The sequence below is a fragment of the Larus michahellis genome, chromosome 6 (assembly GCF_964199755.1).
Source record: "Larus michahellis chromosome 6, bLarMic1.1, whole genome shotgun sequence".
Taxonomy (NCBI): domain Eukaryota; kingdom Metazoa; phylum Chordata; class Aves; order Charadriiformes; family Laridae; genus Larus; species Larus michahellis.
In genome coordinates this window covers 49158467-50205425 of record NC_133901.1, presented here as the reverse complement: position 1 = coordinate 50205425, position 1046959 = coordinate 49158467, and the positions used below count along the sequence as shown (strand labels likewise).

General features: G+C 40.5%; 9 protein-coding genes across 52 annotated transcripts; 5 read left to right on the top strand and 4 right to left on the bottom strand.

Annotated features, from left to right (window-relative positions):
- The first annotated feature begins 6937 nt into the window (after positions 1-6937).
- On the top strand, positions 6938-80156 carry ZSWIM8 (zinc finger SWIM-type containing 8). Of its 2 annotated transcripts, XM_074592979.1 has the most exons (26): positions 6938-8097; positions 31922-32075; positions 33291-33385; positions 38340-38512; positions 40301-40408; positions 43283-43364; positions 44662-44782; positions 45143-45344; positions 46251-46426; positions 50738-51746; positions 52564-52695; positions 53631-53810; positions 55124-55307; positions 55882-55980; positions 56882-57006; positions 61136-61367; positions 62152-62304; positions 63255-63477; positions 63678-63967; positions 64730-64953; positions 65258-65740; positions 66352-66520; positions 68849-69022; positions 70442-70561; positions 71558-71736; positions 73008-80156. In XM_074592979.1, exons 1-26 carry the CDS (start codon positions 7920-7922, stop codon positions 73209-73211), a joined length of 5469 nt encoding a protein of 1822 aa, XP_074449080.1. In that variant the 5' UTR covers positions 6938-7919; the 3' UTR covers positions 73212-80156. The 2 variants fall into 2 exon arrangements, with proteins under 2 accessions (XP_074449080.1, XP_074449081.1); XM_074592980.1 differs by lacking the exons at positions 68849-69022; positions 70442-70561.
- A 1172-nt stretch (positions 80157-81328) lies between these two features.
- Positions 81329-220000, bottom strand: NDST2 (N-deacetylase and N-sulfotransferase 2). Of its 7 annotated transcripts, XM_074592983.1 has the most exons (17): positions 219721-220000; positions 194877-195024; positions 166528-166601; positions 135780-135840; positions 105993-107391; positions 98456-98543; positions 98110-98264; positions 96423-96608; positions 95914-96042; positions 90750-90932; positions 89846-89942; positions 88522-88645; positions 86842-87016; positions 86438-86608; positions 84973-85082; positions 83385-83487; positions 81329-83225 (listed from the first exon to the last, which is right to left on the bottom strand). In XM_074592983.1, the coding sequence occupies exons 5-17, from the start codon at positions 106983-106985 to the stop codon at positions 83100-83102; spliced, it is 2640 nt and encodes an 879-aa protein (XP_074449084.1). In that variant the 5' UTR covers positions 106986-107391; positions 135780-135840; positions 166528-166601; positions 194877-195024; positions 219721-220000; the 3' UTR covers positions 81329-83099. The 7 variants fall into 7 exon arrangements, with proteins under 7 accessions (XP_074449084.1, XP_074449082.1, XP_074449085.1 ...); XM_074592981.1 differs by lacking the exon at positions 194877-195024; XM_074592984.1 differs by lacking the exons at positions 194877-195024; positions 219721-220000 and adding an exon at positions 175779-176055.
- A 7453-nt stretch (positions 220001-227453) lies between these two features.
- Positions 227454-481541, bottom strand: CAMK2G (calcium/calmodulin dependent protein kinase II gamma). Of its 24 annotated transcripts, XM_074591309.1 has the most exons (26): positions 481501-481541; positions 480653-480749; positions 479726-479774; positions 423491-423580; positions 421132-421237; positions 364834-365000; positions 345343-345437; positions 293701-293760; positions 277559-277613; positions 276923-276988; positions 274043-274115; positions 270802-270904; positions 269823-269906; positions 268856-268950; positions 266118-266240; positions 263718-263801; positions 263004-263046; positions 253581-253621; positions 241540-241608; positions 239884-239928; positions 239173-239221; positions 237022-237135; positions 232665-232740; positions 232073-232167; positions 230729-230974; positions 227454-228183 (listed from the first exon to the last, which is right to left on the bottom strand). In XM_074591309.1, exons 15-25 carry the CDS (start codon positions 266181-266183, stop codon positions 230742-230744), a joined length of 915 nt encoding a protein of 304 aa, XP_074447410.1. In that variant the 5' UTR covers positions 266184-266240; positions 268856-268950; positions 269823-269906; positions 270802-270904; positions 274043-274115; positions 276923-276988; positions 277559-277613; positions 293701-293760; positions 345343-345437; positions 364834-365000; positions 421132-421237; positions 423491-423580; positions 479726-479774; positions 480653-480749; positions 481501-481541; the 3' UTR covers positions 227454-228183; positions 230729-230741. The 24 variants fall into 24 exon arrangements, with proteins under 24 accessions (XP_074447410.1, XP_074447408.1, XP_074447409.1 ...); XM_074591307.1 differs by lacking the exon at positions 268856-268950; XM_074591308.1 differs by lacking the exon at positions 268856-268950 and having other exon boundaries at positions 421136-421237.
- PLAU (plasminogen activator, urokinase) lies at positions 422748-431969 on the top strand. The gene is made up of 11 exons (XM_074591313.1): positions 422748-422798; positions 424337-424445; positions 425555-425609; positions 425791-425895; positions 426431-426596; positions 426942-427027; positions 427130-427319; positions 427959-428113; positions 429118-429258; positions 429832-429980; positions 430789-431969. Exons 2-11 carry the CDS (start codon positions 424389-424391, stop codon positions 430981-430983), a joined length of 1299 nt encoding a protein of 432 aa, XP_074447414.1. The 5' UTR covers positions 422748-422798; positions 424337-424388; the 3' UTR covers positions 430984-431969.
- A 675-nt stretch (positions 481542-482216) lies between the features above and the next one.
- VCL (vinculin) lies at positions 482217-542364 on the top strand. 5 transcript variants are annotated; one of them, XM_074590924.1, is made up of 22 exons: positions 482217-482681; positions 506022-506092; positions 509989-510139; positions 512099-512207; positions 513067-513189; positions 513466-513626; positions 519439-519532; positions 520829-520976; positions 522453-522606; positions 523595-523770; positions 524973-525163; positions 527702-527901; positions 528395-528523; positions 529501-529650; positions 530243-530351; positions 531358-531660; positions 532246-532370; positions 532676-532861; positions 535835-536044; positions 538283-538486; positions 539110-539214; positions 539829-542364. In XM_074590924.1, the coding sequence occupies exons 1-22, from the start codon at positions 482514-482516 to the stop codon at positions 539973-539975; spliced, it is 3414 nt and encodes a 1137-aa protein (XP_074447025.1). In that variant the 5' UTR covers positions 482217-482513; the 3' UTR covers positions 539976-542364. The 5 variants fall into 5 exon arrangements, with proteins under 5 accessions (XP_074447025.1, XP_074447022.1, XP_074447024.1 ...); XM_074590921.1 differs by having other exon boundaries at positions 482240-482681; positions 519442-519532; XM_074590923.1 differs by lacking the exon at positions 535835-536044 and having other exon boundaries at positions 482240-482681; positions 519442-519532.
- A 2260-nt stretch (positions 542365-544624) lies between these two features.
- Positions 544625-564518, bottom strand: AP3M1 (adaptor related protein complex 3 subunit mu 1). 3 transcript variants are annotated; one of them, XM_074590926.1, is made up of 10 exons: positions 564172-564239; positions 559624-559744; positions 555308-555583; positions 554420-554591; positions 551960-552097; positions 549914-549999; positions 549402-549535; positions 548527-548734; positions 546978-547122; positions 544625-545686 (listed from the first exon to the last, which is right to left on the bottom strand). In XM_074590926.1, exons 2-10 carry the CDS (start codon positions 559645-559647, stop codon positions 545586-545588), a joined length of 1284 nt encoding a protein of 427 aa, XP_074447027.1. In that variant the 5' UTR covers positions 559648-559744; positions 564172-564239; the 3' UTR covers positions 544625-545585. The 3 variants fall into 3 exon arrangements, with proteins under 3 accessions (XP_074447027.1, XP_074447029.1, XP_074447030.1); XM_074590929.1 differs by lacking the exon at positions 544625-545686 and adding an exon at positions 546516-546694 and having other exon boundaries at positions 564172-564222; XM_074590928.1 differs by lacking the exon at positions 559624-559744 and having other exon boundaries at positions 564172-564518.
- A 16-nt stretch (positions 564519-564534) lies between these two features.
- ADK (adenosine kinase) lies at positions 564535-863205 on the top strand. Of its 2 annotated transcripts, none has more exons than XM_074590930.1 (11): positions 564535-564693; positions 580577-580651; positions 604110-604163; positions 647366-647444; positions 703453-703625; positions 709148-709256; positions 777572-777742; positions 814610-814645; positions 821282-821396; positions 844540-844626; positions 862026-863205. In XM_074590930.1, exons 1-11 carry the CDS (start codon positions 564638-564640, stop codon positions 862148-862150), a joined length of 1080 nt encoding a protein of 359 aa, XP_074447031.1. In that variant the 5' UTR covers positions 564535-564637; the 3' UTR covers positions 862151-863205. The 2 variants fall into 2 exon arrangements, with proteins under 2 accessions (XP_074447031.1, XP_074447032.1); XM_074590931.1 differs by lacking the exon at positions 564535-564693 and adding an exon at positions 573283-573419.
- Positions 863206-890526: 27321 nt separating this feature from the next.
- Positions 890527-1008588, top strand: KAT6B (lysine acetyltransferase 6B). 7 transcript variants are annotated; one of them, XM_074592996.1, is made up of 17 exons: positions 890527-890837; positions 898261-899156; positions 951561-951669; positions 958590-958705; positions 958877-958958; positions 960008-960140; positions 963787-963842; positions 965636-965757; positions 967433-967548; positions 969692-969833; positions 972845-973006; positions 975132-975225; positions 997784-998015; positions 1000198-1000357; positions 1000978-1001244; positions 1002469-1002778; positions 1004676-1008588. In XM_074592996.1, the coding sequence occupies exons 2-17, from the start codon at positions 898536-898538 to the stop codon at positions 1007159-1007161; spliced, it is 5208 nt and encodes a 1735-aa protein (XP_074449097.1). In that variant the 5' UTR covers positions 890527-890837; positions 898261-898535; the 3' UTR covers positions 1007162-1008588. The 7 variants fall into 7 exon arrangements, with proteins under 7 accessions (XP_074449097.1, XP_074449092.1, XP_074449094.1 ...); XM_074592991.1 differs by having other exon boundaries at positions 963787-964718; XM_074592993.1 differs by having other exon boundaries at positions 890566-890677; positions 963787-964718.
- A 5628-nt stretch (positions 1008589-1014216) lies between these two features.
- Positions 1014217-1038839, bottom strand: DUSP29 (dual specificity phosphatase 29). The gene is made up of 4 exons (XM_074592997.1): positions 1038699-1038839; positions 1029987-1030200; positions 1019776-1019996; positions 1014217-1014705 (listed from the first exon to the last, which is right to left on the bottom strand). Exons 2-4 carry the CDS (start codon positions 1030169-1030171, stop codon positions 1014458-1014460), a joined length of 654 nt encoding a protein of 217 aa, XP_074449098.1. The 5' UTR covers positions 1030172-1030200; positions 1038699-1038839; the 3' UTR covers positions 1014217-1014457.
- Positions 1038840-1046959: the final 8120 nt, after the last annotated feature.

Here is a 1046959-nt window from a genome sequence, read left to right as displayed (position 1 = left end):
CTCATGAGCACAAAACTTGTCAAGGTGTGTTTTCTTAAATGGAGCACTGCTGTGTGGTTGTTGCAACCGTGCTTTTTGTAAGAGACAACCTAATGTTGAATTGACAGTTCAGTTGAAAATTGAACCTCCCATTGAATTCTGGTGGGAGATAGAATTAATTAAATTTTTTAAAATAAAAAACCTTGTATCCCTAATTCCAAGGTTAGATTATTTTTCTGAGAAAAGGCTCTGCAGAATACATAGGCTATTTTACTGCCCATATAACATTGTACAGGGTTGTTCTTGCACTTCAGAATCACCTTTTCTTAGCAATCTATTATTCCTACACTTAAGTACTAAGGTGCCTAATCTTTATATTTTGAAAGACTTAAGTGCTGGGAGGCAGCTATAGTGCAGGTTCATCCGAAGAAGCAGGTTTCATGGCATGTAGAAAGCTTCTGCTCCTGGAGATGTAAGAAAAATCTACATACAGCTGGGCAAAGGTACCTCTGAGTTTGCTGGATTACTTCATTTAGCCAAAATCTGCTTATGTATATTGCAGAATAATATATGTTGGTCTTGACGTGAATGAATGGACTGCCTCTGTCTCCCTAACAGTGAGCCTTTACTTAGCAACTGACTGTACCCCCAACAGCAAATAGAGAAACCTGACTTCTACAGCAAAGACATGTTGAGAGTCAGCCACCGCAGCACTTGCATCTTTTTTTCTGTGATTACCATTTTGGATTTCTAAACCTGTAGATTGATAGAGAAGAAATGTCACATCTAGAAACTTTCCTTGATTATTTTTTGGCAGACTGAAAATAAGCCAAGAAACTTATGTTTTGCTTAATACCTGCATCAAAAGGAGCTTCTCAGAGTATTTAGGAAGCTTTAAAGTATATAACATTGCTAGTTAGGCTAATACGCTCTCTAGACAAACTGATTTATCAATTGCTGAGTCTCTGTAAATGGGGTATCCGACCTGCTCTCTAGCCAAAGATTACTGATTACTGCTTTCACAGTCTTCTCACCTTAGCTGAGAAAATGTCCAAATATGCTATTGACTGAAAAAAATAGGACTTGCAGCATAACAGTTGTTTTCCTTCCCCTCTGAGAAATGGAGAACATCTCTTTCCAGTTCCTTTTAGCTTGATGCTATGCCTTTAATTTATCTGTGAACTTATAGTGCATATTAGAGCCTGCCAGAATGTCAGCTTTGGTAATGGCAGAAGAAAGAACAGCATGAAAAAGAAAACAAATGCTCCTCCAGGTTACTGTGAAAGGAAGAAGAAAATATACTTGTAATCTATGAAATACAAGATGCCAGACAAAATATACTCAGTAATCCTTGCAGGCATTAGTATCTATAAATGGCATCTTAAGTTTTCTGAAGAACATTAGTTGTGTTCATACATGTAGTCTTAGCCTTAACTGTTGTTTTCTGCTTTATAACAGTAATTTTAACAGCTGTTGCAAAGTGTTCCCTTACTGACTCCATTTACCATGTATGTATGTACCAGTCACTTACTTCACAAACAGTGAATTCACTTTTGAATAAGGCTTTAAGATCAGGCATATGTTTGTATTCTATAAGATCCCAAAGAGAGAACCTTGGACACCATCAGTTCAAAGTCTCCTGTGGAAAGGATTAGTCAAAGATTGGAAACTGCTCAATCCAAATTTGTTTTCCAGAGCTTGTGATTCCTCAGGGCAGCTTTGCTTTCAGCATCCCAGTATGCAGTGTCTGGGGGAGCTCTGTGCATCTTGCGCAGCCACTTGTCTAGTCAGAAGCAGAGCAAGGGGAACAAGCTGTGTGCTGCCCCTCCTTTTGTGCTAAAGCAGTATTTGCTCCATCTGTTCTACGGGCACAGTGTTGTTGAAATAAATAACAATGGTAGTTTGTTGTAATGTCTCTGGAGATGTGTCCTATCTATTATTAACAGCGATCAGTATATTGTGAAACACTGATCTTCTAGGAGGAACAGGAACTTAAGATACTAGAATTATCTGCAGTTTGCGATAGTGTCATACCACAAGAAACTGTTCTTCTGCACATCCAATGTATTACATAGACATAGGGCCATATGTGTGCTTTAAAAATTTGCCTTTGCTCGTCATTTCTGAGTGCGTTATCACACGTGAAAAGACAATGAAATCTTTGCTGAGTCAAAATGTAGCTGAACAGCTGGGTCCCGCTGCATCAGCAGTGATAAAGTCTCTAGAGTGCTTTATTTTGTTACGGAGTCTATGTTAGATTCAAGCCATAGCAAGGATGTGTTTTACTTTCCATGCGATCAGAAATAAAACCACGCTGGATATGACTTATAGACCACCACATGACTCACCAGTGAAAAGCAGACGCTTCTGGGGTGCAGTGCAGACTCTTTGATTTTTAGTCCCCAGTGAGAGCTTAAGACAGGAAACAAATGTAAATGTTGCAATTCTGCCTCAGGGTATGCGTGAGCCCTCATACGTGTCTCTCTCATGAAATGTTGCATTCTGAAAATCGTGTGTAACGGAGGAAGAGGAATTTTGAACAGCAATTTCCTTCCTCTGAAATAAGAGAGAAGGAAAAAAAAAAAAAGTACATCCCTGTAAGGGAGAAACCATCTTAGTGGCAACCTTGTAATCTCTGCAGGATTTCTTATTGAATTTCTTTCTTCCTAGCAGAGGACTGCTGAAATTGTCAGATACTATTTTTCATGGTCTCTTCAGCAGCGACTGTTGTTTTTGTCTGTTGGGAGATCCACAAAGGAAAATACATGCCTGTCTCATGCAATAAGTTGGCTGGAAAAAAAATGGATGAGTGTTTATGAACTCCTGTGCCTTTCCAACCCATAGCCCTGAGGACAAGGAGAAGCGAGGGATCACACCTGCACTCCCTCATGTTGGCCAGGGGAACAACAAACCCAAGTCTGGTCTGCGCAAGCCAGAAGACACATTTTTTTCAGTCTCCTGAAATGCATTTTAAGATAGAAGTGGAAATGTTCGCCCTGCTTTGCCTGCCTCGTTACTTTCATCACCTTTTCCATGCTTTCACCCTGTGGTGTTTGAGAAAGTGAAAGCAAGGTTTCTTCGGAAATTTCCACAACTTGTGATATCCCAAAGCTGGAAGAAGAAGGAATGGGAATGAGAATTGCTCCAATTTCATGCAGTTAAACATAATGTGCTGAGGCCCCCTTATAATTTGAAGCGTGTCACATTAGTAAATCTCTCTCCTATTCGTCTTTTCCTCTGCCCTTTCTTGATATAATGTATATTCTCTACTGGATTCTAGTAAAAGCTAACAGTGCTGTGTTGTGTGTAGTGCTGACAAAAGATATTGGTGAGTAGGCTTATGCCATCACTGTATCTCCCTGCCCATTTATGCCATTTCAAGTACCACAACATCTAGGTCAGGGTGCTGAATCTCACCTGTCGTTACCTCTTCATTCCTTGCATGCAATGTGTGTAGTTTCTTATGACTCCTACAATCTTCTAAGTAATTTTTTCCTTACCAGGGAGACACTTTTCCTGCAGGTGAAACCCTTCTTTCATGCAACACTCCACAAAGTACTGTGATACCTTCGTCTATCTCTGCTTTCTCATGTGGCAGAGATTCTCTGCAATGCCCTTGACCCAGAGTGCTACTGATGTAGCCCACCAGAATTCCCATTATCGGGCAGGTGTGTCTCTCTCTTGAGTTACTGCTGGTGCTGTGCACTAACAGGTCATTTGGCAGTACAAATTCGATCCAGTCAGCCATCAATGCAGGACAACATTTCTGTCGGATTAGCCAGAACACGAGAGACCTTGCCACGATGTGCTATGGCATGTTGCCTCATACCTGGCTCACACGGTGTCCTGCCTCTGCTCACCTGCCTAATGCACCTATGGGATGTTGTCCTTGCTGCATTGTGTGGACGTGTGTGGTAGATTGCTTGGAAGTACAACCCGTTACCAACCTTAGCCACCACCTGGGAAAAAGTCTTGGGAGAAGAGCACCAAGCCAGCGTCAGGATGTTATTTGCAGCCTGGCATTAACCAACAATTAACACAGTGAAAAACATGAACAGCCATTTTCACCTCTTTGTTTTCTTTCAATATTCAGCACTAAGGAATAGGCAGCAACCCCATGGACAAACAGGGCTCACTTTGTTATGTGAAATTTTGTGCACACTGTAGAAAATAATCTTCATTGTCTCTTCTGTGCATGACTCTGTGCGTTTGCTTCAAAGTTGTTGCCAGCTGCATCAGACACAAGGAGTTTGGGAGAAGGTGTAGGACTGGAGTAGGGTAGTGCTGCACCTCCCCAGACCAAGGCTGGGGAGACAGCGTGGCGGGCGTACCCTGCCAGGATGGACAGGCTGGGGAGCTGTGGCTCTGATACCCGCCTGGGAGCGTGGCATGCAGAAGTACGCACTCAGACAGAAATGGTGGGAGCAGAGAGCCTGAGAGCTGCTTCTTGGCAAAGAGCCTGGCACTTGGCAGGGCACCCAGAAACAAACCAAGACAAAACAGAACTATCCCAAGGTAATGAAGGGATGCACCAAGCAAGGCTTTCTTACCTGGAATAGTGTCCCCTCATCCCACTCTCACCAGCTTCTAGAGACTGGGCATCTTCTTGGAGCATTTGATTCAGATGCTTGACATTGGGAGCATCATCCTGCTCCCCCACGGTCTCTTTTCTCACCTTGTTCTTACCTTCTTTCTTTCCACTGGACGATGCAAACTGTCCTTGAACTTGGGTAGTCCCAAATGCTGCCCTGGAGGATCCCTATTGAATTTGGGAATTATTTCTGCATCTTAGTTTAAGAGGTAATAATCCTCCTCAAACCACAGAACAGAAGCCCTGCTGACAAGAAGCCTTCATGACAGACAGTCGTCTTGTGAGCTCAGGTCAGAACCTGTACTCTGCATTGGCTCAGGCACGGAGGTGTCCACGTGAGCACCTGAGCAGGTGCTCAGGTAACTGCATCATTCCTCAAATTCTCATACCAGCTCATGCATGGAAATTTTCTCCTCCCAAAACCAAACAGCTCCTGTACCTTTGCCTGGCAAGACTGCAGTGGGCTATGCCTGAGGAAAGATATCCTTTATCAAAAGGATGAAGACAATCATCAAATTTGCATGCTGCACTGTGACCGACTGTTGTTTTCATCTTGGCTATGACTTTGGGCCACGTTGGGTTGATCATGAGGTCAAAATTTTTGTTTCTTAGGTATTACATTGCATTTTGAGATAGTCTTAATCCAAGTGATTTGGTGGAAGGTTAACAAAACTCCAATTCTGGTAAATTTGTAGGTGAGAGGGTACTAGGACTAAGTCTACCTGAAAAAACAGCAGTGATATTCCCAAACCTTGGATCACTGACAACGGAAAAGGGAAAAGAAGAACCCATGGGCTAGACAGTGAAGTACCAGATGTGGAGAATGGCGTTGTACCAACTAGAATTACCCTGATGAAGGTCCTCCTTCAGACATCTGTGGAGAACTTTCTGTTGGGAGAGTCACTTTGCACCAGCTCAGCATTGACATGCTGCCGTGGTGGTTTTGAGGGTATCAGGTATCCCATCACTGTTACCGTTATGGAATCAAGGTCTAAACATTTTGACTTTGTAGAACTAAAGGCAAAGCATTCTACTGTACTTGACGCCCTAAACCCCCAGGCTCCGCGAAGTATCACTCTCTGCCTGCCCCTGCACACTGTAGAAAGGCACTGAGCACAGTAATTACCTAATTGCCCGAGTGTGTGTCATTATCTCACAGGGTAATTACAACAACTATTGTTAATTAATAGTATTCTTCACTAGCTGAAAACAGGTTCTAGGCAATTCTTGTATTTCTACCAAGGAAGAGTCTCTGAATTTCAGGGATCCTGAGTTGATTTAATAGGCTTTGATACACATATTTTTGTGTAACAGACTATTAAAGATAGTATCACCCATTAGATGTCAAACCTTGCCATATGTATGTGTGCTTGAGTGTATGCAAGCTCTTCCTATGAAATGAAAATGTAGGCAGCCTGATGGCAAAAATTGCTGAGAAAAAAAGCACAGCAAGCCTATTAACGTTGTGAGATTTTATTCAGCTAAAAATGATTTATCTACGTAAAAAGACACGAAGTGAATACTTTTGTCATGTATCTGTTACCTCAGATACCTCCTGAAGAGGATCCCTGAAAATAATTGCCTTTTTAGAACAGCAGCTTTGGCCAAGCAACATGATTAGTTAGATGGAAGTCTGTAAGAAAGATTTGAGGCGGCAGTGGCTGCGGACTCTCCCTTTTTCTTTACTGGTGGAAAGCCACCGCCTTTGCTCAGGGTTCTGGCCCTTCCCAGAAGCCGCGTTACCCGAGGAGGCATTGAAGGCTCTGACATTTGCGCATTCGTTAACTGTTACAGCTGATGGACATTTTAGTAACACATCCTTGTGTTCCAGATATGAGCATTACAGATCTGAGCACAACAAGCCATGGAGGAGGTTTCCCTTGAGGTCCAAGGGGCAGCTCTTAAGCCTCACTAAGGGCTTATCCATTAACCTAATTTTTTTGGTATCGATAGTGAATTAAGATGAGGGAGACAGCGCGCGTTCCCAGACGCAGCTCATTTTCTCTGAGCTTTAGGATTACCACGTCATTCTTTTTCCCTTAGCTCTCCCACCCCCGCCCCGCTTTTGGGGGCCCGTGCGGGCACAAACAACCTTTTGTTTCATTATAGTCCCTTCACGGCAAAACCCCCGCTGCTCCGGCCTCTGCTCGGCTTCGTCCCCTCCTCTTGGCCCGGAAGGGTCGGGTCGGGTCGAGCCGAGCCCTGGTACGGCCCGAACGGCCCGGCCCGGCCCGGCACTCAGCTCAGCCCTTCCGGGAAGTGCGGCCCTGTCCAGGCCTGTCTGCCAGGCCCCCACCCCAGGCGGCGGAAGTCGGAAGCGCCGCGGCGGAAGTAGGGCTCAGCTGAGGGGAGGGAGGAGGAGGGGGTGTCGCAGGTGAAGCTGGGAAGCGCGGAGCCATCTTGGGTGCCCGCGCCGGGCAGGAACCCGTCGCCGCCGTTACCGCCGCCGCCGCCGCGCCAGGACAGCAGAACCGCCACCGGGCCGGGCACGGGGGGGCGTCCGCGGGCGGGGCCTCGCTGGCCATGGGCACCTAGAGCCGCGGGGTCCAACCGCGACGGGAGCGGCGGCGACAGGCTGCCCCCCCCCCCCCCCCGCCACCCCCCCATTCCCCGCCGGTCACCAGAGCCGGGCTCTCCCCGCCTCCCCCATGAGGCCGGAGCCGCTGGCGCCGGTGACGAGCCACCGGGAGGTCGCGCCGCCCCGGTTTTAAGCCTCGGCGAGCGGGAGGGAAGTTGTCCCCGTCCGCACCCCCCCTCCCCCCTCATCCTCCTCTGCTGCCCCTTCCCGCCCTCGCCCTCCGGTTCCTGCTCCGAGAGTGAGACAAGCACAACCTCAGGGAGACCCGGCCCTGCGCACAGATACCCGCCGTCCCCCAGCGGGAGTCCCGGAGAAGGAGAACCGGCCCCTTCCCTCCACCGCCAGCCCCGGGGCCGGTGGCGTCGGAAGCCCTCAGACCCTCCGTGCGGCCGGCAGGCACCTGTCCCGCTGGGGGGAGGCAGCTCTCCTACGCTGACCAGACCCCCTCCGCCTCAAGTACATTTTGTGGACATAAGCATTTTTTTAAACTTTTTAAAGAACTTGCGGCTTTTGTTTTTGCCTTTTTTTTTTTTTGGGGGGGGGGTGTGTGGTGTGTGTGGGGGTATTTTTACGTGCTTCCCCTCAGTTGATTTCCTGCTTCTCCTGCCTCAGATAGCACTGGCTCTGGTTTTCCTGGGACTGTAGTATGGGGATCAGATTGGAACTGTGATTTTAAGTATTGCAGGAGCCCTCAAGTCCATCCACCTGTTAAAAGCAAGCAGCGCTGTTTCTGCCTTTCTTCTTTTTCCCCCACGTTGCCTGTCGGATGTGATGGAACTCATGTTTGCAGAGTGGGAGGACGGGGAGAGGTTTTCATTTGAAGACTCTGATCGCTTTGAAGAAGACTCTCTTTGTTCCTTCATCTCTGAGGCAGAGAGCCTTTGCCAGAACTGGAGAGGATGGAGGAAGCAATCAGCTGGACCCAATTCTCCCACTGTCAAAATGAAAGGTGAGGTCACCTGGTTTCATTGGGATGCTCTTTGCACTTGTGGAAGTTGAGGGGTGAGGAGATCTGCAGAAGGAATGTCAAAGGTGCAAAGCGAAGTCACATGTAGGATCATGGTCAGGATAATTTTTGACCAAAGATTGAAACTGAGAATTTACTGGGGATCCTAAGACAAAACTCTCTTTTGGGTGAGTTTTCACCTGCATGCGCTCTGTAGTATTGTAGTGCTGCTCTTCTGAGTAGATTTTGCGAGCTGCTTCTTGGAAATCTGAAAACAGAAAGTACAGACTTGGCTGGGAATAACTATACATAGGTTCCCACTTGCACTGATTGAATTACACTAAGGTTTCATGGAGAGTTCTGTTACTGCTATAAAACTACTCATGGTGGGGCATGTAAGCCATTGTTGTATAGACCAGTCTGGTTTTCTTGTCTGTTTCTTTACATTTCTCTTTTTTCTAGTAAATTGTCAGACTTTCTTTTGCAATAGTAGAGCAAGAGGGCCTTCAGACTGTCACAAAGAAGTCAGGAAACTACATTGTGTCTGCTTCAAGAGTTATTATATTTTCTTTTTTTTGATAGTAATTTCTTTTTAATAGCAGACAGGAAAAGAGATAACATTAGCAATTTAAAATTATTTAAAATTATCATATAGCTACTAACTCTTTGCTTGATTGTTTTATTTTTTTTAACAAATGAAACATAATTTCTCTTTTATCCTGATGCATCTTGACCCTAGAATTCAGGTGGTGTTTACACACAGCAGAGCCAGACATATAGTTAACAAATTATAATACAAGCCCTTTCTACTATTCCTTTTATCTCCTTCCTTCTCTTTCAATCCAGTGTCAGTACTTTTCCTGATACTGCTGACCTTCGTGACCATCAGCTGCCTCATTAATATCTCCCTATCTGGAACTGCAAAACTTCATTCTCTTCTGAATGTTGGCCTCACATGAACAGAGAATGCAATTTATATTGAACTGTGCTGAAATCTGGCTGTGTTATGCTATGGACAAATGCTCACTTGTTACTGGATTAGGACCAGGAAGTAGACCTTGCGTTAAGTGTAGGCTTTCCAGAGCAGCTCAAGTTTTGAATTTTTAATAAATTTGAGAACTGTCTCTAGTCCCAGATGTGTAACCTCCTGTGTCTCTTGAATAGTTAGGATTAGAGTTGAGGGAAGGATGGAAACTTTAAAAAAAAACCCAGCCCAAGGGGTTTTCAGAGGGAAATGCTGAATACCTATCCAGGTTGGATAGCTCTCTTGGAACCTGCAGCTGGGACACGTTGGTTTTAGTGTGGAACACTCTACTGGTGTAAAGAAAGGGAACAGTGCTGGTGTTGTGTGTTTTAAACCTATGAATTCCGAGATGTAGAAATAAGCATTGGGCACATGGCAAAGCGTATAAATGTTGTGTTTTGCTTTAAGTCTTGTTGCATATGTTAACTTGCTGGAAAGGAGCTAAAGTTTTGAAAACATACTGCTGCGGGAAGTAAGACGTCTCTAGTTTGGCTGAGGTGTATGAAACTGGTTTGTACAGATCTACAGGTCAGACTGATGTTTGAAAAGGTGATCTTTTTTGTTCAACTTTGAGATGCTTTTAGCTGACTGTTCTCCACTGGTTCAGTGTATCATTGTTTTTCTGGGCCTTGGCCTAGTTCCTTTAGCTCTCTTGACCGAATTAAAAGCCAAGCTGCAATTGGTCTCTCTACTGTCATCCACTTGTTGCATTTAAATGAAAAATCACTTCAGTAGATTGTGCTTATTTGTAATCCTCAGTCTCTTTCCTGATGTGAGAAATACAGTAGATAACATTATTGTTGTGATAATTGTAATTATTTACACCATATTGACATGTTGCTGTTCCGGGTTCTGCAGACCTGCATTGGCAAGTGTTGTATTGTTTGTACTTGCTTCATATTTTTTAGGTTTTATCTGTAGAGAGACTCAATTCCTTTGTACAAAAGTTTTACTTGTAACAAGAGAGGTATTCTGAAAGGATACTGTTGCCTGCTTTAAAAGCATGTGCTGGCAATTCCCAGGCCCTGCTCAGAGTTATTTTGAGAGGTATGTGAACATGGATTTGCTGCCTAAATAATTATTGATCTACTCTATGAAGTCATGTGTGATATTACCAACATGGAACACTCGCAGGTACTTTACTGTGCACAGTGCGTTGCCAGGGAGGCTGGTCTGATGAGGCATCTGTCATCATCTGGTATCTCCTGGGTTTCAGAGCTCCTGTACCAATTTAATTATTTTTAACATCTCTTTTTGACAGTGTTTTTGTAGTCAGAAAAAACAGTTTGTATTGAGAACTTGCTGGAACCTGAGGTTGTCAGTTGTAGTGAGTCTTCTAAAAAGTGCTCATTCTGAATTGAGCCATGTGTTTTTATTTCCACAGTTTACCTTTTTGCAATGGCCTGTGGTGCAGTTGCCTCTGCAAACAAAAAAGGAGGTTAGGCACCGAGTTCTTCGGTGTTAAATGCTAAAGGCAAACAAGAGGAACTATATTGTGTTGGCCTTTTCCTCCACTTTGGATCTCAGCCTGTGTTTTGATTTGGATTCAGCCAGATGAGTTATGTAATAGAAAGGATTTCTAGCTTTTTCAATTGTTTTGCATTTGTCCTTGTGAGCATCTGATTCTTCATTAATTAGTTCAAAGAGAATCCCCCTGAGACTAACGGTGGTGCTGTTGGCTGGGGAATCCTCTCCTTAAACAAGCAAACAAACAAATTACCTGCACGCACCCCAGTTATGGCTTTCTTACATTTTGCAACTTTTTATTTTGTTCTTGGGTATTTTTAATATTATGATTATGCTTACTGCAAATTTAACAATAAGGCTTGGGGTAGCTCGTTGCAAACATAGACAGTATTCACTGCAGAGGTCACCAAAAAGTTGAGTTATTCACTTGTTTGTCAGTCTCTCTCCATCAGCGTGCCACAAAGGTGATGAAAGGTGGACAAAAATGTCTGAGTTTCTCTAATATGGCCCTTGGAACAGAATTATTTATAAAATTGAGAATCTTCAGTAGTTATATCAGAAAAATAGCACTGTAACTGGTTGGTTTTCCCTCGTTTAATTTTTGCTGTGGTAAAGTCCTCTTATATTCCTTTCTCATTAAATGTACAGTTGCTAATGTGAAGGGGGAATGCATTGTGTCTACTTTATGGATGCCCTTATATTCTGAACTGCTCTCAACCTCCACCGATTCCTGTACTGAAATTCCAGGGATAACTACAGTAAAGCATGTAAATTTGGGGAATACTGAGATTCCTTTCATGATTTTGAATGCTGATTTTAGAAATGACTTGTTCTCACGTTAGGCTGCCTTGATTGCATGTTTTCACCCCTTGGTTTTTTATTTTGAATGAGGTAATGCTTGTAACTGATACTTGGGCATTGCCTGTGTACATCATTGATCGGAAGCTTTCAGCTGTCCTGGGCAGGCAGGGGATTCAGCACTGGAGTTAAGGTGAATGGATGTTTTGAAGAACAACATCCTTGCAGTGTATTTGGAACCATCTGGTTCCCTGAATTGGTTTGTGGCTCCAACTCGCTTTCTTCTGTATCAAATTACATTCCACCAATTTGTCACCTTTCTGCCAACAAATGCACCTACTTGCCTTTTCTCCACTTTTCTGGACAGTCTTTTCTTTCCCAGACACCCTACGAGAGCCATTACAATCCTCTCATTTCCCATCTCACTTTTTAAAATAGTTGTATTTTTCATTGGTAATTGAAATAAGTCTAGTGTTTCTGTAAATGTCTTGTTATCAAATGTCTTTAATAAGGATTTTTGTGACAGAAGTCTGAAGAGTAAATGTTCAAGTACACTCATTATCTCTCCAAACCCACTGTGGCTTTGTTTCTTCTTGAAAGCTTCTAAGCTCTCTCCCACCCATAGTCCTTTCTGTTTCACAGTTTCTGAAGCATAAATGTTTACCAAACACTTAAGAAGTTGCCATAAATACTGTAGGATTGCTAAATAGTGTGTTCGCAATATTTTTGCTCAGTTTGTATTTATTCGTTCACACTGGCTTCTGCTGGAAGCGTGGTGATGAGTTGTGTTGAAACTATTTTCAATAGGCAGCTAGTGAGAAAGCTCGATTATTTTTCTTTTCTTTCCTTTACTATAAGCTTGAAGCATTGCAAGCTGTATTGCAAAACCCCTTAGACTTAAGTAAGAATTGATGCAGGCGGCAGTCTCCTAGAAAACATTGTCATTATCCAGCCCCAGACAGTCTATGTTCTTCCAAACTGTTAGGAGTGCCCACAACGTTAAGTTCTGGGCACAGTGCCTCAAAAATACAAGCCACAGAGAGGGAATCATTGACAGAGAATAGACAGAGCCTGAGGTGAGGTTATGACCAGTTTAGAGAGACAGCCTGATCAAAGGTAAAATGACAGTGACTGATTTTCATTAATTTTTATGGACAAAGAACAAATGGCTGAGAGCGCAATACTTCTTTCTCAGGAGTTATTTATTAAATTGAAGTTAACCCTTGCTCAAGCAGTAACTGCAGAAAACAGCAGAAGAAACAAGTCATCTCTTTCAAATTCATAACTCTGCTTTTCAGACTCTTGCTCTTTTCAGAGAAGGATGTTGATGTCATCCAAATTGTGTCCGCTCCTTGAGCCTGGTGAAGCTGGAAATGAAGACCCTGTGGTTCCCTACTGTTTTGTTGCTGACTGTTACTGTCTATTGTAAAGTTAAGATTGATTTTATTTTTTTTTTCTACTTTATTTGTACTTCTGGTATTAAGAGAGAGGTTACGTAATCAGCTCACACTTCTGGGAGGTACAGGTGTAATACATCTTGTTTCTTGTTGTTTTTTAGTTTAGTACAACAGGACACATCTGTTTTAGCCCAAATTTATCTGTTACAATATATCCACGTTCACTAATAACATTAAAAACCCCAACCAGTAACTATTGAGCAAAAGCATTGTATAGCTCCCTAATGAGTTTCTTTATAGAAGCAGCCGAATTTTAAAAATATAAATGTTGATGAGAAGATATAAAAAATGCTTATTAAATAAGCAGAGATCAAGTGTCCATAGACGAAAGGTAACGTGAAAGTGAAGGCTTAGCTGTTAGCAGAAAATAGGTTTCTCTATATTTTCTTACCTTAATAAATGAATTTAATCTACTTTTGTACTCTATTCCAAAGTGGCTGGTGATGTTGACATTCCGTATAGCAGAAGCAAAAGTTCAAGCTGAGGAAGGGACTTACTGGGTTGTAATACAAGGTGCAAAGGGGACACTGATTCATTAGAGCTGAAGACACCACCGAGAAGCTCTAGAGACAGACGATTATCAAGGCTGATTTGCATAATTAAGTGCACCGCTTTAGAGTTGGGATATAGATTTCAGAAGCTGTCTAGAAGTTTCTACTAAACAAAAAGATGGTTTCACAATGCAGTGATACCTCTGTCTTTTGGAAGGATGACAAGCTGAGTGATTCTCACACATTTGTCTCTTCATTTGCATTTTCCTATGCCTTTCTGAGATAAGTGAAAGTGTGTACCCCTTTCTTCAGAAATGGGTAATGGAGAAACCCATAAGGAAGCTATCAGGAAAAGATGCTTTTTTTACTACTGAGATTTTCAATGACCAATCCAGTTTTAACTCTGTTGTGGTCTTCTGGCCTCTTCCTTTAGATGAGCTTCTCTTCCCCTCACAAGAAGTCTTTCCCTGTTGTAATGTCTCATCTTTCTACTGGGAAATGTCTCATTTTCCCCTGTCTTATCTTTCTACTCATCTTTCTTCCTGGCTTCCATGGATTTTTCTTTTTGTGTTTGTTTTCTCCTTCCTTTCACCTTGAGGAGATTCCCGTGTTGCTGAATGACCAGAGATCACAGATGCTCTATTTGCATTTCAGGCTGACTGAAGCTACAGGGGTTATTCTTCTCTGTGGCATGTTTACCTCTGGGGAAGCAGGGACAAGGGTTCAGGTTTGATCCTAGACTCTGGTTTGTGCTCTCCCTTTGTCTCCTGTCCCCTTCTTTATTTTCCTCTTTTTTCTTTTTTTTTTTCTTTGACCTGTTCTTCATTGCTAAAAAGTGGGGTTTATTTTTATCTATCTCTTTTTTTACCTGTAGGTAACCAGTTCTGTCCTGAGGTAAAAACAAGGTGAAGACAAAACATCTCAGGATTTCTCTCAAGCTACACTTCAGGTTTGAAGTGTGTGGTTATCTCAGCAAATGTAATTCTGCAACGAAATGCAAATGTCTGTTGTTTGTTGAGCATTTTACTCAGGATAACACTTGTTAAAACAGCTTTTTCTTTTCATGCTTAAAAGCTTTTTTTTTCATTCTTAGGAGTACTGCTTATGTCACTTTGAATGCTAGCACCAAAAGTTGTTTTCTTTGTTAAATTAATATATTTGAATATCTATGTGATCTGGTGCTGTAAGCAGGAAGAGCAGGTAGGAGACTAATTTTGTGTGTCTTACAGGAAGCACAGAGCGCCTTGTGTTTTGAGCTGTGCCCCCTCTGCGTACCTGGGGTCGCTCATCAGCGAAACAGTGGAGAGTGAAACTGAAAGAAAATAAATTTCTGCAGCTTCTGGAGTGTTGCTGATAAAGGCCAGGAGCAAAAAAGACCAGATTTATTTTTTTGTATAGATTATAAAACATGTAGGAGAAGATGTAATTCCTGCCCTGATGAAAACCCTGGAAGATTTAAAATTAGAGTTTAGTTACTCTCAAGATGCATCTTCTTTCCTAGGCAGATTGTGCAGTTTCAGTACCTGTGTTTTCTGGGTCTGCGTTTTGCTCATGTTCTACAACATGGGTGAATCTTTGTGACTCTTCACTTGAGCATTAGAGATATTTTTATGAGTTGATGACTTTAGAAAGTGATGGGAAGTTTCAAGAAGCCAGGCAGGCTTGTTCAATAGGTGGAGATGTGCTCATGTAGCTTCATGAATTGCATTGGGCTGTTGTCAGTTCTGTGCTCCTCTGGCTCTGGTTTGGTGTTACTTCTAGTCCTAATGTAGTGGTGTGATCTGTATGTTTGAAGAGCCATCAATTAAATGTGAATTAATATGCAAGTTTACAACTTCAGACTTCCAGTTCAATTTGAGGAAGAGCAACAACACCATAGCATAACCTATGCAGAAAAATAGCACCTTTTGTACAGTCTGTTTCTTGTGGTTCTAGTGAGAAAAGAAGGGAACTGACCAGACCTAGGAATGGCTGTCTTCAAATGTAATATACCCAAAGTAAAAATTACTCAGCGTATGTGTTGTGGAAGTAAAACTCACATGTGACTTGTGGCCAGGCCTTTTTTTCCCCCCTCTATACTCCAAATAGTGTTTTCTTCAACCAACGTCTCTTTTGCAGCATTAGGGTAATAATTATGGTTAAGTTCATTTTTAAGCAAATGAACTAAATTCAGTGATTTCAGTTACTATGAAAAGGTGATAGAGGATTAGAGATGGCTTAAGTAGTCAAATGGATTATTTTCTTTTGTAGGGTAACTAAGAAGGTTGCTTTTCGTATAGCCTACTTGCTGAACCTTTGCTTGGTTATGATGTCTAGGTTTTTTAAAATAGCTGAGTTACCCTATTAGCTACTGAATATTGCAAAGGTGTCCTTACATGTTTTTAAACTCACATAGAGTTGAAGGGAGATGTGTACACATTAATGTTAGTCTAGCGATTAGGAGAGAGTTTTCTTGTCCATGTCAAGTTCTTGATAGTCCCTGTTTGCTGAGTAATATAATTTTTACTAGTATGCTGAGGAAAGGATAACACAGTGGGTTAAATGTTAAGAATAAGGAATATAAAAACAGAAATAAGAAATTAAAAAAAAAAAAGGGGGGGGTAACGGCAAGGATCATTTAAACAAAATTTTTTTAAACAAGCAAAAACCCCCTTCTCCTGCCACTGTATACCTTTGAGGGAACAGAAATGGACATCAGTAATTTGAACAGCGTCTCTTATGCTGGTTATAAAACCAGGAGCAGAGACCATCTCCTCTTAATTGTCCAGTGTCCTAGTTATTATACAGTCCTTTGTTCCAGAGGAAGAAAGGAATGTACAGATTCACAAGATGTTTTACATACTTTAATGAACTTTTGGAGTAATGTATGGCTATTTAGAATATCTATAATTAATTTGGTTTGTTTGTTTTTATATTTTTAAATAACATTTACAAAGAGTCAAAACCAATTTATTCTTTATTTCTTGAAGTGCAAGAATGTGTTTTAAGATTTCGTTGCTCTTTTTAGACTGACAGCTTTTTTCTGTCACCTGTCTAATTGTAAGTCTGTAAAGCAGTTATAAGAGTAATTTAAAATAGTGTTATGGTTGTTTTTTCGACTTTATTTTAATGCACTTTATCTGTATTAGTCTCTTTCCTCTCTCCTCCTGTTTTGTGACACCCTTCAAAACCCTCCAAAATGTAAAATTCAAAGCACCTATGTATCAACTAGCTAAAATATTAGGCCTAGAATATTTTTTTTGACATATTAAAGAGCAGTGATGCATAATATACAATATATTTAAAATGTTATCTCTAAGTTCAAAATACCATATCACACATTTTTAAGTTGCTTCTTCCGAAGCTGTGTAGTCTCGAGCAGTAAGTATAGGGTTACCAACCAGAAGATTCTCATACTTCTTGTAATTTGTATGGGGTTTGATGCATCCTTTCTTCTTTGTTTGTTTGCCTGTAGAATGGCAGTAACATTCTGGCAAGGCTGCATTAGTTGTGTAGCATTTTTAACAGAAATATTGAAAGTGATGTCTTAAATGTTATGGGCAAGGCTTATGGAAACTCTGCTGTTTTGATTATGCTTAATTAATCTATATTTGATCCCATACAGCTGGAAACATACCATCTTTGAAAACAATGAAACAAAGGAGTTCTGTCAGGCTGTGATATACCTATTACTTAAAGTCTTCTGGAATTGCATATATTAGAAAAGTGATGCTGTGAAAAGTGTCCGGCTTTAATAAAATATCGTTGCTGTTATCATTATTAGCGTTTCTAGATCACTGCAACAAAAACCTAAGAAAGGATAAAATTGCAGTATTTAACAGTATCAGTTAGGAGAAGGTTGAACATGTTTAAGTTGTATACAACTGGAAAATCTGTGTGCTGATTTTTATGTATTTACCCAAATCTATATTGGTGTGTGGTTAGCACTGAAAAAAATTGGATATGAAGACATTCTCTTTCCACAGAAGAAGGAAACCTAAAAAGGTTGCAGGAGTAGCATCTTTAAACAAATTCTTAACATCCTTATTCAGCTGCTGCAAGTAGAGGACCTGAGTGTTATTTTTTGGTGTCTCAGTGACTTTTATGCCTTTGTCTGCTAGGTTTAGGTTGTGGCTGTGAGACATACAGTAGAGCTTTAAAGCTTCTTTTTCATATGGGATAAGGATTGGCATATAGAAGAAAGGGAAAGGATAAATGGATAAGATGGAGGGAGGAAGAAAAAATCTGCCTCAGAAGAAATCCTGTTCCTTTGTGTGAGGAAAGCTGGATGCTGGAGGAGAGAATAGACTTGAGAAAATGAAAAAGGGGGTCCAAAAACTATAGAAAAAGAATTCCACATTTTTTACAAAAATATAAATAGATAGTGCGATAAAAGAAATGTTACCCAGAACTTGTCTGCAAGCAATGAGAGTCTTTACAGGAAAGCATCCAGCTGTACTTTTTCCTCCCAAGCTAAGACACTTATGAGGCAACTCATTGAAATAGCGGGCAGGTGAACACCTAGACCACCAATTCCTTCTCTGTTTGGAGAGATGAAAAATTCAAGCAGTTGATGATCATATTTTGCCATCCAGAAATACTGGTAAACACAAGTAATTCATTGGTAGAGATCTTAAAATGAAAACACCAATGTTTTAAAATCCAGTTAGTATGGTTGGGATTTTTTTGTTGTGTGCTTGTTTTTGTGGGTTTTTTTCTCCCCTCAGATAAACTAGTGGAAAAAGTTAATTAGGCGTGAGATCTCAAAAGATGCTGCTTTGAGCATGTCTCCCCAGCCAGAACAAAAGAATGGAAAAAGTGAAAAAGTGAGGTGGCCTTAAAGTGAATGTAGCGAAGTTACCATCTGGACTCTTTTTTAGATAATATTCATTAAAACAATTCCTATGTGCAGCCAAGCCATTCTTACTGGCATCTTGTCAATGTATGTGACAGAACAAGATTCTTCCTTGAAGTACAAAAAAGTTTGCTGAATCTGTGAATATTGAGTATTGTATGACTTACACAATCTGTGTCTTGTTTCTGGTCTTTGTAGGATGTCAGGTTTACTGTTCTCAATGTACGCTCACATTTGCCTGACTTTGTGTATCACAAATCATGGGTTCTCAAGACTTACTCTTTGATCTTTTTCCTTTCTTTTTAATATCCCTCTACTGAAATTCTTACCTGGTGAATTTGCGTCTGTCTCATCCTGTGGAGAATCTACCAACACGAGCCCTTGTTAATCCATGTTAGATGCTGAGTAGCTTGATGACGACTTGAATGCCCAAGTTCCATGCTTTTAGGAAATGCTGACTACTGATGTAAAAAATTATTGGTAAATAGTTGACATTTAAGCTTCATGGTAGTCCTGCTGGTGGGTTAGTATGGAATTAATAGGTGTACAAATGTCATCATTTAGTCATCATTTAGTAATTCTCTTGAGCTCTTTACAGTTCCTGCTGCATATTGCATGTAATTCCATTTGCTACCTCATATTTAGGTCAGTAAATGCTGAGGAGTGAGAAAAAGGGAAATGCAGCTGTAAATTTAATTACCAGAGCTGGCAAGATGGGCAAGGTGAAAATATTTTTACCTTACATCTGCGTGTAACTCTCACACATGGCTTGAACTGACACAGAGAAGTTAGTTCTATTTGACCCAGAATGCCTTTGGAAGTTTTCACTGACTAATCGATTGCATTTAAAGCAGGAGTGCATGGGGTCAGCTAAGCTGCTTATCCTTCTCAAGGACAGGGAGTTGGTTTGCCCTGGCTAGTTACGAGCAGCAAGTGTTTCAAGACTTTTGCATACGTGTTCAGAAGATTGTTGACTTTGCTTCAGTCTTGTGATGTTGGAGAGATCTTGGGAGGTATTACACATTTGCCCAAGCAAATTCATGCAATGGACTGTAGTTAATCAGTGCCTCACAGTTTTCCAGTGCTGCTTTTGTTATTATTTTTGTGCACTGAAAATGAGATATGTGCTTGTTATTGGTTCCACCTCTGTAAACGTTCTGTAGCTGCCTGCTTGTTTCACATATTCCTTGGTACCCAGTTTTGTGTTTCCCTCCTTTTGTTCTCTCTATAGGTGATAAGAGAGAAATGGAAGAGTATTTATTTCTTGATAGGGAGGAAATTCCTCCAACTGTAGGATACTAAGAAATGATCAGGCGGCTGCCTTACTTTGAGCGAGAGGAAATGTGATTGCTCTGGGGTGGAGAGCTTGAGGAAGGCTGTGGACTGCCAGCTTTGGAACCCTGTGTCCTGCGGCGGTGGTTCAGGCTGATGAGGGGCTGCTGTGCTGCACCTTTGAACTGCAGTGGGAGAACCTAGAATTGAGGGACATCACTGAGTGGGCTCTGTAACCTCCCATAGGCCGGGGGTAAATTTGGGGAGATTTTTACAAAACAAAAGGAGATAAAAGTAGGAATCAGGTAAGATTTTTTTCAAAAGCATTTAGGTATCTAACTTCTTTTGACTCCTGTCTATGAAACAGATTTTTAAACCTCTAGTGGTTTCCTGTTGGTGATATTAAGAGGCGGTATCTTCTTTTAGTTCCTGACAGATGTTCAATTAATTATTTTTTTTTACCCTAGAGGTGAAAATGCCTCATCCTTGATCTATTCTTTTCAGACAATAACTTTCCCATCAGCCCCAACAAAATTGGCCTGATCTCATTCTGATATGTTCAGTAATGCAGCTCTTCAGTGTTTGCCAGTGCATTTGTTTGGAGGCCAAGTGATACTGCTTTGGGATTTAGACGCAGGAAAAAAAGCTGGTTAGAGATTAATTTTGCATGTAATACTTAAGGATGGATGCTAATGGTAGAGAGCAGTACATTAAATAGAGGTTGCATGGTGTCTTGGATGACTTCCTTTCAGCATCTGAAAACATATCAATACTTCTTGATAGAGGTTGATGCTCAGCTGTGGTGCAGTCTGACTTTTTGATTTGTGTTTATGTTCCATCGTCCACGTTCAGAAAACTACCCAGTCCCTTGGTCTTTGTAGCTTGTTTTTTTTGCTTGTTTGTTGATTTGTTTGTTTGTTTGTTTTTTTGTCATAGGCCACTGGAGATAGTTTTGAATTCTGAGCTTTTAAAATACCTTGCATGGGGCAGAAGTGAGAATAACTGGTAGCACTGAGCCTTGCTTTCAGGACACAGGAGCTGTTTGATGTCTGTGCTGTGAATGCACAATCCTGGTTATGCAGTATGCTTCCTGCACGGGGTGCGGGAGCGAGGAGTAACAGTGCAGGGGAAATTACTTGCCTGAAGCTGATCTGCTTCATCAGCTGTAGAGTTATTCTGAATGCAAGCTGCCCAATTTGTCATGAAACCTTGGCCAGCACTGGCATGAATACAGTGTTTTGTAGCACTGTCTGTCTTGCTTTACAAAAATCTGCTGTTCATTTTAGGATTTCTAACAGCTGTCGGTTGCTTGCCCATGCTGCTCTTTTTTTGAAATGAGTTTTTTTTTCAGGGAGGGAAATGGAAGGGTGTTTGGATTAAGAATTTTCTTGTCTGAATTTCCAGAGGAGGTTGTCAAGCTGTGAATGCTGCATTGCCTGCCTAATGCTGGTATTACAGTTTTGGGATCTCAATCATGTTAGAGTGGGTGAGGGTTGAGAAAAGGACTTACCGACATTTTGCTCTTGAGATGCAGAGCTTATGAGGAGACAAACAGATCTTGTCTGGCATAAGGCATAAACATAACATCGAATACTCCAGTTTCATCGGCACAGCCCTGTGCAGAAGATTTTCACAGTTATTGCATAGGAGAAGCAATAGACTTAAATGGAAAATACACTTTTCTGATCTGGATTTGACTTGTGTTTGGAGAGGTTCTGACATTTGCTCAGAGCAGATGTTTTCTGTAGGTATGTTGTACGTGTTTGCAACAAAATGTTATGTGAACTGTGAGGCAGAACTTAGGTGACTAGCATCTTAGGAATTCAAATTTAGTGATGGAGGAATGTGACAGTGTTTCTGTCTCGGAGTCATGAAACCAAATCATGGATTTTGGTTTCGTCTTTATTTCCTTCCCCTCCCACATCAAACATCTTTTTGGTTATCAGATATAACTTCTAGCTTTCCACCTTTGCCTTGTGCTGAAGTTCTGAAGACTTGATTCAAGTGCTTTTCTTCTAGAGGTCTGGTTCCTAATGTAGTAAAGAGTGTTGTAGCTACGGTGCTTTAAGGACATAAGGAAGACAAGTTTGTAAGGAAGAAGGGAAATGTGTTCTTCAGCCAGCTGACCTTTGGAATGCAGAAAGAGTTTTCAAATGTGCAGCTCTTTTTTGTCTACTACTTGCAAGAGGATTTTTAAGGGATAATTACACAGTGGGTTATCTGCTTGGCAATTAAAATTTACTTGGGCATATTGAAACTCTTTAGTTATGTTTATCAGTGGTGAAAGGAGGAATAACACAACAGGGGTGGTTATTTTTCTTATTAACATCTCGTGCTCCTCTGAAGAGAGGATTCCTTCAGATGTTTTGCCTCCCAAAGTGTTCTTGCTGACACAGGAAACTGCAGATGAAGTTGGGAGGGGTAGAAGGAAGCAGCTGCTCCAAGAAGGTGCGTTGAGAAGTTTGCCTTCATCTTCACGTACATTGTAGCCTCTTGCCATGAGGAGCTGTTTCTTGCATGATTTTCTTAAAAGTCTTGTGGCAGAAAGCATCGGCCTTTTTCTTCTGGCATAGGTCTGCTCAGCAGTACTAGGCACCCCAGATTTCCCCTGATAATGCCAGTACTATACATTACTTGGTTAAATTGTAATTTCTCTCCATTGATTAAGTTGTGACAAGAGTAGCAGTATCCCCGCTGGCTGTTGTTGCAGCAGTATTATACCAGACACTGGTATTTTGTGGGATGAAAGAATGTTTCTGAATCATTTTGTGGAAGTTTCCGAACAAAGTTGTATTTGGATTGTCTGACAAGGTGATCTGAGTAGCTGGTCTGGCAGTCAGAGGACGTTAAACTTGCTCCCCATGTGTCTCAGGTGCTCATCTGGTGTGGCACAGGGCTGGGAGGGCTGATTCTCAGGGGAGAAGTCTCATTTGAAGACAGTGCGGGAAGAAAAAGGAACCGTTTCTCTAGAATCTCTAGAAATTCAGGGACAGTAAATGCTGCATGTATTAGTGTGTGCTTTGCAGGCTAACATAAGAACCCCTACTATTCATCTGCGTCTGCTTGCTTGTTTCAACATTGTTTTATCTTTAAAAGGAGGGGCATTGGGAACTAGAGCATCTCAAAGAAAGACTTTCTGAAGTTAGATCATGACCACTTTATATAGCAGTAGAAGGTTTTGTTACCAGTAAAAGTTTTTACTAACAGGAAGAAATGATGAATTACTGTAGGGAAAGTTGGGACATGGCTGTGGGATTTTTGGCATACTCTTACTGATTTAAACTCTTTATGGGTTAGGACTCTTGGACCTTAACACACCCATCATGCATCTTCTAAGTTTTAGTTCTCTTATCAGTTATTGCTTAGCATTATAAAGCCTCACCAGCTTAATTTTGTAGGCCTTTCTTCTGCCGCACAAAATCTTGTGGAAGTGTCATTGAGAGTTGGCATAATACTCAAACACTTTCTGATTTAAAAGATGTAACTTTAAAAATAGTAACATAAAGATAAAATACTTCTTAACTCAGTCTAATACTGAAACAGCAGGAGTTGAGCTGAGTAAGTGCATTCCCTCCTCTGTTAGGTGTTCAGATTCTTTAACAAAAATTGTTTTGGGGTGCAGTCTGTATGTTTGATGTTAGCATGATGGTGATACCATTTCTCCACAGGTGAGCAAAGTTAAGTCATCTGCTTTTTGTTTGGTTTTGTTGTTTTTGATTTTTTTTTAGCTCTGTACACATGCTGAGAGTGAGTGTAGAAAACCATTGTGAAATGGGTTTGTCAGAAATGTGTGGGTTTTTTTTTTTAATAATTCAGATGACCAGAAGGTGAACTGCAAGCCTTAACAGGTTTAAAATTACTAAGACCTGAAAAAAACACCTCCACTCAGCCACTCCAAATCCACAATGCGATTTAATACTGTATTCTGCATATCTACAGGGCTTCTGTGTAAAATAAAAAATGAATATTATTTTTTTGATATTTTGATGTATTTTAAGGTCTGCCTTGTAAAATAAACTAATTCTTGCTTCCTAAAATGTCTTAATCTTGGAGACAGAAGTCATGGTGTCAGGATATGTTTATGTAGTCAGCCAAATAATAGCATTCTCTGCTTTTGAATGGAAATGTAAATACAGCAACAAAAAGATAGTTTGAGCCATTAAATATTTTGACTTACATGTATGAGCTGTTTGTGATGTAGTGTTAAGCAATTTTCAGAAATCAAATTGAACTGAGATTTGACTCTGCTATGGCTTTTGTTGTAGATGGTGGAGACTTTGGGGTGAATTGGACACCCTACTGTGATAAAATGAACCTTTTTGCATTGTTTTTTTTTTTTTTTAAAAAAAAAGGCTAGTCTTAAAATGTTATTGTGATGGTTGTAACGGAATTTGTATAGTAATAGTTCTTGCAGTTTGTCAGTTAAGCGTGAGTTTTCCAATTCTGGACCATAATCTGCCCATCTGGGATTTGTATTTTTAACAGGTTTTGGCTATGAATCTCATCAGTCCCATCCAGTAAACGCTAATGAAAAAGTTCTGTTGCTTATTCATCTTCTCAAATGTTTTGTACATAAAAATGTCATTCTGTGGCTTAGGGCTGATGTAGGCCTCCCCCCAGTTCTTCTTTTCGCATTCAACGTGGTATTAATATCTCTGCATTTGCTACCCTGTGACATTATTCTCCGTGTAATTTCACTGCTGCGAAATGGTTATGGGATCCAGATAGAGTTGTATAACTCTAGGTGGGGAAATAAGAGGTATAAGAAAGTCTTGTAAACACAGATTCCATTAGGGTTTTAATACTGTTAGTAAGCTTGCGGGGGTAGTAGCGGTGGAGGAGGAAGAAGAAAGCAGCAAACAAGAGAAGCAGATCTGTCCCTAAATATAAAAAAACATATTTAGTTGATAACTCTCCTTCCCGAGAGTTCTGCACTATCTACAGGCAGTAAGAAGGGTAATGTGCAAATTTCAGAGGTGAATTACAGGGACAGAAAAATATAACCAAGTAACCCTGATAGTTCTTTTTTGTGTGCTTTATCCTATGAGCAAATCAGTGTACCCAGTGATTCAAATTGAATTTTGATTTGTCCTCTGCAGCATTTTGCTAGTTTGTTGATCACTTAGTTCTCTCTAGGGATATGTTTTCAGTTATTAAAAAAAAAAAAAGAAGGTGTGTGTATGTATATTTTTAATTTTTTTTTTTTTTTTCATTCTTGCTTAGTGAGAATATCATCCTGCTGTACAACCCTAGCGGAGAAACTGGTATTCGTAGAGTTTTCCCTGTGGCTAACTTTGCCTGAAATACCTGATGATTGGGCAGTGCCTTGCTGTTTTTCTAGGTCGGTTTAGCTGTACTTGCTAGCCTTTTATGAGTGTGTGGATGTTTTAAAAATACAAAAACATTCAGAGAAAACAAAACCAAAGGAGCCCTCAGGTCAGAATGCTCCCTCCAGTCATCTTTTCTGAGCAAGCTTGGTTAACAATCAGTCAGCAGCAGCATTTGTAGCATCGTTTCTCCATCACTTGATCCCTATTCTTGTCTTCTCTAACTTTCTTGGTCTGTCAAAGCACGTGGAAAAATTCACACAGATTAATTCGACCAAAGGCTTTTTTCTGGAGTCTACAGTTCTCCATTTGTTGTTGCAGCTGGCTTTGTGAACGCTGAGGTGTTTTGTAGGGAATCGGTTTGGAGTGGGTAGTATCTGAGAAATAAATAGCTGCAACTTTATTCTGACTTGGTACAGCAGCTGTCCAGTGTAAAGAAGTTGCTTATTTTCTTAAGATTGACACTGCTTGAATAGTTGAGGAACCAGGAACATGTAACTTAACATCGGGTGTCCTTAATCTGAACAGGAAAACAAATTCCTACTTTTTAGCAATGCTGTGGTTTGCTTGTTTTTTACAAGGAATGTTGTGGGTTTTCTTTCCCCTCAGTATAAGATGGCATGGAATTATTAATCTGAAACAGAGGAATGCTAATTGAAGACAACTGGGAGTCAGTATTTGAATATTACACTGTGTCTTCAGCTTTTCAGATGCTTCATTCTGCATGTAGTCAAGCTCGACGAGGGCTGGGTGCGGCGGGCAGCTCCTTGTGTCCCTTCAACTGTCAGGGCCTAACATGGCAGGGTCTTGGTTCAGTCCTGGGCTGCTCACCCTGCAGCTTGGCAGTTTGGTTTCTTCTCTTCTATTTGAGGCAAGAAAGTTCATTCTTGGTGCCTGTTTAGTACTTGGCCTGTCTGTTGGGCTGCCATAAGAGCACCTGTTAGCTCCAGTTGTACTGGAGCAATCTGTGATGTATGTGTATGTATATGTCCACGTGAACACCACTGAGACCAGCAGCGTGATTCAAAAAGATCATTTACAACCCAGACTACAACCATTTTGGCATGGGTGTTTAAGGTGAATACTATTTCTGTTGTTTTAAGCACTTGTATGTTACTTCTCTCTTTTCTCTACATTTAAAATTGCTAGCTATTTCAATTGCCTTTTTTTATGTTCAGTATTTGGTTGCCTTCTGGAGCTTGGTGGTTTTGGTTCAGTACTTCGTATGTTCCAAGTCTTACAGGCACAGACAAGCGTGGCTGCAATATCTCTTCTACTCAGATGGAGAACTCTACCTCTTTGAAAACATAGCTATCCTGTTTGTGACTGCATCACAAAGCTTACATGTAATTGTACTTAGTGTGATTTACTCCTAAAATTGTAATCCCAAGACTATTCAAGGATGCCCTTAATACTCCACCATTTCTATGTATTCTGTACTAGTGCATTATAGATGTGCTGTATTTTTAATAATGTTGCCTGAATTTTGGGAAATTGTAGGGGATGGGTATTACCTACTCATCTCACAAGTCTGTGCTTGACAGCTACAAACCAGCAAGCGAAGTGTACCCTTACTGCTTACATAGGCTGCAAGTATATTAGTTCAACACTTCTGAAGATATTCCCTTTCTGATGACTTCGTAGGGCTGGGACCTACCTGAGCAAAATGTTAATGTGACAGAAAACTGAGTGGTGGTGGTGGTGTGTCTGTGACCCATTGAATCAGTTCTGCTCTTAACTGAATGCCTCTTTGAAAAGAGAACTAAAGTTAATGAGCTTTGTGAATGGAGCTTTCGATGAGAAATGCTTTTGAAAGAAGAGAAAATATCTTATTTTCAGACTTTTGTGAAATGCTTCTGTTACATACCATGTGTCTTATCCTCAGTTCAGAGGTGAATTTTTAAATTTTTTTAAAAGCATATGTTGCTTTTTATAGGATGTTGATTATGTGGTAAAATGGAAGCGGAACAAGTAAAGAAATATGAGTAATGGCTTAAATACCTTGGACATAATTTATTTGAAACAAAGAGTAAATTTTAATTAAAATGCTTATGTTTTATTTTGCAGTGTTCACCCTGGGAAACTGTATTTTTAAGTTCATTCAGAGCAGTCACCTTCGAGTATTACAAAGTTCAAGGCAAAGGTGAAGTTTTCTGATGTTTGTTGCAGAGTTTGAAACCTGAAGGAATATATTGCTCTGGCATGTACTTCTTAAAGACATCAACTCTGAGAATAAATTTCTAGAAAGGAAAAACGAATAAGAGAAAAAAGTAAAACCAACAGCAGAATTTTATAAAGAAATGTACAAAAAATAGAAAACAGTAAGAAACCAAATATTTCTGAAGAGTGTTGATTTAGGTGTGTTATGGTTAAATGTAATACTTGCTCTGCTTGCCCGTATTTGACAGTTCTCAGCGCTTTTTGGTTTTATGGGGTATCAGAGAGAATATATCACTGATTTAAGTCAAGGGGCTTTTTGCTGATAGGCACTTAATTAAAATAAAACAAGCAGAAATGCTTAAAATACATTCTACAGTAACAGATTTATCTTTCTATATGGCAAATCCTGTAAAAAGCAATGTAATATTTACCATTTTTTAAATGAGGTTTGTAAAACAGGTTTTACGACACTCCTACATACCTCCTTCACTGGCTAAGATTGCACTCTGCTATTTCCTGTTAGTTTTACTGTTCTTCTCACTTTAGCTTTTGATATCAGAAGCGCTTCACTTAATTTTCTTCATCTCCTTATTCTGTATATAGTTGTATTACTTTGTACTGCGCTGTTACGTTTTGGACTGAAGCCAGCGGGACAGGTGAGGGGAAATGTGAGATGGGGAGCAGGAATAGGTATAAAATCAAAGTTATAGACTCATCTCTAAAAAGATATTGCAGCCTAACATGACATTTTTCTTAAGGTTTATATGGCAAAAGCTATATATGTGTCCTGTCTTTGCGTTGTGTCTTATCTCTTGCGGTGAGATTTGTTCAGTTGCATTTGTATTTATTCTCTTGTACGTATAGTTTATTTTAGAGACGTGTCAAATGAAGGTAACCCAATGGAAATAAGGTAATTAGATAACAAATACATTCAGCGTTTGGCCCAGTTGTTTTTTCTTTCAGTTCCATTTAATAACTCTTTGGTATTCTCATGGCCTCTATTTTGCTGATTATTCAAGCAGTTTCTTCTCTATTTGTCTATTGTGGAAGCTCAATTACTGTACTGAAGGAGTAATAGCTCAGTTAGAACATGATCTGTTTTTATGAATAATTGTTGGCTGCAACTTGTTATAGCCTACCCTATGTTAGCAGAGGTTAAGCATTATAGCTACACTTGCATTCCTATGTCAGTAAGCCCTGATGGCACAGAAGTTGTTTCCAATGGTGAAAATGCATATTTATGTGCATAGCTTCTGTTGGCTCGTTTGGGGTTGGGGTTTGTTTGTTTTGTTGTTGTTTTTCTGGCAGGAATATTGATGTCTATGCTAAACTTTTAGCTGTTATAAAAGGTCTATAAAAATCAAACATGTAATTCACATAACACAGTAGCAAAAAGGGTAGGGCAGTCCTCATCAAAGCTGCGTGTTCCACGTGGCAGTAAATAGATGAGACATGATTTATTCAGAATGGTTTAGATATAGCTCGATCCTGCTTTTTAGGCAGGAGGTATAGATTAGATGGCCGCCCAAAATCCCTTCCTGACCTGGGTTTTGCTAGTCGTTTAACCTGTAAGTGAGAATTGTTTGAGGTTTCTTATGCTTTGCCTGTGACTTCATTCTTCCAAGACTTTAAATGTTTCCTTTGCCCAGCTTGGGTCATCATGTCTGCTCCCCAAGAGGAACCAGTGATTCTTGCTAGTTTTGCTCCACAATTTAAAATGGTCATCTCCCTTGGATAGATTTATCTTGCAGATTTGTCAGTTTTGTCATCTTTGATTTCACTACTGTATTGTTTTTTATATTAAGCCTGCAGTCTTCCTCGCTGTCCTTATCTTTGCTTTTTGAGCAGAAGCTGGGATGCTTTCTCCTTTTCTTTGTTAGCAGACTTCTTGTTGTGTTTTTTTTTCTTGCTCAAAATATATTTATTATAGAACCTGAGAGTACCTTTTGTCTGTTGTGTTGATAATATCTTTTGATACAAGTAAGTATGAATCCACCAACCTTGGATTTGTGTATCTAGAAATAAACTTTCTGAATGGATCTCTCTTTGTTTAAGACTCAAAGGAGAGTACTCAGAGTCTAGTATAGGCACCTAACTCAAAATGACTTTACAGGAGGCCTGATGGGAAAAGACCCTCTGATGGTCTGAGTCACATTCTAGCTAAGTGTCTCACCTTGGCTACATAGGGGACTACCCCCTTGAAACTTAGGGCAGTTTAACTTCTTTTAGTATTTACACTGTGTGCTAAGTTAGCTACTGTGAATTCACCTGCCCTTAAAGTATCATTGAAAAATTATTTTCTACTTTTTAGTTATTTTCTACTATTTCTTTTGCATGTCTCTTTTTCCTTATGGAAAATTCAGCATTTTAGAAAGATGCACGATGCATGGTCTTATAGATAAGATTATTGCTTTTTAGATAATTTTTTCACCACCAGGTTTTACTACTTTCACTTTATTCTGAAAATGTCTAAGCTGTGTGCTGTGAATGTCTGACTGTGGGTTATGACATGCCAGATAATTGGCCACCTGTCTTCTGCTGATTACTACTAACACAGTACAGCTGATGAGTCAGTTAATGAGTTTGGTGCAGAGTCAGCCTGTTACCTCACTGTGTAAAACTGTTAAAATCAAGCTGGAGCTGGCTGACTTGGACTGGACTTGCACTGGAGCAGATGAGGGCTCATGTTATCTTCCTGCTTGTAAGAAATGTCTTCTCAGGAGAGGTAATTTCAGTAAGCTTGTCAAAGTATTTTTCTTGAGCTGGTTTAGTTTAGCTTGAAAGGAACAGCCATACTTTGTAATGGAGAGCATGGAGAGTAATTGCAGTGATCCTACTGCTGCTCCTGGTACCAGTACTACTCTACTAGTACCAGTGAGACCTAGGAACTAATTGTATGTGTGTCCTAGTCAATTGGAAAAGTAAAGTATTTTTAGGGGTAAGGTGTACTGATAGAATAATAGTTAGGATGCCTTTGCTCCTTTCTTGTCAACTGAGTCTGTCTTTAGCATTCTAATCCAACCTTCACACCCAGCACCAAATCCTTGTAAAAAGGGATACAGTCCAGGCTGCAGGCTTGCAGCTCCTTGAAGAATGTGCAGGTGTTTCACCCACTACTGAAGTCTTTTTTGAGTCTTATACCTTGTAGATGTTGTTTAGGGGTTATCTGTTTTCTAGTATTGGGTAATGAAAGGCTTGGATGAAGTGCCTCTGTACATAAAGTGCTGTTAAAACCAGAAGAAATATCTCTCCTTTCATTGCTCAGAGTAATTTCAAGTATTAAAGTGCCTCAATTTGGACCTTCTGTGGTATCTACTACTACTGTAGTAGCTGCAATGATATTTCAGTTGACTATGTTGCACTAATTAAAAACTAATTAATTAAATATAGTAATTTTTTTTTAGTGACTTGATGAAAGCTTTACACCTGTTCTGATTGTCAAAAGTGGAAATGAGATGGCTTTTCTGCTAAAATCTTGTTTATCTGCTAGCTATAGAGAAAGGGACTCTCCACTTTTCCATCCTTGTTCATTTTACAGTCTGCTGCTCTCACATTTGTGGATGGGATTATAGCACTGTAAAACAGAGGCTCCGTCTATAAAATAGAGTAAAAGTCACTGGTGATGGAGAAATAATCCTGACAGTAAAAGACTGACTCTGTCTGTGAGAAGTAAATGCTCCCTAATGAATCTAATTTTGCTGCAGTCAAAAAATCACGAATGTGGATGTTTGAAAACTGTATTTTCGTTCCATATTTGTGTAATACTTCCATTTGACAGGTCTGCTTAGTACTGGGGGAAATGTTGTCTGCTTTGCGGTGTGCATGCACTTTCCAAGCCCTCTCCCTTCCTATCTGATCCCAGCTGTTTTGGACTGGAGGGCGGCTCTAGGCAGAGGGTGAGAAAGTGTTTACTGACATCAGAGCTTAAGTTTTCCTTTGATATGTTGCCTGGAGGCGGGTGGGGAGGGAAAGCTGAGGGCCAGGTTGGTTTACATTCTGGCTTCCAGTGGTGTTTTGGAAGCTGGTTAGGGAGGTGAAGAGACATAACATTGAATATCTGAAGCAGAATTAATTAGGCTCTTGGCAACAGGGTTTGGAAGATGGGGGAACCAAGGCTGCTGGAGTGATGGATCAGGAAGTGATCTCAGTGAAGCAGTGAGGTGCTTGCAGATAAGACAAGCCTGGCATTTTGTATAGAGTGTAATCTAGCTCAGAGCAAAGCAGAAACACGAGGCTCCCATAGCCTGATGATAAGAAATCTTCATCTGCACTTAAAAACATAGAAAGTGGAGTTAGTTGGTAGAAAGGTTGTGGCTAAATGTATTGGTATGAAGCTTTTGGTGCCTTCAGTTAAGCTCCTCATGGGCTCAGTGTAGTCAGCACTGTACAAACATATGAATTCTCAGTTGCTTCTGTAAAGAACTTGAAATATAAAGACATATCTCATATGAAAGGTGGTGGTAAATGGAATAAAACAACAAATACTAACTGAAATTAGAATCTTATAAATACCTGAATACTGAACATTACCAAAAGAGTAAATACTAAGGTTTCTGGATAGTCTTTCCATTGCTGTCTTGTGCATATACACTGTAATAGTTCTTCTCTGTGTAATCACCTGACATTCACAGGATATTCTATGCCATATTCTAACAGAAATACATGAAAAATACTCAGTTACCTTAAGTCCTGCTAAGTGGCTTCAGTTTTGTCAGCAGTTTGAGTCACTGATGTCTGCTAGGCTAATGTGGCTCTCCTGATGAAGGCCTTTCTTTAGGAATGTGTTCCCATGCCTTACGGGGCTGAAAACAAACATAAAATTGGCAGGCAATTCTTCAGAAAATTTCTGTGCTACCTTTTACTGTCTGTCAAAATTGGTCCTTGAACTTGGTGAGATAAGAAAGGAAGTGGAAGGGGCTCCCTGCTCCGATCTCTTTATCCTCTTATGAATTTTCTTCTCTGAATGGCTAATTGCATTTTGTTTCTTGTCTTGCTAGATGGGCTGGTGATCCCATTGGTGGAACTGTCTGCAAAACAGGTTGCATTTCACATTCCATTCGAGGTGGTGGAGAAAGTTTATCCTCCAGTGCCTGAGCAACTGCAACTTCGGATTGCCTTCTGGAGTTTCCCAGAAAATGAAGAAGATATCAGGTAATGAATAATATTTCTGTTTCATTGATGCTAAAAGAAAAGTTCTATTCCCTGGAGGAGAATCGTTGTCCATTTGATGTCCTGTATATTTGCTGCTTCTGCTGTTCTTGTGCATTTTGTAATACATGGATGGGTTACTGTGGGATATCCTACGATATAGGGTTTTATTTCGGGATGAGCTGCCCTGCATATGTCCCAGGAAAAGCATGTCCACATGCCGGTTCTGTGTGTAAATGATAGCAGAATAAGTGCACCCATTGATTTGTCTGACAGTAACTTGTTTGTAGAGTTTTGTCTTTACCTTAGTCTTACACAGTATTCTTTCCAGTTTGAATCTGTTCCTTGAGTTAGAGCTTCAACTGGGCTCAGAAATTGCTGGGGAGGGCTAGCTCAGTATGCTGTGCAAGCCTTTTGGTGGTGTAGGTAGGAGAATCAGAATTTGCCGAGTACATCAGTGATCAGAGCGGATACAGTTAGAGAGATGACTGTATTTCTTATGTTTCCACACAAATTGTGTGAGTACACAGTCAAAAACTCTGTGTTTTTAGATCTTTCAACAAAGTATTTTTGCTGAAGTTTTTACACTATAGAAGGCTTACCCATGTAACTATGTATTCAGAATTTTGTTGCCAAGTAGCGATATTACACTCTTAGAGAGAATCATCCTGAAAGTTCTTAGATGTGTCCATCTAATGTTCTGGTATTAGATGGGGGAGGTGATGTCAGAAGTGCTGATGTAATTAGTAAGATCACCTGTGGGCAAACAGGGCAAGCCAGCTGATTGTACATGTTCATTATTCTGATGAGTGCAGATATAAAAAAAACCTGATATGAGCATGCAGGTAACTCCTCTAGAAGTTTTTTTTAAAACTTCTAGGAGTTTTTACTGTGGCATGCTAACATTGGACCTTGAATTGATATTTTACTGTATAGAAAAGCTTAGTTTTAGGCTATGAATGAATTTCTATTTCAGAGCTTTAAGTCAAAATTCCTAGAAATGCCAGTGGCTGTACACAAACCTAGTTAGGAAGACGCTAGTGATTTTTATGGTTGAAACGTAATGGAGAAGTGGCAGCAAAAAACCTGGACTTCATCTTAAAGATGAAGATAGTAGGAATTTTTCAAAAGCTGCGTCAACAAAGAATGCAAGAGGCTAATAACATGAAGTTTCTCAGAAACAGACTGATCTTGACATGTTATGTGTATCTCTTACAGATTGTACTCGTGTTTGGCGAATGGCAGTGCAGATGAGTTCCAGCGAGGGGAGCAGCTCTTCCGGGTGAGGGCTGTCAAAGACCCTCTCCAGATAGGTAAGAACATTGCAGCTCCACATCTCTAGATATTTCAGATTCCTAAAACCATATCTGCGGTGGTATGACTGTTTCTGACATCCTAGACTAACCTTCCTGCCACGTATATTCTTTGTGTATTCTAAATACTGTGTTTGTTTCAGCCTCACTCAGGTCAGCTGTGAAACTGAGTGAAGTACCAGAAATGTTCTGAAAATTAGGTCTTTGATCTGTCTCGGTGTTTTGGAAAAAAAAAACTGTAGAATGCCTTTGTCTCCATTTTCTCATTGATAGAGAGAACTTGGTTTTCTAGAACATTCTGATCAAATGAATGCCTTGCCTAAAGTGCATGTATGGCACAGAGGAAGTTTGCAAGGTTTAATTATTCTTGTAGCAAAAGAATTGTATTAATAATACAGTCACTTGTGTAGTATATTGGTAGAAGGAAATCCCTGTTGCTGGACAGCTTTATCATTTCTCCTCACTTATCTTGTTCTTTTTGTGTTTTTTGGTTATAGAAACTTATCTTAAACAAAGAACTAGACTTGGGATTTTTCATTAAATCCCTTGAAGTAAAGAAGAATATTGAGTTGGCTTTTCCAGCTGTTAGACAGGAAGGCATTATGTCAAATAAAGACACTAGTATATCAAGGTGGGCCATGTCAATCCAATGCAGATGTGTTGTTTTTTCTGCAAGTGTAAGGTTCAGAAATAGTCTATTAATTGGTATGTGGGAACTGAACCTGGCTGTAATAAGAAATACGATAATATAAAGAGCTGTATTATGATAAGGAGGAAAGTTCCTGTATTTTCCTGTGGTGAAGGATAGAGTCTTCTGTGGGCCTGTTCAGTTGCTAGTACCAGTAATATTTAACTCTCAGTGATCAGCAGATGAATAAATTTAGGTAAAGTGCCCTCAGAAAGGGAATAAAAGGGACCCATTCTGTAGAAGTCTGGGGAGAATTAAAGAGGAGGAGATAGCAGTTAAGATACACAAATTGCAAGAGACTGATGAACGGTTATCTGAATATAGGGTAAAGCATTTGAGAAGAATTTACCTAGTCCGTTGTCTACTGTAATTAACAGTAGCAGGAATTCTTGGGAATAGAAGTGAAGTGAGGTATATTGAGTTGTTAGTGAGACCAGATAGTAGTTTTGTAACATCAACAAAATTGAGCTAAATGGGATTAAACTGACTTTTGAGTGCATTCATAAGGTCCTGTTGTCAGAACTAAAATGCCGAGAGAGGCCTCTAAGGCACCTGCCGAACTTCAGGAAGGCAAGTGTTTGAGAGACAAAATGAGTCAAAATGCAACTGGTTGAAATTCAGTAATTTCTGGGACTTTCACAATGTAAAAGAGCAGAGTATTTAATATACAGTGCTCAGACTGTGGTCAAAACTGGTTTCAGTAGTAAGTTAAAAAGGCAAGGAGGTGTAAAGCAATGTAAATGAACAAAGGCTAGGAATATTAGTGTGAAATCTGTGCTTGGGGGAGGAGGAGAGGAGTAGGGAAAAAGAGGAGTCGGTGAATGATACAGGGGAGGAACTTCTTAAGTACACATACAGCAAGTGGGCTTCTTGACAAAGGATTATGTGTGTGGAAGGGAAGGAAGTAACTTTGTTAAACTGTAATGTTGTTTCCTCCTTAGTAGAAGAACTTTATCTAATGGAAGGACTACTGTGTTTTTTGTTTTCCCATGGGTGGTAGCCCAGCAGCTGCTGCTGGTGGGTTGGATATAATTATGGTTGGCTACTCCAAATGATTTTAAGGTGTGTGGTTGCAGTTTTGAGTTTCATATACTGTCAAATGGGAAAAGAAACACAGGAAATGAAGCAGCCCTTGAGAGGGGATTTGGTTTGGAGGGGGGTTGGGCGGTGCATTGCAATATCGTGATCAATAGCACAAAGCTTGAAATGTGCTTTGTGCTCTTTTTGTCCCATTTCCCTTTGCAGTAGAAGGTTATTATTTTTTTAAATATAAGTGAGTAATCTTAGTCATCTTGTTCACATGCAAATCTATATCCATAATTTCTGAACAATAGTACCTCTTCACCACATTCCAAACCCACACTTTTTTACAGTGTTCTACTGTATATGCACAAAGAATTGACTTCTGTCAATTCCTCTCACATTTCCTTTGTAGCAGTCATATACTCCTGCCATCAAAGACTTTATTGCAGTTCTCAAATAGGTGTATTGTCATTGCTGGTCTCGGGGACTTTTTTTCTATCATAGTCTTAATTTCTTTTTAACAAATGAGGAAGGCAGCAGCAGGTTCAGTCTGGATTCTGGCTTTGACACTCCTTGAATAGTGTCTCTAAGTCTCCACTTTTTAGAGATTCTAGTACCTTGGTTTAAAACAAATAAATGTCCCAAATTGCCTTGCATTACTTCCCGTCTAAAAGCTTTTGTTCAGCTCTTGTTTTCCCATATCTGTTAGTCCTGGTAAAGCCAGAGAAAAGATTCTTGAATTCTATGCAAATTCTATGCAAGTTCTATGTTTGCTGTCATCGTTATAGGGGCATCAGAACTACCAAATATCAATTAAGAAAGCTTGAAAGCTGTATTGCAATAAATATTCTTAGTAGGGTGTTGTTAACTCATGGGTCACTTAAATCTTTTAATTCCAATTCCTTACTAAGTAGCTTGGGGTATTTCAAATTTGTGCATTTCCATCTGAAATCATGAGGACGAATAGGACCTCAGAAAAATGAATAAATAAACCTGAAATTTCACAATAAATTCACATTCTTGCAATCTCCATGAGGTGACCCGATCACTCAGGTATGCAATAGATGTGACCCTTGTCTTCACATTTAAGCAGGAAGGTAAGAGCTGTGGTCTGCAGGAGGATGTAATAGCTGCACTTTGGATGTAAACATGTACAATTTGATGACCACTTCTTTAAACAGTAGTGTTGGGCTAAGCACTCCAGAATGGTCCCCTGCATAGTCACCTTTTCAGTCCCTGCAGGAGCAGACTTTCGGAAGCTGCACAGTGAACTGAATTATGGTGGGGTTTTTTTCCTGGTAAAAGTAACCATTAATTTAATCCAGAATTTTTTCCTGGTACGGTTTCCTGTACAATGCCACAAATGGTTCTTCAGTATAGCAAGACTGGTGGTGCAAAAGAATTGGGCAGAGCTGCTTGAATTAGCAGTGTCAGTGGCAGATGTTCGTCAAACAACAGTTTGAGTTGAAGCTTGTGATATGTCATGCTGAAGCCCTTAAATTTTCTTTGTCTCTTTTTATAACTGTTCTTCCCTCTTTGCATTTAATCAGTTAACTGTCTTCATATACAAATAAAAATTTCATTGTAGGATCTTGATAAGAGTGTATAGCTGTCACCCATTCTTCTCTAACACCTTTCAAGTACTTCTTTTTCTCAGTGAAACAGGATTGCTGCAATTTCAATTTGTGGAATCCTTAATTTGCTTTTGTGAAAATTAGGACATTTTGGCATTAGTCTGAGATGCTTCTGGTATAACAGAAGGACTAGCTGAACTGTTTGGGTTGTATTATCCAAGTGTGGAACATAAATTAGAACTGTAGCTAGTAATAAGCAGTGCAGTAATTTTGTGGTGAATGCCTTCTATTGTTTTGATTCTGTTCCAATTGCTAAAATGGCTGAAGAATTTGGGTGGCATTATGTGTACTAATCAAAATAATCACCCACATCAGGAAGAGGATTTGAATTCTGGGGGACAGGGAAATAGAAAGGTTAAGCAAGGTAAGAGCAAGTTTGTATTGGGACAGGGATTATATTTTGAGGAAGAAATACTGTACATTGTTTTAAATGGTAATTAGTAGGTCACATGCACTTCTGAACACTATCATCATTATAATCTCACAATATCATAATAAAAACTAGTAGTGTGGATTTATAATGTACTTCCTTGTGCTGATGATGGAGAAACTATTTCAATCATCTGTCCCAAGCCATATTTTTTTCATTTAAGGTAGATTGTTGGACTGAAATTCGGTTATGGCTTTGAAACCCATGGTGCATTCTATGCTTCATTAAAACTGAATTTGAGAATAGCAAAAAGGCACTGAGGCTGATACTCATTGCTGTAGAGGGTGATTAACTGGTGATAGGGACCTTCAAGACAAGTAGAAGATTCATGCTCCTGATGGCCTTTTCCTGCTTGTAATATGAGTGCCTCTGGATAACCATTATCTGTAGAGGAAGCTGCATTATGACTACAACTGGTATGCATTGTACATGAGTTTACATGAAGCCAAGCCTCATTAAAGCTCTTTGTCATCCTGCTTGAGATGAGATTCATAATTTATTTGTTTCATTACAGATTTATTGGGCTGTATTCATTCAAGTGTTATTGCTGAAATTTCCCTTTTCCATTGATTTTAGTCTAAGCAAGAGGGATGTTTTGTTTTCTGAGTACGTGGTTTATAAAAATGGAATATTCACAAAATTGCAAGGAGGTACATAATTTATGAGAAACGGGTAGCTTCTGAAGCCACAAAGTGAAAGTAAGTGTTCAGGTGTAAGTGATGCCTTCTTTAGCTCACTGTAAAATTGTGAAAGGTGACTTAATTGGAAATAATTCTGAAGAAGTCACCTAGCTTGTACTGCACTGTGGTCGGAGTTAATTAAACATAGAAATCATGCCCAAAATATGTGTTGTCTAGCTTTGACCCTGTGATCAAAAACCCATACTTTTCAGTGATGGCTTTATCCATTTCTGCTTTTCTTTTTTAAATATTAATAAAAATAAATATATAAATAAACTAATGTGTTAAAAGCTAGTATTTTTGAACCTCTTATATTCTGCCATAGCTGATCGGGAAGAAATAAGTGCTGGAGACTCTAGATCCATGTCCATCCCTATATGTATGTTGTTGCTAGACACGTCGTTTCACTGTTTAAATGGCACATACCTAAATTTCCATTCTAACCGAATCTGTCTCCCAAGCACCAGAAGAGTAACTTTGGACTTTTGAATTTTAACAGGTTTCCATCTGAGTGCCACTGTGGTTCCCCCACAGATGGTGCCACCCAAAGGTGCGTACAACGTGGCGGTGATGTTTGATCGATGCAGGATCACGTCATGCAGCTGTACCTGCGGAGCTGGGGCCAAGTGGTGTGCTCACGTCGTGGCGCTCTGCCTCTTCCGGATACACAATGTAGGGCTTTAAATACAGTTCTGCTCTCCCCTAGGCATCTTCTCCAAGTCTCTCCTCATTACGGTTTTATACAACACGCACTCTCTTTAGGGAAATTGTTCTTGGCACTCCTCTTGGTTACAGATTGTGCAAATGTGCGTTCACAGTTGCAGTCTGCAGGCTGAATTGTCTGAGGCTCTAAACTGCAGAATGTCCTTTGGTAATGTGCAAATTGCTAAGGGTAGATACAGAGTCCTTTTTGGCCCCTTCCTGTTTCTCATTTAAATGCTAGAATTACTCATTCTTTCTTCAGTTCAGCAAGGAGTGAAAGGTCACCGATAGTTAGTCTTTTTTAGAAGTCTTTGTAAATATGGGATTTGAATGCTCTTTCTTTTGGTTGTTTGATCATTCAGAGTGCAGAAGGAAAGTAATTTTGATCAGTCTTGGCCTTTATGTTCACCAGTTTGTTTTAACACATACAAGTGTCATTTTGACTTGATTTCAAACAGTCAGTTAAGTTTATGGTTTTGTTTGGCTGCTTGTATTCTCTGTGGCCTTGTGTAGAGTGAAAAGTAGGCGTTTCTTATCCCAAGGAACTCCAGGTGAAAATGCGTAGAATCAACATGAAATACGCAAGTTGAGGGTTCAGTCTTGCATACAGATTAATTTCCTTGCTCTTTGGGAAGCTAAGAAATATATTTTAAGGAAGGATTAAGCTTGGATGATTAAAAGGAACAGAAGATTTTCTGCTGTCACAGAACATTTTATAGGTAACGTGCTCATGATCAACTCCAGATTCTTAAATAAGTGCTAATAACCCGCTGAAGCTTGTTAATATTTCACAATGGACAATTGTAATAGGCTTAAATTGATACTCTTGTGAAATCATTGGAAAATTGGTATACTTTCTGGACTTAGGACCAGAGAGTTGGCAAAAAAAAAAAGAGTTCTGCCTTGAATTATTAGTTCCAGTTTTAAAAGATGGGTATGGAGAGTGAGAATAAGAAACAAATTTTCATTTATATTATTTACACTCAGAAAATTTGGACCCTGTGTAAGATAAAAATAATCCTTTTCCCTCCAATCCTTTCTTCTACCTGAAAAATGGTAATGAAAGGATTTTCATGTTTGTATATACTGACTGCTGACACTAGCAAGTTACAAGCCAAGGTATAGTGCTCTATGTCAGCAAATCAATATCAGAAGCATCTTTATTCTCAAACTGCTCTTGCCTGTTCCCAGGTTAAATTTTAGGTAGGTGCCATTTGGGCATTTTTTTATTCCGTACAGTGAAAAAGGTTAAGAAACTAGTGGTGGTTTGTGTTGTGTGTTTGTTTTTTTTTAATCATCTAAGTTGTTATAAGATATGGAACGAGACTGATTTTAAGATTGAAGAAAAAAAACCGCTAATGAGATAAATGAGGTGGTTGTGATTCTGTGAAGCATACCCCCACAGAGCTGGTTGGTTTGCCAGAAGCTTAAAGAATAATGTCCTATTTTAGAGGTTTGTTTGTGAAATCCCTGCCAGTATTTGTGCAATTGCTAGCAACAACAGATCTTAAGCACAGCTGTTAAAGCAGTTTCCTTGAAAAGAAACTCTTAAAAACAGTTTTTATACAGCCTAGACAGCTTATTTGCATCCTATCTGCAACACACCACGTAATTACAGAAAAAAACAACTGTCCATCAAGACCAAGCATGGTATGCATGAGCATAGCTACTGTTCATGACACTTCATCTGTTCAGCGGACACAGCTTCATTAACTCTGACCTGTTAATGGCAGTTTATATTTCCTTTTCTTTCTTTAGGCATCTGCGGTATGCTTACGAGCACCTGTTTCTGAGTCCTTGTCTCGGCTACAAAGAGACCAATTGCAAAAATTTGCTCAGTACCTAATCAGTGAACTTCCACAACAGGTAAATGGGGACAATTGATAGGACTGATTTTTTTCTTAAATTCAGTTATTTTTATTCTGGGTCAATTTATATGATGTCTTTTGTTGCAGGATAACCAGTTATGCTGTTTGATTGTGAGTTGCTTGGAAGGCTTTCAGTTCTTGCCCTTTTCATGTTTGTCATTCTATTATTTGACAATTGTCTATTGCCAAGTAAAAGATTAGAAGTGTCTTAAAAGGAGAAAGAAGAGCGATGGCTATTCATATTAGCATGAATGTGCACTTAGCTTGTGGAAGATCAAACACAATAAAATAAATGCATGGTGGTGAAAAGCTTAGGTCAGAACAAATCAGGTTGCTTCTTTTTTGTGTGTTTGGTTACTTAAGTGGAGAAGACTACCTGGGGATGTGTTGTATATGCCTTAGGTGAGCACTTCCTAATGCACCCAATTGGTGACCTTTTGACTTTCCCCAGTGTAGCTTCTTGGTGATTCTTGAGAATCACTTGGGTTATGGAAAGTAAGAAACATGAAATTTTGTTAGTCAAAGGCAAAGTCTGCTTTCTTATTCCTTTAATATCTATGTTGTTCAAGGTGAGATCATTTATATAATGTGCTTAAAATGCTTGCACAAAATACACAAGAATACCTAAGTAATTGTGAAATGTTTGCTTTAAAAATATAAGAGCTTGGCAACTTTTTTATGCTGGTTCAACCAAAGGAGGTTGAGGAAAAACTGACCTGCATGGGTATCTGTCACATTTCAGTAGCGCGTGCATAATGTCTTAAGTAGGAGTTAGATTACTGTCAGCATGTGTCTAAAATTCATATTTTGGTGCTGTGCTTGGGACACTAAGATATTCTGTTGCTAAAAAGTCCTCTAAATTTCCTACAGAAATACATAATCTTCTTATGCGAGGAAACAGAGGAATCATAAAATATGAAAGTGATATAAAAGTACTGCTTTTTTGTTGCTGGGAGTTCAGCCCCAACAGTGTGTGCTTCTTGCTGCATTACATAACAGACAAAGCTTTTCTTCTCTCCTTAAGAACTCAGAGCTTTATGTCACATAGCCTGGTGCTTAATAAAGGAGGGTTTTGAAAGGCTAGCAGTGGTGGTAGTTGTTTCCTGAATGACATGTGAGTTGTTTGCTTTCAAATATTATGCGTCTGCTCCTTTTTCCAGGGTTTATTTCTCCTTCAGTCATGTGTACCAGCTGTGCACTCAGGAACATCTGGATTATTTAATTTAATTATTACCATCTTGACAGATAATCTGATGGATGCTGCCCAACAGAAAAGTTTGGGTTTTGTTGGCAGATGCATCTTAACCCGTGTGTGTAATTCCCGTGAAAAAGGCAAGGCGCACCCTAAACTCTTCCAACAGTCTTATTCCTGGTCTTCAAGATTTCTGGGTGAAGATGGATACTCTGATACCTTGGGACACTGCATTTTGACTGTATGATGTAGAATTAGAGTAGGCTGTACACGTGATTCTATTTTGTCCTTATTTCCAGCTTGTGAATTGCATTATGGTGCAGTCATGTAATGCTGAATTACTTTCAAGTGTAAAGGGAGGGTGATCTGTAGGAATGCAGCTAGATAAGGAGATGTTTTTCAAAATCTATGTAGAAAGTGTTTTCTGTATCTATGAAAATGTCAGTGATTCTGAGCAGCTTGGAACTTATTACCCAGTTCTTCTCCCAAGAGCTGTTTCCCTTTGTGAAGCCAGTACTCCTATTCCAATTAAATATGAATATTTTGGAAAAATTCCTGAAGGAGAGTCACTGCAGGTGGCTGATACTTCAACCTTTAGGTGTGTCATTGCCTAGACCTGTGACTTCTCTGCTTTGTGGTTACTTAAAATATGTAGTAGTGGAAAAAGTAAAAAATAGCTTAATGCTGAGTTTGTTTCTTCATGTGACTCAAATGCAAAATATCCTTCTGAATCATTGTTTTTTCTTCCATCTGTTCGAGATGGATCTGTATTAGATGCAAATGTAGGTGTACTCGGTGTGCCTTGTTTTACAGTGTGATCTTTAACCTCAGCTGTTGTGTGGAGAGAGATGGGGGGATATCAGATGTTCTCTTGCAAGTCATTTAAATCCTAACTATATGCCTAACCAGTTGTAAGCATGTGTGCTAATGGCTAAATGGGTTTATAGTTTCAGCCCAGGCTTAGTTTGGGGAAAAAACACTTTCTACTATGCATTTTTCTTTCAAAAAGAGCATGTCAAGGGTATATCTACTCAGGATTTTGCAGTCAGGTATGAGCCTTCTCTGCTTGTCTCTGAACTGTCCAGAAACTGATTGCGTTAGTTTACTGCTGAAGTTGCATTAGTTTACTATTGAGTCAGAGTTAATATATATATGGTCTTTTTGCTAACAGGATGGTAAATAAAATACAGTCTGCCTGATAGATTATGTATAGATGTAATTTATAGTTTGCTCCTCTCCTCTCATTAGCTTGAGTTTCAGAGAAATGATTTAGGAAAAAAAAAATAAAGAATGTTCAAAGTGCAGGTAAATGGTGACCTTGACTGCAGTCACTTCCATCTCTCTCAAAATTAGCTGCGGTATCACTCTTCATGCTCATACTCTTCAAGAAATGAGAAGGGAACCAGTTACCTATGATGCTTTTGTTTATTTCTTAGGATGTGAATGTAGGAAGTAGACCTTGGATATAGGTTTGCTTTGAGAAAGGAGAGGAGAAAGTGTAACAATTGGTTTGATATTGTATAATCTATAGCACCCTCTATTGTCCTTTCTGAAAACATGACTGTGTGTTATTTGATACTTCCGAAATGATGAGTGTTTAAATCATGAAAATCCAGGCAGATGTGGGTATATCAGGCTGAGAAATACTATGTATATTGAAAGTTTGCTTCATGTTTTCAGATTCTTCCAACTGCTCAGCGCTTGCTGGATGAGCTGTTATCTTCTCAGTCTACTGCCATCAACACAGTGTGTGGAGCCCCAGGTAACCTTGATATATCTTATTTCAGTAATCGGTGTCACAGATAGAAGTGTGTATATTTCCATTGCTTTGAGTTTCTGAACTGGTCTGTTACCATGTAGATGGGATTGCAGGTGGAGGTCAAGGAAAAGGGCTAAGTACAGGGACTTGCATGTATATGTGGCACAGCAGCAGGCACTTGCTGGTGTAATGGATGCCTCAGAGTATATGCAGAGGAAGGGAGAATCAGGCAGTGCACCTTTCTAATGAAAGATTTAACTTTTTAAGTTGGTATTAATGATAGACTCCTGGAAATGTTGATTGGAGGGGACCTCTTCAACCTCCTACTTGAAAGAGGACTGTTTGCAACACTAGATTGGGTTAGCTGTGGCTTGGGCTAGCTTACTCAAGTCTTGGTTACCAGACATGTTGCAGAGTATTCCTGTTTTAGTGCTGTGTTACCCTTTGAGTCAAGAATTTTTTCCTCGTGTCCAATATGAATACCCTTTTTTATCATCTTCTACTGCCAAGAAGAGTTTGCCTGCATTGTGTTTGTGATTCCAAGTAGTTGTAGGCTGTTAATGATCAACCCTCACCCTCTCCTTCTTAGATGAAATTCACCCATCTTCCTCAGTCTCACCTCATGGGTCATATGTTCCATGCCCACGACTATCTTGATACACCTCCACTATATCCTCTCTGGTTTCTCAATATTGTTCCTGGTCTGGGGAACACAAAACTGGGTACAATATCCTAGGTGTAACTTTACCAGTGCCCGGTAGAGGGGGATAAAATAAGTTCCTTAAATCTGCTAGCTCTGCTTTTCTTAACATAGCCCAGCTTGCAGGTTGTTTTTTTTTTTGTTTTGTGTTTTCCGTGGAAGTTTGGCATTGGTTTGTGTTCAGCTTGGCATCCACCATAATCACCAAACCCTATCAGCTATTCAGCTGTTTGGTTTTCGGTCTGTACTGATGCATGGGGTTTTCTGTCCCAGGTACAGAAGTTTATGTTTTTCCTCAATGAACTTCATGAGGTTTCTATTGGCACAGTCCTTGAATTTCTGCCGATCCCACTGGTTGTAGGGCTACCATTCAGCATGCCAGACATGTCTCCCAATTTAGTGTTGTCAGTGGTTAAGGTAATGTTATGATAGCATTTTCAGATAGTTCTGAATAGTGAGTTCCACAATGGGTGAAATAAACTGATTAAGACTGCCTGTGTGCTCCCTATAATCCCGGTGATTGGGCACACAGACAACAGTATCTTCAAAGCCTGTTCTTCAGTATCTTCAAAGACTCTGTATGTGTTGTTTTTTGTCAAGATCCCACTGCTGGACCCTCTGCATCAGATCAAAGCACCTGGTACTTAGATGAGTCTACTCTGAGTGACAACATAAAGAAAACCCTTCATAAATTCTGTGGACCCTCTCCTGTTGTTTTCAGGTAAACTGCTTCCCATAGAAAGGAAAGTGGGATATCGACGTAACCTGTAAGCTCATTCACTGTGTAGCCTGTACCCTTATGTGATGCCATGGATGGAAGGATGCTTAGTTTTGTGGTTGCTCTTCTGGACTGTATTTTTCATAGCTTGTCCAATGTTATTTCAGCAGAGCATACTATATTTGCACAATATCTTACTTGTCTGGTGTTCTTAGTCTCATTAGGCATCATTTCTTTTAGGTTGTACATGTCTGCCCCATTTAAGGTGCAAATGTATTTCTAAATGTAGAATATACTCTGGATTTTGTATGGCTGTGCTTTATTTAATTTTTTCTCACCCTTGCTCTTCTGTTTTATCTACAGTGATGTGAATTCAATGTATCTCTCTTCCACGGAGCCACCAGCTGCTGCTGAGTGGGCCTGTCTCCTGCGTCCCCTGCGAGGAAGAGAGCCTGAAGGAATCTGGAACCTGCTTTCCATTGTGCGGGAGATGTTTAAGAGACGGGATAGCAATGCAGCTCCTTTGCTGGAGATTTTGACTGATCAGTGTCTCAACTATGAGCAGGTATTAAAATCTTTTTGCTGTGGGGGTCGAAATTCTGGAGAACCAGGTTGAGCTAGTGGCTGCTGCCATGTGCCTGTACAATGCATGGCTGAATACATATTATTTTTTAACAGTCTGCATGCACGAGGGGCATGTGCTTCTCTACACTAAAATGGTGTTACAGTTTGCTCTTGTGCTGATTTAGTGATGTCCAAGTAACACTATATCCCAAAAATACCTCAGTCCTTTTAACATGAATATATGGTGTCTGAACTCTTTTGTTCAGCCTGTTTGATTTGATTTCTGCCCCATCAAGATATTTTATTTTGATGTTTTTTTTCCTAAACAAAGTACATCACATATGAGCTGTCATTTTGATAAAAACTAAAGATATATGTTGGGTGATAGAATCTCAAATTCTTTCATTGTTTTTACAGAAGATATCTCTTGATGGGTTTAAGTAACAATTTTTTGCATATTTTTAAAATAATCTTAGGGAAGAGGTTTCCTTTGACAGTTCAGGATGCTGATCTTACTCTGTAATATAAGTTGCAGTGTAAGTTTCCATATTGCTCTATCACATACCTCAACTTCGAGCAGGTGAAAGGAAATGCTTCATTTGTCACATTTGTTACAGAATTACAGAATGTGATTGTTCACTTTGTCCCTCCAAGTGTGAAGGCCTCTAGTAAGAGAACCTCCTGTGAGTGTTTTGTTCTGCGGGCATGTGCTTTGTAACTAGAGAAATTTTGAGATGCCTTTAGTTCTCAAAAACCAATGCTACTATAGTGCTTGTAGTTATTTTGGAGTCAAATAAAAACATGATACTAACTACAGATCATGTTTCCTTGTGGTTATGAGGTTAAGTGAGAGCAGGGGATGAGATGTTGTCGACAACACAGCTCCACTGAACATTTTCTTCTGCAGATAACCGGCTGGTGGTACAGTGTGCGAACATCTGCATCACACAGCAGTGCTAGCGGGCACACAGGACGCAGCAACGGCCAGTCAGAAGTAGCTGCGCATGCTTGTGCGAGTATGTGTGATGAGATGGTGGTTCTTTGGAGGCTGGCTGTCCTTGACCCAACTATTAGTCCACAGAGGTGAGCACCAGAATCAGATCCAGTCTCTCTTTATTTCTGTGATGTTTCAAGGACACTCAAGAGTTTCTTCTTGTAGATTCCTTGTGTTTGTATCGTTACCTCATTACCTTTTCAACTATTAGTCCTTCTGGACTATGTGCTATGTAAGGTTCAAGAGCACTATAATTATTTTAAAGTGTAATTACTATTGCTGCTCACTTTTAGCAACATCATGTAGTGTGAATAATTTGTTTTCTGAGAGGTCTCTTTTGCATATGAGTGTAATTCTGCATTTCAATGTCCCAGTGAAGAACATTTCTTTGAATGATAACACTGCCTACCAATAAATTTTAATGCTTTCTAAATTTAGCAACTTAATGGATTTCTGTTCAGCCCAACCATTCACTGTTGTCTATTTCAAGACGAACCATTTCTTGCTTTCTGTGCTCTTAGGGAGTTTATTCTCTGCAGTGTGTTGGTAAACAGTGTCACTGGTGTATGATTTTTCAGTCAATGTTTTCAATTGTCTGAGGAAAAATTTTGAGGCAGGCTTCTAAACCATATTGTGCCTTGGTAAATCACTGCCAATCTTTATTTAGCACTAGTTGAATAGCAGTGGAAGTGCTGAGGGCTCATGTAGAGATACTGTGGTTGACATTGTAATAATTCGTTTTGTACATCTAGTCTACAAAATGTGGTGTGTAAAATGTACTGAATTAGTTTAATGTGCTAGAAATGCTCAGAAAAAAATTCAGAACGAATGAAAACAGGATGGTATTTTCAATACAATTACACATTAACAGGATTTGCTTTTTGTGAATTTTGTTGTGTAACATTAATAAAAAGACCTATTTTTGTGGTTTAACCCAGCTGGCAGCCAAACACCATGCAGCTGCTTGCTCCCTCCTTCCCCTCCTCCAGTGGGATGGGGGAGATAATCAGGGAAAAAATGGTAAAATCCCAGCTGAAACCAGGACAGTATCCCCCCCTTATTCTATACCATCTGCATCATGCTTGGGTCATACACTTTCCAATACATTCCAATTAATCACCACCACTTTTCCTGTCTCTAGCTGGGCAGCAATATCTTGCCATGGTGGGGCAGCCCAAATGGGTTTGCCTCTGCACTGCCAGTTGTTCTGCATCCATTCCTGTAACTATCCCCACAGAGCATTTGCCACCATCCATGGATCAGTATGGAGATAAAGTACTGGCCATTTTTCTCGTTCAGTGATATCTAAAACCAACTGGATGGCTTTCACCTCTGCAAACTGACTCGATTCCCCTTGTTGTTCAGGAGACACCTATCTATGTAAGGTACATCAGGGACACTAAAATGGCTGCACTTTCTGTCTTGTACAGTTTACAATATGAAGTAGCTAAATACAGGGGAAAAAGACAAATCAAAAACTGTAGGAAACAGGGAATAAGGCTTAAAATAAACACAAACATCAATCAGATCACACAGAAAAACCATAAAAGATTTTGGCTTTTAATAAAGAATGAAGTTGTGCTATGTGTATTCACATTTGAGTTATTTGGCACAGTTCATATTTGCTCAGATCTCCTACTTGAGCTCATGCAAAATTGAAATACTTCTGCTTCATTAGCTGTTCTTTTGGCCTTTGAATAGTCACCAAGAAGAACCCTCTTCTACCTGTCTTTGCCGTTCTTTCCAGTGAATTGTAAGAAGACTTGCTACCTCATTTCTAATTCATTACTGGCTCTTATCCTTATGGTACCCTTTCCTGAGTAGTTCCCCATTCTTCTTTTTCCTTCTGAAAATCATAGAATCATAGAATCTTCATGGTTGGAAAGGACATTTGAGATCATAGAGTCCAACCATACACACACACACACACACACACACAAAAAACCCCAAAACCCCAAAAAAACAACAAAAAGAAAAAAAACCAAAAAAACCCCTAACCTCCACTCTCTGCCCTTCAGAGCATGCCCTGAAGTGCCAAATTTACACATTTCTTAAATACCTCTAGGGATGGTGATCCAACCACCTCCCTGGGCAGGCCGTTCCAGTGCCTGACCACTCTTTCAGTAAAGTAATTCCTCCTAATATCTAATCTAAACCTCCCCTGCCCCAACTTCAGACCATTTCCTCTGGTCCTGTCATTATTCACCTGGGAGAAGAGGCCAACACCCACCTCTCTCCAGCCTCCTTTCAGGTGGCTGTAGAGGGCAATGAGGTTTCCCCTCAGCCTCCTCTTCTCCAAGCTAAACATGCCCAGCTCCCTCAGCCTCTCCTCATATGACCTGGTCTCCAGACCCCTCACCAGCCTGGTAGCTCTCCTCTGGACACGCTCCAGCACCTCAATGTCCCTCTGGTACAGAGGGGCCCAGAACTGAACACAGTACTCGAGGTGAGGCCTCACCAGTGCCGAGTACAGAGGCACGATCACTTCCCTGCTCCTGCTGGCCACGCTATTCCTGATACAAGCCAGGATGCTGTTGGCCTTCTTGGCCACCTGGGCACACTGCTGTCTCATGTTAAGCTGGCCGTCCACCAGCACCCCCAGGTCCTTTTCTGCCGGGCAGCTTTCCAGCCACTCTTCCCCAGGCCTGTAGCGTTGCTTGGGGTTGTTGTGACCGAAATGCAGGACCCGGCACTTGGCCTTATCAAGCCTCATACAGTTGGCCTTGGCCCATCGATCCAGCCTGTCCAGGTCCCTCTGTAGAGCCTTCCTACCCTCAAGCAGATCAACGATCCCACCCAGCTTGGTGTCCTCTGCAAACTTACTGAGGGTGCACTCAATCCCCTCATCCGGATCATTGATAAAGATATTAAACAAAACTGGCCCCAGAACTGAGCCCTGAGGGACACCACTGGTGACCGGCCGCCAAGAGGATTTCACCCCCTTAATCACAACTCTCTGGGCACGGCCATCTGGCCAGTTTTTAACCCAGCGAAGAGTACACTTGTCTATGCCATGATTTGCCAGCTTCTCCAGGGGAATGCTGTGGGGGATGGTGTCAGAGGCCTTACCAAAGTCCAGATAGACAACGTCCACAGCCTTCCCCGCATCCGGAAGGCGGGTCACATGGTCATAGAAAGAGATCAGGTTGGTTAAGCAGGACCTCCCTTTCCTAAACCCATGCTGGCTGGCCCTGATCCCTTGGCTGCCCTGCACTTGCCATGAGAGCTCACTCAAGATGATCCTCTCCATGATCTTTCCTGGTATCAAGGATACCAGGAAAATCCTCTCTTTGAATAAGCCCTACCATTCTGCTCCCTTGTTAATTAATTTCTTTAGTGGTCAAATAGAAGCAGTTGATTTTGTTTAGCCCCTTTTGTCCTAATACCCTTTGCACCTAAATTGGGGCACCTCGTTTTGACTTGATTTTTTGGGTTTTTTGGCTTTTGATAGGAAATCTGAGAGGATTGAGGTGTTGGGCTTGTACCTCAGATCTCTGAAATCTGGCAGAAACAAGATGGCAGTTGATTGAGACACTTGCTGTAATTTCTAGAAATGTCTTTTCCTCTTCCTGAATTAGATCACCCAAATGTATATTCGATTTAGACTATCTTGCTAATGTGCCTAGGCCCTACGTGAGATTTGGAGCTGGGAAATGCAGAAATGCTTTGTTCTTCCCATGGTAATATGGGGCATGGGACTAACTGCTGTGTAATTAAGTCTATATAACCCTACCAGCTTGCTTCTTCCTCAGAGTTATTTGAACTTCAGTTATTTTTGTCTTGCTTGTTCTGTGGCTTGCAACAGTTTACTCTCTCGAGGACAGACTGCTAAAGCCTAAGTTAAATTGTTGGTCTCTAGATAGGCATATCAGGGTAAAGAGGTAAGTGCCTGGGAGGTAGATTAGGTGGTCCTGTCTGGCATTGTGCTTCTCTGGGCAGGCTGTTTAGATTGTACATGTGAATGTCTTGACTGGAGTTGTTCACAGGGCTGTTTCACAGCTGCTGCAAACTGTTCTGTGAATGTTTCCAAGAGCAGTTCCCCGTGGCACTCCCTGGTGTCAGGCTGCTGAAGCTTGCATCACTAATACCTTATTTGGTATTAGCAATTAGATAAGCAAACAGGGCAGACAGTATTTAATTTTAAACCTCACAGTTTGTGTTGTGCTTTCATGTTGGCACTGTTCTCATTTTGTTTCTGTATCATGCGCCTATTTAGGACTCGTTTGTTAAAATACCTGTTTCCTTTTTTCAGCCTGTCTGCTTACTAATGCTGCCTATACTTAATTCAGCAGAAGATGTTTCTGACCAAAAGGAGGAGGTGTTCTGTGGGTTAAGAGATAGTTTGTCACAGGTGCATATTGCGTTTGCTTTCTAACCTGTCCTCTTACTTCTTCTCTTAGGCGCAGGGACCTTTGCTCACAGCTCAGACAGTGGCAGCTGAAAGTCATAGATAATGTTAAGAGGGGTCAGCACAAGAAATCACTGGAGAAGCTCTTCCAGGGTTTCAAGCCAGCTGTGGAAGCCTGTTACTTCAACTGGGAGGAAGCTTATCCCATTCCGGGGATCACATATAGCAGCACTGACAAGAAGAACTCATTCTGTTGGGTAAAGGCCATCCAGCAGAGGAGCTGCCGGTTGCAGTGTGCAGAAACTGCCTGTGAGGCTGGTAGAACCCATGGACAGGAGCCCGGGGGATCATGTCTGCAGCCTGGGGACAGGCTGCGTCCCTCTCCTCAGGAGCCAGCAGTTCGTCCAAAGGAACTAACCGGAAAGCGGAAAGTTGTCTCTGAAACACCACAGAGGGTTCTGAGACGACTTTCCGCAGAGGGTGATAAAGCTGTGTATAAGACTGCAGTGGGCAAAGCAAAGTTGCCAGTGAATAAGGGCTTGACCAGTAAACACAGTGGGAAACGCCGCATGAGCAGTGAAGACAGCTCTTTGGAGCCAGACTTGGCAGAGATGAGCCTGGATGACAGCAGCTTGGCTCTGGGGGCAGAAGCCAGCAACACATTTAGTTTTACAGAAAGCCCATTGAGCAGAAGCTACAGGGACACCTTTGAAGAGGATGGTGGGGTGTACTTCTCTGAGGGACCTGAGCCCAGTGTCAGGAGCAGTTCCATGGCCAAGAAATCGCCCAAGGATCCTGTGGGGGAAATGGGTAGTGGTGATGATGACCTGCCTTCTGCAGATGAGAACAGCGGTGGTGTGAGCCTGAAACCAGAAGAAGTGGGAGATAATGGTGCAGCGGGGGGAGGGGATGATGGAGAAGAGGAAGACGATTACCAGGTATACTATCTGAATCCACAAGAGGTAGCCAAGGAAGATGATGACAAAGCTGAAGGGGGAAATGAAGAGGAGCAGGATATATTTGCTGGTATAAAGCCTCTGGAACAGGAGAACCGGATGGAGGTGAGCCGAATCCAGTTCTAAACACTGTTTTGCAGTTTTATGTATTGTATGCATCATGGTCTCACTATCCTCCTAGCGGCCACACTTAACCTGCATTAAACTGTGTTAAGTTGTTAAATCAAGTGCTTAATTATAATGTTGTCATAACCCGTTGTATCATAAGGTATCTGCAGTCTTAATGAAGTGGTATCACACATGTGTGTTTCCCACAAGCTTAGCTCCCTATTTCTGTGCTAACTGCAAGTGTCTCATAGTTGTAGCTGGTCCCATCTCATATTCCAGGATTTACAAATGTAGGCAAAACAGTGTGCGCTTTTTACCTAGTCTCACTCTTAGAAATGACAAAATTGAGCGGAAATTAAAAAGAAGACCAAGACATGCCCAGCAGGAAAAATTTAAATCCAAACACATAAGCAGAAATTCTCTGGAAAGCCAGAGCTAATCTAAATAGACTGTGTCACGTTTCTGTAATAACCTCAAAATATGTTTAGAGCTTTCACCTATATGAGCGAGCAGCTGAAATAGTTATAGTCAGTCATGGAAATAGTTATAGTCAGTCAGTTTCAGTTTTAGGGTTTTTTTGAGTTATTCTCTGATTTCTTGTAGCACTTGGAGGAAGGATGTGACTTAATCAAGGAAGAGGAGGCTTTTTAGGGGAGTGCTTAATGGGGTGGTGGTGAAGGTCCAGGCAAGGAGGACTCTGAGAACACCTGTGGCTGAAGTGAATTGTGAATTGTGTTTGCAGAATCTTTGCGACAGTGGTTTGAGCAGGCTGGTGGAGTGTGACTTGAATATGATCATCTGTTCTTTCTTGCAGATCCTGTTTGCCTGTGCAGAGGCCCTGTATGCCCATGGATACAGTAATGAAGCATGCCGCTTAACTGTAGAGCTCGCCAGAGACCTACTGGCCAACCCTCCAGATCTCAAAGTGGAACAGCCACCAACTAAGGTAGAGACAGTGCTTGTCTAGTTTTGGGAATAGAGAGTAAGTTAGAAGGAATATGTGGGATAGATACAACAGCATTCCCAGGCATTTCTCATTTGCTGTGATTCAAGGCCCTTCACTGATGCTTCCTCTGGGTTGAACTTCTCTGGATGTCATTAATGTGCCTGCTCACTGTGCGTGTGAATAAAAGGGAGAAAGAAAATAAGAGGCTATTCAGCAGGACTTGGAGTCATCAGAAACTTGAGTGTAGTTAAAAGCTTCTTCACTTTTCCTTGTGCTTCAGAGAGAAGCTTGGTTTGACTGTTAAAAGCTGCAGCTCCTTTAGGAATCTGTTTTAAATCAATTGAACAAAACACACTACTAATATCGGCTTCACAGGATGCTTTGTTTAAGAGATACTGCTACTGCGTGCTATGAGATTTTACAGCAGCCATTAGAAGTCTTGATTTTTGTGCAGCTCTGTGCAGGTGACCCTGTTTCTTGTGGTTCTCTCCAAAACCTTAGTCTCCTGTTACATAATGTGCACTATTGGAAATGTTAGAAGATTTGCTGTTTCAGGACAGAGGGTTGGAGAGGAAAGAAATAAGCATAAAATTCTGGAAAGTCACTTGTAGTGGCACTAAGCAGTGTTTGTTGTATGGAAGGGTTCCCTTGGAAGGGACAGGCATGCAACATCTGTCTGCACAGCATCAGTCCAATAGTGAACATATGTCTTATCAACAGGCCGGCTCTTCCGCTGTGTTGTGCTGGGGTGAGATAGGGGAAGTAATGATGTTCATCAGTAGCCACTGGGATTTGTGACTCATTAGCAAAGGGAATAAAATTTAAATGTGTTTTATTCTTTCTTCTGTCTACTGGTTATTGCAAAGTGTAGAACAAGCATAGAATCATTTGGGATGTTTAGGAAAGTATCCTGTGACAAATTCCTCCTGAAACAGGGCAAAAAGAACAAGGTATCAACCAGCAAGCAGACGTGGATGGCAACCAACACCTTGTCCAAAGCTGCTTTCTTGCTGACTGTGCTAAGTGAGCGGCTGGAGTACCACAACCTGGCCTTCCGAATAGGAATGTTTGCTCTGGAGCTGCAGAGACCACCTGCCTCTACAAAGGCTCTGGAGGTATGAAACATCTCAAAAAGGTAGTATCCATAAGCAACATTGTGCTCCTTGAATGCTTTTGCTCATGTGGTTTCCATTTTAACTACTGAAGTTTGGTTATGCTTTTATATGTTTCCTTAAAATTGATTGCAGTGGGACAAAATGTATTGTGTGCACATCCCATTAGCACACGTTGATCTGCCAGAAAAATGATTAGAAATATCATTTCATCTGTCATTGCCTTCATTGATGGGAATCTCAGACCTCATATGACAACAGGCCTTTTGATTTCACATGAAGCTACAGGCTTGAAAATATTTAAATGAGTACAAAAACTTTTGTGAATGTATCATTTCCATTAGAAAAGCTTACTTGCTACTTATCTTAAGTATGTTTCCAGTTTGCTTGGCTAATCTGGGGAAAATAAAGCTATTTGTAAATGGAAGTGTCCATATTTGCATTGGTGAAATGGTTTTAGACTTATTCCTTAGGGTGAATTGGTGCAATTGTAACATGTTTGAAAATCGTTGCGCTTGCGGATATCTTATTTGTTGGCAAGTGAACATATGCACTGTGCAGGCAAATTATTTTGGACACTGCTTGATTACTATAAGGCTTCCTGTGTAGAAAAAAAGAAGTGTCCAATTAAGACCTTGTCTGTGTGATTTGCAGCTGCCTTGCTTTTCACTGCAGGGTTGTGCAGTCCCTGGGGGTATGCATTGCTGCTAGGTATTTACCACTACACTTGTTACACTAATTATCTGTACTTCTTATGGTCTAATTAGAAGATTGTGAGATTGGCAATCACTTGCTACCTAGAAGACAGCAGTCACTTGCACATGTTAAGAATGGAGAGAATGCAGGAATGGCAAAGCATAGTGAAATGTAATGATCTTCATCCAGGTGGCATGCATTGCTGCCACCCCGTGCTCATTCTTCTGCTAGTCAGTCTCTGTTGTCTTGAATGGGTATATTATTTAACATAGCATCCTTTCTTCCTACAATTAAGAGTCATCACCTTTTCCACTGACTTATCCTGTCAAATGCTTCTCCTGATGTTCTTATGAAAACTGATGCGTTTTTTTCTGTATGCAGCTCAAGAGTGATAATTTGAGTAAAAAAAAAAATTGTGTATAAATATGAGGCAAGACTTGTATTAAATTTGAAAATCTGTATTCAGAGAATGATAAAGGTGGCTAGGGTGCTAAGATGTGCTATAATTTAATGATCCAATAAAGACTATTGCTGTACTTTATGTGTAGGTAAAAATGGTCTACTGCCCACAGGGCCTGTGCTGATGACAACTTCTTCTGTTTCCTTGTGGATGCTACCAGGTGAAGCTGGCGTATCAGGAGTCTGAGATTGCAGCCCTCTTGAAGAAGATTCCCTTGGGCACTAATGAGATGAACACTATTCGAGGAAGAGCTGAAGAACTGCGAGAAGGGACACTATGTGATTACCGTCCTGTCCTGCCTCTGATGTTGGCTAGCTTTATATTTGATGTCCTGTGCACTCCAGGTACTGTGTGCATTGGCTTGAGTGTGTGAAGGGCTGAGATGCCAGGTCTTGAGGGGTTTTCAAAGAGAAACTGTCTTCTGTATGAGAGCAACCTAATTTTGATTCTTCACACACTGTCACTTGCACATTGCTCCACGTTGCTTTAGAGGTATTTTGTGCCCCAATGGAACTGTCTGTATTTCTGCTTACATTTGAAAACAACTGGAAACTTACCACACTTCAGCACTCTGTGTGTGTTTGTAAAATAGTTATAAACGTCTGACTTTCTACTCTGATGCTGGTTATATTCAGACAACACTAATATAAATCTAGTATTTAAAAAAGAACATAACAACCTGGGACTAGAAGACTGACTTGGCAATATTACCTGCCTGGTTTGAAGCCTTCTGAGTCTAGAGAGAGAAAGGGGGAGGAAAAAAACCAACAAGACGACAGAATTGTGGTCTTGAAACTGGTACAAGGCTAGGAATATGACCACAGGAAGCTCTGCAAATTCAGAAAACTCTCGGAAAAGGCTTTTGCCTTGAGGTCCTAGTTTTGAAAGCTGACCACTAATTCTGTTGTCTTCCTTCAGTGGTTTCTCCTACAGGCTCTAGACCCCCAAGCCGTAATTGGAATAATGAAATGCCTGGAGACGAAGAGCTTGGTTTTGAGGCAGCTGTTGCTGCTCTTGGTAAGAATCTTTTACAAGAAAAGTCTTTCTTCATCCATATTCTGCATCTGCCTCTTGGATGGTGAGAGTTAGTAGTTCATGCCAGTTTGCAGAAATGAAAATGTTTGCATGGTTTGTCAGTACCAGATGCAGAAGGATTCTACATGCCAGGGTTGAGATGCCTTTGCAAAGCTGTGAAAAATGGAAGGGGGATACAGGACAGGAACTGAATGTTAAAGTAGTAACATGAATTTTAGCTTTCTTGCTCTTTTGTCACGGAAGATGTATTGGCTGTATTTGATGGACAGTTTCAGAGAACAAAAGGCAATCATTTCAGAAGAGGTTAGACAATGATAGTGAAAAACTAGCAGAAGTACTCTCAAGCATTACCATGTAATTCGGAATCTTAGCATAATGCTGGATTCTTGCCTTATTTATCAGCTTCAGCAACAAAGCAGTGATTATATATATTATGTTGACAATACTGTATGCCCATTTAAAGCAGCATGCAAAAAGGAATAGAATAGATTAAACAAGGCCTGTCCTCTGTTGCCTCATCTCCGAAAGGAGGAGAATGAGTTCTCTGTGGTGTGGGAATGCTGGCTTGTAGCGTCTGCAGAAACTGGAAAACTTTGTTTCAAGATGGAGTTGTGGGCTTGCCTGGACTCTTTTCCTGTGGCATGTTAGAATCTGGTTGTTCTGACAGTTGTAGTGAGCTTAGTATTCTGGGAACAGACAGCAGCAGCTCCTGTTTATTCATGACCTATTTCTGAAGTTACCAGAAAAACAGGGAAAAAAATTTATCTTCTTTTGCCTGTGACAGTGAGGTGAATAAAATAGTCTGAGGCATAGATAGTGCTCTGGATGTGGTGTAGTCCCATGGGCTCACTTGTCTCTTCATCCCCTCTTTTCTGACTTGCAGGCATGAAAACAACTGTCAGTGAAGCAGAACATCCTCTGTTGTGTGAGGGCACCCGAAGGGAGAAAGGGGATCTGGCACTAGCGCTGATGATTACTTACAAGGATGATCAGTCTAAGCTGAAGAAGGTGAGTTTCCCTTTAAAAGGGGAGAGGGAGATGCAGAGCAGACCATGTTTGGCTTTTGATGGGTTTGATAGCTTCGCCAGTGAGCATAAGTTGTTGTATCAAGTGCTGATGATTTACAAGCTATATTGTGGTATTTATATTCTTCCACTGATGCAAAATCTGATTGTGCAGTGTGCATTGCCCTGAACTGGCGGTCTTTCCATAGGTTTCTTAAGGTCCAGTCAGGAGATGCGTTCTCACTGCTTTTAATGCTTTTGCTTACCTGTTAAAACAAGTCCTTTGTCCCAAGGATTTTCAGTGTGTGCTCTGTGTGTGGTCTGGGAATTGATTAGAATCGCAGAATCTTCATGGTTGTAAAGGACCTTTGAGATCATCGAGTCCAACCAAACAACCTGCAATCTCTGCCACTAGAGCATGCCCTGAAGTGCCAAATTTACACATTTCTTAAATACCTCTAGGGATGGTGATCCAACCACCTCCCTGGGCAGGCCGTTCCAGTGCCTGACCACTCTTTCAGTAAAGTAATTCCTCCTAATATCTAATCTAAACCTCCCCTGCCCCAACTTCAGACCATTTCCTCTGGTCCTGTCATTATTCACCTGGGAGAAGAGGCCAACACCCACCTCTCTCCAGCCTCCTTTCAGGTAGTTGTAGAGGGCAATGAGGTCTCCCCTCAGCCTCCTCTTCTCCAAGCTAAACGTGCCCAGCTCCCTCAGCCTCTCCTCATATGACCTGGTCTCCAGACCCCTCACCAGCCTGGTAGCTCTCCTCTGGACACGCTCCAGCCCCTCAATGTCCCTCTGGTACAGAGGGGCCCAGAACTGAACACAGTACTCGAGGTGAGGCCTCACCAGTGCCGAGTACAGAGGCACGATCACTCCCCTGCTCCTGCTGGCCACGCTATTCCTGATACAAGCCAGGATGCTGTTGGCCTTCTTGGCCACCTGGGCACACTGCTGGCTCATGCTAAGCTGGCCGTCCACCAGCACCCCCAGGTCCTTTTCTGCCGGGCAGCTTTCCAGCCACTCTTCCCCAGGCCTGTAGCGTTGCTTGGGTTTGTTGTGACCGAAATGCAGGACCCGGCACTTGGCCTTATCAAGCCTCATACAGTTGGCCTTGGCCCATCGATCCAGCCTGTCCAGGTCCCTCTGTATCATAGAATCATAGAATCATTTAGGTTGGAAAAGACCCTTGGGATCACCGAGTCCAACCATCAACTCCACTCTACAAAGTTCTCCCTTAAACCATTTCCCTTAACACCACATCTAAACGAGTCTTAAACACATGCAGGGATGGTGACTCCACCGCCTTCCTGGGCAGCCTATTCCAGTGTCTAACCACTCTTTCTGTGAAGAATTTTTTCCTAATGTCCAGCCTAAACCTACCCTGCTGCAGCTTGAACCCATTCTCTCTGTTCTATTGTTAATTACCTGTGAGAAGAGACCAGCACCAACCTCTCTACGATGTCCTTTCAAGTAGTTGTAGAGAGTGATGAGGTCTCCCCTCAGCCTCCTCTTCCTCAAACTAAACAGTCCCAGCTCCTTCAATCGCTCCTCATAAGATTTATTCTCCAGGCCCTTCACCATCTTCGTTGCCCTCCTCTGCACTCGCTCCAGCACCTCGATATCTCTCTTATATTGAGGTGCCCAGAACTGGACACAATACTCAAGGTGTGGCCTCACCAGTGCTGAGCACAGGGGGACAATCACCTCCCTACTTCTGCTGGTCACACTATTTCTAATACAAGCCAGGATGGCATTGGCTTTCTTGGCCACCTGGGCACACTGCTGGCTCATGTTCAGCTGCTTGTCAGTTAGAACCCCCAGGTCCTTTTCTGCCAGGCAGCTCTCCAGCCACATTTCCCCAAGCCTGTAGCGATGCATGGGGTTGTTGTGGGCCAAGTGCAGGACCCGGCACTTGGCCTTGTTGAAGCACATTCCATTAGCATTGGCCCATCAGTCCAATCTATCCAAGTCTCTCTGTAGAGCCTCCCTATCCTCATGTAGATCAACACTCCCGCTTAGCTTCGTGACATCTGCAAACTTGCTGATGATACACTCTATGTCCTTATCAAGGTCATCAATAAAGATGTTAAACAGAAATGGTCCCAACACTGAGCCCTGAGGGACACCATTTGTGACCGGCCGCCAGCTGGATTTAACTCCATTGACCACCACTCTTTGGGACCGCCCATCCAGACAGTGCTTGATCCAGCAGATCGTATGCTCATCCAGGCCATGAGCCGCCAGTTTTTTCATGAGAATTCTATGGGGGACAGTGTCAAATACTTTTTGAAAGTCTAGGTAGACAATGTCCACAGCCTTTCCCTCATCCAATAATCGGGTCATCTTGTCGTAGAAGGAGATCAGGCTCATCAGGCAGGACCTGCCTTTCATAAACCCATGCTGACTAGGCCTGATCCCCTGCTTGTCCATTATATGACTTGTACGGCACTCAAGATGATCTGCTCCGTGACCTTCCCTGCTACTGAGGTCAGACTGACAGGCCTATAGTTTCCTGGATCCTCCTTTCTGCCTTTTTTGTAGATGGGTGCTACATTTGCTACCCTCCAGTCCATTGGGACCTGTAGAGACTTCCTACCCTCAAGCAGATCAACATTCCCACCTAGCTTGGTGTCATCTGCAAACTTACTGAGGGTGCACTCAATCCCCTCATCCGGATCATTGATAAAGATATTAAACAAAACTGGCCCCAGAACTGAGCCCTGAGGGACACCACTGGTGACCGGCCGCCGAGAGGATTTCACCCCCTTAATCACAACTCTCTGGGCACGGCCATCTGGCCAGTTTTTAACCCAGCGAAGAGTACACTTGTCTATGCCATGATTTGCCAGCTTCTCCAGGGGAATGCTGTGGGGGATGGTGTCAGAGGCCTTACCAAAGTCCAGATAGACAACGTCCACAGCCTTCCCCGCATCCAGAAGGCGGGTCACATGGTCATAGAAAGAGATCAGGTTGGTTAAGCAGGACCTCCCTTTCCTAAACCCATGCTGGCTGGCCCTGATCCCTTGGCTGCCCTGCACTTGCTGTGAGAGCTCACTCAAGATGATCCTCTCCATGATCTTTCCTGGTACCGAGGTCAGGCTGAGAGGCCTGTAATTCCCCGGATCCTCCTTCCGACCCTTAATCCTCCTTCCGACCCGATTCTGTTTTGCTGCAGGGATGTTGGCTTGCAGAACAGTATATCTAGCAAATCCTTTTTTTCTTAACATCTCACCTCTTTGATATATTAGTTCAGTCCACCTGTGCCTTAATGTCCCATGCAAGAGAGATAGCAAAACTCTGCCCCTCCACCCCAAAGGAGGAAAAAAATATCAAAAACTAATGAAACTCCAGGAAGGATTTTATTAATCTTTTATATTGAGAAACCCAGCAAGAAGATTATTAGTGTCTTTCTGCCTCCTGAAGGAGGAGCACTTTTGCTATACTATTCTCCAGGGAATAACAGGGACACTGTGATATTAGTCATCTGCAGATAAATGTTCTGTCACATTCGTGGTGTTCATTTTGTGTGGAGAATGAACAGTATAAATGGACAAACCCATAAAACGTAGTCATGCATTGTTCCCCAGTTATGTAATAAATAAGGACAAGAACGTGTTATTGTAGGCCGTTATAAGTGACTTTCAAGTGGCTTCTCTAGTGGCTTTACCATTTTTTGGTAAATGGTATGAAAGGATTTTTTGAATGGTGAGCACAGAATTTTGGTGACTTAAACAACAACATCTAATGACTGTCAGAACTAAATATAGAGTCCTCCATTGTGTCCTTGACATACCAGAATTATTTCTTTATTGTGAGTTTTGAGTGCTTCTCAAGTAAAGCCAGTGTCTGTTTGAAGTGAAAATGGGGATATTACTTGCATATGAATAAATCTTTGCTTCCTGAGTAATGCAGACCACATGGCTCTCAACTGCGCGTTGCTGATCTTCAGTGCAGCAAGACAGTGCCTACTTTCTAGAGAATAAGCGTTTTCTTTTTTTCTCCAACAAACGGAATTTATTGTCCACCAGGAAGCTGAATTTGGTACTTTGCTTCTATGTGTAGTGCCTGTTCTTCTACCCTTCTGCTAAGCTCTTCTCCCCCCACCTTTTTCCTTGCTGTTACAGATTTTAGACAAACTCCTGGACAGAGAGAGTCAAACTCACAAGCCACAGACTCTGAGTTCCTTCTACTCATCCAGCAAGCCTACAGTAGCAAATCAAAAATCTCCTTCCAAACATGCTGCCCAGTCCACTGCAGCTATCCAGCAGCTTCCAGGGACTTCTGTCACTCAGCAAGCTGCTGTAAGCACTGCAGTCCAGAGCAGTCCTGAGAACTTCGTGGAGAAGAGTGCACAGGGTAAGAAGTGCTTTGTAACGGCTATGCTGAAACCCTTCTGTTACCACTGCAAAACTGTAACTGTACCTTTTTCTCTGTTTTGGGAAGTAGTCAGAGTGATTATATTACCATCTGTCTGCTTGGTGGTTACTAGAATGTCAGTCCTCTATTATCTGTTTGGCTGGATCCATTTCTGTACACATTCTTGTTCCACAGAAAATGAAGCTAATTGTCAGGTTTTGTATCTTGAGCCAGCTGTATAACCAGTTAACATAAAACTGCTGTGATTCCATCTTTTAAGTTTGTATCACAGAGGTGCAGGATTTCAAAAAGTTACACACTGAGTTAGGTACCTTCATGCAAGATAAATAACTAAGATTGTTGAAGGGCATTAGAGACAAACGTGGTTTTCTTTAAGCTGTGCCTCTGCTTTGGTGGCAAACATGCCACATACAGCAGCATTTGGTGGAAAGCAGATACTCTCTTAACTCTTCCCAGAGATCAATATTAGCTGAGGATGACTGCAATAAGGTTAGGGTTGCTGGAGCATTTTTGTTCTAAATTTTTTCTGTAGTTGCAGCAAATTTTCCGGATCTTCATTTGTTAAGATTCAATGTTCTCGGCCTGCTGTTGAATGATATACTTAATGCTGAAAGAAAACCGAGATAATCCTGCTCATAAATACCGCTCACCTTCTAAAAATTCTGCATCTTTTGATGTTTATATCTTTTAAAAGGCTACATCTGGTTTTAGAGCTACAGAAACAAATCATAATGTTTACCACGTCACTGTCCTGTTTATGCAGAGAGCTCTCAGAGGTCCCCCTGTGAGCCAGCTGCGGAGGCCACTGTCCTGAAACAAGAGGGAAAGGTCCCCAGTCGCCTGGCCCTTGGAAACCGAGGTGGATACAATGGGAGATGCTGGGGTTCACCTGTCAGGCAGAAGAAGAAACACACAGGTAGGAACTGCCTAGTTCATACTAGTTCTAGTTCATCCATCTTCACCCACCCCTCCTCCAGCGGTGGGCACCAGGGACCACACCGCAACCTTCACCTCTGCGCCTTCGAGATTGGGCTGCATGCACTAGGGCTGCGCAACTGTGTGTCTCCCAACTGGCTGTCTCAAACTTACTCCTCCCATGTCTCTTGGATCACAGGTTATAGCAAAACCAGTTCGTTCTAGTGCTATGCTAGGCAGCCGGCTGGGGTGTCGGCAGTTCCCTTGCTCTTTCATTCCACTTGTCAGCCTTTCTTGTACTAGAGAAGCAGCTGATTCTCTGAGGTGTTTGGCATGGAGAAATAGGTTTTGCTCCACGGATTTCCTGTCCCCTTCCGTATGGCATATTACCATACCTTTCTCACACCAGATGTGTTCTGGGAGATGGATTAGATATCTGGAGATGAATGATTGCTGGACTCTTGGAGCAGAGCACTGTGCTCCTGGGTCCAGAAATATATTCAGAGGAGCTGCTGCCTCTCTACACCTCTCTTGTGAAGGGTGTAAGTTAGAGGCTAAGGGTGTGAAGAACCTTTGTGTAAATTGTGCAGCATATACCAGAAGGTCTTTCTTCATACTCATACAATGTGTGGAACTTGACTTTGTATTTATATTTGCTTCTTGTTATACAATGCCAGAAAGCTTGGCAGATGGAGTGGGGAACGGGGATGGTGTGAAGTGGGAAATAAAGATATATTGTTCTTGGACTCTTCTACTTTCTAATCTGAGAACTGTAAAATGACACTTATATCCGTGGCCAACTGACTAATTTAATCTCTCTTAATTTGCAAAGTGGAATGCCTGGCAGCTCTGAGGCTGTCTGACACAACTGATCTTAGTTGGGACTGTAGGTGATATGACATTACCTTTACCAACCCTGGTGACATTACTGTGTTGGTTCTGGTGTTGTAGGCATGGCTAGTATTGACAGCAGTGCTCCTGAAACCACCTCTGACAGTTCTCCTACGCTCAGTCGGCGTCCACTACGTGGGGGATGGGCAACAACATCCTGGGGCAGAGGACAGGACAGTGACAGCATCAGCAGTTCTTCAAGTGATTCGCTGGGATCTTCCTCATCCAGTGGCAGTAGGAGAGCCAGTGGGGGAGCCCGTGCAAAGACTGTGGAAGTTGGAAGGTAATGAGTAATACCAATGCACAGAGGCAACTTCTAGATCCGATGTCATGGAACTAGCACGTGTGCATCAGGAAATACTTCCCTGGGAGCGTTTGCTTTGTTTTGTTTCTTCTGGACCCTAAAAACAGGAACTCTACTCCAGCTAGTGAACTTGGGGTACTTGTTGCGATCTGAAAGCTTCCTCTCTCTTTTTCTTCTAGGTATAAAGGGAGGCGATTGGAGAGTCATGCTCCTCATGTCCCAAACCAGCCTTCAGAGGCAGCTGCTCACTTCTACTTTGAATTGGCCAAGACAGTCCTTATCAAAGCAGGTGGAAATAGCAGTACCTCCATCTTCACCCACCCCTCCTCCAGTGGTGGGCACCAGGGACCACACCGCAACCTTCACCTCTGCGCCTTCGAGATTGGGCTGTATGCACTAGGGCTGCACAACTTTGTGTCTCCCAACTGGCTGTCTCGAACTTACTCCTCCCATGTCTCTTGGATCACAGGTTATAGCAAAACATTATTGGGAAGCTTGCTTTTGGGCAGGAAGGAGGGGAGGGAGGTGAACTTATGCCAAAAATTTGTGATACTGATGTGCTGTGGTAGCCATGTAAGCTGCTGGCACAACTGGCAGTACAAGCTGAGCACCGCTGGTTTTACACAGTGGTGCTTGTTTGGGCCTGGAAAGCTCTTGTCACCTGTTTCTTCTTGTTTGAACTGCAACATGCTTCAGTCTTCAGAGTCATAGACCATTTCTTACAGAGACTGATCTTAACTTCTCCTTTGGGGGTCTGCTGAAGAGACAGACATTTGTCAAGTTTGAACATGCTCTTTGGCTTTGTTCAGTATTTCACTTTCCTCCTCTCTCTGTTTTCCCTACTAACTGCTTTCTATCCATGTGGCTTCTAGAGCCTGAAAAACACACCCTTGAAAATTCATGTTTTCCTTACATGGTGGAAATAGGCAACAGTCCAGGCTGTGGTTTGTGGGTACTAAAGTCGGCTATAGCAAGTTCCTCTCACTGCCTCAAGTGCATCTTGAGCTTAAATTTTATAATGGTACCCTCATTCACTGCTTGCTTATTGAGGGCTCTTGCTTGTCCTGTGTTTTGGGAATAAGAGCCTAAATTTGACTTGAAGCCTAAGGGGAGCAACTGGGCTCTGTTGCTGCTCCTGAAGGAAGTGAAGAGTGCACCTCCTGTTGAGGGAAGGCTGACTGGAACTGTGCTGGGCATACAGTGGTGTGAGAGTCTTCTCTTTTACTCTTAGGGCAGGCCATGGAGATTGGTAGCGCAGCCTTGAACATCTTGGTGGAGTGTTGGGACGGGCATCTGACTCCCCCAGAAGTGGCATCATTGGCAGACAGAGCTTCACGGGCCAGAGACTCCAACATGGTGCGGGCAGCTGCTGAACTGGCACTCAGCTGCCTGCCCCATGCCCATGCCCTGAACCCAAATGAGATCCAGAGGGCTCTGGTGCAGTGTAAGGAACAGGTGAGCATCACATGGGGGCTGGCTAGTGCAAGCTGATTTCCAGCATCAAGGTCACGCTGTTACTTGTGGGATTGGCTCCTCTGCTACTGGACAGCTTTAATCCCAGTTCTGTGGATTTATCTTTTGTTTGTTTGTTTGTTTGTTTTTACAAATAGCTTTGGTTATTCTGCCTAGTTGGGATCTACCTGGTCCCCATAACATCAGTAATTTTAGAGTGCCTTATACTTTTCTGATGTTGTAGTTTTGCCTTCTTTTGTTTCTGGTTTTGCATTCTTCACTTTTGCTTTTCTTTCACTGTCCCCAGGACAATCTGATGCTGGAAAAGGCCTGTATGGCAGTAGAAGAGGCAGCCAAAGGAGGTGGCGTGTACCCAGAAGTCCTCTTTGAAGTAGCTCACCAGTGGTACTGGCTTTATGAACAGACTGTTGGTGGGACCCCAGCCCAGAGAGAAGGTGCCACTGGCTGCAGTGCCAGTGGTGCCCGAGCTGCCTCTGAAGCATCACGTGGGTTGACAGACAACCGGGTGACCTCTGAGCCAACCACTGTAACAGTGGCAGCTGCGGTGACTGCGGCAGCGACAGTCATGCCGGTGATCTCTGTGGGGTCGACCATGTACCAGCAGCATACAATGGCAGGGCCGGCAATGGCACATACACACACGCAGGGCCTCCACCCTTACACCACCCTTCAGACTCACATCCCTTGTAATCCCCAATATATTGGACACACTATCCAGCACATGCCGCGCCCAGCTGTCTTCCCGGTGCCTGGCTCAGCGTACCCGCAGGTGAGCTTTGCCTGTGCCTTGTTTGTTTACGGAGGCTGTGTGGCTGCTTCCAGAGGGAGTACGTCTGACTGGGGAGGGCGTGGGGCTCAAACCTCCCATGGCCTGAAATCTAGCTTCTGCTTTCACTTACTTGCCAATTTGTGATACTTACTTTGGCTCCCTATCTCAGCTTTTGCATTGCAAGGAGCCTTCTGTGGGTGCATGTAAAATCTCAAGAGAATATAAAATAGAATACGTCAGTAGTTTTTAATCTTGCTGCTCTGTAGTTTCTCAGAAGGCACTGGACAGAAAGCTTGTAATCCTGAGAGCTTGCAGACTAGATAGAGACTACAGAGGGAAAACCAAATGAAGGTTATTTTAACCTGTGCCTATTTTTGAAAATTCTTGGAGTGGTTTTCTGCAAACTGGTTAGATTTTAAAAGGAGGAGGAGCAAGCAGATGTAATGATCATGTGGTGCAAGGTAGTTTCTGTGCTGCTTCTTCCTGTGCTTCTTCCTCCCTGTCAGATTGGACTTCCCATGCTCTGGGGTTTGTGTGGGGACATCATGTTTTGGACTACTTCTGAACGGTCAGATGAAGTGGACATGACAGTTATTTATTTTCTGTTTTAGGGTGTCCATCCAGCATTCATAGGAGCACAGTACCCTTATTCGGTAACCACACCATCATTGGCAGCTACAGCAGTGTCATTCCCTGGTGTGCCGGTCCCATCCATGACGCAGATCGCGGTGCATCCCTATCACAGTGAGACAGGACTATCACTGTCTTCCAATGTAGCGAGTAAGTGTTACAGCTCTGGGCTGTGTATAGCATAGGTTTATTTACTGTACCTCCTACCAGTAACACAGTGAAGTCCTGCTCCTTATGGACCACAAGTGGGACCAGCGTTCTTGGACTGAAAGGTCGTGGCCAAATCCACTCCATCCTGAAGATATGCATGCTCGGGGTACTGGGGTTCATAGTTGGGCCTGATTCAGCTAGTGGAGCTTTAATTTCTGTTTAGCTAATTTTCCAGTATGAGATTATTTTGGCCTCTCAGACTAAAGTGTGTTTGAAGCCCTGCTGGCCTTTCTGACCTTTAACTTATTAGGGCTTTATTCCCCCTCTCCTTTGGGTAAGGTGAGCATAGATGATGTTGAGCAGGCTCTTGTGGTTCCTTTGGGTCAGATGGATAGGGAGTGCGGGAAGCGGGCAGCAGGCAGCAGGCAGACTTCTGCTACATTGGCACTAATAGATGTCTTTCCTGCCTGAAGTGATTGGAAGCAGCTGGTACCCGAAATGTGGAACCTCTGTATGGAGGACATGTTATGGCAAGATCATGTCAATGGCAGCCTGAATGTTTGCTCACATGTTGTGTTGGGGCTAGAGTGGTGGTGAAGACCCATCAAGTAGTGCGCAGCGCTGGAATAACAGATGTTGACTGAATTGTGGACATGCTCTCATTGCCATGGGGTTTTTGCACCAGCGGTTCACGGTTGACCCAGGCTCTATTATCCCCTTACTAGAGAAGCTGTAATATTTGCCTATTTGTACATTCACTTATCAGTGCTTTGCAACTCACCAGGTGCTGGAAGACTGGTATGTGGGAAAACACTTAAGAGCTATGTTGGCCTCCATCATGTCCAGTTTATCAGGAGAATCTTTTCAGTTATTTTTATCTTGCATTTTGATGACAAAACCACCACAAAGGCAAGTAGAATAGTCCTGAAGGCCTCAGGATCTGAAGAGCATCCTTTGCTGATAGCCTTAGTCCTTGGCTGATACAGTTGTGAGAAACCATTTCTGTACTCCTCCAAAGAGTTATGGATCTTCCAGAATTGCTAACTCATCCTACAGCACTTAAAATAATGAAAGGAAAAAACAACCCCACCCTTTCCAGTTGCCATTGTTTATGGCTTGCATAACCTTCTGCTTACAGTTCTTAAAATACTGTTTCACTGTTCCTGGAGTATGTAGTCATGTGGTGATGCTTGAGCTCTGGCAACAATTCAGCTCATTCTTACGGGTTATTCTCCTTGGCCAGACTTCAAATGCAGCATAGATTTTGCCCCGCTTTTGGGTTGTTTGGCACAGCTTGTCTGCTTGGTTGAGGAGGTCAGACAGATCTTTCCTGGGAGGCACATTGTTCTCAGGTATTCAGCTATTCACTAGTAAAATTTTTTTTAAAATATTGGAGGTGGCAGGGGAAGAGGAGAAATCATAACTTGGAGCATTGCCCAAGCTGGTGTAGTAGCACCACAGAGAAGCTGTGAAATAAGGATAACAATGCACACACACCTGATGGCATCTCTGCTCTGGAATTCTTAAGCAAACCTTGCTTTTTCCTTGTTGTACCTTTCTCGAGAGGGAAAGTTAGATAAACTTGCATCCCTTGTCAGAGTACAGCTTACTGGCTCAGTGTTAGCTGCTGTCTGTAAAAGTTCAGGTGGTACAATGTAATGGATTTTCCTGTGATTTCCCTTGATTTTGCCCATGCTGGTTAAGTGTCTGAAGGTGACAGAGCTTCTCAAGTTTCCTTGCTGGTTTTACTATTGGTACACACCATCAGCGTATGCAATGGCCGTTCTTTCCAAGGATGGATTGGAGGCTAGCCTCCAGAAACACTCTTCCCGCATGGTAGCTGGATGTCATAGCTGTCTCACAGCAGAAGTGGAGGAACCTCACAATGCTGGACTTGATCTTTGAGTGACTTAATACTGTTCCTGCTCAATGATTTTCCTCAGCAGTTTCTCATCAGGTCTAGACATGTACGTGCTTGTTTCCTTGGACAAGAAATCAGGAGCACACATGTCATTTAATAATAGCAAAGACCTTTGAGTCAACACATGTATTTACATGTAAAACATGGATGATGTGCATGTTCATGCAAAAGAGATGGACAACCATGTAACTGACCCCCTTCAGGCCCTGCTTGCTAACAAAAGAGAGATATTCCTAGCCCACTGTATTTCAGTTATAAGTCTGTGGGTTTTGGCTGCTGTATTGTTCTGTTTAGGGGAACAGAACACTACATTGGCAGGGGGCGGTCAGGTGAGGGAGATGGTGGCCCAAGTAAACCTTCTTTTAGCCTGGTGGTGGGTCCTAATGCTGCTGTTTTGCTCTCTTCAGTAGGAAGTGTCCATGCAGGATCAACGTTCCCAGCGATTCAGGGGGCTTCCTTGACAACTCTGTCCTCACAGCCCAACTCCCTTGTTACAGGGGGTTTTCCTGCCGAGGATGAGCAGCACAGTCAGCCTGTGAGCCCCCAGGGTCTGCACTACCTCCACTCCGCATACCGAGTTGGTAAGGATGGCCAAGTGGGTTTCTATAGCCCCCTTGAGAGGGATTCAGGGCAGGGCTGCAGGTTTTCACTATCCTTTGGAAATTTGCTACTGCACCTATTGGGGGTGATGGCATATTAGTTACATGGGGAAAGCCAGTTCATGATCATATGTGGAGGCTAGAAATGGAGACAAAGCAATAGAAGATTGAACTGTTGCTGCTGAGAGCCATCAGAGTAGAAGAGAAAGGCAAGTGGGTTAGAGCTGGGAAGACTCTTGCCTTTCAGCAGATGCATGCAGAGGAGTCTGGATAGGGCTCTGAGGATGTGGTTGTGTAATTTGTGACTATGTGAAAAAATGGAGTTCAGCTCCTGCTGCTTGTGGAGCACACCTCTACTTTACTAATATACTAGCTGAGTCTTCAGAGGCACGGGTGGATGGATGTGTGCTCTGCCTCTCTAGCTAGGTTGTTGAAGATTGACATGGAGACAATTTACGTTTTGTGGAAAATGGGTATGTAATTAGAATTCTTTTCCCAGTCTGGTTACGAGGAAATAAGAGTCACTGCCTGAATTACTATCGGTACAAGGATATCAATCTTGGGGTTTGTCATTGAGCTTAGGTTGCAGTAAGCTACTTGCACATAGTCATGGTCCAACCCAGTGGATACCTGGGGAGGGAGAAGAGAGCCTCTAAGATAAGTAAAGCCAGCCCAGGGCAGCAAATGAAGAGAAACAGCAAGAAAATGGAAGGAAGGCTATCTGGCGGTTGCTTATGGGTTTTTTGTTGAAAGCTAGAGAAGAAAGTACTTGTTAACCAGAAAGGGGTGCAGATGTCATTGGAAACATAGCAGCAGTAAGCCAAGAAAGGAGTTAATAGCCTGAGTGACAGAGAAGGATGTGGGGGAAGCGGGTTTGGAAGATCAAGACATAGTGCCAGTTGGTATTTTAAAACTTTTTAAATGGGAGGATTTGCGTGAAGAACTGTAGTGGAATAAGTGAAATGTTTGCAGATTGGCAATACTGCAGCTCAGTGTTGGCCTGTTGTCCTGCAGCTGAGTAGGTTGATGTGGGTAACTTCTCTGCTGCAAAATTTGGAGCAAATGCATTGCTTCCAGGACACCTCTTGTAGAGTAGCCTGTGGGGCTATCTGCTTGACCCTACTGTAGGTGCCAGTGGAGTGTCTTTCTGCAGCTCTAGTCAGGTGTGATGGCTGTGCAGATTTCCCAGCCTGGAGCAGCAGATCCAGATGTTCTTGCAGATACTTCCTGTGGTGACAGGCTCCACGATGGGACTTTTGTGTCTCTCTGGACTCTTTGCAGCTAGGGAATTTTCTGCTGCTGAAGGACAGGCCAGTCAGGTTGTGTTGCAGTGAGAGAAGTGCTAGAGTAAGTCTTACTGGGCAGAAGTGCTGCTTGACTCTGGCTGCCCCTTTCTCACAGGGATGCTGGCTCTGGAGATGCTTGGCCGAAGAGCTCACAACGACCATCCCAACAACTTCTCCCGTAGCCCACCCTACACGGAGGATGTAAAATGGCTCCTTGGGTTAGCTGCGAAGTTAGGTAAGGCTCAGAGCAGTACTTCAGCAGAAATCCACTTGCTGGGATTTGGACCATGGTGGGAAAAAGCTCTTCAAAGAGTGAAACTTCAAAGATTGGGTGAGCCTGATATCTGGTCCCATTTCTGAGAATGTTTCAGAAGATCCCTGCTGCTCTTTCATCCAGGCAGTTGTCCCATTTCTGGGTTCTGTAGGCATGCTGTTGAATTTTGAAGCACTGGATGAAGTGCATGGGGTTGGACAGGGCTCAGAACTTGTATCTCTTCCATTCTATAACAACAACTTTTTTCTTTTCTGTTTCCACTATCTTGTAGGTATTCCTCTTTCTTATGTATATTTATACCTTCTGTGAAGACCTTTTATAGCAATAGGTGCTCAAACCACCAATTGTTTGAGTGTTTTTGATTTTGTTTTTACTTCCACTTTGCTCTTGGAACTTTTTTGTCAGTTCATTTTTTTAATTCTTTCATCAGCAGTAAGAACTTAAAAAAAAAAACACCAAAAAAACCCAACAAACCACCAACCAACCTCTATGAACAGCCTGTCTAGCGGCATGGCTTCTCCTGCTGCTGCTGGGGGAGCTCCACTGTAGGCAGCAGTAGGGAAGCTTGACTGTCTCTCCAGGCTCCCTGAGGCCTGAGTGCTGGAGCATCTAGGTGCTTCCTAGATGGGGAGGCAAGAAGCATTGGGAGGAGATGTGGTGTATCCTTGCATCTCTAGTTACCTTGCATATCAGTTTTCTTTCATATCCCCTTTAAAGACAGGTGAACTGGGAATATCAGTGACTGAGGTGGTACCTGGCCTCTACTCAGACCTGATGGATGTATCAGAATGATCTCTTGTCCCCATGAGTTTGCTAGAGTGTCTCCCCTAAGCCTGCTGGAGGATACATTACACTGAGGAGAAGGTGCTCCAAATCCAGGTTCTTGCTGGGAATTACCTGATTTCTTGTGTTTCTGTTACCTTAACACTGTTGTTCTGACTTCTCCTTCCTGTGCAGGTGTAAACTACGTGCATCAGTTTTGCGTTGGTGCAGCCAAGGGGGTGCTGAGCCCTTTTGTGCTCCAGGAGATCATCATGGAAGCTCTCCAGAGGCTCAACCCTGCCCACGTGCACAACCACCTGCGCACCCCAGCCTTCCACCAGCTGGTGCAGAGGTGCCAGCAGGCCTACATACAGGTAACATGGGGCCTGTCTTCCTGCCTGCCAAAGCTGCCTTGCAGGTACTGCCTCCTGTGCATGTGTGTGCAGAGGGGACAGGACCTCGGGTACTGGTAGCTGAACTCGTCCGTTGCCTGATGCATCCCTCTCCCTCAGCAGGGACTAGAACAGGCATCACTTGCCTGTATGGAGAGGCTGCATCATTGTACTGCTTCTTCCAAGGCCTCTCACCTGCTGTGCTCACCAGGAGGGAGCGGTTCTCCGTTCCCTGTCCACTTTCTTCGTCTCTCCAAATGCTGCCTGTGCCTTTTAACTTCTGTACTTTTTCTTTGCTATGTTTTCAGGCCCCCTGTCCACTTCTCTTCCTAGCCTGTCTTTTTTTTTTTTTTTTTCTTTCCTTGTTTGTAGCCCATCTTCCCCTCATCATGAAGCCCTGTCATGGCTGTTTAGTGTGCCAGTGCTAGCGCTAATAGTGGAAGTGGCTTGGCCAGCTACCAGTACGGATGAGATCTCTCAGGATTTATTGAGACCAGGACAAGTGTGTTTCAGTGAGGCAGCTGGAATAACAGAGCTGCCTCTTCCTTAAACAGTGTAAACAGAACACCTCACATGTACCTACTTCTCTTGAATAGAGAAGGGTGATTCTGTAGGCATACTGTCCAGGTTGGATTAGCTGTCCTACCACCTAGATGATATTTTGGAGAAATGACAGCTTCTTCACTTGAAGTCTTTTTCTGAATTACATTGGGGAAACAGATTTCTCAAAAGCTGGACCTGCAGTTTTGGGGCCTTAATTGAGAAGCTGCTAGAAGTGACAGTGTTAAGCCTAGAGACATTTTGTAGCTACTTAGTGTAAGCCTTACTCCTTCCATACCCCTTAGCAAAGGAAATGTCCAGTGAACATGTTGGGTCACCATGTATAGCCTGCAGAATGAATGACATGAGGGTTAGATGTTGGTGGGTGGTGGGGTTCCACGTTATCTGGCCCTTTTGCACTGTACTATGGCCCAATTTGGTGCTCATGAGGGAGAGGACACCTGCTGATGCTGTGTGGTGCATTTTGGTGCTCTGAGGGGACACTCACCTTGGCCATGTGAGGATGTAAGATACAACACTGCTGTCTTTTGAGCTAGCTCTCCTCTGTCAGAACCTCTGAGTCTTGGGACCTCTTGTGGGGTAACAGGATCATGTGGCTTATTGCTCTGGGAGCTCCTGAGTCCTCCTCTGAGTGTCACCAGCATGAGGGTGCTGAGCAAATACCTTATGGCTCTTTCCCTGTTCTCATCCAGTACATCCATCATCGGCTGATCCATCTCACTCCAGCTGACTATGATGACTTTGTGAATGCCATCCGCAGCGCCAGAAGCGCCTTCTGCCTGACTCCCATGGGCATGATGCAGTTTAATGATATTCTTCAGAACCTAAAGCGCAGCAAGCAGACAAAGGAGCTGTGGCAAAGGGTCTCTCTGGAAATGACCACCTTCTCGCCGTGACAGCAGGTGGAGCTCCATGGACACACAACCCTTTGCCCCTCATAGCTGTAGTACCATTTACACCATCCTTCCTTCTGGTGTCTTTTTTATTTTAGTTTTAACTCGTTGGAAACCACTGATCTGATGTATTTATAACATGACATTCCTCTCCAGCACTGTTGCGTGTTGGCGCTCTGCTTTGCTCGCTCTTCCTCCTCCTTCCCAGTGGGCTGCAGGCTTCAGAAGCATCAGGAAACGAGAAGGAAGTTGAGCTGGCTGCCCTGTGGTGTAGTCACCGCTTTTTTCCCTGAGCCCCTGGAGGCTGTCCTGCGAGCAATTTGCAGTGTAATTACGCACGTGTTAGAGGGGTGGGGGATTCTGTCTTAAATATTTATTTTGGCATTTATAAATATGTAAACTTTTTTTTTTTTTTTTGTATGGGCTTCTCTTACTGCACACACCATCTCCTGTCGGGAGAGGCTGGGACTGCTGTGCACAGCCAGCACTCCCTCCATGCCTTTCAGCACCTCCTGCTGAGAGAAGCTGAGACTGGAGTAGCAGAGCCAGGGCCACCTCTGTGGCTTTCTGCAGCAGCTGCTGAGGACAGAGGCTGTGGCTTGGGCAGTCAGAGTCCATGACTGTGCTGAGCTACTTGGAGACTGCCAGAAGTGCTCGGGCTCTTTCTCAGGAGCATCCCTCGCTGGGTACTGCTGGCTCATAGGATGTTTTGATCCTGGTCGTTCCAAGTTGTACAATCGTGTTTCTTTTGGTTGGGGTATTACTCTCCTGTAATCAGTTTCTTATCCCTTGTCTCTTCTCGTTTCCTGATTAAACACTCGTTTTCTTAGACTGACTCTCTCTTCTCTCTGCTATGATGTCGACAGTCCAATGGAGCTGGCCAGCTGTGTGTCACTGGGAGATCCTGGGAGCCCTGTTGGACAGCTGGCCTGCCTTGGGGAACGGCAGTCCAGCACAGGGCAGGTGGCTGAGCTTTTACGCAAGCTGTGAGCCAAAGGTTTCTCAGCCGGTACTGCTCTGAGAATGGTGTGCCTCTGCAGAGGCTGAGGTACGTGTGGACTAGGTCGTTGATGGGTGTCAGGGGAGTTGGTGGTGAGCCTGTCATGTTCTGCCTACACTTCTGCCAGCCACCAGGTTCCTTTTCTGGTCTTGACATCAGTGATATCGTGTGGTAATGCAGAGCTGTGTATTCCCAAGGTATTGTGCAAAACAGTAGCTGCTCACCCTTGATGTAATTGTTAAAGAAGGCTAGTGGTCTGCTCCCATGCGCTTAGAGAGATGTTCGCTGGACTATGCGAGATACTCAACAGGGACACCATTGCAGAAAATTAATTTTAGAAAGATTTTATTTTTACTCCAAGGAAATTTAAAAGGCTATTGCCATTTGTAAGTGTACAAGCACATAAATTTCAGTGCTTTTAAAACTGGAAGTCAGATGATTGATCGATGTTAAGAATCCAATTTCTCAGTAGTGTATTTTGCATCTTACTTGGGTTTAGCCAACGACAATGGGGAGCTTTTAATTTCTGCAAGCTAGAAATGTGTGCCTGATTGTTATTTTCAATGATACTCTTAAAAAAGAAACAACCTCATAGGCGTAGGGCAAAACAGATGAAGAGGCTCCTTTGGTTTGACGTTGTGTACTGTGCAGGCCAGAGAATGTGGTTGAGGTTCCTCTACTTCTGGTTGTGCAACTGTAACTATTTAAATATCTCCTTACAGGCCCTTGTGTTCCTCCATGAGGTGTCTAGTTACATGCTAGTTATAAATGCTGATGTTTGTAAGAATGTGTAAGATTATGAGCTGCCTGCTACTGGGCAAAACTGGATTTGACTGGAGAGCATGGTCTGATCTCTGGGAAGTCTGGGTTTCTGGTTCTTGCGTGTTCAGAACTGGGAAAGGAGTTTGGAGAAAATGAGTTTTCTAATAAAGTCTGATCTTTTCCTTTCTACTGCTTAGAGGGGAAAATTAGGGGAAGAGAAGGGAGCGTCTTTTAGAAGGAAAGATGCAGAAGGGAAATAGACAAAAGAGCTGAATGTGTTAAATATCAGGAGCAGAAGTGACTGTTACTGCATTGAGGCTTTGGACTGAATAGGGAAATGAAATGTCAGAGCCTTATCTGCAATATCTATTAGAAGACTACACTTAGACCCTGAGCAGGCAGGTTTTCAGACTATTATAATTAAAAAACACCAGGAGCATGAGAGCACTGTCACCAGTATCTTTGGTTTAAGGAAATACAGTGGAGCTGCTTACCGTGAGATTAGAACAGACTTTATCTGGACGTGTACTTGCTTGCATTCTGTGTAGTCCCCGTAAAGACCATAAAAGAAAAGAAATCACAATGCCCATTATATTTCACTGTGCTCAAAACATTCTCTGGTTATTTTACCCACTCTAGTCCTCATACAGATTGCGATTCCATGTGACAGACCCTGTCAGATTTGTCTTCCAGCAGCTGCGGAGCCCAAACAGCAGAAGAGCCGGGGAATCTCACCTCAGGCAGACATTGACTCAACAAGCAGCTCAGTGGCATGAGGCACAGATCAGTAGTTTCAGAAGTTTCCAGTCTTTCTCTGAAAAAAATTCCACAGAGTGAGCAGAGAGAGATGGGAGCTGTGGGGAGGTGCTGCATAGTCATTTGTCCAGGTCTGACAGAACACCCCTTCAGTCCTGGATCTCAGCATCTGCTCCTGAGCCATATCTCATGGAAATATATCTGACCAAGGACGGGAAGGCTTAGTGAGAACAGATTTGTGCCTGGATAGGGCCCGGCCTCCACTTGCATGAAGAGAGATGAAATTCTGTGATGTGAGACCTTGCAGTGGGTTATTGCCACGTTTGGTGACGTCTAACGCACTGTCCGTTCCTTAAAGGTAAGATGAATGAAGTTTTTAGACTATACTTCTTCCTGTGTCCTCTGTTCAGTGACTTGCTTCCACTTGCCAGATTTATTTGCCCTTGTGACCATAGGAATTAAGAGTTTCCCCTTTAGGTGTTGGTGTCTCTGGAAATAACAGCTCCATCAGGGAGTTGGAGAAGTCAGATTTGTGCAGGTGCAGATGAAACCAACTGAGAAGTGGCTGATGACGTTGCTGCAAGATACCTGTAGGCTGGTTTGCACTGTCCTGCTAGTGCTGAAGATTGAACTGTTTAATAGTCCTGGTGAGGGCAGTGTGCTAAGGGCAGCCTTGCACTCTGGATTAACCCACTGTCTGCATTTGAAGTATCGTGGGTACTTTAGCTGAACAGTCTGGCGTGGCAGATGTGCGTTTTGATGCTCTGTCTGAGGATCAGTACATGCAGATGATAGCAGATGGTGCTGCTGTGGATACTTGGAAGCATCTTCTTAAAGATGGACATTCCCTCTGTGTCTCATTTGAGAGAGAGCTATATACACACCCATAGTGGGGGCCATACATCCGAAAATGGAAAGGAGAGGGTGTGAGATGATAAAGGTGAAGTACTGGAATACTGTGGGTTAGCTGGGTAAGCGTAAGTGCCCCCTCGCTTCCCCGAGGACATTATTGAGTGGCCATGTAGTGTCTTTACCCTTCATCTCTGCACTCTTGCCCTCTATCTGTCTGAGACAGCAGCATTTCTAGAACTTAACCTATTGATCTCTGCATAGTTCTGAGACTGTAGGGGTAAAATCTTGGGTTTAGTGTATTTGGTAGAAGACAAGATGCCAAGCTTGCAGCTGGACTTTTGAGTATTTGGCTTGTTGGTAGCAATGGTGTAACTTTTGTTCTTGCGGAATGGATAAAATAAAGGTTTGAGTCATTGCAAGCTTCATTCCTTGGAACGCATCTTGTGCTGCAGGTGCCCTTTTTCTGTGTAGATCAGGTATGCTGGCCTCCAAGAGGGCCGGCTCTCCCTCCCTCTCTGCACGTTCACCTACAACCATCTTTCCTGCCTGTGAAAGTTTTCCTTTGGAAGCACTTTCCAGGAACATGAGTTAGCAGAACACTACTTGCATTTGGGCTTCAGTGTCTTTACAGCCCATGAACAAGCTGAGCTGGAGTTGTCATCTGATGGAGAACCTTGCCTGGCAACAGGTACGGCTGGAGTTAGCTGAAAAGTGTGTTTCTGTCTAGTTTTGTTTGCTGTCGTTAATATTTATTTGGGATATTTATTTTTCCTTCTCTGAGAACCCATTGAGAAATATCCTCTTGGGGAGCTGTTGAACCTAAATTGTTTTTAAATACTTTGTGTGGGTTTGTTTTTTTTTTTTATCAAGCCCAGCACTGTTGTATTTTGGTGCAGAATACAGTTTTTTTACTTTCCCAGTTTATTTAGAACTACCTTGGCTGCTGCTACACGGTGCTAGAGTGCACTGAGCAGCCTTGCAAAACCCAGTCAAGGGAAATGGAGTAAGCAAAGGCCATAACCATGAAGGTCACCATCACTCCTGCTATCAGTCAGTCAGCTGTAACATGACAAAAATTTGAATTTGGTTTCTGTAAGAGTTGGGAAAATTGTATTTTTTCTTACCTAGACATTAAGACAAAGGTGGGTTATTAATATGAATTATCCAGGATGGACCCAGGGAGTGAGCGTACCAAACCAGAGCAGTTTGCTTGGTCTGTTACTGATGGCATTTTTTTTTAAAACTAAATAAAAGTGAAAGGGCAGGTTGGGCCATGAGGCCCCTCAGCAGTTGTTGATGAGCACGACTGTTGTACGCCTTTGCTTTTAAGCCCTGCTGATGCGGGGGTTGGCTCTCAACTACAGTTTATTTAGAATATTGTGTGTTTTTTCTTTCTGTGCCTGAATTTAAGTGCCAGTTGACATGATTAGGGTAAGGAGGATCTTTAATTGTAGGTTGGCTTTTTCTTTTTAACTATGTCCCCTTTAACTATCCCTTCCCTCCCCCGTGCCCCAGCTGAATTCAAATGTGACTTTTGAACTTATTTCTGCTGCCCATTTCATATTGGAAGGGTACTTGCACTTGGGACAGGGGGGTGGAGGCACCTGTGCAAGAGTGGTATTAACCTGTGAAAGCTGGTGCTGCAGCGTGGGGCGGTGCTGTGCTAAGGGTTCCATTTCAGCCTACGACTAGTTAATGCTTTCTTTCGGGGTAAGGTCCAAATACAAGCCGTGTGTGCTGGCCGATGGTAACTTCACTGCTGTAGAGTGGTTCTTGTTGCTATAAAGACAGTGACTGCTCTGTAAGCAAGGGACTTTTTTTTTGTTTTTTTTCTTTTTTTTCTTTCTTGTTGGTGTTGCCTGTTCACAGTTCCAGCATTCACAACTCCTTGGTGCTGCACAGGCTGGACTGCACCAGTACTTCAGTGTCATAAAGGGGATGCAAGCTGTAAGGGTAAAATGCTGGAAATGCATTAAAAGGCTATTATCTAGTGTATGTACGTGGTCTGCACTATGAACAGGGGCTGGGGGCTGCACAGGTTCTTGCCATGTTGTGCTTTACTTTACTTTGCCTTATTGAAGTCAGCCGGGAGCACTTCTCAGTCAGGAAGTTTGGGGCTTCAAGGGCAGCTGTTGTGCAGGGCCTTGGTGTCAACACGTTGGTGTTCTAAGAAGTCCCAAAATGCACCTTTTCCAGCGATTTGACTTTGGAGGTCCGGAGGCCAGCCTGGTTTGGGATTCTCTGTTACCATAAGTGACGTAAAGGAGAGCTGGGTTTCAGAGTGCCGGGGCAGTGTCACCATTGTGGACAGGCTGGTTTACAAGCATTTTGGAGAGACCGGAGAGTCGGCAAGATGATATAGATAAGAATGGGGAGGAATCATGTCTTGGAAGAAAACCATTCTTTAAAGCCAAAAATACATTGATTAATAGATTATTTCTAGACAGTTCTCATGAGTAGTGGAGACAAGAGGGTCAGGAGTACTCTTGTTTGTAGCAAAAACAGCTTGCAAACTGTTACTCAGAGGTGAGTGTTAGTTCCCAATCTTAACAAGGCTTGGTGTACTCCTTTTTTTTTTTTTTTTTAACCCCCTCCCCAAGCCTTTAAGAAAAAGCAGAAAGAAACAAACTGTAGGTAAAGCCCTGATAACTGGAGAGGAGGTACCAGTGCTCAATCCGTGTCCTACTGTGTGATGGGAGATTTTATTCCTGTTTGAGGCAGCCTGCTAGAAACACTTGCGTGTATGTTTGTTAGATGCCAGTGTGGTGGTGTCTTGCTCAGCAAGGGGGATGAACAACTGCTTCAGGTTCACTTGGCATGGTCAGGCCAGTTTGTCATTGCTTTTCTTGCCATGTGCTATTGATACAGCAAAATGACCAGCAAGGAATCAAAGGATTCTCTTACCATGTGAGCATGAGGGCTGAAAAACAAGAGGATGAGTTTGCTCGAGTTGCTTGTTAGCTTCATATAGCCAGACTCTCATGTGTCAGTCTGACTTCCAGGAGCTGCAGGCTTATGCCAGGAATATGTGCCTTTGCAGTGCTGTCATCAAGTGAAAACTGCAGTTTTCAGTGATCAGATTTTTATGTAGAGTTGAGTTGATTGATACATGCCCCCAGCTACAGAGAACTTCTCCCAGTTCCATTAAAAGGTCTTTACCCTATAGTTGAGACTTGTACCAGCATTTCCTGTACCTCGCAGAAAGAGGTAGCAAGCCTGCCTTTAAGTATCTTCCTGATTGAATTCCAGAGGGGGTGTGTGAGTAGAAGTTCCAGCTTCGTATGCTGAGCTTTGTCTTCTGAGGTTGGGGTGTATGTGTGTGTATATTTTTTTTTTTATATACACGCTCTGATAGCTTTCTTAAAAAAAAAAAAAAAAAAAGGTTGTTTCTTACTGTTTGTTTTGCCAATTCTCACCTTTTGTGCACCCTTCCCGTTCTGGAGTGATGTGACCTGTCTACTGTTCCTGTTACAGTCACGTGCCTTTATGTTATGTGGGTCAAATTACACTTTTTTAAATGTATTGGTTTCCTATGCATCAGACTAAAAGAAGCACTCTTAATACATTACGAAACAAAATTTCATGTAGTGTTTTATGCTCACTGTTTTCCTTGTCTTAGAAGTTCTTACTTACCATGAAGTTCTGTTACTAAACAGTGAGGTGGGAAGTTGAGGTTTATTTCCACTATTAAAATGAAGTTTGAGGGTGTGTGTAATGGGTCAGTACATAGTAACCAGTGTAGCTCACCAGAAAAGATGTTTTTGTTGGCTTTTTGGTATCACAGAGCTTCTGCAGCACTGTGCTGTCAGAGGGAAGTACGAGATTTGAAAATGACTCTTCATCAGTAGATCGGGTAAGGACAGCCCACATTTGGATCTGACCACAACGGGTGACTTGTTTGCCATTAGCATAAGCAGTAAGAATTAGCATAGCATAGAACTGAAGCAATCGGGGAGAGGGAAAGAACATATAATGAGAACACACCGCTGCTGCCCTTTGCTGCCTTGAGTGAAAGAATACTGCTGGTCAACCAACCCCGACATTTAGTGAGCCCCTCCCACCATTTATTCCCGGTACCTTGGTTATTTTTTAATGTTTAAATCCATCTCCTCAAAGATGTACCATAGTCGGAGGTAAAGCATGAAGTAACTGTGTGACAACTTGTAAAGGCTTAAACACAGGAAACTGTGTCTAATGGAGCATCAGTAGGGTTGGTCCTGGGATCCTCCTCCCGTGGCAGCATGTAAAAATAGCTGCTCTGCCGCTGTTCTGTTAATTGGTGAAATGCTTGGTGACATGCGAGTTGTAAGGCCGTTTTATAATGCTGTCACAACTGTGACTATTTAAATGATACTTTGCTTCCAGTTCAATGAAAGGTTGCTCGTTCCTGTAGGTCGGTGCATGTGCTGCTGCCCCAGGCCCTGTGCTGGGGCACACCCGGACAGGAGGTGCACAGCAAAGCTCTGGTGCAGCGCGCAGCAGGGAGCCAGCGATGGCCAAAAGTCATCACTAGTGCAAACCAGTAAGAACGAGTCTCTAGGTTGTGTGCCATGCCAGCCTCTGCAAACCTGGAGCTGCACTTGCAGAAAAAGAAGCTTTAGGACACCATTTCTGTGTTGTTATAAATATAACTTAAAACGCCTCGGTTGCCCTCCCAAATATCAGCTGTAAGGCCTGGAGTAGGTTTTTCAGTTTTTCTTACACTTCTACCAGCTTAGGGTCTGTGACATCACTCCAAATCATCACAAAGAAGAAAAATAAGTAGTACATTTATTGAATCCACTTACTACTACTTCTAGCCTTTATTCAGACACTTGTGCTCAGCTTCGAGAGCCAAGAATTTATCATTCAATGTGAATGATGCTATACATGAATCCAGTGCAGGAAGTCGGGCTCTTCTCTCTAACAGGAGCGAGAGAGGGGTTTCTAGTCTTTCTGTCCTTTTTTTGGCTGCACAAAATAACCCTTTCCAAGGGCACATGAAATAAAATACTATATTGCATACTATATACATTTACATACAACGGTAAACGCACCATTCATTCAGAAATACACAATACCTAAGGCTCAATGGAAAAGCTTGGTTGAAGCAACTTCTCTCTGGATAGGAGAAAAGGAGCTCATGACAGTTGTGGAAGTTTCCATACTCTGTGTTCATATGGATCCTGCCCTGCTGTTCTCTGGAACTGCGGCAATCTCCAAGGACCATCTTTGCCTGGGAGGGAGCAATGATGGCCCACACAACTCCAGAAGCCCATGGCTCAGTGACAGAAAACACGTACAACCGTGATGGAGGATTTCTTCTGAGAGTAATTATCCAGCAACTGCAGGAGGAGGCAAAGCACCTGAGTACTTGCCTGTGTGCAGAAGTAAACCGAACCGCCCCTTTTTGACATAGGAAACCACTTCTAACTCTAAGCCTTCCCTTTGTATCTGAACAATACTTACTTTTAACTGTTGTTTTGCTTTTCTCCTTGGATTGTTGGACTGCAAGGGGATTAAAACAGGTGCCAGCTATCAGCATATGTGGTAGGGGCCCTAGAGCTGTTGGGAAGAGAAAACTTTTTTTTTTTTTTGTAAGCTGATCAGAGATGGGGAACTGAGTATCAGCCTGATATTACAATACCTGAGCTTTGCTTCCCCCAGCTGCTGCTGTGCTGCACTAACACATGCCTCCAAAGTGCTCTAAGGGGACATACTGCTCCTTGGTTATCTTTTGAAGTCTCTGAAGTCCCTGCAGAGAAATACTTGCCTTGTTGCCACGTATGGCAACCTTTTCCCTAAGATAACAAATCAATTCTGTGTGGCAGTAGTTGTAGCTTTGCCTCATCTCCCACTGCCCATTGGCCGAAGTCAGTGGACGTTGTCTCACACCAACAATGCTGCAGATAAGGAGAGACAATCATGTCTATTACATCTGTCTCCAAGGTGCAGTCCCCAACAGCCACACACAGTGGCACTGTAAGTAATGATTATGGCCAGTGTACTCTGCATGGGGAGGAACAAGGCTTTCTTGTACCTTGCTGGTGCCAAATACACTCCTGGATAAAAGCTGGGGTTCACTGGACTAGATTCCCCTTTTATTAAGCTGCTGCTCTACCCTCAGCAGTGGGCTCAATAGCTCACCGCTAGCTCACCGCCTGTCTATACTTCTGGACGCAGAGGAGTAACACAGTAACCCTCCAGCTAGGGCCTGTTACATATACTGAGAAGAGTAATTTAAACATAAAGTGTTAACTGTGCTCTCTCCCCTGCTCAAAGTAGGCCAGGCATTCCAAATCCTTCCCGTAAGTAAAAGTCGACGTGTAACACACCATTAATACTCAAGAATGTGACTTGCGCTCCAGGCCCCAGGGCAGTGTCAGAGGCAGCAGCCCTTCCTATCGGTGGGGAAAGGCTCCACATGCACATTCTCTGCTCCTGCTCATTTGTCCAGTTGTTTTGGCTTGACAAGAGATGGCATCACAGCACGCGTTGGAGCACCACACATCCCAATGGCACTGGGGGCAAGGGAGTCCCTCTCAGCTCCAGCTGGAGTTCTGCAGTTCCTCTCGGAGCCAGCTTGGAAGGGGCTGCCCAAGTCTGTTCATCAGCTTGGATAATTCAATGTTGTGCTCCCGGTAGAAGTCTCTTAGGAACAGCCGTGACTGTGCGGAAAATACAGATCACATGAGCATGAAAGAAAATGTTACCCTCAACACACGTTCCACAGGTCATCTAGGACATGGGTGGTAGGAAAATCCAGGTTGGTTTGCTGGGATGTTTCTACATCTCTTGCTGGCAACAGATTTGAGACAGTTACTCACCGAGGAATCCATATCAGGGTATTTTCTTCCTTTACTCTTTCCTAGGCATTTAGTCTTTCCTCCATCTAGCAGCTGGCACCAAAATCCTTTTGCTTCATCAAATCTGAAAAGGACACTTGTCTTTAAAAGATATGGCCATGTGCCCAATTAGTAGCAGCAGAAATAAAGTAACTCTATAGGTATTTCCCGTTTCAATGCTTTACGAATTGGGTTTGGGTTTTATTTATTCATTTGCAGTATGGGTACCTTTTTTTTTTTAAGCACTTGACTACTTTGACAAGAAATCCATTACAACCATGACTGTTTCAGCTTTATGCAAATTTCAGGGGTGTCACAATATCTGTCTGTTAAACTTGGGGCAGGGGGGAATAACAGACAATGTTTTAGTGCATTAAATTCTTTTAAATCTCCTCGTTTTATTTGAGGTGCACTAGAGAATCCCCTGACTGTTTAAAGAGTCTGCGTTTCTTTTCTTGCTAAAACACAGGTATAAGGCAAAGCTAGGAACCGTGTCTGGGCCTTGTCTGTCCTGTCCCCTCAACTGGCCAAGGGTGAGCTTGAGGTTTGAGCAAGTACCTCTACCAAACTCTGAGGCAAGCTGACCAATACCATTTCTTTTCTGACTCTGGCTGAAGGCTACCAGCCAGTACCGCTACTGTAAACAGCCCGTTTACCATCACCACAGGTGCTTCGGCAAGTAAGGCTTTCCAATAATTTGCCCTCCCCTGGCAAGCCATGTGCCACCACCTTGGAAAACAAATACAGGAGGAGACCTGAAGTGGTTCTCCTCTCCTTACTGTTCAAGGAAAGGGCAACTGCCGTATGCCTACACACACGCCCCACTCGCTACTCTCAGCTAGCACAGGCTGTGATAGCAGAGAAGATGTGAAAACACAGGTTTCAGCTGCAAAGAACAATACTTGGGCTCTCCAGTGGGCTTGCAGAGCTTCCACTGAAGACATAACGGCCACAGTTCACCTTCAGCTAGCGCTTAATGTATTCAGATTAATTGCACTTGCAGTGGGGGCAAGATCACAGTAATGGCTGAGTAACATCCTTCAACTTAGTATCAGTGAGGTAGTGGTGCCCTGGCTAACACCTCCTCAGACAGCTCTGGCCACCTGTCAAGCCCATGTTTTCGGTAATAACGGCTCTTTACCTCAGAACTGTGTGATGCATCCCTAATTCTCCATCTAGCTGGAGATAGGAGCAGCTTGTCACACATTTTTGATTGCACTTCCTCTACTTTCTGTCAGATATAGGTGTAACACAAAGCATAAGGAGCCTTTTCTGAAACCACAAAGACCAAATGGAAAACATCGTAATTCCTGCTGTGAGCAACTTCATGCTTCTCCACAACAGTGCCAAAAAACCCCACCCCTTCCCCTAGCATTCCTGGAAAGACTTAAGCTATGATTCTAGTCTCCACGGAGCATCTCATGCTATCTGAACCTAATTTTAGGGTTAGGCAATACCTCCGAAACCTCGGCGGGTTTTGTAGCCAGAGATGAGAAGTATTCTTCCAATCAAGTGTTTATTAGTATCACGCTTGGTTACAAAAGTGTCCTCCCCAAAACGATTTCCCTACCTGAGGGCCTGGGTGTAGTTGAAGAGCGGTGTAACTCCCAAGAACTTCTGGATGTTGTCCATTACAGAGGCAGGGTTGTGTCTCAGCTCCTGGCCATCCACGATGAGAAGCTGAAAAGACAGCAGCCACCTCAGTCTCCGCCAGCTGGTGCTGAGCGACACCCCTCAGCCTCCTGGCTCTCAAACTGCCCCTGGCCTTTGTGCGTGAGTGAAGGCTGCCAAAGCCTGTTTGTTCTAGAGCAACGTGGTGGTGGGATATGGCCCATTTGTCACCACAGACAGAGAAGTTATGATAGGGGCCATAAATACCATAAAACTGTAGATTATGACAGGCTTTGCTTAATAAACTTGCCTTTGGCCAAACCCCCTGTAACTGCGCATTAAGGCCCAGCAGTAGCACGATTTACAGATTGTCTCTGGAAACCTCGCGTTCTTTGCAGCTGTCGGCAGCCACTGTGCTAAGTATTCTTCTGTAACCTACGATTATTCTCCTGTTACGTGTATGATAAACAATAACGAACAACATCTGTGCTAATAAATTACCTATTCCAAAGAACAGAATAGAAAAACAGTCACGTGAACTGAGGTCTGGGGAAGGTAGGAGACCCTGACCCGCAGTAAGTACAAGGGTGGTGTGTCTGACTCCATCGTTCCTCGCAGCAGTAACCTCCAGGAATAGTAAGGCAATGAGATACAAGCCCAAGAATGTTTTCCCATGTCTCTTTTAGTCTTGGCAGATCTATCATGTACAGTTTAGACTGCTGCTTTGGCAGAGAATGAGAGATTAAATGGGCATTTTAAGGCTCTGCTGGATTACAGACCGTCTGAGGATAACCCCAGCAGCAGAAAGGAACTTGAAAAAACATTTCCTGACTCACAATGTATTAAGACAGTTTATAAATTTCTCGGGAATTTAGAGACAGTAATGGTCTATACTGTTGAGTTTTTGCAAATGTATACACAAAACACAGAATCCTGACATCCCTGCAGTGAAATTTCCCTTCAGCAGACAGCTAAAGGCTTCACAACACGGGACCTAACAAGTGGCGGAGAGTCTCTCTCTAAAGCAGTGAAATCGCAGCGAGCAGCTGAACTCCTGCTGGGCCCAAAGAGGGTCCCTGGGCTGCAGGCTGCCAAGATGAAAGGAAGGGAGTGCGAACACTGCTGTTCGTGCTGAACTTCTCAATAGTGCGGAGGCCTCTGGGAGACCACGGTATTCTCCTGTGCTCATTTACTTTTACAAATACAATAAAATGCAAAATTGGAGTATTCAAGCCTGATTTTCTTATCAGCATAACAGGAGGAAGCAAGTGGTGGCTCTTGTTCCAAAAGACAAGACAGAAGGTGAAATGAAAAGGGCGGGGGGGGAAGAGGAGGAGGAGGAGCAGGTGCACAGTTTGTTCTCCTCTCCTCTCCACTAAACCTACAAGGGACCCCATGAGAGCCTCTACTGCCAAACCTCCTACCTGCCCAGAGGGGTAGTACGTGAGCCAGCGCTCGAGGTGAGTTGAATACCAGCCAGGGAGCAGGCATCGGCTCTGCAGGTTGCGCAGTTCCTGAGGGGCCTGGGATTTTGCAGAGATCACTTGGTAGAAGGTGTAATTGAGTGCCACAGGGTCATTGTGAGCACGCTGGTGCTGAAAAACATAAGCTGAATTTAGGGGCAGGAACACAAAAGTCCACCTTACACATCTCTGCGGAGACTTCACTGAGCCTTTGTATATAACCCTGTCCACGCTGAGGCAGCCCGCATCATCTCCCCCGGCCTCCCTGCAGAAATGGATCTGTGGCGTTTTGCCCCAGGCTTCCCGCCTCATCCCACTGGAATATCGCTCTGGCCCTCGCCCACAGAGCAGCACAGGAGAGTTACCTGGTACCAGGAATAGGCTCGGTCAGCAGGGTTGATCAGAACTGTAATGATTTTGGCTCGAGGGAGCAGGGCTGCACCACGTTTTGGTACCACCTCTGTGTCAAAGTAATTAGCGCTCTTCTCAAACATGAAGTCTGTGCTGGCATTGGAGGGTATGGGAAAGAATTCCATGTACCTGCCGAGCAGACGGGATGCTGGTGAGCAGCATGGCTCCAACAAAGAAATGGCACACAACAAAATAATGGCCTTGCTCCCCTTCCACAGACACAGTTCACAGAACAACGGCACCTCCCCAGTAATGCAATGAATGGGCAAACGGGTGCGGAGCTGGCAGCCGCGCGACTTGGGAAGGGGTGGCGGAGCACAACATTGAGAGTTGGAGATGGTAAAAGGGTAAGAAAGGATTTTGCTGAGAGTGTCCCCCAAGTCCTTGGATGGTGGAAGGAAAAGGCTGAGGACAGGGTACTAGTTGCAAGCTCTAGCAGAAAAGAGGTTTTGTCTAAGAGCAAGGCCAGAATCATCCGCCTGCACTGCTCCTGACCACTTCTTTAAACCCGTCCAAATCATTTGTCTCTCTGTACCTCAGCCCATAGCTGAGATGCAGGGTCAAGAGCTCTGCTCTGCCTCACAGGAGCTTGTCAAGTTAGTAATGTGGGAACTGTAAGACATTTGAGTAATGGCAGGGTAGAGGGTAATGGGGGGACAGGGCGCTGTAAAGCACTGCAAGACTGGTCTCTGCTGGTATTTAAGCCGTACAACAAACTCCGATTCCATGCTAAACACGAAGATTCTCCTCTTGCATGTGATGCTACACTCAAACCAAGTTAGATGACTTTTCCAGGGGATGCAAATAAAAGCCTGCGCTTTCTAGGCCTATCTGTCTAGCGCTAGTGCAACTCCTCTATAGTGCCTGACTCATGAGCTTCGCTCAAGTACCAACCACCTCCCAGTATCTTTTCAATGGTACTCTAAATGATCAGAGAAGTCAGACAACATTTCCCACAACTCTCGGGCAATAAAATCCCATGGCAGAATGCCTTACTGCCACACAGTCACCCCTCAGAGCCACGCATGAGGGGGTGCAGTGCCTCGGTCGACCCAAAGTTCATGCTTCAAGCAAGAAACATCTTTAAATTTTCTCTGCCTGGAAGCGTAGCGGCATAATAGTGCCATAGTGACAGCAGAATTTCCCTGTCACGTGGAAACACTGTATCATAATTGCATACTTTTGCAGGTAAAAATCAGGATATTATGATGTGGACACTGGAACCAGTTTAAAGGGCCCAGAACAATAGTAGGGAGGTTGTCCCTCTGCACTATGCGTCTTAACTCGGAAACCATGAATTTTTCAATGAGCACACCTTGTCTGTTTCGCATGTCAAAGGAAAAGAAACCTCATGACAGCGGTGCATTCAACAAAGATTCTGAATTCTTAAAGTTAAATCATGCCTACGAGTCTCCTGGTGAACAGTCACCGAGGTCAGACAATACCTGTCCTGCTCCTGGGACGAAGCAGTTGGGTGAGCAGGAAAACAGAGAACACGCATTGAGCAATATCAGTGGAAACAGCTGTTCAGAACGGGAGAAGCTACTAGGGTGGCTGAGGTGGACATACAGAGCCTCAGGAGAAGACAACATGGGCATACCTTATCACAGAACAACACGCGTCAGGATTCTTACCAATCGATTCCTTTATGATAGTTGGGTCCATTAAAAAACTGGATCTCCTCGAAGGTGGATGGACTTGGGAAGTTACTGGTGACAGCTGGATGCATGGTCAAGAAGAAGTGCACAGCTGTTGTGCCTGCAACAGGAACCAGTTAAGGGGACCTGGGTCACACATAATGCTTGGCTGAATGAAAGGCTTTACTGCAAAAACCAGTCCCCAGATGGGCTCACTCCTCTCATGCACGGCTAACCCACTCCTTAACTCATGCAGGTTACAACAGCAGTGACACCAAGCGCTTTGGGATTGACCTTGACTCAGCAGTTCAATCCCACGTTTCTGCTCATGCAGCTGACTTAAGTCACCTCCCCAGCATGACAGCTATCACCCATGTCAGCTATCCCCATGCCATTTTTTCCCTGGTGGCAAAGCCACCCTGTCATGTGGCAGAACCCATATCTGCCAAACGGGAGGTGGGCTGGGCACTGCAGCACAGTATCTTGTGTCTGGGAAGATGTGCTAGGGACAACATTACTGTCCTTGGATGAGAATTCAGCTAGAGGCGCCTTGGCCTGCCTCTGCTGTAGATGTTTTCCCTTCACCCAGCCAAACCCCGATAATCCAACATGCCAACAGAGCTTCCCAGTGCCCAGGCAGAAGAGAGCAGCTTGGCTGGGACAAGGTTCCTCCCAAGGCCAGGATCGCTGTTTGTTGTGCGTGGTTGGCAGCTGCTGTTTCACTGCACTACAGGGAAAGCCAACGTTTGAAGACCTGGCTTTGGCTGAAGAGATTTTGCTCTCTCTAGAAGGGACTCTTCAGTACAGCGTATACAGCCATGTCACTGCCAACCACAATGCCGCAGCAGTTCGGAGGTGGTGACAGAGGTCAGACAAAAGAGAATCGCTACCTCCCACTGACAGTGACATGGAGCATGCAGCGGGTACACAGATTTGTCGCAATAAAAGCACTAGGGGGCATTCATCGTAACCTTTGCTAAGCGTGTGTGTTAGTCCTCTGACAGCTTATGTTTGTGACACACTAAGGAAGGTCACAGTTGCTCTGAGCTTACGTGGAAAAGCCAAAACACGACTCCGCAGTAGGGCTTTTCCCTGCAAATCAGGACTGAGCCAAGCAAAGTGCCAGGGCGCAAAGCACTGACAGACTTGCCAGATTTAGGTTAGAACAAATCAGAGATTCTCTGAAATGTCCTCTGCAGCCATTTGGCAGCCTGCACAAAGGGCAGCCGTACAGATCTACAACACAGACCTTTCCAGCTCTCCTCTCTGGAGGAATGAGAGGGAAGCTGCAACCTATCTTCAGATAAAGTATTCACGTTACCGGTTTTCTGAGGTCCCACGATGAGGAACTTGGGGAGTCGATCGCACGTTTTCTCTTTGGACCAGATATCCTTGTGCCTCTTATCATCACAGGGATTCTGCAGCACAAGTGATGGGATTAAGCATTACCACAGGAGCTAATGGAAAGGGGAGGAAAAGCTGGAAGGCCAGTCCTCTCGGGAAAATGCTATTAGCACATGAAGAACACTTCACAGCCACACTGCTGCTCTGCCAGGCATCGAGAAGAGTTAAGTAAAAGCACAGGGGAGTGTTTTCAGAAGCTCTTAAGTGACAGGGGAGCCAAAGTCCCTCTGAGAGTGTTAACCACAGGCCCTGCCCTACGTCGCTGGGCTGGGCTGGGCCACCATGATAGTACAGCTCAGCATCTGTGAACTTCTGGCAGACAGACAACTCCATCACCTTCAGTTAATTTCATCTGCTCATTACCATGCAGAGAGCTGCTGCACTGGGATAAAATGGAATAAGCCTGTTTTTATTTAATGAACATGAATTCTGCAGTGTGAAATTACTTTAAGATTAATCACATTAACATGCCTGTAAGCTCCTCCAGCACCAAACAGGGTTCTTCCTCGCACACTGAACATTTCACAGCAGCTTGCTCTCATATAAGCCCTTTAACAACCCAAATGCCTGCAAGCCTGCCCCCCAGCCACTTACGACAGCCATCCCTGTCGCTAAGCTCACACCATGACTGTGTCCTACTGCTTCTACTCCCCATCCCTTCCACCTTGCAATTTGCCACCTGCAGCCTCAAGCCACGAAGGCTAAACCTAAAAGCTTTACACATGACCACTCTGCGCTCTGGATCAGCAGTCTCACCACGCTTCAGATGTGGGACATACCTCTTGGAAAACCACTAGGAGCAGTTAAAGCTGCCTTCTCACCTGCCACAAGGGATTCTTCTCCTGGGGAAAGATTTCAAAGTACTTTTTTGCAAGTTGGACAGGGGGCAGCGTTTGCAGGCGAAGGTTGGTCCAGCACTGCACAAACTTGACCAGGCTCTCAAAAGTGTACAGTCCCAGACGGTCATTCCCATAGTTGGACAGGTGGGTCATGAAGATGCTGATCTGAAAATAGAAAAGGCATGGGATACTGGTAAATCAGGTAACAGTACTGTTTCCTCCTAGCTTGATTCTACTGTCAGCAAGAAGCTGTTCACATCCCAGACTACCCTGGCTGTCCGGGTGATTAAAATATATCTGTCAGTATACAGCACTGCCTTGATAAAAGAAATGTAGCGCTTGCAAGACAGGAGGAACTCAGGAGGGGAGGGACACAGACCCCTGGGGAATGGTGGGGAGGGTGCCCGTCAGGGAGGGGGGCAGCACGCTGCGGGCTCAGGCACAGCGGCACAATTGACAGTTTTCACAGGCATTGTTTCAAGGCCCACAGCCTGTCAGCTTTCATTCACTTTGGAGTTGATGTCTCCAGTGTAAAGGAACAACTGTCAATTCACACTTTAAAATACAAACAAGCGTTACCTGGGCATCTGAACACGGACTGCAAAGAGACACTGCACTAGTGCATTGTCCTAGGAACAGACATCAGCTGACAAGGTTTTAGCCTGCAAGAGCCTTCAGCACAGGCAGCCCCTGAAAAACGTCCTGCCAAGCCCGAGGGTGTAAACCCTTGGGCAAAGTGGCACTGAGCACCCATGGGAGCCCCCCCAGCACTGCAGTGCTCAGAAGCCCGTGTGCTGTCTCTGCCTTGCCAAGCCACCTCTTCTCTCAAGCAGATACATTTTCCTCCTGTCTATTTTTCAGTATTTTAACTTTTGGAAAAGAGTGCAAAAGACTGCTGTCAGCTTGACTCTGGTGTGTGGCTTTGACAGGTCCCACGGAATTGGGCATCCCAGTGCCTGTAACACAACAGCACTTTGCCAGACACAAACCACACCACGGCTAGAAGTTATCAAAACAAAAGTAGAACACTAAGGCTAATGGAAGAATGGCTGTGTGGATGATTTAGCACTCCCAAGTTAGTGTCTGTTAGTGCACGGAGGGGAAGAGATGTCAGTCATAGTAGGGGCACCCATTGCTGCATAGTTCAGAGCTTCCTCCTGACGATGCCAGGTAAGGTCAGCAGGCAACAACAGGCTTCCCTGGCAGGGGGCAGGAATGGCTTTCCCACTCACAGTAGGGGAGGAGCAAAAGGGGGAAGCAGGAGACAGATGGTCTTGGGATGAAGACATTTGCTGGCACTCAGGAGGTCTGAATTCAGTTTTCTGCCCGGTGTCACCATGGACTGGTCTCAGTGCAACAAGAGGTACTGATAGAGCTTGAGCCATCCCTGAGACACAGTGAAATGAAATTTAATCCTGTCCATACGGTGCTCACACTCCCTGGTCTTTGCACAGGCAACAGAAAACGGTGGCAGGACTCTGGGACACATGGAAAGTAAGCAGAGTTAAAGATTTATCACGTTCCTCTGCCTGTGAGTTTTTCACTTCTGGTTTCCTACTGAGCTGACAGAGGCCCTGCCAGACAGGCTCTGGCACCTACACTTCAAAGAGCAGCGTGTGCTCGGTGCTGTTGTGTAAAAAGGATGTGCTAAATACAACACAGAGCAAAGGACAGAAAGATCTTCTGTGTAACTGCAGGGCCACGCCATGGAGCACATAAGGTGGCAAAAGGATGTCTCGTGTATTTTGCCCGTTTCTGTGAGACACCAGGAAGGTGGCATGACAGGAAAGGGTGGCTCATCCCTTAGACTTGTTAGTGAACCATTTAGAGAAAAAAATTGCTGCATGAAGCACCTGGCTCACTGGCATAAACCAAGTACTGCAGCAGGGAGGACGCAGGTCACCACTTAGGGTTCCTTCAAGATTTCCAGAATAAAAAAAGCCTGTACATGACCCCGGGTAGCAACTGTGTCTCAAGACTGACATTTGGTAAAATGGCTCACACAGGTAATGCTGTCACCTGCAAACAGTCCCAACAACTGGATTTAGCAGAAGACAAGGCAAGCCCAACCAACAAGCCATTTCCCCGTACCTCTGAGTGTGCAGTCACGTCCTGTAACACACATGCGCTGTTTAACAAGGCCTGGCAGCTTCTCTGCCTCGTCACAGCTACTGCTGCCAAAACAGCTCCGAGCTCTACTTCTGACATAAGCTACGCTCAAGTCCCATCTCTCCCTCCCTCCCATCCACACCCAGTGACGCCGGGAACTGGCTTGGTAACAACATCTCCCTCCTCTCCCCCTCCCTTCCACTGTCAGCATGCCATGGTTTCCCTTCCTACACACTGAGAAAATATGAGAGGAAAGGTCACAGAGAGCCCAGAATACAGCAAACTGGAGAGTATGAGCATCCTTGCAATATGTAACAAGCAGCTGTGGGCACAGCAGTAAACCTCCTGTGTAGTGTGAGCAAAAGTGTTTGTGAGAAGTGATCATAAAGATGCCCTTTGCTTCTGGGAAATAGCGACTGGGCACATGGCAGCCTGTCTGCTGAACATCAACAGCTATTGTCCTTCTTGACATCAGACCTTGTTCACTAGTCAGAAGATCAAACATCTTCTGTTTGCACTGTGGAGTTAATCACACGCATACAGGCTTGGAGACTCCTGCATGTGTATACCCACTCAAAAGGAGCTGGAAGCACCAAAAAGGACTGAAAGAGCCTGGTCCAAGTCTGCTACGGATCACTGCTGGGGCTGCGGGGCTGGCCAGCTTTCTATCAGGTCCGTGAGATGGCTCTATCAGCGAGGGGAGGAATGCAAGGGCCTGAGTCACTGTGCAAACAGGAGCAATGAAGAGGAGCTTAGAGCACAGCACTCCACTGCTGACAGAGAGAGAAATGCTCTACTGTCAAAAGGAAAACAGAAGTGTAAACATCGGAAGCATCTGAAGGCACCTGAAAGATTTTTAAAAGTCACCACAAAGAACCAACAGTAAATCTGGCAAATAAGCTCATCCTGTACCAGAGCACAATCTTCCTAAACTTTTTGGATCACAGATCACTGACAGCTGCTTCGACTGTCACATGCTTATCAGCAAATTTTAATGGGTAGCTCTAGAAACTATGTTTCTACAAATTCCTTGGCACAGCCTCCTAGACCAGCAATGACGTCTGGATTAAAGGCCGGCAACTGCTTTTCCGAGCTCTTAAGTTTCACAGTGGCTATTTCTGCAGGCATTAAGATCTGACAATTATGAAGTGGGAACAAGGCAGAATTCACCCAAAATATGGGAAGAGCAGAAAAACAATGGTCAGAGAAGAAAACAGTTTCTTTCCATCTGACCGATCACTCTATAGGTAATACAAAGAATAGCCTTCTCCTTACTACGTCTTTTATTAAGCAGGTAGATTTGGTTGTTGTGTGTAAAGATAACAATTGTGTCTCAGGCGATAGGGACAGAAGGCTGGCATCCAGACCTCGTGGATGGAAGGTGGCTTCCAAACCTGGAAGTATGAACCCCTACAGCTTTTTAGCTAGGACTATTGTCGACCCATACCTCCTGCAGATGATACACCAAGCTAGAGCTGGTCACAGCCTAGCCACCTTCAGAAACGCAGGGCCTGTTTGTAAGCTATAGCCTGTTCTGTGTGATGGACTCAGTGCACACTGCGAGGATCTTGTTACGATCAGTTCTACTCCTAGGAGCAGAGAGGCACTAAACACTAGGAAAAGCAAGAGACAAGAAAAACTTAAGCTCATTGAGCAAAAAAACTTGATTTTCTGATTCACCGAGCCTCTACAGCCCCAACCAAAAGTGTCTAAAGCTGCATATTCGACCCTGCAATCAAGATGCAAAAGAAGGAAGGAATCAAAGAAAACATCACGGTGAGCAAAGCCACTGATTGTACACGACAAATCCCACAAACAAGTACTCAATGACTGGGACCAGTACTCCAAGGTTCCCACCTAGAAAGCTAGCGAGAAACAACCTACTTTCTCTCTGCTCTCTACAGATCTGCTTGCGTGGCTTCTTTCCCATACTCAGGCACTGTTGGAAAAGATGTATAAAGAAGTAAGAAAGTAGAAGTTTGGAAGTCATGAGAAAAGGAGAAATTAAATATCATTAAAACTCACGAGTGGCTGCAGAAGTAGACATTCTATCTAAAATAATAACTATCTAACTGTAATAACTATCTAAAACTGGCAGGGCAGTGCCCGTTCAGAGAAAGGGAGGACAAGAGGTGCCAAATCAGCTTTAGTGAGAAACAAATTCAGGTGGGGAATTGAGAAAGTTACTGTACAATCAAAATGAGCAGCATGTCTTCCTACTGCAGCCAACAAGCGGGAACGTGAGGGAGTGTGATCTGCGGTTGGAGAGGCCTACAAAGCTTCATCTCTTAATTCTATCCATTCAGGATTTTTCTAAAAATGACTTATTTTTTTGTGTGTCTCTTGCCACCTTGTACATCTTCCCAGCTTCAATAGGAAGCGAGAACCTCATGTGATTTGCCGTTCAAGGGAAGGGAGTGCAGGGTGTTGAAGTACTACATTAGCTTGGTGGCCTGAGGGAACTGTCAAGTATTGAAAGGGAAAGAGAAACACCTGTGTCAGACCCAGATCTCCCAAAAATGCCTTAGGGTGACAGCTACATCACAAAAAAAGCATGCAGAAATCGTTTCAAGCGTATACATATTGCAAGAAAGGGGAGAACACTCCATAACAAAAGCCCAGAGAAAGCAATTATTCTGAACAAAACTCATCAGTGAGCCAGGGGAGAAGCCAACAGGAAGCAGATGTGCTTGGAAGAGAAGGAGCCAATCTCACTTCTGATTCTGCAGCAGCCGAGGTAACACCCATTCCGTATTGGGCCGTGCTCAGCACGTCACCCTGGCTAGTTTCTATCTGTGAAGTGTTGCATTTGTCAACACTCAATACTGATGCTTCCTTGGCAGTATGTAAAGCGAGGCAGCATTAACTAGCAGGTACTTCCTTGGCCCTCTTTTTCACAGCTTCTTAGCATCACACTGGAGATACCCATACCATGATGGCTGGTTATACTGAATCTCCCATAGGATCTAGTCCATTCTCACATCAGGCACGTAAGCTAAGACACCCATACACTGATTCCCCTTTCAGATGAGCTTACTGGGTTCAGAAGCACCGTCAGGAAGAGTTCACCACCACGAATGCTCTTGTCCAACTCCTTTGAGCCACCAGGATATTCATTATAGAAGATAGTGTGAGTAAAAAGACCACAGGTCTGTCGAGGCAGAACCTGGCAATATCAGAGAAAAGCAAAGTTAGATAAGAGGCAAACGCAACAGCATCTACACGTGAACGTGTCAAAGCAGCACTCTGTGGATCAATACACAAAGAGTAAGGGACATAAGCGACACAGGTTCAGTGGACTCTTGATATTCCTCCCAAACATATTTACTCATCACAGCACAACCAAGTCAGCGGGATCTCAATTTAGCCTTGTTATGCTTGGTTTTGCTCTCTGTTCAGTGCTGACCTCTGAATTGTACTAAAAAAGACAAAAACTGGCTTTAGCCAAGTTTTTTCTCTTTGCTTGACCTAATGGTTTTGGAAACACTGGTGGTATTAAGATCAGTGTCTCTGATGCAGGTCCCTTGCTTGCCCAGCTGTGCTCACCATGATTCCATTATGGATAAACCCACGCCGGTACCGCGCAGGCCGCAGGTGTGGGTATTCCTCTGTGCTCGTTACTTGGATGCTCCAAACTGATTTCCATGCCTCATAGAGTTGTGTGTGAACAGGATAAACCCCAGAATGATGGGGGGCTACGGCATAGCCCAAGTCTGTGGGAATCCCATGCTCCTGGAAGCAGAATATGAAGATTGATAATTCAATATTTAACTAACATCCTTAATAAGGATCATATTTAGCAATAGACTCCAAGTTGGTGCAACGTGATGAGTAACATGAAAACTCTCCAGTCTGGGAAACCTGAAAGACTGCTTGTACTTCTTGTTTTATGCATCTATAGAACTATAAGGGTGGTTTGGTATCAACAAGGACATTCAGCATTGGTAACAGCTGCTGTAAGAATGGTTTTGTAGCTTGCAGGTGTGACAAATCAGATTAATTCACAAGCCTCAGGTCATGCTCCTTGGTTACTATAAACTAATCAATGCTGTTAAGTGACACATCTCACTCCCACAATGCCTAGATCTGAGTCACTAGAGGAGGAAAACAAAATTTCCTTAACTAATATAGAAGGAAAGGAAGATGACGACTGGGATCTGTCTTGTCTCTAGCAATTCAAAGAAAAGCAGACACGAAGCAAGAGACTGTTGAGGGTGAAGATATGGGGCCTGGAGCTATACTAAAATGACAGGAAATATCTGTATTTCATGGTTTTTAATTCCGCTGTGTGGTTCTGGTAACAATATGAATGATGACAGCTCTGCCCTGGTGGCATACAATAAACCCAGAGCCCCTAAATGAAGCAACAACCTTCTCCTTCCCACTGCTAGCCTGTTTTACGTTAAATATGTGTAATTGTGTTCTGTGCTTTGTCTCTCTTTGCAAAAGACTACACTGTTATTTAACCAGGAAAAGAAAGAGCCTAAATTGTTTCTATAATGCTGCAACTGTGCTCTGAATTCAATATCATTCCTAATCTGTGTGTGTCATGGGAACACAAAACAGCAGCCTGCTATTCCCAAGGGGATTACCATCAAAAGAACCAAACTAGAGGTGAAGAGGACATTTCTTTTCAGAGAAACATGTACGCTATATTCAGATCTGGGCTGTAAGCTTCAAGCAGACATTGTTCCAGCAATGCAGGATGTTCAAGGCTTCCCCCTCCCCTGCCAAAACCCAGGGAATTTCCCCTGGACTTCCTAGATAAGTAACTTCCTCCAGCATTGCCTGTACAGGCCAGAAGTTAGCACACAGAGCATTCTACACTACCAACCAGGTGACTTCCTTACAAAACCGCAGTGAATAAGGATAGAAAAGGAAATGCTTTCTCACTGCCAGAGTTTGTAAGTTAATTGGATTTGGATGGCAATGCTACAAGTTCACACCTCAGTAAACAAGAGCCTTGGGATTTGCACCCTGGAACGTAGGGAGCTGCCTGGGGCCACGCAGGTGCCAGGAAGCACTTCCCATTGCACAGGCAGGCATGGAACTGTGTTTCTTGCCTGAAGACAGCAGGAGCCACACACCAATTTAAACTTTCAGAATTGCCATTCTTAAATGCAGCTAAGTTACTAGACTAGTATTTGGGCTCAGCAGCGTCCGAACAGCTATTCCAGAAGAAGAGTGTTTAAGTATTAGTACTGTAAAGTAAATAAACTGTGACGCCCCTTACCACAGCAAACTGTTTGTTGAGCTTCATCTGCTCAGCCAGCACAGTGACATTGTGGAAAAGATGAGGCTGCATGTGACTCCACATGTGAGGGAACCACCAGAACTCCTTCCTGTGTTTGAGCAGCATGTCATCCCCTTCATCTTCCTCATCTGTACCTACAGAGAGCAGAAAAGGAAACGGAAAAACAAAAGGCAGAAGAAGGGCTCAATGTTTCAAAGCAGTGGCTAATCCCCTGCAACGCTGAGTCGTTCCAACAGAAAATCACGCTCTCCCTAACGTGTAACACACACACACGAACATGGGGGCCGTACGCTGGCACTGGGACAAAAGGGTGCCAAGGGCTTACCTGTGTGGTAGAATTTCCCTGAGAAGCCCAGGTTGAAGGTGAAATTTGGGACTAAAGTTCTCAGCTTATTCTGGGTGCTCAGTAAAGCCTGTTTGAATGAAAGGAAAAAGAAACGTTCGTATTCAGTTGCTCTGTAACATTTCTCTGTGCTCTACTGGTGCCCAGTTTGGTCTGAAGAGGGTATCAGAGGGAATGGGGTTTAAAGCATTGTTGCCTGTGGAGTGAAGCAGAGTAGCCAAGTGCTCCACATACAGAGTCTTTACCTGAAGTAGTCCTGCTGTACTAAATGATGCTGCTTTAAAATCACAGTCAGATGATGCTCTCCACTTCAATGTGAAGGGCACAGTGTGTCTGTGCTAACGCAAAGGGACCATAAATCTCACTTCCAAGCAAAAGATCCCTTAGTCTTTCCAGGTTCAACCTCAATGCTCCCTTCCCCTCCCATCCCACGTTGGCTGGGACTTTCCTATTGAACCTCTGCCCTTTCTCTGAGCCTACATGTTAATGAAATGGAGGATGGGGCAGCACATGGTGCACAGCTGAAGGAAGAGAAGTCAACAATATCATGAACAGTAACTAAGTGATCCAAAGGGAAAGGGCTTGTATTTAGAGAGGAAAGGTGGATTTGCAGAACTACCCATGCAAGGAGTCCTGCCATGGCAGGGATGTATCCTTTGTCCTTGTGTCCCTTGAAAGTGCCAAAACGCTTTTGTAGCAGGGAAGTTTCCTGTATTCTGTAAAGAAAACTTGGGGGAGCTGAGATTCACAGTCATGACATCTACAAGTTCTCTCTTTCTCACTTGTGTCTGCTTTAAATGTCCAAAGTAATTGCTATAGCCAAAGGGAAGGAGCCTTGTGCCACAAACCCCAAGGTCCCGCAGGATACGGAGTAAGACAGCAGACAACCTTGACAGAAAAAAAAATCCCAGAGGCTCAGTATGTCACTTACTTGTAAGACAAACTAATTCCAGCCAAATTTCTTCTGCTGGAAAACAATAAAAATAGAGAAGCCCCGAGATGCATGCTCGGCTGCTACCTGCGTGCTTCGGGGAAAGTGTCACTGGTGCAGCTCCCTATGGGAAAAGTTCTCAATCAAATAGGGACCTGGCAGGAGGGCTGCTGGCAGGTGACAGAGATGGTCCTTGCCCAGGCAGTTATTTAGATTTTAATAGCTTTTCTGAGAAAGCAATGGATCAGTGGCTGCACCAAGGTGAAGGTGATGACCTTTCCACAGCAGACTTGGGCTAGATGCAAATACACAAACAACTTGGCACATAAGACTGGGGAAAACATACAGACTTTTCAAACTGTGCAGGGGAGGCGGGCAGATCTTTCTGTATCAGCTGCCCCTCCCCAGAAGAGCACTACAACGCTGCCTTCACATGGCTCACGGTCTGTAGGCATCGTTTAGGCATGCTGCTCCCCAGGCGGTGAAAGTGCATTCACAAACGCAGACTCTCATTCAGCGGAGGGACCAGCCTTGACACCTACCTCTTAAGGATATCCTGACAAATCACTGCTGTCACTAACATTTCAAAACAGAGTTGACCAAACACTGATCATCACACTAATTTTAAAATGATGACTTATGTAATTTACTACAATTACCCTTCCACTGCAAACGTATCTTGGAGCGGAGCTGTTGAGCATTTTTATTCCCAAGGGAGGCAGCCCATGACTTCTCACACTCGGCAAGGTGGGAAAACCAGACAAATTATTTCTGCAGCGCTGCAGATGCTCTCCATGCTCTCTCTGAAGGAACCAAGCTTTCAGACTTTCCCTTAGAGACACACTTAATTGCCTGCTCCTCCTCCCCACAGCCACACAAGTGACATCAAATCAGCTTGGGACAAATTTCAAAGATCCCAGCTCCTCCATGGCCACATGCCTACCACATCCTTACCCCAGCCCCCACCACAGAGTAATATTTTGAGAAACGTATGGCACTCGACGTCTCCAGAACCCCATCACAAACACAGACAGTGCTTTTAAAAGGTGACATGCAAGCAGCACTGATGGCTCCTTTGCTGCGCAAGATCCAGAATAGGCAATGGGAGGTCAAGTTCCCCATAGAGAGACCCCATGAGACAGAGGGACTCATCCCATATATCACAGAGCACAGACTAAGAGCTGTGCATGTCTCTACAGAGAAGCACCTGTCTGCCCAGCTGGATGACAATACCATAGCAAATTTGGGACCAGCAGCTTGAATACATCACCCAGTAACTTAGAAAGGGAAGTGCCACTTTCTTTTCTTGTCTCCAGACCTGTCCCAAGCCTCACCACTTCTTCCCTGCTGCCCTGAAAGGCACATCCAGCTCCTCAAGCTTGGGTAGGAAGGTGGAGAGGAAAGACAGCAGCTAAGAGGCTTAGCATTCCTCTGCACAGAGGGAGATTTAAAGCCTGTCTGGGGTTACCATGACGACACATCTGTCTGATGATAAATCCCAAAAGGCCCTGCTCCAGCAGGCAGCAACCGTTTGTGTCCGGGGACGGACCAGAGAGGAACTGTGGGGGCCCCAGAAATTCTGAGACTATGGAGCCCTATGGAGTCCTGCTTTCTTGGCACGTTTATTGCTAATTGTGTGCCACCCCTCTGCTGATGCTGGGTCCTTTTCACAACCACATCCATAAGGTGGCACAGCATAGGTTTGAAGAAATGCCTTTCCCCTGCACAGGATAAAAGAGACTAAGGTGTCAAGTAAAATATTTGGAAGTTTGTTTCAACAAATTATGCACCCACTGTTCCCTAGCACACTGGTTCAAAGAGGTCTGTGAACTGTAGTAAGATGAAACAATGCAGAAGTGGGAACGGGCCGGGAAGATGGCACTTCTCTCCTCTCTGACACCACTGCTCTCTATTTCTCTTTTATAAAGTAGAATGAATATGACAGTACTAATAATATCTTACAGGTGACTCAAGTGGCATTTCATTTATATCCATAATGTGCTCTGAGATTCTTAAATGAAAGGCAATCAAGAAATGTGGAGTAGGCTATCCACTAAGATATAAAATAGCTAGCCAGATGCAAATAGATCTGCATGTGCATATTTAAGAAATTTAATTGTTCACATGGTACAGGACAGAAGACTAGCATTTTATCTATCCCCCATCTCTAAAAAGGAAAGTTTCTTCCTCTAGAAAACTGCTCCTCCAACTCCTCCAAGTATTTCTTTTTTATATTTTCTAACTATCTCCTATTCAAAAAATCCTTCAGAGATCTAGGCAAGCCCACGAGCTAGCCAGAAAGGCCCTTTCCCCAGCTAAGCTCCCTGCGAGAAGCTCAGCAAGGCTCACCTCATGAAGGAACGGATGGGGTCTCCAAGAGATTCCCAGCACCGGCCACCACAACTCATAAGCCACATCAAGGCCAGACCTGCTTCATGCTTGTCACAGTCTATCAGAGAGCATCCTCCGCAACTCACGACCTGTATTTTTGGAGGCCTTCAGTACTTAATTGGGGCAGCCACGCTACAGGCCCAAGTGACAGACATCTACATTCCAATGCACATTTCTGGACATAATGCAAAAAAGGTCTAAACTTCAGTCAGATCTTTGTTGCCCATCACTTTAAAAAAGGCTTTTTTATGATCTCAAGTAATGATAAATATTTACTTCTAGGCAAATGTTAGGGGAAAAATATTTAAAATTGTGCCTTTTGTTGCAACACATTAAAAAAATCTATATAATCTCACTGATGGATCTGTAAAGATTTACTCAACAGTCACTACAAGCTTCTGATGCCATCCAGTGAAAGACAAAAACTCTCTCTATGGGGGTTAAAATTCTAGGAGAGAGGAAGAAATAGGGGGAAGCCATAGCACCCTGACGGTAGCCTCTTTTAGGTTGCTTCTTTAGGACCTAATCCTAGCCCTAAAATGGCATGATGTCCTTGGCATCACAATAACACAGGGCTAAACCTTCATGCAATTCTGCTTTTTTAGCTATGAAATTTTTCATTTCCAAACATGTTTGCAGAGATTTTATCTGTTTCATACAAATCCTAAATATTACCTCTCCTATCTCAGGTCCCTCTAAAAAGAGGCAAACGAAAAAAGGGAAATAAGGTTGAGAGTCAGATGCTGGGAAGAGAGGGTACCATGGGTCTAGGAAAACACTACATGGACAAATGAAGAGAAACAGATGATAAAGAAGAAAGCAGAGAGTTTGACAGCCTCTTCTAAAATGCTCCTGGCAAAGGATACTAGGAACATGTTGCTGAAACACCTTCTTCATAGGAACTGCCCCTGTGGACATTGGGTAGCACATTCTCAAGAGGATTTTCTGCAGTTTTCTCACTGCCCAGCAGTTGCACTGGCATAGCTCAGAACAGCACTGTCCAACGAGAAAGCATTCCCGGTACTGGTATTTCTACCTCCCCTACAATGTTAGAATCAGGGAGTTGGAAACTGATGGATATTTTCATTCCAGGTAAGATCATCCTTTGCAATTTAGAAAGGCAAGAGCTGGCTGACAGCCATCCTCACTAGATTCTCTCCCTTCCACCCTCACCATTCGTAACCCAAAATGAAATGACTGCCCTTGATATTCACTTAGCTTGCTCTCAGACTTGCTAGCATTGATTGCTCACTATTTATGCCCTTGTAGAGATTACCAGCAAAAGAGGCAAGAACTCATCTACTTAATCTCTTTTCTCATACCTAAAGATGACCAGGAAGGGGCATAAAAGCCAGATCCTTTTGCATTAGAAACCGCTTGTCTTTGTTGGCCAGTTCCATGGAGGTTCGGTAAATTCAGAGGATTATGATTATAGAAGAGACTGAATGTGGAACAACTGAGAAGGGATTCTCCGAGATTTCGTTTTGTTAATTACATGCAGCTCAAATCTTTGGTAGACTTTACAAGGGAAAAACCTTTTCCCTGTGCAACTTCCAACTGCTTCACTTAACTGAGGACTGCAAGCTCCTGCTGCAGCCCTTCAGCAGAAACAGGAACTCAAGGGTTATCATCTTTAAAGCACGATTCCTTTTTTCTTTTTAAAGAAGAAAGCTATTCAGCCTTCCTTTAAGCATCACAAATAAAAACATTCCTCCTCTCACAAAGGACATCTACCATGGGCACGCGTTTCATCAAATTATATTCAGCACTTTCTTTTAATAGTAATTTTGTCTGGGAAGCTCTCTGAACGTGGACCTGCATATGGCAAACAGGCTCACTGGGACAGCAGAGTCAATTTTATACCTTCACACAACATCCAATCTTCAAACCACTACCCTGACCACTGTAATCTAAGCTTTAAGATAAGGAGCTGTGTGTTGAGATAACAGCCCCGAAACAGAGCTTTCATATCAAAGGCCAAAGAAAATGCCAGCTGTTCTGTCACTATTACATCCCCTTCTCTCCCCACGGCGAGAGGCTATCAACAAATCCATGCAGTTATTTCTCGCTTTTAAAAAATAAAAATTCATTAACCTCTCGTGGCTCTGCAATCAGACAGCTTCTTTTAAATGGATAAATCTGGGTTTTATCTGCTTTGGCTGAGCTTCTCTGCTTACTGATCTCAGATTATTCCTCCATTCCACCCTGTTAAAACCCAAACAAAGCATCTTTTGGAATTATCTTGTCTGGGTTTGTTTTTAACATCACTAGAGCAGCCTTTGTTTCCAAGAGCTTTGGCCACCTATCTCCTGTTTTCTCACACGGGTCTGTAACCTGCAAAAACACTACAGAGGTGAGAATCTCTGCCAGTTTGGACTAGAGGGTGCAGGGCCTGCTTTGGACCAAGAGAAGATTATGATCCTTCAAACAAAAGCTTTCAAAGCGTTTCAGCACCTCAAAACACAGAGACACTGAAGTGAAATGAGGAAAATTCTAGTATTTTCTAAATAAGTATTATATACAACTGTTCCATTTTTCTATATCTCTCTGCTTGGAATCACTTTTTCGATACCTGTTTGCTTACAGAGTTATGGTCAAAGATGGCTCTAAAGAATTATTAAAGAGAGCAGCAAGTAAAATGAATAATATGCCATGCAATGAGAGCTGCTTCAGGCACGCAGCTTCAGATGAATTGAGAAGATAAAGCTAGCTCCAAACAGAATGCAAGGACTTCCTTTTCCTCGAGCTAAACTTGGGATCAGAAGCAGAACTTAAAATCTCAAATACTTGAAAAAATGGAGATGAACTGAGGTATGTCTTGCACGGATGCATAAAACATGTAGAAAAGGTGGTAAGACTCCTAGTGAGGTGTAAGAGTGCTCTTGGGAACATGTAACAGATGTGGTTCTGTTCAGGTAAGGGGACACACATGTACAACAGTATTTTGTTTTATACCTTTGCCTCAAATGTTCTGTGCCCTTGGATGAAAGGTTAAAGGGTGCTTCACTTTGAAATTGTTTTGGAAACATGCTAAGGCAGCTGCTGTCATAGGCTTATCGTCACCATGGCTGGTACTCTGGGAACTCCATCCAGGACCTACCTAAGGGCAAGTGCTAAATGGGAATCCAGAGTGAAAGGCCTGGGGCCTCACACCTCTGGGAACAACCTCAGCACACCTGGAGAAACAGGCAATGCACCTACCTCAATGGCTACAAACCAGAACTGATGGGGAAGATACAAAGGCAAGCCCTTGTCTCCATGAGGCAGCATAGTATATCACAGTATATCACAGACTTAGCAGAACACTTTATCACGTACTTTCAAGGACACAGAGAATTAGAAGGGGCACTTAGTTTCTTACCTTTTTCCCACTTGTTTTCTCCTTTGCCTGTCTTGCGTCCCTCTCCTCCACAAAATCTCTCTCTCTGTGCTTTTCACATACCCTTTCCTAATAAGTCACTGTATTATTTAAGGAACTGCCAAGGAAAGCAAACCACAAAGATGGCATCTCTCTTTCCCAATCACGAAGCCACAGAGATGGTTCTCATGAAGGCTTAGTCTGAGCATGTTTCCCTGGTGAATTTTTGGATAGTCCCTGCCCAGGGATGGGGGTTGCTGGTGGAGGATATGAGGGGCGTGTCATGAAGAGTAAGGGAAAACCTTTCTTTTCCCAATTTGGTTATATCCTGAAAAGCTAGATGGCTAAAACATAAACTGTAGCAGTTTACACCGCGTGGACTGGCCAACAGTTTTGCAGTATAATATATACCATTTATATATATCATAATAAATAATAATATAAACCCCACAATTTTTCTATACTATTCTAACACAACTTGCCTTTTCCTTTTGAAAGGTGGAGTTTACAGCTACAAACAGGTTGACAGAGGAAATCTGCATATGCTTGTTCTCTATGTTAAAGAGGAGACAGGACAGACCATCACAGGCATCCTCCTCTTAAAATCAGAGAGGCCAGCTACAGGTCCCAAAATGAAAAATGCTCCATTTAAACCTGCAAAACTGTTGAGAGCAACAAATACGGTGCCTCAGCATCTTTGCAGGTTACTTCTCTGTTTAAAATGAAAACAATTGCAGCAATCAACTCTTGCACTCAAATTAAATGCAACCTTGACTTTCCTGGCATACCACACACACTAGAAATCTGTCTGGGGCCTGTAGTTATTCTGGAAATTTTACCTCTACATCAGACACTTTCATGCGAGTGCCCTCTTTTCCCACAAATATATCATCAATGTCGACGAGGATATAGCGATCAAGTGTGAGACAGAGGCGCTTGCCAGTCAAGTAGGCAATGGCATCCACGAAAATGAGTTTGTGCAGCCAAAAATTGAGGTTATTGCCAAAGAGAACCCGCTGGATCCCATCATGCAGACCCAGGTCCTGCACCACCGTGGCATGCAATGCTTTGTGGGTGGCCAGGTGAGGAATGGACTCCGAGGACTTCGTGCTGGCCAACAGCACCGGCTCGTAGGTGCTGTGGTTTGACTGGAACACAGTCCAGTCATCCCCAGGCAGGGGACCCTGCTCCACCTCATTAGCCCGGGTGACGTAGAGCAGGGGAGCACTAGGGTTGATGTGATAGTCCCGCAGCCCCAAGTTGGAATGTAGGAAAAGGGGGAAACCCTTGAGCTGTGCACTGAGTAGGCTGTTCTCGTTGGCTTTGAAAAAGCCAATAATCCCCACTCCATACTCTACACAGTATTTGTCCAGCAGCTCTCGGTTCCAAGCATCAAGGTTCACATATTTAAGGATGTTCTCATAGATAATAAGAGCGTAGCGTCCCCTGTCTTTGTCTGTCAGGGTGGGCATATCCCCTTTGCCAGGGGCAATCTCTGTCCTGTATTTAAACCGGCTAGATTCCAGGATGGCCACTATTTCCTGCCCCAGTTGGGAGTAAATGCTTTCCACAAAGACTAGCACCACAGGATCTGTGCGTGAGGTGTCCACAGATTTCGTGAGCCTCCAGCTGGCTTGCGGTGGGATCAAGATGCGGTGCTGGTTGCTGCAGTCACTGAAGGGCAGGGGTGGTGGCTCCTTGATTTTGGGACTGTTAGTTACGTAGTAAGCCAGGATGCACATGGAGATCAGGCTGAATGCAATGAGCAGCAGGATCAATCTGTGGAGCTCCAGCTGTCGCACGTGCCGCACTACTTTCCACAACTGAATCATGGTGAGGCGGGCTGCCCACCCCCTCCTCACTCTCTGCACCCACGTTGCTCTTGAAATCTCCTGTGCTGCCGTGGCAGTACCCAGCAGCAGCTCGCAAAAAAGAAAGAGCAGCTGCAGAGAGAGACAAAGCTAAAGCAAACAGCTACAATGCTAGACTCCCAGGGATCTGCCATTTATCTCAAGTAACCATGGCCCTCAATTCCCATTGCTCTTTTGTGTGCTTCCTCCTGTTCCTCTCCTTTCACTCAGGAAAGTCTTTTGGAGGAGGGGGGTTTCCTGAATCACGTCTCCAACAGCAAATCAGTCTGTCATCCTGTGCACAAGCAGTTTCAGCTCAGCCTTCACAGGTGTCCTGTTTCTCATTTAGCTGTTTCGCATTCACATGATGGCACCTTCTCTTTGCATCCTGCAATTTAAAAAGAAAAAGTCAATTCTCAGTATGGATTCATGGTATTTAACGGGTTTGAGATGAAATGGCAGGATCAGCAGGTGCTAGGTGGGCAGCATCACTCGCCTGTCAGCAGGCAGACCTGTTCCCTGGGAAGTGACGCACAGCATTTGTGCGGGAGCTTGGCAGAACAATTGCAATGGCCTTTGGAAGAAAGGTTCTGACAGTGCACAGGGAATCAGCATTCACCTTGGGTGAGATTCTCCCACACTGCAGCAAATAGAGCCAGTGCACCTGGCCTTCCCCCTCTAGCCTATATTTCAAAATTAACAAGAGGAGGAGATAGCCCTCACATTCTCCGTCTTGACTTGTTCTCACACTAACAATGATGTGTCCGAAGTCCTTGCCAGTGACTTCCTAGGCCCTCAGGATACGGCTGTCCCGAACCTAGCAAGACAGCTCGAATTCCCACCAGCTCTCCTGCCCTGCAGCTCCTGATTTTCCATGGTTTCCTCTCTTTACAAGGCTGTCCCTCTTGTCCTGGGAACTCGTGTTCTTCCAAGGCTCTCAAAACACAATTCTGGAGAGGCATCATCCCTCAGGTGTCACGGAGCCAGGGGGCACAGGCTGCCCACTCACTGCACACCTAACTGCTGCCAATTGATTCAGTGGCAGTTGGAGAGGAAACATGTCCTGAAATCTTCCTCACCTTCCCTCATACGCCACTGGGGAGCATGAAGCCAGTTTTAAATCACCAACAGCACGATGTAAATTTGGGTTGGTCTCAAATACGTGAAAGTTTCTTGCTACGAAGCTCTCTCACCTCCCGCTTTGTGTTTATGACAGCACACTATTTCACCATATGTTGTTATTTTTCCAGGATAAAATGCTCAACAAAGCCAACAAACACCAAGCCATCTAAAACATAAACACCATGGAAAGTAACTAAATTGTTCTTTGGTTTAAAAATAAAATAAAATCACTGTGTAGTTTTCCCTCCCTTACCAGAGTAACAACACCCAGGTGTGCATTACTTGGGATACAGGCACATTTTTGGGGAGCACCAGCTGCCCCTCCCAGCACAGTGCAAGAATGAATGCCAGATGTTGCTCACCAAGTCAGCGATGCTCAAAATGAGCTCCCTGTAAAAGTTTAAAAAACTTTTTTTCTCTCAAAACCTTTCGTCTTCACACACCCACACTCCTGCAGACGTGCTCCACCATGTACAATCCCTCTAACCACCTGCTCAACTGGCACAGCCTACAACACCAGGAGGCACAAGAGCAACAATAACAAAAGTACTACCAGAACAGTTCTTCATTCTTTCTCCATTCCTCACATTTTTGAGCATTTTTGTTACTATCATTCTGATAAAACAAAGATTATTAGAAAACTAGTTTCTCCACAAGTTTCAGACAGACATAAGGTTTTTATACAGTAAAGTCAGGGTTTTAACAACTAGCTCCACCAGAGAAGAAACTACTTTTAAGACAAATGCTTATTTTGCTCCACCAGAAAAGAAATTACTTGTGAGACAGATGCTTATTTTGTAATGTGTATTACTAAACAGAAAAAAATCCTTGTGAGTCAGGGAAAATATCAATTCACAGATGAGGCCAAAAGTCCCACTGTAAAGACTCCCACCAGGCTGTTTTCCAAACTCCTGGTGCAGCTTGAAGTAGACAAAAAAACTCAAGCAGATTTTATATGAAGAGATGTAATATTGCTAACTCTGTGACAGCAGATGGAAAAGAGTCAGAGCGCTCTATACACAAGCCTTATAATGAACGTTAAGTATTATCTCAAATAACTTCTATGCCATAAGCGCAGCAGAGCAGGGACTGGCCTGTGTAGCGCACGATGAAACCTTAGCCCCGATGAGGTCTTCAGAATAGCTGTAGACTGTAAATGCAAAGTATATTACAGAAATAATTTTCGACTGGAGAAACGGCGACATAGCAAATCTTACTGAAGGTCACAGTGCAAGGCAGCAGATGAATCAAGATTTAAAAAAATAATTTCTGTTCCCCAGACTCAAAATGGATCGAGTCTCCGTTCCCAAATGGCCCTCTATAGAGACAGAGCTGGCTTTGGCAATCCAGCTCAGACAGCGACAATAAGCTGTGTTTTCTACAACATAGACAGCCGATCGTCTTTCAGTTCTGTCTCTACATACTGTTAACTTCTTATTGGAAAAAGGACAAAGGAGAGAAGGGGAGAAATTACTATGGGAAGATGTAAAAAACAGAATTCAGCTAAATTTTTCCTTTTTTTTTTTTTTGTTTCTGAAGCAACAACTGATTTTGAATGCATGACTCTCTGGACTGACTGCAGGATATGGTTTGTAATTCCAGTTCAAGTCAAGTTCAGTCTCAGTGATACATGTCCCAGTGTGTCAGCATAGTACCCAAAAACATGTGCCACCTCTCAAAAGCAACCAAGAAAATAACCTTTCCACCTCCACAGTGAGTCTTTCCCATCCCACTGTCTCTGCAAGGACAGCCACGATATTACCACCCTTGTACTTGGCACTAGAGCTCCAAAGTCACGCTGAACTGCAGAGAGGCAGGAGCCAGCGGAGGAAGAATTCAGAAGGGCAGAGAGGGGTCAGATAGAAACATACAATGAATGCTGTATCTTTTTTATGAGGTGAATTCTCTGTAAGACATAATATATACACAGCTCCATGCACATCAGCTGCTATGAGAAGTGGTCTTCATTGTACTCATGTGAAACAAATTCATGCAAAAAATTCCACTCACATTCCTACATACTCAATTTTGACTGAGAAGACTAAGAATTGCAAGTCAGTGTCTTCCCAAATAGCTCACATCCTTTTGCTTTTTAATCCCACTGGATAAAATAGAATAATTAAGACTATTTTGGATTCAAAGATTCACTATCTTAACATGTATTAGACAAAAAGTTGTTTCTACAGGAGAAAATAACGTAAAGAGGGACTTAGAAGCTCAGGAGCCCATGTGTTGTCTGCAGAAATTTCCAAGCAAGTGTTTCAGGGGTAGAATTCATGATCTAAACACCACGGTAACAGTAACAAAACTGAGAGTATGCTAATCTACGCAAAAGCCTGGCAAAATACTTCTAAAACTTTTTACCCCCAAAACACCAACCTGGAAAACACTTCTCTTCCCTGGTTACACTCACTCATCTCTCCAACTTCATTTTTAGCGTTGGACTGAGTGTCTATTTTGCAAAGAGCTGTAGCTTCAGTTTCCTGGTTAGCAGTTTAAAGGTGAAAATCACAAGACAACTGGATTATTCTGTAGAATAAGGACGAAACCAGGGTTTAAACTAGGCTGCCACACCTGCAGTGCCCAGCTGAGGGGCAAGAGGGACAGGAACCCCCTTTGCTGGGCACTTCTGAATCACAGCAGTGTTTTCATAACAATGACTCCATTCAAGCCTCTAGCGAAGCTCCCAAACAAGCCCCCATTTGTTATGAGGGTGAGCTCGAAAAAACAAATTAAAAAAAAAGGCCTGTATCAGATTGCTGCTCAAGAATCTGTCAACTCCGATCTCTTTAACAAGGCTTCACAGCCAGAGGGCATGCCAGCTGGCACAGTACGCATTTAGCTCTTTGGGGACCACATCAGCTGGTTTAGGTTCAAATGAAAAGAAAAAAAAAGCAACAAAACAAATATACCAACGAAAATTTATATTAAAAGGAGAGAGAGCTGTCACGAACAACCTATACCCAAAACACAAAGCCCAGAAAGATCTATACTGGAGAAAGAAAAGGAAAATTAAAAAAAATCACATTGAAAATTGCTCACTTTTAAAGGAAAAGAAAATACCTGTGTCCTCTTCTGAGATCAAACTCCTTAGAATCTATCACCACACACACAAAAAAATTATAGATAAATTAAGGTCCATTCCAAACTCCTGCCAGGACTGCCTGAGTGCAAACTGCAGGAGGCAGCAGTCAGAATGCACAGCAAGGATGAAGTGTTTCACCGGTGCAAGGATGGAGGCTCAGCAGGCTCCCAAAAAGCATCGCTATACCAGAGACCATCAGCTGTAAGGTCAGCTACCTCACATATCACCAGCATCAAGACAAATGCTTTATAAAACTTAGATGTTCTGTTTCCTAGTGATATACAGTGTTAGTGTGAAACATAAACTGTTTTGTGAATTATCAGCTGCTAAGCCATGTGGCAACTGATGTGATATGAAAGCAAGATAACAATCAGAATTGTGTGGTTTTAACGTCTGATCTTGATATTTCCAACACTTGGAAATTGTCATGGGGGATCAGCACAAATGCTGAAGACAAGCACTTATCCAAAACCAGTGATCAGAGTATTTGTATTTGGGGCTGCTGGAACATTTATGCTAAGGCACATGGAAAATAATGGGTGTCATCTGACACCTTCATCAAGAGCTTCTGTCATACAAGCTCCCTCCTACCTGAGCTACAGAAGGTCTTCCCACCCTAAAAACCAGTGTCACGAGTACATTTCCCCATCCTTTTTTATTATTCATAATATAATCCCTCTTTCTGGAATGCACAGCAGCAGGATCTTGCCCTCATCTGCAACAGCTCTAATTCAGAGGTCTTTCTTCGGCACTTCCTGGGAGGCGGTTGTTGCCTTGGGCCCCAGAGGGACACCAGTAATCAAGTTACACAGTAATCAGAGAAGGAATCTGATTGATTTTCCAACCCATTCCACTTTAATGGTGTCATCGTGACACAAACTTCCTCATTAGTCTACTCGATTGCGAGACACCATGGCCCCTCCCCTGTCTGGGGTGGTATCTGTATGCCGGGCCTCCAGGTACATGCAGCCCCCCTTCTCTCATGACGGTGGGGACCTGGCAAGGAACACCAGCAGAGCACAGTGAGCCACACAGCAAAAGAATTAGTAGAACCCTCAGGAGGACGAATGCTGGTTGTATTCCACATATTGGATAAAAAAAATACTGTGAAAATTACAGCCACATTGTAATGTAATTGCCAACCCAGACTATTTTTGGGCTCTGGGCGTGTGTTTCAGCTAGCACCCACCGCCACTCAAATCCTGTGGTGAGAGACTACCAAAGGAATACAAAACTCAGATCAAAGAGGCAAGAAACACTAATGGTGCCCACGCTGCTCCGACAGCCAGGCTTGCAGCCTCCAGCCAGCGCTGCGCTCTGCTTCGGCAAGTCCCCATGCAGGGAGAGGCCTCTTTCGGTACAGACCTGTGGTAAGCCGGAAAGCTGCCAGCTGGCCAGCAGGCTTGAAACATGTCAGTCTGATATAAGAGGAAAAGACCTCTGCGATGAAGTAATAACTATTTTTCTTGTTTTATTATCATCCCCAGACAGGTATGCAACTTCACACCTTCTGCAAGAGCAACAAACTGTAGTCGATGCTCAACAGATCTGCACGAACTCCTTTCAGACCAGCCTGGTGGAAACCCAACCGCAGGCTTGAACTTACCCTTGTGCCAGCGCAATGCAGTTTGAAGGTGCCATGAAGGCATGGATCTTGGAGAGGCCATCTCACACTGCCAGACCAGCTCCACGGGGGGCTGCACAGGGATCCCAGGATTCCTGCAAGGTTCTTGCTGTTGGGATACATGATATATCCCTTCTGCTGACAACCTAGTTTGCAGCAGATCTTTGTTATCTTACTGCTTTACAGTACAAAAAAATTAAAAACAGGTTTAGTCCTTCATGTGCCAATGATAGAGGCACGGCCCAGGACTATCTGCTAGAGATATAAACCAATCCAGCTTCCAGGATATCTGGTTTTCAGCTCCCTGCCTTCTCTCCATCATACTACATTCACTGGTTAGGGTCATTACAACTGGTCTGACTAATTTTCAAAAGCAAGGCAATGTCAAAACTTTTACACTGAGGTATTCCCTCAAGTTGAATGTCAGCAGCACAACCCCTATATGTTTCACTGTCTCGGCACAGGACAAATTTGGGAAGGGAAAACAGTTGTTGTCTTGTTTATCAGCCTGCCTAAAGATCAGATGTGCAAATCAGAAACCTGAAGAATTGTTTAAAAAACAATCAAAATTTCAGCCTTCAATAGGCTAGTGTTACCTACTTAATAAAAATAATATGTAGCTTGGCAGCTGCACACCTTTGCTAGAATGAAAAGGAAAGACTACAAGTTATCGTGACAGTGGAAATGCTCACAGATGCCAGAGCTTTCCACCAGCTGAGGGGACGTAACTGCTCTGGGGCTGCACAGGTCTCTCTAATGCAACGGCTCATATGAGAAAAAGGAGGCATTTTCCTCAGAGGTAACCAAAGAGCCATCTCCACTTCTTTATTTCATGTGCTACTGAAGCTCCAACACCCAGGTGTGAGGCCACCACAAGAACTGCATAGTTTCATTCTGGACTTGCCCTTCCTTCTGTTTTGTGCCTTTCCTGACACATAGGTCTATGCATGCTCTGACCCTAACCCTTTTCCCAAACCAGGTGATAACGTGAGACACCGGCTCCTGTCTGCTGCCAGCCAGCTGGAGCTGTGGGATGGAGAACCAGAGTTAGCACAGGTTATAGCCTGCCACACAAGGGCACACCAAGTTGCTCTCCAATCCCACCCAGGTGGGAAGTGGATATCTCAGTCACCCCATGTGGGAGGAACACACCATCTTCAGCCTCCTCCTTACATTGGTAATCAACAAGTATATTCTATCATGGCAGAACATCTTCAACTCAACTGTGAGAACAGGAAATAAATGCAGTTCCTTCCGCATTAGATATGGACAAGGATCTAATTTCCACTCCCTCATGCACCCTGCTTATCACAATTCAGATAAACGATCCTCCTGCAGAAAGCAAAACGTCTTCTCTGCTGTCTTCTCTTAAGTAACTTAATCAAGTGGGGAAATACAGCCAAACTGTGGCACAACCAAGACAACTCAGTGTCAGTCAGAGCTGAAGTGCCTTAATATAGAAATGTACATTATGAGAGTTTATCTGCAATTGCTATGAAAGCAACCTAACCGTTCTTCCTTTGAGCTACACTTTAAAGATTTCACCTCAATTAGCAAGAGGCTGATCTTCTATATTCAATTGCTTCCTCCTGTCAGGTAACACATAGGAGCTTATCTTCTCTTCCAATCTATTTTATCTAGGAACATATGACAGTAGGGAACAGGTTAATACTATTACACTGAAAAGTTCGTCCAAACTGACATCAGAAGAAAGCTCCACCTCAGGAGAACCTCAGGAAAAGCTCTTGTGCTTATCTGTTCTTGTGTATTTGCACCAATATTCACAGGGTGAGAATTTGTTGGGCTTGTAAAAGAACATGTTCCCCAGCTGTCTACAGCAGCTCCCTCCTGCCTTCAGCTGAGGTCATCTATTCAAGACCTCTATCCAGCGTAAAGCTAATGGCATATCTCCCAGTCTTTGTAGTTTCTAATAATCAGTTCTGTATTACGTTGGCATGATTGAAATAAATAAGCCTCCTGGACTCAGAAAACAAAACACATCTTTGCTGGCTCGGCTACTGCAAGACAGCTTTTAACACAGTGCAAACTCACTACAGAAAAAGGAAGGGAAAATTATATAAGCAATGATATAAATCTGGTCTAGCAAAGGCAAAATGAGTGAAAACAAGCAAAGGAAAGAAGAGTGCAACGAGTGGAAAATGGATGACTTGAGGTCTATGGAAATTACACAGGCTGGCTGAGACAGTGGTTCGGAGGCCTGGGTTTTGCAAGGCAGGAACAAATGCAAAGTGCTCTACTGCCCTCACTAAGCCTTCATGGCCACCTGCGCAATGAAAATCATCATCTGGTTTTTCACAAGGGTTATGGTAGAAACAGGTCTCAAGAGGAGTCTCTACAGAAGACTGTCAGGGCCCTGCATACGCCAACGGCCTATGAATGCCTTGCCCAGCCTCCACCTATTGACCTGCAAGCTGTACCTGAGCTCAGGCCATGACCTGAACTACCCTGCAAGTATGTTCTGCCTTGCTGACCTGACTTTGGACCTGCCTGATAACTATGGACTCTTTTGGTGATCACTGGATTCCACGTTGAACCTGGTGGCTGTCACTGACGACCTCTATTTGCCTCTTTTGGGTACTGTTGCTGAGGATGCTGCCTGTGTCAGAGGAGGAGGAGGGTGGCTGCAGACCCCATGCATGGTGGGTCAGGACAACTCCAGCCTACTTGGGGTCATCATGGCCTTGATGGACTCTACAGCAGCTTCACACACTAGTTAGTTTTCAATGCATGAAGGATGTGTAAGTGACAGCAGGATGGAGTCTGCTAGAGAAACAGGGTGATAAAGAGTGAGTTGTGGCTATTGTTAGACTTCCCTGTCTTAATGTGGGTGGAATTAGTTAATTTTCTCTCAAACCATCTGTGTTTGTAATTGTTACAAAATCAGGGCAACACAGGCAATGCACACTTATTTCCACACCACAGTTGACACTATGCCATGTTCACTACATTTTAAACTAGAATTTCAACACTGTACCTTCTGTTCCCCTTTGTAGAAACCTTGTTTTTAGACAATCAACACAGAGAAATGAAACGTATTTCAAAAGACTTAAGTCTCAAATATATTAATTCATTTTAAACTGTACTGTAATTACACACCACTAGTTCTTCACCTTCCTCCCACTGAATAGACTAAATTGCTAAAGCAGGTGCTACATTCTTGCATTTTTAATTAGTCAACTGATTAGAAGTAGAATTTTTTTCTACTATGAAGCTACATCTTTAAAATACTCCTTTATGCAGAATAAGTCCAGGACCTCATTAACAGCCTAATTAACAGTACAGACAAACTCAGGAACAAAAGCTGACATATTTGGAATCAAATCTACACTCTGATAAAACAGAAGTTTTGTGAGGAAGGCTCGGGAATATTGAGCAAAACGTACACCTCTATTAGGGACCGCAGCTGAAGACAAGAAGATCTGGGTACTGAAAACTGTAAGGTGCCCAATTATGGGTTCTGGAGACTAAATCAGCTATCTTGGAGACTGTTTTCCCAAATTTACAGGTACTAAAATTCCCAATGAAGTGCATTCAACTACTGAAAATCTGATTAATCTTTCATTATTAACATGGAAATTATTTATGCTTTGAAGCAAGAAATTGGTTTTTCCATGAAGAAATTTAGTTTTGAAGTTCACTTTTAGTTTCAGATAATGGAAAAACGTATGCCTAACCTTCATGTCAAAATTAATGGGGTTAGTGCTGTGTGCCATTTTGCAATTTTGTTTAAATATCTACAGGATTAAACAATTATGAAACTATTTCTGTTTCACACGTAGCAATAAGATATGAGATCAGATATCACAAGTAAGACTTAAGAAAATAGAAGTATTCAGAACACTGTTTATTATGAAACTTAGTCTAAAGCAACATTAGTGTTTTCAGGCTTTCTTTTTCTTTCTTAATAAATCTTCCAACTTGGTTCAAATAACTGAATTGAAACCAGAAAATCCCTGTAACTTGTTTTTAAAAATCAATGATCAGATTGCCTTGTCTCAGTTGGAATGGAAAGAATAAAACTGCCAGAAAAGTGAAATTCTCTTCAGGTGGAAACGTGCATCAGCCTGTATGGTGAGGTGTTCAGTAGGAAAGAGAACTCACTTCTCTTGGTCTAGCCTGGTAGAAGGTATTTAGCCTATAAAACGCTGCAAAAAACCTGACGACTTGATCCACCACTTGCATACAACAACATAACCACTTACCAACACGTAGTTTTAGTAACGTGGTGTGTTTTCAGCTTTTCTGCAATGTTTTTGTGGTAAAACTTGTTCCACAAACAAGGACAGGGAAATGCTTTATAAAAAGTAAGCAGACACAAGCTCCTTCTGCGAGCTTGCCCATGCTAGGAAAATAACAGCCACGGCACCGCAATTACCACCCTAGTGAAGCTGTGCAATGACATTAATGTTATTGAGCACTACCAGATTTGCACAGAGCCCTGTGTTTTCTACCACTATTCCATGCACGTTGATAAACACAGCTGAACTTTGCCTATACAGACAGGCTAGCTGATGGCACTTGCTGTAATACAGCCACTAATTTTCCATAGCCTAGCAATTATCTTGAGATAAAACATGGCTGCTCTTTAATAGCATGCAGAAAATAGTGTACTAAGTGAAAATTTCTGCACTCAAAATGGGAAGGGGAATTTATTACTAGTCATTGTATAAAGAGCTACTGCAAACAATGCTCAAAAAATAGTGGCAAGTACACTCCTTTATCCTGCCATACATACTATCTCATATTAAGAAACATGATCCAGAACAACAGATATAGGAAAGAAAGCATACAGACAGACAATTAGTCAAGTAAACAACTTGGGAATGATTGCTGGAAGAAACAGGTTCGCAAGAGCAGAGAGAGGGAGGGAGGATTTGGCAGCAGAGACTGGGAGACTGTTCCAGGAATAGGAGGCAGCATGAAACAAAATGCAAAGCTGAAAGTAGGAGGAAGAGATAAAGGGAGGAGTGCACAGGGAGTCAGAGGGGAGCAGGAGAAAATGACAGCTCACATTGCTTAAGGAGGCAGAAACATAGCGCCTAAAGACAGAATTTGCCTGAGATATTAGGTATAGCTTGCCTGCTTTTAAAAAACATAGGTCCGTTAATAATCAAAAGAAGCAGGGTCTAAAAGGCTTAACAGCTCATCTTCAAAGATGAGTTCCAGCAGAAATACACCAGCATGCTTATAGCTTACGTATTTAATGCTGACCGAGAAGGGCTTATACGTCCGCAAGGCTAAAACTCACCATGTCTTGCAATATTCCGGACACACGACAGCATTATTTCATCCATATCCTGAGTAAAGTCACTGCTTGCTGGTTTGGTTGTGCAAATCTAATACTCTTGCAAGTACTGTCTTAACTGCATTCATCCCTTCCCTTTGTCCAGAGAGAAGCATTTGAGAGCAAAAGCAGGCATTAGGCAGGGAAGTTGCCTCAACTACATTCTTACAGCGCTTTCTGCCCTTTCAATTGTAAACCGCTTCCCAGACAGAGACAAAAGTGGTATTAGCTAGCTGACAGTGTAGATTACCTACATTAAAGAATGCACACAATAAAACATTATAAATACTGAAATTTCGTCATTAATGTTGAAATCTCAAGTACAAATGTGCTAATTGATCTCAGTGAGGTAACAGATACTTTATAGTTTTCAGATCACTTAACACTAAAACCTTGTGCACAGATGTGATAGGAGAGAAACAACCGCATTTAGAGCATTCAAGTAATTCAAACTCGACTTTGCAGAAACACTATAACTAAATAATTAATGCATTAACACTATACTTCCAGACAAGATTTTTTTCTTCTTTTTCTATTCAGCATTGCTGCAAAGGCAGTCTGGAGATCCAAATTCTGAATTTTCTTATCTTCTCCACTGTAGCCAAAACACAAGAATTAAATAATTTTTAGCTAGACAGTAACTTTGAAGAGCTATAATTATGTTACTAAAAAATACACTGTGATAAACATCTTTTAAAATTTTAGACATTAATTTTAAAGTTAAATACACAAATTAATTTGAACTCTAATTATTTGGTCTACTTAACTCTCACATAATTAATTTGGTAGCTGGAATATAAAGATTACAACTTTTTGGAAGACATGCTCCATTTTCTTACACAACAAAGAAATGAAGCCTCTACTTGAATTGTAAAATTCAGCCTTCATTATGAATCTGGGTTAGTGTTTCTGCAAAATAATTTGAAATGCTTTGACTTTGTCCTCACTCTCCTGTGAAGCGCTAAGTGGCTTGCAGAACATCTGTGACTGCAAGTGTTAATGGAAAACGCGTTCAAAGGACCTGCTGACATCTTGGTACCTGTAGCAAGAATCCTGCCCTGGCGCTTTTATGCTTATTTTTGCCTATATTCCCCTTTGCCTGCCTGTATTTTCCCAACCAATTTATTTGACACAACAAGGCAGCATCGTGAGGCAGCTGACTGCCTCTGGATGCAACCCAGCCTCCTCCGTGCTCGCCAGGAATTGGTTTCGCTGCCTGACTCCCCCCTCAGCTGAGAGGGGCACAGGAAATGGGCAAATTCACCAGTATCCCCCCACCCCAGCCAGGAGAACAGCCCTGCACATCCTCCTCCTCCTCAGCCACACAGGGCTGCCAGTTTGACAGCCGCATCGGTCATTCCAGCTGCTGGAACCCCACTGACGCGGCTCTCGGTTTCAACCCCTGGTGTCCCTCTGCTGAGTGGGGCAGCCCCTTGGCAGCAGTGGCAACAGATAACTCTACCCAAGCAGTGACAAGTGTGTGTAGGGGTTATCAAGCCATATGCTAACCCTCATTCAGCTTCTCCAGAGTTGAGACAGGCTGGCTGTTTTCTATCTCATTCCTGCACACGTAAACTGAGGACCCAATTTTGTCCTCTCATCCAGAGCATTCAGAGAGGAAGACTCCACAAGCTGAGCCACAAGTGAGGGCTTCATGTTCAGGAGACCAGCACTGGGAGCTGCCAGGGAAATTTCAGTGCCCTTTTTTGGCGTCCTTTTCTCCTCACACAGAAGGGGCAGAAGAAAGAGCAGCATTATCACAGGAGGTGAGACAGGGTGGGGTATTAAAATCTTCAACTTCCCCTTCATGCACTGGTCCACAAGCATCAGAAATAGGTTCAAAAACCATCTTTGAGACAGTGAGAGCTCTTCATTTGCCCTCTGGGAGGGAGCTAGACATCATCCTAAGAGCTAGGGAATTTGAGAGTAAGACTCAAGTTCAGTCCTTTATTCCACTTTTAACTTGATGTGGTTACACATTTCCCAAACCCCAGCTGTAGAATGAGAATCACGTTACACAAGGATGCTGACCACTGATGCCTCAACAGCACTTTGTGAACCTATTGGAATGAATTGGTATCCTCACGTTACCTGGGTAAAACACAAACTTCAAAACAGCAATAAGGGTGGGATTGCCACTGCTTGCTGCTCTACTGCAAACACTCCAGAGAATGAGATTTGAGACAGAAGGTGAAAAATCCTCTAGCAGTTCTCGATTAGCAGAAGGATTGTAACTCAGCTTGGTTTGCTACAGCACAGAGGTTGCTCCATAGAAGGGGTGAAAATTCCCTTCCCCTCCACTGCCTTTGCCAGGCTCTCATATATTTATTTTTCTTCACTGCTGCTATTTGCGTCAAACAGGGGAACCACACTCATTCAGCACGGGCCACCTCAGAGGTTAAACTACTGCCAAAGGCATTTGATTCATTGGGAAGGGGGAAGAGAGTGAATTTATTTTAGGTCAAATTGCTTTTATGAAGAATCACCTTGGACTCTGCAAATGCTAGGAATACAAATAAAAGGAGATATTTGAGTCCTCTACTTCTTTAAAGAGAGGTCCGCTTTCCTTCACGATCCTAAATAGACTAATGTCAACCAACCAGTTTAATGTCTGCAGGCTGAACCAATGCCACAAATCCTACCACCTCAGAAGAGACACCTTAACTTCCATCCCCCCGTCCTTATAGAAATCCAAAGCAGAACAACTGTACAAGTACCAGTGGGAGCTACTGGAGGTCTGCGTTATGTGCTCTCCCACATTCCCCACCCCTCTGCCCCAGGAAAAACATTTAGCCTTTATACAAATATATTCTGCACTTGAATTTTCAGTATTAAAATGATTACTTACTCTGAAATGAAGCATTCAATATGGAGTGGCCACTAAGCACCAGAGAAAGGCTGAAAAGCTACCACACACCAAAGCAGAAAGAGGTGAAATTCTCCATTGGGTCTTTTTCAGTTCCAAAAAGGAGGGTCTCTGCATAAACTCAGCTCATATATGGGAGTATGAAAAAACAAGATTATACTTCCTTTGTTGTACAATACCTAACTTTACAACCTTTTATTTGGAAGAAGGCATCACACTGGATTGAAAGCAGCTTTTGAAATGGTAAGCAACAAAAACAAATCCCTTTAAGGAATATTTTACATTAAAGATGGCTTCAAATTTGCAGTGAAAGATTCCGGCACCAGCCATATTCTGAGAACAATGTGTGCTCTCTCTCCGCCAGCCCCTGTGCCTGGCTTGCTGGCTCTATAGTGAGTTTGTTATTGCCCTAAGGGAGTATTAGATAATGAAGAGCTCCGAGTTTTCCTTTCGCTTCATGCCTGGGCTCATCCTAATATGTGTAAGCAGGCTTAGTTTGCAGACTTTCCTTCTCAACCTCTTTCCACTCCTATTTTCCAGCAACCCAGCAACATTTTTTATAAATGAGTACTACCAATTGCCTCTCTTGAAACAAGTTTATTGAATCCGTCACCTTCTTTAGAGTGCTTCAAAGACTAAAATGAGGTTCCCAGCTTTCAAGCACACCCAAGGGCTTTTAGTGCACTAGGTGACTCCATCATAAAGCATCAGAAAACAGGCACCCCACAGAGTGATAACAACTCAAGTACCTGCTCCAGTCCAGCTCTGCGCTGCAGGTGGCACTTCATTCTGCTAGAAGAAAACTTCAGCAGGGTCCAGGTGTGTGGAATGAGGTATGACAACGGAGACATGTCTATACACACTGAAGTGGTAACACCAGGCTGAACGTGAGCTCGTGCAACCGGACCTCAATTGTGGTTTCAGGCAAATGGCTGCATCCACTCACAAAATGCCTCTGACATGCTGTAACATTTTACTGAGCGCATAAAATGGTTGTTTCACGATGAAGGACAGCAGTGGGGTTAACAACTTTTCATCATATTTCATCTAAGGTGAACAAACTGGATACATCATTTCCAGATAGTTTAAAACAATAGAGAATGTTTTTACTGAAAGATCATTTGTATTTTTTTTAGTCATTTCTTTTAAATCATTGAAGCAGAAAAGCCACATAAGGAGGCTGTCTCCCAATTCCAGCAGTGAGTTAAAACCCAAGATTCCGGGAGTTAGCAGGCCACCTTTGACAGGTTACTTCAGCTCTGTGTTGGTTAAACGCTCCTGTAAACACATACCTTTTCATTATCTATTTGGGGTTCTTGAATTGAATGGCCTATATAGAAAGGCCAGATCCTAATACCATATGAAAAAAATCTCACTGCAATTTTAGCTAACCTGAAACATATGACATCACTCAAGCAGAAACCATCACCCTTCCTCCTCCTTTATGAGCTGAACCTGGGGAGTGAAGAAGGAGGGCAGAGAAGGGAACTGAAAATTGTTGTCTCCTCTTCCATACAGCCATATTGTAGAGGGAAGGTTTTAGACAGCAGGACTTAAATCTACACTGTTACTTACAAATCAGCCTAACCATCTGACTACACGTGTTACAGTAAGAGGAAAACACTAAGACCCTTAAGAGAAGAGGCCCTGCGAGAAGTTTCTGGTCTGTGCTCCAGGCCAAGCTCTCACATTGCAGAAGCATCCATACTATCAGCATGAACTGGACTGGTTAATTAAAGAACATTTTTAAAGGTGCAAATTCTGTTTAATGTGCCCTGACCAGGAGAATGGCAGCTACATCTCAGCTTGAGGATTAAGAAATTTCTTAAGGATGGGAAAAAATCCTCAGTGTTCCAAGTGAATCTTATTTCCCAAGGAACTAAAAAATGGAAACCAAACACATTGTTAACCAAAGGCTCTTCTAGCTTGTGATAAAAGGAAAAAGAATATCTATTAAAATTTCCATTTCTAAGCTTTCAAGTTGCTAAATATTAACTTAGCACAACTAGCTTTGCTCTTGAGATGCAAATGAGAATTTAGATTGCTGTGTGAAAAACCACTAGAAAATGTAGTTCCATTAGTCCTCAGGGAACATACAAGACATCATCTGATTTTTTAAATTTTCTATCTGTAATGGCTCTAATCTTTACAGTGATTTCATCAGTTACCAATGTTGCTGATATCTGTTCATATTCCAGTCAGGCACCCAAGACATACAGTAACTACGAAGGGTCAAGGGAGTATCTATTTATAGTGCAGCGTGAGCAGTAGCCTAGGCGAAGGCGTGCAGCTGCCTTGTACTATTCAAGCGCAGTCGTGAGCCACCAGCTCCTCACAGGGCAGATTGCATCCTCCTCCAGCACAATTCAGAACCTGAATTTAACCCAGCAGCAAGGTTAGATGCAGAGACATCCTATCAGGGAGGGAAAGGGAGAGCAGAGGGAAGAGAAGGAACTAACAAAGAGCTTAATGAGCAAGGAACGTAGCAGGCATATCAGTGCGAGATACAAGCCCTGCCAGCTCCACTTAGTGCACTGCCTAATACAGTCACCAAAGAGCAACTCCTCCATCCTCTCAAAGCACTGTCCTTGCAGATGATGACTGGTTAACAAGGAGTCAAATAACAAGACATGAAAGAAAACGATGTTTTCTTGTAACAGCCTAGGTAACAATTAGATAAGGAATAGCAAAGGTAAGCACACAGATTCAAATTCCTACCTTTCAATGTGAAATCCTCAAGTGAAGTTACTCTCTCAAAAGAGGTCTGACAGTCAGCAACCCAAGGAAAGACATGGAGGCAAAGGGAAAGCAAGAAAGCCTGAGAGCTGCTCTTCATATATAAAGTGAGCTGGCCTTTCTGGAGAAGGGCAGCTGGGCTGCACAGTTGGTAGATGGCAGAACCATTATTAGTAGCAGTGGCTGCCTTCCCTTCCCTCAATGTTGCCAAAATCTCTCACATAATTTTGTGAACCTAAGGATGCTGGAATTTTAAGTGCAGACAAATGGAAAAATGTAAATAAATCCATGCTAAAAAAGAGCACATCAATGCTGAGCACAAGCACCATTAAACGCTAGCTGGTATATCATACTGTGGCTACAGGTAGGTGGTAGGCAAAGCACAGTCCCACATAAACAGCCCAAAATCACAGCCGTCTTCTCCCCAGAAACTATCCTGCCTTGCAGCTCCTCTCTGAAAAGCTTCCATGTCACTCCCTGAAATCCCAGGAACAACGAGAGGAAAAAGTAAGGAAGACGGTGTGCAGAGGAAGGCAGAGAAGCATGGTCCGGTACTCAGATTACACGGCACACGGCAGATTTGAGATGCTCCTTCAGGGTGGGGGTACAGCTCCATTCCTTCCTCCTCTTACACACTGTGCATCTAATCACGGCAGGGCGTTGAACTCCATTTGCACGGCAGACAATGGGATCTGGCAGCAGTTCAAAGGCATTTCTAGCGAAGTGACTGAACCAGCTCACTGCCGGCGCAGGCAGCCGGGGATGCGGAGCGCCCCGCTTCCCTCCCCTTCGCCCCCCGGGCTGCAGGGGCAGGTGCTGCACCACGGGCAGCCGGTTCTCCTTTTGTTCCAGTGGCAAGAGGATCAAAGAGCAAACCAAAAAAGTACCGCCAGGGAGAACAGCAGCACCTAAACCCACGTCAGTAAGGTAGAGGGAGGCGGGGAGCAGGGGAGAAGAGGAGGGAGAAGGAGAAATAGAGAGGCAGGCGGGCGGGCAAGGGAGGAGAGGGGAGGAAGGCAGCCCACAGACAGCAGTGCCTGGCACCCTGACAGCTCGCTGCCGGAGTTCGTCTTCTGAAGCTGTCACAGGTTTATGGATGCCTCCAGACTGACGGGCTGACAAGATGAGGGAAACTACACTCAGTAAATGTATTCAGCAGCAGTAAATTGCATCTCTTGCCCTAATGTGGCTCGCAGTTTCACTCAGTGAACTGATCTCATTGTTGGGGGGGGGATAGAGCAAACCAACCCAACAGCACACCAGCTAAGTATACTCAGACACTATTACTGGAATCTGGAGACTGGAATAAATCTGCAGAGGGACACAGAAAAATCACCTTCTTGTGCACCACTAATAAAAAATTAACATGTTAAAAGAACAAGCACATAAATCTGAAATTATGTTCTGTCCCTATCTAAGTGTGTGTTTGGTCACAGTGGCGCTGGGGGAGCTACACTCTCTCTATATCCCTGAAAGACTGGCAGAAGAGGGGCTTTCTACTTTAAAACAGAATAGAAAACGGTGTCCTAGAGGAGCCGAGTGGCAGGCAGGAAAGGAGGCACTTCTGACCACAGCAGCATGCTCTGCTCTTTGAAGATGCAATGCCCTAGGGATGCTCAAAGTTGTGTCCTTTCCCAGTCAGGGTTTGGGAGAAGAGGGTTTTCAGACAGGATGACACACTAGCACACATCTCTAGAGGAGTTATTTTAATAGGAGCTGACAGCACATAGCAAACACTTCTGTAATAAGACAGTGAAAACTTAAATGTGATGGAACGTTACACGGTATTAGAGAGCTCTCTGAAAAAGGCCTCAACCTCAGTGATTCAGGTGCCATCTCTGTTATAAAGTGAACAAAGCACCTCCCTAAAATTTTATCCTGACAACAACAAGCTAAAAACTAAAATCAGTAACAAGGGTCAATTACCAGGCTCTTAGGGTTACCTACTACGACTTAACCTGCTTTTGCAGAATGTCTAGCTTCTCACAGTTAAATTGACCAGGTAGCTGCAGTAAGGTCTGCCTCAAAGGTATTTTCTACTGTCTCATTGCTCTGACAAGACAGAAACAGGTTCTAGAAGCTAAGGTAGAAAAAGTTGTAAATGATGTTGTTTATTATGAGTAGATGATTCTCCTTTTGAATTAACAATAAAACTAATTCAGAAGAATACTATTATATATTCTTTCTGTCCTATAATGGCACAATGATTTACTCAGTGTTGTTTAATCCTAGAATATACATTATAAAACCATAGCAAATTATTTACTCATTTATTTAATATGGAAACGGAAAAAAGCACTGAAGTCTTTCAGAAAGAAAAGCACACAGACATTAAGATATTTATTGCTAAGCAGCGAATAAAAGACAAGGTGCTGAGGGATAAGGATTACACACATGAAACTAGTGCTGCTGTCCTAATCAATCAACAAAACTTAAATGGATGCTGAGTACCTTTGAAAAATGTGGTTTCCACATCTAACAGAAGAGACAACGCTCTATTCTGCCTCATTTAAAAAAACCTTCTCACATACATGTCATGCTACAATGCAGCACTGCAAGTTTGCAAGCCTCTTTGTGAACTGCAGATGGATGACGCTGACAAAATTTTCATTTATACATAACCTAAAACCATTTAAATTTTTAGCTTCCAGCTCCTCTCTATGCCAGTAAACAAACCCTTTCCATTCAAGCTGCAGTATGCAAAAAGCAGATGTTGGAAATCTCTTGATACTCCACTAATCACAAAGACGACAGAAAACCCTGACTCCACACAACAAAGGACTGATTTTTAGAGTAACCAAAATTTTCGTGATGAATTTTCACCATACACTTAATACATTTTTCTCCAGTCTCCAGTGTTTTATAGAGATTCAGGTTTATTGGACACTTGCTGGTAGTCTTTTCAAATTTATTCACTTATAAAATGTTAGAGAGAAGAATTACTGCTGCTCCATGTATATGAAGACAATTAACTTTTGCTCACTGCCTAAAGTCACAACTTCAGTATCTCTCTCAGAGGCTAGATTTCCTCTCCTCCATTATTCCTACCCAAACCTCCCACCCTTCCCCACTCCCCCCCGGCACCCAGAACTATTCCACACTATGCCCCAGATCAATGTCAAGCAGGGAAAAATTTAGCTCAATTGCTGTTAAGCATCACTTGGAGGCAAGTACATCAACTATGTCCTCATTCTAGCAGGTAGTTAGAGTGGGATTTCAGTGACATTTTCCTGAGCAGTCAGGCCTAACTACCCTGGCATGACGCAAACTGTAGTTCTGCTCAATATCACTTTGTGGTGACGGTCTCCAGAGAGCCCTGGAAACAACGGGAGAAATGCTGGGTGTTGCTACCAGTTAAGAGAGACAGCCCCTACTGCTGCACATTGCAAGTACAGTCTCCCCTTCCCAGACAGCTTCCCCGGTCATGAAGATTGGGATAACCATGTAGGTCTCTCTACAACATTCCCTGTGCTGGCTATGATATACAATAAGGCTTTTCTGACACCATTACGTGATGTTTGTATTCACTACTCAATGTATTTTAATCATTGTCGTGAGAGCAGAAGCACAGCTGCAGAATTATACAACACCAGAGCAGAGGTTTCCCACCAGGATCAGCAGACTATATCTGAGGCGTCCACAGAATGGTTACCAAGAAAAACAAACCAATCAGCAGCAGCTTTAAATCACTGTAAAGGTGTCAGTATCTTTATTAGGCAATTTTTGTACATCCGTGAATTAAAACAGATTTTAAAAGGAACTTTTGTTAGGGTAATGCCCAGAAAGATGAAAGCAAACTCAAAATGTCTAGTCATGGTTCAGATAAAAGTCTCAGTCTTCTGTCACTGGCTGAAATCACACGCCTGCTGCAGCATTTCTGGACCAGCCTGTACCTTTCCTCTGCTTCTAAGACTCATAATCTGGAAAACCCACCAGAAAAACAGAACCAACTATTCGGAGAAAGAAAGAGGCCTTTTACGGTCTCTATATCTAAAGTAAGAATGGTGGTTGTTACAAAAATATTAACATTATTTGCAGTATTTCCTCCTTACTGTGAAATGGCATAATTTCCAGGATGTTGGTTGGACCCAAACCTCTTGCTGTGCTTTGTATCAGTAGCTTAAAAGGCTATACAGTATCAAAGTAAATATGTTTGAAATAAGTGGCCTTAGTTTGAAAACAACCCAATCTTGAAAAGTTAAATAAAAAGGAGCAAAATCCCACTGTCCAAGCAAATCTTCTAACATACCTATATTGAAATCCTGACTTCATTCCCCAAAGGACATACAATGATCCTCTCTGATGCCTCCCGTTCATTGGGCTATACTACAAGGTGTTTACTTGGACCTTTACGATGACTTTAAATGGCTAGGCAAAACACTTTTTTCATGCCTTGCCATGTCAGAAGGACATACGCTTTTGTTACACTTTTTTCAAAATATCTCAGGTTTAGGATTCTATTTACACCGAGTGCTCTTGAGAAATGGACAGGGCCTAAACAGTTCTGGAACTACCAAAACATAGAGAGATATCTGTTTGTTTAATACATTCTTTGAAAAATTTTCTTGATCAGACTTAGTTGTACGCCACCGAGGCACGGTAGTGTTGACAGTGCTATCCCCCAACAATTCTTAACCTCCAGACAGAAACACATAACAAATCTACTGTGGTTTACAGTAATGTATGTACCAAACAAGAATTTCTCACCCAGTTCTTCAGCCTTGCACACACCAGTCTCCTCTATGCACAGATCTTGTCCCCCAGGGCTGTGCCCACTGTTTCACTAATTTACTTTACTATATTTTACAGGTAGAGACAACACACAGGATACGCTGTGGCCAGTCCCATAAATCTTGAAATTCTTACTGGAGCCAGTGAAGACCAAACATGTTTGTGTGTAAATTTCACTGGAAAAATACTAGCAAAGATAGATCACTACTGAAATACTTTAATACTGCACTAAGAACCTGCAAAAAATTAGTTTCTTTTGAGTTCCTCCCTCCTTCCTCACCCAAATATTAAAGAAGAATCTAGAATACCTTAGCTCTTCTCATCAAGATACTTGGACACAAAGCAGATTTTCTGGGGATCATCACGGGAGGAGGGAAAACTTCTCATTCTCTTTAGCAGCCACAGAAGGGACAGGAGAAGATTTAAGGATGCATTTAACCCAGCCAATATCTGTTTGTTAACAGAGGAACGGCTTCCTGTTCTGAATTTCCCCTTTAACTAAGGTTAACAGAGATCCACTCCACAGCACAAGGAAGCCTGTAACTAAACCCAACAATAGCTTACTGGCCTAACGTGAACATTGCCAGAATTGAGGCAGGGATGGGGGCTGAGAAAGGAGATGGACCCTGCAGACTTGTGTAGCAGGGTAGCTCATTTAATTTCCACAAATTTTGGTAAATTTCTAGCTGGCTTGAACGTTTATGTTGCCACTGGTGAAATCTACCCTCCCTGAAATTCAATCAAAAATAGCTCTGTCATATTATCCTTTTTTTTTTTGGCTTGCCACTGAAATAGAAAACAAGAATAGTTCTTGAGAAGGTCTACTTGTAGTTGACTTTGGGATTAAGGGGAAAAAAACAACAAACAAAAAACAATAAAAGGTTTGTATTCCTAAAAACATACCTCTGTCTCTTTTACCAGGAGACAAGTGAGCCATCATCCAACCCATCCACCCTGTTTGGAATGAATTGCCTATCTGAAGGATGACAAGAATTTCTGGGGTCAGAATAAGCACATGAGGGAAAACCCTCTTCTTCCCCTTCTGTGAAACAAAGAGGCTCTGTTACAGGTACCAGTTATATCATTAAAACTTGTGAGAGATGATGGCATACAGAGCAAGCAACCTTTCATCTGTCCCACTAAGGAGCTGGAGGTGTCAGGACCCTGAGGGCACCATCAGCCCTTAATGGTTCAGACCAGTCTCATGTGGGACCTCCACTCACCCCCTCTGCCTATGTCCCAGCATCCCCATTTAAGCTCAGGCCTGGGCCTTTGCTCTTTGCCTGAACTTTGCTGCAGGTGTACCTGTCTGCAGCCCTGCCTCTGGGCCCTGTCTCCTGGACTGTCTTACGCTGTAGGTAGCTTGTCTCCTGGAAAGACCCTTCATATATACGCTGTAGCTTGTATCCAGCCCTGTCTTTGGACCTGTGTCCTCAGTGTACTTTGGACCCATGCTGTAGGTTTGTCTCCAGCCCTGACTTTTAAACTCCTGGATGGAGCCTCACCGCTCCATCGTGCCTGGGACTGTCAACAGACCCTGTTACCAGCACCCAGCTCTGCCTGTGGGACTGTGCTCCATCGGTGAGGGCACTGCCTGCGCTGGGGTCACCCTTTCCTCCTGGCTTGTCTCAGCTGCTGGCCCTTGCTGTGCCCTGACAAAAGGCTGGTGCATAGTGATTGCAGAAACAGATTTAAAAATCAATGGAAACAATATTAATCTCTTGTAACTGGTGACTGGACAGGCCCTTTCTGGGAAGCCCTCCAAGTTGCCCGTAACCACAACCTAAGTTGATTTCCAAGCCCTGAAGCGTGGCCTTAGGACAGATCTTGGCAGTTTGGTGAGGGCCTTAGCTTTAAAAACAGCTTTAATGACAGGTACAGAAAATATAATCTGAGAGACTATTAGAGTTTTGTAATATATAAGCACATGAATCATTTTGTGGAAGAAGGTGAAAGAAAGGAAGAACATGTGTTTGCATTTATAGGAGAAAACTTAATGGTAATGTGTTACTTTTCGTCTTCCACATTAAAGTAGAAAAAAAGCTCTTGATGTACTGAACACAGCATTCCCCAACCGTAAGATTATATTCATTTAAAATGCATGGCAAGAAGGGTGTGAAAAGGGCCAGAGTTAAACCATTCAATTGACAAATAGATGATACATTCAGAAGAGAGGAACATGCCCCTGCCAGAGCACCCTAAGTCGTGCCCTTCTGCTTTGTAATTAATTTTTTGTCTGTGTTCAGCTGTGCTCACATTTCTGATCTTACAGAAGATCTCTAAAGCCCACTTGGGGATAAAGTAAGCTTATATGGAGGAAAGGATAATGAGGTTAGTAGGTGTTGCCATGCAGGTTGCTAGCCTTACACAGTCTTTACACTGAGTAGTGCCTACAATTTGAGACAGTTATTTCATTTTTTAATTCATCTTTAATACTCAACAGGTTCATCTTCAGGAACAGCCAATCTTTAAAAATGATGTAAACGCTAACTGGCAAACATCCACCACTAACTTGCCAGTTCTCTTGAACGTCAGTCCAATAAACTAATTAAAATGTTTAAGACCAAATCCTGTCCAAGCACTAGAATTCATCTCTGTTGCATAAATGTGGCATGATGTCATGAAGACACACCATCTAAGTAAACCAGCATACCCCTGGAGATGTTTCAATGACAGGACCTCATTTATACAATAGATCAATTCCACAAGTTTCAGATGGATTGGTTACTATAACCTGACTCGGGCAAGGAGATGCAGAACTGGTGACTGCAAAGAAAACCAAGTAGAACCAACTGACAGAACAAAACAGACACAGGAACCAGAAAAAAAAAGTAATGGAAGAAAAAAGGCGTTACTTGTCCCTCTGCTTCTGCTACAACTGAACAGAGTTGAGGTATCTCACAGGAAAATAAAGACTTCTAGTAAAACAAAGTTTTATTGAAAAGTAACCTGCAAAAATAACAGTGTCTCACTTTTTATGTAATTTAACCGTGGGATATTATAGAATCATAGAATTATAGAATCATAGAATCTTCATGGTTGGAAAGGACCTTTGAGATCATCGAGTCCAACCATACACACACAAAAAAACCCCATACCATCTCTGTCACTACAGCATGCCCTGAAGTGCCAAATTTACACGTTTCTTAAATACCTCTAGGGATGGTGACTCAACCACCTCCCTGGACAGGCCGTTCCAGTGGCTGACCACTCTTTCAGTAAAGTAATTCCTCCTAATATCTAATCTAAACCTCCCCTGCCCCAACTTCAGACCATTTCCTCTGGTCCTGTCATTATTCACCTGGGAGAAGAGGCCAACACCCACCTCTCTCCAGCCTCCTTTCAGGTGGCTGTAGAGGGCAATGAGGTCTCCCCTCAGCCTCCTCTTCTCCAAGCTAAACAAGCCCAGCTCCCTCAGCCTCTCCTCATATGACCTGGTCTCCAGACCCCTCACCAGCCTGGTAGCTCTCCTCTGGACACGCTCCAGCGCCTCAATGTCCCTCTTGTACAGAGGGGCCCAGAACTGAACACAGTACTCGAGGTGAGGCCTCACCAGTGCCGAGTACAGAGGCACCATCACTTCCCTGCTCCTGCTGGCCACGCTATTCCTGATACAAGCCAGAATGCTGTTGGCCTTCTTGGCCACCTGGGCACACTGCTGGCTCATGTTAAGCTGGCCGTCCACCAGCACCCCCAGGTCCTTTTCTGCCGGGCAGCTTTCCAGCCACTCTTCCCCAAGTCTGTAGCGTTGTTTGGGGTTGTTGTGACTGAAATGCAGGACCTGGCACTTGGCCTTATCAAGCCTCATACAGTTGGCCTTGGCCCATCATCCAGCCTGTCCAGGTCCCTCTGTAGAGCCTTCCTACCCTCAAGCAGATCAACGATCCCACCCAGCTTGGTGTCCTCTGCAAACTCACTGAGGGTGCACTCAATCCCCTCATCCGGATCATTGATAAAGATATTAAACAAAACTGGCCCCAGAACTGAGCCCTGAGGGACACCACTGGTGACCGGCCGCCAAGAGGATCTCACCCCATTAATCACAACTCTCTGGGCACGGCCATCTGGCCAGTTTTTAACCCAGCGAAGAGTACACTTGTCTATGCCATGATTCGCCAGCTTCTCCAGGGGAATGCTGTGGGGGATGGTGTCAGAGGCCTTACCAAAGTCCAGATAGACAACGTCCACAGCCTTCCCCGCATCCAGAAGGTGGGTCACATGGTCATAGAAAGAGATCAGGTTGGTTAAGCAGGACCTCCCTTTCCTAAACCCATGCTGGCTGGCCCTGATCCCTTGGCTGCCCTGCACTTGCTGTGAGAGCTCACTCAAGATGATCCTCTCCATGATCTTTCGGGGTACCGAGGTCAGGCTGAGAGGCCTGTAGTTCCCCAGATCCTCCTTCTGACCCTTCTTGTAGATGGGCATCACATTAGCCACCCTCCAGTCACCTAGTACCTCCCCTGGTGACCAAGACTGTTGATAAATGATGGAGAGAGGCTTGATGAGCTCTCCCGCCAGCTCCCTGAGTACTCTTGGGTGAATCCCATCCGACTCCATAGACTTATGTGCATCTAGCTGTAGAAGCAGATCATTGACTACTTCCTCCTGGATTACGGGTGGGTTGTTCTGCTCTCCATCCTTATCTTCCAGCTCTGGAGGCTGAACACCCTGGGGATAGCTGGTCTGACTATTGAAGACGGAGGCAAAGAAGGCATTAAGTATCTCAGCCTTCTCCTCATCCTTGGTTGCAACTTTCCCCCCCGCATCCAGTAAGGGATGGAGATTCTCCCTGGCTTTTTTTTTGTCGATGTATTTATAAAAACTTTTTTTGTTGTCTTTAATGTTAGTGGCCAAGTTGAGCTCCAGCTGGGCTTTTGCCTTCCTAATTTTCTCTCTGTATAACCTAACGAGATCTCTGTACTCCTCCTGAGTTGCCTGACCCTTCTTCCAAAGGTGGTAGGCACAGGCATCTCATTGCAGGAAACATTAAAACATTATTAACCAGTAAGAATTGCTAAGGATGGGTTAGCACAAAGAAAGCCCAAAGTCCACTTTTAAGGTAGTAACAATAACTTACGGTTTCCAATAACTCTTACTTTTGTGTACAGTGAAATGGGTTCTATGTAGCCTACCTGGCTATATATTCTACTACATGGTCCCCTCTCAACCTGCTATCGTTTCTACATTTTTTGCTGTCTTTCCCCATTTCCTAGCCTTTGTGCCAATGAAATCAAAGGTGCAGTAGCAATTTACTCTGGCTGTACCTGAAATCAAACATTCTTCTCCCTTTGCCGTTCTAGCCATAATGTCACATATACATCGACATTAGTAGAATATATGAAGCATTCCACTAATATTTTCACTCCCTCACTTATTATAAATATTTATCAATTTCTCATGTGAATATTACACCAAGTGTCTCTGGAATTACACATCTATTCAAGCTGGACAGAATGCTAATGTCGTCATTACACTCATTCTACTTCATCCCAAGTTTTTGTTTAATTGATTCTGTTTCTACTCTTGAGTAGAAGCCCTGGCTTCTATTACAACCCTAATCCTCTACTGCAAGTATAAAACCCTTTATCACGTGTTTCAAGTTATTTTTGCTCCTTTCTTAGTCTCTGCAAATCACACCTGCAAAATTGACAACAAAAAGTTTACAGGAGACAAGATTTACTATTTGAATCACACTGGAAATATGAGCTATGAAAACAAGGGCACAGCAGCTACGTAGGTCCTACCTCTTTTCCAGACCTTCAAAATCCTTTTATCTGACTAATGCCTGTGGACCCTTGCCTATGTGTCTCCAGAAAACTCAGGGTTAGGGTTGAGAGAAAGCATAGAGCTGCACTGTGAGTGGGCTTGGGGAGGAGCTGCCAAAAGAAAGTGTGAGCTGCATAGAGACCATCCTTGGGAGAAATCTTTCATTTGGACAACAGTATCAAACTTGTCTATGGCTTCCCAGGAAAATTAGGGTTAAAGTTCAGCCTCCGGTTGACAGACAGTGGAAGTTTAGAGCTGTACTGTGTGTAGGACTCAAAGAGTCTGAAGTCCTCGTTTTAGCATGTCCACCTTTCCTCACCACCCGAGTTTCTGTACGTTGGAACTCCACCTCCTGCAATTTCCTTTTTATAAACCCAGTCTACTTGCATAAGGAATGTGCCATTCCATCCTCATTTGTCATTTTTTGCCCTCATTTTATGCACAGCTGAAGCCCTAACAGTCTGCTTGTATCAAGCAATCTGAGGTATCTGTATGACAGAGAACACTCTTCAAGGCACGAAAAAGCATTTCAACCAGACTTCTCCAGCACACACACAAAACCAAATAATCTCTGTTCTTTCCAAGCAAAGACTCTAGGGACCTTTCAATGGAGGCAAGACTTTATCACATCATCCCTCTTCCACCACACTGACTGCAGGAACTTCCACTCTGAAGACGGGATTGGCCTTTTTGCAAGTACTGCAGCACCTGAAATCCATAAATGTCATAGGAGCCTCAATCTCTGCAAGTTTTGTGTCAGGCACCTCAACAGGACTGGTGCTTTTTTGCTACATTAGAGTGCAGTATTCAAACATATGTCCTAAATAAACTCCACAAGAATAACCTTCCCTCACTATTCATCCAGACAGAACTAAGGCGAAAAAAGTAGGAATCCTTTCCTTCAGCACAGAATTTAGACCAACCCAATATTTCTATTTTTAATTACATTTATGATATTTCCTGTGGGTATAAGTCATGAATGCAGTTCCAGTATGCTGGGAGCAATGTAAATATAGTCATTCCCAAAGGGATCTTACAGCTGTTATGCACAGGTCAGAGAGTCTGTGAAATGCAAAATTTGAAACTAAAAGCTTTTTAGCCCATATCCTTCCCATTCCTTTTCAAAGGCAGAGTTAATGGATACTGAACAACATTGCCCCAGATTTTGCCCACAAGGTATGGAAGTAGTAACTCCATTTAAAGAAAGTAGTATTTAGCAGTAAGCAACCACCCGGTCCTACCTCACTCAGGAACTGCATCAGAAATTCCTTTCTGATCCAAGCTAATTCATCTGCCACTTCATGCTGACAACTGTGCAACTGAAGACAAGACACATGGAATTGTTTCCTCTGAAATCATTCTAAGGGGCGGAAGGAGGAGTGCAACTTCACACCGCAGCATACAAGTCTAGTCTCCTCCTCCTACCTGACTCCTTGCCTCTTATTTTGACATGAGACCACTCAAAAGGACTTAAGCAAGCTCTTCCCCTCACCAAATCCAGAGATGTCAGCCCATAAAAATGCAAAAGATTCTGCACTTACCTTTGATCACAGCCTGGTGAAGGAAAAATACTCATCAGCTGCTTCTCTCAGGAACAACTTTCTGTTTTAAAATACATAAAAAAGAAATAAGACTTTAAACAGTGCTTCTCTCACTCTTCCCTAATGTTAGCCTCCATCAGTGTTCGTAAACATTTACTTAGCAGGAGCACCTTCGCTCTCCAGAACCAAAGGTAATGATTACATTACACTAACCATGGCATGAGGACAGAGCGAGGCCAGGACAACAGCCAACTAGACGATGATGTAGGGTTGCACTGCAGCAGGCTCAGTTGTGCAAGAGTGAGAAAGAGTAGGGCAAGATGAGAAATGACAAGTGCACGGAAAAGAAAAACCCAACCAACAAACCAAGAACCTGGATTTAGAGGTAAACCACAAAGAAAAAAAAAAGTTCACAGAACAAGCAAATGCAGTATTAGCTGAGAGAACTGGACATACCAGCATAGTCCTAATGGGATTTTTCACATCTGTTCATTAATATCATTGCCTTTGAAAGAGCCAACAAAGCAAACTATAAGACGCTACCCTCTTTAGTCTTGGCCACAGCTAAATCAGTTCAGTAAAACTTCAGTGGTGTGACAAAGTCTGAGTAGTCTATTGCCAAAGCCTTTAAAAGAGTCAGGACCATGAGGAATACTGTGAAACAAAAACAAACCACTGAAGGATGGAGTTACACCCTTCCTCCACCCCTCTACCTGGCTAGTGATCACACAGATGAAAGTACTTTGTGAAGCTGACTGAAGCTCAGGAAAACTTTGTCTGTACACACACGCACACACACACACACAGAGGCAAACACACACACAGAGAGCAGTCTGCCAGTGAGAGCGTCTCAGCAGAGTCACCAAAACCCCGAGGGAGGGCACAGGTTAGAACAGGGTCGGGGCTAAAAGGGTAATTTTACCGTACCTGTCAGACAGCCTCTAAAGGCTGCTCTTCCACATCAGCTGTGTCTGAGACACACAAGTACTCTCCTGTAGCTTTCCAGCTCACACACACCTTGATTCAGCAAGAACTCTGACCTTTGAGTTTCCAATAATCTTTAATACCTCTACAGCCAATTAGTAAACAAATAAGAATCACACTTGTGCTGCCTGTAAATATAACTAAACACGCCCAGCTCACTGCCTTCCTCGCAAATTAACAACTAGAGCAAAATTTTCTCTTTTCCTTTTTTCTGGTTAGATAAAGATTAGTTTAGATGAAAAGGACCTACCCTTCCTCAGCACACGACTTTCCATTTTTATTTTGATCCCAAATTCTTACGTTTCTTCACAGTTTGAGATGGCAGAATGAGAAGCCCTGCACGCCTGGCCTCCACAGATTCCAACACACCAGGGTAAACATCAAAACAGTCAGGTGCAACAGCAAAACAACTAAACTACAAAAGGGGTGAATGTTTGATGTCACTGTAAAAGAAACAGACAACTAAAGAAATGTTTTTCACAGAACTCTGGCAATCCAGTGAAACTCACTGAGAAAAACAATCAAATTAGGAGGTTAATTATTAATAGAAAGTATACAATGGCAGTGGATAAGACTCACATACCCCACAGCAGTCATTAAGACCCACACAAACAGATTCACCAACATCCAACTAATGGCATTTAAAATAAGTTTCCCATAGGGGCTGGCTGTCCCCCGATGTTTCACTGCAAAATATCTTGCACTTTCTGATGCAAACTATTACCAAAGCGGCGACTTGGACCAAGATGGAGTATCACTCTGGTCTAATTGGTTTTACTTTCCAGCGGACTTGAAGAAAAACCACAAATGGATCAACAGATTACAAATGCAGGGGAGACACTCAAAGAGGAACATGAGTTACAAATAACTTTCTCTTCAGCTTTTAAAAATGCAACTTGCTCACACTTACAGAAGCTCAGAAACAGTTACATCAATGAGGTAAAGAGACTGCTGCTCTTTGCAGTCCCACAGTTTTCCACTAAGGCACGTTACAATCAATAGACACAGAAACACAACAGCGCAGGATAAGAAGAGAGGAAGAATTTAACACTAGTTGCATGGGGTAACAGTGATGAAACACAAAGAACAGCCAATTTGGATTTCACTGCAAGATTTATTTTAAAGAACCTTAAAGTAAAGGTGTAGTTTAAAGCAACAGTAAAGTGATGACACTGCTGTCATTTCCACAGAAAGCTAAGTAAGGTGGTAAAAACCTTGCCTAACAATCTACCATTTCCCTTCTCGATACGTACTCAACTGCCTGTGTTGCCCGTGAGAAGCAAACAGATTTGCATGTTTGGAAAGCCCTCAGCTCAAAGCACGCGTTACCACCATTATCAACAGCTGCTAAACACCACCTCCCAAATGCTTAACGGAGAAGGCAGCACCACATTTCATCTCTAGGCATCAAAGCATTTACTAATGGAAATGAACCTCTGCCTAGCACACAATTAAGCTATTTTGGAAAGACGTCATTAACTCTAGGAGCATCGTATCTTTTCCCATGTTTGTATTTAGTTTCAAATTTACCAGCCGTAACAGCAGAGTGGGAAAGCTCAGGAGCCTGTGCACCGGCCATGCAGGCTCCTGCAGGAGCTCCCATTAGTCAGGGTGTGTGCCGTATGAAGACTCAATAAGCAATGACATTTATATTCCTGACAGTTTTATTTCTTTAAACACCAGCCACACTGGAAGTTTCACTTTACTTTTTACTCTGGAAAGAAGGCCAAACCTGAGTGTAACAGATGCTGTCTGGAACGCCCAGGACACATACTAGACCATGTGTGTGGTCCCCTTCACCATTACAAGATAAAACAGCTTTCAGGAAAATGAGAAGGGTCCTTAGTTTTTCTGAGCACAAAAACCTTAATATTTACACTAATCAAATACAACAGGGTCCACTTAGTCAGAATAACAGTGGTCACACGGGAGCTCAATGAAGTAGAACTATTTTCCCATGAAGATCTTATCCTCAGTCTGGGCAAACAATCCAAGTCACAACTAGATAGACAACAGTTCTATGCTGTAAGTCTCTGTAGTAATTACACCAGAGAAACATGGCAGTCCTGAGTTTAAAAATAATAACAATTTTAAAAGCTCATATCAGAAGCACAGTGAAAATATATAATGATAAAGCATACATTGGGAAAACATAGAAGGTAGCTTGATATAGGCAAAATATGAAAAGATTTACAGGGACACGAACAGAGAGTATAAAGTCCTGCTTCGTAAATGGTGGAGATTTTTAGTTAATTTCTGTGAAATAATAAAATAGAGAATAAAAACCGCAATCATCTGAGGTTCGCATTTCTTTCTGGATAACAAAGAATTTACAGCACCACTAAAAGAGCTGTGTAGCTTTACAGTTCAAAGCTGCACAACGACAACACAGCGCAAAGACAGAGGTGACTTTTAGCGGGTACAGGGAGGAAGGATGGATGGAATGCAGCAATCAAACAGGAAAAAAGGGAAAAATGTACATAGAGAAGGGGGAGAGACAAGGCATAGAGATATGTGGGAAAGAGTGAAACCAAGAACAATTATCAGAAAAAGTCACTGTCAGAAACTGCAAATGCTCAAGAAAGATGCACCATGGAGAAAACTGCATTCCCTGTCAGGATCTTCAAGGAAGTGAAAGAAAGGGAAACTAGGCAGCAAGGATATTACTTGAAACACTTAATCAAGGACATCTGCCATCAAAACAGATTACCTTAACACATATAGCTCCTTTATGGGTCACTCATGTGCATCCATCAAAACTGGTTTGAGAAGGGAAATGGTTTCTGAGACTCAGTGAAACTCCTAAGTAAATTCATATTTCTGAGAAAGCAGTCTCATTTTCAAAATTCTAGAAGCGATCTCTTAAATTCCTTGCCTCCCTCTTGTACAAACAGAAGAAAAAGGCAGAGCCACCTGAGGAAGGAGAAACATCAGTTCGATAATGTAAAGCAAATGGCTTAGAATGGGGTTCATCATTCAGCCAACGTCCTACTTCAGATCTTGCATGTCCGTATGTGGCGTCACCTTGTCTGCACACAACAAAGGAAAGGATTCCTCCCTATAAGCCTATTCATGGCATGGAAGGCATGTGGCCCAGACCCCGTCTGCCATCAGCATGACTGCGCTTGCTTGCAGCCGTGCCACTCTGAAATGCCCATGACCCTGACTGCTCCAGCAGTCCAATTTTCAGAAAGGCCATTGCAAGCAGTGAAGTGTTAAAACCGTAATGCTATCGGTCTTTGCCCCTGTCCGTTTCTCTCCTGCTATCAGCTAGCTGTATGTCTCCCACCAGGCAAAAAAGCAAACCCATTAACATCAAGGCCAATGGGGAAAAAGACATCAGTAACGACCTTCTTCCCAATGCTGCAGCCCAGCAGCTAAAATCATGCCAAGTTTGTGAGAAGAGAAAAAAATCTGTAAAAAATGGGGGAATGATTACAACTGAAATATTAGGAAAAGATCTCCCCTTGTTCTCTTTTGCTTTCTGCTCTCATCACACAAGTAGGAAGGAAACAGCTTTCTCAGCTGATGAGCTTCCATTGCTACAGTTCTCTCTTTTACCCCCCCTTTGTTTCTGACTGTTCCTCAATGAGTAAAGAATCGTCCTGAATAAGGAAAAAGTACGATTTATGTATTATACAGATAGATCGTAAAAGATTGTCAGTTTCCATCCTGCCACAGAGCCACCGCCTCCTGACAGCAATGCTGTAATTAAGTTGATAGCATTGAGCATTCCCTGACTTACTGGGTTAAAGACGCAGAGCACAGTATTTAAACCTTTCACCCCATTCAGATAATTTAAACAATTCTGCTCATGGCTTGTTTAGGCTACTCCTCCCTGAAGCATTGAAAATTAAGAGCACCGAAAAGAAGTAAACACACCTAATTTGGTACTTTCCTCGGTCCTAATAAACCATGGCTCACACAGACAAAGCAATGCCTTATCTCCCCTATACCAGTCATAAAGCCACCGTTATCTTGAGAAAAATAGCATTTAAAAAAAAAGCGCAAACAAATAACCAGACTAATGAAAGGCAATGATATGTTAGTTTTCCAGACAGACAGCCTGAAAACACCTAGGAGCCCAAATCCCACAGGAATGAACCTCATGTCAACAGAAAGCTATGTAAAGGCTTTCTGCCTAAATGGTGACCCCCAATTTACAGTGAAATGAGAGCTACCATGGAGAATTTCAAGAGGAAGAGGGTCATTCCTCTGTTAAATAAAGCAAATTAAGTCAGAAGCTTGCTGACTTTAAGTCCATGTAATTTCTTCTCTACATTTTTCATTTATCATTGTCAATATTTGATCTGGACAGTGTTGTCTCTTCAGGCTCCGTATGCTTACATTTGTCTCTGTCTTTTATCATAAAGTGCGGTGCACTCTCCACTGCAGAGGAGATTCCTCCAATACCAAAGATGATGCAGGGGAAAAAACAAAGTATAAACTCAACCTCACAAATGTGCCTACAATGTTATGAATCAGCAATTCCAACTTATGATTCACCCCCATCAAGGAACTAATTAAAACTAAAATTAACATTGCTCATTTTCTAAAAAGGGGAAAATGAATAAAGCCAATGATCTATACCCAAATAAAAGGTATAAAACACATGTTTGATATGACTGTAAAGACACGCTGCAATAAAGAAAATGGAGTTTTGTCCATAATTCATTTCTAATGTGCTGTTTAAACAGCTTTCCTTGTACGCGCTTTGAGGTTTATAGTAATAACTTCCAAGGTGCCCAGTGAGTGACCATAGCACAGCTGGCTGTACAGAAGAGATACATAATGAGAAGAGATACTCCATCCAATAAACCAAATAAAAATTACAGATATAGGGCTTCTTCCTGGATGTAAAAGCACAAAGCTGAATGAAATCAAAATCTGGAAGAATAAATATGATATCTTGAAGCCAAATTGTGAAAGGATAAGAGTTGTTAGCAGATCGGCTGTATCCACACCTGTTTTATTAGGTGCACTTTGCCTTTTTCAGTAGGTGAGAGGAAGGAAATTTGCATACATGGAAACAGAGAGAAGAGGTAAAAATAATTCACAATTTCAGGGGGATGAGGGGAAAGAAGAAATCAAAACTTCTTACCCCATTACCTTTTACATGCTTAGCCAATGTTCAGCCCCAAATTCAGCTTAGCCAATGCTCAGAAACAGACACGTATCTTCAGGATCTTTCCCTCGCTTTCAGGTATGATAGCTTGTTTTCTCTTTCCCCACAGTTTTCTCATGCCCTGCTCCTCACTGCTACTGCTTTCCAAAACGCCTCTGCGCCTCTATACCCAGCCACTGATGGCGAAGGCTGCAGGTGCAGTCAGCTGGTGAGGAACGCACAAATGTTGAACAGACTGTTCCCTCCTCCCTGGGGGCTCCCTATCACCACAGAGGTTGGCTATATAAACACTCAAATCATCACCAAACCTTCCCACTAATGGAAATAGATACATGATCTGTCCACAGAAGTCTCCACTATCATATGAACTTGTTTGGAAGAATATTTAAATGCACTATTTTCACTCTGCCTACCATCCCTCTTCCTTTATATTTTCTGGGATGCAGAGGTAAAACAACCTGCTACACAAATCCATTTTAAAAGAATATAGATGATGCAGCTGCTTGATCCTATTGTTCATTATGCCTGGAAAAAAATCTTTGCATGAACCAGTAATTTTTTTTCTCTTTATTTTCCATGAGACAACGCTACAGATTGTGGCTACTGAGAGAGTAGTGCCAGAACAATGCGAGGAGAGGAGTATCAGTTCTTTCAATGCTACAGGTGCAAGGACTTGGCCACATCCTTTCACTTGGTCTTTTGAAGTTAAAAATCTGACTGTGGTTGAATTGTCAGGAAGAATGGCATCCAAAAAAGGGTACACATGATCAACCAACCTGAGTTCAAGGAACACCGTAAGTGCTTTGAGATTAGTAGTCAAAAAAGCCTGCAGATTCTGTAGGACACTGGGTTATGATCAGGGAGAAGTGTCAGTACTTACAGATTGACTCATGGAAGCGCGACTAAAGCAGCTCTGTGCGGCATTGTTTGAGAGTCACTGACCCAGAAAGGCACTAAAGCAAAGCTGTACATAACACTCCCTATGCAGGCACTCAGCCCTGTGCTTTGCTGCTGGAAGGAAAACACTGTATGGAGCTCCACAACTTCATAGTTCACATCAATAGCTAAGCGAGGTCTTGTGATTGCAATGAGATGAAAATTTCTACCTCCCTTCTTAATTTCTTTTCATACCTCAAGTTAAAAGCTCTCTTCTGCCTGCCTTCATTCTCTTCCCCTGTCTTATTCTACTCCTTCACAGCGATTCTGAGTCAATCAGTGATTAAATTCCCTGTGTTTTCATGCAAATATCTAACTTTCCTGGCTTCACTGGAACATCAGTGAAGGCCCCCCTCCCACTCCTCTCTCATCCCAAGAGCCTGAAGCATACGCAGCTTCGCCTGAGCATCATTTCGGAATAAGGCCACACTTGTGTTTTTAAGAGAGGCATCCAGCCAGCTGGAGGCTTCTTTATGACTTTACTAAGTGCAAAGCCTTTTAGACTTGTAGACTGAGCCAAACCCCTGACCTACCATGCCCTTGTGGGACCAACAGTACTCTTCCACTACTTGAGAGAGAAAATACATGAACTGTCAGTTTAAAAAGTATGCGACATGGCAATTGAATATTATCGCTGTAGGATACTACCAAACAGTGTTTCAGTAGATGAAACACAGCAGGGTCTGGTGTGCAGGACAAATTTTTTTTAAGACTTTAAATCAACTGCTCCATTTTAAGGCAGGTAGAAAAAAATTACGCAAAAGTAGAAGCTTCATTTTGAGTTTTAGACCACATTTACATGTCAGTGTGAGAATCTGATCTATTGCTTGTCACAACCGTCAGAAGTATTTCCACTGAATTCAACAAGCACAGGCTCAGGATTTAAATTTATGTTGTGCCAGTATTTGTACATACATTTATGTATATAATCACCATACTGTACAGTATTATAATTATTTTTTTGGCATGGAACTGTCTAAGCATTACACATGAATCACAGCAAAGGGTTGGGTTTTTTAAATAATATTAAAAAACTTCTTTCTCCTTTGGGACCCAGCCATAACCCATTCTTATCTCTGTAATAACATAGATTTTCATCTCACTAATCTTCTCCCCTTCTCAATACAAAAAGAGAATTTGCAAAGCGGATGACTAACCAAACCCCTTTCAGTTTAAGGCTCACTCTGCTTAGGTGTTTTGACACTCCTAAGCTATATTTTTCTACTAATTTTTTGAAAATACATGTTCCTTTTGTTTCAACAGATTTGGAATAGACAAAGTCAGAGACAATGCCCCATCTGAGTTACCTCATAAATCAGCAAAAATGTCAAGGGAAACTGCCTTTTTTATCCTAGCAGTGCAAACAGAAATTGCCCTTGTCAAGCCTTATTTACCAGACCATCTTGCTGGTGAACTGCATAACACTCTTGCACAGTGTCCTGAACACATCCTCGTTCCTGTGGACCTAGGCAGTTGCAGATTATAGTGCTTTTCATGGGAAACATTTTTTTCTTATTCCTTCCCTTCAGCTTAACTACCAGTCCAACCTGAAAGGTATAAAACCAGACAAAAGGGAAATAATTTCCCAAATACCAACACTCCAAACACTTTGTACTTCTAACCACCATTTTCTCTGGGCAAAGGCTCTGCCATCTCACCCTCACCCCGACTCAAGTCTGACTCAACTGCCAAAGAAAAAACGGAGCTGTTTAAATGCAGTAGCATTTAAGTGTTGTGTCAACAGAATAATAGCAAAGTTCTCTAAAACAGGCTAAGTACAATTTTTCTGATTTACAGGACAGTAAAACTGAGGAACAGAGCGCAAGCTTGGACACTTACTATGTCAGCAGCAGAATCAGGAGTGTGAGGCCGCAGGAACAGAGTTCACAGGATCCTAACCACTGCCTTTTTTTTCTCTGGAGCACTACTTTGTGCCCGCCCAGAGCACCCCCTCTGACTTTTTACCTCACACGGAGCACAGGCCAGACCATGCACTCTGTGAAGTTGCTGGCATAGCCAGGGTTGCGACTTTGACACTTTCAAAGTTGTGTCTTCCAAGTGTCACCCTTTGTCACCACAAATATTAAATATCCAACATTCAATACAGGGCACCTTCAAGTGTTTACGAAAGGGAAAAGGCAGTCATTTGATGCAAAAACAACTTCACACTAAAAATCATTGTTCTTTCCTTTTCTCCTAGCACCTTCTTATCAATGCCAGCTCACCCTCAGTTATATATTTTCCCTACCAAAGGACGTGCTATATTGCATCACAAAATTAAGGAAAACAGTTTTTCAGCAACAAGACGACGGATGCCTTCTTACCAAGCAGAACAAGAATAGCACTTTTAACAAAATCAGATTTTACAGGTTATCAGAGCCATCTCTTCCCTGTTTCAATGACAGCTGGATGACAGTTTTCTGTCCCTTTTGCTGCCTGTCTGGTCTATCTCAGCTGGACTCAAGCTAATAAGCTTCTCATTATTGAAATGACTATGCCAAGGTACTGGCAGATGGTCCTATGTTCCAAGCACATCTTCCCATTCCCTCCCTCACAAAAGTCCTAATCTATACACAGTGTAATCGTCACAAAAACATATGCTCTCTGACAGAAAGCTTCCCCTCCATTATCTCTGTACTCTAGGGGATTGTCCCTGAAACCTCAGCGACACAAAGTAACTCCCTTTCTACTCAAGTCTGTTTCCTATATGCCTGAAAACACATTCACCAGGTCCTGGTAAAAGTACCTGTACAAGGCTTAAAATCCATGCCAATCTCTCCCTAGTACTGTCCGTATCCTAGTCCATTACCTAAAAAAATGCACATACACACATATCTGCATATTTAGAAAAGTATAAAGTAATATATACCTCATATTTCTTACATGTAATACTCTGCCACTGTTTTATTTACAGGTCCCTGTAACAGTATGTGAGCCTTTCTCTTAAGATAAAAAACCATATAGTATAATTTATTACGTTGGTTACCAGTAAATCTCTTGTGCAACACTTCCATTTCAATACTGAGTGAGTCAGTCGCTAATTGGATATCTCATATATCTTAAAATAATCTGTTTGTTTCATCTGCTGGCTCCCTCTCCCCCATCAATTTAATCAGATTATTGTGACTGATGAATTCATTAATCCGGTTGTCGTATCCTGAAAGCATCACAACTTCTACACAGAAAGTTTCAGGAAGGAAGAGCAAGTATCTCCCTTTTGCACACACAGATAGTTATGAGCAGAGGAACAAATGAACGCTGTCAGTCTCCCAGCTGTGGAAAGCCTGCAGAAAGGTTATTTCTAGACACTTCGGATCACTTTGTCTGGCTTTGCTGGAGCTCCTCAGAGAAGGCTAGGGGTATGACGGGCACAGACAGGCCACCGTAATATGAAGGGTTGTTTTAGCTCTCCAAATTGACTCTGAACCTTCTGAAATATCATTTCTTTCCAGAGGAAGAGAAAGTTTTATTGTCAGTTCTTCTCTGCGTTTAATCCCAACAGTACTGAACAGTTTTTCCCCACTGCAGATAGGGAAAAACATCAACAGAAAGTAGAAAAGCTTCCCTTTAATCTTTGCCGCCTCCTTTTCAACTTCAAGTTGAAAGTCTTCAAAGTAAAACCTTTTCTCATACTGCCCAACAACTTAAATTGTTCCTGATCGTCACAGGGAATAACTTAAGTTTAGTAACTCCAAAACTATCTACCTTACAAGAGGTGAAAGAGTTAAAAAGCATATTAATTTCTAGACTGAAACAAAAACCAATAGGTCAAATACAGCCAATGGTGGACAAGAACAGAGAGTGAGAAATACTATTTAGCCAGCACTAAAAATAACATAATTATGCTTCTGTAGCTTTTATCATCCAAAAATAAAGAAGCCAAAGCACTTTGACAGCACACCTTCCCATCCTCCCAAATAGTAAAGGAAAGGAAAACAGAAAGAACTTGGCACTTACCAGGAAAAACAGTAACTACAGAAAAGCGTTCAACAGCACTGCTCAAGTACCCAGGAGCTGTGACGGTCTGAGGAGGGTGATATAAATGACCTCCACCTGTGCTTAATTAGTTGGCTGAAACTGTATTCGCAAGTGAGACAACTCTACTTGAGCTGTAACTTTATATCTTTCTAAAAACATCATAAACCAGATGAAAAACATACTACTTAAAAATATGGTAAGACACCAAATTGCTGAGGAGAAAACCGAGTTTCTACCTCTTGCTGTCTGCCACAGCAGACATCCAAGATGACATTGAGCATTTGAGGATCAAAAAGGCTCTCGGTGAACGCCTGTCAAGTGGAGGATTTGGATGAGGTTTACTTTGGGAAGACGGCCAGCCTGGTAAACAGCAGCAAGCAAACAGGAAAGGCTACTTGTTGGAGGCAGTAATGCACAATAGGCTTCCAGAAACTAAACACACCATATGTAATTACAGCAATTTATTACAGTTATGTGGCTTTGCACATTTGCAACTGCATTTCCCCCTTTTTAGTCTCAGAGTAATGTGCTTATTCATGCAAACTGAAAGGAAATATGTAAACAGTTTTGAAAATGCAAGAAGAAAGTGTGAGAATGGAACATTTGATATGGCATTATCTTGCAAATGCCTCCAGATTCCTCTCTGGTCACTGTGTGGGCAGCACATTCCCAGGACAGAGTGCGGGGTGGGCGGGAGAAAGGGGACTGTACAGCTATTCATGAACTGCATTTTGTCTTTTCCCGCTGAGTTCATTAGCGACCTGGTGGAGCAGTGGGGAGGAGGCAGGGCTCGCCCCCCGCCGCTCCGGCGGAAGCACAGGCACAAGGAGCTCCCAATGCCCAACGGGCTGGAGGCAGCCATGCGGAGGGAGCGCGGCCCTCTCCCGACTCCCTGCCCACACAGGGCCTGTGCACTGCTCGGCTCCGGCTGCTGGCCTGCTTTGCCATCTCTCATGCAGATGTACCATTTGCAACCATTCAAGAGGAGAGTTACTCCATCACAATAAAGTTCTTACAAACTGGGCAGCCCTCTCCCCGGCCCCCACGTAAATAAAAACACAAGTTACATCATCTCGATCCTTCCCTGACCCCAGCGAAGCTCGGAGGGAGGCAACAGCTCCCTCAGACAGATGAACTGAAGAGGACAGTGGAGAACCCACGCTCACAGCCATGTTGACAAACAAGGCCTAGGGGCACCCAGCGCCGGCAAAATAAAGTCTCCACACACTGCATCACACACCTAGCTGCTGTAAACATAGGAACTGTCCTACACCTCCTTGCTACGCCAGTTCCCCATCACACAGCACATTATTTTTCACAACTGAAGACACTGCCAGAAGTGGAAATACAGCTTCCTAGGAAAGGACTCTGCCCAGGACTTTTCTCTCTATCATCCTCTGCCAGCAGATCCTCCTTCCCCCCATTCACCAGCATCCTCTGTAGCACAGGACAGCTCTATAACCAAGGCAACGCAAGAAAGCAAGGCCTGCCTGGAGCTCTGAAGACAGGGATAGATTTCGAAGCTGTGGTATGGCAATAACGTGCAATCGCTGACAAGCGGATGATAAGCCCAGAGTAGGTAACTGGTGTAGGCTGGCTATGGACAGAGCACCACTGAATAGTGCCCACAAGGTGGGGGGTAAAGGAAAAGGATGGGGGGAAACACAGCTGGAACATCTGTATTACTGGTTTATCTGCGCGGCCCATCGTTACTCCAGGTATCCCTCACAGCAGAGGGATGTGGAAATGACAGTGCTGTGATACAGCCCTGGCCCCTTTCAAAATGTTCTTCCCACGAGAGGCATCAAGATGCATTCATACGGTAGCCTGCAAAAGCGGTAACAGAGAGTGTTTGGGGTCTTCTGAGTTCAGGGTTAATTTCTGTCCCATTTTTAGACTGGTAACATCTGGGGCTCAAGAGACTGATGTAGGATGAAGAATGGTATAAAAGAGAGAGAAAATTACTCTGCCATATAAGAAGAGAACGACATAACAAGCAAAACTGAAACACAGTAGAATGACAGAAGTCACTAGGCTGTGATCACAGCAGGCTATAAAGCAGAGTACATCACATTAATGAGGTAGGAAAAGATTGGTCATATGCAGAGGATTACATAGAGTCTAATAAAAACATTCTCTATTAAGAGAAAAACATAATCCAATTCGTATGGAAACAACTTTCATATTATACAAATCATGGTACAAAATGCAGAACACGAATTCAGGGAAAAATGGCACGTAACACTGACGTAAAGCAAGCTGTCAATAAAATCTGATAAAATCATAACACTGGCAAACAGCAAATATATCTATTTGAACTAATCAAATGTAACAGTAGGAAAAGATTTTAAAGATTTGAAGTAGCAAACGCTGTACTCTAAAGAAGCAGAAATGGTGGTGCAGTGAGTTTTTGATTAATAAACCTAACTTCTGTAGCTTGCAAATGAGTTGAAATGAAGGATTTTTTTGTTGTGCTGCATTCATGAAGCATCCTAAACAGCTGGCACCTGATCTGTTGTGAGGACTCTATGGACTGTGGCAATGCAAACAAATTTTAATTCAAACAATAATTTCATACATACGTATTCCCCTCAGAAGAATCTAATTAAGAAGAAGAAACATGATGATATATTATGTTTAAGGTTAATAAAAGCAGTGTGCTAAACTGTGAAAGTTATAACCGCACATACTTTTTTTTAAACAGGGTCATAAATAAATTCCTAACTCAATAAAAGGGAAAAAAAATAGACACCTTCACGAAGGCACACTGTGTGCTCAATAAGTAGTGACAGGAAAAAATGCAGTAATAATGCAAATTAAGTTACATTAAAATGTATAAGGAATTAAAAGGTGAGTAGTACAAGAACTAACTTGTGCTTTCCACTGTGAAACACTGTTCATTTCTCACCACTTTATCCTAAAACAACAGAAAAACAATGAAGTAATGGGTTGAAACTGCTAATTGAAAAAATAACAAAGAAAATAATTTGTACATTTGTAGTCTGTTGGGTTTTTGGTTTTTTTTTTTGTTTTTTTTGTTTGTTTGTTTGTTTTTTTAAGTCTGACAGGAGATTTAAGAGACACCTGAAAAAATCCAAAACAGTCAAGAGGAGAGACTGGACAGATTAACTATTAATTTGGTTTCCTAACAAAAGAACAAGGGAACACACAGTGAGACTCAGAGGCAAAAATTTGGGTAATTTGAGACTATATAGTTTCACATCATACACAGTTATCCAGTAGTTCTTACTACGGCATTAACACCGATGTTATGAAAATTATGAAACATTAATATTTATAATAAGCATATTTGAATTAATAACAATAAACATCAATCACAAAGCACAGAAACACTCCTGTTTCAAGGCACAACACAATAAACATCTACGGAAAATGTAATATAATAATCTTCTGCAGAATTTTTTTCTTAAACAATGAGAGCTGCTGTCAATAAGGGAAGGACTTTGTATTTTGACGGACAGATGCTCTGATCCACTATGGGCAATGGGGAAGACATACCAGTAGCAGTTTCTTCTGCAGGAAAAACATGTTGTAAATTCTATCTCTGTAGCTAGTGATAAGAAGTCTTATGAAGTGTGCCACACAAATGCAGAACAAAGAGCTTATAGTTTACAGTTAAGAGACAACAAAAAGATCTATAGGCAAAGCTGCAACAGAAGATAAGACAACAGTTATCAACATACTGGTTTAACTTTTTTAAAATCAAGATTTTTTTGTAGGTATTTCGAACATTTATTGAGGTCTTCCTAAATATGAGGGTCAGAATGGGAGGATGGTACTTTGACAATTTATGAAGTACAGGATGGAAGCTGTTATCATTAACCTGAGATAAAATTAGCTACATACTGCCATAAAATGGAAGACATATTTTTTTTTTTGACAAGATCTTATGCTTGCTGCTATATAAGCAGATCTTTCACTTTAGGATCCCTTTCATTCCAAGAATCCATATCAGCGACAGAGATAGTGATCATGACTACGTCACCGCTGCCTCCCATTGTTGGTCCTGTGGCAAGTATGGGGAGACAGAAAAGAGAATTTTTGCTATGAGCCATGTGTTGTTTACCTGTACTGTGGGTGGCTGATGTCAGCCAGGAGCAGCTTTAAAAAACAAAAAAAAAAACCCCTAAAATACCACCAGCAAGAAAAGAAACACTCTAATCCTATGCTCTTAAGTTTTCACCTTTATAACTGTTTCAGCTTCAAAAGCAGACAGTGATCTTGCAGGTAGTTTGGTCCACCTCTTCTTGCTACTTTCTCACCCGAAATTACTCGGTACAATATCTTCTGGTCTCAGGGTGCATCAAGGGCTGGCTGCTCCAATAGGAGAGCAGGAGACCCCAGGGCACCTATGGGGCACAGTCCCACCATATCTGAACATGGTGGGCAGAGCTGTGTGCTGGTGGCAAGGTCCATTGACAGTCCCAAGCAAGGAGAGCAATGAAACAGGTCCAAGGACCACACAGGGGTCCAGTTAAGAGCGAAAGGAGACAAGGGACAAGACAAGACAGAAGACACACTATCCGCAACATAGGTTCACGGTCCATCCAGGAAGCAAGTACATCTACCACGCCACTCAGGACAGGACTGAAGGCCCAGGCCTGAGCTCGAGGGGAGTCCCTGGACACCTGGGGAAACAGTGCACAGGTACGGGTCCACAGTGAAGCTTCTCAGGGCATTGGTGCCCTCAGGGCTGATGCTCAGCCGGTTTCTGCAACCTCTGAGCGCAAGGAAGATCTGTGCACATACAAAGGAGCAGACAGATGACGTTTCAAAGATGTGGTATCAAGCATGGTTTATATTCACACATTCTACTGTTCCCACAGGAATTTACATAAAATTACAGATCTCCAAACGCATTTTTCTCTCATGGGAATATACACAAAAATTACAGATATTCGAGAGCAGTTTTCCTACTAATTATGTAAACATATTCCCGTCAAACAGTGGGGGGGGTTGGGGGATACTTTTTTCCCCACTTCAGCTGCACTGGAGTGCTCTCCTGTAATTGCTCTTTCATCCCATACTGGCCTCTTCATACCAGTGCAATTTCCACTCAACTATATCTTAAAAGGTCTGAAGCAGCGTTGTGCCTCCAGCAATCACCAACCCAAGTGTTCTAAAACATTCTTGACAATACAGGCAATAACAGGGCATGCCCTTCTTCAACGCTCTGCTATTGTCTCTCACAGCTTCTTCAAGCAAAGGCCAGGGAAGGGGAGTCTCACCTGCAGGAGAAGGCAGTCCTGGAAGTTAGAAGGAAGAAGAACAGTGAGGAGGTGTGACACAAGCAGGGAACAGCAAACCTAAACAGAAGATAAAATCTTCTGGACCAGTTCCTTCCACACAAGCGGTGCTGGGCTTGTCTACACCGATACTCTTCTTTAAAATTTCCTCTCTTCCACTGCTGCCAGTGCCCGCGGGGGCTGCAGCGTGAAGTGTTGCTCTGTACCAGTTTCCCAGGCGCAGCCATTACACCTCTACGCCGATTGGAACGGGAGATGCCCACTTCCCTCTTGCCTGGGATTTCCTTGCTTTAAAACACTTGACAAGCATGGTGCAAAATTTAAAACCATAAATACACGCTTCTCTGCACGTTGGAGGAAAAATCCGTGCCCAAGAGTTTCATTTCACACGTTCAATTAGGCCATGAAAAAAAGTATTATGGATGCGCAAAAATAACACCTTTCTGCGATTTGCTGGGTTTTGCCACATAAAACTGCCACAATTATTACATTTTTTATTAAAAATCATACTGCTAAATTTTCTTTTTTTGTCAAACAGCTTAAAAATGTAAAAGTACACAAAGTTGTTATCAATGTTCGCCAACGGTTACAAACACTGACCTCTACCTTAACTCAACATGGCTCTGACTTCAAAGCCTGCTTAAAAATATTTAAATACCAACATTATTAAGCATAGCAGGCATGCTGAATACTCAAATGGAGCCAGCATGCTTTAAGCGAAACCCAGTCTCTGCATTTCCTCCCCCTTATTTCCCAGGCTCAGCTTACCTGTCCTCCAGAGCAGGACTTTCCTGTCACGCTGCTTCTGACAAGAGAGGGGTGGCGTTTCCCTGCTCTCTCATCCTTGGGCTACTGCTTTTTATTTCCCAATCTCTTCCCTTCTTTAACTAACAGCAATGGAGGCTAAGCACACGGCGCCTTTGTTTCGAGTCACAGGCTTGCGCCCTCACCCCAGTCGTTCTGCAGGCACCTTCGCGACTGCTGATGGGGGGAACCGAAGGCTGGTCTGAAATGGAAGCGTGGCTCTCCTGCTGCACACCTGGGGGAGGTGAAGGGAGACCCCCGCTACCACTGACTGAGCTGGGGGAGCTCAGGGGGTTCACGCCTGACTGCACCTGCTCCTGCCATTTTAGAGATTTCTCAAGATAAGCAGCATACAAGGAATCTGCAAGCATTACCTACAGAAGGACAAAACAATACAGGGCTTTTTGCGATCGTTCACAAAATTAACCATGAACAGAGCTATTGTAAAAGGCTCTGTCTCATAAGATGACAGGCAAGTGGGGGAAAAGCCTGGACTGATAAAGCCCTTCAACGGAGAACTTCTGGGATCTTTTTCACTGTGTTCGTTAGTGATCATACATCTTGATTAACAGCGAAGCAAAAACACCACATCAAGCAAATTATCTGCCATCAGCAATGGTTATAAGGAAATGCTGAACCAATGTCAAAAAGAGTTTAACTGCTTAACTATCAAATGCTTAGCATAGAAAGTAAGGCAAAACTTTCAACATCGTTTCTCAATCATCACTCAAAGGCTGCCATTAGTAACATTTGGATCTCAAGAGCGTTCAGTAGTACGTATTGCTGGCATCTGCCGGCAAAAGAAATGTTTAGTAGCCTGAAAAATGTCCAAGGGGTAAAATTGCAACAGCTCATTTAAGGTGCAGCTATCAGGCTGCACAATCACGAACACAATCCCACAGGAACAATCTTCACAAGTCTTCACAGGAATGATTTTATTTTTATTTTTTATTTAAACTCCTGCCCTTTCTATTTCTTAGGGGTCCTGGGTGCAGTTATGATACACAGACTAGTACTGATCACTGTCTTTTATGTATCTTTTTCTTCCTGGTCCTTATTGCTGTGACCCAAACACTTTTCAGTCTCTCCTGAAAACCAGAGCATGGAGAGATAAGACTGCTCACTGAGACCCTTTATTACAGACTGCTGGACTCCCAGGCATAGTCTTTTAATCAAATTACTCTTAAGGCTTATGTCAAGTAGCAAATGCATCAAATTCTTGGCTCCAACAAAAACCAAACAACTCCCTCCAATCTAGAAGACATATACTTTACAGGGTAAAACTTTCACAATTGTCTTTTACCTAGAAGCCAGAGACCTTGCACTTCTAAGTAATAATTTGCTTTTCAAAGTAGTACCCTTGAACATGATTTTCTGTAAGTGGGGAAGAAAAAGGAGGAATCTGGATATAAAGAGTCTGTGAGCACATGGGGAAATCTGTCTTCTGTGCTTACAAGTTAACCAGCACTTGGCACTAGTATTGCATTTTTCCACCACAAGTTATCTTCCCTGCCTCCAAAGTAATATATTTTAGTCCTATCTGCAAAAGGTACATAAGGTAAATCGGAGTTTAGACTTCCTTAAGCTTATTCACCAGCAAAGGACTTCTATTTACAGTCACTTTCTCCTCTCCCCTCCCAAAGTAACTCTTAGCCTCTGAGTGAGGTCATTCTCCACTAGTTTGCAATTATCTGTGGTTACATTCTGGATGCTCACTGTGAAATCTCAGAGGAGCTGGGGGATAGACAGGGGGTAAAAGCTGCATGTAAGAGACCACTCCAGCACAAGTATCTCAGATCAATTACCAATATAGATCCATTGCATTAAAAGCCTCCTGTTTCTGAACCCTTCCTAAAAGCCCCCTTGAGCACACAGTCCTACTGTACGTAACGATGGGATAATAAATTAAAAATGGTAGGAGGGAAAAGAAGAAAGGAAGAATCCTAAACATAAGGAGTTTATCTAAGCAAAGGCAAACATGTTCGAAGAAACAATCACAAACACAGTAACAGCCACAGACTCAAGCTGGAATTCAGATACAGATTTCTGGTACCTGATCTACAAATCATTGAGAAGTGTTGGCTACTACAGTTAGTCTTAACATGCCAAAGCCTTCTACAGCAAAGCCTTCCATAGCATCACCGGAAAGCTTTGAGTACTAGCTCATCTTGCAGCTGGGAGACATATTTTCTTTTGAAACTTGGAAGACATATTTTGATGAGGAAGGATAAGGCAGGAAGGGACCCCAGGACTTGCATATAGGTTCAAGGGAGTTTTCTATCATTTCACTGCAGGGTACTCTTGAGAACTTTCTTAGATCAGCCCAGAGCTGAAATCGGTTTTCCCTTCTCTCTGACATGCTTCTATCCCCTCAACACGCTGTCAAAATTACTACTTTGGCAAGAAACTTTCAACGTATCACTATAGGGTTAATTTCCTTTTACCTTCTACTATCATACTTGAGTGCAGAGTGCTCTGCTTGGCTAAAAGCTCAAAGGGCATGAATAATGTAAGAGGACTCCACTGCAAGGACCATTAATGCCTCAGAAAGCCTTCACTGGATCTCTCACCAGTTCTCACTTGCTGCATCTTTCATTTCCTTTCAATGTTACACTACCAAAGCCAAATCAAACTCAAAGCTCTCGCATCTAGCACCTCCCCACCAGCAATGCAGCCAACACACTATAGGGACTTAGGAACCAAAGGGTGGCCAGGAGGAGAGCGGTCCCTGCAGCCTCCTGGCTATGCCAACTAGCTCCTCCACCTCCTCAGCTTCTATAATTTTTGCCTTCAGCACTGAAATATTACATCCTTGGTTTAAGTAAAATCACTCCAACTGCCTTTGAGTTTAATATAAAGACCTAATAAATGCAAGAAATAGTTTTCATATTTGGAAAAAGTAAAATATTTTGCTCATAAGACTCTCATCACAGAATCTTCATGGTTGGAAAGGACCCTTTTTGCTTTCAAGGATGGCTGAAATCCAACTGAACTATTCACCTTGCAACATAACATGGACATCCACCTTACTAGATGGCCCGTGTCATATTAAGCTTGGGGAAATTTGGCAATAAAACGAGTCGTGGTCACAAGAAAACCCAGTCAGGTGCATTCACAGAGGGAAATGGTGAGTCTGAATGTTTTCTGGTGAGCCACAAACTTGATACATCACACATCATTCCAAATCAAATCAGGAAAACACAACCAGAATTACAGGAAATACTGGGATCTTGGGCAAATTGCCTTCAGTGTCTGCTCTCAGTTATGCTACCTGTAAAATACTATTGATAAACGTAACCATTAAATAAATGCAAAACATGATTAGTCCGATTCTTAAACAGAAAAAATTAGGCAGGGACTTGTTTGGTGTCATGTGTCAGATATCTGCTTCACATTACATTGCAACTATAATACAACTGCCGAACGCTGGAGAGGCTGGAAAATAGGAGCTGGAAAAGCACATTACCGGCAAATAAATTTAATATAGAAAATCCTTAGATTTGCTTATGCACAATTATGATTTGTATCCGCTTTTCCTCCATACATAAACTGAAGGAACAAAATACATAAAAACAAATTGTGAGGACTTAAGGAGGAATGTCTTAACCCAGAGCTATGAACCAAGCACTGCATGCAGAAAAAAAGTCCTCTGCACCTCAGTTTTCAGTTAGTTTGGCCAAGCCCACGTGACAGGAGTGATGCTGCAAGTAGGCACCAAAGAATAATTGAAGGGAAAGATGTGAAATCACAAGTTTTTCCCGTGGTTATAAAACAGTATTAAAAGCAAATGAAATAGGAGAGGCTTGAAGAGCACTAAAGATTCTAAGACTGGCTGGAAAGAATTACTTAAAAGTAGTTTGAAGCTGTGGTTTGAAATATTTAATATCTATGGAGGCATCTGTTCCAAACTTCGGAGGGTTAACTCAAAACTTCTGCAAGCTATATAAACTGAGTTCTGTTTTAGAAACCAACAGACAACTGTTTTGTACTAAACACTAAAAACTGTAATACAAGACATCCGTTGGAGTTACAGAATGTCCTGTAGCTCTTTGAAATGTATAAATTTGCTTTGGTCATTATGGTCATACCTAGTATGTTTTCCCAATATCACATATGATTGTGTGAAGGGCTTTGAAATGAAAGATACCATGTAAGTGCAAAACATTTTTGCAATACACTAAACTTAATTTGGACATGCTATAGTAGGATGGCTCCTTTACTGAGACGTCTGCTAGGAAACTGATTTGGCCAAATCACAGTGAGTGATAATGAGTGCTGTTTAATCAAGACAGTATTAACATAAATTTTAACTTGTGTCAAGTAGCATAATGGTAAATTGCTGAATGTTAAATAGGCGTGGAATTTTACACTCTGGTCTTTCAATAAACAAGTTCTTGAGTAAACTAAAATGTACAGTTTCTTCAATGTGCAGTCAAAAAGAGCTAGATACAACCAGAAAGAGTTGAAGTCAAGCAACGCAATACTTGAAATCATAAACTTCTTTTTCAATTTTAAAAAGCTTCAGTACTTGAATGCTCTTCATCTTTGAGCTAAATACAAGATCTTTAACAAGAAAAGTCCATCCAGATATGCTTATAATTCAAAAGTAATATGAGGTATTTTAATTAATTTCTGGCTTTTGTACACATATGACATTTCTGACTTGGGTGCTTAATCCTGAACAGCTTTTTACATTTTGTATGGATAAGTGTCAGTGGATTTCTGGCCTTAGCCCTGTAAAAATGGCTATAAACAACATGTCTTTCCATGATAACTCCAAATTATGTGGTTTCATCCATCTGCCATTGATTTTGCCAGTCAACACACGCACTTACTATTTGTCACAGAGAAATGTACAACTTCTGGCACCCTGATTCAAAACTACTAGGAACTAAAATACTGATGGTGAAGAGCCACCACACTCTGACGTCAAGCAGAAGCCTTTACTGCAAAAGCGTAACACAGTGACAGATACTGCTTTAGATATTCGTTCTTAAAGGAAGGGAAATTCCCAAATCCAATATTAATAATATGATTGACCTGTCTGAATTTTAAATTAAATGGAATTTTAAATTATTCCATGACACACTCAGTTAGTGAGTGTGTTAAGAGCAGAACAGCACTTACTATAACATTCCCTAGAACGTGCAATTCCTAAGAAAGGGACTAGGAGTAAAGGAGACAAAAAAAAATCACAGGGAACAGCTCAGTACTACAAATTATATGCCCTGCAGGAAAACATGACAATTTAGCTCTTAGGACCAGGATACTGGGGAGGAGGCAAAATAAAGCAGTTGACAAAACAATGCAATTGCATTAGGCTTGCATTAGGCACCCACATAAGAAGAGACTGCTTTCTTAACTACAGATGAAAAAAGTCAACCCTAGCAAGATATCAATATCAAACCATATGCTTCTGTTCTCAACCACCTTTAAATGATAATAAGAAGGGACTGATTATGGAAATATTTCAAATATAGAAAGTTTCTTAGTCCTGCAGGCAGCAGATGTTGAGACTGGCATATGTACTTCAGTTTGAAGGGAACTGTCTTGCTACCTATAGGAGGTACCATGCACAAGAGGTGACTTAACATTTACTTCCTATTTCAGTGGAGTGGTTAAATGCAACACTTCCCCACAATGCTAGGATGAAGGCTGTGACAGAAGAATAGGTTTCTTAATGTGACATGCAAGCGAAAAGTCTTTATGAGCAGGTGGACAGAAGAACGTACACCTGGTTTCATTCTGTGCATGAACACACGCATGAAGTGGACACGGGTCCTGCATGATTACAAAAGAACATGCAAAGGGCTAAAATGATCGTTGCTACTGTTCCAGTCCCAGGCCTTTCATGTGCAGAGCTCAGAAAGAGCCATGACTTTCAACACAATCATTTTATTAACACTAAACCCCACAATTAAGCAGGACTCGTTCCTTCCACTGTCACTTCATAATCACACTGACTCTGACAAGAGTCACACTCTCCCCATCCTATTCCTTCCACTCTTGACCTGTGCAAGCTGAAATCTCAATAGGGGACAAGAAGGCCAAGCTTTTCCACAGGTCTAATTCTCAAAGCAACAGCCACCTTGAGAGCGGAAAAAAAAGAAAGTGTGCTGTTGCTGTGGAAACAGAGCACAAAAATACGCTATTAGATCAAGTAGCTCTCGGAGGACCAAGCACACTGCTGAACAGTTACTGGAACTTCACTGGCAAGCAGGAAGGGTTCGGACAGGGAACAGAGTCAGCCTAGATGTCTCCACCATCTCCCAGATTTCAGGGGACCCGGGACAGGTTTACAAAAGTGAGTCCCTCACTACACTTGGTGCAGAAAGGTATCTTTTACGTGAAAACAATTACTATTACATGAAGGCCTGGAATAGGGAAGAGGATAAATTGCACAGCTTGCTTAAATTCTTGATAGATGTATTAATACAGAATCCAGGACGTGGTATTTAACAGCAGACTGCAGAAATGCCTGGGCCTGCCCCAAGAGTTTACAGGCCAAATTCATAAGCAATGCTGGTGAATGGTAAAGAAGAAAACTAACCTACATCCTAGTAGAGTTCTTTTGTTCCTTGCTCCCTAAGAGGTGAAAAAAAATTAAATAGAATGTGATATTAACCTGATGATTAACACAAAAAATGTCCGAATTAAGACCACATGGGCAAACTCAGTATCAGACTACTCTAACTTCTGAGTGACTTGACTTTAAAATCATCCTTGTGCATAAATTTACAGTTTTGTTTCTCTCTCCATTCCCTTTGAGATCCTCTAACTGTGTAAGCTGTTTGTACCCTGAACTAGATAAACTGTATGAGACTAATACAAATCAGTCAGAGAGAACACTGGAGTCAAAAACAGCGTTAATGAGAACACCACGTACACAAAAGTCAGCTCCAGGTTTTCAGGAAGAAAGGAATTGCCAAGCGTCAACATTAGAACTCCTTGTAATACCAAAGATCAGGTGAAACCAGCAACCAGTAGCTATTTGATACTCTAAAACACTGATTTTGCTAGGACGTTTTAAACATCAGACAGAGATGGCAGGGGAATCCAACAGATTAGAAATTTGTTTAGTTTATCAGTGCTACAATGCTATCAGACATTAATTCCCCCAACTCTGAATCTTCTACCCTTCCTTCTCATCCCTGCAAAACATCTCATATTAAAAGAAACTAGACATGGGCAAGCTAGAAGAATGATTTATTTTACAAGGGTGTTGTGAAGCTTAATTCATGTTTGTAAAGCCCTTTGTATTGTGCCTTTCATCTACTGTGGGAACCTCACAGTATTATCAATAAGGTCTTTTCTACAGTAGAAAGGCTTTGCTAAAATGGCTATACTAGCAAATCTGCCTAGTCGAGATGTGGTTTACACAGGCAAAAACGTTATTTTGCCAGAACAGCTAACAGTAGTTCCCTGAAAAAACATGCTATACTGGCAGAAGCTCAATTTTGGTGGTATCTAACTGAATATAGCATAGAATATTGTACGTCAACTAAGAGTGATTTCTACAGAATCTTAACAAAACACACTTACACTGGCAAAACCTTGAAAGGTAGCTCTGACCAACTTATTTTAGAGACTGCAAATGAAGGATGTGTATCTACTACTTTCACACACCAAGCCTCTCCGTTCATTTATTCATGCGAATGAGCTAGAAGCAACAGAGCCCTCTGTAAAGAGATCCCTTTAGCAGCAAACGCATTTGACTTTAGTATTTTATACAAAATAATTGTTGGGTTATTTTTTTCCTTTAAGTAGCAAGAAGATAATAAAGACAGTTAAGATAAAGCCTTCGTCAGATATATTCTGCCAAATAGAAAAAAACAGAATACTAACAGCACTACATGGAATGCCTAGAAACTTATGCAACTGCAAAGAACACAGCCTGTGGTACAAGAAACTAGTTCATGTGACAGTCATTTTAAACTGTGCTGTTATTTTCTACTCAAGACCCCAGTTTTCCCACACAAGTTTAAAACAACATTAAATATCCAACTGTAATTTGTCTCCTAACAAAGGCGGAGAGGCGCCATCATGCCAGGTTCCCAAACGACTACTAGCCATTTTTTTCTAGTTGTGTTTAGCCTTATCCTGAGTTGCTTAGGGTGGCAGCCTGCAGCTACCAGCAGTAGTGCGTTTACATTTTGCCCTTCAACCTTTCCGCATCTTACTAGAAGCCTGTAGCAAATTTTATCACCTCAGGGCTTGCTTACACAGGGAAAGGAAACTCATCTGTCTCACATCTCCGGCAGGCTTTTCTCCAACAGATACCTGTATTTATTTTAGAAGAGTGTCTCTCCATAACCATCTGCAGGAGCACATGATTTTTTAATATCCACAGCACCAAAGCTGTGCAGTACAGAGTAACACTTTGGCAGAGCCATATTTCAAATCTGTGGTGGGTTATAAACTGGCTAAACATTTTCCCACAAACCGACTCAGATCAGGCATGCTTGAATCTGGAATGGAGCTCAAAATCAAAGGACAGGAATTGCCATAGTTAGGGGAAATAAGCTACTTAACAATATGGAAAATTTATTTTCCATATGAAAGATGGTTTCATTACCAAAATTTAAACAGGTGTATTCAATTGCTTTCGACTGAAAAATAAAGTTAAATCCACTTTAAAGGAAAACTAAACATGAAACTCAATCTTCTCTGCCATTGAGACAAATTAGAAAAAACCTAGCTACCGTAAATTAATCATTAACCTATAATTTACCGACATAGCACTATAGAACACACAGACTGCATACCAGGACTACTTGATGTACTGTTTTGTAGCACTTAAGAATTATTTATGCGACCTCTGAAATGATAAGCATAATAATAGGCAGTAATTTATAATTGCTACGTGTTCTCTCAGTCACTGATGTACCTGTCTATATAGCATGAAGAACAGCAGTAACCTAAAAACCAGACTTGACAGTTCTGGACTAGGTTTAAAAAGAACAAGGTTCAAATGAGAGCCAAAACACAAGAAATCTTTTTGCCTACTGGCTAAGCTATAGACCAAAGCTATAGCACCAAAAGGCCGGGCTTTCTTGCTTCCAGTTAAGAAGCACTTTCTTGACATGAGAGTGTTAAAAAATGCTGGATCATGTTTCCTTTTTCCACTAGCATGTATTTTGCATGTAAGCAGCTGTTCCTAATCAATAAGAGTTAGATATTAACACTTCATACAACATGAAAATTTATGTCATGGCCTTCTTTCAAAAACTATAAAGACATTTTTCCCACTAGCTCTGTGCCATAGGCCAGACAGCACTCAATTTGCTGAATCCACAGCATAGCAATCATGAACCCCTCCATCCTCCATTGGTATCACCAGAAGGTTTGCATGAAGATCAAGGACAGAATATGGTTGTTAGACAGTACCTACATTTCTAGCTGGAAAAGTTCATTCTTGCCTTTGGGATACTCAGCAGCAAAATTTAAGGTTAACCATCTTTAAAGGCAAGGCTATCTTGCCCCATTGTTTCTTCCCATTCCATTCACTTCTCTTTTTTAGCTCCTTGACGTCCCTTCTTAACTGTCATCTGTCTTTAGCCTCTGATCACACTGACTGATCCCTCGGTTTCTTCCCAGGAAGAGAGCTCACAGGCAATTTGCAGCGTTCGGTGCATAATCTTTTTGTGTGCCCTGGGTCCTGCCAACACAAAACTGCTCCCTTGCTGAGCACGTCCTGGCAGTGAAGTTTAGCTAAAGCATTTGGAGCAAACGTCTAGGAGAAAAATATGTGGAGGCTGAGGCCAGGCTTCCCAGTGGAAGGTCACTTACTCTGAAACATCCTTCCATCACTGACAAAGATATCCCACATTTATCATTCTAAAGTTCAAGTACATTTCAAGGCCAACTTTGTTTCTGTTAAGCAAAGATGGAAGAAAAGGCATACACTCAAGCTGAGGCTTTTTTCCTCTTAGTTTTCTGGAATTTATAACTGTTCCAAACTTTCTGCAGGGGTAGGAATAAAATGTTAAGCGTAGAAACAACCATTACTCAGCAGGATCAGCTGCTACACTGAAGCACAAAGGCGCAACCACAAAAAAAAAATGCACAGTTAAATGACGAGGAGCTCACTTCTACTCAGAGACAGCTGAAGCACCCTGAACAGTATGGGAAGAATAAGGCTACATGTTTTCAGCAAACTCACACAAATAAGCCCAAGCTGTTGCTTTTGACCTTTGATGCCCTTCATGATTTGTATCCTGAACCAATCAGATCAGGAAAAAGTCTAGGACAGGTTAAAGATTTAGCCAGAAAAGAGCATTTACATCTCAATGACGAACTTCCTAGTTCTAACAGAATGGAGGTTCACTGACTTTCAGAGCATGCTAGGGCTTATGTACTCAAAATTTCTGGGGATGATGGGAGGAAGGAGAAATACTGAGGAACAAAATATTTAGGTTTTTGATGTGTAGGTTTTGGAGCTCTCAAATCATCTGTACAGATAAAGTTTAGAATTAGACCTAACTACACCTAAAGACATGTATTGTAAAGGAGCAACACAATTTGAAGAACTGAAGCTGTAATAATTTTGCACAAAGGGCTGCAGTACAATCAAAATCCAGAATTTCTTGCATATTACGTATCATTTAAAAAGTGAACCCTAAGTACACAAAAATTTTTGCAGTAAAAAAGGCAAACAGAAAAAGCAGAACTCGGGGAAATCAATCATCCTGTCTATGAATCCATTTGTGCACACTATTTCTTTGAACGTAAAACACAGGCTTCAAATACAGCTGCACCTATTTCAAAATTCGCATCTTCATCACCTAACTATAAAAGCAGCATAACAGTCTCTGCTTACACACAAGGTATCTGTGACAAACCATCAGTCCTAATTGAGGAAAATACATTATAGACACAATGTTTGGATAATTAACTGCCTTTTGGCCTCCAAGAAACAGCACTGAAATTCCAAATTGTCCTCATTTTAACATATGTCTGTATTTTAACATAATGAACGTACTTGGATGCAGTTTTATCACTTCCTTCACAAAGGAAAAGAGCAGTCACTTTTCAGCTCAATATGGGTCTGAAAAATGTTACCTTAAGACTGAACACGCAAGACACTTTAAATGCAGGTGTTTCCTCCACCAAAATGTTAACACTTTTAACACTGCTTTTCTGCAAACATTTTATTTATAAACAATTCTTTTTCTTGACAGAGCTGTAAAGCAAACAGCTGAAGATCAAAATTGCACGATGCGTGTTGAATTTCTCCCCACTTTCCAGAGGATGTGTCAGAGCTGGTGTCTTGCACAGAAGTACAGAAGAGTACCTCTAAACCAGCAGACAGATCCACTATACGAAAATCTGTAATGTGATCTTATAATAGCTGATCCTAAATTTGAAAAGGTGAAGGAGAACAATCAATGCTGGATAAGTTTCATATAATCATCTGAATGGCTCTATTGTCTCTTTCGTCATGCTAAAGTTTGCTTTGTTGTTGTTTTCATCTTTCCTTTTAAAATAGCCTCCTGCAGCTCTAAGCTAAGGATCTTCCTGGAGCTTCTATGCGACAGCTGCAGTATCTTAGCCATCTGTTTAATTTATATTTGCTAATGCAGCTCCTGCTGTTTTCAACTGACAGCTTTTTTCTCTCTTATTACCCCCACACGGGAAATCATTGCACTTGCCAAAGTTTCTCTGTAGTCTCAGATGTCAAATCAAGTCTGGTGACAAAAGGTGATGAATGAGGCTCCTATGCACCTCCCTTTTGTTTTGTTAAAATTATGAAAATCTGTAAGGGGTTTTTATGTTATTTCTTTAAAGAACAATTATAAACAAAAAGAAAGGAAGGAGTACAGAAACAAAGAGGGAGATAATAAAGGGAAATCATACCCCGTCCCTCTCAACATGGCACTTCTGTGGGAAGGTTGAGGCTGGAGGATCTCCAAGATACTCTCAAAAAGCAGAATATCCATTCCATATCCCTTCACTAACGCCATGATTCAACCTCTTCAGTCATCTATGCCCACCTACCAAGCTCAGGGTTTGGCTGACTACTGGCTTTCCCTTGCAACCAACATGCCTCCTAACTTTTCTGGAGTGCTCTGGATCGCAGAAGTATTCACAATTCAATGGGAAGTGATGGAGCCGCAAGGTCCATGTGTCAAAATGCCAGTAGTTAGTGCCATCCTGTAAAGCCTCCTGCAAGAAGGTGCAGGCCCTGCAATCTGTGCTATTAAGAGACATGATAAAAACACAAACTGGTTCCTGAAACAGCAGTCAGCCTTATACAGCAAGCACAGATGTCACTGTCCCTGTAACTCCCCTTACAGCATGATAACAAGAAGATTTAAAGAGTCTATCCCTGCTGAAAGGCAACATCAGCTTTAACACAAAACTTCGAAACTTAACTTAAATACCCCTGTCCTTCTTAAAACCGTATCAACTGAATCACAGTGAGATCTGCAATATCTGTCCCAGGCGATGCAACACTCCTATGTTATAAGGACCACATTTCAGTGACTAGCCCCAGCCCAGAAACAGGTAGACACATCAAACACAAAGAGCTGCACACAAACCAAACCCAGAAGCATGATCACCCTTCCATTCTAAATACCCCCTTTCAAAACAACTTTATCAACTGGAGAGGCACACAGAAACATGAAATAGGCACTTCCCAAAGGGCTAGAAGATGCGTGCTTTCTGGTGCCAGAGAGAGCCCAGCACAGCAGCTGATAAGCAGCTAGCAGGGATGCACGTTTGAGGGAATACTTGGGAGACAAGTCATAATCTCTTATTACCACAGTTCCCAAAAGATGATGATGAGAAATTAACTCTATTGTTCTGACACTCTAGAGTTGGCTCCAGCTCCTAAACATCAAAGCAACCCATAGGATGGAACTTGTGACAACTCCCTATCTTGTGCACAATCATCCCACCAAGCTCTGGAGGATAAAGTCACTTGAAGCAAAACGAACATTTTTGCTTTTGAAAGTACAGCAAACTAGTGCCAAAAATAACTACTTGTGCACTCTGGAGAAGGTTACTGCGTCATCTTCATATCCCCGCTCCTTGAATAATTGAGGTACAAAAAGTTGATCTTTGAAGAGCATATTGGACAAAACAAAAAAGCTAAAAAGAATAACCTAGAATACCCTTAGATCTAATACACTAATAGCTACACCATACATGAGGACATTACATCCTGTCCTAGCCAGGAGATTTTGTCCAAGAGCCAGACAAGTCACCTCTTAATTTTCACTCTCCATCTCGGTCTTTCTGTCCACAAATATATGTTCATGTTGACGTACTTAACTATAGTACTATTATACGGTGCTATAGGCTAAAAACCCAACACAGATTCTAACACTTTTATAGCTCAGTGCTAATACCAAGGGGGCGGGGGAAATCACCTCAAGGAGTACACAGGCCTGAAAACCTCAAGAGTTACTACTCAGCTTCAGTTGATTACTTGTACTTTATGGCATTTCATAAGTAACACAATCAAGAAAGCATAAAGTATTAAAATATAATAATGTAGATATAGATTAATGTCCCAAGTCACCACAGATTTGTTTCTTATGACTTTCATCAACATATTGAAACAAAGGCCCACAAAACATGACTCCCAGTGTTTCTGTCTACCATGCTACCCAGGCCAAAATTATCCTTTATATCAATTCTTCCTTACCTCAAGAAGCGTTTGTGCAGCCTGAGAAAGAGCTGTGTTGTACCAGATGCAGACTGAGTGAAAACACCATGAACCTGGGGAGAGAAAAGTTTTGTATAAATACATGTACCTGACAGTGTAAGGCAGTAATGCTTTCCAAACTGCAAACGTTCTCCAGCCAGGGTGTCTGATTCACTTCAGTACCTGAACCACTGCAAGTTTTCAGCTCAGGAAATTAAAGTAGTGGTGATTTTAGTGATTCCTTCAGCCAGGAACGGGAATAACTGAACTGATTAGAAGTTACCCAAAGTTGCAAATAGAATAAAAAGATTAAAGAAGAACTGCCAAGTTAGGCATACTGGTCTTATCTTTTTCAGCCAGATTTTTTTGTTTTCCTCCATCCTCCTGGGTAAATAAGAATTATCGAGTGTTGCTTTGACTAGCCTCTGGTCAAAAGCTTCTGAAGGAAAGAGGAGGCTCAGCCATGTGCTGTTGCTCAGTCAGTTACGCATTATTGTACCTGTTCAGCAGAAAGGCTAAACCAAGGACCAGGAAGTCCACAGGATTCCAACTGAAAGGAGCAAACCAGTGCACAGCAAGGTGCTCTTTGAGGTGAGCAAAGATGCCTTGCACAACACGACAGGACATTACTGAAGACACGGCATAACTAATGTTGCAAAACCAGATGCAGGAAACAAACACTTCAGTGTAAGATGGCAACAGATTTTACAACTAACAAACCGGGTTAATTTCTTCTCTGTAGACTACCACAGCCCAAGGACAGAAGAACACTTTTCTACCCCTTAGGGGCAAATGCCAAGTAAGTGTCAGCATTCTTTCCTGTGTGAGGTTACATTATGGTAAGTAGTGTCTCCACACACACCTTCTTTTTGGACACCTTTTCACAATTTGACAACTTAATATGTAAGGGGGAAAAACTTGACACTTTTTACCATAAGAAAATTTGCTTGCTTTTTTTTTTTTTTAATAAAATACCTCTACTATACAACTTCTTAGCATGTGCAAACCACACAGGCCAACAGGCTTTCCTGGAACCGGAAAATAAAAAAGCACCTTTGCTGTTCATACTACAGAGATAAAAGATACCTCAATCTGAGTACGTTTGTTTTAGGAAGAAAGCCATTATTCAAGGGTAGATGGATTTAGCAGCAGAGTCAGGTACAGGATTATCTGCCCTCTCAATCTTTTCCATAAATGTTCTGAACATTGAGCATCCCAGGAGAAAACATCTGAACTAAACACTTTATTCTTAGCTTGATCAGACAGCACTTGATATAGCCTTCAACCAAGCATCAACAAATGAAGTCAGCTTTCCATTGCCCAGGATAAGGGGGGATGGGAATAGCCAGACAAGGGGAAAATGCCGAGCACAGAAACCCTGCTGCACAGAGGCAAAAGCCCAGCATGTCTGCATGGTGCTTTGCAGTGCTCCATGTTCTGGGAATACTCTTAGCTGGAGTACAGAGGCAGCCCCATAAGAAACTCCATCTGACAAATCTCTCAAAGCAGAAGGGATCACAGTAGGTGTAATACGTTACTCTTTCACCAGTTACCCCTCCTGAACTGCTGCTATCATCAGCCCCATGGCTCTAAGTCTTGCAGAGCTAGAGCTTCAGCCCAAATCTGCAAGTTGTGGATCCCAGCTGGTTCCTGAATGCTCCTCCAGCTCCTCCAAAGCTGGCTTCCCAGCGCCCCAACTTCCAGGAGTACAAAGCAGAGACATCAGCAATGGCTCTGAACAAAGCTGGCAAAGGCTCAGCAGGTGAATTAGCTTGGGGTCTGAACTATGCAAAAACCTATGTACTACTTTCAGGTCTGAGTCTTGGATTTCTGTATGGATAACTTGTTACCTGAATAATCTACTCATAGAAAAGAAAACATTAGCTGTAAAAATTAAACAGAAGAAAGGCCAATTTTAGTGCCTACACTGTAATTCAGAGGTCAAAAATTAACCTATCCTACTTACAAATGCTATTTGCAACATCCCCCACACAGGGTTTGAAATCCTGTCCTCTGAAGTTTTGCCTGTGTGTATTCCTCTTCACTTCACAGCATCCTCATGCATTCCCCAAGAGCCACTTCTGCAAAAAGTATAAAGACGATACTCTCCAGGAAATCAGACTTGACTCTCTAGGCTGTCCAACATACGCAAGTAATATACTTAGTTAGACAAGACTGTCCATACGAACACAGCACTTCAAAACCAAACCGTTACTGACCGCAATACTCACCACCCTCAAACTTAACTCTGAGCTCCAACAAATAGGCCATAGCCTGCCCCAAAAAGGCTAATGCTAGTTTACTTTAAGCACAGAGGCAACAGCTTTCAACAAATTTCAAAGAATTTAAAAGTTTTACCTTCCAGAAAACCAAGGTTTGTTGTTCATCTGCACTTTAGGTGCCTAGATTTAAAATGAAAAGGCAAGTACAGCTGCTCACAGCTGATAAGGCCTCCTGCTACTGGCATCTATTTATATCCATGATCCAGAGTAACAAACCCACGTACTTTAAACAACTGAAGCAACTGATAGATAAAATATGGAAATGGGAAGATGGAACTAGAAGGCATCTCCTATGCTATATAAATCCCTTCCACATAAATCAAGAAAAAGCACATTCGGGTGAAGGTAATAAAAGATCCATACTGTCTCTGATGATCAACTGCCAAAGCAGAGAATCTCAAAAACAATTTCCAAGTCAGTACATGATGGCGACTCCTGACAGCATCTTGTTGGCTCCCATCTGAACACTGGGGCCAGCAACCTCTGCCAAGCCAGTTATGTCTTTTGACTGGCGTCACCAACGCGCTGTGTTGTGTACAGGCAACTTCTGCCACTCAGGAGCGGAGGCATCGCAGAATGACGTATGGGAGCGTGGATTTAGTGTTTGGTTTAACCTCATGCAACGCCTGATTTGTGGGTTTACAAGGCATAGATGGAAAGACAAGCTGAAGTCTCAGGAAATAAAGAAGTAGTCGGTCCTATGGGTCCTAGGCCTAAGAGAGAGAGCAAATATGAAAGAAGACAACGGAGGAGGATGGAACACAAGTATGCTTCCACCTATGGCCATGATAGCTTGGCCCAGAGCTGGTATTACTCCTACAGACAATGCTAAGTCCAACTGAGTCTGAAAACCCCTGCATAAGAGGACATCACAACTCATACATACACACTTATTATGCTGCATTGAGATATTGCTTATAGGAGAAGAAACTGCAGTTTGTCCTGTACTCATCTGCAACATATTGCTCAGTGGGTTATCCAAAGACATATTACAGAGGAGGGTTAAGAGCTTCAGGGTACAGTTCCACAAGGAGCATAAACCAATATGTCAGCGGCTACCAGCAAAAAAACCGGACCCACATCCCTCGCTATTCACAGCACACTGATCCAAATAACTAATCCACCAAAAAATTATTATCAGTGGGTCAGATTTATGAGCTGATCGAATGCACCCTGCAGCTGCTTGATTGCAGGAACTGAAGCAAGACAGAAATGCCACGACTGTGGCAGATGAGATCAACACTGACCTTTCCGGGAGAAGCACGGTCTGAGATCACCTTTCACAGAACAGTTATCTGTATTGTACAGGCTAGAGGGGAAGGCAGGGGATATAGAGGCTGGCTCGAGAATGGCCTGGTCCATTAGACCACGTTTTTGTGTGTGTGTGTGTGAAGTTCTAAATCTCAATAATCACTATGCAACTGAGACACTGGTTATTTCCATCTAGGCTTTTAAACTGTAAAATGTTAACAAACTTTGCATATATTCTAGGATTCAAAACCCCACACAAGAGTGAAATGCAAGCAGCATTTTCAAAAGCTCTCCCTAGTGTGCCCTCCTGTTTATTCTACGGTGTCTCTCTGCTGCAAAAAATTTTAACTTTTATTTAAAACAGAAGCAAATGCCACTCTCAAATATCCCTTCCCCTGCTTCTCTTTTTCCTCTACTGATAGAATAAAAATCCAGTATCACAGCTGGGGAAGAGCAATACAGAGCCAACAAAAGATAATCAGACCGGGTTGGGAGGGATGTATTGGTATAGAGCGCTACAGCTCTGGAACAGGACAAAAGGAGAGGATTTCACAGGGACAAATCTGAAATAGCCAGCAGCTGGCCTTGAGGCATACACCACACAAATCCATCCAACTACAAGGGACATCCCTCATGTTGCACCCAACTTTGACTCCGTCCCACACTAGTTCATTATTCCTAGTCTTTATAGTAAAATTGACATCAAACACCTATTCAGAAATTGAAGGTTAGAGGGAACAGTATTTAAATTAGAGATTAATCCCACTTTTTCTCATGCCTCCTGCACTATATGTTATTTCACAATATTTCCATTTTGATTCCATGTTCCAAATTCGGGTTATGGCAAAACAACAGGAACTTCAGTTGCTATGCCTAATGTAAAATAAAATAAATAAAAAGTCTCAGCTCTGAGAATCCAACGCTCTACATCTATAGATAACGCAAGCACCTACTATGTGCATGATGTTTAGGCACAAAAAATCAGACAGACAATCAGTCTCACAGGCTGACCAAGGTAATTTTAAGTATACAGCATGCCAGACGCAACAGAGTGACTTGGACAGGGATTACAGGCAAAAGCTAACGCACGGTACCTGAAATTGTCACATTTTTTCCAGTCAAATCCTCACAAGTATTTGGCAATTATTCAAATCTCCCCATCCCCCATGAGCAGTAATACTGCACATCTGAGTCTTCTAACTAGCAGCCACGCGGTTTATGGAGCAGCCGCTCTGCCAGGTGAGGGAAAATGATTGCCTGTTGTGCTGACCTAGCACAGAAACATATTTTGTCTTAGCTGGAAATTGTTCTTACACAACCAGTGCTTTCAATACACTGGAAAATAGCTTAGATACCTGATATCATAGATTTTAATATACTGACTGTGGATATGGCCATCAAAATCCCCACTGCCTCTCATTCCTCACACACTTAATACGTTGATTTAATTATACGCCTGTAATTCAGTTTACATTTTACAGGAGGCAAAAGGTAAGAGAGATTCCAGTAAATGACACTTGAGATAAGAGAATGAGCAACTGGAGAGCATGATGCTCATTCTTTGCATATAGACCAGCCTATAATAAAGGGCTTAAAAATTCACTTGACCAGAGCAGGTAGGAAGCCTTGGCAAAAGCTAAACTAAAATTAATTTTCCAAAGTACAAATCAGTGAAGAGCTGTCTTCGTAAATCCATAGACAGACAGCCTCAGTCTGCTGCTGTGCTCGAGGCTTTTTCCCCAGCTGCAGTGAACAAACCTTTGCCGGTCCTCACTGACTGGGGCACCAGGCAGCAGGGACAGGAGCAGAGATGAAGCAAACCAGTTCCATCAGTTCCATCCTGCACCACCTGGGAAAGCTCTGAATGGAAACCCAGGCACTGATCGCAGAGGAAAAGGTGAAGTAAAACATCTAGCAAACAGAAGGAGGTTTAGAGATGGATCTTCCTCCAGCTGCCTGGAAGTAAAAAGCAGCCAGGAGGCTTTAGGGCCAGATAAGAAAATGACAAGCTCTGGCTACAGTTCAAATGTGAAAGGAGGAGGGTAAAATGATGGTAGCAGAAGAAAAGCAGAGCAGGGAAAGACTACAGGGAGGAACCAGCACATTTATGGAAGAGGTAAGCTGTAAAAAGAAAGGGCCAGACAGACAGAAGTCCCATGTAACACAGAAAATACGGAAAACAATTTAGATACCCTAATAGACACACTAAGGGACAACTTGAATGAAATAGGAATAAAAGACAAAACCGAGGGATTACAAATCATAATCAAATGAAGAAAAGTCAAATTATCCAGCATATTTTCTAGTCTTAGTGCAACAATTAATTAGATCAATATTCTTCTGCAGAATTAGTAACTTCTCTATGTGATCAAGCACTCTTTGTCAAAGACAGACAAGACAGACAACAAGAAAGTTAGAATAATACATTTGACAGATCTATTTTACTTCCCTTCAAACCAGCTGTAGCATTAATTAAGATGTCATTTAAATATATTAAACAAGAAAGTTAGCTAGCAATGTGTTCCATGGGCTTAATCAGCAATACAGAATTACTCCATTCCTGTATGCCACAGCAGGCACATTAGTTAAGGTGCTCTTCAGCCCCCCTAGTTGCTGGATACAGTATCATTATCTGCTGATGTTCCTCATGCTGTCAATTTTTGTCCAAAAATACCATTTACGCATAACATTACTTCCTAGGCTCAAAGATACCAGGCAGAGGGGCACAACAGACTGCCCGCATCCAAGGTCTCCTATGCTATTTGACAGACGCCTCAGGATCGGTGATGCTTTATCGCCACAGAGGCTGTGGAAGCCTGAACAAATTCACTGATGGGAAATCACTGAGTGTGATGGCAGGGGACAATGCTGCCACTCTGGAATTCCTTCATTTTGCTCCATTTTTAAACCCAACTTATTTTTGAGGCTTAGGGAAGATGTTTCAGAAAGACCACAGATTCAGAAAGCTTGTATTTGAATAAATAGTTGAAGTTGACATTAAATCACATAACATTTGGGTGTTTGCATTTTGCTTTTAGTGTTTGTACTTCGTACAAGATAAAGAACAGGTCTCAGGTGTGGCAGGCTACTGGAGAATTCAGAAAGAGTGAACTCAAGAAACAAAGAAAGAACGAATATGAGAACTAGACTCTACAATCAAAACCTAAGGGAAAGGGCAAAATCTTCAGGATTTCCATAGCTGGGGAATTCACGGCATTTTGCCTTTCTAGAAAAATAAAAACAGTAGTATACTAATAAACCATGTCAGCAGCAGTCAACCTTCAGAATAGCAGAAAAAACACTGTAAGAGAACAGTATGTACCAGGAAGGATCACTGGATTATAGAAGCCACCACCGAAGCACCAATTTCTGAAGCCAGGAGGTATTTCTAGGCATAATAAGGAAAAAAAAGTCAGCTTTCGTGGTTGATAGTACTGAACACAGTATATTCATTAAAATCTTGGAACTCATTAAACATCTGAGTGACACTTTATAGAGGAGCAGTTACAAAATTGGTATTTTGCAACTCTGAATCTAAAATGAGTGGGACATTAAAAAATTTTCCAAGAATAATTTAACCAAAGACCAGATGGAATGAAACAGAGAAGCTATCAGAGTTGTCCAAATAATAGAATTTATTGTTGTTGTTGTTAAGTTCAGTCCAGTTCTCATTAGGGAAAAACATAAAAACAAAAAAACCCCAACAACCCAAATCAAGTAAAGGTCAATCTTGGTGGGGGAAAGAGAAGGAGGAATCTCAGACAGCAAAGTGAATCTAAATATATCCATGTTGAAAACGAAGATCTTTTTTCAGAAGTTGAAACATGTCAGAAATACCCAGAAAACCTTTTGACAACCACTAAGTTATTAGCATAACAATCCTCACAAACAGAGTGGGAGAGAAAGATTGGAGATTTCATCTCATACAAACTCACAAGCAGGTAGGAGTATAGTTTTTTCATAGAGAAGGCAGTATCTAAATGAGAAAACCCCAGCAGGTTAACAGAATAAACGGAAATACACATGCAAGCCTTGATGCTGGTGCTGTTTCAGCTTACTCAAAATCACCATGTTAAAACAGATGCTTACCCTTTCCCCTATCCCTTACGAATGTAACATGAAGCTCAGTGCCTATGAAGAAGTTAATCCCAAACTACAGTATCATTCTGTGTCCCAATGGACTTCCCCCCTTTTTTCCTCCTCATATCACTTTCTCTCAACTCCATCTGACATGGGTGATGCATTTATGGTATAGAGAAGCTGCTTCAGTGGTGTGTTTTTGAAAATCTAAGTTTTTTGCAGTACTCCAGCCAACCAGATTCAAACCAGGAAATCAACGTCCTGCACATTATCTCGTATGATTAAAAGTCACAGGTAATCAGGTCGCTATGCATGCATCCCTCTAAGGAGAGAGGCAAAAATACTACTAAAATCTTTACAATAAACTAATTAAAGAATGGGATGGTATATTCATACATATTTCATATACATATATCTATTTTTATTTTGTATGTATTGACACGCACACATGCCTCTCTGACGCAGGAATTAAAAATTCCCTTTTAACATACCAGTGGCTGAAGAGCTAACATATTAGTATTTTGGAAGTGGCTTGCAGAACAGGAAAAGCAACAACACAGTAGGAAAATTCCATCAGGGAGACAACAATCCAACAACAAACAGGACATAAAGCATCAAACGGAAAGTGAACTCTTGAAGAGTAAGACAGATGCAAAAGCTGTTGGTGGTAGTGTGGAAAGATGTATTTGTTTAGCAAGCTTAGGAACATACAGGAGGTGTGGAAGTATTTATCAGTGCAATGCTCCGAAAAGACATACTGAAAGGAAGAGCTCCCAATCGGTTATCAAGCACAGCTCTTCAAAAGCATCCAGAACAAATTTCCAGATATGACCTTAAACAAATCGAAATGCCAGGTGCTAAAGTATACCACCAGCATTCATTTCTATACTGGTACAGTCCTGACACAGCAAGGTTTAGCAGAAAGCTCACAAAAATACTTCCCCTCTCCCAACAAGTATATGTTCATGGAATACTTCTAGTTGGAAAAAAATGTCTGAACTTAAATTCTAAAGCCATAAAATTTACTAACCATTACTTCCAGAAGCGAAATCCACACACCTACCAAACAATGCCAGGTACTCACTTCTCCCAAAATCTATTCAGCGGTCATCAGTCACAACACCTCCAGTAAAAAGGACAAGCTCAAGCCTTTCAGCATAAGCTGAAAATTCTTCTGATCCCCTCTAAAATCATAGTTATCTTGCATGAAAAGTAATAAATCACAACAAAGAAATATTTTCTGTGTAATTTTAGAGTGCTATTGTTTTGATTTTTCTGCTTTGTAGCTCCATTTCATGCACTTCAGCAGTATCCCCAACATCACGTTTCAACCCTAGGCCTATCGAGATCCACGATTCCACTTATTTGTTACTAAAAGGTACCTTATTCAGAAAGCTGTTCTGACACTGCACTAGTAATACCGTGCATAGGCAACCAGTGCATACGGGGACTGTTAGAATCCCACTAAACACAGACTCTCCTGCTAACTTCAGCATTGCAGCCAGGAAACCAGGCAAGCCAGACTGCAGCAAAGAAATTCCACTTCGAGTGACACGGCACTAAGATGAAGCCTAAAAGAAGTATATACAATAAAACCAGCTTCTGCTAGAGCATGCACTGTAATCATTCATTCCTTACCTTTCCCTTTGCATTGCAGAGGTTACATCACCCCTTGAAACACAGTGATAAGCAGGAGCAAGTCTCATACAGGAATCTTTCTTTCCCTGGGTGCTTTGGGGAAGCGGGAGCGTTCACTCAAGTGAGCATTCATGCCTCAGCCAGCTTGAGGACAAGGCTCTGCACCGAAGTCCTTAAGACCTTCTCACGGCTGCTGATTTCATCCACGGAACTGAAAGAGCATCTCAGCAGGACACTGCCAGCCTCCTTTTCAGCTCCCTCTCGCTGACTGCCAGTCTCTGGCAAGTGAAATGTCAAGAACCAGGCAGGGGCGGTGTTTGGAGAAGGAGGGATAAGAGATTCTCACCATCCATCAACCTCAAAACCTATTCAGCGGACAACTTGAATGGAACTGGCATTTCATTCTCCATGGTAACAAGAGATGGAAGGAGGTTGGAAAAAGAGAGGAGAGAGAGAGAGAGAGAACAGACCCGGGAATATCTGATGTTGAAGAAGCAGGGAAAGTTGTAAACTTTGCAACTTCTCTTTGCTGTGCAAGTTGCATGTAGAAAAGGGAAAAGCCCTTTCCTTGCCTGCACAGTCCCCAAGACAAGCTGTCCCACAGCCACGATGGGGTGCCCTTTCTGTGAGCAGCGTATTGATGCGAGGGGAGGAAATCCCTTATTCTGCACCAGTCCTCCCCAAGGGAAAGACAAATGCCTCTCGAACACTGGGAATTAGGGAAAGCTGCAGATTATTGCCCCACAGAAAACAGAACTGCCTGAAAGGGAAAAGAAAGACACTGTCGTTCCCTGTACAGCACTTCATGTCTACAGATCGAAGCCACTGATGCCGACTCGGTCTGTGTGCCAGCACTGACCACAAACTGGAGCGGAGAATTAGCATTAGCCCCTTCTCCTGCTTTGCACCTCGGGTGGAAGTAAATGTTTGTTACTTCTATTATGCTGAAACATACAGACAGGAGAGAATCACACAGAGAAACGCAGTATTTCTTTTTTTCCAAGGCACACCAAAATGAAGCACGGAAGCAGCCAGACTTAAAATTCGGGCAGCACCTTTGCTGAGCTCACAGGAGCTCTGGGTAAGTCAGTTCTTATTAACATTTCAGGCCTGGCCATCTTCTGAACTTTTTTTCTGCTATTTTACATTCATAACTTGAGCTGTCACAGCCAGAATGTGCACAACAGGGAAATTACATTTGGATTCATGCACGTTTGTGTTCCAAGCTGGCCCCATGCAGCTCCTGAAAGAGTCTCTGGCTAAAGCACTTATGCAAGATAACCAAACAAAAGACTGAAAAGCTCTGCAAATCCTGGCTGCTGCCGCTGCCATCTTATTTCTTTCTCAATTCTTTACACAGATTCTTTCCTGAAGGACACATTTAAATCTCCCTCCCCCACCCAAACCCACCACCTCTCAATTCTGAGTTTGTTCTCACTTTTGTATTGCATACAGGACATGCTGTTGCACGGTACTTTTTTTTATAGCCTTATATATACAGTGAGCTTTTAGTTAAAGGCGCAGAGCTGTTTTGAGTTCTCACAGTAGTCCTCATGTATCAGCAAATATATTTAAAAATCACAGTTTTTTTAACAACTATCTCTTTTTCTTCATTGTTACCATTGAATTTTGGACATTTGGCTTTCAGTTTCTTACCTAAGTCTTTATTTACCATTCATGACATTGCAACCCATAAGGCATGTTAATACCCGCCCCTGTCCACTGAACTTCAGCCTTTATCCACCACCAACCATTTCAAAGCTGTGTAGATACATTCTTGCTTTTGAAAAATACTTTCCTCCTCTGACAAAAATGTGTTTGATTTTCTCCCGTGTCTTCCAAGACCATAAATCTTCAAGAAACGAAAAGGGAAACTCAAAGGGAACAATACTGCAGTTACAGTCACTTCACTTCTGTGGCCACTTCCTATTGCTTTTCAACTCATCTTTCCAAGACAGCCTTTTCCTTAGTTAAAGGGGGGCATATTTACCTTTTGAAAGGTACTTAAGGTACATTTGGGTTAGAAGTACTTTCCTTATTTCCTGAAGAATTCAGTGAGAAAAAGATAAATGAGACTATTCCATTCTCTCCCTCCCAGCCAAAACCAACTAGGAGTGACACACATCAGCTGTAAGATGTCAGTCTCCTACAAGTCTAAATAAGCAACTAAATGCTGTTAAATGCGTCTGCACAATCAGATGAATTCGGTTCTTTTCACTTACTTGTGAAGATATTTCAGAATTCCAAGGAGATATTTCCATCCCTTTTAAAATTTATTCTACCCACATCTATTAAGATGAAGATATTTAACAGAAAAAGCTTTTTATGTTCCTTTCATAGAACAATCTTAGAGTACTTTGTTATTTTGCTTTGTTATGGGAGCATAAAAAGGAAAGAAGGTATTTTTGCCACTTGTCACAAAGCAGGATCATCTTCTCTGCACTTGCTGTTCACTGAGTTTCACCTTGATCCTCTTGAAGGTTTGAAAGCACTGCTGTTTATCTGTAGCTCAGGGAAGGGATTTTCTTTCTCTCTGAAGTTAGATTCTAACGTACTTCAAAGACTTGCCGTCTACTAACATCATCCACTTGTCTTCCTGTGATCCAGAAACTATACCCATAGAAATGGAGAGCTTTCCCAAATCTGTTCTAGCAGCATGCTTTGGGCAAGGGGGAAGACACTGACAATGTTACCAATATTCAGAAATGTGCCAAAAAGCACTGCAAGAGCAGAGAGCTGTACCAACCGTACTGTCCTACTGTGTGTTTTCCTACAGCCACCAGAAAGTCAACGTGGATGTGTCTCACCAAAGAGATACGCATTTTGGAAACAAATCTACTATGAATTGGCTAAAGCTAGCATCTCAAAAGGCACCCTACTGAGAGGTACTGAAGTGAGAAGCATGCCCACACAGAAACAAGGTCCTATCCAGCTTCCCAAAACAGAAGAATAAACAGTACAGCACAGCCAACATTCAAAGGCCTGCCCACCATGTGTGCCTGCCATGCAATAATAAAAGCTGGAATACAGCAATAGCTTCAGGCTGGCTGAAAAAGAAACTGACTTTGGTTCCGATCGAGCTTGGTGGTCTCCACGCAGCTCTCATGTTACAAAAGCTGCCATCTCAGCTGGCAGCACTTCTACAGAGAAGTGAACCAGTGGTGAACCCGAACCAGTGGTGAACCTCACCAGTGGGACGGCACTGGCAGTGGCACGTCACAGCATCCTATATTGCACCTGCTCGGGGAACAAACAGAACTTCTGCTACCACAGCTGTGAACCCAGAACTAAATTCACTTTTTTCAAGTAGATGCCTGCTCTGAAAACCTTGTCATGCCTACCAAGAAAATTAACACATGAAGTACGCTTTAACCGTGCTATGATTTAACAGTAGAACGCTTTACTACAGCTATTCCCTGATGTACCACATTAAAATAGGGAAATGAGCAATCCTGTTCTATGTTACGAGAAGAAAATAAATACATTAAAACTCAGCAAATACGCCATGTTTTGAGTTAGGTATCCATCCACCGACCAACACAGTTGAGACTGAGCCAGAATTTAGAGTGTCCAAGAGAAGATGTCTTGAAAGGTGTTTTAATACAAGAGAGAAAGATATCCCAGCCCTAGACTGACTCGCTTGACACATGAAAATGGCGGAGACCAAGTACTCTCCTGTTCTGGCTCACAAACTTGAGGGAAGCTCAGTCAATCAGATACTCCATATCCACAGAGACTGATACGATGCCTTAAATTAACACAACAGCAAAAAACCCTAGCTAAAAGCCAGAACAGCGGAGAGACTGGCAGGGCAGCCACACCTGACACTTACACGAGTCACTGTTCAACAAGATGCTTTTCTGGTCCTCAGCGCCCTCTTATTTCACATAAACCAGAACCCTTCAGCCCCAGAATAATGACACCAGAGAAGGAAAGAGGGCATTTATCAAGTTGACAGGGCAAAAGACTCAAGTCCAGCAATCTCCACCCAGGCCAACAGCTACTCCACTGAATACCATGGGCAAAAACAGGCAACGTCTCAGGCTTCTACACCTCTGAAGCTTCAATTCAGATTTATTTTTTTAAAAAAGGAATTTTTACATCTGGGATTAAACAGCACATTAATTTATCATCACCATCTGAGGAATAAACGCTCGTTTTGATTTCAGGGCAGAAATCACTCACCATCACAGAAATAATTTATGCAGCTGTTAGGTTAACAGCTCTGCAGATCCTGTCAATGTCAGAAGTTCATCTGCTGCAGGAAATGAACATTTATTTTTTGGTTTATGTTCCCAATTTCATCCCAGCTAAACAAAAGACAATTTCTAATAAACATGGCAAAAGAACCACAAATTTACTCCTATGAGCATCATGGAATAAAACTCGTATTTTACCTGGCTGAAAGGCCTAAGTGAGAAAGAACAAGCAAAAAAGGTAGATATTCAATCATAAAGATTCAGAGGACAAAACAGTAAAAATGCTACACATGAATCTTTCAAAGCACACATTAAAATGGTTTCTGGGAATAAAACAGACTAAAAACATGATTAGAAAGCACACAAAAATCTTCCAAGAAGTCCAGACCTCAAGAAATTCTGAGGACACCATTCTGGAAACCCAAAGCATCTTGATTTAAATTGACAACCATGGCTGAAACATCTCTGAGCTCTTCTCAATATAAGTCATTTCAAGGTGGCAATGAATATGGCCAGAGAGTACACAGACTGAGTTGACCTGATGACACAACACCTGTGTCATCAGTAAAAGAACATACCGTACCACTGAATTAACAGTCATTTCCCACTGCAAACATACCACCTCAAAAGGGGAGGGATAGGGATGGACTACATGCATATGATTTTAGCAAAACATATTCCTCTAATAGGCAAAATGATACTAACTCCATAGCTTCCTAACTTCAAGTATGCCACAAAATTAATCAAAGAGAAGAGTGTAATAAAAATTTCTTCAATAGAATCGGCGTTACTTATTCAGAGCTTCCCCATAAGGGTAAAGATCTTCTGAATCCCATGGGATTAAAATCTTAACATACTTTAGGTTAAATCCTTCTTTTCTTTTTTTTTTTTAATTAGTCAGAGTGTTTTAAAAGCTTTTCATAAAACAGGAACTTGTGTTCAACATCATCCGTTAAACAATCTTTCCACTAGAAGAATAAATGCAAAATCCCGTGCCTCATGAGAGTTTCATGTTTCATAAGAGACAGAGAGCAAGTGACTAGAAGAGTCCTAACAATTTGTTTGGCTAATGCCATCTAAAACAACACACACAAAGTCACCTCAATCTGTTATTTTAAAACTTGCAATAGCACTAAACGTTAATGATACATGGAGAGGTGAAAGCTATCCACCAGTGAAAGAAGAGCTTTTAGAAGAGCATTTTGTATCTGCAGTAAAGGTTTTCAGTGTTTGACATAAACATTTTCATGCAAATAAATACACGTTCCTCTAAACTGAAAGAGTTTACAAGGGCACAATTAGCTGTTTTCATTGAGTATAAATCAGACAGCTGTCTCTAACTGCAACCACTAGCAAAAGATGTATAAGAAATGCATTCTTCTTTGCAGATGTTTTTCCATGATTTAAGAGAAAGTTCTGCTTCAAGAAATGAATGTAATGTTATCCAAATCTACATGGTCTATGGCTTTAATGGGTAAATTTACACGTGAATAGTTGCTTTCTTTTTTTTTTCGTTCCCAATTTCCTCTTGGATTTTACCTATTTCATATAAGACTAAAACAGCTACAAAGATTCAGCAAGCCAAATTAAGCGCACCATGATGCCTCTGCAAATAAAACTATCTTTTAACAAGCAGCAGGGGGGGGTCAATGCAAATGAATCAGCACTAACTGCTGTCATTAACAGTACAAAAAAGAAAAATACCACCCCTTCATTCTAAGGGGGATCAGAAAAGTCAGAAAATTGTAAGAAAACAGTTTTACAGATGAAGAAATTAGATACAAGTTTCATATGACAGAGGCATGTCTAAATGTCTATTTCTGTCTACATTTCACAATGCAACTGAAATACAAGGGCTGTTCAACATATGCTTGGGACACAGGACACTACTTCAAGCATAGCACTAAGCTATGCCTTAAAGGTTCACCAGTGTAAATAACGCAAAATCAATGGGTTTAGGGATTTTTTTTTGTGGGGTAGGGGAGGAGTGGAGAGAACACATCCTAACCAGTCGTCTTGTTTTCCCACTATGTCAGCATCTCAATAGCTTAACTATCTATAAATGAACTGTCTCTTAAGAAGGAAGTGATTCCATTTAATTCTGTACCATTCTGTAAATAAGAGGACAGTATTTAGAACAGATGGTACAATATACCTCAGCCTTTCTGCTACAACTAACTGCTCCCACGACTTCTAAACCGCTTTCCAGTTTTACACACAATGATTCTAGCTGGTACAAAACAGAGAAACTTCCCCTTCAGTGGGGTGAAGGGAAAACCAGAATCCAAACACTTTTCAACATGCCAGCTGACAAAAACGTTGCAGATAAATATAAAAAAGAACCATAAATTACACATTTTCATGCACCCCCACTCCCAAGATACCAAATTAATGGAAGAACCAGCTGAGGTACCAATGCAGACGTGACCAAAGAGGCCTCAGGCCCTGACAAATAAGTAACTTCTGCAACTTTCAAGGCAACACGAGTTCCCAGCTGCCGGTTTCCCTTCCCCAGTGTAGTAAGATGTAACACGAATTTAGTTTACAGTATGATGCCATATTTTGGCTGGAAGGCATAAGAGATATGAATTTAACAATGTATTAAATTGGAGTGTAGCACCTGTGTCTTACTACCCGCCTGCTTGATTTCCCCAGGGACGAAGATGTGCCACCTGGAGACGGGCAGCGTGGGCTGACTTACCCTTCCTAGGCACAACCACCTGGGCATGAGGTCCCAAACCGGACCACAGATCTTAGGCACTGGGACAGCGGTGAGGAAGGAAAGCACACTCTGAATGCTACCAAATGCTTCAGAGGAAAGGATTCGTCCCTGAAGGAAAATATTTAACATAATTCACAAGCATCTCTTGCATTATCTCCTCCTACTTGCCTGTGCTGACATAAGAAAGGCAGGCATATGTTATAATTCTGGCAACTGCTTCAAGTGACTGCACTATGGACAGGAGCATCAACACCTACTACAAAAAGACATGTTAGGGAGGCTTGTCTGTCCTACAAAATGTTATAAAACAACCCTCTCTGCTGTAGTACGGACTCTATTCAAACACTTGTATCCTCTCAAGGTATCTTACTGACAAACACGGCTAATGTGATGTGTAATGAAAGGGGATAAAGCCTTGCTTCCTAGAAAATAAAATCAGGCAGCTGATTTTACCAGAGGAAACAAAGGAGGTTGAAGCTCTCACTAATGGCTTTGTAAGTGTCTGATTTCTAATGCTAAAAGCTTCCTGCACTTAGGTTATGAATTTAGAAGGGAGAAATTATGACACGCATGTATGTTACGCATTGTCTCACAGGCACGGTAACTTCTACCTCTTCTGTGAAGATAATTTGTATGTTGTAGTCTTCTCCATTTCAAAATTTCATCATCTTTTGAAGCAGCAAGAGACATTCTGAAAACGTCTCATATTTTCTAGGCTGCCCTTGTGTTCACTGCTTCCCCATACAAACGAATGCCAAAATACCAAACCAATCCTTCTGTCCTGCTGCCTTTTCTCTCTGACCTCCAAGTAAATACTCCTAAATATTCTGTGACTGCTTGGAAAAATCTACTGTATTCCCACCTCCTCAAGCCATTCCTCTGTAAAACAGTTAATCTTGAAAATACAATGCTGTCACCTTCCTTTCGCAGGTTTCTGCCATTGCTGTCACTATGGAAACAATCAGAACATCAAATATGTCAGTAAGCATGATTTATAAAATACGAAAGCGCCAAAGGTAAAGACTCTACATAAAAAACAATCAAGACAAAATTAGCTTGTTAGCATGGAAACATTGGCTTTAAAGGATTTTCAAGTTCATATGAATTCCTAGGGCAATGCTGCAGTGAGCTATGGCCAAGGGGAGAGCCACCAGCGCAGCATCATGCACGAAGTCACACAGCCAAAGGCTGCAGCTCTCCGCCAGGACAAAGTGTTCTAATGATCCCTTTTCCATCCATTTCAAACACAAGAATCAGATAGTAAAGAAAAGTCAGTATATCCCCAAAACATTTCACCAACATAGGAAATATTGTAAGACATACACACATTTCACAGAATCACAGAATCTTCAGAGTTGGAAGGGACCTCTAGAGATCATCTAGTCCAACTCCCCTGCTAAAGCAGGATTGCCTAGAGCACATTACTCAGGACTGCATCCAGGCGAGTCTTGAAAATCTCCAGAGAAGGGGACTCCACAACCTCCCTGGGCAGCCCGTGTTTGTTTCTTTGAGATTTAGAAATAAATTAAGGAAGGCCCTTGCAGCTTGCACTGCCTGTATCTCAATAGCGCATTCAGTCATCTTCCCCTCTGCTCATCATCTTCATTCACATCTGCATCAGAAGCAAAGTCAGCGCCAATTATTCTTAGCTTCCCAACCAAACAAAGATTTTTAAGCAATTCTTAGAGAAACACCAGCTGTAGAGCTTGATTGGACAGCTATTCTGCTGTGTTGTGGCTTCAGCAATGCAAAAGCAGAGTGCTTATTATCGCTGTAAGATGAGGTTCATCCAAGCCCTGTATGTGCAGAAGAAGCAGTTTTCCCCTGCTCCCAGAGCTCGCCACATACTTCACTTTGACATGTTGACTCAATTATAGCACACGGAAGCCTCCAGGGAACAAACACAGCTTTTTGAGACAACTCCCTCTCCACCCCACACACATTCTCTCTGTGCTTTTTTAGAAGCTCATTTCAAGGAACGTTTTGCCTTTCATCATCCCATTATTCTCTGTTTCTCTCCCCTCACTACATTATGATGATGTGCCTACCCACTTCATGTTGCTGCTTTTCCTCACCTGAACTGGCTTAGAAAGTAAGCCACTATTCCACCTCAAATTCAGCTACTGAAGTTACAATACAGACAGCAAAAGGAAGAGGGACCTCCTTCTTATGCCACGACAAAACATTTCAGCTTAAAAAAACAGAGCAAGAAAACAGCTCAAACACGAATGAGAGCCACAGAGCACTAGGAGAAGAGAGGAACAGACCCGCAGCTGTGAAGCACTTTTTAAAAGCATCATGAACCCAAAAGAATAAACGTACACTTTTCTTAATAAGTACATGGCAAACAGTAAGCTCCAGGTGCCATTTCAGGTAGGGAGACAGTTTGCCACCTAGTCAGTGCTGGAGAGGTGACCCTGAAGACTGCTCACTGCCTTTGGGACTTGGCTGAAGGACTTCTGCACATCCACTGCCTTCAATGCTACGTGCACATAGAGCAAATTCCCTTACATTCAGATTCTCCCAAGTGCCTCAATAGAAGAAACAGTCTATAGTAGTCTTGACTTAAAAGCAATTTTTTGACTGGGTATCTTAATGACAGTTGGAAATTTACCATATTATTCTCTTTTTGCCACAGGACCAGCCACTTCAGCAGTAGTTGAGGTACTCTAAGATGGAGATACTCCCTTCCTCACTTGAAACATAAGCTTTTGATTCCCGGTTTCCAAAATATGAGATCACATGCTTTGTCTGAGATTCCCTCTATTAGATTGCAAGAGTCAGCTGGGATGAATCCAGACAGGAGCTGCAAGGAGAGAACAACTGAAAGATTCGGAATCCTGCACTATAAACAGGGTAAGGAAGAACAAAAGAAGTTATAAATTACAGAACTGAGAGGAAAGGTAGAACAGAGGACAAGGTAAGCTTCTGGGGGAGCTCCCCTTCCACAAAAAGCATCTTCCAGAAACAAAGAGTGAATTTCAATCCATTGTTCCCCAGGTAGTTAATGATGACATTAAGTTCACAATATCAGGAATCTGTATGATAGTAAGATGACAACTAGAGCTGGAGTTTATCTTGCTCAAACATTGGACAATTTGAAATAAGCCATTTCACCCCTTTTGAAAAGTTTCAAGAAATCCTAAATTAAAATATTAATGGAAATAATCAGTCTTTAGAAATTGACTCACATATTGTATCGTGTGAGTTTATATTCTCTTCTGTCTCTTTTCTTCCTGTTTTCCATCAGTCATGCATGCCTGGTCCCACTGATTCCCATTTACACCTCAGAATTAATAACAAGCATAGCCATGAGTTCCATGGACAAAGTTGGGCACAATAAAAAGCACCTCCTGTTAGCAGTTTAGGTTTGCTTCTGCTCAACTCTTTGTTCTTGCGTAGATAAAGAAATATTAAAAAAAAAAGGAGGTTTTTAATTACCTGTGCTAAGTATTCACTACTTCCAAAAATATATTACTTTGCATTTGTCATGTCTTCAAAAAATCTACCTGGAGTCTGAAACACATACACATTTAATCTTCTCAGGCTGTTCTTGCTTAGTACATCCACAAAATAAAATTGTGTCCATTACCGCGTCCCTCTCACATGATTAGTGAACTACGTATCATCTTCTGACTCTGGGTTCTTGGAGTTTAAAGTGATTAATGACAGTGGAAAAGCCACAACGCTGGGTAGCAAACACTTGCTATTTTCTTTGCCTTTCATATATTTTCAAATAGCACTCTGAACTAGAAGACACTTTTCATACACATACCCAGGGTTCACAGGTACAAACCACAGACAGAAAGGAGGGAACAAGACAGTGGATGCAGTATAATTGAGCCACAAACGTGGGCTAGTCGGTACTGACTACCTGCAGCAGGCTGAACTTGCTCCAGATATTCTGATACTCTGAAACAGAGCACCAAGAAGGCAAATAAGCTTCAGAAGATTTATTTATTTTGGAAAATGACAGTGACTCTCAGTCACGTAACAGTCGTCTTCAAAGAAAAGAAATGAAATCCAAAGCATCCTACTGATTCTGCGCTGTTTGGGAGCCAGCACTTAACACAGCCTGTGTCCAAACACAGCTGGCTTTCCAGAGCCCAGCAGGCTTTCCAGAGGAATCACACACTACTAGAACAACAACAGTCAAAATCAACATGTAAACCCAGGTCCCCATTCTACATGGTATACCCCAGCTATTTCAAATATCCTTTCACATTAACATAGGGGGCAAAGGCAATCCGTTTGGTAAAAATTAACAAGTCGCAAAAATGTATAAAATCTATAAAAAGGATAAAATGTAACTCATTACTCGGTAAATACATTAATTCTATGAATTAATTACATTGATGACATCTGTGCCCCTTTTCTTTGGCATAAACAAAGTAGTTACCTTGCTGAGAGAACAGAACCTCTAAATCCAAATGAAGTTTGCCGTCCATGTAGACAAAGAATAAGATGATAATCATGTGACACACATTTATCACGTTTTTAATGCAGTTCTGGAAACTGGAGATGTTCAGCAATAAGAACAGTGTAAAAATTTAGACAGAACAAAATGAAACACGTGAAAGTATGACTGCTGGCAAAGAGCTATCCCCAGCAAGGACTGAGGAAGGATGGCACTTCTCAGCCATTTTTCAGACCCAACACACATTCAAAACTTCTACTTCGTGGAATCTCTGCTGCTCTTCCTAGTTCATGGGAAATTTCATCTCTGCCAGACAATTCAAGGGAAACTGAACTGCAAATTCCATTAACTTGAACTCTTAGACTGCAACTCGGCTACTGTGAGTCACTGACAGCTGGGAACAATCCTGCCAGCTTGGGAGAGACACCAAATTCGATGCACTATCCACCCCCCGTATACTCTAGTCCACAAAAGCCAGCACATCCGAAAGGAATCACAAGGATGCTACTGCTTACTGGAGATGGAGATATCAGTCTGCTAGAAAAAAAAATCCCTTGGCAGAAAGGGCCTGCTTCAGGCAGCTGCTGATAATACAGTCCCATGTGCCCAGAGCTCTGCAGCAGAAGAGCGCTTCGTGTCCATATCTGTTGTTCCTACCACAGAGGTCTGAAACTTTGCCCTGCAGCTTAATTTCCGGTTTGAGTGAGGATCTGAAAAGGGGGCTTAGAAGGTTTTCCTGCAGTAAACTTATGTACTTACAATGACCTCCAAACTATCAGTTCTCTGGGTATGGAAAATGAAGAGTAGCATGTAGTATGTTAATGTAAAGACTCCCAAGATCCCTCTATAGATTCCACATATCTCAAAGGTGTTCAAGCCTTCCTTCATCAGGAATCGGAGCACAAAGAAATGGATACCCCAGAACATCAGGGATGAGCAATCAGCTTCTTTCAATAACTAAAATTACATTGCTAAATCCAACAATATTCCACACAAAGAAATATTTTGTATCTCTGGTCTCATCAGGCTGTCTGATTAACAAATCTGACTTGTGCATTATATGCTGCTTTTGTTAGTTGCCTGAAGTTACTGCATGTCTACAGCTCAGCCAATTACACAGATACAACAGAAGGCATACAATAACTCATTTGAAAGGGTGAGAGAAATGACATGAGGAAAGAAGCAATTTGATTCACATACCTAAATTTCCATCTTTTATAAAAGTATCACATTTGGAAATAAAGTTAAGGGAGTTTGTTTGTTTGAGGTATTTGGTTTGGGGTTGGTTTTTTGTTTTGTTTTGTTTTGTTTTCCTTTTTAAGGAATCCATGCCTTCTAGAGGACAACCACAAAACCGCAAGTATCCTCAGTAACTACCCTAACACTTTTCAACATATAAGCTCTGCTTGCTTTTAGGGCCTTGTCTAGAACAGCAAGTTTTAGAGAAAAAAACCCAAAATGCTATTTCCAACTCAGTTGTACCACTGAGTCTCACATGATTTAGCTGCTAACGGTAAAAAGACGAAAGATGCATAGCCTCAAGAGTACCACGGTAATTGCTGAACTAAACCTTATTGGAAATGATTATTCTCTACAATCCCTCAGGTACACAGAATTATTCTTTATGATTATTTAATGAAATTACAGCCTCATAACTGTAACTTCTTCCAGGCCAGATCCTCACATCTACCTGCCACCTCTTGCTATTAAGCTCACTCTTTGCTTGCTTGCAAATCCTTCTGCATATATTGTATTCCTCGTGATTCCTCCTCACCGCTTCCTGACAGAAGAAACACGCCAAACACAACTGGAAACTCTAATTCATTTCATGCTGTTGTGCCAAGTATCAGTCAGGGACACACCTCTGACACACAGAACCAGTTTTTGAGCAGTGTGCAGTAGACTACTTACGTTAGTGTTCTTCTGTTAAGAGACTGTTAAGTGTCCTTAGTCAGAAAGGTTTTTCTCATGGATGTCATAGAGCAAGAGAATCACAGAGCAAGATCTTGCTCTACCAGGTAGATTTATATATATACAAAACCAGGAAAAGAATCTTGCCTTGCCTTTCACGATTTCAAAGATACACCCTGAAATTTAGCAGACATCTTTGAAATGACCAAAGCCCAGAAATAACCCAGAAACCAATCAAACAAAACCCAAAACAAATAAATAGGAAATAAAAAAGTGTAACACCTTTTGGACAGTAAACTCCATGAAATATTGCTATAAGGTTGGAAACGCAATTGCGATACAGTAGTGGCAGATTAACGTGGACTTCTGACATCAATAGCCACATCTTCTGAGACAAGATGAAGAGGCTCCAGATCAGACCAACAGCAAAGAGTATCATGAAAACACTCATTTTTAAAATAAGTGGATTCAAAAAAACTATCCAAATTGCAATTACAGAACGGGAGTTCTTCCAACCTCTTTCCTTTTAACAAATACCCATGTCTCTCCTCTAAGAAGTGTTAAACAGCCTCTTACAAGACAAGGCAACACTTAAGTAATGATTTTTAGGTAATTAATAAATATTATTATTAATATGATGCAGTGATATCCGTATTAAAAACTTTACCACAGGAAAACTTAAGCAAACAATAATAGCAACTGAGAAAATTTAAATCTATGTATCTCAGTATGTTCAAGTTTTATCAAGTATAAAAGTCCAGCTTTCTAATGGAATATACAATATTTGCTTTTAATCTTGAACATTCCCAGATATGTTTCTTCATAAAGTCAAGACATTTACTTTACATTATTTCTAGTGTATAAAAAGCCTTTTTAAGCTACTAGTTAGAAGCTTCTAGAATGTTTTACCCATGACACTCTTTGGTTCCTAAAATATTAAGCTAATGACTCTAATGCAGAGTGGTTTTACAGGTAGAGGGAGATAACACCAGTATTTTTAAAGACAGAACACATTTAAGGAAAATTGCCTGCAGAATACCAATACACACCTAACATCTGACAGCATTAAGCTTTACAGATGCTCCTGAAGAACAGTCTTCAAACCTTATGACATCCCCGTTTCTGACAGTTAATGCAGTCTCACTGGAAACAGACCAATACAGACTTTACAGCATCACGTATTTACTCTCATCTACCCTTCTTTAAAGTACTAAAACTCTCCTATAAACAAAGTTTTGTTTGCGTGCAGATAAAACACAAACATTATTTCTCAACCATAAAGCACTCAGATGTTTTTAAAAGTTCCCTTCTGTGCTAAATCTTTCTTGTTTTACTCCATTCCCTGCCAACTGGAAACACTTGTAAAACGACACCCCCCCTCCCTGCCCCTCTGCAGGCCTGGCACACTCACCGTTGCACTGACGGAAGGGAAAGATCTGGAGAAATTCCTGCTCAAGTACTCACTGCAGGGCAAAACGATTAAATTTATCCCCCATCTCATAAGTAGCCTTCTCGATTTGATAAAAGCCTTTTTTCTTTCAGTTAATACCCAGGTACCTCAGCTACTTTCAGCAGACAGCTGATGTGACAGACGTTAGATTTGATGAAGAATTCACACAACTAAGCAGGAAATGGGCAGTCAAGCACTCCTCTCAGCCACCCCTTCCCATAGGGGTCATTGGGTAAGAATCGTATTTTTATTACTGTTTATTTTCAGGGTCTTGGAGATTTCTCTAGCTCTAAATTTGGATCTGTTCAAGAGATGAAACCTGCCTGCCTTTCAGCTTCTCTGGTCTGCAGTGCTGCAGAACGCCACACAATTTACAGTAAACCAGAATTTAATAGTGCTTTGACGACTGGCGCTCATGATTTTATGAGCTGGTAGATTAGATTTTCTTCATTGCAAACCTTGATAGAGTTTAGGTGGCGGGTTTGGTGAGCCTAAATTTATCAGTTCCTCTGAACGTAAATCTACATCAAAGAGGATGGAAAGTTAAGTACTCACCTTCTCAGCGGCACCTTTGTTCAGAAGCCAGCACACAGAGCAACAGCCAACAACGCCTGGCTCACACGCACACCCTCCAGCTGGGACGGGGGGTGGGGGGGGTGGGAGAGTAAAATGGGCCTGGATTATAGATACACAGGGAAGTAACATCAAAGAGTACTTTAGTTTATACACGTATGAAAATCACTGCACACGGGTTGAGCAAACAACCACTTTGTTCTAAACACCAATTATTCAACAAGACAGTGCACATACTATTGTGTCTCCTTAAAAACAAGCGAAAGCAAAGACAATATTTCTTAATCACTGAAACTGATCCCCAATTATATAAAAGGAAAAGCAGGAAGAGGAAGAATATGCTAAGAAACTCCTGGCTTGCTTTAAGAACTCACAGCCCACCAGTCAGAGTTGCAACTTCCATGACCATAAGCATCACGGCACCAAGAACTCGGCTTTAAATTTCACACAAGGACCTTTCTTCATAATGAAAAAGTTAAAACAGACCCTCAGATGAAGTCCTCCATACTGGAGCTCAGACAGCAGCTTAAAGCCTTGTGCCAATTGTGTGCAGAGACCATGTATAGCAATACAGTGTAGCACCATAAATTTTCGTTTTCTTAGTGCTCTTTGAAAACTAAGGTTTAGGCTTTTTTGCTTTACAAAGGAAAACCCCAATATGGGTAGACTTTCCAAATTCTTTAAATTATCTCCTCAAATTAATCCTAGGGCTACTTTCCAACCAACAGGAGTCAGCCAGCAAATGCCAAGCATAGCCATGTCCTCCCTCCCACAAGCCAGTGACTCGGCCAGCGGCTCCGTGCAACTCCTCCTCGCCTTCCCTCGACACTCCAGAGCCCAGCACGCACCTGACATCCATCCAGACAAGAAGCCACCGAGAGTGGCGGTGAACCTGAACAGCTCTTGCTATTAACCCTACTGCACAAGCCAAACAGAGCAGTTTAGGGCTGCTCTCCATCCTCTCAGATGCAGTCAAACTGACTTTCTGTCTGCAATTTAAGATGCACTTTGGTTGATTAAGGAAAAAAATCTCTGCTTGCCTTCCTCTACGCTAAAAAGGTTTTGCTCCTGTTCTTACCATCCCATCAATTCCAGTTGGCCACGTGCAACACAAATAGTAGCTTACAGTCTGGGAGCTCCCTCACCATCATTCACCTAGATGTAAACAGGAACAAAACAGTGCAACTAGTACTCTGTATCTGGGATTAGTTTGCTCCCATTTATTTGCAGCTACAGCATTCAGGCAGAATGTAGCAAGACAATGTTCTTGGAAGTCATTCCCAAAGCTTATTCACCTCTCTTCTCCCCTTATATCTTTTTACATTGTTTGCCCAACTGTTCCTTTTTTAAATATTTTTCCAAAGAAACCATCTAAGATTGGTATGCAATAATGTAGATTTGAATCGGCAGGAAGCATTAGGGAGGCAAAATTAAAGAGTTAAGAGAGGCTGCCAACTTGCCTTTTTACCTCAAAAGCAAACATAAATTAAATGGGTAAAAGAGACTTACTAAATTATTCAATCTATTTTCATCAGAAAGCTGACTCTTTGATGTTAGATTATTTCCTGAATCTTTCTACCAGTCTTATATATTATATATTTGTTCTTATATATTTGTTCTTCCAACCTTTCCTTTGGGCAGACTATTCCATACTTTAATATATTTCATAATCTCATTCCCTTGTTTCCAGTTATGCCCCTTCTCACCTTAGTAAATTAATTCATTTCTATCTTTCAAGTATGTGCCTCTCAAATATTTGTAGACTCTTATCACATCTCTCAGCTACACTTCTAGTTATCACATAGCCAAGGTAGGCATGTTTGCCTGTCGGTCCCTTGGTCTGTACTCATTCGTCATGTGTCCCTCAACTCTCTTCAGTTGGTTTACATCTGTCTAGAAACAAGATGTTTGGGCCTGAACCCTTGGCAAGTTAACCCTCACAGTTGTTCAAGAAAGAACTTCTCTTTAACTTGTATAACCCAAAACCATATTAATTTGATTTTTGCTGCCATGACACGTCTGCAAACTGATTTATCTGCTGCACAGCTACCCACCCCAAAGGCTTCGGGTGCTTGGAAAAACAGCAGTGTTTTTCCAGTTTCACTCTTCCCCTGGCCCACACACACACACACTTCAAGTTAAACTTTTTTTGCCTGTATTCTCTCCAGCGCCTCCCCACAAATGGGAAAGCCCTAATTTTGATGTTCTTTTATTACTTCTAGTATCTCTAGTTCTTCTGCATTAGTGTCTTCACCTACATCTGATTCACCTTCAGCATCTTAAAAGTTCAAAAAAAAAATGGCCTGTAATAAAAGTGTTAAGAACATACATTTCTCTGTAAGACACCACGAGACAAGGTCTCCACGTGGCTAAACATATTTTTGTTCAGCACTACTATGTTTACATTCCTGTGTCTTTCTGTCCCGAATTTCCTACTCTCAGCCTAAATTACATAATGCAAAAGGAAAAGACTAAGACAGAAAATCTGACATATCTTAAGCCAGGTAAGATACACAGCTAACTCAACAGCACTGTCAGAAAGCGGCAAGTATCTCCCTCTCTTCCCTTCCCTTTCCCACACATTAACCAGCCGCACATTGCCTTTGATGTGCCGCCACTGCCCTGCGCTGGCATACGCTGTGACGAGCCAGGTATTTTTCAACTTTAGATTTAGTGCACTGTACACCTGCACAAATACTTGCAAAGGCACTATGCACCACATTATGCAGGGACAGGAGAAGAGTGGGACTGTGTGGGAACTTACACCACTGAAAAATGTCCAAGGGATACTGGTTCCTGTATTCCCATTTGTAAGAACCATCTGAGCATAGGAAAGTAAACCTGAAATCCTGGAAACTGGAAAGTCCACAAAAACCCAAAGACTTCTCAAGAGCAGAGGGAAGGAGAATCCTTTTGAGCATGTGAACACTGAAGATTTCTGCATAGTTGAGGGGACAGGATGAATTGAACACAAGGTAGATCTGTTAAGGAGCTGAATTCTTTCAAGGATTAGAAAAAACCCGATGGAGTAAAGGAATACAAGAACACATTGTTTATTGGAACTTTCTCAAAAGATTTGGTCAAGTCCTTCACAAAGGGCTACTTAAGTCACTGTGCAGGCAAAAAGAACAAAGTACTGTCACAAGCGGGAAACTGGCAAAAAGAAACAAAACAAGAATCGCTGATCAGTTTTGAGCATGGAAGAAGGCTATTTGTGGAGCTCTCAAAGATTAGCATCTATTTTCTTTCAGGTTGTTATTAAATAGTTGCAAAAGAAAGCAAAAACTGAAATAAAAGTTCAACTGAACACAACTTTCAGTAAGGTTGGTTGAAAACACAGAATAATGTGCATTAGTTTAGGAAATTCTAACAGAAGAATTAGTTACTATTCTAACTGTTGGGCAGTTTAGGGCCCCAGCAACAAAAAAAAAAGAGAAAGAAATAACAACTAGAAAGAGGAAGGAAGGTCTTTAATTATGAGCTATAAATTACTTGTAGTTACTCTGTAAGACTTTATGTTGTGTGTCAGTGAAAAGAGTCATTTGATCATCATGGTAAAAAAGTAAACAAGACATTTAGAAAACATAATATTGACATTATATATATTAACATTCTTTAACATACTCTTTCTTAACACATATCTTCACCTTTAGTGTGTTTAAGTCTACCCTGACCACTGAAAATTACCAGGGCAAAGAATATGCTTAAAACCGAAGGGAAACTATAAAAAACAATTTCAGTGTCCTTGAAATTACAGACAACAGGCTTGGAAGGAAATTCTTTCAGGTGGGATCAGGGATATCTAAAGCATTCCTGACACATTTACCTGTTATCTCTACCAACATCTTCCAGGACAGAGCATCCAGAAGGTCCCTAGACGATCCAGTACACCGCTTAACCACTTGCGCTGTTGGAAAGTTTTTCCTGAAGTCTACTCTAATCCTCCAATTTAAGCTCTTTACTTCTGGTCTTACCTGTGTGAACAAGGAGAAAAAAATTGTTCTTTTTCTCTTTGCAGCACACTTTAAAATTGTTAAGTAACTTGAACTTCTCCAGCCTGAACAATCCTGATTGTTTCACTCTTTCCTTGTAGGTCACATTTTCATTGCTATTGCTTTCTCCTGAGCTACTTCATCTTGGTCCTCATCTCTCCTCAAGTATGGTGTGTAAAAGCAGCCACAGCAGTCCATCGTTCCAGTACACAGTAGAGAGAAAGACTATGTGTCTCTTTCGTATACGTTATTTGCATTCTTGACTCATGTACAGGGTATGATCCACTAGAACACCTGCTTCTTACCACAAGCCTACTACTTAGCTAGCCTTCACCGCTCAATATTTGTGCAGCTGATAAATCTTGCCTGAACAAGATGCTTACCTTAAGCAACAACAAAACACACGGTAAAATTAAAAGTCAAGTTATTTAAAGTGGAAGGGAAGAATTAAGGGAGAAGAAGCTGTGCATACCCATGTAATCCATTATCAGAGCAATATTTTAGTAAACGCTAGCAATAAATATGAAAATAGAAACATCTTTAATGTCTACAAACACCAAAGAGATAGGGATTTTTACGGTTTGAGGTGTTTTTTTAGCCTCCTTGCCTTTCAGTGAGATGTGTGCGCTTAAATCTCTTAAGTGTTTCTGAAACTCTCGCTCATAATTACATAATTGTCCATTATGGAGATTTTATCACTTCCTCCAAAACAACTGACCATCAGGTACTACTAGAAACAGAACACCATGTTACACACATCATCTCTCTGACTGGATATGGCATTCTCATCTTCTTTTTTTTTTTATTTCTCCTGAGTGCATTTTATGACGCAAAACAAGCCAAAAAGGAGACTGGGTTTTATAATAAAATGAATTATGATATCAAGGAAATAAAGTCATGAAATGATGGATAGAAATTTATCTTTCATGTATTTGTGCATGGATGTATGAGTTCTGGAAGCTATCATACAGTATTTACGGCAAGACCTAAAAACGTCACCTACAGTTAAAGACAGGAAGCAGTATTTTGTGACCAAATTGTTGAGAAAGCATCATATCATTTGTTTCAACTATGTTCTCATTGCTATTTACACTACAGAACACACCGAAAGGCTTCAGCCGTGGTTAAGGTTGCTGTATATCATGCATCTACCCAAACGCATACACAAGCACACAACCCTATCTGTATATATAAACAGATTTCTGTATGCCTAACAAAAGACAGTCCCTGTCCCACATATTTTTCAAAAGAAACAGAGATAGCACACGAGCATTAGAACTGAAGTATTATCCTAATTTGACAAAAACATAAGCGAGGCAGCACTGAAGTAAACTACCAAAGTTCACATGAAAAGCAGAGCAAGGGACCTAGTTCAATTTTTTTAATCCCAATTACAGCATACTAACCACAAAACAATCCTCCTGCATTCCTTTCCCTAATCACCAAATAATGCAGATGTAAGATGCCAGCATCTAACACTCATTCACAGTAATACTGGTGGCTAAACAACACGTAACAATTCTCCAAGAGAAAGCAAGAAATACTTTCATTCTTTACTGTCTGAATTTAGGAAGCCAGTATCACTGTTTTCATTCCTCCTTCTCTGCCAGTTCATACCAAAGGCCTACCCAGACGGCGTTTAAGAGAACAATTTATTTCGCAACTGAAGGAAACTAAGAACTCAGTCACTGCAATCCAACTCCAGCAGTTGGTTGTTAAGTCATGAGAGCTAAAAAAATGCTTTAGTTACTTCACCCTTAAAACAAAACTATCAGGGAGTGCTACTAGAACCGCTGGGAAGAGAAAAATCACACAATCACACCTTAAGCTAAAGTACAGCGCGTCTGTACATGAACAGACTTTAAGAAATAGAGAATTAACTGAAGAAACGTTACCAAAACTGTCGCAGACATTTTCATCTACGCTTGAAAAAAGCATGCAAAAAGAGCTAAGAGTGGCATCAGAAGCCAGCGTGTACTTTCACGAAGAAAATCGGAAACACTGCAGGAAATGATGGAAAAGAGAACAGCTGAACCAGAAACTAGGTTAGAAAGGGACATCTCCCCAGAGCCCTAACAAATCCATTACAAGACCCTAGGGAGATGTTAAAAAACAAGGGCCTTTTGTAGCAATGTTTAACACTCCTTTATGCGCCACAGTGCATATATTTACCAAGAAGAGTAATGCGGCACACTGAAACTAAAAATACAATTGCGTACTGAAAGAAGTTAGGAAGACAAGGCGGCGTTTGATCAAAGACACACACAAGGTAACAGACTACGGAAGGGTAAAAATGATGTGAGAAAAACTGATATGGGCTTATTTCAAAGAGCAGGGAAGAAACCACAGAGAGCGAGCTGGCAGAAAGTATCAGGGAGGTTATACTTGCAGTTTAGGGAAAAGCCTCATGCAGCATTACAGGCAAAGCACAATCTGCAACAAGCAAGCAAAAAAGCCAAATACCCATGGGCACCGTGGGCACACAGGGAAAACCGTGTAACTGGGTGCTTTTATGACCTATTTTGTTCATTTTATATTAATGATAGCTTTCTAATCACTTTATGTTTGTATCCAGGCAACAGGACCAACCGTGCATGTAAGAGATCAGGATGCTATTAATATATTTTTAAACTGGGGCAGATGACAATTTTTTACGGAAGCAGTGAAGAATCCCAGGCCTTGTTCTCTCTTCCAACCAACTGGACAAAAAAACAAAACGTCCCCCTCACGCTCCAGATTAAACGCTCTGCTGCCATACAGCAGCAAATTGCTCCCATCACGCAAATTATCACGTGATAAGCGCCAATTCCACTCCTATCCTGTGATACAATTACTTCCAGTCAGAAGACACAAAAAGATCAGTAAAAGTTGGCAGGAAATGGGTAATTGGGACAATTCATAAACTCCACAACTTGCTTTCCAGCACGTCTGCAGAGTCCTGAGAAAACTGGGTGGACGATGGGACAAATTAACTTTTTTGCTGCCGTGGATCCAATCTGCTGTCCAACTTTCTCAGCCCTGAGTGAGATATTACAGTTCTTGCTCTCATCCTGTATCCCTCACACACAGCTTTCAATCTAGCAACATCAGAATGATTTACCGCAGAAAACAGAGAGTCCTCCCAGTAAAGATAAGGTAATGTATGCGAACAGCTAAATGGCAATGGGATTTTCTGGCTCATACCAGAAAGAGTAGCACACCAACCTCAGCTAAATACAGAATCCATCCCCTCTATCCAAAAGAAATGCCTGTACGCTATTAATATCACAAGATGAAGCTCAGCTGTATAAATAAAACCTCTCATTTCAGCTGAGTCTTCATCATCTCTCTGGCATCCATCACCTTCTCCTCTTCACAACAAAACTCTCAGGAGGGCCCTTCAGTGTAGGTTTTTCATAACAAGCCTGTTGCTCAAGTACACTGGACAGGAATGCAAGTCTGGTTTTATTATCTCCTCTTGGCAAGTTAACATTTATGAAAGATTAGGTTGGAATTAAGAAAAAAAAAAAATCAAACAATGAAGTTCTGAAGGAAATGTTCAAGAACGCATTTGCAAGTCAGCGTGGTTTAAAATGGAAATGTATTGTCTGGATGTCAAGGGGACCTGCATGCTCTTTCAAGAGACTCGCTGACGTGCTGAATGACCTCAGGCACATCACTTGATCTTTCCCACATTAAAAAAAATTTCCTTATATGACCTTCCTAGGTACCTCACTTTGAGAATTAAAAAATAAAGACACTGTAAATCCTCCTATTATTATTACTGCTGTTACTATGGGGGCTGGAACTGTCGTCAGCAAACAGGCAGGACATAATTTAATTTTCTTCAAATATTTATTATGCGACAACATATCCATCTGTTTAACACTCACTATATTTAGTTTCTATCTTAAAAAACACAGGGAAAGAAAATACCAGTTTCTGCCTCTCACTTCCACATATCCTTTCCAGCCACATATGCACTAATAAATGGCCGCTTATCCTTTCAGCTGCAGCACACAAGAAATTGCAAGAAAGCGGACAAAATTTCAGCTTGGATGAAAACAATACCAACCACAAATTTATTCTCCAATATGCCAAAACCAAAATCCCTAGTTTTAGCAGTGTTAAATAAATTTTAATTTCAGCATTGAGGGCAAAGGACAGGATATGAAGAAAAATGGTGGGAAGAGAGGAGATAGATGGCAATAAAGCACTGGGCACAATGACCACATGCTAAAAGAGGACAGATAAAAAAATATTACATATCTATACAGAAAAAGTAACTTTTCAGTAGCATTAATTCCTCTCCAGTACATTATAAAATAAACCATCATTCTTAAGTAACAGCTGTTAGACAAAGGTGCCTTTGGCATCTAAATGTATTCTATTCAGACACTTTTATGAAAAGGCTTCTCTTCGCTCATTTGCACTGTCTTCTTCCATCCACCTGTATGCAAAAATCTTTAACATGTCTCACATCATATCACTGGGACTTTGAGATAATATAAGTCAAGGAGGTAGCAAAAATTCTAAACTAATTAACAGACACTGACTGAATCTGCCAATGCGGAAAACAAAAAAACAGAAGACACCAGCTAAAATGCACTCACTTCCTTTTATTCTTCCCGATTCCCTTCTCAATTATTCCAATCCTGAGATCATGAACTGCTCCCAACTCACCTCAGCTCTTGGCAGCAGCATCCCTTACACCACGCCAGTCCTGGTCCACCAACGCAACTCCAACACACAGAGCTCAGCCCTAACTGGGAGTACGCCCTAATTTTCTAGAGCTATTTATAAACTGTGATACAACATCAGGTCAGTCATGACTCTCTCTGAGGCCAGTATCTGATACTGCAACAAAAAAGGGCATGGAGTTCAGGCCAAAGAAACTCCAGCGCATAGGTGAAAATTAATAAGGCAAAGGTATAAATGCAAAAAGATGCCCTAAGTTATGATGCTTGGATTGTTTTTAATGGTTCCTCTTCAGATCTATTGCTGACAAGTCTTCCTCCATTTTCACAGAATCCAAAGATAACATCTTATAACAGTGATACACTTACATCATTTATTAATTTACTGGTACTTGATGGTTTGAATGGATAGCGAACAGTAACTCCCTCACAGAGTGTCAGTATTTTGTCCATCAACTATGGATGTTTGCTGACTTGTCTTTTTGGTCATGAACTGTGGACACCAAATGCATGAAGAAAATGAATTTTCAAAAAACCGTAACAGAAGCAGTAAGGATCTAAATAGCACCTTTTTGCACACAAAACAAAAAGAAACTTAATAATTTAGGAGAGATACTGATTGTTTTGAATCACTTCTGTGTTTGCAACCATAACCCACCAGCTCTGTTTCTCTTTAGTGGCGTTGCTTACTTGTTCAGGAGCCACCTGAATGGACAAGGTACAGGTAGCCCTGCCGAGGCCCGGCTGGTGCCCCAATGCCGCAAGGGAGCATCAACGCTACAAACCAACAGAGTCAGGGCTGCTCTGCACCAGCGTGGCCCCACCGCTTCAGGCATGGCAGAGTAGGACTGGATGATATAGGGCCTTTTTATCTGGAAATGACAAAATAAGATCAACCGGCTGCCAGAGCACTTCTCAATCCACCAGTATACGACCCATATCAGCAGCACGGAAACACAGCTGCCCACTTACGAGTCACACTCCTCTAGAGCAAGGGTTGAGCACCGGCCTCTAACCTCTCTTCAGTTTCTCAACAAGGACAAAGGTTCAGACAAACAAACAGCAGATAAACTTCGGTCCAAAATGAGATAAAGCTGGACTTTGTTTAAATAGAACATGATTTGACAACAGGTTAAAGATGTGCCACTGTCTGCCTAATCCATCTGAATCTCAACTAAGTCTACTCTAATGTGTTACAGTTCTTGAAGATACCTCCAGAAAAAAAAAATCCACATTATTCCTCAACCCCATCAAAAGCTTGCATTTACTTTAAGTAGCCTGCCTGCATTGTGGAATACGTTTCTACCTAACATTTTATCACCTGTAAACTGGATATAACACCTTGTTTTTAGTGGGATATTCATAATTGTTTTGTGGTCTGGTAAGAATCATAGTTATTTAAAACACTTTAAAATTATAAGGGACATAAAAGTGTCATTCTGAATTTGGCCTAAAACTCATTCACATCAGCATCCTACCACCTGTACTGTACAGTTCCAGGTATTCCCAAGACTAGCAGAAGAAAGCTGTGAAGACAAATGTGCAAAATAGTCATCAAGAAAAGTAGTCCTTATTGTCATTTATGTTTAGGGATAACCTAAGCTCAAGGAAGCTGTCTGTTCCTTCCAAAGGGCCTTAAAAGTCTGTTTTCATGTGCAAGATTTGTCTATCTAATATTTACTACTCTTATAACACATAAATATCAGATTACTTTTGACCCCACAAAGTTTTGGCCTCAATGATGTACTGCAGCAAGAGCGCAGAGTTCCACAGACCAACCCGTGCATCGAATGAAATATTTTTCCTTTGGCCAGAACTGAATTTGTTACTTTCCAGCATCACTGACAGCCTTCCTTTCTGATGACAAGAAGCTGTCTATTCCTAAACCACTACTCAAAACAAGAAATTGTCAATACCTGTTTTAGAAAGAAACTATTTCATAAATAAAAAGTACTCTGTAATGACTGTAATTCATAGAGATGCTGGAATCAGTATGAAAGCTACCGACAATGCATACACTGCACCTTCTGCATCTGAGATGATGCTTCTTAGCAGCGGTATCACCCTTTCTGTGCCCCTGCACTAGGGCTTAAAGAGCAGAGCTTAGAGCACCTTCCTCACAGCTCAGCACCGAGGCCTAGGAACAACAGCACCAAAGTCCCATCATGAAATTACCAGCAATACCATCATCATGAAGAATGACGGTAAATACAGAGTTTTTAAAGGGCTGATGGGTTTTCTGAGCACGTCAGCACAAGTGTAGTATACTAGAAAGAGACACTTCTCTCTTGATGGTGGGAACAAGCACAACAGCTGTACGAATTAGCTATTCACTGGAGCCTTGTTCTTCTGAACTTGCCATCAGACATAATTCCTACCTGCAGGATGTGAAGTATACAGCAGTTGGTGCCTTCATGATGCTATTTTACAGAATTAAGAAAGTGGCATATATAAAAACCAGACAACTGACACCTAAAAATTACTGAAAAAGGTTACTTAGCTAACTGACAGAAAGGAAGAAATACATTGAACAACCCACTCAAGAGATTCTGATACAGTAATTTGTCCTCTTCATCCACCCCAAATTGTTAGAGCAGCCTGAATAAGGCATTTCCTTATACTTTTCGCTGCCATGAAGTGGATCTTCTGTCCTGATCAGGCCAGAACTACTGACAGAAGCTGGAGCCAAACCCCCATCAGTGTGCTGGCTAGCTTCCCCTCCATCATCTGAAAACTTCAATAGGAAGCGTGTGACCCTCTTCCCAATTAAGAACCCTCACACAACCAGTAATTCATCTCTTGCAATTACAGGTGGCCCTGAAATAGATTAAATATCTCGCTATCCATCTTCAGAGGTACTCTTATTTGATTTCAGTTTTTCTTGTATTGACATCTGGAAAACATGGCTGGATATATCTAAATACTGTTAAAGAGATCTGATATTATCTCCCTGATGTTAGCCATCAGGGCCTCACTTGGGTCAAATAATCTCTCCATTTATTAGAAGAACAATTCCAGACAATTCAAGAGTTTTTAAAATATTAAATTAAAAGATGTCTCTGATAGGCCTAACAATGAGACCACCGCTAATTCTGCAATGACAGAAGCTTATGCAATGGTTTTGAGTCATTTGACGCTGACAATGACCAAGTAGCAATGACATTGTGGTTTTAGGACATATGGAAAAAGGTCTTTTGGCACTTTAGAGAGGATTTATGACAAAGACTGCTCAATCTGGATGAGCAAGAGACATTCAAACCGGTCATACACCAAAACATCAGTGAAGCGGCATTTTTCGTGAGTTCTGTCATGTTCATCTAATGCTAAGAAGTTAAATGTGATGGAGGGGGTATTTGCTGAGTTCCCCCTTGTCTACGCAGGCTGTAGGTGAAGATGCTACTGACTAGCCGAACTACCTAGAGCTTCAAAACAGCTGAATTCAATGTTGGGCACAAAATGAAAAGATCGATTACAAATCAACATCTCCTTTAAGTTCCTTTTAAAAACATTTTAAAAAGGACTTCTCCGCATCAATTTTCCCTCTTCTGGCAAAGTTTCTCTTCCAAGCCTCAACAACTTGCACAATAAGTTTGTTCTTAATATGGAAAACATGTATCCAGCGACTTTTTCCTGTGGTGTTGCTGACAGAGATAGAGGAACGTGACTCACTTCCGGTTTGTTTTTTTAAAAATCTATCAGCAAAGTCCGTGGCTGTCTCCCACCATGACTTTCTGCTCCGGAAGACCGGATGCCCGCTCCCACCACCAGCCCTCCTTCCCCCAGTAAAGGGCAGGTGGCTCACAGCCAGCCCAGCACAGCCCTCAGAAGCCCTCAGCAAGACCCCACAAGCCATGGGTCAGCACATCTTGTTAAATCTGTACGCTGACTATTCCAAGTAGTAAGCTTCTGGATGCAAGGTCCGCCTCTTCCCTTCTGTAGTGGAAATTTCCTATGGCTAAATAAATAAAAATATTATTTAAATACCTATCACAACCCATGAGAACTAACGAATTTCCACAAAGTTACAAAAGTGCAAGACACCTCAAAATTTGCACACAGGTTGCCAGCAGCAGTCTTACAATAAGATGGCTTTGTAACAGAGCAGAGGCGAAGCATTTTTTTAAAACCCGTTAACCTCTTTGGTCTCTTCAATGTGAAGACATTGATTTGAACAGGTAATATGGAAAAATGGGTCTGCTTTAATTATAATGCCTAATGAACCACTGATTGCACAGAGATTTTTGTTCAGGACTGCTTAAGAATGAAGAACCCAGATCACAGGACTGCTCAGCCACATCACCAGGTGCAACGCGAACAGGACTAACGTAACAAAAGATACTCAAGCCTACAGAAAACACAGCAACTCCACTAAGAACCCCCAAATGTAAATCCCTACAGATATAAGTTACAAAAGGAGCAATCCTCCTGGAAAAATAAAATGGAATTCTTGATGTAGAAAACAATAATAAAAAGTGGTATTTTTTTTGTTCCCCTCGAAAGGAAACTTGAAGGAGTGTAACTACTGAAACAACTCCGTGGTAATACGCCACTGAGATGAAAAGGGAGCGATACCTCTCTGCACTATTGCTTCAGTCTTAAGTCTAAAAGGATTTCCTCACACTCACTCACAATAACTTGTTTTGTCTAAAGACTTTGCATGTTAGCTATTACGTTAGAATATATTCTGAAGCTGCACACTTCTTCACAGCCAACACAAACTCAAGGTAGTCAGTGATCCGGGTTGTTAGGACATGGAGTAGACGGATTAGGAGAGGGATCTGGTCATCATTTATCCTATCATCTGTGGGGTCTGCTGCTCCAGCAGTGGATTCCTGCCTGTTTCCTTGCTCTATCTCTATGTTCCATGGCCTGAAAAACACCTATGCCACTGTATGCTGGTTTTGCATTTTTTTCCCTGAAGAAACAGGGTAGAAAAAGAGGCTGACTTGATAAGGAAAAAGAAAATACCCCATCTGGACAAGATGACTGCAAAAGGAAAGGAAATTACTAACTCATAAGCTGTATATTAAGCTGTTTCACAGGACCTCCCACTCTCAACCTCTCCGCTTCCTTTTTCCCTAAAAGCGCTTAGATTTATGGGGTTTTCTCCCTGTATGCTAGCAAAACTTCATTATTGTTTAGGCCAAAACACTAATGCTATTATCACAGAAGAGAAGACCAAAGGACAAAATACAGGAAGTAATTCAAGGTATGAATTTTTTTTGCAACTCATTATTTCCCAAAGACAGGGAAAAAAGTCATAGAGAACACAGCAAGCTCAGCTCCCAAGATCTAGTATTTCAAGGCTGCAAATTGCACGTACCACTCTGTAAATACCAGAAAGGAGAATTAATAGCTAAACAACGCCTGCTTAACTCACACCGTTGGGTTCCAAAAGTTCAATTAATACCAGTAGATATTAAAAACCTAAAAACCCCTTAATCTGTAGCATGCTTTCTTCTTTAAAGTAACTACAAAGAAACATGTATAGATGACAGAATTAAAACAAGAAATTGGGGAAAATTAATTTTCTCCCTGTATTTTCATGAGGGGAACGCATTAAGGTTGTATAAGCAAAATGAATTCTGATATATTCTATCTTGTAAGTGTTTGTCCTCACAACCTTCAGAATATCCACATGTGATGGTGCACATCCATACATGTGCCTCTGTGTGTGTCTCTCCTCCTGTCTCCAATTTCCATGTTTAAACAAAAGCCTCAACGATGAATTCCATTACATAATCATGGGCAGAGCTATCACCTGATCTGCCACAGGGGCATCCTGAGCTAACCAGAAGTTATAACAACTATAGGTGGCTGTTCTCAGTGCAGAAGAACTACAAAAAGGAAGCAGCATTACCAGAAGGTTTTAGGTATTCTCTGACAGCCAGGTCTTCAGATTCAGAGACCTGGATTCCATTCAAGGCACAAGAAGGTGCTACAAACCTTTGTATCTACTTCTTAGTATCTGTATCTCAGCTATTTCACCTTCTTTTCTCCTCCAAAGCCTGTCTCTCCCACCTAACCTGTTATAATCTAACCTTCTCGCGTTCCTCATGCCATGCTTGCCTGCCCTTGAGGGTCACCTGTCAGTTCCCTGTCTAATGTTTCTCCTTTGGCAACACAAGCTGACAGATGCAGTACCCTCCTGATGGAATATTTTCCATTTCATTAGCACCCAAAAACCTACTAGCACCTCAGCACGTTCACCGTTTCCACGAACCCCATTTGTTTCCTAGAATCAGACGTCTTTTTTCAACAGCCATAGTCTCCGTTTCCCACACCTTGCAGCTTCACCTCGCATTTCCTCTAAGGATCGGTCTGGATGCCGGCCTGCTCCAGCTCCCAACCCCTGGATGCCTCAGTACAGGAGCTCCCTCCTGTCCGCTCCATACAGAGACTGCAGAGCCCGGACTATGGGACAGGTTCTCCGTTCTAGTGCAACTCCAGCACTGACCAGACCCAAGGGGCAGGGACCTGCAGTTCAGAGGAGGAACCAGCGTCAGCCCCAGCCTCACGCATGCTGGGGGTGGGATCTTCCAAATTTCTAACCAGCTCTACAAAGTCTTAAGCATGCTTAAGTTACATTTATTCCCCTGACACTGCATCTTTCATCTAATTCTTATGGGAACATAAAGGAGTATTCTAGCTGTAATGCAATATCAATAACGACACATTATATATATTTTGTATGCACAGTTCTGTTCTTTTGATAGTAAAAAACACAGTAACAGATATTCATGTTCATGATAGTTCATTTTCCCTATCCCACCTATCCACATTAGTGAACAAGACACCAGCCTCAATACACAGATTCTCTAGAGAGCAGACGCAAACCCGCTACCTTGCTTACTTCCCTTACCAATTCTCTTATCTGCCTACACAAAAAAAAAAAACCTAAAAAAAAAAGGTGAGACTACTTTTCCCCTGGAAGGGGAATTGAGGTGTGGTGGTAAAGACTAAAACTTCAGTAGAAAATGCTGCAATCATTGTTAAGTACTAGCCCAAAAAAAGACTCCATGCTTCCACCATCTTCTGATGAAAATTTACGTGGCAAAGTGCTGAAGCTGACTCAGCTCTATTTACAAATACTTCAAATACTTGTATCTCTTGCTGAAAAGTAAGCTCAAAGTTTTCCAAGGCAAAGGTAATGTGCATTGTATACTTTAAAAACATACAGTGTGGTTTAGTAAATGTTTATCATTACTTACCCACTGGACGGAAGAAAAAAAAAAAAAAAAACCGAAGCAAAGTACAAAAACCTTCTGAAGAGAATCGAATTTTCTCCTTTTCCAATTTGCACACCTGTGTTGGGAGGGTCTTTTGATAAAGCCGGTGGCCAACCAGCACATGCTATTTAATTGTGACGATCAGCATGATGTGGTGTGGTAAGAACAGCTCAGAAGGCTGGGAAATAGCACTTGCTGAAAATCAATAGAATCTGTTAGGGGTGGAAATCTACACAGTACCTCAGATGTATGGATATCACAGATCTCTCTATGCAACGAACTTTCCTGAGATAAAGCTGTTCTTTAGAACAAAGTAAGTCCAATTGTGCAAAGCACAGCCCGTGGGAAGTCAAACAACGAACAGATCTTCTAACCAGAAATAAACTACTTTAGAAAATGTAGCTTTTTATTGGAACTGACTTTTGGGTTTCCTCCTGACAGCTGACATCTTTCTACAAAGCAACGCAACAGAATGTCTGATATCTGTAAACTACTTTAGATCTCACAGTAACAGAAGAAAAACATTACATTCACTGTTTAAACAGCGCAATCAGGAAGCGCTCTTACAGAAATTGCCACGTCAGGTATCACAACTGGGTGGCAACTAGTATGTAATCTCCCATATGGGGCCTCCCAGACCCAGCACCATCTTTCAGAAAAATAGCAGCCGGAACACAAAGATCAGAAACATCGATATTGATTAAAGTTAAATTCCAATTTTAAAATTTTAAAGCCATATGAAATTTTCAGACTGCTGGGCTTTGGGGGGAAGAAGAGCAATGCTGGCTTTCAAAACAGGTTTCTGATCTCCTAGAAAATCCAGATTGGTAACGTAGTAAAAGACAACATCCCAGCAAGAATGAAGGTCCCCTGTTGTAGGTGCTCTCAACCTCACCACACGCATCCGCCCTTTCTCACAAACCACCTGTGTGCAAATGGTCAGAACGAACGGGGTTTACGTCAAATTGTTAAGAGGTTGACACACTTCACTGGAGTAGAAGCAGAAGAATATGGTAGGGGTAATCTTATGACTGCCTGGCTCTTGGAAGGGCCAGGGGGCTCTGATGAATGTAGTTACTGCTGTAATCTTGAGCCAAATGCCTAAGGGTGACTGCTATTTCAAATCCTCTAAAGCCTATGAAAACAGATAATCCATTGTTTAAAGACTTTTAACTAAAAAAGACCAAGGTTGCAAAGCCTCAGGCAGAAAGAACAATGAAACACCAGACAGCAGAGCACTTAGTATTAGTTTGCTGCCCACATATTGCTACGCTCTGCGCACTACACAAGAAATAGCAGCAATTGGACCTCTGTGTTGAGAAAGAGCTTTTACTGAAGAGGGAAGAGAAAGCAGATTCCTCTGCCCAGTCTCACAGCTACCTGCTCCCAGAGGCACTATACACCAAAGGTTTTAAGTCTTAGAAGTGATTAGTTATGCCCAATATGAGCTGCATTAAATAGGCACAGAATTTTTAAAGCACTTGGCACTTGCTTTGGTAATGAGGCCCCTTTAATAAAATGCCTCGAGCTGAATACTTAAATATTGCAGCATTCAAAAAAAAAAATCAGTAGTCATTTATAACCTCTGCAGCTAGTACATTTAAAGCATGATGATGCTGTGCTACCAGTGTAACGTCAATGCTGACTGTGCTGGTTTTGGCTGGGACCGAGTTAATTTTCTTCATAGTACCTAATACGGGGCTATGCTTTGGATTTGCGCTGGGAACAGCGTTGATAATACAGGGATGTTTTAGTTATTGCTGAGCAGCGCTTACACACTGCTCAAGTCAAGGCCTTTTCTGCTCCTCACACCACCCCACCAGCAAGGGCTGGGAGTGCACAAAAAGTTGGGAGACACAGCCAGACCGCTGACCCCAGCTGACCAAAGGGATATTCCAGACCGTATGACGTCGTGCTCAGCATATAAAGCTGGAGGAAGAAGGAGGAAGGGGGGCACATTCAGAGTGAATGTATTTGTCTTCCCAAGTAACCATTAGGCATGATGGAGCCCTGCTGTCCCAGAGATGGCTGAAGACCTGCCTGCCGATGGGAAGTTGTGAATTAATTACTTGTTTTGCTTTGCTTGCATGCACGGCTTTTGCTTTACCTATTAAACTGTCTTTATCTCAACCCACGAGTTTTCTCACTTTTACCCTTCTGATTCTCTCCCCCATCCCACCGGGGGGGAGTGAGAGAGTGGCCGTGTGGTGTTTAGTTGCCAGCTGGGGTTAAATCACGACGCTGACACAGTGCAGGAAGTTTGCCAAGCCAAAAAAACGCATTGTTATGACTTGCTCCCCAGGAGAGAGACCCATATCCGAGCAACCGCAACAGGGGAAGAACTACTCTACTCGCCGCTCTCATGTACTGCTTCCTAGGATTTGCTATTTCCAAACCCAATGAAAATTAACAAACATTTCTAAGAATTTTTGATGTGACATTTATTTCCCCATCCCTGTTTAAGATGCTCTTGGGTGACAGTGATAGGACAAAAAGTCTTTTGTACCAGTATTACCAACGCGAAGCTAGATTCAGATCAGTACTAGTCAAAAATCATTTCTACTTTCTTCTCGTATTCCCCACTGATCTCTATTTCTGCAGATTCAGTGAGGCCAGACATACAGGCAGAAGAAAGGGATGAGAAGTCTCCTCACATTCACACGATGGATTTCACTGCAGTAGCCAGTCTGTTCCTGTAACTTTACATGAAACAAAACATTTCTTTCTGCTTCTCCTTCCTTTTCCTTCGAGACACATAGAATCAAGCTAGATACCAAGATTTTCCTAAAAAATATTACCTAAGGATAATTCATTATAGGAAATATAAATTTAAGATTTGAGTGTTAGATAATATCATAATGTCTGTGCATACAAGGTCATTCCCATTTCACTTGGCTGAGAGTTCCCTCATCTTATTCTGGCCATCACGAAAGTCCTGGCATGTGTGCTCACAAGCCTTGCAACCACTTCCCCACCTTTGTCAGAAGTTTCATAGCTACACTGGAAGACAGCTGTGGTAAAAGGTCATGACTGCAAAGGACGATGAAACTCCATACAGCTCCAGTAAAAGTTACAGATATCCCAACAGAGGTTGTATAACACCAGTGCCAAAGGGTTATGAAGACAGGACAAAACCAGTAGAGCTCTCAACACTCGTTTTCAAGCTTGGTGCCATCAGTCCCATCCTGGTAGAGCAAGCATGAGGTTTTTAAATCACTAGCCCATGAAGACCAAACAATCTCTGCATCCCTACCTAATGCTTTCTCCAGATGGAGCCTAACGACAGGGGGGAAAAAAAAAAAAAAAAAAAAAAAAAGTCTTGCATTTGTGGTTTACACCCTACAGCTGTATGAAGAGGTGTTTGTCTGTGTTTATTTATTTTTAAAAGTTTGCTCATTTTTAAAACTACTCAATAGAGATGTTACAGACATATCCTTCAAGAACAGCCTTGCTTCTAGTGCAGACACTGTATCAGTTTCCACTGTTTAGTCTTTCAGCGTAGCCTCTTGTTGATCTTCACCCTTGCACAGGATGCATTTCAGGAAGATATAATTGCAGGAAGAGGAAGGGGCCCGAACACTCACAACAATTTCAATCCCTAAAGATCTGTCCAGAATAGTATCACGGGTCAGACTATCAGTGGCAGGTTGCTAGGAAAAGATGTTGAAGAAAACACAGAAACACCTCTTCCCACCCACCCCCCCTTTTTTTTTTACAAGGTATGTAAAAAACCAAAGTCAAGAACCATTCTATAGAAACATAACTAGTTTTCTGAGATAATATGTCATGTCTTTCTGGTAAATTGCACAGGAACATAAAGATAATGCAGCACTGCTCATCAGAGAAGCTGGCAGGTCCTGGAGTAGGACGCAAAAAACCAAAGTGCAGAACCTGTGACCTCAGGTCTGGTCCACACCTTGATCAAAACGACTGCTTTCCTCTTCCCCTGGACGCATCTCCTTCAGAAACAACCATTGCTATGATTTCTTCAACCTTTCCCCTCAGAAGAAATCACCGATATAAAAATTAACCCAGTGTCCAATTAAAAGTGGAAAAGGACAGGCTGCAGTAACTGTCTCTCAGCCTGCTGGGCACGCAGCTCAGCTCTTACCACGCTGCCTGTTTCCGATATCCTTTTGGACTTTGTCATGACCACTGCTAGTTAAATCTAACCTAGGTGAATTTGACATCTAAAAATTTTGCTGGACTGATGCAAAGAGAAGTAGCGTAACACTCTTCTTCAGCTAACACTATCTGAAACTGTCTTTTAAGGTGATCATCTGGCATATATTTAGGTGCTCACACCTCTCCTCTTCTCCAAAGAGAGCAGTCCTGGCATCTCATCAATTCATCCTGTCCCCAGGGCACTCTGTGGTGTGCCAATACAAAAGCATTTGGGCCTGACTGGGTTTCTTACTGATCAACTGAAAAGTAACTTTTTATCTCCTGGAGAAAGGTAACATAGCAAAAAAGAAGGGCTGTTTTGTTCTGTTTATTTTAATTTCCACCTCAGTTTCCTGATCCTGCTTGCAGAGCGGTTGTGCCAATATTGAGAAGGGTCAGTATAGGACTGGATTCCTTTTCTTAGTGGTAGCACCAGCTTAAATGCAAACCGCGAGGAGCACGTTCAAAGGGCATCTTCACCCTGCTTTCATTTAGCAATGGAAAAAGCTAGGACAGACCCGTAAGTAAGATAATTATACAATAGCTGGACAACATGCCAGAGAGTTAACTGTAACAACCTCAGAGAAACATTATACTCAACACCAACTGCAATTAGGACAACCCCTGAACACTAGCTTGTTCTTAACCTGCCCACATATGCGACGCAAGACCGAAAGAGACTTCCAAGCTCTGCCTGCTTCCACAGGCACTGTACCGTCACGTGTGGTTCATGAGGAATTTGTATTTAAAAGTAACACTGGGGAAGGCAAACATCAATATTTTGTTTGAGGCAAAGCAAGTTTTCCTGCAGAAAGCCCTGTGTTTATATGTTTACGTGGACTTGGGCCATGGAAACATACCCTGTTCCACGCAGGGTTACACGATACTAAACTACAGATGCTAACACATGATAACAGCACGTTCTCGTGGTAGCCTTGACTGAGGGAAGTAGGCTTATTCACATCACGCTTTGATACAAGTGGCCAGATCTGAAGCAGGAACATAAAGGAAGGATATGGATGAAAGCCTGCAGACAAAACTAAATCAGGAGACAGTGACAGATCTCTGCTTATGAGGAAGATGATTATGACTCAGCCAAAAGTAAAGCACACGCAGTTTCAGCTGAAGTATCACTGACTGAATCCAGAACATTTAATTAAAAATGAATAAAACCAATGAAATTACAAGTAACAAAACACATTATTTGCAACTGAAATGGGAGGGGCTGGGGGAAGCTTGATGTTTCAGAGGTGTTCTGGACAATGCATTAGACATGGAGACTAGCAATTTATGCCAGGCTTCAATGCTGAAATGAATCTGCCTCTTCAGGGCTGCCGGACTGGGCCAGGATCCCACTTTATCCCACTGAAAAGACAGATTCGACATTGTGATAGCTCACGTCATTCTCCTGAAAGGCAGTTCACACAGCTGATGAAACAGGGAGCTGCAGCAGTCCTCACGCACGGCCTCTCTGCGTTGATCGATGCAACATCTACACTAGTTTCTGCCTGCTCTTTTTAGTATCTCTGCAGCCCTTGGTAACTGGAAGGACAAGCAGTTCACCAACAGCAAGGTGCCAGTGATTTCAGTTTTGTAGCTCTGCAGTTGAGACAAACGATGCCACTTCAAAGATGCCTCTACATTTGAAACAGACCCACACGCAGGTCATCCCCAGAAGAGAAACACAAGCAAGACACAGGTGATGATAGATGGAAGAGGACAGCAATTTAAGGAGTCAGCAAAGACACCAACCTTTTCTCCACTGAAAATTTCTACCTTGAATTAGATTACACAGAGTTCCCACTCTTACTGTGCTCCTCGTTCACCTCAGGCCATCAAATATTAAGAGGTATTCAACTTGCTGTGAAATTACATTATTTATCTCAAGCAGGGATAGAAACATAATGTGGCACTGTGTTGGGCCACTCCAAGCCTGACCTCACCCTTCGTTCAAAACTTCCAGCAGTGTCAAAAACTGCTGGAAGTCAAACCTTCCAGCAGTGCAAAACGCAGACTGTGCAGGAGAGAAGCCTGTCTCTTTACAGAAAAAAAATCACGTAGGCCACTACCTGACATTTTGACATTCAGCTTGCTTCCAGAGCCAACTATAATCTCAGCAGTTAAGGTTCTGAATCTAACGAAGACCTTCTCATGACCTGCTCTGACTTCTCTGGGACAGGCATGGCTGGCCAGGACCACAGTAAGGTCCTGGTTATCAGATACAGGGGAACGCTGGCTGGTGAACAACTTAACCACAGAGGCAAGGGCAAAGAGACAATCAACAGTTGCAAAGCGCGCCATAACGTTGAGCATTTGCAAAAGCTTTCAGAATAAAGTGTCAGTGGCATAGAATCACCGCATCAGCATTAGCTAAAAAAAAATAATAATAAATATCTAGAGAAAAAGTGCTCTAAATGTGGGAAAGGCAGTTAAGATTAGAAGAGACACATTTATGTAAATCATTTATCAGTGAAAGTATTAAAAATGCTACAGTGAAAGCAATCCAGGATTAGGAGCAAGTTAACTTTACTCTGGGAAGTATTCAACTTACCTTCTGCTTAGGTACCTCTCCTGCTGACATTTTCTACATCTGGACTAACATCCTCAGTTTTCATTATACTCAGTGGAAAGACAAAAAAGAACTTCCAGAATGCGATTCACCTCACAAAATATGGACATCTGCTTTAGAGTGAAATAAATTGCGCCCTAACACACCCTTAATATAAAGGGAACTTGTAGCATGTAGCTCAGATGTGGACACTTCTGTTGTAGATCTTCATGCGCAGTCAGATGAGTTCAACTCTCATCATCCACGAGCTGACCGAACTGACTATTTTAAAAGTCCTTTCTGGCACGAAGTTTCCCACGCACTTTAAAGCACTGGGTAGGACTAGAGAGTAGAGAGCGAATGCAAAACCGTTCACTAAGAGGCTCTTAAGACAAAAATAGACATTTATAAAATGTTCCAGGGTTCTTCTAACCTTTCTCAAGCAAATCTCAAGTTTCACTTCTTTTCTAAATTGATCTCTACTACTTGAAATCTATCACAGCTAAAGCCTGTCATCCCACTGTTTCCTTTAAGGAATTTATACCAAAGCGATTGAAAATTTAAGAGTTAAGATCTGTTGAAGAGCTCTAAAAATCCACACACAAGCTCTGATTTTACTTCAGAAGTACTGCCAAGCAAATTAGCATTAATTAGAGACAAGCTGAAAGACCAATAAAATATCAGGCTAATGGAATCATCTGGAAACGTAAGACTAAACATGATCAAAGAAAAACAAGTTGTTCCATCGTATCATCTAATGGTCCTAACATGGAAGCCTCCCAACATGAACCACTCAGAGGAACACTGGATTCTTGGAGAGTTTCTGATGCAGAAATGAAGGATGTAGGAGATGAGAAACAAATGGAGAAGAAAGGGCAGGATACAGGGGTTGCGCGCTTTCAAAGAGACTGACCAGATGGCAGACCAGAACTGCAAAAAGAGATTAAGAAGGGATAAAATTGTCATTTTGCTGTCCCTCTTTCCTCCTTCCTTGTTGCATCAGCTATGCCAACCCAGCTTCCAAGGGAACTGCTGAATACAGAGGAAAAACACGCATCAATAAATAAAAGCCGCAGCGATCCCAAGCCTCAGAGAGGGCTATGACTTGTTGGCATGTCATTTAACACATGCAGTTTCATGTCCTACTCTCTCCCCCATTGTGGAAACCCTTCCTCCCTGAGGAGGTACCTGCGAGCCCTCGTCTCCTCGTGTGAGATACAGCACCAGGAGGAGAAGGTAGGAGAGGAGGGGACAGACTCTGCTGTCTCTTGCTTTACAAGGAATGCCCAAGACAATATATTCCACTAATGCAGACACTTCCAATGGGAAAAAAAAAATAGGAATTCAGAATTTTGCACTGCAGTGCAGGGAGAAAACAGATCAGACTAGTGCAGTACAGCTCTACTCAGATCCCACCAAAACCCTAGATCACACTCCCTCATTCCCATCCCACACTCAAAACATGCGCCAAAGCGCTGAAGATGGTAACTGCGGCGTGACACACACACACAGAGCACGGGGACCAGTGTTAGGACCTGCACAAGCCCCGTGCACTGAGCAGAGGACAAAATGTGCCTCTCCTTTTCACCCTCCTTTGTTCCTGGAAAAAGACAATGAACGTTGGTCTCTAATCGCTGTTAGTTTTAATGCTTAATTTGTATTTAATGATGAATATTAAATTCACTTCATGGAAAGAAAATGTGCTGTATTTTAGGCCGAGTTAAGGTGTTAACGCTTCAGCTGGAGAGCAGCTGCAAACACTGTTGATATTCAATGTCTGCAGCCCCAGCAGGAAGAACAGCTTTGGTTACGTACAGCTACAAACACATCTGGAAGAGACAGGTATTTTTGAACATCCTATTGGTGGTGTTAGTACATAAGGAAGTGCTGTGTGAAGCTGTCCTTACTTATTTTGCACTATTCATTTTACTCAACAAATTCAAAAGCAGGCTGAGTCTATATAGAGATAGACCGTGACCATCCCTCTCCCTGTTTGGAGAGTTTGAGCAGCTTTGAAAAACAAGCAAACACCAATTCCCACTTCTGTGAAAACAGATCTTGTGACATTGCCCAGTATATGCCACAAATATTTTGAGAAGGTCCAAACTGCATTTTACAATCTTATCAACCCCCTCACGTTCACTGCTAGATCAGTTAGTTACTAAAAACATTACAGCAGGCAAGAACGTAATGGAGGATACCTTCCTTGTGCAGAAGATTAATTCATCATTCACGTCTAGAGATTTCTACTCCATTTTTAATAAGGCACATATGGATTGAGTCTAGCGATCTATATCATTTCCTTTCAGGATATGGGTCTATATTGAAAAGCAGTCCCCAAACAGCAATTGCCAGAGGCCTGAGACCTTCAAATATTGCTATGCAGAAAGAACAGTTAGGGCTCTGATGTATGTACTCCAGTAAATCTTTCAGTGGCGATTTAAGACACAACTGTGCTCCACAGCTCTGCTGGAGATTCCTGCCTCTGGAGCAGGATCAGCAAAGCAGAAAGTCTGACTGTACCTTCACTGCTGCACCACACAGCCCGGCATCAAAACTCCCGCGGTGGAAGCAGAGGCGCTTATTCCCTTCTGATTTTGCCTCAGTGGGAAAACTGCCAGCATAAGGGCAGGAGCAGAGCAGGGACAAAAAAAAAACCACAAACCAACCCAAAAATCCCCCACATCCCCCAGCCTTTGAGACTTCCAGAGCTGATGTGAGAGCGCCCAGGACCAGGCGTGCTGTGCCTGCCGAATGTGCTGCTACAGGCCAGAGGTGAAGCGCCTCGGTGCAGGCATAAGGAAACGTGGAGCTTCACCTCTTCGCATTCCGTTCAATCAGCCAAAGCAACTGCGTTCAGGAAAGTCACAGTGAATTTCACAAAGACGGATAATGTTGCTCTGGGCCTTCTAAAAATACGCTCCCAGCATTAGCCTTCTACCAGTTCTGCACTGCTCAAAGCCTGTCATCAGACAACAGCAACTTAGTTGTATTTGCGTGCAATTGCGGAGCCTGGAAAGACAGCTAGAGAGGGAAAAAACTGAACTCAAAGACCCTTGCATCAGCGAGGGCTACGAAAAGGCTAGAGAAGCAGAGACAGCAAACAGGGGCATTCACCCCAATTATTTCCAGAATCCAGGACAGACCCGGCACTGGTGCCCGGCTCTGCCACCGCAGACTGCTCGTGTGCTACTGCTGCAGCATCGCTGCCTGACACCCACCAACTCCACTGCAGCTGCCTGTTGAGCTGGAAATCTGATACACTGCAAAGGTTGCTGACAGCCAGAGGCTGTTCCCTTGTCTATAAAATATCCTGTAATAAATTACATTACAGACTAGGGAAAAGGATTCGGAAGGGAGAGAATTAAAACACAACCTTATGAGAGCTAAATGAGACCAATTAAAAGAGATTTGCTACAAGTGCTGAGGGATTTTGACCTGAGCTGTAATCAGGGATGGATACGCATTCCTTTAAAAGAGGCAAACGAGCGAGAGATCATGTGTAAACAACTCTGCCAATTAAAATGAAACGGATTATCTTATCTATGCAGCTCTGCTCAGAGAATCACCGCATATTCCAGATACACCACAGAGAGATATGAGATAGGCATTCAAACCTCTGAAACACGGCTCAGTGATGAGGAGATATGCTGTGGTTCAGGACACACCGAGGCCTCATCTGCATTTGGGTATTCTCCCTCCCACCCCACCCCCCTTTTCTTTTTTTTAAAGAAATCATGGAATTATAAATGCTAATACAAAACTAGACTCGGGCTTTTTTTATCAGCTCACCTACATGAATTCTGATGCAGATCAGACTGAAGGTTAGGCATCGCAATGGTAAAACAAGCCTCACAGAAAAACCACACAGCAGATAGCACCATCACTGCAACTACTGGATACTGCTGAAAACCAGGCAGCTTGCCAGCGTGCATGCTCATGTCCCGATAAACACTCGCAGGTATTATTCCACGCCTTAAAATAGTGATTCTCAGTTTTTTCTATATCACAATCTCCGTTTTGCTGCCAGATACCCCAGACCGCCTCTCTCCTCACGGTCAGTGATACCGGAGGGCAGGACTGGCCCCTGATCTTCGCTCTGCCACCACAGCTGAGAACCCGTATGAAGAGCAAAAGTCCTTTCTGTGATTGGAGTGAAAAATTTGATGTGGACAGATGTACCACTGCTTCTGCTCCGTGTCCTTGCTCTGCAGCTCATTTTCACTGCTTTTTGACGTTTCTAATACATCCTAGTTCAAAATCATATTCACATACAAAAAAAGCAGTTTCACAAGGGCTGAAAAACGCATCAAAACAGAGGAAGAAAAGACACGTTAGGAAACCATGTTCGAGAAGCAGTAGCACAGAAAATAGTATCATGGACTTAAGGAAGAGCAAAAACTAAAAGGGAAGAAAGAACAAAAAGAGGAATTTGGGACGAGGAAGAAAATTTTTAAAAGAAAACAGTAAGCATAGAAGACAACAGCCTTAAGAGATATGTATATGTTCACAGTTGCTGACAGTGGAAAAGTTTTAGAACATTTTATGTTTGTTGCCAGATTTGAACACAGAGTTTTTCCACTGGCTCAGATCTGGTCTAGCGGAGTCGGGCCGCCTTTGGAACCAGCCTAGCTCTTAACACAGCACAATCACTTTTGTGCGGCATCAAGTACAAACTAAAAAAGCCTTTCTAAATCAAATCTGACAATCCCAGTGCCATGAAAACGGCTCCACTGAGAAGCCCAGTGGAGAAACACCACCCAAACCCACCGCAGATGGAGCACCTCAGGTGTCTCCGTGGAGCAGTTCTACCAGGCTTGGCTCTGGGACCGCTCACTGGTGCAGATGCAGAACGCGAGCACGTGCGGGCACCCAGCCCGATAAACTCTTGGGGCTGATGCTGCGCTTGTAATTATATCTGGCTCTCAGGGTGTTTTTTGTACACAAGATGTTCAACCGTACCGGTGCTACCTAGATTCTTCCATCATCCAAAACTTCACAGTCCAGTTATTGTAGATAATTGAGTTGACTGCATGTAACCTGAAAAATTCATCAGAAGTTTCTAGTTTATCTCTTTGCCACAAAGGGCAGGGTTACATTTCTTAATGAGAAATGCACGTACAATTAGCAACTCTGAATACTTCTTTGGCAAATTGGTCACAAAGAATCCCAGTGTGGAGTAGTGTAACTTGTGGTTAAATTCAGATATATGACATCTGCCCGCTTCTAATTCGGGCAACACAGAGTTTATTCACTCGTCCACAAGCAAACAGGGGCGTCTCGCGCTTTATTTATCACTGCAAATACGTTTTAGCAACCAAAAGGATGGGATATACTATAGGAAGGATGCCTTAGTTCCACCAGCTTTTCCTACGTAACACCGTTTTCGTTGTGCCGCCGCGTTACCACCACCGTGCCCGCCGCCGGCCTCCGCCGAACGGCAGCCCCGAGCGGAGCCTGCGCCGCGCACGGTCTGGCCGCGGCCGCACGGCGGGGTGCGGGCATCGTTCGCCCCGCTGCCTCCCGACTTCTTCAGCGGCGGCCGAGACCGTACCGAGCCACCCCGCCGTTCGCCACCCACAAACAAAGCCGGAGCGCGGCCCCGTGCTCCCGGCCGGCGAAGAGTGGGCTGCGAAGGGCGGCTGCCCTGGGGAAGGAGCTGCTGCTCCGCACCGCGTGTTGGCGGCTCGGCGCCCACCCCACGGCAGCCGGGCAGAGCTGAGAAACCTCCGGCCCCGGGCGCCGCCGTGGCGGGAGACGGGGCCGGGTTCCCCCCGGCCGCACAGGTGGCTGCGGGGCGGCTGGCGCCGCGCCTCAGGGCTGGGGGGCAGCGCCCTCCTCGCCGCCGGCCCCAGCTCGGCCCCCGCGGCGGCTCCTCACAGATCCCCCCTCTCCGCCCGGGGCCGCCGTCCCCCGGCCGGCACACAACTTCCCCCAGCCCCGCCAGCGCCGCTCGCCCTCCCCCACCGCCCCCCGAGCCGAGCCGAGCCGAGCCGGGCCGGGCCGGGCCGGGCCGCCGCCACCTCGCCGCCCTCCTCCTCCTTCTTCTCCTCCACCTCACCTGCCGCAGGGAGGCCCGGCCGGGCGGGCTGGCGTGGGCAGGGCACGGCTCCCGGAGAACGGGCGGGCGGACGGGCGTCCTCCAGCGCGGCGGGGAGCTCTCAGGCCGGCCGCGGCCCGCCGGCTCCCGGCCGCTGGGCGTCCCTCCGGCCGCTGGGGGAGCCGCCGCCGCGCCGCCCGGCCGCCATCTTCCGCGCGGGAGGGGCGGCAGGCCCCGCCCTCCGGCCACCGCCAGGCCGGGCCCCCGCGGTGCGGCGGGAGCGGGACCCCGCGGGGAGGACAGGGGTGGCGGCTCAGGGCCGGGAGCTCCTGTCCAGGACAGGACGTCGCTGCACGCCGTTACCGAAACACGTTGCGGCGGGTTTACACACGCACCACATCACACAACACCTCCCCCCCCCGTGAGGGCGGCCGCGGTTTCGCAGGAGGGAAGCCCGGCGGGACGGGTATCGGTGCGGGCGGAAGGTGTGAGATGCCCAGAACAGCGTTAGGTGGGGACAGACAGCGCTGGTGGTAGCAAACCCCCCCCCATTCCCCGATAAAAACACCCCCCCACCGTGCCATTTCCGACTTAGAAAGAGAAAATTGTAGTAGGAAGCCAGAAGGGGATGTAGAGCCACATCACAGGAGCATCCCTCCTCAGCAGAGGATGGAGAAGTGGACGGCAGCTTGGGAGTGCGGATACCACGGTCCTGCTTCGGAAGCACCCGCCACGCTGCAGAGGAGCGAAAAGTGATCATGGTTTGGCACACGTAGGACCTGGAGGGGTCAAAAGAGGCAGAACTGTCTGGGGGCAGAAGAGGAGCAAGCGAAGGGAAAGCTGGTGCTCGGGGAACGAGGCCTCAGGCTGCTTCCCATCCTGCTGTCTGAGAAGTGCCGCGGCCCTGCAGATCACTCCCAGAAAGCCCTCAAGAAAGCAACATAAGAGGTAAATTTGTTGTACAGGGACCTGTTCCTCTATTGACAAGTTGGAAAAGCTTGAAAGTCACTGCTTTCAGACACATTTATACAGGGCTTTTCAGCTTCTGCTAATCAACTTGTATCTGAAGCACTGACCATGCTTCTGTAAGCCAGAGTTAGCAGGTGAATGAACCAACCAAAGTAGAGCAGACAAAGCAATGAGCAATCATGTCTTAGCAGGGCTCAAAAGCCTGTTCTGCTTCTGGCCGACAGCACCCACACCCCAGCAGAGGCCGACGAGGCAGCTGCTCCCACCACCTGCACCGAGGCTGCCGTCCCATCATCTCATCACACCGGGACCTCGCACTGCCAAAATACCCAGCAGCATGTATTTGAACACGTGATTGCATTTCTGTTGAATTAACCCAAACACGTACCAAAGTGCTTACATCAGATGACATGCCGTCCCCCTGCCTGCAGCCATCCCGTCGCTAGCGTGGCAGCAGCAGGTGAGACCCCATCTACCACAGACGTTGCACTTTCCAAAACAGCTGAGCAGGTCTGAGCCAGCTGAGGGAATCCGCAGCAGTTCAGCACCGTGTCATGTGCTTGTAGCATTTATGATCCAGTACTACATTCTGTGAAACTGGATTTACTGTTTCAAACCACAGTTTGATATTCTGATACAAAGTGTTTTGCTAGTTCCCCTCTCTCCCCCAGTCCAACCAATCTCAGTTACACTGAAGGAGGGGAATCATTGACAGGAGCGTACTTTGTACGCTATAGTACACGTACAACAATACTAGCTTAAAATTCCATTTAAGTGTGCAGTGGAAGAAACCACCCCAAAATATATTCCATCTCTGCAACCTCCTCCTCCCTCTACCAGAGCAGAATTCACCTCCCTCTCATTTCACCACAACTCCCAACCCCTCTGCCATCTTTGTCTTTCCAGCTACCTCGTATGTAGCTTTCTCTATCCACTTACAAGACCCCTTTAATTCCACCTTGCATCTCCGCTCTCTTCCCCACACCAGCCTCCTCACACTCCAAACCTCTCCAAGTGCTTGGCTTCATTACTCCCTTACCACCTTCCAGGCTATCGCATTGCTCTGTGCCTATTGCACTTAGCACGTGCTGTCCCTGCTAACATTGCATTTCTCTGAAGCACCTTTTTCTCCTTCCTAAGCTTACATAAACAAACCAACAATCCTTCCCTGGATATTCAAGTAAAAAAATGAGTTACAATGAATATTTCTATTTGCCCACTCCTATTTATGTTTTAATGAGTCAGGAAGCCTGTTTTTTTCGAAAGGGAAGGTCAAAGTATAATGCTGTATAAGAGATTAAACATGTTACTGCTTATGTGGAAGCTCAATGAAGTATTTCCAATAGATATGGAAGATTTTTACTGATATAGTAACAGATTAGAAGGTCTTTAAACTTGCTCACATGATATTTAAAATAATTTCATCATTAATACTATTTTGGAATGAACAAAGCTGAAATCTGTTCACAATTCTTAAAACCATTTAAGACTATTTCAGAATTTGGGCCTTTTTTATACAAGAAAAATACTGTAAATCCAAAGCAATGAATTTCAAATGACACGAGCAGAACATATCCTTCTTGCACAAGTACTTTTTTTCAGTTTATTTTGAACTTCTAAACATGTAGTAAGAAACAACCAAATAAATAATAGCTTTCTGGAACAGGAACAACCATACAGCAGCAGCACTGCTATAGCTACAGATACAACCTATAGGATGTTCCAATGTAAAGGAGGCCTCTGAAGCACAGCATTGATGCCATTTTTGCAGTCTATCCTCCGTTGGCATGAACACTACACTTCTCCACAGAACCATGCAGGAGAAATAAGTCGTGATGAGAGAGTACGTCATCCCAACAAGAACGAGCCAAATTCCAACTCTGCCAATACATTGTGGTAGGATGGATTAACACAAAAGGTTTTCTGTGAATAAATGTCGTCCTGCCCATCATTCATAGGTAATTATGGGGAGCAAAATTATCTAAATTGTCACAGATGAGAGGCAACAAGCTTTCCCTCTCACCCCATCCACCTGTGCTTTAGAGGACCCCGCTGTGGTGTATGGAACTTTCAGACTGAGACTTTTTTGACCTAATTGGTTTTGCATCGTTCCACTGTGGCCAGGTTGTCTTAAAACCCACGAGCATATGCATTTTTGTTTTCTAAAACTTGCTAAGTATAAAGGAAATTGCTTGATTAAAATTCTTCATGATACTATTCAGCAGCAAATTCCTATTCCTTACCGGCAGGCAAGGCTTTCCTGCAGGTGAGGAGATCTCAGGCACTAAAGATCTCAAGGGAAAAATTCATAACCCTCCACTCAAGCCACTTTAAGAGCCCCCAAGGACCACCTTTCCCAACTCTGAAATAAATTTATACCAAACCCAAATAAACAAGCATTCCAGGTGCATTAGTCTCCAGTCCCAAACCTTTCAAATTCTCAGGGGGCGGGGAAAAACACCACCTGTGATGTGCAGCAGCAATACCACCCAGCTGCTCTGCGTCACCGTTCATCAGCCTCTTCCAGTGGTTTCTACAGAGGTCAGTCTCGTTATCTGCATGGACAGACGGGAAAGCTGAAGCAGAGAGTACACAAGTGGCTTGTCTGCAGTTGCTCCGCAGAGCCCTAGCAAAACTAGAAACAGACTGCAAATCTCACAACTGCTAGTCAGATGCTCTGTTCATTTGTCTGTGTTATCAGTTACACATAAGTAAAAGGTAATGGTTTTCATAACAAAACGGAAAGGATATCAACACTCAAGGTCCAGTTCTGCTCGTGCTTCTCCCCACCTGTCACACATACTACAGCATAAAAGCGCCCTCCCAGACTTTGTGCTGCTAGCCCAGCAAGTGAGAGCACACCAATCCTACTTTAAAGGGAAATCTGATTTGGGCACAAATAAAAGCCACCATCAATCACAGGTCTCCCATAGAGCAATCAACCTAGATGTACAAGCCTGCACAGGCACATATTGGGAGAGAGGGACGGAACTTAGAAAACCATACTCAGACATTTCTCTTAGGAAGGAAGATGGCAAAATACCATCCAACACGAAAAGCAGATTTTAATCAGATACAGCATACTACAAAGTAAATTTCTGAGAATATCCCTGGTTGATAGCTCAATACTGGAGCTATCACATTGCAGATAAGTAGCATTTCTGATCCCCGCTGTCAGCTAAAACATAAGACAGGCACCCCTCCTGGAGCACAGTCTATCCCATAGGTACATTTTTTCAGTGCCCCAGCCCAAGACTAATAGAGGACCTGCAAGTGGTAAAGGCACATACAGTACAGCTAAAATGGAACACCATTCACCTTTTTTAAATGTACTTAAATTACACACATACACGGGAACCCTCTGAAAGGCCCCATATATATGCTACATAAATATTCTTGACATAAGCATTAGTCCGACTATTGTGCTGATTAACAGAGCTACTAAGAAATGGGAAATCATCACTAGCTTTATGGGTAACTTCGTAGTGTATATTGGATCATACTGCAATGTTTCTTCAAAGATCATTAAGATATGATGAACTGCTTCAGGAGAGGCCTTACCTGATGAGTGATGCTGCCTTGGATGTCAGAAATGATAGCAGAACCTCTCTTTGCTACTGTAATAGCTGGAGTTATCTCTCCTGGCCAGGAACAGATTGTCTTCAGGCCCAGTGAAGTGGGCTGTAAAACTCTTACCTTCTCCCTTTAACCACTAAGGACAATTTTCCTCTTGTTTCATCAGGCAGCAAAAGCAATCATCTCTTTAAGCAGCAGTAACTGACACCTATTTGCTAGGTAATTGCTGCAGTTAGAGGGGATTAAGCACACTGAACTCTCTTTCGGTGATAAGGCAAAGCCACCCCTGCAGCGCCTCCCAGATGCACCCGAGAAGAGCTCAGGGGAGAGGGAGGCCAGCCGAGCTGGGGGCACACATGCCAGCTAGCCCCTCAGCCGTACCTGCAGCCAGTACGAAAACAAGATGGGTATCCCCAGTGCAATCCCAGCAGGAACTCTGCCAGACACCGCACATGCTCAGCTGCCGCAAGGCCAGCGGGAGCAGGACACGGAGAAGCACACAAGCACCTCTGTCCCACCCAGACCAGCTGGGAAGGGGGCTCAGCAGAAGGCAAGCGCAGCACCCTGCAGGCTCAGCCCAAACAGTACAAGGTGGGAAATAAAAGTAAAATGCCAAATCAGTGAAGGCCCAAATGGAACAAAGCCTACCCAATGCAGCTTAAATGAAATGCTAATAACAAGTGGCAGTATAGAGCCAAAACACGCTACATCCATCTAACTTCAACTTCTGTTCATAAATCATGCTAGACCAGGCAAATTTGTACAGGTGAGTGGTTTGATCTGTGCCTCCGCCGAGCATCCCGTCTAGGACACAAAATACGCTAGAGCTGCCACCCAACTTACGTTCAGCACATTTACACCAGGCAAACCTAATGGCAAGATGGCTTCTCCCACACAGAGCCTGAAATATTGCTGAGGAAAAGAAAGTCCAAGGAAGGAAGTAGCAGCATCGGCTTGCCAGGGGTTAGGCGATCAGGAACAGAAGCAACATTTCCCTGTTATCCTGTAGTCTGCCAGGGAAATGCCATAAAGTTCATTTTAACAGGTTCTGTTGCCCCTTTGTTTTTATTAATGCTAATATTTTTTCATTTTTCCTTTTTAAACATGACATTTTTAAATCACATGATTTACTGACATAAAAAAACCAAACCTTTGCAGATTGATCCTTATCGCACAAGTGCCAATTCCACATTGTCCCATGGTTTAAGAAAAAAATGTGACACTCAAAAACGTTGCACTGTTTAAATGTTATTTTATTAAATATCTTCAGTTCAAGGTTTCATTGTAACAAAGCTATGAAGGTTCTACCAACATTCAGACCAAACAAACAAACACTAGCTAACTTTAATTATTTCTATATCATGCAAAAATTCTGCATCAAATGCCTTCCATTTCCTGTTTAAAATGTGATATTTATAATATATATTATATAGATGCTTATATTAGCCCCATAAGAGAACATTAAGAATGCTAAAGGTGTACAGCTGTGTTTGATAATGGCCATACCAAGCTAAGGTTCTCATTAACTTAAAAGGAAACAAAACAAACTAAAAACCCAAAAGAGAGTTTGTCTCCAAGACTGTGCAAAAACTAAAACCCCAACAGTTCTTTTTAAATTTTCTCTGAAAGATGCAGATACTTAATACAGAGGGTTTTCTTTTTAATTATTAATAATCATCAGGTAAAGAGACAAGGAAGATCAGACCTAAAGAAGGCATGCATAATGTTTTGTATTTATCTTTTTAAAATGGCATAATTGTAATCTCCTGTTTGCTCTCTCTTTGTGGCTTTAAAAAAAAAAAAAGTCTGAATAAAATATCAAGGCTTTTCACTTTTCCACTTCACTCACTGTCTTAGTGCTGTCTTAAAAACGTTTCAAAATAATAAAATCTAGTGTTTGCTCCCCATGGGTTCAATCCCCACGCTCCTCCCTGGGGTGGTGGAGGGAGGAAGAAAAGCTCAGACAAACCGGGGAAGTGCGGATGGTCTTTTCCTTCATCACGGATTAAACTGATCTAATCCTGGTGTGGGATAGCACCTCTCTAACAACGGGAGCAGAGATCTGTCTGTTGCAAAGCGACAGCTCCAGTTTGTGCAACAGCTTTTATTTTCTGTTGAATAAGGATTAAAATTCCAAATTGGGTTTCTTCTCCTCTGTAGTCTGTAAAAAGGTTGCCTCGCACTTAGTATGCTGTCAATGCAATCACTTTAACTCCCTCACAAGATCCATAAAATTATTAGGGGTAGACAGAAATTCAGGTAAAAGCCCATCCCAACTTCTGCAAGTGATGCCTTCCCTTGGTCAAGACAAATCCTACCGGGTCCGCCAGAAAGGCTGTTTTCTTCTTGGGGTTAGGCTCCCTCCTTGGTAAGGTCAACAAAACACTGCCACCTTCCCCACCCAATGAATAAAGGAAAGAGACTCCTTCTGCAGCAAAGAAAAGAAAGGAAGATGACTTGGCCCAAAGGACAAACATCAGATCACATGTGCTAATTCCCTTTCCCCTCTGCTTCATGAGGTATCCTCTAACACCCAGAGGCAACACAGGGAGGTGGCCTGGAGTCCTTCGGGCTACCGCTTTTGAGGTTCTGATCTGATAGTTTTCTGTGTTACAACATCACTGTAAAAAATAGAAAAATTACCCAAATAAACACTAGGAAACATGACACTTACAAACATCAGATGGGTTATAGTGGTGGGGAGAAGCACCTGGCTGGGGCTGCTGGCTCCCACTGCTATTTCACTCGGAGACCAAACAAATCAAACAGGAGGCCAGGTAACCCCTTTAATTCTATGGGTGCATATATTTCAGTATAAAAAACACACGCTATTTATGCCTCATATAGGAGTGTATGTGCAAGTCTTCATGAAGAACATAACACTAAGTTTTTTGTCTGCTTCCTAAGGAACACGTGTTCTGCAGCACTGTGGATCCCAACTATGCTACTAGAAAGGAAAAAAAAAAAATAGAAAATCCCATACATGTACCCTCTTCCTCTAGAATCTCTGCTCTTAATGCAATGCTTTTTTTGTTAAATTAAATAAGCTGGCTTCAAACCTCCATGTTTGGCCAGGTAGTGGCTGTTTCTAAAACCAGTATCACTGAAGAGCAAGCTTCTATTTAAGTTATATTCACTTAAACCCATTTTTTAATCCCTACTTCCACCTTTAGTTTTAAATCAACATCCCATTTTGTTTTTTTTTCTTAAAAAAAAAAAAAAAGAAGAGTCTGTTTTGGGATCCAGCAGCCGAGCAACCAGCTTTCCATAGCGTTCTTGCTGTGCAGGAATTGAAGAAGAAACTCAGGCTGAAGTCAGTCTGCCGGGCAACAGGAAGAGAAGCGCCTCCTCTCTCTCGAACCCCAAGTCTTCACACAGGCTCCTCTGGGGTCTCCTCGCCACCTCTCACTGACTGAAGTCGCAGCACAGCCTGAATGTGATGTTAACTTCCACCGTGGCTTTGTGGAGCACAGTTCAGCCACCCGCTGCTCAAGCCGCCTCCTTTTTTGCTCTCCCTCTCTTTCTCTCTCCTTCACTTTTGCTTTCCCCCTCACTTCATTTCTGAAAGATGTTCCAGCTGCTGCCATTTTCTTAGCCCTGGGGGAGGGGGCATGTTGGATAATCTGTCATTTATTTAGCATTATTCCTGTTTTTTATTATTTTATACAAACAACATGTCTTTTTTTTTTTTTTTTTTTAGATTTAAAAACACCTTCGTACAGCAGAAACAGACACGATGGATCCATGGAAAACAACAGAAAGGCAGTGCCCGGAGCATCAGATGCATGCAGGGTTTCGTGCATTTGGCTGCTGCCTGTTTGTAATTTGTATTTATTTTTTTTTAACGTCAAAACAGACATGACCGTTGCTGTCACTCAGGCACTCCAGAGCTGCTTGCTAAGAAGATATTGCCCTCCAGCTGAGTATCTCCACAAGTTGCTGCAGTCAGGAAGAGGTAGGGTCCACCCAGAAAGGAGAGGTGAGAACGGGATGGAAGATGGAAGGAAATAAAGCCAAACATTAGCTGCACACGATTAATAAAACATGTTTTCTACAGGCTAATTATTTGGTGCAGGCAGAAACCCTTCCTAACACAACCCAGAGCGGGGCTCGTGAGAAGAGCCCTGAAGACAAGAGGCACACACTTTCTCTTCCAGGTGGCTGAGGGTGCCAATGAAAATGAACTACTCGCTGAAATGAATTACTTGGAGCAGACTTGGGCCCACTGTCCAACAGTGACATGTCCCGCAAGTGGAAGATGTTTCCCGAGGGGTGATCTTAACAAACAGTTTCCGCCTCACTTCCAATTGGCTTTTGCCTTGAACTGGAAGATCATTCTTTTTTTTTTTTATTTAGTCCTCAGTAATTTAGTCTCTGAATGTTCCTACTATTTAAACAAATGTATGAGCTTTTCTGCAGTTCTGCAAAGTTGTAGCCCTAATGACTGCTTTTAGCAGAGGCTCCTCCTGGCTAATCTTCTTGTGTCAAATTTCTGGATTTATTTTGATCAGTTTTAAGTTTGGGGTTTTTTCTTGTTTGATTAGCATTGTCCTGTCATGAACGCGTAGCCAAAATCTTCTTTCTACCATTTCTTAGTTTGCAAGTCTTTGTCGCAAACTCTCTTATTAGTCTTTTCCCTTCTGTGTTCCTACTCTCTCCTTACACAGAAGTCCTCTGATTAACCTCAAACTTCTTTTACAGCTGCAGTTTCCTTTCGAGATGACTTACCCAAAACTGAACTCTGCCTTCCAGGTGAAAAGGCAAGCCACCAATTTCTATTTAAGCATTCTTATGCATCTCATTCCTTCTTCAACCTTACCCTTCACTGCACATGGGCCAATGCTGCTCCAAAATGATTCAATGTGTTCAGATGGGGGCTGCCCACACTGACCCCACTCATAACTGCACGTGGTTACACCTCCTTCAGAACCCAGAAATGCACACAAATATTTCAACTTCAATTTAGTTCATAGGTTTTAAAAAATACTGTTTTAACCAACAGTTTGTGGTTTGGAAATGGCTTCTGCTCTGCACTTTTCAGAAACCCTCCAGCACATACTTTTGGAGGAGGTGCAACATTTCAGCAGCAAAGTCAAGGAAACACACCTCTTCTGTAGCAGCTAAGACTCTCCCCTCCTAAGCTTCCTGAGAACTCCTAGGCATAGCCACTGAGACATACCAATCTTTAATTTAATAATTTCTTCTGCATCGTTTTTGGACTATATCCAGGACAGAAGTCTCCCTCAGCATCTCTTTGATAAAAACTGATACAAGTAAATTATTTTTTGTTTCCCTGCAAAGGCTTTATCCTGCTTGCTGCCTTACTCCCTGGAAATTCAGCTGATTGTCCAGCTCTCGAAAGCTTCCCTGCTTCTGGTGCCCCCAACTGGCTTTTGCTTTTCAAATTCCATCTGTGACCTCTGCAGTTTGCTTGTGATAGTTCACATTCCTTCCTGTTGCCTTCAGTAGGGTTGAATCTCTCCCAACACATAAGAATAAAAACTGCTCTTGGCTTAGTCCCAAGTACTACACAAGAGTAGGACTCAAGTACTAACTATACTTGAGTGGTTAATCCTCAAATGACCACATTGAAAAAAGCTTGTCTCCCGGGTGCAGATGTTTTTTGTGATTGCTCTTAAATAGAAAATCTTTAATATAAAGGTCCTAAGATTAGGAAACTTCAATCTTTATAATGAAGGCGACACATGCTTCAGCATAAAACGAAAGGAGGCAGAAAGATTTTGTACATCTAAGTAAAAGAAACCAGTAAGGCAATAAACAGGAATGCCTAAATGCTGCAGAAGTAAGTGAATCTGCTGTTCTTCAGGAGCAAGCAACAATAGTTTCTTCATGTCAAATTTTATAACCAAACTTTCCTCCAATGCTGAATTGTGGCAAGCTAATTGGGAGATATTTTAAATCCTCCAAATCCTTAGTTGTTTAGATTTTTTTTTCCCCTCTGAGTTTTCTCAACATCGTACACTAAATAGCTTCTGTCGATCAGAAAATAGGTAGTAAAATTTATATGAATAAATCTTTACCGTTATGGCATAGAAATTGTTCTGTATAGATTTTACAATATCCTCTCTACAATACGACATCCTCATCAAAGAAGTTCTCTGAAATCACCAGCGTGTAAAAGGTAGACCCCTGACACCTGGGAAACAGTGAACCCGTGCACAGCATGAGATACTCTTCCTCTCTGCTCTGGATTAGCAGGGAGGAAGCACTGGTGCTACAAGGGTAGCTGAGCTCAGAAACAACCGCCTGGCACACGACTCCAGTTTGTCAAGAGTGGCAGATAATCCTACTGAGTCCAGAGGACAGGGCTTAGAGAAAGGAACACCAACTGATCAGCAGTAGTTTTTAGCCTACAACTAAAAATGCTCCTCTCACCACCAGCTAAACAGCCTGCAATACTGAATTCCCACATCCAGCAGCCTTAGCTGTGTGTATGATATACTCTTTCCCCAATAGTCCATACCCGTATTTGATCCTCACTGGAGAGGTGCTGCAGGAGCTCCAGAGCAGTGGTAGTGGACGTTCAGCCACTTGCCATCTCGGCGGTGCCAGACACGGGTCTCTTCAGACTGCGTGGTGCGGGGCCGGCCTTGGCCATCGATGTACTGTGTTAGGCGGATGTACGCGATGCAGGCAGCATCTTCACCGATGACATGGACGTGGGGGTTCAGGATGGTGGTGTGTATTGGCTTGCTGTTCTTCGACAGTACTGGCAGAACATGCAAAACCATCAGCTTCATTTTACTAGTAAGAAGAAACAGCCCCCCACATCCTCCAACCTCTTTTATATTCTACTCACCTTCCACTGGTTTCTGGGATACAGTAAAAACTGCTCCCGCAATTCTCCAGGCAAAATCCAAGCAATTCTTTCCCCTGTCACCTGTTCTCCTTAGAAACTGCGTACTTTTTATTGCCTAGAATCCCCTGACTCCTTTGCTCCCACTTCTTCTGCAAAGCATACTCTCCACTTTTTCAACATCAGTGCTGCTATTTCTTCAGTTATAGAAAAAGATCTTTTAATTACAGAATGTTGCTGCAAAGGAGTCAATAATCAGGAGATCATTAAGCTAGGCCTGCACCAAATATGAGCAAGCCTCAGAGAAGTGTAAAAATCACTCCAGAACAGGCTTGGTCTCTGCACACTTAGAGCACTTGGCATTGCCTATTAAGGATCTTGACCTAACTGCCAAAATAAAACAAATAGAACACTTCAGGATTTAAATTTCAATTATTTCATCCTGTGGAAACATCCAGGAAGGGAGGCAAATCCACTAGTATAAATGATTTCTCCCAACCCCTTCTCCTGCTCCAGGCTGACAAGGTGACCCTTGTATCCACATAACAGGTTCATTACATGTTAGAGATCTGAAACCATCCAGGGAAAACTCAAAGTGAAGGCGTGACTGATTTGTGCATGACTATCTTTATGTCTGACCATTCAGTACGTCTACCCCAAACATACATGTTGTTTCCATCAAAATATGCTCATTTCTTCCACTTCCATATCAGTAGGAAATCCAGTGCCTCAAACTTTTAAAGCTCCTGCAGTCCACGCTTAGAAAATATTTGCACCAGGCAAACTGTATGCCTAGAGTGAAGGGATCTGGGTGTTAGAATTGAAATTGTTGCTGGAAAAGGCTTTTCAGATAAAGCACGCTGGCTCTTTTGAATGCATCACAACTGATGCACAATCGAGTTCTTGCTGGTTCTGATAGCCAGTAAAAACAAGGGCAGTTTTCCCCCCAAAATGTGTCATAAAGGAAGATCAGAGAGAAAGCTGTTGGTGTTACCAAGTCTACCCACTCACAGTTCTCAAAGTAAAACTTATGGAAATCCATTCCTTCAACCAGGTTCCCCAGTGCTTCAGGTTCAAATGAGGTCAAGCCAGGATCACAGATTTTTCTGCAAAGGAAGGCACCACAGGCTTACAGTCTGCTTTTAAGCCCAAGGGCTATTTACACAATGAAGCGCTGGTACAGCATTTAACTCACACCCTGTGTCCACCTAACTGTTTCCCTACTCCAAGGAGTAAATTCCTGGAGAACTCAGTCCTACTGCAGCAACGTGGAGTTAGTGCTAGTTGGCATTTCACGTAAAACAAGCCTCTAGGTTTCTGGCTTTGCTTTTTTTTCCCTTTCTGTCCATACCACTGCCCTCCCCACTATGTTTCTTACGAAGTTAGAACATTTTCCTTCTGTCACTCCTGTTGCTGCTTGGGAACTGACTTCTACTTGATGTTCATTGAAAGAGCTCTACCTTCCTACCCTTAATGGACGGAGGCTAAAAAGCATAGAACTTTTTACCATTTCTGACTACATTAAAACTCTTCATACCCAGGAGCCAGAACATCGCTTGCACACAAACTGATAAACAACCTGTCAGAAGACATCTGTACTTACGTATAAGCATCAAAGTCTCCATTGTTGATGGCTTCTATCAGCTGCTCTGTTATCTTAATGATCTCCTGCTTACGCACTGCGAACAAGAAGAAAGAGCAATTTAACTGAGCATAAGACTTCAATGGGAATATGGGGCTAGTGGGTGCTTCCTAACAAGCAATTTGCGGAGCACCATTAGTGTAGATCTCATAGGATGCTGCTCCCTGCATTCCGGAGATATGCAGTAATGACAGCCATCCACATGAGATGGGGCAGTGGTATGAAAGGGGAATGGTGATCCCATAATGCAGGGAGAAAGGAAATAAAGATGTCATATTACATTTTTTTCTTCTAGAAAGGTCTGAGGCACCAGAGGTGTCTCCTGAAGGACAGCCTGAGGTGCTTCTGGGGAGTCTGACCAATGAATGTCAGTGAACCTGCCAACGTGAAGCCCTTGTCTGGCAGCTTAAGATGTGGAAACCCTTCACCACAGCAGACGTATAAGAAATGGCCACCACACAGATTAAGGCAATTGGAAAAAGTCTCCCAACAACTTGCCTATCACTATCACCAATACCTCAAGACATTATGAATGCTGCAAACAAGCAACTGGGACATGTAGGGATGACTTCCGCAAGCTAGAAAGACAACCACAGCAGGATGGATGTATTGGATGAACAAGTCCTAGCTATATACTAGTGTGCGCTCCGTTCCTCAGGCAGTTCACTTCTGCCAATCCCTACGGCACAATTCTTTTCAGCACTGTGACAGCACTGCCATTAGCCCCACCCAGTGCTCTGGACTTCAAGACGAATGAAGACAGGGGCTAGCTGTCTACTGTTATTTGGCCAGCACCTCTGCACCCTCTTCTCTTACGTCTCCCGCAGCCGATTGCCCAGGCGCTGTCCCCTCTGAGATGTTCCATCAGTCATGCTGATCTCAAGAGTCCTTAACACTCGCAAAGTTTGGGTCGGCTCTCTTAAATAACGCAATTCCAGTTCTACAACTGTATGTGCACCATATATATGCCTGAGCCTGTATACAAGCATTTAGGAGGTGCTATAGCACTATCTTCAATGTTACCAAATAATTTACAATTCCTACCACCAGAAGTGGAATTTATCTGTCCTTAGGCATCTAAAATGTAGGTGTCTAAAATGGAACCAATCACCTGACTGTTCCCCCTTTTAGGCCCTGAAAGAAATAGGAACTTCTGGAAGTCTCATCTGAGGCACCTCAGATGCCTACCATTAGGGGGGTGGTGTTTAAATGTTTAAATACAACCTACCATCTTTAGATGTCCAAGTCAGGGAAGCTGAATTCCACTCTAAATGCCAGAAGATGCTAGTCTGAACTGCCCTACCCTGCAAACTTTCATACACATGTGCATCTCATCCCACCATTGATAAACACAGCTGAAGACCAACAAGATGGTAATCTCACTGCCTATGAAAGATGTTTACACCCACTCTAGAAATCAGTTAAGAGAATTATACTACCAGCCAGCCACAGAAACATCTCAGATAGGGGACAACTGGCTCATAATAGTAAGGGAGCTGGTTTTGCCACTCAGGTTGTATACATTTCCAAATGTCGAAAGATGTATACAGGGATTAGATCAAAATGACACAGGGAGCTACGTCTTTTGTGAAAATTGTCTTTACAAGCAAGTCGTCTGGAATTGCTTCTGCATGAAGCTGGGCTACCTGTTGTACCTCCCCCCCATGCAGAGCACACACAAATGTGTGCAATGTCCGGGAGATGGACTCCACAGGAAAGGTTGCCCATTTGGGATGAGGGAGGAAATCTGCAGACCACAGCGACCATGTGCAGACTCGTCTCAAGGAGATTTGCACCCCCTTCCCAAGTGTCACTATGCAGCAGCATTGACCCTGTCCTTCAACAGAAGTCCATTCCATCAGACTGTGCTCGTCTTCTTGCTTTCACTACATGTCCCGAGCTACAACCAGCACGCAGGAGAACTGTTTTTTCCAAAGGATGGAGGGCCTCGGGATGTCACGGGGGAAGGCATTTGTGCCTGCCACTCCTGATGAATCCACGGGGCCTCCAAGCTTACGCTGCAGAGAGGCAAAAAGGGAGGCAAGCATGCAGCAGCACAGATATGAGTGTGACTCACGGCTATTCCACTGTCTTTTTCGAGTGCCCTAAGAGGCAGCGCCGCCACAGCCGCCCGCCAGCACCAGTACAGCCGGCAGGAGGCTGCAGACGGGGACACCGCGGGGGCGGCGGGGCCCCCGGCAGTGCTTTTCGCGGCGTCCGGTTTGAACCGCGGGCCGGAGCTCACCCCTGGGCTCTCCTCCTCCCCCCGGCGGGGGCCGGGAGCCGGCGGGCCGGGCTTGGGGCTCCCCCGCTCCCCCCGCGGGGCCGCGGCTCCCCCCGGCGGCCGCCGCCGCTCCCTGCAGCCGGGAGCGGCCCCGGGAGCCGCCGGCACCAACCCCTCAGAGGGGCTGCTCCGACCCTTCTCGGACGGACGAGGGGGGCGAAGGGCACGGAGGTGGAGCGAAGGAGGAGGGAGGGAGCTTTACATCTACGGTAACTAGTACTAGTTGCACTACTCCACTACTGCTACCCAGCTGCTAACTTACACGGTGCACGGTTAAGTACAAAGGGAACTACTGGAGTTAGCAAAGGCTCCGACCGAGCACGCTCTAACTCCAATGTCTGCCCTGGGCTGTCCCAGGCAAGAAGCTTCTCTTCACAAGACTTTGTAGCTGCAAAACAAATGTAAGCATTAAAATAATAAACAAACAAAAACCAGAAAGCAAAATAAAAACCAAGAAAGAAGTACAAACACACACAGCCCCAACCCCGGTCGGCACACAGGGACATCCACATCCCAGCAGCCTCTACCCGCTCTCCTGCCTCTGTCACACATCAGCTGGGCCAGATACTGCTCAGAGGGGACCGCCCTGGCACCGGTGCAGGAGACCCCTCAGAGCACAGTAGGAATCGCACTAATGCTGCTGGAGGTAGTTTGAGGGTGACCTAAAACACTGGTCGGAGTAGTGACAGAGCAGCATGAGGGCAAGTACGGGATGCAAGCGGAAGGGAAAAAAAGTAGGGCATCCAAATCACTGCAAACCTCAACTCGGAGGGGAGCGGGGTGGGAGAATGCTGCCCCACGTGGCAGAGAAGTTTTTTGGCACTCCTCAGCCTACCAAGCAGGGCCTTGCTATGAGCAAGAGGAAGGAGTTAATAAGAAAACAGTGATGGACAGTTCACAGCAAAAAGGACTTCAGAAGAGATCATTTCCCTTCCATTCTGGCTGGGCAAAACACCTTTCCCGTTGCACCTCACGAACCAGCAGTTTGACATCCTTAGGGCTACTTCAAAAGTAAGTAACAGAGAGGCTCCAAGTGCTGCATTGTGCGAGATGCAGGAAACCGGGGAAGGCAGACAGGAGGAGACAGAAGAGGGCATGCCTGCTCCTTCATTCAGACTGACCAGATGTTCCCAACTCACATTAAGGATCCTTCCATTATAGCTTAAAATAGTCAGGCAGCTAGTACGGTGTGTCTGTATAGGGGAAAGGCTGGGAATCCCACCTAGATTTTCTCTAACGTACTAGCTTTTTTCATATCCATTTTCAGAGGCAGCCACTTCAGGAGAGATCAGCCAGACAGTACTATAACTGGAGGACTAACCACTACCAGCTAACTGAGCTAGCAAGACAGACACCCCAGGTAAAGCTCACAACAGAGAAATGCTCCTCAGACCCCACATTATCCAGGGATTTTTCACTCAGAGCACCTGACAATGGATTCAGAAGTGCTGTGCGGTCTTCCAGCAGTCACGGCCTCCCTTCCAAAGCATCCTTCAAGCAGTCTGTAAACACTGGTTTTTGTCCCTTTTGTACTTCCCAAGCACCATCCGTGTCTGGGGTGCTCAGAAGTTCTTGACAAGCGAGACTGAATGCAGCCTCGCATCCTCTCCACAAGCAGACCTGCACCACTGACCCCATTTACCACAAAGAGATGCAGTGACTTGCCCAGGGAAACCCGAAAAGGCAGCGTCTCTGCAGACAATGCCACGTCTCGCCCAGATGAAAGCAAGGGAATGAAATTAGCTAGGATGAGGTTCCGGGTGGTTTTTTGTTGTTTGGGTTTGGTTGTTTTTTGGTTTTTTTTGTTTTTTTTTCAAAAAGGGAAGGAAAGGTTTGGAAATTTTCAGTGTGCGAAAGAGGGTATCTTGTGGGAAGGGAGATGATTTCTTTTTGTTCTGGAGTACTGGAAATGAAAAAAATCAACGTTCTGGAAGGAAGTTGAGGAAAAGAAAAACCTTGGGGAAGGAGAAATGGGAAAGGTGGAGGGAGGGGGTGGGAAAAAGATGCCGTGAAGCACTGCACCCCTGGACTTACTGGCTGAGAAACAGAGAGAAAGCTGGGATTGCATGGACTCAGTCTGTGTTTTGCTCTCACTGTGCCTCCGTCCTTCAAGCACTGAGCTGCCGTCCCCGGTGGAGAGAGGGGGAGCTAGCATGGCAGGGAATTAAAACACAAACACAAACAAAACACGCAAGTTCAGTAAATAAAAAAAGAGAAAGGAAACAGGAGAACATTAAAGAAACCACAATGCTGGGCACAAAACATGCAGGAGTATCCTCCAGGGCAAAGCCAAGTAGACAGCTCTACAACGTGGACCTGCTGTGCAATTTACAATGAGAGGGGAAGGGGGGACACTGCTTTTAGCCCCGCCACAGTGGAAACAGCATATCCCTGAGGCAACTGTCACTGATGGATTCTACACCACAGCAGAACAGATCTGCGTAACCTGTTTATTGAAAATAAGAAGTTGGCAGAGGAATTAATGGCACAAGCACTTCCCTTTTCCCAGAGTCATGGCTATGCAGAACGCCGAGAACTCCAACACCCCAAACCTTTTGCTCTATTTAGTTTTGCTCGAGTGCTTGCTTAGCTTAAACCATGGAGGGGCAGGAGGAACACTGGTGAACACTGCTACACTTAAAACGGGAAGCACTAAAATTACCAGAGCTGGCCATAGCACAAACCATTACTGTGCAAGCTCCTTCCCCCCAACCACCATTCAAATGCTCCCTTCTATTAAAATCATAACAAAATTTTCTAACCTCTGCCAAAAAAAAAAAATATATCAGTTTTGATCTGCAGCAACACAGCCCTACACAATTCTTCACAGATTTAGCCCTGGCCAGCTGCCCTCCTTCCCCCCAACCTTCTGTTCCAGTCCTAGCCTTCCTCTCCTCACAGCATTTGTATTCCTGACTTACAGGACCCATTGGCTCAACTGGCTCAAGTCTGGGACCTCTTCGGAACAAAAGCTGCCAAAGGAGACAAGATTCTGGACAAATATCTGTTCTGGACAGATATCCAGCAGAGATTAGATAAATCAGTTTCATTACCACACTACAAAAACCATCCAGTCCCTTTCCCTCAAAGCTAGGTTCTTAAACCACGGATTACTCTTTGGCAAAAAGGTGGGAACTGGAATACTGTCCTGTAATGAGGTCAGGTCTTATCTGAAACAATCTGTATTGCAGAGCTTGCTCACTCACTGGCATGCGTTTCTGCTCCCTGTGACTCCTCAGAAGAGGAGCCAGCAGCTTGTGATAAGCCACAGGAAAAGCATCAGGAGCTAGCCCAGCTGACAGAGGTGACATTGCTGCCACACCACAGGGTCAGCATTGATTTTTCCCTGCATGTGTAACTCAGATTGACTACAGGGAGAACTGGAATACCTCTGCCTCAAAATGCAAACTATTAACACGTTTGCCTCAGAATGCAAATTGCATTCACTTATCCTGAACCTGCTCATTCAGGAAAACGTCTGCTCCATCCTTTAGGGAGGTCAGGAAAAGGGCAGCTGCTCAAACAATGTGAGCAGGTATGGGACTCGCAGCTCCTTGGTCTAAAGAGTTTTACAAGGACAGAATATTTATGATACGGTCACTGAAAGGTGTGAAATCCCTTCTCAGCCTCTCATTCTACCGATATCTCAGTCAAGAACACAAAAAAATAGTTTCCATTCATAGACGATAGACTGAGAATGATCTTCATCTTAGAAACAAAAATAGACTCAAAGACAAAAAAATAAAGTGTGTGCATGTCAGTACAGAGATTCTCAGAAAGAGGTGAGAAGGGAGACTGAGCAGGAACAGAGAGGTTTCAACTCCCTGTAACCTACAGGGAAGCACAAAACCACAACCAGACTCCAAACCTCAAGGGACTGGTAGGGATTTTCCAAGCCTAGAAATGGACTGGAGATGAACAGATTATGATATTTGCAAGAAGAGAATTCCAACTCTGAGACAAAAACAAGTTAGCTCAGGGCAAACAGTGTTTATATACCACAGAGGCCAAGTCAGCTGGTTCCCCAACGCATGGCCCCACTGTGACAGGAATGACAGCGTCATGGTGCATTTATGAACTGAGTCAGACATGGAAGTCTGGGAAGCTAGTTCAAGGCAACGATCGAATCTCGAGGATCCCCTGCCTGCGCTTAACTGTATCAGAAATTACAGGCAAAACACCTACCTTTCAGATCCTCATCTTCGGTTGTGGTGTTACAGCTCTCTGTGGAACCCTGCACGGCAGAACAGAGCGTTACCAGGCATCAGCAGTCAGGAGCATTGAGTAAATAGTTTGATTTGTTTGTGAAAGAAGATGGGGAAAAGCGCAAAAGCATTGGCAGGGATGGCGGGAGAGGATGATACAAGGAAGATTTGGATGGAAGCAGGCCAAATTATTAAGCAAAACAACAGCATTTCTGCTCAGCTTTTGCATGTTTAAGCCGTTCAAGCTGTCCACCCAGAACTTTTACTAGGACAGAAGTTACCAAACTCTGTCAAATGAGATCAAATGGGAGTTGCTTCTGTTTGGAAGAATAGCCACAAGAAGCTAAAGAAGGGCTCCTAGGCTTTCTCAGAGGAACAGGTCTCCATTTCCAGAAGAAAGAAAAAAAAAAAGTGCGTAAGTGCCTGTATCTTCTCTTCCACCCCACATATGAAAGAGAGTGGTGATTACACACCACAACAGGAAAGAGATAATATTTGAACAGTTGTCCCTACTCAGCCTCTTCCAGAGATCCACCGCCATACAACACAACCCTTCCAGTCTACTGCCAGCAGTATTCTGGAGCAGGCTACAAACCAGACATCAGGAAGGTAGAAACCGAAGTAAGACACACGAAGAGGAGAACAACAAGAGAGAAGCAGAGGTTTCTCTGGCAACACTCCCATCCCTTACCTTTATGCCATCTGTAGCATTATGGACAACAGTTGTTTGAGGCTCCTAGGAAAGGATGGAAGAATCATTAAACTCCAGTTCCAAAGCATTCTCTCATTTCTTTTCACTCCCCAGCAAGTGGAGAAAAGGTGACTGACATAAAAAAACCCAAATCAAACCACAAACTCCAAACAGCACACGTGCTTGCGTGCGCGCACACACCTCCTGCACAGGTTTCCTGAAGAGAGAGGGGCTGCACTAAAAGCCACAATCACAAGGAGACAAAGCCCCCAGCTTCCTTGCAATTGCCCCTAATTCCCAATTTGCCTCCAGTGAACCGGGCTGGCACAAATGCCAGACAGCAACCGAGCAGCACCCTCTGCAGCTGCTCATGGAGTAGCCCCTCAGTGAGGACCCCTCACCAGCGTCCTCACTGCAAAATGCTTCAGAAGAGGGAGAAGGGGAGGAAAGGATAATACTGGGCTGGGGCCTTTGTCTCCCAGTTTTTTGGAAAGTTTGCCAGGTATTTTACCCTAAAAAAGGGACACTCATAATTTTCAAAATAAAAAGGGGATAAGCCAGACCACCTCAATGCCTCTCAAAGAGTTGGTAAGGGAACTGGGCTGTGAAAAAAGGCACATTTTTCTAAAAGTCTCTAAAATGAGATCCAATTTCAATAACAACAACAATAATTAATAATTTAGAAAGGCTTCCTCAGTATCAAAACCATAATGAACACAGCCAGTGAAGGGAAAGCAGAAAATTATGAAGTGTCCCAAGAACCCTTTGCTCTACAACAAACAACAAAACCACCACATTCCACCCTCCCACCCTGCAAAAAAATGCCAAATCCAACTCTCCAGAGACACACAACAAAGAGCAGCTACCAGGGCTACGGGTGCTGACTACCTCCTGCACTCATCCCTTCGCTACTGGGATAAGACTTCAGGATCCTGCGCCATCACCTCCCACTGCTGTCACTCTTGCAGGGTGGCTCAGCGAGGGCACTGGGGACTATGACGGTGCAGTGATGTACACTCACCCATCCGCCTCTGTCACCCATTGCGCTGCTGCCTGATCTTCCAAGCATACCGGGCAGACCCCACCGAGCTGTGCCGTTAAATGTACTAGGCACAGGTCACCCTGTGAAGCCCCCTGCACACAGCCCAAGCAGAAAATGCTAGCCCAGCAAGTCAGCGAGCTGCAGAGGATCAACTACACAACTGAGCAGCCCAAATGAGCCATCAAAGGATTCCTCTAAAAACCCTTTGCCTGCCCTTTCTTCTGTGGTGTCCTGAAGTCCATCCTCCGTTTCCTGGGTTTTGAAGAGTGCATTGAGCTTGCTACTCTCTTCTTCCAAACCAGCCTCCCCAAAGCCAGCAGGAACAGTTGAACAGGACGCACAGAACTATACAGGGATGGCACACGGGGAAGTCCAGGCAAGCTGCGATCCCCACATCCAACCACAGCTCTGCTCAGCACCCCCACCCCAAAGCCTGTGAGGCTGTGATCAGGCCCCACAGCAGCACAGGGACACAGACAGAACGAAGCCAAAACACAAGCTGAAACAGAGCAGCACAAGCAGCACTCGAGATGGGGGGGAAGGAGAGAAAGGGAGAGGACAGAATCAAAATTAAACCAAACACGAAAAAAAAAAAAAGTGGTTGGGGAAGATACCATGGACGTCTGCACTGGGGGTGTTTCTTTTGCAGTGCTTACTATACTGGTTTTGTTGTTGCTCTGTGGCTGAGACAGAAAAACATGGTTTTAGTTCCCCTGCTGGGCAGCAGAGGCAGCAAGAAAATGACAGTATTGCTTCAACCCCAACCATCTCCTCAGACCCTCCCCTCCCCACACGCTCCATCAACAAGAAAAGGGAGGAAGAAGGAGTGCTGCCTGAGTCGCTGGACATCAGACTTCCCTCAGAGGCAACGGATGTTGTAAGGGATGTACCAAAACCCAAATGTCTAGCACAGACTGCTAGATCTATAAGGAAGGAAAAGAGAAGGGAAAAACGCAGCAGCCCAAAGGGATAGGGAGAATCCTGCAATGAGCACCAACAAAAAAGTATTTGGTGAAGAAGAATGAGAGATGGCAGCTGTCCCAGGAGAAAGAGACTACAGAAGTGAGAGACACGCAATAATCATGGTGCAGTCTCAAATTACGAGGTCAAATGGGAGTTGTGTCTGAGGAGCTCCAAAGTGTGCGGGAGCAGCCCTAGACATGTGATGATGCTGAGAGTCCCAGGGAATGTACTGATGCAAGAAAAAGTGTGGTCAGCCCTAGAAAAGGTAGAGAAAAGATGAGGCATCATGTGTTGTGTCCCTGCTGTAACCCAAACAAAGAGACTTCAGGACCAAAATATGGAAAGGGATGGGGGTGAGACACAAGGAAAAGGTCATGTGTTCCCCAAGTAGCAAGTCCTCTGGATGGTGCCCGGTAGTTTTTCCACCTTTCCCCTCTTCGGTCTCTCTTGTAGCTGTGGTAGAAGAATAAAATCTCCATTTCCTGCATTCACACAGCAGGACAGTGAAGCAGTCACCAGCTTGCTGCAAAGAAATGTCCCACTGAGTCGTGTACAACAGTTACATCAGGAATGAGCAGTCTATGTTTGTAGGAAGACAAACCTGTGTCCACTAGTATATAGCTCCTAGCCCACAAATCCAGTCAGTTCTTGGAGAATTAGGTCCACAGTTACGCTGCCGTGTAACTCCCACACCAGGTATATAGCTCTCTTGCTGCCAGACACCAGCAACAACGTCAAAATCAGCACTGCAGGAGACTCGCTCAACTCCTTGGTTTCCAGATCAGGGGTACCGGATGGGAGCTCACATCAGTGTGACCTCATTGCAGCCACTCTCCATCCCACCGCTCTTGGAGAGTGCAAACTCATACTGCAGAACATCAGGCCCTCATCACCCAGTAACCACCACAAGGAATGCAGAAGTCAAATGCTGAGCTGGAAATCATCTGCCAAAGGTTTAATGTGTCAACCAGAGACAGATCCTGTAAGGTTGAGACTTCACACACACCTACTAATGCTTCATTTTTTCTTCAAAAGCAGCATGCCTTGGCTTAGCTATCCTTTTTGGAGAAGGAGAGAGGAGAAACATAAGATGATGGGGCAAGTGGAGAGGGGAGGAAGTAGGAGAGAGAGGCAGGAATGAGTTCTTTCAAAGTCCGTGAAAAAAAGAAAAAAAGAGAATATGACACTCTCATCCCCAAAGCTAAGAAAGGAGAAACGCTTCACAAATTACTGTTTACTGCCTCTTCCTATACATTCCTGTATTGTCCTAAGACTTTGGCCTTCCAAGAGCTTTGCTTCCTGGCATGTGTTTCCAGCCTGACGGTAGAAGAGATGACAGGCTTCTGTGAATGTTAAGAGAGGAGCAGATCAACCTGAAAACATGAATCCCAAGATGTTTTATGGCATAAACACAACCAAATTTCTGGCAGTGCCTAGGTCCAGCCCTCCACACAGCACTGAGGCTCCTGCACTTCTTCAGAAACTGTGATCCTAATGCAGAGACCTATCTTCCAAACCCCTTCCAGTGAGAAAAGCACAGCCCATTTTTAGAAGCTATATGAAAATACTTCTGATTTTTTGGAAGGCTTTATAACTGAGGCCAAATGGGGGGGGGGGAACCCAAAAACATCCAGGAAGCCACTGTTCTGAAAGAAAGTTGACGGCAGCTTGTTAGGTGTGGGACGTCACCTTACAAAGTGCAAACCCAGGCACACCCAAAGCACACGGCCTACCCTCCAGGCTGCACTGAACACCCAGGTCATCCATCATACTCTTCCCCAGCCAGCGGGCTGAAGAAGATCTAGTATCATGCTTGCTAGTCCAGAATCACATAGCATTTTACTCCAGGGCAGAGTCCCAAGGAAATAAGAGGCAGAAGACTTAGCCTAAGCATTTTTCACAGCTCTTTCTCAAACGGAGGTGTCTGACATACTGAGCTTCCCACACACGCTCGTGTCTGGTGGCCACTTAACCAACTGCCCTTCCCTGGACGACTGGCCTGCCCTTCCCAGAGTCCCAGGTACCACAGCCAACTCCTGCCCCTCCTTCCTCTCTTACTGCCAGCCAACATCATGGTCACTGGGCAGGCTAGGATCCTCAGTAATTCACAGCGGTACAGCTCAAGTTAAGAGAGGCCAATTCACCTAAAAGGGTGCCAGGCCCTTCTTAAGATCTATGTAACACGATTAGTTTTGGCACAGCAGTTGGCAGCGCTTCCTGAGCTAGACAAGAGACAGACAGACAGGCACAAACAACACAGAGGGTGCAAGAGAAGGAAAACAGACCAGTGATCATATCGCTAGGGACACACATTTCTAGCCAACTAAAAGAAAATAAGTACCAACACATGGGTCGCCTCTGGTTATTTAGCCACCTTCACTGCTTCCATGTTTTCCCGAGGCTGACACTTACAGTGTTTACATATCCCAGCTGCTTTAAAACAACATGCAGAGCGAATTTAAGTTTTGCTGGCAGTGGGCAGAAAAGAAGGGCAAGAAAGGCACAATGAACTCCTGTCCTGGAGTTTCACAAGGGCAGGGCTGGTGAAAAGTCAGTCTCTCACATCAGATTTTCCAAGCAGTACTTCAGGATTACTTTTTTGTGTTTACATAGTTTTAAATGGCCACTGAAGGAGGAAGAGGAGAAATATCTTCCAAATTGTAATGTAGAAGCAAATTATTCTTTCTCAGTACTATAACATTCCTGCTCCTACCTGCAATAGGGAAGAAATATTTTTTCTTCTTTTTCTGTATAAAGGAGAAAATGCAGTAACTGATTTTTGTACTTTAGTTACTATTTATATCTCAGTGTCAGAGACAAAGGCATCATCTAACGGGCTGTGTATGACTCCTTACAATATGGCACTGGCCAATTTTCTCTTTGCTCCCTTGAGAGTGGATTTGACTACTTTTCTGACAAATTCTATGGATGTCAAACATCTGGATGGATGAAAAGAGGAAATGAATAAGACAGGGGAGGCAGTTACTAGGTATTTGGTCATGCTGGGATACATAAACGAGATAGGACAAAAGGAAATTCTGGATTATAAAGGCTCTGACAAACCTTTTCAGTAAGTATGCAAAAAAAAGAAGTGACCGGCAGCTCTGAGCTGCCCGGCGGTGCTGTGCCCACACATTTCATCTGAACAGTGGAGCCCCATCAGTCTCTGCCGCATTTGGAGCGACTCCCAGTTTGCTCTACACTGCAGGGCTCCCACCAAGGATGACGGCACCAACACCAGGCAAAGCACCTGCTCCTCTTTTTGGCACTTCTGCAACAGAATGACAAAGCCCCATGTCCAGGCAAGGCACACACCTGCTCTGCTGAGCCCAAGAGAACCACTGCCTTGTTCCATTTCACACTCAGAGCAGGCAAGGTCAAACGGCATTGCCAGCAGAATGGGAACTGTATGACTGGCCGGGGGCCAGACGATCACAGGGCCCTTTTAGTGAGGACATGGACCTTTCAGTGCACAACGATCCCCCCACCACCGCCCCCCTGCACAGACATGCTATGTAGGGTGATGAGCACAAGCCGAGCGTGCATGGCATGAGAATGGCGGACGCACGAATCGCAGGCAGCTTACGGGAGGTGCTCACCATCAAATGCACACTGGAGCTCGACTTCCTTTTCTGGACACACCATTGAGAGAGGGAAAGAGAAGGGAAGAGAGGAGATGAGAAGAAAAGCACAGAAACTATTCACACGTTAGTGTGCCAGCAAGGGCCCCCCTGCCAATAATGCTCCCCTAGGGGCAGGTATAAGCAGCAGCAGAAATGCACAGACACACGAGAAGATGCAGAGAGAAGTCACCGTTAAAGAACATGAATACACACCAGGGGAAAGGGCAGAGTTGAAGATTCCCCATCCACTCAAACATCGAGGTCAGAACACAGGTGCCCCACACACTGATATAAGGAGAGGAGAAGAGGGAGGAATATATAGTCACAAGATGTGGGATGCAAGGGGGTGCCTCTATGTGCTCTTCTACCTCAGAAAACTCTGCAGTTTCCCCAGCCACACTTGAAGAGGTAGGCAGAAAACTCCCCTGTGTTCACATTTGGAGGAATCAGAGGTGTGTTTGTTTGCAACTAGAATCAGAGGGCAGGGAGGAGGGCACAACAGGAGGGACATCCCCAAGGGCTAAAGAAAGAAAAGGGAACTTCTCTGTGTAGCATGAGGAAGAGAAAGGCTCCCTCACATGGAAACTGAGGCTGACTGGAGAGGCAAGGTGCACCCGTGCTCAGACATAAAGGAAAGGCAAGGAAGGCAAAGAGGCACCCAACAGCCAGAACACCTTGCGCTCTCACGTACTGGGAGAAGAACAAGCAGGGAGCAATGCTCAAACACTACCCAACCTTCTTGGACTCTACTGTTGCTCAAAGACATCTTCAGTCATCTTCGAAGACACCTTCGCACCAAACTGCGCTCTCCAGTAAACCAGGCTCAGCATGCATTTCTCTGCTCTTTCACTATAATCTTACTGTCATCCCGTCCAAGCTGAGCCTGGCATTACAATGCTGCCCCTTCCCCCCGCTGTCTTCATGTACATTTTCCATCTGCCCTCCTCCTTTGGTCCTATCTAGGCTATTTCTCTGATGCTTACTATTCATGGGGAGGTACTACAGAGTCTATCTCATAGAGTACTGTAGGACAGCACATCCCCCTCAAAAATTATGATGGTGTGGGCTCAGCTACGTAGCTTTGGACTCCTGCACACTACCATGCCCGACCTCTGGAGCAGCCCTTGAACGCAGTACAGGCCATGGAGTTGTACCTCCCCATTTCTTACACTTACCGAGTTTTCACAGCTTTCATCTGAATATTGCCTTTATCTCTGCTATCCTCACATCAGAGCTCAAGCACACATACAGCCTGGCATGTCTTTGAGAGCAGAAGTGCCCACGTTCAACTTCCACCCAGAGCCACATTCCTAATCACACCACACAGCCCAGAATCACACAGCCACTGCATGAACGGACTCACGCTAGCAAAGCTTCTGCCTCATCTGATCTTTAACTCCAGTATGGACAGACTGATCTGTTCAGCATTTGGCTCACCAATCTTCCACTTCATGGAGGCACAACACAGGGCTTGCCATTACCTGGTTTACAAACTTGTGATTCCTCTCATCTTCTTTTAGGACAATTTAGCTTCTCCACAGGCTTTTTCTCAAGACAGAGCTAAAATAGGATGTACTACCAGTATATGAATACAATGCTTAGACCACCAACAACCCAGAGGAATCTCTGTACCCAGTCACAACCAGGAATTTTTAACTGGGAGAAGTAGAAATTTACACCAGCTGAGAAACTGATCCAAAACTTCAGTTTTTATTTTTAATGTATCCTATAAGTTGTAGCAGACACAGAGAGGCCATATGGATACTGCAAGGAAACTTCTCTCTAAGGAAGACCGTCTCATCTGAAGTTCAGATAGATTTCCAATGAGTTACAGAAATAAGAAAAGGGGCAGAAAATGCTTTGAGACAAGCAAAAAGTTCAGTATGAAAGGAGAGTCAACCAAGCCATACAGAAAACTATCACCGTCCTGTATTAGAGGTACAAGTAACTCTGACACAGGAGGAAACATAACCCTCTGCAGATCAGAATTTAATTAGGGTACAATCTAAATTTAAAACAGCGTTGGTCTATTAACATGACATGATGTATTGTAGAAATCCCAGAAAGCACATTACTGACTACTATAATAACAGGGGGAAGAAAAGCTTGCTAGGCAGGATGAAAAGGGTGGGGAGTGAGGTCTGTGTTAAGACCACAGCATGAAAGTACTATTACAACTCAAGACAGGTTGGATAATGCCAACATGAAGCACGGCAGTAAGTGCTAAAGCATCAAAACTTAAGTCAAAACATACACAAGGAAATTACTAAAACAAGATCAGTCTCCCAATCCCCTCTTGCATCAGTGCCATCTACATCACCCTCCCAAGGTGACCAGCTGAATGAGCAAAACTTTTTGGTTTTCTTGTAATGTGACTGCAACCTAGCAAAGTAAATAAGACAACAGAAGTTTAATTAGAGAGAGAAATCTCTTTCCGTTCTATAACACTGCCACATCTCTAAGTATTTCTAGGCAGTGCAGAGACATTCCAGGGAATGCAAAAAATTGTTTGTCTCCCAAAGCAGTACAGACAACATTTTCCCTCTCAAACCCTGGGATGAACGTTTGTTAAAGTTCTATTTCTGTATTTGTGTGAAATTCAGGTGTTCATCTCAAGAGGAGCAGGTTCTGTACAGTGAAACTTAAGGAAGACTCTTGCTTTAGGTAACAATAAATAGAAGTCAGCAGGTGACAGAAGACAACATGAAGAATCACGGTCCCTTCAGCACAGCAGCAATACTAGAAGTGGCAATAGTAAACCATTCTGAGCACTATAGAAAATACAAAACATACTAGAAGATGCTATAGGATGTAGAATGATTCCAGGCAAGGTCCCATTCACAGTTCTGGGCACTTAACATAGATATCTTTTTACAACAGCTTTTTGCATTTCTATCTTCTACATGTAGTTGTCCCCCAGTTTGGTACTGACAGCATATTTATGTTAAAATATCACGCTCGCTGCAACTCATATTCCTGTAGAGATTATTGTCATTTCAGCACTTGAGGCAGGGAAAAAAAATGTTGGACTCAAAGCAGATCAGTGAGAGGCAGCCTGAACTAGCAGATTTGAGGTCCTCTTTCTACTTCTGCCTTCGTCTTTTTGTGTGATGCTGAGCAAATCATTTTGTCTTTGTCAATCCATCTTCTCTCTTGCCCTTTGCCAGCTTGCCCATTTAAATTGTAAGCTAAGAGGCAGGGATTTTCTGCTTAGGCATCACTGCAGTGCTAAGCACACCAGACCCTTGATCTCAGTTGGGGTTTCGAGGCATTGCAACAGTGCAGTGAAAAAAGTAAATTCATCAAAGGTGGGCAGAATGTGTTGCTGGATGTCAGCACTTACACAGATCTGAAGTGCTCCCCAAGCATCTTGTACAAAACAGTTCAGCCTAAAAATGTGATGTTCAGTTGAACTTGGGTTCTTCTCATTTAGCTTCACCATAACAACCTTTAAACAGCATGGCTTTAAGATCGTAAAAAGTCCAGAAACAGAAACAGGAGCATTAACTCCTGTTGGTCACTGCATGGATGTTACTTGACCCGTGCAGATTTTCTAAGGATTCGCTGTTGGTTCACCTTGCTACTGTGCCTTCTCTGTCTAAGGCCCACTTTCACAAACTGCTTTCTCAGCAGCCACGTGAGCTCACGGAGCATCCTGCCTTCTCCACAGTCTCTTTACTGGGCAAAGGGCTGGGAAAGCTGCTACCCACCAGGCATAAAATGTACACTTACCACAATATTCCTTACAAACAGCAGAACAAGTGGTATTTGGTGCTTCTTTGCAGTTATGCAAGATGAAGGGCAGGTTTTACAACGTTGACCTTGTCACACCAAAAATCTGGATTTTTACTCTTTCAGCTGAGTTCTCCTTTCAGCTATGCTATTCTGCTTTTACTCGGAAAGAAAACCGCGTGCATGCGGCAGACAAGGTAGAAAACAAAAACAAAATTTTGCAGAGCATTGCAAGTGAATGCTGTTAAAGTCTCCTGCATCCCATAGCATTCTCCACAAGTTACTATGTACATAGAGTGTTACACTGGGCCTGAAAAACATTATTGACATCATTTTGTGTCCCCTAATCACAAAACAAAGTGCCCAGAAAAAAATAGAAAGAAAAGAAGAAACTGATGAAGAGCTTAGAGAAGAACTACTTTTAAAATATTCATAATTACATACTTAACTAAAAATAGCACTTTGTGCATTAACAAATTCTGATTATAAAGATGGGTCTGATGGGTCCTGCTAGAACTGGAAACACACTCATCCCCTCAACACCAGTAGGAAGGGAAATTCCCCTTTGGGAAAAAAGGGAACAGGGCTGTTTGAAGTGCTGCCCAGAGACAAAGAAAATCAACAGTAGGACTCTAACACTAACTACAGGGAGCCCAGACCCTGACAAGGTGAGAGAAAGGACATTGAGCATAAAGTGTCCTTAATCTTCACCCAGGTGTCTGCCCCGGCCCATTCCTTAACCCCTCCCTCACCTTGCAGTGGAGGCAAGCCCAGATTACAGGCAGAAAGGGGAACAAGAAAGCAAGTACATTTGACATGAAACTATCTACAGTAAATTTTAAAATGGCAGCTGCACAACGTAGGTCATAAATTTAGAATCTTAAAAAAAAAAATATATACCTGGGACCTACAGTGGTGGCCACAAGACACGTGGTATGTTACGTGCAATTCGTCACCCAGTATCTTCTAGCCTCACTTTCTGGATTTGAAAGCAGAAAAGCATGTTCCTTGGGGATAAAACCTGGCCCGCCCTTGTTGCTACTTCATCAGCTTGGATCCAAATTCTGCCTGAAGAAAGTGAGTGCAGCACTACCAAAGGTTTGGTGAGCAGGGACAATTTAAGATTCAAGGCAGTTTAAATCATTCATTATTTAAGATAATGGAAAAGTTCTCAAGTGCCAAGCTGATGAAATATCTACCAATTAGCAGAATTAGTACTTGAAATAGAAGCGGCAGTGCAAAATGAAAACCAGGAATGCTTCAAATAGATTTTGGAAAGGAGTTTGCTAGAGAAGAGGGTCATACACATGGAAATTTATCAAAATAACCCCAGTGTGGACACACCTATATTGGAATAAAAAATGTTTCCTTCTTGTCCTCCCCCTCCTGATTTAAGCTTTCCCTCCCCGCTTCCAAAATGGTCTGATGGAAGAAAAACGCATGCATCCCCATTGCTTTAGTAAAAGATTAAAGCCATTTCTATAGAAACAAAACCTGTGCTTTCTTTCTTACATCTCCACACAACTCACACTGGATGCTCATATCACCCCATATGACTAATGTATCATTCATCTCTCATTTATGCTAAATCAGCAACAACATGCTGCACCTTGCTTCAGATATTCACCAACACATATTTTCATGGAGTTCTTGGGAATAAACATGAGAATAGGCCTTGAGTATAGGCCTCACTCAAACTTGCCTAATACTATGTAATAGAAATTTCTGCTGTATTTGTCAAGTAATGCAGGATTCTAGCATAGAGAGATCTGAATACCAGCCAAAAGGATGTGAAAGTTACCTTGAACAGAAAGTAAATTAAAACAAACTGGCAATGGTTTTGGTTTGGGTTTTTTTTTTTTAATGGGCTTAAAGCCATTAATTTTTATATTAGTGTAATCATCATTTTTTTGAAGAAATACTCTTTCCATTCTCATCTACTGTGTGGATATTTGTGGCAACACTCTCATAGAGCACAGTCACCCTAGACCAGATAAAGCTAGAGAAGAAACTCAAACACATTTTCTCTCGAATCTTCATAAGGAATTAATTTCCAAGACAGTTTAAAAAAAAAAAAAAAAACAACAAACCCAAACAAACAAAAAAACCCCCCAAACTAAAAACCCAAACCAAACAAACAAAACACACAGACCCCAAAAACCCAAAAAGCCCAAAACCACCCAATCACCAAACAAACTAGGAGTCTCCATATCTGGAGGGAACATGGCAAACAGACTAACCACATGGCGTGTGCTCAGCAGCAGACTACAGTTAAAAATACAGCATGCAACGCTTGTTCTAAAGCTACATCTGATGTAGAATTATTTACACAGGAAGTGGGACTGAAAAGGATACCACAAAGTTGAAAATCTGTTTGGTGTTCAAGTCATGGTATCTGTGCTCTGCACTACTGCAACGGGCAGAAAATCATAGTTCGCTACAAGGAATGCAAGACCAGATTCTCTTAACTCAACCAGCCACTGGCACAAGTTGTTTGTCAGAACTACCTAGGATGAAAAAATCAGTGGAGCTAAAATGACAAGTTTCCTGCATAAGGAGCAACGCATGAAAAGTAGGCTGGTAACAATGGCGAGGCCATCAACCAGACAGTGACCAGCACAGAGACTGCTGCGCAGCAGTCAAGTGTGTCAAGTACTGCTCTGATAAGCAAGTGGAAGTGGTAAAAGGCTACACTGCCATGGGATGACTAACGGGAAGTACCACCGTACATGTAGACAGTAGGAGCAGGGAAGGAGATAAGCATGTAGCCACAGAAATCCTACAACAAAAGTGTTAAGGATGTACTACCAGACCACTACCTGCTCTGTATCTTGTCCAAACTTAGCACTGGGGGAGAATCGACCTATACTCCTAAAAGTCTGCATTATTGAGCAAAAGAGTTACTCAAAACAACAGCTTTAAGAAGAAATATATAATTTCTTCCTGAGTTTTAAAGCTTATAGAAATGTGGACTCAAAAGCCACACCTGAACATAGATGACATTTGGGGAAAATAGGAAGCTTAAAAAAAAATAATCTTCTGAGGGCCCTCCGCCCTGGTTGAAAGCAAGTGATGCCCCACGTGGACACCTTTCAGGCTCATGCTGCAGAGCAACACTGCTCTAATACTTCGGAGCAAGGAAGTTGCATGCAGACTCTTGACTGCAGGTCTCCAATGTCATGCAGAAGTAGAGAAGAAGTTCCCAGAGGGCAACCCCATTCACCATCCCCAAAGACTTGGGTGTCATTAGGGCAGAACACAGCAGAACTGCAAGAATGGATGTTTTACTAGAGCAGTCCTCAAAAAAACCACAACTCCTCTGAAAACACCTCTTTTTCCAGCAGCCTGCTTGTATTGTGAGCCCTCTGGAAATAAAGCCTGATGAAAATGGACAAGGGCTCAGAGAGCAGGAGAGAACAAGTGTGCTGGTCCTGCAATGTGCATGTCAAACCCCAGCATAGGGAGAATGAGGACTGTTCACAGCGCAAAACCAGGATATGAACTCTTCCTGTGGAGAAAGGTTTGGACATCAAATGGAAATGCAAGCAAATAAACCAAACTCTACTTTCCCGTGTGGCGGACAGTTATCCTTCGGAACAGTTAGGGGAAGACAGGGCTCTAGCCCGTAACTGTCTCTACTTCAGTACCAGATGGTAAAGGGCTACTGCCTGCAACAACATACAGCCTTGGGAACGGCCTATTTGACCTCCAGATGACCACGCACACAAAGAGTGAAAGTGAAGTAGGGGAAAAAAATAATTCCCCTCAGAAGGGAACAGGAGAGTGCCCGGCCCTCAGGAATGTGGACCGAACTCTAACACAAGACTCAGTTTCCATTCTGTCCAAACATGACCATCTGGGGACTCCTCCTTCCCCATCCCTTTTCCCAGCTCAACCTTCAGCATCTGTCCAAGAGGGGAGACAAAAAAATTGTCATGGGGTCTGCTGGGTATCATCAGCCACTGGCAATTGCTCTGTGCAATTTCGATACCCAGAAGCATTCTGCACTGAACCGAACAGAACAGTTAGAGGCATGTGTCACACTTGAGCAAGTCCTTGGTCTTTCTATTCCACAGCATTGACCAGTTCTCCATACTTCAGAGAAAGGGGAAAAAGAAATCTTGCTGGTACAATAGTGCACTTATCTAGTTGTGTGACGTATTAAGTGCACGTAAGGAACATTAAGATCCCACCCAGGGCTTCATAATGATATACTGAACATAACAATCCTAGCCACAAGACAGGTTTTACCCCGGAAGGGAATGGGCACCAGAGAAAGTGGCTGCCTTCTGTTCAGGTGGTGGGAGAGACAGTGAAATGGGAAAGCAAGAACTTACCTTCACTCCATCGGACTTCTTGTTCAGCAGGCTTTTGGCAGCTGTGGAGAGAAGCAGAAGTAGGTGAGATTTGGTTTCAAGACTATTCTCTCTCTCTCCCCGCACTTCCCTCAAAACTGCACAAGACTTCAGAAGAACAACCATCCTGCTAATTCCTCTCTAACAGCCAAGACACCTGGAAAACAAAGCCGAGTCACTCATCAAATCCATCCTGACAGCAGAGGGTCACCCATCCTATCTACTGTTCACCTAATTAGGCAAAAATGCTCCCACTTTCACCATCTCAGGAAGACCAAGTCTGAAATGAGACTTTAGAGCTCCTCTATTTCAATCCTCCACTCCCACACCGTGACCCCATCCAGCGCCAACGGTTACAGAGGGAAAAGCTAAAGAACTCTGCCAGATCTTTGCAACAGGATAAAGGCTTTACCCTCAAGTGCAGCCATTCACATAGTAGACTTTGCTTATAAAGGGGGGCACTGATAACACAGAGGCCTCCTAACTACTGGTATTCAGTTACTCTGGGGAAACATCTGGATAGCCGAAAGGAAGAGACTGGAGAAGTGCAAAAGGCAGCATCTGATCACCGTTAAAAAAAAAAAAGTGAGAAAAGAGACAGGAACTAGGCTGAATTTCTCCACTGAAAGATAAAGATTCTCTGCTGTGCTCAACTTGAACAACTGGCACTAGCAATGAAAGTGAGAGCATGATAAACACAGACAGGGAGCCCACAACAAACGCCTGGCAGAAGGCACACTTGGGACTGAGGATGGAGCTGCTCCATCTATTACAGAAAAGTGTACATTGACAACAACTGTCAACAGTAAGTCCCCATCTACAACCTCAACAGATACAAAGCAAAGCTTGCCTACTCATGAAGGATGTATTCAGTTGTTTCAACTTCTGTAAACAGCATGCTAGAGACCTACAGGACCAACACCCTCAAATGCCTCTCCTAAACAGCTACTGGGACGCACACAGGTCTGGGTACTTGACCGGGATTTTAGCTCCAGCAAAGACGAGGCCTAGAGAAAAGGCAAGTCCTAAGATAATGCTCATATGACTGTTGAAATACTTCACTCGCAAAGACACGCTGACCAACTCGTGCACAGAGTGCTTAGTCTCTCTCTCTCAGAGCAGCAACATTAGGAAATAATGTTTTTGCAATATCCAAGCAACTGTTCAAGATTTATGTCAAAAGCATTTCCCACCCTGCATTCCCTACCACATGACCCTACAGATATGGATTAACTAGTCAACATCATCTGAGATGATGCAAATGACTACAGTGTCTCCTCACAATAAAGAGGCGGCACTCTATACAAGTCTATTACAATTTCTGAATTGGCCTTCCTAATTTTACTGCCTAATGCAAATATAAAGCTAGATCAGGAATTTGTCTTCCTTCCTGCTCTCAGAAACCATCCAAGAACACTGGAAGACCTCATGCAGATGTCTTCTGGAAGTGGTGTCAAAACACAATGCTCCAATGTGCCCATGTAACAGTGGGCAGACAAATTGTCCCAAGCAACTCATCTGCCCTGCAACAGTTTCTTTGCTGAGTGTATACATACCAAAGTATTGCAAGACTGAACCTAACAGATAAGTTCTTGCCACCTTCAAGACACGATGAAGGAGACCAGCTTGATTCCACATGCAAGTGAGAAGAACAAAGGTGACCATGGGGTCAAAAAGGCTCCAGCATTTATACCACACGTACATCAAGGCATCTCACAACAACTGTTAAAAACAAGAAACTGTTATAGCCTTACAGCACTTCAGAAGGAGTAAAGGATTCTACACCTTAACAAATATCAAAAACGGGACATTGCTGAAGTGAAAAAAAAAAAACCATCAGAGAAGGGAAACAGCACCACCACATGTTCTGAGAATGACCCAGACACAAACTGGGAAGCAACGTTTTTCACACTTTCTGCAGTTTCCCCAGAAGCTCATGTTTGTCTTTGTGGACAAAAGACAGATAAAAACATGTTCTATGGCGTTAAAGCAAATTCAGCTGAGAGCCCTTCCATATGGCCCAGTGCCATGTAATGCTGACCCAGTGCTCCCCTCGCAGGCTGCCCGTGTAGCCCCATCCTCTGCTTGTACCTCCGCACAGCGCACACCGTTCTCCCACCGGCCTGCCAGCATCCCAGCACTGCAGAAGGAAACTCAGTCTGTGGCGTACTTAGTTCACGCATCATACTGAGGTTTGTAAGGGCAACTGGAGAGCCCATGAAATGCATTTGTCTGCAAAGATGACTGCAGACACCTCAAACAAAAGTGAGGCGTGCAGATTTACCCACAGGTCAACCTGTACACGTTATGAGAGAGAAGTTAAAAGGGGATGCAAGCAGAATTTCTGCAGCAAGCCAAAGACAACACTTTCTGTAACAAGAATAATTTTAGAAGACAGGCAGCAACATGCAGCTTAGCAAAGAGACAACAGAAGGGGGGAAAATCCAAGGAGACATGAAGGTAAATTCTTTACTGTTCAGGAAATGGTCTTGTACCCATGCTCTGCAGTTTTCCAGGCATGAGATCCTAATATTTATTTTCACCGTCCTTCCCACTTCCTCTAAACATCAAAGGGATTAAATTCCCTGTTCTCAGTGGAGTTAACAGTTCCTCTATAATAAAGCAATACAAAGGCACACACTGCTAACCCGGTAGCTTAAAAGCACAGTTCTGTTCCTGGTTTAACAGGACAGCCTCCAGTTAATCTCTAAAGAGAAACACAAAAGGCCTCCCCTGCACACACCCCATATACTCCTCCCTCTTCCCGCATTTCTCAGTTTTGGCCTCCATAGGAAATAGCCTGGGCTCTGGACCACACTCCTGGCAGAAACACAAATCCCTAACGCTGAACTCATCAGCAATAAACACTAGACACTGGATGTGCCAGAGACAAGGGGAGACAGTGGAGAAGGGAATTTCCAAGAGAGACTGAAATACCCACTCCAAACCCAGCCATGGATAGTGCCTCCCCCCCGCTAGCCCTGCTCCTCTTCTAGTGAGAGCAGCCCTTCACCCAGCCTGCCCTGGGTTTGCCCTGTCCCCATCTGTCAAATCTCAGTTACATTTCTCATCCTGGTTAAGCTTCCGGAGAGTATTTTTTGGGATGCAGGCATAACACTGAGGTTGCTTTTGTTAAGCCTGATGAACACATGATGCCAGACTAACAGGCAACCCAGCCTCTCTAAATACAAGCATTTACACCATGAAGAATTCTGGACTTTGCTGAGATTTGATTATTAAAATAAAAATTGTATCATACCAGCACAGAATTCTCAATGACAGAGTTGCAGCTTGTCATCCTCATATTCTCAGTTCAAAGAAAGTCAGATTAACTAATTCTCAACTTGGTATCACTTCTGGGGCTCACCACAAACCAACCAAGAGGCAGTATACTGCCATGAAGAGGCAAGTCTGGCTACCATTACAAACAATGCCCACAAACGCATTGTAACTTCAAGAACATCTATCTATCAAGGACAAGACAGAGCAAAGACTAATACTTAACTCTCTGCCACAATGGCTGTTTAGGCCATCAAGACAAGACAGTCTAGCAGCAGCCACTTAAACACAGCAGAGTGATTTCACAGAAGAGAGAGGAGTTGTTGTCTTGTGTTCTCTACCCTCACTTTGGTTTCTGTCTCAGCAGTCCCCTTTCTCTTAGATTCTCCCATGACTTGCTATGGGAACTTGTTACAATAGCAATTGCACAGGAATGCTGCGCACTAAGTGACAGACCAATACCAAGACAACCAAAGACAGACCAGTACAAAGGCAACTGCCTGGCAGTATGTACAGCATGGACTCTTCCTCTTTCTGAAAAGTTGATTTTTTTTTTTTTTATCCTGCTTTGCTATTAACTCCCTCTGCTCACTAAATGATGCCACTGTTCCAGAAACATACCCGAGCAAGAGATGAGCAGCAGCATTTAATATTCCCCCCTCTCAATGAAAAGCCTTCCATGAGGGCTTCTGTTCCTCAACAAGACTAGAGTCATTCTGTTCAAAGAACTGCTACAGGATAAACAAAGGGTCATGAAAAGCAGTCACACACTTCAAAACACTCTTTTTAAAACAAGCAGAGAGAGAAAGGCAGAACCAGGTAGAAAGGTGGGTGAAAACCCCAAACCATTAGGCGATGCAAGCCCTTATATGATCTAGACCCACAGGATCTCTAGACATAGCAGACACTTTCGTTCCTCTCCAATTCATCTCATCAGGCACAGCCAATACCCAGCACTGTGCATGTTCTTCCAATGATTTGTGAAAATCTTGAGGGTAGATAGCGTTTGAAGATGCATATCCATCTCCCAGACACACCCCAATGGTTTTCAGAGAAAGATTAAAAGAGGGAGCATTCATTAAAACTAAAGCCTGAAATACACAGCCCAGTGGTGCCCTCTTGGCATGAGCCACAGAGCTCCCAGTTCTCCCACTAGTGAATAATTGAGAAGTTGTGTGGGAGCCAGGTGATTTCTTTCTGCTTTTTTCACCTCTGCCGGCCTCAGGAATCCACAACATTCTCCAGAAAGACTATGTACAAAAAGCCAAAAAACAGGAGCCAGCCTGATAGTTTGTGACATTTCAATTAACATTTTCAAACGCCTTCCCGCCAACACAGAAATTTCACATCCTAAAAGACACCCTCTTTGCAGGTATGCATAGGTAAACACACAAACAGGACCGGAACCTTAAAGGCTCAAAACAGCGTGAACACCCATCCTAGACTTTCGAGCCTGAATGCCCCAGTCTGTCCCAAATTCAAGTTGATGAAAATATGAGAGCACTTCTCTTGCAGTATCACAGAATCCCCTCCATTTCCTGACAAACCAAGAAATGAAGAGGTGAAGGGCAAACACTGCAAGATAAGTCATTCACAGACTTCTCCTGAACTTTAGGGAGAGAAAGATAAAACAAAGGGAATAATAATAATAATTTAAATCTACTTTTGATAATAAGTGAGACTCTCAGGCCATAGCGATAAGCATTTAAATGCAGCAATGAAATCCATGTGATTGTGGGAAGCTGCAAAATGGAAGTTTACTTACTGATGTACACTGCTTCAGCAGGGCCACGCTGTAGTAGCTGAGCACCAATCTCTGAAACCCCTAACTATTTCTTAAGCAACTAAGTAGATACAGAGAAATCACTTAAAAACAACTTAGTTTTTCATTAAATGTGACCTCATCCTCTGCTTGGGAAATGTGCTTCCCAGTGATCACATAATCATTTATTCAAAGCTCTCTGGAAACATCTTGATAAATTTTCCCCTCCATATTTTCATCCTTTGAATTCACACCAGGAGGTTAGTGTGCACGTGGGTCAGGTGATAGAAATTTCTGGTCCTGAACAAATATCTACATAACCAACACAACATAGCAGAAACTTCAAATATATTACCCGCACAATTTTAACTTTACTTTGCTTAAAGGAAAGAACCCAAACTCCAATCTAAGTATAAACATATATATGTATACACACACAGAAAAGAGCAAAAATTCAGTTTCACAAGCACTTCTGGAAGGCAGTTATAACAGGACAGTGAAAAATTTCAGTATTAGTATTATTTCTTCCTTCTTGCTCTTCAGTCAGCTCAAAAACATCTCTGTACAGGTTACAGCAAACATGCAGAGGCATATTCAGCTCTTTACTTAGTTAGAAAGCGCTCTGCTCCCTGGATCTACCTCCAGCCTCTCTCAAAGCAGAACTGCACATCGGGGAGTTAATAAAGATCTGTAGAGACATGTAATGAATCCCAGCTATTGTCACAAGCTGCTATAATAGCTCCCTCACAAAATTGACTTGAGCAAGCAGTGACAATTCCCAAGAAAAAGGTTCAGCATCAGTTAAAGACAGCGGTTTCAGCCATAAGGCTTAATTACATGCAATGTCTGCCTTAGGATCTATTTTGAACACAGGGTAGCACGCAGGACTTAAGCTGAACCACTTGAGAGAAGTAAATTTTCATAGAGCGTGAAAGCTTGTTGAACAACTCCTCCCCGAACTAACAGCTGCAATCCAGTTAGGAAAACAGTGCTAAGAATTTCATGTAAGTCTTGCATAAAAATTAACTTATGGAGCTTCTCAGCACTTTGTGAAGATGGCTGTTTCTAAGATGAAAACCTATTTTGTCCATCCTTTCACTCAGTTTACAGCAGGCTTACTTTCACCCTTAAATACCGCAGCTATTAGGAACCCTTGAAAACCTTGCCAACTTTCTCGCAGTAATAAATTTGCGTTTACTTCTCAGAAGGTGACTTAGGAGTTTCTTGCATATGATCTAATGAATTGATTTACCTGACTGTACTTCTGTAAGTGAACACAGATCAGATCAGTGTTTGCTTGGATCATCTGAACACCAAAAGCCGTAAGTGAGCACCCACGTCATCCTGGTGTGACTCTAAAGATCCCACAGCGAAGTTTAGATTGCAATGTTCTCTCTCGCAGCTGAGTGAATACCTACCAGAGTATGGACAGCAGCTACAAACCCCTTATTATAACCAGGTCTCAATTTCCTGACTTACACCGAAAGGAGTGCAACTGTATCTGCTTTTAACAAATAGCCTACAGCTGACCCAAGACATAATCTTTTAAAAGAAACACAAACAGCCAATATTAAGTTGTTCAATATACCATAACCAGGGAAAGGTGCCAGATCACATCCTTTTACCTTTAGGAACTGACCTGGGACAAAAGGCACCTAGCAAGCAACAGATTACTCACAAAAGAACAGAAACTTTTTTTTTTTTGCTTTGTAAAGTAAGATTTTTTGATGGGAATAAAAGAGAAAAAGTACTGCTGCAAACTCTTCAAGCATACAATTTGTCACAACCTAAAACCACACTGCCAAATGAAGGAACTCCACGTTACAAAACGTGTGACAGCAGAGATAGTAATGACAACAGGATTAAAGAAGTCTTCTCATATTTCCTGCAGATAGTACTATCACACCTAATTAATTGATACCAGGGTCACATGACTCTTCGTTTTCCTCTTGGTTCAAAACATCTGTGAAGAAGCTTTTAGAAGATCTCATCCCCAGAAAGGAAGAAGCTGCTCTCCTCATAAATCTAGTTCCCCGTCTGCTGGGAATGGGGCTTTTAGAGGCCCACAAAACAGTGTCACCCAATTAGAGAAAATAAAAAACCCTTAAAGGTCTTTAGGGAAAGAAACAAGTACTATTTCAGAACTTTTCAAGCACAATTAGATGACCTGTCAGGATAGGAAAAGTCTGAGTCTACCCAAAGTTCCCACATGGACTCTACAACTGTTTTACTTTCAGTTAGCATGTACCTATTCTTCCATTCCAGCAGATTTGTGAATTTCAACTGCAGCAACTAAAAAACATAAATTAAATAACAATAATAATTTTTAAAAGTCAAGCTCATATTACACACAGTCCTGCAAAGAAAACATGAGTAGCTGATCTCCCCACTTTCAAAACACATGAAAATACTAGGAAAATAGCTACTATCCGCACAGGTTATAAATGCCTTACATCTAAATTCACAACATTTCTTTCGGGACAGTTTTTCAGAGCATCTCATTTCCTGGGATCACAGCTTGTATTCAAAGCAGAACTCTGTGATACTGAGAACCCTGCACTCACTACGGGCCACCTAGGATTTCCTTTTCTTCAGCTCTTAACTGAAGCAGATCCAGCAGCTTCAGCCCTTGAGACGGAGAAGAATGAGCAGAGCGAGCCCTTTCCTCCTCGATACTAGCTCAGGGAATAAGTGGATGTATAGGTCACACACCATTAAGAAGAACCCTTCTCTCAGGCATTTCGTGTTCTCAAAATCTGGGCCACAGGATATTTTCTTACCCAAGCACTTCTGCAGCTTCATTATAAGTGACAACATTTGCAGACTAAAAATGAATCTAAAACTGCTGTGCAAAAAAAAAAAATAAAAACCCTGACTATTTCAGAATCATCAATTAAGTGAAATAAAAACTAGCTGTGTGAATAGATCAAAAACCATTCATACCATCAGAAAGCCCAAGAAAACGTTAAGTTGCATACAGTCCTGCAGAAGCTCTCTCATTGTGCCATAGGTCAAACAGTTATTTCAGAATCATTCTCAAAAAACAATATATAATTTTTAAGTCCTGTAATATCCTGGGACAGGTGAATTGAGAAATTTGTTCTCTCCCTTTAAGGCCAAACTATCAGAAATGCAGTAAAGAGAAATCGCTGCAGCCACAAAGTAGCCCTGACATATTGGCACAGGTTCACTTCAAAGCAAGAACCAAGGAAAAAACATTCTGAAGTTGCTGAGGGTTGTCCATTAATTGTAGCTTGATTTCACATCCTCTATTTTTTAAAAAAAAAATAAATCACCATACAGGAGGTTAAAAATGCTGCCTTGATTTCACAAAAGAACGTATGCATGAATGCGCATTTTGAATGCTGGAATGATCATTTCACAGAGGTTTTCATTCAAATTACAAGTTTATTCTAACATAACTCAGAATGTAAGTATTGGTATCCATCATTAGTAAATGGCCAGATGAAATTAATACATTTTCATTTCATTCATCATCACTTATAATCCATACAGCAGGCTTTCAGTTGGAAGTAACTGCAGTCAGGTCCAATAAAAATCTGACTCATTCAACGACTGCCCTTTTTAAAAGAGAGGAAAAAATGGCAAAGAGGGCAAAGCAAGCAATCAATCCCATATACCAAAAGCACTTGCAAATAGAGGTTTTCCACCAAAGGGAAATGAATACAGATAAGACTGCATCACCTAGATGTGCTGAGACAAGACAACCATCTTCCAAAAAGCACTGATTTGCATGTTGAGATTTGCATTTTCAGTAAGTGCACTACGTAATGCAGTTGGGTGGGAGCCAGATGACCAGTTATTAAGCTTAAAAGGATGAAAACCAACTCTGAGACTCCAAGAAGGAAAACTCTAATAGCCAGATGCTTCAGACCCATTTTTGATGAGTCAAAGTAATACAATATCTAAATAGCTGCTGTCCCTGTTCTGACCAATATTCTGTTCACACTGTTCTTGCTTGCCCTGTGTCCCTGCCCCAGGTCTAAAGGCATCACTGCTATCTAGTAAGAGTTCTTGACTCCTAGCTTCAGATAGGAAAGCTAACAAATGCCAGATAGAATTTCCCAAAAATAATCTGATAACAAAATATCATGAGAGGATCATGTCAGCTCACTTGATTTCTGTTTTACACCAGACTACAGCACCAGGTGCTCCTCCCCCCAAAAAATCTCTTCCTATTTCACACTGGTCACCCGCCAAGGCGAAGAGACCACCACTACACCATGATGAATTGTGAGCATGTTTCCTCCCCTCCTAACTCAGCCTCAAAATGGTTAAAATGTCCCCTGAGTCGCTCGTACAAAACAAAACCAAAGAAAGGGATGGGAACAGAGAGAACTTACCTGAAAAATTCCGAGACACAAGCATCGTCGTGAGGATTGCACCCTGTGGGGAACAGAAAGCAGGGATAACAGACAGCGTCACTCACTTCAGAAAGGGTCTGGGCTGACCCACAGAGAACACAATGCCTCAGGTGCCAAAGAGGAGGTATCCCAATGCCACCCTGGAAAGCTCTAGTGTATCCAGGATTCCCACATGTGGCTGTTGGACCTGACACGGGACCACTTGGGAGTCCTGCCTTTCTAGAGCAGCAGCTAGAGGCCAGGCAGGATAGCCTAGCTGATCTAAAATGGTACGAAGAAGTACGCTCAGACACATAGTTGCTTCCTAGCTTTCAAATAGCAGGTAGCTGCCTCGCAGGGGCCAGAAACTGCCCTAGCTACAGGCAACAATACACTATTACTGGGAGGCAGAGAGTGGTCAGCACTAAAAGCCCCAGGATTTAAGAACTAGTTGCCCTATTTCAACTCTCTTGCAGAAAGTGGAAGGGGTAATTATGTAGCAGAAGACACGTAGGAAACTTAACAGCTTTGGAGAACAAAACTACCCAGCTTCTCCATACACTACTTTAGGAACCCTGTACCAGAGGACCACATAAGGTACTTCACTAACATTAGTGAGATGAACTTAAAAAAAAAAATATTCTTGCTAGGAAGGCATAAATCCGAAATTCTCAGGATTAAAAACAAATTTAAGGCAAAATAACATATATTTACCTTTAGCTTTCTCCTAGCATTGAACTTTCTCAAGCATTCCACAGTCTCCTGCCTGTGCATCATTGAAGCGACAGTGGATCGTTGCTGAAAAACAGGAAAAGCAAAAGATCAAGAACATACCGTAACCAAACCAGCCAGGGGAGTTCACTCCACTTGCACACGGCCATGACATGCAAGCTGACATGGCCAAGCCTCTCACCATGGCATGGCTGTGGAACACTGCAACCAGTTCACAAATTAAGAACTTCCCAATACAGCATGACATGTTAAGTCAAGGTTGGCTATTACAGAACTGTGCCCAAGAAACTCTATGACTGAGGTACGGGTGACAGTCAGTGCTCCCTGTCTCTCATGCATGCAAATGGATCAGGACAGTGAGAAGACAAAGTCCAATGAACAAGCATACCATGGGGGACTGAGTTACAGGCACTACAGAAAAGGTCTGAATTGCATTAGCTATGGCTCTAAGGGGAAATTCCAAGCAGTAAATGAACGCTAGCAAGCGATAGCCTTCCTGGACATGGCAACTCCCTGATTGTAAGTGCTTAACTAGCAGAGGCCTCAGCATCTTTGCATCGGTTTTGCAGAAATAGATTTTCAGAGTGTAAGAGGAAAGATCATACAGCTCTATTGTACCAATGCAAAAACCTCAGCATAACCTCCAGCCAGTGACGCACACCTGTCACCCACAGAAGATGGGGATCCCACCAGCTGCAAAAAGAGAACTTCCCAGAAGTGTTGCCAGTCACCGAGAGCACATGAGGAAACCAAAGACTGATGCTGCCAGGCATTTAGAGCACATGAGGAAACCGGAGACTGATGCCAAAGTAGCTGTTGCTCTTGCATAGAGCCACAAGCCTGAGCTCCCTTTACAAGGGCAGTGGGTGAATTACTAACTTGGCAGATCAGTGTGTACAAACCCTTCCTTACCCTTCTCCTGCTTGGAAAAAATTCTGCATTACCCAAAAGAACTGCAAACCATGCTCCTATTCAGCTAGTTTCATGGTAAGTGTCTCCACTTTGATCCTGTCATCAAAACTAGTCATCTGCTGCAGTACAAACAGCAGTTGGAGGGAGAATGTAGCTAAACTATCCTCAAACATCTTTGGTGGTCACTGTTCATCCAGCCTCTTTAGGAATGACAGTGATGTCCAGTTGTTCAATGTGGGTGTGCAAGAGTCAGGACACATACTTCAGAAGTTCAGTGATGCTGAGAAGCTCAGTGTCTCAGATAAACATTTAAGATTTCCTACCACGTTTACTTCAGAGGGGCAATGCATCCCCAGAAAGAAAACGTATGTTGCACACACACAGACTGCAGAGCAACAGACTCAACAGGAGGCAGTTTGGGTGAGAGGTTGAAATGGCTGTGAAGTGAAATCAAACTCCCCGTAACTCAGAGAAGGAAAGCCTCTCTTGAACTGTGCTCTGTTATGCTGCCATAGCGAGCAAGCTATCGTAATACATACAGTTTTGGTTACAGGCATTGGGACAAAAATTAAATAGACAGGAACTGCTATTGATTACAATGGTGCAAGGAGAAAAAAACAAAAACAAAGCAGAGATGCAAAGTCTCAGACAGCGTGAAGTTTTGACTTCCAAGGAACTTGCATCACTTTACAGCAGACGCTACACTCCTGTTACACAGATGTTCACATAACCAAGTTTAAATTGCTAATTTGTTGGTTTGTGGCAGAAGGAAAAAACCACTACAGTTTCTCAAAAACAAATGAACGAAGGAACATACTAGACACATCCTAGAAAGCAGAAGTATGCTATGGTATTACAAGAGCATCTGGTTAGACTTATGTGGAACTATTTCATCCTGCAGAGATAAAAGTGCACCATTTCTGCCTTCCCCTATGACCACTCCCAGCTGCATTCTGGGATTTCCTTGCCAACTTCGCAAAAGATGAAAAATACTTATGTGTGGGGTCTGGCAAGGCAGAAACTACGTACACAGAACAGAAAAAAATTTTTTGCTGAGTTCAAGTTTACAGCCAGCTAAGCTGCAGCACAGCAGAAACGTTCCAACACTACAAAGATGCAATGAGATAAACTGAAGTAGAGATGAAGAACAAAATAATCCTAAAATATTTTATGTGATGCCAAACTCCATCTAACATTTTAGGATGATACAGATTGGAACAGGAGGCGTGGGGAAAACCAGAAACTACGGACATTCACAGAACTTCTAAAAGAATAAGGGATTTTTTTTTCCTTACAGTGGTGATAAAAGCACCACAGCATGATACAATTGGCTTGTTGAAGGTCAGCCTCCGAAGCAAAATCACGATTTGAGATACTTAAAATATTCTGGGTTCCTCTGCAGCTAAGTCTTCCTGACATGTCAGTTCAGGCTAAACCACAAATCAATCTGTAATAGTGGAAAACACTTACGCAGACCCATGGATGTTTGAGAGCCTGGTCAGCTGTGATGCGCTTTGCTGGGTTTATCGTCAGCATCTGATTGATCAAATTCTTTGCTTCAGGAGTCACAGTGTCCCACTCAGGTGATGGGAACTGAAAGAGGAAGAAGGAACAGATGATGAACTGAAAGTATCTTCTACTAGCAGAAAAGATTCTCCCTCCTACACAGCTGAATTACAGCTTTTGCCCTTTTGATACCAGGGCTAACATATTTGCAAAAAACATCAATTTTTGTGAAAACCCACGCTGAATGAAAATAGTATAGAATCCAGCAAATGAATGGTACCAGACAGCAGGACACACCTGTACCATTCACCAGACACAGGCAGGAAGATTAACAGTTTAAAAGCCTTTAGGAATCACTCAGACCTTTGAATTTCTTTCACACTCAACAGTCAAAAAAGTCACAGATTTTTTTCAGCTGAGTTCTGACATAAGAAACACAAGCACTATCTTTTTTACCCCACCTTGCTCTTTCTCCAGCATGCTAAAAAGCTGTAACACCATATGCAAAATGACAAACACATAACTACATCAAAACCTTGTGAAAGCGAAAACTGCTACCAGAGAACATCCCATCAGCTATACTTTCCCCACCATAAAGCTCAACATCCTGGAACAATACCAATCACTTAGTAACACCAGGAAGTTGTTAGCAAGCACCTATCATACCAGAAACCATTACTTGAGGAGCAAGAGAGATGTAACAGTGGATGGAAATACAGAAGCATGGAAACAAAGAGAAGAATCTCAAGTATTTCAGTTGCTGATCATCCATGAGGGGTAACTGCTTTCTCCTACAATTCCAGTAATGATAAAGATGAGATATTTATGCCATCCTCCAGGTGCTTGCATATGGTATAGACGACAGCATGCTGAAATTAAATGCAGTACATCTCACTCCTGTACATGATTCTACTGTACAAATACAGGTGAACTTGAGAACACAAAGATAGATGTGCTGTTGGGATAAAAGTCCCCTGTCTTTAAGGGGGGGAAGATTGATCTTTCCTGAGAACATTTCCTTACATATTCCTACAATATTTAGAAAAAGTTTACCCCATCTTTTTTCTCTGGCATTTTGTGCTTTGCTCAGTTGGGTCATAAAAATACACCCACCATATTTGATTTACATATAATCTTATTTCTGCATTCACAGGCATAAGGCAAGGCATTATACAATTTGGTCTGCAAACATTGCAAGAGACTACTCAAAAATTATGATACTGTCTCGAGCTTTCAGCCAGGACACTTTCCCACCACCCAACTCTAAAACATGGCAATGCCTTGCAAAACCCCTACCCAACAGCCCGAACTCCAATTCACAGCTGCCACTTCCTCTATGGTCAAGAGATACCAACAGACCAGTCCGGTGCATTCTCGGTGCTGGGGTAAGAACACCAGGGACAGATAAGCCAGTAAAACTTGAGCTGTTTTCTACCAGGCAAAATGGGGGAGGAATGTATTGCAACTTGTCCATTGGAGGTAAGAATTCAAAAACAACAGGTAGGTAGGAGGCATCAAGCACTTCACTCCTCGTGACTTACAGAACGAGTTAGACATTTAACCCTTGAAGTAATTTGAAAATCCCCATTGATATAATTAGTGCAAAAACATTTCAAATGACAACAAGCAGCACAGAAACAAGAGGGGCAGGAAGGCAAGAGAAGAACACAAGTCCATTTAAGGCTATCAAGTACAAAGACATCACTTTCCTTTCACTCAGGAAGCCACTGAGCCAGGACACGGGGTTATGCAGATCTTTGTTCTCACCAGTAGAGCTGCTCTCATGGTCTCAGGCACAGAAGCTGGGAGGTAACTGGGGTCCAGCAGAACCCTTGCTAGTTTTTCTTTTTCTTTCTTTTTTTTTTTTAAATGCAAACCACAAGACAGTGTACAAAAATGAACTCCTCAACTTCCTCTTACGATATTCATGCCCACAGGTTTTGAGCTAGGATTTCCAGGAGTTCCTTCTTCCCTCCCAAGCCTCTCCTTACATGAAAGAATTTACGTCAAACGTTCAAGCTGTGGTACCCAAACCACGTTGGCTCCTTGCATAATCTCCTTGCTATTCCTCTCCTTCAGGCACCTTTTTACACCTCAGTTTTGCCACGCTCTGAGAACTATTCCATGAGCTGCCTGGCTTTTTACCAGAGTCTCCAACCCACCACACTGATGCCCACCACAAAGCCACCCCTCCAAAGGCCCCTGCCGTTCAGTCTTCTCACTGGGCTCCATGCTTTCCACGGCTGGAAGAAATTCCACTATGGCAGAGAGGAGACCAGAGACCATAATTTAAGCTATTATTCAACAAATTACTTCCCCATACTTTTAATTAGGCCTTGATAAAGACAGGCTCCTGCATTCTACCTTTCCTCTGCTCCCCTGAAAGTTAGCATTGGCTACATCTGCAGCACTTCGTGGTAAATGCACTAGAAGACACTGTTTCCCACCATCTGCATTTCCACATCTGCATTTCCCTAATGACCAGCAACATCTTGGTGCCCACTGCGATGCTTTCCACATATCCCTTCTGTAGCCCCAAACAGGACTGTATCCCAGGTAGTGAAGACAACGAGGTGTATGAACACGCCAAACATCACTTTACACAGTAGCTTGGGGCCTGCTGCTGGACACCAAGTAAGATAGTGCCATGTTTTGGATGGCTTCTACACCCATGCAGGTACTCAGCAAGAAAGTGCCCTTACGTCATAGGCTCCGGCTTTGATCTGCTGATAGAGTTTGTGCTGATCTTCATCCCAAAAGGGAGGGTACCCCACTAGCAATATGTACAGAATCACTCCTGGGAGGGAGAGACACAGATACACTATGGTTAGGCTAATACGCCAATTATTCCTTCAGCCCCTCTTCCTTCCCTCTTGACAGTCCCCAAGGCAACGATTGCTTTATATCTTCATTTGCCGTAATATCTAGCCTTCCAAGGTAGAAAAAGACAGTAAAAAACTCTCCTCTGCTAAACCTCACCCTGGCACTTCATGTTCAGCTCAACGTCAGCTGCCAGGAGCTAGAACAAGGTGCATGATGTCCTTCTACCCTCCTCTGGCTATCATGGCTGGTGAGACACAACTCCCAGAGGCTCTCAGAATAAAATAAAGACACATCCCTTGGGGCTGCTGGGCAGCAAGGGACTTTTTAGGAAAGGCTAGGCTTTTAGATGCTTACTGTGCACAATCTTGGGACAAAAATGCCACTGACAAAGCTAACACTCCTGGCCTGCAGAGAACCATTTAGCCTATGTCAGGCAACACTGATATCATGTATCTTTAAACTTATGGGTCCCAGATACATTTACACTTAATTTTTTCCTTTTAAAAAAATCAGCTCTCTTCAAGTATTTCATCTTCTACATAGTTAGTGTATATAGGAAATTGTTATCTAAACAACTGACTCTTCAAAGCATAGACAGGTCCTCTCTCTTGAGTCTCAAACATCTGATAGATGGCCTGAGGAAAGGATTAGGAGCCAGAATCAAATGAGTTCAGCTCCAGTATTAACTCCATCTACACAAGGTTCTTATCCTCAAGTGTGCCTTCTCCTCTCCACCCAATAAGAAGGAGCACTGTGCACCCTCCCAGCAACAGGTTATAAAGAATTGATTGCTCTTCTACATGAAACGGTGTTGTTTAAATGTAAAACGTTTTGACAGAATCTTACCACATGCCCATATATCCACTGGTTTTCCATAAGGATCTTTTCTTAAGACTTCAGGGGAGAGGTAGCCTGGAGTGCCAGCAAACCCTGCAAGGAAATGGATGACGTGAAGTACTTACAGTACCCACGCAGAAGAGATCTTGCCATATCACAAAATCCACCAGCAAATTCCAAGAGCCATTTCCCACCCTTCATCCCATATTTGCTAGAGCTACATCTTGGTAAACCAACAGAAAGAGAAAACAAAAAAAACAAACAAAAAAATAAAATCAGATGGGATCAAGTGTCTACGTATTGCAGGAAAAACAGAAAAAAAAAAAAAAAAAGAGAGACCATGTCAACCAGCTGAGCACAGACTCGTACGCCAGGCACATGTACAGCCATTGTTACATATAATGGCTTGGAGTTTGAAAACACAAGGCACAGATGGGACACATCCGATTGCCAAATAGTGTGGGCAGATCACGAGAAGACCAGGAGATTCTCTCCAGAATCTCTGCAGCACTGCAGAGTCTCAGAGCTGATGTTTAGCCTGAGAAGGTCTCATTTCTAATTATGTTTTAGCTAAACAAAGATAAGACCAGATCCAAATGTGCCTGAGGAAGGCCAGGTCAAATGCATTTCTGTAAAATGACCAAACAAAATTCCAGATGTCTACACTCCTGAGCAGTAGGAAAGTTCAGATCAGGGTCTAAACTTAGCAGCTGCATTCATCTCTGACACTGGCATATGCTGTAAACGGAGGAGAAAAATAGAGAAATACATAGCCATTTTCTCTGTCTTTATTTATTATATTCTTTCCTCTATTGCACCTAGGCTCGTGCCCAAGGACCCAGAGGCCGAGATGCTTGGAAAGGAAGCAGCAATGCCAAATACACACAAGAGTACTGGAAGAACTGAGAGAAAGCGCTCAGGGAGGGTGCAACTCAACCAGCCACCTGGAAAGGGAGGAGCAAAAGTGGGAAAGCTCAAACACTCTTACCGAACCAGGCCTGCTGCTCTCCCTGGACTTCTATAGCCAGTCCAAAGTCAGCCAGTTTGACAGCAGCACCCTTACATTTACTTGCCAGTAGTAAATTCTCAGGCTGGAGAGAAGAAAGAAAAAAAGGGGGTAAGAATCAAAGACTGACATCCTTGTTAAAGTCTCCTACCTCAGTATTCCCATCATTAAATTGAATCTGCTGACCAAATTTAGCAGGCATGTACTAAAGCTGTTCAGGTGAAGGCAAAGCAACAGCAACAAATGGCCTTGACTCAGAGTGGCAGGAAATCCCCAAGTCTAACACAAATCCTCTGTGGGAGCCAGAGCCTCTTCCCAGCCCAGCCCATACGCTACATGCTGACACCAGAGGGCACTGGCAGTACAGTTCCTGCAGCACAGAACCCAAAATTCGTTTCTGTCATCCCCGCAGAGAGTAACTGGGGGGGTGGGGGTGGGGAAGGGGGAGAAGATGCAGTAGATACAATCCGCAATGATGTTTCTCCCCATGAACACTGTGCAGTCCCCAAGGCACTGGAAAAGTAAATATGATGCTAATAAGGGCTGCCAAATACAGCGCCGCAATGTGGGAAGGCATCATCTGGATAGGCAGTAGCTTTCATCCCTTACAGAAAAAGCATCAGCCTCAAATTGGCATAAGCAGCACCGCAATGAGTATTCTTGTAAGCTGTTTTTTCATGCTACATATTTACAGCAGCATAAAATATGCTGTCTTGCTACTGCTGCTGTCACCTATATGACAAGCAGCCGTGTCACTTCCCCCATGTGCCAGGAAAGGGAGACAGACTTTTGCCCCGACATTTCCGCCTCACGTGAATCTCACTCGAATCACAGTTCTGTTGCGTCCCAGCAGAGGACTTCAGCAGAAGGCCTAACACAATTCCAAAAATTGCACTGAGAGTCAGCAGCTTTCTCTGAAGCACCAGAGCAGCCAGTTACATGGGACCCTCTGAAGCCCCAAAGCCTTTAAGGTGGTGGCTCTGACAGCTCTGCAGGAAACCCAACCTGTAGACAGGCAGGACAAACGTGACTTATCCTACTCTCTTCTTGTCATTTGTGCAATTCATATCAACTTGAGATTTTAACGGAGCAAGATGGAAGCCTGGAAATCCAGAAGTAGGAGCTTGGCTCAGTTTCACAAATCTGATGAAGGTCATTTTTGCAGCCTGCTCACTGGTTTCATCCCACAGCAACCCCCTATCCCTGTTCTGCCTGACAGGAACAAGAAGCTTTGCTCATTCACCTGTCTTAAAGTACTGGGCGTGTGTCTTGCTTCTGCTTTAAATGAAGGGAGAACAGCCTTGCCCACCACACTCCTTGCCATAAGCAGCATGGAAGGAAGGGGAACCGGGTCTCAATACATGTGGATGCTACTAGCTTTTCACTATATGGGAAGTGGAAAAGAATGCCTTAATCAAGCTACACTGACGAAAATTCACCAATGTAAAGAAGTCCCTAAAGCAGATGACCAATGAAGTTTTCCGAAAATTCCTCCCAACTTTAGATCACACCTGGGCTTGGCTTGACTAAGAAATACTGAAATTTAGGCCAGGCTTGTGCTAGCTAAGCATTTTTTGCTTCTAAAATACAGCTACAAACACCTTAAGGCTAATGGTGCTTACCCATGTGCATGTTTGCCAACATATGGGTTGTTTCAGGTTTCACATACTTTTAGGTAAGATGTGAACGCATTCCCTAATTTCTTACAGTCCCTATGGGCAGTCAACATTTGAAGTTCTTTAAGAGCATGAGAGCCAAAAGACAGGCTTATGAGAGGGAGGTGCAAAAGACAAAACTTCACTTGAAGCAAGCTCTGCAGTTATTACACACTGATCCTAAAGGCCAAGCTTTTGGCAAGGAGCTAAATATTAAATAAAGAGCACAGGATCTTTTATTGCTAAATGGAATGGCTACTCCTCAGGCCTGGACAGTTTCAGTGAATCAGAGCAAGCGACAGAAGAAACACATTAACTACAGTGGGGAGTGTCTAGCAGCTGATAAGTTCTAAACAAGTTCACAACTTTCACACAGACAAAATTTGTGAAGGAAACAGATTGTATCTGAACACAGGATGTGAAGGAAAACTTACACCATCCTGTACTGGAAAACACTACTGATTTTCATAAAGGCCCTAATTTTGGGCAGTAGTGCCTCTTGGAGGCTGCTTTCTCAAGAGCAGGTGTCAGCTCTAATCCAGAGCAGCCATTTCGCAGTACATTTTGCGAGTACTTTGCAAGTACTTGCACCTTTTCACAGCGCTTTGAATCAGAAGGCCAAAAGTGTTGCATGGGACTTTGCCAGAAACACCAAGGGTTAACAGCTGTCCAGTAGATCAAAACCCCGGGGGAACACTGCAGCCGAGCTTGCAACACGCTTTTACCTTGCTCTCTGCAAAATATTTTTATGCTTTTCTCTTTATGCTGCACAACAAATCAAAACCAACACTAGTAGCAGGTGTCATCCTGCATTAATTTAACTGGACCACTGGTGGCCATCACCATTCCCACTTTAGACAGAGAGGGCTGCAGGGCAGGCAGACCTTCCCGCACAAACTTCTTCATTCTGGAGCCTGCCCAGCTCCCAGTACAGCTGGCACTGCGTGGGAAGGGAGTTTAAGTAACTACCCTGTGGGGGTTCTGGGTCTATCGATGTGCTATAATGTGCAAATGGTTGATTCATCCAGTGTTTAACTGGATAGCAATTTTGGTTTGAGACTAAAAGCGCTTCTACTGATGAAAGAAGAAAGAAACAACATGAAAAATTCCTGTTGTGTGTTTCTGCCCTAGCCCAATGGCATGTGTTTGGCAACAGTGCAGAATAAAAATATACATGCTCTGTGCAGACAAACTCATCCTGGCAGATTGAACAGAGATTGCCCCAGGTCTCCAGAGATCTCTTCAATGGCAGACTAGAAAGTGTCCTTCATTATAATGAATCCTACCCAAGTTTCTCTGAAAGCCTACTGCACTCCAAGTGCTCTCTGTCCTGGAGCTGTCTCAGAGAGGCTGAGAGCTGGCAAGGTTCACGAAGACTGAAAACTTCCTCGGGAGTTCAGCACACCCTCTAGAAAACTCCAAAGGAGCAGATTTGTGCTTCAGGAACCCCTGAGCCCAGTTCAAGCAAAAAAAACCCTGCCAGCTGGCAACACAGTATTCCTGTCTTGCCTCTTCCAATGATCCCCTGGCTGCTCTCCTCAGCCTCTGTGGCACGGCGGAAATATTACCTTCAAGTCCCTGTGCACGATATCATGCTGGTGAATGTGATTCACACTCTCCAGTATCTGATGAATACAGTGGCTGCAAGACAAAGAGAGGGACAGTGAGTTATTCAAAAATGCACATACACTTGGCATCTCATCTCATCCCAGAACTATTTCCCTAACTTTTATATTTGTACCAGGGAGAGTTCAAGACCCCAGACTGAATCTCTTCATCATGCCCACTGGATGCCACAGCTCAGTACTGTCACAGCTGGACATCCCCAGCCCCACCAGCAACAGGATGTTTTTATAGCAGGATCACAAAGCCTCTCTCCTACCTCCCATCACCTCCTTGCTTTCCTCCCCATCACAATAAGCATCTCACGTGTCCCTTCAGCCAACAGTACCCACCCCACACACGAGAACAGAAGCACACCAGCGTCTGCAAACAGCAGCCAAGATTGGGCAAGCAAGACCAAATTGCTCCAGGAAACATTCAGCTGGGATAGTCCTGAGCAAAGAATAAACTTTTAAGAGAGCAGCAGCCTCCCCTGGCAAATTCAGGATGACGCCTCCTGGGTGCCTGCCAGTTTGCAAAGCTTTCAGAGCAGCATCTCAAGCACTTTACATACACAATGCGCGCACACACCCGCTTGCCTTTTAAGTACAGATCCCACTTAAGCGGTTAGTGATCTGAAAAGCAGACTCATTCCCTGTTAAGTGCAGTGTGCTGTCCTCCCCCAGCTCACAGAAAACCGTGTCGCTGCCACTCGCACTGCTGTAACCACAGGGGCAAACGCAAGATTTTATTTATACCTGCCACATAAGGACAGCACAACACACCCATGGTGTTTTCAGGCTGAAAGCATCTCCTCTGCTAGACATTTACTCAGCTACCAAGGGTGAATGTGGAATGGAGTAGGGATTTTGACCACTAGGGCTGGGCAGTAAGCACCCAGATGGGGGCAACTGAGATGGGTCTGTGTCCTCACTGCCGGATCGGTCAGCCCCTCACCGAATTCTACAAATCCCAGGGGAACAAATTTGAAATGAGTGAAATATTTGAGGGAAGGGAAATTGGCGACTGGAGAAGATGGGAAGAGGGTGAGGGGAGGAAGAGGAGAGGAGGTGAAGCACTGTGTATTTGTTACCCCCACCCCTCTGGAGCTGGCAGTACAATCCTCAGGGTCGGAGTCCATGAATATCTCCCCGCTCCCAAAACAAAAATGTATAATTAGAACAGAGTCGAGTCTGAGCGAGAGAGATTTTCTGGCCAAAAATGGCAAAAGTGTGAGGTGTCCCAGGCGAGCCAAGCGCGGCGGATTGGCACGGACCTCACTCCCTTGCTCTCCCAGCCTGCTCTGGAATTCAGCTCGGCATGGGGAGAGAAAGGGAGGAGTTTCACTCTGTCATCTTATGGGCACTGGAGACCTGACCGGCTGACAGTCAGAGGGCTGAGCACCCTGAAGAAGGCTCGCAGAGCAACAGACAGTTCACCTTTTCCCCTAATCCTGCCGCCGTAGTTTTCCTGAGCAGTGTCCGTCACTGCCAGCTCTTGACCATTTCAGGGAACCGGCACTGGCAAGAGGGTCAAGGGGAAGGAAGATGATTGACAACCTCAAAACTTCCCAACTTCAAGGCAGAACGGCTTGAGTGACTGTGTATCTGTCCGAAATGCTGTGCCTACAACATCTGTACACCCCACTGAAAACTCCTACAGGGCCCTCAGACCTCTCTGCCAGGAGCACCATCAGAAACGAGCCCACTGGTCTTCCCCATCAGCAGACGGCTCATGGCAGAGCACGCAGTGCAATGCCTCATATGAAAGCATCATGCAATGCCCAGAAGACATAGGTTGTAAGTGTACCACAGGGAAAACAAATAAGCACCCACAGGCTCCACAAAAGCACCTACACTAACACACTGGGTCACACTCTTCCCTTCCTTGCACTCAGTATGATCTTCCTCGCAGCACTGCCTACCAAGCTCACCCTGCAGCACCACCCACTACTCCCTTCTGACCACTCTCCTCTCGCGGCTCCCCTAATCCCTACTCCAGCAAGGGTTAGGATGGAATAAGAACATGGCTGCAGAATAAGCAGGGGTGAAATGTCACCATCAGGCCACTCCCAGGCCATGCTAAAGCAGAACAGGAGTTGCCTAATCCCAGCTTTGATTCCAAATGCTGCATGTCCAGCAGACGCACAGGTCAGAGAACACCCTCAGCTACTGCTGCATAAACCGCAAAGGGACAAGCGCAGGCCATTTCAGGAAGCTCACACAAGGGAGAGAGGGGACACACTCAGAAAAAGAAGGGTATAACTCTTAATGTTTTTAACATGAAAACATGAAGGTTGCTCTCACATACTGTGCCTTTTCTCTCTGTGCCAGCCAGCTCACAGTCAGAGGGCTTCCACAGAAACATTGCATTCAAAGCCCCCTCTCCTCCGTCAACCATCACCTAGATGCAGGCGAATTGAACGGGTCTGCCCAACAGCAACAGCACATCACTGGAACCCCTACCAGGAGAAGGCAGAGGCCAAGCAGGCAGTGCTCTCATAGCCACAGGACAGCTCTCCCCTGTGTTTGCTCGCTAAGGACACACTGCCACCACCCTCCAGAAAGGTCAGGCAGACAAAGCCGTTAGCTACGGGCCTCCCAGCAAAGAGCACAGCGTCTGCAAGTGGTGAAGAGCAGCGTCTGCAAGCAGCAAGGGCTAGAGCTGCGGTGAGTCAGGCTGACTGGTGACAATAGTTTATGCTAATAGCAGAAAGAGGAATTGTTTTTTCCAGATGGGGATCAAGAGTGTTAGAACAAAGCTGTGCGCAGAACAGCAGTCAGGAAACTCATTCCACTTGCCAACACACGTGGCACATACACAGAAGGGTCTGGAAACAGTCTTACCTGGCATCTGCTTCACTGTAGTACTCTCTGGCAACAATATCCTCAAAGAGCTCCCCACCAGTAACCCTGGAGTGCAAGAGAACAAGGGAGGTTACAAAGCCCGTGCTCGACTAACTCAAGGCTGTATGGGACGTACATGGCCGCCTGTCTGGGCCCTTTCCCGCAGCCTGTGTGGGGACCTGAGGCACAGGGGAGCCAAGGCAGAGCTCCAGCACCATGGCACCAGCACTGGTACATCCATGTGACTGTCCCCTCGGTTCTGCCATTTCACCAACTGCTGACACACTGGGCACAAATTGCCCCTGCACCTCTACAGAGCTTAGTCTATGCTGAGCTTGGGCAGAACTCCTCCTCTGACCCCCTCCCGGCTGCCTCAGAGACAAAAGTCAAACAACCTCCCTATACAGGATAGCTGCCCTTTGCCATCCTGCGCTTACACCTGCTGCCAGGAGCCTTCCTGGTCCATCCACTATCACACAGTCAATGGATTTTTGTCAAATAGGCCAGAGGTATCTACAGGTCTCAAAAGAGAAAGGGAGAATTATATTAATGCAGGTGTTTTTTATTCCACTCTTACTAAACCGTCCACGTGTCTGTATCACTGGTGAAGCATCAAAGCCAAAGAAAGACACTTACAGATCAAAGACGAGGTAATGGAAACCTTCTTCTGAAATACTGTCATGGAGCCGCACTGCAAAAACATAATCAAGAAATGGAGATTTACAGAGAATGTAACAAATATGACACTTCACAAATCAAACCCATGCACACAGCCAAGTTCTCCCTCAACCCAATCAGTCTATTAATTCCCCATGCCCTTCGCTTTGTGACCTATTTCCTTCCGTTATCTCAAAGGAACAGATGGGTGTCCTTCACATACACCCACCCCTCCCCAGCGTCAAAACAAACTCTAAATATCTTTGACCTCCTGTTCTTTCTCCTTCTCTAACGCTTCAGTACCCTCCTTTCACATCTGCCTACTCTTTCCTCCATGCTCACGTTTTGCCAGCTCTCCCCACCCATTCTTATTTCCCAAAACAAACCCTTTTCAGAATCTCCAAACAAGGCCCCAACCCCAAAATTTCCTTCTGACCCCACCTGCATGTCAGCACTATTGATCTCCCTTCTGCACTTACTATGTAAGGCTCTGTGAAGTTCCCTCTCTTTACTCTCTTTTCCTCACTTCAATCTGATTTACAACCCAAATCCTTACCCAAAATTCAGAACGAATTTCTTCTCTCGTTTTTTTTCTGACCTATTTTTTACCACAGACATATCTGATCACATTCCCCTTCTCAAAATTTCATTCTCCTTCAGCTTCCTTACCTATGCCCCCCTAGTTCTGCTCCTATTGCCTAAATTAACCCTATTTTTTCCCTTTCCTTGACCCCTTTAACCTGCAGGACGGGAGTTGCCCCCATGATGGGCCACCTATCCCCCGGTATTCTGGGGTCTCTGGGGCTCTATCCTCCCTTCCTCATGTTACACATGGGCAATAACTATTGTATCTATACAGCCAGCACAGTGCCATTTCCTCCCATCTGAATCAAAATCTCATTTTCTTTGATGTTTCTTGGATACCTAGGCACTAATTCTAACCCAAGAGGAGAAACTAAGCCCTTCATTTCATATTGCTACTTACCCCCTACTTTTCGCCCCTGCTGGAAAACTTCACTATTTTCCCTGCCAACCAGAGTCATAAGCTTGCAATCCTATTTGACTCAATTCCTAAACCCACACGCTCTGACTAGGACGAGTTGTCTTCCTCACATAACTGTCTATAGTCTTTCCCTATTGATTCACCCAACTAAAGCAACTAGCTGAGACTAGACTGGGTCTCAGTCACTGTAACACCTTGTGATCGAGTACTGACCAAAGCAACGTTACTGTTCTCATCCCTACAAGAGAAATCTCGTTACCCTGCTCTGTCACTTTAATGGTACCTTTGCCTCTCTTCTCTGCCTTCCATTCTCTTCCACATAAAACACAGGTGACCTGTCTTGACTTTTCCCAGCATCATGATTTTCTCTCTGCCAGTATCAAGAGGTCAGTTTGCACCTCTTATTGGCGCATGACGTCAGCTACCATCACTGTCTTGGGAATGTTTCAAACTAGCACTTGGCACATGCTCCTACCTCATATGGAACAGCTTTTGCAAATGTTCTCAATGCTCTCCTCTAATCCTCCTTGCAGCTCTCCTTTGCTAAGACACCCTTCCACATGCACGCAAACACACACAAACTCAAAACTGAGAGTGGCAAAGATGCGCAGAGACCACTGCCACTACCTTTCCTAAAAGGATCTCATTCTTTCCTCATTCTTTCTTCCTGTACTTTCCTGTATTTTTTCTGCCTTTATTTACAACTCTCTGGGCTGGTCCCTTGATCAATTTCCTTTCCTTAGCATTTCTACTGCATCCAACTGCAGGGTTTGGGAGGAGCACTCCCAGTGCTGTAAACAAGCAAGTACAGTCAGAGTACCAGTATTCAGGTGCAACATGCTGTTCCTACAGCACGAAAACAGACACACATCACTTTTAAGAACTATGTTGCCCAAATCATTTGTTGCAAAAAAATAAAATAAAATCTTCTGAGTAGGCAGTTTTAGTTGGCTTTGTAATAACTTCATTGCAATACAACCTTGTGTTTACAAGAAAACTTGCCTTGGCAGAAACCAGCAGAGGCACCATTACAAAAAAGCAAGCAAGAAGGGTATTTCCTAGGAGAAAAGATTTCCATTCAAGACTGGAGACAAGATGGGAAGCGGCTGAAACAGACACTTGGATTCCCAGTGCAGGGCAGTTTTCACCCCAGTGCACAAGACTATTTGAGGTGAATGCAGGAGACAGGCACAAGAACAAGAGCTGAGGCCCAGGACATGGGCAAAAGTCTCTGAACAGACCTTATGAAGAGGGAACAGATGGAGAAACTTCAAGGAAAGCTGAATATGCTAATAAGGTCATGTCTGGTGACGCTTGGTGTGCATGAAAAAGCATTCTCCTTCCTCTGGCACCTGGTCATTGAAGCGCTGCAAGAAACACCAAGCGGAGAGAAGAGCGGCACGAATGAAATCCTGCCAGAGGAGGAGCACAGCCACCAGCAGGCTGAGAGCAGTGGCCATGAAGAGGGAATAGCAAACACACCTGCAGGTAGAAGTGAGAAATAGTGAACAACAAACTTTGACGTAAAGATGCGGGCAGCAAATTACATCAGAAAATAAAACATAAATAGCTGATTGGTGCTATTTTGTTGTCCTGAGGAAAGCAATTTTGTCAGATACATTAGGAAAAGGGAAGGAAGTAGCAATTCAGCTGGCAGAGACTGGCAGAGGCAGCAGAAAGAGCCTTCAAGGACAGTAAAACACTATTTGCGTCCTTAGGTGAGGAACCATGACAGGAGGACAGAGACAGTTCATAAATACTGACGCTGTACATCACCCTAGGGCTGCACAGCAAAAGGCGGCCTTGGAGGCAGGACGCAGGTCATTAACTTAACAAGGGAGCTGTGTCCTCACGACGGCCCAGAGCGATGCTGGAACAAAATCTGCCCAGGATTTAATCTGCTGAGGTAACAGAGTTCAGGGAGTAACGGTAGAAGAGCAAAACCCAGAAAAGCTATAGAAAAGATGACAGTGGGCCCCACTACCCTGCACAGGAATAATTAGCAACAGCTCAAAGTATTAGGCTTAAGGTGTGAAGGGGGGCAGCAATAAGGGGAGTAAAAAAGGATTAAGAAAACTCTGCGTATAGCAAACCTTGTGACTTTCAATTCCAGCCCACACCTATTTCATACTGATGCTGATGAGAAGAAACAAAAGCAATACCCAGTAGCAGAAAAGCAAGAGCACCCAGTGCCCTTTCACCCTAACGCTTTGCTGACCTCTGACCAGCGAGGATACTGCAATTGGCAGCTCTGATGCCACAGTTAACTCTGCTGACATACAAGTTCAAACGCTCTGCTCTCCAATACAGTGCTAACTATCAGGGACTGTCATCTTAAAAAACGTGATCTGCTTTTTCCAAAACTATTCAGCCAGCCCATGAAATGACATATATTCAGAAGTACCTCCACCACCTTTAGCTCATATCAAGGATAAAAGCATTTTAAAAGTTTCTTGGCCTCCTCTCCACTTTGGTTCACAAATATGATCCACATTTTGTTAACGTTCATCATAAAGATACGCAAACATCTGATACCTCCACCTTCCAGACAGTATAGAGCCCTCTTTGCTTTAAAGATGTCCTATGTGAGTGCCCTCTAAAGGCAGGACGCAGGTTCCCAAATGGCCAGTTCCAAGAGCGGGTACCAGGAACCCAAGTACTGGGTTTGTCCTCTGCTCCAGACATTTTCCCATGAAAAGGAGATCCCATTTGTTCCACAGGCTGCTGATCCTGACGCACCATCTAACATCTCCATTACTACCACAAGTCCAGCTTCAACCAAGCAGTTGAGCAGAGCCCACACAGGCTGCTCATACCTGCGTAACTTGTTGATGAGAGGGTGAAACATATAATCCTACGTAGATACTGGAGGGTAAAGGATTGGATTCCCAAAAACTGACTACCCATGATAAATAAAATGGAGAATTAAAAATAACAGTATTCATCCAGTTAACCTTTCCTTAGAAATATTACAGAACACCCTTTTTTTTTTTTCTTCTCTCATCAGGGGAGACATCAGTGACGTCTATGTCTAGTGCAGCAGGCCAGCCAAACACACACATCACAAAGAGAGTCTCAAGTGGCAGCAACAGGGAAGTTGCACAACAGCAACACGGGGTCTTCCAAAAGACAACCAAACTACAAAAGAATCCAGTACTTGCCAAGGAACCTGATCTCATTCTATTCACCAGAAGATGAGGTAGATTATTTCTATTAACTGATTCTGTGGCCCAGAAGCACCGATTCAAACTATTTTTCCTTCCTAACCAAAAACTCTTAACACAGGGGTTCTTACAGATGTAGGAAATCAGTCCCTGCCAACACCACGGCACAGCCAGGGTCAACTGATGACTGTTCCCCTGTCAAAGTTCTCTGATGGATGAAAGGGCACTTGCTAAAATGGTTAGCAAGAACAGATGAGGAGAGAGGAGTAAGAAAGAAAACAGAAGCAAGTCAGACAACGAGGCACTAAATCAGTTACAGGATATGGCGAAAGACTTTACCCAAGGTTTTAGTCAGAGCACAGAAAAAAGTCCCATCCACACAAAGAACAGAGGGCTCATAAGAGTTCATAAGCACATCTAATTTTGTAAGACTGTCAAGTATTACAGATAACTTCGGAAATAATAAATAAAAAAGCACAGCACTAGTAAGCAGTGCCAGAATAAATGCTATCCGAAGGAGCAGAATCAGTTGCAGACTGTTAGGTAGAAACATCTTCTGCAACAATACCAGCTGGCTGCTCAGCAGAAAGTTTACATCACCACTTGGACAGCATCTCCAAGAAGCACATACATTCTGGGAGAAATAAGCAGTGGTTTCTGTACAGCATCTCGATGAAACAATCTTTTCAGCATGTCACAAAAAAAGAATCTGAATCTGGTACTGTAGTGGTACTCTGCCAAGGGTAATGAGAGACTGCTACCTAAAACTGTCCCTCCAATTTTGAATGCACCCCTGTAACTCTGCACAGCTGCAATGCGTCACTACACACAAGGCACAACCTAACTGGTTTAAGCATCTTTTTCTTCCCTCAGTCTCCTCTCCAGGTACAGGTAAACTGGTCTCACCCTGTACAGGAAGCATCTCCCACAAAGCTGGCCTTTTGGAAAAATAACTAACAACAGAAAAACAGCGAGACCAAATCACTCCTCTTCCCCAAAAACTCAGATATTCAACACCGCCTGATGCAAGTTACGCAAATTATTGTCTGTCTTGTGTGGGTGTGTGTGTCAGGTCCGAGGCCCTAACGCAATCCAGAACGTTTGCGAAGAGCCTGACACTACAGTGAGTGGCTCAAGGGGATGTGCTGCAGTTACTGAACGTAACAGCAGCTGGGTACCAGGAATTCAAGTGCTTTCTAAGAACATCTGCTGTGAATATTACTTTTCTCTGCCTGCTGTCTTCAGAGTCTCACTGGAAATCTTGCCTCAAGAACAAAACTTCAAGCTGATACTTCAAAAGTGTTTCAAAATCCTCATGCACATACAATCTCTATTTTAGAAAGAAATAACATTAATAAGCTGTGATATTAACTACAGAAAATTAAGCATTTCAGTGAGAAACAGCAATACAGTAACAGTCATGCCATGTGGTTTGTATTCCCTGTCTGAATAAAGTAAGCCTGTGCAGGTGGCCACAGCTCTCTGATGCCTGAGCATGATATGAAGAAACTGAGCATAAGAGGAAAGTCTCCCTCATAACACACTGTACCAGCCTCACAACCAATGCAAAGCGCTGCTGAGTCACGCAAAGCAAGACTGCAAAAGTTGAAGTGGATCCTGAAGAAATCAGAAAAGAGCTTTCAATTTTTATAAATCCACCTGAACTACAGGAACATAAAAAGTCATGAGAAAGCAACAGGCATGCCATTTTTAAAAGGTCACATGTAAAAGCCCAATTGATATTGGAGTCACAAACACAGATTATGCCCAGCCTAGATTTGACCCACATCTTCCCTTCACTCTGCCCAGTGTGCTGAATAATATTATCTTTTTACTCTTATGTCAAGCGTAACAGGCCAGGAGCATTAATGCCTGCTACATAAGCCCCAGGATGAACATTGCCCTGTATCCCACATCCACAGCAAAGGGCGGAGCAGGGCTGCCTAGGGGCTCAGCCTGTGGTTGGGGCAGGCAGGCTCTTGTAACACAGGGTGCTTTCTGGCAACCTGCTGCAAGTAAATCTCTGCAAGCAAAGTAGTTACCAAAGTCACAGCAAAAGGCAAGAACACAAGCAGAAGAAGAATTTCACAGGACAATTCCCAGTATCTTCACTTTGCAATTACTCATCTCTGCTTAGGAAAAGGTAACATGGGCTGAAATATGCTTGCTCCTACATACCAATGGTCTTTGCCTGTCCTTAGGGATGGTGTTCAAGCTACAGGATAGGGTAATCTTGTCTGCTAAATCCAGGTTCACTGGTGTTCCTAACTGTAAAGCATCTGGATATTACGGGAACACGAAGGACACTATTAGCCAACAAGACCCCACCTGGAATACTGAGCCCAGCTCTGGAGCTCCAATATAAGAAGGACATGGACTTGTTGGATTGAGTCCAGAGGAAGGCCACAAAGATGCTCTGAGGGCTGGAGCACCCCTCCTATGAAGCCAGGCTGAGAGAGTGGGGGTTGTTCAGCCTGGAGAAGAGAAGGCTCCAGGGAGACCTTATAGCAGCCTTCCAGTACCTAAAGGGGGCCTACAGAAGAGGCAGGGAGGGACTCTCTATCAGGGAGAGTAGTGATAGGATGAGGGGTAAATGGTTTTAAACTGAAAGATTTAGATTAGATATTAGGAAGAAATTCTTCACTGTGAGGGTGGTGAGACACTGGAACAGGTTGCCCAGAGAAGCTGTGGATGCCCCATCCCTGGAGGTGTTCAAGGCCAGGCTGCATGGGGCTTTGAGCAACCTGGTCTGCTGGGAGGTGTCCCTGCCCAGGGCAGGGGTTTGGAACTAGTTGATCTTTAAGGTCCCTTCCAACCCAAACCATTCTACGAACCACATCTGCACCAACATACATCACGTGCTGTGATTATATAGCATTTGGGCTCTCAAATTAAGTTGCCTGTGTTGCAGTACCTGCAGCAGAGCCAATACAAGTCAACAGAGATTTCTGGTTGTCTCCTGGGTCACGGTAATCGCAACGCAGTAACTCTTTCACACAGTCTTAGTAGTGCAAACTCAAAAGTGCTCCGGGATCTTCTGGACTGAACAGTGCTATTTAAAGGTCTGCCACTCATTAGAAACAGCCACAGCTTCACTTCTGAGCAGTTTCCAACCAGACATCAGACATTTGCCTGTATCGTGGAGAAAGGGAGGAGGCAGGAGATACCACAAGGGGAATATTTCAGGGGACGGTTCATGCCAGAAGCAGCAGAGTAAAGCTGGAGGCTAAAACCTGCCTGATGCCCTGTTCTAAAGATATTCTCCAACGTGCCAGGAGATGCTGAAACTATAGATACACACACACACGGCCCGACAGACTGCAAACTGAGCACTATCGTCCGTGGCAGCACAAGTGACAAGTGAACTGACGCAGATGGCTACCACCCACTCCCCGCTTCCCCAGCTGCTCACCAGCCCGGGCAGCCAAGATGGGGATTGTCCCACCACCTCCGAGCCCGGCTGTGCGCCAGGACGCTTCCTGCCCGGTGCGCATCACTCAGGACGCCTGTCCCACGAGGAGCCACCACCAACCTGTGACTGCCTGTGAGCTGGGTGCTCAGCTCCCACCCCAGCTGTTTCTCTAATTACATTAAACACGCAGAATTCAGCTGCAGCTGCTCAGGCTGCTTCCAAAAGGACTCTTCTTTTAATTAAAAATTTGCTATTAAAAAGCATTAAATTCTGTAATGCAAATAATCCTCTAGAAATCATCTGTTCCAGCAGCTAATGACCAGCTTTGTTAGAGCAGTAACTAACCGCAGCAGGACAGTTAGCTAACAGGACACAGCATGCTGATGTTAACCAGTCCCTTAGGAACGTGGACTCTTTCCCTCCTCCTCCTTCCAAATTTGACACAGAGAGGTTACAGTATGCTGGATATATACCAGCTTGCTGTGAACTCCCCGAGTCCACAGCATTTCAGACCAATTGCAATTTTAAAGCTTTGGAAAATGGAAGAGAAGAAGGGCTCGTTAACACTCTGCTCCGGTTCAGGCAGAACCAAGTTGGTGCAGGCTCTGCAAAGACAGACAGGGAACAGTCCTAAGGGAGTATGAAAAGGCACACACAGAGGTGTTGGGTTTCTTTTCCCCTCACCATTGTTCTCACCATAACCTTTTTAACACTCTGGCCCTAAAAACTGAGGTTAAAGCAGTGCACTTTCTGCCATACATGGTGCCGAGTCAGGGGAAATTCCCTTATGCATGGAAATTCACAGTCTAGAAAGAAAGTGCAGGGAGAACAGTACCTTTCCTGTTAAGAAACTGGTCCTTCTGCAGAGGTAAAAAGCAAAAGTAAAAAAAGAACACACAAAGTATTTTTTTAAAAACATTTCGGTGCCAACTAAATGTTATTTTTCCTTTGATTTTGCAATGTCTGTATTGAAAGGCTGAAGTTCAGCACATGATACATAACATTTAGTATGCCCTACTTAAACATTACATGAGCCAAAAGAGTGCATTAGCAGGAATATTTCCCACTCTCCTGATAACAGTGCAATCACAACCATCCAGAATTGTTATTAATAATTTCTGATTATCCACATACCAGATAAGCAAAGTACTTCCGATAACCACTAGTATTATATGAGAGCTTTTTCTAAAAACCCCCAAAATAATAACAAGCCAACTTTATTGGCATCTGAAAGAAAATACAAAGAGAAAACACACTTTATGAGAATTAATAAAATAAAGATAGAGGCCGTGAAAAATTTTAGATGTCTCACACAGGCTTTGTAACTTCGCTACACACATTTCTGCCACCAGGGAGGAATCAGCCCTTGGTACTGCAAAGCAGGGCTCCTGCCCGTGCAGGCAGGTGTCCTGCCTGACATCCCCTCAACCTTGCCGTATTAATCTGATTGTCACAACTCCTTTCCAGCATTGCCCAGGACAGTCATGAAACCTTGCCACAGAGGCGAGCTCTGTTCAAATGGCAGGTTGTCGCTCGCACGGTTTCACCAGAGAGCAGCCGTCCCCCTGTTCTGCTCAGTGCTCAGGCAGGGGAACCCCAACGGAGGCGCCTTCCATTTCCTCAATGCTATTCTAACTGGAGAGGGAGCAAAAAAGAAAAAAGGTAGGGGAATCCTTCTCCTCTGACTTTTGCAGTACTTTTGAATGCACTGAGTCTGGCCACCATCCCACTATTTTACCTTTTTTTTTTTTTTTTTTAAGGGATTGCTTGCATACAGATAAATCTTGCAGCTAAACAGATGAATAATGTAATCCGAACACCTCTCTAGTACAGACCACAAAGACATACAGAATAAATATATCCCCCGGCTAGGAAGAAAATGCAATTGTTACTCCATTCCCAAATTGAGGGGGGGTCACAGAGAAACATTTTTCTTAAAACTACAGGAAAAGCTACAGGAAGAAGAAGCAGAAAAAGGAGAAAACAAGAAGTAAACTAACAATAGCTAGTGAAAGAAGTAACTGGGTGAATCAGAATAAGAAATAAAAAGCTGGACTGCCTGGGGTTTTGGGGAGCCTCCTCTCAGCAAGACATCCACAGGCACTCACCTAAATCCCTAACAGTGCAGGGACTGGGAATGATAAAGGGTAACTTGCAGCTCAAAGGCTCAAATCTTCCATCAAGAATGCGCTCTAGCTGATATTCTGTTTGGTGGGGTTTTTTCTTGTGTGGTTTTTTTCTTTTTCTTTTTTTTTTTTCCCCGGGAGGGATGACAGGGGAGGAGAACAGGTTAAAGGCATAAGGCCAAGAACATCATTGTTTGACATCTTAGGAAGCACAACAACTTGCTGTCCTCTCAGACAGCCCCATGACACTTCCAAGGAAAAGCTGCTCAGTAACTGAGAAAGCCGTCAAGAATAACTCTTGCTACAAGGTCTGTTCTCCCCCATCCCTCCCTCCCCACACCATCCCCTCTCTGCACCAGTTTCACCCGAGAAAAGGGGCAGCCCCCCAGCAATAGAAATCGCAGGGCAGCAGCTTTAAACAGCAGGTCAGGCACAGGAGCATCCCACTTGGAAACCGCGGAGTTTCCACAGGGCAGCAAGCGTGGCCAAACCACGGGAGAATCCCCAGCATGTTAACTATTCTTTGCACATAACATCCCTTTTGTCCCAATTGCAAAGGCAGCCTGGATGTCTGCAGCCAAATGAAAACAAGGAAATCTGCTGTTTACAGCAAAACACAGCCTACGTTTTTTTCTTGTTCACCAAGGAAGCAATTGGAATATCTTGTTAAGGAAAAGGTGATAAGAAAACATTCCAAGAGGCAGTGGTGTAGGGGGGGAAGCGAGGGCCTGCTTATCAAGAGCAGTATCTCAAAATGAGGAATGAGCGAACCTGAAGTTATGGCTCATACCTCTGAGACAACAAATCCAGGATTAGGTCTGCAGACATGATCAACGCATCCCATTTCCCACCCAGGGTAGTTATGAGTGTTGCGGGATTCTCCAGCTGGGCTGCACACAGAAGCACAGCATCCTTCTTGGTCCGTGCAGCAATTCACACCTTGATCGTAACCATCATTTAAGGGCACACAAACTAGAAGCCGCCTTTTATACACATCCATCAAAATCACTCCCATGAGACAGAGGTACTCTGAGGACAGACCACTTGTCAAAGGAAATAAAACCGAACTGGGTCAAAACAAATTCTTGTAATTCACAGGAGAATTCTATACCATTTTATTTCCATTTTAAATAAGGATGTGCCTAAAATTGTGGTTTATGCTCAGAGAAGCCAACAGATAGAAGTTAAAATAAAAATAAGTGCAAGTATATTTTGGAGAAAAAGTCAGAAGTAGGAAAAACCTGAAAATGCAATAATTCTGACAGATGCTGAGGACAGCATTTCACTACTGCTATAAATTGCCTCAAAGAAATTAACTCTGAAGCAGTTCAGCAAAGGATATAAAGGCAGAAATCAGAAACAGAATTTGGCTCTGGCTCTTGGGCTACTACCAGCCTCTCTTAAAATACGTACTTTTATTATTCTAGACCTAAGTGCATGCAGTTCTTCACAGCAAAGGCTGCCGTGAGCTGGGACACAACAACTGCTCAGTTTGAACTATGAACTAAAGATATTCAAGAACTGCTTTTTTACAGTTGGATTAAAAATATCTAAGAAAGAGATCACCTGGTGACAGATCCAAAGAGGAGGCACATATTTAGACTGGCAGAACAAAAAATTTAGAAGGAGAAGGGCAACACCTAACAACACAGTGGACAAAAATCCATGCACAGAGCAGACTTCATGGTGCACTGAACAAACCACAATCCTACTCTTGTAGGAAAACACAGGAATGCTAGAGAAGAGTTTTCAAAACCATGCATAAGAATTTTTATCAAATTTTGCATTGATATTGCTTTGGGAGTCCTAGGACAGGAAAGGTCATTGTTCAGCACTGCGCTGAACTCCACATCTGCACTGAACAAGCCCGCAGGAAGATACCAGGGTTCCCAACTATGCCACTGCTCTAATATTCGATGGGTAGCAGGAAGCATGGGAAAAACTGAATTCTCCACAAGAGAATCCCTATATAGTGAATGAATTCCAGGACTCAAAAATCAAATACACAGACTGACTGAAATTAAGTTTACAACTACGCAGAAGACCAAAAGAGCTGTTCCAGCAGGCAAAAATAGATATTCAGCATACTGTAAGTTTAGCCTCACAACAAACAGAAGGCAATGGTGAAGTCTACCTTATCCATTGCACAAGCTTCAGTAGCACAATCAGGCAAGTGTCTGCTTTGAAGGGTCAGGGCTACCAGCATGCTTACAGAAACAGGCTTCTTCCCTGCAAAGCAGGGACCAAGGGAGAATAGAGCCATATCATTCTCTTCTCCGTGTTCCCAAATACACCCATGTCAAATGCCCATAAGATTTATAGATACGTGAATCACTGGAACAGCAAGTTATTCAAGAAGTGGAATTCCCCACAGAGTTGTGACTCTTGCCAACTTCCACAGGCATTTTATCTGCTTAGACAGTGGGGTTTTAATGATGTTGCCTTCTGCCTCTCTTTAACACTCCCATATCCTCAGTAATGGGTGCATCTTTTTTGCCTTTAAAACAGGATGGAGTGAACAGATCGCTAACTGATATCTGTCCAATTCTGCTGTATTTGCTGAGCATGGCTGGCAAATGGTTTCTCTGGACCAGAATGCAAAATACTCTAGAAAGCTGTCAGGAGGAAAAAACAAAACAAAACAAAAAAACCCAAAAAAACCCAAGCTGAAGGTTAGGTAAAGAAGTCCTTCCTCTAGTGAACTAAAGTCTGAGGTGATCAGCTATAATGGCACATTCGAATGCAGGGTGTGCAATGAGAACACGTTACATACCACGAGTCAGAAATCAGAAAATTGCCTCAAGTCAACTTTCTTCCATCCAGACAAAAAACCTTACTGCAACACTAAGCTCTTAGAAGGTTTACTCCCTGTGATTACCTTGGCCATAATGTGCATATAACGACAAGACAAAACACCCAATTACAGAGTGATAGCCTATAATTAGGACTGAGATTTGATGAAAGCATGTTAGGGTAACTCAGAAAGCAGTCATTTCACAGACAGCAACAGCAAATCGAAATATCACCATTATTTTGTACCTAGAGCAACCTTTATGTTATCTGAGTAGCAGTGTTATGGTCAGTACATTGCAGTCCAGAATCTCCATAGCGGAATCATCTGTCTTGCAGCAAATGGATAAGAAGCACAAATTCAACAACATGTTTCCTTTATATCTTGCATACAGGCAGGAGAGAAAAGCAGCCCACCTCACAGACTCCTAACTTTCAATCCTCTGCCCCAAACTCACTGAAGGCTCACATCACTGCAGAAGAGCAGGACATGCAGCAACGCAGTTTGCAACAAAAACAGTAACAACAAAATGGGGAAATTAAAGGAAGTGCAAAATCTGCAGAATTCTTCAGGATCGGTGCAGTGTTACTAGCACAGCTCACACTGAGGTAACGCACCAAGTATTCAACCAGAAGAGTTTACAGCAGAGAATGGCAGTAATGAGGTGATTACTAATTGCTAATACACGTTTCACGGGAAAAACCTGCTGCTGTGTCAGAACAACATGTTTCCCTTCTATGACAACCTAAGAAGTCCAAGGAATACGGACGCAGCAATGCGTGTAGCATCTGGACTTCAGCAAGCCTTCTGACAGCATCTTGCGTGCTATTTCCATATGCAATTTTAAAAAAAAGTGTATTCAGAACTAGCTTCCAATGGTGTATACAATTCATTGAAAAAACATACTCAAAATTGATCACTGTCAAACTGGAACAACGTATCAAGTATTCAAGAGTTTGTCCAGAGTCCAGCAGCATTCAACAGTGTTACCAATTATCTACATGATGCAATATATGGCATTGTTATTAAAGATCATGTTACTGCGGGGGGAGCTGCAACCCTATCACACTATCAGAAGATAAATGAAAATGGTCTTGACAAATCGGGGCGGGGGGGAACCCACAGAGTGAATTTCTTCCTATTTGTTTTAATAAAGTCAAATGTAATGCACGCTTTGATAGGAATCCTCATCTATACACGATGGAAAAATTATTTCCTTGCCAGAAGTTCTGCAGAAAGTAGTCTGGAGCAATAATGCGTCAGAAAACAAATGTGCATCATCAAGATATTTAAGTGACAAGTTTCAGAGGCTGACGTACAAAACAAGAGCACCTTTGGTAGGACAGGTGAAGCAATTCTTCCCCCTTCAGTCAAAACTGATGTGGCCTTGGAATCTTATGTACGGTTTTGGGCATCACGTTTCTAGAAAGATGTGAAGTAACTGGAGAGAGTCCAGAGAAGGAAAAGGCGGGAGGGGCAGAGGGAAAGGCTGGAGGTCTAGAAACCATGACGTAATGAAGTGTGAGAAAAGATTGAAAGAACTGGGTTTGTTTAGTCTGAAGAAAAAGAAGACTAAAAAAGAGACATGATAACAGTCTTCAAATATGTAAAAGACTGTTACAAGAAAGAAAAACTACTTTCCACATACACTACAGATAGAATTAGAAACAACAAGCTAAGATAGCAGCAAAATATGTTTTTTTCTGATGTCTAACTGACAGAAAAATTAAACTTTTGAAAGAACGCTTTAATGGAAGCATTAAATGTTTTTAAGAACAAACGTGCCTGGAACCAGCCAGGTATAAGAGGTTTTCAGAGGACTGCTGAATGGACCATATGACTTCCCGAGGTTTATTCAACACACTTTGATGCTCTGTTGTAGGCACAAAACTTAATTCCTTTATTGCTATTTGTGAGCGCCCGTTGAGTTTAAAATGACTAGTCTCTTTATCTTAGCAGGAAAACTGTTTTTTTTCTAGGAAGACAGAAATGCTCTGTAGAAAATGCAAGAACCACTGACATTCCCCCAAACTGTCTTTTCCAAACCGCAATACAACAGGAGACAAGCATTGCCACTCATTACAGATGAGTAAAAAGCTGTAGAACTGAACCAGGAATGTGATACGTTTCTGTTTTCTGTGTGGTTTACTTATAAAAGTGGTTTTCCTCTTGTGTGTAAGATTTACTCTGTGAGAGACCTGGTAAGAAAAGATGTAAGAAATTATAAAAAGGAGAAATGATGAAAGTGAAGTTAAGGCCAAAATAAAAAGTGGCATCACCTACTAAACTAAGTGCAACAGGTCTTATGGGGCAAGTGAAACTCGATAACTAGCCAATATGAGTTCTAGTCATTCTGAATATTGCCAAGCAATAAATTTACCAGCCAATATATTCATCAGTGCAAATTACTGTAGAAGGTGGCCACTGCTACTCTCCTCATGCCATACCTCCACAACTACACTCAGATGCAATAAAGCTCTTTCTTGCTGAAAAGCTACTACTAAGGTGCTTTGCATTTTGTGAGGTCCCGAGCTTGTGGTAATTGCTTCTTCATCACATACAGAATAGGCTACAGATGTTAGTCCACAGGCTATGCTGTAAGGCACCTTTCCTCTCCCAGGTCGGTCTTCAGACAATAGGAGCAAATGGTTATGAAGCTGAAAGTCAGGAGACCAGACAGATGCTCTTAAAATGTTATCTATACTGACAGATAGAGTTATGCAAAAGAAAGACAATGTAATGCACCACAGGTCTCCCAGACAGGGATATTTAAGAGTGGTTTGGTTGAAGGTGGCAGTTTGGTATTTCTTAATGTTTTCTCTAAATAAATTAACTTGAATTAGACCTTATCTAGGATCCTAGAGGCTTTATTTATTTAGAGATCCTGAAATGGGGATTATTAATGGTCCAAATCTTTTGCTCAAAGCAACTTTCAGCAATGTGAAATTTCTGTAAAAGAAAACTTAGGACAAACTTCCACAGTGCTTTGGAACTAGACGAAAATCCATGCCCCCTCTCTACAGTTCAGTAAATAATGTAGTTTTGGTTTGAAGTTGTGCCTTATTTTGCCTCTTCCTGTAATTCTAGACAAAATGATTCCCTTTACTCCATTTCTCTTTTTTTTTTTTTTTGACCACTGCCAAAATGAGCAATTTGGTTTTGGTCTCTTGTTTTTAGAATAAGCGGCCACTGTAATGAGAAGCGCTGACATATTAGCCCACCCTCCATTAACTTTGGGCATGTCACTGAATACAGCATTTAAACAGATAGGTCAAAAAGTGACAAGAAGAGGAAACAGAAAACAAGTGTGAAGAAAACAAACCCAATAGCTTACTCCCACTGCAGAATGTCAGATGAGCAGACAAGAGTCGTGCATCATGCAAGGAGCAGGGACACCTCTGCATGCTGTCACAGCACACTTTGGTGAACATCTGGGCAAGGATGCTAAGGAATGGGACAGGGTCACGTGCAGAATTTGTCAAAGAGAGAAACTAAGGTGATTTCAACAGGGAAGTTTGACAAGTTGTTGTGAACATTCAGAATACACTTGGCTCTCATACAGGACGCCAGATGAGACATATTACTCCTCTCTCACCCCCATCCCTCTGAGACCAAGGAGATTTACCAATATTTGGATGCTTTAGAAGTCGGCAGATTCGAGCTTCACGTTCCAGTTTCTGGTGATCTGAAAGAAAATAAGAAACAAGGCATTAAGCAACTAAGCTCTTGTTCATATTCAATGGAGAAAGGAACACAGTGACCCAGCAGACATCCAGAGAGCTGGGAATTTCTGCAACACGACTGTTTCCCAAAACCTCACAGACATTTCAGGCGAGCACTCTGCAGCTGAGACTGCAGGTGAACCTCCGCTCCTTCTACAGAGCTAGCACTAAACTGATATTCCCTCCTTGGATTCAGTGAGTAGTAGCACAGGCAAAGACACCACTCTTCCATCAGCCTCACAAATACGCAAAGCCACTTCCAGTGACACCCCTTCCAAGACTTACCCCCTTCTCCAAGGCTGGAGAGGAAGAGGAAAAGTCTCTGAAGAAATGGCCCACAAGAAATGGAAACAGGACCTGCTTCCACTCCAGAGAAAGACTGGGGAAGAAGGTCAAAGTAGGGGAGAAATACACAGCTCCTGCTAGTGTACAGTCGCCACATGAAGTAGGGAACTCTGCCAGCTCCAGTGAACCGTAAAGGTAACCATACTTCAGTTACCCATGGATGGGCTCGCTGGTGAAATGCTGATCAAGCACTTTGAGATCTCCAGGCAAGAAGTTCTGCCCAAATGCTAAGTATGCTTATTTCAGCCCAAAGGCAACATCAGTTCGAGCACAACTGTCATCTGGATTAAAGAAAAAAATATCAAGGAGAGTAAAAAATGGTTTCTCCTCCCTAGAAATGTAACAAGCATGAGTGCAAGGAAAGGAGAGGGAGCTAGAGCAACTCTGCCCATCGCAGCCAAGACGCAGGGGGCATTTTAGCTACTGAGGCTCAGACAGGAGATTTTTCACTACAGCAGTGATTGAGTCCCGAACTTTCACTACAAAGCCCCCACCCTCTCAAGTGAAACGCTCACATTGGACAAGCAGAGATTCACTGAAAGGATCTGTGGGAGGCAAATCTTTTAGGCAGCCCTGGGAGCTGCTAAACTCTAGACTTTTGGGGATACAGATGCCTAGAAAAAGGCAAGAAGCAAGGACTGCCCTTCCTCCCCAGTCCAGCCACCAAAAGAACACGAGGCAAGCAAGCAGCACTCTCTGCCTGCTCCTGACATTTCTTCTGGAGCAGATCTTCAGCACACAGGCTTGAAACCATACCTTCTCTGCATCCCCCGTGACACACGTCTTCTCCACCGGAGTAAGCAGTACCCTTGGCTGGTTGGGCTACTCAGCAGATCACTGGTAGGAATGCAGGATCCTCCAATTTATAGGAACCCCACTACAGAATCACTTAAAGTGACACTGCATTGCTCTGCCTGAGAACAGTCCATGGTCTCTGCATGGTCTTCCCTTCCCTTTGTAAAGGAAGGCTTTGGGAAACTGTTCTCTTCCCCATGAGCAGAAGACAGAGACTGAGCCAGATCTCAGCTCAGAACACTTTTCTCTCCCAGGCTGGGAATAGCAGCTCAGGGCACTGCAGGATTTCTGTCTTCTTTCCCACTGCTGAACTGTAGAAAATGTCCCAATTAATATTTTATAGGTCTGAGATGTGCTTACATCCTCATCTGCTCCTGTTCAGGGGTGGGGGAAGCTAAATTACTCCTTTCATCTCTCCTTCCTTCTCAATCCTGGAAATTATTGTTGTTGTTGCATATATTTTACAGTTCTATGCCAGAATGGCTCTCCAATAAAGTAGCAGGCAGCAGGAGAGCCTGGAGAGCTTCCACACTCCTGGGGCCTTGGTGCAGTGCAAGCGCTTTCTCACCTGCATTGCTGGGAAGGGGTGGGGGTGCCTTGCCTTCCCTTTTAGCAGCATCTCTCACAAATGAAGTTTTGCAAAACACAGTTGCAAGGTAACAGACTGCGCTGCATACTCTGCACTCGGGCCAGATTTCTCACAGCAGGACAACAGTTCAAGATAAACTATCCATAGCCAGCTCGCACGCCTGGGTCTTGCAAATTCCCCACCTACCCTCCCAGCTCTACTTGGAACTCCTACAGAAGGGGATCCTTCACCCACCCGGATCACGTTGCCCTCGTGCACAGTTACACTTGCTGAGAATCTGTTCCCAAGTACAAGGACACAGGGAAGCAGACAGCAAAAACAGCTGAGCAAAGGGGGAAGGAGAGGTAAGAGCTCACCACGTGCTACTCAGCCACCGAGTCCTGACAGCCAGGACAGACAGCTGACAGGAGCAAGGCTCAAACAAAATGACATAACCATCAAAATGCCATGGGAGATGTAAATCAAGAGCAATTGCTCCCCTGAAACCCTACACCATCGTGCAGAGGGAGGGGAGCAGGCAGGGCAGCTAGTGATCATGGGTAGCAGCCACACCAGAACTTGTGACAAGAGGTCATCACCCCACACCCCATCCCTCCAGCACCACACAGCCTGGCCGGAGACCAGAGGAGGAGTACAGCACTCCGGTCACAAGGTACAGGAAACTATTTCTGGTCAGGGGGAAAGCATACCACACTCTTCTGTCTCCAGGGCAACAAAACAGGCAAACTCAAGCACAACTCCCAGGGAGAAAGCACACTCCAGCCCCGGGAGCAGCCAGCCGCCACAACCGCGAGCAGAGAAAGGTCAGGCTGAGCGGGTTTCCTGCTGCAGGTCCTGAAGGATCACGGGTCCCGTTGCTGTGGGATCACCCATCCCCATGCAGGGGGCACCAGAACACAGCCCTACCTGTGACTTCAAAAGGGCCCCCCTACTCCATCCCCAAAGAGAGCCCCTTTTTAAAATCTTTCTTCATCGTCCAGCGGCCTTTGGCACAGTGCAGGCATTTGACTCTCATTCCAGGGATCAGTGGTAGAGTCGATTTGGTACTTGTTGGGAACAACCCAGTACCTAAATGCATAAGGAATAAACACAGACTGCAAATTTTCCCTGGTCTAACAATGGTTATTGCCAGAAGGAGAGCGAAAAAACAAAATTCCATCGGTCCAGCAGAGCAGTCAAAGGCTAGCCTTTAGCACGTCTCTTATAGGGGGTCTCACCAAACCTTAAAAATGCAAAGTATTCCTAACTGTATTAGAATAATGATGAAAAGACTGTATGGGTTCAGATCCCTGCCTTACCAAGAGCTTGCAAAGCAAACCATTTCTCCCCTCTCTGCCCAAATGATCAAACTTATTTCTGCAAGCCATTTGTGGCGTGAAGGTGTTTATTCTTAATGCACAGTGGAAGTACACCTCATAGCTAATAGAAACATGGCAACACATCTGACCTACCTTACAGGACCCCCGCCTTTCACACACTATGAAATTCAACCAGCAATTTCCATAACTTGCTTAAAACACAGTATATCCTCTAGAAAACATAAGGGTTCGCATTCAAGACTTGAAGTGATAAACAAACCCACAGAAGTCCCTCCAAATGTTAGTTATCCTTCCTGTTAAAATTTAGCACTGCTGTTCCAAGTCTGAATTCATCTACCTCCTGCTTCCAAATATTGGATTTCATTAAGCTCTTTTCCTGCTACGTTACAGAGCTGTCTAGCCCTGAACAATAGCTGATGCTCAAAACTTAAGTACAGGATATTACAAACACTCATCTAATATTCATTTACTGTTTTCCAGCCAAAAAAAAAAAAAAAAAAAAGAAAAGAGAAACTTGCTATTTGGACAATTCTTCTATATACACTGTGAAGCAATGAGTACCTACGCAGACAGAAATGTGTAGTCTACACAGCTCTTTTGTAGCAAAATTTAAAATCTAACTGCTTAAGGAGATGGTGCTTAAAAACAGCAGGAGAAAACTTTCCCGTGTTTGATACACAAACTAAGGTGTGAAGATCTATTTCTCTTTATTAGTCCTTTACATGCAATGACTTCTGCATCTTGGTTCAGCATGTGAGACTACATTTAACCCAAGTACCTTTAAAATTATTGTTCTGCAAATACTGTGCTAAGTGTCATTCTAGTAACATTAATACCAGGTTTCTTCGGAAGATACTTGATAAGAAACTGACTGTTCAGAGAACTGGGATTTCTTTGGGTTGGATTTGATTTGTCTAGGGGTTTACTTTAATTGAAAACAAGAATGACCGTGTTAGCATCATTAGTGAGAGTTAAGGACCTACAAAAATTAAACTGCTTCATTTTTGAATGCACAAACGTGCAGCCCATTCACTGGGACAGAACTGCTCGTGCACAGTGGATGGACAGAAGTGGCCATGCACCATAAATAAGAGCTGTAAGGATCTCTAACTGAGCAGATTAAAACAAAAACGACCCTGCCTGAACACAGAAGACAGCAGATCGAAACCATGATAGTTCGGCCTGCATGTCCTAAACACATCAAACTTCAGCAGATAAAGAGGATAACATGATGCAAAAGAAAGGTGGACCCAAAAGAAATAAAAAACAAAATCCACACAGCTTTGCTTCATGAAAACCTGGCAATCTCCAGCAGGGTGGGGAATATGACTAGTTTTATACTGATGCACATTTCTTTCTCTTTTGTAAGAAAATCCTTTCATTGTCTGACAACTTCAGTCTGGTAGCCCAAAGATGCAGCGTCAGAGGTGGATGAATAACGCAACTTCTGGGCTCCACTCTTCTCCAGGGAATCAGTGCTTGGTTTGCTAATCTAGCCACTACACGCACGGCTGCTTTGCAGGAGGTTTTTCCTCACCAGGTCTTACTCCAAGGGTACCTGAGGCCTGGAGGAGAACATTTTCAGACACACAGACAGGGCGCAAGACATCTACAAATCCCAGTAGTCTAGAGCTGTCAAGTGAGAACATTTACATAACAACAACAAAGGTCGGTCACTGTGCCTAATCAGCTTGTTTGGATGCTGTGCTGAGCAGAAGGGGATGCCAGGGAAGCACAGGGAGACCTGTCTGCGTGGTACGCTTGCAAAAGGCAGAGTCTGGAAAAAGACACCGGCAACAAACCCGAAAAGGAGATGAGTCCGAAACAAGCCGGGTGAGGGCTGAACTTGAGCCGGGGAGCAGGGGAAGATGGTTAGGTGTCAGGTGCCGACGCTGCCACCCTGCACAGGCAGCACAGCACGAAACCCTCCTGGCTTCGGACATAGCTATGATGCCCTGACTGACTCCCGCTCCCGAGAGATGTGGAGAGGGGTTTTGTTTCAGCTGCAGGCAGCTGCCATGCAAACACGTTTTCCAGCCAGAGTCTTGCCACAGGCTCCTCAAAGGACCAGCGACCGGGGAGGCTGACAGAGATGTGCCCTTTGCGCCCCATCCCCTCCGCCTGCCCGAGGAGCACTGACATTTATTTATTGCTCTAGGAACAACGTCAGCAAAACCACACCTATTCCAGATAGTTCCTTCTCCTGGCAAGCAGGTATAGAAGACAGCATTAAAAACTAACTGAAAGAGTGGACAAACAGTTATTGAAATAAATCAAACCAAGATTTATCAAAGTGATTAATTTCACACCTACCAGAAAACAAGGCGGAAAAAGTTAATTCTACCATACTTTCTTCAACAAGCATTAGAAACACAGCACTGTTTCGAAACCATTCCACATGCAAGAGAGCACACCCACCGCAGCATTTACTGGCTAAACTTTACCAAACTGCAGCTATACTGAGGTCCTGTGGCTAAAGCTCACTCTTTATTTAGTACACCTGCCTTAAGAAGAAAAAAAAAAGGGGGGGGGGGAGAAGGGGATGACCATGGGAAAGTACAACTTTTAGCAGCCTGAAAGTTTAGCCACTCCAATGGAAAGGCAGATTTTCTCCTACACCAGCAAACAGAAGCAGCAACAAAACTAACACTTCATTGTGAATCATCTCTGTTTGATGAGAAACTGTGTCATGAAGAAAAAAAAGCTTGCTCCTCCCTTTACCAATACATAATCTTCCTGCCCTCAACTGGAATATACAATCCGGCTGCTCAATACTACAGTCCACCTGCCTTCATCCTGCACTAGGACCACGCTCTGTCGTTACTGTTAAAGGAAGCTTGAAGCTATCATTCCTGTGGGAACACATTCTAGATTACATTTCTGAGAATGGGAAGAGTCCGGAAGAGGAATCAAACCCAAAGCAATAAATTCAGTTTGATTGCTGTCATCATGCCAATTCCGGGAGATAGTCAATTGGTGCCAGCTGCTAAGATACCATTTCAGTTGCTTCAAGACAGAAATCGAATTTGCATCAAATACATTTTGTAGTGTGAGACAAGTCTGAGCTTTCAGGTTCCTTCATACTTTTCTTTGCTTGTTTAAATTTAAACTTCTTCTCTGAGACATTCCCAGTAGAAGAGAGCTAGCAGCTCCATCATCCCGCACTTCAAGCCACCCACCTTCCCCCATATTCTCTTATTTTTCCAACAAGGCTGTGCTACAGAACAGCTGAGATATCTCAACATTTGCAATAGGGTGGCGCAGGACAGTATGCTATGCCACACCACCACTTTAAACATGAATACCAGCAAGTCTCAGATCACCACCATCTCCCCTTCTGCAGAAGTCCGTAGGAAAACAAAAAATCATCCTAGGCCTTAAGAATTACCAGAGGCCCCCACAGATTCAGTATATCCTTTCTGACAAGAGATAAGAGCAGATGCCTACAGAAAAAAATAAGAAAATAAGCATATAATGACACTTCCCAAACACTCTCCCTCCCTCTAGCTATTTGCAGCTCAGACTTTGATGTTTCCACTTCAGCATTCGTACATTGCCATTTCAAAGACCAGCCAAAATTAATAAAACTGTAACAGCATACTACCCCCATCGCAGGTGACATTTCTGAAAGCCAAAGCCTGCTTTCCAGCCTCCCAGTGCAGAACAACCCCAGCAGCCCAATGTCCCAAGCACCCTACCACCAGCAGCTCTGCTGCAGCAACTGCACGAGAGTCACAAAGTCACCAGGGGGAAGACGCAGCTGGAGCGAGCAAGTGAGGATGAAACAGTAAGCCTCCATTTTTCTCACCCAGTAAAAGCTTCAGAAACAAGACAGCGGTGAAATCCTCATCGCTTGCCTTCAGCTACTAACAGAGGAGGTTCAAGTGCCAATAGGACACAATAAACAAATACAAGACTTCTTTCAAGAAATGCCGGCAGACCTACTTTCTGACAAAGCCTTTCCTCTAGCAAAACCACTAATATTATTACCTCGTAACAGCCTTTTCCCACGCTTTCCCTACCTCCCAGAAACAAACAACTCCACATGTAAAAGTGTAATCCTACCCCTAAAAGTACATACACACATGGATCTTAAAGACAGCCAGAAAACTCACACAGTTGGTAACAAGCTGTGTTTCCACACAATAGTATCTGTGAACCTCTTGGTATTACTGGACTGGAAAAACAAAACAAACGAAATAAAAGGAACAAACTGCACAAACGTCGAACGGAGTTTCTTCTTTTTAGTTCAAGTAATGCAGAAATTAGATTATCAACACCACAGAGTAGAAGTCAAGATGGTTTATGTGACTGTCTCTCTGACGAGCACCCTGAAGAGTGGCCCAGGGCAATTTATTCTCTTTTCCGGTATTTCATTACCTCATACTTACTTTGCAAAGATAATCTAACTGAAGGCAGATAAGAATATGCGTACAACAGTGGCAAAAGGAAAGAAGGTATTAAAAATACCTAAAAGGGATCTTTTAAAAGAAGTAACAGTGTGCACCTTTGACATTGCAGTTTCTATACTCAGTGCCATTCAAAGCTGCCTTTTCTTTTCAGATGCATATTTTTCAGTTTATCAGCAAACACCTTGTCCAATATTTTTCTTTGGGATTTCCAGCAGGTGGACCTGGTAAGGGAAGGAGAATTCCTGTCCTCTTGCTTTCAGCAGCAATGCATACCCTGAGTATTACCTATGCTACACATTATAAAGCAAAAGAAAAGCAACCTGATGCGCCCATTAAGAGGAAGCCGGGAGCTTGGGCTCTCAGACACCAGCAACTTTCCAGGAACTTCAAGAGCCAAAGGAGGTCAAATTACTGAACCAGTGCAGGCTCACAGCTATAGGTGAGAGGGATCTCCACCACAGTCACAATTAACTATGTGAACACATGGGGGTTGAGTGTGCTCAAGCCTGACATGCCTTTCCTTGCCTACAACGGCACAGATAAAGCCAGATTGGGTGTTGTCTCTCTTTCGGAGAGAACTCTCACCATTCAGCTTAGGTTCTTGCCTACAGCAGATCCCATGGTTTGACCCAAGCCAGCACTGCAAAGCAACGTGAAATCTGAATGCATGTGCATGCACCAGTACATAGGAGGAAGGAGCAAGCACCCCAGCCATCCACTGTAGGTATAGTCCTTGGCTTCACACTTGAGATCAACTCAGAATCTGGGCAAGCATCTCCATCTGAGCTTGCTACAGCACTCAGAGCAGGCCTTATAAACGCCATGATTAGACAGACATCCCTCCAACAGCATCCACTGCCACCTCCCCACTGGACCCATCCTTCCCCGCAAGCCACAGGCCCCCAGAGCCTCTTCAGGCTGTTTCAAAAGCCGTTCCCAGTCTTATTTGGCCAAAAGCAATGGGCCAAGTAGAGCCCAGTGGATTCAGGCTGAAGCCTCAGTGTCAGTGCAGCCACTGAAAAACAAGCCAGCACCATGACTGCATAAGGAGGGTGGAGGATATCTGCCTGCAGAACAACTAACACAGGCCAAAACACCATTCAGGCCCCAGTCAAAGTCTTCAATAAGCTCTGACACAACACAAATGCCACCCCTTACGTACAAGCCCTGCCTCTGGTCCAAATCGCCTCTCAGGGTACACCAGTTCCTCTTGGTGGCAGGATAAACATCTCTGCATCTGCCCTGGTCATCCTTCCCATGTTGCCAGTGGCATATACAAGGCCTGTGCCAAATCTGCTTTACTCTGTGTTTGCTTTTCCCATCAACTAGTTACTTCAGTTACTAAAAATCAATGAAGAATTTCCCATTTCATTCCCCCTCTTTTTTCCTGCTAGCCATCAGCTTATTTTGTGCCACCGTGATGGAAGCAACTCATAGAAGGAACATCCCTTCCAGGTTTGGTGGTGAACAGGTGGGAACAAAATGTTTTACCACTGAGGTTCCCTTCCAAGCTGTGTGCCAAGTTAACACCTACAGCCACAGAAATCAACACCTACAGCCTGCTGCAATAATTAAGAATTCTACTAACTGACCATTAAAACTGCCCACCAATTTATCAACTCCATCTGCTCCATTAGCTACTTCAAAAAGAGTGCCATTTCTTGCTTCTATAAGACTTCTTCCCTGCTCGGGGTGCGATGAAACACAAGGAAAGCCGGCGCTGCAGTGGGAGGTACTGGGAACCATTCCTGCAGCAGCGCATTGTAGCTCCCCTCCAAAGCAATGCATCCTCCAGTTGACAACAACAAAAACACAGCCACCTTCCTCCTGACCTGAAGCAATGGAGATCACCAACTACAAACACTGACAGGCAGATATAAGCACAGCAAAGGGCAGGAATTCTTTTATCTTGTTTTGTCTGCTGTGGCCAGGAGGCGTTAACTGCACCCACCACACTCCTGACACAGGAAGAAATGTGGTGTAATTGTACTCCCCAAAAGAATGGTGCAACTGCCACACTGTCCAGCCTGGCGGGGCATTTGCTTGAAGGCCCCCACCAGGTTTGTGACGAGTGTAATGCCATATTTTAGCTCTCCTTGGGCATATTGGGTCAGTGTCCTTTCAAATGCTTAAGAGAGCCTACATCCCAGAGAAAGGAAGAACCGCAGGATACAAACACAACTAGCAAAAGGAATGAAGTTTTCAAACCAGAAGATGCTGAACTCCACAGCTTTAAATGGTCAAACAACTTCCCCTTTCTTGCACCAAAGCAGATCAAAAATTAATACAATGCTCTGTCACGGTCACTTCAGACCTCATATCCTATTAAGAAGGCCTTCAGTTCAGAGTACTTGTCTAGCGTAACCCTAAAAACACAGCCCCCCATCCCACCTGCAGCCCACCCTTGCACCAGAGCCCTCCCCTTCCTTCCCCCTGCCCCACATGCAGCACCCCCCACCTTCTTCCCCCGGCAGGGCTGCGGTTCAGCACGTTCCCCTCCATTTTGCCTCCCGCAGCTCGCACTTTCCTCTGCAGCCCCACATCCTGCAGCACACGTTCCCACAAGCCCGTGTCCCCCAGCGCTACGTCCCCCCAGCTTCCTGCAACGCAGCAGGGAAACGTGCCCCTTCCCTTCCCCGGCTGCACACAGGGCAACCCCAGTCCAGCCCTCCCATCCCTGGTTTCCCATCTGCAATGGCACCATTTTTTTTTTTAAGCTGCATTTTACAAGTAAATCACGTGCTCAGCTGCTACTTTGGGTGCAGAGCCAAGAAACACTCCAGTGCATGGGGGCAGGGAGCTGATGTATTTTTTGTTTCATGTGACCAGCTTACCAGCAACTTCACTGAGACCATAAGCAGAATCTCCCCCCACCCCCCTCCTTCACCACCAACCCCTTCTCCCAGCCGCTCTCACAGCAGAGACGCGGAGCAAATGCACGACAGTAGAGTCTGGCATCTCGTGTGACTGCAGACAACCTTCAAGTCAGAGAAGATGTGAGACACCAGCCTTGCATTCCAGATAATTGTCTGAAGGCTTGTGTGCAAGGAGCTGATCTTTCCTATAAAACAGTGATGGTTGTGGAAAACTGGTGGCTGGAAAAATTAAAAAATACAGTATTAAAGGTAGGGTAGAGGGGAGGAGGATGCTCTGCTGCTCCACAGGTGTTGGGGTGATTCCTCCTACCCTGCTGGAAGCATGAGAGCCCCAAGAAATGCTGCAGCACAAACAACAACTGACGTCCTGACACGGCAACTCTGGAGTCCATCTGCATCTCTGAGCACGAGGTGTGGGGCAGCGTAACAGACCGCATGCTACGGCCTCCCACACAGAGAAAGGCAGAAGTTGTGGGCTGGGGATTAAGAGGCAGGAGGCTGCAGTTACAATGCTAACTTCCACAGACATGAAACTATATTTTTTTGGTTACAAAATTAGAGGGGGGAGTGTTTCAGATCTAAGAGGCTGGCTGTAGAAGGTGTGTTTAAATAAACAGCATTCCAACATGCTTTTACAGAGATTAAGAAGGGGCAAGTGATTTTTGAAATAAACTTACAGTCTAAAATTTAGAAGGGTTCCACGCGCTTTCTGCAATGAGATGGGCAGGACAACACGCACAGTGGTGTCTCTTAGCTCCCACAGAGATGAGCAGTAATGCTTTTCTTAGTTGCCCTTTGCAGAGCAATTTTAATTGTCCCTAGACCTGCAGATCACAAGCAGAGATTTTGGGAAAACAGAAATTCTGGCAAATTTCTAGAAGACAGATACTTGAATGGGAGGAAAAAAATTTTTGAAAACAAACAAAAAATCGCCATAGAAGAACAACTAGTTCCACAGCATCTTTTGTCAGAGGACCTTTAGGTGTGTAACAAACATTTACTATGCAGCCTGCAAACCCCTGAAATGCAGGGTTTTTTTCCCTATCCTTAAAGAGATGGAGGAGGAAAGCAGAGGTACTGAAATCAAAGACCATGTCAGTGACAAACCTGTGCACGAACTCAGATTTTTGGAATTTGAGCCTCTCACTACCGTGTTTTTCATCCTACTGCAGAGAGAGAGATGAAGATAGAAACAATGCAGGTCAAATCTAATGGATTTTGAGTAGTCTCTCAAAGCAAAAACTGATAGGGATAACATTATCACTGCTGCAATACCTCATTGTAACTCATTCTGGGAAGCATGAAGTTCTACCTCAATCCCACACTAAGTCTTAATGGGTTCTTACTATAAGGTCCAGCGTTCAGAAGTGAAAAAAAAATAAATTAAAGAACATATTTAGCCTGCTTGGGTGGAACTGCTACCTGATGAAGCCTGCATTGCTCTTCGCAAAAGCACGGCCTGAAAACAGCTTCCTTCACGTGGAAGCTCCAGATCTGGCCTGTCTGTGAGCACAACAGCTTGAAAGTAGTCACCGTGCCCCATCACCATGTCTGCTTTCAGATTTCCAGGAACGAGGCACTTGACTTGCATCTTTTCCAAAGAAGCAGCTGTTATGATTTTGATTTTTTTGTTTTGATTTATTGTCTGACTAAGTTTATTTCTTGTTTTGATGAATGTTTAATGCTCCTGGCTAGATCTGTTTAGATCTTGTTTGCCTGGGGGCATTTAATACTGCTCCATTACCATAACACTAATTTTAAGGCCACCTACAGCTCTTTTCCCCCACCACAAGCCTTTTGCTATTGTTTGGATCTAAATTACGTGGTGCATTTTTGGCATTGAATTCCACAGCACCACACCAAGACAACAGACACTTAGCGAATCTCAAGAGATGGCCAGATTCACTGATTAACAGACAACATACCCAGAACAGCAATCCTCACTGATTAAATTCACCCCATATACCGATTGACAAAGATCGAGGATGAGAGGTTGAAACTGTACCTCTCATGTTATCTCAAAGCATACAGATCTGTAAATTGCTGCCTAACCCAAGCAAAAAATGAGAGGGGAAAGGGAGGTGTATCAGAAGGAGAAAGAAAATGCAGTGAAACAATTATTAAAGTACTAACACTGATTATCTACAAAGCAACTTTCTCTGTTGAGAGCAGGTTTTAATGGGGTGGCAGTTAAGTAGTTGAGCCAACATGCCTAAAGAATAAACCCTGCTTTTTCTACAGAACACACAAATGAGGAATAGTGGCAGACAAAGCTTCTCCCACGCTACCCACCAGACAGCCTCAGCTCTGACCTAAAAGGAGCACTTCCGCCCTACAAACATTACTTTGACCCACACAAGTTGAATTTCTAACTAAAAAAAGACAGCGGAGCATGGCCAGTGCCTGAGAAGCCTCCACAGTCCTATATGAGCTCTGTGGAGCATAAAGGTGGGATCCAGACTGCAGTACCCCCTGTTAAAAGAGGCTCCCCCACAGCCATTATTCCCAGCAAACAGCATGGAAAAAAAAAAAAAAAGAAAAAAAAGAAAGGTCTCCTTATACTTCCTTTTTTGCCTTCTCTACCTAGACAGCTGGTCCAGCCAGATGAGACTTGGGACTCCGTTCATCCTGTCACCAAAACTGCTATCTCTGTTTCAAGGTGAATGCTAGCAAGCGATCCCTGCCCCTTCCTCAGCCTCTCTCCTCTTCTTCAGTTCTGTCAGGCCGCATATCCAACTACTGCAGTCCTTCAGCACGGCAGGCAGAGGACAACTACAGATGTCTGAATACATTGGGAAGATATTGCTGCAGACCCAGCACAGAAATACACAGCTCACACAGCTCACCGGAAAGCTGAGGAACTTGGGTAAAGAGAAGTACAGCCCTTTGCCTAATAAATAAATAACTATTCATCTGTGCTGGAGGACTGGTCTCTGCAGCAAAAAGAGGTTCCCAGGTGCCGTGACCCAGCAGGGGAGGGGGGCAGTGGCAGGGCAGGCAGCACTGTCCAGGGCTTAGGGACAGCAAGTCTCCCAAGCTGCTTATATCCAATACAGCCAGGATCGGAAGCGACAGCAGCCAGTGGGCAGGAAGGCCTAGAAAGCCTGTCCTGCAGGCCCTAGTAAATGCAAGCATAAAATGTGCTTCTAAAAGAAAAACATTAACAGCACTTGTAGCCAGGAACTCAGAGAGGAGACAAAGATGACTAAAGAAGTGTCCAGAGGGAAGCCAAAGCTGCAAGAAAATGCACGGGAAAGACAGAGCACCCACCAAAAAGAGCAGCACAAGGAAAATGGGATGAAGTGAGAAGAGAAAGCCCAGCTCAGAGATGAGACTCATTGGCCTTGGTGAAAGGGAGCAAGGACAGCACAGTGGCTGCCCAAGGCAGGCTGTTCTCCTTCACAGACCACAACCCTCAGCAGCAGCCTGGGGCATTACAGACCATGTATGTCACCCACAGTTCAACAGAAATTAAGCCTGGTAACCTCTGATGAGTTTGCCAGCTGTTGTGATCACAAAGTAATCAGTTTTCCATTTTACAATTATTTAAAGAACTTCCTGTACTTCACACTGTCCCCACATTCGTTCTTCCACCATGCCATGAAACATGTTTCTCTATTCAGCTGGAGCAAAGCCACCAGACCCTCCAGTCACCACAGCCACGCTGGCGCCCGGAGAGGGCATTTAGCCTAACAACATTAGCTACCATCCAAAACAGCGACCATGCTGTTGGCTGATCAGCTTAGGAAGTTTCTGCCTCCGGCCCATCTGCTTGTTCTCACCTCCTCAGCCGAGTCCAGTGCCAGATCAGCTGTTTGGGTGGCAGCCCGATGAGCAGGGAAGGAGAAGAGAAGCAGAAAAGGCAATTTCAAGTCTTCTCTGAACTCGGTTGAGCTTTCCAAGGCAGTTGATAAAATTAACAACCTTAACAGAAACTGCCCACTGCAAAGAGCAACCAAATAAAGCTGTTAGTTCCCAAATGGCTGATGACCAAGCCACAGCTGCGACGGGGAGGGGGGGAGCACGCATGAATCCTTGAGTGAGTCACTCGCTCCCTGCATCCCTGCTGGCCTAGATAAGTGCTGCTGCCAGTTGATGATGGGTGCTGCAAACCAACTCTTAAGCCCACAGCATCCCTGCTGCTCATCTCCCGGTGGGCACAGAGCCCACACTGAACAACGCAATCTCTGTGCAAGCATGCAAGCAGGAGAGGTAGTCACAGTGGCTATTAGGTCTCCAAGGTTCCCACACGGCTCCAACGGACTTTTATGTCTCTTCTTGTCCTTGCTCCTGCTTTCAGAAGACTCCCTCAAGGGCTGGGATCTCAGGCAGGTGAGGATGCAATATATAAAGCTCCTCCTTTTAGACGAGGAAACCATGGAAAAAAATGTGAAAGCAAAGAGCTAATAAAATAAAATCAGTGATGAAAACACTGTGCAGGAAGTTGCTCCTTGTCCCTGTACTGGCATTAGCTTGTTTACAGTGCTGGCTGCACACTTGTATCATCCCTGCAACGAGTTCTGATGGATCACATCAGGACTGCCTTACCTCAATGCTGAAGTTTAGGAAGAAGGCAGCAGTAAGCCTGCTAACTACCCAAAGCACAAAACGTGTCCAAATTAAGAGCAAATCATATCAAGTCTAAATCACGTGTGTAACGTCTCCCCTATGGATGCACCAAGGACAGACTACTGGCTTAAAACAGACACTCCAGCTAGCTAGATCTCTACAACACAAAAGAAAGCCTCGAGTGATGTAATACTGAGGCACCACAGCGGCAAATCCTGCAGTAAAGTCATTCAGTGCTTTAAGAATTGAGGGTTTTAAGTAAGTCCCATAGTGTCTAATGCAGTCCCTATGGGAGAGCTATTAAAGTTTTAACTATCTTCACCCATTGAGTACATGACAGACTTCTCTCCCCCAGTTTCGTTAAGTGAACAAACACAACAGAAGGAACAGGGAGAGAAAAGGAAAAGAACCTTGAAAGAATAGAGAGAGTCTCCATTTTCTGCATTTGCAATGCTGGTGTACACGCTGGATGATGAGGATTTTAGCAACAGAAGCTGGCTAGCTGATATTCACACCAAAAAGAAAGGCCACAAACTCTTAAGTCTCAGGCTAATGATGCTAAATTTTGCAATTTGAAAATTCCATCTTCTTGGTCACACAACTCTGAAAACTTCCCCCATGACTCTTGGTTGTGAAATGACAAAACACACAGGACCCTGGGTAAAACATGATTGTTCTCACAGTTATGATTGCCTGAGATAGCACTGGCTTCTCCTCCAAACCGTTAACATAAGTAGTTCAGGGAGTGCAAAGGAATAAAAGAACAGCTTCTCCTTTGCCTAATCCATCTACTCTTCTGGCCTGGAGATGCATCTTACAGTGGTTTTCCCATTGCGTACCACAAAAAAACCCCATCATTTAAGGTGCACCTGAAAAGCTTCCTTGTCTATAACTTTTAAGACAGGAGATGGAAGAATTACAGCGTTGTCACAGTCGGTTAAAAGCAAGGAATATGCGCAAAAGAGAAAGCACCACAAAGCAGAAAGTAAGATGTTTCATAGGGCACCTGCCTCAACCAAGAGTATGGTAACAGCAAATCCTACCAAGTATATGGACATGCAATAGCTTCAGAAAGGGTCACTGATATAACTATCAAGGAAAGGTCAGCAGTTTAAACCACTCGTGCAATCTTTTCTACAGCTCCCTAGACAGGCTTGAATTTTGCTTGAATTGCTTTGATGACAGGTATCCCTAAGGAAACTGGAGCCCAAACAAGCATATCTGAACTCATTTACTGCAATACTAACAAGTGAAGAGGAAAGAGATGATCATTTCTGCAGCCTTCAGACCAACACAGCTCACAGTGAGAAACAGAGCAAGAGAATGAAGGAAACAGAGTGGTCAAGACATGAAGTGCTGCCTACCCTACCCTAAGACAGACAAGGCAAATTGATTATGCTAGTCACAAGAGTACTCTGCCCAGTCTCCAGCCCGGTACTCCTGAAGCACCTAATGCTGCTACCCCTTCCAAGCAACTATCTGGCTAGCAATGCCCATGTGACAAAAACCAGGCCAGCTCAAGACATCATGTATTCATAAGGCCTCTAAGGTCTCCTGAAAATGCAAAGATGTCCCACCTTAAGAAGGCCTGTCTCTCACACAGCTCTGGCAAAAGCATCTTGTAACACAGCAAATCCCTGCTGTAAAATGAAGTGGTCCAGGGACTAAACTAACTATGGAGAGTCAGAGGAAAGCAGCTTCCCATTCTACTGTGCTTCAAAATATCATGTAGAAACACAGCAGTGGACAAATCAACCAGTGGACTTGGAGACCTGGTAAGACTTCTTTATTTCCTTCTATCAGCCGACTTGGTCCATCCGATACCACTCTAGTGTAATCTCTGCTTAACTTCCCTAAGCATCTGGCTCCCGAGGACAGAACATACACCACGTATCTCAGTGTTTATACATCTGTGCTAGAGGCAGATTTGAATCAACTGGCTCCGGTCCTGCTTGTGCAATCGATCACCCTTTGTCATACTTGAAAATGGCATCTCTTTAGCCAAACTTTGGGACCCGGGGCAAGAGATTCCTCATTGACCTGTCAGGGAGCCCAAGAAATCAGAGATAAAAGGTCTTTGGGAGGAGGAAGTCACTAGGATTGTTGAGCCTATGTGGAACAGAGCAGGAGTCTATGTTCTTCGGAGATAGAAACATTTTCAGGAGGAACAGCTTGATGCTGTTCTGCTACCAGCAATTATGCTAGGTTCTAAACAGCAAGTATGTTTCCTTTTAGTGACCACAGTTTGATTTAATATCCGATTCCAGAGCAGATTTCTTGCTTTTGAAGTCCAAGTTTCCCTCTTACTCTCGTCCCATCTCACCATACTTGTGGACTTCTTTCTTACTTCACATTTTAACTAACAGATTTGTGCTCTTAAATAAAACAATTATTCATTTTGAAATGTAAACAACAAACTGAAAAGGTCTACAGAAGAAAATGCATACTTTGGCTCTTTATAGTAAAGTCAGCAAGTAACTTCATATAAATCTTAATTCAGAAGGTACCCAAAAGACAGCTGAGGGTCACTGCTGATGACCTGTGGAAGTCAGGCAGACACATGGCACTTGGCTATCTCCACTTCCACAAGCACCCAGGAGACCTGCAAGTGCATGCAAAAGCAAACAGCCACTCTGCCACAGGAGTAACTACTAAGGCCAGCTATAAGCTGGATAATAAAGAGGGGGTGGGGAAAGGCTGCAGTGAAGACCTGGTGTCATACCAGGACAGGCAGGGAGAGCGCCTAAAGAGAACAGGTCATGATCTGGCTGGGGGGAAGGGCGGGATGGGAGCTGCAGAGCAAGAGAGAGAAAACAAGACACCCTCCTCCCAGACAAAGGATTAAAAAAAAAATAATTAAAAAAGTATAAAAGTCCATTTATTGAAAATTCTCTTTTGTAACACATTGCAGTGACATGTAAACTACTGCTCTAGCAGCCATAGAAATGCCAGATGAATGCGACAGAGGCTGGCTTGCATAGAGAGGGAAGGAGGAAGATGGGCTTGGTGGCATTCTCCAGAGAGGACACATGGTCTCACCGAGTGCTGCTCTCCTTTGGTCCCTCCAGGACGTTGACAAGGCAGAGCTAGAAGGACAGTATTTGATGGCCAGTACTAACCCTTTCCTGTCCTTGCTGCCTTGAAAACAGCAATATAATTGAGGTGCAGAACAACCGAACTTACAAGCAGTTTTCTAGACTTCTTTTGAGAAAAAGTCAACATGACAAGCTCAGACAGGGTCTTATGGAATTTGGTTGCCAAATGCAAGACAGCTCTCAAGAGCATTCTTGTTCGAGTCCCTTAACAGATCTGTCTCCGATGATGAATAACCTTTGGGACCATGGAAGCAATTACAGAGCAGGGTTCAGAGAACTTCTGTGTTACAATTTTTCTATTTGATATAAAATTGCCATCTAAAACTAAGCCTTCTGTTGCATTACAAGTCCTACCTTTGAATAATGCACTTACCAAACATATCAGTAGCATCTCCATACACATCTTGCTGAATATTGTTTCTGGTTCTTTTGGGTAGCTTGTTAGCATACTGTGTGTTTCTGGGAGGGCCAGACAGCATGGCACTAGAACAATAAGCTTTCTCCCAAAGCTTTTAGCAAGCACACAAGCTTCCTAACCTGCAGGCTGGAAGCTGTCTGTTGGTAGAGTGCCAAGAGAAAAATGGGATGCCCCTTCGCACCGGCCAAACACAAAACCAGGAGCAAGCATCTCAGCACGGTCCAAATGTATGGAACTAGCAGAACGCTGTGAAAAGTTTTATCAAAAAAGTTAAAGCAAGGCTTGATTCTCTTGCATTGCGGACATGACACAGGTTCCAGTATGAGCAGCAAAGATCAGCATATGGAACAGAAGATTGCTTTAGGAGCACATCGTGACCCTGACAAAAACGAATATACAAATTACCATCTGGAATTAAGTTTCACATAAGGAAAAGGAGCAAAAAGCTGCCTTTTGTAAAAGCCCTGCACCCCCTGCTACACCACTGATAAGAGTGAAATAAAACAAGAGGAAAGAGATCCCATCAGCAGCCTTGCTCTGAGCAACTGCTTTTATTTTAGTGAGACGGGAGGGGAAGGGGAAAGGAAAAAAAAAAAAAAAAGAAAAAAAAAGAGCAGCCTTCATTAGTCACTGATAGGATAAGTTGTATTTACAAAGAGTGCATTAGTCATCTACTGGTTTTGTTCCAGAGGGAGCAGAGGAGGGCTCTGCCTTCCCAGCTTCCACAGGAGACAAGGCCTCCGTGCCCGAAAGCGCAGCCACCGCACGCTTCATTCCAGAAAGCGCTTATGACGGTGAGGTCCCCTCATCCCTCCACCCAGGCACTGCTTTCTGCTCTCTGACAGACACCGACGAGGAAGACACAGGTGGAAAACAGATCCTTCCGATTAGTACTGACCTACACTGCCTCTCAGGGCTCCGTCTATTAAACACACATCAAAACAGCACCGCCAGCCCTGGTGGGAGGAAGACGCAGGAAAATACTGAGGCTGCAGCTTCTCTAGTAGCTGTCACTGCTCACATGAAAGCTCATCCACAAAGGAAGATAAGAATGCAAGGCAAGCAATTCAGAGGGATTGCAAAGACAACTGCTCCTCTTTTCCTCCCTGAAGTCGCAGCATGCTGCAGAAAGCCTTAAATACACAGAGACCCTGCCCTCGCCGGGGCAGTTCGAAGTGTCTGGACTACAATGTCCTCCTGCACAGCTTCTGTGCATGCCCCAGCTCTCTAAGACCACCTCATCCCCAGCAGACTGACAGGAATTGCCTCTTCCTACACACCTCCTCCTCGTGTGCTGGCTACAGCCATCGGGAAAGGCTGCAGCAAGCAGCACCTGCCCCTAGGTATGGAAGGAGCACCGAGGAAAGGCAGTGGCTGCATTTCCACTGGCACCTGCAGAGAGGTTCACATGCTAGAGAGCCAGAGGGTCAGGCAGGCTGGGGAAGGCAAGACTTGTCACAGAACAAATATGCTGTTCCTTCAAATGCTGAGCTGTTATCAACTCTACAAGAGCTTCTGAGCTGCAGGGAATCTGCCTCCAGTTCTTCTGAGAAATTCTGGGAAGTTCTTGAACCCCTGAGAAGAGGGCTGCCAGCTTAGTGGGTGTTTTACTGGTACTATCCTACAAATCTATTCATTCCTGTTAAAAAAACAAAAACAAAACAAAAAACAATCAAACAAAATCAAACCCGTAGCCAGACTCACGTCTGCCCTGCTAACAGTGATTTTGCTGCCTCCTCCCCCCGCCCAGCCACTCATTCATCTTCACGCAAAATAGCAAAGGGATTATGCAGATGTTGCTTTGCTATCCTGACCTTCTTAACCTGGGCCCACGTGCCATCAGTGATGTTGTGCGTTCACCATCCCACCACCCATACGTCAGAGGCTAACTCCCTTCTGGCCACAGCCTCATTCATAAGCTGGCTGGTAATTCTCATCTCCTGCTACACAGCTTCACAGGAGCAGAGGCAGGAACTACCACCCTCCCTGCATGAGGGCGAAGCAAGGTCCAGAGCACAACACGCTACTTGTAAACCACAACTGAAATGAAGAAGGACAAGACAGGGCTGCATACCTAGAGTCGTATCCGACTAAGGGGCAGCAGGAACACTGGAAAATTGAATGCTCAGAGAGGAGGTCCACAGTGGGGACAGTGTAGAGCATCTGTAGATGTGTGCCTGGGGAAGAATAAGGGGGGGGAGGGAAATGCATCGTGAGGGACAGGATTTCACTCTAGCATCCAGCAGAAGCAGCAGCTCAAATGGAGCTGAGGCTACTGCAAAGGAACCACAGAAGGTGGCTGGGCCACCAGTTTGCATATATGCTGTTTTCTACTCCTAGGTGAAAGTCTCTGCCTAATCCAGAAAGAAAGGCTGCAAAAGTCCTGCAGAACAGGTCAGCAAGGGTTTTCACAGTCATCACTTGACCACACTATGGACATAGGAAAGTTGCATCCCATCCAGTGAGGATAAACTACCTTCACTGTCCAACAACTACCTTCAGAAAGCCTGAGAAGAGATGCTAAGGACAACCTAGAATAAATCCATAATGATGTCCCGAGTGAGGGAACAAACAACCTTATGATTCAGACAGCAGCTCAATAGATCTACAACTGGGAAGGTTCCAGGTGAACAGGAAAAGACTCTTAAATTTGCCCCGCAAACTGCAGGAAGCGTATAGCAGACACAGGACCAGGTGGCAGGGGAAGGTCTCTGGCAGGGAAGAGAGGATAACTTCTGCATGGCCGTCAGTGCAATGATCACAGTCAGCATTGTTGGTGAGCCTTGTGTCAAGATCCAAGCACCAGCAAAATGCAGCTGTCAACACCTGTCCATTATCACCCAAAACACACAGGGAAGTAGCAAGTATCTGTTATTTTGATTCCAAGAATCAGACCAAAGGTGGTCTTGGGCTCAGCCCTGCTGTCCTCACAGTTCTCCTCTATCTTCTGCAGCACTCCAGGCATCTGTCCTGCAGAGCTGACATCCCCAGGGCAGAGCAGAGTCACCTTCCCAAGAACAATTTTCTTTGGAGCTTTGGAAAAAAAAAAATAAATAAAATAATATAGTCAAGGCCTCTTCAAACCAAAAGCCCCCAGACAAACCACAACTCAGCTGCTGGGACTTACAAACCAACACTGTTAACAGCTCCCAGAGTTTTCCAGGGTGTGTAACTGTGGTTAGGAATACATCTGCCACAGCTACATTTCCCTTCCTTTGGCAGAAAAGGTGTATGGAGGGGCAAAGAAAAGCATGCTGCAGCACACGAGAGTTACTGGGCTTTTTGGTCACTTTCCTAGTTTTTAGATCCCTTTTTCACATTTTAGAAGCCATGAAAGTCTCTGTAATTCCCAATGCACACCACAGCCATAGTACTAACTTTCTTGACGTTCAGAGCATTAAAAACACCAGCATCCCTAACACACCACAGTTAACACAGACACAGGCTATCAATACCCCAGGCTTTCCACTGCTCTCTCTTTGCAGCTCTGCCCTGAACAGACAGATGGGTGGCTCTCACCAGCATCTTCCACCCACCTGCGTCTTCACCTCAACTAAGAGAGGGGACAGAAATCACCCTTCCCAAGGACCTGATGATGACGCATCCAGCACTGTAGACAAGCTGTTGCCTATAAGGACTCAAGTGGTCGCACAAGTTTTTCTCCATAGGGTTAGGGGCTGGAAAAGTTCCAGGAGGCTGGGCTTTAGTGAACAAGACCCTGTGCAAGGGGATACCATAAGCAGCTGTTCTCTGGGAAGCCAAGACCTTCACTTTAAAAGTGCAGCAGCAGAGCGAGAGCTGGAGTAAAACTGAAGTGATAAGCAAACTGCATAACAATTTCCTCTGGAGCTGGCACTCACAAGCAGAAGACAGACACCCAGCTTCTGATATTGCTCCTGCTGGGCACCTTCTGTCCTTGCAAAAGAGCCTCAAAGCTTTATGGAGATGTCTACTCTGCAATCAAAGGTTTAATCGCAGCATGAATAGACATATCCATGTTAGCACTACACTCGCTAGCAGGAGTAGTAATAGCGGGATTCATGGACTTTAACACAAATTGTACAGTCCTGCTGGGGACCTACATATGTGCCTAAGTTGCTAGCCCACGCTGAAATCCCCACCACTATGGCTTCAATGCTGTTATCTCTACACTACCGAGAATAAAGTCAGTGAAGTATGTCCTTCATGCTGCAATCACACCTTCTGCTACACTGCCAGCAGAAAGACCAAGTTCTCTCTTCATCTGCTTCAGATACTCAGTACTTGTACATAGACTAGGAGAAGTGGGATAAGAGGAATGAAGAGAAAGAGGGAAAAAACACAGACACAGCGTGAGAGATTTCTAATTACGCTTTGTTTATCCAGTTCTGTGCATTTTCCCCACTCAAACACTGGACACATCCAAAGGCAAGTTCTACAGTAATAATAATAATGAAATAATAATAGAAAGACATAACAAAAGGGAGAGACACACGAAGAGCAGCTCCAGGAACTCACAGCACATGTGGGTGAAGTGATTACACTTCATATCTCACAGCTCCACCACCCACAGCCAATTCCATTTCCACCGCAATGAGCAAGCAGCATCAAGTACCAATCTCCAGCTCAACGGGTGCAGAGATTTACAAATACACACGCAGCAGTTCCCATTACGGTGGTCTCTGAGCACACGCTACCAGCACACAGAGGTGCCCTGCTCTCCCACACTAGCTCTGCATTTCAAAACTAGCACTACAGGGAAGGAAACAAAAAGAAGCCAGCTTTGCGTGAGTTTTAGAGCCTCCAGAGAAGATCCAGGTTAAGTTCAGTGACACATAGGACTAACTCGTTCCCATAGGACTGGTCGCCCACCTGAGCATGCTGGCAGCACTACCTCCACATTCAAACCTGTGGTCACCCTCTTCAGCTGCCTTTTACCATCGCATCACCCAGCAGATGGAACAATGCTGGTAGTTACTTTGTTCAACTTATGCCTCAGCTCTCCACTTGAGCATTCTATCCCCAGGCTGAGTTAATGTTCTCCCAGATCTGACAGTCAGAAGTGCTTTCAATTGTACCAGAAAAGAGACTGCCAAGCAAACACCCAGGACTTCGTCCTTTCCCCTCCAAATGGCAGGTATCAGAAAGAAAACTGGTTTTCAAAAATCTGTTTCTGAATTTTTTAAAGATTGGGCCACCCTCAAAGACACACATGTGGGAACAAAAATGAGGGCACAGAACTGAAAGAGGCTTTGGACCAGGAAGGTCAGAAGAATGACAGCAACTGAGCCATAATCAACAGGACTGAACTCCATCCGAGTTAAGCATGTGGTTGTTGTATTCACCAGCACACTGTCAGGAGCTCAGGAGTCTGAGCCTTACTCAAATTACGAGCTACGACTGACTACCTGAGGCCACTGAGCCAAGGAAACTGAGAAGCAGATGAGCCATAATCACACACTGCTGCCAGCTTTGGTTGTGTGTTCTGGGACTCCTGGAACAACACGGTCCACAAGGGCTCAGGTATACTGCTGCTGGAAGAGCAAGTCCCTCTGATTCTCTTTCCTTCATTTCTCTTCCACAAGCAAAACTCTCAAAATACATAATTTAAAAAATAATCTACCCTGCTGACAAAAGTAAAGAACAGCTGCACACGCTCCTTTCTTCCCTTAAAATTCACATGGTATAAATCTGTGCAAAAGACTGCCCAAAGTCAGAGATGCACACAGTAACAGAAAAAGCACAGAAAACAGAGAGCTTGAACCCTGGAACCTGCAAACCAGTTCATTTTGCAGGACCAGAGGTAGCTGGGAAAGAGGGCGTGAGAAGGAAGGGGCAGAAGGAAACAACATACTCAGTCTGCACCACCACCAGCCCACTACCGGGCAAAAAAGCACTCACCAGTACTCCCACATCCACTACCACGCCACGTCAGGAAAGCAAGTTAAAAAGGAAGCCTAAGAATGACGGCACAAACTGTATTAGAGTCCTACAATATAACGGAGAGAGACCAGTGACCTCACCCAAGAATTCAACAGGGTATTTTAAAAGCTCCGCAAAGGGGACAGACTTTCTCAATTGCTACAGAAAGCTGACCTAAAATAATCCTGTTAGTTTGTTTCAGGACTCTTCCTGAGGGAACAGAGCGAAAGGCGGCATAGTGACAGGACCCCAGGAAAGAATGGATGTTCCCTGAAAAGCCCTGATGGCAAAGGTGTTGGGGTGGGAAGTACCAGCTTGCCCAGCTTGCCTTCATGTCCGACAAAGCACGCTGCCCCGCCTGCGCATGCAAAGCCACGTGCACGGAGGGCATCCCTCCCAGCTCCAGCGCTTAACAGTGAAAAGGTTTGAACGACATCCCACCAGGGTATGGAGGGGACGTCGTTCTGCCTGATGGTCCAGGAAAAGCTACATCTTGAGATGCACAAAGGCACAGAGGCAGCAGCTGAGGGGGAAGGCCTAGGGAGATTAATGTGTTTATCTCCTCGCTTAAGTCTCTTACCGGCCAATGGTTTCAGCCCGATGGCAGCAACAGGACTAAAAATAAGAACTCAGGCATTACCAGTGACTCACCGAGCGGGCAATGGCACTGTGAGGGATCACAGAGAAACCCGTTCCCACTCTTGCAGCCTAGCTCTTAAGTTGTAGGAAATTGACTTCCCAAAGAGACAAGGGAGACACAAGGTAGAGATCTCTTCATTCAAGCAATCTCTAAGGCTGTGTGTCATTCTCTTCAGGCATGCAGTGGCTTTAAATAGATAATCAGAGCAGTCATAGACCCAAATTTTAGGTTCAGTACCTGCGCCTCAGAGAGTGAAACTGCAGCTTGTATCAGAGGGGGCAAGCAACGCCATCAGATCAGTTCCACACTTTCAGAACATTAAAATTCCCTGCTAGAGGCAATGCTAGCCACTGCCGGTCTTAGTTTCTGCCTGAATCTTGTCTATCAGTAAACACACTTCACAGACACAGCAACTCCTGTGTGTCGCATTAGAAGAGTTCCTACAGCAAGGACAAGCTCACACCAGCAAAGCTAGCACCACAGCAAGACATCGTTTGGACTGAAAAGCCTTCTGTTCCCTCCAAAAACCTGTCTACCCTTCAGATGGTATTTTAGTAATTCAGCTGTACAGAGATGCAGTGGCATCTCCAATTCCTTAGCTAAGCTACTGGAACTGAAGATTCCAGTAGTACAGTTGTTCGAGCTAAAGGTCCCACCATAGGACCGATTCCCTTCATCTTCTTCCCCACAAGGCTACAGGTAAGACGAAGCCAGATTTTTTTTGGAGTATCTCTAGGAAGAAAGAGATCACTCTTCTGGCACTGCCTGTGGTGCAGATCTGTTCAACAGCAGGTACAGGAGGTCCCTTTATTCTGACACTGGCAGTCACTATGGTCCCATCCTTCCCCTGCCTGTTTCCTAATGGCCCTGCATCCGCTTTGCTTATGACGCTGGCGCAAGCATTTGTGCAACAGCGCGCTGAACTGGATAGCTGAACTGATCCATCATTAACCCGGTTCACCATGTAACTATATAAAGAATTTGTGCTGGTGCAAGGAGGGAACGAACGATCAGAATAAAGGCTGCCTCTTTCAGCAGCAGCACACAGCTCACACTGGCTCCAACTGCTCATGAAGCTACAGTGTACAATGCCACTCTCCTTTGCTATGACATTCCAAGAAATTAGTGCCCACAAATGGTTTATGTCAGACCTCATGATGTTCTAGTCTTCTGACTGAATTAGTCTACCCCTAATTTCTGATCCATCACGAGAAACAACCATTCACAAGAGCTCCCCCAACATTCTCCCTTTGTAACTCCTGGCACTCATGTAAGAGGTCGTAATTTTTATAAGTACAGAATGCAGATCATTCTTTACCATCCCCATATCACATATTGAGGAAAAATATCCATTTTCACAGATTAAAAATCATAGAGTGCGAATAAAGCAATTTATTTGAAAATCACAAGGAGTCAGCAGACAGCCAGGACTTGCAGAGCCCCAGATCCTGTACCTAAAAGAATTAAAACCCCGCTCGCGTAATACCAGGATCTCGCATGAGATCTGGATTATAGCAAGGCAAATATGACATTGCTATTGAGATAGCACTGCTTCAGAGACGGGCCGTTCAGCAGCTAGTGAAGCACCCTGATTTCCCAAGAAGCAATTATGCAGATGGCTGAGTACAGTCAGAACCAAGGACCTCACCAATGAGAACAACAGTGTCCAATACCCATCAGGTGGTCTACCGCCCTTTGACAGGGACAGCCAAAACCAGAGTGTACTAACTCCCAAATCTACATGTAGCTCCCATCCATTCAATATACTGGAGAACTTGCAACGAGCAGCATCTCCTCTTGCGTCTAGGAGAATACAGAGCAATTCTCTCTCTAGTTGGTCAGGAAACCGGCAGGCCAGAGCAATGAAGAATTTACACGATCTGAAGTTAAAGCTGGAGACTGTTAAAGCTCCCAGTTTGCCCTACAAGGACAGAATGGAGACCACACATCAAGAATTATTCAAGTATTAGAACCATAGGACACTTGACTCAATGACTAAAAGAAATGGAAGTTTTAAGGAGAAAATAACTTGGCAACGTATCTAGAAGAGCACATCACTGACAGTGTACGGGAGAAACTTTTATTTATTACAGCCTATACATAGCTCCGCACTCTAAGAGAAAAATCACAAAAATAGCACCAGAGGAACAAAGAATGTGAAGACGGGTCTGGGTAAAGCAGTTATGAAATTGCCATGGCAGATATGGGAGGAAGGAGTTTCAGAAGGAAGAGCCAGGCGACACCACCCGTAGCCAGGGCTGGCAGGAGGCACCGCGCCAGCCTCACGCTGACAGCTGCCTGTGGGCCAAGATAAACCCCTCTTGGCCTCGCTGATCAGCAGCACAGGGAAGACAAGATAAGCATTCAGTCTAGAGAGGGAAAACACCCGCATTACTGGGAAGAGAGGGGATTTTAAGGAGTCAGTTTTTGTTTTTCAAACAAGCAGGTTCCCCATGTTGGAGGACCTGGGACAGATCATTCTTGGAAGTCAGAGGAGGAAGACGGCAGCGCATCTCAGAAAACCAAACATCTGCAGGTCTAAGGTGCTTTTCCAGTCTTCTCTGCCTCCTGCCATGTTTAAACATATTTTGCCCTGTCCAATACAGCTATTTTGACAAGATGCTGTCCTTAGGGACTTCTGGTTGCCTTCATGATACCAAGATACATGCTTGAGTCTCAACCACTGGGCAAAATCAGTTTGTAGCTCTGTGGTCATCAGATGCTCCCAGGAATACAATTTGGACAAGAGAAACAATGAGTCATGTTTGGGCAGAAATACAGCATAGACCACATATATTTATTTTGCATCTTCCTGTGTTCATCAGTACAAGTTAAACCTGGCTGCTTCTCTTTGTTCCTTACACTTTTAAAGGAGCAATAATCACCTCTCCTCCAAAAGGCAGCTTTACTATTTCTTCTGATTTTATGCTGAAGAATCATATTCCCAAAATGTTAACGGTCGTCTTCATGTCTGAATTAGTCAATAGGATCATTCAGGTTCAGCTCCAATTTGAGACACAGTCTTGTTCTATGATTCCCCAACCTGACTGCAATTCCGTGGTCCCGTCAGCACAGTCATCTTGGGATGTACTTTCAGATCTTTCAGCATATTATCTTACTACAAAGATAAAATATTTGCTCCTGGTTTAGTTCATGAGTTTATGCTTAGTAAAGCTCTGAGGGCACCATTACACCATCTCTAATCATCTACCTCAGTACAGACCAGAGTGACCCAAAACATGACAGCTTATTAGCAAATATTTCACATGTACATTGCAAGAAAGATCCTTCTGCTCAGCACATAAATTGTTAAAGTCTCCATTTATCAGGTAGAAAATACATGTTAACATATAGACAGGTCATGACTAAGCATCAAGAAGAACAATTTGAAACGCCCTTCAAATAAAATACAGATCCAGATTGTTCGTACTGACTGCAAAAAGAACGCTCAGCATTTCCTATGACACCTTCTAGTACTGGATTTTCAGTGCTTTAAACAGCTATTAATATGGCCTAATAGCACCAGCAATAAAAGAAGAATACACCATTTTGCAGAAACGCAATCTGAGACTCAAATTAGTCTGCATTTTAAAAGGTTGAGGCCCAAAATGACTCTGCTTTTCCTTAGATGCTGTCTGCCCAACAAGCAGATTTGCTTTGATTAGCCTCCAGCTATTCCTATGGAGGAAAAAGTGGGGGACAAGAGGGGGTACTGGGTTTTCTGTCTGAATTTAATGACAAAACTGAACAAACAGCTGAACGCAATGCCTTGCTTATCATCACACAAGCTATGAGTAAGGCAAGATCAGACAAGAGGTAGCTCACCATCTTTTACCCTCTTTTTAAGGAAAAGGCCAATATTGCCTCACAGATGCCCATTTGCTACAGGCACTTCTAATACAGGGCACTTTTGTCCTATAAACGGCACCTCCTCTTCCACACCAGCCACTTACACACTAAGCTCTGATATCCAAACTTGAAATGCATCTTGAAGTGGCACCCAGACATTTATACTGACCCACTCTAGTCAAAAGATGTTCCCGACATCTTGAAAGAGACGGCAGGTTATGACGGACCGTGTCTTGTCTTCTCCATACTCTTCTGTACACTTTTCAAAAGCCATAGGAGGAGAGAAGAAGGAGATGAAGTGGCAGCTACTGCAAAAGACATTATCTCTTAATGAAGGATTCATAAATGTAAAAGCTTTCCTTCTCTATCAGTCAACAGTTAAGCCAATAGTGCAAGTAATAAAACTCTGGGCAGCGGCACTGAATGACCATGCCAATGAAGAGATAGAGGAAAAACCTTTATCTAGACCCAGTAGGCATAACACTTTGGAAAAAAAAAAAAAAAAAAAAGGTAATACTTAAGTTCTGTTCCAAAAAATTGTTTTACAAAATAACTGGAAGTTTAAAAAAATAGCAGAATTAATATCGTCTACGGAAATCGATAGTGACACCACATCATAGATGGGATTACAGAAGCCATGACTAAATGTCTGATTCCAAGGAATACCCAAAAATTTGATTTTCAGCAACGCTAGGTATGCCAAGATAAGGTAAATTATGCCCAGGAGAAGCAGGGGTGCCCAGTGCTTCCATCTCTGAAACAGACAAGCTAAGGAGAGCAAGTGGCAATTATAAGGTCCAAGTTTTGGCACAAGCTCACATCATGGTGTTCAGCTTTGCACTTGCTTTTTCCCCTCCCTTTGTTAACACCATATTAGAACATACTAAAGCCTAGAGGAACCTTCTCAGGTTTGATTGTTCAGTGAAGAAACCCCAATCTTTTCAAATACAACAGCCTAAGAAAACAGAGCACAGGCATATCTTTGTAATTCTGGGTCAAACTCACAAATCTTGGCCTTGTGGCAACATACAGCAGGAGAGCAAGACCTGGAAAAGAAGATCTGGCCAAACCGCAGGCATGCAAACCTGGCACCACTGAGTGTTTTTGGCCATCAGGCCACAAACCGTTTTGTACCGAGAGCTAATTCTCCCCTCGCCTACCCAGCAGCGCTCCGGACAGCCCCATTAGTGGTTTGCTCCCCATCGCGCTGCCAGCCACTTCCTCCTCCCCCACCGGCCCGCTTCCTCTTCAACAAGCTCGCAGCTCCACCGGGGATGCAGCAGCTCACCGCGCAGCATCCTTCTCGTCTCCATTTTAACTAAAGCTGCTAACCAAAGCTCCTGCATGCCCTAGGCATCCCATTTCCATGTGTAAACAGCTTCAGCCCAAGCCTGTTTTCTTTTCAAGCAGTTGAGTCTCTCCCACAGATCGCACAGCAGTCCCTATGGTAGGGTCTGAGTGCCCAGTGGCAAACACTCCAACCCTCCTCTTCCACAAAGGGCAGATGTGCAAGTACGTAACACATCCTGAAACATTATGTGAAGCTCCCAAAGCTCCTCCATCTCCACATAAAAGATGCAACTGCTAGAGACAAGAGCAAGGTGGTTTGAAATGCTTTCATTATAGCATAGAAATGGCTCCTTTGAGAGCAGATGCTGACACCTTTCTGCTTAGCCCCAGAAGAAGAGACAGAGGAATCGTCACTGAGCTAGCCACTAGCTATCCATCTAGGACCACTAAGCTTCAAGCACGTGATCCTGCCACAGACAGCAGTTGCCTTATTAGGAAGGTGCCTTATTAGAAGATGAAGTCCATTTAATACCCTAGAGGGTCTGCTACCATTAGCTCAAGTTGGCAGCCAGGGTATAGAACGAAGAAATCAAGCCTCTCTCCAGCAATCAATGCTGCCCCCAAAATGGGAGAAGAAACATCCCCTTTAGGTGAAAATCTCCCCTCTGCCCTAAAACCTACCCATTTTGTCCCACAGCATGGAAGTTCTCCCAATATACAGAACACCTATAACCACAGAAATTCATAATTCTAAAGAACTTAGCACAGACAGAGGAGTAAGAGAACAACCAGAGAAACCCTTTTCAATGAGGATGAAGGAACTGGTCCCACATTAGGGGAAGCCACTCCAAGCCTGCAGAGTAGCATAACAGGCTGTCCTATCTCAAAAGGAAATTATTAGAATGGACGTGTCGGTACAGTACTGAGTGGGAGGACACTAAGACAGAGATAAAGGGAGCTTCCACTTCTCTAAACTTTCCCTGTAATGCTTTATATTCAGATGAACAGACATCATCCGTGCAGTTTTCTCATGTCAGGTCCCAAGCAGGAATGTGGGGTTTTTGTTATATTTTAAATTCAATATAGTCGTTGCCAATCCTCCCCCTTCCTTAAGCGGAATTATTCACGTATTGAAAAGCAATGCATATCCTTCCCAAGTAAAACAGCACATGATGCGGAGGTGGCACCACACTAAAACACAAACATAGCCAGATTAATAATTATGTAAAAACACCACTTTTCCTACTCCATGCAACTGCTTTGTGTTGCTGACTCAGATGTGTTCATTCCAACAGACAAAAAGCTGGGTTTTACTACTGCTAGTCCCGCTAAGGCTTGGGAAAGCAAAGTCAAGCCCATGCCAGTCTCAGCTAGGCTCAATCTAGGAAGCTCTTTAGCACTAGAAGCCCCAGCCCTGCAAATCCCCAGCGGGAACTGCAGACCGTGGGCACATTTGTAGGAGAATAATTAGTTTCAGAGCCAAGACTGTGCTCCTCCCCCACCCCCTAAATTAAATAAGCCAAGAAAGAGTACGCAGCCATCCAGTCATTCTTGGAGAATCATTTTTCTGACTAGGTCTGCACTTTAAGGATGCCATTTTTCATTATTGTTAATAGGTCTCATTAACTAGAAGCTCTTAAGCACAAGACCATTACTAAATGCAGTTTACATTGCACAAAAGCAATGCCCTTATTGTGGCAAGGGCAGGGGGGAAAGGAAACAGTTTACCTTTCCATAAACACCGATAATTCAAAACCAAGTACTATTTGCCCTTCATTTGGGTTCACAGTTATTCCAAATGAATTGACAGTTAAGAGAAGAATGGCTTTAAAGATCTCCAGTTTGCAATTAAAGTATACCTCATGACTTAAAAATGAACAACAGTTCATTTTAAAACACAGCTATTGGAAAGAAACCAAAACACCTCCTCTTTTTCACTTAAGAAAAACTTCCAGAGCTTTTTGGGGTTGGTGATCACATCGTGGATTTATAAAGATACACAACCACATCCTTAAATTTCAGGCACATAAGCAACTTAAATGAACAAGTATTTCCCGCCCCCCCCACCCCCAAACAGCCAGACTCTGGATAGTGAACTCTCACTTCAGCTCAAAGTCTGAAACAATGTGTGTTCTTGGAAGCCTAAAAGAGAAGGCTGTACAAGAATTTCACTTTTATGAAGCCACAGAGCCACTGAGCACGGGGGGGGGGGGGGGGGGGGGGGGGGGCGGGGGCGTGGCTGGCATGCTTCATGCTAGAAGAGTCAGCCCAGGCAATATTTAAAACCTATTCTCAAGAGTCAGAGAAGTACCTACCCAATTTGTTGCAGTGTTTCAGTGCTCCACAAAACCTGCAGAATCATCAGGGCTTGCAGTTAGTAATACAGTTGATATCCCTACAACTTGTGCACTGAATCGGCTAATAACACAATATCATTTTCCATGGAGAAGTCTTGTCATCATACTCTTCATGCTTTCAATTCAAATATTGCTTAAATCAACCCAAATTTCTAGTCATGAACAGACACTCTTTCTGTTTGGAGGCAACCAGCATATCATCCGTACAGAGAAGCAGAACAAAGTTTATAGCTTCAGTGTAAAAAGTTATTTCCAACCACGTGCCACATCCACGCAGTTCACAGGACTGAGCCTGGGAGGACTGTGCTTCACATCCTCCTTCACAGTATTAACATTCCTTTTCATAGGAAGTAAAAAAGATGGGAAAAAAATACTTCATAAGTGTCTTTTACATAGACCTGCACCACACAGAGCTTCTAAAACCAGCATCACGGGATGCTACATTACTGGTTCTCGAGGCTTTCCCTTTGCCATCTATCTTCTCCCCTGCCCTCCACCAAAAAAAGCCCCAACAAACTAGCAGAAAAATTCTTTGCAACCTGAAGGCCAAAAAGTTATGTGCAACAGTGCTAGCATAGGTCCACACACCAGCATTAGTTCTCAACAGCATTACATCTAACACAAAGCTCAACTGCAAACAAAGACAAATGCAATTTCCAAAAGTGGAGAAATTCAAGCCATGATGGGCAGTACTATCAGCTCCTAAATTTAATATACACTCATTGCCAGACCACTAATTCATTTTGTCTCACATTCCGTAATCAATGGTGGCTGAAACCTGCTAATTCAGGTAGAATAACAACATTTCAACTTACAACATACGGGAACATTAGGACAGCCAGATGGCAGAAAAGACAGACTGAAAAAGGATAATGGTTGAATGTCCTTGGTTGTGTTGTTTTCTGGTTTTTGTTTGTTTGTTTTTAAATAAAAATATCAATCTATAGGATGGATCACTCCCAATGCTGGCATCGAACCTCCACCTCCCCACCCCTTCCCTCATCTTCCACTCTCCTGCGGTGGTGCTAGGAAAGGCTGTATCTCCAAAGGCAAGCTTGTATTCTTCTCTGAAGTTATGTAGAAAACAACCGTCAATAAAAAAAATAAAATAAAAAAAAAAAGATACAAGATCTGTGTTTCAGGATTGCCCCAGTCATCCTGTACAAAGGGGAGAAAGGATTAATCTCCCGGTGCCAAACACAAATAACCTGAAGAAATAAGTCTATAAGCCCTTTACTTTTAAAAAAAATTCCCCTCCAAATACACCCACTTTAATTACACACAAGTTTCTCATCCTTTTTTCCAATCTATGATATTTGTCTCAAGGCAGCAAGTTTGAAATGAATTATTGAAAAGATAAATTTTCAATTCGTTGCATAACCACATTTGTCTCTTATTACAGAAAGGGCACACAAGAACATCTAACTAATTTTTACAGCACACTTTAATTAACCTTAATCACATTCTCCTCTCCCTAGTATTTTCCCTTTCCCTCCACTCCCCCCCTCAGATGGATACTCCTTCCAACACCTCTGCAGCATGGTTCTGAACTGCCTTCTAAACAAAACCTGAATTGCACTATTTGAAATGAGAGCAGTATCCCCGGCATACAACCTATTAAGCGTAGAATAGCTTTCTGGTCATTCCCTTCCATTTTTTATTCCCTCCCCTGAACCAGCTTTCAGTTAATGACAGGTCTTCAGGTCTGTCCCATAACTTCTCATTATTCCTTCTGACGAGCCAACAGTAATCTTCTTAAATGCATCCAAGATTTTATTCCTCCCTGGGTGGCAGGGTATGTTCTACTCTTGAAGACTTCATATTAGTTTGACATTATCGTATGATCAAGAGAGCTTGCAGCAGTATACCTTGTGCATGTACAGCTGTTTCCTTTGGAAAGACTTCAAATGCCTCAACCATACATTAATGTGAATGTTTACAAATTCTCCAGGAGGTAGGAAACCTTTCCACAAACAGACTGATTAGTTAGCCAAAGAGACACAGCAAGTGGGGAGCAGGAGCAGTTTCCTGACAGCATCCCGTAATCTAAATTTTCACAACTGACTCAATTACTTACTCAGATCCTGAAATGCAGCCAATTTTAGAATTTACCTAAATTCTTCTCATAAGATTGCTCTTATTTTCACGCTTAGGTACAGTTGCTGATCCTAGAGATTTAAGTTTTCATTTTTGCCACCTTTTACCCACTTCAGAAAGCAACCCATTGCAGATGCTACAGTTCCCGTTCCTGTAGTTACAACTGATACAAGGAAACAATTTTATATCTAAGTGATCTCCTTTACTTTTTCTTATTAGCCTTCACAAATACACACACAAAAAAATCCACATGCTGTTTATTGTCATCTGTACAAGAGCCTTCTGTATCAACAGCAATTACCTCTAGTTTTCAAGCTGTCTCTTACCACCTGGAAATATAACAGAAAGGTAAAGAGTCCAACGGCAGATGCCAACGTGGCATGCCCGACATAATGTATTTCAGAGCTGTATTCCATAAACAATAAGCAAATCAGATGGAAAAGCAGTACAACGAACACACCAAAATCTTACTCCTGTGACCAGCAAACTAAACTACAACTCCTCTTAATACTACATGCTTTAGCCCACGTTATTTTCCTGCCAAATGCTCACAGTCTTTTTTCTACCTACACACTTCTTGTCACCATAATAGCAAAGAATATGACTTGGACTCTTTTCCTAACTCGTCATGGCTTATTGACGAGTGTTCTGGAAAGCACTTTAAAATTTGCATCTCTGAGTATTTCCAAGTGTAAAACGGGGTTAATACTTCCCTCACCAGTAGCAGTACTGGGAGGATAAAGGATGCTTAATGAAAGCTATTGATGCATTAGGTAGTTGATGAGGAAAAACAAAGGAAGACTCAGGATACATGGCTAAAAAAAAGCCGCACAAAGAGCTGCATGCTTTCCTGGTGGCACAGAGAAGCACAGTGCAGTGGAAGGACCTTCTTTCAGGTAGCGGAACAAATTTTGGGAGGACAAGGGGTAGGGGGAATCAAACTCCTGGAGAACAAGACTAATACACCCATCCCTTTCCATAAGAGAGAGCAAATCCCTAACAAAACCCTGGAAAAAACCTTACTTGGAAGAGGAAGTTCCTGGCATTGACTCCACCTTTACCAACATATGAACAGAAACTATAAGGCTGTCCTGTGCAGGAAGGACTACGCAGGCTCCTTCTCATACAACCCCGACACGCTTCAATTCAGCCGTCACTGTCAGGGCTGGCCAAGCCTGCAGACCTACTGCATCTAGCCCCCACTTTTCCAACAACACACCTGTATCATGTGGCCCTTGACTAAAATGCTATATGATAATGCAGCCACTGGCCATCAAACAGTTGGATTTCTTTTGAATGGAGCAAGGAAATCTATGTTTGAACCCAAATGACGGAGGCTTGGGAGGGAAACAAATCAGACTTTCTGCATGCTCCTAATACTGGTATTCAGCAGAACACCATTCTTCACTGCATGAGACATGTTGGAGGGCCTGCGTCCATGCAACAGCAAGCCTGCATTTGTCACTTATTTTTTAGCTATTCCAACCAGTTGAGAGAGGGAAGGATGATGGAAATGCTGCCTTGATTTGCTATTTGAGGGACATGAACCAGAGGAGTAAACTAAACAGAAAATCTTCTTAAGGGCACAGATGAATGGTTCCGCACCCAAGTGCTGAATGACTCCTCTCCAAAAGAGATAATACCTCTGCTGAAACACGCTCTTCTGACAAGAAGAAACTCCAAGTCTCAGAGGATTACAATAATTAAAAAAAAAAAAAAAAAAAAAAGGCCAAACCATCTATTTTAAGACTAAGTTTCCCTAGTGATACTAGGATAACTTTAAATCAAGGACAGCAAGCTGTAAATACAGAGCAGGCTACCAAGAAATTTCAGTGAGATAAGACTTAAAATGCACCTTTGTGCCACACCAGATATCACCTGTAGCAGACCCACCAAAACACTTCCATACAAAAGGGCAAGACACAGCATGTATCAGTAAGTCTGCACAGCAGTTAGGAACATGAGGCGATAGGGAAAGAGACAGTGCGGCTGCCTCCAGCTCCTGAAGAGTCCAAAAACTTGATCCTGTGTATGCAAAGTGCTCAGGTACTTCTAGGTATTACAGAGAAACCAAACAGTGAGAAGACATTTTAAGAGGAAATGTTACCACTCACTAAAGCAACTTTAAATGTAAGGACTACTTAAAAACATACACAAAACTGTTTCTAAGCACTGATAACTTTGAAGATGCTATCTAGTCAGGGAGAAGTGTCTCCCAACCTTTCTGTGACCAAGCTCCCCTTCAGGCAGCTGGCAAGGCTCCGCACTGCATGAGCACAGCAGCCACCCGCTCGAGGCTGCTGCCACCATCCCTGCACTGCAGCCACCCGCCTTCCCAGTCCCAACGGCATCAGGCACAAAAACTAGGTTAATATTCCCTGCTAATTTGATCCAAAGGTACTCAGGGGTCTCTGCTCCCCATGCCCTCCTCTAGAAGTACAATACAAGCATGCAAGAGCTATCTCCATACCACCAGTCTGGTGCACTAACACACCACTCCACACGCACTTTTCTCAGTCCCAGCTGCAGGCAATCGTAGTTCCCAAAGCTTCACCCAAGCAACCGCTTCCGTGGCTGCTCCGAGAAACCTATATGGAAACCAAATGACTTCCCATCCCCAGAGCTCCAATAGTTCCTTACTGAAGGCTTCTTCTGAGCTTAGTTTCCTGATCCAAGGGATGAGACTGGAAAGGAAGAAACCTGCTATGATACAGAGAAGGGAACAGACATCTCCAGAGAAAGAGGGAGGTGCTCCTTCAGCCAACAACGGCACCAGAGACTGAGTATTGTCAGCCCATGGCCTCATTCAGTTGGGCTCTGTAATTTGCCCATATTACACTCATGCTTTGCTAGCTATAGCTGCCATAAAGATCAACTTTTTCAGCTGTTGCAAGCTACACACCTGGGGTGGGAGAGGTGTTTGAAAAGAATAAGCACACACCTTCTCCTCTAGTCCAGACCAGGCATTTGGCAGCAACCCAGTGCAACCTAATACACCCAGCACAAGTAGCAAATTGCCTGTTAGGGACAGCCCTGTACACCGACACACAGCTCTGCAGCACTGACATCCCTATGTACAAAAAAGAGAAAGGGTAGAAACAAACTCCAGTACAACCAAATAAGAGCCTTTTTTTTTTTTTTTTTACTTTACTTTTTCTATTTTTTTTCCCCTGGGCCAATTTAGTTGCAATATAATCTATCACCCTGGAAGCTCACTGTGCTTTTCACAGGGAGCCATGCTGCACAGTCATTGTGGCTGTCTCCCTAATCACAGGTGATGTAGTGGTAAGGGACCATGTCCCCCATGAACACCCTTTAAACAGAAAGACCAGGCACACTAGCAATGAGTTGGGAGTCCTTTCTGCATCTCAGTGACATTTTCATCACCATAACTGGCTACGGGTAGAATATCCCAGGAAGCAAACCCTAAAAATAACTTCTTACAACAAGTCAGCCAGTCCCCCGGCAAAAGGGGAGGGAACATTGCTTATACATGGTTAGCACAATTCGGTTATTACAAGAGAGACAACGAATGCTCAGGCAAACAGGAGAGGCAGAGTGGAAACAGAGGAGGAAAAACAGGTGGCAAATCATACACCAATTTCTCCTGTGTCACCAATGACTGTCAATAGAAGATGCTTTTCCGGGTGGAAATAAAGAAAGCAGAAACCCAGAACCAAGTCTGCCCAGAATACTTTTAAATGCAGTGAAGGAGAGAGCCTTCCTTGCCTGCTAAGCACCAGAGTGAAAACAAGCATGCACTCTCTCCAGCTACAGCCACCTTTAAGGAAGGCCCCATGGGGCTCCCCTCCAGCTCTGGCCCATGGAACTCCAGGTATCCCTGTAGATCCCTGTGGGAAGGCATCACGCTTCCCAGCTACTTAACTGCAGAAACCACTGAGGACTTTCTTCATCAGAGTATCCTCAGAAACTTGTGGTTGGGGAGCCAGCGAGCAATCCTACAAGTGCTCCCAGGCAGGGCTGATACCCAGGCTACTGCTGCACACTGGAGAAGCAGCGGGGCAGGGGAAGAGCACAACAGCAAGCAGCCTGCTCCTCACCTGCGTGCTCAAAGCCACACACTCCCTGGCCAGCCTCCCTAAGATGCACTTGACCCTCGCAGAGCTCCCCCTCAAACAGCACACCTGCCACACTTGCAGCAGGGCTTCCACAGCACATGTCCCCTCTCCCCTTCATACCAAGTCACTCAGCAGCAGTCCCCAGCCTGCCAGGTATGACACCTGCACAGCCGTGGCACTCCAGCTGACTCCACCACCTGTGGGCTTCCTCCCTGGCATCACAGCATCCCCACAGGTCACCGGCATCATCCCCTTGCACCAGCCGGTGGTCGCTCTGACAGCCCGTGCGACGGAGGAAGAGGGCAAAGTAATAAACTTGCGACTCCTGAGGCCTCTGCGCACTTCTGAGTCATGTGCAGAAGCTCACAAGCTCCGAATTGTAACAGGACATCCTGTGTGAGAAGGGAGTGTGCAATGAAGACATCCTGACAGGATCGGCCCTAGGCAAACACCTGGTTAGACTCTGCGGCAGAGGAATGAGGAGGGGAAAAGCATGACAGGATTTTCCAGTTCCAGGACTGCTGCCCCTTGTGCTTTTCCACACGTTTGCCAGCTCCTGAGCAGCTGGTGCAGACACAGGCACAGAAAGGAGAGGCTCCTAGCATCAGCACAGTGCTGCCATCCCTCTCTCCTCCTCCTGCAAAAAGTCTTTCTGAACAAGTTTCCCTGTGCCTTGGGAAGGACCCAGCCACAACTGCAGACATCAGGCTCGCTTGCGCTCGCTCCCTCTTGATTTACAGAACTTCCCCGCTAACAGCTGCATTGCAGATGAACCCTCTTAAAGTGGACATGCAGGAAGCGAGACACCAGGGCACAGAGCTGCTCCGAAGGCGACACAGCCATACCGGTGACCTCCCTGCCGCACACACAGCGACTGTGACCCATCCAAGAACTCCAGCGACTCTGTCTTGATCCCGCTACTCACAGAGGGTCCTGAAGTGCACAGCTTAACAAAGAGAAATCCCACCAGCTGAGCTCATTTCTGGGCACGAGCTCCTTTCTTCTCCCCACCAGCTGACCACATCAGGTGCCAGTGGGTTTGGATGAACCAGCTAAATAAATATCATCCCACAGCTGGTTAGCAGACAAGGTAACAGTGTGGCAGGGAGGCAGGTCTCAGCAGTGCCAAGTCACTGCAGTGCAGGACCCAGGAATTCAGAGATGCAGAAAGAAGAATATAAATTCCTCTGGCTCAGTCAAGCTGCATGTTTCCTTGTTCCCAAGCCGGCTCCCACCACCCCTTCAGATAAGCTAACTGCACTGGTGAGACCCGAGTTTTGTTTCCAAGATGGATAAGGAGTTTTAGCTGTGTTTTTCAAGTAGGAAAAACCTTCAGCAGTTAACATGTCATATTTCATCAGGGATCTGAGCAGGCTGAAAAGCCTAGGAAAGCTAAGAAACTTCTTGACCATTTGTGAGGTGGTGGGAGGGAAAGCTTTTTAAGCTCAGCTTTGGGACTACTGAAGAAATTAAGTGTACATAGCCACGAAGAGTTAACGAGGCATAATGCGCTTCCTTAAAGCTGGGTAACCAGCTCTACAGCAACATAAACGGCTAGCAGCAGCCAGAGTCACCTGAACTTGTCAGCAATATTTGATAATGGTTATCAAAAAAGCAAACTACCTTGTTCCTCTTTTTTCACATCTCTGATGCTGAACTTGGCTGCCTGGAGAAGACAAACAAGCACATTATGAGAGCTCGACTCCCATTCTGCTGCTGTAGAAGTGTTTCCACACAAAGGACGAGACGACCAACACGTCACTCCTCTACATCATCCTTACTAAGTGCAAGAACAATTCAGACAGACTGAGAGAAGGCTGTGGATCATTGCTCTGCACTGATCAGGCAACACTGAAAATTTTAATCCAGGCAACTTCATAAAAAAACAGCAGATGCAACACAATATCCTAATCTGCAGAGCTGGCAGATTCTAGGCCGTATGACACACAAGTCAAACAAAAATGGGCAGAGCTGGAAGTCACTTCTCAATCCTACAGTCTAAAAATCAGAAATATTTAAAGTAACACAAGAGCTATGAATCACTACTTTAACTTGCACTGAAGAAGCACATCCATCACGATCAAGCTTTGTCTCTGCAGTAGCACCAGTTATAAAATAAAGCTGCACGACTCTTCTGATCTCTTCAACACAATCTCAACAGAGGACATTCAATACCCAACGCTTACATGAAGAGGCCCTGAGGTAGGCAAAATTGAACTTAATAGCACACCAACTCTTTGGGCAAAAAACAGAAAGAACTCCTGCTTGGCATCACCAGGCTATACTCTCTATTAGCCTCCAAGAACAACCCTCCAGCAGGTCTCTGTGGGTTACAGGGGCACTAAAGACAACTTCCTTCTTCCACACATATTTTTTCCTCCAGCCACCCTGGGTGATTTCTTGGCCTATCACCCATGAAATGTTATATGCTTTGACACAAGGAGGTGGGCGGGGGGGGGGGGGAAACAAAGAAAAAAAAACACGATACACATGGACATTTTCAGAATGGCAGCTGCTCCGCTATAGTAAAAATGCTAAGTATATTTGGCAGGCACTGGAGACCAATCCAAGAAGAGGTTTAACAAGCTGTTTTCCCTGCAAAAGCTTCCAGGGCACCCATGCTATTTGAAATGTGCCTCTAGTAAGCACATCCCAAAGAAAGCACTGGCCTATCCCCTCTGAAGTCACGTTTAAAGTCAGGTGTATGACATCAGGTCTCCAGCAGCAGGATCAACACACACATCTCACATCTCCAGAGCTGTGGGGAACTGTACACCCTGATTATATTCTGCTGCACAGACAAGGAGACCCCTCACTCAGATCCCTGCAGAACACATGGCAGATTTGGAACAAAGCAACAGGTTCAGGAAACAATCTCCTTCAAGAGAGAAGTCAGGGTGAAACTCACCTTCCTGAGCTACCTTATGCTCAGTCCACCTGTAAAAGAACAGGACTCAGAGGAGAGGAAAAAAAAAAGGTGTTTTTTTAAACTTAAATCAAGTTTAAAGATTTCTAGCTCTTCTCCCTCCTTTTTTTCACCTGAGACTTCAGGCTGTGTCAGGCCGCTTCTTCTTTTCTCACTGCTCCCCTGGGACTGAGAAAACCTCCTCCTTCAAAGGAGAGTTGTCTTCACCATCAAGATATGACATCTCTCTCTTTACAGCTATCACTTACCTCAGTCTACACCAACTGACTTACCGGAGATGACACAGTAACAGCAGAAGATAAAGCACATCCAAATACTGAGTTACTGCACTAGACAAGCTGCATCCTACACCAGCTAACTCAGGTGCCTAGAAAAGGAGTGGAAGTGAGAGGAGGAAAAGGAAAGCATTCTTTCCACAAGTTTTCAGGAACTGGCTTTGGAGCCTTAACATTGTTGTTCTTGCTCACGGCCTGTATTCACAAGGGCTTAAAAAGCCCGCTGGGATTTGGTCAAGTGGGAAAGACCTATACCATTAACTTCCATATACATTAATGTCTCATTTCATAAAGAAATGTTTTAAGTTGAAGAAGCCCTTCTAGAAAGAAACCAGTTTTAATTACCACAATTCTATCTTACGAAGTCTGCAGACAAACATTTTATGCTAGCATGTGTATTGCTGCTCAGAGGTTTGCTGGGCACAACCAGCTAAGTCTTTCCTGAAGCAGCCTGCAAAAAGGCACCATAACTCGTAGTAAGTACTGCAAACAACCAAGCGGTACCACCTTTTGAGCCATGGGGCACTGAGGACAGAGAGCCGCTCACCAGCTCCTCGCTCCCCAGCCACCTGCACATCACTAATTCTTCTAGGATCTGTCCTTAAAATGGTCAACCTCCACAAAGGAGGCTTCGGCACAGGGTAGTGACAGGACTTCCCTCAAACTCCAGCAGAGGGGAATCTGCCCAACCCTCACCTCTCTCACGCACTACCTGCCCACCACGCTATCAGCTCTGATATGCAGGGACACCCCTGCAGCTCCGGGAAGGGAAACCAGCAGGGACAAAAGCAGTATGCAGGGTCAAGACCAGTACTAGCCCTAATAGTGCTGACATGGTTTTGCTTCAGACATTTTCAATGACAACAGCCTTGCGTTATCGATAACACTAGTGCAGGCTGGTTAGCTTCGTGTTCGACAGTCTGAAACCTGCAGGCATCACTGAAACTTGATTATTTGCACCAACTCTGATGCAGAAAAGCTCTAAGCATGAGGTAGAGAACTAGAGTTACTTGTGGGTATAGAGAATTGGAAAAAAAAGGCCGAAAAAAAGAAAGAGACACCATCTTTTCCTACTTGTTACATTTCACCTGCCAAAACAATGCAAATCCTGACAATTTAACCAGTGAAAGCAGGGTGCATTCACCCCCTCTTCAAAGCTGGAATCTTTCAGAGCAGTGTTGCCCAGCATTTAGACTGAAGGAAGAATGCCAGTCCGCATTCCCCCCGCCATCCCAGTGGCTGTAGGAAAGCGAGCCTGGTATTTCTCACTAGGATGCTGTCCTTCGTTAATACATCATCACCCGCCCTCCTCCTCCCCTCCTATGAGAAAGTTTAATCCTTTGGCTCACACGCATCTGGTAAATTTTTCAGTCCCTGTTTGCCACTGTCATCATGGCAACAGCCCCCAGAGATAACCCAGCAGCTCTGCCACAGCAGGCCGGCTGCTGCTCCCTGCCTTCTCACCAGTTAGCCCTTGGCTCGGTGGGTCTACCAAGAGCTATGCCCACTCCCAGGCTCATCCTCGCGGGCACCTTCCTTCCTTAGAGATGTGTCTGCATGGGTTTTGTTTTTCTTTTAAATTAACTGTGTCTTCGTTCCCACAATGCCTACTCTTTTCTCCGAGACAGCTCTCAGCAAAATTTTTGGGACTCTGACAAAATCACACTAACAATAGCACTCCAAAGAGAAACGCTACCTTTGTTGCCCTGAAGAAAAAGTGTCTTGTTTTTAACAGCCAAATCACCTGTGCCTTCTAGCAAAGAGATAAGATTAGCTACCACCCTTCTCAGAAGCAGGACACTATCCTGGACGTGTCACTGCTAAGCAGACTCCAGCCACGGGAAAGACAAGACAGCCCAGGGCTGTGGGTGCTTGGACGGCGGATAACTCAAGATGGGAACTTTGGATTGAAGCAGCAGGACAGCGGGTCACCACTTCGGAGACATACATAACTCACGCTCTCAGGAACATAACGCGAAAGTGCTGAGAGTACAGTATCATGTCTATACGCACACACGCATTCTCCAAAAGGTCATCACATTTACTCAACCCACATCTCAGAGATGGGGAATTCTCCTTCTGACTCTGCCAGGAGCAGAGCAAGACGGATCCTGACACCAGGAGTAAAGCCACAGTTACCTCCTTTCCTGACCCCATCATAAAAAGGCAAGCTCTCCTTACATCTCTGTATTATTCTCAGACTCAGTAATTAGCCGCTTGCACCAACCACCATCTTCCCCAGTCTGCTCATCTAACAGGTAGGAGCAACTGGAATTCTGCAGTATTCTCCGGGAGGAAAGGAGGAGGGTAAAGCAGCATTAGTAAAGAGATATTTTGAATCAAAGCCTTACAGATTAATACAATTACTGGTTAAAGTAACTGATCCATGAGAGACAAATTCAAAATTAAAACAGAAGGAAAGGGAGCCAGAGAGTAACAGGTGGAAAAAGCGATGAGAAATCAAAACCTAACAACTATAGACTCAGTTTCCCCAGAAAGCTTAATCCACGCCCCACTGATCTTTGGCTACCCTCCATGTTCAAAAAGCTGATTTCTAAGATACTGCTGGCCCATTTCTTCAGAAGTATTCTGCTGCTGTTCTCCAAAAATGATGTAGGCGGGAATTCCAGAATGCTTGGGGAGCTGTGACGGAAGTATATAGTGATACTTAAATAGACAGTAAATTTAAAAAGGTACAAAAAGGAACCTGAGGTCAGCCTAACTCATAGGATCCCACATTTTGAAGCATTAAGCTTATTGTCATAAGGGCCAGCAGGAACTACAGTTGTTTAAGTTACAGCTTGACATTTCCTCCATACACTAAAAAAGAAAATTATCTAGTGAGCACCTCAAAATTTTAAGTATGCTTTTGCCCATTGTAAATGAATGCACCTCTGTTTCCCCCAAGATGACTACTCTGAGCACTGACATCACTTCTGTTTCAGGCAAACACACAATGAGGTGAAATACTCCACATTTCTTTTTACAACATTCAAAGCTTCTTTCCTGCGCTGCTGACCCTGGTGCCAGCTGATCTTGCTCTCTTCCCCTGGCCCAGACAACAGCAATAGCTCACTCTGTAGTCACACGCTGGCAAACTAACTTTTTTTTTTTTTTTGTAAAATCTATTATCTTGGTGCAAATCAGGAGGTTTCAAGAACAGAGGAAAGAAAAAGAAACACCTGAAACACCAAAGCAGGTGATAAGCCAGAATTAATGAAAAGGGGGGTAATGCCCTGGGTGTTAGGGTTGTGAAGTAGACAGATGGTACTCATAGGTGGCACAGTGGGGAGAGATTTTTATATTAGCATGCTTCCCTTTTAAAAATTGTCTTCACCCAATTTTCAGGGCCAGAAAAACTAAAATACTTCCAGGGCATGGAAGGGAACAAAAAGATTGTCATAGCCCTCTCTTAAAACAGTGGTGTTAACCCACCACTTGGCGGGGGCCAGGGAGGAGAGAAGAGGGAAGCACTCTTCAGAAATTTCTTTGTGATCCACGGATGAGGAGTCCTCTGGCAGTGATGGTTTTGGCACTGTCCAGAGAAGGATTAAATCTGGAGGCAGTGAAATTTCCAAGCTACACCCCAAAAACAACAAAAAAAACCCCATAGTTTTTGCACTGGATCCTTCTTATAAGAAATTCAAGTAACTCTCCCTGTCCCAAATATCTACAGCGTGCTCAGCATCCCACTCTTCATTGGAGGGACACCTGGAAATATTTCCATTGTGGCTCACTGGTCAGAGTAAACTCTATAGAGCCAAGGTCTTTGGGACACGTGCAGGAGTTAGTCTAATCACATCTCGGCCATACACAAATCTAGTTTATATTGGGAAAACGAGAAACCTGACTCTCTCACCAAGCCCCTTTCTCCAACCTCAGGCGGAGGCAGTAGGAACTCCTGCCCAATCTGTGTGCCCACTGCCCCCCCCCATTGTTAATGCTGGAAATTTAATACTCAATGTGACCACTGAGAAGACAGACACGAGCTGAAATCCTGTCTGCTCTGTTCCAGCTCCTTTATAAAATATACAGTGTAAACTGAGAGGCAACCTGGGGTAACCCCAACCATCACCGACATCCATCGCGGGAGGAAGCCAGCTTCTGGCCATGGCGAGCCACAGAGAAAGCAAGGCTTCCACCGCCCGCCACCCGGCCAGTCTCTGCCGGCTCTCACGCCGGGGCCCTCCCCTGCCCCCATCGGTGTGTGAGGGGCCGGCAAAAAGCCCGGCTGAGCCCCGGCAGCCCCCCCGCCCAAACTCCCAGCCCCAGCCGCTCCTCCAAGGTCAGGGTCACACGCGCGCGCGCTCCCCTCTTCTCCAAACGCCTCTGCCAGAGACGTTCCCCCTAGTGACGGACACTGCGCGAACCCCTCTTCCCCGAGCGGGCTGCAGGCGCGGGGGGGGGGGAGGAGGAGGAGGAGGAGGAGGGGGAGGCAGGCTGCTGGCGGAGGCAGAGGGCTGCAGTTTCTGACATCAGCGGCGCAGCCCCCACCACCACCCCCCGCCGCACGCATGTGTGCTGCGGTGCAAGGCGCGGGGCTCGGCCGCCGGCTCCCGCCCCACCGGCCCCTTCCCTCCCCCGCAGCCCCCCGCCCCGTACGGCCGGGGCCCCGCACACACCGCCCCGGGCTGCAGCGCTCCCCGCATCCCTCCACGTGCGCAAGGGATTCTGAAAATTCCCCCGCCACCGCCGCACCGATCACAGCATCGTTGAGGTTGGAAAAGACCTTCAAGATCATCGCGTCCAACCGTTAATCACAGCATCTCTTAGACTCCTCTCGGGCGGCGGAGGGGAGGAGGAGGAGGAGCCGGGGCGCAGCGAAGCACTTCACACCCAGCCCAAGGCCCAGCTCCCACACCAAATGACCAGACCTGATTCGGCTGCTCAGCAAGTACTGCTGAGCAGACACGGTTTGATCTGCCGTCCTCTGCACGAAAGGACATTTGTCCCCGACCTACAGACACAGGCATGCACAGAGGACACCTATTACAGGACATTTCTACGCGAATTCAGATGTGCGCTTCAGCCATCCGTGACCGCTGTGCTGGGCTTTCCTTGCTTTCCCCCAGAGCGGCTTTGCCGGGCTGCAGTGCACCACCGCTGCGTGCATCGCATTCGAGCGGGTGTGCTGTAGCCCACAGGGGACTTCAGACCTGGCAGCCACAAGAGCAGTCCAAGAGAGTCCTAACTCAAACGCTGGGTAAGAACATTTACAGAGCAGATCAAGACAGAGGTCAGGCACTGATGCTGCAGCATTCAAGCTCAACATTTCAGTGTCCAGGGAAACTACTACTGACACCTCCAACAAAACATACTGTAAAGCCCAAATCAGCAACCACTACGGAACTAAAGGCCAGGACAAGACAGGTGCATGGAAAAAAAAAACAAAACAAAAAAACAAAACTGAGCTGGAAGTGTAAAGAGAGCTTTTTTCCTGTCAAGGTTTGATACACAGAAGTAATTCCCTGCTCCTCCCACAATCCACATAATCTCCTACAGGAACAACAACAAAATAACTGGGTAGACTGCAAATTCTGATCTGGTTTACAAATTTGGAAAAATGGAGAGCAGGGACAGAATCCACCTCTGTATTCCACAGGCAAGAGCAAAGCCACAATAAGGAGAAAGCAGTGAAGCGGACTAACTTCCGAAACATTTTCATCATGTCACTTGCAAGAGTTGATAGATACAGATTTTCATCAGCAAATGAAATTTAACAACAGATGTAATGCACAGAGATTTCTCCCTCCTACCTAAAAAACAAGGGACAAAGATCGTACGCATGGTGGTAGGATTACTATATACTATTTGGTATAAACGACATCCTAAAAATTATCACAGGATGAAGCTCTACTTACCCCTTTCCAATGCAGCACTATCTCTTCAAGTATATACTGGCAAGTAAAACACTGGATATTTCCCTACTGCTTCTAAAGCTACTGCTTCTCTCTTGATCCTTTTGATCACTGCAAGCATTTTTACTTTATTTGAACTTCACTGCTGCCCAGGAACCGGAGCACTACTTGCTATGAATTTTCATGTTCAAAAAGTATTCTGGTGACACCCACAAAGACAACTTCCAAAAAATGACTTCCCTCTGCCCGTAGCTCTGGTAAAAGCCTGTGCGTTCAATCCCATAGGAATTTCAGATGACTGAAGCATTGTATTTCCCCCATGTGTAACAACCACTGCACTTATACGTCAGCTGAACGCTGACTAAGGTGAAGTCTGCTTCCCCTCCCTTTCCACAAGCGCTCGGCCCCTATTTAACATTAAAGTTCTTGGCATACTCTTCACTGGGCAGTCTTAACCATCAACACTATATGAATAATAGCAAATACTTCATTAAAGCCGAAATGTGATTTTTAATCTAGACCAACTCTTATTGACATGATTTATTAAAAAAAAAAAAGAGAGAACACACATCCAAAAATCATAGACAACAGAGAAACAGACTCTCCTCTTAACATCTGACTTCATATTTTACAAAGGGTGAAGATTACTAGACTGAAGTTATTAGGACTGCCCTTCACAAAGACCAGCACCACGTTCATTCTCCTTGCTTTCAGAGAGAAGCCCTGTAACAGTCCCATGCCTCTTCAACTCTTTACTGGTTTAAGAAAACAGTTTGATAAACATGTCAAGTAACACAGAACCCTTTAAATGCATACAATTCACCCCTAAGTGTTCCTCTTCCTCCTTTTCAGCTACGTACAGCAAGCTAATCAGCACTTCCCAGTCAGCTATCTAGTACTTCTTCATCATGAATCTTGAAAAATAAAGGCAACAAGAAGTACCGTGGAAGGAGAACAAGGCTTTGTTACCATTTCCCTGGACATAATCAAGGGAAGCACTACAGCAGGCAAAACTTCTGTGAAGCAGCAATGGGCTACACATATTTCTCAGCAGCAGCAAGACGCTGGCTCTTGAAGTAGCAGTTACTACACCAGGTATCTATGCAGGTCCAAATTCTGCTAAAAGGTAGAAAAATATAAATGTAGCTATACTTATGGTGAAGAAGGGCTGGGTGTCCTCACATGAGGGAATATTCTGGTGCTGTGACCAAGCCGAGAGGAAAACCAACAACGCGGGAGGGAGGCCAGGAGGGTGGGTGACCCTGTGCCACAGGCAGGCACACACTTGGGTGTGCAGGAGATCCCCGTGCCTATGTATTGCTGGCCAGAAACATGGCCTCCCCAGGGAGAAATGCCAGCTCCAGGAAAGGAAGCATCAGGCAACATATATCCAGGATACTGCAGAATTAATGCCGTAATTCTCCTCCTGTGGGAGACAGCTTTCTAAAATGCCTGTCCCCAAGACTTTCATTTTCAGGTTGCTGAATCGAATCTCCCTAATCACTGATTTACAGCTGCAATGTCTAAATAGCATGCATTTTCCTTCGGTGCTTTAAAGACCTATTCCAAGGTGAATTCACTAAGTCGCTATCAAAATATTCAGTCCCTTTTTGTACAAACCACTTGAGCTATCAGCAAACACAGCTGGAGTAACTGAGGAACCTATATATTCAGCTGAAGTCGCTATCCACTTTTCACTGTAAATGCAGATTCTTTAGTCCTCAGATAAGACTTCAACGAAACCTGATCAGTCCCTTGTTTCTGCTATTCTTCCATACTAGCAAAAACATCCATTTCCTTTCTTGGCTCTCCCCACACTTGCCCTCTACCTAGCCAATATCTTTGTAAGTAAATCATTGCCAGCTGCCTCGAGTTATGTAGCTGAGGACCAGGCTAGTATCCTCAATGTATTTTATTTACAGGAAGGTATGAAATCTAGAAAGTAAGTAGTAGATCAAAACACAGCCCGTATTCACCCATACTTACATTTCCTACTTGCTGGTTCATAAAACTGTCATCACCTTAATATGAAAAACAATTAGAATCTATATATTGCTCCCTCTGTAACTCATTAGGTGCCCAAACACTTTAAAACTGACTCAGTTCTTCTGCTTCTGAATTTTGTTTCAACTCTATTCATCCTGCAGTTTTCCCCATTTTTCTTATCTCTAGAGTTAACTTCAATACCACCTCCTTTGTAAGAAAACGGTTTCTCATTTGTGATCAGTTTATCAAGCTACCCTTTCCCTTCCCTAAGCAGGCTTGCGTCCACTAATGTCTCAGAAGATGGCTCTCCTGAGCTTTAGTCCTCACTACAGAATGGTCAGGGAACTCTGCGGAGTAACACGGCATTAATGGCTGTCAGCAAAGCAAAGCCACCCTTCAAACCTCTCCCATATTAAGTTGAACTAATTTTGAACTCAAGAGATTGGATATCCCACCTACATCAGCAGGCACTGTCACCTGACCATGGAGGGGACACCAATTCTCACAGGATCTGCAGCCACCTCCTAAACAATCTAGGGTTCCACTCGTTGGTCCCCAACACGATCTCACTCGGGCTAGATACAGAAACAGCACATTATCACATATGCTTACTTCCACAAGTCTGGGGAAATAAATAAACAAACAAATCAACCGTCATAGCACGGCACTCTCCACTTCTGACACTACTTCTCCATGTAAACTACAGTGAATGGAAATTTTTCGCCATTCTTCAAGCTGTCTTCTACTCTTACCACATTTTGTATTCTGGCAAAAAGGAGAATACGTATTCTATTTTTCTTCTTTATAGTGATTAGGCAAAATATTCTTCATTTCTAAATAATTTATCAAGATCGTTTGCCTCCTCCTCCTGCTTTTTTTTTTTTTTTTTTCATTTCTCAGTCAGCCCCCCTACTAAGCCATCTATTCAGCTAGCAAGACAGTTAAGGGCCTAATACATTAATTTTGTCAAATCTGAAAGGCCTGTAAGGACTTAGATCTTGTCTTGTTCACCTCTTCTAGAAACAGCTGCCTCTGGCACCTCAACTTGTTGCACTCTTGCTTTCAGCATCTTTTACTGTAGTTCAGTTTCTCTCATTCTCCTCCATCACCCCATCCACAAAGCAACTTTAATCCCTGTAAGGGATTCCCTGCACACTAGCAGACACACATTCCCTGCATACTACAGGGTACACTACCCTTTGTGCATACGTACGTCCCTGGAGAATAGAAGACCAACAGCTTGGGGGAACAGTTAAGATTTTTTCTCTTTTCATAAGACTACAGTCTGGTTAGGTTTTGGAAGTCTCCGGGACTAACAGAAGCAAAAAATACTTGTTCTAATTTGTTGAGAAGTCAAATTCCCACGATTTCTCCACCCTACTTCTGCCTTTGAAGGCAAACTTAGTTTCCAAACACACCATGTTTAACTACAGCATGAAAGGAGCAAGGCATATAGCATCTATCCTTCAAAAAAACCAATCACGTCTGTTCTGGTAAGACAGATCTCCTAGGTAGAAAAGACATTCAGCAAAATCAGTCTGCAACGCTTCTCTTTATTATGAGTGATCGGTACACACACACATAGATAAATCTTCTATAAACATACCTCTAGCTCAGCTTGCAGAAGAAAGATCTCAAAAAGAAAAAAGACAACATCACTTCACAGGGTATCCATTTCCAGATACAGGAATTTTTCTATCATCTTGCGCCGCCTCCTTTTAATTTCCTCTTTGCCACACAACTCAATTATTTTGTAACACTGAAATGACTCAGACAAGTAACTTCAGATCCCTTAAACTTACTACAGCTTCAACTCCAGTGAATTATTTTCTATTAATAAAAGAAAGAAGGGCATATCGAGCCACTAACCTCTGGCTGACAGTTTTTTGGTGTTGATGATTTTTGCAGCATATTCCTGTGATGAACTTTTCTTTACACATCTACGGACCACGGAGAAGGCTCCCCTAGAAGAAAAATAAAGAGAGTAGGAGCTATGAAACTGAAAATGAGAATACAGTAGCAGCAATTTCTATCCTCAGAGCGGACCGGATTAAGGACAGGGCAGAAGACACACAGAGGAGGAAAACAACACATGACAATCTGATACACAGTGTTGTGCTGTCTGATCAGCAAATAAAATCTAGTCTATACGGTACTCAAGCCTCCTGAAGACCCCTCAAGCCCCCTCACAGACAGCGCAGTAAGAACACCACACTGTGCAGGGAGACGTAGACCATATGGGCACAGAAGCAAGACATGAAGGGACTGATGAACGGGAGACAAGCAGCCCAGAATGACGCTACAAACACTAGCTGGTAAGTCCATCTCCCGAAGACAGTATCATCCCCAGCAGTTACATCAGACAACCAGGACTCATTTCTCCCACGTTCAAGCACCAGCTCGGTCACAAAATTACTGCAACACTTTGCAGAAGTTACTAGTTCTCTTACATCTGTCTACCCACCTGCAAAATGGGGATAAGCATGTACCTATTAATGAAGTGAGTAGGAAGCTACGAGGCTTTGTACATTTTCTCAAGCTGGAACTATTGATATTACTACAACTATTCCAAAGAGCCACTCGGAGGTCTGAGAGAGAGGGAGGAAGGATATCTGTGAGGAAAAAAGAGATAATACAACAGAGACCAAGGTGAAAAGATAGGGACTCAAAATCTACAGAACTACACAGATGAGCGCTTGAAAGCAGTCCCTTCTTTTAAAAAAGAAAACTAACAAAACCAGGTGGGAAAAGAATAACAACTGGCTTTACAGGAAAGATCTGAAAAGGGGAAAAAAACAAATAAAGAGAAAACCAGTAGAAAATTCCAAGTCCTTCAGACCGTGAACTCCTGTCTATGGACAAATGTACATATTTAAAGTATAAGAAAAGGGAACAGAAGCTGCACAAGGGCCCCACAAGACAGTTAGCCCTACGGAGAGCCTAAAATAGCTTGAATCCTCCCGATACCGCAGAGTCCTGCCTTTTTCTCCCCTTCCTCAACCTCTACATACAAACCAATAAGCAGCAAGGTGAGCACCGGCACTGGGGCCCGGGCTTGGTGACACACAGCTGCAGCAGCACGGGGAGGGACAGGGACACCGGGCTGAAGAGATGCAGCAGAGCCCAGCAGTTGGTGCAGGAAGGGAGGGAGGGGGTGAGCAGCAGCACCCAGGAAAGCACTGTCCCCATCATCCTACCCTGGCCCTTGCTACGCTGCTTGCAGGGGGCAAGAAGGTCCCCCCTGCAAAACCCTATCCGAGGGTGCAGAGCAGGTCTGCCGATGCAGAGACAAGTGCGGAGAGAGGGAGGGAAGGAAGGCGGGAGGGAGAGAGAAGCGCGGTGCAGCAGCAGCACCTGGTCCTTTCGCAGGGACGAGGAAGTGGGGACCAAAGCATCGCGGAGTGGCCGTAACAGTGCCGCGTTCCAGCGCGCAAACACTTGAAGGGGACAGCAACGTGCAGCAGGGGGACGGTGCGGGGAGGAGAAGGCGGCAGCCCGGTCCTGAGGAGGGCACGGGGGGCAGAGAGGAAGTCCCGGGGTGCAACAGGAGCGCGCAGCCCCGGTCAGGCTGCGGGGACACCCCATCCAGCGGCGGGGACGAGCCAGGGGCGCAGAAACACCTTTCCCTCCCAGCGGCGATGCCTCTGGGGTGGACGCGGGGCTGGAGAGCAGGATTACAGCGCGGCGGCTAATCCTCCTCCGGCTCCCGGGAGAGCCGGGGCTCCGGCACGGGGCTCCCGGCAGCGCCGCCGGGTCCCGGGGCCGGGGCGGGCGGCGGGGCGCGGCGCGGGCTCCGTACTTGCCAAGCTCCTCGTAGAGCTGGTACTCGTCGGTGAAGCGGGTGCACGTTGCCGTGGTGGCCATGTTCGGGCTGCAGGGAGGCTCAGCGCCGCTGGGGCATGGGGCAAGGCGGCCGGCACGGGCCGGGACGGGCCGGGCGGGCGCACTGCTCGGCGGCCTCCCTCCTGGCTCGGCGGGGCGGCGCGGGCTCCCCCCGCTGCCGGCTCGGCGCTCCCCGCTCCGCCGTGCACAGTCACCGCTCGCCGGGGAGGGGAAGGAGGCTGAGCCTGGCCAGCACCGCGAGAACTGGCTCGGAGACACCCCGCGCCGGCCCCCTCCCTCCGCCCCTCCGCCAGCCCCGGCCCGCCGCGGGGTGTGGCCGCCGGGGGCGCTCCCGGGGCGCCCGCAGCGCCGCCGCCGCCCGCCCGCACAGGGGGCTGCAGCCGGGGCGCGGCCGCCTCCCCCCCGCCCGCCGGCGGCGGAGCGGGCACTGCAGTCAGCGCCCCCGCGTAGGGAGGGAGGGAAGGAGGGAGGGTGGGCAGGCAGACTGCGGCGAGCTCAACCCTCCCCCCCCATCCACTTCGCTCCGCAGGCGGCTGCGGGGCCAGGAGGAGCCCCCCCGGTCGGGCCCGCCGTGGGGTATCGCTCTGAATTCACCCCGCGGGGGGCGCCGGGCCGGGGCCGCAGCGCCCGGGGCGGGGAGAGCCGCGGCCGGATAAACTTCCTGCGTGCAGCGGGAAGGGGGGGCCACCGCCCTCCCCCAGGCGCACGTCAGCGGGGCGAGTGCCGGGCTACCCGGCCTATGCCTGCACCGGCCCGCAGCCAGCGGCCGCCCGGCTCTCCTTGCCGCTCTGGCCGGTGGAAGAGGAGGAGGAGGAGGCGCGGGGAGGAAGAAGAGGCAGCTGCCGGCCGCCCTGGCCGCAGTCGGAGGCCACCGCCCAGCGCGGGGGATCCGGCGCCCCGCGTTGCCCCCACCGGCAGGGGCAGCGGAGCCCCGAGTCCTCCTCCCGACCCGCCTCAGCGCTGGGCCCATCGCGCCTCCCGGCCTCGGGGGGTGCGTGCAGGAGTCCCCGGGGAAATGAACCTTCTGGCGCAGAGGTGGAGCGGTAACACGCGAAATGTCTTGAAACTGCTCAAGAATGAGCCCCGGCATTCGCACACACGTATGGTTTATGGTGATGGGACTTGGACGCAGAAGACAAACAGAAATCATCAGTCTCCAACTGCAAAAGAAAACAAACCAGCCTCTGTTCTGTCTCTTAATAGCATACCATCCGAGAGTGCTGTCTGCAGTGCCTTTATAAGCAAGTTTGTTTTCACCTCTTACTTAAGTGAGTCTGTCTCTGTCTGAACAATTGCCAAATCTGCTTAATACGCAGATTTATATAGGGCAGTCACTGATCCAGCCAGAGAAGGGAGGACTGCTCTGGCCTCTCCGGCACGACTGGGAGCGTGAGCTGTGGCAAGAACATACAGAGAGACAGATGAGCATACCATAAGCCGGGAACAGTATTAAACTGATCTGAAAATGAAAAGTACTGTATAAGTACCATGCATTACTGCTCTGTGACCAGACTAGGAAATCGACATGTTATTCAATCACATGAAAAGCAGTGACAGCAGCCACCAGCATATCATTCCCCCCCACTCCCCATCTCCAGGTTAAATGCAGCCAGCCCAGTGCTGCAAAGTCTACACCCAAGTAACGCAGTGGGCAAAAATTCACCCAGCCTATGCAGAAAATAGATAGCAAAAGTAGGACAACATAACAGTAGCATTATAACAAAGCAGTACTTCTAGAAGGTGATTATGAAACAACAGCATTCTGCGTCTTACACCATGCCAGCATTTAAACCTGGAAACCTGCTGACCCAGCAGAATAATTCAAAGAGCCAACAAATGATCTATCCAACAGGTGCCAATCAGTGAACCTGCCTCCTGCTGAGCTAAACCAGCTCCAACAGCCTCATTCAGTGGTCCACCAGTTTCTCTTAACAGCTGGAAGAGCTGTGGATGAGGAGGAAAGCAATCTGACAACCCAAGGTCCTTACCGGGGGAATTGGCTGATAACACGAAACCCAAGTAGGATATTCCAGATGCGGTGGTGGGCAATGTTGCTGACACACAACCTGCAGTGCCTGTCCACCATCCAAAATGAAATTAGATGTTCTTTGTGCAGGAAAGGCGAGCTGTTAAGTTTGTGCTGTGGTTGCACTAGGTGATGTAGACAAGACACGTGCAAACCAGTCCCCTGTGTTAAAATGCACGGAGCAACTGGAACAAGACTCTGTTCCGCTCTTTCTTCTTCAACACAAAAACTGAGGGTGGATGTTTAAGAGCAGATTTTAGCACACTGTACTGAATGAGCAGCCAGAGGGAGAGAACTTTTTTGCATGTGTCCTGTATTCCTACAAACTGAGGAAAGATGATAAAGATGGAAAGGGGTACAAGCCACAACAAAGAAATAACAGCAACAGGAGAGGTTTACCTAAAGCTATGTATTAAACTGAGTGAGACTCTGCAGTTGAAAACTGTTCTAACTGGACTCGGGGACTGTTCTGTGCCCTACACAAAGCACCCAATGATATTTAAGAAGCCCTGGTTGCAGTGGTCTCATAAAAATACATAAGGAACATAAAAAGAGGGAGGCAGATGAGGAAGTTTCTCATCTTTAAGTGTTACAAGGAAAAGTGAGGTCTGGAAATCAGAAAGGGAACAGAGAAGCAAGTGTGGAAAAAAAAGCTAACCATGTGTTATGCATAGCAAGTGCTACAGAAACAGATTGCTAACCGAGAAACTTGTGTTAAGCGAGAAGTGGGATATAAATTGAGTGACAGACTTGATTAAACCAAGTACTGAGTGGGAGACTAAATTACGGGAGTAGAGTTTTCAAAAGGAATGTAGACAAAATGAAGCAGGAGGAGGGGTGGCAATATGGATAAGAGAGTATTGTGTCAACAGAAAGAAATATTGATGTTCTGGCTGACATAGCAGTCTACTTGTACTGAGAGTAAAACCGCAAACAGAGGTGAATCTTGAACAGTGCCTGGGCAGAATAATGTTGTAGCGACCAGAAAATATCTGAACAGTAAGAAATGGTTGTGAGAGAGCCTGTGCGCTAGTAACGGCAGATTCAGCTAATGAACAGTGAGATTCTGACCTCAGTTATGCAGGACTGAAATCTGGAAGTAATGCCTTGCTTTTAGTATTAGCGAGCTGCAGATTTCACATTAGTGGAGCAGCAGTTTTGGTCTCTATCTTTTGAAGTAGCACAGGTTGGCTTATACAGTACACTGAACTGTCAGGGATCTGTCAGGGATTAATCTGATTTTAATAACTGGAGCTGAGTAAGAGGCACTAAAGAAAGTAAGTAAAATGCAAAGGATTTAATGCAAAGCCCATGGGTGTAAATGGACATTTCCTCTCATGCTAATGGACTTCGGATCAGGTCCATGGAGCCTAAGGTCAGCTTTGGCACGTTAAAGAATGTCTGTGGGAAGGCAATAACACAAAAGCATTGGTCTTTAGGGAAGCAGAGCAAAGGACTACAAAATGAGTTCACAGAAACTAACTGGAATTCAACCCACTGTGGAAAATGGGAAGGGTGCTGGAGAAGCTGCACGGTAGCTTCTTTCCAGCAAGGCTGAATAAGCCAAAGGGCAGCGTGTATCAGTGTGCTGAGTGGAGCAGTGCTGGCTAGTGCCAGATATGAAGAGAGGGGGTTAGCAAAAATAAAGGACCTGGGAAGGGTAAGAATGGGTGGAGTTAGAAATCGGTCTGTGAGAGTGAAGGCAAGAAGCAATAAAAAAATTAGCAATGAATGGAATAAGTAGGCATATTTTTTTAAACAGACATTCTTTGGTTTTCTGCCGTTAAATTGGGGTCCCACAAAGAATCAAGTAATCTTTCTTCTCTATGCCTCTGCTGTCCAGTCTGTCTATTTAGAGAGAGTAACTCCAGGTAGGTCTTATCACTCACAAGGCATTTACAGGACATAAAATTCAACCTCCCCTACTCTTATGTGGGGCTTTCCTTGCACTACTTCAGTATAGTAACACATGAAAATACAAACCAGAACACCCGAAACCCTAGAATTGTGTGAAATATTGCATCATCTTAATTCCTAACAATTATTTTGCTTCAGACTCTACAAAGAAAAATTAAGAGTTACCTAAATCATGCATCATTTTATCAGGACTGTCCACAGACTCACTGTCAGGTACGCAGGAAAAAACCCCCTATTTTCATGGCTGATTATTCATGTTGGCTATACAATATAAGATCTCTCAAAATTTTTTTTACTTAAGCAATTGTTGCGTATCTATCAGAAAAATCAGGCTGCTTTAACGTGCCTGGTTGTTCTCTTCCTTCTCCCAAACTGAGGTTCATTTATTACCTCTGAAAAATCATGATTCAAATAAGCCGAAGTGGATTTGGAGATGTAGCTGATAAAAATACAAAGTAGCATGCATAGAAGGAAGGTTGGAAAGAGAGGAACTTTTTGGCGAGTGAATATAAAATTTATATTTGAAATAAACGTTAGAGTTCTGGAGAGAAGCAAACATTAAATTACCCTATTAGTACGGACTATTCAGCCATCCATCTAGTTTAGTGTCTTGTCTTCAGTAGTGACCTATTGCAGACGATAAATGTGAGGGAGGAGGAACAGGAGGGGATGAAAGGAAGACAGAGAAGGAGAAGGGAAAGGAATCAAAACAGGCCAAAAAAGAGATCTATATAACTATAGCTCCCATGCATACTGCATACTACTCGATTAGAGAGTGGCTTTTCTCCTGACCCCAAGCTGATGATCAAAATATGCCCTGAAGCACAAGGATTGGTAGCCCTTGTAATTTTGATCCTAGCTTGTGTCAGTGCATATGCTATTCTGTTTCATGTCAATGCCTAATCCTTTTTGATACTTACTAAGCTATTTAAGTCAATAATATCCCATGGCACTGAGTGTCGCATGTTAATTATATGGCTCATAAAACATATAACCTGATATCATTGCAAATTTGTTCTATTTTAATGTCACTGAGTGCTCTCTTCTGTTCTGAGACAGGGTCAGGAGGCGTGTCCAAATGGCCAGCCCTCTTCTATACATCTCTGCTCTTCAGTGCTGAGGGTCACTGTCCCCAGGGGAGTTCACACAACAGAGGGGGTGTCTGCGGTCTGGCAGGGTCTCAGTGCCCCCAGGCAGGCTCTGTGTACCCGCTGGTGGCCCACCTTGTTCCTCAGCTCCCCCAGTGACTCATGGGGACACTTGGCTTTCACTGGAACTTTTGCAAGCCACCTAGACATGAGGTATTTTCCTCTCAGCTTGAAGTGCTTGAGACTTTGGATTTCAGAAGCACGGCTTAGGTCCCCAACTAGGAAAGGGAAGTATTCGGTACACATTCAGCTCATTTAGTTGCCATAAACTCACTCTGCACAGTCTTTTCTCTGGAGCCTTATCCTACCTTTACTGAGGGATCAATACCAGGTTTATTGACCGACTTCACAGTCTGTTCAGGACACATGATATAGGCAAAGCCTGGTGGAGGAGAACACATGGACAGTCTTGAATAGCTGAGTACTTCACCTGCAGACCCATACCGAAGGGGCTGCAGCAGCCTGATTTTATGTTTCTCATCTCATGGAAATCCAAGTCCCTCCAATACTAGCCTGACCTCTAGGTTAGAAACTGAGTGAGCTCCAGAAGAGTAGCCTTTCCAGCCTTCTCTTTGAACCTTTCTTTGCTAGAGAGATACCACTAAACAATTTCTGAATGCTGAGCTGCAATGTCTACTGTCTGCTCTCTAAACTGATCAGTTCCACAAAATATTTATGCTTTTATCATATCTAAACTATCCTTTGCAATGTATCAATAGGACCCTATAGAAAAAAAAACAGTGAGGATTATGGAAACCAAACAAATGTTCTGAGCAGTAAGAACAATTTCCTCTAATTCTGTATTTTTATCACTATTAATAGTATTGCATTCAAAGAATTTCAAGTTTTCGTTCCTATCTTCTTGAAACTGGACGATGTCAATTGTTAATCAGGTGAAGAGCACGGTTTCCCACCATTTATATGTCAACAAGGTCATGTTCCACGAATTCCTGTAGTAATTATCCAGTAACAATAACTAGTATGTCAAAATCACCCTCAGATGAGCTTAGCCTCAAAATGTTTCATGTCTGTTGCCTCCCTTGGTGAGGGGATGGCAGAGAAGCAGATTTTTGTGCTTCACCAGAGCAAGTGAACAGATCTGCGTGTCCAGTGCTGAGTGTAGTTTAATACTGTCTTTGGACGGCTCTGCTGTCACTGAAGGGTTACTGTGTTGGTATACGATAGTGGGGAAGCATCTTGAACATTCATTTGAATATGGCCATCGCGGTGGAATGTCCAGGGGCTATTTTAAGATTCACACTGTTTGTTTAAACAAGATTGTGTGACTCAATGACTGTTATGTAAAGGATGAACACAGATTTCTCCCTATATCCCAGATATCCCTACCAACTTAAAATATTGTATGGTGTTATACATTACTGATTATTGAGTGAATACTGAAAACTAATGACATGTCCTAGGGTGGGGTCTCCCTCATTTTTTAAATGAGATCTCTGTCCAGGGGAAGGCTAGTACTGCAAAAAAGATGACGGATGGACAGTCCTCATGAGCTGAATGCTGTCTTTCACAGCATTGAGAAGAATATGAACAAGCAACTCCTTCATTGCTGTGGGTCACCCATAACCAAAAGGAATGAGAAATGAGCAGTTTGGTTTCTGTGGGTCAGTCATTGCTATCTATTGCTACTGCTAAAAAAAAGACTTCCATTTAGTGCCAGCTACAACAAATTTTGTTTCTTTGCTTTTTAAAATGGAGCACAGATCACTGGGAAAACCTCCAATTTCACTCTCATCACTAAAGTCATCATAACATTTGGCCACTACTAGCTCTGTTTGAATTCAACTCAAATGAAAGATAAATTTCATGTATCTCACACTATCCATCTTGCAATTCCTTCCTCTTGTCATCTCAGCTGAATTTATGGTATGATCCTTGGGGAGATGCTAAATTTTTTCCATTAAATTCTCAGTTAGGTCTTGATTTAAATGGCTGTGGATTATTGTCCTAGAATAAGACTGCTAGACACCAAACCTACACTGAAGTGTCTGTAGACACTTGAGATTACAGAGACCAAATCATTCCCTTGGGGAATCTGCCATCATACAGTATCTCGAAAGATCAGTCTCTAACTGCAGTCTCTTCAGAACACAGCGTCTGTCTGGTCTTGTTTGGTAAAATACTGTGCATGTCTAGTAGCATGCGATAGACTGATCAGTTTGAGCTGCATCAGCTCTCAAATCGTAACACCCTACCAGTTGAACATCAAACCAGGACTGGAGTTATTTAATGCTATCACAAAAAGAGGAAGTTATTGAAAAAAATACAGTGTTTTGCTTTCTTCCAACTTAAATATAACTTAATAGCATTCCATAAAGCTTGACTATTTTTGTCAAACTTGCAGTTTGAAAGTTTTCAGTTTTGAAAAGAAGCACGCTGTGCTCATTACCCAAGTGGGAGTGCTGCATTATAATATGCAAAATGACAGAATCATCCAGTACCGGGATTCTCAATCCTTTTTCTCCTGAGAGATTAGTCTGAATCTGGGAGAGCTCACAAGCAATATTTAATCACCACAGCCTCCTGGACCATTACAAACCATGAAGTAGTATACCTCCACATCATAAATGTCACTGCCATAATTGGCATGAACTGGCCCCTCCTGGCCGTCTCAGGAAGTCAACGTTTACAGAGCCTGCGCTTTCCTGTCATCACCGGGCAGAAGTCCTTTCAACTGAGGACTAAGGCAGGAAGGGTGTATTTTCACTAACAATGTCCACGGTACAAATACAAAGGAGTAGATGCAGAAGCAATCAGTCTCCAAGTATTTCACCAGCACTTTCACCAGCGCTAAACTCTCAAATAGCACCTGTTAGCAGAAAATATTGGTTTTCATTTTTTCACCTCTGAATCCTCTTGGTCCAGTGCTTCATCTCCTCAGTTTAAACAGTAACTGTTTAAACATGACCTTGACATTTTTAAAGGAGCCTGTAAAACCTCTCTGCTGTAAAACAGCCAGATTAACATTTATGCATAGTTAAAAAAAATAAACACTTTAACCAAAATTGCCTGAATGTTTATGTGAGGGGAGAGATGGCTCACAGGACTCTCCAAAGAACATTGGCAGCAATTTCCTACCCTGAGTAAAATAAATTAATTAGCACACACATCCTGTTTAACATCAAAAGAAAATCTGGCTCCAAAGAACAATCCAAAGGAGCGGGCCTGTGAATGTTTACAAACACAGCCTGAGCCAACAAGCGCAGCAAGAGGGTATTTGGGAACCACAGCAAAGCCTCCACCCAGTAGCTGGGCTCTCCAGTTTCTCCAGGGTTCAGTTCTGCCTGCGTGTGACGAACAGAGAACGCACAGTGAGAAAGATGGGCCTGATTTCCCAGCCAGGGCAATAGTAGAACGGTGATTTACGCTCCCCATTAACAGCCACAAAACCTGTGGGAATAAGTGAAGTAAATCATGTTTTACAATGAGAGAAATGAGGCGGAGCGCGGGACAGTGGCTCTCTCACGACCTCAGGGGAGTGCAGCAGCCACGGAAAGGCAGAATTCAGGTCGCTCCTCCAATATGAAAAGATACAGACGCTTTCCTATTGATCTTGATTTTGTGTGAAGATAATGCAGTGGTGCCACTCTGAATTAAATGTGCAGCTCTCACCAGATTTCTCCCCAAAACTGTGCCTTCAGCATGGACTGCCATTTGCAATTAAAAACTCACTAAACCTGTGTTATGCTCCTGCGACACTTTTCTATGGAGTGGCTGCAAATGTTACTGCTTTCTATGCCTCCTTCTGAGTGTACTTTGTTCCTTGTATCTTGTTAATAAAAATAAAATGCAAAAGAAAAAAAGATGGTTCTTGACAGGTTAAAAAAATTATACCCAAGATCTGTCAGTTTGGGTTGGGATCCCTGTTAAGAATCCACCACACTGAGTCTGCAGTGACACAGACTTCCTGCCTTTGAAGGGCAGGAGGCAAATACACCTGACTGTGCGGAAACACAAATATTTGCACATTCAGAAGCTCTCAAAGTATCTAAAGGAATTTCTATACTGCAGAGGAAGGTATTATTTCCATGTTTAATGTCCTTACATTACATTCAAAAAGTACTAGCAAAAACTACATCACAGCAGCAGAATAAGATGCTAGCGCGTGGCTGTGTGTCTCTTGAATACTTGTAAATCACAGAAGTGCGTGCGAATGCATGAAGCAGAACTGTGTTTCTAGTCACGAAGATGTGGACAAGGTGACTCATGCTGAGGTGTGCATGTGCACATGCAACTGGATGGTGCGTAGCCTATGTGAGTCTATGTACTACAGCCCCATAAATGGGAACGAAAGCAGAGAGGCACCATAAACTGTGCAAGGATAAATGAAAGGCATCTTTACATATATATTCCAAGACGAAAACATGTCAGAATACGTAAAGGCCAAGGATCCAGACACAGCTAACTTAAAGCGAGCTCCCTACAGCAAAGAAGGATAGGCTAGTGGGTGGGTCAGAGAAAGAGTGACAGAGCATTTTATGTTTACATGAGAAAACAGATACTGTTGTTACAATTATGGGCGAAACTTCATTTAGCTTTTGGCTCTGAGTGTGTTTGGAAGAGGACATGAACTCTGTGATCCCACGCAGCTGTAGCACTGGGCTGTCATTCTGAAGGAAAGAGCAAGCTCCCTGTGGAAATCACACCTGCTGGCTGTAAATACAATCCACAGAACTAACATCTGTCTCAGCTTTGGCATCTGTCTCTGCTCCTAGGTGGGCACGGAGGTAGGTGAAAGCACTGTCTGGACTGTCCCTGTCTCCACTGGATGGCCCCCAAACCAGGGCTGGGATGGCGTCGGCCTGGGAGCTGGGGTAATTCATTTGACAAATGCATGATGCTAGCTGAGGAGCTGAAAATCCTATTCCTAGCTCGCACTTCCCTTCAGCAGGGGGAACAGAGGAGTTCAAAACTTTTTTGTATTGCATGTCACTAGAAATACCATTACAGTAAGAAACTCAAAAGTTTTACAGGCACACACAAAACTTTTGGAGCTCCCATATGATTCCATTTCTCTTGCTACAACAGGTTGTTTTGAGATTAGCTTCATATCATGCCCATATTTTTTTGTCAAGAACTTAGATGCTCTCTAAGCCTAAATATTACCTATTTATTTCAATCTATATCTTCATTTTTGTCCAGAGGTTATAATCCTCTTGTTCCGTTGGGATGGTATGCACTTCCTGGTAACTGAAACAGTTTCTTCATCATTTTCTAAAGCATATTTACCAAGACTGAAATCACAAAGGTGACTGCCTAGATCACCAGGTTTTGGGGCACATGGGACTGTCCAGTACAGGTGACAACAGACCTGCTTTAGTACCAGTAACTTTTGTACTTTTCTGTATATGAAACTTTGTGATGGGCAGTTTTGAGCTGTGATTCCCGCCCAGCTGATTTAGAGATGCAGCCTTCTTATAGACACCATGCACACTTCATGCATTAAATTTATATTTACTTGCTTGTCTTTGTCCACCTGCTAACAGGCCAAACATTGCAGAAATTTATTTGATTGCCAGAGACTAGGATCTTGTGTTTTCAACACCTTTCTCCCAACTAAAACTTTATTAGTTACTAAGTTTATAGCCAGTACAATAGCAAGGGTTGTATTACGTGAAAAGGACACTTATACTCAATGGCTTCTGGTTGCCCAAAGTCTACCATCCCACCATCTTAGCATAATGTTCTACCCAAACACACAACACATAGTTGCTCTAGCCATAGGCTAGTGCAAATGCAAGGCCCAGCAACAGCGTCATTCAGAATTCAAGCCTCCAGTGTAACTTCTCCAAATGCCAGCACAGGCTGACAGTCAACAATGTCCTGCACACACTGGACTTGTGTGCAACCCTGTCCACGTGAGTTGCTTCTGGAACAGCTTTAGGAACAGGAGCAGAGGACAAGTGACCTTCAGGACTCGCCTGAGGTTTTCAGCACCACCTGGGAAGCGCGCATGCCCTTTGGGAATGATCCCATCCCCATGTGAGTGCATCCAGCACAAGTGGGAGGAGTAGCCAGCCCGTAGTGTATACAGGAAGTTTTGCAGCAGTAAAGATTTAAGAAGCAACAAGGAAAAATATGCAAGCTACATACAGTTAAAACAGATGTGGAACATCTGAGTGGAAGGTGAGAAAGAGAAAAAGTTTCAGGGACTAAAGAAACAGTCCTGCTACTACTGACTCAAAAAAGAGGCCACTGGGGGAGAAACAGCAATCCGTTGCCAATGCAATTTAGCATTTATAAAACAAGTATCTCAAGTCCTACAGGTAGCAGTGAGAAGGGAATGTCATCAGGATATCCCAGTACACAAAACCGGGAAAGACAGTCCAAACCAAATGGCTTCAAATTTCTTCCTTAACAGTCAAAGAATGTTAGTAGAAAGGAGGAGAGCCTCAGCTGAATTGTGTGCTGCACTGGAAGAGTTTTGATCACCAGTCAAGTGTTGAGATGCTCAGACGTCCTCAAGAAAGCATCGCCGAGAGACACCCAGCGGCAGCGGCTGCCTTGGCCCTGTGGAGCTGCTGCGGGGCCTGAGGGAGAAGGCAACGGTGAAGGCTTGCTGCGAGGGGAGCTGAGGCCGGATAACTGGGCACATAAACCTCTCCGAGGTATAGAGACCCCACCTGCCAAGATCTCTAGACTGCCCAAGGATTAAAACCACATCCACAACAGTCGTTTTAGACTATTTAATCCTAATGGTTTAATTAGCTAAGAAAACACTTCCAGTTCAAGGGGTTATGAATTACCCACATTGCAAAACTATATTCCTTTCAATCAGCTTCAGCTGTGTGTCTTACTCTTCACATTACAACTTCTGCTTTTATTGTCCTCTGCGCCTGTAAAACCTTCTTTGTGCTCATTTCTTAGTGTTCCTTTGTTAAAGTCTAACCTTACAATCGGATCTTGAAGTAGGTGACCCTGCCTTCTCATCGTAAATCATTTCCTCTACTGAACGGTTATTGTGCCTTCTTGGAAGTAAACAGAGCTCTTTGGAGGTGGGCTACTTACTTGCACAGGTTAGCAAGTATTTCCACAGTGATATACAACAAAAAAATGAGATAATAAAAGAGTTGGAATAATAAGTCATGGCCGGACAACATTACACCTAGTCAAGGCAAAAAAGTATTTGGAAAAAGGACTCAGAAGAAATTTCTCCCTTTTCTGTGTCACTTATCTCAATGGAGTAATCAGAAACCCTCATCTAGATTCATTTTCCTAGTTTTAAAGATATTTTTGTCACTTATGAAATTATCCCTATTACTCAGTATTTTTTAACTATTTAAAAGAGAACTGATGGATATTCATGAATATATTTGAGGAAAATACCTGATTTATACAAGATAGCCAAGTACGTATTTTCAAATTTAATTTCTAAGAATCTATTTAAGACAGTCTTTTAATACTACATATAAAAAAGAGGGGAAAAACACAAGAGAAAATGTAGAAGCATCCCCCACGATCCCATCATAATTGACTTAAGTAATTTTTCCTGAAAATTACTTCAGGTTTAACATCAGGCTGGGCTAGCTATGAGGTACTCATTTCTTATGTGTGCACCTCAGAAAGCTCTTGCTGCAAAACATTTCTAAGCATGAGGATGCACAACAACAAACAAACTAACCTATCTCGATTATTAATTTCTTGTGTTTTTCAGAAAATAATCATGCCATACCATGTTTGTATATACACTGTGACAGATGATAAATCAAAGACCCAAAAGCATATATTTCAGCGACCAGGAGGAGTGTACTGTGAATTAAGGTTTTCCAGGCTGAAGGTGCTACTTGCTTCTGATATGGGTCACACTACAGGCGGGAGAACTTCTAACCACTGGTTTTAGCTGTTTTGACTAGACAACCTTTGCTGAAATCCCAATCTCCACAAGGGATATCTCTATAGGCTCCCTTCAAATAGCTCTCTACTAGGAGAGGATAATAAGGGGAAAATCAACATGCCTATATATATTGGGGGGGGGGGGGTAGAAAAAGAAAAAGACTCCAAAGAGATCTAAAGTAAAAAGAGACAAAACTCTGGCAACTGGAGGTGTGTGTGGGAAAGAATTTACTTAATAACCTCAAGTAATGGCCCCAGTGTTAATAAGTCCAGGAGGTGCAAAGAACCAGACCAGATCCGATGGGGAGGTATTCCAGCATAAGAGAAATTCTTGAAACAACAAGGACACAGCTTGCACTGGAGAAATAAAGCTGATCATGGTTACTGTAATTACACAAGCGCACACTGCCCCCAGAAGGCAGCAGCCCACAGTTCTCCACTCTTGCTTTTTTCTGCTGCTTCTCGCTTGCCTGCACTAACATTTATTGCGGATAAATGTCAAGTGATGCTTGTGGGGAAAAAAATCCCAGCTTCATGTATGAAGTGATGGCCTGTGAGCTGACCATTACTATTCACAAGTAAGAAGGGCAACAAGAATAGCCAAATATGTGGAATGCCGCTCTAACAGATAAGATTAAGTAAGCTGTGACTCTTCAAATTAGAAAGGAAACAAATCAAACAAATGAAAAGTGATGTGAAACTTGCATATAAAATAACAAAGGGATTCAGAAGAAGAAAGAAGAGAAAGCAACTGTGATAAATGCTACAAACTTTTACTTTCCATTAGGAAGCTAATCCTGGTATTTTTCCCTGGAATTCACCTAGCCAGGTAGCTTTAGACTTGCTAGATGAGTAACAGGCTAATAGGTCTTAGAACAACAGGGTGCCATGGTCCTCCAGAGTTCCTCACATCTCTGCTGCCAAAGAGTACATTGGGGCCTGTCTTACCTACAGAAAGACACTCCTCCCCAAGTGGTCTGCCCCGACCTCCACCGACTCATAAGCAGCACTCACCACCATTCCTACCCCGCCAGCCTGAGCCCTGGGGTATGAAGGTGGCATTGACCGGGCAGAACTGAGCTAGTACTTCCTGAAGGAGTTGGGTAAGATCTCATGGTCCCAAGCAGGCTCCCAACGCTCCCTCCAGCCAGCAGCTAGGCCTGCACAGATTGACGACAGCCCTCAGCAGAGGTACATAGCCCTTGGGAGAACCAAGAGAACCCATCCTAAGATATGAAACTGGCTCCCACCTTCAGTTCAATTTTTTGCATGATCTTCTCACTTGGTTTGTATTTATTGATATATTATTTTCCTCTGAAGCCTGAAAGAGCTTTAAAGTCTTTTCCAACCTTCCCCTCTGTAGAACACACGCATATCTACAGTAATGCAATTCCCTTTGCCGTTTCCTAACAGGCTTAAAATGTTGAATTCTGGTCCCGCAAGGCACTTTGCTGTGAACAGGCCTCGGTGCTTTCATAAATCCACCGTTCAGTAATAGCACAAACGTCACTGTTGGGGCGCGAAGGGAAGTGATCCAGAGGGATGCCTGACATATGTGAGCCGGGTGTGATGAAGAACAGAGCAATCTGAGAAGCCCACCAGCAAGTTGGTTGGGGTTCCTGCACATGGGCTGGGGCAATCCCAAGCACAAATAGAGGCTGGGTGGAGAACGGATTGAGAGCTGCCCCAAGGAGAGGGACTTGGGGATGTTGGTGAATGAGAAGCTCAAGAATGACCTGACAATGTGCATTCACAGCCCAGAAATCCAACTGTATCCTGGGCTGCATCAAAAGCAGCATGGACAGCAGGTCGAGGGAGGTGATTCTGCCCCTCTACTCTGTTCTCGTGAAACCCCACCTGGACTACTGTGTCCAGCTCTGGGGCCTCCAACATAAGAAGGACATGGGCCTGTTGGAGTGGGTCCAGAGGTGGACCATGAAGATGATGAGAGAACGGGAGCACCTCTCCTATAAAGACAGGCTGAAAGAGTTGGGGTTGTTCAGCCCGGAGAAGAGAAGGCTCCAGGAAGGCTCCAGGAAGCAACCTTCCAGTACCTAAAGGGGGCCTAACCCTACCTCTTTATGAGGAAGGGTAGTGATAGGACAAGGGGTAATGGGTTTAAACTGAAAAAGGCTAGTTTTAGATTAGATATTAGGAAGAAATTCTTTACCGTGGGGGTGTTGAGACACTGGAACAGGTTGCCCAGGGAAGCTGTGGATGCCCCATCCCTGGAGGTGTTCAAGGCCGGGCTGCATGGGGCTTTGAGCAACCTGGTCTAGTGGGAGGTGTCCCTGCCCAGGGCAGGGGGGGTTGGAACTAGATGATCTTTAAGGTCCCTTCCAACTCGAACCATTCTGTGATTCTATGATTCTAAGTGCATTCCATACACCTGGAAGAGCGACGGAAATACTCGCATGCGAGTGCGAAACCCACGCGATGACCCCGGACCCGCTGGGAGGGTGGGAAGGGCGCTTGGTACCGTGCTGTGCCGGGCGGCGGCCACCAGGGGGCGCCCCCGCCCGGTGCCACCGCCCCTGGTGCCGGCCGGCGGAGGGTGGCGGGTCCCGGCGGGGAGCGGAGCCCGGGCAGCCCCCAGGATGCGGCGGGGCTCGCTGCTCCTCGGGTGCGGGCAGAGTCACAAAAGGACTTGTTTTTATGAGTTGGGTATTCAAAATCTTACAGGGCAGCGACTTCTTTTCGAGTGGTACTTTGTGTCCTTCTCAGTCTGTGAAATTTTACTCAAAAATTTTAAGGACGCAACCTGCTCAAACTTGTTCAAAAATTTACACTGACAGAAACATTTAAAATAAGATGACTGGGTTTATGCAGGCCGTACAAATTGCAGGGGTTTGGATTTTCTACTGCGCCAACAGCAACTCAAGATTCCTGTAAATCTAAAACTTGCCCCAATTCAGCCCGTAGTGTGGACGATGAGAACTGAGCACTGACCCACATGGTAAGGCTTGGTGTGGCTCTGAGGTGTAAGAGGGAACAGCTGTGTGTGGTGCTTGCCTTCCTCAAGTCACTGTTCTTCACAGTCTAATTCCTGCAATGCCCCAGCAAGTAATCAACAAATCCAATCAAAATTGGGAATTTCCTGCAAGACACTTAATTGCAAACTCAACGAGAAGGAGGAATTGAACAAAGGGATAAAACAACATGTGACACGGCACATTTCTGTGACAACATCCAGTTTAAATGTAACACAGGCTGTGAGAGCTTGTCATTCTTGAAAAGTTATTTTCAAATAAAGGATCTGTTTGTGAACTAATGCACCTTGCAAGAGTTGTGACCAGTAAGACAAGACCAACGCCATCAGACAATTTACATTCATAAACACAGGCCTGGAGCTGTCAGATTTTCAGTTGCTGGCTCCACAGTGGCCTCAGACAAGCCTCACACTTCTTGTTTCTATCTGTTTATTTGAGAGATGATGATAGCACTTATCTCTCCTATAAATCGCATACAGGGCTATGACTGACAACTGGTGTATAAAGGATGAAGACTTGCTAACAGTCACTGAAGTTATGCCAACTAGCAACCCCACAATTGCATTCTGTTCTTGCTGTGGGTGTATTCATTTAGCTAATGAATATCAGTGTCTGGGATTAACCAGACAAACCTGTAGCCAGTGAGAAATGAATACAATATAGGGTGTGCATCCCTCTCAGCAATCCGTGATTAATACTTGTTTCTACTAGAGTTTATGCTTTTCATAAACTCCAGAATAATAAGCCCCAGTGTGCTCAGGGGAATTGATTTTTCTGGATTCAGTACTCTGGAGGTTGTGGCTCCCAAGGTGGGAGGGCAAACAAAAAATTGGGAGAAAAATCACTTTTGCTGTGTTTTGAACCTAAATGTGCATCCCCGTTGCAAACAGGAGGAGGGGCTGTTGTTTGCAGTTTAGAGTTCCCAGGGCTGTTTGCCATGGCCAAGGGAAATGTTTACTACAGCTGTAATATGTTACGTGCTGTTGATTTTAATTGCTTTTCAAAATGTGAAGACAACTGTGATATTTGGAAGAGATGGGAGAGCTGCACTAATAAGCTCTATTCTACAGCAGATCTAGTTCACACTGTGCCATGCAGGCTTCTCTGCAAAATTTTGCCAGTACCCTGGGGAGTAGGGAAGGAAAGGATGGATCTCAGGCATGTCCTACCCAGCCAAAGAAGTGAGCCTGATTAACTGCACATCTTGGAGCTGTATCAACGGAGGCCTATGTGCTTTCTTATAAGACCCTACAGTAAAAGCGGCTCACTATAGCTACAGAGCTATGGAGCTACTGCATTAACCCTTATTGTGAGTAAAAGCAACCCTGAATCTCAGATTTGGCAAAAGTTATTTGGTCTGATTGTGAACTGTCCTGGCAATTAGTGGCATGGGTAGCCAGCCATGCACCTTAGTTGAGTGCTTAGAGGCGTTCCTCAAACCTTTGGGAACAGTCCAGTTCTAGGCTAATGTCCATCTGGAGGCTGTTCCCAAAAGATTTCAGACCCTGGTCCCAGATGGTGACGTATGAAGGAAATTCATTACTTCCTTCCGCTGGGCAATTGGTATTCTGGGATTTTGACTCACCTAGAAGTGGGTTGGAGGTGCAGTGGGGGTGTTGATTACAGCTGGGCGCTCTTGAGTGATGGGAAATGTTGCAATTTGCTTCATCCAGCCCCTTGGAATCCAGATGCGTAGGCTTCTTCTTGGGGCTTGTGTGGAGTCTCAGCCCCAAACGTGGAGTGCGTTTCTCACTAGCAAGAGATGAACCAAATGTCAGATGGTTAGGAAGCTTTGCCTCAGCAAAGCTGTACCACACAGACCACACAGCCAGGTGTTTTTTTTTTTGCAGCTGTGAGCAAACCTAGCACTAAAATCAGAAAAAACATCAGCAAGACAACTAGTGGAAACTGGCAGATTCAAACAGAGCAATGGAGCAAATCTATACCCTGCCGCTCCTGGATAACCGGATACTTTACAATAAAACTGAATGTTAATAGGATTTTCAGTCATGACTCCCAGTTTCTATTTCTCCATAAGAGCTAGGTGTGACTTCTCTGTACGCAAGGTGCTTAGCTCAAACTGCTGCACCAGAAGTTACATGTCTATTTAGAAGTACAAGTGGGTCACAAATACAGACTGAATTTCAGAAATGCTCGAGTTCCCAGTAATTTCAAAGCAAGCTGTGGATGTTCAGTATCTCTCAGGAAAAAATAAAATAAAATAAAATCAGTCTGCTATTTAATTCTTGGGAGACTGACCTCAAACATGCTGGCTCACCTCTCATTTGACCTCTCTGAGACCCGTTTTCCTCCTCTAGATTATGTAAATAATGATATCTCACCTTGTAATTTGGCTGAATAATACTATGTCAATACTAGATGTGATTAATTGCTGTCTTTCTCACACATCAGGAATAGGCAAATCATTGATTTCACAATTTATAAAGATTTTGGCTTTTGAACTGTTTTATTTTGACAAATGGGTTGTACCGAAAAAAAACCAAAGTCTTGCAGTTACATACCTTGGTGAAATTATAGCCAAAGCCTTACTGATACGAGTGTTGTCTGTGAATAAACAGGCACTTTGTATTTCTTTGCATAAACAACTAGGTGCATGTCTGAACAAACAGAGACAAGTCCATGCTGGCCAGCATCACCACCCAGTCCCAGGTGCCAGCGCAACGTGGGACTGTGCAAGTTCTACCTGCCAGGGCGCTGCATGCAGCTCCCCTGCCCCAGGGTGTAGCTGCCTGGGCTCCAGCTCTGGGCTGACAGGGCTCGACTGTTACTTCTGCTCAGGAGCAGCGCTGAAGCTGAGTTGAGGGTAGGCATGTCCCTGGTCTCACACCTCCCTGCCTTGCTCAGCTCGTGGCCTGACCTCAGACGTGCCTCTACAGGCTCACCTGGCAGCTGGGCGCTTGCCCGCCCTGCTTGCCAATGCTGGCCGACAGTGGTCCAGCCTGTGTAGGCACAGCCCTGCCTGCCCTGCGGGGAGTCCCTGCTGCCAGCTCCTTTCCCTGGGGCTGCACCTGCCCCTGCTGCTCCCTGGCACCCAGGGCTTCCAAGCAGCCCTAGTCCCTTCTCACAAAGGGATCAGAGATGCAAAAAAAGGTTTCCCAATTATTTTTTAGCGTGAACAAGCAAATCATAGAATAGTTAGAGTTGGAATGGACCTTAAAGGTCATCTAGTTCCAACTCCCCTGCCACGTGCAGGGACACCTCCCACTAGAAGTAGGTTGCAAATATATTTGACTGGTTTGGATAGGCAGAAGCCCCGTCATGCCTATGATGAGCTGGCTTAAACTTTATTGTGAATTGATACAAAAATTTGTGTTTAGATGGAAGGTTTTCCCAGAAACTCTGCTCTTACAAGGCAGCTGCCTAGCTGATTCTTGTAAATGAACTATGTCTAGGAAATACACAACAAAACTTCCTGTAATCTAACGTGGGGACTGCTGAGTGCTTTCAGCACACGTACACACCACCAGCTCCTCGCCGCACACAGCTAGCCGGCGTGCTGCAGTGTCTGTAGGGGTGTAGTGTGCACAACACCTGACTCACCGAGACAGCCCCAGTCAGTCTGAAACAAACCCGCCTTGCCCATTACACTGCTAATAAAGATGCCACCCTGGCATCTGGGCCACACGGGCCTGCCTTTGCTAAGGCAGACGAAGCCATGCTAATGAACACCAACTGGCGTTCACCTGGTGTCATCCAACCCCAGTTAAACACCCTCAGGAGAGAGAGCAAAGTTGTAACTCACTGTTGTAGGCAATGCATTATATATCTATCTAAAGAAGAAAAGACACGCGGCAAAGCCTCTTCACTGGCTCAATAAAGAGATACTCGATGTCACTATACTGAATAGAAGATTCAAAACAAATCTACTACCAGCTAACAATTTAGACATAGATGCTTAGAAATGTTACTTCACTTAGCTTGTACTTTTTGAGAGAATGCATTGGGTGCTCTGTTTGTCTTGTGTTTGTACAGTAATTAGCACAATTGGCTTTGACCTGTAACCAATGTTCCTACAGCTATTCAATAGCTGAGGCATTTAAAAGATACCAGAAAATTGCCCAGTGCAACTGGCAGATAACCTCACTGGTTGTCACAGGGCAGACTAAGGACTGGATAGGACAGAGATGATAACTTTGAAAGAAAGGTAGAGGCACAATGGTAGGATAGTTTTGTGCCGTGCCTATACCCTATGAAATCTGAATAAAAAAAGAAAGCTTTTGAATAGTTGCTCTGTTTTAAAAAACAGACGCTATTTACCATATTGACCTAAAGGGAGAATGATGGAATCCAGAATGACCTGTGTTTTTCCAAGTAGCTTAACTTAAAAAGAAGCTAGACTTCCTTTTGGGTAAATACAGTAGTCAAGAATCAAAACTTGACAATATTAATGGCGTAACCCAAAGCAAAAAATATGTTATTTCAGGCCCATGTATTTCAGTGTAATATACTGAAATAATCTCAGCCATTGCATGATGATTGATTGCTGAGATTTTCCATATTATTAGTTTTACTCTGATTTACTCATTTTCTATATTTATACTTTTATAACACATTTTGGTGTTTCTGAGGCTAAACACTTTTTTTCCGGTGTCTTCTCTAACTAGTCATAGCTGAATGATGTGACCGATTAAAAATGGATTACGCTGCATGGGGTATTTCCATTATGTCTTGAGCCCGTGCCTAATAGCACCGTTTTTCTTACTACAAAATATTTTAGCTTCCTTGAGGAAGTCCAGTGACAGAGATGCAAACAAAGATTAAATTATCCAAACACAGATGCTCAAAAGCAAACATACAAGAACCTCAATATGAGGATCCTTAGAAAAGTAATGACTAAATTTGCTGGAGAACAAATATTACAGAACAAATATAACAAATAGCAGATTCAGGGGACATGCTGAGTCTCAGATTTTGTCCCTAGTTATCAAAGGAAGTCACTTCATAAAATCCTGTTTCTTAAAATGACCGACTTCCTCTGTGAAACAGAGAGAGGCTTTTTGTGTCATTTCATCATTTGGGAATGTGCTCCAGACCAATAGCTGTGATCGTCAGAGAACTCCTTTCAATTTCCAGCCCAAACATACTCGCAACCAGTGGACACTGTCTGTACAGTCTGTTCCGGGGTCCCCCTAAGTGACATTTCTTGCATAAATAGCTCCTGCCCTGTAAACGCCAATGGAGATGTACATCTTTTCCATCCGGCAGATGGTCATCTTTGTGACCTAAATAATTCTTCAAATCTCTTGAAACAGTAGTATACCCTCTACTCATTCAGTGCCCAGTTTACTACAAACTCACCTGTACATACCCTTGTTTAATACTTCTTGTTTCCTTGGATCCTCTGGTCTTGTCTCTGTATTTTTAGCTTTTTGCCCAAGTAAACATTGCATACAGTGTTAGCAGAGTCACCAGCTAGGTGAAAAGGAAGGAAGGAAGCCTCCTCCCAGCCTTTAACTGTATGCTAGGCCTTCATCTTCCTCTCACAGAAGCTACAGATGACGTGGCCCATGAACAGTGTTCAGCTAGGGAAGAGATCTTCAACTCAACAGACTGATGCTTGTTGAGCCTTACAGACAGAGAAGTCATTGCTAACATTCCTGACTATTATCAGAATTTGCAGTTACCTGCATTGAAAGATCATGTTTTAAGATGATGATTCAGGGAATTAATTTTAATAGATTTGGTTGGCAGTGAAAATAAATAACGTCTCTACAAAACATTGCAAGAATCATAAGGACAGACAAACCTTAAATTCGTAGGCTGGACATTTTAAATAACCTGACGGTAAAGAAGGTGCTTACAGCCAACTTGTGAGTCAGTGGCAGAGCTGGTAATAAAACTTAACTTTGCAACTCATGAATCAAGGGTCCCTCCAAGGCATAAAACTGGCTTCTATGGTAAAGCAGCATATGTGTGTTTTCAGAGCGAGAGAAGAGATGGAAAACCATGCTGATCACCTAACTTTCAGTTACCAGCCAGGTCAAAAGGCAGGATGCCAAACTGGGTAGATCAAATACTTTCATCTATGATGACACTCCTGTAAGCACGTGAAATATATAGCTGTCTTAACAGGTTCTGTAATGGACTAGACCTCTCGTTATCCAGGCAACTTGAGTAGTTGCGTCATTTATAAGTAGGTATCTGTGAATTTCCCAGTTGATCAAAAGCAATTTTTTTATTAGCTCCTTGGTTTTCCCTCATTCTTGTCTTAGCCTGAAGAAAAGGAAAACCCCACACTGCCACATGACAGAGCAGGAAAACAGGCACAACAGAAAGCCCAGCATTGCTTAATGAATTGGGAAAGGAATGAGAATACCTGTCTCGTAGCTTTTTGTTTACAAGGTCCTTCCTCCAACACTACTTAGAGAGCACACATTTGCACTGCTTTTCCAATTATTGGGCACCAAGTATCAAGGAGCAGATTCAAGCAGGAAGCTGAGGAGGGTAGTTTTTAATGTCCACTCTGTGTGTATGAATAAGATCCGTGTCGCCCTGTTTTGTCTAAAGTTACGTTGTCGCTTTTAGGTATGAGCTAACTTTACAGAAACCAGATTTAAAGTAACTGAATCTGTTCACACTTCAAGCTGCAGCAGCTTCATTAAATGAGTTCACCACTCAGCTAAACAAACTGTACCTTTCTGCTTACTGTCCTTCTCCAATACATATATCCCACAATAAAGTAAAGCACCGTAAATGTAAAATGATTGAACACAGTGAAAATGCTCTTTGCATGCCCATGTCCTAAGGCACTTTCTGCCTTAGGAAAAGAAAAAAAAGAACTGAAAAATCCTTCACAATTAATTATGCATTAAAGAACTTCAGTGACTCACTCATTTTAAGAGTACGACCCACAGATTGTACAGTCAGTCAAATAGGTAGGCATTCCTTCTCAAAGGCTGATATGGTATGAAAAATTACTTAATCACACTACAGTAGCTTCTGAACGCAACTCTTGTTGCAGCAGCCCACAACCTTTCTTTAGTTCTATAGGAACATTCTAACCCTCAGCGCAAACAAATATAAGGCCTGAGAACAGGTGTAAAGATAAATGAGTTAAATCAATAAAATTGGAAGTTGCTGATCAGTTGAGCACAGAGATTATGGTTTCTCTAGAGTCACTTACTTGAGACGCTGTCAGTAATGAAACTGGAATGCAATATCACATAGCATGTGAATCAGCACTGTCAAACACATCCACCTTTCCACTGACGGTTGTGTACAAAGGTGCTAGCCTGCAGCCAGAGTTTCTCAATTTCCACAGAAGAAAAGGAATCATTCATTCCTTTTCTCATTAGAGATATCCTTCCCCTATAACATTCAAGCCCAAATTTCTATTTCAGACACCCTAAAGCATGCAGTGTTGAAAGCACACAGAGTGTTGATGTGTCTGAGTCTTATTTCTTTACAACTCCATTAACAGTTTTCAGGAATAGATTTGGATCAAATTATCTGCACCACCAACTTTCTTCCCACCAGAGTAGAAGGTGGGAGTAGAACTGGTCTTCTGGTTTGGGAGCTCCAAATATAGCTAGCATGTTACCAGGTATTCAGCATATTACGATATACTGCTACTCTACATTCATGAAGCCCCAAATAGAAGAATGTACTTGCAATACATCTGTATCTTCCCATCTGCAACAAACTAGCTCCTTGAAGGTTAAACACTACTTAAGGGAGGAAGGAGATAAGCCATCCTATAAAGGAAGCCTTTAATCAGCAATAAATACAACGAAGGAAAGTAAGATCATCCTGTTGGAAAGCAGCATGAAAGGAAACATGGAACCATTTCCTCCTAAAGCCACACGCTCACCATGCTGTTCACTTCCAGGGCAAGTATTTAGCTGCAGCTGCTCAGAGTCACATTATCAGTCACATTATAAGGTGAGATCAGCTCCTACTGTTTTCTGTAGAACTCATGCAAAAACTTGATACCAAACTGAAGATGTTTGATAAATCAGGAGAGTGTTTCCAAAGATGCACCTGCATTTTGGTGATTTTATCCCAGCTGTACTCATGCCATAGACAACAGAAATCTATGCAAGCAAGGTTTGGCCACTTTACCTATTATTTCTGTGAGTGGTGACACAGAATTGAGCAGGAAATGCACTGAGAACTGGCAGGAGGAAAGGCCATCTTCCTGTTTAATAAAAACGCTGCCTGACCCAAACACTTTATTCAAGAGCCTCATGGCTGCAGAGGTTAAAATGCCCCAGAGACGGAAGGACACTGAATAACTTAGGGTTTGACAAATTCACCTCCTGAACGTTGTTGGTTGCCAAGAAAATTCATTCTGACTCACAGGCAGCCATATGTATTGTTCTATGAAAGGATATGAATATGTGTAGTACTTGCATTGATGGCCCTTACAAGCAGCTAAAAATTTCCAGCACTTTTAGTAGATTTCTATCTGTCCTGAAGAATAGTTCCGGTTTGCAGAGGAGACCTCCTTAGGCTCTCTGAATGCCACTTGTCCAAAAAGACCTGGTGGGCAGCCTGCCTGGGAAAGAGAGCAAAAGCACGGAAGCGGAGGTGACCTGGTAATGTGTCAGCAAGGAGTGGCAGGCCTGAAAAAGACAGTACAGAGCCAAAATGGGATACAGGCACATAACCAAAGGCCACTTTGCTAAAAGAGTTCTGCCCTGCAGAGCTCTGTTTTTTAAATCCTGTGCAGCAGAAACCCTGAGGAAACACGACCTGACCTTCCCAGGGCTGATGCTTGGTGACTGACAAGTGCTGTTGACACAACTGTCAGGTTATTTCATCACAAAATTTGCCTCCTTAATTGCTAAATTTAGTTCTTAATTATTTCAGAGAATGGCTGACTTTAAAGATCTGCATGTTTGTCAAGATTATTTACAAAGGGAACAAAAACAAGCCTTAGCAGCGTGGATGTTTAGACTCTTCTCTGTTAAAAACACCTTTGGCTTTGTACATCTAAATCATCTTCTATCCTGGATAGCAGCATGCTGAACAAAAATTTTAAATCACATCCGATGAGGATATGTCCCTTATATCTGATAACTTACCACTTCCCTGGAGCCCACACTCCAGCTGTTGATGTCTGTCTACATAAGGACTCAAGCATGCTAACGGTATTTGAAAGGGAGACGAGATAAATGTCCAAGACACACCGATATAAAGCAGGGATCAAAGAGGTATCTGCATCCCCTCAAAGGCTGGATCAGAGAAAAGATTTAAGAGCCCTTCTCTCTTACTGGCATGGGCAGGGCAGAACTGCCCAGATTTGGGACCCAGAAACATTGCCACTCTTTATAACTAAAGGACCTCAGCCTAATTTTTTGCTGAGAACTCACGGGTTGTTTTAATGTCCCCACAAACTATTTGGCAGCAGCACAAAGGTTTCTTCAGACAGCTGCGGGATATTACTGAGCACTTCATGCTCCTAGCAATGCAGTAATTCCCTAACCACTATATAATTAAGGGCTTTGTTGAGGTCCAGTGACATATTTGTGCATTTGAAGTGCTGTACCTTGTTTCATAGGTCAGACTGACACGCACCAAGAAACAAGCCTAATTTCTAGACAAACTTTTATCTGCAAAGGTGGATTCTTTAATGGTGCTTCATAGCTGCTAGAGGTGTAGTCCATCCCCATCCACTTGCCCTCCCCTTGGAACTTAACCATTCTCTGCATTTGCTGTTAGTCACCATTAAAGCCCTGGCACTCAGCTGGAGAGCTGCCTTGGCTCTCTCGAGATCAGAGCAGCTAAACATTGAGCCTTTTGTTCTCACTGCCCAGTGAAAAGAGAACGAAATTCCTGAGTGGATGATTCTATCTTATTTGATCATCGTTTATAATTTCTTCCTTTGTTTCCTGTCATGGATTTCCCTGGGAAAGAAACAAAGAAGCTTTCCCTGCCTGGTGTGTGATTTCCCTGCCCTTCTGCTGACAAGCCAAATGGTTGGTGCTGACTGGTGATAATATTACACTCTATACAAGAGGCAAAGGGGAAATGATCTGTCAGCACTCAAATAATAAAACTTGCAACTGCCATATTTCACTGCTCATGACTTATTTGTATTTCTGTCTTTTCAGAGCCTTTTTCACCCAGGAAAATCCTAAAGAAATTTTAAAATAGGTTGAAGAATTAAAGGCTGATTCTACCAACTTTTTGTCACACAGGTGCTTCATGAAAATCTGCGCTAGAATCATGGGGATGACTCATACCAATATCTGCAGAGGCAAACATCATTCTTCTATTCTAAGTCGTAAGTACATTTACTGAGTGCACCATATGCATTTTCTGCAAGATGGGAGGTTACACCTGTAAAACAGGCATCAAAAGAGTTGATAAAAATTTTAAGCAACTTGAGTGACAAACGCAGGGCACCTTCAGATGCCTAACTTTTTGTTATAAGTGCCATTTCATGTTTCATGTCCCAGCAACATAAAGATATGAGAACTACTCAAGATGTTATCGATACTCTGCATTTTTCCAGTTCATCATTATCTGTTCCTTTCATGTACAGATATTTCAGAAGATTTAAGAAATTCTGTCTCAAGCTTTGACACATGTAGAAAGAAAGATAAAATATTGTCTAAAAGGATTTTAGATGAATTTTCCAAAAATCTCACACACAGAAAAAAAAAAGAAAAAAATATTTTGTAATCAGAGACTAGCATGTTAAATAAAACTCACAAGGCAGTATAATTAAGAAGCGATATTCTGGGCAAGTATGGGCATTCCAACCTGCTGGTATAGTAGAAACTATAGACTGACTTTTGTACAGTGACTAAAACCCCTTGAGGCTTAATGTAATTTAACCTGCTTTTCTTAAGGAAGTATGTTCAGTGTAGGTTTTGGCAACATTTTGTTTTTCACACATGATGAAATAACCAGCAAAACATCCTGCCCTTTCTCACACAGATGAAATAAACTGTATGATTTCTGATGATATGAGAGTTTTTCTCCTCAACAGAAGATTTTGAAAAAAAAATAATAAAAAAATAAAAAAACCAGAGCAAACCCCAATCTAATCTCCATTGAAAACATGATGTTTGGTAGTATATTCATTCTTATGGGAACTGAAATGAGATACCAACTTCTAAAAGATTTTTGGGTGGGATTTTGCATATCCATTGTATCTGCAGTTTTGGGTGTTTTTCATAACCATAAGTAGCCACACTGACTAGGATGACTTAAAAAATTTCAGTCCCTCACTACTCCATGTCTTTCTGGCCTATAAAGGAGGTTGGGTAAGAAAGGCACAGGGCTGGAACACATTTCGTTCCCAGAAAACATTTCTGATTCTCTCATGGATGCTTTGCAAGACATCTGTCAAGTCAGCGTCAACCTGCTGCAAAATCTAACTCTGGGTTTATGCACCACCTTTCCATCTATAAAATGAAAAGAGTGCCTTTTCAGAATAGAAAGTCTTCAGGGCAGGGAGGGTGACTTAGCAAGTACTTGTAAATTTCATGGCATTTTGGAAGCTTGGTTTCAGCACTGGCCTCCAGGCAAAACCTTAAAGGTAAGGCAAGAGATAATAATAAACTTTGCTGCAGCTTCCCTGTGAAGCATCTGGGTGCTATCAGTGATCGTTATCTGACTCTCTTGTCTGTTTGATGGCTACTGCATTGCTTGCAAAGTGCTAAGAGTTTCATATAGCCACCTGAAAAAAAGTAAAAAAATTCAGATAACTGATAGCAAAACAGGTGTCAAAGGCCTCTGATCAAGCCCAACACCTCTCCAGCGGAACAGTGCTACAGGATATGCAGTTGTTAATGGAATTTCTGAAGATCTGTCCAGAATAGGAGAGGCAAGAGCTCAATTTTTGCTTCCTAGTGAGTAGTGACACTTGGATAAGTGAGATCTGTTTCCGTGCAAAGGAAGATGCTAAGCACTTAATAGAACAATTTGCACGCTGGCCTTTTATTGTCTTGTCCTGTGTTTCCTGTCCTCTAGATGTGTAAGTAATACATAAGTTTTTCTGGGTCCTTGTACCATCAAAAAATCAGAGCTCCCTTTCAAACAAGTTGTTTGGAAGTGGTCAGGCAGAGTGAAACTGGAAGAACAATGACAGCAGGAACTACAGACTGAAAACACCTTTGTAACATAGCTGTACACAGAAAGAAGAGAAGACCTAGGGACTGTCATTCAAATAACTAGATCTGGAGAGGTCTGAAAGAAAAGGCCATAGATACAGCTAGTCCTGAATAACAACTGTTCTAAAATATATATTTCTGTCATACAGAAGAATTTAATTTTATTTTCTCTGTCTGTAATATTACTTCTAACTCCAGAAGGGGTGGATAGAGTGATTCTGGTGTAAGATGGTGTATATGAAACTTATTGGTGTTCTAGTTTAAAATAAGTGTGCTATATTATTTTAAATTACCTGTATATAAAGTCAGTCTGCAAATTCTCTGCCATCCACCTTCAAACCAGATACAGCATATCCTCTTAAGTACAAGGAATCAAGAACTGTTAAGTAGATAATGGTCTCAACATGAATGTGCTTGTAGCAGCAAAACCAGTTTCTACAGGGAGATGGACGTTCTGTGGGTGCTGCCATTGAATATTGTAATTTTGATGGGATTGCTAACATGGGAGTCTGCCCACCCGCTGGCAGCTTGCTGAAAACAGATGTCACATGATACTCAGATACTTAGTTGACTTTTTACTTCTATTTCAAGATACCTCCCCTAGTTCAAGTCTGAGCCAAAAGACAATAAAAATCAAGTTTTTTTCAGAATTAGGAACTTAGTATGCTTTATCTTCCACTTGGGAAGATGCTTTCTGTGTGACTTGTTCATGCAGCTCAGTGATCAGGCAATAGAAACATCAGGCACAAATTAATTCTTATTCTTTTTTTGGTGACAGTCTCACCTGCAAGCTGTGATGGTCGTGCCTTTTCAGGGGTTACTGAAAGAGCAAGCCTTGCTATGTGAGCTTCACTGATGACTGGGTATCGTATCCACACACATACTCGCATTACTGCACATTTCTGTTTCTTCCCTTAAGCTTTGGAAGTGCTAATGAGAAGCTGAAGTGCTGTGCCCTAGCCAAGAGTACATAAACCCCAAAGAGTTCAGGTTCTAAATAAGAAAGAAAAAGTAAAGAAAGTAGTGGGTGAAAGGAAGCATTGGTAGCCCAATTTGGTAGATGAGACTCAAACTAAAGAGACATTAAATGTCAATTTCAAGAGGTACATACACGCAGCAAGACCTTCAGAGGTAGCTAGACTAGTTAAATTCTTGAACTATTCAGTGAAAGAGAGCTACCTGCAGGTAGGGTCAAGTTCCAAAACACAGTTCCTCCACATCCATAACTGGAAGTCAGATCTGAGGCAGGTTAAAACCAGAACACATCTCTTGCACCTGTGACAAACAGAAGCTTAATATGGTAACTGGCTTTGCAGGTAGCTATGGGGTGCTGAGTCTGGCTTATGCTATAAAGCAAATACTCTGGCTGGCTAATTCTCTACAGCTCCATTAAGCCACATCTCTTGCAGGACACAACCATTCTCTTCCTGGAGAAGACCCAGAATCTCTCCTCCTTAAGCTTTAGCAAGCTACAGTTTTATTATTACAAAACACCTGGGCCCATGTGTATTACAGCACTGTTGCTATGGGCTAGCTAGTCAAATCAACATACCGTCCAAAAGGAGACCAGCAGAGGTCTATTTTCTGGCTACTTTGATGTGTGTTGAGTTCATGTAAGAATCATCCCAGGTTCAAGATGGAAAATCCTAAGTACTCTGGAATCCCTTGAAACTCTGAGCTTTCAACTAGCTGTGTTCCTTGTCCCATTAATTCTTGTATCTTCTTATCATTCCTCCTTGCCTCACCAGCAATCCTCCTTGCCTCACCAGCAATCCTAGAGATACGGGATATTAGCTCCAGCTCTGCAACTGTGGGTGAGCCAGACTGCCTTGACACCTTGCAAGAAGTCTGTGGGAGAGCCTGTCTGCATCTTCTCCACAGGTTCTTCTATCTCTGTACCACACCACCCATTAGTTCTGTTTCCCAGGGTGGCACCGACTCACTTGCTTTATATTTAGCTACAGCAAGTCTCATGATATTTCAAAATGTCCTCAGGTAAACTTACTAACTTCTCTGTCAAATCCATGAGTCAAGACAGACAGCTTCTACTGTCTCACACGCTAAAAAGAAGCTTAGTCCTTAATAGTTTTTTCTCATCAGAAAAGCCCGTGTATTAGATGAGACAACCACACCTACCTTAACACATCTGCTTGTTTGAGCTTTTCTCAACCAAACAGCCAATAAGCCTCCAATAACCAAAGGAAAGCACACACAGAGCTGCAATACTCTACACTGCAAAGAGAGGTGGATTATAAGCCTCTTCTTTAGCTAGATCTCAGGACACAGGACAGATATCCTAAAAGTCAGACTTAACTTCTCATTGCTAGGGTGCCTTCCACAAACAGTCAGAGCTGGAAGAAAAGCTACAATCCCAACAGGTTCCCAAGGTGTACCAGTAGAGAAGGCAGGATTTCTGCATAGGTTCCATTGTGTTACCAGTGCCTTCGCTCCCCACAACCTTGTAATCTCAGTTCTCTTCACAGAGATACAGGTAAAGATATCTTGGAAGTACTGGCTTCCATAACACATAACGGTGTGAATGTTGGCCAGGATCAAGGATCAGCATGCCCAAATAGACTAAGGAATGTGGGCATCTATGAGAGATCTGTGAAAAGGCAGCTGCATCTGGGGAAGAGCTAACACTGAGTAGGAAACAAAATAATGAAGAGCAGGTGTAAACCAGTAAGATATCACGTAGAAGTACAGGCTGGTAGACTTCTTCTCTCCTGGATATAGATCCCAGCTCATTTATCTTTATCCCTTCACCCATCCTTGCCTGTTTGCATGATCCTTTCACACAACCAAGAAAGAGGTGGGGATTCATGAAAGGCAGGGTACCTGGGACGCAGTTGACTGGAGAAATGCAGTGAAGTGTCTGTGGAGCAAGATAGAGGATAAGACCATTTCCTTCCTTGGTGGATCAACACCACTTGCTACCCATCTCTATGTATTCCTTAGGGAGCTGGCTGGTGTGCCTATATCCAAACTGAGCTCTGCAAAAGCCAGCAGGAGCAGCTTTCTGCAAACCACTGTCTTGTTCCATGTATACGTCACCAAGCTCTGCTTTCATCACAGCCCACTTTCTTTCCCAAAAGCTTTCAGTACCTCCAGTCCCAAGTGGAGACAATGATCTGCACTCTCCTCTGCTTGCACTCTGGGGATGTTTCCAGATTCACAAACATCTTCAGCCCTCACATAGAGCCTTTGAGGAGCCCTTCCTCAAAGTTCACACCGCCTATTTAATCGTTAACTCCTCTCACCTGGACGCAGGGCATGTCTGCATTAGTACGTGCTCATTATTTTATTATTTGCTTTCCTGTTTTGCTCATAACTTTCAAAATGGTTTCTGAAAGATTTGGCATCTCCGTTCCCTGCTTACCTTAATGGGGACTTTGACTTGTGATGCTTAAAGAGGCAAAAATCCCCTTCTGAGAATCAGGCATGTTTTCACAATCATTCTGCCTGTCTAGCAAACAGGGGTGTTGGGAAACATCTCAATTACAGTGTGCGCAAGTGCTCTGTAAGAGCAAACGACTCCTCAGCTTTCTCTAATGTGTTAATAGGTCTACTATAACTGTAAAAGGGAAAAAACTCAACAGGAAAGCCAGACATGACCAGTTCCTTCCTTAGTCAGTCTCACTGACTTCAGCCCTGCCACTCTGAGCCACCAACGGCAACAGAGAAGGGAACAGAGGGGAAGTAAAGCTGGGGCAATAAGCTGCACAACACACACAGAGCTTACATGTTGCAGAATGAGACATAGGCCCAGGCAAGTCAGAGCATCACTCAGGCCTGTGAACAGCAACTGGGTGTTGCCAAAGCCCAAAAGCAGCCGCAGGCAGGTCTGTAGTGGTCACAGCACCACGCTGCATGGTATGGAGTGAGAAGGTCCCAGATTAATGCCTAGGTCATGAGACTTACCAAGACAGCCTATGCAGGCTGATTAGGGCACGATTCTGTTTCCCTCCTTGTACTTGCTGCTTTTCGATGCCTCATTATGTCAATAACACAGTGTAACAGCAAATCTTTCCAAACTCACTTTTCAACTCATTTTTTTTGAAGTAGGAAAAAAGGGTGTCCCATCTGTAACTTCTTATGCCTCATTCTCTTTCTAGCAAAAATTAGAATGAGTCTAGAAAGCCACAGATTATCTACAAAATTCAGTCCATCAAATATCTATTGTTTTTCCTACCAACAGACAATGTATAATTTCTGTAATTTTGTGCTGGTTTTAGCCATCTGCCAGAAAAGAGCCCTGCGATGAAGAATGGGCTTCTGGGTTGCAATTCTCAAATGCATCTGAGACATGCAGGCACTTCTTTTTGTTTCAAACTCCAGGGGAGTTCAATGCAGAGCGTGCACTTGTGAGAGCAGCTACTGAGAAGTGCCACCCCTCCTGCCAGAGTCTGCACCTGTAACATGGGAAATATATACCTTTCCTAATGGCAAGGGAGTTGGGATTGAATTAAGACCTACTTAAATGAAGGCTCCACTGGACACTTTTAGTCAAAGCTGATGTCTAAGAGCTAACAGCATATTAAGATATTTCAGGAAAGGGGAGGCAGCTCTACTGGTGTTTGCATTCCCTTGCAAACTCCTAAAAAGCATACAATTACATTATTTTTTCCCAAGAAATGTACTGCATTTTTTTTCTGACACTTGCACACACAAAGTTGTGTGTCTGAATTGATTAGCTGTCTATTAAAGGATTTCTAAATCATAATTTATAGTTTATACTATTACAGGGGTCTTCAAAGCCATATTTTCAATAGGCCATAGTCTCACAGTTATGGGACAACTGGTGTGTATTCACGAGTCACTTGGTACAGCCAAGTGGCCAAGTGCCCTCTAGCTTGCTAGCATCGTCCATCAGGAATCTGGAATTAAAATTGAAAGAGTCCCTCATTTCAATTTTGTTTCCTTGTCTAAAGGGCACAAAAATATGAACAGAACTTCAGTGGTATTGGAATTGTTTCTTAACCACCTGGTGATGACCACCAGTAGTCCTGCTGATAACCCAGAATCAGTTTCTCTGTGTTCGGAAGGACCTGAGCTTTACTGAATCAAAACAGAGTCCCAAAGACTGAGACTTTTGATCTTACCTTAACATAGTCATATGTACAGTGCACCTGCAAAGGAAATAAATTTCATTCAGATTTGCAAACCCAGGAGTAAGCACTCTGCATAGTTATTTGGTTAGCTAATCCAGCCAAAGGAAAACTTTGCCTGAAGGAACATGTCAGCAGTTTGCTGAACAAAGGGTGCTTGTGTTCCAGATGAATTTCCAGCCTTTCTCTGGTTAAATCCCTGACAAATGCTCCATAGGCCAACTTCAGTTTGTAAAACAGGTTCTGACTATGATGGTTCATCATTAATCCAGTTATTAGATCAATTCCCAGCTCTATGTCAGAGCTGAGAACATTCAGTATGTAATTGGACTTTCCTTTTCCGCAAGTCTGGTGTTTATTCGACCAGAAAGGTCACTTTCATGAGCATGAGGAAAAAAACTTGCATCTTGTATAACTCAGGGTTATATAATAATTTTGTGGCTGAAATCATAATGGTGATTTGCTATTTTTGTTGCCACAAGACAGATGCCAACCCAGCTGCTCTGTTCTCCCTCTGGGAGCAGCCTCCCCTCCCCCAGTGCCACCATAAGGAGACGAGACATACAGAATAGCTGAATATTGTAGGAAAACAACCTGCTGTGAGCCAGATACTTTGGTCCCCCAAGCCTGCGTAGCGCTATGTGAATGAGAGGTATCTAGATACTGCCTTTGTATGAGCAGTGCAAAGTTGAAGAAGCAGCTCTGACCTCTCCTGCACTGGAATCATTCCTTTCTGTATATAAAAAGAAACAGGGAATGAGTCAGAAATGGGGAGAGAGAATATGGGAAAAGGAGAGTCATGTTTCAGACCAGGAAAAGGATGGGGATGGAACACAGCTCCACAGACCTGAGCAGTTATTGCAGCTGTCCCTGTCACGCTGCTACACAGCAGCACAACTTGAAATGGTTTCCTGCAGCATACAGCTAAAAGCCAGAGAGGCACCCTGAAAGCATGTGAGTGAACAGTAGAATTACGCCCCAAAGTTGTTGTGAAAAGGAGCAATTCCTTAATCACTGCTTGTCGGTTATCCCAGTCTGCCTCGCCCTTCCTTGCTTAATGTGGCCTCAGGATTCTGGCAAGGAAATTAGAAAAAAATAATAATCACATCTTCCCGTACTAACTATGAGTATTGCAGCATACCAAAAGCCCAGGTATAACCTTTTGCACTTTATTCTGTATATAAGAAAATTTATTTGTAAATGACAAAATCTGTTTTTACTCACTGCTTGGGAACTTGGAAATGAAATCTTTGTCTAAGTGGTTTTATTCTGTCATACGTTCACACTGGCTTATTATTGCAGAAGAGCAGGCAAGTGCTGAGCTGAGAACATTGGTTTGCCATTGTCTGAATGGTCACAAAGTGCTGAGTTTTGCACAAAATAACTTTTTACTTCAAAGTTTCTCAGAAGATCCAAGTTGTTTGCACAGGTTTGCTATTCTAGGGTTGCTTACAAGTGCGGAACTGTAGAAGATGTGCTTGTTATTACATGAAAGATCCTAAATGTTAGCAGGTTGTTTGGGTTTTTGTGGGTTTTTTGGGGGGGTTGTGTTTTTTGTGGGGTTTTTTTGTTTGGTGGGTTTTTTTTTTTTTTTGCATGGTACCAAGTATCAATTGTACTGGCAAAACCCAACAAGTAACCAAGCCCCCTAAAGCCCTCACTAAAGCTAATGCCTTAATTAATTCTCTAATTTCCCCACTTTCTTGTGGCAAACATAAGAACTGTAAAACAAAGTTATGACATTTCCATTTAAACTGCTGGACAAGATAAAAGAATGGAATTAGAACAATTACATGTTAAGTCTTTAATGAACAATTTCTTAACCTATTTACAACTAACTACATAAAAATCTTAGAAGTATTCTTCTGATGAAGAAAATACCTCTCAGTCATCTCTCAACTGCAGGTAAATTCTGCTCTCACTTGCACTGCATAAACAAAGTAGCTCCACTTAATTAAACTCCTGTGGTATCCTGAGAAACCATAATTTGCTGCTCAATTAAAAGAGCTGAACATTATAGATCAGATGCAAATGACTGCCTTATTACTTTACAGAAAGGCTTTCATCCTAAAAAAATAGAAGATCCAGCACCCTTCATGCACCGTTACGCACATCAGCAAGCACCAACTTCTTCTTCCTCATTTTTAACATCCTCCAAATAAAATGAGAAATAGGAATATACAGGCAAGAAGCTACATTTTGGATCTTATGAGCATAGAAGATACTAATAGAGGCAACAATTTTTACAGGAACTGTGTGCTCTGCCCTAAGGCATTTCAATGCAATTTGGGCATTTAAATCCCCAAGATGCATATCAAAATATCACCTTTAGATAAGAAAAAAACAGCCTAAGAATCATTTACCTCAAGGAGAATTACATTAAGCAGTAAAGTTAGAACTGTCATAAAAGCAGCAGAGCATTCCTGTGGCAAAGTTCTTGGAATTCCTTTATAAAATTTCAAAATATTTTATTAAAGCGGATTTGAAATTATTGCTTCGTAATGGACAGGTATATGCCTGTGAAGAAGCCCTGCCTTATACATGGACACATAAGTTTAGAATTATGGATGCTGAGCTAGTCCCTTCTGAGATACGCAAAGATGGTGCAAAAACTGTCACAGAATCTAGAATTTTATTCTTTCCTTTAGAAGTATTTAGTAATTTTTTATTACCCAGAACTATAAAACCTGAGGCTTTTCCAGCTAAGATGATATTGTATTAATGTTGTCAACAAGAAATTGCTGCCTCTATGCTGTTTTCAATTACTGTACAGTTGGAATTAACTATTATGACATCTGGTTGCTCTAATTTGTGTGATTCACTGAGTTCACTGTCTAGCAATTTGGTGGTCAAGCTCTGAGCAGCTAGTGTGTGAATGGGCACCACACTGTAACATTCACCCTTTGACTGGTTTTGCAGCTAAGCTCCTTCTTTTCCACTGCCTCTTCTTTTCTGTGAGCCTCTTCCTTCTACTGGGCAGCCTCATCTCGTTTCATGGTCAATGCACACATTTTCACTATACGTTTCCACATTGCTTTCTTTCATTGCATGTTTTCATGGAGTGATGTCTGGAATACTGTGGTCTTTCCGCAGTATTTGTGAAACGCTGTTCATCCAGTTCCTAGTGGGATGTGAGCTTGGATATGGGTAAACAGAATGTAACCAACCCTTCATATCAACTTCCTAGTTTACATCAAACTTCTACTGACTCTAAACATACGTCTGCAACTGACAAAATGTTTGCCCATTGTTTTAGAAATATTTACAAGAGGAAGTGATAGGAAAGGGGGAAAGTGACCTATAGGTAAGTGTCTTTTTGGATAGGTCTGCCATTTAAACAGATGGCCTAGGACGCTCCCTCCCTCACTGTGCTGTGACACTAAGAAAAGCCCTGTAGATGAATAGCTGATGGAACTGCAACTGTACAACCTGCCTGACAGCCCCAACTGGCTGTGTCCATAACTGTCCATACCTTGGAAAACGTAAGGATAACACTGGTTATGGTGGCTGGTGATACAGCACCACACAGTGTGCTCAGGACTGCAAAGATTCTGTCGCTGCTGGTGGCAGTCTCTCCTTTTAAGTTCATATGGCATTTCCGTTAACATCAGCCTGTGGAGCGACTTCTGAGGACAGGCTGTGTGTCCCTACCAGTACCCGCCATCCAGGGCCACGTCCCTCATTTTGATGCAGTGAAGCTGACAGTCAGAGTGTACCCTCTCCCTGGGGCAGAGGAAAATTTGCCCCCGTTTTTACAATCCCATGCACTACAACTAGGTCAGTGAATCACACGGGTGACTCACTGCGGTGTCTGTTGATTATAAGCTGGTGAGTGCTTGTTCTTCAAAAACATTGCTGCAGAGGCCAGGACTTCGGGAAACATGTTTATAGGAATTTTGGTGGTTTTGAATAAGAAATGGGATTTACAAAAAATTAACTGAAATCCATAGAAAAGCAGATTCATTCATGTCAACTCATTCTCTGGCTCAATTGATCAATGCCCAAGAGAGGAAGACAGGTCACCAGTTCAAGTTTGCAGTCTTCAGCTGGCAAAAGTTTGCATCATTACTTTATCATGACATGGTATTACCCTGCTGTAATATAATGTATCATACGCTGCATCAATCAGGATCCTGACATGACCACAGGGAGCAAAATTCTCACTTCAAATGCTTTAAAAAAAAGATTTTGCTTAAATTAATGACATTTTCAAAATACAGTATTTTGTGGGTACTAAGATTTCCTGTCTGAATCCATACTTCAATCCTTTTTCCAATAACCAGGAAGGTAAAAAAAATATAACTGAGATTCTCCACTGCTCCGATACACCAAGGAACCTTGAAGTAATAGAGCAACCGCAGAAAGTCTTGCCATGAATTGTGAAATTTGGCAATGCTGACAAACTGGGGGGTGGTTTGTTGCTCCCTCATAGTTAGCTCATAGGAGCATCCAGCCAGGCAAGGACACTGAGTTACTACACAGACTCCTTTGGGCCCACTTTGTGACATGGTGTCTATGTAACAACTCAAATGTTTCCATGGTTTTATTAAACACGACCAGACTTTGAGCAAGCATGAACTCACAATTCTTGGGGATTTTTTGCTTTCTTTATTGTAATTTTCAAAGTTTCTGAATGTCTGTGCTGCTGGGGTGGGGGTGCAACATTGCCCGGCAGCTAATTTTCAGAATTCTTCAAATTCTGTGTATTCAGTCTTAGGAGAAAGGAGTGGCTTGCATGACTTGATTGTGACTGATTAAACTGATTAATTTACTCCTTTCCCAGGAGTATAGCGCCTTGTAAGTGGGTTTGGGAGCAGAACTTCTGACTTTCCTATGCAAGGAAGAACTGTGACATGTTCAGAAGGCAAAGAACAAAAAAAGGCAATCATCTAAGCAACGCAGTGAATTAGAAACCAAATTGTGCAGAATAGTCCTGATCCGCCAGCTGCAGTCCTGACTGCTGTCCTCAAACTCTGCCTGTCAAATCCTTGGGCTTTCAGACTTGTGACAGACACATCACTTCCCCTGCAGACCACTTCCACTTACTAACAACAGGAAATTGTCTCTAAGAGACACGTGCTTTGCTTTGAGAGCCAGCTTGGGCAGCCTGTAGGAAGGAACACTTCCTCTTGGAGCTCTTCAACCTAGTGCTCTGCCATGCTGGTTCTGCTGTTTTGACCACTGTGTCTCCTTCCCACTGCAAATGACCATGACTAAGATAGGTTCATCATTGTAATATTCATTTGTGGAAAGAAAAAAAATAGCCCACCAAACCATTAAAATGCAACATATATATATCAACACTCCTTTGGATGTACACTGAGCTTGCTTGCGTTAGCCAGTAACAGGTTCTTTATTGGTGCGTCCTCTATTACACTGTTACTGAGGGGCTACTGCATAACTAACACATCCGTGCACCAGGTCTGTTGCAATGTCTGCAGAACGCGGATTCTTCTCAGCAACACACTGATGTCAGAACTGCCAATGACCAACAGTGCCTGGATGATGGTTTGGATGACAAAAGTTAGGTCGAGCAAATTTGGCACACTCTCTTGGTAAATGTAACAGATTTGTACATGGGAGGAGACCTGGTCCCGTAAAGGGCACGCTCCCTAAGCCTTAGCCCAAAGCTCTTTACTAACAGTGAAATAATAAAACAATTACTTAGAAGCACCACCTACAATGCCACTCACGGCCTATTGTTACATCTGACAGCTGCATTTCTATTACAATAGATTGTTTTTACTGGCTGGGTTCTCTTGGCCAAGGTCTGATTCAACCCAAACGGAAAGGAAGAATTCTAAAAACTCTGCAATGCTGCCAGCTCTTTCTGTAGAAAAATGTTCTCAGGGGATGGGGAGGGGGTTCAAATGTGTAGTGATTTGACGAACTCTTGACAGTGAAGTCACAGTGAAGAAGTGACAGCCTGTGACTAAGGAGATCAATCACACAATGGTAATAACAAGAAATAGAGAATCTCTACTGTGAAAAGATGGTGAGGCAATATTTTGAAATGCCATTGATGATCCAATGCCTATTCTCAAAAGAAAGGATGGCTGGAAAGCAACAAGTGGGTTTTTGAATGGGAGCTATGAACAAAAAACTTGAATATGGACATGAACATAAGACTTAAAAAAATCTCATCTATCCTCCATTGAGGTGTTTCTATCTCACCTCCTGGTTTTGCTTAGCTGTCATGACTGCAAGAGCAAATATGGCAGAAGGCAACAAAAATTTCCCCAAATACAAATCCTCTGCACTACATATGTTGCTCACTGCATTGTAGCCACTCTAATAAATTACTTTTACCCTGAACATCTGGCTGCCCTAATGTCAGTGACAGTGCTGGCACTTCTCCATCTGTTGCAGCATTAGCAGTCCAACTCCATGGTATTCATGTTCACGAGTTTTGACAACTTTATCCTGTAGATTTGCATGGCTGAGTAGGCAAGCTGCTAAAAATAATCAAATTGTTTCTACTCTACCACAGTCAATGAACAAGAATTTGAGGAGAAATTCCTAAAACCGCCAGGGTTACACAGTATCATGATGAAGTATAAACACTGCAGACTTCTTTTTCCAGTTAAAATACTTTAAATGCATAAAACATGGTTCAGAAATGCATTTGATCAGATTTTTCATTTCCAACACACATGACTTATAGGGAGGTCTGAAAAGGCGTGATTTCTTGAACCAAGACAATAGGCATTTTAATTACACGGTGCATTCATACCATACTGACTTGATTATAAGGCAATCTCAAATTTCAGATGATGTTTAATTTTGGAAGATCACAGATGAAAAATGAAGAAGAAATTACTAACATTTACTTTGTTTTGCTGCTATACAGTCCTCCTGCCCTTGCAGTCCCTGTACTATGTACACAGGGGATCTTCCCCTGTCCTGTGCGTAGCCCCACACAACTGCTTCCCCTCCTGATCCCGCTGGGCTCCACACAGCTGGTTAATCCAACCCTCTGTACCACGCTGCAGCTCCCCAGAGCTCTAGACTGAGACGATGCTAACAGAGAAGAGGGAATGCAAAAGGGTCACCCTGATTATATAATTATGACTGAAGAAGGTCAGGCTACTTATATCCCTCACTATCTTCTCCAACAGGGATTAGAAAATCTACATCTTCACAGGAATGGGAACAGGCTAAGCAAACAGGATAGTTTCTCCCTAATACTTTCTCAGCCTCCATATATTTTCAGTTTCATCCTGTGTGGCTGCTAGGTTTTCACCAGTACCTCCCAAGCCACGTAATTATGAACCACACAACAAGGGGCTTCAGCTAACACACTGTGCTACTGGAGTAGCATCAGCTCTTAAGTACATCTCATTTGAGTTAATTGCAGAAATCCATTCTGCTCCCAGGTAAGCATAAATCCCGCTAACAAGAGCCAACACAGCTTTGTCAAGAACAAATCATGTCAAACCATGTTTCCTTCTGGGCACAGGAAGCCTACTGATCTCTGCAAGGAAAGGTAATAGATCTATTTTCAGCACAATCCTATATGATATTCTCATAGGGAAAGTAGTGAAATACAGCCTAGATGGACACTGCTATGGGGTAGTCCTACTATATGGAAAAACTTACATGCAGTAGTTGTCTGTGTTTTGCTGGCAAATGGAAAAGCCATTTAAGTCAGTTCCCTGGTACTAGCCAGTTTTTTTAGTAACAATTTGGATGATGCTTTGGAGATAACAGTTATAACATCTGTCACAGTGCAACACTGGGGGGAATTGCAAGCACTCTGCAGAGCAGGACCAATGTTCAAAAATATTTTGATTAGGATAAGAGAAAGTTCAAATGCAGTAAGATGAAATTCAAGAAATAAGAGCACAAACTACCACCCTTGAAAAGAAAGCATGAAAGCACACAAATTAAAAATGAAGAATAATTGCATACTAGCAAAAAGCAGTGAAGCATTTGGGAAAAATGTCACACACCGATAGGGATCAATAATGCAATGGCTACAAAAGATGTAAATCTCAGTTGGTTCTAAATTATCAGTTTTGTTGTGGATTAGAGAAAGGAGGTGAAAATCCAATGCTTCTCAGTGCTGGGGAAGAGGAGACAAACAAAATAAAGATGTAGGCAAAATGAACAAAGTCCAGAGAAGGGGAACATGAATGATAAATCAACTAGAAAATAGGAAAGGTTGAAAAAATTGGGGTGATAATCTGGAAAAGAGACAGCTATGAAGGACCACGAGGGAACACAAAAATAAAAGGCTTCTAATATGTGAAATGATGTTATAAAAAGAATAGTAATGAACTCTTCTCCGTCTTTAGCAGTAGGGAAACAAAAAGTAAGTATAATATGCAGAAGATGAGAATTAGTACAAACACTGCAATACTATGGAAAAAGCTCTTAAAGAAGTTAGCTGGGGAGGTTTTAAGTCCCATTCACCAGAGTTTTGAACAAAAAGTGTCTCAGCAATTTATAACTGTTTATATCTTTTTATAATTAATACTACCTCAGTGAGAAGGTTACATGACCTCGCAAGTTCCCTTTCATTTTCACAATTCTGAGATCATTTTAGTCACATAGGAAAATACAAGCACAGAAGTGTGGTGACTACCCTAAACTGAGACAGACTAGAAAGAGCCAAGAGAGAACACAGATCATGAGATTTTGGATTCTCTGCTGTAAGCAATACCTCTTCTCCCTACCATGTACACAGCAGTAAGCACTGAGCAACTTGATATGCATTCCCGAAACTCTCAGGGAAATTCCCAGCTTACTCCCCCTGTTTATACACTATACATTGAGTGGTAAGACTGGTAACTTATTGTTACTGAACATCAGATAACTGTGGAACAGTTATGGCAGTAATTCTAAACAGTCTCACATTTTTATAGGGATTATGGATAGAGAATGCGAGGCTGCCTTTGTCTGCCAAGGACACCTATTCCTTTGTGGTACTTGTAGATGTGTGAAAGAATATGTGACTCCTCTGTGTCAACATTTATAACTCAGTCTGCCCACCGTGAAGAGAAGAGCCATCGCAGCAATGACAACCCAGAGCCGTACCTGAATTCCACTTTGGGCATGGAGGCAGCTGTTTGCATTCCTTTTCTCAGTCATCGGTAGCACAGCCTCTGCAGGCTGGCCTGCACGATAGACAAGTAGCAGATTTCTTATCCTGGCACACAAAATGTTCTCCAGAGCAAACCAGGCAAACCTGTTTTTTGGGTTTTTTTTAATTGCCATCGAGTTGATATGGGTTGGGGTTTCACGGGGTGGGGTTTTAGAAACTAGTTTGTCCTTGACCCTGTCCGATATTTTCAAAACAGCAAGACAGGTGGAATAGAAATTATCCCTATTTAACATGCAGGGCTCAAATACTAGTGAAGATCAGTTTAGAACTTCAGGCAATTTTGGCAAACTAGAAAAACAACAACAACAAAAAAATGCCAACCTCTTTTGGCAAATACAAGAAAATGAGCTTCAATGAGAAGATGGCACAGGCTGGGATACTACTGCCCTGCAGCAGTTCTGTGGGAATAGATCTCAAGGTTATAATCATTCACAGGCTAAAGATGAGTCAATAACATCATACTGCTGTGAAAAATGCAGGCATTGTACTCACGTGTCTACATTGGAGTACGGCCTGTACAACATGTGAAATAATCCTGCTTCTCTACTCACTTAGGTGAGTAGAGAAAGCCCCAACTTTCTCTTACAGTTTCGTAAAGCCCCAGCTGAAACACGGGGTGTAGTTCTAGGTGCCCAAGTAGAACATGGGCCGGTAAGAGACAGAAGGAGACTAACTAATGTATTTAGAAGTTCAGAAAACACTGCCTGTGAGCAGAGATCAGATACACTGCATCGATCATGGAAAAAGGCAGGAGAAAGGATGTAATAGCAGTCTTAAAGTACATGAGGAGTGTAAAAATAAAATGTTTAAATGCCTGAGGTAGACAGGTCAAGAACTAATGGATTTCAGTAGCAGTGACTGTAATCCAAGTTTTCATTAGAATAAACTCATGAGGAGCATACACTGTCTCTATTACCATAGCTTTTTTTAAAGCAGGTAAAACAATGCCATAGACAGTGTCACCCTGCTTTTGGACAGAGGGATGAACCCAAGGTTCCTTCGAATATGATTTGGTTTATAATTTAATGAAAGAAAGAGTAACACATGACATTGTATTGCAGATGGCTCGTTCCTGAGTTTAAGACTATGAAAGAAAACAAATCTAAAAAAGTGATGTACAACCCTCTGCCTCTCAGACAACTTCCTTCTCACAAGACCATGAGGATGTGAATGTTATCAATTCCTGTTATGATATGCAGAAATATAAAAATACTAACATGGGAAAATAGAACCTCAAGCAAATCATCCTCTTCCTCTTAAATCTTTGACACAAGTTCCTTCTGTCCAATACCACAAAACATAATTTCTCTGGTTTATGCTTGTTACAGAAACAGAGAAGTGTTCGACGCACTAACTGCAAATCTTTCTAACAAAGATTATGCCTTCCAGAAATTAGTTCCTTGGCTAACATTACAATGCATTACGCAGCCCAAAGCCTCTGTGAGACACACTGTCTTCAGATACCTAGGAAACAGTTAATCATTTAAATTTGCTGTGACTGCAGGTTTATCTAATTTCCCTATGCCTCAGTCCCTATTTCCTGGGAATATTGCAAGGTTAAAACCATGACTGTCAAAGAAAAGTCACTACACAGATACATTACAATATACTTAAACCAGTCTTTTCCTTGCCAATACATCAAAATATAGGGAATAGGCTAGGTAGTACAGCGGCTGGAATGCATTTCAGCTGCTCCTATTACACACAGCTTTTTAAATTAACAATACTTTAGCAGCATTTTATTTTGGTTTTATTTGGAAGATGCCTCCAGTAGTCATAAAATCTCAAAAGGATCTGAAAACCAGGAAAAGCAGCACTCCTCACTTTTCTTTTCTTTCCTCATTTAGAAAAAATGGCTGCTATAGTTGCTGAAAGAACTTCAATGACTTGCATAAGGTAAGAGATATTTAGAGTCAATAAACACATTTTCCACATGAGAACATCTGAAATGAAAGATGCATTTTCACAGCTGGAAGTATTACTATAATGAAGATGCTTATGGGAGCATTTCATGCAGACTGAGGATTCAAAATAAAAAAAAAACGTATATATAAATCTCACCCAGATTCAGGGTTCAGGATACTGGGATCAAGGGATTGAACCTCATTTACTGATTATAATCCTGCAAAGAGCAGGCTGCAGAAGAAACGGAAACAGAGACATTCCCACCATCTGCTAAGCACCCAGCTTTACACAGTGCAAGCACTACAATGTGTAGAAGAACTTGGGTTCTGACAGAGAACATGGACTGAAATGCTGCAGCCAGGAAGCTCTTGGGTGGTTGGCTGAACAAGAGAGACCACCAGCGTAGACAGAGCTTCTATTGCCTGGAAAAATCTGTCTGAAAAGATGTTATCCTCCCTTCAATTTGATAAAGATAGTTGTAAGACACAAAATACTGGTGTACTAATATGACAAGTTTTGCACGCCTTTCTGCACCTGAAATAACCGCTCTGAATGAACTTTCCTATTTGCCTCTTCAGATCAATCAAAGTTTGTGAATAAACAAGAAATTTCAAACATATGCTATGTTGTTAAATGTAAGGATATTAATAGAGAAATTGCTGAACAGGAATGGTTTTCTAAACAAGGCCTCCAAAGTAATAAAACACAGAAAACCAGAGATGGTTACAGAGGAAAGACCCAGCAACCTCAGTCCTGAAAACAGCGCCAAGAACAACGAACCTCCCATTGACTCATGGAGAGCTGTTTAAATTCCCGAGTAAATTACAGCACATCTGCATTATATCCTGCACAAAAGCCAGATTTGGAGATTTTATCTTCTTCTTTTATGAAACTCCTTAAAATGACTCTGGGTAATCTCAGGCAAAAACTGAACAGAGTTTAGGAAAATACAGGACTGTATTGGATAAACTGGTTGAAATAAGCTGAAGGCAGGTACCTTGTAAGCATGCCAGCTTCAGCCCAGTAGGCCATTTGTGCCTCTTGAGATTCACTTTAACTCAAGTTCATTTGACAAAGGCAAGGAAAAGTTGCTTCACTCATACAGAAATTCAAATAGTAACATTCTGATTTGTCTCAGACTTTTAAGAGCATATCTTAACTTTTGAGAGTGTACTCCCAAATATCCCTTCCAATGCAAAAGTCTTTCTGAACAGAGTCTTAGCCTGAAACATGTCTTTTTTCAGTATATTACCAGTATGCGAGAACAAAGGACATTACAAGGTGGTTTATAATAATAACTTTAACAATGACTACCATGAAAATCCCATGATTTTGCATACAGCAGGAAGCCCAGTAAAAGAGGGACTGCAGTTTAAATAGGTTTGGTTGTAGTGTTTACACTGAAGGTTTTTTTGATTTGCAAATATTTCATGAGTCAGTTCTGATTTCTTCGGATGTAGTCATTGGGTCATATGAACATACCATAACATTTTCACAAATATCTGAAAATTATTTGAATGAAATCTCACAAACAATTGTGCTTCTATGTGCTTCTATGTGTATTTGCAATGTTGATTCAACAAACTCCACTTTTGCTCTTCAACACATTTTTCTCTAGCATTCATATTGTTATAAATTTACATTAAGCAATGCCAGAATTGCACTCAAGATACTTAAAACTATCACAGTATACTTAGCACAGAAAAGAGAAAGACTTGTATAATCAATACTGGGCTGTTAAAAATAGTAATGAAAATAACTTGACAGCCTTCTCTCATAATTTATGGGAGAATTATTTTCTTCCCTAGGTTAGACTAAGTCTCTGAACATGTCCCTAAAATATGCAGCTTTGCCATGAATTGCATAAAAAAATAACAGAAAAACCAACAGCTGAAGCCAAATCTGAGAGGAAGACTACTTCCACGACAGAACAAACCAGTATAATCATGATTTAGTTCCACATCAATATCTGTAACCATGTTAGTATGGGGGAAAAAAGGTGGGAGGTCCATCAAGCCATTCATTTTTTCCATTCCAAATATTTTTTGGTTCTTACCAAATGACTATTTAACTTCTTTATGATACTAAAATCAAAATTTTAGCACGTTAAACTACATCATCTGGTTCATATTAATTCCTCATTCTACTGACACATTCAAAGAATTCTTAAATAAGAGAAGCAAGATTTACCCTTGCAAAACTTGTGTTCTTTCATCCTCTGAGAATACCATCTTCCAGTGTTCCCTCTGTTTTAGCTACAGTTTCAAATAATTGTTGGGAATAAAGGTAAAGTTTTATGGTATACAATACCCTGAGTTAACGCTGGAACATTTTTCAACACAAGAGCAATACTTACTAGTTCTGATCCTCTTCAGCAGCAGCAATTTTAATTCAGAAGCAGCATTGTTTTTAACATTCCTGTACTTCATATTACAGTTTATTCAGAAGTTTCAGATACTGCTCACCTCCTAGCAGTGCTACTTCTTTCCGAACTACCAGTTTGATCAGGGACCCCTCTTTTTGATAACTCAATTTTCATATGTATTACAGAAGAAAGCAAGTCCAAGACAGGTGTCTCTCCAAAATTAGTAGAGAAGATAGACACAGAAAGTTGGTTTGCAATCAGAGCAATTGTCTGAATTCCCTAACTGTATTTCCTATAACCTTGTGATTCACTAGGGTAACCAAGTCGGTCATGGGCTTGCCTTTTCCAATAAACTTAAGGTGGCACATGATTATTTTGTTTGATTTTACAACATTAATCGTTTTCTCAATTATTTGTAATGGTATCTTCCTTCTTAATGCCTGAACTTCTTAAAGTTCAAAGACTTCTGTGTGGCTTTAGTGGATTTTCAAACCTCACCATGTAGCCAAAATAATTCTTTGGAATGCAATAGGGCAAATGTTTTCTGAAACTTCTGTATTTCACTCTAATTCCTTTTAAAAGAATTTAAATTAACTGAAATCGAGCATCATGGATACAGAATCAAATACCACCCTGTCATTCCAATGCAATGCCTCTTTGAAACAGCACAGGTGTCAAATTAATCAGGTTTCAATGCCATAAAAGTGGGGTACTAAAAAAAGGAAGGTTAGATGGGAAAAACCTGAAAAAAAATCACGAAGTTCATAAAGGAGTGTGGATATATCAGTCAAAATCTGAAGGTGTAAATTCAAAGGTAAGACAAAAATGCAATTTGGCTGGTCATTAATAGTTATTACCAAAGTGCAAATAACAGAAGAAGAGAGACTACAATGTACGGTATGCAGTATCTCTGCAGAGGAAATGAATAAAGATGACCCTACAAGGCTGACAGTCATATTCAGTCTTAAAAGTCACTTAAGTCACATCCTACTTTGTTTGGAAATGCAGCCCACAGTCATGTAAAGCAAGACAGGCTTAGCGTCAAGTCATGATTGTGTAAACTCATTTACAATAGCATAAGTAGAGGAAGCAGCACGAAAAACATGTTGAAAATGTGGCTGATGTTAGGCAGTCCTCTCGCTCATGCTATTGCAATCATTTCTCTACTGTGGCCATCAGTAAACTTGCATGGGGACACATATGTCTAAACATTATTCCTTGCCATCAAAAATACAGAATATGCAAACAAAGCTTAGTTCTATGTTGGATCTGAGGCATGAGTCATATGGGTAATGAGACAACCAATAGGGTTGCAAGCATCTGGAATACAATCTTCTGTGGATTCAAGTTCAGATAAGGTGACGACTGAGAAGAGGCAATATGGTATGTCTTTCTAAGGAGATACACTAACATGCTTCAGAAGAGGCCTTGACGTTTGAAACGTCAAGAAGTAGTATGAAGGGGAACTTTATTCTTCAGATCCTGAGTTTGGTACAACCAAATCAATTAATATTTCACTCATGTAAAACTTGGATTTTGAATTATTTGATAATTGGATGGAAAACGGTCAGCCGGTCCTTGCTCCAGCACCAGTACTATCAAAAGAGACACATCTCTATACACCTTGATGGTTTTTATCATCACTCTGCCCACAAACATGGGGAAGGTTGCTTACTAAGCTGTACTCGCACAATTATTATATCCAATTTTCCTAATCAGATCTGGCATGTCATGAAGTCTATTGGTAAAATAGTCGCACTGTAAGATCTAATTTACATATCTCTTGACATCAGTTGAAACACTGGTACTAAAAGATACTGCACAGCAGACCTTCACTGTACTTTTAAACATCTATGAAACATCAAAAGAAACTCATGCAAAGACATAATCTAAATACTTTTCTTCTTCTTTCCCCAATTCATATTACTGAACTCCAGAACTTAATTCTGCATCTTTTGTTTATAATAAATTCAAATGTAGGTTTTAATATACGCATTTGAGAACAAAAATCCACCCCTTGAAAGTTTTTGGGTAGGTAAACCTCACACAGCTGCATGACTGCAAGTGTCAGAATCTATTTGTGCATGTCAGCAACAACAACAAAATAATCGTATAGATCAGCTCCTGACAAGGACCAGTAAAGCACACAAGCTTTCAATATTGTTAAAGAGAAAAGACAGGTCTGTTGCATGGGCAGAACACAGAGCTCCAAGTAATACAGGGATTCATTAACTCTGTCAGTAAGACCCTTCCTGGGGTGTCAAATAAGTATTGTACGCTTAATTAGCATGTATGATTCTCAGAAAGCAAGCAGCTTTAATGTACATAAATACTGTCTTGTTCTTAGTGAAGAAAAGCTAATGAAATACACTGGTTTAAGAACAGCTGTTCATTACTCCTCCCTGAGAGTTGCAAACGGATCAGTATTATGTGCAACCCAGGAATACATCTGCAAGATTTACAGATTTTAACTTTGCAAAATTTCAGATGAAAAGAAATGTTCAGGTTGCATTAGAAAGTGTTACCAATGACAAGTGAGCAGGATTTTTTAACGGTATTTCTATACTAGACGAAGTCTTTGTGCAGGTACTACTATGCTACAATGGAAGAAGGTTAAGGATACTAATATATTTTATTTTGCTCACAAAATTATTATGTGCTCAATCTGCAAAGTATTCCAAATAAAAATTTCTATAATAAAGTAGGCCAGAGGCAGGAATTTTCTAAAGAACATGAGAAAATGGTATGATAAATCTCACTGAACTCCAGCTCATTTAGGAGCTCACTTGAAATAAGCATAAAGGATTAATGCAAGGAGCGTGACAATTTTATCTTTTGAACCTCTAGCTTTAACTGTATAATTTGCATACATGCTGAACAGCCTTTTGCGTGAAATATGTGGGATCTGTGAAATAACAGACAGGGAGAAATATAAAATTATCAGCATTGAATGATTCTGGTTCAAAGAACATTAGTCCAGCTTTTCATCTGGTAGAGATATTAATCATCGGAAGGAAATCCTTATCAGCATTGGAAGAAGGGGTATCTTTATCAGCCAACACAATATCCTATTCTTTTCTCTTCCTCATTAAAATTAACATCTCCAGAGAAGTGGAAGTCTGATTCAGAATTTCTACAGTTTCTTTGACTAAAGAAGTCAGGAAATGGGAACGGTGATACAAATAGTATCTACTTTTCATCTTCCTAAGGATGAAATTCTCCACTTGAGTGAGCGCAGTACTTCTCTGCAGGACAATGCATGTGATGGGTGTCAGCGCACTGTATATATTCATGTCGCCACTCCCCTCCCACTAAGTGGCAGCCAAAAAATACAGAACCAGGTGGAATTTAAACCTGCTCCTATTTTATTTTATTTTAGATACATTACTTTCTTACATTCCATACATAGATAGAATAATGGACAGCAGAACACTGAAAGAAAAGGGAGATAAGCTTTAACAAATGGTACCAGAAGCAAGCAGTTCATTGTGGAAGAGAAGCAGGCACTATTTTGACCAGTCAAGAAAGCAAATAGGTTTCAAATTATGTTTAGCTTCATTCTGACAAAATCATAAAGATTCTGAAAATTAGTACTCAACTTCCATGGTCCAAAAGGTCTCAATGTTTATCCAGACTTCAGAATGATGCTGGTTTTATCAAAAGTGAACTACTGTTCTTCCTTCCAACATACCTTTTTACTCTTTCTAGCAGGCACTAGCATCGCCATTGTACCTTCTCTTGTCCCAGCAGGACATGATACTTGCTTTCTTCCAACATGCCCTCTTACTCCCTATTGACTTTGAGGAGTCTTTGAGCATGTAGAGCAGAGGAAAACTGCTCAATTTATATCTCATAATTATTCTTGTATTTTCTTATCCTTGTTAGGTGCCAGGGGAAGTATCTTTTCTCCTCAAAGGAAAGCATCTTGGAGTTCATTTAATATTCCTTATTAGTACTCAAACTAGCTATGCCCTTAAGGCCTGAAAAAATGCAGTCTTCAATCATCTACACTTTGAGGACAAGAGAAAGACTAACAGGTCCTTAGCTTTTTCTCCTTCCCTTGCAAGACACATCAAAATGAAAAAGAGTGACTGATGGCAGAAGAATTGTTGAAATCCTTCCATCCTTTTGGATACTTGGCACGTGAGATATGTTAAATGAACTTTGTAAAGGTTTGAGGGTGTAATAATAGGGATTTATGTGCAGGGAGAAGTTCTTTACCCATCTTTCCAGCTCATGGCCAGGAATTCTACAGACGTTTGGTGTTTTTTGCTGCTGACTCACAACACCTACCGTCATAAACCAGAAAATGAAGACATTTTTAATTTTCTTAAAACATGGGCCTTGGTTACTCTAGAGTTAGATGTTACTCTAACATCTAACTCTAACATCTGTATTCTGTAACTTTAACTATTCCAAATAGTTATAGTTACAGATTTGTTCATCATTGCACAGTGATCAGATAGATACGCTGTCACCATTACCAGCTACTGAACTTTGCCTTCCACACAAGAAGCTGTTTTCCCAAACAGGGCTCTTTTTTTAGGACACTTCAACTGAAACTGAACATTTTTCTTGAAAGACGTAGGATCTGTAAAATATCTGACAGGAAAAAATATAAAATTATCAGTACTGACTGATCCTAATTCAAAGAGCAATAGTCCAGCTTTCGTCTTGTGGAGATATTCGTTATAGGAATTGACAGATAATGGCAGATAATACTGCTGACGCTGGGAAGCAGCAGATGGAACTGTTGCTGTTAAGCGTGCATATATTTTTTTTAAAAGCCTGAAGTTTCATTTCTCAAGTGTTGTGCTCTCCAAACAACTAGCATATAAATATATTTTTGACAGCCAGTAAACATTCCAGCTAGAATACCAGTACCATGTATGAGTGGAAAGTAAAGATTTCCTGATTTACTCTAATGTCTCAAACGTAGGAACGGAGTTAATATACTGAACATAAAATACAAAGCCCTAATCTCCACAGAAATTAACACCATATCATACCATAGCAAAGACTTTTTCTGATAGACATGTCATCTTTAAGATTGGGGACCTCAATTTGTCAATATTCCAATACACATCTTCTGAAATCTATGAGGTGGGCAGATGTCTATAAGCAATGTTCATTTTAAGAGAACACAGATATATAGGAATTGACTTTGCAGCTGATGGAAATTATTTGGGAAATCTTTCTAATACTGCCATTGATATCTCTTTCCAGATTTCTTTTTTACGACCTTGATCTAGCCAGCTGAACTTTCCATACCTTAGTTTCTGATCTGCTGTCCTACTAAATCATGGTGTATTAGTTGAATTGTGACTTTTTTTGAAAGCATGACTTTCTATGCATTTATCAAATGCTTAAGACAACCAAATCCTATTCTAATGTTGGCTTTTGAAGGACCAAAACCAGAAAATACATACAGCTTTCAAAAATTACCTGGAAAAAAAGGTGTAATATATTTTTTGGTGGTCAGATTGAGATACTTAAATTTTCATCAAACCTAAGTGTCAACTCAAGAATTTTTAAAAGGGGTGAGCTGAAGCAGCCACATTTAAAAAAAAAATTCAGCACTTGTAATGTACTCAAAGTAATTCCACATACTTTGTGGACTTGAATCACCTGTTAGCATGGCACATGAATTTTGCTAGCTTTTTTGTTCTAAATATAGACAATACATATTGAGGTCCCTTATGTAATCTTAAAAATTACTCCACACCCAAACTAAACTAATTCACCATGAATGACCCAGAACAACTTCAACTCCATTAGAGACAGTAGGCACGTGAGGAAATGCAATGTTCCAAGTGCTGTGGGAGAACTGTGTACTTTTACTGACAGGCCACTTTATTTCAAATTTCATGAAAAGACAAATCTGTTCCAATTCATAAGTATTAAGGTTTCCTGTAACAGTTTGCATTTACAAACTGGAACACGTTAAATGCCGTGAAAGAATGTAGAGTATGCAACAACATGAAAATACAAATATTTATCATTTACTTTAAATTACATGCCCAAAGTTTTCAAGAAAAGTCTGACATGGAAGTCAGAGAAATTTGTGCATCTGAAATGGTCTTAATTTCAAGGGGGCTTGTTGTTCTTTATCAATTTTTCCCAAACTACACTCCAGTATCTAGAACAGGAGACCACTTTTCTTAATATTCTCTGAAAGAGAAATAACAGTCGAGGGGATTTATCACTATGGAGCCATTAAAAATGGAAATAACGAAACCAAACACACACGCACAGTCACCCACACTGCCCTCAGGGCACTTCAATGCTCCTGTGATTTCATTGCAGATACCTCTAAGTAAACCCCTGGAAGGTTTACACAAGACTTGACATTTACACCCTGTTTTCCCACTGATCTATAAGCAATATAATTTAAATATTTGGTGCCTCCTGCTGCAGCTATACCTTTTATTCATACTGTTGTCTATCCAGAATACCAGATGCAATTTACAGCTGACACCCCCAACAAATGTAGTATGTTTATAGGGGTTTTTAGTCTAGACCATGTGTTATGAAATTTAACTTTCAGACTATTCAGAAGAACTTTAAGACTACTCAAAAGAACTTTAAGACTTTGCATGGAGACTTTTTCTTACATTTCTGAGCAGAGTCAGTTTTGGTATAGGTAAAATGCTGGCAGGTGCCTAGAGCAGGTGATTGCTAGGGCACAACTGGAAATGAGTAATGACCAGAGCTGCAAACAATCAGATATGCTCCTGTGGTTGCCTCTAGAGGAAGGACCAGGGTGTGGGAGATGACAGCTCCAGCTGGCAGCAAGGAGAATATATCCCCTTAGCTATAACAGTTTCTGCCATTGGCTTTCCGTCCCTTCCTCGCATACACTTGGGAGCAGCAAAAGCAGCAAGGTGGTGTCTCCCCCAGTTTAAACTGTGTATGCCAGTTTTATGGACATGGGTTTCATTTTATCTCCTGTTCTTAAAAAGGGTAAAATAAGAGCTGATGTACTAGCTAGGAAGCATTTAAATACTTTGTTTGCTTAATGAGAAAGGCAAATTAAATACTACTTTTAGTTGTATTTTAGTGGTAGAAATTTTTAAGAGATTGACTGGAAACCAGCCTGAAACTTGAATAACCTTCTTCCCAGTTAATCTCAAGAGGCTGAAAATAGTTGGCTATCTTCACCATGGAAAAAAAATAAATAAAGGGAGCCCCTATTGACCAAAAACACCAGAAAAAACTATTAGATGGTTGTGACTGTAGCGGTACTTCCTCCTACTAATTGTATTCTTATAATCAGAGCTCTTGCTGTTACAGCTAATGATTCTGTAGAGATAGCATACAATACCACCATCTTTAGATTTCCTAATTGCATCATTGATAGCTATGAATACAACTGTTTGAAGGTCACAAACTATGACGTCAGTGGAACTGTGAGGGTGTAGCTAGAGACAAATTTTGACTCACTATTTGTGAATGATCACTCTAATGACCAGTCCAATACTGAGCTACTTCATCACAGTACATGATGTTTATTATTTTTATAGAAATTTTTGAAATTATTTAAGTAACATTCATACATCAGTAACAAAAATGCAATGCTGCTCTCTTCCTATAATAGTTTGCTTTTAAAACATAGTGTGAAAAGCACAGTACCTGGTACTGCCACAATATCTTTTCAACATTAATGTCAACTGTCAAGATAGCACAGCCCTAGGCTATGTCTTTGTCCATGGGAAACAATAATCAGGAACTTGCAAATATAACTGGTTGAGTTGTTTTTGAAACACTTGAAAATGTAAGCTTACATATGTTTATATACTTTTAATCAGAAGTTTTGGTTGAGTCTATTAAATAATTTAAGACTGTGGACAATGTGACAGTTTCTTTAGTCCATCTGTGAATACTGGTTTCTCACTGAAATACTATCTGGGGCCTGGGTACTACAGCAAAACCTTGGTGTTCCTGAATTTTCAGCCCAGCTGGTAAAAAAATGTGAGCCATTTCTGTCATTTCTGAGCTATACCTCTACTTCAGCAGTTATAGAACAGCAGCAAGAGTTCTCACTATGCCTATGTTAGAGAACTGCACTGGTTATTTTCTGCAGAATTCTCAACAGATAGAAATGCTTAGGCATAGATGGAAACCAAGACACACAGAAAACCTTAACTGTTCCAAACTTTCATGCTTTTTAAAAAAAACAAAACCACCACTGGAATTCTTTCATAATTTGATAGAGGATAATAACTTGGCCTTTCCAGAACAGGATGAAAGGCGTCTGCTAGGCTTGCAAGTTTTGATTCCCTCACTCTTGTAGTCAGTCTCTACTGTGAATAAAACAGTGGTTCACATGCATACCCAAACCAACAGCATCTAACATACAGCTAGGAAAGGAGTAAAGGATACCCTTCCTTTTTGCCCCATCCCTGTGGAGTGACACAACATGACATTCACAGCTCCACACAGCAGGCTGACCAGAAAAGCAATTAATGGTTAATGGTCTTTGCTGGCCATGCCTCTGATAGTACAAGGGTATCTTTGTGGGAGAATATACTGGGCTGTCCAGGAAGATTGCCCACAATGAGGTAGTTGGGGAAAACAGTTGAATATGGCAAGACACCTGTCCATAGAGGAGGTAAGAGGAAAACAGACAAGTCATCAACACCTTTCACATAAATTTCACAGAGAACAGCACCCACAGACACCTATCTTAGGAACACATCATACTGTAAATATGACATCCTACAGTAAATATGACTAATTCATAGTCCTCCATCACTCAGCTACTTTGTTCATACTAGCTTGCTTTTCCTCTTCTAGGTGACTGATTTAATGAAGACCTTCCTGTACTTTTTATTACATACTTCCTCAACACAATATGTTACATGTACCTCAGAAAACAGAATGTCAGAATTTCAGAACTGAGATACAAAAATTATATAGAACAATGAAGCACACATGCTTTAGGTAAGAACTTAACTTGCCCCACGTCATGGTTTAGGACTCTCCACTACCTGTCTGCTTGGAGGCTGGATCAGGGCATCACTGGGTTGGCACTTCAGAAGACAGCAGGATAGTTCTGCTCAGAGGATCTATTTGCAAGCCTTGGCATAAGAGATGTGCTGGAGAGCTAGAGATCAAAAAGACACGCTCTACAGATTTGAGACAGCGGTGCAGCTCGCAGAAAAGCAAGCTGGAAATGGCTGTAACCTGGATGCCTGTTTGTTTTAATACATTTCACAATAACTAAGAGGTTACTTGTGTTGGTCTTCCTATATTTGAATGATCGCTTTGAATATTCAGCTACTAATTAAAGAATTTTAAGAATTGTTTTGTTTTCTACTATTTTATTTCAAAAAAAACCATAATAAGCCAGCCCAAACCTTATTCTTTCCTTTTTTAACCAAGAAGATATCTTAATTAATTTCGGCTGTGCTTACAGTCATACCTCTTGTATGTATCAGTTCTAGATTACAAGATAAACCAATAATGACCTTGAACTCCACAGGGAATTTATTCCAACTCACTGGAGTATTCTTATCATACTTTAACAATCTTTTAAAACTAAACAAAACTAAACAGCCCCATCTTGTTTACACAGAATGGGTTTAAATTTGGTGTCATCAAATGTCTGTGCAATGTCAAGCATCAGGATGCACTGGTCAGTTCTGAGATGTTACAGACTAGCAGTGAGAACACACAGGGCATTTTATTGAGAAATTCATATGACTAGAATTCCCTGAAACATATCCCTTTGTAAATTTTGGCTCATTTGGAAGGGTGAAAACAAACAGTTTCCATAATAGGATAGAATAGAATATGTTCTGCACCTCACTTTTTAACGCAACACCAGGAAATTAAGTCCCCTGATTAAGAGTGTGAAAATTTTTTATTCTATTAACATAGATTACTTTCAAATATATTACAGAAACCACTCTCTCCACATGTCTCTGGTGTAAGCCAGGATTTCTTCCCTATGAGGACATGAGGTCATTTCAACCCATGACCTTGCATGTCAGATATCTTCTGGAATGAATATGAGAAAGATAAATTTCTTTCATTTATTATTGCTTGTGTGGCAATACCCAGCTCCACCTTACTTTCAGGTGAGAGTTGTTTTATTGATCTGTTTGGAACTCCATGAAAGGACACTTGCCTCCCGAATAGATCCCAATGGCAGTATGTTTAGTTCCTATCCTACCAGCACAGTGGAGAGAAGAGCCCTAACCTTCCTCTGTGGAACTGTTTCTCTTTACACCTTTCCCAGCTGTGGCAGATGCTTTTGGTCTTTGCGGAATAATACTTTGGGGAACATTCTGCTACTTTTTGAGACAAGAAACTGCATAAAAATAATTGTTTTTCTTAGAAGGCCTTCCTGAAATTATTTCTGTGAAAGGAGTAATTCTTTTTTCTTGAAAGGAATCAAATGTATGTATGTATTGTGCAGGCAAAATAACTCACTTCACTAGTAGAAAGAATTGAAGTGGACTACAACTTCACAATGTGAAACTCATTCCTGCCTGCTCGTCTCCAAAACTGAAGAAGTTTCAGGGTATCTGGCACCTTCTAGTTCTTGTAAGGTCAAAACTATCAACTTTTTGGTCCCATGTTTTGAAACTGAATGTTTGTAAGCTTTTAAAAATGGAACCTGGAAACAGAGCTCAATTCTGCCGAGTTAGAGAAAATAGAGACAAAGTAAAAATAATTTCTGACATTTTATTTTGAAACAAAGACAATGAAAAGCAACTAAATTTGTATGAAGTTCCATTAGAGACAATGAACTTGTCTTAACTTCTAATATCATCCATTCTAAATTATTTGACTTTTTATCCATGAAACATGGACAATCAAAGGATTATGAACTCTTCAGGAATATCCTGATCGAGTGAATCACACCTCAATAGGGACCTTGCCCTACACTTTTCTTTCAGAGCTGCTGTCATATGCCTACCTCTCATTCACAATCATGACCTCCCTAGCAATTCATAGGAACTCAAAAAAGTAGTAGGAAAGTGCAGTAAGTGATATGAATAAATGTCTGTAATGCTAAAGATATGGTTCTTTCTGGCAGCTTCAAGAAAAAGAATGTTTCCCGTCTTTGCTATCAGTGGTACTCCCGATAATTGCTGATGAGCACATATACCCAGTGGACCTGAAAATTACTTTTCTTCTCCCCTGAAGCCTGAGGAAGAGGTGGAGGGGAGATAGTTGAGCTTTGCTTCCATTTCTTTGGCTGCTCTGTATGTTTTCACATTTCTAGGTGTCAAAAGACTGGAGGTTTTTTTGAGGCAGCTGGAAATAACAGAATGAGGACCTGTACTAAATAATAACCCAGCCCTCTTCAGGGAGCACTTTTGGAAACCTCTGGCTTAAAATTCAAGCATTAGAATAAAAGGCAGGTCTTTGCCATACTCTTTACTCTGACTGCTCATGACCTTGAAAAATTCACTTCCCCCCCTGCATTTATAGATACGAAGTTAAGGCAAATAAATGTGTGAGGCAGAGTCAGGTAAGGTGCTCCCATATGAGCACCTTCAGCTAGATGACAAGTAATATGGATGACAGAGGTCTACATCTGGTGACTATGCCTACTGCCACACATTTCAGAAAGAAATCTCACAGCTAGAAAGGTAACTGTGAAAATGTAATGATGTTATCCTGCACCCGCAAACAACCTCAATTAGCTGCTTTCAGAGAATGGGCTGACAATCGTTTCTCACCAGGGTGAACCACTGGGGAAGAATCTGCTAGCAGAACTTTGTTTGCTACAGGAAAGAAAGAATGAAGAAAAGTTCTTTCCCAGGAAGTAAAAGAAATAGAAACTTCCTGCTGCCACTAAACGTGGTGTTCTTGTTTATCTGAAGGAAATGGGGAAGTTGGCCCAATATACCTAAAAAGACCTTTGGGTGAAAAACACGCTTCTCCTTCAGTCTCTCTTGACCAGTCTCATTTGACCTTCAGTCTCTCTTAATCTTCATTCCACAGAGCTGCGTGTACCCTGGCTAAAACTCTTACAGTTAAGTAAGACAGCATCTATTTTTTGCTTGCTGATCAGGCTGCATAAAGCAAAGCAGTCCACTGTAAGCAAATGAGTGGTAGAAGAGTAATGTAAGCAGACATCAAGGAGTGGTGTCAGCTACTCCTTGCAAAACTCAGTGAATGCTCACAAACCATAAGCTTGACACATGCTTGAATTCTCAAGCAGTAAAAGAGCCCTTTGTTAGCCATTTCCAAGGACAGGGTGAAACAAGCCTGCCCTTTCAATATTTAAGCATATACATAACAGTTTTGCCTGTTCAGGATCCCATGAGGCTCAGAAACAGCAGAGTGCAGGAAGTGGCAACAAATCCTATTCATGAACAAGGTTTAGTACAGGAAGGGACAATGCCTTTTGTTTGCTCAATGATTTTTCACTGATACCCTTGAAAAATCTCCCTAAAGCTAAAGTTAGAAGGGATTTGAGCTGTCTAGTTACTTGGCAATGAAAGACCTTTCCAGTAAGCCTTCAATGCCTTCCTTTCCCCACAACTTGAAATGAGTAACTTCTTCAGCATAATATCTGCATCTTCACAGTTCTCCAAAGGCTAGGAAAGATGTAGTCAAGCGATAAAATCTCAAAATAACAATGTTACTATTTTTTTCAGTTCTCTTTTCCAGTCCCTAAGAGCAGAATTTGTCGGAAGCCAGAGTGCTTGCTGAGGGACTCCACTGTCCCACAGGTCTTGCCAATTAGTCCAACTCATCATCTGCACTCTGTCAGCTTCTGTGCTTTGGCAATATAGGTATAAAATACCAGAATTTCTGACTGAAGAGCTTTTTAAAGCTTCTAATTTTCTGAACTGTGTAAGTCTTTTCAGCATTACAAAGTGAGAGCAATACACCTACAAAACCCCAACACGCTCACAAACAGGTTGCTTGGCTTCAATAGTTTTTCACAGAACTACAGGCAGAAAATGTGCTAGTTGAAGAAATACCCTAAAAGCAACATTTAAAACAAGAAAAATTTGAAAAATTGAATGAAAAACTACTTAACTTAGTATGGGCTAACATGAAATACATTAGTGTATGTTTGCACGGTACAAAGACCAACAATTATTTGTTAGTTGTTTTTTTTTTAAATAGACACTAATGAACACATGCAATGTGTTCAACATATGTGTTACCATACAACAGACCAGTATGGTAACTGGATATGATGCAATCAGTTTCTTTTGTTGTTGTATGTTTTTTAAACTGTCAGAACGTAGCCAGCCTAAATCATCATATCTGAGGAGGAGACAGAAGCCCCAAGGAAAGGTGCTGCAACAGGCAGGATATGACAGATGAAGGCATCAGTAGGGATTCTGATCAAAATGGAGTTGCGGTCAAGTAGTGGGCTTCAGCGTAGGCAGGCTGCTTTGTGGGTAGGGCGAAGGGATACCAGGAATTTCGTAATGATTGGCATTTCTGGTTCAATACATAGTGAGAACTGGCACTCTGTATTATGTTGCTGGCAGTTGGTTTCACATAAGGCCACAGACTTTGAAAGCTCTCATTACTAATTGTATATGATTAAATTCATTTGCCTATATTATCCTCTTTCCTCATTTCTTTAGAAGTATTTCAAAATATTTCTAGTCCGAAGCCCTGTATTTAGAACCTTCCTTTTCACTGACCATTTCCTTCTCCTCCCCTTTGCTTGACTAAGTGACCCAGCCCTTCCTCTAGCTTTCCCTCCTGGGGTAGCATCCAGGCTCCCTCAGTTCCTTCATGATCAAGTGGAAAATTTTGTTTTGGAGGGTGGAGGAAAGATAAAGGAAGGGGAAGGGGAAAGACCAGGATTAATTGGTGTACTGTGCATGATCAGTGCATTCTTCATATGACACTAAGAGAACTTATTGATCACGTTTCAGAGTGAAATCTTGCAACTGTTTCTCACATTGAGTAATATCCTATTCCTCACTCTGATGGAATGATTTACTCCTTTAAGAACAAAGGGGCTTGGACCTTCAAGCCGAATTCCAGCAGGTGCTCAGAGTTGGTACTGTTATGCCCAGGGAACTGAATTTTGCATGGTTATGTCCCTTTCTCTGCTGTGGAAGCTACTGCGTCACCCTTGATGAACCGCATCTTCTTGCTAAGACGATACATCATTCATACATGTGTTTAAATACATTCTTAACATTAATGGAGGTACTCACATGTTGACAAACTCCACCTACCTCCACCTCCTAAATGAGCTACCTAACATTTAATGTGTTCCATAACTCCAGGAATCAGTTAACCATTGCATACGGATTACAGAGATCAGCTAAATGGTCCAAAAAACATCTTCTTACTACAAAATTCAAACCATTTATATGTAGCTAGTCATGATTTTAATAATAATGCTAGCGGGTCCAAAGCAAGGGTTACTAAGACTCCTGCTAAAATTTCTCTAAAAATAAGTCAAATGCAGGTAGATATTATTTCATATTTATAAAAAATGAAAATCAGGAAAATGATAAAAAGATTTCCGTGAACAATTAAACATGAAAAAGAAAGATTTACAATTCTAAGCACTATGCCTTCAACTACATGCAGGATCACAGCACCTACATTGCCTGTTGGAAAACTTCAGATTTGAAGCTGTGACCTTTCACAGCAGCTTCTGGCATTACTTTGTAAATTTGGGTACCAAAATTTGCTGCCACAAAACTTTATGTGACCTCACATAAAGTCATCTGTGGATGAAAGACATTAGACATCTGTTTTGAGGACTTATTTTTCTTAAATGGTAAAGCTGGGATTTTTTTTTCTATATAACAAAGGGATTTAAAAAAAAAACAAAACCAGACTAAAAAACGCAGAAAACTTAGTGAGTAGAGGACAATTCTGTACTGGACATGTGAAAGCCAGTAGGAAAGATCACATGTGCAGAGCATCTTCAGTATAAACTTTGCTGAAGTTTGTTCAATTCCTATCCAAAAATTAAGACTTTGTTTAGAAAAGGCTGTTCTGAGTCACTGTGCACATCTACTGGGTCACGAGTCCTGAGAGGAAATATACTGCAAATGCCTCAGTGCATGCCTTCAGTTGCAAAATTGAACTAGCTGAAAAAGCTCAGACAGGTTACAGTGGTGGCATCTGTCTGAAAGACAGGCTCCAAGCAGGATAAGACATGGGACTGCAAAACTGCAGGTGTTAAGCCTGGCAATTCCAGCAGGGCCCACAGAAAGATGGACTGCATGTTGGAGTTGTGGCACTCATCCATACAACACGCCTAGAGGATGGTGACCAGCTAAGTTCAGGAAAAAGCTTAGAGGAAAGGAGAATTGTTCTCCCAATGAAGTCAGTCAGGGAAAGTTGCAGTTATCCCTGTCTGGAATCTGGGATGTTGCGGTTAATATCCCTATTCTCGTCAATAGTTCAATGAATTTCCCAGTGCCCACAAACAGTCAGGACTTCAGTTTTATGTTCCACACTCTAGAAATGCATTCTGACGCTGGCTCAACACTGACTCAGTGGGCAAGGTGCCGTTTACTGAATCACAAACACCACTTCCTGCAGGACTGTTTCCGCTTCTGGTGTTTCTAAGAAGATCTTGGCTCTTTAGTTGAGAATCAAGCTCGCAACTTAAGACAATGAAGTTGCAGAACATATGCCGTTTGTGTAGTGTTTGAACAAAATACACTATCCTGTCGCACAGACTTTGAGTGAGGTTATTCAAATGCAGTAGATTTCATATGTGTTATATGATAATCAGTTTTCTTAGGAAGATAAACTAAGTTTTTTCAAATGAAAAAACAGAAAGCATGTCTATGTTTATGTTTCTCTTGCTTTTATGCCCAGCTTCAGTGGTGCTGCAAAACACTTCAATATAACAGAATGGACATCTTATCGAATAGGATGATTTTTTCCTTGTCAGGAAGTCAAGGTAGCTGAAACTTTCTGAGAGAGCTGGATTTCCATATCTTAGGCTGTACAACACTTTTAGAAACAGACAAAAACAAAACAAACAACGCTTAGATCACTGTAATATTACACTTTTTAAAAACAAATAAAGCACTGGTGGGGGAATTTTACATGGTACTATTATCAGAAGTTACACATACAATGTCATGTGCACTTGTTGCACGTGACTGTCCCAGCTCATAAATCCATTGCTAAGTCTCTGGTCAATAATGCTGGTAAATGTACTCATCCTTATGATATGCAAAAGAAAGACAGCAGTCTCTTCCTCTTGGCGACAGACTGTTGGCTTCAAGTAGCTAAATGGTTAATTCCTAGTGAGGATCAGTGAGTTTATCATGAGGTCATGCTTGCATGCCAGCACTAACCACTTCAGCTGCACATGGGACAGCAGAGCTGTTTCTGCAACCCAGCCAAGCCTAGGCAGTCTCCTGCTATGGTTTCCATTAGCAAAAGTTTTGGCAAGTTGTGCTTATAAAAATATTTGTCAAGTACTAGGAATATGCATGAAATAGAGCTGTAATCAGAAGTAATGGATGCTTCTGTTTAGATTTCTTATTGTTAGCCCAGCTGTAACTATTCTCATTTGAGAGCTTATTTAAAATACATTTGAGTATTTACATGCCTGTCAAAAAAGCCAATATTTCATATGAAGTATCTGCTTCAGTTGGTAGTAAGCAGTAAGATACCTTTCATTCTGAGAGTGACCAAAGATTTAATTAGTCTGGAGACTCAATTAACCAGGTTTCTGAAGAAGATTGTCCAAAAGGAGAGCAGTAGTATAAGAAAACAACAGTATAAGTCTAGCCTTGAACTGCTAACAAATTCAAATTTCCTTCTTAAGGTTCACACGCAATGAGTTGGGACATTATTTTGCTGATAGAGTAACAGCACTGACCTCTCATCCTATGCCTGAATGATGAAGACAAGAACCACTAGGGAACTTGAAAATTCAAATCAGAAATTCTCAGATGACATAAGGGGGGCTGCATATGTGCCAGGCGCTAAGATCTGAAACAAATCTTTTGCAGTAGGTATCATTTTTAGCTTATAAAGGCAGCCCAAATAGACCCATAGCATTCAGAATACTCCTATATACCCAAAACTTCAGCTTCTAAGTACATTATTGTGGAATTTCCCATAGCTGCATGTTGCTGTACAGGAATTTTAAGAAACCAACAAGATGCTGCAAAATATTGCCCTGCTGTGGAATACAGGTTTCAGCAGAGGTGAGATGGCAATACTACTATATGAGAACTCATTAGTTCACTGTTTCCTTTGGTCATTGCATAAGATCTACCATTCCGAGACTTTGGGATAGAGTATCAGATAAGGACACACTCCTGTTGTTAATCACCTGCTTGTATGTGGTGCTTATAAGCAAGAAAAACTTTTAATTTGTCAAGAAGTAAAAAGAAAATACAATGTTGATTTCCAGCTGCTGAGCTTTCTGTCTCCTTCTCTTCCTAGAAAGACTTCTTTAAAAGAAGTGTTACTATTGCTTCAAAAAGTAAATCTCATGTCAGGGTTCAGAGAACTACCTGTCACATCCAAGGTGCCTCAGAGCTCCTGATGAGTCACAGCGCCTGGGACTCTACTGGCTCTAATAGCACTGCTCAATCTAAGATCAGAAAAAAACCTCTCGTAACATGAAAGTCATACCAGGTATTCAGGTATCTATTCTTATTTTCATTTTTATTAAATTGCTGGAAAATTTCTATGTCATTTATTCATAATCAAAACATAGTTTATAATATTTCTTTTGCCTTTTGAAGTGTCTGTAGATACATATTACTCAGAGCTTATATTTATATTTTTGAGAGTTTTTTGAAGATACTTAAGGCCACGTTTGCCTGTGTGTCTAGTCTGAAGTTACTTACACAAGCTGTTTCAAGTTAGAATACTTGATATATATGCTCACGCAGACTTGAATGTCACATGCTGAAACTGTGGTTTCCTTATGTTCCTTAAATGATTTTATCTTTCCTCCTTTTCTTCATTTTCTCACCCATTTTTGAGGAATCAGTCTTCTCGATATATATCACAGTAAGGGAAAAAATGTCAAACATGCCTATAGAAGGCAATATGGAGAAACACAGAGGTCCAAGTGTGCCAAATTGTCTAGCTCCGGAACTGAGAGCTGTGAAACCATAACTGTGCAGCACTGTCATTTCAATGAACCTCACTTTCAGGAATTATCTCATATTAATGTAGTGACATGCTTTGAGGATCAAAGCAAACACCTCTGCCTGGCACTGAATACTACTGTGGAATCACCTACTAATATATCACCAGGCTGTCAAAGACAAGATAAATTCCTTTTTCAATATGAATCACAAAATGGGGAGAACAAAAGGCAGAGGCATTAATCACCCAGAAGTATCTAAAGCAAGCAAGTGACCTAGTAGCCTACATTGCTTTTATTGGAATTTAGCTTGAAAATCATCACTCTTACAAGCTTAATTTCCACATGTACCAAATTTAGGCATGGAAACATTAAAAAAAAAAAAAGTAAAGAAAAAAGGAAGCTTGGCCTGGTTCAGAATGCCTAAGGTAGGTATTTGATGTCCTTATGTCCCATGAGAGTACCCCTAAAACCATTTAACATATCCTATGCTATATGAGCTCATGCTTTTGTAGAAACATTGCACAACTGACATTCAGCACCTGCACAAGAAACATCCTTTCCCCCCTTAAGACTCATATCAAGTTATCTTCTAAGAGCAGGAGCTTGACAAAAGAGGCAGCAGTAGCAGCACCCAAGTTTTGCAGTGACCCTGAAAGGAAAGATTGGGATTCCAGGCTCTTGTCAGCCTAGGGCATGAATTTCTAGATTTTACAGTGAAGAGGGTGGCCCAGGGCAGGAGCCATTCTCCACCTTTTTCTGATGAGACTGAGGCCCTGCAGAGAGAGAAAAGGGAGATCTATGAGGCCCAAGAGACAAAGCTGTTCCGTTGGAACATATGTTCTATAGTGGGCTTTTTGGTATAATTTTGTGGATACAAGAAAACAGTGATGAGATATTATGGGGCAAATGTTGATCCCTATTCCACCAGTATAAACACACTATGCAGTAACTGAGCTTATAGATGTATATTTCAGAAGAGGGTTTGGGTCTCCGATTTCGCAGGTACTTTGGTACGCAGACCTATGCCATTGAAATCAACAGAAGACAAGGATCTCCATAAGCAAGTTTTCTTTTAAATAATAATCAGCGCAGCGTAAGGTAGTTTTAAATAATATTCAGTGCAGCATAACACAGTAGCCTAGGATTTGTCCTGACGTTCCTTGCTCCCACTGAGTAATGCTTATTCATGAAGTAGTTCCATATAATGAATTGTGTTACACAGAATATATTAGAAATTTCCATTTATCTCAGGGGAATTCTCACAGGCTGGCAAAAGCTTTCCTCTTGGACTACAATGTGAATGTTCCTCACCAGGTGCCGGGAGGGAAAATCCAATTCTTTCCTATAGTCTGTCTCACCTTAACAATAGCCCACTCTTTACACTGCTTGCAACTACTTCATACATTGATCACTTCAGAGCTCACTAAATACAAACTTAACAGTGGCATTTCTCCTCCAACACCAGTTAGGCTTTGTCCAATTTCCTCTGTACTTTGCATGGAGTAGAATCTATTCTCGCCAGAACCGTTTAGAAGCAGAGCTCTGTCCTCATTCTCCTGGGCTTGGGAGCTCGCTTTACACATCACTGGCCACTTCCCACAGCTTTCTTCTTCACTGCCTCTCTTTGTACCCTTCTAACTCAACACTCCTTGTCTTGAAATGGCTGTCTTTTAGTTCTCTTTTTTTCTTCATTTTATACCTCACTTGGAAACACAAACTAATCTGCCATCTCTACGTGGGTGATGTTACATCTCTAAGGTAAACCTCCCTCACTCTGTCAAAATGTAAATCTGCACATTTCTCTGGTATCACCTTTTGTAAGACCTTTCATAGGATCAAATTCAGCTATAACAGAATTCCATCTTTCCTGGTCCTTTCGGGTCCAAAACCACTGTCCTCCATCTTCTTTATCTATAATTGAAAGCAACAAAACTTTTCTGCCTGCCATAAGCCTTGACAAATGCGATTACGCTTCTCTTGTCTGCACTCAGAAAAGGTCCTGCAAAGGCTTCTCTTATGGAATTCTGTTTGATCAAGTCACTCTGTACCATCTGCCTGCTCTTCACCAAGTCAACCATACATAATTTGTTTTCACTCTCAGAGCACCTCATGACCTATGCCTTCTAGGCCTATCCTCTCGCATTCATCCTTTGGATGCTGACTCCTCCTGAATAACCTATGTGGCCAACCTCCACTGTCCACTTACTAACTTTTCTGATATTAAGTCCAGGGAGAAGCGACTTTCAACCTTTTCCAGCACAACCTTCATTTGCTACTGTGTTCTCCTTCCATTTCTGACAACTACTTACTTAATAACACTTCTTTCTTACCCTTCTCCTGGATAAACCACAGCAGTTTCCAAAAAGAAAATGACACTTCACACTGTCTCTTCCCCCGCAGGTTGAAGGGTGCTCCCTTCCACCCTGCCTTTTTGATCATGACTACAACAGCATGCAGCCCAATACGCTGAGCCTTACAGATTTATTAGCACGGACTCTGCTCTACACCTTGCCTTCTCCATCTTCCCTGTAAATGCCTGCCTCACTCTCTGCTTGGTCTGTAGAGGCAAGTGAGCATACTCCTGACACCTCTTGGGGAACAAAGAGAAGATGCACTCCAAAGCTGTTTCAAAAAGGTCCCAATGAGGGAGGCTTTGTGGTATCTCAATTTGAGTTATTTTGCTCAAAAAACATATACATGTCAGAAGAAATAAAATATTGTCATTTCCAACAGTTTTAACCAAAATCGCAGAATGGCACGAATGGTCAGTATTGCCAAGAAAAAGCCATGGAGACAGAGGAGAGAGACAGAAAGTATTTCTGCTTTCTGGCAGGAATACCCTTGGTGGTACTGATGATAGGTTACTGTATGCCGGAACCTCCTTCTGGACTTTGCACAAGGATGAAAAAAAGGCCTATTTTGAAAAAAAAAAATTAAAAAAAGAGAAGTGTTGTGAAAAGTTTTTCTCTGCTGTGCTTATCATATACAAAAAAGCTCTATAATCTCTCATTTTTTCTTTTTTTTTTTTTTTGATCCTCTTTGTCCATCTTATTGATGGACAAAGAGGACCAAAATGGCTGCAACTGTCATAGACAGGATAGGTGTCAAAGTTCGTGCAGGAGAGCACGCACAACTTTCTTTAGAGATGTATTTACTTAAACTCTATAAGCTTTAAACAACAATCAGCAAATAAAGATTAGGGAAAGCAGCACAGTGTCTATACTAGAAGTAAGTTACAGGAAGCCAACTACAAAAAAAAAGGAAGACTGCAGCCAAAACATCCGAAGGAGTGGGAACCGGAGAAAGATAAGGACTATTATTAGACTATGCGAGATACACACTATTATTAGAGTACCCAAGTTAGTTCTGTTTCCCCTTTCTTCTTATCACAGTTTCTTTATGAGCTTATTCAGGAAGAATGCTGTTGTTCAACAGCACCCAGGAAGCAACTTATTTTTTTCTCCTTAAACCTCTTTTTCCTCTGAATCGTTCAACAGCCGTTGACCTGCAAGTGTATTGCGACTCTACCTGACACCCTGGGCAGTATTGCCCTATGGGCTCTCTGCACTCACATCATTCTGCCATTGGTATCCTTTTCCTTCAGCTGTAAATTCACAGGGGTCTCTTTTTTATTCAGATCTTTTTCAGTGTTTCATAGAACAGCCGGTAACTAATGTCATTAATGTTATGATTACAGAGTTATTTTTCTGTAGCTTGTATTTATTTAGATAATTAATGCTTAAGAAATTTATACTGCTGCCCACCATTATGGTACCTGAATACTACACTCAAAACAATCCTTCATTTAAGGATTGTAGCACAATTCTCTGCTATGGCTGCAAGCGATCTGCATCTCCGGTGAGCAGCCAGGGATACACTCAGCCCAGCTGCTACCCTCAGGTAGACAGGGCTCCCTGCCACTGATCCCCCACCCCTGGATTCTACCCGAGAGGTGCGAGACCTACACAACACGCTGTTTTCTCCCTGGAGGCCAAACTGATAGGGGCAGGCATTGCCACACCTTACTGAGAGCAGGAACGATTAATTTTCTCTTGACTAAGACACCTGTTACAGTATTAGTGCTGCTTGGCAGGGCAGCCTGTAAAATCACCGCTTCCTTCCCTGTAGGTAGGAACTGTCTGTGTTAGTTTAGGAATTTATCTTCCTTCATGAGAAGGAAAGCCAAAGAGAGAGGAGGAAGGAGTGGAATCCTAAATGATCTTCCCAGGCAGCCTCTCAGGGAGATAAGCAGTGCCAATTTTCTTTCCTGGACTGTATTGCATAGGGGATTAGGGTGTGCTGCTTCCCTGGATACGCCACCACTGGGATACTCATCTCCCAAAATATGCTTTCTTCCCAGATTTTAGCAAATCCTTTTTCTCCAGAAGTCTGCCAACTGACACGCTCTCAGTTTGTTGTGTTTCCTGTGGCATGCGAATCTGATTGACTGACGCACTGCAGAAATAATAGTCTAAGCCAGCTGTTTCTGTGAATTTCCAGTGTCAGATTTCAATGTGCTATTCCAGATCAGTAAATGGCAGGCAGACATAGGATTCTCTTGAAAAATATCCTACTTCAGAATTTAAGATCACCAAAACAAGCACAGCTTAATGGCTAAAAAACTCTGTATTTGCTTTCTGCCTTCTAGCTTCAGACTCAGAAGTCTTCTTTTCTGGGTTTCCCCCAGTGCCACCAGCAACTGGAAACTAAAGATAGGCCTAGACATAAATGCAAACATAATTTTAAGCTATTTAGGATCTCTATGTAACATCTGTAGTTCAGACTAATCTTTGCTTTAGATATTTGCTGTCTCAACCGAGCAATTTCAACAAATGTCAAAGATATTGGTGATTCTCATAATCAATGGATTTTCATAAATGCTAAATGAAATACAAAACATAGTTTAAAAGCAGGTGCACATCAAGCTGATGAAGAAATCCTCAGATGTGATCATTGCTGTTCAAAAAAAATATCCGTATCCGGACAGCTCACTGAAACAACAAAACATTGTATACAAAAAAAGAACATTTGTCAAGTAGCTGTTTCCTAGGTGTGAATGAGACGGGCCCAGTGACAGCGGATTTCACAGGTGCTCAAGGTGCTCAGCCTGTACCTAGGGTCAACTTCTAGCACAGTCAGTCGCTTTGCAAATGCAGCTGGCGTACCCAGCAAAACTGTGAGGGATTGTGTCATTTTAAAGCTTCAACCACATTCTCTCCTAGTGTAATAAAGTAGCTGAGCCAACAGGAGTTGGTTGCTTGTTGTGACTGAAGCAATTTTTCAAGGTTTTGATTACACTGGCTTAGTTCAGAGATAAAGGCTGGCTACTCCCGCTGCTCGCAAAGCAACAAGTATTGTCAACAAGCACCCAGAGAGAGTCCAGTGGCCCTCAACTGATACACTCTGCTACTTCTACCCACACAGATAATGCAGATAAGAGAAAAACAGTAGGCAGTAAGAAAAAGGAACAAAACTTTAAATAAATAAGGTAACCTGAGCAGCTGAATTATACCTAAAGGAAATGAGATCACCATTTGCTTCAAATTTCAACCACAAACAACTGACAAGTAATCAGGAGTCACTAAAGTGCAAGAATTTTTATGAATCACATTCACCTTAAAATCAGCTACTCTGGAAATTCCTGGGACTCATGCAAGCCGTAATTTGAAAGAATAAGATTAAAGAGCAAGCTGTATATTTTTAGCTGTATGAATGGTGATAATGTAACATTTGAAATCTCTTGGTTTACATTTAAAAACTTATTGGTTTATTCAGTCATACCTGTTATTATGTTATTATCTCAAGAGCTAGAAGTAAACTGACTTAAAAAATTAACTTGGCTAATATCAAGGGGAGAATACAAAATGTTTTACTGTGAAACTGGCTACGTTTTTGAAGGTGAAGCTAGGATATTCTAAAACAACTTTATATTGGAAAATTTCCCTTAAACTTGTAACACATTTTATGACTGCCTTGAAATCCTTTCTGCCGTAATCCAAAATTTGCTGTTACCCAATACTGTTTGATTTTGAAGCAGCATTCCAATACACAAAGCAGTTGTAAATATAGCTGTATTCTTTATATTCTATACTTGTAGCTGGAGCTACTTAATTCAGTGACAAGCTGTTTACTTTTAAAACAACAACAAACTCATTACGGAGATGACAAGTCATGTCAAAAGGATCTAGGTGTTTTCTTGGCTTTTGTACTCTTAATTACTAACTAAATACTGACTGTGAAGCTTAACCCTGCTCTTTTATGTGGGATGACTGAGGTTCAGGCACAGATAACTGCTCACATACAAATGTAGACCTCTTTGCTCCTGATGCACCACGAGTAGAGAAGACTTGCAAATTATTTTTCTATTTAATGGGAATCCATGTTGGCAAAACAGACGTTTTACTAGTCAAAGGACTAATTCTGATATTACTTACATGTGCGTGTGTACATGTGCCACAGAACATGTGACACACAACCACCAGACTTAAGGCAATACAAAGCCTCAGGAGTACCTGAGCACTGACTCTGGAAGTGCCTTGAAGAGAAGGGACTGCTCCCCCTGCACTGAGCTCCGTTACCTTCGGCAGGGGCTTGCAGAAGAGCCTGCTCACAGAGCCAGGATTTCAGGATTAAGGCAGATTTCTAAGCATGGCTGTAATTTTAAGCCTGTGCAGACTCCTATTAGGCTGGTGAATGTGCCTGACTGAGAAAACTGGTGTGGAGTATCAGGGTACCAGAGTAAGGGAAATTTTTCCTGATAGAACAGCATGTCTGCGGCAGTTCTTTTTACTAATATTTACAGGGTTACTTAACTCTCTGTGATTTCTATCCTTTTGGGGTTTACTGATGGGCCACCAGAAGCAATGCATGGTGGCGGACATTTTTTCTTTAGTTTTAATAGTTTATCATCATCTGTGAAAACGAACACTGGAACTAATAATACCTCCACCCCAGCAACTTCTGCAAAACAACGCAAACCTCACAATCTCTTTCAGTGCACCACCATGAGATAAAACCCCTGTATTTCTTTAAGAGGGTCGGTGTCCTCATCTAGTTGGAATGGAATGTTATCTTTTCTAAATTTGCTAAGTCAGGCTGGCCGATTAGTCCGAAACATTCAAGTTACTTCAACTATAAATTAAAACAATCAGCAAGATTTTTGTTGGCAACTGAAAACTAAACCACGGAATCACAGTTAAGCAAGAACTGCCTGACTGTGGGTCTGATCCTACTAGCTCTTCAGGGTTGGATCCACTGCATCTGTCCTCTGTTTGAGAGAAGTACTATACAACTGCAAGAGGTTCACAGACTTGGATCTCATGAGCAGCTCATAATAGGTGTATATATTTTCTTTACTCTGTGCTACAATACAGGTACAAACAAGAGAAATATATGAAACCTTATTATTAACAGCCCTGAGTATGTAAATGAGAGTATGACTTTAAATTTTGTGAATTGCATTTTCCAGTTTAGATGCTATACTCCTGCTAAGCAGGTAAAGTGCATTCTACATGGTCACCCATACCACTTCCTGTAGCACCTCTTTTCTTCAGAAGTCTTTCCCGCCTTCCATCCTGCCCACACCTCTGCCAAATTCAGATAAGAGACCAAGGTGATGAAAACACAGACAAGTATATAGAAAAAAGAACTAAACAGTGGAAAGCAGAAAGTGTCTCTCAAAATATAAAACTTGTTCATGGGTCTGTACAATAATTTCTCTTAAGCCACACGGTTCATCATTAATCAGTACCTACTAGGCGCATAAGTTACATTGAGATACTTTCCATAGGCATGTAATTTTGTTCACCGTTCTTCCTGAACAACTTGGATTTTGAGTTATAATGACCTCCTTTTCCTCTGTCCTATCACAATCTTATTCTATGGAGATAACATGGCTTGTAACAGAGCCCTTCTAAACTCTTGAGACATGAAGTAATGAACAAATCCTGACCCTGAAGCTACCAAAAGTCCCTCGGTAGCAGAACTGGTCCTGTTTCACCCCTCGCACTCCCTGGGCCTGTGCATTTCCTATCTGTGCAGCTCCAGCTTTGAGGACAGGTGGAGGTGTTGCCAGAACTGCCAGGCTACAGATTTTCCAAGGTCTCTGTCTTCAGGCAAGGCATATAACAGGGGTCCAAGGGTTTATTTCAGCTGCAACCTCACTTCAGATCTTGTTGTGCCAGCCATCAGCCAGCTCAGTGAACTCAGCCGCTGGAAATTATCTCATCCATTTCTGCTTCCTTAAGAGTCACTTAATGCTCATACAGATCACGCAGCCTTGTTTGCTGTGAGATTGCTTGCAGTACCAAAGCAAACTCATTTGTAGGTAGCCTGGATACCTCTCTGCTAAACCATGGTTTCAGTTCAATTATTCAACTGCAATTCATTCATCTATCTAGGTGCAAATATTCAGTCCAAAGGAATTTGATGGCACTAAAGCGGTCCTGCAAACATGGCAGAGTTTCTGACCAGTAACTGTTACCAGTCCACTTGAAACAAAGCAACACCACAGCCCAGGTCACTTCTGCTGGTGGCCTTTTAGATATATTTTATCATTGAGAATAAAGTAGTACAGTATTTCTGTGAAACCTAAGTATATGACAAATAGTAGAAAAAGGGAGTTTTGAATCTTGCTGTATCTTGTGCCTGAGCGAAGACAACAAAAATGTTTGTCTCTTGGGCCTGGGAAACAAGTATGAACCTTCAGGTTTCGGGGGGGAAATGAGGAAGAGGGGACATCTACACAGCTTGGTCACAGGTTCAGGGAGAAGGCCATTGCTCACAGTTCTACAGCACTTCTCAGGGAAGAACAAATGGGAAAGAGGAAAGCCAGGTGCTCTAGGGCTGACTCCTTTTCCAGAAAGAGAGTTTGAGGAAGCCACCAAGGCCTAGCACCTCTTCCTCGGGAAGAGCTGTCCAGCCCCAGGGAGCCCTCCTCTTCCTGGCACCTTGTCCCTCCCCTGCTCTCCCTACTGCATGAAACCATGACCCATTTCTTCATTTATGATGTGTAGGCTGGTGTATGAAAATTCATTAAGTAAATGTTCCAGACTTCTTTTAAAATCCAGATTATTTCCCCCCTCCCCGGAATTTATTCCCTAGGATAAGCTTACTCCACAGCCGCTCCTCTAAAGTGAAGAGAATGACATGGAGATTCTACCTTGGTATTTTCTACCCTGTTTCTTAGAGGATCTAATTACTTGTGATGTTGATATATTCTGTCACCACAGAGAGAGAGAAAAGTGACTTTCCTGAAATTCAGAAAGATTTCTTTCTTACCTACATTCATTTTTGGACTTCCAGCTGGAGCTGTTTCTCTTGACTCAGTTGCTGCCACTCAGTGAAGTGAATTCAGTGTGTTTTCGGCAGACGTGAATCTGACGATCTGAACAGAAAGGAATAGAGAATGTAAGCAGCTGGTACCCAAATAAAGGTACCACAGACTTGACACAAACAGAAGGTGGGGAGGGAAGAGGCTAAGCTATACTCATACCAGTGAAGTTAGGTGTCAAACATAGAAGGGTGGTCTCCTTAAGCTCTGAATTGTCCAGTTATGAAAACATTTCTCTTGAGGGAAATTCAAGTCAACTCCTGTTCTGACCTGGCCTCTGAAGAAATTGCTCTTCATCAGCTATACAACCTATGGAGACCTGCCTTGGCTTAGTCACCTGCACTGCCTGAAGCTAAACCCTATGAATATACCCACAACTACCACGTGCTGGTTTGCTCTTATTCACTACATTGCTACAACACCACAGCATAATGTGAAAAATCACATTTGACTGGGCTAGGAAAGACTATCTATTTTGCTGGGCCTGCACTCTATAACAGATGTTTGTCACTTCACTTCTCCATCTGCACCTTATTAAATGACCCCACTTTGCATATTTCTTTGGAAGACAGAATTTATGGGAAAACCGTGACCAATTTCTCGGGATCAGAAGATTGCTTCAGGGCAAGGGAGCTGTAAGCAGCTTTTGAGAAGATGGGTTTGGCCCCTGCTGTGAGGCTCCTGTCTTAATGGCATGAGGAACGCACCCTGCTCGCCCCAAATGCCCTGTGTTTCAGCTGGAAGCAGCTCTCAAAACACATTCAGTGCCTCAAGCATACATTTTGGCCCAATACCCCCTCCCAGTGGGCTGTGTTTAACCCACACCTGACTCATTTTAATCCTCTATTAATTAATAAATCATTTGTGCTTCTCTCATTATGAATAAAATACACCACGCTTCTTCATATCTCTAGGCATGTTTCAACACAAGTCATTCTTCTCATAGCTGTCACTCACATTTCTCTTTTGGTTTTGGGTTTTTGTTTGTTTCTTTTTTTCAAATGCCTCTCTAGGCAATCGCTGACTGTGGTGGGGAAGCCAAGGAGCCCCCCCAAAAAATCCAACCCCAGGAAAGTTGTTTGGTCACAAAATCACAGAATGATAGGGGTTGGAAGGGACCTCTGGAGATCATCTAGTCCAACCTCTCCTCCCAGAGCAGGGTCACCTTAGAGCAGGTTGCGCAGGAACGCATCCAGGTGGGTTTTGAATGTCTCCAGAGACGGAGACTCCACCACCTCTCCGGGCAGCCCGTTCCTCCTCATGTTTAGATGGAACCTCCTATCTTCGAGTTTGTTACCTCTGGTCCTGTCACCGGGCACTCTGACTGTACTCCCCCCTGCCGCCCGAAACTAAAAAGCAGCCTGTAAAATTTCCCCCTTGAGTCACTCCAGCTGCTTTTGTTTGCAGCCAGGCGAACGGCGAAGCGAACGACGAGGCCTTCGCGGCCCGCGGGTGCGTGCGGGCGGGCCCGGCCCCGAACCCGCCCCGGGGAGGCAGCGGCGTCGACCCCGCCCCGCCCCGGCCCGGCCTTTATAGCGCCGCCCCGCGCCACCGCCGCCAGCAGCCGCCCGGCAGCGACAGAGAGAGGCACAAGCACCGCGGGGCTTCTGCGCCGGTAAGTGCCCTACCGTCAGAACAGATTTGTGATTTAAGGGTAAAAAATGCCGGGTGTAAGTCAAAGGGAATTAAGTAGTTGCTCTTTAAATTAAAAAGAAAAAATAAATTTAAAATCTGCTCCAATGCAGTATTTCAGCAGTGGGGAAGATCTGGTCTACATGCTGTAGTGTATCATAATTTTAACAAGAAATCAGCAGTGCTGCTGTTTGTGATGCTACAGTTCAGTTGGGCCTGAGAAACTAATTATGGTAATAAAGGACAAATTACTTGCATAGATGCTAAAAATAATTATCTTAATATGAATAGTATTTAAGGGAAAATATATCTGCTGGAATCTCAACTGAATTTGAAAATTGGGCATGTCCAAGTACCTGAGGCGTGATTTGCTTTCTTGCATTATGAAACCTGCTTACAAGTAAATGCTGCATCTACATTAGCATTTTGGTTTGGATCATGTCAGCTCTCTTTTTTTTTTTCAAATGAATCCAGTGATCTTCTCTATTCCCTATGCTTTGGTTCATGCCACTGAATAGCTTTAGAGTATGTCTGCTGTATTTCTTCTGACTAAAACCAAACTGGAAGATGCAGGTGTTCAGTCTGCAGGAGCAAGCTAGAATTAGTGCAATGTAAAAACCTCTGAAGCAGATACAGTGTGGAGCGGGTCTTCAGCTCCAGCTGAGTTCTGCATACCTGCTCTTCCTGCATGGCACTGCTTGCTGATGTAGATTGCCCCAAAGTCTTTTAAAAATCAAGTTTTCCAGTCTTCTAGAACTGAGGACACTTTAAAAATAAAAAAAAAAAATTCATTACTTTCATTGCAATCAAAAAAAAGAGACACTAGTACTTTATAGCTCTCTTCGCCATCATTTTTACAAGCTAGTTTTGTAACAGTCACTCCTGGGAAGATTGCTATATGTGCTTGGCTACAAGAACCAGCAGCATATAAGAACTCAAGACAGAATATGTTCTAAGCCTCTCTCATACTGTAAATAAGTGAGGTAACATCAAGACCAGCCTTTCAGGAGTTTGCAGTGGTCAGAGGCAGTCGGTGAGGTGGCCGGGCTGATGTAAGTGCCCAGCATCAACAAGATGCAGTCAGCAGCTATAGAGGTCATTAAAAAAAGGAGCTTTCCCTTTCATACCCTAAATGTGGATGCTCAGTGCTTTTGTTGCAAGGTAGCAATAATCGGTTAAAGAGGTACAAACAGCTGGATAGCAACTAAATGCGGCTGCCAGTTTCTAACTGTGTTAGTCCATGCTGCAGAAACAAAGTATGGATTTTTTCAATTTGCCTTTCTCTGCTTTATTTAACCTCTAAAAAAATCTGGTTGTATTGCTAAATGTACAAAAAAGCTTCAAAAGATAATGTCTAATTTAATCCAGGGAAATAATAAACAGATATTCCACAACAAATCAATGCTTAATTCTTCTGTCAATTGTGTTGTAACTTATTCTGAAACCCACTGAAGACAACAGAAGCAAGAGAGCTGACACTGAAAGCTACAACATGACATTAAGTTCTTCTTTTATTTTCAGAATCAAAATAATACAGATAAAAGAGGAACGAAGTGAGAAGTTAACTAACAACATGAAGTTACTCATCTTCGCAGTAACCCTGGGCACACTTGTCACGGGACTAGATTCTGTAAGTTTTGAAATAAATCGAGGGGGGGGGGTTCACTTGGAACCACTTCTGGTTTTGATTACACTTCTGCTTTGGACAGTATAGTAGGCTTTTGACTTGAATTGTTTTTGCTGCCTTTGTGTGTATGTATACATCTGCTGCACAAAGATGACTAGAAACATGCTTTTGAACCCTTTGGTTTTTCTTCTGATTCTGGTCCACCCTAAGATGTCTGCTAGTGTTCAGTTACTGAAGGCATCATGCAATAATCAAGAAGTCTATCTCTTCTAGTTTTCTCTTAATGCAATTTAAACCTAGAAATTGAGTACCAAGAACTCAGTGGTCTTTCATGGAGGTGGTATTGTGCCTTAACCAAACTTCCACCTCCCCTACTTGAAAGTGTGATCCTAAAAAAGGAGCAGCATATATTTATTTGAATATTTTTTGACTATCAACTTGTATGACAGTTGATAGCTATCAGCAGAGCTATTCACCACACTATGGAATTATATTATTATCATTACTTGGTTTAGTATAGGCAAGCCCACTTGACCTCTGGGAAAAGTACACTAAAAGCCTAATCTTAATTAATTCTGCAGAGAAAGAAACATCCAGCTTGCAAACCAGAGGCAGGACCTGAAGTACAGGGCAAGAATCTATTATTGTATAAGTCTACTGGCTTTTATTCCATGGCACAAATGTGAAGCACCAAAGTCACCAAAGTGACAGAGGCAGCTGGGGAATGTTGCATTTTTCCTGCACCTCTCGGTGGCTGAGAGGTGTAGAGGGAGAGGTTCCCTTCCACATTTTAGGGACACAGAGCATTGAGAGCTGCTTAGGCCCTCGTAGCAGAAATAACTGCAGTGTTGACCTGATGCAGTGGACCATCTTGGTGTTTTTTTCTGGTGGTTTTTTTGTGTGGTGTTTTTTTTCTTCCCCGTTCTGCTTTGCTTGAGTAGAGTGCCACTTTTCATTCACATACAGATTCCCCAGAGCAGGTTGTTGGTAACTACATGCAAAAACCTAAACTGTTGAAGGTATCCAGTAGGGAGCAGAATTTGTGCCAGTAGGATAGTCAGACCACATAAAAGAAACTGTTCCCTTTAAAATCCTTTTTTCTTTCCCCTTAGGTTTATAGCAAGAAGTACTACAAGCTGCCACATAAACACAGATCATTTCACAAGGGTAAATACCTGCCTCTTCTACTTGAACCTAAAAAAACTTGTTAACTTGCAATTATACCTTCATACAAGAAGGAAGACTTTTACTGATACTTAAACATCTAAAACTTAGTTTGCAACTACATTTCGTTTTACTTCATCATGCAAATGTTTTGCCTCTAATTAGTGATGTCTCTTACTTGCAGATTGCCATTGTTTGAATGGAGGAACCTGCATTACCTATTACCTCTTTAGCGGAATTCATCGTTGTGTATGCCCAGAAGGATACACTGGGATTCACTGTGAACTAGGTAGAACATCAATCTTCCTTAATACTAACTAACCTGATTGAAAAGATCTTAAAGGATAGGCAAATGATGAATATGAAATGCCAAGTGAAAGTATTACCCATAAACAGTGACAAGATATCCTTTAGCACTTTATGCTAACAGTCTAAGTGAGGAGAACCAAATAAATATTGGTGCAAAATTGCAACCTCTGACTTTTTTTTTGTGTCCCTGCTTCTTCTCTACTGTTGCCTACCTCACAAATGCTTTAGATTGGGGTGAAAAAAGTTCTTGTTTGGGAGTGTTCAGAAGCACTGATTATATTGTGAAGTACACTGAAACTATTAAAGAAGCAATACGCATGCCTTAAAGCATAAGATGCTCAAAACTCATATAGAACAAATTTAATAAGAATACATAATCAGTCCAGACTTCACATCATCTGTTTTCAAGTGTAATGCAGGAACTTTTTTCTCATTAGAAGGATCCATACAGATTATTTCTGTCTCAGAACAATTATAAACAAGAACATGCTGATAATGAAATATTGTTTTCTCAGACACTGACAGCATGTGCTATACTAAGAATGGGGAGGACTACAGAGGAATGGCAACAGAAGATGAATGTCTGCCGTGGGATCTTCCCTCAGTAGTCAGGAGGGGTCAATACCATGCTCATTTGAGGGATGCTTTGCAGCTTGGACTGGGCAGACACAGCTACTGCAGGTAAGAAAAGCATCACTCTTCCTTGGATGACTTCTATTGTCACAGCCCCAGAAGTGCCTCAAGTGATGGTACATGTTTAAAAAAAAAAAAAACCCAACAAAATATTAGGGATTTAGACTGACAGTATTTGGAACGCAACTCGTTGAAGTGTCTAGAGTTCTTACTGCTGAAGCTGATCATACTGCAAAATTCCAAGTATGCAACAGAAATAGTCAGTTGTTAATTACTTTCTCTAGCATATCTTGCAAGAGAACACTTTTGGCCTTTTCAGGACAGTTAGAAATATAAGATACTATCACTTTTTAAATCTGTCTTTATGAAAAGAACACTTCCTTTATCCTCTAGAAACCCGAATGGAAGGAACAGGCCCTGGTGTTACACCAAAAAGGGATTCACCATTCAAGAAACACCCTGCAACATAGAGAAGTGTGGTAAGTAACAGGAATTTCAAGACAACTGATTTCTACTTTTTTAATAGCACAAGGTTGGTGCTTAGTTGTAAGAACACCTGAACAAAATTTTTCCTTTCCTAGGGCACGCATGTGGTCAGAGGAGCATCAGCAAGTATTTCAAGATCGTTGGTGGAAGCCAGGCAGAGGTTGAGTCTCAGCCTTGGATAGCTGGCATCTTCCAGAACATAAGGGGCACTGACCAATTTCTGTGTGGTGGCACCCTCATTGACCCCTGCTGGGTGCTTACAGCAGCACACTGTTTTCATACTCCGTAAGTTTGCAGTTCCACATCCTTATTTGCAACTTTCTTCAGCGGATTTCTTTGCCTGATGCTCACTGAGCAGCCCTTCAAAACGTACCATAGTAAGAATGTTCTTTTCATTGAGCAAAACAAGAGGAACAGCTGTAAACATTAAGCCTCTGGGAGTCCAAGTCTATCAGAATAAGCTAGCAAGACGTGAACGTTTTAGTGGATTGTGTAATTTAAACAATTTTAGCTTAAATTGGAAACTGGGTTTCATTTTTACCTCAGCTGTTCCCAAACTTAAAAGTTGTACTGAAAGGTGATGAGCTGTTGAGCAATACACTTATGGGTGTCTTTTGTTGTTTTTCCTGTGGAAAGCTGATCATCTTGGCATCCTGCAGAGGATTCGCATTGCCAATGCCTGGCATTAGTAGCAGCTAGCTAGGTGTGCATTTCAAAATGCCTGAGCGTCTGTCTTAATCCCCTCAAATGGAAAATCAGGATGCTTTCCTCTTAGAATGGAGGATTAACTTTCAAAGCTGAGTAAACTGTGCTTTTTCTTGTCAGTATTAAAGTAAACACAAAACAGAACTGGGTCTGGATCTAAACTGTTGACCTCACTGTCAGAAGCTGGTAGTCTTCATGAATCTCTTTACTCTCACTCAGGTCAAAAAAGCCACAAAACAAATCCACCTACAAAGTCTTCCTTGGAAAGTCCATACTGAATGCTACTGATGATAAGGAACAAGTATTCATGGTTGATGACATCATCTCTCACCCTGAATTTACAGATGACACAGGTGGCAATGAGAATGATATTGGTAAGTGTCATCTTAATATGAGCCTTTAAAACACTGAGGGTAGCTGAAGGCTATGTAACTGTGGCATACACCTTCTTTTAGAAGTATAACCAGAGATGAGACGAAGGGGAACAGGAACTAGGTGCTTCTGAGAACTAGGCCTGTACTGAGCAAGATTTTTCCACTTGTACAAACTTAGTTTGTGGCACACATCAGATGCATTACCTGTCACAGAGATAAGACTGTCTTATCTCTGGACCTGTACAAGGCATGGCTTTTCCATAAGCACTGGTGGCAGCATCCCATTTCTAACATCTTAATCTGTGTCTACAGAGATCACACTGTATGTATAATAAATGATGGAAAAAATGCAGGTATAGTAGGTTTCATCATATAGTAGGGAAATGCCATATCAGGTAGCACATTAGTCAAAGTTTTTCCCGAATTAATCCAGACTTTGGTAAGTCTCTCTGGCTTTTACAAGCCTATCCCTAAACGAACAAAGTCAGAGATGGGTTTTTGCAGCTTACACAGAACAGACTTGCCACTCGTGCACTTGATGCTTAGAATTCTCTCTACCACCCCTCCCAAATTTCTGCTGCTAAGGAAAAAGACTCAAAGAATAGCTTTAAATGCCCTTCTGGTGAGAAGTATAGTATAAACTGTCACCTGTTCAGTAGGGATCGGGGTGCCACTCTCTACAGCCAGTCAGGAAGTTGAGGCTTTAAAACACCTGAAAATACAGTTGCAGAAAAACTTTCCCTGAGCTATCAGCCCCATCCTTCTAGGAAGGAAGTTCAAGTTCAAACACTTGCCAATTTTAGTGCTGGGAGATTAATTCTGTTGTTACTAAATAATGACCCAGCGTCATTCCGAAAAGCAATGAGAGGAACCATATGTAACCAGAACTAAATGGAATTGCTATTCCCATTAACTGTACCCTATACTCCTATTCTCAAAGAACTTGAGGGAGGGTAAAACTTGCTTTACAAATTTAACTTTATCTTCTCTGACTTGTTTCTTAGCTTTGATAAGGATAAGAACAACTTCTGGGCAGTGTGCAGTAGAATCCAAATATGTCAGAACAGTCTGCTTGCCAGAGAAGAACCTTTACTTACGAGACAATACCCGGTGTGAAATAGCTGGCTATGGAAAACAAGACTTTTGTAAGTAAATAACTTCTTTCTAAAGTTGTACTTCCACAATGTGGGAACTGGATTATTTTTTTAATACCATGACCTGCAAAGGATTAAAAAGGATTCCTTTCTATTATTCTATGCATTCCATGTGCATCTCTCAAAGATAATCTCTGCTATCATCTTCTCTAGTTGTCCATGGCATTTCCTATCTAATGCTTCTCACACTTCTCAAACCATACAAAGTAAGCCAAGATGTAAAACACAGCATTTTTTTTTCATTCCTGATATGGTGAGGAATAGAAAAAAATTAAAGCTGTGTTGGAGGATTAATAACAGATTGCATTTGTGCAGAACTTCAAAAACTATCAAACTCTTTCTCTCTAAGAACCAAGCTTTATAGTTTGCATTTGGAACACTTGCTTTTCCTCTTCAAAACTCTTTCATTAAAAGTAAACAAATACTGCATAAACTGGAAATAAGAGCCTCAAATCAGAACTGGAATGGCTGTGCTAATTTCTTTTAAGTGCTGAAAGTGTGTGTTATACACTGGTTTTGTTTGTCTTGGATAGTGAAAATAGTTAAATATTCTTTTGTTTGCAGATGACATTTACTATGCTCAAAGACTGATGTCAGCCACTGTAAACTTAATATCACAGACAAAATGCAAATATGAATACTATGACAGTGTCAGAGTTACTGACAACATGGTCTGTGCTGGAGATCCCACATGGATGACTGATGCATGCAAGGTAGAACTAGTTTATTTTATCTTCTAAACTGTTTTAAATGCATGTACGTTATATGGATCAACTGATGGCGTCTTCTAATTCTACTAGCAGAAGAGTCTCTCTTTATGTAGCTGGAATGTAGTACATCCAGTGGAGTTGAGCTGTAATGTGGACAAATGTATGGAATGAGGTTGGGACCTAGACTTAGGTGTTACCTCCTCTGGAGGAGCAAGAAGTGCTGTATCCTAGCCAGTTATTCCTCAGGGCCTTATTTACAATCTGTTCAAGCAACGACTAGCAGATAGATATCAGAGGAACACAGTAGCTATTCCAATCTCAGCTTGCACTTCATTTAAATCCCCTCTGCAAAGGGATAAAAGGTGAACTAGTGGGGGACATTGAGCCCCTACACAGATTCCTCAAAACTAGATTTGCTTCCCTGCACACTCACTGGGCAGAGTGGCCATATGAGCCACTACAGAGAACAAGTGTTGTCCCTACAGGCAGGGAGACAATTAATTCTGTGAAGAATTGGGTGTGTTGCCTTTGACCTTCTATCACTAGCCTAATAACTGTGATTATAAACTTGGGATGGAGTGTTGTACACAAGGTAACCGCTCTCTCTGAACCCTGCTAGGGGTGAACTAGAGAACACCTTACCTTACAGACTGTGTTCAGCTCACAGCAGATGCTGAGCCTTCTGTTCATCTATACAGTGTTCTCAAAAATCAAAACTAGCTCATAGATATTTACTAGCTTGTTTTACTCTCCCTGCTATAAAGGCTCCATCTGCAGAAAATGGCCTCATATATTCTCTTTCCGCTGTCAGGGGGATTCCGGTGGCCCCATGGTCTGTGAGCACAACGGCAGGATGACGCTTTATGGGATTGTCAGCTGGGGAGATGGCTGTGCAAAGGAAAACAAGCCTGGCGTTTACACCAGAGTTACTCGATACCTTAACTGGATTGACTCCAACATGAATGCAGTAACTGCCAAGAGTCGTTTTCTCCCTGAACCAAAGTGACCTTTTTTACATCTGGACTCAAATGAACAAGATTAAGCCTATACAGATGACAGGACACTAAAGTCCTGAATGTCATGAGAGGCTTTCATTTTTAAATGCTTGTGTGGTCTGCCGCTCACATCGGTGTTCCTGAGGCAGAAAGATGGTTGATATATTATATTACTACTATGAATTACCTGAAAACCACTCCATGGGAAGCTAAACTATTTAACATTTAAATGAGTGTTCCCATGCATGATACTATGCATATCAAGTTACCTGTCCACTTCATTTATGAACCAGCATTTGTTCTGGAAGTACTGGTAAAGTTTTAACTTAACTCAAGTATTCGTTTTATACATGGCCTGAGTCTAAAATCTTTCGTCATCACACTGAATAATGCTAAGACTCAAGTCCTAGAAACCCAACCTGTTAAGAGCTGTACTGAGGGCGTCTTTGCACTGATCAGGCTTTGTGTCAGAAAGTGGGAGGAACTGCATTAGTGTTAACTATTGCTGATGCATGAAGAAGGTCCAAAGTCTGCTTAGACTGAAGCAACACTTAGTTGCTATAGACCCAACATATAATAAAATCTTAAGGATGCCACCTGTAGCTGTGTCAGCATTACAAACTCAAATGTATTACACTTAAGAACTGTACTGCAAGAATTGAAAACCTGACTTGACTTCCAGGTCAAATCTGAAGGTGTCTTGGTCCCCTTAAAAATCTGATGCTGTAACCTCTCCACATGTACCTATGTACCCAGGAGAGGATTTAAGTGCTCAACACTCATTGAATGCTGCAGATGTCCAAAGTCAGAACTTTATTTCTATTCATTTAATTTATATTATATGGAAACTACTTCTTACGCTGGTTTTATTTTTAAACTTTTTTTAATAGATCTGAATTATTTGTATGAGGGCTGGAACCTCAAGCTTTATTTAATTATTTTTATTGTGTTTAACTTATTGTTTGTATGATGGATATTAAAATATCATTAAAAAACCTATTATTCTTATGTGTCTGCTCCTTCCCTTTTGAAAGGGTAGTGGTATGATTTGAAAGACAACTGCCATTAAGTTCTAATCTGAGCCATAAAGTCCTTTGGTAAAACATAAACGTTTGAACTTCCTGTTTACTAAAGCCTTTCATATGAGAAATTAATGTCTTTTACTACGGGCTATAGAGTGCTAGAAAACTGTGTGTGCACTACCCAGGCACAGAGTATAGGATGAACAACAGTGCTGACGAGGCAATATCCATGCTGCATGTGCTTTACGACTTCCATCTAGCCCTGTGGACTAGACCTTCTCAAGTGGCTGTGGAACATCAGGTGAACTTCTATAGCACAATATTCCGTTTAGGTTTCATCCTAAGGGAATACAGTTCTCATGCTCCAGAACTGTGCTGCACTATGATCCAAGTCATTGAGGGGGGCACAGAGGGATCAAGAGATTGGTTACAAAAGCTCACTCATTAACTAAAATGCTATTGCATGTGGGAGAAAGCCATACAGTATCAGAAAGGTGCTACAAGGAAAGTAATTATTTCAGCTTTCCTCAGTACTTCTTTGTGGATACTAATTTTGTAAGAGAAGCATTCAAAGTTGACCTCAAGTACTGCTAAGCAAAATCTTAGGTAGCAGAAATTACAGCTAATGGCGAGATTGATTTAGGTTTCAGTTTATTTTCTTTTTCAAGAAAGAAGTTTAGCTAGAACAGAATTCATAGTAGAAAGTGCTAAGAATAAAGAATTACTTAAAGCCAACTGCATTTCTAATTCTGGATGAAACATCACAATTAAACACAATCAGTCCTTGCTGAAGATACATTCTGTTGTTTCGGCAGACAACAAAGGCGGAAAATATTCTCAAGGTCGTCTCTTTCGGGTGGTTAAGGAAACACAGTGAAGTCCTAGCATCACTTCCATGTCCTGAAGAGCATGGGCTGTCTGCTTTGATTTTGTTTCTTTTAAAGAAGCTATAAGATGGAGGCAGACTGGAGATACTGCTATAAACCAGGTTTATAGCAAATTTACAGAGAAGAGTTTGTATCACAGCATCAAGATGCCATATATTTGTGTGGTGTTTGTAATTGTGAAAGTAAAAGACTTGCATGAATGCCAAGCATTTAACACTGAAAAATTACTTCCTACGCTGAAATTGCTATCATGGAACGAATTAGCGGCCTAGTTAGCAGCATAATTTCTGACGTTAGCAGTCCAATCCATCCTAACCGACTAACATAGTGAGCCAACAAGACTCTAGTAGTTATTGGTCAACAGATCTCAGACTAGCAATTTGGCTTGCCAATTTTTGGCCTATTTCTAAAAAAAGTTAGAACCCAAATGTTTTGTTAGTTATTCATCTCCTCTCATAAATGCAGAATTTGATGTCAAGTTACAGGACTGCTAGGGAAATTTAACGGATTTTTGTAGATCAGACCACACTGTTTACTTTCTCATTATAGTTCATTTAAGAATTCAGGAAATAAAATCAAATGTGCATGTGCAATCATTTCTTATGGAGCTCTCCTAGAAACCTTTCGGTCTCTGTCACTAGCTGCTTAATGATGAATGACTAGAGATTTCAGGAACATTTTGGAAAAATCTTGAGCAAGAAATTTGTTGTGACCTACAAGTAGTGCTCTGACTCCAAATGCGCAGAATGGGCTCTTTGTTAAAAAGTACTCATAGTAATATTTTGGTCAAATGTTTTTTTGTCATGTTATATGCACTGAAGAATGTAAAAAACCTCTGAAGAGATAAAACCTTATTTTTCCTTTTTCATTTTTTATAAGTTAGAGATGAGCTAAATAACTCATTGTAAAACTGATTGATGTCTTCATAGCAAGGCAACTGTGAATTCAGAGTTGCTCAGGTACAAATTCAACTATAGCAATCCTTTCAAAAATCAAGGGAAAATGCATAAACTAAATTTTCACTTTCTAAAAAGCACACTGGTAATTTGTGAGAAGCATGCTTCAGCTTGTAGCTTATCATAGTCTGGGTATGTGAACCTTGCACATCGATGATGGAATGATAGGAATAAGAACCTTAATAAAGTCTTGTCCTTTAGACTCAAGACTGAAGTATGTAAGATCTGGACTATTTCCAGCTTTGTTATTGTTAAGTCACGTGCCTTTATACAATTTCCCTGCTATAAAATGGGTGGGACAGTACTTCCTTTCTCCCACAGGTTTGCCTGGGTATGATTTGTCAGGAGGAGGGAGAGTTGACAGCTGCGTGAATGTACTGTGAGTAACATGCAGACATCCCGGTCTCGTACAGGGACAACAAGAACTACTTAAACATGAAATGATTACTGACAATACTGGACTGTGAACTGTTTGGCAATACAATTTGTAGTTGGGACCTGCAAACAGAAATTTGTTAGTAGAGGTTAACACTATGTGTGGTAGAGTTATTCCGCAAAGGCATGCTGTTTGTGGACTGCTGATTAAAATTTGTGAGTTAATTTGGGAGTTAAGATTGCATTGTTTCTAGAGAACAAGTTGGAGATCTCCGGTGAGAGACCGTGAGACTGGAGGCTGTGCAAGAAGAGAAGGAAGGCACCTCTTCATTGCTTTTCTAGACAGTAACTAACAGGTCAGCCTGACCAGTGTTGACAGAGAATACTATGGGCACAAAGTAAGCAATGATAATATAGTTTAAGACGAAAATATACTGTGTTTTAATCATGTCTTTTGGATGCTACAGCTTTCTTACTTCAGTATTTCTTTCATTTAAACATTTATCAAAGTACTAAAGTAAACAGATTTACAACAGGTGGAGAATATAAATATCTTCAGGGTGATCATATATTACTATCATTGAAATGAAAGGCACATTTTTCATTGACTTCTATGGGCTTTTTCTATGAATAAAGTCAATACAAATTAAATTTCAACTTATTCACATCATTATGAATATAAGTAACAATGAAAATGGAGCAATAAACAAAATTTGTATTTTTGTATTTAGGTCTTTCATTTTGAAATTTAGGAAGCTCTGGAGAAAGTGTGAATAAAGAGAGAGTCTTGAGAGCTGAGGAAATTTAGATGCTGTTTTGGGTGTGCAATCTTATTTCTTCTTTATTTAATGTTAGATAAACTGCCCCAACAAAAATGAAATCTTTAAACAAACATACTGTGTACATACATCTCTGCTCTGGCTGCTATAATACTTCATATACTCTCTTTCAATGTTCTCTGCATGACTTTGGCCCCACAACTACAATACCATCTGTCTGGCTAGTTATCAGAGCCTGGGAAAAAAGGCAGAAGATGAACGCACTGTTTTGCAAAACTTTCTCTTCCTACAACAGAATCCATAGGAAACATTTCCTTTCCCTCCTTACAGAGAGTGAGCAGAGGATGATCCAAGTTGCGGTGCTGGTGAGGATGAAGAGAAATAGCCTAGAGAACTGTGCACAGAGCTTGGCAAACACCACTGCAGAATTACAAGAGAAATACTAGAGAGAGGACGTTTTTGGAAGATATTCGATATCTGGTGGGTACTGACATATATGCGAGCCAAATGTTGATATCACAAATCTGCTCTTACTTAAGCATATCGTTCCTTGATTTCAGATATGTGGCAAGCAACAGAAAAGAGTTGAATGGGAGTCCAACAAGCATTTAGAAACAGCTGAGGGATGGGCATCAGCCAAAGAGAAGAGATCATATTCTCAGAAGCCTTAGGAGCATAACTAATATGAACTCAAGTCCTTACTTATTTTCAATACTTCCACAGAAGAAACATATTAAGCAATGAGGATAAAGCAGTATCTGATGTGTCCAGAGCATAGGAAGCTAGTTTAACCTGTCAGCTCTTAAAAGGAAATGATGCATCCTGAATGGACAGACCACTTTTCCTTATATAGCTGAAGCTTTCTTCATGGAAGTGAAACTAAAATGTGACTCAAAGCACTTAAAAATAAAATCTGTTTTAAATAAACTAAGTTATGGTGAAACACAATGTATAGTCACCTATTTGTTGTATATATTACACCACCTCCACGTGGAATTGTATGCATGGGAGGATTTTGATTGTGCTTATTGAATTAATACAGAGCAATATGACTCTTTGGTCACCAAGCCTTTGGCTCATTTCTGACACTTAAGCAGAGCACTTGCTTTGGAGCAAATGAGAACAGCTTATCCATGAAAAGCAGATCAAACCTTTCTGCATGCATCAAGCTAGTCATCTGAAACTTCAGATACTTCCATCTCAAGCCAAAGTAAAAAAAGTGACATACTTGAAACAATACATATTCAGTAAAGAGAAAATCTGGGTTCAAACTTGTTCTGGCATACCCCTTCCAAATCTGTTGCATCCCATGCAATTATACAAATGGGCAACCTGAGCAGAATTCGTGTTTTGTTTTTTAACATTTGGCACATGAAGGATGTGGAATTTTAAGAGTGAAAATGCAAGAAATTTATGGAACAAGTGCTATGTACTTCATGAGCAGTAAAATGAGATACAGACCCACAAGTCAAGCATGAAACCATATGCAGACCCACACGAGCCGGATGTTCAATTCCTGTGTCCTGTTCCATAACTACAGCCAACTAGTTGACTCATTCAGATCTAGGCTCCATCTGTCTGGTACGATAAACTAATGATATTTGAAGTTGGGAAGGACTGCAAGTATTCCAGCATCAAAACTGAATTCGGAGCGAGTTTGGCAAACCAGAGTTATTAGAAATGAACGAGCTAATAAAGACAAACAGGAATAACCAAACACACAGATGTAGATGAGTGACGACTGATATTAAAGCAGATCCAGAAGGTGCAGCAGACCACAAGCTGGATTTAAGTCAACAGTATTGAGTAAAAAAATATAAACATATTGACACATAACACCAGAGCGCAGTTTGTAAACCTAGAGACTAGGCAGACACTCAGCTGTGTCTTGAGCATCATTCTTCTTGTCAAGAACACAACAATAACGATCAATGGTCTAGAAGATGACAAGGAGAAAAGACTGAAAAAATTTGGTTTATTTTATCCAGAGAAGTAAAATCTACAAGGGACATTTTCTTCAAAAGGGAAAAGGCTGCAGCAGAAAAGGGGATAAACTCTCCTCTGTGTCTATTGGGAGACAGGGTGAGAAGCAATAAGCCTGGCTGCAGGAAGGGAAACTGAATCAAAGAGTAGCAAAACATGACAATAAATGGCACTGAGTGGCATTGAACCTCCTCCACTGAAATTTTTCAGAACAATTTAGACAGAAATAAACCAGTTGTTTTGGGCTCTTGCAATGAAACTGGAAGGAATGTTGAGAAATCATCTAATCTCGGGTTCCCTGTTTTATTATGAAATAAATGAATATGTCCAGTGACTGAGATGACTACATGAAAATACAGACACCACAGGGGAGTTTAGAAATAGTATTACACAATTTAATCATCTTTTTAAAAAGTGTCTTTAAAAAAATGGCTCCTATGAGAGAAAATTATCTGGACTTCTGAATTTAAAATTAAAACCAAACTTCTTAATGGTAGACGAATAACTATAAAAAGTTTTAAGCAAACTTTTCAGTGACTCTTAACAAAATAATATTCCAGACAGAACTGGAATCAAATTAATTGCTTCCATGTCCCACTGGGCAAAATATTTTCAATTAATAACATATGCAACTGGCAAGAAAGTAAAATTATTATCCCCCATTGGATAGTGGAAACATTATTTCTCTACCGAATAACTGGAAATTGTTTTGTACGTAATGCTATGACTTGGCATCATACGCATGAATTACCTCAGTATGTTTCAAGCTGGAGGCCTCTGGGTGTGATAAAACCTTCCAAAGCACAGTATTATCATAAGGAGGCAATCACAAAAGAAACTGAAAATCACAGGCAACCATCAAACTTTGCCAGCCGTGGGCTTATGCATTTTAGGATCTGATGCCTGTTTGGTGACAGTATAATTTCAGAAAACCAGCTGGACACATTTACAAATAAAAAACATCCACAGGCAGTGTCATCATTTATTACAAATCAAGCAAAGTATCTCTGCTAGCCACAGCTCAGATGTTCTAAATTCAGTATATTTATAACTTCAGCAGCAGTAATTAAGAATGACCACTTGCTAATTCTTCCCTAAATTTTCTTGTGTTGTGGCACAAAACTTTAGCCTAAGTTGAAACAAAACATCCCCAAGTGACATAAATCAGAACATCACTACAGCTGTTGAAACTGCAGCTGTTCCGTGACGATCACAGCATGTACTTGGCATTACTACAGCACATCAGCACCCGTGATAAAAAAATCTTCACTAATGTTCCAACTCCTTCATCTTCAAATGCACCTGCAAAGTCTGACACGTTGCAAATTGATGTGGTTGGCTAACTTTTTTATTTTTAAACATGCTTATGTGCTATATTAATAGCAGCCCCAGCCACATGAAGAATTGCCTTGAACTGGTACCCTTGACCCCCTCAGTCGTATTTTGCTCTAGAACTTGTTAGGCAGAACCTGAGCCAACATTGCAGGACAACAAGCAGTTTAAGCAGCTTGATTAAGTAGCTCGATTAAGTAGCTTGCTTTGTCTCAGAAATGATTCTGACTAATAATCTTCCAGAAAAATGAGAGAAACTATCAGACTTAAATCAGCAACAGAATTCAAGGGCCATCACTCAGGTGGGAAGACATTTTTGCCTCCTTATGTGGTTAATAGCTTCTGCTTTATTTCTGGAAGGATCTTAGCTGTCATTTTACAATTGTGATTCTTCACAGAATATGTCCTGGGCATCCTTGTTTGGGTGTTTGATTTTGCTTTGAATGCCAAATGGGGTGCGGGGGTGGAAACTGAGGTGGAAGAATCCCTCAAAAACACAGGGTGGAAATTCTCATTGAGGCCATCATGTGAAGACTGGGCGCAACAGAAATATTCAGAAATATTCAGTTTTATAAAGGATCACTGGAGACACTGAATCTAAGATTGGCTGTTTAATTTCCCTTATATACCTTGCATTTGGGATCAAGTGTGTTTGATCACAGACATCACATTTTATGTATCATCTTTAAGAACAAACTATTGCTGATTTCATTTCAAACTAGATGTAAACAGATAAATTTGAAATCTTTTTCCAGAACAACCCAACTGCAAATAGGCTTATCCTACATATGAAATATTCTTGCACCTAAGGACACTTCTGTCTTATAATAACTGTAACCTTCATTTACAATAGACTTGTTTTAAGAAATGCAGTATCAAGAGCTCTTTTGTTTATTACCCAGGGGGGCAAATTAGAGAAATTTAACATATTCTGTAGCTGAAACCAGGATATGGAAATATTTTTAGATGGTCAACACAGCCTTACAACACATACACTAAAGGGACTTTCAGAAAATTTATGGAGGAAATTATGTAAGCTACTAGCTTTACTCTAAAAATTTTGGAACAACTTTTGCTTTAACAGTCATATTCTAGTCTTAACGTACACATATGTCCTCCTGAAGCATGAAAACAATCACACGGACAGGAAAAATACTGACTGTTCAGAGGCAACAGAGCTGTCAAACATATAAGCTGACAAATGGTGGGAAGGAGATAAAGAGAGCGGATTCCAGCCTCCCAAGGATGCTACTGTATGAGTGCTTTGAATCGCAAAGCTTAAAAATAAAGTTTGTCACTTGACTGTGATCTATGTCAGCAGTCTTTTGAATCAATGCACTTGCAATAATAACAAAAAGATTTATTATTAATTGCAGCATTGAAAATGTCAGGAGGCCGCAATGTTTAAAGACCTCTCAAGAACTAGATACAGTATCTCAATGAAAACTGACCAAAGTGTCAGGCTATACATACCTGTGCTGGCATTTATGTTGATAGACTTTGTGCCAGCATAAGAGAGGAGACAAGTATGCAGGTATAATGAAATTTTATAATTTTCACTACATTGGTTTTATAGTTTTGACTACATTGCTTTAAATAAGTTAATCATCTTTCCCTGATTGACAATTTTACAGTTACAAAGACTGTGTGGTAAGAAGACCTGAATTTCACAAATATTTGAGCTTTTCTGCTACATTTTTTCCTACCAACCATTCATGACAAAGACTGAAGTTTTTACATATATATATATACGTGTGATGTATTTCACCGACTTAATATCAAAGGGTCCTGCAAATCTCCAGCATTTGAGGTCCTGCATTCAACAGCCTGAGAGGTAGATATATCTGCTGCTTTCTACAGGGACAATCAAGATCAGATGCTATTTAATTATTGTTTTTTCATTGTCTGGGTATCTGTTACACTTGTCCAGCCACTACAACTAAAATTACAGTTTTTGGGCTCTTCAAATGGCAAAAAGCATTCTTGCTTATAAGGTTACCAGTAGCCCAGCATGTTGTTGGTATCACTGCACGGTAGCCAATGGCTCATTTTTCATATTAACAAAACCACTGCCAAACAGAACTGTTAGTCTTGTATTTTTAGTTACAGAATCTTGCTATGAAAACAAAGATCCATCAAGACAGTCTTTATACAGATGCAGTAACAGAAATAAAATTTAAAAGCCCTCAGATCAAAGATACGAGTAATCAGATCAATTTGGAGATTTGTGAGCTATCAGAGAAATAATATTTTAAAGGGAGAATGTAAATATAGCACTGAGGAAAGTCCCCACCCTCCAAAAGACGCCTTTCTTACTGAATGATCTGCAAAAGCATTTGAATTCTTATTTTGAGAGTTAGTCCTACTTGTTTGGGCCAACTTCATCTCTCTTTTTACAGGAAACAATCTCACACCTACAAAGCTCCCAGCAGATAGGGAGCCTGTCTTTAAATGCCACTATACTCTATTAAAACTTTTATGACCATCTGAAGAAAAAGTAATTAAGTCTTTCATTGATTGGCCTAGATACACTCGAACTTGGATGGGTCGCGTTTGCTTTTGTTCGCATCTGTGTTTAAGCTATGTGCCTGCAACCCACAACCCAGACTGTGAGGATGCGCCAGCATCTCGTCGCCTCTCGCAGTGCCCAACACACACAACTGCCACTAGATGGGGCAACAGCCTCAGAAAAGGAGATGCTGTCGCTCGCAGCCGACGCACAAACAATTTACTGAGCCTGTGCACATAAATCACACTGAAGTGGTTTTATTTATACCATTACCTTTGCTCCCCTTCCACCTCAGTACTTATGAAAAGGTGAGCAGGGGATAAACAGTAGGTACTCAGCCATTTACGTATATAACCCCGCACTTCCTACTGTGACCCTGCCAAACAAGGCTGTGATTCCTCATTGACATTTATCATCTTGCATCTTCCTGACTTACCTAGATTTCAGGCAACGCCAGCACTCTTCATGGCAGCAGAAGAGACAGAATGCTGCCCTGATGAGAAGCCCTTGTCACAACAAAGCCTTCGTGAACAACAAAAAAGGCCAGTTATTTCATGTGACGCTCACAGGAAGGCATGGAAACAGCAGGAAAAGTGTTTAAGAAGAAACTGCAAAAGCACAGTACAGTACATTACCGTTTTCCTCCAACAATGCACGAGTTCGACTAAAATAGCACAGGCAAAGATAAACTGGCATATAAAACACGAGCAAACACGACAATCCTAAATCTTACCTAAGAAGAGTAACTGTTATAATTGCTTTAAGTGGGAGCGATGACAGTGATCTTCCCCTGAGCCGCTCTAAAGCGCTAGATCATTAAAACGTGTCCGCCAACTGCTGCCACTTCAGAGCATTTGCTGGGAACATCCTTCTCCGCACCCCCGCACCCCCGCTCCCGGCACGGCGGCGGCGGCGGCGGCTCCGCTGGGGGCGCCCGCGCTTCGCCCCGGCGGGACCGGGGGGCGGTAGCACAGGGCAGCCCCCGGCCGGCTGGGCGAGCGAGGACCGAGGCGGGCGGGCCAGGCTGGGGCAGGCTGGCCGGGCGAGCGTGTTGTAATGCAGAACCCCCGGGGAGGGGAAGGTGCCCGTGCCCCGGGACACCCCAGACACCCGCAGTGATGCGAGGCTGTAAACCCCCGCCTACGAAAATATTAATTTTCATATTATTTTGAAAATACTGACCGCAGGTCGTGTGGCCACGTCTAAGTATGAGCCAGCTCAGTGCTCTGGCCTGAGGGCAGCAAAGTGTTGCTGCGAAGTGTTCGTTACTCCTCCTGGGCTGGAGACACCAGTGAGGCTGGAGGTGGCATCCCAACGTGGCACTGAGGTCTTCTGGCACTCACACTTGGGCAGTCTTTTCCAGACCACTTCCATTACATACTACACACAGACAGAGACGAGTACTTTGTTGGACCCAAGTTGCAACAACATACTGCAATTTGCTTTGAATTCGTTTAATCTCTTGGATTTTGGGTGCTGAAAGTTGTAACTTCATGACAACACCCACAAAGTTTCTACAGGTGCTTGGGGAACTCGGCCCTTGACTGCTTTCTGATGGTAATGCAGACACACTCAGGTAATAGCCAAAAGTCTTTTTATAATTTATTTTTTCATGGGTCTTTGCATCTGACATCTGATATGTTCATGCAGGGAAGTGAAGTACTGTCAAATGACTTTCGACAATGCGCTTCCATCAGAAGGTGTATGAACATTTTCAGAACACAACTGATTTTACATTGAGTAATTATTGTAACCTATTCAGCCATCAACGCACAGCTAGAAAGACAAATCTTATCAGTTCGCTCAAGTTGTCCCACCCTGAAAATAAAAATGGCATTGCATTACAATATCAAATTAGGTGTAACAAAGATTAACATCCAGCCAGAAAGCACTTGCATATGTTTAACAAATAAGTCTGCACACCTCTTTGCTACAGATGTCTCATCTGTGTTGTAATTTGTCACCAATTTTTACAAAGCCCATGACCCAAACATCAGGAATCCTTATCATTCTGGATCTGGGAAATATGAAGCCGTTAAAACACCTGTGACTGGAAAACGTACATTGTAAGATAAGAAATGGTTTTTCAGGCTCTAATTTATCAAATTTATATAAATATTTTTTTAAAAATACCTTGCTGTAAGAGAAATGTGAAATAGATGGTAAAGATAACAAATCCTAGTTCATAGTTCCATTAAAGAGAACTTAAAAGATTACTTTCTCCTTGACATATGAAGAGAACTCAGTATTGCTTAAAAAAGTAAATTCTACTTTTCCAAATCAAAACTGAACACTTATTTCATCTCATTCTGCAGATGTCAAACAAACATGCCATCAGTCAGAATGCCTGAGATATTGTGCATTTCTCACAAATTACCTACCCCCATTAGAAACTGGTTTTGTAACATTTAAATAGGTTTGCTATATACTCTGTTAGACTATTACAAGAGCACAGCACACAAAAATTACTCAGTTGATCTTCTTTATGGATCAGTTACATTCTAAAATGATGCCAAATCACTTGTTCCTTTTATAGTAATTTCTGCCACAAGTATAGGATATAAGACGTTTTGAAAGCAAATGAGGTTAAACTGTGGCAATCAGCATTGAATCAGAAGTTAAGGGAGGAGGTAGATAATTTTCATGATCTTCAGTAATTTCCAAAATTATTTCTAGAACAGAACCTTTTACAAAAGTTGGCGGTTCAGATGCCAAGGATAAGTAAGAAGATTCTTCTTGCTTGCAGGATAAATTCTGACTGAAAATGTGAAGACAATTTAGGATAGATGAAATTTTTCTAAAGCATTCAGTTACAAATGAAATGAGTTAACAGCTAAGTAATTAATTTCCTCAACAAGATGCATTTGACCTATTAATATATGCTACATAAACTCAAGATGGCATTAAACAGGAAAAATCTCTTTCATGCAAAAGATGGGGACTAAATAGCTGTCATCTTCGAGCCCTGCTGGAGAAGGAAGTTTAACGAAGAAGCTCCTACTGTTCCTGCCCAGGCTGCACTCTGCGTGGCAGCCTTCCAGCATCTGTGGGAAGGTTATTAAAGCCGCAGGAATGGGGGATATTTAACATGTATTATTGGAGCACTGAACAGGGTCCAGAGAACTGGTATCTTCCAGCAAATGTATGAAAACAGAACTCTGCACCTTAGTGCAAACACTCAATTATTGGCTCCTGTAAGTTAATTCATCTATCAGAGTCTTTCATCATGGACAACTGATTTTCCAAGTCTCTGAGATCAAAGCTTATTGTGCCTTTCATAGCACTTACATAGCTCATAACTTCTTCAGATCATCGCTATTCAGCTATCAAACTTTCAGTTCTCAAACCTCAGTATCAGGTGGTCAGTCTAAGAGTAGTTACACACACTGCAAGAGCCAGAGGTGTATCTCTGGTACTCTTTGGCTGTAGTCCTGGTCTCTTCAGCACGGGACCTACTCTAATGTGTGTATCTCCTTTCTGCTCCTGTGTTTGTTCATCTCTAAAAACATGTTTAACAGTTGCAACATTTATCTATTGACTGGATAAACATTTCTACTCTTACACAAAAACGGCACATAAGAACAGCATATAAGAAGGAAAGTGCAGAATTCCATTAGAAGAAATGATACTATGTGCCACAAAGAGAAGATTTTAAAGAAAATCTGGTTCTTCACTATCTTTTCTTTTATCAAAAAAACCCCAAGTATCTTCTTATTATAATCCCTTCCCAAATAATCAGAGAATTGTAACAATTAATTTCTTTCCTCTATTGTGAATGTACATTTATAAAAACATCATCTTGGTGGAAAACAAACAACTCAGTTCAGGGGTTTTTGTTTGTTTACATAAAGACTCAATAAATCAACAAACCCAATATTAATAAAAGTAAAGCCAGACTTAAAAGCATTAGCCAATTTGTCTCGGCTCTTAAATTCGAATTTCCAGTTCTTTGTTGTTTCCTCAGAATCATCTCTTTGGTCAATAATGAATTTTGTGAGCTCCTGTAAAATCTCGCATAAAAGACACATAAAAGCTGTTATTGACACCAGTTAAAAGACAGGGAAGTGAAGCTAAACTGCAGATAAGCAAACAGCCTTCAAGGAGAAAGCAAGTGTGTATTACTTATTTAGCATACAGTTCAAATGTGTCCATACGCCAGTGTTTGGTCTGGCATACAATTCAAGAAGTAAAGAAATTAAATGGGAACACTATCACTCCTCCCTAGACCTGAGATACTGAAGCCACTTTGTAAAATAACTGGACAGACAATATAAGAAAAAGGAGGGGGGACTCCGAGGCAGCAAATTAGGCTAGAGTTATATTTTGGCATAAACCCTTCAAGAATGGGTGCGAATTTTGCTCTGCCAATGATCTGTGAAACAGCGATGTGCTCCAAATAGCCTGTTTCATGGGCGGGATGTGATATGCAAACCTGGATTTCTGACCAAGATTTACAGAGAAGCTCTTTAATTTATGGCTATTGTAGATAACTTTTAAGTGCAGGAAGGAATTTATAATCTATGGATTTTTCTTTTCCTGAAGCTCTGCAGAGGTAGGGTCCAAGGCAAGGATGACTTTCCAGATATAGGCTAGCACAAACTTGTAGAAACAAACTGCTAGTTCTAACACTATATTTCAGTATTCACAAGTCAGACCATCTTGGTTAGATAAGGTAGAAAATGTTTTTCGGGACAGAAATTAATATCCCAAGCTATGAAGCTAACCAATAAGGATGTGGCAGAATATTCACAATGCATGGGCCCAGTTCACTAAGGATCAAAATGCATTTGTTGAAGAAGTCTTTATATACACAACAACAAAATAAAATCAATGTGTTTACAGCTTAATAAGAGGAAAAGTGGTGATTTTCATCATATTTTACTATTTGATGCAAATTATTCCCACTGTTCCAACAAGTGTCTAAACCAAGTATTTACTGCCCTACAGGACATTTTCAGATTAGGTCCATAAACAATATAACTACGTCAGTTAAAAAAGTGCATAGAAAACACTTGCATTTTGTCATGAAACATGTCACAGCTTTATTTTAGCTGTTGTAAAGGGGTTAAACTCCGCTAAAGAGGAAAGCAGTGCTTCAGCAAATGAGGCCGATTTTCTTTCCTAACTATACAAACTGTTGCATATATTTTCCCCTCTAGCAATCTCATTTTCACTGTTTCACACCACCACCCTGAATAGTAATTTGGCTTTGAATAATTCCCCTCATCATAATGCAGATGTCAACACCGAACGACACAGGCACAAGCTACAGTGTACGCAGCAGCTCTGGTTTAAAATGCAGACTCTTGTATGCAAAGCCAGTGGAGCATGTGGTTTTTATTTTTCAGCTGTTTCCAACAGATTGAAAATTCCACAGGCTACAGTGTCTTGAATAATTTAGAATGCTGCTTGGAATACTCCTTAGCTAGAAAAATATATAAAGAGGTGGGAAAAAATCACTTCATTTTACTTTGCTGGATAGATTTGATCCCTAAATAGCAGTGTCTTCCTAGGGAGTAGAGACTAAGAACATATACGGGTAAGAGACATAAAACATGCCAGTTCAGGAGAACAGATTGATTCATTATATTAATGAGACTCAAGAGCAATTTCAGCATTGAACAAGACTCGCAGCAGGGCTATTTCTCTGCCTCTGTGACAGGAGAGGGATAAAACTAAGCTGTAGGACTTGCTTGACCACTTGGAACTGACAAAACTCAGGTAGGTGTAAAACAGATTAGCCTGCAATTGCTTTAACAGCACGGTACTGGGGAACCAAACACCATGGCAGTTGTTAGTCAGAAAGGAATGGCTAAACATATTTATTCAAATGTATTGGTGATTTAAATTAAATGTTTAAAAAAATTAAGTTAATTTTTTTAAAAAAAGCTATTATTTATGGGCCTCTCTTGAGTAAAAGAGCATGCACCCAGCAAGGGAGTAAGTTAAGGTCAGATTCCTCATTATGCATCTTTTTCCATCTCTTCTGCATGTGTCTTCCCTCAGCTGGAGCCAAATTCAGAAATGGTATTTATGTTGCACGTCATTTTTCAAACAGCTATTTTACCAAAAATAAAATACATTCTAAAGAGTCCCACATTAAAAAAAAACCTCTACAAATCCTGTTTGCCTAGATTATGTTCTAATGAATAAAACAGCAGGACTTTCAATTTCTTTTCAAGATCAAGTCCCTCTTCTCCTCCTCCTCCTCCTCTGAGGAGAATCTTTTTCAAGATTCATCCCTGTCCTCCTCAATGCCAGCTGCTCACATTGAATCTCACAGGTACCAAGTACTTGTTCCAGAGGCAGAATCTGGCAACTGTCTCTTACGCTGAAGTCCAGATTGTCATGAAATAGAAATATACCTCAATGAGATCAAACGCGTGCAAAGACAGCTATCAGTGAACACATTAAGACGCTACAAAATGGTAGTATGAATTTCTGATGCAGTTTATGTTTTGCAAGCATTTGCAAGTCATAGTTTCAAAGCTAGGCTGCAACTCTAGCAAGAGGCTGAGAAGGAACTAAACTGCTGTAGCAATAGTGCTCTTTCTCTGAAGAGCCCCACAGGGACTTTCCTCACTTAAGACCTGTCAAGTCTCATTGCTCTGAGCATATGACTCACTCAGTTAGACCTCAGCTTAGGCAATTTCCCACTTCGGCCACAGAGTCTGCATTTCACGTATTTGCAGTGCCAGGTTTTTCCTTTAGCTCTTTGCTGTGCCTTGTTTGTGGGGTTTCAGAAGGAGCAGACATGGCAGCAATGCACATTGTCTGGGCAGCTGCCTAGCAGCTCTGCACTTTCCCACAAACACGTGAATCCACGACATGACCTTGAGCATGCCAGACGCACAACCTTCTCCCTCATAAGCTAGAGTCCCATCGATATCCGCTAAAAGATTCATGCTCCAAGTGTCGACTGAGTAAGCAAAGGGAATATAACTTCACAAATCTCTCCATGTCTAATTAGATAGTGCTTGCACTCAAGTGAAGCCTACAAGAAACAAATAGCCAACACTCCCAGCTTCGTGTGGACTGGTAACTAGTCATCAAATTGGCTGCAACTTTCCCCTGCTCCACGCATCAAATGGAGCTCAATCACTGACCGCGGGAGGAATGCCTGCGGTCCCAGTTTTGCTTCCGAAGCTGATGTGCACTGAGAGTGGAAGCCCTACACATCCTGCAAAAGCCAGACAACTTGTCTCCTCTGCTTCTCAAAGCCACGATGGAAGCAAAGGGACACATTCTGTGTAGTTTCTTGGCTTTAGTAGTGACTTCCATTTCAAGGCATAGTAGAAGACTATTCAATAAGAATTAATCATACTAACAAAATCACATCCTCTATTGACTGGAATTAGACAATTTAAGCATTAACTTTTTGCATTAGACTTTCACGCTTTTAGTATTTTTACTTCATTTTCAAGACACATTCCTACGACTAATGAAAATACATATTAAAAAAAGCTGAAAATGGTAAACTCAGGGAAGCCACATTAACTTATGCATCCATCTGGTAAGCGCTGTTACTCTTTCTTGCACAGTACTTAGGAGAAGACAGTTATTTTCTATGACTCAAACCACTTCATTGTTTTGTTAGCACTTATACTGATTAATTAAAATGACGTGAAAAACCATCAAAGCATAACTTCTATTAAGTGGGGAATTTATTATCATCAGCATAGCCTAAAATTGATGCCTTAATTGAGTTTGCCGCAAATCTGCACTACCAAGCCAGGTGAACAACATTGCAATGTCACGTATTCTGTACCTATTTGTATGCTCAGAAGGGAAATAAGCTTAGTGGTGTATGAAGACATAAAACTCTTCAGGCATTTAGACTAATTAAAACAGGTAATTCCAACAAAAAGGAAATGGGCATGGAGATGAGCCTCCATTTGGAATCTGTAAGGGCAGTTAATGCATTAAGAAATGGCATAGTGGTTGTGAAGATAGATGTTCATATAAAAACATTATGAACGCTCCCAGTTAGCCATTATCAATATTTTTTAAATTAAGAAACAAGCTAAAAGCTATATAAACCAAAAGGAATGAGGAATTAGATTTCATGAGTGGTCGTTCCCATGTGGTACTACAAGCCTTTAGTACACTGCTTGGTGACTGGTTGCAAATACCAACAGTCAGAGCGACTTTGAACTCTTCCTTTGGCTGACATTGTTCTTGGTGGAATTAGGAGGAGAATAATGACAGCTTTGAGAAATGGCTATGATGCAAGCCTGCATACTTACAGAACAGGTAAATGTTGACATGAAACAGAAAATGATTTCCAGCAAAAATGTGCAGGTTTTTTCCTATTATCTGTATACAAAGAGGCCAAACAGTGTTTCTGCATCCCTGATATTGATAAATAAAACCATAGAGTGCTTCCTAAGACAACTTTATCCCAGTGTCACCAAGACACTTAAATGCTTTTTATCATATTGGGAAAGATCATGGCACATCAATTAAATCAACTGTAATTACGTTTCTCAGCTGGGGCTGGTGTGTCAAGTATAGAAAATAACTTTAAAATTAGCTCCCCATTTCACTTATCATTCTCAGCATGCAAAGATATGAGGCTTGAACCTGCAATGTTTTTGTCTTTCTTCACCTCAACATCTCCCTCAGGTTCACAGATAAGTCTTGATTTAAACCAAGCAGCCTAGTCAACAAGAATCCTGTACTGCGGAAAAAGCTAGTTTTCGGTGAGTTTCTAGCACCAAAGGAAGCACCAATGGTATTTAACAGAATGTTTAGTTAGAAATAATACCATTCATACTAAAGCAGCATAACAAAAGCTACGAGAACTTGTAATGATAATTGGTGTTTTGCTTAAAGCCCAGATGGATTTAAGCTTTCATTTACAAGAACAATTGTACCCCTCAAGGTTTCAGAGAAAAAAGCAAAATGACACAGGTGTTTCCTTAAACAAAACAAAGAAAGAAATGAAAAAAATCTCATGAATCTCAAAGAAAAGTCCATGATTTTACAGGTTGATGGCAGAGGGGAGAGAAGGGATACAGAAGTCTGCAAAATATTAACATACTTGAACTCTGTGTAACTGTATTGTGATGTTATGTGTTTCAATGATCTTCCACAGGGAAGCCTAAGCAAACAGAAGACAAACCTGCATGGTTATAATATTGCTAACGTCTGCATTTCACTTTCACATGCTGCACCACAATAACAAGAACACAGAGCTAGACCAGCATACCTTAATTCTGTCCTGCAAAATCTTTCAAGCTCCCAAAATTAGTCTTATTCCCTCTTTGCAATGATAGCAGGCAAAGCCTTTCAGCACTTACATAATAACGCAAGGGTTCTGATACAAGTCCCTGATCTAATATTTTAATATGGATTATGGGTATTTACTGTGGATTTTCATTCCACATCACTCTAAATCAGGCTAAGCGTGGTTTTAAATGGGCTTTTCCACACACCATGTCAGTAGCCCTACTTTTCAAGCTGTGGTCAGCCAGCAGTCTGTAACTTGGTCTTTAAATATTTCCTTCTGCCTATTTCTCAGAATTATCCCATTATCCCATAATCCCCCCAAACAAAAAAAGTTCTAATTTCCACAAACTAGGTCTACATATTACCCAGCAATAGCACTGCTGTCTCTTAAGAAATTTTTCTTCATGTGCAAGCAAGTTTTAAGTCTTAGAAGAAAAGCTTGTTTTCTAGGCCTGTGTGTAGCAAGAAGGATGTAGCAGACTTCCATATCACTTTTTCTTCTTTGTTGAAAAGCCAGTTTGCTAAGACTCAATACCTACCACCAGAATCCACCAGAATCAGTATGAAAGAGTAATGTATATTTTTTCCTCTTGTTGGCTAGGCAGCACTTCACCCTACTGACACTATTCAGCATGACCAGGCCAAACATGAAGCCGAGAATTTTAGCCAGGGTGAAGCTACACAAAGGATCACATAACCTTACTGCTTCCAGTAGCCAAGCTAAATATCAGGGCACTCCATGCTGCATTGGACAGTACTGGGTATGCATTGACTAACTACCAGTGTAGAGGGAAGAAAGACACTTAGACAAATCATCCTCTTCCAACAACCTCACTTGCTCAGGAAAGAGTGACTGAAATAGCCTTTGAAGTTTGAAGGGGCAGGATTAATGTCTTTGGTGGTTTTGGGCACATATTCAAAGTGTTCTGAAAATGTAGTGAACATGAAAGGTTACCTTGAAAGCAAACAGAAGGTGACAGTCCACTACTAAGCCTCAAAAGCACAGCTATTAAGGATCTTGTAATGTCTTATTTGGGAAAGCTGGTAAGTGCCAAATCAATTAAGATATAATTTTGGATCACTGCTTTCTAAGTAAGAATGCAGCAAAGATATTCTGCTAGGTTTTAAAAAACAGACCGACTCATAAAAGTAGGGAAAAAGTATTGTCTGCTGTTCTATACCAAGATGCCACTTCTTGAATAATCTATATACAGCATCAGGTCACAGAGGATTTCACAATTCTACAATGAAGATGAAGGAGAAGCTAAAAGCATGGAAATTAGATACAACTGCATGTCACAGCATGAAAGTAATATATATATATATATGAGTGGTCTTTTATATATATATGGTCTCATATATATATGAGTATATATATATATATATATGAGTGGTCTTTTCTCTTTCATGGTCCTGCTGAAGAAAGTAAGAACACCAGGCATCACTAGCATCCAAAGCTTCCCGTAGAGATGAGAACCCCAATGGATTTCACAGAACCATCATCTGCCCTTGCTCTTTTCTTCAAGCCAGAAGACTGTTCTTAGCTAAGGTAACACAGATTCGGTCCTCTGGTCCAACTGAAATGACTGAGTGATAGATCTTTGTTATTTCCTAGCCTCAGTCCTGATTTTCCATCATCAGATGGCACAGCTTTAGGGTTACTCTGACTGACATTGTGTGAGAAAGCCCCAGATGGGTTTTACAGCTTCCAGATAAGCTCTTTGCCTTATCCTGGCACAGCCATTGTGCCAGTATCTGAGAAAGCTGTGATGTAGAGCTGACTGTTGTTTTTGCAGTAACAACATTTGCCAATATTTACTCAAGGAAGAGGAGTGGCAGATGGTTACAAATGAGTCATTGGTAAATAATGCAAGAACATTTTTTAGCTAACCCTGAAGTAATAATTTGGGATTGCTGAAGATCCCTACAGAGGCAGATGACATCGATTCCACGGACTTAGCTTTAAGGAGAGTCTAGTTACAAATGCAGAGGTGGAATGTTTCTTTGAAGTAAATTTTATACTGCTCCTTTGTCTCATCTCCATCTATGCTTCCAAATCATTTTTTATTAATTACATTTGCAAATGTTTGTAGTCATTGAAATAAAAGGGCACTCCTAGAAGCTCAAATCAGGCTCCATAGTACCATTAACTCATAAATAATTTCCAATACATAAGTGAGTGTTATACTTTTTTCCCCTAAATTAGATACTGCAACACATGCATACTCAAAATCAGACACAATAGCAGCTGAACCACTGAGCTGAGCAAATAACTTGTGTCAATGTGGCATGAGTCATTCCTGAAATAAGAAAATTCTCATAATTTTGAGTAGTAAGAGGCAAGCATTCTTATCTATTGAAGTACATTTGTTTTCTTTTTTCCAGTGCCATTGTGTAGCAATTGCTAATGGATCCAGGCTTAAGATAGCATAAGCAAAAAATCAGAAAGTCTAAATAAAATATATGTGCGTCAACAGTTAGGGAGTGGATTTTACTGTGAGCCTCCATTCATTGTGACAGAAAGATTTCAAAATGAAGGCAAGTGAAGGCAAGGTCAGACAAATGAAATGTCAACTACGATTCCTTTTTAGAAATACAGCATATCTCATGAACTTCCCTTCATTCTGTTTCCTGCAGTGGATTGACACATGTTGTCCTCCTTGACTGGTAAGCCCCAGCCACAACGGGCTCAGCAGCATGCTGTTTCCATAAATTCACATCCACCCAGCACCATCTTTAACCACAGCCATCAACTAGCCACAATACGGCTTGGTTGTTTCCTCACAAGTTTATGTCTCGACAGCAGTATAGATCCACATAACAGAAGCATGTGTGGAAATTTTCACAACAAACATGGTTTTAGCTAACTGATCATTTGAGGAGGCAGTGAAAGTTTCTCAGAAACTGAAACCTTCCCCCTTTCAGACTTCCATGCCTCACTTGTTCTTTGGTCAGTGCAGGTTTAGATCTGAAATTTGGTGGTGCTGCTGCCTACCAGCACGTACACAAGGTGGCAACAAAAAGGAGTTCTACTGATGCCTAGAAATCCCCAGCTCAGCGTAAAGTCATTGTAAACTTAGCCAAATGAGCTAGCATTGCTCATCATGCAGAGTTAGTATTACACTGCTGAGTGTCTGAAGAACACAGTGGCCCATTACCAGACAAAATATAAAATCAGAGCCGAATATTAGAGCTCTGCCTTTTTCCTACAATCAGAAGTGAAGCATTATATTCTGCAGGTGATAAGAAGCACCAGTACTCTGAGAATATCCAACAACTAAAGAGCTATAGAAACCCTATTCTCTTTTGCCAAGACTGACACCTCACACAACAAGAAATCTTTAGCCATTGGTGAACAACAAAAATCATGAGGAAAAACTACAAAATACAGCTCTGTTTCACTGTTAATTGGTTTTTGTTAGTCATCTTTCCCATCCTTATCCACCTACTTTAATTTGACATCTGTGTACAGGCACATCTCCCGTGTGCGTGTGCCACACACTTACATGCTGCCTGATGCTTGGCTTCCTGTATGAAATGGAAGCAGAGATTCCTCTACAAGCACCAAGCACTCAGACAATGAGCACATCAGAACTTGATTCTGATGATCTGGAAGACAGTGTCATTTCTTAGAGTTATTGTGCCATCTCACAAATGGAAAAAAACAGTATCTCCTAATCAAGGTAAAAATGTAATTCCTGAAGCAGAATTATAAACAATATTTTAAAATTTTTCAGCTTACAATGTCCAAGAACACTCAGATCTCTCCCCCCAGAATCACTCTCCCTATTGGTAATAGCATCTTTCTCCAGTTGACTAGGAAATTACAGCTTAGCGGGTGCAGAAGCAAATTACTATACAGATAGCGCTCTGGTTGAAGAGACAGAAATAGTGATGTATTTGCTGTATAATTGGCTGGCACTTGTTATCGACCATGTAAATCCTCTGCCATGACATGCTGATTAGTGTGCACTGTAATTTATCAGCCAGCTGTTCCAGGCTGGAATTCTGTGCCTTGTAATCCATGCTCTAAAAATGCTGTATTTAAGTGCTGCTGCTACCTGCTACACTATAGTTTGAGAGTTTAAAATGCAGAAAGCTCCCAAATCACCAAGAGCAAGAAAAGAACATATCAGTAATTTAACAATATGTCTATTTAAAAATACGTTCCTAAAGAGCAAAATGTAGTCAGGTGGGCTGCTAAAACTGTTAGGTACGAATGATCATAAAGCCATATGTGCAACACCCTATTTGTGGAGACTCCTGCAACAGATGCTCTTTACCAAGTGTCCCTGACAGCCCAGCAGCATTATCAGTACAATTACAAAGGCATCAGGTTAGAGAAAGCTCCAGTTTATGGCAAGCAACTGCAACGGAATGAAGCCAGCTTCACAGCACTGCAGTAAACCTACCCAATTTCAGCAGTGCCTGTCAAAATAAGGAAGCCGAATATGTTTTTGAACAGAAACCTAAGAAATTTAGGCTAGTCTGTATCCTGCCCATTCTCTTTTTCCTTCTGCTTAATTGTGAGATGGAAACAAGCAGCAACACTGTGGCCTGCGACAATAACTAATGCAAGATTTGCACTTCTGATGGAAGTAACTTTATAGTAAAATGAGAATAGCCATGCACAAAGCAGTAGTCTTGTGTAGAAAATATTTAGCAATTTCTATCTTTTTGGTTTGCTTTCCAGCAGTGCTCCAGCTTGCGTGTTTCTCTATACAACTCTAACCTAATACTTCGGCATCAATAATCTTCATATTTTGCATCCTCACTGACTTCAGGTCAGATATTGTGAGCTATTATGCAAAGAGAAATTACATTAGTGAAAAAGGTTAGGAAAAGGGTATGGTCCGAGTTCTATAAAGAACAGAATAGTTCAAGAAAAACCATAATTTGAAAAAAAAATAATAGAATGTTATGTTCTGTTCCAGTCTGGTCACTAGGAACCACCACACATATGAAAGGCAGAAGTGAGAAAGGCTAATGCACCAAAATTTTGCTTGTGGGTAGTTCAGGCTACCCACAAATATGATAGATTTCTAAGGCTTCTCTCTTGCTCTGACATAACAGGTAGGCTCTTTAATTGCAAGTTTATAAGCTTAAATAGGTATTTTAAAGCCATCCATCACTATGGCATCTGGATGCCTTTTGAGAAATACATCAGTAAAGCAAAATCATCGCTCTGGCATCTGCCTTCCTGGAGAGTTCAGAACTGTTACAATCATTAACAGAGAACATCCAGGGTCTAAAGCAGGAGAAAGTCTGTTCTTAGGAAGGAAAAAGATACGCTTGCCACACAGCAAGTGTGTATGCCACACAGCTAAGACCTTGCAATCTGCTGAATACTCTGCTTCAGGGCAGAAGAAAGTTAATTGAAGACAAAACATTTAAAGTAACAATTAAAAACCCCAAACTAGTCATAATTAGATGGTTGGCACTTTGATAGATCTGCGGTTATTAAAATATAGAAGAGTTTTAGCTCTAAGCTGTTAACTGGGAAAACAGAAGACTCCCATTCCTGGGCAGGCCAGACAACTGCTGAAATTTACCATATATGGTAATTTAAATGAAACATTACTACAGGTTTGGGAAAAAATAATTCTTTCCTGAAAAAGCCTGTTCTTCGCTAGAAAACACAGAAAAAAAAACCACCTCAGGGTAGTATTTACCAAAGGAACCATTACTTCCCTGCCATTCTTCCCTTGGTTACATTCTGTTTTCTAAGAATTATAAAGATTAAAAAAAAAAAAAAGAAGAACCCGAACAACTAAAAGCAAGTTTGTGGTTGGTTACTATTTAAAATATCAGTAAGTCTAATCCCATTCATTCAGAATGGCCTCAAACCTAATGGACTGGTTCTTGTTTCTGTACTTTGTGTTTATGAAAAACAAAGATTTCCCAGTTGTATTACAATAATTTCTAGGTAAGATTACACCAAACAGTCCTTTGATTCTTTACTCTGCAACTTCACCATAATAAAGCATCTCATCTGTCCCCCACAAAACTGTGTTTTCAGAGTTCTGCACTAACTGGACTTTGGAAAAAAGGAAACAAGATGTAAATAATTTTGTGCATTTAAGTGGCTGTGTCAGGACAGCAAACAATTGAGCTTGTACATCTTTTGCAGCCTGAGCCTGAGACTGCTGCTTTGGTTACCAGGAGTGAGGATGCAGAGCAACACACTCTCTATAGCTGATGTGGAGAGGTTGCCTGCTGCCCCAGTGCACGCACTCAAGAGTGTTTTAGTGGCTTCCCCGGAGCTTAGTCTTATGTTTGAGACACTGAAAAATGTACTATAACCTTTCCTTTGAGTGAGTCAACTACACAGTGTAACTCAAAACTTTTTCACTTCACTCCATGCCTTGTACTAAGCAATATCCTGTCTTTCTGCATAGGATAAGTATTGTGCCTGCTCTGACGCAATGCCGGTCTGAAAGCAACAGAAAGCACTGGCATTGGCACAGCGTCCCTAATCAGCTCAAACCTTCTGCCTCTTGTTTCCAAGTCACCAACCCTTCTATTTCTGTACAAGCTGCATGATCTCTGATGGCATAACGTCGTCGTGGTGCCTTGCTTTCTTGGGTCTCTGGATGCTTCACATCTGTGGTCTGTGTTACACTAACAACCCCTTTCTTCATGCAGCTTAGGGTGACCTGATGAAAATGCACATATTTGGGGATAGTCGCATTATATGCCCACATTGGAATTTGCCATCTTCTGACTATACAGATCCTAAACTTTGTAAGAGCATTATTTGACTTGAATTTCATCAGTTTGTCATCATAAACAGGGATGTTTGATAGATGCTTCTCATTTGCAAAATGAAATATGAAGTACTGCATTTAGAATCAAATGCACAGTAGTATCTAAAAGCAATGCAAAACTCAAACTCTGCCATGAGTATTATTGGCACTCAGCAACCTTATGTAAGTTTAAATGAGCAATATTATTTATATAACATAATTGCAGAGGCACTAAACACACTGTGCAAACACAAGAAGAGGTGTATGCTATTTTATCCCACAGTCAGTGGAGAAAAATACTTAAAAACCTCCTTGTTTAGAATTTAAAGTATCTGTCAGATATTACCACCAAAGTCTCTACTAGCCAGTGTGTGCTGCAGAAGGTTATTCTACAGCACCAAAGAGTAGATTTATTTGCCTATGCTGTTACAATAGGCATCCAAAAACCCCACACAGGACCACCCTGCATACAATGATCTCTCTTCTGTAGAAAATGGATTTTTTTGTCTCCATTAGTAACGACACACAGAAAAGGATAAATATATTTCTGCTTGGAATTTCCTGTTCAAAGGTACTTGCATTCATACGACACTGTGCTTGCACAGTAAAGTCACCTGCTTTTAAGACATGCCAGAATTACTGTGTATGCATAGCTGTTTTACTCACCACGTTCCAGAATGCCTGTGACAGTGAGCATGCCCAGGGTTTCTGGAAGTGCAAACCCAGATCAGACCTGTTGGGCACTTACAGCAATGTCCAGTTCAGGAATTTTTTATATTCTTTTGTATATTTCCTTTTTTTCTCATTTAGGAAAAAGTGAAATAGAAGGACAGGGTCATTGTTATGTTTTAAATTGTTAGTTTCAGCCAAAACCAGAAATACCATTTTTATTTATATATTTCATCCACACACAAAGAAGCTCAGTGTTTAACACACAGTCAGACCCATTGCATACAGGTGATATTCTCAGTGCTTGAATATTTATTTACATTTGGGCTTGCTTGCTTATATTAGTTTCAAAGCAGCTGGACAAAAAAGCAAATTAACAGAAAATAGAGAAAAGTGTGAGTAAATGAAAATTAGGAGGAGACATTTAAGAAACTTCTTCCAGGACACATAGTAAGGCACTGTCGATGCTGGAGTCCTAAGACTCAGCAGTTCTTGGATTCGGAGCTCCAAGATCAAGCAGAATGTGCTTTTATTTCTCAGCTTAAAAATTGTACATTCAATTAAAAATAATTTATATTATCCTCTACCTACTGTCAGGCTTACCACTGTATGAGTTGTTCAAAGATTTGGGATAACCTAGCTGTCTTACGGTGATTCATATAAACCAGAAAAATCATAAATAGCAACAATTACGGTTGATATCATTTGGCGCTGGTGCCAGGGGGAGGCTGCCTGCCAAGGGGAACATTCCTTGCAAGTTAGTCCTACAACGTGCTGGCAGCCAGCAGCGCCTGGAACAAATCCGATGTTCCGCTCAGTTGGGCTGCTCCCAGGGTGCCAGTGAGGCAGGGCAACACAGGGGTGTTTCAGGGAGCCCCCCAGGGTGCACAGAAACAGGGGCATTCCCTCTTCATCCGTACAAGGGAGGCTTTGTCATAAGTGGAAGCATTTTGCTAAAGTTTCTGGTGTAAGGCACAGGAAGAAAAAAACACAGTAGGGACGTCAGGCACTGCTTCTCAGACATTTGTTTTCATCTGTTAGCATGCGTTAAACTGAGCTATTCTCTTTTATTTAAAATATTGTGTTTCACAGTGAGGAACACGTCAACAATTTTAGCATCAGTCTCCATGATAGAGCTGACAGCTAGCAGCGGTGATTGTTTCAGGATGTAAAGCATATTGTAGCTTTTGGACTTGTAAGCATCAGATTTTGCGTACTGTAGTAGGAGGGGCACTTGTGAGAGAAGGGATTTAAAACTAAAGCAAGTCCATGTTCAGTGCAGTTCTTTCTGGAGTGTTCCAAAGGTTAAGGGTAATTTCTTTAAATTCTGGACTTCCACTAGAGAAAAATGCAAGCCTACCCCGTTGAAGGCTGAACTGCATCTCCATTTTTGAGTATAGCATTTCCTGATACCTTTTTAATATACGGTAAGAGGTAGGAATATGCTTGCCTTGTAACTTAATATCAGATTAGGACAGTAGACGCTACCGCCATGCCACCTTAACAGATGAGTACAACACTTACAGGAGTGAGCGTTGAAATGCTTTTTGAAGTTCAGAAAAAAATAAGTATATTCCGTCTCCTACTGCTCATAGTAGCTGTGAACATTTTTATTTCACACTAAGCACGCACAGAATTCCCTATGCCGACAAGTTCAGACAATTTCAGATTCTCTGAGTCTGCACGGCTCCATTTTCCAGGATGATTGATTACATTTGACTCTCCGTAACCTTAAAAGAGTGTTCTAAGAACAATTTCCGTGAGTAGCTAGAAGTTGTAATTTGTTCAGTGAAAGATGGCAACTTCTGCTGTTGAGAATTTAACGGAAACATATATTATGTTCTGTGATGTACTTGATTTTAACTAAAAACAAGAAAAGCAAAAAAAACCCACAACCCTTTTACGTCACCATCTATCTTTCTTAAAATTTACCTGAGTTATTGATCACTATCTCAATACTAAGTATCACTGAAACTCTGTAGAACTTAGCAGGTTTAATAACCACTGGGTTATTGAATTCATACTTACACTTTTTTATTTATACATACGTTAAAGTCATCAAAGGTCTTGGTTTCACTCTGACACTAAATCATTGCATGACATTTCATTGCTGTTGTCCTGTATTCCAACCTTTCATTACGTTACCTTGAAAATCATGACATGATTTGCTGACTCATTTCTTGAAAGGAGATTTTGTGATGTTTTATTGGTGGAGAACTTTTTTAAGCAAGAGATCAGATAACCTGACTACATGCTTCATAGGTCTTTTCCTAGAAAAGATGATTTCAAAATATGCAAACAATGTATTTTAGTTAATTAAGCACATCTATGCCTCAATAAAAAGAATATTCTATGCTGGCTGATATTGCAAACATCTTTGCTAAAAAGATGCCTTTTCAGTTATCAGTATCATCTTAAATACAAGAAGAGCCTTGAAATGTGTTTTTAAGTCCTGAAAGCAGAACATTGAAAATGTCTGGATACAGATGTAGCCTTTTTAAGCCTAAAAAGAAGAGGATTTAAAAGGACTGAATAGCTCAAAGGATTAGCAATGAAAGACAGACACTTTCACATATAAACTTGTCTGAGTTCATCCAAATTCAACAGCAACTTAGGTCATCACATTAAAAGAAGCTTTGGTGGTTCACTGGAAGCAAGACTGTGGCATGCAGCCCAGTTTCTAGAGAAAAGATACTCATCAAAAACATGCCTCTATTTGGCATTCATACTGTGTGTTTCAGAAAAGACCAAGAAGTGAAAATACACAGAACAGTTCTCTTAAAATATGTGATATCAGCAGCCTAGCTAGAACAGCGTGTGGGGAGCACAACCTCCCTTCTTTCAGTCAAGGATATGCAATGCAATCCATGAATAAAAGCAGATTTTGATAGTATTAGTAATGCAGAATTTTCTAAAAAACATGTGATATATTCAGTAAGTGGGAAGGAGGGTTCAGGTGATTCACTACTGAATTCCTCTTTCCTAAATTTAAACTCCATTTATAGCATAATGTGACTTATTGTTTTACATTGTTGTCATGGGCTTTCTCTTGTACAGTCCTTCCCCACAAAACTGGACCCAGATAAAGCTGGACTCCTTTCTGTCAGGAACACTGGAGGAATGTATCATGTTTTTATAAGACATCGCTATCCTAGACACGCAAGGGACACTGGTGGGCCTCAAGTGCTTGAGCGGACAGTGATGTCCAAGGCACTGAAGTCGCTATGATGAGTCACGACCAGAGCTGCAAGGCCAGGGGGAGCGTGCAGGTCACTGCCCATCCACTCGGGCTGAGACAGTGGGAATTCCACGAGTGATCAGGTCTCATTCGTGCTCAGCAGAGCTGCCAGCAGACAAGACTATTGCATCCAGTTACCAGCTTGACTTTCTGCATAAAAATTCTTCAGTTTCATGGGTATGCACTTTTCTCCAAGTGTAAAAAACAAAGCTAGACACTAGGCAAAATGCTCTGAAAAGGCACGAATTATTAACATTTCCCCAAGCAAAAAAGGAGTGGAGGGAGAAAAATGCCCTTTTCCTTAGACAGTTTCTCATATATAAGCATATGAAAATTCTAGATACGTTCATGTGGCTGCAAGCTTCTTGTGATCAGTAGCCCCACAAGAACAAGCTGCATTTTCATGAAAAATCATTCTGTACATTTCTTTTCATCAAACACCCATGGACTTGGCATTTGGTGCCCTCTATTCACGATCCAGTTCTCTCAGTCTGCGTGATCAAATTAATTCTGTGCCTAGAAATCAAATAATCTCCTTATATAGATGTTATGAATACACAAATGCACACCATTATCAGACTCTTTGCCTCTTCTGCTTTAAAAATGGGGGAGGGACAGGTCCAGAACACTCTAGCTATAAATTCTTTCTGTATATCATTGCATGGTACACTTGCACTCACCAAACTCAGGCTGGCGGTAAAAATAACCCTCTCTTGAAGAGCAGACGTTAATTTATCTACTAGGGTTTCCACCTGTTAACATTTTTCAGAGAGGGGCCCTGTCTGGAAATAACTCTGCATTTCATGATGAACTCTATGTGCTTTACTGGACAGAACCAAGATGTGACTCATTGCTCTGAGATGTGTAAATATTAAACCTGTTTCAGCCGTGGAGGCTCAGACTTGTCTGATAATAGTCAGACATCAGTGGCAGAGCTGAAAAGAGTCCACAAAAATCTGGACTAGAGATTTTTATTTTACGTGAAAGAAATGTTGGCACTCTGAGAGAAACCTCAAGAAATAAGTCACTATAAGGAACACATCACTGAATAGGAGCAGCAGACTCTGCTTTCTAGAAGATAAGAAAAAGTTTGCATCAGTTTTAGTGATCTTTAAGCCATGCTTCTCCTTCCTGCTGGTCAAAAGGTCATAATAATGACCACTGTGAGAGTCATATTTTCTGATCATGGTGGGATTTACTCACGTGTTCTTGTGTGGAAGGATGGGGAGGGAATGGACTTACAGCAGGACATAACTTATTAAAGGATATTATTAAGCAGAAAGCTTATTACTGACACAGTAGTCAAAATTAACTGTTCCCTGTGCTGTGCTCCAATTTCTTGCCCATCTTTTCAAACTTTTATCAACTTAGAATTTTTAAATCGAAATAACATTTTTTAAAAATTTACATAAGGTTAGTATGATATTATCTGTCTTTTTTGGGATTATGTAATGACATTCTAGAATTCCTTGAGTCAAACGTGTCTGAATTTAAACATTATTTAGCTACTGGGGTCATAAAATCATGGCAGTTACATATCAGGAAATGTATTAAGGGCAGTGATTCTGGTTAATGCAGAGATTGCCGTTATCATTGCAAGGCAAGACAGACAAAGTAATTGCAATACTTTGTGTAACTGTGTAACTTTCAGTAACTGTGCACTAACTGAGCACTAGTATGGCTTTGCAAGAATCAGAGAAGAGGTGCAGTACGGATAAGCATTGAATGATGAGGTCTTGCTCCTGCCCTGATTGCTCTGCACGTAAGTTAAATGTATACAGAAAAAGAGTCATAGCAATACATAACCATTCATTTAGTGAGATCTACGATGAAGGGTAATTGAAAATGTTTTGGTTTTGACATAAAAGATTCCATATCAAAGAGGATGCAGTAGGTCTTGATAGTGGCAAAAGGGATTTATTTATCTTAGGAGTGGTGCAGTTCAACAAAATTCCCTAGCAGCATACAACAGCAAGAATCAGGCAAATCACTAGACAGCACAGTTTAGCTGTATACAGTTCAGAGGGAAGGCAGTTTTGACTGTTAACATTCAGAAGCTACACCATGACAAAGTGGAGACTGTACCAATACATGGCCTTAACCCTCACTCCTCATACATATATTGTTTCCTACAGTTAGTAGCAGTATGACCTCACCAACGCTTGCTTAGCTCAATACACAGCAGGGGTGCTGATATCCATCACTCGTACTGAGCCAGTACAAGGTCTTAGCACCATATAAGACCTATGTCCCCCAGAGGGGTTGTGTGGTGCCAGGTCTTGTGAATTAGAGTCAGTTCCTGAGTCAGCCTCAAGGGATCTGATCACTGTACCAACCAAGGCATACTTTTCTAGGAACTGTTAACAGATGCCCCATTTTCTTTCCTTTCTTCCATGGGACACTCCATTTACCTTCCATTTTCTCCCGCCAAAATAAGAAATAACCTGCAACCACTGTGACACACAGCAGCTGCGACAGAGAAATAATTCATTTTCCCATACGAGAGACACTACAGCTCCAGCCTACAACATTCTGGCAAAGATACTGATATCAAGATGGCACAGCTTTCCAAATGGGACTACAGGCTATTCTCTCTCTGATGTTTGATGATCGTTCCTGACCCTGAACTAGTCTTTAACATTATAGGGAAAAAAATTAGCAACTAAAGCTTCAGAAAGAATTCAGTACTGATATATAGACTCTTTCAGAGGGGCAGAGCATGTCAGCACAACAACAAACCCTGGCAAAGCTTTTAAATAGATTAGCCTGAGAGAGATGCAAGCATCATATTTTTGTCAACAGATAAAGGAAACCAGGAACAAACTGAAATTTTAATATCTCTAGCAGCTATTCTCCTGAGGCTTTTCTCAGGGGCAGAAGAGTTCATTTGTGCATGTACCAGTTACACAGCCAGTGACAGTCGAGTGAAACAGAGAGGGGAAAAAGGATTCTTCTCCATGTAGCTATCACACTTCGATGAATTTTCTTCTTTTATGACTTACGCTGACAAAACACCAGAAATACAGGTCTCCCAAAGAAACAATGAAAGAAGTCTGACTCGAGGAACTTTGAATCTGCCTTTAGTTTCCCACAGAAAAACAGCAGCCTTATACTTCCGGTCTGCATGTCTTATTTTAGATTACGGAAAGTATTTTCACAGATCATTTAGTGGGATGAAAAGTTAGGATTTGATACTACAAGATCCCAAATCTCTTTTTTCCACTAAAGCAAAAAACATCTTATGGTCAAAACCTCATAGCTTTAATTGCTGCTAAATTGGATTCGATTTTGTTTTATAGCAATCTTCATCAGCCTTACTATTTTTGAGTCAGTCTCCTGTTTTGTGCATGACTGCTAGCAAGTGTGGATTTACAGATTTCAGAAATATAGAACAGTTCTGGCAACTATAGTATATCATGTTGTTACAACAGTTGGTGGTCTTGAAGAAGAGGAAGCTTACAATAAGCATGCCCTACACTTGCAAGAAGTCTGGCAGAAAATACTTGGTGAGCTGTCTACACATGTTGCTAGGATCAATGGTTGTTTAAAAGATTGTAGTAATCTTGGGATTCTGTATAATAACTCAGTGTTCTATGAAATTTAAATTACAACAAACTCCTCATTGCTGATGCTCTATTTCAGACAGCTTCAAGCCAGAGACTGAGCTAAGTTTGCATTTGAATACACTACAGCCAGTTTCCTGAGCAAAAGACACCTGGTTCTTTCTATACTAAGAGTTTCATTACTTCTGAAAGTGCCAGTTAAAACCCAAGCACATCTTTTTGATTTTTTTGTTTGGTTGGGTTTTTTTGTTGTTGTTGGGTTTTGGGTTTTGTGTTTTGTTTTTTTTAAGGAATATTCCAAATCAGATTTATCAACACTGATGAGGAAAGTTGGCATCTTCTGCTTTTATTCCTATAGTACCTGCACACTGTATGCCATGCTGGAAAAGTGTTCTTTATTCTGGCTCCTGATTAGCTACCAAGGCTTCAAATAGACAGTCTTTACAAAGGTTCTCATGTTGCAAATTTCCTAATGTACTTGAGCTCTTTACTGCAAGGAATTAATGAACAGGAAGAAAACCTTGGCTTTCACTTTCTAATTGGAAATTGCAGCAGTGGCTGTCAGAAATAGTCAAATAAATATTTTATTTATAAACAGATAAGATTTGAGATAGCTACCAATGTGCAAACCTAGAGCATTCCAAAGCCACTTCATAAACCTAGAGCATTCCAAAGCCACTTCATAATCCCTCCCCAGAGTCTAACTGCACTTTAAAATAGTACTTTAAAAAGTATGGACTGTCTTAAACCGTCAAATGACCTGACACTTTGAATAAATATTGCCAAAAACAATCACAAAGATGATCAATTGATCATCTTCATAAAGTTTAGCCGTTAGCTTTCTGCCATCACACAGCTTTAAATTGAAGATGGGAAGGGTGATACAGCTTCCCTGACAGTTCTCAGCAAGGGGAGCACTGTAGAACCTTCAAGGCCCCAGCCAAAACCAGGAACTCCTGCAGAAGTAGAGTTTGTCTTTATGAACGACAGCATCCTGCTGTGAAAAGCTCATTTCCCAAGCTATATAAGGTATTTTCTAGGAGTATTTTTCTAATAATCTCTAATATTATTAAGTCTCAAGAAGCAATCAGAGTTCCAGTAACTTCCTTTGCAACAGATTTACAGACATTATCCACAGTACGAAAATATTTGACATTAAATAGAGGAAAATTCTGAATCCTTTCCTAGGCCTTTACTGGCCACTGATAAAGATTAGCCCAATGCAAACTAAATACATTAGTAAACTAGCACATTTAATGGGGACAACAGAAAGTAACAGATCTTGAAAAGTCATCTAGTATTGTAATTAAGTGTAGTAGTATAACTAAATGTTGTGACAAACTGTTTTCTAGGACTTCAGAATTAGAGTGCTCCGTTTCTGAGCTTTTCTCCCCAAAATAGATATGAGAATTAGATATATTCATTTAAGAGTCTGCATGGCATTAAATAATTAGAGAACTCAAGAACTAGTGGTCTATTAGTAGTAATAGTAAGGCTATGATTATAAAGTTTTAGAGTCGGTAACATTGAATGCTGAGTTAGTGGGGATTAGAAAATTACCTAAACTGATGCAATGAAAGTAAGTTTTTTTCATCAGGTAATAAGCAGACAAAATTATGCCTCTCAAAAGAAAAGGCTAACAACAACACTCCAGCCTTCAAACAAAAAACACTACTGAGTGTCTGAACACACTGCAGTCACAGGGGAACTCCTTTAAAGCTTCTCTGGCTGACACTGGGGCTGGTGGGGATGATGAGACAAGTTGTCTGCATTAGTATTTTGTTTTAAAGCCTCTTCCACACCACCATATCAGGTTCAGGAGAAAGCTATAGCCTAAGAAGTACAGATGTGGGTGACGAATTTGTTTCAGACTGTGAGTTAACAACTAGATTAGCCAATGGTCTAAATGGGAGTGATGATACACACGGTGTGACAGGAACCTGTCTCATGACCAGTCACTGAATTCCCAGTGACAGCTATGAACTGTTCTAATATTTCTGAACAGATTAAAGGTGACCTGTTTTTAAAGCAGATCTTAAATTAGCTTTCATACACACGATTCATTTTTACTTCTTTTTAAAAATCTTTACTCCGTATTAAATACTTTGAACTGAGAACTCTTGTCTCATTCACAATGAGTTGCACACCTTGGGGTGTTGCTCTTTGAAAACTTGACTTCAGGTTGCAGCCCATGTTGTTGCAACACTGCAGGTCATTTGAAATCTATGGCATTACCTGGTCTGTGCTAGCTATATGGAAAGCGTAAGTCACAGTTCCAGCTTTTGGTGTTCCCACACAAGGTAAATTCATAAGAAAAAGGGACAAAAAATACTATGAGTGGAGGTTACTCCAGGATTGAGAAAAGCACAAGTTTGCTGTCTCTCTTACAAGACTGGAGGTTATACTCTTTCCTCTACATCAGTGTCTGCAGGGCTAATTCCAAATAAAGACAAGGCCTTTGTGTCTTTGCAGATGACAACACGGAAATAAAATCAGTTTACACTGCCTTACTGACTTTTTCATGGTAACTATATACAATTTCTACTGCAAGAAGAAACACTCATCTCTCTGCTAGCCTTCTGAGTGTTACTTGGTATGCTCAGTTCTTCAGCAAATAGAAAATTAGTATTGTCCTACATGAAGTGGGTAGACTACTCCTAGAATTACTAGAGGAGGGGGGATAAATGATTCACTAGGAAAAGTTGACTCTATACGTTGTGACAACTTTGTAAATTGTTAGCAAATGGGCGTCACTGCTCTCAGCTGCAGTTGAGGCACTTCCTATCAGGAGGTTTAAACATAACAAAGGGATATGCTCACCTCTCAGAAGAATGCTAATAGCAGTTTTGTAATGGTAAGAGACTACTGTTACCAAAAAGCATGTTGGAATGTCATAGACTATATAAATTCTGTCTCAGAGGCCCATATGAGCTGCTTGTCATCTCCCAGCATGTCTGAAAGCTCTGGAGACTCTGGAAGATGTTCTGGAAGATGTCAAAATTCATCAAATACACTCATGACTGAATGGGTATTCCCCAGCTTCCATCATAGTTATAAGGCCTCCCATATACTATTTATTCCCTTGTGGCTCTTTGCAAAGGTACCTCATGCATGCCAACCACTGTGCAGCTTGCTAATCACTTCTCTGCAAAAAGGGTGAGCTAGCAGAGACTGCACTATGTTTTACCTTATCACTGCTTATTGTGGCCAAACACTGTTGACCACATCTATAGCTGAGCTAGTATCTGGAACTTGTATAGCAAAAGCAATTTATTTGCTGCAAGAAGTTGGATTTAGTTTTAAACAGACTAAGTCATGTTCAGAGTGTTTATGTACACAGTCCAAGGGCAGCTCCTGCTCTGCTTCACAGCTTCCTTTGCAATATCCAGGAGCACCTCTGGACTGCCAAGAGTTTAAGTCTAGACTGAATGCATTTGGGAATCATGTGCACATACCCAAACATAGAATTCTGTTGCATTAATTCGGCAAGTTTCTTCAAAATGAAAAGATCTGGTAATGCTCAAATGGAAAAAAAGTTTGTGGATTTTTTTTCCAGGTCATATAAGTTCTTTGACATTCAGGCGTAAATTCTTCGGTCTATTGAAATATGTGGGAGCTTGCTACTTAATTCAGTGATACTAGGATTTCAGAAAAGATATTTCCTTGCATGCTTAAGACTTGGATAAAATTTTGCAAAGTTGGGCTAAGTACTTAAGAAATCTGGGCTAAATCATACCTTATATAGAAATTATGAAAGACTGAGGTACAAGTGCTACTTTTACTTGTGTGTGTGTGTATACAACTAGTAGCTAATATTAAGTATTCTCCAACATGTTCAAACATTCCTATAAGCATTTGAGAGACATCCAGAAGTCTTACAATAGCATAATTTACATAGACTAAATAAATCATCCCCATTTGAGGAAGTTGTAACTATGGCAAACATTTCAAGAATGGGAGCGTGGAGGAAAAGAGACTGTCAAGACATAAGTGGTATCACATCATCTCTGTCTGGAATCTAACACCTAAAGTTAAGAATTCAAGAGAATGGATTCTCGGCTGTGTATATTACTGAAGCTGGAGAATTTAGAAGAATGAGCTTAGAATATCCAGAATCAGCAGAAGAGAATGAACAGTGTGCCCAGGTGCTAATTCAGTGCTGTATGCAAGACCACTGGCTAAAACCCATAATAGCATTAAACTGGGAAGCTAGCTCTGAGACTACCTCTTAACACATCTGAGTGCGTTAACAGTAAGGCAATCAACATTCAATTGTGTAATTACTGTGTTCATGTCAAATCACAAAAAATAAAAGCATAAACAGTGCTCTCAAATGGCTCAAGAGGAGCCATCCACAGACAAACCTAAAAATATGACTTAGCAATTTCCAGTCACTATTATAGAATGAAAAAATGTTTATTTTTACACAGTTCCTTCTTTTCTAAAATAAGGATTCACTCTATGCCAATCTCAGAAGAGAGTACTACACATTAGCTAGTATCTAACCCATCCTTCAAAAAATACATAACGCTGAACGAACTTGCAAAGAGCATCGATAGATCTAAGTAATACTTGTAGAGAAAACAGAACATCCACAAATAGATCAATCTACCAGCAGATAAACTGATATTATTATTATTACTGCTAAATAATACTTTCAGTTAATTAATAATAGTAAATTTTGGTAGCAAAAAACCAGGAGAATTCGCTGTTGATAATGTCAAATCATTACGTATGGTATCTGTATTTCTTATAGACTACAATAGGAGTTTTGCAAGCTCAGCAGTTCTGTAAGTCCAGATACTTCTGAATGTCATTTTGTCAGCATGTGAATCATGCAGCCTGTAAAAAAGACTACCCTAGTGGGATTTTCGTACGTAGTGGAATGCATGCATCTAAATTCTAAGCCAGCATGTACTAATTATGGCCGAAATGAGCTTGCTCAGCCTTTCAGGTTGCAAGACATGTAACAGGAGAAATGCACTGCCACATTACAGGGGTGAAAAAGCCCCAGTTTTCTACCTTGGGTGGGAATTCCTAAGTGGGGTTTCTTACACCTTCCTCTGAAAGTGTCAGGACTGGCCACAGTCTGATTGGATTTGACGGGTTAGTGGTCTAATCTATATGACAACTGCTACTTTCCTACAGAAAGTCTGTGTAAGTATTTGTGCTCCTGGGAAAATGTAAATAGGAAGTACTTTCTATTTCTTATGTCAAATAAAAGTATCTTTGTCTGCTTCTAGAATACTAAGAAGTCTGAACTCAGTGTGGCTGTAGGGTGCTGGCTGGGAATAAGAAAAGAGAAAGGAGAATCATCCTGGAGATTTTCACAAAGCTCTAAGGCATTCCATGCATATGGAAATGTTTGCAATAGCATTAGCAGTAGTGCCAAATTACCTCTTCTCACTCTAAAGGCTATCTTCTGACTGTGGCAACTGCAAGAAAATGCATTTCTAAAGTATCAACTACCACGGCTTTAATTTTGCAGGCCGGGGGGTGGGGGGGGAGGGCAGTGCTACCTGTATTCCCATGTATTGCCCTGCTTGATATTTCGAAATTCAACCTACAGAGAGCAGAAAGGGAAACAGTGCAGTAGAAAGAAACAAAACTCCTTTGATTCTGGATGGGGTGGGAGAGGGAAGAAGCACACTTCTCCATTCTGCTGCACTATCAGCTGCTGCATGGTTAATTCCCTGCAGTGCTCCTGTAGTGTCCATGCATTCAAACGTACTGAAAGTAAGCCGTAACTTCAGAATATTTAACATACTTTGTTGCAGGCTCAAAGATGATTGTAGCCAATTATCAACATTTAAAAAATAATTTATGTTTGCGTGTACTTTTAGGTTACTTTGTTCTCAGTAAAACAAAACAAAACAAAAAAACAAACAACAAAACAACAAACCAAACACAATTATTTTATCATAATGGCTACTTCTTTCCTTAGGACTCCTTTTTTTCTTAGCTTGTCCCATCTTTCCTAAATGACTCTTTCCAAATGAATGTCATCATTGTTATCATTCTTCTCTTCTCTCTCCTCTCCTCTCCTCTCCTCTCCTCTCCTCTCCTCTCCTCTCCTCTCCTCTCCTCTCCTCTCCTCTCCTCTCCTCTCCTCTCCTCTCCTCTCCTCTCCTCTCCTCTCTCCTTTCTTTTCCTTTCTCTTTAAATATGTATTAGCAGCTTTAGATGTTATCACCAAACAACCAAGCCTGGGACACTATGGACAGGTGCTGGGCAAGATTCTTTACATAGCTCTTCTGTGACAAGGCACCTCAACCCTTGGCCTCTGGCACCTGTTGTTCTTCTGGTCCTGGATTTACTAGGGAGTTCTCTCTCTGCTCCCTGCATGTCCACATTCCCTCTTGTTCTTCTCCTGGGCCTCCAATGTTCTTGCCTTTATGCAGCTCCCGTAATTTCAGTCCCAGACTGGAGAGACTCTGAGAAGAATCTAAACTATGCAGAGTCAGCATATTGGGTTGTTTGTGGGTTAGGTGTTGGGTGGGTTTTTTTGTGTGTGTGGTTTTTTGTTGTTGTTTGGGGTTTTTTTTGTGTTGTGGTTTTGTTGTTGCGGTTTTATTTGCTCTTTTCTTAATGTTCTCTTAGAGACACAAGCCAAGGTCAGGCCTGGGTTGCAGCTCTGCTGCTTCCCACTTTGTGGGAGATGGAGAGAGCAGAATGGCAGCAGCCAGGACAGAGTGTTTACAATTCCTCTTTCCCTCTACAGTGGTGTAGACCATCACATGATTCAGTATGATGTGCAGGATTTCAGTGCCATGGCCATGGTTTCCCAGTCATACAGCATCTCAGAGCTTATCTGCTTGCACCCGCTATTAAAGGCTCTGTGAAAAAAAAGGAAACACAGGCCTCTCACTACTATAATCAGCATAACTGCTTTGGATTTTTGCACTGTGTCGTAGGTCAGCTGTGATACTATTTTTTCTGAAAAAAAATACTCTTGTTCCTTTTGCATTTTTATTTTTAGAAGAATAATGAGACTTGTTCGCTAATGTGGAATGGAACAAAAATTTTCTTAAGTAAAGCCTGTCCACAAGTACAAATCCACAAATCCAAAGGCTGTGTTATCTGTTGCGTTCCCCAGATGATGTGTCCTGGACATAAAAATCTCTCTTTCGCATTTCATGTAAGAAAGTCCTCATGCAATGCCATCTGTTCTTGCACTGGCAGGTTTACTTCCTACCATACCATGTGGCAATTAACATTTATATCTCATCATGGCATTGGACATGTGACATGCAAGGGGTCCCTAGACTGTTAGGGCCAGGAGCCCTGGAGGCCCTTTCTATAACCACTTGAAAGGTACTTGCTTTTAGGATTTGAGCCATGCAAATCTGTGAACCATGATTCTCTCTGTACTTCAGATATTAAACCGATGATGATCCCATATTTTGCCACTAGACAGCTAAAAGGAGAAGCAGAATCCAGTGTCCAGTAGTGAAGGTTCCTGTGTTATACCCAGGATCCTCTCAGCTGCAAGATTTGGAAAGCAGCTGTGCTGAGATGACACACTTTGTAGCCACCAAGTACCACAACCAGCTCTCAGAACACACGGACTGTACAGAGCCTTACTGACAACAGCAAGCGCAGCGTGGGGCCTTCCCTACTGACAGTCACATTTGGAAATACACTTAGTGATATTATTTTTAACTCTTCCTGAAAGCTACAGAAGTACTGGTTTCCTATGGGAGCTGAAGGAAGTTGACCTCCCAAGGGGTTTGTGCTGTGGATGCATGAACTGCATCTGCTCAGATGGGGGGACATTTTTTAAAATGTTTTGCTTCAGTTTAAACCCATATTCTTCCTCTCCTTTACATTACTTTGAAATTAAAATACAAAAGGCCTGTTTCCTTTGCTAAAAGGAAGGCTATGCTCACTGTCATTTCATAGACAAAATAAAATCTTCTCCTCCCTTCATGAAAACTCTCAGATACTCAAAGCAGTCCTGCCTGTAGAGTGCTTATATGATTTTCCCAAAAGAAATTTCCTCCCTGTCTCAGTCCTTTGTTCAGAGTCTGTTTTCTTTACTTCATTTTCAGATCTAATTTTCCCTGGGTTTCTATTGCATTATGTTCTCTCTGCCCTCTCTCCCAGGCTCCAAGAGAAATGCAAACCTAATTAAAGACACATGGAATTTTTAGGCTATGTTAGTTAGAGATGGTTAGAAATTAGAAAGGAAATAGATTTGCATGAAGCCACGGGAGGCTGTTTCCAGGCTTCTTTTTTTGGAAGACAGATGCCACAAGTTTACTCCCAGCTTACATTAAGGAGACGCAAGGATTGTATCTCTCAGAAAGAGTCATAAGCATGTAAATAAGGAGCATGGGAGTACACAAATAGCTGTCTTTAATATATGTACAATTTTATTCTTACAGCTCATGTTTTGAGTGCTAAAAGCATGCGTGGCAGTTAGAGGTCTCTGCCATGTGACCAGATGCAAGCCCACTCCATGACCTGACCTGCAGCTGTGCCTCTCAGATCACTGTATTGTCCGTAGGGTCAGGACATGATGATGCAGCATGAGTTCTGTTTTCCCTCACATTATCACTAATTTTGAAATAGGAACACTGCTGTGTTTATACAATATGTATCTTTGCTGTAACAGAGATGGGTCAATTTTAGCAGAAGAAAAGCTCAGTCACACAGACAAAAGGAAGTAACAGCAAGAGCAGACGAGTTATTTTCGTATCGCACATTCTCACCCTGAAGTTTCTCATTACCCTGACACCAATTTTGGTCCTCCTTTCTTGACTTGAGGTGTTAGAGCAGAATTGTTTTACAGGAACAACATAAAGACGCACAGAGTCAGACCATGTCTGTTGTCTAGCACACTATCCCAGCTCTGACAGTTGTCTGACATAGACAGGAGATGTCTATGAAAGAGTACAAAAGAACAAAACATCAATTCCCAACGTACACGTGTCCAGCTGAAAAATCTAAAGCTGAGGATCTTCTTGAGCCAGAAATAGTGTCTCTGTGTTTAATAGACCCTGATGGGATTCTCTGCTGATGGGAATTTGCTCAAATAGCTTTTGAGCATTTTGGACTTTTGAACTTTGTTCCATATAAACTTTTGGAATCAATAACATCTTTCTATGATGATATAGGGAAAGTATATCTCTACTGAAGTTATAAGCACTTAACATTCAGAACCTCTTATTTTGTCATTTACAGCTATGGATAACACATATTTATTCTTTTAATCTCCAACTAAAGACTGAGCAGTTTAAGCATGTACTGCAAGGGAGAGTCTTTTTCATCCTTGTAAACTGTTTTTTGGACTCCATGATTATGTACAGGGATGGAAGGTGAAAAGCAGAAGCAAATCAGGCATTAGGATTTAAGCCTTTTGAGGGGTAAAATACATCCCTTGAACTGCAGCCAAAGCAGTGTCATCTTACAGACTAAAGTACAAAATTTCTGCAGTTAGAAAAAACTTTATCGAAGTTGCAACATTTCCTGTTTTGGAGGAAAGCTAATAGTGTAATTTAGTAGCACTCCTACTAAATCTTTCACTGATGGCACATCAGCTGAATCACTATGACTCAACTTTAACATTACAATCCTAATTTGAGAGACTTGCGACTTGAAATTTGTGAGTCCTTCCCACTACAACTTGCACATAGTATCTTTATTTTGGCAGTAGTGGTAGAGGAAACACATGAAGGCACACAAGAGGTTGTTTAGAACCTGCAGAGAGAAATGTTGATGCTTTTTCCTAATGACATATAAATAATACACTCTCATATATACCACCATAATATGCTACCCTAAAGAAACTCAAATACATTTGTTGTTCAGACAGCAAAGTCCAGTTCAGAAGTTTGAAACACAGTGTAATCACATCTCTTTTGCTAAGAGAACATAGAATAGTTCCTTTAAGCAGTTTGAAAAGAAAAAGAGAATCTTCTGCTTCCAGCTTCATCCTCATGAAGTCTCCCAAGATGAGCAGCACCCTATGTCTTCCATAGCCATTCTACCTTGAGCTGTTTTTTCTAGAAAATTCACAGCTTTTTCGCAATGAGTAAGGGAAAGCAGCCTACAAATTACTTTCTGTCATAAAAAGCCCACCTCCATAAGAGGACTTTTCTAATGGCATTGCAATTCATAAGACATTGGCTTCATTTTCCTTGTTTCCAACAGCCAGATTTATCCTCGTCCTATACCTCGCCTGTAAAACAGACAATATGCGTACCACTTTCAAAGTTTCTGTAAACAATGACCCACTAGAAATGCGGACCACTTTGCAGCTCTCTACTCTGACAGACTTGCCCTTGCTGGTTTGGCTCTGTACTCCTTTGCCCTGGAGGCCACTGCTTCTCTATGGCCCTGGCTGACATGCAGCTACCACAACTTAAGGAAGTCAGAAGCCTCAAAAATCTGCAACAGCTAAATACAAGTGAATCTACCAACTTGTAGTTAGAATCTGTCGATCCTCTGCTTTCTTGGGGCTTTTTTAAAAAGTCCTCCCTATGTTGAATGTATATTTAAAGCTCTTCTTAAACCTTTGAATAAGGATTTGCAGAGTGTGGGGTCTAAATACGGGTGGATTTAGTTCCGTGTAGAGAGTCTTTTCTGGCAGAATATCAACCAGACCTGGTAGTCACCCCCACTAACCTCCTCATGAGTCTTCCTGATAAATCCACAAACCCAACAGATGATTGGTATTGGCAGAGTATGGATACACATTTGGGTTTGGGGTAAGTGCACTATTACATACTGAAAAATAGCATTGAAAAAAATAGCTGTGCTTCTGTTGTTCAGGCCCTAGACAGTTAACATTCAACAATGCTTCTTTTTGCTGTCACGGTATTTGTATCTCATTCCTTTATTCTGACTAAAGCATTACAGCAGTCACCTTTCTGAACAAATTCCAAGAAGCTCGTGTACTCCCAACTATTTTGTCCCTTGCTGTACTGAGGATGGCTTCCCAGGCTACTACGGCTGCTTCTCTGCTCCCATATTTGGAAGTTGGCCTGCAGTATGGAGATCCCTTGTGGGTTTCTGTTTAAATTCCAGAGTCACTGTTGCACATTGCCATTTCCTTCAGCTGATGTTAATCAAATACAGTATAAGTGAAAAATGTGAGTATAGGCTTGGCTAACTGCTTTGCAAGGGAAACTGTAATGAACGCAGAAAGTTTGTCTCAGGAGAAAATGTTTCACAAGTGTGGTATGCTTTGCACAGTCTGACATTGCTGAGGCTATCGACCCTCATTTTGCAGCAGTTAGCACACACTTTACCACTGTGTACCACATTTAATTGGCAATGCTGACACAGTATGCCACAGTAAAGAATGACACACGCATGGAAAATATTGTTGCTTGGCATCAGGGGCATTTTTCTATACACAGAGCCCAAAATCTAAATGGGAATTTCATGGAGTACTGTGTCCAGTTCTGAGCTCCCGAGATCAAGAAGGACAAGGAACTGCTGGCGAGCGTCCAGCGGAGGGCTACAAAGATGATCAAGGGACAGGAGTATCTCTCTTGTGAGGAAAGGCTGAGAGACCTGGGTCTGTTCAGCCTAGAGAAGAGAAGACTCGTAAAGGATCTCATCAATGCTTATAAATATCTAAAGGGTGGGCGTCAAGAGGATGGGACCAGACTCATTTCAGTGGTGCCCAGCAACAAGACAAGGGGCAACAGGCACAAACTGGAACACAGGAAATTACATCTGAACATCAGGAAAATCTTCTTTACTTTGAGAATGGCACAGCACTGGAACAGGCTGCCCAGAGAGGTTGTGGAGTCTCCTCTGAACATACTCAAAACCTGCCTGGACGCGTTCCTGTCCACCCTGCTCTACGTGACCCTGCTTTGACAGGCAGGTTGGACTAGATGATCTCTGAAAGCCCCTTCCAACCCCTAACATTCTGTGACTTCACCCCTGAATTAATTTTAGGGCATCTGCAGCATACTTAGTAGCCCTTAATTATTGCTTCTCATCTTCCAGCAGCTCCAAGATAGCTGAACCCAAACATCTGCTAGTTTCAAAAAATGTTAAAATTTTTATTACTCAAGTGTTATTTTTTTGTCAGTGGACTGAATACTTGATATCATATGGAACATAATACCTTAAACAGGAATGATTTTTAAGTACTTTAACAGAAATAATAATTTCTAGCCAAGCTCCTTTAGTACAGAGTTTATGAACTTCACATTCCTATCTCTGAATACTCACATGGGTACCAGTCTCACCTGTGCAATGGGGCAAAAATCCAGTCCACTAACACTTAACCCCTACAGAAAAGTAAGGCAAAGCACAGGGATCCTCTCTATGTGTAAGAGATTCTCAATGTAATTCTTAATAGCTATGAATCTAACTATAAACAAAACTAAGAGAAAGATGATAGTGTTTTCAGTACCCTTTAAGAATATTCTAAACCAAATCCTCTGGACATAACATGTCACAAGGACAGTTTTTTCAAGCCCAGAATTGTTGCATGGATCAACATAATTCTGGGTTCTTCCCTTTGTAACTGGATACCACTCACTACATTCCTAATGATCTTTAAACCTACGAGTGGCAGAGTGTTGAATACACACTGTCCTTTCTGTGACACCACTGCATTTTTATGAGGAACAGAAAACAAGATGTATACATTCACAGAGCAATCTTTCAATGAGTCCTACTGAACTTTCTGCAATACAGGGTCCAGTTATGTGAAAATAACTGCAGATTCAGGATCTCAGGACAGGAAGAATGAAGTATTTTTGTATTAGGTTAATTTTCTTCCTTTATCGTAATTACTTTAAGCTCCTCTGAGATATGGGACACTAGAAGAGTTTTAGTCAAGATGAATTAATGAATACGGTGCAGATAAGAAACTCAAAAGTATGTCAATGTGATTTATTCTGTGGATTCATATTTCCACTGTATATGGAAAGAGTTTATACATATATACAGAAATTCAGTGCTACCTAGCAATTTCTTTTTTAAGCATTGCATAATTTGACCATTTAGTACTTGCTGATAGCAGTAAACTCCTGTATCTACTAATACAAAGTCACAAATCTTTAGTATGCATGCTAAATAAGACAATTATTTAAGCCATAAAGAATCTATGAAAGAGTTAAAGATCTTCAAGCCTATCCAGTAAAAAACCAATTACATACATGCATATATTCAAAGAGTTCATTATTACTAAATATAGTATTATTTAATTTTAGCCAGTGGCTTTTCCAGAAGTCTTGGCCAGTCCAAAGGCTTTGGCTTTGTGGTGAATTGGAATGTACACAAAATTGCACAAACCCCTGAGCCTGTTCATTTTGCAGTAGAGATATAAATAATTTATGAGACTCCAAACCAGCAAACCACTTAAAATTTCAGACTAATCTTACTCTTACCGATACACAGACACTTTAATACTTTGGTAAATCAAATCCAGTATAAGGAACTACTAGGAAAGGAGTTGATACATACAAGCAACTAATATTACAGGGGGAAAAAAGCCTCCAGAGCTGAAACAGGCACTGATAAACACATAGTCAAAACCATGCAAGTATTGCATAGGTCATCTTACAGGCTGATTTAGATACAGGCATCCTTGAAACTGAATTAAACACAATTACATGCAAAAATACTTAATCAAGAATTGGCTGAGTATCAAAAATGTGTTCTTGCAAGGGAGATAAAAAAAATTTGAGAACTTAACTGTGTGTATCTCAGCTGAGGTATCTGTCCAGTTCAGTGCAAAGTAAAACAGGGAAGCTTAAACTGATCAACAAGAGTGATATAAACCAACCGACCCTTTTTTAAGGAAATCCACAAAGAGCATACAAGAAGTGAGTTACCAGATCTCATCTGGTAGATGCAAGAGCTCTGTAAACTGCTTGCTCAGAAGTCCCACTATTCCCCAAAAGCATGTTCTTGGAAAGGAATCACAGTGCAGCAAAGGCCATTTGAAGCTGAATGACAATATCCACAGGAGGTTTAATATTCTTGAATTAAACACATTCAAAATCAAAATCTTCAGTTTATTTGCCTCAATTTCCCTCTGTCTGTGTGTAGACATGACCATAAACGTTAACCAAAATTAATAGTCGTAAAATTAATGAATGTCTCTGTTCAGATTGTTAAAATGGTCACATACTGTGCATAAAGCACTTAGAATGTTTGCCAGATAGTAATTTATATTGACAAGCTCTGAGACAGAATACATATACTCAGAACACAAGTATACATCTCTCATTGCTTAAAAATTTTATTTAAAAGAACACTGCCATAGTAAATGTGATACTTGGTTGGGATATACAGGAACAATTTTTGGGCTTCAATGCTTTTTTTCCTTTTAGTGGTACTTATCTATCCAATCACAGAGTCAAGCTCCTGAAAACTACCTATTGTCTTTTGAAAAAAAAAATCAAAGTCTATCATAGGTTCATAGTAATGTTGACACAAGAGTAGTCAAGGAATAACATCAGGTCATTCCAGGGAAAAGTGATTAATCACAGCCAAGTGCCTAGAAAACCTAATCCTTCTCTGCTGTGGTACTTAGTACTGAAAGTAACTACTGTAAAATGTAGGTTAGTGCTTCGAGCTAACCAGACACATGCACTTCAATGAAGTATTACTACTAGCAAAACACCTTATAATTACAGACAACTGCAAGTTCATGAAGCTCTGTGAAAATAGTTCTGTTCCACTGCTCCTACCACTTGCAGCTGCACTGCCATTGTACCCTGACTGCATGATACAGAACTCTCCAAAAGATACCGTGAAGAGGCTGCATTGCAGCTACATTGCTTGTAAGCACGCAGTGTTCTCCCTTTTTCTACCAGACTATTACTTCTGTATTCATACAGTTCGCTTAATTCAGTGGAAGTAAAGAGAGGATTTCTTTGCGTCATTAAAAGGCTTCATTATGTGTTAGAAAAGGAGAAATTACTATCTGATCATCTGGGACAGAAACATTATGGCCCTAAACTCAATGGAGATTTTTGTAAGCAGAAGAGTCTGTTGACATGAAGTTCTTTGCAGAATTGGGTTTAACTGGACTCACCTGAGTTCTTATGAAATAGTAAAAGACATGGAAAGAGTGTCTTAAATGCTACTCCTTTCATTCTAACCACTTTAACTTATTTGAGATGCTAGTCACCACTGTAGTGCTAATAAAAGATACTGCTTCTTAACAATACTAAAATTTTGAGTCTGTGGAAAGGAAAGGAGGTTCAGCATCTCTTTTTCCTCAGTGGGGAATCCATTGTTGCACATGTAATACCATACTGGAAGAGGACAAAAGAATTCATATATTTCCACCTTGGGCTCAATAAATGGAAAATATTGTGATCAAATCTATTGTTACACTCTAACCATCTGTCAGGACCTGGAGAGTTAATGAAACAGTATAAACTGGAGAAGCAATCTCATAGTAGCAGCATAATTAATGTATAGTTACAGATTGAATAGTGCAAAGGGCAAAAGAAACAGATATTTTTTAAACAAGTACCTGCTGCAAAGCTGTTACTCATATGACATCAGTGCGACAGACCTGAATACTGCAAAGGAGAGAGAAAACACTGTAAAGGTGCTACTTGAAAAAAACAAAAAGAAGCAGTGCTACATGTATTACTGTTAATTGCATGGAATTTTGCTGGATGTGGCTTCCAAAGTAAGGCAGCCGCAGCAGTAGCAGGCAGGGAATTTCAGTGATGGGCCTGCAGTACAGTCAATAAAAATTGATTTTTACATGTGCAAAAATTATACCAATATAACCCAAATAGCAAAGCAAACTCTTAACATGAACACACCTCTAAATACAAACACACATTTTAGCCCTGTAGATGAGTAAAGTTTCAGAAGGCTAACAAAAATATCCATCTGTTCTATATTTTATTTTGCCAGTAGTAACTATACCTGTCAGAGCCACCAAGACAGCCTTTTATAATGATAACACTTTTTTTTCTTTAAAACATAAGCATGCATATTTCAACCAGAACTCATACAAGGTCCCAGACTTAAAGCAATTATTTTTAATCAGAGAACTTAGCTTATGTGCAAGTCCCACAAATGACTAAATATGTGGTTTATTAGGTTTGCACACCTCCACAAAACAGAATTTAGCAGGTTATTAGTTCATAACATGGACTAATTGCTTTTTGTAATTCCCAGCTGCTGCACATTAGTATACAGAAGGATTTTTATGTGTGCACATTATTACTGATCTACAGTATGCTAAGGAGGCACTGCTGGGAATACATATACTAGAAATGATAAATACAATGCTATATAGCCAATAGCTAAAACCATAAAATACTCTCACAGTGCATAGTTCAAGTGACTTAATACACTCATTAATGCTGAGGCGGATATTTTAAGTTTGTTTTGAATGTCAATAACATAATTCGTTTAGCTGTTATCAAGCCTACAGGTATACCTTTTTCCAAATAAAACTGGATTGTACAAGGCGGAAATTAGTTGTCTAACTTATGCCGCTGCAGATTCAATAAATACACGCACGTAATCCCAGCATCCTAAAAGAGAACAACGAAAAGAAATTCAGAGCTAAAAATATAACTAAGATTTCTAACCCTGCAAAAAATCTGGGGTTTTTAGCTCTTTAGGCCTACAACTTGTAGCTATCCCTGTAGCCCCAACAATGACAACTCCAGAACTTGAAGTTATGAAGACCAGAAGCCTTACTGACTTAATTGCTCGCTCTATATGTCCCTGCAGCTGCTGGTAGGACGGGCTGTGTTCAAACACTGCAGAAAGCACGCTGTTTGCTGTGAAATGTTTAGGAGCGAAAGCTACTCTGAGGGGAACATTGATTTATAGCTTAAAATAGCACCACCAGGGCAAAAATACCTCAAAGCCAGTACTCGTTTTCCAAACCTAATCCTGTGCCGGTGTTACCAAGGAGAGTCTGCAGTACGCACCACAGCCCTGTTGCCCCTCACTCACACGCTCTGTTTGACTACCGGGAGGACCCCCGGTGTGAGGGGGGAGCGGGCAGCGCGGCGCTCGCCCCGGGGGTGTGTGTGCAGGCCCCGGGGAGCACTGCGGCCGCTCGCAGCGCGGCGGGGGGCGGCCCACGGCCCTTCACCGGCAGCCGTGCTCCAGCGCTACGGGAGAGCGGGAGTTCGCGCTGCTCCCTGCCCCCCGCGCCAAGTGTATTTAAACGAGCGCCCGCGCCGCTGCCGCCACCACAGACTATGACGGTAAAAACCGACTCGCTCAACCCCTGCCCGGCGCTCCCGACCCCAGGCAGCGGGGCCGCCTCACCGCTCTCCCAACGGGGCGTCCCGCCTCGTCCTCCCCGCCTCAGAGAAAGGGGAGGCGGGAGCAGCCCTCCTCGCCTCAGAGAGCGTAGGGCGGCAGGAGCAGCCCTCCCCCCCTGAGAGAAAGGTGCGGCGAGCGGGAAGCGGCCTCCACCGCTACTCCTCGGGGAGGGCGGAAGCGGTTGGGACCGCGCCCGGGGCGCGCCGGGCCAGCTACGGGCACTCTGTGGGGACGGCTGAGTGGTGGGGAACGGGTGGCGGTAGCACCGTGAGGAGCGCTCCCCACGGGAAGCCGCCCGAAACGGGGAACGGGAGCGGGCGAGGGGCACCAACTCCCCTCAGCCACTCCCTTCCCAGCCACACGCACCCCGCTGGGCGATCGCGTCTCAGCCCGACGGGCCCGGGGCGGGGCGCAGGGATCTCCCCCACCGCCCTCGTCCCCGGCCGCTGTTCCGGCACCCGGCTTTAATCCTCTCCTTATATGGACACCAGAACGTCTGACGTCATCCCAACGCTGGGAAACCAGCACACGCGCAACCAAGCTTGGTTGGGAAGGCGGGTGGTGCGGGGAAGGCCGGGGGGAGGGGGGGAGACTCTGGAATTTTGATGGACGCGGCATTGCGCCACTGGGAGCGGGGGAGCCCGCTCGGCCATTGGGCAAGGGCGGGAGAGGGGGCGGGCAGCCGTGGGAAGGGTAGGCTGTAGTGGTTGAAAAGCCGCCGCCTGGCTGAGGAGCCGTGCCAGTGCGGGGTGGGCGCTGCCAGGGGGAGGCAGGAGGGCAGCGAGTTCGAGTCCCGCCTCCGCGAGCCTGAACCGGGAGCCCCTTCTCTGGGCCGCCGCAGTCTCCTCAGCGGCGGAGGGACAGGACCCAGCGGTCGTTTCTTTTCCCCTTCTTCCTCATTTTTCCTCCTCGCGTGGAGGCCGCGGCATTCTCTGTGGGGCGCCAGCCCGCAGGGACAGAGTTTGCCAGGAGTTTGTGCGGACTTCGGGCCCCGGCCCCCCTGCCCCGCCGCCGCCATGCCCGTCTTCCACACGCGCACCATCGAGAGCATCCTGGAGCCGGTGGCCCAGCAAATCTCCCACCTGGTCATCATGCACGAAGAGGGGGAGGTGGACGGCAAGGCCATCCCCGACCTCACCGCCCCCGTCTCGGCCGTGCAGGCCGCTGTCAGCAACCTGGTGCGGGTGAGTAGCGGTGGCCGGCCCGCCCCCTCCGCTCCCCTCCCCTCACGGGACCCCACTTGGGCTGCCGCGGCCCAACTTGGGGGTCCCGCGGAGCCCGCCCGCCCCGGCCTGTCTCCCACAGGTGTGCCGCCGTCCCCCCCCCCCCCCCCCCGGCCGCCCCGTCACGGAGCGGGTCCCCCGGCGGCGGCAGTGTCTGGGGCCGGAAAGGGGTTAAGCCGGGAGGCTTTCTGGACCTCTGCGGCTCCTGTCTGGAAGCCGCCTTCGGCTGTTCCCGCCCCGGCCAGCGAAGGAGCTGGGCGAGCTCCGCTGCAGGGCAACGAGTCGTCCGGAGCGGCCAGCTGGGCTCTTCGCCGCACCGGTGCCTGAAGAAGTCCGCCTTTTCCCCGCCTGGGGGACAGCCTGGCGTTAAAAGTGCAGTGAAGTGCTGTAATTGCCGCTGTTCGTACACCGTCCTTTCCGCGCCGGGCGGGGAGCGGGGCGCGGCGTCCCTCGGATGCCTCCGATAACGCTGTCTGGTTTTCCTGCTGTCTTGGAAACTCCTATTTTAGGTGTCTGCACTATAAAAGGCGAAACACTTAACTTGGTGTGATCCTAGCCTTAAAAAAAACCACCCCAGACCTCCCGGGCATTTGATAGCGATTTTTATATTGGTGAAGGCGTGTGTTACCAGCACAGGAGTTGGAGGGACAGAGCTGTGGTTTTCAGGCAAAGTTCGGAGTTGCAGTTTGTTCTGTTTGTTTCGTTGCTTCGAGTGTGAGTGGCTGTTTGCTTGTGGGAAACTAAAGGGGACTGAAAATCGGCTTCAACCTCTCGACTTCTGAAAGCAGCTACACGTAGCATTTCTTTTTAAGATCTGAGTATTTGCAATATGGACATTTCAGTCCGAGAAGTGCAGATGACTAATACACTTGAAATGTAGTTTTATTAGTACTTCTATAACCAGCTATCAAAAGAATAGCAAACTGTTGCGAGGCAGAAATGTCTTGTTTGATATAGAAAGCACTGCAACGTTACATACTCCTCTATTTCATTGAGAATTACCTGTAATACTTGTTTTGCTCTTCTGTTAAGTTCAGTTATAGATACTCAGTTCATTTTTGAACATCAGACACTACTTGCTCAGTTTAAATCCTGTAAAAATTCTTAAGTCATTCGTGGCAAGCAATAGCTCTTGCCAGCAAGCTTTACCTTAAAATGAAATGGCTATATACAGCTAAAATATTGTATCAGTGTTAACTGATGTATCAGTGCACTGAAATCATGAGGCTTGTGGGTATAAGAAGCTGTCAAGATGACTAATGTACATGATGTGTTTATCAGATTTCGGCCTGTAGTACTTGCTACTGCTAGTATAACTTGCCACTTTGAGGTTTTGCAGTTTACTACAGTGTAACTACAACTCTTGGTCCCTACGACTCCATGAATTTTACAGGATGTACTGTCTGGAATACTTGTGCTTCTTGCTGACTTTAGCCAAAACTCTTGTTTTTATGAAGGACAATCAGTCTGCAGCAATGAACTGATGTAATAGGTATATTGGCTGTAAGGGTGTGAAGCCTGAGTGTATGAAATTCTTTTCCTTGAAAGGAAGACTTTAGAATAACGCTTTGCCTCTCTGAGCTTAGCCTGTATCACTGGGTTGTGTGACTATTTCCCACCCCTCCCCCCTTCCTCTCAAAAGAAACCTAATCTGATAAAGTAGCATTTATTAGAGAAATGCAGACATAGAATTGTTTTATTTCTGCAGCTTGCTAATGCCAGCTCTTCTTTCATTTTGGAGTGTTTTGGAAGCCTCTGTTTTTCTTTTCTTGCCTGCTAGGTAGATAAAAGGAAAGACGGTTGAATTATTTTTCTGTGTTAATTCACAAAGAACAAATAGAAGTGGTGTAATCTGAGGTGGTACTTACAAGGAAGATGCCCTGATCTGGTAGAACACAGCTTTGACTACGCTAGGAAAAACACAGAATTAAAATTCTGTTTCCTACCTGGAGCTGTGTTTTCTGTGCACCATTCTGAAGTGTAGAGGTGACTTGTGAAACTGCAGTTTCACAGGAGCAGGAATATTTGTGCAGACAGGTTATCTAATTGAGAGTCTTCTGGTGGCTTCACAGGTGACAGCAAAGATGCAATTGTCAGTATAACCAAGACAGTAATGTAGCTGCTCTTTGTGTTGCTCGCTGTTTGCTCAGGGTTCTTCGTGTAGCATGAGTATCACAGTAAGTATTGACCAGCAGAGAAGTTCTTCAGTGACAACTTGTCATACACAGCAGGATCATTCTCTGGCTCCCCAGACTATAGTAAGGACTCCACAGTTTGGAAGGTGCAGTATCTAATTCATGTAACTACAGCATCTGCAAGTAACTGCTGGTAGCAGTGTCTGAAATACTGAGACCCGTTCTTTTGCAAGGCGTAGGAGATGTGCTGTGTGGGGAAATGGGCTAGGAAATGAGAAAATGGCTATGAGGAAGGAGCCACATGCAATAACTTAAAAGTTTATTTTGTTGACGTTCCTGAGATGGGAGTTAACATGATACGCTATATCCAAGATGGAACAGAATGTTGATAGATACGAGTGTCTTAAATTTGAGACTATTAGATGAGTTAAAAGGGAGTCTTTTTCCTGGATAACTTGACTTCAGACCTCAATATGGGAACTCTTTCTTCAGTTTGCCATTCAGCATGCATTTCTGTATTTTCTGTCAGAAATGGATGTGCTGTATTTTAAGGTTTGCCTGAAGCCACATTAGATTTTGTGGTGGTTCTAATGTAAGGCTTGCATGCCCAATAACACCTACTGCAAGGATGCTTCCTTGTCAGAACTTAGTTGTAAAGTAATCCTAGCTAAGAGAAAGCCCAAGTCATTGTTAAAGTTAATGAAATAACTAAATCTTTACAAGTTAGTCTCTTTCCTATGGTAAATATGGAAGACTTGGTATTTTGCACCTCTGTATTAGTTCCCAGTATGTGACAGTTTGATTCTACTGTGTCTTGAATATTTTGTAAAGGGATAGCTTTTGCAGAACAATACTGAAATTGTTTTGAAGTGCTTTGATGAAATTTCTTAACTATGAGATAAGGTATGTTTTGCCCATGTAAAAAACTTTGCATGTAGAGGTAAGTGGCAGAAGCTTTTTTGCACAAAAATAACCCTTGACTGGAGCCAAGAATTTGAGGGAGAGGCTTCAGATTAATATCACAAGATTAATAATGTACTATATCAGTCCTTTTTTTAACTGAAGATATAATGTTTTTATTGGCTGATGCTTGGAGTGGATGTGTACCTCTTACGGGAGGGTTGGTGTTTGGTTTGATCTTTCTTGTAGCTAAAGATGTAACACTGTAAGACAACAGAATTGGTTGGGGGGAAAAAACAGTCAAGCCCAATAGGCAGGGAATAACTTGGAGCTTGCTAAATATATATTAGTTTAGTGGGCAGTGAAATAGAATTCAGAATTCTAACTGGCCAAACTTCACTGGGAGGAAATATGGTGGGTTTCTAATTGTTTTTTTTAATAAAACATTCGTCAAACTTAGCCTATTTTTAAAAAGAGACATTTCTATCAAAGACAACTAATGATGATACAGAGAATGTAAACCTATCATACACGTTATATAAAATCACTTTATCTTGTGGAGGAGAAAAGTCTCTACTTTCCAGTAGTGAATTTACAAGTGTTTATGTTGTGTTATATTACTGCCAAACAGAGAAAGCAAATTCTACTTTTATGTTTTGAACTCCATTCACTTACTGCCTTGTATGGATTCTTGGTTTTCTGGCAGTACAGGCATAGCCCAGTCTTGTCACTTCTCTCCACTGTCATGGACAGAACTGCTTCAGAGCAGAGTCGCTGCTGCTCTGCCAAATGCCAACAGTACCATGGGTAAAGCCACTGAGTTTGACAGATTAGGAATTAATTCTGTGCGTGAGAATTAAGGTAATAGAGGGGAACCTGAGAAGGGACTTAAGAAATACATATAATTTAAATACTGGAGCAGGATCAGCAACTCAAGGAGATGTTGACTTTTTAGTCTGGGTTGTTGAACCAGGTCAATGGTGTGAAAGATCTGAGCTGCTTTGCCTGAGACCAAATGCCTGACCATTACCCTGTTTTTCAGTCCTTCATTTTGACTGAGCTTGAGCCATCTGAGGAAAGTGATACTGGTGTGAAATGCTCATAATGAAAGGTTTGTAAGACACTTATGGTCACAAAGAAGCATCAGAGATCTTTCAGAACAGAGAGACCTGCTCTGAAAGGCCAGCACTTGCCTAGCTGATGATGCAGCTTCTGCCCTTCCGTCCTCCATGCTGTAGGTGCTGTGCTTTTGTATTTGAATCTTTCATAAGTGTCTACATGCATCCAATTTCTATTACATTATGTTCATGGGGGAAATTTCTTCACTGTCTATTAAACTGTTAACTATCACACTTCTCAAGAATGTATTCTTGGTGTATGCTGTGTTATGCCTTTACCTACTGAGATTTGGAGTCTTAAACTATACTGATATCTTTCTGCATCTCAGTCACTAACCACAACTAGCAGGTCAGGATAATCATCAGTAAGGGTCTCTTGGCTTATAAATATCCTGTCTCGTAGTTGTGGTTTATCAGACGTTTCCTTTATGTAGAACAGGGCCAAGCACTATTTTTTAAAAGTAAATAAAAGCAGTCTAGAGTAAGATTAAGCTTAACTGGAGGTCGTATTTGATGAGAACAACACCCTATAGCACTGGGTCAAACAAGGTTTTTGTCACTCCCTGAAGCTGTGAGGTCAGACTCTTTACCACCAGCTGAAGCCCACTCCACTAGACACACCGAAAACCACACAGATTACTCACCAAACAGGTGGAACTCTATACCCGTACTTACACAGTGACATAAAGTTTAAAAGAAACCAAAAAACCTCAACTGTGAAAGAATTGCATTTAGTGTAGCTGTAGCAGCTGTCCTATTTCATCCTAGTGGATGAAGAAGTAATAATCACATGAATCTATCGTCATGTTCTGGGTGCATATCCATGGTCCTCGGTCAAATTACAGCCCTGGTTGCCAGGGATGCAGGGTCATGCAGAAAGATCTGGGCATTTTCCCTGGACATGCTGTGAATTGCCTATCAACACCTGCAAACCACCAGCTTGAATTTGTGAAAAATGCAGCCTGCCTTGAAAACCTTGTCAAGTTTGCAGCAGCTAAAGTCAGATACATGGGTGAACACTTAAAATGAGGAGAAACTGTCTGACTATTTTGGAGAGTGGATGGTAAAACAGCTTCCTCATCCCTAAGTTTTCTTCTGATGTAGCTGACTTGCCTGTATCTCAGGGCACACAAGAGAAGAGTGAGCTGTTGAGGGCAGCTTAGTGTTTCTGTTTTTTGAGAGAAAAATTTGCTTGCAATATTTATGTTTATATATTTATGTATCTTGGAAAAGGGTGGAGAAGCAAGGAAAAATGTAAGCTTTTTCCTTGCAGAATTTTGTGCACAGCATAAAAGACAAGGGGTTGTAGTAACTTTCTGAATTTTTTTTTCTTGGTGTTTCTAACTTGTTATGGGAAACGTATAGATCTGCGCTTTCCCACCTCCAGTTTATTATTGTATTGGAATGTCTTTAAGCTGAAAGAAATGGGTAGTTACAGCAGCTCATCTGAACTCTACAGGACTCAAAACTTGGTGACAAGTGACTGAGAGTACTAGAAGAGACCAGATAATCTCATGACAGAGTAAGACTTTTCATTATAGGTTTCTTGGTCTTGTCTGTGTGTAGTAGAAACTTGTGAATACTGTCAGGAGAGATAGTGTGTTTTAAATAATAAACATTTCCTTCTTTTTTGAAATGGAACGTTCTACTTGAGCGTATCTGCAGTTTCTCTAGGGATAGTTTACCATGTTGTGGTAAATGTGGCCATTTTGTGACCATATGCTTTGAGAAAGTGGATAAAACCCATTAGGGTGTGTGCATGGGAGGGACAAGGAGAAGAGTGATTGATTAATCAGACAGAAAGCAACTTTGTAATAACAAAAGCACATCATAAACTTCTTTCTTGCTTTTATCTGTAGAACTATCTTTACATAAGCGATAAATCAGCTTCTGATTTGAATGGAATAATCTCTTTGTTCCGTTATTATGTTTGGTGACTTAATTTATACCAGTCTCTTCCATCAGCTTTAAAAGGAATGTTTTGTTCTCTGTTCCTTTAAATGTGCATATTTAAATGTGAATGCCTCCATTACTAATTACATGCAGCTTGCTTTTTGGGCATAAAAACTGAGAATATTATTGTGGAATGGGTAACCTTCAAGTGGCAGTTGGACTGAAAAAATCCATATGCCAACAATATGGCGTATACCACTCCTGCTCTGGAAAACTTAGCATCCGCTTTGTGCTGCATAAGTGAATTACACCAGTGAGGGAAGAGTTGTTAAATCCATATTAAGGGTCAACATTTAGCAATTTCTTTCTTTAAAGTGTCATGTGGTTTTGCTTTGTGCTTTGAAACAAAAAGATATTTTTCTCTATGTGGTAGTATCAGACTGTAGACGTGGAATTTTTTATAGAGTTTAATAAAACAGTGAACCAAACAAAGCACGGTTCAGTATGTTTTACACTTAGAAATAAAATGTGTAGCTTCAGAACATAAGCAGGGTAATTTACAGGTGTCCACCTCTTCCCACTGTAGTTGAAATTTGGATTGATGAAGCAAGTCTTTGAGAGGACTAGGCAGGGGGGAACCAAGCAGTGGTTTTAAAGATGTGTTAGCAAACATGTGGTGTTAATGCTAGTTACTGGAAATAATGCCTGAAATCATAAACTGGTTGTTGCAAGTGTTAGAGTATGTTTCTTGTTCCAAATCTGCTAGAATTCTTAAATAAAAGCCAAATGACATTTTCTTTCCAATTACTTTTCCGAAGGAGAGAATAGGCCAGTGCTAGCAACAACTTGCCTTGAGCACTGCTTAATTTTGGTAATGGCTTCACATATAGCTAAGGCTAGCTTTTTATCCCTACTTCTGTGTTGTACAGCTTGTATGTGTTGTTCCAAAGTTCTTGTTTCAGACTATATTGTTTTACCACGTCTTACTGGCTTTGTATTTTTTAACCTCAAATATGAAGACAAAGTATTTACTGTTAGTAATATTAGTCTTCTGCTGCCATTTCTCACTCTGAAAAGCAAGTTAGACTGGGAAACTAGACCTTAAGAAACATTGGAATGTAGCACGTGTGCTGGTTTTTGTGTTTTTTGTTTGTGTTTTTTTTTCTTTAGTGACACAAATTCTATTCTGTCACTTGCTCAGTTAAATACTGAGAAGCAATTCTTGATACAGAACTTCACTTTGTGGCTGTGGTTCTTAATTCCTGCAAAATTCTAACCTTCCTGGCATTTATCTTCAAACACAGCAATAACAGCTCTTACTAGGGAGCATTGTTGTTCTCTAATTTGAACAGCAAAGTATCTTCTTTATATAACTGTTCTAGGTGCATCAACCAAATTAATTGTAATGTTTAATTGTATAATTTCTTCCTTAATTTTTATGCCATCAGGCAAGAGAGAATTAATCCTAAATAATGTCCTGTAATCAGAGTCTAAAGTAACAACTTGTGGTGATGCATGTAAATGCACCACAGATGAGTGGTTATTGCAACTATCTGCATTTTGGAAGACACTTTTTGGATACAAGATGACTTGCTGCATGGAGAGATGAAGTAATAGAGGCTGGATCTTCTTTTCAGTTACAACTAGTTCACCAATAAGTGTCTCCTTAAAACATGAGCCTAGCAGCTCAAACCTGAATTGATGGGGGCCAAACTCTATGTGCATAATATTTGTAAACAGGCCTAGTTTCTCCCTGTAGTAATTTCAGGCCCTAGTGCATTTGTAAGAATATGGAAAACTGGATAGAGAATCAGTAGAGAGGGTAAACCTATCCTTTGTTTACTTTGCCTAATAATTCAAATCTACTGAGGAATGACTTGTACTTCCCTCCATCCTGAGACTAGAACCAAAGTTTTCTGTGAAAAGGTACTGAATAAATCTCTTATTCTGAAGTAAATTCTTCAGAATAATTATTTACATTATGAATAATGATAAATGGATAACAATACTGGCTGATGAAAGGGGAAAGAAGGAAAATAACCTCTTAACTCCCAAAGGCTTTCCATGATTACTGAAAATGTCGGCTCATACTAGTCTTAAATGATGATGATCTTGATGACTCTCCCTCGCTGAGAGAATATGTGTCGGAACAGTTTCCTGGTACCCTGGCTTCATGGGTAGGGTAGGAATGATGATTCATGTCAGGGTTCTCCGGTAAAGAGTGGAAACAAGCTGTCCCCGTAGAAAACTTGTGTGTCTTGTTGCTGTTGGCTTAGAACCCTTATGAAGAGACCTTTTGTAATAAAATTGCATTACATTTTCCATCAATGGTTACACCCACAGAATAGCGAATGTAACCCGATCTTCTTTCACTGAGGATAAGTTTCCCTTGTGCCGAACTTCCAGTGTATATTGGGGACCTGGGATTGCTGAAGGCATATCTTCTCAGAGTTGCAGTAAAGAAGGTATTGAGTACCTCAGCTGCTTCTGTGCTGTCACCAAGCCCCCCACCTATTCAGCAGTGGGCCCACATTTTACCTCATCTTCATTTTGCTGCAGCTATACTTACCCAACCATTTTTTGCTGTCCTTCATGTCCCTCGCCAAATTCAACTCTAGATAGATTTTTGGGATGGACACAATCCCTGCATGCTCAGGTAGTGTCTCTGTGTTCCTCTTGAATCACCTGTCCGTGCTTCTACCTCTTATGCACCTACTTTTATGTCAGCTTTGTCAGGAGAATTCTGTTCATCCATGCAGGCCTCCTGCCACCTTGGCTTGACTTCTTGCTCACCAGGGTGAAGCATCCTGAGTGAGGGCATCCTTGAAAATCAAGCAGTTTCCCAGAACCTCTCCTCTTTCTAAGAGTGTATACCACGGGATTTATCCAGGCAGGTCCCTGAAGAGGCCAAAGTCTGTTCCCCTGAAGCCTAGGGTCTGACTTGTCTTTTCTTCATAGAATCGTAGAACCATAGGGTTGGAAGGGACGTCTGGAGATCATCTAGTCCAACCCCCCTGCCAGAGCAGGGTCACCTTAGAGCAGGTTGCACAGGAATGCATCCAGGTGGGTTTTGAATGTCTCCAGAGTTGGAGACTCCACCACCCCTCTGGGCAGCCTGTTCCAGTGCTCTGCCATCCTCGAAGTAAAGAAGTTCCTCCTCGTGTTTAGGTGGAACTTCCTATGCTCAAGTTTGTGCCCATTACCCCTTGTCCTGTCCCTGGGCACCACTGAAAAGAGCCTGGCCCCATCCTCCTGACACCTACCTTTTAAGTATTTTTTCTATATATTCCTTTATATATTCCTTTCAGGATCCTGAATTCCACTGTCTCATGGTCACTGCAACTAAGCTTGCACCTGACCTTTGTATTCCCAACCTGTTCTTCCTTGATTCGAACAGCAGACTGGCTCTTCTCATTGGCTCCTCACTCTGTATCTATCTATTAATGAAAGATGATATTTAGCATTTACACTGTGTTATAGGAAAAGTACAGTATATCTCATGGCAGTGGAGGTAAGCAATTTTCATATTAAACTGATTTTCTGTGATGGCCTAAGAAAGTTTGAGGACCAACTGTCATGCTTGATCTTTGTCCTCAGGTAAATATGGTGCATAAATGAAATAATGAAAAAGTACTGCTTTGGCTAGTTCTACAAACTTTATGCTTGGATATCTTTGCATATGCAGCTTAAAATGTCTGGGTATGCTGCAACTGTTCTGGTCTCATTGCTCTACAAACTAGAGTTATGACAGTCTTCAGTCGCTTGGTTAGGATACAGGAAAGCTTATACGGTAATTCCAAAATTGTCTAAATTCTTTCACTGTCCTAAAAGGCACAGATTATTTCAAGGCAGTCTCAGTGCAGGCTAGCCTAGGCAAAGACCAAAAGCCTTGTTCTGTAATGAATGCAAATGCATTTGCAGTTCATAAGCATATTCAGGAGCACTTGACATTCTTGTGATGGTGTTTATCCAGCAATGCATCTTTTTAAAGTAGATGATAGAAAAGATTGCTCTTTGTCTTTTCTTTTTAATGGACACACTGATGGCAGTGCTAGACTCTGTTGTTTTCAATGGTTGTTTTCTGTTTGTGGGAATAGTGAAGTATAATGGTATTAAACTTGAACTGCATTTTGGAAGCTGAGTCTTTGCATGAACTACAGAGACAAGCCTGTCCCTCCTTAAATGCTGAAGTGTGCACAAGAAAATAGCTATAGAAATTAATTTCTTTAACAGATATAGTCAGAAGTACCAAAGTAGCATTATGAGAGATGGTGGTTATTTCTGCAACCCCTGAATTGGTGAGGAGCACTCTGGCTTGTACTGGATAAATCAAAAGTGTCACCTTGTCAGACAGTAATGACTGTTCTCTTCTGTCTTTTTGTTGTTGTGTTTGTGTGTTTTTTTCTTTTAATTCTCATCAAATAGTTGATATATAATGTAAGGAGCTGGTGCATCAAAAGGGGAAGCTTATTAAAAGCTGAACCATATCAGTTTCATTGGCCATTGTAGTCTTTCAGTCATTATCTGGGTGTCAGCTCTTCAGCTGCAGGAGAGTCTGAAGACTCCTCCTGTCAAGCTGGAAAGCTATTAAAAGCTGTCATCTGGAACTTTAGTTATTCCAACTGAGTTTCTTCCTCTGCTGACCTCTTCTGACCTCTTCCTGAGCTTGGAAGAGGCTGCATATTGCAACTGTTTTTAAGGAGGGATGCATTAATAAAACTTTCTTTTCTTATGCAGGCCTTGTTTTGTTTGCCTGCACAAATACTTCCTCGAAAGGAGCAGAAACAGACTTCAACCAGACTGATAGTCAGTATGTGTGACAGCCAGATAACCTGTGAGTTGCAAGAGTTTTTTGGTAGATTTGGTTCCTGGTAACCACAAATTCAGTTAGGTTTTGAACAAATGGACTTACCATTTATGAGTAAAATATCTGTCCGTGCATACACAATGAATGGTTAAACTGTTAATCTCATAATGGGATATAGTAGTACATAATTGACTGAACCAAGTAGTGCTAAGGCTTAGCTGTATGCAAGCTGGCACGTTCAGCCTTCCTATTTAAACTCTATGGAAACCTTGTCAGTTGCTAACATATAGCCATGTAGTCATTTAAACTTGCTTAGGAGAGGTTTTTAATACTGAAGCGTGTGGTCTACTGAATGTTTATCTGAGGGGTTATCCCTATAAAAATGCTGCTTCAAGCACCCAGTCAGAAGTTACTGGGAAAGTCGCCTTCTTTGGTGCGTCTATTTCCTTTTAAAATCTTACTTTTTTTTGGTAAATTTGCTCAAGGTTGATCTCAAAAGATGTTTCCCATTTCAACCTCTGAATGTGTATACATGTGTCTAAGTATCCTTCAGCTAAGTCTTCAAAAGCTGATTTGGCTACAAAAAGGTCACAAAACCATTCAATACTTGAAAGAAAATTTATTCTCAACTGTAAAAACACTTTCTTAAGTTGCTGCATAACTTTTATGAGGCTTTAGGTAAGAGAACAAGTTATAAACTGACTAGCATTTGTTGGACTACACTAAAAATCACTTTCACAAGTCTAGCTGTCTTTGCAGCTTTTACAGCATAATAGTTGTGCTGAGTAGCAGATAAACAAATGGACTTTCTCTCGAACTCCAGAGTAGTAGCGAGAAGGTCACTTTTTATTTAGCTTGCCCTGATAGAATGACCAAAAAAATAAGATTGTGAAGCGCTAGTAACTGCCAAACAACTGACTTAACTGTAGCAACTGATGAAGTGCTGCTTGATTCTTTGTCACGCTTGTAAAAAGTTCTCTTAAAAAAATCAAGGGGTGGGAAGAGTGGGAACCTCAGTAAATTTTAGTTGGGTTTCAGCTTGACATTAGTCTTTCTTGGGGGGGGGGGGGGGGGGGCGCGGGAGGCAAGGGGAGGAGGTAATTGCATAGCATTTCTTTTACCTCTCAAGTTAACGCTGGAGAAAACCTGCATTCCTTAGCCCTCTGACTAGTTTCCACTGGGATTTGAGCTGTCAGACCAGCCGAGCCCACCCAACTCTCCATGCAGCAGGAAGGAATGTATTTATATATACTGATTTATTTTTTTTAAATCTTCCCAGCTTGACATCAATGATTACTGTAGCTCAAAGCAAAAAAAATTAATATATATATATATATATGGTGTTTTATCTCTCAATTGCAAGCTAATGTCTGGCATAACAATTTGGCCTGGCAATTTGGGAGAGAGGGGCAGTTGGAGTCTCTGACCTGTTCTCCAATTACTCAAGATAGTGAAACACTAAAGAGACTTTACAACCCTGAAGCAATTACTAACTGCTGCAAAGAGTTGTTGCTTAGCCTTTCTTGTGGCAGATTTTTATATGGTTGTCTTGCACTCTTTTCTTGCACAGAGCAAATTTTTCTGCACGCCACTTATTAGTTTTAAATATTTTGGTGATGACGATAACTACTAACCTTGTTACTGTGTGGCAATGGAGGAAGTAGACTGTGAGGGGGTTTCTAAACTTGATGTATCTAGCTTCCTTCGGCTTTCACAATTGAGTGTAATTCACTTATTCCGACAGGTTTTCCAGCTCTCTTGTTAGCTGGCCCAAAAACTTGTATTTCTGACTCAGAGTATAGTGGTTGCTCAGAGTTTTAAATTTGGAGCAATTTCCTCAAATAGGGCAAAGTGTTGTTGGGAACAAGTGTAGCTTCCTGTTGTAGGAGATGCTTTTAGTCAAATTTGCAGCAATACTGCTGTTTCCCTTTTCAACTGCATTGTTGTAGCAGGTAAAGGAACTACATCTCTACATATGCTTACCTTACAAAGATTTAAAGGATTTTTCATTAATTTCTATTAAACTTCTGAAAGGATTTAAGCAGTTAAAAATGGTACCTATAACTTCCCAAAGTGGTAGCAATTATATACTATTAAGTGTTGGTGGCACTTTAACATCCTTATTCTAATGTGGATTTGATTTGTCAACATTCTTCTAATGTGACACGACTGGATAATATTATGTATTTGCACAGTGCCTGGCACAATGGAGCTCTAAAATGCTGACATTTTAGAGCTGATAAATTACAGTGGAAAAGACCTCCTGTTTTAAAGTTGTTGAACTTTCTGATGTCTCTTTACGACTCAGTGTCAAACTTAAAGATTAATTTTAAAGACAGGTATAGAGGCTTTACTTCTGTACAACTTCAAACTAACGGTGACTAGGATCAATCCCTTTTCTATGCAAGAGGTGAAGCCAGACTTCATCCAGCTCTGATGACCATGGGAACTTAACAAAATAAGCAGTTTTAGCCTAGATATTTGTATGTACTGGATTGTAACCTTCAAGTTGCTTGCTTACACTACATAGTTTCCCCTCTTTGTCTCAACTGAGAATAGTAGTAGCTTCATGTTGCAGAGCTACACTGAGAAAGTCTGTCCATCCCATCACGCGTGTTCAGATGCTGCTGTCTACAGTAATAGGGCCAAACAAATCCATTGGTACAAAGAAAAGTCCCACGGGTTGCAATGTTATGTGAACTAAGCTTTCCAAAAGGGACTGCAAGAGTAAGAGTAATGCTTTCAAATGCTTTAATTGGGTGAACATAGAGAATGTAATGTATATTAATGTTAGTCCAAAGCACTGTTTTGGAAGCAGGCTGGCTCCAACAATAGGTTTTAATGGCTGAATGTAGACTGTAAAAGTGGCTAGGAGTAGATTCTACTCAAGATGGCATGGAAGACAATAGTTGTTCTGAGTGAGAACTTTTATCTTTTAATTCATTCTACAGACCTGATTTCTCAAAGGAACCACTGACAACTAGGAATTAGCTAGATTATACCACTCTTATTGCTCATATCATCCTGTAGTAAATGATTCTGACTATGTTGGTAACATCTGCTGCTATGCCATAGTTTATTAGCCTTTGCCACTTAATCTATTCAAGGAATAACTTTCTTTTTCAGTGTGAGTCAAGAAATAAATAGCAAATGCTGTTGAAAGTAGTTGTTTTCAAAACTTCTTTGGATGTGAAAAGTACTTTGTTACTTGACCACATAGTAAGTTTGTCTTATTTAAAACTAATTTTAACAGCGAAGTAAGTCTTCATTTAACTCAGAACTAATGCCAGATCAGACATTTCTTTGTTTGATTTTTAATATCGTCTATCAGTCATTTCTGCTGAGTAGCTGCTTTGTAGTAGTTTGCAAATTCTTTGCGATGCCTCTGTGCATAAGTGGGTTGTCTTCTACATGCCCAATTCCTTGCAGAGCTGGTATAAGTGGTCACAAGCACTGAAGACAAAATCAAGCTGGAAAATAATTACTCATACCAAGTTTCTGACACACTTAAGTTTTTAATGGTGCTGTAAATGAGCACTGTCCCTTGGAAAACAGCCCACTCTTTCTGGTCCTTATTCTATTTAATGTAACTAGATATTGTTGTAGCTAATTAAATCACTCCTCAAATATTAAATGTGATTTTTTTATACCATTAACTTACTGTACACTTGAATTAACTGTTAGTCAAGTGAAATGAGACTCTTACGAAAGACAAACTGTCCAATATGGTACAGAAGGTGGGTAATCACTATGAAATACCATGTTAGTACATATTTTGCTGGTGAAGAAACATTTATTGTGAGAGGGCTTATGCCAAAAGCTAACTGCTATGAGTTTTGTTGCTTCAACCATTTAGTAAACACATAAGGATATTGTTAATATAATATTAAAAACTCAGTGAAAAGTGTTACTTTATCAATAAAGCTAATTTTAGATTGAGTATGGTTCCCTCGAGGGAAATGCTAGGATTAAACAAAGCCAATGAGGAACAAAACTCTGTCTAGTTCCTGCACCGGTAGGTTGACTTAAGTAAATAGGTTAAGGTAGCATCTCTTATGTATTCCTTCTCTGCCTCAGTACTAAGCCCTTTTAGTCTTTGTAACCCATCAAGATAATGGAAATAGATACTTGCTTGACAGGGCTGCAGATAAATAAGCCAGCACTTGTGACGGGCAGATTAGAACAAGTTCAGTAACTTCGAACAGCGTCATGGGAAGAGGTGGGGGGAATTGCTCTAAGAATTTCAGAATTGCTTGGAATGAAGAGTGGTCTCATGGCAGTGGCTTTGGCAAAATAGTTGCATTTAGAACACATTAAAAAGCAGTGTCATGTAAATGGTGGGGTGGTGAGTATACTTCCTCTTACTGATAAATGCATCCCCCCTATCAGGTACTAAAAGTGAGTCCTTATTCTGTTTTGTTGTGTCTTAAAATCAATGATGATTGGTATTCCTCCTTCCTCTGCTGTCAGAGGTGTTCAAAACTGGTTTTTCTTTCTCATGCCTATAAACTTTGTCTTCCTGCAGGGAATTGTTACTGTCTTGAACTTAGGAAAAAAAAATAATTTGTTACTCTGAAACTCCTGATGCTCCAGGAGGGAGCTCATAAGGGAAGCAGTGCTGAACTTTGTGTAGAAGAGGGGAAAATCAGTGTTGGTATTCAGAAGTCAGTACAAGTTTGCATATGACAAAAGATCCTCAAACTCAGTGTCTGGTAGCCAACGTGCATTTTAATTTGTGTTATATTAAAATGATGCACACACAGACCCACTGGCAGTGAAGGAAGAGTTGGTATGCGAACTGTTACAGCACCTTGACCCCTATAAATTGATGTGCCCTGATGTTATCCACCTGAGCGTGTTAAGAAAGCTGGCTGACATCATTATGAGGCTGCTCTCCATAATCATTGAGAAGTTGTAGAGATCAGGGGACATCCCAGAAGACTGGAAGAAGGCTAATGCCAACCCCATCTACAAGATGGGCTTAAAGGAGTATCCAGGAAACTATAGGTCCATCAGTCTTACTTCTGTCCCTGGGAAAGTTATGGAACAAATCCTCCTGGGGGCTATCACAAGTCAAATGAAGCACGCGATTGGGAAAAGCCAGCACGGATTCACCAAGGGCAAATTGTACTTGACAAACCTGATCGCCTTCTATGACAAAGTAGCCTGCTCAGTTGATGAGGGGAGAGTGGTGGACATTGTCTAACTGTATTTCTCCAAGGCTTTTGATGTGGTTCCCCACAGCTGCCTCCTAGAGAAACTGATGTGTTACAGTCTAGACAAGTGGTGGGTGGGGAACTGGCTGACAGGCTGAACCCAGTGGGTGGTGGTAAATAACTTTCTTTCAAACTGGCAACCTGTCACAAGTGGGGTCCCCCAGGGATTGATATTGGGCCCAGTGCTGCTTATGATCTTCGTTAAGTGATTTGGATGATAGGATCAAGTGTACCCTGATGAAGTTTTCCTGCTGACACCAAACTGAGTGGGGAAGTGGATGCTTGGGAAAGGAGAGCCACCCTGCAGCAAGACCTGGATAGGCTTGAAGAGTGGGCTAACAAGAACTCTATGAAGTTCAGCAAGGACAAGTGTAAGGTCTTGCACCTGGGAAAACTTAATCCAGGAGTGCCACTGTCTTGGCAAAGGGCCAACTCTCTTTTTTCAGCTCCTTGAATGTTTTCTGTGCCAACAACATGGATAAGTGAAATACCAATTTAATAATGTTGTTACAGAGGCTGGCTCCAATTTAGTTTGTTGTCCTGGTAAAAGAAAAAAACCAGCCTGGGGAGAAAGTCTGTTCCTAGCTACGTGAAGCTATAGTTTTGGATGGTTTAGAGACCATTATAATATTTATCTATATTAGAAACACAGATTCTCACAGGCCACTCTGCTGTCTCTAGGAAGAAATCTTTCTTCCACTTGATATGATCTGTGAACTTCCTGTGGTGAGGCTTCTTCTTACTCTGTTGCTAACAGAGCCGAAAAGCCTTAATCTTAAGTAAACGTTCTAGATACTTCTACTTGATGCTTGGAAGGCTGGGGGATGGGATGTATCTCAATTACTGGGGGGTGAGGGGGCGTGGGAGAACAAAAATTCTCTTAAATGTGCAGATATTAGCAGATTGCCAAAGATAACACAAACCTACCAGCAGCATGATGGTGTTTGGTGGTTGCTTGCTTTTCAGACAAGCATCTGAATAAGGAGAGAATTTAGTTTTATGGTATCACATGTGTTATCTTTTAGCATAATACTGATCTGTGTATACATCTTCAGCAGGATTAATGTTAAGAGGTGCCCTGAAACTTAGTGCTGATTCACAGGTCTGGGTACATGGAAATGAACTGGAAGAGTTTTGGAGCCTGCATGCTGTTTGGTATTGGGCACTTTCCTTAGACTTCCATGTAAGGTAGAAGTAGCTACTTGCAGCTGTGAATCTCATTTGTGGAGGACAATTGCTGTATCTTATTTTTCTGGGTGAATTTTCTATATGCTCAAAGGTCAGCGCTGACTTATGTTATTTGACTGAAGTGGAGTTACAGTGCCTTAAAATAGTTCTAACCTGGAAGCACTGATTTAGAAGAAGCAGCTCTTCTCTTGATAAAAGAACTAATTTCCAAATTATAATAGTTACGTAAAAAATCTCACATAATCAGTATGTCCTTTTGTATCCTTTAAGTTGTGCATCCTGTAATTAGCTAAACCATCAAAGCCTCAGCTTTGTACTGGTAACAGAGTTAGTAGACAATAGCAGCATGAATAAAAGTCTTTTGGTACCCAAATGATGTCACTTTCTGGTTTCCATATGGTTCTCATTTCATAGTTAGGTATTTTACTTGGACAGCAGGATTTCCTTAGCCTCAAGCCAATTGAATTTGTCTTAATCACCAGTGTAGACAGGTAGGTCAGTTTGCTGCTATTAGGGACCAGATGGCTGGGGTGTTCTCATTTACTTGACTCACTGCCAGATGACTTTGAAATTGTACCTTGCTATGCCTGAAATGCAGTCTCCAGGGTAATCTTAAGAAAACCAGGAGCCGGTATACAGCTTCCATATTAACTGAAAGGCAAAGTAAATAGGCTCTGATTCAGCAGTCTCTTTAGGCTCATGCCCGGCTTGAAGGAAAAGTGGTCTTGTTAGCTGATGTCACTGGTAGTATATGTGCATTGTTTGTTTGGCGTAAACTAGAAGCAAGAAGAGAATTCAGCTGCATATTTCTTTGAATTTATTTTTCAGTCTCTTATCTGTAGGGGAATAGGCCAATGCAATTAGTAGAAAAACTTAAAGTGTCTTAAAACAGTGCTAAACTCACTAATTGCAAGTGGCATATCAATCCCAATTATAAGTCAAAGCAAAATGAGAGTGGAATGATGAAGAAATTGGAAATTTGGTTTGTTAAATGCTTCCGAGAGAGCCTTTGAAGGAAAAAGAAAGCTTTGTGTGTTTTTTTTTTTTTAAAAAAAGGTTGTATTATTATTGTACCTAATTATAACTGGTTCTTTCTAGTCTTATTGGATGAGAAGGATTAGATTGTGAGGAGTAACCTGTAAACATGTTCTCTTAGATTTTTTTTTTTTCTAAAATTACTTCCACATTGCTTGTCTCTTCTGTTTGGTTTGCTGAAAGTTCTGTCTTTACTGGGAGCAGTTTATGTCATCTGATGATAATTTTTGAGTGACTTGTGAAATTTAGGTGTGACCAAGAAATGTCATGATGTACCCCAAAGCTGTTTGACTTGCATCTGGCAAAGTTTTAGGCTTTGCTGCTATGTCAAGATGTATGCAATTCTGTTTTGCTAACATTTACCACATGGATTATGGCAGCTAAAAGTCAGGTCACAATAAAACAACATTAATTCCAACAGCTGTATTTCTAAGAAAGAGCTGAGTGAAATAGCTTGAAATACCAAAAACTGGATCCCCTTGATACTGTAAATAAAAACATGGGTTGCAATCAGAATATGGTGACTGACAACAGTGAACATAAACAGCTAAGTGCTGTTTGCTTCTCTTTTGCTGCCAGAGCAGAGCCTGGCTACAGGGGCTTCCGTGAGAAGCTGTTGAAGCTTCCCCTATGTCCAACAGAGCCAATGCCAGCTGGCTCCAAGATGGACCTGCTGCTGGCCAAGGCCGAGCCCATCAGCGATGGTGGTAGTGCCTCTGTGATAACATATTTAAGAAGTGGGGGGGAAAAAACCCCTGCACAGCAGCATCCAGAAGAGAGGAGTGAGAATATGTGAGAGAAACAACTCTGCAGATGCCAAGGCCAGTGAAGGAGGAGGGGAGAAGGTGCTCCAGCTGCTGTAGCAGGGATTCCCCTGCAGCCTGTGGTGAAGACTATGGTGTGGCAGGCTGCCCACGGAGGTTACTGGTGGAGCAGATATCCACCTGCAGCCTGTGGAGGACCTGTTTTCATCAAGCAAAACTCATACTGTAGCTTATTCCTTGGGAGAAACCTGAGGCTCTGCTAGTGTTACAGCCATGGCTGTATGTGTTCACTGGATGATGATGCAGGAATATTCTTAGGCTCCTTGCTAAAATGACAGATGTTTTACATTAGCTTCTGGAACATTGCAAGAACTAGTTCTTTTAAGGTCCTTTTTTTTTTTAACTGGGGAAATCATACAAGCTGCAAGGAAAATTTCACTTCCTGCCTTTGGCAAATTGTCAAATTGGTATTGTCAATATAGGCATTCAGAAGAATATTTGTTAAAAAGAAAAAAACCACCAAAAAACAACCCCAAACAATAAACTTCAGACTCTCATCTTAAATATTTGTGTGTTTTATTCTATATGGTACATGCAGTTTGTACTTTCAGGCTTCCAGAAGTTAAGAGAACTAGATATTACTGGGTGTTTGTGGTGTCTTTGTTTAAACAAACTCTTAGAGAATTACAGAAGCTGAAACTGTTTCCCCTTCTCATTGAATAGCTGTTCTTTGCTATATCCAGCAGGCTAAGAAATGGGAAAGGGACCCGGTGGGATGCTCATGTCTTGTCTTTCCTGCAGTAGAAGCAGACATGATAAAAAGCTGCAAAACTGGTTATAAGGAAAAACCCCAGCCTGATCAGAAAGCTTTCCTCTTCCTTTTCCATGGAGAAAATACTCCCCAGCAGGAAGCTTAAAACATACTGATCTTTTACTAATCAGTGGTAGATAAGAGTGCATGAGACCTACAAGCAAGGTTAAAAGCCAAAAGCAGCTGGAAATTTCAAACTCCTCCTGGTTCTTCTAGCTGCATTCCTAGAAGGCTGTTCAGTGGCCATGTATGCCCTCTGGCTTGTGCATGTCCCATTTCCTTTAAATTTCTAGACTTGTCAGCCTCTTGTTCGCTGTTAAGTAGCAGGGAGCAAGCAGGGGAGGAGCTCATTCTTTGTCTTGATTCAACTGATTTGCCTCTTGTCTCCCAAAGAGTGTGGAAATGAATACGGATGGGTAGAAGTTGTAACTATGAAACTGTCTTGGTAAGTTTTGCTTGAGAGCTTCCCTTCCTCTGTGCTGCACTGGGCAGGTACAGTGTTCAAGAAGTTATGGTCTCTTTACTATGTTAACTGGTACAGTTTCTTTAGAACCATGAGTAATGGCCACTTCGGTATTATTTAAAAGCAGAAGCTTCTATTCCACGGAGACTGTTGCTTTCTGGTTAGTTAGGGAAAAATTATCTTAGGAGGTAAGAGTATCTGAAACCCAAGTAGGAATCCTGTTTTTTCCACATGTATACTGTTGGATAGAAATAAAATACAGGATTCTCATATAATTGTTCTGTATTAGCATGAAGCTTAACAAACCTTCTGTCTGAAATAAGGAATGTGTGGGTATTACATCCTAAGGAAAAAAACAAATACAAATCTTCATTCCCTTGGCACTGGAGTATGGAGAAGGTAACAAATCTTCATTCCCTTGGCACTGGAGTATGGAGAAGGTAGAGTTGAGTGAATCTCTACCTTGTGTTACACTGCAGTGTGTCCAAAAATTGCTTAGCCCATGTAAAATTCAGTCTGAAGAAACCGGATCTTATTAAAACAAAAAGTAAGAAACAAAAAATCCCCCTAACCACAAAGCTAAAAAACAAAACCCACAAAACTACTTTGGGGTTGTGTATTTTTAGTCATGAATGTGGCATCATGTTTTGAGACTTTGCCTGTAAGATGGTATGTGGAGTACGTTTGTTCTTTACATTCCCTTTCTATACCTTGGCTGCAAATGCAAAGAGCAACTTCTGGAAAGGTTAATTACTATGTAAGTATAAAGTGTTTTCCTTTGAGCCACGAGGTTTTATGTTTAAACAGATTCAGTGAGTATGTGCTGTATTGGTGCTTAAAATATGGTAAAAAGTGTATTCTTCTAGAAAGGTAGGGGACCTTTTAAATTGAAGTCTCGTGGCAACTGCCTGAAATCCCGTGTCCTGTCTGTGTGCTGTATAGTGCTGAGGATATTGGAGGAATGAGTATTTCTTGCTTCGTGATGGACTTGGAAGAGAAATGATCTGCCTTTGGAGTTTAGGACAAAGACTGTGTTCGTTTCAGGAAAGTTTTGAGGTTAAAACTCCCTGCAAAAAATGAAAATGGGAATTGACTCATATCCTATTTGTTACTTTCATTTGAAGACTAAGGATCCTACCTAGGCATAGCAAAAATGTCCATATATATGTGTGTATGTATAAATACAGAAAGTGCATATATAGTGCGTATACATCTATCTGTAATTAGTTGATAATGCTTCTTTGAGGAGTGAACTTAGATATAACCTCGTATAGAAGAGACTTACCCTTTCCAGACTGAATGAAGAAATGCTTTTTGTATGGTCTAATAAAACTAGAAGTAACTTATGTCAAGCATCAAGTGTGTTTTAACTTGAGCAGAAGTTGTTTCTTGGTTGTGCCTGACTGATGATTCAATATAAAATAGCAATAATGATTGCTACAATTACCTTCAAATTGAAGCTGGCCATTCTGCCCATGCTTTGTTCTTCATGCTTTCTTTAAAAACTGTATATCCTCAGAATTTATTTTTTTAAAGAAACTGAACTATATGCATATAACTGCAAAAGAAATAAATCTTGAAGACAGTGGGATTTCCTCCTAATGGGTCTTTGGAAATAAAGTATTTCTCTTTGTTTTCACCTGGTGACAGCCTTCTGTCTGAATGATGTGTAATCCAAAGCTTACGCAAATTACTTCTTTTCTGTGTCATCTTTATCATGCATGTTTGCATACAAACATGTAAGAAATACAAAGAATGTGTTTCATGGGTGCAATGGAAATAATTAGAAGAAAGCAGGCATATTCTCTGGTGGGTCGTGTAACCCTTTCCCAAGAAACGGGACATGAGATACTTTTATAATTGTGCTCCTGAGTCATTGCCATGAAGTTTAGGAGTCAAAGCAACACTGCAGTCAGTGCCCAGCGCTAGGGGGGAGCATGGCTATTAGTGAGCCTACAATGAGCATAAGTGACAGAAACCTATCATAAAAATAAAAAACCTGCTCTTCCCTTTGTTACTTATTAATATCTATGTGACTACTTGTGAGTCCGTCACTAATAGATTTTAAAAACAAAAGTAGACTAGGCTGACTCTGTTTGAACCAAATAAAATACTAGGGCCAATGTACTTTAAAGCCCATCTGAAAAGGACCAGATGAGGGAGACAGAGTTTTTGGCAAGCAGCATAAATTTGCAAGGAAACAGTGCTTCTGGAAGGCTGTGCAGCATTAGAAGTGGCAAGTGCTGTGCATACTAGCACACTACAACTTCTGTCAAAGACCAGCAAATTTTTAAATCACGGATTTTCAGGGCTATCTTGTCTGGCTTGAGCAGGCCTGGCAGCTCTTAACACAAACTGGTGTCTGGGTTAAAGACCTTCTGCTTTGTGATGCCTTGCTGAATAGCTTATTCATCTGGAAAATACAGTGAACAAAGGAGCTGGAAATATTTTGTCAAGTTGGTGATCTCACAGTCCAGAGAGCCAGCTACCAATTATAAAGACTTCTATTGTATAACACAAGAGCTAGGGTATAGAAAACTCCAGATCTTACTCTATCTCTTTCTTTATTAGCTTCTGCATAATTATTTTTGCCTAAAGGATGGTGTGAATGTGGATGTGGGGTGTATTCTCAGTAATTAACTACATTTTTCTAATAGACTGGGTTGAATAGCAAAATGGGGGTAGGGTTTTTTTTTAACTTCAAACTTAATTTCTGACTTGTAGGGGTTAGGAGGGAGGGAAGCCTTCAGAGTTCAGTGATTAAGTTTTTACAACTAAGTCCCTATGTTGGCAGGAAGCAACATATGACTTCTAAATATGGTGATCTCAAAAACAGACACAGCAACAGTAAACCTAGTGAAAGGAATTTTCATTTGTACAAATAATTTTTTTGTTGATGTTTTGCTATTTGTTTTCATCTACGCTTTACAGTGAAATTCTGAATCTTAAGTGTGACTTCTTTCTCCTGCAGGTTGGAAAAGAGACTGTGCAGACAACAGAAGACCAGATCTTGAAAAGGGATATGCCACCAGCATTTATCAAGTAAACTCATTTTTTTGTAAATCTTTTATTGTAGGTACAGGAAACTTGTTCCAATGATAGATCATAATTACTTATGTCTGCTGTAGAGATTAGAAAATACTCTTATGTTTGAATAGCTCTTTGGGATCTTGAGGCTGACCTTCATCAGGAACGACCTTTCTGCCATCAGCGACCTTTCCTGTTACATACCTGTACATATCTAGGGTATTTCTTCCTTTAAAAATAAATTCAGTGTAATAATGGTGCTTACCTGTGTGCTGTTGTAGTTTTACCTAACAGTGTCAGAGATAATGTGTTCTCAATCTTTTCTATCAAATCGGTTGGTGGAAAAGTGTGAATTTGTGAGTATAGGCAGCTGATGCATGTGTAATTACCTGGAAATGTAAGATATTTGAAGAGCAATGGCTGACACTCTTAATTCCATGGCTCAGTGTCAAGGACAACTGACTTTCTCCTTCTGTTGCCTTAGGTCTTAAAAATAATGTATCACTTCTTGTTGTGGAATTGCCGAGCTTCTTACTGCCAACTGACAAACTTTCACCAAAGTGACTTTGCCCTACAAGCTACTGAATGTAGTGACTGCTTTATCAGTGTTGTCCAACATATACAGAATGATTGCATATTTTACTTTAGTCCCAAACACAAAACAGGCAGGTAGTCAACAGAGAAAGCATGAGTTATGTGGAGAAGATGGGAACTTGCACTTCTCTTCCTGTGCAAGAGCTTGATCAGGGCATTGCTTTGCACTAGTAGTTTATAAACCAACAATAGGGAGAGCTTCTTTGTATAGCAAGTAGTGTACTGCTAAAATTCTTTGTATAGGTTTGGAGGTTAATAGATAAGTACTTAGAGGAGTCCATTGTAGGTTATCAAATAGACAAACTGCAGGAAATCCCAAGAACTGCTAATAGCTGGGGGATGGGAGAGCGCCCAGAGGAAGTATGATAAATGCTTATCCTGTTCTTAACCTTCCTTAGGCATCTACTTGCAGCTACTTTTGGAGACAGGATACTGAGCTAAATGGGCCTTTGATACAAGCCACTACAGTATTTATTATGCTGTGTTCCTGGTGTGTGATCTTGTTTGGGTGTAGAGAGGTTTGATTTTTTTTTTTTTGAGGATAGAGTTTATGTGTTGAAATGAGACCAAAACTTTTTTCTTCTTGATGACTTGTATACAAATATGTAATTTGGATTGTGCTCATTTTCTGGGATGTGTAGAGTTTTTAGTTAATTTCCAGCTTCTTGTTCACCTAGACAAGTAAGGGATTAAGGAAAAGAAATTTTCTTAATTGCTATACTGCAACCAGTCTTTAATCAACACTTAGCAGATCGTGGAGACTTAAATAGTAAAATTTGCTGTATAAATGTGATAGAAGCACTGCTGAATAGTACCACTTTATGCTGCATGCAAGAACTTGTTCTGCAGCAATTCATGACTGCTTGAATTGTGATACAGTGAAAAATGGGAAACAAAGCTATCTGTCACAGTAAGGAAACCTACTTCACATAGTACTTGCTATCCTAGATGCACTGACATGAGTTTGGAATGTTCAACGGGCTTTATGAATGATAATCTATTGCATTTGTTGGTTTTTGTTAATCTTACATGCTAGTTCATTTTGTTATAAATTTATCAACAGTTCCTTGTTAACACTATGGAGCGTATTGTCACCGGTAACTGTGTTGTAGGGACAAGTGACAGTCACAGGTGAGCTGCCAAGAGAGTCTTACCTGTTCCTGCATTAAAGGTCAGAATTTGGATTTGGGAAGTGAAACAGGTTGTTTTTTTCTTTCTTGGGAGGAGGGGGTTTTTGTTTCTAAAGTGTTAGTTCATTGCTGTGAATATTTTTAGTGTTTGATTTTGTTGTGTGGTGGTTTTTGTTTTGTGGTTTGTGGTTTGTTGTTTTTTTTTTTTAAATTACAGTAATGGATTTACTTTTTTCCCCCAAATTCTAATCTTTTGTTTCCTAATATGCATGCTTTCTAAGGGATGGAGGGTGTCTGTTTTTTAAACACCACTCTGCTTTTTTTACATAGTGCACACTCCTGAAGTCTTTCAAATGCATTGGAAACTTTATACAAAATAGACATTGTACAAGTGAAATGCAAGTTTACCTTTCGGAAGTTCAACTCTAAAGAAAACTTTGAATCTTTAGAAACTTTAGTTTTGTTAATGATGGTAATTATGGGTAGTACACATTCACGTTAATTCCTTTGTTACAAATGAAAAAGCCAGCCTTGAGATAATCATTAGTATTAAACAGATGACCATGAAATTGAACTGTAGGAAATGAAGTATTTCTGAGTCCATAGCTCTGAGCTGGCTGAATGGGTGATTTGTTTAATCCTTTTCTTGGCAGAGTTGAAAAGAATAAATTTGAGAAGCAAGCACGGAAATCTAATTTAGCGAAGTCAGTTGACTTTGATAATGCAACTAAGTACATTGCATAGTAATGAGCAGACCATTCCCACTTTCTGCCTTGAAGTCCTGTATTTTCTTACCCGGTTATAAGTTACCACCCTCTGATGTGCTGAGCAGATGTCTCACTATGGAGCAGGTTATGGTAAGGTCAGCTGGCCCAATTCGATCTACTCTAGGGAGCCATTAGCTGAAAACTTTACTTTCTGAAAAAAGTATGTTTTCCTGTAATGAGTGTCTTATTTCCAGTATGGTTAAATTTAGATGTAATCATTAAGTTCTGCCATTTGTATTAACAAGGAATGTAGGGGAGAAAATGGTCTGTGTAACTTTCCAGTAGTACTTAACTGAAAGCATCATAAAAGAGTGTGTCCAAGTGGTCGGTAGAAAAAGGGCTATATGACAAACATGAAAAGGTTGCGATAAGAGATAATATTGCTGTAATAAAAGGGTTTGATGTTTGTTGGAACCTTGTGTAACTTGAATGAGCACATGGCACTCAGATGCATAGAGCCTTGTATCAGACTACACATATTTCTGTCAAAGAAACAGGAGAGAATGGAGGAAAGTCACAATCAGCATAGTCAATAACTACAGTTGTGAGTAGCATAGCTAACATGAAAGTGAAGTCTGAATTCTGTATTTCTCTAAGCTGTCATGAACTAATTACTGTGAGAGAACAGAACCGTAAACTTTTAAATGTTCTGGTTCTTGATATTTTAAAAATGTTGTGTTAAATGGCCTGATGGAACCTAATTTCAGAGCTCATTTGCTTATTGTAGTACCTTCTGTGTTACTGTTATTACATACTGTAATATCTTGCAGAACTTCCTTTCTGTTTAAGTGTGGAATTGCAAGCTGCATTTCAAATTCATACCTCATCATTAAATCTTGTGGCTATTTAAAATGCTATTTCTGTTGTGAGTGTTAGACTCTGAAGAGCTGGACAAGAGCTTCAACAAGCAGGGCAATCAGGGAATTTTGAATTTCTTAATACTATTCTTTTGTCTTAATGTGTAGCTATAATTTAATATTTATTAGTAGCAATTGCTTCTTGGATGACAATGCAAATACAAGGCTAATAAAGGTCAGCAATTACTTTGATTGTGAAGTCCTAAAAGAATAATTGTTTTATCCCCTCCCCTTGTTATTAAGAACGGAAGGTGTTTTGCCATGTTGGGACCTCTCCTTAATGACACTGTATTGACTGCTGTACGTGTGGTACTTCAAACATTCCCTACATTGGAAGATGGCATGACTTCTGAAAAAACTGTGTCATACAGTTGCTGGCTACTTTCTTGTTAAAATAAATACAATAAATACTCTTGCTTTTTAAATGATAAAGGTGTAGAACAATCAGTTTGCTTGCAGTGCTTTAAAATTAGTGAAGTTAAAAACAAATCCGGCATCTTCTCAAGTCTGTTGTCGTACAGACAGAAACTGATCAGCCTGTTTTGTCTGATGACTTTCCACAGGGTGGAGAATGCCTGCACCAAACTTGTTCGGGCAGCCCAGATGCTGCAAGCAGATCCTTATTCAGTACCAGCTCGTGACTATCTCATTGATGGATCAAGAGGCATCCTTTCTGGAACATCAGACTTACTTCTGACATTCGATGAAGCGGAGGTAGGAATCCCAACATGACTGACATAGGTATCTGCACAATAGTATTATTAATTCAAATATCCATCTAACTGAATTAGCTCATCTAAGCTATTGAGTAGATGAATATGGTTTTGATCATTCTAGCTTGATTTGAAGCATATTTTTCATTCCTTTCTGTCAGAAGGAGCTTAGGCTTATTGCTCTGTTTTGTTAAGAGCATCTTTTTATGACATAATGTTTAGGCGTTGCCTGTGATTATTCCTCAAAAAGGCCAGATCCCATCAACCCTGTCTTACATCTTGCTTGACACTTTTTTGTATTCCCTTCATCATATTCATTACCAATCCATATATTCTCTGTATCCCTTCACTGAAAAGCCCTAGGCTGCTTCCTAACCTGTCTGTCTGACTCATTAGCTGTGGCAATTTAATTGGCCTTGGGGCACAAGGGGTAATAAAAATTTTGACTGTCTGGTTAAACAGAAAATGTGTCCTGATAGATTTAACAGTTGCTACATTTTGGCTGCTGCACAAGCCAAAAAAAGTGGCTCAGATATGCTGTTTGTCCATCTTCAGATGGAGGGGAAAAAAAAAAGCCACAGTTGCAAGGAAACTTAAAAAGGAGGTTTTGAGTGTCTTACATTTGAGAATGTTTCTTTGTCACAAATCTTACTCCATGATCCTCTTTCTGTGAATGGTGAGGCTTGCTTGTTTATAAATAGCAAATGTCATGCTACTATGAGGAAATGAAGCTCACACTGTTAGAAGTGCTGATGTTAATTCTAAATTTTACCCATGCAATAATATGCTAATCTATGAAATTGTGCTAATCTTCCTACTGTTCTGAGTAGTCATGGCATCCTTGTCTCCCATTTAAGCAGCTCATGGTACTGTTAGCACATTCCTCTGAAATGGGGAGAATGCTATGGGATTTCTCCATGGCACTTGTGATTACACATTATTTTAAGTGGTTTTTAATAGATACTACAAAGTATTATAGGCCAGAATTTCAAGGAAGTTAATAACTTTTAATCTCCTTGCTTCCTGTGTTTAGGAAATGAATTGACTTCTGGGCAGTTAATGCTTTGTGGAACTATTCTGATAACTGCACGTTAACCAAAGAAAAATATTAGTCTGGAATGACTGACTTTTCACAAATACAAAACTTGGCATGTCTCTATCTTACTATGTTTAAAGATAAACTAATATTGGGACAAAACTGAAATGACTCTTAGAGGAAACTATGATCTGTTCTAGGGACTGAACACTGGATGTGGTTGCTACCAATTAAATGTTAATTAACTCATTCTTCAATGAGAGTTGTATGTGGTGTTGTCAGGAATAGTATGGTTCAGGAGGTTAGAAGATTAACTGACAGAGAACCCTGTTTTGGAATCAAATATGAACTGAAAAAGTTAAGCTGAGGCAGATGTCCAGAGGTAAAAAAAAAGTACAGTCTTCACAGATTTTTCTGGAAAGTTTAAGATGTTGGATCTACCTTTCCCAGTGGAATGCTGGATAATGTTTTATCCATATGTAGAGCTGCATGGTGGATAATATTTCCTCTGAAAGCTTGGAGTCTGCTTTCTATATAGTTTTGCTTTGTGATTTAAGTTAAACGTTTTTTATTGATGAAATTCCAATGAAAAACTTAAAGCATGCCAGCATACTTAAATGCACTTCCTTTCCTTATAACTTATTTTCTCAATGATATCCTTCATTTATCATACAAAGTGAAAAAAATAGAAGTAGGATTTTGCATTTCTGAGTAGTGTAATGCTGATTAAATATTGTCTTTGTCAATACAGCACTCCTGAGTAATAGCACGCTGGGTAGCTTAATCAGTATCCCAGACCTTTGTGATTGCCTGTATGTCATGTTAGCAAATGCTATACCTATTCTGTTCTAATAATAGGCTTGCATTTCTAATTCAGTTGTAACTTAGCTTCATCTAGTAAGTGATGGAACGTTCCTTTTTTAGGTCCGTAAAATCATCCGTGTCTGCAAAGGAATATTGGAGTATCTGACTGTGGCGGAAGTAGTAGAGACTATGGAAGATTTGGTGACATACACAAAGAATCTAGGGCCAGGTTTGATTTGCTACAGTCTATCATAAACTTACTAAGTATAGTCTTTTCCATTACCTTTTTTTCCCCCCCAGCACCTTTCTCACCCAAGTTTCGAAGCAGTTTCTTTGAAAGTGTCTGTTGGGAAGAGTTTTAAACTAGAGGGTGAATGATGACTATTTTCTGATTCACATTCTCTCTTAAGAATGCAGAAGAGTTAAGATACTGGTAAATGATATGTACTACACAGATGATATGTACTGTGCTTCTCCTACACTATGTTATATGAGGGAAGTAAGCACGAATTAGTAAAACAAACAGATTGAAAAAGCTGTGTAATTAAGCACTCACAGCCATAAAGTCCATTAAGCTGATAAAATGTGTAATTCTTTCCACACTTCTACAGGATTGAAATATTTCTAGCAGAACTGAAGTATAAATAGATACAGTTCTTGAACACTGATAGAACAAACTCTGTGAGGCAAACAAACAAACAAAACCCTGATGTTTTCTTTTTCTGCCGTTCACAATTAAGGCTTTGATCAAGTCTTAACAGAAAAGGAAAAAAAACCCTGTAAATTAGCTTCCAGAGTTCATGAGGTGACTTCATGTCCTAAAGCAGTCATTACAGGTTTTTTCCTATTTTATTGCTGGGATTTTAAATCAAGAATTTTGAGGATTACATTCTACTTTGCATAGTAGCTATGTTTTGAATCAGTGGCTTCTCAAGTAACAGCTGCTAATATAAAAATTAAGTTTTAAAGTTCAATATAGTTGTCATAAGTTATCACACTTTGTTCTTGTTTAAAAAGCTCAAATGTTGCAAATTAGACTTAATATTACGTTCCTTTGTTTATGACTGTTCAATTACTTTAATCTTTAGGAATGACAAAGATGGCCAAAATGATTGATGAGAGACAACAGGAATTAACGCATCAGGAACATAGGGTTATGCTGGTAAACTCCATGAATACTGTGAAGGAGCTATTGCCAGTACTTATTTCAGGTATTTTCAGCTTTAATTTTTCATACCACTCTGAATTGCTGTCTATTTTGAGCTGGCGTTCCAATGTCTTATGTTTATTAAAAATAACAGCCTTGACCTTGCTTCTGTACTGGTTGCAAATAACTGTGCTTCTTGTATTAAAACTACAGTCTCTTTGAGATAAAGTGGTCCATGCAAAATAAAATGGTCTACCGCTGTATTAATGCAATAGGAGGTCACCTTGAGCATTGATCCTATCTTGCATTTACCTTTTTCTAATCTATGGTATTTTTACAGCTATGAAGATTTTCGTAACCACGAAAAATTCTAAAAGTCAGGGAATAGAAGAGGCATTGAAAAATCGTAATTTCACAGTAGAGAAAATGAGTGCTGAGATAAATGAAATAATCCGTGTATTACAACTCACTTCCTGGGATGAAGATGCCTGGGCGAGCAAGGTATGTTTCACACCTACATTTGTATATAGAAGTCTAATTTTTATCTACCGTGTTCTACACTTTATAGCCTTGGGGTTTTGAGACTGTTGAAATATGTATTTGTGCATCACTTTTGTAACACTTTGTAATCACATTAAATAATCTCTTCAAGGTCAAAGAACACCTTCAGAGATGATTGTATTAATGTGTCTTTCAAAATTAGCTTTCTCTTAACAAGCTAAGCTAAAGGAGTGTAGCATTTGAAGGTGGCTCAGTGATACATAATCATATCAATTATGTTACATAATCATATTTGACAGAGGTTAGGTAAAAAGCTACCATTTTATACATTAAACTGGTCTTGTAGCTAGACATTCATAAGTGAGACTACCTGAGATTTTTCTCCTAGATACTACTAGAAAAGGTAGGCTGCTGTCATATTCCTTGTGCAAAAGGCCTGAAGTTGAGAACTTTGAGAATTTTTTGGGGGGGCCCTCCTTGAACGCTTCCTCCTTTCCCCCCTGCACCATTTTTAGTCTGGACGTGGGAGTAAATTTCAAGTCTTTGCCTTGTCTCAAAGAAATACATGTTAGATTTAACAGTCTTTCTGGATAAGTATGATGTCTGTGAAGCTGGCATACGGACAGCATTGGTTCCTTACAATTTGGTGTTAAGCTGTGCAAGTAACGGCAGCCGCTTACCTGGACTTAAGTGGTGCTCTTAAGTGATAGCCATGGAAGATACTGAAATGTCTAGCAGGCCATAAAGTAGGTCTGACAGACAGAATCGTAAAGTGTTATTGTGGGCTTACAAATAAATGTAACTGCATAACTCAAATTCCTGCCGATTTTTTTTGAGTACCTTGAAGTAAATTGCTGAAAGGATTTTTTTAAGGGTTAGTGCTATGAGCAACAAGTAACCGTAAATATATTTAAAGAAAATATTGAGATCTGAAGCCAGACTTATTAACAAATGAAATCTTGCAGAAAATCTAACATTGATGTAATCTAGGCATTAAAATCACTTTGGCCTATATTGTTTGGCACTTGACCCTTAGTTTGCCTTTTGAGTTATTTTGTCACTATCACTTCCTTATTATGACTACTTTATGCATCTTTGTTTTTGTTCTCCTGTTTCTTACCCTTTTCTCACCTTTAGAAGGTAAGCTTTCTTCCACACCCTCCACCTCTACCTTGTACTAAAACCAAAAAAGCATGTATGTGGGATTTTGTACTGTGTGCTGTGCAACTTCTTATTTGTGTGCCAGCTGTGACACCATACTTATGTATATACACACGGAAGTTTTAAAAGGATCTTAATAGCTCTGCCTAGCTCCATGTGGAATTGGCTGTCACTAAGAGAATGGTAATTGCAAGCTGAACTGCATTAAGACTGTCTTTCTGACTCTGATTAGAGTTAGCCCAAGGTTTTAGAGCACATTCTTGCTGAATGCTTTTGTGTTAATTTATGGTACTAGTCTCTGTAGCTACAAATAAAGGGTCCAGTCGTGCAGGAACAAGCTTTCTACGTGTCCAGAAAGCTTTCTTAAATCATGAATTTTATCCATTCCATAGTATTGCATCATCAGCCTTCCTTCAGTTCAACTGGTTTATGTTCTTAAGGTCTAGGCCTAAAACTTCAATTTTGTGTGTGCATTTTCTTTAATTATGTTTTATTTTTGGATTTAAGCATTCCTGTGTTTTACAAGATACAAATGCAGTTTTTTTTCATGGTAAAAAATGACTCTTGCAAAAAGTTGGCAATTTAGCCTTAGGAAGTTTTTACTTCTCTTGCTAGTGAGGCAGATTAATAAAGGATTTTATTAAGAAAATAGTTGGTGTATAGCAGTATTTCCAAATGGAAAATATTGGTCATTATGCATAATGCATAAATATGTTGTGTAGACTAGTATAATCAAAATATCATTCTGTTCTGAGCTGGGAACTTTACCTAACTGTATTTTGTCTTTTAAATTAAGGTACGCTGACAACTTGGAACTGTAGTGCTGGGCGTTAGCCAAACAGTTGTGACAAAGAATTTGAGTTGAAAAATGCAGAAGCAGGAGCTAGTTTGCCAATGGCCACATATTACAGACCTTTGCATGTATATCCATTAATGGTTGACTTACTCATTATTTTTCTGGAAGGGAGAGGGAGGAGCTGTTTATTTCTGCTTGAGATTACTGTTGCATGCATTTTGTGGTCAAGGGAAAGATATATTCCCCATGCTTTTTTGGAGCAAAGTAAGGTGTGTTTGGGGATGCACAGGCTTGGATTTTACCTGTGTAGTACATGCTGCTGTTGATGTTGGAGTCTATTTTATGTTTATTATTCTTTCTTGAATTGTTTGTATGTTGGAAGTATCACAAAATCTACCTAGAGATAGTGGAGACTCACCAAATGTATGGAGACAGAGTTGTAAGCTCTTTTGTGAACTATTTTGTTGGTCTTTCTGGACTCTGAAATGCACGTTACTGTTACTGGATTGAAATAATCCCTGCTCGCACCACCACTGGATTTTTTTAAAAATAGTATACTGATTTAGAATTGAAATACTGAGCAAATACTGATCTCTGACAAAATCTGGAAAACAATCTGTATTTATTTCTTCCATTCATATCTTTGTGCCTTTTTTCCTTGGACTTTACGTTTTACAGAGAAGTTTAGCTTTCTCTTGTATATTCTTAGTGTTTATTTTTAAATACATTTGAAGTAATACTCAATTCAAACATCTTCCACTTCCATAGAAATGGAGGGAGTTAAAAGTTGTAGGAAGCTGAAAAGTGTCTGGTATCCTGCAGGATTGAACCCTGGATGGTGACTAAGCTATCTACTGTGCCAGAAAGCTGGCTTTGCCTATTTCCTTCAACATTCCCTTCTTTGGTAATGAAATGCAGATATCGCTAGACTAGACCACTTTATTGAGCCAGAGGTTGTGTTTTATATTCAACAAGGGATTGTGTAGGATTTATTATGCTCCTTTTCAAAGCAGGGCCAATACCACCAGCTCCATGAATAATCTCAAAGTTCTTGGTAGTGGCAGAAGTGATGCATAAAGGTATCTTAAATAAGTGCTCATTTGCTTTATGAATTGATTTGCAAAAAGCCAACTTGCTCTTTTCCCTTCAGACAGTGTTGCCCTAGTTGTTTAACTTGATTAACTTGTTCATCCCTTCTCAAAAGGTAATAGTGCTGCTTTTGTTAATGAAATTCCTTTTGCCAACAGGGGAACTGTGGGGAGAGGAGGGAAAGAATAATTTCTTGCTGATAAAACTACTCTACATGAAACTTTTTTGCAGGATACAGCTGTAAGATTTTTTTTTTCTTGCTTGCAACTGATATTCTGCTGGCAAATCCTGAAGAGTAAAATTTTAAACATATTTAGCTGTTTAGAAAGGAACAAGGCATTTAAACAGCTACAGAAATCAGGAATACGAAGATACTTTCAAGCAGTAAGACCTTGAGCAAGTTGCTTTGTTTTGTTTAAATTGAATATTTCTACTTTTGTCGTCTTGCTTAATAGCCTGAATTTGGTGGATAAGTCCAGACATTTCAGGATTGCTACACCTTTGTCACTTGCCAAGTATCTGACACCAGACACAACTGTGGCAGAAATAAAAGCACAGTACCAACAAACTTAGTTAAAGATCTGGTTTAATTTCCTATTTAAAAATTACTCATGTCATTGCAATGAAAACTCCTTATCAGGCTAAAGCTGTGAGGGTTTCCTTGCTGTGGCAGTTTGAGCTGAGACAATGGGAAATAGTGCGTTTTTAGAGCAGTTGTCCTGGAACACTTCAACTGCTACACTAGGATTTCACCAGATTATTTTTTTAAATTGGAAAAGGGGACAGTATTTTGCAAACATGAGTGCAGAGCCACACAGGACAGCAAGATTTACACTGCAGAGCTATCCTGTTATTAGCCTTCATACGATAGGACAGATGGGTCCTGTTATTGCTTAGGTAGTGCTAGCATTACAAAATCATGAGTGTAAAAACTGAAATACCCTTGATTTTTCTCCCCTGATAGAAGACTTTTGATCGAGGCTTCTGTATAGTTTTGCTGAAACTGCAACTCTGCAGGCAGCTGAGACAACACAAAAGCCTGTGTCAGTAAAAAGGGAGGGGCAAAGGCAGTTTTCCCAGCACTCTCCTTTGCTCAGCTATCCCACACCTATCATCTCATCAACGTGCTAAGCAACAGCTGTTGCCTTTTTAAAAATTCAGTTAGTTCTTTGTTTCAAATTATTTATGGGTAGACAGGGCTGCAGTAGACCATTCATTCCAAAATAAAGTAGCTTCAGCCCATATATAAAACAATGGAAAACTGTAATACCTACCTTCACAGCTAGTAAGGTTTTTCTATGCATTTGAATACTGAAGTGATTATTTACTCGTCTCTTGTCATATATTAAATGCACAAGTCTCAAGCTATAGACAAGATGACTTCTTTTAAAAGAATGTGCCTGCCCCCCATCCCTAGCTGCATATCCTAATCCTACCCATTAGAAGTTTTCTCAAACAAGGCCTGTCCTAAGCTCTGAGACCCAGTTTGTAGATTTGAGAAACGATCACCCAGGTAAAAATGATTTTGCTTTTGGTGCCCTCTCTCAGGCTGTGATTCAAGAGCCCTTAAAAATATCCATCAGTGTTGCATGACCTTTCTTGGAGTTGGTTGCTGAATTCTGTTACAGCACCTTATGAATAGCTGATGGGCCAACATGCCTGAATAAAACTGGCTTAAATGCCAAAATGTTTACAGTGATATATGTTTGAGATTAAGCACACAGAATGAACAACTGCACAAAAATGTGGCAGTTCTTTAGTGTTGTCAGGACATCCCATGCTGTACCAGATACTGATCGTTGATGCTAGTAGGCTTCTCTTCATAAGAGTTGGGCATGGACGGTCCAATTCAGTTAATAGCATGAGAGCCAGGCTTCTTCTCGTCATCTGTATACTAATTGTGGGATGTTAGATACATTTCAAATTATTACATGTGTGGTAAAAAGCTATTTTGGCTTTCCCCCAACTTTTTGCTTAAGGTACTTGTTACTTTTTTCACTGTCTTTTTGCATAAGATAGAAAACTTCTGGCCTCTAGTGGAGAGATGACACATGAACAATTAACAGAGTATGCAGAGAAATGAGAACTGGATGGTTTTATCTCCTCTAGTCAAAGAGGTGTTGGATAATCGCAGCATAACAGTCAAAGCAGCAGCTTCTCTGATGCTCCTGGCAGAGAAGTTCTGAGTTTAAAACCACCACATGTGAATACGTGTTGTCTCCAAAGATGTTAAACTCCATGTTTGAGAATTCCAGGAATTAGCTGGCAGTCTGGTTTTCTGCAAATAGCAGCTGTTTGACTTTAAGCAGTGGAGCAGGTGAAAAATGCAGATGTGCAACTTCTTACACAGAAGTAACTAGTAAAATTCACTGGCCAATTTCCATTTTTGAGAAGTTTAATCTCATTGTTAAAACTCTTCTATGTGCCCTGCTCTACATTAAGGAAAAAAAATGGAACTAACTCCAAGATGTATGCTTATTATAGCTCTGACTTTAGAAATTAAAACACTAGTAAATAAAGGAATAGAAAAATCACTAAAATTGCATGCATATTTTCTGCATTTTGAGTGAAATGAAAATGTCTGTCTTAATTGGAAACAAATGATTATGATCTGCTAGTTTGAAAATGGGTTTTGAGCTGCTTATATGGGTGTGTTCTGTAAGTAGACTGTGCTCTATAGAACTTCTGTCTGCTTTGGCTGTGTTGATTATTTGTGCTTTGATTTTTTTTTTTTTTGAGAATCATTTTGGTGGTTTCTCTTTTGTAAAGGATACTGAAGCCATGAAAAGAGCATTAGCCTTAATAGATTCAAAGATGAACCAGGCAAAAGGTTGGCTGAGAGATCCAAATGCACCTCCAGGTAATATTAAAAAAAAAAAAAACAGCACGAAGTATTTTGATTTTTAAAGGTCTGAATAATTCTGTTGTGTAAGACAAAACTGCCTTTAAGTATTAATAACCCATATGTAGCGGATCATTCAGAAGGAGCCTGTATTTATTCCTTTCTTTAGATACTGGAGATTGAACAAGTTGTGTCTAATGACCTGGAAAGCTTTGCTTCTTTTCAGTTGTCTAAATAACAAACTCCGTATAATACATGTGGTTTTTTTCATTGTGTTACACTAGTAAAAACAAAAAGCTATAAAGTGCATTGAGCCGTATTTAACTGTAGTCATTGCTAATACTTAAAATTCCTCCTTCTGTATTTTCAATTTTGTATACCTTCAGACTTGCCTAGCAGTAATCTTTAGGCATTTTTCTTTCCGTCTTGACATAAATTTAACATGAAAATCTGCCATAAATACTGTAACTATAATCACCTTTACTTATATAGAGCTTTTGCCTTTGTATGCATCATTAAAATAAATAAAACCAGGTAGAAGCCTGTTCCATTTAGGCTTTGAAAGACCTTATCTAAAATACTTCCTCTGAAATTGAAGCCAAAATAATACAGTTGTAGAAGTTGGAAGTGAATTGTTATCATCTGTGGAGCTACTGCTTATACTGCTTCTGACCTCATTCCCCTTGCCACCATCAATTCCAGAAACCTCAAAGTTTTTTTCCAACTGAGTTTGAAAGGTTTTTTTTCTGTCATTGACACTGACAACTAATGAAATAAATTATTAAACATTTAGTAGGTAAGGACAAATGCAAAGATGGTTGTAGAACTCGCTGCAAATCAGATTTTACTGCGTACAACTTTTTGAGACAATTTCAGTATTATAATCTCATGGTGGAACCAGTATTTGCAGGAGGATGGGATCGACGTGGGTTGCAAGTAAAAGGAATGTTGTTCTGGCATCTTCTTCAGCCAAAATCAAACCAGATTTGCAACTGGCTGAAGTAAAGGCTACATGAATCTTGCCATGTTGCTCTTTCCCTTCTTAGCCTGAATTACAGATTCTGTAAATGAAGTATTTATAGAAATGAATCTATGATAACAGACTGACTAAATGACTTGAAATACATGGCACGTGACGCGTATTGTTTTGGAAATAGTCCTATGATAACTATCATATTTGGTGTATATCTCATACTTTTTGATAAATTTATTTTCATGTCTGAACCTAATGCAGTTAATGTGGTGGGACACGATGAGACTACCAGTTTACTCAAGCACGTCTTGTTTGTTTTACTAACTGACTCTGCATCTTAGGGGATGCTGGTGAGCAAGCAATAAGGCAGATCCTTGATGAAGCTGGAAAAGCAGGAGAACTGTGTGCCGGCAAAGAACGCAGAGAGATTCTGGGAACATGCAAAACTCTGGGCCAGATGACTGATCAACTGGCTGACCTCAGAGCTAGGTAAATCTATTACTTTTCATGGACAATTTTCCAGTACTATTAAACGGCTTTTCTGAACTTTCAGTTGTGTCGCTTCCTAATCTGTAGGAGAGCAGGCCAGTAGCTGTATTTTGCCTTTTTTACTTCAATCTCTTCTGATAAGAATAATATGTTTTATTGTGTGAAATCTTAATTATATAACATGATGAACAAAATTGCTCTAGTAGATAATGTGGAGTTGTTTTAATGTCAAACACAACCTTCCTCTAAATTAGGGAGAAATGGAATTTTAAACTCTGCTGTTAACTCTGCTCTCCAAAGAGGATATACCCCAATGACTGTAAGGTACATGAATGCTCTATTTTTTAGGTGTGTATAGAGATGTTAGACCACAAGTAGTTGTTTATCAGTCACTGATATATTATACTGAATGTCATGGGCATTTCTTGCAAAGAGTTTTATTTAACCAGAGCCCTTTATCAGTCTTCTGCCTCCTCATTATAAATTGGTTATTCTTCACAATGGTGTCTTGGATTTAAGGGGTTCTGGTTTTAGACAGCAGATGAGTCTCTTTAAATTTTCTATAGTTTCTTGATGTTAGGTATTATGGCCTTTTGTTCTTTTCCCAGGAAGTAAGAAGTATGATATTTCTTTGTGAAGGCATAAAGATGATGAGCTAAGAAATAACTATTCCATGTAGTTTGAATGCTATAACTCAGTTTCCTTTGAATACAAGGAATTTTTCAGCTGCTTATGAGTGTAGTAAATTGTTAAGCTTTAGTGCTCCAACATTGGTTTCTTTATTTTGTTTTAACATTCCTCCCCATCCCCCTAAAAATTCTCCACATGGAAATGGCTGAAAGCGGTTCATTGCAATCCATTAGGGATACAGGTAATGGTTTCATGGTATAATATTTTCTCCTAAATGTTAATGTGTCTTTCAAATTGTCAGAAAAAGCAACACAAGTTAGGAGGTTTTTATTAAAAAAAGGAAAACAGCTTACGCCTCTTCTGACCTAAGTCCCCAGTGAAGTGCAGGAAGTGAGGAAATACAGATTATTTGGAGAACTGTGCTTTGAGTTAACCTTAAGAACAAATTCTTGCCATCACTTTAAATCCATAGACTACCACGCTGTGAAGTGTTGTGACTTGGTGGCAGTCTGTAAATAAGGAGATAACAGGCCTTGCCCTGGGTACTTTAGTGGAACTGTGTCCTCAAATAGCCTTACACTTAAAACATATTTTTTTATTCTGAGGATGCCGAGTGTCAAATTCTGGCAAGGGGAAAATATGCTCTTAGTTTTAAACTCTTCTTGTTATGGTGGTCCTCCTCCAGTTATTTTTGTTTTCCCAGGAAAAAAAAATAATCTGATTAAATACTGTATCTGTTGCAATGAGCTGGGAATGCTCATAAACAGTTTTTGTGGTCTCTTCATTAGAAAAGAGCTTTGTTCGATCCTGAGCTGAATCTGTGATACTTTTTTTTGTCTCGGGCAGAGGACAGGGTGCTACACCCATGGCTATGCAGAAGGCGCAGCAGGTGTCACAAGGTCTGGATTTGCTCACTGCAAAAGTGGAGAATGCAGCCCGCAAATTGGAGGCCATGACAAACTCTAAGCAGGCAATTGCTAAGAAGATTGATGCTGCTCAGGTACCACCAATGATTTCATAAATACTTCAGAATGTGATTACATTACTGCTGTTATACTGAACTATTGTAGTTGTTTGCAAACGCAACACAGTTACTTGTTAGGAAGAACGTGTAGGGAATACTTGCTTTTACACAGAAAAAATCTTAAATTTAATTTACAGGGTGCTGTAATTTTCCTACAGCTTGTGATTTTTTTTTTCCATAACTCCTTTATCATTGCTAAAAATTTCGAGGTTGTGAAATTAAAATGAGGGAACACTCTAAATTTGGATGTAAACTAATCTTATTAAAGAAAAGAGTAGAGGAGTTTCAGACTGCATAGATTTTCCTGTGGGTAAAACCAGAGCCTTTTCCTTGCACTCTGTTTTGGGAGTGGAGTTCAGGATTTAGAACTTCATATTCAGGACAAAAGCAAAACAGTGTTAACGAAACTACTTTTTCTTTTTGTAACCCTTAATTTCCCTCAATGGACAGCCTATTACCCAGTGGTGGTGATGGTTATCAAATAATGAACCTTCTAAATATACCTTACCTAAATGTGTGTATGTAACTATATATATAAATATACATTAATATTTTATATATATCAACTGAAATGATAATGAGACCTTTTAGGAAAAGCTCTGTAGAGCTGCGCACTGTGTGCAAAAGCATATATTTTCATTTTTTTTCCTAAAAGCCAAATCGTGAGTCTTCAAAGGCACTAGTTAAATTTTTCTTCTGAAAATACTGTTGGCAAATGCTGGGGAAAGAGACAATGTAAAATCTTAGGGTAGCTTTCATTTAGTTTGACATCTTTTTCAAAACAGAAGATCTGCCAGACAGTAGAACAAGTTCATGGTATCTAATAAACAGAAATTGCTTTTGAAAAGTATTTTCTGTTAAATACAGTTTTGAAAGCTGTACTGGTATTTCTTTTTGTTTAAAAGCCTCTATAGAAATAATATTACTGTTTATGTTCACTTGTACACAACTTCTTTCTATTAAGAATTGGCTTGCAGATCCTAATGGGGGCAGTGAAGGAGAAGAACATATTCGGGGAATTATGGCTGAAGCAAGGAAAGTCGCAGAATTATGTGAGGAGCCTAAAGAAAGAGATGATATCCTTCGTTCCTTGGGGGAAATCTCTGCTTTGACAGCTAAGCTGTCAGATCTGCGACGACAGTACGTATTAGTTTTATCACCGCTAATTTATTTGAATGACTTCCATTTGCAGTTCAAAGTGCTGATCAAAATCAGAATATTGATGGTTAATTGGGGAATATATTTTCCTCCAAGAGCAGGGAATGGACATCTTATACTTCTGAGTTTCTATCCTGCATTTAGTAAAAATTGAATGTGAAGAATTGTTCAGTTCCCGGGTGGGGGTGAAGAAGCTAACTTTTTAACATGCTTTTAAAAATTTAATTTATAAAATATGGTATCCTTTTTAATGCTTCAACCTAATGATTTGTGTCCCAAAGCCCAACTTGCACTGTCTTCCTCAAAAAAACCCACCAAACCTCCAACAAAAAACCAACACCAAAACCGAAAAAGCAGAGAGTAACTAGACTTGTATTACCTAGAAAATATTTTCTTTCTACTGCCTATGGAATATTTGGCAGGCAGACTGAAGCCAAAAGTGAGCTGCTTTGTACTGTCAAAGTACTTCAAAGGAGGGAGATAATGTGAAATTTAAGCTTGTTTATACAGACAAATGTCATCATTGTTTTTGCTAAGCAGTTTACTAAATGGCAAGGTGGAATATCTATGACTTAAAGCAGTGTCAGTGCTCTAAGAGGTAACCACAAACTACATAAAAGACAAGACTTTCAGAAATTATATTTCTGTATCAGTTTTGCTAAGAGGGTGCTTGAGAATGGAAGTGGAGAAACACTTATTGTACAAACTGTGATCTTTGTCTATGGCCAGTTGCAATATGGAGATAAATATTTTTCTTCATTAGTTAGACACTTTAATCAAGTTTTTCTTGAGATTTAGCTGCTGCAGGTCTTAATGTGCTATTTCTTTTCAAGTTTATATATAGCCTTGGGTCTTTCTGCTTGTAGTCTATGTGGCATTATTGCAGTTACTTGTGAGGCAGCCATGAGTATGAGAAATCAAAGTCACACATCAGAATTATCAATGACAGCACCATGCTTTCCCCCACCTCAGTGCTGTGTTGAACACATGTAATATCCAGTTACCGCAGCAGAGAAGCGTGAGGATTTATGGATGACAGATCTGCATTATTTGCTCTGAAACTCAAGTGTCAAATTTAACCTTATTTAGAAAGATAAAGTACCTTGCATTGTGTGTTCCTGCTGAATTTGGGACTAGCTGTAAATGATCTTTATATGACTATATTTTTTTTTTTCATTCCTTAGTGGGAAAGGTGACTCTCCTGAGGCCCGTGCATTGGCTAAGCAGATAGCTACGTCACTTCAGAATTTACAGTCCAAAACAAACAGGGCTGTAGCAAACACAAGGCCGGTGAAAGCAGCTGTCCATTTGGAGGGCAAGATTGAGCAAGCTCAAAGGTGGATAGACAATCCTACAGTTGCTGATCGGGGAGTAGGTAAGTGGTTCCTTGTGCTCTTCCCCACACAGGGAGCGGGTATTCTGCTTTTTCATTTATGTGTTCTACTTGGCTTTTCTCCCCCCTCTTCCTGCTCATCTTCTAATGACTTGCAATGATGTGGAGATGAATTGCAGTACTTGGAATTTGCAAGTGCTTTCTATTGGAGTCAACAGATTAGTTATGTAGGAATATTTGTCGAATTTGAATTTATACCTACTTCAGGAAATCGAGTAGGTCCTTCAGAGAGGAGAAAAACATTCATAAACCTGACCTAAAAATATCACTTCTTGTATGGTTTCTGGGTTATCTGAGGAGAACGTTACTTAATCACAGAGAAAGGTGATCTGAGAATCCAAGCACGCTATCAGCGGGTATATAATTATGGCTCAGGAGTTGCTTTACTGAGAGCTTATTGTAAACCATTTCTGAAATTTCTTGTTTAGCTGCTTCTGATGCTATTGCAAGTAGGTGGATGAAGCTTGAAAACTGGATTCAGTAGTTTTTTCCATAGCAGTTAGGTCTGAGCAGTGCAACTGATAACAACAAGTGGAAACATGCCTTATAACTGCAAATCTTTAATCCCTCTTTCTCACACCTTTCAGCTTCTGTTGTGTGAATATCTGATGACAGATACTTTAATTAAAAATCTAGTGATGTTGATAGCTTGGACGCTTGTGAAGTGCAAATTTATATGCAATATTTTAAATAGATTAGTGGAGTTCCATGTTTTGACACTTTCTGATAATGAAGAAGGTGGTAGATACGTCTCATGAGATGTTTTGGTAGTGGCTGAAAACCTTCCTAATTTTGATGTTTCTCTTTAACATAGTAACCTGTGAGGCAGTTGTCTCAAAAAAGCACAAAACCTAAACTTAATTTTTATTATTCTTAATTGAAAAGAAACAAAGGTAACCTAAATCCCCCTTGAAGTCTGTAAGTGCCTAGTTAATCATGAGGCTTGCGTGCATACTGAAAGCTTGCTGAAGGAGCTGAAGGTTCTCAACAATGATTAAGTTCTGGAGTATATATCCAATTGCTGGAGTAATACGTATGGCAAAAATGAGTGTAGAAGTGCAAGATGTGGCATGTCCTGTAACTTGAATGGTTCTAGTTTAATAAAAAAATTCTAGTTGTAACATGATGTCACTATACAACTTTTTTCATTTAAATGTCTCTCACTTGCATTGGCACTTGGCAGGGTGCTTATAGGAGAGGTATATTAAGATTATAAATCAGATTCATGCTCTCTTCTGTCTGGACAGCACTTCTGTTAAAATTTGGGCTGATATTTTCAGTACTACAATAATGTGAAAATACTTCAGTGTTCTCTGCAGTAGTAACGACGGTGTCACAAGTAACGGTGCGTTTGCAGTTATCCCAGAGTAGTGCTTCAACTCAAACTGAATTTTGAAGTAACAAGGCAGGTTGTGTATTTTATAAACATGTGAGCCACTTTGGTAGTGTTAGCTGCTACAAATACTTATAACATGCAGTCATATTATGAATTACCCTGGCAAAGTGATGGCTTAAGTAATTGTAATTGGCAGATACAAACTAGGCAAGTTGTATTGAAATACTAAACTGGTGTGTGAAGTGTACTTGCTTGGCTGCACTTGACTGACGCAAGACAACAATTAAAAAACATCTTGGGACATTCCAATAGCACTAAACTTAGCTACACTAATAAGCTTTCTAAAATGATGGTGACAGTGCTGAGTGATTCTTGGATAGTCAGGTCCTGTGATAACTTCCTTCTAAGCAATTTTGAGCTTGATCATGAATTTGGATTACTTGTGTGTTAGCATTGGCTTAAAATGATTCTTCAGTAGGTCTTTAAAGGACTTACTATATGATCACTTCTTATAAAAGAATAATACTATTGTATTATTGAAAGAACAGAGGAATATATTCTTGTGAAAGAACAGGAAGCTTCTGTAAGTGAATGAAGGAAATCACCCATGCTAAAAATAATTTTTTTCCAGAAAAACTTTCGACACACTGGGGAGGCTTTGTAAGGTGTTGGGGTTTTTTTCCCTCCCCCATCCTGGACACTTGACACTTCTTACCCATGACTTCTGGAATCCTGGGAAGAGGGTATTCTGCTTTTTCATTGATGTTTTCTACTTGGCTTTTCTCACCCTCTTCGTGCCTCTAATGTCTTGCAGTGATGTGTAGATGAATTGCAGTACTTGGAATTTGCAAGTGCTTTCTATTGGAGTCAAGAGGTTAGTTATGTAAGAATACCTGACAGCTGTAATGGTTAACTTCTGTCAGGCCACCCTAGTTAAAAAGGATGCATCTTTAGCCAGAGCTGCTGTAATAAGCAAAAAGAAACTGGTGAGAGTTGAATTCCTCTGTGGGTCTGAATTGCAATTACTCAGTGATAAACTGCAGAAGATTCTTTCCATTACCTAGAAAGGTGTTTTTAAAAACTCAAGAATTCTGAAGTGTCGCTTGCTTCATGGTGCCTCTGAGTTATGCTTTCAATGTTTTGTTCCACTGTATGGTAACGCAACATGACTTCTTCCACTGTAGGCCAGGCAGCAATTCGGGGTCTGGTTGCAGAAGGTCGTCGTTTAGCCAACGTCATGATGGGACCTTACCGTCAAGACCTGCTTGCCAAATGTGACCGTGTAGACCAACTGGCTGCTCAGCTAGCTGACCTCGCAGCAAGAGGGGAGGGAGAATCTCCTCAGGCCAGGGCAATTGCTGCTCAGCTTCAGGACTCACTGAAGGTAAGAGTCTGCCCTTGTGCAGTGAAGCACATGATACGCTGAAGTATTTGCACTCATCTGGTAAAGTGCTTCTGTGTGGGAGGCATCAATAAAAACAAAAGTGCAGCAAGAAACGTGTTGGTTTAGCTGAGATGTTAAAGCAAGCTTTCTACAAAGGCTTTGATAACACGCCATGGGGATTGATTCCAAATGAACAATTCAGAATCAAAATTGAAGTCTCATTTTAAAATAAAATAGTACGCTAGCGTTGCAAATTTGAGGGGCAAGATCTCGTGCTGTTCATCACTTCAAGGAGTGGTATGTAAGGTTCTTGTATTTCAAATTATGTAAAAAGGGATTCATTGATCGTGCTTTTAAGATAACTTTATTTTAATGGCTGCTATTGTAATGTGCTCTTTTTTTTTTTTGCAAGAAGAGATTTTATGGGATTTGAATCCCTAATTTTTAACATTCCTGTATCACATGCTAATAATCTTCCTTTTTTTTTTTTAAGGATCTTAAAACACGGATGCAAGAGGCAATGACCCAGGAGGTTTCTGATGTTTTTAGTGACACCACAACTCCTATTAAATTATTAGCAGTGGCAGCCACTGCTCCCTCTGATGCTCCCAATAGAGATGAGGCAAGTATACCTGGGTGGTCTTTTTCCCATGTGAAGCTTCAGTAATTGTTTAATTTTACCTGAATTTGTATTTTGAAAAATGAATCAGGAGTTATTTTACAAGCTTGTCATACATGCTTATTTTTGCCATGCAAATCTCTCTGGACTCTTAGAGACTGCAAATTGTGCTGTATATCCCTGGAAACTGTATTGTTCCTGACTTCAATAAATGGCAAAGATTTCCCCCTGTGATGTTTATACCATGTTGCCTTCAGCATGCTAAAAATTATTGTGCAAAAATCACCGACACACTAGTTAGTGGATTGTATAACTCGACATTATATAAGCTGATTAAAATAGTCAAATTCATGCAACAGATCAGTCAATGGATTTGACTTGTTCTCTTGTTGGATGTTTCCTGTACTTCAGAGCTACTGTCTGCATGTGAGGTATCTAAAACTCTGTGTCTGGCAGCTCTGTTTGGCAAGTTGATTTGAACATGATCAAAATGATTCCCAAGGCCAAGGGGAATTTAGCTTTATGACAGGATAGCTTTTTGTGAAAGTATTCTCTGCCTTGAATAACTAACTATGGAAGGAGGGGATTTTTTTTCAATACAAAGCTTCAGTTTTTAGGGTCAAACCCTGTCCTTATCTTCCAAATATAATTACTTTTGATTAATTCCAATGAGCTAAAATAGTTTTTGACACAGTATTTGTTACAGCAGTAGTCATCAGGAAATAGTGTACTTAATACCTCAAAGCTATAAAATACGGTAGTGTCCTTTGTTGCCCAAATGAGTTAGTAAAGAAGAAAGTCCAGAAATGTAATGAATAAAAAAATAAAACCGCTTCTAAGCTTTTGCGTCCTCTTTCATCCTCTCAGATGAATTAAGTTTGGATATTAAGGTGTCTCTGGTATTTGACACTTTGAAGAAACAGTGTATTCTGTTACGGAAGTTAGGCTTGTTTAAATGGTTTTTCTCTTCTGACAACTAGGTGTTTGATGAAAGAGCAGCAAACTTTGAAAACCACGCTGCCAGGCTGGGAGCTACAGCAGAAAAAGCAGCTGCAGTCGGAACTGCGAATAAAACTACTGTGGAGGGCATTCAAGCAACGGTGAAATCAGCAAGGGAACTTACCCCACAGGTTTGCTTCCTTCGTCTCAAAGGGCTGGGGGTGGCTTCTGTGCAATTTTCTTTATGCCTCTGCTATCCGTGAAAGATGTTAATACCAGCAAGGAACATAGTGCTGACACTATTAAAAGAGGAATGGCAAATATTTGTGTATATGGTACCAAGTAGAACAAACTGATTAAATGACTTGTCTTACTCTTCAACTTCTGGACAGAAGTGTTAGCGACTTACCCTTAAAACAAAATTACTGTGAGGCTTAGTAAAAGTGTAAGTGGAAAAAATGCTCTTTGAATTTTTTTCCAAATTAAACTTCCCTCTAAAATTTTGGTAGAGTAATAAGTATTGTACTTTAGTGCTTTCACAAAGTGTTTTTAAGATACGTTAGCATGTAATTGAAGTTCTGGGGAAAAAAAGTACTTGTGTCACCAAATTCCAGAAGCACTGTAAATCTTCGAGCAGTTAGATGTTGAACTAGAATGAATGAACTAGTATTCCACATGAGGAGCTACACATCCAGTCCTGAAAAAACAAATGCATTTTCAAGAACATGTGTGATGTCACTATATACTCATACTTCCATAATTAAAAATGTTTTCCATTGGCAGGTAGTATCAGCTGCTCGTATCCTCCTGAGAAATCCTGGAAATCAAGCTGCTTATGAACATTTTGAGACGATGAAAAACCAATGGATTGATAATGTAGAAAAAATGACAGGTGAAGTAGGAGTTTTTGTTGAAGATTATATTTGTGGCTAACTAGCTGCTATAGGTTTCCCCCACCCCCCCGCTCCATTCCTGTTTGGAGTGATGAAACATGCATAAATGGCTAATTAAAAATAAATTAGGAGAAGTGGGAATGTGCTCTCTGACTCCAGAAATATGTATGAGTTACAGTATAAAAAAATAACTTGCTTCATATCGTTAATTCTGAGCTGCAGGGGAGCAAATTCAGCTTTAATTCTTTTGTGGGAAAACAGAAATATCAATGCTTTTTATTGCAACTGCCATCCTAGCAGTATATCCCTGTAGCAGCCTGAGGGTTTTGTGCATAATTTTGGCATGTTGAGTGAGGACAGATAGTTAAGTGGGGGTAAGAAAACATGTTCAAAATGATGTAACAGCTTGGTGAAAGCAGGGAATAAAGCAAAGCGACTGATGTACTAAATCTTGCTGAGACACTTAAATGTTTCAGTCCTTCCAAAGTGCAGATCTTTTACACTGGTCTGCACATTTCCTGACTGTATACTACCTCCTTCTCCATCCCCGTAATTAAATTGTGGGCATTTTAAATCTTAGTACCTTGACACTATATGACCCTTAAGCGAAAGCACAGCCAGGGGGATATTTGCTTTTGATTGAATGGGAGAGGTACAAAAAGTACTGAATATGCTTAAAGAAATTTGGTGGGAGGAAGGAGTGTCTGCTGCGTATGCTGTGTAAGCCAGTTCTTGACTCAAGTAACATTCCACGGTAGATACGTAAAAGGTTGAGATGTCATTAGTGGGAGCAAGCCTGACCAAGGGTACTGTGATAGACGTACCGCATAATCAGAAGTAAAACTACAGTAATACATTTGGTCTGATTCCCATGTCCCCTTCCACCCCTCCCCACCCCCCAGTTTGGAAATACTTACTTTTCTTGTTGTGAACAGTCTCTGGAATACCAAATATCCCTTTCCGCAGATGAAACTAGAATATTAATGTGTTGAACTTTTATTCTAGGGTTGGTGGATGAAGCCATTGATACTAAATCTCTGTTGGATGCATCGGAAGAGGCTATTAAGAAAGATCTTGATAAATGTAAAGTTGCCATGGCCAACATGCAACCTCAGATGCTGGTAGCTGGTGCCACCAGCATTGCTAGACGAGCAAACCGCATCCTACTGGTAGCGAAACGGGAGGTTGAAAATTCAGAAGACCCTAAATTCCGTGAGGCAGTTAAAGCAGCCTCTGATGAGCTGAGTAAAACTATATCACCAATGGTAATGGACGCTAAAGCTGTGGCAGGCAACATTTCTGATCCTGGTAAGGATTCAGTAAGCTGATTACAAATGTATTTTTGACTGGCTGAAGATGATGTGAAGTAGTGCTTATTTGGTCTTGTACAGCTGTGTATCCCCTTTTATGCAAGTTCTGTGTACGCTTAAATCCCAGAATGGTGAAATCAATGTCACACCACTAACTGCTGAATCCTGCTCTTTTAAAATGCAGTCCAAGACCTTTGTCACGTTCAAGGGAAAGGGATTCAGTGTTCCAGTTTATTATGTGATTTCATAATCCTTATTAGAAGTATTTGTTACTAGTTATCAGTAGTACTACTTTATATAAGAAAATATCACATGACTTCTTTTATTCTAAAAGCTGTTTTGGGAATTACTTTGGCTAATTGATAGTGACTGTTACTCAGCCTAGACTTTGTTTTGTTCCTGTTGTGCTTAACATTTCAAACATGTAAATTCACTGTAAACAATTTGGTAGTTTTTAAACATCTTTTTGTCACAGATATAAGTGTACTCGGCACAGTGCATTATAAAAGTAATTTTTTTGGGTAGTATTGCAGTTTTAAGTGTTACAGAATGCTGTTAAACCGGTAATGGGATTTTTGTTCAGGTTTGCAGAAGAGTTTCTTGGATTCTGGATACAGAATTCTGGGAGCTGTGGCCAAAGTCAGAGAAGCCTTCCAGCCTCAAGAACCAGATTTCCCCCCTCCTCCTCCTGACCTTGAGCAGCTTCATGTAAGTGCAGCAGTTTGTGATACAATACGCAGTTGTCACTGACGACGTGTGGATTGCATGCTGAAATTACTTCAGTATATCTTTATTCCTTAGAAATAAAATGCATTGTCTGGCCAGCCATACGTACAAGTAGCTGTAAGTCTAAAAAATACCAATCCAGCTTTCAAAAGAAGAGATTAAAACATGGTGTTTCCTTTAACAGAGTGCACTTGAAAAACTGGCAAAAGGCATGAGCTCAGTTGAGTACCCATTACTCACCCTGTGTACTGTTTCATTGCACTGAAGGAGATTTTTGCCTTTCTTAGCTGACTGATGAGCTTGCTCCTCCAAAACCACCGCTTCCAGAGGGTGAGGTTCCCCCACCCAGACCACCACCACCTGAAGAAAAGGACGAAGAGTTCCCAGAGCAGAAGGCAGGAGAAGCTATTAATCAGCCCATGATGATGGCTGCTAGGCAGTTGCATGATGAAGCCCGGAAATGGTCTAGCAAGGTAAGAACTTGTTATGTGTGTCTCGTGCCAAAAGGAATATTTTTTTAATTTCTTTTTTTAGGATCAGTGTGTTTGGTCCAAAGTCAGCTGCCTCAATGACAAAGCATAGTCTTCTATAGACCAAGTAGTAAAACCACTGCCAGAGGAGGAATTTAAAACCCTTTCAAGTTCGGAGTAAGCTAGGGTCAACTGTTCTAATGCTCAGAATTGCTGGGATGCTTTATTAACATACCTCTGAACACAAATGTGCCTTGTGTGCTAAGCTGTTTGTGATCCTTGATACGAGTATTGCCTGGAGAGCCACTAGTGGTTGTGCCTTTCTAGGCTGACAAGCTGATGGATTGCTATATTTAAGTGACTTTGAAAAGTCTGTATGGATGTTGCAGATGCCAGCTGCAGGAATCATGAGCTGGTTTGGCTTAATTTTGGAAGGAGCTGCAAGTTACTTCGTCGTTAATCTGGTGCATTTATGATTGGAAAAGTGACCATATATAGATGGCCTTATCTCATTCTTTTTTGCAGTGAGTCACGCTCGCTATTATGGCCAAAATCCTTCATTTCCTTACCACTTCAGTGCTACGACAAAGCAATGTGAATTTGTCAGTCTTATAAATGCTAATATAATTTTTTTGCTTTCCCTTTTTTTTTTTCCACAAAGAGCCACATTTTTCCTCTGGCAGCAACTGAGTAAGAACTTTAGAGATTTAGGCTTCTGCAGGTATAAATTAAAGGTCAGAATTTGGGTTTTAAAACCTCCACTACTTTTCCCCACCAAATGGGATGCTGAATGAGAAGATAAACTCGAATAGCTTACAGAGTCAACTTTAGTGCTCTGTGCTTAAGGTTCATCTGTTTTAGAAGTACAGATAAAATACAAAAGAAGTCCTACAAATCCATTTCAGTGTTTCTTCCATAAAATGAAAAGCTCTGTTTCCTCCCATGCTTATGGATATACCAAATACATATTTATATTACTAAAGGGGTAGTATTGGAATAGATTTGTCATCTCAGAAGGTAGTTTTGAGGCCAAAAGCTTTAATTTCAGCTTCCTAAAGGTGTTTTGATGTTTGAATCCCAAAGTGGTAACTTAACAATACAGAGTAGCTAATAAAATTCTTTTACTATAGACATACTAAATTATCTATATACTATATACATTCTAAATTAAATAGTGCAACTGTTAAAATATTTATTTATCAAAGCCAAGCAGCAGACTTTAAAACTGCTTGCCGATTATGAAAGAGCTCTAAGCTCTTTAAAAAGTGTCTTTAGATTATAAAACACTATTTTCATTGCTGTTTCTTTAATTTGACACCAACAAAGCAGTAAGTTAGCCTAGCATTTGTCCTTCTAATACTTTAAGTCCCATTTTAGCAATAAGAGTAAAGGTATTCTGACAGTGTGGTTTTGGGGAAGAAGTTTTAAAAACATTTTTGTAGTCTCTGAAGTCATTTATTGGGTGGAAGTGATGGACAGTGCTACTGTGGAATATGGGTTAGACCTGAGAAGACAGAAATACAAGATCTTGCTCATACAAAATCACAATAGACTCTGTGTCAACTCTCTTCTGCTTTTTTGCCCAATTGCATTAGTCTGCTGGTACTTTACCATGTGTTACGCAATGCGGGGGGACAAGTACTTAGTCTTTGTAAAATTTTGATAACATTCTTCATTCTTATAAGGTTTTAAAATCAATTTGTTTTTCCTCTTTTACGCTTCACTGAGTGGATTCTGGGCTTTTATGTACTCCATTTTTCTCATGGAGCACAAAACAAATGCTGCCTAATGTTTTAGCTTTCCCTGCCTTTCCCCCTCACTTGGATAAATCAGAAAATGAGGGATATTTGGAAACTCTTAATTAGGTTCAGAGTTAAATAGAAGCTGTCTTTGAAGATGAGTTGATTTGGCACTATATAAAAGATTCAACTTCCTTTCAAAACTTCTGTGTATTTTCTTTGGTGTAGATGTTTGGTTTGTTTTTTTTTTCCTATAAAAGGCTGTCTCTTAAACAAAACACAGTTGAAAATGTGTAGGGTTTGGTAAGGGTAATTTTGACTTTATCACACTTGGCTTTAGTAAAAAAAATACAGCTAGTAAATGTGGAGAATATTTTTGTATTGAAATGCTGCTGTATTACAAATGCCTGTATTGTTATACTACTTACCTCTTCCTTGTGATCTACCCTAACACAATATATTTGCTTGAATCCTTTTTTTTTTTTTAAGGTAATGGATACAACATATTGTGGCAAAACAGTATCATATGCTTCATAATCCTCTTATTCTAATTCTGTTCAATCTTTTTTTTAAGAACTGTAGTATTCACAGCATTCATAACATTCAGTATCACCTCTTCTTTTCATAACCCCGGTTTTGTTAATTTTCATGTTATTTGTGGTACTTTGATACTCACTGCTACAGTGTCCCCCACCCCACTTTCTTCCTTTTTTTTTCCCCTCCCCCCTACAGCAGGCAGTGTCAGTGGTTTTTCCGTGATCCTGCTTCTGTCTCTTCTTACCACATATATGTGAATGGGCTTCCATACAAAGCTTTCCATCTGCACAAATACCGCAGTCATCAGCTGCTGTGCCTGCTTCTATGCAGTCAAAATGGCTTTCATTGAAACAGAAAATCCATTCATTTCACCGTTGTCTTGCCAGAAAAATGTTGTTCTGCAAGTCAGCCTCTGTCTGTAGAAACTGTATGCTCATGTGAAAAACGTTGCTGCATCTTTGAATTGTAACGTCTTAATATTTTTGGTAACTTTGGTTCACAGGTGAAATGTTTGTTTCCTCTGCTAATCTTGTGTTCCTTCCCCTTCCCTCTGACCTGATCCTAGAGCTGTCTTGCCAGATCCTGAGAGACCAAGAGGATGATTTGGTCACTAAAACAGCTCAGTTCATGCTCTTCTACCAAATCCTGCTTCTTGTACTAACTGTCCCCTGTTTCTCCACCCTTGCTGCCACCTGCAAAGCCTGATGTGACTGTGATTAATGAAGCGGCTGAGGCTGGTGTAGATGTAGATGAGGAGGATGATGCAGATGTTGAATTCACTCTCCCCTCTGACATTGAAGATGATTACGAGCCTGAGCTGCTGTTAATGCCAACCAATCAGCCTGTTAACCAGCCCATTCTGGCTGCTGCTCAGTCTCTACATCGGGAAGCAACCAAGTGGTCTAGTAAGGTACTCCCGAGTCTCCCGGGGACTGATCCGTGTGCATCCAGCCATTTGGAACGCTGACACACTTGCATCACTCTTGATCCCTGCCAGGCCCCGCCATTCTGAATGAATAAGTGTGTCTGCACTTCATTTTAAGGACTGAGAGTGGCTTCACAAGTTTGCTAGATCTGTTTGTCACTGCTGGATTGAAGCTTGATTTGGGTCACTTATTAATATTTAAAGGCTTTCTCTCCCTTTGCATCTGCCTGTTCTTTGTTATGGCAGTTTTCAAATTGTAGTAGGGGTTGCCTTCCCTCCCCCCCATTCTTTTTTCCATTCATTTGGGCTGCCTGGGAAGCCATGGTTAATGGTTTCTAATGACTTCCAGATACAGCAGAGTATACAGCATTCGAGAAGTCATTTAATGTGTCTATTGTGCTTTGCCTCCCTCGATGCCATCCATTAGAATACCTTCCAACAAGGAATGGCTTTGTATGGCAGTGTTCATGGAAGAGGATGGACCGACTGACTGCTGGCTTGCACTTGGCTGTATTGCAAATGCTGGTCTTGAGAGAATTCGCTTAGGAAGAAGCTGCACTGAATGCTGTTAGCTGCTGAATTGAGATTGTGTTTTCATGAAACCAGTGGAAATCTAACGTGAGGTTCAGACGCTCACAAGTAGCCTGTCTCTTCTGTCTAAGCACAAATGTTTGCAAGACTGGTCACTTTTTATAGCATGCTGCAAAGAATAAGGTTGGTGTCCCATAACAAGGCTTAGGGGTGTGTGTGGATGTTTATGTATGTGTGTGTATATATTTACATAGCTAGATATACTAAACTATTTTAATAAAAAGGGCTTTTAAAATGTTCTTGTCCTTTTCAGATTCTGATGCTTGGATAACTTGTTAGAGGGCTTCGTAAATGACACTGGTCCTAATTTCTTGATCCCTCCTACGTGAAAACATGGAAAAGCTTTGTGTTATGCTGTTTGCATCCTAACTGGTTATAGTAGCAAATTGTTTAGCTCTTAGGTCATGGTAACAAATAGTTGAGCTTTTTGTGTCACCTGTATCTGTAAAATATCTGGGATATCTTCTTGAATTTGCTGATAGCGAGTCATGGAAGTATGTGCACAGGGCTAGAGATTACATTTGCTAAATTGGGCTCTCTTTGCTGTGTACTCTTTGCTCCGAACTTCATCAGTCATTAATTGTGGAATTACACTGAGGAAAGAGCATGCTAATACTTAAACTTACTCTGCTAATATTTCATCCACACAATAGGAATGCTTCATGGCACCAAATAATTCACTTCTGTCTAACAACTTTCTACAAAGTTGAATCTGAATATACTAACAGACTACTAACAGTCCATCATCTAGATCTGCTTTTTCTTGCACTAGGTTTCTCTCTGGAACAGTGTATAAGAAATGGTTTTGCCTTGGTCATACTTAATTCACCTGTTTCAGATATTTCTCAAGTATTTCTGTGACTGTAATTTTGATGTACAAGAAATCTGGATTTTAATGTAAGAAATAACACTAGATTATCTTTTGAAATACCATGTCCTTCTCTCCTGGAAGCTTTACTTTAAAGGGAGAGATTTTGTCAAAAAAGAAGACTTATTTTCAAGGAATAACTTTAAAAAAATAAAAAGAAAAAAAAAAGTAATAGTTGCATCTCATTTCCATATTACCTGTGACAAAAGTTCTGTATGTTACAGATTTTCTTCCACTTCTGCTTTTATCCATTCATCCAATCCTAGCAGTATAGCAGCAGAGCTCATGCTTTAACAACTTCAGTTTCAGATGCCACTGAAAATTTTATGCTCAACTGTTATGACTACTGTATTTAACTTAGTGCTATTTGGTTTAACAAGCTATTTAGCACACTTTCTTTAATTTAAAAGTTGTTTTTTTTTTTTTTTGGGAGGGGGAAATCTGGAATTTCAAAGGCTAATAACATGCTTTATCTTAAAACCTAGCCAGCAGAGCAGTAACTCTCATTCCATGGACAAACTAACACTTTTCTTACCACTTCTTTTCCAGTTTTGAAGCAAACTTTTTTCCTGAGTGTTAGGAAGAAAAGTGTCAGGAACATATAATGTAGTACAGATCTTCCCTGTTCCTTGAAGAAACCTCTTCTGTGTTCGCAAATAGCCTTTCTTGCAAGGGTTGCTACCAAAACGTAGACTGCTGTTTGGTCATGACTTCTGTGAAGCTTCTGTCCTGGCACGAACGCTGACTTGTGTTGTTCTCTTCAGGGTAACGACATCATTGCTGCTGCTAAACGAATGGCGCTTCTAATGGCTGAGATGTCGCGCCTGGTGAGAGGAGGGAGTGGAAACAAGCGTGCCCTTATTCAGTGTGCAAAGGATATTGCTAAGGCCTCGGATGAAGTCACTCGACTGGCCAAAGAGGTGGCAAAGCAGTGCACCGACAAGCGCATCAGAACAAACCTCTTGCAGGTAATGAGTTCACCTGTAAATGCCTCAAATACTTCTTCATTTATTCCGCTCTTAATGTGCGAGCGCAGGAGCTGTGGCAGTAAATCACGCATCTTTCCTTACCTTGTAAAGTTTTGTCAAGTTCTGTGTCTGTTTTTAGATACCATGGTCGTACGTACTCTGTAAAGTCAGGATTTGTTTACAGATGAGTGGAAGATGCTGGTGCCTAAAGAGGTTTTGAAAAATCCTGTGCTGTGAACACTGGTCTGTTCTAAGCCTCCATTGCTTTGTGTTTCATCTCCTCATTCCTTTGTATCAAAGAATAGTTGTGGAAATATAACACTCCTTAGTTTTTCAGTCACAGCCAAATACAGATCCTCCCATTCCTACACAAGCAGACCCTTGAGGAATGTCTGGAGGAAAGGAAAAATGTTGGCTCCATCCCAAAAATGCCTTAAGCAAGCAAAATAAGATTCAAGTATCCTTACCAATACTTGTCAGAAAGTCTCGACAGTTATAAGATCCCGTCTATGCTTATTCCCTATCTAAGAGTAAAACAAAATCAAAAAGTTTATCTGAAAAGACAACAGATAATGTTTGGGTTCAGTTTACAGTGTGAAGTGTGTTTTATCTCTGTTCCATAGGTCTGTGAGCGAATCCCAACCATCAGTACACAACTCAAAATTCTTTCCACCGTCAAAGCTACCATGCTGGGCAGAACTAACATCAGCGATGAAGAGTCGGAACAGGTAAGAGGTGTAAAAAATTGATGGTAGCGTGGAATTGTTGATCGGTTCTATAGGGAAGAATATACGACATGTAATATCAGACGTGTTGTGGGAACTCAATGCTTGGAAGCTTACCTCGGCTGTTTAGTAAAGATAATTTTAGTATTGCACCTCGGTTTCTGGCTCAAAAGCTACGGTATAATAGAGGAATATCAATCCTTCCCAAGCCAAAAAGCTTCTCTGGTTCAAATTTTTATATGAACAACTTCTCAATCTCCTTGACTTCACAGTAAAAAGCGAGCTAATGAGCTTGCTTCTACAAATGCGGCAGGTTTGACATTGGAGGAGTATTAGCACCCTCTGGTGGATCGTAGTGAGAATATTTTATTCTTCGACACTACGTTTTCATTCAGGTTTTGCACAAATATATAGTGAGAAATGGGAAAGTCTTGTCATGAGTCAGGGTAACACTTGCTGGTTTCCAGTGGCCAGTTGTTTCGTTTTTCATAGTAAATGAAAGTCCGCAATCGAATGACTTAATGCCTGTGCTGGGGGTTCTCATACATAATGGGTTTCCACGCTGCTGTTCTCAACGTGGCAGTTACTAATACATTTGACATTTTCCTTCTTGACAGGCAACGGAGATGTTGGTTCATAATGCCCAGAACCTCATGCAGTCTGTGAAGGAAACTGTGAGAGAAGCTGAAGCCGCATCCATTAAGATAAGAACAGACGCTGGATTCACTCTTCGCTGGGTCAGAAAGACCCCATGGTATCAGTAAACACTTGCCACATAAGTATTGTTTTCTGTAACATAAAATGCCTTTTTTTGGAAACAGAAGAGATATATTAACAGCAAAAGGTGCTGTATACATGAGCTTAAGATTAGCTTATGCTAATGGCCCATTCTAAGGGTATGAATTACATGAGAATGCATTTCAAATGTCTTCGGAACGCATTTGATATCAAACACCTCAAAACTGCTTCCAACAGTAGACAGTTCTTATCCTTTTTTTTTTTCTTTGAAGATTCTCTTCATGAATTCTGTACTGCAGAAGCACATTTCATTTATGCACTGTATATTCCAGTAGTTTCCATGTAATGATATAAAACATGGACCTCACTTTAAGCTTGTGTTGAGAGTCTAGGACACTATTGGTTACCTGGCAGTTTTTTTAGGGACAATCATTGATATAGAAACACTCAACTTTTCAATAGGATTTTAGCTGGCTGTTTTTAAACCATACAGAAATGATGGAAGGTGTGGGGTTTTTAATTAAAAGGAGGGGGGGGCATGTCAGCAGAATAGTTGTAAACTAAGGATTAAAATTCCATCTCCAAAATGATATTTTTTTGCTTTTGATTTTTGCCTGGCAACAGAACTTTAACAAAAACTGGAGCTGTCTTTGTCACCCTCCTGTCACCCTGTAGGTCGGCATTCCAGAATTCTCGTGCTGTACTGACATGCTTTGCAGTGTATGTTAGTGGCACACTGTCGACAGCTTGAGTCACGGCTGGAGACCTTAAATCACGGAACTCACTCTTTCTTGCTCAATTCAGTAATGTATTGAGATGAAAAATCCTGGTTCTCTTAAGCTAGCTGTGTGTCTAGGGCCAGCAAGTGCCCCATGCTGGCTCTTTCCTTTTGAAAACTGAATGAGCACATGCAGTTATTCTTTTTTTCCTCCTCTTTCCATCTAATGTTATTCCATCCGCTCAAGATGGAAATTAAAAGATAAAGATATTAGAAGAGACCTTTTTCCTCACTGCCCTGGTTTCCAATGACGCATAAGCTTTTTGAAACCCAGGCACTGCAGGGACACGAAACCCTTTTCAGGCAGTCTGATGGCTACCAGCAAGAGGTGGTTCCTAATGCTGAACACACTAGGATATTTTTACTGGTTTTGACGTTTGGAGGCTCAAAATCTTCTTTCGAGTTCTAGTAATAGTGAAGTCAACAAAGTTACTGTATCTTTAAAAAAAACCTAACAAACCCACAACAATGAAACCCCACAAAATCCCCCCACTCTGTTACTAAAATAGACTTGGGATGCTTTTATTCTTCTGTAATTAAACACGCTGTCATAGAGATACATATATATGTACACACACACATTAATTTAATTGCTCCATAGTCTCTTTTGGCATGTGGCAGAAAGGAGAGTGAGTGTGTTAGAATGAGTCTCTGTGCGTTTGCAAGGAACACTTGCAGGTTCCTGCCCAGATCAGCACTCGCCTCGCGCTGCCCTCTTCATCTGCTGGAAATTGATGCAGGATCAAACCACCTTTTAATCAAAGTGCCCTTGTGGAAGAACTGCTCAGTCTTAACAGCTCGAAGAGACACACCGGACAGTCCGCTCTCCTTTACCTGTCTGCAACAGTTATTCTACAGTTGGACTTCCTCCCCTCCACCCCCCTTCATTGCACTGTTATTCAAAAAGGGAAGTTAAACTATATCATTATAATCCATCTGCCTCAAACTGATGCTAGCAAAAGAAAGCATGTGCTCGCCTTTCATTCACTCCTTGCGCCTGCGTATTGTGAAATACGCGGTACTTGGGGTCTTTTCCTCAGTTTTCTCTTCCTGCAGTTACCTGGAAGAGGAAGGAAGGGGTGCCGGAGCCTTAACCTGAATGTCTCGCATTTGGTTGGTTTATACCAGATCTTTAACATAATTGTAATGTAGTAATTTCTATTTAATAGTAAATAACACTGAATAGGTAGGGGTTATTTTTAAGGTATTTTCTAAATAGTCTTCCTATATTACTTTTCGATGCTCCTCACGTTTCTTCCCCCCCCCCCCCAGTTCAGGCTTCTCTGTGAGATTTTGGTTTTTTTTTAGCGTCACTGTTTAGTTGCTTGACTGATATTAATGCAATATTACTAATGCCTTTAATACATAATTGTTTATGCCAAAGATCACTTTTTGTTTATCGAGGAATGTTTGTAGGAAAGTTATGAGTCATGGTTGCCTTTGATATTCTTCCAGAATGTTTGCTATAAGCTCTTAAACTGTTTTGTAGAAGCTGAAATACTCGTCCAGCTTATGCAATGGCTGCTTTTTTGAACACTATTGGTCTTCGGACCCGAAATGCAGCAAAAATTTGCAAAAGACCATGAATGTCACTTAGAAATGTTTTACCACTATAAAACTTTGTTTATAAACCAAAATGTATTGTATAGTCTAATGTTTTCAACCTTTCTTTGGTTCTGTTAAAACAATAAAAATGCATTTGTACAAACGTCAGCTCGTGAGTGTTAATGCCAAGGGAGCGGTGGAGAACACTGCAACAACGAGAGGAGCAAAAAGCCGAAGCACCAGAAATACTAAAGCCAAAGAACAGTGGTTTCTACATATTCTGAACAAAAAAGTGCAAAGTTCCTCATCAGCAGGAGATTAAAGCAAGTTGTTTGTCTTTCATGCCCATAAAATGAATAATTAAGGAACTTATTGGAAGCTGTGGTCCAGTGGGTGAAAGCAGGAGTTTTTCCAGAGGCCTGATGGTCGTCTGTTCCTGTAGCACTGAACAAGGTTCTGGAAACTTGAAACGAGATTTGCCTGATCCTGTCAATAAGGGAAGAACTGCTGCTCTGGCCAACACCTCATTTATCTGAACTTTACTTCACAAATTGAATGGAAGGGCGATTAGCATGGAACCACTGTCCTGTTCCTTTCACTTCTTCACAGTAAAAACCTCTTACAAACACTTTTTCTTGCTAAAAATTTCTACCAGCACACATAATGTTCCAACTTTGTGGAACCAACATTTATTGGTGCTGTAGGGACCAAACACAGTCCCACAGTGCTGGAAGGCATCTTGGGTTTAGTAATAAAAGGTAAACTTTGGATTTCATACTGTTCACCCAGTTCTTTGCGTATCTGAGAGAAGATGAGAGCCCCAGGGCCAATTGCCTTTGCCAGCTCTCCCAGAGCGGACACCTGGGGAAGGGGAGATCAAAAGCTGGCAGGACTAATTCCTCAATAACAACATCCCCTGATTCCTGAAGCTGTGCTATTCATACAGGTGCTGGTGCAATTGTTTTTTTTAACAGGGAGAATACGAACACAGTCCCGGCTTCTGCAGATCCTGCAGTCGAGTTTCCCGTGTTTGGAGAACTGGCAGGAGCCAGCACACCCACAGCAAAAAGCTGTAAACCTCACGCAACAAAAACCATTTCCCTGACAAAACCCATCCTCGTGCTCAGGGTGGTTTCCTACCAGGTGAGTGTAATTCTTGATGACAGTGACTTCTGGTGGTGTGTGGTGTGTTCTCAAGGTCGGATCAAAGCTTTTCCAGAGGCAGCAGCTTCGTGCGTGCTTCGCTGGTGCCGGAGTTACAGCAGGTTGTCAAGGCTTGTTCTGTAATGTGCCACAGGGCAGCGCTGGGGTTACGGCGAGCCTGTCCGGTACTACATGATGTCCTCCACCAGTAACGGTGTCGGTTCTGAAAGCAGATCTTGCAGCATTTCCAGGCTGCTAATGCCAAGAGCAGCTCTAGCTACCCAGACCTAACCTGGGGAGGTTACTGGTTACAGCTGAAGGCAAGAATTCTGTTAAAATTACCTTAACTGAAGGATGCCATTTACTGTAACGCGGAGCGGAACTCTGAGATAAGCAATGAATTGATGGATGTTTTTCCAGTTGTCAAAGGTAGACTAGAAGGTTGGTAGCTTTTACTACCCAGTGTTGTGGTTACACAAATGCAAGACTTCCTTACAGGTGCTGGTTCTTGAAAGTGCTGGTTTAGCTACACTATTCTTACTGTAATTTCAGAAATTCAAAATGGTTGTGGCCTAAGTCTACCCTAGTGATTATCAGTTACCAATAGAGAAATATATGCTCATTTCTTTGCTTGCTGCCAGTGTTCAGATGGGTTCCCCCTCTTTTTTTTTTTTTTTTTTTTTTCCAGACTGGATCATTCTTTGTACCAAAACTTGGAATTGTGACTACTGAATGACTCCAGTTCCTGCAAAGGTAGCACCTATTCATCAATGTGTAAGCCGAAGGGGTCAGGGAAACAAAAGATTCTCAGCATCCCACCCCTCCGTCATTCTGAATGTGGGTTTTTCAGCCTACCAAGTACTGACCACGTGTCTGGTTCGACGCCTGAGGGGTGCTGTGGCACACCTATCGCTTTCCAGAGATAGCGAGTTTATGCTGGTGTGGAAGGAGAAGTTGTAGTCAGCTTTGTATCATCACTGTTGTGTCTTTGAAATGTCATAATCTAAACATTAATTGTCCTCCACTTAAAAATAAAAAAAAATGAAGGGAGTGAACCTGCCATGCTCCTAAATGCCCTTTCTAAACTTTAAATAGCTGCACAGGGATCAAGTTCAGCAAAGATGTTACAAATAGTCATCATTTAATTATTATCCCCTGCTTAGGAGCATCATGAATAGTTTACAATAGCAAACACTGCACGAGAGAAGCTGTATTTGCAGTAGAGTTCCCTTTATTTCACAACATTAAAGCACACAACCGTTAAATACACTTGACACTTCTATTGTGCTATCTAAAAAGCTACGCTCCAATGTACACATGGCACAGATCTGGTGGCATCCACTTGGAACAAGTGGAACATCTAAATCAAAGCAAAGGCTTCACATAAAAAATAGATCTTACTCTCTGCAACTGTATTCTTAAAAAAAAAAAGAGGATGGTGAGATTGAATGGAAAGAAAGTGGATTACTGAAGCAACAATCACCTCCCAGATTTAATGCAGAACGTTATTTTTATCAGCTCATCTGCAGATGGCACAAATGAAAGCTGATTAAGGCAAATGCTTCTTAAGAAAGGCGATTTCTTGTAAACAACAAGGACTTTTTTTTTTTTTTTTTTTTTCCTTCATGAGAAGCTCTTTCTCAGGAGTGACACTTGCTATGTCCCAGGCCCCTGCGGGACCCCTGCCCCTCTCGCTGCTGCTCTCGATTTCTGGAGGGATGACGTTGATGCTTTGTGGAATGCCAGCTTGCAGCTGGCGGTGAGAAGAGCTGCGTTTTCTCTGCAGGCGGCTGCAGCAGCAAAATGTGCCACCGCAAGACTTTTCCAATGGGCTCTCTGGCCTTCGTCCTGTGCTTGGCCCCTGGGCTTTGGTACCTGACTGGCAGTGTAGTGTTTGCGACGTTTTGTGGATCACCTCTATCAAACAAACTATTCACCAGCACGACGACTCAGTAAAAAAAGAGTGAAGGTGTATTAGAAAAAAAGTACCTTATTAAGAAAAACTAAGCTATGCTTTCATTTTAAGAGCTGCTGTGCACAAATGCTTTGATTCCAAACTAATCAGTGTCTATTAATTAATTAATTGGCACCTAATTAATAGCAACATAAGTCACTAAGCAGTCAAGTATTTTTTTTAAGGGGAATTTCCTCTTGGAAGTAGAGCATCTTCTCATGTCCTGACTTGGAATTTTCCTGCTTTTGTAATATATTTAACACCTTTAAAAGGCTTGTATTTTTCTCCGTACATGTCTAGGCGATTCACTTTCAGTCCTGAGAAAGACAAAACCAAGTATAAAGTTAAAAGCAGCATGCTAGGAATCGTGCCAGTCTGCTTAAAAGTCCTGTTTTCTTGAAGCACATTAAGATTGGTGAGGAAGATAATTTTCCTTCCTTTCACAAGTTCATCCAGTTTGAAACAGCAGAACGGACCATTCTCGTCACTTACTCGTAGCTGCCCTGGGAGGGCAACAACTTTTTTCTGTTCTGCTCAGCGTGCCAACATCCTCCTCCCAAGGGATGCACGACTGAACGAGAGAGTCCATCTTCCACAGCTCCTGTACACTGCACTCATTTCCAGTAATGATGGAATGGACATAGATGAAGCAAACAAGTTCTAGAATTCTTTTCACTCTAAAGTCATAATTTCAAGGACCAGCAAGCCCCCTGCTGTTAACTGCGGAATGGCAGTAGCTATTAATTATCTAACAGTTTCAGGTCATCCCCTGCTTTCTCCCAGGTCTACTACCTTTAGCATCCAGCCATTGGATCCACTAGATTTAAACTAGTGCATTGCAAGTTTTTAAAAGAAACTGCAGGATTCTGTTCTTATACAAGGAGTAACCATTACTTATTCAGCAAAGCAGTCTAGGAAGCAAAAGGACCATAGCTTGGTACCCACCTAGAAAGATACTACGTGTCCTACCACAGATTCTCCTCTACTGTCTTCACTCATCCTCTTTTTATCCCGAGGGGAGTCTGTGCTCTGTGAGGGTCCTAATCCTGCAAAGCTTCCTCACAGAAGCATTTTACACATGGACAACTTGCATAATTTGTGCGCAGACTGAGGCCTTGTTTGCTTTAAATTTACTTTCGCACTTACCCTCTAGACTTCATTCTGATTTTACTTGCAGATTGTTCTGAAGATGAAAAACTAACCAGCTCCAGAAGGAAAGAATATGAAGGGCATTCTTTAAAATTAATGGGATTTTTGACCACCAGAAAGGGCTTCAGTGGTACAAGGCGAAAGCAGCATGCTAAAGCATCATCCATCACTCTTCACTAAAAGGATAAATTTGCATATTTAATGCACAGGTCAACAAAGAAAAATCCATTCTTCTGTAAACTTCTCACAGTCTTTCCTGAGCAAAACAATTGGGAATTCATAGCCAGGGCATCTTCCGGTAACGGTAACTGTCAGGTTTGGGTAAACGAGACTTTAGCTTTTTGGACAAAGCTGACTTCAGATCAGCATCTCCAATTAAAAGATTAACAGTTTTCCGCTTCATTTCCTACTGCTACTCAGTCTGTGGGTATCAATTTCACGTAACACCAACCCACTTACCTGAAATTGCAAGCTGTTGTATCTTAAACTGGATGTTTAAACTTGGATTCTCCTCTGGCTTGGGGGCTCCAGACTGCAGGTTCACAATGCCCTTCAGGTTTGGTAGTTTTTGAGGAGTAATTTTGCCAACGTCCCATGTTAACACCTTGTCAGGAAAGAGAATAGTAGCAGTAGCTTTCTAGGAAACAACCTCTGAGGTCAAGTTCACGTCAAGCTTTTAGTTTGCGGGCTGGGTACAGAAAGTAGCCTGGTAGCCCTGAGAATGACCCCACTGGCTGGGAGATGGCACGGTTAGGGCGCCCGCAGGTATGGTGTCTTTTCTTTCCCAGCATTTCCTTTGCCCTGTCAGCATTCCTTACTTGGTCTGTGCACTTAATACACCTTGTTCCCTTAGTAATGGTGATTGTTCCTGTTGTCTAATTAGGTCAGCTAGATCCACGAAGCACGGAAGGTAACCAGCACAAAGGTCGCAGAAACTTAAATGTGAGAATGAGGAGGGCAGGAGCAAGGCACTTGGCAAGAGGAGATGTTTACGCTAGAGTAACTTTTCTAAGGGTCACTGGTTTCCCATTGATTCTTACACTTTAAAGAAGGTACGTGGAACCAAGCTGACCCTTTGGTCGCTAACAAGAGGCGTGGGTTTTTTTTTTTTGTTCTTATCATAAATTTAAAATTGTTGATAAAGGCAGAAAAACCTCAGTTCTCCCTACTTCTACAAACTTCTGCAGTTACAACCCACCTAGTTATCCCAACTCTTGGTAAAAACACAGTATAATTTATTTCTGTAGAGAGGAAAGGAGACTTCAAGTGTTTTTGTTTTTAAAAGATCATGGTCGGTTCTTCTTGAAACAAAATGTTACTTGGAGAGCTCTCACTTACAATTCAAATCAGTTGCTGACTGAGATATTCCAAGGGCAGCAGAAAGCTCAGAGCAGGGTGTTAGAGCCAGCAGAATGGTTTGGCTCAGCAGCATTTCAGTGAAATGGTTCCTGGGTACTAAAAAGCTTCAAGAACTTTAGATCTCAAACCCCAACTCAGAAGCAAGAAAGCAGGACTCCCACGATACAGTTTTTCAGACCCTTTGTTTTCCTTCCTGCGTGGCTTCAGGCAGATCTTCTGGAAGAGGTTTTTTTTCCTCATCTCTTGCTCCCTGTTTTTCTGGCTACCTATTTTCAGGTCTACTGCCTTTCTCCAGGTAAGTATGTTTTAAAGAACATAAGCCTGCAAAATATACCATAGCTGAAACCACTAACAAAATACTGCTGCACCTACTAAAGAAAAATATTAGGGGGTGAAGAAGCAGGGGAAAAGAGAGGCAGGAAAGGGAGAGGGAAAGGAAGGGAAAGGAGACTGATAAAACCAGAAATCACAACTGATGTGTATCTAAGTTTGAAAAAGTAAGTTTTAAAGAGAAGATTTCAATTCATAAACATACGCTGAAGGGAAAGCTTTCTGCTAAGTGTGGAGCGCTGCTCCAGTGCTCTGCAATATGTATGGCTTGTTCTAATGTCATCTTAGATATTTAAATAAATAAAAACTCAAAACTTACTTTAGTAACTGGGTCAAACGTATAGCTGCCTTGTGTAGCAGTGAGGTTCATATTAAGTACAGCCTTTGGCATGTGAACTGTCATGACAACTCCTTCGACTGTTTTCCCCATATTCTGTTTTGGTCCAATTGTAACATCAAATCTTCCCGAAGAACTATTTTCCTTAAAGCTGATCATGTGTTTCACGTATACAGGAATTGCCACCAAGCTGCAAAGAGAAGACAGTAGCTGAACACATCCTGGCTACTTCTCTGCTCGAGAAAATAAGGCTCTTTCTCATAAATAGTTCTTGTGTTTCTGGCAGGTATTCAAGTTAGAACCAGTTTGTTTCAAAAGGGGAAAGCGATACTCAGTTCTTCAACATCATCACTGAAGTGATTTTATTACAAGAGAAACACAGGAAAAAAAGATTTTCTTCCAAATCACTTGTCCTAATCTCTTTCCCTTCGTCTGTTTATTTTTTTTAAAGTAATCTCACTGAGCAAATTCTCAGAACAGCCACCAGTCAAATCAGACTTAGTTTGCAAATACCTACAGTTTAGACTTTTTTTGCTTTATTCTCTGTGTGAAGATCAGAGTCCTCTATGTCTACAGAGACTTAGCCACAAAGCAGCTAGCAGCAACAATGACAACCAGGAATGAATAGCCCAGTATCACTGTCATGTGTGGTTTATCCCACTGAAAAATGACTGCTGAGTACCAGCAGCTCACTGAAAAACTGTTTTCTTGTTTGCAACACATTAGACAAAACCTGAGAACGTGCACTTCAGCAACAATGCAGACTCCCCCCACAACAAGGAGGAACTGGTAGTTACTCAGACGGAAAGTGGTAGATGGTATATCTGAAGAACTAGTGTGTCTAAATGGAAACGTACTTCTGAGAACTGACACGGTAGGAGATCAATCTGAAATTCCCATCGGGAGGAATAAACGAAAGGACTCTCTCAGACTCCCAGCGTTTGAACCGAATACATGGATGGAAGCTCACGTCATCCAGCAGCCGTGGGTTCTGTAAGTAGTGGCAAAGTGGTAAGTGAAATCTCATCAAGTCTCAGCAGTTTGAACTAGCTACTGAACTCCACACAATTCCTATTTCTTAGACTCTAAGTATCGTTCCTAGCCATTATCTGAGACACGTTACTGAGCTAGATGGATTCCTGGTCTGACCTGGTAAAGCAGTTCCTCTGAGTGTATTTTTATGTACAGACAAAAGCCATTCCAACTAGTGAGCAATGCAGCAACTTCTATAATATAATTGCAAAACTTGTTATTTTTTGTATGTATAACACATGAAGTAGTGATTGCACTCTTAAAATTGTTTAACTCTGATCATTTAAAAAAAATAAATCTAGAGCAATTAAAATTCCCAAATATATGCTAAATTTACCATGAAAGAAAGAGAAAGATCTGGCATTCCTGAGAGCTTAATACACGAATCAATAACACCTTGAATTTCTGCAAAGACTGTGGAACCTGCAGGGGGAAAAAAAAAAAAGACACAACATTATTATCAAGGGCCTAACAAACGTTGCGAAGTGCAGCTACAGGGCACAGATGACATTTGCACAACACTCAAGAACACGCCAAGCACAGATAGGAAAGGTTGGTCATTCCAGTTACCTGTGGCTTGGGCAGCTTGCTAAAATACATGAACCAGAGCAAACAGTGTGTCCCAAATCGGCTAATTATACTTGTGCCAGCTGTTACACCGAACTTGTACTGGATGTGCTTGAACTGGTTCCCAGCAAACAACACTTTCAGAACATGCAAGCTCTGAATCTTCCTTTTTTTCATCCCTGTCCCCTGCCTCCAGAAAACCAGCAAGTTGCGTAGTGGTGCGGGGAAGTTGAAGCACGTCAAAATACAGTAAGTTTTTGCTATAAAGCTCCAGATAACCTTGGCTTTCACAGGCTTGTTTAATGGTGGGATTACATATCTATCTTCATGTTAAATAAACATAGAGCAAAAAACCCCAAAACACCCGAAGCAAGAATACCAAGCATTTTACCCAGGAAAGGCTCATTTCCTTAAATGCCCTATAAGGACAGAAAGGCACGAGCAGGACTCTGGACCAATTAGCTCTACAAGCAAAGGTTATTTTAGAAGATATGTAAAAACTATTGTTGATCTTGTCAAGGGGAGGGAGAAACTGTGGGTTAATACTTTGCCTGAAAAGAAGGGATCCTGTTTCAGATGAAAGAAGTCTCACATCCCTATGGAACAAGAGAACATCCCTATTGTAGGGGAGCAACTTTATCTGCTGCTTAGTCCTAGCGAAGGTTAGGAAAGAAAGATTCTTGCATTGCTAGTCCCTGAGGGATCAGAGCAGAAACGAGCAGCTATAACTACTGCAGTGGATCCTCAGTAGGAAATTTAAACACTCACTGGACACTGACTGGGCTTGAGATACATACAGACATATAAACATGGTCTTGATTATAACTCCTCAGACTAAGCACTCATACTACTCTTGAGAATCCTATTGAGCTAGGAAAGCAACACAGCCATCAGGGTGTTCTGACTGTGACTGCCGCCTTCTTTTAGTTTCAAGACAGCAAGACTAAGAGTTACATCATAGGTATTTGTGACTATCCAGTTCAATGGTGGCCAAAGCATTTGTTGAATTGCTGTACGGAACCAAAACAACATTGACTACTGCCACAACAGCAGCATTAAATGAAGAAATCAGAGATTTGGTCCCTGCCCCATACCACCACAAAATGCAGTCTTCAGCTTTAGTAACTGACGGCTACAATAATGAAGAAAACAGCAGGCTCCTGTCCACAGCGTAACAGTTTTCTTTTTGGATCATTTTGTTCTACTTCTTGGCATTGGCAATATTTACACAAAAGTTATCAGATTCCTCCTCAAAGTTAAATCTCAGACTAAAAATTTTTGTATTTGAAGATACCACGTTTCATTTACAGAAAAGAAAGGAGTAGTATTATGCTTCATATCTGGCTCCAGTTTATATATAAGGAAAACAATACTGTCCAGCTATTTTGCACCAAGTTTTGTCTTGCTATGAGACGAAAGCTAATGAAAGCTTTTGTCTTCCTCCTTTGAGGGCCTACAAGAACTAAGTAAATTGTTGGCAGGAACAACGGAAGATAATTTTCTCATCACATTTAAAACTTCAACTATTTTTTTTCCGTTTATATCTCTTAAGAGATAATCAACATACAAATAAAACACAGCTAAGTACAGAGTATTTCTTGTGGATGTTCTTGAAGCAGCCTCGAGCATATTGCTATTTTAAGACAAACTGAAGAAATACATTTGGGTGTGCCATTTTAAATTGTACATTTCTATTTAAGATATAGATTCATGTATATAAAACACAAAAAAGCATTTGGACTGTATTCTCTCTAAACATCAGCAGCTAAACATAAACACGTTCAACAAACAAAAATGAGTTTGCAAGGCATCTTACCTGATTTGTCTATAATCGCATCAATTTCTTCAATGACATCAAAATAAGCTTCATTGTTTGTATATTTTACCCCTGCTCTGCGCCAAGGAATGTTGGACAACTGTCCAGTGGGAAGTGTGTCACCCACATTACTACTGCCTTAAAAATGAAAAGGAACTCAAAATCAGTAATTAATTACAAGAGGAATTGTTCAAATTTAAGAATCAAAGTAAGGTTTGCTCCCAGGAACTGCAGACTAGAAGCTGGACTGCGAAAATTTCATTCATTAGGTGATGTGAATGCACTTTAAGGATGTGTCCAGACTTACGGTTTTCAGACTATACTTTGCGCAGCAAAATACAAGGCTCAAGTCAGCAGGAGGTCTGAGTGGGAGTAGATGTGGGGCTAGATCCTGCACAGGATTTCAACACTACAATTCAAGACAATTAAGGCCCTTGTGAGGGCCTTAAGCACGCTTCCGCCTTCTCCTAAGACTTTTAGCTGGCTGACTTGAAGGCTGATTTATTCATGAGTTGTTATGAAGAAATACCTGGGAGAAGCCTTAGGGAGGGCTCCCACTCTCTTTGCTTGGGAGGTGTTGTTAGGCTGAGGCTCTCACCCTTGGCGCCCATCTGAGCTACCTTGCAGCAACATGCCAGCCACATCTATGCCTGACCATGTGCCACATCGATCCAGAGCCCGCCCCACAGACTTGACTTTCTGGCTTGACCTGTCTCATTATGATGGACTTTCCTGGCAATCACTGAGCTGTAGATGACCCTGTTATCATCTGATCCCAATCCTGACCCTGACCTGTTGGCTCAGCTTCTGGGGTCCTTAACAGTGATGTCACTGCCCCTGCTTGCCTTGCTGTCACCCTTGGCTACTGGTCCTTACTGGTGTGAGAAAAGGGCTTCCTGAGCTACCTAGTTATAAAGTAAACTGATGACTCTTTAAAAAGGAAGAAAAATAAATAAATCTTATCACTTCTGGGGCTTAGGACTTGGAATCCCAGTACAGCAGAAACAACTCCCTCTGCTAGAAGTAGGTCGGAGGATAGGGCCACAGATCATGCCTGCTTGTGCCCTTGAGCACAACAAATGTGGCAGTGTGTCCTGCAGTGTGAGACAGCTTCACTGAGAGGCTGGTGGCCAGCAGTTATCATTTCTGTACAACCTTCTGAGTAGGCCCTCTCCTAGAAGGCAGAAAACAGAAATCTTCATTCTTTTGAGCTAGTAAAATAATTCGCACAGAAAAACCCCTCTGTAATGTCCACCTCAGTGTTATAACACATGGGGGAGGGGGCTGCAACCATTTCCTCACTCCTACTGCATCTCTGAAAGGGAGCGGTTGCTGCATCCGTCCCTTGTGTCCCTCAGCAGCCTTGCAGGGTGCAGCAGCGCTAGGCGGGCTGGGCTGCCAGGCCAGGTAGGCGGGGAGAGCTCTCAGGTCCCCGTTTCCCTCCTGCTCAGTGCCGAGCTGTCGACAGCGACAAGATGCAGGCAGCCCTGGGCAGGCGCTTTAGGCTCCTAGGGAATTCTAATAAGGCTTTAGATAAAGCAAGAGGATTTGATGGTGCAACCCTTGGCTTCAGGAGTCTTAGTTCCCCTTACAGTGGTGCATCTAGTCCATTGATGTCATAGATATTTTTCTTAAGTATAACTACTACCATCGAAAACCATATTTAAGAAAAACAGAATAACCAAAACCTAACAGAAATTAAAACTGATGAGATTTATACTCAAAGATTAAATTACATATGCTACCCCAAAGACCAGCCCCTCTGAGCACTACCTGTGCGGCCCTGCAGCCTGCCTACTACCCTTCTCTAACACGATGTACAGGGGAACATCTCACATATCTCCGAGACACCACGTGACGCCTCATGGCCTACCTCCCTTGCACCCACCTGCCACACAAGCAGATGCCACCAGCTCAGCTGACAGACATTTGGCTCTGTCAGTGCAAGGCATACCCATTCACAACAGCCTGATGGATGTGGGTGGTTGGTGGTGGGGGCGGAGAGGAGGCTGAGGACAGGCTATTTGCTTCCTTTCATGCTACCCATTCCCAGTCGGCAAAGATTTATTAGATATCTGTTATATATCCTTCTATAATGATTTCTTACAATATGCATAACCTTCTCCAATGCCCCCGAGTTATTCAAGGCTTGGGGCTAGCTCTGTACCAATCCCAGAGCACCTGTTTCCAGTATGTGCTGTCTGTGCTGGGAACTGCTATTACTGAGGGACTTCGGCAGCTGTGGCTGGACCAGACAGTGACACTGGGGATATCAAAGGGGCTAGGCAAAAACTGCAAACAAGGAGGAAGTTGCTTTTACTCAACTCTTGTGAGAAGTGGCAGGACAGTGGCCTCGCCTTACAGGTTCACACCAATATGATATTATCTTTTAGCTATAAAGCATGATGGGACTTTGTTTTTAAGCAGCCAGTCACTGCTGAAAATTATTTATTTTCATACCTGTGATGGAGTTGACAACGGAGCGCAAAATTGTGGGAGGCTTAATCAGCTCCTTCAATATGTTAGATTCTGTTGCCAAAGGAAAGCCGTTGTCTAACATTTCTTCTAGAAGTTCATACACAATAACTACATTGTCCTTAATTGCAGTCTCAGAACATTCACCGAAGTAATCCTAAACAAATCAGAGATTACAAAGGAGAGGATTTTTATTCCTGTTAAAATGCTTTGCAAAAGTTTGTGTTTTTCGCTTACAGAAACCCTCCAATACATCAAGGAATTTTAGAGCCTAAACTGACTAGCTACTTCTATAATCTTATTGCATCATATGTTAAGGTTACATCTAATCAGAAATAAAGACAACATGAACAGTGAAATTATTGTAATCTGGTTTACTAGTATATATATCCCAAAGGTTCTCCCACTTGTGAACATTACCACATTTTCAGTTAGAGGACTCTTGTAAAATAAGGAGATTATCTTTTGGCAATGCCCAGTCTTCACAGAGGCTCCTTTATTTACAGTATCTGTGACATAGGTTGAAAACCGACTGATGCTTCGCATCTCTCTGGTCTCCCTACAGACCTTCATGACTGCATGTTCCTTCTTGTTCATCTATGTAACATGAACAGTACAAAGGCTTACAGAAAAAAGACAGCATTTACAAAATGGCACCTGGGTTTTAGTGCATATGCGCTGGTTATCTATAAATCAAATGAATACACAAAATATACCTTCTTTTCCTTTGTAGTCTATAAACCAGTATTTGACATAAAAATTGCAAAGGGGAAAGTCATTGACAGAAGGATTTAGTACCTTTCCTTAAAAGAAGTTTATTCAAAAATTCCCTTGGAATTATTTCAATTTTTAAATTATTTAATGGTGACACACCTGGAAAGTATCTGCTACTCGGTGTAGAAATTCAATTACAAAGAGTGGTGGCACTTCTGTCTGTATGACAGACACGAAGAAAATTTTATCCCGATAGATGCTGATGAGGTAGTGATGTGGCGTTGAGATGACAGGAGGCACATTCTCAACATCGATTGCTTTCTCCTGAGCTTCAAAGAAATAATCACACACAGACTGGCTCACAACGCTCTTCCAGTGCTTCTCCAAGAATATATCACCAGAACAGTTTATGAGAAACAGGCTGTGGATCATTTTCTGTTGGAAACACATTCAAAGAAGTTAAAATAAATAAACAAAAGGATATGAGGATTGACATTATTTCTTCTCCCAGATTCTCCTTCTTACAATGGTTATTCTTTATTAACATGCACTGTGAATTTAAGAAAAAGATCTGCTTTGCTGCTTTTCTTTAAATTGCATTTTCTTTATTTAGAGGAATGGTCCCCCACAAAGTATTTCATAGTGGATTAAGTCACTAACATATATCACAATGTAAGCAAGAAGCTAGTAGCCTTGATTTCCACTTTCATCCCTATTTGGTATTTATTTCTTAAAGAAAAGCTGACTCTCATGAGTTGGCACTCACTTAAACATGTTTGGCAACGTGTAAGGGTAACTTAAAGTTTCCTATGGCAGAGGAGTTTGCATGACATTTACACACATAACTAAGAATTGCGCTATCTTAAAGATACAGCTCTTTAGCTTGTCAGCTTTCAGCTATTGAACTAGAAAAGTGTTTATTTGCTGGCTGATTAGTCTTTTACTTATGATCTATGCCAAGCTGCACTTGGATAAAGGGCTGGAATTCATTAAAAGTACACAAAACCAGGAGTTTAAATCTGGTTTAATGAATAAAATTGCCTCAAATGTGCTTGACACGCATGAAATATGTTTACATAAAATGTTTTACACTTAAAAACTAACTCACTTATGAAAAGAGGGAGTATGAACTGCAGATAAGGAATGTAGCTTTTTTCTTATATCTTTAAAGATTTACAAATAACATGTCTCAGCCACTAATCCTTCATTTTATTCATGGGACAAGAAGCTTATCTGCCTTTTTTTAAAAATAGTTCTCAGTCTATTTCTCAACTGAGATAATAAGTGAACTAAGTTGTTGATTCAAATGAACAAACTATTTTCTCCACATCTACAAAAGAGACTAATGCTATCAGACTTCAGTTTATCCCTTCAGCCTTTACATCAGACAGATATAATGCTTTGGCTGACCTGCAGCATAACCATCCTCTAACAAAAATAAGGTCCAAGTTGAAACTCAGGCTTAGAAAACAAAACAAACAAACTGTAACTTAAGCACTGGGTCCTCGTGGTGAAGTTAATCTTGTACTTATATCCTGCATAAATTCATTCTATAGTTGAAGCAGCTGCCACTGGCTCTTCATCCCTTTTGCCCTCCAGGTATTGATTTGAGCAGGTCTGTGGCTCTGTAATTACCTATATCAGGAAACTGGTCCAGCCATAAATTGACCCAGAAAAAGGAGTTTCTGGTTAGATCAGCTTCCTGATCCAAGCTATCACTGCCATAGAGTTCTACAGCTGGTGCAGAGGAGGTGGTAGAAATGGGCAGATGACAGCAGTGGAGATATCCTGAATAAAAGTTTATTTAGCCTGTGGAGGAATTCAAACATGACTGGAAAGAGCTCAAACAGTTACTGGGCATCCGCACCTTGAAACAGGAAGACCACCATCAACTCTGTATGTCCAAGAGAAGCCAAACACATCTCCCAAAAACCTATCATAGTTTTCATTAATCTTAGCATGTTTGGCCAAGATCATGCCAAAAAATGGCGATAAAATTTTCTCCTTTGCTAATGTTGACTCTGGCACACAAATGTGAAGATGGCACAGAAGCATCTAGATGTAAATGGTCCGGTCCTGCAGAGATATTAAGGAGTCTAAACACTGTATGATTAAGCCTCATTCCAAAATGCTGGAATAAGCACTTCATCCAGAGTGAGCTCTTGTTGCTGTGTCTGAATCTAAACTGCCCAGAGCACTAGGCTGACCTCCCAACACACTCGTAACACTGAAAAATGGTCTGGCTCTGCAGGTCTCAACAAAACAAAAGTATGTCTTCCAAAGCTCACCAGAGAAGGTGAAAAAGGACTACTAAAGAAGGTCTTTAGCATGCTATTTACATGTAACATTATATGCATGTAACATTTACAGCAGATGTGGGAAGGGAGCCAAGATCCAGCTTTTCAAATTCTAAACTCCAGCTGCTCCTTCACATGCATGACGGCAATGTGCTCATCTTAACTGGGGCCTTGCCAGGTCTTAGGCACCTCCCGCTAAGAGCACACTCTCTTTGGTGGTAGACACAAAAAGACCAATAGTCAAAATGTGGACAGAAAAATCCAACTAAGCTAATACGATATATAAGAGGAAGTTCTTTTGGAAATTGTGATTGCCAAATTTGCTTAAGAGTGGGAAAAGAAACAAAGCTACAAAGTGTTATTGCATGTTTCTACTCTATCTGTCACGGACCAAATTAATCTCTAATTTAGTTTGTTAAAAAAACTGACAATTTTAATACTGTAAGAACAGCATTTTCATCAAGAAGCCTTGACACAATTGCTTTAATCCAGTTTAACTAAACATGTTCTGAATTTAGCCAACGCTGAACATTAAAACCCTCCAAAATCTCCTGGATAGTCACACAACGGTAGCAAGTATAATCAACCACTGAATGTCAGTATTGTTCCACACCACAGCAGCCCAAACATATGAAGGTGATCAGCTATAAAGCTTAGAATAGTTCTCTGTACATTTTAATATGGATACAATAGCATATCTGTTAACAAATATAAAACCCAATTCCCAGTAAATGCACACAAAGCTGCATAGGAGAGTTTCAGTACAAGCAGCACTGGTAAGACTCTCTTTCCAGAGGACTTCATCTACAGCCCACTGTGGAGAACCAGCAGGCAGCTTTGGACTGTACTCTGACAAAGTATATCAGATATGTGTGACAGGGTGTTTTTAAGCCCTAGCAGTTGTCCTGCTGTTAATGTTCATACCGCTTCTATTGATCAGATTGCATTTGTCACGATACACTTTTAACAAGCACAGCCGTGCAGCAGGCCAACATAACCGCTACCTAAACACAGCAACTTTGTTCTACTGTGCCAGCAGCAAGCTCCTGGCGCACACAATGGTTGTGTTAGCACGGCCTCTTCTTTTGCCGTAAGTTCCGCTTAGGACATTAGACCACAACTTGATATGGAATTGAGGAAGGGCAAGGCTAGCCAGAAAGGGGGGTAGCGTTGGACCACTGCCCCTGTGACTCATCTGCCCCACGCTGCCCAGGTACCAGCTGTGTTCATCTGAGCGTTTGTGTGGCCTTGTGATGAATTGGAGCAGCAAACTGATCCAGGGGACCACGCTTGGCAGGTTATAGCTTTACAGTATCTGTGGCAACTGAGCAGTAAAATCCCACCTAGCTGCCTACCCTATCTTCTGGGTAGGAAGATGGGGATTACAGGATTTCCCATGATACATAATTATTTTGCTTTTAGCATAGGAGTTTCTTTCAAAACCCCACACATACTCCTGTCCTCCTTCACAAGTTTTAGCAGTAAACTAATTTGCTGGTAATTTGAAGTGCTCTGGAAAATCGAAGCTCTTTTCTTGCAGCTTAAACAGAGAGCAGGCAGACATGCGGGGACAAGCCCTGCCCTATCAGTCAATGGGCAGCTCAGTTTGGAGGCTTCCCTTTGCCAGTGTTGACTATAGTAAAGAAGCTCTTATAGCAGCAGGGACATCAGTCTATTATACAAGAGACTAAGTCATTTGCTTTATCCCACACACTGTCAAACGACTGGCACCAGCCAATTAAAGATGTATTTCATGTCGGATATCTTACAACTGGTGCTACCACAAAAATACCTTACGCAAGCTATTATTTAACAAAAATTACTTGCAGTTCTCCCAAAATGGAAGATTTCCCAGCTACTCTATTTTTTGAGTGCTAGATTTCAATTCAGACACAGAGACATCCCTAAATTCATTTCTCAGTACCCTACCTTCTTCTGTTTCAGAAGAACACCAGATTTGCAAAGAGAAAAAGAATAAAAAGTGCTGAACATAAGAAATCAATCTAGTAACAGTAAGATTCCTCACACCAATAGGTCAAGTTAATACTTGTGGCCAAACAGCAAAGCATGTTAAGAGCTGCAACACTTCAAGGGTAAAAGGTCTTGAATCAAAGTTTGTAAGTTTAAAAAAACAGTAGCAAAAGCACAGCCACAAAAATTTAAGAATCATGAGAGTACCTGTGCAGCAGCGTACACATACATCGCTTTGAGATGGCAGCATCTATGTAAAATACTGAAGGTGTGCTTCTATGATTATTTCAAAAGGACACGCCTCCCATCTCTCTGCTTTTAGGCCTACCTATGAAGCAGAGAGATGACGTACGTGGATTATTATTTGCATCTTTAGTCCAGAGCAAGCCATTCTAGCTCATTTTTAGTAGGCTGACAGCCTTCCATACTACTGCCTGACTGAAAGGCATCTTACAGGCACTGCAGCAGCAAGCAGCCCAGCAGAGGTTTTGCAGCTTCTTCTCACAGAGTCCCCATCCTTTGCGTCACATACGAAACTCCACACGATTCTTTGCAGTCATTTCCATCCTACCAGAATCTGAAGTCTGTACAGAAGAACTAAATATTTTAACTAAGGCGCCTTCTATATGCTGTTTCCAAGTCTGTATCTTTTCTTTTGACTAAATCTGGATTTTGCAATGCTACTGTTTTTTCAATCTTTTGGCAGAGAAACATCTGGACAGAACTCACAGCAGGCTCACAAGACAAAAGTGAAGCTCCTTGGCAAGAGGGAGAGGCTGTGAGCATGGGAAAAAGACTGATTGCACGTGCCTGTCCTTAGCTACAATTAAGTACTCTAAAATGTAATTAATGCCAAAATACTGTTACCAGCTGCTTTTCCATAACACTGAGCTGAGTTACAGTCAAATCTCTGAAAACCAGGAAGCGAGGAATTCATCACTGACCTCTGCAATGCCCTTTAGAGCTAGTAATAATTACTGAAACAGCTCAAAATGGGACCGTCACTGGGAAAATATTCCACAGCTTCCATGTTCCCTGCATTTGGCGTAGCTGCTCTGAAGGGTGGAAGGATTAGTGGGGATGGACTGGCTGAGCCTCTGTTATGTATTTGTGGAAATGAACTTCTAGTGAGAAGTGAATGGAAAGTAATCAAATGCTTAAAGTAATCTGGAGAAACAAATAAGCTAAGATAGGCAGTTCTATTTCTATTTTAAAGCCAGTATTTTTGTTGCAACCAGCTTGTGGGCAGTTTAGCTTTTTCCTATAAATTCAAGATGTGTCACAAACACGTGAAAGACAACCTTTGCTCCTCACCTCCCCAAGCCCATTCTTCGGCCCTTAAAACAATAAACTGAATGAAGTCCAGTTATATAAATGAATGACATTTTCAAGACGGCCAACATGGCAGCTCTGAACATACGTATAACTGCCTGGACCAACCCGGACACAACATTGGAAGCTGTGATTCAAACTGATACATCTCGAAGCCACAGATCTTACTAAAATATTAATGTTCTGTAATTTCACAGTTCTTGTAAGGCTCCCATCATATCACAGTGTATCTTACTGCTACTGCTCAAGTGTCATGAATCTTTTAATTTATAAAATGTTCACAGCTTAGGTATCTGCCCATTAAAGTAAAAACATTTTTGCAACCCTTCTTAAGAACTGCCTGGTGTCCATCTCTGTTAGTCAAGCAAAAATCCCAGAATCAAACCAACTCTAACTTAACACCATGACATCTGTACGCTTACTCAAATGCATATTTTATCAGCAAGATCATCCCTATTAAAGACTAAACGCTCTGCTTCCCAGATGCTCAGTATACATTTATTTATCTTTACTCTCATTCAAAGCACTGTTAGTAACTTTCCGGAATTGTTTTTAAAAGGAAGTAGTCTTCTGAGAATACTCTGAAGTTGTCTTAAACACTGGTTTGGTATCCATAACAAAATTTCCAACTTCCTCCATGCTTTTACCAATAACAACCACAGCCTGCATAAGAATTTGTGTGGCATTTCATCTACTGACTGATGAGCTTTCCAATAATACATTTGCATGGTGCCTCTGTTCAATTTAGTTTGAGTATAAATCTTCTAATTGCTGGCAAGATAGTTCCATCTCTTGCCAACAGAACAATATTAGATCCTGAATAATCAAACAATATTAGATCCGGAATAACTGCAGTTCCCTTTGGGACCGGCAAGAACAAAAAGCTTCACTGTAAAAGCTGAAAAGGCAAGAGTTTCTTAGAAAAAAACCCACACCAAACCAATTAAAAATTCATTGCTAAAACTACATTTTTACATGAAAATGGAACATTTCTAACAGAAATTCACTCTCTGAAAGCAATACTGAATAGATAGGGAGGATCAAATGGACACAGGTAAGGTGAATATCTTGTCAGGCATTTACCGGATTTTCAGGAGCAGACTGACAATTAGGCTCATATTCCAGCCAAACCACTGAGCACTCTGAACAGCCAAGGCAGCAGGATTCAGTCATAGAATAGAAAAGCCTTGTCTCAGTAGTTCTTTGGGAAGATGTCTATCGTGCTCTCCCAATTCACTGTTCCAGTAAGTCTGATGGGCCAGAGCAACAGTGCTACCAGCTCTTTTTTACAGGCTCTATTTTAAGAGGCACTTGAGGTTCAAGAAAGGACAAGCTCAGTGCCAAAGAGCCACGCACTACTGAAATACTAGAACAGAGCCAACAAGTATCACTGGAACCCTGCTGTAAATGACAGCTCTTACTAATGTGTGTGCTCTCTGCCACAACTAGTCCAAAATGCAGATGGTAGAAAGAGGGCTTATAACCATTTTTACCTCTCTTCTCTTCCATGAGAAGAGAGCACAGTGGCACTCTTTAATTCTCACATCCTACAGAGTAAAATCAGGCTCCAGAATAAGGAATCTTAAAAGAATCTTTCAAGAAGTTCCCATTAAAAAGCAGCCTCTCAGGCACTATGTTGAATAAGCATAAATAAGGTATCACTTGTTTTCCATGTATTAACTAAGTTTTGAAACCTAAATAGGAAATAAGTAGGGTGAAAATACAAGGGAAATAAGAGGAAGGAACTCAACATTCTGAAAAGGTTTTATTTGGTTTCTTCCCATTAATACAGCTGTGAAGTACAGCTTGTCACCTGCTGTTCAGACCTCTCTACCTCAAGAACTTCGATTTCTCTTTCATGAATCCTCATGGCAAGGTTTCTATTTAAGATTCTTAACGCAGAACTGCTTGTAAGGAGAGCTTTGTTTGAAGAGTAACTGGGACTTAGCTGGTGCAATTTTGCACAACAGGAAGTTTCATTTCTGGACAAAGACAGCAAAATTAAGCACTAGAGGGCATGGAACGGTCTTAATGTTTAATTTGCCATCTGCAAGGTATGTGCATTTTCAGGTATGTGCACACAGACGGGAAAGAATCTGCTTGTCCCATTTTTTATTTTTTTTTCAAAACCAGGTTTTCTTGTGTTTTTGAGTTAGCACCCAACATACCATAGATTAAATCCTAGACATTTACAGTGAAATACTACTGAGTTTTTTTTAAATAAGTGAGAAGCTATGTACTGTTCAAACGTGCCAGGAACTGCCAGCTGAATCATTCTCATGCCTGGCATAGTCAGTTCTTTTGTAAAACGTTGCTTCCATCATTTTATCTCTTGCACAAGCAATTTAATTTACTTGCAAATAGCTTTTCCTCTCCTATACTGCAGTCTGCCTTCTATGAACATGAATTTTCGTTATTCAAGTATGATTTTTTTGCCTAGTTGTTTATACAATAGCTACACTTAACAGTGAAGCTATTCCTCCAGTTTGATCACTATCTAATGGGTACAAATCATTCATCATACTGAAAAGACACTAAGCGCACTGCTACTTCGAAGATTAACACTGAAACAAAAGAAAAGAAGGGACAACCTCCACTCAATTACCCTCTTGGGAAGCGAACAGAGCAGAAGCGATGTGCAACGCACAGTGGTGGATGATAACGGATTAATTTCCAGTGCGTATTATGCGAATCTACGCTCACAGGGTCCCTGGCTAATTAAGCATGACCAGAACCACCATGTTTGCAGCAATGCTGCCGAAGAAAGACTGAGGCGGGCCGGGCGCGACCCCTCCCTGCAGCCCCCACCCGCGGCTTGCCTGCAGGTTTGCTACAGAGCCCTGAACATATAGTTCCTGCACCACCCCTCCTGCGGGCCCATCTCCCGTAACAGCTAAATTAATTACCTCCCTGCGAATAATCCCGCCTTCTCATCACTCCTTATCGTGTCAAGAGTGACCCAAGATAGACCCCCTCCCTCCGCGGGGCTGGGGCTGAGGGCGCCGGGTAGGCCGGGGCCCCACAGGCCCACAGCCGGGCCTTGGCTCCAGCACACGCCCTGCTGTCCTGCAGGCGCACCAAAGCCCAGAAAAACGGGGTGTTTTTTTTATTCAAACACGGGAATAATTTAGTATTTAAATGGACACCGACCAACAGAAATGGACGCAGGTAAAGTGGGAAGTCTGGGATGGTCGGGGCAGCTTCCCGCTGCCGCCCGGGATGGGATGTCCCCCGACTCCGGACACCCTGAGCTGCCGGCGGCTGCCTACGAGGCCGCCGGACACCGGCGCCTGCCGGTGAGATCCCGCGGCTGCCTCCCAGGCCCGCCCCGCCACTTCCCCCGGTCACGGAAACCAACGCCCCCCGGTGAAGCCTCCCTCAGCGGCCCGGGTACCCCCACCCGGCCTACCCAGCCCCACATACCTCCCCCGGCCCGGCTCGGCCCGTCCCGCTCCCGGGGCAGCGGCCAAGATGGCGGCAAGGCCCGGCAGCGCGCGGGGCCGCCCCCCGGCGGAGGCGCGGGCGGCCGGGGCGCTGCCTGCGCTGAGCGGCGAATAACGGGCGCCCCACCACCGCCCCAGCCCTGCCGGCCCCGCCGCCGCGCCCGGCCTCCCACCGCCCCTCGGCGCCCCTCGGCCTGGGCGGCGGGCAGGGGACGGGGGCTGCCAGCGGGCGCTAGAACCAGCCGGGCGGGCGGTGCGGCGGCGCGCCGCCGGGCGGGAAAGGCGGGCGGCGCGGCCCAACCTCCCCGTCAGGCGCCCGGCGCGGCCGCCCGCCCCGCCGCCCCCGCCCACCGGGTGGCGGTGCCGGCGCGGTCGGCGGGGCGGGCCGGGGCCGGCGGGCGGGCCGAGGCGAACGGAGGGCGCCGCACACGCCGCCCAGCGCGAAGATGGCAGCGGGGGAGCCGCAAGCCAAGAAGCTCAAGCTGGAGCCAAAGCAACTGAGGTAAAGGGGCGGCGGGGCCGCGGGAGGGGCTCTTCGTCGCGAAGAAGCCCCAGCGGGTACCGGAGGGTGGCGGGGTGCCGCCGGTGCTGCCCCCGCTGGAGGACGGGACACGTGCCGCCGCGGTCAAAGTCACGCCGGGAAGGTCCCGCCGGGCCGGGCGCGGTGCGGGGCGGGCGGCCCCGCCGCGGGACCGCGCTTCTCTCCCGGCGGCGCCGGGCGCACGTGGAGGCGGGCGGCGGGGCCGTCCCGCTGCCGCCGGTACCGCTGCCCCCGGCCCCGGCGTTCGGCCAGCGGCGCCGAGGCGGTGGTGGGCGGGAGCGGTGCGGCGGGGCCCGCGGGTGTGCGGGGGGCCGGCGCCGCCGCGGGGCCGGGGTGGGTTCACGCCAAGGCGGTTGCGGAGGGGGCCGTGGTGTGTAAGGGGGTGCTGCCCCGCACCTACAGCAACCGGTGCTGGGAACGCGGCTGGGGCTGTCACCCCCTGTGCCTCCTCTTCGAGAATGTCCCCGAAGAGCAGCCCCGATTAATGCCCTTGAGGGAGTGTCCGTCCCCGTTAGCCAGGAATTTGGCTATCTAAAAATCCTCCGTAACAGATATATTTTCTTCAGGACACGTGGGATGTTTTTAAGTGTCTTCTATTGAAATAACCTGTGCTATTTGCTATACTTCCTTATTTGTGTGAAGAAGTGTATATCACTGACTGAGCCCCACCTGACCGATGGCCTGCACAGAAAGAAGTCATTTATTTTTAAATGTCATAGCAGAAAAATATAAGGTTTCTCAATGCAGGAAGCACGGCCAAAATGTGTACCAAGAGAGCTGTAGTGGAGCTCTTGTTGGTGCAGTTTCTGATCTGTTTTCTCGGGATTATTCACATGAATATAACTGTAAGGTAGCCAATCTTCCAAGTATTCAGTCTATGAAGAGGATTAATGACATGAGGCTTGAAAGGTCCAAAATTACTTTGGCGATAACTAATACCTTGCTCAAATATAGCATAAAAGAGATGTACTTTAGCACAGACATGAGAACAGTCCCTTTTGGTACTGATGTCCTTACTGAAAGAACTAATCCTATTAAATTTGTCAAAGTCAGGGTACTTGCTCCTTTGGCATCTGAGTGACTTTTCAAGTCTAATAATAGTTGACAAGCTCAGTTGCAGATAGTGGAAGAGGAAAAATGTAACTGAGCTCTGAAAGCAAATAAATGGCAGGCGGCAGTGTAAGGTTGTCATTAAAAAGCAACAGTTATTTCCATGGGCCTTAAAGCAAGGTGGGACAAGGAACAGGGAATTGCAATGTTCCTGTTTATAAAGCTCATTAGAGGAAAGTGCTTTGAGCCTAAACATGAAAATTCAAAAAATTGAGAACATTATTGAAGTATGAAGTTAAAAATGTAAAGGATGTTTACAATGGAATGAAAGCCCATGGTGACCTGCTCCAATAACAACTGATTGAAGTGAAATAATACTTTTCTGAGGTATGATGGATAAAACATGGGGAACATTGTTAAAACTTGTGGACTCTAATTCCATTTCAAGTTATTTCAAAATAAAGTGTAAACTAGACTCCAGCCCTCTTTCGTAAGAGGAGAAATGCCATAATCAGCTGCTGATTAAATAAAGTTAACGTGTGCTGTGGGCCGCAGGTTGGACTTGTGAAGCGGGTGAGGTGATTGGTGTAGATATGTCGGACCTCCGCACTCCCTTGAACGGAGGAGCAGCAGGAGCGTGTTTGGCTGAGTGCTGCTGTTGGACTTTGTCCCATGTTAAGAGCCAGTACGGAAGGTACCAGAATGGTCAAGATTCCTTGATTTTGTTGTATTTGTAATGAGGTTCGGTTGTTAATGCAAAGCGTTGCGACATATGCTTGGGAGTATTGGAAACAGTTAACCTACAGATTAGAAAAGAAGTGGAAAAATCACTCAAAAATTTTGGGAGGTAATGACTTCATGTTTGTTGTCTCAAGAATTAGAGGAGACTTCCTTATTCTCTAGATCTGAGACTCTCCAGCCTCTTCAGAAGACCATGTCTAATGGACTCAACAAGGATGATCTTGTACCTTACTTTCCCATACTGTATGAACCTCAGTCTTTCCTGTGGCTACCATGAAAACTATTTTAGTATAAAACAACGACGTAAAAAACCCTGAAATTCCACTCTGCAATATAAGATGTACCTTGTCAACAACAACAAACATGTCCTTCACCTATATTTTTTTTCATCATTGTCTCTCTCAAAGTGGCATCAGGGAGGTTTCATGGATACATTTTATTTATTATTTTTTTTAGTGCCTTTTGATCCTTTCAGGCAAAGGAAAGCAAATATTGCTCCCTCATGAGGTAGGCAAAGCTGACCGGGTTCAGCTAAAGTTGTTTGAAAGCAGTATCGGATGGCCGGCCTTTGCCACCCATTGAGCAGAGCACAAAGCCCGAGACCCAAACCAGCGTTCCCAGCTCAACAATGCGTTGTGCTGACATTAATCTGCTGGGCGGCAGGTTTTGCATTGTCTTTATTGACGGGTGCAAATCCCCGCTAAAACCAGTGGGCTTTAGGCAAGATCTATTAATGCGTGCTGTGTTGTTCCAGGCTTCTGACTATGTCTCTGCTGCGTGAAATAAAATATCATTGTGTGTGTAAACTGTTCTGTTTGAACAGAAAATAGGCTTGCAAAACTGCAAACGGCTTGTCGCTGAGCGGTAGCATCAACTTACTGGAAACATCGTGAAGTGTTACTTTAGAGGAGAATTACTAAGGATTTGTGTCCTTTTATATTTGGTTTGGTTTTATCTTGGAAGTCTGTGAAAACTGCAAACAGACTTCTATTAACAGACTGCAGTTACGAAAGAATTTGGATGTTCTCTGTAGAAATGTTTGAGCTCATATGGACATGTCTGTACTGAAATATGCACATGTACAGAAGAAAAAATTAACAAACTTGTGAAATCCTCTGCTGTGAAGTCCCCTCTGCTGCATTATGACCTGGCTGTTCTGCAGCTGCTGTATTGATTGAATAGTCCTGACGTAGCTGGCTGTTTGGACAAATCAGTTTATCTACATGGAGACAATGTAAGCATTGAATTTGATAAATACTTCATACTAAAAGTACAAGGTACAATATTATTCTTCTTCTGTTACTATTAAATATCTCTTTTCAGAATAAATTATCAAACACCCTGGGTAATTGTTATCAAAAGCAGGCCTTTGTCATTACTGTTCCACGAGATTTTAGACAGCTTCATACCCATGACTGTAAAAATATTGCTAATTTCATACATTTTTAATTTTCTTAATGAGCTGGCTTTTAATTTAGCTTATTCCTTCATCAGCTCTCTGCAAATGAAAGAAGATTCTGAATATTTTAAATTAGCTGTGACAAAGCTTTCAGTTAGAATTCAGTAAATAATTTTTCTTTCTCTTACTATCTCTGGCTTTTCTTTTTTTTCTTTTTTTTTAATTTTTAATTTCACCTCGCTCCCCATTTGTATTCATTTCAGTTTCTGTCTTCATGGCCTGTACTTTTCTCACTTTCCAATTGCTCATATCTGCAAATATGGGTAACTTTTTCCATGTCAGTACTCTTAATGGCCTGGTAGTACAAAAAAAGACCTGAGACACTAGCACCTTGCTGTGTTTGCTCACAGAAGAACAAAAGCAATAGACTTTTTTCTTCAGATGGATATTTAGGCCCTTGTAGAAAGCAGACAAACAAATAATTTTGAAGACACTAGCAACAGACTTGGCTAATTTTGCTTGATTTAAGACATAACAGCAGCAACCTTCCCTTCAAAGTCGTGTTGACAGAAATATAACCAAAACCGGAATGACTTGCAGCATGGAAAATACTTTGCACTGACGGTTCAGGCGCTCGTTTCCATTGTTCAGAAATGTAACTCTCAAATTACTGTTTAGATTGACGCGTGTCTTTGCCTGGCCTTTGATGTAATCCCGTGGGATTTCTCACAGCATGTGTCATATTTCCACAGTTTTGTGTTCTCGTATTGGAGAAGCTTGTTACGGTGTTTTCATCCTTTTAATTAAAGTAAGTCCTTGCTTTCCATGAGGGAGTGTGTAACCCGAGGAAAGAGGAGGTCGTGGGAAGGCTCTTTCTGCCCTGGACCACGAGCATGGCTGGTGTCTCTCTCTTTCATTACTGATGTTACCTGCAGCCCACCTGGCAGAAGAGTCACACTGACGAACAACCGTAGTTTAGACATAATAGTAGCCTTTACTAATACCCTGCAGAAAAGTACACCTCTGACTTTGTGTGCTGCCTCCCTGAAGCCAACAGGACTAGTCTTGTCCCTAGAGCTGCCTTGCATGCTTGATTACCCGTGGGAGGGCAGCCGGTGCAAATACGCCGATTTCATCATGAATCTTGGAAGTTCCTGTGAATTTTCCCGAGACTTGCGAGTTCCTTCTTTTTCAGCTAATGAAACAGCTTGTGTAGAATTACTCATCTAATTGGATCTACTAATATTACTTATAACCCGACAAGGAAGGTGCCTTGAAAGAAGGCTTGAGCGAACGTGGAGGTAGTTGAATACAGAGTCAATGCAATAGTGTGAAGTGCGCTTTCTGTAGAACAAGACCTTGGCTTACTCTATTACTGCTGAGGTATACTTGATGTGGAAATGTTTGAAGCAAAACTCTGGCTTGTGATTCAAGGTTGTGATATTGAATTTGAGTAGTTACTTACACAGGTATGGTACACAAGTATTTCACAAAACCAGTTTCAGAAGCAGGGACCGGCTTGCTATCTAAAGGTCATTAATTACTATTTGCTGGCACTGTGTTGGAAAACCTTACCTTCTTGAAAAAAGTAAATTGAACTTGCAGATACAATGTGAACACTGTTTTCTCAAGCCTGTTCATTTTCTACTTACAGAAATTGCTTCTTAAATAATTTCAATTTACATACTAATATTATTTACATAATAAATATCAAAGCATTTTCTGTGAAGGAGGGAAGTGCTACGCAGAATTCACTGAAGGGAAAGGTTTTTTTTTTCCATTTTGAACTGCAATCATATCTGTAATGATTGTTTGCCCACAGTCAAAGCTGTTGCACACTTGAAGGATATGGTAACATAAAGCTACTTGTTGGCTTTACGCTACCTTGGGATTTCATTTACAGGGAGAGATTTTTGTTGTTTTTTTTTCTTTTCATTGTATATTCAGTGATACAAAGCAGTTGTAACTGTCTCAAGGGTGGGCTATTTGACTGGACTAAGAAAAAAAAAAGCATAGCGGTCTGCAATGTGATGAAGATTTAGCAGATTTATAGACTTTGCTTTGCTCTTACAGCTGTATGGTCTGTGAAGCTGCATTAAAAGAAATGGGATTATGCTATGGAATTGTAAAATAATAATTAAAAAATCTTTTTAATACTTTACTACTAGATCCATACAAGATAAAAATGCATCTTATTTTAGGTTGCAAAATATGAAATTCACTCTGCAGAAAAGTTTTCAAAACAACCACTGTTCTAGTAGAAAAGATGTGCAAGCTCTGCAAAATGCTGTTATTGAAAGAGAATTTGTGGACTTTCTGCTTGCTAGTCCCATTTTATAATGTCTGCTGAGGCCATTATGTAAAAGATCAACCTTCTGCCTTGTGAAGACGGAAGAGCGGGCAGCTTATTTAAGATTAACCCTTAGTTTTATACTTTGAAGAAATTGGGTGAAATATGGGGGTTAGTGGAGAACTTTTTGTTTATGTATTGTAAACTGGACGATTTATACCAAGTCTTTGTGGTGTAAAACATAACACATTAGTCCAAGGCTGAGGCCTAGATTGCCTGTATCTTGGATACACAAGTTACAAATGTATAAAATATGTAGTTTTGTGGATTACTTCAATAAAGTGGAATTTTAAAAGTTCTCACATGCTTACCATTTGTTATATCAGATAGGGGTGCAGTTCACTTTTAATTCACACCGTGCTTGAAAAGGAAGTGTTTTAGTGAAATCACCTGAGGAATAATTGTTCATCATACATAGAGGAACTCGTGTGGTCATGAAGATCTCTTCCTCACAGTATACTAACAGAAGCAGTTGAAATTGTGGCTAGACCCTGTCAGGTATTATACATTTTTAGATGCAAAAGCTGTGAATTCCATATTTCCGTCAGGGATTTCTGGAGACAAAACACATGTGAAGGCACAGGACAGCTGCTCCACGCAAGCAGAGCGAGTTTGGAAGGTGTCAGGGAGGCTGAGCAAACTCAGCTTGGCTGCCCAGCACATATGTGCTGTGACTACGAGTCGGGCTTGTGGCACAAGCATCATAAAGTTAGTCTATGAATGACCATAAGAGATAAATGACCATTTTTTCCAGGGATACCCTGGTTGCTGTTGCTCCACCTACGTGTCAGGATGTCTAGAAGTTCCCTGGCAAGTGACCAAAAAACGCATAGTGGTAGATGATGCCTCGAAGACATCAGTAACGGTAGATCCTGCGGGTATGTGATAGTACAGGCAAGACGGTTGTCTTGCTTCCACTTGGGAATAGCTAGAAATTTATCGTGCTATTGGCAAATGCTGTTGAGGTGTCATACATGCTATTTCATGAAGGGCTGTTTAATTTTCTAGAAAAACACCCTTTTGATCCTATCTTGCTGAACTGGTAAAAAGTTAGAAACATTTGATGGTACCTCATTTGGACTCTGTAGCTTAATATTCATAATATGCAGTTGTATGTTACAAATTACTATAAATATACATTATGTTAATGTATTGTATCTATTTTCTTTCACATATTCTTATGTGCTTGTTAAAGCCAAGCAATTATTTATGAGGGAATCTGCAACTTGATTTTTAAAAAAATTGATTTGTTATTTAAAATACGTGGGACTTTACCCAAGGGGTAAACCAATGGGACCAACAAGACCAAGCTGTGGTAGTGCTATTGTTATACTTGCCTCTGATGGGATTGCCCCCCCCCCCCCACCTTTTCAGTTACAGAGGTTTGGCTATTAGGCACTGAAATTGTTAAACTAGGAATAATCTATTGTTCAGTGTGGATCAGAGGATACAGTCATTATATATCCAAATACAGTATTTACATTTTATTAGAGTGCAAAATCTTTCATCAGGATTTAGGAACCTGTTGTACTGTGTGTTGTGGCAGTAAAGGGATGGATGCTTTTCCCACTCCAATTAGTTTGACGTTTCAAGACCGCTGACACATTTTAGTAATGAGAATTTTGTAAGTGGTGGTTAATTTTTGGGTGTCCAGTTTAGAGAACCTAGGAATTTTTTCCTACATCAGGTATTGAACGTAAATATTCCTGTTACCTTTATGTGACAGTATAGGTTGTTGAACATCATGAACATCTCAAATTTTGGCATCTCTTCTGTCACACCCAAAAATCAGCAAGTAGTTGAAAAGTTTGGCTTTAATTTTTCTGAGTACAATATTCCCATTTTGTAGGTGGAGAGGAAGGGAAACTAAGGCTAATAACCACATGATTAGGAAGTTGTAAAGTTCAAATATTTAATTAGAGGTGACACAGCAGTACTTAACAATGTGGGATTCACTTTTGGCAAAAACAACCTCTTCTGACATTAGTTTAATGAATCAGAGTTTCTGGTGCTGGTAAGTTAACAAAAAAAGTGCCAAATCTGCACAGGGTAGCAATGACTTTGACAGCCAAATGAAGAGCAAGTGAGTGGACGAGTGAAGAACAGGAACCTGGCTTTACCGACACTTTCCCTTTCCGGTACAGCAGTTCTGCTTGAACGTTGGGCGGACAAGAAAGAGGTTGGGTGATGAAGGGCTGCCTACCCCTTTTTCCCCCGCAAACGGTGGCAGACAGGCCCACGTCTCTTTTGTGTCTCCACTCTTGCCCTCTGGTGGGTTGGAAAGATGGAGTAATGTGCCACAGGTGGCTTCCAGGCCCTTCAGCAACCTGGGGATAAAATCGAGCTCCTCTCTGGAAGGCGAGTGGGAGCCCGTGTCCGCGTGGCCCTGCCCCGCTCCTTGATGGCCATGGGGGCTGATGCCCGTCGGTGGTGGCCAGGGAGGAAGGCTTCCCAGGTGGCCTCCTGAGGTGATGTTAAGGCGTGACCCAACGCACCAATAAAAAGAGTGAAAATGCCTTCTTGTGTGTAAAAATGGGGTGTCGGGGAGGTGCCAGTCAGCAGTCTCGGGGTCCCCTTGGGAGCATGGCAGTTCCCACCGCCCCGTGACAGCTGAGGGGCTCCGCTGGCCATCTTTAATGTGGGCAGTGCGGCTGGAACGCCGCACCTCCTCGCTACCTCGATTAAACGTCATTTTATTTTTTTTTTTAATTAGCGCTGACCACCATCAGTGCCTCCTCGGGCCGGGGGAGGGAGGTGACAGGAGGAGGTGTGTGGGCGGTGCGTGCTCCCTGCCCGTACCAAAGATGGCGGCCGGGGAGCCCGGGGCGCCGGCCGGGCGGCGCCGCCCGGTACCGCGAAGCTCCCGAACCGGGGCTCGGGCCCGTCAGCCGGCGCCCCGACCCCGCCGCCACCTCCTCGCGCCCTGCCGCCGCCGCTCGAGGCGCCCGGGCCCGCCCCCGCCGGCCGCCCCACAGCCAATGGCGAGAGGCGCGGGCGGGGCGGGGCGGGCGGCGCGCGGGTGGGTGGGGCGAGCGGCGGCCGGCGGCTCAGTCGCGGCTGAGGCGGGCGGCGCGAGTGGAGTAGGCGACGCCGCTGCTGCACAGCGGGCTCTGCTGCGGGCGGACGGGGAAACATGCCTACCCTCAGGTAACGCCGAGCGGCTCACCGCAGCCTAGCCCGGCGCCCCCCCGCCCGGGGAAGCCGTGCCAGTTCCCTGCCGTCCCCTCAGCCCGACGGGCCGCGGCCGGGAGGGGAGGGGGTCACCCGCTCCCGGGGTGCCTGAGGTTGATATCTGGCGGGCAGGTGGGCGCGCGCCGGTGTCGCCAGCCGCCGCCCGACGGTCGTCCCGGTGTCGGTCCTCGTCCGTCCGGGTAGCCCCGGCGCGGCTGCCCGCCCTAGCCCGGGGGAGAGCCCTGAGGAGTGATGCGCCGGGCCGGGCTCCCGGGGGTGGCCGGCGGGGCGGCGGCCGGGGCGCGGTGGGGCTCTGCGGCCATGCCGCTGTCGGAGGTAGAGGCTGAGGGCGGGCGGGCGCCAGCCGCGGCGGGGTCGGGTGTGGTGGGGCTCCGGCAGCGCCGTCGGACCGTGCAGCATCGCTGTGGCGTGTCCTGGTTGGAACCTGGTTTTAAATGAATCCCAAATAACGAGGAGCAGGGTAGTACTAACCGTCTCGGCTCGTAGCGCTCTGTTGGAACGGCGTCGTCGTCAGTTTGTCAGCGATAACCAAAGAATGACAAACCCTGAACTTAACGTTCAGTGAAAGGAATTATTGTGACTGGTTTTGCTTCCTAAAACGGTTGCTCTTAGGACGGGGTGCTATCGTGAAGTGAACTGGTGCTCTTCATCACGTAGTTATTTTGATCAGTGCTTCGGTTGCTAAAGAAGTGCCTAAAATTATGGACTCCAAGTTCAATGATAATTCAAGGCGACTCGCCCACCTTCTCTCTCCACCCTCAAAACTTGGTGTATCGGATTTCACGCTGTTTCTGACCCAGGAGTACAGATGGTAACTCTTTGGAATTGCAGTAGTATCTCAGTACTGGAGGTGGTGGAGTTAGCGCAGCTGCGTGAGGAGCTGGGCAGTGGTGGAACAGCGTGGGTTTTTTCTGCGGCAGCCCTGCTTACATAAGGCCAAGGCTTTTAGGCTTGGCTTCTGTGAATGTGTCACTCTGGAAGACTATGAAAGTTTCATAATGAATGAAATCTTCACTGAAGATACTCCTCTAAGTCAGTATGTAAGCATGTAACTCCTTAGCCAAATATTGCCTTTACTTGAGACCTAAGTAAGGAAAGCATGTGAATAGTCCTACAGGCTATTTGTATGTTTAAGGTCTATATGCTAAAGTGATTTTGCAGACAAGTGATGCAAGGGAAATTGTCTGAACTCTGGAATTGTGGAATAATAGTTCTGAGGACCTTTTAGTGTCAGAGAAGTTATGGTTAATGGTAAATGTTATCTTATGCACTTGCATTTATGTTGCGTAGGTAAGTGGGATGAGAGAAGGATGTTCTTAGTTGAGAGCTTATAGCTATTCAGATGCTATGAATCTGATACTACTGCTGTTTTCTTTTAACTACCTGTATAAATGATTTTTGTTAAATTCAAATCTTGTGTTACATGGGGCTTAACTATATTCCTTTGTGACCGAAATGGATATGCTGAGAATAGGCTTAGAAGGTGCCTTGTTTGGCCTTATTTTTAAGGGCATAATGAAACCCTATAGAAATACTAGCATAAGGTATGGTTTTGTAAGATCTAAAATATTTGTAAATGGAAGACTAGGCATACAGCAGGCTGTTGTGCAATTGGAACACCCAGATGTCCCAAACATATTTTATTAAGGCTTTCTGACTGTAAAATGTCTTAGCATAAGAATTTAATATTAAGTGTCCACTACAGCTGCACAGCAGCATGAGGCTGTTACAGAGCAATAAAAAGGTGACATTTTCAACTTGTCTTCCTTTACTATTAGTTACTATTGTGTACATGATAACATTTTGCAGCAAGAAAAAATACAAAATTTTTTAAAGAAAGAAGGGGATATCATCTTTTTTTTTTTTAAGTGAGACATGCCAGTATCAAAGGCTCAAAATATTCCTCTGTCTCTGTGCCAGTAACTAATAATAAGCTTTCAGTGATATTTTGATGTTGCTCTTCTACTGAAGTGCACGGCAGTATGGGATGATAACAATACTGTGTGATAGTTAGATACAACTCTGCTAATGTTCAGCAGCTGACTTGAAACAGGACCATATTTTTAAAAATGCCTATAACAGCAGAACATTAGTAATGCATAATCATGATGTTGGACACAGCTTTCCAGATCGTTCAGTTACATTTAATTTTGTTGACTTTTTAAAAGTGATTGAAGGGGGTAGCTCAGTATTGATGTGGGATTTTTTTGTTTTGTAGGGTTTTTTGTTTTGTTTTTATCCAGTTTGGTTTCACTTCATTACTTCTGCAACTTGTGATAAGAGTAATGCGTGAAACACTGGCTATTTGTGAAAAATCAATCATCTTGACAATTTCCAAACAAATTGCCTTAATTAGCAGGTGAAGATCTATTTATATTTAATGAATTACATTGCTTGAACTTATAATTGCCACTCACTCTTCATGTAGTCCAAAGTTAAAAGGCAAACTCAAAAAATATATATTGTTGTCAAGAGTTTAGAGTGCAAATGCAGTGTACATCCAAGCTTTCTGTAAAGTACGTTGCTGCTGTTCCTGTAGTTTTGCCTGTTAGATGGACAGTGTATTTCTGTGTCCATGCAAGTTTTAGATTTGTATAAAGATCTCATTCTTAGTTTACAATTTTAAAAGTATATGTACTATTCATATACATATTCGTACTCCTGTGTATGCATATGCATATATATGTACACATACATACTGATTGTGTGTAGTCAATTATATATCCTTAATTTGTGCAGGTGGAGGAGTTGTCACTTGTTTCTTGCTTCTTTTGCAATAGGTTAGTCAAGTTAAGTAAGAACATAATTCTCAAATTATTAGGTATCAGTACACCCGTGCAAGAGAAGGGACTGGAGAGAGTCAAGGAGGCTGTGAAGTACATAGGTGTTCTGTGTCTGTTGCAGATACGTATTTCCCAAATAACCTATGAATTGTGAAATCACGCTTTTCAGGAAACTATTGCTGCTTACTCACTATGTTTTAGGTTTAGTTGGTTGGTAGTAATCTGTGAAATTTGAATCAATGCAGGTGTCCAGTGTGACTGAACAGCAAAAATAAGGGTGTAGCAGTTCACATGTGCTGCTGAAAGTGATAAATTTGGTGAGACTGTAACAATTTAATATCTCAGTGTCTTGCTTCAAAGACTTGTAATTTAGCATTTTCCAGAATGCTAAATATTATGTTTAATCTTACAATGTCACTTTACAGAATATATGTGACTTCTAACATATTTTTTTAATTTTTATTTTTACAGAGGAGCAAACTGTAGCCAAGTAACCGCTATACCTCATGTTGTGCCACAAAAAAGTGCAATATTGTAAGAGTGCAGATATTTTGCAGCTTTGCAGCCCCTCAAGAAGGGAAGGGTGATTTTCGCTGCACTGAAATGTAGCCAGTGTTATGTTAATCAGGTTGAACATGCTAAGGATTTGCACAGCCAAGTTTCTCTTTTTAACAGTAGAAACACTGGACTTTCCAGATTGTGGTGCACAAAGCTTGTATTAGAAAATGCTGATCACAGCGATGATCTTAAATTTCTGCTTAAAGTTGTTGAATTTTTAAACTTTGTGACTTGGAAGGAGATTGTTTAGACTCTTCCCATTTTGCCCAGAAAGGCATTTTTACCAAATGCGGTGTCAGTTAAGGAATGACACAACTGCAGTATCCAGTACCAATGGAGTGTATGGATCTTTCTTCTTTTTGCCAATGGAATGTTAATATCTAGTTTTAAGCATGGAAGTTCTAGTGTCTTGGGACTTAATTAATTCAAATATTTAGCTGAAACAAACACAAACATGGAAATACATGTTAATTGAAAACACAAGGCTAGCTGTTAGTATATACTAGCTCATGTGTTTAGATTATTTACAAAAATACGTTGAGTGGTATAATCTATGTACCTCTTTTCTTTATAGAAATCAAACAATTAATGTACTCAGTTCTATGTGTTTGTGTTGTGGTTTAACCCCAGCCAACAGGTAGATCTACCCAACTGCTCACTCACTCCCCGTGGTGGGATGGGGGAGAGAATCAGAAGGGTAAATGTGAGAAAACTCTTGGGTTGAGATAAAGACAGTCTAATAAGTAAAGCAAAAGCCGCGCACACAAGCAAAGCAAAACAAGGAATTCATTCATAGCTTCCCATGGGCAGACAGGTGTTCAGCCATCTCCAGGAAAGCAGGGCTCCATCATGCCTAACTGTTATTTGGGGAGACAAATACCATCTCTCCAAGTGTCCATCCCTTCCTTCTTCCCCCAGTTCTATATGCTGATCACGATGTCATATGGTCTGCAATATCCCTTTGGTGAGTTGGGGTCAGCTGTCCCGGCTGTGTCTCCTCCCAACTTATTGAGCACTCCCAGCCCTCGCTGGTGGGGTGGTGTGAGGAGCAGAAAAGGCCTTGATTCTGTGTAATCACTGCTCAGCAATAACTAAAACATCCCTGTGTTATCAACACTGTTTCCAGCACAAATCTGAAACGTAGTCCCGTACTAGCTACTATGAAGAAAATTAACTCTACCCCAGCCAAAACCAGCAGCTTGAAAAGCTGTCAAGTTCTGCTATCCTGCATTTTGTTACGAGAAACAACTATGCTGAAGTTGGGGAGAGCTTGCCCAGAAGTTTCAGCGTAATGTTTCTGAACATACATTTACTAGTCTAGTGATAGCTACCTTGGCTTTTAAAACTTTCCATCCCAGATGGCACTCTACTACACAGCCTCTGGAATACTCAAACAGGGATGATGATAAAATACTGTGGGAGAAGGAAGGCTTCAGGATGGAACAGGACTTGTATGTGATGTAGAGAGCTGCCTGGATTAAATGGCACTGAAAGTGCTACTTGATGTATTACGAGTTTGTATATACGTTACTGGCTTGATAGAGCTTCTGTGGATGTTAAACCAGCACAAAGTTGCTCTTGTGGTGCTTCAAGTATATTGACAGGTATGTTCTGCAGCCCGCAGCTTGTTAAATGTTCGGTAGCTGCTATTCTGCTTTTCTGTTGAACAAGGTAACTTCATAGAACTTCATAGGTAGTGACCTCAACATGTCAGCTGTATTTCAGAGTTTTTGAAGTACAGCTCTGTTTTCTGGTGTACCATACACTTAAGTGCTGATATTTGTGTTATATGTTATCAGTTATATACACTTTGTTCTTAAGTGTAGGTATAAAATTATTGATGTGTAGAATTTCACAGAATGTGAGAATTGGCTAAACATCAAGTACAGGAACGTACAGTTTGTGACAAATCTGCATTCAGCACTTTTAGAATTCTGACTTGTCCATTTATTGTCCTCCACTACTGCCGATGCAATACTTAGTTTTTAAAATGGAGAGGATGTTATGTCTTGAGGCTCAAACTGCAATCCCCTTTATCCTTATGTCTTCTTAACTGTCATTTGTCTCTCCTTCTTCTAGGTAGGTATAACTTATGGTTATGCTATTTAGAAGAATCAGTATTTCTTTTCACAATGACAAAAGCATTTAGTGAGTCTTGCAGGTTTTTACTAAGCAGATGTTGCCTGTCTCAGGAGTGAGCTGGCTTTCTTGGCTCCGTCTTCGCAAAGCAGCATCTTCCACATTTCACTTAAGGTGAAATGGGCTGTAAAGGCCTTAAAAGCTACAACAAAAATCAGGATACTTAAAGCATGGTTTTCTGTCTCAATATCGAGGTTATTATTCATGCTTTCCACATCTTCATTTCCGGACTTCAGAATTTAGCATTTAATGGAAGCTAATGTGGCATCGTAAAGAGGAAGAAGTTTGACTCTGTACTTTTGGCAAGTAGCTTTAAATTTGACAAATATTTGTCAGCCAAGGGCTTTTCATAGTAGTTGTGAGAGGAAGTAAGTAAATGAGTTTCCAACCTCTGTTGGACACAATTAATGAGACTGTTCCTTATCATCCCCTTTCTGCTTGTTTTATGTTCTTTTTTCTTATTCTGTTGAGTAGAAATTAATGAAATCTATCATTTAGTAGGCAGATGTCGAGTCTCTAAAACATTTATCTTGCTCTAAATGGGTCAGAACAATGGAAAACTCGCTCACTTTCTTTGAGATTCAGCTGACGCTGTTATGCTTTGGATCAACTGTAGATAAACTTTGGATCCAACTGCAGTGTTACAGTAGTACTTTTGGGGGGATGGAGAGAGAGGGAATATACTTTCTCTGCAAATGCTTGATGGAGACATAGTAAAGAGGGAGGTGTATTTGGTGGTCATACTGAAGCTACCTTTGGTGGCTAGAGCAAGGGCTTGCCTTGCCAGTTGGAGGCAGCAGTTGTGAGCTTAACAAGGAATGTGATGGGTTTGGGTGTAGTTTTAGGCAGCCTTCATCAACAGCTGCATTCACTCCTACTTGACACTAGGCCACGTATCTAATCCTTTGGTATTACTGCATTATCACCCAAGTGCATGCTATTCAGGAGAATGTAACACATGGTTTCTGAATGAATCTAAAAAAAAAGTTAAAGCCAGCTATTTCAGCTGCTTACAGTATCTCTGATGTCTTGTTTTTATGTGGCAGAAGTCATGGTAATGAATTTCAAATTGATTAAAAAGTATGTACGTTCTTATCAGTAAACGGCTATGCTGTTTAAGATGGCTGACAATGCAGAATCCATAGTCCATTAATTTCAGTTTATTAAAACAGACTTAAATTGTTAATTATTGGTCAGTAGCAGGGTAAACCCCGTAACTTAGTCTCTTCATTGAAATTCTTATAACCTGGTCTGATGCTCCCCCTGTCTAAAATCTGGTATTACAATTTGAATGCAATCCTTTAAAACTAGAGAATGTGGCATGCAGCTCTAATTCTTTATCTGAGTGAATGATAGCTTAACAGAATATATAGCTTTATATATTTTTGACTGCTTGCAGTCTATATATTGATCAAAGATGACTATTGTAGGGTGGTACTTCACTGAAATTTGACTCTCTGCGTCTATATGTCAGGTCTCCATGTGGCTGCTGCAATGGGCAAAATGTGCGTCTTTGTTCCTTAGCTGTATTCAAGAAAAACTTTTCTCTATAATAAAAAAAGTTTTCAACATGTTATACCAGGAACAATAAACTAACGCTAAGCTAACTTGAAATAATTGATTCTCTTACAGTGAAAATGTCTTGTTTGGAATGGGAAATCCTCTGCTTGATATCTGTGCAGTTGTGGACAAGGACTTCCTTGACAAGTAAGTCTTGATTTCTTTCTTTTTTTTTTAATGTGAGTTTTGTTTCCAGAATGATGCCTACAAATAAATGGGGGACTACCTGCTTGTGTAATGCTAAGTTTGTGCTGATATCTATGGGATTCTGGCCTTATGCTGAAAGAAGCCAACGTTGTATCAGTCACTTGATTGTTCTAGCTATATGAAGCTGTGGTGGTGGTGTCAATGAAAAACTTCAGTGTTTTCTTGTGGCCTTAGTATTTATTGTTTTCTATCAATTATTTATTGTAGTCTCTTCTTGCTGTCTTTGCAAGCCTTTAATGGAAGCAATCGATCATCAATGTCAGTAAGATGTAGATAGTTCTTGTATGAATATTTGTGTGCTACTTTTGATGTACTGTTATAGCACTCTTTTCTCTCTTTAGTGATGACTTTGGGGCAAATAAGCCATTTCTGTAACGCACCAAGAAAAGTTGTGCAGGAGTACTTTCTTTTTTTTTAATAGTCCAATTTATCAGTCAAGAACAGGACTGCTTCTTATCATGTGGCCTGTTATCTTGCATGAGCCTAGTTGTTATGCTACCATCCGTATAACCATATCGCTGAATTGCTGTTTGTGTATTGCTGTCGGCGATCAGCTTAGAGATGTGCCTTTTTGAGGTGTAAAATATAGTTGCTCTTTTAAATACTTCTACAGAAGCTCACTTTCTTCCAGTTGTTGCTGCTTTGTTTATATTATTTTCAAGTGATTATTAAGTTGATTTCATCTCTGAGTGCTTATAATTCTTTGTTTAATTTTTAAAGTGTTAATATTTTTTTCTCTAGTTGTTCCTTTAGTTATTAATGGGAATATTGAATCAAGAATAAACTTCACATGACTAAATAAGGAACAGATGCAGAGTTTTTATTTGTGAATGTGTACTGTCAGCTGCAAATGTTTTGTTCTGAAGCTTTTAATAATAGCAATAATTTGTTTTGCAACAGATATTTTATCACTCAGGTTTTATCTGAAGGTGTGTTTAAGTGAGAGCTGGAGGCAAAAGACAGGACTGTAATGGAGTGTATCAATCTTAGAAACATCTGGAACTTGGAAAACTCAAGACATAGACTTGATTTCTGAAAAAGTAAATTATTCTGATGTAATTCTCTGCCTTATGTTTCTACTGAAATAACTTGAAAACCAGTCTCTGAACTTAAGTAGTGTCCCCAACAATACCCTCCAACTAATCCTTAGAAACTGATATCATTAAAGAGGTGGCAGGATCTGTATTGCAACAGTGAAATCCTGCAAGAGCATGTTATGCTTTTCACTGCACCTGATAAGCTCTGCAGAGTTTAATTTAAAAATTAAGTCTTATGTACTCAAATTTCAGTCTTGTCAGACAAGTTAAATTATCTCCTGAAACAGCATATGATATGCTCTGTGAGTGTTTCTTTACTGCCAAAATGTCATTGTGCAGTATTGCATTATTTAAGGCAATAAGCAGTTCTCCAATAACAGTTTCACAGGAGACCTGCTAATAGTGTGATAGCTCTGGTAATAACCTGAAAACAGAGAAGCTTGTTTACCTTCACATGTTACCTGATTTTATTTCTAGCTCCCTATTTGAGGTGTATGCACAGTAGTCCATTTAACAAACAGACAAGCATGTTTCTACTCTAAGTCCAACTACCTTTTGCAATACTTCCTGAAATGGGAATCAAATCCCACGCCGCCTCAGCTTATGACAGGAGATAAAATATCAAACCTAGCTGTAGAACAACTGCTAGAATAAAGTTATCTATTCAAATGCTGCAGGGAGGTGCAAGAACATAGATATTTCAGGACTGTGAAACATTTGACAGAGAAATTGTCAATCATACCAGCCTAGTGTCTGTTTTTTCTTGTCAAACAAGAAGTGCATCCATCTCTAGCCACGTCATATCAGTTTTTGGCATCTTGGCAGTGATCAAGTAGCTCTGGAGTCTGTGTCTCACATCTTCAACCTGATGGGCATGTTTAATGGGGCCAACAGGCCAGCTGGGCTCTGATTTGAGAAAAGGGAGCTTAGTAAAATGAGGAAAGAGTTTAGTTAATCATCCATAAGAATTTTATACATTTAAGTCTTTCACTCTTTCTGTTAGTTTATCCTCCTCTCTTGTATAACAGGTTTCACTTAACCAGTTTAAGTAAATACCTTTGTTCAGAATAAAGGACTTGATGTTGCAAGTTTAATCAACATTTATTGTCAATGAAGTGAGAGAGTATTAAAATGAATCCTGTAACCAGATTATTTTTGTAACTTCTATTAAGAAAATGCAAATGGAAACAGCATAAGATTGTGTAGGAAGTCTCAAGTGGTCCTTTTAACAATATTTAAATGGCCTACAATCCATGTTATAAATAAACCTGAAAATAAATACATAATGCAGTCCTACCCCTGGCAGATTTGAAACCGCTTGCTGCCATGTAAACTGGCTTGAGGAAATGAGCAGTATTAGAGGGCTGGGTGGCTGTTTTGGTCTTGGGTTGTTAGCACAGCCCTGTCACCTTTCTTTCAAGGTGGATTTTTTGGCTCCAAAGTCTTGTGATCTCTTGAGAAGTTTTGTAAAGCTTTAAGCCTTTCCTAGACTATTTCTAGGAGAGGTGGTCTTAATTTATATCACATCACAACTTCACTGTGCCGGTCTGAGCTTTTCAAACCACATCAGCAGTCTGGCATTACCGGAGCCAGAGAAGCTTTGGCTGCTGTCAGGCAGTTATGTTTTCTGGGTCTCATTTCTTATCTCTCTTCAGGGAGACAACCTGAAAAAGTGTTAGCGATGTTGATGTCACTGTTGAAAGCCGGTGATATCCAAAACCACTTAAGTTTCTGTTCGCAGAGCTGGAGAGTGGTCTTGAAGTAAATGTAATCCATTGTATGTCCTTTTTACTGAGTATCTGTATGATTGAAATGTCAGAAATGCTTTTTTTTTTTTTGGGTGGGGGGGGGAATCTCCTTTTAATTTGCATTAACTCCACAACCTAACAGTATTTATTTTTGTTTCATTTTTCTAGGATATAGTTACTTGTTCAAAGAGCAGCTTTTTGTGGGTGGGAGGGAAGAGAATAGAAAAAAGGATTGATGCTTTGTGGGTGAATTGCTAACTATAGCTATGCTCATCTGAAAGTAACTTTGCTAACAGGTATTCATTAAAGCCTTTGGTGTACTCAGTTCTACCTGTGATGTTAATGGAATGATTCCTCTAGCTACTGAATCTGTAACAGGTATTCAAGAATAACTTAAACTACACTGTATATTAAACTCTAAGTGGGCAAGGAAATTCTGATTAACATGGCAATGATGTTTTAAGACTCCGTGGAAACTCAGTACTACTGACTCCTGTAAATACTCCGGTGTCCTGCTGTTAAGAGTTAGGAGATGGCATCTATTACCTTGCTCCCTCCCAAGCACTCTGGTTTGCAAATATTTAGTTTTTGACATTTATCTAATTATAGTTAACTTTTAGGCTGTAGAGATCTGGTCATTATTTGTCAATTCAAGTGCACAGCCAGCAGTTGAGAAGAGTGTGTTTACAGAATGGACAAATCCTCTCTTGCTGTTATCCAGCATTTGGGTCTATGGCTGCATGAATTGAGGAGGTGGAGAAAATCATTATGGACAAATTCTTGTTGACAGAATTATTATGCTAGTCTTGGAACTTCTAAATATGTGAAAACCTTGTATGTTCCCTAATTAGCCAGTGGGAAGGCGAGGAAAATATTTGAAATTGCCAGCACCTGTGTAAGCATGTAACTATCTTTCAGCCCATGCTCTTAAAAAAGAGATGACATATAGGGAAAATTATGATGTATATCCTATTTGTCACATCGAAGTTAAGGATGATTATTGCTTTATTTCACTGTATTTTCTGGGCCCTTGACCAGAGCCATGATTTCATTAATTAAGGTGTGTTTACTAGTCTGGATGCTGAATTTGCATTATACTTGTAATCTCTGGACTGATTATTTGATCACCATCATTGTCCAGGATTACAAGTTGCTATTTTATTTATTTATTGGTTGTCAAAGCAGCAAAGTCCTCTTTCTCCTCATGTGTTTTTTGTTGGTTTGTTGGGTTTTTTTCCCACAAAATCAGGTCTACAGCAGTCTTTGCACAAGTTCATTGAAGGTGCTCTGTAAAGATCTGTAATTTTTAATAGCTTTCATGCCCTGTATCTCGTGCTCCTTAGTTCTCTTCTCTGTCACACTGTTGTAACTACAAACTATCTGTAAACCAAGAAATGGATTTATATTCTTTTTATTCTTCACTGGAAAAACGGGTTTGAAGAAATGGGAGAGGAAGAATGAATGGGGTCTTCAGAGCGTGTTTATGTTTTGGAGTGGTGGTGATGTTTAATGTGTGAAAAGAGAATATCGTCACACTGAAGGAAGAAATGCTGTAATTTTGATCTGTAATTTCGCAAGTATGGATATCGATCTCCTGCAGTGTGTTACCAAGTTGTCTGCAGCATTGAAAGTGTTTGGGTCACTACTGGAGATCCCAAGATGCTTGGTCATTCTCTACCTTTCCTCACTGCAGAGCACTGTTGGAGGGTGATGGATTAGTTAAGCACAAACTTCACTGATAGAGCAGTGATGACATCTGGTAAATTAAACTTTCTTGTGTGAGGCTGTTTTAGTGCTTGCTGTGATGGAAGCGAAGAAGATGTACAAATTTTCCACTGTTGTGGGAATTTGGTTTATAAATTAGGAAAAGGTTTGAGAAGCAGCTGAAATGAAAAACATCTGCTTGCTTGCATTAAATTTAGGTTGGTCTGTATGGCTGTGGCTTTAGCCATTCTACCTTTTGTTATTTTCAACAGTTTTAGTTTGTTACCTTTGCTCATCTGTAACTTCCCGTAGCAAAAAAATCAAAACACCATTCAAGCTGTTAACTCTTGTAAAGTGGCTAAGGGTCTAAATAGCTTTTACACAATCAGAAGTGATTTTTTTTGTTGACCAAACTCAGGTTTCAACACAGTCTTAAGGCTTCAACGCAGAACAAGCCCTTCCTCAAAAACACGTGCTGGAGCGAGCGTGAAGACTGAGAGAGATGAGTGGTGATTCTGTACTAGGAGGCTGCAGCATCAAAGAATGCATGTGCTGCAAAACCAGACTTCACTGCCAGATTTAAGTGGTAGAAAAAAAAGCCCCAGACTTGCAGCTGCTTTTAGTTTCACTAACATGTTTACTTTGAGTTTGTGTGCTTCATCGACCCTCTGGGACAGGTTAATGGTTTTTTGTATTGCTTTGAGTTGGGGATTGTGTTACCTGTCTGTACGGTGCTGAATGTATGGAAAATACATAGTAATAACTATATAACTTGTCATCTCTGAAAATTTACCCTTTTTTTAAAAGATAGTTTGCTATATAATGTTCCATTGTTTCAATAATCCTTGTGAAAGATCACTACTAAAAGTAGCTGTTGCACTGGCTCATTTGGCAGAGAAGCTGAACAGCTGAGGATTCTTTATTATTACCTTGTGTTTTGAATCGTAGCTTTAGAAGTCAATGTAGCTTATCTCAGGGTCTGACCATAGAACATTGTTGAAACTGTTGAGCCAAATTGCATCATCTAACTGCTGGTAAATTATAAAAAGAAAAAAAATCAAGTGTTTGCTTGCAAAAACTTAGGGTAATGATGGCTGTCTTAAGAAGGTCCTCTCAGTACTAACACGCCTATAAATTTGGTAGCATTCCTGAAAATGTAATTAGAGTTTTCTGCAAGCCTGATAACTTCTCCTAGTGTATTTAGTTAAATGTGTAGTTTGAATGAGTGAAAGATTTTAGTCAAGCTCAATTTGGAAAAGGCTATTTGAAAAATCTACTCTATACAAGGACAAAGTTCTGCACAAGGAGCTGTGATGTTTTCAGGGTATACTGGCTTGAGAGATAATTATAGAAGAGCTTGTAACTACCTGTAAAGTAGGATGTAACATGTTAGTGAATAGGAAATATTCCACTCCTTGTTATCTCTCTCTTTATTGTGTGTTTTCACTTTCTTAAATGCTTGCTTAGTATTAAACTACCAATCAAACTTCATTTTTTTTTAGTTTTCCATTTCTTTGGAAAACTTGCTAGTCTAATATATATGTCAATAGAACATGTCTAGTTCTTGGATTAATTTTTGTCCTTAGAATAACCTTGAGACACATGCCAGACTGACATACACACATGAGCTTATCTATATTTTTCCTTCACTCCCAAGTAAAAATTTGTTTAACAAAACTTTAGGAGCTGTGTTGTGAGGCAAATGATGAAATATGGCTTCCATTTACATCCGCAGTGCAAACATGGAACTTTAAGTGAAAAAGCTCTATGAATTAAGTGTCTGTTTTTAACTAGACAGTGACATTAAATGAAGAGACCCTTGCTGAAGATGTCTTTGATGGAAAAAGCTGGGTTTCTCACTAGAGCACTGGAAATGATCCAAAACCAGATGGTTAAACTTTCCCTTTGGAAGTTGTACTTGCTGTTTGTACTGAAAAACTTTTCATCTTAGAGTTTCCTGATTGCATAATTACAAGATTAATTTTTATTTAGGATACAGTAGATAAAAATTGTGATTCATATTCTGGGTATGGTTGCAGGCATTATTTTTAATTACAGGGTAATAAGGTGCGATTTTAATACTGTTTTCCATTCCCATCCTGCTTCTCCAACCCAAAATTTCCAACTGCATACGAAAGGCTAGAGCTTTGGTTTTTTTCCTAGTTGCTATAGTAATATAGTGAAACAGTTTGATCACTCATGAATTGAAGAATAGAAAAGTCCAGTCAAATACTAACAATTACTTGTCATGTTCTCAGGGTTTTGTTTTTTTTACTGTAGATGAAATTGATTTGTCATCTCTTGGAAAAGACAACTTTTTAAGGATAGCATTTTTTAAGTGGTTGGAATACCTTCAACTATTTAAAACCTTCAGTTTTAAAAAAATTAGATATTTAAGTAAATTATAATGCTCATTACTACGTAATTGTTTTTTGCTTCATTTAGGTCAGGAAACTTGCAATCTTTTCTTCCCAGGTCATATGTATCAAGATGAGAAGGGACTCTGTCCTTCCCTTGAAATTAAATACTAATCTTTAACATTTATTTTTTGTAACTTGCTGTTTTGTCAGGCTATTCATGAACAATGTGCAAATACCACCCTAGCGTTACTGTTAACTGTAACCTAACTTATGAGGTGCTTATGCTGCTGTTGATCTCTGATTCTGTGCTTGCACTCTGCGTCACGTAACCACGTCCAGGCCTGCTCTGTGCTTTGCCTTTTCTTGTCCTGTTCCTTTCTGGAGTGTTGGACCTGTGGTCTCTGCTGTAGCCACAGGGAGAGGGCGGAGGCAGCCAGTCTTCCTCTTAATTACTGGTGTTCTTGTTTTTCCTTAGTCAAGGGCTGGAGAAGGGTAAACCAGCTGTTTGAGTGCTATTTTACTTTATTTTTGTCAGGGCAGAACCATCAGCACTCCCAAGTTTCTGGAGACCAAATCTGTGTTGTAGACTTCAGAATGTCATGAAACCTGCAGTTCCCTAATAAATTTAGGTTAAATGCAGAGCTGAAGACAAAGATCTTTTCATTTGACAAACCCTTGATTCCCCCCTTTAATAGAATATTTCAGTGCAAGTGTGTTTTGTTTTTTTTTAAAAATTATCATCATCAGATTTCAGAGCTGAGTTCATCAGTCACTGGTGTAGATGTTTGTGCTGTGTGTCCTGCTATGCCATTAGATTCTTATTTTGAACCTGTGCCAAATCCTATAAAACAATGTTGTATCTTTTAGGACAACTCAGACAATCTCTGTTTATTTGCAAGCTGCATGAATTAATTTTAACATACAGATTATCTTCATTTTGTAGTTCTGCTTTAAACTTGTGGGTTTATGTCTGTCTTATTATCAGATAAAGACTAGGGAGCTGTGGCTAAATGATTTTGGGTGATTGTTTTTCCAGCTTGTTCCAGTGATTATTTTTTTTTCCTTGAGTTTTTTCCTTTGTTGTGAAGTGACAGCAAAAGTGATGAAGTTTTGGTGCAGGAATCTGAAATGCACATGACAAAGCGTAAAGGGGAGCATATGACTGCCTCATATGACAAGCTGTAACAAGTGAACAGTAGCAAGAAGTTATAGAAATACAAATATTACCGTGGACATTTTTTCAATCCTTGTATCATTGAGGCTACTTACTTCGTGTTGGGGCTGGTTCTTATTCTTTTTAGGCAAGAGGAGCTTCCTGCTGGTAGGAAAAAAGGCAATAAAGATCACTGTAAAGTTGTGCTATCCCTCTAGTCAGGAAGCGTACAGTTGTCTTCCTTCATGACAACTGAAACTATAAGCAAATTCAGTACCTGACCCCTCCAAGTAAAGGTGGCATGCGGTCTCAACTATGGATATTAAGTTAATAGAAAACCAAAAATGGTACCTGGTGATGCAGATATTTCAATCCCAGAGTCTCTTATGTGGCTTCAAGCGAACATACCTTATCTGTCCTTTTTTGTGACAAGAACTCTAGTTACAGTGTAAATCTTCTAATTTCCAGTACTTATATTTCCCTGACCTTACAGTAGAAGAGGCAAAGTGTTCCAGAATCTCACGTGTCTCTTGAGAACAGTTTTTTTGTAGAGTTGCTGTGTGGAAAATGGATCAAAGGGCTTCCCCTAAATCTGATTGCTAGAACTTCATTTTTGCAAGAGTGTGTTCCAGTGTATTTCCTTGAAGCTATTTTGGTTTTGAATTGTGCTTTGTGGTGTTATGTGCAGCAGTACTAAACAGAATGCAACTGTTGGTTGGTCTACATTTGTTAAAGTGTTTGAACGTGCATCTTGATTAGATATGGTTTCAATTACAATGTCTGTAGTATTTTTCATCTAGGTTGCAATTCCACATGCTTGGAGTCATTGGAAAACATATTTCAGAGGATTGTGGGTTGTGAATTAGCTATCCTCTTTACTTAAGGAGGGGAAAAAAAGTGCTGATCTTGCCACCTTTGCCAAGGTTAGCCTCTGCAAAATCCCTGACTTCTTTCTTTAGCAGCTTTTGTGCTGGGGACATGGCTAGCATACATGAGTAAAGGCAAATTGTAGCGTTGTATCAACAGACTCCACCATTCAAAAAACAAATTAAGATGAGTAAGTTGCTTTAGTAATTGCTAGCTTTTTAGTGTTTTGAAAACATCAACTACAAACTCCTCCTTTAGCTAAGAACATCAGAGGTATAGCTGACTTGTTTTCAAAAGTAGAGAATTTCAAGTTTTATATATAAATTGGAGTAAAAAGTTATTAAAAGATGACTGGTAACTTTACAAAATAGGAGGGTATTTTGAATTTCAAATTTTTGCTGACTCACAAAATTAGAAATGCTCAAAACCACCTTTTTCTACAGCCAGCCCTGGGACAAAACTGTTAACATTCAGCTGAAGTGGGGAGCTCTTTTGGGCTGTAAATGGCAGGAACTGTCCAAATGCCTCAGTCGCTTTTTCCTCTGCCAGATCCTTGGATGTATGGGCTTGATGTTGCAGTTACCACTGTGGGTGAAGGGTTAAAATACAAAACAGTGGCTATGGCTAGAGACGAAAGGGAGGAACAGCTCTTCCCAGAAGCAGTAATTGCTGTTCTCGGTATGTCTGATCCTTTAGTGGTAGCAGAGCAAGGAGTTTATCTTTCAGCAGCTCTTCCCTGAATCTCCATCTTGGTATTGCTCCTTCATTTTTTAGGATGAAATTAAAATTTTCATCACAGTAAAGAAGCCTCCTCTGCCATTTTCCATATGCTGCTGCTTTCCAGTAAAGCTAATGCCTTTAGTGGCTTGGATAAGTTCTTTCAGTATGGCTGGAATTTCACAGTAGCTGCAACACTTGTCTGTAGCTTGCCGTTTGCTCTAGTCAGTGTTAAAAATAATTTTTAGAGAAGGAAAATTAAGGTACATGAACTCCGTGACAATTGTCTGTTGAAGTTTCTGTAAGCTGAACTGTCCTGTAACAAGTGCATGGATTCACAGACAGCTGATGGAAGATGCGTTTAGGCAGTATGAAAACTCATTTAGGTTGCAATAATAGCATGGAACTGATACTTTTGCCTAGCCTATCACAAACAGAAAGACATCCATAAAGTTGTTTTTTTTTATTAATGTGTTCGCTTGGAAGGGTCCAAGCCCCTTGCAGTAAGCAGGCACATCTTCAACTAGATCAGGTTGCCCAGAGCCTCATCAAGCCTGGCCTTGAATGTCTCCAGGAATGGGGCCTCCACCACCTCTCTGGGCAGCCTGTTCCAGTGTCTCACCACCCTCATTGTAAAGAACTTCATCCTAATGTCTAATCTAAACCTACCCTGCTCTAGTTTAAAACCATTGCCCCTCATCCTATCGCTACATGCCGTTGCAAACAGCCTTTCCCCAGCTTTCTTATAGGCCCCCTTCAGGTACTGGAAGGCTGCTATAAGGTCTCCCCGGAGCCTTCTCTTCTCTAGGATGAACAACCCCAACTCTCTCAGCCTGTCTTCATAGGAGAGGTGCTCCAGCCCTTGGATCATCTTCTTGGCCCTTCCCTGGACCCGCTCCAACAGGTCCATGTCCTTCTCATGCTGAGGGCTCCAGAGCTGGACACAGTACTACAGGTGGGATCTCATGAGAGCAGAGTAGAGGGGGAAAATCACCTGTCTGGATCTGCCGGCCATGGTTCTTTTGATGAAGCCCAGGGTGCGATTGGCCTTCTGGGCTGCAGGTGCACATTGTTGGCTCATGTCCAGCTTTTCATCCACCAGTACCCCCAAGTCCTTTTCTGCAAGGCTGCTCTTTTATCACATCATCCCCCAGCCTGTATTGATAACGAGGATTGTCCCGACCCAAGTGTCGGACCTTGCACTTGGCCTCGTTGAACTTCGTAAGGTTTGCTCAGGCCCACCTCTCTAGCTCATCCTGGTCCTTCTGGATGACATCCCGTCCCTCTGGCACATCGACCGCACCGCTCAGCTTAGTGTCGTTGGCAAACTTGCTGAGGGTGCACTCGATCCCACTGTCTATGTCATTGATGAAGATGTTGAAAAGCACCAGTCCCAGTATGGATCCCTGAGGGACACCACTTGTGACCCCTCTCCATCTGGACATCGAGCCATTGGCCATCACCCTCTGGATGCGACCATCCAGCCAGTTCCTTATCCACCGAACAATCCACCCATCAAATCCGTATCTCTCCAACTTAGAGAGAAGGATGTTGTGGAGGACTGTGTCAAAAGCCTTACAGAAGTCCAGATAGATGATATCCGTAGCTCTCCCCTTGTCCGCTGATGCAGTCACTCCATTGTAGAAAGCCACTAGCTTGGCCAGGCAGGACTTGCCCCTGGTGAAGCCATGCCGGCTGTCTCGAATCACCTCCCTGTCTTCCATGTGCCTTAGCATAGCTTCTAGGAGGATCTGTTCCATGATCTTCCCAGGCACAGAGGTGAGGCTGACAGGGCAGTAGTGTAATTGGAAAATGGAATACATCTTAAACTATATTTTTTTTAAGTAAGTAGTAGTTTTAACTGGTACGTAAGACTCACTGTTAGTTTCCTTATGATTTCTGAATGGAGCAATGCATTGTGCATTAAATACGATACACCAGTCTTTTTCTCTGTGTCCTTGTGATTGATGAAGAGGTAAATTCTTAGCATTTTTAAGGCAATAAAGTATTTGGCATCAATCAAGATTCAATACAGCCCCAGTACTTCCAGTATCCTCCTTTTTGGAGGATTTTATTGCTTGAGAGTAATATTTTGGGCTGACTTTGTGGTTTATGAGTTCTTCACTGGAGAATAATTGTCTTTTGCTGTGTCTTAATTGATTTTTATTGATGTGGCATTTCTTTGTACTAGAGATATTAAAAATAATTGTGTTTTAGACATTCTGGTTTTTTTTTTTCTTTTAGAGACAGAACAGATCTAGTATGGGGACAAAGTTGTAATTCAGTTATGAAAAGTATTGCAGGTTGGTGGAGCCTGACACTGTTGTTTTATGTTTGCAACAGTGTGGTGTTACTGCCTTTGTTAGTTTGTCCAAGGTGTTAACCTGTATTTTATTGTAGAAGTAGAGCCTATTGAACTTCATCCTGACACCTAAAAGCGCATTACTTTACAAGTCTGCCTTTTCCTTAGCAGAAATGATGAAGGATTCATTTTGAAGCCTAAAGAAGCTCAGTTGAGTAGCTGTCAGTGCTATTCCTATGTGGCATAGAGAGAGTCTTTATTTAGAAGAAATCATTAAAATAATCTATAAATCTAGGCAGGAGAATCTCAGGCTAGTGTCAACAACCACACTACTCTGCCTTCCTCGAGTGATGTTTTGTTACTATTTCCTTCTCAAAGCAGAGCTTCTTATGCAGCAGCAGCCAGGTATTTGGGGATTTTCAATACTAGAGCTGACAGGATCTGTTACAGAACTGGTACAAGTTGGTCCAAACAATAAATTTTAAAGTAGTAATAGCAAGTAATTGTGAATAACTAGGAAGAGAATAGGAACCCTTCAGTTCATTACTGTTTGGATTATGTACATGTTACTTTTGTTGGGTTGTTTTTGTTAAGTTTTTATGTAAATTAAACTTTTAATTCAAGATTGTGAAATCTGATTTGTATGTATAATCACAATGAATTTGATACAAACCAATGCTTATTTCTGGTGGAAGAAAATCGGTATGTAAAGGTTAAGTTATGATTTCAGAACAGAAACAGTGCAAAATGACTGGTATGACTAAAATGGTTTAAATATTGAAGGCTCAAAGGAATAATATTAAAATAACATGTTAAAGAGTCTATGAGCAGAACTGCCTATAGTTCTGCACAAATTGAATTAATATTTTATTCCTTCATGAAGTTACTAAAGGTCAACCGAGTATATTTCTACCAGTGTAACGAGTACAGAATTCAGAGTACCAACTTAAAAAAAAAAAAAAAAGTACGGAGTGTGTACAGCTTTTTAAAAGGTTTTTGCAGTCAGATATTTCAGAAACTATTACTGAAAAAACATTTCTTTAGCTGTATGCAGGAAGTGTTAAGATGTCTTAAATTTTTAGCTCACTAGTTTATAGTTAAGAAAACTGTTTTGACAAGGCCACTACTATATGCTTAAGTCCAGAGTGATAGGGCTGACCCTATTAAATGATCATAGTTTTCCACATTCTGGTGATTAACAGGCTTTGAACTTTCCTGGCTTTCTTAATCCCTTTTAATCATTTAAACCTATTATTGTTTTGACTTCAATTTCAAAAGCCCTTTAAATCTGTCTTACAATATTAATAGCTGATTAAAGTCCTGGTTTCCAACCATATTATCAGTGGGGAGTCTATCTTACTACACTGAATAATTTAGAAACAACTGTTTAGGAAATGTTGATTCGGGGGAGGGGGGCAGGGAGAGGGAACCAACGAAGAAAAGACACCAGAAAAACTATACCTAGTAATGTTTGTATTTAAATTAGTGATCATATCCATGCAAGAGATTGGGGAAACTTAATGCTTCTAATTCATGACACAAATAACTATATTTCTTTTTTCTTCTAGATTTCAGGAGTGTAATTTTAAGTTAATTCTGTGTTGAAATTTAGATCCATCCTTCCTTTCTATAATAAATATTGTGGTAAAAAAAAATCTTTCTGCTAATGTTTTTGGGATCCATTTCACCCAGAAATTCCAAGTTTTTTTCTGAAAAACAGGGGTTTGTTTAGGATGTGATGCAACCAAATAAGACTCCAGTCATTCTAATACACAGGAGCTGCGTACTAACAACTGTGTAAAAATTAAAACACCTGAAATAACTCCATGGGTTCTCTAAGGTGGTCCTTCATTCTTTCATTTATATTCCAGTACCAGTGCTTAAAGTCTGGAGTTTTTTAATAAATGAAATGGACAAGATCTGTGGTTTGAGTTGCACTTAAACTTTTTCTAAAGCAGATACTTTTGTTTTGTTAAGGAGTGTAATTCTCTGCCAGGACAATGCTATGTGGTCTTTTCCTTGCTGGACTTGATTCTGTGTCATTGATAACTATGATGTAATTTGTTTTCAACAGGCTTCAGATAGCGGTATCTTAACCTCCTATTGCTATTTTTTTTTCATGTTTCTTTCCTATTACCACTAGTGTGTGCTTTACTCCTACCTATATTTCATAGAATCATAGAATGGTTTGGGTTGGAAGAGACTTTAAAGATCGTCTAGTTCCTGTCCTCCTGCCGGCGACACCTTCCACTAGACCAGGTTGCTCACAGCCCCATCCAGCATGGCCTTGAACACCTCCAGAGATGGGGCATCCACAACTTTTCTGGGCAACCTGTTCCAGTGCCTCACCACACTCAGAGTAAAGAATTTCTTCTAAATATCTAGTCTAAATCTAACCTCTTTCAGTTTAAAACTGTTACCCCTCATCCTACCACTACACTCCCTGATAAAGAGTCCCTCCCCATCTTTTCTGTAGGCCCACTTTAGGTACTGGAAGGCTGCTATAAGGTCTCCCTGGGCTTTCTCTTGTCCATGCTGAGCAACCCCAACTCTCTCAGCCTGTCTTCATAGGAGAGGTCCTCTAGTCCTCTGATCAGCTTCGTGGCCCTCCTCTGTACTTGCTCCAACAGGTCCATGTCCTTCTTGTGCTGAGGACTCCAGATGTGGACGTGGTACTCCAGGTGGGGTCTCACGAGAGTGGAGTAGAGGAGCAGAATCACCTCCCTGGCCACCCTTCTTTTAATGCAGCCCAGGATGTGATTGGCCTTCTGGGCTGCAAGCACACATTGTTGGCTTATGTTGAGTTTCTCATCCACCAACACGCCCAAGTCCTTCTCCTCAGGGCTGCTCTCAGTCCATTCTCCACCCAGCCTGTTTTTGTGCTTGGGATTGTCCTGGCCGATATGCAGGACTTTGCATTGGGCCTTGTTGAACTTCATGAGGTTTGCAAGGGCCCTCCTCTTAAGCCTGTCAGGGTCCCTCTGGATGGTATCCCTTCCCTCCAGCATGCTGGCCACACCACACAGCTTTGTGTTGTCGGCAAACCTGCTGAGGATGCACTCAATCCCACTGTCCATGTTGCTGACAAAGATGTTAAATAGTACGAGTCCCAGTACTGACCTCTGAGGAATGATACTTGTTACTGGTCACCACTTGGACATCAAGCCATTGACTGCAACTCTTTGAGTGCAGCCATCCAGACATTTTCTTGTCTACTGAGTGGTCCATCCATCAAATCCATGTGTTTCCAATGTAGACCGGGATGTCGTGTGAGACAGTGTTAAACGCCTTGTCCAGGTAGATGACATCAGTTGCTCTTCTGCTATCCACCAAAGCTGTAACCCCATCATAGAAGGCCACCAGATTTGTCAGACACGATTTGACTTTAGTGAAGCCACATTGGCTGTCACTGATCACCTCCTTTTTTTTCCATGTGCCTTAGCAGAGTTTCCAGGAGGCTGTCCTCCATGATCTTGCAGGGCACAGGGGTGAAACTGACTGGCCTGTAGTTCCCCAGGTCTTCCTTTTTTCCCCCTTTTAAAAATGGGAGTTATGTTTCCCCTCTTCCAGTGAGTGGAAACTTCCCTGGACTACTGTGCCTTGTCAAATATGATGGATAGTGGCTTAGCAACTTCATCTGATGTTTTTTTCTTCCCAAGCAAAATGTTTAGTTACGTGTTTTTATGTTTAAAAATGAAAGGGGACAAAATAATTAGGGAGGTCAACTGCACGCTCTGTTGTTTTTTTGCTCTTTTTTGGTGTATTTGCTCTTTCCTGTTTCTACTAAAGTAGTTCATTGATGTCTTCAATGTTTGACATGAGTTGGAAGCTCATGTTGAGTTAGTTGCAGATTATGACACCTGGTTTCCCCCCTCACCAAGTTGCTACTCTATGGGATGCCTTTACCCCTGCCCATATTTTTATTCTTTTTGTTTACCTACTTGGCTCTGCATCTGTCTGTATTTTGAGGTTACTGTGTTTGAATGGGTTCATCTTGCTGCCTGCTAGAATGTTCTTTTGCCACTGCATGCCCTTGCCAGTTGGCTGTCATCTATGGATTTCATCAGTAGCTATTGTGCTTAACTCTAGATCGCTCATAAATGTGTGGCATAGTTTGGGGTCTAGCGCTGATCCATATTGAAGTCAATCTGGGATGTGCGTTCTCTTACAGCCCTAATACTTTCCTAGAGGAATGACTCAAAAGTCTTTTAGGCAGTTTCTTTTTCCTCTTTTTTTTTTCTTTTCCCCATATAAGTTGACTATTGCAGAACTTAGGTTTTTCTGAAAGCAGGTTTTCTTTGGGATTTTATTGCTATCATACAATCTCTCTTTAATCTTTCAGTTTTTCAAGGAAGAGATTCTGGACTTGCATTTTGTATTTGGCAACAAAGCAGTATCTACTCAGTAAGGAATTTTTCTAAAATTGTCTAACGTGTACAGGGGTATCCTGGAGTAACAGTGAATGATGATCATCTGTCGTTAAAACCAGAAATTAATGTAGAAGGGGTCCTTGTTTTCCTGTCAATTTTAGGCCAAGAAAGAATGTGAAAAGGTAGGTGAAACCAACTGCCCTGTTATGGAACAGGGGAGAGAAATTTTGAGGGACTGGGGAGAGTAATGGTGTTCAGATGGTGAAGCTGGAAGACTGTAGCAAAGCAACAGAGGAATTTATGGAAAAAATGAAAAAGCAAATGTATTAAACTGGCAGAATAAAAGCAGTGCAAGTCAGGCAAGGGACTGAGACTTTCAGGATATGAATCAAAGCCCTTTACTGTTTGTTGTTTTTTTTTTTTTTAATGGGGGGAAAAAAAGATGACTTAAAACAAATATTTGGACTAGGGTGTAGCTATGTGTCAGTTACACAAAACTTTAATTTTGGTTTAGCTGATTCCATGTGGCCCATGATGAATTTGGCTGCTGAATTTATGCATAAGGTGTGGTTTGGGTTGTGGTTTTTTGTTTTCATATTGATTTAGAAAATGCACAGCCCCTAGAATCTGGCTTAGCAAGGTTAAAGTAATGATCCAAACAAGTGCAAGTCATGGTACACTCCATATTTGTGTACATGAAAAAGATTACTAGGCTGATCAGAAGAATAAGGCGACATTAGACTTAACTGAAATTTTTAAGCAACTGTAGACTTGTCAAAAATGCAGAAATACTGCCTTGCTTTCCTTACTGTAGGAAAAGCAGTTCACTTATTGCCTTTTGATCTCTGTATAGATCAAGACAGAAGAAATGTAGTTAGCAGGTGTGGCAGCATTACTTGTTCTGTCTGATAAATTGCACATGGAAGCTGAGAAACAGGGTGACCTTCTATACCCATCCCCCATAAATCTTATGTATTAGAAATATTTTGGGAGCTTCTGTTGGGCTTGCCGTGTGCATTGGTCTGTAAATGCTTGTGAGGATGCACTGCTGTAGCAAGTTCACACATGGCTGTGTTCCTGACCTGAAAGATCTTGTGGGATATGTTAACTGTGTTTGGTAGAAAGCAGTCAATGCAGTTTGAAAAAGGACATATGAGCATCAATGTCCCACAGGCTCGTTGTCCTAGTTTTCACAAGACTAATAATTAATAAGAACCAACAGAAAAAGGACTGCATTTCTCTTTTTCGAACAGCGAAAGTAGCCTTAACGTGACTTGAAAGTTATGGCAACATAATTGCTGAATCATTCTTATGGAAACTTCTTTTGATTAATCTGAAATACAAGAAGACTATACTGAAGTTCTTAAGGTTTCTTAATGGCTTTGTTGAAAATCGATAAAGAAATGCTTCTGTAGAGCCCTGTGTTAAAAGGTCTTTTCTTTTATTAATGAAGCATGGTCTAGTACAGCAGAAATTCTACTTGTCTTGTCCAGTTAATATAACCAACCTGCTTTGGCTCTCTGACAGAGAAGTCGTACTCTGTTCCTCTTTCTGGATGACTTTTCTGCAAAGTTCAAAGAACATTTTGGAAAATCTACCCTTTCGTAAGTTCCATTTTTAATCAATATGGGAAATACTTAGAAAAGTAACTGCAGCAAGGCATGTCAAGTACAATATGTGTATGGAATAACAAAGCCCAAGGGCATTTCAAGGGGAGTGGGGTTAGTCAGAGCCATGTAGTGTGGCGAAAAGTTTGTGTTTATTTGTACATCAAACAAGGCAGAGGAATGTTTGTGCAGATATATGTTTGGAGCTTCCTAGGGTGCTTTACTTTGGCAAGTTTGTATTATTGAAATAGTATTAATTTTTTTTTATACTGACTATTCACATTCATGGTTAATGTAGAAAAAATTCTGGTACCTCTAGTTTCTTGTTTCTTCACAAGTATTCTTGAAAATATTGATGAAAATATTACTCTGATACTTATACAGTTTTGTGTACTCCTTTGTTTCTGGGTAGTCAGCATGATGGAGATTTTGTCTTGGCTCTTCTGGTCTGAGCAGCAGTGTATAAGTCTGTGCTGATTTTTAGTTTGATATCTGTGCAATTTTTAGCTATTGTTTCTATGTAAGTTTTTGCTTAGGTTGGTGGATTCAAATCAGAAATTTTGAAAGGTGAATTAACTTCGAAGTTATGAAGATCTATTGCCACTTTTTAAACCTGTTTGCTCATCAGCAGTTTTTATTTTGGGCCTTAGGACAGGTGTGTTTTACCGGCTTTTCAGGAAACTCTTGTTTGTAGAGCAGATCTGAACTTGATACTCATTTGCTGTTTTTTACCGGTACGTACTTAGCGTAGGCTGTGTTCTCTCTTTAATTTGGTTAAGGCTTTGTAAAATTGGATGCTGCCTGCAGGGAACCATACCTTATGGCTCTTTGTTACATTTAGAGCAGCAAAAAATGCTGACTACAGTCCAAGCACATTAATTTTCATACACTCTCATATTAGAAGCTGAGAAATAAAAAAGCATGAGTCATAGGATTACCGTTTCAGAAGGATCTTTAAAATGCATTGCACAAGTCAGAGTTGAACTTACAGATTCTAGTATGCTTAGAAAATGAAGACATTTAATAAAAATGTTACATTACTGCAAAAACTGAAATTGAGATGATAAATTTGTAAGTGAATGCTGGGGAAGTCATATACATGCAAGAGAAGAATATGCCACCTTCTCTTTTTTTTTTTATAATCAAATAGAACATATTGGTCAGAGTTGTACCTCTAGCTGTTACACAGTAAAACTCTTCCAAGTGGCCTTGGCATTTTTTTTGACAGAGTATATTTAGCTGTATGTACAGCCAAATTTCCCTAACAGTGTTCTGGCTCTGTATAATGTCTGTCCTCAGAATGCCTGCAATAATATTTTAGTCTGGGTCTCTGCTAATTTATTCTCAGGCTTGTGGAAAGGGAAAATGTTTAAGGTTAATGTCGTTGTGAATTTATAATGAATGTTTTAGGGGGCTAAGTTTTATATTATGTATGTATCTGCATGTACATAAAATCTGGTTCTGGAAACGTATCAGTTAAGAAGGAAGAAAATATCATGAAGTTCAGATCTGAGTCTAGTAGTGTTATTGGTTACAGTAAACAAATGAGAAAAGATTGAGAGGTTCAGGAAAACTTTGTCTTGGGAAGTAGAAAACATCCTTGATAATTACAATTCAATTATTTCAGCATTTTTTCTCAATGAAGTATATCCCCAGTTTGTTAATGTTCTGAAGTTACAGAGTTAGGGACTAATGGGAGGCATTCAAATCACCTTGCACGGTAGGCTTATTTGGTGATCCTACATCTCTGTGCCCCACTGTAGTCAAAGGACGGAGAAATGCTTTTCCAGAGTGTGAATTGGAGGTGGGGCTTTGTTTCTTAGATTGCTCATTTGTCCTGGTAAGTTAAATGCCTAAATAAGTTAAATAGGCCTTTTTGTAACCGGGTTGGAAAGAATACCATTTAAAAAATTATCTCAACACTGAAAAGAGTAATATAAAGCAGTGTGAAACTTTTCATTTAAACTGTGATTAGAGAATGGGTGTTAGCCATCTGCAGTCGGGTCACTTGAGCTTTGATCAGAATAGGGGATGTTGGAGTGACTATGATATGATGACATCTAGAGGTTAGACCAAGAACCTTGTGGCTTAAGAAATTCCATGAGGACCTAAGTTTGGAGAGAAAGGTGCTGTCTTCCAAAGGTGGAAGTTTTACCCAAGGTACAATCAGCCTGTCTGAAGCCGTCCGCTGCGATGCTGCCAGGCTGGGGTGTGCAGATGCGGGCCGGCAACTGCAGTGCTTGGGTGGAAATGGGCAACTGGGCAGCGTGAAACTGCTGCAGCTGGGGCACTTCATCTGTCCTCCTTCGTGGCTGTGTACAGCTGCTGTGTCAAAGGGGGTGGCTGGAACACTGGCTACTCTTCCAGTAGGCTAAATGTCTGTGAAGGACATATCAAAGTGTTTAAGTGTATCATTGTTTAGATGTACTACAGTTTGTTTTGACATTTACCTTTGGTCTTGCTGTAGACTCTTGCATATTTTTATTCCTAGGTCCCTTTTTTGAAATAGGATCTCGAGCAGTGTTGAAGAGACTATCAGCATTTTGAAACTGTATCACATTTTGGCACTGGATAGTTGAAAAGAGTAATCATTGTTCAATGTGCGAGGATGTGTTGAACTTTGAATTTAACAGGGCAAAAAATAGAAAACAGTGAAGTTGTGGTCCCTTCAGTTCTGCTGCCCACTTCCGTAGCATATTTGTTTCTCTTCTACTTACTAGTTTAACACCGGGTATGTAAATGTGTATGCTATATTGTTCTGGTTGCTTAGATGGTTTTAAATGTCCTAACTTTCTTTAAATTTTAATACTGCATAGCTTTAGCTTTGATTTTTCATCTAGTATCCTTGGCTCCTAAAATGCTTTTTAGAGAAATTCTCTGAAATCTAACCTTCGTCAGTTAGGAAGAGCCAACTGGTGCTTATCAATCTTGCCTACAAAACACATGTTGGGAAATATTATGTAAGTTCTTCACTGTGCTAGTTGCACATTTAAATTTATTAAATACTTCAGCAGCTGTGTATGAAATATAATATGCATCCTGTCTTAATGCATAAAGTACTAATAAAACTTTGAACTCTACAAGCATGTCCCTTTGTGGGAAATATTCTTTGACAAGTTGCTATCAAAACAATATCTTTAGGGGTCAAGAAAGAATATTTTAAATATTCTTTCTTGGTGAAAGAAGATGGTGGTGGTGAAAAAGATTAGGTAAGCTAAAGTTTTCACCAAAGGAACCATTCTGCAAACCTCAGGGGTAGCAACTGTGTCCCTCCCGCACCCCTCTGTGGTATGTCAGTAACGTACCCAAGCCCAAAATCACACATCTGTTAAACAGCACTCCCTTTATGTTACGTGCTTTCTGACTTAATAGTCTGAGTTAGTAGTGAAGGGTTTTATTTGGTTTTTTTTTTTTCTTCTAAGTAATGCTGGGGGTTAGATTGTAGTTTAAAAAAAAGTGAAGGAACAAGGAATCTGGAAGCTTTAAAAGTATAGATATTATTTCTATTTTCTCAAAAGACAAACTGTGTTCAGTTCTAGCTGAAGAAATCTGATTTCTGTTCAGAGGAGAAAAGCAGGCAGCGTTATTTTTCATGAAGAATGGTTGTGACTTTATATGTGTATATATATATTATTTTTTTAATGGGCAAAATTATCTCCATTTACAAAATGGATTGCATATTAGCCAAGGGTATATCTGTCTATGACAGGCAAATCCTTTTAACAAAGGACCTGATTTCATTTTAAGTAAGATTGTAAGTTGCATAAGAAGAGTTAGTGTCCTTTGACTTCTGAAAGATGTTCCTTTTAGAATTTCCTGGTAGCTCTTTGCTTTTTCTCCACTATATATTTGCCATCAATACAATAAAATGCTTATTAAGACATGACAAATGGAGATATCAGGGAGGTTTAGCAGCATTATGAAGAGACTGGTATTGGGCTAGACCCTGTTTCATTAAGGAAAAAGAGCCTGATGCCGTTTACTACAGAAAACAATGATTTGGAAGCAAATGTAAGATCACAACAGTTAAAATTTGTGGCTTAAAGACTGATAGGATGGTGAACTAAAAACAAGACTCGTCAATTAAACCAAGTGACCTAGATCTGTTATTGAACAGTGTGTTACACTATAGTCTGCTTGCTGTAGGAGTCAAATGCAAACCCTGCATTTAGAAGGAGAATGTGCATGGACCTCACTGTATCCTGATTAAAAGTAACTCCATGAAGCATTTAGCAGCAAGTGGATAAATGGATGCAAGTCAGCATGATGTTATGGCAAATAACCTAAGGCAGTCTCTGCATATGTAAACACAAAAAATGGGTCAGTCAGTTGGTGTCTTGTATGTTTGAATGCGGCACGAGTGAGCTTCAGAATGTGTCTGGGGTTGATGCTTGCATTCTAAATGGATGCTGGAAAAACAAGTTTCAGAGAATATCATCAGAAAAAGCTGTAAGGAAGAGAGAACACACATTTTATCTGTTTATTTGAAATAAAAAAAAAAACAATTTGCAAGATAGCTTGATCATAGTTGGTTGGTGACCAGAATCTTTCCTCAGGAGGAGTAATTTATGGTTCTGCAGTTGACTGGAGCGAGGAACAAAAGCAGAGGGCAAAGGGACAGTGGGAACCCTCAGCCTTCTGCAGTGTGAGCAGTTAGCTGTTTGCAGAATTATCAAATGGACACTTGATGTTTAGCTGCTTACTGTATGTAAGACAGTATGACTGTCTTACAAACCAATCAAAAAAACCCCCAAACCCCAAAAAAACAAACCCCACAGAAAACCATAGCAGTTAGATTTGTGGAGTATTTTGGGATGGCAAAAGATTTTGCTCTGCGGCAGAACAAAAGTGAGGTCGCTTCTTAAAGGTTTCCCATAGTGAGTGACAGTACAGCCTGCAGCATGACTAGTAGTAGCCTCTGCTGGGGAAGACTGGGTTCCTTTTTCCTCTCTAATTCAGACAGTGTAGGCAACCTATTCTAATAAATTGCCCGTTAGTTTAAGCTAGCAAAGGACACTGCTTTCTCTCAAGCTCTCATTTTCATCAGAGGTTGCCTGTATGGAACGCAGAAATTTTCCCAAATAGCCTGTTGCTAAAGTATAACTTTTCTATAGAATGTTTTTTGGTATTGATTATAATAGCTTTACTTGTTACAGGGGGAAACGCTACAGCCAGTTTCAGTGTTCATATTATATTCCTCACTGTCACGTTTTGTCATATCCAAATTATAAGATCAATGTACAGTTTATGGTATGAAGTGCAATGCTTTTCGATATATAGCAAGCCAGACTATCTGATATTATTTGAAGCTGTGATATAAAGCAAAGGTTTTGTGTGATGTTAAGTTTACTTTGATGAACATGTAATAAATTTTTTAGACAACTTTGCTGCTGTCATTGCAATACCTGAGGTACCTGAATCAACAAGTATTACATAGTTTAATAATTTGCCAGTTTGAAACTAAAAAAGTACATTTTATGGCTATATTCTCAAAGAAGTAACTACTTTTTGTTTTGTGGGTTTTTTTTTCAAGGTATGGGCTGAAGCCAAACGACCAAATTTTGGCAGAGGAGAAGCACAAAGAACTGTAAGCTCTTTTATGGTGATATACATACATTTATATGTATTTACATTTCTATGTATATATGTATTGTATTATTAAAGACCTGAAGCAAAATTTTTGTGTTTTCATAAATAGTTTCTGCTCCTCAGTATTTTCTACTGTAAACTACACAACCTCTCTGAAAACTAATTGTTTCAAAAAAAGATTTTTTTCATTATTTTTATTAATTCCTTAACCGCGGTTGGTATACATGCAATTTAAATGTCTCTGTACTTACCCTAATTGATGTTTGGTGAGACAGTGGTTACACTGACAGCTACTGCCTGCCAGCAGTATGTTTGTGTATAAGCTAAATGTTTATATCTTGCATAAACAAAACGGAAGATTTGTTTGTGGGTTTTTTCAGGTTCAGTGTTGACTCATTATTTTAATTTGCCTACTGGTGTGATATCATGGTCATTCCCACCTTCACAAATTCCCATCAACACAGTTGTGCTGTGGTGCGGAACGTAGTGAAGAGCCACCAGTGCCCTGTCAGTTACATTGAAATTTTGCTTGTTTTGGCTAATCTGATTTTGTAGCCTGAAAACTCTTGTTCCTGGGGGAGAAATGTGATCCATCATTGAATGGATCATTCTCTTGTCTTGCAGGAGTAGTAGCCATAGGAAGCTTAATCAAACATTGCAATAACAGTATATTCAGTTATTTTGCTCCTTCATTAAAGACATGCCCAAACCAAAGAAGCACGAAGTTAAAATTTATTCTGATTTTAGATAGCGTTTTATTTTCATGCAAAAGAATCTTTATTTTTCGCACACTATGTGCTAAAATACAAAAGCTCTACAATTGAGTTAAAAGCAAATACTAGGTACTGTGCATAAACATGTATATATATTTGGAAAATGCAAAGTAAAAAGACTGGTAGGTATTGTTTGCATATTATCTATATATAGGGGAGGGGGATTCTGAGTTTGTATGCCTGGTTTTGAAACCTTTTTTCTTTTTTTTTTTTTTCTTCAATTATGGTAGCTTTTAAAACAGGTACAGAAGTTCTCCAAGTTACTGACTTTTGAACTGTATACATGTTTTGAAAGTGGAGGGAACTTAGCAGAGCTTGGTGTGCTTTATGTGATGATTGGTTAACTCAATGAATAGTTACTGTATTAAATGGGAGAAGAGTACTCACTAAATAAAAATGGCACAAGTGGAACATTCCTGCTCACTTGTATGTGTAAGCATACAGGTTACATAAAGGCAATACTATAATTATTTTTATTTCAGAATTGAGTTTAAAAATTCTCTTGTTCTTAAAGCATTATGTGAAGTAATTGTGTCTCTCATTACTGCTGGTTTTAATTCCTGCACATTAATAGCACTTGCTGAAGAGCTATATTCGGTGCCAGACCTGCAGTTTTCTTCTTGCATCATTCACTCCCTGTTCTCCATGAGCTGCCTGAAAAACGTTCTATGTGAATGTCATCTTTACCATCCCTCAAATCTGTATTATGTAACTGCTTTTTTTCAAGATAGATAGTTGGTACAAAAGACTTTAGAAAATGCTTCGCTTGTCATCCCTTACATAATTTTATTTACTGTCTTCTCCATGATGACTAGTGGAATATTTACATAAAAGTCATCGTTCCAAATAAGATACAGATTTTTAGGATTACTTTCACATTTCTTTCTTTCAGGATAGAGATAACGGTGAATTTGGTCCCTTTTGTGTGCATCTTCATGCTTAGATATAAGAAAAACGCCATTCTGTCTTTTTGATTTTAAACTTTCAGCTCTTGCATGTAGTTGTCTGTTTTCATTATTGCACTAGCATTGTTTTGCATCATTTCATTGTACCTCCAAAAGCTTTAAGCAGTTTATCCATGTGTAAGATGAGGCAGCTGTTTCAAATGAATTAATACTTATAGCTGTCAGATTTTTGCCATGTTAAACATTTGTATGTTTCTCATTAAGATTGTAGATTTCAAACAGTAAAAATGTATTCTGGTAATGAAGATTTAATACCTTTGGAAAAAGAATTATTTGCTAAAAGCCTTAGTGATTGAATTACTAGCCAAATGAAATTTTCATGTTGTTTCAGAGGATGGAGAGAGACATTTAGCTTAGATTTGTATGTCATGGTAATGTACCTGTGACATTAAAACTGCTTGAGCTTCAGGCAAAAGAGGCAACAGCAGTTGCCTTTGATCAGTAGATAAGGCTGGTTTTATGTAGAGTGCTCTCTCTAATGACAGAGCAGTTGTGGATAGCATAATTATGATTAACCCATTAAATGTGTTAGACCATTTTAAAAGGTATAACTAACTAGAAGTATTAAAAGTATTAGCATGTTGAGGGGTTAAACTCAAGTTAAATGACATACAGGTCTGTATTTTGGACAGTACAAGTTGTACTGTGTACACAAGCTTTATTTGCACAATAGATACTGATTAAACTGAACCTTTTCATGTGAGGTATTTCATTTGAAGTACTTCAAACATACTAAAATCCTGATTGAGCTTTTTATTTTAAGTATGTTGCATATTACTTAATTGCATATTGGTTACTGATATGTTCACAGCATAGTCACTTCTTAAATGGAGGGTTGCACTCCTTTAATTAAATAAAGAAAATTCAGTAAAACAGAACTTCTACATGAATCTGCTGCAACAGAAACCTTTCTTCGGTTTTTCATTGTTATCACTACAGTAGCTCCTGAGATGATTTATATGCTGTTGGCTGTAATGAAAGAGTTTGAACATGCTTTTGCGATTGACCTTGGCATCTTGAATGTCGCTGGATACTTGAGCAGGGAAAAACTCTCATAGGTCAGAGTCACGTTGTTTCAGGACAGACCTTTGGAACTTTTCTAATATGCTGCGTGCTCTTCTTTTCGGACCACGTTAACTGTACGGTATAGAACAGATTGAACAGTGTTGAGCCTCAGAGCACTTTCAGTCCTTCAAGCTAAATTCTCTGACCTAACTTACAGTTTAGTTGTTAAATACTGAACTATTGTTTTCTGATACTTAGGTAGGCTTTAGTATAAAAGAAATGCCAATTCTAGGGAACGGTGCAAGACAACACTAGGGTAGTTGTCACTGATTTGATTATAAACTTATTCTTAGGTTCAGTGCCCTTACAACCAAGGTGTTCTCCTGAATCTGTCCTAATGTTTTTAAGTCAAATACAAACAAAGTTAGACTCTTCATATTCCCGTTCAGTGCAAAAATCCCTTCACTTAAAATATTTTATCTTCTAGTCTTGGAATGTCAGCAGCTTTTATATTGACTTACCTAGTAAGGAAGACTTTTTTTTTGGCATTCTTCATCTAATAGTACCACAATGATTTTTCTGACCGTCAGATGTCCTGCAGTTTCTTAGAAATAGCTTCTATGTAGCTATTGTTCATAAAAATGTAAATTTTGTTCAGTAATGAATGCCTTATCTCCAAAAGTAATTGGGCCAGCTACACCCTGACTTGGCTTGATCCTGTTGTCCTTGAATCTTAGTTATCTAGAGAGAGAAGTACAGCCACTAGGACAGACTAGAGTTGGTTTACAGGCATGGCATCATACTTAACTTCTATTTTAAGAGCTAAGGTATGAAAGATCACTTTTTTTTTTCCTGCTTCCAGTTCACTTGGACTGTAGCAACCTTTTAAAATTGTATCTTTTCATTAGGGTATACTTTTTTATCTTAAAGGAATTTGTTAGCACTAAAGTTGTAAGTTAGTGCATATATACATTATTTTCAGAATTCAGATGGAAATGTCTGTTCTCCCTGCCCCAATCAATTTCTGAATGCACACAAGGTAGAGGTCACTGTCCTGCAGCTCAGCCAGGGAGTGGAATGTGTGGAGGTTCCTTAGCCTGCTTCCATGTAAAATTAGCAGATTAGTTCAAACCATCTGAAATGATGATCGAGCCAAGCATGCCAGTGTTATAGCAAATCAGATGAGCAATCATACTTGGTTTTGCTGGTGAGTTTGTTATTCTGCAGCAAGAATAACAAATATGGGGGAACAGTAGTATCTTCAGTTTGCACAGGTGCTTTACAGGGTAAGCATGCATTTGTGCCTGAAGGGATATCCTGGAGATGTTTCTCACCACCTCCAACCCAACTAATCACCCATAATTTTGAGGAGAGGAAAAAAAATTCCATCCTGCAAGACTGCTGGGGAAACTTGGATGTAATAAGGTTGGTGAGGCCTTAATGTTGCGTATGTTTTTCCCCTTCTGAGAACAATAAATAAATAAATAGCAACTCAGAGAAAAATGGAAGTATTTCTCATGACCATTTGTATAGCCCTTTTACAAGAGTTGCTCCCATTTTTAGTTCTCAGAATTGGACTAAATGACTTTAACTGAAGGCCATATTAACCAAGTATAGACTTGTGTGTGTGCGTGTGCCCGTGTGTGTGGTTGTCTGTGCTGATTTTTTTTCCTATGGTTCCACATCAAAAGTTTTTGAGAAGAATAAATTTAAGCTAGCTGCAGCAAGTGATGCGATATGATCTAAGTTGTGTTGATATTAAAGTAGAAACTTTAAGTAGATATTAAAGTGGATGATTTGTTTACCCACTGCCCAATACAGAGTCCATTTTCACTGTGTGGAGTAGTGTTAGGAGAGGTGTTGGTGTTTTTTAGTAATAGTCTCTTTTACTAAAATATGGGCTGCAGCAAAGTCTTGGTAGCTTGACTAGCTTGTATGAATAGGCACCTAAAATATATTAATTGTGAGTCTTAAAAGCATTGTTCAGAGCTTAGTGGTACCACCAAGTCTGTAAGCAATGCCTGAGGACACTTGTTTTAATACAGCTTTGACTGCTGGTTGTACAATTTTATAAACTGTTTTGTTTAAGCAGTTTCGGCTGTAACAAAACAATTCTTTTTTTTTTTTTTGGAAGTTAGTTGAAGGAGAAAGTAGGAAATGTGGCACCCATTTTGTGCCCCAGAGCTACCTCTGCTTTCATAATACGTCTTTTTGCAGAGATAAAGGCCATGAATTGATAAAGAGGAAGAAGATAAATACAAGCTTCCTTTCTCTTCAGTCAGCTGTTTGATATGTTGCAGTCAGAATGTAGGGCAGATGTGTTGCTCTGCAAGTTTGCTGAGAAGAATTTATTTGGGTATTTCATTCTTAGCTGCATACTTGCTATATGAATACTTTTTCGTAGTGAAAGTGAACCAAGGACAGAGGGACTCTTAAGCTTGAGAACAGCTATTTGGATGACTGATGCAGTTTTGAATTATCTGTAACATCTAGGGGTTTTGTGGTTTCTAGTTTTGCTTAGCCAAGGTGTAAGTGAGTGTGTGTATATATGTATATAAGGAAGTATTGGGAGGATGAATCTTGGAGACATAGTAGGTCTGTTTGGGGTTTTACAGATGGCCTGCATGCTGCTTGTGAAAGAGTAGAGAAATTTACAGTAAGAGTTTAGAAGTAGTCCGGGTATGTTAGAAAGCTAGAGGATGCGAAAGGGATTCGAACCTCTTTGTGGGAATGTTGTAGTGGAGTTTCCTTGTATTTGGAGGGGTTACCGTGTGTAAATCACTATCACAACACTTAAGTGCAAAAGCTGAGGGACCCAAACCCATTTACTAGGCAGCCATGCCTCACTGGTGGCTCAACATGCAGTGAGAGAGGCATGAATGCTGAGGACATAAAGGGGTGCAACTGCCTGTCTAATGCTGTTGGAAACAACCAAGCTACAGTATTTTATGCCACTAGAGGGTGTAGCTTATCTTCAATAACACTTTCAAAAAATCCTTTCTGTATCACTTTTAGGATTCAGTGTCCTATTGGTGTGTTTTCTCTCTAAAATACCTTTGTTTTTTATCCACTCTGTTCCCCCCAGAACCTATAAAAGAGGGTAGAAAATTGTTTCTGGGGGAAGAGACATTAAAATACCAGAAATACTAAGCGTTAAATCTTTTGTTGTCCTACTCAACATATGCTGACAGCATAGGTGATTGGTATGGCTGGGGCGATGCATGAACCTGTCGCAGATGTCTGTCAAAGCTGTTGAGTTACTTTAAGGAATATACCTCACTTGTAATTACATTTGAGTGGATTAATATATAATATGAAACGTGACTTGTCCATGAAGCAGTGTGGAAAACTGTTATGGCAATAGAAAGGTGCCCAGCTTTTATGAAAAAGCTTACCAACTCTCAACCTTACAGAATTTTATTTTAGATTTCCTCCTCATTTTTTTAGATCAAGCTATCATACTGGCCTGTTTCCTGGTGTGGAGATTTGCATGAAAACTTCAATAAAAATGTTTACTGTGTAACTGATACTCGTTTTTACAAAATCTAATATTTTTACAATTGCTACAAATTGAAACTTCTAAACTACTGTTTTTAATGAATAAATAGTAATCTAGAATGATCAGTCTCTTAACTTGTCACCTTCTCCCAGATGAAATATAAATTCTGTTGTGTATTGACACTGTTCTGTGACATGTAATCAAGCACTTCAAGTACACCCCATTTCCTCAGGGGTCTGTAATGGGACCAATACTGTTCAATGTCTTCATCAATGACATGGACAGTGAGATTGAGTGCACCCTCAGGAAGTTTGTGGACAACACCAAGTCAAGTTGATGTGCCTGAGGGACGGGATGCCATCCAGAGGGGCCTAGACAGGCTCGAGAAGTGGGCCTGTGGGAATCTCAGGAGGTTCAACAAGACCAAATGTGGCGTCCTGAACATGGGTAGGGGCAACCCCCAGTGTCAATACAGGCTGGGGGATGAAGGGGTTGAAGCAGCCCTGCTGAGAAAGACTTGGGGGTACTGGTGGATGAAAAGCTGGACATGACCGAGCAATGTGCGCTTGCAGTCCAGAAAGCCAGCTGTATCCTGGGCTGCATCAAAAGAAGGGTGGCCAACAGGTTGAGGGAGGTGATTCCAACCCTCTACTCTGCTCTGGTGAGACCCCACCTGGAGTACTGTGTCCAGCTCTGGGACACCCAGCATAAGGAGGATATGGACCTGTTGGAGCGAGTCTAGACGTGGGCTACAAAGATGATCAGAGGGCTGGAGCACCTCTCCATAGGCTGGAGCACTACCACCACAACAGGCTGAGAGAGTTGGGGTTGTTCATCCTAGAGAAGAGAAGGCTCTGGGGAGACCTTATTGTGGCCTTTCAGTACTTAAAGGGAGCCTATAGGAAAGACGGGGACAAACTCTTTAGCAGGGCCTGTTGCAATAGGAGAGGGGTAATGGCTTTAAACTAAAAGAGGGAAGATTTAGACTAGATAGAAGGAAGAAATTTTTTACAATGAGGGTGGTGAAACACTGGTGTGTTGCCCAGAGAGGGCGTAGATGCTCCATCCCTGGAAACATTCAAGGTCAGGTTGGATGGGTCTCTGAGCAACCTGATCTAGTTGAAGATGTTCCTGCTTATTGCAGGGGAAGTTGGACTAGAAGACCTTTAAAGGTCCCTTCCAACCCAGACTAATCTATGATTCTAAACTTTTCCTAAATGCTTGGGAATTCTGTGGAGTGAGAATCTCGATGATGTGCTGTCGGTATTTGCAAAACATGTAAATGTAATGAAAGAGGTGGATAGTTGGGAAGAGCTCTGCGTTGATCTGGAATTCACGTTGTTAATCCTGTTCTTTAGGTTGTTGGCTCCCTCTGTAGAAATTACTTTAAATTGCAGTTTGATTTCTCTAGAATTATTTTATCACTTCTGTGGTATATATAAAGGCTTGACTCACATATATAAAAAGAATGATTTATGGCTTGCTACAGAATTTCTATTACAGATTCCTCCCTCTGTTTCTCCCTTTAGTTCTCTGCCAGCCCACCCCCTACCCAGTTCTTTTGAATGCAGCACCAATGCAAATTAGAGTTACACAAATCATCTCATGAAATTCTTGATAACAGAGAATTCTGCATAAAATTTCCAAAAATTAAGAACTAAATTATAGAAGAAATGCTTCTTCTTTCTTTGATGGAGACAGTCTTTACATCTGCTTAAATTAAAAATGAAAAATTGAAAGTGTTAATTACGTTGTATAATTTCATTTTGCATCCTGCTATTGATAATATGAAGTAAGTAGTCTGCAGGTTACTTACACAGGGTAATAAACACTGGATCAATATTTTTAAATTTTGCTCATGTATCAATACAGTATTGTAATTAAGCATTCTGCCTCTGTTATTTTGTGTGTATAGTATATTAAAGCAAAACATTGCTGTGTAGCTTTATAGGCTCTGTTAGAGTATTCTTTATTGTTAAGCAGCTCTTGGAAATGAATGTTGATTCGTTCTTATATGATACAGTGTTTATTTGATATAAAATAGAAGAAAACTTCTGATAATAGCTATAGGTGGCAGATCTGGGGTTCCTCTGGGGAACTTGGTTTTTATAGTCTGAGCTGCTTATCCGAGACCGTTGTGTGATGTAGCACTTCCATGGTAGTGGGAAGAAGGAGAGCTGGACACAAAAGAGAAGGAAGGATATGAAAGCCAATGGAGAATCCAAAATATTTTGTGTGTGAGACACATTAGAACCTAAAAATGAAAGGTCTGAAAACAGCTTCTAAAGGATTGAAACTTAATTTGCTTAAATCAATTTATGGAAGTTCCTAGTGTCAGATTTATTGTTCTTTTATAGCCTTGCTCTTATGTGATTTAATCTCGTATATTAATTTTTCTTTTCGTACCTTCAAGAGATGTTTTCCAAGTACCTGTGTCATCTACTTTGATTATCACTATCATATTATAAGTGGTACAGCAGGTATATCAAAAGGTCCTGCAACGGAAAGATGTTTTGGAATATTCCAAACTGTAATTCCAGCTCAAATTTGACAGCTTTCAGGAGCTCTCTCAGTACAGGTTATTGAGTTAAATTGATCTGTCATAACCATTTCTTCTACTCTGGAAATTTATGCAGGAATAGATGGATTGGCATCAACCTACCTGGCTCTTCAACGTAGTGAGCTAATGAGATGAGTTAGCACTCTATTGCTCTTTCTGATAGTAATTACCATTACTTAGTATGTACTCTACATACTTTGTTTAAAGCAAGGAAGTGCATTTTGCTTTTGCTGTCTATTCTTGAAATCACCCTAAAGCGCAAACTGAGCAGGTAGCCCACAGCACCGAATTGAATGCCCGGATTTGGAAGGTTCAAGCATTCAGAACTGCTGTATAGGGTTTCAGGTTGCTACTCACTGAGTGTTCATAGCAAAGGCTTCACCAACAGCATGAAATAGTTGCACCCTCTTGTTCCCCTGGGGTTCATGTTTCAGTCTGTGCAAGTTTGCAGTCAGTGAGGCATGATTGTCCAAAAGGAGACTTTTCCCTCACCACTTCTGACACTTTTCTTATTTTACAACAAATTAAAAAATGGTGTGAAGAATGGCGTTAACTGTATTTTGTGTCGAGTCCAGGTATGCACAAAGTACGGTGCTAATACAGTAGTGACATGACTGTGCGCAACCACTGACGAATTCGAAGACTGAGTTTTGAAGAGGCAGACTGATTTTTCCATAGTGCTGCATATTTCTGCTATTTTATTTCTTTCGGAGAGAGAATGGGGTGCCTACTTATTATAAGATGCAATCCTAAGATGCAGAACATCCAAAATTTTTTAGGATTGCTATTTCTTAGCTAAGGTAGCTGTCTGCATCTTCGTTGCACTGAAATGGACAATTTAGAATTGGCAAAATCTGTCTTTAGAGTATTAGCTTTTATGTATTATGCCATGTAGCACTGAACTTGAGATTTTCTAAAATTTAGAAATGAGTATTTGGTTATTTTACTCACTTGGAAGATACGCCGTCTGTCTTAGTGTCTCTTAGAGAATGTAAATAAGGATATTGCTGTGGCATGGGCTTAAGCTGTCAGAGATAGTTGCTCTGTTAGTTACAGAGTTAGTTACGCAACTCTTGTAGTCTATCTTGCAGCTTGAAGTAATCTGAGAGATAGAAAATGTTTAACTTAACATGGTTATGCCATTCTTTTATTGTAGTTCTTACATGTTGTATTTTGCTCACAGTCCTTTGGAGACAGCACGAGATGCAGGAAAAAATTTAATACCTGCATGGCCATTTCATTAAATTACATTAATTTCTTTAATTTCATAAATGTTGTGCGTGTGAAGGAAAATCTCCAGAAAAATCTTCTCTTGGCAGATCTTTTTTTTTTAGTTCTGTTTTTGTTCAGATTTTAATGAAATATGCATCAAAGCTGTTGAAATTGTGGCAATCTTGAAAGCCTTAGAAAAGGGACATGCAATCAGTACTCGTTTTGCCACAAGGTGGTGCTTTATGTAGTAGCTAGCTTTACGGCAATCAATTGAAGACTACAGTAAAAGATGTAAAATGCATCATGTGTGCGCACAGTTTGAGCTTGAGATAAGATGCACCGGAGCACAGCAAGCAGATAGTGGGGTGTTTTTTGTAATGCAACCACAAATGTATTTGCTATTCAGATTACTATGTTAAAAGGTTATGTTATAATAGACAAAGTTGTGAACCCCAAAATGACAGTTTAATTATTTCTTCTCTAAATTCAGTTTTGTTTTGTGTTTGTGGGGTTTTTTTTGTTGTTTTGTTACTGGTGATGTAGTGATGTGCTTTAAAGTCATTTGCATGTGTTGCTGGTACGATTATCTAAAGGCTGGACAATGCAAAAGAAAGTAAAAGTATTCATAATTTAGTTTATACTCAATTTTTTGGATAGTTGTAAGAGAGGACGGGGAATTTAAGCTTTCAGTAGTTTTGCATTTCAATGAAAAAATCTACTGTAACAGAAGATATGCTATAACTGAATTTTAAAATGAAGATGTCTTTCATTTGATTTTTGAATAGCTTCAAGCTTTTGTGAAGTCTTAGAATTTTAAAAATAGAATTTATTGTTTGATGCACTGGTGTATGTGGTTCTGTTTAAATGTATAAAATATGTAATTTATTGTTTCCTCATAATTCCATAAGAGACATAATCAGGATATAATGCCATTGTTTTTCCTAAATAATCAGGTAACGAGATGTATTGTTGTATAATCCTGCTGGTTTTGGACACTTGCGTGCTTTTCGGTGAATAACATGGTATATATTTTTCCTCTGCTGGGACTTCAATTTTCTCATTTAAAATATTTTTCAGTGAAACTATTTAGAAATGAATTGCCAGAGAAATTCAACTGATGTCCTGCTTGTTATGCTATTGTAAAAAAGGCACGATTACATCAGATATTCCATTTCCAAAGCTGCTAACGCAACAATCACTCTCTTCATTAAATTTAGCTTTAAAACTATCTTTGTTCACAGATGTGAGCACCCCAAATAAAAAATAATAAGCTGTATATTTTATCAGAAACTGAAAGAATAGGTAAGTCTCTGTTGTCCATTCAGTCTTTACTGGGTTAAGCTTAACCCCAAGAGTACCAATTAGTGCTTAGTATAGTGGATTCTGCTCTTTTAAAGGAGGTGATCATCTATCAGAGCAGATTAAATGGCTTGTGTGAAAATAATTTAGTAGCTGTCCATTAATTGCCTTTCCTTTCATAGAACTTTAGAAAGAGACCTCAAGAGATCGTTTAGTTTCATTCCCCTAATCCAGCTAGAGATACATCTTTGTCATTCCTGGCAGATATTTGCCTAGCCTCTTCTAAAGATCTTTGGAAATAATAAGATGTCATGTGGAGGCAGTGCAATCTTACTGCATAATCTGTATTGGAGTGCTGCTTCATTCCCACTGAAAAGTTCTCCCTCCCCACACTAAACCGAAGCTTTAATCTGCTCTGAATACAGTTCAGTTCTGCTAGCTGTCCTGTTCTCCACTGATACAGAAGACAGATTATTCCCTTCCTATTGTTTTTATTTTTGTGTTCTCAAGTCTGTCCTTTTTTTCTCATCTGTAGGCTGGAGAATGCAGGATACTTCTCTTCCTGCAGCTCACATCATCTCAACTTCTTCCCAGTTTCACTGCTTTCCTCTGGCTTCCCTCCAATTGTTTTAGGTACTTCATGAAGTGTGTTGCCAAAAATGGGGTGCAGTCTTCCAGCTGTGGCCTTGCCATATATAGTGTGGAATTCCGAAGGCATCAAATTAAAACACATTTAACAAACTCAAAGCTGATAGAGTGCAGTATTCTGACTAGTGGTATTGGAGTCATAAATATTTATCTTAAATTTTAATTTTCCTGTCACTTTGGAGATGCTGTTTGGTATGCTTTAGAACTAAAAATTAGTTGGTTATTAACATTCAGATTAATTAAGAAACAAGACTAATAAAAAGGCTTACATGTACAGCATCTATTACTTCATATGTTTAGGATTTAATTTTTTAAGTTGAAGAGTAACTGTACTACTAATTAACCTCTATTCAAACATGGTTGACTTTTCCCTCCCCTTCCCCCCCCACACCCCTCACCCCTCCCCTTCCCCAAATGAATGAATTCAGGAAAAGAGAGTCGGATACTTTAAATAATTCAGATAACTGACTCTCAGAAGTCCTCTGGATACATTACATAAAACAACAACAAAATAATGTTGCATGTTTAATTCCCGAAAGTGTTTCTTTGTGACTTAAATTTCTAATGTGGCTTCAGAGAATTGAAAAGTGTTGTTTTGGAATGGCTGCTAGTTTGTGGTGGTGTTGGGAGTGGATCATTCTTGTTTGCCTCATGGTAAACAGGAGACCATAAATTTTCATAACTGGAGTGAGCCGTGATGCCATAATTTTCAAATTGGAGTGAGCAAAGGTGCATGTAACTTATTTATGAAGAACAGTTCTTTGTACTTCTGAAGCAGGTTTTATGGATGAGCCTTCCTGTTAGGAGAAATCGTGGTACAAAATTTGGCAGTTCTGTTTCATTACAGTTTGCATGAAATCTGCTGTAAGAGCACGAAGTGGCAGAGGGCTTGCAGGATGAAACACAGAACTGATACCTGTAAGTCAATTAAACAGCAGAGATAGAACAGCAAAGAGGGAGTTGGATGGATTACAGAATGCATAGGAATGGTATGGGAAAAAATGGCTATGGTTCTAAACTTGGGAGCCAGAATAGTGCAGGATTGGCAGGACGAGGCCATATGCAATGAGAATGTGGATATATATTTGCTAGGGTAAGGTTCTGCGCACCTGTGCACCCCTGCAGGCAAAGATGTAGTGCAGGCAGAGTAGCTTGTTGTCTGAGGGAAAATATTGATACTTAAGCCATTATAGTAGTGTGATGGAAGAGATCACTTAAAGTTGACTGTTTGAGTAAATGAGGACATCTAGAAGCTCCTGCTTAACTGTGTAAGTATATATGTCTAGTATGGCTATGGGGTTTTATGTTTGCAGAGAGATAAGTATGTGTTTTAGTGTAAAGCTGACTTGCTTTCTTACTGATCATGAATAGCCTTGAAGACTTGCCAGGAAATATCTCATCTTCTGATCTACATACTTATATAGCTCAGAAATCATTGTATATGGGTGACTCAGACATTTAAATTGATTTGTTCTTACAGCTTTCTGTTAGATAAGACTGTAATTTTATGGATTTGTGGCCAAAGCAAACAGGGAACGTAGTTGGCTCCAAATTGCATGGGAAACTGGATGCAAATTCAGAAGCTGTGTGCCTTAACCACTGAGCCATCTGCTGCTTCTGAAGGGGGTCTGCTGCCCGAATACCGTACTGCCTGTACCATCAGCTGACCTTGCTTTACAAGGAGTGGGAACAGCAACTGACACACACTGCAGCTTCTGTCCCCAAACCAGTGATCACAGATGGAGCGCAGCTGCTGCAAGGGATTCAGTGGTACCTTCTGGTCACATGAGTCAGCTGGTGCAGTTGCAGCTGCAGATGCCAGTGTCTCTGCTGAGCAGCTGAAACCCATATGCATTATTCAGGCTGGTGCAGGAGCCTGTGGGAGGTGATGGAGATAAACTCCCTGTGCCAGTTAAGCATCTTAAGCACCCTGCTCCCCGTACAAGTGGCCTGGCCTTGTCTCTTTAACTGATGTAGCTGGCTCTGATTGTGAGGCGAGTGACAGTAGAGCTGCAGATGGTGAGAATATAAGGGCATTAATTCATTTCAGTTATTAATTTCTAATATCTGCATAAACAAAACCGAATATACACACATTCTCCTATCCTGCTTGTCCTAGATTTAGGTCAGGAGGATGTTTGCAGGTCTTGTTTTGGTCTATCAAAGATAGGAAGATAGAATCACAGCCTTCCACTGTATTGGAAAAGTTATTCTGTGACACTCAATGTTAGTACAAAAGTGTGTTGAGTGCTTTAAGTTAGAAGTGAATAGTTAATCAAGATATGCAACTACAGTAGTTAATGCTGTGCTTTTAAACTGAAGTGACAAGTTATCTTACAGATTTGGTGAAAGCTGAGATGGGCTACTCTAATGCCTCTGAACTCAACTTCTAAAACAAGTGATCTCTTCAGCTAACATTTCTAGCATTCAGCAACAGTGAAACATGTCTGTATTCAACAGTGAATAAGCCTACCATTCCCTTCTGTTGGCGCAGTCTGCACAAATTTCTGAATTCTGAAAAAATTTCTGGGGGGAAAAAAATTCTGGGAAAAGAAAAGGGATGTGTGTGTGCGCGCGCGCTTGGGTTATAATCCCCAGCAGCAGCTATGGGAATGTTTTCAAACAGCAACTTTTTAAAAATGTCCCAGTGTGTGAACATCACACTTCACAACGAAGAGAAAATCCTGCCATCATAATTGTCCAAATACATGTGTTGGTGGTTGATATAATTTATGGGAGCCTTTCCTAAGTTGAAAGGATGTGCCTGTGTCAAGGGTTGGACACCGAACTATTAAACTGTATGACTCTGTTATTTATTGTCTTTACTCTGAGATAAACACCCTGCAAATGCCTTTAAAATCAGCTCTTTCTTTCTCTATTCCTGTCATAGTGGTTACTGCAGATGGCAATTACTGTACAATAGGCTTTTTTCCTTTATTTTCTTTTGTAATTTCTTTTGGCTTTGCCACAGGTGCTTGCCATGAGTAGAGTTCACCATTCTGGTACGTGAAAACATAAAATATTGTATTTTCTGAGGAAATAAGACATCAATCAAATTAATAGAAGGGAGAAACTTAACTGAATAGTAATTAAAAAAATAGAGGGAGGAATGAGCAGGCCTAAAATACACAGAGAACCATTGTTTAGGGGTTTTTTTGGTGGTGGGAGTGCGGTGTTTTCATTTTTTTATTTTATTTTTAAAAGTATATACTGAGAAGACACTGCATCATTTTTACTGAAAAAGCGGTAAGAAGCTGCCTAGTATTATCCTAATATTATGCCTAGTATAGGAAAAAAGCATTTTCAACCATCAGTGAATATATTAGTAGTATTTCAACATTAGAATAATCTTGCATTACAGATCTTGTAAATATTTCAAGTTGCAGAATCTTGTATTTGATACTTGAAGTTCAGTGTTGGTTTTGCACAATTATTTGTATGCACAGTTGCTCTTTCACACTCTTTGCTAGTACTGTGTTTCCCACCAAGACCCCTATATTCTCAGGATGCTGGCTGCTCAAAAAACTGATGAGAAGTGGAAATACCCTACTTCGGTCTTTTACAGTTGTTCCAGCAGGATCGCTAGCGTGATGAACTTCTTAAAGGGAAGGTATTGCCACTGGATGGTGCTGTCGTTATGTTATTTAACTTGCATTCTGTGATAATGTGGATGGCATGAAATCTCCACCCCTGTCCTCCCCAAAGATTTTGTTAAGATCTGCTGCAAGAAAATCCTGTGTGTACAGGTCACAGTACCAATGGGAAAACAGTCATCCTTAGTCTGTACTTTCACAAAGGTTAGGCAAGGGTAGTTCTGTCTGGTGTGATCTGTGTTTGAGCTTTGCAGATGAAGGTTTAATACAAGTTTGGATGAGAGCCTGCTGCTTGGTAATACAGTTGTTTTTGTGGAAGGTGATGTTCTTGAGGAATGGGCTCTATTTGAGCCAATCAGCTTAGTGAAATCTGCATATTCATAATACATCTAATTATCCAGAAAGAGATGCTGAGTTACTGAAATTGTCACTTTGAACAGTTTCCTAACAAGGGGACTGTCTTTTAAAACGGCAGGGGTTACGTAGTTAGCTACCTATTACATTACAAAAAAAAAAGGTTTTGACTGTCTTATGCAAATCTACTGCATTACCTTGTATAAATGAGAAGGTAAATCAGCTTTTGAAAGCCCTTCATGTTTTTTGAGGGTGGAGAAAATGAATTCTTCTTAAAAATTTGCATTTCAAGAAGTAAATAACTACTTGAAAAGGTGCACCTTCTTTTAAAAATTGCAGTTTAATAAGCTAGAGATTTTGAGAGTTAAAATGGCTGTAGAAATTTTTGAAATTCATCTCTGAATATGCTATGAACAAATGGAAACGTACTCCAATTTTCCTATAAGCTGGTTTAAAAATGAATTTATTTTTTTGTGCTTGCTCTCTCTCCCTCTTCCATTTTCTTTCACGTGTTTCAATCTGTCCGGAGCAATTGGAGTGGATTTTTTTAAGAGGTCTGGGAGAGGAGAGGAAGGAAAAAAAATCCCTAGAAACTAAGAAAACTATTGCTACCGTCAGTCTTGACTTCAGAAGAAATTATGAGATTTGGCAAGACACCATCCTGTGTTTTTGTAGCCTATCTCATTTACCAAATGAGCGATCCTGTATCTGTCTTCTAATAGTTCTTAAGCTCAGTGGGCAATATCATAACCATATTTGACAGGGCAGCAAAAATATGTAGGATAGTAAGTTACTTCAGGTTTCAAGCAAGTTAGTGGCTTGATAAAGAGTCCCATGGAGGGAAAGGTGGGTAGAACTCAGACATTTTCTCCCAGCAGCATCATGCCTATTTGGGTGGAACAGACTTTGATCATACTTCGGTTTACATCTTTATGTAGGGTCACTATAAAATAATTTGTCATTTAATGGGGGGGGAAAAAGCTGACATTATGTAACTCTAGATATGTTTTTTTTTCAAATTCTTCATGTTATATGATAGAACCAAAAATGAATGGTCCATACAAAAAAGTTTCAGTAATTGAAATTAAATTTATGAACCACTGTAGCTAGGTAGATGATTCCAATACACTTCAGTTTTTCAGGGTTGTTTTTTTTTCTTCTTGACTATTGGGTCTGCATGCGAAAGAGTGATTATGTTCTATTATGTGACTGCTGCTATGCCCTCTGGCTTCTGTAAGAAATAGCTAAGCAGAATTATCACTTGTTTGAAGCAGTATGAAATCCTAGATACATTCCCACATGGAATTCTCATGTTCAGTATGTCATAGGTCTGTCTCACTTAAATTCTTATTACTAGAGATTCATTTTCTGACTGTAATGGGGTAACACATCACAAACTCATGTTTTAGTCAGTGTGATTGTGAATATAGATAGGGTGTTCAACAACCAAGATGTAGTAGTAGCATATGTCTTTTTTTAAATTTATAATGTACAGTAGTCGTGATAGATTTTGTAAAACAGATATTGTTTCAGAGCATCCAGCTTCATTTGGTAAATAAAGAGAATTCTTTAAAGATACCATCTGTTCAGGCCTCGTGTTTCTGGGTCCAGTATCTTCTTAGTTGGAGCTTCATGAATCTTCTCTGATTATTAGAAGTTTCTTCCAATTTCAATTGATTTTTAACCTTTCTTTCCCAATTTTCTCTTTGTTTTTTTCTTGATCCATTCCCTTATGTAAAAGCAATTAGAACTAAGGGTTAGGCATTAGTTCCCCATGTTACCTCTTTGCTCTCCCTTGTGTCTTGGGATACAGTTCAAACTCTCTATCTTGTAAGAGTGAGAATCCTTTATAAGTGCGTTTTATGGAGAGGAAAAACTGTGGCCTTTTATACTGCTCCTCTGATGTCTTTTTTTTTTTTTTTAATATATCCTGGATTCTTCTTCATCTATTCTCTGTATCACAGTTGAGTTAAATCTGTAAGCAGGCTTTCATTTGTTACCCTGTTGTTCCACTCTTTCTGAAAGATGGGCTGCTGGAGTTGTCCCATTTCAGGCATGCTATGCCTGGCTCCTGTCTGGGAGCTCTGCCTTTCCCTGTGGGGAGAGACATGCACAAGTAGAAGAGGAGTGTGAAAACCTTGGAGTTCTGCCAGAGACAGCTTCCCTCATGTGCCATCCTCTTCTTCTGGTGTAAAAACTTCAACGTCAGAGATGTTGTCCCAGACGTGACAACAACCTACATCTATCCTGAGAAGGAGAAAAAGCTGAGTGTTGGAGAGTGATTTTTAGTATAAAAGAGAAGCAAACCAAGATTAAACCAATCTGGGAGCTGAAGACATGAAATTGATCTAAAAGGAAGCATGCTGAAACTGGCAAGCTGGTTGGATGAAGGAATGAAAATCCTGCAAGCGGTATCTTGATGATTATGAAACAAATTATTTTGCCTTGTTAAGTCCTTAATAAACTGGGGCAGGGGAAAGCATATGCAGATGTTAAATTTTGCATTAAACCCCCAAGCCGCAATGAGAGGGAACACAGTATGTAAATTTCTCATATTACATCATGACTTGTCTCTGAGTACTTGGCATTATTTAAAACGACTTTGTTGAATTGGATGAACTTTGATCCTAATGAAGAACATTTGATCATATTAAGTGCAGACTTCAAACTGGTGTTTATCTTGAAGTGTTTGCAAGTAAGTGTTATATGTATATCTAAACAATCTAAAATGACTATTTTTAGTGTATTATATGTTGATATGCAAATTTCTGTTAACCTAAGGAGTATATTTACTGTTTCCCAAATTGTGCTTGGTGTTTCAGTTTCTCTTAGCGGAAAGAAGCATTCATTTTATGGACTTCCTTTTTCTTCCTGCTCTTGCATCATACACATATAGGTTCAGAATGAGGCTGTATGGGCTTGCGCTTAAAGGGTGCAAAGTGCTGTTAGCCTAACTTTCTGGTACTGGCAGAGTGGCAACTTACTCCAAGTAATGTGCCTTGGAGACAGTCCCTGATATAGCCTTATCTCCTCTGTGTACTTTGCAGTGGGAAGGTGAGATTATGTCTGCATTTTTGGGAGAAGAGAGTATCGTGATTGTCTGAGGTATAATGCTACCTGTAATACAGTTGGTTACTACAGCCCTGTTCATATAAATGCCACTTTTCTGATTTGAGTAGACTGTATTTTATCTAAGCCAGTCAGTGTTAATACGTAAATGAAGAGTGCTTAATTAAACTGACTCATCAGATTTACATACAAGGAATACTAGTTGAGAAAATGGATGTTATAAATAACTCTGCTGCATTTTTAGGAAATTGGCCTTTGAGGAAAAGACCCTTAGCTAATCTGGATGCTGTCTGGGCAGATTGAAATACTGTGTTCCGTAGATGCATTTATGTTAGTGTCTAGTTTGTATTTCTTCTATTTTTGAATTGAATCTTCCAACTGTCTCCACTTGGCTTCCCATTGTAGAGCGATCTCTGAGCACATGAACTGAATTCTTTTTGGGAAAAACAAAAAAGAAAGCATGCTCCAGGAGCATACCTTGCCTGCCCCAACTGCTATGAGCTCAGGCTATGGGAAGAGGCAAAAGCTAGTCTGACAGATGCCCTGACATACCTGTACAGTGCATGCCTACTCCTAAAACCAGCTAATTGTCTGGCTCTACCATTGGCTCCATATATACAAGTTTGAGATTACTTTTAGACCTAGGATTTCTTGGGGCAATGCACTATCCATCGAGCTACCTGCATAGTTATGATGGCATTGTTAAACCTCTCAAATATGGGACTGCTACTGCTGAGCTCAAAGTGGTTAATGTATATAGGAAGCTTTTATCTTCTTTGAAGAATAAGCAAGTGAAGACATGGGGAAGAGTTCACCGCTGTTCTTGGAAAAAAAATAACCACTGTTGTAGGATTCAAAGATAAGAGAAAAATCAGGGCTAAAGTGGAGCGCGTGTACTGGCTGCTAGTCATGCTTGTTTGTTTGTTTCGGATGTTTCCAAAATTTTACAAAAAGCTTGCTCTTCATAATCTGGAGTTTGGAGTAGTAATAGCTGGTTGCTCCCCTTTCTGCAGTTCAAGATAAGTTTTACTTTTAGCCTTTAAGGTTCAGTTGAGAGTGTACCTATTTTTTCCTGGAAGTGAACAGTATCGGTTCACCGGTCTTAGGGGAAAGTTTTAGGATGTGCTGATGGATGTTAGCTTATGTTCAATTTTATGTTTGAATTATATTTTTTTGTTGCATTCCTCCGATCCTTTAGGATTTTGTCTGCCTGCAGTAACTGGGAGAGACTTTCCCTTCATGTGCATAACTTGGCTTTGCGTATTCATCTCTTAGACTAGTTGGAGGTAATGGTAATGCACCAGGATTTGGGGCAAAGCGTGCTGTGGTTCTAGTGGTATTAAAATACAGTCTGTGTCTGTCAGGCATGTCTCATTCATGAACTGAAGTTGTATAAATGGCTCACTGGGTGTGGAATGAGATACACAAGAACTTTCAAGTGCAGTGCTGTTCTGGTTTTCACTTTCTTGTGTGTTCTGGGACATGGTAGAGTCCCTGAGGTCATCTAATACATTTCTTAATATCGCAAGAGCTTAAGACACTTTTAATACCTTATTTCTCTACCATTTTTATGTCGATCGTTGATAGTAAATTTTTTCCCACCTCCTCCACTCTATCTATGGCAAACCTGATATTTTGTTGCTTTTCATAGGATGCAGTTCAGGCTAACATTAGCAGGAAGGTGTCCTGCTGTGGATTTTGGTCTGTAGAGAGTATATTCTGTGTCCAGTCTGGATTATCTGTGTCTGCCTACAGCTATGGAGAGGATTGTACTTTAATTCAAACGGTCCATATATTCTTATATTGTTTTGTATTTGCATTTTTACTATTTAATGAGGTTTTCCTGCCTTTAACTGGAGAGTGCTGCCTTTAATAATTGGAGAACAAGGCTGCCTATCACTAAAGTGACTGAAAAAGAGTTATCTTTGCAGAACGTATTTTTAAAAACAGCACATGTAATGGCGATTTCAGGCTTACGTGCCATGGCAGCAATAGCACAAACTGTTTCTACAGAGACTTTAATATCACTGCAGGTTTTTTTGGTATCAGTTGTATTTTTAATTTCATTTGTGCTGTTTAGATGTCAGAGTAATTGCTGCTTGCAAAATCAACTAAGTAAAACAAAGTTCATAGATACTAAATAGCAGTGGAACGTGGAAAAAAAAACTGCTGATGGGAGTAGCAAAAGAAAGAAATGCAATAGTTCTGTGTTTGTACCACCCAAGTTGTGAGTGAAATAAGCAGCCTTCTTTGGGAATTGCAACCCTCTGAACTCTTGACATACATGAGAGAAAGTGATGTGAGTTTGAACAGAGGGGAGGAGGAAGTTGTTAGATGAGGCATCTACTGTCTTCTCGGATGTTTAGTTTTTATTTTCTATTTACGTACTGTGAAGCCTGTTAAATCATCTTCAGATTTCTAGTACTGGTAGACTCCTAACCTGTTTCTTTGGGCTTGGTTTTGTGTCTTCTGTTTTGAGGTTAGACTTGAGCTTTTGGACTGAGGCCTGATTCTCTGGTGTATAGGATTTAAAACTTTTTGGACGACTGTATTCCTCATCCTGAAAATGGTTTTGCTTGTTTTGTATGTCTACTGTATCTTGAGTTACCAGTGAGCTTGAATTTCTGGTGAGTATTGTTATTGTATCACTGTTGAGAGAGAAATCAGCTATATTCTTCTGGAAAATGTACCAACATGTATGAAATTGTCAATAGTCCAAGCATGAAAAGCTGACCTACTTCTGTGGACGAGAGGGGATTGATAGAACGTTTGGATCACTGTGGTGAAGAGCAGCTCTTTGACCTTTTAGGTACTGCTTGTGGGTTAAGTTTTAAGGGGTTTTGTAGGTGGAGGCATGTCTTGGGTTTTCTTGTTTTGTTTTGTTTTTTTAAACCTTATAGCTGAGTGTTCTTAACTTATTTAAATTCCTATGGTAATCATGGTGAGGTCGTTGTAAAATTCATTTGTTAGCCTTTCAGAGGAGGGACGTGCATGCTTATTGTAAATTACATGCATCAAATTGATTTGAAATTGGACCATTAGTTACATTGATTTAAAGTGCCAGAAAATTGATCTAAATTTCATAATTTAAGAATGGAACTAGTTTCTCTTACTTACGGGAGGATGATTTATTTAGAGACCAACTGGAGCATGAGTACTTGTATAATAAAGTAGATAATGGAGAGGTGGCAGTGCTGGGAAAGAAGTAAAAAGGCTTTCACAGTTTATGCAGGGAATAATTTCAGTGTAACCCATTGAAAAATCAAACATACCTGAATATTTCTGGATTTCTTGTTAAAATGTGTCTCCACATACTGTCACATTTTTAAGAATTGTCTGTCTTTCCTTTCCCTTTTTAGTATGCTTTGAAGTTCTGGCTAGCAAGCGTTCTGTCTTTTATTTAGAAGGTTTTATTAAATAGGCTTTTCCAATTGAAGTGAATGGGATGGTATGCTAGACTACTGTATTCAGAAGATGACGCTGATTAGGAAAATTCAGAAGTTTAGTATACTGGAAAGTTTGAAAAGGTGTCAGATACTGAAGTTACCCTGAGAAACGACAGTTTGGGGGAGCGTGTGAAAGTAAAACTTGAACTCGGTTTTTGTTTCTAAACCTTTACAACTGGTGGTACAGTTCTGGGTAGACTGTTAATCCTCTGACTAGTTTTGTGGAGCCAGCAAATACAGTTTGGCCATGTTGAAAAGTGCACTGTTTGTGTTCTGAATCAAACAAAGTGAAATTGCACAAACTTAGAGTATATGTGTGTTATATACACATTACCAAGTGTATATGACACTGACAAATACTGTTAAGTTATAGAACATCTTAACCACTTGAGGCATAATCAATTGATAGTAAGAACAAGTTGTGACCTCTGATCCACAGAGTCCTCTTAAACTTTAAACACTTCCATGTACAACTGAATCTGAACGTCTTTGTACTGAGCTTTTTCTTACTTGTCTTAGATTCTCAATAGTGCAAAGAATAGACGTGGATTTGTGAATACCCAGTTTCTTACAGGGAACTCAGGCTAAGGTTAATCCTGTGCCTTCCTGAGACAAGAGATTTCATAGGCCTGAGCCGCCTGGCAGTGCACAGGGCAGCATCCTCCATTAATGGTCAAGGAAATGCATGAGGGGGAACCCAAGAACCAATTAATTCTGCTAAATGTTTTCTTGATGCGGAAGAGTACTGCTGAGGCATATGCTTTGAATTGACTTCTTACCAGTCTCATCATTTTGGTGTCTCATTTTGTCAAAATCATGTTTGTTACATGAGCTAATGAAAGTGGATAGTTATTCATTATTATCTTAAACAGAAAACTGATTTTGTGTATATTACTGTGAATGGATTTGCTGAAAGTACTCTTAATAATCATACAGAAAGTAAATCAGAACATTATGATCAATTGTGATTATTACTATTGAACTTCATCAGTCTTAATACCTCACGTATGCTCAGTGGTACTAACCTGTATGAGTAAAAAAATGTGCCTAAATTAGATAAACAGTTAGCCTATAAAAATATTTAGGAAGGACCAGTACAGAACTTGAGGAGAGCAGGGGGAAGAAAAAAAAAATCATGATGAAGAGGGGGTTGTACCTTATTGTTTTGAAGTTATTGAAGCTAAGTACATTGATTCAGAAAATCAAGTAATATGTGTGGGCTGTTAGACAAGTTATGGCAGTTCTAAACCTGAAACAACTTTTGAAATGGATTAAGATGTGCTCATTTCAACTTTTCCAAGCGGTATTCAGCAAATGTAATGAACGAAGATGGTAAAAGCGACTGAAAATGGGAGGCAAAATCTTAGATATAGAGATATTGAATTCAGTTCCAATAATAGAAAAATACTATAATTATCGATTATAGCAGGCAAGTAGGTCAGTTATAATAATGTGTTTGCTTAAATTTGATGTTTGTTTAGATTCTGTGAGAAAGATGGCAAGTATTTAGATAAAACCAGTGGAAAAATGTTTTTATCTTGGTAGCGAATAAAGCAAGCATCAAGGGGTGGGGAAGACCAGTGGTTGTTATTAAAGCTTTTTGACTCTTCTTTTGTTAATTTACAATAAAAAAATTTAAGATTTAACGTTTTAAAATCATGATTTAAGTTTCTCTGTGAAGTTGCCCACTGGCTGTTTCACTTTCCCTACTTGGTATTCATTTAAATGAATATAAGAGAATGATTTTTTTAAAAAATTTTTTCTATTAGATGCTAAATTCATTAATGGTTAAGAAGGTAAAAATGATTGACTCAAAGATTTTGTTTATGTAGTAAATGCATCTTTAAAAAAATTGCCTTCTAACTTGCACTGCAAGTAGTACCATTAGTAATGAACATCATAGAGGGACCTGACAATGTATGAATTATTCACTGGTAGATTAATATATCTTTGTTGTTAGCATGCAAGATAATGAACATAATTACTGTGGTAGTGTACTCAGGGGAATGTGCAGTTCTTCCCTCTGTCTAGACTGGAGTTAACGTCTAAAGGAGTATTAAGAAAATATGGATGAGGGCTGGTAGCTGAGTTGCTGCTGCTTATTTCCTTCTGCTGCTTTTGTAGATGCATATGCTTTGTACACTTTAATCTTAAAGGTCTGGTGGGTTATGGGGGAGGAGGATGGGGAAGGAAGTTTGTTTTGGTTTTTTTTTTCTTTCATTTTTGGGAGTAGGAATCATCTTTCTGTTCTCAGTCTGGCAATATTGCATACTGACTAAAAGGATTTGATGTCTAATTGTAGCAGCAGTGTAGATTTATCCTCTTTTATTAGAATGGTCTATTATAGTAAATTAGTATAAATAGTCTAATTGCTTAGGAAATCCAGGGTAAAAGGTTAATCAGCAATTTGCCTTTCTTTAAAGGACTTAGATTGTTATGGTTTACTTGTCTTGAGGAACTTTGCAAGGCATTAGTTTGTATGCGCCTCTAATCTATGAGGCTGTCCACCTGATCTTAAGTTAAGCTTTTTTGATGAACCAAGTACTTCTATTTTCTGTTTTATATTATGATAACGAAAATTGTCTGTAATAAGCTATCCTAATTAAAGTTGGTAAATCTACAGTTCTGTTCCAATTACACACTAATCAATTATACACTAATCTAATTCTACTTAGCTTGATACAGTGCATCATTAATCAGGTTCAGGTTTAATACAACAGATTTACTGTATTAACCAAAAAATTGGTGCATTCAAATAGGGGGAAATAAAGGAAATCACGATGCCAAACAGTGTACCTAAATACTTTCTTATCAATAATGCGTTACAGAAGATTTCATTTTTCCTTGGGGAAGTATAACTGAAACTAGTTCTTTCTTTGTGAGCAGATTATTGTTATGAGCTGAAACCACTGATAATATAATACACTTAAGCAGATCATGGTGGTAGCTCTGAATGCTATACCTAATTATCTAATATAGGCAATTGTCTCACTTCTAATGTTATTTAAATGATTAGTTGTAAATTAAATTTGCCAAAGTTTTCAATGCCCTTGGTGGTAGAACAGAAAAAGCTAGTGGCCAAGTAGATGTCATTCTATTTAGACTTCTAAAAACTTTAACAATATATAACTCTTTGTAGAAGTTTTAACTCCTCTGCTGCTCTCACCAGTGAGGCTGCGGTTTTGATGAGCTCTTACAGAGCCAGCTGTGCAAGAAGGCTGCTCCGCGTGCTCTGTTTTCCCTCTCCTGTGGCAAGGCCGAGGAAAGACTGAAATGTGCCACCTGGAGACTCAAAGTTAGTGAGTTGCAGGGTGCAGTTCACTTGAAAAACACAGATACCACACAAGCTAATATGGTTTCCAAAAGTGCTTGCAAATTAAGACATGAACCAGACAAAACGAAAAGAAAGAGACCAGCAAACAAAATGAGACAAGGTTTGCAGATGAAGTCACTTAAAACTCCTGTTCCTCTCAAAAATAGTTTAGTATAACTAAAAAAGGGTTGAAGGGGATTAAGGGACTTCAATTGGTATTTCATAAAATAAATGTACTGGGTAGAAACTAAAATGAATAATAAATGAAGTTAAATTTTATTACTCAGAGGCAAGTATGGTAAGTTTTCGGATATCTTTGCCAAAAAAAATGCAGGAGGACAATTAGGTTGCGGGGAAAAAAAAGTTGGAAACCATTACTGGGAAAACATGAATAAGAGAACATGTGGAAAATGGTCACTATCCTCAGATTTGCTGTTCTGGATAACATGCATCTTTAGAAATAAAGGGAACTGAAAAAGAACGTTTGTGATTCTGTTCAGGTACCAAAAAAGTCATGACAAGGATTTATTTTCTTTTGCTATGTATTATCTTGATCTGTCCATGTTAAAGATGTCTTCTGACAAAATGCTTATTTAAAAATTCTTAAATCCTGGTGGTTTGCAATAAAGGCTTTGGAAAATATACTTATTTGTTTTCCAGAATCTTAACTTGAGGCTTGTATGGGATGCATTGATGATTATCTGCCATTGCTGTCATATTCCTGTCCTAAACCTACAAAGCATATTAAAAAAATCATGCTATCAGAAGATCAACAGCAGCTTCAGTTCACTTTTCCAGAAGATTTGCAAGGCAGCCTTTTAGAGCTCTTTAATTCGGGAAGACTTGATTTAGCTTAATAATCTTTGTCAGCCAAGATTGACTTCCCTGTTGTAGGATCTGAAACTGAACGGGGGAGGAAAAAAAAGGTCTTTGAAACTTCTCTGGATATTTTATACTTCATTTCATGTCTTCAGGATGTGTCTTTGTCCAGTGATATCTTTTATTTACATTTTGGGGAAATATTTGTCCTTTCCACAAGTTAAGCTAACAAATGTGCGGTCAAATATCAGTTCCAACAACAATGTGATGATTGTTCATGAATTTTTTTTTTTAAACACAAGAGTTTACTTTTGGGAGTATTTTTAGTGTGGATGTGCCTAGCCTCTGAAAGTGATTTAAAGTAATCTGCCTTGATTTACATTAAAGCTGACCAACAACATTTATACGGAGTTATTGCCATCTCCACTAAGGTGACAGTATCTATCAACTGTGTGATTCTCTTAAATTCTTCAGCCTTGATAACAAGCGTGCATCTCTATGCTGGTGGTCTTTAGCAATATGATCATACACTATTTTTTATGTAGAACTGTTCAGAGCACAATATGAAAAGAATGGTGATTGTGTAATGCTAAGATGCTCCTGTCTATAGAGCATCATACACTGTGAAAGATGGGATCTGTGAAGATGAATGAGACAAGAGATAGTGAAAAGTGAAGACATTCAGTTCTCTTTACAGCAGAATTGAATAATCTCCTCGAAGTTTGTATTCTAGTCCTCTGTGTAAATTTTCTAATTTTCAGTAATTTTTTTTTTCCAAGTGTTTGACTTGCGATCTTAATGTGCTGAGTACATGCAACTGTAAGTAGATGAATGGGAGTTATACTTTGAACGTATTAAGTACTAGATACACCTGGATACAACCAGGTCCAAAGCATAACAAATTGAGCACTCAAAATTAATACATTTTTTACCTTTACTCCTACAGAAAGAGCATAATTATACCTTTAATCTCAGTGGGATCCTATGAAAATACATTTGTATGTACTCGAATACAAGTGCTTCACTATAGGAATTTATGTCGTAAAATACTGCAGAGGAAGCCAATAATTCTGTCTTCATAAACGGTGTATACATAGAATGTGTAGGGCCACAAGCTAAATAGGAAGACGAAATAGAAAGAAGCACCCACAAGAATGACCCAGATTCTTATTTCCAGCTTTTTTTAGCTTTAAAGTTGCTAAAAGGAACTAAAGCTTAGTTCCAAAGCTTTTGACTTTGGAACTTGAGTGATTTTAACATAAGGATATTGTGTATCATTAATACAGTTTCATAAATTTTGTATTGCTCTCTTTTGGGTACAAACCCATTTTGCATTGTATTGTAATTTGAAACTTTAGCTGTTTTGCTTGCAGTTCAACTGTTTCCACATTAGATCAGTCAACTGAGAAATCCAGTCTTAAATCCAGGAAATAGAAATTAACTGAAATGTGTTGGAAGTTAATGTTTTCCTTTTTTTTTTTTGTATTTATATATTTGTAATGTTTGAATTGTGAGACATCTACTAATGGTGTAATATTACCTGTTATCTCAAAATACATGTTACATTGTATTTTAATGAATGATTTTAACTCTGCTGTTAATTAGTAAAGGAGAACAGAGTTACAAGCGGAGAAAAAGAACCTTATGAATGAAAATCAAATTACTATATTTTATTAATGAGGTGATGATAATTTATAATGGTATAATTATGTTCACAGTGTATAACTAGTTGTTTCAGGAGTTCTTTTTTGTTTTAAAAAAGCATGCATACATGCATAGCTTACCCTGACGCTTGTAGGTATGTGCCACTGTGGATGAGTATTCTATATAGCATTCCAGTAGCTCTCATTGTAAGTCATTGGAAAAATGGCAAGTGATACGTCATTTTCACAGGAGGAGTTTAGACTTGAATGATATAAAGGCAATAGTTATGTCATGATCTATGTGAACTTCCTACCATCTATGTTAATGCAGTAAAAAAGTATATGTACTTATGTCTCTAGTTCTATATGGAGGTAAAAAACTTCTGTGGAAATTGTCTTACAGTTTTCAGTTGCCTTCGTGACTGATGGCTTAAAGTCTTACATTTCCAAAACAAGTATTTCTAAATGTGTGAAGAATGTTAGCTACTTTTAAGTGATGCTGACTGCTGTAAAAGCTTCCTTATGTTTTCAAGTATTTTATATTCATGTACATTGTTCATAATGGACTTCTATTTAAAGCTTAACGTTGTAATTTCCCTCTATAATGAAGAAGAACTTATTAATAAAAATCTTTGTTAAAGAAGAAATTTTGTGAAATGGACGCAGTCCTCAACAGTTAGAGAAAGTTAATTCAACAGCTGTGGAAAGTTATATTTCAGAAATAAACACGTATTAGCAATATAAATATGTTTTAAGAGGAGTATAAATGTTCCAGATGTTCCCAGTATCAGTATTCACAATTGACCACAATTACATATCACTGTTAAATTGCCTCCTCCAAAAGCAAGTTCTGCAAATATAGTTCTGCCTTCGAGTATAGCACAAAGCCGCAACATAGTCACTTTTAAACTAGGGGAAGAAGAGATCAGGGAAGTAAGAATGTAAGCTGTCAGTACTCTGATTCTAGACCAGTTAAACTGCTGTCTGTTGTTATGTAGATAGATACATACACTGTAGCAAAAACCTGTATTTATTTTGCTATGTATAATATACTTTTCATATATATGTACACATATATATATCTTCCTGATAGTGGGGTGGGGTTTTTTTTGTTTTATTGTTAGTTTTGTTTTTATTATTATTATTCTTGTATTAGTTAAAAATCAGAGTAAAGTGGTTTTGGAGACCATATTTGTTACTTCTGTATCAGCTCCTTAGATATTATTGGAGGATAGTATCTCTCAGTATTTGTTTGGTTGCTTACAATACTTTAAACACAACTTGCTTTTGGCTCTGTTTTGACAATAGAAGTTAATCTTGTATGGTTTTTGTTAAAGCACTGTTGGAAAAAATATCTTATTGAGCTATTTGTGGTGTTTTTTTTAAAAGATGTTTAAGATTTCACATACAGTTTAACTGATCACAGATGAAACTGTAAATTAATACCTCATGAGTTTTACTGACTGCAGGGCATTGTTTGTAATTCAAAGCTGCTTTGTTCCTACCCACTAGGAAAAGACCCTGTTCAAGCAAACAAATTAAAGAGTTCACCGTGATATCAAACTATTTATTAAAACTGAAAACTCTAATTTTGAATTTATTATTTCACTGTGACTTTTATAGTAACCTATTTAGAATGTATTTTTAAAAGCCTAAATCTTTAGGCTGAAATAAATAAAACTGGTTTAATTGTTGGTCTTAATCCACCTTGGTCAGAATTTTGTACTCAAAGAATTACATGGCATAAAAAAAGAAGAAACCTTGTAAGTTGCTTCAGTTCAACTTGTTCTTTGATGAGATGCATTTCCATTCCTACTGACTTGTATATGGTTGGTCTTGATAAAAATAACAGCTCTGTAACAGGAAACTTTCAGGCATGTTTAATGTATAAAGTTTATTTTTCTCACTACCGCTGGCCATTCTTAGCTTACAGGGTCAGGACGAATAGGTTTATTTTCAATGTCCTTTTTTGTCTTCTCTAATCTCACAAAGGATTTGGAGGGAGGCCTTTCTTTATACTTTTACTATTTTTACAGTATGATTAGTGAGTAAAAATTGGAGAGCGAAGTAGTTTTACACAATTTGAGACGTTCTTCATATGGTGAGACTAAGTCAGGAGCTCCTGCTAGGAAAAGATAGGCTTCGTGAACAAAATCAAGCTCTTGCAGAGGTGTTCCCCTGGTGGCATATCCAAACTTACAGAGGAGTCACCCACCATCTTCTGTCAGGTAGAGACACTTTCTTCAATCTCTCAACTCAGTCATGTTCTCTGTGGATCATCCCACAAGCCTACATGCACTATAGAAGATGTACTTGAAATGTGTTTGAATTGGGTAGCGTTGCTGTAGGGTGGTGAACATCACCGGCCAGCCTTTGGTGTAAGGGCCAAACGTTTTTCTGCAAGTGGTTCAGCTGCTCTAACATAAATGTAATATTCTGCCCAAGTCTTCTCAACAACAAAGCAGTGTGTCGTGGTGACAAAGGCTACTTAGAACAGCTGAAATGGCTCATGTACCCCTGCTTGGTCTTATGTAAGAACATAGTTATGGTCACATCCAGTCAGTTCGAAGGCTCAATTACTTGTATGTGAGACTGGAGTGAAGGACTGTGAAATTTAGCAAGCATTACTGAATTTCTGTATTTGTGTTGAATATTATCCCAGCTTCCAACAAATAGCATTTACACAGTTTGTGAAATGGAGATAGTAGGGATTTTAGGAGGTGGGGACGGTTTTTCTTTCTTGCCAAATAAATTTTGCTGGATGTTTTGTGCATTAATTTATCCAATAATTTCTTGAATCCAGTATGCCTCTAACATTCATGGTCTGTTAAGGAAAGAGTGCAGTAGCTTCACTCTATATTATGTAGAAGTATATTCTTTTCCATGTTTGTAACCTGTCACTAGCTTGGTTCATTTATGCCTTTATGTCTTGTATTATGAGATGATGTGAATAATCACAACTGATTCCACTGATGAATTTGTAGATTTTGATTGTTTCTCTCCATAGTTGACTGTTCCAGCCTGTGTCCCAATCGTCTTCATTAATGTGAAAGCCTTTCCGTGACTTTGGTTATGCCTGTTGCTCTTCTCTGTATCTGTTTCAGTCTCTTACTGTTTCACTTTTAAGGTAATCAGGACCAAAGCTGCTGATGGTGTTCATACTGTTGATTTTGACTGCCATGATGGTGTTCTCCATTTTTATTAGGAAGATCAGAGAACAATCATAACATTGAGATTTTTTTCAACCTGGCCAATCTTATACGTGAGCAGTAGTATTTGGATCAGGGTCCTTTATTGTTTTAGGACTGTCTTTACTTCATGCACACCCATGCATCACTCAAAGTGAAGTCTTGACATCCTCTTAAAAAATAAGTTTTCTAAAATTGGTCACTTACATCAACCTCAGGACATTCAGGATGCCCATGGAAACTCTCTTATTCTGGTCTTGTCTAGCTATTCAAAACTGCTCTTTGAGCTATTTTTATAGTCTTTGTGGGCTCTTGCGTTATTCTTATCAAGCTTAATACTGGAATGTCTACAGATCTACAAAAATATGTGTGGGTTGGATTTTTCTTGTATTCTTACATGTGTTTTCCTTTTTCCCCTCCTACTAACAGGAGATTTAGGTAGAGTTTTGAGGTTTGGGTTTTTTGGTGTTGGTTGATGTATTGTTTTTGGTGGTTGGGTTTTTTTGGTTTTTGTTTGTTTGGGGTTTTTTGTAATATTTTTCTTTATTCGTGAAAGGGACAGTTAAAGAAATGTTTCTACCATTTGGAGAAGTGGTTGTGACTGCTTTGGGTTTCTGTGGAACTTCATTACAGTTGCCTGATTTCTTGAACAGCTGGGTATTCTTTATCTTCTGTGACCTTAATGTGAAAGATCATGTTTGAAATGAAGTGAGTTGTTGACTTCAGTTTTCTTCAAAGCTTCAGTGTGCAGTGAGCTCCTTTGCAATCTCCTTGTGTATTGGTTGCTCTCCTGCGGGAGCTTTTGTGGTGTTACATGTAGAAGACTTAAGGTATGTTCAACCTAGGGATAAGAAAACTGAGGAAACATCACTTGGTTTTCTCCTGTACTTTTAATTATAGGCACAGATGGTTGGTATAAGCCTCTAGTCCATTGTATAGCACCAAGCTAAACATATGTAGTTGAGGTATCTAAAGGTTTGTCTAACTGCTCTCAAAATAGGAGCGAAGGAGATTCTCCCCCCTCTATGTAGGGTGTCTCCCTATACATGGTTAGCTTTCTGTAATGTATAGTCTAAGTCTTAGTTAAGCTCATTTATGCCTGCTTGTAAGAGACATGAAGAAATGTTGCTAGATTTCTTTGTAAGAGTCATTATTGAACTCTCCATCTTGTTTCTAGACATTTCTTTCTTGACTAAACTCAATTTCTTCCATCTTTTCTTATACATCGTGTTTTAATACCTCTTACTGTACTTGCCTTCCAATTAATTCACTAAAGTGCTTTTCGTCTCAAAGTAAGCTACCAAAATTGGACTTGACAGTTGAGCTCTTCATTACTATTGAGAAGAAAAGAGTTCATTTTCCTTGCGTCTAACGTTTTTCATCCTTACTACTGTATTCTAGAAAAGCCCATGCCCTCCTGCTCCCGCAACTCCCTCAGCTGCTGCAATGGAGTTATGTTGCTGACTGGCTTTTACTTTTTTAATCCTCCTTTACCTTCAGACACCTTCCTCTGCCTCCAGTGATGCTGCTGCCTAATCCCAGTTGCTTCTTCTTTGGTCCTTGTTCCTTAAACTTCTGTTTCATCAGTGCTAGTTCTCACTAGCTTTCATTTTAAAAGATTTTTAATTTTTTTTTAATTGTATTGGGAACATTGAGCGAAGTGACTCTTTTTTTTGCATTTGTTTAGGTTTTGCTAAGTTTAGGTGCCTGATTATCTAAAAAATACTTACTGAAAATCAGAACAGGATAATCACATCTGGACCAAGCCTGAGATGTAATTTGATTATATAGAAAATTACAGATTTAGCTGATGCTTTTCAGTTACTGGTGTAACAACTTAAGAATACTTAGTTTTATTTTGTATTTCCTGAGTTTGCTTTTGAGAATGTCACATGAGAAAATGCCAGGAACGTTTTTTAAGTTGAGATTTATTATGTTTACTTTTCCTCTGTTCCCTACTAGGCCAGTTATCTTGTGGAAGAAGAAAATACATGTAGATTTGTAAGGAAAATGTTGATGTCCAATTAATGGTCACTGTGTGATAGTTAACTACCAGGTGCTTATGCGCTGGTGTTTTGTTACAGCAGCTTTCCAGACATAGAAATTAACCTTCAGTGGTCTGGAGCTGCTGAATTCACATGTTTTCTCGTCAATAATGTATTTCTATATTTCATAAAGACTGGGAGGTTTTTAGTGTTTTGTTCTGTTTTAAATCCTAGTTTTGCCAGGGTAGAGGGTAAGAAAGTAACTTTCTTCCTCCGTTCCAGCCTTCTTGGGGGGGGGAGATAAATTCTTTCATGCACAAGTCCTGTGATAAAATGCTACTTTTTAGAAGTATTGTTCAGCAAAAGAGCTGGTGTGATTCTGTGAAACTTAACAGCTGACCCTAAATGGCTTAATAATAGCATGAAAACTAACACAGAGTATCACTAAACATGTCTTGTTAGTGTTGTAGTGGCAGGGTGTGTACAGATGGGGAAGTCAAAATGACTGGTTTATCAGAGGGAGCCTCTCGATGTTGTCATATTTGGGTAAAATGTGTGGATTTTTCCTTTCAATCCATGAATTGTTGTTCTGTGTGGAATTAGCCTTTTAGTGCTGCTTGGAACATAGCTTTTTGAAATGGTTTATGCAGTACCATTCCCTTGCAGCTTTTCTGTAACTTGTGATTTTTTGGGTGGTTTCCTGCCCCCCCGGCCCTGTTCATTGCATATGCTAATTTTTTTCCCCAAAAGGTGACCCTCTGAGATCGTGCCTATGGAGCGAAGAGATGGACTGAATTGTCATAGGCTGTGGGATGAGTTATTTTTAGCTGTTGGCATTTCAGGCTGGAACACTTCATTCTGTTGTGCTTGTTAATGAGTCATCTGGAGAAAATGGGCTTCTTGCTTTCAGAGAGGGTCTGTAGCAAATAATAATAGGCTAATCTCTGCAGGAGATATTCTGTCAAGTAACTAGAGCTTCAACTAGAAAATATATTGAAATGGAGATTTATCATCTCCCTGTAAGAATAAGCATGCACTCACTATTATTATTATTGCATTATGATGTATATGAAAATCTCAAAATCTGGAAAACTGATGAAGAGCCTAGTAAAGCTATAATAATGAAACATTTTTGAGAAAGAAGGTTAATTGAAGAGACAGATACATAGTTGCTTCCTAATTCAGAACATAGTTCATTTCCTGAAATCTGAAGATGCTATCTAGTTCTAGAAATCTTCTGGAAAGATTCCTAACTAGATAAGCCCTGTATAAGGCTTGCATCCTTGAGAAACCCCCAAATTCATAGACATTGAGCGTGTTATTTTTAAGGATTATCCAGCATCTTTGGTTTTGTCCCTACTGAAGAATATATTTTAATTTTTTTTTTCTTTCTGTGTGCAGTCCACAGTCTCTTCTTTAACCTTTCCCTTAATGTTTGAAGGTTTTGTGCTGATACAACGTGGTAGGCTTATGTAGGTGGTAGGTTAATGTTTTCTTGGTTTAATTTACTGACTGGTTACCGGTTTAAAATAATGTAAAATAGCACTAGGGGTGAAGAAAAATAGATGTTTTAGCAGTGTAGTTGAATTGACATGAACCATTTATATTATTGTAAAGAACAAAAAAAGGATTTAGGTTGTGGTTAACAACTGTCACCATTGTTTTGGACTTTGTGTTAATAGAGAGTATTACTCAGATAAAATGCTGCTTAATCCGAGTGATGCATGGAAACAATTAGTTTATAATATGGTTTTGGAACAGCTCTGTCTGCAAAACTTTCTGATATTTTGTTGACTCTGAATTCGAACCTGAACTGTGCAACTTGGTTAACTTATTTTTTTACTGTTTTGATGTGTTAATAGATAAAAGTACAAATTGTAAAGTTACTATAGTAAAATATTTCTCTGCCAGGTGTGAGCGTGCGTATGTCTCTTTTTTGGTCGGCTCTTTACAGGCAGCTTAATATGATTTGTACTACAGCTTTAGATAATCGAAACTGTAGCAAAGATAAGGTCTAAGATCTCTTGATTACTGAACACTTTTAATATTAAAATATTCTTGGCAAATATTCTATTAAACAAATTTTCGCTTTGATGTTATCTGGAGTAAGTTGATGCTTGTGGAACAGCAGTTTCAATTAGCATTCACTAAAGGTTTATTGACAGTTAACACCTGGTCTCTACTGTGCCAAGTGGGAAGCATCTATTGCAGTCTCATATGATTGTTGCATAATTAGGATTATGATTTCTAATTTGCTTTTAATTTTGTAAATCCAGTCTTATTTTCAGAACCACACAGTGTTACTTGTTTCTCTGCATTTTTATTGTAGGACAAAGTTATGATGTTAAAAGAACTAAGAAATATACTACTTTCTAATATGAAAAATAACTTGCCCTTTCGTTGGTTGGTTAGCAAAGAAATTTAGACACGAAGAATCTACTGGTAGGTCTCAGGAAGCATGTATTCTCCCCCAACTTATGAGAAGCAACCAGAAAATTACACAGTTTTTTTGGAAGTAGTATTCTTGTATAGAAGCTGCCAGCAAACTGGGAACATCAGGAGCAAGTGTAAATGTTTTTGTAATACTGCTGAGAAATAACAAAGGAAATGACCTCGTTCCTTAGTGCTCCAGAACATACTTTGGCGCATCCAAGGATGAAGAAGGTAACTGCTACATATTTTTCCCTGCCTGCAATGTCTTTTGACCCTTATTGGCTATGCATAAGTGCAGGGAGCTATTTCTGGCTACTGTGTTTTGCAACAAATACTATGGTGCAAATCCCTAGATGTGTCCACAGGATTTTTTGAGTCTTGGTTGGTCATTTGGAAGATTGTTTTTCCAAAAAAGACAGCGGGGGGAAAGCATAAACTTGTAGTGAATTACTGAACGATGGAAATCCTCTAAGAGTATTTCTGATTACCTATCCTCAGATGAAACTTTTAAAAATGTTTTCATTAGAAATTTAATAGGAGAGAAATTTTAGTTGTCTTTGACCTATACCATAGTAATCATATATAATACACATATTTTAAGGTTCATGAGAGTACTCTGTGTATACATTGTGTGTTGTGTATTTGCAGTGTTTAGCAACAGTTAGAATCAGAACTGTAATCTTTTAATAATCTAGTGGTATAGTTTTTCTTTTCATTTCCCTACACCATTTCAGAATATCGACAGTAAAACTTGCCTTGTGGTGGCTGATGGTTCTGAGTGTAATCATGTACATTTCTGAGATAATATTGAGGAGGAAGATATCTAGATAATCTGGAATAAGACTTTTCAAGAACACTGGCATAAATGTGCCTGACTTTGCTGAGAAAAGAAAAAAAAAATTACTTTGAGAAATGTCTTTAAATCATGATCCTTAAGAGCTGATGTTTTAACCTTACATTTGAATGACTGTTACTTTTTCCATCTTGTTTCAATATGCCTAAATGCAAACACATGTGGAAAATGTTCTTTTGGCTTTTATCAAACTGACATTTAAGTGCATTTTTTTCAACCTCGCTAACATTTGTGGTAAAATATTTCAAAGCTATGAATCTTGCAATTTGCCTATGCATTTTTTTTTCTTCTTTCATATATTAACATTTGGTACTCATAATACTAACCTGGTTGGAATTACTGGCTTTTTTCATTTGCTGTTTGTTTGGATGAGGTGATTAGGAAAATACTTTATGCGAAATTCTAGTTTGCAACAGTAAATACTTCCATGAAGAGTCACTGTTTTCTGAACTCTAGTAAATAAAGGAGAAAAATACCATAATCTCCTATATTCAATTGTAGCAATCATATTCCTAACACATTTAGCTTTCTGTTGTGTTAAATGTCCATGGTGCTAACCTGTCTCCAATACTTCCTTTTTAGCATGTTTCATTCTTCCCCTCTCCTCCCCTACCCATTCCCAAGCTCTTTAATTCTGTGCCAAGCTAATAAGGAGAAGAACTAGCTCTGGGTAAAGTCAGTCATTGCCAAGCAGCTGTTATACAGTTTTCTCATGTACCTCTGTGATTGTACCTCGTTTCTAAAAGGCAGTATTTTTGCTCTCTCAGGTCCAATTTTAAGTAAGAAGGACCAATTATATCTGCGTCTCAGTCTTAATTGGTTATATGTCAAAGACTAGGGATGAAATAGTTCATGTATATAACTAGCCTTTCTAGGGTTTGAACTTTGAACACTGAGTTGTAAGATTTAGAGAAATAAGGTACTTTCTTTAGAGTTAAAAATATGAATTACTTTTCTTTTTACTCACAGTATTTGTCCTGAAGTATTTTCTATTTCACTTCTGTTTAAAAAAAAAATAATACCATCTGGTTTAATTACAATGTTTGAATCTCGAGACTAGACTTTTTCCTTAAATCTGCATTAGGTTTTTACTTAAGATCAAACGATGAGGGCTTGGGCCTGCCTGCTAACACTGACCAGGGAAGGTTGTCTCTCTCCAACATGTGCCCCATCTGCCTGGCGGTGTGGCTGCCTGCGTTGCTCTGGCACTGGCCCAGGCTGTGATGAAACTGAGAATGTGACAGACGACAGCCTTGTCCAGATGTATGCTTAACTGCTTCTGCCATGCCCTGCAAAACAATCAGGATGCAGGTTTGGCATCGTTTAGTTGTTTGTGTTGATTTATTCCTTGAGGGTTTTCTTAAAAAAATGGAAATAATATTTCTTTAAAAATGGAAATAAATAAAACCCCTACTTTTTTGTAGTTTTACTGAACTTTTAGTTCTATTAAAACAGGTTGTATAATACGATGCTTACTCTCCCACATATTTTTTTTCTTTAATTTATGGAGTGATTTCATAGACATTCTGACACAGGCTACTTAATTTGAAGATTTAAGCAGATTTTAAAAAATGCAATTAAAAGGATCAAACATCTAACTGTCAGTGTGTTGGTCTGGTTCTCCTCACAGCTGAACATTTAAGCTATTGCCATGTCTTAATATGACTACTTCTTGCAACTAAAAATAAATATCTGGGAAAGGTGTCAGAATCACCATTAATTATGATTTTTTTAAATTAAAATCTAATTAAAATTCATCCAATAGCTTGAAAATTTACCCAGTCCTACTCTACCTTCCTCTCTAGAGGGATCAACAAAGGCTGCCTCCCCAGCCCCAACTTGCCTCCAAGAAGTTACAGACTTATGTGCAACTTGCAACCTTTTCTTGATCATTTAAGAGATTTCCATCTTAGCGTTTTCGAAGGTTTTTTTATAATATCAAACAAAAATGTACAACCCACTGGAAATACTGTATTATTATTATACAAAATAACCAGATTTTTGTCTTACATTCAGGCTGTCATTATCTGGCATACAAAGCAAAAAGGGCAGAAATTATTTTTCTCTCCTCCCTAGCTGTTTTTGGCAGCTGATTTTTTTTAAAGTGTAGCTCCCTGCTGCTGTATGCTATTGAGTACATTTTAGGTAATAAGTAGATACATCAAAAGATATCCAGGGCAACACACCCTGCTGAAAAACAAGAGATTGCGTTTCTCTACTTCTTGCAGATAAGTAGCTTCTGACATGTGTCAGAAATATTTTTTTACTGGTGCTCTCTCTGTGTAAGACAGTTAACTGTTGGTATTCTATGGCCATTTTGCTCTTCAGAAGGAGTTTCTTTGTGTTCTATTATAAGTTGTGTCCAAAAACTTAACAGCATTGTTTGATTTGCTTTAATTTTCCTTACTGCGTCTCCATTGCCTTATGTTGTCTGCCTTCAGTCATAGGGAATGTTTTATGTGCTTATTTTTGTTGTCAGTTTGGTTTTGAAACCATGGTGAGCCAAACATGACTGTATTTGTTGCTGTGTAACAAAGAACAAGAAGATAGTCCCAGCTCAAAAAAGTCTCAGATTTCGTGTATAAAGTAAGTTCTGAGAGATGGGTGTTGATCCAGGAGAGGATTGCCAGTCATTAGGCTGGAGAATAGCCTCGTGAAATCTCACGGCTTTGCTGATGACTTTTTTTAGACATTATGGTGAAAGATGGTCTGAAGGAAAATTTAAAGTACATTTGCTAATATTCATAGAAAATGCTAGTAACTGGACATTGGATGATATCATGGGTTAGTGAGAGAAAAATATTTTTGGTGACTGCTTTGTGCCCGGGGGCTGTTGTAAATCTGAATGTAGGGACTGAAGGATGGTGTGTACCATGTCGTGATGCTTTGCAGGGCCTTGAAAATGTGAAGAAGCAGCTTCTGCTTGAAAGGAGTGTGAAGGGGCTGGAAGAGGAGTGTGGAGGGAGGCCAGAGGGATAGCCCACACCAAGGATCCGTGCAGGGATTAGATATTAAGATGGGTGCATTTATCTGTATAGTACAGGAAATTGTGCTTTTTAAGAGGTGCTATGAAAGAATAGTTTAAGGTTTAAACAGAGCTTGGGAAGAGGGCACAGAGAAGATGAAAAGTGATGCTCAGGTTATGAATGGTTTGAGTGACAACCAGGGTGGTGAAATCGTCAGCAGTGACACTTACTGGGGGGAAATTCTGATAGCTGTCTCCAGTTTGAGGTAACGGTATGGCATATGTAAGAGGAGTGTGTACCTTTTAAAAATAATCTTCCACCTCCTGTAATGTAAGCAGGTGGTTTTTTTGTTTTTAAAAAAAGTGTAAAAAATGTTATTCTCATTCTTATTTTCATTCTTTTATAAAATAGCTTCTTCCATCACCTTCTTATATTTTTTTAATAGCCATTAATTCCGTCAAAACTGAAGCTACTGAAAAAGCTTACCTTTCAGTATCAAGTTCAATTAGGAGTCAATCCTGTTTTAAAAAGGGGAGGGGAAAAAAAAGGCAACTGAAAGAAGTGCTATTGCCTTTAGTATAATTGAGCAAAACATTAACATATCCTCTTTGGTCAGTGCTAGAGTTGATCAGCAGTATCACAGCGGAAAACATATGCTGCTGCAAATGCAAACTTGTTTTTGTTAAAATGCACTGTAATGTGGTGAACAAATTCATGGTACCAAAAATAGGGGCCCCTCTATATGGTGCTGATTGTAGGATTTATTATTCTGTTATTTAAGGTAATGGTATGTTGCTAGGTCAGGAGAAGGGTCACAGTTCTCAGATATAGCAGAGCCTTCAGAAATACTGAGAAAGACCAACAATTGCAGAATGTGAAACAAAAATATTATTCAGTCTTGCTCATAAGGTTCTAATTTTCTTGAATTATCCTAAGTGTGATAACAGCTTGGTCCCGGAGCACACACAGAAGCTCTGTTTAGCAATCCCAGGCCTCAGAGCAGTTTCTACAGTTGAACTTACTTCCTTAAAATGGAGAGTTTTATAAAAGCAAACACCATGTTTCTGGGGCATGATGGAATGACAGTCTTCTCTTTGCAGGTCAGGCACACAGCAAACAGTGACAAAGTCAGTGTTCCCACGCTGCCTGTGCCATCTGCTGACATTTTGAAAAATGTCCATCTAACTTCATTTTCTTAAGATAAAAAGCTATTGGCATTCTTAATTTTGAGGTTATTCTTGATACAACTTGGTTATCAGGCTCTTGTGGATTAAAACACCACAATGTATATTGTCCTTTTGATGTGTCATGGAAAATGACCAGCAAAAATTCCTTTTCTTGCATTTGTACGGACTCATGTTCTATTTTTATATAATAGACCTTTATGCCATTTTAATTCAAAGAAAAGGAGTTAGGTCTTTTAATGTTCAATCTGAAATAGTGAAAGACACTTGCCATTTGTTTTATTCTATTAAGTAATTGCAAAATAATTTGTTCACATTATTTCTTAGTTTACATAGCTGTCACCTTGAAATCTTCATAATACAGACAGTATTTTAAGGCTGTTTCCATTTTTTTCCACAAATTCAGATACCACCTATTTTATTCAATCAAACTACAAGATAAGTATTTAAATACATACTCATCTAGATTTAGAGCTGCTAACCTAGGTGATCAACTGCAGTATACTAAGTTTGTAAGATTTAACATGCCTTTAAGTAATAAGAACATAGGAAGATGAGATGTCTTTAGGTAAAGGAATTACAGTATCAATTGGCATGCTTGTAGATATACAAGAATACAAAAATAACCACGTGATTTGGGCAGTACCCACTCAAATTGATTGAAAAGGTAAAATGTCAATTACATTAAAGAAAAGATATTGCCAAAATACTTAATTGGTTCATGACGGTTTGTACGTCTTTGCTTGAGAAGCAGTTGTTAGGAGACCTGTTGTTTTTTGTTGTTTTTTTTTCCCCACTCTCAGCTACTTGCTATCATTTGAGATTTCAATTGCTTGACATAGAATTGGTGGATAATTAGTAGTGTGGATAACTGAAAAGCATATGTAGTAATTTAGTTCTTGATTCTTTCTAATTGTCTGCCCATCGGTAGTTTGCTAGGGTGAGTCGCTCATTATTCAGACATTTTAAATGGAAAGTACTGTAGAAATAAAAGTGCTCTTGTTAGTAACATGGTATTGAAAATCAAAACCTACTAAACAAACAAGTCATTATTTGACAAATCTATCCTCAAAGCCATTGTTCACATACTATAAGGAGATTAGGGTTGTGAGGGGGGGAGGAAGGGTAGGGTTGGCAGATAGCGTTCACTTTTCACTGTGTCTGAAATAAAGATGTGTCACTTATAAAACATGCTAAAGATGAATACGATAAAATACATTGAAATACATCTAACTGGACAAGCTTCATTTGTTAAAGGTAAACATCCAAAGTTAATAGACTTTAAGGGAAAATCTATGCTATTAATTAGGGTTGACCTGGAGGTCATTTTGAACCTCAAGTGTGCAAACAAACCTTAGAGTAAACGTTTTGACTTGCCTGCAGGAGTACTTCCTTCTGAGTCTGATGTCTTCTGAGGTGGTTAATTCTGCTGTTTAATTCACTCATTTTGAAGTCTGCTTAGAACTTAAAGGCATGATGCAGTATTTGTGCACAGCCTCCCTGCAGCCTCCACAGCTCCCTCCTCCTCCTTTCCTTTTCTGGGACACTTCCCTCTTCTACAGCCTGGCACTAGAGAGAAGGCTGGTTCTTAAGCTGTGGTGCACTGGCAGCAGAGATGCAAAACATACCCTGGACAAGGAGGAGTGTCTTACAGAACCCTATCTGGGTCTTAACCCTAAAGTTTGATCTGAAATATGAGGGTTGATATTTCCATTAAAAGTTTAAATATTTGTTGTAATGTTCAAACCTAATATGCTCCTGGATGTTACCAGAGAGTGCTATGTTTTCACAGTAGTATGACTTGAAGGATTTGAAAGCTCATGTGGAGACTCTTGGCTTTTCTGTTCTCAGATTTTCTCATACTAGTAGATCTGTTCATAAAAGTGCTTCACGTGTCAGAATGTACTATTCCATATGAAAACGTAAAACATAGCACTGTTATTTGGGTCAAGTTAATTTTGGACCAGACACCAGACCTCCTCAATCTTCTCACTTTATTTTACATTCTGTTTCTAGCTTTAATAATGTGGAATAAGTATCTGAATGTCATTATTTATATAATTTTTCTTCAAGCATATATTTTATCAATCTATCGGTTCATTGCAATCAAGATTGTGCTTCAGATAATGTGGGGGTTTTTTTCAGTTATTTACTCCACTTGCAACTTTAAGGGAAAGCATTCAAGTTGATGTCGCGCTTTGCTTTGTAATTTGTACGAAATCTGAATAGATATTTCCAGCTTGCACCACGTGTAATAGCTAATGTATCTGAATACCTTGTTTTCAAATAACATGATGTCATCCACTTATAATCTTCATGTCGTCTTTTGAAAACAAACAAACAAATTGTAGAGCTTAATGTTTATCTTTTCCACCTTTTTATTTTTTTAACAGATTTGAAGAACTCGTGAAAAAGTTCAAAGTAGAATATCATGCTGGTGGTTCTACTCAAAATTCCGTTAAAGTGGCTCAGGTTTGTTCTTCCTTAAAAAAGAATTAGTGATAATTTAAAGTGTTGAGTATGAATCAACTTGATGCTCTGTATTGTCTGTGTTCACTACGAGCACTACTGAGTGGGTGCCAGTGATTCTGTTGCTCAGACTATGCTTGTGTTTTTTGACATGATTTATTTTGAAGTTGTGCTCTTTATTCTTTTCACACAGTTTCTGTTAAGGTTATCGGTACAACTACAGTGTACCTAAGAGTGAAAGGGAGGGTTTTAAGGAAGTTTTAGCCAGGCTCTTGTCCAAGGTGTACAGTGAAAAGATAAGAGGCAAGGACAAGGTCCCTAGCTTTAGTTAGGAATCTTCCGATGAGGAGAAAAAAGTCACAATGAGAATGGATATGCAGAGAAGTTGTTGAATCTCTGTGCGTGGAGATTTTCATAACCTACCAAGATGAGTTCTTGGGTAAACAGGGCTAAATTTGAGGCTAGCCCTGCTTTGAGTGGTGGGTTGGATGAGAGAGCTGCAGAGGGTCCCTCCTAGCCTGCGTTGTTCTGTGGTTCTAACCACATTTATCCTGTAAGAACTTGAAAGTTTGTCCATGAAAGATTGAAATGTAAACCTTTTTTTTTTTTTTATACAAGGATAATTTTTTTGGCTATGGGTATGATGAAGAACAATAATGATGAATTGGCTTTCAGGTATATTAGCTTTTCTATAACTAAAGTATGCCTTTTGTCACAATACTCTTTAAGCATATACCTGTGTGTATATTTTTAAATTGTGACAGGTGTACAAATCCTATAAATAAAAATATACAAACTGTATTCATAACCTTTTTGTTAATGATCCTGGCTTATTAATTTCCAGACTTCCTATATAATTAAAACTTGCTGCGAATAGCATTAAATGCACATTTGGAATAAATTAAATTATAATTTAACAAAGGTTGCCCTGCCAATAAAAAGGAAAAATTCATTATAGTAATAATTGCTGCTCATTTGTACAAAATAGTTACTGATTCTTTACTAAGTTTTCATTTTCGGAGACACCAAGTGTCTTGAAAATATTTGTGATAAAAATACTTCAGAACAGAGAGAAATGTAAGTTGCATGTGTTTTATTGTATATAACATTATAATTCTGAAATGGTTATGTTTTTTGCATCCAGACAGCTTTCAAAGCTTTGAGTTTTTTGGTGTTTTTTACTATGTGGTGAAGCCAGTTTTTTTGCTCTGATACCTTAAAAAATACTCTTCGTCAGGAGAGCTCAAGTTAGTGCGTTCCTTCTGTGTCAGTATGACTGTTGCTTGATGTATGGGGATGGTGTAGAGGTGGAACGCTGCTGATATCTTCCATGACAGCTGATTAGGGGTCAACTTTTTGGAGAGAGTTCTGCAGCTGTTTATTACTTCAGAGGCATGAAATTCTGCTTCCGTTCCTACATGTAGTTTGAAGGGGTTTAGAAACAAGTGCATATGGTAGACTCGGAGTTCCTAAACTTTGAAGTGTTCAAAGAGCCCAGGATTTTATTTCCATCCTCCTTGGAGTGACCTCTTTGACATCAGCTAATTTATTGGTAAACTGTGTCTCATACTTAACTGCCTCTTAATCTATCAGTCCAGGTGGTGTTCAACAATTATACTATGAAGTACACAGAACAGGTATAGAGTCAAGAAAAAGAAGAAATTTAAATCAATGAAATGCAGGGGGTTTTATGTCAATGCTCCTTTCTTATACTGGTTGGGTTTTGTCAGTGAACTTTTCCCTTTACCTTGACTCTGAGTTGGGAGCTTCATTCGGCTCCAGCTGCCATCTGGAATTGTATTTGTCTCCAGAAGGGTTGTCATCTCTTAATTTTTGTTTCAAATGAGACTGAAACTTCAAACAGTTGTGCATGAATAACATAACATCACTAAGAGGCTTTAAAAAGAGAGATGGGAGGGTGTGAGAGAGGGAAAAGAGAATTCTGGAAATCTTGAAAGAAGCTGTTACTCTGTAAGCTTTAGCAGAAAAAAAAAAGTGAGGCTAGAAAAAAAAATAGTTTAACTGTAAACCAAAAATTAAACTAGAAACTCTGGATGAATTTTTACAGTAATATTCATTGGCATATTAGAGAGAAAAAGTGTGTAAGTAATCTTAGACCTGAATAACTTAAATATGTATTTATTTGTTGAACATAATGGGAGAAAGCAAAGAGTGACTCAGGAAGCCTTGACTGGTGGTTGAGAAGTAAGGGACGCAGAAATAAGCTCAGAGCTCTGACGTGGTCATTCTCTAACTGAACATGGATTCTCTGTGAGAAGACGTGTGGGGAAGAAATCCCAAGAATATAGCTCTTATTAAGTTCTCAGCTTGGGTTACTTTATGGGAAAAGCTTGGAAAAGTATGCTAAAAACTGAGCGATATAAACTAAAAAAGTTTTTCAGTTGTTTAAAAGTTGGTGAGAAATAATCGCATGTTAAAGAAAAGCATCCTTGGAAGCCTGACTGCGATGGAGTACAACTCTCTGAGTAGAATGGCTGGAAATGGACAAATGGCCTCTGAAGTCTTCCAGTTGCTTTTTGCAAAGTTAATTTCTGAGTAGGAAGAGTGTATTATTAAGGAATGTAGTAGGACAATTGGAGAGCAATTAAGAAAATGACTGGAATAAAAGAAAGGAAAAATTTAAGAAACAACTCATAAATAGGGTAATTGAATTGTTTGTTTGAAATAGTCTGCTGCTTTAAGGGTCAGAAAAGCAACACTATACTGAAACAAAAATACCCAAAGGCAAAGTGGGTGGGGAAACTTAGAGTATATGATGTGTTTAAAAAGGAAAAATGAAACTGTCGTGTTCTTGCTTTCATGGTGTATGGTGATCATCACTTCTGTTATACATGCTCATATATTTTGGATATTTCCTTCATATCTGTAAAGATAGTGAGATCTACTCAAGAAAGACTATATCTCTATTCCTGAAAAGGATAAGCCAACTTCTTTAAAAAAAAAAAAAAAAATGGAAAAAAAAGAAAAAGTCTTAGAAATACTGTATTTATCATGTGTGAGAAATTTGAGATGGCAATCACAGAAAGAGGCAATAGGAAGAAGCTCTGAATTATGAAGAAAACTGGGAAGAAAATGAAGCTTAAATCATGGGATTTGGAACTAGGATTTAAAGCAGCATCAACTATAGTGGAAATGAAGATTTTTAGAAGTTTACAAAGAATTAACCAGAATTGCAGTCAAGCTGTGAAGAGTAGAATTAGATAAATATGTTTTTTTCTAGCATGTTAACAGAAAGGAAAGATCTGAAGTGCAGCCTTGAAGGAAAAATTTGGCAGGTAAGGTACTAGAGGGAATCTTGGTATTTTTTCAGTGTTGTCTTGCAGCAGAGCAGAAGTAGAGTGTGTGGGACGCTGCAGGAGTGCATGGTGGTTGGAGAGCATTGAGAGCATCAAAAAGCTGAATGCTGACTGCCCAAAGTGGACATTACGTGGACAGGGTACCTCAGCAGGCTCAGAAAAAGAAAAAGGTCTGGACGTACGAGGAACAGAAAGGATTTTTTTTTTAAGAAGTGCTTCTAATGTACGATGGAGAAGACAGATTTTTGCAAAATGAAATGCAGAAGCAGAGTCAGAACATACGTTAGATGAAAAGCTCTGTAAAAGGAAAGCAGGAGCAAATGAAAAATTATTATGTTGCAAAAGAAATACACAAAACTGTTGGATTAAAAATTGAGAGGATGGAAGATAAATGATAAAGGGGCAGAAACCTGGAAATATCACACTCACTTTTCAAAAGTGTATTATATAAGTAGTTTTATAAATACAATAATATTTTTTTTAAAATGCCTGAAAATGGTGAAAGGGAGTACTGAGAGCAATATAAAAGTAATTAAGAGCAGTACTGAAACCAGTGAGATAGAATGTTTATGTTTAAGTTCTCTGTGATATTAAAGTTGTCTGAATATATACTGATCTTGAGAAGAATGAGGAAGTCAAAATTATTTTGATGATCTAACTCATGTTATGAATGGGGGGGGGGATTGATGTATTCCAGAAATGACAGTAACAGGCATAAAAATGGAAAAGATAAAGTAAATGAGATTGGAGTTTAGTCATTCCTTAATGAGTTTAAATTAACAGCAAATTATGTCTTGGAAATAATAATTCATATTAGGAGAGGAATAGTAACAAAAGTGGAGACAAATTGTGTGAGGGGAAAAGACAAAACTTTGAGAGGATAGGAAATAAGTAATCTGGAAAGAGGAAAAAACAGTATAAAAATCCCAGTGTTGCTCAGATTCTGAGCCCCTCGCTGTCCCATCCTTGTTTCTTCTGTACCAATCTGCTTTTCCTTGTCCACTCTCATCTTTCTTGGGTGTACATTTGTTCACCTGGAAGAGAAGAGGCGGCTAACTAAAACAGGTTGAGTACTTCTAAGGCCTTTAAGGGAAGATCTTATTGAAATAAGTATATTTTCATTTAAGACTTACGGTCTGTGTCTTTTTTTTTTTTCCGCTCAGTACTAAAGAACGGGGAGCAGGGAAGAGGAATGATGATAGTGGGGTTTCCTGAGTGCAGTACAATACGGAAAACAGTTGGAATACATAAAAGTGGAGGTAATGCACTTCTAGAGGTGCTATGTTACCATTAGACACAGTTGTTGGGATTTATTTTGGTTTTGGCTTTTTTTTTTTAACCCACCAGTAGGGAGTGTTTGTAACTTCAAACTTTGCTGGATCAAGCTGTAATTAATCAGGCATCAATCATTGAAAATTGCGTCATAATACTTTGGAAAACGAGGACTAGAGATGAACTGAATTGCAATCATTTGGTTTCTGGAATAAAACTAAAGTTTAACTTTCCTGTTTGCTTTAGTGATCTTGGCATTGGGATTATCCTTTTATACGAACTTTTATTTTTGCTTTGTGTTTAAAGTTGGAAGTTATGATGCATGCTTAAGAACAGAGAGGAGAGGGGGGGTATCAAATTGAAACTGCAGTGTGCTGCTCTGACCTTTACTTGTCTCATTAAATTTTGGCTTTACATCTAATATGATATGTGACATCTTGCTTTAATCTGAGCTCTTGCAATCCCTCCAAATGATTGGATCCATTATATTAAATCCATAAAATATGCATACATGTAACTGCATGCAGTTCATAAATAATGTATTGTTTTAGAGTTCTGCCAACAAACTAAATTCAGATTTGTGAAGACAGTATTTTACTACTTCTCAGCTTCCTTCTGTAATTTTAATTAAGACTGTGCCTGTCTAGCAGCAGACATTGATCTGGAAGGAAGAAGGTCTGAATCTTTTAATAGAGCTTGTGACTTTAAAGTATCTAAAACAGATAGCTTGCAGACAGGGCAAGTGTTGCTGACCAGGCCATATTTGCGTGATTTTTGTCAGTGTTTATTTTGACTTTGGAGTGCTGAGGTTAGAACTGCAAGAAGCAGTCTCTGAAGTTTTATCTTTCTAACTCAAGTGCTGGATTTCAAGTCTAACTTGATAGAATTGTATAACTTGGATTTTAAACAACATAACCTTGGCAACAAACAGCACACTTTTGTTCTTGTTTTTCTGGTAGTGCATATAAAAAACGCCGCATTCTTCATCCTCAGAATGGGTGATCTTGGTTTGTGCTCAATTTCTTAATAGTTCATTTTCATTCTAACAATTCTGCTATTGTTGTGTATCTAACATAGCAGTTAAAGTGCTTTATTCTATTGTTTATTCTTCCTCAGAAGAATTGTGAAATTCTTATTACACAAGTTTTATTGCTGGTGATGCCATGTGAACTTGGAAGAATGTAGCTTGACACATTTCAAGTTGAATTTGTAGGACTGGCAGATAAGGGAAAAACGTAAGTTAGAATTATTGGGAAGCTTTCATATAGATACTCTCGGGACCTCACAATAATGTTTTTAGAATACATGCCTCAGAAAATCATAATGACTCCCTTCCCACTCCCCCCCACCCCCCCCGCAACCTCTCACTATCTAACGGTAAGCTTTTGGGTTTTTGTGGTTGTGCAACCTTTTTTCAAAAAGCTTACGTAATGTTTTTAGGTACTTTAAAGAAGTTTGGCTTCAAACTAGAGTATGTGTTTATTTACTCTTAATAATGTGTTGATTGGAATGACTTTTAAATGAGGGATAACACTAAGAGAGAATAATAAGATGCTAAATTATGTTCAGGATTTGTGTCCCACCGTCTTCTGTGTGTCGGGGAAGTATGATGCTTTCCCAGTATCAGCCTATATTTCAAGGTCTTGTAACTTCGTCCCAATTTTTATTCTTCAATGATGATTAACTTGATTTGTTAATCTAAAGTGATTGTGCTTTTTAGCATTCTGATAAACTGACAAGTTTGAGAATTTAATTTTGAAAAATTAACAGATTCATGTTTGTTCATAAAAAGCAATATTTGCTGAAGGCCTAGATGTCTTCTAAATTTTTACTATTTGTTATGTGAGTAATGAGCCAAACCTTGGCTTTATATTGAACATACGTGTCCACAGGGTCATGTCAGGCTTAATCCAAAAATAGTCTGTAAAATTACAGATTTACCTATCAAAAATACTTGCAGGTAGAGCTGCATTTTTAAAAAAGAATATAAGTTGTAATATTGTAAACATATAACTGGTTCATTGCAACTGATTCCATGCTTTTAAAATTAGGTTTGTCTGTATTTGCAAAGTGGTCTCCTTGGCTAAATGTACTTATTGTATGTAATCTACAAGTCCATCACACATTAGCTCTTCAGTGTTCAGTCATTTAGTGATTTTTCTCCTCACTTTCATTCTGTATAAATGGGCATATAAGTCTGCATTTAATCTTTTCCTCACTTGTGAAGATTTCTGGATTACTTATATACAATTGATTAGATTGAGGCATAGCAGGAAGAAAGGTTTGGCTTGGGAATTCAATGTAAAATTGATTGAGTTATGAATAGCTAAGAGAGAGGTAATGGCAGTTATCAGGGAGGTGACCCCAAGCATGCTCTCAATTTTTTGATGTTGATGCAGTTTTGCAGGACATTGTTTTATGGAGTCTGTCATGCCATTAACTAGAAACGTTCTCGGTTCTGGTTATCATGTGCTGCTTAAATTCACTTATGCCACAAGTAGCTTTCTCCAAAAACTGTTTCTGGAATAGTGCTCCCAGAAACTGCAAGCAAGTCCCTTAAACAACTTTTTCCTCCAACTTAGTGAAGCAGAGAACATCTAGCTCTGTATCTTTCTGTTGACCAAAAGGAAATAGGTCAATTTTTTCCAAGAAAGGAAAGCCCTGTGCTTTCTGAACCATTTGGGTCGGAATCTTAAATTCCTCAGAGTTAGTTTTGGCTTTGTGCTCAATATTGCTTAAGCAGCTTCATTACATCCCCCTACTCAGATGAGCTTGGTGGCCCCAGCAGACATGTGTTTCCAATATTTTCAATAGTTCAATCCAGCTTTCAAGAAAAAGTATGAAAAAATATGAAACCGTTTTCTGTCTGGTATTGTTTGATAAACTTTGGGGTATAGCCTCACCTTCTCTGCTAGAAAATGATCCCACGGCACGTGTTTACTTCTATGCCGGCTTCTGCCTGTTTCTGCCGTGCCACACTGGTGTAGCATTCCACCGGCGTGCTCTCCTGTCAGCGGTAATGCTGGCATCCAGTGCTGTCCTGCAAGTGCATGACCCGCCTCTCAAACCTATTCAATGTAAAAGAAGATAAAACAGAAGAAGTTAAGACTTATAGCTAATTTTTTCTTATCTATACCTTGCTAAAGTTTATGTGCTACTAGCCAGTAACTCGAATCTCTTAAGCATCTGTCCCCAGTGCTGTGGCCAGTCCGAATGAGTGAGACTTGCACCTAGTGAAGGAATAACAAAACGTGCCTCAGTGCTGGCAAAAACAGTTGTTTAAGTTTGTCTCTGTGGAAACACAACAATGGCTATTCCCACTATTGCAAAGACGATGTCCTATTGATAATGTCACGGTGGACAGTGTCACATGCCAGAGACATTCATTTCTGAAGTTATTTATTCTCTCAAGGGCACTCTATCATTCACGTGTGTTTCCACATTAGTCTTTGTCAAACACCGCAGTGATGTGTCTGTGCTTCTGACAGAACAGACAGCCTTTCCTCTTCAGAATTGTAACACGCAGCTTGGGAAACTGGTGTAGTGCTGAAGATGACTGTACAGATATCAGAAAAAATCTGTAATATTTGAGAGCTGTCTAGAATTTTTGGAAAGGCTTAGAGAAGATTGCTATACCTTTTACTCCACTGTACTTAAGATCAATTTCAAAGCCTTATTCAGAGCTACTTGGAACAGTTCAAAAAAGCAGCAAAGCACCTTTATCATTCTGGCAAACTCTGCAGAATTCTAGGCAAATTTCCCCCAGGTTGCAAAGCTGGGTACTTCTCAAGCTTTTTTGTGCTTGTGAAGGACGCCCATACATTGTTATGGGTGATGTTGGAAGTAAATGATGCAACAGTGTGCTGGAGGACCTTACTTTTCAAGGTTACTGATAGCAAGGCTTTTTTCTGGACACCAGTACTGGTTGCATACTGTGAATAACAGCATGCAACTCTGTGTGTATTCATAGTCCTGGGAATATAGTTTCAACAAATACCAGAATAGTCAGAAAATTAAGCTCCAAAGAGCCTGTGGCATTTTCTTCAGATTCCGCAATGCCAGGTCCCTAAATTTGTCCTCTTAAAAATAAGGCGGTTTCAGTCACACCATCATCGGTCTACAACAGACTTTGTTATGAGACAGATGGTAACTGTTAAACGTTGCAAGACGAATGTCCATATGTGCATCACTTTGGCATGGAATTGAGTGGCTGACTGCTGGTGACAGGGGCTTGCCTGTTTGATGCACCAGAACCACAGCCACTTATTTCTTCAGGTCTCGTCCCTGGCCAGCAACATCAGTGAGATTGTGGGAAGAATGTCTTCGAAATATGTCGCATCCCAAATCACTTAAGAACAGTAAAAAGACTTGTACAATCACATTCCCCTTAAATCCATTCAGACAGAACCTTGAAACTCTCTCCTTCTCAGTGTGTTTGAGTCAGCTTCAGAGTGCATATGCAGCCTCTGTTCATCCATCCAAAATTGTAATTTATTTAAATGATTAAAAACTGTTTCCATATTCCAGAGTCATCAAACATCAGTCATCCACATGGAATCAGAAGGCACTATATAAATGGTAGCAGTTGGCTCTTCCTGGGAATGCAATTCAATGGCCTGCTGCTTGACTCAGCTTCTATGCCTGTTTAGCTGTGTTAGCACCATGTTTTGAAGCTGTAAAATATTGTCAGATTTTTCAAAAGGAACAAAGGAGTTTGGGCTCTGTCCCTAAGCTAACGTGCAACTGAGTGAGTGGACTCAAATGTCATTGATCTTTGGTTTTGTTTTCCTGTGGGCCAATGCCACCTCTAACTTGTAAGGCAGGCTATATATGAGAGTGAGATTAATTAGTACATTCCTTAATTTATGCTTATCCTGAAAATAAAGATGTTTCTGGGTAACACAATACTAATTGGTAACCAATTGCAGGGCAGCCAAGGGATCAGGGCCAGCCAGCATGGGTTTGGGAAGGGGAGGACCTGCTTAACCAACCTGATCTCTTTCTATGACCATGTGACCCGCCTTCCGGATGCAGGGAAGGCTGTGGATGTTGTCTATCTGGACTTTGGTAAGGCCTCTGACACCGTCCCCCACAGCATTCCCCTGGAGAAGCTGGCAAATCATGGCATAGACAAGTGTACTCTTCGCTGGGTTAAAAACTGGCCAGATGGCCGTGCCCAGAGAGTTGTGATTAATGGGGTGAGATCCTCTTGGCGGCCGGTCACCAGTGGTGTCCCTCAGGGCTCAGTTCTGGGGCCAGTTTTGTTTAATATCTTTATCGATGATCTGGATGAGGGGATTGAGTACACCCTCAGTAAGTTTGCAGAGGACACCAAGCTGGGTGGGATCGTTGATCTGCTTGAGGGTAGGAAGGCTCTACAGAGGGACCTGGACAGGCTGGATTGATGGGCCGAGGCCTGTATGAGGTTTAATAAGGCCAAGTGCCGGGTCCTGCATTTCAGTCACAACAACCCCAAGCAACGCTACAGACTTGGGGAAGAGTGGCTGGAAAGCTGCCCGGCAGAAAAGGACCTGGGGGTGCTGGTGGACGGCCAGCTTAACGTGAGCCAGCAGTGTGCCCAGGTGGCCAAGAAAGCCAACAGCATCCTGGCTTGTATCAGGAATAGCGTGGCCAGCAGGAGCAGGGAAGTGATGGTGCCTCTGTACTCGGCACTGGTGAGGCCTCACCTCGAGTACTGTGTTCAGTTCTGGGCCCCTCTGTACAAGAGGGACATTGAGGCGCTGGAGCGTGTCCAGAGGAGAGCTACCAGGCTGGTGAGGGGTCTGGAGACCAAGTCACATGAGGAGAGGCTGAGGGAGCTGGGCATGTTTAGCTTGGAGAAGAGGAGGCTGAGGGGAGACCTCATTGCCCTCTACAGCCACCTGAAAGGAGGCTGGAGAGAGGTGGGTGTTGGCCTCTTCTCCCAGGTGAATAACGACAGGACCAGAGGAAATGGTCTGAAGTTGGGGCAGGGGAGGTTTAGATTAGATATTAGGAGGAATTACTTTACTGAAAGAGTGGTCAGGCACTGGAACGGCCTGCCCAGGGAGGTGGTTAGGTCACCAGCCCTAGAGGTATTTAAGAAATGTGTAAATTTGGCACTTCAGGGCATGCTCTGAAGGGCAGAGATTGCAGGTTGTTTGGTTGGACTCGATGATCTCAAAGATCCTTTCCAACCATGAAGATTCTATGACTCTATAAGTTAACACAATAATAGGCTGGGATTTGTCCTGAAGAAATAAACAGCAGTGATCCGCATTTAGAGGACCTGGTTCCAAGGGTACTGTGCTGTGAACCCTCCAACCGTTTTGTATGTGGAGCGACAATGGGACTTTCTCAGAGCCTTTTTCTCCATGAGGCTGTCCATGCAGCAGTGGACTGATGGCACTCTAATAGTTGACTGACATTTACTTGACTTGTTCCCATTAGTTGACACTGGAAGGAGAATGACTGCTTGATTTGGCAATCTCAGAAGAGAGGGTAAATCCCCGTGCTTCACTGATTAATTTGGCATGCCACTCAAGTTTTGGGAGCTCGGGAGCTGTTTTATCCTTAGCAGCTCAGTAAGTTACATAACTACATCTTTAGCAATTAATTAATGTTAAGTGATGTGATACAGTAGGGAGTTAATTGCCCTGGAAATCTGAAATGCCAAGTTACAGGAGTTTCTTGTGCATCTCTAGAAGATTTCATGTTGAAAGTGTACTTTTTTCTTTTTTTTTTTTTTCTCTGAACAAGGACACTGAAAATCTTGCTGTTAGCTAAGAACTCTGTGCAGGTTTTATAGTATACTGTTCCTGGAGACCTAGTGCTAAATAAATATATTAGTATAACTTTCCTGTATATTTATTAGATATATTCACAGGTTTGTTGCCTAAAACCATTCTTTTCTCTCTTTCAATAACTTGTGCTCAGTCCAAGTGCATGTATGTCTGATTTTGTACTTTTGAGTTCTGAGTTTGACTTTGCTGCTAACTTGCATTGTAGCCATAAGGTAAATTAGTATACCTTTCCCTTTCCTATATATATTGTGGAGATAATAGTGGTTTATCAGAATAGAAATTTAATATAGGAATTTACTTAGCCTTTTTCAGAATGCAAAGGGATAAGGACTGGTAATTTGACTGGTTCATCAGGAGGTACAATAGTGTGGTTTTTTAGGACCCTGAGAATGATATCAAAGAAACACCTAGGATTGCTATACCAGTCCTATCAGCAGACTGTGTTTCACTGGCCTTTGCAGTGACTAGCATTATGTGCTATTCTGTTTGAAGAAAGGATGTGGGATAATGCAGTGAACTCCCAATAGGGAAGTCTTATCCTAGAACTACTCCATCGGTAGCTGACTTACAGCTTGACCCATTAGAGTCGGCCTGGGGGTACTCTTATTATTGGTGTATACGTCTAGTCTTTTTTTAAAAGTAACTTTCTAAAATTTGACCTCATTGATATACGTTGAGTTTCACAGTGTAATTATTCTTGATGCAAAGTAGTATTTAGATGCATTTGGCCTGTTATCGTCTTAAACAACTGTAGGAGAATATTTACCCCATACTGCTGGGGTTCTGTTCAAAACAGTCACGAGACCTTAAAGGCAAAACTATGCCTCTTGTATACTCTAAATTTGTTAAAGCACAACCACGTATGCAGCAGCTCCACGTAGTTTCTTCTTATGCTGTAACTAGTAAAGCACTGAAAGTTGACAGTTTTGTATTCACTTCAAATGCAGTGCTGGTCTTCTGCTTTTAACTCTGAGAGGTTTTTCACTTGTGAGTGAAGGAAGGGTCCTGTGTACATAATAGCTAGATTCTGCATACTTTCCCTGGCTATTCACAGTAGCTACCTTAGATTCTTCCCTCATCTTCACACATGCCACAGTATTGGAACTAACTGAACAACGTTTCAATTATTTTTGCATTTCTTTTTCTCAGATCGCTATAGATTTGCCCTAGGAAACAAAATAAATTAAGTAAACTTGTTTGCTTCTATGCACACGTTTTTATATTTTCCATTTTTCTAATGAGAAGAACACTCTGATTTACTAAGACATCTTTAGGAGTTAGATGTGTAGATTTTAGAATTGAATAGTATTTACTAATAAAACACTATATTACATACTAGTCTGTGTAAAAATATATGTCTAGATATCCTAGTAAAGTGAAAAGACTACACCCAATTATACTGAGTTACTTCATGATGTTATAGTCTGACAAATAAATGAATTAATTCAAGAAAATTGTTTACTCTTGTTCTGTCAATGGTAGCATTAATGCATTGAGATACATTTGTAAACCCTAAGAACAGAAGCCTTTCTTCCACTGTCATTATAGTGGTACAAATGTGCTGTAGAATAAATAAAGCTGGTTAGTTTGTCTTTTAAAAATACAACCTGAAATCACAGTGGTCTCATATTCTTTGCAAAATAAATAAAAGGATTTTTTTTTAAGACAACTTTGCAGAGCTCACTTGGACTCTGAGATGGGCCGGGATTTTCTGCCTTTTTTATGCATTTATGTGGAAGAAATTCTGCTTAACTGTAGATTAATTCCATAGTCTACAGTAGATTATTATTAAGTAAAGAAGGAAACTTGTTGACATATTTTTTAATATTGTTATTATTCATTGTTCAAGTTTTTAAAATATTTTATGTACAAGTCAAGACTACAGTGGGTGTGATTGATCCAAAAAGCTAACTTTTGTGTGGCCTCAGTAGTTTTCACCTATGATCTTGACATAGGTCAGCTTATTGTCTAACAGCTGCTGAATTGCTGCAACCTGCAGGCCGAAATGCTAAGAGAAAATAGGTGCTGGTTTATTTTAATTTACCAGACTGTCAGCAGCGGTAGCTTGGTAGATATGTCATGAGCAACTGAATTGTTCCTGCAGTGAGGGCAAGGGTTCCTGGGAAAGGGATGGGTAGTCTGCTGGTTAAACACCACAAACCTCTCCTGTGGAAATCCCTTCCTGCTCATTAAGTCAGAGCCCCACGCCTAGATGAGAGCCCAGAAAACCAGCTCCTCCTCTCTAGAGGATACAGGTTACAAAAATCTGTCTGGATCCACACCGGTGGTGTCCAGCTGTGTTTGTAAGGGCCCCTGCCCTATTGCGAGAGGGAATTTAATCTTGGATTGTTGCATCTTCAGTTTATGAACATAGCTAATGATGATTGCAAGGTAGTCCAAAATTCAGCATTAGTCTAATTACAGTAACTGAAGAATTTTGATCCCCAACTTAATGTTACTAACGGTTGTCATATATGAAATGCAGATTTTTTGATACATGGTGATATGTATTACCTTTTAAAATTGCTGCAAAAAGTTGCTAAATAATGATGCTTCTATCAATCCCCTCCTCCTTTTTATAAATGAGATAAAATGGTAATGTATCTGACTAACCAGATCCAGAAGTTTAGGGATTGCCTATTTAAGTCACTGTGAAATTTTTTCAAATATTATTTTCAAAACTTGATTGAATTGAAATATTCAAAATGCAAAGAAGTTAGCACTGCAGGAGTTCACTTATGCTACAATTATACCTTTACACTAAACAGAATTATTATATCACTAATTGCATTTTTTTAAACAGTTACATGCTTTACAATATATTAAAAATCTGTTTTTCAAAGTTGTTTTGAAATTTTATTGCGTTTTCTCTTGTCCAATGTTAATTTTCCATAGGAGACAGGTCTTTGATGTTTTGGAGCCATGGAACTCAAAGCTTACATCTCAGAAAGGACAACTTTGCTTTCTCTTCCATTTTCAGAAAGAACCAGTTCTTGAGAGCAAAAGGAAGTGGGACTCATTCTTTTGAGAGAGTCTTGATATATAAAAGTGAGGAAAAGCACATCTACCAAAGGCAAAGAATTATTTTCAAATAATTAGTCGCAAATAAGCATTTATCCAAATGTTTGCATATTTAGTTACAATTGTTTCTCCAGAACTATTTTCAATGAAAAAAATTATTTATTTATTTATTTTATTACAAGTTAGTCCGTGACCCTCTCAACTGGGCAAATTCTCAAGTTTTGCCATCACTATTGATGAAGATATGTCTACTTTTCAAATGCTTTGCAGTAGCCCTGTAAGAAACTGCATGCCTGTTTGTTTTTTTTTTTTCTCCTTTTTCTTTTTCCCTGCACTAAGCAAGTTCTAAGACCCAGAGCATGATCTAGCATGAGCCAGGCGTGGTGGGTCACAAAATAAGGGCAAGTTGGCAAGAATGAAAGGGAAATTTTCTGCTACCCAATTTCTGGTATGGATGGATAATGGCTTTAGATATGACAAATATAATTTTTTTTCAGAAGAACTAACATGATTTTAGAAACTGTAGCAATAACAGTTTTTAAATTTACATACATAATGTAAATTTGAGCTTTATGCTGGGAATGCTGCTGGGAAGTAGACCAAGTGTGATTTTCTGTGACAATCTAACTGTGCTAGAATTTTACACTAGATGACTCAAAGCTGCCGTGCTAAAAATAAAGCAGGTTTCTGTTTTAAAATCTGAGCAGTACCCATGCAGAATATATATGCAAATAAAAAAAAAAGCGAGCTTCTGTATATGACAGATTTTTTTATGGTATTTTATTAAACTCTGACATACAATTCAAAGGTTTAAAGATCCTGAGTACTAAGGTACTTAAAAGAAAAGGTAACTGTGACCTGGTCGTTTGAAGCTACCTGTTCAAGAGACCTCTATGTCAACAGCTCTAATATTTTTTATAAATAAAATAAGCTGGATGCAGCAATTGGTGAGGCAATACAGACTTGACATCTGGGTTTCCTTTTGTTAATTATTGTGGGCAAGTTAAATTTTAGAATTGATTTTAAAGTTAATAATTAAATTCCAAAGCAGCTTCACTTACAAAATGGAAAATGGCATGGCACGCTTTATTAAAAATATTGAGGTAAGGTATTTTAGTATGTTCCAAGTCAAGCAAGCAAGAACATGTATCAGATAACAATTTTTTAATTGCAACATGATGGAGCGAGCTGGCATATTGGGTTCTTAGTTTTTCTTTTAGGTCTTCTCATTTTTCCCATCCATTCTTTTGAAAAGTATTGATAAACTATTTTTTTAGTCCTATCAAGGTGAGTTTTAATTATTCTTTCATCTTTTCCAGAAGGTGTGGAAGGAGGGGGAGAATTTCACCATCATCTGACCTGTGTTCTTGTCAGATTTTTCTCATTTTACTAGCCTTATGAGAAGTGTCTAGTCTTCAGGATGCTTTTAGACAGCTGAAAGCAGGGTTTTGACTACCAAAAATAAATCTTTTGTTCTACCAAGAAGTCAAAGACACAAAAAACTTTGTTTTTAACTCATGCTCTGAACTGCTCTCTGACCACTGAAGTTGAACTTCTCTTTTATGGTGTGTCTGGCTTAACAAGAAATTACCTCTTCCACTTTCCCCAGTCCCTTTCCTTGCCTTTTTTTGTAAGTATGCCAAAGATGCCAAATGTTCCCAGTTCCAAAGCTATGATTTAAAATTATATGGGTGAGGCCAATTAAATAAAGTTGAAAACCAAATCCTACCCTGTTCCATTCTTTATAGGGCTTTTTAAAATGGTTTTGCTTGCTAGTTTGGGAACTTCGAATGGCTTCTGACACTAGACAAAATCCGTGCAATTTCCTCTCCACCCCCAGGTCTCTGCAAGTGTTTGCTTTGGATTTGCTCTCTAATACTAACTCATTGTACCTCTTAGGAGTCTGTAGTCTTCCCCTGTTCTCCAGTGTTCTTGTTGCTTTTCCTTTCTGTTTTCCCCATTCTGAACTTAAGAAGGGAGCATCCCTTTTTTCAAGGGAGCTACTCCAGGTCAGGGAAGTAGAAATACCCCTCCTCTTCTAGCAGAGGGACACAGAGTGCAATGGCAGGATGTCACCTGCTAGAAACTTTCCTTTTTATTTTGACAGTCTGCTTAGGGAAGAGCTGATGGCTCTTTGATTAGTGCTTTGTATTTCATTAATACACAATTTGTCAGGTGCTGTTTGCTCTGCCAAGTATCAGGACCCACTCTCCTTATGGAGGGAGTAACTTATGATTAATTCCAAAACTTCTTATTGCTTTGTTTTTGGAGTATTTTTGGGAGTGCGGTAGTAGAACATAGGGTCCAGCCTGTCCTATAGGATCATGCTTGAATTGTAGACATCCTCATCGCTTTTAAGGAGACCAGCGGGGCCATTTTTTTGATAACGTATGACTACAAAATATAATTTAAATATGAAGGAAAATTAAAAAGAAAAGCACTGATGCTTCTGTATCTTTCTCTTTGTATGATGGCTTTTCACTTATGAGGAATTTGTTTCAGAAACAGATTGAAGGACAATTCAAAAAAATGCCCACCTTCTGCTGTTGTTGTGGGTCTGTTTCACTTGGCCCTTCCATTAGGTTGACTTTGGATGCAGGTAAGCATTTGTTTTAGCAGAGCTGATATTAGGGATGTATCAGAGGAGTAATGAAAGAAGAGATGGAGACAGCCTTTCCACAGTCATGTTCATTATTTATTTGGCTCACAGCTCAGGGATCCAAATGTGGTTGCTACTGTCAGTAGCAGTGATACCAAACTAAGTTTGGTAGCTATATATTATGGGAATTGACATCTTTGTTGTGTGAGCTGTCTTGTATGGAGTCTTTCAGACCTCTGTTTTCTTCTCCATGGTAGTTAGAATTCACGTGAAATCCCAGGGGGTTATCAAATGTTGCCAGTAAGCAGACATGAAGTAATTGTATGTTTCCTTTAAGTCAGTGCAGGGAGCATCATCTAAAAGCTTCTGAGAAATCTGAACGTAAATTAAAAGCAACATATTGGGACTGAACTTAGTGTAAAAGTGATACCAATGGAAAGATGAAACCTTTGCTAGAAACTAGCACTTAAAATATTGCACTTTGTTAAAAATGATGTGCAGCTTATGATCTTCAATCTAGGAGAGCTTTTAAAAGTTGCTTTTTATTGACTACAAGTCTGTGCTGTTATTCTGACAGATACAGATCTTACCTTTGAGACTTGCATGCTTGTTTACTCTAACAATCGTGTACCTGGAAAATACCTAAGGCTCAAAATAATGCTGTCTGGTCCAAAATGCGGCAACTTAAGGTTGAACTGAAAGCTTCAGTTCTAAACTACAGTTGCTCTCCATTACCTACTGAAACTGGCTCCAGAGCATGGTACTAAATATCAAAGCTGACTGGACTACCTAGGGGACTGTGTCTCTGTTAGCAGTAAAAATCTCTCTCACAACGGCTGTCGTCTTCAGAAACAGGGGAGCTATTAAAAATAACAGCTGCAAAATCTGGAAAGAAATAGTCAAATTTGGAGATAGGAGAAAGTAATTTATAGGTATGAACTCTAACTTTCACATCCTAACAGAGGACGAGTGAGTCAAGTCAATGTAAAGCAGTATATTTTATGAGCATTTTATATCATTTCTGAACATGGTCTAGATTTTTCCTGATGATCAGCCCACAGAAATTTTCTTCCAGGGGAAATTAGTGACCTCAGATCTTACTGCCTTCTAAATCACCGGTAAACTTTCAATGGTGACAATAAATCCAGGATGGATCAAAGAATGTGTGATTTGCATCGACCGCTTTACTTTGTATAGATATACTACAGTTACCTGTGGCCATAAATACTGGAATCGGAAGGAGATTATTTTCATGTACAGCGTTCTCCCAGAGGGAAACTCTGAGTTACTAATTTGGCACAAGTCTTCAGGGTCTAAAGTAGTTGCCTGCCTTGCTTTGGCCTGTGGCTTTTGTTCACAACTGTATCAGAAAGAAGACTGAGGCAAATACTTTCTGATTCCCTCTCCTTTCCTGTCCGATCGCAGTGTGTCAGTATCTGATGGAAATTACTGCTTCTGAGAGCACTGTGTGGCAGGGTGTAGAGAGTCTTCATTGATAAAGGCCCATTCTAGAATCTTTCTTTTCTAAATCAGTCAGTGGCATCTTTTGGCCTGAATTTGTAGATTGCAGTATGTTCTATGAAACAGTTAACGACTGCCTTAATTGTTAATTCAAATACTTTAACTTCATTTCGATGAAATAGATTTCTCTGAAGCTCTGGGGGTATCTAAGAGGAGGAGATAAGTTAATGCTGTGCATTAGAAACTTTTAGTGCAGAACCTTCAGTGGTGGTGACTTCAGCCAACTTAGAGTTGTACTGAAACACATGTAACTACTAGCATAATTACCGCTACTAGTTATGCTCAGGTTTTAATTTGCAGGAAGGAAACGTATTAAAAAGTATTGGGATGAAAAAAGCAGCAGTGTGCTCTTTTGCTTTCACCAATAGTGGCACAATAGGAGCAAGCAGTATGCAAAAATGATAACCCGTTATTATACCTATGTATTTATTTGCTTCAACTCTCTTTATCATGCTGGTTTGAATTCCAAACTTTTATGATCTTTTTCTATTCTTCCATTTTCATGCACGTTGATGCCTTTTCAGTAACTCTTTTTGATAATGCCCATTTCATTTCTTGTTTTCTATGGAGTAAAATAACTACAGATTTAAGCATAAAGCAAGGTAAACATAGTAAAGAGTTCAGACAAGACTGTGAAAGATAACTGAGGGAAAAATAAAGATTGATTTATTTATTTATTTTGGTACCTTTAGAAATATTTAGCTCTACAGTTGGGCTAGAAGGTAAAAATATTTGTTCCTGGGGAAGTGTAGCATTTTTAGTAGAATGCTGTCAGGCAGTTGTATTTTACCTGCTTTCTCTGTGACCTCTTTTGGTCTCATTCTATACCTGTCTCTCAGTAAATCAAGTTGTATGTGCACCCATCAATTTCCGATCAAGGAGGTGGTGGTAGGGGGAGTAGTAAATGAGAAAAGTGAGCTTTTACTGTAAAAAATAAAACAAAAAAACCCCAAACCTTTATTTCAAACACTTCCAATAACAACTTAGAAATACAAAGATTTATAGTTGGGATTGATCCACAACGCTGCAAAATTTCTCAAAAAATGTGCCTGGGCTTTGCATTCTCCTTACTTAAGCAGGCGTAACACCATCAACCAATGCCATTCCTGATACTAGAGCATAATTATTTAATCATAGTAGCAGCTTAACTTGCATGTGCTCATAGGTTAAGGTTTCTTAGGTAACGGAACAAAACAGTTCATGTTTTTATTCAAATTTATTGCTATCTTCACTTTCTAAGCTGTTGGTGTTTCTTTAATAGGAAATACGATAAAACACTGTGGGAACACATGTAACAGATTTTCAGTGTGGACCTACCTGCTGTCCTCAGTCCAGTGCATCGTGTCTAGGTGTTGTAAAGGTTTCACATCTGTGATTGTTCTCGCGCGTGGCACGTGGTGCATTACCTAGACAGCAGGCAATCAAGATGAGGCTTCCAGGTATAGGGTACCTTTTGCTTTTGTTGGTAAACTCAGGCCTTTAATGCCTGTTCTGAGTTGGGTTTTTTTTGTATTATATTTTCTTAGTGTGAGTAAGTTGAAAACTCGGTCTTCTATATGACAAAACCATTTAGGGATCTATTAAACCTCTAATTTAAAAGCAGTGATATTTTGGAGATTATATGGGTAAACTGGATTTGAGGCAATGCTTTTGAATTACAGCAAGTCAGCATCTGCAGAAACTCTTAAATTTCCATTGGGACCAGTATAATAAAAAAGAAAACAATTTTTCAGCATGCAAAGAATTTTATTATGTCAATACTTTAAGTGGTTGTTTTTATCTGAATAAACAGAAAATTATTTGTTTACAAATACGTGTTGTAAGAATAAATGAGTTGTTGTGCACCTGCTATCAAGTCTTCCCTCATTCCTGTGAATTTCAGGAAGTATCACCTCATTCTTCACAAAAACATTGTTTTGAGATTGTATTTTAGATAAAAAACCAGAAACTGTAAAAACCCATGCCAAAATATGAGCCATCTTGATCAGCTACTTAATGAATTTCATTACACCAGTCTTTCATGAAAGAAGTAATGAGTCCAGTCAGCAGATACTAGACTTCTGCTAGTAATATAACTGAAAGTGATAAATGTCAGGGCGAGTTTTTCAGTTTTGGGGCTTTAGGGTTTTTTTTTCTTAAGTAAGAGTTGAACCAGCATGGTGGCGAAACTGAAATGCATGATAGATGAGTAGTTAAATATCTCATTCTGAAAATGAACTGGAACACAAAATTTTAAATATCATCTCCTAATAGCAAAGAAATTTGAAGTTAGGTTTACATCAAAATCCCTTTTAAGGCATTTTAAGGTAGCATTTTATGTATTTCAATCTTGTTAATTTAGGCATTACAGGATTGGAACTTCAAATTTGGGAACTAAGAGCTGACAAATACAGGGTTTGATTCTTCAAAGAATTGTTTTCCTGTTACTTCTCCCTCTGTATTTCTCCGGGTTTTCTCTCAGTATAAAACATAGTATTTCCCAACATGGGTGTAAGAATCATAAATGTATTCAGACTTAGAAGTACCTAGTGTTGCAATTTACTAGAAGACGACTGTTATCTCTATGGATTTGAGGAAGAAAATATAGAGAAGTAGCTTTTTCTTTTACCCTGTCATAAAATGAAGTTTCACTGGTAGTTTGTGACTCTTCATGCTGTCAGCTATGCTTTTGTCAGCAAATATTCTTTCCTTCTTATGAAACCCTTAAAAGATTTCGAGAGCAAACTTTTTCAAGAGTCTTTACCAACTGAGCCAAATTTGCCAGGGTAAGAAAGACACTGATAGGAGTATAAACAATACTGAAGTAGTCCATGCAGTCACTGGGGTACAGAAAACCTGTATTCAGAAGGTGCTTTCCCATTCCTCAACACCCTTGCTAGGTGATCTGCAACAAAACTCTTGGGTGGGCTCAGGGCTGTCTCTCTGATGAGGAAATGCATTTTCATCATGACCAATCTTCCCTGACAAAAGCCTTGTCAAATAAAGATACCTTTCTGCGCTATGCCTTGGTTTCAGGGAGACGGTACTTTTTTAATGAGAAATCTTAAATGGACCTAAATGAAATTCACAGTCTAATGCATTCATGATCCACTTTCTTCACTAATTTAAAATCAACTGAGAAGAGAGGGGCCCTTAACAATGGGGAGCAAAGCGCAATGGATGTTGGCATTCTGTGGAACTTCAGTTAACTTCTAATGGTAACTGAGTGCCAAAAACTTGTCTGGACTGTGAGACTGAGGTGCGTAGTGAAGTATGTACAGTACTGTAAGTGGGAACATACCTAATTAGTACTGTAATTGAATATAAGTCCAGCAGAGAGACTCTGTAAGCAAGGGGATATCAAAATTTCACTTAACTTAGTATTATTGTCTGTGAGTTAATAAAACATTTTGCAATGTTTTGTTCTTTTCAGTATTTTAAAAACATCTTTACTAAAGTGAGTAAAGGTCTAAAGTGGCATTCTGTGATTACCTTTAAATATTTGTTAAAGTTATGTTTATACTTAAGTCAGATTAGTTCTGCTTAATTCAGATTAGTTCAAACTCATTTTGCAAGTCTAAATGAATTGCAGTAGACTTGCTAGAATTAGTAAAAGTTGTTACAATTCTGGTTTGCATTCTTTATATCAAAAGAAATTACAGAAGCATCTGAATATATGCTGTTAACTGCTTTTGAAGTGATATGCACTGATTAGAATATTTAAATAAGTAATATATCCATTTATAATAATTCTTTCATATTTTGTAAGAGTATGCAAAATGAAGCCTGATAAAAAGGATAGGCTTTTGTATTTGCAATCTCACATTTCATCATGCTTTTTGGAACTTGCATGTTACTAAAAGGATGTTTTAGATTAAAAGCAGTCTTTATGGATGCTTGAAAGTCCTCAGAAAAAACTACGTGGATGCTAACAGAAATTGGATCCTGTTGGTATTTTCCATTTCATGCATACTAAGTCAAAAGTGTAATATCTAAATATGCTACAGGGGATTGTTAAAATTATACAGTTATTTTCTAGCTGGAACTTGAAATTATCTGCTAGCTTTCTTACTATAATGTAATGCTTAAAAATGTGTACAATTTAACAGAAGTTAAAAATGTAGATGGTTTCCAACCTTTAAAATAATTCCTGTTTGGTTGCAAATTCCACGGCAATTAGAAAAGGCCATAACAATTTTTAGGCTTATTTAAGGCATAGAAGAAGAGATCTGATTTCCAAAAGTGCTGTGTATCAGCAACTCTGAAGTATTTTAAATTCTAGCCAGAAGCATAACATAATTGATATTTATATTATCGGGTACAGCAGCATTCTCAGCGCTGTCATTTTCCTTGTAATTTTCTCCTTGCTTGTAAAATTGTGTCTTATTTATTATTTGCACTTTATTCTTAATCAGTTTTGCTAATGTAGTAAAAACATTGAAATGTTATTATATGATTAGCAATTTTCCACTATATTAATCCAGCATTACATTATACTGTGTGGTGACAACAATGATTTCTAATGTGGTAATGAGAGAGAGTGATTAATATGTCCCAATATTTAATAGCTTCTTAATTACAAGTTGGAAAAATATTTTAAGATGCTATAACCAGCTGTACTAGTGGCAAGAACTGCAAAATGGTGGGATCTGGGCCATAAAAATTTAAAGATCTATTTTGAATGGATCGCTGTCTCCGTCACCTTGAAGCTGTTTTGTTTTTATGTTTGTTTTCAGGACTCATGTAGTTATTCACAGGGTATTTTTTCCACTCAATATTAATATTGACAAATACAGGAAGACTTCCCGATTTAATGCATTTACTAATGTGCATTAAATGGGTATGCAATATACTTTTTTATGAGGAAAGTGAAAAGTCTGTGGTATCTAGCTGGGAAAATTATTTAAAATCATTAAGCTATCATGGCCATGACACAGTATACTAAAGTAGCCACAGCACAAACTAAAAGCTGCATGTTAACAGGAATACAGACTCCGCTTTAATGATTCACAACCAGCATAAAACGAGTAAATACATATAATAAATGATATATCAAACTCAATATATTGACTGGAACCTTATGTTCAGTAAATTATTTAAGAAGTATTGGAGGTGCTTCAAAAATTGGAAGTTAGAAATCCAAATGGAGCTTCTGCCCTTCCTTGTGTGTATGTGCAGCCATCGAGGGGACTGGTTTTAGTGTGTTCCTGTGTCCGTATGTATAAAAATGTTACAAATAACTTTTTTTTTGAAGTGGTTTTTTATTTAGTCTCTGCAAGCTATTGAGAGTTTGCTTTGTTTTTCTTTAAAACATCTAAAGTTTCACAAAAATGCATTTCCCATTTCATTTCAACAGTTTTAAAGATAACTTGAAAAGTTGTTGGGAAAGAGTAAAAAAAAAAAAAAAAAGTAAATTATTATAGTCAGTGAGGGAAACAAGTGTATTTTCAGATCTAGAAGTATTATAACCATGTATAAGGTAATGATACAATGTGTACTGACAACTATGTTGACAACAAATCTTGTTACAGCAGCAGGGTGTTAAGCTTCAGGTGGAAAAAGACACTGTAGAGGTAGAAAATACATAGCCCTATAGATAGTATTATCATCAATAATCCAGCTAGTACAGCGAAATTCAGCATTCAGCCAAAACTGAATGTGACATTACTTCTAGACCTTAAATTTCCTGAGAAGTCTCTCCAATACAGTGGCTTTGGTATTGGAACAGCAAAGTCATGCTATTAAATACTTTAAAAGTATAATTTATATATTTCCAGCGCTTTCCTTGTAGCACACAAGCGAAAAATTGTTTCAATCTGAAGCTTCATATGTCTTACCAATATTAATTAGCAGTCATGCAGGTAAAAGTATGACCAATATGTTTTTGTGAGAAAATAACAAAATAGTCTGTATATTATTCGGAAAATTGATATTTGAATCTCAAAAACCAAATCTTAATGAGAGATCAAAATGTTTTGTATTGATTTAATTTTAAAAATTATTTACTTCCAATGAAATGTAGGTATGGATGATTTGTGTAGCTATCTTAAAAAACTATTTTTATATTGAGAAAATTGTTCTTGAATTGAAATGAATATGCGACACTTTTCATATTCAAAATGTCAGAGTGTGAGATCCTTGTGTTAGGTAACATTCCACTTTTAAACCATGGGAGCATTGGATTGCTTTCAGAGCTATACTTATGGGAGGCATGGTCCCGAGTCCATCATGATTCCAGTGAATTTATAAATACTTCATTGTACATTCCCTGGTGTCTTGGGAGCTTATCTGGAACAGGCAAGGCTGCCACTGAGTCTTGCAAGAGCCCTTCTGGGCCTGATGCAATTGGAAAAAATGGTGAAGCTGATCTAAACTTTGTAGGAGGCTGTTTAGATTCCAGCTTTTCTCCACTATCTTGGACTCTCATTATGCAACAGAAGTAATCAGAGTTTAATCTCCAACTGTAATATTAATGAACTGATCCTAGATTTTTTCCATTGTGTGTTCTCAGGTTTAGAAACAGTTACCGTTTTCTAGCATCGTTGTCTTTAAATTTTCATGATAGAATTACTTTTGTTTCTGTTATTTTTGCCGTTCAATTTGGAATATTACTTTCTAAAATACCTTAGGTAAAAAAAGATCGATGAATTTATTAGTCAGCCTTCTTTCTGCACTCTTAGGTTTAAACTGTCCAGCAGGAAATGCGTGGAGTTTTCCTCGTACCCTTTTCAAATCAACAATCTAGTTTATGAGGTAGTGTTAATGACATATTAAAGAAATTTCTTCAAAAGGTTCCACTAGAGTGACTTGCATTTTTATTACCCAATAAAAACAGTGAGGCTTCTATCAGAATCCTTACAACTGAGAATTTTGCATAATATAACTGTCACTTGAAGCCAGTATTTATGAACATGAGAGCAGTCCTATAATAAGGATGAGCTTTCACTAATTTTGCATCTGCTACAATTAAGAGATAGATTTAGATTCACTTTATGTAACTTGTTGTAAAACAGATTCTATGAATGAAGCTGAAATGTTTACCCTGCTTTTATTATGTGTTTAAATAGCATAAGGAAATGACATTTCCAGTGCACATCCCTCTAAATATATTTATTGTTCTCGGTGGTTAATTTCAATGCACTTTGTCTCTGAGATTTGCTTCTAGCAAAAGTATGGTGTTCAGTTCAATTATTCTGTGTAAAACTCGGTGAAAAGTGCTCACGTTTCAAGTTTTCTTTCCAAAATAAACAGTGATAGACTACAAAAACACTGCAAATGCCAGCATCGCTTTCATCACTGTTGTGTATTAACTACTTTTTAATCCCAAAGGGTTAAATTTCTACCAGCCTGCCACTGTATCTTAGCAAAAGAACAAATTGTTCATACCTGCTTCAATCCTTTTTTTTTTTTCCAAGGGGTACACTGCGGTTGAAGGAATTATTTCTGGTTATGATTGAAATACTATGGTGAGATTAGACAATCTGGAATCACAGGACAAAAATTGTGTTTTCCTTTCTCAAGTAAATGAATAATAGTACTGGTATAGCGGCACCTCTAAGCCTCCTCTTCTTGTAATGTCTACTTTCTAGATGTTAGTGCACTAATGAGATTTGATGTTTAGGTGCTGTACTGAGTGTTATGATGTTGCAAAAGTTGAGAGTGTTACTTTTACAGTCTCATGTTTCAATAATGCAGATTTGCTCCTGCTTTACAGCTTTATTTTGCCCATCTCTGTAGTTGACTGTGCATCTCGTGGTGTTGAATTCCTGGTTGCAAAACCAGAAGCTCTTACAGAAACAGATGAGTTGACACTAACAGAATAAATGCCTATGAAGGTGCACTGTAAAAAGAGTAGCTCCCTAATCTTATGGGTTTATATTTGTTCCTTGCCACCCCTTTCAGATGTTCCTTTGTTCTGACAGATGACATGTGGAATGCTATTCGTATTTTAATTTATCTCTAAGATAACTAGTGATAAATTTCTGTTGTTTCCCTTCATAGATACTACTTTCCATTTTTGGCCAAAAAATTTGCAGTGCTTTTCTTTTGGATATTAGGGGGAAAAGTTAACTTGTCTTGTGAAGTTCTATAAACAATTAACAAGAGGTATATTAACTAAATTTTATAACTGTATACATAATTTTTACCTTAATTTTTGCCTTCTGTGTCATAAGTGACAACACTTCAGGTTTTTGGATCATCCCACAGAAGTGTTCTGTTTCCTTTTCGGTGGTCTGATTGTTCTTGTGCGCTGTGATATTGTTGCCTGTGGGTGGACACCTTTTCTCAGATCTCGTAGACAAAAAATGAGGTCATATAAAAATAGGGTTGTTTTTTTACCCTTGCATCAAAGAATAACATTTGAAACTCAACATCTTAATGTGTGGTGAAGAATACTTCTTATTTATTAATTGAAAAATTTTCAGATACTCTTACATCTTTTTTGTCTCTGCAGGTACCTAAGCATTTGATTGTAAATTAAATTGATTTGACCAGAGTAGTAGTAGTATTTTCTGTTGTTTTTTCATACTTCTTTTCTTGCTTTTTTACTTCAACTAGTTTTTCTGTTTGTCAAAAAAAATACTAAGTATTTCTCAAACCACTTGACTATTTCATCACTCAGGCCTGCTTTGTTGCTTGGATGGTTCTACATTTACTGATACTTTACATTTCTTCTGTTGTATCTTACCGTATTTTGGGGGTTTTCTTTAGTTGTGATCATGTATGTTAACAAGCAGGCCATTTGCTCCCTCGAAGTTTTCTTCCCAGTCTAGGACCTAACTCTTCAAGAAACCTTTGAATGTATCCCTTCTCATGGACTTTATTAGAAAGTCTCTGATCGTCTTCTGTATTGTTTGTGCTCAGATGCATTCGGAATAGATGAGATGCTGGAATAGGGAGTAGCTTTAACTTCCTAAATAGTATCTGGTGTGATTTTTTTTTTTTGTTTTCTCAACTGCAGCATCTGTGTCAAAATGTTCCTAGTTTGTCTTTTAGTGTGCCTATTACCTCACCTGGCTCTTGATTTTGTTCATTTTATGATGCTGCCAGTGACAGAGGAATATCCCCAGCTGTCCCATTATGGGTTACTTTTAAACTTTCATATATAGTTCCATTCTGTGAATTAATCAGTAAACTGTCTTGGAACCCTTGAGAGAACTGCACTAAATTTGTCCTTTGACAAAGACTTTTTCAGTTTCCTACTTCATGTCACTTATTTCCGATTTTTTTTCTCTTCTGTTTTTTGTGTATTGCATTTGTGTTGTACTCTACACAGCTGGTGGTCATTTGTCATCTCATCTATATTGATCTTCTCGTCTATGTCAAACAGCTTTCAGTCTGTTCCACCATAACCAGAAGCTGAACAAAATGCACGCTAGAACTATGTTCATTTGTCCTGAGATGAAAAACAATGTCATACTCTAAGCAGTGAACCACATCAATTACAGAATTCTTATCTTTTCTTTAGTGTTCCATATTAATAAAAGGAATATCAAATCTGATAGTTCTAATAGTCAATTGCCACCTTGTAAATTACAGGTATGTAATCTTTCCTTTGAACAAATCCATACAGCCATCAGAACAATGGCAGTGTGTGAATTACAGCTTTTGCAGAAAATCAAGCAGGGAGTATGCAAGCCTCTGTTTCTTTCTATATTCATCTTTGCAATAACAATGCCTCCGCTCATTTTCACAAACCTTAATTGTCATTCAGAGTATCCCATTTGAGTTCAATTATACGCTCTTAAGGGGAAGGAACCCTGTTAATGTTTATCTGTAAAGCACTGTGTTCATTTATAGCACTCTGTAAGTAGTGATCAATTTTCTTTTATACTACGCGTTCTGGTTTGTACTAAATCCATTTTAGCAGGCAGTAATTTTTCAACACCAATCTTTCTCGGTGTGTGTGTTATTGGTAATTCAGTAAAAAAACTATGACAGTGGTGTGTGGTTTTTACTTGCTTTTTATCAATTTTGTTTCTTAACTAACATTTTCAAAAGCAATAGAATACATAATATTTGAGAGCATTGCATACAGGTCAGGGTAAATCTTATTTCTTCCATTTTTCTAAAACCAATGTTTTTCATGTCCCAATTTAAAAAAAAAAAAAAAATGGTATATCTGTTTATGCATACAGGAAAGCTGTCTAATTTTCTATCTTCTGGGAGGGCCATATTACAGATCAAACTGATTAAGTGCGTTGTATTTAATGTCTTCATTTTGCTTTTAAGTACTTTTGTCTTTAGAGGTGCAGAGAATGGATGATAAGAAGTAGCTTATTCGTATGCTTGCAGTGCAGAAGGAACTGAGGTGAGCCTAGGATCATTGTCTCTCTTAACTTTGCACTGAACATTAAAATGTGAAGAGTAGGGAGCCCACAGGGCTACTGAAAGAGTCGCTGTGGTTTTAATGCTGTGCGTTTGCCAGAATAGGAACTAACCCTGAAGATTCTTAAAGAAGAAATGGTATTTCAGTATTAATTCTGCTTGTAGTTACAGAAAATTATTAAAATACAGTTTTATTGGGCTTGCTGGTTTGAGTTCTTTGGCTAAGTAAAAAGGAATTTAGATTCACAGTAGATGGTAGCCAGATTGATTTGGGAAATTCTTTGTGATTTTTACAAAGAGAAATAATGGAGAATCATTTGGAGAAATAGTGATTATTATCATTTCAAAGAGCATACCCCAGAAATCTTTGTGCTAGACATGTTTTCTAGATTCCACTGCAATCGTGTGTAGGAAGAGGCCTGAGGAGTCACAGAGATGCTCATTTCCGCACAAGAGGTATCTGAGCACTAGGCAGCCTGCTGGCTAGTGCTTCCTTGGCTTCCATCGTCTTTTCCCTTGGTCTTTCTAGATTCCGGCTGAAGTAGCATTCTTGCATATCTGGGTGGTCTTATTTGTTTGGTAGGGGTTTTTTTAAGTGTCCACACCAGTGAACAAGGGTATTTCTGCCATTTAACCCTTCTTCCTGTCTTCAGTTTTGACTACTGTCTTCTGAAACATTTAGGTCTCCGTAGATCTGAGAAAACATCTGAAGTTGTATTTGGAATTTTAGTTGTATTTTGGGAATAAAATTATTTTTGCATGCCCCTGTGACCCAGCTCTTTAACAGTAAAGCTGGAAGAACCCGAATCTATTAAAATGATAATCAAATTTTGAGATCCCAGTTCTTAAAATCCTGTATCCTGCTGATAAATGGGAAATTGATATAGCCGGTTTCAGCCGTATCAGAGAATAACATTGGTTGTACCATACATGAGAACAGGAGCTCCTCATGAAAGTTTTCATGTTCTCTTCTGGTTAAATGTTCACAAATAAACACTCAGAGCCAGTGAGCACCTCACTTTCACAGTAGGCATTCAATATTTTATCTCTAATCAGTATCAATAGAAGTTGGAGTTATCTGATACTGTTGAACATGGAAGCCAGTATATTTAATATCGAACTTCAGTGATTTGGGCATGTAGACTTGAAAATTTTCATGAGTCTTTAATCACACTGAAGAAACGCTGACAGAAACTATTTCTAGTGAAGGAAAACATTCTTAAAAGTTAAGTTGCTTCCTTCTTTTAAGGATTGAAAATGTGGCTACAAAGAATTGTTACAGAGATGAAAGATTGCTAGACACACAAACTGACAGTTTCTAAATGTTAGTTGTCAAAAAAAAGATGTTTCTGGTGTTATCAGTTCCAGTGAAATATAGTTGTCCCATGGCTTCTTAGCAGTTAAATATAGCTCTTTTTCCCCAAGGTCCTTTTTTTTTTTTCCGACTTGCAGTGGGTTTTGGCTTATATATATTATGTATTTGCTTTTTTGACATATTTCCATGCAGGATGTTATCAAATGAAGTATTTGGCAGAAGTACTGCTCTGATTTAGCAAGAATAAATAACACATCATCTGTAACTAGAGTATCCATTTATTCTCCTTGGAAACATACATTATGGTAGATACTTCAACTTCTTTTTTTTTTTTTTTTTTTGAAGTGTTTTATCAAAATTTTAAATTCAGATACAATGGGCATGGAGATGCCACAGCAGGCATTTCAGAAACTGATTGGTTACTTGTAGTTTATAGATCAGATGGAACAGAATCCATAAGTGTTACGAGGATTGAGAAGTTGGGTTTTTCTGTGTGGTGTTTTCATTTTTTAAGATCAGAGGACAGTAAAAGCTTGCTAGGAGGGCACTGTGATAAAACTTCAAGTTCTTATTTAACTTTGTAGTGGTCCATTTACAGTGCTTGAAGTAGGGTGACTTATGAAGCCAACAAAGAGCATATGTTGCATGCCAACATAGGGCAGATCTTTAAGTTGTGTGTAAGAAAATCCTGCCATTTGAAAATAATTACAATGCAATTTTTGTGTATTGTGTGGACAGCTGCTGTTTACAAGAGAGGAAATCTAGTGATAGCAGTTTTAAAACTGCCAAATGAGAAGGCAGGATAACTCCATAGACTACTTGAATGTATTTGAATGTATTTCAATAGAAAACATAGAGTTTTAAATTGTGGTATGTAGAAATTTGGTTTCTTGTGCATGAAACATGTTTTATAATGACGAGTAGTTATTACTCCATGCAATAAATAGTTTGATACATCCTTTATTATAGTTATACACTGGGTTGATAACTTGGTAATTTGCTAGAAATACAAAATAAAATAAAACCTCAATTGATGTAGGTTTTGAATGTTTATTTAGTAGTATGTTTTATTGCTAGTTGCCATGAAATCAGTTGCTTGGAAGTTATGTGATCTGCCATGGTTGGTAGGGCACTGAAGTTGTTTTGGAGTAAAAATAGATAAAACAAGAGAAAGACTTCTCGCATGCAGTGATCTTGAGACCCAGAGGTCCAGAAGGAGAGGTGACAGAGCCTGCTCTGAATGTTTCAACTTTTGCAGGTTTAGGTTTGAAAATTGACATCTCTTAGCTCTTGCTTATTAGTTCGGAGTTTTATCTTTAATTGCAGATATCATACTAAATGCAGACATTTAAAAAATCCTAATAGAAATTTCGGGGCTTGGGGGGGTGGGTGTGGTTCGGGTTTTTTGTTGGTTTTGGGGGGATGGGGGTTGGTTGGTTGTGGTTTCTTTCAAGCAGGTAGAAGTCATTAACATTTTCACTTCTTGTGGTATGTTAGTTAAAATATTTCTAAGGTAAAAAAGGTACTTTAGTGGCCCCAGTCACAGTTCTATGTTAACATGAACACTTACAAGTAATTCGGCTTCTGGAGGCTTTGTAAGTTGTCAGACTGAGATCCTGTCATTCTCTGTAAACATCAGAGATGTCATGTGAGAGACAGACTATGTCCAATTTGCTCTTTGTTTTGGAAATATTCATTAGCTAAAATTTTCTGGTTAATTTTGCTTAAAGAAACAGAACTTAGCATGCTATTTAAATGTAAAACTCATAATTGCCTGAAGACGATATTTCATTTAATACAGGACAGGATTCACTAAAGTTGGGGCTGCTGAAAGATTGTTGCACATCTGCCGAGACTGTAATACTGAATGCTCAGTTGTGTGCATATTCAGTGATGTATTATTTCACGGTAGCTGCAGATGTGAAGTATGAAGTTATCTTTCTCTTTGAAGAGAAAGACCTGAAGTTTTCTAGGTACCACAGGCAATTGTGTCCTGTACTCCCTTTCACCAATTTGTCAGCTTCATCTAAAAACCATCTGATTGGTTTTCTACCCTCCTCAACTGTTTCTGAAAAGCTATTCCAAAGTAAATAATATTGCAGTTTTTGTCCTGCATTTTTCCTGGCTAATGTGCTTCCATGTTTGTGTCAAGATTCTCCTGCAAGTAGCCATTTTGGTGTTTACACAGAATTGCAGAGGCTGGAAAGCCCCTCCAGTCCAACCCCCCTTCTCAAAGCAGGGTCAGCTAAAGAAGGTTGCTGTGGTCTGTCAGGTTTTGAATATCTCCAAGAATGGACTCTCCATAGCCTCTCTGGGAAACCTTTGTCAGCTTTCAACCACCCTCACAGTAAAAAGTGTTTTCCTTATGCCTAAATGGAATTTCCTGTATTTCAGTTTGCCTCTTGTCCTGTCAGTGGGCACCACTGTGAAGAGCTTGGCTCTCTCTTCCTTGCTCCCTCCCATCACGTGTTTATACATCTTAGTAAGATCTCCACTGAACCTTCTCCTGGCTTAACAGTCCCAGCTCTCTCAGCCTCTATTTGTGACAGATGTGCCAATCCCCTAATCATCTCAGTGGCCCTTTACTGGACTCGGTCCAGTATGTCCCACTGAGTAGAGGGGAGCAATCACCTCCCTTTGACCTGCTGCCAGTGTTCTTCCTAATGCAGCCTCAGGATGCTGTCAGTAGTCTTGCAAGGGTGCATTGCTGTGTCATGTTCGACTTGTTGTCTACTAGGACCTCCATGTCTTTTTTTGCAAAACTACTTTCCTGCCAATCTGTCCTGGTGAATGGTGTTATTCTACCCCAGGTGCAGGGCTCTCCAGTTACCATTGTTGAACTTCATGAGATTCCTGTTGGCCCATTTCTCCAGCCTGTCAAAGTTCCCCACAAGCATCATCCCCACGATCCATCAACCACTCTTTGCAGTTCTGTATTGTCTGCAAGTATGCTGAGGGTGCAATCTGTCCTGTCATCCAGGTCATTAATGAAGATGTGTTGTCCTCAGTATCAGTCCCTGGGGTATACCACCAGTGACTGGTCTCCAGCTGGATTTACTGGGTTGATCACAACCTTTTGAGCCCAGCAGTTCAGATGGCTTTCAGTCCACCTCATTGTCCATTTACGTAGGCCATACTTCATCATTTGAGAATGTTATGAGAGAAACTGTCAAAAGCTTTGCTGAAGTCAAGATAAACAACATCCATTGCTCTCCCCTCATTCACTGAACTAGTAATCTCATTGTAGAAGGATGTATAGTCTAATGTATACAATCTTTGTTATCCTTTGTTTTATTAAGGCATACAAAGCTGAACTATTTTAGCATCGCTTTATACTCTCTTAATTCTCATGATCTTACTATTCTGTGCATTTTTTATTTTTCTGTTCTGAAAACAGTGACTGGACTGCAATACGTATTCTGGTTGTGGTGATACCAAGGATGCTTACAATGGAATTAATGTTTCACTGTCTATCTGTATTGGAATTGCTGCTGCCTTTTTTTTTTTCCTTTTAATTAAAAAAAAAAAAGTCAGGTTGTGGTCAACTATTATGTCCAGATCTTTCTCCAACAAATAAGCCCCTAACTTTATGTTAAAAAATATATACTTATTGGGCATTGAATCTGTCCTTGCCTTTCACGCTAAGGCATTTCATACCATTTCTGTTTTCACGGGTGAATAGTTCTCAAAGTCATTTTGTTCCTCTGTAAGGTTTTCTGCTTTTCCTCTTTATTGAGCTTCTTTGTAAGCAAATCTCATTAGTACTGTTCTGTGGTGTCTGTCACTAGTGTTTTGTAAGATCTGTCCTAGGGCTGATCCTGGAGGAGGTCCAACATGAACTTGCTTGAAGCCTGATGATCCCTATTTCAGCACAACCCATTGCCAGGCATCACTGCCTATTACTTTCCTGGGATTTGCGTAGTATCACTTTCCGTTTCTGCAGCTTCATTAATAGTTTCCTCTGCAGCATTAAATCAAATACTTCAGTCAAGTCCAGATGTATTAAATATCAAAGAAAAATGTCAAATTTGTCTGGCATAATCTACCCTTAGGAAGTCCATGTGGCATTTTTCCCACTTTTACCTCATATGCTTCATTCAACTATTCAAGAAGAGCGCCTGCAATCTTGCATGATGTTGAGGTCACATTGCACATCTTCAGTTATCTATGTCATGTTTTCCCTTTTCTTAAATGTAAGAACTGGTTTTTGCTCTCCATGTTTGCGGTACATGATGTTTCAGTAGTCAATCTGTTGTATCCTATCATTTTTTATAGATGCCAATTAATACCTGCAGGCAAAAAGCCATAAGTCTCTGAAGCAGACATTTTCTGTAAGAAATGGTACTTGAGGTACTTGATCATGTTTCCAATAGCTGTGTTGAAAATTCTTTGTGCATATTTTCCATGCCCTTACTTCATCAGCTATGTAAATTTGTAGTAGTTTTAATTAAATGAGAGATTGTTTTCCCTAGTAGAATTCTGCTATTTTTTGAGGTTTTGATCCGGAACATAATTTTTATCCTGTAATGAGTTGTTATTTATCTGTTTTGGAAGCAAACACTTCCCAACTTTCCTAAGTGCAAAAATAAAAACTGGGTAGTGTGCGGTGTAAGATCTTTACTAGCTTACTTAAGACAATTTTTAAGAAAACATTAAAAGTTAAAGAAATTACCTCAGGAAATACTCTGATTTTTCAGGGTTTGGGATGGTGGTCAAGAAGTTGGTGGGACGGGTGAAAGTGGCTTTTATTTTAGAATACCCGTTATAAAATAGCCATCTGAAATTATGTGTCTTCCTACCCAAAATGCTTATAATGCTGTGCTGTAATGTTGGAATAAAGGCAGAAAAGAAGGCATGTGGAGTGTATGTGAAAACTAGTAGGAAAACAAACTTTAGGCAGCTGTTGGGCACAGTATTATGAACCAATATGATGTAAATGCATATCCATAAAGTGCTTGCTGCATTTCTGGGAGAAGCCCGGGAAGCCCTTGCCGGAGCTGGCATAAGATGGTACATGGGAGTGTGCAGCTGAGGTTGGAGCAAGATGAGTGATGGGGAGCTGCTGACAGTTCCTCACTGCACCACATAGACCTGCACATCACAGTCCTCTTGGCCAATGAAGATGAGTGATTTTTTCCGTGAAGATGAGTGATTATTATAGTTAGTGTGCCCTGCAAAGTCTTCCAGAGACACCAAGTTAAGTCCTTTGCTGTAAACTCCCCGTGCTTCTTCCTTATCCAAGAGGAAGCCTGGCCATTTTTCTTATTGAAAAGAGGGATCGACTTGTTTCCTTAGGTGTGCTCAACAAAGAGTAAAGGTGTCTCCTGTTTCCTTTGGTGCCTCGTCTGCGTATGAATGATCATTTTATCAATTTTTACATTAGTAAACATGCATGGTACAAACACTTAAGTAGAATAAATATATGTAGCTTATTATTATTTGTCCTAATCAAGAGCTAATTAAGCACATTGGGATGATAGTGCTTTTGTGGGTAACAGTTCCCTAGACTCTTGCTGCTTAAAATGAAGGTATTGAGAATTAAGTACATGAAACAAATAATTTTTTGCCCTGGGAATTTTAGTTTATTTATTCATTTACTTAAATATTTATGATATTGTGATTCTATTTATATTGTAAGTCAGACAAAAACACTGAAGACAGTATTTCTGAATGCTTATTCACATTATAAATTTCACAAAGAAAGATTTAAGAAAGCATTATTTTGTGAACTTTGTGACAGCATATTAAACTAGCATTTTCAGGTTTTTTAAGTAACATTTTTAAAATTTAATACTTTAAAATGCAATTTTTATGTGCACAATTTTTAGTGTATGTCTTTACCTGCTGAAAACAAATGCCTTGTATTATTTGAGTGTGGTCATTTTACATCACTTTTACTTACATTATCCCAGAGCCAGTTATATCTGACTAATTAATTCTGTTTGTTAACCTCAACAGATTTAAGGTCAATTTTTGTGTAATTTTTCCTGTTTTATGAAGACGCTTGCTATCATCATAATAATGATTCTGTAATCAACCGTTTGCAACAACATTCTACGTATTCTGAAACCAGTATCTTTTTTTAAATCACTTTATTGTAACAGTTTAGAATCAGTACTTGAAATCTGTTAAATATTGGAGCTATAACCAAAGATACAACAAGGATTGCCATACTGGGTAAAATTAATATAAGTTATAAATATTGATCATCATAAGCATGTAGAGTTCCATTTTACACTGAGCGTAGTAGAAAAATTACTAGACCAATAATAAAAGTAAGTTAGAAAATCCAAGATTTATTGGCTTTTTATACAACTTAGGATCTTTTGGGGGATTTTCAAAGCTCTTAAATGTTAAGTAGCTCTTAAATGTTAATTTCCATGCTTTTTCAGTGGATAGTCAACTTAAATTTTTAATATTTCCTGTCATTACTAATGTAGACTGGATTATTTAAAATTGGACTCTTACGCTATCATAGTATCCAAAAAGCCACTCTTCAGTAAAATGTTCGGCATCAAGTCAATTGGATATTCATGTATATTTAACTGAACACTTTCAACGACATCACAATCCAATGACAGTAAAAAGTCTAGTGTGAAAATAATACTGATTATATATCTTAGCAGACGGCTTATCTGGATGCATTATTTTTATAATTCTCTGCGGTATGGCAGTTACGGTAGTAGTATATTTTATTTTGATCTTTCTAATGAATCATGCAACACCTTTTGGAAAATCGAGTGCTGGAATACTTCCATCTAGAAGTCTTTGCCAAATGTAGTATTATTATTATAAAGTAGGTGTAACTTCCTTTGCCAATCATATTAGCTATGATAGCAGAATGGAATGCCAAGTTCTGGCAGCTGTTTGTTCTTTTATTCACTGTCTTTGATATCCCTTGCTTAGTCATTAGTACTTCCACAAACATTTAGCAGGTTAATGTGTCAGCTACATATCAGTTATAAAAGTATTTTTGGCAGTCTTTCAAAGAAACTTTTCTTTTGTAGCTGAAAGAATCTAGTCTTCTGTTTAGTGTTTTAAAAATAACTTGAGTTTAGATTATACAAACTGTAGCTGTAAAACTGAACATGGGTATCACAGTATTTATGAAGTACTTAAAAATGTATTAGGCTTAATTTATTCTACAAACAAATTCAAGAAATCTAAAGCCACAGTTTTTCACCGTCTTTATAACGTTGTTTTACTCTGCCCAATAATCTAGACTGAAGAAATAATAAATTCACAAAAAGACAGCATAAATTGCAGATTAAAAAAAAAGGGGGGGGGAAGGATGGTTGCAGTTAAATTTGTATTAGCCAAATTGTGTCAAACTTGTAAGTTTAATTTGAGTGTGTAGAACATTATAACATCTTAATCTACTAAATGTTCTTTTCATATTGTAGACCATTGTGGCCTCTTTCCCCCAGCACAGCTTCCACATCTTCTCCCAAGACTTTATTCTGTTTGTACGCTGCACTGTTGATTTGTTCCTCAGAACTGCAGACCTACCTACCCACCTGGAACTTCTGTCCTGTCATTTGATTATTTTTTTTCCCCTATTCTTTAAAGTTACAAGTTTCATTTTCTTAACACATTCAAAGTTAAGACAAAATTTTTCCTCTTAAGTGTTTTGCTGTATGACCCTCAAATTAAAGAGCGAAGTTGTTTAGAACAAGCAAACAGAAGTAGTTCCTAGTAGTTATGATGACTATCCCCACTCTGGTGCGTCTAAATAGTTCAGTTTCTGAAGCATACAGCTTTTCTCTCTTGGAGTCGGGAAGTACAGTATATTATCAAAGGATCTTCACACTTGCCTGCAGACTCTGTACTGTGTATCCAAAAGAGTTTATTGTCACTGTGATAAACACGCATAACTCCCATTAGCATTAACGGGAGTTATGTCTGCATCTCAAGAGAAGAACTTCTTAATGCAGTAAAGGAATTAATTGGGCTGTGTTTGGTTCGTTGGTTACACAAATGTGATCATTAGATTCAAAGGAAAAAAGTATTTGAGTGATGTACTAGTTTACTTTGTGCTGTGCAGAAACCTATTGATTTGCCAAGGCAGAGCTATTAGAAGATCAGTTAATTTTTAGATACTTGCTGTATGATTATGGGGAATGTATAGTATGACAAAAAAGCAAAATTTCATTACTGATTCTGTGAGATGTGAAAAGAGAATATTATATTTGAGTGACTTTTAAAAAAATAAAATTTGGTTTTGTTGTTTGTTGTCTTTTTTACATGCTATGATGTAACACCCTACAATTTGTGAACGCTGCAGATAACTGGAGCTCGTGTTAGTAAGCATGTAGAAGGTTTCACTGGGTGATCTGGATCTCAGACTCCATATTTGGAAGAGATAGTTTTGTTTTCCCAATACAAGGTGTAAATCCATCCTTACTGAGCCTTGTGGTAGATGTTTTCTTCAGAACATAATAAATAGTACAGATAATACTGGTTGCATATATAGTATTTATTGCTTGCTTTAGGTGAGTATTATTTTAGACAATTTTGAGTAAGAGAAATCTTTCTTTTTAGTGTGAGGCAGTATAGTGAAGTAAATGTTAAAGTGGTTTATTATCGCCATCTTTTCTGAACCAAACTTTAGGCTTTCGGTACAAAATAGACAAATGGAAAATTGCTTCATAATTGCTTATCAACACTCACCTTTCATTTAAATTTCTAAGGGTACGCTGAAGACAATGATTTTATGTATTCTGATGGAAGCAGCAAGGCTTTATATGCATACCTGGGAACTATTTATTGTACATGGGCAAAATTTGTTCAGTCGGTCACTAGTAACAATAGCTTGGTTTTCTTCCAGGTACATTCGTTTCATTACTACAGTTCAAGGAGACCTTGTCTTGGAATAACAGGTTGTTCAAGGGAGAACAATTTGTGATTGCTTTCCAAGTAGCTACAGTAGGAAGGTTTTGGGTGATGTACTCTCCCAGATAGAAAAGTAGAATTTTTACTGGGGAAATCAGCTAAGTGAGCGTCGTCTTCTGGTGACATGCTTGTAAATGAGCAAAAAGTACTCTCCTGCCATAAAGAGTTTGTTGTACAATAGCTGTGTATTACAATAAAGAAGGTACGTCTTGAGATGTATTTAAGCTGTTAAAGTGACAAAATAAAGTATTGTATGACTGCATAATGCTCAGTCATATATGTAGTGTAGTTGAATTGCTTCCTTATTTTGAGGTAGTTTACATCTTACCAAAACACTGGATTTTTCTCGTAACAGGAATCTCATGTGCAGCGTTAAACTCTGAATTCCATAACTTGGCTGATTTCTGCATACTTGATAGAAGTTATTAGTACTCTAAATGGGATCCATCAATGCACACTGCCAGTTGTTGGAATTCATCACTGTGCTGCAGAATTCTCTCTAAATTTTCTTTTCTTTGTTTTTGTTCTTTCTCAGTGTACAGGAGTGCAATCTGCTAATCTTAAACTTGGTATGTACAAACTGTCAGTGATGTGGATTGACAGTTTAGTAATAATTTAAGAAGGTTTTTGTGTTTGGGGGATTTTTTTTATTTGTTTTTTGAAGAGTCTAAAGCATTTGAGGAATAAGCTTAGACTTCTTTGTCAGTGTCCTGGGTTTTTTGTTGTTGAGGGTTTTTTATTTTTTGGGGGGTGGGGGGCGGGGGGGGTGAGGTTAACTCAATGTTGTAACACCTGGAGTTTGCTATGTGTATGATCGCTGGCAAGGTCAGGGTTACAAGGATTTTTAGAGCTTCCTACATTAATATCTTCTGAACGTGCAGTCTACAGAACTGTAGAGTTGTTGTCTTTTTAAAACCTCATTCCGCAACAATCCAAGATATCTGTTTTGATGTATTTCTAGCTCTCATTTTTTAACACTGGTATCTTTTGTTCAGACTTCAGCAATTGTTAAAACGGATAATGGATTAGCAAGGAAATTAGATACAGTCCCTTTATTTAAGAATGCTATTTTGGCTTTTAGTGGAGGAAAATTTTTTTTTAAACTGAAAAAGTTCACACAATTATACTATAAGTTATATTTAATTGCGGGGATGGCTGTAATAACATTGTTTTCCTACATTTGTCACAATAAAGTTTCCAAAATGTTAAAATACTGGGTTATACTGGGATTTTTAACAAATATGTTTTGGAAAATTAAGTGTTTGTTTTGGCTTGTGTGTAAAAAGGTCTAGAAGATGGTATGCTAGTGCTGGGGCTCAGTTGTAGAGAGGCAACTCATCAAAATCATTGCTACTAAAGGGTGAGCTTTTAGTATTGCTAAGTCTAGGAGTCCTCACTGTGGCAATTATTTCTCCTCTTTGAGGAAGCAACCTGAAGAATTGATAAATCTGGATTTAGACACACCAGGCGTGACACACTGCTCTGATAGCAAAGGTTAGCTGTAAGCTGGTAATACTAGTTCCCTGTGTAACTTTCCATTGGGTTTGGGGGTGGTGGTGGAATAGGAGCAGCTACTGAAGATGTCGACTTGAACTAACTGAATGTGGGTTCATTTCTAACTTACCGTTTGAAGGAGGCTGTTGCTTAGTGTTTGCCTTGCGTTTGTCCGTGGGTGTTCAAGTGATCTAAAAGTAATCATGGTGTTGTTAAGTGGTCCATAGAAATAGAATGAGGAAAGAAAATTCTTGTCTGCTATATGGAATCTGTGTAGCGAAAATCTAAGTGCCTATGCAGTTCCAGGAGAAAACTGGAGAGTCTAAAAATGAAGATTCTTCATTACCATGTTACGTTTCATCAGTAAAAATATTAGCCTTATTAGGCTAAATTTAAACGTTGTAAATACTTGTCAACTGAGAAGCTGATGATTGTGGTCTTGCTCCTCTGAAATTTCCTTGTTCCTCTGAACCTAGAGCATAGCAGATTTTGGCCTCAGAAATCAGCCTTTCAAGTAGTTTTCCCCAGGGCTCAGTATTGGAGCTTGTTATCTTTAGTATCTTTATCAATGATCTGGACGAGGAGATTGAGTGCACCCTCACTAAGTTTGCAAACGACACCAAGTTAGGTGGGAGTGTTGATCTGCTTGAGGGTAGAAGGGCTTTGCAAAGGGATCAGGACAGGCTGGATCCATGGGCCAAGGGTATGAGGTTCAACAAGGCCAAGGGCTGGGTCCTGCACTTGGGTCACAACAACCCCATGCAGCGTTAGCAGCTTGGGGAAGAGTGGCTGGAGAGCTGCCTGGCAGAAAAGGTGTTGGTCGACTGCCAGCTAAATTATGAGCCAGCAGTGTGCCTGGGTGGCCAAGGTGGCCAACAACATCCTGGCCTGTGTCAGGAACAGTGTGGCCAGCAGGACGTCCTGTGGCCAGGACGACCAGCCGATCGTCCCCGTGTACTCGGCACTGGTGAGGCCCCACCTTAAGTACTGTGTTCAGCTTTGGGCTCCTCACTACAGGAAAGACACTGAAGCACTGGAGTGTGTCCAGAGAATGGCAACAAAGCTGATGAGGGGTCTGGAGAACAAGCCTTATGAGGAGCGGCCGAGGGAGCTGGGGTTGTTTAGCCTGGAGAAAAGGAGGCTGAGAGGAGACCATATTGCTCTCTACAGCTACCTGAAAGGAGGGTGTAGGGAGGTGGTGGTCAGTCTCTTCTCCCAAGTAACAGATGATAGGACAAGAGGAGGCGGCCTCAAGTCACGCCAGGGGAGGCTTAGGATGAATATTAGGAAAAAATTTTTATGCTGAAGGAGTTATCAAGCATTGGAGCAGGCTGCCCAGGGAAGTGGTTGAGGCACTATCCCTGGAGGTCTTTAAAAGATGGGTAGACGCAGTGCTTAGCAACACGGTTTAGTGATGGTTTTTGACAGAGTTAAGTTGATGGTTGGACTCGATGATCTGAAAGATCCATTCCAATTCTATGATTCTATGTATCCACAAGGCAATCCATGTACATTAATACATGGTACAAGAAAATGTGAATATAGGCATATATGCATTACAAACCTGGATATCTACAAGGGTGGCCTGCTGCCACTGGCCACTGCTGCTACTGGCCAGTAGTAGGCTGCTTTTAGCCTTCAGTAACAGTTGTCTAATCCTGGTTTAGACTGTCTTAAAATAACAGTAATCACGTTGCCATATTAATAAAAATACTAACAAACAAACAAAACCTCTTTTTAGTTGCAATAAAAAAAAATTGGGGTAACATATCAGCTGTCTACAGCATTTTCCAGAGTGTGGGTTATGTCGCGTTAAGAAAGGGATGAATGCTTTTGACATTGTTGAAATAACAGATCTGCAGAAATAATTTTTGTTAACACCTGGATGTTCTAACTTAATTTCTGCGTGCTCTTTTTAATATTAGAGTGCTTTGGTTTTATAGAAGTAGTTTTTGTACCCAAACTGGTAAAAAGAAATGTGTTTGTGTTAGCAATAAAAAGTGGTGATGTTGGCTTTAAAATCCTATGCACAGGCAGTACTTTCCTATCAGTGTCGAGCATTGATCTGGTCACTTCAGTTTCAAATTACTTTACAGTTATTAAGGAGTGTCCTCACAGCCCACTAACAGAGCAACGCATTTGTATCCTGAGGACTTAGTCTTGAATGGTCAGGTACTATGTACAACAACTAACAATTTACCAGAATTAAGATAATGGGACCAAATTCTCTTTTAATCTGTACTGGTATAATCCCACTGATAATCAGTCAGGTTCCATCAATATAAGTATGAGCAGAAAATTGGCTTTTAGATTAAAGGTATCTGAAACGCTTAGGAATTTGTTCTGGAAAATTAAAAATAAGGACTAATGAGTTAACCTTTTAGATCATTACTGGTTAGCTTTTGTATCAAGAGAAATGGTGTTATAGCAGTTATAACTGGTGAGTGTTTTAATACTTGTCCTTATCTTTCAGTTGATTTATTGACAGATTCTCCTCTTAATGAAGTTTTGATACAATCTTTTTGTTGTTGTTGCTTCAGATATTCTAATGTATTTGCATTTTTTCATACATTTGCTGCCTGAAGCATACATTCAGTGCCTGAAGCTAGTTAGCTGCTTCTGTTTCAAGTAGCATTTCCAAATCTTGCATGGCGTATTACAAATACAAATTTGCATTCGATGTCATTTTATCATCTTGACAGCCTCCTAATCTACTGTGTCCCTCTGCCTCTGTAGAGAATAAGTAGATGGAGTTACAGGTCGTTATCCATGGGAAATCATGTAATGATGTAATTAACATTAGTAGAACAGCTAACAATAATGACAATATCCAAAAACTCCAGAAAGAATTCTTAAAATTCTGTTGCCGTTTTTATCTTTCTGAGAAGGAAAATATCCCAAGGTATTTATAGTTTGAAAACACTTGATTTTAGTTTTCCTTAGATGTTAAGTTAAATACATTTATACTTGTCCACTTGCAATATGATAGATTTTGTGCTGTACAGAAAATTATTATACAAAATACCAAAGTAATAATATGATAATTTTAGATCCAAATTAATTAGCACATATGCAGTTAAGGTTTCAGATTAAGTACATGCTGTTTTAATATGTTGGATCTTCAGGGTTCACAATTAGCATATCCTGCAGCCAGTGCAAGCAAGATCTGGGGTTATTGGCTTGCCTGATGCTGCTGAAAGCAGTAAATGCCCCTGAGCAGAAAACAACGGAGACTGTTGAATTACATTATTGCTTAGACTGTTTTACATCTTCTTTAAAGCATACGTAAAAATATTTCTTTAAAAAGTAAACGGACTATTACATGTGCTCAGATGGAGATATGACAGATTTATTATAAAGAAGAGTAGATAATCCTGGATATTTGGAATTGCTCATGAGGGGGAAAAAAACAGATCTTATAACAATTAATGAAGTTACTTTGTTCCCAATGCATTATCTAAAGATTTCTGTCTCATGTAATAGCATTTACTGTGCTCTATAACACGTACAGGCCAAGAGTGTATTACACCAAATTTTGACCACAAGATTTTTCATTTAGTTTTATACATTTTTTTGTGAACAGTTATTCATTATGAAGCTTATAGGAACAAAAAGGTCTTAGAGTATGTTTTGGAAAGCAGTTCCTTATGGAATTTCTCTGATTCTTTTTTTTCCTTTCTTCAGTGGGAGCTATTCCAACTCATGCCTTTCAAAATTAAGTTGTGAATTGGCATTTCACCCTTACAGTACAATCTTCATCAATCATCAGGCATTTCAAAATACAGAAAAAATTAAATGGGAAAATCCTCAATTTGTGAATTTGGGGGATCGAAGATAAGCACATTTTCAGAGATGCTCTTTTTGTCCACATTTAAAGGATCTTTTTACCAGTAGGCTTGTAAGACTGTACTGAAATGCCTATCACTAAATCAAGTTTTTGTAAGGGTCACTTGTGGTCATTTAGTGGTTTATGGTATTTGAGTGATTTGCCCCAAGGATTTACCTGATGTTCAGCAAATCTGAATACAGAAGTAAGATACTTAGGGAGCTGTTCCTGCAACTTAAATATTTTGTGATGGTGGCTGTAATGAAAACATATTTTTAAAGTGAAGTTCTATTTATTATTTTTAAAAACAAATCACTATAGTTTAATTATAATTTAGTTATAATTTATTCTTGGTTTGCCATGTTCATGGAAAAAAAGGAAAGCCACAATACCCCATATTCTGTTTCATAAATTGTTGGTTTTCAAAATTTGACATCTTATTGTTCCACATGCCTTAATGCAGATGAGACATTGTTTCGTTATTTTACTTTAAACTCTTCAAGTGGTACTCTTTAAGTGTCTCTGCAGTGGATGTTGATCCGTGACATAGATTTTTTTTTTTATCTTAACTGTTATAGTTTAATAGTGGTCAGTACATGCATTGTAGTAGATGATACTGGGTAGTTTTATAAAACATTGAAATAATGAAGCTACACACATATACTTGCAGATAGTCCTTTGGGTAAAATAAAAAATTAATTACTAAATGAAAAGATAGTATATATAGGGTCATACTAGGTATGGATTTGATTTCATTTGCATCTGCATAAATCATGCACAACTCTATTGAAGTGAATAAATTTACATCAGTGTAAAACTAGATTAATTGAGATCACAATTGGGTCTGGGCTTCCCAGCTTCTCGGAGAAAACTGGAAAAAGGAAGTCATTAACTTCAAAATACACCTTGGTCAAAGAATATTAACCAGATCAGGCCTGAACAGTAAAGCATCTTCTCCTTCGTGTTTCACATATATATTTTGTCTTTCTGCTAATTTTGATTTTAGAATTTGAAAAAAATATTTCCTCTTGTAAAAAAGATAAGTTAAAGTTCATTGGGTCTAACCATGTGATTTTTTGAAGCCAACAATAAGAGAGCTGACTCTTTTTTGAATCAAACACAGCATTCTAGTAAATTAAGGTTTCCCTTGCCTTCCACTCCTGCCAAATTATGTCTGGGAGTTAGTGCTGAGACTGAGCTGATCATGGGAGTCAAGTGTTGAGTGTCCTAACTGTGATTGAATTCAGGAAAAAACAAATTTAAGAGCAATTTGCAGTTCTTCGGAAGTACGCAGGAGTTGGTGACTAAATTATCTGTTCTGTGAAAATTATTTGAACTTACTAGTATGTTTGAGCTGTGTGCCAAGAAATTCAGGTAGTGCCAAGCGCTGTTTTCAACTGCACATAATTATATGTGACTTCTGTCATACATTTTGTTAAAATTAAAAAAAAAAAAGTTAAAATTTGTTACAATCAAATATAAGAATTACCATGAAGGAAGGAATACACCAGTTTAAAAGTGATCAAACGGTATAATAAATAATTGTATTTTGCTATTTTGGTTAGGAATCAGAATGGAGTATCTTTACAGTTTATGGCAAGAGGGATCATTCCTTAAGAATGTTCTGTGAAACTTGGAGGGGGGACATGTCCATGGGGAACTACGGATAGTGTATATGGGATAACACTTAGGAGAGGCTAATCCCAAAATATTAATTCCTAATGGTGTTGACTCAAAGCCAAATATCACCTTTCCAAAGTTTTGTCTTGGTCACTCAGAGGGCTTCTAGTCTAGTGAAAGAAAGCCTTTAAGTTAGAGGAAAGACACCAGAGTTTTTATTTATTTTTTAACTTCTTTTCTCCTAATCTCTTCTGGAGGAACTTCTTTATTAACTCTGGAAGAAATAAACTTCTTATCAGCTTAGGTGGAATGTTCCACCACAATAATATAAGCCTTGCTGTACATATACAATAAAGTTTAGACTGAATTTGCACCTGTTGCAATTGGTTGGCGTTGTTGTGGGTTTCTTTGAAAAAAGACTGTGATTTAATAGTGCTAATCCCATCACTTCTGAACTTGTTTGGAGCTCCTGCAACACTTCCTGCTTCCCACTCCTATCAAAAACCAGCTAGAATCTGGCTAACGACTTAATGTCTACAACAATGCTGTTAGTGCTAAGTGACAGCTAATTAGTTGCTTTCCTGACTTGATTGTTGGCCTTTGTGACACGTTGTGACAGGCTCTTATTTAGGCTCATGTTTACAACCTGCAAACATATTCTGTTACCTGTAAGCCATATCTTGAGATTTATATGAAACCCATCAGTTTCTAGTGGACAATTCTGATTTATTTATTTTTTTTAAATCTAGGTTACAGATCCCATTCCGTCAGAACAATGAGGTACTACTGAATAAATGCCATAGTGCAGAAAGTGAACGCACTTTCCAGAAAAGCCCAGGCATCTTCAGTGACATCTCTGAGGGATGTCTCTGTTCAAGCATTTTGTAGATTTTCCCACATGGAGATTAGCTACCTCCTCCCTTCACTGCCCACCCCTCCTGGATGCCTTTGGTGCAGCATCTGGGCACGATGCGTAATTATATTGAGGTGTTTTAGAGTCCATGTCTTCTACAACTGCTAGGGAAACGTTTAAGGTTCAGATACTACTTGGAGTCAGCCAGTGTGGAAATGAGATGTGGAAATCAGCCGTTAACTGAATAAAATAGTAACTGAAAATTCTTGGAACTGTACATGTAGGCATGTTTGCACCTAGCCCTCCTCTCTCTTTTGACCGAAAAGATTGGGATTTAGAAATGGAAGGGTAAAATACATTTCACATTATCCACTACTTGTTGCTGTGGCAACATAGATGCATAATTTTAAAAGCAAGCATTTCTCAGCATTTGGGATAGATAACATTTTGTGTCTTTTTGCTATTTCAGATTGAGAAATAGGATTATGATTCATCAAATTCATATAATGATCACACGATCTCTTGAAATATAGTGTATGTTTTCTGCTATGTTTGTAAAATGGAGAATAACTTATAAATTAGGAAAAAGGGCGATCTCTACTTGCTCTGGAATGCCTCATAAATGAAGGGTTTGCTCTTACAACAAAAATTATAATCCCTGTTACTAGAGCTTTGGTAAATAGTTTAATGCGTTGGGAATTCTTGAGAACAGATAGATGAAGACCTGCCACTTTAAAAACTCCATTGCCTTAACTGCTTTCTAACTCCAGTAGTCAAAAGCTGTTAAGCTTTAAGTGCTCTGTCATATTTGTGGGCTTTTATAGCAGAGAGTAGAGCAGGCAGCAGTGATGATGGAAAACAATGGTAGGTAGACTTAAAGTACTATAAAGGATAGAGACAATTGTATGTAATGCCTGGAATTGAAACCCTTTTGAATGAAATGATCGGCCATATGTGCCACCCTTATGGACCCTGTAAGAAGAAGAGAAGAAATGTACCCTATTGCTAACTGTGCATGAAATTGCAGTGTTAGAAGATATTGACCAGATGTTTCAATCTCAACAAATAGCTTGTTATGTGACTGAGTGAAAATCTCTCTGCTGCTTTGATCACATACACCTTAAAGGAAGAAGTAATTTAATAGAGGCTGTCAAAGTTCATCATTGTCAATAAACTTTGACTTGACCTTTGGCATCTGTTTTTGATACTATTGCTGATAGAAGCTGATAGGCAGCTGTTTACGGTTTGTGCTTTATGAATTCTGTGCTGCCAGACAATGAAAGAAGTCTCTTCACTTGTGGATTTTTTTGCTGTCATCCTGAGTGTGGGTGTATTCATTGAGACTGCACATCAGCTAGCAGGGGAGTGAGAGTGACATATGCATGCATTTTGAAAAGGAAGATTTGTTTTAAGGTTATAGATATGCAAACTCATATGCGAAATATCCTAAAATGTCACTTTGCAACAATATCAACTTCATTTATAGGTTAGTACTTAAATATATATACAGTGTTTTACACTGGAGAATTTGAAGGCATTTTTAAAATGCTTATCAGTCTTCCCTGTATTTCTATGAAGTGAGTAGAAAGCCTTCTCTACTACAGGTGGAGTAGGCTGAGGGATGGTTAACCCTAGTGTATAGTTGCCCAATGAGTCTGTCTTACTGTACCCAAGTGTGATGTGCCATTTTTGTCTTGTTAATATGCCTCCATTAACAGTTCAACACCACAGCTTCTAGCCACAGAGTAACAAGACTTTTTTGTGTTGTACCTTCTTTGCTGCTTTGCCACGTTTCACACAGTCTTCAACAAGGAAGTCAGTACCTTTGAGTTCTCTTACTGGTAAAGATACTCTCAAACCTTACCTTGTACACACCTTTGTAATAATAGCAAATTTCTTAAACGGTTGTATCCACTGAAACAGCTGCAGAAGAGTCCCAGGTAAACCTGGAATTCTTACTGTTGTGATGAAGATCTGAAGTGATCTTCTTACTTACGTCATCACTTACTGAAGTGATGAAGGACTGGCATGACTGGCCCTCTTTTGCACGTGTATCATCTTTTCCCTGGTTTTGAGAAGGGACCGTGTTCATGTTGTGGAAAGGGAACGGGAGTGACAGATCAGATCAAATAACGAGGAGGTAGTTGATGTCTCAGGTTCTGTGCTTCAAACTGGGAAGGGACGCAAGGCCAGCTGCGGTCTCAATTATGTGCCTTGTCTCGTCTTGCAGGAGACATTCTGCCTTTGGCCTCAGATAACATATATTGAACTTCAGAAGCGAGGCTACAGCTCTTCAGGTGTTTGAGGCAGAACTGTAGCATTATAAGTACAGGATAAGAGGGTGATGGAGTAAGGAGTATTGGAATTAGGTGCCTAGACTGGCCAGTATTTAAGGGGTGCAATAAAAGAGAGAGCTAGCTTTTGGCCACACTGAAACTTTGGAATGAGGCTACTACGTGTTTAGTTACAGAAAATACACTTGTATTTCCTTGTACAGCAAGAAGCTTACAAACTGGACTGAAAATAAAACAGTGGACAAGCAGATGAAGAGCAAGAAGGAAAGAATAGGAAATGGAATACAAAAGAATTGCAGCATTGTATATAGTTATATTGATTATAGATTTTGTTAAGAGGCAGTTTGTTAGCTTTGTGTTTTTAAATGTAAAAGTGAATGAATTACTGCTCCTGGATGATTAACATTTTGATAGACATTTAAATTTGATAGCAAAACGCAACTTGCGGTGCCGCACTAAAACTAATAGATATTCCTGTGCAGCGATTTGGATAGTACATGTTGAACCAAATCCTGATAAGATTTAGATGTTGGTCTCAGTGCAAGGCTTTAGCTAGTCTTTTCCTTTAAAAAATATTATCACTTTTATATCATTTGACTGGAAGTTGCTTGAGGGTGTTGTCATGCATTTTAACAATATCACTTCCTCATGCAAGATTTGGCAGCTTCAGCTAATGGTGGAAGAAATGCTGTGGAGGACATGGGGCTCCTTTTTGCAAGCCTGCTTTTATAAAGATAAGCTTATTTTTTACTTCTCTTTTTTTCTTTTTTCTTATATAGCCACTATGTGATAATAGCTGTTGGAATCTTTAAATATTGATTGTTGAAAAAAGAAATAAAAGATTGTAAGGTTGTTGGAACAAACCTGTAGTATCTTATCTGTTTTCCAGGGTCTTGATGCTGTATTCTCATCACAATGATTCAGGAGTAGGGATACTGGGTCTGCTTGGGATGGAGTTAATTTTCTTCATAGCAGCCCATGTGGTGCTGTGTTTTAGGTTTGTGACCAAAACAGTGTTGTTTAACACAGCAATGTTTTAGCTATTGCTGAACAGTCCTTGCATAGCATCGAGGCCTTCTCTGGTTTTTCACTCTGCTGCCCCAGCAAGTAGGCTGTGAGGTGGGAAAGAGGTTGGGAAGGGACACAGCCAGGACAGCTGACCCCAGCGGACCAAAGAGATAGTCCAGGCCATATGGAGTATGGTCAGCAATGAGACTGTTGGGGGCAGGGAGGGAGGGGGAATTTTTCCAAGGTAGCCATGGCTCGGAGACTGGCTGGGCATCAGTTTGCTGGTGCGAGGTGGTGAACGATTGCCTTTGTGTCATGTTATCTTGGCCTATGCGTTTTTTATTCACTGTTGCACTTCCAATTCTCTCCCCCTTCCCCCCAGGAGGGAGCAACTGGGTGGGGGCTTAGCTGCTGGCTGGGGTTAACCCACCACGACAGGGATTGTAAATGATATAGTATGTACAATGGTAACAGCATATTGCAGTCCAGTTGTGCTTGAGGTGTATCACATTATTCATAAGAAATAAGTGAGATCACTTGGAACAGCGACACTAATGTCTTTTTTAAGGATTGTTTCACATATTGTCAGGTTTTTGTGTTTTTAAGTTATATATAATGGTTTGGGTTTTGATCCCACTTTTTCTCATTTTATCTGGCTGTCTAAGATGAGGTGTGATTTATTCTCTTTGAGCTGCTAAAATATTCCTAAAAATATTTGTAAGAGCTTTTTAATGGACTGTGTATATAATTGGTGACGGGACATGTCCTAGGGGTACAACAGACTGGTGAAACCTTCTGAAAAGTATATGGACTCATTCTAAAATTCAGAATATAAAAACAAGAGATTCTCCAAATAGCACTGCATAAAAAGAAGCCTTTTCTGTTCTGATTTACTAAAAAGAGTGCTTCATGAGTAGTTGATAACATTGTTTAGTTTAGATTTTAGCAAGCATGGTAAGTCTGAGCTAATTTTGGGTCTTTGGAGTCCTCTCCTCTGTGAGCTGCAATTTAAAATAAGATCAGATTTGACAGATCATGCAGAGAAGAGTCCAGCTTCAAATAACACACTTCAGATGCACTTCAGATGTCTGTATTCAGTGTTAATGAGTTTTGAAGATCCTTCGCTGTGAAGGGGCATAATGCTTCCTGTTGTGTTGTCAATTCCTAAGCATTTAGGATTCAAGTCTACAGCTGAAAACTCCTATGTGCAGAAGGTATGTCAGTCTAAGCAAAGCTTCCCATGCTTTGGCATTGTTAGTTTAAGATGACTGACAGACGTGGAATTGAACTACTGGCTGCAGCTTTATAAAAGAATTCAGGAGCTAAGGAGTTCAGATGGAGAACAATGTGGGACTGATAGAGAGTGTCTTCATCAGCCTCCTTGTTCTGATTATTGATGTTGTCCAGTTAACAGTGGCACTTACAGCAAAGCATAGCATTGGAGTAAAATGAAATCACTTCTGAAGGATCTTTGTTTTAGTCAGAAGGCTGTAAATCTGTCTTAAGCTTCATCAGTATGATGTTTCTTTTTAAGTCTTGCGGGATTGTGTACCAAGACCCAGCAGTAGCCAACTCTCCTTTTGGCAGGGGCATTATCTTTGCAACTGGAGATAGTGAGGTAAATTAGAATCATAGAATCCTAGAATGTGTTGGGTTGGAAGGGACCTTTAAAGGTCTTCTAGTCCAACCCCCTTGCAGTAAGCAGGGACATCTTCAACTAGATCAGGTTGCCCAGAGCCTCATCAAGCCTGGCCTTGAGTGTCTCCAGGAATGGGGCCTCCACCACCTCTCTGGGCAACCTGTGCCAGTGTCTCACCACCCTCATTGTAAAGAACTTCATCCTAATGTCTAATCTAAACCTACCCTGCTCTAGTTTAAAACCATTGCCCCTCGTCCTATTGCTACATGCCGTTGCAAACAGCCTTTCCCCAGCTTTCTTATAGGCCCCCTTCAGGTACTGGAAGGCTGCTATAAGGTCTCGCCGGAGCCTTCCCGAAATTGTTTTCTAATCAAACAGAAGTGGGAGATAGCTGTACCACATCTTTGAGTCTGAGGATGTGAAAGAGTGGGACATAGTTAACTCCAAGCAGTCTCACAAAGTCACGATTGAGTCTTCAGAAATTTTACTTGTTATGAAGTTTTCTTGGCATCTTAACATCTTGCAAGAAAGGCGATGCTGTTCTCTGCAGTGGCCACCTACTCCCTGGAACACAAAGGTTCTTACGCTTCTCTGATAACTAAAGCATACCGAAGAGTTCACCCTATTAGCTCTGATCATGAAAAACCACTTGAACGGATACTCCTACTACTTTGAGCCCAAGTTAGCCTCATGAAAATAAGGAGAGAAGCGTTCTGTCACTCTCTAGTGTATCCTTGAGCAGTCAGGGTGCTGGCCTCTTTTGGAAGTGCTGGCTTCAGGATTTGATTGTAAGGAATCATGTGCCTGTAGGGATAGGGTAATCTGATATTAGATGCTGCTTATTTTGAAATCAGCCTAATTTTAATACAGAGTTATGCTAAAGGCAAGAAATAAATTTTAAAAAAAAGTTAATATTTGCTTTTAGTTTGCCAGAGTGTATACAATAAAAATGCAAGCAAAATGCAATCTGTTTAACTCAAGAGAACATCTGAAAGGTGTTCTATTTCCCGTGCTCTGTCCCATCCTCTGTCATGGATGCTTATTCTAACTGAAAAGGTCAGGGCCTGTCCTTGTGTATACCTGATGTCCAAGTTGTGTTGACAGAAGAAAAATTTAGGATGGAGAAACACATTAGATTTCATAAACCACACTAGATTTTGAGTTTCCTCTGTGGTGCTCCACTCCTGAGGCTGTCTTGTTCTTTCATGATAAGTTCCTACTTTTGACACTTCTGTCTTTGGGACATTGACAGCCTCAGATTCCCTTGGGTGATGGTGAGGATTCATGGTGTGGCCAGGTGCCAACCTCTCCTGACCAGACTGTCAATACAGTTAGTTAATAGCTGCCTTGCTGCCTAGCCAAACCCTAGATAATTAACTCATTATGCTAGTGCCTGCTGAGCTGGGTCATTTTCCGTTTCTGTCTAAAGTCTTTTTCGTTCAATTAAATCTTGTATTCCACATAAATCTATAAAATTAATTTGCAGTTTATATAACCGTATACCTGGTATTAATGTGTGCAGTTTGTTACTGACCTTCACTTGCTATTGGATACAACGCTGCATGGCTGTTTCTTGATGATAAGTATCTTGTGATGACTGACCCCCATTCCCATTTAGAGTATTTTAGTCAAAATGTTGCTAATAACGATCGTGTGTGAGGTAGCCCATAGAAGCCTGTTATTTCCATATCAAGTTATTCAAAATTAAACTCCAACCCAGGGTGAAATTTTTAAAAAAGTCCTCCAGAGTCTACCTTGAAGATGTTATTTTGTCTTTTTTGTTTTTTCACACCTATGCAAAAAATGCCTGCCATGGCTCATTCCACTAGGTGCAACTTCAATGGTATACCACAGAGATATTTCTATAGTTCGGTTTCATCAAATTTGTAATGCGGTGTCTGTTTTTTGCCTTTACTAATATGTAGCCTTTTAGCTGAGCAAAGGAGGAACAGTTTGGAGGAGCTCTGCAGCTAGCAACACCTCACCACCATTATTGTAGGAATCTGTGGAGATAATTCCAAGAAGCTGGGAGTATTTGTAACTGGAGATCTGGGTTAAGAGGATCTTTCCAGAAACACTGCTGAACTGCTTTTCCATCTTCCTCAGTGTCGCTCAACATAGGTCTGATGTTCAAAGGAAAATAATATCTATATGGTAGAAATATTCCCCCATCATATAATACTCGTGTTTCAGATAATCACCAGTATGAGCAGAACCACTGCTTCTGGAAGAAGTGGTCTGCACAATATACAAAGGTTCATCTCAAGAAATCCTAGGTTGTAACTTATGATTCTCACGAATAATTTTACTTACATTTAAAGTAAGGATTGTGATAGTTATATATGGCATATATCACATCTGAATTCAAACTGAACTGCTGCCAATAGCCAAAACTGTGATACTTGAACAGAAATTCTTTTTTTCAGAGATGTATGGTAAATATTACTTACTACTGCTCTAAATGTTGTCAGACTTTATGTATAAAGGATGGAAAAGTTATGTCATCGTTGAAGTGTTGTAAGCCTAAGGTGCAGTTTGAAGTCTTATGTTTTTTGAAGAACTGTTGATAAACGCTGTTCATAGTTATCTCTATTAATTCTTGCTATTTGTCAGAGTAAGGCATGGTTTTCAACATGGGACACGAGGCTTCAGGTACTTCAGTTCTTATCGGTGTGGAAATTGGTTCCGTATTTGCTTACAGTAGGTCACAACATCGTTAGCCTTGTTAAATAATCTGTTCTATTTAACCATACCTCCAAATATAAAAGATTACTGTTCCTAAGACATCCTAAATGAACACTGTGCAAATGTGTGTTATGTATGTGCAAATGTTTGTAAAATCCAAGGATATCATAGATAATTCTCTTGTTAAGGGTTTTCTTAATTTATATTAATTTAGAGTGATACGGAATAGATTAGCAGAGCATATGTAGTGTGCATTTAATGAATGAGAGATTGAATGCTGCCACCATCTGACAACACAATCTTTTTTGTCCTTAAACTTTACATAACTTTAATTGCTGCAGGAAAGAGGCCTTGCAGATTTTGTCCACCTTTGCCTTATTAATGAAGACTTTTACATGACTAAAGATATTTTTTTCTTTTTTTTTTTTTTCCTCCTCTGAAGCTGGAAGTAATAAAGATGTGACTAAGCATGTATTTGCAACTCAGTTACTTGACCTTTCTACAACCCGCAGCTACCACTAATGCTGCTTTCTAATGGAGACATTATCGTTTGTTTAAATCTTGATTAGGAAACAATTATAAGTAGGGTTTTAGTATAGCAGTAAATTGATGTAGCCTTTAATTCATACTATAGATTGAGTGAATAAGCTTTCTGACTGTAATTAGAGTGAATTATAATGACTTCAGTTGGTTGACTCACCACCAGCAGAGTAGGGCCTATGATTGTTTCTTCGCATTTATTTTTTTAGTTCACTCTAGATTTTACATTGCTGCTAAATGCTATTTTTTAACTTAGTACAAAATGGAGTTACAGTTGAATGATACATATTTTGTATGAATAAAAGAGGAGCTTTATGAAACAACCTGGCACCTTAGCAACACTGTGCAGCTACGCTCTTTCTTTACAATTCAAGTGACAGAACTGCTCTTAATAAAGTTGGAGATAGATATTTTCATGCGTGGTTTAACAATGTAAATGGGGAGCATTTGCTTTTTTGCATATAATTAAATGGTAGACACAAATGGTTATTTTCAGTACCATTTAGTTTTTTATATATCGTGAATGTTGCACAACGTTTCTTCTTAGGTTTCTCAAATGTATTGTTTTCCTTATGTGCTATCTCTCTGGTTTTTATGTTGGTTTTTTTTGGTTTTGATGCTTTTTTCTTTTCTTTTATTTTCTACGCATTTTCTTTAAAGATACCAAAGGTTGGGTGATTAAACGTAAGTGTAGGGGCATCTCCTTTGAGCAAGGAAACCTCTCTTGAAATACCTTGTAAAAACATAGTAATCCACTTTATTTGATAGTGAACTACGTGTATTTAAGTTCTATATTAGGTATTAAACACTCATTGGGATCATTAAGGGTAATTTTTTTATTCTTTGACCTTCCATCCCTTGATGTACTGGATGTTTTTTAGTGCAGGCATAGATGTGTTCTCTGTGTCACAATGCTCTGTAGGCACAGAATTAAATATGGCGAGAGAAAAAAATGGCAAAAAAATATATATATGCCAGGTGTGCTAACTTTGTTTTTTGTTTTTATTTTTCCTGTCTATCTGCAGTGGATGATTCAGAGCCCTTACAAAGCTGCAACTTTCTTTGGGTGCATCGGCAAAGACAAGTTTGGAGAGATCTTAAAGAAGAAGGCTGAGGAAGCTCATGTGGATGCCCATTACTATGAGCAGAGTGAAGAACCAACAGGAACTTGTGCTGCCTGCATCACTAGTGATAACAGGTCAGGGGCCTTCCATGTTCCCTTAAGATATAAATGCAGTTGGCATAGTGTGTGGAGCCTATTTGTTTGGAATATTTGGCCTTGAAAAATTGTGATTTGAATCAAAAAGGACGTATTAACACCGGTTTGACTGCCTGGCTCATGGTTTGAGGCTGGGCGGTATTAATATGCTTCTAGAGAAAGGCAGTTGTACTATGGCAGAAAAGTGTAAGATATATATACTATTTCTTTCTGAACTTTATAGCTTCCAGTTGCTCTGGAGAGAGAAAATATGTGGGAGATAAAGTTCGTTAACAAGTATGTTTATGCAGCCTGTATGAAAGCTGATTGGCATGTCAGATATGTACTTGATTAGCAAGTGAGGAATATACTTCAGGTGGTAGTGTGTTTAAAGAGGATAGGTGTCAGAATATAGCCCAATTGAAAGGGTTAATTTGATTTTATACAAGAGGGAGAAAAAAAGCAATTTTGTTTTTGCTGTTGTTGAGAAGTTCATGTAACAACTGTAGTTCTGTATGTGTACATCTTACCAATTTCATTTGAATTTTGTCTTTCATGTTTTCATTTGCTACTTTTTTTTAAGATGGTCTTTGCTATATAAAAAAAGCACTTCTCCAGAACTCTATTCAACCTTTCTTATATTTGTAGACTATGAACAATCACCTTTGTGGTGTTTTGTATGGCTTCAGAGCATTCCATAAGTAAGAACCTGTTTATAGAGTGATTTATTTCGGGTATTGTAATAAAATTAATAAAACCAAGAATTTCAGAAAGAGATAATGAAGACAATAGGCATTTATCTTTGCTTTCTTCTTTCTCCCTCCACCCACAAAACTTGAACTTATGTACTACTGCTTTGCTGATTACCTCCTGGTGATTTTTTTAAAGCTAGTCATGTCTGCCTTAATCTTGAGATGTTACCAGCACACACCAACCCTCTGTAATTTCTGCTAATATCTAAATTTTCTGATACTAGATATTGAATCAATAATGAAAATGTTAATGAAAATGTTATTGATTACCCTGAAGAATATTTTCTTTTTGAGTCTGAATAAGAGCAAAATATCTGTCATTATCCTTTTCAGTTTCCCTCTGTGGCTTTCAGTGCCACTGATCCTAAGGAACTGCTCTTTCCCTTTGAAAGTAGTATCAGGAGTTAGTAGATTTTATGCAGGTAAGAGAGCAGTCCCATAATTAAAATCCACACCAAACCTCCTGAGAAGTTGGTGAATGTTTTGGGTAGAATTAGAAAAAGCAGTAGGCAGCCACATGAACGGAACTGAGAGTCAGAGGAGGGAGAGTTTTCCCAATAACATGTAGAACCCTGAAACAATTTTAGTTAGAGTGGACATCTGGTTCAAACCCCTGTAGAAAGCAGGGCCAACTTCGAAGTTACAACAGGTTTTTCAGGGCAACGTCCAGATGGGTTTTCAGCATCTCCAGGGATGGAGGTTACACAACCTATCTGGGCAACCTGTTCCAGTGTTTGACCGCTCTTCATGGGAGAAATTCTTCTATGATACCCAGTTGGAATTTTCCTTTTTCCAGCTTGTGTCTGTTCCTTCTTGTGTCCAAGAATAGTCTGTCTCCATCTTGTCTGTAAACTTTCATTAAATATTTGAAAACAGCAGGAAAACCTCTTCTTAAGGCTCAGCCAAGCCCTTCTTCATTTGTTAAGTGTTCCAGCCCCCTAATGATCTTGATGACCCACTGCTGGACTCACTGCATTATGTCAGTATCTTCCTTGTAATGGAAAGCTCAAAGCTTGACATGGAACTCCAGATGAGGTCTGGAGACCAGAACAGAATGTGAGTACGTAACTTCCTTTTTTCCTGCTGGCTCCATGCTTGCTCATATAGACCAGAATGTGATTAACCTTCTCTGTGTGGGTGTACTGCTGACTCATGTTCCAAGCCTGGTCCACCAGCACCTCCAGGTCCTTTTCTGCAAAGCTGTGTTGTATCCTGTCAACATGCCGCCTGTATTGTTGCATGGCAGTTATTCTATCCTAGTTGCGTGACTTTGCATTTGCCTTCAAGTTTTCTGCCAGCCCAATTCTCCAGGCTCTTGAAGATCCACTGAATGACAGACAGCCCTGTCCCCCAGCTTATCAACCTGTCCCTCCCAATTTAATGTCATACATAATGTCTTACTCTCAGGAATGAATGTACGTACTCAGTGGAGGAAGGAAGTTCATTCATCTTCATCTGGAATTTTGACATTAATTATGTCTACAGACTTCCCCCTTCATCTCCAGTATTCATATTCAGTTTTTCAAAGGGAAGATAAGCAATAAAGATGTTTCTGCTCTGTGATTCTCTCTCTCTCGCTCTCCAGTCATATAGTGTCTGTGTAGGCATCCTGTAGCAATCACTGTTTCCTACATGACATGATGGGAAACTGAAGTCAAGATCGTTAATAGACATGCATCTAATATATGCAAAAATACATGCATCTTTTGCCATGCATCTCAATGGAATTTAAAAGTTTAGGTAAATTTATTCATAAAAATGTCTGCAAGTACTTCTTTAACTTGTCAAGCAGTATTTTTGCTTTGCTTACATAGAACATTTCTCTCCCTTGATATCATGTGTTTGCTCAAATACTAGAGACAGTGGCTTCATCTCAATGGCTGTTTCAGAGCATGCTGGAGAGCGTGCAGCAAGTTCGAGACTTATTTCCCTGCTCGGGAGACAGAAAAAAATGGCCAACGCTTGCTGCTAAAGGCTGTATTGTGCAACCCCACCTCTCCTAGTGCGAGCAAGTTTATTCTCAATCTTTAATTACCCTTTGATTGTTTCTTGGTTTTCAGTATTTTCTGTATTTGTAAGAATCACTTCAACCTGGCCCAGGTTGATAACTCTATTTGTTGACTAATCTCTTGTCCCAATTGAGGTACGTGCTAACTTCCTCCTTCAGGTAATTCAGCTCTCTTGTCTCTTTTGCAGGAGCTGGCTAATAGCCCTCCTGGTTTTCCCAGTAAGTGACGGTGTATATTTATGTTAAAGGTGCCCTGACGTGGATGTTTCTTGTTTCTGCTAAGTCTGCTAGCTTTTTGCAGGAAAGCGTTTGGAGCTGATTTGTGATTTCCACTCTGAATTCTCTAGCTTAGCAATACTAATACACTTTGTTTTCTCAGAGCTTTTCAAGAAAATCCTAACGCGTGTTTGAACTCTAAAGTAGAACCTACACTCCGTCATAATCTGTGACTTTGATTTGTGCATTCTGCTCAGAAATCCCCACATGCGCAGAGTCTCCATTAAACCGTTTGATTTGAAGCACTCTGGCTGTGTCCAATTACCGTATTTCATTGAAAAAACATCTACCTTCTCTGTGTCCCACATGTTGAACTCAAGGCTGTTAGACTTACAGTTTTAATTTGGAAAAGCTTGGTGCTTTGTCTTCAGTGTAACCATCTTTTATTACACACCATGTGCAGAGCATCTCTACAGTTGGATGCGGCCTCAGAGAGCTAGGTTTACAGTTTCAGGAGCATGTGGTAAGTGAAAGGAAACATAGAGAGTCTTTGCTTAGTTTTCTGGAACATAATTACTTTTCACTTAGCAACATACATACACAGACAAGATTTTTCCAGCTAGGTCTTTGATGGATATTCAGGGTTTGCCAAAACTGAAAGATTTAATTTGCTTTTTAAGTTTGGTTTACAGAAAATGACCGTAGTTATGCACGTGTCTTTCTTGGATTTACTTGGTTCTCTGGTGGATTCCTTGTAATTGAAATGATAATATTCATGAAGAATGAAAGTTCTTGCCGTGTTACTTGTATTGCTACACAGGCTTGGTCTATTTGTTTATAAATTATTATTTTTAAAAATTTTCTAAATTCACGTTAGTCCTCATTGCCTTTAGGCTTTAGAATTAAAAGATTAAGCACCAAGAATATTCCTGGGATGAAATGACACAGAACTGTGCTATGTATTTTGACACATTCAGAAAAAGTTAGTCTAACTTTTTGTTTCAATTTTTATATACATGATCTGTTCAACTTCATGGGGACTGTCAGTGACGAGTGGTTCACTGATGATGAAGCTTACAGGGAGACTTGGTTGCTGTCTTCATGAGAGATTCTTTTGGGCTTTTGTTTGGGTTTTTTTATTGAATGGGACAAAGAGAAATGGCAACAGTGGAAAGATGCTGTTTTGAGGTAGAATAAATTTTCAAGAATTCCCAGTTTACTTACCTCCTAGCACCTGTACTCAATCTGGAGGCAGAAGCATAACTTGGAAGAAGCAGATTAGCAATTCACTCCAGCCTATTGTCTCTGGATTGTAGTAGCATTTATATGGAAAAGAATGATACATACATCAATTGTATGCACATTGGAGAAGGCAAAAGTTTTCAATAGCCTTATGTTTTGTGTGTAATTACATGTTACTTATCTGGCTAATGTACTTAAATATCTCAAAACAATGATGTGTTAATGATGAAGATGCATCCTATGGCTATTAAATCCTGAAAATTAAATGTAAAACTCTGTATGCCAGCATGGAACTGTCTGTTTCCCCAACTCCCCTTCCCTAAATATTGTATGTTATTGAACATTCTCATAATAAAATTGCACAGAAGGATTTGGTGATGGTAGCCAGAGTGGAGATTTAGTGCATAACCATCTTTTTATGACCTGTTTTTAGGAGTACATCTGTAAGTTTTGTGTGTTTCATAAGGCTGAATTGAATGGCTGAAGAGGAGGATTTGAAATAGAATGTGTCTTACATGTAACAAAGTAAATATGATACAAGTATTTTTGTTCTTGCCAATGGAAGTTGTGTCCCATGGCTTGTGTTGTAACTTGTTAGGAAAGAATGAAGTACAAATGAGTTTTTGGTAGTTTTCCAGTAATACACAGCTAAGCCAAAGTGGTTTTGTTTGTTTTTTGTTTTTTGTTTTTTTTTTTTTTTAAGAGTTCATCTAAAAGTAGCAGTGTGACCCATTTTCATTTGCTAAAGGAAAATATGAACCCAAGGGGGAAAAAAAACCCCAAACATCCTTTTAAATAATTTAACTATTCATTGGAAAATTATAAAGGCAAGGCACTCATATCCATCAACTTTTTCGTTCTAGTGAGGAAAAACAGTTTTCAGAAGATAAACTGGAATGACTACTTTCCTTTAGGTGTTAGGTACTAGAAGAGTTTTAACAAAAATCTGTAGATGCAATACCATACAGAGGGAGTTCATCACAAAATGCAGCAAAGGTTGAGTCTAACCAAATGAAGGCACGTGAACAATATAATAGTGATAGGGTACATAAACTATGGAGCTGGATTTAAAATACATCATTTAATAAATGGTTTAAATTTAAATTGTATTTAATATATGATTTAAAAATACTATTTAAATATTATGAAATAGTCAAATAATGTATATGTGTTTTATGGTGCTCTTTGTTACTTGCTGTTATGTTCCTTAGGATCTTTCATTATCTTTGAGAAATTTTGTTCCTAGTGAGAAATTTGCAGCCGTGTTAAAGAGGATCTAATGCCCTGTTTTTAATCACTTCCAGGTCTCTTGTAGCTAACCTCGCTGCTGCTAATTGCTACAAGAAGGAAAAGCATCTTGATTTGGAGAAGAACTGGAAGTTGGTGGAAAAGGCCAAAGTTTATTACATAGCAGTAAGTCCAGCTTCTTTCAAATTGCTAAAATGTGTGTTACAACATTGTGAGGTTTAAGCAAGGAGCATGTCTGTTGCATATGGTTTAGGACGATTTTGCAGGAATACAATGAAAAAAAAAGACTGCTTCAATTTCGGCATAGTTTGATTTCAAATTTAAATGTACGAATGTAGAAGTATGTTTTAGTTGTGTGCTTTCTTAAATTAGTGGGAAAAAATAAGAACTAAACATATTTTCAGAGCTTTTGTAGTAGTGCATCAAATTTACATTTCACATTTTCTAGTAAATTGTTGTGAAGGATGCACAAATTATGTAGAAAAACACTATTAGCATAATTATTCACTGCAAACAGTTTGAGCTTATTTGTGTGAACAATCTTAATTGCTATTTATTCCATAGTAATTACTACGGCACCTTATAACTCAATATTTCAGAAACAATGATTGTGACAAATCTCTTGAATGTGGGCGGTGGGGCAAACTGATTTTAATGATGAAATCTTACTTCTGGAATAAAGGGGATTTGAGGATGGGACTTTAGTAGATTCACAATTAGTATTCTTTTTTTACCATCCAGAATGAATCAAGCCAGATTAGTGTATTTGTGTAGATTACATCTTGCCTAAATAGAAGTGGTGAATTTGTTTTCATCTTGGTCTCAAGATGATATGACTGATCAAAATTAGCAAACATAAAACATCTCTGACAGATTAAAACCTCATAACATGCATGTAATATATGGATTCTGTATGACAGCTGCTTCCATTGCACTACCTGAGCTATGTGGGAACAGCTGGTAAGAAGTGTAAAAAATTGATTATCCAGGAGGAACAAGTTCATTGAAAATACAGTTATTTCTTTTAGCTAGTGTTAATGTCTCCTACAGCCTGTTAGTGTGCACTGCTGTAGGCTTTACATGGTTGTTATTGATTCTTGTGTATGGCCAAGTCTGCCCCTTTATAACTGTCAAAAAATACTTATAACCTTCTCGGTATACAAAGAAAATATATCCCACTGCTATGACCATATGTTTGTGCTGTAGGTAAAAAAAATACGTAGGTGTATTGTCTACTCATTTTTTATTTCTGTTTTTCAAGTGTGCTGAGTTTTTTATTTCACAATAATTATACCTCAGTCTGTTCTAAATGCCATGCTGAGGAATTAATGCCATTGGCTAAAAAAATATTGAAAGGCTAAGAGTATAGTTTAAATAAAGAAGAAGAATAGCAAATGTTACCAGCAAAAGCTGTACTGCACTAAGTGTTGTGGGGTTTTGTTTGGTTTTTTTGTTTGTGGGTTTGGTTTTTGTTTGTTGGGGTTTTTTTTTAATTTTTAACATGCTTATATATAATTACTAACGAAGCTTCCAATATACAATTTAGAAAAATTAAACTTAGTGGAGGTGCTTCCAGAAAAGTGGGAAACGTTACATGAGGTGAAAAACAGGTCTGGGATTTTTTAAGATACAACCTTCATCTTATTTTAGTTCTGAAGCCACTCTTCTGTGTTCAGTCAGTGTGATCACTTAAATTTTGACTGGGTGATCCACTACACTGATTTTCATCTATATTAAAAGCTGTTCTTCAGATATCAGTTCTATGACATCCAAGCTTTGACTAAGAGACAGAGAATTATTGTACTAAACTGAAAATAAAACCCAAGATGCCCGTGTGTTAATGGATAAATACATAACACTGAAGTGCTAATACATTGCATTAGATATTTGCAAAATGGAATTCACATTAAGGAAACACCTGATCGCAGGAGGAGATCTGTTGGGTAAAGAGCCTGGTTCACATCTGTAGCAAAAGCACTCAGGGATGGGTTCACCTAAGAGAGTTCTGGGACAGCATTATCACTTCAGATGACAGATTGCACATGTAACTTTACTAAAGGAAAGGAGACAATGTGTAGAGCCATACATGTTCCCTCATGCCACGGTGCGTTTATGCCCTTTTCTTTCATTTAGTTTCTCTACTTGCAGGTTTGTAGCGGTTTACCAGATCAAACAAAACCATGTAGTGAACAAGTACCTCTCGTGAGGTATAGGGTAGCTCTCCAAGTCGTTAATTTGCCTACTGCTGTTGGTCTTCACTTTAGTCTTGTTACCTTCCTTGGCTTTGCACTGTGTATATGTTGCTTTTCATTTCCTTCTTTCTGTCCAACTGTCACCTATTTCTTGGATTGCATTAGAATGTATGTTAGTAACAGATACTTATTCTGGAAATCTGTCCCCTGAGATTATCAAACCATCTATTTTCTTGGCAGAGTAGGGCAGTTGTTGCTTTAGGACAGGTCTGTGATATCCTGTGGTCATCTGTATGTGCTTCCTAGAATAGATAATATGCTTTTCAATGCAGCATTCAGCAGAATGGCCCTCAGATGAAACTTAGCTCTGAAATCTAATCAATTCGCAGAGGGAGGAGTAGGTACAAAGGAAAAGATAGTGAAGCCGTGACAGAACCCTTAAAGACAACTTCTGTTACCATGAATGAACACAATACATTTATTTTAGCCATCTGGTAATCAGATCCAGCAGACAAATTGGAGGAAGACTAGCAAAGAATAGGACCCTGTAAATCACAGATAAAAGCAAAATACAGAGGCTGCCCCAGCTTTCTCAAAGATGGTAAACTTAAAAGGTGTATTTTAATCCTTTAAAATTACTCTACTTTATATCATTTAAGATAGATTACATGTACTATCAAACTCTATGCAATTTCTTTCCCTTCTCCAGATATAATTCATATACTTGCAGTAATTTCTACTACTGACATCATATCTTCCAGTCTGTCATACTCATTTCGCTGTGGATCAGCTAGCTGGGCTGCTGGTGTCTGATTAGAATTCACTGTGAGGGATTTTATTTGGTTCCTACTGGGGCTAGAAAATGTCTTTTCCTCAGACATTTCCCTTATTTCAGAGTAAGTTGAAAGTTATGATAACACTAAACATTGTCATTCTATCTCTGAAATTGTGAGTGGCACACAACCTGACATGAAAATAGATAATCTTAAGTTGTGGGGTTTTTTGTTTTTTTGGTTTTGTTTTTTTTTTTTTTGGGGGGGGGGGTGGTGTTGTTAATTTTTTTCACTTTTCTTTCTTTCTGTGAGTCTGTGCTTTCTGCCAGACTTGCATTTTATAAATCTTATGTGTTAGAGTTGCATCTTACAAACTAGGGCGATAAAGCTCCGTATTTGGGCACCTTGCTTGTCTTACTTTCAGAGGCATTTAATAAACTGACAGTAGTACTGTATTTATGTAGGCATCTCTAAGAATTCTATAACATTTATTGGGTTGTGGGGTTTTCGTGTTGTGTTTTGTTTGAGCTTTGTTTTTTTTTATATCATCAATGTCTTTAGTGCCAGCTGAAATCTATGGGAGTTGCTGGTACTCACTTTCTTTGACATTGCACACAAACATTTTAATATTTTTAATGCAACTTGCAGTATATAGCTGTTAATTTTCATATCTTACTAAGACCTGGAATGCAACGACATTTTTATTTTTGATTAAAAAAAAATGCTGATAAGAGTTACTTAGGAGAGCAGAAAAACTCAGGAGAATTTTAGTTGTCATTTGACTCCAATTAGCACCTCTATGTTACTGTGTGTGAGTAAGGAATTTTGCACTTGTCCTTTCATAATGGAAAGAAAATGGAAAAGGAGAAAATGCTTTCCTTCATTAAAAGCTGCACTTAACCTTGTGAAATCTTAACTCTGTGACAACTGATACTGCTTGTTCATACAGACAGCTGAATTTTAACTTTCTGCCTGTATTTGAACATTATTGCCTCAAGTGTGGTGCTTCCCAGATGTGTGTTTTCTCTTGTTCCTGTTATTTCTGCCAGTTATTTAGCTTTACTCAATTTGTTCTTCAGTCCAACACCTGCATTCATTTAATGTTTGCAGTTGGAGGCATTAGGTGGGTGAAACACTGTCATTTGATGCTAATATTATCTTGGTGCTGAAGTAATAAATGTGTTCTTAAAAGGTTCTTCTGTGCTTCATTTTTTCCTCCTCCCCCCCAAATACTTGTCTTTAGTAAGCATATGAAATGGCAGTATTGACTGCAGTTAGGTCCCCAGTCTGTAGTAACTTGAGTCTTAGCTTAGAATGGATCAGTTAAGTAGCTCCCAAAACCCACAGATCTTCCTTTAATAAAATGCTTGTCTCTTTGCTGTACAAAGGGAAATAGTAGGTTGTTGTTTAGGGACTGTATTTGAACTTGTGTTTTGTGGATATAGTTTGTGTGCTTAAAAAGCTTTTCTCAGTGGTATCTACCTAGACTTCTTGCCTAGCCATTTCATGTAGGTCCGGCATTGCTGGTGCTCATGTTTATCTGTGTTCATTAAAGAGATGTGGGACCATTTTTACACTGTACTTTATGCGTTATGATCCCTTGTCTTTGCTTTTTGTTTTGAATTTACAGTGCCTGAAAGCCTCAGCTCCTGCGCTACCTGTTGTAGCTACAGAGTAGAAGAGCAATGAAGCTTTTTTTGTAGCTCTAAGACTTATTTCTATGCAGCTGAATTTTGGGTTGCTTATTTTCAGTATTGCCATACAACCTTTTATTCAGAGAAGGTAAAGCTTTCACTCAGTCAGCTTTGCATTGGCTGTTGTTGTTTCACAATCCATAAAAGTTTAAACTGTTCCCTTCTCCTATTTCCATGTAGCAAATAATAGAAATTTCTCAGTGGTGATGCCCTTCAGTTGTACCACATTAAGTATAAAATTTTCTAATACTGCTTAGATTTGTTAGCCCACAATTAAATTACATTCACCACCTTCAGCATCTCTTGTATTTACCAAGTTAAGAGCAAGTGTAGTTTATTTTAATTTTAATGACAGTTCTGATCAAGACCAGGTATTTTGGTCTTAGGCTGAGTTTCAAGTAGGAAATGTCATGGGTTGCGGTATAATGATAATGAACCCAATGTAACATACCTGTTTGCTGGAGGAGAAGGTTTTAAAGCTCCAACCACCCTGTTATGTTTCAACAAATACTGTGGTATTTTTATATTTATTTTCTTTTAATGCCTAAGTGCTTGTCTAAGCAGAGAGATACTGTGGTGGTGTAGTGGGCTTGATGGCGGAATTATCTGGTTTCAACATGAGACTGTCAAAACATAAGCTTGATGTCAGCAGTGTGTAGCAAAGCTTAAAAAACATTCTACAGTATTTTACATGAGGTTTGGCTATTCTGCTTGAGAAAAAATGCTGATTATTACAACAATGTAAGTATAAGTGAAATTTCTTTTGTGCTGTCTCCTCCTTTCAGAGGCATATTCAGCGAAGGCATTTTTATTGTAATTTGCTGCTATGATGAGTATGATAATTTACAATGGATTGTGATAGGTTTTTTTCTTTGAGATGTGCTGGGTCTGTGTGTGCATCATGGGAAGTGAGAGACAGAGACACTGGCAGGAATGTCCCCTAAAAAAGGCATTTATTTGAATAACTCCACAATAGCTTTTTTTTTTCCATTGATAACTTTTGCCATAATGCTCTGGCATCGGTATGTATGCCATTTGACATGCAAAACTATTTCTCACAATAATGAATAGGTTTTATGGCCAGGAAAACACCATTCTGAATGTCTTAAGCATAAAGAAGAAGCTGCAGATAGCAACAGTTAGTTGTGGCATTTTTTGCTGGACTGGGACAAAATCACCTTCCTGAAACCCACCGTCTTGAGGGACTGTATTTTCTGGAAGTTCTCGCTGAAGTGTGATGCTTTCGTTGTAGAGAGACGATATTCCTGTATATCACCAGGAGGCAAAGCTGCCAATTGTTGGCTTCCAAAACAAATATGGGAAAAATACTTTTCTCTTTCATAAATAGAGAAAATCCCAGCTAATTTCTTTGATCAAAATGCAAAAAGGAGCATTGCCTAAACTGGCACCAGCATGTGTTAAGTCATTCTGTGATGTATTTCGGGTGTGGTATGCATTAGGCAACCATTTCAGGTGTAACTTCTCAGGCATAGACAATTTTGACAGTGTTTTCTCAAGTAACTTATGTGGAAAAGTGAATTAGAAACTTTTTTTTCTTATATTTTGTGAAGTTTGATCCTCGAGTTGTCCTTCTTTGATGGTGAATGCTTTGTACTTCTGCAGAAAAATGCATCGTCAACTTTTAAGAAAGATTGTACATCCTTTTTCCATAATACAAAATTAATAAGAATCTGTCTAACATCGTAAAAATATTTATTTAATGTTTATTTATTAAATGTTCACCTCTATGTTATTAATTTATATTTATTTATATGAAGAATATACACGTTTCCTTTGCTGTCATTCTCCTCTTACCCCAGTAGCCTTTAAATTGCAGATACACTTCTTCAGCACAGCAATTAGTGAAGCTCAGTCATCGCTCCTTTTATCATGTGATTTTTTTGGGGGGTGTTTTTTAGAAGAATGCATTATTAGAGCACTTACACAGCCAGTCTAGCTGTAACAGCCAGGCGGCAATAGCAGTGCCATTTTTCACAAAGAAAATGTTGAACAGGAGCCAAATGTTTGGTGGCAGAGTCTGTTGCTAGGAAATCAAGTTCCTGAGGCGATTAATGACAAAGCAAGCAATAACAAGAAGGCAGAATTACAGATTTAAAAGAGAGGGAGAAAAAAAGTGGTTGGTGTTATAATTACCCAAAGAAATCCGTACTCATTAAATTGGCTGTTTTTATGATTGACTTTAATTGGAGGTTAGCTCAGATATTTAGCTCCTTTCCCACCCCTTTAAACACACACATGCACATAATCTGTAGAACTGCAGACTTGTTTTTCTAAGCATTGAGAGGAGCTTGCCCTGTAATTTGATCCCCACTGACAGATGCATTTTCTATGCTGCCATTTTGAATTAACCTATTGTGCAACAATTTTCCTCAGCTCTGTTGAATAAAACATCAAGTCTTATTACCTCAGATGGATTTGATAGAGTAAAAGAATGTACTTCTAGCTGAAGTAGACTATTTGCAATGAGTTCAGTGATTTGAACTCTGCCAACAAGCACCGATAATTTGTGATGTATACTTAAAGAAGGAGAGAGAGAAGAGCCACGTGGGGGGTCTTTTTGGCTGTATGAAGTTCAAATGCAAACCTCAGAGTAATATTGTTGTTTATGCTAAGGTTATTCCCCGAGATCAAGCCTTTTTAGATAAAGCACGTTAACTAAGATTTTTGCCATTAGGCAGATAGGTTTTGAACCGGAGATTCTCCTACCCCCAGTGGTCATCCAAACTGTTAGACTACTGTGGGATTAGAAAAATAAAAATCAATCCCCCTCTCCCAGAAACCCCACCAGTTGGATTTTTCCTCTGAGACTTCTTTTGTGAAGAGAAATTTTCCCTTGTAAAGTTAAACTGGAATAAATGGTGTTTTAAAATGATTTTAAATTCCAAATAGTTTGTATCCTGTGGTAAGGGAAGAACAGGCTTTCACCTTACTCGCTTTTCTCCCCAATTAGAAAAACTTATGCAGTCGGTTCAACAAAATTTTGGCACAGAAGTGGGGAGGCAACTGACCCTGACATTTAAATCCTGTCATGTTTCATCGATCATGTTCAAGACAATATTCCCTACTTGAAGCGAGTGAGAAGTGAGAAAATATCCTTTTGCAGTACCTGTAAGTGAACAAACTGAAGCTAACTATAAAAGCTAAATGATGGCATAGCTCTCCAAATTCCTAATCAAACAGTGAAACAATGGAACCACGCATATTCTGTCCAACAATACTCACATTACTAATCAGATGCCAATGCCAAGCTGTCTGCTTTGTTAAATACCCGGGTTCCCTGAGGCAAGAAGACAGCTGCTATAACTACTATGAAATTTGGTAGCTCAATCTATTTTTGCTACCCTTGGGCTATCAAGCTACAGTTAATTCAGACCACCCCAATTGGTACACTTTAGGGATTTTTTTTCAAAGTGTTTGTAATTAAAATGATAAAACATCATTATTACTCCAAAGATGTTGTGTGCACTTTGCATTTGACAGATACCTACAGAGATAAACCCAGCATGTAATTTTCATTGACATAATGGTTGTGATTGCATTACCCTTTTAAAAGTATATTGGGGTTTTGGTTTGGGGTTTTTTTTTTGGGGGGGGGAAAGGGGGGGAGAAAAGGGCATGCTTTTATTTCATTAGTAGAATTTGTAAATCTGTTGAAATACTAAATCAGTCTCTTGGTTGCAAGCTACACGTCTGCAAAGGCTGAATCGGGCTTTGTTGCAGAGTGGGGAGCAGTGGGACGAGGCAATGGCCAGGGCCAGGGACCTGCCGTGCTGCCTGCAAACCCTGCAGAGACCCTGCTCCCAGGTGCCTCTGCCTTCAGGGACGCTGAATCTCAAATCATATGTAAAGTCTGGGCAGATTTAACACACTATTTAAATGTAAATTAAAAAGGGAAGTCTTCATACTCTTAAGGGGTGAGGTGAGTCAATTTGAAGGGAAATTTTTACTGCAGGTCCTCTTGCATGTCAGTCTTTATTAGATCCTCCCTTTATGAGAGCACAAGAATTTTGTCTGTTACCATGTCAACTTTGTTAGAGCAAAATCTCAAAACTAAAGCACCAGCAAATCGAGGAGTTAGAAGCTCTGAGTGAAACAGTATTGGTTCTATCTTGAATTATTTTTCATTTCAGTGCTTCTCTGATAAGGTTTAAAAAGAATCATTAAGACCGTTCTAAAGACTAAAACCTGAAATTCGTGATTTTTTTGGATATGAGGTAACTTGCTTATTTTGGATGCTGACTAGCAAAATTTATAGTAAATTAGTAGTCAGCACTCTGTACAGTTGATTGAAATTTGGCATTCTACCTGTCTTCCAAAGGATTTGGTTTCATAAACCCGTGGAGATGTTGTAGTCTGCGTAACCCTGGAATATCTATTGTTTGTATCTATGTCATCATCTGCTGCATTAAAAACCTCATATAAATACAACAACAGTTGTGTTCTGTTTTACTTGAAGAAGGTTAATTTTTTGACAGCAAAAACTATGTGCATGTGTGTAACTTGAGAGCTGAGTTAAGCTCTTTATGGTAGTCCACTACTTGGTCTGAAGTTGAAATTACAGTTTCACTTTTCGTTTATGTGTGTAATAGGGACAGTGCAGTTGTTTAAATACAAAACTTTTTTTTTTTCTTGCAAAAAGTTGTGATTAATGATTTGCTTTGAGCACTCTGAAGTGGTCGCATTTGTGCTTGTCATTTCAAAGCCAGTAACTTTAGCACTAAAATTACAGAATATTACAATACATAGACATAGTACGAGGGGATTCATATGTGCTTCCTCTTAGCTCAAAATCTGCACTGTACTGAATGGCATTGATCTACACTGTAGACTACAGGTGGTGTTTTGAAATAGCGGGGGCTGCAAGCAGGATAGGAACCTGGAGGCTACTTTTTTATTCTGCAAGTAACAATTATCATTTTAAAAAGTCAAAATGTTTTTATGGCATAGCTAATCAATATCCTAAAAATCTGTGTCAAGTAAATTTGTGTGCTACATTGTGCTTAGCAATTGTGTGGTTAGAGTAAAAAAGTATTTTGCAAAAATGCTTCTGCACAGATTATCAGTGATAACGTATTAAACACATTGATAGTATGCCCTGTAGATTGGGCTTTTTGCAATGTTGTGATAGATTTTTAGCAATTTAGGAGACAGAAGGGCTGAGTCCCACCAGCCTTGTTTGTTATCAGCTTTATTTGAAATAGGAATTGACTGATTCCAAAAACAGCCCTTGGAAGTTCATTTAAAAGAGGCTATGGGACACAAGAGATCCTGGATTGGCCTTGGTGCAACAGAGGGAAAAGACCTTTCCCCTTTCTCAGGGGACATCTGCTTTAGTTGAGATCTTCATGGTGTTTTCTGAGTTTCTTTTTGAAGAATAGAACTGTGCCTTAAAGACAGGACTGAGCAGGTTTTGTGGTGTGGCTTTAATCCTCCTAGTCGTGGGGCTAGTGCTCAATCAGCTGTGCGCTGGGTCACCTGCTTGGTAAATGTGCTTCAGACACACATGTCTCGTTTGGTCAAAAGAAAGAAGATCCTCCTTTTTTCTTTTCTTCTGCCTTTAATTAAGGATAAAATACTTAAGGAATACTAAATTCTCTGAAGAAGTAACGAGTGCTGGTTTAGAAGAAAATTATAAGTTGGAGAAACAGAGGTAGACACTGTTACTTTCTAAGGCAAATCTAGGCCATCATGTAGCAGGTAGGGCTTGACTGATGAAACGTCATTTTAGCAATATGAACAAGATAAAAACACTAGTACTAATCCTTGCAAAGGTTTGACTTAAACAAAAGCTAAGGGCACTTAGATTTTGTCCACAATAGAGGGATTTTGCTGGTGCAGCTGTTGTGGAAAACCCTCCTGGGGATTTACCCTGCTCTCTGGCATAAGCGCCCCAATGTGGAGACAGGTCATAGCAGCTGCTCTACCAGCAGAATTGCTCTCACCTTCCCAGACTAATCATACTTGCACCAAAGTTTTTATTGGCAGGACTATGTTGGTTAAGGGCAATGTGGGTTTTTTGTGTTTCTGAATAATGTAGCTGCTTGGTCAAAATTATTTAATAAATACCTGGTCATAGTATTCACCATAAATATCAGCATAGTCATACCTTGTGGTCCATAGATATTACAAAGCCCCTTCTAAATTACAAGATTTCCCATGTGTAGTATGTGGCCAATAATGTCTAGCCCTTGAAGACCTGTAGATGAGAAGATCTGTCTTGTTAGCACTTTTTATGCTAAAGTTACTGAAGTTGTTTCGTGGAATGCCACTGCTCCTAATAGTTTTTTGCCAACTATGCTATTGCCAGATGCAATATAACAATACTTTCCTGCAAATTTGAAAATCGTGGGGAACAGCAGTTAACAGTATTTAGCATGAAATATGCCTCGGCATATGCTTCTGAACATGTCTTTTTAAGACCATATGGAGTATAATTGGTGCTGAACAACACTGAGGTGTTTTGTGAAAAGTAAAGGCTAAGCATTATAAAGAGTCATAAAATCTTAAAGAATGAGACAAATGGAAGAAATGGGAGAAAGAAGGGAGGTACTGAATATTCTGTGTTTCTCTCTGTGCATAACCTGAATTGAGAGACCACAGCACTTTTAATAGAATTCTTTTCACAGTAGGCTTAAAACTAAAAAATTCAGCAAAACAATGGCAGGTAGTGGGCATGGAAGATGGGCTGAGTAATTGGAATGAAGCAGAAACAACCTTATCATCCATTGAGAGCACCCAGGAGAATATTGGAGTTTATAGCTGGGCATACGACCCTTGGCACTCTGTATGTGGAGTTCTTACTTGATCATAGCAAAGTAAGGTAAGAATGAATTTCATCCTTAAATATTAATTTCCCCTGTCCATCGAGGACTGGAGTAAAAATTTAAGAGTTTTAATTAATTTACTAATTAAAATACCTGATTTCCAAGAGAAGATTTAGAATTAGTAGAGCAGTGTGCTAAAATTAAAATTCCCCACCATTTTATTGATTTTAATCAAGAACTGTAGCTGAATGTAGAAAAAAGATTTACAAACTGAGGCTGAAAATTTTCAACAACATGAAGGATCCAATTTTCTTTGAAGAAAAAGAGAAATGTTCAATGAGCGTGCATATAAAGGATAGCAAGTATTCATTCCCCAGGACCAGCGCTGTCCCGAAGTGCTGCTTTATACTGCTGAGAATGGGCTGAAAGAGTTTCTGCTAAGGGCTGGAGATTCTTATCTGCCTAATTGAGCCATCATTTGTTGACATGAGGGAAATCACGTGAGCTGCCTTTAATGCATTTCTTGGTAACAGCAGAAGTGTAAAATGTAGTTCATGGAAGGGGAACAGAAAATGTTAAAATTTTTTATAATGGCCTCCTATATGGAATACTGTGAGGTTTTGCACTGCTGCAGAACCAAATGTTTGAATGTTTGTACGGTAAATACGTTAAATAAAAACATCAGATTCTAATTATTTTGAAATCGATGAACTTCTTTCTGTTACAAAGCCTCCAAACCTTCGGAATATGAATTTAATAAGGTCTTAGTTTTATCACTATGATAATAAAATTCTGTCAGTAGAATTGAAAGCAGATGTCATCTTTCTTTTCTTTTGAGAAAAAATGTCCACATAGTAATCTGCCCAATTGCAGAGTTGGTGCCAAGTGTTGTACAGTGGTAAAAGGAACAACAGAAAACATTCAATATTATCATTTAGTAGATAAGTATCAGAAGAGGGTGTTAAAACCCCCTGTAATTGGAGGCACATTCAGTTCTCCAATTTATTCAGTCCATCTAGCACATCAATTTTATATTAAACTTCAGTCATGCTCCATAACCAAATATCCTATTTTATAGAATGTAGAATTACAGGCACGCTGCTGTCTTTAGGAGATATCTGTTTGCTAGCGTAGTCTTTTCTTTTTTTTTTTTTTCCCCGCACTGGATTGAATTGATCTCATCGGTAAGAAAAGTTAATTTCAATTTTATTTTTAAAAGAAGTGATTACTGGCTGCTCTGTTGATGAAGTGATATCATAGGCTGGATAGGGGTACAGCAGCAAAACATTTCAGAATGGTATGTAGAAATCATGTAACTGAGGAACCCGAGACTGATATTACTGTGGAGGTTAGCTTACCAGTGAATACATAATCTGATTGCGTCTGCTAATTTTCGTATCGCTAGCAGTCATGTCACCACTGACCTGACAGGGAAGAGTATCAGAAGAGTACTCGAGTCTTTCTGCAACTGCAGATCTCTGTAGGAAATCCTCTAAGCTGGAAATAGTTGGAGCTGGAAGAGTATTGTATGTGCTTCTCTTCTTTCACTCTTGTCTAGACATCCACTTTTGGCTGCTGTTCGTATGCAATACTGGACTAGGAGGAACTTTGAGCTGATAATTTACTATTGTAGCTTTTAAGTTCAAAAGATTCGTGGCTTGCACCTCTTATTCTTGATTTTTGACCTAATGAAAGAAGAAAAATGTGAACAATAATAAAAAGTAAGACAAAAGTGAGTGTTAGAGGTGGGAAAAAAAGTATAGATCTTTAGATGTTAGGAAAAAATACTCCTGGGATGTTATAACATAGCGTCTGTTACTCTTTTGCATAAAAAGAATACACATGCTTTAATGTTTTATTTTCAGAAAAACTGTGATAATATTAATGCAGTCAAGTACAGCTCACACATACATGAACCATGGCAGAGCATTTCCTGTGTTTTCCACAGTGTTGAAGCTATTGGTTTTAGATTTGAAAACAGATTTTGTTAAGCCACAATTGCCCTAAGCCTGTATTACCAACTAAAAAGAGACTAGAGAGTTAATATCTGCCCCGAAGGCAAAATTTAAAATTTTGCCTGTACAATATAGTAATATGTAAGTAAGTAGAAAATTCAAGGGTGGATTTAGACTTTCACATGTAGAAGGCAACAGCTAGCATGCTACCCAGGACGTGAATTCCATTTTCGAAGCTGAAGGCTATAAATGGTTATAATAGCTAAAAAACTATAATTGAATCACAGTCAGTATGTATTTAAACTAGAGTCAGAGTCATCCTTGCCTCCTCTCTTTTCCCCATTTGGGAGAATAATTCATACCATTTGACAGAGTACAGGATATTTTGGTGCTGAGTGACGTTTGTTTGGAAGGAAGAGCACTGCCACATTTCCCCCCATTCTCCTCGTTTCAGCCCAGTTAGAGAGTAGCAAACCTTAGACTTTGCTCGTGCTCCCTCCTTTCTACTCATAACACAAATGTATTTCTGCGTATGCAACTGATGCATCAGTTGGGATTTGAAAAGTAATTTTCTCTTCCTCCTAACAATAATTGAGCAGTATTGTTACAGCCAATAAGAGTATTCTTCCACAGATCTAAGTTCAATCATCATCTTGTCTTTTCATTCTTATTAGTACCATATATATATTGTAATGCTAAAAGTAGTCACCTGCATTTTATTGTGAATAGATACTACTTAGTGTTGCATCAATTTTACAATACTGTATTGTCCTCTTGTACAATTCAGCTAAGTTTTCAATTTTTATAATTTTAACAGTAGGTAGGTTTTAGTTTTAAATTAATAGAAAATACGTAGCTTTAATTGGAACTCATGGAAGCTGCTTCCACTGGTAGCTGGAAGACTCTTAAAACAAGAAAAACAAAACCAAAAGAGTCTTAATATTATTGAGTGTATGTGCCCTTTAGGTAGCCTGTGTGTGTTCTCGGTTTTGCCAATTCAAAATGTTTGATGGAAATCAATTTCTGGTTTTAGTACAACAAGAAAAGGGGATTGAGATAATAAAAACCTTGGTTTGCTGGTACGGCCACTGGCAAAAACTCAGTATTGCAGAGTGACTCATCTATACTAGAAGGGGAACAGTAGCCCACAGCTAAATAAAAAGAAAAATCAGTTACATTGTGTGTACTCTTATGTTTTGCGTATGTGCCTTAATTATTTTAATTGAAGTAAGATTAAATACTTATTATGACATCAATAAACTAAAAATTTGTGCTCTGAATTAGGCAAAATCTTAGAGACAGTCCTGTGCAGATTTTTGGGCTAAATCTAGAGTGTGTTTATACTTCTTTCCAGCTGAAGAGCTCCGGCTAAATATGGAAGTTTTGATGAAATGCATAAAGCATGCTAGCTGTAAATTCTACATGAGTAATATTTGCTTTGGAGTTCTGTTTGCCTTCACTGATAAGTTTGCCTAGCAAAACTCAGAAATGATGATTGCCCTGAAATGGTTGATGGTTCAAAAATAAGCCCTGTGCAAATCAGAAGGAGTTAATATTTGCCTGGTAGGACAAATGAGTATGAAATTTTAGAGGTGGCGTAAAAGCAGTTCTCAAATTAAACTCTCTTGTTTAAAAAGAAGGAAAAGCTTCTAGAAATCCTGTGAAACGTTGTGGGTTCATCTTCTATGTCAGTAGTGTTTATTGCCACAAATGTCTGAGAATGCATTATAATAAACTACTTGGTTCTATGCAGATGTTAAGGATTATTATTAATGACTCATTTTGCTTTGTAATTGCCATAAAGTTTTTTCATTACCAAAACGTCTGATGAGAAGACATCTTTCCCAAAATTTCTCAGTACATGGGTTTTTATATTGAACTTTATAGTTTGTTTATTTTCTAAAAGCTCTTAGCTTCCAATGTCTGATACCAAGTATTTTTTGGTCTAAAATGCGTTATAAAAGGACACACATGTGGTTGATCTGTCTTTGTTTTGTTTTGTATAGCCTTGTTTGGCATAGTGTTTCAGATAATGGAACACCACAGATCCTTCAGCCTCAAAATACTCTCTGCTGTTTTGGTAATAGTGGGCCAGAAAAAGTGGATTACATTCTTCTGTCATCTTTGTTCCCTCTAACTTGCCACATTAAAAAGATTACTGCAATCTTGGCAATAAAATCCTGGATTTCAAGTATATGGAAGCAGAGGACTTTTGCTGCAAAGGTCATTCGTTGGTTTAGTTTCCAGAGAGAGATCTTTATTTTTTTTTTTTAATCTCCTTAGACCTCAGCATTCTTCTTGATAATGTTCTCTATACTTTGTCTTTTATGGTTTAATTTGCTTGTGCCACATGGAAGATTTCTGTTGCTTACTGTAATTTGATGCAAAATATAAAAATTCATCTTGTGATTCTCCGAATCTTTCCTGCTGATGAGCTGCAGGATTTGGTAGCCCGCAGTCACACGGGCCTTTAAAACTGAGTCATGGACCTCATAAATCATCTAAAAAGCAGTAACGGTACAATCTGCAGCTGTTATCATACATAGGAGGTGTGACTTCTTTTTGCACCATGGAAGGAAATGAAATGAGTGGGGGCAAAGAGCATGTTATAAAGGAGTTTAGTGCACTGTTAGGTAATGCTCGTGTTTTCATTCAACATATTTAAGATATTTTGTTGGGATGTGGGATACCCCATTTGGTTTACAATGTGGTTTTCCTGAAAGGGTAGCATTGGTTAAGCACCATAAAGCAAACAAACCATTTTCTCCAGACGTATGCGGCTGAAGTTCAGTGACTGTTGGCTGTTAAGAGCCCCAGACTAGTGGTGGTTGATTTGCCTTGCGCTAATGTGAGCACCTATGGTTGGTGGTTCAAATGTAGCAGTAAATCCAAGTGTAATTTTTCTCCAATTTTGCTCATATTTTTGTTATATACCTCACCGATTTTTATAAGAGATTGTTATATGCTAGTAAGACCACCCGTTAAGTTTAGAACTAAATATTTGATGCATTATGTTGACTATACTGTATACTTACTAATTAAAATTTTGTTAAAATTTTATTAAACATGTGTCATATGTTCATAACAGGTATTTGAATTTTTAATATAAATGTTACAGTGGGATCCTCTTTTAATAGAAAGATAACTTGTCATCTGACCTACAGCAAGCTTATCCTAAAAAAAACCCCAACAAATCAGACAAAAAAGGTAATTTAATTTCAGAAAATAAATTTTCAGATACTGGCAAGTCAAATGCAAAATTAAACACACTTTCAAGTTGCTACTTTGTCAGAATTGATTTAGATTTAAGGAAATTCCTGTGGATCTAAATGAATTCTCAGAAGAAGTGGTGTACGTGAGAGAAATGAAGAAAACCACTTAACTTGCTATGAAATGCACAACATTTATTATCACTTTCAAAGCTGATACTGCATGCAGTTGTAGCTGTTTACGCTGGCTTGAAAGCAGCTGGATAAGTCTGGTTTCCGAGCTGGCCACGCTGCTCCAGCTGTGAGATAGCAGGAGTATTGACAGTTGGCTTTAGCTGAATGGGAGTTGAGCTACTTTGAGCAATGCTTTGTTTAGGAGTACTTTGTGCTCTCATTGATCTTGATAGTTTAAGGTGCTCTCCAAAGTTATGGGGAGGTTTTTTAATACAACTCTTCAGGCATGGGTTGGACAAAGTTATTGTCATTGATTTTCCTTTTAAGTCCAGAACCAGGAATTAACCTCATCCCCTCTATTTGCTTTGAATCAATGATGTTGATTAAATAAACTCTTTTTTTTCCCTTCCTCTTATATCACTCTCATTAGATATTTAAACATCTATTAAACTGGGATTTAGATTTTATTTTCTTTAAAATATTTTCTTCAACAGTATAAAAAGGAGAAATACAAATGAGAAATAAAACTGTGGGACAGAATAAGAGCAACATTTACAACTCCCAAGAGAGAGAGCTGATAGAGTAAGGCAAGTGCTAAGGGAAGAGGGGATCATAGCCGTGGTATAGGGAAACATGGACAAAATACTCTCTCAGCTTTCAGTAATCTGCAGCTCAAGGTCTTCCTCAGGTGGTAGCATGTTGCTCAAGAGTTCTTGAGGTTGTTCCCACGTTAACGTAAATAATAGTTTTTTGAACTTCTGCACTTGGGGCATCCTAGAATAACACATCATGCACTTCAGTCGTGTATGTATGAAGCATATTTTTTTTGTTTTGAACTTGCCACCTGGTTGTTTTATTTGGTGTCCTTCAGTCCTCATGGTATGAGAGACACTGAGCAGGTGTTCTCTGTGTCCTTCCCAACACCAGAAGCCCGCTGTTTGTTCTGGAAAGGGTGCGTTCATAGGAGATGGTCGACAGGGAGTGAGCAACGATGTGACTGTAGAATGCCAGGCTGACCCCATATGGATCTCGTTAGTGCGGGTAGGTTGTGAGGAAACACATCTAACATTTGAAGTGGAAAGGCCAATGTGTGCAGACTTTAGAGTCCTAAGGCTTGTCTGCAGAAACTGGGACATGGTGGGTAAGCGTGTGAGTTTATAGCGGAGTAGTTGCTCCCCCATTACAAGGGTACTCTAAATGCACACCACACTGACGGTGCTGCAGGATGTACTTTCATACTAAAACTATGGCTAAGCTCCAAGTATAGCCTTTCTGGAAGTTACTGTGGAGTACATACTGTATTACAATCTACCTTCCTGTGTATTTATTGTCCAATGTGGAGAAGCCCAAATACAGCAGGTGTGCATAGATTTCTATTTTCTCTTAGTAAATTTATCCTTCCGTTTTTTCGTTCTTACATTAAACATAGCATCTCTTAATTTTGTGAGTAATATTTGGTTTTCACATGTTTGTGACATCGAGGCTCTAAATTTCACGGTCTTGGTTTTCTTATTCTCTCTTTGTATGCCGGCTCTGCCTGCAATCATGGAGACCTGCTTCTGGCTCCCAGGAGCTGACCCCTGTGTTTCAGATGAGGATGTGTGATTGTAATTTATTCAGAATTATTTCCTAAACTTAGTATAGACTTTTTCTTTGCTTTTTTTGGTAGTTACTGAGGAATGAGTTTTTCTCAAGTAGGTAAACCTTGAGGGAGTGTCTCTTTTTTTTTTTTTTTTTTTTAATTTTTTTTATTTCCCCCCCCTAGTTCGAGCCCCTGGTATTGAGACAGAAACCTTCCTTTGCTTGTTTGAATGGCTGTGGAAGACTGGGGTAGAATTGTGTAAATATTCTAGTGATGGAAAAATGGCGATTAAAAGATACAAGAAAAAAATCAATCATCTAGATTTTTGGAGAGTAAAGACAAAAGGAATGGAACAATTGTCAGCATGTGAGAATAGGTACCTGTCTTGAGGCCTGAAGTTGTATGTTTGGTTTGGTGCTGCCGGTAAAGAAGAGGGCAAGCTGAAGAAAGACTGTATGCTTCCCAGAAATCAGTTTGCTGTTTTCTAAGTGGTATCTTGATAGGCTAGGTTTTGTGAAGTTGAAAATCCCACACGAACAAAAAAGGAAAATCGATGTTGCTTACATTATTTTACCCAATTTTTGGATTGGCATGCAATAGCTTTTTTTGGTTTCTTAAATAGTCCGAGTATGGCTCCTGTGAAGTGTGAATGGCTATATTTCAGCCCAGGGCTTGGAAGAACACGTCTGCCTTCAGATACCATCTAATTTCATTTCTTTTCCTTTGGATATGGTCTTAGTGGCACCACAGTATAAACAGTCCAGGTGTTTTACCCTGACTGGCTGCTCTGAGATCCTTCTCTAGAATTTTTTTCTGTACAGATCTGCTAATCTGTTTTTGCACTAAAAAACATTCCCACGTTATTTATGTCTGTTCTTGAATTACAGGAATACATTTGTGAGTTCAACCTGGTAGTAACTTTAACACACAACCTGGCAGTAATAAATTTTAATGTAGAATTTTTGCACTCAGATTGAGAGTGCTCCCTAAAAGGGCCTTGAGGGAGAGTGGACACACAATGTGCGAACTAGCACTATGCAAACCCTGGCATTGCTGTGTCTTGTGCGTGACACACAGATTCCTGGGGCTCATCCCAGGGTTAGCTGAATCAGTGAGCTAAATCACTATCCCATATGTTTCTTAAGCAGTTATGTTGAAGCTAATCAGTCCTTTTGGGGCACACAATTATATGTGGCAAAGAATTAGAAGTCTTGCCGTGGAGCTTGTCAGCATGCACACTCAGACGACTTACGTTAGCAGGAACTGAGTTTTTCTAGCCTGAATTTTATTGTATATTTTGTCATAACAGTTTCTGCATCCAGCTGACAGTCTTCTTCCCTTGTAGGTTACCACCCACAGAACAACACTCCAAAAGATAATGTCCGTACTTTGAAATGAACTCTGAAATGTAAAAAAAAAAAAAAAAAAAAACCAAAAAAAACCATAAAAAAGGGCTAATGGTTAGCAGTAATGTTGTTGCCACCTGAAGAATTGTTTTTTTTCTTCTGAATCATTTTTCATAACACAACAAGCCTGCTCATAAATACCAAGTATATGTTCTCAGGGGAAAATCTGAAGAATATTTTCTGAAATATACCAAACAAATTGAGTATTCCAGTTCTCTTCTTTTAAACCAAATATTTTCTGGAAGACTGGTCTCTCACAAAAGTGGATATTGATGTGGTATCCATGTGGGACAGAAAAGGATTGTTTGAGCTCACTCAAGTGAAGTCTTCCACCCCTTTTGTAACAAATACAGACACCCGTAGATGAATGAGTGTTACAGCTGGTCCCTGTTGCGATCACATGTTCTGCTTATGGATCTTGTCTTACTCTAGACTTGATGTATTACAATAATTGAAGTAATAAACTTCACAGTGAAAGATTCAAGAAGTAAAAGATACAGCTTCTAGTCAGGCTTGAAATGCCTCCCTTTATGAAATTGAGGGTTTGAAGTTGAGGAGAGCAGTATTTGTGTGACTTTTTTTTATGAAAAGACTGAAATGTTTGCTCTATTTCTAGTGAGCGTAGGTGGAAGAAGGCAACATTTTGTTAAACACATGCAAATATAACAACATTCTGACAGGAGCAATGTTAATTTATAAAAATTTCCTTCACATGTGAATAATTGATAAGACTAAAGTCTCCCACTGAAGTTTCTACATGATGGATCCGTTTCACAAAGGAGCTTAATTCTTTCATAATGATGCTTTTAATTCTTATAAAACAAATGAGTGGATTCTTGAAATGTTCCTTTTAGCACTGTGGTGTCTTTCATTCATAATTTTCCGTACAGAACATACAAATGGTTCTTCATTCGAGTGACCTGTGGCCTGTGTAGTCTCAGTATTTCCATGTGTGGTTTTCAGCCCATAGCAGGAAGATCAAGGTCTGTGCTGCAGAAAGAAAGAGAAAACAGATGTCTGTGAATGCAGGGAAGTGTCGTGGAAGTAGAGATGGGGTGCGATGCTGTCTGTAACTTTGTAGAGAGTTCTGTGGAAACTTGATAATTCTGGAGTGCTGGCGTCCCATACCAGTGTCTCAGAGCCCGATGGCTGTCTATTGTAGGAAGCCTGCTTGTCAGCAACCCGACATCGAAGCTAACATATTTATTTGTAGAAAATGCAAGGTCTCAGATTCAGCTTGTCTTCCATAAAACAAAGCAGATCCATCCGCCAAAAAAAACCAAACCCGAAACCCACCAAGAAAAACATCAAACAAAATTAGTTTACCATTTAGTTTCTATTTCTTACTATTGCTTTCCTTTTTTGTTTTTTGTTACTGTAATATGCTACCTTTTTTTAATAGTGCCTAGCTTTTTCATATATTTGCGACTTCATAGAAGAAAACACTGTTAATTTGTCTTAATTTAACTTTCTAATGACGTCGATGCACTTATTACTTAATTATACATCAGTATAAAGTATTTCTATGGAAGTTAGCAGAAAGATCATATTCTCCTCCATAAGGCTGCCCAGATAAATATGCAGGTGTGATATTATGTTTTCCCCTTGAATCCTGTGTTTTCCACGCGTCTCATGAGTAAAACATTGACAGGAAAAGCACATAGAGAACTAGAGCTCTAGTTCTGTCTAACCATCTTCATCGATCAGTATAGCTGTTAAAGGAGGTAAATGCCAGTAATGTCTTGTTTATCAAGATTGCTTTATCCTAGAAGCAAGTAGGCCTACTGTTGCATGAACTGGTCCTGTGCACCTACAATTCCTCACAGGGCAGTTAGTGTATAGGACAATTTTAGTGCCTGAATTTAAACGTAGTTTTTAAAAGTATTACCTTACTTGAGAAAGGCTGGTCTGAAATACTACATTTCCCTGATGCTAAGTTTGTTTGTCCCTGAATTGCTATAGCATAAGGTGCACAGGCAAAAACACTTGATTCTGAAGACTCATAAGCAAGAATACTGATAGCAATATTGCAATAGTTCAAAAAAATCTCTGAGAACTGCCTATTATGAATGGATTTCATATGTGGGGAAAATAACGGGCGTTTAGGGTACAATTCATAGTAAGGGGATCTTAAAATAGATTTTTTTGAGTTTTTTTTTCTTTATGTTTCCTGGACTTTTGAGCATACTGTAAGGTCAAAGGTGGAATTGTTGTCTAGATGGCAGATCCTGCTGCAGTGCTGGTTTATTTCAGCATGCAGTCTCATATTACAGAAAGAACTAGCAGAATAATGCGTCCAATTATAATTTGTGAGAAGCTCAGTAAAAATCTAAGAAAAGCATCTGGTTATTTACAGTCTTCCTAAACGTTTAAACAACTGCGTGCGTGTTTCAGCTTCAAGCTGATCTCTCAAAAATGTGTAAATGCATGCTTTACACAATTCTGTCATAAAATTCAGTTGGTTGCATTACTTATGTGCCCTTTTCACAGCATTCTCTCACCTCCCACTCATCTTTAGCAAACCTCTGTAGTTATTCCTACTGATTAAATTGGTTCTTAGAGATGAATAGAGAGCTGCAGGCTATGCATCTTGTGGATCTGATGTGGTCTTTGGAGACCGATGGTGATTTGTGGATGCGCTTTTTATTTACCTGCTCAAACCTGGGAGTGAAGTTCTCACTCAGAACGAGCGTGCAGCTCTTGACAGGTAGCATGGAAGCCCTAACGTGAACGCTTACAAGAAGATAGCTGACCATCCCTTTGGTTTTGGATTTGTGATGGTCAGTAAATTTCCTTTCCTGTTTGCTGTTTCAAAATAAAAATTTTGCTTCATGATCAAGTGAAGAGTGCCTTGGCACAAGACTGAACACTGAAACCCACGTGTCTTTGGGCATTAGTAATATTACCCAGGTGAAGTCTGAAAAGGAAGGCAAGGCATTAAGTGCTTTTTTTTCCTCCAACAGCAGGAAAGTACTGAGTGCAACGTAAAAGGCAAAAGGGATTACACGATCCATAAAAATGTTGGCCCAAGTAGGCACAACTGTTGATCTAGTCAAGAGACAAATGCGTGGAAATCACATATATTATCTTCCTCACATTCTCTGACTCAAAGTTCTGAGTATGTAAATGTTATTGTTATTCCATACTTAATTATAAAATTTACTAAGATACTTGAAACTGAGTTTAGTGATGCGTTTAAATGTATACCACATGAAAAAAAGAAAAAAAAAAAAGGGACTCCTTAGTATATACTGTTTGATGGAAAGGGGAACTAAACAAAAACTTCCCTATCCTATTCACCTTCCAGGGGGAGGTGTCCCTGCCCAGGGCAGGGGGGTTGGAACAAGATGATCTTTAAGGTCCCTTCCAATCCAAACCATTCTATGATTCTATTTGCTAACACAAAATTCCCTAAGTCTGCATTTCTAGTAATATTTTGTACCAGACTTCAGGTTCTGTTACTATAAATGTGAAAGTACTCTTAAGAATGCCTTACATCTTCTATTGTAAAGCTATTTATAAATAAAGGTGTTACTGAATTGGCTGCTTGTTGTCCATTTTCAGAGTTGAAATTCAATTTTAAAGCTTGGGGTCAGCATTTTTCAAAGTTTGCAAAACTGTAATCCTTGAAAAATATTGTACATAAAACAGCAAGCTGTTTTGTATTTGCTAAAAACTGAGAAAGTTATTACTTCGGCTGTTGCCAAGTAAGATGACTAAAAAAAGAAAAGTTTATCAGAGAGGATTACGGAAGGAACAGATTTATGGCAAATGTCTGATATATACCCAGAATCCTCATGTTCAACTAAACCAGACTTGCCCTGGGCCTTCTGGAGCACAATGCCCTTAGCAAGTAGCTTTCGACAGCTTTTTCAGGAAGCAATATTTTTCTTCAGAAAGAGGGTCACTCCACTGTTTTTCTTTTTCCTTCTCTCCTGTCTTATCTTTTGAGTTCAGGAAGTATTTTAAATTTACAGCCAGCTTTGAAGGCATGAAGCAAGTTCAGCCCCAGAAGTATTTCCTGTTATGGCATTAATCTAATTCCATGAAAGTAGAACTGATTTTTCATCTGTAAAGTAGATAAAGTGCCTGGAGCAGCAGACCATTACTCTGGGTTATCATGATAAAGAGGCTTAGTTTTGACACCAAAGTGTTTATCAGCCTAACCAGGGGAAGATTTCATCCTTTTTGTTGAAAGAGATATTAATGGATTATAATATTTCTTTGCTTCATGGAGACAATGAGTTCATATTGAAAATGTTGACCCGAAATAACAATGTTCCCATAACATATTATAAGTTAATTTATCTGGAAAGCTACCAGTACCTGGGGGAACAGGGAAAACTAGTTGTAAAATGATAATATAGTGGGCAAGTATGTCGTAAGTACATGATAGTGCTAATTTCAGAATTATAAAATAGTTTTACAGCTCTGGCTGGAGCTGCTGTTTTCTTTATAGCTTCAGTGGTGCCTGTGAGTGTGGTTAATCTGATCTGCCTCGTTTTAAGGATGTTCCAAAATATAGTACGTAAGAGCACTCACATACTGTAGATGAGAACAAGTTTCACACCACTTTTAGTGACTAAAATGATGTCGCCTTTATGTTTCCAACAGTAATTAAAGCATTCTGCATTTACTTAGAAATGGGCAACATCTTACACCTTATTCCTTATTTGTAAGACTGCTTTCTACAGTGTTTAAGATTTTGTTAGTATTTATGTTATAAAGTGATAGTTTGAAGATAATACTTAAACTTGTCCACAAAAACTAGTGCCAGCTTAAAGCTTTGCCTGTATCCCAAGTGTGTACCTGTACAAACTACACATGCAAATCTCTTTCAGACTTTGGGAGCTGTAGGAAATCTCACAGTGCACTTCTTCCCCACTCTTGTGCCAGTGTCTGTATTTAGGCATCATCTCCCCAAGTTAACATTCATCATATTTGTTTGCTGTCACTTTAGAGATAAGGATAAACTGCATTCACTGGTCTTGTGAATGTTAACGTAATAGTCATTTTTACTTCACATGTAATTAAGAGGTTTTCGTATATGAACTCCTGAGGACTAGGAAGTGATGCAGTTTTTCCTCACTGACCACTTGGGAAGCGTTGCCTTTGCTTTGCCTGGGGAGGTGGGAAGCTAAATTGGTCCAGCCGGCAGGGAGAGGCATGCCAGGGGCAGCTGTACGTGGTGGCAGCTGAAAAGGATACTTGCTAGTGTAGAAAAAAAACAGGGATGCACAGGCAGATGCACCAAATGCCATAGGTGGCTCGTTCCCAAAAAACATCTGGGCCCACCTGGGCTAATTCTTTTCCACCTTCAGGCCTTGATCTGTGAATTCCGCCCCTGATGAATTTTGTCATTTGGAAAAAAAATTGCTAAATGTTTGAATGTGGTTGTAAACTATGTGCAAATTAATTATTTTTAAAAAGTGCTTACTACATTTCCATGACAGACAATATAGTCTTAAAAATAAATAAGACAGCAGTGTTTTCAAATCTCTATCTGAAAAAATTTCAGGAGAGGATGTCTGTACATTTCTTGTGGAGGGTGTATCCAAGCATGTTCTCCCTCTCCTTACTTCGTGTCTTCACTTGTCTGGCATTATCATCTATTGGGCTGCACTCTGAATTGAAGCAGGGAACTCTGCTTAGTGGAAGAAAAAGAAAAAAATGTGGATTTCTTTTTTTGTTTGGGGTTGTTTGTTTTGGTTTTTTTTACCTAGTAACCCCACAAACATTTCTCCCTTAAAACTGGCCATGATATAGGGATATTAATGAGCAATTGGGCAAGGTGGAGGTTAGGAATTACTTGTCCTAGCACTGCTGATAATAAAAGCATGCAAGTAATCGTGACCTAACTCTGTCTACGTCACATTTACATTTTTAATAAAGAAAAAATGTTATACATGAGGCATGTTTATTGACGGCCACTTCTAGTACCATTATGCTTGTACATTATTATTTTGGACTTACAAAACATTAATGTACTACTTAGTTTTAAAAATATCTTTTTATTTAAATGTGGGTCAATGGTGTTGTAGTAGCTGAGTAAAAACTGGTATGTACACAGAAATTAAAATCTGAAAGATTTCAAAGAAATGTGCGTAACATAATTTTTTCCCTTTTGCTATTTGGCGTGATGAAATTAAAAATACGCATTATTTGGTTGGTGGGTTTTTTAATTACTTATAAAATTGGAATTGCCTTTATTTATGCAGTGTCTGTTAGGGCAGGTCTGTAGTGGTGCATTCATTCTGCAGTAGATCTTCAGCTTCAAAGGCAATGTAACAAGCCCCTCGAGCCACTTGCCCCCATGGCTTTCCCAGACTGCAGCCTGGAAGTCTGCTGGGGGAGGGGATGGGAGCATCTGGGCCTGAAAGGATGGAGCACTTTCAACTCTGTTTTCTGTGCTGTAGAACAGCTGTTGAAAGAAGGTAACCACCGTGTGTTAGAGCAGCAATTAGCACTGCTCCGGCATATGTTGAAATGCTCTCACCCATCCCGCGGGAAAGTGAAAAATTCTCTGAGGTGCAAAGGTAGATGTCCCTTCTCCCTTGTATCTCCTGTATGATGCCTTCCTGAGATGGTGTTATGTCTTTAGTCTATTCATCATTTTTTTGTCTTTTGATATTTTGGGGAACAGGGAGGTGAAGGTAAGGAAAATGACTCCTCTACTTATCAGCACATTTGTTGCAAGTGATCAATATTTAAAACTTTCTACTGAAAAGCATTGGCTGTGAATTTCCTGTAGTTTCCTTGGAGGAAGGAAGGGGGAAGTTGTGTATTATTACAGGAAAATTATGTCTTGCTCTAAAACTGCACCTATGGTTTCAATTAGTCAACTCTCAATTATAATAACGTAATGAGGAGTAATGAGGAGGTGGGGATAACCTGGGTAATTGCAAATGTGACTTAACACAAAACATATGTAAAATTAGATTGCAAGAGCCTCCACTGAGAGCTTAATGGAAGTAAAAGTCTTATGGTAACAGTTGGTGCGCACAGAACATCTCATCCAGTTAGACACGTGGAAGCAGGTAGATGCTTACGTTATATCAAAGAACTAGCCCAGCTGTGTAGCTCCTTTAGCAGCCAGCTCTCCTACCAAACCAGGCTTAATCAGACACTCCATCCACGGAGGATCATGAGTAGCATGGAACTGCTGGGAACAACATTTTAGAACCAACAAATACCTTGTCGTTGTGAGTAAGGGAGTATTTATTGGAAAAGGCTACCTATGAACCACTGAATTGATTTTTCAGAACTGTTGTTAAATAAGCCTTTAGGTCTTTTTTTCCTGAAGTATTGATAATTGATGTATGTTATCCTGGTCAGATATGTTTGCTTCTGACTTTCTCAGTAGCTTTGACTGTGTTTAATAGGTACCACATGCCTTCAAGCTGCAGCTTTGTGGCAATCAACGATGATGCAATTGTATTTCATCCTTCCAACAGAAAATGTGAGCTTAGTGTGTAGTGTGGTAGGTGAAGAACAGAGATAAATTGTTCCCTTCCTGAATGTTGATGTAGCAGAAGCATACATGACTATTCATGTCTCTAGCAAATGCTTGTATTCATTCAGTCATATGCCTACTTGAAAATTTTTTTAAAAAAAAATTTTGGGAGGTAGAAAATTGAAAGGGAAAATATGCTTAAGTACAAAAATATTTTCTATTGGTTTGATTGGCAACTGCATCTATTATCACCACTATTATCTAAGGCCAAGACAGAAACATCTATGATTTCCTTTCCTTGAAAAAGGAGTATGTTTGTCTTTTAGAAAACATTGTCTGGGGATCCTAATCATACACAAAGGAATCTCTGAATTAATATTTTCCCTAGCAAGTATTTAAGCATTTTGGTTTAGATTACTAGAGATAATCCTGTTGCTCAAGCAATCCCTGAAGCTTCTAGGGAATTACAGGCATGTAAGGTGGAGGATTTTCCCAGGCAAATTTTAGTAGAGACTATAATAAAATAGAGTTAATGAATGCCTGGCTAAATATACTCAACTAGAAAGAAGTCAGTATGGCTTCTGCAAAGGGAAATCTGACTTGTGGTGTTTGAAGGACTCAACAAACATGTGGGCAAGGGTTAGCCAAGTGATGCAGCTGTGTCTACATTAGGAAGGCCATACAACATAAGCAATCTTCAAAGCAAAACCATGCAGAGGCCCGGATACCCATGTTATGTTGTTGGTGCAGGGGAAGCAGAGGGTACTTGGAATCATTCTCATCTGGCTGGCTGGACCACAAAAAAACCAAACCAAAACAAAAAACAACCCAAACATTAGGAATTATAAAGCAAGGACTAGAGAACAAGGCACAAAAGACAAAACATCATTAAGTCATCAAAGAAATCCACACCTTGGATACTACTTGTAGTTCTGGTTCTGTCAGTTCCAAAAGGCTGTAGTAGAACTGGAAAAAAGTTCAGAGAAAGGCAATAATATAAGCAAAGTTAAAGAATGGCTTCTGTATGGGGAAGATAGGACTCTTGCTTGGAAAAGAAACAGCTGAAAGGAAGAAACTACAGAAGCTGAAAAAATCGGTAGCACTGTGAGAGGGTACATTAGGATCAACTGTTCACAGTCTCTTCCAAGGTGAGACTTAAGTGTTACTTAGTCAAGCTAGTAGAAGCCAGATTCAAAATAAATACAGGTAGTAGACATGTGACACATCTAGCCAAAGGTGGTTGTAGATGCAAATTGTTTGCTTCCAAGACAAGTTCTTGGAAGATGGATTCATGGAGTATTATCTTATAAGACAAACTACAACACACTCAGGAAATTTTTTGAGCTGGAAACAGTCGGAGGCTGGAAGATGACACAGGGGAAGTGTGATAAATGTATTCCTTGTTCTTAGTTTTCCCTATGTGTGTCCACTCGTGGCCATTATTAGGGGCAGGACACTGGACTGGATGGATCTTCGACTGAACAAGTATAGCTGTTCTTATGCTCAGAATTGGAAGTTGTGGCTTGGTTTCCAGTGTGTATTGAAACGTTGGAAGATTTATAAGGAGTTGCCGTTCTACAGAGAGACTTTTTTGGGGTATAGAGCTGATAGGAACAACTGTGCTGCTCCTTGTTGCCATTTGCTACTTCTACCTTTGCTTTTGGTAGAAGTAGTAAGTTTGCTAAGACAGAGCTGTGGGAAGGACAAGTTCTGGCAGAATAGTACAGATGTGAACACCTGATGCTCAGCTGATGTGGGAAAATAGAAGCGAACAGTTTGCATAAGAACAAATGGAGAGCTGCAGTCTGCCCTTTATGTGAGCCCCGTTATTTCATCCAGCAGAGCTTCACTTGGAGTGGGGTATCTATTTTTGCAGAGTAAGTACAATTAGTAACACTAATTCAAGCAGTATATATTGCCCGTCAGCTCTTGCCAAAAAAGATGATTGGAAAAATCTTTAGCACAAGAAAGCTAAAATCTGAAATGAACTTCAGATGTTTCACTCTAATGGCAACATACCACTCAGCTTTGAGTGGGTTATGCAAAAAAATAATTTCTTTTTCTGTATTATTACTAGCATTCTTCTTTCATTGCACCACAATTGTTACTGAATTAAAAATTATTTGGGGTACTCTGGACACATTTTGAAAAGTTTGCAAGAACACAAGTTGAGTCGCCCGGGTGAGCATCTCCCTGTGGATTGCCTTTACATGTGTTGTTTTGAAAGCTATCTATAACAGGTCAAAGTGAGACATCATCCCCAAAACAGTGAGTAAGGCATGTGTTTCTCTGGTAGAATTGACTGTATATGTGAAGCTATCATTACTTGCTGCACTTGACATTTTTATCAGTCCTACTGTCTTTGACTGTCAACCACGTAATTCTAACTTTTTTCATTTATTGTCCTGTCTCAGCTCAGGGACTCCAAATCATGTGGGCATGGCAAAGAGTCTTGATGAGTGCCTGTTACTATGCTTCTGATGCTATCTTGCGTTGTTGGGGTTGGACAGGGATATTGCAGACAGTGAGAGAGATCAGCGTGCTAGTCCCACAAGTATGCACTTCTTCATTTAAAAAAAAAAAAAAAAAAATCATCTTTTGTGCTTCACGCATTCACTGGTTTAGTGCCTTTATTATTTTATGTGTACTTGTGTTGCACTGCTTGCAGTCCGTTTATGTCCTGTATTTATTCTAAGGGGGAAATAAATGTGTATGTATTTATTTCTGCAAGATCTCAGGTCAAGCCAAACTTCTCTGGACAATTTGAACACAATTGTTTTAGCCGTCTGTTAGCCTTTGCTCATCATGAGAGCTTGGGTTTTGTGGTTTTTTTTAATAAAAAAAAAACACCATGAAAAACCACAACACCATAGAAATTAATACTTGATAGATATTCATGATGCTTGTGTTCTCTCATAGTGAAAAAATGGCTTAATTATTTTCAAGTAAAATTTTACATTGTTGGATTGAAATTTGAATTATTTCTTCAGAAGTAGAAAAGGAGCATGCTGTTTCTCTTAAGATAATGACATGCATGTGCTCATGACTGATTCAGTGTTTTGATCTCAGATGCTCTGGACATCTATCATGTAGCTACTGTCATATAAATTACACATTAATATCACTAAGATTTATTCCAGCATTTGCAGCACTAGAAGTTCCCTTCACGACAAAGTATTAAAAATATGATAGGTTTTGTACGGTATTATTGGAAATTTAACTAAAAAAAAAAAGGCTACCTACCTAAACATACTAAGCAGCTACATCTCATTCAGCGTCCTGATAAAAACATATCACTGGTTTAATTGTAATATTTGGAAACCTTACAGGAGTATTCATTTCAAAAATAAGATAAGATCATCTTAATAGGTTAGAATCCAGTCTTCTGCATTTGGTAAAGGATATGTGATCCATCAGTTAAAAATTTGTCTGATATTTTAAGATATTTGTGAAGCTTTCCCTAACTGTAGAAATTAGCTCATGAGGACACTTGTTACGTTCATATGGCTATTACAGAAAAATTTGTTTAAACAAAGCCTATCATGTATGCAGGTTGCAGAGTGAATGGAAGTATCAATGTATTTATCCAATTATGTTGGGGTATTTTTGTGTTCCCAATCCTTGAAATTGGTTTTCTGTTTCCAGACATATATACTCTTTTATAAATGTTTGCTAATAACTTAATAACAAAGGCAGAAAGAGGAGACTTGCAGACAGGCATCGGGGGAAATATGGGGAAGCGAGCAATACATTTTCAACTTTAAATATGAAATCACATTGAAAATATTTGTGGCAATGAACTTACAAACATTCAGAGGAAGGTTCTTTGGGTAGGACTATGTTCAGGAGATAGCAGGAGCAACAGCTGTCTTAACTCCATAGTTCCGAATGACGGATCACAGCATAGATGACTCTAGCCATCACTCCTTGAACAGGAGGAGGTAGCTGGAGCCACTAAAACTCTGTAGGAGATTCGTACAGCTCGCCACGGGAGGAATGCTGTACCAAGTAAGCTGAGCAGTTCTGATTCGGTGCAGTATGTTTCTTTTTTTTCTTTTTTCTTGTAGCTAAAACATGAAGTCGAGAAAGAGACATAATTGTTACGTTATTTACAGTGGCTGAGAAGGAAACAGAAAGGCAATAGGGAATTTATGGAGGATATCAAAATAGCAGGTAACTAATAGGAAGCTTGTCTTTGATCTTAATTACTTTGCTTGTACCTCATATCTCATTCACTTGCATTCTTTCTAAAGTTAGTATTTTAGGGTAGGGATTAAGCCAGCCTTTATGTGTAGATCACCTGTACTATAATGAAGTTACGATGTAGATCAGAGACTTTGAACATTACTGCAACATGAATAAATAATAAAATTATATGAATAAGAAACAGCAGCCCATCTGTACAGGATGCACAACCACCCTAAATTCTGTATATGTCAAGTGTAGATGAGTTGCAAACTTTGGGTTTCTTGAGCTAGTGCACGCTTCTTGTGTAGAGGAAATTTCCTTAATCGATAAAAGGCTTGGTCCTTAAGGAAGAACTACTTTTTTATGCAAATGCCTATTAAAAGAAAAAACATGTCTATTTTAACACAAAGTACAAGTTATCTGGGTCTAGCAGAAATTCCTGCTTTTGAGATTTTAAATTATTACATTGTAAGCATTCCAAGATGGGAGCTGTTGGGTCATTTTCTAATTGTAAAGAAGTAGCACAATGAAATCTGAAGTAATACTCGCGACACAAAATAATTTACTCGAAGGTCTTACCTTCCTTTATGTTCCTTGCTGTCTTGAAATGTGAAGATATCAGGCAGATGACAAAGGGAAACATCAGCTGTCCATGGGTAGAGACACCCTAATAAGCACTTAGCAAGATCCTTAATGATTAACTGTGTGCATTAATTAGTTACAAGTGTTATGTGTCATTAATAAATCTATACTTAATTACAATATTAAATACCTTATGTGTTTTATGATTAATTCCATAACTAAAGCAAGCATTTACATGTTTGTAAATAAGTGATGATTGCAGAGTAATTATCGTTAAATTGACTAAAATGAATTGTTAACTGTGTCATCATAACCTGCTCCTTTCACTCATTCTAAGAATGAATGAAACTTAGGGGGCGGGGGGAAGATTTCCCACCTTATTTGTGTATTTGCATGAGAAAATTCTGTGCTGTAATTCCTCCTGTGCGTAAGAAAGATAATGTAAAACAGATTGAGAAACAGCAGCCCGTTTTTAGCAAAGGTAGATAATACTCTTTGCTCATAAGTACGTTAGTGTATTCTTTTTGCAATATACTATGTTTCTAAATGAATAAGAAAAAAGTAATCGTGGTGTGTGTTTGGCAAAATGTTGTCTATTTATTTACGGTTCCTTAAGAGAATTGATAAAAGCTATGTGCATTTTATCTTTGTGTTAAAAGTGATTATACAGAATGTGCCTTACAGTCTGTTTCTGTCCCATTGAGAGTTGGACAAAGTCTTATTTAGCTTCAGTAAAATCAGACCATTATTGTTCTACACATAAGGAGCTGGTTTAGTGGCTTAACCTACTAAAATGCAATTGAAGAAACTGCAGTTTCTTAGAACTATAAATTAAATTCTTCATCCTTTAGAGGCAGATGACTTGAGTGCCCACTAGTTTTATAGGAAGGAAAAGAAAAAAAAAGAAAAGAAAAATCTGGTCTTCTACATTTTTTTCCTATTCAGTTTTCTAAGAATGGCAAGCAGTTCTGTTCTTATTCAACAGCTTTTTTTCAATACATGTCCTTCCGTCATTTTCAGTTAGTATCTCTGGGCTCACTTTGTATAGTTGATACCAGAAAATGCCGTGTAATTGATGAAGCGGTAGGAAGATGTTTCACCCACACTTGTTTCTGCTATACCTCTTACCTCACCGCTAAAAAGCTTAGCTTATTAGTGTGCTCTTACGTTTCTCTTATGAAAAAATAATGCTGGCTTAAGTAGAAGGATTTCTGTTTATCAGCGTTCCATTTCTGGATGCTAACAACATCCCAATATTCATGCAAGGTTATTGCTACTGTCATAACAGATGGGCTTTCATGTTGATAGCTTGTCCATCTGACTAGTTTCAGTTTTTCCCATGTATCATCATCACAGTAGAGAAAGGGCTGTCTAGGCATGGCCCTCCCTGGACCATTCATGGAAATTAAGGCACACGGTTGTCTGGGAGCGCACAAGGATATTGCAGTTTGTTTCTTTTTCTCCATAAATTATCATTAACTTACTTTGTGGATGGATGTGAATTTCAATGGAATTACTAAACTTGATTGCTCGTTTGAGTGCTTTTCAAGAGTAAAAGTGCTGTGTTAATGTCACATATAAGCAAATTGAGAAAAGCTATAGCTTTTTGCTAATATTAGCTATTTCCTAATAAAGAAATTGAGAAAGAATAAGGTGGGTTTTGTTGGCAGGAACAAAACCTCCTAAAGTGAACAAGAATCATCTCTATTTCACATGTGTTCTTTAAATTCAAGCACAGTCTCTAGATTTTTCATCTAAAAGGATCAGGAATTACCTTAGCTGCAGTAATGACATTTCAGTCATCTCCCATTGAAGATGGAAGTTTTCTGAGCAAAGCTGGTGGCCAAGGCTCTTTGGTGACTCAGAATATCACTACTGTATTATTTAACGGTTCTTATTTTTAAATTTATCACTGGAACCACGAGGGCTGGGAATATAGGCAATTTTTACAGTTCTAAACCCTAGTTTTCTAAATTATGTCATAAAGCAATGTATTTTGCACAAGCCCATAATTATATTTGAGAGCTCTTAAAGTTTAAATAAAGTGTGTTTCCTCTTCAGGATGGCCATCGTTTTGTAATAGTAAACTTTACAATCCCTTCTTAACAAAAAGAGAATTATTTCACTGCATTTCTCAATGTATGTACAAAGTTCTCACAGAACAGTGCTGGTGTGATATTGGTACCTCTAATATGACTGAATATTCAGTGACAGATTGTGAGAAAGATAAAAAAGATGACAAAGCTGGAAGCAAGTAATTAATGTGAGTCTTCTCTTAAGTGCAAAATGTAACTGTTCTATCCAGGACTATTAGGAGGATCAAAGGGACTAAGAGAAAGTTTGTCTTCAAGATGAAGATACTTAGTCTGGAGCCATGAAAAAGGCTTTGATTGCTGGTTGTGCAATTCAGATTTTTTGCAGAACCTTGTCTTGGAAACTTGCTGCTTGCTTTAATTCAATAACACTTGTGAAATCTTCTCAGCTTGTGTTATAAGCACAAAGTATTAGTGTTATTTGCCTTGTAGTTGACAATTTGCCCCAGGGATAACTGCTTCAGCCAAGTATTTCCATTTGTATTCACTAGTAGTTATATATATGATACACCCATGGGTCCCATCAGTCCCTGTTATGATTGTGATGTGCTCAGAAAGGAAACTATGAATTATATTTCTGAAGAAATTAGGGTCATCTTCCAAGAAAATGTTCTGTATGAGTCCAGTTATATGTAACATTATTAAAAATCAAAATCCTGCTTTGCTGTCCCAAGACTAAGACTTGTTCATTGAACAGTTCTTCAAAGAGGTGATATAAGACAACTCCTCAAATATGATAGTTGTCATATTCAGGAACTGTTGGCCATATAAGCAAGAGTATAGAGGAATTACATGCATGTGCACAGGTATGCACAGATGCATCTGTCTTTCTGTTCTGGCTGGAACACCTCACAGTCTCAAACTTTATTTTTTCTGAAGATACCTGGCTTGTGTTTACATTATATAGTTCACAATTTGTTTTGCCTGTAACTTCAAATTTTTCTTCATTGTAATAGAAGTGTGATGGCAATTTTAAAAATAAATTTTGAGACATGAGAAATAATATTCATTTTTTTCTCTACGTTTCTACGTTTACTCTAGAGGACGTTAGGTTTGGTATTCCCAGACTTTAAAGTACTCATAGAGAAAGTCAATGCAAACATGGTTTCCTGGTCACACAACTAGGCTTAACACATACTTTATATAAAGATAATAAAAATCATAGTAATATGTAATATGTTATTAACAAAAAAATGTATCTTTTATCAATGCTGGGGTTTTTTAGCTGCCAGCAGAACTTGCAAAAAGCCAACACTGATGCAGAATTCCTGCAGGACACTATTGATTTTACTCTCTCATCAATTGCAAATTAATTTTGCTGCAGTTTATAAAACATTTGTATTGTTCTAGCTCTTGTTCTTAATAGCAGATGCGAATCTCTAGTTCAACTGAATTAAACTATTAAAGCATTGTGAGATAGAGCCAGAAATGAAATCTGGCTTGCATGCTCAAGCATTGGAAGTCATGCTTTTTGGAAAGCAGCCCGTAATAACTTAAAGCTTATATAATTTTAACTCCTTGGTATTCTTTAGATGCTCCAAGTTCTCCACTGGACGTCATGGCCCAGATTCATTAAGTTCTGCCAAAGACCTTCTGCCTGGTATTCCCAGCTGACTGCCTCTGTTTCACAAGTGCCTCATCCAATAGGACACAGTGAACACAGGGTTTGCAGAGTTTAAACAGGATGAATCCAGCCTCGCTATGCTACCTCTGAGAAAATAGTCAAAATAACTGAATGTGTAACTTTTTTTTGAAAGTACAAATAGCTATTTTAAGTAATAGTGGTTTTCAAGATGCATGTTTTAAAGACTAATTAGCCACACTATTTTATCTTCTTATCTTATCTGCCGGTCAATGGCCTGTTAATGCATGAAGATTGTTCTACTTCCCACTATGCTGCTTCTCTTGATTACCTTCTTGAAGATGTTTAAAGAGGACAAAGCAACCAAGCTTCCATTCCATCTTTGAACAAGATTATGCTGTTAACAAAGTCTCAGTCCCTTCTCTGTGACATCTAAAAGGTGGGGTTTTTTGTACAGGAGAGAAATAGAGAAAATCTAAGTTTTGTAAAAATCTAAATATTTTTTTCTTTGTGAAGAAGAGATGCATCTTTCTTTATAGTATTTTCCATTGGGAAAATACTATAAAACTGCCTTTCATATTGGTAGCATACATTAGGTACTCAAGAAAGGTACTGTGGTAATGTAGGTTTAGAACATAATTTTTAGCGTAATAAAGTTAAAACGTTTTCTAGTATTCCAGTCACAGACAAGATGCAAGACTAACTTGAAGGCTTTTTTATTACTTGGTCTTTTCCTGGCAGGACATGTAACTATGAGCTAGTACAGGTACCATCATTTTCAATTGCCACTGGCTTCTCAGTGCATACCATTTTTTACCAAATGCGTAATAAATACCATGGAAGATCATTCTGTACTCAAAATTATAAAATCGCTATGTAATAAAAATCTGGGTAAATGTGTTGAAATACCAAAAAAAATCAGGGGACAAGTCCCTAACAGGGACTATGAATTCGTGTCATAGTCCATGTGGTCACAGAGTGAGCAAGAAATCCTTTTGCAAAGACTCTGAGTGCTGATCTGCTCTTATTTACACATTAAGAAATAATAGGAATTTTAAAAAAGTGTCTGTTTTTAACTGTGCCATCCGAATAATCCAGTAAACAGATATTTACTGTCTAGCAGTAACTTAGAATCTGATACACGTATTCCTTCTCCAGTCCTCTTTTTTTTCCAGTGGAAAACTGCATGTGATACGCTTTATTTTCCTCACCTTTCTTTGTGTTCTTCTGTGAATTGCTGAGTGTTTTTACTGTTAAGATAAAAGCAGAAGAAATGTACTGAGACAAAGTGGTCGTTATTGAAATACAAGAATCGCCGGGAGGATGCAGCAGTTTCATGTTCGTCTGCAACATACTTTAAGTTTGGGACTGCTGCTAATTTTGTTATTTACAGGGCCAACTTCTGTAAATCTGAACGTGCACCTAGGATATTCACAGGAAAAATTATTTCATTGTAGCTTTGAGGAAAATACAGGATGGCATTCATTCATTTATCACGTGCAAGGTTAATGAGAGACTTCAAACAAAACTTCTGCAGCCCTAGAGATTAATTTGTTGGATAACTAACATAAAGGCCCTCATTTTCAGAGCTGAAAATCTGCTATGCATGATACTTCACTTAAGTAATAATAATAAATATAACCCTTCTGTTAGAACATTTCAGTACACTTCTGAAATACTGTGAACACGCAGAAGACAAAACTTACATGACAGTCATGACTGGGCAGCTAATCCATAGCAGACCTTAAAATTAAACCCAATTTATTTCACACTATTACTAGCCCAGAAATGGCAGCGTTTCCCTCAAATGAGCTTTAAACTTCTATTAAAACTTTCCATTTTTCACAGTAACCTAAGGAACTCAATGACAACCATTGGCCTGTAGACAGTATTAAAGTCAGCGTAGATCAGGTCTTTGAGAGTTCATGCTGCTGCTTTCTGCAAGAGCTGCGATCTTGGAACTGTGAGTGGTACAAGAAGTGACTGTGGAAGAATACCAAAGCATTGCACATTCTGTTGAAGTCAGATAGCAATTATCACCGGCCTTTTAAAGGTACGAGAGGGAAAACAAATGGGAACATACTGAAGTGAAGATTTCAGTAAATTGAAAGAAAAGTTGAAGGTTTCAGTGCTCAAAACTGCTTGTGTGACTGGTAATACAATTGGTACTACCAATAGTAGTTTCAAAAGCAGTTAGTATCTTACATGCCAGCCCTGCATAGGTTCTTTTTGAAAAGTCTTTAAGACCCTGTCCAGTGTTAGAAGGATGAACAAAAGAGTTTGTTCTTCTCTTTAATTTCAACTTTTCTCTTTTCCTGTCGTCTCAAGCCCACTCCTTTCTTGTCCTGCTCTGCACTTTGATCAGTTAGAAACCATGGCACATTTAGACGACGGATCCCACAATGCTCCTTTCCTGTTGGAAGTTTTTGTTACATTGAAATGAGACTAATAGTGTTGAGGTATGCAAGCTACTGTTACCTTTAGCTTTGGGGAAAGTATATTGGAATTTTTGCAGAAAATCAAAGTAAGGTATGCTTCTCTTTGTGATAAACCAGCAGTTGTGTGCTTTATGGGTGAGCATTTCTGCAGCCACTAAAGGGCAGTGCATGCCATCTTATGATTTCTCTTCTGCAGCTGTTGAACTGGCCTTGCAATTAAGCAAGTTGAGATAAAGACCATTGCTGGGCTTTCTTTTTTGAGAGATTTGTGAGCTTGATGCAGTTTTTAGCACTTAAGATTAAAAGTCTACTATTGTGAGCAGGACACGAAGAGGAAAATTCTGCCCTTTTCTTGTTCCTATTTGGAGGCCAACTGCCATGTGCCCTTGTAAGTAAAAGAGCTGCTTGTTATTGAAACAACATTTTTGTTGGCCAATAATTGGCTTATGTTGTAAGAGGAATCATAATTTTGGTATTGGTACTGAAATGGAAATATTGTGCAGATCTAAAGGTCTGATTATGCTAAACACAATGTGTGGTATTTACTGTGCAATTGAAACTCTTAGCTTCACTAATAATTAAATATGATCAGGTTTTGGATTAAGCAAGTAAACAAATACAATAAACAAAGCTATTTGAAATCATGTGTCTTATTCATGTGTTCTGACAAGTATTCTTTAATTATTGATCAGGATGGCAATATAGTAAAGATACAGTTGCTTACTTTAAACATTCAGTGTTTTTCAACATTTAGCTAAGAGTATCCATACAATATCTTTGTAATATGGGGGTTTTACCACTACATGGCACCTGTTGGACAATGTTGATGTCTTTTTTTTAAGGATAACTACCACCTTAGAGTATAGTGCCTAAAAATATTGTCTTATTTGAAAATATGACTGCTGAGTCATTGCACTGTTATATATGAACAAGTGCTGACCAAAGACATGATATAAGGAAAGGAAGCGGAGTATCAGAGACGCACTGCATTGTTATTGGGTTAGTAGTTTGCTTGGTCTTTTGGGTTGTTTTTCTTTCAGTTTTCATGGTATATCAAATTTGGAGTTCCTTTAAGAGGAAATTGAGAAGTCGTTGCTCTAATGACACATGAGAAATATATCTCTTCTTTCTATATGCAGTAAGGGAATAAAATTCTGTAACAATCTGAATGAGAATGTGTTCTTCTGGGCAATTTTTCATAATCTGAAGGATAGATTTTACTTTTATACTGTTTGTGTTTTCAACCAAGTTCTAATGGCAAAAAGAATGAAAAAGACTATTTTCTCAGTTTGGATATGACAGGAATGCAAGTGTGAAATAGGCACTTAAGTATTTCAGAGAGAAAATGCAGCCCGATGGCTGCTAGTCCCTCAGTCTCAGGTCTCATTGCTTAGTAGGTCTTTATAAAGCATTGCCATGTTAAGGAGCCCCATGGCATCTATGCTGATGAAATATTGTACTTGGCTAACGTTTCTTCTTTAGTTTGTCTTTCATAGGAAGGTTAGTATTCAAACTAAGTGGTTATAATGAGTTCCTTTTCCAGCAAATAGGAATTCCGGGAATTGGCTTGTGTGTAGGGAAGAGTAAATGACCAAAGGAAGCAAAAGGTTCATGCATTCTGTACAGCTCTACTTAAAAGGAACAGAGACTTGTGAGAAAGTATCGACTCCAGTACCTGGCCCGCTTCTTTTAAAGCTAGTTCTTTTTATTGAATTACCTGGAGTAAATTAAACACATGGCACAACAGCAAAGACAGGCTATTTCATTACGTATTTTAATATGCTGAGGTTTTTTTATTAGTGGATTGAGCAGCTGTGTTTTGTTTTTTTCTTTATAAAAAAAATTTGGAATTTTTGCAAACAGTATGAATAAGTTTTGCTCTAAGAAAAAAATACCATTAATGCTTACTGTTGAAGCTTTAAAATGGTGATAAGTATTAAAAAAAATCTAGGATCATCAAGGTAAGGAAATAAGGCTTTGTTTAGTGTCCTGCTGAAAGGTGGCTGTTTGGTATACTCTGTCTTCAGTTTCTGGACCAGATTTTTGTGACAGAAATGTCTGCAAGATAGCACTGCAGAGGTGACTTTCTCTTTGGAAAAAAAATATTGCTGGACTTGATCAAAATTCAGCAGGCTTTACTATTTTAAAAAATATTTTAGCAGCACATTAGGATAAAGCATAGCCTTCCCACATTTGTGATCCTGTGGAGAACTGAAGTGTGTGTGGAGCCTGTGGAGCCTGCAGTCCAGGCTACTGCATGGCTTCCTTTCATTTCCTCTGCTTAAAGTTTCCTGGAAAGATTACTATCTTACCTTAAAGAAGATATTCAGCACGGATAAATTTTGGCCCAAATGGGAAGGTTGACGTAACTGTACACAGCTGACAAGAGTCTTATAATTGGAAACTTAAATAGTTGTATGACACTGAAGGGGAAATCCTGAGATAGGAAATTAAGTTTCTGATACAAGTTCTTAGATATCAGACGGGTTGCTTATCCTGGGGACATTTTACAATTGTGGATTGAGGTCTTTTACACCTCACCTTTATGTTATCATTTAGGGAACTGATTTGGGATTTTTGGGGTGGGGTTTTATTTGCCACTTATCTAGTAGGTAAAGATATTAAGTAAATGTCTATCAGAAGCACCACTTCTTTGTGTGAGGAGATTAGACTTGACACATGCAGTCCCTGCATTCCTAGTTGTCACAAAGGTTACATGTCCTATCAGTAATGATTTTGCTTGTTGATACAGATGTAGATTTTATGACTGAAGTATATCCAGTTTGCAGGGATGAAACTGTTAGTGGTTTGGTCCATGTCTTTCGGGGCGGGGGGGTGGTGTCTGGTAACATTGCACAGTCATGTATTTCTAGAAGATGCCATGTTCTGTTCTGACATTCATTTGCTCAGTGTCCCAGGCAGATCGCTGACAAAGCGTGAGCCACGGCAGAAGATGCCGCTGTCAGCCTAAGGTCTTCTGAGCGGCGGGTGCTAGAGGAGAGGGGAGGCACACTGCGAGATCCCGGCATTACGGGCTGGGCTGCTATCTGCCGCATGAAATGCATGAGCGGCACCAGCTCCAGCAGATGGGTCTCTGTGGTGTCCGTAGTGGTGTGAGCTTCCAGTCCCCAGTGGACTGACATTAATCTGCAAGGACTTACTACCTAGGGCGAGGTTGAAGGTTTATTAAAACAGCAGGCACTTCAGTTCCACGCCATGCGCCTTTCTCTCCATTTACAGTCTGGTGATTTACACTGGTATAAGCCTTAAAGCATAGGAAGATGCATGTTTTACAAAATATCCACGTAGAAAAACTTTCAATATTTAGAATAAGCTTTTAAAGTGTATTTGTATATGTTTATTTTTTTAAAAATTGAATTACGGGAATATATTACTACTGAATGGTGTATAGCCTTTTAAAGAAAGAAAAGAAAAAATCACTGCCAACTGCTGAACAGCTAATTCACTCAATATAAAACAAAGATGCATTTCTGTAGGGCTAACGACATGCATCCCATCTCCTTGACAACCGCTCTAATTACCTCAGCTTGGACGATCAATATTTGATCTTTTTCCCACCATACAAACATGTCACTTTAACTCCATAGCTTTCTCTTAGCTTTTTGATAATTTGCAGCCAAGTGAAAATGGTCCTTTCTATTTGTTCTCCCTGGCTCGAGGCCAAGGGTTCTCTCAATAGTATAATGCAGTTCATTGATATGAATTTGTTGATCTCCTGGGTAGTTTTTCACAAATTTAGGGCAATTAAAAACCTTTAGACAGCCTTTCAGTTGAAGTCAATAATTTTGCTTTTAGAAATTACTTCATCATTTTATGATCATTTTTGCTTCATCTGTTCATAAAACAACTTCAGAAGAAACACAGAGCACCATTTTATTGAGTATTGAGCACCATTTATATATATACATAAAAAAATGCAGCTTTCAAACTTAGAATTAAGGAACAATTTAGAAATACTTTAATTGGAATGTTTAATTTGTAAGAATAAGAAATTGTTAATTCTGTTTTGGACTCTGAAAAGTAATTCTCTTTCTTTTAATACCAAGATAATGAAGCTTGATGAACTTTAACAATAGTTGTGGAAACTTTCTAAATACATTTATATCATTTAAGGTACGAAAGGAATCCAGTGTTGGGCTGAGGGTTGTGTTGTGCATTTTCTTTTGAATAATTTTGTTCAGAGGGGTTTTTTTTGAGTAGACTCTTCCAGACATATTTTAGGATTTACATGTATTACAGCAGTATAATTTAATCCAGAAAACATTTTACAGAGGCTCAGAAGTTTTAAAATTTATATAACAGGCCATATATAAAGAGTTACCATCTTTAAATATTAGTAAGGTCAGAAAGGCTATGCAGTTTCATGGTATCTTTTGCTGCTTATACAGATCTTCAAGTAGTGTCATGTGAGTTCCAAGTGCAAGGTATCTTATTGTACAATCTCATGCACAGGGGGAGTTATTGAACTTCTTTTGATGTCTAGGTAAGGAATCTAGTTTCTTTGGAAAGAAAACAGGATTTTGGGGGGAAAACCAAGAAACTAATGGTCACATAGAGCTGGAACTTCAGCATCCCTTTGTAGAAAACGGGGGGGACATGTTCTGTCATTTTGGAGTGAATGGTCTGAGGATATTTACTTCTTGTAGCTGTTACACAGGTAAATGTGTTGTCAAAGAGGTGCAGAATAAAGAGTGAGTTCTATGGTGAAAATAAGTTAAACAATTCTTTAAAGATTCTAATGAGGCCTGAGTGACAGAAAATGGTGGAATTTTTTGCTGAAAGATGTGCACATGCGAAGATTTCGGGCAGCTTCACCTTGCAAGGATTTAATGGAATACTGAGAGATCTTACAGTTGATAAAGGGAGCAACAACATTCATAAAAGTATATTAACTATAACTGATAATGTTTAGAATTATGCAAAAAGTTATTTGAATTTTATACCCCAAAATCACAGCAGAAACTACGTACAAAATTCCCTACCCTGCTTAATTTTCTTAGGAAATTAAATTAGGAAGTAATCCTGTGAAATAAGTGGTTGTTTCACACAAAGACCTGAGAAAGCTTTGACATGTGAATAATTATGGTAATATTGAATATGCAAAAAGAATAGAATCAAGGTTATGTGGGATGGTTTTGATGGTGACTTTCCTCATCATGGAGGCTTTGCATTCTGCAACCTGAGGAAGATTCTTTGACTGGGGAGGGTGTTAAGGGATGGGGAAGCTGAGTGCATAATAGTGAAAAAAGCAAAATGTGCACTGTAGAACTACCGATTATCGCCCATTATCCATATTCTCCAGTGAACAAAAGGAATACCTGCCTGAATAAGCAGACACACGTTCACTCTTTGTAGTCCAAGCAGATGCAAGTTTATTATGCCACGTTCTGATGTGTCCAAAGGCCATATTCTATACAGCACTGTCTTAATGTGCCTTTTTGCTGAGATGCACTTCCTGACTAACTTAGGCTTAGCGCTGCACTAACGTAACTTTCCTAACTCTTGATTTTTGACTGTTCTTGCAGCTGGTTGGCCCAAATCATAAGCATGCATCTGCCTATAAAAAACTGTTCAAAATACTGTAAATCTAAGCAAATCCATTGAACTGCATCAATCAGAAGTGTGTCCGTATCAGTTTATGATGGAATACCATGCTTTCTTGTTGATAATTATATTCACCATTTCAGAATGGATTAAAGCAAACCTGGAAGCGGCAAACTCATTGGAAAGGAAAATCACAGTTAAAGTACAGCATTATATGCCAAATAATTTGTTTAAGATATGTTAGGTGGGAACGCCGGACTTGTCAAGATGGACTAATCGTGCTTCCACTCACTGAACACCAACATGTTGTTGAAGTTCTTGGAATTGTTAGTACAGAGGAGATTATACTCTACAGTCCAAAAAAGCCATGTGAATTGTTGAATGTGGCAGGTCAGTAGTAGAAGTAGTGAGCACCCAAAATTTGGGCCATGGAATGAAGTGATTTAATCAGGGTAAATTATTTTTTGTCGTGTGGTTTATTTACTCCTTTTGTTTCTTTGCTTTTTTCCCATGCTCTCATGAGTGGGAATCATGTTGTTGAAAAATACTAGGACTACCTCAGGTGGACAATGTGAGATTTTTTTGCTATCTGGAGCTGTGTTGTCGTCTTGTCATTTTCTCTTAAGGAATTACTGCTAAGCTCTTGGTGTTTTATGGAAGAGTTTAAATACTTTGTTTAATGCATGCTGTGTTTATTAAATAGATACACTGTGTTGAATTATAATCCGTTCATAGAGTAAAAGGCTGCTATGCCCAAGGATATGTTAAAATCTTTCCAACTGCTCATACCTGCAAAACAAAATCTATCGTAGTAGCTCAGGGCAAAATCCATCCAGCCAAATACCCTGTATCTGACAGTGGTCAGATATTCCTTGAATATTTAAGGAAATGGGGGAAGAAAGAGTCTTTCTTCTTGGTATCGTGATAGCTTGTGGCTGTCAGCAGTTATGGACTTCATTGATGTGAAGTTGAATCTCCTCGCTCAAGAACATCATGTTCCCATCATGATATTAAGCAATTCATTCATTCATTTGAAGAAAATTTTCACTTGATGTAATAGGATGGTTTATTGAACTTTTTTTTATATTAACACTGTCAAATTTTTGCTTCTACAATGTAAAGCATTTTTATACAAATTCTGAGAATCGTGGTAAAGATTGCTAGTATTCAGGAGCTACTGAATCTGTAAATTGGAACAGAGTAGAAGAGTGTAAATCATTCAAGACCTATACGAGACAAGCTGAGTGTTAATAAGATGACACAATTTCACTGAGTGTAGAGTCATCTCCTTGAAGGCAAAAAAATAATTTCCCATGGAATACCTTCTTTACTTAGGCTAATTAGATTCACATTTGAAAAATCTTCACATTTAGCAATGGCCTAATTATTTAGCCAACTAAATATATAGCTTAACCAAAGAGACAGTCAAAAGAGGAATTACATCCTGTTATTTGTATGAAGTACGTTTTTTTAACTACTACAGGAATTTAGGTCCAGCTTTATTACCCCAGTTATTCCTGTGAGAAAGTCCAAATCCAGAAGATGTGTAATCCTCAGGGAAAAGGAGGATGTTGAGAGAGGGGATATTAGAATGAAAAAGTGGATGGAAAAATGTAGAGGCTAAGCCATTAAATTCAATGTATCCTTACGTTTTGTTCCTATATTGTCAAAGCACCGTTTTCCATTACAAGATACATCACATTGAACTCTGGAGCTTGCTTTTTTCCTTGCTTTTTAACTTATGCCCATGCTAATTCTGAACCAGATGGGTCACTTTTCTGTATCTACAACAGAAAGAAAGATAGGACAAAGGTAAAGGCAGAAAGTATCGTTGTGGTATATGGTTGTCAAGTATATGTAGATAAGCAATAGCATTTTATCATAATGCATCTAATTAATAACCCAGTCTCTTTAGACAGTAAAATATCTTCAGGACCATTTTCAGTATAAGCATTGTATGCAAAATAGCGGAGCAGTTTTCATGCACCTTATAATAGATTGTTAATTAAAAGTAAATAGGACACTTAAGTAGAAAATGAAATTATCCCATTGCTTGAAATACCTTGATGCAGTTTTTATTACAGGTTGCATATGGTATCTGTTAGGAATTTGAGCATGGGTTGGTTGTTGAATTATTGTGTGGATTAGCTGTAGTATTTGAAGGTTCTCGACTTTAAAAGCATGTGTCTGTTTTAAATCCTACATAAATTCCTCACAGTTTTTTAGAACAGTCTGTAACTCTAACCAGGGCATTTTTAACACCACAGCTTCAAACAACAGCAGGAGCAAATCTAAAACATTGCTCTGAGTGGTTTCATAACATCATTAAAAGATTTCATTTTAATTAGATAAATTCCCCCTTTCTTTAACTTTTCAACCTTTCTCTCCTAAGTTCTGCAAGGCAAAGGGTGAAAAGACTAACTGAATTGAATTAAATATTAAAACATTAAAACTGGCATTTTAGAGCTCTTGAGGAAAAGACAGGGGGGAAAAAAACTCATGAAAAACATATATTTCATGCATATTTTAGATTTTATTTTAAGACCTTTCCAAAACTATTATGGATATTCTTAGTAAGAAATATTATAGGCTGTGTTGTCTCCCAGGGCAGCTAAAGTTTCCAGAAGGAAGTTCAATCTGTAATACATCTTTCACATGTTATTTTAATAAAAAAGCAAATATCATTTGTGTGTTTCCACTGCTAAATGGAGACTCATTGTTTGGTCATGTTTCCCTACATCAGCAAATACATTTAGAAAGAATAAAGTAAACTTTATTTCAGGTTACACTGATGTAAAGCATTATGTGTATGTTACAGTAAAAGTGATTTGAGACTGAATGTGAAAATAGCTTAATTGGTGTCTCCCTGTTTGTGTCTCTGTCCAGGGGTTTTTACATGCATGGATTCATTTGCATGTTATTTACACGTTTGCAACTTCTGATGTTATTAAGCTCTCTCATTTCTCCTCACTCAAGAGCAGAGAAACTTTATTGGTAATCAAGTACTGTCATCTACAGAAGAGTAAATGAAAGAGAAATTACATTTACTTAGCTTGCTGTTACCATTTCTCCAGAGCAACTTGTAAATTGTATAAAGAAAGTCGAGGGAAGCTGTTCACTGCATATAAGCATTGATCTGCATTGTAAAACCAATAGCTCTTTTGCTGTTGTGGGTCATTAGTCTGAAACACACTGAAGGAATTATAACAAGTCTTTGCAGACTTTAAATGCTCTACAGCATGAATGCAATTTATCTTACTAACGTGTTGTCCCTGGCATTGGTAGAAAATGGGTCAGCCACTTTGATGCCTTGTGACACATGGTATCATAGGCAGCATATGTTTATCTCGTGTTTATCTCGTTTTTGAGACACACTGAGCACCGACTTGTCTAAGAACATCAATTTGGTTCAAACCCATTTGAATGATGAAATCTAGGTTTGTTAACCATGTCAAAGAAAAGTGATGTTGTAACTAGGTTTCTTGAGAAAGTGTCAATGCTGTGTAGATGGACCTTGTGTAAATTATGTAGGATCAAACTAGAATAAAAAGTTCACTGCTCCTATCTGTTGGTTAACAAAGGAAAAAGGTAGCTACCAACTAGTCTTCATTTATATAAAACTTGCATGCAGAATTCTTACAGTGATGTCCAGGGGCCTGTCTTAACTAGAGCTAAGTTCATAATGGGTTGTATGTATACTAAGGAGAGTTTACTCCTTTTAATAAACAATCGACATCGAGAGGAAGCATTCTGCCGAAGTTACCTCCATGCCATTTTTACTTCCCCACAAGACCCATGTGCTGGTCGGCAGGTTGTGGCTGGAGGTGACAACTGAGGACTTTGGGGTAGAAGCTCTGTCAGCCTTTGGAAAGGGGATGTCGATGCAGCTGGTTGATGCGGGTGTAGCAGAGTTTACTCACAGCGCGATACAGGCAAGAGAGGATTTTTTTTTTTTTGCTGAAGTTGCGTCATTGGTAGTGCAGTTTTTGTGAGTCCATCCAGCCACGACTGTGACACAGAGGCCCGGGGGATGCAGCTTCAGTACAGGAATGGACATCCCTCCATCGCTCCCTGGGTGCCAGGCCTGAACTTCCCTGCAGGCCTCAACAAATGGGCTGCAGGAGCTGGGGCCCGACACCCAGACGTAAAGTCAGAAATGGGGGTTTAAAGCAATGGGAATTGGGGGCATCTTCGGGTAGATTTTCCTATTAGTTATTCTGGCTGTAGGTGACGAAAGAGTTATGGGAGAGCTCCCATCTGGATGAATGTTTTACTCCTTGTTTGTTTAGATACATTGTTGCTTTGCTTGCCCACACTGACAATACCTTCTTGTCCTCCAAAAATGTTTTTCTGGTTTCCTACGTAGACTCGGTGCCTGTGGCGGGGGAAGTACTGCGTGTGGGAGGCACCGGGGAGAACACTTAGAAACACCAGTAATTCCAGTCCTGGTCTGGAGGGTTACCTGTTCCCTGTTCGTGGCTAGAGCATGCTCTTTTCCTTTCCCCCGCGTGTAACGATAGAAGATTTTAAAGGGTGGCTTATGCCATTCTGCTTGTCGAAGAATCCTGGTTTCTGAGTTCAGTTCACAGAGGCCTTAGTCATCATGACTAACTGAGGGAATAGAAGAATAATATAAGCAATTGATACTGGGTTATTTGACTGAATCCCAAACTAAAAAATGTAAATAGCAACAAGCTAGGACTAACAAGTCTGCGGGAGCTGGCAAGAAGTCCTGTGACGGTCGAGGCCTTCTATTTCTGCCTCTGACTGTAGAATAAAAGTTACTTGCTTGCCTTTGGGGATTCTGTATAGTTCAGTTTTATATATTGATCAGTGTTTTTAAATGCTTTTAAGGCTTTTAGACCAGGTGTTATTTGAGGAGTCAGTTTCTCTGGTCCTTTGTGAGCTGATAGTGCGCTAGGGTATTACTGAGTGATTGACAGGGCATGGTTCTGGTTTTCTCACTCTCACTTTTTATTTAATGCAAAGAAGTGAAAGAGAGGAAATACAGAAAAATACATGTATCATTTTTTTTTAATTTTGTATAATTATTTCTAAATCTCCTTGCTTTTTTTTTTTTTTTCCTAATGCCACCATAGAAACTGCAGTCTGTTTATGAGGAAATTGAATTAACTTTTCTGAAAATTACGTTCTGGAATTAATTTTTATTTGGCTTTTATTTTTTAGTGGACTCTGCATAATTTGCAAAAATCTACCAATTCTTAGTTGACTTCTATTACCTTTTGAAAGTTGGGGGTTTTTAAAGTGTGCACTACACGTTATTTCTTAGGGATATAGCCTGACATCTCTGGTAGCTACTCAGACAGTCTCAAAGCACTTTCTAGATGACATAATTGATACATCATATAAAGAACCAAAAAGAATGAAGCTGCTCAGTGACTCACTACGCCACTATGTGATAGTTTAGGACAGGAAGTGTGGAATAACTATGTGCAGCTGGATCTACAGGATGAAATTAAATAGACAGGAAATACTTAACCAAGCTGGAATTTAACCGCATCCAAAGTGGAATTTGATGTGGAAACTAGCACCTTTAATTATATGACTTCTTTTTCAAAAGAACCCTTATGATCGTATGTGGCCGCAATCTTAATTTTCTTGTGTTGACACTGAAATTCAGTCATTGATTGAACCAAATTTTACTTCTCTTGTGAGAAGGTCAGGATCCTAATTGTCTTTATTATACATCCTCCTTCTGTGCAGTATTTAAGTGCTGAATGGAGGCGCATTTATGATTTTCCAGGATCAAATTATCTATCAATAATGATTGATTTTATTTTTGCCATTTAACAAAAGAGTTAGAACTATCCCCCCTCCATTTCTTCTGTTGTTTTACTACAATTGCAGAGTGTGGAGAGAGGACTGACTTGGGTCAGTATTACCTGAGTATTCATGAAGTAAAAACACAATCAAAACTCTTCTGTCTCTCCTCTCTTTCCCTGGAACCTTCTCTGTAACCTGTCATGCAAACTTAACTTTTACTTTTTTCATCCTATTATTGTAGTGCCTTGGAACCTTAGTGACAGAGCCAACCCCTGTTGCGGTGCTACTCAAAGAAATATTTCTTGTTATAGAGCGTGCAGTACGAAAAGCACATGGAAATAAGAACGTAGTGGTGATGTTGGTCTGAGTGTCCCAGAATCTCCGGTGCTAAAAGTTTTACAGTGGACATGGAAAAGCAGAGGCCTATGGAAGCACTTTACTTGCTTGTGAGACAGAATGGGATAAAAGCAGATAGCTAATTGTTTCAAAAGTGAAGTAGCAAGTGGTGAGTGCTCACAGATAATATGGTTTAAGATGGGTATGAAATCCTGGAAGAGGAGCCGGCACTGAATGCTTGATGCAGTCAAGGAGGAGATGAATGGAAAGTGATCTGATTAGATATAGACTGGAAATTATTTCTTTTTCAAGGTCAGTTGGAATAAGGTGATGTCTGCTCAGTTTAAGCTGTGTGACTAAAAAGTGAAGGAAATATTATGCAGAACCTATTAGGAGAATTACAGTCCTAAAAAAGATTTGAATTGTGAATGTGGTTTGAAAACGTGGGTCTCGGCTTGGACAGAATAAGTCAGGACTCGAACAAAGAGAGAAAGGTCCTTCCACCATCAGCTTAAATATGTGTTTGGTAATGATTACCTGGAAATAGACTAGAGCTAGAGGCAGTGTAAAGATGTGTTAAACCAACCTCTAGAACCACGTTCAGTGACATTGAGGAGGATTTTCCAAAACATACACTGAAGGAGTTGCTAGAGAGATAAAAGCATCAAAAAAGGGAAAAGATATGAAAGTCAAGAGTAAAAGAGCACTTCAGAAAGAAGAACGTGATCAATTCTACTATAAGGTACTAACAGGTACTTAAGTTTTCAGAGTTGGGAAGAATTTTTTAGAGACTTTGATTATGCCTTGGTGATGCAAACTTGCATCAAAGATTTACTATAGCATAAAAGGAGGGGAAAGTCAATTTCAGTTGGAAGTTGATGGGCTGTATTATGGGAAACCAGTGCAATAGCCAGAAAGATAAGACAGGGAACTTGGAAAGAATCAAGGGCCATTATCAGTGGATGAAATGGCAGGATGATGTAATGAGCTGTTATTTTTATCATATTTTTATCATCTAAATCTAATCCTCGTGAACTACAGCATAAATTATAGAATGTGCTACTTGAAAATTAGATATCTTTATCATAGTTTCTTTTCTATTGTCTCACCTTCTATACCCATCCTTCCCTTTTCCTTGTTAAAACAGTTGGCAAACCTTTAGCTTGCGAAGTTGCACATTATGTCATTGGTACATTGAGGCACATGTATCAGCACAGTTCATAAATGGAAGCAGCTGGTTTCCTCTGCACTTAAGAGAATGTACAAACACACAACCAAGATCTTCAAATCCTCTGTATGCTTTGGATACAATTCCTATCCTGAAAAGCCATGCTGTGATTTCAATTAGTGCAGATGTGCACCGAGCCACCTTATTGGCTCAGAAAAGAATTCTTTTGTTTCAACACTTGAACTGCTAGATCTGGTTAGTGTTACCAAATGAAAAAAAAATAACATCACACCTATGGTATTAGTCTTATACTCCAGTATCTGAAAAAGCCTTGGCAGGGGAAAAAAAATGTTATCATCTCATAGGGAAAAGCTGAATTCATACACAGGAACTGCAGGATTACTTCGACATTTTACTAGTCCCCTGTAACACCAGCAAGTCCCATAAATGCCTAATGGAAAAACAGCAGAAAATGAGATCTGCAGCAGGCCTTTAGAGATCAAATTTATGTTGCTGAACACTTTTTTCAGGTCAGGTTTAAAGGTCAAAAGAAAGTGGATAGATTAAATTTGCTGATTTTGCCAACTTTAAAGGCCCCTTTTTAGAGGTTTTCTGTTTCTGTGGGAAGCCCCAATATGCTTTTGGATAGTTTTGTGCAAAAACTGAAATGTATAGAATCTTTACTGTATTTTTCTCATGTGAGAAGGGCACTTGCGTAACAATCCTTAGTTATCCCCAGTGTGCCCTTGAGCAGCATCTGATTTAGATCCAAGGTATGTTATCATCTTGAAGTAATTAATACTTCCTATTAATAAAGTTTTTAGTGTATATTCATTTCATATGCAGACTAAGACTCATCTATCACAGGGCCAGCTGTGACACCACGGTGACAAAAATAGTTACCCCAATTCATTTTCACACTTGTGTTAAAATTTATCTCCCTGTTTCTCACAGAATATTTTTCCCTTCTGTATCTCCAAGCAGAAGAGTATCCCAGTAAGCATTGCTAGCTTTTACACTCTGTGCTCCCTTAAATGTGAATAGAATCAAACTATAATATCCTCATTTGAGAAGCAAGAAAGTGGAATACAAAAATATACCACAACGTACATTCTAGATCATCAGTCTCTGCAAACACTAGTAGAAAAAATGAATGACTGGGAGCAGGAGGATGACTGTTAGGCAATATCTTCAGAATCCTAAGTAATTGGGGCATAATGCCAACATTGTCATTTTTAGAAACAAAGCACTCTCTTTTCTACAGGGTAGTAATACTACACAAAGACAAGTTGAATTAGAAGCTTAGTTTCTGTACATGAAGCAGTGGAGAACAAACAGCATGTTTGTATTACCTGTATTTTGATTCATGGTTTTATTTATATAGAGTTATTTTGTTGGTCTTTGAATGTTTTGAGTAATTCAGTGAAAGATCATTCAATATTAGCTCAATGTCAAGTCTTAATACTTCCCAATTAAAAAAATTTGGACCTATCCTCCTCACTGTGCCCCCTTAGGAAAATCTTGAATGTGTAGCAACTGAAGTTGTTCTCTCAGTGTATATAAGTACTTTTAAATCACCATGCTTAAATTCATAGCAATCATTCACTCAGGCTTTTAGAAAATTATTTTGAATTGCTCCTTTTTTTTTAACTTTCTAGTGGATACTTTTCTACTATGTGATGATTTTTAGGGCATGAGGCTTTCGGAATAGTTCAAAATTTTATTAATACAGAATTCATCAGAGACAACTGTGTTGACTTTCAACCGTGTGTTTCCTTTATACTTTTTAACATTAATTATGTCTTTGGAATGGAGGAATTAAGTGATATCTTTAAGTACAGGTTTACCAGTATCTCCATAGTTTGAAGTACATTATTAGACGCTCGTTTAGGAAAAGCTTTTCTTTCGATATAAAACTATAAATACTGAAGAATCTTATTCTTACAGTTTAGTTCTTTAGCAAAGCTTCTGCTGGAATTTGAAGAGCTGGCTGCGATGAGATCTTTGTGTCTTGCATGTAGTCCGGTGGGAGGTTTTGGTGTTTAAACTCAGCTGCTAGTTATGATGATTTTCAAAGTCAGCCAAAGTGGACATGATAATTCCAGTTTCAGTGGTAACTGAAAAATTTACTGAAATGTGAGCCCAAATATCCAAGCACTTTTAGTCTGATATAGCTGTCTTTTACAATTGCAAACACCGAAGATTGTCTGACCAGATATGGACCTTGCTGAACTGAATGAAATAAAACTTAAGGCTTGGATTTCAGCTTGGGAACAACTTATCACAAAATGTGCACAAGCTCAGGGTAAATTTGAAAATTCTCCTTTCAGAATGGAGCTGATGGGACAAATTTTAATAAAATTGGATACATCTGCAGTGGTATCATATATCAACCGAGAGGCAGACAAAAGAAGTAGGAATTTATTGGAGGAATCCATCTGACTTTTCTTGTGGGCAGAATTACATCTGGCATTTGTGAGGGTGTGCCATTTCCCAGATCTTCACAGTATGTTGGCAGAGTATTTTAACAGGCTTGGATGTTCATTTGGGAGAGCATGATCTCTGAATAGATACATAATTCACTGTAGCAAAACCAAGGTACAAATCATCCTCAGAACAGACTTTTGCCATAAGAAGAATATCTAAAGGCAAACACAAATTTGTAACAGGCAGTCAGAAAAGCAGACAAAGTATTACTGTATCAAAATGCCAGACATTCAGAGATGTTTTATAAAAGTTTAATTTTTCAAACAGCTCCTTGTCATTTGTATCCTCTTCTCAGAACATAGAATGATTATGATGGTAATTGTGGAAAATTGCTAGTCATCAGTGCTATTAAATATCTAAATTCTAAAATGCTTCATACAGTCTTGAAATTGTTGAATATTTTCCAAGGACTGTTATTCACAGTGAATATTCTGAAATTCATTTGCTCTGAGATTACAGTGGACAGGAATATGGCAGGGTACGTGAGATACAAGCGATCATCATTGCAGAGTAGATGCCAGAAAAGCAACTTCATGAGAAGACTTCTGCAAGTCCTGTGCATCTGAATGCAGGTTGTGAGGAGTAAATAGGTTCAGAAGACACCTCAGTCCCTGTTTCTTACACATATGCCAAAGTACTGCCGTGCTGCAACCCATTCTCTGAAATCTGCTTTTTCAGCAGCCCTAACCATACCATGGTATTACTCAGAGGTTATGTATGTGTTCCTCGGCTTCAGTACTGTTGGATTTACAAAGTTAAGTGCACAGCTTCACAGGTCTGAGGCGCTCATTCAAGGAAGAGTCACGTAATTTCTCTGCTTCTAGACAAGCCCAGGGCTGCAGTTTCTAATAAGTAACAGTAATTACCTCTGGCTAAACCTAGCCAGAGTTGGGTGACATAAACATACCGTCCTATGTTTCTGTATATCTATTTTAAGCTAGGAAGGTGTGGATGAAGCAGACTCTTAACTGGTTCTAGTTCAAACTGTAAGAAATCAGTTGGGTGCTGGCAATAAAAAATCTTTACTCTCTTTGTTGGCTGTTAAGTGTCTGAAGTACTCATTTGGTCAAGCTAGAGCCTAAAACCTAAGCTAAATCATCATATTCAGAGTACGTTCTTTCTATTGGAGCAGTTTTGTCTGTTTTGGTGCCCAGAAGGGAAAGGTGCCATCAGACTGAATGTCAGGAAAGGCAATTTCTAAACTCAAGTTCAGCAAACATTACAAAGTCAGAACCAGTTTCACTGTTGGCACAGTGGTGCTCATTTGCAAAAGCTAATGTAAAGCTTATGCCAGCAAGAAATTTATTCTCTTCACATTTCAGTTTTGTGCCCTGGTGACTGATTAAAAAAATAATCTTTTTTTTTTTAAGTCTTGGTGCCTCATAGCATCCATGGAGAACAGGTATATGGACAGGCATATTAAGGATCAAGTTTACCTTCACAGGAGCCACTATCCTACAATAAACAATTTTTCAACGAGTGTCATTCGCAACTTTTGTGAAAATCTATTGGTGTCTGTTTATGGTATGGAGCAACTGTGCTGATTGAGCTCAGAGCTGGAGGAGTTTTGCTGTAGAACTGCAGGAAGAGCTGAATGTGCCTCCGTGGTACTTTCACCTGAGTGACAAGTGAGAAAGAATACCTCTCCAGCCTGCCTGGTGGCTGCTTGGCTATGGAAACAATAAGCAATCAATCCATTTGTTTGTGGATCCTGTTTAAATTTTTGATGAGGACGGGTAATATTTTATAAACCAGTTATTTCCAGTTATAAATTTTTTTGCATTGAGTTTCACGGAGTAAGATTTCCCTGCTACAGAAATACAGAACATAAAAGGAAAAGGAGTGAAAGGCAGTTTGTGCTTCAAATTAGTACATTTAAAGTGAACAAAGCCATCCATTGTGTTGCTTTCGTGTCACTGTTGTTAGATATTAATTTGATAAGGACAGAGTATGTTAAAATGGAGACTGGAAAAAAATGTTGAACCTTTTTTTTTCCTGACTGCTTTATCATACATTATAATGTTTATTGTTGAGATTAAGTACTCTCTATTCAAGCAGTAACAAGTTTCATAGTGGAACAAAAGTAAGCAGCACTCACAAAATTCATTTTAACAAAAAGTGTGAACAGAAAGATATGAAAACTATTGATTATGTTGTCTGTGCTGACATACAAACAAAGTGATAACTGTTCACATCTATAAAAGTTGAAGAATGGCAATGTCAGATTGTGCAAAGATTAACATAAGAATCTGACATCTTTGGTGAAAATTTATAATTACATTTGACGCTTTGGTAGAGATTGGAATGAGGGTGGAATCTTGTCAAGTAATTTTTTTTTGTTGTTCATGTCATTACCAACTACTTAACCCTTTGATTAACAACAATTATTACTATGAATAAATACGACTATTGGTGAGGGGAATGCATTGTCCTGTGATTTATAGCAGTATTCAAACATCTGTTTCAGAAGGGAGCTGCTTAAGCTTAATTTTGTTCTGCAGAAGATGTTCGAAGTAGCGTCAAGTAGATATTGCTCTCCAGGGGAGGTTTTGTGAAAATAGCTGATGTGTGTGTCTCCACTGTCCTTCTTGAAGAAAATGCAAGCTCTAAGTATCAGAAAGTTGCAGAAATGTGAAATATTCATCCATGGCTTCTGAACTCTGGTTTGGAGGTATCATCATTGCTTTCTTTTCCTGTTATTTGTAGAAGTGTTCGATACCGCTCTGCCAGTGTTTGGTTTCTTACTAGACTCCTGACTGGGTTGGACCATAGATCTTGGTGAGCCATTGCAGGGACAGGAGTAAAGAGAAAATCCTTGATTTCCATGGTTAGCTGTTTTGAAGAGAGAGCAAGCTCCAATAAATACTGAATCATTGGGCATTCCCATAAATGAAGGCATGTCATTGATACAGATGCATACAAATATATCAAAAACTTGAGTCAGAGGCTTTCCGTGTTCGCTTTGAAGAATGCATGCTGCATTTTACTTCGACATGGACCAATAATTTTCATTCCCTAAAATGAGGTTATTTATTATACAGTTCCAAAATGTTCTAGTTTGGCTGTTTAAAAAGTAGAAATGATGTTTATTTAGCATAAGGAATGGATTTAAACTCTCAGAACTGAGGAGGTGATTTTGAGATATCCCAACTTCCCTTTCTTATAAAAGAACTAAAACATGAGCTTAAATGCTGATTTTAAAAGGAGTGCTTTTTCATTTATCTTTATTTATACGTGTCCAATATGTCAAAGTTATTCATTGATATTCTAATCTAGAAAATCATGGTTATAGTGTATAAATAAGCACACAAGTTAACAATGTTAAATACGTTATGATAGCTTTAGTATCTGTTTTTCTTATTCTCTCTGTTTTCAGGGGCACAAATTGGATGGCCAGAGATTCAAGTAAAGGGCAAAGAAGAACAGGGAACATTTTTTCATAATTAATATTCTCGTAGCAGAGCTCGTTTCTGTCCAAAGGACTGTCTACATATAAGGCTGTAGGCATTATTAAGATCTCATTGACTTCATAATTTTGAATTCAGGGAAGCTCCAAGTGAAGTTGAAGGGCCACAGGAGGACCTTAACCTCTAAGGTGTTATTCAGCTCCTAATGCATTTACGTGGTTCATTTGCAAAGAGTATACGTTTTGTGATGTTTATTTCAGGGTAAATTAGCTAATTTCTGACATGCTTTGTGTAGAGGTATATGCAGTATCTGGGATGCTCTGTTCTGAAGTACTCTTAGAAGCTGACAGAACATCGGAGGCTATATACTTTGTCCACAGTTTTTGTCCATATTTTTCAAATACACACAAATCTAATATATCATAGAGTTCTAGAATAATTCAGGTTGGAATGGACCGCCAGAGGTTTGTTAGAGCAAATTCAAAGTTTACGCAGTTGCTTTATGTTCAGTCATTTTGACTATTTCTAAGGATATTCTAATGTTTGACCCCTGTTGTGAAAATTCTTTTTCCATTTGGAATTTCTTCAAACATTATAAAACTCGTGAGTTTCAAAACCCATTTGCTTGAATCATATAATTGCAAATACAAGTTTTTAAGAACATGAACTCATATAAATCTCTCGTCCTTCTCCCTGTACACTTTTAACATTTCGAGAATAAGAAAATTTAATTAAAGCAGACAAACTAATTTGGGAACTAACAAATAGGAGAAATGTTGGTTCAGGCTGATCTTCGAAAACCAGAATTGCCATGTTGGAAATATCTCCTTGAATGTAACTTTGTTTCCATAAAGTACCAGTTTTGGAGGCTTCAGTGAGTCCAAAGAAGTCACTAATTACCAGTTACCAGTGATTTGCTTAATTGTTATTTGGATTCTGCTTTGTTGTTCTTAATCTGTAAATTGATTTGGAACTATAAATTCTCATTTACATGACAGTTTATGAAATCCCTTTGTCTGTCATACATTAAGTAGAAAATACTGCCCATAAATTTCTACTGTTGCAGAAAAAAGGTGTAACATTGCACAGTATTCTTAAAATCAGCAGCATGTAATCCTACCATCCAAAATTACATCACGATGTCTATATGTGAGCAGCCCCGTTCAGTATTTCCTGAATTCCATTTTGCAGACACTAGTGTTTTTTGTGGAAAATCTGTAATTTGCAAGTGTCCCTATCAGAAGCTGTACGTCACGTGGACAGTTAGTGCTAAACACACCGTACCATCTGCGGAAGGGACCAGTACCCCTTTGAACTTGGATACCTACTTATGACGGCTGAGAAGCTGCATTGGGTACATTATACTCCTAAGGTGGCTAAAGGGGCATTGTCACAGGCCACACTTTATTAGGGAACAGTAGGTATTTGCTTACTAAGTTTCAGGGGTTTCCTCTTCTCAAAAGCGTTTTACTTGAAAACTCAGAGGTATTCTGCATCAGGAAAGGTTAGTTCTCTGAAAAAATGTTTGTTCAGTCCTATTTGCTGTATCTGTACTCTGATTTTCTGTGAAGGTGGGCAAATAGTATGACAGGAGTGCTCTACTTTTCAAGTAGAGAAGTATGGAAAATATTCAGTAGAAAATTAAAACTTATTTAGAACATCCAAGCATCTTGAATGGCATTGCAAATTGAAGCCCTTACTGAAACCCGCTACTCTCACAATAATATGACATTACAGAAAATAGTGTCTTAGCAGAGAAATTTCCCCTCAGGTTGTAAGTTCTGGGAGTAAAAGACTAACACTACCCTCCCTGGTTACAGTAGTGGTTCTGCTATTAAAAGTGTGTTTCTGAGGTGTGAGCTCATGAGTTCATTAAAAACAGGAACTTAATCTAAGTATTATTTGGCTCTAAAAAGATAATAGTCGGGGTATTTCCCCCCCCGCCCCTTGAATTTGAAGAAAGTACTCGTTCAGACTATAATAATTAATGCCAAGCACTTACGTAGCTTGTTGTATTCAGTGTTCTACAGACAATTATTGTTACCCAAATTAATTTAAGTGAAAATATCTTTGTTTAGAGTTTAGTAATTACCCACATTTCAACTATATTTCTTAATAATTATTAGAATTAGCATAGGTCCTGACCCTCATTTATTTGTGTGTTCAGAAACAAAGTCATGCAACAGTCTTTATATAACGAAAATTAAAAGGCCAAGCAATAACACTAATGTTCTTTTAAATAATTAATTTTAATGTGTGAAAGTGTGAGCAATAAATGTTTTATTGTAAACCCTGATGTGGTAATTAATCCAAGTGATTAGGACCTAATTGCATGTTCATAGTAAATGTTATGTTTGCTGTGGAAGAAGTTTTTTTGGAATTGTAGTTCTGGGGTTAAAGTTGTGAGAAGAGTGATATTTAGAAGGAAATGTTAATGCACTTACTCTTAAACTTGGTAAGCCAGATATTGAAAGAAATACATCCTTTAGTATTTTGCCAATTACTTTTTTAGTTCTTCAGAGCATTTTATTTCGCTGTGCACTTAATTTTGTGCAATAGTCGTGCTTATACATTAAATTAAATAAATCACAAGGATACGTACACTGTTTAGAATCCAAATACCTTGGGGAGCATGAGAGGGTATTTTGGTTTATTAATCATTGACACGTTAATTTGCAAATAGCAAAAGACCTATTATCCCATAAAACTTGTCATTACTTTAATGCAAAGAATAAGTCATCCTGTGAACAATGTTAGTTTCAGGTGTACTGGTTGTGCTTTGGATAGCCCTACTGCAGGCCAAATTAATTCACATCTCCACTGAAGCTTTAGAGCTGCTCTGGATTTTTGCAGATATAATTTATGGAGTTTGGATCCTTGGGTTTTTATGTTGGGTTTTTTTTTTCCCCCCAGCAAAATTACATTTTGTAAATATACTGTATGCTTCTGTGGTGCTATATAGACCTCTGTTTTGCCCTTGGTGTGCCAGCTTTACTTAAGCAGACTCTGTTAAAGGATGAGTTAGCATTTCAATAGTGCAATAAGCTTCAGAAATCTTTTGTGTTACCTCTTGATCATGTCTTTTTTTCTCTTCATACCTACCATGCTACAGTATCAGCATAGTCTTTCTGATGATATGATCTTTATTAGGGAAATAATACGCTCTTTCTTTGGGGCTCTTGAAATATGTTCTAACGATGATGGTAATGACTTTGATTAATATTTAATCCCCGTGCTGCTATGTTCTTATAATTTACAAGATCTCAAAGGTAGCCGGGGGGAGGGAAGAAAGGTTTCTGCTTAAGTGTTTCAGTATGAGAGTGCTTAGGGAAAAACATACCTATGTTTTATTATACCTTATAACTGTTTTCTAACCTGAATTTAAGTGAAACCTTTCATAGCATTGACCACGTTGTTGACAGGGAAATCCGTAAGGTATAGAAATCATGCTGGAGTTGACTTATAGTTCATAGCATTGGACTCATTCCTGTATCTGCTTATATTGCATAACGGCCGTGTTCCTCTGCATCACCTGGGAATCCTGACACTCTGAGGGCACAGCTATAGCAGTATATATACTAGTATAGAGCAAGAAGTTGGTGAGGATTTTTTTTCCCTTTTTTTGTGAGCAGGGCAACTAATATTTATGAATACAGGAGGGAAAGCCCAAAATTTGTGTCCCCCTCCACTCCAAAAGTCACAATAGTTGTGTGCATAGCCACATAACCAAAAAGTCTCTTGCATGTACACAGCAGAAGAATTTGTATGATATTCAGGCCATGGAATATTAAAGACAAATCCTTAAGTAAGCACTATTGATAAGCAAGCTTTGAACGGTTCTCCACAAGACTTTATACAATCATATCAAATAATCTGCTTTTTTACAAGGTCTTTTGACGCACAGTCAAAAGATCAGTGAGGATTGTCTACTAATACACCAATGGTCAGTTGTTGTTTCTGTCTTTGAGGGTTTTACCTGTGTTTATAAAATTAACTATTGTGCTGGTATAAGCTCATTTAATTAAAAGGGTACTCCTGTTTGTTCTCTTCTTGTTCAAGGCTATTTGAATAAGCAAGGAATAGGCTTGTTTTAAATGTTTGCTTATAGAGCTTTCAAACTAAGGATTAACTGTCTAGAGAATTAGAAATTCTCTATGCATTTGTAGTTACATAGATTCTCTCAATTTGCTAATATACTGTAAATATTATGTACACACCAAACTTGAATGAATTCAACATATGGTTGATGTTTACATAATTAATGAGATGCCAAATTATATTAATGTAACTAGCCATACAGAAAAAAGCAAATATTGCACAATCATCAAGGGCCTAAATTAACCATACCTTATTCTTTATTTCCCGAAATGCTCATTTGCCAAAACAGAGACCCTGGGATTGTGCTCAAAATTGTGGAAATTAAGATTGAAAATCAGTTATCTCGTTGTTCCAAACTTCATAAATAATATAATTACCAATTTTTAGACTTCTGGTTATTGTTTCATTAAACAACAGTTGGTATTTCTGAGTCTGCTCTTTGGTCTAAACACAACATTATCCTCATATTAATAGATGGGTTAGGCAAATCTAATTTTGACAAAGAGTTGTTTTAGAAGGATGAAGGGTGAAAGAAACAGTTTCTCTCTTTAATCAACAATTTAACAAATATTTTAAGATGCATTACTTTCTCAGTAAGGATTAAATTGGTTTTCAATGAAGAAAAATCATAGCAAAGTGGTTTTGGGATACTAGGAGAAAAGAAGAAAAGTGGCTTGTTCTTTATCATAGCGTGTTTGATTTGCAGCTTATATTTTATTGATGGTAATGCCCTGTACTTTATAATACCTTTCAACGCAGAATTTCAGTCATTTCAGTAATGTTAAGTAATTAAACCTCCCACTGGTTCTGCCAATGGAGGTGTATTTATCATTATAAATATTTTGCAAGTGGGTAAACAGAGTCAAAAAAGGTTGAATTACTTTAATCAAAGTAATAAAACCTCTAGGCTCCTGTCTCCCAGATGATGTTTAATACTTACTCTAAAATTCTGTTATAAATTCAGTATAAATAAAAATAGACGTCTCTCTCCCTGAGCTTAACAATCTCACATAAAACTGTGTGCTGAAATTTAGAGAGAATATAGCGATTTATTTTTTTTTCTTCCTCACAGAGGGGCAGACTTTAGGGAGCTAAGTCAAACCATCATTTTAAGATCTTAATTCATCTTGCCAAAATGAGCTTAACTAACTTTGTAGTTTCCAGGGAAATAGGAGAATTTTTTATTTGTGACATTTCCCTACACCAAAACCAGGCATATTACTCTTCTCTCACACATGTGTGTACACCTCCACCTCATTGTTAAAGTTCTCATCTATACACTCTGCGAGTATACATCTCGTAAGTAAAGTCACACAATTATTTTGTCCTAAATAGGGCGTCGAAGACCTTCCTGGAGGGTGCTTAATTTAATCAATAGCGATCAGAATTGAAAAAGATTTCCAAATTGTTTAAAACTAAAAGGAAATGGCTAATATATGCATAAAATAATTATTTTCTTTAACATATAATGTCAAATATTGGAGGTTTTCTGCTACTGTTGTAATCTGATAGATACTAATATGGCAGCAATCAGGGTTCACTTCAGCAACAAAGAAGCTGTTCAAGCCTGAAAGCAATCCTCTCCTCCTGACATGTTGGCACCATCATAGAGGAAAATGTCACGGTCAATATAAGCACATTTACTGACAGTTAGGTTTTTTCCTATGTTACTGAAAACTGTTTGAAACTTGGCTTTTATGAAAAGCAGAAACACTGGCCACTCAGAATGATAAAACAATAGTTTACAGCTTAGTCATTTTCCAGTTATAAAGCAATACTTTCATAAAAATAAACAATGCATACAGGAACAAGCCAAAACAATTACTCAGAGAAATTGTTGCATTCTTGCTGTCTTTGCTTTCTGATTTAAAACAACTGTCTCCAGTAGGAACTGGAAAAAAAGCGGCACATTTTGTTCCATTAAGTAACCACTTGCTGATCACTACAAGATAAAATATAGTTCCAAAATGCAATTGATACCGTGTAGATACTTTCTAAGTTCCTAAATGACCTATTACATGAAGAACAGGTACATAGATTAAAATAACGTTCATGTATTTCGCCAATTTACAGACTGAACATTTCCCAAGTGGATAGTTATGTAGAGCTTTTGTCCTTCCTAGAGAAAGTAAAAAATGACTTAAAGCACAAGCACCTTCATTAATAAAGGTCATGTTGTTTACTTAAGTTGTGGGGGTTTGTTAATTATTTCTGGGGTTTTTTTCCACATCCTGAGTATTTTAATATCTCTATCATTTGATCCTGTTCTGTCATATCTCGGTAAGGAAAATAATTTAACAAATAATTTCAAGTAGGAGCGGGTTGCAAGTGTAAATGTTGAAAACTCAGAGGAAGAGGTAAGGGGTCAGTAAGTCTGCTGACTTGGCAGTGTTGCACATTCCAAGTATTGTGCTCAGATATTTCAGTGTTAGAGATAGTTTTTAAATTGTTCCCTGCTCTTTTAAACTCACATAAATACTAAGACAGATGAAGAGCTTTTGCTGTAACATTCCAAGAAGATTCCTTCTGGTTCCTGTTCTGAAGGAAGATTATTTCATTGCCTTGTCTCATGGTGGGTGGGACACAGACCGAACCCAATCTGCACTCCGTGTGGTTCAGAGGTTAGAAGGCAAAAGTCTTTAAGTCTCTTCTGGTTGGAAGAGCACCTGGAAGCCTTGTGTAATTTTTTCTGTCTGTAGCAGTTACCTAGTGGTTCGGTTCTCCATCCCAAGGATTGCCATGTGTTGCAGCTTCATTGCTTCCAAGCTTTGATACTCCTGCTACACTGCAGCAGCTGAGACTGATGGCAGAGCAGAGATGAGGGAAGCCTCTTCTGCCCAAGTGGGTGGCTCGAAGTTCTCTTTGTGTACAGAATATGGGAAATTTAACCAGGGCCAAAAGCTCTGACTTGGTTATGTCTGTCGCTTAACAGAGCAAGCTCTTTTGGCACCTTAGCAGTCTCACTCTCTCACTGGAACTGCCAGCTTACTTGAAGTTAGATGATTTCTGTAGGGCTTTACTGAATCACAGTATTTATCAGGACTGTCACTACGTAACTGTCAAACTTTCTATGTGCCTGAAAAATACCACCCTTTAGATGGATGAGGGAGTGATGTCGTCATAATCGCTTTTTTATGTAAATGCTTGCTATAAAATACTTTTGGATTAAATGATGTGTTCCTTTCATGTTGGCAGAATATAATTTGTCTTAAATGGCAGCAGACTGTTGTATATGTGTTTCTGAAAGTTAAATATTTTGATTCACATTTGCGATTTATTGATTTACATTGTTACCAAATGGCATTTCAAAATCAGCTCAGAATACCATGGTTCAAAATCCTGTCACGCATATGATAAAGTTATTTTCATGTAACCCACTCTGCAAATGGGAGTGGCAAGAAAAGAGGAGGAGCTAGAAAGAAGAGAGGGCAAATGCATTTTAGGGGGTAGTTGGTTTGAAAACAATCCTAATTTTTATTATCTCTGTATGTTCTTATGCAAACATTGCTTCTGTGCTATTAAACAATAATAAATCCAAAATTGCAAAGCTGTTCTTACCATCTCAGCCTAAATTTGTCTAAATGTACACCGGGTCACAGATTTTAGTTTTGGCTTTAAGGAAATATTCACTGGCTTAAAAAAAAAAAATCTTGATCCTCATTGTGCAAACATTACATGTGTGTAATCCAGATGAATTCAGTGCAAGCATGTTATTTCATGGGAACAAATAATGGCAAGATTTCTCAGTTTGGACAGAACACCTTATGTAGAATTACTTTCACCAAAGCCGGAGTTGTTCATGTTTCATGAGATCCTTCAACACTCTGTTTCTGTGCTGCTGACACTTTTGACACCCTTAATTTGCTGCCCTCATGTTTGTCATTCTGTATGAGCTTAGTCTAGGTCAGAAGAAGCCTTATGGGTCTGTGTGTGATAAAAATGAGAGAGATGACTTGCAAAGACCAATTGCTTGTACGTAAACCCACCAGATCCTTCCAATAATGCTAGTGTCTGAAAAAAAAAAAGAGTTTAAAAGACTATCCTGAACTCACAGTACCTTGGCATATTTTAAAAGGTGCATCAAAAATTTCTGAATATTGTAAAAGCAATTTTACAAGCAAGAGCAAGATTAATATGGTATTCTCTCTTGACTTTGTCTGTTGTGCATCTTAATATTGAATTTTAAAAGCTCTTAAGTTACAAACAAGCTACTGTATCTCCCATAGCCATGTGTCTGCAATGCACAAATGTGTTTTTCTTATTTCTTCTTTTTGTTTCTCTTTCTCCCACAAGGGAAATATTTGTCTCCACCAAAGGACTGTATTTAAACAGAAGGACTGCTTACAGTGCATAAGAACAGTATCGTTGTGTTTTGCGTGTGTGTCCATAGAAGCATGCATATAAATAATTCAGTCTACCATCCTATTTTCCTGGTGTATGTATGAGTTCAGCCTTGCTCTCTGGCTTGTGGTACAATGGTACCTTCCTCCTGGCATAGAAAAGAGGCTCATTACATTTTGAGCAGCAGAAAATAGGGGCACATCATGAAGCTGTAGCATCTGGTATACTCAGTCTCAATCAGTGCATGCCAAAGAAATACTGCGTGCTGCTAGTATGTCTGATAGCCTTTAATGTTTAATAGGTTTTCATAGTACAATATTGCTGCCTTTCACTTTCTTTGACTGCGCTGTCTAGTTATCATATGTCCTTGTATGTACAGCATCCTTTCACAGAGATAGATACCTACACAGTAATTTAATTTCGTGCATATAAACACAACATAAGTTTCCCAGGCTTTGGAATTTCTGTACATTACCTAAGTGTCTCATCTTTTCATTACAGATAGGTTTTTTTCATAGTTGTTTTAAGGTACCTTTGGGTTTTGAGGGTAAAAAGGTTCTCAAAACCCTCAGAAGTAGAGGTGTGTAGGTGGGTATAGAATATCTTCTGAGAGGCCTCTTATCTTCTTGTTAGTGGGTATAGGACTGCTTACTAGTGAAATACAAAGTCTTTTATACCAGTGATACGGAGCTATGCTTATTCTCACACTCAAAGCTAATGTTGGCTACCAGTTAATTCTTAGAGTAGGCAGGAGTGGTTGACTTAGACATTCCTTTGTATGCATCTGTCTGGACAAAATGCAGTGGCGGCTGCAAGAGCGTGTGGGCTGTGATTCTGAGGAACCACGGAGTGACTTTGTTGTGAATCCCAGTGAGACAGAAGAAAACCTGTTTGGTTTAGGGGAGTTCACTCCCGTTCAGAATTGTAGCATGCTGCAATAGTGTGGTCTGTGGTTTACCTAGTTGTAAATCAAACTTAGGAAGCTTTGTTCCTGTAACTATACTGGCCATAGCTGTAATTGGAATTCCACTAAAAATAGAGACAAACTCAATTTAAATACTTAACGGGGTGTGGGGGTGTGTCTAATTAGGTTTCTTTAAACCCGGATCTGTTCAGTTCAGATTTTATGCATTTTCTTCCTACTTTGTTAATTCCATTGTGTGAATTCTGCTGCTACTTTTTTTTCAGTATTGCTACAACATTTCTTTTGCAAAGAAATGTTATATTTGGCAAAGTTTTAACAAGAGCTCTCATACACACAGCTCCTAATTTCTAGATGTTTTAATGTCAAAGAGTTATTTAAATGAAAATATAAGAAACTCTTGGAAGACTGCAATTAAATGTCAGAAGTGATTTTTAGGAAACCCAGAAGACAGAGCTGTAGCCTTTGAGAGTTCCTGGCCTTTACTTTGCAGGATCTGAAAAGCAAGCTCTCCTATCTGCATCTCAGTACTTTTATGTTGCCTTTCCAAGGAAAAGGGGGTTGGATGCAGGCCTGAGTTAGATCTCATGGGGATAGCGTTCTGTACCTTAAATTACAATCAGATGTATTTTAGTTCAGATGAAGTTTTCAGCCTGAAATTGGTAAGAAGCCTAATTATTTGACCAGGTTACTATTTACTATAGCAATCTGTGATTTATCCACAGCTGGCAACACGTTAGCCTTGAAAGGTTTTTGTGTTTGAAACAGTTTTTAAAAAATCCAACTCGGTTCATTAAACGAAAAACTAAAAGATGGTAGAGATTGCTATGGAGACAAGATGTTATATAAACTGTTCATTTTAATTCTTCAGAATGTAAAAATAGCAAAGAAGCTTGGATGTTTACAGTCTTCCAGTCGTTCAAGGTACTGAGTAGCTCCACAAGATGCAAAGCATTCTTGCGCCCTTTATTGTCATGTAGCGAATCGTGCCCAGATTTTGAAATCAGTCGTGTATTTGTTAGACTGGAGAGCATGGAGTAAGGAGAAATAAATAGAAAGAGTTTCTAAGTAGTCTTTAATCTGTAGACTCTTCATTATATTATTTTTTCCAGTGAGTAGAGTGCCTAGGATGATCTGTTAGCTGAAATATGCAGGATAAAAATACAGATATTCTGTGATCCGAAGACATAATAAAATGGATAAAAACTGAAAAATAAGACTATTTCACTATTATACCTTTTAGAGTGTCATGGTGGTGATGTTACAGACAGGACTGAGATCGTGTTTTATTTATCAGAGCCCCCTCAAAGTTGTTTGTTGCTGTGCCTTAGGCATTATCTCTGGCCTTAAATTTAACACTTGCTGCTCTTGCTTGAAAATTACTATTATTCACTGAGTTTTGAGAACAGTTAGTAAAATTGCTTTTAGGATTATAAAAACGAAACATACAAAATTTGTTTAATTAGTGTAAAAACTAAGCCTTTGTCTAATTAGTAGATTAATGAAACTGTAGGGGATCTTTACATAACTCCTGGAACGTGTGTGGTTGAGGTAACAATCTGCAATGCTAAATTCAAAATGGCAACCTTGAACTTTTATTTATAGAGGGTTGAAATCGGCATTCACAATTTGGTAGAGAAATAGTCATTTCTGGTTGAGTTCTGTTTATTTTGTTTCACAATTGATACTTACTTGAGTGTTCATATTCAGAATAAAGAACAATACTTTTAGGAGGGAGTGAAATAAAATACATGTGCGGAAACGTAAAAACCCTTAGGTTTTGCCTGCAAAACAATAGCAACTACTACAATGACAGCATACTCAACATATTTATTATAAACAAGGTAATAATTTTTCAGGCAAGGGATTTCATTAATCTCCTAGCTGTGTATAGAGCCATCGTACTGGACTTTGGAATTAAGCAGCACAGTCTGATTGACTCTATTACTAAAAAGGGGCGTTTACAATTACAATATATCACCTTTTAAAATACGAATATTAGTCTTAGCTGCCGTGGGACGGTGTACTACATGGAATGCTGAGGTAGGGAGTTATGTTTAGTTTCGGAGGGCTATGACTCTAGGCATATGCGGTTTCTTTGTCACCTTCATAATACCTTAATGCAAAGGCAATATTTTCCAGAAGTTTTTATCTGTGCACGTGTATGACAAAGGTGGGCTGGGGGAGACCTTCTAGAAGCAGCATACTTCATGTGGTTCCTAATATGAAATCAATAACATACATTGATTTGTTTCGGTGCTTGCAGGGATTCTTCCTGACGGTGTCACCAGAAGCAGTATTAAAAGTGGCTGCTCAGGCTTCTGCAAACAACAAGATCTTCAGCTTGAACCTTTCTGCACCATTTATCAGCCAGTTCTACAAAGAGCCTATGATGAAAGTCATGCCTTATGTTGACGTCCTTTTTGGAAATGAGACGGTGAGTCTTACGGAAGTGATTGAAGCATTTGTATCTCTTGCACCTAGCTGTTTGTGTCTGCTTCCTGGTCCTCCATTATTTATAGAGAAAGACTGACCATGTGAAGTGTCACTAGAAAATGAAATCCATGGTCACAGGACTGATATTTCAGTAGATGCCAAACATGTCACTTGACCTTTTAGAGGTTTACAGCTAGCTCATTCTAGTGTAGAGATACGTGAACAAGTTACTCTAAATTAAAAGAGGAAATATCCAGCACATTGGCTGCTTTGTAATAACTGTCCGTGTGCGTGATATACTCACCCAGAAGTTAACTCTCTGCTGGAAGAAAACCTATGAAGGGCTACTGCAGATCTGCTGAGGTTCTCTAACTTGTTTCCATACCTATACTGTTGCTATTAATAGCCTTTTCTGTGATAAAGACAGCTCTGGGGAGAACTGGGATGAAAAAACTGAGAAGTGGTTAATTGGTTTAGGAGGTTCTCATTGATTTTATGGTAGATGAACTGGCAGTCTATCTAAGGAAGGCTTATCTTTGCTATGCAACAGTTGGCAAACAGATTGCATGAAATTCTGGCTGGAAATCCATGGTAATAGACCAAATGAATTCAGATTTCACTCATTGTAGTGCTATCACTTTTTGATTTTTTTCCACTTCAGAAAGTGCTCTTAAATATGTATTAGTTTGCTCAGCAGAAAAAGGTTAAAAAAAAGCCTTTGAAAGTGTGACACACCTAAATGTAGGGTGGGCTTGTCTCTCAAGATAACTACGTTAGTACAGGAAAATTATGGAAAAGCAGCTTATTCCTGTCAGTGGTTATTCCTGATTGTGACACAGGGAGTTGCACCAACACATCAGTTTTTACGCTATTGTCTGCACGTCCACATTAGGGGCTAACATTGTTACAGATATGGGACTTTTTTAAAAAAAACCCTATTTTTAAAATAAAGAAAATTGCAATGTTTTTTAGATGCAGTAGGATAAGGGAAACCTTAAAGATACAGAAGAAGTATTTTCCAGACATTTTGCTGCTATTGCCAACTGTTACCTTTATTCTGTCTTTCACAATACATTTCTCACAAAGATGCTACTGAATATTTTGATGTAATAGCAATATAATCTCAACAAAAAAATCTTGTCAGATTTCACAAATTAAGTAATACCAAGTCTAGCCAATATTTGTGTGGGAGGGCTTCATAGAAACTTCTAGGATTAAACCTTGCTGGTCTCCTGTATCTCTTTGGCCCCATTGCCCTCTTAGGAGAATTCAGATCACAATGGTTCATTAGGTGCTGTCTTTCAGAAGCTAAAACATAGGTTGTTACTTTTTGTATAATTGCACACTTATAAGCCCACTGTACTAATGACATTCCAATTTTAGAAATTATATTCGTACTACCTTAATTTCCCCTGCCATTTCAGTTTGCTATGGTATTATTCACCTGCTGTCATAAAGTATTGTATAGGACTGTTGTGTGTATTAAAGTTGAAAGACTCCCTGGATTTTCTGTGTGTAATTTCTGAAGCATTTTGGTGTCTTTCAGGGTAAAAGATTATATTTAAAACTTAAGTGATCACCCTTAAACTTGGCAGTACGAGAGATGTGTGTGTGTATATATATACACACACACACACACTTCAGAGTAGCAACCTCTTATGCTTTGTTACTTACACTAATCAGTTGAATCCCTGGTCATTTTTTAGCCTCAGCTTTCTGCTACATAAGCTGGCCATTGCTGCTTTCGAGTTGTTGAAATGCTATTTGCAGTGGTTTGTTCTCTTGTCTTTCTGTGTGACTTGAAACCACACTCTTGGCATGGTGTACTCCTAGTTTTTAGTAGCTGCTGTATCTTGTGATTGTCACTATTTCTGCTGTCTGCATATGGTTTGTGGTAAGGAGTAGTTGCAAAACTCAAGAGAAGCTCATTCTGACATGTTCTTCCTTCTAGTAGCTTCTTTCTTTGTTCTTTGGTGGGTTTTTTTCAACTATGTTAATTTCATCTACAAGTACATTCAGGATTTTTTTTGTGTTTATGAATGCCCTGATGGGCAATGAACTACTGCAGCTAGCCAACACCAAATTTTTGCATATTTACGGTGACTTCTTTTTGCTACATTTTCCATCAATTTTGCTAGTTTAGTTAAATACTGCAAGTGCATAAGTTAACATATAAGCAAGGCATACTGAGTGCTGTGGTTGTTACTTTATTAGTACAAACAATACTCTTAGACATGATTTTTATTCTTCCCTATATTTATCTTCACTCCACATTATAGACCAATACAATTTTATTGTTAAGCACCGAGATGTTTATTTTTTGAGTAATACAAAAACATCCAGGAGCAGCAAAATTCCAAATTGCTGCCATTCCTAAACTAAAAACAATTGGTAAAGTGATTTTAAATTACATCTTCTACTTAAAAATTTACATCTGAATGGAGATTGGTTATTTAAAGTTTCAGCCAGATGGTAATTAAAATGGGCAAGTTATAAACCTCTCGGAATAAATGTTCTAGTTTAGAATGTAAATGCCAGCGTACCCTTAGCTGCAGTGGAGACACTGAACGCTGTGATAACAACTCAGTACATGTATCATTTTCAGCATTAGCTCAGTGACCACTGGTGTTTTGATCATTTGCTTAAATCCCTTTTATAACTAGCTAAACATCTTCTCTTGGATTTTTGATTCTTATTAACTGTACTTCATATAATAAATTTAGTACAGAACATTCAGAATAGGAATAATTATATGTTCATTGCTGCTAACCAATTAGGGCCATTCTGCAGTCATTATCTAGCAATACATGACTGGAGAACTTGATTATTGTCACTGCTTTTAATTTTTATTAAATTAAGGTTTTTTTAATAGTGTCATTTTGCAAATGGTTCTTAGCAATAATACCTTCCAAGCTACCATAATCACTGGATAATTAACCTGCCAGGATTAAGCACACTCTACTTTGCCTCAGGATGCTTAACTCTCAAATAAGGTCAATTATCTCCTGATGATAACTGCTTTGTCACAAGTTGCTGCTTAATCCCTTTGTAAAAGCTCACCTTAGAATACATATTTTACAACTCAAAGTAACTTTCAGTAACAGAATGGTCAAAGGAGTGAAAGCTTTTAAAATTATATCTCCACACAGAGTTACGGAATGTTTCCTACACCGTAATTATATTAGGCAAGTAAAGGAGCCTAAATTTGCACATACTTCTTTTCCAGACCTCTTTCTCCTTTCCCAGTTAGAGCTAAAGCTTGATGTCTCTGATAGACTCGACCCATCGAAGTCAATAATGGTCACAGGAATCTGAACTTGATTTCCAGTCTCCCCCAAAGATGTGAGTTACAATGGCACCTCCTCAGGGAAGGAACTACTTCAGGGGGAACAGTCTGTGTATGTTGGGACGTGCAGCTGGATAGCGGTTTCTTTTCTGTGCAGGTCTTCATAATTCAAGGAGCACTGCAAGGCTTTCACATGATTCATCCCTGCATATGGCAGTCATTCATGACTCAGAGGAATATTTGTTAAGATATTGATGTGGTAAAGATATCTGGGTTCTCTTCCTACATGTAGGCAGGACACCAAAAGTTTTAGAATTTAGAAACTTTAGAATTACAGGCATGCTGAGCTCCTCATCTATTCCTTTACAACAAAAACCGTAACCAAATAATATAGCTTGCCGTATACAGTGTGCAGCAATCAGTAAAAGTTGAGGAGGTTATGTAAGGAGAAATCATGGATTTTTCTAAAGCACAAATATAATAAAGAAAACTAAGATAACAATTATTCTTGGAAATTAGATCGTCTTCCTCTCTAGTGGAAAGAGCTGTTACTTCTGAACACCCAGTCTCCGAACAAATTAATTACAGGATTGTAAGCTGAAGTTCTGCAAAGACAGATGCTTCTGCAAGCTCATTGGGAAATTGATGCTGGTGTGACAGCAAATGTGCTGGAAAAAAAGACGGTTGCATGTAAGACTTTTATGTTTTAAAAAGCAGTGATGGTTCTGGAGTTATGAATCCTGAACTTGAAAAAGATGGGTGCCTTTGTGTGCAATAAGGTGTCACATGGGTCTTGTCACCATTTCATCTTACAACTATACCAAAATGGTACCTTGTGCCTGCTTAATTTAAAATATTTTCAAGTGAGGTATGAAATAGTAGCATAAACATCCCTACAAATGTATGTGGTTTGGACACAGCCTTTAGGAACCTTTATAAACCTTTATAAAGGCAAGTCTCTTTAATGATGTGGAAAATTCTCTTTAATGGCAAGGAAAAACAGTAAGTCTAACACTGGTAACAGTGGTTAACATGGTCCTGATTTTGAACTTGCAGTCAGTCTGTAGTTTTGTTATTATTTTAACCAGGGGAGTGAATGCAAATGCTGCTAAGTTTTCTGGCCTAAAACTGTGTTCAACACACTAGGATTTACACCTAAATGACAGTTTCCAAACAAATTGGTCTATTCCCATTCTGTAACCTGTAACGTGTTTTTGTAAAGAACTTCACTCCACATACTGTAATATATTACATTAAGATATGACACTGTGGACAACCTTCAGTCCCGCCTGCAAATTTCGTCTGCTGGATTATCACCTGGGACCAGACTGATACCTGCAGGCACAGGAATCTGCCCAGAGCACACAAGAATCTTGAATGAGACATAATCACTTTTGTAAGATAAATGAGCCTCTCGGTGATTCTTTTTAAACTAGTATGCATTCATAATGGCGTAACTGAATTGATCTGATTTTACACCAGTGTAATTGCTACCGTTTATAGACCTAACAGATAGTTTTCCTCTCTGCCTGAATGTCCTTTCACACTGGTGAATTGTCTGATTCTGAGGAAACGATTAAGAGGTAAGAGACAGGAGAAAATCAGGTGGCCGATGTAATTTGGTGTGTGGAGGAAGGGAAATACAGTTTGACTTTCAAGAAATAATGGAATGGAGACAAACATTTCAGTCTGTTCTTCTGTATCAGATGGGACCAAGTAAGGAACATAGCAAAAGATGGCTGGTCGTGCCATAAATACCACCAAAATGTTGTTTCTGTTAGAAGTATTTTCAAGTAAGCATTTAAAATTATTTTTGAATGTTTGAAATTATTAGTAGAAGGCAAATACTAGACTGTATTTGAAATTGAGTATCTTGAAGAGGCTCATTCTACTGTACTGCTAACTTGCATATATGTTATGTAAAGAGCCCTCAAGAGACCTTCATTCTTTCTTTTTAGCTTACTGGAACTGGCCCATATTGAGGGGTTATTTTCAGTCAGTAGTTGTTTGCAGGCTCTCTTCCTTATGAGTTCAACCTTTACGTTCAGCTTCTACATCTTTATTAATTTTGAATTAAGCTTTCAGAAACATTAATCATCTTAAATGAAATTAAGTTGGGTGACGGTGTTTTGCATTTCAATTTATATGCCAGTATTTTCCTTTTTTGTTATGCTTTCAGAAGTTCTCAGAAACTTGCCCCACAGGTGAGGGTAGTTATCTTCATTTCATCGGCTGAGTGAGAGACTGAGGTTTGCACAGTCCCCTACAGGGAGTCTGCAGTTAAGTTAAAAATTGTAGTCAGTTATTCTGACCCAGTTTATTAAAAACACATGGGAAAAAATTCTGTAAGGAGACATCTCATCTTCTCTTCTATTTTAACAGGTAGAGGTTTTTAAGGTCAGCTGCTGCTGGTGTTTGCTTTTCTAAACTGCAGTAAACAGATAGCAATTTCTTTTTATAAATCCTACATTTAAGGTTGCTGCACAGTCTTTGGAGGGTGTCTGGGAATTAAAAATTGTAATTTTGAAGGGAGGAAAAATAAATATTATTTTTCTTTGATGTCTTTGTAGAATTTTGACACTTATTTCCTGGTGCAGGGGTTGTGTTTTCAATTATAGGAAAGCTATGTCATTGTAATATTGCTGCTTAATGCATAGAATTAACTTTCTCAGTATTGGGATATCTAATAAATTGTGGCCAACTGGAAAATGAGAGGGTCTCTAGCACAAGGGAGGTTGATAATGTCAATGGCGTGTTGTAAAGATGTGCTGTGGGAAGGATGCTGAAACAGCCCAAGGCTATTTCAGCTGCAGACACTGAATCTGCTTCTGCCTCTCTTCTCTTTTTTTTTTTTCTTTTTTTTTTTTCCTTTTTCCCTCCCTTGTGAACTGCAGTGGCTCTCTAAGATGAAATGCTTTTAAATCATTTCCCAACCTTGCAGCCGTCTTTGATAAAAGCCCTGTTATCTGAAATGATATGAATCACTGTGGAGTTAATCATACCTTATACAACAACATATTTTGTTGTGATTCATTCTGTTTCAATTAATCATCTTATTTATCTACATTGTCTCAGCCGCTGCACTGAAATTCATGAGTAATAAGCAAGTAATTATTTTAGTACAGTTTACCTAGTACATTATGAATGAAAGGAAAATTGAGAGCCAAGTATTTAAATTGATATTTAGTGCTGCTTTCAGCTAATGTCTAGTTATTTAAGCAATTTAGGAATCCTATCTCAAAAATGGCTTTCTTTTTTCCTCTTATGGAAAACAAGCAGGTATTTAGAAGAGAAGCGTATACTTTACAACCGTCTTCACTTCTTAAGACTGAAAATATTTTCTGGTAGTCTCTCAGAATGCTTAGGGATATTTATCCTTCCTTATGCTATGCAGCGCTGGGATACTTTTAAGATTACAAATAGTGGTTAGAACGCAGCGCAAGACAGAACATGTCCTGTGAGGAGGGAAGGCAGATTTCACCATGTTTCAGCAGCTTGTGTTTTACTGACGGTGATTGATAACCCTTTTCACTTTGTAGCACTTCCCAGAGCCTCTCGTAACACTTCATAAACATTAAAGCTCAGAATAACCCAATAAGGTGGGTGTGTAGTCTTGTCTCAGTTTTACAGGTGGACAATTGAGAGGTTATTTACCCAAGGTCATACAGCAAGAGCAGAGCCAGGAACAAGCAAAATTGAGTTCTGACTTCTTTCCTCAGTTAGTGTCCTGAAATGCTGTCAGCTGCTGGATACATTTAGGTCAAAACTCAACTGACTGGAGGAAAAGACCTGCAGAATTTGGCTTTCAATTTTCAGAGTAATATTAATATATGTTTCTGAAGGCCTTTTAAAGGTGAACTGCATGTGCATTTTCAATAATCAGTATTAGGGCAAAAACATATAATATAATACAATTATATAAGAGCTGCAAAAATAAGAGTATGAATAAAATTTAGTTATATAGTTGATGAGAAGTAGAATGAAGGCAGAAATGTTCACAAAAACTTCTTTAAATCAGTGTAAATTCAGAACAATTCAATTTCACAGAGATATTTACAAATAAAGATGCAGGTAAAATATATGGGTTGCAATAAACATTTTGTTTTCCAGTCCAGCTAAGGTCTATTCAATGACTCTACATTTCAAGCCTTATTTGGGGCAGATGTAGCCAGTTTCTGATTCAGAGCATTGTTAGATCATGCTAAAGCCTTTTATGCCAAAATATACTGGGGATTCTCCCCCTGTTACGGTCCTTATGGTGAATTGTAAGGCTGCAGTGCCATGTTATCCCTATGGATAACACCTAAATGTGAGCTGATGCGGACCTTTCTCACCTGCCCTTATCATATAGTCTCATCTGCCCCCTTTAGTCAGATTTAGCAGTTTTGTGTCCATAGCAAGAGTAATTTCTGTGAGTTAGAGTACCATTGAATCACTGAGCTGGTCCAGCTTGCCCAGGCAACAGGATCACTAGATCTGACTAGTTGAGAGGGTCATACATGGTGGTACATACGACTGCAAGAGAAAGCCTGATAACCTCTCTGTTTCATCTGATCTAACCAGTCTGTACTGTTAGGGTCTCATAAGCTATACGGCAAAGAAACATTGTTGGGGACATTGTCTGACTTACAGATGTTATTTCTGTAGTGTAGTATTTGCGGCAATATCCTTTTTAATCCTGACTTGATACATATGGAGCCACTCAATATGGTTTTATCTGCAGGTATTTAGTTGAATGTTATTATGCACGGATAAGTTCAGGTATTAGCTGTAAAGTTCTTGGACAGAGGTTTTTATATAAAAGAGCTTGTATTTGCCTAAGGAGTATGTGTTGCTTCTTCCCGTGTTTATCAATTTGAGTCTGAGCAAAGAGTACCTGAAAGAGAAGAAAAGGGAAGGATAGTCAAGGAGCCAGTATTAAGTCTGTGATGATGTTCAAAACCCTGTGATCATGTATTGTAGAGAGGTCTGGAGGCTGCTCCAAACTAACTTTGTCAAGAAAATATCAGAGAGTCATATAATGGTTTGGGTTGGAAGGGACCTTAAAAGGTCATCTGGTTACAACCCCCGCTGCTATGGGCAGGGACAAATCCCTTGATGTCCCTGGCCAGATTTAACTCTCTCAGGGCTTTAGCTTTCCTAACCTGATCCCTGGCTGCTCGGACAATTTCTCTATATTCCTCCCAGGCTACCTGTCCTTGCTTCCACCCTCTGTAGGCTTCCTCTTTGCGTTTGAGTTTGTCCAAGAGCTCCTTGTTCAAACATGCAGGCCTCCTGGTGTTTTTGTATGACTACTTCTTTGTCAGGATGCATCACTCCTGAGCTTGGAGGAGGTGACCTTGCATATTAACCAGCTTTCTTGGGCCCTCTTCCTTCCCAGGCTTTATCCCATGGTACTGTACCAATCAGGCCCCTGAAGAGGCCAAAGTCTGCTCTCCTGAAGTGCAGGGTAGCAAGCTTGCTGTGTGTCCTCCTCCCTGCCCTGACAGTCTTGACCTCCATCCTTTTTCATGGTCACTGCAGCCAAGGCTGCCCTTGAGCTCCACATTCCCCACCAGCCCCTCCTTGTTGGTGAGAACAAGGTCCAAAATATGCAATATAACGTAATAAATGCAGAGACTAAAAGTAGATGTGTTTTTCAGTCCATATGAGTCCAAATGTTTTAGTAATTATTTTAATACTGGAGCTGCTTAAGAAAAATACATACAAAATGTGAACATGTAGCTGTACAAAAGTAAATTGAAACTGCATTAGAACAGCTTTTGACTTTGTTTTTAAAACTTTTTTTATAAGGAAGTAATCTTAAAAACATAGTTTTGGGGGTTTTGAATAGAATTGGCAGTATCTTTATTACATTAACATATTTTTCTGTATTATTACATAGCAACATTTTTTCAAAACTGCAGTTTCAACCTTATTTCTTTTCTCCTGTTATCTTTCTCTATCAACACCTTCCTTTACCCTGCTTATATAGCTCAAATAATATTTTTATTCCATCAAGAGAGTTTCACATCTGATTACAAATCTAAGTGGTTTCATTTTTCTGACTTTCTTCAACAAAGAAGAGCAAAATGAGACATTTGAGCCCTCTCTTCTTTCCAACTAGTTATATAATCTTCTGTTACTGGGATTCCTACTGTTTGTAGCTTTGATAGGAATAAACGTAACTCACTGATGTTTCTTTAAGACTACTGAAAAGGTGCTATGTATAAGTAAACAACGCAAAAAGATTTTTGCTTTACGCATTGAGATATGCTTTGAAGGTTTTTAGAACTGACTTCTGCTAAAGTGTTACTGATTAAAATCTATATTTTAATTTTTAATTAGAATTTAGAGTTAAGACCTTAGAATTAATAATATTGGGCTTTCCCATTGATTAAATTTACTAATTATAAAATTAAAACATAATGTGTCCCTCCTATGAATGGCAATAAAAGTAAAGTTAAACGTACACTATATTATGAAGCATATGCAATGGGTCATAAATATATGTAAGGGTTGCAAAAGTATTTTATTAATTTCTAAATAATTTTCCAAATAATTGTCAAAAAGTTAGGAAAGGAGCTTGGAAAAGGAGTAGAAAAAAACATGTTTGCAGCGTACCTAAAATACCTGAAAGGTACATAAAAGCATCCATGGTTTTCCCAAAGGTATTAACTGATCTCTACAACCTTTCCTTATTTATAAGTGCAAGCCATCCCATTTACACCAGCCTTTGACTGATAATTTTGCAGCCACATGGAAGTGTCTCCTTAAGCTATATTTTGAGGATTAGTGGTCATATTCTGATTTACAATAGCATTTGTTTAAATACTGACCTCCTGGGGAAGCAATGTGGAGAAATTGCTTTGTTATAGGTTTGTATTCTAAGCTAATAGAACTTACCTGTCCTAGTCATTACACTTCTTTTTTTAATTCTCCACAGAAAAGATCCACTAAACCTTTACTTTACTAGAAGTACTGCCAACACATACATGATAAGTAACAATGTCAAAATGTTGCTTATTAAGTCCTCAGACCCTCATTTGACACCTCATATTCTGTGTCAAAACCAGCAATGTGTGCAGTCACGTTAGGGAAACATGTATGTATGAGCCAGTTTGCTTTCCATGCTAAAGTAGTTTCCAGGTGAAGGAGCTTTCCTCTAAAAGAAAGGAATGTAGCAGTCTAATGGCTGGGGTGGTAGAAATTTTGAAATATATAAATCTGTCTGCTTCCAGGTGACATTTTCGGCTGTGTAGAGGGGGACGCTCTACTCTAAATATGAAATTCAACAAGCAATTGTATTCGTCATCCTCAAGTTATTTCATTCAGAGGCAGCAGTCTCACAAGCAGAAAGTTTCTTCTTCCCAGCCACAGCTAAGGACTTGCCAACCTTGCATAGGAAGCAGCCATCAGCACCTGCTTCTGGCCCGAGCCTTAGAGCTTGGAGCCAGCTGGTTCTTCCCGCCGTAAAGCCATGGGCTGTCCTTGTCAGTAAGCAAAAACCTTTAGCATTTGAGAAAGTCACTTGAAAGCAATGGGAAAGCGGTACATATTCCAATGGAAGATCCTTAGGATTCCCAACTAATCTGTCCTTAGTGATACTTCTCAAGCTGTCCTGCTTTTATCAAGGTACAGCCCTGATAGTTGAATAGGCTACTTGAGGATGTCCCAACAATTTCTGGAGTTAATTTTTTGTGATGCTGAAGATTGATGGATCTTGATTCAGGTGAAACTCGCTGCTTTTATTGAGAAATTCTGCTCTTTCATTTTGATGATACTGTCCTTTGAGTCTAAGCCAGTCTGCAGGTGCCAGTCAACAGCATGCTTATTTCTCTTTCTCTGTGGCTGTCCTTCTGAAGGATACTATTTTTGTAATTCTGAGAGGCCAAGCTATTAGCAGTATCTTCGGTTCCTGGCAGGTATGAGACCTCACAGAATGAGGTCCTCTTCAGGATCTCTTTTAACAACATGTCTTTCTGCTTTCCAATTCCTCTGAGAGACCAGGGCATTTTTATCTTGTCTAGTCAGGCTATTGACCTCTCCAGGTTGTGCAACATTCTTTCTTTTTTAAAAGAACCGGAATTCTCATGTGGAATGAAGTTTTAGCCATAAATTGTGTTGTTGGGGCAGTTCTGATTGCTCTGAAAGGAGGACCTTCCTCCAACTAGAAAAATACCTGAAATTTCATGGAATTGCAGGTATCTTTCACCATCAGTTCACCTGAAGTTTTTTCTTAACTTTTGTTGACACATGTATGACCTATGCGGATGGTCTTAACACACACAATATTTAATATATATGTCATTTTGGAGCAGCTGTGATTAATGTGTCTTTTTCTTCTCGGTGGAATTTCTACTAGACCAGTAGATACATCTGTGAGTGGTCTTGGACACATACCAGTTTCAGATAAATGGATCAGTCAATTTAAATTCTGCACGTATAGTTGCCAAACACTATGCATTTGATTTGAACATCAAAGTAAATGCCAGATTTGGATGTAGCTGCATCTTGGTGTATGCGAATTACGATAATGAGTCAAACTACTGAATCTAAGCGCTCAAAAAAGAACACTCATCATCTGGAACCAAGTTCATTTTTTCTAGAATCTAAAGTGGTGAAAAGAACTGAAGAAATACGCAGCCTTATGCTGGCCAATTGTAGCCCGTCTCTGATCATATATTATTTGAGAGGTGGGTGGACACACATATGAGGATACTAAAGGGTAGCACTGGTGGGAGGTGGACCCGTTATTTACAGCACACCATGGAAACCATAAGTTTCAGGAGTCCATATTAACTCTACTTTCAGATGAGTTTCCTTCATGTTTCAAAGAACAATTTTGTGTCCCAGGACAGGACAGGTAGAGCAAGCTAAAACTGAGATCAAAGTGTTTAGTGTGTTAACATCATCTTCAGCTGTGTTCTTGGGATAATTTTTAAGCTGGCGTGGAAGTGACAACATAAGTCATCCCAAAGTTATCTTTTCATTTATGGTAAAGATAGAAACTATTTTAGGGAGAGGTATTCCTTGAAACAGACTTTATTCAAAGCATACCTATTCATTTTGCACCTCTTCCACTGAAGTTGTTTTTGTAGGAAGTTAAACAACAACTGTCTATTTTTAACCAACCTTCACCTCTACTATTCTTAAAGGAGAGTTTCTCTTTCTTGTTATTTGGAACCTGAAAGTGCACTGTATATACTGCAACGTAAATTAATAGAAGTTGGTTAGTTTGGAGGGCATTTGAATAGTTCTAGAGTGAGAGAAGAATATGTAATGCGTTAACGAGGAATGTTATCAAACCCAACAGATGCATAATTCAGGAGTAGGTTATACAGATATTCTTTCTTGTGGCTGTTATTCAGTTTTTAGAATAGTATCTCATGTAATGAAACACAAAGCAAACCCCCAAATTTTTCTATTTCAATATCTATACGTTCAATGATACAGTAATGATTTTGAGTGTTAGGTGGATGGGGAGTATTGTATAATTATACAATATGGCTATCCACAGTTAATGTCCTTTAACACTTATTTTTCAGGGTAAAAGCCAACTCTTTAATGAGAGTTTAATGGAAGCCAGACTGTTCTGTAAACTTTCAGTTTCCTTCGGTTTTCTTTGTAACAATTTTCCAAAGACAGAGTCCTGGCCTTGATAGATTCCCGATCTGATCCATTATGGCCAGTCCTGTGGTCCTTGAACAAAGATATTTCTTTCAAGAAAACATGAGCCAGATGCAGAACACTCTCATTTTAGAATTTATACAGCATGCAGAAAGATTTCTAATGATTTTTTTTTTTTTTAATTAGAATTGAACCGATATTTTCAGTGCTACTGTTTTGTTCATCTGTTAATAAGACCTCTTGCAATAAATCCTTGTTCAGGATAATGAATAAGAAAAATTATACTTCATGTAGATAAAACTCCCGAGAGTAGATTTGTAGTATATCCAACTCATCCTACAGACTGTTTGAAATGTAACTAATTTTGTCTATACTAATCTGTCCAAACCACATTACTAATTTAAATCAAGATCATAACAAGTTATGATGCTTACCTTTTCGTAACATTTCCTTAACTACTTTTTTTTTTTTCTTGTATATTTCTTGCATTCCGTTTTTCTGGAATCAAACACATCGTACCCAGCAATAGCATGGGGTGCAAGTTTGGTAAAACTGTGCAATGTTTTCCTATTTTAGTTCCACATTTTACAATCACTTCTTGGATCTTCTGTTGCCTGTCTCAGCTATGTGGAAATTATAGCAAGGTCTTCAGTAGTGCTTGTTAATGAGTGTAGTTACTGTTCTCTCTCAGCACAACCAGCTTCTGTGCTCTGAACTACCCCAACCAGCCACCTTTCTGTAATAAACCACCCCTTGAAAACCCTTTCCATGTTGCTGCTCCCAGTAATCTCCCTGCAAATATGAAATGCTGGCTGATATTATACTGGCTAGAGACATAAGGCATGCAGTGTTCAGGCCTGCATCAATATCTTTGGTCCTTAGATGGCTGTAAATGGAAGTTTGACAATATTGTAGAAGGGAGATGCCCAGCTTACCAGCAAGATACACAAGAACGTACTGCCTGCCCTTGAAGGCCTCCAGGATATTAAGCCTTACATACCAGTTTACCATTTATCAATAAGCTATTATGGGATAACCTTAGAAGGATTCTAAAAAATTTTCCCCTGAGCCTCATACAACTTCCTGACTTTACAGACAAAAGCATATGAAAAATTGTATCAATAAAAATTTTAAATTCTCTAAAATAGTTTTCCTCTGAAACATGTCATATACAGAATATATGATGGGTTGGCATGTTAAAATGATTTTGTGGATCCCTTTCTAAGGCAACTTGCATTACTAGCTTGCGAATTGACCATTTGAGTAATGTGTCCATCCCAAGACAGCTTTTCTAAGAAACCGTCATGTGTTCTTTTTTCTCGCCTATCTCCTACCCTTTTTATTACAGCAGTTAGCTTTATCGAAGGTGTCTGGAGTACTATACACTGTACAAAACAGAGTAGGAGGCATGTCCTGTCCTGAGAAATTTACATTTTAAAGAGATAATGAACAAAAGACTTGAGAAGTAATGACCAGACAGAGGTGAAATGTCATAACAGTGATCATACACTTGCACAGTGCCATTACCAAAAATGTAGCTAACTTTTTAGTCCCATAATGTCGTATATCAATTTTTAAAATAAATGCAATCAATGGAAAAGAAAAATGTAATGATGGGTTATGCTAAGTCTAGGTATCTAAGTCCTTTCACTATGGATATTTTTTTTTAGTAATTCTTTTGCCTTTTGTTTGTTTGTTTGTTTTCAGTCTTAAATATCATGCAGAATTAAAGCAGCTCATGATCAGTTAAAGTTTTAAATATTTAAGAAAGCAGTATTTAAGATTAACTGTTCTTCATTTACTGACCGTTACTTGGAACCAAAAAAATCTTGTATTTTTGTAAGCATAGTAAGCTACACTGTTTTTCTTTAAACTTTAGGGTATGAATTATATTCCTATAATGACAGCTGCAGGGTGGAATGTTTTAACACACTGGAGTGAGATATATCTTGGACACATTTGTGGTATCTTAAGTTCAACATGCTCCATATGGTGCCACTGAGCCAGTGATTTTGAAGAAAACAGCCAAAGACTGCTGAAACAGCGTAAAATACAAATTAGTCTTCGCTATATAAGTAAAAAAAATTCACTGTCAATCTTTTCAGCTTTCTGCATGAGTACTTCCAGCAACTTTTAATAGCATTCCCCATGTTTTAAAACAACTGTTGAATTCTAGCAGAACAGAGTGAAAGATTGTGGGCTAAGAATGCATACTCATTATTTACTGTATTATGCTTAAATCTTATGCAGGGAGAGCAAAGGGAAAGGAGGTTGGGATTCCTTGTGTTGTCGCACTAACCTTTAACATGGCAGCAGGGATTGTGTGTTGCTAGATTTGTGAGAAGTAGGTTGCTCTTTGTTAACTTGGTCCTTTGTCAGCACAAGAGAGCCATGAAAGAGCTGTGTCTCAGGGAGGTGTCTTCTCAGTCCTACTATTGAGAATAGTAATGATAGGATACCCGGTAGTGAAACTATCTAATAACCATTGTTACGACTTAAATATTTTAGTGTTTGTGGTGCTGGATTAGCTGGGAATTATGTTTTCAGGACTTTGGACTTTTTTCATGTATGTTTTTGTTCATACTATTATGACAGGTGGGAGTTAATGTATGAGTAACTTGCTTGTCTATCTTTTATCTCAACGTGATTGGATTTTTTTCAATATGAACTTAACCCTGAGTTTCCTGACTTCATATTCATGCTTAGGGATTTCAGAATTCTTACAGCATACTTGCAGTTCTTAATACTGAAGTTATTGCTTCTTACCCTGATTTTAACTCTACATTGACCTGATGTAAATTTTAGTCGTGGATTACTATTATTAGGGCTTTTTTAAAGTGTCATACATGGACTCCAAACAAGAAACCCAAGGATTACACAGCTATGCAAAAGTTCTGTCTCTTTACAGTAGTATCAGCCTTAAATCATTTTGTATTGGTGTTGACTCCTAAGAACGGATTTACAAATATAACAGAGCATAAGAAAAACATCCACAGTGCACCAACCTGTTAACCTATACTTGTGTACCTTTTCTATCAGCAGAGCAGCATAATGAAATGAGAGCACTACTGACGAATCAGACCCTTAAGGTGGTGATTTGCAGAGTTACATTAATGTGAACGTGCACGTTACAGCCTGAGTTGATCCACAAATTTACTGCCAGAGGAAGAGGGAGGTCTTCCTCCCTGTTCTCCCCCTTGTCAGACTTGTCTCAGGTTCCCTCTGCACAGTGGGGCTAAGGCAGCAGGTACATGGGAGATATTTTAAAGAAAAGGCCCAAGGAGGTGTGGCTGCATAATTTTTAAACAGGGATGGAATTTGAGACAGTCAATCTAGAAGTAAGAAGCCAAAACACAGACCTTGAGCTTCTTCTCCACTGCTAAATTGTTACAATCTATAAAATCATTAGACAAAGACTGACAGATAACTAGCATTTTAGAAATCCCGTACTAGAGATACCTGCACTGCTGTAGTACAGAGGTAGGTACTCTAGGTATAATTAGATAAAACAATCATCAATCGTTTGTTTAAATGTCCATCTTTAAATATGGCCTGAATGTCAAATGTCAAATGATAATTACATATGACATGTTTGTTAAATGCATTGGGATACAGCCAGTGTTGGTATCTGTGGTAAAAGACTTGGTTGCTAGTTCTTGGACACTCCCAGTACGTTCAAAGCATGCGAGGTCTTGATACAATATTTCTCACAGTAAACAGAGGTCAAACCTCTGCTTTAAGTGAAAAAAATAACTTAACATTGGTGTTAGAGACATGACCAGAACATCAATGATACATTAAGGTGGATTCTTTCTCCTCATACATAAAATATAATTACCACTTTTTTTTTTTTTTCTTGCAACAGCTGGATTCTCTAGTTTAAAAAGATATCTGTTGATGTTTGTCCAGTCACTGGACATACTCTAGTATACATTCTATGAAAGACTCATTCAGCTGTACCTCCCTTATCAGTGCTAACTGTGTAGGCCTTCCAGTCTCACGCCATCCTAATCCATTTGATATGATGATATAATGCAGCTGTCACAAAACACTATCTCCTTTCTTTCAGAAACATAAGACTTCCAAGCCATACATGTAATCTAACCCAGGGAAATAATCCCAAGGGATCCACTTGACCCATCAGTGCCTGCCTTCATTTTCTGCTGTGGGTAGACCAGTCCCTTTGGTTATCTGCTCAGCAGGATTACAGTCGCTATCTAAATTGGAAGACAACTGTGCTTTCTTTCTCTGAGTATCAGTTCATCATCACTATGTATGAGAAGCTTATGTTAAGCTACGTGTTAAGCTTGCTCTTAACAGTTCCAAAACAAGTTTGTGTATGAAGGACCTAACAATTGTGTTATATTTCTCAGCTGGGACAAAAGGAAGACCTCTTTAAGCCAAACATTCTTTATGATAAAGAGCAGAGCATTAAAGGAGACCAAAATTTCTTTCTTCTGTTTGCTAAAGTAGGGCAAGGTCCAGCCTGTCCTTTTCTGATTCCACATCTCAGCCATTGGTGAGTTATTTGAGGAGAGGAGGAGACAAAGAGTAAGGGGAAGACTGGAGAAAATCAGATGGAGCACTCTGCCTGAAAATGTCTCTGTATTTCCCAGAGATGGAGAAATTTCCTTAGCCTTTCAAACTTTCCACGATGGCTCAACCTTGCCTCGGTGCATCAGGGCCTGGTTTTCTTATCATAGAATAGTTTAGGTTGGATCCAACGACCACCTAGTCCAACCCTTCTGCAATGAGCAGAGGACATCTTCAACTAGATCAGGTTGTTCAGAGTCCTGTTCAACCTGACCTTGAATATTTCCAAGGATGGGGCATCTACCACCTTTCTGGGCAACCTGTTCCAGTGTCTCACTACCCTCATCATAAAAAACATCTTCCTTATATCTAGTCTAAATCTACCCTCTTTCAGTTTAAAACCATTACCCCTTGTCCTATCACAACAGGCTCTACTAAAACGTTTGTCCCCATCTTTCTTCTAAGTCCTCTTTAAGTACTGAAAGGCTGCATGCAATAAGGTCTCCCCGGAGCCTTCTCTTCTCTGGGCTGAACAACCCCAACTCTCTCAGCCTTTCCTCACAGGAGAGGTGTTCCATCCCTCTGATCATCTTTGTGGCCCTCCTCTGTATTTGCTACAACAGGTCCATGGCCTCCTTCTGTTGGGGACCCCAGAGCTGGACGCAGTACTCCAGGTGGGGTCTCACCAGAGCAGAGTAGAAGGGCAGAATCACCTCTCTCGACATGCTGGCCATGCTTCTTTTGATGCAGCCCAGGATACAGTTGCCTTTCTGGGCTGTGAGCATACATTCCTGGCTCATGTCCAGCTTTTCATCCACCAGTACCCCCAAGTCCTTCCCAGCATAGCTGCTCTCAACCCCTTCATCCTCCAGCCTGTGTTGATACCAGGATTTGACACAACCCATGTGCAGGACCTTGGCAATTGTCCTTGTCAAACCTCATCATGTTCACATGGGCCCACTTCTTGAGCTTGTCCAGGTCCCTCTGGATGGCATCCTATCCCTCAGGCATGTCAATAGCACCACTCAGCTGGGTGTCATCTGCAAACTTGCTGAGGGTGCACTCGATCCCACTGTCCATGTCACTGATGAATATATTTAACGGTACCAGTTCCAATACAGACCCCAGAGAGAGACCACTTGTCACTGATCTCTATCTGGACGTTGAGCCATTGACCACTACCCTCTGGATGCAACCATCCAACCAATTCCTCATCATCTAACAGTCCATCCATCAAATCCATATCTCTCCAACTTAGAGAGCAGGAGGTTGGGGGGACCATGTCAAAGGCCTTACAGAAACCAGATAGACGACATCTGTAGCTCTTCCTTTGTCCACTGTTGTAGTCTCTCCATCATAGAGGGCCCCTAGCTTGGCCAGGCAGGACTTGCCCTTGGTGAAGCCATGCCGGCTGTCTTGAATCACCTCCCTGTCCTCCATGTGCCATAGCTTCTAGGAGGATCTGTTCCATGATCTTCCCAGGCACAGAGGTGAGGCTGACAGGTTGGTACTTCCCAGGGTCCTCCTTTCTACCCCTTCTAAAAAAGGGTGCAGTGTTTCCCTTTTTCCAGTCACTGGGAACTTCACCTGACTGCCATGACTTTTCAAGTATCATGGAGAGTGGCTGGGCAACTATATCAGCCAGTTTCCTCAGGAGTCAGGGGTGCATCTCATCAGGTCCCATGGACTTCTGTATATTCAGGTTCCTCAGGTGATCATGAACCTGATCTTCTCTTACAGTGGGAGGGACTTTTCTCCTCCAGTCCCTGCCTTGTGGTCCATCCTCTCGAGAGGTGTGGGGAGAGAGGTTGCCAGTGAAGACCAAGGCAAAAAAGTTGAATACCTGGGTTTTCTCCTTGTCCATTGTTACCAGTATGCCAGTCTTGCTCATCAGGGGGGCGCACTTTCTTTGACCTTCTTTTTCTGCTTGTCATACCTGTAGAAGCCCTTATTATTACTCTTTGCCTTCCTTGCCAAGTTCAGCTACAGCTGCGCCTTGGCCTTCCTGACCCCATCCCTACACAACCAGCCAGTGTTTTTATACTCTTCCCAGGATACTTGTCCCTGCTTCCACTGCCTGTGCATCTCTTTCTTGCCCTTTAGTTTGACCATCAGGTCGTGACTCAGCCATGCTGGTCTCTTGCCCTCTTTTCCTGGTTTCTTACACCTGGTAATCAAAAGCTCTTGCGCTCTAAGGGAAGCATCCTTGCCAGCTCTGTTCTCCCTTATGCCTGAGGGCAGTTTCCCAGAGGGTCCTATTGACTAACCCCTCGAAGAGCTGGAATTTTGCTTTCCTAAAAATCAGGGTCCTGACTTTACTCTTTGCTTATCCCAAATCCCTCAGGACTGCAAACTCCACCAGTGTGTGATCACTGCAGCCCAGGCTGCCTCCAGTCTTGACGTCACCGATTAGCTCACTTCTGTTGGTGACCAACAGGTCCAGTATCGCATCCCCTCTGGTGGGGATGTCTGTTACCTGGCTTAAGAAGTTACCCTCAATGCACTGCAGGAGTCTCCTGGATTGCCTACAGCTCGCCATGCTACTTTTCCAGCAGATGTCGGGGTGGTTGAAGGCCCCCAGCAGGAGGAGAGCCTGCGAGTGTGATGCCTCCTATAGCTGGAGTAAGAAGGCTTTGTCAATAGGCTCCCCTTGATTGGGCAGTCTGTAGTAAACACCAACCACAAGGTTCCCTCTGTTGCCTTGGTCTCTTGTTCTTACCTATAGTCTTTCAACGTGCTCATGGCTATTCTTCAGAGACAGCTCTTCACACTCTATCCATTTCTTGATGTAGAGGTGTCATGGATTTAACCCCAGATGGCAGCTAGGACCATGCAGCAACTCATGCAGTTCTCCCCCTTTCCCCCCAGAAGGGTAGGGAGAAGAGGGAGAAAAAGAGGGGAAAGGAAAAAAACGAAAAAGCCTTGTGGGCTGAGATAAAGACACTTTAATAGAACAATAGCAGAAAAAGGAAAATAATCATAATAATGGTAAAAGAATGTACAACACAAGTCATTCTCACCACCTGGTGAATTGGTTGCCCAACCCGTCTTTAGCAGTGATCACAGGTTCCTGCCCCGACAGCTCCCAATTATATACTGATCGTGATGTCTATGGTATGGCGTATTCCATTGGCCATTCCATTGCTGTGGAATTGCTGTGCTCCTTCTCAGCTTCTATGAGAAGCTGAAAAAAGTCCCTGAATTAGTATAAACATAATCTAACAACAGCTAAAACAATATGCATTATTGACGTGCCTTTCATACCAAATCTGAAACACAGCAACCACTAGAAATAAAAGTAATTCTATCCCAGATGAAACCAGGACAAGAGGGCAACCCCTCCGGCCCTCCTTTGTCGCCTGTCCCTTTTGAACAGCCTGTAGCCCTGGATAGCTGCACTCCAGTTATGGGATTCGTGCCACCAAGGTTCAGTGTTGGCAACCTTCTTCATGCAGACCAGAAGCCTGTTCATACTTTGCTACTTACAGGCCAATAAATTACTTCTCCAAAAAGTTCCTTTCTTGATAAATCAATCTGCTCCTGCGTTTGCACTATATTATGTAAGAGGAGCCTTGTCATCTTATTGAAATAGTGGGACATTGTGAGATACCAAGTATTTATGACTAGACTTAACGATTTTAAAGGAAGCAAATTATTGCAGCTCCAGGGCAGCAGTAACTTACATAGTGACAACTTATACATGTTTTATGTACCTATTTACTTCAGCGTTCACTACAAAAGTATAGTTACCATAGCAATGACCATGTCACCAGATTTCTTTGCTAGTTCTGAAATACAGAATACCCATATGCCACCTGAACTGTGATTATTTTCTGCACAAGTACTGAAAGTAGAAGTTGAGAGTGTCACACACTTCTCTAAACAAACAGTAACACATTGATTTACAGAACATTTTATGGTGCAAGTGGATCTCAGGTCGCTAGCATCCCTAGTATTGTAAATCCTTTGCCACTAAGCTGAAAGAAAAGCTTCACTGCCTTCTATCAGCAGAGACTCCACTAGTGTATGCTTAACCTTTAGTTTTCTGTGAAATATTCGTACTTACATGCAATATTCCAGGACAATAATGTGTGGTGTTCAGGAAGGTGTTTTCTCTGATTTTAAGTGTGAACTCATAAACAAAGCCATCTTTTTTGACTATTTACAGTTTATTAACATTATACAAAGTAGCACCACAAAAAGTGGTGGCCTGTTCGCTACTTCTGCTTTAGAAATGGCAAATTTATGAATAATTTAGGTAATGACCTTGTATACCTTGGGGTGCAGCTCACTAACACCAATAGAATTGAGAAGCCAAGTACTTGATTTCCCAAATCAGCATTAACCACTGGGGCAAAGTCCCAAAGTGACTCAGGACAGTGGGCAAATAAGAGGTGAAAACTCTTTTACCACAGATCTAGACTTCTCCTTCGTATAGCTGAGTCATGTTTTCTCACATGTAGACAGTGTGAGATAACCTGAAGTTCTCAGGATTGCAGCCATCAAGGAGAGAAAGAACTCCTCAGCAAACTTTCTAATTTATATTGAATGTGACGTTCATGGTGTGAAATAGTCCTGTTGGCCAGCTTGGGTCAAGTGCCCGGATGTCGCTTCTCCTTGTCCCTGCACCTGGCTGGCTTGAAAACACTGATACCTTGAAACCCACATACCATAGCTGGCTATGAAGTAAATATTTTCACAAATTCAGATGTTCAAGTCTTCTAAAAGTACAGTTTTCTCAAGTGTTAGAAGAGACTTTACTGAAAAGCAAAATTACTAAAAGTAGTCTGCTGCAGATTTAATCCACCGTTTCAGTTATGCTTCTTTAATAAAGACTTGTCTACACAGAAAAACTAATTTAAACTGAGCACATTATTTTAAGCACAACAGCTTTAACTGAGATTTGTATGGTGTCCATTTGTGGACAGTCTTGTGCTGGAACAGGAGTGGCATGTTCCTGTTTAACTTAATTTGAAAATATGTTTAGCTAAAGAGGAGCAGGGCACATGAACAAACATGTCAACACGTGGAGCCAGCCATTAGCAATTCCGTGTGAAGGTGCAAAAGTAAAACCGAACCACATTCATGTAACGGTTGATCTCTTCTTCTTGCATTGTGCAGTGTCAGAATTCTTCCCACAAAGAAAGAATCTCACTTTGCTGGGTAGGGGAGCGGACATGGTGCTGCTAGGTGTTATCTGTAGGAGTTGTAGGGAAGAGTTAGGAAATTACTTCAGCTGGGAAGTTTGGTCCAACCTCCCAAAGTTCTTGAACTGGAGGTGGAGACTGAGTGGTTCAGGTTCCAGTTTTATGTAGCAATGCCGCCATTTAGACTCTCTAAATATGATCAGAGGCCCCCAAAGGAAAATGAAGCCTTAAATTAGAAAGAAGGAAACTTTTTTTCACGGCTTCCATGTTGACTGCAAATTGTGTAAAAGGATCATAAAAACCCTCTTCATTGTGTTATAATTAGTAACCATTAATAAGTAATACTAACTGCTTCGGTTCTTATTTGGATTCTCTCCATTCTCCTTTATTTCTTTCTCAGATAAAAAACCTTCAGTATTTTTATGTTTATCTAGGTAGCAAATGGAATTTGTGAATAATCCTTTAAAAGCGTAGGTATACTCTTCAACCAGAGACATTTGAACTGACCCTGGACATGTAACCTGCGAAACTAGGCAATTCAATTTGCTGGTGCGAGTGCTGTGCTTCAGGAGTAGCTTAAGCTGTGTGACTCTGCATGAATTACCGGCTTGGGTAGTTCTGAGATGTCTGTGATGCTCCACTGCCTGATATAAACATGCTCAAAGACTTATATTGTCTCTGACCTTTGCGCAGACATACAGGTACTAGTCCCTGTATAATTCACCAGATAGCCTTCAACAGCTACCTATGCGTGGTAAGGGTAAGGTCCAGCAAGTCACTGGAGTACGACCAACCAGCTTCACGCTGCCGGGCAGGTATGGTGGGAAACTTTGTCCAGAAAGCCCCCTCTCTCTGCAGCTGATGGGCTGCGTGATAGATTAGGTCACTCTATCTATGTCTTTCCACTTCTATACCACATACTGCTTTCCCAGTCGAGAGTGTGTTTGTTCTAGCTGTGATGTTAAGAAGAATAACTCCATTTACACCTACAGGAATAATCTGGCCAGAGTGGTTTTTGTCATTACTGGCAAATACACTCAATGTGGAAGCACATGCATCTTGTATATGGTTGAAAGTATAATGTACAGTCACATTTGTTGTCACTGCAGCAGACTTAGGAATAAATCTGCCTCAATTTCTGGATGAAGCATGTCTTTCTCCTACTAAAATCTGACATCCAGTTCTTGTTGTGTAGCTACTCGAGTATTGTGTTTCTTCTCTGTCCTCTTGCTGGTGCAGCCACCCGGTGTGGGGTGGATTCCATGAGTGTGATGCTCACACACATGCTGCTCTGCTGCCAGGAGCAGAGGACCTAATTTTTTGTCACATGAAAAGGAACTTGCTGGTACAGTACATTACTAAATGCTAGAGACTTATTTCATGAAATGGGAACACCGCAGGGGAATCTGGCAAGGAAGATGTGTTTATGTAACTGAATTGAGTGTTGCAACTGCCATCACTTAGTTCCCTTGGCTGCAGTGAGCGAGTTGTGAGAGAAAAACAGTCCAAACAGAGATCTTCAGATACCGAGGGCAGCTCTAATTACATACAAATAATTAATAAAAATGAAATGCAATATTATTAGAAAATACAAATACCATTAATTTTCTCACATGTTGATGTGTACCGAGCTCATCGATAGGGACAGAAACATCCAGGCTTTTGCACTTCTATTTGAAGTGCATATTCTTTGGGTGTCTTCAGCACATTCTGGTATCCCAGGGAGATTCATGACACAAGAGTAATTGCACATAATGTAAACAAGATCTGCATTAGTTGGCTCTTTTACTCAGAATCCCTTTCCAAGTCCAGATGTGTGATGTGTAAATGTTAGGAGAACAGAGTCCTTATGAAGTAGCTTTATCAAATGCAGCTAGTCTTCCAGCAAAACGGAGAAAATATAAATTAGAGCTCAAGACCTTGGTCAAATCTGGTGCATAAAATTTTATGGTTATATTTAATGTTCCATATGTGCTTTGGACAAGTGCCATGTTTGTAAAGAACTGCTTCAATATTATTTTTAAAAAGTGACACTTTTAGCACGGTATCCTCTGCAAACTGTTCACTGCTCGCCATGTAAGCCAGCCAGACTCCAAATAAACTGTTTGTTTTCATAGTCTAAACCTAAGATCAAAATGGCTTTTAGAGCGTGGTGATTTTCAAAACATGGCATGGTAGATGTCATATGTGGCTTTTTGAAGCATAATTCAGGATAGTTGATTAACTTGGCTGGAAGAGGAGAGTGTATGATATAAAAATCTGACAAGAGACAAGGAATTAGGAAGATGTATACATGTCTGCTAGTGCTGAATGTCTGTTGTAGCTTGGGCTTTTTAACATAATTAGATTTTGCTATGTTATATGAGCACTACATTCCTCCTAGCTCTTTTAGGAAAAACAAAACGCAAACCAAGGAGATTCTACAAATTTGTGCCACTTTTCAGAGGTCCTAGCCTATTTTTTTTCTTCATTTCCCTAAATCCCTAAATAGCTGTCCTTTGAAAAAGCTTCCAATGCAGCATCTGGTGTGCTGTTATTACCACTACTTTTGCTCTGAAAGCATAGCACTACTGTTTTAGAATGTTCCCATTCATTTGTTGTCTGGTATTTGGCCAAAAAATTTATTAGTAATATAAGAGAAAGAAGTAAATCTTCAAAAGCCCAAATCAGAACGTAATCTGAACAAAAGAACAGCGCTGCTTTGACCCTACAGCTCTTTTCAAATTTTGCATAAAATGGAAGAGACACAGCATCTTGGAAGAAATCACAGGAATTCATTGTGTTGGAAAGTGTGAGGCAAACTAAATAGATTGAAATAACTTCTGTTATATTTAAACATAAATATAATGCTACAGGCAGAGGGGAAAAAAAAAAGATTATTTACACTTCTGAGCACTCAGGAGGTGTGAGAAATCTGTAGTGAAGGGCTTGAGCAAGTACTTAGCTAAAAATAACCTGTCCAAAACTGAATTACTACGACTATTACTACGACTACTAATTTCAGCTTCAGAATAATTTGCAGTCTTACATTTGTCGTGTAATAAAATAAGAAATATATCAGGTGCAATTTCAGGTTCATTTGCAATATGCTAACGTATCGTAAGCATATAGTAATGGTTAACAAATATATAAATGTCTATTAAAATGTAACGTCAATCTGTTATCTCAGTAATTAAGAAATAGTTGTGAGACAAGTCCTAAAATAGATGTAGCATTTTAAAGATGCAGAATTAGAGGCTAAAGTGGTGACTGTTCTGAAGCATCGCTGAGGATTAAAAAATGTTCTTTAAGTCTAGGAGTATGTGGAGAATGTGCATATGCTGGAATCAGGGATGGTAAGGTTTTCGTACGCTTACGTACAAAATTCATATAATGTTATTGCTTGAAAACTATGATACATTTTTATGATCCTTTAGAATATACAACTGGTGCCACTAGGAGAGTGTCCTTGCTTAGCAGAGATTTGGAGAACTTATCTTGTAAAAAGAGCACAGTTGAATCTCAAAAGTTTTCTTTTATTCAAATGTAAACCAAATCTTCTGTGTGGATGGAGTCCAAATTTTACTTTCCAACTTGGCTCTAAAAGTTATCTGTGTGAATTTATGAACTGAAGAATAATAGTACATAGCAAATTGTACAACAGCCTCAGTCATTACGCTGTAAGAAAAATATATTTGCACTTTAATATCTTATGGTTAGTGAATGTATCAAATGATATTTTTTATAAAGAATAGATAATAATTCATTGCAACTATATTAAGAAGGTAGAATTACTTCATAGTAACAAAAAGATACATCAGTGCTTGTGAAGACGATTGGTTTAATCGGGAGCGGTTTGGAGAATGGATGCATGTAGAAGACTTAAATACAGAAGGTTTCAGAGAGGGAGGTCACCTTTGTTTTGTCATGAGCTGTATATGCATTTAGGAAAATTGTGTGTGCATGTGTACATAAAGTTGATTTAACAGGGAAGGCAAATGCCTGACAGACAAAACCAGCGTAGACTTATTTTACTTTACTTACCAGTGTTGCTGCTACATATCCAGTGCATCATAGAGCAAATGATCACAATGAAAGAAAGGGGCTTGCATACAGTTATTCATGAAATAATGTATTGCTAAACTATGCACTTTTAACAAATAAGTTATTGTCATAATTACGCTGTTATGTATTAGGTGAAAGATTAGTGATCTTTGATTCAGGAATGTAATTTTACCTAATCATATTGAATTTAGAATTTTCTTCTGTAGGAATTCATACATATTTACACATTTTATATTCTTTTTTTGCATCTTACTCTTTATCATTTTCCTTTTTTTTTTATGAGAATATGGTGTCTTAAAAGTAGAAAGAAGTGTTGAGGAAGTTTATAGTTTGCTTTCTGTCATAGGAATTCTGAACCTCACTTCTTGAAAAAATTTCACTTTCATGTTTGAAAGCATAGTAACAAAACCAACCAGTAGGATAGTCATGATTTTTTTTTCTAATATTTTACCTAATTTTTAAAGGAAAAAGCAATTATAATGAAATGAGAATTATTTCACTGCATGAAGCAATTGGTTATAGGTAATTTGAATGTCTGCTGCCAAGCATATTATAACCCACATGAAATAGTTAGGTGAAGTTCAGTGGTCAAGACATTAATGGACTTGGATGTTTTCTTCATCTTTGGTGTGCTGTACTGATGCTAGCAGTCCTTTGGCCAGCAGAAGCTGGATGGGAGGGTGTTTCCCGGTTTGAGAGATACTGCTTGTTTGTCAGAACAGCTTGTTCTGATGCATTTGTAGTCCCTGACTGTCCTCACCTGCTGCATGGCTGTGGTTGGTTGCTTGGTTTCTTTAGCTATTTCTTTTCCATCCTAGCACTCATCTGACTTTTCTGCCATCTACCAGTAAGTCTTTGACAAAGTCTTTCCCTGTCTGCCTAGCCCTGGTGTGGATTTTATCCCGTGCTTGGAGTCAGTAGCTACTATCTTAATGCAAAGTATAATATCAAATTTTAAAGACTGGGCTGTGTTAGGAAGAGCACTGCCAGCAGGTGGAGGGGTGGTGATCCTTCCCCTCGACTCAGAAGTGGTGAGATGCATCTGGAGTGCCGGGTCCAGTTCTGGGCTCTCCAGCGCAAGAAAGACATGGGCTTACTGGATTGATACCAGCGAAGGGCCACAGAGGTGATTGAGGGTTCGGAGCATCTGTCATATGAGAAGAGGAGACTGAGACCCTCAAGAAGAAGAGGTTCAGGGTGATCTTCTCAATGCATATAAATACCTAACGAGAGGTAGTAAATAAGATGGAGCCAGGCTCTTCACAGCCGTGTCCAGTGACAGGACAAGAGGCAACAGGCACAAATTCAGCTACAGGAAATTCCCACTTAAGCATAAGAATAAACCTTTACTGTGAGGGTGGTCAAATGCTGGGACAGGTTTCCCAGAGAGGCCATGGAGTCTCCATCCTTGGAGATATTCAAAACCCGATAGTCCTGGGCAGCCTGCTCTAGCTGACCCTGCTTGAGGAGTGGGGTTGAAATAGATGATCTTCAGAGGCCCCCTCCAATCTCAACCACTCTGTGATTTTGTAATACTTTTAAAAAATACATTGGAATTTGTGATCCCTCTCATTTCATTACTTGACTTTTCTTTCAGTCTCTGCTCTGTCTTAGCCCATCTCATGCTCAGGTTGGCTTCTCTTAGAAAAGGAACAAACATATCAAAAAAACACTCGTCCTCAAACACTCGCTGGTCAGAAGCAGGTGAATTCTAACTTTTATATATTTTAAAAAAATTGTTGCAAGAAATTAGTAGCTCGTCCAAGATGATAAATAGTGCCTTAGTCACATCTGGAATTACAGCTTACGTTCTTCAGTCAGGACCACAGTGACCTAACTGTGGTCAGATTGAAATTTTGTTTTTCCATGCAATGACCATGTTGTGAGGGAGAGTCACTAGTACAGACTGAGAGCTAGGGTTTCCTTCCATAAAGTAGCTAAAACTGAAAATACAAGAAAAAAACATATCTTGAATAGTCATATCTTGGACACGGACAAATTCATCGTCAAATTAGCATTAAATAGCCCAACAAACTCCAGTAAGAATCTTTAAGTCAGCTGGGTTCAAACTTAATTGGACAGGTAAAATGGGTAATATTAAGATCAGTTAAAAAGTGTTATTGCTAGAGGTTGCAGTGAGCAATTTTATTTTCTTGCTGAAGTTAACAAGCAGTGCAAGCCTTGCACATGAAGAGAGTAACGCGATGATTACTCTTTACAGGGTTCCCAATACCATAAGCCTTACTTACAATTCTAAATGTCTGTGCGTGACATCATACCAAACAAAGTATATAAAACAACTGAATTTCACTGCTAAAAGGGTGTTAACCTTTTAGCTGGACTAGAGACAAGTCCTGCTGGATTCCGGCACTTTTAGCCCAATATCTGATTATTCTCTTCACCTGAAATTGTGAGAGGAGAATATCTTGTCAGTGATTTCAGGCTAGTCTAAGTGGTTGCAATCATAGAAGGCCTTGTTGAAAACGATGCAATCTTTTATTTCTGTTTGTCATCTTTCAGCCAGAAAGTTAACACTAAGAGCATGCAATGAACAGTATTAAAGACTTCAAAAGACCCTGCACATCTTTTATTTTTTATGTGTGTATAAAACTCCTAGCTCTTAAATTAATTTTAATATATTTATTTTCATTTTTATTTTGTTCTCCTGATTCAGTGGTGATTAAGGAAGGGGTCTTTTTTTCTTCTCCCTCTTTTCTGATCATGATGCATCTATTCTTAAGATAGAGACAGACACGTTTGTATAGAGAGGTGGTGTAAGGAAGTATAGTTCACTGATTTGATGCTTATGATACGTGAGGAGAGAGACACACACGGAGTCATAGGCAGTTGAGTTCTTTAGGTAAGGATGTAACACAGAGATATAACTAATAGTGCCTTATCCATCATAAAATTTCAAAATGGCTCAGAGGCATATCACTGCTGCAGCTGTTGCAGACCCTGTAATGGCATTAAGCTCTGACTCAGGGTGATTTTTTCTTTAGAAGATTCTAGCGGGAACTATAGTTCTGGTAATAACCTGAATAGGAGAATAAATAACTTGAATATTAATGAATTGTACGTAATATGGATGTTAGAGGGTGAACCCAAGCAGGACAGGAAATACGTGTCTTTCTCAATTCTTTTCACACCAGGCTTTTTCAGGCAAAACCCTCTGGTACTCTGCCAGAACCCCCTCTGAACGTTACAACTTTAACACCATATGGTATTTATACTTGTTCTGATTATTCACTTTAACTGATTATTATTATTTTATATTTTCACCTATTGAGTGAAGGTAGTGTAGATATATTTACCAGTATCTTTACTGGAGCAAGCTGAAATAATATTTTAGGATATGATATGAACTCTTGCTATCCTTTATGAAGAAAAGCAATTTTGGAGTCTGGCACTGCTCATGGGAAAACTAAAGAGGGAAAAAAACACCTCAGTGTTCCTTTATGATAATCTGCCCATCCAATTGATGCCAGCTGTGCTTTCTTCAGTAATAACCAGCGAGGGGTAGGTACTTGCTCAGATACTGCTGATTTTCAGTGTCGATTCTCAAGCTGTGTGCGGGGTCTGTCCATTCTGTGACCAGCTTTTATCGATCTTCTCTGAAACGTGAGCAGGTGTACACTACTGACCAAATCAAAGATTAGTCGTTGTACTTGTCAAACAAAATAATTTGGAAGCATTACATCCATGTAACACATCCCCAAGTATAGCTCAGATTTTATCAGCTGTAGCAAAATTTCACCAGATAGACGTTTGTTTCAGAAAATATGCTGGGAGGTTCTTTTGACTCCTGTTTCTCAAACTCTCATATGACCCATATTAAAGCAACTGTCTCTGGGGGAAATAAAAAAAGTTAAAAAAGGATAACATCGCATTCGCCTCCTGAGCCCTGAATGCCTTTATAAATGGCCATTTTTTAATAAAGGCATATGAGCTTGTATTGCTTTTACAGAGTGCGGTGTTGTAATAGTTGACCTGAAAGTAACGCTTATCTAAATCAGATTACAATGACATAAAAGGCTGTGTAGGACAATCCACAGTGTTTTGAGTAACTGTTGATAACTATTTAGCACTGAATTGAAGAGGAACGTTTGTATCTTACCACTAACCACAATAAATGTATGGTTGGCACTAAAGGTTAGCGATGCAGCCGGAACTATGTCCTATAGACTTTCCATCCATTCATTTTAAATAAGACAATGATAGTGGTCATTTGTTGAAATTATGTTTTCAAGTGATCATCAGATAGTCTTCAGCAGTAGCTGCCTCTGACTCCTTGGGTAGGTCATGGTTATCATTACCACAGCTTGGACATCACCCCTATGTGCATAGCAGGAAAGCAATTTTAGTTCTTGCATGCTCTTAATTCAGCGTGTTAAGAAGTGTGTATCTGTCATTATATATGTGTATATATATGCATCTATTATTTTCTTACTCAAAATTGGGATGGGCAATAAAATCAGGTACAACTCGGCTTGGCTTTGTGTAGCGTACACAGGAAAGAGCGGTATAAAGACAGATCACATTACTGCACCTTTATGGGCTGCATTAGATACCCGGATTTGATACAAGAACACCCCACCAACTGTGTTGTGCAGTTAGTGGGTGTACGTATGACACCTTTGTTATAATTCAAAGGCAGCAACTGAAAAGCCATTGTCCTGTCTGTGCCTTAAGCCATGTTTCCAGGGTCATATTTAGTGTAAACTTGCCTGGAGCTGGAAGAGTGGAAAACACGGCATGGCACAGCTCACTGGCCCCCCTCCTTAAAAACTAGCTTAGCTCCTGCCCTGTGGCAAGTGTTTTATGAAGGAAAAACCAAAAGGACAGCACGTGGTAATCTTGACAAAAGTATTCTTCGTGACTTACCTTCTGACAAAAAAAAGAGGGAGATTTTAACAAAAGATGTCTTTTAAGGGCCTGTATTCAGAATTACTGGGCACAAAAGATACTGCTGAAATCGAAGGTTCTCAGTACGTATGGAGTATATAAAACTAAGGGGATAGTTCTGAAAGCAGAGAATTTTATAAGAAAGCTCTTTGTTGAGGTCAAGGAAAGATGACAGAAGGACAGGGAGATAGGAAGGACAAACATGGCTACCTAAGGAAAGCTGAAGTGCAAGTGTTTGTAATTACATTATAATAAAGCAGGAGACTTCCGTGTCTCTCTAGTGTAGTGAGACAAATACTACGTGAAATTTTGTTTGGGTTTTTTTTATTATTTTAGAAAGCTTAACAAGTATATGGTCCTTGAATAAAACATCTCTTTCAGAAATACAAGTCTTTAGCAGCTATCTCTAAGAAAGAAGATTGTCAATATAATACAAGTTTGATTATTTGAGTCAGTCTTCTACAGAATGAAGATGCAGATATCAGTGTGCATCACTTGCATGAGTCTTCCCTATATTCCCTTCCATTTGCTTATTTTACTTTGTTGTCACCCTTTTCATTTAAATAACAGGGTTTTAATGTTAGAGAAAATTTCTGCAACTAACACTTCGTTGCAGCAAACAAGGCAAGCTGTAGAAAAGCAAGGGAGGATACAAAGAACACAAAGTTGTACCAGGTTTAGAGATGAACTCATGAGTGGGATTGATAGTACTAAATTATTGTACTCAGGAAAAAGGGAATTATCTGCCTGAGATAATCGTAGCCTTTAATGTGTTCAAGGAAACAATGTAAATGAAAGAAAGCTAACAATTCATACTTCGTAGAAGACAGTCGTACAACGGCAGTAGCCTGAAGTTAAGGAAGAAAATATTTTAAGATTGATTTTTAGAAGATTTTAGCAGTTAAAAAGGTCTTATAAGGTATAGTGGGGGAAGTACTGTTCAAGTTATAACCAAACATGGTTGGTACCAGTAGGAATGGTTCCATCAAATGCAAATACTAAGCGGATGGTCCTCATAGTCATGTACTGTTTTGTATTGGGTGAGTCCACTCAAGTTTGCTTTTTTTTTTTTTTGTCATTATACACTCTGATATACTGCAAAGATCTTCCTCTGCAGTTACACATGCGCTCTGTGTGTGTGCGGGCTTAAAATTACATTGATTCATCAGCCGGGCTGAACCCACTAAATCACAGATTTGTTACGCAGAGGAAGAAGATGATACTCCTGAAAATGTGAATAGGCCTTGTTTTGGGTGAATCAGGAAGTTTTCAGTTATTGCAATAGGAAGTCCCTCAAAAACCTGCCAGTAATCCCCCAATTAAAAAAAGTTAAATCCAATTTATTTATTTTTCCCCAAGGAAAAACAGAGAATTAGAGCGAGCTGCACAGGGTAGTACTATAATATGTGAGTTTGGGTTATTCTGTAAGATGTGTCTTCTACCAAGAAGGATGGCAGGGGAGGGATTAGCTTCAGTGTCCCCTGCATTTGCTTTCTTGTTGTAATTATGGGAAATGCATTCAGTGTGCAAGGGTATCATTGCTGTCCTGCTGTTTTATCATTTCTTTATGAGATAATGTTGATTTCACCAATGAAATGCAAATTTAGTTTACAGTGCTCCTTTTCTCTGTATAAAGGTTAAAATGCATATTGTAGATAATACTGTTGGTGGTGCTTTTGAAACAGTCTTTGTCAGCTAATTTTAGCAATACATGGTTGTAAATGCTGTTCATTGCAACTGCATGAGTTTTATGTTGGCCCACATTAATTAAATTTAACCCAGTGTGCGTGTTGTTACCATTTTGGCTATGATATGATCAAGTCGTCATAAAACCTTGGTACCAACAAAAAAAAAATTGGGATGTGTCGAGTATATTTGATATATAGTGTGCCTGCTGTGTGTTATGGCAAATTGAACGTGCAATTATTGAAGTTAAGCTATCTTAACTCTATAATCCTAAAAGTCTTCTAACACGGGGAGCTAACGAACACTCCTAGGAATGCAGATCCTAATGAATTCTGTGTTTGGAGGGTATGTTTCTGTTTACTTATAAACAAATAGTTTGTATTGCTGGTGATAAAAGGGCTCAGAATTTTAACAAGTCCTGTTACAATTAGTCCCAGTGTAGATTATAGACAGCTCTATTTACTAAATGCTGGGACTCCAACAGCAATAAAATACATGCAAGAATGGAAGTAGTTTTCAGCTAGCAAGCGAGTTCTAACATAACAGCGAGGCCAGTACTAACGGAAGTTGTCTTTTTTTATTGTTATCTCTTTAATTTATCTTGCTTTCCTGTGTAAACTGCTCGCTATTGTGCAGAGAGAGGGTGTGTGTTAACTTTGGTGACATTGTGTTACTCCCATTAAGTAACGCTGTACACAGGTTTTTTTCAGCGTGACTACTTAGGATTTTTTTTTTTTTGCCAAACTGCGTGAGCCAAATAATGTTTCATAATTGATAACAAATCCCATTTCTACTTTAGGCGGTACAGCAATAAATTTGCTGTCGCGGTTAGTAAAAGGATTATATGGAAAAAGGAGTGCGAGTTTTTAGTATGAAAGAGTAAAAAGGTGGGGGAGAGGATTTTATGAAATGAGATGTTCTGTTATAGACAATAATGGAAAATGGCTCTGAAAATGCTGAGTTGGAGTAATGAAGGAATAATGTCTAAAGTTTATCAAAACCGAAAGAACTCCTGATGTGAAATGAAGCCTCCTAAGAAAATTCTGTTCTGTGGCTGTTTTGCTTTGCTGTTGTCGCCTGTCACGCATGAATGAAAATGCTGCATTCTCCGGGGAGCGGTAAAGCTTCTGTGTAGGTTGTTTATTTCCTTAATCCCTCCTTCTTCGTGATTTCCAATGTCAGATATAAAATGGAAAGCCTGTAAATATAGTGATTATCATACTGATTATCACCTGCATCGGGGAACGCCCTGGCTGGCCGTTGTAACCCTAGCAGTCTCCACATGTTACAGCCACTTAGATTTTAACCTGACTACTTTATTAGAGCCGCGGCGCGCTGTATGAGGTGCCCTAGGGCTGCACAGATGGGGTCTGCTTGTTTCCTGTTCTCACTGTTATTGTGAATAGATACTAAAAGGTTCTCATCGCTTTTATCTGGTTAATTTACTTTGAACTGTCCCTGGCATTCAGGGCCTGCTTCACATTTCTCACCATTTTGCAAACAGCAAACTGTAGTCCCCAAACGTGTGTTTTGAGCTTTATTATCTTTTTTTTTTTTTTTTTTTTTTTTTTTTTTTTTTTTTTAACTGGAAGGGCCTTAATTCTTAAAGGGCTGTAATTCGGAGAGAGGCTGATTCTTCAGGGGCTGTGGGCACAGTCCTTGCTGAAAGAAGCCGCTCAGGAGCTATTCTGAGGTTCGGTTGATAGAAGAGAAGAAAATTAAGATTGCTGTTGTTCTTTGGGGCGTTCAGACACCCTTAGATTAGAGGTCAACTGCAGGAAAATGTATGATTGTATGCTAGCTACCATTATTCATGTAGCCGGGCAGCAGACCAGGCTAAAAGATGACGCTCTTAACAGGAAAATCCAAAGATGAGATACTTTTTAACAAATGTGCAATCATTTATCCTTTCTTGTGGAAGGGCCAGGTCTTTCGAACCACATGTGCTATGCATGGGTGCCCCAGTACAGAAAATTAAGATGAATTCTCTCAAAGTCTCCCACATAAGGAAACACTACTTAACTGGAATAGTTTTTATTTCACAGATGTAAGAATGTACTGGTGTCCAGTTTCCTGGCCAAACAATAGTTTAACACAGATGTTAATGTCCTGCTGCATTGGGACATTAAAGAAATCCCCTTAGGACAGATCAGTGTAACTTCCGATTTCAATTGCACGACCAAAATCCTGAGGTTAAAGAAGTAATTTGGCTAGAGTACTTAATTTTTATTCCGTTTTCTTATTCTCTGCCCCCTTATCACTCCCTTGTTTCTCTTTTTTTTTTTTTTCTCCTGTGTCTCGTCCCCATTTGAGGCTTTCTTGATTGTGTTGCCATCCATTGTAAGTGCGTCACTTCAGAGTGGAAGCTTGCAGGCTCCTTTTTTCATACGAGCATAGGCTTTGTTAATCACATGCTGGTTTAGGAAAACACTGCATGATATCTCTGAACCCCACACTCCTTCTTGACAGCCAGGCTAGCAAATGTCATTGACTGTGTGATGTACAAGAAGGAATTCAATTGTAAGTAAATTGTCAAAGTGGCTAACCTTGCCCGCACCCAATTGTCAGGACCATGATTCAGTTTTTCTGTCAACATCAGCTAAGGCTAACCCGGTCAGCCTTATGTTTCTGCAGTGAAGCAGCCTGAGGAGTTGTGCTTTTCAGCTTATCACATTTTATTAACCTCAACTTACTGTTGTTATAATCAATTGTACCCACTTCAAATTCTTATATTGCCCCCAAATTGGCAGATCATCTAGGTCCACAAGTAGCTATTTTCTGCAGCACTGAAAACTGTCCTAGGGACGCTGGGCTTAAATGGGTTGGTACAGTAGTTATTTTTGTTTAGTTGGATCAACTCACCATTTTGGCTCAAGACTTATCCCTCTATTAATATCACTTGGCAAAGCTCATCTGGAAGAATGCAAGTTAAAACATAAAAGACTTAGAGGGTTTGCTGCAATATTTGCAATGTTAAGGTAGAAAGGGAGTAAGGGAAAAACATTGCTATTGTCTTCTGTCTCCTTGCTTTTATTTCAAAACAGATTTTAATTGCTCCCATTAATATAAATAAGAAATGAGGACATTCTGATACCCTGATGTTTCCTCTGTTCTTTCAGGAAAAGAACATAGTTAAATTGCCTAAAGCAGTGATTAAGACATCAGAGTATTTTAAAATGCTCATCTGATTCCACCACAAGGGTTTGAGCACATTTTGTGATCCGTTTTTTTTTTTTAAAGCACTGTAGATGATAAATGATTTTTTAAAATGGCTTGATAACCTGTATCCCATGAAGTGCCATACATAAATGGAGATACGATACAATTTCGATCAAAAATATGTCCGAAGGGTGTTTGTCTGGGTTTGAAGTAGTGGTTTCCTAGTCAAAGTCCTATCTCCAAAAGTAACTTTCCTCGCCTGGAAAAAACATGTTGTACCTTCTTTATTTGAAGTTGTGAAGTGTGTTGACATTGTGCTGTTGTTGGGCTTGAGGGAAGGAGGGGGAAGCTTTTGGTGCGACTATCAGAATTGAACAACTGTATGTGGGTATATTGAGATAATCGTGTAAAAGGGAAACTGGCTGAATGAGTTTCAGAATGTGTTATTTCTTCATTATCTAGCACTTTATAATTAACTGTTCTTTTTTTATTATTTCAGGAAGCTGCCACTTTTGCTAGAGAGCAAGGCTTTGAGGTGAGTTAACCCACAATTGCACACTAAACAGATCCTAAAGGTTTTTTTTCTTGCTGATAATGAAGTTCTTTTGGACAATGATTGATGTGCTATTATACTCTCCAAGCCTCGCAGCGGTTGCCATGGAAACTTGGCAGTCGTCATGGTTTCTTTGTTCTGCCAGCTCAGTGTTATGACGCACTCTGCTAGGTCTGCACCCAACATCGCCTACAGATGTTATTTATTGAATTTTGAAAAGCCTCTTGGGAAGCCGAGAGGTTGGGCACGGTTTCAAGCTGCCTCTGCAGATATGGGACCTGTCAGTTTGTTCAGTTAAAAAGCTACCTCATTAGCTGCATTACACTCCAGAAGGATTCACTGCTAAAGCAGTGGTGAAGCAAGACTAAATAGTGAAATATAACACCGCTTAAATAACTTAAACCCTGCCATATGCAGATTATCATTATGCAAATGAATTTTAGAAAGGTGGTATATAAAATTGTTAGGTACTGATTAATGTAAACCATGCTTCTACAAACAGCTTCGTTTAGAAGGGGTTGTGCGGAATTTGTGTTTCAAAACATATTCGAGTTGGTGTTTTCCATCTGTGCTCTAAAAATGTATGATCCTCTACTTTCTTGCAGTAAACACTGTTGATTTTACAGTGATTTTCAGAGCTTTTGATTTCATCTTCTTGAGGTATTTATTTGAATAGTATCTCCCATTGGCTAAATTCAGATAACTTAATCTGGAGAGCTATCAGCCATTGGTCTCTAACGCTGAATTCAAATAGGCAGGTTTTAAATACTATAATTACTGTGACAACGGTTGTGCTAATTTTGCAGATAGTAAGTGATCTTACTGAAATCTAAATTGCAGAACCGAACACACATAAATCCCTTTACATGTTTTTTCCACTGGAATAAGACCCACCTTAATTGATTTGTTTGCAGCGTAAAAGAATAGATAGGAGTTTGACTGCTCAACACCCATTTTGCATAAATAATAGAAGCCGCGCAATTCAAACCGCATCGCTTTAAGAACGTGCCACTTTTGTGTGTGGATGGTTGCCTATAAAAAAAGAAGGAAAGACTGACAGCTTTTGTTCCACAATTTAGATTTCTTTAGAACCGTACACCAGCAGGTACATCAATGCCACCAGTGTTTTAGATATTAAAACTGTGGGCTGTCCCATTTCATTTTATGTTTCCCAAATTCATGTGGCTGCTTTGTAGAAACCAAGACTTTTTATCACTGTCAATTTTCATTTGTATAATCGGTATTGTTAGCATAAAAATACACTTTGAGTTTATCCTATCAAATGAATGAATTTCACAGATGCCTCCAAATATAATGTGAAGCATAACAAATTATTGGTACCCTCTGGTAGCTAGACAATAAAAAAGAAAGGAAGTAGTGTATTAAGTCTATCCATTCTATATTTTTATTGCCCCCTTGAGCTAAAGACTTTGAATGTGCCTGGTTTAAATTCAGTTCTAGTGACAAACTGCTTTTGCCGGTGTCTGCTAACTACCATCATATTAACCTTTCCATTAGTGCTTGCTTAGAGATTCTAGCACGGTTCCTTCTGAACATCCTAAATCTGCCACATTTGATTACAGCATATCAGTAAAGTGCACAATGATTATGATCTTATCTCTTATTACCCCCTTGCTTGGCAACAACTCACCTATCAAGTATACTGACAGACATGTGTAAAACTTGGTAAGTGTCCACAGTCTTGTTTTCCCATTGTGCTGTGGAGGCAAAAAAACCCCACACTACTAAGAAAGTATCTTAGGAAAAACTTTAAGAGCTTCATAAGCCTTTCAATTAAAAACAAGAAAAAAATCCAGCAACTCTCAAAAGCTTGTAGAACTGATTCTACAATTTATAATGAGAATAGAGAACTGGCAAAACAAGGGAAAGTCAAGTAAAGGACTGGAGTGACCAGAGCAAAAATCAAGGGGATATTTATCATAGAAGTGATGAAAAGTTGCTGGTAGCTGAATTTGAATTGCAGCCTGGAATTTTATTTTTTTAAAAAATCATCAGAAATCTTCCAGCATGAAGAACCAGTTGTGACTAGCTTTTTTTTTGGCTGTTTTTTTTTTTAATAGTCTCCTTTTCTACCTTCCAGTAAATTCAAGTTTATGTGGATTAAATGCATCTTTTAAATATTGATTAAGTATATCTGAAACAATTTTTGCAAAAAAGAAGTCCAATCAAGTCAACTTCATAAAAAATACACCTTTTCTGAAGAAAGAAAATCTTGTCATAGGTAGGACAAAACAGTTCCATGACACGAACCTGTTTATTTCTTTGTAAGAGAAACCACCTTCAAAGGAATTTTTATTTTTATGCTTCACCTTACCAAGAGTTACTTTTCCGTTGTGCTTTGCTGAAATCCAAGGTATTTTTGTAAAATCGGTCATGATATTTGAAGACCGTTATTTCCTTCATTGTGTCTCCTGACCAACACTTACCTGTGACAACCAAAAGTAGAACATTACTTCTGATGCAGCCTCTTCCTGGGCTGCATCAGTGTTTTCTTTTTTTGTGAATTTCATGTTCTAAGACATTTTAAACCTATTAAATAAATAGTAAATTCACTGTCTCTGAAGGCAGTGTTTCATCCTAATTGTATGTTGCACTCATCTCAATAATGCATTATAATAGTCACAATTTTTATCCCAGGGAAGCTCTTGGACTTGGTTCCCCTTGAAGTGGTAGAATAGTTGTCAGTATATTTTAACTGGATGTTTGTAATACATTTCAAATAACAGAATTGCCAGGACAAAGGTTTATGAGCTTTTGTTTTTACAAAATGGTATCTTGCTGTTTATTCTATGTAGGAATTAGGAAAACATCATTCTCCTTTAACATAAAACTTAGGGTTCAGTTCTGTCTGTCAACCCAGAAGTAAAATGAAGTGAGTAGAACAGTATGCATCTAAGGGGTTAGTAGCAGCTGCCACGCAAAATAATTTGTCTTGTTGGAGGCAGAGGTCTCCTCCTAAGTCTGTATTGGTTGGGGAACCAGAGTGGAAAGTTCTGGTACCCTGGACCAAATTTAAGTCTTCAAGTTAACAAGGTCCACTGCACAGGCCCACTATTATCAATGGATTTATGCCTGTTTACGTCAGGGATAGGATAGTCCCAGCTATTGTGTATCTGTTTAGAGGCAAAGATCAGCAGACATAGTTTGACTGGCAGTTTTAACTCTATGCAATTTTTCACATACCTCTCTCTGATCCTGGGATATCTGATGTACTTTCTTTACATGCCTATATACCAATGAATGCCGCATGCAAGGTTTTTCAGGTGCAGCATCAATAGGCAAATTATTGTGAGATTTGTGTGTCAGCTTTGTTAAATCAGATTCTAGTGTATAACTGGATATGTGTGAGTATCCTGTGAATTTAGGACACGTTATAGAGGCTTTAGGACCACAAACCAGTACAGTCCTACCATCACCCATGTCTGTAGATACAGGATGTATAAGAAACTCTTGATAAGCATGCAAGTACGAGTCATTGCAAAACAAATATTATTCATTACAGCTATTTGAAAATACTGTGTATATTCTGAACAGAAATAGGAGATGACAACATTTCATGATGTTTGCCTGACAATGAAATGAGGGGCACAGTACCTCTGCAGTCATAAGCTGTAAATATTCACATATTATAAAATGTCATACTCGTACCATCAAAATACAACACGATGCTAAGGCGGAGATGTAGCGTGGAAAAGTTAAAGCTTCCTCAACACTGAGGTTGCAGCTCCTCCACTATATAAGCTCTATTTTATTCTTTTCCTGTGAAGAATTCTAATATAGAAAGTGATTTTAAATAAAAATGGCAAAGTTAATTCTCATGAAAGATGCTATTCAGTTACTTTTGAATTCTGCACAATCAGACACATTTCCAAACCATCCTGTTTTGAAATGTCAGCTTTTTAAAAAATTGCCGCCTTTCCCCTAAATACCTTCCTTCTATTGTTACACGCTTATTATATATTTAATTCTTCCTGAAAACATAACGTGCTTTTTGCTTTCTTTCACCATCTCCTTTATTTCATCCTTTACCACCATTCTTCACTAATCTTTTTCCTCAGGGTCCTCTTTCCCTCATACCCTCATATAAATTCATCTTTATTCTTCCTTAAACTGACGAAATCATCTCTTGATCGTGCCGTTTTCTCCTGTTATAACTTCCTCATTTTCCTTTTAAAATCTGAAGTGCACGTAAATACATAACACAAATATCTTCAAGCTCTTTGATTTCTGTGCCTGCTTTTCTTCACTGTAAGTGTGCTTAATAAAGTCACAAGTAGCCACTTCCTACTTAACAAAAACTAAACACCTCTCCCCGGTTTCCTTTGATCTCCAGAATGCTTTATTGCATTTTCTAGTTCATGGATCTCTTAATTATCAAGGCCTGAAATAGTTCAGAATTCAGGTGAACCTTGGGAAGCCTACGTATTACCAAGCTGGAGGGCTGTAATTCTCCATCCATCCCCTATTCAACAGCTTGTGCCACCAGCTGATACCAGCTATTCACAAGTCTCTTAAAAAGACATTTCAAAACAGAAGAGCAGCAATTTCAGGTTTTTTCTCTGGCATCTTTAAGGGACTCCTCGCCTTTGGAGAATTAGGGGTAAGATGACCCCTGTTCACTGTCCTCAGTCCACACAGAGGGGTTCAAGGTTCTTCCCTTTCTTCTCTGGTGGAAGACATTGCCTTCTAAAAGCTATATTAACAGTCTAAGGAGGAGGAAGGAAGAAATAACACAAATAAGAAGGCAGTACATGGAAATGAAAAGAATGAGAGAATTTTAAAAAGAGGTAAAGAGACCAGTTAGTAAGGGCAAATTATTTTCGTGTTTGGCAAATGTGTATAAGTCAATGGGCTCACTGACTACGGAGTTGGGGGAGAAATTAAAGGGAAGCTAAAAGTATTGCAAAAGAGCTAGGTTATTTTCACATAAATAGATACTGGTAAATATATAGCCAAGGCACATTCTCTCTCCGTAAGAAAGGCGAAGTGCTTGAAGATCAAGAAGATTATCAAAAATCAGCAAGTAACCAGGAGTGAATGGTATGCAGATTATAGGTCTTGAAGTGTTTAACTGACCTGCTGGTGAAAAACAGCCAATCTCTTGTTAAAATCAGCAGCTGCAGTCAAAATGGCATGTACTGTAACTGGGTTTCAGAATAACACTATATGCTGATTTTGAAAGGTAAAAATCAATTTATTAATAATATAAATTAATTGTAAGAACTCTGGTAAATGACTTGAAACCCCTCTGGTCAGCTTTATAAATGAATTCTATTCATTATGTAATTGTGTTTAAAAAACGAGTTGGGATTCATAACAAACATGACACAAAACAATGCAGAACATATTGTTCTGTTTCCATATATTCAGCGCTAGGCCCTCACTAAATCAGCTATGTTTCACTACATTTGCTTGTATGCAAGAGCAAACTGAGGAAAAAAGTATGGCGTTATGAATCAAGTGGGAATAGTAAGTAGCACAGGGAATAATTATAGTCTTTCTTCCTTTTCCTAATGTCAAAAAAATAAAAGAAAAAAAGAAAAAGTACAAATGATGGCAAGAAATAGGTTTACATAGACCAAAGTTAATTTGTAGAACTTACTGACTTGAGAGAAATCTAAGAACAAAAGCTTCCCACTTAAAAGGATCTGATGCATATACAAATAACAGGAATACCTATATTTAGGGTAGGTTGAAAACTAAGTAAATTAGAAATTGAAATCCTTGTGTTTCAGATCACAGGGCAACTATGAGAATAGGAAGTATAATATTCTAAAGACAAGTTGTGCCATTAGATTTTCTTGTATCAAATTAAACATTTCAAACTTGTTGCTGTCAAAGAGACAGGATGGATGAGAGATCCGGTTCAGTATGCCAGTGTCTCTGTTCCTACATGTTCTATGGTGTACAGACGAAGTCCCTTTAAAGCCAAGATCCCTGAAATTTTTGCAGCTGAGCCTTTACTTCAGAAAATCGGGGATATGCTGTGCCCCACTGACTATAGCTTTCACCTGTTGCTTGCCTGCACCTCGCTTTTATGCAAGCGGCCAGGGAGCGCAGGGCATGTTCACCTGGGCTCACAGCCTCTAAGGGGCACGCTGGGTTACTGCCCGAGGTCAGCTGCTCTTGGGAAGTTAGAGAAACAGCATTTGTAATCTTGCTGAAATCGGAGGGATTATAGTACTGTAAAACCTGGCTAAATTGGATGAAAATCAGGCTCAGAGTTTATACAAAGTATTCTCTTACCAATTTTATTTTTAATTTTATGATAGGTAAGGTTAGAATCCAGTCAGCAGCAAAGAAACCCGCTAATTGCTCATTAGGAAATGCTCTGTAATTCCTTTGTTAGCTTTACAGTTTTGCAGCAATTGGAATAGCTGAACTATCATTATCAAGATTAAAAACAATGGTCTCATAGTACTACGTAAACCCTTAGGAGAATGAAATATTCCTCCTTTGAAAATCTTCCTCTGCTGACAATAAAGACTATTTTATACCTAGCCGTAAGAAAATAAATCTTTGATCTGCTAATAAAGTTCTAATCTCTCACCGCTCTAGTACGCTGGTAACAAGAATTTTCCTTCTCTCTCTTAATAGACTGAAGACATTAAAGAGATAGCCCGGAAGACGCAAGCCCTGCCAAAGGTGAACACTAAAAGGCAACGAATCGTAGTCTTTACCCAGGGGAAAGATGACACCGTAATGGCTACAGGTATATTTTTCAAATCTCCGTTGTCACTCACAGTAAATATTCTAGTTAATCAATTACAAGTTGTGGTTTTACCAATTATAACTGTTAGAGGGTAGTGGGAGCATTTGCCTTTTGATGTTACTCCATGTTTCTCATCTGTTATGCTTTTAATTGTTTTAAGATTCTGAATTTGAGAAGTTAATATTTCACAGGAATGCCTGAGAATTTAGTTCTGAACATCTTAAGTTCTTTTTTTATAACATAGATCTAAAATATTGATCCAGTTGGTTTTACTCAGATTTTTATGACTTGAGATTTTATCTGTGTAGCCATCTTTGCTGCAAACAAGAACACACTATGCCTGCTGAGAACAGCTGTGCAACAGTATAGTATATTTAAACATTTGTGAAGAGGAGGAAGTGAAATCCAGTACTAAGTGAATTTCCAGGCTTTTTTGCTTTGAGCAGAAAGTCTCACTTTAGCTTTTCTCAGCTGTCTGCTCTTCTGTTCTCAAAGGAGTACGTGGGAAAAAGGTGTTCTAGCAGGGATGCAAGTAGTTTGTGCTGTCTAAATTGATGATGTACAACGCACAGATTTAAGCATTATAAACGTGACTGCCTACCTTTTGACAGTCTCTTTAATTCTGTCCACCTATGCTTCTAGACTAAATTAAGCTATTAAAAACATGAGCTGTGGCAAGCCATTTTAGTCGTTTATGCCTTCACAAGGTAAGTTATTAGGCAGGGCTGAATTCCTCCTTTGGAAATCAAGTGAAGTTGAGGAAGCTCTGCACCTGAGGGACTGGTGCTTACTCATATGATGTTTGCCTCAAAATCAGAATTGGCTTCAGACTGTGGCTGCAGGGCTCGGCACTAAGTAGGTATGTCACTGCTATATAGATCATTCTCAGCAGCAGTTGGAATGATTTCTCCAATAGTTTGCTTCTTCCCCTATTTTGTTAGCTACAAACTGGTTTAAAGGAAATAGAAAGCAGTCATTGAGAGCTGGGTATGTGTATCTCACTGAATAATGATGGAAGTGTTGCTTCCAGAAAGTTACTGCATTACGTGAATGGCCCATATGGAGGCACTCCTCTTGAATGTTGTACAGTTGGCTGAAAAATAGCAGTATAAAAATGTTTTTAAACATGAGGTAGTAATAACGGTAGTAAACCTAAATCTTATATGTAACCCTCCTGTGCTCTTATTTAATTTTCACTGTGTACTTATTTTATTCTTCAAACTGGAGTTGTTAACAAATCCATTAATCCTTTCTTTGATATTTTTACAACTGGGAGCTTATTTGAGGACTGACACTTGCTAATCTTAGCTGTTTGTTCGCTATGAAATGAACTTAAATTAGAGAATGCACTTTATATGCATGATAAATGCAAGATGGATAGAGAGTGTATGCAATGGTGTCAGCTACAAAAGCAAACATGATAAATGTTAAGGCAGTTTTGAGCCGTGGGATAAGCTATTCAGTGCACAAGCATAGCTGAATCTCTTTGCTATGTTGTTATTCATGGCAGCCAAATAAATGTCAATAATAAAAGAGAATTAAAGATTTTCATTTCCCAGAGGCAGTCCTCTAATACAGCTTGATCTTTCATTTCATTTGTAATTCGTTCTCATGTCAGGATGCAATCATTCGCCAGGCTCTGTGTGTCATGTTAAGTCATTTAATAATGATTAAGAACATAAAAATGTTTGGCCTGTGGGGCAATTCTTGAAAGAGATACCAATTTGTTATTGTTTTCCCCCTTTTCCCTTCCTTTGGTGTGGATCATCTTTTTCCCACCTCCCCACATTAAAATAATAATGAAAAAAGGAAAATGTGTCCCTTAATTTAGCATATGATGATAGCACAGACTGGCATAGAGTACTGTTAACACACTTATTTCAACACTAATTAGGTCGAGTTGCGCTTTGAAACCTGCAGTGGAAAGTGTAAAAAGTTTCAAAATGATCTTTGGAAGAATTACTGCTTTTAGGAGTGGTTACCAGTATAAAAATCATTTCCTTTTTCTAATGCACAGGAGTACATTTTTTGAAAAAGCAGTCTGTGTGTAGTTGTTTATCCTGCCTTTCTGAGGAAACAATAGTGTCTCAATGAGTTTGTGCATAGATTAAAATAGTATTTGCAAAGTCAGCTATGGATTTGGATATGCTTGTTGGTACCTTCTGCTTTATATTTTGTCTAGGTTAATACGAACAACGTGTTTGTTAGTTGGAAGACATTTCTGTCAGTAGTGACTCAACCAGAGGGGATCACTATCGAGGCAAAGGACTCTACTCTTTCTTCCCTTTCTAATACTGCCTTTAACCACCCTTCATCAGCTGTTGGGCAGATCGCATATTCCACTGGTCTTAGTTTATGTCTGAAGGAGTGCGGGATGGAGCTGGAGCTTACAGGTGTGAGAGTAAAAGACTCCAAGGTGCATTTGGCCTTTGTTGGTTTTCTACCTTTTGTTCCTCCTCCCCTTCCTCATTTTCCCCATGGAAAGGTCTCTGCTCTCTGGCAGCAGTGCAGAGCAGCGTTACTGTGAGCCTTGGGAGTAGAAGTGAATGCCTTGGATCGGGCCGCATTCTGTGAAGAGACAGAGCTGAATGGGCACCACCCCCTTCTTTCTCTTCCCCCTGCCCACACATGGCAGGGTGAGATGGGCAACGCTGAGGCTGTAAGAGCATCCTTAACAGAGAGAGCTCCGTTTCCTCTCTCAAAGCCTCTGCATGCTGTCCAGGACAAGGCAGCTGTGGGGACAGGCTGAGAGGGGCTGGATTACGAGAGGAGGAGTGCACCTCTTCTGTGAGTTGTGTGCAGTTGAATGGGGGATCAGGTAATGGAAATAATGAGGGGATACAGCTCTGGCTGGAAGGAAAGGAAAAAGATGGATAAAAGGGGTTGTTGCAGGTTTCCAGCTCATTCGTGAAAGGGCACAGAATTATACATCCTGTACATTACGGAAATTAGATGTGGATTTTTATGGTTTTTTGTGGGATGAAGAAGGCCAGATACAGCTAATTGTTGCATGTGGAGAGCACTGTAGCAAGAGTTGTTGATTCCTGGACATTCCAGAGAATGGAAGTATCAACAGGTATTTGAGGAGTAGAGCATAGGGCAGAGAGGCACAGTTTGTTACCAAAAGGAAAGACAGATTGACCAAAATGTTCTGAGAATATAGCTCTTTCAGATGAGGGAGAGAGCTTAGATTGAGACAGCGAAAACGTTTGCTTCCTCCAAAATTCTGGGCCAGACGGACTGCAAAGATGTTTACTCGTCATATGAATTGCTGCAGTTTACACAACATTGTTTTAATGCCCGCCAAAAACACTGGTGGCTCATCTCAAATGGACCACAAGCTGCAGGCACGGATTGCCAGGCAACTTAGAGGTCCATGTAACTGGAGCAGATCATGAAAACGGTGAGAAGCACTAACTGCATCCCAATCTAAGCCATTCCCATTTGTCAGTCCACTTTCTGTGGCTGTCTGAATTATTTGTGTTTTCAGAGGAAAAATTTCTGTCTCTTTATCATGAAGCGCATTGGGTCTTTCTACTGTCTGTTCATATCTCCTCTGTCACAGTACTCCGGCCCCAAGGCCCCTTTTCTCTCCCTTTCCTTCCTGTTCTCTGTCAGTAAGAATAATTGCAAGGAAGAGGCAAGCTCAAATTCAAGCTGAGTGTGATCAGTGTGTTTTATAGGGAAGGAAAGGAATGTTTAGGATTGGCACGCAGGAGCTGTGGCAGATGAGATGTTGACTAAATTGTCAGCTTCTAATAAGACTCCACAGAGCATGTGCAAATGATCGTTGTCTGAAGTTTTCATGTCATGAAATCACAGAATGGTTTGGGTTGAAGGGACCTTTAAAGGTCATCTAGTCCAACCCCTCTGCAATGAGCAGGGACATCTTCTGCTAGATCAGGTTGCTCAGAGCCCTGTCCAACCTGACCTTGAATGTTTCCAGGGATGGGGCATCTGCCACCTCTCTGGGCAACCTGAGGTGCATTTTTTGATGAAGTCAATTTTTATCTATTTACTGAAGAACTTGAAGGCATTGGATCTTCTCAGTGACCCTAAGAGTTAGCGTTGACAGAAACCTCGTAATTTTCTCTAGCATCGGTCCCCAACATGACTGAATTTTGATAAAACTCTCTTGAAAAAACATAGCCTGTGAGAGACACCTGTGACGAAACCTTTCAGTACAGAGGATTATGGCTTGGGAAAGGTACTGGTAACTGAAGATAGGGTCTATGGACTTGCTTACCAGAAAAGTTTATTTGAGGAACGGTATTGGTTTGATTCGTTGTGTGGATGCTCCTCCTCCATACTGGGAATTCCTTGGCTATCAAGACTCCGATCCCACTACCACAGCTTTATTCCATCATATCCCTCTTCCCAGGCCTGAGATTCTGGATTTGACTGAGGGTTCTTGAATTTATGGGATACATTCACTTAATGTTTCAATACTTTTTTCCATAACCACAAAAAAATACATATGCTGGGAAAGGGAGGAGAGTTAATGAACACGTGCAATCTCCTGATTTCAGCAGCTGGAGCTTTTAAAGAAACGCACCAAAAATCGCAAACTCTGGCAAGAACCTATATATTATATCTATATGTGTGCTATAACATTTGTCAGAATCAAATGCTGTGAAAGCTATCCCTTTTACAGAGTTGCTCATAACATTTTTAAACAAATTACTTTTAGTCAGATACATTTTATGACTGGTCTTGGCCCAAAGGGAAATCTTTGGAAAGTCTGAGCAAAATCAGTTCAGCAATGGAAAAACATACTTTTATATTGAAATATTTGCATAATTCAAAAACAGCTGAAGCTACAAACTTTAAACTTGGCTTGTTTTATAGCTTTAGTAGAGGAAAGAAAAACAATCCAAATTTAAAGAAAATCACTTCAGCATTTTTCAAGTTATGAATGATGAAATCTGGCATGTTCAGGCGTGAACGTAGAATTTTCCATTCTTTTTTCCCCCCAGTGTTTGCAAGACCACCTCTGTTAAGGGCACATTTGTAATAACCTCATTTGTTAGAATATGGCAGAAAATGGATTTTTTTAAGGATTCAAGCATTAAAGCCACCTTAGTTAGGGCTTAGTAACCACTTACATCTTCTTCAGTTTGTGGGATACGTTACTTGAGAATATTTCAGGAAATGCATTAGCAGTGCTCGCAAATGTGGTAGAATGAGAAACATTCCCCTTCAAAATTTCTTAGCGCACCTACCACATAGTACATATTGAAATAGTTTTGTGAATTTCTACTTGTTATTATTACTTGTTATTTAGTCTATTCCATAAATTAAACATCATGTGTAATATAGCCAAATTAATATGTTACAACAAAACTTGCAACATTACTAAATTTTAAAGCCTGCCTACCAAGCTTTTGATGTTGAAATAATACTAGGCATTGCCTCTACCTGGTACCTGAAACAGGATACTGAGCTAAATGCATATTGGTGTCACCCACTGCAACCATTCTTAAGGTAATATATGCAGATATGTTCATAAATTAAAAGTTTATATGTTTGGATAGAACCCAAACCTCATCTAAATGAAAATAACAACAAAGGTATGGATAGTATGGTTTTATGACTGATGAAGCTTCTTTTACTTTGTAAGAACATGTGAGATCTTAAATATTTTAGAAGGAGAGTTTTTAAACTGCTTGTTTTAGAAGGGTTGTCAAAATTGTGGAAACGAGGGAGATTTTAAGAGCCATTCTTAAATCATAATGGCATGATGCGGTATGCTTTTGGGGGGAATAAAAAGGACTGATGTTCAAGCATACGACTTTAAACAGAGGTCAGGAGGTTTTCTTTGTCAGGTTGTGCTGCAATCATAGACCAGCATGTTACCTTGTAAGCCTATCTATAAAACATAGAAGTATTTATTACTATTGACACTGTTGACGCTTTATGGTGGGCCTGTCTGCAGCTCCTTTCTCTGTAAGATACTGAGTATTGTGTGTTCTCCTCTAAGAAGCAAGAAAAAGTGTAATTTTTTTCCTTACTTCTCGCAAGCTTTCATGCGTAGCCTTCCAGACAGGAAAACCTTGAGCAGCTCTTTTTATCAGTCAGCCTTCCTGTGTGTTTGCACAAACAAATGTAGTGTCTTGGACCTAGGGAAACAGTAGTTGGGTTATATTACAGTGTGTACTCTTTTTCACAGGATTACACACTTTCAATCTTCCCTATCCATTTATATTCACAAATGGAAAGAAAAGTTTAAAAAAACAAAAATGGATTTTGGAAAAAAGGGAAATGTTATTCCATTAATGGCATAAAAAAATGAGCTAGAAAGCCCAATAGAATTATTTTTAGTTTAGTTGTGACTTAGAAAACCACAAAACCTAAATTAATAATGAAGATTTGTTGATAGGGATTAATGAATAGCAAAGCTGGTAATACCTTTTTGTAACTGAGACCATTCATGATTTCATGCTGTGTGGGAGAGGAGGTCTGAGCATTTTATTAGACAGCTGAAACACATTATTAAAACCTAAGTTCCTGGTTACCAGTATCTTAGCTGGACTTAAAAGTGTATCAACTATTGCATCTCAAATAATGTATATACATATATGTAAAAATATATAGATGGATGTATGTGATGTGTATGTGTTTCAGTAATTTCACATTGATTTAAAAAAGGGTATATTTTCTAGTCTAACATGTTAGTGCACCAGTTTATCTCAGAAATCGAGTGAAGCTGGTAAATCGCATTTTTGTGTATAATCACTGGTAGTAAGGAATTTTCAAGGCAAAACTGTGCCTCTTATTAAACCTAGCCTGAATTTCAGGTGCTACAATGAATTTACATTCTGGCATTCCAAGGAAAAATTACCCCTTTAAGCTGTGAAAAATGCATGTTTGTTGAAGGGCAGTAAGTATGGGCCCCCATCCCATTCCTTAGGATGAGGCAGCATTTCCTCTTGCACAGAAGAGTTCCTACATTTGTTTCTCAAACACAAACATGTGGATTTATGAAGTCAAGTTTTGTACCATATTTCTAAAAAACATTCTTGGAGGCATAACTGTTAATATACAAATCCACTGCTTAGGTGGTAGAAATTATCTGATGCTGGAGAGGCAACACTGAAAGAGTGGGAGCAAGACTAAGGCAGACCAAAGATCGGACTAACCTGGTATCTGCAAAAGTGTACAGTAGTGGGTACCTGTAAAAGAGGATAAAACCAGAACAATTCTATAGTGGTACTTCCATGTTACACTCTCCTAGCTTCCAGCAATCTGTAGTTTGGCAATTTCTGCACTAGAGATGTTGTCTTTGTGCTTAATAGTCCAAAATAGGGTTTTACCATACATAATGTCTTGTGATAGAGAGTGTCACAGACTCTGTGTTATGTAAAGAAATGCCTCCTCTTATTTATTTGGATTCAGCCACTTAAGAATGTCACCGGCTATCTCCTGCTGCTTGTATTGCACGGCCAGTCCGTAATCATTCCATATACAATATCTTGTTACTTTTGATTTTGCAGAACTCTTGCTTATCTCCCTTTCTCTAGTCTTTTTTCCAGACTCTTCCTATTCTGTTTATTTGTTCTTTGTTTGCTCTGTAATTCTGACACCCTGGCCCACCCTCTACTACGCCTTTTTTCATGTCTGCCATACGCTTTGTGAATGAGGGACCCGAATGTTCAAGTGCCTGAGTAGTTTACAAAGTGGTTTAATTCTGTTGTCTCCTTTGTTCTGTATTCCTCTCTTAATAATTCCTAACATTTTGTTTGCTTTTCTTGCTGCCACTGATGATTGTTCTGACATTTTCGTAGAATTATCTGTTGTAACTTCAAATGTTCTTTATGGTGTGGTAATAGGTAGTTTAGAGCCCATCACTGTGTATTTAAACCTAGACTTTTTATCTGCGCCTTTTTTACATAGATTGACATTTTATAGCCCATTAGTGTGAGACACTTTTGCAATTTTTCACACTCAAATTTTGTTTTTACTATCCCAAATGAGTCTAAATGTATCACAAGAAGATGGCGCAGACTACACCGAAGAGCTCCTCTCAGAAATGGTATGTAGAGCCTGGAGGTGCTACCTGTAACACATAGGCACAGTTAACATCAAGACTGGACCTAGGCAGGGGGATTTAATCTTTTAAACCACTGGAGCCCTGTCTTGGTTGACTCTGTAGAGCAAAGTTGAATGAATTTACAGTAAGATATCGATTCAGGTACCATTAAGTCTCAAATGGACAATTTTGTTCAGGAAAGAAAGTAGCTTAGTACACTCTAGCTTAATTTTTTTTTTTTTTTTGGAGAAATGAGGCCTTCCCTATATGATATTATTCTTCAATTAGAGCATCCACATGGGATTAATTTATCGTAAATTTCTGATGCCTCTTGCTACATGGCTGTAATACTTCAAGGTGACCTGAGTAAGTTGTGAGGTGGTTCATATAGAAGAAGTCACATCGGCACGATATTATTTTTTTTGCTCAAACCACGAAGCAACAGAACAATCTACCAGAAATTCTGAGAAGAAAGAATTGCAGTAATTAAGCCTTCTGGTTACCAAGGCAAGCCCCTGCCGTTCTGGGCAGTCATGGAAGGAATGAGGGTTCAGCTTACTCATTCTGTGGCTACGTAGTCCTCAGAGCACGAGAGACTGAGACTTGGCTCCCTGGCATTTTTAAACTGATAGGAAAGTCAGAAATCACTGGCTCCTCCTAGGACACATATTTCCATCCCCTACTTTTCCCCTATACTGCCAGCACTTCTCTGCCTGCACCGGGAACCAGTTCATCAGTCTGCACCAACTGGCACAAACCTGCCCTGGTAAGGTCTTGAGCTCTCTGAAGCAGCTTGTTGCAGGGTCCAGATGAGTTCTGGTGCCAGCACGGGAGCAGAGAACGCAGCACTGGTGGCAGCAGGAAACAAGGATGAGGCTATAGCATCTGCAAACTAGAGCGGCTGAAGTTGCTGTGGAGCCTCACTCCAAGACATAAAACATGTTTTATTTTGAATTTCCATCTAGTAATTCCAAAGTTGGAAGAAAAGTTGCTCCAGGATCAGGTGGTAATATAGAATTATGTCTGCAAAGCGAAGAGTAAGGGGACAGAGCCATGAATATACAGTCAGAGGGGAAACGATCTCTTTGACATCTCATATGCTGAAAACCACCAATTTTATCATAGGACTATATTAAAAGAATGAGGAGGCAGCAGAATCACTGGAACTGGAACAGAAGCACTGGAACTAATGACAGCCTCCAAATTTAATTTGTGCTTTTCACGTCTACATAGAATTGATGCAACTTTGTCAAGGTTATCCCCTGTTTTCTGAAAATGACGCCTACCCCTCTGCATGTACACCAAACATGAAATTCTGATGACTTTTAGTTCTTCAACAGCTATTTTTGCAGCTACAATGTTATGTCAATCTAAATATATCTTTCTGACTTTTTGAACAAACTGAAGAAAACACAAAACTACAGTATTCTGTTTCACATAAAATAATTATCCTATAAACTTTTTATTAAATTTATGCTTTAAGCTTAAAAATTCAGCATTTTCCTTTTCTATACTTGCATTCTGTGTTGCTGCAATATTCAGTATTGGATGCTACCCATTTCTTCTTAAAAGCATATGCTTTAATGAGTTGAAATCTGAAACCCGTGCTTTAAAGGTTTACAGTGCATAGGATTCTCCCCTCCCAACACTTAGGTTCGAATCATACTAACAGGGTGGCTATTTTATGAAATCAATCAGATAGTAATTTTTTAACCAATGATTTTTAAGAAATATATTTTCTCTTTACCCTAATTTGGTGTGATTTTTTTTTTTCATTGTAAGAAATTAAGTGTATGGCTTGTTCAGCAGGTTTCATAATAGATCAATAATTTGCTGGCCTAACTTTTTTTTTCCTGTGGAGATGTGGGAAGATCAATGTCGATAGTGCCCTAGGTCATGATCAATACTTCTAATAAAACTTCCTTTTTTTTCTTTTTCTTTTTTTTACCTTTGTACCTTTATACAGTTTTGCTTTTATTAATGAGCTTTTCCTTTAGTTTCAGACCATTAATGGTTTTCAGATAATGTCATACTGCCCAAGGTCAAGGCCAGTTTGAACTTATAACTCTGCTTATCAGTGATTAAATCTATTGGATGGGCTTAGATGTGTTAGAAGACATAAGAGTTTGAAGCACTACTTTCTAGAGGCTCAAAGTTAAAACAAAACAAAACCTAAACCTTTTGGGAGGATAACACATTAAGGCTTTTTTTTTTTTTTTCATTTCCTTCTTAAACAAATAACATGGATCTCATACTGGTGTTAACATCACAAGTAACTCCTGTGGCCCTGACTGCTCTTCAATTAAAGATATTAAATGCTCCGTATTGAGTTTTATAATGGTATATTGCTCGTTTTGCAAAACCAGTTTGGAGTAAGATAATGTATCTTTTGTTCATTGCTGAGATTCTGAATGGGAGGGTAGCAACTTATCAAAGTATGTGTTATCAGCTGGAGTGCTTGCAGAGAATGTGATATTATTGTCTCTGGGGCTCAACCCGGTGTCTTTTGAAATCAATGGAAAGATCTCATTAACTTCATTGGATATCGATTATGGCCATGGATAACTTAAAACATTCATGAATATTAATGGTTTATACTGATCCATGTGTCTTTTTGCGTGTTGTACCTTGTCTGCAACCTCTGATTCAATTTTTGTACTCTACCTAGAGGTTATACAAAAAGCGAACTTTATGCATGCTGAAAGATTTGATAACACATTTTACCTTAAGGTATCTTCTTTCTTGTCTGTTACAAATGAGGCACATAAAGAACTGGACCCTTTGACCACTGGCACCTAGGCAGAATATCTTCTGTAGATCTTTTTTTTCCATTATTTTGGCAGTTTTAACCTTTTTTTTATTAGGCAGCAGTTCACTTCAAAACAAATCATCACAGAGGAGTTTGAACAGCAGAATCTCTACTCAGAAGCTGCCCTACAGACTCTGATAGCCTATCATCTTTAATTTACAGATTTTATTTCCCATCTTGTGATTACAGTTGAATGAACATTGTAGGAAAGTTTAAATTGTAGCTATCCATGTCATGCTTTTGCCATAAATGATGGAACTTAGGTTTTCAAGCCTCTAATCTGCACCAGCTCAGATAGTCACTATAAAATAATTGCACAGAATGGAAGGAGAGTAAAATGTGGGTATGTATGGTGACCCTGCACAAAAATTAACGGCAGGAACTGACCCTTTGATTAGAAGTTTCTCTGCTGTTGCAGCATCCAGTTGCAGGCAATAGAAGTTGTGGGAAATAGGTGGCTGAATGGAAGACAAATCCTTAGCTGCAGGAGGGACAGAGCAGAGATCCTGGCTAGTGGAAAAAGTGGACAAAGGGGAGGGTTGAATGAGTCCTGCTTCGCTTGACTTTGGGGATTGGGATTCACTTGTGTAAGACAACAAAACATCTAGAGTTAACACTGGGGAGGGCGGGAGAGGGAGGTTAATTGGAGCTCTCAAAAATAGTTAATTGTCTAAAAGTGGAATTGTGAGATTTTATGATTAATTTGTCCACAGTAGATATTACAGATAAAGGAAAGTGGAAGTGGTCTAAATGCCGTATCTGAAAAGTAGGCCATGCATGTTACTCGTATACCAGTGTCCTGGCCTTGACACACCTGAGCATGATGTGGAATATGAAGTGGCAGTTTAGATATAAACCTCTGGATACCACAAAAATAATGTTTATGTAGTTGATCGTGTTTGAATGAAAGTAGGCTCTGGTTTACTTTCACCATAGCTGTTTTCTTTGTTATGAATAATAAAGGCAGTAAAGTAAGCAGACCTGACTTAAAGTATATACAGACAGCATATTTAGTGTATACAGTAAACATGAAATATTTTTATATTGTTAGGTTTTGGCTATACCTACTGAATGATATGATCCTAGTGTTTGTTTAAAAAGAATACATAGAGTCGTCCAAAACCAGATTTAAAGTTGGGAAGGCTGCTTAGGTTTGGTTCTGTTTGCTGTAGCCTGCTACCCTGAGCCCCCCACCGCCCTCCTAATCCGTCCAGAGTCCTCTGCCTGCCCCAGTGATTAGCAGTCAAAACTAAATCAGAGAGGAGTCTATGGAACCAAATATTTATGTCCCTTGTAATCTGACACTGTGATATTGTACTGTGAACCTGAAAAGATGCCAGGCCATGCATTGTGGCTAATAGCAATTGATCACGAATGAAACTGCAGAACTCTACTCCAAATTGTTGCTTTATAAATTCGATAATAAGTACATTTCCTGACAGAATATAAAAGTGCAGTAAACTGTGCATGCCCTCTCCTTCCTCCCCACCTGTCCAATTGCAGAATGCTGTTTGTACAGTATATTGTTGTTGCTGACAACTGAATAAGAATTTTTAGGAGCAGTTGGCTATCAAATGATGGCAAATTTAAAGGTTATGCAAATTGTGCCAGTACAGCCCAGCTTGTTTCAGACCTCTTTTCTCTATTATCATATCAATTGAGTCAGCTTATAGTAGACAAAGCAAGGTTATGGGAACCACCTAGAGCATCATGCACCATTAAACATCAATGCAGCATACATGAACATCTGCAACAACGATCTTATTAACAGAGGGTATAACGGAAGGCAATAAACAGCTTTCTTAGTCACTTAATTGTAAAAAATTTAATAACCTAATACTTGCATTATTTATCAACAGCAAGTTGGTAAAAAATTGTGCAGTTGTGGTGGATTAGATTACAATTCCTATTGCACAAAGTAAATTACTACAAAAATATGAAAATCCATTTGTGAGCAGCTAAACACTGTAGTTAGTAGAGTGGTAAAAATGCAATTTTCTTTTAATCTCTGCTTCATCATGGAATAGAAGTATCTGCTTTTTGCATTGACATTTTTATATTTGGCTAAAAACAAATATAAAAAACCTAAAGATTGTTTTTGGATTTCCTGCATAACTAGACAGTTTAAACGTTTTAAAAATCAAGGGAGAGTTGTGAAAGAATACAGAAACCATTAAGTCATCTTTGTGTGTGCAACCAAAACAGATGTTTGGAGAAACAAAGCAAAGCGTGTTAGATGTTCACACTGGATATGTATTGTGTGTTGGCTTCTGGGGCAGTCACCACACTGATCTAGAAGATGAGATCTCAAATGGCACAGGGAAATGAATACAGAAATTAATATATGTTAGGAAAAGATGATAAAGAGAAACGAGGTTTAGTTCTTCAAGGCCAAGCCAAACTGCTAGTTATAGGCTAGGGTTGGAGCACGCCCTTTGCTGGAATCAGGTAAATTGGTAGGGAGTGACAGCCCTTCTCTCCTTGGAGACTGGGGTTACTGGTGGATTCCCTGATTTTAGTTAACAGGGAATTGGAAGCCTCCTCATAAAAGGTTGGAGCTACAGAAGGAAAGCACCGCTCTTGCAATTTCAGCCTGAATGCGCAAAATGTACAGGCATTGAAGAATAAAATCAGAAAAAGGAAATAAGAGACTGGATGAGTAAAACAATACAGGCTCAAAGGGTGAGTTTGACAAGTGCATTCAGCAGAAAAACCTGCTCCAAACGTTAGTCTGCTCCTGAGCAGATTTGTTCCTTCCTGGCGCCCTCTGCTCCCGCCTCTGCTGCCGCCGAGTAGCAGCTATCGGGTCAGATTTGTATTTATATGGAAAAAGAATGAAGCCTTCTAAGTTGTTGTTGGCATAGAAATCCAGATTGTGGTGGGATCATTGGCTATAATCAGCCTCCAGGTCACCAGCGGCCCCCTTCACTCGCTTCTGTAATCAATAGGAATCAACAACCAACAGAGAAGGATGCAGGGAGAGAGGGTGAATGGAAAGACAGTAAGCAGCAAAGATGAGTAAAAGCTTGGTACAGGTATAAATTTGTCAAGTTGAGAGTTACAGAAGTTAATGTTGTTTCCATAAAAAAAGGAAGGTTTTTCCTCCAAAATGTTAAATTGAAAGTCTTCATTTTATTTTTCTAATCTGGATTTGTTTCCTGTAGGAAAAGATGGCAAAAAAGAACGCAGCATGACTAAATAACCATTGACTATATGTTTTTTACTGAAATGATTCTAAAAGGGACAAATAACAAACATTTTCCAATTTTTTTCCAGATTTTTAGTTACAGTTCAAATGATCCCACTCTGTAGGCTAACCAGAGCTTTTTTCCTGTGTATCTAACTGGTTTTTAAAGCAGTATCTGCTTCTTGCCTTTCTTCCTAACTTTTCATAACCTAATTATATCAGCAGTGTCCACATTTTATTTTTACCTATCTATTTGCTTGCTTAACAAATTGGTTTTTCAGATTGGAAACTCTTTACAGCAGGAACATTTTTTTGGGGGGGGGGGTTCTCCTTCTAATATATATCTTGGTGTTCACTTTGACAATAACAAGACTACAGATTAGGTTTAAAGGATCACAAGTTGAACTTGGCTACATGTCAATTAAAATTTGATGATTTTTAATATGTTTTATTGCCTATAAGATGAAGATCAATGCATTGTTTTGTTTTTTTAGGTTGAAATAGCTTAAAACTGAATGAATCAGCAATTTAATAGTACAGAAATAAAACTTTAAAGAAAAGTAACTGAGTGACAGGCGATGGCAGGAGTTTGACAAGGTTCCGCAGAGATAGAGGCTGGAAATTTTTAATTTGTCTGCTAGGTTAGTTATTTTGGTTTTGTCAAGCAGCCTGTTCTTATAGCATTGGGGCTTACTTTAAATGACAGTAGTGCATGCATTGTAAAACGTGCTGTATTACCTTTATGAGTGCCTATATCCTACTGCCATGCTTAAAAAGGCTTGTTACACAAACATCTGATTCAAGAGCTCTTGCCAGAAAATGTTTGTCAAAACTGCTATTATAATAACTGTATCCAAATTAGTTTAGTTCACCATGTAGTCGATATTGTATAAATTCAGGTTTGCATAATTTACGTTAAAATGTATGTGAAATTATTTTAAGAGGTGGTAGATTAACCATCCTGCTTAAAGCAATGGTTAGGTATTACGTTTAAACCAATTAAGTGATACCACAGAGATCATAGTTTGGGATATTTAGTTATCTAAGAAATGAGCTGCAACTAATGTAGGGGGAAAATAAACTTCATTTTGGGCCAAATTCTCTTTCTAGAAAGACCAACATAACACTTAAAGAATTCCACTAAAAATAGTGGAGTTGCTCTGTTTTTAACTGGCGTTTTAAGAGCAGAATAATTTCTCATTGAGGTCAGAACAAATTTCAGCCTCCGCTGCAGTGGCATCTTCTAATAGATCTAAAACCTGCAAAAGCTGAGAAAATTCATTTAGCAAGCATGTTTCATTCTTCAAAAATAAATACGTAGGCTAGGGAGATCATCATTAAAGGCAACAGAATTTGCAAATACAGCATGAGAAGAAAAAAACAATTGTAAAAATTATAGATCTGATCTCTGAGTTAAAAGGATGAAAAATTAAAATTTCTACATGTAATTTGGGTATTTAAAGACAATCCTGCAGAATTTCTATAGTATACCTACCTCAGTAATGTCCAACATTCAATTGATTATTTTTTTTTAAGGAGAAATATATATATATATATGTATACCATTAACTTATTTTTAGTGATGTTTCTAGGGAAGGCTGTCTCTTTCATTCTGATGGACTGATTGTATTTATGAAACTAAATATAAATTCTCCCAGAAGAAAAAGCTCCTTCAGAACTGCTCTGTAGTGACCTAATGCTCACTCCTTCTCTTTTCAGTCTTACTGATGCTCAAGTAAAACAGAAATGCCTTGGGCCCATTTCTGCCTCCACTGACGACCCATGCTTCTCAGATTATCAAGTAGCATAAACAAAGCTGTCATGTAACATGGCATTTATTTAAATGATGTGATTTCTGTGTTCACCACTCTGAAACTGAGGTATAGCTAAGAAAGCTTGCAAGTTTTGACAGGTATGTTGCCCCGCTAGGGCAATATGCTTAATGTATAAAAAATGTGAGGCATAATACAGTTTTTGTCCTGCTCAAAATCAAATTATAATGTGTTTTTCACCCTTTTTTTTTTTTCAGCCAATGCCCTGATAAGCTTTTGCGTAGGAATTGCTCTGACCTTATTATATGTCAATATTTGTCAGAAAATTCTCACATAAGACAGTGTTTGGATGGTCCAGCTAGGCAGTGATTTAAAATGTGTCTGTAGAATACCATGAAATGGAGTACAAAAATACGTGCGCTCCTGGTAGTGTGTGGGTCAGTGCAAACAGTGAGGGAAGTGCACACTCTGCTTTGTGAGCTGAAAGATGCTTCATTTTTGCACGATCCCCATAGCCAAGTTTCAGAAGGTTGAAGAGTGAGCTAGGGCATATCTGTCAGTGTAATTGGACATACATATGTGATGTATTCTTTACATTATACATTGAAATTCCAACTGTGATCACTTACGGTTTGTTTTTGATTCTTGAGCTACCTATTTATGGATAGAAATAGATTTGTCTGAATTTCCCATTCCCATATATAGCTCAAAAACGAATAGGTTGCAGGGGGATTGGTTTAGTTTTTCACTTGTAAGGGTCAAATATGTTGTACAGTGGACAAACCAAATCACGTAGGATTTACAGTGCAGGAAGAGGGTTCTACATTTGTTAGTATCCAGGGCCAGATCCAGTTCTGTTTGGCTGGTGTGGCTGGGCTCAGGGCAGTAGGGCTCCACTGGTGTAAATCTGGCATTATGCAAAGGGGATCAATGCCCTGCGTTCTCCATAGACACCAGGACCATGCAATTCACGGGCTTCGTTTGTTGTAACCCATCTCCTCCATCTTCAGGACTGATTTTGATCTGAACTCTTCACCGTAATTCCAGGACGGTCATTGTGTTGAATCAGTGAAACATCTGCAAAAGCTTTGAGCTTCTCTTAATTTTGGTGCCTATTGGCTTCACACCCTTTGCCTTTCCTGAGTCCTCAACCCCTTTCCTGGTGCAGAGGGAGATCACAGGAACAGGATTTATCTCTGAACACTACCTTATGTCTTCGGCAGCCGCGCCGAGTTAGAGGAGTGCATTTTCTGGCAGTTCAGTGGGCGCAGTTTCAGCTCCCTCTGAAATCTGTGCCTAGCGGGCAAATGGCAATACTCTTGTGTGCTCGGAAAGGCTTTTTCAACAGAGTTCATTGCCATTCTAAACCTTAAACATTGTGACACATGCCAGAAAAATTCAGCAGCTTGCTCTTTAGGGCAGTTTTTCCATATATGTATGCATATATTTAAAAAAAAAGAAAAGTTATATTAGCACCAAACTGAAGCAAAACTAGTATTTTCTGTTGACCTCTTGCTTCCCCATCTTTTGCACGCAGTCGTAGTGTTTTGGTTACTTGTGCAAACAAGAATTCTTTACTATGAGAAATAAAGTAGAGCTTCAACCCATGGCACTGGCAGTGATGATATAGAAAATGCTGACATTAAGTGGCTCCCACACCTTCTATAAAGTAAACAAAACACATTTGGCCATATAGAAGCCATTCACAAGTCATTAGTTGATGCTCTTACATTTTTTACAATTGTTGTAACTAGGTACAGAGTTCTGAGTCTGATCTTATGTTGGTATAAATCAAGAGTTATTTCAAAGGTGAGGCGTTGAATTAACAGGAGTGCAGACAGAATCAGATGTAGGTTCAGAGGATGTACTCTGGGTGCAAAAATAGTGTTTAATTTTACATCATTGCTAATAGCTGATGTGTATGAGTGTATGAGTTCCTTTGGAGGAACCTTCTTCCCCTATTAACTCTAATCCTATGAATCACACTTTAGTTAGATGCTATGAATATGACTTCTGAATAAAAATACTCTTGACTAGATAATGGGATGATGTGTATGTCTGGGGAGAGCTATAAAGGGAAGGCGAGTCTCATTGGACATCTTTGGATTAACTTTACCTCCTAGGAGAGAGGGAAAATGGGGTCTGCACACTCTCATTTCCCCTACAGATATCTATAGGACCATGGGTAGAGCCACAGAAGAGTCAAAGTCTTTGGCATCATATTCCTCCTCTTTTTCTACTGAAAATTAACTAGCTGCCTCTGAGGGACAGTTCTTTGCATCCTGGCCAACAGAGCTGTAAGGATTTACTTTTGCTTAGCAAGCTGTGAGGAGAATTTTAGCCTAATTACGCTATTTGGGTCTTTTATTATGGATATAAATTAGTATTTGTATTAATTAATTGTATCATAGCACAGGCATAAATGAGAAGTACTCCACAAGTTGTTTAGGGTAGCATTGTTTGTTATAGGCTTAACTTCTTCTGTATTACTAGTTATAAAGTTTTCTCAGTTACATGTTGAATTCATTAGCATACAGCATCATTTGTTGTGTACCATTAAAATATTAGATTAGAAAGAGCCCAAAGCATGTGGCTGACTTGCATCTTGCTCGTTATACTGCTTAACTCCATTGACTTGCAGAAATAAATTCCTTATTTTTCTGACGAGCCCTACATAGCTCCAGCAGCAGGCCAAACAATGCACAGACCTAGGTGGAGGAGGAGAGGAGATGTTGGCATGCAAAATGGGGCAAACTTAACATGCACACAGAAAGTGCCAGGGGGCCTGGAGTCTTCATCCGGTACAGCTATCTGAAAGTCCCAGCCTGAAAATGCAGGATCTCGTTCTGTTTGCTTTGAAATGACAGGTTGAATCAGCACTGCCAGGTTTGAAATCCATCATCACTGGAAGTCTTAAAGGATTTCTAACCGGGGCTTGAGTGCACAGTGCCCGGCGACGCCTGGCCTTGTAACTTTGGGCAGTGCTGTGCCCATACGGTGGGAGAACTGCTGTATCTATTTGATTTACGTTATCAAGTGCAATATCTTTGTGTGAAGTACAACAACAGCATTTTTTACTCTAGAAAAAAAAACAGGAGAAAATGTTGTTATACCAACAATTTGTAAAGATGTATTAATGTGCTGAAAAAGGTGCAGAGACGTAGAGCCTGTAGCCTTCTGGGTTTTCCCTTCTGGAGAGAGGTAAGAGCTCGGAATCATCCTGACTGACATGGGCCGGTTCCAAATACTTTTCTCATTACTTCTTACCTTATAGCTGCCCAGAGACATTTATAGGTTTTGAGTTCAGGTTTCTATGTTCTGTTAAGTTCTTCCTGTCTCTTTTTTTTTTTTTCCTCCTTTCTTTTTATCTGTTTTTGGCCCCTGATCTAAAGAAAATTAGAGAGGATGAAGGTGGGGAGGAGATGGGACAGAATTCTGTTTCACAGTTGTTCCTTTTTTTTACAAGTTAAAGCTCACAAAAGAAACATGAATGTGTCTCCATCTTGTAAGCATCTGTACTACCACTGCCAGCCCATGGATCAAAAGCTTATTTGAGGAAATAGCTAGACGTTTTTGTATATATTTTAGGGTTCCCTTCTTCCTTTTATTTTATTTTAATACAAAATTAAGGACACTCCAACATGTTGCCCATAAGAGTTCTGTTACAGGTAATTAAATGTAAGTTTACACATTTAATCTACTTTTAAGAGCAAGAGAGACTGGTAAATGACCCAGTTAAGGAAAGTACTCAGCCTAATTGGATGTAATGATTGCTTGCTGGTGTTTATTACTGTACTAAGGGTAGACGCGTAGTCTGTGATTCTAATTTGGTTTAAAGACAGACCTGTAGTATTTGCAGCTACCATCCGAGTTCGATTGTTTCAGTTAACGTCATGAAACGGGCTTGTGTTCATTTGGGAGCTTAAATGTATTAGAGTGGAAGGAGCACTGTTTTTTCAATTATTATGGCTCTCCAATTATTATCTCTCCAGACTGTTTTACCTACAAAAATATCTTCAGCTAGATGTGCTAGTGCATATATTTGCCTGAGGAAAATAAAGATAGATTTTGCATCTTTATGTACATAATGCAACAAATTAACAATAACTAAATTTACCAATGAGCTGATTTGTTCTGATTTATCTGTGAATATTGTCTTCAGCCTATGAAATCACCACATTAATGGTTGATTTTTATTATTTCTATAGCATACTAAAACAGTTGAGTTCCTCACTAATGTAAAATCATTGAGAGCGCCGAATCCCCAAATTTTAAATTTCATTAATGCTTATTACTAAAACTTCCCTAATTATAGACACTTCATTGCAATTTGAACTCACAATTCTGGTCTTCTAGGAAATGATATCCAAGTGGAATGTGCTGTATTCCAGGGTTTTTACCATAGAAGATATTTGCTGCTTAAAAATAGAACACTGGATTTTATGCCCAGAGGAGCAGTACTTGGACTTCAAAACACTTACGTAATTATTCTTTATTTCATAAGCTCTCAGAATGATAAATGAAATCAGAACTGACTTTGAAAAGCAAGGCCACTGATGACCAGTGCACTTAGCCAAGGTGTCTCTATGTTTGCTGTGATGGATTTGGGAGTTTTATAACATAATAGATCACACACAGAACTGAAGTTAAAGCAACATTAAAGTCACAATAGCAAGGATATTCAGGATGGAGACTTCTGCTGTCTTAATTCACCCTGTTGTGCCTAGTTGTTACAAAACACAGATCACTGAGAGATGCTAGCTATTTTTATGGTATTGCACAGTCATAGCAAGATAAATTAATGGCAACTTTAATTTTAACTGACTTCATTTTTTGTGAAGGGGAAAAAAAAAAGCCACCCACACCTCAGTATTATTTCGTTGTATCTTTCAATATATCTTATTGTTAGCTATAGTTTAGTAGACTCTACTATGCTAGTAGGAGTTCTCCTAAGGTCAAGGAAAGACAATTTGTCTATTGGATATGTGCAGATGGTAATACCTTTATAAAGTAGTATGTGCTGCAAAGCCATGCTAGCTGCTTCTGAAACTTCAGTACTTCGAAATATGAGATTATTGTTCCTCTTGAAAATACATAAAGTTGTAGAGACAGAATGTATGACCCAGGTAGGGATGGAAGACTGTGATCAGAACAAAAAAAGATTGTTCTCGTACCAGCTGAATTCCTTGATGTGTTTGGGGTTTTAGTTTCCATTACTTAGAATTGCATCTACTGCAGAAAGAATAGAGTAAGAGCTCATAGTGCGATACTTACCCGCAAGTACTAGAGGGAGCTGAGGGAAGGAATCAGGATGCAGGAGGAAAAGAAAGGAGAAAGATGGTGGTGAGAACTTTCAGTTGTGTTAGTTTGCTTGAATGGAGTCTTCTTTGATGCCAAGCCCCATTTACAGCATTTGAAATATAATGTCTGTGCCCAAACACATACATTTGTATGCATACGCCAGTGCCTACTGTGTATTTAACATAAAACATCTGTGTGTGCCCATGCACACTTGGGAAGGGAGCAGGCTAGTTTATTACAATGTGTCTTCAACAGAGTTGTCACTTAGTTCATTGTTTTAGTATTATCTAGAGCAAATCACATATACCTTCCTATGAAATGGATGAATGCACTTTGCTCAGCTGGCAGAGTTTAATGTAAGACCTCTCTTTCTTGATTTCAAATGAATCCTGTTAAAATTACTAAAAAACATTGCTCTAGAAGACTATCTTAAGAGCACAGCACAGCACTGAAGCACTTTTCTAAATAGCTTTCTTAACAGGATAGAGAGTCGGATGCACTGGGAACTGACTGAAACCTGTTCTTTAATTGGAATATTCATCTTATGTTTTTCATTACCCTTTTTCCTTTGCCTCTCATGGATGGTTGTTGCTAATGCTCCCCTCCCCTCCCCTCCTGGTGGGCCAGCCAACAGTTCCCTCTGGAGGCAGCATCATTATATCTGCCTGGTTCACTTAGTAGCAGATGGTGAAGAGCAGTAGAGCTGATACACTGCATTTCACAGAAACCAGGATCCTTCTGGTACCTCTGCAGCACACACAGACTTGCCTGATTTGAGACTGTGAATTCTTTATGTGCCTCCCAAACTAGGCTTCCTTGTTTGCTACTGTCTGCGTCAGTGTAAGAGTGGGTTTTGTGATCTGCTCTGTTGCTGGACAGTGAAGAAACTACTCATCTCCAGCAGTAAGCTGCTGGAGGATCTATTTCCCTTTTTATTTCTATTTTTACCAAAAATTAAAAGAAAACAGCTCCGATGGTTTTCATTTTCACTGGTTGACAGGCTTTTCTTCCCCCTCCCCTTTTTTTAATTCCTGCTGTCTGCCAAAGGACAATCTGTTTGCTCTGAGACAGTTTAATGCATACTGACTACCAGAGGCAGAACTTCCATTGGCTCTGTTACAGGGGTAATTTACACTTTAACAAGGTATTGTGACAAGGTGGTAATTATATTTTTATCACGTCATTATGACATTACCACCTGGAAAGCCATAGCTGATTAATTAGTGGCATATATTAAATTTATAACCCTAGAACTCTAAAGTTATCATACCTAAGTGGTGTAATTATGTCGAACTGTGGCATGGCAGTGAATTGGAGGTGAAGGTGCTGGGTATCCACCTATTGCAATAGGTTTAACGAGTGCCAGTAGAGGGCAGGGAGCTGCAGAGAAGGAAACGTTTGGGTTTTTTTAAAAAAAGAAATACTAAGGAAGAGGGTGAAGTCATTGAAATCTTGAAAGCAAATCTAGTCAGATGGCAAGTTGCAAGGCTTCTTACATATGTGTGTTTTTTAAAAAGATGTCATTTGAGAGCACTTTGATTTACACTAGTTCCTGCTTTTTATTTCACAGCTTTATTTCAGTTAGCTCATGTGCATTTTGGTTTTTACAATGCAGCAATTTCTGTTGAACTTTTGGAAGCTTGGACTGGCCATTCTGGAGGCTACATCACCTCTCTGCAACTAATAGGAAGCACTGGTTTTGGCAGGATCGATTTTTCTTAGTCTTGTCCATATGCCCACATGTTTTGTGTTGTTCCTCCTGATTTACTTTTTTTCTCTTGCCCTTAATATTAGGATATAAAGAAAAGAAATTAAGCTGGAAGCAATTAATGAAAATGTCCACAACAAATAGCTTGATCGAATGTTTTCCTGTATCCCTACACAGTAAATACAGACAGAATTATAAACCAAGTCTGTTTTTATCCAAATTGTCGTGCTAAATGTCAGAGCTCCGGTTTTGAATTGTTTTGATTTTCATTGGTTTTTGTGCTTTTCAGAGTCATATTTGCAAGTAACTCACATTTTATTCTCCCCTTCCACTATAGAAAATGAAGTGACTACCTTCCCTGTGTTGGTGAGTGATCAGAGTGAAATTGTGGATACCAATGGAGCTGGAGATGCATTTGTTGGAGGTATTTCTTACTTCTTTCTCTTGTTTGGAGATTATTCTGTTATTCTCTCTGTATCAAGTCTACCATTTTTTCATTCAGCTGTCCTTCAGAATGAGCTCCATTCTTTTAGAGCTTTTCTCTGCATCCGGAAGTTATATGATTTAATTAAGTTCTGATTTTCAAAGGGAAAGTGTGTTCTATTACTTTAAAAATAATATGCTATTATGCTGTACTCTGGTCTTTTTCATGAGATTAATTGTATCTGTCAGGCTGTTGCATAAACAAGCTGCATCAAGTACTATATAGTGTACAGAAATCCCTCCTGGCTTAAATGTTAACACATTGTTGTTCTTTAAAACAGGTTGTAGTGAATATTAAACAGTATGTTAATAAGTGAGCATAATGTCTTCTGATCATGTCAATTTTGGTGGAACATCTGCTTCCAATACAATTATTTGGACATTGTATAAGAACACAAAGGGTTAATTTGTTAAAACAAACCCAGAAAATATCTGGCATTGCTTAACATCCATTTGCAAACTTACTATTTTTTTTGGCACAAGCTCTAAGGAAAAAAGAGGATGTTTTGTCTATGCCTGTTTTAAAAAATGATTCAATATAAGCCAAAAACCAATCTAATCCAAAAGTTCTGTCATTCATTGTAACCTTCATACATGTAGTTCTGTGATGCACTATTGCATCCTGAAGGCTCTCATATCCAGTACGTGGTAGCTGTAAGGAGTTCTTAGTCACTAATTTACTAGAAACATTACCAAAGAGACTTTATAAATAGAAATGCAGCGCTCAATCTTGTAGCTATGAAGGGAATAACGAGCAGTGTGTTACCAAATTAAAGCTTCAGGATTGTGTCCTGCTTCAAGACAGAGAAAGTATTCAACATAAGCTTAATCTTAAGCATGTGAGTAATTCCGTCCTTATTTAATACATCACTTAAACCAATGATAAATTTTCAGCGTATGCTTAAATCTGGCTGAAACCAGGAATGTTATTACTCATTGCTTTGGTGCTTTCATGAATCAAAAAGGGCAGAAATAAAGGGAAACACATTAGGTCATATTATTCATACACCTTTTACTGCACACTTGTCAATCTCTATTGTTCCTAAATCACAAACAAGACTAAATTTGAACCAGTAAGTAACAGTGACTATAATGTAAATAAGATCTTTAAGTGCTTGTCCTAGTATACATGTGCTCTGTGTATCAGCTGTGCCAGTAAGCTGCTGTCCTTGTGAAGAAAAAAAAAAAAAAAAAAAAGAGAGAGAAAAGATCTTGCCAATTTTGTTTTAGATCCTGAAAATAAAATAATACCAGGTAGGGCCCAGGTGGGCAATACAGCAGACACCCACCAAGCTTTGCCTCAGCAGGGAGCAGCTTTCATCTGTTTGCCATGTTAATCTCAGGTTGTATTTATTCTCATTTCTTCAGATTTTAGGCAGTGAAATCAGCACTTTTTTAATAATCCTACTTGGTGTTCTTTCATAGTTTAGCTGCAGGAAGACTATTGCAACTACATAATCAGGCTTTAAGACCTGCCTGGTCTCACATAACCCTTCCTCTTTAAGTTGTATCCTTTTCCCCAGTACTGCCATAGCTGCTGTTTTTCTGTAGAAGGGCTAAAACGTTGACTTTAGTAATTATTCAGAACATCCTGAATGGAAAGGCTGATATAAGCCACATCAGACTATTCCAAACTGCTGCCTTCCACCGGCAGTGGAAGGAGTTCAGGCACATTCTGTCAGGCTGGTCTTGGATCAGTCGTGAGATTCCTTTCTCCAAGGAGAAAAATGATGTGGGAAGTGCTGAACTCTGTTGGGAAGGAAGGAAAGAAAATAGTTCTTCTAAAAGATCAACTCCCCTTTGTCGTTCTAAGTCTGTTGAGGTAACGTGTCTGGATACAACAAGCTTCAATGTATTTGGGGTAATCTTAACAAAGGTCCTGTATGACTGTTTATGGACGTGTATTATTTTCCTCAGTTCCTCCACAAATAGCACTGAGGCATCAGATGTTTTTTGTATGAAGCACAAGTGCAATGCAATGCAGTCCAGTGGTAGCACGGCAGTGTCCAGGTCTCTCTTGCTGCCCAGGAAAGAAAGGACCGCAGCTGTTTGTCCCTCTGTAATGGAAGCTGGCTCAGCAGTTGCCCATCTGTCTGAAATGTCATTGCCGTGAGATGTGTACCTGAGGATCGGTATGTGAACTTAGGTTCTTGTTCAGCCATATTTTTTTCTGCTATGACTTGCGAAGCAACATGAGCTTTAGCATATCTATGGTTCTTCCATTAGCTTCTGAGATATCTTAGTTCTCCTCTGCCACTCCATAAATAATAAATCGGTCATTTATTCTCCTCAGAGAACAGATTTTCCTGAGTTTAGTCCAGATGGGAGATTTGGGAGTCATAACAGTCTAGATACACAGATGATTCTAGTCTTACATGCTGTGGTCGTCTTCTTCATGGAGTCATTTCATTTTCCTTCCCATATGTAGGAAATAGGATACTGGACTGGATAGGCTTTGATTTGGTCTGTGTTTCATTTGGGGGAAATGTCTGTATTTTATCTATATCACACTTTTCATGTGTTTTCAAAGTACATATTTGCAACAGGAAAAGTTCTTTATTGTCTCCTTACCAGAAAGCCCTGTGCAGTAATGTTGGTAACGCTACTCAACATATGTATCTTCTCTTGATTCTAGCATTGAGCCAGATGCAGTGTTATTGTCCTGACAGAATTTTTATAATGGGAAGGTTATATTCTCTTCAGTTTTTTTCTAGCTTCTTTCTTTGATTGAGGTTTTTAATCAAGTTGTTACTACCTAGACAACAGCACATATAATATTTTTATTTTAGTGTCCTTGTAGTAAAATGTTTCAAAATTCATCCCTTAACTCAAAAATTCACTCAGTGTTATAATACACTCTCCTGGAAACGTACTTCCATTATTCAAACAGCAGAGAACAAGAGTCCCATGGCAAAGCTTCCCGTACTTCTCTGGGACTGGTATATTAACATGAACAAACAGTGGTTTTGTTGGAGCAAATGTCTTGGCTGAGAGGGGAATGTGGGATATAATGAGAACTAACCCCATCAAGCAGGATTTATTTTACATTAGGAGGTCAGGTTTGTTAGACTCTATCATATTTTGAAAGGTCTTTCATGGAGGCACTCTCTTCCAGAGGTATAACTCACAGATTGTAAGGAAATTCCTTCTCAATAATTATGCCAACTTGGCAAATCACTCCTCGTGTGTTTCTCCATGTGGAAGTGGAAAATAAGAAATCTGTCGGGGGGTGGGGGGATGGGGTGTGCGCGGTGTGTGTATTTCTAGAACCTGTCTAACTACTGAAGGTCTTGAAACCTTAAAGTCATGAAAAACTTTAAAGACACAAAGTTTCTGGGCACTTGTAACTCTGTGAGTTGATTCATGAGTTCAGAATTTCTGAACATGAAGCTGCTGGCCTCCAAGGAGAACTAGCTCACTCCGACAGCTAGCAACAAGAAATAAACTGCATTCTTCAGTTGAAATGTGTTTTTATTAAGTTGGCACCAGGAATATCTCTGAATTTCTTGCCTCTTACTGCAGGCACCAACTCATCTGCCACTCAGGCTGGTGCAATGCATGAATGAGAAACTGAGTTTTAAAATCGCTGCAAGTATCTTTATGCTAAAAACACTTTAACAGAGTTCTGCCTGTATTGCTTTCCAGCAACACTGCTACATTTTAGAAGTTTAAGCAATAATGATTTATTTTGTAGCATCTCAGCACCTCTTGTGGATTTTAGGGATACACAGATTTTCAGTTATAAATCCCTGAAATACCCATAAATTAAAGTTGCAGTTCCACCTCCAAGTTCTGATGGCATTGACAAATCACTTGAGCTTTGCTGACATGGCTTATGTCACAGGCGTCCTCTTAATGGAATTACAGCCTTCGTTTGCAGAGTTTGGGGAACATTCTCTTACTCGTTAAATTAACATTTATTTATTTATTTATTTATTACTAGTCAACCCCAGCTTGAACTTGGCAATAATGATAATTAAAGTATATTTAACGGCAATAAACAGATTGAAATATGGACAGGTTTACCATCGTATGCTTTCCTTTATGCCATCCCACTGTCTTTAGCCAGAGAAGGTCTGCCTTCTGTTGGGACTCCCCTTTGTCATTGCCACCGTAACTAATGAAAAAAATAAGCATATTTTCTGATAGTTACTGCCATTGTCCCCTGCAAAATCTCTCCCCTAAAATCTGTCTACTCGGTGGAACTGGACGGAGAGTTCACAATAAATGAATAGGAGAAGGTGTAAAATCAATGTTACTTCAGGTTCTGTCAATATAAATATATTGACTTAGTAATCTACTATGATTTAGTCATATACTGCATGAAAAGTACTACAGTATGAAACGTAACCACAAATCATTTTAAAGTAGCGTGACGAAGCAGTGACAGAATGATCACAGCAAGTGTATATTACTTATCACTATGCTATAAAGATGTTATGCCATTCTCAAGGAGAAGAAATCCTGAGATAGAAGGAGCTCTTCATTAAGCATTGTACGGTGCCAAATACGAGCTGATAGCAATTTGCCTCTGTTGGTATTAAAGCTGAGGTCAACGGCTCAAACCACCTGTCAGTTTAAAACTCCCATTGGCAGCTTTCATGTACCGCGGAATCTCATAAAGCTGCTAGTTATAGTTTGAAAGCGACGTTCAGATTTTTTTTGGTGCACAAGCTTACGGTATAAGCAGTTCTCTCTCTCTCTTGTGAAACCTAGCGTGAACCTTGGGAGATGGGCAACTACTGCCTCAGCTCTCAGAGAACTACTCTGATAGAGACAGGGACAGCAACAGAAGAGGAATTCTTGTCTTTAATACGTGTCCTTGCGTCAGTGTGCCTCTTGGCATCCTTATCTTTTCTTTAGAGACCACAGGGCTTAGTGGAGATATTTCCCTCCTTTAGTTTCTGTTGCCAAACTGGCTCAATAAAGCCATTCCCTCATCTTTAATATAGAGGTTAATTCTAAACATTATTTTTCCATCTTAATCTAAATGCCTTTACCAATTAGATGAAGACCTTGGACTCCTAAGAGTTTGTACAGGTCATCGCATTGTACAAATTTTAGCCTGTTTTCATGAGCCTAAATGCAAGTTATTTTCTATAGAGTGACATCAGCTTTCATTTCAGAGCTCAGTAATATTTGTTATATACTTCTACATTATTGAAATGTTAAAATATTATCCTTAATGTGAAACATTCTTTAAATATATTATACACATATATACATTTTTTTTTAAAAGCACAAGAAATATATAGGTCTGCAAAGAACCCATAGCGCACACAATAATTGCTCGTTATTACTCCTCTACTAGCAAAAGTTTGATTCAGAAACCTTTTTTAAAAAGAAGTCTGTTTCTGTTTTGCAAAAACACTAGTATAACTTTGGAATACCTTGACTGAAGCCAGTGGATTTAAACAAGTATGCTATTAATAAAAATGGAAACAGAATGAAATCCAGTATAATAATTCTTATGTTGTTGTTCTGGAGAATCCGTTGTTTATGAAAGGAATCAAGAATCATCTGATCTGAGTTGGCCCTGCTTTAAGCCAAGGGCCGGAGCAAGTGACCTCCAGAGGTCCCTTCCAACCTAAATTGTGCTATGGTCCTCTGAGTTCTAATCCTACAGGAATTAGGTTCCCAGGTGCCATTTCCTGCTCCTCTGAAAATCCAGCCTCAGTCAGCCTCGGAGGGCAGGTTGGTGGCTGAAGAGAAGAAGCTGACTGAATTAAAAAATGAAACATATACAATGGGAATTCCATCTTCTCACAATAAATTTGATACAGGGCAAAGACAGACTGTATTCATGACTTTGTCTAATAAGTCCCTTATGTATTTCAAGTGAAGGAATTGTGTGGATGGAGGCATGTGCACATGTGAGAAATGAAATGAGTTCTTATGGATAGTTGCTATATGGCTATACCAGGAGTGCTAAACATGCCAAAAACATCTGATAATGCCTTCAGCAGAGACAGGTGGTTTGAATGGTTTGTCAGAATACTAAATTATGAGTGGGCTTGTGACTATATTAAAAAGAAAGTTCCTTAATGGATTTATAGGGTTCTTTAAGATTGTGGAAGAATCTGTTTTCACTAAAAACATTGTGGAGAAATGAAGTATTCCTCTTATTTGTTGTATTTTCATCTCTGTATGCATCTCTGTTGTAATAGCTGCCCTCCCTCCAGTACTTGCCACTCCTAGAACATTCTAGATTTGTTGAAACAGGAGTTCAAGGAACTAGGAACAGATTCTTTACTGAACAGCGGGAGTATGATATCAGAAGCTACTTAACCCTCTTACAGTGGTCTTTAATTTGTATAAGGTTTTTATACTTGTTTAAGATATCTTGGGAAGTTGTCATCATTTTTTAATCACATTTGATAGAGAGTGGATAAAATATCACTGCTGTGAAGTACGGATTCTGATAACACCACAGCTCTGAGATGCAATTTTATTTGCCAGCTAGGAGTGAGGGGTATTTTTTTTTTTTGTGATATCAATTAAATATGTATGTGCATGTAACTTGTTATGGATGATTTTTGCTACAAAATTTATTTTCACAAGCAAAGAGACAAGGGGATACTACTTTGAATTGTTCTGTCTTTTCTTTGAAGTAAAGATAAATGTTATAACAGAAATCGGCGCTCTCTTAGTCTTCATTTATACAACATGGGTGGCTAATTGCCTCTGAGCAATCCTGTTGTTACTGAGATCATGGCTGATGAGATAGGAAGCTTTGAAATAAAAATACCTTCTTAATGTCATCGGCATTTTGACTGACAGCCTGTTTTGCCCATCTTTAATACTCCTGTTTTATAAACAGCATACACGAGTGTAAGAGCTGAGCTGCAGATAGGGCATCAATCTTTGCTTGGTAGCGGATAACTTGTCAACATGTTCATGACTTACCGCCCGTGTGTTCTGATGGCATTCTTAACTCTCAGATAAGCATCCCCTCTAAACCTAGGCTATTAGATGGCCACGTTATCTCTGCAACTGACCTTCTACAAACTAGAAAATTACCAGATTACATGTTGCTAGTTGATTTTTCTCAGTCTCAGCTAGAGGCACATCATTATTCTGATCGATAGTGTAGCCAGTTGCTGGTAATTCCAACATCAGTACTGGCACAATTTAGAAATTTGCCACAGTTTAAATTGCAGCTACTTAAACAAAAACATAAAAATAGATATCATTCAGGAAAAACATGGAATATTCTCCCTTCACTTTTTACCAATTTCCATTCAAAATTATTTCTTTGGAAATATTACACTCGTCTGTACTGGCATTACACTTAAAACTGGTAGCAAGTGTCATCCAAGTATAATTTAGTTGTGATCCAATCTGGTTTAATGGTTTTCCTTTAATTGCTACCCTTCTCATGGTTTCTAACTGTTCATCTTAATTTTATTACATATATTTTTTTTATCAAAATGTAGTAACTTAAATATGATAATTCACATTTTCACCTGTACAATTTAAATGCAATCCAGAAAAATATGTAGTAGAATCAATGTAAGGCAAAACATTAGTATATTTGCTTTCATTTTTTAAATAACATGTAGAAGTGAGAGATCCATTTAAAAGGATCAGTGTATGGAATTAAAAACCCTCAAAAGTTTTGAATTAGACTGAAGCAGGACCTGATCCTTCTAGCCGGTGTGTGTCTCTTCCTGGCAGTGACACCCTCAGTGTTAAGGGAGCCTCAGTACACAGCAAGAGGATTAATATTTTGCAAAATGGGGTTTTAAAAGGCCTAATTTACCTCACCATAAATCCAGTGACGTTCTGGACAGGCTTTGTGAGAAATAAATGTTGAATAGGTTGCGTATATTTTAAAAAACAAACCTACTGTGTTAAAAATAGATTTTCAAAACCAATTATAAAGTTCCAATTTTGGCTGTAATAGCTATGGGACAATTACAGATCGGCTTAACGCCTCAAAGCAAATCATCACTGTTTAAAATACTTTGTCATGCCTACTATCCCTATCCTCATAACATTTCATTTTATGTTAATGTGTCATGTGTTAGAAAATCATGTAATGATAAAGAAAATGTTCATGTGGAAGGTTAGAAATTACTTTAATGAGTTATTATTACCTTGCTCGCAGACTGTTGGTAATATTTTTGTGTTATTTTAATGTATTCTGAGTAGAGACAGAGGCACTAGTCAGATTGGATCATCAAGAACGTTCCCCTGGGAACCAGGGCAGGATGTAGTCCCCTAAGAAACGATGTGTCAGATTAAGCTGATGCTGTATTCACAGGAGATACAACACCACAGAATGAAATATAGAAATACACTGAAATACGTTATCTATTTCACATCTGGTATGACTTGGTGTGGTGCTGTGGAGACTGACACGATGACCACAGAGGTGCTTCCCAGCTGGAGGTATTAGCTATTAGGATCCTCACTCACTCGCAGGGTGGTAAGGTCTCCCATAATTTGCTCACTGCCCCCACACTGAAATGGGCTCATACTTGGGGTGGGAAGATGACACGGTTGCAATAAAAAAAGAAACAAAAGAAACAATGTGGTCCCAGTTGAAAGCAGGGCTTGTAGGTCAGTTTGGCGCTCATCTCCGACTGCTTAAAGGGACGTTACTGTTATTGGTGATCAGTAAATGATTAGTATCAATCCATGGCTGTACCAGATATTTAAACAGGCAAAAGATATTAAATGTCACTGTATCAGAATAGGAGCACTGTGAATGTAACACTAGGGTAGGCTATTTCAACCCACAACAGTCAAGAAATTGATAGGCTGTCTCGCTGCCGTATTCCCACTGCATTGGGTGTTGCTTTCTGATTCTCTGCATACTGCCGGCTGGACTGGGTGGAAGTATTCCTCCAAATAAAACCTTCCTGAGAGATGGTCGCTCTGCAAACACAACTTCATCTCCTGCCTTTGGTGCATGTGAATCTCAACTATGGAGTTACATTCACGTAGCCCTTTTTTGTACTTGAATATATGACAGAAGCATTATGCTTCCAAACAACGTTAAAAACTGAATAGAGGATAATACATAGTATTCCATTTTGTTATACTTAGAACTTCATTATTTCTACATTAAATTAGTGACATCCTCTTTCTCTTATACCAAGTGGTAGATGTAGTAATCTGCACCATTTAATATCAATACAACAGATCTGTTTTGAAGCTCAGAAAATTTCCTCAGGTACTAATAAAAGAAAGCATATTTCATTCTGCTGTCTCAAAAATGGCTAAGGAGAATTTTAGCTTCTGAAGAACACTTCTAGGAAACTTTCTAGGTAATGTTTTTAGGAAAAACAAAGAGAAACATCAGCTTGGAAAGCAGTCTTTTTCAGATAGTTAGAGAAGATGTTTCCAATGAAAATACCTGTATTTGCTTTGGCATATACAGCGCCTTGAATATTCCTTGTAGGCTTGGAGGTGTGGGGTTTTTTTAAATCAAATGTTTTCCCCTGATCCTGACTGTTGGAGACAAGCCCAAAGCCACCAGATTCTGATCCAAGAAGGAATTTCACAAACTTTATGTGGATTTAAAAATGAAAAATAGGACCAAACCATGAAGTTATAACTTTGTTATCAGTTTCCTCCATCACATCTTTCTTGGAGCATATTATAGACTGAAATGATTCTTTTCTTGGACAATAAGATGTGCTGGGGAGTTTAATAGAGGTGATATGCAACAGGTTATAAATAGAGTCCACTGAGGATGATTAATGTGGAGGGTGTCACAGTATAAAACACTTAAGCTTCTCCTCCAGCTTTGGGCTGTTCCCCCCTTCAAAGGGAGGACAGTATTCAGGCAAGGCATACGCCAGTGACAGAAAACTCCCATCAGGCTCAGTAGGCTTCAAACCAGGATCTAAGTTTTCTCCATCCATTGCACAGCCTTCAGGACCAAACCGCTATAGAGTTATAACCACTGTTCCTACTTGCACAGCAACATCAAAGAAAGAAGACTGCTAATTTTCCTTAGAGAGAGACAGTCGCTGATGGGCGCAAGCATCTATACAGGCCTTGGGAAGGAGGATGACACCTTATTCTGCGAGCTGCAGTGTGCTGGACCAGTAGGTCCAAACAATGGTAAACATATACGCAATGCAATAAAATTATTCAGCCTTGAGTAACTGATTCCTAATGGAATAACAGGGATTTAGTGGCATTTTCTGTAGGGTTTTTTTATTGTTACATTTTTGCAGGAATCTTTCATTAACTTTTTCCACATGTAATGGTTTGAAGCATTAGGGTCTGAACTCTTTTTTGCTTTGTGTATTCAACACCTCCTCTCCATTCCAGGAAAAGGCTGCTGGACTGAAAACACTCCTTCCACTTATTCATTGTTGTCTAGTAAATGCAAAGTTGTATTATTTGCATGTGGCCATAAATGACTGTATAACCTCAGACTAAGGAAGACGTACACCCCTCTGAGTGATCCTTAGAGAAATTCAGTACAGTCCAAATGTAAATATAAAGAAAACAAGAGGGGTAGGGACAGCAATACCAATACTGGCTGCTTTTCTTGAAAACATGCTTGGTTTAGTATTCATGCTGGTGATTAGAAAATAAGAAGTTTGTGTAAGAGGGTTGTACATAGACAGTGAAATGCCTTTAGCGCGTGACCATTTTATAAATAAAGTAAATATAGACTTCAGAAACATTTTATTCGTGATCTCATGGTTTTGTCATTCTCTGGAAGTAAAAATATTGACATTTACCAGGCTGTTTGTTCCAGCTTTCTGATCTCCTGCAGTTTATTTTTATAACAACCTTATCGATGAGCCTCTTACTCAGCTCTCTAGGTTTAACTGAGTTGAGTCGATTTGTTACCACAGCTTCAAGTAGCTGTTACAGAACAAGCGAGACATCCTAATAAAGTTGTAAACGTGTTTACTCAAACATGGTATTGATTTTACTTGGAGAGGGAGAAGCCAGTGCTTAGCATGGTGTCAGGGAGGATGAATTTAACTGCAGTTTTTCATTGTCATCTGTCATGGTTGTGAAACACTAAGTGAAGCCACAAGAGGATAATTAGAATTGCCAGAAATTTAGCCCCTAAAATCAGTTAGCCACTCGGGATTTTTGTAGTTTAATTAGGTTTTATTAAAACTTTCCTCCAGTGGTATAGGCAGGAAGGCTTTTCCAATGTTCTTTTCAGGGAGGGTGAGATTTCAAGGTTGCCACTTGTTAGATATACATCCTAAATGACTGTTCTTCTGAAAGGGTTGGTAACCTTTTTTCTCTCACTTGTAATTAGCCTGGCACTACAGTTCTGTGGAAGCACAAAACCATCTCATTTTAAAAGAGAGGGAAAGACTTGTTTACTGTGTGCACTTGTTTGTACGTGTATACATCTGCAGTTAATAACATATATGTGCATGTGTGGAATAATTCTTACACTGTATTTTGAGAGAGAAAGAGCTAAGGTGTGTGAAGATTGAAAGAAGTATAATGTATTTGAAGACGCATGCATTTAATTTGTCTTATATACTGTAAGTCTAATGTGTCAGACCACAGTGCCAAAATACATGAAAACAGAAGCCAAATCCCACCCTTAATCAAAAACGTTTCCATTTAGAATAGCCAACATTCGGTTTGATAGCAATGGGCAGGGCCTCTGGCTTACCACAGTTCTTGGCTGTAATATCCACCATCTGCCACAAAATTAAAAAAGGAGAAACCTCAGCATGTTGACGTACGGTCGTTCAGTGACTATATTGCAGAATCATCTGATGCCAACATCTTTTACAAAAATCTAGGTTGGCTGGTTGGCTCTTGGCAGCGGCGTTTCTAACCACCTGATTACAACTGACCGGGCTCGTGTTACCACAACATTAACCCACTCCAACAGCGCTAAAAGACATCCGAAAAAGCCTCAGTCATATCAGCTACAAGCCTTTGAACTGCTAGGGTAATGTTTCTTGAAAACTGCATCTTCCCACACTGCTGGCTTGGAAAGCTAGTGGGATCACATAAAAATAGATGAGCTTTCGAGCAACTGTGATCAATGCTGTATAAAACGAGAGCGTAAAAAGGTACTTGCAACTGTCCCCCTTAGTGGAGTAAAACCATTTTTAAAAAGGCAGTTCATAAATTAAGCTGTAGAAACTTTAAATAAAATAAAAAAAAAGAGAGGAGGCAGCTCAGCTGTTCATGATCCTTTGTGTGGCTGGGACAATTTTGGCGGTGAGTGGCCTGGCTAGCACTGCTTATATTAGGTGCTTCAGGGTTCAGCTGGAAGAGGAGGATTGTCTGGCAACATCACATAGCAAAAAGATTTGGGGGGGCTGTGACTCAGGGTCAGCTTGTAATTGTTTATAATTAATGCATTTGATAATTGCTTTTTTTCTGCTTTTCTATCTTGCATTTAAAAAAATGTATTAATTTTGCCTTGGGCATTTTGTAAAGGTTGGAAGTGTGAGAGAGACTGCAGAAAGACGAGTAGTGGGGGAGCTGGGTGTCGGAGTCTATAAACGGATTTCCAGCCAGCATTAGTAATTAACAGTCATTAAAATTAATTGTCAAGTGTACAATTTGAAATGAAACATTTGGCTTCAATATGAGCTGTTTTTAAGTGTTGTTAAACCATTACTGAAGCAGACCAGAACTGTTTTAAAATCTCCGCTATTGGACTCCCACATTCCTATCCAACTGCACTAGCGCTGGGCGTTCATTCAGAATTACCACTGATAATCTGAAAACAAAACTTTCAAAGAAATCACTAATTTCAGTGAAATTGCCTCTGAAATGTCTGTTTTGCTGGCCACAAGGAAATGAACTTGGTTCTCCTTTAATGATTTTTAAGTGCTACTCAGCTCTTAGAAGTAACAAAGTAAAGACAACACCTTTTGTGTCAGTCAGTGACTGCCTTGCTGTGTCTTTTCAGACTTACGTTGACATCCCCAAAGAGATTTGAGCCCGTTTCAGTGAGGGCCTTGGTTTGGGTCTGGATTTTGAGGCTCAAGCACCACTTCTGGCACTTGGCTTACAAAACTTTTCATGTGGTGGTGAGCACAAAAAGGATGAAAGCAACTTAACTTTTCTGTCCCTCACTCTGTTTGCAGACCTAACGATTATAGACATTGTCTTTGAGCACATGTAGTAAGGAAGCTGGAGATAATAAAGATTTACTCTCAATTATGTCAGGCACACTTTTCAGAGCAAAGTGATTTCAGAGATGCTTTTCTCTACTGAGCAGAAATGAAATAATTATGGGCCAAAAATAGCTATTGATGTGTTATAATCACTGCCATCATCCGGGAATGCAAATACGTTCTGTACCACTCTAAGGTTTAAAGCAGCTTTTAAAGCGGAGTTGTCTTTGCTTTCTAGGAAGACTCTGAATAAGCGGGACGAATTGGACACAGTTCCAAATAAGTTCTTACCGTGAGTAGGTACAAGGTGGTTTCTTGGCTGTCCATGCCTGTGAGGGACAAAAGGCATCCCAGTCTACTCTGAAAGCTTACTGAGACATCCTGCAACTGCCATTTCTCTTACTCCATAAACACTTTGGATGTCAGGGCAGGAGGCAGAAAAGTGGGAGAGCCTTGAGTTTGGTCCTTGCCTTTGTGTTCTAGCGTGAAGAGAGTGGTACACCTTGCATTAACACCGTCTACAGCTTCCGCAGTGTGGAAATGCCAGTGCAGAGTAGCTGCAATTAGAAGATGGTAGACAATATTGCCTGAAGTTGTTTTGGTAGAGTATTTGAAGCGAGGTTGTCTTGCGCAGCCCAAAATATACTACTGCTTTCTGCACTCCATTCCAATGATAATCAGGAACTAGTTCAGGCCATGGCAGAAGTTAAAATAGTTGCTGAGCTACTTTAGTAGGTGCTGGGATGATCTAGTTCTGTGATCCCAGGCCTGTGATACGGGATCAGAGTTCAATCCTGCCCTTTCTGTCTGTGAAATTGTAGGAGGAGCATGAAGTAAGTCCGAAGCCATGTTCACTTATCTTCTTGCATTTCCAGACATGGCACCTTAAAGAGATTATAGCCCTCACCTGCTTATCGTCTTCCCTCCACCGCCCTGCTCGCTGGTAGAGCTGTTTGAGTACTCACTAACCCACTTCAGTTTAAATCAGCTGGGTTAGCAAAGATCGACTATTCAACAGCTTTCTGTTTAAACTAATCTGACTCATTTTGACAGAGTATCAGGTTATGCAAGCAGCAAAGAAGGATGGTAAAAAACAGATGGGGCAGTAACTTCTTCGGCTGGAACTCGAAGATCCGAATCCATGCCTTGAGAGTATGACTCACGGGTTTGCATCACACCACCTTATACGCTGGAGGAGGCAAACTCTGAATTATATTCTGATCATGTTGCTTTTTACTGCATTAACTAAAAAGAACATTCTGCAGCTAAGGCAGCCAACCTGATAGAGCTCTTTGTTTCTCTGCTCAAACAGTGCTTTCTGGTGTTCCCTCGGGGTCTGCTTTGCCAACTGCCTAGTCTTAGTGTGTGATGTACTTCTGTGTTTGTGATATGTGTGTTTGTATTGTCATTCGATGCGATATTGTGTCAGATACTGCTATTTCTATTTCATCTATGAAACACATACCTTTTAAGAGAAACTCAACAGACGAGAGAATGGTTTGAGGGCAAACTCCCCACTGCAGTTTCTACATATCTCATATATGACAGCTGTACTTAATGTCATTTCTCCACCACTCTGAAATCACAGAGATCTCTCATTTCTATCCTCAATTAGAACAGGATGTTCTTTCACCTGATTCTGCTTTCACTTAGATCAGAATAAATAAGAAGTAGCTTCACTGAAGACAAAAGACATGTGCTAGCTTGAAACTGGAGTGAGCCTGGGAGATGGTGACAGTCTCAGTCTAGTTGATATTGAAAAGTAATTAATGTTTTGTGGTCCTTCGTTCCTTGGATTTTCTCATCTTCATATATGTTTGATGCCTGGGTCGTAAATGTAGAGGACAGTTGTTCTTTCTTGTGTAAACCCCTCTCTGAATTCATGCTCTGTACAAAACCTAGCCTCGTGTTTGCCTTTGGAGGCCTGCCCAGTGCATCTTCGGTACTTACTGCGTCAGAAATGGACTGTCTGAGCAGCCTCGTTCTACATGCGGTTACAACTTGCTCTCAGGTTTGAACCACCCAGAAGCACACTGGCAAGCTCCTGCCTCCCAGGCAGTTTAAATTTAATGATTGACATTCTCCGCGTATCCAAGAAAGTTTCTCTTAAAAATGCATGTTAATTTAATGGAGAGCAGACCATTTTCGTCTTGTTATTCAGAAACGGTCTGATTTCTGCCAGGCATGCTGTTTGAATTTCTCAACTGTTACCCGACTATTGCAGCTGGACCATCCTGCCACAGTTGTGTTGTCTGGCATCCCCTTGCTGCCATCAGTGATAGCTCTCACAGCACAATTTCTTCCTGTTTCAGATTCTTGTCTCTGTAACACTGAAAAATCCTGTCTTCTCCACTGGTCCTTATGGACTTAACTTTTGTTGGTGAAGCAGTCATTTTTTCCCAGCTAGTGTCAGTCAATAACTGTGAAATTCCAGCTAATATGTAGTTCTCTAGGAAAGTATTGATGTCAGAAACGTACAAGTTTTCTCCTAGTTGTCAGCCAAAATGCCTACTTTCTATGGCCTCCCTGTTCCAATGAAAAGTATTTGAGTTGTAGATTTAGTAGTTTCAAACTCTTGTCCCATTTGGTGCAGTTTAGAGAAAACTGTGCATCAACTAGGCTTCTTTTCACTATCAGTCATGACCGAGAAGCCAAGATTTCCTTGGTAATTCACGAAAACGGGGTCTTTTCCTCGCCAGTATTATCTTTTGTTAATCTAACCTTATTTTTCATGTTTTACATGATTTTTGATCTTCAAGGAGCAGACATTATTGCATAGGATAAAATATTTTCACCACCTTACAAAATATTCTCTAATGTGCCACAAAAGGAACTATTTAGAATAGGAGCACAGGTTAAATGAGAGCGTCACAATGTAACGTAGAGTCTTTGTTCCAATAGTAACCAAGCTGAATGGAGAAAATCTGTTTGAAAGCAAGTTAGCCAAACGTATCACCTTTGAATCAAAATGTGTAATGTGTCAGAAATCGGTACCTCTGAGCTCCGTAGTACTTACGAGAGACGTGGTTTCAAGACTGGATTTGTATTGTCAAGGCCCAAGGCCTGTCAGAGCGTGACGCAGGAACTTGAAATGGTGGATGAAAGCTTTCAAAAGAGCGTGTTTCAGCGTGCTCGAATTTTGATTTTCTTGGGCAAGCCTCGCTTTCCTTCTGTGATTGGATGAGGAAGAGAGATAGATCTGAAACATATTAAAAACAGGATAAAAGTGAAGAAAATATTGCCTCTAGAATGACAGAGGAGAAAATCTCTTCCAAATTTTAAATATATATTTCACCTCTGCTGTAAGTTCTGTCATGCTTTCGGTCACAATAGTTTCAACCAAGACAAAATGTTTCAGAACTGAGGGACTCAATCCATAAAATTTCTGGTGCCACTTGTACTTAACTTTTCCGAGTACCTATAAATAATCTCCTTTTTGGGGCTCTCTGCTTATATTCATTTAAGGAGGTGCTCTGGTTTTCAAAACACTCAGCTCCCAGTGATTGCTGGTTTTGGAAGCCATGCACGCTAGGGCTTTGTTGGCTAAAGCAGTTCACCAAGTGCCCTGACACGGAGCGGGGCCTGGCTCTCCGTACGCTTTGCTGTTCATGTGGGCACGGGAACGTGCTGAGGTGCCTGCTCGTTCTGAAGTCTGGGATTAAATTTCCCATGATCAAGGGCAACAGATGCTATCTAACTTTCCTCAGCAGGTAAAAGCTGCTCACCTGCTTTTCGTTGTGAACACCTGCAACTGTGAATATAGACAACAGTTATTTGTTATGTGCCTTTCTCTTTTTTTTGGGAAAAGCTTGCAGAGTGACAGTTGTGTGGAGCTGTGGCTGCAGCCAGTATGAACAGAAGGAGCTCTCTTCAGCAGGGAAAGCTGCTTCTGTCTTTTTAAAATGGTATTTGAGGAATCAGGGTCTCTCTGTGGGAAAAAAGAGGGCAAGAATTCTAGTAAAATAATTTTGAGAGCACTAGTAAAGATCAGTCTTGATAATCTTTAATTTACCTGAGGCTACCACATGGAGACGTCAGGTAGAAACAACAGCAGCAGCACTCCAACTCAGCAGGTCACTCAAGCTCAATACTAAATTTAAAGTAGCCCAAAGCAGCCCAAACCGTGACACCAGGGTACCTGTGTACATACGGTTAGGCCAGTATTTCAGTGCTTTGCCCTGTGGCAAACTGGGACACTCAAAACGCAAATCTAACCGTTTTCTTCCTTCTCTTTCTCTCCCACTTTGTTCCACAGGCTTCCTCTCACAGCTCGTCTATGACCGGCCAGTGACCGAGTGCATCCGGGCTGGACATTACGCAGCCAGCGTAATTATCAAACGTTCAGGTTGCACCTTCCCAGAGAAGCCTGACTTCCACTGATACTGGTGAATTGGAGGGATCAAGAGTAACTCCCATGTTGCCGTGGGATTGCTGCCTACATTTTTCCTCCTTCCCTTTCCTCACCTTTCCAATTACCTGCATCAACGCTTCTGTACTTCTGTTCATTGTATTCTAAACAAAATATATATTTCTATGGTGTTTTCCTTTCCATACCACTACAGTGTCGCAGTAGTCTTAACTTTTGGAAACAGTGCTAAGTGAAGCTTATTCTCTCATCCATCAGGAAAAATTGTTCTATTTACACCGTTTATAAGGAAGAAGTCCCATGTAAATGACACTGCTGATTAACACCATTAAAATTCTTCTGTTGAATTATGTAGTTTGTATCCAGCTGTGGCCAAATCCTACTCAACTTGCGTGAAATCAACAGACCTGACTTTATTTGTCACTTAACGTTATAAACTGGGCCTGGGAATTGTTCTTTATAGTGGAGTCACACTAGTGTAAAGAGTGGTGTAAAAGTCCCAAGAATTTCCTTACATATTTGAGCGTACAAGATCTGGCCATCAGACCCAGCCCAGCTTCCATGAAAGTGAGTACCTGTTTTGTCAGTAATTTAAGGACCTGATCTAACGCTGATGTCATGCATTCGGTTGTTTTCCACCGATGCTAGTAGTTTTGGATCTGGCGCTGCGTGAGAGCAGGGTCTGGCCACTCCACGTACAGTCACATTCATCTGTCAGGTGAGTTAGCAGATAGGTACTTTCAGTGATTTCAGGGCAGATGCGTGAGTTGATGATGAACATGAACATACAGATCCTATCTCCTCCACGTGAGCTTTCTAGAGGCTGTGTTTAATTAAGGTACACATAGTGATAATGAGGTACAGAAATATTTATGCAGGATATATTGACAGGATATGCCAAACGGAATCTCTGAAACGCACATTTTTAAACTTTTAATTTACTTTGGATAATTAAGCAATATGGTGGATTTTGTTTGTATTTACAGTATTCAAAGAAGTGATCTGACACTGCATTCATTACTTTGCTATGTAATTTGATACTGATAAATAAAAAATTGTCATACAGATACTCCTGGGTTTGTATTGGTACGTGCCCGGTTTTCCTCTACATATCATACTGAAATGGGAACAGGAAATGGGTGCTTAACCCACAGTACCTGTTAGATCTCAACGTTTCCTACGTGACTTCCAGTGTCCAGGTGGGTGTTCAAGGGTGATCTCAGCAGTAAGGAAGGGAAGGAACATCAGTTTGGTGTTTGTATAACAGGAGAGATGAAAAATTAATGGCTAGGGTTCATCAAAGAACGTTAAGTCAGTGAGGGCCTCGCACTTTACTGCATAGCATGGAACAAGGGACACACAGAGATTGAACGTTGTTACAGTTTGTGTATTGCAAAGACCGTGGGGAGAAATCAAGCCTATGATCCTGATTCACTTGTTTGACCCAGTATCCAGCTGGATACATTAGAGAATAGGCTCTGTCATCTTATGAGATCACCTGGCGGGATCCCTGCAAGTACATCAAGGAGCTTCAAACCAGCCACTTCTGAAAATCCTCATGGGGCCATGGAACTCCATCATCGCAAGCACAGATCACTGCATCGTAAGTACCGTCTGTTCTTAGAATCCTAGAATCACAGAATGGTTCGGGTTGGAAGGGACCTTAAAGACCATCTAGTTCCAACCCCCTGCCATGGGCAGGGACACCTCCCACTAGACCAGGCTGCCCAAAGCCCCATCCAGCCTGGCCTTGAACACTCCAGGGACGGGGCATCCGCAACTTCCCTGGGCAACCTGTTCCGCTTGGGCTCACAGTTTCTATCTGAAAAAGGTTGCGTGTACAGGCCTTGTCTATCTGTGGACCTGCTCATGAACAGCTTTGTCCAAGTAAGACTTGTCTGCTTTCTTCACGGTGCTACTCTCGAAAGAGCTTAGGACTTTACATTTCTCATGTTGTAGCACAGGAGAGGGGATAAGGAATTAATATATTGGAGTGAAAATGGAGCTGCAAACAAAACTGGAAGAGGCTACAGTGTGCGTGGTCTTCAGGCTTTATGTGTTGATCAGAAGAATGTTATTTTTTACATCTCATGGTTAATTTTTAATTCTTTAACTTGATGTATCCATGTGATATATTTTAATTTTTAATTCTTTAACTTGATGTATCCATGTGATATATTTTAATCAAGAAAAGCTGACAGGCCGAAGAAGGATGTGTTGCAGTCCATGCTTTTAATTTATGGTCATATATGCCACATCACGCTTACTGCATGAATTTGGCAATCAGTAAGGAAAATCCCAATGCTGTTGTGGTTAAATTTGCTGTTCCCTTTGCTTTGCATTCATGACACTCTCCATTCCTTTTGAAACAACTTTGTAAATGTCCTGGCCAGATAATTATAGTCCATTTAAAACAGAATATAAATATGTAAACATTCTTTACTGTACCAGTGAAACTACCAAACTAACTACTGTCAAGACTGACTAACTACTGTAAAGGAAGGGAGGACACATAAAGGAAGGTAGTCATAACATAGGGGGGGTCTTTTTCTTTCTTCCTTCCCTTCCTTCCCTTCCTTCCCTTCCTTCCCTTCCCTCCCTTCCCTCCTTCCCTCCTTCCTTCCCTCCTCCTTTCTTTCTTTCTCTCTGTCTTCCTTTCAGCTATTCCTTGTTTTCAATGCAGAATGCAAGAGTGTCAAGTCAGAGGTTCTGTTCTGACGTGCTTGGTGAGCTTGGGCTCCTGACATTTGGCTCTGAGGGTCAGCTACAAAGCATAATTTGAAGCCAATGGGAACAGCTGAGGAATAAACTACTACCAAATTCATGGAAGGGCATCAGAGTCTGACCTGCTCTATTTAGCCATTCATTATTTCTCCAATATCTGTCAATGGATATTCTTGGATGATATATGGATACTTAGAAGTGTATTGCCAAATCAAGCTAAATAATTTGAATTTGTGCTGTCAAATTGCCTGACAATTTCATGCTGGGTTCTTTTCAGGATCTGTGTTTCTTCCCTGCTTCTCACTGATGAAGCGGGTTTTAATCTATATAATGGATAAGGGTGCCAGCCTTAATATTCTCTCTCACAAATATTCTTCCTCTCTCTTTGGTCCTGCACCATCTTATTCCACATAGAGGCATGTTAGAAAACTGGGCTTCCTGAAAAACATCCTTGAAAGAGTTGTCTGCCAGGGACATGTGCCACCGTCTCAAATCCCAGATGGGATGACTGAAGTGAGTCTGTCACTAAGCTTGAGCCATCATTCAAACCCAGCGTTCTCACCTGGGGTACTTTCAGGGAAACAAACACTGGAAATCCATTTCCCACTAGCCACGGGCCAAAGCTTATCGCCCTTACTCAGATAAAAACTCTTCCCTTTTGCTGGAAACAGGACTGCATCTCCTGTGCCCGGCATCATGCTTTTTAGGCTTGTTTTGGTACCACATAAGCGGGTCGCAACGCTGCTGAGATCAACAAGCAGGGAAATAGGCCCGGTATTCAGAAAGCCACATGTGAAAGACCTGAGAAGAATTAAGAGCTGGGAATTGGGAGATAAAGGTTGCAAGTGATCCACTTGGTTATTTTGCGCAGATCACTTTCCTTTCTCAATCTCTTTTTGTAAAGATGGTAAACTCAAGAGGTGAAGGTGGTAAGAATTCAAGTAGGGCAGCGTCAGCCACGTCTCTGCCTGTGCTCATTGCTGGTCTCAATTATTTGAATTTTCCCTTTTGTACATGAACTAATTTAAAGCTATTTATTTACCCTTAAAAATAGTGCTAGCTGTTACTACGTGTTTGAGGGTTAAGGCAGAGAAGGCAAAGGAGGGGAAAGGAAAGAAAAAAAAAGCTTTACTTAAAAAGTGAAGTAAAATATGCTACATGAAAATGACAATAGAAATGCACAGTGTTTTAAGATGACAAGTCTGGGAACAATCTTTAATTTAAAGGGTCTTATCCACAGTTTTCATAAAGAAATGTTAATTAAAAGTGTGATGACATGTTTGGGATTTAAAGGAAATCTTCTGCAAAGGATTTATAGCAATCACAGCTCCGGAGCATTAGGATTACAGATCCTTGTGCTGTTCCTTTTCAGCGATCATGTGATTGGCCTGCTGTTAAATATAGCTCCCATTTAGTGAATTGAGACAGGCAAGGGAAAGGTAGGGATAGTTTCGCTTTAACCAGCGGGATTTCAGAGGTGTTGGAGATTATACAATTCATTAGTTTTTTACATAAGATCAAAGGGAGAGAGGAAGTCTTAATTTGGGCACCAACTGCTACTGTCTGAAAGTCTTGCAGATTAAATGAGAAGAGAACATGTGTGGTGCTAACTGCTTGTGTTGGAGCATGAGCCTATTGTTTTATATCTCACTAACTCATTGTTCTCTTCCCGGAGATAATTCTCACACTTAAGACCTTGGGAGATAGTTATGTCTATTGTGAATAGTTCAGCAACCAACTGGCTCAGAGGTTATTGCCTAAGCATCTTTCCCTCGCTCTAATCCCCTGCAAGGTTTTTTTCTGAGCAGTGTTGTTAATCTAAAATGACTGCTAACTGACTCCTGTGTCAAACATTATTCATTATGTGCTTTAAATGCTTCCTGCAGAGGCCAAAATAAATTCTGCTTTTTAAAAGCAGACCACAAGGAGTGCCTATGTGGGATATTTCCTAAAAGATTAGGCTCAAAATGGCAGTTAAGATGATGAGGGGAAAAAACCTGTGCTCAAAACAAAGCTTCGCAATTTAACCAGGGATGTACAAAATGGACAAACCTCAGTTACCAAACCCCACTTTTCACACAGAATTATCTATAACGTCTTCCTGTGAGAAAGAACACGTGCTCTTGCAGGGCAGGAGAAATACTTTTATAAAGACATGGAATAAGTGACCTTATAAGCAAACAAAGGCCAAATAAACAAAATTTGTAAAAACAGTAACTCTTTTGTGTCTTTTTTTTTTTTTTCAGGTGTCATGGTGTTGGCGTAAAGCAAGAGGGGTTTTTTGTGTCAATGGCACTGACAGGCCTTGCATGCGTAATGACAGTATGGGAAGAGAGACAGACAGATAGATTTGAATAGCAATAAGGTGGGTTTTCTTCCAGTGTGAAAAGAGCATGGGATTCGTGTGTACTGAGATGAAGTATAGCCTTGCTGCACAGTGCAAATATTTAATGCTGTTCTAACTATCCCTTGGTTATTGGAGTGTGACAGTTAATAGTCGTCAGCTGCCAAACCCAGCGAACAGTTTGGTTCCCTAAAAAGAAAATGAAAAGTTAAAAAATGAAGCCAAGTCGTACTAGAAACCTGCAAATCATAAATGTGCTATCGCTTAGCAGGCAGATCATCTCCAAAGTTCAGAGCCATGTCGACCTGAGCTGCTTCTCAAATGAGAGAAGGACTGAGCATGTCTGTCTTCTAGTCCTGGCTTTGCCAGGTACTCCCAGGCAAGCTTTGGCTGGGCTTTCTGCCTCCCGAGGCCCTGTTACTCCCTAGCAGTGTTTGTGAAGGAGATTGAGTAAAGGCTGGAATGAAGCAAAGCAAAGCATTATCGTTATTCTGGGTCAAACATCTCGAGTCAGTGGCACAGCGTAAACGCATAGAAAAATGGAAGAGCTCCTAAACTGAGTGTGAGAGAAATTGTGTGCTTGGAAGGCCTCCCTGTCTACGGTGCCATGGAGATGTTAACATTGGTGTAAAATATTGCCCTAAAAGAAGCATTACAGTTGAATAATAGCGGCATATGAGAGAATATGTCAAGAAATAGATTCAGCTTGAAAATCATCACTCATTCCACATATTATTTTTGTTATTCATACCAGAAGTAACACTTCTCTGTACTTAAAAATTGCTCTATTTTGGTCTTACCTACTTTTTGGGTCCTTGGGAATAGTCACATTCCCACTTCCCCTGTCTGTTTGCTGGCTGTTGTTACGTGACGGGGAGTACCAAATGTGATTAGAAGGCCATGGTCTCCAGGCTCCCTGTGTAGCCCCTGAAGAGCGTGCCTCCAGAGGACAAGTTAGAGCAGGGAGCTGGGCAACACCTCCCGAAATGCTCTGCAGGCACCTCTGCTGGCTCCAGAGAGAAGGTAGGATGGGACCTACCTGTTCCCGGGCTGTTAGCCATCTAAAGCAGGAGCAGAGGCGGGGACTGCTCTGCCCTGGCTTTTTCCCTTTGTTGGCATGCACTTTTCACAGAAAGGCAAGAGGAGGGAAAACAAATAGCAAACAGGCAAATAAAGCAGCAAAATGTACAACCATCAGCAAAATGACTCATGTTTAAATTACCTTGATCTCAGTTCCTTAAAATTATTTGGATTGCAAATTAATGATGATTCTGCTAATCTCTTCATATTAATACTTGTGGTAGATATTGCACAAAACCCCATTGCTCATCTGTTGTTTGGACTTCCTACACAACTGTTTGTTTCCGTAGGATTTATCTCTCTCCTGAAGTATTTCCCCACAAACAGACCTCCTGTCCCAGTTAGCTTCATAAAAAGAGTAGGTTTGGAATTTTTTAAGGAGTGAAGCAGTAATTAATCACAATAGGTTTTGCCCAAAATTGGACTGTTGTTAATATCTGTGGGTCAGGGAATTATAAATTAAATCACTGATCCAACTTCAGGGTACATTTTCAGGGATATCATCTATTGGGGGGGCTATTAATGGCACTCAAGTAACTTACAGTATTTCCAGGGTTCTTCTATCAGCCTATCACATGGACAGACCTATTTTAGTCTGGCCTGTCCTAAGGCGTAGCCAGCTGCTGTGGCTGTCTTGCAGGGTAAGGACAAAGCGCTTTTCTATTCATCTCCCAAGGTCAGTACAATAACAAACACATTTTATGTCTGAGAGTGAAAAGCCTTTATCAGTGCAACTTTTGCGTTCCATAAATGGCCACAGATTTCACAAGATAAACACCCTGGATTTGGGGAAGGTTGTGCTCCAGATACACGGTGTATCATATGTATCATGAATACATATATGATACATTTAATTGCCTAAAATTAGCAGTAAAACAGCCTCTTGAGGCTTGATGTTTATTATCCACCACAGTGTTTTGGGACAAAGCAAGAAACGAGATTTTAGCATATAACCTGTCAAATTCAGCTTGGGAAACGAAGAAATTAATTTGGAATGACTTGTCATAGTATGTTTGCTATAGAAATTTACGCCAGCTCAGAAGTTAGTCCTTCTACCCCACAGCAGCAGCAGCTTAAATTGGGCGATGGGAGTATCAGAGTGGGAAGGTATTTGAGTTTCCCTGAGGTTCAGAGGTCTGCCCTAAAAAGAAGGCTCACATATCGTTGTCTCAAAGGAAAAAGATAAACTGTCGTGTGCTTGGGCATTAACTTGCACAATATCAGCTACAGCTCTGCAGTTTGGGTTGACATGCAGAAGTACTGTGTCATCCTTTGTATGACATATCTGCACACCTCTGCCTGACACGGTCTTTGCTTGTCCCTCTTGATCCTGCATGTTTTATTTATCCTAGCCTTGTAACCTTTTCCTAATGACCTCATTTTTCTGAAAGAGATGAAGATGGGGCAGTGATGGGGAGGACATCTCTCCTGTATTGTAGTCCATACCGTCTGAGACAATCAGCTTCCCTGAAGACTCACTCAGTCTTTGCTGAATGGATGATGGAAGAACTACTCTGTGCTAAAAAGGCCAGTGAGGTTTCTAATAATCCATTTTTTCTTATGCCTCTTCCCGTGTTTCACGCTGTAGTGAGAAATCAACTCTGTTGAACCAGCAGGCAGCCCTACCAAAGGCCTAGCCTTTTTGCTTTAATTGGAGTTAATTCTTGTTCTTTAATTTTCCTTGGATATATCCTGCCATTGTCCTAGACCATCCCTATACTGTAATATCGAATGGGATTGGAGCGCATGGCGTTTGGCATAGCAGCCTCGTGTAGCACTGAATAAAGTTGAGCCCCAAGGATCATGAGGGGTTTCATTTACTTCCCCTCCAACCACTACTGGCAAAAAGAAAACAGACAGAAATGCCTGTTGCACAGATCTCTTGCCTCTCTATTCTGCTCATTTAGCTCAGCTTAATGATTCTTCTTGGCTGCCTCTTCCCTTCCAAAAAATAGCTGTGAATATTCATCTTTAAAAGTAAAGCACCATAGAAGTGGGCCTTCATACAGGACTCTCGCCGGCTGCCACTCCTGCTGACAAAGAAGATTGCAAGAAGCAAGAATTTGAATAAAGGACAAACGTCACATATGCTGTGTGCTATGGAGGACAAATGCTGAATACAAAATATGTTTAATTGCTGAGTTAATTATCTCACTAAAGTCTAAATGTTGTTTTTCAGCACTCCCCCCCCCACTCAGTTGTTTACTTTTATCAGTTAGAAAATAAAAAATCAATGTCATGAAAAACATAATTATATTCCTACTAATCTGGAGTGTTTTCTCATTTGAGTACTGCAGTCTGATGCGTTTTATCACTTTCCATCAGATTATAGCAGTGGAAATTGCCAGTTAAAAGCTATGGCTTTAGAGCAAAAAAGGGGAAGAAGAAAACCCACCCCAAAGCCATGTGCCTTGCCAATCAAATCTTATTCCTAATGACAAAGCTTCTGCGATTTCCTTTCTGACAATACATGAATAGCTAGTGAATAATTGGTTCAACAGGAGCTTCATTAAAGTCCAAGAGAGAAAGCAGGATCTTTCATGTGAATAATTTGGAATGATTGGTAAAGATGAGGCATTATTATAGGATTGCCTTCTGCTCCACAGTCAGAAATATGCAGCCTCTTCCTTGCTGAAGTGTGAAAACATTTTGTAAATAGTTCTAGCTGCTCCCGAGTGGTGGATGATCTTGCTACTTAGTGAAATGACTTCTTGGTTGCTACCATTTCTGGATTAAATGCACCCATTCTCTACATAAATGGAAAGTAATTGAGCTTTGTCTGGGGAGCCCAGCTGCAGACACACCCTCCCACTCTCAGCTTGAACAGGTTTTGGTGTAAGCCATGGGTGTTTCTCCTCCACCACTGCAGCACAAAGGGTAGTGACACTGACCCACAGAAACCCAGACCCCGTGACTACGTACCCCAGCTCACCCCACCACACTGCTTCACTCTGTGCCATCCAGTCTGGGCTGGCGAGTACATACGTGTAAGTGCATCAGCCCGTCCTCAACGGCTCTGCCACTACAGTCTTCCTGGTGGGCAAAAACAGCGCAGAGAGCTCAGCCTGGCACCTGGTCAGCAGAGTGAACATTACCCATGAGAGTCACCTGGGTCATTTACTGGAGCAGATGAGTCCACGTCTAACAGCCACCTCACCGAGAAGCACCCTCTCCTCCCGGCACGCTTCCCACGGCCCCCGTGCAGCAGGGCAGTGCAGTGCAGCAGGACAGTGCGGTACAGCAGGGTCCTGCCAGGAACCCACGCAGATGCTCGTGCCACCCTCCCGGCAAGTTAGGAAAAGGCAAAGGGAGCAGAGATGAGCTCAGGATTTCAAGGCGTGACCAAGCTCTGGGACTGGGAGCTGACACCCTGTAAAGACAGGCCAATTTTTGAATTTCAGATCTAGGTTCCCTCTTCTGTGACGCGAGCCCAGGCCTGCCAGGCCCAATATTTCTGATCAGAGCCAATTAACCTCATGGCCTTGCTTGGGATTTCATATGCCGCTGGGTTTGCCATATGGCATCCTAAACTCTACGTGTATCTCAGATTTTTTAAAAAAACTTTTTTTTCTTTTTTCAAAGGAAGGACCAGTTAATTTCTCTACCCTGCAATAACAGATCCTTCACCTCACATGAAAAATCATTCAGTGATTCTGGCAGCCCCTGAGCTGAGTCACCCGACTCCAGCCACTTTGGATGGAGGTGACCTCAAAATGGGGAAACTCGGCAGTAGGGCAGTCACCTCCTCGTGTGTACCACCCAGGACAATGAAGCCTTCTCCAGTATGTTGTCTCAAGAAATCATCTGTGAGGCTTTAAAACAGTCAGTGAATGCATAAAAATATCACTTTAAAGATAATCTCATAAGGTCATTCACAGCCTTGAGGCAGTGCTCTTAGTGATGCGCAGTGTCGGGGTTTAGGGGTTCAGAGTTTCTCACTGTCTGTTGAGGCTTTTCTAGGTGGAGTTGGCTCTAGGTGCCCCCCAGGGAAACAAGCCCACAGCTGGACCCTTTCCCAAGAGGTTCAGCAGGCTGTGGTAGGACCACTGCGTAAAGGCAGGTCTCGAGGAGCACATATTGGATGAACATCTGGTGAGAGCAACCATATATGTGCCAGCGGACACACATGCCCTCCTGCTCTGGCCTCTGCCTGTTTTGACAGGAGCCAAAAATCAGGGAATTGGTTTTTCACCCAGTGTACCCACTATAGCTCAGCACAGTTATGCTAATGTACAGAGACATACGCTACCTGCCAAAATTTGGTCAATTCCTGCCAAATTAATGACTGTAATAAATAACAACAGCAATGTTGAACATGATCCTACTCCTCTAGGCAGTGAATAAAACAGCCTTCCCAACTCAGAGGCTGTGGCCCGATGTCAAGTGGCTGCAACCCAGCCAACTCAGAGCAGCTGAGGAGGCTACATATACCAGAGGAGATTCACTGCAGGGTAACTTTTGGAGGGAGAAGCGAGTTTCATTTGCTGTGAGTGCTCATTTGCACAGACAACAGCTAATCTGAGCTGTCCTTTTGCCATGCTGAGGCTCCTCACCCCATGTGTGCTTGAAATGTGGAGGGCCACACTATCCCTGCAGGACTGAGAATCTCCAGAGGATCTAGAGCCTTTCTCTGCAGTGTTTGTGTTTACAGACAATGTCCATGTTCATTTAGTATCCTCACAGTCTACTTTTTAAACCATTTACCCCATCTCTTTTCACAGGTCTTCAGGTGGCTGGTCAGCAGAGCATGCATTGCTGGCATTAAATAGCCCTGTCTGAGAAATGAAAACTAAGAGTATCAGGATTGATATAGGAAAAACATCAACCAATTCAGGGCATGCAGCAACAGTGAGCAGGATTTCTGTGAACAGTTTTGCCACTCATTACCAAAAAGAAAATATTTGTCATCATTCTTCCCCAGAATGTTTTTACAATGGCAGCTGCTACCTGAGCTGGTATTTGGGTTGCTGAGCAAGTGAGCAGCATCCTAAGGAAATAAACACACAGGCAGGTGTGCAACCATGCTCATTTGCTGCTTTTTGAGGGCAGGAGAAGGGTGATGTAATTAGCAGACACATGTTTAAATTTTTAATTAAGAGTTTTAATGGATTATTCACTGCCTACCAGAACACACATGCTCTTACTTTCTCGCTCTTTTCGGCTGGGTTCCTAAGGAAACCAGGCTTAGTCAGTCATGCTGCCAGCCAGCCAGCCAGCCTTCCTTCCTAATCAGTGTTGAACTCTTCGGGGTTCATGGCAGGTGAACACCACTTTTGTGGTAAAATCATGACTGCATCACAACACAGTGGTAGGAAAAGGGCTGAGCAGTTGCTGCAGGAGTTTAGCAACAGGCACAAGAAGACTTCTTCCAGGAGGAGGGCCCCAGCCTCCAGCAAAATCAGCTGGGGCAGGGGGGAGGAAGGCCTGAGAGGAAAGCAGGGGAAGAAGACAAGAGCATCCTGACATGCTGCCCACAGATTCCTTGGACCCCCTCTGACTTACTGTTCAAAGAGGATTTTTTAAATGTGTTTTTGGTCTCATGACACTTGCTGGTGCAGTGATATTCTTTGTGGTGCCACTGTGATACAGGTTGCGGCTGAGGTCGGTTAGGGTGCAGCAGGGAAGGGCATGTAGCTGAAAGATCCGTTGGACTCCAAGAGTTTTAAGAGCCACTGCTTACACAAGTTGTTTTCTTCTACTTTATGAATTAATTGCATTTATTCCCAGGATATCTCTGTACTATATTTTGGTATAGAAAGGCTAGAGGACTAAGAAAAAGAGTTCCCAAAGTTTTTAGTCCTGCTTTGTTGCTGCTGAGACAGGGGAAACAATATGAGACTCCTAATTTTTCTCCTTCCATGGTTCAGTAGTATAAGTGATAGGTTTGATTCCTGGCTGATTCCACCATTTCTGTTCTTCTGTGAAGGAAAATGGGTTAACAATTTTTCTGAGATGACCAGTCTTTAAAAGCTATGGAGATTTTGAGAGGAACAGCCTGTCAGGGAGCAGCAAGAGCTGGCTCTCTGCAAGGGAAGGAGAGCTGGGAGCTGAGCACAGTGACACAACAGGCAGGGCAGAAGCCTCACCAGCCCCACAGCCCCTAGGTGAGGCAAGCAGGGCTGGTCCAGTGAGGGTAACAAGGATCAGGCACAGCCCAGTGAGCACCAGGCAGGTTCATGGTGATAAGGCAGGTCTGAGCTCAGGCTGGGAGTCCGCTGCAGGTCAGGGTCTAGGTCCAGAGCAGTGGGCCCAAAGCCAGGGACAGGCACGGCTGTGGCACAGCAGGAGCTTTATCTCAGATGGGGGCCAAATGGAAAGGGCTTAGCTTAAAAGGAGGTCCCACGGGGAGTGGTATCAACCCTGGCTGAGGCCTCCCTGCAGCGCTGTGTCCAAGGCCAGCAAAGGAGGTAGGACGCTCTCAGTTGTGCTAGCTCCAAGTCAGCCCTGAGCCCAGGCAGCCAAACAGCCAGGAGGGGGGATGCTCTCAGGGCCCTTAGAAGCCCTCATCTCGCTGTGTTTGCTCTTGCTGAAGCATGGAGGAATGCTGGGAAGTTGCTATGTGACGTGGAATGGTCCCTGATGGCTTTAAAACCCAGAATCTTCCCTTTTGGATTTGGGCTTGCCAGATATAACTGCTCCTTGTTGCTTGGTGGTCCAGCAAATGGGTTTTCCAACCCTATGGAATCTTAGGAAATCATGAGGCTACTCAGCACCTGCTGGTGCTGGTGAACATTCTGGTTGATATGGGATGGAGGAGACTCAGGCCCTAAGCACAGTGTGAGATGGATGACCACCTGGGAAGTCCAAGGTGCAGAGTCATAAATATTAAACCGCAGAAGCTGAACAGCCAGAAATTAAACACATTGTTATAGTTGAACGAGAATTAAAAAACAAAACCAAACAACAAAAAAACAAAACGAAACCAAAACCCCGAAAAAAACGACCAAAAAAAATCCCACCTAAACAAAAACAACAAACAGAAAGCATTTGGGTTGGTGGTTTTTTTTACGTGCACAGTTTAAGCAGGCAAGCGATTTCACTGCATCCACGTAGCAAGAGTACAGAGCTGCTCCAGTACGCGCAGTGCTACATAAACTCACCTAGCAGCTGGGCTGGGGTCTGACTTTGGATCTGCACTCTCAACCAGTTCCAGCACAGCAGAAAAACTGGGTGTTGCAAAGCAAGCTGCCAGGGAACTCCTAGCACCAAACTACAAGAAGATTCTTGTCCCATAATTAGATTCTGCATATTTGTTTTGATTGTTTTGATTGTTTCATTGCAAAATACCTCAGTGAATCTACAAAGGATATATTTGACATCTACTGCTGACAGGTTTTTCTACTCCATTCACCAAAGCAATGTTTTGTCTGCCTCCTCTTCTGTTCTATTTACTACGTGAATGATCCATGTATTAACACAGTTTACAATCACTTTCATTTTTGTTACTGTTGCATTCTCACTTTAAGGGTAACTTTGTTTATTAATTCCTTCCCACTGACTTGCCTGAAGGTAATGCTTTGTTCTGCACCAGCACTGCCCTGCTACGCCCCTTGTGCTTCTCTGAAGAAGGTCCATACTGTTAGCACCATTTGCAGTGGTGCAGGTGGCCTACAGAGAGATGAGCAGTTGTACTGAGCTATCAGTGTCTACTGGAGGTTCTGCTTAAATTCCAGGGCACAACGTATCCCTAAAGGATTTTCCCGCATTGGTATCTCTGTTGGAGCTGCTGTTTGAGCGCGGTGAGTCTCTTGTTCAGACTCAGCACTTGTTGCAAAAGGTGCATTTCCACTTCAATCAAACAAGACCCAGCCTGAATCTAGTTGGAGAAACAATCTTGGAGCCTTAAGAACTCTCCCCCCCCCTCCCCCAAATCTCTTTTGTAGGTAAATTAGTGAACACAAACGTTGTAGGAGGAGAATGAAATTGGTCATGTTATGACTCTCTTCTCAACTTCCTTGGGGATTATAATTTTTGTCTTAATCTTGTTACTGCACTTTTACTGGTAATCTGCTTTGTTTCGTTCATTTACATTATTTTAACAGCCTATATATAAACACATTATAACATAACACTACACTAAAAGTATTTGTGTATATGCATGTATGGGCATGTGTCTATAGTTTTATATAGATATGAAGTAATTTGGTTTTTTAATATTAAAGTTGCCTTCTCAGATTTTTAAATGTGGTGCCAGTTTTTCCACATCCTGGCCTGAAATAGATATATTAATTTAGGAATAAGACTGTGTTGGACTTACAGAAGAATTTTAAGATACAACTGCAAAATGCAACATAGAATGGAAAAGATAAGATACGGTGTTGGCTTCTTCTGTCAGTTTTTGAAACGTATGAAATGGAAAAAATCTGAAATGAAAAAAAAATCGGAAATCAGCAGCTGATAGAAAAAAAGTGTTGTATAGAATGGAAATATGGACAACTCTTCCAGGCTGCCTTTCAACAGGAAAGCATATATCAAGGACTGAAGTGAAAGAGAATGGGAATATTTGGCTGGACGCAAGGTTGGTTCTAATAATGATTCTTCCAAAAGACTATTTGACTATTTGAATTCTCATAGCCAAAAACATTTGCCACTCTTTTTCCGTGAGCAATTTTATAAATCAAAAGGCAACGGATATTGCAAAAAGTCCTGAAAGCACATGGATGAGTTTTCCAGTGAGCATCCAAGAAACTGGAAATGTCACAGGCCCTTTAATTCAGTCTTGCTAGCACCAACAGAGCACTTTTTTGTCAAGTATTGCCTTCATCCTAACTGCTCACATAGTCAGATATTTGCAGCAGCATTTTTGTGTATGGCAAACCCTTGCAATATGGAAGGTTTTCTTTTCCCTGGCAATGCAATATGCAAATACACTCCACTGATGCAAAACTGAGCCCACTTAGTGCAGCTTATCATACTGAAATAGCCTCATCAGTGCAAACACCCAGCATCCTCTTAGCCAGGCTGTAATAAGATCTCAATGACATATACAAGGGTTTGTAGGAGCAGGTTATTATTTGTGTAACATCAAAGTCCTGCTTTATGTGGCAGGCAAATGCATGGCACTCTTCATGGCATTTATTTATAAAGAAAACTTGAAAACACAGTGCATCTATATATCAGGGCATATAGGTATTAATGGCCCTGAGCAGCCTCACCTGGGGCCTCCCCTCTGCCCAGGAACCCCATTTCAGTTCACCCCTAGGCTGTGTAGTAGGAGTGGTGGTTTCTAGCTCAGCTGCAGCCATGCCCATACCTGGGCCCTGTTTATCCAGACCACAGCCCACAGGTTAACTTTCCAGCTTGACCTTGACTTTGGCTCTGCCTCATTGCAATGGACCTGCCTGCTCATCACTGTGCTTGGTACAGATCCTGACTTGCGGATTGACTACCTGGCTTGACCTCAGACCTGCCTCGTCACCACAAACTTGCCTGGTGAGCTTGACTTTTGGTTAAACCTGGCCCTGGTCTCGGGGTCTGTCCTGCCCTGCTCCCTTGCTGCCAGCCCCTCAGCTCCTGAGCTGCAGGGGGCAACTGACCCTTGCTGCTCCCTGATGCTGTACTAACAGCACTAACTAATTATGTGTGTCCAGGAACAAGAGAATGAAATTAAGAGATGAGTTACAAACTCAAGAAAACTTGTTAATAATGGAATCAGTGACTCAGCACCCTTGCCACCATTAGGATGTGCCACATGAAGGATTTTTTTCTAGTGTGTCTCAGACCCTGCTTCAGCAGTATGAAATATAGATCATGAATTAATTAGAAACAATTCAATTGCATGATCGTAAAATTGTTTTTCTTTCCATGAACGGATGTAACTCATCAGTCTCTGTCACAAGCGCTCAAATTTGTCTCTGAATTGGACTTAGGGCCTCCTGAGTTTCAGATTCTCCCTCATTAGGGATTTTAAAATTACATGGTTTTAAAAACATGTGGTTCTGAGAACCTCAGTCTTTTGGGGGTTTTAAATCTGTCTGGCAATGGGAGATAATTAGGGCCACAAAAATGATCAGAGGAATGGAATACCTGTCCTGTGAGGAGAGGCTAAGAGAGTTGGGGTTGTTCAGCCTGGAGAAGAGAAGGCTCCGCAGAGACCTTATAAGCTTTTCAGTACTTAAAGGGGGCCTACAGGAAAGATGGGGACAAACTTTTTAGCAGGGCCTGTTGCGATAGAACAAGGGGTAATGGCTTTAAACCAAAAGAGGGTAGATTTAGACTAAACATAAGGAAGAAATTTTTCATGATGAGGATGGTGAGACACTGGAACAAGTTGCCCAGGGACATGGTAGATGCCCCATCCCTGAAAACATTCAACGTCAGGTTGGATGGGGCTCTGAGCAACCTGATCTAGTGGAAAATGTCCCTGCTTATTGCAGGGGGGTTGGACTAGTTGACCTTTAAAGGTCCCTTCCACCCCAAACCATTCTATGACAATAATTCTGCCTTAAATACAGCCACAAGGCTCCTCATGTACCAGAGAAGCCCCATACCTAGAACAGTTGTCAGGCTACTTCTGCCCAGCATTGCAGCAGGGGACTAGGTAAAGCAAAACCACAGGCTGGAGGCACAAGCCCTGGGCAACCTGCCAGCTCCAGCTCTTTTTCAGTCCCTCTAATGGCCCTCAGTTGAGCAGTACATCACACACAGCCTCCCTTTTCGCTGAACTTGCAATGACTGCTGTCCTCCATTGTAATTCATCATGAGAGAAGAAGACAGACTTTTGTTCCTGGCAGACAGCTGTCTGTCTTGAAGTATATGTGCAGTTTGGACTGTCAATTTTCTGGACTTGTGCTAAAGACACCTTTGTCTGGGGAATCTGGTATGTAGTGGTGTTTCTGGGTGCGTATGGGGTATGTTTTTATTTCTTCACTGCACATTTTGTGGCCTGTCACATCTTTTGATCTAAAAAAAAAAAAAAAAATCCTATACTAAGCCTCAACAGTTCATAAAGCTGTGTTGAAAAAATGTAAGATGCTGCTGAAATCAACGGTTGTTTAAATCCACATGGATCATGTAATGTCCAAAAGCTTCTTTCCCCACAATATGGAGGAGATAAATTTAAAAAACAAACACACACACACCCCCGCAGCTCCCCCAAGATCAACATGCAGTCATTCAACTCAAGCAGTCAGACCTGCCTGCAAAGAACAACACGCTTAATATTGCTAGACTCATGATGGAGATCACAGTGGTGTCAGTTCTCAAATCAAAGAGAAATAAAGGTTCATGTTCCTGTCCCAAGAGAAGGCAATTGGTTTTGAAAGGTTGTCAATCTAGAAATTTCAAATACAAACATGTACATATGCCAGCAAAGTCAGTCTTCTGAATGTATGAATAACGTTTCTCCAGACTGGGTAGTGTAGCCTCTGAAGGGCAGTCTTTGACACAACTGGATGTGGTGGTGTTTGTTTGAATCTTTCGATAAAAAGTATTTCAAAACAGAAATAAATAAGTGGCTACAGGTTACTAAACTGATTACCGGTGAGGAATATGGCAATTGCTTACCCAAGATAACCATTTGCAGTAAATGCTAATAAAGGAGAATAACCGATTTAGGTCTATAATTAGGGTTGCAATGGCTTAAAACTCAGTGAAGAAAGATTTAGACTGAACACCAAGAAAAAACACCTGAAAGCAGCAAGGTGTTTAGTCTATGAAATGCTGAAGAGGTATTGAGGGAACCTCCACTCAGGTCAAGTCAACATAGCTCATTGAGAGAAGTGCACAACTGAGTTACACTTCTATTCTGGGCTTTCATTTGCAGGTCATCATTAAGCTCTAATGAACACATTTTAGGGAGCAATCCTGCTGAAAGGAGTTAAATTTGCCAGCTTTTCCTCATCTGGATCTAGGTTTTCTGCTTCCTTTCTATGACCCTATACCTGGAGCATTTAAAGAACTGAATCATCAACCCAAAACAAGTAACTCCTTTCCTCTTACCTTCTCTCAAACAGAAGAAAAAACCCAGAGAAATTACAAAGAGAATTTTAACTAGATAAAATCAAGGAAATTCCCAATTGAAGTAGGCCCTTCTGTTTAAACGGTGGCTAATGCTGTCACTGATTAGAATCACAGTAGTGCCTAGATGCCTCAGCTGAGATTAGGGGGTGGGGGGTTGCTTTCCTTATACTCTAGATTAAAAAGACAGTCAAAGGAGGTATTACTGTCCCTATATGATAGAAGACAAGATGAACCTCTGGGAGGTTAAGTGACTTACTGGTAGGAAGTCTGTAAGAAAGACAGAAAATGAAGCCAGGGCTTCTGAGTTTCAGTTGGTGCTTTATTCCAAAGTCTCTCTCTGTCAGGGAGCTTAGCCAGAGTAGGGCTCCGAGAAGGTTTGGTGTTGCTTGACCAAGACATTGCTGCCTATTGCAAAGTGGGAGCTACAGTGCTATCATCAGATGGGCTTTGTGGCAGGAATTGGAGCCAGTTAATGTGGCTGGCTGTGGGTTAATTCTTTATGAAATGAGATTGTTGTTCATGTGTGTCATGCAACTGCACTCAAGAGACCCGATTTTGATTGCTTGCATTACCAGCTGGGAAGTCAGAACTTCGTAATTTTAGAAGCAAAAGGAGAAATGTAATTTCCTGGACTATAGATGATTTTTTTTAAAAGCAATTATGCAATGTCTATAGAGTCAACATGTAAACTCAGTGCTAATTCTTTTCTAAGAGGTTAATTGTTATAATAGCAGAAAACCTCATATGCAGCAATTGAAATTGAGTGGGTTCATCACTATATTCAGAACCCCCTCCCAAGCTGAGCATTTTCTCTCTAATAATTCCCAGCATTTATACAGACAGGAGCATTTCTGAGCTCCAAGTCTGCTTCACCAAGAGACAGGTTAATATTTTTCCTATTTAACAAACAAGAAAACTGTAGCAAGGAGCTTTCAGCAAGACTAGAGGCAGTACCATGTGTTTAAAACTCAAAAGATCCTGCTGCTCACTATTGTATTTAATCTCTTCAGCCATACTATTTTCCATTAGACTGTTTGTCTCTGATAGCTCTGGATAGCTGCGGATTTGAAGCCAGCGAAATATTCAAAAGGAAAAAGACAAGTGAAACCCTGAAAGAAAGAAAGGACATGTAGGCTGAGTCGGCAAAGGGATGTGAACAGGAATGCTCTACTGGAAGTTTCTGGGTTTTAGGAATATGTTGTTACTGTGTATAATTTCTTAAGGAGGATGTCACTGTTATTTTACAGATATTAATGATTTATTTTTACAGATTCCCTCTGAAGAAGGTAAATAAAAATAGCTTATTTTCTGTCTTTCCTGAAATGGCTACACGTAGGCACAGAAATTCAGGGCCCGATTTTCAGAGATGACAAACAAACATACAAAATAAAGTCAAGCTACTTTTCCTGGATCTAATGAAGACGGAATAATTTTTCTTATACTCCTGAATGTTCTCCATTTACAGATAACTATTCAACTATGATTATATTTTAATTTTAACCAAATTATGGTGTTGGATTAAAAAGTCAACATTTGCTAATAAAAACATTGAGTTTATTGTGAATGCTCATTCTTTGAGATGCTGCCTATATTCATAAACACAGTTTCTGCCTCCACAAGTTTACAATTTAAATGGCATTTCAGATTCTACCATATTCAGTTCTTAGTGTGAGGAAAACTTGTAGTATAAAAGAGAATTTGATAATCTCTAAAAGAAATTAATTAGAAATTAGAAAATGTATATTTCCAATGTAAATAATTTCTCATTTGCCTATTCTGTTTTACTGCTAACTGAATGGTCTCCTATGTGTCTCGGCATTTGCAATGACAGCATTTGTGAGAAAGTTTTTTATTTTTCATTACATTTTTTATTTTATTACATATTTTATTTTTTTATTACATATTTTATTTTTCATTACATTTTTATGATGTAATGTGGGAATTTATTACATATATTTTGTAGATTCCTTTCCTGTTAGATAATTTGGTGTTTCCTTTCTTTTTGATTCTTTTATGTATCCCTTGCTTCTCAGAAAGAGCACTGAGGCCACAGATGAGCTCTTTATTTAACTTCAAATTATTTTAATTTAGTCCAGAGTTTCCAAAGATTAATTATTTTGTGCACTCTACTTCAGATTGCTTCATTTGCAGGAAGTTAATGTTCAGCATTACTTGGAAGTGAAGGAAAACGAACAGATCATTTTTAAAAGTCTGTCATTAATACCATATACTGTATTTTTCTATTCCTAATGACTGTGATTTTAAATCAGCCATATGAAATTAAGCCCAAACACTTAAGGTATGATAGCTCATCAGTCAGCGGAAACCTTCCACTGGTTTTAAAAGAATTTTTATTATTCCCTGAAGCATGTGTATAACTCCATAAATACACATATGAGTATCTCCCCAAAAGAACTCCAAGACAATACAGGTGCAGTCACCCATCTTGTTCAGACCACAGGCAGCAAAGGTCTGTGAGGATTGATTGAGGTTCTTGATACTGCCCACCTTTCCTCCCCAGACTGTCTGTTCAAACTACATCTGTAATCACTCCCTAACGTGATACAGTTTAGCTTATGCACTTTTAATGGCAGGTCATTTCTAGGATGTCTAAAATTTCTCTGCACCTTCTGTGGGACTGCTTGCATGTAAGCCAGGGACAATTCAGGGGATGACTCACTGGATGCAAGTTAAGCACCCAGCTCCTGTTGAAAGACAATAAGAGTTGATTAACTCCCAGCTGAGCTTTTGAAAATATCCAACTTTGCTCTCAGGGCACCTTTCAGCTGAAAATAATGCATAGAGAATGCTACTGGCTGCAGTGGAGCAGAATATTCATCTTAGCGCAGGCAGCATGATATCTCACTTAGCAGCAATAAGCTGTGTTTAAAAAAAAAAAAACCAAAAATCTGGCAGCCCAGAATTAACAGAGTGGGTGAAATACTGTGAGGAGCAAGAGAGACAGCCGTGGATGTTATGGAAAGACACAGGGTCTGATTATCCAGGCGTTGAGAGGCATGGGGAAAAAAAAAAAGAGGGGATGTTCTGCAGTTTAATTAATGGAAAGAGGCTTGTGCATCTGACAGCAGTCCCTCTGCAAGGTGAATTCTTTCATAAAGAGCCTCATTCATGAGTTGCCAAGACATCCACAACCTATTCTTGAATTCACACAAAAATTAAAAGAAAAACAACTGACTGGCTAATTTAGCGACTTGCAGGATGCAGCTGGTGCTACTGTTTTCACAAAAAAAGGCCTTTTCCCTTCCACCTCCTAACTATTCCAGTCTTCCTCCCCACCCCCAGCTATTTTGTATCCTGCTGCACCAGTGAGGAGTGTGACAACTCCTGACTTAGCTGGCACTGTGGGATATCAAATAACAAAGGGGAATAATATCAGGATAACAGGGGGATTCTGGCCAGTGCTAAGGAAAACAATTCTGACAATCTCACTGCTTGCCCAGGTCCTGCTATTAGCTGAGGGTAGAACTTCACTCTTTTTTTTTTCTCTCCCTTTTTTTTTAAATGAAACAAACAAAAAGCTTCATTATGCTGGATACTGCAACTCCTTCCCTGGCATCTTGATAAATCATCAGCTACCTATCCTATGTACCACTGAGGAGACAGTTTGTGTAGTTCAATGTGCATGAAGAAGATACTTCGTATTTCCAGCACCGATATATTACCTTAGCTCTTCCTAGCTACTACAGTAGTTCACATTCTCATATTACCTGGCACAGAAAAACAAGTCCCTCCTGTCCCCCAAATCCCTTTTCACTCAGATTTTCCTTCCCAAAGGATGTTTAATACAAAATCCTACTGTGCGTGACAATAATGTAACAACCAGAGTTAGTCAGGTTGGGAGCCCTAATGCAAGCAAGCCACTGGCTATTTTTAAAGCAGCATTGAACAAATCTAAAGGTTTCTGAAAGGTATTTGAAATGATGTGGTATATTGCCACCTGACTCTGACAGGCCTCCTAGTCTAGCTAACAGAGGTAGAGTTGCTCTAGTACCAGCAGCTATGGGAAGTGACTGAAATAAATTGTTTGTGCAGTCAGAGCTTTATTTAGCAAGGGAACCTCACAACTAATGCTGCCAACAAAGAAAGTAAAGAAAACATCATATAGACCTAGATAAAATTCCAGCTAGAGATAGCAGTTTAGTCCTTGAGACCAGCCAAACTCCGCTTGGTTTAAGCTGCAAAAGAAAAAGACTAGAGTGGAAGTTGCTCAATTCTCAAATGATACAGAGCAGACCTCAGGTGCTTCTAAGCCTGGGCTCAGCAAATTCAGAGCTGGTTTGTCACACGGGTTATTGCCCAAACTCCCATCCTTTATGAAAAAGTGGGTGTGCCAGGAGATGCTGAGCAGAAGTTGAAAGGGGAAGTGCTCCAACCAGCTCTGCAGTAGGTGAGGGTTTTCACCGTCCACTGAGTCTGAAATGTGGTGGGTGTGCCTTTCAGTCATAGTTCTTATTGCTGTGGCTGCTTGTCTGGTGCTGTTGTACACCAAGGGTTGGGCAGCATGAGAATAGTCTCCAAATTATGTGGTTGGTAACAGCCTCCCCGGTCATTTCAATTTCTTCAGCTTATTAATAGGACTGAAAAAAATATAGTGGAAACCGGATGAGAATAGGATTAACAAAAATATGGTCAAGGTCTATCCTCCCCTTTTTTCTCCATGTTTCTTGGCAATATTTGACCAATAAAAGACTGCCAACAACTCCAAGTCTGGAAATTTTCCCTTGGCTAAAACTGAACTAGAATGCAGTACACCCACATCACAGTTGGAAGTTGTGAGGATTCATTCAGTTACATTAAGGACCGTCAGGATCCTTTAGAGGCTCAAAGTAACCTTATTCAGCAAAACTGCCTTTGCAGTCTCTTTCTTTGGCTTCTTACTACTGAGGATGGCCGTCCTTTCATCTGAAGGGCTCAGCAAGCATCACGCCAGGTTTTTTGGAGAGGCTTTTTTTTCCCCCCCTCTCCTTGTCCAGTTGGATCTAGAGAAAGTTATAAAAGTAATGTTCATTAAAACAGAGAGCGAAGAGTATTCCAGCAGTTTGGAGATCACAAAAAGCTGTTGGGAAGCTGTGAAAAGGATTTTGTGTGAACTCTAAAAAGAATCCCCCCTTCTCATAAAATGACAACCCAATATCCCCAAAGGGAACAGCGGGAGGGAAACCTAAACCTGTGGACAAAGTCAACTGATAATGATTGGAGAGTTAATTACTTTAAAGCTCACAAAGACAAGCTGAGGTGTTAAAATGGCTCCTGCAAACACCAGCATCCTCCCCTTTCACCTAGACTAACTAATCGCAGCAGGACGGTAGCAAGGAGGAACTGAGCAGCCCCTGATTATGGCAGCTTTCACTAGCTCTGAGCAAACTGATCTTTATTTATTTTCAATTCCATCCTTCATCTCATCAGCTGCCCTCACAAGGTATTACCGTAAACATGTATAAAAACACAAAGCTGCATCAAGTTCAGTGATGCTGGTTGATATAGAGTCCTGCAATATCCCTGGCCTTCCTCTTGGGATTAGCCCAGAAAACACTACTCTTGCACACAGCAGCAAAATGCTTCCTGTCATATCGGTGCATTTTACATGGCAAAAGGAGAAACTTAAATCCAGTATAGCTATAACTAACAATTTACTGTGGAGCCTAGGTGCTAATCCTTTTTTCTCCAGCAAATTTGTTTTGAGTCACACTTTATATTAAGATTCCATTTGTGAGGTTTAACACAAGATTAGCAGGTGTTTCTCTGTAAAGCGTATAGAGTTTAAATACATCGGTAGGGTGTTTCAGACGATGATGAGCTATTGTTATAAAAAACCCTATTGACCCATTGGACTCATAACAATTGATTACCACTTATTAAAACGTCTATTAATCACTTACTAATCCTTTATCATGTTTGTATAAATAGAACCTCCGTATGCAGCGTTGTGAGATACTATGCGTAAGAAAGACACCATCTTATAGGACACTATCATGTAAAAGAGCCACCTGGGTTTTTTTCTGCCTTGCTTTTAGCCTTTTCCTTTGCAGTCCTAAATTCTATTCATCCTCTTGCCTCTTTAACACGTATAATAGTTAATACAGCAAAAAGACATGCTCCTGCTAAGGTTTCAAATATGCATTAACAGGCCACCAGTTTCTTCTCCCTGGCTGGCACAGCTTCTCCATAACTGGATCTCTGGTGGCTAGGGCTGGGCCCTTGGAACTCAGGTGGCCAGATTTTTCCTTAAGCTGGCATCCTCTTCTAACTATTTGGCTCTATGCTTTATATCTGTGGTTGGAGAACAGGAAAAATAATATACATTCACCTAACAGAGCTCTTATAGGGACTAATTAATTAAGGATTGTAAAGTACTTTGATATAGTAGTGTGGTATATTTGCCAAAGTAGAATGGAACATGTGGGATTTATTACAAAAAGTCACTGTCTCCATCCCTGTGGGACGACAGCTGATCTACCACAAACACTTATTTCCAAATTACAGTATTATGCCAATTACAGCTCCTGAGTTGAGGCTGTTATAGCATTTACTTTATAATCTGTTAGTTTCAGGAATTAAAAAGCCCCCAAATCAGTAAGATAGCAGTAGGAGACTATTTTATACTATTATTTAACTTTAGTAAATGTAATAGGTGTGACAGCAAATGATCAGAACATATGCCCGCAGGTTATTCACTTTGTGTGTGTCTGTGTGAGTACAAATATATGCGTGTATATATTAATATAATCTATATTAGTATTTATTAATAGTGCTTAAATTGGGCAGTGATGCTCTGTTGTGTGCAGCAATGCATAGCCTCATGCATAAACCAAGAAACATTCTGTTTGTATTCAGGGGTGTAGACTTAGTTACACAGATTAATGTTTCAGATTAAATTACAGTATAAAAGGCTGTAAAAAAAGATCTCATAAGTGAAAAAAGAAAAGGCTGTTTTAATCCAGGAGGACTATGCGGTTGAAGGTTAGGGTTACAGGGAAGCTGCTGAACCCATGGCAGGAGAGCTAAGCAGAGGAGGTGGTAGAGGTAAAGAATACCTGCGTTCAGCTCATCAGCAGGAACACGCTCAGGAGGACTGTAGAGACTGGGAAGAAACTCACTGCGCTCTTAGGATGACTTTTCTCCCCAGGGACACTTCTTTTGACAGCGTATGCCACGAGAGGCAATTTCCAGGTGACTGTAGTCATATACGTGGTTATGTATGGTAATAATAGAAGGAGCATCCTGGCTTTGTTGAAGTCATAGGAAGTTTTGCCAGACTTTGATGGGGGTCAAGACTTCACCCTCTAGCAGCTCCGAAGATAAATAGGGATCTGTCACCATACCAACATGGACAACTGTATAATTGTTTCTAAATACGGAACAGCCCCACCAGTTCTAATGGAACTGCACCAGCGATTAAAGCCCTCATACAGCAATTCTTATTGGCATGTTACATGGCAGTAATTTCATGCACAAGAATTTTCTCACTCATTTCAAATGAGTGTTCAAACTCTAATTTAGCATTCTTTTTTGTATACTGATGAATTTGGTCTGCATATGGCCGGGCTTCATTTAAGCGGTAGTCTCCAGCTTGTCTTACACCACTGCTATACATACAACAGTTTTAAGATTTTTGATTTTTGAGAACTGAATTTAACTCAGACCATGCTCAGCCCTTAACTTTGTGCTTTCACTTGTGATCCAAAAATAGCAACCATACATGCATTTTTAGAATAATCCTAAGGAGTTTTGGAGAGAAGGATGTGCTTACTACATACACTACAATATAGATGTGCAATCAAATACATTTTCCCATAGGGGGAGGGGGGGCGGAAAATGCCCTTTAAATAAGGATATTTAAACTATAATTAAAGTGGGGAAAAAAATGGAACAGAGTGAACTGGGCTGTAGTACTTCTTTCTAAAAGCAGATGAGAGAGAGTGGTTTTGATTTTAGATACTTTTTTATAATATCAGGGACATCTTTTTCTCAGATGGAATGGGTGTATTCAATGTGTAGGTGTCTAGGCACCTGTTGCTGCTCAGGGGCATTAACTGTTGTACTTCACCGGTTTTGTAGTGGCTACGGGAGACTAAATCCCTCAAAGTCTGACAGCAGAAGACATTTTCTTGTTTACACTAACTTCCTTGATGGGCTTATAGCTTTTCCATGGAAATTTTTAATGTAGGTTGGTTTTGGGTTTTTTTCATACAATAAAACAAAAACATTTCATATCTAGATCACAAACCAAAATGCACATATCATATTAGACATTCTCAAGTAGATATAAAGTGTTTCAGGTACTTATGGCTTGTCTGTGTAACGTGCACTGTCTCAAACTGAACTGCCCTAAATTCACATGATGCAATTCTTTTGAAGTTATTCTTTTTGGAAATAGTATAATCACAGTGATAGTGGATCTAAGTTTGCTGGAGGATGATTCATGTATAAAGAGGTTCATGTGCTTAACTTCACAATTTACGTAGTGTTAGCTACACCTGTAAATGTCAAGATCCATAGGAATTTCTCCTCAAACAAAAGATTCATGAATATGTTAAAAACTGGAACACAACACCCAATGACATGTTGTCCTATAAAATTTATTTTTAGGAAAATAATTAAATTAAGAAGAAAGAATGAAAGTATTCAAACCAGAGACTCTTATGATTTTAATCTGTGCTATTAATTACGTCTTCAGCACACTAGTAATTTCAAAATGGCCAAACAGATTGTCGAGTTTTCTCCAGTGTTTTGTTTCCTGAACTGGGATGTGCTATGCCAAGTTTCAGTTTCAAGAGATTATTTTTCTCTATTACCACTAACCAAGTTGTAAATTTCCTGGAAAAAAAAAAAACAACAAAACATTTATAATGGAAATGTTGACACAACATTCAGAATAGTATTGGAAATGTGATGCTCTGCTACAAATTGTGCTGTAATGATTTATATTGTTTCCAATAATTTAGAAACTATTTTCAATCACAGCCAAGTCCTGCATAATACATGAACCTTGAAGGATTCTCCAACAAATATTGGGTCACTACACATTTCAATTTCCTGCTCTATGTTTAAAAGGCTGCATCCGGCAGTTAAAAGACTAAAACCTCAGTCAACATGTATGGTATCACAGATACATGCTGGACTATTATTTTCACCCGGTAGCTTTCTGTAAGTAGGTCATTCGATTTTACAGTGCTCTAAAACGTCACCAAAGAGCTTCCTTATACAGTATCTCCAGCAATTGACTGTGAAGAAGTTGTACTAAACCTTAACGCTTAGTATTTTATTACAGAAACTTTGTTCGCTTGCTGGTCTACTTGCAGTACACGATCTAGGAAAGACCTTCTTAATTCTTTGTAGAAGGTCATTTTCCACCCATTGTAAAAGAAGGGGATTTTTTTAATCTTTTCTTCTTCGGGACCAGATATTAATTTCAGAAAACTTTGCAGACAGGCACCTAAAGCAACACGTCACCCATAAGACATGGAAAAGAGAATGTCTAGGAGACCTCTGAGATGTGTCACATCTCAAGTGTGGGAAGATGGAGGTGCCTGGTTGGCACTTGCTTGAGTAGATGCTCCAGTAGGCAGATTACCTTTGCCACCCTATGGTCCTGCCATACTTCTGCGAAAAGTGGCGTTTGCCAGCCATAGCTGAGAAAACCATCCTGAGTATTAAAACTTCGACATGGTGAGTAGCCTTTGGCAGCATGGCTCAAGACAGCCTGGAGAAAGTGTTTAAACGAGTTTTAAGTCCACATGTGTTACCACCTTGTCCTTTAAAACACACTCCTCAGGACATCTTGTTACATTTACAAAAATGCTCAATGGGGGGACAACGTCTGTAATTTGTTCACCCTCCTTTCATCCCTCAGACTAATTATGGTTGCCTCAAACACAGCCTTCTTCCTTCGGACCGAGGAACCGTTCAAGCCCTCGAGGAAGGATTTGCCAAAGCCTGCCTGTGGCGCTGCTGCCACCCAGACGTTTGAAATCGCCCCACCTCGGGCGAGAACCCCAAGCCAAGCCAAGCCAAGCCCCCGGGGGCGGTGTGAGGGCCCCCCGGGGCGGCGGCGGCCGCTTCCCCTCAGGCCGCCTTCCCGCCCAACGCGCCCCGCAACGGCCACCCGCGCGCCTCGTCCCTCAGCCGCGCGCCGCCGTGGGGACGCGCCTCCCCCCAAACTTTATCGCCTTCCCCCCCCCTTCCTCTCCCTCTTTTTTTTTTTTTTTTTTTTTTCTTTGAGGGAAAAAAAAAAGGTGGGGGGAGCTCAATTTCCCACTTGCCAACAGCAGATAAAAAAAGTGGGGAGGGACCTTTTCTGTCACAGCCTATGTAGATTAACCTTTCAATTAGCTGTTATCAGGTCCTGTGTCTTAGCACCCGTCCTCGCAATCTGCGTCCGCTCGGCACCGGGGAGGCCGGAGGTCTGGGGGTGGGTTTCTGCTTTAATTTCTAAAATTAATGATAATTGCTGGCGCGGCTCCCCTCCCCCGCCGCGGGCTGAAGGCTCGTCTCTGCTCTGCCCGTCTACCTTTTAGTATTTTGGAGTGAGAAGAGGAGCCCCGCGGAGGAGGAGGAGGAGGGGAGACAAGGTATTCTCTCTGCTATTCATCTTCTTTTTCCACCCCCCCCCCCCCCCCCCGCGAAGGGGCTTAGCGGAGGTAACTGGTGCAATCAATCCGCTGGCTGGGGATTCCCTCCACCCCCTCCCCGGCTCGTCTGGCTCTCCTGGCTGGGTCTCTTCAGTGTGTATGTGTTTGGGGAAGGGGGTGGGGGGAGGCCGTGTTGTTGTTGTGTTCCTGGCTCTGGTTGCAGCCAGGAGAGAGAGGGAGCGAGCGAGCGAGAGACAGAGCAGGGGGAGAGCGAGCGAGAGAGAGAGAGGAGCCGCGATCGCGTTTCAGGGGCAGCACATTCCGCAGGAACCGCTGCTGCAGACACACACACGGGCAGAGAAAGGAGGTCATTGCAAGCAGAGGGGGGAAACCTGCACCGGAGGTTAGATTCCCAGGAGTTTATGCGGGGGATAATAGGGAGCATGCGATGGGTTTTTGTTTTGCGTTGGGTGACAGGCTGCAATTTGCCATAATAACCCCCTTTGCCTCCCCTCTTTCGGTGCAGGGGGCTTGTCACTAGGCTGGGTACTTCTTTTTTTTTTTTTTTTTTCCTTTTGCATTGGCGGCTGATGCACGTGTTTGCAGGCACTTGTGCTTGGTAAATGCATTGCAACGCGCTGCGTTTTGCAGGGCAGGCGGGGGAGCGGCAGGAGGCGATGGCCGGGCTGGATGGGGTGGGGAGCGGGGGGGATGGAGCGGCGGAGGGCGGCAGGGGCTGGCCGAGGGTTTTGTGTTGCATGCTCCCACCCTGCCGTTCTGGGGCGGCGATTGTTCCTTCGCCGGCGGGGTGACAAGAGGAGTCCCTGCGCCTTCGCATGGCGAAACTTGCAGGGACCTTGCATGTGGCTGTGGAGCTGGGAGTCATTGTCGCCGTTCCCCCTCCCGCGGCGGCGCGGGCGGTGCGTGTGCGCGGTCGGCGGCCGCCGGTGCCCGGGGAGGGCTGTGCCGGGAGCACGTCGCTCCATCTCGCCCGCCCGGGCGACCGGCAGGCTCCCAGGCGCGCGCGTGACGCTCAGTGTTTAAGGCCGTCGATTAGTGTGTGTAGCGCGCCCGCCCGCCCCGCCGGGCTGGCTCCGGCGGCCGCCGCCGGTGTCTCTCGCTGGCGATCGCCCTCCCGAACAAACTTCAGGAGCGGGTGGGGCGGTGGCGGGTGGGGGAGGGTGGCAGGGCGGGGCGGGCGGGCCAGACGGACGGCAGTGGTAGCCAACGGGAGGGCGGGCTTGCCAGAGTTCACGCCTCCGGTTGCGGCGGCTGGCCAATCGCTAGTGTGCGAGGCCCAGCAGTGAGGCGGGCCGTGCGGGTGTGTGACGGTGGTGGCGGCCAATGTCAGTCTCCGGTCCCGGCCGTTCCCGCCGGTAGGCGGGGTTGCGCCTTGAGGGAAGGGGCGTTCCCCGTGATTGACACTCCCCGTTTTCCAATGAGAGAGCCGGGCTGGTTGCTGGGCGGAACATGGTCGGTGTGGGCAGTTGATGGACACGGGCCCGCGGCCTGTGAGCGTGGAGCGGCGTGCGCAGGGCGGCCCAATGGCGGGCGCCGGTGGGTGGGGCGCGGGGGTAGGTAAGGTTTTAATGAGACTCCATTGGGCTGTAATCAGTGTCATGTCGGATTCACGTTAAGTACAACAGGGCGAAACAAAATGGCGGCGTAGGTGAGGCGAGCCCGGCCGAGCCCAGCCGCGCCGCGGCGGTAGGGGGAGTCGCGGCGGCCGCCGGCAGGGGGGCAGCGCGGCAGCGGGGGCAGCCGCCTGGGCGCAGCCTGGCAGTGGGAGCAGGGGAAGAGCCGGCAGCAGGGGGAGCCGCTGCGGCGCCTGGAGGAGGCTCCTCCCCCCGCGGCCCCGGTCCCGCCGAGGTGAGTGGTACCGGGGAGGGAGGGGGGGGGCCTTCTCGGCCTGCCTCCCGCGGGCGCGGCGGGGGTGGATGGGTGGGTGGGTGGGGGCGGCGCGGCCGCTGTCCCCCGTGGGGTGGGTGCAGGTGCACGCCCCCGCCTTCCTCCCCCAGTTGGCCTGTCCTGCGGGGTCGCCGTGCCCCGGGGAGCGGAGCCTGCGGGCTTGGGGGGGTTCCGCCTTTGAAATGAAAAATGCCGGAGTAAGGCTTGGAGGGTTCCAAAGCCAGCCCCGGCTCGGCTCCTGTCAAATACAACAATGCCTTCGCGCTAGGCACTAGGCGTTGCAAATCTCCATGGTGTGGGTATACTGCAAAAATCTTAAGTAAGTTGGGGAGGGGAATATTCAAGCCTCTGAAGCCACGTTTCGAAAGTGATGTTCACACCGTATTTTCTTTGCCCAGACCTCACCTTTAGCATTCTGTCACTGAGCATTCAAAATAACCTGTTCTGCGAGAAGCAAGCAGATACCCCTTCTGTTGAAAATCACTATCCCAAGAAGAAATGTTTTCATTGAAATCCTTTTCCCAGGCTAACTGCTGGCAGTGAATATTACCTCACCATGCTCCCTGATGTTCTCTAGTACCATATTTTGAAGTGCTTAGAACTAGCATGGAAGAGGGTGGGAAGGGTGAATTTGGGTGATTTTGCTGGTGTCATGTTGTGCTGATGCTGTTTCCTCTGGTGGTGCCTGCTGCTGTCATGTCGTGAACTGCTTTTTAGCATATGATCTTAAACTAGCTTGTGGAGTATCGCACAGTGCAAGTGCTTCATCAGCTTGATTCACATGTACCACTCTTATTCCCCCAACCCCAAGTTTTTTGGTGTAGTTTTGAAGTTACTATAATGTCTCCTTATTTGTCTGTTTCAAGCATGTGTGAGTGTCATTGCTCTTCCTTGTTTAACTGAAAACTGTATGTTATGCATAAGGAAGAATACAATAGCTGACTTCATGATCTTAGTAATTTTAAAAGTGTCATGTGTGCTGGGAGTCCTTGCCAGGATCTGCTCTTGCTCTGCCTCGTCATAGGTGCATGTATTTTGCAATGGGGAAACAAGTATCTTGCCTCTTCTGCATCATTAATTGAGATGGGGGTGGAATATAGAGTTGATTAGCTGCAGAATTCTAAGTAATAGCTTGGAGGAAAGAAAAATGACAAAAAGCTTACTGAACGCAATGGCAGTCTTCTCTTCCTCCTCCTCTGCTGCAATCCTTACCTGACCCTGATGCTGCAGCAGAGAGCTGGCCTGCTGTTGCTTCTCCTGAGTATGTGCAGAGCAGGTAGGAGGGAGTAGAATGAAATTGTGTTTCACAGGTCACCGGCAGGTTGCACAAGTTGCTGTCATCTCTCCTCCCTGCTTCTTCACCCCCCTCCCCCCCCCTTTTTTTTTTGGGTAGCTGTGTTAATCTCAGTTTTAAAAAATTATCTCCATTTGCATTTAAGACAGCCAAAGTGAATTTTTCATTAATTTCTCCGAGAAAAGACTTTAGATTATATTTTGTGAAATGCTTTTGAGTACTTTTGTAATTACTTTTGTTTCTTGGGGGGGAGGGAAGCATAGCTAACTTTTTTTTTAAATTTTATTTTTTGTCTTTCTGACTAGACAGCTTGTTTTCACAATCTGGATCCCTTGGAAATAATTTGAGGTACCAGTTCAGTCTAAAAAAGACCTTATTACAGGATTATAGGATTACTGATGGCACCTAAGATTGACACGTTCAGTCGGTGCATTCTTTAATTAGAATCAGCTGTACAATAGGTGTATGCTTTATAAAGGACATATTTACATTCATTTTAAATAGCAGTCTGCAATTTTGCAATTTCTTTGTATTTATCTGATAATTTATGACTTAGGTAAAGGGACAAGCCTTGACTAGAGGTGGCTTTTCGTGTTTAAAAGGTAATGCATTGTATTTAACCCTCTGGATACTTATGTTCTGCAGCTCTTCAGTAGCAGACTTGTGAACAGACTTTGCCAGGGATATAGTGCAATAAAACTTTCTCAAATGTTCTTATTTTCAAAATAAGATACCACAGAGTGTAGAAGCTGAAATATGGCATAGAAAAAGCTTTGCCATAAAACTTGGAAGTGGTCCTGTGCATTTAACAGTCTGGAAAATCTAATCTGTGATTGGATGGGTACTGTTGAGGTTTTGATTAAAAGTTATTTAATTACAAGGGGAGGAAAATTAATAAATAGACATGAGTGCCTGCTGCTATTTTATAATCACTCTTAAAAATTGGTATTTCCTTAAGATTTGTTTTGGGTAAGCATCACACTTTCTATATTAAATGATGTATACCTTTTTGTGGTTTTGGCATCATTAAGTTCTAAACTTAGAAACCTGTTGAACTTACGTGCATCCTCTTATGTTGAATTTGGAAAGTTTGTTTTGTCTTTATCCAGTCACTCAGCTTGTATATGTTTATATCTCTGTATTGCTAGTCTTGGATCAATCTGTCTGAACTTGATTTATGAAAGACCTGTTTAATTTACAGCTCCAGGATCACTGAGCTGAATTATATTGCTGGCAAAGATGTTTGTTATTAAGAGGTTATTCTGAATATTACGTATGGTAGAACTTGTCATATCGGTTGTGGAGCTCAGAGTGCTACTTTTCAAGTACCTATGCAGCCAAAGTGGCAGAATAACAGAAAGTCTTAAGTTGTAGTAAAACAATTACAAAATAGGATTGGATGATCTTTGCATGGTTTTCTAAAGTAGAATGAACTTAGATTCTGTCGGAGGTGTGAATTTAAGGTGGCTTAATTTTCCTGTTGATATGTCCTGCCCTGTGTGTTGGAAACTCAATGCTCCTGCTGATACACCCAACTAATGTTGATTTAGTAGGCGCTAGTATGCAGGAGGTTGTATTACACATAGGCAGTTTTAAGTAAATAAGTTAAAATGTAGTTCTGAATGTATATTGCTGTGAAATTCATGTACCAAGCAGCAGTTTTTACACGAAGATACAGCTCACCTTTTGCCACAGTCACTGGCCAATAAAAATTCCTGTAACCCACAAGTTACAGCATTTATACTGAAATGTTCATCGGTGTCCAGGTGCTTGGAACAGACCTTGCACTGTGTTCTGGAACGTAATGCAAGTGATGTGGTTGCTCGTATGAAATTTAATGCAACAGTAGTGCAGTAGGTTTAAAAATGAGGCAAGTACATCTGACTCAGCAAATGCAGTGTTCAGCATTTAATTAAGTACTGACTGTCTTCATGAAGGCTCATAGTAGGACAGCCTAACTAAATAACTTTTAAACTTTAAAGGAGCTTTCTAGGAATCTGGGGCTTTATATGAAGCTACAGAGAACTTTCAAATCTATAGGCAGAGTACATAAAATAGTCTCAGTGTGAGTGAGCGTCCACTATATATATATAGAGTTCTGCTTTGTTGTATTATTGTATTTTCAGTGTCAGGAGTTGTGAGAGAATTTGTAGGATTCATAATACCATGGAAACATTTTTCTTCCCTGTATTTGTCTGCATTTTGCAGCTACAGTGTTATTTTGGAATTATCTGAAAACAGTGAATATAAACAATGCTGTTAGGGAAAGAATGGCTTTTGCTAGCTGGATTAAATGAAAATGTCTGTTTACAGGCATTGTTTTCTGTGTATTTCAAGTATTTGTAATAACTGTTATCAAATATAACTTGCATGAGTACAGACTGGAAGCAAGAAACAGGATCCAATCTACGTAGATCAATAGGGTTCAGTATGGGAGCCAATTAAACATTCAGCAGCTGCATTTGAATCAGGAATGTCTTTTCATTCTGGCAGTCAATTGAACTTTGATATTCATAAATTTGAAAATGCTCAAGCTTCAATCAAACCTCAAAAAACTGACAAATTCATAAAATGAATTGATTAATATTTCTGCTATTTGGGTATAGAATAATTTTATCGACCAATAACCAGATGCTCTTTTTTTACTAATCCTGTTGTGTAGGTGTACTAATGTGTGAAACATGATCTAGAGTTTATATTTAAAGAAACTTTTGAGGGGGTGGAGGGAGGGGGAGGTATGGGACCAAAAGTGGGTTTTGTATTCATTCGCTTTACAGTTGCAGAGGAATCTTTTTAACCAGTTGAAAATAATTTAAATTACCGCACAATTCAGGTTTTTTTCCTATTAATCATGTTTAAAACTTGAGTAAATTATAGAAATGCAAGACGACTTGAATAAATGAATAAAAATGAGGTCCGAGACATGTATAATCATAGATGTTATTGTTACAGGCTGCTTGCCATAGCTTCATAAATGTAGTTTCAGATTAACTCAGTTTTAGATTTTGCTGTGAAACTGGCGATTCTTCAACTCACAAGATGGCCCATTTATTGAGAATCAAGATTTTCCTCTTCTGGTTTTTACTTACTTTCCTCAGATTTGAAGTAATTATACAATTCTGTTAGTGTCTTCAAAAGTTCTCCCTTACATTTAACGGCAGAAAAAACTAATACCTCAAATATATTTATTTATTTATTAGGTGCCTACTGTCTTAGATTAATTTATGTGGCTTTTTAAATATATATATATATATTCATATATTGTCCTGCAGAATGAATAAACTCCTGATCAAGATGTTCTTTTAGGTTTCTTATATAAGTTTTTGTAGCCACTGAATTTCCTACTGGAGTGATCTGTTCCATAATAAGTAAATAAAATTGTTTATTAAACTGTGAGTCACTGAAACATATTTTGTCAATGTGACCTGCCTATACGTTTTCATGCTGACAGTGTATTTATGTGAAAGTGCCTCCTGTTACTTCATTTTCATTTCTGTTCCTAAGAGTTTGTATCAAAAATGTGTGCCTCCTTACTGCACACCTTAGAACAAGAAGTGCCTTTGTGATTTCTTTCTGTATTGTAGGGTACCTAGGTATTAATGAAAGATGTAATCCTAGTAACTCGGTTCTGATACTTTGTTTTTGATTTTTTGAGTTGTATAATTAACATATGCATATGGCATGGCACTTACAGCATACTGTAATTAAGTAATAATAAATAAAAAATAAATTAATAATTTGACTTTCATCAATTGAGGATTGGTTTTTGTTGTGGGGTTTTTTTTTGTTTGGTGGTGTTTTGTTGTTGTTGTTTTTTGTGTGTGTGTTTTTTTTTTTTTTTTTTTAAGTGTATGTATAATCCATCCAGGTAGTAATTTTCTTACACCAGTGGATGTAGAAATTATTTATAGGCAGTTTGTTTTGGAGAGTATTTTCAGATCGCTGGCTGAAGGAAAATTACCCAACGAGTCAGTAGCAGGTTAAGTGGTGACAGTATTTAGGAAAACTAAATCCACAAAATATTATGAGAAGTGGAAGGATTTTATGATGACTTATTTGGTTGGGGGTGGGAATTGGTGAACATTTCATATAATCTCACAGAGATTTTTGCATACTGCAGCATCTACAGTGTGAATACATGTCTGAATGCATTCTGTTTCTTTTTACTACTTCAGCATTAACTGTATTCTCTCCCTGCCTCTTCTTTTTTTCTTTTTAAAGGTTGCAGCAAACTTTCTTGTAAGGATGTACCAGTATCATCACGAATTAATCCTTTCTATCTTTCCGTAATGGTAAAGTAATTGGAAGCTTCGGTCAGCAGATATTTCCCTGCCTTTTCCAACTCCTCAGGATGGATATTTTTGAGGTGCATCCAAGCAGTGTGTGGAATCCTTTGATTTGTGTTTGAGGTGTGAACAACCTATGAAAGATCTTCTGAAAGGATAAGGAGGAACCTCTATGGGTAATCCTTGGCTGGAAACAATTACTGGTCAACCATGGTAAAACTTGCCAACCCTCTTTATACGGAGTGGATTCTTGAAGCTATACAGAAAGTTAAAAAACAAAAGCAAAGGCCTTCTGAAGAGAGAATATGTCACGCTGTTTGTGCTTCCCATGGATTAGATAAGAAGACTGTTTCGGAACAGTTGGAACTTAGTGTTCAAGATGGTTCTATTCTTAAAGTTACCAATAAAGGCCTTGCATCTTACAAGGACCCAGATAATCCTGGACGGTTTTCATCTGTTAAACCTGGCACTATTCCTAAATCAGTTAAGGGATCTAGAGGAGCTTGTAATGAGCTTCGTAATGTGGATTGGAATAAACTTTTGAGAAGAGCAATTGAAGGGCTTCAGGAACCAAATGGCTCCTCCCTGAAAAACATAGAGAAGTATTTGAGAAGTCAAAATGACCTAGCAAATATTTTCAACAATCCTGCCTTTCAGCAGAGGTTACGTCTGGGGGCCAAACGTGCTGTGAACAATGGGAGATTACTGAAGGATGGCCCTCAGTATAGAGTGAATTATGGCAGTTTGGAAAGCAAAGGAGCTCCAAAATACTCCAGCACTTTCCCCTCTTCTCTTCCACCCGTCAGCCTTCTACCCCATGAAAAAGATCAGGTAAGTCCGAAAAATTAGAGCAAATGTAGTAATGCAAAAATTATTCTTGTTCTTTGTTTATTTACCTCATGCAAAAATAATGATTGTTCTTCTTTATTTACCCGTTTAAATGTGTATAAGTGAGGATGCATGTCAAAGATCCATGCAGAATCAGTTCCGGTGAAGGAAGTTTACTTATCTCCCTATGTCCTGCCATTCTGCATTGGGCAGTTTGCTCTTTGGATTTTCAGTAGATAAACAGAGCAGCAGGGAAAAGTACAGCTGTATGCTCTCTCCTAGGTGTGAGATTGTTCTGCCTTGCCTGGCAGACTGGTGTTGCTGAAATCTGCAATGTGATTTGATTGTGGCCTTTTACATTCATTTTACGCCTGTAAATACTGATTTTTCTTGTAGTCTGAACACCATTTGAAATACTACCAGTAGAACTCTTGATATTTAAGACTGTTAGAATTATTATTTTAAAAGACATTTGTATGTAGATACTTAGCTTTAAAACTACAGTTAATAGGAACTGGAGTTAATGTACATATTCAAGGAATATAAGTGAAGATGTCAGAGTGACAAATTGAGCTGAACTGCAGAATCCTCCTCCTATTTCAGTTTTGTTGGACTTCCTACGTGGGTTTATTTTTGCTGTTACTTGGGCCTTGTTTTCAGGTTAATTATTCACAGGGTTTAAGCCTTGAGGGAGAAGGGGGTGTCAATTAGTGTTTTGTTTATGAAAGGGTAGTGTCAAAGACATGTCTGTAGGCATTCTTTGACCATTGCCCACTAAGTATGGTGAAGTGTGTTTTGAATTTTCAGTGTACTTGGGGAAAAAAAAAAAGCTACCTGTTCTACTTGAATTGGGTTACTTAAAATATTTGTAAGTTGGTGGTTTGATTGTTTGTGTTTCTTTTTTTTTTCCTTCTTTTTTTTTCTTTTTTTTCACTTCTCAGTGATAAAGTTTGGTGGCAGTTCTTTTTGGCATGGAATAACCCCGACAACTTTGCCATTGTAGAGGTGCCATTAGTGTCACTTCTAGAAACTGCATGATGGGTTTCATTTGTCTTTTTCCTTCAGCAGATTGCAATGTGCTGGAGGGTGCAGAGAAGCAGGTGATTGTGTTAGAAATACTTAGGGAAGTCTACAGGAATAGTTGTTTGTGGAACTGTCAGAGGTGACACTGCAAATGTTGATAGGTTGATTTTTGTGAGCTTCTCTAAATATATGTTAAATATGGTTGCCTTTATGTGTGGATATCTATCTATTTCTGTCAAATTGGACTTCTCGGGTATTTGAAAGATGCATGGAGCTTCACCCCCAATAATTGGAATGGAAATTCGTAAGTGTTGCTTGCTGTGTGGTTACTGCTGATTTAATTACTGGTAGTGATAAAGCTGTCTAGATACTTTGAGAGATTCTTCTGGAAATCTGATACTCTAGTGGCATAAAAAATTTGAAGGCTGGAGTACTGAGCAACCAAAATAGTTTAATACTATGATGCTTCATGTGAATTCTGTGGAAACAAAAATCTCCCTTGTTAGGCTACCTACTGGGACTGGCATCCATTGCAAGGAATGTGAGTTGGGTCACAGTGCTGAAAAAGCCGTTACTGCCATACTAAAATACTGGTATAAGGATAAATCTGTCTTTTAGAAGTTAGCCAAACAAATCTGTTCTCTAGCAAGTGGTTTGGCAAGAAGTAAGCTTTCATTTGGGTGCCTCAAAATTAGCAGTGTGACTTGCGTGTTTAAAAAATGTTCAGCATACACTTTTTCCTGACAAAAATAGTTTTGATGCAAGGTTGGCAAATCAGTAGTTGGATATCAGTGTAGTGCACTGCTTAGTTGTACTAGTTGTGGCACAGGTTACCGGGCAAATATACATAGACTTGGTTTAAATATGGGATATTTGCTGGTCTTCAAGCTGTGTGGCTTTAAGTACACCTAAAGAACAGTTCTGAAAGTAACTGTAAATACGTGTCTGTTATTGGGATGTGACTGCATGTTCATTTGAAATTGATGGTAATTCATGAATAAACTGAACGACACCGCAGGAAAACTGTTAGGCTATTTTTATTGAAAGTATTTAAGTGGCAGTATGGGGCAATTATTGAATTTTACACAATAAAATGTAGCCAACTGGCATCTCTCAGGAATGGGTAGTCTTTGAAGAGATTGGTGTATTTCAAAGTTTCTGTTGACTTCCCTTGAGGAGAAGAAAGAAATCTGTTTAGATGACTGTGGAAGTTTGAGTAATTTTGACTTTTTAAATGCATAAGTAACATCTCATCAGGGTGAGACGGTTAAAAGATTTAGTGCATTAGAAGTGCATCAGAGCTCTCTCTTTGACAATCTGAACTTTCACACTCATAGTACCAAATGCAGACTCTGAACCTTTCTTCCTGAGTGAGTAAAAGGTGATCAGAAGAGATACAATACTGCCTGTGTGTGGGTGGTGTGTGTTGGATTTTGGGTTTTTTTTGGTGTTTTTTGTTTTGGTGTGGGGTTGTTTTTTTTCGTTGTTGTTGTTGTTTTATTTTTTCCTTCTCCACTCTCCCTTCATTCCCATGCCCCCTCCAAGGGCATCAGAGTATCTAGTGCACTGAGAAGACAGTCTTGAAATGCAGTGCCACTGAAGTTAGTTCTGCAGACCTGGAGCCTTGACTGTGTTACGAGGCTATTGAGTGTTTTGTATTTGATGAAATACTTTTGTGGAACAGGGAGCTGGAGGTGCTAAATTTTCCTGTTGGTGGTGATGATGTGGAGCTGCTTTTCTTGTCTTCGTATTGACTGGGTGATCCAGTCCAACTAGATGTAGTCCTCTTGTTTCATTAGATGTAGAAATAGCTGCAGTTAGAGTGATACAGCTTGTATTACCAGGTTTCTTCCTATTATCCATAGGCCTGGAAGGAAGTGTTTGTGTAAAAATTGTATGTTTCCTTCAAGTGTTATCCCGACTCTTCTGGATTTGGGCAAAGGTATGTCAACTCCGAGTTACAGGAAGAGGTAATACGCAGTGCAGCGGTTTAAATCTTCTCTTCCTCCACCCCTTTCCATTCCCTAGTGTGCGTGGGAGTTGCTTTTTCACTTGTGTCTGAAGAGATCCAAGTACAAGGCTCATAGGAAGAACAGATTCCACTGCAAGGTCAGTAGCTGTCATCAGCTATATGGTGTCTAGGCTGCACATTGTATAAAGTGCAATGAGTAGTATAAATTACATTTCAAAAGGACATCCCAGTTATCTAAATGTTCTGGTGGTTACATTAAGGCAGATCCTTGCTTGATCCGGACAGGTAATTCAAATCAAAGCACTTCAAAAGATGGCTGTTTTAAAGTGTTAAGTTAGTGTGTTAAAGGACCAGCCAGCCGCCTTAACAATGAAGGGAAACTGAAAACGGTGGTGCCCTTTAGGATGAAGACTTGTCATATATTTTTTTTTTCCTGCAAATAAAAAACAAAACCCACACAGAATGCAGCGGAAAAAGAAGGAAATTTGTTGCTCAGCAGTTTGATCTTGTGCACTTCACTGTATTGCTGTGCATAGTTAGTTTTAACAATTTAACTGCTTTTATGTGTTCTTCCTTATGTTCAGAGTATCTTGCATAGATACCTTCTCTCTTGCGCTTCACACCTTCTCTCACCCAGCATCTTCTGTAAAGGGCTGTATGAGTAAGTTAATCAGAAAATGCAGTGTAAAAACTGATAACTTAGTAGGAAAGGGTGTGAACAGAGAGGAAAATCAACCTGAACATGTTGAGTGATACTTTAGCTTTTGGATAAGCCTTTGATGCATTAAAATACACTTCTGGAAATGCATCAGTGAAGTGGTAATTAAAAATTATGGTTGGTCTTTAAATGGGTGTTTAATTTATCTTTAATGATGTCAGTTGTAGAATGGCAATATTGATGGTGTTTTCTGTGCACATGTGTGTGCTGTGTTGTTCCTTGTTTTCCCTGTGACTTGGACAAGCACTAGGAAGGTTCTGCTGTTTGAGAACTGCATGAAACCTACTAGGTCTTAGGAGCTAGCCATCTCCAGAGCACAAATGCCACGTGACTATATACCTGAAGAAGCAGATGTTTGTGGACTGCAGACAGCTCTCTATTTACTTATTTTTAAACATAATTTAAAATGATAAATCTAGCTTTAAAAGGTGTAGAGGCCAGTGTAACATTTTCAGAGGACTGTCGGAATGCATAGTATATCTCAGTGATTACATCTTTGCTATGTTCAGAATAATTGCTACTTAGAGTATATTTTGATAGATGCAGTGCAAATGGAGATGGCTTGATTCATACTGTGTTTTCTTGGTTCTCCTGAACACTGTCTTGAACAGCTCAGCAACTGTATTAATAGTTGTTTCTATCTGATTCTTGGCATGAAAATTTTTATTAATCCCCCTTTCAGTTTGTCTTTCTAAGCTGACTTTCATGCAAAACCAAACTTGTCTTATTAATTTTTTGTACTTTCTGTTTCCACTGGCCTACATACATTTAGATTTTCAAAGTGTGACTTGGCATAGGTTGAATTTCAGTTTTCTGGTATGCAGTTTGTGCCAGTGCAGACACTGGGTGTTCCTCCTTCTGTCTTTTAGGCAAAGGGCCAATCTATAGAGAACTGATTTCTTGGCATCCAGGCTCCTCCCTGCTCAGTTTTTCAGCTTCCTGCCTTCCTGTGGGTAGGCAACAAGAGACTGTTGTCTGAGACATCTTTGCTTGCTCTACCTTGTTCCCTCTGGACTCTAGACTTTCCACTGAGCAGAAACAGAAGAGTTAGGAAGAAAGGAAGTGCTGCCCAATGTATCTGACCAATTTACACATAAGGAGATATTCATAATGCCTAGCTTTGGAGCTGGTGTTGTGTGGAGTCTGTGCTCCTGAGAGTGAGTCTGAGCACCAAAATGCAGTGATAGGTAAGTTTCTGTGAGTCTCTGCAGTGCTACAGTTGGAGAGACTGTAGACAGGGGTATGAAAAAAAGAAAAATGAAATCTAGGCTTGAACTTTGTCAGTCCATGAAATACTATTGTCTTTAGAGACAACCTATGTTTATCCCCTCGTAACATCTTCATAGTTTGTGCTTATCGTTGTCTCAATTCACAGGATACTTTTATTTTTTGGAAGGGTAACCCACACCTGAGTGCGTGTAGCTCTTCTCCTTAAAGTGCTGGGATGATTGCTAGGTGCTGCTCCCCTCTCTCATTTCTCTGCTGTCCCTGTAGCTTCTGAAATGCTAAGTACCAACTCATGCATAAGCCAAGTGAACACTTACAAGTGGATCCTATTTGCACGTGAGATACTGGAGCTTACCAGAAATTGAAGAACGACTTACACCATCTTTTGAGCATTTGAAACTGAAGTGGAGAAGTCTTGTCGTCCCATACCATGGAGAAGCAGCTCATACCACTCACACCACCATCGTATATCAGGCTTTTGGGGCTTTTTTGTATTTTGCAATTCAGCATATTTGGATCAAACCAAGAAGCACGCTTGTAGAAGTCTTCTTGAATTGTGTGGTGGGAGGGATATTAAAAACTGCTATTTCCTAAGTTAAATTGCTTTGCTTCTTCATAAGGTGAGTGGGGGTTCCAATTTCTGATGTCAGTGACTTCAAACTGGTCGTCTGTTTGGAGCTTCCTGTAGAACCATCAGGGAAGACCCTTCTCATCCTTTTTTCCCCCAAGCTGGATATTTTGGAACATAGTTCTGCATGATGTGCTCATGATTCCAAACATTATACTGCAAGCTGCTTAATCCTAAGGCTTGCTAAAATTTGATTCTTTTGGTAGTTTCTCTTCAAAATTAATTGGTGTTGTGTATTGCGGTGAGTCCTGTATTGAAACTGATAGCAATGAGTTAAAGAAATCCTGTGTAGTTTCAGCAGTTCTTTTCCTGTTTGTTCATCTATGCTATTTTCTGTGAACTCTTCTGTGTTAACTTGGAGTGACATTTGATTCCGAAACTACGGTTAGAGGTTTTACTTTCTGCATTTTTCCTTCCAAGATTAATTTTTCTTTTCCTACTTGGTAAATGGATATCTCCTTTGTGGAGATTCATTCTAGAATATAGAAATAGCATAAGTCTGCCTTCGATATAAGGACAACTACCTTGCGTATTTTCTCAGTGCTGTATCCTTACCTTAAGTGTATTTCCTCTTCTATGTTCAGTAGAAGTCATAGTCTTTACTGTTTTTTCCGTGACAGCTGAAACCTGATAACAATTCCATGTTGTTTCTTCTTGTTGCAGGAACTTTGTTATAAAACAGGTGATGAAAAACTTTGATAGCTTGCAGTTGAGATTGTCTGCTGTTTTTTGACAGATGATTTTTTTTCTGAAGAAAGATCCCCAGATGTAGATCAACCATAGCTTTCCAATTTGGTGGTTGGAAATGGCAAATGACTGTAACTTTTGAAAGAATTTCAAGCTAGTATTGAGAAAAGAATTACTCAATTGGTGTAAAAATCTTCTTTACAATTTTGAATCTGTTTATGGACCCTATTAGCATCTTCTTTCAAAGGGCAGCTCTCTTATTTGCGTATACAGACAGACCCGTAGTTCCTAACATTGTGAGGGCCAGTTTCAAGTTGGGACACTAGGGCTTTCTGGAACCAAGTGGAGGGAGTTGCTGTTGCATACTGGAACGACACTATTAAGGCTCAGATGGTGTCTGTAGAATTTTGAGGATGATGCTTATCAAATCAGGCACCTCTTAGCTGACAGATCCACTGCTGTCCTTTGTGGTTACCTGCTTAGAGACAAACAAACTTTTAAACTAGTTTTATTTCCTTTGGTTGCAGAATCACTTGTGTGTGGTGGTTGATGTTTTTCCCTGTCTGCTTATATCCGTCCTCATTAAGGGAAATTATAACTGCCAGCACTTTTATTTCTCTGTGGATTTTTTTTTTCTTCTCCAGGTTCTTGCGGAAGAGCTTAAAGTTTCTCATTTGCAGGCACAGGCAGCCTTCTTACAATATGAGTGGTGTGAACTGTTAAAGAGATGTCTGTGTAGGTAACTCCAAGGCTGCAGCATTTAGTTTTAGGTTTGTGTGAATTATTGTGTCTTCAGGTTGCGCTGTAGAGAAGAAGTCACATAAGGAAAAAGTCCTTGTGGGGTCAGAAACTGCAGACTTACAAATTGTCAACTCTTGTGTCCTGTTTCTGCAGTAATTGATATGCACATGCAGGAATTCCTGTATTATCAAATGTTTTGGCTCTAGAGGGGCAGTCTCATTTATCTCCCCTAGTGGCTGTGGTGGTACAGCCCATCAGTTACCAACTAATGCAATGCTAGGTGGAGTAGGCTTGGGGCTTCTGTTTTTAATTACAAGCAAGATTCTGGCACAGGAGAAAAGCTGTGTATGATCTCAGCAAAGTTGCCTGGGAGGCATGGCTGATGTTTCCTCATCTAGGAAGAATCCTTATAGAAGCGGGGGCTAGCATTAAGCTGTGGTAAGCTTGCCACACATTTTCCATGTGCTCTCCAGGACTTAATTTCATCACCAGTGGTGTTCTGAAGATCACTTCAATTTCACAGCTCTGTTTTTTCCAAAATGGTGAGAATGACTGACTGTAGTTTTAGGAATTAATTTTTATGTAATGTCCGTGTATCCGTGGCAACGTTAACTAACAGCGTTTGCATTTGGCTCAGTAAGAGGCAAATGTCAGTGGAACCCATGTTTCAGACGCTGAGTACACATAGTTCTTAACTAATGAATAAGTAGTTACAAGTAACAGTTGAAAGGAGTATAGTCAAGATCAAATTATCATACATGTGTAGATTTTTTTTTTGTCTTTGTAGGACTGTTGTGTTAACGCAGCTCTTTAAGCACTATTGGGTGATTATAGTGAAGGTGGAGACTGCTGTTTCTCATATGGCAAAAGGATGAGAGGTAACTGACGCAAGTTGCAGCAAGGGAAATTCTAGTTAGATGAAGACGAAAAGTCCTTTATAGTGAGTATGGAGAGACATGGAACAGGTGCTCAGAGTGGCTGTGGAATCACCATCCCCGGAAGTGGTCAGAGCTTGACTAGGCAAGGTCCTGAGCAACCCTAGGGAACATTTGAGTCTCATCTTGTTTTGAGCAGTAGCTTGGAGTACATGCTGCAGAGGTCTGTCCTAGCCAAGAGTATTCTGTTTCAAGTTCAATTGAAAGTTTGTCTGCTTCTTCTGACTGTTGGTTAAATAAAACAGAAAGTATAGTTTCTTTATGCAGGACTATGATGATGAAGATTTGCAGACAGCTGTATCAAATAGCTGAAGTGTAAGCTAAAGAAATTTCAAGAGGGATGGAAGCTTCACCTGGGAAAACCATTGCTGGAGAATTTGCAGTGTGTTTACTTCTGGTTTTTTGTTGTTAAAGTTTCTTTTATAAGTTCATTTTGTGTGTGTTGCTTTAAGAATAGCGAACATCCTGATTTCTGCTTTCTTGAGATCCCTGAAATCTGGAAAAATAAGAACTTCAAGCCACTGAACTTCTAGCTTTATATACCAGACCCAGGAGGCTGGCTCTGAAGCCTGCTAGGATTCATTTAAGTTCCACAATTACGTTGTGTGGATACCTTATCTGGTGCTGTTTGGAGAACAGTTGTCCTTTATATTGAACTGTAAAAACGTGAGTTAGGCCTAACTTGCAAGTACTGTGGAATTCTCTAAAGTGCTTAGAATTAGTGGATAATCAGTAGTTAGCAAAGGGATTATTTAAAATACAGTTAAAGGGTGATGAAAAAAGGCAGTTTGAGCCTAAAATAATTCTCAAGACCAAAGTAATCTCAATTATAATCACAGAGCTTAGTAGTAGTTAGTTAACAAGTTTTGTGCTTATAAAGGCTGCTCTGTCCCTCCTTTCTGTACCAAATTTAAAAGATACTCAGCTTTCATTTCCTACTGTTTTTTTCTTTTGTCATCTGATCACTAGTGTATCTGCTGTAGGAGTCAGGTTAACGCAAATATGTTAGTGGTAGAGGAAGAGGACAGCTATGGACTTCTGCAAGTATTTGGTTAGCACTCAGTTTGTAAATATACACATGGAGATTTATGTAGTAAACAGTTGGGTTATACATAAATATGGTATTTTCTGATCTGAATATTCTTGCTCTGCCTTGAGCTGTCCAGCTCTCTTCCTTTCCCTCTTTATCCCGTTGTGAAAACTGACTGTCACTGGAAACTCGTTAATGCTGTTTTACAAATATTAATTCTGCTTTAATATTGAAAAATTGTATAGTAAAACCAATTTCTGTTTATTTTGAGGTGTTTGGCACACATTATGCCGATTTAGCAAAGTAAGCTGTCATTCAGATGTTACAGATGTTTTCTGAAGGTCTAAAAACTACAGATAAATCATTCAAGAAATGACTAGAGAAAACCACTCACAGGGTAGACTGTTAAGTTAGATAGCAGTATGTTCTATCTGCATGCAGAGTGGTCTGTTACTGTGCTTGTATGTGCATATATTTAACTACATGAAGAGGTATTGGAGCTCACATTGTCTTAGAAACCAGTGACTTGTTCTTCTGTGGTCATTTCAAAGAAATCCTCTTGTTGGGGGGGTCACTTGACGTGCTTGTCTGCCATATCTTGAGGAAGGAAATTACTGGTACTTATGTCTTTTAATGGTTCTAAACGTTTTTACAACAAATGTTAAACTACTGCATTTATAAAGGTGACAGCATCCATTGTAGTCAAGCAGTTCCTCCTCTTTAGATCTATGCATTTAAGTCTCTCTCAGAAGAGACTATCAAAAAGTCAAAGATATTTTACCCTGGATAAAACGTGAAATGCAGTAGCTGTTTAAAATAATAATAATAGTAATACTAATAATAAATCCTGGCTTTAGCTAGTCCCTCTGCTTTACATTCATTGAAAACTATTTAAGAACTAGGGGCCTGAAAACATGAGTTCAGTTCTGAGCTTTGCCACTTGGAATTTATGTAGTGATGGGCAGTTGTTTCCACTTTATGCATTTGTGCACTGTGTTTAAAAAAAAAAAAACCAAAACCAAAAAAAAACCCAAACAAAAAACAAACACAAAAAAGCCCGAAACCCCCCCCCAAAAAACCCCAGACCCAACAGTGAGTAGCTGCTTATCTTGCAGGCATGTTTTCAGCTTTTCAGTAGAGAGTTTCATAAATCTTTTCAGATCTGAACATCAGATGGATGGTAGGAGTCTTTTATTTTGAATAATAAACCACTGGAGAAATCTTCCCCTGTATTCCCAACTTCCTATACCACTCTGAATTCTAGATAATACCTCAATTCTGCCTGTGAATTTAAGGAAGTAATTGCAGCTGCTGTTCAGCCCAGGATTGACAGATTCTGTTTTATGTCTCCTAGAAGATACTGGTGGTGGGATAGGGATGTACTGGAATTTTGTTTGGTTACCTCTCTTTCTCGCTATGTCTCTGCCTTCTTAAGTAACATTTTCAACGTGTTTATAAGTCACCTTCAGCCTGCTACTGAAAAGGTATTGATAATTTTCAGAGTTAGACTGGAAATAAAATTGATTTATCTGTTTTTATGTTAATAAACGTGCTGGAACTGACTTTATTTGAGAAAGTGACTTTGACAGCTGGCAGCTCCATTCTGCCCAAGCAAAAAAAACCTGGATGTTCAAGCTTCATTGTGTGAATGTGCCATATTTCAAGAGGATCATCTTGAGTGAGCTCTCATGGCAAGTGCAGGGCAGCCATGGAATCAGGGCCAGCCAGCATGGGTTTGGGAAGGGGAGGACCTGCTTAACCAACCTGATCTCTTTCTATGACCATGTGACCCACCTTCTGGATGCGGGGAAGGCTGTGGGCGTTGTCTGTCTGGACTTTGGTAAGGCCTCTGACACCGTCCCCCACAGCATTCCCCTGGAGAAGCTGGCGAATCATGGCATAGACAAGTGTACTCTTCGCTGGCCGGATGGCTGTGCCCAGAGAGTTGTGATTAATGGGGTGAAATCCTCTTGGCGTCCGGTCACCAGTGGTGTCCCTCAGGGCTCAGTTCTGGGGCCAGTTTTGTTTAATATCTTTATCAATGATCCGGATGAGGGGATTGAGTACACCCTCAGTGAGTTTGCAGAGGACACCAAGCTGGGTGGGATCGTTGATCTGCTTGAGGGTAGGAAGGCTCTACAGAGCGACCTGGACAGGCTGGATCGATGGGCCAAGGCCAACTGTATGAGGCTTGATAAGGCCAAGTGCCAGGTCCTGCATTTCAGTCACAACCCCAAACAACGCTACAGGCTTGGGGAAGAGTGGCTGGAAAGCTGCCCGGCAGAAAAGGACCTGGGGGTGCTGGTGGACGGCCAGCTTAACATGAGCCAGCAGTGTGCCCAGGTGGCCAAGAAGGCCAACAGCATCCTGGCTTGTATCAGGAATAGCGTGGCCAGCAGGAGCAGGGAAGTGATGGTGCCTCTGTACTCGGCACTGGTGAGGCCTCACCTCGAGTACTGTGTTCAGTTCTGGGCCCCTCTGTACAAGAGGGACATTGAGGTGCTGGAGCGTGTCCAGAGGAGAGCTACCAGGCTGGTGAGGGGTCTGGAGACCAGGTCATATGAGGAGAGGCTGAGGGAGCTGGGCTTGTTTAGCTTGGAGAAGAGGAGGCTGAGGGGAGATCTCATTGCCCTCTACAGCTACCTGAAAGGAGGCTGGAGAGAGGTGGGTGTTGGCCTCTTCTCCCAGGTGAATAATGACAGGACCAGAGGAAATGGTCTGAAGTTGGGGCAGGGGAGGTTTAGATTAGATATTAGGAAGAATTACTTTACTGAAAGAGTGGTCAGGCACTGGAACGGCCTGCCCAGGGAGGTGGTTGAGTCACCGTCCCTAGAGGTATTTAAGAAACGTGTAAATTTGGCACTTCAGGGCATGCTCTGGTGGCAGAGATGGTAGGGGGTTTTTTTTGTGTGTGTACGGTTGGACTCGATGATCTCAAAGGTCCTTTCCAACCATGAATATTCTATGATTCTATTTAATTTTTTGTACGTCGTTCTAAACAGAACTGCCCATAATCTGTAACACAAAACTGAATCTTAATGATTTAATTATTTCTTTCTTAATACTGTGTTTGGATGTATTTTGAAGAGACTTCTGCAAGACTGGATTTCTAGAGAAGAGCTACTGATGTGGCTGAGGACAAGCTTTTTCCCTTTCCTGATCTCTTTCTAATTTGCTTAATATTTTGTTATTACAAGAGAATCTCAGATTTTCATAGGAGTTTTATATGGAATTTACTTGTAAAGCTTGATGCCTTAAAATTTCATATTTTAATGTGGTTAAGATATTTATAACTTAGTGTTCTTATTTGGAGAAGAGAACAAAATTAACTTTCTCACCCCTGTGTAGCAGGGGAGGGAATCCTAAAATAGTTTTAGTAGCTAAAGTTGTTTTAACTTTAAATCTCTTATTTTGCTTTTCTTCTTAAAAATAGTTCTCTTAGGTTTTAGCAGATATGTGTCTTACCTTTCAATTTCTGATAATAGCCTTAATAGCAATTTTTTTCCTCTCCCTACAACACATGCATTTTGTTTACTTCACTGTTACTGATACCATTGAGGGCAAGCAGCTTTAAATAAGGGTAGCTTTTGTCTTTTATGTGCACAGCTATAATGACTCCCATTGTTATTGCTTTCTTAAGCCATGACAACTTGACTTTTTTCTTTCTTTTTTCTTTTTTTTTTTTTTTGTTAAAGTATGAATTTAATAGATTTTACCAATTAGAGTAGACATCTGTTTGGAGATCAGTAGCAATCAAAATCATTTACGAATAAATTGTTGGCTCATGATGCGTCTAAAATATTTCTGGAAGTTCAGCTTCTTTTTAGCTGTTGCTAAGAGATAAATTTTCATTGACATGAGGGATGTGAGGACATGTCAGCATGCTGCCAGTTGTTTTATAGGCAGTTAGCTCTGCCGCCTTGCAGATGGTTGGAAAACTCTTGGTAGTGGGTAAATGTGTGCTGATTATCTCATTGAATTAAGGTAACCTTTTGTCATTCATTGAGTTCTGCAGACCAGGCACTGAGCAGCTGCTCTACTGTTGAATTCTGGATTTAGTGAATACAAAGATTATGCTAAAGGGTATTTAGTCCTGTTCCAGGTACTGAACATTGGACCACTGTAAGATTATTTTATTTTTTTTTTATTTAGTACTACCTTCAGTGTGTTAGTAATCAGGGCAATCCAATAAGGCAGTATCTTTAACGTTTTCACTAAACTCTGTTGTCCAACTTGGTTGTCATCCCATGCTCATTGGTACTTTAAAACTTTGGAGGTAGGTCAGAAAGAGAGATTGCAAAGAGATGTTCTTTTTTCCTCCCTACTACTTCTCTCCCTTTCTTAAAGTGGTGCAAAGGGAAGTAAGTCTTGTTTCTGCCTGCTTTTTGTATTGCTAGTTTTTGGTTGTGTTTTGTTTTAGTGTGGTTTATTTGGTTTGGTGGGTTTTTTGTTGTGTTTTGGGTTGGTTTTTTTTCTCCCACAACAAGTCTGATACTAGCTTATGTGGCAAATACACTTAAAACTAGTTCATAGTTTATTGACGAGATGTGCCTCAAAACCAGTTTAAGCAATCTGTTGATTATAAAGTTCATAAATACATCTGCTTATTATGGATTACACTTGTGACTGTGCACCTCATCTCTTGGGGGTACATTTAAAGGTGATAGTTCACTGTCACATTAAAGCTTCCTTGTAAACTTGTTTCCCCATCCCTTTGAAAACAAATCAGTAGTCAGAATTAGGTTTTTAATTGTGTTGCTTTTGTTAAAGACTGTTTTCAAGATTTAAATAAAATATTTAGTTTCTAGAACAATTTTGGAAAGGGATTGGGGAAGGAATTGAAGCATTCCCCAGGTAAAGCTTAAATTATTTGGATTGCAGAGAACGAAAACACTTCTGGATTCTTAGTGTTTACAGACTTTCAAAAAACAGTTAAGGTCTTCAGATCAATATAGTTTTGTCCAAGAAAATTCTATTTTGTAAGGATCTGAAAGGTGGGTTGTTTTTTTTTTTTTTGAGAATAATTCTATTGCTTTAGAAATACAATGGATAAAAAGTAACTAGAATAAGGTATTGTTATAGCAACTATATATAAAGGGGTATACCTGTATGCTGTGCTGTATAGATGGGGGTAATATACTCTCTTCTGTAACATTGTAATTGATTGAGGATTTAAGGGATCTTCTAGAGAGCTGCTTTCTCAAGGCGTTATGGTCCTTTGAGTGAGATTTTAGAAATAGATTAGAAGTAACTGTGTTTGGTATTACAGTTTCTCTTTTCCAGGGTAAGAGGTGAAGAGGAGAGGGCTAAGCGTTTTAAGGGTCACTGTCTAATGCGCCTTATAGGTCGAGGTATTTCTGAGATCCAGTTTACGTTCATCTTCCTTGCCCTGCTTAAGTGTAACTTTGACTTCATTCTTGAAAGTGTGAGGAGCTTATTTTTATTTTTATCTAGTATATAATATTTTAATGGGTTCTTACGTTTCCTCCCAACCCCCCAATTATATGCACTGACTAGACTTGTGTCAGTAAATAGTTGCCCATCTTCTGTGCAGTTTCAAGAAGTATTGTTGGGCTGTTTCTCTTAAAACTAACAAAATTAGAAGGTCTATTTTGATGTCAGGATTATACTGAAAAAGCTGATTAAAAAAAAAATCAGTATTTGAAGTATAGAATTTAGAAATGAACCTATTTTTAGATTGAATGAATTCTATTTGTTAAATAAAACTATAGTAAGATGGGCATATTATATTCTGAAGAAATCTTTGCAGAAAGCCTGGGAGCTGAAATGTTTTCCCTGCTGTAAAAAAAACCCAAACAAACAACTACCAGTCAAATGATACATTTTTGAAATTATGCAAAAAGGAAGTAAATTCATATTTGTTTGATTACCCCAATATATTTTTGCCCTAATAATCAAATCGTTTTCCATTTCTGAATGCACTGTTAACACTTAGGTGGAATACATTCCATCATAAGTGTTTGAATTAGCTTCTCAGACTGAAGAAATCACTCTTCTCTTCTACCTAGTGGAATTTTTTATAGATTTCCCCCCCCCTCCTTGTGGTTTACTGAAATGCTGATATCTAACTCCAGTACGTTTCCAAGAATTCCTTTTCACTTCTGTTAAGTATCTAACAGATTTCTTTTGTTACCTGTTTGAAAGTTTCATGTTTTGAAAGTAAATCATGTTCGTAGGGTATAAAAATCTGTGATACCGTCATAGAGAAGTGGCTTTAAAAGATGGTCTGCTTAGCATCTGTACGATTGTCCTGATGTTAAAATTAACTATTGCATAATAGTATATATGAAAATCAAATCTTTCATCTCTTAGCAATCTTTCCTAGAATATATTGTGTGACTAAGGTAAACTGATGATTAATGCTTTCTTCAGGCAAACCAAAATGTAATAGCTCGTCCTGTGGTATCTTTCAGTTGTGAGGGACTGTGACCTCATTGGAGACAAAGACGAAGATATGCAGGCTGGATGATAACTTCAAAAGTACCAGCTTCTAGTATCAGAGTTCAAAATGACAGCTCATGACACAGCCTTAGTTACAGCTTTGTTGGTTCTTGCTAGTGCTATAATGTGGCCAAAAATAGCACAGATGGGCATTGCACATACTTGTTACAACTTGGGACGTTTTACTTGGTTGTGTGGTCTAGCAGTCCCGTTCACCTCAAGTCCTGTAGTAAAGGGTGCTTCTTTTTGTGTAGCTTTTTAATAAAATATTGCAAAATACTACAGTTGGAGAAAAAAACCCCTGACTTCTTAATATTAAATTTAAACAGTTTTCTTGGAAGGAGTTTCACCAGGAGGAGGTACTACAGGGAATATTGTATGTTACCTTCTTCTATCACTCTGTTGAAAACAGGCTGTTAGACTATAAGGCCTGTAAGAGAGGGTAATTAAATTCTTAATTAGGGCTGATATTAGCAGAGGTACAATGACAACTGTTTTGATACAAGCAAAACAGCAACAGGAAAGCATGGCTTTGAACTATTTTTCAAACTAAGATGGCAGCTGTTGCTTTTAAAGAGCTATATGAATGTGCTTTTCTTCTCCTGTAGTCTGTTGATATGTTGACTTATATATAGAAGTGAAAATACCAGTTTTGCCAAGAGTTTTCAAAGTACTTCTACAAGAAAGTAATGTTTATATTTTGTTTGCAGTTTTAACTCATTTGTATTCACAAAACAGTAAATACTTAGTCTACAAAAATATTTTTTTCTTAGTAGGTCTATTAAATTCCATCACAGGTCTATTTGACACAGCTTATACTTGCTGTCAGCACATATTCCCTCTGTGGTTATTACCACAGGAGACAGGTCTGGTATTAAGGCTATATGCCTGGCTTTCTGTTTCCTAGGTTTGGGGTTCCAATCACTTTTCAGGCTTTGCTAAGAGCAGCATAATCTAGAGCAAATAACCCACTTAGTGAAAGCAATAGCAAAACATAGGGTTTTATTTTTGTTTGTTTGTTTTTTAAACAATACTTTTTATGCTGATTTAGTAGAAATGCGTTGAAGACGTTTTTTGAGATTGGTGTTTGTTGTTTAGCCTCATCAGTGTAAAGCTTGAGGGCAAAAGCTATAATAAGTACTTAATTAGCGGCTTCCGTGGAGGTACTAAGTGTCCTGTTATGGAAGTGGGAGGCAGTAACATATAATCTATGTGAAACCTGTTCACACTAGGTACAATTCAGCTAAATTCTCGGGGTTCTTTTGCCCACATTATCAGTTTGTATTCAGACTCTGTACTTCCAAGATGCGATCAGCATCAATGAAAACCGTATACTATGGGTGTTTTGTTACTTTTGTAGTCTCTTGGAATGCTTCTCCAGAGTGCTAATTAGGAAGTCACTAATACAAATACTACGACTGATAGATGAGGTGCAAATATTGTGTCCAGATGGACAGACTTCATTCTTTCTCTTGTAAATTTGTGACTACTTCAGAAACTTCAAGCTAAGTAGTGTTCATTGTTTTGTACAGCCGTTCCTAAACTTTTCTCAGGAGGGGACCTTAACTGATAAGATCTTAACATGGGTTTTGTGGTTTCACTGCTTATAATTAGGGGAAGGAAAAAGCAAACTATGATGTGAGTTTACCATTGTGGTATAGGACACAGTAGCGTTCATGCTGTTTCCTCTCGTGTCATAATCTTTATTAGGTTCTTCTGTGGCGTTAAATATTTTAATATTAGCTTAAAATAAATAGGGGAAATGGGAAGCATACATAGTAAGTGTTGGACTGTTCATCCGCTGAAGGAGGCGGGGGAAAAAAAAAATATCTTTCTTTCTCACCTTTCTACTTCACCGGCAGTAGCTTCTCCCACCCACCTACCTGCCTTCCACCGTCACTTCACACAGTTTAAAAAATAGCTGGCTTGAGGCCCCGACTACAATATTTGTATTTCTTGACTAGAGTAGAACTGACTAGAAAATGCAGGCTTAAGGCTGTGCTTAAGTTTCCAAAGCCTTGGGAAGGGATTGATGAGTCCTGTATATGGTATGTTGTGCTGCAGGGTCTGCAGTGGTAGTAGCACAGGTGAAGTATTAGAGTTGGGCTATCTCATGTATTAGCTCAAGAGCTCAAGCTTTTATAGCTGGATTAAAATAATCTTTCTTTGATCGTGAGTTATAACACTGGATTAAATTGTGACTAAGTTAAATAGATAATCCATTAGAGTAGAATCAAAAGACCAAATGAGTGCAGTGAAGATAGCTTTTTTTTTTTTTTTTAAGAGCCTAATGCTTAGTTATTCTGACTCAGGAGAAGATTCTGTCTTGAGAGGTCATGCAGATGTTTTATTTGAGGATGGAATGGCTTTTACCTAAATTACAGGAGAGAACTGTTCTGCAAACAAATGAAAAAAAAATAATGGAATTTTGTTAATAGAACATTACTCAGAATTGAGCAGCTTTGTTGCTCTCTGTTGTTTGTTTTTTTTTTTGTTGTTTGTTTGTTCCTAGTAATACAAAATAAGATACTTTAAATTATCTGAAATCCCAAGCCATCATGAATATGCCTGATGTGAAAACAGTATTATCATGAATATGCTTGATGTGAAAAGAGTATTATCATAACACTAAAGGTCCATAATAAAAAGCTGTATAAAAAAAGCTGCTATAAAATAAAGGGTAGAATTGGGGGGAGCGGGGAATATTACCTTCCTATGAAAGTTGTCTTCTATGCATATGCACGGCAGTATATAAACTGTTAGATTTTGAAAAGCATGCTCTCCTCATTAGTTTTTGCTTTGTAGGGATAAAGGGTACTGTACAGTACAGCTGTAAGCTGTTGAATACTGTCTTTTCTACTACTCTTTCTCCTTTGATTAACTGAAGACCATTCGTGACATCTACTGAGGGCCAGTAAGAAAGGGCTTCTTGGCTTTCAGACTTGCAGACCCTTGATGCTAAACAAGATACAGGTATTTTCTCAGATCTTCTTATTCTTGGAGATAAAGATTTTGCAGAAGTAGATGAAAACATCTTAAGCTTTCTCATGGTTATTTGAAATTAAATACGTACTGAATCATCCATTGCCTTCCATGTCTACACTACAGGGAGTTGCCATTTCAAGCTGTTTGGCCAGAAGAAATTCTGAGAACATGCATTCTAGGTTTTCCCACAAGGATTTAGGAGGATTTAGCATGTTGATCACTAAGTGAGATTTGAGTCAGCTAGGACACTTCCTGCTCCTGCTTCCTGTTAGTCCAGGAGGATATCTGTCACCGCTGTACCTGCAGAACTTCTGTCTCCATGTCTTATTCACTGCTGTAATCAGTATTGTGATTAATACATAAAATGTATTAATTTCTAGCATCAGAGGTAAATGAATCTAGAGCTGCTTTTCAGTCTCTAAGTAATGAGTCTAATCTATTGCAGTAAAAGCTCTACCAGTCAATGAGTGTGGTACTTTAAGTAATTCTGTGGTTTAAATCTAATTACTGTACAGTGCTTTTTAAATCAAACTTCTGCTGGCTGCAGGGTAAAGCATCTTAAGCCTTGTCAAACTTAAACTGTGTATTATGTGGAATTATTTTAAGAGTGATAACTGTGATCCTGTCTTGTGCAATGTGTCCTGTATTTACAAGAGAAGAATTGCAGCTGTTGAAGTTGGTCAATTATATAGGAAATAATGGAATTGACTGTACTGAGATGCCAGAAAATAATTGAGTGTGTAAATGAGAGCCAGACTCATTAGTCTGTGACATCATACAGTGAATGCAAGTTTTTAATGATAAACTAGGTACTAATTATGAAGCTTTTTCTATGCTACAAATGAGCTAATTTATAAACTGCCAGCACCTGAAGAAGGAAGTCTCTTAGGGCCAGAGGCTTGTGTATTATAACATATTTATTGGTTTGATAAAAGCTGTATTGCATAATCTGTCCAATTTAACCAGGAAGTATTTTTCTTATAATTTAACTGTAAATCTCAAGAGGAGAAAACTGTAGGAGTGTGATTTTTACATTCTAATGCCGCTTAGCAGTAGTGTTTCAGGAATGGATGCAAATAACTGTTTCAAACAGCTTCTAGGGAAGAGAATCTTTTTTCCTTCTGAGAAGTGATTTCTGTGTGCCTTGGGGTACTCTATTTTTACACATATCTTACATTCATACATAAATCTATATTTGTGTATATATATATAAATGTTTTACTTGCATCACCCTCATTTATACCATGATTATTTACCAACCTTTATCTTGTGAAGACTGACAGATTTTGATTTTTAAAAGAGAAAAATAGGGTGCAAGATTAAGTGAGGATGGAGGGGAAAAAACTGCAGGGAATGAAACAAAGGTGAAAGAAGAAAATACTCTGTGTACTGTCAGCTTCATAATGGTGACACTTATTGTTGAGAGCAACTTCCTTTTTCTGCAGGTACTGGCAGTCATTCAGCAGCACTGATGTTTTTCATTTGTCTTTCCAAGTTAGTTGAGTAACTTGGTGATAGCTGCAGCCAACTGCAGATTCTTGGGCCAAAAGATGCAGGGTTGCTGTAACAAATGGCATGGCACCATGTTCCACTACAGTAAACCAGGCTTTTATTACTGACATGTTGTTTGATACCCTTCTGAAATCACTAGCAAAATTTTCCTGGAACCTGTAGTGTTGGTGTGTTCCTCACCTGTGAGATAATTTAATGAGAAAGTCACGTGAGTGGTGGGAGAAACTCAGTAGGACAGCCATGCAGCTGATTATTGATTCTTCTTTTTATCATAAGAGTTTAAGGAATGGTCTTTGCAGTATCACACTTCCTTAGTGCTCGTTTATGCAATGAGTGGTAGTCACCTGAACATCACTTAAATAGCTCTGTTATGATGGCTATTTTTTGGAGGTGGGCAAGGATTTCTAGGTACTTGAATCTCAATTCAGCACTCAGAGCTACAAAAGTATACCAGACTAAGTCTTATGGAGAGTTAAAGGTTAAGAGGAAGACAAACTAGTTTATGTCCTTTCCTCCTTCTTTTAGTCTAGTATTCATAATTTGTGAAGTTGCCTGTTTACCTGGAACACCTTAAGTATTCTGATGGTTAAAGTGATGGAGAATTAGCTGATGCTCTGTGTGTGCTCTCTGAGAACTTGCAGGGTTGTCATAGTCTCGGTGCCTACCTGGGATGCTCAACTGAAATCTTTTCTTTGGATAACATGTAATGATCCTAAGTGATGGGCTCTGATCATCATCAGCCTACCAACTGCTGCTTCTTTTTCATGTTCAAATTTATTTTTTGCGATGAAGCTTTGCATTTACTGAGCTTTCCCTATTGAAAAATTAAGCATTGAGAGATTTTTATTTTTTTTTTTCATTTCTTTCAGAGCTGATCCTTGGTTTTCTGGTCCATCTTAAGGACCTTAAATTCCAAACTTAATCTGTACCCAAGAAGACTTTCTTTGGCCATCCTGGCTTGTTGACAGCCAGCTTTCATCACATGTCTTCTGTTTGCCATGTTCATAAGAATCAGAACTCTACATTCCCCATAGGTAGTGCTGTTGCTGCTGACATGCAAATGGCACGGAGGAGCTGATGACCTTCCTGTTCTAGTTAGTCCTGCAAGGGAGGTGGAGTAAGGCTGGAAAGTGATGTCTGCCTTCAGGCTGTAGAGGAGCAGTTTGCTGTTGTGTAGGCTGCTTTTCAGGCTATTCCTGATGAAGTCTGTGCTATAAAGCTGCAAGGATCATGACGTACTTCAGAGACGATTCTGCCCACTGGCATGGTTTTTAGCACCTCTCTGTTACGTGCGGTGTCCTGTATTTTCTCATGCAGAGTAGTTTTATTGCCTGCCTGTAGTAGTAACTAGGATTGCTTTGAAAGTAACATGACTAAATAGCTTTGGATGGTAGTAGTTGTTTGTTTCAGACAGTGGGAAAACCTTTTCATAAGTGCTCAGGGTGAGTGGGGATTTTTGGTTTTTTTAATTGCTAAGAATATTGTTGTATTTCACCCTAGGTTATCCCCTTCTTCTTTCCCAACCCAGTCCAACATGTGACTGCTGTTTACAACTCGGTTGTGGTGTAGGTATTGTACTGTATCTCATAGTAAGGCCTGATAATACACAGGTGCATATTTTCTGTTTCCAAAAGAGAACATGGAGGCATAAACTGTGCGCAGTGAAAGCAGAGGGGATGGGACAGGACACAGCATTGTCTTGGGAAGATAAAAGCTTGACTTTAACTTCTCCACTCTTGAAATCCCATCGAAGATTTATTCTACCTGAAGTGGATGATGTATGTGCACTTTGAGATAATATAGATCATCACTAGGTATATCAGTTAACTCATATGCTCATCTAGTATTTTGCTTGAGTGCCTACATGAGAGCAAGCAGTCCCTTTGCATAAAGTGTACTGCCTGTTAAGTCTCTTAAACTAGAACAGAGTAGAAAGGTAAATGTGTGTGGAAGTCATTAACATTATGCTCTCGAGTTACTGCACATGTCTTTAAGCACATTTTTAGTGCAACTGTCTCTGTTTTGCCAGAGGTTTTCATACTGCATTAGGCTGGCATCAGGGCTCATGAGATAATACACAGTGACGATCACGCCCTGTCCTGGGACAGAATGGGGTGAAGACTTCAAGCTGGAGACATGCCCAGACTGCTGAACTGTTCTGTGTGACTTGGCAGCTATGTATGGAGCTGTGATTGCTGCCACCTTTTGCAAAGATGCTGCTGCTTTTGAATTTGTGTAGAGAGGAGTGTTGGTATAGTTGCGTTAGCTGGATCTGTCACTTCTATGCGGTCAAGTGACTCTACCTCTACACAAGTTTTCCCGGTCCATGGGTGTGGTGTCTCCCAAACTGACTTTGTACAAGCCACCTGTTGCTGCTCTTCATTTCCAGGCCAACTGAGTCTGGGAGCCACAATGCTAAACCAGATCTGTGTTAGAAGAAATGAACACAGCTCTCAAAACAGGAAGCTGGGAGGTTGTCATAATAGCCTGGTCTTCTAGATGCTTTATTTTGGTGGTCTTCCTGCTATTTGTCAATGTGAGTGTCTGTGGTTAGTAAGAAAAGAGAATCTATGTACCTCAAGAAGGTGTATTGAAAGCAAGTAGATCATTAATGTTGGGTTTTGCTCAGATCAAATATAAATGCCTTTGTTGTATTGCATATTAATGGCCTTGGTTTGTTTGGGTTACTTTATAATGCATGATTGTTTTAAAGGAAATGAATCTTCTTTGACTTTGTTAAAACACACCAAGCTTAATTGAAAAGCAGTTTGAACTGGATCTGGTTTAATGAGGCCCGCTTCTATCAAATTTACTGCTTTAAACCCAACTACAAATAAAGTGAATTAAAGACCAAATTATTTCAATATAGATGTGCATTGAGCCAGAGTGTTATAATGATTAATTTCCTCAAGTGTTTAATTCCCAGTAGGTTTTTGTGTCAACAGCCAAAAAGGAATTTATTGACTTTACATTAGGCGTAGTTTGGTCTAGTTGATTATATTATTCAAGTGTGAATTAGTGGGTGGTAGAAGACTGTGTTGTATTGGAATTTTATTTTGTCTTAAGCAAATTGTCTCATGCCTTATTAACTACCAGTGCTTAAAATGTTAGTCCTGACTCCTGGAGTAGATGTTAGGGCACTGAGAAGTGTTTTTAGTGGGTTTCTTCTATTCATTATGTAAGGACATCTGTATTCAAACAGTGTTTTACCCCTACCCTGCCCTAAGAGAGTGCTGTTAAGACTGCATAGTAAGTTTGAATGTTTTCTGGCAATTTCACTAGTTGTTTGGCAATTTCACTAGTTATTTTTTCATTTATTTTAATTTACAAGTGATAAGATCTTTAAGTTCACTTTCAGTGTATACAAATTTACAGACCATTTTCTCATCTGGGATAAGGATAGTTTAGACACAAAACACCTCCCATTGCTTCCCTTCCAAGTCCTGTCCTGCATCTGGGACGGGAAGATGAAGGGTGATTAAATATTAAAAGGGAATCTTTCACAATGAACGTCTCACAGGTAGGCACTGAGACTATGGCAACTCTGAAAGTTCTCAGAGAGCACGCACAGAGCATCAGCTAATTCTCCATCACTTTAACCATCAGAATACTTAAGGTGTTCCAGGCAAACAGGCAACTTCACGGGAAATGAAGATTACTTTCACTTGTCCCTGTGCATTTTATGGATTGCAGTCAGGAAATATGATTTGACTAATGTCTCCTGTCTCATGCAAAGATAGTGCTAGAGGAGTATCTATTTTTTTTGGTTGAGCTTTAAAGGACAGCAGATACCATGTGGAGTAGTTAATACAGTGTATGTTCCACTGTCAAAAAAGTTGTATCCTCAAATACATTCTCTTCTCCCTTGCCCTAATGTGGCATCAAAGTATCATTAGAAATCGTAGGTGTTGAAATAGATGATCCTGATAGACCTTTTAATGTTTCAATTAAAAATAGTGCTGTGCAAATTATTATTTTTTTTTTTTTTTAAAAAAGGGAAAGGCAGACTTCTAGTTGGACATGACAGCCCTCCAGTTTGAAAAGTAATTACTGTTGGATCAAACTTTCTGTTCCATGTCTGTTATCAAGTTATCTATCAAAGAAAATGAGATGAGTGATTAAAAGGTTCTGATCAAAGGCAACTGATTTAGCTTCACTGGAGGCTCCCATCTTTTAATTTAAAATGTATCTATGTCTAACTGATTACCTCTCACATTTATAAAGAAATATTGACATCCTGCTACAGCATGCAGTGACCTCACTTCTAGCTGAGTTGTGTAGGTTTCACTGCAGGCACTCTGAAAGCATTGATATTCCTGTAACCTTTTGAGGCAAGATATGTGTTTAGTGTATTAATGAGCTGGTTGAAGTGATGTACAGTAATTTCATCCTTGGGTAAAAACAGATGTGAAAGATTCAGTTTTAATATTTAATCAAGCTCAAAGCCTCTGTTGGCTTGTTTAAGTTGACCTGACAGCATTATACCTGGAAACACTATGAATTAAACCCTGAGTGCTTGACCTTGTTCAAACAGTTGTAATTTAATAAGGCTGCTGTCTTTGTGGAGATAGTGCAGCTAATGGGTAAATCCTTTCTTGGCCAGGATTGCTTTTTATTGCAGTGGAAAAACTTCCTATCTGCTTTTAAAAAGATTTTAATCAGATGAAGCAATAAAAATTAAATAGATGGCAAAAGAAGTTTTGTATGATGGTTGCTAGTCCTAGATTATAGTTAAAGAAGGGATTCCAGAAGATACTTAACTTTCTTCAAATGACAGGACCCTGGCAATCACTATACTGTAGTTCATGTCTTGCCAGAAATTTTCTTAAGGTTAGGAAGCTATTTCTACAGTGGTATATGTTAGTTTGGCCTCAGTAAAGTCAGTAGAGCTTGCATCAATTTAAGGGAAATGGAATGCTTTATTTTTTTTCCCACTTGTGCCTGCAAAAAATGGTTCTAAACTCTGACATGTTTGCCAAAACAATGGGACCCAGGAAACAAGTGCTTGAATGTTTGTGAACAAGTGTCACTGTATTAGTTAAGCTTTTGTGAAAAGAGGTGGTGATGGGGTAGACGAAAGATAGCCAGTGAGCATCAGAGTAGGTTTTCAGCATGGTATTTGGGATCTAAATGAAGCAACCGATGTAATATTGAGAGACGGATCCTGAGACAGAGTTGTTCAATCTTTGTGCTGCTAAATGTGATTTGAATATACTGAAACTTGGTAATTTTCTCTGGTCTCATTTTTCCAAAGGAATTGGACCTATATGGCAGTTCAAATTCAAAACATGGAGAAATACTCAGTAGTACGCATGTGCGTGGGTTTCCTCACCCCCTGTTTTTTGCTTTGCTTACACTTCCACAGACTTTTGCTTGTTTATTTTTAAGGTATACCTTATAATAGTATCAAAAAAAACCCCCCAAAAATCTGTCTATGTGCAGTCTGAGTAAAACTGGAGATAGATTATAGGTATAGGTTGAGCATTACCTAGACACTTAAGGCTTGGATAGAGAAGAAAGAATAGGAGACAAATGACAAGGAACTAGCAGTTAACAAGAAAAACAGCAGAAGCTGAAGTACAGAAATTTAGGTGGTTACATCATCAGGATCCATATCTTTCTAATCGTGTGGGTATATATAAAGGCTTAATAAAACTATGTCAGACTCCTTAAAGATTGACTAGGCAGAACTGTGCTTCTGTTAAAATTTGCCATCAGATCTGCTGTTTGGCAGTGTATTTGACTGTCTTGCTTTCCTAGATTAAGAATGTGTTTTAGTAATTCTTGAGACTACGTAGTTTAAATAACAATAGTAAAATAAGAATTAATTTGAAATAATTTTCATTGTGAAAAATGGTAGCACTTAATTATGCTACAGTGTTATTACGAAATATCATATGGTTGTTGCTAAAAGAGTATTAATATAGTTTGAAAGTATGTACTGGCAAGGACTGCATATAGTCACAGAAAGCTACCATGTGTTGTAACAAATGTGCCTCACAATGCCAAACAAAATAATCATTCATTAAAACCCCTTTTTCTCACTCTAGCAAAACATGACTTTTATTCTCAAGTTCAGTAAGTTAATTCCAGTTTTAACGTAATGGAATTTACATTGATATAGGACATACATTACAGCTTTCTTCATATTCCTAGGATGCAGTTGATAAACACGATATGTATGGATGCATGCATTTAACACTTCTGTTCTAGAATCAGGTGGTGGATCAGGGTAAGCTTGACCATGCATTGTAAAGAATTATGCCAATACTGACTGATGCCCCAGAGTGGATCCAGCACATTCTATTTCTTCAATCATCAGTCTCTTCAAAGGCATTAAAAGGAAATAGCTGTTCAGAGTTCTGCTAAACCTCACTGAAGCATAGCTAGTTGTGGGTGGTCTCTGACTTATGTGGGTAAAGAAAGGAAAACAAATGTAAAATAAGTATTCTTTCATCTTACAGTTACTTACTTTATTGACACCTTGTGTTTAGGGATTTTAACTGCTTCTGTGGTTTGAGAGCTTGATAGTGATTTGTCAGTCTTGAGCTTGCTTCTCTGATCTGTCATCGCTGTTGTTTTGTGCAGTAGCCTGCTTCTTCTAAAGCTTGTCTTTCTACTAAAGCTCCAGCATGATTGTAAGGACACCAGTGATAGGAAGTGGCTGTCAACTCTACATTAGTATTGGGATGCTCTGGCAAGACTTCGGCTTCAGTTTCAGTCTGTGTTTATGTGGATCTTCTTCAGATTCTGCTTTGCCTGTTGAAATGTTAGCTGGCAGCATTTTGACACTTGTTTGGGTTTACCCTAGAAGGCTGATGTTGCTTTTCACCTCCAGGTAACTATTTGAAATACAGTTCAGGCCCTTTACTGTGGGAGGTTATCTTGGCTACTTGCAGGCTTATGTAAAAGACAGGGAGTATCAGTCCCATTCTTCATGAACAGGTGTCCATTTTAGACTTCATCGGGGTAATTTCATGGGCTTGCAAGTTCCATCAGAGTCTGGGCTATTGATTTCCTGTAGCACAGGAAATTCGTGAAAGTGTTGCCCTTCAATGCAGTCATCCCTGTTTTGATTTTTTTTTTTTTAGAATGTGTCTGAAGCCATCTGATGAACACATTGGAGGAAACTTCATGGGCTGTATCTGCTTTGCAGGCTAAAAATATATAGTCCTTTACCCAGGGCTGTTACAGCGTGATACCACAGTAAGCTGGCAGGTTTCCTTAGTTATCTCATTTTCTTGGTAGGACCTTGCAGGTGGCTGCCTTTTAATTGTTGCTTCACTCATGGGGACAAGTGTGGCTGCTGTTTAGACCCAAGATGTAGAGGTAGGATGTGCTTTTGTCGGATGCATTCTGTAGCAATTAATTTTGCTAATAGAAGGAGAGGGGCTGGAGTTTAGGCTTACTTGATTTGGGTGTGAGTAAACCACCACCCTGCTTTGCCCAGTCCCAAACCAACAGAAGAGATTAATCTCAAGATCTAATCTATCTTTTTTAAATGAATGTCTTATGAGTTTTCAGATTACTTGTTGTAGTTAGTTTTTGAAAATAATAGGAGGGGGTACACAAGCTTCGTTCTGTCAAAACAGGCTCATAATTCATGAAGGTGCAACACTTTTAAGGTATTAAATGTTTGCTTGGAAGCTGAGTGTGTGAGCAGATTGGGTTCCTGTGAAACTCTGAGAAACTTCCAGGCCCCGTCTTTACATGCCTTTGTAGTATATGAATGCTGCTATTAGCAAGAATATTTGCTATGTACTTCCTTTATCCTGTGCTTATTAAAAGCTAGATTAACTACATTTAAAAATTGACAGTTTGCTAATTCTGGGCGTAGCTGGGCCTGAGGAGAAAGTGTCACAAGTTTTAACTTCTGTAAGGTTGTTTTAAAATGCAGCCCACTAAAACTAGTCAGGAAAAGAACCAAACCAATTCTAGTGTTGCTGCAGATTGACCGGTTTTGTTTGAATTGGAAGTCTCTAGTTTCTATGCGTCTTTCAACAGTGCTAGTTTCTTCTGAAATATATCCATCTGGGATATATACTCCTGGAATCAGTAGAGATACTTAAGGTGAGGCTGGCCCAATAAACAGGAGAAGAACAAATATTGGAGCTAAAATTTCCATGAGGGGAAAATGGTACATATGACAGGGTTATTACATGCTTCCTGGTTTACTTTCTGCTTTCCTACATTAAAAAAAAAAAGAAGTTACAGTTACATCGCAGCTGCAGTCAATGTCAGTCAGATGTATTTTATCCATCTTCCCTCAGTAAAGTTTAACTTAATGGCCAGTTTCCAACAGTTAGCTGGTACTCAACCAAAAATGACAAGTATGTTTATGGAAATTCAGTGGCAAGGAGATGCCTTTGGAAGCATTGTTTTTGAAGGAAGAGGAGGCACGGCTCTATCTACATCTTTGTTGGTGATATTTCAGATAATGGTAGAGGGGGTAGTCAGCTAAACAATTCATATATGATGTTGGATTATATGTGGTATATGTCCCCTTTTGGTAAGCTGGAGACCCAGCAAAAACAGAGAGGAGAAGGAGCAATATTGGAGATGTGGTTGTGAGCATGAGTGATATAGTTTGAGAATTTGGAGATGAGGAGGTAGTGAAAGAAATACAAGATGGGTAATTCAGTGAGAAACCAAATTTCGCTAGATGTGATGTTCTGGGAAATGAACTGTTCATAAAGGTCCGAGACTCTAGGTTAAGCTAACTTTGTTATTATGAAACTAAATACTTTCAAAATCTCGTGGGTTTAAGGGATATTTCATAGCCTAAAATAAAAAGGGAAAGCTGCAAGTGTTGTTTTTCTTCTTTTATAGCAACAGATGCAGATTTCATCATCTTGTTTAAACAAAGGATCTGCGTATTCTGTCCCTTAGCACAGGCTGTGGAACTAGCCAGCTAGGATAGCCAGACATAGTAAGGAAAAATACTTTAATTTCTTTGGTGTGGTGTCTCTGCCCTTTCTATTCTCTTCTCTCCCATCCTGTTCCCATTACAAAAAATTGATTTCAAGAAGCACATTTTTCCCTTTGTGTACTTTAATGGAAGATGCAACAAAGCTAGGAACTGCTTAATTTTATTTAATAAAATGATCCAGAAGTCAAATGTAAGTCAAATGTGGGGGGGCTTTTTGTTGTTGGGTGTGTGTTTTTTTTTTTTTTTTTTTGGTCTACTGACAGACTAAATACAAAATAGGCAGCCCAGTGAGTGGATTTTGCTTTGGTTACACTGTTTGGCATGTATTCTTAAGAGATTACCCCTGGAATCCCTTGTATATACAACTCCACCATCCTCTTAGAACTTGTGTAATGTAAGTACAAAACGTGATTCCTGTCTGGAAAGTATACAGTGATATTTGATGTGCAGAGCTCTCCAAAAGTTGGAGAGCTGTAAAAAGAGCAGTATGCTTTCCAGTGATTGGAATGAAAAATTTGAAAACTTACTTAGGTAGTACTGATTAGCATAAAGCACGTGGTGGTAGGGTTTTTGTGTGTGTGGTTTTTTTTTTGTTTTGTTTTTGTTGCAAGCTTCTCCATTTACTTTGCCTTCCTGAAAAATAAATAAATGCATATGTAATTAAACCAGGAATCATACTAGGTTAGTTTCCTCAGTAGGAGGTACAAATAATTTTACAACTTGTTTGTCATGACTACAGCTTTATTTTCTGAAGGTGCAAGCAATTAGCTGTGTTGATTTAGCTGTATACTTGGTATCAATACTCTTCACTGTGCCTACAGAGTGATCAGTGTCACATTGAGTGCTGCATGGTAGGATCTATCTAACATGGTTCTGTAGCACCAGGCCCAGGGGGGACTAGCAGCATGAGCAGCAGTTTGCTTTTGACAGCAGAATGTCCTTGTTGCTATTGATTGGGTTGTTCAGTGAAGTGAAAAAACATTGATCCAGCTTTAAACTGGTAGTTATATGATAATCCTGGAGATGAATGAGTATCAAGTGAAGTATTGCTGGGGGGAGACGGCATGGGGGGGAATCCAGTACTTTTTTGTGTAGCTAATAATAGGCTAATGATACTTTGAAAATAGATGTTTTATTACATAGATCTGAACTAAATTAAATGCAACTAATAAATATGAAACAGATCTTTCTGCACAACAGATGTAAATAGTGGTTAAAGGACATGTGTCTCTGCTCTCTAATCTCCCAAATAGTTGTTCTGTGTGTGTCTCTAGTCTGGGGCACTGTAAGTAATGCTGCTATCTTCACTGGTGATGGAGGGTGAGGAGTTCCTCTTCCAGTATTTTGATGTCTGGTTGGTGGTTATGTTTGGCACTGAGCTGCTCTGAAACGACATATATGTGTATATATATGTTTTGAAGCCACTGTCAGTTAATTCAAGTTTAAATCTCATCTCCCTATCTCCATTTCATCCCCCTGTTACAGCTAAAGCTATCTTTTTCTTTGTAAAGCTTTTTTTTTCTTCCCTTTCCCCTGTTCCCCTGCTTTCCCCCATTCCCCCCCCCACCCCGAAATGAAGAATCTTCATACATTGGGGAGTAGAATATCAACTTTGAGCTGATTCTTCCTATACTTGATCTCCTGACTCTCAGATATTAGCAGGCTAAGATGGGTGAGTGAGATGGCATTGCTGGTGTTAATGTTTTCTGGGCTTTGAGTCTGCTTTGACTTTTGCACTCTAATCTTTTTCTTTGGGGTGGATGCTTCTTACACAGCTCACTTAAAGAATGGGACAGGCATCTTGAATATGGGATGGGCGGGCCCTCTTCTACAGTCAGTATTTGATAAATGTCGGTTAAGGGGAGGATTAAATGCCACTGTTTCATTGCTTAACCTGTGTTTTGGTGAATGGCTGCACCTTTAAGTTCCTGGCTGCCTGAGCGCTGCTTGTGCTTATTCACCCTGGGATCCAACGTGATTTAGTTTATGAAGGGTGACAGCATCTCAAAAGGTTGTGCTTGCAACCCTATGCTCTTGATTCCTTGTTACCGCTGTAGCTCACCAGTTTATAGGGTTGTGGTACTAGGGGTAGGATTAAGGTGTGGTGTGGGGTTTTTTTTGTTTTGTTTTGTTGCACTGTGTATTTATTTTCTATGTCCATAAAGCTACAGTTGCATGCACTTCTATAAAGACAGCGTGGAAAGATCCGTGTGGATATCTTCATTTCGTTGTTCAGTGGGGATGTTCTTTATAAGCCTAAGCATTGATGCTGTTACTTCTGCTGTTCTTTTTCTATTGTGCTTGTGAGTGAGTGGATCACATGTTATTTTAAGTTTCTTCACTTTTAAACTGTTACTTAAAGATGCCTCTAAGAGACACATTTTGCCACTTTATTACTGGCTTGTTTTGGGAGAATTGTGTTTGTGTTAATTTTTAGTAGCTTCATACAGAAACTAGTGGTACTGAGCTTTAAAGAGGTGAAAGCAATTTCAGTATTATTGCTGTTCTACAGTGCATTCTCTCACTGTTTTAGCTTGGTGTGTTTCTCTGCTCTTTTGTCTTAATTGTCAGCTCTAACAGTCTTCCAGGAAGGCTAATGTTGACAGGGAAACCACCCCTCCCCACTAGATTCCTCCTGCAACATTCATTATCCTCGAATTTGCTACTAAAGCATGATCGTTTACTGATCTTGTCTTATATTTACCCTTCAGTCTTGTTTTATACGCTTCTTGTGATCAGATGATTATGTACTTATTTGCCACTTCTAGCTTCTCAATTCAGTTCAAGTGCTTGGCTGTAGTTGTTGTCCTCAGCATCAAAATTGTGATGATATTGCAGCAGAACCTGGTTGCATCAGTTGCCTCCCTATATGTCTTACATGCAGAATTTAAGTGTATGAAGCTGTGTACGCATTTTCCCCTCTCCCCCCACCTCCCTCCTAATTTGGATGTAAACCAGTTCTGTTGCCCATGTTGTATATTTCCTGCTCCAACACAATTTGTATGTAGTCAGGGAATTTACAGAGACATTACATTAGATTAATTTGGTATAAATTAAGCCCACACATTCACAGTTCAGCTACTTTATTTCCAGCATCGTGAAGTATTGTAACTTCTGAGTTGTGATTAGATTACTGGGATTAGACAGCAGTTGTAACAGTTTGCAACTCTGGCCTGCTATTCCTTTTGCAGAGCTACAAGTGAGGGACTGTTGGGAAAGATGTAGGCTTAAAAACGGTTCAGGAGGCAAAACAATGTACACAGGACTTCAGTTCTTTCCTTGAAACTCCTTTTTATAGTTTTCCTTCTTAGAGGTGATGGGTAGACCATTTAGAAGGAAATCCTGGCGTGCCTAAGTTCTAAACCTATATTATGAATACTTCGTGCTGTAAATGTATAGACAAAACCTTTTCTATAATCTGAATTTTGGAGAAGGCCTTTTCACACAGAGAGGGCTGTATGCTGTTTTAAAAAAAATAGTTTCAATGCCAAGTGTATTTTCAAAAACATGTCTAATGGGTTTAAGACTATTGTACACATTTATTGTTACACAGAAGTGCTTTTTCCAGGATTAGTTACTTTACTTGCTGAAACTAAGCTAAACTTGAGTACTTCTGTCCACATAAATTGTGTATGCTGAGATGATGTGTCACTGTAAGTGACAAATGCTGGATGATTTTTGGGCCCAGGAACGTATTTCTGGGGATGTTTAAAAATTCCCTTTCCCCCTTGCCATGGTAAAAACGGAAATTTTGGATTTCTGGTGGCCCCTCAGCCCCCAAACATATGACCAAATATTTTTGTTGATTTTCATTTATGGACTACACAGTCCATACAATTATTATGTTTACCTAATAGGCATCTATCCTTACAAACAAATGAAAGGGTTTGGTAGTCAGATGATCACTTTTCAAACTGAAATAAAATGAAGGTGTCTCCTTTAATATTCTTCCTGATATATCTGAATAAATGGAACAGTTAGGTTAAGAAAGGTGTTACATTTTTAGCTGTAACAGTATGAATAACTTACTAGTTCATGGGTATGTTGTCTTAAGAATAGAATTGCTTTAAAATTCTAAAGTGATGTCTAGGGCAAATAGTGAAGTTTCTTCAGAGAAATTATGCTTGCTTTGATTTCTGAGCAGATCAAGTACAGATGAATGCACGTTTCCTAACTCTGCTAAATGAGAGCATTGAAGGAAGACTGACAATTACTTCTAAACTACTTTATATTGCAGGTGGCCCAGAAACTGTTCACCTTGACAGTTATTGCAGAGTCTCCTTGCTTTTGTCTTTTGTGTGCTTGGGACTTTGGGATGGGGAGGAGGTTCCCTCTGTTTCTGTAAACTTACAGTCTTGAAGCTAAAACATTCTTGTTATGCTGAGAATGAATTAATATTAATTTCTTATGTTACTTTCTCAGAGCTGACACCTTTTGACTAAAACTGTGCTGTAAGTTTCTCTTCTTCCCACTCCCCTGTCATGTATCGTTTAGGGGATACTGGTCTCTGCCGACCATGGTGCTCATTGACTCTCTGCGTGCAGAACTATAATACAACTGCATATTCAGCCCCAGCTCAAGGGATAAGATCAGAGCTTCTAGGTGCTGGATTCTTTCTGGTGGTATTTAAGTATCGGTAGAAGAGGAAAGAACAGTCCTTAAGTTCTATAAGCAGCACTCTCTTCTAGTCTTTTTTTTTTTTTAAAAAAACAAAACAAAAAAACCCCACAGTGATACTATTATCAGCCTTCTGAAGACAGTGTGAAGGGAATCAAGTCACAGGTTGAAACCAGAAGCTGATCTTTTCAATGAATTGGTATTCTAGCAGCTCTTTCTAGGATAACTCAGATGCTTTCAATTAAATGGGACTTTGAGAAAGCTGTAAAAATGCCCTAGTACATTGTTCGGTATTGTAGTGGAAATACAGTTAAGTGGGGGTAAATTGATGCGTCTGCATAAGCAGAAGTTGCAACTATAGCTCTGACATTTTATGCAACTCTGTCGGGTGGTACCATTCTAATCCGTTGGTTGATAGATTATATATGATTCTTATTACTGTTTGAATTCAGAGATTTCAAGCTTTTAGAGAATGTGTTTATGATAGTAGAAGCATTACGTTCCTGAAAAAGGAGGCTGCCTAGAGAGATTGTCTAACCTCTGTCCTTGGCAGTGTTCAGGACTCAATGATACTGGTTTGACATGTTTTCTTGTTGTCTCACTTGACATCAGTTTGTTTTTTACTGTGAATTTGTGTCTGTCTTCTTACTCCATAGAAGTTCATTGTACTTCCTTACAGGAATGATTCAACAGGGGAAAAGACAGGGAATTTAGGAGGTAATGGTTTCAGGAGGCTGTATGGTTTTGTATGGGAAATGCCGTTTACCTAAGCTGTTCTTTCAGTATTCCATTCTACTTCCACTCCACCTCTCCCCTCCAAGCTGTGCAGGTGCTCTAGAGGATACTCTGTCAGCAGATTCTGCAAATTCTGATGAGGAGAGCACATGTCTTAGTGGAAGCCATGATTTTTTCCTAGAAAGCAGGGCTGGACTAGTGACTATACTGTGTGATTAGCTATGATTATGGGCAGGAGAAGAGCGTTTGCTCCCAGGAAACAGAAGTCTTAGAAAGTAGAAAGAGACTCTTGCAGTATCTTTTCTCCTGTAGTTGTAATGGAAGAGATGTCAAGATGCAAAAAAAGTGACAAATACGAATTTGCCAGATGTCCTAACTTTACTACTTCTTCTGTACCTGTGGGTATTATCTGTTGTTGTTGTGAAGGAGTACATGGTGTTTTCTTTATCTGTGGTGGTGGTTGGTTTTTTTTTAATTTTATTTTGAAGAGATGCTAATCTCGAAGTAGAAAATTATGCATTTTTAGTTTAAATTTAATTTTTCCAGACCTTAAATGTTTTTGTGTTTAAAACTGAGTATTTAGGAAAACATACCTAGTTGTATCCATTGTTCATTTTTTTCCCCCTTATCATCCATAAGATGACATTTCGTATTGTGAATGCATGAAAGATCTCATCATTAGTGTTGATGTTTTGGGAATGTTACAGTACAGTTTCTTTCCCTTGAGCTTCTGGGAGAGAGAAGGTGTTAGGAAGCACTTACAGAATCATGCTATTAACAGCAAATTCGGCTTACGGCTTCTGTTTTCTCTACTGGTGGCTTCTGCTATGGAGATGTTTTTTGCCTTATTTTTAATGTGGCAAGGGATATGCGATATATTATGTAACAAATTTTTAAGATCTCATCAGCCTTCAGCATGCTTTGAACAGTAAACTTAAGTGAATAACTGTCAAGCTTATAATTGTGCTCATATGAACACAGACTCATGAAATTGCAATGGTATAAGATATATAAATCTGCAGGTTGTATGGGCTGTCACTGATATGGCATGTGGAGAGACCTTTTGAGAGCCGCTTTTTCTAACAGTAGGAATTCTTGAATCTTTCAGGCTGAGGTGAGTTTTGCTGGCCTGTGTGGGAGTAAGTTTTCTTGCTCTGCTGTCCCTGGGAAAAAAGGAACTTGTTGCCCCCACTACAAAAGCAGAAGCTAGAGAGACTGTAGTTCTGGTGTTCTTCTTGAATGCATTTTAACTGTTTTATTGATTGATTCACTGATGGACAGGAGAAGGGAAGAGAGAAGAGGAGGGCTGTGTTTAGTAGTCAGTAGCAGCAGAACTACAACCCATGAATTTCCCCAGCAGAAGGAAGGGGGCTGCTGTTGTGAAGAGTTTTAGTATGTAGCAGAGAAATTGCTAAGAAACCTCCGTTACCACAGGCTCATTAATTTTCCCAAACAGCAGCGGTGATAACTATTATCTTAGCGATATGTTACAAGTGCAAATTTGTTTTCTCAAGTATAATGAAACTTTAAAAGCATTTAAAGGGAATAGACTGTATAAGCCAATGTCATAAACCACTCACAGCTTGAGTTGTCTTTCAAGGAAAATCCTCTTCAGAATGCATTACTTTGTTCCTTAGTATGCACTTTGTGGTCTTGCCAAACAAACTCAGTCTAAAACTGAAATCTGTACTGAGTGGCCGGTAACATTTTAAGTGTTCTGTTTGGGGGGAAAAAAAAAAAATAGTATTTGTTGTGATGCAAAAATACTTGTCCTTTCTGCCTCCTCTCCACTCACTTGGCGTACAAATTGTGGAACTGCAGTGCATGGGAACCTGGCAGATGTTGTATGCAGCCTTCAAGTCTCACAGCCAGCCCCAAAGAATGGCGCTGTTCTCTCTGCGAAATCAAAGATACTGAATATAGGAGTAGTAGAAACTTAACACCTTCACAGATGTCCTAAATGACTGGAAACATGCCCTCTTCCACCACCCCTCTGTCCCCTTTTTGATGGAAGAAAGCAAACTGGTCACTGTATAAATGCATCTATTAATACCTTGCTGTTTTGTACATTTACATTGTGGGTTTGTTGTGTGTCATAAAGCAGAGTCCCATGTTTGTGTGTCTGTGTTGTCACTTAAGTACTACTAGATCTATCCCAAATGAGAAATAAACCCACTGTTATTAGAAGGAGATTCCTAATCTGAGATAGGTGTTACAGAATAAGTTACGTGATTTAGGTTTCAAACATAATTTCAAGAAATAGTCTGTCACTTTAAAAATAAGAAAGATTAGAATGGAAAGTTGTTTTCAGTTGCTCAGTTCACTTGATTCATGGATTTTGGCTTTTAAACTTCCAGCTTTGCTATGTTTTGAGTTATAAAATTTTACAGGGGTTTTTGTGCGATATTAATACTTTCCCCTTCCTTTCCCCCCTTCTCTTTCTTCCTCTCATCATGTTTTGTCACTGTCATCTCTCTTCAAGTGTAGATTTATTTCTCATACAAATTGTTGTTTTCTTTGGCAGGCGCTACAGCAAGTCTGTGTGAAATTATGTAATGTCTGAAAAGTTATGTTCATGATTAATTAGGCTATCGTGAAACTATTTTGGTGTGTGTGGAATAACTAGATCATACTTTTTATTTATTTGGCAGTGGTAGAAGGCACTCTGGTCAGATCAAGAAACTGTAGCGTGCTTTCTATTAACTATTATATACATTACCTGATTACAGTTGGAATGTGAAATGTAGGTCTTTTTTATCATTCAGTTGATGTGAACCGCGCATTAGGATTCAAATAAACTTTGGAGGAAACTAGCTTGGCATGCAACTATGTCTTATTTCCCAAATAGTAAAATTTATAGTTGTTTGCTTAAAGCTGAGCACCCTTTAAATGGCATATTCAAATAAAATTTTGCAAGAAGTTAAAAATTGGGGAAATGATACATGATATCCGAACTGCATTGACGTCAGTGGCACAGCTTTCAGATGGCAGTGGAGTCAATATCTCAACCAGAATTCTAAGTCTAGAGAGGGCTTTCTGTGCAATTTATACTGCAAGGTTCTGTTTTGGTTTTGTTTGTTTGTTTTGGATTTTTGTGTGTTTGTTTTCAAGAAATCTGTCCAGTACAGTTAAACTATATTGCAAAATCTTCAAGGTGTAGATGGTGCATCTTTGAGACGTTGACTTGGTTAACAAGGCTTCTTGTTAGTAATGAAGGTTTTTAGGTTATATTATAAGCATCAAAGTAGAGGGAGGGAAAGGGCCTTTTCTGAGGGTTGGGTTATATAGAATTATTTATAGGCTGTTATTCAAGTGATCTGTGTTTTAGACAAGTAGTTTTAAAAATCTTTTCTTCGCTCTTCAAAAATTCCAATTTGCATCACTTAATTGATATTTCACAAATGCTTGCTTTTTGCAAAACTGAGGGAGATACTGTGCTCATTCTAAATGTAATTACTCATTTAAATTAGCTTTGCTGTTAGAGAACACCACATGTAATTTTTTTGTTTTCACTAAATTGATGGCATTCTTTCTTATGCTATAAGCGTAGATGCTTATTTGTAAGCATTTTAAATACTGGAGGGTTAAGCCACCAAAGGACAACAGCTGTAAATAATACTTCGATTTTTGACTGTTAAGAAATAGCAGTATATAGCTAATCTCCTTGCTTGTGCCTTGGGATCCACTGACTACTTGCTACTAGTGACTGGTTAAGGGAGATATTTTTCTCACGCTAGCCTATAATGGAGCTAAAATACATAGAGACTGTAGGGATCAGAATTGCAGGCTTTCTTGCAAGAGATCAAGGTCAGAATTTTGTTATATTTGTCTGCTGGTGCTAAAACAGCTGAACAGTGAGTACATGAAGTGAAAAATTGACCTACTTGTTTACTTGTCCCTTGGCCTTACAGGTTAATGCAGTCCTAGAGACTGTTCAGTGAGTTATACAGGGTAGCTCTTGTCATGCTGCCTCTCTGTTTCCATTGGGATATCACATATTCTCATGGATTTGAAGGAAGAGGCAAGGAAAAAATCTCTGCATGGAAAATTTTCTCATGAAGTTGATTCCTGCAGTGTGTCTTACATGAGTTTATCTGTGTGTGTTGTCCCAACTGTGCTTTGCACTCATTTGGAATTAGATCAAAACCAGTGTTTTTGTGGTTGCACTGCATGGGAAAAATTGCATTGAAAGAGCTTGTGTTACGACAGATAAGATTCCTGTTTTAATGGGCAGGGGCCCTTAATATGGATGATGTTGTAGGTACAGGTTATTTCATTATTTAGTTCTGTTACTGAATGGAAGTGAACAGGAACAGTTTCCTGTTACATTAAATAATCCTCTCAGTGTTGGTGGGAGGTTGACTCTAGAAGACTTCTGTTTCAAACTTGAGCATGGTCCAATAGTATTGTTAGATTGATTTGCTAAGTGATGATTTTTTTTTTTTAATATATTCTTTCCTTCAGTTATGCCTTTTTGTTGGAGTGGAAGTTATTTACCACCTTCTGTAGGCTATCAGCAATAGAGTTGCCGTTTTTTGAGGCAGAGCATAACTGCTTTGAAGCACTGTTTAAAAATCCCTCACAATATTACAGTAAGCAAGCTGCTGGCTGAATTAACTTTGCTATGACTGTTCTGCTATCCTTATTTTACTGTTGTATGAATTCTGATGCTAGGACTTGTACACTTTCCCTGAGTAGTATGGCAATTCAATATTATTGGTAGGACAGAGAATGGCCTCTTGGACTTCATGGGGTTTGTTTGATACTACAGACTTCAAAATAATGTAGAAGATGGATTAAAACCAGGATTTGAGAGACTGACCAGGTTTGTTTCCAGAAGCCGTACGATACAAATTGCTGCAATATTTTTTTCCAGCTTAAAGTAATCGTTGAAGGCAAATCTCAAGCCTGTTTCCTTCAAGAGACTTTCATTTAACTTTAAAAGGCCTACTTGGAAACCTTTCTAAGAAAAGCTGGTCTTCTGTGAAATATTTACTGTTTTTGTTCTGAGCTGTTTGAGCTCTGGTTTACATAGCGTGGCTAGTTAACAGTGCTTTATTATATTCTGATGGAGATAATTTTACTGTATTTGTAAAATGAACTACAGTGATCTGGGTTTTTAATGATAAAATTACATTTTGATTGGGGGTGTTATTCCTTCACAGTATGTCAATATTGAACATTACCTATACATATAAGGAAGCAGGGACTAACACAGCAAACTGTTTCATTTATTTAAAATGCCAGCCTCTTACGTAACTCCTTGGCGTATAAGGCTGCTTTGCCTATTCACCTTTATTATTCCTCAGCCGTGGGTTTCAGCACTTGATCAAGTGAAAAACTGCTATTCTCCTATGTCTTGTATAAAATACGCTGTATGTACTTTAAGAATCTGGCAGATTTTCAATGGCATTGTGTCTTGAGCGATGGCTTGTAAAAGCAAATGCCTGCAAGTTATTTCAGTGTCTTGACTGTTGAATAAACTGCTTTTCTTCTCTCAAGAATAAAGTTCAGTTCCTGTTGGGGGGAGGAAATGAAGCTGTTAGCATTTAATCGGCTATTTGTCCAGCTTTCTCCCTGTTGAGAAAGGAGACCAGGAATGACTATTTTAAAATGAATAAATAAATGAAAAATAGATTTTTATTACTTGTATTGGTCTGTAGCTCACCTTGTAGAGTATTATCTTAGGGCCAGTGGTTTTACCAAATAAAACCCAGTGACTCAGCAACGGAAAGGTCAGTGGCCTAGCTGCTGTCACTTGTTTAGCCATGTTAGTTCTCTACTACTTAGGCCTCAGTAAGAGAAACAGCTGTGTTATTTACAGTGACATTATTTGTATTACATTTGCTTTTAAAATAATTGTTCAAGCAGAAATGGTGTCATTATGTACATGTGTTAAAACTAAATCCTTTTTTTTTTTTTTTTTTAAAAAAAGCAAACAAACACCAGAAAACCAAACCCCCAACACAACAAAATCAAAACATGGCTCTCTTTATTTAAAGCTTCTGTTTCATAATCACATCAGCGGAAGAAATATAAAGAAATAATTGTGTTGTAATCCTATATCCCAGGTTCTACAATTTGCAGCCTTAATCATTTTGCTTTGGTCCTAATATTTTCCCTTCAGGTATGTGAGGCAACTAGGCAGGATATTTCTTGACTTTGTGCATAAATACATCTGCTTCATCTTGAAGTAGAACAGGGCTCTGCTTGTTTTATTTAAAATTGCACTTCAAACACTAGCCCAATCTCGTGAAGCCCTACTTCTGTTCTTCGTATAGTGCTACTCAAATCTAGATAGTGCTGACAGGAAACTTGCCCCAAAGAGTAAACTAAATAAAATATGCATATGATCAATTTAATATGCAATTAAACATTTTCCCTGAGCAATTAGCATCAAGACAACTAATAATTATCCTGTGCCACGCTGCAAACATATTATACACATTTATGTAGGATGACTTTGGTAATAAGTTATGAATAAAAATATGCATATATACAAACATCTGAGTAAACATAATATTATGTCGATGAAGTGTGTGCTTTACATTCTGGAGGTTTTTAAATCTGCTTGAAAGCAATACTTTTCCTCAAAGCATGTAAAAATTGACATGTATGTGGGATAACGGTCTGGGAATTGCACCGCTGCTTACCTGCTTGTGGTTACGTGTGTCACCGGTTTCATCCTAGTTGCACTGCAGTAACATGTGGAATTTGGAGTTAGGAAATGCAATCCCATTCAAACAACTGTATGTATATGTGACAAAAAACCAGTGGATTCCATGCCCAAAAGTTTGGAAATTTCCTAAACATATGAAGAAATTGAGATGTATGAAGAACAGGTGAAAATAAGAAGAAAGGGATGAGCAGGATGTTGGAAGCTAGATACTTAAGCAGTTAAGTTTACCTCTGCATGAATACCTTGAAGGTGTGATTCTTGGAAAGGTTACCTACTAATGATGTAGATGCTGTGTGTTTTTTAACTACAGGTCGAGAAACACAATGGGTGGCATTGGGGTTGATGGTGTAGATGATGGGTAATAATGAGGGGTGATAATGATAGGTTGTTGGTTTAAGGCTTGAGTGAGTAGTTTTTGTGAGAGAGTTCATGGAGAGCAAGGGAAATGTATGATGTTCTCAAGACTTTCTAGATGGATTTAAAGGATTGAGTTTTAAGGGTGGTGTAAAGAGTGAAAACTCTTACTACTTTGGAATAAGAAGAATTTGAGCTATGTAAAAAGCAAAGGTGGAAGATTACCTCATGCTTCAACTGATGATTGCTATGTAAGGAGTAGTGCAACTCTTGGTATAATCTTCTTGGTTGGATCTGCATTAGTGATTTCACTTTGGTCTATGAAAGTCAGTGGACTACTTTGGAGAGGGAATGCAGAAAAGCAAGCCTGTTGGTACACTTGAAGTTGTTCTGTGTGCCAAATTGAAGAGTTTAATTAAAAATAAATAAATACATTAAAAAAAATAAATCTTTCTTTTAGCCAGAAAGTGGAGTTCAAGGTATGTAGATTTTGAGCTAGTTGCTGGTCTTGTAGTAGACAAGTAAGGGAACAGAAGGGGTGAAGTTTGGAGTTGAAAAAAGAAAAAGTATTGGAGCCCTTCTAATTCTAACTGTTATTGAAATACCCCTTCGAGTGAGTCTGAAGACATCAGTTTTTTACATCTTAAATGTAAAGAGAATGGATCTTTACGTAAAATCTAACTTAAAAATATGTTTTGAAATAATTTCCCAAGGGTACCTTGCAGAAAGTGAAAGAAGGGAGCAAACCCATAGTAGCTGAATGTGGAATTGGGTAACGTCTACATGCAGTACTGATAGTGCGTGGCCTTTTTGGTCTCATCTGTTTCATAGAATCATAGAATCTTCATGGTTGGAAAGGACCTTTTAGATCATTGAGTCCAACCATACACGCACACAAAAAATACCAAACCCAAACCCCCAACAACCTACCATCTCTGCCACCAGAGCATGCCCTGAAGTGCCAAATTTACACGTTTCTTAAATACCTCTAGGGACGGTGACTCAACCACCTCCCTGGACAGGCCGTTCCAGTGCCTGACCACTCTTTCAGTAAAGTAATTCCTCCTAATATCTAATCTAAACCTCCCCTGCCCCAACTTCAGACCATTTCCTCTGGTCCTGTCATTATTCACCTGGGAGAAGAGGCCAACACCCACCTCTCTCCAGCCTCCTTTCAGGTAGCTGTAGAGGGCAATGAGATCTCCCCTCAGCCTCCTCTTCTCCAAGCTAAACAAGCCCAGCTCCCTCAGCCCCTCCTCATATGACCTGGTCTCCAGACCCCTCACCAGCCTGGTAGCTCTCCTCTGGACACGCTCCAGCGCCTCAATGTCCCTCTTGTACAGAGGGGCCCAGAACTGAACACAGTACTCGAGGTGAGGCCTCACCAGTGCCGAGTACAGAGGCACCATCACTTCCCTGCTCCTGCTGGCCATGCCATTCCTGATACATATATATATACACACATATATCCTGTTTGATAGAGACAACTTCAAATTTGGATTCCTGAAGAGAATATGTTGCCACAGGTATTGATAGCATAGCTGAAAAGTACTAAACTAACTCCCACTCCCTTGGTCTTTTCACTTCAAAGCCACTGAAGAGAGAGTTTCAAGAAGTCTGAAGATGATGGTCATCAGAATTACAGGAAGATGCAACTAGAAAAGCACAGTGTTTATAGGACACATTTACAGCTTGAGCTATTTGTAACAGAAGGGGTACAATTTAAATAAGCAAAGTATCTGAGTTCAGTAACTCTTTGAAATTATAGCAGGGCCTACACATATCAAAAGTGTTGATTTTAGGCTGTCTACAATAGTCTTGTATTAAACTTGGATTGTGGTTTGAAAGCCTCCCCTCTGTATGTGGAGGAGCTTTGGATTGATTCTGTTCAAAATGAAAGCTGAGCCCACAGAGGACTGGGAGATTTATCTGTACTTTTTTGCTATTACTTTGCACCCTTGTCCAGATGTATCCTGTGCTTTGGGTGGTGTTTTTTCAATAAGTGGTGGATTTTTAAAATGTTCAGTGGATATAAACTGTAATGCAGTTTGACGTATGTGAACTTAATTAAGACGACTGGGGCAAATGAATATAAGCCTTTCTAGAAAAGGTACGTGTGCGTATGTCTGTATTTCTGTGCGGTTTGTGTGGCTTTTTTGATCAGAATTGTTTCTTCCTGGCCCATTTAGCAATGTTCACTGTGCAGAGCACTCATTTTAGTTGGTTTCTTGCGTACAGCTGAATCAAGTTCAATAAATTGAAATTAGTTTCATTTTTGTTTCTGATATCTTATACTGTTACATGAACTAACAGAAGTTGATTTGAAATAGAATTTGACTTTTATTGTCTTTTCCGTCCTGCAGGGAAAAGAGACTTTGGAAGCCTGAAGTGGCATTCTGTTTTCTAAGCAGTAATTGTTGCAGGCTCCCCTGTTCTAGGTTGTATTGTTTCCCAGTTTGGAAGAGGGAGCTGGAATGTTCCTTTCAGTAACTTAAAAATAGAAACTGTATTTAGAAAACTGTCTAGTAGCATATGCTATTTTGTATATGTCTTCCTCTTGACAGTGCTTGTTTAACAAGGTGCAGGTTACCTTTTTGTCTGTCCAGTTCCATCAGCTGTAGAGATGCTTGTTGACTGATGAGGTTAATAGTTAAGGCACACAAAGTGAAGTGGGGGAGCTGTATTCAAGTGGGACGGGTGCATTGTGTCCAGGGAGTAGATGATACATTTTCCTGTAAGAGCTAGTTAAAATACTCTGGGAGAGAAATTTCTAAACGTGCAAGTTTGCATTGTAGTCTTGACTGTATTTTTCAGGGTGGGAATGAAGAGGCAAGTTTGGGTTTTTTATTTTACTCTTCATGGTTTTGTTTTGTTGTTTGTTTGGGTTTTTTGTTTTTTTGTTTTTTTTTTTTTTAAAGGTAGTTTTACGGATATTACAAGGAATTATTAGCTGAAGAACAATGAAAAAACTAGGAATAACTTTCTGTATGTTCTACACACATCATTTCAGGTCAGGTTTGCAAGGGAATTTATGTGCTCAAGTGAATAGAGTTCTTAAGCCTGTTTAAGGAACCATCGTTTTCTTATGGGCTGAGGTGGGAGAGTGCTCCCCCTCCTGCTGTTACCTGTAGAAATATGTCAATTTGGATGCACTTTCAGAACTTACCCACCTCATCAGGAGTGCAGGATGGAAGTGAGATTTCTGGTGTTCAAGATGACAATTCAAGAACATTATATGAGAGATGATCTTTATATGTGTGCCCTCACAATCTTCTTCACCAGTCATCTGTGATCGCTGTGCGTGCACACAAAGGGGAGGTCATGGACCTGCACAAATGCCTTTCGAACTCTGAAACCTAGTATCACTGTTGCAGTTAGATGCTTTTGGCGTCTTTAAATCCAGGAGGACACGAAAGGGTTTCAATTTATCAGTTTTGGATAATTTACGTACCTCTGACAGTTACATTGTATATCTGAATTCCCATATAGACATACCCTTTGAAAGCACAGGAGGGGGATGTGAGCAGAGGAAGCCACTGTGTAGTAAAGAAATCTGAATTTTATAGGGAAAAAGAGAACATGAACCTGTATTCTAGCAGTGAAGATACTCTTTTGGGGGAAGAGGACAAGCTTCAGACTGTAGTTCTTCCTCAACACACACTGTTTATGTAATTTATTGACTTGGAGGTGTCATAAAAAAAATTTGGCACCTTGGACTGTCCTCTTTTCTTGGAACTGCTGTTGTGCTAGCTTTTGTTTTGTGCTCTCTGAATGTATAGGTGCTACGTTAAGGTTTGTAGTAGGTCTAATGTTTTCACACTTGTGCAGTAATAGTCTGTCAGCATGTTTTTGACATCATGTGAGTTAGTGTGTACTTTTTACCATGCGATACCTGTGTGGTACTGTAGAGCTAACATGGGATGTACTGGGCAGTTGTCATTAAGAAATTGTTTTAAAAAATGAAAGTTTAACTTACCTTATAATAACTAGTTCCTGAAATATGATGGATTTTTTTCAGGTGTAGAAAGTAAACTCAGTTTTGTTTTGTTTTGTTTTTTTTACCCATGAAATGGGTGCAGTAAGGGGATTGCAGCTGAAAGTACTCATATCGTGCCTTCCTTGTGACCAAGAGCAACTGCTTCAGTAGCTCACACTAGGAATTAGTACCTGTGTCTCACTCAGTTCTTGTTTTTCAATGTTAATTTTTTAAAAAACAGTATTTAGAGCTGCTACTGGTGGTATTTCATGTTCAAAGACAAGAAATTTTTCATAGTTTTTCATGGTTTTTTTTTAAACTATGATGTGATGGTCAAAAAAAGAGAAAAGAAAGAAAGAAAGAAAAAAAAAAAAAAAGATGATGCAGATAGCCCATGAGGGTGCTGTGTGAAAATGTAGGTGTTCTGGGAAGGCAAGCTGGATGCTTCTGTCCTTCCTAAGGCTGTAAATAATAAAGTAATTTAAGTAGGGTAAAGATTGGGACCAGAACAGTGGATCCCTAGTGAAGGCTGTGGCGGTTCCAATTTTCAAAAAAATTTGCCTCTCTATCCTGTTAACCCTGAAATTACTTGCATGTTCTTTCTATTCCTAGGACAATAGATACCTAATATTTGTGTATAATGCATAAGAATGTGTCTTCTAGCAGGTTGTCAGATGATGTTGAGGTGTTTCTGAAAAGGCATTGTTGCAAATGTGAACAATTGAGCTTTTTGGTTTACTGTTCAAACTCAAATTTCTTAGCAGTGTCTGTTAAACTTGTCATTTCTTTTAATGTGTGTATAACATTTAATGAGACTAGTACTTAAAACCATAATTGTGTGTACACAGCTAATGCTGAACAGTTTTCAGACAATCTGTTTAAAGCCTCAGAGTACTATAGCAATGCAAATAGTAATCTCATGGCTTTCTCTGTGATTTGTAGTTGTGGGTAACTTTGCATACTCAAAAATACAAATTTTCAGGACTTATATGACTTTTTTTGGGGTGGGATGTTAGAACATGCTAAATGCTTTAAGAATTTCATGGGAATTAAAAATGTAGTTAGATGAGCATGTAAATTCTCAAATTCTCACAAGCACAGAAAGCACAGGGGAAAAAAATTGGTATTTTGGGTCAGAGTTTTGAGACAGAAGGTAATAGAAGTCCAGCTGAATTTTTACCAAGGATTCGTTTTATGCGGTGGCAAAGCCTGTCAGTTTCTCAGAATAGATAGCTATGATTCATTAAAATAAATAAATAAAATTATTTATTGGTTGCAAGTATTTGCTTAAATATGCAAACTGCACTAGTTTAACTAAATACTAGCACTATGTTGTTATTTCTAAATCAGTATGATTTTTGTGTGGACCAATCTCAGAGTTTGCAGTATATATGAAGAATGTGAGAAAGGAGCAAGGATAGGGGGTCCTTAATGTTTCAAAACTTGTACACTATGCTAAATAGCTGAAACTCACATTTCCTTTTTTAAAAAAAAAAAAAAAAGACAAAAGACTTCCTGAAGTCACCAAAACCATTAGTTTTCATTACTTTTAGTCTTTATCTGTAGCACAGACTTAATAAGCACGGGGTTTTCTGTTGTTTTCTGAAGTGAGTAAAATGATGAAGCTATAATCAAAATTTAGTGTACACATATTCACATAATTTTTAACGAAAATGGTCTTAAGTGATAGGGTAATCACAAACAATTATTGTCTAAAATAGGTTTAAAACTATAAATGTTATGAAACTACATTTTGGGGATGTGCTTATTCTAATAAAGATTGGGGAGTGGGGGAGGAACCTGAACTTCTTAAGGTAAGGTTGCTGTATCATCCAATGCTCCATTGACATCTTTGGCACTATAATTGACTCCTTGCCAGTCTACGGACATGCGGCTAGAATCCTTTTTGAGCCTGAAAACCCCAGAGTATTCCTTGGGTAGCCCATGTTTTTTATAATTACTGCAGTAACCCAAATCATAGAATCATTTTAGCTGGAAGAGAGCTTTAAGATCAATTCCAACCATTAACCTAGTGCTGCCAAGTCCACCACTAAACTATGTCCCTTGACACTACATCTATGCATCTTTTAAACGTGTCCAGGGATGGTGACTCAACCACTTCCTGGGCAGCCTGTTACAATGCTTGATAACCCTTTTGGTGAAGAAATTTTTCCTAATATCTGATCTAAACCTCCCCTGGCACAACTTGAGGCCATTTCTTCTTGTCCTGGCACTTAGTGTTGGGAGAAGAGACTGACTCCCAGCTCGCTACAACCTCCTTTCAGGTGGTAGGTTGTCTGGAAATCTGGAAACAGTAATCTCTGCTGTTTAATTCCCTGTTCTTCCTGCTCTGCCACGTGTTAAAGTTGGGTGATATTTTAGATTCTTTATGGTGAATAATGTCACCCATGCATTCTCTGTTTTCCCTTATGTGAGTGGTTGCTTTTCCTTCCTTCTTCTGCCCTGTATCAAATGCATGCAAGAGAGGGGGAGCTGTGATCCTGTCATTCTCTATCTTGCCTGCTGCACCAGCTTGCAGTCTCCTGTTGCCCCCCGCTCCCTCCCAGTCCCCATGATTTGTTTTGCTGCTCATGCATTCCTGCTTTGCATGATAGGTTAACAGCTCAGAAATCCTCCTTTTCCCATCACTCGGGTTGAGGATATGTAGACACACTGAGGCAAAATCATTAATGGTTTTGCATTGCCCTCCCAATGACAGGCAGTCGCTTTCAGATTTGACCATCTGATGGTCTTCAATCTTTCTCTCTAGATACTTAATGGCAGGCACTTGAATATGATACATGTTATGATAGATTTAGTTTGTTCATGGGGCTTTTATGCAGCACAAAAAAAAATAAAATCATTGTGTATATGATATACCAAATTTTTTGTTGGGAATAACTAAGCCGCAGACCTTACTTCTTCCTTTATCTTTTTAGAGCTGTTTTTAGGAAGGTGGCGCACTTACGCGATGAGAGCAAGGGTTTATACACTGCCTCAAGCCGAGACGCTGACTGGGGCCTGCTAAATAGTCTGTGATACTCTTTTTTAGTAAGCCAGTCTCTTGAAAATGTACCTGCATAACTTTACTGGTTCATGCAGCTTTTATGACAGTGTCCTGATCAGCTGCAGTCAGTGGTTGTTTATAATTTTGCCTCTGCGTTTTTGCTGGAAGGGAATGGAGGATACATTTGAGACTTCATATTGTGAATGTTAAAAATAATGCCTGGTTTAACATTTGTATAGGTGTCTCCTACCAAACTCTAGTAATTCGTCTGTGTAAAGTAATACAAACTTGCATATACTTGAGAAATTTGTATACTGTATTTTACAACATAATCCTTTCTCTCCTACTTATTGTCGGAAACTAAGAATGTAATCTGTGGCAGATGATCACAGTGTGTGCATTATGAGTGTCTCTGAGCCAAAAAGTACTGATGACAGTAAAAATATCACGATATGGTACTTGGTTTTAGCACTATTCAGAGGATTAATGAAGTGTGGTGGTTGGATGGAAGATTTTAAAGGATTGATTGACTATGACAGTTGGATGTATGATGCTTAAATAAGCATTGTTCAGTTTCTAATTGGAAAGTAAAATAAAAACCCAACCTGTTTACCGGTGCTGAGTTGATGGTCTGTGTTTGCTCTATGGTATATAATATTTTTTTAAAAAGCAGAAAAAAATTCCTGTTGCCTGACTGCTTTTTGTGAAGCTTCAGTTTCTGAACGCAACTGCATGTTGGCATAATGTATGAATTTTCTGCGAATTTGCCCCTACTGCAATTGGAAATAGTTATTTAAACAGGGCAGCCTTTTACATTTGGATGTACAATTTTTAGTGACCTTGAGAACTAAACCCTCCTGAAAGCTGTATTTCACCTTGTTCCTAAAATTAAAGGCATGAAATTTTTTTCTCAGTTTATTAGCTGTGTTGAAGAAATAATAGTAAGCTACTGGATAAACATTATTCAGACTCATCTTCAGGGACAGAGCAGACACCATACTCCTAAAGTTTTTGTAATACATTTATTAATACGATTCTTACATGTTAGTTGAAAAAGTTATTTTCCTTTTAAACTGAGATTGAAGAACAAGAAAAATATTACTGGTTCATCTGGCATAAAATATTGCAGTGTTGAATAACTAGCCATACTAGTTCCTGTAAGAGACAAAGTTGAATTAAGCTCAGTGACTGATCATTGTCTTTCAGAAGATAATGATACTAGGTTACTGTATTTTTAGAAGAGAAACTAGTGATTAAGAAAAGAGATACAGGTAGGAGATGCATTTCTCGTTGGATTATATTCTGACCCAGTCAAAACAACAAACTAAAAAAACCCCAAACAAAAACCCCAACCCAAACCCGGCTTAGTTTATCCTAATGGAGACAGTTGTGGGCCAGAAATAATACTACAGGTATGAATATAGTTTTGCTTTGACTGTGCGAGCTAAAGCAATATGAAATTACGTTTTGTTTACTGTGCTGACAATGTGTGTGTTCTTCACTTTCAGTAGCTCAGACATCAGACCCAGTAACACAGTTATTAACGTAAATGTCTTCAAAATATATATTGGAGCCTGTAAGTTTCTTGAAAACTTGTGTGTGAAGTGATAGGATTTGCAAGCTCTCTGTTATTAGGTTTGGTATGGGAACATCAGTCTTCATAGCCCTGAACTGCCAACAACCTTTGTCCTTTATTTTACCTTCAGTTAAAAACAAAAAAAAAAAAAAATGGTGGGGGGGGGTTGAAATAGGGAAGTAAATGAATGTTGGCTAATGGCCATGTCTTTTCATAGAGCAAGAAAAAAATCTTGGAAAGATAAATGAGATTGTGGACCTGGATTCTTTTCATTATGTGAATGATATGTGATGTTTTGTAAATTATTTATCAGAGCGAGCCTTTCTGAAATGGCTAAAGCACTGTTATATCAAAGGAAAGGAGAATTGTGTGGTTACCAAGAGGAGACTTTTACTCGATTCCACTAAAGGAATAATCTTTCCTTTAAAATTATCTGTATTAAGCTTTAAGTAGCAGTTAAGAAACATCCACAAGATGCTGCAAGTGAACAGTTGTGTTTGGATAGCTCTGGACCATTTTTCTGCTGCTGATTATTTGGTGTAGTTTATGTATTTTTTTTTTTTGTTAATATCATTTTGCTACAAATACAAGTCTGTTTAAAAATATAACGACAGGACAGACTCTGTTGAATTATCTTACTTGCAAGAATAATAACTAGCTCATTTTCTTTTATTAGTATATATGCTGTTTTTAAATGCAAGTGAAAAATTCTGCAGGTAATTGGTATATCCTTTCCCACCTATAGAATTACTGATCTCATTCAATGCCATCCTGCCAAAACTGACAAAGAATATAAATATTTTTTTTATTTTTTTTTTTTTTGAAGAATGACTGAATTGGAAATCTGCCAGTTTTATAACTTAGGCAATTATTTTTGTTCAGGTAGCAATTTAATATTTCAGCTGTCCATATAATCCATAACGGAGGTGTTGGTAAGACAAAGAACCACAGAGGATGTTTGTTCCTGTTAGTTACAAGAAAGTCATATTGTCGTTCCCTTTTGTAGTTTATAGAAGAGAACACACCTCTCCATACTTAAGAAAAGTCTTTGGGTCTGGTCATCTTTTATGTATACATTCTTTGGGGTATGTCAATATTCCTGTAATAAGATTGTGAAGAGATGAACAGTGAGGAGACCTTCTGAGGGACTAAGCTTTCAGGAAAAAGTGCTATGCCTCAGGGTATATTTATGTGGAAGTGTTTGTAGGGTAAGGGTATGTGTATTCCTCTTGGCTGGGTAGGACAACTTTACCTTGCTGGTATCAGTATTCTTTGGAATTTGATGCTTGATTTAAGATGATCCTAAAGCTCAACAACATAAACCTAGTTTGAGTATTTCTGTATTGTGCTGCATTGAGGTATAAGGGCACATCAACACAGAACTGATGCCTTCTCAAGAATATCCTTAAAAAAACAAGCATTTCCTCCTTCCCAGAACTGTGACGGAATATAGATTTCTAGGTCAAGTGAAGGAAGTCTGTCAGCTAAGTATTGTGGCATAGAGTGGAAATACAAAAGTTGAACATGAAAACAACAAATAATTACTTTGATATAAAACTAACAGCATTGCTTAGATAAATCTGGAAACTAGGAATTTGTGAAAGACATTATTTTATTTTTTGAGTTGTTGTGATACTAGCTGCTAGAAACCGGTCTGGGAAGGCAGTCCTATTTGAGTATCCCACTTGAAGAAGTAGTTGCACATCATTTTATTTGTTACAGATCTGTTTACAGATACTACTATGTAGGCATTTATACATGAATATTTTGGATGATGCAGGTAAGTAGTTTCGTTAAAGCTCTAAAATTTACTGCAGAAACTGTTTTGGTGTATTTAATCATTGATAGTTTGTCACATAGCAAATTAGGAAGATCAAGAAGTAAATTTACATCAGTTCTTAAGTCTTTCTTTGTAAAGTTCTGTGTATTGTTTCCAGATATTGAAAGATTTGCATGTTTGGGTTTTTTTTATTCTGATTGTGTACAATTGCTGGTGGAACTCATCAGACTGGAATGGACTGTTGGTCTGTTGAGTCCAGGGTTTTTACCCTAAAATGGTGGTTCCAGAGGGAGGTGTGAGTTGTGTTGGATAGAAAAGTAATAAAGGATGTCTTAAATTTCAGAGTTTTTGTAAAAGTTACTGTTTTTTCTTGTGGAAAGGAATTATATTAATCTGTAAAAAAGGCCAGTTTGCATCTTAATCTTTGAGTGCTATTACATCTGAAGAACAAGTGAATGTGTTCTGGAGCTGAGAGTGTGTGTTCAAGAATAATTCTAATCTTTCCTTGTTTTTCTTAACGCTTGTAATGGAGAGTTTTACATGGATTAGTACACAAGGTTGCTTATTATGGGCCAACTTAACATTTATGAATTATGTTAAGATAATAAACTTTGTTATTCCAAAGTTAGTGAAATTGATGTTTGCCTTGATAATTAATATGTGTACCACAAAATGTCAGGTAAAAGTGAAAGAAAAGACCGAAAGACCACTGAGAATAGTTTGGTTTTGGTTTTTTTGGTGGTTGTTGTTGTTGTTTTGTTGGTTTTTTTGTTTGTTTGTTTCCCCCCCCCCCCCCCCCCCCCCCCAGCTAACTCTGTCTATTTTTAAATCTAGCCACGAGCTGATCCCATCCCGATATGTAGCTTTTGTTTGGGAACGAAAGAATCAAATCGTGAAAAAAAGCCAGAAGAGTTGTTGTCTTGTGCAGACTGTGGCAGCAGTGGTAAGTTGGCTGATTTTACAAATACGAGAAATGTTTATGTTTAAGTCTGTTTTTAAGGTGTTAAAAATATTTTAAACTTGTGAATGTCATCCTCTCTTTAGACATAAATTGATAACTGAAACAAAGGGGGGTGAAAGAGACTCTTTTTACTAAAATTTTGTCATCTGGATAATGACAAATGAGAGGTGTGAATTCATCTTTATGCCAAAAGTATAGATCTGTTGAGTGAATTAATAGGGAAACCCCACTTGTAAAATACAGGAATTCTGTTATTGTATGGGATCTGTGTTTAATCTGAAAACTCAGTTTTGCATTGTGATATCAAATGATGATCAAGAATTTTGCGTGCACAGAATTGCAACGTTTCAGAAGCTGAGGAATAATCATAATAATAAAGACTGCATAGCAGTCTTTGCTGTTCCGTACCTCGTGTTTCCAATTAGTTTTTTTATAAGATTCTTTTGTTACTCAAGTGGGATTTTGAATAATATGTCAAATAACATACTAAAGCTGTTAGGCACCTGTTACATGTCAGGCACAAGATAGTGACTCTCTACTGATTATATGTACCTTGCTGCTGTGTGTTGCAGCAGCTCTTGCACTCTGAATGCAGATGCTTCCCTTAAAGTGAGCAACTAGGTTGATTTTGAAAATTAAATACTCTAGCGCAGTGCTTGTACATGGATGATACCAAATGTGTTCTTGGCCTAGGTTATTCCTGATCCACAGAGGAATTTGGCTGAGAAACTTGAGCAAATCTCTTTAGCAACTCTGTGCCATAAAGCTTTTTCTGGCATAACTGTAGTGTTTTGGATGTGAAAATCCTCTTATCAGTGTAGCTATTCTGGAAAAAAATCGCTGGTGGAAAACAGCTTTATGCTGGAAGAGGAGTTATTCGGCCAGTATAGTTTCAGTTGAATGGACTGCTTTTGTTTAGCTGTGCCAGTAAAAAAAGTTTTGTCCCCATAAGCTTACAGCTGCATTGGGAAGTACTTTTGGTAAAGCTTTGCAATGTAGACCATCCTATCCCACCTCAAAGACAAAACAGCAGTGCTGCTTAAAGTCACAGGCTGCAACATCCAGTTGCTTGGTGCTACTGATTTGTGGTGGTACCTGGTTGCATATGAACTAGATTGAGGAACAAACGTAGTTGAAAGACAACAAGTTTGATCAGTTCTCCAGTTCCCTGCACAGCCATACCAGCTTCTATGTCAGAATGAAGAAGAGGGAAGTGCTCGGGAGGGAAATGAGTAGAGAAGAAATAGCATCTGCGTAAGTGAGCACTGTTTGTGAGAAGGCTGGAAGTAAAAGTATTGTTTTGGTGTCTTTAAATTCAGAGTCCATGTGTATCACCATTGGGTAGGTGTGCTGAAGACAGCCTGTCTTGGGTACTGTGGTAGCTACATAAGTACTTGAGTAAAAACAGTGTGGATCAAAAATGTATTTTCAGTTAATCAGGATATGCTTTTGATTTTATACGTCTGAATCTGTCACTCCAGACAGATTCTCTGTATTTTAGCCAGTGTATTTTTTATTATAGTGATTAAATTTTAGATTTAGATTTTTTAGCAAGTGATTAAACAGTGAAGTAAGGAAGTAGCTTTTCCACCGCAGTACCCAAAATCAAACACCATAGATTTTCAGTGGTCTTCCTTTAATAGTTTACGAGTGTCCTGTATTTTCAAATCTATATTCTAATATTTGGAAATTTAATAGGATTTGTGCTTGGTTAGACTCTGGTACACAGAGTTTACATTAATAAGGTGAGCTTAGATACCAGCTACTCTTCTGTTGTGCAATAATCCCCTGGTAGGTCTAAGACACTTCAGAACTGGCAATCTTGACTTTCATGGATCAGCTTCCATTTGAATTAACATTGATACATTCTCTCTGCCTCATTAAGACTAAATTATCTTTAATTAGTTCCTCAGATGTATTGGATATAAAGAATGAAATGTTGAGACTGCCAATCAGATTGCTGGATGGTTAAACTTTAGCTACTGATGCCTAACTAAAATAAAAACCAATCTCAGTTCAATTTATAAATAACAAAACTTCACTCAAGTGGAGGTTTATTGTAATTGGATTTGTAATTTTGCACATTGCAGTGAATCTCAAAGCTGATCTTGCTGTCTAACAAACATAAAAGAAATTGCATGTTGCGCACAGCAAGCAAATTGTTCAGTTGATCAGAGATTAAATTGCAGTGCCCACTACTGGCATGTCTACTTCCCTTTGTGTTTTTGTGTCTCTTCAGGTAACACTTCTGCATTCTGAAAGCAGAAACTATCAGGATATCTGCACATTTCATTGGTATTATTTTGTGGTGTTTGGGAGGGTGATCTATTTGGGCAGGAGAAACAAAATGCACTGCTATGTCACTTTGCACAGGGCATTTTCTAAATGAGTAAGATGTGGGATGTCAGATGTGAGAAGACAAATACTCTTACGAAAGCAAGCGTTTTTTTCCTCATGCCCCCTGTTTTTTTTCCCCTATCTTTTGATTTTGAAAAATCAATGAACTTGAGAACTGGAATCAAGCTCTACTTCAGTTTTCCCAATTGAGAGGTGCAGAAGCAAATAAAGAGCCACTGCTGACAGATTTTAAAAGGGAGGAAAGAGGAGGAAGAAAATGTTGAGTTGTTGGGGAACTCTAATAAATATTTTAAACAAGGGGAAAAAAAATAGATAAAAGTAGAATACCTGTGGGTACTGACTGTCCTTTCAAACAAATAGTATGTTAGGCTGAGAAGGAAAGAGAGTTACCGATCAAAGATGGGTAGGGGAGGTGCGAGAGCAGAACAATGGAAACACCCGAATTGGGTCAAGGGGAGTAAAGACAGAAAATGTTTCGAAAGGACTGTTGTCGCGGGCGGAGTGAATAACTTCAGTTGTAACAGAGAAGTAGTGAAATGTTTATTAACATAAAACAGTGATTTAACCAAGTTAGTCGTGAATGCGACAATGTTTTACGAGATTCGATGCCAGGGTACACTTGATTATTTACTGCATAGAGGCCAGGGTCAGACAAGCTCTCGGGGAGACCCTCCCGTTGAGTCACAAGGTTCAGAAAGGACCCCATTGCTTTCTAAACTCCTCCTCAGAGAGGAGGCTAGGTGTGGCTGGATCCAATCCTAGTCCCAGACTTGGTCAGTGGTTTATGTCTAAAGGATTATATATGCACAATCAATCCTTATATCACTTAGCTAAGATTTCAAAGTTTAGCATGCTATTAGTCACTTACCGAGAATCTGTTGCGACAAGGAATCTCTCAATCTTGAGGAGAAGAACCTTAAGCGAGCGTCCCCACTCAAGGGCAGATCCTGTCGTGCAGCCTGCTGCCGTGCAGGAGAGCTCAAAGGGCTCTTGGGCTGTCCGCTATTTATGGAGTAAGATAATTGACCTATAGTCATATTCTCATGGGAACAAGATACCTAGGTTCCCACTCCAGACAGTGTTTTGGTAATGTTGCCAGCCATCTCCCACAGTTCAAGTGCGACTCATAACAACTCCCGCTGATGGCCATGGCTTGAGCAGGAGCTAGAGGGGGGAAAAGGGGAGAGCACACTGCCACAACTGTGCAGAGATTGCTTTATAAAGGAGATTTAGGGTACGCTTTAAGAATAAGGGACTATGGAAATTGTCTTGATATTACTGTCTGTGAGAGGATGTTGTCTAGTTAGATAGATAAAACAGGAAACCTGAGGGTTGAAAAACCTACTACGTGCCTGAAGATAGGTGCACTGATCTCTGTGCTCGTAGCTAAAAGTCATCCTAAATAATAATGCTTTCTACCTAAAAGGTTATCAAACACAAGGGTTTTTTTTTTTTGTGAATTATCTCATACATTAGTTCCCAATATTTGTATCAAACTTAAAAATAACTGGAGATATTAGCATATCTAATATAGCACTGTACATAATTGTTGTCACTGATATAATGCTTGTTCTTTTTTAAAAGACTAGTTGTTTTGTGAAATCCTTTGGAGAATAAACAAGGCCCAAATTCGCAACAAGGAAACAAAATTGGGCATGTTAAAAGAATTGCCTTCGATCACAAAGGAGTGAGACATTCTGGTTTTACTTCTTGATCTCACCTTTTTCTGCCGCATCAACGTATCACAAATCTTAACCTTTTCTAACTGGGGGGGGATACAAATTAATTTTAAAGCATTTAATTTTTAATAACTTTAAGCCTATATATGTATTCCTGGTGGAAATTGTCAGCTTTTAAACCACTAAATTTCCAGTAATCTGTTAAACTTGTGTGCTACGTTAAAATATTGATGCTGCTGAGGTTTAAAAGAAAGTCGGGTGATTGAACCGTGAGAAATTACCATCTGAAACACTTCAAACTAGAGATTGATCAAGTGTTGTAAACCTCTTGGCAATATATCTCCTTCTGGATATGGAGAAGATAGTATGTTCTTGATTTCAGTTTAGATCAGAGCTGAAATACTGTGAATTTTGAAGCCAGAAACACACTTTCCCTCTTTAACTCTTTCAAATTTAAAGAAACCAGCTGTAAAATCCGTGAAGGTCACAGGGTTTCTGACTGACTATAGAAAATTGTTAAACTATGAAAGTAGTTAAACAGAGTCCCTTTTCAAAGTGAAACCTGTGTTGATAACCACTTCATGTCTGGTAGGCATTACCCTCCACTTGTAATGGTTACATTTGCACTGTGTCAATTTGAAGAGTGTAAATATTATCAACTTTTAACGAACAATACCACATGGTATTTTGAAATTTGAAAATTTCCACGCTGTCTCTGCTATTCCATTCCTAGGAAAGGCAGTGAAAGAACATGGCAAATGCATAGTGATGATTCCCATTTGCACTCTTCCAGCCTCTAGTTACTTGTGGCTCAAGGATACGGAGTTGCAGGCAGAATCTTCATATATTATACCAATGGATTTTTTTTCTTTAATTTTTGTCTGATAGTAAAATCTAAAACTTAAGGATAATAAATTTATTATGCGAGCTGTGTAATTGCTTGAATGAGAAATGTTATGTTGGTAGATAACACAGAAATAAAGTAACCCTGTTACACCTAATCTGTGCATAGTTATCAAGCAGTGAGAATGGAAGTTTCTTCTGTTTACGCTTCTCAGTTATTTACTTAAGGCAAAGTTAAAATCAACAATTTGAACCACAGCTTGCTTGCTTGTTGAAGTAAATCACTTCTGTGCAGGGTAGATAACTGGAATTAAATGTACTTATGTGGAGGTAATTGGTTTATGATTACACTTTAATGTGCTAATATAGTTGTTAATTCATGGTTGATGAAATAAGTCTTTCTGTGATATTGATTATTAACATTAGCCACTCTAGGGAGCTTTTTTCTTATTTCTTAGTGTATGTTTTTTAAATGAAGCACTTGTTAAGCTTTAGTGAAGGGAACAGTGTAGCATCGAACTCAACTATGCAGTAACAGAGTATATTTACCACTTTCAAGAAAAATAGTCACTTTCATGTGCATACTTGACTTTAACCACAAAATTTTTTTAATGTATCTTAAACTGTTTGCTAAGAATCAAATGGCAATGCTTTTTCAATATCTTTGGTTTTGAAACTACTCTTTGAATTTATTATTGATTGTTCTTTACCAATATATTATATTCCTGCATTTTATTTTGAGGATATTTACACAATTTAAGTTGTCTTTTAAAGTTTAACAAAAAGTGGATTAAGCCTTGGGTACATACAATGAAAGGAAATAAAATCTGAAATTTGCATTTATTAAAGTGGTTTTTGCATTCCATCAGTCATCTTTGCCGTTCATGCCTCAGTCTGTTAGAAGACAAAAATAGCAAATGCTTGTGGATTAGCCTGTATTCTTGTTCGTGGTGATTTAACTCAGTCTTGGACTGAGAAACAGTGGATGGAGAAAGCCTGGATCACAATGACCAGACCATTGCCTGGAAGAAAGCATGTGCCCTGACTCTGATAGTGAGAAGAAAGCATTCTTCATGTGCATCACATCACTGCAGCCATCTATTAGTGCAGCACAGCATCAAGGATTCTTATCTCTCCTCACAACTTGTGGGTTGATGTTCTTGATAATCTGTGAATATAACACTGTCAAAAAGTGTTTTCCTGGGGAGGCTTATCCCTTTCTATTTAGCAGTGCTTTTATCTTTTCTGGATTAAGGGTACACTCAATTGAGGTTATTGAAGACGTAAAATATCATTGCCAGTATTGCCTAAGGTGTTGTATGTGTTCAGTTATCTGATACTTTGTATTAATTGGAAAAGCCAAGTAGGCTATGAAAAGAGGATGGTCCTGCCAAGGAATAAAATACAGTTTCATGGGAGATGGTCGTTTAGCTACTCTTTCTCCCTGCCACTGTTTTAAATCTTCCTTTACAGTAAGCTTTTCTTGTGCCAGTTGCCTGCTTCGCTTCTTTTTTTTTTTTTTCTTGCTGCCTTGAAATTGTTCTTTGTATATAACTAAGTTGTAATAAAAAATGCATATAGTTTGACTATTAAGTTTCTCTGGTAGATACTTAGTTTGTTTGGAAAAATAACTAGTACGGTTTTACCTAAAGGTTTCCTCTGTTCATGTTGCACTGCTATGAAAAGGGAGTTGGGGTCAACACTTTTTTCAGAACCAATGGCAGTTTAATATGCTGTGGAAATAACAGAGTGAAAATAAAAATTCAATTTTAAGTGCTTGTGTAGACCATTCAAAGGTGTAATTTACGGTAGAAGTCAACTTTCTACCTGTCTTCATAAATGAGTTTTATGGTAGTTATTCAGTATCTTTGTATGAAGTAGATGAGTTAAGTAATGTATTGCAAAATTCTGAAAACAGCTGGTGCTTGCAGGGTTCTGGTCGTGCTGACTACATCCTGTTAAATTTAAGAATCAATATTACCAATCTCAAATCTCAAGCTTTAAATATTTTGGTTTTTTTAGGACATCCATCATGTTTGAAATTCTGTCCTGAGTTAACAACAAATGTGAAGGCCTTAAGATGGCAGTGTATTGAATGCAAGACATGCAGTGCATGTAGGATCCAAGGCAAAAATGCAGTAAGTTGGACTGTTGAGTGTTATCTGACTCTTCTTTGTTTACCTTAGCTCTATACTTAGCACATGTGTAAATAGAAATCACTGATGTACAACTTCAAGCAATGCTGTATTAAGTCTTTTTTTTCCTCTTCCTCTTCCTTCCCCATCCCCCTCCCCTCACCTCCCCTTCAGGATAACATGCTTTTTTGCGACTCTTGTGATAGAGGGTTCCACATGGAGTGCTGTGACCCACCACTTTCCCGAATGCCAAAAGGTGATAATAAAAATCCTTTCAATGAAAATACTTCCATTCACAGTCTTTTCTTATATTAAGTGACAAAAAGTTCTTGAGCATGCTAATTATGTTTGCCTTGGTAAACAGTATTATTTCAGTCATGTCAAAGCCAATACTTTATTTTTCTTTACTTGAGATTTTTTTCTCAGGAAAATAGTAAGGGTCTGTGGTCAGTTGACTAGAGGAGTTCACTGTGTATTGATTTGTTGGCCAATTTATTGAAGGTGAAGTTTTATGAAGGCTGTTAAAATGTTTGGAGTATGTACACTGACAAAGAAATCCTTAGAGCAAGTGAAAGAGCCCGCTTCTTTGTGCCATTTGTAAGAGTAATTTAGAAAAACAGATGAACAAACAAAACACCTGTATGTCTTCAGGTTCTATAATCTCTAGATTTCTGATATATAGCACCTCTCACTTCTGCTCTTGCATCTTCATGGCTTTCCCTATTTAATCTTTAAGTTACCCTCAAGACTTTTCCCAGCTTTTATTTCCACTGCGCCCCCCCCGCCCCGCCCCCACCAAATCTCCAGCCTTATCTGTGATAAATAAATGTTCAGACATAGTCATCTAACATTAAAAGGATGCCAAATTCAAGTTGTTGCATATTAAAATAAATATAGCTAGGTGTGATATGGTATTTTCTTTAGCGTGCTATAGCTTAGATTGCTTTGTAATACACACGTAACTTTTTCCCCGTCTTTCTTGTGTCTGAAGAAAGATCTAAGTTGTATAAGGAGGGACAAGCTAGAACAGAAGTTCTTCTAAGAACCCATTTGCTTATGATCTTTTCTGTGATCCTTGCTGCCTCTTTTTTTTTTTTTTTTAATCCTTTCCATGAGCACTTTGCTTCCAAAAATTTCCACGTGTAGATAGAAGTAGATCACTTTTCTCTGTCCACTTCCCCTTCTCTATGTCCTGTTCATAAGACAATCTGTGGACCTTGTGTACTTGGCATGTATCACAGTAGACACCTGCAGTACAGATTAAATAAACTGTGTACAATTAAACTCTTTTTTTCCTTTATGTAGGGATGTGGATTTGCCAGGTCTGTAGACCAAAGAAGAAAGGGAGAAAGCTGCTTCATGAGAAAGCCGCACAAATAAGGCGACGATATGCAAAACCTATTGGACGACCGAAAAATAAATTAAAGCAACGAATGTTGTAGGTTTTGGTTTTTGTTTGTTTGTGGTTTTGGGGTTTTTTTTAATGTTTCTGAGAATGTAGTCAGTTAAGAGTTGATGCAGGTTCAACTACGTTTTTTAAACTCTATTTCAAGTTGGGAAAAGTAGGTGACGAGTATTTTAGTATATGCCTTTCAGCCCAATGGCAAAAACCTTCTTAATTATAATGGGTACTTCTGCGTCGTGTGAGAAAGCGATGAAAAACTTGCTGTAACTTAACTTTTCTAGATACCATAATTTTTTAACAAAACTTGTACCCAGAGCAGGTGCAAATGAAAGTATGCGTGATAACATTTGTCACAGCTGTCTTCTAAGTGTACCTTCAAATAACTGAAGTACATACAGAACCCATACTATGTGGGTATCTATAATAGTGAGTTATGTTTATCCAACTTCAGGAGACTGTTCTGCTCAAAGACCTGTTCAAAAGTTGTATAAAAATTACTTTACTAGTTAATATCTGCTCACAAAACCCATTCTAAAAAGCAAACTATGCAAGTACTACGGAAGTTCTGGTTTCAGTGGTACTCTGGAAAAAATTATTACTTGAATTCTGCTGTTAAGCTGCCACTGGTTACTAGGGAAAAAGGTTGCAATTCGTCTTGCTTCTCAGGAATGTGTTTATCTAAGACAAGAGAGTGCTGTAATTCTTCTGGCATCTGTCTTTCCAGGGAACACTGTAGTTGGACATCTTAAGGCTTGGTTGGAGGATTGTTTAAGTAGCATCCAAATGCTGAGTTGACATTACACCAAGTGTTAAACAGGAACAGATTCTGTGTTAGCTCCAGTAGCGTGTTGCCCTCCATCACATGTTCCTGTGCACATATGTCTTTCTTCTCCTTCTGTTTTAACTATCTGTTTGGCCATGTCAGCTTAGCAGCTGAAAAGCTTTCTGGCTCTATCTACTACTCATTCTGTCATGTGGCTGTTACCCAACCATTTTTCTCAATAAACACCTGTCTGGTATTCTTCAGTGTTACACAGTAGCTGCCATAAAACTTTGCATTTTGCTAAATATGGATTTCTGGAGCAAGTGGAGCCAACACGTAAAAACAGGAGGACAAAAAATATATACTTGCAGTACAGTACTAGAGTACAGCACACTAGTCAAGTTGATGTATTTGGTGCTGTACAGCTTGCGATATTCTCTGTCCCCTCTCTCTGCGAGGTTCTTTTGTCCTTGTCCTAAAGTTCAGTGTATGCTGCTCTAGGAAAGTAGTACAGGACAAAGATGAAGTGTGGAACTACATGAAAGTAAAAGATGTAGTTGTAGTGGCTCATAAGAGCATGCTGTTAAAAGAAGAGTGGGTGAAACATTTTTTTACTTCTTCTTTCTCCTCCTGACCAAATAACTTAGAAATTTGAAGGTCATTCAAATAACCATACTACTTTCAGTGTTTTAACTGAGATTCCTATATATTATTTTGTGTGCATAATAAAAATATTCCCTATATCTCTAGCTACACCTCTGGCTTTATCCCTTTGAAAACTTGTAAGCCTTCAACTGGATTTCTACTGCAGTACTGCCATTTTACTTCTCTAAAAACATGTCCCTGATTTGGATTCTCACAGTGAATTTAGGAGGAATATCTGTCTGATGTAGTAATTTTGCTTCTCTTCCATCCTCATACATGTAAAAGAAAGGTGGGAAACGTTGTGAGGGTTTTACTGTTGCATCTTGTTAATGGGATTCTGAGCTGCAACTTTTAAAATAAATGTCATACGATAGGATGCAGAAGTTCTCTTAGCATTGGATGATGATTATGAATATTTTATGAGGATTTTATTTTCTTTGTAGCACGTGAGCCACATGAACATGTTAGCATAGTATTTGGGGGACGTTCTTTATATAATAAGTATTTGCAATACTGTGGGCACTTTTCTATTACTTGAATGTCTAATATAGATATAAAACAAAGTAATCGTGTTTTGGAAAAATAATGGTTAGGAGGTGAGATGAGAAGAGGCTCTTCCTCATAGAATCCCATTTAAAAGTGATGATGGGGTACAGAAGACAACAGTGTGGTTGTCTTCTTCACAACATAAAAGCATGCGGTCACATGAAATAAAGGAATGTTAGCCTATGCCACTTAGTTCTTTTTGTGTAGTACAAAGAAAATCTGCCCAGTAGTACTGGAATTATTTTTTGCCTGTTGACCATCTGTAGGAAGCCCTTCACAGTCAAATTACTGTGTAGGATTAACTAAAACCACGTGTGCGTTGGCCTCTGGCACTGATGGTGATTACTACATCTGGTAGTAAGAATAGATCCTGTGATGGACTTCAGCTTATGGCACCAAAGGATTCAAAAGACTCAGAAGTTTTTGGGTTTGTTGCCTCTCAGGAGCTAACCAAATTTAAGGATGTGCGAATGGAAAGGGGGCTAGTTCTTAAACTGGTGGGCCCTTGGAGTTCAGTAAACCAGATGGTAGCCCCAGGCTGTTCAATCTGTAATTGGAAGTGACCTGTTGGAATTAATTACTTCAGCATCTCAATTAAGAAGGCAAAATCTGTGGAAGAAAAATCTCTGCTGCAAATAAGCTAACTTCAAAGAGCAGGATGGAAAAGGGAATGGAAGCATTTGATGCAACTATGTAGCTTTGTTTGGATTTGCAGTTTGATTGTGCCTTTTGATATCAGTTTCTTTTACTACAAATATTTTTAAATGTTCTGTTTCTATATACTTACAATGTACTACTCTTCAGCATATCTTTCCGTGTTGTTCCTCTCTTCAGTCATTAGCGACCAGCTAAACCTGTACTTTTGCTGTCACAAATGTTGGCTTTCAGCATGCCATTTTTCTTTCTAGTATTTAAATAACATTCACCACTCTTCCTTCTTAACACCTTCCATGTTAGACCTGATTGATTTACAGCTTTTCTACAAACACAGCTTGGTCTTATAGTTTTGCTTTTTTGCTTCCTTTGCTATTTTTATTTTTGCGATTGTTACAATTTCTAAAGAAAACAGAGTCTGTTTCTTCAGTTTTGTTGTAATGCTTTTCATAAACTACCTCATTTTGCTTTTAGGTCTTGGGCAGTAGTTTTCAGTGCTATTGCTGGCATACGTAATCCAATGAGAGTGTGGAAAAAACAGCAGTTTCTTGAAAACTGACTGTATTGCTTTAAAGGACTAGTAAACTTTCTCTATAGTTTAAGCAAATGTAGTCTGAAGTTAAGTGATTTGGTATACAGTAATATATTAACACTGAACATGTGCATCTCCTTTGTGTGTAAAATGAACTCTATGGTGATATAGCAGTTACTGTACTCAGACACAATGCATTGATGTTTTTCTCCAAAGCAGCACACTTTTGCCATGCCTAAAAGTAGATGGGGAGGCTGTATACTGGGATATCTTGTTATCCCAGCTGCTTCTATTTGTATGTACTGTGGACCATCTTTTAAGGAAAAGGGGGTGGGGGACAGAAAGAAAAAAGGGGGGGGGGAGGGGAAGTTGGATGTTATGTCATGGTGTGAAATATACTTCCAAAGTGCATATGTCTTTAATTTTCTTGAAAGATTTTTAAGTACAGTGGCATAAGTAACTTGTATAAACTGTGATACTATTTGGCAGTAGTTACAGATTTTTAATGCTGATTTTTTCTTTTCCAAATTTTTGCATAGGTCTGTAACCAGTGATGAAGGATCCGTGAATGCATTCACAGGAAGGGGGTCACCTGGTAGGGGTCAAAAGACTAAAGTCTGTACCACACCTTCATCTGGTCATGCTGCATCTGTGAAGGATTCAAGCAGCAGATTGCCTGTTACAGACCCCACTCGGCCTGGTGCCACCACCAAAATCACCACCACCTCCACCTACATATCTGCCTCTACACTTAAAGTTAACAAGAAAACCAAAGGGCTTATTGATGGCCTTACTAAGTTCTTTACACCATCACCTGATGGTCGCAGATCACGAGGTGAAATAATAGACTTTTCAAAGCACTATCGTCCAAGGAAAAAGGTCTCTCAGAAACAGTCATGCACTTCTCTTGTGTTGGCTACAGGTACCACACGAAAGCTAAAACCTCCACCTTCTTCACTTCTACCCCCAACCCCCATTTCTGGTCAGAGCCCCAGTTCGCAAAAATCCAGCACTTCCACTTCTTCTAACTCTCCCCAAAGTTCTTCCAGTCAGTCAAGCGTACCCTCCTTTAGTAGTCTTCCTAGTAATAGTCAGCTAAAGGGACTCTTTGATGGACTCTCTCATATCTATACCACTCAGGGGCAGTCCCGAAAAAAGGGACACCCAAGCTATGCGCCACCCAAGCGTTTGCATTGTAAACCAGAATTATCTTCCACATCAAAATCTAATAGCCATTTCTATGGAAAGAAAGAGGTTAGGAGTAGGTTTATTTCTCATGCCTGTACCTCTGGATGGGGTGTGTCTAGAGGACATGCTTTTAAAGCAATTGCTTGCCTCAAGAGAACAACTTTCCTTAAAAAGCACAGGATTCTAGGCAGATTAAAGTATAAAGTGACCCCTCAGATGGGGACCCCCTCACCAGGGAAGGGGAGCTTGGCAGACGGAAGGATTAAACCTGATCAGGATGATGGTAAGCAAAGGTCAAAGCGCCAACCAAACCTGCGTCCCGTCCAAAACCAAAATTCTTATATTGTCACATAGGTCTTAGCTGTATCTCTTGTTCTTACTTCACTTTCATACAAAAGCAACGAAACTTTGACCTTTTATCTAATGCTGACTAAATCTCCAAAATGTTTTTTCTGACTAATACCACACCACCTTTTTATTATTTTTTGCATCTGTAGTGACACTAGGAGCCCCAGATGCCTTCATGATGTTGCTTATGGCTGTGTAGTACCGCATGAGTAGCCACTGTTCATGCTACTTCCTTATTCTTCCCCTGCCCTTTCTCTGGCAGTAGTGCTGTCATCATGATTGTGTGCTGTCAGTGCTCATAATGGTGGGCATTTCAATTCATTTCCGTCTGCTCCATTGCTTTTTCATGAACAATTCCATCCTGCTGCAGTCTCCACAACACTTGATCTGTACTGCTGTGAGCTACCTTTTTTTATAATTACTTTATTTAAGAAAAAATATATAATGTTTGAATGTAGACTTAGTTTAGCATTGGTCTCCAACTTCTAAGGGCAACTTTTTTTTCTCTTATTTTTATTTTTACCTTGTAGAGTATACTGGAATTTATCAAGTGGCATAGTTCTAGTGATAGAATATATTCCATTTCACGAGGTTCAAAACTCATTTAGTAGAACTGGACTGTAAAGGCTTATACAGACAGGCAAGTGAATACCAAAAATAGCTCGTGCAACAGCAAACTACAAAACAAGAAGGGGGGCAGGTTTCATTTCTGCTACTTAGTAATCTCAAATTTAGTTAAAATGGGGAGTTATAACAGCCATAGTTGCTACAATCCTATTTAGGAGTACCACTTTGGTAAGGCACATGTAACCTTCATGTCTGAATAAACTTTTTGCTGGTTTTAAATAACAGATACTGAAATCAAACTAAGCATCAAACAAGAAAATACGGATGTATTTCTGGTGGGAAGCAAGGACACTGTTACACAGGAGGATTTGGAAGTATTTAAGCAGGCTCGAGAACTTTCCCTGGAGGTAAGAATCATGTCGCATAAAATGTAGTTATTTCTGTAAATAAAAACTCGGTTCATTTTCATATGTCTGTTCACCTTCATTTTTAATATATTCCATTTGATCCAATGTGTCGTGCTTGCTGTGAATTTAATTTGTGAGACACTGTATATGCAGTTAAATTCTCCCAGAGTGGAGACAAGGCATCACACTGGAATGGGTCAGATGATAAGTGACAATTTAGATAGATTTTGAAAGATATACTTGAGTATTTCGGACACAGGACTACCACTGATTAAGCGTAGAGATTAAGCATAGTTGGCATCCTGGTCAGGACTGAGAGGGTGTTCGTTGGTAAGAATGTGTGCGATGATTTTCCTATGTGGATAAAGCAGCCACTGTGAAAACTTAAGTCTGTCCCAGTAAGTACTGTTTTGTAAGAAACTAGGTTTAGTGAGTTTGTAACTTTATTTCACGATTTAACACACTTTGAGTTTAAGTACTGTAGACTTTTTCTAGCAGCGAAAATCTTTGAGTTGAATCTGTCTAGAATTGTTTACACCAGCAGGTGTTAATGCTGCTCTTTAAGGTATATAGTGGTAATCCTAAAGCTTGTGGAGACTGAGCTGCTTTGGTTTTTTGGTTTTGTTTTGTGGTTTTTTGTTTTGTTTTTGTTTTATTGTTTGTTTGGTTTTTTTGCCAAGTAAGCTGGACTTGGCAGCTAAAAATTCCTATAGCAAAACAGACTTTTACTTTTCTGTGTCTACGAAATGAGTAACCAGTGTCTTTGAGAACCTGGGTCAGAAGGGAGGTGCATGTTATGTTTCAACTGCTGCTTTTTATAAAATTACATCATAAATGAGTGTGTCTTGTACTTTTTTCGGTAGTGGAAGTCACTTAATTTTTTTCAGGTTTAGTGTACAAGAATTGCCATTACCTGCTATGGGTCAATGCAGTGACCTTTTTATAGTCTTAATTCAGAGCATGTTAACCAACAAACTCAAACCAAGTTTAAAGATTCAGCTTCATTATTAGTTTGTACTTCCATTTGCTTTGGAAATAGTTCCTACCTCCTCCTTTCTTTGTCTTTCGTATGCAGTCCAAAATGTTAGGTGCTAAGATTTCAAAAATTTATGACATTGAAATTACCCCCCCGCCTCCTTTTCTTTGTTTGTATTTCACCAGCCCTTTAGAGTCCAGCAATCATTTTCTGATCAGCTCAATTTCAGTGTAATAGTTGAGATTAGTGTGTGTTAGTATACTGTTGACTGTTACGAGGTGAATTCCAAGGACTCTAGAAGGGTTCTGCTGATGCCTTCTCCCTTATTGTTTTGATAAAACGACAGCTTTGAGTTTGAACCAGAACTGTAGAGAAATTCTCGCACTAGATACTGTGGGAGAACTGAGGCAGTTGTCCCTTTTATTTGGCTAGGTTGTGCACCATCTATTTGTATGCACTTACTTGTAAACCCTGCTTGCTTACCTTCATGTTTAGTTGTTTGGCACCTTGAAAGAAATTTTCGCTGCTTATATTTGGGTGTTGGCAAATGCTGTTCTCGCTCCAGGTTGAAAGAACTTAAGCAACTGATTTGAATACTTCAGGTTTCTCACACCTTCATTGGGTGAAACTGATGATATAAAGCTAACTTTCCTTTTACTTTTTCTATAACTAATATATTGCTTTTATTGCACCTGACAGAAAATTGGGTGTAAAAACACTGGTGAAACAAGTGGGCGATACCCTTCAGTGATTGAGTTTGGAAAATACGAGATCCAGACCTGGTACTCTTCACCTTACCCACAGGAATATGCAAGGTAGTGAGTTGTCAAGTTTGTGATACATTGTTGGAATTCTTACTAACGTGATAATTGTAACTTTCTTACTCTTTTATAACTTTTATAATTTACAACTTTAAAAAGTAAATATACTTTTGTAATTATAAGTGAGAACAAGGATTTTTGTCTTGTCTTTTTTTTTTTGTGAGTTCTAATCAAAGAAACATTAAAAAGACCAATTTTCCTAATCCTGCATAAACATAATCTTGCAGTGTGTATTGGCATGGTTTTGTTTGTTTTATTGGTTTTGGTTTTGTTTGGGTGTCGTTTTTTGTGTTTGGTTTGTTTTGTTTTGTTGGTGGTGGTTTTTTTTGTTCGTTTTGTTTTGATTTTTTTTTTTTTAAACCATTGCAACCAGGTATGTCCAGATTCTGGCCATTGAGAGCAATTAATCTTGTTTGTCATCCAGAATTTGTTAACCTCCTTTTTCTAGGGACCTGGGATAAATCTGAACATGCTAGATAAATAAAGTCAAAGTGAGCAAGTTGGGGCAACAGTGTCTCATTTCTGGCCTTCTTTGCCAGGGTGCACCTTGGAGTCAGGCAGAGAGCCCGAACTAGTATGTGTGCTCAGCAGATCTCTGCTGATTTTTTGCATGTGCTGAAAATAATTGTTTTATGAATTCATTTGATCTATGGCACACATGGAGATTTTCAGAACTGTATGTTTGTCAAGCTCTACTGCTATAGCAAGCAACCAAGTTATGTGGCCCGTTCCAAAATATCTTTGCATTGCATTACTGTAAACTGCCTTTTGTCTCCATCCCTCTCATTCCTTGATAACCTAATTTTTGCGTGATGGGAATGAGGGATATATTGTGAATTGGTAATTTGAAAATCATGGGCTAAAAAAAGTGTGGAGAGCGTTTCTGTTTCATCTTACTACCACTGCTTTTATACTTTTAATATTTTATTGCTGTTACTTTTTTATGCCCTCAATTTATGTCATATCGTGAGAGAGTTACGTGTTCCATCAAGTAAATAAATCCCAGATAGAGGCATAATGATGGATAATTAGTATGAGGCAACATGGGATGGCATCTGTAGGAGGCAGTGTAGTTCTTGGCTCTGAGTGCAGTGGGATTACATCATGGAACAAACAGTTCAAACTGCTTTTTATGTTGTTGATAAACTATCTTAGAATACTGGAATAATGGCTATGATCCCAATGTGATCCTAGGATGTGCCAGTAGCTTCAGAGGAGATAAGGGTTTTCCTCTGCTTTAAAATTTTGTGGACTAATTAATTTCTGCAACAGTCTTACATTGCTTCAGTAATTTAAAAATGAAAGTAAATAGTCTTCCATTGCTTCAGTAATTTAAAAATGAAAGTAAATAGCCATAAAATACACTGAAAGGAGCAGTTTCTGGTATGTAGAACACTTGTCAGCATTGTCTTACATGGGGCATGTGGGTACTTCGTGTAGTCTGAACTGAATCCTTTCCAGATGACTACAGTAATCTACGTTGCCTGTGTCATGGAGATGTATGGAAGGGAGGCTTTTTGCTTAGATGCAAACTGTTTCAGTGGGCTTCTGCGTTCAAGTAAAGTGACAGTGTAGGTGGGGGTACAATCCTACTACAGTTTGCTGTCCCACCCAAGTATTTTGAAGACAGTGGAAAGAAACATTATCTCCTAGCCTTCCCCACGTACAAAATAAGGAGAATTAAAGGCAAGGAGGCTCACTATGTTCTGCTGCGTGCCTCCTTTTCTTTATTGGAAGAAGGAGGATGAAATTCTGAGGTGTGACTCCAGTGTAGCTACTTCAATTAGACACCACAGCAAAAGCTTAAGTGGAATGTGGGAACGGGGAAGTAACTGGGGTCTGCTGAGGGTGGACCACAAAACAGCTGACCACAGTTCAACTTTATTGAATTAGGTTCATTGTGATTGATTGAAAATGATCTTTTCTTACCTTTCTTTTTTAATGGGTGATATGTATGTTTAATCATTTACTCTAATGTGATGATTTTTTTTATTATTTTTTTTTTAAAACTTAAGAAGCATTTACTCGTGGTACCTTATATTTAAATGGGGAGGGCTTTTCACTTTCTGGTAACCTTTTTTGTTTACAGAACTTAACATATTTTTTTGTATAAAATATCTTTCTAATTTTCATACAGATTACCAAAGCTTTACCTGTGTGAGTTCTGTCTTAAATACATGAAAAGTAAAAACATTTTGTTAAGGCACTCAAAGAAATGTGGCTGGTTTCATCCTCCAGCCAATGAAATCTACAGAAGAAATGACCTTTCAGTATTTGAGGTGGGTATATCAAAATCTAAGTTTCTGAAAGTAACAGGTTTGTAAACATTACAGATGAGTTGTAGAACTAGTGAAAACTTTATATATTTAAATACTTCCTTGATTGTAATGCAAAACCGTGTCCATCTTCCCTGTCCTGTTCTGTCACAATTCTTACTTCCATTACTTGTGCTTCATGCGTTACCCAACCTCTTAAGATATTTGTATAGCGTGCATCTTAGATGGGGACTGCAATAGAAGCTCTTTGACTGGATTGCGTTTCTCCTCTCAGCAAAAGTACCTCTTGCACCCATTCATTTCTGGCTATTTGAATATCTTGGGTGTAGGGAGAATACACTTCATACTGTAGATGCTTCCAATGTGTAAAAGCAAGAAAAGTAGTTTCTTGTGTATTTTCCTAAAAATACAAATGTAGCTACTAAGTGGTTTTGCTTTCCTTTTTGTTGTCTGAGAAACTTGACCTGAAACATTCTGGTTGGATGACAGAGGTTTGGTCCAACTTTGGCCAGAACACACTGCCTTTAATGTAGAAAGTCCAGAGTTGAGTTTGTGGATAGGTATTCCTTTATAATCTAAATTATTCTCTTGTGAGGTGACTTCCGTTAAAGTTTGGGGTTTGCAAGGATATCCTGGACAACAGATTTCTGTGTTTCAAATAGCATGCCTGCAGTTACTGAAGCTGTGCATTAACCTTGCCATTCCTGTGTCTCAAGAGTTGTTACAGATTGCATTAACAGAAAAGACTGCTGGGGCTACTAGGACTTTTTTTTGAGGCTGTTTATCAACAGCAGTGTTTAGATGTGTATATTGATACATGCAATTAAGCAGTTATCATAGATTCTACTTGAAACTTGTGTTTTCATGTTGTATCAATGTCTGTCGTGCTTGGTCATGGCCATTATCTCTTCAACCAATGGTAGATGCATTCTTGAAGTCCTTACTTAAATTAGAACAAGATCTTAATATTTGGTTCACTTGGCTGGTTTTGTGCAACGAAAAAAATCAGCGATTTGCATCAAGATTTCTTCCTTCCTGACTTGGGCAGTTTTTATAAAGATTGTAGATCTGCCAGCAAAAGTCTTAAGTTGTAAACAGACTTAACTCTTTTCGTGTCAAGAAACAAAATTGTCCTAGTCAGTCCAAAAGAACTTAGATTTTCTCTATTTGCAGGTATTAAGAGCTGTGCAGCATACAATAGGCGAATTCTGTTTTCCAGTTAATGTTCGTTAGCTACTGCCAATGTGTGAACAAAAACTTCCTACAAAAAAAAAAAAAAAAAAGTGTGTGTGTGTGGCAGTGAGGGGGGATCCACACAACACGTAGAAAACAAGGTGTATGTGAAAGCAGTGTCCTGACTCTTTCTTGACTGCTTTCATTCCCTTTCTCTTAGGTGCTTCAATAAGTGCTTATGTTAAGACTTACGGAATAAAGTGTTTTTTTTCTAATTCAAAGGTTAATGTCAGTTTTTACTCTGTTAACTGTAGAAACTTACTCATCAGTTGATGTCCTTGGTCACAGATGCTTTCAGGAATTCATTGTACCCATTTTCTGTTTGGCAGAATGAAGGGTTTGTAGTTTTCTTTGTGCTTTCCATTTTCGAGATAAATAGAAATGAGTTTGGCATTTAAGATTTATGTACCTCTGCCCAGAGCATGACTTTGAGAGATTTGAGGGAAGACTTTGACATAGTTTACTACTATGCTGTATGCAAGAAACTTTTGACAGATGCTTGCTTTTGAAGTTGCAGTCCTTCCACCCTCCCACCCCCACATTTAAAACTGATAAATAAGCTGTGTTTGCCTGGAATTCAAGGAGTTCTTTAAATTTCTGTACAAATGTTCTTACTAGAAAAGATAGCTTACATAATTTCAGTTTTCAGGCTTATGGGTTACCCAGTGATGATTTCTACTTGGTTAATGTTTGCATTTAATTTGCACACTTGCTAATAAGTTTGAAAGGAGTGAGTTGTATGACAGCTTAATGTATTTTATAGGTTCTTGAGTACTGTATGAAAGTTTGTTCTGATGTCTTTAGGAGCAGTAGCTGTCCATTAAGTGTTTTTTTTTTTTCTTTAATCCAGATAATGCAACTGTACTACTGAAGTCACCTTGAAATCCTTAAATATATCCAAAAGGTTGGGTTTTACTTAGATTTGTAACTAGGATTCTTACTAAAACCAAATTGGAATAGAATATGGCTTCTTTTTTGGCATGGTGTGCGTACCATTTGGCTGTCTGTGAACGAAATACAGCTAGTGACTTTATCAAAGTACAAGCAAACCTTTCCATTAAGAAGATTACTTCAAAAATGCTGTTGCCTTTGACAGGGCCTTCCCTTTCAGGGAGTAACTAATTGATCCAGGAAATCTGCATCTCTGTCTGGCTTTTCTGTAGCTGTCTGAGTCACAGCTTGACTCTTTACACTGGTAACATACCTAGACTAATTGTAGTACTTAACCTGAAAATTTACTTCTCTTGCTCAACAGTGTTTTAGTGTACCATAGAAATCTTGTCTTGTCCAATTTATCTGAAGCATTGCTGTGATTGCTGTGTAATTGGCAATTCATTCATTGGCCTTACACCTTAAGGATTTAACATAATACACTTAATTGTTTTGGGATATTTTTTGTATTGTTGACCACCACTGCCTTCTAGCAAACCACAGTTTAATGTAGTTTTAACTAGTACACTTTTGTCTGCCAGTCATTCATTTTCATTCCAGGTATGAAGTGGGAGAGGTAAGTCTCACTTGAACAATTAAAAGATGAAGTTACTTTGTTTAATAAATCCAGATCCTCGGAGAATACTTACAAATGCAAAGTAATTAGTACTAACTGGAGAATTCTTATTTAACAAGAAGCTGGGGCATTTCTCTTCTGAATCTTAATGTGTTCTTTTTCCTGTAACACCATCTTGTTCATGTTTCCTTCTAGGATATGATTGAATCAAGAAGTTGTTTTGTCCTAACATGTTGGTGGCATTGAAAATAACTGCATCTGTCTTGCTTTCTAGGTTGATGGAAACGTGAGCAAAATTTATTGTCAGAACCTTTGTTTGTTAGCTAAGCTTTTTCTGGACCACAAAACCTTGTATTATGATGTTGAACCATTCCTCTTCTATGTCCTTACAAAAAATGATGAGAAAGGCTGCCATTTAGTTGGATATTTCTCTAAGGTAAAAAAATAGTGGGTTTCTTTTTTTGAACATTTGTAATTTCCCACTTGCCTTGATATTTGTGCCAACAGAAAAGAAAAAACAAACAATTCAGAATCTTGAAATTTTCTCTATAAATCTCAAATATAGTGTGCATTGTCTCAAATACACTCGTACTTTCTTGTCTCAAAGACTGATGCAAATTGAGAAATTGTATGTGCATTCAGCCACATTTATTGGTGGGGTTTTGTTGGCTTGGTTTGGGGGGTTTGGGGGTGGGTTTTTTTGTGTTGTTTCCCCCCTCCCCCAATGTGTTATGGCTTCAGTTGAAAATTAAATCTTTTTCCTCCCCCTACCATTTTTTGCAATAGTATACCAAGTCTAACTTCTAAGAATGCTAGGTATTTGAAATGTTGGTGTGTTTTCGTGGTTTTACTGCTAGCAGTTCAAGCTGGCTGTTTAGACATAAATGGCCAGCTGAGTTCATCTCTTATGTACAGTCTGATCTAATGTGGTAACTCATTGCACTTGAGTGTAAGAATGCAGTGCCTAACTTTATGGTGGATGCCTTCTTTAGAGTGGATGTCTTTATTGCTTGTGGTTTTTCTTTGAATTTTAAAGCAATAGACGGCAGCTATAGACAGAAATAATAACTTATGCGGACTGTCTTGAAAAAGATGACCAAAAATAATGGTGAAGTATAATTAGATATGTCTGCAACAGGAAGAGCTTCCATTAGTCAATTTGTCCGTAAGAAATGTGGAGAATTGCTTTTGGCTAGTCTGTTTGTCACATCTGATGATCTCGAATGTTTTAGCTACTGAAATGTAGGAAAAAAACGCTTAATTTCAAATTCCACGGAAGTACTGAAATTATTCACCGAATAATTTTGTCCTGTCCCCTCCCTTTCTTCTCTTTTTAAAAAAAAAAAAAAAAAATCCCCAACAACAAAAAACAACACCACAACTGTGTGTGTGTGTGTGCTCTTGGTGGCAGAAATGCTCTGGCGTTTCTTCCCTGATTACAAATATATTGCCAAGATGTGAACTTCTTACTGGCAGTCTTGAGAGTTTGAGAAGCCTATACGGAGAAAATACTTCACATTAACATAGAAACGAAGAAACCTTGCGAAATATGGCATGGATGTCTGCTCTCACAGATGAAGAAATGTTGTGAAACCAACATACTGGCATGTGAACCTGTCAGTGTCATCACTGGTCTGGTGTCACGTGTGGAGGCTGAAGTGATAGGTGGTGTCTTAAACTATCCCTGTGCTTGCTGCAACTTCTTGTCAGTTATTGCTGATCTGGATTTTTTTGGTTGATTTATTTGGCCTCCCTTAAAACTACTTAGTGCTGATTTGTGATTTTTTTTTTTTTTCTGTGTCTAATCTTTTAAAGGTAACAAGGCTTCAGGACTCTTCCTTTTGTATCAATAAATCTGAAAGAACCTGTAACCTTACATTGTTAGAACAGCTTCCTAGTTTAGATTGTTCCTTCTGATGTCATAAAACAATCCGTGTAATATTTGCCTCCATTGCCTTTATGTTATATGATTTCATTCTGTCTGAAAGACCTCTGGTTTCTGAGCATTCTGCCTTAATTTGCATTCAGGTGAGAAGCATTCAGCTTTGAAAAAGTTAGTATGCTTCAAGTAAGACTTCTTAGGTCTACAGGTATGGGGTTCCTCCCCTCCACCCTGACCCCATATTAATTCAGAGAGAGAAGACAAAATAAAGATGGAAACCAGCAGGCACTTAGTGTAGCAATTGCAGAAAATACAACTTCACTATATGTATAGATATTATTTTCCACTTTTATATCCTTGACTGAATGCTCAGTGAAACACAAAAATATTTTCTTCTTCTTCTTGTCCTCCTCCTTCACAGCACTTAAACTTCATTATGCTGTTTAGACAATATATTTAATTTTTAAGATGTTGAGTAGTTAACTAATAAATATTTTGAAGGGTATGTTTGATACTTCCTTTTAATAATTAACTATTACTGTGGAATTATTTGACTTTGGTACTGACCCCATGCATCTGTTCACCTTACTGGGATATTTTACAAGGACAGTGGCAGGTGCAGGCAATTGCCCACTTCAGCAGTGCTTTGACATACTTGATCTGTTTCTCCTTCCCACAGGAAAAGCTTTGCCAGCAGAAGTACAATGTCTCCTGCATAATGATCATGCCCCAATACCAAAGGCAAGGATTTGGAAGGTTTCTTATTGATTTCAGTAAGTGAAGTGTTTTATTTACACTTGTCATCCAGGAAGCTGATGGCTTTTATAAGAAATTGTAACATATGAAACTTTATTTAACTTGCTTTGTTGTTTTTATCAATAGATAATGGGATTTCTGTTTATATTTACATAGGATAGAAAAGCTCCCTGAAGTGAAAAACTTACTGCTGCTCTGTTATTGTACTCGAGGAAATTGAGAATGAATCTCTCAGCAGTAATATTAGCTCACAAAGCTATTACTCTGAATGAATTGTCTAAATTACTTTTCATTTTGCCTTGCTAGTTAGTATAAGAAGAGGCAATTATTTGTGTTTAAAGCTAAGAAGGTGTTAGTCCAAGGCATTCTCTACATTCTGATATTTCTAACTTAGGTCATCTTTTAGCTAAAGAACTGCTTTAGCTGAAGAATTGCTGCGTAGAAGGAATGTATTTTGGTTTTTGTCTTGAAGTTCATCACTTCGTTGGTGAAAGTGTTACCAAAAAAAGCGTAGGTGCTCATGGCAGTGTATGTACTTGCTGCTTTATTTTGCTGAGTTGTCTGACCTGTTAGAAAGCTTCAGGCACAACTTGTTTAAATATAGATCTGTTATCCCCCAAATCTTTAAGCTGCAATGAAACTCCAAACAAAATCATCTTAAGAAACTTCTCAGCTAAGTGTCCACAGTACTACTGAATCCAACTTTCTCCTGTAATTTAGAGGGAGGATGATAAAGGAATTAGTGTATATTGTATGTGGCTAGTTTTCACTATTACTCTTTTTTTTTTAAAGCACTGTAGAATTACACGACAATAGAGATAGTTAAGATAATAGGATTCCTTCCCTGAAGGTGTATACAAGAACATTAACATACACATAAAAATATATTGCAGTATAACAGCAGGACAAAGACAGTAATTTGCAACTGTAGAGTTTTCAAGTTCTGTGTCTTGTAGTGTTCTACCCAGCATGACTACACTAGAGTTTATAAAGATACTTAGTATGTCTCATCATTGCATGGCTTTATAAACAGTCTTCACTATACCCCTGTGACTTAAGTAAGGATGGTTCTGGACCACTTAATCCACCATTGAAATGTAGCCATCACTGGAGCGGAACACAACAGCTGTTCCATTTGTGCGCCTTCTGCAACCTTTTAGGAAAGGCAGTGATAAGTACTGCATATTTCAGGAACTGCAGAGTGGACTTTAAGTTTACTTAGGTAGAACTTGCCCCTGGTTTAGGATTAGGATCTCTTCTTGCAGAAGGAGATCGGGAACTCTTACTGGGCACAACTGGTAAGTACTTCTAGGCTTTTTCTTTGGTTTTTATTCTGTGGTGTCTTTCAAAAAAAGCACTCTCAACAAATGGTATTCTGGTTGAATTTGCAATAGTTATGGTTGCAAAACTGATGGCACAGTTATGAAATCTGTGGATTCCACAGAAGGTCTGGATACGGATACACTGTGTGTCTCTGGATCTGTGGTCTGTCTGTTACTGTGCCATGTGCTACTTGATCTGGAAGAATTGGTAGGGTATTCTGTCCCTCCACTTTCTGGAAAAATCTGTGAGTACATCATGTTGTTTGAATCATTAGGATTTTTGTGATAACTTGCATCATGACCTAATGGTATCCTTAACTTCAAGCTTATCTGGTGCTATTCTTGTGCCTTTCCTCTTTGCAGACATGTTCATATCACAGGTGTAGGCTGCAGCTGTATACATGCTGGGCATAGTCCAGAGACCAGCTTTAGCTTCTGCTGTAGCTAGAGCTAACAGACTGCCTGCTTTGGGAGCACACAGTCCCTCAGTACATTTACACAGTGTTTTGCCTTTGCTTTCTGGACAGAGGTTCCCTTAACTAACTGGGAATCAGACTGTCTTGGTTTCCAACAGAATGAAGAACCAAGAGGTGACTGAGAAAATCTGGCTCTGTAGTGAGAGTGAGGTGCAAACTAAATTAAAGGTAGTGAGAGAACTGCTTGTGGCTGTTTTTCCCTAGGGGTAGAAAGGAAGGTAAAACTCCAAGGCTTGTTTTCCTAGGTTGTATCTATGTCCTTTTGCAGGATGGAGGCTGAATGCCATTAAATGGGGCAGCCATAGCCTCATCCAGACGAGTGAGTCCAAAATCTGTCTTCATACAAAAAAACCCCCTTCAAATCAATTGTTTACTTTTTTCCTTGGAATTCTATGTGTTTCTACCTCCTGTATTGTAATTGACTGACTACCATCTTCTTTGTACTTCACCCTTCCTGTTGACTTGTGGTCTCTGAGAATAAGTTGCTCTAACTGGCCTGAGAAGATGGCCTAACAAAACTCCAGTTATTACTCTAAACTTGAACAGAGAAAGTTTATCATAGTTTAAAACACTTTTTGCCATAACATTATCTAGATTGTTATGCTCTCATAAAGTTATTGGGAGATAAATTTTATGCTCTGAATGTTAAGTCTTGATTTGTCATGCAGGTAGTGCGTCTAAACCGCTCTATTTTGAATTCTGTGAAGTAGTCAGTTGTACTTATCTCTTTTGTAGCGGTAACCAGAACAGGTTTTAGACTAAAATAATAAAAATGTAACTGCGCAAGTAATTTTCAGAAAATGATAGTTACAAACCACAGAAGGGAAGGTCTCATGAACTGTTTGCAAGTAGCTGACTGCTCACATTACTTTGTGTATATCTAGACACTTGACAGTTAGAAAGGCTGGAAAGAACGCAGCCTTAAGCCGTTACAAACTTCTGCTTTGTCAGCAGACTGGTGAAAATGTAGTTTGTGGTACAGAATTTGCTTCTTTTTCTGTAAGTGAAATGCATTTGTTTGTTCAGATTGTGATGCATTCTTTTGTCTTGGACTAATTTGATGTTTACAGATGAGTCTATGTGGTCATCCTATAAGTTGCAAGGGAAAATAAATTATTCTGCTAAAAGACAATTAAGTATTTGTTTTCTGACCATTGTTTTTGTTTTAATTTTTTTTCAACTTAATTTTTTACTAACTACATGTGACTTATCAGATTCTATATGAAATATAGGTAATGCTGTAATTTCTTACTCTGTAGACACCAACATAAAGCTTTGTTTAAGGTCTGTCTCTTCAGGAATCTGTAATATCACATGTGGAAAATAGATTCGTAGGAAGGGTACTTCAACTTTTGTGAGAAGAAAGTGTGCTGTAAAATCCCTGAGTTCTGTAGCCTGATCATCTTCAGCAAAAATTTCCTGTGCAGTTTTCTGTAAGTCATTGGTCATTTAAGTAAAAATGTTTTTTTTAAAAAAATACATTGTATGTGTCTGTATCTGTTCTGTCTTAAAGTCGGGTAAGTTTTTTTTTTTTTGGGGGTTGGGGATGGTGGTGGTGTTTGGTAGAGAAGTTATGGGTTTTGACTTCTATAGATACTTGTGCTGTTAGAAATGGAAAAAAGTTTAGTTCTAAATATTTATCAAACAGTGAAACTGTTGATATGTAAAATTGCAGACTTGGTACTGCTTCATTTTGCAGTAAGATAAAATCAGTTTAACCTGTTTTATTTTTGAGAAGCGTGTCATACTGAAGACAAAATGGTTTACGTGAAGTCTTAATTTTGTTTACACTAAGTATGCTTTATTAAATATTATTTTATAACAGTCTTGATTTTTCTTAGAGGGAACCTAATTTTTACTTGGAGTGTGTTTAAATGTACAAAAGCAGTTCCTGAAAATGAATAAAGGTATTAATTTGCTTGTTGTATTTATACCTTCCTGCCTTTTACAGGATAGTTCTTGCCAAACTTCTTGAGTTTGGGCCTTTTGTTTCCATTTCCTTGTTCTTCTTGTATTCTGTGAAGTTGACTGGATTGTGATTGCAGGGTTGTACCTGAGAGAGAATTAATTGACTTCTACATGCATCTTCTGTGTTTGCTGTAAATTAAACTTTGGGCAAGTAAACTCCAGCTTAAGTTGATCCAGAAATGAACCAGAGAGCAGGCTTCTGTTGTGTAAGATCCCATTCTGGGTTTCTTTCACTTTGAATATGAGTCCAGTTGCAGTGATACACAGCTATCATTCCTGTCACAAGGATTATATATACTTGCATTTGGGTGAGTCTTTATATGTCCTCTGTTAGCCTGCGTTGCTGCTGTGGTTTTGCCAACACAAGCACTAAACTACAGTGTTGTAGCTACTCCTGTATGTGCAATCCAATTTCTTTTATAAACTTGAGCAGCCTCTACATGCAAGAAGTTTTTCTTTACTTTCTTGATTTGAGCTCTCACAAAGCCTAGAATCGTCATATGCTTTCTGTTTCTACTCGTTGGGCAGCAGTGACAAAAAATATTAGTATTTCTTTGTTTGGCATATCTAACACAGAGTTCAATATTACTAGAATGAAATACTGCAGTATTTCGTATTTGTTTTCTGTAACTTTAAGCAATCTTTTGATTTGAACTTCCTCACAAAACTCATCACAGTCCCATATTTCTTCTTATTGGATTGCAAATTCCATGCTGGAGGCCTAGCAGCAGTTGGAGGGAAAAAAAATGCATGTGACAATACTAGGATAAACCTTTCTAACTGTGCTGGCTAGTATGTTGATGGTTCATTTGCATCACAGTAATAACTGGGTTCAATGCTGAGGAGCAAAGACCTTGATAGCCTTTTGTTATTTATCTTGAGGGCGTTTCTGGTCCAATTAATTGTAGGGTTCTTCTTCCCCTTCAGAATTCCCTCTTCTCATTCTTTCCCATTTTATCTGTTCATTGTGAAACGATTATTCTTGATGAGAGTGGAAACCTGGTTTAATGATGCTGGGATTCAGTTTGGGTTATATATGTTCTTTGTTTTGTTTTGGGGGTATGGAGGGGGATTGTTTCACTTGTCTGTATGTTTGGGGAAAGCTGGTACTGACTTTTTGACCTCTTGTATCATTTCTTGAGTGCAACTTTTAATGGCTTTTTTTTTCCCATTAGCTTGAACTAACCCCTGATTCCCTTCTGGGATGTGTAGCTCAGGTTTTTTGTGAGCAGACTATGACAGGGAAAGACGACTCAAGTCTGGCAGTGGAAGAAAGAAACAGAATTTATAATACCTGGGGAGCTGTATTCTAGCATAGGAAGAGTGTCTCTGTTTAATGTTGTTTTTTGCTTGTTTCTCCAAATCTGGTATCTGTTTCTTAGTCAAGTGTTTTATTTTACCTGTTCCATTTAAACAGGTGAGTAAATCTTGAAGTCTTGATTTGCAGAAGCAGCAGAGTACCAGCAGTAGCAGCACTTGTGCAACGGCTAATGTGTAACACCAGGGAACGCAAGTTTCCAAGGGATGAGAGGAACAAAAAATTGGCTCTACAAGTAAAGGGAAAATAAACTGTTAATGGAAAGTTACGTCTTTCCTCCTAAATGCTTTTCATGAATAAGCATGAGAGCAATTGATAGAGGAGGTCAGAACCATTACTGATTTTATAAATTGGTAATTGAGAGAGAGAGAGATCCACTTTTTTGCTCAATTAGGCTGGGGGCAACATGCATTAGCCCACATTGCTTCTCAATAGGAAATGGCTCAGCAAAGGCTTGTGAACAAGATTTGGCGTGGTGTTCATTTGCCATTTACAGCTTTGAAGAACTGGGCTGAAGATCTGGAACTACTGCCTGTTTCTTTGATCTCAGTTTAGTCCTGTCTTCTCCACTGCAAATTCCTAAAATCACTTGTCCACGTGCAATTGTTTAGGGGCTTTTGTGCCGAAAAGTTGAATCAGTGAAATATTCTGGGCTAAAAGTGGGTGTCGAGTAAGGACAGATGTCCTTGAAGGTGTGTGTTAAACCCAGATCACATAGTGATCCTGCATGCACTTTAATTCAAAAATAAGGGATGGTGGAGGGGGCAGTGAATAGGCACAAAAAGAATGGATACCTTTGTAAAGTGCATTCTTGAAACCTTTCTGGTTTGCACTTGTTTTAGAAGATCTGCATCTGTCTGTAGAAATGTGGAAGATCTTCATTGCTTAGGGCTCAGCTTTGCAGAAGTGGAAGGATTGTGGATTGAGTCCAGATAATTACGTTAGGTACAAAAGCTGTTCCACAAGCATCGACAGGTACCATAAACCTGCATTGATGAGAATGGAGGCAATGGGTTTATTTCTTACTGCCCACAGTTTTGAGACAGTTTTGAAACAAGCTAAAAAAAACTGCCTTGGGTGAAACTGGGTAGTCTTTGGGCACAGTTTAGGGAGGCTGTGAAGAGTATGAGATTTTTCTTCTGGTCTCTAGTGTGATTTGGTTCTCCCTGTAAGTTTGGTAAAGAGCTGATCCAGCCTGTAAAATTAGTTTTTCTGTGAAAGGCAAGAAGTTTGGTTTCTGCTAAGCTTGAAGAAAAACATGAATATCATTCAAAAATAAAACTGCTTATTTTTGAATATGCTCAATTCAAACAGCATTTTCTCTTCCAGGATAAACTAGTTATTTCAAACTTCTTCATGGCTCCAATACTTCAAAAGCTCTGTTGTCTGATACAGACAAAAGGTTATATTTGATTGAAAATAAAAGTTTCTTTTAGATAGTTTTGGGCCTAGTTTTCTCACTGATGTCCATTGCTATGTCTTAATTTTTTTTGCAGTGTCTTCAGAAGGAGTGAGCTTTCCATGGCTAGTTGCAGTTTGGACAGTGAGCTGTTCTTCTAGTTTCTTCTTCCACACTGGCTTTGTGGTGCTTTGGTATATTGAGAAGGTTTGGAAGTTTTGCTGTGCCAAAAGGTTGATTTGGTAACTCTGTTGTCTCTGGTTCCTGCTGTAGTGTTTCTAGGCTTTCTGCTTTGACAGCAAATTAGGTTACTCCTCTGTGGAAACTTGAAAAGCAATGACTTTGTGAAGCACCATGTTTGTGCAGTCATCCAAAAAAACTGAGTTGAACAAAACTTGAAATAAGTAATGGACTAACATGTGGCCTGTCATTTAGGGCAACATATGGCTGATAAATTATATTAGCATTTGAGAAAATGTCATCCCTGTTTTGAAGATGAATAACTTTTTAAAAATGCAATAAATGCGTTGGAATTAAGTGGTGGAGTAGAGTGAAAATGCTGCCTGAGGTTTTTACAGTGGCTCTGAGATAGTATTATATCAGTAAAGGAAGAGCTGATGATAGATGACAAATTTTCTGTACTGAAGGGCTTTCATTTTTTGGTAGGAAGCTGGAATGAGGCAAATGAACAAAGCCATTACAGTATGGAAATGGTGGTGTTCCTTCTTTTAAGAGTATTTGAACACAGAAACAAAGACAGGCTACAAAAGAAGCACCAGAAGGGCGAAAGAGGGCAGAAGTAATGAAAAGACATACAGTTTTCTTCCTCATTAAAATGAATTCATAGAATTTCTTTGCTGTGTAGTCTTAGCTTGTGTTGTTTTAAGTAGCTGTGTAGACTTGCCATGTAGTAACAGGTTGCAGGGAGGTGGGGGTGTAACTGATTTAAAAGTCTGTGCTCAGCTGGAAGCAAGACACAGACCTTGAACTGAGAAAACCCATGTTCTTTATACTAATTCATAAATTAACTTCTGGAAAACAAAGCAGACTGGGGGAAAAAAAAAGGTAAAGATGGATGCTGTAATAGAGCAAATCTATGTGGAGAGATCAAAGGAGGTGTGTTCACATGTATGGCATATAAGTTCTAGTATGCTTATGGAACTGCTGGGAACCACTTCTGGTATCTGCCTGCTGCTTAGAGCTAGACCCAAGTTGCAGTGGGCTGTAAGTGGTTGGATCTACTTCTTTGGTATGTGTTTATATAGAATTGATAGGCTAAATCCCTTAATCTGGTCATGGAAAATAACGTGTTGGCCAGAAGGTAATATTTTGGAAAAACTACTTTAAGTACTTTAAGAAAATCAGAAGGAATTTTTTAAAATGTACAAATACTTTAATCAAATATGGATATGAAGTAGAAATAACATTTGAAAAATGAGGGTGTCCGTGGAATGATGAACTCTTTCTGTAAACACCCGTCACATCGTTCTTTTCCAAAGTCTAGTGTTCAGATGTTTTACAGTTTGCTGTAACAAATATTGAAATATACCAGAAATACAAGGTAGGAATAAGCACACTTTAAAAAAAAAAAAAGTTGCTTACAGTTATACTTTGCTATGCTCTATAAACAGAATTGAGATGGGGGTGAAGTGGGACCATATTTTTTTTTTTAAGATAAAGTTTATTTTAATCAAGAGCATTTCAGCATTCCCTTTCACAGAATCACAGAATCTTAGTGGTTGGAAGGGACCTCCGAGATCATCGAGTCCAACCACAAAAAAAAAAAAAAAAAAAAGGCACCCACCTACTAAACTCCACACCCACAACCCCACACACAACACGCCACCACAAACAATAATCTTGGGCACTAGAGCATGCCCTGAAGAGCCATGTCTACACGTTTCTTAAATACCTCCAGGGACGGTGACTCCACCACCTCCCTGGGCAGGCTGTTCCAGTGCCTGACCACTCTTTCAGTAAAGTAATTCTTCCTAATATCTAATCTAAATCTCCCTTGCCGCAGCTTCATACCATTTCCTCTGGTCCTGTCGTTATTCCCTTGGGAGAAGAGGCCAACCCCTGCCTCTCTACAGTCTCCTTTCAGGTAGTTGTAGAGGGCAATGAGGTCTCCCCTCAGCCTCCTCTTCTCCAAACTAAACATGCCCAGCTCCCTCAGCCTCTCCTCACAGGACTTGTTCTCCAGACCCCTCACCAGCTTGGTGGCTCTCCTCTGGACATGCTCCAGCACTTCAATGTCTTTCCTGTAGTGAGGGGCCCAAAACTGAACACAGTACTCGAGGTGAGGCCTCACCAGTGCCGAGTACAGAGGTGTCTCACATTACAATCCTGAAAGAAATGTTTTGTTATTGCTGAGGGTGTGGTAAACAATGGAGGGTGAGAATGAGAAGCTGAGGGTGGAAAGGAATAGGATTTTTTTTAATAGTCTTTATTGGAAAAATATATTCTCAAACTACACTTATGAAGTCAACACCACAAATTTAAGGATCTGTATAAACAGGCCTGTGTCATTTATTACCTGTGGTGGCCCATATTGAATCATTCTGTTTGGGTTTTTTACTGCTGACTGACTTACTTGTGTACCCCAATACAGAACACTCTGTCAATCTTCTGGTCATTTTTGTTGGTGTGTTTACAGAGGTATTGTGTCAAAATGAAAGGTTGAATTACCTGCCCTTTTTTTTTTTTTTTTCTTCTTTAAGAGGGAGTTGAAAGTGGCTGTTTGTGGGAGCTGTGAATTTGTGAGAGAGACTGAATGCTGCTGCTTATTTTATGTTCTTTTCTTGATGATGGATTATGTTGCTGACCTGAAGGCATGAGTTTGGCCTCTCCTAAATAACTAATAAGGAACATTCTGTCAAGCTGAGATTTAGATGAGGGAGGAATAAAGATGGATTTTGAATCAAGCTTTGTTGACTTAAGATTATTCCAAGAAAATCAGCCTCTTGGGATTTCTTGGCATTGCTTATATATAGCTTCAAGACACCGTGCATTTATCAGAACTGCAAAAGAAATCGGGCATGTCACTTCAGATACAGAAGCTAAGACTGTTTTAACTGAAGAGCATCTTTATTTCAGATAGCATTGAAAACAGCTAAAAGGCAAGGCCAAACACAGTAACAATGAAAACAAATGTTTGCTGGACAAAGCTGACTTTATAGGGCATTAGTGAACAGGAGAAACCATCTGCTGAAGACTAGTGGCTGAAAACAGATTTTAATTAAGTAGTGCATCTTTAATGATCAGGAATCTCTACTTTTGACTGCAGTGTAGTTCTGTTGCAGCAAGTCGGTGGACAAAATGGGTGTTTTGTGGCCTGTCATTGTTCAGGCACAGTGAGACATCTCACCTCAATGAGACAACCATCCTTAAAGGATGTCTTTCTTTTCCAGTGCCATCACTTTTATCAGGCAGTTCTACCTTGTAAAGAAACTTTTTTTTTTTGCTTCTTTACTTCTGTTTAGAGTAACAGTAGATATTTATCAGATTGCCATGTCTTGGGCCTAGCTTTTTGAGGTGCACTGTAATAGATGGATTTTTGTGTTCAGTGTTTGGTAGATAATATGTGCTTTTTTTTCTTTCATCATGCAGTTTCTGTATCTGCTGGCTAACCAGGTATCACCATGAGCTTCCCCAATAACCTCTTTCATCTGTTCTTTCTTCTGAATCTTACTTGGTTAGTTACTTGTTCTACAGCATGCTTTAGTAGAGCAAATGAATAGCAATGATGTTTTGCTGCTCATGTAAAACAAGCGCAATTTGCATCTTCTGCTGTGTCTTATGGAGTTAGTGTGTCATGACCACTTACCTGAGCAAGCATAGTATTAGCAGATGTGCATTTTGACTTCTCCGTACTGATTCCCCATTTCGCTTTTGTTCATGTTCTTTAGTACTACTAGGCTGTCTTTTATATGTATGAATAAAACAATGATAAGAAAAGCTCTTGCGCTCTGGAACTTGGTTATATGCTCTAAAGCTGTTAAAACCATCCCTGATAAAGTTTTGGTCCAGGGCATCTGTCACTTTCCAAGTTTGATAATTTTCCTGAGCCACAAATCCGGGACAGTTATGTTAACAGCCTGGTTAACATTCTAGCTGAGAGTCCAAGCTTAATGGTACAGATGCCATCTGGTTGGCCACAGTGCCGTGTAAAGGTTCTGGGCCTTCAGTTACGTGTTATATTCGGCATAGCCTCCTAAGTTCATACTCCTGTCTTGTCAATTGAGTTTTGTAGGAGTACATAGAGCCTACAAGGCACAAACAGGTAGTATTTTCTAATGAGCATGCTTGATACATTTTTAACAATGGTATTCATGTGCTGTCAACATTTAACACCAGAAGGTAATGGCAGTTCTTAAAGGAAATTCATTCAACAGTTACAGTTGTATAAACAATTTACTGTTCAGTGTCATCTATTTAATAATTCAAAAATGTAAATCTAAATAATAACTTAAAACACTGCCTGTAAAATCAAGTACAATCCATCCTTGTTAATGATCTTCTGAACTACTTAACCTACTGACAAATTTATTCATCCAATTGGTAGTCAGGGCTGATGACCTCTGTGCATGCCAAGTCTTGCTTTTAAGGGTACTTCAATTCCTTTTCTTTGCTTGTGCTTTTCGCTCTGCTTGTAAGTAGTCCACTTTGTACGCAGAACCTCCACTCAAGGGGTTTACTGGCAACTGGCACAGGTAAAATAAGTGTTAACCAATTAATTCACTCAAAGGGTGCCTTTTGTTGGTCTGGCTGTAATGCGGTCATCTTTACCTTTCCTTCCCTTCATGAAGGGCATTTGTTTAGCCCTAACCTCTTCTGTGAAGCTTTCTGTAAAGGAACTAAAGGTTTTGGGCCCCCTGGGTTGAGTTTACTTGAGGATGTGGAGAGGAATAAGAGCTGGCATTATTTCTTGTAACAATAATGAGAGAATCTTTGGCTTACTCTGTTCATCACGAAGAAAGCTTTTCTTTAACCAGACAAAGAAGAGGAGAGAATGTAGCAGGTTGTTCACTGATCTAAGCATCTCAAGTTACAGCTAGTCTTTCTCTCTCTCTTTTTTTTTTTTATAGTGTTTGTGTGGATCTTGGCATTGGGGTCCTTTGAAGCTGCCTCAAAAGTGCTTTCAAAGAGGGTACTAACACCTATTTAAGGTCGTCTGTCTTTGACCTTCCTCCCGTTGACATAGATAAGAACAGTTCAGAGGCACACAGAATAGTTACGGAAAAAAACGGTAACATGAATCACAGTTTTAGGAATCTTAAGTCTTAATAAGCTCACACTTTCACCTTACCTATTTCTGCTTTCCACTCATGGTCATACCTCTGAACTTGAAATGCTGAGCTGACCTAAGTGCGTTGAGCTGTCCTGCCTGAATGCTCAGCTGTTTTGATTTTTCTGACTACTCTTTTGAACCTGTGTCTTCACAACTCATTCATGTAATTTCTAAACAAGGTATTTGATGTTTTATAAGACAAAAGGAGGTCTCTTAGGATAAACTGAAATGCTGGTTTGAGGGAAATCTTCACTTTAGATACTAGTGTATTGTGAAAACAGTTACTAGCACTTACTGTTCTTTCAGATCTCTGGTTTGATACAGAACATTGCATGAAAACTTAGTTGTTCCTTTCCATATTAAGGGACTTATTTTACTTGGTTATGTTTCAAACAAAACAAAAGTTTAATGGAAAAATGCTTGATTCCATCTGTCTGAGTCTGGCAATTCATTTGTGGGGGCTGGTCTTTAAAGAGACTGAGAAGAACTCAGAACGTGCAAGGGCAAATAGTTCACTGGTTGATTCTTTTATTCTGGATAGATTCTCATGAATATGTTTTCTTCTGACACAAATATTAACAAAATATAAATAGGAGTGGAACAGTGCTGATTACATAAGGGCAAGTTTTGAGCACAAACTATTGCTTACGATTTTCAGAAAGGCTCCATTTTATGACTAGGGGCCTCTGAGAAGTAGATCTCAAGCTGTTTCCAACTTCTGGCAGTAGTTTGATTTTGTTGCGGCTCTCTTGCCTGCTCAGGGTTTTCAGCAGTGCATTGGCATCTTTAAAGTGTGTATCTGGAAAGCTTTCATAAGTAACTTGATTCTGTCTTCTGCATCGGAGTTACTTCAGTGGTGGTGGGGTAGCTTTGCTGTGTGTGGAAGCATATGTAAATGTTTATATGTCTGATTGTGATGTGCATGCATAACTGTAAACCTGAGATTGACAGGTTTAAGTTATACAATGCATGAGGAAAAGCTATTATCCTTATAAATCAGATTGAAGTCTGAAATGCTAGCACAGCATTAATTTCTCATTTTGCTGATGTAGTGTGTATATGTCTAAATGGACTTCTGCTGTGAAGGCTGCATGCAGTCTAAAATTGGGGAAAGATCAGTAGACTAAAATCTGTTCTTATGATCCAAGCAGCCCGCTTGTATTTGACTCCCATTTTCATGACATCAGTACACAGTTCTTATCCCTCTGCTATCCTCCAGCAGCTCTGGGCAGTGGTGATGTTTTTGTTCTCACTTCACCAGCAGATAGACTAGATCAGTGGAATTCATTGCTGACTGCTTAAGTGCATAACATGAGGATGTGAATAACAAACAAGTGGATAGCACCAATGACCAAGACGTGCAAACCCGGCAGTTTAATGGAACAGTTGGTCTAGAATGGTGTGTCCTGAGGGTCCAGAGAGCTGTTTGGAGTTGACACAACCATGATGGTGATATGACACAGTCAGCAGTTGGAATGACCACACTGGCACATCAGAAACTAACTTGGACAGAACTTCTAGGGGAATAAGCGGCCATCTAGATCTTGGGCTTCTTGGAGAGTTGGATTTGCAAGATACAATGTGATGAATAGGGTGGGTAGGGGAAGGGGGCCCTCTCTCACTGCGTTTGAGAACCCATTATTCTAATTTCTCAAGTCCTGAAAACAAAAAGGAGGAATTGGAGGACTGTGCTCTGTCATAGAGTCGTAACCTCAGTGGGATTACAGAGATGCAATGGGGTAGCTCAGAAGACTGGACTGCTGCGATAGATGGATAACAGTCTCTTCAGGAAGGACAGGAAGGGAAGCCAAGGAGGGGAGGTTGTGCTCTACACAAAGGAATGAGTTGGATGCATGGAGCTCTGCTATGGAATGGGTGATAGGCCTGTCAAGTCTGTATGCTTCAGAATCAGAGGATAGGGCAGCAATCATGAATACTGTGGTGGGCATTTGTTACAGACAGCCTGTGCAAAAAGGGAAGAGGATGAACCTTCCAAGCAACTGGATGGCATCTGCTAGTGGAAAGCCCTTGTTCTCAAGGACTACTTGAAACACTGTGCTGGAAGGGCAGCACAGCGGAATACAAGTAATCAAGCAGATTTCTTCAGGGTGTTTGGGAGAAAATTTTGACACGGGTTTTGGAAGGACTGGCTAGGGCAAATGCTTTGCTGGATGTGCTACTTGCAAATAAAGAGGAATTAATCAGGGAAGCAATAGTCAGTGGTAGTGGCCATGAGATAGTAGGGTTTCAGATCCTGATGGAAGTGAGGAGGGTGACTACCAGAGTAAGGCCCAGAATTTTACATTGTTTAGAGAATTGGTAAGTGGTTTCCTGTAAGAAGCTGCTGTGAAGGGCAAAGGAGTGCAAAACACATTGATCTCCAGGGACGATTTCCTCAAACGGCAAAAATGACTCATTTTAATGTTCATGAAAATAGCAGGTGTGACAGTAAGCCTGCTAGGCTGCAGGGAGAGCTCCCGACTTGAGCAAAAACAAAATCTACAAAAAGTACTGGTATTGGTTACAGGTGCAGGAATGGAATTAAGCTAAAGCTTGGTTGGAGTTGAAACTGAGGGATGTGGAGAGCAACAGGAGACCTCTTACAAGTATGTGGACAGACAAAGGCAGAGTAAGCAGAACATAGCCCTGCTGCTGAATGGAGTAGGCATCCTGTGCAGTGGGGGTCTCGGAAGGGATCTCAGGTACTCAGTACTTTCTTTGCCTTGGCTTTCACTGATAGGGCTAGTTCACAGGTGTGGCAGAATTTAAGAAGCAGAGAGAGATGCTGTCCATGGTAGAGGAAGATCAAGTTACAGAGAATTTAAGTAAATTGGACATATACAGACTCATAAGACCAGGTGGGATTCACGCAAGGGAACTGGCTGACATGATTGCAAGATATCTTCCCATGATCTTTGAGAAGTCATGGCAAATGGGGAACATCTTCAGTAACTGAAAGGTGGCAAATGTTACATGCATCTTCAAAACAGACAAGGAAGGGTGAACAACTACGGCAACGAGTGAAATAAATGGATTTGTATCATCATGATAGTACAAAGATTATAGAGCATTTGACTTGGTATAAGTCATGTAAAAAATGCTAAGGTGCTTCTGGATCTGTATAAATTCTGCCTACACGTGTTTCTACATACGCCATCTTGTGAAATATCTGCTGTTAGCATTAGTTTAGCTTATGGTAGGAGAACTTACTTTGGAAGTAAACTTTAAGAAGTTTAGAAGTGCTGCCAGCAGACTGTCAATTAAGCACTGTGTTGCATAGGTGCATTTTGAGCTGGACTTGGTGATGTGGTACTCACCACTGGCAGCTTTTTTCAAGCCTATTTATAGGATCAGTGATGTATTACTACTGTTAGTACAGCTGAACAGGTTCAGAAAGAGAAAATGGAGTTTAGTTGTGCATTAACAGTGATCAGTGATTCTGTGTAGCTGTTCAAATTAACTTGATTGTGGTGGCCTTAGTGCACAGCTGGAGAGCAGTCATGTCCCTTAGAATGGCAACAGTGCTTCTTTCTTTGTTGGCTGTCTTGTCCTTTATTCACAAGCAGTTAATCCATTTACAACTCAGCTGCCGAATACCAGTATATACAGATGACATGTCTCGTAGCGAAACTGAAGCTGGTGACAGTTTACCTTATTATGACATGCTGTATGTTGTAGCAGCTCAGTAGCTGTTTCATGACTCTTGAGAGCTGACAACCTGACAGTTGTTCTAAGCTATGTCATTCCTGTTTGTGAGTTGAAATCTGTTTTTAAATTGGGCTTTCTATGCAGGCAAGGCTTGAGCAAGTTTGGAACTGTTTTAAGTTTGCTTTTATGTTTTGCTGTGATGCAAATTACAGTGTCAAAAGAGACTTAAGTTTGGAAGCCAAGGTTAATAGATCTGAATTTGGTTCTTCATATGGTTTATTCCCCACTCTGATTCTCAGTCATTACCTATTACAAGAATACCATCTGACTTTCTGGGTTTAAAAATGATTGGAAGATGATTCAGATGTGATAATATAGTGTTGTCTATTTTGTGGGTATTTTGATACATAAGCAATAAAATAATGCTTTTGCAGTGGTACTTCTCTTAAATTTTCATCCTTTATACTTCAAAAGGTGGAGAGTCTTTTTCTTCTGTGTAAACGAAGTAAAGATTCATAATAGAAATTTTCCTCTTTGAAGCAAGGTACCATGATGATGATCAAGCACTTTTACTAGGAAGCATGGAAGCTGATAGCCTAAAAAGCATGAGAGGAAGCTGTCTTGATGAAATCCTGATGAATAGAACAAAGATTTCCTATTTGCTGAGTCTACTGTTGTTGGAAGTCCAGTAGGTAATGGTGGCAGGGTTACTGCTGAAAGACTCTTAGGAGTTATTCTAAACTACAGACCTCTGCTACGTTGCATTTTCTGTTCTGTTCTTGTGCTCTGTAAGAGTTTCTCCTGTTTGAGAGCTTTGCGTGTTAAGAGCAGAGCTCTGCTTCTTTTCTTGCATTAAACTGCCACCAGTGGGGTTCTGTTTTTGAAAGAAACACTGCATTTGACTCCAGGTTTGCTTCAAGGTAAAAGCTAATCTAATCTGCAGGTGATCAAAAAAAAAAAAAAAGGTAAGATCTAAGTTCTAATTACAAAATTTGAGTGAAGAGTTGTGTTCTCTGGAACACCTAGGGTGACCCAACATGAGGACTCTGGAATACTCTGGTAATACACATCCTAATTTTAAGATATTTGGCTCTGGTTTTTACAAAGCTACAAGAACATAACAGACTTTCTTCACTAGTATTTGTAACTTTCTTATTCAGACAGAATAATAATATTGATTTCCTAGAACGTGATATTGAACATGACTTCTTAAATAAGATCAGAACTATGTTTTGTCTCCAGTGTGTTATGTGATTGATACATAAAGCCGTTTCCTAGATCACAGACTTGCAGATAAATGTCTTTTTAAATTTTTCAGTGTAAACTACTATTTCCAGCATTTTGTAGCAAACAAAAAATCTATCATAGCTGAAATGTTGGACTTGTGACTCCTGACCCTCAGGGTCAACTTTGAAGACTCTGTGTGTTTTAATTTTTAACCTGCATAAGTGAAAAACAAATAGTAGATTTGTTACTAGTAGCACAGGAGAAAGGAACTGCAATTTGTACGTACTTGTCCAGGTACAGAATGAGATTCAGTACTCTGCCATTCAGGCACATTTTTGCTGATTTTGCTGATTCTGTCAGTTTCTGCCGAAGACAATGCAATGTGATATAATGAGGTAAAAGATATTTTCAGAACAATAGTTAAACATCATATATGATGTCCTCACATGAGTGAAGTGCCTCTCTCTCTGTGGCACTGTTTTCAAAGAACATGGCTACACGTAAGCAGTGAACTTCAAGAAGTGGAGGGATTATGTTAGATCAGCACAGTGTCTGTTGCATGCGATGAGTTTGATCTGTCAGGTGCTGTGTTAAGGGGGCATGTGGGTAATAGACAAGAGGAAATGGTACTAGAGATGCAGCTGATGGCATCTTCTGGAGTAGCTTGCATTGAAACTGCCTCAGGATGCTCTGGGTGGATTGTGTTTTGGCTATGTTGAATTTTCAATAAAATGTGCAGTTGTATTGCCCATTCGAGATTGGAAGAGATGTTATGATACTTTCATAAAAAGGGGACTAATATACTTACTTTACAATCTAAATATAGCCCTCTATTTTCCCTTCTTAGAGCCTACTCTGCTACGATCTTTATTTTCCAAAGCGTGGATGTTAACCAACTGACCATTGCTTACTTTTAAGCTAAACAAAGTAACCTTTGTATTTAATATAAAATACAGCATTTCTAGGAATGTTCCAGGATATAAAGTTTTTTAAAAACAGAAATAGTAAATATAATTATATCAAAAATACTTGTTCAAAACCTTCATATTAGCTAAGTTCTCTTCCTTCTCAGATGAATAGGAAACCACTAATGAAGTTCATTCAGTCCTGTGCAGTATGCATACCACAGTTTTAACTACTTCTGTGTGTAACTGAGCCACAGTGTGGCCATGCTGTCTTGCATGCAAATAAACAAGTGTAATTCAAACACCTACATCGAGGTCGCAAATAGGCTGGAGGGAAGGGAGGACAGGACTGGGGTTTTTGTTTTTGTGGTTTACTTGAATCAAGTCAAATTGCTTAGCTTACTTGAAAACCTAATGGCTTTATAAGGATTGTGGTCAGTTTTAAACACACTCCAAGAAACTGAACTTTTTTAAGCTAGATCTCTTTTCCTTGACCATTCATCAGAAATTAAATGATAGATCAATTTGTTCATTGCTATAGAATGTAAAGCATGTATAGAGAACACACAGATTGCAGGAGAGTCCTTAAAGAATATCTTCAAACTTCATTTGACTTCCTTCTGTCAATTTCAGTTTGTTCACTTGGCCTTTCTCTGTATACCAGTTCAATTGTTTAATGTCTGTGTTTGCAGCTTCTTCCTATGCCACTGGCCTCTATGTAATCTGCATCTCTGTCTTCTTCCACCTTTGAGGGCTAGCCTGCCTTTGCTACCATGTTAAAGGCAAAGGGACAAGGCTGTATTTCTTCAATAGATAATAAAATTAACTTCAGCTGTCTCGAGCTAAATCATACCTGCCTTATTTAAAACTGTGGAGTGATTTATGCTTAATATTAGAAAGCTAAGGTAGTGAAGTTTGGAAGCGTGTATGGCAGGGAAAGAAGGATGTCTTGGGGGTTTGGAGATAACAATGACTTAGTAATGAAATAGCTACTTATGGCAGTTTGTAACTGAAGTACGCATAAAACTGCTTTCATGTCATAGAACTGAAAGGGGGCTGATACGGTCCTGATTTTTTAGATTTTCAGGAGAGAGCTCGGGAGATCCAAGTTAGTACACCTCATATCTGTACCAGGCATATTAGTGGACATGACAATAAAGGCTCGTTCTAGTGAAGACACAAATAAATGCACTGAATGTAGGAGGAAGATGGACTCTGTGCTCCTTGAAAAAGACAGTGACACTTAACAAATCTTACCAAGTTCTTAGAAAATGATGAAAAGTGTGGGCATGATACCCATCTGGTGGGTTCCATTTGTTTGGACAGACTCAGACTAATTCTGTTTCCATGCCAGTTTCACAAGATGGTTTCCTGTTGTAGTCCGTCCCTTGGATTTTTTTTTCAGTTGGTCACTGTCAGAAGAGGCTGCTATCAAGCTGGACTTCTGATCTCACACTTTTTAATTTAAGAGACAGAACTGAGCATAACAAAGTCAGGAGTTAACTAACTGAAAGTTTCTGGAGACTGACACAGATGTATTGAAGTTATTGTTTTCACGTGTGTTGTGGACTCTGCTGTAGCTGTTTCAGGGACATTACGTACTATGAATTCTGTAGATTGAAATTACAAGATCCTGCTCAAGTTAATTTCTTTAAATGTACGTTTTTATGTCTGTTTATCTCCTAAACTTGTGTTGAAGGCATAAAATATGTGTCTTATACTAACTTTCCCTTTCTCAGATTGAATTTCTTCTGATTGTTTTAAATCTTGAATAAAATAAAACCTTAGTGGTTCTGGGGAGTTTTACATGACAAAAATCAAAGGCTGTAAATCACATGCAGCATGTTGCTTCACTATGAAGGCTGGAGATAAGGCAAGAAACAAAAATCGTTAATGATATTTTTGCTGTTTAATTTTCTGATACTATCACTCACATGCCCAGAAGATATGCTAGACAGCTCTTTGTTTTTCTAGATTAGTTCTTATATTTTGTTGTGGGTTTTTTGTGTAACGTACAGTCTGACTTGTTTACTCTTGGGGGGTGGGTGGGGAGGAGCTGTATTTTTCCTCCGAATGTTGTTGTTGTTTGTAGTCTCATATCAGGGGCTATAATTTAAGAAAGTTCTTTCAGGTTTCCACTTTGAGGCTATCCGTTATTAAGATTAGGTAGACACAATGACACTGGAGCTATCTGTTTAACAGGGGCATATTGTACTCATTTCAGATGCTTCAGGATAGATACACGAGCTACCAAGATCAGTGTTTTTTATTTACCTGCAACTTAGATCAATTATTTGGCGTCTCTTTGGTAAGTTTAATTTAATAGATGTAATTCAAATCACAGAATCTGTTAAGAGAAACTTTCCATTCAGTGCTCACTACGTGTAACTGAGACTGTTACCTCTGATTTATATTTTTGATCCTATAGAATGTGAGTATCTTGGATAAGCAAGGTTATATAGTAGAATGGTAGGAGAGGAATACCAACAGATGTTACTGCTGTGCAGATGACGTTTCACTGCTTTATTGTAGAGTAAAAATATGTGAAAATGACCACTAAGAACTAGTCTCATAGTCCCTAGCAATTGGAAGGATCCAATGAGCAACGATGTAATAGTAAACTCGAAAGGTACTTGTGGTTGCCTAACTAATGATTCCAAACTCTTGATACTGGTTTCTTATTAAGCCTCATAAGATGCTTACTAAGATAGTTACAGCTCTGTTATGTATGAGGAAAATGGAAGTGGAGGAAGAAAGTTCTTGTCAAAGTAATTTCAAATTATAGTGAAATACAAGAATGAAATACAGGTCTTGCAAACGGCCTACAAACGCTTTCAGTTAGCACCCAGTGTTCTTGAATATAAGTTGATAGGTTATACTGTAAAGTTACTTGAAGCAACTGTAAGTTCTCCTTATGGGTTTATTTTAAAAATCTAGGTTATTCTCCCTCTCTCTTCCTGTGCTGAGGCTTTTCTCACTACTTGTACTGGTACAGTTTTGCATGTTTTCTATAGGCAGTGATGTCTTAGTATAAAACTTGTCTTTATATGTTACAAACAAGCTGATCCAAAATACTTTCTTGGTACAAGTGAAGCATTGTCTAAAACTATGCAGAATAGGCTATATGTTATAGATCTCCTTTTGTGCAGTTGGAGGTAAACCAACAATTTTTTATGTTCAGACTAGTCAGAATGCAGTGTGGTTTTGAATGTGAAGTTTGGCTTTTCCTGTCAACAGCAGTTACAAGTATTACTAAGATGTATCATCTAGTTATAAAAAAAAAAAAATATGCTGCAACTTCAAATATTAAAACACCTTCCTTAGGTTTTAAGTTAGTGGTTTTTCATCTGTAAAACAATAAATTTCCTTGCTCAGTTTCTAGATGTAGGCAGGCTTGATGTAGGCGTCTGTGCTATGTAGAAGTAGGCAGATGTGGGATGGTATTCCTCTTGAAGTTGTGGCATTTTATCATAAATCATGCTAATAGATATGAAGGGTACACTACTTATTTCAGTATCTATGTTGTTACTGATCGCTTGGAATGTAGTAAGATGTCTGCTTTTCTGTGTAAACATTTTTATGCAAAGTGGACGTTACAGTATGATGACCAGTGCATATGTATCTTCCAAATTCTGTTGTGATCTTTTGTATTGCCCCTAAAAAAGGGAAGACCATTGTTTCAGGCTGAGCAAATATACATGTATGTATGTGTGCCGTTTCATATTTTTATGTATATATTAAAAAATAGATGTGTGTGTACAGTTTGTATATGGTAGAGCATACAGCAAAATAAGGAAACGGGCACTGCTTCACTCAAAGCTGGATGTTAATCGTATTTTTTTAATTCATATCTAACTTGATTAGGAGAAACTTCATGAAGAAGTCAGGAGGATTTGTTTAGCAAATGTGACATGGCTGTACTACATATGTTTTAAAGCAATCTTTGAAAAATAAAAGGAGGGATTCCAACTTAAAAAAAAAATAAACTTAAGAATATTGGAAAGCAAAAGAAGCGTATACCTTGGTGGATTCCAAATGACTTTGAGTAATGTAATTCCATAAGCATGATGGCCATGCTTATGGTGGAAAAAGCATTTTGTAAGCCTGGTGTTTAAGGCCCGTGTTTTGGTAGTTTTTGTAAAGACACGGTGCAGAACATGTATCATGGAGGGATGAATTACTGTGAAAGGATACATCTTATTAATTGTTATTTTTTTCTTTCTCCTGAATTATTTTTAATGGTGGCAAATACCAGACTTCTTCTGTTATCTCCAAGCATGTGTGTTCTACTTTAAATTGTAAAAGCTTGTTAAAGCTGAAGAGAGTTAAAAAGGACTTACACCACCTTCATTTTATATTCTATGTATGTTCTGTTGTATAATAGCTGATCGGTTACTGTCTTGAAGACTACAAACTGGAATGATGTGAATGTTCTTAAATGTGAGTTAAGGGAGATTATTTTTTAATTATTTCTCCTAAGTAATTCTCCTAGTAATTCAACTTGTGAATTATATGTCACCTCTAAAATACAACAACTAACTGTTTAATCAAAAACTGATGTCACCTGGGGCTTCTTGAAGAAAACTGACTTAACGGATATTACCCATGACACTTCCTCTTGAGATTCTTCTGAAAATTCTTGGCTTTAGTGATGTAACTCAGGTGTAAAAGTTTCTCAAAAGGCCGGACAATTGTAGTTCTAAATGAGACCATGTATGATGAGACCTGTTCTGAAACATGTAGCTTTTTCTTTCTTCCTTGCCTTATGATTAGAAGGGGGATTTTGGTTAATGTTTCATTCTCATAAGATCTGAGTCTCTTACAAGGATTTAGTCTTTTTCTATGTCACTATAATGATGAAAACCAATCCCTTTTGTGGGTAGGATTTCTTTTAATTGCAAGAGTTACCAATAATGTAATCAGTCATGCTGATCTTTCTATTAATACCAGCTTTCTTAAGGGGTAGTTAAAATTCTTTAGTATTGTTATCTCAATAAGGTTTTCCGTTTCTTTTCCTTCTAGGCTATTTACTTTCTAGAAGAGAGGGTCAAGCAGGATCCCCTGAAAAGCCATTGTCTGATCTGGGTCGTCTCTCATACTTGGCTTACTGGAAAAGTGTCATATTAGAATACCTTAACTGCCACCATGAAAAACAAATCAGCATCAAAGGAATGAGTCGAGCTACTGGAATGTGTCCACATGATATTGCTACAACCCTGCAGCAACATAGCATGATAGATAAAAGAGAAGATAGGTCAGTGAATCTTGTAAAAAAAAAAAAAAAGAAAAAAAAAAAAAAAAAAAAAAACCTGAGACAAAACATTGACTTGTCTCTACTTAGAAAACAGTTGATGTGAAAAATGTCTGTGTAAAATTCTGACTTGACAATGAATGATAACCATCTTACCAAGGAATTCAGTGCAGCCGGGTCTTGTTAATGGGGTCTTGCGTAGAGAATTTTTCTCCCTAAACAAATGGTGGGTTTTTGGATCCTCTTTCATGCCAATGGTTATTAGAAGGGTGCAGCCAGCTTGAAACATTTTCAGTGAAGAATTCTGTTTCATTCAGTATCATCTTCTGTAAGTAGAGTTCCTGACTCTCACTTTGCAAATATCTTGCTCTGAATACCAGTGAGGGAAAGATTCGGGTTTGTGGGTGGCAGTCTCTCCTCCACACCCCCTTTTTCAATCACTACTGAATTCATACAAACCCTGGGATCAGATCAGCTCTACATGAAGTCCTCCTGCCCACGGTACTGGGAGTGCAAATGATTTTTTAAAGTTTCTATTTTATGTTACGATCAATGTTGAAAGTTAGTGCACTGGGAAGGTGAGTTCCTGTTTTGTGAATATCTTCTTTCTCAATGATCTTGATTGACATTTTGGATTTTAAGTGGGTTATTTCTGTTGCTTGGACTCTTTTTTTCATAAAATGCTTTAAATGACTGTCAATGGTATTTGTGTTTCTGAAGAACTTCTTAATTCTTTCTGGATATTCCAATCATAGAAACTTTTATAATTAAGCAAAACTGCCTTACAAACAGTGGATTGCCAAAAAAATAAAATGAAGATCAGGACTGCTCAGCCTCAGTAACTTTTATGTGCACCAGCACTAGTACTCAAAACTAGTAAGTTTTGAACTAGTAAGAATGCCAGTCTTCAAAAAGGAGATTGGCTTGCAGGATGGTGTTGTGAGAGCAGTAAGGAGTGCTGTCATTGCATGAAAACCGTAGCTTTCTGGGGTGCATATTTATGGACAACCTGATGGGAAAATGCATTTTAAGGGAGAATCAAATGTATATTCATTACTTATATGCAGCTTCTGCCCTGTCACAAATTATTAAAGGCCTTGAATAATGTCACACAGATAATAACGTTTTTTCATCTATAGAATTCAGAATACTTCATGAGCAAGGTCAGTTAGTCTTTTTTCACAGGTGGTAAAGCTTAGACAGGGACATGAACTGACCTGGCTGAAGGTACCGAGAAGGTCAGTGGCTGAGCCAGGAAAAGAAATCACATCTTTGAAATTCCTGCCAGACACTTTGGGTATGGCTTCTTATGATTTCCTGCATTTTGTTAATTTTTTTACATGTAACAAAGTCACAATTCTGTGAAAAGGGTTCCCCTGGATCTGGTGGTTCTTGTCGCGTTTTGGTTGTTTGGCTTTTTGGTTTTTTTGTAAAGCATTCTCTCAATGAAAAGCAATGTTGTCACTTAACCTGCCTGATTTTTACAGCATTTGAAATCCTTGCTAAAAAAAACCAACGTGGCTTTTTTTGTTTGTTTGTTTCAAATTGTATAATTCTTTGTAACAGGGGACTTTAGTGGGATATGTGCTAGTGTATTAGCATACTGTGTGCTATTATGTTAGTCTTTACCTGCTTTTGATACGCTGCTTCATGTCATAATAATTAGAAAGTTGTTTTCTTCTACATCATCATAGGACTAATGTACATTTTCATGCTTCTTTAGAAAACCTATGTTTCTAACTTAGTTTCTTGTCCACTTAGCTGCCATCTTCAGTGGTAATGTTAGCGACTTTTAGCACTCTCTGCTTGATGATCCACAGTGTTTTCTATTTATGCTTTTGTATGTCATATTAAAATTGGAAGTTGTTCTGGCAGTGACTAAAGTGCCATCGCTAAACCTGTTGCATGGATTAGAGTAGTCAACTATAAAACCATTACTTTCTTCTCTTTGCCCTAGTGATGTTTGATATTGAGCTTTCACTTCATAAACTGTTGTTTCCTCACTTCCTTTTAGTAAACAGTCAGTGGTGTAAGCATATTATCTGTGTGTCAGCTGATATTTTTAGTTTGATGTATCCATTTATTTACTCATCTATTTTCACAGGCTATAGTCCAAGAGGATTTAAACTGTAGGAAGACTGTTTTAGGTGATCACTTTCTAAAATTATTGTTTATTGGATTGTAGATTTGTGATTATTAGAAGGGAAAAGCTGATTTCAAGTCACATGGAGAAACTGAAAGCAAATCCACGTATCAATGAAGTAGATCCTGAAAGCTTGAGATGGACTCCTTTGTTAGTTTCTAATGCTGCAGTTTCTGAAGAAGAGAGAGAAGCAGAAAAGGAGGTAATAGAAGAAACTTCTTATTCTGAATTTCCCTTCCTTTGGATTTTGTCACTCTGGAATATTCAACATTAGGCTATCTTAAATAGAGCAGTTTTATCTTTGACCACCGCTTAATGATAGAGGGTGCTGATATCATTGTAATGCACGATTTTTGGAAGCTGTGCAGCAAGACATGGTAATTTTGGGGGTATTAATATGAAAACTTAAAACATGAATCACTTGTCATGGAACTGTATTTATTACTCTTGAGGTAGTCGAAGAGCATGTAATCAGATCAAATTTGGTGCAGAGCTCAGGGGCTACAGTGTCAATCGATTCTTTGTGTTATGAACTTGCTCAAAGTGATCCATGTCAGTGGGCATGTAATGTAGTGCTAAAGGACTTAAATCAATTCGCTGCATCATTAATAGTGCTAAATATCCCATGAAATGCAATCTTCTTTGGTTTGTTATCCTAACTGTTGTAAAGGAGCTACTAGATGATTCAGCTGAAATGTTGTTGCTAGGTTAGCTGGCAGTGCTAATCAGGGTTGACTTATTGTAACTCTTTAGCTGAACGTAAAGGATATGGCTAAGTAAATGCTATTTCAGTGACCCGTTATTTTAACCTCAACCCTTCAGGCTGAGCGTCTGATGGAACAAGCTAGCTGCTGGGAAAAGGAAGAGCAAGAAATATTCTCCACGAGAACTAATAGTAGGCAATCACCTGCAAAAGTACAATCTAAAAATAAATATTTGCGATCTCCAGAAAGTGTGGCAGTGGTGGGGGAGCGAGGGCAATGCACAGAGCAATCTAAGGAAAGCAGCGAGGAGGATGGCGGGGATGAAAATCAGCAGAGTTCACCTCCCCGGCTGACAAAGCCACAGTCGCTGGCCATAAAAAGAAAGGTGCGTTACTTCAGTGGTTTGGTTTAAAGTCATTCATCTCTGATTTCAATCAAATTGTTATCATTGAAATAAAAATCTAGATTTGTTGTGAACTATTTATTAGACTGTTTTAATTCTTTCTGTATTGTTTAGACACTGAACAGCTCCTGTCTTCCGTTTTTCCCCTCCACCCAATTTTTCATCTTTTGGATTGTTCACAGAACTGTAAAATACTAGTGACACACAAAATCAGAATTTCCTGTTAATTCTTAAACTAGTGATTGCCCTCTGCTGTTTGGCATTGGTATTGGTTCAATATTTTAATGGTTCTTCCTTTTTTAATTTTAAGATGGAGCCCAGCTTGTGGTGTTTGAATCTTTCTTGATTTTAATATAGGAACCCCTTAAAGGGGAATACTGTTTTTCAAAAGCAAATGCTGTTAAAGGGATTTTTTTTTACCCATATTCTTCTAATTTCCAAGAGATTTAAATGTTAAATTCTGGTTAAATGCAGTGCTTACGTATTTCTTAATTTCATTGAAAAATCAGCTATTTGAATGGTTTAAATTAGTAAACTAAGCATCCAAAATTCTAAAGCGCTCACCCTAGCACGTGTATTTAGGTGTCTCTGGTGAGAATTAGGGAATCAGCATGTCCCTTTGTTTGTATTTCAGATGAGCAAACTTAAAAGTAACTATAAATTTGTAGGAATGCATAATAATAGAAATATAAACTGTTGAACAGTTTTTTCTTTATAGCAGCCAACTGTAAGATTCTTTTAGTGCGTAGCGCTTGAGGTGCGCTTTGCTGTTACGTATTTTTCTATATACACACATTATTTCTAAAATAGCAGAAACCAGAAATGGGGAAGAATAGACTTTGATACTTGTGAAGGTTGTTGGGGAATTATAAATCTACAGAGGAAAAATGTGTAAGTACAATTTATGTAATATTCTATGAACATTTTTTGACAGAAGGTAAAAGTTACTACAATATGAAGAAAATTCTAGTCTTAATTTTCACCTACAGAAAGGTTTGTGTGCATGTATAAATACATACCTGTTCACACTGTTTAGACATTTTACTTTTAGATCCTGTCTACATTTCAATTTGATGCAATGTAAGGTATTTTTTTGAATGAGTAAATAGATGTCTGTAAACGTACTTTCCAAAAATTTATTTATATTCAGAGTCAACTAGCAAACAGGAATGCAGGAAGAGTTATATTTGTGGAATTATTTTTCAGAGACCTTTCATACTGAAAAAGAAAAGGGGCCGTAAACGCAGAAGGATTAATAGCAGTGTTACAACAGAGACAATTTCTGAAACAACAGAGGTATTGAATGAGCCATTTGATAACTCAGATGAAGAGCGTCCCATGCCACAGCTGGAACCTACCTGCGAGATGGATGGGGAAGATGATGACTTAAAGCCTGTGATTAGAAAAGCTTTTGAGTATCAACCTGGGCAGCAGAAACAGGAGAAGGAGGAGGAGGAAGAACAGAACAAGGAGGAGAAAGATATTCGATGTTACAGAAGTGATGACAATTGTACAAGTAAGTTGAAAATATTCTTGTATCTTCAAAAAATTAACTTGTCAGGTGGCATTCAAAGGAAGTGTTTATTTTTGTTATAAATCTGGAAATTTTTACTGAGATCTATTTAGCCATTTTGGTCTTAATCTTACAATCTTAATAATGCTTTCGGCTTAGAGGTGCTACTGGAGCCATTGATTTCACATAGTTTATTAGAATTCAGTGGTGGCTTCAGACTTCTTTTTTGTTTCTGTTGTGTTTACCTTTCTTGTTACTCCTGACCCATTAATATTATAATCTGGTTTTTGTGTTCAGAAAACAAATGTTTTCCAGTCTGAAGCACTGCACTCCTTGTCATGTTGCCAAAAACAACTTTTATGTCCCTACAACACGACATTTTGTACTCAACAGGGCAGGGGTATCACTGGAATATTGTCTAATACTGTTTTTGTATGCTTGGTAAAGGGTACAAGCAAAAAGTATGATTTGATTTACACAAATACCTTTCTATTCATCATTGTTGGTAATTCAATAATTGTTTATTGTTTCTGGGGCACAATATGTCCTCAGCACTAGGGTCCCTATTTTTTTCCCTACAAAAGAGAGGTATAGTTTTAACTGTGTTCTTTCAAAGCTCCTTACCCGGTTTGATTTCTAGATTACTTCTTTTTCCTGGCAGAAAAGCTAATAGATATGTGGTGAAACTACTGATGAGCGTATGCTCATCCCTTGACCACCTGGCTTTCAAATTATGCTTATAAGTTTCAATTCCAGAATGAATGACTGCATTCCCAGGTCTATGTAATTTCTCTAAGAAGCCAGCAAGTACTACTTCAGTGTTTTCGTAATTGCATGGGAAGTTTAATCTTTGTGACCCTCAGTTGAGGAATCATGCACTGATTTCTATTTTAAACAGCTTTTGTGCGACTAGAGCAACCATGTTACAAACCAGTGCACAGGTCCATTAGAGTGTTACCACTTTGTCCTGCTTCTCAACAGAACTGGATTAAACTAATAGTAGCAAATTCAGAGTGTTCCAGCTATGTCCCAGTGGTCAGGTTTGCACTGCTTTAACTAGACTGCTACTGTGTATTTGTCCATGGACCATGTCATCACATTAATTGACTGTAGGAGTGTTCTAACACTACAGGGAGAGGCAGAACTTGGCAAAGGAGTTTAGCTGAAGCCATTACACTTCTAAGTGCAGCATGTTACATACTGGGAATTCTCCCTTTTTCGGATGTATATGTAAGTGGTATCTGGGGAGAGAGGAGAGGAGTGGGTTTGGGTAGATTTTCTAGTCAATGGATTAATTTAGTGCTCTGACGCACTCTGTGTTTAATTTCAGTTATCTTTGTGCTTTTGTCATGTATTATGAGCTGTGTCATGATATGCTGCCCGTGAGAAGATACTAGAATGAACCACCTTTTTTTCAGTGTTGGTGCTAAAGCATGATTATATGCTTACTATGGCTTGTCCTTGAAAATGGTCAAACAGGAATTTCTAGACTGTCGTGTTATTACTGTCAAAAAAGATGAACATACATTAGACCAGTGTCTATATGAAGTGATGGCATACCTCTGTTCTAAAAACACAGGTTATATTTGGACAAAATTTTTGCTTTAGTTTACATGTCTTCTGATTTAAATCTCTGGGATTTTTCTGGTGTATAAATGGTGGGTTCTGATGGTCACTGTTAAAAGGCCACCAAACAAGAATAACTTACATATCTGTGTAAGTGTGTTGGAGCTGTAGATATGTCATACTATTGTCATCTGAGACCTGTTTTTACCTCTTGTTCCAGAGTCTCTTAATACACTTTGAATTGATAAATTACTTTTGGGTTTATGTTTAAAAATATTGATTTGTTTGTGGAAGCTAAGACTTTTCTTTTGTCTCTATTTATTGCCTTCCAAAGATAATACAGAGGATGTAGCTGTATTGGAAGAAAGCACTAAAGACAATCTTGAACCTTTAAAGAGTAAGCAGGGCTGGCCCAAAGGAGTTAAGCGCGGTCCATCTAAATGGAGGCAAAGCAAAGAAAGAAAACCTGGCTTTAAGCTTAATTTATACACTCCACCCGAGACTCCTATGGAGCCTGACTATCAGGTGCTGGTGGAGGAACAAAAGGAAGTAGCTGAAGACAAGCCCTGCTCAGTTCCTGCTGTTACGGAGGAAGCAATTAAAGAGCCTGCTGAAGTATTACCACCACCAGATGATGAGGTAAAAGAGGTAGAACCTGAACCTCTGCATCCACTCAGTGAATCCTTTGAAAAGCAAGAAAATGATATGATGAAAGCTGGGGAAGAAGAAAGGAGTGTAGAAGAAGGTGGAATCAATTCAAAAGATCAAGAAAAAGACAAAGCAGAAGAGGCGTTTCTGGAAAAAGAGGAGTCCGTGCATTTGGATGATCAGGAGGAGGATGATGATGATGATGAAGAACCTTCTCACAATGAGGATCATGATGCAGATGATGAAGACGATAGCCACATGGGTTCAACAGAAGTGGAGAAAGAGGAATTGCCTGGTGAAGCTTTCAAAGAAATGATGGAAACACAGCAGTCTTTTTTAGACGTAAATGTTCAAACTGGTAATTCAAATCAAGAGGATTTAATGGATTGTGGTGTTGACCTTGCAGCTGATGAGTGTGAAAGTGACCAGAAAGAACTTGCTACAGATTCAGACCCGGTGCCTGAATCTGATGATGATCATACAGACAACAAACAGGACCAAAAAGCTGGTGAAGAGTTACATTCCGATTTCAAGGGGGAGAGTACTGAGAGCATGGAGATTGACTCAGAGACGGTTCAAGCAGTACAGTCTCTAACCCAAGAAGCAAGTGAACATGAAGATACATTTCAGGACTGTGCAGAGACTCAAGAGGCCTGTAGAAGTTTGCAAAACTATGCCCGTAACGACCAAAGTCCCCAAATGACCACACTGGATGATTGTCAGCAGTCTGATCACAGTAGCCCGGTTTCGTCTGTGCACTCTCATCCCAGCCAGTCAGTTCGTTCTGTTAATAGTCCAAATGTTGCTCCTTTAGAGAACAGCTACACTCAGATCAGCCCAGATCAAAGTGCCATTTCTGTGCCGTCTCTACAGAACATGGAGACCAGCCCAATGATGGATGTTCCCTCAGTTTCTGATCATTCGCAGCAAGTTGTGGATAGTGGGTTTAGTGACTTAGGGAGCATTGAGAGCACAACAGAAAACTATGAAAACCCAAGCAGTTACGATTCTACAATGGGTAGTAGTATCTGTGGAAACAACTCTTCTCAAAACAGTTGCTCGTACAGCAGCCTTACGTCTAGTAACCTAACACAGAGTAGCTGTGCAGTGACACAGCAGATGTCTAACATCAATGGAAGCTGCAGTATGATGCAACAAACAAACATCAGTTCTCCTCCCACTTGTAATGTAAAATCTCCCCAAGGTTGTGTTGTTGAAAGGCCTCCAAGCAGCAACCAACAGTTGTCCCAGTGCAGCATGGCCGCTAATTTCACACCACCTATGCAGTTAACTGAAATCCCTGAGACTGGCAATGCCAATATTGGATTATATGAAAGAATGGGGCAGAGTGAATTTGGAGCGGGGCATTACTCACAGCCATCTGCCACCTTCAGCCTTGCCAAACTGCAACAGTTAACTAACACGCTTATGGATCATTCTTTGCCTTACAGCCATTCAGCTGCTGTAACTTCCTATGCAAACAGTGCCTCTTTGTCCACCCCCTTAAGTAATACAGGGCTTGTTCAGCTTTCTCAGTCTCCACATGCTGTTCCTGGAGGACCCCAAGCACAGGCTACCATGACCCCTCCCCCCAACCTTACTCCTCCTCCCATGAATTTGCCACCTCCCCTTTTGCAGCGTAATATGACTTCATCGAATATTGGAATATCCCACACCCAAAGACTGCAGACTCAGATGGCCAGCAAAGGTCATGTTTCTGTAAGAACCAAATCCACGCCTCTGCCACCTGCTGCTGCAGCCCATCAGCCACAAATTTATGGGCGTGCTTCACAGACTGTGGCCATGCAAGGGCCCGCGCGGACCTTAACAATGCAGCGTGGTATGAACATGAGTGTAAACTTGATGCCAGCCCCAGCTTATAATGTCAATTCAGTGAACATGAATATGAATACCCTTAATGCTATGAATGGTTATAGTATGTCCCAGCCGATGATGAATAGCGGATATCACAGTAATCATGGGTATATGAATCAAACGCCCCAGTACCCTATGCAGATGCAGATGGGGATGATGGGCACTCAGCCATATGCACAGCAACCAATGCAGACAGCACCCCACAGTAACATGATGTACACTCCTCCAGGGCATCATGGCTACATGAATACAGGCATGTCTAAACAGTCTCTTAATGGATCCTACATGAGAAGGTAGGCCCTTTGGAGAGACGGACTACCCAGCTGGCATATTGGATTGATCTGCACAAATATCTTTTGGAGAGTACGATTTCAAAACCAGCAATTGGTGTGAATGCAAAAACATTTGTTGGCACCATTTAAAAGCTGTATGCAGCAGAAAGCCTTATACGAGTTTTTCTTTTTTTTTCTTTATTTCTTGTTTTGGTTTTTGTTTCATTTTGTTTTGGTTTTTTTTTTTTTTTAAATTTTGTGGGATTGAACTTTTCTTCTCTTTTCTTTGGGGGGAATTAGGTGGTTTTCCATTTTTTGTTTATTTCAATGAGCTTGAAGTTCTCTGGAAAGGAAGAACTCTTTCTATGAACTGCAATTACACAGCAGCTGATGGTTCAGAGCCATTTTATGTGCCTGCTCCCATTAAAAATGTGGATAAATAGACTCCAAAACTATCAGACAGTACTGGATCGTGAGCTTTTTCTCTCTCCTTTCCCCACATGTAAATGCCTTTTAGCAGTTCTTTTATTGTATTATTTTGTTTCTGAAGGTGACACTTCCGCATGCCGCTAATGTCTTTGTTAGTGACAGTGCATTTTGTAGTACTGTACAAGTGTTGTGCTTAACAGTAAGCCATTTCTTAATTTTTTTGCCTTGATTAGGTTACCCTAGTTTGAGGGGTAAAAAAAACAGAACTATATTTTTGTTAATTATAAAACTTGTAAAAAATAATAAAAAAGCTGCAAAAGCTATTCACATTTTGGTTAGTTCAAAGGATTTTATTGCTGTATGTTTAGTGTAAAGTTGAGACTCTTTTCCATTTTTGTGACCAGTTTCTTTGGGGCTGGGGTAGGAAAAAAAGGCAGCTTTCTGTTTTATAAATACTGTTATGTTTTTTTGTTAATTGAAACATCTCAGTGTTTATTTGTCAAGTTTTGAAACATTTTCGTATATGTCCAAATACTTGGCAGGATTTAAAAAAAAAGTAGTGAATTTGGTGTAAAGTTGCTATTTTATGGAAATGCCTCTAACTTTACATTTTCATTCCATCTGTAGATTTTTCTATCTTTATAAAATATTGGAGTTATTTTTTAAGGGAAAAAATAGAGCAGTAGCGTGTGAATAGCTCAAACTAAGCTTACAGATCGCATGTAAAAAGGCAAAAGTTATTTGTGTCTGTTTATATTGCTTCCTTTTTTGTAGCCTTTGTACCTGTACAGAGTGACTGTAAGGGCCGAACAGAAGAGGCTTGATACATGTAAAAATAGGACCCAGTGACACTCTTGTATTTATCTGTTATCTTTTTAGTCAGTCACTTAAAAAAAAAAAAAAAGAAAAAAAACCCACACACACAAAAAAACACCCAAGAAACAAAAACTGCAAAAAACAACACACCCCTCCCCCTCAAGCTGTACATTTTAACATAAAATAAATTATGATGAGCCATTTTTAGCCTCTTGTGTCTTGTCATAGTTTGATGTTGCATGGGAATTACCTCCTGAAACAGTGTTTGTTACAGTGCTCTCAGATGCTTGATCTAAAGCCCATTAAAGTTGATGGGGTTTGGATTAGGCTGTTAGAGCCTACTTGTAGGTTACTCATCATAATTGCATACACCTTGTGAAAATAAAGAGTATCTAAGATTATTTTTTTTAATAATCTTAATAAAATATTGAATAAATATGTATTTAATACATTACAAGGTTGTCAATATTTAATGTATGAAACTTCTTTCCTATAGAAAATGTTAATATATATGTAAAAAGGTATATTACAGTAACAAACATGATATTTGAACTGTATCTTAATGATAGAATTGTAATCTCTTCCTTTGTCATTATTGCTGGGTTACAAGATGATGCAAATCTTGTGTTGAACTGAATTCTGTGCATATGCATGTATATGTGTGCACGCAAACACATACACTTTATATATGAACAGTTCTAATCTAGCAATAGAAAGTCTATAAAAATCAAGAAGGCTGTCTATGCGTGGAGCTTGTGAGTGGACCAAGTTTAAATTGGGTGAGTGTGAATCTGCACCAGGAAAAATCCTTGTAAGAATTTTTCATAAATGGCTTCTAATGTGAATGTTGCCACTGAATTCCCCACTTGCCCACTGACACTGCAGGAAGGTTGTTAGCTAGGGTGGAAGGACTGGTCGTCTTGACTGAAAACTCTTACAGTCCCATTCCAGTATATAAAGCAGCTTTATAGGTGGTATTTCATATGTTCAAAAGTCACAGAAACATGTATTTCTGTAAGTAAAACCTTTAAAGCGCATGATGTTGCCAAAGCAAGAAATTGTCAGTAAAATTACAGAAATTGTCAGTAAGTATTCATGCCCATAACCTGTTTGATTGTAATATGATGGGGCAGCAATCTAAAATAGTGGGTCTGAATGGGAGCGAAAATTGCTGGTCAGATGGTAATTTGGAGTAACTTGTGTTTTAGGAGTTCAGAATGCTTGATAAGGAGAGCACAATACAACAAAGTTCTCTGATTGTGCACTAACACTGTCAAATTTGCTTATTGAAGACAAAGAGTATTCATAGCACATAAACTGTATGTGTGTTTGTCTTCACAAAGTCACATTTTTTTATGCTTGGGAAAAGGGAAGGTGAACTCAGCACTGTTACTGTGCAGCCTTCGAGTGTGTATAACTAAGACCTTGTATCTTGAATAATTTTATCTTAAAGTAGCACTATGTTTTGTGATTTTTTTTTTTTTTATTTATATGTTTTTGTGGTGAGTGAAAAAGGCACCTGGGTCTTTATCCACTTCTGTTTAGTTTCAGATTTCCAAGCCCATAACATGCAGGCAAATCAGACCTTCTTGCCGTTTTAGTACATCCTAACCTGAAACAGAGCATCCTGACTCCACCATACTGCTAAAATTCTGCATTTGCAATATATGGATTAAAATTTGGGTAGAGAGTGACGTATGGTGTGTGCACAACAGGCAGGCTTCCAATATTTCATTTTTTTTATTTCAGAACTGAATTCCTTTCAGGAGGACAAATGGTTTTCCTGTGTCTTTTCCCATAGTGACTATTCAGCTCTGAATTGCATTACCACACTAAAGTTTCTGTTTTATAAGGATGCTGTCTTTTCTGTGACAGATCTACCTGTTCTATATATTGTGTGCCCATTGCAATGTCAGTTTTGACTGTGCTCTAGCACCATCCCAGCTGAGAATGAGCTCTTTCTTTTCGTGTCTCGAAAGAATTCTTCACAGAATTACAACAGATGATTCTTGTGAATGCAGGAGGCTTCACTGCCCATGCAATCTTAGTCTTTGGTTTGACAAATAGGATACTTCATACCACTGGTGATTTGCAAAAAGGAAATAAACTTGCCTCATTCTGCATGCACGTTTCTTGCAAACCTGGCTTATAGGTGAAGTCACTGCTGCTAACACTTGTTAGTTAGCTAGTTAGCAATTTGCAAGGGTTGCCTACTTTGTGGAAGCTACGTGTTCCAGAGCTTGTACATTTTCTGATTTAGTCGACTTGATTCTGGGAGAATGGTAGGGGAAAAAGCTGGGAAGTAAATAAGAAGTATGCGTACTTGAGAATTACTTAATTGGCATAGCTTGTAGTAGCAGGGTACTTCAGGCAAGACCTGGTTCTAGGGAAGATACTTGTCTTTGGGCCAGAACCTACTTCATCAGGAAGCTGCCAAATCACAGTACTCCTGAAAACTGCACTCTAGCCCTTTAGCACAGAGAGGGATGGTAAGTGTTGTCACACTCTGGCTGCATGATCTCCTAGCAGTGGACAAAATATAACCAATTTTTTACTAACTTTGTAAGAAACTGTGTGATATAAGCAGCAACAAAGCTTCTAAACATACAAAACTTTCATGTTAGATCACTGTCTCTGTGTTTTAGTTTTATAAGCTGTTTAATTTGTCCATCAGGCAGGCTAGTTCGTGGAAACAAACTCCATTTATATGCAGTGTGGTAAATAGAAAGAATGGGCCTGGTGATTATCTGTGGTGCTGAGGGTGATCCTAATACAGCTTGTCCTGTAGAGACTGACACCTTTAGCAGCAGGCAAACTGACCGATGTAGTAAAGACCTACGGCTCTCTTTCTTCACTTCCCTTTACTTTTTAGTACTTCTCTGTATTAAAACTATGTATTTCCTGTATTGTTGATGACCAGTATAGTCATATAGGTCACCTCTCCCATAGTGAAGCTCTGGGGTATGCATTGATTAAAAGCTGTTGTGTTGAGCTTTGTGGAGTAGGGACAGAGTTTGTAAGAACATACAAAGTAGGATTACAGGTTTGGATTTATCATAACTTTACTTGAGTAATTTAAATTCCTGGTAGTTTTTTTCTTCATCTACTAAATAAGAATAAATAACCTTAATTAAGCCATGTTTAAGACCGTCAAGTATGGAATATGGGTTTCTGTTGATCGACTTCTTGAGAAATTAGTTTTGTGCTATTTTTCATCTCCATGCAAGAATAGCAGCTCCTAGTTTGAGTAGCTTGGGATCCTGTCCTTTGGAAATTGTCAGTACGTTCTTCTGTTGCTATGTCAGTGTTGCTATGTGCCAATTTCCTAATCTGCTACGCAGGACAAAATGAGCAGGAGCTACTTAAGAGTTCTAGTATTTTGCTTTCTATCAGTAGTTGAGAGGCTGTCGTTTGAAAGCTCTGTCGGTCTCCACCAAAAGCAGCTGGGCCTCAGGACAATAAATTTTTTCCCGTGTATTTGCACAAGTCTCAGACTGCAAAAGAAATACCCATCTCCAGGCCCCAGAAAATCTTGTTTGAATACAATTCTGCATATAAATCAGCTATAAATCCTCTTCCAGTTGCAGCAGTCATCAAACTATCATTCAGGATACAAAAAAGAAAAAATAATCTGTAACTTGACTGAGGGAACTCCTGGTAGGTATTTGTTGTATTTTAGTATATCGTTTGATAGAGAATTCCTGTCTGTAAGGCTAATGCTAAGAAACACTATTGCTATAGAGGTGAGATAGTTCAGCTTTCTTCATCAGGGTAAATGAAGGAGTAGGGCCATGTGTCTGAAAGGCAGGTTTGTCAGACACAAGATTGGGAGAGCTCTTGATGAATGGGTTGTGAAGTAAATTGCAGTAGACAGTAAGATGCTCTGAAAAAGGTGCATTTGAAGGTCCATGGAAGTAAATGGAAAGAGTTGAAGGACCTTGTCCAAGAATTTTTTGACTCTTCAAACCCACATTGTGACTGCTTATGCATTTTTTGAAGTGTCAAATGGCTTCTTTTGAGTTTGCTTTTATTTCTGTTTTTTTCAGTTGGGTTTTTTTTTTTGCCCCGCTAATCTAGGTGTAGGGATAACTTAATTGGCTGTAAGTCCCAGAGTTTGTGTATCTCTGTCATGAATATTGTTCACATTGTGGTTTCTAATTTGTTTTTTAACAGTAGTCTATAGTTGTGTTTGTGTTCTGCTGTGTCTGAGAATTTGAAGATAAGGTATTTATGATACAGATAAATACAAATGCTAAGTCAAAAGCGTTGCATTATGGATGCCTGCAGCCTTGGCTACAGTTACTGTTTGGAGATGAAGGATTTACTGGGTTTTGGGCCCCAAAAGGAAGTGAAGAAATAGAAAGCCTTCACACTAGAGATGCTAAACCTGTAAAGAGCTTTTAACATCTACAAAAAATGGTTTAAAGTGCTCAACTCTGTTTGGTTTGTAGCATATACTTGCAGTTCTGAGTGGCACATTTCTGACCTGTGTTCATTTTTTGCCTTTTTAAAGTATCCAAGACTTCTACAGTTCATACTGCACCAAAGTCACAAAGTCTTTGTCAGCTAGTAAAGACCAAGAGAACTCTCCTGTGCTCTTGGTGGCGAGGTCATTCCTCTCAGGCGCTGAGGAGGTAAATAGCTCTTACCTGATGCATGGAATTAGGCAAAATTCCAGTAGGAAGGATGATTACTTGACCTTCTTGCAGATGCAAAAAAGGTAAACATGGCTTAATTGTGATTCTCCTTTACAATATATTTAAGACTGTCAAATACTGCTGAGGTGGCAAAACTCTAATTATGTTAAAACACAGTTACTGATAATTTGTATTAAATAGAGTAAATTGAACAAGTTTATGTAGAAAAGTAGATCCAGCGTTGTCATTTGTGTATTTGGACTACTATGGTCAACAAGTGCAGTTACTAGCAACTGTATTGGAGCACAATAATGTATTAAGGTGACTAAAGCTGATATAGCAGGAAACATTTAGTAGTGGTAAATATAAATGGTGTCTGGAAGCACAACAGCAGCTTTCTGCTGTTTGTTCAGGTTACTGTGAGATATTTTTTAAAAGTTCCACCTGTGTCTCTTGCCTTTTTAATCAAAACTAAAATCTCATTAAAACTAGTTATAATCCATGATTATTCAGGGGATTTTTAGGGCTGCACAAGTTGGGTGTTGAACTTCCTTGTAGAAATATTTTTCTTGTTTATTGTTCTAGCTATTAATTTTTCCAAGTGCCAGAAAAAAGTCACAACACACAATTTTCCCAGTTTTGTTTTTTTTTTTGTAGACTAGTAAATTGACTTGGATACTGAATGTATAGGACCTTTTAAAATTCAGGTAGTTGAAGCATTTAGGAAAAACAAGTTAAAACTGAAACTGCTAAAATGCCTTTTGTATGTATCTCCTTGAATTGTTGTATCTGCTTAAGCACCTGACCTTCCCGAGGGTCTTGCTTTGTTTCTAGCTTGCATGGTGTGGTTCAAAGTCCATTGTGAAGATTGGGTAGTTGATCCTCATCCGGGGGCTCTCTAAAAGCTGTGCTGCCCTAGATTATTACTGTGAAAGAAGAAATGGAGATATCAGGAAACAGCACAAAAGGGCAAACTCCTGCAAAAAAACTCCTGCAAAATTCTTCAGGGCTCTGGGACTAAACTTAAGAATTCATCTGTGCTGCTGCCATCTCGGTCTCTTCCCTGCAAAATTTTTCCAGCAATGCCCAGCTCCACTTTTTTTAAAGGCCATGTGCTTAGCTTAGAATCAGAATTTTCAGGGTATTCAGCTAGAAGAGGGTTTGCTTTAAGTTGTGCCTGCTTTTGGGCCATAAAAGCTTTACAGAGGGTAAAATTTATTTGTTCGTGTCACAAAGAATAACGTTAACGCTGGAACATTCTAAAAAGATAAGTTTTAAATTTGGCTTCTCTTCCTTCTCATCTTGACAGCGTTTGAAATGACTTTGGTTTTCCTTCCAAATAACAAATTATCCTTGTGACTGTGTAATTAACTACACCTTCCCCTCCCCTCCTTTTATGGAATTTCTTTTCCAGTAGCACCATCCTGCCAGGAACAATACTAGATTGCGGTGCTGTTCTCGTCATCATGAGATGGTAGGCTGTTCTTGGTGTTCCTCTTCTGCAGTGCCAATGCAATGTCCAGTTCTCTCAACTGCTTCAAGAAGCCCCGGTTTGGCAAGATGCATCGGTGTCTTGATACTTGCTCAATGGCATCCACCACTGTCATGTTCTTGTAAATCATCAGGTAAGCCAAGACCAATGTTGCTGACCGGCTGCGGCCCATAGCACAGTGAACCAGAACCTTGTCTGCAGAAACAAAGAGAGATGATGCAAAGATTACACTGGGGGGTAATTTCTTTTTTTTTTTTTTGATAGCAAAGGTTTCTGTAGTGCCCCTGCTCTGTTTGGTGGCTTGACTACCCTTACCAGCACTTCTGTAAGACCCGTCTTTTTACAGCTGGGGAAACTGATGTTGTAAATCTTACTGTAGTAACTGAATGCCATCTACATTGGAGATTACCCATTTAATCTTAAACCAGATATCTTTGAATTTATGTGTGACCAAAGGTTGCAGAGAAGGCCTGGGGGCTGCATCCTTGCATTAAGTAGTATGGCAAGCCCCGCTGCAGCCTAATCTTGCATGCCTTACAAGCAGCTTGTATGTAATTCTGTGTTTGGGCATAATGACCAAAGCGTAAGGATGTGGGAGGGTTTGGTGTGCTATCAAACCATCCCTCCATGAGGATAAATGGGATGCACAGAAGAGCATTTCTGTTCTACCAACAAAACACAAAAGTTAACTGAATTTGATTATTTTTTGTTTTTCTGATGATAATGTCCTTTAAGATCTAGATTACATTGCTTCATACCTCATTACTTTGTTTGTAAAACATGGCAAACCAAGGATTTTTTTTTAAGGTTCTGGTATACATTTAAGGGCAGAGGATAAGAAGGGCCATAGAAGTTAATAGGTGTATAACCAGGGGGATAGAAAAGCTTCTGTAGAAATCTCTGGTTAGTCACCCTTACCCTATTATGCTGCATTAAAGTAACATTCCCCCCCACACACCACTTCTCTGGATTACGTGATCAGCTCCTTGCAGTAGTGGCCTGACTTGTGTACTGTGAATCCAGAGTCTCTGTTAACAGTTTTCATCTCTGAATAAGTGTGACTCAAGATGTAGGTTTGTGACGTTGCTTGGTTTAACTTTGAACTTCCAGAGGCAGAAAGTCCTTGGCTTCAGGTACTATCAAGGACGTAAGCCAAAGTGGAACCTTCCCCATTTGCTGTGTCTGGGGGAGGTGGAGGAAGAGGACAGTAAGTAGGTTCAGGTCTGATTGACAGGTTTTGAAACACTTCAAAAGATTTCCAAAAATGATTCAAAGCCCTTGAGGGGGTCTCACAAAGGGTTGAACTGCTGAAGGAAGTAGATTTGGAGCACTCTCTCTAACACCCTGCTAAGCTGAATTGCCACAGGAAAAAAAAAATCCTATCAGGGCCAATAATAGTTTATCTCCGTTAGCTATGCCTAGTGAGAAGTGTTGGGTGCAAAGCTGTGACTCCTGCTGATTAACTCCTTTGCTTCCAGGCACAAGAGTATGCCTTGGCACAAGTAGCATTGCTGTGTAATGGATGCATCAAGAGCTGCCAACACTAGAGGATTAATGGTTACAGTCTGCATCCTAATCCCAGCAGATAGTCTTAGAGGCATCTTGGCAAAATTCCAGTTGCTCTGATAACTAAAAGTGCCTCTTCCTCTCCTGGAAAATGATAATCCCTTCTATTATTACTGCAAATATTTGAAACGGATGAAAACTCTCATTTGTTCAGCCCTTCATGCCTCTCTTTAGAGCTTCCCACCTTGTAAATGGGTTGCTGTTGAGGTGATAAAATACGTGATAGGACAAGGAAGGCTTTGCTTTGTGTGGGTGGCAAATGCAGGGGATCTAGGAGAGAATGTACAATTTTATATTGTGATAACAAAGGCAAAAAATGGCTGTACAGTTTTCTGAAACGCCTCCTGGTTGTAGGAAAATAAGGTCTAGCCTTTTCTGTATGTGAATATTCAAGATCTGACTGCCTGTTACAGCAAAACGCAGGGCCATGTGTTTTCTGTACTATTTTGTACTGTCCAGTTCCAATGTAAGGACCAATCTGAACCTCTTTCCCCAAGAGGGAGTGTGCTCTTGCAGTCTTTGATCCTGACCATTTACATCCTTTGGGGCTGAATATAAAATACCAGTGCATAGAGCCGGAGGTCTGCTGAGTGGTGACAGGTCCCTGGGCTATTTTGGTCACTTGAGTTGGGCTTGTGTTTCTTGAAAGTCTGTCTAGATGCAGCACTCCCTTTCCAGAGTCGGATGGAGCGATGAATGTTGAGGTGTCTTTGGTCAAATGCCTTGGGTCTTTGCATCTGTCTCTCATGTTTTTTCTCACATTGCTTTTATCTTCTCAGTCTTTAGTGTATTTTTTTCCCGTGACGTCTTCACATGAGAAGAAAATGCTCTTCCCCTCTACATCTTGTGGAACTAAGACACAAAGGGACCTAAATCTGTAGCATAGAAGGGAACTTAAAAACATCTTAAAATAACGTGTTCCTTTCAGATTAATCAGGCCTCACTGGTATAAATTTTAAGCTGTCCTGTTGTCCGAATTACATGTTCATATCTTTATACACAGCTGAATGATAGCATGCATAATTGTGAACAGTTCAAGTTTGCCTCTAAAACTGTTATAACTGAGATAACTTCAGCGTTAAGTCCATTTTCCTGTGTTTAAAGTCTCCAAATACTGTTCTGATCAGGGAGCTTCTTCACCATCACAAAGATTTTGAAGGTTACATCGGAATTAATGCATTCAGACTGTGTTTTGACAGCAACCAAATTGCCAAGCTTTCTGGCCTGTTGCAGAAAGAGACTTCTTCATTTGTCTGACAACTTGTTTCAATAACATTGTCTATTGAGCATCTTCCCAGTAAAATGCATTGTATGAAGACATCTATTCAATGAATTTGATCACTTGGCTGGCTGAGGGTCACACCTCAAACAGTGTGGTATAACCGGAGCAAATTCATTAATACCTACATTCTAGTTACAAAAGGCTAAAGTTTTCACCTTTTCCCTCTCTTTGCATTTACTCAATTCTAATGCAAAGTAGCAAATGAGTGTAATGGTGTTACTGATCAGAAGTATTTAGTGCATATACTGAAGTCCCACTTCAGTATATTACCACTGGAGGTAGGTACTTGGTTACTTACTATAAAATCCTGTTTAGGAATCTGGAAGCTGTTTGTCAGTCAGGAAGACGCACACAAATGCTCCTTTCATTAGGCACTTAAAATGCATAGCACCTTTCTTCACTAGATGTGCATTCACAAATAATGCATTTATGTTGTTGGAGGAGAGCACTAGTTACTTGCCTTTAGTCTTTTCTCCTGTAAGTGTAAGAGACATCAGTCTACTCTTTAGTCTAGCTTCTGGAGTCATTCTGTTCTGTAAATGTGTGTTGGAAAGCTGTTGTCATGCATTCAGTCTCGGCCTCTTCGTGGGCCATGCATATGTGCCTTTATGCATATCCTTGTCTGGGATAGGAGATGTACATTTAGTATATTTTTCCTCATGAGAAAGTTAAGAGCTTGCTCTTTTTCTTCCTGGGTGTTACAGTAATTTATTTTATTGGTCTCCATCAGAGAACATCCTAGCTATCTTATTTAAAAATCACGTGAGTGTGGCAGGCAGTGCACAGCTATAGAAATGATTGCAGTTGGTAATATCTACTTAAGTGCAGATTTTTTATTTTTTTTTCACTTTTTTTGTAGAAGTTCATCCAGTTACTCTTTGATTGGTCTTGTGTTTTCAGTGCTGGACTGGTGCTTGATACTGTTTCAGAACTTCCTGGACTTTGATGTGGTTTTGAAACAAAAAGGCTGATTCTCCTCCCCACCTTCATCCTTCCCTGCCTCTGTATTTATTGGGGTGTAAGTTTTTTATTCAACCTTTGCTGCTTCCTTTGTGCTTGTTTCTTTACTTGCATGTAGCAGACAAAGGTGTTACAGGAACCAGGAGAGTGATGGAAGTGAGGAAGTCTGCATTTCTTATTTCAGCTGCTCCAGTCTGATGCTGACCTCTGGCCTCCAGCCATGGCTAGACAGAGGTGCGTGTTAGTTATCCGCTCCTTCCCAAAGACAGTGCTTCAGATTTGCTTTTTGAAATGCCAGGTACCTTTCTTCACAAGCAAGTAAGCTCCGAAGCAGTTTCACCTGCTATTAGGACTTTGATTTTTAAAACTGAACTGCTTTCAAGACTTTCTCCTGAACAAGGGAAGGGACTCTTGCTGTAGACTGTACTTGCTGAAAGGGTAGAATTTAAAACCTGGCTGGCTATTGGGGGCAAGCCAAGGTAGTAGCTGTCTACAGCTGAGCTAAACAGCCAAGAACAGAAGCTGACAGGAGGCTTGAAACTTGATATGTGATCCTCTGATTTTAAGATCTTTGTAGGTCAGCAGGAAAGTCTTAAGTTTCTCAGCTGGTTTCTGGTAAAATATCCTGTGGAGATTTTAAAAAAAAAAAAAAAAAAAAAAAAGACATCGTTTGGGGGGAAGGAGTATGAGTAATAAGGAGTAATATTGAAAGCCAGTGTGAGGCCTAGGCTGTAGCACTTCACATCAGTGTAAAGCTTTCTGATAGAACACTGCTGGAGGTCAGCAAATAATGAATTGTAGTAATCAAGCTGAGAAATTACAAAGGCTTTAATGAAATGTTTCTAGATGTCTGCTGTCGGAGTTGTTTCAGTCCCCTGCTGCTTGGAAGATGGCAGAGAGATAAATCTGTTATAGCTTGGGGTAGATCTGATGGCCAGGTAGGAAGGTCGTTTTTGTATTTGTAAAGTGAATCTAATGCTGCAGAGCGTGAAGCTGTGCAGTGACAGCCTGGAATCTCTGCAGAGCGCTCATGTTCCAGTCCCACCACTATGCAACCAATATTCATTAAACGTTTCTTAATAGGGACTAATCTGAGGAAAGGACAGCTAGTTCATGGAACCCATGCAATGTCCGATTGTCTCTGATGTGTTTACAAAGGAGGCAAAACAACAACAAAAAACCTCTATCAGACAGGAGACCTTAATGTAAGCTGTGATACAGACTTTGATAAAAGTGCTTGGTCAGGGGCACTTGGGCTGGTACTAGCTTTGCAGTGAGAAAGGGCCTAGTTACATCACTACCTTCTCTTAAACTAGTTCCCTGCTACTAGTTTTAATTCTCTGTTAAACTGTATTGACTTATTTCATTCCCATAAAGTTGAATGCTGTGGAACTATGCTTGTAATCAGATGGAGTAAATCCTGTACTGTTTTTAACCATTTTCAGCACCCTCCTTACTTCTTTCGTCCTGAAGCGCATTGTCAATGAATTTAGAAGCTGAATAAAAGAACTGACTGAGCTTGAAAGTGGGGAGATCATCTGCTTCCACTCCATGGTACTCCACATTCATGTCGTGGTAATAATCTGGTCCTGTGTCCACATTCCGCTGACCGTGGGCTGCATTGAGGATGTGGGTGAAGCCTGCCTTCTGAAGGCTGTAGCGATCTAATGCAGTTTTCCTGTTAAAACAAGAGCTGTCATGTAAGTGAGGAAGCTTCTTGCTTACGCAGCAAGCCAGAAAAAAAATAAATCTCTGATTAGGTATGTTCTAAATGCTTAAAAAAAATGCATCATTTGCCATTGTAGAGATTTTCAGATACTGTCATTCAGAGTGAATGATCCTTCTGGAGTTCATAACTATCACTCCCAGGTCCTTGGAGCACCTTAAAAATGAACGTATTTTCCTGGCGCCTTTGTAATGTAGGCAATACTGGTTTCTATCCATCATGTACAACGTGTACAACAAGAAACTTGAGATACAGAAAGAAATAGAATGAATTATCTAAAGTCATAAAAGCAAATCAGTGGCAGAACTTGAAATAGGGCCCATGAATGCTGCTTTCCCCTTCTGTCCCATCAATTGATACTGCAGAACTAATAAAAGAGTCAGTACTAGGAGAGTAGTAAGATCATCTGGGATTCAAAAAGAAGCTCTTTATCCCTGAAAGAAGTTACAGAGTTTTTTCTCCATTTCTATTTAAAAAAAAATATTTTTAAAAAAAATCATCCTTCTGTGGTCACAACTCCCTATCAGGTTTCCTTTTACTGAATGTTTGATTAAACCAGAGGTCTAAAGCAAAAAGAACTAGATACGGAAATTGGGTAGTAGCCTTCAGTGGAAGCTGAAAGTCATATATTTAGCCCAATATTCTAATCTGTTCTTGTCCTTTCTTCACTTAGACAAGGGAAGTCAGAGAGGGGAGGAAATCCTAGATTTTCGTGTGCCCAATACCCACTCTTAAGTGCTTGCCAGCAGTCTGAAATTCCTTAAAAAGTGTAGTGTGTGGACAGATACGTAAAAACTCTTTTGTTCCATTACAGAAAGCTTTTAATTTTGAAAAGTTTTATTCTGGAAAAACTGTCAAGTTTTCATTAGTGCCTAGGAAGATGACTGAGCTTTTTGCAAAGAATTGCATAGGCTTTATTCTGTTAATGTATTTTCACATAACTACTGCTGCCATAAATGAATTAGTGCATGAAGTGAAACAGCTTTTTTCAACCAAAAGTACCTCTCTCCATCAATGTTTCCTGAACATTTCAATGTGTAAATGCAGCTGCTGTCACACAGGACGTTGTGGTGGGCTACCTGTTGTGTTTCATAATTCTAGTGGTGACAGCTCAGAATAGCTTGAAGTTGACTCCACCTTCCCAGCCTCTTGTCAAAGTCAGAATCCCCCTTTGAGCAGTCAAGAACCTAGTCATTAGAGCATTTAACTGGGATATGGATACTGAAGGTCTCACCTATGCTCTTTCTGATTTAAATTAAGCTTGTGGTAATTGGCTGTTCTGAGTAGGCCATTCTTCCTGCAGAAATTCCTTTCTGGTCAGGAATGGTAATGTCTTGACCCTACTGGCATTTTTGCTATGAAATAATGTCGTAAGTCACCTATGTGATGATTTAAAAAATAAATAAAACCTCCAGTTAGTGGGGTGATGCCTGCCTAGACTCAGGAGACTCTGGAGGACAGAGAAGCAGCCAGCATCATCTTGCTGCTAGTGCTGTGACTTGCCACCTTCACCTTGGGTTAAATAATGCCAGGGTTAAATACAAACTCCTTTTGTGTTTTTGTGGCAGCGATTGACCTAGAAGGATGTTTGGTTTTCTCCCTCTTTTTGGAAAACTTGTCCCTTAGGATTCTGTTCAGGTGGATATGCTCTGTACACTTTGCCAGCAAAGGCACTTCAGTTCTGGACTATAAGGATGGCCAGTACTTAAAAAGCAGATTAAATGTCCTGGCCAAAGAGTAAAGGTGCAGAGAATAACTACTTCTTTTGGTTTTGATGTGCTTGAGGTGAACTACAGATTCTGTTTTCAAATTAAGGCTTATTTTGTTTGCCTCCCTGATACTGGGATAGAGAAAATACGTTTTCCATTCACCAGGCTTGGCCCAAAGCATGTATCCAACAAACCATGAAAGACTGATGGTTTCAGGTCAGAGATCTGTGCTCAACTAAACTCCTGCAAGTGGAGACCTACATGTGGAATAGCGTAACTACAACTGCAATGTAGTTAGGGTCAGAAGAAAAACAAGGTTTTTGATGGACGGTAGATACTGACAAACTTTGGATTCTGCAAGCACTGCTCAGACTAATAAATAGCATGTGAATTAAATGATGAAGTTGTTCCGAGCAAGGACAGTGTCAAACAATAGGTCACATTGCAGTCACTAACATTTGACACTTACTTACATTCATCTGAAATCTAGTTTTCCTGTTTCTTTGATTAGATTCTCAGGAGATTGCCTTTTGACGCAGCGGGTGCATCGAATGCTTTTGTTTCTGATGGTCACACAGTTTTGTTCTATGTCTTAGGATCTCGTTTTTAAGTGCACAGTGGCCCCAGTGTTTCAGTAGGTATTCAGAAAGAAGGAATACTGTCTTTCACTGACTGCATAAGCAGTCAGCTCAGTCTGGCCAAGCTCTTTGAGCTTCCCCCTCCACCTCCCAATCTTCCCTGTAGCTGCATACTGTGAATTCAGGGCCCAGGATGGAATTAGTCCTTCTCCTTCTTATTTAATCAATTAAAGGCAATGCAGTTAGGTGTTCATTTTGCATCACGATTTGCATTAGTGTTGTCTGGCCCTTGGCCTGTTGGAGTGTGAGAACGTGTGTGTTTTTACTCTGTTAGCTTATTGTGTTCCCCATGGCTTGGGCTGGAAAGGGAAAGAGAAGCAGCAATGGATCAACCTTGAATGCTGTTGCAAAAAGCCCATCATAAATGCTCAGATGTAACTAATTCATCTTCTGTGAATATCTTACTTATAAAGTAAATTGTTAAATGTACCAAGGAAGTGCTTAGAGGGTTATCTGCTCCACTGGTTTTGGCACTGAAGAATTTGTACTGTTTTCCTCAATGCTTGGAATAGGCTGATTTTAAAATGTTACCTGATTTTTAATTACACTTGATGAGTAGACTGATTCAGCAGTTTTGGACTGTCCCTTGTGGACTGAATGTAACCTTGCCCAATATAATATTTTTCTTTATAATACGGATGCACATTTTATTCTTTCTACTGATGTTGCTAATCTGGAAAACTTCCATTAAATGAATGCTCAGTGTTGAGCACTCAGTTCTGTTAAGATCTCCACATTTTCACTGGAACAGATGCTCAGACTCTGCTGTGTGTAGGTGTTGTAGAACCTTTCAGGTGAACCGAGACCTAAAACATTTGCCCTGGCTAAGTGAAGCATGGTCAACGTAGGTCCTGTGGGTATGCGGCTGGTGCATCTGCAGGCTGAGCTATTGTGTGTAATCTGTAAAGAGGATGTTGGGTACCTTTCTTCCAGCAGATACCATGGGCAGCATTATCTATGGAAAGCTTTTCATAAGGCTTCTAATACATAATATTTTGTAGAGATCTGAGGAAACAGTTATTGTGCAATACAAAATAGAGTTCACTGGACTGCAGGAGGTGCCTGCCTTGGGCTTTAAAATCTGCATCTTTTGAAGAAAGATGAAGTGACGATTACTCTTTTTCAAGAGAAGGAGTGCTTGGTTTCAAAATTGGTAAGGAGATAAGGAAGCATTTATGTGTTGTCTCCTTTCTTTCCATCCCCCCAGTCTTGCACTTGATAATTACGTTTTCATGAAAGATATGTCTGCTATTCTTTCAAAAACTTTCCGCGTTTTTTTTTCTTGTAAAACCTTTCCCCAAAAGCTAGGCAGACAGCCCAGGTGGACCACCAGCCCAGTTGTCGTACTGACCTGGGTTTGTCTGCTTTTTCACTCCAGTCAGCTGTCTTTTTACCTTGCCCGTTGATCATAAATACTATTGGACAGGGATGCCCTGTGCTGAGACTCTGACGCTGCTATAATATAGGCAGTTAAGCTTGAGGTCATGCTGGGTCTGCAGCATGTTGATTGCCCGTTGACAGAGAGCGGGAAACAGGCTGTTAACCCTCATATAGGGAGACCCATGTGCCTGTAAATGGAAATGTTACAGTGCCTCTTGATGTGGTTGCTTGGACTGGCTTTAGCCATCAGTGAACTCTGGCTTTGTGTGATGGACTGGCTTGCTTTCCAGCCTCAACTGAATCTGTAGTGTGGATGCTGTTGTGGAAGCATCCCTCATTATCTGTTTACTTTAATCAGAGCCTATTTTTTTTTTTTTGGTGTTTCATCATTCATGGTACTCCTGGTTATGTCCCAAGGGGGAATGCTTTTGGTCTTCCTTGAAGTTTTTACCATGCCTGAGATATCAGTATTGTAGGTGAAAGGAAGGAATAAATCAAGCATAAATATCTGCAAATATCTGATCGGTTGAGGTGACTAATAGCATAGGATCATTCAGGGGTATATGAATCATATACCTTATTGGGGGATTTATAAGTCTATTTCTAATTCCGTTTCAGCTAGAAATGGCACAGATTTTTTTCCCTTGCAATTGGCTCACTACCAGAGTTTAATAGTTCCTGTTTCCCTCTTTGGGTGCTGCTCTTTCCTAATAAATTGCAACTAGTATTTCCATTTTTGTGATTGTGGTTGAATTTTAAGTCACCATTGTAAAGAAGAGTTTGCTACAAATGTCAGTGTAGGTGAAGCCATAAGCATTTCACTACTCTTGCAATTGTTTTCATTTTGTATATCTCCACCATCTGTGCTATTAGCACTTGATTTCCTTTTACATAGTGCAACTGTGGTCTCCAGTGTCTGTCTTGAATGTGTTCCTATGCAGAGAAGGTGAAGTATGGCACTGGAAGATAACAGTGAAAATTTTGGTATAATTCAGTTTAGTAAGAGATGAACAGGGCAGATTGGTCCCACATAAAAACTCATCAGCTCTTCAGTTCAGAGCGCATAAACATATGCTAAAAGTTAAGCATACCCAGAAGTCCTTCCCTCTGTAGCAAAGCGTGTTAAGCAAAAGCTCAGCGCTTTGCTGAATCAGACCCTGCATTTACTGTAGGACAGATGGACTCATAAACATGTTTTTAAAGTTCTGAGGCAAGGGGGAGTACTTTGATATGGGAATGCCACCTAAATGGTGAAAATACAACATAAAATCACTTTCGCATAGGGATATATTGATAATAACAGACTACCACCAAGAAGAACTGACCCAAACAAAATTGTCTTCCATTTTCAGATGCTTCCCAAAAGATTATTTATGTCTCTTAGGTTGTGCAAGGGCAAGTAAAAGGCTTGTCCAAGACTATGCCTGCTGTCAATTTTAAAGCTGAGATTCGTAGGACTAAAAGCAAGTGCTGCAGCAAACTCTGCCTTCTGGAAGCAACGATGTAAGTAGTTACAACGTGAAAGAAAATCCTTCCTTTCAAGTTGCCATCTCCAGTGTACCAAATCCCTTCTCTCTCTTTTCAAAAATACTGTCATAACAAGCTTTAGTCCCAGCTGCTTTCATCAGGAAGATGCCCAAACCAATGGAGTTGCAAGAGAGGGGAAAAACAACCTGGAGGCACTGCAGCCTGCATCTCCACATCAAGTATATAAAAAGCAGCTAACAAAGGGAAGAGAAGGCGGCTCATGAAAACCCAAGCGCATCTAAAGGAGAAGGGAAGCAATGTTCTGAAACACCTTGTGGGAGTGTGGGCAGAGCAGCTCCTGCGACAGGTAAGTCAGCACCTTATAGCTGGTACTGGTCAACCAGAAGACTGGTGTGCTTATAAGCTCTAAGTAGAGCCAAGTCTCTTAAGCTTCATGTGAAGGTTGAGCAATGCAAACATCTTTCGGTATAGACTATTAAAGCCCACAGCTCGATGTGACCCAGATTGACAAAACACAAGGAAATCTGAGGCAACATGTTACTAGAAGAGGAATCATCTCAAACTTTTCCATTTTCTTAAATGCTGAAGGAAAGCTTGATGCAGGATGATAATTTACCAGATGGTCAGTGTCAGAAAGAAGCTTCCTGAATATAGGCAATACTGACACTTTCTTAAGAAAATCTGGCAGTTCTCCATCCTGAGGAGAGATGTTGAGAATTTCCAATAATATTGACCCAATTTCCTTTGGTAACTCCAGCACTGGGGGAATCTAAAGATAGTGTTGCATTGTATCCCCTTTTCCTTCTGAGGTGCTGCTCCATTTCTGTGGATACCTTCTGCTCAGTGTGAATTAGAAGAATTTTTAGGTACCACTGAAAATACTGAACAGGATCTTCATAATATGTGGTAGAAATAGATTTAATGGTCCATTATTTTTTTTCCAGACCAAAATGGTGGCTGTTGTTTTGTAAGTGATCCAACCTAGATACAGGAAATACCTCTCTGCTTTCTATACAGCAAAGGCATTAAACACGTGATGTAGTCTCTCAGTTCCTGGTTTTTACTTCAGTCACTCACCAAGTGTTAGAAATCACCTATAGTCAGAGGTGTTGTGTGGGGAAGCGTTACTTGTCTTAGAAACCATTGCTGCTTTGAGGTTTATGGTCCAGTGTTACAGATCTGATTTTCTGGATTGTTAAACTGCTGTTACAATTGGCAGATTCTCATACTCACAGAGTTGAAACTATATCCTCAAGAGTGTTGTTATAATCTAAATCTGCATACACTCCTATTTTTGTATGATTAATACTGATGTAGATCCTAGGAGTTCATAAAGCTAAACAGTGGGAGGTAAGTATTTGCTACCCTGAGTGAGTCCCATCTCTTTTCTTCCAGATCAGTATAAATTGTCTCTGTACTTGGAAAAAGCTGTACTGTAATGTTTTTCTGCAGAAAGGGGAGAGAATGAATTTTAGTTAAGCATATATTTAAAGTTTAGTTATGTATTTTAATTATCATACACTCCAATCTGTAGGTTTGAGTTACTCGTGTGTCTTCTTGAAGCTTACCTGTGTTAGTTCTCGAGACCATGAGCCCTGTGGCTCTACTGGGACAAACACAGACCATAGCTTTCTTGAAGTGCAAGCTCAGTTCAGCTGCATATCCACAAAATTTTTCTTTTTAATCTGTAAGGAATTAGACTCCAGAATACTTCTTTTCCTCTGGGAGTAGTCTGAGAACACAGAAACACCTGAAATTGTGATCAGGCCTTAAATCCTAATGAGAGCTAGAGGACAGTTAAGAGGAAAACAAAATCTCGGGAGGCCTTTGTCTTCAGCTAAAATATTCTTTGAGATTCAGAAATGTGCAACCATGAACATCATTTCAGCTAATCAGGTGGTCGCTGAAGAGCTAGAAGAAGAAAACTACAAGCTGCATAACTGGCAGAGGTTTTCCATGTGACTGCACTGAACCAAGCAGGCTTGGGATTAGCCAGTAAGACTGCCCGTGCGAGTAACCTGGTGACCCGCGAAAAAAAGGAGCAAGACGAAGCTGCTTTCTGTCCCTTTAGAAGGCTTCTGGATGTGAGGAGGATACATGCAGGCCCTAATCCTGGTAGCAGATGCATCAAAATCTTGGCAAAGCATGTTTTATTCCTATCACTGGTCTGTCTCCTGCAGGTTCCAGTGTCTGGTCTTTAAAAGTCCTTGGAACTTGCTGGAGGAAAATTTCAATTGGAGCTGAACACAGCATGTTATATTTTGAGGCTTTGATTATTCTGGGCCTGACAGGCTCATGGAGATTTCATTGCCTCTGGGCAACATCTGCAGCAAAGCCTTGTAACAAAAGGATTGAGTGGCCTCACAGGGCTCCTTGATAGCCTGTATTGCATTAGAAGGAAGATGTGGTTACGTAGTCAGGGTAATTAATTAGCATTTCCATAAGCAGTCACAAGTCCTGTTAACCTTGTAAATGCAGGAGGCAGGAATGAAGCACAGATGTGAAGGCTCTGAAGATAAACTCTGCATGTGTGTGTTCACTTGATTTTGTTGATGAGCTCCACTAAATTCTTTCAAGATCAACCTTAATTTAGCATGGCTAAGGATGCAAATACACCCAACATCTGTTCATGTCTCCATGGCAGCTCTTTGGCGACCAGTGCTACAGCAAGATCTTAAAATAAAACAATACAAAACCCCCTGCGACACTGAAGGGGGAAACTGTTGGTCAGAAGTAAGATGTGGAGTTGGCCGAGGAAAAATATAGAGGTCCCTGGACTTTGCCTGCTTCAAATCAAGTTTTAGTTCTGGTGATGAAAGCTGCATCTTGACTGCAGGCCGGTTCTCATCTCAGATTTTCTGCTACTGGGTGTCAAGTTTGCCCTTACCTGGCTGACAGCAGTCATCGTCTTTCAGGGAGCCCCATTTTCTGGAGAAGTTTTACTTCTGTTCACCCCCCACCTAGTACTCGCTTATTTTTCCTTCTCTATTGGCTTTCTGATTCTTTTGTCCCAGTGCTGTGCAGGACTTGTTTCTCCTTGAAGCACTGTTCCCTTTCTTCCTGACTTAAGACTGGTCTCCTGCAGAAATGTACTGCCCAGTGTAAGTGGGTGTAGCTCCAAGTACCTCTCAAGAAGCTGCTTTTTCTGTTCCTCTGGTTAGTTTGTGCTAAGTGCAGGAGTGAATTGTGTTCAGAGTCATGCCTCCTCACAATTATTAAATTACAAGGTGTAACAACCCACTGCTTCAGGAATGATTACAGGAAAGAGCCAGTGGCTGGTGTCCTGGGCTTAGAGGCTGACTCTCCAAAGGCCTACTGTCTTATCAGGTCCCTTTACTCAGAGGGCAGCTTTATCACAGAGATAAGAGGGAAATTATTCTCATGGCTTTGTTCAGAATAATTCTACTGGTGTTTTTGAACAAGGATGTAGGAAAAAAATGCCAGAAGAGGCTGTTCCTTACCCTGAACTTTGAGTTGAAAATAGCTAAGAAGAGGGGCAGGGTAGGATGGGAAGAGGACAACTCAACTCCCTTTTCCTTTGTTCCTGAGTCAGTTGGCCAGGCTCTTCCCGTGGCTTAAAATATTATATTTTTTTTTTTTCCTGTCTCTAAAATTGGGAGCCTCAGTTTGGTTAAAGCCCAGAGCTCTTGTGTGTCTTTCTGTTGCCTCTGGCGCCAGAGAAGTGATTGGTCGATGATATTAGGAGTCTTGTAACTTTGAAAGCTGTATATCTTTCCTCTTTTATAAGCTGGCAACAGATGAATTTTAGGACCTTTTAAAAAAATTATTGAGAACTTTGGAGCCAGTGGGGCTCCTGCTTGTGCCTTACAGTGATCATGTAAAATAAATGTCATGTTAGCACAGGGTGTAGAGGAAAATGGGAAAGGGACCAATAATGCCTAAGGGGTAAGAAAAGCTCTCTTGCTCTGCTCATGGGTTGGGCTGGGGGATTTTCTGATGGCACGTCTCCCTGCTGCAGCAGTCATCTCTGCTTGTCAGAATATGCTGTTTCTAGCTTAGTCCTGTGCTCAGCAGAGCTAAGTCTGTTTTGTGGGTTTGGTTTTTTTCCAAATCACACTTGGTCTGATCAGTGAGACACATCTCTGCAGCTTTGCCTTCCACAGGGTTCTGTTTGTTTTAATCTCTTGAGCAATTTGGAAATGCGGAATACGTGTACACAAGCACAGGCTTGGAAATGCAGAAATACCACTGCGGGTTGAGCTGTCTCTTCAGTCACTTTTCAAGAATTACATTTTAGGCTTGAACCAACCTAAGCTGTGGTCCAACACATCTAGGCCATGCCCTTCTGTCAGTGTAACCGTGGCAGGACTGTCACTCAGAGATAAATGACAAATTACTCCTTGAAATAAGACATTTAAAAATAGATCGTGACTAGCTTCAACCTCCGCAGCCTGCACTGGTGCCACAACTGCTCCTGTTACTCAGTCTTTAACAGTAGACTCCGCCACACAGCAACCAATGCTGTGTGCCCGTATCTGTAAGGGCCATGCCAGACTCCGATTGCTCTGTGGAACTCTGGCATCTGTCAGTAGCTCATCAAATCACAGCATCATCGCTAAATACTAATGAACGGGTAGGAGGAGGAAAGAAACACCTTGCTCTGATGGTGAGCTGTACTTAGTACAGCTTAGTCATCTCCTGTGTAGAAGAGATGTACTATGTGCACTTACAGATCTGCTATGTGGAGAGGTACTACGTAGACTTACTCATCTCCGATGTAGAGGTTGGGCCAGACTTCGTTGACATGAGTGTACTTCGGGCATCCTTTCCAGAAGAGTCGCTCCAATTCAAATGCACCTGGGGTGCAGTATTCCTCATCAGGATCTACTTTGATTGCTGTGTATGCATTTTTCTTCCCAGTGTTCAAACCTGCTGATGACATCTTGTCCATGGAGTAGCGTGCTCAGGATGTGCCAGCAACTGGAATGCAACCCAAACAGAACGTTAAGAACAAAGCAAGCAAGTTCTGCTCTGTTTGTGGGATGCTGGGAGCAGCACTGGCCACCTGTGGTTGGGCTGGGCATGGTTCAAGATGGATGTACCTGCTTGGTGTCTTGAACAGACTTGCACCTGGATTTCTGCCTCCCCTGAGCTAGGCAGGGGATACTTGGTTGGACAAGCTCACCAGCAATGGGAGCAAAAGCCAAAGGTTTGTGATCATTGAAGTTCAGTCTCTACTGAGAATTTGTTTCCTGGAAAATCCACTGGGAATCCACCAAACAGGTCTAGCAGCCAGATCCAAGGGATCTAGAACAGCTAGGGCAACTGAGGGAGGAAATTTAAGATGTTTCTTTATCGTTAATTGTGAGTCTCCTAAAGGCTTCTCCTTTACATGATTTTCAGCAATGCAGGGGGATTAAATGTGTCTATGAAGGTGAATCGTAGGTGTACATGTTACACTTTTTCAAGACCTTAATGCAGACCTGCACAGTGAACCTTGTAGGCTTTTTGCAGGAATGAGAGTTTGCCTTTTTGCAGCACCACTGACTGATTGACAAAGTATTTTTCAGCCAGGATGGGCTCAAGGACTTCCTCCTAGACGCATACATGCCAAGTGGGTAGGAAGAAGCACTGATGAACATATAGAAGGGAGTAATGGAGTGATGTTATCCTGTAGCTAAAATCAGAGTATTGTTAATGTTGCCAAAACCAACACCCTTTGCCTGGCTGTGCTGTCAAAGCTGTGTTGCTCAGAACTGACAACCTTGATGTCTCATGTGTTTGAGCTATCGGCTAGTATTGAATCCTTTGGCGTCAGCTTTACACTTCTCTTGAAGCTCCAGATTCTCTCCTGCTTGCTGTGATTTCCTCAGCTGCTATCCTGATTTAGACTCTCCCCTGTGTAGTTTGCCTCCTTCGGCTGTGGAGCAACAGTGGGAGCTCAGAGGGCAGCCTGGAGTTTTTGCAAAGCTGGTGAGTGAAGTTAAAGGCCAGAGACTAACTTGAGTCTTGACACCTCCCCTATCCATGCTTTTATGAAGTCACTGCCTTAGTACACAGCAGGTAACTATCGGTTTGCAAGAATATCCTTGTCTGTTGGACAGGTGGGTTTTTTGTATCCATGTTTAGCTTTCCTAATCCCCTGCAGCTGAAGTATCTCGGGTATAAGCCCAGTGAAATACGTGTCATACAGAAACCTTTGCACTAGCAGCAAACCTACCAGCAGCTCCAGGTGCAGTAGAGCTGCAAGAGGGCAATGCTGTGCTCCTTAGCTCAGGTGTGGCACTGCACTATCCTGCGGTATCCTCACACATACAGAGTTGGGTGTGTTTAGGTCAAGGGTTTTTCAGGTTTGTTTTTTTTATTTTGTTTTTTTGATTACTTGAAAATTTTGCAGGGGGAGAGTTAAGGTACAGTACATCCATGTATTCTCAGTAAAGGAGAAGAAGAAGAAACAAGGGGAGTGATTGACAAGTGATACAGGTGTACATGAGGTGAGAGCTTTTCAGTCCAAATTAACAGTGCTGGAAACTTTGCTGACTACCAGAGAAATACTCATGTCAAAGATCCAGGGCACAATGTCAGAGAAGAATTATTGTGAGGGACATGGGTGTCGTAAAGTCTCCTTTGGTTTTCTTCTATGGATTTGCACATTTCTGAAGGCAAAGCGTATTTTGTTCTGCAGGTTGTCAGCAGGAAGTTAAACTGCTCCTGCAGCTGATCTTTATGCTACAGCAAACCTCTAGGAACTAGAATTTGGAGCTGGCTACATGCCTGACCTCCTGTTTACCCTGTTGCCAGTTGTCTTAACCATCTTCTTCTCTTGTCCTCTGAAACAAGTTTCATTTTTTCCATGTTGCCAGCTGTGTGCTGCAGACTTCCTTGTCTGTTCCATTTCCCTGTTGGGTCTGTCTTGTTTCTCCTGCTGGACTGCCTGATGTTGCAGGGCAGCGGTTGCTCCTGTCTCTTGTCCCCTTGAAGGGAGAAGTTGAACCTTGCAGTTTTGTAGGAGGCTCATAACAAGAGGAGGTGGAGTTGGGCTTAATCTTATGAACTGTGCGAGTACAGCCTGCCAAAAATCCACCTTTCTTTCAGGCAACAAATCCTGTAGTGGCTCCCCCAAATTTTTTTCTGTTGGCCGCTGGTGACGTTTGTGTCCTTTTAATTATAGAAATCTGGCTAGTGCCTTCGTGCAGCTGTTGTTGAGCTCTCCTGCAAGCAGGATGGCCATTTTTCACTGACATCCCGTGTACCCATGGGGTTTTTTCCCTCAGTTTGGGCTCTTTTGTGCCTGTCATGTTCTGTTTCTCCATAAAACTTGAAAAAGCAAAATGATTCCTGTTCTCCTACTCCAAAGCGAGGCAAGATTATGGAGTTGTTTTTTGTTTGGCATGCGTACACCTTTGTTCAAGAATTGGCTTGCTTTCACTGGCAAGGGGATCTATCTTTCAGCCAAGCTTCCTAAAACATGATGATGATGTTTAGCTAAGTGGTCCTCTGCTGAGGTTTGTGAAGGACTCTGAGAATTCCAGCTTCTAGCAAATTTACCTTATTGCTCGGTCTTGCGTGCCTCTGAGTAGCACCAACTCCCATCTCTGTGCCCCCAGTAGCCGTTCCCCGGGAGACCCTTTTTCCTTCCCATGCTAGAATTATGCTAATTCTACATGCAGACTCAACACTGTAGATAATGTTAGACTGTCAGAGATACAAATCTAACACAGTCTGACTTTGGGAGAGAATAGACTGTTATCTAGAACTTGGTAAGAACTGCTGTTTGTCTAGTAAGGAATTAACTGAACCGAGAGCCTGTTGCCTTGATGCTGAAGGACTGACTGTGCTTTTATTAACAGCTCCATAACATGGGAGGGAAGGAAATGAGGGGGAGAAGAGAAAGCAATGTAATCAGTAATCACGCTCAGTGGCCACAGCTCATTGATTTGTTACACCAATAGTCCTGCTTGTAGACTGCAGACCTCAAAACAGGGCAATTACATCTGCAAATGATCGTTTGTGGTACTGTAACACCGTCTCAGTTTGAAGCTTGGTTAGCACTCTGAAAGTTAGACCTCTGCTGAGAAATACTTGTTTTTGTCTGTCCTGGGAAGCCATATGCTCCCCGAACTTTCAAGTAAGCTGTTCTTTTATGCCTTGCCAATGTTATCTGCTGCAGGGATTTTTTTAAATTGAATTAGAGCACAGGAAAGCATCAGTTGAAATTCTTCTAATAAAATATGTATTTCAGATTTGACTCTAGACTAAGTAAGAAGTAACAGAGTTTAACTAGGAGGAGGGGGAAGCAGGGGGAAAGAGCTGGTTTGCTACTTGAGCTCTGGAATCAATTGCCGTGAAGCATTTGGTTGAGGGGAGAAGGACGGAAAGGCTTGTGTCTTTCCAGGAACCAAAGATGTCTAACATCATCTTGTACTGACTGCTCTGCATACACTAAACGGAGCTGAAGGAAGACTGTTCCCTACGCCTGCCCTCTTAGATTAAAAGAAGAGTGGACTGGAATATATTCTTTTGGGGTGGTTGTTCTTAACGCTGTTGTGGATATAAAGGATGACTGTTTGTCTATATAAGGATGACTGCCTAGCACAAGCCCAAGCAGGGAAAGCTCAGATTTCTTTTGCAGACCTCTGGGGAGGGGAGACCGTCCCTTGCAGGGTGTTCACCCGGTGCAGTTGGATGGCAGGCAGATTGCAGGGATACCCCTGCACAGGCTCATCGGAGCAGTCTCCCACCCCTTGCGGAGCTTCGTTTGGGCTAAAATGCTTTGTTTTATAAACTAAGAAGTGCAGGCTGAATAACGTACCAGCGGAGCTTTCCTGTACCAGCTCGGCAGTCACTTCATGGCACTGCACTGTGCTGGGAACACACAATCTTGGATGTAAAAGCTCCCTGGAGTAGGCACGATCCTCATGCCCTTTGCATAAGGGACTCCGCACCCTGCTTGCTCCTGGAAGTGCTGCTCCAGCACAGGACAGCCTTTCTAATCCATGGGGGAGGGATGGAGAGGAGAGTCAGATGGGGAAACTGTCCCAGAGCGGTTCTCCTTGGCAGGAAGGTTTGAGCCCTGCACTGGGGCCAGCAGTTCCCTTCCAGCGAGGCAGGGCGATCTGGGCTTGTCCCACCCTTCCCCTGTGCCCAAGCCTTGGCTCCTTCTGCTCCCTGCTGCGCTGTGCCGAGGCTGGGGCTGGTCGGCAGCCCAGCGCCGGGTCCAGCTCAGTGGGACTGGGGTGCAATGCTTGAGCCTGTGCGATTTCATCTGCCGAGCCTGACATCCTGCGGGTTCTGCTTCTCAATCCAGCCTGTGACTATAACGCTGAGCTGCCAGCGCTCACCAATTATGCTGTCATGGACTTAAGTGTATTATCGGAACAAGGATGATAAAAATTCAGTCATCTGCATTTTTATACCCTAATCTTTCTCTTAATAAATAAGACCAAAGTGCATGTTATCTAATGAATTTTATTTGTTAATCACTTGGATGGCTGGAGTATTTCTCCCCCTTGGGTTATACGTATATAAATGAAAATATTGTTAGTGATTTCACAAAATGGTAATTCAGAATAATGGAGAGTTAATCCTCTTTTCATTAGCGAGCCACTTCAGGACATACACTGTGGCAAATTACACTGCATTTTAAGTCGTTCTCAAGTGCTGTGCACTAGAAAAAAAAAACATTAAACTACTTTTGCATTGATAGAAGTAATTGTGTGGCTAATTTGGATAAGCAGCATGCATTAGGCAGAGCAAAGGAATCTCTTCTTTATGTTCACTATCCACTCTACAGCTGCCAAATGGAATTGCTTATAGAGCTCTTTAGCTTTTTTATTTTATTTTTAACAAAACGGGTAGAAAGAAAGTGCAAGGGGGAAAAAAAAAAGGGAAATCTGCCAGTCTGTCTGCTTTTAATTCAGAGAGGGAACACAGTCTAGTGGCTGTAGCAGTAATATGGCAGTGAAAGATTTCCTTTCTACACCTTGTTCTGAGTCCCTTGAACTACTCAAATTAAGCCAAAACTTCCAGGAAAGCTCTGGGAAGTCACAGATCATAGTGGCCTATTTTTCAAATTTGTTCAACTGGAGGGATGTGCCTCCTCTGCCCCAAAATTTGTAGGGGGGTAGCTAATGCTTTTGGAAACATCAGTCATGAGCTGTACAGTTTGGTAATCTCACAGATAGGGGGGAAAAAACTGAAGTTCGTATCTAGAGGTGAATGTCAGAGCTTTGGTAGTGGCATATACATTTCTAATGCTGGTTTTCCAGATGTGGTGGAAGTTTCTGAGTACTTTGAGACTGAAAGCTATAAGTCATTATCTACATAACAAAATACCATGCTGCATAATATTTTTGGCTGAATGTGCTGTGCAAGCCTTAGTGCTGTGTATAAAAAGGCAAACAATTTGGCAAGATTTATGCCTGGGAGTTAAGATCCAAGTCAGCTGTAGAGATTTTGGTGGGTTTTTTTAAAAAAAAAAAAAAAGAAATGGCAAGCAGACATGCACAGACAAGGATTGCATTTGCCTTTGTCCTTCGTGAGGACCTGTGTACCCTCTCCCCTTCTTTTCTGTCCCCCTCACTGACCCAGGGGGTTCCTCTATCACCGCTGTTGTCACAAGCGTGTGTACTCCGCCTGCCAATTTGTAGCTGGTTTTGTGTGCCTGGAGCTACAGATCCCCAGTAAGGTCAGAGCCCAGTGGTGTTGATACAAACAAGCAATGAGAGAGCCTAAACAAATAAAAGGTGGGATGAAAAATGGAGACAGAAGACAATTTTCCTCGCTTTTTCCTTCAGAAGGAATGCTGTAATCCTGTTAGCTGTTCTGTCCTGCCTGACATAGGGCACAGTGCTTCCTTGCCTTAATGCCCACTTCAGTCCATATTTATATAGCAGAATAGTTGAAATTCTTTACCACCCATGTTTCCTGCTCTTGGGAGCTCTCCCAGCCCATATGACATAAATCACCTGTGCTACCGGGGCTGTTGATGCTGGCTTTATTAAATTTAATTTGGTGTGCACAAGCGGACCAGCCTCTGGTTTGTACTCCGAGTTGTCTAAAAGCTATTTCTCCCTGAAAATACCAAGCAATCACAAATTCTTCTGGTTTAGCTGGGAATTGAAGGCTTTCAGCATCCAGCAAACACCTAAGTATATAAACTATTTGTAAATGTGGAGGCAGATTTTAATCTTATTCCTGTTTTGATGCTTTCAGAGTTTGCTTCCTCTTTCCTCGTGACAGCTCTGAGAAGGGAGTGGAGGTGTGATATCTTAAGGTTTTGGGTTGTTTTTTTTTTTTTTCCAAGATGCCAATGCGGGGGAAGAAAATAACCAAGGCAGGCTATCTATCTGTCAGCTCTGGGCTGGGCCTTCACGAGAAGTCTACAAAAGTAGTGACGTTCCCAGTAGACCTTATGCCCACACCAGTGCAGTAGGAGATAACCACGGTGCCCTTGAAATTAGTCAGTGGTTTGACCCTCAAGCCTGGGGACTGAATTTATCTACTGCCATGAACACTAAATTTGAAAGAACAATAATGAAGGGGGGAAAAAACCCCCTGTAATTATGATTAAGAAATCATTTTTGTTCATGAAATGCCTGCTATTGAGAAATTATTCCCATTTTCTTTTCTGATGCTGTATGGAGAGCTGACTTATTTGAATGTTTTTATTTATTGGGTAGAATTAAACACCACTGAAATCAGAGCACATCTTCCAGGAGGTCCAAACCTGAGACCTCCTTGGCTTCCAGACATCTGCAAAAATAATGCTTTTATTTTTATTTACTTCTTTCAGTTTAATAACTACCTAGATCAGACCTTCGTGGAGAAACAGTATCTGTAACGAGGGTTTACAAGAGGGAAGTACCTGAGAGAAGGAAAGGATGGAGAATACCAGTTCTCCCACGCTTCCAAAAAAATGCGCAAGAGGCTTGAATCCAGTTTACTAACCTGTTGCCGGGGAAGCACTCTCTCTTGGTGCTGAAGGCAGACAAAAATCAGCTCTAATGACTGAGCAAGTTGAGCAAGTCCCTGAATTCTTAAGAAATGTTTTGTTCTTCTATTTACAGCCAGCATGCCAGGTACATACCTGCCTTCGGGGTGAAAAAGTACTTACCCTTTTTGAGTATGACTAAGCGGAGGGCTGATTTTATAAACTGGAAAGTTCTCCTTGCAGAAGCCAATGCACATGCTGTCTGGAGTGCAGTGTTTGCACTTGGGAGGAGGGTAAACAGTGCTTTGGTTTCTAAGCCTTTCATGACTTGCAGTACATCAGTTGAGCCTGGGAGCTGGTTAGCTGCAGTAACGAAAGCTTGCTTTGTCGGGTGATTTAACCAAATTAATTCAAAATGGTGTTCCCTGATATGCCATCCCTGTGACACTTTGCTCAGACTCCAAACGCTGGCAATAGCCATGAAGACCTGTATACCTCCTTCTGTAACCTGGCACTTGCTGCGCCCCAGGGTGCTGCAAAGGCTCCTTGGGTGGTTTTGTTCCCTAACACTAGACCAGAAAAATTAATTTTGTGCAAGTACTTCTTGGGAGGGAGGAGGAGTAAGTCCTTCAAAAAAATCTTTCTTTAAAAGACCCATAAAAGAATTAAGTAAAGTGTTGTACACCCAAAACTGGAGATCCCTGGTCTACCTGCAGTACACTTAAGTGAAGAATAACACCACCCTGAGTTCCTTATTCCTGTCCTAGTCTTCACCAAAAACTGTCATTTACTTCTGTTCCTTTATTTTACCTCTGCATTCTCATGCTTGAAACATTCAGGGACTGTGAAATAGTTCATCCAATACATTCGCCTTTAAACAGTTTAAAACCAGAAGAATCATAGCCTCCGTGCAATTATTTCCCAGACCCTCCTGCTGTGAATATTCAAAACTAACCAGCTATTTCAATGAATTTCTAAGCCACTGATGACTTTTTAAAAACTTATTTTTGCCCTCATTCTTTATTGTTGACTGAATTGGTAAATTTAAAACAGACTAAGCTGAGATTTCATTAAATATTATGAGAGTGCCCAAAGAAACTTAAAAGACAGCGTCATCTGAGGGAATTGTAATTCAATGGGAAAAGTTAGATTTGACTGGAGGGTGGAGCAATTATTGAAGAATAAGCAAAATATTCTGGGACAGATGTCACAAAAGGTTGAAAAAATAATTTTTTTTTCTCTAAATTTCAATTTTTAAATTACCTCTAAGATAAATACAGTTTTGGCACCTAACTTCCTATTTTATAAAGTAATTTCTGTAGTATGACCAATTTAAAAAAAAATAATTATAAATTATACTTTCAAAACATCTTTGACTCTGCAATAGTTTTACGCTTTTTTTTTTTCTTTTCTCTGCAACAGGTTTATGAAATTATCAGTTACCTTAGAAAGTTTATCAGCTCTCCCTGGTTTACTAAACTGGGTTATAAAATGAAGCAAAGGAGCACAAGAAGTACAGCAGAAAATGTATATTGCTTAGTCTTACCTGTAAGCTTAGGTGCTGCTCTAGGTAGCTGGGTCCTGTGAAGTGAGGCAGAACCGACAAAAGAAATCTTACCAACTTCGCAACTAGAGTCTATTTTTAGAGGAAGATTTGCTGACTCTGACCTTGAGTGCTACCCACTCCAAAGGACGATCTTTACATCTGCTGGTAAAACTATTCCCTGATGTGACCTGAAACATTAAACCTGGCAATTTAGCTACCTAGCCTTGGTATGACTAAGATAATGTGATGCCTGCATGTCGACTATAATAAAACAAAACTCATCTTTTATCTTCTTATCCCCCTGTCAAGCCCGATGCTATGTGGGTTAGCAGCATTGCACTGCTGTTTTCTGTTGTGCCATGCACCAGCGATTTGGCACTGGCACAAGGGACAGTGGGTGGGGTGGCATCCTGACAAGATCCTCATCTCTTGCTTGTGCACCACCAGAAAGCTGCCTTCCCCTACCTACTGGCTTGGTTTTCTCCAGTGCTGCCACTCTCAGTACCCATCTGACTTCTGAAATGCCTTTCTCTGATGAGAAAGTGATGTGATGCTCAGCCCTGAGTAGCTCTGGTGACATGGGCACAGCTCACCAAGAAGAGGCGGAGGTACACTCTCCAACCTTTGAAAAACTCCCTACTTTCCTAAAAGTTTTCCTGAAAAGCTCTGTGCCTTCCTAGTGCAGAAAGTCTAAAACTTTCTGTCATAAGCCATGCCCAGCGTCACCAAGGATCGAATCTGGGTTCCTGGTGTCAGAGCCACACCGCTTCGGTCCACCACTCCCATCCCCCGTGAGAGTGGTGACCTTCATGGCCTGTGGCTGTCTGCTAGAGGGATCGGTGATCACGCGCGAGGAACTGGTACACAATACTCTCTCCCCAAGCGCTGATTCTGCAGCAAACCATGCCTCAGTGTTGCCAACTCAGACAACTTCGTTAGGAGTAATGGGATTTCGGTGCTGCTGGGGCCAGGCTTGCAATGACTTAAGAAGCTGCAGCTGTCACGTGAGTAATGGTATTTCTCAGGGGAAATTCTTCAGATTCATTGCCTTCTGCCTGGGAGTGAGGGAAGGAGGCAAAGAGACCGGTCAGGACAAGCGTGTGATGCCGGGAAGTAGCCCATTGGTCTCTGCACCTGCTTTTTGGGGCCTCGTGGCCCCTTCTGTTGAGAAAACCATCTTGGAAATGATCTCTCCGAGCAGACCTGCATGTGCTGCTTGCCTGTCTTTCTGGCTCACAGTGCTCCCTGCTCTCACCCCAGTGCATGCAAAAAGCAGCCAGTTGATGTAAGCCCACTGTGGAACTTTTTTCATCTCTTGCAAGAACAGAAACAGTCTTCTGTGAACACAAATGCCTGTGCTTGACCAAAGTTTCACGTTGTCCAAGTGTTTTTTCCAAAGTATCCAAGTCCCATGGTAGGTGCCGTTAATTTTCAGTGGGACACAAGTTCCTGAGATGTCAATTATTTCCAATGGTACTTCAAATCCTTCCAACCACCTCTGTCGTCCCCTGTCTGTCTAAAAGACAAAAGTTTGTCCCAGAAGGACCAGGACCAGACCTGGTCATGGCCCGTGGCTAATACTGCAGTACAGATGTGAAGTAATAACAAATAGTTTCAGTTCAAGTTCTGGGCACCGGTTCTGCTGCTGTTCCATGCTAACAGCATCGCTCTAGCCAAGTTTCTATATTACAGAGCAGCCAAGCTCCTCCCTGCCAATTATTCAGATAGTCGCTCTTAAAATGAGAAAGAGCTTAGATGTTAGAACCCTGCTGTGCCTTCTAAGTTACCTTGGAAGGTTGTTGTGCAAATTAATTCTATACTGATAACAGAGAAACTTTGCGGAGGAGGAGATACAGACCCCATATAACAGAAACTAGCAGCGATTGTTTTATTTTTATCCCTGCAGGCGACCCGGTGTGGGGGAACATGGGTAAGATGATACAGCAGACGGGCAGTGCTGGCGCGGAGGCCGCTCTGCAAGGTGTGCGGTGGAAGGTCTGTGGGCCCCGGGCGGCACAGCGCGGGGACGGGCAGTGGTCTGTTGCTTCTGTTGGGCTGTCACTCCCCGAGGTTTGTCTTTCTGATGTCAGACTGATGGCATGACAATGTTTTGTGGTATTGTTTTTTCAGGCTGGCATTTTGAGTTCCGGGAATATTTAAGCTGAAACAGAAGTATTTGTTTGTCTGCCTGGCTGTCAAAACAATACGAGCCCTTGTGCCCCGCTCTCTGTAGGGTCCCAAGAACGTGTAGGGGAGGGATAGATCACCTCCTGGAAAAATGTTCTATTTTCGGGACCGGTTGTGTGTGTTTCCATTAGTTTTGCTTTTGTTAAGTAAAAAATACTAGCTGCTGAGATGTTTTGAGAGTGGCCAATGACTGAGAGTGCTTTGGAGCCTGGACACATGGGGAACACAGCAGGAAGGCTGTTATTTTGGAAGAGGTGAGCACCTGCCCTCTGGAAAATTGAATAGTTGCCTTGGCCTCCTGGAAGCCGATGTTTGCCATGTTCTTGGTCATTTCAGAAAATCTTGGCTAAGCTGATGATGGTGTTTTGAACATGCAGATCACTCCCCCTTCCTGCAACCTTGCATGTGTCCAGCCCGCTCTTGTTCAGCGGGCAGGTCCCTTGTTCTTGCCACCAGTCACCTGCTGGCCCCACATGCCTGTCGTAGCAAAGCAACTGCGCCAGCTCCAAAACGTGACCCATGGCAAAATTAATTATCTCTTTATTTTTCATGTGTATTCTGAAAGTGTCAAAGGGCCAACCACGAAAAGCACCAGGCGCTGTTCACATACAAGGCAATTTCTAGCCCGGAGAGCTGATATTCTAGCCAGAAGAGACAAAGGCTTAGGTGGGGAAAAGGATGACACCCAAGCAGAAGGACTAAGACTGTGGCTGAAAAAATGCCTCTGGCCAGCTTCAAAGGTGTCAGTTTCTGTGGCATAGAGTATGGAGCTGTGGGAAGGATGAGAGCTAAAAGGAAGGGGGGGGAAAAAAAGTTTTTTTTCTTTAAAAAAAAAAAATGTTCTTAGAAGGACTGAATTTCTTCCACAAACACTGGGTAAAGAAAAGAATAAGGGAGAGAAATGATAGATTTCTGGCCAGACCACACTAGAGGTACAGTTGGAAAAATCTGACACTCTGTTTTCTAAGGTTTGAAATTTTTATGTTAGTTTAAAATAAAAGCTTTGGGTAAAGTTCTGCTTTAGAAAACTTCCCTCCCCCATTCCAACCTGGTGGACTGGAAGATTTCCTCTTTCCTACAAAATGTGCTATTATTTGGAAAAGCTGGGTTTTTAACAATTGCATGGGAAGAATAAGTATATAATTATATAAGATTGTCCTAATGGACATTTGCAGCTGTACTGAGATGCTAACAGCATGCAGAAACCATTATGTTTCCAGTTGTTTGGCAAAAGTTAAGAAACCTTATATATATATATATATATATGTGTATTTTAAAGTTAACCGTAAAGTAAATCCAGATGGTTCTCTCTTGCACAGACAAGCAGTCTTCAAACTAGACGTATAGCTGTAGCCTGGCTATAACTTGTTTTGATTACCGCAGATAGAGAGAAATGTTTTAAATGACTGTGCACCCTCCTCACAAAATGCTGCATGCCCTTGATTCTTGCTGAAGTCGACTGGCATTTGAGCAGCACTACGTAAAACTTGTTTGACAGTACCTTGTGTGCACGAGTATCTAGCTGGGCGTTACTTGTTTAATTTCTCTTTATGCTGACGTTTTGCTTAATGGCTCCCATCAGGGGTTGGGGCTCTGTGGAGGCAGGCGTTGCAGACCCATAAAACAAAAAGGACAGTTACTGCCCAGTGTAGCCTACCATTTGAGCTTGAGCTTGTTCTCCTCTCTTCATCTCCTAGTTAAGGGTTACCAGAAAATATTGGTGGTGTGCTTATTTTTGATTGATGTATTCAGAGCTTTATTTGATTCTTTAATAAGCGTTGTCTGTTGTGTTCATTACTTCATTTCAGCTGGACGTCGATTGCGCTGTCTTCTGTCAGCAGGGGAACCAGAATTATGTTGACTTGTGAGACTATTGTGCAAATCAAATCAAAGGGGCAGCTTTGCTTAACAGGGCAAAGATTTCAGTGTCTGAAGGTTTTAAGTCAACACATTAGGAGCATTTCTGAAATTCTGAAAATAGGGGGAACTGAAAGGTCCATCAGAAATTATAGACTTATGGTACGTTACTTTTTATGTTGTTTTTTTAGGCAGTAAGCAAGTGTTCTTGTAGATAACAGTTGATTTTTTTTTTTTTTTTTTTTTTTTTTTTGTGTCCAGGTAGTATAACAGGTAGAAATACTGTTTTATGAGCTTCTTAGGCAGTATTGTCAGGAGGGTAACTTGGATTTGACCTGGTAGGAGTCAAATTTACTGGCTTGTGCATCTCTTGCTACATCTCTGATGGGGCTAATCGCCCAGCAGTAGTGGCTGTGTTTATAAGACAGTATTTGAGGCTGGGGATGAAGGTCCCTGGGGGCTATGGAGGAAGGACCCCAGTCTTGAAGGAGGTTCCCTGGGCTTGTGAAGGGAGGCTGGGGCCAGGGCTCTGAAAGGCGTTTTGTTCACTGTTCTGCTTTTTCTCTCACTGTCAGCAGAAAAAATCTCCCAGTTCTGGGAGATTTGTGTTGAAATGGAGTATAGATCCCAAGGCACAATAATGTGGAAAATAAGGGATGAGGGCTTCCTTGTAACCTCCCTTTACTGAATAATGCTGGGAACAGAAGAGTTTGGGGCCCCAAACTGCTCACCCCTGTGTTTCTCAGTGCTAAGAGAAAGCCCTGCGAGAAGAGCACTTACCAGGGGGATCCTACACAGAGAGACTATTAACCAGTGAGTATGTTGTTCAGTGCTATGCAGGGCATCCTGATGTGCTCCTGAGGTCCAAAAATCAGGCACCTCCAATTGGTCGTAGCATTTAAACTGCCTTACAAAGAAAATGGCATTGCCAAAATTTAAGGTGGCTTTGTCCCTGATACACCACAGTATTACACACAGGATTGCACTTAAGTTCTCTTGATGACACAATGGGAAACTGACAGTCTGTTTCTACTCTTATTGTCCATTGGAATAAAAAAGGGTTTTTCTTCTGCTTCTCTATATCCTTAATATTACTGCAGAGGTTCCATAAATGTGTGGTTCAATGTATTCCCTAAGCATAGCATGTTTTAAAAAAATAAACAAAAATAATAGATACTTGGTATGTAACACTGATCAAAAAGTTTTGTCCAGACATGCTGAGAGTAGGTTTCAGGTCAGAGTAATCTCATGGTATATTGTGTGCCAAGTCTAGACTTAAATAGAGCTGAGAGCCAGAAATTGGATTGATGTTTGCTGTCCTCTTGGGTACAGGCTTCTGGCTTGCTGGCAGCACGGACAGAGAAACAGCAGAGTTGCCACGGTGGTGCCATTAGTCCGTTGTCTGTACTGCTGACCGTGGTCAGTAACAAATGCCTTAAAGGAAAGTACATGAAATCTGTGCTCCACACTTATGGGATAAATTTTCTGCCCCACAGAAAATCTGCTTAATCTCCCTACTCCACCTCCTTAGATAAAGCTTGGCTGGAAGCCTGAAGCATGAAGGTTTACAGCTTTTCCAAAACTATTTCTTTTCTTCCAATGTAAATTTTCTCTGGTGGTGGTTTTTCTTATTTATGTGACTGTCCGATATTCTCTTTAACTCTTCTGTGCTCTTTGCCTCCAAATGTTCTGATAATGAGTTCAACAGACTAAATAATGATGATAACTATAATTTATAACATTAACTAGATGGAAATACATTTCCTTTTTGTTTTTCCTATGCAAGCTTGGGGGAAGTTTGCCTGGCCACTGCTCAGGTGCAGCTGTTCTGCTGTACTCGGAACATCTGGTCCTATGGTACCATATGGCTACGACCTACCATCCGCCTAGAAGCAATCAAGTACACTTCATGTCATAAAACCCCACAACAGCAAAACAATGCCTTGTAATCCACCAGGAATGCCCCACACCACCTCAGGGCAAATGCCTTTTAATGGCTCTTTGCTCTGAGTTTGATCAGGTTCCAGACTCTTTTAAGCTGAGAACACTATAAATGCTGGAAATGAGGTACTCCATTTCAGGAAAAATACAAAAGCCAGACCAAGTAGTTTTGTGAAGTAGAAATAGAGTTGTTACACTATGAGAGATAGCAAGACTGCCTTAATAGATGGCATTCAAGTGCAGCTGTTTATGGGTCTTAACTGGTGTTGGCCCATGAAATGCATACTTAGAAAGGAAATCAGGGAAAGCTAACACATGCCTGGGGGCTTTGAAGTTGTTATTATCATCCACATGCATAAGAACGGGAGATCCTCTCTAGTCCAGCAAGTACTGAGAAATGAATGAGTTTGGCTGGCGCGTACATCAAAGGTCTTCACTTGTAATTTGCTTAAGAGATTAAAAATGAAATATGAGGGAATTATTGAGAAAGAGCAAGCTGCTGTTTTTTTCCCCCCTTGCAGCAGGAAAGAAGAACAATTGAACATCTATTCTGGCTGACAGTGATTACTGAAAAGCTTTCTGACAACCTTGAGCAAAACAGCAGTTGCATCTTAGTTTCACTGACATCAAATAGGCATTTGATTTACTGAGACCCAATTGGACCTGTCCAGTGCCAAGGAGCGTCTTTGAGAAGCAAACAAACTTGATAAAGCTCTTTGTTTACAGAACCTCAATCTCTAAAGCAGTGCATTGTCAGACCATGAAATGCGCTCTGCGTTTTAGCTACCAGAAATGTTTTACTTCAGAAATAAACTAACAGAACCTAGTGACAAACACTCGAAGCTTGCTGCTCTTCCCTTTCCTGTCAAATGTGATATTTACTGAGGTTGTTCAGGAGACTGTGTTGTGAAGTCACTAAGCCACGTTTGGGCTGGGAGATATGAAGGCTTGATAACAACTGTGATCATCTGGGACAAAACTGACTAGGAATGGTTTTGAGGTGGAAGGAGGAGAGAAGTGGCTTCCTGAAGTGATTTCCAGTAGAATTGCAGTGTGGGAAACCCTTATTTTTAGGGTTTTGAGGAAAAATTGTGATGAATTTTTGAAAAGGATCCAGAGATGTTGGCAGAGGTCTAGATCATGTAAGTCTCCCCATCCCATGTTCCTTGCTGTTGCCAAGTCAGAGATTCGTGGAATGACTTGGAGCTTCTGAATCAAGATCAGATACCTCAAAAAAGAGCCTGGCCTTTTTTGGAGCTGACACAGGAATTGATGGACGTCATTCTACAACCCGTATGACCCAAAATGGAAGATGCTGACTGCAGATAATTTCCATGTTCACTTTGATAGTTTCATTGATAACGCAAAATTGGTAACATTTGCTGACTGTATATCCAGCATGTGCATTATCACCTTTTCTCCCCTTCACCACACAAACTCTTACTGAGTGTTCTTGGTCCACATCATCTCATTTGGGTTGGGATTTTACCTGCCTGTTCATGTTCCAAAATGGGTAGTCCTAAAAAAATTCTGTCTGTAACTTCATTGTACGTAGATCATCAGCCCATCTCACTTACTGTTTTGTGTCGCAGAGGCACAAGGCAGGAGGGTAAAAAATGAGTGCATGTTTCCCAGTCAGAATTAATCAACTGCGTTTATGAGCATGGCTTCTCTTAATTTTTATGCAATGTTAAAATAGTAGCTTTTTGTGAAACCAGCCAATTTCTCACACACCTTTTAACCCATCCATATAAACATAGTAGCACTGAGGATTTTAAGGTAAGCTTTTAGTTTGACCCATTGCTTTTCCATTAAGACTCCAAAGCAGCTGCATTTCTCCAAGAATCCATTCAACACACTTTGTTCGAGCTGTTACAGATGCTAACTTCAGTATGAATTATGGATTAAATCCCCTGCATTTTCCTAATTTACAAACAGTGACGTGACAGCCAATTGTTTTAAAAGAACGTTCACGTAGAGGATTTTCATGTGAATGGAAATGAACTCAGAGTCACCACCGGCCTGAGAAAACTGCCCTGTGCCAAAGAGGATCGTGCAGAGCGGTGTCAGGGGAAGCCCTGCCACCAGAAAGGGAGTGCCAGGGGACAGGACCGGCCCTCAGGAGCCCCAGCTTGGGAACTAAAACCATGGGAAAGCTGGATGTGGGTGGTCAATGAAAGGATTTTAAAAAAATGTTTCCAGGACTTGAGAGGACTTGGGCCTGAGATGCAGAACTGAAGTTTTTGAGAAAATTGAGCTATCAACAGGAGTTGCTG

Excerpts from the sequence above, each read along its gene's own strand:
- ZSWIM8 (XM_074592979.1), top strand. The coding sequence starts at position 7,920 with ATGGAACTCATGTTTGCAGAGTGGGAGGACGGGGAGAGGTTTTCATTT. Across the intron at positions 53,811-55,123 it reads CCTCTACAAAGGCTCTGGAG|GTGAAGCTGGCGTATCAGGA; the intron begins GTATGAAACATC and ends GGATGCTACCAG. Across the intron at positions 70,562-71,557 it reads TGGGTTAGCTGCGAAGTTAG|GTGTAAACTACGTGCATCAG; the intron begins GTAAGGCTCAGA and ends CTTCCTGTGCAG.
- NDST2 (XM_074592983.1), bottom strand. The coding sequence starts at position 106,985 with ATGATTCAGTTGTGGAAAGTAGTGCGGCACGTGCGACAGCTGGAGCTC. Across the intron at positions 89,943-90,749 it reads AGAAGAATCCCTTGTGGCAG|AATCCCTGTGATGATAAGAG; the intron begins GTGAGAAGGCAG and ends CTTGTGCTGCAG. Across the intron at positions 83,488-84,972 it reads AACTACACCCAGGCCCTCAG|ATTTGATGAAGCAAAAGGAT; the intron begins GTAGGGAAATCG and ends TGTCCTTTTCAG.
- CAMK2G (XM_074591293.1), bottom strand. The coding sequence starts at position 347,337 with ATGGCCACCACGGCAACGTGCACCCGCTTCACCGACGAGTACCAGCTC. Across the intron at positions 270,905-274,042 it reads TCGTGCACAGGGACTTGAAG|CCTGAGAATTTACTACTGGC; the intron begins GTAATATTTCCG and ends TCTTCTCTCCAG. Across the intron at positions 268,951-269,822 it reads AGTGGATATATGGGCATGTG|GAGTGATTCTGTACATATTG; the intron begins GTAAGATTCTGT and ends TCTCCCTCCCAG.
- PLAU (XM_074591313.1), top strand. The coding sequence starts at position 424,389 with ATGAAGTTACTCATCTTCGCAGTAACCCTGGGCACACTTGTCACGGGA. Across the intron at positions 425,896-426,430 it reads TGGGATTCACTGTGAACTAG|ACACTGACAGCATGTGCTAT; the intron begins GTAGAACATCAA and ends TTGTTTTCTCAG. Across the intron at positions 426,597-426,941 it reads GGCAGACACAGCTACTGCAG|AAACCCGAATGGAAGGAACA; the intron begins GTAAGAAAAGCA and ends TTTATCCTCTAG.
- VCL (XM_074590924.1), top strand. The coding sequence starts at position 482,514 with ATGCCCGTCTTCCACACGCGCACCATCGAGAGCATCCTGGAGCCGGTG. Across the intron at positions 513,190-513,465 it reads ATTGCCAGTACTTATTTCAG|CTATGAAGATTTTCGTAACC; the intron begins GTATTTTCAGCT and ends GTATTTTTACAG. Across the intron at positions 519,533-520,828 it reads AGATCCAAATGCACCTCCAG|GGGATGCTGGTGAGCAAGCA; the intron begins GTAATATTAAAA and ends TCTGCATCTTAG.
- AP3M1 (XM_074590926.1), bottom strand. The coding sequence starts at position 559,647 with ATGTATGTGTACGCTGCTGCACAG. Across the intron at positions 550,000-551,959 it reads TGCGATTATAGACAAATCAG|GTTCCACAGTCTTTGCAGAA; the intron begins GTAAGATGCCTT and ends TTCCCCCTGCAG. Across the intron at positions 545,687-546,977 it reads ACAACAGCTTGCAATTTCAG|GACTGAAAGTGAATCGCCTA; the intron begins GTAAGTGGGTTG and ends TGTCTTTCTCAG.
- ADK (XM_074590930.1), top strand. The coding sequence starts at position 564,638 with ATGGCAGCGGGGGAGCCGCAAGCCAAGAAGCTCAAGCTGGAGCCAAAG. Across the intron at positions 777,743-814,609 it reads TCCTTTTTGGAAATGAGACG|GAAGCTGCCACTTTTGCTAG; the intron begins GTGAGTCTTACG and ends TTATTATTTCAG. Across the intron at positions 844,627-862,025 it reads TGGAGATGCATTTGTTGGAG|GCTTCCTCTCACAGCTCGTC; the intron begins GTATTTCTTACT and ends TTTGTTCCACAG.
- KAT6B (XM_074592991.1), top strand. The coding sequence starts at position 898,536 with ATGGTAAAACTTGCCAACCCTCTTTATACGGAGTGGATTCTTGAAGCT. Across the intron at positions 1,000,358-1,000,977 it reads AGAGAGAAGCAGAAAAGGAG|GCTGAGCGTCTGATGGAACA; the intron begins GTAATAGAAGAA and ends TCAACCCTTCAG. Across the intron at positions 1,002,779-1,004,675 it reads AAGTGATGACAATTGTACAA|ATAATACAGAGGATGTAGCT; the intron begins GTAAGTTGAAAA and ends TGCCTTCCAAAG.
- DUSP29 (XM_074592997.1), bottom strand. The coding sequence starts at position 1,030,171 with ATGGACAAGATGTCATCAGCAGGTTTGAACACTGGGAAGAAAAATGCA. Across the intron at positions 1,019,997-1,029,986 it reads AACCTCTACATCGGAGATGA|GAAAACTGCATTAGATCGCT; the intron begins GTAAGTCTACGT and ends TTGTTTTAACAG. Across the intron at positions 1,014,706-1,019,775 it reads TGCGCTTCAGGACGAAAGAA|ACAAGGTTCTGGTTCACTGT; the intron begins GTAAGGAGGGTG and ends TTGTTTCTGCAG.